A 909,514-nucleotide genomic window follows, 5' to 3' on the forward strand; every position below is an offset into this window, starting at 1 on the left:
GAAGTGGCTGAAAATAGGTCAAAAATACCCATCTTCAGATGGCTACCTAGTTAACTTCAGCCTTACAGGCAATGATATTTGCGAGCACAGACTACTGTAACTCTCTGCTATTAGGGCTACCTCAAGTTACATTAGACCACTCCAAATATTGAAAAAATTCCGCTGCTAGAATATTGACAGGCAAAAAGGAAAGAGACCACATCACAGGAAACACTTGCCGAACTACACTGGCTTCCAATTGAACAAAGAATACAATACAAAGCACTGGGCTGGATTTTAAAAGGGGTTACGCGCGTAACCTTTTTAAACGCCCCTGCACACGCCGAGCCTGTTTTGCTAGGCTCGGCAGCGCGCGCAAGTCCCAGGGATGCGCATAAGTCCTGGGCTTCGTGGGGGGGGGGGGGGTGGGGGGGGGGGGGGTGTTTGGTCTGTCAGGTGGGCGGCATCAACATTCGGGGCGTCTTGGGGGGCGTTGCGTGGGGTATGGTGTGACAGGACGGGGGGGGCGTTCCGGTGCGAGAGCGGCCGAGGCCTTCGGAACCAGCCACCCGGGATGTCGGGAAGGAGGATGGCGCGGCCCAGCAGCCTGGAGGCAGGCGTAACTTTCACAACTAAGGGTAAAGGGGGGATTTATATAAGGGCCGGGGAGTGGGTTACGGTAGGGGAAGGTGCGGGGGGTGGAAGGAACGGTTCCCTCCGAGGCTGCTCCGATTTCGGGAATGGCCAGCGCGCCACAGGGCTTGGCGGCACGCAAGTTGCACACATGTGCCACCCTTTTGAGCGCGTTCGACCCCGGATATTATATGATCCGTGCATTAATCTTATAAAATATCGGCGTTTACTTTTGCTTTGCGCTGTCCCTGGTGCACGCTTGTTTTTTAAAAATGTACCCCACTGTGTATAATTCATAAACTAATCCATGATGAAAAGGCCGACTGGCTTAACACAGCACTAAGCGCACACGTTCCACACAAAAACCTACTGCTAATAAAGCTCCACTAACTGTTCCTTCTGTTACATCAGCACATCTCACTCAGGTAAGGGAGAGAGCACTGGGTGTACATGTACCACACAGAAACCTGAGGTCTGCTAATAAAGCTCTACTAACTGTCCCCTCTGTTACATCAGCACATCTCACTCAGGTAAGGGAGAGAGCACTGCGCGTACACATACCACATCTCACTCAGGTAAGGGAGAGAGCACTGCGTGTACACGTACCACACAGAAACCTGAGATCTGCTAATAAGCTTCTACTAACTGTTCCTTCTGTCACATCAGCACATCTCACTCAGGTAAGGGAGAGAGCACTGCGCGTACATGTACCACACAGAAACCTGAGATCTGCTAATAAAGCTCTACTAACTATTCCTTCTGTTACATCAGCACATCTCACTCAGGTAAGGGAGAGAGCACTGCGCGTGCATGTACCACACAGAAACCTGAGATCTGCTAATAAAGCTCTACTAACTGTTCCTTCTGTTACATCAGCACATCTCACTCAGGTAAGGGAGAGAGCACTGCGCGTACACGTACCACACAGAAACCTGAGGTCTGCTAATAAAGCTCTACTAACTGTTCCTTCTGTTACATCAGCACATCTCACTCAGGTAAGGGAGAGAGCACTGCGTGTACATGTACCACACAAAAACCTGAGATCTGCTAACTATTCCTTCTGTTACATCAGCACATCTCACTCAGGTAAGGGAGAGAGCACTGCGTGTACGTGTACCACACAGAAACCTGAGATCTGATAATAAAGCTCTACTAACTGTTCCTTCTGTTACATCAGCACATCTCACTCAGGTAAGGGAGAGAGCACTGCATGTACATGTACCACACAGAAACCTGAGATCCGCTAACTATTCTTTCTGTTACATCAGCACATCTCACTCAGGTAAGGGAGAGAGCACTGCGCGTACATGTACCACACAGAAACCTGAGATCTGCTAATAAAGCTCTACTAACTGTTCCTTCTGTTACATCAGCACATCTCACTCAGGTAAGGGAGAGAGCACTGCGCGTACATGTACCACACAGAAACCTGAGGTCTGTAATAAAGCTCTACTAACTGTTCCTTCTGTTACATCAGCGCGCCTCACTCAGGTAAGTGAGAGAGCAGTGCGTGTACAAGTACCACACAGAAACCTGAGATCTGCTAATAAAGCTCTACTAACTGTTCCTTCTGTTACATCAGCGCGCCTCACTCAGGTAAGGGAGAGAGCACTGCACGTACATGTACCACACAGAAACCTGAGATCTGCTAATAAAGCTCTACTAACTGTTCCTTCTGTTACATCAGCATATCTCACTCAGGTAAGGGAGAGAGCACTGTGCGTACACGTACCACACAGAAACCTGAGATCTGCTAACTATTCCTTCTGTTACATCAGCACATCTCACTCAGGTAAGGGAGAGAGCACTGCGCGTACACGTACCACACAGAAACCTGAGATCTGCTAATAAAGCTCTACTAACTGTTCCTTCTGTTACATCAGCACATCTCACTCAGGTAAGGGAGAGAGCACTGCGCGTACATGTACCACACAGAAACCTGAGATCTGCTAACTATTCCTTCTGTTACATCAGTACACCTCACTCAGGTAAGGGAGAGAGCACTGCGCGTACATGTACCACACAGAAACCTGAGATCTGCTAATAAAGCTCTACTAACTGTTCCTTGTTACATCAGCACACCTCACTCAGGTAAGTGAGAGAGCACTGCGTGTACAAGTACCACACAGAAACCTGAGATCTGCTAATAAAGCTCTACTAACTGTTCCTTCTGTTACATCAGCACATCTCACTCAGGTAAGGGAGAGAGCACTGCATGTACACGTACCACACAGAAACCTGAGATCTGCTAATAAAGCTCTACTAACTGTTCCTTCTGTTACATCAGCGCGCCTCACTCAGGTAAGGGAGAGAGCACTGCACGTACATGTACCACACAGAAACCTGAGATCTGCTAATAAAGCTCTACTAACTGTTCCTTCTGTTACATCAGCATATCTCACACTCAGGTAAGGGAGAGAGCACTGCGCGTACACGTACCACACAGAAACCTGAGATCTGCTAATAAAGCTCGACTAACTGTTCCTCTGTCACATCAGCACATCTCACTCAGGTAAGGGATGTAACAGAAGGAACAGTTAGTAGAGCTTTATTACAGATCTCAGGTTTCTGTGTGGTACATGTACACGCAGTGCTCTCTCCCTTACCTGAGTGAGGCGCGCTGATGTGACAGAAGGAACAGTTAGTCGAGCTTTATTAGCAAACCTCAGGTTTCTGTGTGGGACATGTACGTGCAGTGCTCTCTCCCTTACCTGAGTGAGATGTGCTGATGTAACAGAAGGAACAGTTAGTAGAGCTTTATTAGCAGATCTAAGGTTTCTGTGTGGTACATGTACACGCAGTGCTCTCTCCCTTACCTGAGTGAGGCGCGCTGATGTAACAGAAGGAATAGTTAGTAGTGCTTTATTAGCAGATCTCAGGTTTCTGTGTGGTACATGTACTCGCAGTGCTCTCTCCCTTACCTGAGTGAGATGTGCTGATGTAACAGAAGGAACAGTTAGTAGAGCTTTATTAGCAGATCTGAGGTTTCTGTGTGGTACATGTACACGCAGTGCTCTCTCCCTTACCTGAGTGAGATGTGCTGATGTAACAGAAGGAACAGTTAGTAGAGCTTTATTACAGATCTCAGGTTTCTGTGTGGTACATGTACACGCAGTGCTCTCTCCCTTACCTGAGTGAGATGTGCTGATGTAACAGAAGGAACAGTTAGTAGAGCTTTATTACAGATCTCAGGTTTCTGTGTGGTACATGTACACGCAGTGCTCTCTCCCTTACCTGAGTGAGGCGTGCTGATGTGACAGAAGGGACAGTTAGTAGAGCTTTATTAGCAGACCTCAGGTTTCTGTGTGGGACATGTATACGCAGTGCTCTCTCCCTTACCTGAGTGAGATGTGCTGATGTAACAGGAGGAACAGTTAGTAGAGCTTTATTACAGATCTCAGGTTTCTGTGTGGTACATGTACACGCAGTGCTCTCTCCCTTACCTGAGTGAGGCGTGCTGATGTGACAGAAGGGACAGTTAGTAGAGCTTTATTAGCAGACCTCAGGTTTCTGTGTGGGACATGTACGCGCAGTGCTCTCTCCCTTACCTGAGTGAGATGTGCTGATGTAACAGAAGGAATAGTTAGCAGATCTCAGGTTTCTGTGTGGTACGTGTACGCGCAGTGCTCTCTCCCTTACCTGAGTGAGATGTGCTGATGTAACAGAAGGAACAGTTAGTAGAGCTTTATTAGCAGATCTCAGGTTTCTGTGTGGTACATATACATGCTAATAAAGCTCTACTAACTGTTCCTTCTGTTACATCAGCACATCTCACTCAGGTAAGGGAGAGAGCACTGCCTGTACATGTACCACATAGAAACCTGAGATCTGCTAATAAAGCTCTACTAACTGTTCCCTCTGTTACATCAGCACATCTCACTCAGGTAAGGGAGAGAGCACTGCGTGTACATGTACCACACAGAAACCTGAGATCTGCTAATAAAGCTCTACTAACTATTCCTTCTGTTACATCAGCACATCTCACTCAGGTAAGGGAGAGAGCACTGCGTGTACATGTACCACACAGAAACCTGAGATCTGCTAATAAAGCTCTACTAACTATTCCTTCTGTTACATCAGCACATCTCACTCAGGTAAGGGAGAGAGCACTGTCGCTGGCTGGACCTGTTCTAGGGAACTCAATGCCACTCGAAATAAGGCTGCAGACAAACTTGAAACTATTTAAAACTAAGTTGAAAACCTGGCTTTTTAAACAAGCTTTGTATAAAGACAAAGAGAAGGAGGAAAACAGTTGAAAGAGAAGGACGCACCAAGTAATCCGGTTTTTTTTCCTTTAATATCTCCAATTACATATTAACGCTAGATTTGAACCACTTGACAGCTTCTCAACCGGCATATAAGCATTAATTAAAAACATAAGAGCAGATTTTAAAAAAACTATGCCCGCGCATACTTTTGTTCACGCGACCGGCGTAAACAAAAGTACGCCGGATTTTAATAGATATGCGCGTAGCCGCAGGTATCTTTTAAAATCCGGGGTCGGCACGCACAAGGCTGCACAAAATCGGCAACCTGCGCACGCTAAGCCGCGCATTCTGCTTCCGTTCCCTCTGAGGCCGCTCCGATTTTGGAGCAGTCTCGGAGAGAACTTTCCTTCCGCCTCCCCCCACCTTCCCTTCCCCTCCCTAACCCACCCCTGGCCCTAACTAATTCCCTCCCCTTCCTTTATTCCACAAGTTACACCTGCCTGAGGCAGGTGTACGTTGCACGTGCCGGGCCGGCGCGTCATGTTCCGGTCCGGGGACTGGTCCGGAGGCCGCGGCCACACCCCGGGTCGGAACCACGCCTGCGGCCCTGCCCCGGAACGCCCCCGATGATGCGCTGGCGCAACACACCCCCAACACGCCATCCCGGGGCTTTGCGTGCGCCGGCAGCCTATGCAACATAGGCTCGGCGCGTGCAGGGGGAGTTTGGGGCAGGTTTTCAGGGGATACACGCGTACCCCTGTGAAAATCTGCCCCATAGTTTCTCTTATTAAAATATGTTACCATTTTATGTTGGCACATGTATAATTTGTAATCTATACCAATTATAGTTTTTCCTTATTGTGCCTTTCTGTAAACCGTTGTGATGGTGAATTAACTTAACGACGGTATAGAAGAGTTTTTAAATAAAATAAATAAGATCCAAGATGGCTGCACTTCGCGAGTAGGAGCCGAGAGAGGTCCTTCCCTATGACTCTGAAAAGGGGAAAATCAGGGTATATCCGTCAACATCCCCTCCATCTTCTGTGATGCAGCAGGAAATCATTCGGTTCCTTACCTCATAAGCTTCAGGAGAGCCAGCTGTCGAGGAACCCTTGGAACATGGAACTGAGGGAAAAGCTCCGGCTCCGGAGGAGACAGCGCCGAGTCCGGAACTCAGAACAGCCCCGATACGACGTTCAGGGCTCATGTTTCAACACGGGGCACAGAATGAGGAAATCCCTTCCAATTTGCTAGCAGCAAAGTCATTGGACACCGCGGCTCCTCAGGTTGTTGTGGTGAGTGCGGTGGCATCGGGAGTGCAGAACGGCACGGAGACATTGATAGCCGGACAGGCAGCGGGGGCAGCAGGAGTAAGTCTTATAGGTAATAGCCTGCAATTACCGAAGGAGACTACCCCAGAATTTAAGCCCCTAAGGATTCCTGAACGCCCGAGGTTGTAACAATTGTGGCTCTATGGGACTTGATGGTGGGGGTAGCTACTACTTTGAACAATTTAAACACCAAAGTTGAGTATTTGGCTTCTCAAAATACTCTACTGAAGTTCAACAGAAAGTGGATTTGTTATCTAAGCAAGTTTCAGATTTACAGGAAAAAGAACGAGAAAACTTGGCAGCCGTGGTTAAAGATAAACAATTTCTCACTAGAAAAGTGGAAGCACTTGAAAACTCTAATAGACATTTAAATATAAGGATCTTAAATTTTCCTCGAATTTTGGGAGAAATCCCATGTTTCTTTAAAAAGGTTTTTTTCAAGAGGTCCTTAGATTTGAGGAAGGGAATTTACCTGTAATAAACAAATGTCATTTCTTACCAAAAACATCTGTAAATTCTAATAGGTTAAATTTGCAAGAGACTTTAACTGAAATTTTGGAGAGTTCAACCTTGTACAGTTGGATAGAGCTACCCTTTTAGTCTCCTTGTTAACGTCAGCAGATGTGCAGAATATTACGAGAATATATTTTAGGAAGTTCCCAATTACCTTTATGAATGGAAATGTAAAAAATTTTCCCGATCTGTCCGCGATAACACAAGAGCAGCGTAGGAAATTTTTAGCCCTACGCCCTGGGAATTTCCTTAGGTTATAATTTCATGCTGAAATTTCCATGCAAATGTGTTAAAGAGGGGGCAGAATTGAATGTTTTCTTCACAGTTGAACAAGTGAAAGATTTTCTTCAAGCTAGAACCCCCACTACTTCATCTCCCATAAATTAAAGAAATGTGGACGCTAAGAGGTGCAGTAATTTCCTGCTATGTTTAGTTTGTTTATACTCCCTGAATTACTGGATCTTGGTATTAATACTATATTGATTTATGGATTAATGGAGGCTACATTTTAATTTTATTTTTCCTTTCACGTTGACTGATTGATGTAGTGTTTAGTGGAATTAATGTCTAGACCTCCATTGGTTTTCATATTTGCAAACTGAATTTTGTAAAATGTTAAAACTGCTAAAGATTTAAATAAATAAATAAATAAAGCCAGTTAAACGAAGCTGCTTAGTAAAAAAAAAAAAGAATCTGGGCCTAGCAGCCCAATCACTGCCTCTCCCCATCACCAAATATTTATATATATACTGACATTTGATCTGAGATATCACATCAGTTTACATTCAGGTACTGTAGGTAATTCCCTATCCCCAGAGGGCTTACAATCTAACAGATCGATACTCTAAGGCCGCGGTAGAAACAGTGCGGCAGTGTCAGGCGCACCCTCGTTCCCCGCACGCACAGTTCTCTTCACTTACCGCTCGATACTCTCTTCTAATTGCATGCAAATGCAAGCCGCGGCTGCGAAGCCCTAGGCAAGCGTTAGGCCTGCGCAACCCATTTTACTGTATAGAGCGCCTATACAGTATCCTGGGTGCGCGGGCCTAACGCTTCACGGCCGCGCTGGTACCTGTCATTTCAAATGTCATTTCAAATGACAGGTACCAGGAAGTGGACAGTTATGTTCCCCGATGCTCGGCAAACTTTCCCCCAGCCCCCGCGCACCTGCCCTGGCCCCGTCCGGTCTCCGGTGCAGCCCCAGTCCTGTCCCCTCCTCCCGAAGCAAAAAAAAAAAAACAAAACCGAAAAAGTAGCAAGGCTCAGGCCTGCTACGGTAGTCCCTTCTCCCTTCTCCTCTCCTCCCGATTTCGGCGCTCAAGGCGGCCGGGTGGGCGTGCATTCATCCAGGCAGAGGGAGCCGGCGGCGAAAGCGGCCTCCGGCTCCCTCTGCCTGGATGAATGCACGGCCCCCGCCGGCAGTGAATGAATGCCCGTGCGATTTTGGCGCTCAAGGCGTGACGTCACGACGCTTGACGTCACAGCATGTGACTGCCTTGAGCGCATTCATCCAGGCAGAGGGAGCCGGAGGCCGCTTTCGCCGCCGGCTCCCTCTGCCTGGATCGAACACGCGCCCACCCGCCCGCCGGCTCCCACCGCCGCCTGGATCCAACGCGCGCCCACCCGCTCGCCGGCTCCCGCCGCCGCCTCCGCCTGGATGAACGGGCGCCCATCTGCCCAGCTCCCACCGCCGCCTCGATGACCGCATGCCTGGGGGATTCGGAAAGTGACAGGTATTTATACATATATATAAACAACTTACGCTGCAATGTTTTTTACACTTTACTCCCTTTGGTTTTACCCCCATTTTTTACACTTTATTCTCGTTTTAATTTTCGAACACCACACTAACACCACACTAACACCAAGTAGAGGGTAGGCGGTAAACTAACAGGTTAAGGACGCGGCAAAATAGCGGGTTACAAAGGAGATAATCTGAGCGCGCGCGTCACAGTATCGGAGGGGAATAGCTAATTCCTTCATTATACAGCTAATTCGTTCATTTACATATCATATACATGCTGCGTGCGGAAAGGGTTATGCGTCTGTTTTAAGAAGCGCTAAGGACGCGTAAAACTGGAGACTGTATCGCTGGATCGCCTTACGCGTCCGAATTGTGCACTCCCAGCACGCTACAGACGGGAAATCTTCAACCGCACGTTACAGTATCGAGCTGTAAGTTTGTACCTGAGGCAATGGAGGGTAAAGTGACTTGCCCAAGGTCACAAGGAGCGACAGCAGGACTCGAACCCTGGTCTCCTGGTTCATAGCCCACTATATATCATTCTCACTAAAATTGACTACTGCAATTCACTGCTACTCGGCCTCCCCGCTAACTCCAGAAAACCTTTACAGATGTTGCAAAACGCTACAGCAAGGATTCTAACCAAAACAAACAAAAGAGACCATATAACACCCATCCTAAAGAACCTACATTGGCTACCTATCAAATTTAGAATTCTTTTCAAAGCCCTCTCATCAATCCACAAAGCAATACATAACATCACCCCACTCGAGCTCACGATCCCACTTCAACCTCGCACCTCCTCCAGACTGGTGAGACAAGCATACAGAGATAATCTACAGGCCCCACAGATCAAGACAGCATTAAGTAATAGAGCCTTCTCCACTGCCGGTCCTAAACTTTGGAACTCTCTTCCATCAGACCTCAGACTAGTACAATGCCCAACCACATTTATTTTATTTATTTATTTATTTCGGGTTTTTATATACCGGCATTCGAGAACGCAGTCCCATCATGCTGGTTCACATAAAACAAGGGTGTATCGTAAACATAAACTAAAACAATGGTGCAGAAAAAGGCAGTTACATATAACAGGGTGATTAGAACTTGGCAGAGGAAGAAGAGAAAGGACAGGTCATTAATTCAAACATATAAACGATAGCGGAGATGGTTAATCATGGTGTAGGTGAAGGTAGGGATTGGTATGGATGAAATAGATCAGTTTGAGTCCGGGAATGCTTGTGTGAATATCCATGTCTTTAGTCTTTTTTTTTTTTTTTTGTAATTTGTATTTTTATTAAGACAAAATGTTATACAGAAGTTGAAACATCACTTCGTCATACAGAAGATAAGTGTGCATGCTAACATATAACAGATACTGCGCATTGAAAAGAATATAATATTTGCAGCCGATGACTTTCATAGAAACCTGCAAAGACGTAGTGTTTACAAAGAACCCATCAGGAAATACCTCGTCAAAAATGGGTTGGCCTCGGCGATTACCAGCCAACTGTTACACCGTGTGTCAAAGAATGAACATGCATCAACAGTATCGTACTATTAGCACTTGATGTTATAAAAAGGAGTGATAAACAAAGAGATAAATAAAAACTTTGGAACTCTAATGTAAGCTTCAGATTTATTTCCCCTCAGAACTGCAACCCCACCCTGGCCCCCCCCCCCCTCCCGACCAGCTCTGCCTGTGATCTTTCCTGATCCTAATCACAAGGAGTAATATGGCCCAGTATGAAGCCCATGAGTGCGTACCGAAATCATCATAGGAGGAAAAGAAAAGAAAAGAAAAGAAAAGAAAAGGGAGGGCTCCTCTGGGATGTGGTCAATCGGAGCTAGAACTACCAATCTACAAAGGTAGAGCCTCCGAGCAGACGCTCCTTGAATTTCCCTTTAAATATGGTCCCCACAATTTCTGGAATTTAGGGAGCTGATCATGCCTAATCGCTGTGAGGTGGCACATAATATACACTTTATCCAATCTGGTCAGAACATCACGTAATGTTGGGGTCTCAACTTTCTTCCACCAGAGCGCTATTTCACATCTGGTAGCTAAAACCACCTGCGTCACCAAAGCTCTCTCCCAAGTGCTACCCTCTTCTGAATCCGCCTGCAATAAACAAAGCTGGGGAGTCAGAGTAATCTGAAATTTTAAGGTATTCTGAATATAGTCCTGAACGTATGCCCATGTCCGTGCTACGCTAGGGCAATCCCACCACATATGAAAAAAGGTACCAGTCATTCCACACAGCCTCCAGCAATTAGCATTAGGGCGCAGGGACATTCTATGCAATCTGTCCGGTGTTAGGTACCATCTATATAGAAGTTTATAGCCATTCTCTTTCAGAGTGGCTGAAACAGAACACCTAGATATGCGCTGGTAACATGTTTCCCAGGTCTTCCCAGTCAGAACGCCACCCAAATCCGAGTTCCAGTGCACTAGATGAGTGTCTGTACCCCTGGTTCCCGTATTCAAAAGGGCATAAATCCTAGATACATGTCTCTTAACCCGATCAGCGTTCCCACATAGCGTCAGGAAAAGCGGCTGCTCCTGCGAGAACAGTTGGGACAATCGATATGTGGAAAAGAGATGTGAAAGCTGCAGATAGGTAAAGTGCTCGGACTGGTCTAATTGGAATTGAACCTGTAAGTCAGGGAAAGATATAAGTTTACCATCTTTCCACAATTGCCCCATAGTAGTGAGACCCTTGTGCTGCCATCGCCTAATGAACGCTGCATCCATCCCCGGAGGGAACAGGGGATTATGCAGGAACGATGTGTATTGATACATGACAAGGTCACCCACGAGCTGCCGTTTCCAATACTTCCAAGTGTTCAACACCACCTGGGAGAAAGTTGTTAAGCCGTCCCCTTTTGATGAATGCGGTGCCCAGACCCTAGTAGTCAAAGGAGGGGCCCGAGCTATCGCCATTTCTATTACTATCCAAGGCTTGGTCTGACTATGACAATGCCAGTGAACTATCACAGCTAATAGGTGAGCCACATAGTACCATAATAGGTTAGGGAAACTGAGACCCCCATGTAACTTATCCTTATATAGTACGGACCTAGCCACCCGTGGAGGCCTCCTTTTCCAGACAAATCGGAATAGCTTCCGTTGCCAAAGGGTCAAGGCCTTGATAGGGACCTTAGCAGGCAACGTCTGAAACAGATAGCAAAATTTGGGAAGAATCGTCATTTTGACTGCCGCAATGCGCCCCAGCCAAGATAAATTCATTCTATCCCATCTATCCAGGCTATATTGGATGGAATTAAGAAGAGGAGTGTAGTTTAAGTCAAATAGTTGACTCAGGTCCGGGCTAATCTTGACCCCCAAGTATTTTATCCACTTTTTTGCCTTCTTAAAGGGTGAGTGGGCTGCCAATTGCAAGTAAGATGGCTCGGGCATAGAAATATTAAGCAACTCCGATTTGTCCTCATTCATCTTAAACCCGGACACCCTCCCGAACGATCGAATTTCCCGTGCCAAAGCAAATAAGGAGGTGTCCGGGTTAGTAACAGTAAAAAGGAGATCATCCGCAAAAAGAGATACTTTGTATTCTGACCCTCCTACTGCAATGCCTGTAATATTCTGGGAGCGGCGAATAGTCTCGGCCAGAGGTTCCAACGTCAGGGCAAACAGAAGGGGAGACAAGGGGCAACCCTGCCTAGTACCCCGCCGGACTTCAAAGGGAGGGGAGTATGCTCCATTAATCTTAATGCGAGCCTGGGGATTGTCATATAGTTTAGAAACCCATGACTGGAAGTTCGATCCCAACCCCATGTTGTGCATTACTTGAAAAAGGTACGGCCAATGTACTCTATCGAAAGCCTTCTCGGCATCTATGGATAAGAGGGTGGCAGGGACAGCATGATGTTGTACATGTTCCATCAATTCTACAACCCGGCGCACATTATCAGAAGCCAACCTCCCGGGAATAAAACCTGACTGATCTGGAGCTACCAACAGGTGGGCCACACTTCCCAACTGTCTGGCGAGGATTTTTGCCAGAATCTTAAGGTCAATATTGATAAGTGATATCGGCCTATAGGAGCCACAAAGAGTGTGGTCCCTCCCAGGTTTAGCCAGGATAGTAATGCCCGCGGTGTTAGCTTGTTGAGATATTCTGCCTGTATCTTTTAAATCATTAAACATATTAAGAAGGGGTGACACAAGCAAGGGCCCGAATACCTTATAAAACTTCCCCGAGTACCCATCCAAGCCGGGGGATTTACCCAGTTTGAGTTCTTTAATAACCTGTAGAACTTCTATTTGCGTCACCTCCCTGTCTAGCCGCTGTCGTTCCGTATCATCCAAAACTGGTAGGGGAACACCCTCCAGGTATTTGGTTATCTCTGAAGCCATTATGGAGGGGTCAGAGTTATAAAGTTCTCGATAAAATGCATTAAATCTCTTTCCAATTTCCCCTTGAGAGTGGATGTATTGCCCATCCGTATTTCGGATTTTTGTGATTTGTGTGGCTGCCTCCTTTTCTTTTAATTTTCGTGCCAGTTGCTAACTCGCCTTATTGCCATATTCAAAATGCTGTTGCTTAAGGAGTTCTAATTGGTGAGCTACCCTTCCCATCTCTAACTCATGAAGAGCTCTACGTGCCTCCCTCAACTGCTGTGCAATATGTGTCTCCATAGTCCGTTTATGACGGAGCTCTAAATGGGCAATAGATTCTAAAAGACATAAGCGCTTCTTAGCACTATCCTTTTTGACAAATACCGCCCTTGAGATAAATAATCCGCGTAGGAATACCTTCAAGCTCTCCCAGAGGGTACCTGAGGCCACCTCCCCATCATCATTTGTAATTAGAAAGTCTCTTATGGCCTCATTGATAGTTTCGACAAATGCCTTATCTTCCAATAAACGTTCGTTTAGCCGCCAAAACCTAGTCCCTTGGTCCCCCCCAGCCCGGCGCAGCGAAACCCACACCGGTGCATGGTCAGACCATGTGATATTGCCCACCTCTGCGTCTAGGACCTGGCCTACCAGTGCTTTATCAAGGAGAAAATAGTCAATCCTTGAGTATGATTGATGTGGATTTGAGAAAAAGGTGTAATTCTTGGCTGTGGGATTCAGTAATCGCCAAATATCGGTAAGGCCCCTATCAGCAATCAAATGCTTAAGGGCTTGTCTCCCCGGGCGTCTCCCACCCTGGCTGGAACCTGTATTGTCAAGATAAGGATTTCTGGTGATATTGAAGTCTCCACCTACGATTAAATGGCCCTCTGCCCAGTCACCCATTATCTTGGAGATTTTCCCAAAAAAATCTGCCTGGTCACCTGAGGGCGCATAAACATTAACCAGCGTGTATTGAGTGTTGTATAGCTTCACCTTCAGCATTATATAGCGTCCCTCCACGTCCCTTAAGATGGTACCCACCTCTGGTGTGACATGCCGGGAGAACAGGATGCCCGTCCCACAATATTTATCCCCTTTAGGGGCCGCAGCATGATAAAAGAGAGGGAAATCCCTAGCAGCCAGCAGCTTTTCATACCGTTTGATCAGGTGGGTTTCCTGACAGAAGACAATATCAGCATGTAACCGTTTCATATCCTGGATAAAGGTTTTTCTTTTCATAGGCGAATTCAATCCTTTAGTATTTACAGATAGTAATTTTAGACCATCCATCTATGTAAGACATATGGTAAAAATAGCTCTTCCGCCCCCCATATGGAGATACTGTAGCCCATCCCCCGACCGTAACCAACTCAGGCTCCTTAAATAACCCCCCTCCCCCATGCGCAGTGTTGGCCTGCCAAGATCTAAGGCTCGAGCTGTTCCCACTCCACCCACCCCTCCCACCCCACCCCAACCCCCAGTGCACCCACTCTCTGCGTGGGCTTTGATCTTGGAGAGCGATGCCATCCCCGAACAAGCTCTGTCTCACCTTCCGCTCGCTCACATGAATAGAACATACAAAACAACGGTCATCTTATCAACCTATAACTAATACAGCAACTGAACCTGGCTGAGGCCTCTACCAATTATTTCGCCCCTTGACTGTCAAAGGCTCCTCTCGAGAACCCGAGTCCACAAGGAGGTACCACCACCTCTGAGTCCCTTCGCCTCAGCCTGGGCCTTTAGATGCATTAGAGTCCTCAGAATTCCTTCGAAGGCGTTTACCACCTTTGGGCACCCTTTGCCACTTTGGAAGTTCTCTCAGGTGAGGTGTCTCCAGTGCTCCTGTCTTCGCCGGCCGCCTGGCATCTATCATGAAGCCTGCTGCTCGCAGAATATCCTCGGCCTCCGCAACCCGTTGGACTTTGGAGGTGATGCCATTAATAGAAAAGCTCAGTCCAAAGGGAAACAGCCAGCGATATCGAAATTTCTGATCCCGCAGGACTTGCACCACCGCCCGGAACTCTCTCCTCTTTTGAATTGTGGTAAAGGACAAATCCTGAAAAATTTCAATCTGTTGCCCATGCCATTGCAGAGAGCCCTGAGCCCTGGCAGCATTCATCACCTGCTCTTTCACTGTAAAATTATGAAAGCATGCAATAATATCCCTGACCTGGTTGGTTCTTGGGGTCCCCAGGGATCGGTGAGCTCTGTCCAAAACAATAGGTGTCTCCTCAGGTGATGCCGTCTCAGGGTGAAGCAAGGTCATACAAATGTCTTGGACTACCTTTATGCAGTCAGTGTTATCAGGGGTCTCAGGAATGCCCCTAAATCTTAAATTGGATCGTCTTAGCCTATTTTCCAGATCTTCCACTTGCCGGGCTAACATGTCCTGAGTATCTTTAAATTTCTGTTGTTCCTCACCAAGTGAGTGGCTGTATGTCTGTTGCTCCTCTAGGCCCTCCTCCATGGTCTCCACGCGGTGTGCAATCTCAGATACCTCGTTTTTGAGGCCCGACATTATAGCCTCCATATCCTTTCTGTATTGGGCCATATCAGCGCGCAGCGCCCCGAACCACGCGGAGAACTCGGCTCGGGAGGGTGCATCAGTGTCGCCGTGCTCGGAGGCTACCGGGGTTGCCTCCTCCTCCGGCTCGAGGGACATGTCCGGCCCGTCCACCATTTTGATCCCGCTGCCCGTTTCTAGGTCCGCCGCTGCCGCGGCGAAGGAGAAACGCTTTAAGTCTATTTTTTTCTTGTTAGCTGCCATAGCAGCACTTACAAGAGCGAATCCTCGTTTTGGGGCGAAAACCGAGGCCTCAGAACGCCGATGAAGGCTGATGTTAGGAGCGGGAGGTGAGCAGCTTGAATTCAGCCGTCCGTCCTGCGCGGTGACGTCATCCGCTCTCCGTCTTTAGTCTTTTTTTGAAGGTTGAGATGCATGTTTCCAGACTCAAGACCTGGTTGTTCAACCAAGCTTTCTCATAACTTCAGTATCTTATTAGAACTCTAACCAATGAACCCTTTCATTGGTAACCCCTCCAAGAGAACGTGCTATCTACTTATCTCTATGCAGTCAAATCTTATAAACCTTGTCCTACTCTTAACATCTGGTCTTTCCAGCCTACATTAGGCTCCAGAACTATTTTATTTTATGTTGTTACTCCCAGTTATTTTTATCCAAGTTCGATCATCCTATTTTTGTAAGACAACTTCTTGTCATGGTTATTGTTTAGAATATAAACCGACTTGATTAGAAATTCTGTTACTGGAAAATCGGTATATAAAAGTGCTAAATAAATAAATAAATAAATATATATATATATATATAAACACACGCTTTCTTTTTTATTTTTTCTCATACTTAAGTATTAATTTAAAGAAAAGTTCAGTATATCCCATGTATGGCTATTCTATTATTCATATAAATGGAATTTACAATCCATAGCGCATATATTTTTTTTTTAATCATGTAGCCGAGAATTTATTGGCACCTACTAGATAATTTATAAACCAAACTTACTTACGTGCCTATCTGTAAACCGTTGTGATGGTACAGAAAAGTTTTTAAATAAATAAATAAAATAAATAAAAACTGTAAATCATGGGCCCAGTCAGGCCGAGCCGCTCCCACCCCCCATGCCCCTCTGACAGAACGTAAAATCCACAAGCCTAAGGGGGTCTGAGAGCAATACAGACGTCTAATGCTAGAGCCATACAAGGCCGGATAACTTTAAACCTATCCGACAATAATCCAGCTAGGTTTAAAGTTATCTGGCTAAAGGTAGCTGGATACCTTTAATCGGGGACATTTATCCTTTTGAATATCCAGGGTAACTTATCAGCCTAAATTTAGCTGGACAAGTCATCTGTTCTACTTTTTGAAATATTGTCCTTAAATCTAACACATCGGTGAGTCACATTCATGAGTTACAGCCCCTTCATCTCTGTAATGAAAAGCAGACGTCATTCCCTGGTCTTTAAGATGAATAACCCAATTTGACAATGCACGAATGGACAGAACAAAAAGGCCCACCTCCTTTGGAGAAAGGGGTTTCAGGGGATTTCAAACTGAAATACCTTTTATTGGAGATTAGTTTAGTTTAGCTGTCACAATTAATCACTGCTCTTACAGCACATTTGCGACTGGTTATAGAAACAATGCCTCCATCAGATTAGTGCAGGTCAGGCCTGGACAGTCCAATAAAAATAGTCTCATCTACAACTTGCTTGGAGACGCTTCTTATCCAAAATGGACCACATTATTGTATGCATGAAGTAAAAACACCAGCACTGTAACCACAAAACCCATGGTCACAGAATACCAAATTAGTATTGCAGTCCTCTGCAACTCAAAGGTAAATAATATCGGCAGCCACGACCTCCTCTCAGGGCCTGTGAAGCCTCTTACACTGCTTGCTCGTCCCCGCTCCCACGCGTCCCACTGTCTGGCAGTCCTGGCATTCCAGCGGGGGGAGGCAGTCACTGGGGCACCGAGCCATGTTATGACTCAGCTTTGAGCACTGGGGCCCGGGCTTGCTAAATACTTTTCTTCACAAAAAGTCTGCCTCATAGTTGGCTATATGGAAAAATAATTCATTATCATTTTTTCCCCTTTCCCTGACTGATCAGAGGAAAATCCCTTTTTTAGGAGATAGCAATCAAGAGACAGTCTACGCATTGTCAGACAGATCTGGCAAGTACCAATCACCCTACGCCCTAGATGCAGTGCTTGACCCAAAGGCTTTCTCCCATTTTAAGAGCAGATGGCAAAAATCCTTAATGTAAACTACTTTGGTTTTGACTAAACAGTAATGTGAGTCATGTCCAAGCTAAGCATGCAAAACCTAAAACAGAAGTAGCAGAGGATGCACTACTAAATTTGGTATTCCCTCAGTGAGCATGGTGGCTCCTCCTAAGCAGGAACCTTTAGTAGGTTGGCAGGAACATGCAACGACGACGTGCTATAAAACTTTGGTGGTCGTGTGTCCCTGCAAGTAAGTGACTGAACGTGCCGAGAGGTTTCTAAACCCTACTGCAGGCACGCACCGTGTTATACCACTGCTAAGGGATAAGTCATGGTATCCCTTAAGCAGCAGTGCAGAAACCCAAACCATTGATAACTTACCGGAGACTTCTAGGAGCCTCTTAGCCCATGACATATTTTTCTGCTCTCGGGGACCTCCCAGAGAATAAGGAGTCCATGGACTGATTGCTTTATGGGAGGTAGCACAATGGGTTGTGAATTGCATGCACTGGAAGGCTTTAATGTTTATTTTCCCTTTTGGGAGCTGTGGGTTTCTCCTTTCTATGAGGGAAGCTGGCTCATCCCTCCTCGCTTTGTTCCCGGGGGGGGGGGGGGGGAGAAGGCTCATGACCGTGTTTTCCCTGTCAAGTGCGCTCTCTAAACGCCTTCTAGGAACGCGCAGCATTTTTTTTTGCAAATTCTCTTTTGCTGTGAAGAAGTAGTTTTGGCTTCAGCTAATTCAGCTGGTGCCAGTCTGGTGCCGGAGTCCACAGGGGAGGAAGGAGAAAGCTCCACCTGGTACTGCCAGCAAAAATGGGAAGGAAAGGAGAAGCAACAAGATTGAGGAAAGTCTGCATATTGGAAAGTGAGGTAGAAGAGGGGGTCCGGAGAGGCACAGGAATCCTTGGAGATTTCCTGCGAGTAAAAGCATGCGGGAGGCTTCTGACTTTACTGATGCACAGACTCGGCTCCTAAAAACCTGTGTCAGGTTATCCCCATTGAACAAGCTCTGCTTCAGCAAACATTTGGCTTTTTGGAGCAGCAGCTTTGCAGTTGAGTGTGGGTTTTTTGGGGGGTTTTCCCAGCTCCTGAGTCCTGATCCCTGGAGGTCCTGAAGCTTTCCTTTCCCTCCTGCTGAGAATGAACCTGGGGCTGGGAGAAGATGGTCAGGTCTCGGGCCCCCATTAATTCCCCTATCTGCAGCGAGGCCGCGCGCAGATTATAAAATCCAGGGTCGGCGCACGCAGGGGGTGCACAATTGTGCAACTTGCGCGCACCGAGCCGAGCAGCCTGTCTCCGTTCCCTCCGAAATCTCAGCGGCCTCAGAGGGAACTTTTCTTCCGACCCCCCCCCAACTAACCCGCCCCCCCAGTCCCTTATTGAAGAAGTCACGCCTGCCTCCGCGCAGGCGTAACCTGCGCGTACCGCTTCTCCATCCCCGGCGGCTGTTCCAGGTGCCTCGGTCCCGCCCCCGAGCCGGTGTCCCGCCCACGGCCCCACCCCCAGAATGCCCCCGGGCCGGTGTCCCGCCCACGGCCCCAATCCCGGAACGCCCCCGGGCCGGTGTCCCGCCCACGGCCCCACCCCCGGAACGCCCCCGGGCCGGTGTCCCGCCCATGGCCCCACCCCCGGAACGCCCCCGGGCCGGTGTCCCGCCCACGGCCCCACCCCCGGAACGCCCAAGGGCCGGTGTCCCGCCCACGGCCCCACCCCCGGAAAGCCCATTTTTTCAAGCCCCGGGACTTACACGTGTCCCAGAGCTTGCGCGCGCCGCCGAGTCTATGCAAGATAGGCTCGGCGCGCGCAGGGGGAGGTTTTCGGGGGTTGTGCGCTTATCTTATGCTCGCAATGTCAGCTTGAGCAACCTACCTTTTTACTTAAACGTACATTTCATGGCCTTGTCTGAAATCAGTGATCATGAGAGTCGCCCTATTCAGTTATGTGTACATATAAAAAAATGATATGTATATCTTGGGGATCTTCTCTCTCTCTCTCTCTCTGCATTGCAATTTAAAATATTATCCCACACCTGACACGCATTAAAATTGGGGAGGTAGAGAAGGTTTTGTAATTAACTTTAATTGAACTGTAAGGTCTTTGTGAAGCTTAAGTCACTTGCCATCTTCCCTACACTAAACCTAAAAGTGACCTGAAATCTGAATTTTGCAACCGGCTTAATCCATCTATTTATATGATTAAATACTGTTTTGTGTGTTATTTTATAGATTCCTATTTTATGTAACTGTTCTAATTGTGTTTTGATTTTTTATCTTGTTTTATAAATGATGTGATTGCTGTCATGAATGCCGGTATATAAAAAACTTAAATAAATAAATATTGCTTGCATTTTTCCAATTATTGTTTTTTTTATATTGTATTACTTGTTTTATGGCTGTTATTCCACCTTGAGCATATCTTTTTGGAAAGGTAGTGAAGAACTCTAAATAAATAAACAAACAAACAAACTAGTGCGCAGAGCATGCAGTCTCCAAAGGATTAATTCAGACTGGAAAAATAACCAAGTAATTATAGTGCAGTATTTTGAGGTCCAACCAGACTTAACAGAAGTTCAGAGAGAGGGTTCGCATGTAAACAGACATCTTTTCAGCCTCTTATTCAGATAGACAGTTGTTGATTTGACATTTATTCTTTCACCAAAGTGCCAGGTCCTGGTGTTTTATTTGTAGCAGTTTTCTCTGAAATGAGTGGAGGTTCATGTCAGGTATTAAAATTGGCCAATTGTGGCTCTTTTGTTTGCTGGGCAGTAAACTCTTGAGCCTGCCATTCCCCTTGGCCCATCAGGCTCGCTTTCAACGCGACAATGCTTCTATAGGCCTGGCTCTCCACAGAACCCAGAGACTGCAAAGTCCATTTCCATCTGAAAAGGCTGCCATCAGAATGCCCCTTCCTGCTCAACACCACGCTGTGCTGCTTCAAAAGAGAAGGCACTCTCTCCTCGCCCCTTACTTTTCCCATCTTTTCTTGGTAAAGACAAAGACATCAGCGGCTTGACAATTTGCTTTCTCTGCTTCTTGTCCCTTTTCCACAGTCATAACAAAGCAACTCCAAATGCGCCATTTCCTAGCGAGAGCACCTGATGGGACCCTGCTCTGCTGAGATTCAGATGTAGACCAAAGAAGCAAACCTATAATTCTCTTTCAGTAATGGTAGGGTCCCATAAATCGAAAATAGCCACATGCATACACTGTGGGCAAAGAAGAATCCCCAAATCAATGGGCTTTGAGATTTTTTTTGTCTACACCCAAGCTCGTTCTTGCTTCTCTATACACATCGCTGTTTGTGCATTTACCAGTGGGTAACATTTCTCCGCACCAGTCTCTTATACTGACTTGCATTTTACAATCCCATTCATAATCACAAGAGCAAAACTACTGACCTAGGGGTTAGTCAGTGACTTCAGGTAGCAGAGTCCTATCATTGTACTCTCTCCTTTTTCATTCGAGTACATTGCTCTCTTCTCCAGGGCTGTATTAAAAGAGCTGGTAGTAAAAGTTGTTAGCACTGGACTTACCTGTGAGCAGAAATATCAGGACGTGACCTTTTCTTCTGCCACCAGCTCTCCATAAGATGTTGGGCAGGAGCAACCAAGACACTTCACTCACTCTGCTCCCCCTTTTGTAGCTTTTTTGTTTGTTTGTAGTTTTAACACACAAGAACCAAGGTGCCACCCTGGAGAACTGGCACTGACATCAGTCACTGGGGCTACGTCCCCCTCCTTCCACTAGCCCAGTTTTGAACATGCCCCTAATAAATATGCACGATACATTTGCACACAGCAATCTGGTTCTTGCACTCCGTTTATGTAAATATATCTCATGCAAATTCTTTAAGGAGCTTATGAAAATATGGGGTGCATGAGGACCAGTCCTACTGATGGTTATATTCAGGTTTCCAACATTAGTACAACCTACTGAGAACTGAGGGAATGGCAGAATACATTTTACATAGTACGGAGCTGCGCTGGCTTTTTATCGCAGTCAGCGGGGTGAAGAACCAGCTCAGCTCCGGAGCATACCAGAGACACAGAGGTCATCAGGAAGGGCCTGTTCTAGATATGGTCCGTTCACCACCCCGGTTCCTGTTCTCTGGGACCCGGGTCCCAGTCCTGGCCTGCCGGTCAGCAGAATGAAGAGCTGGGCCAGCTCCAGGTGGGGAGGAGGGGGAGCAGGGCAAGTCTCTGTTGAAGGAGCAGGCCCTTGAGTGAGATCTGCTGTGCAACCCATGAGGTCTGCTAATAACGTTTGTACATAGAAGCACCGCCGGAGACGGAGAAGATCCCTGGGTTCTGCGCCATCGTTTTTTGGGACGCGTGCTTTCTGCTGCCTCCGATGCGTTTGTCTCTCCTCTCACCCAGTGCGGGAGGACTCATGTTGTGGATGGGGAGAGGGGCTGAGTAAATTCCCGGCCCCTGTGTGGGAGAGGGCGAGTTAGGATAAGCTGGGGGTACATTGCATTGATTAACTACGTATGATTTGCGATTAATCAAGTATTAAATTAACTTTGCGATTTTGTAATCTTGGGGCTTCTGTGTTGTCCTGCATGTTATCTAAGACTGTGCTCTTGTGTACTTTATGATTTTATATGATTAAACTATTAAGTAATTTATTATTTTATTGATGCTTGAGTTGCTTTCAGAAAAATGGGATAGAAACTGAAACAAATAGAACAGTAGTTACTAATTGCTTCAGCATCCTTTAGAAGAAAGACATGCAAAGTGGAAATATTCTGACTGCTGTATTTTGTTGTTAATAGGACAGCAAAAAGAAGAAGAAACTTGTCTGTATGGGTTGCTGAAACCTGCAGTTGGGTGGGCCCAGTAGCTCAGCAGCGGTGCCGAAGAGCCAGGATTCAAACCAGAGCCAGCCGGGAGCTGGATCGGCAGGTTCAAAGGCCTGTCCAGATAACCAGGTGACCCCCACCTCTGAGGTAAGGTAAAGGTCTGTCCAGATAACCAGGTGACGTGACCCCCACCTCTGAGGTAAGGTAAAGGCCTGTCCAGATAACCAGGTGACCCCCACCTCTGAGGGAAGGTAAAGGTCTGTCCAGATAACCAGGTGACCCCCACCTCTGAGGGAAGGTAAAGGCCTGTCCAGATAACCAGGTGACCCCCACCTCTGAGGGAAGGTAAAGGCCTGTCCAGATAACCAGGTGACCCCCACCTCTGAGGGAAGGTAAAGGCCTGTCCAGATAACCAGGTGACACCCTCCCCCCACCTCTGAGGTGAGGTAAAGGCCTTTCCAGCTAACCAGGTGACCCCCACCACTGAGGTGAGGTAAAGGCCTGTCCAGCTAACCAGGTGACCCCCACCTCTGAGGTGAGGTAAAGGTCTGTCCAGATAACCAGGTGACCCCCACCTCTGAGGTAAGGTAAAGGTCTGTCCAGATAACCAGGTGACCCCCACCTCTGAGGGAAGGTAAAGGCCTGTCCAGATAACCAGGTGACGTGACCCCCACCTCTGAGGTAAGGTAAAGGCATGTCCAGATAACCAGGTGACCCCCACCTCTGAGGGAAGGTAAAGGCCTGTCCAGATAACCAGGTGACCCCCACCTCTGAGGGAAGGTAAAGGCCTGTCCAGATAACCAGGTGACACCCCCCCCCCCCCACCTCTGAGGTGAGGTAAAGGCCTTTCCAGCTAACCAGGTGACCCCCCACCTCTGAGGTGAGGTAAAGGCCTGTCCAGCTAACCAGGTGACCCCCACCTCTGAGGGAAGGTAAAGGCCTGTCCAGATAACCAGGTGACACCCCCCCCCCCCACCTCTGAGGTGAGGTAAAGGCCTTTCCAGCTAACCAGGTGACCCCCACCTCTGAGGGAAGGTAAAGGCCTGTCCAGATAACCAGGTGACACCCTCCCCCCACCTCTGAGGTGAGGTAAAGGCCTGTCCAGCTAACCAGGTGACCCCCACCTCTGAGGTAAGGTAAAGGTCTGTCCAGATAACCAGGTGACCCCCACCTCTGAGGTAAGGTAAAGGTCTGTCCAGATAACCAGGTGACCCCCACCTCTGAGGTAAGGTAAAGGTCTGTCCAGATAACCAGGTGACCCCCACCTCTGAGGTAAGGTAAAGGTCTGTCCAGATAACCAGGTGACCCCCACCTCTGAGGTAAGGTAAAGGGAGCCAGTGGGAAACAGGACGAGCTCTTCACAACTAGAAGGCAACCTAAGCCTCTGAGCGCACAACCCCCAGGAGCTTCCGTGCTCTTTACCTTTCTCTCTGTGTAGTAATCTGTTCCAGTCCAGTGGTATTTTATTCATTTATAAAAATGTATTAATCGCTTTCCAATTCTGTGGTAAAAATTTCCAAAGCGATGCAGATATTTAGTTATCACATAAAAGTCTTACAAACAAACAACAACACAGTATACATCCATTAAAACAATAAAATAGCACATCCCTCTGTAACAACCATAAAAATACCCTACCAATTCAGACCTCTAGACCTCTTAAAGCTTAAAGAGCATCCCCAGTGGTGTTCCAGTACTACTCCCTGCATTCTCCCAGCCCTGCTCAGTGTTTCAACTTGCACCGGCTTTGGGACTTATTCCGGTACTTGCCAGCCTTCTCACAGCACGGCACCTCACACTGGGTCAGCCGGGGCTAGGGAGGCAGCATTCACACCAGTGGGGGGGAAATGGGAGTCCTGGCCACTGCTCCATGGGCGCCCATCACAGTCTCTGGTTCCTGGCCTGGCAACATCACTACAAAGGTCTGGTCTAAAGGACACTTATAATAAATAGGAGAAGACCAACGACACCACTTCAGATGGACTGAATCAAATCATGGTGAACCTAGAAGATGTGGTAGGCCTGATTGACAAACCTGGACCGGATGGTATACCTGGACTGGATGGTATACACCCCAGAGTTCTGAAGGAACTAAAAAATGAAATTTCAGACCTATTAGTAAAAATTTGTAATTTATCATTAAAATCATCCATTGTACCTGAAGACTGGAGGGTGGCAAATGTAACCCCAATATTTAAAAAGGGCTCCAGGGGCGATCCGGGAAACTACAGACCGGTTAGCCTGACTTCAGTGCCAGGAAAAATAGTGGAAAGTGTTCTAAACATCAAAATCACAGAACATATAGAAAGACATGGTTTAATGGAACAAAGTCAGCATGGCTTTACCCAGGGCAAGTCTTGCCTCACAAATCTGCTTCACTTTTTTGAAGGAGTTAATAAACATGTGGATAAAGGTGAACCGGTAGATATAGTATACTTGGATTTTCAGAAGGCTGTTTGACAAAGTTCCTCATGAGAGGCTTCTAGGAAAAGTAAAAAGTCATGGGATAGGTGGCGATGTCCTTTCGTGGATTACAAACTGGTTAAAAGACAGGAAACAGAGAGTAGGATTAAATGGGCAATTTTCTCAGTGGAAGGGAGTGGGCAGTGGAGTGCCTCAGGGATCTGTATTGGGACCCTTACTTTTCAATATATTTATAAATGATCTGGAAAGAAATACGACGAGTGAGAATCAAATTTTCAGAGTAGTTAAATCACAAGCAGATTGTGATAAATTGCAGGAAGACCTTGTGAGACTGGAAAATTGGGCATCCAAATGGCAGATGAAATTTAATGTGGATAAGTGCAAGGTGATGCATATAGGGAAAAATAACCCATGCTATAATTACACAATGTTGGGTTCCATATTAGGTGCTACAACCCAAGAAAGAGATCTAGGTGTCATAGTGGATAACACATTGAAATCGTCGGCTCAGTGTGCTGCGGCAGTCAAAAAAGCAAACAGAATGTTGGGAATTATTAGAAAAGGAATGGTTAATAAAACGGAAAATGTCATAATGCCTCTGTATCGCTCCATGGTGAGACCGCACCTTGAATACTGTGTACAATTCTGGTCGCCGCATCTCAAAAAAGATATAATTGCGATGGAGAAGGTACAGAGAAGGGCTACCAAAATGATAAGGGGAATGGAACAGCTCCCCTATGAGGAAAGACTAAAGAGGTTAGGACTTTTCAGTTTTGAGAAGAGACGGCTGAAGGGGGATATGATAGAGGTGTTTAAAATCATGAGAGGTCTAGAACGGGTAGATGTGAATCGGTTATTTACTCTTTCGGATAGTAGAAAGACTAGGGGGCACTCCATGAAGTTAGCATGGGGCACATTTAAAACTAATCAGAGAAAGTTCTTTTTTACTCAACGCACAATTAAACTCTGGAATTTGTTGCCAGAGGATGTGGTTAGTGCAGTTAGTATAGCTGTGTTTAAAAAAGGATTGGATAAGTTCTTGGAGGAGAAGTCCATTACCTGCTATTAAGTTCACTTAGGCACCGCCATTAGCATTGGTAACATGGAATAGACTTAGTTTTTGGGTACTTGCCAGGTTCTTATGGCCTGGATTGGCCACTGTTGGAAACAGGATGCTGGGCTTGATGGATCCTTGGTCTGACCCAGTATGGCATGTTCTTATGTTCTTACCCAGAACAGTCCAGTTCCGACTGAGCTGGAATGATATTAGGGTCGACGAGCAGCCCCCATCTGAATTTCCTGCTTTTCATGTCACTGTATCCTGCTATCCGTTTATTGCACACTCCACATGTGGTGTTGAGATCATATTCAGATACTCTCAAAACTGATAATCCATTACAGATTTGCCCTCACGCTGACCCCTCCAGCCGAAGGCTTCCGAAATCCTAGCACGATACGACTGCCAACAAACCGCAGGGCTACAATAAAACCGCAGGGATTCCTAACTGCCCTTTTTAGAAATAGGTAATAAAATCAGCTTCTTCCTGGCTCAGATCCAAGTGCAGCCCCTTCTCGGCCTTCTCATGGAGACCGAGAACCTGTGCAGCACTGGCGGGATGGAGGCGAGAGGAGAGAGCAACCCTGCCCTGCCACCCAACCCCGCTGGGAGCCATCGCCAAAGGAGAAGTCAACCTCCAGCTAGTCAGAAAGGGTAAAATCAGACAGAAAACAACAAAAAAATAAAAAAGGGCGGCAGAAAATACAAGAATCCGCCCATCCCCCGCAGCTCGCGCACACTTTTGGCAAACTTCTCCTCAATCAGGCTTGGAGCTCAGGGCCTGATTGCAACGTGGGGCAAGGCAGGAGTCCATAGTCCAGGCCAGCAGCGTTACCGAAACTCATTCTTACTCAACAAGGAAAAACTATGGACAATAATTAGAAAATAGAACTGTGCTCCGGGTCTGAAAGGAAAGGGTAAAAGCCAGCGTTCATTCTGCGCACCATGCTTAAAGCATTCACCCATCTCCAGTTCCCACTGGTTTTTAGCCAGAATGCACGATTAATTCATTCACTGCATGGCATCACTAAGACTGTGCTTTCCAGTCTGTGAGTATTTACCGTGAGCCTGCGCCAGCTTCCCAAGAGGCTCTGTTCAATGGTTGGGATCTCAGCGCACTTCAGACTGCTTAAGCTCTGGTTGGACAAGTGGCTGAAATCCCAGGCTGCACAAAGACCTGAAATGAGGAGGCGTCCCTCGGTGAGCCCTGGAACTCATGACCGTGCAGGTGACCTAATTACACCCTGGGCCCGGGATTACGTGCGGCTCTTTGTGCAGAAGCATCGGAAGGCAGATTTTACCTGTCAGGGGGTGGGTGTGTGTGCGCTCACTGGGCCTTGACGAGAGACAGAAGGCTGCAGCTCTGCGGATCACAAACACTGGCAAGATGGACACGATATCCTGCCCCGTACCAAGGCATAAGGCGGCTCTTTAAATGACATTTTACAAGGACTCCTCCCAAGCACAGCAGCTCCTTAGACTGTGAGCCCTCTAGGGACAGGGAGATATCTGCAGTACCTGAATGTAATCTGCTTTGAAGGGCCAGAAAGCAGAATATAAATAAATAAGGATGGGCAGTCTTGCAGGATCTTCTGCATTGGCCACTGTTGGGCTTGATGGAGTCTCGGTCTGACCCAGTATGGCAACTTCTTATCTTCTGATGTCCTTCCAAACGTGAGCAGAAAGGAAACGTTTAAACGCAGCTGTCAGAGTCGAGAACCTCGCTGTCCTCTTTGTTTCTCAGTAAAACTTGCAGTGCTACCTGCTTTGCGCTCTTGAACGATTACAAAGCGTACCTCAAGCAGCCGAAGCAACAACAACAAAAAAACCCCCAAATTCAAGTATGAAATATGTTTTACTTTCCTTTTATCAAGCTTTTTTTTTCTTTCAAGCCACTTTAAGGATTTCTCATTAAAGAAATGATTGGAAAGGTTTCATCATTTACCCCTTGACAGGAGTGGGGGGGGGGGGGATGTACCCATGCGGGCACTTCCGGGACTGCAGGAACACCTTGGTGGGTTCCCCACACTCACCACGTAAGGCTTTCCAGCTTTGCAACAACCTGGGCCCTGTTACTGACAAGAGGCAAAAGCTGGGTCTTCTGCGGAAGAACGGAGAATGGCCGACATCTCCCGATAGGATGCAAGGAGGTTACCCCCGGCACAAGCAAGTCGGAAATGCACGGGTAATAAGGCTTCATAAATTCCTTCAGAAGTGATCCCCCATTCCCCCTCAGAAAACTGGCTGCCATGACAGCAATCCATACCTGAAATATTAACCAATTCTTTGAAAAAAGGATGACTAAGCCTTAGGGAAAAGCATTGGATATACAGTCTAAGATCAGTGCATCCACTCATGGTTTAAATATGGAGGTGGAATGCAATGATACGCACTTCTCTAAGAGACACTGGATGTGATTTGTCATCAGTGGCTGAGTAAACATCACCACTAATGAACATTTTTGAACCAATTGGAGAAGGACTTTTTGGTAGTGGCTGATTGGAGATGTGCACGGACAGGTAGCTATTTAGAAAGAGGTCTGATTGCCTCATTTCTGTTTGCACAAAGCTGGGGCCGTGCAGAGCTGCATATACAGTCTCAGACTGTTGCGTCCATCGGTGCTAGACGGCCTCGCCCCATTTGCTTCACCTTATTCACGGCTCCTCCCGCTTACCTTGGAAAGATGGCTACCGCAGCATCGTCAAGTCGACCTCTCCAGCGTCCCCGGAACGGCTATGGTGCAGCCTCTCGCCATTGCTCCTCCCAGGTACCTACTAGGGTGCGCGTGCAACCCACATCTTTGTAGCACCCTTGGCGCGAACCTCGAGGGCATTCCCTCATGCTGACGTCACATCATCCGGGTATATTACCTTCACTAGTTTGCTAGCTCATTGAGTTAGCAAGGACTCGAATCCCTCTTTATGCTACTCTGCCGCTTCCGTGCTGCCACTGGAAGCTCTCACTCTGCCCTTCGGGGTAACTGCTAATCTGGGTACCCGCTCCTCGGGGGCCCTCTGCTTTAATTTCAGGTGCCTTTCAGGGAACAGGTACTCGCTCCTCGATGGCCTGCTCTCCCTGCCTCGGTGCCTGTACCTTCTACAACATACCTGGTGGAATCGCATACCAACAGCAACACCTAGTGAGCACTCTAACTCTCAGTCTATCTCATCCACAGTATCTCCTCGCTGGGAGACCTGCTGCGGAACCTCCTGACGTCATCAAGGAAAGAAGGGCTCCCTCTGCCGAGGTCCCTGAGACTGCAACCTCATACTGCCTCACTACTGCCACCTCTGGTGGCTCTCTTCAAGCTATTTAATAAAAGAACTAACTGTGTTTTGTGCATTATGAGTCTAGCCCAGTGCTGTGGCTCCTCATGGGGCTCCTCCCCATGGGCATGGTCATCTCCCATAGCACCCAAGGATCCACCAAAACACACTTAACCATAACACAGATATATAGTGGATTATGTTTTTTTTTTTAACAGTTACATTGCTGATCTGTGGTATGCAATGCCATTTACTATAACATTAACAAGGGATTCTTCTTTAAATATGCTTATGTGCTCCTTTAGACTCATCATGAGTCCTGGATGATATAAAGATATCATATATTCCACCTCCTTAAGTAGAAATGCGCTCTGGTATCTCCCTACCTAACCTCCTTTGCAGCAGGAGTAAGTTCTGCGTGCCGGCTGACTGCTGGTGCACACTTCTTCGAGACAGCATCTAATGGCTCTGTCCTGGCTGGCCTCACCCCCACCCGCCCCTTTTCTAAACTCTGGCTCTTCCACGCGTACCAGCAGATTATGAGCTTGGCCGGGCCATTTAGAAAATGCGCTCAAGGGTCAGTTCCAGGTATCAGCCCGAGTGTGGTCAGTGGCGAGCAGAGGTCAGATCCAGGTATCAGCCCGAGCATGGTCAGAGGCGAGCAGAGGTCAGTTCCAGGTATCAGCCCAAGCGTGGTCAGAGGCGAGCAGAGGTCAGTTCCAGGTATCAGCCCGAGTGTGGTCAGTGGCGAGCAGAGGTCAGTTCCAGGTATCAGCCCGAGCGTGGTCAGTGGCGAGCAGAGGTCAGTTCCAGGTATCAGCCCGTGCGTGGTCAGAGGCGAGCAGAGGTCAGTTCCAGGTATCAGCCCGTGCGTGGTCAGTGGCGAGCAGAGGTCAGGTTCCAGGTATCAGCCCGAGCGTGGTCAGAGGCGAGCAGAGGTCAGTTCCAGGTATCAGCCCGAGCGTGGTCAGTGGCGAGCAGAAGTCAGTTCCAGGTTTCAGTCCGAGCGTGGTCGGTGGTGAGCAGAGGTCAGTTCCAGGCAGTGGTCCAAACGTGGTCAGAGGCAAGCAGAGGTCAGTACCGTGAATCAGTCCGAGAAGGTACAACCTGGGAAAGGGAGCAGGAATCAGGCACAGATGCTGGCACACAGGGAGGTCCTCGGGAACAGACGCAGGAACACTGGAACAAGGACAGGAGTATGGACAGGAATGCAGGAACACTGGAACTAGGACAGGATCAAGGAAGCAGGATCACAGGATGGCAACTAGTTTCTTACGAATGAGACAACCCATTTGCCAAGGCAAGGAACTGGAGACTGAGCCTTGCTTTATGCAGGGCTCAGGTGACGTAATCAGCGTGCGCCGTGGAGGAGTTTCCCCGCGCTTGGCCCTTTTAAAGGGGCGGGTGATCCGCGTGCATGCGCCTAGGGGCGGACCCGACACAGACGAGGACTCCGAGCCCCGCCATGAGAAGCAGTGCGAGGTTGAAGGCCCCGAGAAGCCTGGAGACGTCATGGGATGCCGTGGGCGCCGGGGCCTGGCTGCGGCTGCGAGGGAGGACGGGGACCAGGCCTCGCGGAGGGGAGCCCAAGGTGAGCAAGGCCGGCCGTGGCACCAGTGCAGCCGGGACGCGCAGCAGTACTGCTACTCGCCAATTGGAGAAGTGGAAGTAGATGCAATTGGAGCTTTATCCGACAAGAAACTGGATAACTGTTCGGGTGTATAAAACACATAGGTATTATTTTGAAATCTGATTATGCATTTACATGGAAATTTTAACAGATGAAAAGCTCCTATATTAAGCACCTTAGATCTTTTTTTATTTTTAATTTATATTTTTCACAAAGATAAACCTTGCTTAAGTAACATGATACAATTTCAGGAAAACAAACACATTCCACGTTTGTAAATAAAGATACATGATGAACTTTCATCGTAGTATCCGTTAGACCCCAAGCCCTGGGGGTGGAGAAATAAAAGAAAAACACATGGAATATAGGAAACCACCCAGCAGGTACAGCTACATTCACTGAATAAGTCAGTCTACGATTCCAGTTGTTCCCATTTTCCTTGAGTCTATAAAATTTCTCAACTGTTCAGGTGCTGTAAACACAAAACTATCTCCTCTTAATTTCACTAAACATTTTGCAGGATATCTTAAATAAAAAGAAGCCCCAAGATTCAAAGTGTCTTGTGTTAGGGCTAAAAAGCCTTTTCTTCTTGCTTGTGTAATCTTAGATAAATCAGGAAATATCCTAATTGGTTGCCCCATAAATGGGTTATTTGCTTTTCTGAAATACTTCTTCATGACTGCACTCAGGTCTGATTCAGTCAAAAAAGTAACCAATAATGTGGCTCTTTCTAGAATTTCATAGTGGGATGATTCAAGGTAATCTGTGAGATTCTCAAGATCCATAGGTTGAATTTGGATTTGAGGCTTTGCGCCCGATGGTAGAAAATAAACTTTGTCCATGGGTGGGGTTTGGTCAGAGGTATAATCTAATACTTCCAGGAGATATCTCCTCAGTGTAATACGAGGTAATTCCCCCACCACTTTGGGAAAGTTTAAAAAGAGCAAATTCAAGTGCCTTAGTCTGTTCTCCACATATTCGACCCTCCTACTCAGGATGTCGCCATCCTGGATGAGGGAACTCTGCACACCTTTAATTACCTTTAAATCTTCTTCCATTTTTTGGAATTTTTCCTGATTTTCTTTAATTTGTTCTTTATTGTTTTTAGAAATCATGTCCATTTGTTGAGATAAAGTTGTTATCTTTCTTGAACAGTCATTCACAACATTACCCATATCTTTTAATAGGTCCCAAATAGACTCAAGGTTTATTGTTGCTGGTTTTGAAATCATAGTAAAGGCTGGCTGAAGAATATTCAGTGGCTCACCTTCGCCTCCAGTAGCAGTTGTTTCTTCAGCCGGGACTCTGTCAGTCTCTCCGGTTGAAGACTCCAGCGTCTCTGGAGCGGGTGCGCTCCCTGCAGTCGCCCCCTCGGACATCAAACCAGTAGCAACAGTTCCATAGCTCTAGCTGGTCGGCTTCTGCTGGTGCTCTCGCTCCTGCGGTGGAAGTCTGACGTCCGGGCTCAGAGAGACTTCTTCCGAGGTCGAAGGTAGCTCTCCTCCGCTTCCTTCGGCAGCCGGAGCTCCTGGCCCCTTCATTGTAGCAGTCTCAAAGCACTGCTGGATAGTTTGCTGCCTGGTAGGAGTCGGGGGTACCGAGGAATAGATCTTAAGTCTTCCCCTTCCTTTTCGCCGGCATGTTAAATCGAAAAGTGGAAAAATTTAAGGAAACGCAGACCTCGGGCGAAGCAGTGCTAAGGTCCTGCCACCATCTTGACTCCACCAAGCACTTTAGATCTTAATGTAAGAAAATGCCTTCTTTTTAACTGTGTTGACTTGGATAAATCCGGATAAACACTAATCTTAGACCCCAAGAAAGTCTCTTGTCGATGGCAAAAAAAAATAGCTTCACAATCCAATCCTTGTCCGACTTCATAAGGAAAGTAATAATCAACGTAGAAGGTATCACAAGGTCCTCCTGGGTAGATTCCAGAACATTGGTTATATCCAAAATTGGAAAAACCAGGGAAATAATGTGTAAGCCATTTTGCTTTCAAGGTACCTTCTTAAAGGGAGGAATATAATAGGCCCTTGAAATGATAGGTAAAGCTTGCTCAGACATTTTCAAGACCTGAATCATATATCTTCTCCACATATCCTTATATGACCTTATTATATATAGGACCTTATTGCTTGTTTTAAAGTAACTCTACACATTCTCTGTTCAATACTATGTTTACTGTTTAATGTTTAATGTAACGACCTTATTGATTGTTAAATGTAACGCTACACGTTCTCCGTTCAATACTATGTTTATTGTTTAATGTAACGCCCCCCGGCGACAGTTGTGTTAAATGGAAACCGACTTGATTTGATATATATATATATCAAGAAAGTCGGTATATAAAAACCCTAAATAAAATAAATAAATATCCTTAGCAGGAACCAATGGATCTTTGGGGACATTTAAAATACGGAGATTTCTCCCACGTATCCATTTTAAAGGATAATAAATGATTCTCTTTGATAATATTCTGCTGGAGCCGAGTGATTTTTAATTTCCTTCTTAATAGGGTAACAGGAAACTATTCTCTTCCATCATGTCTACACTCCAGTGCACTTTGCTTCCCTCTCTCTGCTTAAGCCCCCATTTATATTACTTGTCGCTATCATACATTGTTACCCACTATTAACTCCATGTCGCAATTTTATTCTCTGTTAAACTTAAACTGTCATTAGTCTAAGCTTGCATTACTGCCTTATATCAACGCTCACTTTGTAATTAGTTCTCCATATAGCCTATTATAGCTCTCTATATAGCCTATTGTTTTACTTGCTCAGGTTTATCATGGTTACCTTTATTAACTTTCACCTTGTAACTCGTTCTATGTAAAGCCTGTTGCTATGTTTAGTTATCTGTGAACCGAGCTGATGTTCCCAACGTATCCTGGTATACAAAAACCCTTAAATAAAGAAATAAAGAAATAAAAAAATAAATACACGCTTTTCCAATTTATTATATGCGTTAACTAGTAACAGATTCTCATTTAAGGTCTGTATTGCATCCCATATTGAGTCTAAAGTAATAGAATCTGGTCTTACTAGAAGTTTCCAAGGATCTATTATGTTTAATCCACCCTCCAGTTAGCTGGTCCCTCCACTGCCTGCAGTGTCCCCGTGTCCAGCGAGGTTCTCCGTACGGTTCACAAGTCCTCCACTACTAAGGAGCGCTGAGTTCAGGGCCGCTTCCTCCAGATCCTTGCCCTGCTCCATGGCACGTAGCTGATCGACGAGCCTTGGGTCCGCAGGATTCTGCGGAGTCCAGGATCAGCCAGGGACAGAGATATCTGTAGTTTCTGAGGGGCAGCAAGTTCAGATTACTCTTGCTCACCCTTCTGCGAACATTCTCCCAGCTTTCGATCTTCCTGGAACAGGTGAGCGACCATCGGCACAATAATTTGAGTTGGAGAAGTTCAGATGTCAAATCTCGCTCTTTGGCGCATTTCCTCGCTGTTTGCGGCATAATTAAGATTTAGAGGAAAATTCCGACGGAGCTACAACCACTTCAAACCATCAGGTATGTCATCTTGGCAGATCTTTTTTTCTAATGAAAATTGACAATCTTATCTATCAAAATTGCAACACCTCTCTGTCTGCTAGAATAGGTAACATGGTGACATTGCCTCCCCCCCCAGTCTCTATCTGCTAGAATAGGTAACATGGTGACATTGCCCCCCCCCCCCAGTCTCTATCTGCTAGAATAGGTAACATGGTGACATTGCCCCCCCCCCCAGTCTCTATCTGCTAGAATAGGTAACATGGTGACATTGCCCCCCCCCAGTCTCTATCTGCTAGAATAGGTAACATGGTGACATTGCCTCCCCCCAGTCTCTATCTGCTAGAATAGGTAACATGGTGACATTGCCTCCCCCCAGTCTCTATCTGCTAGAATAGGTAACATGGTGACATTGCCTCCCCCCCAGTCTCTATCTGCTAGAATAGCTAACATGGTGACATTGCCTCCCCCCAGTCTCTATCTGCTAGAATAGGTAACATGGTGACATTGCCTCCCCCCAGTCTCTATCTGCTAGAATAGGTAACATGGTGACATTGCCTCCCCCCAGTCTCTATCTGCTAGAATAGGTAACATGGTGACATTGCCTCCCCCAGTCTCTATCTGCTAGAATAGGTAACATGGTGACATTGCCTCCCCCCAGTCTCTATCTGCTAGAATAGGTAACATGGTGACATTGCCTCCCCCCCCAGTCTCTATCTGCTAGAATAGGTAACATGGTGACATTGCCTCCCCCCCCCCAGTCTCTATCTGCTAGAATAGGTAACATGGTGACATTGCCTCCCCCCAGTCTCTATCTGCTAGAATAGGTAACATGGTGACATTGCCTCCCCCCAGTCTCTATCTGCTAGAATAGGTAACATGGTGACATTGCCTCCCCCAGTCTCTATCTGCTAGAATAGGTAACATGGTGACATTGCCTCCCCCCAGTCTCTATCTGCTAGAATAGGTAACATGGTGACATTGCCTCCCCCCCCAGTCTCTATCTGCTAGAATAGGTAACATGGTGACATTGCCTCCCCCCCCCCCAGTCTCTATCTGCTAGAATAGGTAACATGGTGACATTGCCTCCTCCCCCCCCCCCCCCCCCCAGTCTCTATCTGCTAGAATAGGTAACATGGTGACATTGCCTCCCCCCCCCCCCCAGTCTCTATCTGCTAGAATAGGTAACATGGTGACATTGCCTCCCCCCAGTCTCTATCTGCTAGAATAGGTAACATGGTGACATTGCCCCCCCCCCCCAGTCTCTATCTGCTAGAATAGGTAACATGGTGACATTGCCTCCCCCAGTCTCTATCTGCTAGAATAGGTAACATGGTGACATTGCCTCCCCCCCCAGTCTCTATCTGCTAGAATAGGTAACATGGTGACATTGCCTCCCCCCCCAGTCTCTATCTGCTAGAATAGGTAACATGGTGACATTGCCTCCCCCCCCAGTCTCTATCTGCTAGAATAGGTAACATGGTGACATTGCCCCCCCCCCCCAGTCTCTATCTGCTAGAATAGGTAACATGGTGACATTGCCTCCCCCCCAGTCTCTATCTGCTAGAATAGGTAACATGGTGACATTGGCCCCCCAGTCTTGTTTTTTAATTTTCCATGTTCTTTGTCAGATGTGTTTCTTGTAGAAACGCCATTTGCATCTTGGCTTTCTTAAATAGGTTTAAAACATTCCTCCTTTTAATCGGAGAATTACACCATTTACATCCAAAGAAAGTATCCTAAAATCATCCATAATCTCCAAAAAAAACCCCAAAACAAAAAACCAAGATCAAACTGTGATAACATTACACTCTGAAGAAAACCCAGCACACCACCCAGCCTCAGTGCCCTAGTCCCATAAAATGGTATAACCACAAGGTCTCTCCTGCTATAGAAACGAAAACAATATTTTTTCCTAGGCAGCAAGAACTGTCGCCCTTCCAAATTCACATCCATACAAACAATCCAATCATTAAGCACCAATCCAATCATTAAACACACACACACACACACACACAAACCATAACAGAAACACACCAACAGCAAATGTACTCCAAAGGACGGCATCTTCATCTGTCCACTTATCCTTCCGTATGCAGACACACCCATCAAGCTAAGGGACAATTTTATGAAGCATAAAGCAAATGATATAAAAACAATGTTCAGGAAACTTGTAGGCTAAGAATCCGCTGACGCAAAGAAAAATCTCTTAGGTGAAACTGTGAGCACTTCAATAATTATGCTATATAGTGACAGGTTATATTGTGCAGCTACCAAACGATATGAGCACAGATCTGAGCTTTCCACTAAAAAACAAAACAATAATCCCCAAGATATAAAATAAAGTCAACAAGATTTCGAAGGCAGAAGCATAAAAAATCCCTGGTCGCTGAAAAAGAGCACTGCTTGAATTTGAGAAGGCCAAAGAATAATATGGAACCAACAAACATTATGGAGCACTCAAGGTCAGGCATTCCAGAAGAAGACTAGAACTGTAGATGTGCTGATTGTTGTAATGTAAAAGGCATCTCAGCTCTTCACTCTACTGGCACAAAATGGAGTCCTGAAGCCTGCACCTCTTACGTGGGTAACAAATCTTACTGATCTGTGTAGCGAGTCACCACGGTCCAAATGGTTATAAAAAACAAAAACCGTTTATTGCCTTGCAAGGTTCATGAAAAATCAATCTAGCAAGGGTCCTCCTCTCTACTTGCCTTCTGTCATTCTTCTCCTTTTCTCTGCACCTCGACAATTGCCAAGGCTCAGACATAAAATACATCACTCAGTTAACAAGGCATTACTGCACGCCGATGAAAAAGAAAAACAAACAAGTTTAGGCAACACCATCTTCAAAATCCATGTGAGAGAAATACTGCAATATAATCTTCATTATGGCGCAGCTTAGCGTAGATGAAAACCAAAACGCAATCTTCTCCTGCAGTAATAGGGCATCGGGAAGACATATAGAGCCTTACCCTTTCGTGTACCATCCTGAGAACCCACCGCTTTTTTAATCGAGTTCAAAAACTGTGCCTGATCTTTAGAAAGGAAAATGGTCATTTTACCTTCATGAAAGACTTTACGTTTTGCCGGATACTAGAGTGCAAACAGCTCTGAGCACACTGCAGAAAAAGCACGGCCTGTTTCAGACACCTTAGCTGAATACTCAATGAAGAGTAAAATATGGGAGTCTTCACTTTTCAGCGGATTCGACATTCCCCTTCTTTTGTACGTGGTGAATATTTTATTTGCAAAATTCAAAATTTCTGCAATAACAGGCCTCAGCTTAGAGGCATTCTGATTATTTTATCCAAGACGGTGGGCCCTTTCCACTATCACAGGCTCTGTGGTCAAAGAAAGTCCAAGCGACTCAGGCACCATACCTGCAAGAGTTGAATGAGGTCTGGATCCTTCACCGATTCAGGAACGCCAACCACCCACAAATTGTTCCTGCTCCCTCAGTTTTTCTGGTCTTTAATGCGGTCTTTTAAAATGGCATTTTCTTTCTTCACTGCCGGCAATTCTGCTTCCATGTGGTCTGTGGTTGTTTCATGTGTCACGATATGATATTCTAGGCCATCAACCCTATTCTTTTAGGGGCGGATTTTCAAAGGGTTACGTGTGTATATCATGCGTGTAACCCCAAAAACCCGCTCCTGCGCGCGTCGAGCCTATTTTGCATAGGCCCGGTGATGCGCGCAAGCCACTGTGTCACATGTATGTCCCGGGCTTGAAAAAGGGGGCATGGGCGGGGGCAGCCATTTGCCGCTATGCCCGGGATCGCGGGCTGGCCATCAGCCGGTGCACGCAACCTACGCCTGCCCAGAGGCAGGCGCAACTTATAAGTTAAAGGTAAGGGGGGATTTTAGGTAGGGCTGAGGGACGGGTTAGGTAGGGGAAGGGAGGGGAAGGTGGAAGGAAAGTTTCCTCCGAGGCCTCGGAGCAGCCTTGGAGGGAACGGAGGAAGGCTGCGCGGCTCGGCGCATGCAAGTTGCACAATTGTGCACCCCCCCCTGCGCGCGCCGACCCTGGATTTTATAACATGCGTACGGATGCGTGGGCATCATATAAAATCGGGCTTACATTTGTGCAAGAAATGTACGCCTGCACGTACCTCTTAAAATCTGGCCCTTAGGTTTCAAGAGACTCTTATCTTATCAACTGAGGATTGTAGCTTATTCAATTTATCCTGCAGTGCTGCCGAGCCATTCTTCGAGATTTCTTTTATTAGATCAGCTTTCACTTCTTGCATCGTCCTCGCAAGTTCCGTCGCTATTAGAATTCACCGGTCTTCGCTATCTCTCTTGTAACTTTTTGCGATTTCGTGGTCATTCCTCTCTAAACCCCGCATAAAGCAATCAGGAAACTTCGACCATTTACTTGACTGATGTTAGGAAAGTTTTGCTGGTGTAATTTTGAGTTTTTGAAATCGGTAAAATAAATCTGAGCAGAGCTCATCTGAAACATGACCACAGCTTCATGTCGTCCTGTTTGGGATTTTCAATTTATCCGCACTGAATATGTACGAGATACGTTTGCGTGTTCACTGCATGCAAATGCATCTCATGCGCATTCATGATGGATATCCTGAAAACCCGACCTGCATGCGGCATTTCAGGACTGGAGTTGCCTACCCCTGGCCTTCTGTTTAGGATTAAGCATTGTAGGGTAGAGGAAAGTACCATCTTGCCACAGCGACCCCCCACTAGCGGCTGCTGCAATGGTATCTTCCTGCCTGCATATTAGTAGGTGACCCTTAGGTTTGGCGAGGCATTTTTTGTTTGGAGTTTGAAGGAAGATGTCCAATTTTGTAGTTCCCTTATCCTTTTTCCGTATTGGCCAAAACCCTTACTATGAGAAGTGTGGGAAGCAATTGGATCAATTTGCTGGCCCACACACAGTGGCTACTGATTGTGGTCTTATTGAAATGCAAGTGCTTTGAAAGTATTGTGATTTTTTATGTTAAGAGGAACTTTTATTGTCCACCCTTCCTGCCTAAAAGAGAGAGAGAAGGAGAGGAGATGAGGAAGAAGGATATTGTAGTTTGTTTTGTTTGGTTTTTTTTTTTATCATTCACACCAAAAGATTCCATGACATCTATGAGGAGTTTATTTATTTATGCTTTTTATATATCGTCGTTCCAGAGGTAGTTCACAACGATTTACATATATAGCATTGGATTACACTGTAAAACTAAGGTAATAGTAGTTTCTAACAGCATTAGTATAAATGTGTAAGTAACAATTATAGGAAAATAGTAATTACACTAACAATGGATTAGAAATTCCAGGAACTGATTCAAATAGGAGTTGTAATAAATTTAGAATAAAAGGGTATGATCTGTCTCTTGAATATATAAATCTGAAGATATTTTATCAAAGATTCATTTCAAGTTACTTCATAGGCTTTTTTGAAGAGCCAGGTTTTAAGATCTTGTTTGAATTTCTTTTCGGGCAGAGTGTAAGGATACCAACTGGAAGAGAGGAGAAACCTGAAGCTCCAAACAGGATGTAATCAGAGACTAAAAAAATGTGGCAAATAATACAGAAATACTCCCAGTTGCGTGCCACTGGCCTGATTAAACCTCCAGATACATCTAGACGTGTTGCCTACACATATACAGTAGCACCCTATGAACTCGAGAAGATTATCTTTGGCACAATGCATGTATTTAAAAGGGCATTAGTGAATTTGAGAAGCTGAGATCAGAATCAGTATACCCTGGCTTACACGTGAGATCCATTGCAGTCAAGGTATGCACAAAATCAACTTTACCCTAAGAGTTTCTACCAAGGATAAACAGGAAAGGTTTTGTAGAAGAAAGGAGCTCCAAGCAAAGCACAGGTATTTGGAAGAGGAGATCCGTAAGAGATAAAACCCATTCCATTGCACTCTGGACATCCTTATATTCCACTCACAGGATGAAACGGAACTCTCAGGGAGAGATTAAGGGACCACAGACAGATCAATTTGTATTTAATTCATTGCTGTGATTTTGGAGGTAACAAGAATAAAATGTATCTGATGCCGATTACTTATCCTTGAACAAGCTGAACAATAAACTTATTATACCCTTCTTGTGTGTCCACTCTGTTTGTTGGCCCTCACCAGTACAGAGACTAAAAGCTTCAACTTTCACCCGCAGAAAGAGACCTTAACTCTACACCTTGGGTCTTGGAGGCCTGTCCTCCACCCCACCTTTTGAAGAATGCACACCAGGGTTTAATGAGAATTTATCAGGACTAAGCCCTGATATTGAGTTGCCCCTGCCTTCCTAGAGTCAGGGCCACACTGGCCAGAGTTCAGGGTAATCTCCAGGACAGGAGCATCGCTGGCTCAGGGATCTTCACCTGTACCTGTATACCTGGGAACCCTCCGGATTTGGCTTGGAGACTCCAGAATTCTAAAGGAATTGCCAGGTTCCTGGGCCAGCACCAGATGCTGCAGCAGGACCCCAGGAAGAAGAGTCGGGCAAGCATGACTGAAGAAGATTTGAGCCGCGCAGGAGGAGCGACAGCCTGTGCAGCTCTAAAAGGGGCATCAAGCTGTGGGCTGCAAGAGGAGCAGCGTCGGGCCTGCATGTCTGTAGGAAGAGCATTGAGCACGGGTTAGGAGAAAGCGACGAGCATCAGGCCCACACGACCAGCCTAAAGGAAGAGGCTGCTGCTCTGAAGGCCCAAGAAGAAGGCTGCTTGTCTGCAGGGGGATCTGGGAGAGGGGAAGAGCATGCATGAGCATATCTGTGAGAATGTGTGTTTTTGTAGGAGGAAGAGACATGAGAGTGTGAGTGAGTGAGCATGTGTGTGTGGAAGAGCAAAAGAAGTGAGTGAGCATGTGTGAGAGTGGGAGAATGAGAGGGGTAAAGGTGTGAGCATTTGAGAATGTGTGAGAGAATAAGGCGTGAGTGAGTGTGTGAGAATGAGCATGTGTGTGTGTGTGTAAAAGTGAGCATGAGCATGTGTATTAGTGTGTGTGTAAGTGCGTGCATCCGGTCTCACCTGCACTGCTCCCCTTCAGCCTCCCCCCACCCTGGAACTAATCCATGGTAATCTCAGGGTGACTGGAAATCAAAAGCTCCCAGGTGTGTGTACGAGCCAGCTCGGGTTGATCCTTTGGGTTCTGGTGGCTGGCATGACTTGGATGGTGCAAGGCCAGAAACTAAAGAGCACCCACAAGAGCACGGCTAACTGCTGGAACAGAACGAGACTGAACAAGGTGCCCACAAGAGACAAACAGACAGACAAACAAAACCAAGAAGACACAGGACAAACACCCACAGAGGCCACAAACAAACCGGAAAAAAACGAGCAACAAGCAACAGAGCACGAAGGGTACTTGAGAGAGAAGGCCAAACACAAGAATGGAACAATGGGGGCCAGAACAAGAAGTGGAGAGACTCCAAGCTGAGGCACTGGTACTGTGAATGAGAGGGGTATTTATGGGTGTGGCAGTGTTGCTTCAGAGAGCTTTCAAGACATAAGCCTGTGCAGCTCAGACTGCAGCCCACTGAGGGCCGCTGCAGGCAGGATCCTCACATCTACCTACAACTAGACAAGAGGGCTATGTTTTTACCTACCTATAAAAGAAAGGTATGACAGGGTGCCATGGCACATTGGTGTAACTTCAGACCTGAATAGGGGAGCCACGCAGAAGTCAGCACTGCCTAACGCTGAGACGCAAGCCAGCTCTTGGGCTCTGCTATTAGGACCCTGCAGCAACAACGGACACCAGCGGTGGCTCTTAAACTCCTTTCCAAGAACATGTGCCCATCTGGGATACTTTTGATTATGCTTCTACCACCGAAATCAGCAATTTCATAGCCAATTCTAATGATACTTTCTGTCCTCAAAGTATTTGCTCTATAGCACTCTCTCTAAGGTTGCCAAGGAAACTTGATCCTCCATCTTTGCTTGCCTAATTCATTTATTTCTGGCTGAAGGAGTTGTTCCCAACAGTTCAAAGAAAGCCGCAGTTAGCCCACGTCTACATAAATGCACTGGATCCTTCATATCAGAGTAATTACAGACCCATTTCTGCCCTCCCTTTTTTCTCAGTTCTATATCAATTTATGGATTTCTCTCTCAGCCACAGTTAGCCTACTTGTCCCAATTTTTTACTTAAATCATTAATTTAATTGTGCTAGAAAAAATAAACCAATTCCTTCTCCCCTTTGCTGATTCAGTATGCAAGTTTCTCAGTATTAGGCCCCTTTCCCATTATTTGGGGGCAAAAAAAAAAAAAGAGCCACCTTGGTACCCTTTGTTTCGTTCTGGCTCGTCATTGTCATCTACTAAAAGTACTCATCCAGACTGAAGCAAGGTTACAAAGCATAGTAAGATACTAACATACAGATCTTTGGGGCTACCCAGTCTGCCTACATTACTATAGCGCTGGTCTTCACCATTCCTTGCCCTTACCACTTAACCCTGAGCGCTAAGCACCACCCGCAGGCCATCACTCCATAACTGGGGACAGGAACCCAAGTCATCCAACTGTCCACTGCAGGAGACACTATTAAATGTTCCGGGCTAGGCAATTGGCCAAAGGTCATCCAGTGGGCAACTGATTTGGCCACCCAATAAGAAACTACTACAGGGGGCTTGATGCAACAATTCCTGAGTGCACATTTCTAAGAAACCCCAGACAAATGGCATCAAAGAAGGTATCCATAAAATCCATTACAGTGAGATAAGAAATTAAAGTTCGCTTTCATTGCAAGTCTAGTTTACAAAAAGTCCCTTAGCTTTGATCGACTCAGACTACAACGAAATGACAGAGGACAAGCAATATGACAATTAACTAAGATTTCATTTTTCTGATTGGGCACTGTAAATTGAATAAGTAATTCAGAAAAGCTGACCCCAAATATTGAACAACAACTTTTAATAATTATGGAGGTAATGTTCAAAGGAGTTACTTATGTAAAAGTAGCATAAAGATGCACATAAAACCTTCTGACAATTCAGCCCAGCATAAAAATAGCAATTTTCAAAAGTCCATTTACACGCTTAAAACCCACATAAATCCTTTGGAAAATGTCCTCTTATGTATGTAACATTTAATTTTGTATTTATTTATTTTTTCAGAAATTCTTTCCTTGGTGGCTGCTGGAACTAGACGGGTCTCAATAAAGTCTCAAACGCTAACTGGGGATACAGAGGCTGAAACAGACCGTGACACTTCATGAGCAGCATTATTTATAGTGACTTACATATTCAAAAGGGCTTCCTACTAGTCTGAACTAGACCATATAGCCCAGCCTAAAACAAACAACTGTTTTCTAAAGAGGCAGTATTTAGCACCACCGTCTTCAACAGCGGTCCATATTTGCTCTATATTGGTACTAGACTAGAGCATTTCAACATGGTTGAGCACATAGACCAGGGGTCGGGAACCCATGGCTCGCGAGCCAGATATGGCTCTTTTGAGGGCTGCATCTGGCTCGCAGACACGTGTCGCCATACTTCGCGGTTCCCCGCTGACCCAGCTGCTCCCCGGTCCTCCGCCGCCCGGGCTTAAAATGCTGTCAGCCCGGGCGGAACGCGGCAGGACAGCTGGAGTCCGCGGCACCGGCGTGCTCTCTTCTCCTCCCCCCCCCCCCCCCCCCGCGGCCCGGAAGAGGAAGTGGAGAGCATCGGGTGCCTGCGCGGGAAGAAGAGACCACACTAGCGTGGTCTCTTCTTCCGCGCAGGCACCCGATGCTCACCACTTCCTCTTCCGGGCCGCGGGGGGGAGGAGAAGAGAGCACGCCGACTGGAGTCATCCGGGTGCCTGCGCGGGAGTCATCGGGTGTCAGCCGGGTGCCAGCGCTGGAGTCATCGGGTGCCTGCGCGGGTCTTCCCGCGCAGGCACCCGATGCTCTCCACTTCCTCTTCCGGGCCGCGGGAAGAAGAGAGCACGCCGGTGCTCTCTTCTTCCCGCGGCCCGGAAGAGGAAGTGGAGAGCATCGGGTGCCTGCGCGGGAAGAAGACTGCAGCGCGGCTCGGAGGAAAATGAAAATCTTCAACCGCGGCCGATGGGACTCCGCCTTCGCCTCCGCGAGGGCTGAAAATGAAGGAGGTTAGCGTTGGGAGGTGGCTGCTGCTGCCGCGAGTTCCCCGGGGGGGGGGGGGGAGAGAGAGAGGGAATGAGCGAGCAAGCATGTGTGTTTGAGATCCTGTGTGTGTGAGTGAGAGATTGCATGTATGTGAATGATTGAGAGCCTGTATATGTGAAAGAGAGTATGTCTGTGATTGAGAGCCTGCCTGTGAGAGAGAGAGCATGAATGTAAGTTTACCATTGGGAACCTGTATGTGTAAGTTTGTGATTGAAAACCTGTTTGTGTGAAAGAGTATGTGTGTATGATTGAGATCCTTTGTGTGTGAGAGAGATCATGTGTATGTATGATTAAGAGCCTGTGTGTATAAGTAAGAGAGAGATCATGTGTGTCTGTGTGTGATTGAGAGCTGGTTTAGGTGATGGAGCATGTGAGTATGTGATTGAGAGCCTGTGTTTAAATGAGAGAGAGAGACCATGTGTGTCTGTGTGATTGAGAGCTGATTTAGGTGAGGGAGCATGTGAGTATGTGATTGAGAGCCTGTGTTTAAATGAGAGAGAGAGACCATGTGTGTCTGTGTGTGATTGAGAGCTGATTTAGGTGAGGGAGCATGTGAGTATGTGATTGAGAGCCTGTGTGTAAATGAGAGAAAGAGAGGACATGTTTGTAAGCATGTGAATGAGAGTCTGTGTGTGAGAGAAAAAGACAGCATGTATTTATGTGATTGAAAGCCTGTGTGTGTGTAAGCGTGAAAAGATAGACAGCATGTGTGTAAATGTGTAATTAAGAGCCTATATAAGTGAGAGAGAAAAAACATTTGTATATGTGAGTGACTGAGAGCATGTGTGTATAGGTGTGTCATTGAGAGCCAGTGTGAGAGAGAGCGCTGGTATGTGACTGAGAGAGGAGAAAGTTCCAAGCAAACCACCCCACCTCCTGCTAATTCAGAACAATCTCAGGACACCTGGATATCAAACGTTCCCAGGTATGCAGAGCAAAAAAATTTTTGTATCCTTATTATTTTTCATTACTGGATCTTTGTGTCTGCTATTTTGAAATATTTTGTTGGTATCTGGAAATGTTTTATATGAGTTTTTAATTATTGGATATTCCACTCATCAGCTGTTTCGAAATATGTTCTTTTTGTTAGTACAGTTTTACTGCTGATGATTTTATATTTCTTGATTTGTTTTATAAGGATGTGTGATGTTTCTTTTTTCCTTTGTTACACTGCATACAGAGACTCTGGCTTGTTGCAGTTTCCAATTCAGTTTTTGTCTGCATGCTTCTTGTTATGCGTTTTGGTCTCTTTATTCTATGTTAGGTGAGGGACAGCACGTGATTCAGGTGAGGTTTTCTGCTGGCGTGTAGTTTCTGTGTAGGACTCTATAGCAGCCTGACTTGGTCCGTTTTCCTAATAGGAGATGTATTGGTGTCTTAAGGCCTGGTGTAATATTTTCAGAGACTTATTGTACTTTAAAAGTGTGATCTTACATAAAATGCACACATTTACTTGTATTTAGTTTTAAACATATTGTATGGCTCTCATGGAATTACATTTTAAAATATGTGGCGTTTATGGCTCTCTCAGCCAAAAAGGTTCCTGACCCCTGACATAGACTAACTTGGATGAGCAGGTGCTGAGTGAAACGTATGGGACTTGGCCAGCTTTCTATTCTCATTTCATATGCTGAAGCTATTATAGTCTGGTGTTTTGTCCTAATTCTGCAACATGAACACAGCAGTTAGTCCTCTTAAGATACAGCAGAAGTAAACAAGCTTTATTAGGCTTTCAATACACTGTCACTCGCTTCTGAGAGTGAAACACCCGTCCTCAGGTCAGAAGGACATAAGAACTTGCCATGCTGGGTCAGACCAAGGGTCCATCAAGCCCAGTATCCTGTTTCCAACAGAAGCCAATGCAGGTCACAAGTACCTGGCAGGATCCCAAAACGAGCCCATTTGGCACAGGCAGGATTCCATAACTCCAAGGAAAAGGACAGCAACGTAGCAGACGAGATTTAACATGGACAAGTTTAGGGTAAAGCCCTCGAGGCACTTATGGCGATGCAGCTCCGACAGGGATGGCACTTGCTAACAATAACCCGGAAAAAGACCTAAGCATATCTGTGAATAATAAGCTGGGAATGAGTGTGCCAAGACAAGCAACAGCAGAATGACAGCTGCACGCAGACAGGGATAGACGCAATGGCCAAGAGACAACAGGACCAAAAAAAAATAAAAAGGGCATTCTCCCGCAGAATAAAGCTTTACCCAGATCATATTTGGGATACAGAGCATCTATCCTGAAAACTGGCTATTCAAATGTTGAAAAGTTCATGAAAGGCGATAAGCTAATTAAAAAAAACAGACTTCATTTGCATAAAGATCTTCCATTCCGGGCCCTCTTCCCTTAGAAAAGAGGCAACTGAAGCAGGATTGAATGGCACGCAACAAATATAACCAATGAACCCTACGAGGGTGCCGAAACGACCTTTTCTTTACCCCGAACAAAATAAATGACCTTCCTCCCAGGCAAAGAGGAAATGCATTTCACCACTTTCGAGGCGATAATGATTTTGCTGAAAGAGTGATAACTTTTTTATTGCAACAGCGTAATGAACGGAATAGTGAGTGACGAATATCCTAAGGCATCGTCTGCCGTTCATTTCTTGCACATCTAAGTGGCCCGACACAGCCTCCATGCCACTTTCATAGAACCCATGGGACATTATGTCAGCAATAAGTTAACTGAAAACTAAAGAAAAGTTTGGGAAAACAGATGGGTGGCTATGCTGATATAATTAGGCTGTCGGGAAAAGTACTGATGTAGGGACGTAAGCTCTGAGACAGCAAACTGGCTCTGCTTTCTGCTTTCCTCTGGATTACTGTGCAAGGGCTGCTGCTTGGAAAAATAAAAGAACTGAACTCCTTGCTTTCATGGTTTTCTTTCAATCTGACCGCAGACGGCTGCGACCGCTCTTACTCACTTCATGTGCGCCGCTCTCTCTGCCTTGGGTGAACTCGAGGCTGTGGCTAGCTGCTTCTGACGCACGTTGCCATGTCTCAGGACCCCACCGACCGCCATGCCTCCTCCGGGACTCCCTAGGCGAGCATGCACGCCACACAGCCCTTCTTTAAGGACGCTAGGGCGGGAACCTCAGGGGCGTCTCCTCCTGATGACATCACTAGCCCTGGACTCTTAAGCACCACCTGGGCCTGGCTCTAATCGACTTGGCATCGAGTTCCCTCATTGCTGATTCCTGCTGATTCCTCCTCGGACCCGTGGTTCCAGTATCCTGCACTTCCTTCTCTGAAGAGAGAGCGGTTTTAAGTGGTGTACCGCAAGGATCGGTGTTGGGACCGGTCCTGTTCAATATCTTTGTGAGCGACATTGCAGACGGGATAGAAGGTAAGGTTTGTCTTTTTGCGCTGACACTAAGATCTGCAACAGAGTGGACACGCCGGAAGGAGTGGAGAGAATGAGACGGGATCTAAGGAAACTGGAAGAGTGGTCGAAGATATGGCAGCTGAGATTCAATGCCAAGAAGTGCAAAGTCATGCATATGGGGAGCGGAAATCCGAATGAACTGTATTCGATGGGGGGGGGGGGAAAGGCTGACGTGCACAGAGCAGGAGAGGGACCTTGGGGTGATAGTGTCTAATGATATGAAGTCTGCGAAACAATGCGACAAGGCGATAGCAAAAGCCAGAAGAATGCTGGGCTGCATAGAGAGAGGAATATCGAGTAAGAAAAGGGAAGTGATTATTCCCTTGTACAGGTCCTTGGTGAGGCCTCACCTGGAGTACTGTGTTCAGTTCTGGAGACCGTATCTACAAAAAGACAAAGACAAGATGGAAGCGGTACAGAGAAGGGCGACCAGGAAGGTGGAGGATCTTCATCGCATGACGTACGAGGAGAGATTGAAGAATCTAAATATGTACACCCTGGAGGAAAGGAGGAGCAGAGGTGATATGATACAGACTTTCAGATACTTGAAAGGTTTTAATGATCCAAAGGCAACGACAAACCTTTACCATAAGAAAAAAATCAGCAGAACCAGGGGTCACGATTTGAAGCTCCAGGGAGGAAGATTCAGAACCAATGTCAGGAAGTATTTCTTCACGGAGAGGGTGGTGGATGCCTGGAATGCCCTTCCGGAGGAAGTGGTGAAGACCAGAACTGTGAAGGACTTCAAAGGGGCGTGGGATAAACACTGTGGATCTATAAAGTCAAGAGGCCGCCAATGAAGAGTAGGTGACTCGCCAGAATGATGGCTACTGCCTGGAGACAATACCTTTATTCAATAAACATACACATGGTTACTGTGACTCCAACATCACTCTAAGCTTCAACAGCAAGAGGAAATGTGGAAATAAGGATTTGCACTCACAAAGACGGGAGTAGCTGGCTTGTTACGGCGGTTACTACCCCAAACCAAATATCCAAATTACTACCTCCACCTTCCTCTATTCCTGATGCCTTTCAACTAGCTTGATCACTCCATTCTTATACTTCACTTTCAATGCATATCCAGCATAGTTCTCTGCTTCAACAGCAGGGGAGAAGAAAAACTGTTACTTCACACATCCAGCAGAGCTCTCTGCTTCAACGGCAGGGGAGAAGAAAAACTGATACTTCACGCATATCCAGCATAACTTCAACGGCAGGGGAGAAGAAAAAAGGATTCACACTCACAAAGCGGGGAGTAGCTGGCTTGTTATGGCGGTTACTACCCCAAACCAAATGTGCCTGATACTTCACTTTCGATGCATATCCAGCATAGCTCTCTGCTTCAACGGCAGGGGAGAAGAAAAAAACTGATACCTCACGCATATCCAGCATAGCTCCCTGCTTCAACGGCAGGGGAGAAGATAAACAACCAATAAGGGCTGTATAACATAATCTGGGTAAAAACAAATAAGCATGGGTGTAGCTTGCTTATTGCGGCGGTTACTACCCCTACTACCTCTAACTAATCAAGCTAGATATATCACTTGGATACAGCTCCATCACCGCTCTCTACATTAATGGCGGGGGTGGAAGGGAATTAGAACCAAGAGCTAAGAGAAACAGATAAGTATGAGAGAAAAAATGAGGGAAGCTTGCTGGGCAGACTGGATGGGCCATTTGGTCTTCTTCTGCCGTCATTTCTATGTTTCTATGTTCCCTGGCGTGAGACACTCCGAGTACCCGTTCCTCGGGGGCTCATTCCTGTCTCTGGCTATCCACTCCTCGGATGCTTGCCTGCAGCTTCCCCGCTTCTCGGGGTCTCTTCTGGAACTTCTTTGCTTCGTGGAGACTCAGCCTAGGTGTACCCCAGTCTGCGGGCCATTGCCTCATATGTCAGTGACTGTGCCGCGCTTCTCCGCTCCTCGGAGCCGCGCTTGTGTACTTCAGTGACTGTGCCTCGCTTCTCCGCTCCTCAGAGCCGCGCTTGTATACTTCAATGACTGCACCATGTTCCCTGCTCCTCAGGGCGGCGTTCTGCTTCAACGTCAGAGACTGCTCGCACATCCCCCGCTCCTCAGCGTAGTGCTCCATGCATTGTCAGAGACCCCTGGGGCTTCACTGCTTCTCGGGTAACCCTACGTCATTCCTCCCGTGCTGACGCACCCGTGGCTCCGCCCCTTGGGGTTGTTCCCTCAGCAGTCTTCACTTCCCTTGTCTCACATTCCCCGCTCCTCGGGGCCTGCCAGCACTCCACCACTGGGAGTTCCTACTCTGGCATCTGTACTCACACCCCAGTCTCCTGCTCTCCCTATACTCCCTGGGCTGTGTTTCTGCTGCTACAGACCTCGCCTCCCGATGGTGAGGCCCAGTGGAGGCTCCTCCCCGTGGGCGGTACCCACTCTCACCTTGGGCCCACTAACTCACAAATCCTAACACTCATTATGCAACTGCGGAAATCATGAACCAAAATTCACACTGATGGCCAGTCAAGGTCGTGTTGTAACAACGCAACTTAGAGCACTATACGGCTACTTTAAAATTTGTGTGCCAGAATGAATGTTTCCCAGAACCAATGAGAACATAAGGGTCGCAGCCTGTTCAGGAAATTCTAGTAAGACCTGGCTGTTCACAGATGAACATGACTCTTGGAATTTGTTATTAAACTGATTTTTTAATATGGGTTTATGAGAAACGGTGAGAAAATCACTTCATAATACTGAGAAACTTTACCGATTATGGACTTTGCATTATTGAAATATAACAAAATAATTATTTTGAAAAGTTTTTACATTTTTGTGGTCTTTGGTTATTTTTTTTTATAGTAGGTTTATCCTATAGGATTTCACATAGGATGAGTGGAAATTTTGTGAGTTCTCTGGACCACATCAGATGAACCTTTTTATGGGGTAAAAAAAAAAAAAAAAAAAAGTGTCTCTCTCTCTGATATTTTAGGGAATATATCATGCTTTTGTGATTAACAGCGATTTGAACAGTGCATTTACAAGTATTTTCCTTCCATTTTTGGATTTGGAGGTTAAGATTAAACATTTCAGTAACTGTATAAATATTTAATGGAAAATATACATTTAGCCCTACAGAAAGCAGAGCCAATGGTATTCGCTTCCAGCTGAAATTGATTCATCACATGCCGCATTGTTAGTGCAACCTCTTCTTGGCTCTAAACATCTGCCAACATGCTATAACGCTAATCCAAACGAAGACGAAGACATGACATTTGTAATCAATTGGCCACCCAGAGCCCTAACCCAAGCAGATTACAAGGGCAGGTTCTCATATAGTGGGGAATAAAACAGAAGACAGATTTTGCCAACACATTTCATGACAAATTACCTTGTATTTAATCTTTAACGACAAAAATAATTTGTTATGTTTCACAAAAGCAACAGGAATATAAAGGCCTTCGATCCATCAATCCTGGTCAATCACAGATTAGACAGCATAAAGAATGAACTGCTCTCAGTCAACCCAGGACTTTAAAAAAATGATTAAAAAAAAAAAAATACAGGCCCCTATGTGAATAAGAATGTGCACATTTCCTTTTGTGGCCCCCTTGGTCTGAACTACGAATTGCCCCTTGGCATGGGGTGGGGAGTACCATATGAGAAATAATATGTATTAATATTTATAACTTTTTTATACCGATATTCATGGGGACATCATATCGGTTTACAGTGTAAGAGCAGATGGAAAATACAATGAACAGGTAGAGGGGAAGGGACAACATAGGAACAGAAACAAATAGCACAGAAAAAGTAACAATAAACCAGAAACCAATTGCTTACATGATATATGTGAATATCATTATATAAAAAACAACAGGACAATGGTACAAGGGTTTGAGTAGGAACAGTCAGGAATGGTAGGAAGAGGAGGCGGGGGATGAGGTTATTGAGAGTAGGCTTGTTTAAAGAGCCATGTTTTTAAGTTGGCTCTGAATTTGGACGGACATCTTTTCGAGCCGTAGGTTAGTCGGTAGCGAGTTCCAGTGTGTTGGTCCGGCTATAGAAAAGGCAGGCTCCCTTGTGGAGGTGAGGTGTGCATTTTTTAGCGAAGGCACCTGAAGGGTCCCATTGTTGGATGCTCTGGCGAGGCGCTTCGAACATTTGGGTTATAGAGGCTCTTCAAGCCAATTGGAGTTATGGGTTGTATAGCTTTATGAATTATGATAAGGGTTTTATATGTGATGCGTGCATGGATCGGGAGCCAATGTAGGTCTTTGAGGATAGGAGTAATGTGGTCATATTTCCGGGCACTGGAAATATGCTATTGCATTCTGGAGCAATTGTAGGGGTTTTAGGGTGGAGGAGGGGAGGCCTAGGAAGAGTGAGTTGCAGTAGTCAAGTTTTGTGGAGAGTGTGGCTTGTATGACCGTACGGAAGTCTCTGGTGTGGAGTAGTGGTTTTAATTTTTTGAACACATTAAGTTTGTAATAACCTTCTTTGAGGATTTTGTTGATATATTTTTTTAAGTTCAGTTGTTCTTCATCTCTAGCCCCGTTCCACCCCAGACCTCCCCGCCCCTCCCCCTAAGAGCACAACATGAGTTAAGAGAATAAAGCAATAGAAGTTGTACTCCTAACTCATATTTTGTGCACCTCTGAGGAGCACAACATTTATGCTAACTCGTGTTCTGTATGCACAATTCTATGCACACAAATCATGTTCTGCACACAAACCATGTTGTATACGCAGAAAACATGATTTGCACACAATCAATCACCCACCCTACACCATGAACTCCAGGTTCAGACCCACAGACTAACACTAGACCCAAAGTCTTTACTCTTTCTCATCAGGGGTTAAATTGCAACATTAAGAAAAACCACAAGTTAAGCTTATGCACCTCTCTCCACGGGATTAATGTTTGATTTGGATAGAGAATTAAGCTGTGTGTAAATTTGTACTCATGGTCGAGCACTAAACTCCTGTTTACATTGGGAGTTAGAATGCATCCGTGCATGAAAATGTGCACATAACTGAGTGCTCATGTACACACAGCCAAGCACACCTTATTGTTTTGTGGCCTCAGCATCTTGGAGTAAAGAGAACAGAAAAGCTGAAGCAGGATGTGTGCAGAGAAGGGCACAGAAATCTGCCTTCCAAGGAGAATGAGCTGTTAGGTGTCTCCATCAGACTCTACCATTCTCTAAAATGAGAGAGAGATGTACATTCACATTTTAGGAGAGATGGGCCAATTTCCTATTCTTGTACTTTGCTATCCATGAGGATGGAGGTGAAATCGGGTATCATCTACCTTCCAGATTTGAGGTCCTGTTCTTTATTATTTTTACCCCAAAACACGTTTAAAACCCCCTTAAATTCCCCAACCTGACTGATGCCTCAAGAACTGTTATTGCTTGCTACGCTTCGGAAAAGCTTGCATTAGACTTTTGACCGTTATAAGCATCATCATTACACATCATCACTTACTTTGGCTATGCAATTTAGAAACAAAAATGTTAAATATTGGGAATTAGGCAAGATAAGTATGCATAAGAATGGTCTTCCCAGCCTTAAAATGTGTGCAATTACTTTTTATGTTTTCATGGGAGCTCGGAGAGCTCCCATGAAAACATAAAAAGCAGTGGAACAGCCTGTTGCATCCAATTTTAAGGCCGGGTGGGCTTCCCTCTCGCTCTCTCTAGTAATGCTTTTAGCCAACATAAGCTTCTCTAAGACTAGTAAGGTTTTTTGTGACCTTGTGGTTTAAGTTCAGGACGGAGAGAGCAATAATTCTGTCAGAACCTTATTCCATACAGGGTTTTGATAGCCTGAAAAACTAAACACAGGAAAACCGCACAAGCCACAGCACTCATTACCCAATCAAGCAGTGATGGAAAGCAGCTCCGTGCAAGCATTATTTCAAATAGAAATTCTCTTGGGGGGAAAACTGTACTTAGAAATCCCAGTGAACTGACAGACTCTTCTGCCTACTCAGTTTACTTTCAAGCAACTCTGTGCCAGCGTTTTCCGTAATAAAAATATATTGCAAACGGGTATTAGCAGGCTGCAGCTAAAGAAAGCTTCTTTACCTGTAGCCTGCTAATACCCATTTCCAATATCCCCCCCCCCCCGAGGGAATTTCTGTTTGAAATAATGCTGGCACGGGGCTGCTTTGTCTATTAATTCCCTGCTGTTAATATTCTGCAGGGATTTCTCTACAGGATTAATTACGGGAATCTTGCGTTGCGTGGCATAACTCATCTTGTAAATGTTTTAGCCGAGGCCAGTCTGGCAATCAGTGAAGGGTTTGGGGCAGACTCTGTCCCCAGTGCCACGCTGCTGCCCCTCCTCCCCCTGCCGTGCTCACTCCCCCCCACCCTGGGAGGACCTCTGAACTGCACGGCGCTCCCGCTGCCCCAGACCTCCGATCCAGCAGCCTCGGTGAGCACGAGGCCTAGGCCCTGCCTTCGCAGCTCTCACTCCCTGCATGGGAGCTTGGAGCGCGGGCTTCGTCCCCGGGCTCACTCCATCAGAGGGTCACGTCGCTGGAACAGACTGGGGAGGCTTTTGGATGGCTGGGACAGGACTGGCAGTCCTGCAGGGCAGTGGAAGCAGGAAACGTGCCGCCCTAAGGGTAGGCCTGTGTGCAATTCCAGGCTGGCTAGGAATGGAGGTCAGAGATCACCCTCAGACCCTTCAACACCCTCATCTGAAAGGCTGAACACTCACTGTAAAGCAAGTTGTTGTGCGCCTTCCCCGCATCTGCCTGCAGAAGCTTCAAAACACCCCCAAATAAAATGCCTCCCATTACTGAATCAGCAGGCGGCGACAGGGGAGTGGGCTGGGAACAATGAAACCAGGGCCCAAATCCCGCTTGTGGCTCTGAGCAAGTCACTTCCCCTTCCATTGCCCCAGGTGATTGTAAATCCTAAGGGAAGAGAAGCAATTGCTAAGAACAGCAGGGGAAACGTGATAAAGGGACTTCTGCAAAGAGATCGGCAATAAAACAAACAAAAAAAAGTTTAAAAACTCCCCCTCCACCGATTTCGGAGGTCCATACTTGGTCACTGCCCGGAGAGCAAACTTTGCCAGCCAACAGGGAGATTAATTAAGCCGTGACAGTTTATCCCGGGAGGGAGCACATATCATGGGAGAGGGCATCACTGCGATATTTAGCCCCTTCCTGACAAACTGTCACGGCTACACTGCAGCCTGATTTCTTTCTTTTTTTAATCACAGACAAACGCTCCTGGGGGGTGAATGGCAACCCCCAACCTCCGCCTTCCGAAGCAACTCTGGCCCCATAAAAAGAAATAATGCCGACCAGGCAGTGATGGCCCACTCCCTACTCCCCAACCTTCCCCTTATTAAAGAAAAGTTGCCTGTTTGGCTATGCCCCACCCCCATGTATACTATGGCATGCATTTATAATTGTACTGACCTGTATGTTTATGCCCCACCCCCATGTATACTATGGCATGCATTTATAATTGTACTGACCTGTATGTTTATGCCCCACCCCCATGTATACTATGGCATGCATTTATAATTGTACTGACCTGTATGTTTATACCCCACCCCCATGTATACTATGGCATGCATTTATAATTGTACTGACCTGTATGTTTATGCCCCACCCCCATGTATACTATGGCATGCATTTATAATTGTACTGACCTGTATGTTTATGCCCCACCCCCATGTATACTATGGCATGCATTTATAATTGTACTGACCTGTATGTTTATGCCCCACCCCCATGTATACTATGGCATGCATTTATCATTGTACTGACCTGTATGTTTATGCCCCACCCCCAGATATACTATGGCATGTATTTATAATTGTACTGACCTGTATGTTTATGCCCCACCCCCAGATATACTATGGCATATATTTATAATTGTACTGACCTGTATGTTTATGCCCCACCCCCATGTATACTATGGCATATATTTATAATTGTACTGACCTGTATGTTTATGCCCCACCCCCATGTATACTATGGCATGTATTTATAATTGTACTGACCTGTATGTTTATGCCCCACCCCCATGTATACTATGGCATTTATTTATAATTGTACTGACCTGTATGTTTATGCCCCACCCCCATGTATACTATGGCATTTATTTATAATTGTACTGACCTGTATGTTTATGCCCCACATCCATGTATACTATGGCATGCATTTATAATTGTACTGGCCTGTATGTTTATGCCCCACATCCATGTATACTATGGCATGCATTTATAATTGTACTGACCTGTATGTTTATGCCCCACATCCATGTATACTATGGCATGCATTTATAATTGTACTGACCTGTATGTTTATGCCCCACATCCATGTATACTATGGCATGCATTTATAATTGTACTGGCCTGTATGTTTATGCCCCACATCCATGTATACTATGGCATGCATTTATAATTGTACTGACCTGTATGTTTATGCCCCACCCCCAGATATACTATGGCAGGTATTTATAATTGTACTGACCTGTATGTTTATGCCCCACCCCCATGTATACTATGGCATGTATTTATAATTGTACTGACCTGTATGTTTATGCCCCACCCCCATGTATACTATGGCATGTATTTATAATTGTACTGACCTGTATGTTTATGCCCCACCCCCATGTATACTATGGCCTGCATTTATAATTGTACTGACCTGTATGTTTATGCCTCACCCCCATGTATACTATGGCATGCATTTATAATTGCACTGACCTGTATGTTTATGCCCCACCCCCATGTATACTATGGCATGCATTTATAATTGCACTGACCTGTATGTTTATGCCCCACCCCCATGTATACTATGGCATGCATTTCTAATTGCACTGACCTGTATGTTTATGCCCCACCCCCATGTATACTATGGCACGCATTTATAATTGTACTGACCTGTATGTTTATGCCCCACCCCCATGTATACTATGGCATGCATTTATCATTGTACTGACCTGTATGTTTATGCTCCACCCCCATGTATACTATGGCATGCATTTATAATTGTACTGACCTGTATGTTTATGCTCCACCCCCATGTATACTATGGCATGCATTTATAATTGTACTGGCCTGTATGTTTATGCCCCACCCCCATGTATACTATGGCATGTATTTATAATTGTACTGACCTGTATGTTTATGCCCCACCCCCATGTATACTATGGCATGTATTTATAATTGTACTGACCTGTATGTTTATGCCCCACCCCCATGTATACTATGGCAGGTATTTATAATTGTACTGACCTGTATGTTTATGCCCCACCCCCATGTATACTATGGCATGTATTTATAATTGTACTGACCTGTATTTTATTTTTATTTATTTAAGGTTTTTATATACCGGCAATCATGAGAACATATCTTGCTGGTTTACATGAAACGGGAGTGCATTAAATACATCAAACTAGAACTCAGGTGACCGAAAGTACAGTTACAATTAACAAGGGTGGCAGAACTTGGTGAAGAGGAAGAAAAAGGAAAGAATAAATGGTTAAACGATATACAAGTCACATTACAAGTTATGTACAAATGGCATGATTAATGGCTGAATGTTTTGAGGAGTCCTTGGGTTGTGTCCTTGGATTGTGTCATTAAATTGTGTCTTGGAAAGCTTGCTTGAATAACCAAGTCTTAAGTCTTTTCCTAAAAGTGGGAGGCAAGGTTCCAGTCTGAGATCTGTGGGCAATGAATTCCACAGAAGGGGGCCCCACCCCCATGTATACTATGGCATGTATTTATAATTGTACTGACCTGTATGTTTATGCCCCACCCCCATGTATACTATGGCATGTATTTATAATTGTACTGACCTGTATGTTTATGCCCCACCCCCATGTATACTATGGCATGTATTTATAATTGTACTGACCTGTATGTTTATGCCCCACCCCCATGTATACTATGGCATGCATTTATAATTGTACTGACCTGTATGTTTATGCTCCACCCCCATGTATACTATGGCATGCATTTATAATTGTACTGACCTGTATGTTTATGCCCCACCCCCATGTATACTATGGCATGCATTTATAATTGTACTGACCTGTATGTTTATGCCCCACCCCCATGTATACTATGGCATGCATTTATCATTGTACTGACCTGTATGTTTATGCCCCACCCCCATGTATACTATGGCATGCATTTATAATTGTACTGACCTGTAATTTTATGCCCCACCCCCATGTATACTATGGCATTTATTTATAATTGTACTGACCTGTATGTTTATGCTCCACCCCCATGTATACTATGGCATGCATTTATAATTGTACTGACCTGTATGTTTATGCCCCACCCCCATGTATACTATGGCATTTATTTATAATTGTACTGACCTGTATGTTTATGCTCCACCCCCATGTATACTATGGCATGCATTTATCATTGTACTGACCTGTATGTTTATGCCCCACCCCCATGTATACTATGGCATGCATTTATAATTGTACTGACCTGTATGTTTATGCCCCACCCCCATGTATACTATGGCATGCATTTATAATTGTACTGACCTGTATGTTTATGCTCCACCCCCATGTATACTATGGCATGCATTTATAATTGTACTGACCTGTATGTTTATGCCCCACCCCCATGTATACTATGGCATTTATTTATAATTGTACTGACCTGTATGTTGCTCTAATCTGCCTACCATGTTTTGTATGCTATGGGTGGTTTTAAATCAATCAATCCCTGCTGTCTAGGGCAGCCCTCCAAGAACCCAAGAAATTGACCCTAGTGGTCTGTGAGGGCAGTGGGCCTCTACCCCTAATCCCCCCAGTTCCTCAAAAGTTGATCTTCGATGCTCAGCAGCTCATTAGCCTCGGGCCTGGTCAATGCCATTTTTCAGAATGGCACTGACCAGGCCTTGCCCTTATCATATGGTGGGGCAAGGTCCAGGGATGGGACCAAGGACATCTGATTGGTGCCAACCAGGCCTTGCCCCTTTCTGAAAAATGGCATAGACTGAGCTAGGGGCCCCCCCGGACCCTCCCCTGAGCATCAAAGATAAACATTTCAGGTTCTGGGGAGGGGAGTTAGGGGTGGGTGTCCATCTGCTCCCCAGATCACCAGGTCAATTTCTTGAGTGGGATTTGGGGGGGTACCCTAGACACCAGGGATTTAAATATATTTGGATAGGGGGTGGGGAAGGCATGGGGATTTTGGGGTGTGTTGTGTGTAGCCAAACAAGCAACTTTATTTAATAAGTGGAGGTGGTGGGAGAAGGAAGCGTGGCTGGCATTACCCTTTTATTTTTCTTGATTTTATGGGGCCAGGGCCACCTCGGAAGGTGGTGGGCGGGGTCACCATTGACTGGGGTTATTTTTTCTTATTGGGGGTGTTGGGCACCTTTAATTTGCCCACGGGAGCATCAAGGACCCGTGTCAGCACCCAGATGTTCCCACAGCAAAATACCTACAGTTCCCTCAAATGCAATAAACTAACGAGGCTGACATTTTTCCCTGTGTCAGCTGCGTTATTTTATTTACCTAGGTTTGCATAGGCATAAGCTACTGTGCATGCATTAGGAAATTTTATGCATGCAAATGCAAGCAAAGCAGCTTATTTCCAGGTTTCTGCCCTAATCAGTAATGGAAGATCATTCCATAACGTAGGCCTAGTCATGGAAAATGAATTATTTTGCAACTTCACATGCCGAAAAGCTCTCGGAGATGGAATTTGGAGCTGGTGACAATATTGGGAATGCATATTCCTGCTTGATGGTTTCCAGCAAAGCCTTGATAACATATGAAGGAGGCCGACCCCATGCAAGATCTTAAACGTGAGAACAAGTAATTTAAACTTGCATAGTAATCTCACTGGAAGCCAATGCAATTTTGCTAGTAGAGGAGCCACTGATTCAAGTCTAGAGTGACCCATTACAATTCTAACTGCCATGTTCTGTACTACCTGGAGTTTTCTAATCAAGCTGCCAGGGAAGCCCCAGAAAATAGCATTGCAATAATCCAATACAACAATTACTAAGGCGTACACCACAGATTTTAACGCCATGAAAGTCAAGAATGATTTTAATTGTCTCACTAACCATAGGCACGATAAGATGTTTGAAGGATTGAATTAATGTGATTTTCCATTGACCAACAAGAGTCTAATCTAAAGACTTCACTTCATCAGTGGGCCTCAAAGTATTACCTTAGATAGAAATCAAGATGTTCTCCATTGTGTTTCCTATCTGCAATATCTCACGTTTCATGGAGTTCAAAACCAAGAGATGTTCTCTTAACCAATTATTAACAGTGAGCATACAATTTTCAAATTGGGAAATAGAGGTAGCTACATCCTTATCTAAGGGAACAACAATCTGCTTATTCATCGGCATAGTTGAAAGTTGAAAATCCAAACGAACAAATAATAACAGAAAGGGAAGAATCCTGGGGAACCTCTCAAGGTGACAAACCTATTTCTGAAAAATGCCCTTGAAAGGTCACTCTATGTGTCCTATTCCATAAAACGATTGTATATAGTAGCACTGTATCTTCTACTACCTACTTCTGACTCTGCATCTTCCACCTTACTACTCCATAAGCTTGGAACAGACTTCCTGAGTTGGTGCATCATACTCTCTCTCTTTGGTCGTATTCAAATGCAATCTAAAAATTCACCTTTTAGCGATTCCTTTTAAATCCTAATCGCTTCTCGATAATAAATACATTTCCTGTAGACTCTTGTTTGTCATATATGTTTGTCGTGTCTAGATTGTAAGCTTCATGAATCAGGGACTGTCTCATGTGTGTCTGTACAGTGCTGCATATGTCTAGTAGTGCTCTAGATATAAGTAGTAGTAATAGCAGCACTGTATCTTTGAGATATGTATGAGGAAGGGTACCCAATGCTCTTGAGGCTAAAAAAACCCAAAAACTGGCAAGCAGGGAAAGTAAGGACCTTTCACGGTAATGAATCATGCAAGGGGCATGATGAAAGCTGTTTTGGGGGATTCCCTCTATTGGTATCAGAACTCTCAAATTTTCTAGCCACAATTTTAAATGGAAAGGTTTGCAGGAGAGATAGACCTTCAGATACCTGAAAGGTACAAACTTTTGAGCTTTTTCTATCAGAAAGGATACAGTGGACCTAGGGGTCATGAAATGACCAGAGGAGAAGGCTCAGAACAGTCTGGAAATATTTTTTCATGGAGAGAGTGGTGGGTGCTTAGAATGCCTTTCCAGAGGTGCTGGTGAAGAAGAAAACAGTCAACGAATTCAAAGGGGCAAAGGATAAACACTGTGGTTCCCTAAAGTCTAGGAAAAGAAATGAAGAAGGTAGTAACTTGCATGACGCAGCAACTGCTACCCTTAACAGAATGTTGTGCCAGAGGTGGACCCTTGGGTCGAGGTGGGGTTGATGCAACCCGTAGGAAGGATCCTATGGGTCCTCACCATCGACAGACTGAGTGGGCTGATGGACGGAGGCTGGCTGGCGCTTCACCAATACCATCCCTTGTTCTCTGCAGGTTGAGCCTTTGGGTACTGGGGCCGGCAGGACTTAGGTGGGCCTCTGTATGTTGTCGTGGGTGGAAGGATCGAGCTCAGCCCAGAGACAGCAACAGAGGAAAGATACAGTCTGTACTGGACAAGGTAGAGTTCCCAGAGACCCGGGTGCCAAAGGAACAAAGTCTGACAGAGGGTGCCCAAGCAAGAGCAGGCCAAAGCCTGAATAGGCCAAGTCCAGGACAAGGACAGAAGAGGTGTGAAGAGGCAAGCTTGAGTCAGGGCTGGCGGCAATCTGGAAGCAGTGGTAAGCAAGGCTGAGATCTGAGCGAGGAGATAGGCAAACGTAGTCAGGCAATGCAAAGGTCTGGGTCTTGGAGAGAATCAACGGTGTGGTCAGGCAAAGCAGACTCAAAGTCCGTGAAGGAAATCCGAGGAAGGGTTGAAGAACAGGAACGCAGGAACAAGGAAACCAGGAACTGGAGTCAGCAAGGATCAGGAATGAGGAGAATCCCTCAGGAGGCAACGAGTACTCGACCAGCGAGGAGACCTGTTGCAAAGGCAAAGCTAGGGAGTGGAGCCCAGGATTATATACAGGTGTTCCACTGATGTCATCATCCGGGGCCGCGGCTCGGTTCCTGCCGCGGGCCCTACTTATGTTACAGTGATGCGCGCGCGCACCTAGTGAGGGGCACGGCGCCAAGTAGCAGCTTCTCTCCGCGGGCCATGTGGAGAGGCCCGACGTGGAGCAGCAGGATTGGTAGCTGGACTGTAGATACCAGGGTCTGTAGCTGAGCCAGAGGCACCAGAGGGTGGGCTGAGGACGGAGCCGGCGGCCTACTGCCGCCAGAGACGAGGGACCAGCACTGGAATCACGAGAGAGGTGAGGGGGCCAAGCCACGGGTCTGCCACGAACAGCACGCGTAACACAGAAGGCCTGGGAATTACTACCCTCAAATCAAAAGCCTTGATGTTTTTGACACAACTGCAACATTGTTCCCTGCTTCAATGGCAGGGGGTTGGGGGGAAAGAGGAATTGGATTCAGACAACAACCAACACGGACCATGCCTTTTACAGTCTGGAGTACTGACATGCAGACCTAAGGGAAAAAGCATAGGATGGCCTCTAAGCCAAGTCCCAAAGCAAAGAACGCCAAGCAGCATTGTCTGAATGATTAAGAAGGCTCCTCACCCAGTACGAATGTTGCTCGCAGTACTTTTTATGGATTTGACATTTGCTTGGTTTTGATTGTAAATATCACTACCCTTATCATAAGGTAACTGCATGGAGCGGCAGCTGCTACCCAAAACATGGGGGTATTTTGCATGGAGCAGCAATTACTACCATAAGAAACTTGCTGGACAGACTGGATGGCCCATCTGGTCCTTTTCTGCCATCATTACTATGTTACTACTTTAACAAGCAGCATTGCTAAGCACCATCACTTATTCCTTTCCTCCTGAAACAGTGGGCGGGGGTGGAGGGGGGAACTGATTTCTGAAGGCAGACTAAATGGAACTTTGCTTCCCCCCCCTCCCATTAAGGGAGATTATACTGAAAACGCCCTCAGACTACCTTAAGGGACTGGCCACAGAGATCTAGGCCCAGGTAGGATCCCTTCAGCCTAACAAATTGGCAGGTCCTAGAAGGGTTACAGAGGCCCCAGGAACCAGGAATATGCTGAGATCTGCTATATGTGATACGGAGGATTTGTGAGGTACCTGAACTTGAAGGTGAACTGACTAATTTGTCTGTTTTATTTTGTACTGCACATTAGAACATAAGAACTTGCCATACTGGGTCAGACCAAGGGTCCATCAAGCGCAGTATCCTGTTTCCAACAGTGGTCAATCCAAGTCACAAGAACCTGGCAAGTACCCAAACACTAAGAAGATCCCAAGTTACTATTGCTTATTATTTACCGAAATAGCAGTTTATGGATTTTTCCTCCAGGAACTTATCCAAACGTTTTTTTAAACCCAGTTACACAAACTGCTGTAACCACATCCTCTGGCAATGAATTCCAGAGCTTAACTATGCACTGAGTGAAAAAGAATTCTCTTTGATTTGTTTTAAATGAGCTACTTGCTAACTTCATGGAGTGCCCCCTGGTCCTTTTTTTGTCTGAGAGAGTAAATAACCGATTTACACTATTATATACCCCCTCAGTCATCTCTTCTCCAAACTGAACAGCCCTAACTTCTAGGGCAGCCATTTCATGCCCTTATCATTTGGGTCGCTCTTCTCTGCACTTTCTCCAGTGCAGCAATATTCTTTTTGAGATGTGGTGACCAGAATTGTACACAGTATTCAAAGTACAATCTCACCTTGGAGTGATACAGAGGCATTATGACATCCTCCATTTTATATGCCATTCCTTTCCTAATAATTCCTGTTTGCTTTTTTGATCACCACAGCACACTGAGCCGACGATTTCTATGTATTATCCACTATGATGCCTGGGTGGTAGTTCTTAATGTGGAACCTAACATCGTGTAACTACAGCAACGGTTATTCTTCCCTATATGCAACACCTTGCACTTGTCCACGTTAAATTTCATCTGCCATTTGGATGCCCAATCTTCCAGTCTCTCAAGGTCTTCCTGCAATTTATCACAAATGGCTTGAGATTTAACTACTCTGCATAATTTAGTGTCATCTGCAAATTTGATCACCTCACTCATCACACCCAGATCATTTATAAATATATTAAAAAGCACCGGTCCAAGTACAGATCCCTGAGGCACTCCACTGTTTACCTTTTTCCACTGTAAAAACTGATCATTTAATCCTAATCTCTGTTTCCTGTCTTTTACCCAATTTGCAATCCACAAAGAGACATCGCTTCCTAATCCCATGACTTTTTAGTGTACTTAGAAGCCTCTCATGTGGGTCTTGGTCGAACACCTTCGGGAAATCCAAAATCTGCCCCTATATTTGTTTGTTTGTTTTTCTCTGCCGATGTTCATCGGTCATATCACACTGGTTTACAGTGGAAACAGGGAGAGTAGACTTCTTGTTTTACAATGGAATATTGTGTCGTTTAAGATTAAACATTTTTAACATTTTACATTGCACTTTATAGCACTACTTCGAGAATCAGCACATCTGTAATCCTTGTATTAATAGCATGACTATAGTTTTTGATGTTTTGGCGGTGGGGGAGGGGGAGGGGGAAATTAACCATTTCCATATTAAGATTGTAAAAGGTAATTTTGAAACAGCCTGCGTGTATTTTGTTCTCACAGATTTTATCTCATATTTTTCAAGTGGACGTCTATCCATAACTATGTGTTGAAAATTTGCAGGTTATCCGGGCACGCACGTGCACATTCATTTGAAATGAAATAGGAAATATCAACCACATTTTCCAGTTCGTTTCATGATGTTTTCTAAACGGAATGGAAGAAAAAAACCAACAAAATTTCATTGGTTTACTTCAGTTTTGTTTTGGGAAAAAAAAAAAAAGAAATCCGGGGAAGAATGGAGATATCCCCGAGGCCTCCCAGGGCAGACTCACCCTCCCTGGAGCTGACCTGGGGTCCACCAATCAGGCCCTCCTATCCCACCCCGCCCAAAAGGTACCGGGGGCAAGGAGCCACCCTGGCCCCCACTTATCCTATCCATGGAATTCCCACTTACCTCCTGCCTCATCTGCATGAAAAACGCTCTGAGCTGGTCAGCCCTAAGACTGGTGCCATTGTGTGAGGTCAAAATGGCGCCTCCTCGGGGTTGGCCAGCGCCATTTCCTTGTACATCTGCCCCCTTTGTAGTGCAGGTAAAAGCACTCATGAAATGGGTTTTCATGTGAACTGTTACAAGCACGGCTCCCAAATGATTTTCAAAATGTCACATGCACCAAACAGGGTTTTTTTATGCGTGTACGTCGCTTTGAAAATCAAGCCCCAACCAATACTGAATTCCACAGCAAAGCAGGTTTGTCGAAGCACTGGAGATGTGTCCATTTTCAAATTAATTCCTGTAGGTGAAACAGTTCTTTAGCAGTGGAAATGGGCTTCCCGAAAATACCTGCTTGCTTTTGCCTCCAGTGAGCAGAGATCTTCAGGGGCAGGGTTGGGGACGGCTTCGCGCTAAGGTGCATCAGAAAAACGCCTGCACAGGTCAGCAGGTACAAGTGAGTGCAATTTTCCAGGGATATTTATATACACAGTAAACCTATAATTACATCTGAGAAAGACGGTTGAGTGGACTGGAAAATGTCAAATTATATTTGTGCTGGTGGGTAGTGCACCAGTGTGTTAGGCAGTAAGGAAATTTGCAGTTGTTTGCAATGTCAATATCTATGTTCCCTTGTTATTATTATATACAATGAGGCTGGATGATATGTATTGCATGGGCAACGGACAGAGGTCTTGTTGGATTTTCATGGAAGCCCAAGCTGAAGAAGGTTTTTCTTGATGGAAGGAAACAGATTGCAATATTTAACTAGCAGAGAAGCCATGACCTGTGGCTTTTTTTTCCTTAACCACATGGAGATTAGAAGAAAGCAAATGACTGCAGAATGATTACTGAGACCTCAAATTTTCAGAGTGAATGTGAAAAGAAAATTAAATGCTGTAACAAATAGCTAGAGGTGGAAGGGGAATACCCACTAATAAGGAACGTGTTTAATTGAGAAAAAAGCCAGGTAGCTGGACAAAAAAAAAAGGACGTACAGTACCTATCAAATTCCATCCATAGGCATCAGTCGAAAATGGCATAAACAGACCTGCTGTGAGATGCAGAAACTGGAGCCCTACCTCCGTCACCCATCAAGCAAATCCAGTTTTACACAGAAAATAAACTAGGGCTTCAGTGATATAGGGAGCAGGTTCCCATGACAAAGTCATACAATAAAAATATGAGGGGGGAGGGACCTGGGTATCTGAGTTTAGGGTGATTTTCATGCCTGTAGATGATGTTCAGAGGGAAAGTTCCTGGACTACAGCTTCTTTTTTAAATAATTAGGCTTTACCCTTTATTTAGTCACTCGTCACATTGTAAAACCACACTTACAACGCAGTAGGCTCAAAGTGACGTCTTACAACCTACCAAGACTTTACTGTTCCCCAGAGCAAGAGGGCTAATTGAACTCTATGAGATCCATGTTCAAGAGCATTTAAGCCAGATAACTCGAAGGTTATCCAACTAAATGAAGACTTGGGCACTTCTCGGGCTAAATTCTAGTCTAGCGATACGTTAGGGGCTTCCAGGACTGTAGCTGGGAAAAGTTGAGTTGGTAACTGGGTGACAGTGCTCTAACGCATATTAAACAGTGTATTGTGGCAACATCGTGCGATATACACGATAATGTGCATGGCCCTGCCCTAACAGGGGTCCCGAGGCTCCCTCATTACATTTAAAGGGTCATGAAAAGCGGAAAATAATTGCTGCAGCTAATAAAAAGGTTGAGCAGGAGTCAGAGCTGACTCAAGACGGCCCTGATCCTCAAATAAAAAAGAAATGTTGCATTCATGCACTACAACAGCACCCACTCCCCCCACAAAGTTTACAATAAAAGAAATCTGGTTTCGGGGTTCAGGGTCTTCCCGTCCCCCTACTCATTGGTGTATAGTGCTCTCCCCGGTCACCCCCCCCCCCCCAAAGATATAATTGAAAATAATCGGCATTTAGTGGAGTTACCCCTTGAACCTTAAAATGAGCTGAAGGTGCTGCGATGGGGCCAGGGCGTCCCCTAGCATCCAGCCCCGTCGACACCATTTCTCAAAATGGTGCCCTGTCATGTGATGGGGCAAGGTCAGGTCAGTCCCGTCTTAAATTTAGACTGGAATACTTTAATGTTGTTTGATGAGAATAAGTTGAAGGAAGTGATACTGGAGATTAGGAAAACTGCTAATTTCCAAGAAACTCCCACATTTTCCGCAGCAGTCGATTGAAAAGTTTGAATCTGTGTTTGCTGCAAGGGGTAGTGCCTAATAGTCTTAAAGAAGCTTCCGTAATGTATATTCAAAAGAACGCAGGAATGCATCTAAGCCCCAGTGTATGTGAAAAATGATGGAGAAGTGGGTGCTAAACCAACTGAATGACTTTCTACTACCTGCCAGAATCTACGATAAAGATCAATATGGGATTAAGAAAACTGGAACTGAAACTGTTACTGTCATTGATGGATGATCCTTATTAAACCTGTTGGATATAGCATCAGCATTTGACAGTTTGTCCTAATAAGTTGCTTGGGAGATTAGGGGAATATGAGGTGTCGGGGATGGTGTTGCAGTGGTTCAAGTCTTTTTTTAAGTAATAGCAGACAACGAGTTTGCCAAAAGAAAGTCTCAGATTGTTATCCTTTCGAAGTGGGAGTTCCACAAGGATCTAATTCATCCCCGACTTTCCAAATCTGTTGGGAAAGGTGTTGTCTAGTAATAATATGGTGCGCTGTGTAAGTGTTATGCAGGTGATGTGCAGATCTTTATCCCTAGGGCCACGCCAGAAGAGATATCTTTAGAAACCCTTCAGTGTTGCTTGGATAAAGTTATTAAATAGACTTTAAATAATGATTTATTATTAAATTGTGAGAAGATGGCCATCTTGTGGGTATCTCCTTCACTGATTCACGGGCCGATTCAGTAAAGTCCGTGGGAGAATGGAAGAACGCCCGCTCTCCCGGCGCACGCACAGGCCACTCACCTGTGCGGGCGATACAGTATTTAAATTAGGTGCTGCGGTAGAAACGGGCAAAAGGAGGCACTAGGGACAGTAGCGCGTCCCTAGCGCCTCCTTTTGACCCGGAGCAGCGGCTGTCAGCGGGTTTGACAGCCGATGCTCAATTTTGCCGGCGTCTGTTCTCGAGCCCACTGACAGCCACGGGCTCGGAAACCGGACGCCGGCAAAGTTGAGCATCCGGTTTTTGGCCCGACAGCCGCCGGCCCATTTAAAACATTTTTTTTCTTTTTTTCAACTTTTTTTACTCTTCAGGACCTCAGACTTAATATCGCTATGATATTAAGTCGTAGAGTGCACAGAAAATCAGTTTTTACTGCAGTTTTTACTGCTTTTTTACTGCAGCTTTTACTGCTTTTCTGTGCACTTTCCCGGTGCCAGCAGAAACTAGCGCCGACCTTTGGGTAGGCGCTAATTTCTTAAAGTAAAATGTGCGGCTTGGCTGCACATTTTACTTACTGTATCGCGCGGGAATACCAAATAGGGCCATCAACGTGCATTTTCATGTTGAGGGCGCTATTAGGTGGACGCGCGTTTTCCGCCTCTTACTGAATAAGGTACTGTATCGGCCTGTGAGTTAGCCTTCACTACAGAAATACACAATCTGGGAGTTACTCGATTCCTCACTAACCCTAAGCCACAAGTGACTAAAGTTGCAAAGATGGCCTTTTATAGATTAAAGCTTCTTAGGCCTCTAACAAATTTTAGAATAGTTATACAATTGTTAGTTTTAAATTACATAGACTACTGTAATTCCCTTTATCGTGGGCTGCCAGTAAAGATGATTAAGGTTCTTCAGCATTTAAAATTTGGCGGTTGGATCATTTTAAATTGGGGCATCACTTACCCCATTTTTTAAGAAACTACACTGGTTCCCTATCAGTTATAGGATACAGTTTAAGGTGTTAGCCATAACTTATGAGGCTTTATATAATGGGGTTCATATTCAGCCACTGAGCGGCAATGATAGTTACTGGTTAGTCACCCGGCTATCTTAAAAGTTAGCTGCTTATGTATAACCGGTTAACTTTAGGACAAGCCTATGGCCCGACCAGAGTTAGCCACAGAAGGTAACCAGCTAACTCCACTCCTCCCCAGAACGCCCCCATCTTATCCAGTTAAATTCTAGCCTCATAAGTAGTTATCTGGCTAGAATTTAGCTGGATGAGAGTTGAATATAGCCCGGTAAGCCATTTAGATGGATAATTATTATGTGGACCTCAATGAGTCACATGGTTTAAGGGAGAAGCTGGAGGGATATGTAGATAAATTCTACATTTATCTAGCCAAGAATTACTGGCAGTCCACTCTCGAATTGTATAATTTAACATTTAGAAAACTATCAAAGGCAGAATTATTTTGTAGAGTATTTGGGTTAAGGGGAGCTTAGGGCACATTAGGGCTTAAATAAATAAGTAAATGAAATGAAAATTTTTGTTTGAATTCATTTTCAGACCCATTCAAGTGTACGGGACATGAAAAACAGCACTTTTCTCATTGTAAGGCAAGCCAGAAAGATCAGAGACAGGTGGGAAGCAAAAAGAAAGGAGGCGGGCCAATCAAGATGAGGTTCTCTTTCAACCAGCCTATCCCAACACGAGTTCCTCATTTTTATTTTAACCTGAAACTGAAAGCAAAATAGAACTTTCAGCAGTCACCATTTTGTTCCCTCATTTCTCTGTTGAGTTTCGGAGAAAGAAATAGTGATTCTAAAGTTCTCTCTCAGAGCCAAAGAAAAAATTTTAAAAAGATTTGAAAAGGAAGGAGAGACTAAGCAAGATAGGCTGGGCTGTTGTCTACTGTCACAGTGTCATTGTAATTTAATCAGCCGGGTCACTGTTACAGAGTTACTGTATCATAGAACAGAAAGGGGTAGACCCCGTAACCCCCGAAAACCTACCCCCTGCCTCCCCCTGCACGCGCCGAGCCTATCTTGAATAGGTTCAGTGGCACGCGCAAGCCCCAGAACATGCGTAAGTCCCGGGGCTTGAAAAAATGGGTGTTCCGGGGCGGGACCGTGGGCGGGGCACCCGAGGCGGTCTGGGGGGGCGGGACCAAGGCCTCCGGAACAGCCACCGGGCCGGGGGATGGAGAGCCTGCAGGCGTAACTTCTTTGACAAAGGTTGGGGTGGGGGTTTAGTTAGGGCTGGGGAGCGGGTTAGATAGGGGGAAATGAGGGGAAGGTGCGGGGGGGGGGGGGCGGAAAGAACGGAGGCAGGCTGCTCGGCTCGGTGCTCGCAAGTTGCACGATTGTGCACCCCCTTGCACACGCCAACCCTGGATTTTATAACATGCGCGCATGTTATAAAATCTGGCCCAATGCGTCTGTCTGCAGCACAGACTAGAAAGAGAGAAATTTGTGCCGAACAGTAGCAGTATACATAGAGCTGCAGTGACTCTGACCAGGTTAAACAGCAGGAGCTTTTTTGTTGTTGTGTTTTCTGACTCTGTGTGGAAAAATAATTCATTATATACTGACTGTACATGTATGAAATTTTCCACAAACTATATCATTTACTATTATAAGTCTACATAGTCCCAGTCAGCAAGCAGACAGTGTGTGCATGTGGCATGCTTTGTAACACAGGTAACTGTTGTCCACGCAGTACAGTATACTACATTGTAAAACTAAACCACCCCTGCAATATAAGTGACTGAGAATTGCAAATTCCATCGTGCCACTATCAGGAAAGGGTAAGGAGTGACACTGGCAACAGTGGAAGAGGAATAGACACCGCTGAAGATAGAACTAGTGAGAAGAACAGGAATCCCACGTCCAAGATAAAGAGCTTTTATTTAGCAAGGAGATGTGCTGGCGGTTCCGCTGTGTGACCTGTTCAATAGATCCCTAGAAACGGGAGTGGTGCCAAGTGATTGGAGGAGAGTGGTGGTGGTCCCGCTTCACAAGAGTGGGTACAGAGAAGAGGCTGGTAACTACAGACCGGTTAGTCTCACTTCGGTGGTGGGAAAAGTAATGGAGTCACTGTTGAAAGAGAGAATAGTGAACTATCTACAGTCGGGAGAATTGCTGGACCAGAGGCAGCATGGATTCACCATTGGAAGATCCTGTCAGACAAATCTGATTGACTTTTTTGACTGGGTAACCAAGGAATTGGATCAAGGAAGAGCGTTCAATGTCATCTATATGGATTTCAGCAAAGCTTTTGACACTGTCCCGCACAGGAGACTGGTGAATAAAATGAGAAGCTTAGGAGTGAGTGCCAAGGTGGTGACCTGGATTGCAAACTGGTTGACGGACAGAAGACAATGTGTGATGGTAAATGGAACTCTCTCTGAAGAGAGAGCGGTTTTAAGTGGTGTACCGCAGGGATCGGTCCTTTTCAATATCTTTGTGAGCGACATTGCGGAAGGGATAGAAGGTAAGGTATGTCTTTTTGCGGATGACACTAAGATCTGCAACAGAGTGGACACGCCGGAAGGAGTGGAGAGAATGAGACGGGATTTAAGGAAGCTGGAAGAGTGGTCGAAGATATGGCAGCTGAGATTCAATGCCAAGAAGTGCAGAGTCATGTATATGGGGAGTGGAAATCCGAATGAACTGTATTCGATGGGGGGAGAAAGGCTGATGTGCACGGAGCAGGAGAGAGACCTTGGGGTGATGGTGTCTAATGATCTGAAGTCAGCGAAACAATGTGACAAGGCGATAGCTAAAGCCAGAAGAATGCTGGGCTGCATAGAGAGAGGAATATCGATTAAGAAAAGGGAAGTGATTATCCCCTTGTACAGGTCCTTGGTGAGACCTCACCTGGAGTATTGTGTTTTCTGGAGACCGTATTCTCCGAAGAGACAGAGACAAGATGGAGGCGGTCCAGAGAAGGGCGACCAAAAAGGTGGAAGGTCTTCATCAAATGACTTATGAGGAGAGATTGAAGAATCTAAATATGTACACCCTGGAGAAAAGGAGGAGTAGAGGTGATATGATACAGACTTTCAGATACTTGAAAGGTTTTAATGATCCAAAGACAACGACAAACCTTTTCCGTAGGAAAAAAATCAGCAGAACCAGGGGGTCACGATTTGAAGCTTCAGGAAGGAAGATTCAGAACCAATGTCAGGAAGTATTTCTTCACGGAGAGGGTAGTAAATGCCTGGAATGCCCTTCCGGAGGAAGTGGTGAAGACCAGAACTGTGAAGGACTTCAAAGGGGTGTGGGATAAACACTGTGGATCCATAAAGTCAAGAGGCCGTCAATGAAGAGTGGGTGGCTCAATGGAATGACAGCTACTGCCTGGAGATAATACCCTTATTCAATAAACATACACAGGGTTACTGTGACTCCAACATCGCTCTAAGCTTCAACAGCAAGAGGAAATGTGGAAAAAAGGATTTGCACTCACAAAGCGGGGAGTAGCTGGCTTGTTACGGTGATTACTACCCCAAACCAAATAAGCCTGATACTTCACTTTCAATGCATATCCAGCATAGCTCTCTGCTTCAATGGCAGGGGAGAAGAAAAACTGATACTTCACGCATATACAGCATACCTCTCTGCTTCAATGGCAGGAGAGAAGAAAAACTGATACTTCACGCATATCCAGCATAGCTCTCTGCTTCAACGGCAGGGGAGAAGAAAAACAACCAATAAGGGCTGAATAACATAGTCTGGGTAAAACAAATAAGCATGGGTGTAGCTTGCTTATTGCGGCAGTTACTACCCCTACTACCTCTAACTAATCAAGCTTGATATTTCACTCGGATGCAGCTCCATCACTGCTCTCTACATTAATGGCGGGGGTGAAAGGGAAATAGAACCAAAGAGCTAAGAGAAACAGATAAGTATGAGAAAAAAGTGTGTGAAGCTTGCTGGGCAGACTGGATGGGCCGTTTGGTCTTCTTCTGCCGTCATTTCTATGTTTCTATAGAGAAACCAGATGTAGGGTCAGGCAAGACGAAGGTCGGCCTGAAAGATCATCTTCCACCTGCTCCCATCGCCGTTCCTCTGGTGCAGGGGCAGAAGATGGTAGAGTCAGTGGAGAGTGGTATTAGCAGTAGAGGAGACAGAAGCACCCAAAAGCAGTGCAGCACTGCCTATCATTCCTCCCAAGCAGGTGTCTGTAATAGGTATTTAGAGAAAGCACTGATTCAGATGGATCAAGGTGTGGCAAGCAATCCACTGGTGGGCAGCCGCAGGAGGCAGGAAATGATATCGCCAGGGCAAAGGTGTCCTCCAGAAAAAGCAGGAAGTGGACAGCATGAGAGATAGCATGAGAGATAGCACTGGACTTTTCCCTCCTGGTCTCTTCTCAACTCCAGCCTCAGCAGCAGCTAAGGATGTGCATTTATTTAAAATGAATGTGCAAAACATGACAAATAAATGAATGCATCAGGCCTAGGATGCAGCCTAAGTCTAAATGTGACGCTGGCCTCAGCTTAGGGCTAGGCTGAGGCCCATAGTAAGGGCTGCTGCCTGGATTTGGGCCGACGCCAGGGCCTCGGCAGAGCCCCCACCCCGAATAAACTTACCCAATCTGTTGGGTATCCGCGGAAGTGGCCAGGCCGGGTCCTGAAGCCTGGGCCTAAGCCTAGACAGGAGGCCGGACCCAGGCCCAATGCCATGGCCTGGCTCAGAGGCTGGGTCCCGATGCCTGGGGCGAGGCCCAAGGCCAGGCCTTGGAGCAGCTTTGATGCATCCACATCCTCTTCTTGTTCAGCTGATGCCATCCCCAGCAGATGGAGTCATTTTGATGTACGGCCTAGGCTGAGGCAGCTTTGAGTACGCCGAGGTGAAGGTTGTGATGACCTTCTGCGTCCTAGGCCTACACAAGGTCGAGGCTGTGGCCTGGGCCTAGGCCTCACTGGCAGATCCCCACTGGATCGGGTAAGTGGGGACCTGGGAGGATCCTGACCCTGGCATTTTTCTGGGTGGGTGGGAGGCCCCATTATTATTTTTGGGGGGGGGGTGCAGGGTTAAAAGTTTGATTTGTTTTTTTTTCTCACGAATAAAATGAATCAACAGTTCCACAAAGCGAAATTTGTGGGGAAAAAAACCTCCCGAAAATGAACCAAAGAACGAAAATTTGTTTTTTTTTCCTTTACATCCCTGGCAGCAGGAGCCAAGGATCCAGAGAGAGAGAGAGAGAGAGAGACAAGAGATCCCATAAGACATTTATTTATTTTATTTTATTTAGAGTTTTTATATACCGGCAATCATGAGAACATATCTTGCTGGTTTACATAGAACAGGAGTGCATTATATACAAAAACTAGAACTGTGGTGTCCGAAGGTACAGTTACATTTAACAAGGGTAGCCGAACTAGGAGAAGGAAGAAGAGAGGAGAGAAAAGAGATGGTTAAACAATATACAATTTAAATATAGTATACAAAATAAATGTTATATACAAGAGGAATGGTGTTTTAGGAGTCATTGGATTGTGTCATTGGGTTGTGTCCGGAAAAGCTTGCTTGAATAACCAAGTCTTAAGTTTTTTCCTAAAAGTTAGGAGGCAGGGCCTCCTAACTTTTAGGAAAAACATCATTAGTTTTTCCTAAACTTTTAGGAAACTTTTAGGAACTTTAAGGAAAACTTTTAGGAAACTTTAGGATAACTTTTAGGAAAAACATCCTAACATCATTAGTGTGAAGAGGACCTGTGTTTTGCAGAATGCTTTCACTGTTGTAAGGTCACGGAGCCATCTTACAATGGGATGCAGCATCATTTGGAAAAAAACAAAAAACACTTGTTAGAATTGGTTTAAGGGAAGGCCCCCGGGGGTGCTAATCTGCCAAGGGTCAGGTCTCCATCTTCAGGGCCGGTGCTGGCTTTTTTGCTGCCCTGTGTATGGTTTATGCAGACGTTTTGGGTGGCGATTGCCCTCTCTCTCTTTGGTCTCACGCTCTGAGAGCTAAACAGGTGTGTGAATATGTTTACAATCACATTCTCTCTGCTTCTTCCTGACATTTACTGCCATACTTTCTACAGTGAACGTATATTAGCACGCAAACACAACAGGAAGTTTATTCCATCTATAAATTGCCGTGTAGGCCATTACAAATTCGCAGCTGTGCAAAACAATTTGCTATAAATTAGGCAGAAGTGTTTATTTCACAGGTAAACAGGAAATCTCAGTTTCATGCACATATAGGGCCTGACTCACCAATGTGGCTTCCCATAGTCACGGAATAGGAGAAAAGCCTTAGTGAATCAGGCAGAGAGTTTGCACGGAGATGAGGTTCTCTCATATCTTTATTATCAGAGCTGGTGGGCATATTCTGCTGGTACCGGGACACTCTTTACTCCTAGATCACGTCATGCTGATGATTTTAAAGAGTTGCACATCTCATTTCGCTTTCTCATTACAGTGAAAATGAAAGTCTATGAATGGGTTTGTACACTGCAGCGCTGCCCTTAAAGCAAGGCATTGAGAGATCTGGATGATCAGCTTCCAAAACCTGCCTATGCCATTCAATATATGACTACAGTCACTTCACATCACCTCTCCATGCTTAAACTTCCACCATAATGTTTGCTGGAGAAGGAACCTTGTTACTGTGTATGCCACCAGCATATATTCTCTCTCTCTCTCTCTATATATATATGTTTCCAAAACAAGCATGTAAAAACAATTGTATGCAGCGTACATGTATTAGGTTACTGCTGCATACAGAGGATTCCTTGAAAGAAATAGCAAGCTTTTTAATTTTTTTTTTTTTTTAACTTCTACCTGGCCAAATAAGAACATAAGACAATAAGCAGTTGCCATTCTGGATCAGACCATCAAGCCCCAGCATCCTGATTCCAACAGTGGCCAATCCAGGCTACAAATTCCTGGCAAGGACCCAAACACTAAGAAGATCCCATGCTACTGATGCAATTAATAGCAGTGGTTATTGCCTAAGTAAACTTAATTAATAGCAGGTAATGGACTTCTCCTCCAAGAACTTATCCAAACTTTCTCAAACCCAGCTACACTAACTGCACTAACCACATCCTCGGGCAACAAATTCCAGAGCTAAACAAATTCCACTCATCAACGAACATATTAGTTGTAGCATATTCACCTTAAGGGCTTCATTCCACATCATCTCCCAGACTTTTATACACTCCAAAAAGAAGGGATATTGGGAAACGAATGGGAACGTTCAGACCACACAAGCAGGGAAGCGCAGCTGTGCATCCCCGGATCTGGGGAGGATTCTGAGGCGGCCACAGATGGCTTTTCTTGCTGATACATGGATTGATTTAACTTTACTTTTGCCAGATGGCGCCGATCATCCTCTAAGATCAGCCGTCTGCACTGCTGAGGTGATTTGTTTGAAGATGTGACTGAGTTTTGGGGGGGGGGGGGGGGGGTTTGGCATGGAAAGGTGTTTTGGGACTGTGGCACACCCTATCACGAGATGTATTTCCTTTGCAAACCTGGAAGTGATGTTTTCTTTGTGTACTTAGGGTCACCGAATGCCACCAGAGCACTGTGCAATAAATGAAAACCACTTCTGCATGCTTGGATATCTATCCATTTTCATCAACTCGGCCACGCCTCCCTTTTTTTTATATATATGAGAAGTATAGAAAAAAGAAATGTCTCCATTTCGCATTTAATTAAATTTCCTGTGGTTCTCAGCCATTTCTGTGTGTAAAACAGTGCTTTACCTTTGAAAGTTGGGGCAAGGTTCGCAGGTAGAGAGTTATACAATTATCCCCATATAGGTTTACTACAAAAACCCTGCATCTATAGTCGTGACAATGACGTAAACTCTTTGCCTTGGCCAGAGATATTGCTTCTGTTTTCTTTCCAAGAAAGGAACATGCATTTTGTAAGGGGAATTATTTAACTTAGGTCAAAGATCGCTGCCTGGGGCCCTGCATGACCTCAGAAACTCATTGCTCAGAGCCAGCCACTTGCAGTAAAACACAACTTTGTTGCATGCATCAGTGTTCACTTCACAATGTCCTCAGACCCCAGGACCACCTCAGTCAGGTACATTGGTAATCATCTGAAGGCCAGGCCAGTTCCCCAGGACCATACAGACCCTACTTCCTAACTGTACCTTTGCAGACTCAAAAATCCCTAACTAAAGGCTGTGAGTACCTCTGCCTCTGAGTTCATTTTATTTATTTATTTTATTTGAGATTTTTGTATTCTGCTTTTCGGCACTTCAAAGCTGATTACATTCAGGTACTGCAGGTATTTCCCTGACCCCACAGGTCTTACAATCATAAAGGTGAATTTTGAAAGCCCCAGCACATGCATTAATCGGGGGATGCGCGTGCCAACCGTATTTTAAAAAGTGCCCAGATACACTTGTAAATGCCATGGCGTGCAATGCATATCTAAAAATGTACAAAAGGGGCAGGGGCATGGGCATAGACCGGACAGGGGCATGGGCATAGACCAGACAGGGGCATGGGCATTAGGGATGTGAATCGTGTGCCTGATCGTTCCTCGCTTTCGGGATTGTCTGGCCGCGGGAAAAAATTGTTTTCTCACGTTTCCCCATTTTTTTTTTTTTTTAGTGAAAAATCGTTTTTGTTAGTGCGCACTAACAAAAATAGCAAAAAACAACAAAAAGTGTCAAAAATTTTACGAAAAATAGGGGGTAAAATTGATCGTTTCTTTCTTTTAACCGATCGTTTCTTTCTTTTAACCGATTTCTAACGAATTTAGAAATATCGTACGATATTTCAATTCATTAGAAAAACGATTCACATCACTAATGGGCATAGACTGGATGGGGCATGGGCATAGACCGGACAGGAAATGGGCATAGACCGGACAGGGGACATGGACATAGACCGGACAGGAAATGTTAGACTGGACAGGAGCATGGGCATAGATGTGAGCATAAATTCTTACGTATTCCAGCGCGCGTCGAGGTCCCCTGCCGCGTAATTTTACTTCTGCTATGGATGCCGTGTAAGTCATAAAATAGAAGGATCAAGCCATTTCTTAGGGACTTTAGGCTATCAAAACCAGGGAGGATTGGAGAACTCAGCTGTTAACTGGACGGACTGGGAATGGCATGGGCACGCAGCCCTTTTAAAATGCCCGAACTTGCGCGGTAGAAGCTTAGAACTCCCTTTAAAGTTCCCGCTGGCTTCTGGGCAATCTGTCTTGTCTCTTCAGGCCGCGTCTGCCTCGGTGAAACTGCTGTTTCACCACACTTAGAAATATCACATTCCAGAAAGGATACCTGCCTACTATTATAAGAAAAGCTGTGGGCACTACTTCCGTTTGGTTCCAAAGACACCCGCACATGATGTTTTGGTAAAATAATTTATTTTTAGTAATTTTTTTTGTTTTTTCATCTGCTGCACCTGACAAAGGATCATCAGCCACAACTTCCTGCTGTTGCCAGAAGGGTGGCGAGGACGAGAGATTTGGATTAAGCACATAAGAACATAACATAAGAAGTGTCATGCTGGTTCTGACCAACGGGCTGTCAAACTCAACATCCTGACTCTGAAAGTGGCCAGCCCACATCACTTGGAAGTACCTAGCAGATCCCAATGGGGAAATCCAATCCGAGCTGCTCCCTCCCAGGCGGGGATCCTCAGATCTATCTGGCACTCAGGTGTGAGAGGGTGAGAAAGACATTTGTCCCAGCCAGTGGATCACAAACAAGTCTTCCAAAAAGAGTCACATGTGGAATGAAGTAGAAAACAAAATTTAACATTTGTTTTCAATTGCGTCCTCCCTCCTCCCCCGTGGGGGCCCAGCGTCGTGCTTTGAACCTCGTGGCTCCAAGCGCCAATCAGGCCCTGGCAGGGGAGGAGAGAGGACGCATCTAGTCAGCCGCAACGCCCCTCGTCGTCCTGCTTGCAGTGAGCGAGTTACGTCAGGTCCCAGGTTCAGCTGTGATCATGGGTGTTAGCTCCACCTCCTCTCCTTGCACACGGCTCTTCACCGTGACCCGGGAAGCAACGGGCTGGGTCGGCACTTTCTCTGCACCCACAGGGCCCTCATGGCTGCCTCGAACAGCTAATCACACTCCTCCTGCTCCTCTGTGATGACCACGGCAGGTAGATCAACCTCTCCCGTCATTCCCACAGCTGCAGCCCAGGCCCGCATGCCCCCAAACTCCTATCGTCGTCCTGCTAGCAGCTCGTGAGTTAAGGTATTGGGAGGGAAGGAGTGAACGAGCAAGGATAGCCATGGGGAGGAGGAAAGGACTGGGGATAGTCGGAATAATTATAGGGGGGAGAGGAGACCCGTGGATAAGGCGACCCTGCTTTTTAAGGTCAATTTTAAGACCTAAAGGTCTCGATTTATAAACAAGTATATATGGTACCACGAGTATATACGGTATAGCGCTGTGTTGTCAAGGCAAGCTGTCTAATTCATCTTGAAATGTCTAAGGACATTTAAAGTCGCCCTTGGACAGGTGAGGAAACATGAGGTTTAAGGAACTCTACATACCTGGCTGTGACCCCGTGTGCTTTTCCTATAGCATGTGCATTAATATTCAAAACTAACCTTAAAAAAACAACTGGACTAATTAATGTACACTGGCATGAATATTAATGCTGGTCAGCTAGCATCTTGAGACCCAATACACACAATTTGGAATAAATGACCTTCTATGAAGGTATATTATGCGGAGCTAACCCTTTGTCAACTGCTCTAAAATGAACCCCTGCTTATGTCAGAAGGACGATTTCAGTGAGAACATAAGAACATAAGAAATTGCCATGCTGGGTCAGACCAAGGGTCCATCAAGCCCAGCATCCTGTTTCCAACAGAGGCCAAAAACCAGGCCACAAGAACCTGGCAATTACCCAAACACTAAGAAGAACCCATGCTACTGATGCAATTAATAGCAGTGGCTATTCCCTAAGTATAATTGATTAATAGCCATTAATGGACTTCTCCTCCCAGAACTTATCCAAACCTTTTTTGAACCCAGCTACACTAACTGCACTAACTACCTTCTCTGGCAACAAATTCCAGAGCTTTATTGTGCATTGAGTGAAAAAGAATTATCTCCGATTAGTCTTAAATGTGTTACTTGCTAACTTCATGGAATGCCCCCTAGTCCTTCTATTATTCGAAAGTGTAAATAACCGAGTCACATCTACTCGTTCAAGACCTCTCATGATCTTAAAGACCTCTATCATATCCCCCCTCAGCCGTCTCTTCTCCAAGCTGAACAGCCCTAACCTCTTCAGCCTCTCTCTTATAACTCAGGTGCAAACTCCATGATCCTTCATTACAGACTGCTCCTTGCTGGAGCACTGCACAGTCACCAAAAATTCTGAATATGGATTTTTTTTTTTTTTTTTAAATAGTCTGATATTCAAAGCACATTTATCCGGCCGGCTATCTAGTGGCTGCTGAATATCCGGTTCTATTCAGTAGCTGCTAGAGAGCTGGATAAGTGACTTATCCAGCTATCTTTTACTTGAAGAAAATGTGGGCGGGCAAAGGGCGGTTCGGGTCGGTTCTAATTAGCCCGATAAGTAGTGATCTTCAGTCTTAGACAGATAACTTATCCACTAAGTTAGACCTGCTCAATAGCAGACAGATAAGATTTATCCGTCTAAGTTGCGATCTATACGAGGCACAGCTGTGCCGCTGAATATCCCATCTACGTTTCAATACCTACCCCAGTAATTTTAGAGTTCTTACTTGGTCCACTAGCAAAATCACTTTTGACCCTGGTGAAAAGATTATGGTTCGCAAACAGGGGCAAGCCAAGTGTGATGTCAGGATGGCATCATTCCACCATCTGCTTGTGCCTCTTTTGTTGGGTCAACCAACTAGCTAGTCTGTTTGTCTTACCATGTGGCTTTTGAATTCCCGCAAAGGAAACAAATGAACAAACATTTTGGAGGAGAAAGCTTCAGTCGGAGTTTTTGAACACTCAGTTTCCCAGTAGGACACTACAAAGAGTTGACGCTGAGATTTTCTTCCATCCTATATCTGTGACTGTATTGTTGGCACCTCTTAAGGCAGCTGCTGCTCTGTTGCACAGTGTGGAGTTGCCAAGTTTGGTTGAACCCATTCCTGACAGTTTCATCCACGATACACTGGCTTAGAGAAACTTGTTTATTAAAAAGATTGTGCCTTACTAGCAGCTTATTCCCAGTGGAAAATAAATTGTCCATGTACAGACAAAACTTCAAGTACATTCCATGGACAAAACAATATTGAAAAATCACTAGTAATAATGTGGCTCTTAATTATTAAAGAGTAAAAGGGGTTTACTTGACCTTTTAACCCATTATGTCCCAAATTTTTTAAGAAGCTGTGATCTAAATAGGACACTGGGACATAATACTACCTCGAAGATCACGAAACCTAATACTACCTCAAAGATCAGGAAATACTACACCCCACACATTACGGGTTTCGCAAGGCTTTAAGCACTGAAACCCTACTCCTATCGCTAACAGACCACCTCATCATGGGCTTGGACAAAGGACAATCTTTCCTACTAATTCTACTGGACCTGTCGGCAGCTTTCGATACTGTCAACCATGCCACCCTCCTCAACTGCCTCTCGGACATCGGAATAACAGGCTCTGCTCACACATGGTTCAAAACATTCCTTAGTAAGAGAGGTTACAAAGTTAAAATCAATAATAAAGAATCCCCTCGCTACAATTCCTCACAAGGAGTCCCTCAAGGCTCCTCACTATCCCTAACTCTATTCAACATATACCTTCTTCCTCTATGCCAACTGTTAACTAACCTGCAACTAAAACATTTCTTATACGCTGACGACGTTCAAATTCTGATACCCATCAAATAATCTATCACAAAAACTCTTAAATACTGGGAAAACTGCCTCCAAGAGATCAAGGGACTCCTCGCAAACCTAAATCTGATTCTAAACTCGGCCAAAACGGAACTCCGCCTCATCACACCCGAAAACAGCAACTCCCCACAAACTGCTCCAATGAACACCATTGTTACACAAGCAAGAGACCTAGGTGTAGTAATAGACAAACACTTGAATCTAAAAACATTTATTAACAATACAACCAAGAACTGCTTCTACAAGCTGCAGGTAATCAAAAGAATGAAACCACTCCTACACTTTCATGACTTCAGAACAGTCCTACAATCCGTAATATTCTCCAAGATAGATTATTGCAACTCTATCTTACTAGGCCACCCGTCCTCTTCCATCAAACCACTTCAAACGCTCCAGAATGCGGCAGCCAGAATCCTGACAAATTCCAGAAGAAGAGACCAGATCTCTCCCATTCTAATAAATCTTCACTGGCTGCCAATACACTACAGAATCCTACACAAGTCCTTCACCATCATCCATAAATCCATCCACTCCCTAGCCCCTCTCAACCTCCAAATCCCCCTCAGACTACACACATTATCCAGACCCATCAGAGAAGCCTACAAAGGATCACTGACTGTTCCCCCCAATTAAATCTACTCACCATATTACACTCAGAGACCGGGCCTTCTCTACAGCGGGCCCCGCTCTTTGGAATACCTTTCCACCCGATCTCAGACTTGAACCTTGCCTATTAACATTCAGAAAAAGGCTTAAGACTTGGCTATTTAAACAAGCCTTTCCCGAGACTAATATCCAAGGAGAGATCCTACAGCAATCAAGCCCTCCAGAGTCTAATATCCATTGAGAGACCTTACTGCACAATGTAAATAATCTACCTCTGTAAAGATTTATATTTATTCTTGACTTCTTCCCCCCAGTTTCAACAACCCTGTTATATTGTAACTTTTTGCTTCCTCTGCACTGGTTAAAAGAACAAAGTTATTGCACCCCCCCTGTTATTTGTAAACCGGCATGATATGATTGTATCATGAATGCCGGTACAGAAAAGCTTTAAATAAATAAATAAAATAAATAATGGGTTAATTCATGTGTTTTGGGGGGGGGGGGGGGAGGGGTGAGATAATCTGTACTTTAACAAATAGAAAATGAAAAAAAATAAAGCTTACCATCAGCTATTTCATGATCTATCCAAAATGCTGTCACTACATTAAATGTTATCACAGACATTGCTTTTCTGTAACGGTCTTTGCTCATTATTATTTAGTTAGCTGGATGTTTTTTAAGTTTATGTGACTATATTCAAAGAATACAGCTGCATAATCTCCAAGAGAATTACCTCTAACTTTAAACCTAACCGGAAATCTTCAAAGATGCCAGCTGACTTTATTTGGGGATATTCACTGGGATAAGTTATCCGTTTGACCCATTTTTGAAAATTAGCCTCATTGCGCCTGATATTTAGGCGGAGATACAAGTATGATAGCAGAGCTGCCAGGGGAGAGCAATTTTTCCTGCAGCCCATTCCCCCCTACATTTTCTTTTATAAAATTTAACAAATATTTTGAATCATAATCGCACCTACAGCAACCCCAGCCTATTTGTCAACACAGTGTGAGACAGATCCAAGCAAAGTCTCTCACTCTGTACACAGACACCAAGGCGCACACATCCTCTTCCCACAAATAATTTTTTGTTAATTCAGGCATAAAACATCCTTCTCCCCCTAAGTGCAAGAAGATACCCTGGTCGGATCATTCTCTTATCACTACCAAATTCACCATAAATCAAATCATTAGGGATCACGAACCTCAACCCTCCTTCCAATATAGGAAAACATGCACCACCGAAGACCTCAGCACGCAACTAATCCCTCAATTGACCAACATAGATCTCACCAATCCTAATACAGCTCTTCGATCATGGAATAAAATTACGGAAACCATAGCTAACAAGCTCTGCCCCATCACAACAAAAAAATCTAACTCAAACCCGCAAAAAAAAACCAACCTTGGTTCACGGAAGAGCTAAGAAAACTGAAACTTACCTTAAGAAAGAAAGTAATTGGCGTAAAACCCCCTCCACGAGCACCCATGGCGCCTATAAACAGGCCCTCCACCAGTACAAATCCGCCACTTCTAAGTCCAAAAAGGACTACTACGCAAACAAGATCCATGATCTAGTCTTTGACGCCAAAGCACTTTTCTCCTTTGTCTCAAACCTCACAAAACACACCACTCCAACCATTCCTTTCACTCAAGCACAATCAAAAGCCGAGGAACTGGCCCAGTACTTCCAGGACAAAATCAGCAAGCTCGTATCGCAGCTACCCATCACCACCTCGCCTGATTCGACCTCCGCACCAAACAACACCAATACAGCCTCGCAGATGGACCAATTCGAACTCACATCAGCCAAAGAGGTCCAATCTATCCTGAACAAAATGAGACCTTCCTCTCACCCTGCTGACCACATTCCCTCCAAATCCCTCCTGTCCATCCCAGAAATCATATCACAAAAACTAGCAGACATCATCAATTGCTCCTTATCACAAGGCCTCTTCCCAGATGACCTCAAGATGGCAGCAATTAAACCGCTCCTAAAGAAGCCAAGCGCAGATCCCAATGACCTGAACAGCTTCAGACCAATCGCCAATCTAGACCAATCTAGTGAACTCGCAAATTTCAGACTACCTCGAAGACAACAAACTCCTCTTCCCCTCACAATACGGATTTCGCAAAGCTGCCAGCACAGAATCCCTCTTGGTATCTCTAACAGACCACCTGATTCTGGGTCTTGACAAAGGCCATTCATTCCTTCTGATCCTGTTGGACCTTTCAGCCGCATTCGACATGGTCAACCACACCAGCCTCATAAAACAACTATCATCCATTGGAATCGCAGGGTCCGCCCTAGCCTGGTTCAAAAGTTTCCTTAACAACAGAGGTTACAAAGTGAAAATACACAATAAGGAATCCTCCCGTTTTCATGCCCCCATAGGAGTACCACAGGGATCCTCTTTATCACCTACCTTATTCAACATTTACTTACGCCCACTGTGCCTACTTCTAATGGATCTAAATCTCAAACACCTTATCTACGCAGACGATGTGCAGATAGTAATTCCCATTAAAGAATCACTAGTCAAAACACTGGAATACTAGAATTCGTGCCAATCAAAAATCAATGACCTTCTCTCCAGCCTGAACCTCATACTAAACACCTCCAAAACAGAACTTATTCTCATTACTCCTGAAAACATCAATCAACATACCTTCACACCAAACATCCCCCTATCTTCTCAAGTCAGGGACCTAGGAGCCATTATTGACAACAATTTGAACCTAAAAGCTTATATAAACCGCACCACCAAGGACTGCTTCTATAAACTACAAGTACTAAAACTCTCTTCCACTTCCAAGATTTCAGAACCATACTTCAAGCAATAATCTTTGCTAAATTAGATTATTGCAACGCCATACTTCTGGGCCTTCCATCTTCATACACCAAACCACTACAGATGGTTCAGAACACAGCAGCTAGAATCCTCACAAACTCCAAAAGAAGAGACCACATCACACCCATCTTAAAAATTCTTCATTGGCTCCCCATCCAGGCCAGAATCCTCTACAAATCTATTACAATCATATACAAGTCAATCCACCACCTTACATCCCTGGACCTTCAATACCCGTGCAGCCTTCATACCTCTCAAAGACCAATCAGAGAAGTACACTGAGGATCCCTCCAGGTTCCGAACACAAAATCAACTCGTCACACAACGGCAAGAGACCGGGCATTCTCGACAGCTGGACCCGCACTTTGGAACTCAATCCCTACAAATCTCCGCCTAGAACCTTGCCTTCCAACCTTTCGCAAGAGACTAAAGACCTGGCTTTTTAAACAAGCCTTCCCGGACAGCTCATAACCCCCTCCAGTTCATATAACAATGTCGCTATATAGTACTGTAAATAATTATTAAATTTATTTATATCTCCCTTACAGTTCCTGTTACACCCCACTCTCCCCCTTTCTGCTCATTCCATGTTATTTACCCCTGTTTTTTGTAACTGCTTCCCCCTTGCACAAGTTTAGTTCTACTGTTCATTGCACCTCTTGTTCTATGTAAACCGGCATGATGTGACTTGTTCATGAATGCTGGTATATAAAAAAGCTAAATAAAATAAATAAAATAAAAAATACACATACAGCTGGCTGCTCTCCCACACACACAGGGTCTGCTCTCCCGTTTTCTGTCTCCCTTCGTTTTCCAAACCTCCCCTCCACAGACAGATCAGGGGAGACAGGAGCGGGGGAAGCAAGAGTGACAGTACACGCATCACCTCCTATCCAAAATAACAGGACACAGAGCAAATCAGGGTGGTGTCCTTCCCAAGTTAGGAGCCAGGCACTGCAACAAATTCATACAGGGGGGAGGGCAATTCTGAAACGTGTGGGGGTCTGCAATCCAAGCACACTTTGTGTGTTTATTTATCTTGGCATACAACGCAAGGCGATTTACAATACATAATAAAAATCCATACAATAAATAAATAAATAAGAAGATAGAAGCCCCCCAAATCCACTGCTTACCATCAACTTCTCCAACATCAACCAAATTTACAGCATAAAATTCCCCCCCCATAAACTACAATGTGGTCTTAGCTCTCTTAAGCAACAAGAGCCTTCCCCTATCCTCCTCTCTCCACCATATGGCCGCACACAATATGTCGGCACTGTAATTTAAGAAAAGGGAACCCAGTTCAACTGGAATACAAATTCAGGAACAGAATTGCTAAATAACCAAGTTTTGAGGCCCTTCCTAATTCTTCTGTCAACATTAATCATCAGGAAGACCATTACAAAGATTGGGGGCAATTACAGAGAAGGCACCTTCTGCTGTTTGAGACAAATGTACTTCTGGTTTAGATGGAATAACCTAAAATTCCCTCCGAGAGGATCGGAGCTGGCAAACTGGTCTGTAGTGTTAAGAGGTTTTCCATGCCGGACCCTAAAAGTCAGAGTAATCTCTTTAAACATGACCCTAGCTTGGATGGGCGGCCAGTGTAAGCTTTTCGGCAGCCAACAAACCACTGAAGCGGACACACAAGCACCCGCAGAGGATGAAATTACAATTTGCACCCTGTACTTTAGCTTCCCTGATCTCCTTCCACCCCCTTTTTCTTAGCGCTGTGTCGAGGGAGGATGGGGAAGCCATCACTGAGTCTCGATATTCACAAGATTTCAGAGGAGTCATCGTGCCACTGCCAGCTCAGATGTTGATCACTTTTTTGGTGGAAGACTGTTTGCCGGCTACCTACATCAGACTTGAACCTCCCGTTTGCTACAGATAAATTTATGGACTTAAGCTTTTTTTGTCTGGACAGTTCTCTTTGTACGTTGATTACAAAATTCTTACACGCAAGACGGTGACTTGGCTCCACTCTTTATTTTCGTTGTTCCTCTGTGTTTACCCCATGCATTTTTTTAAATTCCGCTTTCCAGGCATCCACCACCCTTTCTGTAAAAGCATATTTCCTGATGTTGTTCCTGAGTATTCCCTCTCGCAGCTTCACATTATGACCCCTAAGGTCTACAACTGCCCTTGTGTACAGCTGGAAGCCAGAAGTTATATGGGGCCCGAAAAAAAAATCAACAAGCCATAAAAAATTTAAGAGAACCTTTAATGAATAAGACCAAGACAGTGTTTTGCTGCAGGCGCATATAAAAAGTTTATTACTGCATAAATATCAGACGATCTGCTTCACTTCTGGCACCAGGTGATAAGGAGTTTCAGTTTCAACTTTGCTCAATGTCTCTCTGCAGAATTTCCAATGTCTTTTAGCATTTCTGCTTCACAGGTGACTTTTCTCTCAACTTGACCATTTACAGCAACAGCAAAAATTGCTCAAGGCCTTTAGTTCCTACATATAGCTAAGTGTCTCCTTTTATCCAACTGACCGCACATCTTTTAAAAATTGTTTAGGAGTTAAAACTCACATAATAAATACCTCCGGATGCTACTCAAGTGAAGTCACTAATATTTTAAGCAATCCTCTGGGCTGGCTCGCAAAAGGACTAAATTAGAGCTATGCAGCTACCTGTGAGTTCAACAGCTTGTTCTCTAAGTCTGATCAAGTAATAAGAGCTTGCAGACAATACTCTTAATCTAGAAGCGAGAACACACAGGTAGCTTTGGGCTCAATATTTCACATAGCTTCCGAGTACTATAAGCTTATGCAAATTTACTAAAGTTAACGGAGAGGGTCTGTATTACATGGCAACTTTCTCTTTTCTTGTATTCTAGAGCTTAGTCAATTTTCCTGCTTTCCTTATGTCAAAAGGGCTATCTCCAAACTCCACCCCCAACCTCCACACTCCGCTTTCTCCTCCTCAATACCAGATCCATCCACAACAAAGTGGCCATTCAGCTCAACAATCGCTGACCACATGACTGACAACCTATGCCTAATGGAAACCTGGACCCGCAATATTGTCTTGCCACAACTCTCCAACAAATCTGGCTTCTTTTTTGCCCACTGCCATCGTCAAGGTCAATATGGAGGAGAATACTATTTAAAGATTCCCTGGATCTTGTCACCACTCTTCACAGTAACCTACATGAAATTGAATCTATATTCCTGCAAATTCAGCTCCCACCCCAAATGGGACCTCTTCCTTGTATCCTACCCACCACCAATAAGGCCACTCTCTACCTCCTATCATTCCTGGCTGACCTTGGAGCACCCAATTACCAACTTTCTCTGTGATTTCAACATGTATATGGATAACCCACATCAGACACCAGCAAAAGAATTCTTAGCCACCCTGGAGACTTTTGGCCTGACCCAAATAATCAGCACCCCTACCCATGCATTTGGCCATACACTTGACTTCATAATCATACCCCAGATGGCACTACCAGAACTACATATCAATATCCAAACTCTACCTCTCCCCTGGGCTGATCACCTCTTAATCCACTTACAAATGCTCCTCTCTCTCATCACCAAGAAACCCAATGTCACCACCACAATTCTGACTAGACCTTCATCCAATGCAAGCACCAACATTTTCCTTCATCCTCTCCATGCCCTGGAGTTCAACCAACACCCCCACCCCCAGCTCATCCCAAAGAAGACTGTTCAGGTCAGAAACCCAAACCAAACCCCTGATTCTCATCTGAACTGAAAAAGCTAAAGCAAATCGGAAGAAGACTAGAGTGCAAATGGAGGAAATAAATAGCTCTATAGGAACAAGAAAATTGCAAAATTCATTAGACAATTTACCATAAGGCCATAACAGCAGCTAAAAGATCATACGTCTCCAAAACCATCATCCAAATGATAAACTCGCCTAGGGAGCTCTTCTACACTGTCAACAAACTCCTAGGAATGGCTGTACCACCACCACCAACAATCATTGATAACTACTGTAATAAAACTAGCTATCTTCTTTACCAACAGGCTCACCTACATCAGAGATGACCTGGATGCCTCCAGCAAGATCAGTCCTTTCCTAGAAGTTCACCCTACCTGCTATTAAATTCACTTAGAGAACAGCCACTGCCATTAGCAATGGTAACATGGAATAGACTTAGTTTTTGGGTACTTGCCAGGTTCTTATGGCTTGGATTGGCCACTGTTGGAAACAGGATGCTGGGCTTGATGGACCCTTGGTCTGACCCAGTATGGCATTTTGTTATGTTCTTATACCTCTTCTCATTCCCTCACAACTTTCTGCCCCCTGCCTCTCTTGGATCATCAAGAAAGCCACAACTGGGTTACTTTACCTTCTCCAACCTGTCATTAATACCTCACTCTAAGAAGGCCCAAAGCACCCAAAAAGAGTAGTAGTTAAGCCTATTCTAAAGAAACCTGGCCTGGATACAAACCTTCAGTTTCTCAGCAAGCTTACTGAAAAGGCAGTCTTGCTATAGCTCACAAACTTCCTCCAGTCCACTAACTTCTTAGATGCCTAACAATCAGGATTCTTGGTCCACCACAGCACAGAAATAGCCCTGGTGAGCTTTGTTGATGACCTCAGACTCTACCTGGATTTTGGCCAACCTGATCTCCTAATGCTCCTTGATCTCCTAGCAGCTTTTGACGCCAACCATTCAATCCAAGTCATCTGTCTTTCAGATCTAGGTATTTCAGGCTCGGCACTAAATAGGTTCAAATCCTTCTTCCAAGAACTGATCCAAATTATCTCATTTGGCCAAGCCTCCTCCCACCCCCATTCCTTCCTCTGTGGAGTCTCCTAAGGCTCTATCCTCTCCTAACCTATTCAATATATATAGATAGATAGATGGACCCGCTCTGTACACTGCTCAAGGAATTAAACTTCCACTACCACACGCAGACATCCAATTACTATGCCCTCTAGGCCCAGATCTAGCCATATTCAGATTCAATGCCAGCCCAAAACAGTCTCAAGCTGGCTACTCCTCAATAAGCTGAAACTAAACCCTAAGAAAACAGATGTCCTCTAGATGGGCAAACAGGACCATACTCACCTCCACATAAGAGTAACTCACGAAGACTCCACCATCCCTTTTGCTCACCAAGTCGTGGACTCCAAACTTTTCACTGAGGCACAGATTCTTTTAGTAACTAAATCAGCCTTCTTCCATCTGCACCAACTATGGCCCTTCTTCCCCTTCTTTGTCCCACATTTGCAACAGTCATCCAAGTTTGTGTCATTTCCCACCTGGACTATTGCAACACTCTTTATATCGGTCTATCCAAGAAACTCGATCACTGCCTACAGCTCATACAAATTGGAGCTGCTCGAAGCTCCAAAATTCAATCATTTCACCCTTCTCCTCATACACCTACACTTATGGGCCATATTCAAAACCCTTGCCCTGATGATCAAGGCCTTCAAAGACTTAACCCATTTCTACCTGACCTTCACTGCATATACCCTCTGCGCTCACTTCCCCAGGCTTGTCTCGCTGTCCCAGAGAAATAAAGTCATCCACCACCAGGAAAAGAGCTTTCACAGGTTCAGCCCCATCTGGCAAGAAACAGGCCCCAGACAGGACCACTTTCAGAAAGCTGCTGAAAACCTGGTTGTTCATATCAGCCTAAAGCCTCCAGCTCCCCCCCCCCACCCCCCGAGTCCCCTGGAGAAACTGATGTGACTTCCAATCCTTTTTGGGAACCTCCTTCCCCAACCCCTTCAGAATTTCCCCCTTGCCACTGCTGAACCACCTATGTTTTTATTCAACCTCTTTTTACTATACCTGTATCACAAGCCCTACCCTTGTTAATTAGCTCCCCCAAAACCTGTCAAAGAGATATTGACACCTCTGATTACCCCATCTCCTATTCTTGGAATTGTTAATGCAAATCCTCTCGGATGTTATTTCTCATTTTATTGTATCTCACTGTTTAAATGTTCCTTTTGTTTAATAATTGCCTGTTACGAACTTTGAACTCTTGTGGTAGAAAAGCATGACCAAAGGTAAATGAGGAGAACTGGTATGGAAGAATCCAACTTTAGGGAACATATTCAAAAGGCATTAGTTTTTGTTTTAAAAGGATCAAGGGAGGAAGGGAAACAGATCTGACTGCCTTCAGGGTACATAAATTTTAACTTCTAACACTTTGATTTTCAGGCTTTAGGTTCATTGGTGAATGGAAACGTAGGAGTCAACAAATGTGTGCCTATGTAATGCTGTCTGTTCCCAAGGACTTTACTCAACCAGTGAAGTAGATTTGACAGATTCACATTACAACTACCACCTCTCATATAAGTTTGCAAGATAATTCCACAAAAAGAAAAATATCTTCACTGCATATACCACCTGGGAATAATGAGATACTCATCCATCACTGCTCACCATGAACAATACATTTGGGTCCTATTTACCTGCTCCTTGGGGCAAGAGGGCAGACTGTCCACTCTGAGAAAGTTCCAGAAAGCACAGCATACAGATAAAGCACAATAGCTTGCATCACATCTCTCCAAGACCTCTCCTTTCTCTGTAAACTGTTGTCAGTGGAAGCTTATCCATTCCCTTACTTCAATCCAATCATCACCCTCAGCCCATCAGTGGAAGGTTCTAGGTGTCTCCACTCTCTGAAATCACTATAATTCGAGGGAGACTGGGATTTCAGGTGCTAGATGTATCTTACCAAGACAGCCTGGGGCAGAACGGTTCAACACTGATAACTTCTGTATCCACATGGCATCTTCAGAGAATTTTAATACTGTATCCAAAAAGGTAGCTTTCCCATTATATTCTTAGATATGTAACCACACACTGTCTCCCAACTCAATCAGTTGTAACTGGCCCTCACAATGGGTCTTCCAATGGTTACAACAGCAAGTACTCATCTTTTTGGCTACTTCTACAACCACTATAGTGCCTCTCTTGCTTTGTCTCCCCTCTTTGGAAGTCACAGCCTCTTCCCAGCTACTCCCCCCACAGCCCACACAACTTAAAAAACTCCAGATGCACTGGGGTGACAGGGCAGGGACATTCTCAGTTAACCAGAAGGGTGGATCGAACATATCACTCCTTTAGGATTAGGAATCAAATTCAACCACTCAGTTTCAACTCAGGGCCACATATTTAAGCATAGATTTCCTAGCGCTTTTCAGCTTCTATTCATGAAGAATTTTTCAAATAATAACCAAAGTATGCATTAACATAAGACAGTTTATAGGAAAACCACAAAAATAAGAATCAAATCAGATTCTGTTTATCTTCATGCAAATTAATGCAAAACAGGGAAAGAAAAGGAAAACATGAGGAAGATCATTTTCAAAGGCATTTCTGTGGGTGAACTATCTACAATCCAGTGGGATTGCAGCTTTCACCAGAGGAAGGTCATGTCAAATGAATATGACTTTTTTGATTGGGTGACTAGAGAACTGGTTCACTGATGAGCACTTGATGTGATATACCTGGATTTCAGCAAAGCTTTTGATATGATCCTGCATAGAAAGTTCATGAAATGAGACAAGATGGCCGCCACTGAGAAGCACGCGAAAGCCCTGCTCTTATTGCCTCTGAACATTTTTCTTTCTTTCATTTGATCTATTGCTGCGACGATACTATGCCCCATACTTTATTGAAAGGCAAAGTTGAAGGGAGTGATTCCTCATATTTCCTTACCGGGTTCGACGCAGCATAGCATAGCAGAATGCTTCGGCTTGCCCCCAGAGTTAGCGCCCGTTGAGATGGCCGCAGAGGAGAGGGACCTTGAGCAGGGCCTCTCTCTTCAGGTCGATGAGATCTCCCTGAATCCGGGAGCACCAGCGACAGTCTCCTCAGGGTTCTGGCATGTTAAAGCCAGGAATAAGACTGGAAGACACACCCCCCCCCCCCCCCCACCGAGAGAGCGCACCAGAGCGGAAAGAGCAGCGAAAGACAGAGAGGGAATATGAAATATTGCCAGCAATAACGCCTAGAATACAGGCAATGAACGGGATGCCCATTCACGGGGCCCTCTGAATGATTTCCTCTACCCCTGTAGACACAAGTACACCACTTCCTTCTGGCCCTGGGATGGTCATCATTCAAGATGCGGGAGAAAGTTCCAAGGCCCAGGTTGGTAAAATTAAGGTTGTTAAACCAGCCATCATTACTTTGGACGCGCTGTGGAATGCCATAGTGAGACTAGAGACATCAATATCTACACTAACTGAAGTTGGGTTGAAACTAATAATGCTCTTAAAATGAATACTCATGTATTAACAAATCAAGAGGGGGAAAATACTAAGCTTAGACTCTCGAGTAAAAGCAGTGGAGAAAATTCAGCAGCATTTGATACAGACCGAGTTGGTAGTTTCAAGGAAAATTGAGAACATTGAAAATTCAATTCGTGTGCTGAATTTGAGAGTACTTAACTTCCCCTATAATCAAACAACTGGCTCCAGTTGAACTCTTTAAGAACTATGGGGCGGATTTTAAAAGGGTTACTACGCGCATAACCCTTTAAAACCTGTTCCTGCGCGTGCCGCGCCTATTTTGCATAGGCCCAGCAACGTGCGCTAGGCCCGGGACGCGCATATGTCCTGGGGCTTTGAAAAAAAAAAAGGGGGGCAACAGACCGAGGGCGGGACCGAGGCCTCCAGCACAGTGGCCCGGCCGGTGCGCGCAAGTTACGCCTGCCACAGGCAGGCGTAAAGAACAAAATAAAGGCAGGGATTTAGGTAGGGCTGGGGGCGGGTTAGATAGGGGAAGGGAGGGGAAGCGGAAGGAAAGTTCTTCTGTTTTCCATCAGGTATTGTTCCTTTCTCCTCTTCCTATTTTTCCCTCTCTTCCCTCGCCTCTTATCTGCTCCCTCTCCCCCCACACTGGTTTTTTGTAATTTCCTCCTTCAGTTATATTGTAGACAGAAAATCTACCCACAAATGTCGATATATAAAAGCTAATAAATAAATAGATTAATTAATTAAATCCTGGTTTTGCTTACTGCTCTGTTCGAGCAGAAGCAACATGCACGAGCCGGCCAACTGCCTGCGCGCACTTCCCTGACACAGCAGAAAATGGCCGCTGTACCGGCCACCTCCAGCCCCGCCCCCAGACCGCCCCCTTTTCAGGCCCCGGCACTTAATCACGTATTGGGGTTTACGCGCGTGGCCGGGCCTGTTTGAAAATTCGCCCGGTGCACGTAAGGCCCGGCCACGCGTGTAAACCCTGGGATTTAAGCGCACCGGGGTTTAAAAATGTACCTGTTTATGTGGAAGAGGCCAACCCGGAAATTGCCACAGAAAGGATTTAAATGATTGGAGCCATAAAAAGAAATCTCTCACATCCAGTTATTTAATAAGATACATGCGGGAAAACCTAAGAAGAGACTGAGCAGCAAGGGCCGAAATCTTTTGGCATTGTAACAGAAACGGTCAATGCTTATCCTAAATCGTCCTAGAAAGATCAGGGAATATCCACATTTTGTGATTTAGTAAAAGCTCTTCTTTATGACGAAAACACAATGTTAATGTTCGGCCTTGATCGGATCTCAAGAAACCTGAGGCCACCAAGATGGCCTGAATAACGTCAACTTCTAAAACCGTTTCCAACAGGTGAACCGGGTCCAATCCCGGGCAGGACATTCTTTGTCTTACATTTCTTCTGGGGCAGGTAAATAAACCTTAAAGGTGGTGAGAGCACCTTGTCTGGCATTTTCTATTTATCTAACTGATTTTTCTTAAACATTCCCCCAGGGGAGATTACTGAAGTCAAGATTCCTATTAAAATTTTTACAGGTTCTCAACTTTAGCCTTCAGGATCAGATTAACTTTAATTACAGACAAATTTACAGCCTGCCGTTCAGACAACTGGGATTTCAGAACTGCTAGCCTTGTAGTATTGTCCAGCTGCTTAAATATTGACTGCTCCAGCGACATAAAGACAATGCATAGATAATAAAATTAGAGTCTGGCCTTATCCAGATACCGCTCTACTCAAACTGGGCCTCTGACCCAATGCCCTCCATATTTTTTTTTTTTAATTTAAAAAAATGTCTTTACCACACGCTTCACCAATCCCAGCGACATACAGTTTGCCATACATAATCTTATGAAGAAACTTACACACAACTCTGAAGAACATAAGAACATAAGAAATGGCCATGCTGGGTCAGACCAAGGGTCCATCAAGCCCAGCATCCTGTTTCCAACAGAGGCCAAAAACCAGGCCACAAGAACCTGGCAATTACCCAAACACTAAGAAGAACCCATGCTACTGATGCAATTAATAGCAGTGGCTATTCCCTAAGTAAAATTGATTAATAGCAATTAATGGACTTCTCCTCCAAGAACTTATCCAAACCTTTTTTGAACCCAGCTACACTAACTGCACTAACCACATCCTCTGACAACAAATTCCAGAGCTTTATTGTGCGTTGAGTGAAAAAGAATTTTCTCCGATTAGTCTTAAATGTGCTACTTGCTAACTTCATAGAATGCCCCCTAGTCCTTCTATTATTCGAAAGTGTAAATAACCGAGTCACATCTACTCGTTCAAGACCTCTATCATATCCCCCCTCAGCCGTCTCTTCTCCAAGCTGAACAGCCCTAACCCTCTTCAGCTGTTCCATTCCCCTTATCATTTTGGTTGCCCTTCTCTGTACCTTCTCCATCGCAACTATATCTTTTTTGAGATGCGGCGACCAGAATTGTACACAGTATTCAAGGTGCGGTCTCACCATGGAGCGATACAGAAGCATTATGACATTTTCCGTTCTATTAACCATTCCCTTCCTAATAATTCCTAACATTCTATTTGCTTTTTTGACTGCTGCAGCACACTGAGCAGACGATTTTAAAGTATTATCTACTATGATGCCTAGATCTTTTTCCTGGGTGGTAGCTCCTAACATGGAACCTAACATCGTGTAACTACAGCAAGGATTATTTTTCCCTATATGCATCACCTTGCACTTGTCCACATTAAATTTCATCTGCCATTTGGATGCCCAATCTTCCAGTCTTGCAAGGTCCTCCTGTAATGTATCACAGTCTGCTTGTGATTTAACTACTCTGAATAATTTTGTATCATCCGCAAATTTGATAACCTCACTTGTCGTATTCCTTTCCAGATCATTTATATATATATTGAAAAGCACCGGTCCAAGTACAGATCCCTGAGGCACTCCACTGTTTACCCTTTTCCACTGAGAATATTCACTGAAAAACTATCACCCCCTTTCATTGCCTCATCTGCCATTGCATATAGGGTTAACTGCCTTGCAGAACCACGTTTCTGGCATCTGACATAATGTCCCTCCCCAGGACTCTGGGGCCAAAAAGAAAACCCACAATTCTCCATGAATATTCTTCCTTGATCCTGTGCTGAAAATATCTGGCCCTCCCCTGGGGGTCTTGATGTATAATCACAATTCAGCTTGGCCCCTACTTCATCCTTATTGGACCAAAACCATTTTAAATGGGGTAGGGGACTTAGACCCAATCAGTAAAATCTTCACACACACCCCCCCCCCCCCCCAGGCAGACGGACAGATTGAATCACCGCTATGGCGAGTTGAAATGCACTAAACAGGTGTTTTATGTTTAAATCGTTTTTCAAAAGATAACACAATCCACAACTCATTACATGGAACAGATCAAGTGCCCTGATAGATTCTGTTCAGTGCACCCTTTGTGGCAAGAGCTCAGTAACCCACCTCTTGCAAGGCTTCTTCATCTTTATCTCAAACAAGTGCTTGCAGAACAACACATAGCCTTGGTGTTTCCCATTCGTCATAATATTACCTCTTAAGACTGAGAAAAGGAAGAGTCAAAAGTTCTTAAACTATTGCATTAAATAAATGAAAACTGCTGATCTCCATGTCACAACAGCTGCTAATGCCCTCCCAACATGCAATCTCTTTTTCTTACAGCATGACCTGTAGCAAGACCTGATCCAGGCCATCTTGGACTGGATACTGACGTGGGGCTGCTCTGCATTTGGCCTAGCATGTAAACGTTAGCTCTAGTCCCTACGTGGCAGCTCACCGTACTCTGGCTGGGAGCTCACCGACTGAGATTTACATCTGTGCCGCTGGGGGAAACTCTTATCTCTATGCTTTCTCTGGATTCTGTGGGGTGGATTGTAAAACATGCGCACATCCACGTGCGCGCAGTTCCCGGTGCACACACATGGACCTGGCTATTTTATAACATGCGCACGTCGGCACACGTCTATTATAAAATAAGATTCCCGTGCGCACATGCGTGCCGGATTTTAATATCCGTGCATGTGCAGGCAGGTAGCCTCCTCCTTGCGCGGGGGGGGTGTGGATTCATTTTTAAATTGTGCGCGAGTAGGGCTTCACCAATTCCCTACCCCTAAACCTTCCTCCCCGACCCCTAAATTAACCCTATCTATCCCTAATTTTTTTTATTTTGATACTTACTGCTCCTCCGGAGCAGAAGTAAACTCCGCGCACCGGCAGCCAGCCAGTGCTTGCTTCTCAGGGACAGCATCTAATGGTGCTGTCCTGGCGCCCACCCCTTTCAATCACCCAGCGCAAGCACATGGCCCGGCCCTTTCAATCACCCAGCGCAAGCACATGGCCAGGCCCTTTCAATCACCCAGCGCAAGCACATGGCCAGGCCCTTTCAATCACCCAGCGCAAGCACATGGCCCGGCCCTTTCAATCACCCAGCACAAGCACATGGCCAGGCCCTTTCAATCACCCAGCGCAAGCACATGGCCCGCCCCTTTCAATCACCCAGCGCAAGCACATGGCCCGCCCCTTTCAATCACCCAGCGCAAGCACATGGCCAGGCCCTTTCAATCACCCAGCGCAAGCACATGGCCAGGCCCTTTCAATCACCCAGCGCAAGCACATGGCCAGGCCCTTTCAATCACCCAGCACAAGCACATGGCCCGGCCCTTTCAATCACCCAGCGCAAACACATGGCCAGGCCCTTTCAATCACCCAGCACAAGCACATGGCCAGGCCCTTTCAATCACCCAGCGCAAGCACATGGCCAGGCCCTTTCAATCACCCAGCGCAAGCACATGGCCAGGCCCTTTCAATCACCCAGCGCAAGCACATGGCCCGGCCCTTTCAATCACCCAGCGCAAGCACATGGCCCGCCGCTTTCAATCACCCAGCGCAAGCACATGGCCCGGCCCTTTCAATCACCCAGCGCAAGCACATGGCCCGGCCCTTTCAATCACCCAGCGCAAGCACATGGCCCGGCCCTTTCAATCACCCAGCGCAAGCACATGGCCAGGCCCTTTCAATCACCCAGCGCAAGCACATGGCCAGGCCCTTTCAATCACCCAGCGCAAGCACATGGCCAGGCCCTTTCAATCACCCAGCGCAAGCACATGGCCAGGCCCTTTCAATCACCCAGCGCAAGCACATGGCCAGGCCCTTTCAATCACCCAGCGCAAGCACATGGCCAGGCCCTTTCAATCACCCAGCGCAAGCACATGGCCAGGCCCTTTCAATCACCCAGCGCAAGTGAAGGGGTTCAATTTCGTGACCCCCCTGAAGTACGAACGAGCAGCTGAACATCCTACTAATCATGCCAGCAGTGAAACGCACAGCCATCTTGAACATACTAATATTTGCAACGCAAATGATACGTAATGCGTAGTGACGCAGTGACGCACTAATTTTTAGCGTAACGTAACGTAACTCCATTTTGGAATAATACTTTGTATTGTATTAATACGAATGACAATGTAAAATGTCTAACACGTCAATTAAATGACGAAACAATAGTCTGATCTTAAGCTACACCTACTAGAGACCACGCTAGCTATTGCTTGTTCAGCAGTTTGTAAATTGTTTGTTCAGCAGAAACCAGAACGCATGTGTGAAAGATAAGAACTGTAAAGTGCATAAAGGTTTGCTCCTAAGGGGGCGTGGCATGCAGTTGTACTGAGCCTTTGTCTTAGCTGCATCTTGCTGGCAATAAAAGTCTATCTTTACGGATCAGTTGTCTGGACCTCCTTACTGACTAAAAAGAGACGGTAACATTTGGCGAGCCAGCCAGGAGGTACCGGGGACGCTATTTTAGCCCCCCAGTGGGTCCGGTAGTTTGGTGGCGGAGCGATCCCCCAGACGCACCTGGTGAGTGGCCACCGCTGAGTTCAGCGATCAGGTTTCTGAGGGGACCGTTCCACAGAAATTCTTCTGAGACCTCTGGGCTGGTGATCTGGGAAGAAGGCTTTCGTGACGATCGGAAGAACCCTGCAGGCGAGTATTATGGGAATGATGGGAAAAGTGAAGAATAGCTAAAAGAGTAGCAAATAACCGGTCCATCCGTGAGGGGACCGAGGGGGCTTTGATCACACCCCAAGCGGTGGTTTGGTAGGAATTGCATTCCGAAAGCCACGCGCATAAAAAGAGGAAAAAAAAAAAAGAAGAAGTAACGCGTACGATAGTGGGAATAGGTTTCTTGTTGTGTGAAAGAGAGTGAATGGCCTCGCAGTTCTAGACCGGGCGACCGCGTTCTAGTCGGGGCAATTGTGACCCTTTTGTGTCTGACGGATACGGACCCCTTACCTATCCGTCTTCCCTTCCCTCCTTTGTCTGTGAATTCTATCCTAATGGGAGGGGGCTATTCAACTCTACTAAAAGTTATGACGGAACACTATAGTGAAGTGTTCGATAAACGTAAATGTACGAAGCCCGGAATGGTTCAGCGATGCACCCATAGGTGGCCCAGTTTGTGTGTAAATTGGCCTCCGGAAGGAACTTTCAATTTCCAAACGGCCACAAGGGTCCTGAAAATAGTTGAGAAAGAAGAGAATCCGGGTTGCCCTGAGGATAAGCCATACATAACTGCTTGGATTGCAGTTATCGAGAATCCTCCGAAGTGGGCAAAGAAATTAGTGGAGGGAGCCGCCCTCATAATGGTGGCGCAAGTAAACAAAATGGGAGACCGGAAGTCCTCAAACCGGAAAAGAAAGGGAAGGGCGGCCATCTTAGGAATAAAGGACCATGCGTCATCTGCGGCGGCCATGTTTGTAGTGCAAGGGAACTCACGGACTCAAGAAAAAAAAATTAAACCCCTGCCGCCTGCAGTACTGCCTGACGCAGAAGATCTTCTGCCGCCACCCTATGCCCCTAGCTGCCCTCAATCGTATAATGCGCCACCAGATCCCCCAGCTCCCGCCGCTGCCCAAGTTGATCATGAAATAATGCCGATTCCCGAAGTACGGCTTGAAGCGGAAGCGGCGGCGGCAAAAGTTGAAGACGGCGGCGAGTCGTCCGTGTCCGGCGGCACTCGCAGTAAAACCCAAGCCGCAAGTTTGCAACTACCAATTAGAGAAACAACCACCGTAGTTCCCGTGGTCCCTACTGAAGAAAACGAGTATAATACTACGCAAACTATAAAGTTGTTTACTTACATACCTTTCACTTCCAGCGATCTTTTTAACTGGAAACAGCTCGGTCCCTCTTACGCTGATAATCCAGATCAGATGCTAGATTTTTTACGAGGAATTTTTGCAGCCCATAACCCCAACTGGGCTGACATTCGGCATCTCGCCTCCATCCTTTTTACCACCGAAGAACGCCGACAAATACAATTAAACATGGAAGAAGCAGCTCGGCTGGGAGCCGGGTCAGACGGTAATCCAGATGAAGTAGTGAGAGAGCATGCCCCTGTCGCCGATCCCAACTGGGATTTCCAGACAGCTGCAGGGCGAGCCCGCATTGCTGCATACCAAGTCGCCTTTCTCGGAGCTTTAAAGAAAGGAAAGCAGAAAGTCATGAATATGGGGAAGATCCACGACGTGGTGCAAGGAAAAGACGAGACTCCTGGAATCTTTTTGGAGAGATTGATGGATGCATATCGGCAATACAGTCCGTTCGACCCAGAGGACCCCAAGAGTCAGTCCGTCATAGTGATGAGCTTTGTCGGACAATCCTGTCCCGATATCCGCCGGAAGCTACAGAAATCAGAGGGATTTGAGGGAATGACTATTAGCCAGTTTAAAAGCCATGGCTGACAGAGTTTATGTAAACCGAGAGCCGGACGGAGACAAGAAAGAAAAGAAAGAAAGTAGAAAGTTAAGAGAAAGTGTTAGTTTGTTAGCCGCAGCGCTGGAAGAAACGAATTTCGGAAACTCGGCCAGGCACTATCAGGGATATCCTGGGCCGAGAGGAAGGGGCAGGTCACCCTCGAGGGGACCACCCAGAGGACGAGCTAGTAGAGGAGGATCGTTTAGGGGTGGAAGGATGCCGTTGGGAGCCAATCAATGTGCATTCTGTAGACAAGAAGGACACTGGAAGTCTGAATGCCCTGAGTCCCTGCAAATGAAGCAGGAAGGATATACTCCGTCCAAACCAAAGGAAGCTGAATGGCAGATGACTGTAGGAGAAATCTCTAGTGAAGACAGTAGTGAGGCATGACTAGAGAAGGGAATTCTTCCATTCGATCCCTTAGTAGAAATCAAAGTAGGAACTGAGACATTTAAGGGATTGTTAGATACCGGGGCACAAAGATCAGTCATGACTACTGCTATTACCACGCCCACTTCGAAAAACATTTCTATTGTAGGGGCCTCTGGAAAGCCCTTTCTTCAGAAACGACAAGTTCGAGTGGGAGGACAATTAGTATCTCATCAGTTTCTCTACGTCCCGGGATGCCCAGTTCCCCTTATAGGGAGAGACCTTCTTTGTAAGTTAAGGGCTAACTTACAATTCGAATCGACAGGAGAAATAAGAGCATCCTTCGCTGATAACCCAGTCTCTCTCATCTGTCCACTCCAAGAAGAATGGAGATTACATCTCCCCATAGTCGAACATACTACTACGCACCGATATGGAGGAAACACCGTCCTCAACGAAAAGCGCAGACAGCTAATGGACAGTATACCTAAAGTATGGGCTGAACAAAACCCAGGAGGGATAGCCATCAACGCTACCCCCATTTGGATCGAGATGAAACAGAATGCACAGGTGATAAATCAATCTCAATACCCCATTCCGTATATGGCCAGACAAGGAATTCAGATACACCTGCAAAGATTGTATGATTTGGGCATTCTCCGGCGAATCCGATCTGCTTGGAACACCCCTCTGTTGCCAGTAAAGAAGCCTGGATCAAATGACTATCGACCAGTACAAGACTTAAGAAAAGTGAATAGTCAAGTAGCAGATCTAGTAGCCCTCGTCCCAAATCCGTACTCAATCCTGGCTCAAGTCTCTCCTGCATCAAAGTGGTACAGTGTCATTGATCTCAAAGATGCCTTCTTCTCCGTCCCGGTGGCGGAGGAATGTCAAAAGATTTTTGCTTTCACATGGGAAGATGCAGATACTGGAGTAAAGCAGCAGTACACATGGACTAGGTTGCCTCAAGGGTTTAGGCACTCACCTACGCTGTTCGGTGAGCAACTGGCAAAGATTTAAAGATGTATCAAGTAAAGTATGGGCCAGTCATACAATACGTGGATGACCTTCTGTTGTTTCGAGAGACGTACCTCGAATGTGCGGTATCCACTCTTCAGCTGCTCAAGACGTTGTACTCAAAAGGGTATCGTGCAAGTAAAAAGAAAGCGCAAATCTGTGAATTGGAAGTAGAGTATTTAGGCTTCCAAATACGTGGAGGAACCCGATGTCTGGGGATTTCTCGCACCAGTTCTATAAGAGATCAACCTGTACCCACTTGCAAGAAAGAGCTCCGGGCGTTCCTTGGAGCTGCAGGATACTGTAGGCTGTGGATTGCTAACTATGCAGTTATTGCCCAACCCCTGTACGACAAACTGCGGGGTAAAGAGGCAGAATCTCAACCCTTCCAATGGGAAGGAAACGAACTGGCAAGCTTACGTCAACTAAAAGAAGCCTTAATTGAACCACCTGCCTTAGGATTGCCAGATGTGATGAAACCATTCCATCTATTCGTCGACGAGAAAAAAGGCATGGCCATAGGGGTATTGACTCAAACCTTAGGCTCATGGGAACGACCTGTTGCATATCTGTCAAAAGGAATGGACAATGTGTCAAAAGGATGGCCGGGATGCCTCCGAAGCATTGCTGCTGCATGTCTACTGATACCCGAAGCTGTTAAGCTAACATTTGGACAAACTTTACAAGTAACAACTCCTCATACAATCCAAGGACTGCTGGAGACCCATGGACCAAAATGGATGACAAATTCACGTCTTGTAAAGTACCAAGCGTTATTATGTGAAACTCCAGAAATTCAAATACAGGACAGTAAAAACCTGAATCCTGCAACTCTACTCCCAACCCCCACTTCAGTTTCTCATAAATGTGGGGAAATTATGGCAACAGTACATTCCAGCCGACCCGACTTACGCGACCAACCCTGGCAAGGAGCATGGACTTTATTCACTGATGGAAGCAGCCAGGTCATAAATGGAATCAGGGTCGCTGGGTATGCTGTAGTCTCCGAAGACGACATTGTTGAAGCCGAGCCCCTACCCCCAGGGACATCAGCGCAAAAAGCTGAATTAATTGCGCTCACAAGGGCTCTGCAGTTGGCAGAAGGAAAAACTGTCAATATTTATACTGATTCAAAGTACGCTTTCCTTACGATCCAAGTACATGGAGCCTTATACAAGGAACGAGGATTCCTAACTGCAGAAGGGAAACAAATAGCTAATGCATCGGAGATACATCAATTGCTAGACTCTGTATGGGCACCAAAGAAGGTAGCTGTCATGCATTGTAAGCCCATACAGGGAGAACTGATCCCATCGCCAAAGGAAACCAATGGGCAGATAAGACTGCGAAAGAAGCAGCACGTGTGCAATCACCACATACTTCAACTCCCACTTGCCCACTTCTGCAGTTCACGAATGAAACCCCCATTTATTCAGCGGAAGAAAATGATTGGGCACAAACCGAACAATTTCATCAGCAGGATGGGTGGTGGATTGTGCAAGAAGATAGGGTATGGATACCCGACGCCCTGGCATGGACTGTTGTCAGGGAAGCCCATAATAAAACCCATCTAGGTCGAGATGCATTAGCAACCCTGTTGGCAAAAACTTACTACATTAATAGACTCTTTCAGCTAACTAAATACGCTGTTAATCAATGTGTTACCTGTGCAAGGAACAATCCCAGAAATGGACCTGGTCCAGCTCCTGGACATATATTGCGAGGAACAACTCCGTTTCAAGTTTGCCAAATCGACTTCACCCACATGACTGCTTCAAAAAGATACAAAGCAATGCTGGTAGCTGTCTGTACTTATACCGGATGGATCGAAGCCATACCAACTCGAACTGAGACTGCCAAGGAAGTAGTAACATTGCTTCTCCACAAAATTTTACCACGATATGGATTACCACGGCAGATAAATTCAGATAATGGACCAGCTTTCACCAGTGAAGTCACGCGATGCCTGAGTCAAATTCTAGGCATCCAATGGCACCTGCACTGCGCATGGAGACCTCAAAGTAGTGGAGCAGTTGAACGAGCTAACAGGACACTAAAAAATCAGCTCGCTAAATTGTGTCAGGAAACAAAGACTAAATGGCCAGACATCCTGCCATTAGCTCTACTACATGTCCGATGCACCCCACGAAAGTCGGGTTTAACACCTTATGAAATGATGTACGCAAGGCCTCCACCTCTTCCATCTTTTCCTGAATCGCTGCAAATACAAGGGGAAATGTCTCTCAGTAACCAACTCAAAGGACTATATAACACAGTTATTGCGATTCAAAAATACACCTGCGACACTGAACCATTAGTCCTGCTAAACCCAATTCATCCATACCAGATTGGGAATTCGGTGTGGATAAAAGACTGGGATGAGTCTGATTCCCTCCAGCCCCGATGGAAAGGGCCGTACACTGTATTGCTAACTACTCCAACAGCTGTCAAAGTTTTTGGATGTTCTTCATGGATTCATTGGACACGCCTCAAACCAGCTTCAGCCAACTGGCAGGTCTCCAGGATTGGAGACCACAAATTAAGATTCACCCAAGGCAGGCCCAATGCTAGTCCTGAGTAAAACGATATCAGTAACTGCAACTGAATATTAATGTGTCCATTTCTTTCCTTCCTTTCAGAATCCATTACTTATGAATGCAGCCATCTACGTCATAAAGCAATGTCACAGATTCCAACTTCCAAGATCTATGTTGCACCCATCTTCTACATTCACTTACTACTCTTCTGTACACCGACTACATCTGTTTTCCTGTCCTTGAGCAAGAATTGCACCGAATGTATCAAGCTAATTCGTACTACCACTCAAACTGGATTTCAAGTTGTCTCAACAATCATCCACCAATCTCAACCACCAACTTCCTGTGCTACACTACCTGCTTGCGCCCTGAATACTACTCAAGGCTATCAGTCCTTCCATCGATGTTTAGAAACTGGCAAAGTCATATGTCATACCCCAACCACTCCTAAGTACTACAACATCACCCTCACTGCAGGTCTACCAAAGAGCTACACATCAAGTATTGTCCCAGAAGGAAAAGGCATCTTGTACTACATCAACTCCACTAAGGTTCTTATGGGAAGTGAAACGATTTTCACAATAACGTTCGATGCCTGTGAAGCCATTGACAAACACCCAAATGCACTTCACTGTGGGTCTCAAGCCTGGAGAAATTCCTATGTCTACAATCACAAATACCTCTGCCCATACAACCGGGCAGCTAATCCATCCAGTTGGCTGCCATGCGGAGGGGACCTGACACTGTCAGGATGGGCTTTGGTTTGTGATTACACCGGTGGAGGTTACCATGGCTGCCACGGAATAGGATGGTTAACTGCAGTAAATGGTAATACAGTATCGATACAATGGCCTCTAAGAAGTGAAGGAATCCCTTGGCAAGATACTTGGGGATTTGGTATCGACGGAACTGGAAAAGACCCCATGACCTACATTACCATCACCCAGCGAAAAAGACCAAACCTCGTCCAATTATTCACCAGACTACTGTGGTGGGGTATCAATCCTTCTTCGATGAAATATCTCATGCCTCTGAGGAATTAAAGAAACATACAATTTCTCAACAAGTGAAAAACCTGTTTGTCAATTTGGCAGAAAACATAGCTCTCTCTCTCGAAGTCAAGAACTGTTTTGTATGTGGAGGGACAGATACAGGAGAGCAATGGCCATGGGAAGCCAAGGAAACCTTCCAATCTGATCTTAACACCTTGAATACCACTGTAACCTATAACCGTAAATCTCATCCATATGAGTGGGCACTCCAGACTGATGTTATTGGCAGACTATGTATCTCTCGACAACATTCACGCATCTATACCGTGCCTGTTGGAAATTCTCCATGCACAGGAGTTCTTACTGCCAACCTCACCACCCAGACATGGTGGCAGACTGAAAATTTTACCATGCCAACTCCCATCTGGACTGACTCGACTTTGAACAAGACATGGACAGCTGCAGGCGTTGCCACTACCGTTTTCAATGCTCCAGATGGTTATTATTATGTATGTGGACGAAGAGCCTATGAACAATTACCAACAAACTGGTATGGAACTTGCTTCTTGGCTACAATTCGGCCAAGTTTCTTCCTACTTCCCATCACTGCTGGAGAAACCTTAGGAGTTCCAGTATACAGTCCCATGAGACCCAACAAACGTCGCAGCACTCCCAAAGTATCCATAGGAGATTGGAAAGATCAAGAGTGGCCTCCTGAACGAATTGTACAATACTATGGTCCGGCCACCTGGGCTGAGGATGGTTCTTATGGATATAGAACACCTATCTATATGCTCAATCGAATTATAAGACTCCAAGCAGTACTGGAACTCCTGACAAATGATTCTGCCTTGGCTCTCAACATCTTAGCCAAGCAAAACACTAAAATTTTAACAGCTGTTTACCAAAACCGATTGGCTTTAGACTACCTCCTAGCCCAGGAAGGTGGTGTATGTGGCAAATTTAATCTTTCTAACTGTTGTTTACAGGTAGATGACAAGAGTAAAGTCATTGAAGAGATCACTGATCGCATGATTCGCCTGGCCCATGTACCCGTGCAGACGTGGACTGGAATTCTTGACTGGACAGGTTCTTTACCCAACTGGCTCACTTCCATTCCTGGCCTTAAAGAACTCCTCTTTCCTCTGATACTTCTTGTTTTGACATGCATTCTTTTTCCTATTTGTCTCCCTCTTATTTTTAGATATCTCCGATCCATGATTGAACATATTGCTGATCGGCGAGCAGCTGCTCACGTCATGATGATTAATAAGTATGTGTCTGTCTCCACATTTCCTTCATCTGATTCTTCTGACTACGACACTAACAATGATTCGGATACTGATTCTGATAAAGAGTACTTAACTACTAACTTATAAGTCTGATAAACTCTAACCTCTAAGCATTACCATAATGGAGCCAACGTGTTGTTGGGGTAAGTCGGGCTACAAAGGGGGGTGACACCAATAGGGTCCACCCGTCTCAAACCCGTGAAGCAACCAACGACCTAACAACATATTAGGGCTCACATTCAATGTCACTGGTATTAACTCTTATTGTCGTTTCAGTTACTCTTCAGATATAAAGTGATACTTCTGCCTTCTCTTCAAAGTTGAAGTATCAAAGGGGGGGAATGAAGGGGTTCAATTTCGTGACCCCCCTGAAGTACGAACGAGCAGCTGAACATCCGACTAATCATGCCAGCAGTGAAACGCACAGCCATCTTGAACATACTAATATTTGCAACGCAAATGATACGTAATGCGTAGTGACGCAGTGACGCACTAATTTTTAGCGTAACGTAACGTAACTCCATTTTGGAATAATACTTTGTATTGTATTAATACGAATGACAATGTAAAATGTCTAACACGTCAATTAAATGACGAAACAATAGTCTGATCTTAAGCTACACCTACTAGAGACCACGCTAGCTATTGCTTGTTCAGCAGTTTGTAAATTGTTTGTTCAGCAGAAACCAGAACGCATGTGTGAAAGATAAGAACTGTAAAGTGCATAAAGGTTTGCTCCTAAGGGGGCGTGGCATGCAGTTGTACTGAGCCTTTGTCTTAGCTGCATCTTGCTGGCAATAAAAGTCTATCTTTACGGATCAGTTGTCTGGACCTCCTTACTGACTAAAAAGAGACGGTTACACAAGCACATGGCCAGGTCCTTTCAATCACCCAGCGCAAGCACATGGCCAGGCCCTTTCAATCACCCAGCGCAAGCACATGGCCCACCCCCTTTCAATCACCCAGCGCAAGCACATGGCCAGGCCCTTTCAATCACCCAGCGCAAGCACATGGCCAGGCCCTTTCAATCACCCAGCGCAAGCACATGGCCAGGTCCTTTCAATCACCCAGCACAAGCACATGGCCCGGCCCTTTCAATCACCCAGCGCAAGCACATGGCCAGGCCCTTTCAATCACCCAGCGCAAGCACATGGCCCACCCCTTTCAATCACCCAGCGCAAGCACATGGCCAGGCCCTTTCAATCACCCAGCGCAAGCACATGGCCAGGCCCTTTCAATCACCCAGCGCAAGCACATGGCCAGGCCCTTTCAATCACCCAGCGCAAGCACATGGCCAGGCCCTTTCAATCACCCAGCGCAAGCACATGGCCAGGTCCTTTCAATCACCCAGCGCAAGCACATGGCCCGCCCCTTTCAATCACCCAGCGCAAGCACATGGCCCGCCCCTTTCAAAAATGCGCTCAGTGCGTGCAGGGCCCACTCACACGCAACCCCCAGTTTTACCGTGTGCAGGGCTTTGAAAATTTGGCCATTAGTGCAGGTCATGCTTGGATCCCATGTCTGTTCGGAATTATAAGGCAAAACAGAAAACAAAATAAATCGCCCCCTTCCCAGGCTTATTTGAAAATGCTTCATTAAAAGTCATCACTGCCAGATTCCATGACACCTGAAAGCAAGATAAGGCTTGGGACTATCCTGCAGAGCTTAGTTGGCCGTGGATTTCACGTGTGTCTACAGGTCCTGCTGCATGCATGTGACTGGATGTGCATGGCAAGGCATCGGCTTCATTCACGAGGGACAGCGCATTTCTCTTGGTTTTCAGGACAGGAAAGCAGTAATTGCGCACAGACTAATTTGGCAGCATTCTGTATTTTTAGAAATACACAACACAAAAAAAAAAAAAGTGAAAAGCTAATTAACTCAAATGCCAAGAGAATGAAAATTAGCCTCAAGTCAAAGCTCAACTTCTGGATATATCTATTTTCACTCAGAAAGTCCATGAATGTGGGGTTAAAACCTAAGTAATGAGGTACAGATGATAACAAGAGTAACAACTACTTAAATGTGAAAGCTTTGGGGACTTCTATTAGCTCTTTCCTCAGGCAAAACAGCTTCACATGTGGGCAGAAAGTAAAGAGGAAGCAGCTTGCTAGTGCGGCAGGAAAGGACCTTCCCGATCCTGTAAGCTTCAATCCTTAGCCACTCCTTCTCCCTACTCATCCTTTTAAACTCCTTTCTTAATCCTCACGCTAAGGGTACTCCTAATCCGGGATATTCTGCCATTATTCACAACCACCTCTGTGCCGTTTCCTCACGCGAAACGACAGCAAAATTTGCTTCGTTTCTGTGGTTTAGCGGGGAGAAAGCACAGAGACAAAACAGAACAAAAACAGTAAGAAAAATGCAAACCAAAGTGGAAGCTTTGCCCCCACACGCATCCCCCGCTGCTTGTGTACTTTCTGAATAGATGATTTATTTTATCGAGAGCCATAACATTAGCTAATGATTAATAACAAACTTAAAAAAAAACAAATCTTCAGACGTATTTGGGAGCATTAAGAAGCGTGTACGAGGCCCGTGTCCTCCAGCACGACAGTTCCTTCCGTCCCCACTAAAAGTTAAATTGTACCAGATCTTTCCTAGAACCGTGGCAATTAGTGAGAAACATGGAACAATCTTGATATGAAAATTAAAGTCAAATGCCTAAGTAAAAGTGGTCCTGCTTGCTTTATTTAAAACACAGTTTCCTCTGTGCATGCGAGATTCCATTTACTGGTTTTGCTGGAAGAGATGTAGAGATAGCCTGGGCACAATATCCAGACTTTTCTTCCACGTCACTTTTTCTCCTGCTCAGTGGGAGGCACTTATTTACCTTCTTTGTCACAGCCGATGCCTCAAGCAACTTCTGGAACGTTTAGAATGGCAAAGCAAAGTGAAGACAACTGGCGTTTCCTAATACTTCGGAGGCAGCCGGCAGGATCCCAAGGGGTAGAGAGATTCCAAGCTGCTGATCCCAAAACTACGCAGTGGATTACGGCAACTCCACCTTAATAATGGTTAATGGACTTTTCCTCCAGGAACTTGTCCAAACTGTTTTTAAACGCAGCTACACTAATAGCTTTCACCACATCCTCTGACAACGAATTCCAGAGCTTAATTATACGTTAAAAAATATTTTCTATTATTAGTTTTAAAATGTATTACTTAGTAACTTCATTGTCTCTCCCCTGTCTTTGTACTTTTTGAAAGAGTAAACAACTGATTAACATTTACTCGTTCCACTCCACTCATTTTATAAACCTCTATCATATCCCCCTCAGCCGTCTCTTCTCCAAGCTGAACAGCCCTAACCTCTTTAGTCTTTCCTCATAGGGGAGCTGTTCCATTCCCCTTTATCATCTTGTCGCCTTTCTCTGTATCTTTTCTAATTCTGCTCTATCTTTCCTGAGATGTGGTCACCAGAACTGCTCTCAATACTCAAGAAGAGGTTGCACCATGGAGAGATATAGAGACATTATGATATTCTCTGTTTTACTCTTCAGTCCATTCCTAATAATCCTTAGCATTCTGCTTTCTTGGCTGCTGCTGAACACTGAGCAGAAGATTTCATCCTATTTTCAATGATGACACCTAGATCCTTTTCCTGGGTGGTGAATTCTAACGTGGAACCTTGAATTGTGCATCACTTTGTATTTGTCCACATTCAATTTCATTTGTATGCCCAGTCTCCCAGTTTTGCAATGTCGTCTTGCAATTTCTCACAATCCTCTTGTGATTTAACAACTTTGAATAATTTTGTGTCATTGGCAAATAAGATCACCTCACTTGTTCTCATTTCCAGGGCATTTATAAATATATTAAAAAGCAGTGGTTCCAGAACAGATCCCTGGGGCCTCCACTATTCACCTTTCTCCATTGGGAAAGGTCAAAGTCAGTTCAATGCAAAGTTATCCCTACAGCTTGTTTGTTGACCGTTATTTATTTATTGATTTGTATTTACCGTCGTTCGGCATAGCCATCACAATGGTTAACAAAGCAACACATAGACCACATAGCCACAGAGAGTGGAGGAGTAGGCTAGTGGTTAGAGCAGTGGGCTACAAACCAGGAGACCAGCGCCCGCGTCCCGCCGTCACTCCCCGTGACCATGGGCAGGCCACCCCACAATCCATTGCCTCAGGCACAAACCTAAGACCGTAAGCCCTCTGGGGATAGAGAAACACCCACAGTACCCGAATGTAATCCGCTTTAAATAAAAAATAATATTCATGCATATAAATTAAGCAATTGGTAAAAATAGTAACATAACAATTGTGCTCATTGAAAAGGCACAATTGTTATTCATAATGGGGTAGATTTTCAAAGGGTTACACACGTAACCCCCGAAATCCTACCCCAACCCCCCCCCCCCCCCCCCCGCGCGCCGAACCTATTTTGCATAGACTCGGCGGCGCAAACAAGCCCCAGAACTCGCGTAAGTCCCAGAGCTTTCCGGGGGGGGGGGGGGGGGAAGAGGGGTGTCGGGGGCGTGTCGCAGCAGTGTGTCATCCGGGGGCGTTCCGGGGGGCATGGCCGTGGCCTCCGGACCAGCCCTCAGACCTGAACCTGGCGTGCCGGCAGCCGGCCCGAGCAGGCGTAACTTTGGGAATAAAGGTAGGGGGGGTGTAGATAAGGCTGGGGGGTGGGTTAGGTAGGGGAAGGGAGTGGAAGGTGGGGGGGGGAGGCGGAAGAAACGGGCAGCGCGCGCAGGGCTCGGTGCGTGCATGTTGCACAAATGTGCACCTCCTTGCGCGCGCCGACCCCGGATTTTATAAGATACGCGCGTATCTTGTAAAAACCGGCGTACTTTTATTTGCACCTGATGCGCGAACAAAAGTACGCGCTCGTGCTTTTTTAATAAAATGTACCCCAATAAGTGCAGATTAAATTTAAATGTTAAAAGAATAGAAATTAAAAGGCAAGATTAAAAAGGTGGAAACATTTAGAGAGTATGTAGAGGAGGGTGAGTGGTTTATTAGGCATCAGAAGAGTCAGGTCCTTTTTGAAAGTTTTGAGATTTGTTTGTAGTTTTAGTTCAGAGGGGAGTGCGTTCCATAGTTTAGGGCTTGCGAGTGATATTGCGCATTCACGCACTTGCGAAAGTTGTGCCAATCGAACTGAGGGGATTGTTAGTAGACCTTTGTTAGCTGAATGGAGATTTCGTTGTGGAATGTGAAGTTTAATTGCTGCGTTCAACCAGTCTGTCTGTTCTTCATATATGATTTTATGTACTACGGTAAGTATCTTATATTCTATTCAGGATTTTATTGGTAGCCAATGTAGTGATATCAGAATTGGTGTGATGTGTTCTTATTTTTTGGTGCCATTTAGAATCCTTGCTGCCGAGTTTTGGAGGATTTGCAGTGGATGGATGGGAGAAAGAGGTAGGCCTAGTAGGAGAGAGTTACAATAGTCAATGTTGGCGCATATGAGCAATTGAAGTACGGTCCTGAAATCAGCCGAGTTTAAGAAGGGCTTAAGTCGAAGTATTAACAGTTTGTGAAATCAGACTTATTTTTGCTGTGATGTGTGTTTTGAAGTTTAATTCACTATCAATGATGATACCAAGGTCACGTGCATGTGTCACAGGAGAAATTTTGGATACTTGGTCTTCAAGTTTTAATGGGGCTGGGATAATTGAGCTAGTTTTTCTCTCTAATAGTATTTCTGTTTTGTCAATGTTAAATATAAGTCTCATATGAGTTAGTAGTTGTTTATGGACAGATACATGGAGGTTCTCTTGTAAGCTGAGTCTAGGGTATTTTGGATCGGAATTAATATCTGTATGTCATCGGCGTAGAGAAAGTGAGTCAAGCCAAGACCAGCAAGTAAATGGCAGAGGGGGAGCAAGTAGATGTTAAATAATGTGGCGGATAGCGATGAACCCTGAGGGACACCGGTTTTGAGATGAATTTTGTTGGACAGGTTGTTAATTTTTACTTGGTAGTTCCTTTAATTCTACATGTCAAAAACACAACTGTGCTAATGTGACAGACATAAAAATTAAGATTCCCATTGAAACCCCCCCCCCCCTTTTTTTTTTAAAGTAATTTCAGGGCACACAACTAAAGTATATCTTTGGGGCTGCTCCGGCTAACAACTTCTATCCCATGCTTGACTCAACCCCTGGGGGATTCTTTTTATGGGGTTAAGCTCTCGCTTGTGGCCCAGACAATGTTAAGATGCTCCCAGTGTGTGTGTATACTGTAGGGGTTCTCATGAGGTGAGAGCCTGTAAGAAAGTAGACAGGACTAGGCTTTGGTTGTTAAATAAAAGTTTACTGATTGGTAATCATAAATTAAAGTCCATTATCCAGAAGTGTGAATTGATATCTGACTGATGGTACATTCGTGATTTTCCTTTGTGGGTAGGTATCCTTTATTCAGACCTCTAGGTACAGCCCAGCGGCTATCTGGGAATCCTAGTGGAGGGGGTCCCCAACTTTACTGCAAAAATGCTACCTTAGTTCATCTTCTTCCTCAGCACCTGGCCCGTCCTGATCCCTTGGTGTAGAGATCCAGTTGGGGTCTCCTGATCTTGTTCTTCCATCTTTAGTTTATTGATATTTCTGGGGGGGACTTCTCTTAGAGAAAGGTCAGCACAGCAATCCCATTGGGGAAGGGGGATCCAAAAACATCCCCACTCTGTTCAAGTCTAAAAAAAATACTTCTTAAAGTTAAACTGGATACATCTCTATCTCTTGCAGCAGGATCCATCACTGGTGCTTGCCCATCTAGGCTCACAGATATTTAATCCCCTGTAAAAAGCCCTTTCGCCCCAGGGATATCCAGCTTACAAATCTCTCTCTCTCTGTACATTAGCAGGAGACGGACCTTCTGGCAGGGAGTGTGCGATGAGGTGTCACTTCTAACAAACTCCATTTGGGTAAAGCTGGGACGTCTCACCAGAGTGTAAAAATCAAATATCCTGGTCCTTCAGTCCTCTCGCCTTCACCCACAAACAGTAAGCACAAGTACATGGAGGCTTTTAGCATTCATATCATGAATAAATCAAGATATATCCTGACTCTAGTTTACCTGAGCATCAGGAAAGTTAAGTCTTTAGGGATGTGTAAATCAATGCAGGCCTCACAGTTCCTCATATGTGTTTCCATTCCTTAGTGCCCTTACTAATGTTTTCCAGCATGCAACTGAGTACAAGTGGGCAACCATGGACTGGGATGGGATTCCACCACAGAGCACTTCCAAATAAAGGGCCAAAAAAGCAGAATATAAAAATGTAAATACATAAAATACATAAATAAGGGACAGAAATGGACCTAATGTACTGTCTCCTGACATTAGGGAGATCACTTTCTTTCCAGTGCACACAGACCCTGCTCCAGCTAAGGCTGTAGCCTTCATTTGCACCTAGCAGGGATCTTGCCCTATTTCTATTCTCTCCTGCCTCCGGTCTGGATGAGGGGCACAGGCTGCTACCTCCCCAGGAACCTGGCACAAACATGCTTGTGAGTGATGACCTGAGAGGGTCGGCGGGGCTAGGAAGGAGCTGTAAATACTGTTCTAGTACCAGGCCATAGTCCCTGCCCGATTGAGGAGCAGGCCAGAACTCATTCTCTCTCTTTCTTGGATCCTGGCTTACTTCCAAGTTATTTTAGCGTTGATAGGGTGAATACATCCAAACGAAGCATAAGTTGGTTTGGGGGGGTGGGAAGGGAAAGAAGCAGCGAGAGTGTGTGTGAACGAGTAAAACTGTACCCAGTGTACAGTGCTCACGTCGTGACCTCTGGAGGCTGCTGTCAGAGTGAATGTAAACCTGCAGACAGCTGTTGATACAACCGGTCTCTGGCTGTCCCCTTGAAGAATAATTTATCACACCAGTAGTGAGACAGTCCAGGTGGATTCTGTACAAACACTGCAGCCCATGGCCTTCTCAATGGGGATTAACACTTTTTTAAAAATACTGCTTTCACAAAGATGATTAGCAAATACAAATCTGTTTTCCCAAGCATTTTTAAGTGCTTGCATCAAATCAACGTGTTTAAGGGCAAAATTACCGTAAATGTTGTCACCCGTAAAACAAATAAAGGTGTCAAGGTGACACAAAACCTCTTCCTGGCAAGAGTGGTACAGAAAATGGAAAGATCTAAATCCACATCGAATATTTAGTCTGTGGTTCAGCTCATTTGGCTCTTCAAGAATTTTTTAAATTGAAAAGATTGAGGCTAAAACGTATTTTAAGATAAATGACACAACCATTGAAAAAAGGCTTGGAGGTTTTGGCCTTCACTAAAGTTTATTCATTTTAGACATTTTATATACTGTCGTTCCATGTATATACTGCGTATTCCATTTTATATACTGTCGTTCCATGTATATACTGTCATTCCATGTATATACTGTCATTCCATGTATATACTGTCGTTCCATTTTATATACTGCGTATTCCATTTTATATACTGCGTATTCCATTTTATATACTGTCGTTCCATGTTATACTGTGTATTCCATTTTATATACTGTCGTTCCATGTATATACTGTCATTCCATGTATATACTGTCGTACCATTTTATATACTGTGTATTCCATTTTATATACTGTGTATTCCATTTTATATACTGTCGTTCCATGTATAGATGACAACGCTTTACAAAGTGACATTCCTAGCTATAGATTCTGCAAATACACGACAAAGAATGGTATTGGTGGGTAGTTATTAATATCCATCCAGTAAGAATTTCTAGCACATATGGAATTAATCGTACATAAGACAGTGAATTCTGATATTTATAAAGAAAATGCTTGTTTTCACATCTTAGTCTGCAGGTTGTTTTGATTACTCTCGTTTGCTTTATTCTTCATGATACAATGATTATTTTTCTGGTTCTGTCTAATCTGATGTTTTTAGGTTAAATTATATGCGTTTTTGAAAAGCCATGTTTCGAATTCCTTTGATTCCTTGCTTGGCACAGGTGGCGCAGTAATCTAGCAAGGATGAGGATTCTTTACAATTTACATTTTCTACTGGGATGTAAGAGTCACAGTACAGAAATGACCCACAGATATAGCAGCATTTGTTCTCCTAATATTGTGCCAAAATGAGCTAATTACTGAGTGTTTTCAAACACTAAGTTCCCAATCCCGTTTCAATATAAATAATTTGGGATAGAAAAGACTGACAATGTACAGTCAGCGTTGTAAAGCAGCAGCAGATACAGTGCTCTGTGCACAGTTTTTCTTCTTCAGTAAATATGGCACAACTTGGGGGTGACTGTGCCTTGGAAGCTCACTGTGGATTATGTTTTGAGTTTTAACAAAACCTCACTGCCCAAGAGCACTAGCGGATGCCAGAGAGAAAGTATCAGTAAAAAAAATAAAACAAGCAGCTCGTACGGGAGAAAAAAAAGTTAAACCATGTAAGAGATCTCGCACTGCCTTGCCTAATTGTATGAAATCTTTTGTGGCGTTATGGGGGTCATTTTCAAAAACCCGCTCAAGGTCCAAGATGCAGAGGCATTTGGTAATTCCCGTTTGCCATGTGGTTACAACGTCCCCTGCATAGACTTGTGCCCGCTATTTCAAAGGCTTACAGCTCTCGAACTTCCCAACTGGCACAGCATAAGATGGAGAAAGTTGCTGACTGCAGTTTGGGGCTTTGAAAGGGCGCCATGGTAAGAACAGATGGATACAATCTCAGGAGACCTTTCCCTCATGCAGACAGTGCTTCTGGTGCGGGCCAAGGAGCAGGACCTCTCATAGTGGGGTTATCCTAAGGTGTGCTCCATTTAACCTACAGCTATATGGTCCTAGGGGTGGACATAAACCCCTAGGACCAGAAGACGTTTCAAGTACAAAAAAAAAAAAAGTTGCCTACATGTTGCTACCAAATCAAAAGCCAAGAAAAGAAATCTATTTTTTTTGTTAATTATCCAGTCTTTGCATAGCGGCATTTGCTTCTGTGACTCCAGACAGATGGAAGCACATACAAGCCCCATGTATCTTAAACCCAACCTTCCTGAAGACCCTGATATGTGGAATAAGATACTCACTCTCAACCCCCGTCCTGTCCTTTGACATTGGTCAATTATCATAAGTATGAGAAGGCAAACAACGGGGTAAGTCACAATGATAGTTGCCGCCCGCCTGTAGGGCTAGGCAGCGAAATGTAAGGGATCGTGAAAAACGAAGCGGAAACTCACATTAACTCATTTGCAGATTAAAATTCGGTCACATTGTCGCTGGCTTGCCAGTCATCAACTGCTCTTAGCTTGAATATCATTGACGTGTCTCTAAAATTATTTCATTGCCGATGGGATTTCCGCAGTCTGGACCACTTTAACCCGCCACATATCTTGTAGGTGAACACGTAATGCAATTATTGCGCCACCTGCAAGGCTGCCAACTCTCTTTTAGGGGGTAGAGAAAAAGTCCCATGTTAGCCCACCAAATGAATACTAAGGTACTTTCAGAAGGTGACCAAAGGTTTACAGATGCAGGCCCGCAGGACTGTTCTAGGGCTATGCTTTGGCAATGTGTCTTCAGGAGGTACAGTTACCATTTCTCCCTCCTCGCTATAAATCTTCATTGGGAACTTGATACACCCCCCCTTATTTTTCACCTCTCCCGTCGCCCTCCCTCCAAAGTCTCCTTTCTCAGGGCTTCAATCACTTGGTCAACATTCTGCACTCAAACCAACCCTACAGATGTGGATCCCCAGCCCCACTCCCTTGCTATTTGAAACTATCGGGCAACGAGTGTTTCAATACCACAAAATAAGAGATCTCATGCGTCTAATGGAGTTTGGGCTATTCAACTGGATTTGTTGGGGAAAGTCTTACACACGAAAGGGGAGGCAGAACACTAGACAGCAGGAAGATTTTCCAGCCTGCGACAGACAGAGAAGCAAGGATGGGGGCCTCTCGTGTCAAGATTTCAAGGTTACTTAACTCAGAGCTTTTTTTTGTTGTTGTTGTTGTTTTTCCTTACAAGTCTTTGATTAAACAAAATACACTACAGACTGTAAACTTATGTTTAATAAATCAACCATTACACAGGTTACACTCAACAGATTAACACTCCATTTATCCAGCTTATCGGGAATGTTGCTGAAAACACTGTCATGTTGCCAAAACAAATGAATTAGGGGGCTAGAAATTTTAAATTTTTTTTTTTGTATGCAATTTTATTTAAATCAAGTCCTTGTTTTAGTTCTCTGGCCCTGTTTTATTCATACTCAATTCATGCTCTATCTCTTGAGTAAATCTAGAGCTATCAATCTCGTGACATGAATTAGCTATGCTATTAAATTCAAATTACACTAACTTTTGGTAAAACAACAAAAAAAACGTTTGTCGCATGCATCTTACAATACTGCCTGCTTTTTCCATCTGCGTCAAATCTTTCTTGCCAACAGAATGATAGGGATTTTTTAGATTATGAGCAGGAACTTGGCAGGTGATTCAAACTTAGCTGCAATATTTTACCACAGGAGGGGTGGAATATCACAAGGGGGGGGATTATTCCTGCGATATTTCACCCTTTCCCAGGAAAATATTGCAGCTGTATCGCCACAGTATTTGTTTATTGAGGAAAAACTCTGCGAGAAAAATAGTACGGCAGGGCCCATAAATTCGTGCGGTGGTGGCCCACTTTGCATGGCGCCACCATCATTTTAAAGGGTCCCAAAACCCAAAAATACCCCCTCCATGTATAAAACTCCCCCATAAAGTCTAGCAAGATCCTCCCTCCCACCCACCCCGCCTATCAAGGCAGCATCGACCCAAAAATATTAAAAAAAAAAAAAGAAAAAGCATGACAATGCACCACCCCCTTCCCATATCCCTCCCCTTTGTAGCAAACTCCTTCCCACCCCTACCAAACCCACCTATCAAACACCTCCCCCCAAGCATCAGAGCCCCACAGTCTCCCCCTTCTCAAAATACAAGATTATCTTTGAGGTCTAGTGGAGCTCTCCACCCCACCCACCTCCACCCTTTACAATGATGGTCTGGGGGGGGGGGGAATCATTGGTGATGCAGGGCCACCCACAGCACCTCCCCAGCTCTGAGCCTGGTTGACACCATTTTTCAAAATGGCGCCAACTGTCCATTTCACCATCACATGATTTGGGGGGGGGGGGGGTGTCAATGAGTGATCGGCACCATTTTGGCTAATGGCATAGACTGGGCCTGGAACTAGGAGGTCTTTTGATGCAGATTTAGGTAGGGGTGCCCCAGACCTCCCCACCCCTTAGTTGGGGGCCAGGGAGGATCTGATGCTTGGGGTGTTTGATAGGAGGGGAGTTGGTAGGAGCTGGAGGAAATTTGCAACAAAGGGGAGAGGTATGAGAAGGAGCATCACCATCAACATTTATTTAGTTACTTTTACACTTTTTGGGTTAGCACTGTCTCAATAGGAAGTGGGAGGGGAGCGGAGGTCTTGCATGACCCAAGTTGGGGATTTTATCATGGTGGGAGGGGTAGTTATTTTGGGGCCTCCTGGCACTTTAAAAAGCTTCCTGGGGACATCAGGATGCTCAGTAGCTGATTCTTGTTCTAAGTCATAAGGCTTGCCCTACTGGATCAGACCAAGTGTCCATCAAGTCCAGTATCCTGTTTCCAACAGTCGCCAATCCAAGTCACAAGTACCTGGCAGGATCCCAAGAGGTAGAACATTTCTAAACTGCTTATAGCAAGAATAAGTAGTGGATTTCTGCAAATCTGCCTAAATAATTGTTAATGGACTTTTCCTCCAGGAACCTGTCCAAACCTTTTTTAAATGCAGCTATATTAATAGCTTTCACCACATCCTCTGGCAATGAATTCCAGAGCTTAATTATAAATTGAATAAAAAAAATATTTGTTCTTATTATTTTTTTAAATGGATTACTTATAACTTCATTGTGTGTCCCTGGTCTTTGTATTTTTCAAAAGAGTAAACAACTGATTGTTTACTCGTTCCATTCCACTCATTTTATAGACCTCTATCATATCTCCCCTCAGCCATCTCTTGTCCAAGCTCAAAAGTCCTAACCTCTTTAGCCTTTCCTCATAGGGGAGCTGTTCCATCCCCTTTATCATCTTGGTTGCCCTTCTCTGTACCTTTTCTAATTCTGCTCTATCTTTCTTGAGATGTGGTGACCAGAACTGCACACAGTACTCAAGATGAGGTCGCACCATAGAGCGATACAGAGGCATTATGATATTTTCTGTTTAATCTCCTTCCTTTCCCAATAATCCCTAGCATTCTATTTACTTTCTTGGCACTGCTGCTGCTCACTGAGCAGAAGATTTCAACGTATTTTCAACGATGACACCTAGATCCTTTTCCTGAGTGGTGACTCCTAATGTGGAACCTTGCATTTTGTAGCTATAGTTTGGGTTTCTCTTCCCTAAGTGCATGACTTTGCACTTGTCTATATTAAATTTCATTTGCATGCCCAGTCTCCCAGTTTTGCAAGGTCCTCGTGCAATTTCTCACAATCCTCTTGTGATCTGACAACTTTGAATAATTTTGTGTCATCAGCAAATTTGATCACCTCACTTGTTGTTCCTATTTCCAGGTCATTTATAAATATATTGACAAGCACTGGTTCCCTGGGTCGCTCCCATAATTCACCTTTCTCCAATGGGAAATTTTACCATTTAGCCCTGCTCTCTGTTTTGTATCTTTTCATCAGTTGGTAATCCACAATAGGAGAAAGCCAGCTGCGTTATTTTATTTGTATGAGATTAGCTAAGTATTAGCTGATTTGCAGCTCATAACAGTAGGGGTCAGAAATTTGTTAAAAACCACGCAATATTGCGAATATTGTGCAAAATGCCTGTATCATGTGATAAACACTGTTTTATGCACATTATAGCCTTATTGCAGCTTAGCAAATCCCCCCCTTAGAACGGTTTCAGAAACAGCCCAGCACAGAATAGAAAGTGCTAGGGATGTGAATCGTTTTAGGACGATTAAAATTATCGTCCGATAATTTTAATATCGTCTTAAACCGTTATGGAACACAATACAATACAGATTCTAACGATTTATCGTTATAAATTGTTAGAATCGTGAGCCGGCACACTAAAACCCCCTAAAACCCACCCCCGACCCTTTAAATTAAATCCCCCACCCTCCCGAACCCCCCCCAAATAACTTAAATAACCTGCGGGTCCAGCGGCGGTCCGGAACGGCAGCGGTCCGGAACGGGCTCCTGCTCCTGCATCTTGTCGTCTTCGGCCGGCGCCATTTTCCAAAATGGCGCCGAAAAATGGCGGCGGCCATAGACGAAAAAGATTGGACGGCAGGAGATCCTTCCGGACCCCCGCTGGACTTTTGGCAAGTCTCGTGGGGGTCAGGAGGCCCCCCACAAGCTGGCCAAAAGTTCCTGGAGGTCCAGCGGGGGTCAGGGAGCGATTTCCCGCCGCGAATCGTTTTCGTACGGAAAATGGCGCCGGCAGGAGATCGACTGCAGGAGGTCGTTCAGCGAGGCGCCGGAACCCTCGCTGAACGACCTCCTGCAGTCGATCTCCTGCCGGCGCCATTTTCCGTACGAAAACGATTCGCGGCGGGAAATCGCTCCCTGACCCCCGCTGGACCTCCAGGAACTTTTGGCCAGCTTGTGGGGGGCCTCCTGACCCCCACGAGACTTGCCAAAAGTACAGCGGGGGTCCGGAAGGACCTCCTGCCGTCCAATCTTTTTCGTCTATGGCCGCCGCCATTTTTCGGCGCCATTTTGGAAAATGGCGCCGGCCGAAGACGACAAGATGCAGGAGCAGGAGCCCGTTCCGGACCGCTGCCGTTCCGGACCGCCGCTGGACCCGCAGGTTATTTAAGTTATTTGGGGGTGGGGGATTTAATTTAAAGGGTCGGGGGTGGGTTTTAGGGGGTTTTAATGTGCCGGTTTTTCGATTTTTTAACGATTTTCACGATTTTTCACGATATTTTACCCCCCCAAACGGCAACAATACGATTCCCTCCCACTCCCAGCCGAAATCGATCGTTAAGACGATCGAGGACACGATTCACATCCCTAGAAAGTGCAACTTATCCAGTGTAAAACAGAAAGCCCTACATGTGTGAACCAAGCAGGATTTGCGTGCGGAGGGGGGGTTACACGTGCCGGGCCTATTTTCAAAAGGCTCGGCGGCGCGTGTAATTCCTGGGGCTTGAAAAAATGGGCGGTCTGGGGACGGGGCATGGCCAGAGGCCTCTCCACAGCCGCTGGGCCGGGGATCGCGTGCCAGCAGTTGGCGGGCGTAACTTGTGAAATAAAGGTACGGGGGGGGGTTCGGGCTTGGGGGCGGGACAGGTGGGGGGGGGAATGGGGAAAGCCAGCTGGTCTCCCCAAGGGCGCGCGCCCCCTGATTTTATCACGTGCGTGCATGTTATAAAATCGGACGTACATTTGTGCGTGCCGGATAGCGCACACAAATGTAGGCCGCGTGCGTACCTTTTAAAATCTGCCCCAAAGGTTTTAAGCACATGGAATATGTACCAGACCTCGGTGCTGCTGTTACTATATATTGGCCCCTTTTAATGACTGACGACTTGAATACCTAGGAAAGTAGAGCATCTGTAAGATCTAAGCCCTGTCAGAGGGCAGAGAATGGTGCAATATTGGCTTTTACCGCGAATCATAATTCATCTAAGCCAGGGCTTCCCAAACTGGTCCCAGAGGAGCCCCCACACAGTCAGGCCTTGAGGCCATCCACAATGAAGATGCAGACAGTCTGGTTCCAAGGTCTGCAAATTTATGCTATAGGTATTCATTGTGGATATCTTACAAAAAAGCTGAATTTTGGGAAGCCCTGATCTAAGCTGTATGGGAGTCACACACAGGCTATCGCCCCTGGTCCCGGCCGCCCAGCTCTGCCTCCTGGAGCTGGAGCTCAGTATTCACCATAAAGGGCAGAGAACAGCGGTGCTGCACATGCCCCGAGACTCCAGAATCTTCCAAATCTCACTTCCGCTTCCCTTTGGATGTTTTATTCTGTCGTCTCCTTTCTTTTTTTTCTCCAAATACACTGATAATGTTGTCGCACATTTCTGGGATAAAGAAGCTGTGAACCTTCCCACTGCAGTCCTATCCCAGGCTTCTCAAAATCTCCTTCCACACTTCCTCCTCCCCCTGTGTGCCCTTTACAGAGCTCTCTCCCTCTGTATATGCCCTGTGCATATCAGGGAGACACCCGCATGGGGCTCTGCTGAGGTCCGAGTCACCTCATTGCTATCTAAATAATGAAAACTAACCGTCTTCATCTGATTTTGGGATAAAAGAAGCTGAAAACGTCTTCTGCAAGCCTGAAAAATCAGATGGCCCGGTGCAAAAGATATTCTCTTCTTCCTCTGCAAGATAAGGAAACCTTCCAGATGTCCTCCCAATCGCCTCAGTGCTCGTCCCAGATATTTAAAGTCGCACTGCCCCCTCCACACCTCTCTTTTTTTCACTTGGGACACCGAAGTATTCTCATTGTTCCTTCCCCAGGGGTAACCTCGACCGGCAAAGCCCAGGTTATGTCCTGGGGAAGGGCGGAGAGAGAGATGTGGGCTGTGGTATGGGTGGCAGCCTTGAAATAGAAAGCAATTCATTCCAGGGCTTTTTCCAGTCCAAGGACTTTAAAAGTTTTCCCTTAGGGGACCCGTGGGGTTTTTCATTTTTTTGTACTGTACCAGGGGTAGGTGGTTCATAGTTGCATTCAAAATGTCTAACAAGCACGCACAACATTTAATCTCTGAAAATATAATCCCTTTTTTGGTAGGGAATAAAGGTGCATGATTAAGGGGGAAGATTTTGAGAAATGTGTGTGGTCCTTTTTTTTTTGTAGAGCAAACGCCTTCAAGCTTTGCGATATCAAGATTTCAGTCTGGAAGACTGCCGCTGATTAATTTAAGAATATTACTATAAAACGAGCAATGCTACTGTCACATGAGGCTGTGATTTTGGAAAACAGATCTTAAAAAAAAAAAAAAAGTCCTTTCATAGCCTGGCTTCCTACCTTATAAAACCATCATGCCTGTGTCTGCCTTTCTCCCCTGCCTGGCTCCAGATTTTCAGGGCAGGATGATCCAGTCTGGCTTTTACTCCCCTGCATGCAGGTACTTATAGACTTCTTTTCTTAGGGGATGCAATAGGGAAATCAGAATAATTCCCAGTATGCAATGGGGTGAAACCAGGACAGGATCAACCTGTCCTGAAAATCTGGAGCCGGATGGCAACCCTAGCCAGTCTCATCCGATGTCATTCAAATTCCTGCCACAGAGACAGAAGAGCAGCCAGTGATGCCCCCACTCCGCTCCCCCCATCCTCCGATCACACTTCCCGGGATGCTTACAATCCCGATTCTCTTTTTATTTCATAGCGTGAAAACAGGCTGGTTTGGTTGTAATCACAGGGAGAGCAGGGGATACTGTGATGTCACCGAGCGAGTTAAAAACCGCCGTGCTGATGCTCAGTAGTCATAACCGTATGCAAATTTCTGAATCAAAGGAGGAGAAATCAGGCATCATGAAACAGACACAGCTCCTTGCTTTATATTTTTAACGTAATGCTGAAATAAAGGGAATTTATCATTAAAATGCATGAAAGTCCTGCTGTTCTGGCAGGGATGATCCTGCAGGGACGACACCACCATCACCACAAAATCCCAGCCCTCTCCAGTAAGTGATTTCAGGCTGCATTTTCAGTTGTGTCTTTTAAAAATAATAAATGCATGTCCCTTTAATAATAAACATTTTTTTCTGTCATTGGAATCAACACTGATTATTTCTGTACAAGCCGTTAGGCCCGTTCAAACGGGTGAGATTCTCTCTGTCAGAAAGGCTCTCTTCCCCACAACGTCTTACCCTTCCCACTTGTTCACTCATATCCTCTCCCCTTTTCCTTCCATCCCCTCATCTTCCCTTTCCTTCCAATCTCACCTCATCCACAACCCCTTCCCTCTCCCTCAGCCCTCCTGCACTCTCTCTTTTTCTCTTCTACAGGGCCGGCTGTTGTCCCTTTGCGTGACGGTTAAAATGGGCGAGATTTAGCTCTGCTCCGGCTGTCCCTACTCCCTCCCCCCCGGCGGCGGCGGCAGAGGGACAGGCTCAGGCCGTTTCTTGGAATTCCCAAGTCGCGCGCCATCCCATACTCAGTTATTGTGAGTTATTTCTTCAGACTGTTTTCAGGAACCAGTACTCGCCTGCGGCTCCTGTTCCTGAATATACTGAAGACTCTCTGTTGCAGAGAAGCCATTACAGATCTCTACCATTGTGAGTGTATCATCCACTACTGGTTATTATCCAGCATACCCTGTCTACTCACTACCTATAGTCTCTCTCTACAGCTCAGCAACTCAGAGATTGCTATTCCAGTATCTGAGGGACTTCAGCCCTGCCGGGCACATCAGCTCACTACTGCCACCTCTGGTGGTTCTACTTCCTGTCTGATATCAGAACCATCTGTGTTTGTCTCCATACTCCAGCCTAGCCAGTGGTCCCTCAGGATCTCCACTTGAGGGCGCTGTCATCTGCCATCGGCCCAGGGATTCACCATTTCTACTAAGTGTTACTCCTTACACTAATAGAGCGGTATTATATCATCTGCCACTCTGTGGGAGCCAACCCACATTAGTTCACTAATTCTGCCTATGGAGTATCATCACTGTTACTCCTTCTTCAAGGGAACAGATCCATAACAGATTGCTACTTCAATACAGAGATTATATTAAGTGCTAACTCCCTAGCGGACCTGTCTCAGATTACTGAACTCCAAAGCAGAATTATAACAGAGTGCTAGCTCTTTCATTCTACAGGAACCAGCGCATACCAGGTTGCCAACTCTGCCCTCCTGGCGGGGTTAGCCATATGCCTGCCAACGCCTCCCCTCGGAGGAGCTGGTCGATACAGACTGCTAACTCCACCCTCCTGGCAGATTGAGCCACAACAGTTTGCTAACTCCTCCTCCCAGAGGAGCTGGAACCTAACAGATTGCCAACTCTGCCCTCCTGGCGGGGTTAGCCATATGACTGCCAACGCCTCCCCTCGGAGGAGCTGGTCGATACAGACTGCTAACTCCACCCTCCTGGCAGATTGAGCCACAACAGTTTGCTAACTCCTCCTCCCAGAGGAGCTGGAACCTAACAGATTGCCAACTCTGCCCTCCTGGCGGGGTTAGCCATATGACTGCCAATGCCTCCCCTCGGAGGAGCTGGTCGATACAGACTGCTAACTCCACCCTCCTGGCAGATTGAGCCACAACAGTTTGCTAACTCCTCCTCCCAGAGGAGCTGGAACCTAACAGATTGCCAACTCTGCCCTCCTGGCGGGGTGAGCAATAACAGAAACTAAACCAGGGAATGCTCTAAATCCTACATTACAGATGAAAATAAATGTATATCCATTTTGCTGGAGTTGTTCGGCTACATCCAAATGAATCCAGCAGAAACAGAAGAGGTGCAAATTCACGATAAGAGACTTTGGAAAAACAGGAGGTCTGGTTTATGCCAGAAACAGATCAAGTGCACCAAGGGCCAGATTTAAGACATTGGTGCCCCATTTGAAGCCGCGCCAGCACATGGCCCTAAAGCAAGCAGAAACCTCTTTGGGTTGCCTTCAAAGTTTGGCACCCAAGGCAGCTGCACACCTTCAAATTGTTTAAAATAGCAAAAACATAAGAAATAAAATATCTGCCCCCACCCCCCTCCAAAAAATGAGAGACTGAGGAACGCTTCCAACTAGGAGAGCATCAAAGCCAAAATCCCGACACAGATTTGTCTTGGTTGCTAAAGGGGAACAAAACATTTCCTCTTGTGAAATGTTCTATTTGTATCAAAGCAATAACAATTAGACGGCTTCTCGTGAGACCTCAATAAACATCATCTTCAGTCACGAACGCTAGATCTTCGGCATATTTTCAATAGTAATCTGCACGGATCGGCGCCAAGCCACTTGACCATTTTTAAACAAACATACAGCTGCAGCATTCAATGTCCGTGTCCTGGGATAGTTTCCACTTTAATGAAAGGGTACATTACAGGTTCGGGTACTTTAAGCCTAGGATTTTCTGGTTATTGCTCCCATTATAACTGAGCAAAGCATCTGATTAATTTTTTTCTCAGTCATGCACGAAGAAGAAAACACCATTAAAGTTTGGACTGCAATAGCAATTCCCTACTTAAGCAATTACAAAGTAAACCCGAGTAAATATTTTCCAAATGAAGAAACATGCAAAGGATCCTTGCCATTTCTATCAGTCTCTTTCACCTTCACCTAAAGTGCTGTATCTTATTTACCAAACCAAAGTAACAAACGAGATTTTTGGTGAATTCCAATTGACCAGGAATTTGTTCCCGACTCAGGCTGACTGAGGTTAGAAGACAGCACTCACACAGCCCCCGAGGAAAGGGTTCGAGCTGAGGGACTGAGCTTACATGAGAACTAGTCTTCAGGACAGGCGTGGAGAAGTGAGCAAGGCAAGGGTTGAACCAGTACACGGGGTGGAAAAAAATGAGGAGGTGGCTGAGTCAGATTGTGCGGAGGGGAAACAATCCTGGCGCCTACATTTTGGAGGGGTCTGTTAGATCTAGAGCAGATTTGTCCAGGCCTGAAAGAGTACGCATTGAGGCCATGAGCTAAGTGGAACGAAGACCAAAAGTTCATCATTTTCAGCAGAATCCTAGTGGGGAGCAAGAGAAAAGCGAATTAAACCAAATGTCACAGCTGGTTGTCCCTCCTAGTGGAAGAAGTACATTCATGGACCCTGAGTAGTAGCTTCCTGAATCGGCAGCTCATGTTCCAGCAGATAATATAAGATAAAAATCTGATGATGAATTCCAATCCATCTGCAGATTCCAGAACCTCTGCACAAACCACGCAAAACACTTAGCTGTGAGCGCCAAAGGTTAAATCTGAAGCCAGTTCAGTTAGACATCCTTTTCAGTGTGCTCTGCAGAAATTTTCAGAAGAGAAACATGCTCCATTAGCTCTCCATAAACACAGGATTACGGTGGCAGAAGAGCCTGGCATCTACTACTAAGTTACAGCATTCAACCATTCCAACTAAAACTTTAGCTAGCATACAAAACAAGCAGAAGGACCAAAGAAGTTCCCAGCTTGGTAATCAAAACAGTCCAAAATCTTTGTGACATTCTAACAAAAGGCATGCCTGAGGTTTGAACTGTAAGGTCAACAAATGCTGTGGCCAGTTCAAACAATCGTGCAGACCCCTAAGGGCATGACGAGACTGGGGATGAGGATCTGGACACCGTCTATGAAATGCCAACACTCAAGAAACAAGTCAATTTCACGCCTGATGCTGGGGTTCAGTGATCGGATTTCAAACAAAATGTGACTGCAATATATTTAGTCGCATTTTATAACAAGCGAAAAAGCCCATTGGATTCAGCTGGTTTTCTGTTTGTCAGGCTGTGGTCACCTTTCTGCCATGCCTTGTTTCAACTAATTTGTACCGGCTTTGGTAAGATGAGTTAGAAAGTCAGTGGGAAACCAAAATAAGACCCTTCATGTTAAGAAAATGTATCTAATATATCTGTATCAGCCTCTCTCTAAACACAGCTCCTCTTATATAGTATACATTGCCAAATAAAACTATGCATACTATATCATTAAACACATCAAAAGTAATAAATGTCATGCAGCATTATTTAAGTCATATCAGACACCAGTTGCAGACAACTTCACTCTTAAATGTCATTAAATAGTTGAAAACCAGCTGCATTCAAAGGCAGTTCTTAGAGGTACATGTCACCAAAGTGTTATAACAAACAGCATATAGCGTGCAAGAGAACTGCTCAGCTGTTCAACAGAATGTTTCCCTATGGACTAGGTGCTACAGAACATTCCAGATAGCCCTAGTAGTATCTATAGCAAATTACTTTAAGTTATGTGCATGGGTTGAGAGGACCTTAGTGTATAAACTGCACAGAGTTCTAAGCAGCTCCAGGAAGCCCAGGTCAGAGTGACCGTCCTTTCTTACGCTCCTGACTCAGCATGAGAAAGTTCATTTAGACTCCAGTCTCCTACTCTGGGTCTGCTTCCAGTTCCCTTGGAGGATTGTGCAGAAACCCTGCAGAGTTCTTCACCTTTCCAGAAGCAATTTCTGGGGTTAATATCTAAGATCTGTGAGTGCTGTTCCCGAAGAAGGGTCAAGATCCTCAAGCTTACCCGAGTGCTTAAGGCAGTCTCCGATAAAAAGGAATAAAAGCAGGTCAGCCCACTGAGGTAGGGAGTCCCAGCCAGTACTGCGGCATTCATCCCTCACCACCTGAGAATCTGCATTCCGTCTTGGGCCTGGTACATCTGAATGCATGCATTAGGGGACGTACTGACTGATGTTCCTGCTACTTTTCAATTATGGAAGATGCCAGTCTTCACTGTGACAATATCATCTATTTCTGTAAATAAATACTGCATTGTTTTAAACCACAACTGTGGCTGTATGCCAGGCTTTTTAAAAGGTCCCAGTCTGGAGAGTGAGAACATCTACCAGTTGCTCTGTGCCAATTCTCCAAGCAGAAGAGCACAGGAAAACTCATTTCGTAAGAGAATTCACCCCCCAGATCCACTACGTCATCTGGTTGGCTTTCATCTCTGATACAAGGGTTACATGAAGAATATTTGAAGGGATACATAGAAACATAGAAACATAGAAATGACGGCAGAAGAAGACCAACCGGTCCATCCAGTCTGCCCAGCAAGCTTCACACATTTGTTCTCATACTTAACTGTTTCTCTTGGCTCTTAGTAACCTTATGTTCTAATTCCCTTTTCACCCCCACCATTAATGTAGAGAGCAGTGCTGGAGCTGCTTCCAAGTGAAATATTAAGTTTGATTAGTTGGGTAAGCGGCAGCATAGCTCTCTGCCATGAAGCAGAGGGCAATGCTGGAAATGTGTGAAGTATCAGTTTTTCTTTTCCCCTGTCATTGAAGCAAGGAGTCATGCCGGACATGCACCGAAAGTGAAGAATGCCTTGAAAGTCACATTAACTATCATCAAATATTGAAAAGCCTAATAATTGGTAATACCTATAAGCCCATGAACCCATCCCTGTTTTTTTTTCTTTTTTTTCTTTTCTTTTTTTAATTGGGAGATGGATGCCCTTCATCCTTCTACTCTGTGAAGGTGGACACCTACCACCGGCCACTGGCATCCCGCTCCGTTAATGCCTCTGTGGCTACTGCCGCTCCATGCAGTGTTTTACTACCTGCTCTTTATATGCGTCCTCTAGAACTGATGGATCCCATCCCTGGGTTTTTTTATTATTTATTTAATTGGGAGATGACAGCCCTCCTTCCTTCCGCTCCGTGAAGGTGGACACCTACCACTGGCCACTGGCATCCCGCTCCGTGAATGCCTCTGTGGCTACTGCCGCTCTGTGCAGTATTTTACTACCTGCTCTTTATATGGACACCTACCACTGGCCACTGGCATCCCGCTCCGTGAATGCCTCTGTGGCTACTGCCGCTCCGTGCAGTATTTTACTACCTGCTCTTTATATGTGTCCTCTAGACCTGATGGATCCCATCCCTGTTTTGTTTTTTGTTTTTGTTTTTTATTTAATTGGGAGATGACAGCCCTACATCCTTCCGCTCCATGAAGGTGGACACCTACCACTGGCCACTGGCATCCCGCTCCGTGAATGCCTCTGTGGCTACTGCCGCTCCGTGCAGTATTTTACTACCTGCTCTTTATATGCGTCCTCTGGACCTGATGGATCCACAATATTTATCCCATGCCCCTTTGAAGTGCTTCACAGTTTTGGACTTCACCACTTCCTCCGGAAGGGCATTCCAGGCATCCACCACTCTCTCCGTGAAGAAATTCTTCCTGACATTGGTTCTTAGTCTTCCTCCTTGGAGCCTCAGCTCGTGACCTCTGGTTCTGCTGATTTTTTTCTGTTGGAAAAGATTTGTCATTGTCTTTGGATCGTTAAAGTTTTTCAAGTATCTGAAAGTTTGAATCATATCACCCCTGCTCCTCCTTTCCTCCAGGGTGTACATATTTAGATTCTTCAATCTCTCCTCGTATGTCAACCGATGAAGACCCTCCACCTTCCTGGTCGCCCTTCTCTGTACCGCCTCCAACTTGTCCTTGTCTCTTTGTAGATACGGTCTCCAGAACTGAACACAGTACTCCAGGTGAGGCCTCACCAAGGACCTGTACAAGGGGATTATCACTTCCCTTTTCTTACTCGATATTCCTCTCTCTATGCATCCCAGCATTCTTCTGGCTTTTGCAATCGCCTTGTCGCATTGTTTCGCCGACTTCATATCATTAGACACTATCACCCCAAGGTCTCTCTCCTGCTCCGTGCACATCAGCCTTTCCCCCCCCATCGAATACAGTTCATTCGGATTTCCACTCCCCAAATGCATGACTTTGCACTTCTTGGCATTGAATTTCAGCTGCCATATCTTCGACCACTCTTCCAGCTTCCTTAAATCCCGTCTCATTCTCTCCACTCCTTCCGGCGTGTCCACTCTGTTGCAGATCTTAGTGTCGTCCGCAAAAAGACAAACCTTACCTTCTATCCCGTCCGCAATGTCGCTCACAAAGATATTGAACAGGACCGGTCCCAACACCGATCCTTGCGGTACACCACTTAAAACCGCTCTTTCTTCAGAGAAAGTTCCATTTACCATCACGCATTGTCTTCTGTTCGTCAACCAGTTTGCAATCCAGGTCACCACTTCGGTACTCACTCCCAAGCTTTTTGTTTTATTCACAAGTCTCCTGTGCGGAACCGTATCAAAAGCTTTGCTGAAATCCAAGTAGATGACATCTAGCGCTCTTCCTTGATCCAATTCCTTGGTTACCCAGTCGAAAAAGTCAATCAGATTTGTCTGACAGGATCTTCCCCTGGTGAATCCATGCTGCCTCTGGTCCATCAATTCTCCGGACTGTAGATATTTCACTATTCTCTCTTTCAACAGTGACTCCATTACTTTTCCCACCACCGAAGTGAGGCTAACCGGTCTGTAGTTACCAGCCTCTTCTCTGTTCCCACTCTTGTGAAGCGGGACCACCACCGCTCTTCTCCAATCACTCGGCACCACTCCCGTTTCTAGGGATCTATTGAACAGGTCACACAGCGGACCCGCCAGCACATCTCTGAGCTCCCTCAGAATCCTTGGATGAATCCCATCAGGCCCCATGGCTTTGTCCACTTTCAGATTCTTTAGCTCTTCCCATACATTTTCTACTGTAAAATGATTTTCATCTATTCCACTACCCTCCAGCTTCTTGTGTAGAAATGGTCCTTCTCCAGGGTCTTCTTTAGTGAATACAGAGCTGAAGTATTCATTTAATATTTCTGCCATTTCTTCGTCTCTCTCCACACATTGATCATTTCCACCTTTCAATTTCACTATACCACTATGGACTTTTCTCTTTTCGCTGATGTATCTGAAAAATGTTTTGTCACCATTTTTTATCTCCTTGGCAATCCTCTCTTCCGCTTGACTTTTTGCCAACTTGATTAATTTCTTCGTCTCCCTCAGTTGAATCAAATATTCTTCTTTGTGCTCCTCCCTTTGGGATCTTTTATATTTTTTGAATGCTGTTCTTTTAGCTTTAATTTTGTCAGCCACCTCGTTTGAGAACCAGATAGGTTTCATTTTCCTTTTGCTTTTCTTTACATTTCTAACATAAAGAGTAGTTGCCTTGGTGATTGCTCCTTTTAGATTGATCCACTGCTGATCCACATCTCTCTCATTCTCCCATCCATTTAGTTCTTCCTCTAGGTACTTCCCCATTTCCTCAAAGTCTGTGTTTTTGAATTGTAAAACTCGGGTCTTTGTGGTTCTTTTCCCTATTCTTTTAGTGATATTAAACCATATTGTTTGATGATCACTGGTGCTGAGGTGGGTGCCCACCTCGACATCAGAGACATTATCTGCATTAGTGAGCACTAAGTCGAGTATATTTCCTTCTCTCGTGGGTTCTAATACCATTTGTTTGAACAAAGCTACTTGCATGGCATCCACTATTGCTCTACTATTTTTAGATTCTGCAGATGGGATTTTCCAGTCTACATCTGGCATATTAAAGTCACCCACGATCACCACTTCTCCCTTCTTACCTATCTTATGGATGTCTTCAACCAGGTCTCTGTCCAGCTCTTCCTTTTGGTTCGGGGGCCTGTAAACCACTCCAATATAAATTGATGCTCCATCATCTGTTTTTAGGTCTACCCATAGTGCTTCTTCCTTGCCCCAACTTCCTTGTAGCTCAGATGCTTGGATATTGTTTCTGACATAAAGAGCCACACCTCCCCCTTTTCTATCCACTCTGTCCTTCCTTAACAAGTTATAGCCTGGTATTGCCGTATCCCAATCATGAGATTCTGTGAACCATGTCTCTGTGATAGCAACAATGTCCACTTCTGCCTCTATCATTAGGGCCTGCAGATCTGGATATGGGGGGAGCGAGCAACAGTTTCTCTTGATCCTTTGTTCTTCCAACTCACTTGGAATGAGGACAGATTCCACCCCTTCTGCCTTCATTCACTACTACTGGAGGATTTATCTTCTATTTTTATATTCTCCCTCTCCCCAAATCACTTAGCCCAGTTATTCTTGCAGAAGCCATGCATAGGGCCCCTCCTAGAACTCTGCAAGCATGGGCCCTGAATCCAGCCATTAGGTGATGCCTGAGACTCCCTCCTCCCAGGGGCTGTAAACGCTGCCTCTTCAGACTTGGAGCTTGCCCGAGCTGTGCACAGCTCTCTTCTTTGAAAACGGAGCTGACTGAGGTTAAAGGTCAATTAGCTTCAATTACAAGAATTACACCCACATTGCATTACTCAGAAAATAATTCCCCAACACCAAAGAATAACCAGGCGTCAAGAAAAAGAAATACAGTAGGCTCAGGTAGGATAACACATGTGTCCCACAGTCACCCATTCTTGACAGATGGGAAGCCAACAAGTATACCCCCCCACTCAATCAGTTCATCAAGTAAATCATTAAACAGGATCACAGTGGGCTCTGGTAGAATTAGACCTGTAACAAGGAGACACACACAGTATCAAATGCACAAGAACATAAAGCCCTCCCTATATTAATAACTGAAGAAGTTCTAGAGAAAAACATTGACGTGTTACCAGAAAAGAGAAAAAATCAATGCATGCAGAATTTCAAGATCCATAACCAAAAGAAAAAGCTAATTGAGATGGATAACTCTGTCATCAATGGCACAACTGCAAAAGGAAAGAGTGAAGTGAATAACAAATCTCAACTAAAGTCTCATAAGGAGTACAGGAAAAGCAATAACCTTAAAGAGAGTACCTGGAAAGCTATGACCACAAATGCTCATAGTTTGGGAAATAAAATCCCAGATCTGCAGGCCCTAATGACAGAGGTAGAACTGGACATCGTTGCTATCACAGAGACATGGTTCACAGAATCTCATGATTGGGATACAGCAATACCAGGCTATAACTTGTTAAGGAAGGACAGAGTGGATAGAAAAGGGGGAGGTGTGGCTCTTTATGTCAGAAACAATATCCAAGCATCTGAGCTGCAAGGAAGTTGGGGCAAGGAAGAAGCACTATGGGTCAACCTAAAAAAAGATGATGGAGCATCCATTTATATTGGAGTGGTTTACAGGCCTCCAAACCAAAAGGAAGAGCTGGACAGAGATCTGGTTGAAGACATCCATAAGATAGGTAAGAAGGGGGAAGTGGTGATCGTTGGTGATTTTAATATGCCAGATGTAGACTGGAAAATCCCATCTGCAGAATCTAAAAACAGTAGAGCAATAGTGGATGCCATGCAAGTATCTTTGTTCAAACAAATGGTATTGGAACCCACGAGAGAAGGAACTATACTCGACTTAGTGCTCAATAATGGAGATAACGTCTCTGATGTCAAGGTGGGCGCCCACCTCAGCACCAGTGATCATCAAACGGTATGGTTTAATATCACTAAAAGAATATGGAAAAGAAGCACAAAGACCAGAGTTTTACAGTTCAAAAACACTGACTTTGAGGAAATGGGGAAGTACCTAGAGGAAGAACTAAATGGATGGGAAAATGAAAGATGTGGATCAGCAGTTGACCAATCTAAAAGGAGCAATTGCCAAGGCAACTGCTCTATATGTTAGAAATGTAAAGAAAAGCAAAAGAAAAATGAAACCTATCTGGTTCTCAAAGGAGGTGGCTGACAAAATTAAAGCTAAAAGAACAGCATACAAGAAATATAAAAGATCCCAAAGGGAGGAGCACAAAGAAGAATATTTGATTCAACTGAGGGAGATGAAGAAATTAATCAAGTTGGCAAAAAGTCAAGCAGAAGAGAGGATTGCCAAGGAGATAAAATATGGTGACAAAACATTTTTCAGATACATCAGCGAAAAGAGAAAAGTCCAAAGTGGTATAGTGAAATTGAAAAGTGGAAATGATCAATGTGTGGAGAGAGACGAAGAAATGGCAGAAATATTAAACGAATACTTCAGCTCTGTGTTCACTAAAGAAGACCCTGGAGAAGGACCATCTCTACACAACAAGAAACTGGAGGGAAGTGGAACAGATGAAAATCCTTTCACAGTAGATAATGTATGGGAAGAGCTAAAGAATCTGAAAGTGGACAAAGCCATGGGGCCTAATGGGATTCATCCAAGGATACTGAGGGAGCTCAGAGATGTGCTGGCGGGACCGCTGTGCGACCTGTTCAATAGATCCCTAGAAACGGGAGTGGTGCCGAGTGATTGGAGAAGAGCGGTGGTGGTCCCGCTTCACAAGAGTGGGAACAGGGAAGAGGCAGGCAACTACAGACCGGTTAGCCTCACTTCGGTGGTGGGAAAAGTAATGGAGTCACTGTTGAAAGAGAGAATAGTGAACTATCTACAGTCGGGAGAATTGATGGACCAGAGGCAGCATGGATTCACCAGAGGAAGATCCTGTCAGACAAATCTGATTGACTTTTTTGACTGGGTAACCAAGGAATTGGATCAAGGAAGAGCGCTCAATGTCATCTACTTGGATTTCAGCAAAGCTTTTGATACGGTTCCACACAGGAGACTGGTGAATAAAACGAGAAGCTTAGGAGTGAGTGCCGAGGTGGTGACCTGGATTGAAAACTGGTTGATGGACAGAAAACAATGCGTGATGGTAAATGGAACTTTCTCTGAAGAGAGAGAGGTTTTAAGTGGTGTACCGCAAGGATCGGTGTTGGGACCGGTCCTGTTCAATATCTTTGTGAGCGACATTGCGGATGGGATAGAAGGTAAGGTTTGTCTTTTTGCGGATGACACTAAGATCTGCAACAGAGTGGACATGCCAGAAGGAGTGGAGAGAATGAGACGGGATTTAAGGAAACTGGAAGAGTGGTCGAAGATATGGCAGCTGAGATTCAATGCCAAGAAGTGCAAAGTCATGCATATGGGGAGTGGAAATCCGAATGAACTGTATTCGATGGGGGGGGGGGGGGGGGAAGGCTGATGTGCAAGGAGCAGGAGAGAGACCTTGGGGTGATAGTGTCTAATGATATGAAGTCTGCGAAACAATGCGACAAGGCGATAGCAAAAGCCAGAAGAATGCTGGGATGCATAGAGAGAGGAATATAGAGTAAGAAAAGGGAAGTGATTATCCCCTTGTACAGATCCTTGGTGAGGCCACACCTGGAGTACTGTGTTCAGTTCTGGAGACCGTATCTACAAAGAGACAAGGACAAGATGGAAGCGGTACAGAGAAGGGCGACCAGGAAGGTGGAGGGTCTTCATAGGATGGCATACGAGAAGAGATTGAAGAATCTAAATAAGTACTCCCTGGAGGAAAGGAGGAGCAGGGGTGATATGATTCAGACTTTCAGATACTTGAAAAACTTTAATGATCCAAAGACAACGACAAACCTTTTCAGTCAGAAAAAAATCAGCAGAACCAGAGGTCACGAGCTGAGGCTCCAGGGAGGAAGACTAGGAACCAATGTCAGGAAGTATTTCTTCACGGAAAGGGTGGTGGATGCCTGGAATGCCCTTCCGGAGGAAGTGGTGAAGTCTAAAACTGTGAACGACTTCAAAGGGGCGTGGGATAAACACTGTGGATCCATCAAGTCTAGAGGGCGTGAATAAAGTGGAGGCATTCAAACACTGCACGGAGCGGCAGTAGCCACAGCGGCATTCAAACACTGCACGGAGCAGATACAGAGCTGCTCTCTAAATTGGGTGGAGGGAAATTAGGGCTGGAGGGTACTGGAAGCCAATAGTAACAGGTGGGAGAGAGAAAAAGGGAAAAAAAATGGATAAAGTGCGTAGCTTGCTGGGCAGACTTGATGGGCCGTTTGGTCTTCTTCTGCCGTCATTTCTATGTTTCAGCTCCGGTCGACCCAGGGAGCGGAAGACTTGACTCAAGATCCTCTACACGGCACGGTCACTCAGCCACCAGGCCGGCCCCTGAATAATAATTTTTTTTTTCAAAATTACTGTCTCAAGAAACCCAAAGGTTGACCTTGGAGAGCACTATCTGCCAATAGATATGTCAGGGAGAGTTTAATTATAATACATTATTCTAAACAGTAGATGACAAGTTTTTAAATAGTAGTTCCTATTAAATTTTAAAAATAGACATCCTTTCTAGACTCACTGTTATAATTTGTAAGAGTGTGAACCCTGGGCAGAGGTGATACCTCCAATGTGAAGATCCAGTAGTGACCCGCAGAGCGGGGTATGCTGGAGAGATGTCTCAGTAGTGGTAATGAGATGTTAGTCCGAGGTGCAGGAACCCCGCTGAGGATCCTATAGTGGTGGTGCAGTAATGACCTGCAGCACAGGGTATACCGGAGTGGTTCCTACTGGGACGAAGCGGTAGTGGCCCGAGGCACGGGGCCCACTGAAGAGGATCCCACAATGAGGCTTGATAAAGTTGAAGTCAGTAGTAGTAAGATACAGGAGGTAGCTCCAGGAGAGGTCCTGGGGAGCGGGACAAATAGAAGTTCAAGGCAAGAAGGTCCTCCGAGGAGCGGATAGCCAGAGACGAGGAAGGGCCCCCGAGGAGCGGGTACACAGAGCATCTCATGCCAAGTGCAGAGTCTGGCACCGGAAGTCCAAGGATGGAGTGGAATTCAGCAACGAGGGAACTCCTTGCTAACTCATCAAACCGTAGGGCCAGCCAGCAAGTACAACTGATGTATGATGTCATCCGGAGGGGATGCCCCCGAGGTTCCCGCCATGACGTGTACAAAGGTGGCCCGTGCACGCGACTTGGTAATTCCTGAAACAAGATGGCGGTCGGCAGCGCCCACGCCGTCCCGGGAACACCAGGCTGGTCGGCGGTGGTTGGCAGAGGCCGCCATTCTTCCAAGAGGTGACAAGGCAGCAAAGAATGAGGTGAGCATTAGTGGTCGCAGTCATCTGCGACCATGACTGCGACCAACGGGCGTAACACTCACATTTGGATTTCAGCTTCCTTCCCTAAAGATATTTGACTTCCTGTATGATTTATTGCAAGACAAGGTTCAGGGGTTCATCAGTGGGATGCTCTCAGTCCAGACCAACAACAGAACAGAATTAGCTCCCCATGGGAATCCTGAATTTAACGTATAAATCTTGAAATGTTTACATTGCTTATTTATAAAATAAAATACAATACATGGGAGAGAGTGATGTCATCACCTAGCTTGGCTGCTGTGCATTCTGCATATCAGATGTGCGCAGCACTGTACAGATACACATAATGGTCAGGTCCTTACTCCATGGAGCTTTTAATCTAGTGCAGACAGACAGGCCATACAATGCCAATAATTTTTCTTTGGCAACTTGTGAACCGTTTTGGTCAATATCCATTGTGAAAGACGGTATAGAAATGTTTTTAAATAAAAAATAAAATAAATGCAAAACAAATTGAAGACCTTGGGTAACACAGCAAGACCATAACTGAGAAACATTTAAGGAGTTGGGAGTAAACTGAAGAAGGGCAACTTTTAAGAGAGTATCAGATATGACATTCGGGACTGAAAATGTTTCAAGGAGAGCTTCTGGTTATGTAAGATGTTGTTAATTAGCCTTTCCTTGTACAGTGTGACATAGGACTGGAATATCTAACAATGCTGGTGCTATCTAAGAAACTGACAGCATGATGTAAGTAAGGAGTATCAGCTGACTTCTTCAGCTCTGTCCAAGACACAGAGATGCATTCTCCGGTGCAGAACCCAGACTGAGAACTCTGCCACATGAGCAGGATGGACTGGGATTCAAGAAGTTAAAGTAGCCTCAAAAAGGTGAATTTTCAGGCTGGATTTGAATCTGGCACATACATCCAGGAAGGCCACTCCAGGCATTTGATGCAGTCAGGTGGATGGTGCAGCTACAAGACTTGGCGACAGTGGGTGGAGGGTGGGGAAGAAGGGTGCAGATAGCAGCTTACCTGATGAATGAAGAGTGGGAAGAGGAATGTATGGAGAAATGAGAGAGAAGAAGGCATGAGCAGCAAAAGAAGCTTTAATTAAAAAAAGCATAAGAAGCTTTAATTTTATGCAAAAGCAGATGGGAAGCCATTGTGGCAATTTGGGAAAAGGGATTACATAATCGTAATGGCGTTGGCAGTAGATTAGTTGTGCCACTGAATTTTGTACAGACTGTAATGAAGAGAGAGTGCGTTCAGTGGTAGACCCTTGAGACGCAGGTTGCAGTCTAGGCTGGAGGTTATTAAAGGAAAGGATAAGGATGGCTTTCAGTGATGATGTAAAAAAAGGAACAATGCTTCAAATAATTGGTACACTTGGTATTCTTTAAATCATTACAATATAGCTACTATATGTTTGTAGGACCTTTCCTCACAGAGTCAAGGTATTTTTACCAGACTCTCTCTCATGGTAATTGGTCCGTTTTACTTTGTATTTTTTCAAGCATTTTTTTGAAATTATTTTTTTAAACTCTTTTCTCATTTTTTCATTTTTTTCATTTTTTCACACACAATTTTTTTCACACGCAATTTTCCTACAAACTCAGTCCCATGTTTGAAAATCAGTCACTTTTCAAAAATTAATACGTTCATGAATAGTACTTATCTTGCACATCCCAACACGATCGCGTTTCGGACCCGTCTTCTTAGGGTCCTGCTTCAGGGGAAAAAATCTTTTAGTATTATTCAGTGACGCCAAAACAACCCATAAGAAGAGTTTAGTAGCTGTTATTCCATCCTCATGATTTTCTATCCGCGATCCCCAATGGAGTCGCGGATAGAAAATCCATTGGGGATCGCGGATAGAAAATCATGAGGATGGAATAACAGCTACTGAATAACAGCTACTGAATAATACTAAAAGATTTTTTCCCCTGAAGCAGGACCCTAAGAAGACGGGTCCGAAACGCGATCGCGTTGGGATGTGCAAGATAAGTACTGTTCATGAACGTATTAATTTTTGAAAAGTGACTGATTTTCAAACATGGGACTGAGTTTGTAGGAAAATTGCGTGTGAAAAAAATTGTGTGTGAAAAAATGAAAAAAATGAAAAAATGAGAAAAGAGTTTTAAAAAAATAATTTCAAAAAAATGCTTGAAAAAATACAAAGTAAAATGGACCAATTACCATGAGAGAGAGTCTGGTAAAAATACCTTGACTCTGTGAGGAAAGGTCCTACAAACATATAGTAGCTATATTGTAATGATTTAAAGAATACCAAGTGTACCAATTATTTGAAGCATTGTTCACAACCGGGGTACTTGGAATATATAAAGTTTCAGAGCCGATATTGTTGTGATTGATATCGTAAAAAAAGGAACGACACTTCTTAGCTGTGTTGTGGATGAGATCAAGAATGAAAGAGAGGAGTCAAAGATAACCCCCAAGTTAAGGGCCAAGGAGGATAGTGTTTGCAGATCTGAAGGCAACAAGGCAATGTTCCAAGGCAGTAGCTAAAGCCAGAGGAATAACCAGCATTAAAAAGAGGTGCGACCTTTGGTGAGGCCTCACCTGGAGTACTGAGTTCAGTTTTGGAGACCGTATCTCAAAAAGGATAGAGACAGGATGGAGGCCGTTCACAGAAGGATGGCCAAAATAGTGTGAAGTCTGTCTTGGAAGATTTATGAGGTGAAGCTGAAGGATCTGAATATGCATACCCTGGAAGACAGGAGGTGCAGTGGAGATATGATACAGACCTTCAGATACCTGAAATGTTTTAATGATGACAAACATGAAATCTTTTTAGTTGGAAAGGAAACTCTGGATCATGATATGAAACTCCAGGCAGAAAGATTAAGAACCAACATCAGAAAATATTTCTTCACAGACAGAGTGGTGAATGATGCCTGGAACACCCTCCCGAAAGAGGTGTTGAAGACGAGATTGGTAATGAAATTCAAAAGGGCATGGGATAAACACTGTGTATCCCTAAAGGCTAGAGGATGGAGTTGAAGAAATAGGATAACCTAAATTAACTTTATGTGTAACATTTCTACATGGAGGTAACCTGCACAGGGTGGCAGTTGCCCTTAATGGATGGCACGGAGCTGCAATTACTAACATAATCAACTTGCTGGGCAGACTGGATGGACCATGTGGCATTCATCTGCTGTTATTTACCATGTTATTACATTACTATGTGATGTTATGTTCAATGATTGAGAAAGGGAAAGGTGGTTTTAGAGGAAAGAATAAGCTCTGATTTGGCCATGTTGAACTGGAGGTAAAAGTGGGACATCCAAGCAGCATTATCGGACAAGCAGGCTGCAGTTCAAGACCGGAGAGTTCTGGTCCAGAGAGGTAGATCTGGGAGTGGTTCGCATGTAAGTGGCATTGCTGTCCACAGGAGATCAAGCCAACTGCATCATCTACTGTTCTTGCAGTTGCAATTAAAAGTGGATTAGTCAGGAAGAGACTCCTTAAGAACATAAGAAGATAAGAAAATGCCATACTGGGTCAGACCAAGGGTCCATCAAGCCCAGCATCCTGTTTCCAACAGTGGCCAATCCAGGCCATAAGAACCTGGCAAGTACCCAAAAACCAAGTCTATTCCATGTAACCATTGCTAATGGCAGTGGCTATTCTCTAAGTGAACTTAATAGTAGGTAATGGACTTCTCCCTCCAAGAACTTATCCAATCCTTTTTTAAACACAGCTATACTAACTGCACGAACCACATTCTCTGGCAACAAATTCCAGAGTTTAATTGTGCGTTGAGTAAAAAAGAACTTTCTCCGATTAGTTTTAAATGTGCCCCATGCTAACTTCATGGAGTGCCCCCTAGTCTTTCTACTATCCGAAAGAGTAAATAACCGATTCACATCTACCTGTTCTAGACCTCTCATGATTTTAAACACCTCTATCATATCCCCCCTCAGACGTCTCTTCTCCAAGCTGAAAAGTCCTAACCTCTTTAGTCTTTCCTCATAGGGGAGTTGTTCCATTCCCCTTATCATTTTGGTAGCCCTTCTCTGTACCTTCTCCATCGCAATTATATCTTTTTTGAGATGCGGCGACCAGAATTGTACACAGTATTCAAGGTGCGGTCTCACCATGGAGCGATACAGAGGCATTATGACATTTTCCGTTTTATTCATCATTCCTTTTCTAATAATTCCCAACATTCTGTTTGCTTTTTTGACTGCCGCAGCACACTGCACCGACAATTTCAATGTGTTATCCACTATGACACCTAGATCTTTTTCTTGGGTTGTAGCACCTAATATGGAACCCAACATTGTGTAATTATAGCATGGGTTATTTTTCCCTATATGCATCACCTTGCACTTATCCACATTAAATTTCATCTGCCATTTGGATGCCCAATTTTCCAGTCTCACAAGGTCTTCCTGCCAATTTATCACAATCTGCTTGTGATTTAACTACTCTGAACAATTTTGTGTCATCTGCAAATTTGATTATCTCACTCGTCGTATTTCTTTCCAGATCATTTATAAATATATTGAACAGTAAGGGTCCCAATACAGATCCCTGAGGCACTCCACTGTCCACTCCCTTCCACTGAGAAAATTGCCCATTCAATCCTACTCTCTGTTTCCTGTCTTTTAGCCAGTTTGCAATCCACGAAAGGACATCGCCACCTATCCCATGACTTTTTACTTTTCCTAGAAGCCTCTCATGAGGAACTTTGTCAAACGCCTTCTGAAAATCCAAGTATACTATATCTACCGGTTCACCTTTATCCACATGTTTATTAACTCCTTAAAAAAAGTGAAGCAGATTTGTGAGGCAAGACTTGCCCTGGGTAAAGCCATGCTGACTTTGTTCCATTAAACCATGTCTTTCTATATGTTCTGTGATTTTGATGTTTAGAACACTTTCCACTATTTTTCCTGGCACTGAAGTCAGGCTAACCGGTCTGTAGTTTCCCGGATCGCTCCTGGAGCCCTTTTTAAATATTGGGGTTACATTTGCTATCCTCCAGTCTTCAGGTACAATGGATGATTTTAATGATGTTACAAATTTTTTACTAATAGGTCTGAAATTTCATTTTTTTAGTTCCTTCAGAACTCTGGGGTGTATACCATCCGGTCCAGGTGATTTACTACTCTTCAGTTTGTCAATCAGGCCTACCACATCTTCTAGGTTCACCGTGATTTGATTCAGTCCATCTGAATCATTACCCATGAAAACCTTCTCCATTACGGGTACCTCCTTAACTGGTAATATGTCCAGATTTTAAAGCCATTTAACCATCAGCAAAGAGATGACATCAGGCCACTCAGGGCTGCTCTGTCTCCTACAGGCAGTGTCTTGGCTGATGTTGATGATGCAGGCCTGGACAGTAAAGAGGAAAATTAAACTCAGGACACAGCATTCAACAAGTCTGAATTGAAAATTTGACTATAGGAGTTCAAATTTGACTTGCAGAAATGGGAAAGTGAGATCACAGAGACTGGACACCGAATCAAAGAAGCCAAAATGAAGCTGGAAGACCAATCTGAGTTGGTAACCAACTTGCAGGTCAAGTTAGATAAATCATGATCTAAGAATTCACAGCTATGCCTAAAGTTGGATGAATTGGAGAAAGAATATCAGAATCAGAAGATTGCCTGAAGCCCTAGAATTTGTAGACGTAATTCAAATCGTAAAGAAAATCCTGCCAATGATGCTATCAACAAAAGATGTGCTGGTGCCTGAAATTAAAACAGAAAGAGCACATAGTGTAATTTGTAAAACTGCAAGTGCAAAACCAAGGCGCCTGGTAGTTCATTTTATGAATATGCACTTAAGAAAGATATGCTAATTGCTAGAAATCTGCAATTGCTTAAGTTTTTAATGGCATTTCTTCTGTTACATTAGATAATAGAAAACTTCGATAGGTCCTGAATAGGGAATGGTACCAGAATTGTATACACGCAGACACAACTAAGTAACGATCATTGGGTTTTACGGTATTTGTTTTACGATATTCAAAAATTATTTTATTACCCTTTTTATGCTCTTATGTTTACTTTGTACTAACTGGTTTTTAAGTATTTTATATTTTATGTGTTTACTAATTCTTAATTATGTATTATTTTATAATATGTAACTATTTTTAACTGAATTATTGTATCTCCCTGCTTCCACTGGCTTATAAACCATTGAGAAGGTCCCTACTGAGGCAAAAAATCAATAAAAATAAACAGAAGGTATTAAGTATCCTTGGCCTTTCCATTAAAAATTCTGTTCCTCTGTGAACAGTGCTGCAATGCAGGGTAAGCTACAAAACTAAACGGGGGTCTTCACCGGGGCAGGACTAATATCAACATCTGATTATCTCAAGCAGGCCCTGGATTTAAAGAGTCGATCGGAAGGGTAGGCATCGGAGGCTAAACCCTGCCTTGTAATTACTGGAGCCAAGTGGGCTTTGCTTCTGCTTTTTCTGGAGGACGGCTGTGCTTGATCCCTGAGACTTATGGAGTTGTTTCTTCTAAAGTGACTTACAGTCTTACCTTAGTTAGATTTTATTTTTAGTAGCTGAGAGAACTTTGGGCCTCTGACTTGGGTGAAGCTGCACAATACCCTGGTACAAGTTCTTCTTCCTTCTGCTAATCTTTCTTTCCTTCTTTTGCTTTTTTCTTCTTTTTTTTTTCTTTAGCTGACCCGATGACGTCTCAGGGAGGTAGGTAAGTGCATCAGGCGAGAAAGAGGAGCGACCCTGGCACAGAATCGGCGTGCATGGATTCAACAATCGCTCTCTTGAACTTTGGGGGGTTTTCTGTTTGATATTTGTTTTCTTTTATTGAGGGTCTGAGTTACTATGGGGATAAAAGGCTTTTCCATTCTGTTATATGTTAATTTTAAAGAGAACCTGATGCAAGCTTTGATGAAATGTCACCTGGATAATTTTACATTGTGAGGAAAGTGCATTTTTATTTGGAGCCTAGAGAGACGTTTACGCTTCTCGTTTCGAGTGGCAGTCGCTTTCTCTTTTTCTCTTTGAGGTGAAGCCTATGTATGTGATCATTATTCTGTTATTGCTTATTAACAGTGATTCATCCTAATCTTATATAATGAGCACGTATGGATGCTCTATGAGACTGCATGATCTGCTCTTTTGCTTCCTGGATTCTTGGAGCTGCCTCTAGCCTCACTACTTCCTGCGCTTTCATCAGGTGTGGACTGAATATGGGTATTTTCCCGAGTTTGCTTTGTCTTAGGATAAAGGGGCTCTCAGGCATTGGACTTTTTTTTATGTGGTTACTTAACATTTGATATTTATCCACAATTTTCCTTATTTTTAAGTTCTTTTTATTTCTTTGCTGAATCTTCTTTGGCACAAGATCTTTCTAGTGTCTGTGGGCGACTGACCTCTTGGTGAATGGCGGTGATAATGTTTTATTTCTGAATAAGTATGGTGGGAATATCAGTCTTAAATGTTAAAGCCTTAAATTCACTTGAGAAGAAAGTGCTACTCTTTGATGAGATTCAAACTTTAACACTAAATATCATTTTCGTGGCTTCATGGAAGTTGTGAGGTGCCCATGGCAAGCTTCAACATCTTTAAATGGTTGATGTTACAAATAGAGTTCAAGAAAAGTGAATAAAGCTGATAAGAATTTAGCCTATAAATTACACACATCAACAGCCAGGATTACTTTAGAGATAATCAGAATAATATTTTATCTAGTAACAAGGACATTCAGAGAGTGTTCAGTATTTTAAAACCTTATGTGCTATTGACTCATCCATTCCAGATATTCAAGCATATTTGGGGAGAAAGACATGCTGGACAAAAAAAGCACCTGGGGAATATCAGAAGCCATTAAGGGACATAAAATGAATAAAATCCCAAGTCTTGATGGCTTGACTATGGAATTTTAGAGAGCCATTCCATTGGTTAACACAAAACCGTATAAGCAAACCACAGCTTTACACTCATCACAACAACGGGCTTTGTTGGAAATCCCGTTTGCACGACAGGCATGATTATTTGAAATTCACCCACATGCTTTCTCGGTAGCTGCCTCGGTTCTTTGGAACAATTTGCCATACGAGAAAAGATCTTTACAATGTACTAAAACACGTAAAGGCCAATTATAAAAGCCCTACGTGCACCAAACCCAGGAGATATGCAAGTATCTTGAGCCGGCGCACACCGCATATCTCCCGGTGGAGTGCTGCGGGATCCGTCTGTGGCATGGGCGGTCCAGGTAGTAACATGAAATGTGCGTGTAAGTATTTATGCACCAGGGTCCCCTACTGCCTAACTTTACCACTGCTATGGATGGCGTGCAAGTAATGGAACAAGGTTAGCAAGGGTTTAAGGGTTGGGGATAAAAGGATAAAAGGAAGGCATGTTTACTAGGGGGCTTAGGAAGTCTACCTGGGTGAAGTGGGAATGGACTGGGGAATAAAATCCCCCCATTTATACTGTAGAGCCGGCATTTGTGCACACATTCCCGCGTCCAGATAAAATTCCACGTATAGCCGATTTTATATCATCCACGCATATATGTGCATATGTTCTAAAATGGCTGTGTCTTTGGGCACGAGCTGCACACGCGCGTACATCTACACCCACGTGGCTGTTTAAAAGTTACCATCCCCGGAAACAGTTAAAGGCATTTCGCTTTGAACACGCTTACTGTATTTTTTTCTCTTTTCAGAAATATTTAATGCTGTCACACAATTTTAAATAGTTTTTAGTTTGATCTTATTTTACTATGTATGTTGGTTGTAGGCTGCCTAAGGTGTATGCATAAGTGGAATATAAATAAAGTAATTACTATAAGCTCCATTAGCCAAACATTTTACTAGCATATTAGCTGGTAGTGACTTTTTTTTTTTTTTTTTTTTTTTTTTTACCATCCATGCTTGAAGCTTGGATTACAGAAATCCTAAACGAAGGAAAATCCACATTGTGGAATGTCGGTAGGCCTAGCTCCATCTTGAACAGCAATTCAAAATTTTGGCTAAAATCTTGGCTTCCAGGCTGTCAGAAGTCTTGCCACACTTGATCCATAGCAATTGAGTTGGATTTATTCCAGGTTGTCATTAGCAAATTTAGTCAATGCCCCTAAAGTTAGCCATGGTCCAACAATGTTGCTAGTAATAGATGCAGAAAAGGCTTTTGATAGCCTTGACTAGCTCTAGTTTAAAGGTTTTTGAGTACGTTCATTATAGGTTCAAATTTAACCTGTATAATAAGCCTAATGCAAGTATAAAATACATTGGGGATGCTCCTTTTTTTTTTTTTTTTTTTTTTTTTTTTAATTGCCAGGTGTGCACACCAGGTTGGTCTTCTCGCTCCACTGCTGTCTGCCTTGGCAAAGGAACTGTTTGCACAATGAAATGGAATAACAGGTCGATACAGTAAGGCCGCGGTAGAAACAGTGCGGCAGTGTCAGGCGCACCCTTCCTCCCCGCACGCACAGTTCTCTTCACTAACTCCCCGATACTCTCTTCTAATCGCATGCAAATGCATGCCGCGGCTGTGAAGCGTTAGGGAAGGGTTATGCCCGCGCAACCCATTTTACTGTATAGGCGCTTAATACAGCGCCTATACAGTAACCTGGGTGCGCTGGTACCTGTCATTTCAAATGACATTTGAAATGACAGGTACCAGGAAGTGTAAAAAAAACCAAAAAACCAAAAATATGTAAAAACCTGAGTGTTAAAAAAAAATGTTTAAATACCTGTCACTTTCGTGCGGTCATCCAGGCAGCGGCTGGAGCCGGAGGGCCGCGTGGGTCCAGGCGGGCGGCGGCGGGAGCCGGGTGTTCCATCGGGCGGGTAGGCGGCAGTGGGATCCGGGGGGCGGGTAGGCGCGTGTTCGATCGGGCGGGTAGGCGGCGGGATCCGGCTGGGCGTGTGTTCAAACGAGGCCGCGGGCCGGGTCACACAGGCGCGCATTCATCCAGGCGGAGGAGCCGGTGGCGAAAGCAGCCTCCGGCAGCCCCCACCTGCAGTGAATGAATGCGCGCCTGTGCGACCCGTGCAATTCGGCGCTCAAGGCGTGACGTCACGACGCACCAAATCGCACGGGTCGCACAGGCGCGCATTCATTCACTGCAGGTGGGGGCTGCCGGAGGCTGCTTTCGCCACCGGCTCCTCCGCCTGGATGAATGGCCATGACTGCTTTCAGCGCTGAAATCGCACGGCCATTCCTTCACTGCCGGTGGCCGTGCATTCATCCAGGCAGAGGGAACCGTGGGCCGTTTTCGCCACCGGTTCCCTCTGCCTGGATGAATGGCCGTGCGATTTTGGCGCTCATGGCATGAGCGCCAAAATCGCACGGGCATTCATTCCGGCGGGGGCCGTACATTCATCCAGGCAGAGGGAACCAGAGGCCGTTTCGCCACCCGCTCCCTCTGCCTGGATGAATGGCCGTGCGAAATCGGGAGGAAGGGAGAAGGGACTGCCGTAGCAGGCCCGAGCCTTGCTACTTTTTCGTTTTGTTTTTTTTTTTTGCTTCGGGAGGAGGGGACCGGACTGGGGCTACACCGGAGACCGGACGGGACCAGGGCGGGTAAGCAATGTTTTTTACACTACACTAACTCCTACTAGGGGGAGGCGGTAAACTAGCACGTTAAGGCCGCGGCAAAACAGGGGTTACTGAGGAGATAATATCAGCGCCCGTTACAGTATCGGAGGGGAATAGCTAATTCCTTCATTATACAGCTTTTTCATTCATTTATATGCCGGGTGCGGAAAGGGTTATGCGTCTGTTTTAGGAAGCGCTAGGGATGCGGGAAACTGGAGACTGTATCGCTGGATGGCCTTACTCGTCTGTATTGTGCGCTCCCAGCACGTTACAGACGGGCAATCTTTAACCGCACATTACTGTATCGACCTGTAAGACGGCAGTAGGACCCCCACATATAAAGCATCACTATTTGAAGAGGATTTCTCATCCTCATGATTGAAAACACATGCATCCCTTCCAAATTTAATGGCTGGGCTTAGGGCACATGGTCGTGGTCTTTAAGATAAAGTTTGAGAAATGTGAGATCTTAAATATCAGCGCTTTACCACTATACTCCAGAACTTGTCCATACTAATTTCTCTTCATGTTGGGCAAAAACCTTGCTTAAAATACTTAGGGATTCATGTAACTAAGAATCTCAGATCAAACTATGCAGACCTTACTTGAAAACAGACTTTGATAATGGGTGTCAATTTGATCTATCATGGTTTGGAAGGATTGCGGCCATTAAAACAAGGTTTTGTTTTGTTACCTTGTATTCTCTGTCAGTTATTGCCTATAGTTTTATTCTAGTTAAAAAGGCTGACATTTAAGTTTACCTGAAAGGATAAACCAGTTAGAATAACCAAATCTGATGTAAAGAACAGCGTGAGCGTGAGCCCTGCTTGCTGCGGCACAGCTGGTGCTGCCTCACTGCTGGACCCATGAAGCCGGTGTAAGCTGGAGGATGCTCTTTGGTAATGGGCCAAGCTAAGGCTTTAAGGAACTAGGCAGAGGCAGTCCAGGAGTCTGAGCAGGCTCAGATAAGGAGCAACCAAAGTTTAAGACTAGAGTCGGTCCAGGCGGCAGGCAAGGGGTATGTCAAAGTCCAAGGCTGAGGTCAAGACCGGAGGCTGAGGTCAAGACCGGACAGGACAGGACAGACAAGATACAGGGGATCAAATAGGACAAGACAAATGCCCATTCAGAACCTTCTGGGTTTCAAGAGTTTCTCAGGATGAGAGGAGGCAGGGCTGAGAACCCTGGATCAGTTTCTCAAATCTAGAAAAATTTGTTAATTCTCAGAATTATGACAGCAATTTAATCTTCCTAATTTGGATTATTATTCATATTTACAGGTTAAACATTTAATACTAAAAAGGTTTCATAAGGATTTGCTGATGGAATTGCCACCAACCATAGAATAAAATTAAAAATCAAAGGTTTGATCTCTAAAATGTATTAGGTTCAGTCTTCTCAGACCTGATCTCCAATCAATAATAGAAAGAGCTGGGGAAAGGAATTGTGCTACATCTATACAGATAGTCAATAGGAGGTGGCAGAAGATTTACACAGAGATCTTTTAATCTCATTTAATGTGTCTGGGAAAAGGATTGCAAGCCAGTGTTATCTAACTTTGGTGCAACAGAAAAAAATATTTCACTTTTACATGAAACAATGTTGGAAAGAATGTGATTTTGATGGCACCATGATGCATACCTGGTGGTTTTATCCCGAAAAGTTAGTTTTACCACAAATATCTTGGATCTATATATTCCATGGGATCCAGGGATTTCTATTTAAAGACTGCCACTGAAGCTGGGAACTTTAAGAGGCGGCTGTTATAATATTTTATTTATTTATTTTATTTATTTAACATTTTTCTATACCGAACTTCATGACAAGCTTCATATCAGGCTGGTTTACATCAAACTTAGGGATTAACTGAAACATAACCATATAACAGGAAAGCCGAAGCGCAGTTACAAATAACAGGGAGAATGAACTTGGGGGCTAGTGTAGCCAGGAAATAAAGGACAGAAAAAACTGGAGAATGAGAACATATGAATATACAGTGGTTGGGTCGGACATTTAGTCTATTGGGCTAAATGAAAGAACTGTTGCAATGTTAGGCTTAAGGGAAGGCTTGGATGAAAAGCCAAGTCTTGAGTTTTTTTCGGAAGGTAATCAGGCAGGGTTCCAGTCTTAGATCAGTCGGCAGGTTGTTCCAGATGATGGGGCCAGCTGTGGAGAGTGCCCGTTCTTTCGTGGAGGTTAGACGAGAGGATTTAGTTGGGAGGACTTGAAGGGTTCCTTTGAGTGCCGCTCTGATGGGTCTTGCAGATGTGTATAAGTTTGAGTGGGATCTGAAGGTCTAGAGGTAGTTGGTTGTGTATGGATTTGTGGATAATGGTGAGTGCTTTGTGCAGAATTCTGTATTTAATAGGTAGCCAGTGTAGGTTTCTAAGTATAGGAGTGATATGAGTTCTCCGGTTGGTGTTGGTTAATATCCTGGCTGCTGAGTTCTGGAGCATCTGTAGTGGTCTAGTGGCAGAGATCGGGAGTCCTAAGAGGAGAGTGTTACAGTAATCAGTTTTGGAGAATATTGTTGACTGAAGGACAGTTCTGAAGTCCTGGAGATGGAGGAGGGGTTTGAGTCATTTCATAACTTGGAGCTTGAAGAAACAATCCTTCGTAATATTGTTGATTGATTTTTTTTAGGTTCAAATGGTTATCAATGGTGACTCCTAAATCTCTAACTTGAGTGGTCTGAGGAATAGAGGTTGTCTGATTTTGGCTAGTAGAATGGTCGGTGGAGATGTGAAGGATTTCTGTTTTGGCTGCATTGAGGACTAGGTTCAGGCTGGTGAGTAAGTGGTTGATGGACTTAAGGCAGTTCTCCCAGAAGGAGAGCATTTTTGGAAGGGATTCTTTTATAGGGATCAATATCTGAATGTCATCGGCATATAAGTAGTGAATTAGGTTAAGGTTTGTAAGCAGCTGGCAAAGAGGCAGTAGGTAGATATTGAAAAGGGTGGGGGATAGAGAGGAGCCTTGGGGAACACCTAGAGTAGATTTGAAGTTAGGAGATTCTTTATTATTGATAGTGCTCTTGGAGCTTCTATTATTGAGGAATGAGCTGAACCATTGGAAGGCGTATCCAGATAATCCAATGTCTGAGAGACGATTGAGGAGGATGCTATGGTTCACGGTGTCAAACACCGCGGAGATGTCCAAGAGAACTAGCAGGAATGAAGTCCCTTTATCTAGGCCCATGAGGATGTGGTCTGTTAGTGAGATGAGGAGGGTTTCGGTACTGGAAGACTTGCGGAAGCCATACTGGGAGGGGTATAGGATTTTGTGTTCCTCCAGGTAATCCGAAAGCTGTGTGTTCACCACCTTCTCGGTGAGTTTTGCTAGCAGCCGGAGATTGGATATGGGTCGGAAGTTGGAGAGCTCATTAGTGTCCAGGTTGGGTTTCTTCAAGAGAGGTTTAATAGATGCTGTTAAGGTCATCCGGGTATACTCCTAGGGCTAGGGAGCAGTTAATGATGTCGGCCAGAGATCTGGAGATGGTGCCTGGGATAAGGAGCAGACGTTTCGTTGGGATGTGGTCCATCGGGTGGCTGGATGGTTTCAGCTTCTTGAGTGTTGATTCTATCTCCAGAGGAGTGATGGGTTCAAAGGAATCTAGGGTGGCTCTGGGGGAGCATGTGGTGGTGAAATTTAGAGCTGGTGGTGTTGGGTTAGTAGGGAGAAGTGCTAGCGTGTTTGCACTATCCTAGCTGACAATATCCTAGCTAACAGTGGCAAAAGGTTGCTAGATTGCTTCTTGGAAAGGAATTAACCTACCATCCTTTCTAAACTGGATTAATAGAGTCTACTGTTGTGATTCTGCCTGTTATGTAGCCTCCCAACCACCAGAGGCCCTCAGGGAACTGCTTGTACCCTCTCTTCAGTCATAGCCACCATGATCCCATGACTCAGCAGAGTCTAGACTATTTAACCCTCCCCCTGGTTATGCTCAGGGTCTTCTCCTCGGCTCCCTGCTTGGCGCATATCTCTGAATGCTTTGTGGCTTTTCCAAGTCTTCTGTTCTAGTTTATACTCTGTGACTTTCCTAAGCCTTCTGCTCTAGTTCTGTCCTGTGGCCTTGCTGTCTTTCAGCCTAGCTCTGTGGCCTTCTCAGGCCTTTTGCCTAAGTGTCTTTCGGGTCTTCTGTGTATGGCCTCTGGGCCTTCACTGTTATCTGTCTGGTCTAGTCTCTGTCTTGTCCTGTCTGGTCCTGTCCTGTTCCTAGCCACTGTCTTAACCTTAGTCTTGTTGCAACCGCCAATCCTGCCTGACCTCAGCCTCCAGTCCTGCTGCCTGCATCTCCAGTTCTGCCTGACCTCAGCCTCCAGTCCTGCTGCCTGCATCTCCAGTTCTGCCTGACCTCAGCCTCCAGTCCTGCTGCCTGCATCTCCAGTTCTGCCTGACCTCAGCCTCCAGTCCTGCAGCCTGTATCTCCAGTTCTGCCTGACCTCAGCCTCCAGTCCTGCTGCCTGCACCTCCAGTTCTGCCTGGCCTCAGCCTCCAGTCCTGCTGCCTGCATCTCCAGTTCTGCCTGGCCTCAGCCTCCAGTCCTGCTGCCTGCATCTCCAGTTCTGCCTGACCTCAGCCTCCAGTCCTGCTGCCTGCACCTCCAGTTCTGCCTGGCCTCAGCCTCCAGTCCTGCTGCCTGCATCTCCAGTTCTGCCTGACCTCAGCCTCCAGTCCTGCAGCCTGCACCTCCAGTTCTGCCTGACCTCAGCCTCCAGTCCTGCTGCCTGCATCTCCAGTTCTGCCTGACCTCAGCCTCCAGTCCTGCTGCCTGCACCTCCAGTTCTGCCTGACCTCAGCCTCCAGTCCTGCTGCCTGCACCTCCAGTTCTGCCTGGCCTCAGCCTCCAGTCCTGCTGCCTGCATCTCCAGTTCTGCCTGGCCTCAGCCTCCAGTCCTGCAGCCTGCACCTCCAGGCCTAGGCTGTGGGCGGTTGCTGCGATCTCAGCCTAAGCAAGGCTCAGGCTTCAAGGCCTGGTCCTGATGCTAGGGCCTGGGCCAGAAACTGGATCCTGATGACTGAACCTTGGCCCGAACCCAGTCCTGAATCTTGGCAATGCTGGGGCCTGACCCGCAGGTTAAGTCCCAACACCTGGGCCGTGGCCTAGGCCAGCTCGGGTCCCAACATCAGGACCCAGTGTTAGGCCTGGGCCACGATGCTGGATCCCTGACAGAGATGATAAGTTTGGACAATCTTTGGGGCCTTGGCCGAAGCCCTGATGTTGCACTCAGGCCCAGGCTGCCAGTTCTGTGTCGGGCTGCAGCCCTCACCCAGACGAGTCCCCGGCCTAGGTCCTGCTCCCTGCATTGTGCTCAGGCGTAGGCCACGCCCCTGCTTTCGGCCTAGGCCCAATAGATCACTTTTTTGTTTTCAAAACAAAACATGAAAACAAAATTTCGTTGGATTTTCAATTGTTTCGCTTTGAGAACAAAATGAAGCAAATAGAAAATTTTGTCTCATTTCCTATTTTGTTTCTCATGAGTAACCATCCCTATTAAATGATATTAAATGATATTAAATGATATTAAATGATATTAAATGATATTAAATGATATTGCTGCACTGGCTACCTGTCGAGGCTTAGATGTAAATCTGATATTGTCAAGCTGATATATAAAGCTTTAAATGCTACAGGACCAGAATATATTTAAGTGAAATATGAACCAGAAGGGCTTTACAATTAGCATCAAAAATCTTAATTACCTATGCTTTACGAAGCCTACAAAAGCCTGGCTGCCTGGACAGGCCTCGTCATAACTGTCCTATCATCGATGGCAGCCAGGGTTGCCTATTTCATGGGCAATTTAGTTTTGGGGCGGGGAAAGCAATGACGGAAGGATGAATTGGGGAGGAACTGCACTATAAGCGTTTGAGAGCAGTTGAATAATTTTAAATTATTTATTATTATGCAAATGCATATATTGCAGTGCTGTATTTTAAACTTTAATTGTTTAAGATGATTTTACGCTGCTTTGGGTTGGCTGAAGAGAAAGCAATGCACACAAAATGACTAAAAAATAAATTGTTTTTATGTTCCCTGCACGTGTGTAAAGTTCTCTGTGCTACAGGTGGACTGCTCCAGCCTTCAGAATTCATGACCTGGTAGCCGAGTGATTTGGGGTTTAACTTCAGTTTGGCCCTCTATTCATCACTTAAAGGGCTGCCATTCACAATGTGAAAACTGACATTTTGGTCATTAATGATGCTTAAAGAACTCCTCCTTTCTACTCATTTATATAATGTCAAGTGCTTTATACGTATATTTACTTGTTTGATTTAAATTTTTATTGTATTTTTATGATTTGTTTTTATTACAAAAACATTGTAAACCGGTGTGAAGGTAAATACCAACATTGGTATAGAAAATTAAGTAAATAAATAAATAAAATAAACAAACATTAAAAACACAATCATGCTTGTTGAACTAATATAAACACACACATATGGGAGAATAAGTAAAAAGAAACGGGAATTACACCAACACGTTTAGAAATGGTCAGTACCGGATAGTTTGAAGATGATGACATAGGTGTCTCTTCAACATTAGGGTTGTCCGCCACCAGTTTAATGCCTCCACACAGCAGGACTGATTTATCAAATGTTTTCTTCAGTTGTGTGTTTCTAGAGAAAGCTTTGGCAAAAGAAGACAGCCGACTGACTGCAGATGGCAGTCAGTATAATCACAGCAAGCTGTGCCATTACAATTCTAGACAGACCAGGAGAAGATGGGCCTAGCAAGGAATGGGGAAGATCCCATGTTTTCATCGGCAGGCGTGCCACGAGCGCAACGAGCACCACGTCATGCGTGTCTGGCAGAGCGCCCGAAAATACCCACAAGCCTTTCCCATACGCCACGGCTGCTAGCCCTCATTTTACTAATTACTCCTATAAGTTTGTAATGTGACTGTCAGCATCTGCTTCTCCACATCAAAGAGAGACAAGGGGTGGAAGGTGTGATGGAGCAATCCCACCTACAATCCTCCCAGTCATGGCTTTACTATTTTATCTCAAAGCCTCTTATTTGTTTTCTTGTCTTTGTGCTTTCTGTAAAGCGCTGCGTATGCCTGGTAGCACTATATAAATGATCATAATAATAATAATAATGCAGAATAGTGTCGCGAACTCTAATATACTTCATTTTTTTTCTCTTGTATCCTTATGGTTTACAGCATTGCTAGGCAAGCATTCGTCTGGAGGAAGGAAGAGCAGCAAAAGTGATAACTCCCAGGATCACTTCATGGAAATGCTTCCTAAGAAGACTGGTGTTAGTCTGCCAAGCCAGCAGGTGGCACTATGCCCTACATGATCCAAACTGGCAAGAGACTAAAGGAAAAAGAATTGGCAGGTTAAGAGAAATTTTCTTATATAACTACAGGCTGCACAGAGAAATGCGTTTGATATATATCTGTAAATACACTATTCTAGTTAATAGGATCATCAAAAGGACAATTATTTAATCTATCCACAGCGTGCAGAGTACTGTTTAATAATGCAGCAGAGAGCACACTCGGACCCCACAAGTTGTCTGTTAATGCACTGCACAGCTGATATCTAAATTATATCAGCATCAAGTCACTAAGGGATACTCTCTCTTTATGAGAAAATAATGAAACCCAGACCCATATTTCTCCAAACGTCCGGACAAAGAATAGAATTCTCTCTAATTTCATTCTTCTAAAAGGTGGAAATAAAAATTCTGTATCATTCTGGCTGGTAGATGTTCAAATTCTGGGGCCCAATTTGAATTAAATATTTGGTGCACATATCAACCACAGAGAACGATGTACTGGACAAGAAATGGAAGAGGTCATCGAACTCTACCCATTTCTGGCACAATGCCACAAATATCTCTGGCTTTATCTTCTAGTTCTCATGAAGATGCATCAGGAGAGGTGTAACCAGCAGAAAACATGGAGATAATGCCTCTGTACGGGTCACCTGTGAAACCTCCGCTTGAGGATTATGTCCTAGTCTGGAGATTGTATCTCCAAAAGGAAGACCACGTAGGGCCAGTCAAGACTAGGGCTACCAAAATGATGCAGAATCTGCATCACAAGTCCAATGAAATTAGACTTAAGGCCCTAAATATCTATAATCATAGAAGAAAGGTGGGAAAGAGGGCAATATGATAAAGCCAGTCAAATGCGCAAAAAGAAAACTTTTTTCCAGTGGAAAAGAAGTTATAGAACAAGTGGTTATGATATGATAGGAGGCAAAAAGGGATTTGATGGAGTAACAAACAAAAATGTTCCCAGAAGGCCGGCAGATGCATGGAACAGCCTCCCATTGGAGGTGGAGGAGGCCAAAAGAGTAATAGAATGCAAGAGAGCTTGGGATCCTTCAAGGGCAAAGCCTGATGGCAGATAGGACGAGCGGTAATGCATCACCAATGGGCAGACCAGATGGGTCTTGTTATCCAGGTCTAAGTCACCACCCTAGTGGTGTCTCTGGCCATGGAAGACATCACGTGCAGTTAATGTAAAAAGAAAACAAATCCCTTCTGGAACCCTATGAGTGTGAAATGTGTCCTGCGCCAGTTAGATCTTACTGCGAACAAGTTACCACTGGATGTTTGGCATCGAGAACTGCTCAACTTGCTCATTTTATTTCCTGATCCTCTTGAGAGAAGTGCACATGGTATATCCCTCTTTCACTGTAAGAGGCACTCATTGCAAGTAATAGCAAAATGTTATAAAGAATCACGTACATCATCACATGAAGGAACTAATAAAAAGATTCCAATATTCAAACAAACATGCACCACAAAAGGAATCAAATATTAATAACATGCAACAATTGTTTTTTATAAATCTTTAATTTACAATAAAAATGCCTGTTCATTATAAATACCAGAAATAAAATGTGATACAAGGTGCAATGCTGTTTTACAAAAATGAATTTCAGAAATGGAAACAGAAACCAGAATATATACTATGTAATCAAGAATTTTCATATACATAAAAAATTCTTGATATCACTAGAAATATATATTTGTTTACTCTCAGCCCAGGTATACATTCACCTCTGTCAGAGGTTCAGAGACTGCAAAACATCAGGCAAGTAATTGGTGCAACTTATGGTTTTAAAGTATCTTTTCATGTCTAGCAGCTATTGTAATATTTGGTAAAAATGTTTTTATATTTTTGTAGATTATGTAATTAAAGACATTGATGACAGCCATGATATTAATGAGATTGATGGTTAAATTTTCTGGTAGCTTCAAGTGAATATCCTATGCTTAAATATACAATATTGGCACATCGCTTTCATTATTTGTCAGTTCACAAAGAAAAGAGGTAAAAATTGGCTATTTTTGGTTTTATTCATCAAGTATTTTTGAGCGAGTATATTAATTGATTTTTTAAAACATTTTTTATTTTATTTTGTTTAATTTTAATTGTTTGGGTGTTCGACTTTGTTTTATTATATTATTGCTTTTATTTTATCTTGAATTCTATTATTATATTAGAGTATGTTAATCTGCTGATGTAATTATTTATTTTACTTTGTTTTCTTTTATGAATTATTTTGGTTAATCATGTTTTATCTCTTTGTAAACAGTTATGAATGTATTTCAGACTAACAGTATATAAAAGCAGCAAATAAATAAATGACTGTGTATTTTACAATTATATCAGAAGCTGCTGACAAGAAAACAGCATTAATGAAATTGTAGCATCTCAACATGCAGAACATCGCATATATTTTGATGTAGAAGTCACTTTATATATCCCCTGAAGAAGCCCAGATCAGGCGAAACAGAGAGGATCCTACTTTGTAGGGACGTGGTCAACTTATAGACTGAGACAGACTTTTGCCATCGATGTAGAGCACATTGTATCACTGTTCGTGGTAAGTGATACATTTTCAGATTGAGACTGCTTTTTAATTAATATAGGATACATTGTATCAGTTAGTTGTATTGGTTGGTTGTATGGAAATTGATTGAACTTGGAAGTGGGAAAAGTAGAGATAGGCTTAAGAAATACGAGTAGATGTACAGTGTGTGTGTGTAATACATGGGATGAAAGTAAACAAATATATTTCTAGTGATAGCAAAAATAGTTTGTATGTATATGAAAGAATTCTTGATTACACATTAGTATAGATTGTGGTTTCTGTTTCCACTTCTGATATTCATTTTTTTGTAAAACAGCATTGCATCACATTATATTTCTGGTATTTATAATGAACAGCCATTTTTCATCTTATTGTAAATGAATTAAAGATTTATAAAAAAAATTGTTGTATGTTATTAATATTTGGTTCCTTCAAGTGATGTATATAAATAATCAGGTGATGTGTAATTAGATCACTGGATTGGCCAACACTTCCATAACATGATAGTATAGTGTCACAATGCACATGGTACATTAACCTACACAGACCTAAGATATGATACTAACTTATTTATTTAGAAACATTTATTACTTATCTGGAAGAGGTGTCATTTCAGCTTCTGACTCCCTCACTTTTGTCTTCAAAAGCAGAGTGCTTTGGGAAAGTGCTCATCAGGAGTATGGTTTTAAAATAGAATATATTCTCATTTTGTAATTCCTCTTCCCTCCCCCTCCCTGCTCCTTTACACAATCAGCCACAGGGAATAGGTCTGGACAAGTTCCTGGAGGAGGTCCAAAAACTGCTATTAATCAAAATGTCTTAGGGAATAGCCACAGTTTATTGCTGGCATTAGCAGCATGGGATCTTCTTAGTGTTTGGGTACTTGCCAGGTTCTTATGGCTTGGATTGGCCACTGTTGGAAACAGGATGCTGGGCTTGATGGACCCTTGGTCTGACCCAGTATGGCATTTCTTATGTTCTTCTATGATGTCTGCAAAGAACCAAGTCCCACAGCAACCGGGGGAGATTTTAATGCCTCTACCTCAACTTTACCCTGTACTATGTACCTAGCACCAGAGTATATACAAAAACATTAGTAAGAGTAAAAAATGTGTGTGTGTAAATATATATTTTTTTTTTATTGTAACCTATTATTACACCCCCTTGTTCATTGTAAACCGGCATGATGTGATACTTATCACGAATGCCGGTATAGAAAAAACTCAAATTAAAAAAAAAAAAAAAATATATATATATATATATATAGATAAATAGAAAGAGAGAGAGAATTACATATAAAGATATATATTCATGCATACATATACAGAAATCCCTTGATATATAAAAGCAATATATATAATATAAATAATTGAATTGAATATAATAATTGAACTGTTCTTGGTTCAGTTCCCCAATTCGATGTAAACCGATCTGATATGGTCTCTACCATGAAGGTCGGTATAGAAAAGTGTTAAATAAATAAATAAATAATGGTTCTTTTCAGTTCCCCTCACAACATAAACTTATTTTTCCTATTATTCTGTGCATCTTATGTACTTTGGTTTTTTTTCTTCTCCTTTTACTTTGTAACCCCTGTACATTTTCTTTCCCCTCCTTTTTCGCTTTCCTCTTGCTCCCCATTTCCCCTCCTTGTTTTTTGTATTTCCATTACTTCCTTGTAAACCGATATGATGTACACACGGATACCGGTATATAAAAGCTGTTAAATAAATATGTTCCTGGAATTTTTCCATATAGTGAAGTTCTGTATAATTAAACCTATTTTTCCACTGGCTTTCATTAAAAACCTAGAAATATGTACTATACATATATACAGACGGAAAGATACAAAACCCAGCAAAAACCAATATTTTTTATTTTCATTTAAGTTTGTTTGTTTCGGTTTTTTTAGATGAAGGGTCAGTCTTCTTTTGTCTCATCCTCTGGATCATAATCACTGTTTTGTTAATAATCTGCCTCATCATCCTCTTGTGGTTCTGGATGAGGAGAAGCATTTTTTTTTTAGCCTTCGTTCTTCTGCCAAAAAAACATATCTAAAAGATAGATATTGTGAACAAGTCTTCTCCTTGCACAGCGCCCTGCGTAGACGAGCCTGTCTTGCGCCCTGGAAGCTTTAAGGCTACGTTCATGATTGGGAACACTATCCATGGGGATCTGCATAACTGCCTCAAAGTGTGCAATGGCTCTGGACAGCCTTCCATTTCTCCTCTTCCGTGCTACTTACCCTTGTTTCAACTGCATCAGACTGTGACATAAGAACCGCCATACTGGGTCAGACCAAGGGTCCATCAAGCCCAGCATCCTGTTTCCAACAGTGGCCATTCCAGGCCATAAGAACCTGGCAATTACCCAAAAACTAAGTCTATTCCATGTTACCATTGCTAATGGCAGTGGCTATTCTCTAAGAGAACTTAATAGCAGGTAATGGACTTCTCCAAGAACTTATCCAATCCTTTTTTAAACACAGCTACACTAACTGCACTAACCACATTCTCTGGCAACAATTCCAGAGTTTGTGTATTGAGTGAAAAAGAACTTTCTCCGATTAGTTTTAAATGTGCCACATGCTAACTTCATGGTGTGCCCCCTAGTCTTTCTACTATCCGAAAGAGTAAAAAACCGATTCACATCTACCCGTTCTAGACCTCTCATGATTTTAAACACCTCTATCATATCCCCCCTCAGCCGACTCTTCTCCAAGCTGAAAAGTCCTGTCATATTTCTTTCCAAATCATTTATAAATATATTGAAAAGTAAGAGTCCCAATACAGATCCCTGAGGTACTCCACAGCCCACTCTCTTCCACTGAGAAAATTGTCCATTTAATCCTACTCTCTGTTTCCTGTCTTTTAGCCAGTTTGCAATCCACGAAAGGACATCGCCACCTATCCCATGACTTTTTACTTTTCCTAGAAGCCTCTCATGAGGAACTTTGTCAAACGCCTTCTGAAAATCCAAGTATACTATATCTACCGGTTCACCTTTATCCACATGTTTATTAACTCCTTCAAAAAAGTGAAGCAGATTTGTGAGGCAAGACTTGCCCTGGGTAAAGCCATGCTGACTTTGTTCCATTAAACCATGTCTTTCTATATGTTCTGTGATTTTGATGTTTAGAACACTTTCCACTATTTTTCCTGGCACTGAAGTCAGGCTAACTGCACAGGTCTCCTCCATGTGACTGCAGCAACTCAACCACCTCTGATTTTGATCTCTTCAAATCAGACATCGCTATTTTAATTATGCATGTGTGGCTTTTCCTCGCCTAGGAATTATTGATAGGTGGGTAAAAAATATTATCAATAAAATAACTAAGTAATGAATTTACCAGGATCACAGTTGTGGAACTGTTTCTATTGACGATAAACCCTGGACAGTGTGAATACACTGTGGCCACATCTTCTTCGACACTCAGTTCAGAGTTGATGCTTTTAGTTCCTCGCAGGACTTGGCAACATTTCCTCCCCACCAGTTCCTTTTATGAGTTGGCAAAAACTTTGCTGTCAGTAGCTACCTCTTTGCTCTATTGGTTACAGCCACATGGTCATATTTTTGGGGAGGTGCTTGGCCCTCACGCTGTCAGACAGAGCCATTGGGTTGGGTTGACCGAGTGGAATGGGACATTGTCTGTGAGCAGGATAACCTTGTTGGCAAGATTCTTCATGGCACATTAGGGTTCAATTCAGCGCTCCAGATGTAAAAGGTTTGCAAAGGGAACTCAAGCAATCTACTCACAGATGCATGCTCTCCCAATTGGCTGACAGTCTCAGTTTCTCGCTAACTTAAAAAAAAAATTAATAACTATATTCATCTGTGAACATTACAAATATCTGTACTGAAGGGTAATCAGGGAGATGGAATAGGAGTTAGTATGGGAGGATGGTTTACCATTGGCAAACATTGGGCAGATTTTCAAAGGGGTACGCGCGGACCCCCCCAAAAACCTGCCCCGAGCTCCCCCTACGCGTGCCGAGCTGCACAGCCTGCCTCCGTTCCCTATTCAACACTAAACACTTAACAACTGGATATGAAACTATGGTATTAATATAACAATCTTCTTTATAATAAACCACGCTTGTTTTAAAATGCCAATGGAGCGTATATTTATTGCAACAACCACCCTCATACGGGAGCCAAAACTTAACACATGAAACGTGTAGGTTTTTATATTCACTTTAAAATATATGGGATTTTTAACCCATTACACAGTGAATAGCTCACCACAGATATTATCTAATCATCGGGTTTGTTGCTAAAACTTATTATTCATAATCAACTGTAAACCTTAGCAGTTTTTTCTTATTTTCTCTTTTTTCCTTTTTTTTTTTTTTTTTTTAAAGTTTCTTAATGCAAAATATATCCACAGATAAGAAAAAGTGAAAAAACACTTATCCTGATGTTGAATCACATAAGCATAGACAAAGAAATTGGGATCAGCTAGTCTCTAATGTATCAAAAGGAAAAATTAACCAGCTGTATATGGATAAGTGGTACGGACAGATTTTATTAAAAGCCAATCTTTACCAGCCACAGACAGTTTCAATCTGCCCTGAAGAAACTACATGTGAAACGTTGACGTTGGCGATTCTAGGCACACACTTGTTTCAAGCGGTGAAAGACATCGCAACAAGTTTGAAAGATAAGTGCAACACTGTGGCGGGGATTATAAGCACAGACTTGTTTTGAAACATTTATATTGCAACAAGTTTACCAAATTAGTGCTACATTATAGAAGGCAAGCAACAAGTCTTCAAACTATGTCATTTTGTCTTAAGGCATAAAGTCACAATAACTATTTTGCCTGCTCTAACTCGGGCTGCATTCTCAAGTTGATACGGACATTGTTCTCAAAGGACATTCTGTAATGCGAAAAGGCACAAGAACTTTCTCAGTAAAAATTTGAATCAAATATACATTGAGGTTAATTCGTGGCAAACTAGCCGAATCAGCTTAAAATTTACAAGCCAGAAAATAACGGCTGTGCTACTAACGGTAACACAAAATTGCAAGGGAAGTTCATTCCAATATAACATGCCAAGTCGTACCAAATACCCAGAACATCATGTTTAATAATATACATATAAGTTAAAAAATCTTTTTAAAGGAAAAATATAAAAAGAGACAACAGGAAACCTATGATCGAACTCACTGGTTCTTCAAAAACCTTTGTAAAAAATAACAAGGTTTACCAGTTCTGAGGTTTCTGTCTCTACATAAAAAACATTTTTTAAATCTTGACCATAGTAGAATAAAGATTGGCTTTTAATAAAATCTGTCCTTACCACTTATCCATATACAGCTGGTTAATTTTTCCTTTTGAATCACATAAGCATTACAGCTTCATGTGCCCTTTCAAAAAAGGCCAGAATTTGTGCCGCAGTCTCAACATCGAACTGCTTTCTCCACAGAGCCTGACACAGCGTGTAATGGGTTAAAAATCCCATATATTTTAAAGTGAATATAAAAATATACACGTTTCATGTGTTCCGTTCCCTATTCAACATAGGCTCGGCAGGGCGTGTGTAAGTCCCGGGGCTTTCCTGGGGGGCGTGTCGGGGGGCATGTCGCGGTGCCGCGTCATCCAGGGCGGGGCCGCAGGCGTGGTTTCAGCCCGGGGGCATGGCCGAGGCCTCCATAACTGCTCCCGGGCCGGGGAATCACATGCCGGCCGGCCGACATGCGCAAATTACGCCTGCCTCAGGCAGGCGCGACTTTTCAAACAAAGGTAGGGGAGGGAATGGGGGCAGGCAGTGCGGCTCGGCACCCGCAGCCTGCCGATTTTGCACAGCCTTGTGCACGCTGACCCCAGATTTTTGTTTGCGCCGGTCGCACGAACAAAAGTACGCGTGGGCATAGTTTTTTTAAAATCTACCCCATTATTTTCCACCCTTCCTGAAAAGAACCCCAATATTCTGAAAATGGCATTTGGTACATTTATTACACATATAGACAATTAAAAATGCTATAGGAAATATATCTAACATCATATAATACTGCAGAGTGTCACACTTTCCTGTGGCCACGCTGAAAATAGAATACAGTTTCTACCATTGCTGTCAATGGATTTTAATTCTAAGGAGGTCAATTTTCAGAATGGTAAAATGGGAAGACAGGAAATTGCCCTCCTCAGACGTAACTAAAAGGATGCGTGGCTTCTACAGAGCACAGGTTCCCCAGCGTGAAGGAGAAGAGAGGCCTTCTTGTGGTTGTTTATAAGGTTGGGAGGGAAAGCAGTACACAGGCATTCGACTTTCAAAATGAATGCACACTATTTTGATCCATCACCCCCACCCCCCACAAGAACAGCAGGTACAATGCACTTGGACCATTTAGCAATTGTATATTTTTAGACAGAAAAAAGGTCAACCATTTCTCTTTTGAAATTTCCAAAGTTCATGAGTTAAAAGCACCTGCATGTGGACCATCTGAGAACTGCCTCCAAGGTTTGCAATATTTCCTCCAGTATTGTGCAATCTTTCCCTGGTTTGCTTGAAGAAGGGGCTGGAAGGCTCATCTGCATACTGTTCCCAGCATCCCCCGGGAGAGGACTCCAGAGAACACAGCGAGTGGTCCAGGCTTCGAAATCCATAGCCCCAGCTTCCAGAAGCCCCACACCCCTTGCAGTAGAAGAGGACTGGAAGGCTCATCTGCATACTGTTCCCAGCATCCCCTGGGAGAGGACTCCAGAGAACACAGCGAGCGGTCCAGGCTTCGAACTCCAGAGTTCCAGCTTCCAGAAGCCCCACACCCCTTGCAGTAGAAGAGGACTGGAAGGCTCATCTGCATACTGTTCCCAGCATCCCCCGGGAGAGGACTCCAGAGAACACAGCGAGCAGTCCAGGCTTCGAACTCCAGAGCCCCAGCTTCCAGAAGCCCCACACCCCTTGCAGTAGAAGAGGACTGGAAGGCTCATCTGCATACTGTTCCCAGCATCCCCCGGGAGAGGACTCCAGAGAACACAGCGAGCGGTCCAGGCTTCGAACTCCAGAGCCCCAGCTTCCAGAAGCCCCACACCCCTTGCAGTAGAAGAGGACTGGAAGATCATCTGCATACTGTTCCCAGCATCCCCCGGGAGAGGACTCCAGAGATCACAGCGAGCAATCCAGGCTTCGAACTCCAGAGCCCAACTTCCTCTCTCACTGTGGATAATTCTCCCAGGGCTACTACCTAGGAGGGAAGGGTTAGGTCGGCCATCATAGTTGGTGATTCAATTATTAGAAATGTAGATAACTAGGTGGCTGGTGGATGTGAGGACCGCCTGGTAACTTGCCTGCCTGGTTGCGAAGGTGGCGGACCTCACACGTCACCTAGATAGGATTATAGATAGTGCTTGGGAAGAGCCGGCTATCATGGTACATGTCGTCACCAACGACATAGGAAAATGTGGGAGGGAGGTTCTGGAAGCCAAATTTAGGATTTCAGGTAGAAAGCTGAACTCCAGAATCTCCAGGGTGGCATTCTCTGAAATGCTCCCTGTTCCATGTCCAGATCCCCAGAGGCAGGCAGAGCGCCGGAGTCTCAATGCGTGGATGAGACGATGGTGCAAGGAAGAGGGTTTAAATTTTGTAAGAAACTAGACAACCTTTTGGGGAGGGGGAGACTGTTCCGAAAGGACAGGATCCACCTTAACCAGAATGGAACCAGGCTACTGGCACTAACTTTTAAAAAGGAGATAGAGCAGCTTTTAAATTAGAACAAGGGGGAAAGCAGACAGTCACTCAGCAATTATGGTTCAGAAGAATGTATCTTTGAAGGATACTATTGAAACAGGAGAGTTAGGGCATCCCAACAGAGAGGTTCCAATAAAAGCAAAAGTAGTCCATGTGTCTATAAAGAATCACCTAAGCTAAAGAATTCCAAATTATCCCAAACAACTGAAAAGAGGTTGTTAATACAAACAAAACACACACTTTGAAATGTCTGTATGCCAATGCCAGAAGTCTAAGAAGTAAGATGGGAGAGTTAGTGTATAGCAGCAAATGATGAGATTAACATAATTGGCATCACAGAGACTTGGTGGAAGGAGGATAACCAATGGGACAGTGCTATATCGGGGTACAAATTATATCGCAATGATAGGGAGCATCAACTTGGAGGGGGTGTGGCACTTTATGTCTGGGAAGGTATAGAGTCTACAGGATAAAGATCATACAAGAGACTAAATGCCCAGTAGAATCTATATGGGTAGAAATCCCATGTGTGTTGGGTAAGAGTATAGTGATAGGAGTATACTACCATCCACCTGGACAAAATGATCAGACAGATGATGAAATGCTAAGAGAAATCAGGGAAGCTAATCAATTTGGCAGTGCAATAAGAATGGGAGATTTCAATTACCCCAATATTGACTGAGTAAATATAACATCAGGACATGCTAGAAACATACATTTCCTGGATGGAATAAACGACTGCTTCATGGAGCAATTGATTCAGGAATCAATGAGAGGGGGAGCAATTTTAGATTTAATTCTTAGTAGAACACAGGATTTGGTGAGAGAGGTAATGGTGGTGGGGCCACTTGGCAATAGGAATCATAACATGATCAAATTTAAACTAATAACTGGAAGGGGGACAATAAGTAAATCTACAGCTCTAACACTAAACTTTCAAAAGGGAAACTTTGATAAAATGAGGAAAATAGAAAAAAAAACTGAATGGTGCAGCTGCAAAGGTTAAAAGTGTACAACAGGCGTGGACAATGTTCAAAAATATAATATGAGAAGTGCAGTCCAGATGTTTTCCACACATTAAGAAAGGTGATAGGAAGGCAAAAAGATTACTGGCATGGTTAAAAGGTGAGGTGAAAGACTATTTTAGCCAAAAAAAACATCCTTCAAAAACTGGAAGAAGGATCCATCTTAAAAAAATAGGAAAAAGCATAAGCATTGTCAAGTTAAGTGTAAAACATTGATAATGCAGGCTAAGAGAGAATTTGACATGAAGTTGGCCGTAGAGGCAAAAACTCATAATAAAAACTTTTAAAAATATATCCAAGGTAAGAAACCTGTTAGGGAGCCAGTTGGACCATTAGATGACAGAGGGGTTAAAGGAACTCTTAGGGAATTCTTTGCTTCCGTGTTTACTAATGAGGATGTTGGGGCGATACGGTTCCGGAGATAGTTTTAAAGAGTGAGGAGTCAGATGAACTGAACCAAATCACTGAATCTGAAAGATGTAGTAGGCCAGATTGACAAACTAAAGAGTAGTAAATCACCTGGATCCACCCCGGGGTTCTGAAGGAACTAAAAAATGAAATTTCAATCTTAGTTAAAATTTGTAACCTATCATTAAAATCTTCCATTGTACCTGAAGACTGGAGGGTGGCCAGTGTAACCCCAATATTTAAAAAAGGGCTTCAGGGATGATCCAGGAAACTACAGACCGGTTAGCCTGACTTCAGTGCCAGGAAAAACAGTGGAAACTATTCTAAAGACCAAAATCACAGAACATATAAGAAAGACATGGTTTAATGGAACAAAGTCAGCATGGCTTTACCCAAGGGAAGTCTTGCCTCATCTCATAAATCTGCTTCATTTTTTTGAAGGGTTAATAAACATGTGGATCAAGGTGAACCGGTAGATGTAGTGTATTTCAATTTTCAGAAGGCGTTTGACAAAGTCCCTCATGAGAGGCTTCTACGAAAACTAAAAAGTCATGGGATAGGAGGTGATGTCCTTTCGTGGATTACAAACTGGTTAAAAGACAGGAAACAGAGTAGGATTGAAAACTAAAAAGTCATGGGATAGGAGGTGATGTCCTTTCGTGGATTACAAACTGGTTAAAAGACAGGAAACAGAGTAGGATTAAATGGACAATTTTCTCAGTGGAAAAGGCAAACAGATCCTCAGGGATCTATTTATAAATGATCTGGAAAGGAATACGATGCGTAAGGTAATCAAATTGCAGATGATACAAAACTATTCAGAGTAGTTAAATCACAAGCAGATTGTGATAAATTGCAGGAGGACTTTGCAAGATTGGAAAACTGGGGATCCAAATAGCAGATTAAATTTAATGTGGACAAGTGCAAGGTGAGTGTTAGGTTCCATATTAGGAGCTACCACCTAGGAAAAAGATCTAGGCATCATAGTGGATAATACATTGAAATCGTCGGCTCAGTGTGTTGTGGCAGTCAAAAAAAAATATAGGTTTTAGGAATTATTAGGAAGGGAATAGTGAACAAAACAGAAAATGTCATAATGCCTCTGTATCTCTCCATGGTGAGACCACACCTTGAGTACTGTGTACAATTCTGGTCGCCGCATCTCAAAAAAGATATAATTGCACTGGGAAAGGTTCAGAGAAGGACGATCAAAATGATAAAGGGGTTGGAACAGCTCCCCTATGAGGAAAGGCTGAAGAGGTTAGGGCTGTTCAGCTTGGAGAAGAGACGGCTGAGGGGGGATATAATAGAGGTCTTTAAGATCATGACAGGGATCTCCCTTTTCAATTGCCTGAGGTCCACTAGATTGAGTCCTTTCCTATTTCTCTTTGTCAGAATCTCCTGGAGTGCGCCTGAAGCTTCTCCTCTCTCCTTCGGAGGGTAGCCCTTCCAACCTATCAACCTTCTAGAAGTCTCTGAGATCTTTTGGTCTGAATGACCCAAAAATTTTGCAACAGGAGAAAAAAAAACCCCATCCTTTTTCTTCTCCAATCTCCTGGGCAGGAGGAGGTGGACAGAAAATCTCCTCTCAAATAAAACATTCCCAAACTGAGATCCACTTCCTAACTGCTGGGTGTGGGACAGATGAAGACGCGGCTCTCTCATTTCCTTAACCTTCTGAGCACAGGGGTGTAAGCCAATGTGAGGCAAGGATGGGGGGGATTAAAACGAATCAGATCCATCTCGTCCACACGAAACGAAGGGGTCAGCTGCTCCTGTGCAGCCAGGAAACTGCCATTGCAGCAAGATCCAGTTGGGGGTGCTGTGGCAATATGGTATGTGCCTCTAACGTGCATGGCTTGCTCTTCACACTAGGCCAGAATTGTTCACATGTAAAAGGAGAGAGTGTCACACAGAAGAAACAAAGGCGACTACTCTACATACTGACTGGATATCTGCGCCCTGTCAGCAGAATGGTATCCACACTGGCACCATGTTTTCAGCCTGCTGGTGCTATACTATGAGCCTACAGGCCGGCGTCAGGCAGGCCCTGCCAGGATCACACCTTAGATGATGATATCCCTCATGACATGGGAGAAGCCCTCACACCAAGCACAGAGGAGAATAAATTTAAACGTATCACATTCTTCTGGCTAAATTGACACAGAGGCCAGTGATACCTTATAACCTAATAGATTTATTTGGGCGTACACTTTTGAGGACATGTAAGCGGACTTGTCTTCGAAAGCTTAAGCCCCCAATAAATCTGTTTCTCTATAAGATGCCACCAGTCTCTGTGCTGATTTTGCTATTACATAACCCCCCCACCACCTTTGTGCCACCCCCCTCTGCTCCGGTTCAGCACTGGAAGTTTTATTTCTGTTCCGGGGAGAGGGGTAGAAAGTTCAGATACTTGGTTTGACCAAACTTTAAACTGAAGTATACCTGACTGCAATTTTTATTTTTTTAAAGCAAAAGTTACCATTTTTTGAGGGGGGGGAGGGGGGCATGGAGAGATGGGGAGAGCAGGAGCTAAAAGTATTATAGATAAGGAAACGGGGGTGGAGTGGACCTGTTCCATGTGGGACACCGGGCTGCATTCTGTGCAACATTAGCTTGGCTACGAGTCCCTTTGGATTACACATGGCTGCATTTATAAATAATGCTTTTTGGACTTCTGTCTTCCAATCTGCACTCACACATTGGCTTGGTGTCAGCTGTCAGGAGCATTATCTATTCCTGAGCGCAGGAGTCTCTCTTAGCTTCACACTGAGTTTGGAATTGAAGCCAATTTGGTTTATCAAACCGCTAAGAAGTATCAGGACCACTCTGAGGCCACACGTGTATGTGTGGGGGAGCCTACGAAGGCGTTCTCCACCGAACAAGGAATTTCATTTTTAGATGCCAAAACAAAAAAAAAAAAATGTAGCTTTCCAATGGATCCACTAAACCTCCTGGATGTGCAATAATAAAACAAACAAACCAACCCTTTATGTCTTCATGTGACATTCAAGTCTGGGTGCGTCTCTATAGAGGTGAGCGGCAGCTGCTCCCCACCATTCCTCCGGGGTCATGAAGTCATTAGAGGCAGCAGATTTACTTTGTTAAAGATAAAAGACCGTGTGTGACTGTTTCTTTTCATGCACCAAGAGCAACCTTACCTGACTGCCTTTCTCCGGGAAGCACTGGCAGCCCCCACTGCAATCTCTGCCCGCACATGGCCCTTGATAGGATCTCTTTCCTCCCTGCAAAGAGAAGAGGAGAAACGTGAGCTCCCCCAGTGTTGCAACACATCCCCAGATTACAGCACCATTCATCCAGAGCTCCCCCAGTGCTGCAAGCCATCCCCAGATTACAGCACCATTCATCCAGAGCTCCCCCCCATCCCCAGATTACAGCACCATTCATCCAGAGCTCCCCCCCATCCCCAGATTACAGCACCATTCATCCAGAGCTCCCCCCCATCCCCAGATTACAGCACCATTCATCCAGAGCTCCCCCCCATCCCCAGATTACAGCACCATTCATCCAGAGCTCCCCCCCATCCCCAGATTACAGCACCATTCATCCAGAGCTGTGTTTCTTTTCATCTTGACAGCTCTGCTTTACATTCGTCATGGGGCCTGATTTTAGTCTCCTTGGTGAATTTTAATCTTTATTTGCTCCTTTCGAAAAACACGATTCATTGTCTTAAACACTTGCCTTGGTTTATTAAGCTTAGAAGGACGGTGTGAGAAGCGAGACTGGCAAATTACACTTTCCATCATGTTTGATGTCAAAAACGTATCCAATCCCGTCCATCACTGGCTAACAGCAGCACCACAAGGAAACACTAGCAGTGGAACTGCTGCGCTCTTTGGGAGATGTTTAGTAGAGATCCATCTGTTTAATAGAGACCGACTTATCTTGGGACACCGTGCCATTACTTTGGGTCACCCCTAATCCAGGGTAAAATACAAAGCACCATTCTGTTTGTGCTGGCAGCCACCCCCTTTCCTTCTGAGGAGACGGCTTCAATAAAACAGAGAAACATTACTGAGGCACTGCCTGACCAGCCTAGTGGTTAGAACAATGGACTGTGGAACCAGGAGACCCGAGTTCAAATCCTGCTTCTGTGACTGATGCTGTTTATAAACTTGGGGTAAGTCTCTTGTGCTCTCTCTCTCTCTCTTTCCATTGCCTCAGGCGCCCACTTAGACTGTAAGCTCTCTGGGATGGGGACTCATTGGAACAGGAGCAAACTCAGAAACTTTGACCCTATAACTCTCTCTTTGACCCTATATCTCTCTCTTTCCATTGCCTCAGGCGCCCACTTAGACTGTAAGCTCTCTGGGATGGGGACTCATTGGAACAGGAGCAAACTCAGAAACTTTGACCCTATAACTAATGCTGAAATTGAAACTATTCTAAAGAAAATGAAACCTGCAGCCCACTTCCTAGACACTATTCCCTCAAAAACTCTCCTCACTATCCCATCCACCATTGCAAAACTCATTGCTGAACTCATCAACTGCTCCATCACACATGGTAGCATCCCAGACCCACTCAAACTTGCTGTAGTAAGACCCCTCCTTAAAAAAACCAAACCTTGATCCGTCAGACCTAGCTAACTACAGACCCATTTCCAACCTGCCTTTCGTTTCAAAAATTTTGGAAAGAGTCATTAACAAACTCCTCTCCGAGTTCCTAGAAGACTACAACATCCTCCACCCCTCACAATTTGGATTCCGGAAAGCACACAATACAGAAACCCTACTACTATCAATGACAGATACCATCCTCAAAGGTATGGACCATGGAACCTCATGCTTGCTCGCCCTCCTAGATATCTTGGCAGCGTTCAACACTGTCAATCATCAAATCCTAATGACTCGCCTGGCTGAAATAAGTATTGCTGACACCGCACTTTCATGGTTCTCCTCCTATCTTAACCATAGAGAATACGTAGTAAAAATTGACAGACACCAATCCTCACACATCCTTATCATACAAGGTGTCCCCCAAGGTTCATCTTTATCATCAACCCTTTTCAATATATACCTCCTACCCCTCTGCCAATTACTATCTGACTTAGGCCTCAAATGTTTCCTTTACGCAGAGGATGTGCAGATTATTATCCCAATCCAAAAATCCATTGAGGAATCCATGCACTTCTGGGAATCTTGCCTCTCTTCAATAACGTCAATGCTATCCAACCTACACCTAGCTCTAAACGCTGCAAAAACAGAACTACTCATCATTTCCACCCATCTTGACTGCTCTCCCCACGACTCACCTCAGAACACAACTGCTCCACAACACAAATTACAGGCTGTAAGAGACTTGGGCGTCCTTATCGACCATCAACTAAACTTTAAACCTTACATTAAATCCATCATAAAGGGAGGCTTCTACAAATTAAATATCCTCAGGAAACTCAAACCTCTGCTCCACACCAACGATTTCTGAACTGTAATCCAGACTACTACTCAGCCTCCCTGCTACCACTATCAAGCCACTCCAGATCCTCCAAAATTCCATGGCCAGAATCATAACAAACACCCACAAAACACAACACATCACTCCAATTTTCAAAGACCTGTACTGGCTGCCTATCTCCTTCCGTTCACAATACAAAACACTCACCATTCTTCACTGCTCATTATACCAACTCAATCACACCTGGCTGGAAGAAATGCCTCGCTTCCGCACTTCCAACCGCCCCACAAGAAGTGTTCATGCAGGTACCCTACACATTCCTTCCCTGAAGGCTGCGCATCTGACCCTCACCAGAGAAAGGGCTTTCTCCATAGCTAGCACCTACCTCTGGAACTCTCTCCCCCCTTCCCTCTGAATAGAACATCACTCAACAAATTCAAAAAAGGAGTCAAAACATGGCTCTTCAAGCAGGCATACCCCGACTCGACCAATACGTAGACTTCTCCTAAATGGACCTTTCTAAGAATCTCCACTACCTGCCCTCCCCCCCCTGCTCTTCTCCTTTTCCTCTGTGCCCCTACCTTCTCCCCCTGGAACTTTGCTGCACTTCATAACCCCTAAACCACTTTCTCATTGTTAAAGATAAAGTTTTCTCAGTTTGTACAAAGTTTCTCTTTCTACCTTTTTCCTCCATAGCTATTTAGTTCTTTTGCTATTATATATAATCTCAGAATGTTTTTACGATGCTTATATCTTACACCATTTGCGTTTAACTATGACATGTTATTCTGTTCATTGTATTTTCCTCCTTTCAGTTCAATGTAAGCCGGTATGATGTGCTTCACGAATGTCGGCAAAGAAACTGTTTGTTTATTTATTTAGAGACTTAAGTAATTTGTTCTAAGGTGACCTTAGATAGGGTGCCATATAAATACCAAAATCATCATTCCAGCAAGTTCCACTAACTATACAAAACAGAGGCACCACAAACAGGAGAAGAAGTGAAAACAATGCTTATGCAGAATTTTTCTAGCACTTTTCAACTTTGATCCTATTCAAAATAACCTCACCCTTATGGAAACAGGTCATTTTCAATGAGAAAAGTGCCAGGATCATCATTCTCCTCGACTTCCCACCCAAGTCTGGAACCAATCTGTGAATTTCCACAGAAGTTACCCTGCCTCAAACTGTGGGAGTGCAGTAGCGCTTTTGGCCCTGGTTGAAAAGTCACTTTAATAACCTTAACACTGTGGCTGTCACCAAATAATAAGATATGCTAGCTAGCAATGTCAGTTACTGCAGGACCCTTCCCTCCATCTTGGTCAATCAGGGTCTCAAACAGCCCTGCGATAGGAGACAAGATTTCTCAGAAAAATACCAGTACCACATTATTATTCTTTAGGCACCGGTGGCTCTGTTAAAAGTGGTAAAACTTTACAGATAAAATCACAGGTCAAATGTTTTGCACTCTGCTGAGAATCGCACTGCCTTACGTCTTCAGCGGTGACAGCAGCGCAAGGACCTGCTAAGTCTTGTTAAATCTTGTAGGCTTCTCCACCTATAGGCATTAGGTATACAAGGAGATTGTGGGATGATTTATCTATGGCCAGCTTTCTCCACTGCATTTCAGACATGTCAGGGGAAGGCAGGGGCTTCTGCTTTCAACATCTCTTCTGATCGGGCTTCCAAGGTCCCAGATGTTAGGCCACTGAATAGGTACGAATCATGGCTCAGCTTGTGCTTTTTGGGGGAAAAAGAATAATAATTCTGGGACGCGGACTATTATTTAAAAGCTAAGACAAAACACTATTTCTCCTTACAGTAAAAAATTGCAAACAGCAAAGTTATTTTAGGGCTGCTACACTTTCCCTCGCAGCACTGAACGGGTTGAAATTCTAAACGAATCTGGTGCGGCCCAGTTTAACCTGGCAGGACAAACGTGATAGAAGATTTATAAAGGGGGAGGGGAGGAATGACTGTAATAAACAGTGAGGCTTTAAAGGTGAAGGAAAGCCCAGAAAAGGTTGAGAAGCCTGCGTTACTGTGCCTTCATTTTCTAAATAAAGTTAAAAGGTGGGGTATGGGATTCAGCTCCTGAAGATCAGAACTGAGGTCTCAGACTAGCGTAAACCCAATCAGGACACAGGATACGAAGGATGTTCCTTCTTTTCAGCTTAACAATGCTTTGAGGCAAGAAGGCCCGAGCACTGCAGGCAGGTGCAGACTGATATTCACAGTTAAGGGCAATTTCTTTTTTTATTTCCAGCAACAGCTCTGGTGTTAAATGCAATGCAATACAAAAAGGGTTAACAGGCGAGTGCCTCGCACAGGAAAGACGTCTAGAAGAGTCATTTATGTGGGAGAAAGCAATGCTGAAAAAAGTAAATATAGAATACAATAATATCCACTAAGGCTAAAGATGTCAGAAAACGAGAAACCGAACGCGACAGCGGATGAGGACTGTAAGGTGCATCCAGTCTGCCCAGTTTGTTCATGCCAGTGTCAAATAGCAGCATGCCTATGAAATCAATACTGTACACCAGGGCCCTGGGGACCCCCACAACCAGACGAGTTATCAGGATATTCACAACGAGCATGCATGAGATACCACGGAGACTCAGCATATGCAAATTTATCTCAAGTACATTCATTGTGGATATCCTGAAAATCCAACTGGCCGAGGGGTCCCCAGGACTTGTTTGGGAAGCCCTGCTGTACGCAGCAAAGTATGACGACAATTCAGTGGCCCTGACCACAGGAGTTTACAAGGTCAGACATGGACTAGTGGAAGTGAACTGTGCTCTTCAGGTTAACAATTCCATGCTGCCACCAATACGCGACATTACACTGAGACACACAGAAGGCAGTTCTGTAACATCGCGTAAAAGTGAGCTGGCAAATATGCGCACACGTTACGCGCTCAAGTCCGCTTTGAAAATTATCCCGCCGAACCTACCCACTCAAGTTACACCTGCTACAATGTCTGCACAAATCTTCCATGAAAATCTGCGTGCGCATTTCTTAAAAATCCAAAAGTATCACATAGCAAGCAATCCCCTCCCCAGGAACTCCTCTGTTCAGAACAACTAAACTTACGCACAAACCTAAAACATTATGTGCATACGTTTACCCACAGACTGAGTGGGCACTTTTGCAAAAGGCAATTTCTGCACACACAACACTGTTTCATCCTCAGAAATGCCTTTGAAAACTACCTTCATAATACAGAAAAAGTCTAGATCCAAATAAAATGCTCTTTCAATAATACAGCAGAATGCATAGTATATATACACACACAAGGGGTTAAAGCTACAATTCTGCAGCTGTGTAACACTGAACTCCCTGTTTGGGCCCGGTGCTTTTTACTTTTACAGGTTTTTGAATTGTTAGTTATTATATGATTTATGGTATTTGCATGTTGTTTGTTTCATGACTGTTTTTACTATACATTGTACTGAGCTTGTCTTGCACTTGAGGTTTATTAATCTAATAAATAATAATTACAAAGATAATTTTCTCCATAATTATAGTGCTTGCTGCACATTAGGAACTCTGTGCTCCCTTCCTTGTGGTACTAACTCACCCCTGGGTCTGACCAGCAGCGTCAATGCCCTATGCATATCTTTGGCAGGAATCATTAACTGGCCAGCCGGTCATGTGGAACCCAGAACGAACTCTGAAACTTTACAGCAAGGAACTAAAATGAACATTATTTGCTGTATTGAGAAGTGCACAGAGCTACAAGAAACAGTTGCTTTGTTCTCTTCCCAGAGACCAAAAATAACCGCCTATGATCTTCATGTTCCCATTTCAATTGGAGGGCAATTGTCAAAAGCATTTCCACAGGTAAAATGGTCTTTAAAAAAAAGACACCTGCCCAAAACGTGGGTACATTTACACGCGCATATCCTGTTCACGCTTAAGTTTGTCTGGACCGAGAAGTGTTCCTAGGGGCAGAGATTGACTTAGGCGCATGTGTTTACAGAAATCCAAACACATGCATGCAAGGTTTACCAATAAGTTTCTGCACGCCATACAGCAGGTATAAGTGGGTGTGGGGAGACTTGGCAGGATAATTCTCAAAGAAGATTTAAGGACGTTAAGCCCACTTTGAAAACTGGTGGAACTTACGCGCAATGTGCTAAAATTATCCTGCTCCAGCGATGTTTCTGGAGCGGAGGTAACAATGCAAGCTGCACATATCATCATCTCCTGGGTTCAAACTAATCTGGACTTCAGCACAGCTGAATTCTTGCAAGGAGAACAAAAGGGGATTACTGTCAAAAGAAGAAGTTTTTCTGGGTCATATGACAGACTGCCCTGAAAGGTATGGTCGTCAGTACAAAGTCTACTTACCCGCGAAAATTGAGAGCAAGGAATATTACTGATGAGTGACCTGCTATGGCAACTATTAAAATCCAAGAGTTTATTAATGTCTGTGGGTCTGCGATAAATCTCAGTTTTAAACATCTTTCAGTGTTAAGATATCTAGGAATGAGACAGTACTCTTGTCTGCGATCAAATTAAATCTCAGATTGCCATCTAGACTATTCAGCCATGTGTGGAATACTTCATTGTTACCCTTCCAAATCATAAAAACATTAGGGATGTGCAGAGCAAAAGTTTATGTCCATATGTCCATATGTCCAAAGGGGGTCCCATTTGCGGTCAATATGGACATAAAAAAAATTAAATGAGTTGGGTATATGTCCATATGTCGCCCATTAAAGTCAATGGGGGAAGGATTTCCAGCCTATTTTTGGCTGCAGAATTGTGGTTTTCTTATCAATTGGCCCAGGAGAGAGTTCCCTTTCCTTTGTGCAGGGAAGTACTCCCTGGAAAGGGTCCACCCCTAGAGTTGGGTGTACCCGGTGTTTACATTGGCGTCCAGTGAATATCGTTGGCGTCTAGTGAATTCCGTTGGCGTCTAGTGAATTCAGACGTTACTTACGCACTTCAGCTGATGACAAAGGAATTGGAGGATCTCTCAGAAATAAGAATACGTGTGGGAACACAAGGTCTGGATGAACAGGCAGGCACAGCAATGGAGATAAAACAGCAGTAGGAACACAAGGCCTGGATGAACAGGCACTTCATTCGAGGACAGAGGTCAATCCCAGCTAGGGACACAAGGCCTGCATGAACAGGCACAGGAACTAGGTTAAAACAGTGGTAGCTCGCCAGCATCTTTCTGATGCATGCTAGAATATTGGCAGCGGTATGGGCATGGTCCGTCAGGTGGGTGTGCAGTAAAGCCCACCTCCACCCTCATGCTTGTTCAGGGAAGGACTCCCTGGAACAGGTCCACCCCTAGAGTTGTGTGTACCCGGTGTTTACATTGGCGTCCAGTGAATATCGTTGGCGTCTAGTGAATTCCGACTGTACTTACGCACTTCAGCTGATGACAAAGGAATTGGAGCCTAGGATCTCTCACAAATAAGAATACGTGTGGGAACACAAGGCCTGGATGAACAGGTACATCATTCGAGGACAGAGGTCAATCCCAGCTAGGGACACAAGGCCTGCATGAACAGGCACAGCAACCAGGTTAAAACACTTGTGGGAACACAAGGCCTGGATGAAGAGGCGCAGCAGTCGAGCACAGAGCTCAATCCCAGCTAGGGACACAAGGCCTGGATGAACAGGAACAGCAACCAGGTTAAAACACTTGTGGGAACACAAGGCCTGGATGAACAGGCACAGCCACTGAGTTAAAACACCTGTGGGAACACAAGGCCCGGAAGAATGGGCACAGCAACTGAGTTAAAACACCTGTGGGAACACAAGGCCTGGATGAACACGGATACTCGGATAGTAAATTTTTATTTTAATGGATTTATATTCTTTTTTTAAAAACTTTCTAGCACTTCATACTTGATTACACTCAGGTGCTGTAGGTATTTCCCGATCCCCAGAGGAACACAAGGCCTGGATGAACACGGATACGCGGATAGTAAATTTTTATTTTAATGGATTTATATTCTTTTTTTAAAAACTTTCTAGCACTTCATACTTGATTACACTCAGGTACGGTAGGTATTTCCCTATCCCCAGAGGAACACAAGGCCTGGAAGAACTATCAAACATAGGAATCAAAGGCACAGCTCTCAGCTGGTTCAAGTCGTTCCTATCAAACAGGTTTTACAAGGTCAGAATTAACAACAAGGAATCTGACCCCATCCTATCAGACCAAGGCGTACCACAAGGTTCATCCCTCTCTCCCACCCTGTTCAACATTTACCTCCTCCCCCTCTGCCATCTGCTATCACAACTCAAGCTTACTCATTACCTCTATGCAGACGACATCCAGATCCTCATCCCCATCACAGAATCAATTCAAAAAACCTTCGCCTTCTGGGAGAATTGTCGTCAACCAATTAAACAACTACTTTCCAACCTGAACCTGATTCTAAACTCCAGCAAAACAGAGATGCTACTTATTTCACACAACCCAAACACCTACTCACCTAGCCTTGCACAATCCACATCTTTAAACATGGATCTCTCTGCAGACGTCAGGAATCTAGGAGCATGGCTTGACAACCAACTTAACTTAAAAAAATTTATAAACACCACCACCAAGGACTGCTTCTATAAACTACAAGTCCTAAAAAAGCTAAAACCACTCCTGCACTTCAATGACTTTCGCCTTGTTCTACAATCCATTATTTTTTCTAAACTCGATTACTGCAACCAATCCTACTTGGCCTCCCCTCCACCAGGATCAAACCTCTACAGATGGTACAAAATACCGCAGCCAGAATCCTAACTAACACTAATAAAAGAGACCATATCACCCCCATCTTCAGCAACCTCCACTGGCTACCCATCAAACAGAGAATCCTATTTAAAACCTTAACCATTATTCATAAAGCAATTCACAACGTCACACCTATATCACTACAAACTCAACTTCGTCCACACTTATCCTCCAGACCCATCAGAAGCGCCTACAAAGGCACCTTAGTCGCAACTCCAGCTAAATCAACACTAAGAAAAAGAACACTCTCAACTGCGGGACCACACCAATGGAATGCTCTCCCACCAGACCTACGCCTGGAACCCAGTCTACCAGAGTTCAAAAAAAAGTTAAAAACCTGGCTCTTCAGGCAAGCTTTCCAATTCCCAGAATGTAACAGAGTTAAAACACCTGTGGGAACACAAGGCCTGGAAGAACGGGCACAGCAACTGAGTTAAAACACCTGTGGGAACACAAGGCCTGGATGAACACGGATACTCGGATAGTAATGTTTTTTTTTTTATGTATTTATATTCTTATTCGAAAACGTTTCTAGCACTTCATACTTGATTACACTCAGGTACTGTAGGTATTTCCCTATCCCCAGAGGAACACAAGGCCTGGATGAACAGGCACCGCCACAGAGTTAAAACACCTGTGGGAACACAAGGCCTGGAAGAACGGGCACAGCAACTGAGTTAAATCACCTGTGGGAACACAAGGCCTGGAAGAACGGGCACAGCAACTGAGTTAAAACACCTGTGGGAACACAAGGCCTGGATGAACACGGATACTCGGATAGTAATGTTTTTTTTTTTTTTAATGGATTAACATTTTTTTTTTTAAAAGTTTATAGCACTTCATACTTGATTACACTCAGGTACTGTAGGTATTTCCTTATCCCCAGAGGAACACAAGGCCTGGATGAACAGGCAGGCACAGCAATGGAGTTAAAACACCAGTAGGAACATGGATGAACACTGATACTCGGATAGTAAATTTTTGTTTTTATGGATTTATATTCTTTTTTAAAAAAGTTTATAGCACTTCATTTATTTATTTTTCATTTTTATATACTGACATTCTTGTATTCAATGCAAATCATTTATTATTGTTATTGTTCTATGTTCTATGTAAAAAACCCCAGTCTAACCTCCCAGACCAGGGCAACCTTTTCGTTACTTGTAAACCGGATTGATTTGTATTGCATACAGGAATTCCGGTATATAAAAAATTAAAATAAAATAAATAAATAAATCATACTTGATTACACTCAGGTACTGTATGTATTTCCCTATCCCCAGAGGAACACAAGGCCTGGAGGAACGGGCACAGCAACGGAGTTAAAACACTTGTGGGAACACAAGGCCTGGATGAAGAGGCGCAGCAGTCGAGCACAGAGGTCAATCCCAGCTAGGGACACAAGGCCTGGAGGAACAGGCACATGAACTAGGTTAAAACACTTGTGGGAACACAAGGCCTGGATGAAGAGGCACATCATTCGAGGACAGAGGTCAATCCCACATAGGGACACAAGCCGTGGAGGAAAAGAAACTAACCAGGATTCCCTCAGTAACGGCGAGTGAAGAGGGAAGAGCCCAGCGCCGAATCTCCGCCGCTCCGGGATTGGGGATCTGAACCCGACTCCCTTTCGATTGGCCGAGGGCGACGGAGGCCATCGCCCGTCCCTTCCGAACGGCTCTCGCCTATCTCTTAGGACCGACTGACCCATGTTGAACTGCTGTTCCCATGGAACCCTTCTCCACTTCGGCCCTCACAGTTCTCATTTGAATATTTGCTACTACCACCAAGATCTGCACCCGTGGCGGCTCCACCCGGGCCCTCGCCCCGGGCTTCCGTGCCCACTGCGGCGGCCCTCCTACTCGTCGCGGCTTAGCAACGTCGACCCATAAATATTCTGGGTTGGGTATGTTGATACATAAAGATTTCCATTTAGAACTGAAACAGTCTTAATAAAAATGGTTAATATAAAAAAAAAACCCACTTGTGGGAACACAAGGTCTGGATGAACAGGCACATCGTTCGAGTACAGAGGTCAATCCCCGCTAGGGACACAAGGCCTGGATGAACAGGCACATCATTCGAGGACAGAGGTCAATCCCACCTAGGGACACAAGGCCAGGCCTGGATGAACAGGCACAGCAGCAACTGAGTTAAAACACTTGTGGGAACACAAGGTCTGGATGAACAGGCAGGCACAGCAATGAACTTAAAACACCAGTAGGAACACTAGGCCTGGATGAAGAGGCACATCATTCGAGGACAGAGGTCAATCCCACCTAGGGACACAAGGCCAGGCCTGGATGAACAGGCACAGCAGCAACTGAGTTAAAACACTTGTGGGAACACAAGGTCTGGATGAACAGGCAGGCACAGCAATGGACTTAAAACACCAGTAGGAACACTAGGCCTGGATGAAGAGGCACATCATTCGAGGACAGAGGTCAATCCCAGCTAGGGACACAAGGCCTGGAGGAACAGGCACATGAACTAGGTTAAAACACTTGTGGGAACACAAGGCCTGGATGAACAGGCACATCATTCGACGACAGAGGTCAATCCCACCTAGGGACACAAGCCGCGGAGGAAAAGAAACTAACCAGGATTCCCTCAGTAAAGGCGAGTGAAGAGGGAAGAGCCCAGCGCCGAATCCCTGCCCGTCCGGCGGGCGCGGGAAATGTGGCGCACGGAAGACCGCCTCCCCGGCGCCGCTCGGGGGCCCAAGTCCTTCAGATCGAGGCTCAGCCCGCGGACGGTGTTAGGCCGGTAGCGGGCCCCGGCACGCCGGGACCGGGTCTTCTCGGAGTAGGTTTGTTTGGGAATGCAGGCCAAAGCGGGTGTTAAGCTCCATGTAAGGCTAAATACCGGCACGAGACCGATCAAACAGCTAGTAGCAATAGGAATCTCTGGATTGGCGCTCGCCTGGTTCAAATCGTTTCTAACCAACAGAGGTTATATAAGGTAAAAATCCAGAACAAAGAATCACCACGCCACGACTCGGCCATCGGAGTCCCACAAGGTTCCTCTTTATCCCCTACACTCTTTAATATTTACCTCCTACCACTCTGCCGACTCCTTACCAACCTCAATTTAATACACTTTCTCTATGCAGACGACATCCAGATCCTGATTCCCATCAAAGAATCATACTCGAAAACCCTCGAATACTGGGATTCCTGTCACCTAGAAATCAAAAGCCTCCTCAACAGGCTAAATCTGGTACTAAACTCCTCTAAAACTGAAGTATTACTCATAACTCCTGACAACAATCTCACAGCTAGTCTCCCAACCAACCTACAAACTACTCATGTGAGGGATCTAGGTGTGCTAATCGACAATTAACTGAACTTCAAAGCCCACATCAATAAAACCACCAAAGACTGCTTCTATAAACTGCAAGTTTTAAAAAGGTTAAGACCACTCTTCCACGCCAAAGACTTCAGAACCATCCTCCAAGCCCTCATTTTCTACTACTGCAACTCTACATTACTTGGACTCCCTTCCTCATACACAAAACCACTCCAAATGGTTCAAAACGCAGCAGCCCGTCTACTAACAAACACTAGGAAAAGAGACCACATTTCCCCAGTCCTAAAAGACCTCCACTGGTTACCAATTCAGTTCAGAGTCATTTACAAATCCATCACCTTGATATAAAAAATCATTCACCAACACACCATAATCGACCTACAAATTCCTCTCCGTTTATACAAATGCACAAGACCGACCAGGGAAGCCTACAGAGGATGCCTCCTTGTTCTACCCACCAAAACCACTAATCACAGCACCTTAAGAGATCGAGCCCTTTCCACAGCAGGCCCACCGTTATGGAACTCCATCCCCCTAGATCTCAGAAATGAACCTTGCCTCCTAACCTTTCGGAAAAGACTCAAGACGTGGCTTTTCAGGCAAGCCTTCCCGAACTCCACCTAACACGCACCATCAATAAATTCTCTGCTGAGAAGCTTTATATATTGGACTCCATATTTATATTGTACTCTTGTATATTTATATTGTACACATGTATATAATTTTTAACCTCCTCTATCTCTCTTTATTTCGTACACTCCCAGTTCATTAGCCCCTGTTAATTGTAACTGCATCTCTTCACCACGTGTACTGTATTTATGTTTTAGGTTGTTTTCTTTGCACCCCTGTTTTCTGTAAACCGACATCATGTGAACGATTTCATGAATGCCGGTATAAAAAAAACATTAAATAAATAAAATAAATAAGTAAGTACCGCAAGGGAAAGTTGAAAACAACTTTGAAGAGTGAGTTCAAGAGGGCGTGAAATTGTAAAGAGGTAAATGGGTGGGGTCCGTGCAGTCCGCCCGCAGGATTCAACCCGGCGGGTTCGGTCGGACCGTGGTTTCGGCGGATCCCCCACCCCTTTCGTGGGGGTTGGGGTGGGGAACGCCTCCCGGAGGGCCCCGGCCCCCGCAGGGCGCATTTCCTCCGCGGTGGTGCGCCGCAACCGGCTCCGTGTCGGCTGGGAAGGCCCAGGGGGGGCAGGTGGCCCGCCGCTCCGGCGGCACATGTTATAGCCCCCCCTGGCAGCAGCTTCGCCGTTTCCCCCGCCGTTTCCTCCTTCCCCTTTGCCAACTGTTAAGTTGTCTTAACCTCATTGACTACATCTATGCAGACGATGTTCAGATTCTTATTCCCATAACAGAATCTATTAACAAAGCCATCGCACTTTGGAACAACAGCTTACAAGCCATCACTAATCTCCTCAACAGTCTAAGCATGAGATCTTATTAAGAAACTCACATTATCCTCTACAAATTCTTACTCCTAGCAAAACCTCTACCAAGTACACAGGGGTCTGTATTTTGATATCCCAGTGCTTGCTGTTTGAATACCGCTCTTGCCGTACCGACCCGCAGGGACCACCTAGGGACACAAGCTGTGGAGGAAAAGAAACTAACCAGGATTCCCTCAGTAACGGCGAGTGAAGAGGGAAGAGCCCAGCTCCGAATCCCCGCCTGTCCGGCGGGCGCGGGAAATGTGGCATACGGAAGACCGCCTCCCCGGCGCCGCTCGGGGGCCCAAGTCCTTCTGATGGAGGATCAGCCCGCGGACGGTGTTAGGCCGGTAGTGGCCCCCGGCGCGCCGGGACCGGGTCTTCTCGGAGTCGGGTTCTTTGGGAAATCAGCCCAAAGCGGGTGGTAAACTCCGTGTAAGGCTAAATACTGGCACGAGACCGATCAAACAGCTAGTAGCAATAGGAATCTCTGGATTGGCGCTCGCCTGGTTCAAATCGTTTCTAACCAACAGAGGTTATAAGGTAAAAATCCAGAACAAAGAATCACCACGCCACGACTCGGCCATCGGAGTCCCACAAGGTTCCTCTTTATCCCCTACACTCTTTAATATTTACCTCCTACCACTCTGCCGACTCCTTACCAACCTCAATTTAATACACTTTCTCTATGCAGACGACATCCAGATCCTGATCCCCATCAAAGAATCATACTCGAAAACCCTCGAATACTGGGATTCCTGTCACCTAGAAATCAAAAGCCTCCTCAACAGCCTAAATCTTGTACTAAACTCCTCTAAAACTGAAGTATTACTCATAACTCCTGACAACAATCTCACAGCTTGTCTCCCAACCAACCTACAAACTACTCATGTGAGGGATCTAGGTGTGCTAATCGACAATAAACTGAACTTCAAAGCCCACATCAATAAAACCACCAAAAGACTGCTTCTCTAAACTGCAAGTTTTAAAAAGGATAAGACCACTCTTCCACGCCAAAGACTTCAGAACCATCCTCCAAGCCCTCATTTTCTACTACTGCAACTCTACATTACTTGGACTCCCTTCCTCATACACAAAACCACTCCAAATGGTTCAAAACGCAGCAGCCCGTCTACTAACAAACACTAGGAAAAGAGACCACATTTCCCCAGTCCTAAAAGACCTCCACTGGTTACCAATTCAGTTCAGAGTCATTTACAAATCCATCACCTTGATATAAAAAATCATTCACCAACACACCATAATCAACCTACAAATTCCTCTCCGTTTATTCAAATGCACAAGACCGACCAGGGAAGCCTACAGAGGATGCAATGCCGGTATAAATAAATAAAATCAATAAATAAAATCAATAAGTACGTAAGGGAAAGTTGAAAATAACTTTCAAGAGCGAGTTCAAAAGGGCGGGAAACCGTTAAGAGGTAAACGGGTGGGGTGGGGTGCGTGCAGTCCGCCTGGAGGATTCAACCCGGCGTGTTCGGTCGGACCGTGGTTTCGGCGGATCCCCCACCCCTTTCGCGGGGGGGCGGGGAACGCCTCCCGGACGGCCCCGGCCCCCGCAGGGCGCATTTCCTCCGCGGCGGTGCGCCACAACCGGCTCCGTGTCGGCTGGGAAGGCCCAGGGGGGGCAGGTGGCCCACCGCTCCAGCGGCGCGTGTTATAGCCCCCCCTGGCAGCAGCTTCGCCGTTTCCCCCGCCGTTTCCTCCTTCCCCTTTGCCAACTGTTAACTAGTCTTAACCTCATTCACTACATCTATGCAGACGATGTTCAGATTCTTATTCCCATAACAGAATCTATTAACAAATCCATCGCACTTTGGAACAACAGCTTACAAGCCACCACTAATCTCCTCAACAGTCTAAACCTGGTCCTCAATGCCTCTAAGACTGAACTCCTCTTCATTTCCTCCAACCAAGAAAACCTCCCATCTCAGATCCATCACAAACACCTTCTCACCCACACTCATGTGAGAGACCTTGGAGTAATTATAGACAACCGTCTTCACCTAAAGAATATGATCCAAACCACAACTATAAGATATAAGATTATATCTTAATGGGCCTCGACAAAGGAAACTCTTTCCTATTGATCTTGTTAGACCTTTCCGCAGCGTTCGACACGGTCAACCACGCCATCCTCCTAAACCAGCTTTTGTCCATTGGAATCAGCGGCACCATCCTATCCTGGTTCAAAACGTTTCTCAATAACAGAGGTTACAAAGTTAAACTCCAAAACAAGGAATCCTCAAGATTTGACTCTGTCATAGGAGTCCCTCAAGGTTCTTCATTATCTCCGACCCTATTTATCTATCTTCTTCCTCTCTGCCAACTTCTTACCGACCTCAATCTAAAGTACTTCCTTTACGCAGATGATATTCAAATCATCATCCCTATCAAAGACACATACTCTAAAACTCTTGACTACTGGGAAACATGCCACCAGAAAATCAAACTAGTACTAAACAACCTACACCTCATCTTAAACTCATCCAAGACAGAAATCTTACTCATCTCTCCTGAAAACAATATCTCCAACACTACTCTTCCCACCAACCTACCTACCACACAAGTTAGAGACTTAGGAGTGATAATAGACAACCGGCTACACTTCAAGGCACATATCAACAAAACAACCAAAGACTGCTTCTATAAACTCCAGGTTCGGAAGAGGATAAGACCTCTTTTCCATGCTCAAGACTTCAGAACGATCATCCAAGCAGTCATTTTTGCAAAATTAGACTACTGCAATTCCCTATTGCTAGGTCTGCCCTCATCCTATTCCAAACCACTACAGATGGTTCAAAATTCAGCAGCCCGATTACTAACAGGCGCAAGAAAGAGAGACCACATATCTCCCATTCTGAAAGAGTTACATTGGCTACCCGTCCACTTCCGTATCATGTATAAAGCCATATGTGTCATCTTCAAAACTATTCATCAACGCATCTTATGCACTTCAGCTGATGACAAAGGAATTGGAAAATCTCTCAGAAATAAGAATATGTGTGGGAACACAAGGTCTGGATGAACAGGCACATCATTCGAGGACAGAGGTCAATCCCACCTAGGGACACAAGCCGCGGAGTAAAAGGAAATAACTAACCAGGATTCCCTCAGTAACGGCGAGTGAAGAGGAAAGAGCCCAGCGCCGAATCTCCGCCACTCCGGGTTCGGGGATCTGAACCCGACTCCCTTTCGATCAGCCGAGGACGACGGAGGCCATCGCCCGTCCCTTCCGAACGGCGCTCGCCTATCTCTTAGGACCGACTGACCCATGTTGAACTGCTGTTCACATGGAACCCTTCTCCACTTCGGCCTTTAAGAAGAATGCTTAGTCTGTTTAAAAAAAAGAAAATGAATGAACCCACTGTGAAGGACAATGCTCACTCTGTTTAAAATAAGAAAATGAACGGACCCACTGTGAAGGACAATGCTCAGTCTGTTTAAAATAAGAAAATTGAACAGACCCACTCAAGGACAATGCTCAGTCTGTTTAAATTGCCGCCAAATTGAAAGATGGTTATTGGTTATTTTAAACTATTCACTTTAAGAAAGTTAAAGCCATTCTTCAATTTTAAAGATTTTAGATCTGTTTTACAGACCTTGATTTTTGCGAATTTAGATTAGCGACGGAGGCCATCGCCCGTCCCTTCCGAACGGCGCTCGCCTATCTTAGGACCGACTGACCCATGTTGAACTGCTGTTCACATGGAACCCTTCTCCACTTCGGCCTTCAAAGTTCTCGTTTGAATATTTGCTACTACCACCAAGATCCGCACCCGCGGCAGCTCCACCCGGGCCCTTGGCCCGGGCTTCCGTGCCCACCGCGGCAGCCCTCCTACTCGTCGCAGCTTAGTTATTATTATTAGTTATATTCTGGGGTGGGTATCTTGATACATAAAGATTTCCATTTTGAACTTAAACAGTGTGTGCCAGACCCGGAGGGGCGTTATCTTATGCTGCTCATCTCGGTGGGAGGGGAATTGCTCACCCTTGTATCAGTTTATGAACCCAAGTCGCATAAAGAGGAGTTTTATTCCTCGTTAAACACACGTTTAACTAATGTGCAGGAAGGCTTATGCATTACAGGGGGAGATTCCAATATTACTCTTCAGCCCAACCTGGACAACTCAGCTGGGTGAAGAACTGATTCTAAACAGGCCAGGAAATCCCTGAGGGCCCTTATGAATAGCCTGGGCCTCATGGATGCATGGCGCTCTAGATATCCATCTTGAAGAAACTATACGTTCTACTCTCACCCGCACGACTGCTACTCACGCATTGACATGTTTATGTATATATTTGGTCTTAATAAAAAGGGTTAATATAAAAAAAAACAGCACTTGTGGGAACACAAGGCCTGGAGGAACAGGTACATCATTTGAGGACAGAGGTCAATCCCAGCTAGGGACACAAGGCCTGGATCAACAGGCTGGCACAGCAATGGAGTTAAAACACAAGTAGGAACACAAGGCCTGGATGAACAGGCAGGCACAGCAATGGAGTTAAAACACTTTTGGGAACACAAGGCCTGGATGAACAGGCACATGAACTAGGTTAAAACACCTGTGGGAACACAAGGCCTGGATGAACGGGCACAGCAATGGAGGTATAACACTTGTAGGAACACAAGGGCTGGATGAACAGGCACATGTGTGGTGAAGAGTTTCTCAGATGACATCAGGGTGACATTTGGCTTAGGACCAATATGCTAAATCAACTTTCCTTAAAGGAAAATTAAGTAAAACTGAAAACATCTCCTTGGCTGGAGATTGCAATACAAAGGAACTGGAGCAGGAAGGTGAATTTAAATTTCTAGGAGCAGAGGTTGGTGGAAACATTCAGCATAATACTATAGGAGAGTAAAGTTGATATTGAAGAGTACCTTAACAGTGCGAGCTTGCAATCCCCGCATTATCATACAGTTTTGGATTAGTAGACTAACCTAATATATATCTTGAAGAATTGGATGTAAAAGCGAGAAAGCTCCTCCATGCCCATCAGGAAACTTATAAGAACCAGTGTATGCTGAGATTGTTCATATCTAGGGCTGAAGGTGTTATGGGTCTTATTGAAATTGATTACACCTATAGAGCTACATAATATCATCCATGGACCCAAATACTAAAATAGTTCAGAAGTACAAAAACTAGCAACCATCCTCAGTCTCAGTCTTTAAGCTAGGACAATCATTCTGGGGTATAGAGAGAATGACTAAAGATCCACAGTACACAAAGGTAAAGAAGCTACAGAATTGGCAAGACAAGAAACTCTTTTTAAAGAATTGGACCAGCAAACAAGAAAGGATAGTTGGCAGAAGCATAAGTACAGTGGGAAGTACAGAGACCTACTTCAGTAATCCCATGTGAATCAAGATTTGACACAGCAATGGTCGAGAAGAGGTGAATTGAAACCTATGGATGAGAGACTGGTAACTATAGCACAGGATAGTAGACTGCAGATGAGATGGTTTAGCCAGCATCGAAAAGAATGATAAAATGGACAAATGCAGATTCTGCAGAGCAGACTACACATCTCGTTGCCGGATGTGATGTCAGAAGGCCTGTATACAGAGAGGCACAACAAAGTAGCATGGCTTATTCATTGGAAGCTGTGTAAACTTAAGACTTGGCTTTTCCTTCAAGCCTCCCCCTAATTTTTCTAAACCGTCAATATACCTCCGAATCAGACTACGCTTACCTGACTAGATGCCCCGCCTAGTCTCAGCGTTACGTTTTTCACACTTAGTTATGCTGTCCTTTGTTTTCCGGCTTCCCTAGCCCCCCAAGTTCTTTCTCCTTGTTATATGTAATTTTTGCTTCTTGTTAAATGGTTTACCCCATGTTCCATGTAAACCGATTTGATATGAATCTATTCATGAATGTCGGTATAGAAAAGTGTTAAATAAATAAATAAATAAGGGCTGCACAGTAGACGCCGGTCAGGCACAGCGATTCATGTCAAGAACATGTGCTGCAGTGCTTACATTATCTTGAGCATAGGAGGCAATTGGAGCTGCTGCAAGGCTTTCAATAGCTTTTATTCATCTTGCCATTCACAAGGAAAATCTGGAAAGCCAAGCAATGGCAGGTTTACTTTCAAGAACACTAGCATTTCCATCAAGTCTGGTGACAGCCTTGAGCAGTGAGGGCTCATGATATCCCCTGTCATTGAAAAGACACGTTCACTGGGCACGCTGGTTGGTGGACATGACAGATATCCTTCAGCCACTTTGGCTAGGTGTGGCCAGAGAGTGGACTTGTGTGCCCAATATGCCAGCGGATCTGTCTGCGTGTTCTCTATCGGCTCTGAGAGGTACCGTGTCACTGACAGCTGTGCTGCTGTCTCCTCCTGTGCTTGGGAGGGCTGAGAGTCACTCGATCCAGTTACTTTCTCTCTCGCCTGTTGCACAACTGATGAATCTTTATGGCCGACATGCCTTGGGCGTTCTGACGTGGAGGAGGAGGTACTAATAATAGTATCTGTCGCTGACACAGTGCTTCTCCTGCCAGGGCTAGCAGCAGCACAACTCTGTGACGTGCCTGCTGTTTCCACCTCTGCTTGAAGCCTAATCTGTCTCCGCCTATAGCGCTCCTCATCACGGACCTTTGCTAACAACAGCTCCTTCACAAATGACAGACAATTGGTCTGTAGGGCGAGTTTACCTTTCACACGGGGATCACAGACAGAGGCGAGCATGTATGTGCTGTCCTCTGTTAAAGGCCTTAATCTGTCTTTCACCTGCTGCTGCAAAACGTCCACACACTGCAGCACCTCAGCAGTCATTCCCTCTTTGCGTTTAAAGCCCTCCAAATGGTCATCCAGGAATTTCACTATAGGGATGATGTCAGCCAAGGTGGAACTTCTGGAACTCAGCTCCTCCGTGACGTCCTTGAAGGGCTGCAGGATTTTTACCAGCTGACTCATGACTAACCAATCGTGATGCCCTAGGGGATTCTGCACACCTATGTCTATTGTACCAGAAAGTTCATGAAGGGGTGTCTGCAGCTCCAGTAACCTCTCCAGCATCATAAAGGTGGAATTCCACCGGGTGGCAACGTCTTGAATGAGACGCTTCTCAGGCATATCCAAATCAGTCTGCTTTTCTCGGAGAACCTGCCCCGCCCTGACACTTCTGTGGAAGTGTGCTGCTATGTTCCTGCACTTCTGTATTAACCGACGCAGGTATTCAGTCTCCTTGTCCTTGGACTCCAAGCCCAAACCTGACTTCACTACCAGATGCAGAGTGTGTGCAAAACATCGGATGTTCTTAAACCGCCCATCGCTTATTGCCTTAACCATGTTTGCACCGTTGTCTGTGACAAAAAAGCCTGCCCGCGTTTTACTGTCTCGCTGGTGTACTTGCCAGCTCGCCAGCATCTTTCTGATGCATGCTAGAATATTGGCAGCGGTATGGGAATGGTCCGTCAGGTGGGTGTTCAGTAAAGCCCACCTCCACCCTGATGCTTGTTCAGTAATAGAGCTGCTGGCTGCCCCTGCCTCTGCCATGTCCCACCAGTGTGCTGTCAGAGAGAGGTAAGAGTGTGCAGCATTCATGGCTGTCCAGATATCACAGGTGAAATGCACTCTTCTGTCTGCCTTACCTAGCAGTGCTTGCAAGCGACTGCGACACTGCTTGTACAGGCTGGGGATGACCTTTCTACTAAATGTGGTTCTGGAGGGGACTTTGTAATTTGGAAGTACGACCTTCAAAAAACGTTTGAAACCCACATTCTCCACTAACTGCAGGGGCTGGTCATCAAGGGCAATCATTTCCCCAATGCTCCTGGTTACAACTTTTGAGGCTGCCTGCCTCCTACCCCGGGATAGCATTAGCGCACTCCACCCCATTTCCTCCATGGTGCATTGTCGCTTCTGCCACGTGTCAGTGGGTTGCTGGCCTGCCGCCTGACTGCTAGAAGGGTATGAGGGCGTCGGCTGACTCTGGTGCTTTCCTACCACTGCACCCTGGTTGGAAGGGGAAGGGGTCCCCCGACGGAAAATGGCACCATCCCCAGATGGCAGTAATCTTGTTGGGTGTTGCCTCTTTATATGATGCTCCATGCCAAAATTTGACAGATGTCCCAGTTGCTTGCCTCTGCTAATATCCCTGGCACAGTAATTACACCGAGCATAACGCGGGCCTTCCGTCACTTTAAAATGTGCCCAGATCGCAGATTTCTTTTGTGATCCTCCTCTCTTTCCCGCCCTGGGGGTGGATGGTGGCACTGGAGTTGAGGTACTACTGGGTGTGGGTGGTGCACCCACTGCACCCGGCGAAGCAATGCCAGCGGGGGCAACAGTCACCCTCTGTCTCCCTTCTGACAGCTCTTCCTCCTCCTCGATATCTGTGGAATGTCTCCCCTGCCGCAGACTTCTGGAGGTGGAGGCTAAAACAGGACTAACTGACAATTCTACCGAAGATTGCTCAGGTATTACATCTTCCGTTTCTGATGAGAATCCCATCCAAGAAGATTCTTCTTCTGAATCAGAAGCTAACAGTGCCAGCGCTACCTTGTCACCGCGAAGTTTTGCAGGACACTTCTGTCCCCTGGCTGCTCTTGGGTGTGTAACTTTTGTCTGGCTAGACTCTGCCTCCTCTTCACTCTCCTCCAAAACTACAGTGCCAGAAACACGTGGTGGCAATTGCAAAGTTTCATGGTCTGATTTCTTTTTTTTTGCCATGGAACTGCCATCCCCTACAAAGACGTTTGATTGCGACAGTTGCCTTTTTAGCTGTACTGGTGGTGTTGCGCTGGTGTCTTTTGCGGTGCCTCCGCTGCCATTCCCACTAAGTCGCTTGCATCTCCCTTTCCCTGACATTATGGATTTAATGTCAATGAGTACTAGTGGTAACACTGCCCACTGTCCCACAATAATAATGTTCGGTCTATTTAAAATAACAAAATTAACAGACCCACTCAAGAAGAATGCTCAGTCTGTTTAAAATAACAAAATGAACGGACCCACTCAAGGACAATGCTTTTAAGTCTCTTTAAAAATAGGAAATTGAACAGACTCGCTGAAGGCCAATCTTCACTCTGTTTATGCCCACTGCCTGCCTGGCAATGCACGGAATTTGTCTGTGTGTGTCACTGTGCGGTGAGTCCACACAGGACGACTAGCTTCCTTTTAAGTAGATATGAGGCAGAGTACTGCCAGTGCCCACCCAGCACTGAACCACAATGCTTTTAAGTCTGTTTAAAAATAGCAGATTGAACAGACTCGCTGAAGGCAAATCTTCACTCTGTTTTTGCCCACTGCCTCACTGCCTGCCTGGCAATGCACGGAATGTGTCTGTGTGTGCACTGCAGTGCACATAGAACTAAAGTAGATATGAGGCAGAGTACTGCCAGTGCCAGTGCCACCCCTGGCACTGCCCAGGATAAAATGAACAGAATCACTCAATAACAATGTTCTTTTTTTTTTTTTTTCCCTAACAAAGAATCTGTTCTGTGTTGTCTATCAAATGTGGTTCTGTTCTGTGTTGTGTCTATCAAATCTGGTTCTGCTTTCTTGTCTGCCTCAGCCTGCACCCAGCCCGATCCTGAGCCCACCTCCCCACTCAATCGCTGAAAATGTCCGTGATTCCTCGTGCTGCTGCTGCTTTTATAGTGCTGGCTCGTCAGGAAATCCTCAGAGAAGCACTGAATGACAGCGCGATTCGCTGCATTCAGTGCTTCTCTGAAAAAGTGAACGCTGATTCGCTGCGTTCCGGTATCCATGCCGACCTGTGCCACCCTTTCCTGTGAGTCACTGCGACTCACAGGACAGGGTCAGACAGGTTGGCATGGTTACCGCAGGGGCGCCGCCATTTTGAGGTAATCCGGGGCTCTGAGCTCGCAGCTAATGGCGGCGAGAAAGCGCGTGCATCGCGGTTCGCCGTATCCAACATAGCTATGTTGGATATGTGGGAAAACCGCTCGTATACGCCCCATCACTTTTTTAAGTTAAAAAAAAAATATGCGTAGCGTTTTACATATGCGGTCAATACGAATGCACACCCCTAAAAAACATCATCTATATATCTTTTCCATAATAAGATGTTACCTACATAAGCATGAAGAAAATTTATTAAAAAGAAATACTCACACAAGAATCCCTACATTATGGACCTTGCTAACATTGCACTCACTAAAAACTATTTTGCTTTCAACAAAAAGATATTCATGCAGGTCAAAGGTGTGGTCATGGGTACGACCATGGGCCCCTCTATTGCCAAGCTGTACATGGCAAAATTTGAAGAAACATTGCTTAGCACTCATGCACATAAGAATAAGAAGAACATGCCATACTGGGTCAGACCAAGGGTCCATCAAGCCCAGCATCCTGTTTCCAACAGAGGCCAATCCAGGCCATAAGAACCTGGCAAGTACCCAAACACTAAGAAGATCCCATGCTACTGATGCAATTAATAGCAGTGGCTATTCCCTAACAGGCCGATACAGTAAGGACGTGTAAGAAAGTGCAGCTGGGCCTGGCGCACCCTCGTTTGCCGCGCACACAATTTGGTTCTCATACTTCTCAATACAGTATTCAAATGAGACGCAAATGCAAGCGGCGTCCATGAAGCGGTAGGCGTGCGCAATCCATCTTACTGTATACAGCGCCTATACAGTATCCAGGGTGCGCTGGTACCTGTCATTTCAAATGTCATTCCACCAGGTAAGTTCTTTTCTACAGACCCCGCTGCCTTGAGCACCCGACTGGACGTCCAAGTGTAAGTTTGAGTACACCTATTTTATTGTAACTTTCGCTTCTTCTTGGTTATGTTAATGTTATTTCTCAGTGTTCCATGTAGACCGATATGATCTGTATCATGAATGTCGGTATATAAAAGCACTAAATAAATAAATAAGTGTGAGTGTGTGTAAGTGTGTGTGTGTAAGTGTGTGTGTAAGTGTGTGTGTCTCTACACATACGAGCTCAGGCTCTGCCTTCAGTCTTTCGCAGGTCGGGAGCCATCTCCAGGTGGGGAGGACGGGAGAAGGAGATCCCAGATCCAAGGTTAGCGTTACCAGAGTTGCCTCCCAGGCAGTGATTCCCTCCCCATCGGACGACCTCCCTTTGGAAGCCACAAGACCTCCGTGGCCCACGCCCACCCCCGCCGCCACACATGGCCACAGAAATGCCACCCTGCCGGCTCCTCGGACGCCGCGACCTCCCGCTGCCTTGAGGGGAATTTAATTTAATATATTTAAAATGTAATCTTTCTAGATACAGAACAATTTCTATGAATGAGCAACGATGGAAATCTGAATCCCAGGAAAGGAGTCCATGTTTTGTCAGATTGTAGGAGCAAGCAGTCATTTTGAACGAATTGAAAAATGTGATGAAAAGCCAGTGCTTCATTTCAAAATGAAATGATAAAAAAAAAAAAAAGCCCCGCGCTGCAGAAATCTATTTTGTTGTTGAAATTCATCGTTTGTTTCAGAAAGTGAGTGAAATAAATTCTGTATGAGCCACTATACAGATTTCATTTAAATTTGAACCCGGATCCATGCCTGCGGTGCCGGGCCCAGATCGGGCCTTCCCAGCTGCCCGGCACTAGAGTGAAAGGAACATGTTTTAACGCCAGGGTCAGGGTAGGAAAAGATATATAGATGATGTTTTTATGATTTGGAAGGGTAACAATGAAGTATTCCACACATGGCTGAATAGTCGATGGCAATCTGAGATTTCGTTTGATCTCAGACAAGAGTACTGCCTCATTCCTAGATATCTTAACACTGAAATATGTTTAAAACTGAGATTTATCGCAGACCCACAGACATTAATAAACTCTTGGATTTTAATAGTTGCCACAGCAGGTCACTCATCAGCAATATTCCTTGCTCTCAATTTTCGTGGATACGTAGACTTTGTACTGACGGCCCTTCCTTTCAGGGCAGTCTGTCATATGATCTATAAAAGCTTCTTTTGACACTGATCCCCTTCTTATTTGTTGGCATTTCTGCTGCATTGGATCGGCTTCCGTGCTGATTTTTAGGAGAATATGGGGAACGTAAAATGACTTCTCATGCGACCACTCTCTGACAGATTTTCAGCTCCATCTAGCAAACTCTCCACTCAAATTCGGCTGAATTTCTACAAACAACAGAGTCTACTTACTACCCCCTCCCCCATGGGATAACAAATATTCCGGGCCAGGGTTACATACCAGAGCCCTGCTCAGAAATTACGGAATGAGCCTGAACAATGCCAAGTACTCCGTGCCTCAGTGGCATCACTCAACCTCGAAAGCTGCCCTGCCTCCTCCCCCAACACCAGCCTTGAACGCATGCTACGGTGTTTCAGATGCCGGTGGCGACACTCACACTGTAAGGCTCTCCAGGAAAGCAAACTAAGAGATTCATTACAGGATGACCCAGCTATGCACGGTACGTCGCAGACGAGCCTCAGCAGGTTTCAGACTTTTTACTGAGGCATTTGTCTTTAAACTTTCCAAGTAAAGCATCTGTTGACTGAAAAAAAAAAAAATGCCAAGAGAAGGGGAAATTGCTATTACCTTTTCATTGCACCCCTGAGGCTCACATATTTCTACTAATTTTGATAATATGCAATGGTGAAAATGCTCACAGGAGTCAGAATAAAATGCTTAGGACAGGACCGTTTGATAAGACACGGAAACAGCACGACTTTAAGATACAAGCACCAAAAGTGCATGTTTATTATGTCATAAAAATATGAAATATCTTGCGAATACTAAAGATCTGCAACCCCTTTCTTAAAATTTGATAGATTCAGACCAAAGTCATCGTTTCGGAGTAGCATTCCCCCCAAGACTGCTTTCAGTTCTGGAAGAGCAGACTACATGAAGCTATCGGCACTTATTTTGGAAATGAGGTTACTGGTTATAGCACGCCAAACAAGAATGGTGGATGATGCTTCAAGATACATCGGGGCTGTAGGTTTGCTTTCCCTTTCCCGGGTGGCTTGGATTTGCATCGACGGCGGCTATCGCCACACTGGGCCACCACGGGAACATGAATGCTGATCAATACCCAAATCCAGAAGAGCAGTGTTGAGAGCAACAGGGTGCAAATGCCGATGCCCCATGGACAGGCACATTAATGAATCATCCAGCCAAGGCATGGCGGAAAACAAAATCTATATTGCTAGCGGCTAGGGAGCATTTAGCCCAGATTTTGGCTTAAAGACTGCTCAAAGTGGCTTGAAAATGGTACACAAAGCTCCTGCCATTATCGACTTCATGCGCCCGACACTGGCAGCGTTTCGACAATAATGTCTGCTTCAGGGGCCTGAGAGAGCTTTAAAAAGATGAAGAAGTCAGCAGGTTCAATTCCAGACAAACATATAACAATGCTAATCACTTAATTACTATGTTGAAGAGGTCTTAGCACTTCCAACCCTGCACCGGTGTTACAGCTCGATAGAGTTTAGTGTCACAGCCCGGAAGGAGCAGGGTGATTGTCCCTTTAAATCGGAAGGAATGAGGAAACGCCACAGAGGCTGTAGCACCGGTGCAGGGTTGGAAGTGCTAAGACCTCTTCAACATAGTAATTAAGTGATTAGCATTGTCATATTTTTGTCTGGAATTGAACCTGCTGACTTCATCTTTTTAAAGCTCTCTCAGGCCCCCGAAGCAGACATTATTGTCGAAACGCTGCCAGTGTCGGGCACATGAAGTCGATAATGGCAGGGGATTTGTGTACCATTTTCAAGCTGCTTTGAGCTGCTTTTAAGCCAACATCTGGGCTAAATGCTCGCTAGCCATAAAGATTTTGGAGAGGATTTCAAGAACTCTTTTGCATTTAGTTTGGACTTTCATTGCATTACAAATTGGATGAAGGCTTAAAAACGTATTTGTATTTCTTAAAAACTGTCTTTTAAATTGCATCAAAGAAAAAAACTCTACAAAAAATTAAAAACAGCATATAGCTTGAGTTAAGACATAGCCTAATAGGTGGCATATGTCTTTCTAGTCAGATACCAGACACATGTTATAACTAGAAAGACATTTGCACCCTTCTTGGTGGTTGTAGTATTATTAGGGGATCTTCAGATTAGAGGCATTTGGTGTTTTTGCATAGTTTACTTTCCTGTTGGCCTGCATTGTACGTTCTTGCCCTGTCCTCATGGTTCTGTCTAGTCCTAGTTGTGTCCTTGCCTTGTTCAGTCTTTATCTTACCCTGCCCAGTCCTCCCTTTGGCCCTTAATCCTTGTGGGCCCTCCTGTTCGAGCCCTGCCTTCCATACCCACCTGTGCCTCCAATTCCAGCTTTCTCTCTGGTTTCTGTCTCATCGCCCGTGCCTGCCTTGTCTCGTTCCAACCAAAGCTTTGTCAGACATCAGAACCTGTGGGTTCAACCCAAGAGGGACATGGCTGGTCGGGCAGAAGACCCTGTCCAGCTTTGCCCTAGAGTCTGGCCCTGCTCCTTCTGGGGAAATCCCCCGTTCTGTGACATCTCACAGTTCTCCCAAGTTTTCTTTCCCTGGCAGGAAGAGTCAAACTACTCTCTTGTGAATGAAAGGACTCTAGAAGAAGGGCAGGAAGCAAACTCCAGACCACTGGCTCCATACAGTGTTATCAAAGAGAGAGAAAGAGCGAGCGAGGGAGAGGGAGAGAGCAAGCGAGGGAGAGGGAGAGAGAGACAGACAGACAGACAGACACTCTCTAAATATGTACCACCGTAGAGGGCACTTTGAATTAGGGTGGGTGTCACAGGAACACTCTGACATATTCATATTCATAATGGATGAAAAGTATAAGTGAAGGGCCCGGAGTTCATGAACAAATGATAAAGCTGAATGGCACTGAATGGACAGACATCTCAAGTATATTTTTCACTCTAGGTCACTGCACCCTGGATCTGTGCCCCGCTCCCCACCATCAGCCCATACACACAACGACTAAAAGCTGACTTGCTGCATATCCCAAAATCACTTCTATTCCGCCGCACCAGAAGCAATCGTTCTCCCCGTATTACAAACATAAGTTATGTACAATTCATTTTACAGCACGAAGGAAGTCTTGCAAGGGAAAAAAAAGTTTCAAAGGACCACTACATACAATAAGTTTCCAGAGTGCACAAGGTTTAAAATAAGGTTTCGCAGATGTGTCCTTAACTAAGCTGAAACGTTTTAACGTAAATCCAATTACTTTTCTAAACCCACTTTTCTGTATTTGCTTACCATTAGCACTACAGGGGGGGATGTGGCTGTAAATATATAATTTGGAAACTGTATAGATTCCCCTCCATGGCTACATTTTAATGAAATTTAGACCCACGAGGTTCACCTTTCACCCTGGCCTATGTGGCATTTCATCTCCCAATACAGGAGGAGAGTACAAGGAAATCAATGCAATGGGAAGACTTTGCCAGGGCCAGCTAGGGGATTATATTAGGTTAGAGCACAACGATTTTATTTATGGAAACTCTAGATAAAAGGCGACTTTGGTTCAATGATATACTATCAATTCCTTATCAAGGATTTCTTGTCATTACCAATTCCTTGAAACACTATCACCCCCTCCCCCCCCCCAAAAAAAAAAATACCCCAAACACATAACCCCAAAACATGATGAACCAAAAAAGGAGGTGAGACAATGAAATATACTGAGGCACTAGCCTGGTCAGACTGTCAACTGAGTCCCTGAAACAGGCGTCATCTGCCGAAATATTGTCAGTGTGAGACGTTTCGGCAGTAGACAGCGGACGTTTTTGATAAAGGCCACTAGCGTCTTTGAAAGGCACAGTGACACCTTATCTAACACTTCTTAAATGAAGGACATTACCCAACCTTTTGACAAGGTCTTGTAGAAAACATGAATAAGGATGGTTTTATTTGCAAAAATATTTAATAAAAACCCCCCAGTTAGAAGTCATGCTGGTGTATGACGACTCCTGCACCTGGTTACTCGCTTGCTGAACGGCTGCATGCCTGGTTGAGTGTCAATGACACCAGTAGAGTTATAGTTCATTGTCTCACCTACCTTGTTAGGTTCATCATTACCAAGCTCTTATCAAAGAAGTCTCACCAGCTCTGCTTTCCTGCTTAAAATAAATATTACAAAGGGCTCCCAGGAGCACCCAGTAAGTCGCCCCCTCCAACCAGCACATCCCTGCCTGGATTATTAAACTGAAACCAAGTTTAAGAGATTCTCCTCCCGCACTCTTCAGATCAGCCGTCCAAGTCAGACAACTATTCCCGCCCCTTTCATACTGCAAAGGAACATCTACCTACAATTTGGCTAATTCATGTGCTTCATACATTATGGTGGCTTGAGAGATAAAGGGCCTCATTTTCCAAGCAGTTTACCGCATGCGATAAATTCGCAAATCGCGTTAACAGCTGTTAACGCGATTTGCGAATGCAAATTAGTAATTTGGTATTCAGGGGGCGGAGCTTATGTAAAGCGGGAACCAGTTTATCGTGGGCGGCGAAACAGCCGCAGTGTTAGCGCGGCTGCTATCGCGGCTAATAACTACAACCCTCAAATTTGCGTTACGGACTGCGCTACCGGCAAGTAAAGGGTTATCGCGGTCCATGATAGTTCAGGGGAGAGAGAGAGAGAGAGAGAGAGAGAGAGAGAGATAGAGACTTACTATAGTGCCTATGCCCTAGACAGGTATTTGTATCCCTATGGGAGGGCCACCTACTAACTCGGGGTGGGGATTAGGTATGAGCGTCGGGGGTTGGGGGCCACTTTCGCATTCCACATGAGACCTACGGAAAGAACAGTGGTCTCTAGTGAAGATTTGCTGGCCGGAGTGAGGAAACTCACTCCAAGAAGAGATTTGGGCAATGTTCTCTCCACCTAGCTTACATTGCCCAAATCTCTTCTTGGAGTGAGTTTCCTCACTCCGACGGCCAGCAAATCTTCACTAGAGACCACTGTTCTGTCCGTAGGTCTCATGTGGAATGCGAAAGTGGCCCCCAACCCCCGACGCTCATACCTAATCCCCACCCTGAGTTAGTAGGTGGCCCTCCCATAGGGGTTAAAATACCTGTCTAGGGCATAGGCACTATAGTAAGTCTCTATCTCTCTCTCTCTCTCTCTCTCTCTCGAAACAGGCTGTCCAGAACTATCGTGGCCCGCGATGAAAAACCGGCAAATATCGTGCACTGCAATGAAACACCCAAAGAATCAGCGCACACTGGGAAAACATCGTGAATTGCGCTAATGTTTTCGCAAATGGCGAAAACATCGCGTGCGGCGATGTTTCCCCACTGCACGAAAGAAGCCTCATTTGCATTGGTAACGCCCCCTACTGTGTTACCAATGCGATATTGGAAAATGAGGCCCAAAGGAGGCTGTTTCCTGATATACCATTTACTTACAGAGATAAAGCAAAACAGAAACTGCTCACCTTGCAGTACAGGTACCAAACCCAATCAAACATACGTGGCTTTCCTTCCTGCTTCCCGGGGCCTCCTCTCAACCCTTCCAGGTTAGAGTCTGCTGTTGTTAGTGTGTTTTGAAGGGGGGGGGGGGGAGAATGAATGAGCGTGTCTGTGAGAGTGAGTGAGCAGGAAGAAGAGATCTGAGAGTGTATGTAGGTGAATAGGAGAGTAGGAGAGAGCTGAGTGCAAGTGAGCATGGGTTTGAGTGGGCATGCGTGTGTATTAGAGGGAGAGACGTGAGTGAGTGTGTGTGTTGGTGGGAGAACGGCAGAAGTAAAGGTGTAAACGGACATGTGAGAATGTGAGTGAGCAGTGAAAGTGAGTGTGAACATGTAAGAGTGTTTATGAGAGCAAATCTGTGAGCATCCGGTCCCACTGTGCAGCTGCCCTCCCCCCCCCCCCCCCCCCCCCCGCTAATCCATGGTAATCTCAGGGTGACTGGAAGTCAAAAGTTCCCAGGTATATTTATTCATTTATGTATTTACATTTTAAGCATTTCTTTGACTAATTACCACCCAAAATCTACAGTAAAACATTGGCACATGAAAGCTTTCACTGTTAGGTACTGAACTGTGCTGCCAAGCAAAACAGAAAACCGCAGACCTGTTCAAGGCATTCCAATCTAGAAACTCCTATCTGCCATCAATCCATGTTTTGACTACTGATATTTGGAGCATTTTGTGCTGCCCCACATGTGCCTTGTAGTCTGGTTGTGAATGTCTAAAATTTTGCTCTGACAAATAATTTGACAATCTTTCAAAAATGTGACAAAGAATTCCACAACTTATACCTGAAAAGATGTTTTAATTTTTCAATATTTATTTTATAAGTACATTTTTATTTCTGAAATCTCCAGTCATACTTAGCCACAAAAACGTGCACAAACACTATGTATTGGATCAATAACTGATACCGCTGTATAGGGATGAGCATTTGTTTAAAACATATGTGCAAAATTTGACAAACAAGGGCAATTCTTTTCATTCTGGAGGGCCCCAAAATAAATTAAGGGCTCCCCAGATGAAACAAACCTTATTCATTGCATTTGTTTAAAAAGAATGCATCGGGCCTAGGCCAAGACTCGAGCTCCCTGAAAAATGTCACTTACCTAATCCGCTGCGTATCCAAAGAAGCCGCCAAGCCAGGTTAAGTCAAAGGTGCCTCAATCTGGACAGAGGTCGAAGGTTGCAGCACAGCCAGAGGCTGGGTCCCGACAACGGGGTGTCACCGAGACCTGGCCTGGAGGCTGGGTCCCAAAGCCTGGTCCTCTGCCTAGGGTTAGGCCCAATCCCAGAGCCCAGGCCTCATAGTAGCAATGACAGCGTCCTTTCATTGTAAGCTGATGCCGTCTTCTGGGGTTGCACCACAGTTAATTAACTCTGGCGCATATTCAACCCAGCAGATGGCCCCATTTTGATCTACAACACTACTGGATTCTGAAACTGGGGTGTCGGGACCCGAACTCTGGTTTTGGGCCTGGCTCAGGGCTCCGATCGAGGACAAGATCACATCGCCCTACCATGTCCTTAGCCTATGCAAGGCCGAGGCTCTGGCCTGAGATTAGGCCTCGCAGATATAGATCCCCATTTGACTGGGTAACTGGGGACCAGGGGTATCCTGGCTCCAGAGTTTTCTGGGTGGGAGGGATGGGTGGTGGGGACTGAGGGCCTTGGAAGACCCCATTTTCTTTTTTAGTTCATTTTTGGGGTTATTTTTTTTTTTTAAATGTTTGATTTGTTTTTTCACACGAATAAAATGATTCAAACATTCCACAAACTGAAATTCATGTGAAAAAACATTAAAAAAAACGAAAAATGAAATTTTTTTTTTTATCCCTGCACACCCCTACTTCTATATGTATATTTATTTATTAACTTTTATTTACCGACATTCGTGGAGCACATCATGCCGGTTTACAATGAACTCAGTTGGGAGATACAGTATAACAATGTAACAATATGACATTGAAACAATATGATGTTACTAACGAAAAACAACAAACAAACCAAAAACAAAATACAACAAAATAAACAATAATAATGAAACCAAGGAGTAGAGAATTGAGGGAGGGTAGGGGAGGGAGAGGGGGGGGAGGGTAGGCTGGGGGGCAGGGCGAGGGGAGGGAGGGAGGGTAAGAGGTAGGAGGGGGGTGGGAATGGGGGATAAGGAGGGGAAGGGGAGAAAGGCATAGTTAAAAGAAGTAAGGGGAGAGAAAAGCAGAAAAGAGGGATACTATGTTCAGATGACTAATGAACAGGTATCACTTAACTAAGTAGAAATATGGATGAGATGAAACAATGTATGAAAAATAATTCATACATTGTAGCTATTTCATCATGTCCATAAATCAGTGCTACATGGATAGACAGAGAAGTATATTTATATTATGTGTTTACAAGCACATTTAAAAAAATTCTTTAGCAGGCAAATTTCTTCCCATAATACTGTATTAAAAAAGTGGTACTCTCTCAACCTTAATTGCACGTTGAGTGAAAAGTAATTTTCTCCAATTTGTTTTAAATGTGCTACTTGCTAACTTCATGGAGTACTCCCTAATCCTATTATCTGAAAGGGTAAATAAACATTTTATAGACCTCTATAATATCCCTCTCTCAGCCATCTCTTCTCCAAGATGAAGCAGTGCAATTATGGTCGCCGCATCTCAAAAAAGATATAGTGCACTGGAGAAGGTACAGAGAAGGGCGACCAAAATTATAAAGTGGATGGAACGGCTCCCCTATGAGGAAAGACTAAAGAGGTTAGGGCTGTTCAGCATTGAGAATTAACGGCTGAGGGGAGACATGATAGAAGTCTATAAAATCATGAGAGGAACAGAATGGAGAAATGTGAATCAGTTATTTACTCTTTCAGATATTAGAAGGACTAGGAGGCACTCCATGAAGTTAATAAGTGGCACAATTAAAACAAATCACAGAAAATTCTTTTATACTTAATGCACAATTAAGCTCTAGAATTTGTTGTTTGAGGATGCGGTTAGTGCAGTTAGTGTAGCTGGTTTTAAAAAAAGGTTTGGATAAGTTCTTGGAGGACAAGTTCATAAACTGCTATTACTCAAGTTGATTTAGGGAAAGCCACTGCTATTACTGGCATCAGTATCATGGGATCTACTTAGTGATTGGGTACTTGCCAGATAGTTGTAGCCTGGATTGGCCACTGTTGGAAACAGGATGCTGGACTTGATGGACCTTTGGTCTGACCCAGTATGGCAATTTCTTATGTGCTTAAGAATACAAGAGAATAAGGGATTCATTCACTAATCTTTCTCCCTACCAGCAATATCAAAGTAGTATGTTTAATTGTAGCGTTAATCTGATACTTGCTAATAATGGCCCTATCTATTACCTCATCAAAGCTCATACAAGCAGGCGGTCCTATGTTTAGTGAATTACAAACATGACTAGGTGGTTCTTCAGAACATTCCAGATATTGATTCTAGGTCAGTTGCAAGTGCTGCTGTTATGAACATAAGAACATGCCATGCTGGGTCAGACCAAGGGTCCATCAAGCCCAGCATCCTGTTTCCAACAGAGGCCAAACCAGGCCACAAGATCCTGGCAATTACCCAAACACCAAGAAGATCCCATGCTACTGATGCAATTAATAGCAGTGGCTATTCTCTAAATAAACTTGATTAATAGCTGTTAATGGACTTCTCCTCCAAGAACTTATCCAAACCTTTTTGAACCCAGCTTCACTAACCACATTCTCTGGCAACAAATTCCAGAGCTTAATTGTGCATTGAGTGAAAAATAATTTTCTCTGATTCGTCTTAAATGTGCTACTTGCTAACTTCATGGAATGCCCCCTAGTCCTTCTATTATCCGAAATAGAAACATTGAAATGATGGCAGAAGAAGACCAAACGGCCCATCCAGTCTGCCCAGCAAGCTTTTGCCCTTTTTTTTTTCTCTCAGTAACCTTTTTTATTCTATTTCCCTTCCATCCCCACCATTAATATAGAGAGCGGTGTTGGAACTGCATCTAAGTGAAATAACTTATTTAGTTATTAACCTCCGCAATAAGCAAGCTACACCCATGCTTATTTGTTTATCCAGACTGTGTAATTCAGTCCTTGCCTGAATATAGAACCACATTTCTTCATCCCCCCTGCCGTTCAGAGAGCCATGCTGGCTATGCATTGAAAGTGAAGTATAGTCTTGCTCCCCTGCCGTTGAAGCAGAGGGCTATGCTGGATATACGTGAAGTGTCAGACTTTCTCCCCTGCCGTTGAAGCAGAGAGCTATGCTGGATATACGTGAAGTGTCAGACTTTCTCCCCTGCCGTTGAAGCAGAGAGCTATGCTTTATATGCATTGAAAGTGAAGTATCAGGCTTATTTGGTTTGGGGTAGTAGCCGCCGTAACAAGCAAGCTACACCCCGCTTTTTTTTTTTTTTTTTTTTAATGCAAATCCTTTTTTCCACATTTCCTCATTGCCACTGAAGCTTAGAGCAATGTTGGAGTCGCATTAAGCATGTATATGTTTATTGAATAAGGGTATTATCACCAGGTAGTAGCCGTCGTTCCCGTGAGCCACCCACTCTTCATTCACATCCTCTAGACTTTATGGATCCACAGTGTTTATCCCACGCCTCTTTGAAATACTTTACAGTTTTGGTCTTCACCACTTCCTCCGGAAGGGCATTCCAGGCATCCACCACCCTCTCCGTGAAGAAATACTTCCTGACACTGGCTCTGAGTCTTCCTCCCTGGAGTTTTAAATCGTGACCCCTGGTTCTGCTGATTTTTTTCCCAACGGAAAAGGTTTGTCGTTATCTTTGGATCATTAAAACCTTTCAAGTATCTGAAAGTCTGTATCATATCACCTCTGCTCCTCCTTTCCTCCAGGGGGTACATATTTAGATTCTTCAATCTCTCCTCGTATGACATCCTATGAAGACCCTCCACCTTTCTGGTCGCCCTTCTCTGTACCGCCTCCATCTTGTCTCTGTCTCTTTGTAGATACGGTCTCCAGAACTGAGCGCAGTACTCCAGGTGAGGCCTCACCAAGGACCTGTACAAGGGGATAATCACTTCCCTTTTCTTACTCGATATTCCTCTCTCTATGAAGCCCAGCATTCTTCTGGCTTTATCGCCTTGTCACATTGTTTCACCGACTTCAGATCATTAGATACCATCACCCCAAGGTCTCTCTCCTGCTCCGTGCACATCAGCCTTCCCCCCCCATCGAATACACTTCTTCCGGATTTCCACTCCCCATATGCATGACTGCATTTCTTGGCATTAAATCTCAGCTGCCATATCTTCAACCACTCTTCCATCCTCCTTAAATCCCGTCTCATTCTCTCCACTCTGTTGCAGATCTTACCTTCTATCCCTTCCGCTATGTCGCTCACATAGATATTGAACAGGACCGTTCCAAACACCGATCCCTGTGGCACTCCGCTTAACACCGCTCTCTCTACAGAGAAAGTTCCATTTATCATCACACACTGACTTCTATCCGTCAACCAGTTTGCAATCCAGGCCACCACCTTGGCACTCACTCCTAAGCTTCTCATTTTATTCACCAGCCTCCTGTGTGGGACCGTATCAAAAATGTTGCTGGTTGATGTCGATCTGTTTCTGCAGAGTCTCAAATGAAACCAAATGAGTTTATTTATGGCCTGCACATGTCTGCAAGAGAATTGACAACAATCATCCTACCTACTTAATCTTCTAGTGAACAACAAGAGGCGGCTGTTAGACATCATGCTGAACAGGCCATGGGTATGAGCCTCAGAATTATTTAAATCAAACCCATTAAATGTGTGTTTTTCACAAGCATAGGTTCCCTCCCGAAAATCTGATAGGTCTGTGGGTTCAGTTATCACCTTTTCATTCCAGTCAAATAAATGAATCCCACATTGTCAGCAAAGTAGACACGTGGTTGTGTTGCATAAGCAAAACTAGACACAATGACAAAATTTCAGGTGGCGATTTAAAGACATATCCTCCCTTCCTTAACCTGTAAAATGTCCTGATGCACAAGAACCCACTTTTCTGCTGAAGAAGCACAAAACTTTAGATTTTATAAGCAAGCATACCACTTTTATATGGCAAGTCAAAACAAATCACTTCAGTAGCACGCTTGTTTGAAAATATGAAGCACTGTGCAAGTGCTGACACATGAGAGTGTGTGATTAATGTTCAATTAAATACAGAGCTAATCAGTCAAATTACCAAGGAGGATCTACCCACCAGCTTTAACCTTCTTGGTTGCAAAAGATGTTGTACAGGGATCAGAACTACTGCAAAGACAGCAGAGTTGCTTACCTGTAACAGGTGTTCTCCTAGGACAGCAGGATATTAAGTCCTCACACATGGGTGACATCGTCGGATGGAGTCCGGCATGGAACTTTGATCTCAAAGATTCTAGAACTCTCAAACATGCCCTACTGAGCATGTGCAGCGGTAGTCATCACCCTGCCACCTAGGCAGAGCCCCTCAGTCCACAACTTTATAACTTTACATGGAGAAACCAACTTCCCAGGGGAGGCGGGAGTGTTTCGTGAGGATTAACATCCTGCTGTTCTAGGAGAACACCTGATACAGGTAAGCAACTCTGCTTTCTCCTAGGACAAGCAGGATGGTAGTCCTCACATGTGGGTGAATCCCTAGCTATAGCCTGTCTGAGCAAGACAAAGCGGGAAACCGCGCAGTGTGGAAGCCTGTGAGGCAGCCGATCCACCAGGAGTGCAGGCTGGAGAAGAGTTGGGCTCTATTTATTTATTTTATTTATCGAGTTTTATATATCGTTGTTCCGTTTCGCCATCACAACGGTTTACAAAGTATTGATGTTTAACAGAGTCTTCAGAAATTCACGTGCTTGTTAACATTGTTATCATAGTCGTTATAATCATAGGTAGTTGTTAAACTGTACAGGTTAAATTACGTGCATTGGATTGCTACTGCATGTTTATATGGGCCGGTAGGGATGGAAGTTGTGGCATAGGGTGTTTTGGTAGGCTTTGGTGAACATCCAAGTTTTTAGTTCTTTTTTGAAGGTTTTTAAGTTTTGCTGTGTTCTCAGTTCAGTTGGGAGGGTGTTCCAGAGTTCGGGGCTTCCTAGGGAAATGGCTCTCTTCCGAGTTGAGGTGAGTTGTTTGTGGCGAGCAGGTGGAATTTTTAATAGACCTCTGTTAGCTGAACGGAGATTTCAGTTTGGAGAGTGGAGTTTTATGGATGCACTTAGCCAGTTTGTTTTTCATATATTATTTTGTGTATTATGGATAGTATTTTATAGTCTATCCTGTATTTTATTGGAAGTCAGTGTAGGGAAATGAGAGTTGGGGGTAATGTGATCACATTTTTTTGTTCCTGTGAGTATTCTAGCGGCTGTATTTTGAAGGATTTGGAGAGGTCGGATGGTGGTGAGAGGTAAGTTCTACAAACCATAGAAAAGACAGACACAAACCCTCATGCGAAGCAGGGGTGCCTAAGGCAGAGGACTGATGCGAGTGCAAGCAGAAGCAAACTCCATATCACCAGAAACAGTACAAGCAGGATTCCTGATAAGAAAACCTTGACAACAGTAGGTCTAGAACCTCCTGGATAGAGGAAGAATCCAGAGATGTAGACAAGAGAAGACTCTTTGGATGAAGACCACACAGTTTCCATCGGTGTTAAAAGACAATCGAAAAACAAACTGGGGCCCGAGAGCCCCCCAGGGAGAAACTGCGGTCCACTGACTTCTGAAGGACCAATTGTCTCTGCAGAAGAGTGCCCAGGTTTGCCTGGTAGGCATAATGGGCAGAAGAAACCCAAGCAACTCTTGGAACAAGCAGCAAGCCACAGCAGGACCTGGGACAGATACTGCATGCCGAAGCGTCAGACCTAACTGACCATGCAGGACAGCATCAAGGGTTTCGAGGATTAAGAGAAATTCCCAAAATAGACTTATAGGCCAAGCAGGAAGATGAGATAGGCCTGAAGCTCACCCAAGAACACCTGCCAAGAACAGGTTCATCTATCCTTTCCACAGGATAGCACAGGGAAGCAGGAAGGCCCTTTGGGCAACCTAGAGAAACGAGAAAAGCTAAAGGCGTATTGGCCAGAGCATGACGAAAATATATGGAAAAACGTGGTGTATCCTTCCCTGCTAGTATATAAAAGATATACCATGAGTTTCTTAGCTAGTCCTCCCTTTCCCCCCGACAATCCAACAAAGTCAGAAGGAGCGAAGAACACAAGGAGGCAGACCGGTGGACTGCCGGGGCAAGCACAAGTTGCTAGGTTGTCTATCAACCCCATGCGAACAACTCACAGCAGAAACTGAGTGTGAATGTCCCGGGGAGAAATCCAGACTCCACTGGGAGTCAGGAAGCCATGGAGTCAAATGAGCAGCCCCCGGTAGAACAGGATTTCATTACCGGTCCGGAAACCTGAAGGGTACCAGGGCAGGCCCAGGGCGATCTTGGAACAGCTTGCCAAGCACCCGGTTGAGGTATCACTACCCCAGCCATGCATGCATATATTCCCTGCCCCCCCCCCCCAAGGAAGCAAGCAGTCCAGCAATGGACAATCACTGCAAGACCCAGGACTCTCCTGTCCGCAGACAGGTTGATCCTGAAAAAGGGGAAGAATAGCTTGCACACTACCGCGAGCAAAGAGCAGCACCTCTGTTGCGGGGGTGACTCAGCCCCCCCCCCCCCCCCCCCCACAACTCCTTCAGCCATTTGATAGACTAGCACTATCTTCACAGAGGAGGGTCCCGCAGACAAGAATGACTGGCGATAGTGGTCCCTAAGAAAGACACCCACAGAGGCCAGCAGGTATCAAAGTAACTCCTGAACAGGGGAACCCTAGAAGGTCATCAGGGAGGAACACTGGACAGGCTCTCTCGTGAATAGACCTGCTGCTTCTTAGAACAACCGAGGCAGAGCGCCTCCACTCGAACAGTTCTCGGGGCTGGCGAGATCGAATGCCAGCCAGAGCAGCGACGTCCCTTCTGCAGGAATGGAGAAATGAGGGACACTCCTCGAAGGGATCCACAGGTGGGCATCCAGAGGGGAACCCATAAGGGTTGTCCTGGAACCCAGTCAAACCTTTCCTCCCAGAGGGGAGAGGGAAGCAATAGGATCGGGGCCTCCCAATCCTGAAAGACCTTTCAACTCCCCAGGAGAGAAGTTGAGGCTCAGGCGCCGAAGGAACCAACCAATCACAGGCAGCCAGCCTCAGATGGGGGAGGTCACCAGTGCAATCCACGGACGGGCCCCTGCAAAATGGTCTAACAACTGCCGCTGCCATCCCCCGGCCTCCAAGGAGACAGACAGACACACAGATTAAAAGAATCGAGGCCTCAGCTAAGAGAAAAACCTGCCAGGGATGGAGTCTCAAGGGCTTCCCCACAAAAAAGGGGTTTTGGACACAGGAGGTTAACACATTCCTCTGCTGAGGGAGGTGAGGACTCCCAAACCACTCTCCCAATGTCTACTCCCCTCAGGGTCTGACCAGGAACGCAGTCCTAGTTCAGTCTTGTAGCTGCAGAACAAAACCTGTTGTGTCGGCCGGAGGGAAAAACACACACATAGAGAGGCCCAGACGGCAGAGGACCACCGGAGGAACGAGCCCTTTCCTGTAAAAGCACACTGAGCAGTACTCATGCAGTGGTATCCCACCCTACAGATGGGGGCGCACCTATGATCCCATGCGCTGTGCCTGTGGGTAGAATCACACGCCACAGCACCACGTGCCACACACACTGCCCCACGACAAAGCACAGAGTGTGTGATGATGCTTCCCCCACCAGTGCTCCTTAGCTCTGTGTGGTGCAGAACTGACAAGGAGGCTGAGACCATGACAGGACGATGGCAGAACCCTGGCACGGCTGAGGGCTGCACAGACAGGGAGAATGCTATCAGCCATTGCCCGAGGCACTCAGTAACTCCCGGTGGAGTGAAGAACAGTGTGACGATGGCATCCCTGGAACCGCTAGTGCCCTGGGTAAGGCAAGGTGTCTCCCCCACCAGTACCAGACAATGCTTCGAAAGGCAGGGCCTAGAAACTCCATCGGGAATGGCTCACCTTCAAGTCCCTCAGGGGATGACAGCAGCGAGGTCCCTGGCGACCGAAGGTGCCCATGGGGTTCTGCAGTCATGTCATGCAATCTCTGACCTCAGCCACTAGTGCCCAGAGCAGTGACAGTGCTCTTAGGGCCCATGGCGCTTTCGCACTCACCAACACAAAGCCACAACAAGAGTGAGCAACTACTCTGCACCCAGGGCTTTGATGGCGCTTAACCAATCACCTTGATGGCACACACTGCTTGTGTGTGTGTGTCAGAGGGAGGGTGAGAGCCTGTGTGTGGGTGTGTGTATGTGTAACTGCTTGGGTGTGGATGGATGAATGAAGGGTGCCTTCCTGGGGTCTGTGTGAGAATCTGTGCCTGCCTGGGTGTGTGTGTGTGTGTGTATATGAGAGAATCCGGGTGTGCGTGTGAGAGCGCGTGCGTGTGTATATGAGAGAATCCGAGTGTGAGTGTGTGCATGTGAGAGCGCGCGCGTGTGTATATGAGAGAATCCGGGTATGCGTGTGAGAGCGCGCGCGTGTGTATGAGAGAATCCAAGAGTGTGAGTGCGCGCGCGTGTGTATGAGAGAATCCGAGAGTGTGAGTATGTGTGAGAGTGAGAGTGTGTGTGTACGTGTGTGTGTACATGTGTGTGTAGGAGAGAGCCTGAGAGTATGTGCATGTGTATGTGACAGTGTATGGGCAAGAGGAGTGGGGCAGGGGGCAGACCGAGGAGGCATCCTCTCATCCCTCGCCTCAGGCAGCAGATTGCCTTAAGCCACCCCTGGGGACTCTGCTTAGGGGGCAGGGTGATGGCTACAGCTGCACATGCTCAGTAGGGCATGCTTGAGAGTTCTAGAATCTTTGAGATCAAAGTTCCGTGCTGGGCTCCACCAGATGATGTCTCCCATGTGTGAGGACGGGCATCCTGCTTGTCCCAGGAGAACATTAGGAAACAAGATGAAAATAAAAATAAAAAGCAGAGCGAGATACTAACAACGCCTCAAAATGCACCATAAAGATAATCTGTTTTTTTCTTGCTGGCTGTCTCCACATACTTTACCTGTGGCCTATACTTAATGGGATATGTGCAATAAAAAAATTAATATATCTTAGAGCAGAAAGACCAATCATATACATTAAAATTACAGTACGAGGGTCCATTTTCAGAAATATTTCACATTAGTCAACTCAAAGGTCAGATGAGTTAAAATGCACCACCACCATGGGCAGAGCAGGCTAAAAAGGTATCTGCTCATAACGAGAAAATTAAAGCTAACCCATTAATTGCGGATTAGTACATATCATGATGAGCTCCTGCTCCCTCCCCAGCAGTGACGCGAGTGTCTCTTAAGAGCTCTGAGCTTCGACTGCACCTCTCTGATAGGCTCTGCAAGGATAAAGAAAGCAGCCTGGTGCTGTCTGCATAAAAGATTGCCCCCGATTATGAGAGGAACATAACCAAAAGGTTTCATTTCAAAACTATACAGCTGCAAGAGAGCATTTCAGTTTCAGATGAGCTGAGTTGGTCATTTTTTTTTTTTTTTTCATTTCATTTAAAAAATTTATTAATCGCTTAACACAAAAGGCCTAAGCGATATACAAAATGAACATACATAATAAAAACAAGAAAATTAACAAAAACCAAAACAAACATTATAAATTATATAAAATAATAAAAATGCAATAACACATCTGAATAAAAAATAAACATTTTTACTTCAATACAATAATCATAAACACAGAAGCAAAATGAGAATCAATACAATGCATTACAACCTGAACGCACGGGCAAGGAGAAATTCTTTATAGGATGATTTAAATTTCTTAACATCATCCATAGATCTCAATTCTATAGGGATTGAATTCCATTGAGAGGGTGCCGCAATTGAAAAAGAGATCTCTCGGGTACTAAACAGACGAGCTTGACGAATAGAAGGGACTTCAAGATTATTCAATTGTGAAGATCTCAGGCATCTCACTGGCTTATATATTCTCAATAAAGCATTAAACCAATGTGACGAGTTGGAGTTACATAGTTTAAAGACAATTAAACCAATTTTAAAGGAAATCCGGTCGCAAACAGGTAACCAATTAAGGTGACAGAGCACTGGTGAAATTCTCTCAAAACGTTTTAGATTGGAAACCAACCGAGCAGCTGAATTTAACAACAACTGAATAGAATGAATTTGACATTTTGGTAACCCAATGTAATGTAAAGTCCATTACAATAATCGATATGCGGAAATATGAGCGCACGAACAGTCAGGTTGAAATGGCTCCATCACGTGCCTAAGCAGAAATCACCAGGACTACTAGAAATAAGATTGGCCAGTAGATGATACAAATCACCATTTGCTATAACTATCAATTTAAATTATCTGAGTTTCTGTCTCTTCTTACTACTCGGTCTTATGTCCCCCTCCAATCCTTAAGTACTATTTTTTTACTCTTATAAAGTAGGAGTTGTTCCTTATAAAGTAGGAGTTGTTCCTTCCGAGGGCCGCATTACATCATATAATAGCGCACTGCATGAGCCTCATAATGGCAGGACCTTCACAAACCTAAAGACAGGCCTAGTAGGAGCAGCAGTGGCCCTGGCTCATGCATGGGCCACTGGGAGGAAAGAGATGGGGCAAAGCCAGCTCTGGCTGCTGATTGGCTCGTTCTGCTTACCAGAGCCAATCAGCTACGGGAAGCAAGAATAAAGGGACAGGAGAAGGTCTGGTGACAGCAAGATGGTGAGAGCTCAACTGAGAGAAAAGGGGGAAACAAGTGAACGGGCAAGAGAGTATGAGCGAGAAGAGAGAGTCAGATGTGGTACAGCAGTGAAATGCTGGGAATCCACATTTCATGAACATTATAGAGCCGGCTCCAGCACCATGCACCCATGGGGTACCATTTATACACAAAGAATTTACTCTCTGAAGGGTGGCTTTAAGAAGAACAGCAACTGAGCAACGTTTCGACAGTCAAAGAAAGATGAAGAAAGTTCACCCGCCCTCTTATATCAGTGCAAGAACATTTTAAGTTTTATATATAACTCATTTTCAAAATATATGTCCTCTCTAGTTTATGACTTTTCCATGGAGTCAACATTTCTTCAAATTCATTTATTTATTTATTTTTATTTTTTACTCTCAAAAATTTACCAAAATCTCCTATGATCATAAATGCTAAACTAAGTCCCTCTGTTCATTCCATTTGCCCCTCCAAGGCTTTCATCATCAGTCAACACTGAACATAATGCTATCCCCCCTAACATAGTCCTATCAGGGGGTTTTTTTCTCCCCAATGTGTCCTAGCATTTATCACACTGAAAAAGTACAAATATGAGACAACCCCTTCCTTCCACCACCACTGTAGTCAACTTCACATTCATATCTAATACGGACACGTTAAGGAACTTATCTTATTCTTGTCCAAGTGATGCCATTTTCCGCATAAGTAGCAAATATCCTCAAAGGAATTCCAACAGGTTAGTGAGGCATGACCTCCGCTGGCTGAAACAAGATGGTTATGCCGCCCTAAATCAAGCTGCTACTTCCAACAGGTTGCTTCACTTGAAATCCTTCAAGTAGGTCAATCCAAACACTTTCCTCATGTCTCTGAGAAGTCTGCTGACCCCAATGTCCTAAAGATCTGACTCGGCACACAATTTGTTCGTCTTAATATTTATTCAACTGTTCCTTTAATTAGTTTCATCCCTATCTGGGCAGCATGGTACTAGTAGATTATATTCCTCATTTTAATTTAGGAAAATATGTCCAGGTATAGCCATAAGAAGTATATAACTGGATGTTTTAACTTCCCAAACAGAATTCATTCTCTACTAAATTCCTTCCAATGCACAGGAGACAACACATTCACTTGGGGCCACTGACCAAGGTGAATGAGAAAGGGAAAATGCAATATATTTTTACCATTATGCTTAGGATTTGTCCAGATATTTCCCTGTAATGTAGGAATACCTACTCAATACCATAAAAGCTTATGGGGTAATTTTGTAACTGCACACATTGGTGTAAAGGCCACAGATAATTTCCAGACGTAAATTCCCTTTGAGAATTATCTCAGGAAAAACTACTCGCACACAATTATACCTACTAATCTCTGTGGGTATTTTTTCCGTGCATACTTCTGAAAATCCCAAAGCATGCATGCGTGTAAATGTAAACCCCACTGCCAAGAATGTCTGGGTAAACTTACGCATCTACAGGTCATACGCGCACTGGTTTACCTGCATACCAGGCAGGCAATTTTACAGGTAAAACAGTTACTTGCAGAAATGCCTTTGAAAAATTACCCTCCCTTTGTCTAGAGCTATTCTATAAACTAAATATCTAATGTCACAGTGTCTTCTTGTATTCGCTATAAATAAATAAATAAAATTGAGAGAAAATGTGATTACCAAAATACTGGAGGATAATCACCTATGAGCAAATGCCCCTTGTAAAATGATCTAGCCAATTTGATTTATTTCGAGTGTTTGTGAACACAGCTGACAGACCAGAACATGTTTCCCGTTTCTACCAAACCAGCAATATTAGTACAGCAATTCAAAGGCCTACCCTACCCTAAGTAGCTCATGCATGAGAAAAGCCAATTTGTAAATCTGAGACTTTCTACTGTTCGTTCGCGTGTGTATCATCTGCTCAGTTTAACAGTCCAATCATTTTTCTCAGACTCACTTGATGCACAGATAAGATGGTTTATGTACCTTGGGATGTGTTCTTTCCTGAGCTGACATGACCTGCTGACAGCAGACAATTACCAAATTTGCAAAATATTAAATGCTGAAATCGCAAAGCAAGCAGCTATCTCAACCCCCCACAGCACAGCATGTTTCTGGAGTTTATCTTCATTAACTCAGCAAGGCAGATGAAATTCAGAACAGACACGGAGAAAAAACCCCCATCTGGTCCTAAACACCATTCCACAATGACCTTAGAAAATAAAAACTCTACCCTTTCACAGGCACCGCAAACTCAAGGATGTGGTCATGGAAGCGTCACTTCCATCAAACCGTGGAGTTTAAAATTGCACAATGGTCAATCCAAAAGCAAAGTAATCAAATCAGCCTCATAAGTCAACTTCAGTAAAGGCTCAAGCTAGACATCATCACAAAACAAAATGTTAACATTGCTGCTATGGGTCCCATCCTTCTTAGCTGATAATTTCCTTTCCTCTAGGAATGGGTTGAGAAAGCAACAAGGAAGGCTATCTAAAAAACCCGTGGAGGCAACAAAATGAGGATTAGAAGCCAAGATGTCAAATTTTAATCCTTTATTGGAGACTTGGTTTATTGAGTCGGGTGCTTTTGAAAATTCCAAGTCTCCAATAAAGGATTAAAATTTGACATCTTGGCTTCTAATCCTCATTTTGTTGCCTTTCCTCTAGGAAGGCAGGCCAGTCCATACAAGTGAATTATGCACTCCGGCCAGCAGATGGCGATGGAGATAAACTGACTCACTTATGTCTCTCTCATATAGCACTGTACAGACATCAGCCTATCCTGGAAAAGCCAACTGTGGAAGACTGAACAAACTGATGTCAAACAATAACCACAAAGATTTCTTGAACCCACCAGAAATTGTTTGTTTTTTTATTTCCAGAAGACCAAAAGCACTGGCTCAAAAATAAAAGTAATAACAGTAACAATAACAACAGTAATATTGGGAAAAGAAAGTCTTCACTTATCCATATCCTCACCAATCTATGAACTCTACCTCACAATAAACGTAATTGTAAACACTATAAATATGATTTTTACCCGTGAACAATACCTTACTGGTACATTTGGTCATGATCTACTTCACTAAACAAGTGATTGTCTTTAACGATTTATTGTAACTGAACCTTTTGTGACACCTGTTAGAATGTACTATAGACGCATCCGCCTACATTCATTTATGTGCCTACATGTAAACCATTGCTATGGTATATAACTTAGCAACGGTATAGAAAAAACATTAAATAAATAAATACATCTCTTATGGGTCTCCGCTGTTAACAATGATCCTAAGAACATAAGAACATAAGAAAATGCCATACTGGGTCAGACCAAGGGTCCATCAAGCCCAGCATCCTGTTTCCAACAGTGGCCAATCCAGGCCATAAGAACCTGGCAAGTACCCAAAAACTAAGTCTATTCCATGTAACCATTGCTAATGGCAGTGGCTATTCTCTAAGTCAACTTAATAGCAGGTAATGGACTTCTCCTCCAAGAACTTATCCAATCCTTTTTTAAACACAGCTATACTAACTGCACGAACCACATTCTCTGGCAACAAATTCCAGAGTTTAATTGTGCGTTGAGTAAAAAAGAACTTTCTCCGATTAGTTTTAAATGTGCCCCATGCTAACTTCATGGAGTGTCCCCTAGTCTTTCTACTATCCGAAAGAGTAAATAACCGATTCACATCTACCCATTCTAGACCTCTCATGATTTTAAACACCTCTATCATATCCCCCCTCAGTCGTCTCTTCTCCAAGCTGAAAAGTCCTAACCTCTTTAGTCTTTCCTCATAGGGGAGTTGTTCCATTCCCCTTATCATTTTGGTAGCCCTTCTCTGTACCTTCTCCATCGCAATTATATCTTTTTTGAGATGCGGCGACCAGAATTGTACACAGTATTCAAGGTGCGGTCTCACCATGGAGCGATACAGAGGAATTATGACATTTTCCGTTTTATTCATCATTCCTTTTCTAATAATTCCCAACATTCTGTTTGCTTTTTTGACTGCCGCAGCACACTGAACCGACGATTTCAATGTGTTATCCACTATGACACCTAGATCTCTTTCTTGGGTTGTAGCACCTAATATGGAACCCAACATCGTGTAATTATAGCATGGGTTATTTTTCCCTATATGCATCACCTTGCACTTATCCACATTAAATTTCATCTGCCATTTGGATGCCCAATTTTCCAGTCTCACAAGGTCTTCCTGCAATTTATCACAATCTGCTTGTGATTTAACTACTCTGAACAATTTTGTGTCATCTGCAAATTTGATTATCTCACTCGTAGTATTTCTTTCCAGATTATTTATAAATATATTGAACAGTAAGGGTCCCAATACAGATCCCTGAGGCACTCCACTGTCCACTCCCTTCCACTGAGAAAATTGCCCATTTAATCCTACTCTCTGTTTCCTGTCTTTTAGCCAGTTTGCAATCCACGAAAGGACATCGCCATCGCCACCTATAAAACATCAGAATTTTAGGCAGCCCAGGGCGAAAGCGTGGACTGTCCTGCCTGTCCTAGAGGAAAGGAAATTATCAGGTAAGAAGTAATTTTTCTTTGTCCAGGCAGGTCAGTCCACACAAGTGGGATGTGCCAAAGCTATTCCCTAGAAGGGTGGGAAGCTGCCTGAGCTTTCATCAAGACCGCCCTTGCAAAAGAAGCCTCTTCCTGTGCTCAAACATCCAAACAATAATGCTTGGAAAAGGTATGCAAGGAAGACCACTTTGCTGCTCTACAGATCACCACTGGAGATAACAGCTGTACCTCTTTCTAGTACACTGCCTGGGTTCTAGTAGAGTTTTGCCTGGGCAAAGGCTTTTCCGCTGCCACATAGGCCTTCATTATTATCCCCTTAATCCAGCGTGCTATTGTGGCCTCTGAAGCTGCTTCCCCTCTCTTCACTCCCCCATAAAGAACAAAGATGATCCATTGTCTGGAGAGGGTTAATCACTTTAATATACCGTAACGGATGCCGCCAGACATCCAAGGGGCACAATACTCATCTCGAGACCTGTCCAGGGATGGTAAGGAAATGGATCGATTCAAATGAAAATCCGAAAACACCTTCGGCAAAAAGGAAGGCACAATCTGAATCTTCACCATGTTTGGGGTGATGAACAAGAAAGATTCTCAAAACGAAAGAGCCTGCAATTCCGAAATCCTCTCCTAGCCAAAGCACCCCATTACCATTATTATAAATTATTTTCTGTTTAGTTCTGAGTTACCTCTGCCACTGGCTCCTCATCCTCCCAGTTTGAGTACCCCTGATTTATTGTAGCTTTTCGTTATTCTTGTGTTTATGTTATCGTTATTTTACCCCTTGTTCTTTGTAAACCGATACGATATGATCTGTATCATGAATGTCGGTATAAAAGTGCACTAAATAAATAAAATAAATATAGTGACCAGGAACACTGTCTTCATAATCAGCAAATGCAATGAAAGCTTTTGAAAGCTTGCAACAGCGTGCTCAAAACTGCATGGGAGTAACCACAACTCACCAACTGAGCCCTCTCAAGGGTCAAACCGTAAGCCAGAACTGATCCGGATTTTTGTGCAGACTTGGCCTCTGCTGCAGGAAGTCCGATCCCACAACAATCGCAATGACTTGTCAACTATCAGATACTGAAGATCTGCATACCACATTTGTCACAGCCAGTCTGGGACCACCAAAAGCATCAAGGCGTCTTGCAATCCTCTGCAGTAGTCTGATCATTGGCTGTGGAGGAAGTACATAAAGCAACTCCTCCTTCGACCACATCTGGATGAGGGCATTGATCCTGATCATCAGAGACTCCCTCCTGTGACTGAAATACTGCTGCACCTTCACACTGTCATGGCTCACCATCAGATCTAATGAGGTGCGACCCCATCGAGAGTGGGGTCGAGTGTGCCAGTTCCCATTCTCCTGGATCTAAAGCCTGACAGCAGAGATAATCTGCCCGAACACTGCCCACCCTTGCAATGTGAGCGGCTGACAGTGCCTGAAGATGCTGCTCTGCCCAGGGCAGTAGTTCATCCTTTTCCAGAGAAATCTGTTGATGTTTGGTTGCACTATCCCCCAAAGCTTCTGACCATGCTATTCCAGAAGGTACACCTTGCCTCAGGCCATATCGACCTGGACTCCCAGCATCTATGTTGGATGTAAGTTGCTCTTAGCTAGATTCACTACTCACCTTAACCCCTTAGCAGCTGTACCAACCTGCAAGGCAATATCTGGCTTTCCTCCACTGACTTGGCCCTGATCAACCAATCATCCAGATACAGATGGATGATACAGGGTGATGCTATCACCATCATCAGTATGGAAAATGTTCTGGTTGTCTTAGCCAAATGGAATGATAAAGCCTGAAACTATTTATTTAATTTATTTTTATACCATTTATCAAAAATCTAAACTGTTTACATTTCTTACACACAATTATTTTACCCAGGAATCAAAAACAATACAAATAATAAAAACATTATTAAAATTACAATTTAAAAATATACATCCAATAATATTTTATTTGGTACTGCCAACCTAGTAATGCGAACTGCAGGAATCACTGATGCTTCCTCCCATAAGGGAATATGAAGCTAGGCTTCTGTCAGATAGAGAGACATAAGAACATATGTCATTCTGGATCAGACCAAGGGTCCATCAAGCCCAGTATTTTGTCTCCAACAGTGGCCAATCCAAGTCAGAAGTATCTGGCAAATACCCAAATATTAAATCAATCCCATGCTACTAATGCTGGCAACAATCAGTGGCTATTCCCTATTGATTATTTATTATTTATTTATTTACGGGTTTTTTATATACCGGGGCACGTAAGTAACATCACCTCGGTTTACATTCAAACATTAATTCAGCATAGAGCTTTACAATATAACATTATAACTGAAAGAATACAAATCCATATAAAAACTTTGTATAATGAATATAAATATCAGAATATGATTGTCTGTGGGACTAACTAGAACGCAAAGCAAAGGACTCAGTTCAAGAATAGTAGGCTTTTTTGTATAACCAGGTTTTTAAGTTTTGTTTAAATTTTTTGTAGCAAAATTCTTGGCATAATTCTGATGGCATAGTGTTCCATATTCTGGATCCAGCAATGATGAATGAACGTTCTTTTGTAGTGGAAAGATTAGTCAGGTTGGGTGCAGGGATCTTCAGTTTAGCTAAATGCTGATTAATAGCAGTTTATGGACTTCTTCTCCTGGAACTTATCCAACCCTTTTTTAAACACAACTACATTAGCTGCCTTAACCACATCCTCTGGCAACGAATTTCAGAGCTTAATTGTGCATTGAGTGAAAAAGAATTTTCTCAGATTTGTTTTGAATGTGCTACTTGCTAACTTCATAGAGTTCTCACTAGTCCTTGTATTATCCGAAAGGGTAAATAACCATTTCGCATTTACCCAAATCCTTACATGATTATGTAGACCTCTATCATATCCCCCCTCGGCTGTCTCTTTTCCAAGCTGAAAAGTCCTAACCTCTTTAGTCTTTCCTCATAGGGGAGCTGTTCCATCCCCTTTATCATTTTGGTCGCCTTCTCTGTACTTGCTCCAGTGCAACTAACCTTTTTGAGATGCGGCGACCAGAATTTCACACAGTATTCAAGGTGCTGTCTTACCACGGAGTGATACAGAGGCATTATGACATCCTCCGTTTTATTTGCCATTCCCTTCCTAATAATTTCTAACATTCTGTTTGCTTTTTTGACCACACACTGAGCTGACGATTTCAATGGAATATCAACTACAAAGCCCTGATCTTTTTCCTGGGTGTTGACTCCTAATATGGAACCCAACATTGTGTAACTATAGCATGGGTTATTTTTCCCTATATGCATCACCTTGCACTTATCCACATTAAATTTCATGTGCTATATGGACACCCAATCTTCCAGCCTTGCAAGGTCCTCCTGCAATTGTATTTATTGTTTTATGTTCTGCTTCAAAGTGGATTACATTCAGGAACTGCAGGTATTTCCCTATCCCCTCAGGGCTTACAATCTAATTTTGTACCCGAGGCAACAAAGGGTAAAGTGACTTCTCCAAAGTCACAAGGAGCGACAGCGAATTTGAACCCTGGTTTCCCTGGGTCGTAGCCCACAGCTCTAACCACTAGGCTACACCTCCACAATCCACTTGTGATTTAACAATTCTGAATAATTTTGTGTCATCTGCAAATTTGTTAACCTCACTTTTTGTACCTCTTTCCAGATCATTTATAAATATATTAAAAAGAACTGGTCCAAGTACAGATCCCTGAGGCACTCCACTGTTTATCTTTTTCCACTGTGAAAACAGACCATTTAATCCTTCTCTCTGTTTCCTGTTTTTTAACCATTGCCTATCCCATGACTTTTTACTTTTCCTAGAAGCCTCTCATGAGGGACTTTGTCAAACGCCTTCTGAAAATCCAAATATATCACATCTACCGGTTTACCTTTATCCACATGCTTATTCACCTCTTGAAAAAAATGTAGCAGATTTATGAGGCAAGACTTCCCTCGGGTAAATCCATGCTGGCTGTGTCCCATTAAATCATGTCTACCTATATGTTCTGTGATTTTATTCTTTAGAATAGTTTCCACAATTTTTCCCAGCACTGAAATCAGGCTCCCAAGTCTATAGTTTCCTGAATCACCTCTGGATCCCTTTTTATATATTGGGGTTACATTGGCCACCCTCCAGTCTTCAGGTACAATGGATGATTTTAATGATAGGTTACAAATTACTTGTAATAGGTCTGAAATTTCAGAACCCGAGGATGCATACCATCTAGACCAGGTGATTTGCTAATCTTCAGTTTGTCAATCTGGCCTACTACATCTTCCAGGTTCACCATGATCTGGGTCAGTTCATCTGAATCGTCACCTTTGAAAACCATCTCTAGAACGGGAATCTCCCCAACATCCTCCTTGCTAGACAACGAAGCAAAGAATTCATTTAGTCTCTCCGTGATGGCCTTATCTTCCCTAAGAACCCTTTACCCCCTCTATCATATAACGGTCAGACTGTTATATGATAGAGGGTTAACTGCTTCGGATATATTTAAAACAGATTTTATTGTGAGTTTTTGCCTCTACGGCCAACTTCTTTTCAAATTCTCTCTTCGCCTGTCTTATCAATGTCTTACATTTAACTTGCAGTGTTTATGCTTTATCCTATTTTCTTCAGATTAATCCTTCTTCCAATTTCTGAAGGAAGATCTTTTGGCTAAATTAGCCTCTTTCACCTCTCCTTTTAACCATGCCGGTAATAGCTTTGCCTGCCTTCCACCTTTCTTAATGCGTGGAATACATCTGGACTGCGCTTCTCAGATGGTATTTTATTTTTTTTTTTAACAATATCCACACCTGTTGTACACTCAATCTTTGCAGCTGCTCCTTTCTTTCTTTTTTTTTTTTTTTTTTATAAGTATGTTGCTCATTTTATCAAAGTTTCCCTTTTGAAAGTTTAGTGCTAAAGTCATGAATTTACTTGTTGACCATTTTCCAATCACTAATTCTAATTTGATCATGTAATGATCACTATTGCCAAGCGACACCCTCCCCCCCACCCTACCGTCACCTCTCTCACAAACTCCTGCACTCCACTAAGAATTAAATCTAAAATAGGAACCTTCCTCCTCCAAGGCAGCACCAGGGCTGCCAGACTGAAGTTGGGACTTGACTACTATGTCCCTGAAGGTCTCATCTGTATACCTTTCTGTCTGCCTCAGCTCCTCCAGGTCTGCCACTCTAGCCTCCAGAGATCGGACTCGTTCTCTGAGAGCCAGGAGCTCTTTGCATCGCATGCACATGTACAACTTCTCACCGGTGGGTAAAAAAATCATACATGTGACACTCAATGCAGAAGACGAAGGCCCCCCCCCTGCTGCTGGATTGCTGACTTCATCTTAATTTTGTTGAATTTTTAGTTAAGTTTAGGTTGCTAAGGGATTATGAATTTGTAAATAAGAGTCCTTTAAATTTATTGGTATATTCACTATTAATCTGTTAATGACCTGCAACAGGATAATTAAATTCTTGATAAGGCCAGGAGCAATCCTGTGTTTTAGATAAAAGACTGATTGATTTTTAATGTGAAAGTGTCTCCTGCCTATAAATCAAAGTATGAGCTAGCGGTGGGTGGGAGGGAAGGACAAACACACACAAACTAAACTTTTTCCTACCTTTTGGTTAACTTATTATAACAAACATACACAAAGTAAGCCTTTGGCTTGCTTTTTTTTTTTTTTTTTTAACAAACAAAAAAACACACTAAAAGTGTCACCCAATAGTTTACCTTTCCTCAAAACTTTTTAAGTTAAATTTCCCAAAGCAATACTTACCTATCCTCCTCAGCCACCAACAAGATGATCATCTCCTCTCAGTGCTCCTACTGGAACCTCCCCTCACTGCATTGCCATAATTACAGAGCATAAGGTTTCCATTTTGAAGTGACTCATGCACAAAAAACACGCTGATCCCCACCCCCCTTTATATCCAAAATGGAGCGAAAAGTACCCTCCTTTTTGGACACCACAAAATAAATGGAATATCGGCCCATACTTTCCTGCTCCTTCAGGACCGCAATCACAGCCTTTAGTTTGATCGACCTCTGTAAGATGGCTTGCATGGCAGCTCTCTTTTCTACGCAATTGCAGGGAGAAACCATAAAAGCATTGGTAAGAGACTGGTGAAACTAGGGTATAGCTGTATCTCACTACATCCAGGACCCCAACTGAAGTGATATGGGTCCACCTTCGATAAAACAGAGACAGACAGCCGCCTATCTCCGGAATCGGAAGACAGACCCCCAAGTCTTCATTGTGATTAACAGGAAACCCTGAAACTGGATTTTCCATCCTTATCCATCTTCTTAGCTTGAAAGTACTGAGATCGCCAAAAGATATGAGATTTCTGTGCTCTCAAACATCTGGAAGGTGAAAACGCCCCAAATCCTGAAACTGACCTCTAGAGAAGGACTTATCCTCCGGCAAATATGGAATCCTGGAGTCCCCTCATTGATTTGCCATTTTCTCCAACTCTTCCCTGAACAAAAGGTGGCCCTTAAATGACAATTTGGTCAAGTTTGACTTAGAAATAGTATCAGCCAACCAATTGCACAACCATAGAAGGATTCTTGCGGCCATCACAAACGCCACTCCTCTTACTGCAGTATGTTCCAAATCATAGTCTGCATCCACCAAAAAAGCAGCACCTGGTTCTAAATAAGGTCCATTCCCTCCTAGGGCGTCAGGCACTTTTTGGTTCAAGCCAAACTAGCCTGCTCTATGAATCAGCAGCATGCAGAAAACTGCAAGTTCATGGCCATCGCCTCATAGGATTGTCACAGGATAGTCCCAATCCTCCTATCCTGAGCATCTTTTAAGGCTGCTCTGCCTTCCACCAGAATCATGGTCCTCTTAGGAACAGCACACATTTGGGCATCCACTTTCGGGAAACAAAGCTGAGCCCTCGACTTAGGGTCCAGGGATAGATTCCTGCCAGGCGTCGACCCCCCCCTTAAAATTTGCCTCTGGCGTACTCCAAATCAATCAATTCTTGGACTGCCTCAGGAAGAGGGAAAAAACACACACCTTATGCAAACCAACCATAGCAGGAGTTTTACTCTGCATCTTAGCCAAGTCTGTCTCGACTGTCTCCATTCCCAACATCTGCGATAACAGGCCTGGCTGTTTTTCCTGATTGAATAACCGCAGCATAGTCCTGTGTGGATCCACATCTGGTGGAAGTTCACCTTCCTCCAAGGTCGTCTCTCAAGCCATCCGGAGAAGAGTCAGACTCCCCTAAGGAGCCATCTGAGACAGCATGGTCCTCATCTTCTTTCTCCCAATCCCCTCAAGCTTTTCCTGCTTCTTGGGGAGGGTGACTGGTGCTGGGGTTTCCTTTTAGACCTTGCACACAGTCCTTCCTGCCCTCTACAAAACGTCTGCAGACCTTTGAAAAAAGCAACCCATGAAAAAGGAAGTCAGCCATGAGATTGGCAAGAGACCTCCAACCCACTGCTCATAGCTCCTATGGCTATAGGCAAGAAGAGTGGAGAGGAAGCTCCTCTTCCTCCAGGGGAGAGTCAATGAATTCCCTCTCTTTATGGGTGCTCCCCTCTGCTGAAGCAGCTCCTGCGATAGTAAAATCTGCCCGTGGTAGTTCCCTGGTGCTTCAAAGCACCTTTGGCACAAGCTCAGGGAGAGGAAGAACTACACTGATCTGGAATCTCTTCCCATGCTTGCTGCTTGGTGCCATTACTCCCATACGTGGCACTGCTGCAGCTTAAAATGGCGGTTGCGCAGTCTGTCGCGCGGTGACTGCATGCCTGACTGTGCTAGCTGCCAACATTTATCCTGCTGAGAAGCGCCCCGTGTTGCTGGCTCGGGAGGCTGCAGCTTGCACTCAGATGTGCCACACGTTTTTTTTTAAGCTTCTCCAGGCTCTGCTCACCGCTGCCGTCCACCCCACCCTAACCAGAAAAGGAGACAACACTGCGGGCAGAGAAAGAAGACAGAAGCAGTTCTCCAAAGCTTCCTACATCAGCTGGAAGCAACTCTGTTGCCTGTGGAGGGAGGGGGCACCTAACCTTCACCATCGAGCTCCTCAGAATATTTGATCCACTGACTACATACTCAACTGAGGGAGGGAGTCAAGCTATCACCTCAGCAGCCCACCAGCCAACCTCTCTCATTCTTGACAGGCCTACATCCATAAGTAGGTACGTATGTTCACCATCTGCTGGAGACGGAGAATACTGGCAGGCTTACGTCAATATAGTGCTATAGGAGAGTGCCATCAGCGAGTCAGTTTATCTCCATCTGCTGGCTGGAGTGCATAACCCATTTATGTAGACTGACCTACCTGGGGCAAAGAGGAACTAGCAAGTATTCATACCTTAAGCATGTGCAAAATCTTGTGCAAAAGACCACGCAATTCAGTAGCAGCTGGTGGTTACTACAGTAGATGGTGCACTCTTGGGTCCCCATATCCTATTCTCCATCTTATCCTTGCACTGGTTGGGCTCTAGAATGTCTACAGTGATGCAGCCTTGCTCATATCTCTACCTATTTTTCACTCTCCAACTCCATATTCGGCAGCTCCTCTCTCTATCTTTCCCCCAACCACATCCACTATCCTTCTATTTTAGGCCTCAGTACAGTTTCTTGTGCAGGACTGGGACTGGCCATAGCAGCTCTTTGCTCACCTGGCAACTGTTGCTTGAGGGAAAGACTAGTGAATCGTACCTTAATGACCTCACCAGTCATGCCAAGGATCGGTCCATGTGATCCATCTCCACTGGACCCCCGTGTCGTAAAAGAAGCGTGTTGCTTATGATCACACTTTGTGAGACCATTAAATGGGAATGAAAAGTGATGCAGGTCTACTCATTATCTACATTCGAAGGGGAGGAGGATGGGAGGGACTAGGCTCGGAGAACCGCACCAGCCCAGGTGCAATAGTCCAACCCTGAAAGGATACAAATATCGTTTCATTAAAAAAACAACACTCTTCTATCTCTGTTTATATAGGCCCTCATTTGCAGGTGTGGCTCTTTTAGTTTCAGCTAGACATTTCTCAATTGCTGCTGGATCTGACTATATCATTATACATTTCTTAGTGAATACCAGTGCTTTCCTTTCTGGGAAAAAGAAAACAAAACGGTGCCGGTATTCACATGCAGGATGCATGGTTTTTTTGTTTTTTTTTAAAACAACCACAGGGCAAAGCAAGCAGATGGAGGACAAAGCTGCCAGTACTCAGTACCAGCAAGCACCCCCTGGAAAGAGAAAAAAGCCCTGGTGAATACTTGTGCAAAATTAAGAACATTTCCAGAGGCATTGCCTTAAGCGGGTTGCTTGCTGTGGCAGAAGACAGATGTTCACAGATACTGGTAGGCATGGAAATTCTGAATTATGGAATAAGACAATCACACCAGTCTACGTGAATCCCACCCATCGAATACTTAGACCTGCAAAGCTTTCAGGTGAATGCTTATGATTGATTTGGCTGGCTCGCTGATTTCTGGTAAGGGAAAATACCTTAAACTGTTTTGCATAAGCAAACTTCCCGAGGCTCAAAAGTCATCATACCATTCCAACGGGCTACGAGTTAACAAGCCGTCTATAAAAACTTCACACACAAAAAAAGGAAAAAGGCAGGAAATTTTGTATGGAATTTCTCTCTCATTTTCCCTATTTCCTTTAATGTTTTCAGATGTGCAATTTACGTAAATCCTCTTCATTCATCGGATCTTTTGTGTCTGAGATTCTTTAATGATCTTGGCACTTCTGCTGTCTCGACTTTGGTATGCTAAAAGTGGCAGTGCTGGCAAAAACATTTTTCTGTAATTCAGTTGTCTAACTAAAAACTGAAAAAATTAAGGTACTTCCGTCATTTTAAACTGCAAAGATTTCTGACTTCCACAGACCTTTTCATGTGTCCTGCAAATGAGATACCAGCATGCACAATGCACACATCGCAGGGTTACAGCGTCAAATACCTGTGGTCACTCCCACAAGAGCAGAGGCAAAAAGGAGAGCCGATAATGAGATAACGCAAGATAGATAAAGGAAATAGGACTTAGTGACACCACAGGATAGCTCCCCATAAACCAACTGGGTCAATGCCAGCACATTTGTGGTGGCCAGGAGCCATCCAGATGTTTAGAAAGCAGCCTCTAGATTATTATGAAAGAAATGTGGAGAATGGGAAGGACTGTATTATATCACGCATCCTCATCTACTTAGGATGATACAGAACCAATTAGGGGGGAGTCAAAAAACTGAGGAATAAGGAGCAAAATCCTACAAACACTTAAGTTTCTATGGCTGGCAGCCAGCATGTGTCTTTAGACCATAATAAATGAGAAGACTGGATGAACCAACTGGCCTGTATTTGCCGTCATCTACTATGCTATTAACTGGGTACAGTACGTGCGTTTCATGGAGACGCTCCATCAATGATTACGTTCTCTGCCCCGGTGGATTCATTCTGCATCTTGCATCCCCACAAGAGGCAAAAGGGGGGGGGGGGGGAGCGGGGGGAACAAACATTTTGGGATTGGGAAAAACGGTAATTTTGATACATACAGTATGTTTTTCCACACTTTGTACTTAACTATCAAATTACTCTTGAAAATCAGTAGTTTGGCTTCAGAAGAACATTACGGCAGTTCTGAATATTTTTGAAAGATTTGTATGCTTTGGCAGGGATAAGAAAACAAGGTCAGGTTGCTCCTTTACCTGGAGATAGGCAGAGGTTCCTAATCCTCCTCGGAATGTCTTAAACGTTGAAAGTGCACGGGTTTCATTGGCAACCTTCACAGTTAAACAGAAATAATACATTCATGCTGAAACTTTCCGCACCCACGATGGAATAGTTGTATCATGATGAACGAAAGTTTGCTGAACGGAAAAGAATCTCGGCATGCCGGAAAAGTTAAAGGCTGACAAACACATAGGCCAATTGTGCTCGACAGCATATTCTGGACAAAGCTGCAGAAACTCACAGTCATCGTAAAACCAATAGCAACCATCTCAATTCCCATCAAGTCTGATGCAGCTTGGCTACCTGATGTTCCAGATGTTTTCCAAATGAAAAATCAACAAAGTAAAGCAACATTATCTTCAGCTTATCTGAATAAAAATGAAAAGAAAAAAGATTTTGGCAGCAATACAAAAATATGCAGCTACTCTACATGTCACCCTACCAAGGGTCACTAAAATTCTTCACTTGCTTCTGGAAGGTTTCTGGAGGGTTTGTGCTCTTCAGGTTAAAGAGAGTTCACCCAAGGCTCAGAGAGTTCTGCTACTGCAGAGCCTCTTGCAAGCTGCAAGCCTCCTCTCTATTAGGGAGGGGTAATAAGGGATAAGGTAATGCTTGCTGCCGAGAGAGAGCGAGGCTCGGGAAGGAGATAAGGGAGTAGTGTAGGGTAAGTAATTTCCCCGCCAAGGGGAATGGAAAGGGGGGTGAGAGGTTGTATAAGTTGCTCCCTGGCATCTGTTAAGGGAGAGTCTTGGGAGGCTGAGTACGTGAGAGGACTCCTGAAGCATACGAAGTTGCTCAAGTCAAAGGACTGGAAAAATATTCCTACAAGCCAATCAGAAGGAGGAAACCCTGAGATCAAGGGGGTAAATCTCTGCCAGGAAAGCTCCAGGGAAAGATTTGCTTTGAAACATGCTGCTCCAAAGGCTTTGGGGCTGAACGTTGAATACTGGATTTATTACCTCCAAAGAAGCTGATTTGGAAGTGAAGATTTCTGAGTGCGTTGTCCTCGTAGAGTTGTTTTGGCCTGCAGAATTCTGTTTGTTTTGGATTTACAATAAGTTTCTAAATTGGAACCAACCTCAGGTGTGGACCTTTGGGCCTCCCAGAGACAACTGGTCCCCAACTGGCGATCACTGGTGGACCTTTGCTGGTTTCCAGGGCTGCAGTGGTAGCCCTCACATCCCTCTGTGGCTTTGAAGGTGATCCCCGAGGAAATGGGGGGTTAATTACATGTTAGTCAGGTTCCACCAGCAGTCACCTTCCCAGCCTTGGGGAGCAGTGGGACCATCAATATATGTCCTCCAACATTAAAATACTTTACTGTATAGGCTTCAGAATAAAACATCGTAACATCGCATCAAAACAGTTCCTGGTCAAGTCTTCGCGCCTTCTTTTCCTTTCCATTCCCAGTTGAAGTTACTCACAATGTCCTGTAGCAAGTTCTTGCTGGTACAATTTGCTTCCTGATCCACACAAGTTCCCAACCCAAAGTACTTTTCTCTATTCCAAGCAGCTTCATAAAAACAAAAAAAAATCTTACTGTTCTTCAAGTTTCCTGAGAATCTCTGCCCAGGGTCCTGCCTTCCCATCCCTGTAACCTGGTTCCTCCTTCATCTGCCCCTGCACTTTGGAGCAGCCCCAGAACAAGGATAGTCAGAGATTTTATGTGAGCCCATAGGGGCTGAACCCCCACCGTCTGACCAAAAGATGACCTCTATTCACATGCAATATTCAGGCCTCTGCTGTCCCCCTGAGGAGGGAAATCTCCACCTTAAACACAGCACATCCTGTAAATATTACATCTTATAGACCCTGTGGCATAGGGGGTGCCACTTCCTGCTGAACGAACAGAAAGTGAATCAGAAGATGCAATGGAGGACACTGCCCACGTTGCAATGGCCAGGGAAAGCTTTGGGGAATGTTGCACACTACAAAGCTCATAAGGGCATATGGTCCAGGGAATCTATGCAGCAAGGTTCCTATCACGTTCCTCCTCAGAAGGGCCCAGCAGCCTGGAAAGGACATGGTCAGCCTATGGACTAACAGACTAGGTCAAGACACCGTCTCTGCAGTTACAGGGAGGTCAATAATCAAAACTAAACATTTAAACTGGTAACAGAGTTAGATGCCTAATTTGGAATTAGATGGATAACCTGGAGTTAGATGGGTAACTTGTGCTTTATCCATCTAAATGGCTTTGAACATTGACCTGTTAATATCACTTATGCCAGATTATTAGCAGGTATAAAAATATGCGTGTAAACTGGCAACTGTGCATGCATAAGTGTGTTTTAAAATAAAGTATTCACACAAGTGATGGCCGCACCCAGAAACGCCTGTAGACCATGTATATGTGTGTGCAAAAGTGAAAATCTGTGCGTATTTTTGGCTTTTATAAAATATGGAATACATAAGATGCTGCTTAGACTTGTATATTCTCATTTTTATGTATCCAACATTTTGAAACTTCATCCCACTGTAAATAGATGAAAGCTCTGCTCTTTTCTTCCTGGTGCCATTTTGAAATTAACAAAAAATTGAATTTTTTTTTTTTTTTAGTCTGGCAGGTTCCTCCTGCTCTTTTGGACATCCAGCTCCATTGAAACTATCATGAGCCTTCATTCACATCTACATGGGGGATTCTTTCCCCCTCTCCCCCAAATGAGCCAGCGTGGCAACTGCAGCGACAGCCCTGGGCTTGGGGGCTCTGAATCCAGCCACTAGGGGTCACCCTTCAGCTACGGCCACAACTCTCTCCACTTCTGCTCCCCCCCCCCCCGGGGGGCTGTAAACTGGCACCCAGGGGGAAAGAGATCCAACTTGACGATCAAACTGGGGACTTTCTACATGACAGCGCACAGCCCTGCCATCGAGCCCCCGGGGCCGGCCCAGAAATGAACTTTTTTTGAATAAAATTCACGATGCAGATTATAATGTGTGATTTGTTTACGCCACAAAAATGGCTTCAACCTGTCTCACACATTAATCTCCATGTGCTTAAAATTTAGGAGACTATATTTTACATAAATCTGGGCATTTCTGAAAATACTGCTGTTGATATAATTGTATGCATGGGATTACATCAGAATTGTTCAAGCAAAAAGATTAAATCAAGATTTGCATATGCAGCCAGCCCAACGCAAGTATAACAGTGTTAGACTCGTGTTTCCATTCACACCGAAGGCCATCAGGATTCACAAGGGTATTCTCTTTTTAAAAAAGGGGTTTCAGCGGATAATTCACTCAGTGTATTGATGGTTCTCTGAGTAAAGTCAATGTCAACACCGATTAATTTGTTTTCAGCTTGCTGACGTTATTTGGCCATATGCAAGATGTTGGAACACTGACTGACAATATTACTGATATTTCTTCACATTCAAAACAGTTGTTAGTCAGCTGGACCATGATGATACAAGATTTTACTTGCCCAGTTTTGATCTTGTTCTTTGCAACCAAAAAGGATCACTGACGTTCAATCAACTGCACGTGGCCCCATATGTGGGCGCATGGAGATCTCATATAGTATTTTTTAACCTGCGCGTATCACATCCGTACAAATTATAAAATATGCATATGTCAACCCCCCCCCAAAATACGCATAATTAAGTGCAAATTTATTCATGTATTTAAAAATATTTCTATTCTGCCCATATCATAACAACTATACTGGGCAGAGTACAATAAGAATATAAGAAGCACATAAGAACATGCCATGCTGGGTCAGACCAAGGGTCCATCCTGTTTCCAACAGAAGGCAATCCAAATCACAAGTACCTGGCAAGTACCCAAACATTAAATAGATCTCAAGCTACTATTGCTTATTGATTAATAACAGTTTATGAATTTTTCCTCTAGGAACTTATTCAAAACATTTCTAAACCCATTTACACTAACTGCCATAACCATAACCTCTGGCAATGAATTCCAAAGCTTAACTATGCGCTGAGTGAAAAAGAATTTTCTTCAATTTGTTTTAAATGAGCTACTTGCTAACATAATGGAGTGCCTCTTGGTCCTCCTATTATCTGAGAGAGTAAATAACTGATTTATATTAACTTGTTCTTGTCTTTTCATGATTTTGTAGACTTCTATCATATCCCCCCTCAGCCGCCTCTTCTCCAAGCTGAAAAGTCCTAACCTCTTTAGTCTTTCCTCATAGGGGAGCTGTTCCATTCCCCTTTATCATTTTGGTTGCCCTTCTCTGTACCTTCTCCATCGCAACTATATCTTTTTTGAGATGCGGTGACCAGAACTGTACACAGTATTCATGGTGCGGTCTCACCATGGAACAATACAGAGGCATTATGATATTTTCCATTTTATTAACCATTCCCTTCCTAATAATTCCTAACATTGTTTGCTTTTTTGACTGCCGCAGCACACTGAGCCGACGATTTCAATGTGTAATCCACTATGATGCCTAGATCTCTTTCCTCAGAGGTAACTCCTAATATGGAATCTAACATTGTGTATCTATAGCATGGGTTATTTTTCCCTATATGCATCACCTTGCACTTGTCCACATTAAATTTTATATGTATTTGGAAGCCCAATCTTCCAGTCTCACAAGGTCCTCCTGTAATGTATCACAATCTGCTTGTGATTTAACTACTCTGCATAATTTTGTGTCATCCACAAATCTGATCACCTCAATTGTCATATTCCTTTCCAGATCATGTATAAATATATTAAAAAGCGCTGGTCCATGTACAGATCTCTGAGGCACTCCACTATTTAAAGGGGTGTGCATTCATTTCCTAGGTATCAGTAATCCGCAATGTATAGGGCCATATTCGTTGTATTCGTGGGGAAGCGAAACGTATCGCGATTCCCCACGAATACAACGAATCTTTGCCGAATTATTCGGCCATCTAAAGTAGAGAATTTAAACAACCCCGCCACCCTCCTGACCCCCCCAAGACTTACCAAAACTCCTTGGTGGTCCAGGAGCCAAGTCCTGCACTCACACCCTCGGCTGCCGGTATTCAAAATAGTGCCGATAGCCTTTGACCTTACTATGTCACAGGGGCTACCGGTGCCATTGGTCAGCCCCTGTCACACGGTAGGAGCAACGGATGGCTGGCGCCATCTTGTGCTCCTATCATGTGACAGGGGCTGACCAATGGCACCAGTAGCCCCTGTGATATAGTAAGGTCAAAGGCTATCTGCGCCATTTTGAATACCGGCAGCCGAGGGCGTGAGTGCAGGAGATGGCTCCCGGACCCCCCGCTGGCCCACCAGGGAGTTTTGGTAAGTCTTGGGGGGGGGTCAGAAGGGTGGGGGGTTGTAGTAAATTCAATTTTAGCCGGGAAACAAATAAGAATTGACGCATGAACATATCGGAGGCCCCCTTGCCGAATGCAACGTATCTGCCCCCGACGAATATGAATCCCGAATGCAACGTATGGCGTCCCTCTGCACATCCCTAACTATTTACCTTTTTCCACAGTGAAAACAGACCATTTTATTCTTCTCTCGGTTACCTGACTTTTAACCAGTTTACAAATCAACAAAAGGACATCGCCTCCTATCCCATGACATTTTAGTTTTCTTAGAAGCCTCTCATGAGAGACTTTGTCGAACCCCTTCTGAAAATCTAAATACAGCCCATATACCGGTTCACCTTTGTCCACGTTTATTCACCCCTTCAGAAAAATGTAGGAGATTTGTGAGGCAAAAAGCTTGACTAGTACCCTCGTTCTACCTCCCTATTTCTCCAAGCCAGCAACAAATCCATGGCCCTTGGCACTCAGAGTGCAAATTCATTACTGCCCAAGCCACAGTCTCACACACAATAAGACATTCATAAAATCATATTATTTTATTATGAATGTAAAATCTATTACTATGAATGTAAAATCTATTTATAAACCTATCAACCATTGCCTAGGAATGGTTGATAGGTGATTCAGAAATCTTTTAAATGAATAAATAAAAATACAAATAAAAAACTCAAAATACACCACAAATAAAACAAACACACATTTAAAGTTATGACCAGTTTTAATTATGTATAATTTTTTAAAATCTAATTTTAGATTTTGGTCAGGACCATTTTTAGTTTACATTACATCTTTCTTATTTTCAGATTAGGATTTTGTGTTAGCAAAATCTTAATTTTAGTTCTGCGTACTTTGAATTATGAGGTGCAAGCGATTCATCAAGTGTAATAAACCATGTAAAATATTATAACTTTACAACCACTTTGCAAAGAGCTCCTTAAAACCCTGAAATTAAAAAGAGCTTCCTGGAAAAGGTGGGCCTGCAGCTGTTTACGAAATGTTGTTGGATCTGAGATTGGTCAAAGCTTTCCAAAACAACGGCATGGCATTGCGCCAAGTTTCATGTACATGCCTTAATGAGACGCAGCCCTCAATGAGACTACACAACTAACGAATTAGCCAAGTAAGAAGGGGTCAACCCACTGATCAATTCATAAACTGAAACCGAAATCTTTAACTTAATTTTATATTCACTTTTAATAATGGAGTGACATGTTCCAAGGAAGACTCCACCACCCCCCTGAACGAGCCCAGCCACTGAATTTTGAAACATCTGAAGCGCCTTTATGAACTTCAGGAAGACCCATATCAATAAGCTAAAGATATTAACAAAAGAGCTTGCACAAGCATGCGGCTATCTTTCCAAGACGGGATATATTTGTCTCAAAATCCTCAATTTAAAAAACCCTGAATACTTTATAAACCTGAGACTTAAAAGACAAATCCCCCAATCCCAAAAGAAGCACAAATTCCTCACCGAATCCATAAAAGAAACAGGGTCCCCAATTAATGATAACCCAAAGGCACTAGGCCATGGGGATTTAGAAAACCAAACTGCTTCAGTTTTTGGTAATGGTAATATTTATTTTTACTCTACCGAGTTTCAAAACTGTGCGCAATATAAAAAAAAAAAAGAAACAATACAGTTTCAGTAACACTCAGTTTTTGCTGGATGGAGAATTAGAACACATCCATTTATTTATGCACCACAGAGATGGGAACAACTGAATGTCATCCACATACATTTTAAACATAAGATCATAAGTTCCTAAAATCAGACAGAGAGGATATAAATACATTTTAAACTAGGTCGGTGATAAAACCAAACCCTGTTGAACTCCCGGGTTTAATAAGTACCAGGAAGAATAATTATCTTTACCTTTACCTATGTTCCATACTCAAAAGAAAGTACTTTGCCACCTAAACAAAAGCTCATCATCCTTTTAAGTAAAAGCTAGATCCTTAACTATTTCTCTTAATAAAGTATCCATAAACAAGGCCAGTTCTGTACCTTTCTCAAAAACCGCGTTGATTAGAATGTAAGATATCTTTCAGAAACTCATTCAATTGAGCTGCCACTGCTTCCTCAAACTTTCCCCCAACGCTGACACTTTGGAAGATGGTCTATAACTTGACAGCTAATTTACTGACAGATTTTCTTTTTTAACACAGTCCAAACAATAGTTTCTTTTCATTTCTTTCGGAACTACATTTTCCGACAGAGATAAATTAACTAACTGCAGAGAAAGATCCAGAAACATACCCTTACCTGCATAGAAAACTGAAAATGAACATCATTCTAGTGACCACAATGAATTTTTCCCCTCTAGAAACAAACGTAAACTTCTCCCACTTCCCCTCGCCAGGGAGATTTTCTAACACATACTCTAACGAATGGTCCCCTTGAAACGAACCTTGTAACGGCTGCACAACCACTTGGCTCAACTTGGCTGCTTTCTGTATTAAAAAATCTGCAAAAATCTTGTGGAACAGGGATTGACCCCAACAATCCCTTGTTTGGCACTTTTAATATGCGATTTATAATCACAAAAAGATCATGCAGATGATTTAGTGAAAGCTGGAGGCGAGTTTTAAAATGTGCCTTCCCGAATCTCTCAAAGGCGGTCTAATAATCCAAACAAGCAGCTACAGAACCATTCCTTGTCCAGGAAAGATTGTGTCCTACGCCCATTTTCTTTTGCTTCTCCACATACCACACTTCTTCCATAGTCGGTCCAAATTAAACCAAGGAACTATCGGCAATGCATTGAAAGCACCTACTTTTTTTTTTTCTTTTACCTATTTTACAAGCATATGTGTATAACTTTTATGTGCGAGAACAAATTAGAACATGTTTATGGAAAAACCCTGAATTATGCTTGGAAGAAGGAGTTCATTTTAAAAGGAGGTACACGTGTAAATGTAACATTATCATAGCAATTTTCAAAAGCCATTAACACGTAAAGTGCACTTAGATGTGAATATCCTATGGACAATTCAATGGCATATAGTGTAGCAATTTTCAAAAGCCCACTTACTTGAGTAAAGGACTTTTACAGCTGTAAAACCCAGTTTTATCCATGTAAATCCTTTTTTAAATTATCCTCAGGCATGTAATTGGTATCACCAGTTTGTCGATACCTCTATCAGTCACCCAGTACATGCAGATCAATGAGACCCTCCTAGTACTTCACCCTGAACTCCCCCTGCTCCATCCAGACCTCCCACCCACACAATAGCAGACAACAGCCGAGACCGATACGAATTGCACTAGATAATTAGCAGGTGTAAAATTACACACATAAGCTGCCTAATGTTTTCACGTAGACCTCGTATAAAACACCCACAGACTACCTTTTCTTGCACAGGTAAATGTGCACATGAAACCTACTTTTCATGATTAAAAATAGTTTGTATGTGAGTACAAGCTACTAATGTATGTATATGATCGTTTTACACGTGCAACTCCTTTGAAAATTAACTCAAATCTGCGCAGCATTCCAGGCAGATACATCCAAATGTCCAAGAGTCTCCTCAAAGCATTCACTCTCTTGCTCCTCCTTTCTCTGTACTCTGCAGCCAAGATCCCGCCTCCTGGAAGTACACGTAGTCCTGTGCACGAGCCTCTCTGTAAACAGTCGGAGCTGCCATTTCACAGACCAGCTGCAGCCTCCTAATCACAGTCTCTTCAGGCGCACGCCCAGTTCTCTCACACTGGACTACATTTGTCTTTCACTCAGGGGTGACTGGATTACACCAAAGGGGAGAGCGACAGTGGGTTACACTCACTTCATTCACTAGAGGGTCGATTTTCAAAGCACATGGATGTGATAATTTTATAACGTGTGTGCGTTGGCGCACGCATTTTATAAAATACGATATCTGCGTGCACATGCACGGTGTATTTTAACATCCGCGCGCGCATGTGCAAGTGGCCCACAACTCACTCGTGCAATTTTCGAAAGTACGCACGGCAACGCAGTCGCCTTTGCCCAGTTTCCTCCAATTAAGGAGCGGACTGGGAGGGAACTTTCCTTTATCCCTACCTACCCTTCCTCCGTTTTCCTATCTCCTCCCTGACCCCTAAACTAATTCTACCTATCCCCTTTTTTTTTTTTTATTTTCATACTTACTGCTCCTTGGGAACAGACAAACTCTGCATGCTGGCCGGCGGCCGGCACGCGCTTCCCCAGGACAGTGGCTAATGGTGCTGTCCTGGCCCGCCTCTTCCCACCCAGACCACGCAGGACCTGGCACTTCTGTGTGTAACAAGGGTTACGCGCGTGACCAGGCCCAACCTAAAATGCAGCGTACTCAAGGCCCAGCCATGCACTTAACCCCCGGTATTTACGTGCACAGCCCTTTTAAAATCGGGCCTTAAGATCCTAACTTTCAAACGTAACCATAATACGGAGATTAATGCTCGTATTCTATAAACTGTGAGTCGGGACCTGCACGGTTTATAAAATACTGCATAGTTCTCCTCCAAAAGTATGGTGCGCTTCGGTTTGTACAATTATTGCCAATGCAAGGAAACGCATGCTTTCTCTACCTATTTTATATTCTAGGTGCATAAAAACATAACATGTATCCGCAATAACCTTGACTAATACTTGGAGACAGTTCTTTTATAAAGTATATGCACGTATACCATTTTGAAAATACTTGCGCATTTGCTTGAAATCACCAGTATGCCAATACCTCCACCAGTTCACCTTGACCCTCTAGCACTTCACCCTGACCCCCCAACAGTTCACCCAGACTTCCCATCCCAAAACTTCAGCCAGACAATTGGCAGGTATAAAAGTGTACGAGCACGTTTAGTTATTATATGGAGGGCAGGAATGTTTCTTGAAAGGTTGAAGTACCAATGACAGAAGTAGCTGAAGATAAAATGCATAGAATAGTGTAGATTTGTGGTAGGAATTCATTTTATGGTATGTTTTATTTTACTTAAATGTATGTATAGTTTTAAGCTTAGCTTTTATTCTATTTTAACGTATGTATAGTTTTATGCTTGTGTACTATGACTGAACTGGGATGTACTTGCTGCACTGTTAACCGACTTGATATCTTTTGGGGAAGGTCAATATATAAAAGTGTATAAATAAATAAATAATATACATGCATATAACTCTTACAAAGTAGCTATTATATGGGGTACGTCTGAACCCCGTCCCAAACACCATTAGCCCAACTCTGGGTCAATGCCCCTCCCTCCTGATCACTCTTGGGGAGAGGCAATAACCTACGTCACATTTTATAGTCTCTTCAAGCCTTCCCACCAGACAGGGCAGGAGTTCAAGAACACAAACCCCCCCTCCCATATTGTAAACTAGAAATGCCAAAGGACTCAGTGACAAAGCCGGGTCTCACCTGCTTACTTATCTGCAAAGCCCCTTGGATAATTTACTCCTATACAATTACATTCATTAGTCCCAAACGTCCCCCCTATTTCTTACCAGGGTCTTTTCCCTCTCAATTAAAATATTCCAGGCAATCCCCATCCTCTGCACTCCCCACACGCAAACGAATGAACAGAGACGAGGCGCTGCAGGCCCAGTTCAGAACTTGCGAGCTCTGGGCATGGCGGTCCAACTTTCTCTTCCTAACGTACACGGCAATCCCTTTATTACCAGCCACTTGCACGCCCTAGGACTACTCTTTCTGTCTGGCAGATTTTTATAGCCAGGTCGGCTGCAGTGCTCCTTAATTGATGCAGTTTGGGTGTTACCACTTCGGGGGGGGGGGGGGGGTCACAGCTTTCTTTTAACGTACGCCAGAAGAACTGAAACCTGGTGAGAAACCTGCTCCCTTTCTGAACAAAATAGTCTTAGCATAAAATGGCTGTTTGCCCAATACTCAAAATATAATAATAATGATCCACCAGAACCGTCTAGGTCATTGAACTTTCACCCTTAGGGCAGAGAACAAACTGTTGACTAATAACATTCACCTATCACTGGCAGATTATACCTGAGCTTATCTATTCTAATGGTAGTTTCCTCCTAGGGGCTTCCAGCTCATTTGGAACCAGGGCTGGGATTTGGAACCATGAACTTTCATTTGCAACTACCAACCTGGGTATTTCCTTTCCTGCCCATATTTTGTTATGACCCCTCCATCCCAGCCATAGGACTGGGGATCGGTTGGCATGCATCACCTGGTGTTGCTGTTGCGCAGTGAATGCCTCTGCAGCATCCCTAGCTCTGGTTAACCCGGGCAGTGGAAGGCGGACCTAGGAATAGACCCCAGGATCCTCTGCATGGCAGGATGCAACCCTGCCACTGTGTCATACCAGGTCAGCCTTCATGTAACACTAAGGCAGCAATAAAGTTGGATTGTTCAAAATATCTCAATTGTTTCTTGGCTCATTAGATCCTATTCATTGTTCGTTCTCCTCCTTTGTTTTTCCAATATGTTATGTATTATATATTTATACTTACAGCAACTAAAAAAAAAAAAAAAGATGTACACTTTTCATTATAACCATGACCCTGGTCTTTAAAATTCTCCGCTTTAGTGTTTGTTTTTTCAGCTGTTTGTGTGGTACACATACTTCAAAGTGTACCAGCATGATGGCCGGAGGGGATCTCAGGAGAGCGCGGAGTTCTGATTTACACCGATTCAGAGCGGGAGGAAACAGCTAAGTAGCAGAAGCCATCAAAAAGCATTAAACACGCTGACATTTCCTCAGAAATGGAATACGAATGGGAACAGGAAAAGACCATCCAAACTGATGGTATTCAAACTGCTGACTACGGATGAAATCTCCTTTCCAGTACTGTTGCTTTAAGACTGGAGATATGCACGGCAAGTAAAAAGCACCATCCAATGAGCAAAATTACCCAGGCAGATGAAAGTCAGAATAATTATAGCTCCTTATCTAAATAAAAACATGCCGTCATTTCTTGGAATGGTTGCATGAGAATAAATTTAGGCGACATGGTACGTTGAAGCCTATGGCAATAGGATGGATTCACAGCTTACAGCACGATCTCAATAAAAAAAAAAAAAAAGGAGAAGAAATTTATTGTAGCAACGCATTAGCTGCTTTAATCAATTTAACCAGTTATGAGACCAATATCATCTTACAAGGGCTTGCTGTCGTCTTCAGAGTAATCCAACATGGATAAGAACAGCCAACACCAGAAGAGGGTGACAATCCTGCCTTATTTTATCTTGCACAGACCTGGCAGCCTACATGTTTTTTCTACAAACACCCTTCCCCTTTTTTACTTTTTTTTTACATTCTAAATTAAATTCAAACGCTTATAGGTGAATTTTAAAAGATATACGCGCACCAAAGCCGGGAGATCCACACACGAGTAGGGCCGGAACGTGCTGCGCAGATTTTACAAGGTGCCCATGCATGCGCATATCTCCTCCTATGCACACAGTTCAAAAGTTTAGAAAAAGGGGCAGGGCATGGACGTGCTGGGGGAAGGCCAAGAGATGTACGCGTATTACTTATGCACATAGGCACGTACCAGGGTCCCCCGCCGCATAACTTTACTACTTCAAAGGGGCGTGGGATAAACACTGTGAAGTCCAGAGGATGTGAATGAAGAGAGGGTGGCTTGTGGGAATGACGGCTACTGCCTGGAGATAATACCCTTATTCAATAAACATACACACAGTTAATGCGACTCCAACATTGCTCTAAGCTTCAACAGCAAGAGGAAATGTGGAAAAAAGGATTTGCATTCACAAAAAAGCGGGGAGTAGCTTGCTTGCTACGGCGGTTACTACCCCAAACCAAACAAGCCTGATACTTCACTTTCAATGCATATCCAGCATAGCTCTCTGCTTCAACGGCAGGGGAATGAAGAAAAGTGGATTTATATTCAGACAACAACAAGGACTGAATTACATAGTCTGGGTAAACAAATAAGCATGGGTATAGCTTGCTGTTACAGCAGTTACTACCCCGAATCAATTAAGCTAGATACTTCACTTGAAATACATATGCAGCGCAGTTCACTGCTTCAACAGCAGGGGGGGATGAAGAAAAGTGTTTATATTCAGACAACCAACAAGGACTGAACTGCAGAGGCTGGGTAAACAAATAAGCATGGGAGTAGCTTGCTTATTGCGGCAGTTACTACCCCTAACCAATTAAGTTAGATATTTCACTTAGATGCAGCTCCAGCATTACACTCTACATTAATGGCGGGGGTGGAAGGGAAATAGAACCAAAAGGTTACTAAGGGCCAAGAGTAACAGATGAGAAAAAAACAAGAGCGAAAGCTTGCTGGACAGACTGGATGGGTCGTTTGGTCGTCGTTTGGTCTTCTTCTGCCGTCATTTCTATGTTTCTGCTATGGGTGGCGTGTAAGTACAAAAACAAAAACATCTAGGCTAGTCAGCGGGGTTTTAAGGGTTGGGACTAACAGGGAGTGTTGCGTCTGTGGGTCGCAGACGGCTGCGACCGCTCTGCCTTATCTCTTTCTCCCTTTTCACTCTCTTTGGGCAAGATGGCTGCCTTCAGTGCAGAGGGCCTCGGCGTTTCCTGACCAGCATGGTGTCCCCATCCGCCATGCTCACTCCTGTTGCCTCCTAGGGCGCCAGCACGCACACATCTCCTACGCTCAAATACACGTCATGGCGGGAACCTTGGGGGCGGCCCTACCACATCACGTCAGTACCTCTGGGTATATCTAGCCTCCACTACCACTTTGAGTTAGCAAAGACTTCACTTCGCTACTCTGACTGATATATTTATTTATTTAAATTTATATACCAGTATTTGGTTAGGTACCATCATATCTGTTTACATAATTATATAAACATGTAAACTAAAATCAGAATCAAACAATCACTCAGCATAAAAGAGTTTTCATCGGTAATACTTCATACAATTATCATCTTAATAGCCTAACAAAAAGACTCTTCCAAGACAAAACATTTAACAATTTGACCAACTCAACAGTTTACTACTGCTTTTAGCTCTTTCTAATTTATAAATATAAATATTCACCATTTATTGCTACCCTCCTGAAACGCTTGCTGAAATAACCATGTTTTAACTTTTTTTCTAAATGTTGTTCTGTTTAACTCTAACCGTCAACTGGCAATTTGTTCCATATTTTCGGCGCAGCAAGGGACAATGCTCTTTCTCTTACTGAAGTTAATTTTGCTGCGATCATTGAGGGAATGGATAATAAGCCTTTGTTCGCGGATCTTAAATCTCTTTGAGGTGTATGTACTCTTACTGCGGCGTTCAGCCATTCCACGTTTTCTCCGTGCACTGCTTTATGAAGAATACATAAAGTTTTAAATTCTATTCGCTGTTGGATTGGGAGCCAGTGAAGTTCATACAGAATTGGGGTTGCCTCAAACACAAGGGGAAAGGGAGGCTAGTAAATTAGGGGGATTTGGAAGTGCTATCCCTAAATTTTGTGAACTGGAAATGAACAGGGAGAACTAGGTAAGGTGCATCCCTTATAAAACTCCCCCACTTACGCAGTAGATGCAGCATTTGCGCACACAGGCACGCGTTCATATAAAATTGTACGCGCGTTCAGCCTATTTTATGCCATGCATGCATATATGCGCATATTTTTATTTATTTTATTTAACACTTTGTCATATGTCATGTCATATGTCATAAAATGGCTGCGTCCTTTGGCGTGAGCTGGCATATGTGCATGCATGTGTGCCCATGCACTGGTATCTAAGTTACCGCCCCTGGGTGCAAATATTGATTATAGAATACTGATCAGTATAGGGGGGGGGGGGTTTATTATTTTGTTTTTGGCCTGTTTCTTTCTGCTCCTTTGGGCTTCCAGCTCAATCAGAACCAGCCTCTACTGGGAAATGGCACCGTGAGCCTTCATTTACAATTATCCAGAGCATTTCCCCTATGTTTATACTATTTTCTAGATCAGATATTGCAGGGGTGGCTCTCGGCTGGAGCCACATACTGCAGCTTGCTCCAGAGCCTGGAATATATGCAACCCCAAGTCCGGCCACTAGGTGTCACTGTCAAGCAAGGGCTGTGAACGCTGCCTCTGCGGCATCTTTAGCTTTGGCATTCCAGGCAGTAAACGCTGGGCACAACACAGAATGGATTTATAAACTGCCTTCCTTGGCCAAAAGCACAACCCAAAGCAGTTTACATCAGAGTAATATGTCATAATAAAACTATAGATCAATAAAATATATAACATAGTGAATGATGGGATCACTTAGAAAGTCAAATTTATTTATTAAGGTAAGGTTCGGTTAAAAAGTAGACTCACCATTTTATTACCACAGAGTCCTACAAATAAAACATCTAAATTATCCAGAACAGCAGATTCTACTCCCACAAGTTCAACAGGTTCATGCATAACCATTTTAACCACCTTACAGTCTATAGAGCTGATTTTAGCATTCGTATCTGTATCCTAAATAAATACTTTTTCCAGATGAGTAAACCCCTGCAACAGCTGATCATCTCCTGCTACTGAATACATTTAACACACATTCCGCTAATCTTAAAATCATTATCCTCAGCGGATTACAAACCAAGGTTCACATAACAATATTCAACAATCAGCAATACACAAAACAATATCACACAAAATTAGCATTACTATAACAATAAAATAAAAAATACACATTTGCAGAACTAAGGAAAAAAATAATTACAATTAATAGCATCCTAAAAGACTAAGTAAAATAAAAAGCTTTCTTTTTATGAAATGTCACATAACTCGCTTCCAAACGAAGAAAGATATTTCAAAAGAATGAGTCTGCAACTGCAACAGCACGTGCTCGACTTTCATTTAAGCAGATCACCTTAAATGAAGACAAACTAGACTACATTGACCAGAACATTGCAAAGAATGGTTAGGAGAACCAACCACAAGCAACCGAGCTGCGGCCAGCATTCAAACAGTAAATGTAGAAACCCAACACGAATGCTGGAATGAAGTAATACAGTCCCTGATATTTCAAATGAGTATATAATTGCAAAGTTTATTTTATTCAAAAATCGGCAACTCCATTGTTAAATGAACAGTCTTATATGCACGCAGGGTCCCCCGACACGGACCCGTGTTTCGCCAGCGGCTGCGTCGGGAGGGATGCCCACAGTGTTAAACAGGAAAATCTAAAAACAAATTATAAGGGACTGTGTGAACAATGGTAGCGGTACAGAATGAATACAGATAAATGCACGTATAAGTTATTACCTTTAGACGGTGTTCATAAGTTCATGGCATGGAGTGCAATGGAGGAAAGATCACAATCAACTTAAAAGCTGTCAAAACTCGCGCCAACCAGATTCTACAGACCAATCAGAGTAGAGGAACAACCGACCAATCACAGGTGGGAGGGAGACAGCTGTAGCCTATCAAAATCATGTGAAATGAAACCATTCGATTTCTTTGTTGAGGCCCTTAGGTAACACAGTATCTAAACGATGTATCCATCGTTGTTCACAACGTAGCAGAAAAGTGTCAAAATCACCCCCTCGCAAGGAGGGGGAAACAATTTCTAGAACAAAGAAAAATAAATCAGATACTGTGTGGGATTGTGATAACCAATGATCAACAAGAGGGGCCAGGATACGGGAGTGTTTTATGTTAGATCTGTGTTCAATCATCCGGGTGCGAATCTGTCTCTTGGTTTTCCCCACATATAGCTTGTCACAAGGACAGCGTATAATGTAAACTACGCCAGCTGAGGCGCAGTCCGAATCTTGACGCAGGATATAGCTCTTTGCGGTAAGGGGTTCAATAAACTGAGACAGTGTGGTAGTGTGTTTACATACCGAACAGCTTCCACAGGGTCTGTGAGTTCCCATCTGAGTGCCACTGGGGCGATTTTGTAAAAAATCTGAACTAGTCAGGATGTCCCGGAGATTTCTCCCCCTACGGTACGTGAATCTCAAAGAGCTTTGAAACATGCTAGAAAGGGCTAAAGCAGACCAGTGTTTTCTAAGGATAATTGATATCGGTGACTAGATGGTGAAAAAGGCAAGATACAATTCAACGAAGAGTTATCTTCTCTTCGTGCAGGGAGGAATAACCAATCCCGGTTTACATATAGGGCTCTCTTATAGGCAGATCTTAAAACTTTATAAGGGTACCCTCTCAACCTAAACCGGGCAAACATCTCCTTAGCTTTTTCTGCTACGTTGTGAACAACGATGGATACATCGTTTAGATACTGTGTTACCTAAGGGCCTCAACAAAGAAATCGAATGGTTTCATTTCACATGATTTTGATAGGCTACAGCTGTCTCCCTCCCACCTGTGATTGGTCGGTTGTTCCTCTACTCTGATTGGTCTGTAGAATCTGGTTGGCGCGAGTTTTGACAGCTTTTAAGTTGATTGTGATCTTTCCTCCATTGCACTCCATGCCATGAACTTATGAACACCGTCTAAAGGTAATAACTTATACGTGCATTTATCTGTATTCATTCTGTACCGCTACCATTGTTCACACAGTCCCTTATAATTTGTTTTTAGATTTTCCTGTTTAACACTGTGGGCATCCCTCCCGACGCAGCCGCTGGCGAAACACGGGTCCGTGTCGGGGGACCCTGCGTGCATATAAGACTGTTCATTTAACAATGGAGTTGCCGATTTTTGAATAAAATAAACTTTGCAATTATATACTCATTTGAAATATCAGGGACTGTATTACTTCATTCCAGCATTCATGTTGGGTTTCTACAAAGAATGGTTAGGTACATACGGTACCAATGAGCAAAGATTAACACAAGAGCCATCACCTTTCAGCAACTTAAAAGTCCCAATCAAAGTCTTCAATGTAATGCACCCCAAAAAAAAGGGAGCCAATGGAAATGTTTTACTATGGGTGAAATATGATCATGATTTTGGCAACATAAGGAGAAGTGTGACCTGTTCTGAACAAACTATAGTACACTTAACAAATATGCAGGAAGACCAAGAGATAGAATTGTAATAATCTACAGATTGAAAAACAACTCAAACGCTTAGGAGAAAGCAATGGTTTCAGTCTTCATAATAACTGCATCTTAAAAAAAAAAAAAAGATGATCTTCAGAATAGCTTTAAAATAACTCCTAAATTCTGAACCTCTTCACGGATGGAGAATGTAACATCACCAAACTTTAACCACAAAGGCAAAGGTAGATTTCTATTGATCCATAAAACCTCAGGTTCTTCAAATTTAGGGCCATCCAATGTGACGCTATCCGGGTGTAAAACTGCTTCTACACAAGCCACACTGTAGCTTGAGCAGCATCAGAATAAGAGGAAAACCAGCTTGATATCATCAGCATAAAGATATGGTATTCCACAGGAAGACACGAGTTTACATCTGGGTGACAGATAAATATTGAACAAAGCAGCAGACCAAGTGAAACCTTGTGGGCACCTGAATCTTCTTCCAAGCTGAACGAGAAGTGCATAAAATGATTTGAAAGGAATGAATGAAACCTCTTGAAAATTGATAATCAAATACACAATTCTTGGAGATTCTTAATGAAAAGACTAAAGTGATGTTGAAAAGAGATCAAAAAAAAATCGTATGAAATTACCCCTGTCTAACACTTGATAGAGAGCATCTGAAGAAGACAATAAAAGAATTTCCAAACTATGGGCTACATGAGGAATTTACTGGGCAGTAAATAAGAACATAAGAACATGCCATACTGGGTCAGACCAAGGGTCCATCAAGCCCAGCATCCTGTTTCCAACAGTGGCCAATCCAGGCCATAAGAACCTGGCAAGTTCCCAAAAACTAAGTCTATTCCATGTTACCATTGCTAATGGCAGTGGCTATTTTATTTATTTATTTATTTTTATTTTTTCTATACCGGCATTCGCGATAAATATCGCATCATGTCGGTTTACAATTAACAAGTGGATAGGGAACAAAAGGTAAAAAATAGCATTGATCTAAGTAATAAAAATAATAATAATAGTAGTAAAAACATTAAACAAGAGAAGGCTAAGGAATGCAGTTACAATAAAACAAGGGAGTAATATAACTTGGATCAGAGAAAAGAAGCAGGGGTTTAAATAGAGAGAACATATATGCCAGTCAATGTGCTTATAGCGTTGATGAATTGCCCTTATGAGGTAGGGATATTAATTACCATGATTAAGGCAGAGTCTGAGCGAATAGGTTCAGTTTGGACTAGGTTCAGTCTGGACAAAGTATTTTCTAAGTCAACTTGATTAATAGCAGGTAATGGACTTCTCCTCCAAGAACTTATCCAATCCTTTTTTAAACACCGCTATACTAACTGCACTAACCACATCCTCTGGCAACAAATTCCAGAGTTTAATTGTGCGTTGAGTAAAAAAGAACTTTCTCCGATTAGTTTTAAATGTGCCCCATGCTAACTTCATGGAGTGCCCCCTAGTCTTTCTACTATCTGAAAGAGTAAATAACCGATTCACATCTACCCGTTCTAGACCTCTCATGATTTTAAACACCTCTATCATATCCCCCCTCAGTCGTCTCTTCTCCAAGTTGAAAAGTCCTAACCTCTTTAGTCTTTCCTCATAGGGGAGTTGTTCCATTCCCCTTATTTTGGTAGCCCTTCTCTGTACCTTCTCCATCGCAATTATATCTTTTTTGAGATGCGGCGACCAGAATTGTACACAGTATTCAAGGTGCGGTCTCACCATGGAGCGATACAGAGGCATTATGACATTTTCCGTTTTATTCACCATTCCTTTTCTAATAATTCCCAACATTCTGTTTGCTTTTTTGACTGCCGCAGCACACTGAACCGACAATTTCAATGTGTTATCCACTATGACACCTAGATCTCTTTCTTGGGTTGTAGCACCTAATATGGAACCTAACATTGTGTAACTATAGCATGGGTTATTTTTCCCTATATGCATCACCTTACACTTATCCACATTAAATTTCATCTGCCATTTTGATGCCCAATTTTCCAGTCTCACAAGGTCTTCTTGCAATTTATCACAATCTGCTTGTGATTTAACTACTCTGAACAATTTTGTATCATCTGCAAATTTGATTATCTCACTCGTCGTATTTCTTTCCAGATTATTTATAAATATATTGAACAGTAAGGGTCCCAATACAGATCCCTGAGGCACTCCACTGCCCACTCCCTTCCACTGAGAAAATTGCCCATTTAATCCTACTCTCTGTTTCCTGTCTTTTAGCCAGTTTGCAATCCACGAAAGGACATCGCCACCTATCCCATGACTTTTTACTTTTCCTAGAAGCCTCTCATGAGGAACTTTGTCAAATGCCTTCTGAAAATCCAAGTACTCTACATCTACCGGTTCACCTTTATCCACATGTTTATTAACTCCTTCAAAAAAGTGAAACAGATTAGTGAGGCAAGACTTGCCCTGGGTAAAGCCATGCAGCAATAACATCCGGGATTTTGTCACTTATCTGTCACAGAGTGTGAGCCCTTTGGCTATGGCATAGCTGAGGCAGCCTAGCAGGCGAGCCCACCAGGCCCGTGCTGACAGCAGGTGGACAGGCTCTTACTAGGCCTAGGTCTAGGGCTTCACACCTAAACCAGCCCCGTTCCCAGCAGGTTGAGCTCTTGGGTTCCAGGGGGCCACTAGGGCTTAGGCGAGGGACCTGTAAGGAGCGGTCAGATAAAGCCGGGTAGAAGGCCAAGGACAGGGCAGATGGTGAACAAGCAGTGAGGAGGTCCAGGCAGAGATCAGGGCAGGCGCAGACCCAGAAGCGTAGTCAAACCAGAAGTCAGGCAGAGACAGACAGACGAGACAACGGCAGAGGCACAAAGGGACCAAGTCACGGTTGGAACAACCAAGGCAAGGTGAGGCAACGGCAGTAACAAGGCAAGGCAAGGCAAGGCAATGGAGACAGCAAGAATAGCAGCCTGCACTGCAAGGCTGCAGGAGGTTTTGTTGCTGAGGCATCAGCTTTTAAATACCCAGTCACGTAATGTCATCATTGAGCGCCAGCAAAAGGGATTTCCTGCTACGGGCCTTCAAGTGGAGGAGCGCGCACGTGTCTAGGAGAGCCCAGAGGAGGAGCAGTGTGGTAGCGTCCTGGCTGTGGAGATGTGTCCAGGCGGCGTGAGTGCAACCTGTTGCAAATTAAAAATACCACATTTTGTTTTACTCCTAAACTCCAAAATCATAATGATCTTCTTTACAAGCAAATGCTCTGCAAATGTATGTAAAGTAGCTCATTATTAGGCAATTATTTTGGTAATAAAATAACATGGCTTGCTAGAAAAAACGCAAGCAGAGTTATTCCATGAACGTGAGGTACGATGCAGTTCTAGCTAACTTTCCCCTGGAGCACTGGGACGCTAACACGAGCAACAACGCTCATGGGCTGCTAAAGGGCCAGAGCGGCCAAAAAGACCTCACCAGGGTTTTGTGAGACCCCCGTCCCACTTCCCGCCACCTCTAGAGGTGACCCCAAGGCAGTAAAATAAAACAGAAACTTGCACAACAAAGGCCCCTCCTCTTTCCAGCCTCCGGAAACACCACCAGCAACCTCTGAACCCCCCACACACCCTAGCCGGCCCTCCACTCCTCCAAGCAGTCCCTGGTGGCCAGTGGGGCCAGGAGCATCCCCTGAGCTCCAGGCAGTGTTTCATCTAGAAAACGAATGGCACTTACACAGCCGTCATGTTATAGGCCAGCTGGTGCCATGGTTTCCCACCGCTCGGAGCCCACTAGCCGCCAGGGATTGCTAGGTGTGCATGGAGAGGGGATCGGGGGAGGGTTTAGAGGTCACTGGGTGTTTATGGATGCCTGGGGGGGGGGGGGGGGAGAAGGGAGAAGCTTTTGTGTGCAAGGGCTATTATTTTTTTAGTTTTTATTTTACTGCCTTACGAACGCCTCTAGAGGCAGCTGGCAGGGTGGGGCAGTGGTCTCACAATATCACCTGAGGCCCTTTAACATGCTGGAGGCCCCCGGGTGAAAGGGCCACCATCACGCATTATGTTTGAAGGCAGCAAAGCGGCAGTAATTTTCACCTGGAAAATACCATGGGGTTTACCGAACTGTGGTACCGAATACTGCAGTTTAGTAAACTCCCATGGGGGAAATACTGCAGCTTAGTAAATGACCTCCCATGATTCTTACAAATACTGAAAATGAAGGTGTAGGGAGCAAGGGGGCCGGCAATAAAACAGGGATAAATATGCTTTCAAATCCTCTGCAATGTCTCAGGTGGGTTTTTGAGGGAGACTAATTTTAAATTGGGTTTATAGTATATTTTGGTGTTTATGGTTTAAGTGATAAATTTCTAATCCTAACCCGTTGGGAAGTCCGAGGCATTTAGCAGGAAATCAAATGTTAAAAGGTCAACATGAAAAACGATCAAGTACTATCTGCTCATCTAGAAATTTCTGCAACTCCATCAGCATCACTTTCTCTATCAATTTCCCTATAAAGGGAAGATCTGCGATCAGCCGGTAATTGCCAAAATCCCTAGGGTCCAAATTATGGTTTCTCTGTTTTTAACACCAGGCACACAATTGCCTTTTTAAGGGGCAGAAGGCAAACAACTTTCAGTAAGAGACACATGAACAATCGAAGTCAGGGCGTCCTCGAGAGAATCTTCCACCAGCCTCCATTAACCAAGGCGAAGGAGGGGTCAAACATTAAATTCCAGCACTTCTGAATACAAGTTTCCTCATTATACTCTTTCTGAATCCACAGGAATTTATTTACTTACAGATTGATCGATTTTCAAAGGCTTGCGCGCGGAAAACCCGGGAGATACACGCGCGCGACTCAGCCGCGTGGATTTTAAAAGGGCCACGGCACACACGTAAAAAAAGTTTCGCGAAAAAGAGGCTGGGCGTAGGCGACCCCGGATAGCACCGTGAAGTCAGTTACACGCACAAGCGGGCGCAGGGATCCCTGACCACATAACGTTACTACTCCTATGGACGGCGGGTAAGTCTTGTGACATTAAAAATAAAGCTAATCAGTGGGGTTATAAGACTGAGCTAACTGGGAGGGAACTGGGAAAAAGGTCTAATGTGTCACCAGGCACTCTCACTAAAATTCCCCCCACTTATGCACGCGAGACAATTCGTATGCAAGCGTCAATATAAAATCGTGCATGCATATACGCGCGTTTGTTATAAAATCGGCACATCCATGCGCACGCCTTCAAGTTTACTATTTATCTAATCTTACTCCGCATGTCCAGTGCTGATTACATAAAATACAATCAAAGTACAACACTGAAACAACTTAAAACAGTAAATAAAATGCACTTAAATCATTTTAAGCCACAGTGCCTTCACCTTCCTTCTGTATTTCTCAGCTCTCAGTTCTCTTGGTAGAGCATTCCACAACTGGGGCAGGTATGCTCTGCAATCTATGCTTACTAGCAACTGGTATTTTCAACAAGCTTGTTCCCGAGGATCTGGATCGTACCAACATAAAGTATGAGCTGCGGTACAATCAGGAGCAGAATACAAGAGTTTATCCTTCCACACTGACTTCTCCATCTCACTGGTAACCAGTCTAACAAACGTAAAACTGGTGTAATGTGGTCATGAAGTTTGGCTCCACTAATTAACCTACTTGTAAAGGATGTAATAACTTCACTGCTGAATAATCGACATGCCCTAACACTTGAACTTGTAGCACAGTCCTAAGCAACTCAGAATTTGCTTGATTGGTTTTAATAACTAACTTGTAAAATGATTGATACCTTCATCAGATATTGAATGTGGAGGTCTAAATGTCAGCTTAAAATCCAGGTACAAACCTAAATTTCGAACCTCAGTTAATAGAGGGATTAAAACATTGTCATATAATATATATATCATCATGTCATTTTTGGGCAAATATTTACCCACAACACACATTGTATTCACATTCAACAAGAGCCCGTTATTATTCAGCCAATCCTTAATCTTATGCAGGGTTTCCTGAACTAATAGTGAAAGCAATGTACCATCATCAGCAAAGGGATAGTACAACTATATAACATCTGCATATATGTAATATATAATCATTAACAAGTTAATGAATGCACCTAGTGATGACAATTATACATAAAACCCTACACAAAGGTAAGATATACTGGCTAGACAATACTCTCCACCTCCAAACCTCCAACTGCCCCACTAAAGCACCATACAAAGGAACACTACACACACCCTCTCCCAAGACCACCCACCTTAGCTCCACGAAAGTTAGAGCCCTATCGATCGCAGGACCCACCCTTTGGAACATCATGCCTCCCGACCTCTGTCTAGAGCCTTACACCCAGAAATAAAAAAAAACAAAAACTAAAGACCTGGCTCTTCAAACAGGCATTCCCTGAATAGTACCCCACCCTCCTCTTCACCCCCCTAATGTCGCCCCACAACCCACATAGCAGATTCTACATTAGCATTAGATTATTGCATTAATGAAATCACATATTACTGTTTGTATTATCGTAATATTGTATGTATTTCTTCTAATATTATCAAGTTGTATATGTATATTTATTTCCCTATTGCATATATATATATATATATATATATATATATATATATATATATATATATATATATATATATATATATATATATATATCCTCTACCCATATCAAGTATGAATATCCAGTTTTCTTATCAAGTTTCGCCGTCCATCCCTCTCCAAGTTACATGTACTGCGTTTAAGTTCCATGTAAACCGATATGATGTTCCTACGAATACCGGTCTATAAAAGCTTTAAATAAATAAATAATAAATTAAATAAATATAAGCATTAACTATTTGGTTGTCAACCTGTAAACTGATCTTGTTCTTTTTCTTCACTCTGCTAGCTTGTCACACAGTGGATATTCACACAAGTTCAGTTTCGGCTGAGCACAAAGTTCCATCGGGTGATTTATTGATGTCTCTATTTTACGGGCATAACTTGAATGATTCTGTTTAAATTTAAATCAAGAATGTAAATTTGAAACTTCAGCAATAAAAAATTTAGTAACTTCTTCATAATTGGTTGTCGAAGAATGGATTATCACTGCTGGAATGTAACAACATATTTTTCACTGTCTAAAAAAGCATTTGGGGTTGTTTAACTGTTGATTGAATTTTACAAGAAATATAATGCATGAAGACATTTTCCGCCACGTATGCTCAACTATTCGCAACTTCCTCACAAAATCTGAGGCGCATGTGGTAAACTGCCCCCAGTGTCTCATTGCCAAAATGGCACCGTGATGTAGCCTTTCTGGAGCGCCTCATTTTTCTACATTCATTTTTAGTTTACGATGGCCCCAAAGAGGAAAGGGAAACCCAGACAGTATCTGTCCTTACCTGAGGTTCTCCTTGGCCAGCAAATGTTTAATACCATCCTGAGCAGAGTTTTGGAGGAAAACGGGAGTGTTAGGTCCGTAGAGGAGTCCTGGACATCAGTTTAAGCTCCCTGGAGCGTTTCCTTCTACCTCAGCCGGGCACCCATTGTCGCAGCGTCAGAGCCGTTCATGAGAGAATGACTCGGCCGGTCCTCAGGCGGTGGGGAGCTGCAGCCAGAGTAGCTTGGCCTGGCTTGGAAGATCATCCTGTTGAAGGGAATCGCCACTTGTGGATGTTACGCCTGTCGGTCGCAGACTGCTGCGACCTCTCATGCTCACCTCTTTTCTTCCTGCACCGTCAAGTCTGGGAAGAATGGCGGTCTCTGCTAATCCCCGCCAACCTCTCCGGCATTCCTGGGACAGCGTGGGTGCTGCCGGATGCCATCTTGGATCCGGAATTACTTAGGCAGGCGCGCGCAAGTGCCTCCTTTGAACATGTCATGGCAGGAACCTCAGGAGCATCCCCTCCCGATGATGTCAACCCGCTATTGTATTTAACCTGACCGGCCCTTGCCTTCTTTGAGTTAGCAAGGAGTTCCGTCTTGCTGAATCCACCTCATTCAAGGACTTCCTGTTCCTGACTGGTCTTGGCATTCAACGCTCCTCAGGGGCTCCCCTGTGTTCCCGGCTATCTACACCTGCTTCTCAGGTCTCTGTCTCTCTCCAGAAACCATCTCTTGTGAATACCTCTACTGACTTCTACTATACGAACTGAACTGAGGACTTCCGCGGTGAACCCCAAGCCTCGGGCCACTACCGCCTTTCCTCCATAGAAGTTATTCAGCATTTCCTGCACTGCAGAGTATTGACACACCAACTTCGGGAGCCACTTCTGGGTTCCAGCATCTCTAACAGTTCTAAAACATCTACTGTACAGACATCATCAGCAAACCCCGCTCCGCGGACCACTACCAAATCTGTAATCCTGAGGTGCCTACACTCGTCTGAGGGGATCCCCAGCCTACCCCGTACAGTCTCAGAACTTTGGGAAGTCAACTTGCAGAGGTACCAAGGAATAGAGTACAGGGGGGTGGATGTGGAAAAACGAGCTCAAGAAATTCAAAAGCTGAATACAGCTTTAATACAGGATAAGAATTCTATTCATCAGAAGATAGAACAGCTGGAAAACTTTTCAAGGAGTTTAAATCTGCGGTTTTTAAGTTTTCCTAAGCTTCTTGGGACTCCCATTAGAGACACGTTGAATAAATACTTTATTGAAGCTCTTGCTTTGTCTGTTAACGTGTCCACCGATCAGTAGAGCTTTTATCCTGCCTGTACATAGAAGAGAATCGCTATCCTGTTTCATCAGAACCACCGTTAGATGTGTCTGCAATATTAGAGAGCTCTGCAGAAGAGGCTGTGGGTTGACAGACGCTTTTGGTGTCTTTTCTATTTGAGCAAGACTTGAACATGATTCTGAAATTATATTTCAATAAAGCTCAAACTCTCTTTTATGGGAACTGTATCTGGATTTAATCAGATGGGGTTAAAACTACTCAAGAGAGAAGGAAACCTTTTCTTGTATTGCATCAGGGAGTTGCTCCTCTTCTCCGATATCCATGCAAGCGTGCGGTTTCATAGGCCGGCATAGAGATTACTTCTTCCTTCCTGACCAGCTTTGTTTCTTTCTAGACCAGAAGAAACCCCTTTTCTCAGCATCTCTTGGCTCCATTTAGTTAAAGTGAATACACTCTGCTCTACAGCAAGTTAATGCCTATTTTCCTTTAAAGTTTTACTTCTAGCTCTCCCTTGCCTTTAAAACTCACCCCTTCTTTGTACTGTGGTCCATGGCATGATTTTCCTGTTACTGGATTATTGACGGTTGTACATTTATTCTCCTGCCTTTTGCTGTCATGTTTATGGCAATGTAATTAAAAAATACTTTACATTAAAAAAACAATGATATTCATGAGTGTGAAATGCTTCTGCAGTATAGTGCAGCAGTTCTCAAAACAAATATTTTGGTGGTTGCACTGACAACTTTTCTTAAAATAGCTAAGTTTTCATCTATAATTGTCAATATCCATGCAGTACTGCATGTGTTCCTCCCCAACAGGAGTACTCCACTAAAAGGATATCACTGGATCTCAATAGAGCTGCAACCAGGTCTCCAGTTCTTCCAAAGTTTCTCTCTGGGACTTTGGGTCATATTTAGGCCATACATTAGACTTCAGTAACTGAGGTGGAAATTATTCAGACGCACAGCTACTATTTAAGTGTGCACACTGATGGCATATGTGTGTGAGAGTATGGGTATATATATATATTAAATATATATATATAGCATCACTAGCTGATGCTATCTTGGGGATGGGGAGAAGTCAGCAAAAGTAAAGGAAAACACATAACTGCTTTCCCCTCCCACTGAAGCTAATTATTTGCATGGGAAGAAACTCTTCCAGACCGGTCAGTAAGTGGTTTCAGGAGGAAAATGTGCTGAACGAGGAGCGATTGAAGCATTAACGCACCCCAGTAAGAGCGAGAGGTCACAGAGCAGGAAGAAATAAGCCAGCCATACTGCGGGGCCAACGTAATAAGCTGCGGCAGACCTGCCACGGGTTTGTGCGTGCGTTTTCCTGCGCTAATCTTACGCATATATGTAATAAGGTCAGCGAGGAAAAAAATGCACGCACAAACCCGCTCAAAAAGCCGCGGCTGGTTTAGCGCAAGTCCATGCTAATGCCATGCAGAGGAGGCAATGCAGAGAGCCGCGCTGGCGTTAGTGCGGGATGTTTTAAGCAGGTTTCTTTAGCACCTGGGTCAGGGCAGGAGTTAAGTGTGAGCGCCTGTCTGGAGGTCAGAAGAGACTTCAAAGAGGGAAAAGGCACATGTCAGGAATGCTGAATGCTTTTGTAGCCCCTTCCAAATCTCTGCTGCATTCCCCCCGCTCACTGGCATCCGCCATTATAGCTCCTACATCGTCTGATGGATCATGGAAGGGTTAGACAAGGCCTTCCCAACCCTGTCCTGGGGACCCCACAGCCAGTCGGGTTTTCAGGATATCCGCAATGAATATACATGAGATAAATTTGCATATGCACCGAGTCTCCATGATATGCAAATGTATCTTATGCATACTCATTACGGATATCCTGAAAACCCGACTGGCTGTGGGGTCCCCAGGACAGGGTTGGGAAGCCCTGGGTTAGACATTTACAGACCACTAACCGAGAATCAATCATGAGTCACCACATTAATGTGGGTTTTAGTGCGAGTATCTGCGCAGATATTTGTTTTGTATGGATTTTCTGTGCATATCGCATTTGCATGCCATCCCCTTATCACATCTCGCAGAGGTGCCTGCTTTTGCCAGGCAAACTAAAAAAATACACGTAGAGAGCTAGCACTGATCTTATTACGTCGGCCCCCTATAGGGGCTAAGGAACCTATTTGACTGAATACTGAACTTATCTTATCTTAAGTATGATCAGAAGACTTCTTCACATTAGCTAAAACCTGACTTGTACAAGGAATATTAAAAGTGCTTCATACATCGGGATTCTCTGCCAGACATTACCCTGGTCTTTAAGCACAGGACCTGAACTTAAATCAACGTGCACTGACACTTTTAGTGTGCACGGAATCACTTTTCAGTATCTGTGGACAGCTGCCTGCCAGAAAAAAATGCCGAATCCTGCCAGAGAATGATCTATCTCACCTGGCTGGAACTGGCAGGGGTGGAATTCTTTCAGTTTAGTTTAGATAAAACAAAACAGATGAAAGAACATCCTGCAAAATGTTTCATTTAGAAATAAAAGTGAACCGTAATGATCAATCTGGTCCACTTTGCCTTGCTAAGGAAATCAAGGCAGGATAAAGGATGCTAACTGGTTTGTATCCACTGGGGCAAACAGAGCCCGATGTTCGGCGCTATTTGGATTTAGCTGTTTAAAGGTCGGATCACATTCAGCGCCTGGCACTTATCCAGCCAACTTTTTCTCCGGCTAGAAAATTAGCCAAATAAGTCGGGAATGGGGCAGTGCTATCCTGGTAACTTAACCAAGTAAATATCAATATTCAGCATTATGGTGCAAAGTTAGCCAAATATCAAGTCTGAAATAGCTGCGGATATTCAGCAGCGGCACCACCACCACACCACTGAAGATCCAAGCAAAGTTAGCTGGATACCTTTGCAAGCCGGCCTGCGGCTGAATATCGTGCTCATTGTGTCTTCAGGGGTTTATCTAGGTTAGCCATACTCTACATTAACACTAGAGCCCTGCATCCGCTGCATCAGGTGCTCACGAGCCATTTTAAGAGCCCTGGTTTAGCTGTTTCATAGTACAACATTTTTTTAATTGACACATCCAACAGTAAGGCTTGTAATTGACCAACATATCCATTTCTGAATTTTTTTATGTGCACAAAAATATAGCAGATTCCATTCTGAAAACATGTTGAAAAACATAAGCCTTACGAGGTCTCCTACAGAACTGAAATATTTGGGCTCAGGTGGCATCTGTACGCAATTCCCGGCTCGGGCCTTCCATCACCGCAGAACAACTGGATTTAGGGGTTCTGGAAGGAGTCCTGGAGCCCGGCCCCCAGCTGAGGACCATCACTGGGCTCAGTGACTTGGATAGGGAGTATAAAACAGGGGGAATCTCTGGGTCGCTCCAATCCAACCCTAGTTTTGATTGAGCTGGAATCCCAAAGGAGTAGGAGGAAACTGATGGTTGTGGTAAATGTTTACACCTGTGGACTAAAACCTCTCTCTTTCATTAATCATATTGCATTTTCTTCAGTCTTTATAATTTAAAAATATGCATTCATCTTTCATGGCCACAAATCATATGTTGCAGGGAAGCATAAAACATTTTAACCAGAAGAGCAAATCTGGTTTCATTAAAGCTGCCAATTACCTTACAAACGTTGGGATTAAAGGGGCTGAAAGCCACAAGGAAAACATTCTTATCTGGTAGAATGCTTATTTCATTCCTCCAAGCAGTTCCAGTGCTGGAAAGCATTAAAACCTTGGCATTTAACACATAAATAGTCATCACTTACCAACCATGCAACAAGGAAGCAATGCGTGAATCGAGATTTTCAGAAAGTTGCAACGAGGCCTCCTTGTGCATAATCTCAGTTTATTATTATTATTATTGATGTCATTTGTAAGAGCGCTACAGGCATACACAGCACTTCACAGAGAAAGATAAGAGACGGTTCCTGCTCCTTGACAATCTAGTCAAGACAGAAGGACAAGAGGTAGACATAAAAGATCTGGCGTTAAAACAGTGAGTCCATGCCTGGGATAGAGGTGGCATTAACTGAGTGATGGTGCAAAGGAATGAGGCTTCTTAGGGTAGGTGGGAGTCTAAGTCCTCCCCAAAATTATGAGCAATACTATACTCGGACACACCGAGGCATCAGCTTTTCGGGCTAGTTTAATATAGTCCTCTGCAATTTTAAAGAGAATGATTAGCTGGGGATCACTTGACCACAGGGACTACTTAATCTAATTGGGTAAAGCAGCGGCACTCTGCCCCACTATCAAAGAAAGCAGGGGTAAGGTGGGAGAGCTCCCCTGCTAAGGCAAAGCATTTCCTCCTACCTTAGAGCCCAGGCATTATAAAGAGACAGAATTTCACCCAAAAAGGAGACAAGAATGAAAGCACAGCAGCAATGCAGCAATTCTAGCTTTCTGGGACGAGTCAGAAGGAGCCACCGTTTCCTTGATCATAGGTTGGAAGATTTAAAGATGAAATTTCAAACCAGTCATCCAGACTGCAGAAGCAAATAAATATATCATTTGCATTTCCCTTACCATTTTGATACCTTCCTGAAACATCAGTTTTAGTGAAGGAAGATGGTGGGCCAAAAGTTATGCAAGAAAGAAACAATACAGGAATTGCTTGTCAACACAGTCTTCAGATTCATGAGCAGGTCCTGAACTGGAAAAGGGAGGGAAACTTCTACCCTTGATGGAGAACTAACAGCTAACTCCAAGGCATTCGTGATACTGAGATAAGTCTGGGTTTGTTTGTTTTTTTTACTTCACATCCCTAAGTGTTTTGAGACCTTTAACCTTTATCTGTACAAGGCAAGACACCAGAGACACTACAAGCCCCGCAATGCCTACAGACTTTAAAAAATGAGAACTGTGAGAAGAGGTTAAGAGTGTTGGAAATAGCTGGAAAATCACAAAGGGATTCTTTTGTTACGGCACAAGTTATTGCCAGGCACCAACTATCAATGAAGTGCATTAAAGTGGGCGTCCAGGGCTAAAAGCCTCATTGTGAAAAAGGAAAGTCTTGGGAGGCTTACACAAGGTTCCTCAATGGAAGTCAGGGCACTAGGACAATGCTTTGCATGTGCTGGCAATATAAGTCACTGTTTTCCTAGTCTTCTACAATGTCAGCACCTAAAGGCTTCTGCCTGAGCTCTGCACACCATTGCATGACCTTTGCAATTGGTAGGTCACTGAACAGAAGGTATCTGGACTTACATGCTCTCTAGGGTCAAATGATTTAAATTGACAATGTGGACCTGTTAGAGGTAGCTGTTTTATTTTAACTCATTTTTGTTATACCACCCAGTATATCTTCATAATCAAACTGTTCCCTTCATGGATCACAAAAATTCACAAATCACCTGGCCATGCTGCTGAAACAGTCTTTATGTGAGATTAATAGCAAACAAAATTCAGAAACAAAACCATGTTATTTCCCTATGGCAAGTGGGAAGCTTATGAGGCGCAATGAAACTAGTGCACATTGACCTCTTTCAGGAGACCCATGGAGACTGAGACCGGCAGGAGTCTACTTGTTCATTAACCCATGTACCTGTGCAGTGACATTTCTAACAAGCTACTCAACTCCGTATTAATACCGCAGATAACAAAAAAGCAAATGTGTTCATCTATCAATTAAACCTGCATCTCATCCATCAGATACCATCCCCACCAAATACCTCTTAACCATCCCTAACATAATAGCCAAACCCCTAGCTGATATCATTAACTGCTCCCTCACTCTTGGAATAGCCAATTACCTATAACTAAGTCACCTACATTTTATGTTATTGATCATGTTTTAAATTGTATTTTTATTCAAACTTTTGTTTATTTTATCATTTTTTTATTTACTCAAAAAGTATATTTTAAGTTCGTTTTGATTTATAATTATGTTGCTGTAAACCGCTTTGGTCAATTTTATATTGGTAAAACGGTATATAAATATGTTGAATAAATAAAATAAATAAATAACCTCGCCCTCAATACCTCCAAAACTGAACTCCTTATCATAGCACACAACCACAATACCATGACCACCACTGACATCAACTCCATTCCCCCTTCAATTCCTATCTCTCAACATGTACGAGAGATAGGAATTACCTCAGGTACAAAAACTTAGATTGTAAGCCCTCTGTGGATAGAGAAATACCTACAGTACCTGAATGTAAACTGGTGTGATATCTCGATTGAGATCGAATGTCGGTATATAAAAAAATAAATAAATAAAACAAACAACTGAACCTAAAAAAAATTCATAAACTCTATGAAAGAATGTTACTACAAATTTCATGTTCTAAAAAAACTAAAACCCCTCCTTCACTTTAATGACTTCCATACTGTCCTTCAAGCCTTAATACTCTCCAAAATTGACTACTGCAATTCCCTTCTGCTAGGCCTCCCCTCATCTACCATCAAAACCCTCCAAATGCTACAGAATGCTGCTGCTAGAGTACTCACTAATACTCGCAGAAAAGATCATATCACTCCTATCCTCAGAGACCTCCACTGGCTCCCAATCTCCTTCAGAATTCTCTATAAAAAAGAGTCTCTCCATCATATACAAGACACTACATAACCAAGACGTACACTGGCCAAACGACTCCCTACACTTCCATACCTCCAATAGACCCACCACATCTGCCTACATTGGTATCTTATACATACCCTCACCTAAACTTACCCATCATACCTCCACGAAAGAAAGAACACTTTCTATAGCAGGACCCTCAATCTGGAACGCAATGCCCCCTGACCTTACTCTGGAACCCTGCTCCCACAAATTAAAAAAAACCTAAAAACCTGGCTCTTTGAACAGGCCTTTGCAAAATCCACCTCCCTGTTCCTTCATCCTTTCCCCCTGCATTCCCTTCAGTTCTCCTGTACAAAGCCCCTCTGCTCTCCCTTGCCACACCATACTTAACTTATTAACCTTACGCACTTTGTTTAAATATTAACTCTTATTATTGTAACCCACACTTTTCTCTTGAGATGATCCTTTTCTCATGCTTAATCAAGTTCTTTTCCTTTTACTCCCTGTTCCTTGTTAAATGTTCAAAAAATTTATATTGATAAATTGTATTTTTCTACTTGTTTCATGTAAACGGATGTGATGTTCTTCGAACGTCGGTATATAAAAGCCTTCAAATAAATAAACAGGGTTTCCCTAGACAGCAGAATGAATTAGCCATTACGTGTGAATGACATCATGCAACACTACTGATACACACTCAGTTCTCAGGGCTCAGTAATGATGTTGAGCATCTGTGGAATTCCCTGCACACATTCACTATCTAATGAGCTCCTTAGTCTCTTCCAGAGCTTAAGCAAGCTGATCGACTATCCAGGGAGATTAGTTACGAACATAAGAAATTGCCATGCTGGGTCAGACCAAGGGTCCATCAAGCCCAGCATCCTGTTTCCAACAGAGGCCAAAACCAGGCCACAAGAACCTGGCAATTACCCAAACACTAAGAAGATCCCATGCTACTGATGCAATAAATTGTACATCAACCAACCTCTTCCCTTCAATAATAATTCTCCAACCTACACCAATGCAAGGGACACTTGTGCTATGGTGTTGCTCATGTACGGTGGCTCTATTGAAGGAAAACCAATTGTTGGGTGTCCTTTTCTTTCGCCCCGTCTATTATTCTTTATTATCCAAGTTTTAATGAAGCCTTTTTTCTTTTGTTTTTTCTTTTGGTTTTTCTGTTTCTTAAATTATTTTCTTAAAAAACCCCTTATCTCCCCGTTTTCTAAGGCGACCCGCGGTATGTTTGTGAATACTTATCAAGGCGTCTGTCTCAGCTTTCTCTCACGGGATCGCTTCTGCTTGCCCGACATGGGCCATGTTTCGGCACAGTCGTGCCTGCTTCAGGGGCTACGGGAGGGGTAGTGCTGTGTCCTAACCAGGTACACAGTAGCTGTAATGTCTCCAACTAAGAAGATAACACAGTTAATTCTTATTTCTATTTCATTGCAGCAAACATCATGTTCTACATACCATTTGCACGTTTTTAGAAAAACTTAGTTGTGATGACCGTGTTTCTATCGTGGACGACGCCTACCTTCTGTGTCTGAGGCGCGTTTGCCTACTCGCTCTTTATACTTACCGCGGGTCCCCACCTAATCGTTTCACCAGACCGAGACTGACTGCGGTGTTCTCAATCAGGGTAATCATTAACCCTTTTGGAAACGCCTCTAAGGACCTATTGGGAGACTGAACACTCCCACATCCGTATTGTGTGCTTGACCAGGGGGTGTGTCTGTTTTTTGATTGAGCGGTGTGATCCCGCCTCAATCAGTTAATGACCCTTAGGGAACGCCTCTAGAAACCTGCAGGAGACTGAACCAACCCACGCCCGCTCTTTGTGAGGGGGCGTGTCCATTTTTTGCTGGGCGGGTGATCCCGCCTCGGTTAATGCTACTGTACCTTACTTGCCTCTGTGAACTGTTTATACCTTTTCTGTGTAAGTGATTTATTGATCGCTTCTCTCTATTGATCACTGTAAGACTGCACTCCTATCTTCTTTTTGACAATCGTTTGTGCCAGTCTCTTAAAAAAATACTGTCCAGTCTATCTCTCGGTTGAGACCATTAGGAGTGGTAGTGTTCCAGGTGTAAATAAACTTCTGTTCCATTTGTAAAAGTTTTAGATTCAGATCTCTACCCCTTGGGTGTGTCTGTAGCTGAAAAATGACAGCTACTTGAAAATCTTCTGGTGAATGGCCCAATGCTAGCCAATGGTCAGTAAGGGGCGCCCCTTCTACTTGATGTTTGAGGCGACTCAAATGTTCTTGAATTCTATTTTTAAGTTTTCTCATAGTTTTCCCTATGTAGATTTTAGGGCATGCACACCAGAGTGCATAGATGACTTTGGTTGACTCGCAGTCGTATGTGTGTAAAAATCGAAAGGATTTTCTCCCTGGTATGTTAAGGGATGTGCCTTCATAGACAAAATTGCATGCACTGCATTTTCCACATTTTTTGTGGCGGCCTTGGTGGTCGATGCGCTCTACTTTTGGGGATAGCAAATTAGAATGAACTACGAGATCCTTTAGATTTTTGGCCTTGGTCAGGGCAAACATTGGTTTCTCCTGAAATTTAGGGTGGATCTGTAAAATGGCCCAATGTCGAAGGATGCTCTTTTTCAACAATTGTGTTTGTGGTGTGTAGGGTAAAACACATACGATCTTTTCATTCCTTTGTTGAGTTTTAGGTGCCAGTAGTAGCTCTCTGTTGGCCCATCTAGCCCTTTTATATGCTCTCCTCACTATTGCCTGTGGATACCCTCTTTGCAAAAACCTGTTGGTCATATCTTTTGACTGTGTCTTATATTCTGTTGTTGTGGAGCATAACCTTCTTAGACGTAAAAATTGTCCGACTGGTAGATTGTCTCTAAGATGATTGGGGTGAAATGAAGAGTAATGAAGTAATGTGTTGCGATCCGTGGGTTTTCTAAAAATGGTGAAATGGAATCCTGTTTCTGTCAGTGAGATCTGAATATCTAGAAAAGCAATGGTTTGATGATGATGTTGACTGGTGAACCGCAGATGTGGATTGCAGCTGTTTAACCATGTGATGAATTCTGTCAGTTGTTCTTCACTTCCTCGCCAGATGAAGAAGATGTCATCAATGAATCTCTTCCATTGTGCCACATGTATATAATGTGGGCTGGTGTACACCCATTTTTGTTCAAATGTCACCATGTACAGATTTGCCAGGTCAGGGGCCATAGTGGCCCCCATGGCTGTACCCTTTATTTGTTTGTAGAAAGTCCCTAGGAACATAAAATAATTTTCCTGCAACGCTATACTGGCCAATTCTCCTATGAAAGCATTCGGAATTCTTTGAGGGGTTTGGGCTGTGGTGAGAGTGTTCATAATGACCTCTATAGCTTCAGTCTGTGGGATCGAGGTATATAACGCTGTGACATCCACAGTGACCAGTATGGTTGATGCGGGATCTGGATGAATATCCTGTAACAATGTCATAAGATGCGCAGAATCTCGGATATATGATGTTATTTGAGGAATTAATTTTCGTAATGACCGGTCAACAAACTGTGAAAGTGGTTCTAAGAGGGAACCCTTTGATGACACGATGGGTCGACCCGGTGGCTGTTGTAGAGATTTATGGATCTTCGGTACTGTATAGAAGACAGGACAAACTGGATGTTTCACCGTGAGAAACCTTGCTTCTTTTTCTGTGATCCAGTTTGCCTTTTGGGCTTCATCTATTCTGGCATCTATAATTCTTTTGATGTCTGCCGTAGGGTCGGCGTTCAACCTTTGATAGTATTCGTGGTCGTTTAATTGACGCTCCGCCTCATCGATGTATGCAGATTTGTCTTGAACTACTACTGAACCACCCTTGTCCGCCGGTTTTATGATGATTTCTGTGTTGTCCTTAATTTCTTTAAGTGCTTGTGTTTCAGCTTTTGTTAAATTATATTGTCGCCGTGGGTAATTAACTACTTTATTGAAACTGTCTTGTCTTACCACCTCTGCAAATGTGTAAATCACTGGATCTATGGGTCCCGGTGGTACCCATGTTGATCGAGGGGCCAGTTCCTCCCCTTGTTGAATGTGACTTTCAGTATGTGCAAAAAACAGTTTCAGTCGAAGTTGTCTGATGAATCTGTGCAGAAATTTTTCCCCTTCAAAAGCTGTGTATTGATTTACTGGGGCAAAAGACAAGCCTTTATTTAATACTGACTCCTGCGCTGCTGTCAACGGTGTGGAGGATATGTTGATAACCCCTCCTACCGGGGCTCCTGTTGTTTGTTCCTGGTTTGTCTGGTGCGGCCATATGGCCGTCTTACATTGCTCTGATTGTCTTTTATTCGTTTGTCGTCCTTGCGACCTGTGGCTTGCCCTAAAAAATGAGTATCTGTCTCTGTGCCTTGATCTTCTCCGGGTCTATCAGTTGTACGTTTCCTTGTTCTCTGATCTTCCTCTGATGAATCATCGGAGGAACCTGCAAAGGTCACTTTGGGTTTCCGATATCTCTGACTTGACATCCAGAGATATACGTTCCCCTTCTTATAGTCACCTTCATCCCGTGTAAACTTGGTGAGTTTAAATTGTTTCAATTCCTCTCTAAATTTGTCCATCTGTTCCTGCAGGTCCTGTAGTGATTGCTGATACTTCTCCTCGGGTTCCTCACTTTTGAGCTCTTCCAAAGTTTTGTCAATTTCTTCCTGTGTTTGTACCGCCGTGGTTTGTGCTTTTTCAATGATAAGAATCATCAGATCTAATGAGCACTTGTTGAGCACTTGTTGAGGTTGGAGAATTATTATTGAAGGGAAGAGGTTGGTTGATGTACAGTGAATACTAGACAAAAAATAACCTCCACAATGGCTTCCAGTATTACATCGTGGGACAACACCCTCTCCTTCACAGAGGCCAGACTGCAAGCACTCCTAGCAGTGCCATCCATTTTTTCAACACAAGAAGGACAAAAGAAAGACCAGTGGGATTCCCTATCAGCTACCCATAAAAAACTAATTCGTACAGAACTACATGCAGGAACACTGATTGAGTACTGCCGTATACAGAGGATCCCAAGAGGATTACGTATACAAAAAGAACCAAGGCTATATGCAGAAGACTCAGAATTTGTACAAAATTGGAATAAAATACTCAACAAGTGCTCATTAGATCTATTGATTCTTATCATTGAAAAAGCACAAACCACGGCGGTACAAACACAGGAAGAAATTGACAAAACTTTGGAAGAGCTCAAAAGTGAGGAACCCGAGGAGAAGTATCAGCAATCACTACAGGACCTGCAGGAACAGATGGACAAATTTAGAGAGGAATTGAAACAATTTAAACTCACCAAGTTTACACGGGATGAAGGTGACTATAAGAAGGGGAACGTATATCTCTGGATGTCAAGTCAGAGATATCGGAAACCCAAAGTGACCTTTGCAGGTTCCTCCGATGATTCATCAGAGGAAGATCAGAGAACAAGGAAACGTACAACTGATAGACCCGGAGAAGATCAAGGCACAGAGACAGATACTCATTTTTTTAGGGCAAGCCACAGGTCGCAAGGACGACAAACGAATAAAAGACAATCAGAGCAATGTAAGACGGCCATATGGCCGCACCAGACAAACCAGGAACAAACAACAGGAGCCCCGGTAGGAGGGGTTATCAACATATCCTCCACACCGTTGACAGCAGCGCAGGAGTCAGTATTAAATAAAGGCTTGTCTTTTGCCCCAGTAAATCAATACACAGCTTTTGAAGGGGAAAAATTTCTGCACAGATTCATCAGACAACTTCGACTGAAACTGTTTTTTGCACATACTGAAAGTCACATTCAACAAGGGGAGGAACTGGCCCCGCGATCAACATGGGTACCACCGGGACCCATAGATCCAGTGATTTACACATTTGCAGAGGTGGTAAGACAAGACAGTTTCAATAAAGTAGTTAATTACCCACGGCGACAATATAATTTAACAAAAGCTGAAACACAAGCACTTAAAAAAATTAAGGACAACACAGAAATCATCATAAAACCGGCGGACAAGGGTGGTTCAGTAGTAGTTTAAGACAAATCTGCATACATCGATGAGGCGGAGTGTCAATTAAACGACCATGAATACTATCAAAGGTTGAACGCCGACCCTACGGCAGACATCAAAAGAATTATAGATGCCAGAATAGATGAAGCCCAAAAGGCAAACTGGATCACAGAAAAAGAAGCAAGGTTTCTCACGGTGAAACATCCAGTTTGTCCTGTCTTCTATACAGTACCGAAGATCCATAAATCTCTACAACAGCCACCGGGTCGACCCATCGTGTCATCAAAGGGTTCCCTCTTAGAACCACTTTCACAGTTTGTTGACCGGTCATTATGAAAATTAATTCCTCAAATAACATCATATATCCGAGATTCTGCGCATCTTATGACATTGTTACAGGATATTCATCCAGATCCCGCATCAACCATACTGGTCACTGTAGATGTCACAGCGTTATATACCTCGATCCCACAGACTGAAGCTATAGAGGTCATTATGAACACTCTCACCACAGCCCAAACCCCTCAAAGAATTCCGAATGCTTTCATAGGAGAATTGGCCAGTATAGCGTTGCAGGAAAATTATTTTATGTTCCTAGGGACTTTCTACAAACAAATAAAGGGTACAGCCATGGGGGCCACTATGGCCCCTGACCTGGCAAATCTGTACATGGTGACATTTGAACAAAAATGGGTGTACACCAGCCCACATTATATACATGTGGCACAATGGAAGAGATTCATTGATGACATCTTCTTCATCTGGCGAGGAAGTGAAGAACAACTGACAGAATTCATCACATGGTTAAACAGCTGCAATCCACATCTGCGGTTCACCAGTCAACATCATCATCAAACCATTGCTTTTCTAGATATTCAGATCTCACTGACAGAAACAGGATTCCATTTCACCATTTTTAGAAAACCCACGGATCGCAACACATTACTTCATTACTCTTCATTTCACCCCAATCATCTTAGAGACAATCTACCAGTCGGACAATTTTTACGTCTAAGAAGGTTATGCTCCACAACAACAGAATATAAGACACAGTCAAAAGATATGACCAACAGGTTTTTGCAAAGAGGGTATCCACAGGCAATAGTGAGGAGAGCATATAAAAGGGCTAGATGGGCCAACAGAGAGCTACTACTGGCACCTAAAACTCAACAAAGGAATGAAAAGATCGTATGTGTTTTACCCTACACACCACAAACACAATTGTTGAAAAAGAGCATCCTTCGACATTGGGCCATTTTACAGATCCACCCTAAATTTCAGGAGAAACCAATGTTTGCCCTGACCAAGGCCAAAAATCTAAAGGATCTCGTAGTTCATTCTAATTTGCTATCCCCAAAAGTAGAGCGCATCGACCACCAAGGCCGCCACAAAAAATGTGGAAAATGCAGTGCATGCAATTTTGTCTATGAAGGCACATCCCTTAACATACCAGGGAGAAAATCCTTTCGATTTTTACACACATACGACTGCGAGTCAACCAAAGTCATCTATGCACTCTGGTGTGCATGCCCTAAAATCTACATAGGGAAAACTATGAGAAAACTTAAAAATAGAATTCAAGAACATTTGAGTCGCCTCAAACATCAAGTAGAAGGGGCGCCCCTTACTGACCATTGGCTAGCATTGGGCCATTCACCAGAAGATTTTCAAGTAGCTGTCATTTTTCAGCTACAGACACACCCAAGGGGTAGAGATCTGAATCTAAAACTTTTACAAATGGAACAGAAGTTTATTTACACCTGGAACACTACCACTCCTAATGGTCTCAACCGAGAGATAGACTGGACAGTATTTTTTTTAAGAGACTGGCACAAACGATTGTCAAAAAGAAGATAGGAGTGCAGTCTTACAGTGATCAATAGAGAGAAGCGATCAATAAATCACTTACACAGAAAAGGTATAAACAGTTCACAGAGGCAAGTAAGGTACAGTAGCATTAACCGAGGCGGGATCACCCGCCCAGCAAAAAATGGACACGCCCCCTCACAAAGAGCGGGCGTGGGTTGGTTCAGTCTCCTGCAGGTTTCTAGAGGCGTTCCCTAAGGGTCATTAACTGATTGAGGCGGGATCACACCGCTCAATCAAAAAACAGACACACCCCCTGGTCAAGCACACCATACGGATGTGGGAGTGTTCAGTCTCCCAATAGGTCCTTAGAGGCGTTTCCAAAAGGGTTAATGATTACCCTGATTGAGAACACCGCAGTCAGTCTCGGTCTGGTGAAACGATTGGGTGGGGACCCGCGGTAAGTATAAAGAGCGAGTAGGCAAACGCGCCTCAGACACAGAAGGTAGGCGTCGTCCACGATAGAAACACGGTCATCACAACTAAGTTTTTCTAAAAACGTGCAAATGGTATGTAGAACATGATGTTTGCTGCAATGAAATAGAAATAAGAATTAACTGTGTTATCTTCTTAGTTGGAGACATTACAGCTACTGTGTACCTGGTTAGGACACAGCACTACCCCTCCCGTAGCCCCTGAAGCAGGCACGACTGTGCCGAAACATGGCCCATGTCGGGCAAGCAGAAGCGATCCCGTGAGAGAAAGCTGAGACAGACGCCTTGATAAGTATTCACAAACATACCGCGGGTCGCCTTAGAAAACGGGGAGATAAGGGGTTTTTTTAAGAAAATAATTTAAGAAACAGAAAAACCAAAGAAAAAACAAAAGAAAAAAGGCTTCATTAAAACTTGGATAATAAAGAATAATAGACGGGGCGAAAGAAAAGGACACCCAACAATTGGTTGTCCTTCAATAGAGCCACCGTACATGAGCAACACCATAGCACAAGTGTCCCTTGCATTGGTGTTGACTGATGCAATTAATAGCAGTGGCTATTCCCTAAGTAAAATTGATTAATAGCCATTAATGGACTTCTCCTCCAAGAACTTATCCAAACCTTTTTTGAACCCAGCTACACTAACTGCACTAACCACATCCTCTGGCAACAAATTCCAGAGCTTTATTGTGCGTTGAGTGAAAAAGAATTTTCTCCGATTAGTCTTAAATGTGCTACTTGCTAACTTCATGGAATGCCCCCTAGTCCTTCTATTATTCGAAAGTGAAAATAACCGAGTCACATCTACTCGTTCAATACCTCTATCATATCCCCCCTCAGCCATCTCTTCTCCAAGCTGAACAGCCCTAATCTCTTCAGCCTTTCCTCATAGGGAAGCTGTTCCATCCCATTTATTATTTTGGTTGCCCTTCTCTGTACCTTCTCCATCGCAACTATATCTTTTTTGAGATGCGGCGACCAGAATTGTACACAGTATTCAAGGTGCGGTCTCACCATGGAGCGATACAGAGGCATTATGACATTTTCCGTTTTATTCACCATTCCCTTTCTAATAATTCCCAACATTCTATTTGCTTTTTTGACTGCCGCAGCACACTGAGCTGACGATTTTAAAGTATTATCCACTATGATGCCTAGATCTTTTTCCTGGGTGGTAGCTCCTAATATGGAACCTAACATCGTGTAACTACAGCAACGGTTATTTTTCCCTATATGCAACACCTTGCACTTGTCCACATTAAATTTCATCTGCCATTTGGATGCCCAATCTTCAAGTCTTGCAAGGTCCTCCTGCAATGTATCACAGTTTGCTTGTGATTTAACTACTCTGAATAATTTTGTATCATCTGCAAATTTGATAACCTCACTTGTCATATTCCTTTCCAGATCATTTATATATATATTGAAAAGCACCGGTCCAAGTACAGATCCCTGAGGCACTCCACTGTTTACCCTTTTCCACTGAGAAAATTGACCATTTAATCCTACTCTCTGTTTCCTGTCTTTTAACCAGCTTGTAATCCACGAAAGGACATCGCCTCCTATCCTATGACTTTTTAGTTTTCGTAGAAGCCTCTCATGAGGAACTTTGTCAAACGCCTTCTGAAAATCCAAATACACTACATCTACCGATTCACCTTTATCCACAGGTTTATTAACCCCTTCAAAAAAATGAAGCAGATTTGTTAGGCAAGACTTCCCTTGGGTAAATCCATGTTGACTGTGTCCCATTAAACCATGTCTTTCTATATGCTTTACAATTTTGTTCTTGAGAATAGTTTCCACTAATTTTCCCGGCACGAAGTCAGGCTCACTGGTCTATAGTTTCCTGGATCACCCCTGGAGCCTTTTTTAAATATTGGGGTTACATTGGCCACCCTCCAGCCTTCAGTTACTTCATTTTGCTGCCTATGGAGAACCCTGTGTACAGATTAGCAAATTTTCTTCGTCAACAAGCAGGCATGAATTAGACATTATGTGTGGGGGAGTCCCAAGCTGAGGGTTGCACTGGGGAAGCACTTAAAGACAACCTAATCCCAGCAACTACAACATGGACTACTGGATGAACAGACTGCACTGAACTGTTTGTTATAAGAACATAGGATATACAATACTGGGTCAGACCAAGGGAACCTCAAGCCCATTACCCACTGTCCAAAGTTACTGTCTCCTTGGAATATGCTGTCCAAACAGTATTGGGTCATAAAGGTATACAGAAAACCAAGCAGCAGCTTTGCATGTGTCTTCCATGGAAGACGTCCTGAAATAAAGCACAGACATTGCCATGGCGCCACCTGCTCAGCTTTGACAAAGTCTGTAATCTGTAAGCCAGTTAGTACATAACAGTGCACAATACAGTCTGCTAGCCAATTGGATAGAATTTGTTTGGCAATTGCCCTGCTCAATCTATTGAGATCAAAGTACACAAAGAGTTGAGAATTAATCCTCTAAGTAATATACCAGGTCTCTCTTGCAGTCAAAGGAGTAAAGAGTCCCCATCTCCTCTGTGCACATGAGGTCTTAGAAAGAATGTAGGGAGAACAATAGCTTGATTAATATAGAACACAGATACCACTTTGGAAGAAATTTGGGATGGATCTGTAGAACCACCCTATTCTGAAAAAATTGTAGGTATGGTGAATATGAAACCAGAGCCTGTAGTGCTGAAGTGACAACCACAAAAAATATTTTACAGGAGAGAAACTTCAAGTTTCAAAAGGAGGTTTCATGAGTTGATCTAGAACTACATTGAGGTCCCAAGGCATTGGAGATTTACTGACTGGAAGTCTGGAATACTAAACTTGTATACCAAAGGATGGTGAGAGACATCAGAACTCCTTCCACTTGCTGGTGATACATCCTAATCGCGCTGAGATGAACTTTGACAGAAGAATTGCCAAGGCCTGAGGACAAGAGGAAAAACAGATAAGGCAAGTCCTTCACGCCACAGAAGGGATCCAGATGGCCGGTTCCACACCAAGTCAAAAACTTCTTCCACTTGAAATTATAGGATCTTGTGGTTGAAGGCTTCCTAGCCAAAATCATACATCCTCCATTTCCTTCAGAAGGTGTAAGGAAGAGACCACTGCACATTCAACATCCATGCCACGAAGGCCAGCAATGGCAGGCTAGAATGGCAAAATCTGCCATCCTCCTGAGTGATGAGCATCAGATATATCCCCAAAGGAAACGGAGACTGATTGGACAGATAGACAAAATATGGATACCACATTTGTCGAGACCAGGTTGGTGTTATAAGGAATATTCTTCTGCATAGTATTGTGAATGACAGGAATTGATGGGTATGCATAGAAGAGATCAGCTTTCCAGTTTAGTAGAAAATTGTTGAGAGCTAAACTGTAGCTGCTTCGATGTATGGAGCAGAACTACTCAACTTTTGTGTTTACTTCTGAGGTGAACAAGTCGATCACCGGCTTTCCCCAATGACTAAATAAGTCATCCTTGACTCCTTGATCCAAGGACCATTCGTGCAGTGGTAGCATTTTTCTGAGGCGATTCTCCAACATAATCTGAATTCCAAGAGAGTAGGCCATCTGAAGATGGACACTGCGATGTCCTGCCCATGACCAGATTTGGATGGCCTCCGGGGAGAGGGCATAAGATACCATACCTCCCTGCTGGTTTATATGGAACATGGTCACTTGGTTGTACCTATAGATTCTTGTTGCAAGGGCAGCGGGCGCTAGAGAGCATGAGCCCCTGTGCCGCAACACTTCCTGCACACCCCCAGAGCTGGCTGTGGTCCACGCTGCTGACGGGCGAACACATCTGGGCATGGGCTGGCTGAAACAAGAATACTCTTGACTTGGAAACAGGACCACGCTTGTCATAGGAACACTTGGATGTCCAACACACCAGGAACTGAGACCCATCAACGCAATGCTGGTCTCTGGAATAACCCTCCGGCAACTCAAAAGCTCTTTCGGACTGCTGCTTGGAAGTGGTTTGAGCGTGAGGACAGACGAAGGCTGAGGACTCAAGACTAGATGTGATGAAGGCTTGGACAAGACAAAGGCTCAGGATTTGGAAAAAGACAAAGGTTCTTAGAGAGTCTGGCACTGCTGCGTGCCCTACACAACCCCATGGCTGGTTGCAGACCATGTCAATAGTGGCTCAGGCACTGAACTCAAAGACTTGGAACAAGGAGGAAGCTGGAACAAGAACTCCAAAGACCATGGACAGGACTCAGGAACTCAGACTCAGGAACTTGATCTAGGAACTCAAACTTCAGACTCATGAACTTGGCTCAGACTTCAGACAAAGGAACTCTGACTCAGAACTCAGACTCAGGAATTAGGAAGGACTTCTGAAGACTTGAACCAGCAATGAAGACTCTAAAGACTGTAGACAGGATGAAGGCTTGAAACCAGAAACAAGACAAGGACTTTGATTTAGGAACAAGGCGAAGAGACCACAGGAACCAGGAGACCAGGAACATCATAGAAATGTAGACATGGAGGAATCCAACGATAAAGACAGGAAACAAAAGACCTTGAAGGACTGGTAACCACAGGAAATCCAGAGACCTTGCAAAGGCCAAGAGCAAAAACTGAAGAACCCTTTTATAGGGCTGGCAGGAGAGGACATCATCTGTTTTGTGGCAGGGACCCATACCTGGCAATTTTGAGATGCCTCCCAATACGATGCAGTTATTTTCCCCTCGGCATCATGGTGGTGCCCCACATCGTGGCATGCGAATCAGCTGGGCAATGCTCCTCCCCTTACATTGACGTCTTTCCGAGGGGCCCTGCACCAGCACACGAAAATTATAGTATTTAGCCCGGCGTTTCAGCACCAGCAATGCCTCGGCTACAGGTTTGCTTGTGCTGGTGCTTTTTGTTGGTGATTCTGCATTTCCTCGAGGCTTGGACTGCTTTTTTGCATTTCCCTGCCTGTCTCTGACCTGGACTGCAAATTGGATTTGTTTGTCTGCTGCCTGCGTCTGACCTGGACTGCCCATTGGATTTGTTTGTCTGCTGCCTGCGTCTGACCTGGACTGCCCATTGGATTCTGTTTGCCTGCCGCCTACCTCCGACCTGGATTGAGTATTGGATTTGTTTTCCTGCTGCTTGCCTCCGACCTGGATTGAGTATTGGATTTGTTTTCCTGCTGCCTGCCTCTGACCTGGACTGCCCATTGGATTCTGTGTCTTGGCCACCTCGGCCAAATCTTGGTGCTGGCCTAACTCAGGTAAGGCTTTATACTATCATTTGGGTCCATGAAACATAATCGGGATGCGCCACAGCATTTCCCACCACAGGCCCTTCAAATCTGGGTGCGTGCCTAGAGAGAGACCGCTGGCAGGGGCAATGGTGTGGCTGCAGTCACTGGCAACATCTCCCCTCCCATGGGGAGCAGCTGCCATGCTCAGAGTCGAGCCAGCGGCGTTTCTCTACTACATGGCACAGTGGTGGCAGAGAAGGTCGGTGGCGCTCAAGGCCGCGCAGCATAAATTGGTGGCACAGCTGAGGCGGGTGAAGCTGCGCTCCAGCCACACAGAGGCGCAAGGTGGCGACAGCAGCACCACTACCGTGGAGAGTGACAGCACAAAGCCACACCGAGAGGCGAATGAGATGCTTGCGGGGCCCTCCCACGAGCGGAATCACAATTCTCTTTTGCCGGAGATGAGAGAAAACTGTCAGAGCACAGTGAATGGCTTACAGCCCCAGGTTATTGATTTGCAGGTGACTCGCCACTGGGGATTACAATCCTTGGGTCCATGTCACACTGGAGTGCACCACTCATCCCTTGGAGAAGGCATTGGTAGAGTACACTTGCGGGAATTCTGCGCTTCACAGAATTTGGGAAGAATTCTCCTCCTGCGCAGAATTCTCAAATTTTGCACAAAATTTGGACAGGCCTGGTGGGATGCTAGCATAGCCCAACCCACTTGCACCAAAGATGGCAAAGAAGAGAGGCCGGATAGCCTCAGGCAGAGTCCATCTCACTTGCACCTGAAGACAGAGAGGACCAGACTGAGAGCATGTGAGCCTATATGATTGAGAAAGGAAAGATGTGTGGGTGTGATTGGGAGCCTGGTCTGTGAGAGAGGGATACTGTGTGTGTATATACATGGGAGTGAGAGTTCATGACTGAGTATGAGAGAACCTATGTGAAGGGGTATATATGTGTGAGAGGAAGAGTTGGAGGGAGTCTGTGTGCAGGGGTGTGAGTATATATCAGAGAGGGATCCTGTGAGAGGGTAAGTATGTGTGCAAGACAAAGAGAAAGGGAGCCTATGTGGTGGGTTGTGTGTGTATGAGAGACAGAGAAAGGGAGCCTATGTGATGGGTTGTTTATGTATGAGAGACAGGGAGAGTGTGTGTGTGTGTGTGTGTGTGTGCATGTGTGTGTGTGTGTGTGAGCGAGAGGGACAGAGAGAGCCTGTATGAGAGAGGAGCCATACTCTAAAAATGGAGGGCAGTGGGTGGAGATAGAGCGCAAGGTGTTGAGATTTGAGGGGGAAAGAGTGGAGAGAGCAAAGGAGTTGGCCTGAGAGGCAGAGTGAAAGGGGTCTGGCCAGGGGAGTATTGGGTTGGTTTGGGACTATGGGGTTTCGTCTCTCTCTGCTGGAGCTTGGATTGGGTTGGTTTGGTTTGGGACTGTGAAATTTTGCCTCTCTCTGCCACTGCCATTAGCAATGGTAACATGGAAGAGACTTAGTTTTTGGGTACTTGCCAGGTTCTTATGGCCTGGATTGGCCACTGTTGGAAACAGGATGCTGGGCTTTATGGACCCTTGGTCTGACCCAGTATGGCATTTTCTTATGTTCTTATGATGCAGAAAGATCGAAGAGCTCACAACGCAGCATACATACATAGATACTCCCGCACATGCTCAGTAAAGTCTTTATTGACTTCTGAGAGCTGGGTCTGTGGTTGGAGCCAATGGAAGACATTACCCACACATATTGGCTAATTCATGTGTGTTTGTCAACAAAGAAACACTGTAAAAGACATGGAAATAATTATCTTTTAACCTGTTTTTCCCCGTGGATCAGACTCCATGAACAATGAATTATGTACCTATATATTTTTAATATGGGGGAGTTGGGACGGAGGAGAAGGGCTAGAGCTGCAAACAGGTTGTTTGTTGTTCACAGTAAATATTCAAGAAATATTTGCATATATTTGGTCTAAGAAAGATTAATTGGCACATCATGGTTGCCCTGAAAACTAGACTGGTTGTTAGCCCTCAAGGACTGAAGTTTGTTTTAACAGGGTGATCTGATCTGGAGGAATACAGGTGGGACATGAATGAGATTTCTCAAAATGAAGCTAGACATGGTCATTTTATTCCGTTGCTAAATCATTGAAGTTTCACCAGTCAGCGTCTGGTTCATTCCTTAATGGTTACACCCTTCAAACTAGAAACAAAGAAGCTGGGCAGCCAAATGAGAGCACAGACGTGAGGGCACTGCAATATGCTGACTTTATGGTTGATGTCCTGCATTGTCCATTGGCCAACCTGAGCTTAATGCCTGGCTGCAGTTCCTGCTCCTTTGGTGACAGTAACTGAGCATCACTCAAAGCCTCTGGGGAGGGGAAAGACAGACTCCCAGGGGCCAGACAAATCACCACCGGTATAGACTACTACAGAAATTCATTCGAGTACTTGGTTCCTGGATAGGAATCAAGAAATAGTTACTGGATGCCAGGCACTCTGGCCCTCTACTAGCGGGAATATGAAAAGATAAGCAATTATTAATCACAATTTGCAGTAATGCATTTCATCCAAACCGGATAGCAATCCAGTCATTATAGCACATAGGCAGCACACCGGCCTCTGGGGTGGAAAGTTTCCTAATCACTTTTATGGTTTCTAAAAGGATGAAAAGAAAGATAAAAATGGAACCAGGAACATCGCTATTAGTCCAACCAAACAGCAGCTCAGAAAACTGAGGCATGAGGGAAAAAAAGTAGCTCACTATAGTCCCCCAGAGATTCAGTTGGAAGAGTGAATTTTGAGCTCATGAGTCTTACTTGCTCATCTGACTAGTAGTTCACATCTGAGAAAGGCCCTGCGAGGCAATTAAAACAGAGTTATGTTGTAGCTTGGAGGAGTATCTATAAATCACATCTTTCAGACTGCAAGTATTCAAAACCAAGTTTCACTTTTCAGAGATATTCCTAAACTGTAGTCCATGCCAACATCTGTCATGCACAGGGATAACAAAGTAGTTTACGTCCCTGATTCTGCAGGAGAGTGCTCCTAATTTAGTCATAATTTAGACTCTGCATGCTTAGAAACTATCATTAAATACCACTTTTTGGTCATTACTGTGCCCAGCTCTTTAGCTGCACATCGTAATTCTGGTACTACAAGTTTGCTGGGTTATTCTTTTCAAGGAACTGTAAGTTCAGATCATAAGGCTTTGGCATGTGTGTGAGGTGCAAGTTGCTGCTGGAAGGTCTAGGCCTACGAGGAGTCATTAACGTGCAGGCGGAACTGTAAAACCAGCTGTCTCGTGCACAGCTGGAATTATCCACCTTCTTTCATGCCTGGTTAATGATCGAGCCTCTTTCTCTGGGCTGTATGATCCCCATCCTTAATGCAAGGCCTGCCTACATCAGGAGACAGGGTATTTGTAGAAGCTAGACAGCAGTTTTCTCCTCCAGTTCAGTGGCTGTAGGGTAGGAGGCTATCCTACAGAGCTTAGATTCATTTTCCTTCAGAGGTTTTCTGGATTAACTCAGAGAATTATTTCACTTTGCCAGTCATAAAATTCAGACATGAATAAGACAAAAGGTCTTGCCTCATTTACAATCTTTATGTTTGAAATTGAGATGAATGGGAAATAAGAAATAGAGTGTCCAGGATTCCTTAACGAGGGGATGATTACTCTTCTAGGCCCTGTGCATTGTTTAGGTCTTACGCATATCATACAAAGCAATTGTAAACAGCACTAATAATCACATTCGGGCCGATACAGTAAAAAACACGGGAGAACACCTGCTCTCCCAGGACACTCTCCTGTGCGCGCGATAAATTTATTTACTGTATTTAAATTAGGCTCGGCGGTTAAAAAGAGGCACTAGGGACACTAGCGCGTCCCTAGCACCTGTTTTTGGACAGGAGCGGCGGCTGTCAGCGGGTTTGACAGCTGACGCTCAATTTTGCCGGCGTCTGTTCTCGAGCCCACTGACAGCCACTGGTTCGGAAACCGGACGCCGGCAAAATTGAGCGTCCGGTTTTCAAGCCGCAAGCCTATTTCAAATTTTCTTTTTTTTTTTTTTTTTACTTTTTTAAACTTTCGGGACCTCCGACTTAATATCGCTATGATACGGGAATAACTAATAGCGCCCACAACATGCATTTGCATGTTGTGGGCGCTATTAGGTTTGGGTGGGGTTGGACGCGCGTTTTGGACGTGCTATTACCCCTTACTGAATAAGGGGTAAAGCTAGCGCGTCGGAAACGCGCGTCCAAATGCCGGCTAACAGTGCGCTCCGGAGCGCACTGTACTGTATCGGCCTGACTGGAAGTTAATGTGGTTTCCAACTTAAGCTTTTATTGATTAAAATGGAAGAGACGAATGGTAGCGTATTTACAGCTTCTGGTATTTACAGAGTCCTTTTCACACTTTAGATCTTAAACAAAATGAGTGACCTTTAAGTGCCATTAAATTTACTCTAACGTTACAATCAATTTCACTTAATGATACTTATTCCTTCTCCACTCCGGGACTGAGGTAGTTTTTTAAGCGTCCTCCCAATAACTGGTGGATAGGAATTTAATCCCATTTATTTGTGATAGTTTCCTGTCCCGATGACCCTACCTTTACTGTGGTTACTCCTTGATCACCTCCTCCCTTTATTTCATATCTTTAAGCTCCTCTCTTCCCTTCCTGATCTCATTGAGATGATCGTGGATACACCTGACTGATGCCACTGGTCTTCTTCAGTCACTTACTCCTCCTCCCTGAGGAGGACACTGATGATCCTGGGGTTCTCTCTCTCTCTGAGAGGCACCACTTACTCTAGATGTTACTAAAAAAGCTGAGCCCCTGAACCCTAAACAGCTTTAAGAAAAAAAAAGAAAACCAAAACAAGAGGCAGGAAGGGTGGAAAAGCTTCCTCTTCACAAAAGAAAGGGTTCCAACAATCATGACAAAAATAGGGCAAGACACCCTGCCTTCTTCACTTAACCCAGGCCTCAAACCTGGAGACCCTGGGGACCTTCCCGGGGAAAAATAAACCAAAATGGAGCAGCAAAGGGAGGTCAACTCTAAAATCCACAAACTAAGATGGTAGCAGGAGTTTATATAGGCTGGGAGCTCACCATCTTCATCTTCCACATGGGGAAGATGCACTCACAACACTACTATACCATCTCTTCCCCCCTTGCAAGATAGGAGAATCCTAGTACTGGGAATCCACTGGATTCTCTCTCTTACACATTTACAAATGCTGTCATCTTCCAGTTGTCCTCTGCTAAAATGGAGATCAATGATGTCAACAAATCTAACAAGCACAAGATAGGATTCTACCATCCTTGACTGGATTACATTCACAATCCAGCAAGGACCCATTTATTTATTGGATAATATGATAGAAACATTCAAATACCTGCAGACTTCTACAAGCCAAAAAAGTCAGGATAACCAAATGTAATATTGAAAACCACATTACCCATCATGTCTTATATGGAGGGAAAATGACTTCTAGCTGAAGACTATAGCAATATATGAATAAAGCTCTGACTTTTTATAAATTGGAATATCAGTGCTCAGTCTCATCTCCCATATTGCACTTCCCCACTAATTCTCCCAGACCTCCTACCCAAACACTGCAGACAAGTTCAATTGCACTTACACGAGTCAATAAGCAGCGGTAAAAGTGTACAAGTGTTGCGTTCGGCCGTCTCGCAGACTGCCACTCTTACCTCCCGCCCTGGACACAACCTGGTTCCTGCAGATGCTGGGGGAGAGCACCCTGCTCTCTGGCTACAGTCTGCCACAAGCTGCCAGCCTTCCCTACTGCAGGGACCTCCGAAGTTGCTCCTCCTCATCTGTGCGACAGACCGCTGCGCTCAGCCAGCCTCCAACGCCTCCTCTATCCCAGGCCCTCCTAGATGTGTGCACACGCCAATAATGTTCTCTTTAAAGGGCCAGTGGCGGGAAGCCACAGCTGGCACTGCCTGATGATGTCACATGGACTCCACTATTTAAAGCCAGCCAGGAAACCTCCTCAATGCCTCTGCAATAGGTCGACTCTGTTGGGAGTAGTGCTTACCCTGCATTCCTGGTTCCTGTCTCCGCTGTGTGTTTTCCTGGGTTCCTGTGTCCTGGTCCTGGTCCCTGGCAGTCTGGTTTGTGTTCTTGTCTTTGGGGGTCAGTCTCCTCTTTGCCTGTCTTCAGTGTCTCATCCTGCTCCTGTGGTTCCTCGTCCCCCCTTGTCTCATTTGGATTGGACTCCTTGCTTTGAATTTAGTTTGGACCTTGACGCTGCCTGACCTCCGCCTGCTTCTGCCTCTGATTGAACTCTTCTTTCCCTGACCATTGCCTAGACAATACTGCTAGAACGCTGCTAACTTCTGACCACAGCCTGAAGCTGACTGTTGCACTGGTGGTGGACCCTTAGCCCGAGGTGGCGTTGACGCTACCTGTAGGGCAAGCCCCACGGGTCCCCACCGTCAGGAGGTGGAGCAGACAATGAGATGGAGGCCAACTGGAGCTTCGCCAATGCCAGCCCTCGTTCCCCACATGTTGAGACCTTGGGTGCTGGGGCCGGCTGGTTTTAGGCGGGCCTCCGTCAGACGACTCCTGGTGGATGTTGTAGCAGGTAGCCAGGAGCCAGCAAAAGTATAGGGGAGACAGAGGTAGGTCCGGACAAGGCAGGGATCTAGAGGCCCAGGTGGGAAGGACAGGCCAGGAACAAGTGTAGGTGATGCCCAGGCACAGAAGGCCAAAACCTGAGAAGACCAAGTCCAACAGGAATCAGAGGCACGGTCCGAAACAGGCTGGAGTCTAGGCAGGCGGCAGAGCTAGGCGAGATAAGCGGAGCAAGAGTCAATGCTAGTAATCAGACCAAAGCAAAGTTCAGTGAAGCAAGAGTCAAAGCCAGTAATCCGTCCTGAGCGTAGTTCCAACGAAGCAAGGGTCAAAGCCAGTATTCAGTCCTGAGCGTGGTCAAACATAGCGGGGGTCAAAGCCAGTAATCAGTCCAAGGCAAGGCTAGGTAGGAACCAGGAACGAGGATGAGCAACGAAACACATGACTAGCATGGAGATCTGTTGCCAAAGCAAGGAACGAGTGGCGGACCCTGCTTTAAGTAGCAGGGCCTGATGACATCATCATCCGGGGCTATGGGCTAGTTTCCCACTGTGGTCCCTTTAAAGGCTAGCAAGGCGCATGCGCGCCTAGAGAGAGGCAGGACGCTGGATGGCGGCATCTCCCCGTGGCACACATGGTGAGATCCGCCGGGAGCTGAGGAAGTCTGCAGAGGAGTCAGGAACGCCAGAGGAAGCAACGGGGGTGCGGGAGCGTAGACGGCTGCCCACAGCCGCAAGTGAGGACAGGCCAGGTCCGGGAGCCAGGCGCCGGAGTGAGTAGGCCCAGTCGCGGGCCTCCCGCAGGCGGGACATGCAACACTGACCCTGGCGATTGCTGCCTGCCCCTGCTGCTGCTCGTCAGATTTGGCTTCCTTCTTTGTGTTGGCCCGCAAGAACTTATTTTCGATGGCTCCTCATCTCCACAGAGGCCTGCATCTAAGGCCAGCCGGCCCCAGCACCCGAGGGCTGAACCTAAGGGGAAAGTGGGCTGGCATTGGTGAAGCTCCAGTTGGGCCTTTGCTTCAGGCACTCCATCTGCTGATGGTTGGGACCTGCAGGGCTTCTCCCTACGGGTTGTGCCAACTCCTCCTTGGCCTAAGGGTCCATATCCACAACAAGTTTGGTATTGTACATGTTATATCTCTTACAAAACAGCACCTACTGCGTGCACTTCTGATCCCTGCCACGGAATGCTCCTTTTCTGTCTGGTAAAATACATGCAAAATTGAAAATTCACATATATTTTCGATATTATAAAATAGCACACACACACACACATGCAATTTTTACATCCATTACCCCTTTGAACATTCGCTCCACAGAGAATGAATCTCAAGTGGCCAGACTGGATGGGCCATTTTTATCTGCTGTCATCTACTATATTACTATGTTAAGATTTTTTCATTTTGTAAAGAAATACATACAGTACTTCCCAACTTCAAACATTACAAGTCAGACGTGGCTCTGAATACATCTGCAACAGGGGTTGAAGCATACTTCTAACATCTTCGTGTTGATTCTTTCTTGTTCATTCACAAAGGCTTCTACAAAGTACAGGTTGGCGGCATTCGCAATAGAAAAAGAAGATAAGGAATAAAGGGTCATGATACAAAATCAGGAGGGAGCTCAAGGAAATACTTCTTTACTGAGAAGAAAAGCCTGCCAAGTGTGTTGACAATATCCAAAACGGTGTCAGAGTTGCAATGTGTGCTGGGTGGTAGGGTAAAGTCAATAGAGGAAAACGTCTGGAGGAGGAGGAAGGTTTGCAGTAGCGCAGTAGGCAACGGTAACCAGGTGCACCATGAGTCTTTCAGTGGTCACTAGGTTAGAGTCCAGATCATGTTTACTCTACATGCTCGGAACATGAAGGCATTAGTAATATTATCTCAATTTTTTGCTTACAGTAAAAGAATACTAAAGAAGACTGAAAGTTGCCTGAGACATGCAGATGTTCTTCAAGGAAGGCTTTTCCTATGGGGTACCATTCGGACATTGTCTCGGGGTACGTCTGGTCAGGAAGAGGGCTAGCTTGGGAGGCATCGAGGCATGCAGCTGAAACAGTGAAGCAGGATTAGGAATCCAAGAGAGGGGCACAGGGCAGGAACACTGGAACAGCATCACAGAGTTGGATCCAGAGTTGGAATAGGTTACATTTAGTAAGGCCGCGACCGCAGGACCATCCTTTCGATGCCTCCCTCATCAGACCTGCACCGCTTCCGCTCCGCAAGTTCGGCATGGACCCATCGTGTCAGGAGCACGCTGCCGGCCCACCACTAACTGTGATCACCCCTGGAGCAACTCCAGGCAAGGCCGCACCTCTCTCCATGAGAGGGCTGCCCCCCCCCCCCCCCCGGTGATGTCACTCCGGAAACTTACCAGCTTTTAAAAGTAAGGCCGCGACCGCACGCATCGCACGCCTAAGGAGCGCAACCAAAGGGGCATGCCCCTTAGTGCTGAATCTTTGAGCTTTACGCAGCATACACATCCACACCAACAATCAACAGTTAGCAGCCTGGGTTCTACAACATGTTGCTCACTAACCAGCTAAAGACGACTCCCTCAACTATCAAGCCCCGATTAGAGAGACGTTGAACTTTGCAAAATATGATCTTCCGAGTTTTCCTACTCAATCAACGCCCCAATCATTAACAAAAACATTTATGCTAATTTCAGACATTCTACAGGATCAAAAAACGGACTTTATTGCAGTTACTGAAACCTGGTTGAAAAAACTGACCATGTAATAACAAATCAGATATCCAATAATTTATATGATCTCTTTTCCATACCCAGGAGGAATAATGTTAATAATCAAAAAAAGATTTGCAATGAAATTAATCCCATATACACTCCCACACCAATATGAAGTAGCCTTGTTCGACTCATCCGAGCTACAGATCTGCCTAGTTTACCGTCCTCCCGGATTACTCGAAAACAATCTCTCACCTCTAATTGAATTCTTTATATCAAATCTCAACCATAAAAACCCACAATTATTCTCGGAGACTTCAATCTTCATACTGATGAGATCCCCTTATCCCACACATGCCAAACCCTCAAATGTTTTATCTGCTCTCAGCTTCTCACTACTCGTAAATGATCCAACTCATAAAGTAAGCCACACTCTAGACTTAGTCTTTACTCATGATAAATTTTTTAGTAACTTTTATATCTTGTTCCCCAATTCCATGGTCCGATCACTATTACACTGTCAGATGAACAAAAAATAAGTCAAAAGATACTAATATTACCAGCTTCAAAAATAGGTCACCTTTTCCATTAGATTTGTTACAAGAACTCAAAAAACAATTAATGAACATTGACCTTTCAAATATCACCAATGCCTCTCAATCCTGGCTTCAAATAACAGCTGAAGTCGCTAACACTATAAACCCAGAAAAAACTAAACGGATTGATAACACAAGAAAAAACTCTAAGCCATGGTACAATAAACAACTGAGAGATACTAAGATAATCTTAAGAAGAAAAGAAAAAGCCTGGCACAAAAAGAAATGCCCCTTAACATTAGCAAACTACCGCAACTATTTAGCATAATATAAAAACATGATAAACAAAACCAAACGAGAATACTATAGCAAAAAAATTCAAAACTTCTCTAACAATCCAAAAACACTATTTAACATAGTGAATAAATTAATTTCAGATAGTAACCCCGTGACCACCTACACAAATAAAAATCTGAGCCAAGAACTGGCAAAATTCTTCAAAAATAAAATCAATAAAATAACCGAGAACTTAAACAAAATCCCTCTATAAAACATAAAACTAATTAGTAAAGACGTAACTCCATGGTCCACCTTTGAACCTGTCTCGACCATTGAAATTGAAAGCTTAATTAAGTCCTTAAACCTTGCTAACCATGAACTCGATAAAATCCCAATACGCACTTTAAAAGAAATATCACAAACCATTACTCCAGTTATTACAACGATCATAAATAAATCATTGGATTAAGGGGCAATACCAGACAGTAAAAATGACCATAATCAAATCCATTATGAAAAAAAAAATCTAGATCCTGCAGAGCTTAATTTCCGACCCATCTCAAATTTATCCTCTCTCGCTAAATTAACCAAAAATGTAGTCCTTAAACTATCAGTAAAAAGTAGTAAAAAGTAAAAACTATCAGTAAAAATTAACCAAAAAAGTAGTCCTTAAACAATCAGATCTGCCTACAAAGCATCTCTAATCGCCCCCTCCGCCAAGGCTATGATCCACCCTTCATTAAGAAAATGCGCCTTCTCCACCGCTGGACCTTCGCAATGGAATCCTTTACCCCCAGAGTTTCGCCAGGAACAATGCCAGCTCACATTTAGAAAGAAATTGAAGACTAGGTTATTCTTACAAGCCTTTCCTTAATATCCTGCATCACAAATACAGACTCATGTTACAGTTAACGTGCAATTCTTGCTGTAACTTCATTTAACTTGCCCCTCCCTGACCATCTGGGACCTCTCCCCCACCTCCCCGTATACCACCCCCCCCCCTCCCATACCCCCCTCCCTCTTCGAGATCCGAACTAAGTGCCGAATTAATTTGGAATTTATGTTTCCTCTCATGAGGTTTTATTACATTGTTTTGTTGATCAGCCCTATTACACGTTATGTTCATCCTCCTTGCTATTCATTAGCGTATTCTTTCATCTATAATTTATATTTAACTCTCTCCTTAATTTGATACTTGTTATTTGTAACTTTTTCACAATTTTTTGGTTCGATGTAAACCGGTGTGATAAGAATCTTCGTTTTAACGTTGATATAGTAAAAAGATGTAAATAAAAATAAACAACTGAATGAGCATTTAGAACAGAATAATTTATTTATTTTATTTATTTAAGGTTTTTATATACCGGCAATCATGAGCACATATCTTGCTGGTTTACATGGAACGGGAGTGCATTAAATACAACTAGAACTGTGGTGATCGAAGGAGCAGTTACAAATAACAAGGGTAGCAGAACTTGGATAAGAAGGAAGAGATAGGAAAGAATAAACGGTTAAACGGTATACAAATAAATTAAATGCTATGTAAAAATGGCATGATTAATGGCTGAATATTTGAAGTCCTTGGTTTTAATATCCTATACCCAATGCAACATGGATTCCGGACACACTTCAGCACAGAAACCTTGCTTCTCACCCTGACACAATCATGAGAGGGTTCGATAATGGCCAACGTTACCTTCTCATTTTGCTGGATCTATCCGTGGCCTTTGACACGGTCGACCATAAGAGTATAATATTCACGTTAACTGAAATAGGTCTAACCGGTACACCATTAAATTGGTTCACCTCATTTCTCCTCAATAGATCATTTCAGGTAAGCATTAATAATTCCAAATCAGAGTCAATATCACTGGAAACCGGAGTCCCACAAGACTCAGATATTAAACATTGTGGCAGATAAGGCTATCTCCTCCCACTATGTCAGCTACTTTCTAGTCTCGGCATTACCTACTTTATGTATGCCAATTACATCCAACTAATCATTCCGGTGACTGACACATTAGAGAAAGCATTTAAACTCTCAGCCACATATCTCAATGACATAAAAAAAGCTCCTAAATCAAATGAGACTCTGCCTTAACATGGATAAGACAGAGTGCATACTGCTTGAAAGAAAAATCTCAATAAACAATCCTAACACCACTATGCAAATTGACAATACTAGCATTAAACTGGGTGATAAAGTAAAAGATCTTGGTATATGGATTGATCCAGAATTAAACTTCAAAAAACACATATCCATGAAGATCAAAGAAGGTTTCAAACTATTAATCCTCAAAGGCCTAAAACCACTCCTAAATCAACCTGACTTTAGAACCATACTACAATCCCTGATCTTCACGAGCTTTGATTACTGCAATTCGCTGCTGTTAAGGCCTACCCAAATCAACTACTCGACCACTTCAAATATTACAGAATGCGGCCACTAGAATTCTAACCGGTCATAAAAAAATGGAACATATCACCCCTGTCCTAAAAGCACTTCACTGGTTACCCATTAACACACGTATCGAATTCAAAGTACTTTCCATCATACACAAAACGATATATGGAAATGAAGTCAAATGGCTAAATGCTTTAATCCGAAATCATACTCCACAGCGTAACATGAGATCAGCAAATAAGGCCATGTTATCAATCCCCTCAGTCGCATTTGCCAGACTTTCTACGGTATGGGCGAGAGCGATTTCACGGGCAGGACCGGGTCTGTGGAATACATTACCAGAAAATCTAAGGTTGCAGAGCAATGTTAAGCTTTTTAGAAAACTCCTCAAAGCATGGCTGTTCCAACAAGCATATAGAGACGGCATAGGATAAACTACACTAACACACTCTCCACCTCAGTCTTTTTAACTATTCAGGTCTATTATGTATATAGCAGTTAATATTAAGGTTCTTAGTGCTCTCGTGATTTATGAGGATTGGATCCACTGTACTCCTCCCGCCATGCTGTCCAGTTGCCTTAGGACGCACACGCCGCGCGGCCCTGCTTCAAGTACCTTCAGTGGCGCGAACCTCAGGGGCGTCCCCCTGTGATGACGTCATGCATCCCGGATACAAAAAGCCTATGCGATTGCTAGCCTACGAGTTAGCAAAGGTTTCCTAACGGATAGGATTTGCTCTCTGTACCTAGCTACTCTGCCTCCAATACCGGACTACTCTATTGGGGTACCCACTCCTCTGGGGCCTCTCTCTTCTCTTTCAGGTCGCTGTCTGGAACCGGAACTCACTCCTCGAGGGCCCATGTTCCTGGACTCATTGCCTGGACTTCACTTCTGCCTGGAAGACACCGCTGCCTATACCATCAGTGAGTTACCATCTCTGTCTCTCAGAGCTGTTCCCTGGAACCAGGTACTCGCTCCTCGAGGGCCTGCCTTTACTCCAGCTCCTGTGCTCCACACAGAGACCACTGTGTGAGTACATTACCAACGAGGCTCTAATCCTGAACTCTGCATATACTGCTACTACTCACAATATCAGTTTCTCTCCACTACAGCACAGCCATTGTGGGATCGCTGTTCCAGTGCCTGAGGGACTACAAGCCCAGCCGGGCTATCTTCCAGCTCACTACTGCCACCTCTGGTGGTTCACCAATACTGTCTATAATAAAAGATCAACTGTCCACGCTGAGCTGGATCTGTGGCCCCTCACGGGACTTCCCCCCGTGGGCGTGGTCATCTGCCACAGGTCCACCCAAAACCCTTACAAATAACACCATAGTCCAGTTGCCTGTGCTTCCCTTCCACCTCGCCTCCTGAAGGTGAGGCCCTGTGGGTTCAACCTCTCAGGGAAAGTCAACTCCCACCTGGGGCCCACGAAACCTACAAAACCTAACAAGCTGCAGTTCTAGGCAGATTACAGCATCATCAACAATCATTTAACAAATTAAACATCCGTGTACTGTGCAGAACTGAAAACCTGCAAGCAAACAAAAACTGATTCTACTCTTCAAAATGTTGTGTCAAAATATTTTTTAAATATACAAAATATGAATACCTGTTTCCTTAGCAGGGTTTTGTACGACATAACTATATGCAAAAGCAGATTATTACACTGCATGTTACAACAGGCAGATCACTTGCTGATAAACTTCCCTGCCTCAAGAAAATGGATTATATTTAATGCTGCCCAGACAGTCTAAGCATTTTTTCTGCTGCTAATAAACTGTAATCATAATTGTTTTATGAATTTTCTGCACACTATAATCAAAAGTGATATAGTACCAGCTTTTCTAATGATTTTACATACCTAAACACAATACAAGGGATAAATTATATTCCAAGTATCTGATCTTTTTATCATCAAAGACAACAATAAAAAGCTATGGCACTTTATTAACCCCTTAGCTGATTTTCCTTTTTAGAGGAAGGAATGCTCTAGAACAAGAGGTCACAGTGGGAGAACCAGAAAGTGTAGACTCAGGAGCAAGGTCAGGAAATATTTCTGCGTACAAAGGATGATGAATGCACAGGACAGCCTCTGGAGATTAGGTGGTGGAGACAGAAACAGTGACAGAATTCAAGAAAGCCAGGAATAAGCACAGAGGATTCCTACTTATGAAGAAAGGAGGGGAAAGTCAGCCATCGGCTGAGGCCTACAGCAGGAATGGAGTCGGGGAGACTACAGGAACCTAACTATTCTCATTTCCAATCATAGTCTCTGTTCCCCTGTCCCCTGCATCAGGTAATGCTGCTTAAATATCAGTTAATGAACACTAAATCTATGTTTGTTTCAACACAGCTGAAAATGACTGCCTACATAAAGCCTCTAAAAATATCTTCTATTAATCACAGTAGACTCAACGGTATTCTGGTCTCCTTTTAATAAACATCTTTTAAATCTCAGCTGCTCTCTCTCTCAGGGTAATTCAAGCCAAGAATTATTCGGATCTCTGCTTCTCCCAACACTGTAGGTTTACAGCATCCCTTCTTGAGGTCAAAGACTTAAAACAGCAGAAGCAGCCAACTGCAAATCTTCTGATGCCTCGAGCTGTTCTCTCTTTGCCAGGTATGCAAAATCTTTCAGGTGCATGCAGACTCGGGCTAGTAAATTTGTGCAGCTGGGCAAGTGGTACTAGTGAACACTTGCCTGCTGCCATAGCAAGCGTTAGCCAGGATTAATTATTGGCAAAGGCAAGCATGTTACTCAGAGGGAGATCAGGGCCTGGGCGTGCTGTTTGCGACGCTCACAAGGCTCATTACTGATTGAGAGGCAGACACTGAGTTTTATGGGTGTCTAGGTTCATGCCACCACAGATCTACACAGTCAGTAGACAGCTCCATATCAGAAAGGGACAGGCTGAATCAGTCGTAGTTTTGCTGCTGCTGCATTATCTTTGATCTCTCTCCCAAGTGGCGAGTATGTTAGATTTTCCGAGCAGAGAATGAGTCAATGAATCGTTTTTTTTTTACTCCTTTTCTAATCCGTACGATGATTGCTACTACACATGCATCTTTTTCTTCTCTTCAGGGTGCACAATCTCAGCCTTGTGCAGAAACGACCGTCTCCTGTAGTCTTATTTGGATATTCAAGAAACTGGGTTGATGTAAGTGTGATGCCAAGCGGTCAGGACTGGCCAGAGAACAGACTCCAGGCTGGACTCTGGCAACAATCTTTATACATGTCTTTATTGTTAAGCATTAGCAAACAAAACAAGTTAGCTGACTTGTGCCATTCAACAAAAAAAGTTGTAATTTACAGTTTGTATTCTTGAGGCTTCAGTCTCTCTCCCTGGGCCTCCCTCATCCCTCTGGCCCTGGTCTCTTATCCCCACTTGGAATGATCTACCCTATCCCAGAATCCCTTGCTGTGTTGTGAATTAAGGAGGACTGGTACAAATACCTGTACCCGATCCTTTAAGGTGCTCTAACGGAGTTCATTACATGCTCCCTCACAGTAAGGTTTCACTGCAGATGAAAGTGTTTAAAGCTCTACTGAAAATCCATTGCAATGCAATGAATTATTGTTTGAATGTAAACCGAGGTGATGTTACTTACGTACCCCGGTATAGAAAAATCTGTAAATAAATAAAGTCTAGCTACCAAGTTTGATGACTAACCTGCTTAAAGACTACAGAAGAAAGAGCAATACTGTATAAGGGCTACATAACAGAAAGAATCCCATTCAATAATTCCCATTAACCTTTTAGGTGCCAATGTTCCACAAGTGGAACATTTTTTTAAATAATTTTAATTACTCCAAACCTAAAGAAAAGCAATTTTTCAACCATTTAGCTTGAGAGTATTGAACTTGAAAAGTCTAAATCAAAAAATTCAATGTTCCTAGCTGAATATATATTCATATCTGAATATATATTTATATCTTTAAATGAATATGCAAAGTAGGTCAAAAACTGAATTGACATAGTTTGACCTTTTGGTATGATACTGAGCGTAAATAAAGAATTGCTGTGATATATTCAAATTCCCAAGGGTTTTCTGATCATTTTGGTATAAATCTTTCTTTTGTAGGTAAGATACAACTTGATCAGCACCAATTTATTTTTGCATGTTCCACATGTTGGTATCTCTGTGGTCCAAAATATTCACATTTTTGAAAAATCAATAAAAATGCAAAAAAAGGTTCACAAATATCAAAAAAAGGTAAAATACATATAATTCCATGCTCTCTCTCATGCATACACACACACACACACACACACAGGCTTCTCACTCCCATGCTCTCTCTCTCAAACATACATACACACAGGCTTCTCACTCCCATACACTCTATCAGGGATCTTTCTTTCTGCTGGGCCTCAGTCTCAGGCTGTGAGGACTGAGCACAACAGGCTTGCGTCTGTCATCCTCTTCTCGGGCCACGCAAGATTAGGTCCGTGACTGCCCTGCTCAGGCGTCCTCTTATTGGGCCACGCAAGATTAGGTCCGTGACGGCCCTGCTCATTTCCTAATTTGGAATACAATGAAAACTCAGTACTTGACTGTTGGCTGATTCTGAAGCTACAAAAGCTGATATTGTGATTCTACCACCATCAGATAATTTAGAAGACAGATGTCGAAGATATCAATGACGAAGATCTAGCACCAGAAGTACAAGCAGATGTGTGTGGTGAAGTGGAAGTTGCAGTTGAGTCATGCGATGAGGAAGTGGTTGAGGATGACGAATTGCTATCAACCTATTGTCAAGAATCACGAGATACCAAACGGAAATGAAAATCAGAGAAGCCAAAGCCAAGATGGATCAAGACGGATGATTTCAAGACCACAATGGAAGAGCATGCCCCAACAAAGTTGGCTGATATTCATCCAGATCTTCTTCAAAAGACACCATTTGAACTTTTCATAGAAATTATGGGTGAAGATTATTTAGAAGAATTAGCATACATGACAAATATATATGCCAGGCAGAAATTGGCAAGCGTTAACACAAATGCTGACGAAATCACTCGTTTCTTCAGAATCCTCTTGCTCAGTGGCTATCACAAAGTTCCAAAGGAAAAGCATTACTGATCAACAGCAGAAGATTTGAGCAACCACATTATGCCGAAAACCATGTCAAGAAAACTCTTTGAGGACCTGAAAACCTATTTTCATATTGTTGACAATTTGCAACTACCACCTGGAAAAGCTGCAAAAGTTGAGCCATTTTATACCCATTTATCTCAGCTTTTGAAGATTGGAGGTGTTTTTAGTGAAAGCCTGAGCATTGACGAATCGATGGTACCATATTATGGCCATCATAGCTGCAAAATGTTCATTTGAGGCAAACCAATTCTATTTGGATACAAAATATGGATGAAGGCATTTAACAAAGTTCCTCATGAGAGGCTTCTAAGAAAACTAAAAATTCATGGGATAGGAGGCGATGTCCTTTCGTGGATTACAAACTGGTTAAAAGACAGGAAACAGAGAGAAGGATTAAATGGACAATTTTCTCAGTGGAAAAGGGTAAACAGTGGAGTGCCTCAGGGATCTGTACTTGGACCGGTGCTTTTCAATATATTTATAAATGATCTGTAAAGGAATACAATGAGTGAGGTTATCAAATTTGCGGATGATTTTTTATTTAAAAGTTATTTTCTATACCGACATTCGTTGGCACATCATTTCAGTTTACATGGAACAAGTAAAACAACGTATGAGATTTACAATGAACTGTTTTCATAACAACAATAACTTAGTACTGGTTGATTAAATAATAAAAATTGAACTGTGTATATAATATAAAGTTATATAAAGTATTTACATAGTGGGAGGAGAAAAGATGAAAGATGACCATAAAGACAGATTGAGTTATAGAAAGTTTTGTATTATAAATAAATAGGAAAAGGTAGATGAATTGGTGCAAGGCAGTTAAGGGGAGCAACATAGTGTGGAATGTAGTAGTGTTGTAGTATTAATGAGGGGAATGAGTGTACGGGAAGGTGGGATCACGTAAATGCCTATTTGAATAGCCAGGTTTTTTTTTATTTCTGTGAACAGTGCTCTTGGCATAGGTCCGTGGGCATAGAATTCCAGATTGAGGGCCCTGCAATGGATTGTGCACGCTCTTTCGTGGTGGTAAGATGAGTAAGATTAGGAGAGGGTGTGTGAAAGGTTGCCATATAGTGAGATCTCGTGGGTCTATTAGAGGTGTGGAAATTTAAGAAGCCATTAAGCCAGTGCATATTTTGGTTGTGTAAAGTTTGTGTATGGTTGAGAGAGTCTTGTAGCGAATTCAAAATGAGATTGGGAACCAGTGTAATTCTTTAAGAATAGGGGTGATATGTTCATGTTTGCGAGTGTTAGTAAGAATACGGGCAGCGGCATTCTGCAGCATTTGGAGAGTGATAGTATTTTTGGGAAGACCTAGAAGGAGGGCATTGCAATAGTTTATTTTCGAGAAAATAGTGGACTGGAGTACTGTGCGGAAGTCATTGAAGTGCAGGAGAGGTTTTAGTTTCTTTAGAATGTGAAGTTTGTAATAGCGTTCTTTCATTGCATTTTTCATTGCGAAATTCTTTAATTGCATTCTCTCACTGCAAAATTCAGATCCCTATTAAAGACGTGGCTTTTTAAACAAGCCTTCCCCCACATCACTTAACAGCCCCTGTACTTTTGCTCCTGTTGGAATATTGCTCTGTTATAATCTCTCCGCATCAAATATTGTCGATAGGCTATGTACAAATAATACAGCTTTCTTGTAATGACAATCTTATAACTGCTCTTGTTGCCCGTTGCGATTTTGCTCTTGTGCTCCTCACTTGCTTTGTTTTGTATCCCTTTCCCCTTTCCCTGTTCATTGTAATCTCCTTCTTATGAGTTCGCTGTAAACCGATATGATGTCCCCACTAATATCGGTATAAAAGACTTTCCAAATAGATAGATAGATAGATAGTGGAGTTAATACATTTTTTTTAGATTTAGTTGGTTGTCTATGATGATGCCTAGGTCTCATACGTGTTGCGAATTGGCAATTGTATGGGGGAGGGGGTTAAGTTCAGAGAGGGTATTGTGGTTGGGTGATATGATAAGGAGTTCAGTTTTTGATGTATTGAGTGCGAGGTTAAAGTTAGTGAGGAGATTGTTGATTGCAGAGAGAGGTTTCCCAGGTTTTGCGGGATTTGGATAAGGAGTCGGTAATAAGGATAAGGATTTGTACATCGTCCGCATATATGAATTGCGTAACACCAAGCTTAGAGAGGAGATGGCAGAGTGGCAGTAGGTAGATGTTGAAAAGTGTAGAGGATAATGAACAGGCTTGTGGAACACCTTGTGATAGGTTGATTGCTTTGGATTCACTGTTACCTATTCTGACTTTGTAGTGTCTATTATTTAGGTAAGATTCAAACCAGCGAAGTGAGGTTCCTGAAATGCCTATTTCAGTGAGCCAGTCGAGTAGGATGTTGTGGCTTATGGTGTCAAAGACGGAGGATATATCTAGCAATGCAAGTATGTAAGAGTGGCCTTTGTCCAATCCTTTCAGATCAGGAGGGTTTCTGTACTGAAGAGCTTACGGAAGCCAAATTGTGAAGGGGTAAAGAATATGTTTTTCTAGATAGTTATTTGGAGATTTACTACTTTTTCCTAAATGTTTGCTAGGAAGGGTAAGTTAGAGACTGGACAATAGTTAGCCAGTTCTGTGGGGTCAAGCTTCAGTTTCTTTAGGATGGGTTTGACTATAGCTTGTTTTAGTGAGGTCGGAACATTTCCAAGAGTGAGTGAACGGTTGATGATGTTGGCTAGGGGTTGGGATATTATGTTAGGGATGGACAGGAGGGATTTAGTAGGAATCGTATCAGATGGGTGTGATGAGGGTTTCATTTTCTTTAAGAGTGATTCTATTTCAGTGGAGGCAGTGGTCTCAGAGGAGTTTAGGGCAACTTGTGGATTTTTTGGAAGGGCTTTGGCGAGTACGGTGGTAGGCGGAATACCATGAGTTTAGAAATTTTGTCGTGGAAAAAATTGTGCGAGGTCTTCACATTTTGTTTTGGCGTCTTCGTCAGGTATGGGTGTCGGGAAAGTTTTAGTAAGATCTGAGACATATGCGAATAGGGCTTTGGCGTTGAATTGCAAGTTGTAGATTCTCAGAGTGTAGAAGTCTCACTTGGTTTTAAGTTTCTTGGTAGATGTGTAGGGAGATGTGTATTTTGCAAGTTGTGTAGGTGAGGGATCTTTGCGCCATTTCTTTTCCTTGCTTCTTAAGTCGCATTTCATCTTTTTCAAGCGAATTGTGATACATTACAGGACGACCTTGCAAGACTGGAAGATTGGGTATCCAAATGGCAGATGAAATTTAATGTGGACAAGTGCAAGGTGTTGCATATAGGGAAAAATAACCCTTGCTGTAGTTACACGATGTTAGGTTCCATATTAGGAGCTACCACCCAGGAAAAAGACCTAGGCATCATAGTGGATAATACTTTAAAATCGTCGGCTCAGTGTGCTACAGCAGTCAAAAAAAGCAAACAATGTTAGAAGGTTAATAAAACGGAAAATGTCATAATGTCTCTATCGCTCCATGGTGAGACCGCACCTTGAATACTGTGTACAATTCTGGTCGCCGCATCTCAAAAAAGATATAGTTGCAATGGAGAAGATACAGAGAAGGGCAACCAAAATGATAAAGGGGATGGAACAGCTTCCTTATGAGGAAAGATTGAAGAGGTTAGGGCTGTTCAGCTTGGAGAAGAGACAGCTGAGGTGGGATATGATAGAGGTCTTTAACATCATGAGAGGTCTTGAACGAGTAAATGTGAATCGGTTATTTACACTTTTGAATAATAGAAGGACTAGGGCACATTTAAGACTAATTGGAGAAAATTCTTTTTCACTCAACGCACAATAAAGCTCTGGAATTTGTTGCCAGAGGATGTGGTTAGTGCAGTTAGTGTATCTGGGTTCAAAAAAGGTTTGGATAAGTTCTTGGAGGAGAAGTCCATTAATGGCTATTAATCAATTATACTTAGGGAATACCTACTGCTATTAATTGCATCAGTAGCATGGGATCTTTTTAGTGTTTGGGTTATTGCCAGGTTCTTGTGGCCTGGTTTTGGCCTCTGTTGGAAACAGGATGCTGGGCTTGATGGACCCTTGGTCTGACCCAGCATGGCAATTTCTTATGTTCTTATGTTTATAAACCCCTGCCACCATCTCAGTACGTGGATTCTTAGTTCAGTTTTTCCTGTTACCCTGGCTGTGTAGTCCCCTTGATTGTTTTACTGGGAAAAGGACTCAGTCTGACAGAGGCCCCTATAAAGAATTGGAGACCATTACTCCTATTTTTTGGTTCAGAGTTTTGTAGACCTTTCTGTAATTAGAGGAGGAAGGTTTTCTTCTACCTCTCTCTCATTTGCTTCCCCCCTTTTGAGTAGAATTTGTTTTTGTCGATGTGTTGTTTTCTGAGAACCCCAGGGCCTCAGGATTTATTTATCCAGAGGATGAGGTGTCTTTCGCCTAGAAAGGACCGGAGGAGAAGCTTAGTCATCGAGAAGGAGAAGACCAACTTCCATTACCAGTGAAGAGGAGCTGGGAAGGATCTTCTAAGAGTTTTGGTTACTGGTGTAGGGGAGGATCATCTAGTGAAAGAGAAATACAGTGTCTAACTGGTACTAATAGACAAATGGAGAATATAGAAGACTTCGCAAAAGATATGAACACAGACGTTTCATTCTGATAATCAATTGGGATATATTTCCTAACCATCACCTATGGGAAGAAGTTAAAAATAAATTACAGAGCTGAGGAGACATAAGGCACTGAAGTATTCAAGGAACTGACATACATTCACAAGACTTTTACCGGGAGTAAGGTCATAAATTTATTAAATTTCACTTTGTAAGAATAAATTGAGCTGACATCATCAAGGGCTGTAAAGAATCAGTAACTCAACTTGACAACCTATCAGTAAAATTGAGTGGAAGCCACACATTTACTGCTATTTATTGTGAGAGAGCAGCAGTGTTGTTTACAAAAGAAAGGAAGGATGACTTGGGGGTAAAGAATGAAAAAGGGTCTTGCAGTTAAGCTTCCTGCCACAGAGAGCCCTGGTCACTTAAAGCTGAACGGACACCGTGGACAGAACTAAGCAAGTAGGGTCAAAACTGAGAAGTAAGCTTTGGAGTGCATTATCCAGGTTTTCCCTCCCAGGGGGTTTCGACAGCATCAAAGCCTGCTTGAATATATTCACATCAGTGGAAAAAATAATAACACAAGGATGTTGTGTCAGGTATGCAAAGGTGGTTCTAGTATAAAAGAAAACATGCCTAACATGTACTATTGGAATGTGCGCGTGGCCCGCATCCAGACCAAGGTCTGTTACAGTTATTTTAATGTAGTTAATTGCTCTTAAACATAATGTTAAATTGTCTCTACCATCTGTAGAGGTTTGGCAACTGTTTCTAGGCAGAGAACAAAAGTACCACCAAATGGGGCCAGGTAGACTGGTTAGAAACCACCATACCCATTCTGCAGCTCTTTTTAAAGGTTGGATAAAGCAATGCAAGAGCAGAGGCGCTTCAGAGAACGACCTTCCTATAAATCAGAGCCATTTCCAACAGCAGTACCTGAGCAGCTCTAATAAAGGCGCATGCTTTCTTTTGTGTACAGTTTCTGTCCCGTCAGGACGGATCTCTTAACAGCTCAAAACAACGCAGCAAACATCCGACCTCCCTATTAGTGCGGGGTCAGCAGACTGAATAGAAAATGAAGCAAGACAGTGACATCGTAAATCCAATGCAGACTGTGCCCTACAGAAACATGTTACTGCAAAGAAAGAGAAAGTGAATCAAGAGGAGGGTGATAGGATCCATTCAGATTTGGCACCAGAGGTGAAAAAAAAACCCCTTCACATTGCAACTTGCCTATTATTGATGTTTCTGGGATTTAAAAAAAAAAAAAAAAAAAAAAAAGGAAATATTCTACAAAGTTGTTCATGTGACTCGTTAGCTCTACTAACCAACTCACACTCCGCAAGGTTAAAAAGTTATAAGAAATTCAAGACTACATTTTGACATTGCCTGGATGGAACAGAGGACCTGTTAACTTTTCTCCACTGGCAGAAAGACTTGGTGCCATGCTATTGTTTAAGTGCAGCTGCTTGTGACAACACTAAATTAAGCATTTTGGAGGTGAGAAATTTGAGACCAAAGAGTCTATGCAAGTTAATGCCAATTGTCTGGCTGGAATGGGAGAATTCAACATGCTATTTCTTTAAAAAACCAACATTCTGCAACTTCCATGTTTGCGGAATATGTTGGTTTTTCCCCTTGCTCAAAAGAGATCCCAGACTGAATGTTGCAATCCTTTGTGGGTACTTTCCTTCTGTACACATTCTGAAGATGCCATAAGAAACAATTTAAACATGAGGTTCCAATAACAAGCCAATTAAAAGCAGAGCCATCTCAATATGAATCTGACCCAGATACGTGTCGGACCTTAAGCCATATGTGTAAAGCATCTCACTGTCTCACATGGGCTGCAGATCTCGGTCTGGACCCAGAGGTGAATGCTAGGGATTCGCATTCGAGTGTTCATTCGTTTGGGCGCCTATCGCGTATCTAATGACTGAACAAATGCACGCACAAGAAATGGTGTTCGCCTAATGGATGTACTTCTGACGGACGTGCATACCAATTGTTTTGTGCGTCCATTCGTATATAACGAAATGAATGAATATCCAAAACCTAACAAATGCACATCCCTATGAAGGCTATGTCCAGCTACATTTTAAGCTGTGGGAAATAAATTTAATATTACTAAATGCTAAAAGAAAAATTCAACCTTTCACAGAGAAAAATACTGATTTTCTGACATCAAAAGGTCTAAATAATTTACAAGAGATGGATTATTCAGTAGGAAGTTCGTTCTAGAGCAAGGAGTTGTAAAACAAGACTGGAGGGGGATGGGTTCAGGTACAATGCACGCATTTCATCAGGAAAAGGGTGGTAAATGCATGGAAGAGGCTCTCTCTCTACAGCCAGCAGCTGGAAATAATTCAGGAACGTACAGAGAAAGCACAAAAGAGAGTAACGAGGATCAAGTCCGAGATCATGCAGGGTCTATGGACAGGCAAGATGAGCCGCCCAATTATCTATCAAATTCTGTGATTCAGAAATTGCAATCTTGTAATGGAATATGAAGTATCAGCTACAGGATCTAGAAAAATAACAGCTTTTAAAGAAGAAAAGAGTTTTATTGTTATCCTTTAAGCCGCACAAGAGAAACATAATACCATTCAACTCTCTATTAGTAACTGACAAGTACAACATTTTCTTTGGGTTACCACTTAAAATAAGAAAACAAAACAGAAGCCATCTCCTGGTTCTTAATTAAATGTTCAAAGACATTCTTGCCAACAGAAGAAAATCAAGTACCGGATCCACCACCAGAAAATAGCTTCCATCTGAAGACACCACAGGATGCCCCAAGCCAAAAGAGCGTCTCATAAAGAATGCTCAGTTTGAAGAGCAGGTTCTCTATTATAGAACAGTAGTGATGAGTGGATAATTCATGTTTCAGCTGAGCCGCATGTCAGTATGGGGTGTTATGAACGAATGCAAAATCATTTTGCTCTTTTTAAATGATTTTTAGTTTCTTTTACATTTAATTAATAAATAAATAAATAAATTACTATTATGTCATTTGTACTTTTGTTTAATTCTTATTGTAATCTGCTATGATCAATTCATTTTGTAACGGCAGAATATAAAAGCTAGAAATTAAATTTAACTTAATATGTACTTGGGAACCTGTTCAAAAGCTATTTTCTGAACATAAGGAGCACCTCACAGAGTGATGCAGAGCTAATGACAGTCCCGGAATTTGAAATTGGAGGCATATCACTGGACTAAAAAAAAACAACAGTGTTGTGATTGTCTATTGCCATAGGTAAATACTAGGGATGTGAATCGTTTTTTGACGATTTAAAATATCGTCCGATATATTTTAAATCGTCAAAAATCGTTAGAGGCGATATTTAATAGGAATTCCCCCGATTTATCGTCAAAAATCGTAAATCGGGGGAAGGGGGAGGGCGGGAAAACTGGCACACTAAAACAACCCTAAAACCCACCCCGACCCTTTAAAATAAATCCTCCACCCTCCCGAACCCCCCCCCAAAATGCCTTAAATTACCTGGGGTCCAGTGGGGGGGGGGTCCTGGTGTGATCTTTTACTCTCGGTCCTCCGGTGCGTTGTAGAAATGGCACCGGCGCTACCTTTGCCCTGTCATATGACAGGACAAAGGTAGCGCCGGCGCCATTTTGTTTTTTGTCCCCCAACGTCAGGAGCGTAGGAGATCGCTCCCGGACCCCCGCTGGACCTCCAGGGACTTTTGGCCAGCTTGGGGGGGCCTCCTGACCCCCACAAGACTTTCCAAAAGTCCAGCGGGGGTCCGGGAGCAATCTCCTTCGCTCCTGACGTCGTTTTGCCGTACAAAATGGCGCCGGCCATACACTGTATGGCCGGCGCCATTTTGTACGGCAAAACGATTTGAGTGCAGGAGGTCGCTCCTGGACCCCCGCTGGACTTTTGGCAAGTCTTGTGGGGGTCAGGAGGCCCCCACCCCCAAGCTGGCCAAAAGTCCCTAGGGGTCCAGGAGCGATCTCCTACGCTCCTGACGTCGTTTTGCTGTACAAAATGGCGCCGGCCATACGCCGTATGGCCGGCCCCCCAGCCGAAATCGATCGTTAAGACGATCGATCACACGATTCACATCTCTAGTAAATACAAAGTGATAATCACAACTCATGGAGACATAAGAGCACCACTGATTTAAAAAAAAAAAAAAATATTCATACAAGGGGTATCAGCAAGCCATTGTCACATGTGGTTTCACTTTACCACTGCTGAACTACTCAATGATTTATCCCCAAAAAAGGCTACAATTTTTATACATTTTGTAGCAGTTAAAACAGTATTACAGGTAACAGCAAATCATTGATAAAGTCATCACAATATTTTGACTGTATCAATGATTTGCTGTTACCTGTAATACTGTTTTAACTGCTACAAAATGTATAAAAATTATAGTAGAAAGAATTTGCTCCCATATGTCCACTCGCCGCATGGACCACATCACCCCGATTCTAAAAATACTTCACTGGCTACCCATCCGATACAGAATTCTCTTCAAGACACTATTATCCACAAAACCTTATTTCAGGAATCCTCGCTCCAACTCACCATACCCCTCAAACCACACTCCTCTACAAGACCTACCAGATCTGCATACAGAGATTCCCTCCAGGTTCCCCCCAAAAAATCCGTTCTTCACAACGCCATTGAAAAACGAGCACTATCAATTGCCGGTCCGCATCACTGGAACTCTCTCCCACCTGATCTCCGCCAGGAACATTGCCATATTACTTTCAGAAAAAAATTTAAAAAACTTGGCTGTTCGCCCAAGCATACCCTTAAAGAAGCCTCAGGGCCAATCACACAGTCCCATACCCCACGGTTGCGTCCTCATTCCGCAACTTAAAGGAACTGTTTTTCGGCTAATCTGCACTCTCTTATAACTTACCTAATCGTATATACTGTGTAAATTTGTAAATTTGTATATAATACTTACCATGTAAGCTCCTACTTTCTGCTTATATGCTCTGCTCTCCAGTTAGAAAAAAGGATAGGTTAACAATTTCTAACAGCCTAGTTCCACATTCCCTGTTATAATGAAACTTTTTTGGCTTTCATTGTTAACTGGTTCACCCCCTAGTTTATTGTAAACCGGTACGATAAGACCTGGTCTTGAGCGTCGGTATATTAAAAGAATTTAAATAAATAAATATGTTCCATGCTAGTGAAGAAACAAATGAAGTTCAAATTATGTGTGTAGCACGAGAATTAGTCGCATATGTTTGAAACCTCGGTGGAAGCCTCGCAATTCATGGTGATGTTGGCGGCTGAATGACTATACGAACGATCTTTGCCAAGGCAACAAAGTTGATTAAGTTCCTTGGTACAGTTATGGTCTCAGAATATTTACCATTGCCAGTCAACAAATTTGGTTCATCTTGAACTGCGAGTAAAGAAAAGACATCACACTATAAATTTCTGACAACGGAGATTGCTGGGTGTTCCAGTTTTGAAGTTTGCGTTTTTTATGACTATCAGGCAAGGAAAGTTACAACTGTTGGGCTATTCTATATTTTGCATAGATAAAGATAGCTATGTTTAAGCTGATCTTTTTGGTGGTGAAAGACCCGAACACATGGTAATGACCCAAGCTCTTCTAGCGAAGGGCAATATGCTAAGCCTACAGGTTGGGAATGAGACCAGGGGGTTTGGGAGAACAGTCATTCCAGGGAGGTATCACAGTATATAAGTTGTTGACCAACTGGAGATTCAAGATGTCACGACTCAATACACATTAATGTTCAAAGCAGCAGGTTTTATTTTGGGTGGGGTGGAAGGTGCATCCCTGATAGACTCTGCTGTTGGCTATACACAGTTAATTTGAATGACTATGGCTGACCCAGTGGGGCGGACCACTTGGAACATAAACGGTATGGGTTCCTTAATAAAGCGACAAAAGTTTTTTGCTCATCTACGACGTTTAAAAAGTGATGTTACTTTTCTACAAGAAATCCATATGTCAGATATAGAACATAAATTATGTAGGGGGGGATTCTCTCAAGTATTTTTCTCATCAGGCACTACAAAGAATAAAGAGGTGGCAGTTTTGATAAAAGTCACAAGTACCTTTTAGAATGTTACAACATAAGAACATAAGAAAATGCCATACTGAGTCAGACCAAGGGTCCATCAAGCCCAGCATCCTGTTTCCAACAGAGGCCAAAACCAGGCCACAAGAACCTGGCAATTACCCAAACACTAAGAAGATCCCATGCTACTGATGCAATTAATAGCAGTGGCTATTCCCTAAGTAAACTTGACTAATAGCCATTAATGGACTTCTCCTCCAAGAACTTATCCAAACCTTTTTTGAACCCAGCTACACTAACTGCACTAACCACATCCTCTGGCAACAAATTCCAGAGCTTTATTGTGCGTTGAGTGAAAAATAATTTTCTCCAATTAGTCTTAAATGTGCTACTTGCTAACTTCATGGAATGTCCCCTAGTCCTTCTATTATTCGAAAGTGGAAATAACCGATTCACATCTACTCATTCAAGATGGATCGAGATTAGCTTTTTGGAGGATGGGTTTAACAATGGCTTGTTTTAAAAACGGTGGGGACATTACCAATAGAGAGGGAGCAATTGATGATCTCGGCTAGGGGTTTGGCTATTATGTTGGGAATAGTTAATAGGGATTTGGTAGGGATGGCGTCAGCTGGGTGTGAGGTGGGTTTAATTTTCTTTAAAAGTGATTCAATTTCAGATGTTGAAGTGGTCTCGAAGTGGTCTAAGGCAGGCACTGGTGTATTTAGGGAGGGAATTAGGGTGGGATGTGTGAGAGGGAAAATTTGCGATAAATTTGGATATTTTGTTATTGAAAAAGTGGGCAAGGTCGTCACATCTGTTTTTGGAGTCAAAGTCAGGGGTGGGGGGGAGGTTTTGGTAAGGTCAGATACGTATGAGAAGAGAGCTTTGGCACTGAATTGAAGGTCATGAATTTTCTGTGCATATAAGCCACGCTTGGTTTTGAGGATTGCGGTTCTATAGGCATGTAGGGTGGATTTGTATGAGGAAAGTGGAGAGGGGTCTTTTCGCCATTTCTTTTCTTTATTTCTTGTCGTGTTTGAGTTTCTTCAGTTCTGGTGAGTACCAAGCTTTTTTGTTGAAGTGAGAGGGGTTTATTACTTTAGTTGTAAGAGGGCATATTTTGTCTGCAATGTCTTTAGTGATGTTATCCCATGTGGAGAGGGCTGATTCGGTATCAGATAGGTCAATTTTGTCAAGGGCTTCAGTGAGGGAAAAATTAGGTCATCTCTAGTACAGGGTTTTCTGATTTGGATAGTGAGGTTGCGAGGGGGGGGGGGAAAGAGGTGGATGTTTTCTTTATAGAGAGACTGGTTTTGATAAGTGAGTGGTCAGACCAAGGAACAGCGGAACAAGAGGGCGTTTCAGATGTGAGAATGCTTGCGTTAGTAAAGATAAGGTTTAGTGTGTGACCTGCTTTGTGGGAGTTTATAATTTGCTTAAAACCCATAGCGTCAAGGGAGGAAAGCATTGCTTCGCAGGAGGGCGAGTGCGGAAGGGAGCCTACATGTAGGTTGAAATCGCCAAGATGATGGTTGGGATATCAAGGTCAATGTTGTCTGTGATAAATTCAATGAGTGGGGAGGGGTCACTTTCGAGGAGACCTGGGGGGGTGTATACGAAGCATATTTGGAGTTGAGATGTTATAAAATCAGGCATATATGTGTGTGCGCACCGGGTAGCGTGCACACATGTACGTCCACACGCACCCTTTTAAAATCTACCCCATAATTTTTATTGAACTTGCAAATCCACAGTACAAGTATGGAAATATTTATTTATTTAACACTTTTCTATACCGACCTTCATAGTTAAAGACCATATCAGATCAGTTTACATCGAATTGGGGAACAATAAAAAAAAACAGTAGATTTAACCGGAAGAACAAAGTTACATACAACAAGGATAGAAAACTTGGAAGCATAGACTGCTGGAGAAATAAAGGTCTAGGAACGCCGTAAACAAAAAGAATAAACTATTGGTGAGATGGTAGAGGATCTTATTAAGGACTATGGAGATCCATTGTTCAAGGTGTTCGGTTATCTAATGAGTATCCAGGTGATCTGAGAAGGCTTGGTGGAAAAGCCAGGTTTTAAGTTTTTTCCTAAATGTTAGGAGGCTGGGTTCCAGTCTAAGGTCTGAAGGGATGCTATTCCAGATAGCTGGGCCTGCTATCGAGAAGGCTCGATCTTTGGTCGAAGTAAGGAGTGTGGCTTTTGTAGGTGGGTCCTGTAGAGTTCCTTTGTAAATTTTTCTAGTCGGTCTGTTAGAAGTATGTAGATTGAGAGGGAATTCCAGGTCCAGATGCAAGTGGTTGTAGATAGATTTGTGAATTAAGGTGAGTGATTTGTGAAGGATTCTGTAGTTCACTGGGAGCCAGTGTAAATTACGGAGGATGGGTGATATGTGTTCTCCACGGTTGGTGTTGGTCAGGATTCTAGCTGCAGTGTTCTGAATCAATTGTAGGGGCTTAGTCGTAGTGCTGGGCTTAGTCGTAGCGCTGGGGAGGCCTAGGAGGAGAGCACTGCAGTAGTCTATTTTTGAAAATATCAAGGCTTGCAGAACTGTCCTGAAGTCGTGAAAGAATAGTAGAGGTTTGAGTCTTTTTAATACCTGAAGTCTATAGAAGCAGTCTTTGGTTGTGGTGTTGATCATTTTCTTTAGGTTCAGGCGATTGTCAAGTATAACCCCTAGATCCCTTACTTGGGTCTGTGTGATCTGGGTGTTGAAGATGGTCTGTGGGAGAGGGTTGTCTTGGTTCGGGGAGATGAGGAAGTGTTCAGTCTTAGATGCATTAAGAACCAAATTAAGGCTGTTGAGGAGGCTGGAGATTGATTTTAGGCAGTTGTTCCAGTGCGAGAATGATTTTTCGAAGGATTCTGTTATTGGGATCAGAATCTGCACGTCGTCTGCATATAAGTAGTGTGTTAGGTTAAGGTTTGTTAGAAGTTGGCAGAGGGGGAGGAGGTAGATGTTGAAGAGAGTGGGTGATAAAGAGGATCCTTGAGGAACGCCAATTGAGGACTTTGTCAAAGGTGATTCCTTGTTGTTGATTTTAACTTTGAAGCTTCTATTACTGAGGAAAGACGTGAACCAACCGAGGGCTGATCCGGAAATACCTATGTCTGCTAGACGGTTCAGGAGGATGGCGTGGTTGACGGTATCGAATGCCGCCGAGAAGTCTAGGAGTATTAGAAGAAAGGAGTAGCCCTTGTCTAATCCCATAATAATATGGTCTGTTAATGAAATGAGAAGCGTTTCTGTACTGCGAGATTTGCAAAATCCATATTGGGAAGGGTAGAGGATATTGTGTTCTTCTAGATATTCTGCAAGCTGAGTATTAACCAATTTCTCTGTTATTTTGGCTAAGAAAGGGAGATTCGAGATGGGGTGGAAATTAGCAGGTTCATTGGGGTCTAAGTTGTGCTTCTTGAGGAGGGGTTTAAGCGGTTTTTAAGCTGCCAGGGTACCTCCCTTGGGTTAGCGAGCAGTTTATAATGTTAGCGAGTGGTCCAGAGATCCTGTTTGGAATCAGTAGCAGCAGTTTGGATGGGATGTTGTCAGCTGGGTGGCTCGATGGTTTCTGTCTCTTGAGGATGGATTCGATCTCACCGGGGGATGTTAATTCGAAGTTGTTGAGCTTGACTCCGGCGTCGGTGTGAATGTTGATGACTGTAGAACAGGGGGTAGTATTGGTTGGTAGGAGTGCTAGAGTATTTTCAATCTTCTGCTGAAAGAATGATGCAAGCTCATTGGCCTTAGATTGTGCTTGTTCGTCGGGAATCGTCTGTGGGTATGATTTTGTGATTTGTGACACATAGGAGAAAAGCGCTTTGGCGTCGTATTGGAGATCGTGGATTTTGTTTGCATAATATTCTCTTTTTGACTTTAGAATTGAGGTCCTGTAATGATGTAGGGTTCCTTTATATGTCGAAAGCGTAGAAGAGTTGGGGGTTTTACGCCATCTGTTTTCTTTGTGACGTAGGACTTGTTTCATCCGTTTGAGCTCCGTGGAGAACCAAGGTTGATTTCCTTTTTTTCCATCAAGTAGTAACCACACAGAAGCTCAGTATAACAGATGAACAAGTAATATACAATGAACCCATCCCACTCCCCCCACCACCCTGCAGACTCCTAGTACACATTTCTAATATTCCTATTTAACTATATTAGGGCACATATAGTGAATATACCTGGTCCCTTATTGCCTGTGGAGCAAGGAACATATAATATTGATACCCCCAGCATGCGATTTTGCACACTCCGCAGTAAATCTATTAAGGTAAGATATCTTTATCCAACTCCTTTTTCCTGCAAGCTACATAACTAATTATATGCCCTCGTAGGACAGCTTTCGCTGTCTCCCAAAATAGGATGGGGTCCTCTTTATGGGCACTATTATTATTTTCTAATTCCTCCCATCTCTCCACTAAGTATGAGTCAAAACTCGTATCTTGTGATAACCATCTAGGCATTCGCCACTCTGGTCTTTCCTCTGATTTGGTGAAGATCGATAACTCACATGTCACAAACTCATGGTCCGACTCTTACCTCTTATCGCATATCTCTTATCTTTCTCTCTTAGTTTTCTCTTCTTTTATCTAATGTTTGGATCTCAAGATATCAAATAGCACCAGCTATTATTATTATTATTGTTGTTTTTTCTGAGGTAGGGGGTGGAGAGTAGAAAGGTTTTAAGAGTTATGACGACAACGATATTGGGTAATAATCACAATAATAAGGACCTATGTTGATGCTTTTATCTTTTTATAAAGGGACATTGACCTTTTGGCATAATAAGCTGCCAAAGGTCATGCTGCATAAGGTATTTATTAGATTTTGATCACTGGCTCTTGTATCTTAGCATATTGTTCATTGAGGAACAATTTTTATATATTTGTTATTGTTAAACAGTTGCATTCATACGTTTTCACACCCCTGGCAGAATTTGTAAGATGTGTAGCATTTTAAGAAAACATATCAGAGAAAATACATTACTGTTATTTTTAATGTGTTTCAAATTAAACTATTTTATGCATTTCCCAATTACTTTTACGGGGTCTCGTTTTTTTTTCCTTTGTTTCTTCTCTCTCCACCTGTCTTCTTCCCTTCCTCCCTCAAACACACACTCAAGCTCCCATTCTCACACATTCTCACACTCACATACTCTCACACACAGGCAGCTGTCACACACACAGGCTCTCTCTCAAAGGCTGTCTCACATACAGGCTCTTGAATGATCTCTCTCACATGCTCTCTCATACTCACATTGGCTTCACTCACATACATGACTGTCACATGCTACCTTTCTCTCAAATACATATCAGCTCTCTCTCACATCAATCTCACACACATATATACACAGGCTCTCACTTTCACATGCTGTCACACACACACACACACACGTGGCTCACATACTGTCTCTTATACATATACACCAGTTCTCTCACAGGCTGTCCCATACACAGGATCTCTATCACACACACAGGTACTTGCATTCTCCCTCACTCACATACACACACACACAGGCTGTCACTCTTACATGCTGTGTCTCACACATACAAACTCTCACACATACACACATAGTCTCCCTCACCCCGGGCTGCCATGGATGGGATCTGCAGTGGTCCTGCTATAGATGCTTCTCCTTTTCTACACATGAGACAATGCTACATCTCCTTTCTGCTCACGCGGCTCCGGGAACCTTTTTCTTCTGGGGCCGCATGGGCAGGAAGAACGAGGAGCACCTGGAGTTTTGGGGCCTCTTCTTCAGGCCGTGGTGGGATGGGGTGGGGGGGAAGCTGTGCATGGCCACACACGTATGCAGCTTAGAGGGAACAGGGACGAGAAGGCAGATGTTCAGCAGGCCAGTGAGCAGAAAAGTTACCCAAATAACTTAACCCAGATCTTCAGTGACACATACCCAGATAAGTATAGTGGTTCAAGTTACTCTGGCAGAGATATCTAGATAACTTTAGGATAGGTATCTTTCTGACCAGCCTTTCCTAGCTGAGAAACACTGCATATCAGTGCCCACCAGTTAAAATGTAACTGCCCCACCAGAATACCTCCATCATTGCCTCTTTACCCGACTAGATTTTGGAGCCGACGCAATACACTGTTTAACCTGCAGCTGAACGCGTGTTGTGTAGGCGCGTCCTCAGCCCCTTATGCTAAAAGGGGATTAGCGCTTCCACAATGTGCGTGCAATGTGCCACAAAACTAATAGCGCTCATCACATACAAATGCACGTTGATGAGGCTGTTAGTCATCCCAAATGCAAAAAGAAATGTGTCCAATATGCACATTTTTTGCACTCAGAAATTAACGTCTGCCCAGAGCAGGTGTTAATTTCTGAGTGCCCCCAAAATTTGTACAGAAAAGCAGAAAATACTGCTTTTCTGTTTATCCTCATTAAGTCACAGGAAGAAAAGATTAAAAAAAAAATGTTTTAAAAAAATGCCAGAGGGCAGATTTGGGAAACAGACACTCAGGTAACCAGCGTCCGTTTTCCTAACCCGTGGCTAAGCGCAGATTAGGAAAACAGATGCCGATAAATTCAGCGTACATTTTCTTAACTGGTAGACAGCCACGGACAGCTGACCACTCCTGGACACCTGCTGTCAAGGAGGCATTAGGTGTGCACAATCGACCTTAGTGCCTCCTTGACAGTGTGACCCCTAATTTTAATATTGCATAGCGCCCCCAGGAGAGGTGCCTGGGGGCGCGTTAGGAAAGTGGGCACTTTCAGCGCATGTTTTTTTTTTGCATCGGCCCCTTTGTGTGGACAAAATTTATCTGGACAGCGGTGTGTGTGGTGGGGGGGTAGATGTTGAGATCTACGGTTTTGTCCGGGCATCTCAAAAAGCTACCCTGACATTCTTTGAATATTGACCTCCTAATGGAACAGGTTTTTTTTGTTTACAATTGTTACCAAATGCAAAAGATGTTAAAAAGCATCATCTACTCTACTCTCTCGTAATTATTTTCTCTGGAAGTTACTACAATCCATGTGAATTGTGAACTGAAATGCTTGCAGCAACCAAACAGCAGTTTATCTTTCCATCAACATCTGTTCTCAAAACTCAGAATGGTTACCCCATGGTTCATCTAACCAGGACAACATTATGTGTTCCCTACCCACAACAAAACATATCATTGAAGTTACCTTTATGGTTTGCTGGAGCAATGCACTGATCTGCACTGTAACAAAAAATATGACCAAAACTGAAAACAAAATCTATTTATTCTACAGATAAAATTACTGGTAACCCCACAAAATGCAGAAGAGGTCAGTTTGCCGTGGCTGACCCATGTGGAGTTAAATATAAATTCTGTGGGAACATCTATTTGTGGAACATTATTGCAAAACTCTGGAACACAATGTTTATACAAGCCACGTTCATTTTAATACATAACATATGGGCACAAAAAAAAAAAATCTTTAATGAAAACAAAGTGCAGCACGACATAAAGAAATACACTTATTTGGAGTCTGTCTTTCATGGCACTAATATTCAAGCGAACGCCTTGTTAAAGGGGAACTCCTTTCCTTACCAGACATAAAAAGTTAAAAAGAAAAACAGAACAAGACAGCAGCAAACTAACATGTTAGATGACGACAGAAAAAGCCCAGTCTGCCCAGTTATTCCTGTCCACACTGCCACGGACGTTCCCCCGCTGTCGGCCATAGCCTGCAAGATCGTTCTCCGTCTCCAGGATAGCCTTTTCTTTTTATCTTTCTCCTAAATGATTCCCTCTTAGTTCCCTCCCACACCCCACCTTTCTCATGTCTGTCAAAATTAAATCAGTAGCAGTACTAACGTGGCTGTTGCCCAAACAGCTGGCTGCCTAGGTCTCCCGTGTAGCCTGCCACAGAGCCAGCTGCCCGTTTCTGCTTAGACCTTTAGCGTTGGTCATTACCATACTTGCGGCCTGCCAGACAGACCCAGCTGCTGGTTTAATTCTGTCTTCACAGTCCGGTCTAAACAGCTATAGCGTAACTGGTGAGTCTCCCAGTTCCCTTGCGCAGCCTGCCAGACAGACACATCTACACGATCACCTGCACTTCCACTAGCATTTCTACTTGCTTAGCTTGCCAGGCAAATCCAGTCACAGAGTCGCCTGGGTTTTTTCACTATTAAGATTTCATATTACATACTTTGCCATTCATTGCTGAATCAGGCACGTAAGGCACTATAAACTTTCAAACATGTGCCACGACAATGTTTTTTCCTACGGCTTCAGTTTTAGAAACCAAGGCTCCTCTGTGCATATCCCAGGCCTTCTTAACCTCTTTTAAGCCTTCACCACTCACCCCAGGAGAGTGCAGCACACGACTACCATTCTCTCTGTGATAAAGTAGTCCCTGATATCGCTCCTCATGTCTCTGTTCTAGAACTTTCCTTCCCATGACACAGGTAGCCTTCTTGTGCATTATTATCATCTGTCTCCATCATATCTTCCCTGTCTCTCCATGCAGGTCTCGCTTCCCCTCCCTCTCCTGACCAATTTGGTCGCCCTTCTTTGAACTATTTCCATTCTTATCTAACATTTTTCCTATAAAGCCGATAAAAATGTTTCTCCTCAGCTGCTGAGGACATTGATAAGATTTGCCATACTGAGTCAGACCAAAACAGCATCCTCTCTCAGACAATGGCCAATTCAGAACACAAGTACCCGGCAGATCCCAATGAACAGATCTAATCCTTCTTGACTTTCCCAAGTCTACGTAGCTAATAATGATTTATGGATTTTTCCTCCAGGAAATTGTCTAATCCCTTTTTAAACCCAGCTACACTAATTGCTTTCACCACATCCTCTGATAAATTGCACCGTTTAATTGTGAATGGAGTAAAAAAAATAAATATACTTTCCCCTGATTTCTTTTGTTTTAATTGTGCTACCTGTTAGCTTCATAGAGCGTCCCCTAATCCTAGCACTATTTATTTATTTAGAAAATTTGTAGCCTGTGTTCAGACATTCAAAGTGGACAACAAATTACCAAACAATTTAAAAAAATACATACAAAAATATAAAACAGCATTGAAATCATGCAGTCAAACAAACTAGCAATACATAGCCTGCCAAAAATAAAAAACTTCAGCATCGAAGAATATTGCAAGGTGAAAGCACTACAGAATACTTTTAACTCAAGAATAACTGAAGGTCTGGAGACCGTTTTCTGCCTGAAGCAGCGGCCATTACCCATGAGTTGAGCCTTTGGGTGCAGGCGGCTACTAGGACTTCCCAGGTGGAAGCCAAAACCAGGAAAGAGAAACCAGGACCAAAGCAGGAGGCAGAAGTGTAGCCGAGGACCAGGAATCAGGAAACAGCAGAACACGGCCAGGGAACAGGATATCATGGACAGCTGGGGCCAAGGTGAGTCAGGCTACAGCCTCATCTCAGCCCTTTAATGCAGGTCCAACAGGAAGTCTCCCTACCTTTGCTTCACTTAGTGTTTTCCGCAGGGTTTTTGGTGAATCAGAGTCCATGCGCTTCCACTACAGGATCCCCTAGTCTTGAACTCCCGGGTCAGCAGGATAGAGGCCCCACTGCCCCTTTCATATGTCCTCTTAGTTATCTCTTCAGCCTTTCCTCATACGGGAGCATTTCCATCGACCTTTTCTGTACCTTTTCTAGTTTTGCTATTTCTTTTCTGAGATGTGGTGACGGAAACTGCATGCAACACTCAGAGTGTGATTGCACCATGGACCAATACAGAGGCAATACGATACCCTCTGTTTTATTAGCCAGTGTTTCCTTCACAATACCTAACGTTCTGTTTGCTTTTCTAACTGGAACAAGGACTTTTACATTTTTGTCCAGGAGGATTCCAAGATTGTTTTCCTGGCTGGCGATGCCTAACAGGGGCGGATTCCGGGTAAAGATCGGGGATTTTCCGCCCAGGAGATACCCCGTGGTCGTGACCAGAGCGACCGGCCCACCGGGGGATGCCCGATCCCCCAAAAGGCCAATCCAGAAGTGTATCCCTACAGCTTGTATTATTCTTACCTCTATGCCTCTGTGGGACTGAGCGATGATCCCCCTGACACAAACCTGGACTGACTCCAGTCTTTCTTAAAACACATTATTTTAAATTTCCAGCGTTAACATATACACATTAGTAGTCTACCTTTACCCTCAGAAAAGTGCACTCCAGGTACTCACAGTTCCGTTCCGCTTCCCTCAGTACTCTTACAGCTTTCTTACAGCTCAGTGTTTGGACAGCAAAATTCTATAGGAGCTGCCTTCCTAATGGAGACTTGGGCCTGGTCTGACTATCCCCACCTGGATCCCAGCTCTTATTCTTCCCCTGCTGGGCCCTGCCCACAGAACTCTCCCTCACAAGGGGAATTAAGGTGAACCAGGCACCTAGCCTGGTCCTGCACTGGTTTAAGAGGGCACATAGTGGCACTGCCTCTCATACTGCCCCCCTCAGCTTGGACCTGTTAATCTGAGCATTTTCGCTCCCCCTGGATTCCATCCAGGGGGGTGCCTCACCTCCCCAGCCTCTCTTATCTAGCCTCCCACCAGTTAAGCTTGGGGTCAGGGCTCTAGGGTTGTGCTCACTCCCACCTCTCCCAGGGTTTCAGACCACCCTATAACCACCACCCGATGTACCCTCCTACACCCCCAGTCCTTTAACTAAGTCTCTTGCTGGTTCCAGGTTCAAATTCCATCCCAGCAGAACTTCTTGGACTGGTTGTGGTGCTTCCATTGGTGATTCCTTTGGTGTCCCCTCAGCCTTCCTTGGCCACTCGCTCGTGCCAGTCACTGACTCCTCTGCAGGCTCACTCACTGGATTTCTGCAGCGCCACCTTCTGAGCTCTCCATGGTTCCTTCCTCTGGGTTCTCCTCCATAGTCTCACTTGCTTGGTTCTCCACAGCACCACCCTCTGGGCTCTCTGTGGTTTCTTCCTTTGGGTTATCCTCCACAGTTTCACTCACTGGGATCTTCACGGCATTTCTCACTTGGCACGTCATCTCCTCTCTCGCTGGCCTTTTCGTGCCTTCTCACGGAAGTTGTCTACGGGCTCCCAGTAGCATTTGGGCACCCTATAGGTCTTTCTCGGGACCTCCTGCAGCGACAACTTCAAACTTTACAATACTGCCTCCCTCCTGGGCAATCTATGTCGCCCTCCCCAGGGCTCTCCATGACCTCTCTCAGGGTTTTTCACAGCCCCCTTTCTCTGGGCTTCTCATGGGAGCAGTTTCTGGACTTCCAGTAGTATTTTGGCATCCTACAGGGTCTTCATCAGGACCTCCTTTAGCGCCAACCTCAGGTACTTGCTACACATCTGTCACCTCACAGAACATCTCTGCCAGCAACTCATCCAGTTCCTCCATGAGCTGTTGGTACTCCTTGTCCAGTCTTGGGACTGGGTTCCCTTGCTTCATTACCCTGGCTGGCCTTTCCAGCTGCCAAACCTCAAGCCTCCGGTCCTCCCTCTGATCTGGCTCTTGGGACTGGGGAACTCCCACTATGCAGAAATACATGGCTATTCTTTTCTTCCAACCCTCTGGTTGCTTTTGCTTTACCTGTTGCTATAGTACCCCAACTGCTCCACTCCAGGTTTTCTCATGGCTGTACACCTCCAACTGCAGAGTAGCTTGCTTGCTGGAAGAGGGTCCCACCCTGTTCCCATTCACTGCACTTACAGCCCACTCTGGCAGTTTTTCCAGGGCTACACCCTGCTCAGCAGAGCCTTGCTGCACCAGTCGTTCACTCTCTTTTTCAAAGGAAAAAAAGGTAAACAAAAAAATCCCCTGCATGACCAGCATTAACTTGATTAACTCCCTACCTCCAGCAGAGCTGGTCTCTTTATCCAGTTCAAACCTACCACTTTCTGGCAGTCCCTGCAACCAGGCCCACTCACAGTTTCCTCTCTACCTGAAACCTTTTTTCTTCAGTGCAGCTTCTGAGCCACACCCTTTCAAAAGCCACCATGCTCTGTGCACCCCTGTACTCTGTACTTTGTTTTAGAATTACAGGTCCTCTTCACAACACTCTGTACTCCAAACAGACCCTTTTGCTCTCTCTTCTGCAAACTGTTTGGCCTCCAAATTGCTTCTGGCAGGCCACACATACACCAAACTTTTCTTTGGAGGCTGGGTTTTCCTCTGTACTAGGTTTAGAGGAAAAAGTCCCATGCATGACACCATATGTGAGACCGAACGGTGATCCCCTGACATGAACCTGAACTGACTCCAGCCTTTCTTAAAACACTTTATCTTTATTTCCAGCTTTACATATACACATCAATAGAGTGCCTTTACCTTCAGAACAGTGTATTCCAATTACTCATTAGTTCAGTACCGCTTCCCTCAGTATTCATACACCTTTGTTACAGCTCAGTGTTTGAACAGCAATATTCTACAGGAGCTGCTTTCCTCCTGGAGACCTGGGCCTGGCCTGCCTAATCCCACCTGGGTCCCAGCTGTTATTCCTCCCCACAAAGCTCTCTCTCACAAGAGGACCTAGCCTGGTCCTGCAACAGTTTAAGGGGAAACAAGGGGGCACTGCCTCACAGCATCACTTTGCACATTTCCACATTACATTTTATCTTTCATTTCGATTTTTAATCCTCCAGACTCGCAAGCTCCACTTGCAATTCCTCACAGTCTGCGATCTAATACCTTTGAATAAAGTCACCTGTGAATTTGATCCCATAACTCATCGCTCCCTTTTCCAGATAATTTATAAATAAATGAAAAAGTTCCAATACAGATCAGTATTGGTCAATTGGTTGGGGGTCCCTCCAAGATGGGTAACTTAGACAGATGTATATGGATATGTAACAGAAGCTACCTTTACCAGTATTTTTCACTTGTTCCAGTTAAAGGGAGATAGTTTGCATTTTTAGATTTTCCTCAGGTTTTGGCCATTCCCCTGTTTTGGGATTGGTCAGTGCTCCCATATACACACAGGGCTGAGAAGGAAGGTGCGGTTGGATGTAGCTTTTGTTTGGAGGTGGAAGGCGTTGTTCTCTGGTGGCTCCCTGTAGGCCCCACTACCTGCATCAGTGGGGACTTTGCAAGCACAGAAGCCCTACCAGAGGATTCACAGACCTGAAGGGCTCTGTCTTGTGGAAGGAGAGAAGAACAGGAGGAGTTTTGGACTGGCATTTTTTCTGACCAGCATCCAGCTCAGAAGGCAAACCCCCTGTCTGAGCAGACTGGATTTTGGTTTCAGGATTCTGTGCCCAGTTAAAGCAGTCGGTGCCAGGGTACTGCATTGCCCTCCACCCAGTAAAAGTGAGTTATGTGGTTTCCCATAGTCAGAAAGAGCTGTGTATGAAGAGGCGTTTTTTCATTTTGCTTGGAGGAAGATATTTTTTCCAGCACCATCTCCCTGCTGGAAATGAGACATCACTGGGAAGGGACTTGGACACTGATTCAGAGGCTGAACCTGAATAGAGAGACTGTAGTACTTGGAGGTATCATCCTGTTTTTCCTTTTGATGATCTTTGCCATGCTTATCTGGATTCTATTTTTTTTTTTTTTTTAGTTACAGTAAACTATTTTTGTTTTAACACCACTCAAATCTCTGTCTAGATTTTTCCACCCTAAGAACCAGCCTACTAAACTGTAGAGATCTACCAGTGTGAGTACTTCTGGGTGAGAGACTGTCCATGGTACCTACCCCCAGGAGCTTATGGCCCCAGAGGCTTGTCCTCCTTCCCAGATGCTAACCACTGCTGAGAAGTCACGTGAAGAGTGAAAGGTCCGGGACAGTCAGTGTGGCACCTGTATGTGGGACCCAAAACCAAGAAGGAGTTAAAGATGGCACCCAAACAGGGACCTGAATGTATTGCCTGGGTTGTGGAAGAAGGTTCCGAAGTTGTAAAAATTTGTTTTTTGAACTTTTGTGGACTTTGAAAAGGTTGGGGGACTTTTGCAAAAAAGTGTCCCATTGGATTGAAGGGAGCCAAGATGGCCACTGACTCTTTGTAGAGGAAGGGATACACATGAAAATCCCCATGCCACTTGCCTGGAGGTGATGCTCAGGATGCTAGGAAGAGAGGAACTGAACTCTGCCTCAGAGGATCCTGCTGCTGTCTATTTCAACAAGAGGAGGTACCTGCCGGAGTCCCCAGAGCTGGCGTGGCTTAGGTTTGAGCAGGATGGCTGCACAGCCCAGGGTCGGACCCCTTCACCAGCCTGGGTGGAGGGGGTGATGTTGCGACCAGTAGTGGAGGAGGATAAACATGCTGTCAATCTCCTGAGCTGAGGTGTTACTCCATCAGAGGACTGTGCCAGCATGGAAAGGCGCTACCCGCCACCGGGACCCAGGCGCAGCCTGTGCCATTGTTGTTTTCTACCAGAGGGGCCTGAAGGCCAGGCAAGAGAGAAGGGAAGCCGGCCACTGCAGGGAAAGCGTCGGTGGTGCTTGCTCGGGCCAGGGCTGAAGATAGAGAGTGAGGAGCGGCAGGATCATGTACCACCTCAGTATATACACACACGCTGGGAGGGAGAGGGGATGCCGGCCACTGCAGGGAAAGCGTCGGTGGTGCTTGCTCGGGCCAGGGCTGAAGATAGAGAGTGAGGAGCGGCAGGATCATGTACCACCTCAGTATATACACACACGCTGGGAGGGAGAGGGGATGCCGGCCACTGCAGGGAAAGCGTCGCTGGTGCTTGCTCGGGCCAGGGCTGAAGATAGAGAGTGAGGAGCGGCAGGATCATGTACCACCTCAGTATAGACACACACGCTGGGAGGGAGAGGGGATGCCGGCCACTGCAGGGAAAGCGTCGCTGGTGCTTGCTCGGGCCAGGGCTGAAGATAGAGAGTGAGGAGCGGCAGGATCATGTACCACCTCAGTATATACACACACGCTGGGAGGGAGAAGGCCGGTGTGATGTGGCACAGGGCCACGCTGGCAATCAAAGAAGCAGTTGGGCCCAATTTGGTGACCAGAGAGTGGGGCCTAGCTGTCAGTGCTACCTCAGGACAGAGGAAGCCCAAAACTGAAGCAAGGGCCCAGTGAGGGAAAGCAGCAGTGGGCCACTAACACGTGGCCGAAGAGCAACCGTGGGGGAGTGGGCCCGCTGCAAGAGAGGTGTGACTGTGGCGCCAGAGCAGAGCGGGGCCAGGAAAAATGAGCGCTGCGGTGGCAGGACCCTGTGCTGGGAGAGAGAGAGGGTCTGTGCAGCGTGGGATGGCGCTAAAAATGCAGGAGGCAGCAGAAGAAACGTATCCCCCCGCCCCAGAGAAAGGAGAAAAGCTGCTGGACTGCAGGAGTGGGTCTGGGGTCCCAGATTGTGGAGGAGCGCGCTCTAGGACAGCCGTCTGGTCGACGAAGGCAACGGGAGCAGCAGAAAGCCGAGAAGGAAAGTATAACTGTGGGGGACAGGGAAAGCCTTAAAAGTGACAGCTCCTTGGGGCTCCTCCCTGCTGCGTCGTGGCGTCCTGGTTGGGGGAGGTGTTCCGGCTCCAGCGAACCCCACTCCTTCAGCGGTCTCTTACCGCTAGTCCGCGGGTTTTGTATCGCGTTGGGGCTCCTCCCTGCTGCGTCGTGGCGTCCTGGTTGGGGGAGGTGTTCCGGCTCCAGCGGCTTCAGCGAACCCCACTCCTTCAGCCCGCGGACTAGCGGCGCACCACCGCCGCCGGCGCGCGGCTTTGCCCGGCTTAGTACGGAGAAGGACGGAGGAGGCTCGCTGCTCGGAACCCGGTCCTTCAGTCACGAGGGGGGAAATCAACACGTCTAGAGAGGTAACTCTTCGCACTGTTTTTCCTAATAATTAAGTTAAAAAAGTTTTCTTCTTAACAATGCCTCATAAGAGGAAAGGGAAGGTCCGAGTATTTCCACCTGACTCGGACCCTCCAACAGGACAGCGATTAATATCTGATTTTGCCTCTTCTCTACCCTCAACGAGTGTCTCAACCCCCATTGGAGAGCTGGCGAGAGGAGCGCTTTACTCACCAGGGGAAATTTCGTTGAGCCCTCAAACTCCAAAGACACCGCTGAGAGCTTTGCCGCAGGACTTAGTTGGAGGAACCACGGCCATATTAGCGAACACTAATAATGCCGGGTTAGGTGGCCCAGAAAACGTAGTCCTGCCTGGAAATGAACCAATAACCCAGGAATTTGCTACACTGCAAGGTGGAACAAATGCAGTAGGAGAGACCACCCATATAACAACTGGGGGAGGTAGTCGGCCTGCTGGAAGTGGGGTAAGGTTAACACTTCCACAGCAATGTGTCAAGCCAGCGGTAGTAACCCTAGATACAATCTGGGACTTCATGGTGAGGATGTCTGGCCAACTAGATATTCAGGCCCAAAAATTGGACGAGATTGTTGCTAAATCTGGAACACAAGAACAGGAGAATCAAAAAAGATTTCAGCAGTATGATCAGTCATTTCAGAAAATTAATGCTGAAATAAATAGCCTCCAAAGTATTAATACCAATTTACTAACAGAAAGGACAACTATGTCAAGGAGATTGGAATCAATAGAGAACTATATGAGACACAACAACATTAGGTTATTGAATTTCCCAATTGTTATGGGAGAAATCCCTATATTGACCTTTAAGAAATACGTAATGGAGACATTAAAGATTCCTCAAGATGAGATACCAGCGATTAAAAAACTGTTTTTTCTACCAAAAGAAACAACCCTGTCTCAAATACCAAATCCTCAAAGGTTGGATATGCAAAATCTAACAGATTACTTGGAAAACTCTTCTCCTGAAATTGTAGACAGAGCTGTACTTTTTGTTTCATTCTATGATGAAGTTAGTGTCTCAAAGATAATGAAAAGTTACTTTAGAAATTTATCCGAATTATATTGTGGAGCCCCTGTACAGGTCTATCCTGATTTAGCTAAAGCTACGCAGCAGCGTAGAAAGGCCTTTTTATTAATGAGATCTGAGACCCAAGCACTTGGAGCCAGTTTTTTACTGCGCTACCCTTGCAAGTGCATAGTAAAACTGTCCAGAAATACATATATTTTCTTTTTTCCTGACCAACTTAGGACCTTTCTAGATGGGAGGAGACAACCTAGTGCAACATGAATAGGAGTAGACAGTAATTATTGGGGTATGATATATGACGTTAATGAATGGGTTAATTTTTATTTCCTTTATGACTCCTTATAAGTAAAAAAAAAACCCCCTCATTGTTTCCTATGTAACAAGAGAATAATTATTGTTTACATTGTTACTTTGTAATTTCTGTGGAGAAATTTCACTATTTTTCTTTTTATTGCTCTGTATTTCAATGCAAAAGTTAACTTTTTGTATATTATTGAAAAGTTCAATAAATAAAAAAAAAAAAAAAAAAAAAAAAAAAAAAGTGACAGCTCCCGAGCTGAACGATCTGTTTTATATGAGCAGCTCCTGAACTGAAGAGTGCTCATTTTAAAGGGGGGGGTGCCCTGCTGCCCCCGTCCCAGTATAGTGCAGAATGGGCTGGCAGGCTCTGCTGCTGCGGACTGGAGAGCAAAACAAAACCAACAGTATACTGCAGATTAATCCACAGGGGGGGAATAAAAACCCAGTGGCAGCACCCCAGTGGCAGGAGCGTCGTCACTGCCGTCGTAAGCCACTGAGCTGCTTTCAAACTGAGTTTAGTACTCTTAATTTTCTTTGCACTGTTTGCTATGAAGGGTTGAAATCCCACCGCTGCTCCTCGTCACTTTAACCCTGCTCAGGTACAAACTTGGGGCTTCTCTCCCACGCTGTGTCTATGGAAAAATGCTTAGTAAATGAGGTCCTTAAATTATGAGCCTCCTGGGTCAGGGAAATGCCCTACAGTGCCTGCTTGGACGTGCTGAAAAGCAGAATGCCAGTCAAATACATAATAAACGTTTGCACTGTCCATATGTTGACTTTTGCGGGAGGATCTTCTGTCTTGCAGAAGCTTCCTCAATCAGGGCTTCAAGCAACAGGCGCCTGGCACAGAAGAGGCCCATCGAAGACAAGAGTGAAGACGCTGCCACCTCATCAGTAAACGTTATTAATTTCTAATCCCATGTGAGGGTGGGAATGTTTGTTAATGGTGGATACAGATGGCACAGCTGCTGTGGCCTATACGTAGGACAATCTATTACACATTTCCAGGTATTTATTCAAAAAAGAAAAAAAAATCCATAAAAATTGGAAAATATTTGACTGAAAAACATTCCGGCATTCAGTACATTTACAGAGCCACATTATGCTACGAAGTGAATCCAAAACTGATATATTACACTTTCTCAGGAATATCCCAGGGGTTTGGAAGGGTTACAATCTCTTTCCACTGCAGTCCTTAATGGATTCGTGGTCACGTTTCTTAACCCAGGAAGCCTCAAGGGCCATGTTTAACAAAAGTGTGCGGCATATTCCCCCACGGTGATGCACAAGTGGTTTGGCAACATTTCTGAGGCCGGCACGGAGGTGTATCTGCCGGTGAGACAGTTCCCTGCTATCTGAGGCTGGCACGGGGGGGTGTATCTGCCGGTGAGGCAGTTCCCTGCTATCTGAGGCTGGCACGGGGGGTGTATCTGCCGGCGAGACAGTTCCCTGCTATCTGAGGCTGGCACGGGGGGTGTATCTGCCGGCGAGACAGTTCCCTGCTATCTGAGGCTGGCACGGGGGGTGTATCTGCCGGCGAGACAGTTCCCTGCTATCTGAGGTAAGCACGGGGGGTGTATCTGCCGGCGAGACAGTTCCCTGCTATCTGAGGCTGGCACGGGGGGGTGTATCTGCCGGCGAGACAGTTCCCTGCTATCTGAGGTAGGCACGGGGGGTGTATCTGCCGGTGAGACAGTTCCCTGCTATCTGAGGCTGGCACGGGGGGTGTATCTGCCGATGAGGCAGTTCCCTGCTATCTGAGGCAGGCACGGGGGGTGTATCTGCCGGTGAGGCAGTTCCCTGCTATCTGAGGCTGGCACGGGGGGTGTATCTGCTGATGAGACAGTTCCCTGCTATCTGAGGCTGGCACGGGGGGTGTATCTGCCGGTGAGGCAGTTCCCTGCTATCTGAGGCTGGCACGGGGGGTGTATCTGCCGGTGAGGCAGTTCCCTGCTATCTGAGGCCGGCACGGGGGGTGTATCTGCCGGCGAGGCAGTTCCCTGCTATCTGAGGCCGGCACGGGGGGTGTATCTGCCGGCGAGACAGTTCCCTGCTATCTGAGGCCGGCACGGGGGGTGTATCTGCCGGCGAGACAGTTCCCTGCTATCTGAGGTAAGCACGGGGGGTGTATCTGCCGGTGAGGCAGTTCCCTGCTATCTGAGGTAAGCACGGGGGGTGTATCTGCCGGCGAGACAGTTCCCTGCTATCTGAGGTAGGCACGGGGGGTGTATCTGCCGGCGAGACAGTTCCCTGCTATCTGAGGTAGGCACGGGGGGTGTATCTGCTGATGAGACAGTTCCCTGCTATCCGAGGCCGGCACGGGGGGTGTATCTGCCGGTGAGGCAGTTCCCTGCTATCTGAGGCCGGCACGGGGGGTGTATCTGCCGGCGAGACAGTTCCCTGCTATCTGAGGTAGGCACGGGGGGTGTATCTGCTGATGAGACAGTTCCCTGCTATCCGAGGCCGGCACGGGGGGTGTATCTGCCGGTGAGGCAGTTCCCTGCTATCTGAGGCTGGCACGAGGGGTGTATCTGCTGATGAGACAGTTCCCTGCTATCTGAGGCCGGCACGGGGGGTGTATCTGCTGATGAGACAGTTCCCTGCTATCTGAGGTAGGCACGGGGGGTGTATCTGCTGATGAGACAGTTCCCTGCTATCTGAGGTAGGCACGGGGGGTGTATCTGCTGATGAGACAGTTCCCTGCTGAGGTAGGCACGGGGGGTGTATCTGCCGGCGAGACAGTTCCCTGCTATCTGAGGTAGGCACGGGGGGTGTATCTGCTGATGAGACAGTTCCCTGCTATCTGAGGTAGGCACGGGGGGTGTATCTGCCGGTGAGGCAGTTCCCTCCTATCCGAGGCCGGCACGGGGGGTGTATCTGCCAGCGAGACAGTTCCCTGCTATCTGAGGTAAGCACGGGGGGTGTATCTGCTGATGAGACAGTTCCCTGCTATCTGAGGTAGGCACGGGGGGTGTATCTGCCGGTGAGACAGTTCCCTGCTATCTGAGGTAGGCACGGGGGGTGTATCTGCCGGTGAGGCAGTTCCCTCCTATCCGAGGCCGGCACGGGGGGTGTATCTGCCAGCGAGACAGTTCCCTCCTTGTGAGGGTCCTCTGGAAGGGGCGCAGGTGTGCCCAGACCAGGGCTGTCTTTCACAAAGGTGGAGGGGGGTGTTTATTAACAAGCCCTTGGGGTTTGGGGTTCTCCAAGCTACACAACTGGCTGTGATGAAAGGTTTTTGAGGAGATGAAGTAGGTGTTTTCTTGTTCTTCAACCAGAAGAGTTAGCATGTGATAATGTTGGTGTCATAGTCTAGTAGGTATTGTAATTATCCATATATATATATATAATATATATATATTAACTTGTCAATGTTTCTGTTTAGAATGTAAACCGAATTGATCAGTAACTCTGTTATTGGAAAGTCGGTATATAAAAGTGCTAAATAAATAAATAAATATATGTGTGAGCACAATGCTATGCTGGTCATGGTTTCCCTCTGGGTTCCGCACTCCCCCAAGAGTCAACTTCTGAAATTATATCTGCCTTTTCCCTAATATGAAATGTCAAATCTATTGTGTTTATTAGTGCGTATTTATTTATTTTATTTAAAGCTTTTATATACCGACATTCGTTTGCACATCATGTCTGTTTACATGAAACGAATCAGATTACCTTATGGATGAGAGGACAGAAAATTATCTGAATCAGTCTCCTGGCTCTTTTTTTTTTCTGGCTGGTGGAGGATATAATGGTAGCTACATTCTCTTACCTGTATTTTTTTCTTGTTCCAGTTAAAAGGGAGCGATTTTGCATTTTCGGATTTTTCCCCAGGATTTGGCTGATTCCCCTGTTTTGGGATTGGTCAGTGCTCCCATATATAGACTGGGCTGAGAAGAAGGAAGGTGCGGTTGGATGTACCTTTTGTTTGAAGGTTTTGTTCTCTGGTGGATCAGTGGGGATTTTGCAAGCACAGAAGTCCTGCCAGAGAATTCACAGACCTGAAGGGTTCTGGCTTGTGGAAGGAGAGTAGAGAACTGACCAGCTCCCATCTCAGAAGGGCTAACCCCCTGACTGGATTTTGGTTTCAGGATTCTGTGCCCAGTTGAAGCAGTGCCAGGGTACTGCATTGCCCTCCGCCCAGTAAAACTGGGTTATGTGGCTTCCCACAGCCAGAACCGATTTTGGAAGAGCTGTGTGTGAAGAGATTCTTTTCCTGTTTGCTTGGAGGGAGAGATTTTTTCCAACACCATCTCCCTGTTTAATTTTGGAGAAGAGAATTTTTTCTTTCCCATCACTGGGAAGGGACTTGGACACTGATTCAGAGGCTGAACTTGAATAGAGAGACTGTAGTACTTGGAGGTATCATCCTGTTTTTCCTTTTGATCTTTGCCTTGCTTGTCTGGATTCTATTTTCTTTTTCTCTTGAGTTACAGTAAACCATTTAACACCACTCCAAATCTCTGCCTAGTTGTTTCCACCCTAAGAACCTGCCTGCTGAACTGTGGAGATCTACCAGTGTGAGTACTACTGGGCGAGAGACTGTCCAAGGTACCTACCCCCAGGAGCTTATGGCCCCAGAGGCTTGACCTCCTTCCCAGGTGCAAACCACTGCTGAGAAGCCATGTGAAGAATGAAAGGTCCGGGACAGTAAGTGTGGCCCCTAGCACCTCCTTTTTACCACGGCACCCGATTGAAATATTAAATATTAAATCGAGAGAGGTGGATCAGTGCGTGTAAGGGAGCAGGTGCTCAATCATGAGCGCCCCTTTAATGCGTGCCGGCATTGCATTGGCCTATAAGTGTGTTCTAAGGACACGAATAGTGGCATCTAGTGGCCAGACCCAGAGGGTCCGCAACATATGGCTGGAACATAAGGTTTCTTGGTTTTGTTTGAATGTGCAAATGAGGTTATAGAGGGAGAATTTGGTGGGAAAATCAAAGTTTCTTATGTTGGTAGATTGCATCCTTTAAGAGAGTTATTCATGCTATAGTTACCCCTCTCATCTGGAGCTCCCTGAGAGGCTCACGCATAGACTGCAGGTGGTCCAGAACGTGGCAGTGAGGGTGGTATCTGGCTGTATGAGGAGAGTCTCTCGTTGGTACTCTGGAAATTACACTGGCTACCGAGGAGGGCACAAACTGAGTTTAAGATTTTAATGTTAACCTTTCATGCTGTAAAGGAGTTGGGGGCTTAAATATTTAGAAGGATACGTTGAGTTGGTATTTGCTGGGAAGCCAACTGAGATCAAGTCTGGGTCAGTCGCTGGTGGCTCCACCATTGCAGACTATGGGCAAAATTAGGCTGAGATCAAGAGCATTTTGTCCCACTGTCCCCACACTCTGAAATCTATTGCCATTGGAAATTAAGGCTGAGAAGAATTATTTAGCCTTTCATAAGAAAGTTAAAATGCGCTTGTTGACTAGACTTAGATGAGAATGATGATGTGAGTAATGAAGTTGGTGGGAAAGATGATGCAGTTTTTAGTTTTTGTTTGCTTTTATGTGATGTGAAATTTTAAGGATTATATGATGTTTATTTATGATTTTATTGTGTATGTTGATATTGTAAATCTCATTGGGCAACCCAATAAGCCTGAGGACACAAATAAGAATTTTTTAAAATAAATAAACAAACAAACAGCATCTACGCTACATGCAGCCTTTTTACCTTTCTCCTAATTTCCTCATTTTATCTTGGTCTCCCTTTTTTAAAGCTGAATGCTGCTGAGGTAGTTTCCCTTTGTGCTCCCCAACAGTGCTTATGTTATGCTCACTATTGCCAAACTGCCCCACCTAGGTTACCTCCTGCACCAGTTCCTGTGACACCGTGAGGATTAGATCTAGAGTAGTTCCAGGATCAGCTGCTCCATGAAGCAATCACTTATCACATCTACCCAGTCCTGGAGGCGTACCTAGCCAGTCGGGTTTTCAGGATATCCACAATGAATATGCATGAGAGAGATTTGCATGCACTGCCTCCGTGGTGCCCCCGAGGACTGGGTTGACAAGCACGGATCTAGAACCTTTACTTCCCACGCATGTTGTGATGTGACATTTACCCAATCAGTTTCTGGGGTAACTGAAATCTCTCGTTATTGTGATGTTGCCTAATTTGTTAACATCTACTAGGGGCAGCAATATTTGTCCACCCCATTCTGTATATTCATACGACAAACACCAAAACCATATTTCCCAATGAACAGAGAGAAGCCCCGTTTGGGATTAGGTCATTAAATGCAAAGAGATGGCATTCTGTAACAGTGTGGTTTTTCCATTTGTGCTGGGGCACTGCATCCACAGGTACAGGTGGTAAACTGGCCCGGAAACAACTGCACCCCATTTGGAGGCCATTAAGATGGATGCGGGGGGAACCTGTCAAGGCTGGAGCTGCTGGTCTTGCGTTAAGATTTGTAATAAAGCCCCGGTGCATGTATTCCATAGAGTCCCTTCTCCGCCCAGGCATTCAGGGAGAAACCCTAAACACAGCAGAGCGCCAACATCGTGGGCAGTGAGAGGGCCCCGGGAGCGAGCAAGCCAACGCTGCAGATTCTGCCTGCTGCATAGCAAAAGAGAAATGCCACTAATTCACTGGCTTGAGAGGAATCTGGAATTTATTTTCTTTTTCATGGGTAACATCCCCATCAGGAAATACAAAGTTATCAGACTGTACACTAGGCCTGTCTTTCCTAAAAACCAAACCCTGACCCCTGCCCTTCATGAGAATGAGAGATTAGTTCACTGGATTATATGCAGGTGTAAACATTAATTCAGATCTTTCTCTAAAACAACACATATCCTCACTTACAAAAAAATCGTTTTTCAAACTACGTCTGTTAAAAAATCTTCGTCCTCTACTATTTTACCGAGATTACAGAACCATTCTTCAATCCTTAATCTTCTCTGGCTTAGACTATTGTAATGCTCTTTTCCTAGGATTGTCAGACTCTTCACTATACCCCCTTCAACTGATCCAAAACTCTGCAGCCCGGATACTAACCAGAACATCTTTACGTCATCATATCACCCCTATTCTACAATCATTACACTGGTTACCCATAAAGTTCAGAATAAAATACAAAATTCTCTCTATTATCCATAGTTTAATTCATAACCATAATCATACTTCTACCTGGCTTTGTTCAATACTGCGCATATACAAACCGACGCGACACTTAAGATCACTTAACCAAAATTTACTAGATATCCCTTCTCCTAAACAAGCCAGATTAGACCTCACTAGAAAAAGAGCCTTTTCAATAGCCGGTCCAACACTTTGGAACACTTTACCAAACCATCTTCGCTCGATATCCAACCCTGCACATTTCAAAAAAATCTCTCAAAACATATCTTTTTCAACTTGCATTCAACACGTCTTCTAATTAAACTTAATCATCAATACCGAAATTACCCTCTTAAACATAGTTACACCCATTACAATCCCATTTATACTACACATAACTACAACATACCTGCTCATTCACACGTTTCCAACTATCATACCCTTCTCCCTTCTTCCCTTTATCTCATATAATTTTTACGCTCTATTTCTCCCACTTCCCCTTCCTCCTCCCGTTCCCCTTCCCCCCCTTTTTCCCCTTTTCCCCCAAAACAATAAGCCCATGGTTCCAAACTTTTTATATTTTTAATAACCTTATATACTAGCATTCTGTCTAGTTATTACCAATTTTTATGTAAAGTTTAAAAATTCCATTTTATTTTGATTATTTTATTTTTGGTTTTAAATCTGTGAACCGTTTTTGATAAAATTTCTTTTTTAAAAAACGGTATATAAATACTTTTTAAATAAATAAAATAAATACAGAGTTTATAGCAGGAAACAAGAAATCAGCTAAAGACACCAGACACCATCCCCTTAAGACCATATAGCTCCCTTCTTCAGACAAGAAAACCTTGATAGCTCATAAGCACGATCATCTTGGGCTAACTTTAACTGAAGCAGCACAAGAATTATTGCAACCTGCAGAGCCTTCAGTTTTCTATTTACAGGACCAATATGGCTGCTACACATTCATTTAGAGCTGCACAAGATTATCTTTTGATATAGGATTGAGAACAAGAATTGCACGGCATTGAGCCTTGCTTATAGGGGGTAATGGGTGCTACCTGACCATCTTTTCTTTTCTTCTTTGTTGTATAGGACAGTTATTTCATTACATTTAACTGGGATTTGGTTTTTTTTGCCAAGAAAATACAGGATAGAAAGCATTTATCCACCACATGCAGCATTTGGTTGCATGTACTGAATGCTCATTTACATTCTGCACCATAAACATCCCGTCCTTACCAGCTCAGAGTATATACTGCCACTGCTTGAAAACTATTCTGGAAGATGCATTTATTGCTACATCCAGTCTCTCTATTAAAACTACAAAAGAACTTAATCCACATTACAGACAGACTGTCTAAAAAAGAGCTGTACTAAAAAACCAGGCTACCTTTGATCTACACTCATTTTTACACACACACACACACGCACACGCAATCCTAATTTAAACTAAGCAATATTAAAAAAAGCTTTTTGGTGTTGCAATGAAACAGTGGGGGTGGAAGGCTGGAATCAAAAATGGTATAAAAACTTGCATTACATGAGCACTGCAGAAAGTCACAGCCCACAATAGAAACACTGATAGGCTCTTCAGGAAGCCCTCCTACCCAGTTTAATTTAAACAACTTGCTTTTCTTTGGTGCTCTCCTGGGTTGACGGCTCTCCCATATCTTGGCCCTAAAATTCTGCTCTCATACTCTCTCCCTCCCGATTTCAGATGGTCACGCCCAATCGTTTACACATCTCCTCAAGTAAAGGCCGCCTATGAACTGCCTCTATTCATACTGTACGTCATCAGTATTGCATCTTTATAAAGGCCAGATGAAGGTAAGATCAGCAGTTGTCAAAATCCATAAAGGTGATAGTAGCCAACACCAGCAAATACGTCTCGCACATGGAATAAAATACATTTTTAAAAAATGAAGAATCCCAATACTTTTGCCTGTTCTAACTACAGACTGGATTATTTATGACACTGGTGGTCATGCTCCTTTAAGAACAAAACATAGGAAGTGCCATATTGGGTCCATCAAGCCCAGTATTCTGTTTCCAGCAATGGCCAATCCAGGTCACAAGTACCTGGCAGGATCCCAAACAGTAGATAGATCCCATGCTGCTAACACCTACCTGATCAATAACAGTTTATAGACTTCTCTAGGATCTTATCCAAACCATTTTTAAACCCAGCTATGCTAACTGCCTTTTCCACATCCTCCAGCAACGAATTCCAGTACTAAATTTTGGGTTAGGTGAAAAATAATTTTCTGCAATTTATTTTAAATGTGCTACTTACTAACTTCATGGCGCGTCCCCTCATCTTTGCATTTTTTGAAAGAGTAAATAACTGATTCACATTTACCCATTCTATTCCCTCCCTGGAGCCCTTTCTAAAGATTGGCGCTCTATTGGCCACCCTCCAACCTCCAGGTATGAAAGACAATTTTAATGATGGGTTACAAATTACTAGTAATAGATCTGCAATTGCATTTTTGAGTCAAACTGTCCCTACTTTGCAAATAAAAGTCACGCTTCAAGTAGACTTTTAATAAGAGAGACTATGGGTACAAGTATCCTACCATTTCCACACGTCGCTTAATTAGTGGAAAATATAGTTTATGAACTGCCGAAGAAAAATGTTACACAGACATTCATCTCACATTTTTTAGGGGGGACGGGGGTGGGGAATGGAAGATGTCAAGTCTGAATATTACACATTTCCACTTCCTGACAAACCATCTCATAGCAAAATAGCGTTGCTAGGATATTTAGGGGTAGATTTTAAAAGGTGCGTGCGAGTGTTCTAAAAATCCGTGGGGCCGTGTGCACATGCGATTTTATAATCTGCGCGCACATGTGCAAGACTACGCGTGGCGATGCAATCGGGCCTCCCCCAGTTCCCTCCAAGACTGCACCAATTAAGGAGTGGACTGGGAGAGAACTTCCCTACCCCCACCTAACCTCCTTCCCTTTCCCCTCTCTACCCCGACCCTTAACGCCTACCTTGCTACCCTGAATTTTTTTGTGTTTTTTTACTTACTGCTCCTCGGGAGAAAAAGCAAAAACTTACGTTCCCCGGCCGGCTGTCGGCGCACACTTCACCGGGACAGTGTACAATGGCGCCCGCCCCCCCTGCCGAGCCCCTCCCCGCCCAGCCCCTTTGAAGAGGCCTGGCACTTGTGCGCATACCAGGGTTTATGCACGTGGCCGGGCCTGCTTGAAAAAACGCGCAGCGCACACAAGGCCTGGCCACGCGCATAAACCCTGGGAATTACACGCGCGGGCCTTTGAAAATTTGGCATTTGGTGAATTGCAGTGCTTGGAGAAACAGCCTTTACGCGCCATAAAATGACCAATATTTAGAGGTACCAGGCTGATGGGTGCTGGGAGTCTTCAATACCGGAAAATAGTAACTTCACTTTGAGTCCACCATCCAACCTACTCATCACCCAAGCAAGAGACTTAGGAGTATTACTCGACAATCGTCTGAATTTAAAATCATTCATCAACCTAATAACTAAGGACTGCTTTCATAAACTTCAAGTACTGAAAAGAATAAAACCTCTCCTTCACTTTCAAGATTTCAGAACGGTTCTTCAAGCAATAATCTCCAAGATATATTGCAATTCCATCTTACTAGGTCTCCCTTCATCTTCCAACAAACCAATTCAGATGATCCAAAACGCGGCGGCCAGAATACTGACAAACATGAGGAGAAGAGACCACATCACTCCCATCCTCAAAATCCTTCACTGGCTGCCAATACACCAGAATTATTCATAAGTCCATCACCATTATCTATAAAGCCATCCATCACCATGCTATTCAACCTACAAATCCCGCTCAGACGGCATTCCTCCAGACCCATTAGAGAAGCCTACAGAGGATCACTTCATGTACCACATACCAAAACTACACAGCATCTAACATTCAGAGACCGGGCCTTCTCCACAGCAGGACCATAGATATGGAATTCCATTCCACCGGATCTTCGACAGGAGCCCTGCCTCCTAACATTCAGAAAAAGGCTTAAGACTTGGCTGTTTAAACAAGCCTTTCCAGCCCCTAACTGAATCACAATTCAACATTAACTTCAGTCACCTACCTCTAAATATTGTAAATAATTTCTCCTTGTTCTGTTAAGTTTCTCTAGCTTCTTCTTCTCCCAGTTTGAACAGCCTTGTTTTATTGTAACTTAATGGTTTCTTTTCACTCGTTCCATGTTCATGTTCATCTACACCCCTTGTTAATTGTAAACCAGCATGATGTGATTTTATCATGAATGCCGGTATAGAAAACCTCTAAATAAATAATAAATAAATACGGCAGGAATGGTGCTGGAGTTGTAGCTGTTGAATGGTAACAGCTGATCTTGCTGCCTTGGATGAAAGCAAACTACAGCCCTGTGCAGAACATCCTCCTGGAGCTCCAACAATCCTAACACACTCTTGATGTCAAAGTCACATCACCGACTTGGACCAGGAGCTCCACCAGTCCTGCTGTCATAGTCATTACAGCATCCTAGAACAAAAGCAACACCGTGGTGCATTGTTTTCAAATTATGTGGCAGAACTCGAGAGCTCTTAGAAATGGCCTTTGCTGCTCAAATTCATTACCTAAGTCTTCATTGTTAAAAAGTCCAAAAACGGCAGATCTAACCATGCTCCAAATATCCCTAAAATGTTAAGAATCCCTACTTTGTCCCTCTGGTCTTGAGATATAGTTCTGCCATGCCAACGGTTTCCAATGCTCCTGCTTTTCACAGTGGTTGTGAATTATCAGCGGTCTGGGACCCTGGTGCAAGGTGTGTGTGACCTATCAGTAACCTGGCAGTGGCACAGGAAGGATGAAAGTCTGACATTTTCATAACAACTACGTTTGGGCCTAGCTAAGCCAATCGGCATCCTGCACGAGCCCGACCATTAGCCTTGCAAAGAGCTAACAGGGCTCGTTCCGCTTTCGTGAGCTTCTCCTGCCGGGGGCACCACTAGACAGATTTTGTCTGATCGCAGGCAGGGTTTTGTGAGAATGAAAAGTCAGCGAAGTGGATTAAACAAATGCTGTACGTCTGAAATGTTTACTTTATATTTTTAAACAAGGGCTGATCTCCACCAGCTTAGAGCGGTGCCACCTCGCCTGACAAATAAAAAATAACTCTGAGGCTTCCAAGCTTGTCCCAGGCCCCGGTGCACTCGAGCGCCCTTCCACCTCCCCCGGGATTCCAGACCCTCTCGCTTGCTCACCACTTGAATGCTTTGTTATGTTCTTTCTGCAAATCCTGGAGTCCAGAGACCCCTTTTTTTGGCAGAAACATGCTGCCAAACCTGATTAAGCAAGGTACTTGGCACAAGCAGCTTGCAAAAGGGCATTTTCAGTTTTAGCACAGAAATCCTGCTGCACTTCTCAGAAACTTAAAAACTAAATAAATAAATCGGCTACGGTGTCGAGCATGGACCTGAAAAAACGAACACTGCTAAGAGCATCTGCTTTCCTCCCAGCTGATTTAGCATTTAATTCTGGTTACAAGCAGTTTGCCATCAGTCGGGGGCCTTGCATGGCTTTTCTCGCTCACTGCTCCTCGTCCACTCCCAGGACATGGCTTCCCTCACAACGGTTTTGTACCTTCACCCTTGCAGACTACAGCAGTAGTTCATGTTGGCCGATTTCCAGCTCTTATCACCCCCTCCACCTCTAAAATATGAGTTGTGTTACTAACAGTGTCACCGCATTGCTGGGCAGATAAATCCATGCAAGGCATGAAAAACGTGTTTGTATATACAAAAGGGATTGCTATGGTTTCTAAAAAGTGATTCTCTAATAGAAGGACGCTGTTTCGACTCTAATCTAAATCAGAAATATGAGGAAAAACAGACGGCCTGAGATGCACGCACAAGCCAGGCACTGGAGGGAATAATGATCGTGCTTAGCCATCACCCTCATTACTGACTCACCGCGAGGTCAAAGAAAGGTATTGCTGCTCTAACAATCAATTTCTCCGCTACCAAAGAGTTTTGCATGAGTGAAAAAACTAGAAGGGGAAAAAAAAAAAAAAAACAATTCCAGACAGAGTTCATTAAAACAAGAAATTCACTACCGTGGTGTTCGGCGCAAAGGGGGTGAGCCACAGTAATTCTGTGATAACATTTTCAGTTCAGTCATAATGTGGCTCCAAGCTCAGAGCACTACGTAGCGCTACTATACAGCTCAAGGGGCGCAGCTGACATCAGCTGAACACACACTGGTTGGCAGATTTCTGCTTAAGCTGAAATCATTTTGCCTGCAGGAATATTAAAATGGTTCCCTCTGCCACTACAAAATATGCCCCTTCCAGTTTTACAGAGAATATTGTAAACAAGCTTTAAATATGGTTGCAAAATAATGACCAGCATAGCAAATGCCTGGGAATTTCTGAGCTGTGGGAGGGGAGAGGAGAATGAGTATCAACCTTCTCTCTTTCACCCCCTCCTCCCCATCCCCCCCACCTCTAATCGGGCACTCTTCTCCCTCTCCAGCAATGACCCCAGCACTCTCCCCCTTCCTGGAGGCCCAAACTAAACAGAGTCACCCATTCTCACTCCCCAGAGGTGTAGTGAGGGGTCTGAGGTGCCCGGGGGTCCATGCATTTGTGTTGTCTCCCCTGCGCCCCACCCCCCTTCCTCCACTCTCCCCTCCCCATCACTTACCAGCGCATCACCACATGGCACTACCGTCTCTTTTCACTGGGGTGGGTGGGAACCCGACATGAGAGTCACCACAGGGCGCCACGAATTACAAAACATATTCTAGGTGATGCACAATCTTTTACATATTCATCAGTAAAGAGAAGACAACAAATTAAATCATCAAACTAATAATTATAGTTCTGGCATTCCCTGGGGCCTCCTCCACCCTTCTGGGCCCTGCCTTCTTATGCCAGGCTGCAGGGATCCTCCTGGAGTGGGCCAGAAAGCTGGGGCCGGTCCTTTGTGTTCTGATGGAGTTTCCTCTATATATGGCTATTCTGACAAAGGGCAGCCTCACTCCTTAACCAGAGTTGAGATTCGGATGTGACTTAAGGGGATCTGAGAGTTAGACTTAACCCTTATTTGTGCTCCACGATTCTGGCTACGGAAGCCCATGAATTTCTGATATATTCAGACTAAGGAGTCTCGTTACTAAGCCGTAATATTTTAACCGCAGGAGGGGTAATATTTTGTGTGGTATCTCTTTGATATTATTCCAGAAGGAAAATATCGTGGGGACAGGTGGAACTCATACAATGACAACGCACTTTGCCCATGACCGCCATCATGTTAAAGGTTCACGCAGCCTGAAATTAACCGCCCTCCCCAATGTTCCTGGGGTTGAGGCGGCCTAGAAGTCAAAAGCTGATTGCAGTGTTGCAGGGCGATGTCCCCCTCCCCATCCCAAGCCCCTCTCATTGCCAAAAATAATCACGTTTAACCCTCCTTTCCAACCACCCCTCCCAAGGCATCCAATTCCCCGCCACCAACACCACCCCCAGCCCCCTTCCATAGCTTAAATCCCAGGTGAATAGTGGGGGCCCCCGGACCCCCTGAAATCCCCTGTCGGATCCACCAAGACTTCTTGGTGGTCCAGTGGTGGCCTGGAGTGACCCCTAGCTCTGGGCCCGATGTCATCTTTCACATAATAGGGGCAAAGGCTAGTCATCACCATTTTAAAAGATGGTGTTGGCCGGCCCGGACCTAGGGTGCCAGAGGGAGCTTCAGAGGGTTTGGGGGGGGGGGTCTCCACTAGATGCCAGGGATTTTATCTATGGAAAGAGGGCCAGGGAGATGGAGGGTTGGATATCTTGGGAAGGGGGGTTAGGATGGGGGGGGATTAACCAAGGGGTTATATTTTGGCAAATATAAGGGGTTTGGGATGGGAAGGGGCATTGCCACATGACAATGAACATTTTTTTTTTTTTTAAACTTCTAGGCCACTTCAGCAAGCAGCGGTAGGCTGGGTGAGGGTCTTCCATGACCCCCAAGGAGGAACTTTTCACTTTGAAGGGTGCACTATTTTGGGCTGCGTGGCCATTTCATTAGCAGCTCTGGAGCACTAGGATGTGCATGGACATCCCGTTGCTCCGGGAAACAGTTAGTTGGATTTTTTTGAGTGGTAGCTGTTTGGAAGATAAACTTCCAAACAGCTACCACTCACAGCTTCGGACAACTCTGTTATTTTATTTGCATAGAATTATCTATGCAGTAGCTGCTTTGCATTAATGTGCAAAATTTATGTATGTAAATCGCATGCAAAGACGTTCATTGTAATAGGGGTATATTTTGGCCCAAAATAATGCACAATATCACGATATGACTATATTGTGACGTTGTGAACTACTCCCGTGGAAAGAATACATTTAGGATTTAAGAATTTGTGTTAAGCACTTTAAGTGAAATATGTATGGTGCATCTATTAAAAGGGAATAGATGGGGTTTTAATGGGTGGGGAGTGTATGTGGATGAGTGATTGTAGTGGGTATATGTGTTTTTTAAATGTTAATACACTGCTGCTAAATAAATGTGTATATTTATGTATATTGGGTTGCACATGTTTTTGAATTATTGTAAACATCAGTGGATGTAATTAATAAAATGATAAAAAATGGATGTGTATGTATTATGTTAAGCACTGCTGATAAATGGTAATATTGATGACAAAATTGTTATGAGATTATAGTAAATTGTGAATGTCAATGCTATAAAAATGAACTCATAGGGTTCCCTATGTATGTTGTGATATATTGCATGATAAACATTGTAAACACCCATATCGCAGATTAGTAAATGGCTCCCCTAAAAATCATAACTTCCTTTACATCCATGGAAATAGTTGCTGGCTGGTTCATTCATAACACAGTTAATGGTGTGGGAGTTGAGCTTATTTAGCCAGTACTGGGGTTAGGGGTGGGCTCAGAGTTCGTGGAGGGGAGTCAGTCAGTCAAAGAAGAGAACAGAGTTATTCACTACTCTTGCTGTTACTATTAAGGTTCACCTCACTATCTGCATGGCCAAACGTCAGAAGCCCCCCAAAAAATTTGGAAAGGAGGATCCTTATGCAGTAGGGGACCCGCTAATCATCATTTTATGTACCCTCCAGGGGGGTTACAATTATTTTGGCATCATATTTAAAACTGTCATGCCAATAAAGTTATTTGAATCTTGAAATCAATTAGGGATTTAGATAAAACAAGCGAGTAACCCTGCCCCTGCTTGTCCTTGACAATTAACATAAAATACATCAAACAAATTTAAGGGACTTTACATTAGATTAAGAATTCCTACTCCCTTAGCAACTTTAAATAAGTGACAACTCAATAACAATAAGATACACTCAGCAGTGAGAATGGTGCTATGCAGTGTTATATACCAAATGTAACATACAGTATTTGAGATTATCTAGAGGTTGTATGTGTATATCAGTGCAAGGAACTCCTAGCTCTTACAGCAGTGCTTCTCAACCTTTTTTCCCTCATGACACACCTGACATATGATGCTCACGTGCGTGACACATTGCACACTACATTTAACAGCTATACTAAAAAAAAAAATCCTAGATATTGGTATTTATTGTTGAAAATGATGCAGAAGATAGATAACATGTTTATAAAATACCATTTTTAAATGTTATTGCTTTCACAAAAATGTTAACCTTTGCTTACTGCAACAGTGAGAAATCTGGGACTGATCTGCATATGCAGCACAGTTTTTCGATACAAACTCTCATGCATTTCACTGTCAACCTCAGAAAGTTCTGACCTCTTCTGGAGTTTATGCAGAGCAGAGTTAGGAAATTTCCCCTTTCAACTCACCATACAAAAAATATATTCAAATTCTGGTATCCCCTCAGTAATAGAACTTCAAAATCCCTTCCCTGCCAGCCACTTTGTGAAATAACATGAAAACCTGCTAAAGACATTTAGAAATTATATAGCGCGTACCACCCATACCATAAGAGCACTGAACAGCACCGGCCTTACCTATGAAAAAGCAAGACTGCACATACAGAACAGAGTGCACTTATTGCTGGAGAAACAAGGCAAGCCAGACTGCTCCAGATTCCTACCCAGAATCCCTCGCCTCTGTCAAACATGCCCAGTGCACACTGACCCTTATCTAATGCAGAATAAAAGGCCCCAAATTATAAACAAGCGAACAGAGAAAAACTGAAACTCCAAGAAGCAGGGGGAGGGCACAGCACGCCTGCAACATTTCTGACTCGGACTGGCGGTGGCAGGGATTGCAAGCAGTGATGAGGAATAAGATCAGCTCCTTGCTCTGCACTCTCCTCAAGCAGCAAGCACCTGTGGCTGTTAGAGAGAGCAGAGGCTTGCTGCTAGGTCAAAGTTTTGGTGACGCACCTTCCACCCCCTGGTGACACAGCGGTGAGTCCTGACACACTGGTTGAAAACCACTGCCTTACAGAAAGAGTCCAATCTCTGGAGGCGCAGAGACAGAGAGCTATGCAGAGGAGACCTTCAGGGACATAGCAGAGCAGTCCCCTGTGCTGCGTTGGAGCAGGAAGATTCCTGGAAGGAGGAGCATCACCGAGGTGTGGCAGGAAATGATCCTGAAGCTAGGATCTGCCCTCCAGGTGATGCATATCCTCTTGCAATGAGGATGTGTCTCCAGGAGCAGGTGACCAGGAGGAAAGGGTTAGGATGGCAGTCGAAGTTGGAGATTCAATAATTAGGAACGCAGATAGCTGGGCATGAGGATCGCTTGGTAACTTGCCTGCCTCATGCATCCCTCATGCATCCCCTAGATATGATTTTAACCAGTGCTGGGGAGGAGTCGGCTGTTGTGGTACATGTGGGCATCAATGGATACCCAATAAATGGGCACCACGTAATGCTGTTAAAATCTTTATTATTATTTTTTTCTTATGGCATAAACTAGTAGTATCCAAGGACCATGGCTTTCATTTCATTTCTGAGCATTTCAACAGTTTTTACATTTGCTAATTTCCTAGAAAATAAGGAACTGATGATAATTGTTTCTCTCTTTCCCAAGTAATGAGGTACCAAGTTTAGTGAATAGTTTTTGATTCTCCATACGGGACAATGGTTTTCCTTCCTGAACACGCTCATCTTGGTCTGATTCATTGTGAACTGCTGTTTTAAGTCGCATGAAGAACAATCTTTTGAAGATCTCATACAATTATTGTAGCGATGACTTGAGGTCTGTATTTGAATGTATCGAGATGAGTTTAATTCTTTCCACAAGCTGCCCAAAATTTTGTTCATTTTCCTCCGAGTTATTGGTGGAAAGAACACAGTTCCATCTTATTTGGGGCCCGTAATGTGAGAGGAAAATTAACCTCATTTAGGCAATAACTGAAGGTCTTTAAGGATGAACATCTTCAGTTAAAAACTCATGCTTGGATGTGCTTTTGTTCTTACTATTCTCGTAAATTTGGTGCCAATGTGTGCATGAGCACAGTTCCGTCTGAGGCCTGTCTGTAGGATAAACTCGGCTTGGATCTAATTCCTCCTGTATATCTAATGTAAGGTGTTATTTTTCTATGTTTAGGCAGGTGGTCAGTGCTGAATCCAATGTGTTTTGTTGAGTTACTGCCAGCAGAAAACAATATATTTCAGAGGATTTGGTTCTTAAGCATGCCTTATTAATAAATATAATCCTTTGAAATATTTTAAGGGATCTACATCTGTACTTGCCGATGGACTTAGCTGGATCCAAGGGAGTGCTGTTTAAAGTAGCACCTGAGCATAACCAACAAAATGTCACGTAATTACTAAATGTAGATTAATCTATGCTATGGAGAAATGTGATTTCTGAGTATGGCATGCCATAGATGAGCAGTAACACTGAAGAGCTGATCTGAAGATCACAAAGAAAAAAATATTACATTTTCTTATGGGGCTTGCCACTTTACAGGTCCTCGGTACCAAAGGCACTACGCTTCCCTCTCTTCTTTCAGAACGTTCACTACGCTTCCCTCTCTTCTTTCAGAACGTTTACTATGCTTCCCTCTTTTCTTTCAGAACGTTCACTACGCTTCCCTCTCTTCTTTCAGAACGTTCACTATGCTTCCCTCTTTTCTTTCAGAGTGTTCACTATGCTTCCCTCTCTTCTTTCAGAATGTTCCTTAAGGTTTTAAAATTGGTGAGAAATTATCTTTCCCCTGAACATTAGTGTATGGTCTGTGTTATCTCCTATTCATTTTAACATTTCATGCTTTTGTATGGTGCGACCACAAGTTGACTACGTTGTGCAGTTCTTGTTGCCTCATCTCAAAAAAAAAAAAAAAAAAGGCATAGAAGACATACAAAAGGTACAGAGAAGGGTGACAAGAATGATAAAAGGAGTGGAACAGATTAGGGCTATTTAGCAATAATGGAGTTGCATCAATAGTCTGAAGGCTTATTGGTTAAGGGTAGTAACCGCTGCACCAGCAAGTTACCCCCATGCACTCTTTTGCTCATTCCCATCCTCGAGCCTTTAGGGTTCCTCAGTGTTTATCCCATGCCCTTTGAAACCTTTTACGTTTTTGTCTTCACCACCTCCTCCAGAAGGGCCTTCCAGGCATCCACCACCCTCCCCATGAAGAAATATTTCCTGATATTGGTTCTGAATTGTCATTCCTGGAGTTTTATTTCATGACCTCTAGTTCTACTGATTTTCCAGCAGCATCATTAAAACCTTTCAGGTATCTGAAGGTCTGTATATCATATCTCCCCTGCACCTCCAGGATATACATATTTAGGTCCTTTAACCTCTCCTCATAAGTCATTTGATGGAGGCCACCCACCATTTTGGTCGCCTTTCTCTAGGCTGCCTCCATCCTGTCTCTGTCCCTTTTGAGATATGGACTCCAGAACTGAACACAGTACTCCAGGGGAAGCCTCACCAGGGACCTGAACAAGGGGATTATCACCTCTTTTTCCTTACTGGTTATTCCTCCCTCTATGCAGCCCAGCATTCTTCTGGCTTTAGCTATCGCCATGTAACATTGCTTCGCCATCTTCAGATTGCTAAACACTATCATCCCAAGGGTCTCTCTTGCTCCGTGCACAACAGCCCTTCACCCCCATCACATTACAGCTCTTTTGTATTACTGCACCCCCATATGCATCTCAGCACTTCTGGGCATTGAATCCCAGCTGCCATATCTTCAACCACTGTTCAAGCTTCCTTAAATCATTCTCTCTACTCCTTCCAGCATATCCACTCTGTTGCAGATCTTCGGTATCATCCGCAAATAGACAAACTTTACCTTCTATCTCTTCCGCAATGTCGCTCACAAAGATATTAAACAGAACTGGTCCCAATACCAATCCCCGTGGCACTCCACTCAACACCGTTCTCTCTTCAGAGTAGGTTCCATTTACCATTATACACTGTTTTCTATCCATCAACCAGTTTATAATCCATGCCACCCACCTTGGCACTAACTCCCAAGCTTCTCATTTTATTCATGAGTCTTCTCTGTGGGACCGTATCAAAAGCTTTACTAAAATCCAAGTAAATCACATGGAGCACTCTTCCCTGATCCAATTCTCTAGTCACCCAGTCACCAGTATTCATAACTCTGAAAGGACCTTCCCTGGTAAATCCATGCTGCCTTGGATTGAGCAACCCACTGGAATGCAGATAGTTCACTATCCTTTCCTTCAGCAGAGTCTCCATTAATTTTCCCACCACCAAGGTGAGGCTAAACTGGCCTGTAGTTTCCAGCCTCCTCTCTGCTCCCACCATCACCTCTCTTCTCCAATCACTCGGCACTACTCATGTTTCCAGGGATCTATTGAACAGGTCTTGCAGTGGACCCACCAGTACATCTCTGAGCTCCCTCAGTATCCTGGGATGAACCTCATCAGTCCCCATGACTTTGTCCACTTTCAGTATTCATAACTCTTCCCATACATTCTCTTCTGTAAACGGAGTTACATCTACCCCCAACCACAGTGTTGTTGACTAGCAATGGTCCTTCTCCAGGGTCTTCTTTAGTGAACACCAAACTGAAGTATTTGTTTAATATTTCGGCCATTTCTTCGTCTCTCTCCACACATTGATCCTTGTCACCTTTCAATTTCACTATACCACTTTGGAGCTTTCTCTGATGTATCTGAAAAATGTTTTGTCCCCTCGCTTCACCTCTTTGGCAATTCTTTCTTCTGCTTGACTTTTTGCTTTCTTGATTACTTTCTTCATCTCCCTCAGTTCCACTAGATATTATTTCTTTTTGGGATCCTTTATATTTCTTGAATGCTGCTTTTTTTGCTTTTATTATGTCAGCTACCTCCTTTGAGAACCAGATTGGTTTCTTATTAGTCTTACTTTTGTTTACTTTTCTGACATACAGATTTATTGCTTTTGTAATTGCTCCTTTTAGTTTGGTCCACTGTTGTTCCATTTTCTCCCAGGCTTCTAGTTCTACCACCAGGTATGTCCTCATTTCGACAAGTCCGTATTTTGAAATGTAAACTCAGGTCTTCATGTGGCTTCTCCATATCCTATTTGCAATGTAAACCATTACCGTCTGATGATCACTGGTGCTGAGGCAGGCACCCCCCCCAGAAAATAGAGAATTTATCCCCGTTAGTGAGCCACTAGGTCGAGTATAACTCCCTCCCCCTCATGGGTTCCATTAACATTTATTTGAAGAGAACCTCTTGCAGGGCATCCACTATCTTTCTACTTCTGGTAGATTCCACAGAAGGGATTCTCCAGTCTACATTGGGCAGATTAAAATCTCCAACAATCACCACTTCTCCCTTCTTTCCCACTTTTTGGATGTCTTCAACCAGATCGCTGTCAAGCTCTTCCGTTTGAGTCAGAGGCCAGTTAAACCACACCAGTTAAAAATGGATGCACCATCATCTTTTTTTTTTAGGACAGCTCATAATGCTTTTTCTCTACCCCACATTCCTTGCAGTTCACTTGTTTGGATATTATTTTCTGGCCTGTCTTTCCTTAACAAGTTATAGCCCGGTATGGCCATATCCCAATCACGAGAATCCATGAATCATATCTCCATAACAGCAACAATGCCCAAGCCTGCCTCCACCATTAAGGCCTACAGGTCTGGGATTTTATTGCCCAAACAATGAGCATTTGTAGTCATAGCTTTCCAATTTTTCTCCCAATTTGTTGCACTTCCTAGGCACTTTTTCTGGTTTTTTGAGCTGTTTGATGTTATTTGCTCCGCCCACATCCTGTATTACTAAAATATTCAATGGGGTAGATCAGGTATATAGGGAATGGTTATTTACCCTTTCAAACACTAGGACTGAGGGACACTCCATGAAACCAGCAACTGACATAAGTTCTCTGTAAACCGACGAGATGTTCCCAACGTTCGTCGGTATATAAAAGATATTCAAATAAAATTAAAAAAATAAAATGAAGAAAAGTATTTTTTTTTCACTCAGTGCACAATCAAGCTATAGAATCCGTTGCCAAAGGACATGGTTAAGGCAACTAACATAGTGGGTTAAAAAGAGGGCTAGACAAGTTCCTGAAGGAAAAATCCATAAATAGTTATTAGCCAGGTAGACTTGGGAAAGCCAGCGCTTATCCCTGGGAGTGAGGTACAAGAAATGATCACCTATTGAAGATCTGATGGGTACTTGTGACCCGGAATGCTGGGCTCAGTGGAGCTTGGTCTGGCCCAGCATGGTATGGGAATATTGATTAGAGCTACCGGTGTAAACTGTTTCTCATATGCAGATGATGTCCAGCTGTATTGCGAGCATAGCTATGGCCATGTTTAGCCATTAAAAACGTACATTCTTGCTTGACTATGACCATTAACTGGTTTAGAATGAATAAGTTGTGAGTAAATCTATCGAAGAGAGAGGTTTTGTGGGTTACCTGTTTTGATTCCTGAGGACCTCTCGCTATTAGTGAATACAGTGGTCTGGACATTGGGAGATTACCACTGATTTTGCACTTTCATTTCAAGCCCATATTAAAACTGTGGCTCAATCTTGCTTTTACCAGTTGCACCCTTTTCACAATTTACGTCCTTGTATTTCAAAAGAGCATCAAGCTACAGTAGTCCATGCAGTAATTATTTCCCGCCTGGATCACTGTATATACTGGATTTAAAGCTTCTTCACTCCAGAAATTGCAAATTATCCTGAACACAACAGCCAGAATTTTGTATGGCTTGAAAAGCTATCATTTCTCCAGCTCTGCACTCTCTTCATTGACTTCCAATTTCTTTCAGAGTGCAATTTAAAGATTTATCACTGGTATTTATGATCCGACAGAAGCAGGGCTCTAAATATCTAAGTGATCTGATTTGTCAATATTGTTCATATCGCGAGCTTTGATTCTCTAAGAGGGATTATTCGTAGCTCCTTTCATTAAAGATGTCTGTCTCACAGATTCTAGACATAAGACCTTTTCTTACATGGGTCCATATTTCTGGAATTCTCTACTTAGGGAACTGTGATTCACAGACGATTATCTAATCTTTCATAAATGTTGTAAAGCTTGGCTGGTCACATCTGTGTTTGGTCCAAGCTAGAGTTCCTTCTGTGGAAATTAGTAGCTTTACATTTTTTTGGATTTAAGTTTGTGTTTAAGTTTTTTTGTTTTTATGTTTGTACATTCTCTGTTTTTTATATTTTATGTCATGTGTAATGTTACCACCCAGAGCCTTCTGTTGGAGGGGAATGATTATAATGTGATAAATAAATAAATATTCCCAGTCCCAATTCTCCTCAGCAACAGGGGCTCATCTGGGCAACATTAATGCTAGCAAGCTAAATGTAAAGCATTAATAAGGCAGGACATAAGAGAATTTCAAAAGAAGCCCACCAGAGAACAAAAAACACACAAAAAACTTTTCAAGTACATTCAAACAAGAAGACTGAGGAATTGAATAGACCAGTAAATGATGGAGGAATAAAAAGGTGAGCTCAGGGAAGACAAGGCCACAGCAGCAAAACTAAAGGTATTTTTTGCTTTGGTCTTTGCAGAGGTGAATATTAGGGAGAAACCTACACCATCAAAATTCTTTGAGGGTAATGATACAGAGAAACTGAATCAAATCATAGTGAACTTGGAAGATGTAATAGAGCAAATCAACAAACTAAAGAGTAATAAATCCCCAAGACCAGATGGTATGTACCCCAGAATTCTGAAAGAACTATGTAGTATGTTCCTTGCTTAGGATGGCTTTTCATTGTAATAAGCAATTCTAACTTAATAAATAACAATGAAATTACAGACTTGTAATCTCTAACTGCTCATTCAAAAAACAAAAATACTGACCACATAGACATGGTTTAATGGGAAAGAGTCAACATGGTTTTTGTGAAGGGAAATATAGTGGGGGTTAAAAATAGGACTGGACAAGTTCCTGAAGGAAAAGCCCATAAACACTTATTAGCCAGGTAAACTTGGGAGAGCCTGTGCTTATTCCTGGGAGTGAGATACAGTACAAGAAATAAATCAACTACTGGGGATCTGCTGGCTACGTATGACTGGCCACTGTTGGAGACAGGATACCGGGTTTGATGGATCTTGGTCTGACATAACATGGCACTTCTTGAATCAGCTATAGTACCTGAGAACACCTGTAATATAATACCCCCATTTTTAAAAGGCTCCATGGGTGATCGGGAAACATACTTGCCAGTGAGCTTAATGTCGGTGTCAGGGAAAATGGAATAAGCTATTCTGAACATCAAAATTATTGGCCATCTGGACAGACAGAGAGCCCTCATGGATTTAGGGAAGTGAAGTCTTCTTTTACAAATCTGTTCTATTTTTTTGAAGGGGTTCACAGAAGTGTGGATGGGGTGAGTCGCTGAAATAGTGTATTGGATTTTAGAAGGTATTTGACAAAGTTCTTGATGAGACAATCATCAGGAAATTAAGAAGTCATAGGATAGGAGCAGGGCCGGTGCTAGAAGAAGTAGTGTGCTGCCCCCCTCTTCCAATAAAATCTGACACTCCTCCCTACCTGGATCCACTCCCTCTCCTCTGGAACTCATGGCCAATTCAAGAGTATTAGATGCCTTAGCACCCCCTCCCCCACTCCGGCCCTCTACACACAACTACAAATTATGCATCTATAATAGCAGCTTTTACATTTAAAATAACATCCAGTCTTCTGAGGTTAAAGTATCCTTACAACAACCTGTATATTATATTTACATGCACTACTGTGGTACCAGCCAGAAAACCCTGCAAAAATACCCATATGTTATTAGGCCTATTGCAATGCATGTTGAATGTGGGGCATGACCCTCAGAAAGCCACGAGTAAACAGTTACAATATAGCAAACTTCCCATGCCAAAACAGCACTAACTGCCAGCACTCAAACAATAACAATCTTGCCTATGAAAAAGTAACAATGCAAACATAACACCAGCTGCTAAAATACCAATACACCTATTAGGAAAGCAGAACAAGCCAGGCTGCCATACCACCCTCCACAGAAGCTACACACTAGGAGAATACTTCACCTCAGTCACATGACAGACCCTCACCAAATACAGAATAAAGAGACCATAAAGTAGAAAAATAGAAACGTGCAGACAAAAAACTGAGCTGGACATTGCAAAAAGCCAGACTCTGTTTACAGTTGCAACAACGCAAAAAGAGAAACCACCATTCCTCATAAAATATCAAATAATAAAATCAAGAAATATAAAAGGATAGTAAAACCATATTAATAACAAAAAAATATTTCAAGACAGCTGAAGAATAAAATCCAATATTTAAAACTCATTTAAATTGTTTTTTTAATTTCCCAAATACCAGTAAAATATTTCAAACACCCAATAAATAAACTAATAATGATTTTTTAAAATTCCCACTCTCCATACCTGGGGATTAGTGTTGGAGGGAGGACACCCAAACTTTTCTCCTTTCTCTCTTCCATATATGCGCAAACACTTTCTCTCTCACACCCACACACACATGCTGTCACACACACACGCACGCACACGCATGCTGTCACACACACACGCATGCTGTTCTCACACACACACGGGCTTCATCTTTTCTTCCAATTATCTCCTGGGAGCTCTGGGCCCGTCTCTTCATCGGACCGCCAGCAGCCAAAGCCTCTTCTCTTCTTAGGCAATTGGCGAGCAGTTGGGGTTCATCGAGCGGACTGTGGCCTATCTCGACTCTTTCCTTTATTTCTCAACCCCTTACCTCACCACCTCTGCTCTTCCTCCCCTTCCCTCACTATCTTTCTTCATTCATTCCCCCACTTTTCACCCCTTCTCTCCCTCCCCACACTACCAATGAAGATTTGAGATTTAACAATGCTAGTTTTTGCCGTTTCGGGAATGTTCCAGCAACCGTAAAGGATAATCAAGAATCGAACCCCTGAAGCAGGACCCTGGGTGGTCCGAAACGTGATCACGTCGGGACTTCATCGTTGTTTCTCGGCTTGAAGATAAGTACCTGCAATTTTTTGCTAATTGTTTTTTTGAGACGAAAGCTTGGTGTGACTTTGTTCGCATCTATGAGCACATTTTTTCCCGTGGCAATAGAATTTTGAAGAGTTTTTGAAAAAAATTTTGATATTAATAATAAAGTAAAGTGACCTCTCCTATGTCGGGTCTGATTGCTATACAGATCCCTTTGGTAGCGGTCCTACAAACTAAAATATTGACCTTAAGAATGTGTCTTTGATTTTTGGAGTGTAAAAATTGAAAAAAATAGATCCAAAAACCACTCATTGTTGTGTATGCAGAATCTTCAGCTGCCATATCTATGCTGACTTTCCACCTTGCAACCTCATGTACCCCTTCTCCAGGCTTCTCTTTCGTGGACTGTACAAATTATAGATGCTGTTAAGGGGTTTTTCCTGGAGGAAAAGTCCATGAACCATTATTAGCCATGCAGTCACCTCTTATCCCTGGATGTGAGCGAGGACGACGATCTATTTGGGATTCCTGCTGGATTGGAGACAGGATGCTGGGCTTGAGGGACCTTTGGTCTGATCCAATATGGCAATGCTTATGCGGACACCCGTATAGTGGCTAATATTTTAGCTTTCCAGTTTCTGGGTTGTAAGAGTATTATAAATAAATATTGCTGTTTCCTGTGAAGTGTTCTCCCATTCTGGGCTGACTGGTCAAACTTTATAAAGTCATGCAGAAGAATTACTGCGTCCACATACACAAAAGAGCAGGAAAGCTCCTCTCTGCCATGCAGAGTGACTGAGGTCAGATGCACTTCTTGATGAAGTGTGCCTGAAGTATTGTTTTATTCTTCTCAATTACCTCGTCCATCAGGGACACTCTGGAGCCAATCTTGGGTTGTTGGGTTTTTATTTAAACTTTTGCCCTTCAGCATTTTGGGGATTTTCCTTCTATTTTGCAGGGCGATAGATCCCAGAACTCTAGGACTGGACTGCTCTGCTCATCGCGTCTCCTGTGGATTACAGCTGCTGAGGGGTATGGATCTGCTCCCTAGCGATACGCAAGGAGTGCCGTAGTTATTGTTGCCAGTGACCTGGGATACTAAACAGGGAGTCCAATCAGGAATTTGGGTTCAAAAGCTGCATAGGAAACTGAGCCTGTGTGCTTCCCCCAGGGGGGGAGGGTCAGAGACCCACTGCCCGAAGGTGCAGGAGTGGCTTCGGGTCTTGCACTGCATGCTGCTCTACCCTTCAGACACGCAGCTTCTGAAACGCTGAACACAGAACTGATTAACCTCATACTCACTTCATATTTGTGAGGATGTTTTCTTAGTGCAGCATGTAAATTGAGGAGCCGGCTGATAGCAAGCTGCGGTCACTTCAACTGTGACATTTACATTCCCCAAAATAAAATTTAGCTCCCATTGGTGTTTGTAAAAATAATCGTTTCACTGTTAGCTCCCAGAGGAGTTCATTTGAAGCGTTCTCTGTCTCGGAAGGGAAAATAGAACATGCTGCTTGTTCTAATTTCATTTCAACTATGTAGGAAGACTGACTTCAGACTAATTATAGACAGGTAGTGGCGGTCACTTCCTGCGTATTTTGGACAGATGGACCGAGACCGTGACGGAGCATGGCAGAACTGCTTGAGATTACAAACAGATGTGCTGGACCCACTGTGCTGTGTTCTCCTCTCTAGGGGGATAGCGGGCCCAGAGGTGTCGCTTGCTCAGAATAGGAAACAGTGGTCAGTGGTAGATGGGACAGAGGAGGGGGGAGGAAGTCACCAGCTGTCACAAGAGAAACCTCAAATGGTATTCTTGGATCAGGCTCCTCCAGCACACTGCCAACTGGAGGAGCTCAAAGGCAAGGCAATATCTGGGCAAATAAGTATTAAAGAGAAGGACAGACAGATACATGCATGGAAAAAAGTAAGGGATAGCCCTCCAAAACTCTAAACGGCTTGAGGTCCATAATCCCTGCAAAACGGCAAGGAGCAATATCAAGGAAACTCCCCTCGGAAGCACGCCCTGGAGCGAGCCTGTACCCCGCATCCAAGCACATTCCTCAGGACTGGAATTCCCCTTCCTCAGAAACCTGAGCTCACGGCCAGGGAATGAAGGAAGGAGGGAAGGAAGGAGAGCTGCATGTGATCGGACCTCTGCAAGATTTCAGACAGAAATCTCTGGGGTCCACATTCAGCGCACTCCTCAGGCTAAGTCTAGCACTTAGCCGGGCAAATGATGGGACTTACAAAATACTGCCGGTTCTGACTGCCCGTGACACAGCTGGATAACTTGTGTGGCTATTTATTTATTTGAGGTTCTTTATATACCGCCATTCGTTTAGTAACATCATGACGGTTCACATACAACAAAGTTTCAGCAACAGTGCTTTACAATTAACGTTCAACTAAAGAAGGACCATTAGAAAAAATATAACAATGCTACTAGAGCAACTGAAAGAAGGTATATGGCATAGTAAAACAAGGAATGGGTAGGCTAGGGGAAACAGCAGTAGTAGTAAAATAATTACAATATGTTGATGCATTCATTACAAAAGGTTGATGCATGAAATATATACATATAGTACAAATAATGCAAAATTTATTTAAGGGTAATAGGGTAATGGGGTAATAGGGTGAGGGTATAGGGTAATAGTGAAATAGGGTAGTAGGGTAGCAGGAGGGGAATTTAGGTAGCATAGAGAGATAATACATATTTATTTATGTATTATCTATGTCAGGAGCTATGTCAGGAGCAGTCCATGGGCGTTCCAGGACAGACAGCCATTATCCAGTGGAATGACGAGCCGCAGCCAGAAAAGGGGCGGAGGCCATAGTGTGCAGCCGGCCACATCACGGCGGTGCATTTCTGCCTGCCACACACAATCGGCCCCATAGCGCCACTGGAAAAGGCGGTGTTATTTCTGGTGCTACTGCCGGCGATAAATGTCTAAAATGTTATCGCCCGCTGCGCTACCGGAGTCAACATTTTTCTAACCCTGCCCTAACCCCTCCCCTTTCCCTAATTTGCATGGACCTCATTAAAAATCAACCTCTTTTTCAACTTATTTTACACAATTCCCGATGTAGAGAGATCTGACATTACCGATATGTAATGCAGTTCCAGCAGCCACCTTGGTCCTGGAGAAAACTCAAGGCTTAATCAGTTGTGATACCCTTCAATTACAAAAACACAATGGATGTTGCACTAGATGAGCTTCTGAGGCCCCCCCAGACCCCTTCAGATGTCATCACATGGTTTTGAAATTGCGCTGCTTTTACCCAAGGATTTAAAATTTACTGAAACTTCAAGAAAATATTCAGAGAAAAAAAATCACACAAGCATCTATTTCTGCAAAGATCCCTGTGGCACATTTGACTGATTTTTCCATTTTCCACTTAGCCATCCTGGCTTTTCACGACATCAACAGTGAACATGCATGAAATATTACATGTATTATACTTGCAAGCACTCCCTCCGTTACATACCATGCATGTTCACCGTGGACTGGAAGGCTGTGCGCCTCTCCGTTACATACCATGCATGTTCACCGTGGACTGGAAGGGCGTGCCTCTCCGCTACATACCATGCATGTTCACCGTGGACTGGAAGGGCGTGCCTCTCCGCTACATACCATGCATGTTCACCGTGGACTGGAAGGGCGTGCCTCTCCGTTACATACCATGCATGTTCACCGTGGACTGGAAGGCTGTGCGCCTCTCCGTTACATTACCATGCATGTTCACCGTGGACTGGAAGGCTGTGCGCCTCTCCGTTACATACCATGCATGTTCACCGTGGACTGGAAGGCTGTGCGCCTCTCCGTTACATACCATGCATGTTCACCGTGGACTGGAAGGCTGTGCGCCTCTCCGTTACATACCATGCATGTTCACCGTGGACTGGAAGGGCGTGCCTCTCCGTTACATACCATGCAAGTTCACCGTGGACTGGAAGGGCGTGCCTCTCCGTTACATACCATGCAAGTTCACCGTGGACTGGAAGGGCGTGCCTCTCCGTTACATACCATGCAAGTTCACCGTGGACTGGAAGGGCGTGCCTCTCCGTTACATACCATGCATGTTCACCGTGGACTGGAAGGCTGTGCGCCTCTCCGTTACATACCATGCATGTTCACCGTGGACTGGAAGGGTGTGCCTCAGAACAGGGCAGCCATCTTTTCAAGACGACTGCGGGAGAGCTGGCACTCCGAGGCGAGCACCCAGGCACCTCTCCTGGGCACGTGATTCTTTATTTAAATTAGCGCTGGCACTAATAAGGAGGTGCTAGGGACACTAGCGCGTCCCTAGCACTTCCTTATTAGTGGAAGCAGCAGCTCCGACAACTGACGCTTAATTTTACCACCGTCGGTTGTCGAACCTGCTGACAGCCACGGGTTCGGAAAACGGATGCCGGCAAAATTGAGCATCCGTCCTCCAACCCGTGGGCAGATTTTTTTTTTTTTTAAGGAAGTTTTGCTTTCTTTAATTTTTGGGGCCTCCGACTTAATATCGCTATATTAAGTCGGAGGTTGGAGGGTGTACAGAAAAGCGGTTTTCTGCTTTTCTGAACACTTTCCCGGTGCCGGCCGAAATAAACGCCTGCCTTGGGGGGGGGGGGGGCTGGTCACGCATTTTCCATGCGCTATTGCCCCTTACAGTAAGAATAGCGTGACAAAAACGCGCGGCTAAACGGGGGCTAAGCGGAGCGCTCGGTATGGGCCTGTTTAAAATCTATTTTCTGAGGGACGTGGATGACTTAAGGGCATCATCGCAGTACTGCAGAGCCACTCCCCGCTGGGTCATTGGTGCAACTCCAGATCAGGTGGGTAGGGACTTAAAAGGCGGCCTCTGTGGAACGAGCTGGCTGTCTTGGTCCAGATCTATGGTGTCACAGCTGTTCACAACATGACCCCTATCAGATACCTACCAAAATCTCTGAATTGTGCTGCACACCTCATCACTGATTTGTGACAAGGACGCAAGGAGGAGAACTGGGACCGCAGTACAGCACAGAACTATGACCCTGAAGATAGAGACAGAACAAGCACGCGCACATTAACAAGGAGGAGAACTGGGACCGCGGTACAGCACAGAACTATGACCCTGAAGATAGAGACAGAACAAGCGCGCGCACATTAACAGCACGGTGGCAAGGAGGAGAACTGGGACCGCAGTACAGCATAGAACTATGACCCTGAAGATAGAGACAGAACAAGCGTGCGCACATTAACAGCACAGTGGCAAGGAGGGGAACTGGGACCGCGGTACAGCACAGAACTATGACCCTGAAGATAGAGACAGAACAAGCGCACGCACATTAACAGCACGGTGGCAAGGAGGAGAACTGGGACCGCAGTACAGCACAGAACTATGACCCTGAAGATACAGAACAAGCGCGCGCACATTAACAGCACGGTGGCAAGGAGGAGAACTGGGACCGCAGTACAGCACAGAACTATGACCCTGAAGATACAGAACAAGCGCGCGCACATTAACAGCACGGTGGCAAGGAGGAGAACTGGGACCGCAGTACAGCACAGAACTATGACCCTGAAGATACAGAACAAGCGCGCGCACATTAACAGCACGGGGCAAGGAGGAGAACTGGGACCGCAGTACAGCACAGAACTATGACCCCTGAAGATAGAGACAGAACAAGCGCGCGCACATTAACAGCACGGTGGCAAGGAGGAGAACTGGGACCGCAGTACAGCACAGAACTATGACCCTGAAGATACAGAACAAGCGCGCGCACATTAACAGCACGGTGGCAAGGAGGAGAACTGGGACCGCAGTACAGCACAGAACTATGACCCTGAAGATAGAGACAGAACAAGCGCGCGCACATTAACAGCACGGTGGCAAGGAGGAGAACTGGGACCGCAGTACAGCACAGAACTATGACCCTGAAGATACAGAACAAGCGCGCGCACATTAACAGCACGGTGGCAAGGAGGAGAACTGGGACCGCGGTACAGCACAGAACTATGACCCTGAAGATAGAGACAGAACAAGCGCGCGCACATTAACAGCACGGTGGCAAGGAGGAGAACTGGGACCGCAGTACAGCACAGAACTATGACCCTGAAGATACAGAACAAGCGCGCGCACATTAACAGCACGGTGGCAAGGAGGAGAACTGGGACCGCGGTACAGCACAGAACTATGACCCTGAAGATAGAGACAGAACAAGCGCGCGCACATTAACAGCACGGTGGCAAGGAGGAGAACTGGGACCGCGGTACAGCACAGAACTATGACCCTGAAGATAGAGACAGAACAAGCGCGCGCACATTAACAGCATGGTGGCAAGGAGGAGAACTGGGACCGCGGTACAGCACAGAACTATGACCCTGAAGATAGAGACAGAACAAGCGCGCGCACATTAACAGCACTGTGGCAAGGAGGAGAACTGGGACCGCGGTACAGCACAGAACTATGACCCTGAAGATAGAGACAGAACAAGCGCGCGCACATTAACAGCACGGTGGCAAGGAGGAGAACTGGGACCGCGGTACAGCACAGAACTATGACCCTGAAGATAGAGACAGAACAAGCGCGCACACATTAACAGCACTGTGGCAAGGAGGGGAACTGGGACCGCGGTACAGCACAGAACTATTTATTTATTTATTTATTAACTTTTATTTACCGACATTCGTGAAGCACATCATGCCGGTTTACAAAGAGCTCAGGTGGGAGATACAGTGAAACAATATAACAAAATAATATAACAATGTAACATTATAACTGTAATCTGTAAAGCCTGTTGCTGTCAAATATTTTACTGGTTTTTTTTTTAAACTGTTACATGTAAAGCCTGTTGCTAATTTATTGTTTCACTGTAAACCGAGGTGATGTATGTCTATACGTACCGCGGTATAAAAGAATCTATAAATAAATAAATAAAATAAATAAAGTGAACAAATAAAACAGTACAAAAAATGAAACCATGGGAGCCGAATTGAGAGGGGGAAAGGGGGGGGGGGAGAGGAGGGGAAGGGTAGGCTAGGGGTAGGAGGGGAAGGGGAAAGCATAGTTAGAAGGAGGTAAGGGGAGAATACAAAAGAGTAGGGGGAGACTATGTACAGGAGAACTGTACAGGTGTCATTTAACTACGTAGAATTACGGAGGCGTCGAAAGTTGAAGAAGGCGGTAGAAAAACTGGGAAATAGTTACTTCAGAGGGTATAAAAAGGGGGGGTGGAGGGGTGGCGGCCGGGTGACGCGGAAACGAAAGGGTGACAGGGGGCAGGGAGGAGAGAGGGATAAGACAGGCGAGAGGAGGGTGAAGGATGGCCGGGCCGAGCGGAAATTGAAGGGGGGGGGGGGTGCAGGGGGGAGCTGGGGGAGATATTACGTTTGGTTTGCGTCAGGGTTTGCGTCGGGGTAGGCCTGTCGGAAAAGCCATGTCTTGACTCCTTTCTTGAAGTTGTGAAGGGATGTCTCTTGGCGTAGGGGGGTGGGGAGGGAGTTCCAGAGGGTGGGGCCAGCGACTGAGAAGGCTCTCCCTCTGGTGTGAGCTGAATGAGCTGTTTTGAGGGATGGGGTGTGGAGGGTGCCTGTATGGGTAGTTCTTGTGGGGCGATCGGAGGAGCGGTAATGAGGCATTTCATCGAGCCAGGTGTGATTGTGTTTATGTAGGGAGTTGTGAAGGATGGTGAGGGTTTTGCATTGTGAGCGGAAGGAGATGGGCAACCAATGAAGGTCCTTTAGTATGGGTGTGATGTGGTCCCTTTTACGTGTACCGGTTATGATTCTCGCCATGGAATTTTGTAGAATCTGAAGGGGTTTGATGGTGGAGGCAGGGAGTCCTAGTAACAGGGAGTTACAATAGTCTAGTTTCGTGAGCATGGTGGTCTGAACGACTGTGCGGAAATCGTGGGTGTGGAGGAGGGGGGGGGGGGAGGACCCTGAAGATAGAGACAGGACCCTGAAGATAGAGAAAGAACAAGCGCGCGCACATTAACAGCACGGTTTCTGGATCCCTGCAGCGCTAGCTCAATGCTGTTCTAGTAACCTTGGGGCACGTTGCTCGATCTCCCTGTGCCTCAATTTACAGTCACCACCCACCATTAGCCTTCATCCTTCTGGATGCTTTTGTGGAGTCCTTAAACCCCTGGAGGTGTCTACCTATGTGTTTCTCTTGCGTAAATGTAGGACACTGGGGTGGATGCAAAGCATTACACTATCCAATAATTATTACGGGAAAGGACAAATAAAGGGGAAAGGAAAAAAACACTCTAAATCGGAGGTTCCCAAACCTGTCCTGGGGACCCCCAGGCAGTCGGGTTTTCCAGATATCTGCAATGAATATGCATGAGATTCATTTTCATAGATTGCCAACCACTGATCTAAATTTACCAAGCAATTCAAATATCACAGAAGAAGTGGGAGGACAGCACTATACTTTGATGTACACTGTTGATGGTGTTACTGGAGACCCTGGCTGAAGTTAAACTGCTTTCCAGAACCACCTGCTGTAGTTCATTTTCTAGAGCATGAATAACGGGCAATCCTTGGCTGGCCCGGCCCTGCTGCACATTAGGAACTCAGAACCAGAGACAGGGAAACAAACCACCATCAGAATTTGCAAAGAAAACTATCAAAATGTTCCTGGGACAGCCTATGTGCTACCACCCTCTCTGTGGCTTTACCAGGATGACAGAAAGGCAGACCAAGCGGCACCTGTGAGTCGCGTGCAAAGACTGCCGAACGTAGGGTTATTCCTAGCCCCTCTGGAACGTCCTACCTTCTAAATAAAAGGGGTGCATTTTTTTTATTGTGGAGGGATCACATCATGGGAAACCTCTCCCCGCCCCATGGGGGTCTTCCTGCTTTGTCTGTGCCACAAGTGGCGCCCGTGAAGTTCTTGGAGGAGCCAACAAACCATCGACAGGGGAAGCGAGTCCAGGAGGAGCAGCTTTCAAAAACTTCAAAATTAAACCGCAGAGACTCAGCAATGACAGAAAAACAGACAATGAAAAAAAAAAATCTTGAGAGATTGTCCAATAGTTCTTAAAAGAGCAAAAGCACATCATAGCAAGATATGAAAGGGACCGGGCGACCGTCACAGCTAATTATGCTGCCTGCAAAGCGGGGTTAGTTTAGAACAGAGTCCAAGCAGTTTTTATTTTAGCTCCCCACCTCTCCCTTTGCAAACGCCTGCTGAAGTTTGCTGGGAAGTGTGAAGCTGGCGGATAAAAGGCAGTCTGCCTCCATTCACAGAGCCCCGCTATCCCCAGAGGAAGACGAAAGCGACGGAGCCAGGAATCCTCCGCAGGGGACACAATTCTCTCTCTCTTACGTTTTGAGCAAACATTAAAACTGATCTTCATTTCTCATTAGAATTTAAAGCCCTGGAACTGGGCTTTTTCCAGGGCTGCCGCCACGGCACCTTTAGATTCCAACACAGCACTGTACAAGGTAAAGAAAGCTCCATCGATCAGAGGATGCAAGGACTGGTCCTCAGCTCAGACAGGCTCAATAGGTAACGGAGCATCCTTACCTCCCAGGGACGAGGGCGTCCACCAAACCTCAACCAGGGCCTCTAACAAAACTGGCTCAGGAGGAAAGCTGCCGCGTTCACATCTGGGCCACTGGCTGCGATCCCAGCTCAGGCGGCCTGTGTGAAACGAAACGCCGCTCTCGTTTGGGTTCCCGTCAGATTCTTCTGAATTCTCTTGCACACCTTTTCCCTCCGTTCCCCCCCCAAACAAACACGATGCTAATCCAGATGCACAGGTAAGCTTTTTAATTCTAGGATAACAACGATTCTATCCGGGGACCAGAGGTTGGGATGCCCCGTTCATCAGGGTGCGACGGTGGAGATGGAGCACTCTGGTCCTGGCGAGAGAGAGAGAGAGAGAGAGAGAGAGGCTGCAGCCATGGCAGCACCCGACAAGGACCACAGAGGGTGGGGGTCCCCTGTCCTTAGGTAAGCAAACACCCTCCTTCCCCTGCCGATTAGGAAAGGGGTGCAGCAGAGCCCATCTGCAAAATAATAATACAACCATACAAAATGCTCTCAAAAAGGCAAATTAAAGGAGATATAAAGGGAATCCGATAAAAGAATGCAAGGTATTACTCTAGTCTAATGATAAAAAGAAATCACTCCAGAACAAGATGTAAAAGAACAGAGGAAATTTAAACCAGATTTCCCAGGTTTCCTCAGGATTTAAGACTCAAATCATATCCTTTCAAAAGTTAAAAAAAAAAGACCACATTTAGAGCTCACATTTCCACTTGGACTTACAGACTAAGCTGATCTTGGCAAAGATGCCCAAAACGGCTACAATTTAAGGTGGATGAGGTACGGCCTGCAGCTGCAAGACCTTAATCCACCGGCCCACTGCAGAGGGTCTCGGCAGCACTGGAGAGAGAGAGAGAGAGAGAGAGAGAGGGGGGGGGGGGGGAGAGAGGAAGGGAAAAAGACAGGTGGAGAGAGAGAGAGAGAGGGAGGGGGAGAGAGAGAGGGAGAGGGAAGGAGAGGGGGAGAGAGGAAGGGAAAGAGACAGGTGGAGAGGGAAGAAACAAAGAAAAAAAAAAAAAAGACACCCTGTAAAAGGAATTGGGAAAATACTGGGAAAGGGAATGTGGAAAAATAAAGTCTGGGACCAACCAATTAGAAAAATAAGATCAGAGAACAAAGGTAAATACAATTATTTTGAATTTTTAGTGATTGGCATGTGTTATCTTTAGGAATGTGCACTGCATATTTGTATTTTGTTCTTTCTTCAGTATTTCACTGTTCAGAGTTTGGTTTCTCGGGTTATTATATTTTTGTCTGCATGTTTTGGTTTCTGACTTGTAGTCCCTTATTCTGTATTAGGTAAGGGTTTATCTGTGCTCTGCATGTGTAACTGAGGTGCAGGTTTTCTGCTGGCATGTAAGTTTCCTTTTGTTATAGTTAGTGAGGTTTGGGTGGACCCTTGGACACTGTGGCAGATGACCACGCCCGGGGGGGGGGGGGGGGGAAGTCCCGTGACGGGCCACAGGTCAGGCTCAGCTCTGGACACACAAACACAGTGTGTTTGTGTGTCCAGAGCTGAGCAGAGCTGAGCAGAGCAGAGTTATTTAGACACTTTGAGAAGCCACCAGAGGTGGCAGTAGCGAGTAGAAGATGTAGCCTGGCTGGGCTAGGATTCCCCAGGGCGCTGGAACAGCGGTTCCTCCGGTAGCAGTGCTGAAGTGGAGAGAACTGAGAAAGTGAGTACAATAGAACATTCACAGAGTCCCAAATATGGAGAAGTCCCGAGACAGGGAGAGCTGGCCCTCGAGGAGCGAGTACCTGATCCCTGGAAGCAGACTCGTTTGCAAGTACACAGCGGTTCCACGTAGGAGATGGCACTGGAACGGAGGCAGGCCCTCGAGGAGCGAGTACCTGATCCCTGGAAGCAGACTCGTTTGCAAGTACACAGCGGTTCCACGTAGGAGATGGCACTGGAACGGGGGCAGGCCCTCGAGGAGCGAGTACCTGATCCCTGGAAGCAGACTCGTTTGCAAGTACACAGCGGTTCCACGTAGGAGATGGCACTGGAACGGGGGGCAGGCCCTCGAGGAGCGAGTACCTGATCCCTGGAAGCAGACTCGTTTGCAAGTACACAGCGGTTCCACGTAGAGATGGCACTGGAACGGGGGCAGGCCCTCGAGGAGCGAGTACCTGATCCCTGGAAGCAGACTCGTTTGCAAGTACACAGCGGTTCCACGTAGGAGATGGCACTGGAACGGGGGCAGGCCCTCGAGGAGCGAGTACCTGATCCCTGGAAGCAGACTCGTTTGCAAGTACACAGCGGTTCCACGTAGGAGATGGCACTGGAACGGGGGCAGGCCCTCAAGGAGCGAGTACCTGATCCCTGGAAGCAGACTCGTTTGCAAGTACACAGCGGTTCCACGTAGGAGATGGCACTGGAACGGGGGCAGGCCCTCGAGGAGCGAGTACCTGATCCCTGGAAGCAGACTCGTTTGCAAGTACACAGCGGTTCCACGTAGCAGATGGCACTGGAACGGGGGCAGGCCCTCGAGGAGCGAGTACCTGATCCCTGGAAGCAGACTCGTTTGCAAGTACACAGCGGTTCCACGTAGCAGATGGCACTGGAACGGGGGCAGGCCCTCGAGGAGAGAGTACCTGATCCCTGGAAGCAGACTCGTTTGCAAGTACACAGCGGTTCCACGTAGGAGATGGCACTGGAACGGGGGCAGGCCCTCAAGGAGCGAGTACCTGGTTCCAGGGAGACAGCTCTGAGGAGTGGATGACAGTAGTACTTACTGATGGTGTCTGTAGCGAATGCTTCCAAGTAGGAGAGGAGATAGATGCAGGCAGCGAGTCAGGGAACATGGGCCCTCGAGGAGCGAGTACCGGTTACCTGATAGCGACCTGAAAGAAGCAAAGAGGCCCCCGAGGAGCGGGTACCCCGTTAGCAGAAAGAGTCCAATGGAAGTTGGAAGGCAGAGTAGCTGGGTATGGAGAGCAAATCCCATCTTTAAGAATTCCCCTTGCTAACTCAATGGCTAGCAATAAACTGTAGGCTTAAATATCCGGGCAGCATGACGTCATCACAGGGGGACGCCCCTAAGGAACGCGCCAGTGAGGAAATAAGAATGAGGTCCGCGCGGCGCATGTGCCCCAAGGTACCTGAAGAACATGGCGGGAGGCAGCGTCCAAGCCAGTCTGGGGACACCGGATGATGATATCACTGGGTCCCGATATATAAGACCGGGCCCAGTCAGTGGTTCCTTGCCTTGGCAACAGGTCTCCCCGTTCTTCATGTTCTCGTTGCTTGTACCTGATCCTGTCCATGTTCCTGGTTCCCGCTCCTGTACCTGATCCTTGCCTGACCATATTCGGATTGACTTCTGGCTTGACCCCTGCTTTGCCTGACCATGTCTGGATTGACTTCTGGCTTGACCCCTGCTATGCCTGACCATGTCTGGATTGACTTCTGGCTTGACCCCTGCTATGCCTGACCACTCTCTGACTGACTTCTGGTTGGATCCTTGCTCATTTGACTGCCTGTCCCCGACACCTCTACTGATACTACCCTGAACTTGGCCTCTCAGGGCTTTGGCCTTCTAATATTCAGGTGCCACCTGTTCTACCTCTCGTACTCCATTGGCACCCTGGTCTCTGGATCTCTGCCTCATCTGGACATCTTCGTCTTCCTGCTACCACTGCTGGTCCCTGGCTGAATCAGTCATCATACCCTGGGAGTCCTCGGACGGAGGCCTACCCAATACCAGCCGGCTCTGGTACCCTAGGAGGCTCAACCTGCGGGGAACGAGGGCTGTTATTGGCAAAGCTCCTGCCGGGCTCCGTCGTTCAGCCAGCTCCACCTTCCGGCAGTGGGGACCCGTAGGGCTTGCCCTGCAGGTAGTGTCAACCCCACTTCGGGCCAAGGGTCCACCTCTGGTGCAACAGGTTGCCAAAGCCATGGGCTCGATGGAGCCGTTTGCCCTTCAGGCCATCCCGGGCCTGGCTTCTAAGGTCCAGAAACAGCAGCAGTTCCTCGAGATACTGGCCTCCTCCTTCGAGCGCCTTCACACCCAGCTTGATATCTATGCAGCTCCCTCAACACAAACTCCAACTCCATCCAGCCATCAGCCATTGCCCTCTAGGGCTCTGCCGGCCCTATCTGCTCCACCCCATTTCAATGGGGATTCCAAGTCCTGCAGAGGGTTTATCAACCAATGCTACATGCAGCTTGCTCTGCAGCTGTCCATCTTCCAGGATGAACTCACGAAAGTTACCTTTATTCTTTCTCGACTAGAGGGTAAGGCGTTGGCTTGGGCTTCCCCCCTGTGGGAGTGTTCCGATTCTCTCCTGAAGGAACTGTCTCGTTTTGTGGCTGTCTTCCATCAGACTTTCGATGATCCAGGGCGGCAGGCCGTGGCAAGTACCAGTCTCCTACATATGCAGCAAGGTCAACGAGCCCTTAATGATTATACCATTGAGTTTCGAACTCTTGTTACAGAATTATCATAGCAAGAAGATTGCCTCCAAGCCATCTACCTGGACAGTCTGTCCCCTCAGCCCAAGGATGAGCTCGCGGCCCGTGAGGATCTTATCGACCTGGCAGGCCGTATTGATCATCGCCTCCAAGAGTGTCATTGAGAGGTTCGGACACCCAGACGACCCACCATGCAGCATTCCCACTCACTACCAGCAGCGGGGTCCGTGGCTAGTGGAACACCATCCTCCACAAAAGTGGAAGAGCCTATGCAGTTGGGTCGAGGGCGCCTGTCTCGAGAGGAACGCCTCCGGCGGAGGCATTCAAGCTTGTGTCTCTATTGCGGGGCTCCCGGCCACCGCCTCCAGTCTTGTCCAATCCATCCGGGAAACTTCTGGGCTTAAGTTCGGTTGGGGTCCGGAGCAGGAGGGAAATTCATTCTTAAGGACTTGGAGCATCTCCTGGGTATCTCCACTCGTCCTCTCGAAACATCCTTGTGCATTGCTTCAATTTACGGTGAGCCATTGCCCGGCAGGATTTCCCTTGTGACGGCACCTGTCCATCTCCTCACTGGTGCTCTTTATGAAGAAGAGGTGGAACTCCTCGTTCTGGAAAAATCTATCCATCCAGTGGTCGTGGGATTACCCTGGCTCCAGCGTCACTCCCCCCAGTTTGACTGGGGAACTCTTCAACTCACTGAGTGGAGCCCAGCTTGTCATCAGACCTGCCTGAAGAAGGTGGCACCTCCTCCTGTGATCTCCTTGGCAGTAACTGCCTCTGGCGTTCTGTCTCCATATATAAATTATGAAGATGTGTTTTCCAAGAAAAAGGCTGACATCCTTTCACCTCTACGCAAGTTTGACTGTCCCATTGAGCTTTTGCCAGGTACAAATCCTCCTAGAGGTAGGACTGGCGCAACACATACATGCTGTCTCACACCTACACAAGCACATGATCTCAAACACATATGCTTGCTCACTCACTCTCTACCAAACTAGAGGCAGCAACAGCCTCCTCCTCTTCCAGCCCTCGTGGCCTCAAAAAAGGAGTCCCATCGGCCGCGGGAGCTCACGTTGCTCCTCGTTTTGCTCCAGGCCAACACTGCTCTTCTTCGGGCTGATGCTGCACGCACTTGTACCTAGCATGGTCTTTTCTTCCCACATGCGCAGCCGCTTCACTCCACTTCCTCGACACGGGGACAGGAAGTAGAGACCTTGCTAGTGCCACTGACTCCAGCTCTCCTGTCACGTTCTGCCCAGGCTATCAGCATTTCAAGCCTGGGCAGAGGAAGCAGCTGGACCAGCAGGGGACCGGGAAGTGTGGCGACACACAGGTAGAGACCCAGTGCTATAAGGACTGGTTTGCTGTGAGCATAGAATTGATAGGCTTTTTGCGTCAAAGAAAGTAGGGCTCACAGGGTAATGAAATAAAAAAAATGTATGCACACAGCACCCCAATCTTTAGATGGAACATTTTCCCATAGGATTGCCACTTGGCTCCATAATCATAAGGAGCAGGCTAATCAAGGGGCGGACTGCCCTATTGGGGGATCAGGCTTCCCCTGGTGGGCCAGTCACTCCCTTCGTGCTTTTTTTTTTTGTGCTTTTTTTTTTAACTTCCCAGCCAAAGAAAAGAAGAGGGGCTGCTGCGGCCCGAAGAGAAACCTGCGGAGCCAGGGCAGAGCCATCCAGCCACTGCCAGGAGAAAGGCCTGCTAGGCCGCGGCAGAGCCCATCCTTCCGTAGCTGGACAATAGGCCTGCAAGGCCATGCGACCCTACCCACCAATTTTGCAGGAGCCATGGAATAGCAGTGGCTTCCTTCAACCTCTCTGCCAGCAGTGAGGAGCAGCACTGGCATCCAACAGCGGCAAAGATAAGGCCCAGAAGAAAGGGGGAGGCCTGAAAGCTGTAGATGTGTATGCTTGTGAGTGTGAGAGTGAGAACGCCTGCGTGTATGTATGAGACAGCCTGCATGTGCGAGAGCTTGCATGTGTGCACGAGAGAGTGAGCGAGCTTGCATGTATGTGTCACAGCCTCATGTATGAGATCAGAGCTTGCATGTGTTTGTGAGATCCTGCGTGTGTATAAGAGAAGCGAGCTTGCGTATATGAGAGACCTTGTATATATGAGAGAGAGCCTGCGTGTGTCTGTGAGAGTGAGCGTATGTGAGAATGAGAGAGACTGCATGGGTGTTGTGAGAGCAAGAGAGCCTGTGTATGTGACAGCTTATATGTAAGTGAGAGACAACCTGTGTGTGTCACTGTATGTGCATGTGTGTGAGGGGGGGGGGGGGGGGAGACAGGATAAAGATTATGAGGCCCTCCCTCCCCAATCCACAACAATCTGTGGGTGACTGGAAATCAAAAGATCCCAAGTATGGAAAACTGGAACTTTTTAATCCTACTTTAAATTTTTGGGTGTTATTTCATGTGTCTGCTTTTGAAATATTTGTTTTTTGGGAAAAACATGAGTCATTTTAATTACTGGACTTTTATTGGTTGTTGTCTACTTGACAAATGTATTCTTTTTATTTAGTATGGTTTTAATGTTCTGAACAATGTTTTATATTTCTTGACTTCGTTGCTTAATGCTGTATGAGGAATGATGATGTTTCTGTTTTTCTATTGTTGTACTGCGTAATACAGTCAGGCTTGCTGTGGTTTCCAGAGCATGTGGGTGTGAGCGAGAGTGAGTGGGCCAATGAGCATGTGTGTGTGTGTGAGAGAGAATGAGTGAGTCTGTGTGCGAGCAAGAAGATTATTTAAACTAGTAAGCATTAGAGATGTGAATCGGAACCAGAATCGGTTCGGATTTCAGTTCCGATTCACATCTCTAGTAAGCATGTGTGTGAGCAAGAGCGAGTCAACGAACATGTGTGTGAGCCAGAGTTTGTAAGCCAGTCAGCAGGCGTGTGAGAAAATATAAGGGAGTTTGTGTAAGAATGAACATGTATGTTAGAGTGTGTATATACGAGAATGAGGAGAAAGTCTGTGCACACCTCCTATCCCTGTCTAATCCATGACAATCTCAGGGTGACTGGAGTTTAAAGTTCCCAGGTATGGAGAGCAGGAGATTTTTTTTTTGCCTTAGTTTTAATTATTGGGTGTTATTTGATATGTCTGCTGTTTTGAAATATTTTATTGCTGTTTGGAAAAGTTTAGAAAACAATGTTATATGTTTTTAATCATTGGATGTTCTGTTCATCAGCTGCTTTGAAATATTTATTCTGAATATGGTTTTACTATTATGATTGATGGTTTATATAGCTGATTTTATTGTTTGTTTAATGAGAAATTGTGATGTTTCTGTTTTTCCACTAATGCACTGATACAGAGTCTGTCTTGTTACAGTTTCCAATGTAGTCTTTTTGTTTGCATGTTTCTAGTTATACTTTCTTGTCTCTTTATTCTGTATTTGGTGAGGGTCTGTCTGTGTTCTGCATGTGTGCCTGAGGTGAGGTATTCTGCTAGCATGTAGTTTCTGTTTCAGGCTCTTAAGCTTGGCTTGTTCTGTTTTCCTAATATTAGGTGTATTGGTGTTTTATGGCCTGGTATAATATTTGCAGTGCTGTTTTTTCAAAGGTAGGATTGCTATTGTTTGAGTGTTGACAGTTAGTGCTGCTGTTTTTGCATGGGAAGTTTACTATATTATAATTCAGTTTACCTAAGGTTTTCTGACGGCCGACATGCTTTACAATAGTCACAACAACAAATGGCTACAGCTGTTTTTTTTGTTTTGTTTTTTTTTTTTACACACAGTTTTCTGGTTGGTATCACAGCGGTGCATGTAAATAATATATATTTAAGTAAGCCTGTTGCTTACTTATTGTTTACTTACTGAATAACCTGTTATATGTAAAGCCTGTTGCTAAGTTATTGTTATCTGTAAACCAAGGTGATGTATATCTATACGTACCGCGGTATATAAAAATCTCCAAATAAATAAATAAAATAAATATATATATTATGTGACTTTTTTTTTACCTTAGAACACTGAACATTCTTTTTCATGTAAAATGTTACTATAAATGCATTTTTTTAAATTGTTTGTGGGAAGGGTGGGGCTAGGAGTGTGTGCAAGGCTGTGAGGTTCACCTATGATACCTAATACCCTCGCACCACCCCTGGCTGCCCTGACTCCACAAGAGAAAGCAGGAGTCCATCTGGAGCTGGGCTGCTCTGGGTTAGTGGCTCTCCCCAGTCTCGGCCAGGGCTTAGTTTTCTCTTTTTATAAGCCTGGGGAACAGTGTGGATCACTTCTGGTCCCCCCCCCTTCCTCTGGAGTTGGTAGGCAGAGCACAGCCTGGGGAACCCATAAAAGCAGCAAACTGTGAGTCCTGCATTCACTGGGATTGCACTAGAACAGTGCTTCTCCACCCTTTTTCTGTAGGGACCCACCTGGCAGATAATGCTTACAGGCGCGACACACTGAACACTTGACCATCGCGGGGCTAAATGTAAACACATACTCTGCCTGCACGGGAACCCGCACCCCCAGTCCCCAAACTATGGATGCAGGGCAGAACTAGGATATTTCAAATACAACTCGCTATATAAAAAAGATATTCTGACTGTGTTTCTCTTATACCAGGCGCATTGTAAAATAGAAAACCTGAAAAAAAAAAAACCCCACTGAGCACGTGTGTAGCAAACCTTCCATGCATTGCAACACTAACCCTTCCTATGAAAAGGCAGCAGTGCAGCACCAATGCATGTCCTATTCACATCAGCAATATCCCTTCACTGTTTCACAGCTGCAGTCCCTGCGCTCTGCTTTCACCTGCACAGGCCCTAGTCATAAGCCACACATTCTCTGGCTTTGTCCACGCAGCCGTCAACATTATTCTCTACCAGTGCAGGGAGCACTGATTACATCAGCAGACAATTTTATTCATATACAGAAAATAGGGATTCAGCTGAAAGAAGATGAAGTAACTATCCCATAGGCAATAGCAGCTAGAACCAAAAACATGATCAGCAGGCAAACAGGCAGGAGTCTTTATGACTCAGGGCTATTACTGCTCTGTGGTCTGCGCCTAAGTCTTTGTATTCAATCCTTGGTTAGTTGGTAGAGCCACATTCACCACAAGTGGTTTCATGTGCATCCTACCGGCTTTCACTTCCTAATCAGAACCTTCCCACTGGTTTCCTGAGCACATCAGAGCCCTGGGAGGTCTGTTACAGTGCCCTTGCAATCTGCTCTTCTACACAAGAGGGTTATTTTGCACACTTTAAATATTTCAAAGGAATAGACAAGGAGATCCAAGATGGCTGCCAACTGGCTGCAGCAGGTCGTTTGAGCTACAACTTCTGGAGAAAGGCTGAGGTTCTTAATTTCCTGCTTTACTTTTCTGTCATGGGTCAATGCATTTGGGGACCCTTTTTGAACTTCCCTCTTTTTCCCCATTGCTACTGGAGTAGAAGATAAAGGCTTCCGCTGGCCCCAACCTGGTAACTTATTTTTTAAAGCAAATTATTCCTGGATAAATAAAAGGGTACAGTAAGAGTTTGACCCTCAGTTTATGCAGACAGCTCTGCTCTTACCCATGGAAGTGCGAAATCAGCAGCCAACCCTAGCGACTGAAAAACTCAACCAGGCCCTTCCTTGCAGAAACCCTATTGCCCTCTGTTCTTATTCTTCTGATTAAGGACAAAGTTATATAACCTGGATTCCCTATGCTTTGCCAACTGTAAATTTGACCACCACTGTAAATTATCTCAATTGCATTTATCTGTTTTAATCTGGATTGTAATTTGCCTTGGGACCATTTGTGTTAAAAGGCGAAATATTAACGACCACATTTTCAAATTCCCTCACTCGTGGCCAGGCCTTGCACATACCGCGCATGTTTTAGAAGGGGGCTCAGTCGCGCGCATAACCCCCTGTTATGCACACAAGAGGGGCGGTCTGAGGGGGCAGAGCTGGAGGTGGCCGGTACAGCAGCCATTTGCCACTGTGCTGGGGGATCCATCGCCGGCAGCTCTGGAGTTGGTTTAAGTTCTGAAATAAAGGGGAAAAAAAAGGTAGGCTATGTTAAGGGGCCAGGGAGGTAGGAAATTTCCCTCCTTAATTGGAGCGGACTGGGAGCGAACTGGGGGAGGCCCAATCTCATCGCCACACAAACTGGCCAAATCCACCCTCCTGTGCACGCCGGCCTGGATTTTATACCCGCCCGCCATCGCACACGTGTTATAAAATCGCACGTCCATGTGCACGCGTATGTTTTTAAAATCTACCCCTAAATGTCTACAAATAAACTACACTGCAACTTGGCCGGCTTCAGGAATAGAGTCTGCTGCAGAAGTCAGACTCACCGTTGTTCCAGACATGAAGGCAGAATCTCCGCTCCTGCCTGTGAGGACTGCTGTGCCACCTAGAGGTCCTGATCTTTTGGTAACCACAGTAAATGGGGTGGAGGGTTTTCCAGATACATGGGCAGATTAGGCCTTGGGAGGATTACGCAGCGAGTTACACGCAGGCCAAGCCCTAACTGCTACTAGCAATGAGACAATTATGCATGGTGGACTGCCTCAGCCAACACCCAGGCTTTGAGTTTAGAATATTTATGGACCCTCATAGCTGCTATGGAGCAATCCTTGTCTGATAGAAAGGACGGTGTATTGGGGGATTTGCACTGCATTGAAAGCTCAGGTCCGAATCAGAAACAGACTTTGGAAGAGCATGGAGACAAGATGGGGAATCTAGAACAAACGGTTGCTGGAATGCAATCTTGTAATGCTGCTCCAATACAGAACAATTGGCTGCTCGTCATGTATGAAGTGTTGGAGGACTAGAGCAGACATCGATAACTGGATTCATTTTCCCTTAATATCCTCAAATCCCCATTTGTGTCCCCTGGAGAAATGCTCAAAAGACATTATCAGGGGGTTTGGAAAGTACTAGCTGAAGCCGTTCCATTGTGGTGTACAGTAGAAGAGAAACTGAGAAAATCCATGTCTCAGTCAGTTTTTATTCACACAGAGATCTTGGAAAGTTCCTGGAGCCTAAAGTAACTAAAGCCACTCTTCTGGTTCCTTTTGTACTAGATCCAGGCAGTAATTGGACATTCAAGCTTTATTTTTGATTTGTGGTTTGTTTTTTTCTTGATTGTAAAGTGTAGATTTTTCCTCATTTTTGTAAAGTTACTCAAAGACAATGGCTTTTTTTTTGGGGGGGGGGGGCTAAACAGGAATTTCTCTCTTGGGGGAAACTTCCTACTGTGATTACCCTGAAAACATATTGTAAGATCTGAAATTTTGTCAGAACCAAGTTCATTACAAGCTTTCCTAGACTCTAGAGCTAATCCTGAAGCATTGATGGTAAATTGATGGCCCCAATTAAGTCCATCTGGGTTTAGGATGGATTGACTCTGTGAGAGGTTGTGGTTGGCTGTTAACTCCCCATGCACCTCCTTATCACTTTACCCCTTTTGATCTTTTTATTGTAACGAATACTTTACTCCATTCTTTGTTTCTTCCTTTGTTTAGTGTGAGTGATGCTTGTTTCAAATCATTTTTTTTTCCATTTTAGCCTTGGTTCCAGGTGGACTTATCAGATGGCAGAGCAGGGGGTCTATTAATAATCAGTAAAAAGGAACAAACTAAAACCTTACAAAATAGATATTAACCCTCCCTATGAGGTTGCAATACTAAAATCAACACAACTAAACATAGGGTTGGTCTACTGCCCCCCACTGGAATAATTCAAAATGACTGCTCACCACTAATCGAAGTATTTACAAAAGCGTTTCCATTTCCTGATTCTACTCTAATAAGAGGAGATTTTAACCTACCTGAAGATAGAACACCAAAACTACAGCATGTGAAACCTTCCTAGAAACAATAGAAGCAACGGGATGGTCATAATTTGTTACTAATCCCACCCATAAAGCAGGTCATACTCGATCTAATATTTGCCCAAAACAGCAATTGTCTCATCAATACCACCCACACTATACTGCCCTGGTCTGATCACCAACTAATTAAAGCACATATAACCTTCCTCAACCAAACGCAAACATTTTTTAATAAAAATCAAACTTTCAGCTTCAGAATAAAGATAGAAACAGACATTCTAGCAGAAGCATTTAAAAACACACTATCCGATTTTAAACAGGCAAATGACTTCTCAGCATTTGACTCCTGGGATAAAATTGTCAATGATATAGCTGACAACCTAAGCCCAGTCCAGACAAAAATGCTACAAAAAGAACGAAACTCCAATAAACAGAAGAAGCCATGGTACAACAAAGAGCTAAGACGCACTAAACAGACACTGAGAAAATTTGAGAAACAATGGCGGAAATGCCCATCTACAAATTCCCTAGGAAAATACCTATCCCTCCTAACAAAATACCATACACTAATAAAGCAAAATGAGAATACTATGCTAAACAGATTCATGGAGTATTATTTAACTCCAAACTACTCTTCAAAGTTGTAAAACACTTAACCAAAGACCCATCTTCCTCCATCTCAAGCAACCACAACTTCTCAAAGATCACCTGCAATGCAATCTCACTGTTAGATAAAGCCAATAGATTAAAAAATACAAATCACCACCAGCTCGCAAACAAAAGAACCCGATAAAAAATACAAATCACCACCAGCTCGCAAACAAAAGAACCCGATGAAAATCATGAACAAGCTATTTGGACCACATTTGACAGAGAAACTAAACTTGAAATCAGTCAAATCATTTCTAAAATTAAGCCTGCAACACCTTCACGTGTCCCAATCCCAGCAAATTCCTTGAAACTAGTACACAGCATAATCACCCCGATAATTGCAACAATAATCAATCTTTTATGGGGCAAAACAGCCAGTGATAAAACCAATCCTAAAAAATAAATAAACTTGGTAATTTATGCGAGTCTGCATTTAGACCGCGGGAAAAAGTTACACATGAATAGCCATTTGGTTACGCTGATGGAACAGTGTTTGGATTTACACAGATAAACAGTGTTTGAAGAAGTCACTCCCCTGAAGCAGGACCTGGGTGTCCGAAACATGGCCGTGTCGGGACTGTGACGCGTTCTTCTGCGATAAGTAGTTTCATACCCTTTTGGGATTGTTACCGGTTACTGTGTTGGTTTGCAGTTTTACTGCGGGAAAGACATGCAGCTTTACTGTGGATAAGACTGAATATCAGTTGTGAAGACTTTGAGTTGTCAGTTCATCAGCTATTTTGAGAAACTGTTTTACAAAATATATAAAAATGAACAAAAGTATAAGTGATATTAAATAAAAGTAAAGTGACCCTATATCTCAAAAGAGTCTGTTAACACTGCCTCCAGGATCAAGGGTCCAACAGAGTTTTATGGCAGCTGGGAGTGCTTTAAATTTATACCAGTTTAACCATCATTTTTTATTTTGACGACAAATAAAGTTACTGGAATACACTATTGTGTGTTGGTGGCTGCGTGTGTGATTGCACCTCACTTTAACATGCAAATTATTTTTTTTTAGAAAGAAATAAGGTTCAACCTTGCACATACTATTGTGGTGCCAGTAACAGTGAAATGGGGAAGAATGTTATTGAGAGGGTAGTAGATGGCTGAAATAGCCTAACAGCAGAAGTAATAGCAATCAAAACTGGCAGAATTTAAACATACGTGGGCCACAGAACACAGTGGGAGAGTGACGGGCAGAAGAACTGAGGAATGGGGCTTGATCATTGGCTCAGTCATATAAAACGGGCCAGGAAGAAGAGTACAAGCCAATGGGTAGAACATGTTGGTAGGGCTGCATTGGGTTTCCAGAGCAGCCATGGGCAGCCAGATGTTTGAAAGAACAGCCTTGCTAGTTTTGATCTTTACAAATCCCAGTGGTAAGGCGTGGGAGGAGAGCTGGGTGCTGGATTAAGAATGGGGCTTGTAAGAATATCATGAATGACGCAACAGCAAAGATAGTGAAGGCTGGCACCGTGATGGAATTAAAAACGGGCCTGGGACAGACGGGAACAGGGTTGAGATGTTGGGTTAAAGGCATAAAGGAGCAGGGTTTTAGGATGGGAATTTATACGGTCACCTACCCAAAGTGGCAGAGGACCAGAATGGAAGACAAACTGGGCAGACTGGAATTAAGCAATGAGTCCTTCTCGGCCATCATTCGTCTAACGCCTGCTTCATGGTAGAAAACCATCGTCTCATCATTTATCACTCACAAAGACCTCTCTGAACTACACGCAGAGGGCACTTATATATTAGACCCAATCAAATAAACAAATGTGCCCTCACCTTAATCCTTGTTTAAAGACACAGACGGCGCCTTCATTTAAAAATGATCCGATGTCTGAAAGTCATGGTTTAAAAAAATGTTTAGTCAGGTAAAAGCTATTTGGGACAGGCTGCTCACATTAAACTTTGATTCAAGCTGCCCCGGCGGTTGCCCACCATGGAGGAAGTGGTTTTTAGATTTTTATTGCAAAACAAGCAGAAGGAGTATGCACAGAGGGACAGACACCCTGCTTGAGTCCTGAAAGACCACAAAGAGAGCTCCTAGTGCCCAGACCAACCAAAAATCAAGCAAATGAGCCACTGGCATCTTGTCCACAAATACTGCTCACGAGTACTCATCGTATGGGCTCAGGACAAAGCAAACCTGCTTGCATCCCTGGAGTCGCCTGTGGACGGTATAAGGCGGCCTTTGATGAGAACTTGTTTTACAGGACATTACAGAAACAAGTTTGGAAATTAACTGTAAAAGAAATAATTTCTCTTTCTATATACACTGTGTGTATACACACACACACACACACACACACACACACACACTTTTCTGCAAAAGTTCTGGAGAAATCTAAGAACCATTTTTTCTGAATATCCTTTGAATATTTCCTAGTTTTCAATTTGAATTTAGATTGCTGTGGATCAAGTGCAAAACCTACATTTTTCCCCATCGTTGCAAGCCTGTTTTGTTTTTGCAGCTTTTTGTTTAAGAGACAAGAGCAGGAAGCGTGCCCTGGAACATATCCAAAAGCATCAATGAACAGGAAGGATAGGTGTTCCCTGGAGTAATCACTAGCGCCATCTCTTTTGCTCACATCTACTATTCACAGCCACTGCACAAATCCATCTTTCACGGGTCCAAGACCTCTTCGATTCTGCCGACCGTCTGTTCTTGGTTAGGGTCCTGATTATATATAAATAATAATCTGGAGGAAGCCCAATGACCTTTGCATATGGGTTAGCCTGGAGCCATAAATGGGATAATGGACTTTGGGGACGCAGGGCTGTATTGATGTTTGTTGTGGGGATAGTGATTAAAAAGATTAAAAAAACCAACAGTTATTTCACATCTGATTGCCTGTACAGCATTAAAGAAAGCTAAGAGATTTTATGTCCTTTACCTCTGAGTTAAAGAAGAAACATCAGCATTTGGCTACAAAACTGCTGGACTATTTGACCTGTGTAATTTATGGCCACTGTTACGAAAATGCATCTATTCTGGACTATAAAAGATGGTTTGTATACCAAGCTATATGATTCTGCACATTTCCCTACCTCGTGACATTGGTTTTTATTGACTACAGGGACACTGGTTGCCAGTCAAATAGCTCAATACAGGGTCAGACTGGACGATTTTAGTGTTTTCCATTCTGTACCTACAGTATAAACAGAACCATGATGCCTCTCCCTTCCTGTATCAAACGTCATACTGGGCACTGGAAAATTTAATTCAGAGCAGAGCACAGAATGGGGTTATTGAATGGAATAATCCATGTGCATGCAAGACAGCATTCATGGGAAAACGCCTTTTCAACCTCAAATGTTAGAGCAGGTACAATAAGCACAGCAGGTTCCCTCTTTACAGTAAGGGCCTTGTCCAATGCGTCTTACACTGAGATTTATCTTCCACTACTCATGGACAAGAAAGCCACCAATACTCTACGTGCTCCCCCTGCAGGTTTAGGAATTACATAGCAAGGACACACCCAAGAAATGCGGTCCTTCGTGACCAATTAGAAAAACCTCTTACACGAGTGACCCACCACCACCTGGTGGTGGTGGGTCACTCAAAAGTAGGAATTCGGTTAAGGAGTGAATTCAATTTGAAGGACAAAAAGATTTAGAATTTATTCTAAGTAGCTCCACATTTATGCATGTAGGCAATGCTGAAAAGCGCCAGATTTTGAAGACGCTGAATACAGGGTGAAAACGCCTCAAAATAGTTTGGCCAACCCTCCAGCCCAACTCCCAAACTAAAGCTGCACCAACACTGGAAAGAGGAAGACGCCTTTGGAGTAGCAAAGGGCCCTATGTGTGAGCGGTGCTGGTGCTGACAGGGCCCATCCTGATGGGTGTCAGATATAGAGGAAGGGGAGCAGTTAGGTGGAGCTCATCAGACGTACCCACCAAGCCAGCTGCAGAAGAGTGTTTCTAAAATGTGCGGGCAGGCTGCTCATGCAGAGGGGAAAGTGAGCTGCCGGCATCAGAACTGGGGGACGCACACAGAACGGAGGCGGACGGTGGAGCCCATCCCACCAGCTCCTAAGGACCAGAAAGAGGCAGGGGCACCGGGAGCTGCTGGCTGAGATGGCCAGAACAGAGAGTCAGCCTCGTGCACCCCCTACAGCAGCAAATAATCTCCAGGTTTCCCCATACACTTTCCAAGACAAGGAACGAGACAGCAACAGTGCAACGATCAACCACTCGGTATGTGCAGGTAAAGGTGGGCAATTCATTATCAGCCCAGTACTCAGCTCGTGATTAAGGGCACCTTAAATAGGAGCCCTAAATTACTGAATATGGGGGCCAAAATAAGACCTTAAATGGCTGAATAAAGGCTCCTAAATAGGACTTAAGAAACCTGAACTGAAAAGCAATTACAAATGAGAAAACACACTGACTCCATATTAAGCTTCAGAACTGGGCCAAGTCATTTTGTCTCCTTACCCCACCCCATTCCTTGTAAGGCAGATGAATTTAGGAGCAGAGCCCAGGAAAATGTTTAATTTCACAAGTCCATGGTCTGGCTCTTACAGTTGGATGCCCAGGACTCTTGAATATGGGGCTTTATGTGCCTTAGGAACGAGTGGTGCTTACAGGTGCCAAAACTTTAAATCCGGCCCTGGCTCTCAGGAAAGAATGCGGTGACATAAATACAGATTTATGGAGGTATGCGACTAAGTGATGGAAACCCACAGCTTTCAGGGCTAAGAAATTCCTTCATCTCTAGTGAAGCTATTTATAACCACCCTATAAAGCAAGGAAAATGTTTGTATAATCCTTTACCTGACAGAACAAGCACACATGAAGTCATACCACAAGCCTTGAGCAAACAGAAAGACGGCAAGCAGCGCCGTGCCAGGAGCATCCACGGAAAGAGCTCAAGATCTCAGAGAAATCAACCTGGAGATGAGGTAGTGCAAACCCCAGTCTCGCAGCGGCAACGCCCCTCTTTCACAGAGACCCGTGCATCTCTGCTGAGCACGAGACAGGATCGCAGGTGGGGGCCAAACCTTGCTTGTGCTGCTACAGAAAATGTCTTGGTTTGGGGAAAATCTCATTCTTTTGTTTTATGACCAGCTTAAAGCAAAAACGAGAGGAAACGTACAAAATTCCTCTTCTATTCGTTCAATCCAAATCGCTACCATGACTAGTGGGCAAGGACTCAGAATCAAACCTCATACTATTCTTCTGTCAGGCCACAACGCCCCATATGATTCATAAACCACACAGGCCAGCAGCAAAGTACACTGACGATATGGGTTTTTATTTTTTAATTGAGAGAGAGATATATACAATCTTGAATGACTGCACAACTTTCCAAAGGGCAGAAGAGGTCCAACAAAACAGCGGTAGGGCATTTGCCACAGTACAAAAGGGCAGAAACTGATCCTGTAGCTATTTAACCCCCCTCTCCACTGTCAGCCCATCTCTTCGCCCCTTCCAAGTCCCACCAAGTCCTTCCAATAGGAATGCGGCAACCCGAGTCACAAATTCTCCTGCTAATATGACACACAAAATCCACCTTTTCAGAATGCTTTAAGTTTTACACCGGACTCTAATGGATAATCAACTGAGCCTAACTCCGTATAACCCACCTGTCTTTGTTCCTGCCAATCATGCAACCGATTCATCATCTGGGCTCTAGACTGACAGCTCATTTCTCAGTTTCTTACATAGAACTGGGGTAGATATTCTATGCCTACTTTCACTAAATAAGAAGACTAGTAAATACCAAAGTTCTTCTTTAAATATTTACAGACTCCAACAGATTTCACATTACTAAATTAAAATTGTCCATTTAATTGCACCTATAACCATCCAGGTTAATTTTTCTCAGCCATGCCCTTGCTATCTTAACTCACAGCCTCTTACTGCTCTTTGTTGTGTCTTGTCTGTGTATCTTGACTAGATTATAAGCTCCAAGGAGTAAGAATGGTCCAGTATATGTTTCTATACAGTGCAGCATGCACCTGGCATGTGTTATTCACAAATGATTAATATGCAAAAACAAGAGTAGATGCTCAGACTTGATTAATGAAAGAAAAGAAATGGTCCCGTACTCTAGGGAAATGACTTTGTCTTTTGTACATGCAATAGACTCCTGATGAGTGCCACAGATCGTCCAATCAGATTTATTCAGATGATGTTCTGAGTCAATATCTATAGTCCAGTTCCTAGGATTTACTTTAATGCAAATGCATCGTTATCAGCTCTCAAGACTTTACCATTTTCCTTTCAAGATCAATACTTAAAGACCCTTCCAGTTTCCTAGAAAACCTTCTGTGCAATTCCCCTTTTCAAGAAATTAAACCCTTGCCAAAGTGGATAAAACCATGCCATACTGACCATCCTCTCCGATAGTCACAACAGGTTGAGTTATGAATTCTATTCACTCATGTTGGACACCATTACATCTGATGGCAGAGCTGATATGCATAATATTCAATAAACTCAATCGTTATTTGAAAACCAACGAACTCAGTAATGGTACTATCTAAAAATGTTAGATTATTAGATTTTTTCAAGAAACTTTGAACAGTACTGATTCATAAATCATTCAATATATACATGAGTGAGTGACTTTCATACCATCCCGCATGCTTTTCTGGCAAATCTGCTCTCAAGCCGCATTAGGGTTCACCTTTAATCATCAGTCACTATTTTACCCATGTGTTTGCGTTTTACTTATTTTACTTTTTTTTCTTTTTTAAATAAAAAATTTTTGCAGAGATACTTCCCTTTCAAAGATATCCATGGAGGGTACTACCCTTCCAAGTAGTTTTAGAGCTGATATGCAGCCATACCGGCATAAAAATCTCCTGAATGCATCTTCCAGCCTGCTAATCCTCTCTCCAGTCTGTATTTACAAAAAACTCACCAGATATCCCTATCTTAAACCAGCTCCAAGTGATCCACATCTCCTTTCCTGCCTGGGAGGATTATAACTCACCAATGAAGAGGGTCTCACTTTTATGCCATAGCCCTTCCCCTCTCAACTGTAACTATCTCCAGAAATTTATTCTAGAAAGGCCAAACTCTTCCTGGATTTTCAATAGACTTAAATATGCCATTTAACAAGAGATGGGAAAGATACCTAATAGCCATCTTCAATCCAGAGATATCCCTTGAATCATGAGTCCCATTTATTGGCGATATCTTGGATTTCCTCCAGTTTACTTGGTGTAGTCCCATGGCACATTTTTGGGACAGACATACTGTAGTCTGCCATAAAGTGTCTCTAAGTCCCTGTAAACAGCTTGGTAGACCTCCTTATGTCTACCAAGATATTCTATAGGGACTTTTCTTTATTATTGTCATTGGTTTTAATCTGCCGTCCTACCATATGGTCCATGTTTATTTATGTCTTATATGGTTTCACTTTACATGTTTTTCTATTGGGATCCGATGAGACCAAGATTTTATTTTTAGGATTATCAGAATGAAGGTATTGGCACGTCTCGATCAGTCAGACCCTTGAGGGCTGATGCACTAACCCATGGTATTTAATGCGGGTTAGCATTTGCATCCATAGCAAAAACTGTGTGGAGGGATCCTGTTAGTCCCCTCCTAATACTAGATAAGGGTTATACCATTTAGGTATGGGGGAAAGACAGACTGGAAGTTTGGTTGGGTTTGTAGCTCCCCCATGTGGTTGCTGGAAATGGTAGTGCTCACTGTGTTCTGCTCTCAGGGATCCTTTTCTTTTTGTTTTCGAGGAGGCAGCATGTTCTGTGCTGTGCTCTCATTTTTCTAAGTCTTAACTTTAAGCTTCACGGAGACTTTTGGTTTGGATGAGAGTTTCTTCCCACCCTCTCATGCCACCTTTAACTTGTTTTTGGAGTGCCAAATCCCTTTCAGACTCAACTCAGCTGCCTTGAGATGTCTCTTCTAACCAATGGAAGAGGTCGCCGTCCTGCAAGTGGAAGCTGTGACGCCCAGAATAACTTCCAGCCATCCTGAGAGAAGGAAGGAGGAGAAAAGGAGAAGAGATGGACCCATGAATATCCACTGAAGACTGGAAGAAAGGGAAAGAGGAGTGAAAGGTATCACCTGTGATCCTACAAGAGGAGGTAGGAGATAAAAGACTAAACACTTTAGAAGTACAATTTTGATACTTCATCTCCTAACTATTTCAACGGGAGGGAAGAGATCCAAGTACATTAAAGAACTAATTACATTGGAATAAGATCTGACTTTAAGAAAGATTTATTAAAAGACACTGTATCACATGCAAAGTAAAGTACACAACTGTAAAGAATGTAACTAATCATTGCACCTTATCAGTAAAAGAGAAATGTTGGAAACCAAACAATCTCCTGTGTCTTACTGAGTCGTGACTTTCTTATTCACTACGCTGAGATTATCAGTGCTGTGTGCAAAGAGACAACTATGGGAAAGTTAAAGAGCAAAGTGACGGTCCTGACGGTTATCTTTCCCCTCGTGCAGGAAACATAAATCTAATGAAACAGCTACAGAGTAAGACATGGCCCCTGGAACTGTGATCCACGTTAGAGCATCACAGGGCTTACGTGTGCAAGAAATCTTCTGCGTGTTCCCGGTGGCAATGCACAAAAGATTTCTTTGGCTGGTGGCCCCAGGCAGGGCTACCATTTTGTAACATCACCATATGGCTCACATGAGGGCTCCCCTCCAAAATCAGAAAGCATCCCTGGTGGGCCAGTGGAACACTCCCCCCCCCCCAGCCCCTCAGGGGGAGGGTAAAAACATGCAGGAGCAGTGGGGCTGTTAGAAGCCCCACTACTTCTGGCCCTTTAAAATAAGCGACCAGGACCAAATCTGGGCCCCACCCCCATGAGACCCTCTGGCCTCCCTCCCCATTAGCTGGGGAGGATCTTCCTGAGGCAGGGTTGATGCCCCTCCAGTGGCCACTTTCAAAACGGCACTGACTGACCCTATTCACTCCTTTGGCACGTGGCCACTGTTTAAGGTGCATTTATAAATTTCTTAAATGGGCCCACACAGCATTTTTTTTTTTTTGCATGAGCCATTTCTTCACAATGGTATATTAAGGAACTGCTTTGCATGCTTTTGCATCACAGCAGATCATTAATGTGCCATTTGAATAAACGTTTCCACATAGTGAACTATGTGTGAACGCTTACTATGGCAAAGTCCACTTTTAAAAAAATTTCTCATGAAAATTTTGCACAAAATACCCACGTTTACATTTTGCAAAGTTTTTCAGAAAAAATTTGCAGCTTAGTACATCAGCCTCTTAATGTGAGATTCTATGCAAATGGCTGCCATCCGCCAATGAACCCTACTTTGGAGGAATAACAGATTTGATCAGTCTCCGCAGCCTTTCCACTATTAATTTAGTTAAAAGGCTTGAAGTCTACATTTCGGGAAGTGGGTCTGTGATTTTGATGAGCTAACAGAATTGACTGCTTGGGATACAGGTTCTGGCACACTTCCTGCATCCAGACACTCTTAGAAAGTTTCACCAATCTATATGCCAACAACTCATCTTCTACAGTGGCCTCAGAGTTAGGCAAGGCATTCATTATTATTATTTACCTCCTCAACTGGAATGTGAGATGTCAATTTTACATTATCTTCCGAAGAGATTTGTGAAAAACGAAATCCTTCACAGAATGGGACAACCCATTTGGTAGTCTTCAGTAATATTTCCTCTGAAATACCCTATTAGTTTTTCTCTTATTTAACCGCCAATGTTGCATTATGTAGGCGGCAAGGGTTTAAGTGTTATCTCCTAGACCACTGAGTCGTTTCCACAGTTAAAAACTGTATAAGAACTGGAATATGGTCAGAAATATCAGCCGCTTCAATGCTTACCTCTGGTCCAGCTGTTTCCTCCTGCTCCTTGGGTTTCCAGTTTAGACGGAACCAGCCTCTTTTGGGCTTCAGCACCCTGACCCTTCATTTGCCACTGGCCAAGATTTGGCCACTCTTATTATTTACGACACCCTCCCGTCTCAATTACCCCAGGCACTGTAGTGATATGCCTGGAACCCCTGAAACTGTGCATTCTAAGTCCGGCCACTAGGTGTCGCTATTACACAATGACTGGGACTCCCTCCCCACAGGGGCTTCGCAGATTTCCCGGCCCTGGCCAGCTGAAGCGCAGCCCAGGATCCAAAGCCACTCTGCTGGCCCCCTTATTAGCACTTTTAAGCAAGTTATCAAAAACAAATATAGAATATATCCCAAAGAAAGTCTTAAGTCTTTCTGAACAGGAAGTATTATCCCCATTTACAAGGTGGAATTGTCTCCAAATCTTTCATTCCAGCACCTTTAATAAACTGCCTATTCCCTAGATATCCAGATCCTATTTTACCCAAGCTATTTATAAAAGTTTTCTTCATTGTATTCAGATCATCTCCTATAATTGCTCTGGATCCTACTCGGAGTCTACCCTGCTAATATTTGGTTAGCTGTATGAAGTCATCAAAACCTGCTTCCCCTCTTCCATCTTGGGTTGAAATGTCAAATTCTTCCTCACCAAAATGGCCACACCTCATTTTCAAATGAAAAAAAAACACTGAAGACCTGTGTTAAACAATTACACCATTGCAGACAGTATGAATGCAAAGTGCTCCATAAAATACTTCTGTGGAGGGTCTGTGGGATGTAAGTGTGAGGTAATATCAGCGGTAGGGCTGATAAGCAAACAGAGACAGGGAGTCTGGCTTGGCTGAAGCTTGCGCTAAATGAATTAATACAGAAAGTCCATATGCAAACCATGCGCAAAATTAAGTTAACCAATTTGCCAATCAGTTTTTTGTCTCTGTTTAGATTTATTCTCCATCTCTGCTTGTTCCCTCTGTTCTTGATCTTCTGAATTCTATACCGGGGTGGGCCATTCCAGTCCTCGAGGGCCACAAACTGGTCGGGTTTTCAGGATATCCCTAATGAATATGCAAGGAAGAGATTTGCATGCAATGATGCAGCTTCAGTGAGGAGGAGCAGCACCGACTTGAGGCTAGGACCAGAGACTCCTGCTGCTCCTTGTGCTTCCAGAGAGGGGAGATGAGAGTGAGAGGTCTATGTGCTTGTGTGACTGAGCATGGCACAGAGTATTTGTGTGAGCGATCGAATATGGCAGAGAGATAGATATGTGGCAAGGGCAGTTCTACGAGTCAGGGTGAGGCAGCTGCCTCAGGTGGCAAGATTTGACCTTCCTGCCATGATCGCCTCACTCTGTATTCAGGCCAACACTAGCGCCAGCAGGATAACCTGTGGTGCTGGCGGCGCAGAGCAGTGACATGTTGGTGGAGTTCCCACTCCCCACCAGTAAAAGGGAGGACCCAGAGTGGAAGTGGCCCTGCTGTGCAGCTGGAAAAGAAGTCCAAAATGTGTGTGTGAGAGAGCGAGAGACTGACCCTGTAAGAGTGAGTACTTATGTGCAAGAGAGACTGTGAGAGCGTGTTTGTGTATATGAGTGAGAAGGTGCTAGTGTGTGTGAGTGTGTATGAGTGTGTGTATGAAAGGGTGTGTGAGAGAATATATAGAGGGTGAACATGTATAACAGGGTGTGTGTGAGTGTGCATGTATATGAGAGGGTGTTTGTGTATATGAAAGGGTGAGTGTGTATGAGAGGGTGCCTGTGTTTGTATATGTATTAGAGTGTGTGTGTGTGTGTGTATGTATATGAGAAGGTATGAGTGTTTGTGTTTATGAGAGGGTGCATGTGTTGGTGACTGTGAGAGAGAGTGCCTCTGCCTGTGTGGATGTCAGAGAGAGAGACTGTCTGTGCTGCCTGTGTGTGAGAGTGCCTGTAGATGTGTGCGCGAGAGGGGCTAAAATTTGTGCACCCTCCTCCAATCCATGACGATCTCAGGATGATTGGAAATCTAAAATTCCCAGGTATGGAGAGCAGGAGTTTTTCATCCTTGTTGGATTTAATTATTGGATGTGATGTATCTGCTGTTTGAAATATTTTATTAGTGTTTGGTAATTTTAAAAACATGTTCATGTGTTTCTAATTATTGGATGTATTCATCAGCAGATTTGACTTTCTTTTTATTGATTTGTTTAATGTTTTATATTTCTTGATTGTGTCTGCATTGCTTACAGAGTTTGGCTTCTTGTGATTTCCAGTTCAGTTTTGTCTGCACGTTTCAGTTTATATTTTATGGTCTCTTTATTCTGTATTTGGTGAGAGTCTGCCTGTGTTCTGCTTGTGTGACTGAGGCTTTAGGTATCTGCCAGCATGTAGTTTCTGTGTAGGGATTTACAACAACCTGGCGTTAATCTGTTTTCCTAATAGGAGGGGTAATGGTGTTTAGGGCCTGGTGTAATATTTGCAGTAGGGTTTTTTCATAGGTTGAGTGCTGGCAGTTATGATATGGAAGGCTTACGATATTGGAATTGTAGTTCAGTTTATTTCTGGCTTTCTGTGGGCCAAGTCCACATCCAGTGCACTTTACCATGGGCCTAATACTAGGGATGTGCAGAGGGACGCCATACGTTGCATTCGGGATTCGTATTCGTTGGGGGGGGGGGGCGCAGATATGTTTACATTCGGCAAGGGGGCCTCCCCCCTGATACGTACATGCGTTAATTCTTATTCGTTTCCCAGCTAAAATTGAATTAAGTACAACCCCCCACCCTCCTAACCCCCCCCCCCCCCCCCAAGACTTAACAAAACTCCCTGGTGGTCCAGCGGGGGGTCCGGGAGCCATCCCCTGAACTCACACCCTCGGCTGCCGGTATTCAAAATGGCGTGGAACTCGCTCCTGCTCCGAGGAGTGGGTAAGTTCTTCAACACCATTACAAAATCATCAAAAGGGCCAGACTCCAAGGGGGCCCCTCTCCCAACCTCTTGGTGATTTCACCAGTGCCTCACCACAGGGGAGAGGACACCATTTCATCCCTCACCTCAGGCAGCAGATTGCCTTGAGCTGCCCCTGGGTGTGTGTATGTGATTAAGTAGAGCAGAGAGAGCGTGTGTGCAAGTGAGCATGACAGAGAGCAAATGTGTGCGTCTGTGATTGAGTATGTGTGAGACTGAGCACGGCAGAGAGCAAGTGCCTGTGGGTGCATGAGATTAAGTGAGGCAGAGATTGACTGCGTGTGCACATGAATGCATGATTGAGTGTAGCAGAAAGCAAATGTGTGTGTGTGTATGAGATTAAGTGTGGCAGAGAGCAAGTATGTGTGGGTATGTGTGAGATTGAGCATGTTAATCCATGATAATATCAGGGCATCTGGAAGTCAAATTGCCAGGTATTGAGAGGATATTTTTTTAATTCTTACATTTTTTAATTATTGGGTGTTATTTGATGTGGCTGCTGTTTTTAAATATTTTATTGACGTTTGGAGGGAAATATTTTATGAGTTTTTAATTATTGGATATTCTATTCATTAACTATTTTGAAATATTTATTTTTTATGATTAATGTTTTAATTTTGTTTTATGATGACTGGTGATGTTTCTGTTTTTCCATTGTTGCACTTCATACAGAGTCTGGCTTGTTGTGGGTTCCAGTCTGCATGTTTCTATTTGTATTTTATGGTCTCTTTATTTTTTATTTGAGACTGTGTTCTGCATGTATGACCAAGATGAGGGATTCTTCTAGCTTGTAGTTTCTGTGTAGGGATCTGTAGTAGCTTGGCTTGTTCTGTTTTCCTAATAAAAGGTGCACTGGTGTTCCAGGACCTGGTGTAATATTTTGCATTGTTGTGTTTTCACAAGTAGAGTTGTTACTGTTTGAGTGCTGGCAGTTAGTGCTGTTTTGATATAGTAGGTTTACTGTATTGTAATTCAGTTTACTCAGTGTTCTTGGGGACAAGCCCATACCCAACACGCGTTATGACAGGCTTAATACCACATGAGTTCCAAGAGTCATTTTTGCAGGGTTGCACCACTATAACAGAGTGTGTAAATACAGAGGTCCATATTCACTAGGCCAGTTAGTGGGAGAGTTGTCTGGTTAAAATTAGCCAGATAACTTGTCCCATATATTCAGTAGGAGAAATGTCCCGCTGAATGTACCAACCTAAGGTTATCCAGCTACCTATAGCCGGGTAACTTAAAAACCTACCGGGCTACGTTTGAATTTAGCCGGATAGGTTTTTAGTTATCCGGCCTTATGTGACCAGATATTGGTGTTACTTATCCGAATATCTTTTACAGCTATCTGGTTACATAGTGCTGTCCTCACTTATAAAGAACAAACAGTACCAGTGGGGCAATCCCCTCCCTCCCACAGTAAGGTCAACACGCCCCTCAAACCTTGGTAACAACTTAGGAAGGGGCCGGTGTGGGTCCTGGTGCTGACACAAAAGTTATTGGGCTGCCTCCCCCTCCCCCGACAAACTAGTGGCGACTGCCCCCTCCATCCCCCCCTGAACCTCCTCTTCCCGCCAGAAATCTTTTTTTTTTTTTTTATTAAACTTGAATACAACAACATATGCGACAGGCGGTCACTCTGACGCGTGCCCAATATAACAGACAATACAATGCATTTTTGTTTTTGAATATATTCATCAGTGAACACAGCCCTCTGAACCCCTGCGTGCGCAGAGGGATAAAAATTCAGCCTTAAATGTATGTAATTTTGCATTTCACCTAGAATTGTACACAGAGCGGGCTATACATTTTTATAAATAAAGCTTATGGTGCCAGGATCCCCATCCTGGGTCCAATTGAACTGGAAACCCTAAGGAGGAGGAGGAAACTGCTGGGTCAAAATTAAAATGAAGCTGCCTACATTTCAGAGTCTCCCAGCTCGTGGTGGTGCGTGTGTTGTTCATGGTGAGGGCGCACTTTTTCACTTGCCCATAGGTGCCAAACGGCTTGGCCACGGCTCTGCACATAGTTACCTCCCTCACCCCCAATGCATGACAACGCACCCTGGGAGCTGCTCCCATTCCTACCTCTCTGCCCATCCATTTTGTGATTGCCTTTCCTTGAGGTACGCCCAACGCTCTGCCACCCGATCTCATCGATGCTCTTTCCCTGGCCCAACGTATAAAGGAGGGATCTACAATCAGCACCATTTTTTTGGCTGATGGTCGCAAGTTGTTCTTTGCCTTGCTATTAAGATAAAACGTGTTCGTTGCCAGTACTGCTCACCCCTCCCATAGCTTTTGAATGTGTCCCACTTCCACCATCCATTTGGATGACTCTTCTTATCCTCCATACCCAATTTCTTGGCCAGAGAAGCAACTACACCTGGACTGTCGCAGGCGCACCTCCATCTGCTCTACAGCCAAACGCACATCCCCTTCTGAAAGCACCAAATCACGGGTTGCTGGCACCCCCTCGCTAACCCTAAGTGACCTAAGGAACATGGACTAGGAATGCTGCTCCAAACTGCCCAGCCTCCGAGCTATCCCCCGCTGCCTAAGCATCCTCCTCCTCCTCCCCGAGTGCTTGCTGTCACAGGTCTCCTCCCCGAGGGCTTCTTCCATTACGTTCTTTATTGTGAATGCCCCACTGGCTGCCTTAATGGGGCGTTCGTAAGTTTTGGGGTTTTTTTGCCTCATGCCCTGAACACCGCCACGTTGCCCTCCCTGCTCTCTTATGCATCTTTTGAAAAGCTATTAAAACTAGCCTTTGCCTAGTTTACCTGATGAATTCAATATATTGACATCCAACTTCTATGAGTTAAAAAAAGAAACAAAAAAAAATTATGTTGGAGTCATCTTTCTGGGCTTGCAATTTTTAAATATTTGCCTTCTGTATGGATTTTATCATTGAACGTAATTACCCTGGACATATCAGAAAGGTGCTTTGTGGGGCTATGAGGGTCCCGAATGTTTTTAATACCTATTTTTAAAGACATATATGCAGGAGCAGGGAGGGGTGTGTTGGATAATGGTCAGATTAGGGAAATAGGAAGGTGGTGTTACAGGTGATTAAAACCAGCTGTCCATAACTCTCACATATATTCCTTTTTGAAACAGAAGCGACAGGGTCACTGGAAGAGACATAGGTGACCATGACACAGCATCAGTAGAACCACTGATCTTATCTTATCTGAAAGAAGATGATTTAAAGACTGATGTCCATTCCTTGGTCACGACAATCCCTAGATTCCTGCAATTCTCCCTATGTAGGCCTTCCTCAAACTGGCCTTAAATGTATCCAGAACTTAAGCTGCCAAAATAGTATCCGTGACCCTAAACCTTCAACATATGACTCCAGCTTTTTTAAGTTTCATTGGTTACCTGTAAGAGAGCAGATCAAATTTAAAATTTCGATGTCGGTTTGTAAAGGCCAAACCTCAAAACAGCACCCAAATCTTCTGGGGTATTTAACAAAATGACAATCTAGTTTATGAACAAACCCCCAGTGAATTTCAATTTATTACCAAATGTCCAAAATGATTCTTTGCTCACAATCAAGTCTTCATTTACATATTTTTTTGAAAGGTGAACTGCAAAGTGTCATGAAACACTTGCACGTTACCCAAAAATTCAACAACAAAATTTTTGAAAAGGTAGAGGAAGGGTTTCATATATAGGTTTCTCAGCCCAGCATAAGGTCTGTTAGATTTTCAAGTATAATCATCAACCAATCCTCCTCCACCTATGGGTTTTTTCAAATTCTGTGCAAACCCTAGTGAAAACTGCAACACAATTTTTTTTATATCCCTTAAAACCAGTTTTTTAAACTATTATTTATAAAATTCGAATGCCTCCTTCAATGTAATTTCAAAGTCCCGACTTATCTGAAGATGTTAATCCACCCGACGTAGCTACGTTTCTGGTTCACACCGGAACCTTTCTTCAGGGGATGTGTTCTTTTTAGAGCAGTCGGTATACCGCATTAGCTGAAAATCATCTATCAAGGCAAAAGTTTTCCAGACGCCATGCAGCGCTCTTACTCTCTGCAAACCTCTCACCAACGATCCAATGATTTTATGAATGTAAAATCTGGAAATCACTTAGAAATATTGATATGCGGTAAATAAATATTTAATAAAATTAATAGATAGAAAGAACAAAGTTTTAACAAACATTTTCAAAAGTTATGATGGAGTGGCCTGGAGAGGGCCCTGAGATGGGGGAAATATTATATAAAATACATTTACCCAGAAAGTGGTAGTTTTGGGGGGGCATTTAAGATTGGTGAGTTAATGCTAGAAACCAGGACCACAACTCACAGCTCAGTGCCAGAGAAAGGGATGTGCTGGTAGTGAACAGTCACATCGAAATACGATTAAGACACTTCAGGTTAGTTTGATGCCTTATTATACCACCTTTCAAAATAAAATCAAAGTAATTTACAATAAAATACATAATTAACATGCAATAAGATTCATAACCTACATAAGGTCAAGTTATTCAAACTTCTCTCAGCTTTTCTGGGAGTGGCAACGTAGCCCAGTGGCTAAAACATTGATCAGAATGGACTGATGCCCCTCTTGGGTGGTTATGATGCTCTACATGTAGCCAAATAATTGAATTTTCTCTTAGACCTCCCACTAACATTCTGCTTTTTGACTCAGTGTCCCAGACCCCATCACCAAGCTGCGATCCTTACGGCTCAGATGTCAGATTACCCGCAGGAAGGTACTGTAACTGGAAACATGTCGGCACATAGCATTTTGCTGTAAAGAGTGCAGTTATTCTAAAGCATGTCAATCCCATTTCTCACAGCAGCTGTAACCTCCTGCTGGAATGTGGGGAAGGGAATTTAAGCACCTCTGTTTATCTCACATGTAGGATGTAGATTGCTATTGTGTACCCAGCTAAAAGGCCCTCAGCTTGAACTCCCCATCCCCCACTGTAGCTAACTTGCAGCCCCCAACTCTGAAAAAGACCAATTAAACCCTTGTAGGTTGATTATCGTACCTAAGTAGGAATATGTGCATTATACACATACTGTATGTATGCATATACATCTCCTTCTCTGTACCTATAATAGTATGATTATTTATGAAATATACTGTACATAATGTTCTCTCCTCCACTAGCAGCAGGTCTTCCGTTAGTCGTGCAAGGCTTCCTCACCCAGGGAAGAAAGGTCCCCACATATTAAACGCTCACCAAGCAGGGGATGCCCCCTCCTCACTGCAAATCTAATTGCATTCAGAATGTGTCCAAATTCTTTTCCTAAATAATAACTAGCCATCGGCACAACTTGATTGCCTGCCTACACTGAGTTAAAAGAATGGTGCCCTCAAAGTAGCTAATTGCTCTTCCCCAAGGGCTTCAAACATCAAATGCTGCTTTACATTAAATTTCCAGGCCAGCTGGTTTTCCTTATTGCATGAGAAATACTTCCCAAAGGGTGTGCAAGGTTAAAAAATGTATTTTGGGTTGTTCATTCATTTTATAGCTCAGAGTCATTCATTAGGTTTGTCTGAAATGAAAAAAAGATATTTGTTCCTTCATTCCATTCAGTTTTTTTTGTTTTTCATGAATGTCAATGGGAGATGGTCAGATACCAAGGCTCTGCTGATGCCGTCCAATCGCCTAGGCCCAAGCCGAGGTCCAAATTTGACACTGGGGCACAACCCGAGGCCAGGTCCCATCACCATGGCCCAGGCCTAAGCCTGGGCCCAGAGCATAGATCTAGACTTGATGCCTGGTATTGGCCCAAGGCAAAGTCTCGTTGCTAAAGCCTAGGCTTGAACTCAACACTGGGGTCTGTTCAAAGCAGGGTCCCATTGCCGAAACTAGGCTCAAGGCCAGGTACCATCAAGGCCTGGGCCTGGACCAGATGCGAGGCTAGGTCCTATTACCGAGGCCCAGAACTTCTTCAGGTCTTCTTTCTTCTTCCTCTGTCAACAAAAAATGATGCCGTCTGGTGGAAGAACGTGCCTCAGTGACATTGTTGGGACACCTTCCCCCAACCGGATGGAGTCATATTGGTGTACAGCCATACATTTCAACAGCCATACACCAATATGGTAGAGGCACGTCCTTCCACTGGACGGCATCATTTTTCATCAACAGAAGAATGAAGACCTGCAGAAGGTCTGGTCCTGGGCCTCTGTGCCTAAACCTTGGTGACAGATCTGGTCTTAAATGGGCCTAGGCCTTGGGCCTGTGCCCCAGTGAAAGGACCCAGCCTCAGCAGTGCCCCAGAGATGGCACCTGGCCGTGACCAGTCCTGGCCGTAGTCCTAGGCTTCAGTGTCGTAACCTGGTCTCAGGACAGGCCCTGGGTCTAGGCCTCAGGCCTTGGCAACAGATCCAACAACAGGTTAGGCTCTGGGACTGGACCTGGGTCTAGGACTCAAGGCTTGGCCTTGGCAAGGACCTGGCGTCCAGCTAGGCACTGGCATTGGGCCTAGGCCTCAGCAACAGGACCCAGCTTTGGGTCAGGTCCCAGTCCAGGACCTGGGGACAGAACTAGGCCAAAGCCTGGTCCCATTAGAGGCCCAATTTTTTCGTTTCTTTTTAACGCACAAATACAAAAATCCCTGAAAATGTTTGGACATTTTCGACTGAAGTCAATTTTTGGTTTGTTCCATTCATATGAACTTAAAATTGCCTCACTTGTAGCATTTTACTCATTTGTTTAAAATAAATGTATATCCCTAGTTCCCAACCTTTTATCATTCGATCCTGATCTCCTCCGGTGTCCCCGGCAGACTTTAGCATACTGTCAATGAATTGTTTGCTGGAATGTGGGCCTCTTGACTCTGGATTTTCTTTTACAAGTAGTTGTTAATTACTTTTTCTTTGAACCCTCTGGTTCATCAGTGGTCTGCAGACCTCACTGTCTGCCCCCCCCCCCCAACTCATTTAGTTGATAAATTCCATGGCTTCCTTTTAACTTCATCTATACCTTTTTACACTGCAGTTGGTTTCTGACTCTTGCATCCCTCCAGCATGTCCAAATCAATGTTCACGCCAGGTTAGCATTACTCTAGTTTTACTATTGTATGAGAGTCATTTCCACTCTCATGTGTTAGCTCCTATTGCATATTGTGAGCCTCCCCCACCTTAACATTCCTGCATCTCTCAGAGAACTGCGTAATCTCAACCTTTTGTTTTTCCAGGAGCTGACTTCCTGCCCGACCAATGTGACTGAAAGGAGGCAGTAACTCTCTCTCTCAGGCCGATCTATAAAGCCGCACGGAAAACGGGCACTCAGTGTTGAGTGCCCTATTTCCTAACTCACGCCCAGTCACGCTGCCAAGGAGGTGCTAGGGCCAAAGGTGTGCCCCTAGCACCTCCTTGGCAGCGGGCATCCAGGAGAGGCGGCTGTCAGCGAGTTAGGAAAATGGACGCTCGTTAATTCAGCATCCATTTCCCTAACCTGACTGCTGGCACACTTTTTTTTTTTAATACTTCTTGGTTCCTCTGACTTAATATCACCACAATATTAAGTCAGAGGATAAGGACCCTAGGCTTTACTCCCTGCTGCACTGCAGTCTATCCCCTTCAGCCCGAGAGCCCTCATTGACGCTGCCCTGGCTGAAATGTAAACACGTACCTGGGCCTATATTGCCACAACATTAAGTCAGAGGATAGGGACACTAGGCTTTACTCCCTGCTGCACTGCGGTCTATCCCCATCAGCCCGAGAGCCCTCAGTGACGCTGCCGTGGCTGAAATGTAAACGCGTACCTGGGCCTATATTGCCACAATATTAAGTCAGAGGATGCACAGAAAAGCAGTATTTTCTGCTTTTCTGTACACTTTTTCTGGCTGCTCAGAAATTAACGCCAGCTCTGGGCAAGTGTTAATTTCTGGGTGTAAAAATATGCGAGTCGGGTGCACATTTTCTTTTTGGATCTGCATTTGCACGTGATGAGCGATATTAGTTTTGCAGGGGGTTGGACGCGCTAATCCCCTTATGGAATAAGGGGTTGTGGACGTGCGTCCAACCACGGGTTAAACAGTGTACTCGGGTGAGCGCACTGTATTGTATCGGCCCAATAGTTAATGAAATGCCCGACTCCCAATCTATTTAATCCTTAAGAGGCGCAAACGTTTTCTGTCCCGAAACCATCCTTAAACTAACTCACTGAAAGACTATTGGCATTCTAAATTAAATCAGTCTCCTCCAGAAACTTTAAAAATACATTCCCCTTTAAGTCACAATTTAACTGAACTATTATTTTCTGGTTATTCTCTTGCTATTTCAATTAAGTCTTTGAAGGACACGACTTGTAGGCAAGCTTAGTAAAATGTTGATAAGGCATATATCTCATCCTAACTATAAATTCTGTATGCGGCACATGATGTTAGATATTATTTATCTGTCTATATACACAGACAACTTCTCTCCCTAACTACAAACCCCAGGGTGCTGGGTGTTATCAGATACTTCATGCAAACCCTAACTGCTAAATTTACTAGTCAGATTTTTTTTTTTTTAGAAAAAGGTGCAGTTTGTTATTGCTGGGGAGCCCATTCATTAGCATGCAGCCGTATCTCTTCTGATATAATGCACTCTCTCTACGAGCAAATTCAGATTATCTGCTTTACTGCTCCTGTTTGCCAACGTCCATTCCACCTGCTGCCACAATTCACTACTAATACCTGCACATCTTTGCTCAAATATTAAACAAATTAGTACAAACTATGTTTGTAAAACTTACCTATTTACATGGATCTCCAGCATTTTCTTTCAAAAGAGGACAATCTTACACGTATCCCGCCCCTCCCCCCTCCAGCTTTTGTGCGTGTTTGCGCACATGCACACGCCACACTCGTGTTCACCGTTCCTGCGGTCCACCTGATCTCTGGGTCAGCAAGGTTCCCTCGGCACCGCTGCCTAGCAGGATTTGGTCAGCATGTAGCATCCCTGCTGCATCTCTCTCTCTGGCCTGTGTCCGTCTGCCTCTCTGGTCCCTTGCTGCTCGGCATCTGACTGAATCGCTGTACGGACCCTGGTCTGCACCTCTATCAGGTCCCAGGTCGTCCTGTGCCTCCTCCCCTTCTGAGCACCCTCTGCCCTGAGACTCCGACTTTATCTGCTTCCTCTTTATTTCATCACAGACTTTACCACTCCACTGATTTTACTTGCAAGCACTGAGACTGTAACTTCAGGTGATAACGGAAAACCCCCACACTCTGTCCAGTCTTACACTGTGCTGCTCCAGTTCCACACATCTGTGCGCCACATTCAATAATCCCATTCTTACAGATCCTGTTTCTGAATGAGGAGGATTACTTTATGCCTGATATCCAGCTGCTGTGCACCAAGCTACAGTTCTGTTTCCCTTATTCTGGACCAGGTTAGCTCATTGGTGCCTCGGATCTCCTCGCTGGTACTAGACTGGGAGCCCCACACTCCTCACAAGCAATGCTCGAGTGGACCTTATACTAAAGGGAACAGCCAGGATTCCCAATCCTCTGTCTGCCTACCCCCTGACCCGGACCTTTTATTACCTCTTCTCTCTCTCCCACCTGGACCTGGTATGCTAATTACCCTGGACTGTGTCCCACCTCCCACTGTCCCTCACCACAGGACTCCCAATGGCTAAAAGATGGGACCCCTGTTTCAAATAAAACTAGAGAGGCCAAGAGCAGCAGCTGTGCTATATGTCCTTGGCTATCTAGAGCCAGCAGTGGCTACCTAAGCATTACAGGGTGTACGTGTGTCACAAGCATGCAGAGAGCCTGAACTTCCTCTCATTGCTGGCAATTAGTGTTCAGTGACTTCAGCAGCTGCACAGATTGCTGCTTTCATTTCAGCCTAAGCCAGCACCGGGCAGTAAGAAGCAAAGTGGCCTCCGTAATAGGATTCAGACCTTTACAGGCAACTTACAAACAGAATAAAGTAACAACTATTGTGAATTGCTGACTGACCCGTCATCTGGTTACTTCGATACAGAGCACGCGTGTGAATCTTGGCCACCAGAAAGCTCGACTCCTAGCACAAATCAGACTATGCAGAAAAATAGCAAACGATTGCAGTTTGTGTTGTTTAAACTCATAAGGAGACAAATGCCAGGTTATTAGCACGTTTTTCTACTGTTAAGCTGCAGAGAAACAAGAAGAAAGTTTGGGGGTGGGGGAAACGCCGCCTTTCCTTGTGGTGTTGGCACGGGATTTGGAAACAGAACATCTCTGGGCAGGTAGGCAGGGGCTTGTCACATTATCCATGCAACAGGCAAGCAGAGTAAAGAACTCCGAAAGATAGTCCTAGAGGCAGAAAACTCTGCAGCTGCTTCCCTGTCTGTCTGTCTGTCCTCATGCTAATGCAGCATCAGCTGCACAGCCGAACCGTGCCCTGCAGATAAGCAGCATCGATCACAAGGCGCACAAACTCACCGCCTGCGCCGGGCTCAGGGTCAGGCAGACCGTCAGCAGAAGCAGCCAGGTCCTGCAACAGCCGGAGAAAAGGAAAGGTTAGCCCGAGCTCTGCTCAGCACGGAGCATGCAAAGCGCCTCCGGCCCCCCAGAAAAGGCAAAGGACTCACCCCCTCGCCATTCTCCGTGCCCTCCAGCCGCTCCCAGGGGTCTCCGCTCATTGAACGCCGGAGCGACCAATGCAAGATGTGAGTGGAGGGGAGGGAAAGGTACGGGCAGCCCCAAGCAAGGGGGGGAGAGAGCAGGAAAGTACCTGGGGAGGGGAGCCCCGCTCCGAGAGACGTCCTGGAGCTGCTCCAAGTCCTGCCCAGCGCGCGGCTGCGGAAAGGGCGGGGCCCGCGCGGCTGTCAATCACCGCCCCCTCCGCCGAAAGAGGGCCCGCGCGGGCAGAGCAGGGACTTGCACTCACTTTAAAGGGGACCTGCCCTTATTCTAAGGCTCGCCATTCACTCCTCTCGGAAATGCAGGCAAAGACAAGTCCCAGCCTCGGGCCCCGCAGGTTATTTTAAGCTGCCCGCAGTGCAATTCCGCTGAGGGGCAACTGCAGTGTGCATCCCTGAAAGCTGTAGTTTTTCTAACCCTAAATAAGTGGGACCCTTTCCTTTATCAGTAATTTAGGGGTTAAAAGAGGCTCGGGGGCAGAGCAAGGATGAACGCCGCAGCTTTTCGTGGTCATTTTGCCTAACAGTAAAAGTTGGGCTTCAGGTGAAAGCAAAACGTAAAGACTGGCAAAGTGCACAGGTTCTTCTATTATTATTATTATTAATAATTTCCCGTGTCTAGCAGGAAGGAGACATAGTTTAAGTTGCTTTGGCAGCATGAAGTTAGGGCCGGGCAGAGCTAGCGAGGGAACGCGCTTGTGTATTCAGCCCAAGGCGCCTAATTGCTTCTGAAAGGAACAAATATTGGTCTCCAGTGTCCGGAGAGAAGGGGGGACGACAGTGATCCGTCTCAAGGAGCAGGGAAAGTTTGCAGAGAAGCCACATTTAGCGCCCCCCCCCCCCTGAGGGGGGGGGGGGGGGGGGGAGAGGCTGGGCGTCCCTCCCCTCCCCTCCCCTCCGCCGGCCCCCTCCCAGCACTACAGGTTGCTTTGGCACGCGCGCGCGGAAGGATACCGCCAAAGTAGTCCGCGGGATAAGTTCGCAGGTCCCTGCAGCGGGGGGAAAGTTCTGGGGCGCGCGCAGCTTGCAGGATCGCGGGCTCCCAGGGGCTGCTCTGCAAGGGGCGTTTGCCCGAGACGATGCCAGGATCTGCCCCCCGCCTGGGCTGCTGCTGCTGCTGAATGGGACCGGAGCCCGCCCGGAGGATGAAGCCTCTCGCCTGCCGCTGCCTGCCCGGCGTCGCCGCCGCCTGCTCCCTGGGCGCGCTCCTGCTCCTGCTGCGGCTGCAGGGCGCGCAGGCTGCCGTGAGTACCGGGAGCTCGGGATGGGGGGATTTTAGCTGGGAACGGCTCCGTTCTGCTCTCGGAAACTCTTGACTTGCTTGTTAGTTCCTACTTTGTATTTATAAACCTTGTAACTCAAAACCCGAGTGCTTCCAGCATTAGGGAACTTGAACGTGTTTAAAAATAGGGCGTTAGAGCTGCAACGTGTGCGGTATAGTTTTAGGAGGAAGGACTATTTATGGTGCATTTGTTAATGAGACAGTGCCTTATAAAAGACTTCTTGTTGCATTGTTTTTTGGAGTTATTTTTTAATTTAAGTGCTTCATGTGAGACTTAGACGTATTCATGTCCTCCCCCTACATTGAAAATGCATTTAACACATCCTGCGTATCTATTTGATCATTGGGGGGGGGGGGCTGGTGAGGACTGCACGAAAACTTTGCTGAGACGGACATGTTCAGCCTCCTGGAATCTTTATCTTTATTTATTTATGGTCATTTCATCCTTTTCCAGTGGTGGAACCGACCTGGAGAGGCTTTGGGGATGGGTGTCTGTCTGTCTGTGTGTCTGCTCCATCCAGGGATGCTGCGGCACAGAGGCAGGAGCAGTCTCTTAAATCAGTTTGGGTGGATAATCTGACTGCCTCTCTGCCCCCGAATCCTTGGCCATTTTTAAAGGGGGACCTTTGTCAGGGATGGGTCCTGGGATGGACGTGAAACGCTTTCACCATCATGATTTGTATAGTGCATATCAGATGTAGGCAGCGCTATAAAGGGACAGTCCCTGCTCCTCGGAGCTTACAATATTCAAGGCAGATGGACAAGACTGGGAAGGAAACACAAACAGGATGCTCTGAGCTAGGGCAGCAAGGTCGTGATGAAGAAGAATTAAACTGTTTCAGGTTGGTTTTTTTTAGGATTTCCTGTAATTTCTTTCTGTTGTGCCTTAAAAACAGCAAATCCTAGTTGCTGGTGCTAAAACCCTGAGCTGTCACAGAGGGTTTGCTGATTCGGAGGTGCTGTGTGTTGGAAAGGTGATAGGCAGCAGCCTGGCAGGGTTGGTTTAGAGAGATGGCAGCTTAAGGTGCTCCTGGTAAGAGGGGAGGCCAGACCTCACCCACAGATGTGCAAAGTGCTCCAGGGGAACCACTGCCACGGTGGTAAGGGGGCTTCACTGTTCCCAGTGAGATTAGTTTGCAAGACCAGCAAAAGGGGCATTTTAATTCGGGCCACGTTTTGATTGGCTGAGACAGATGGAAAAGTTTTACAAGATACAAAAACTACAGAAAGAAGGGGCAGGTGTAATAATAATAAATGTTTTATTTTAGAATCTGATTCCCTTCCTTTGAGGAGGAGGAGACGGGGACAGGGGTTTTTATCCTGCTTCCTGAAGGGAGGACTTATGACATCGCCGTGCCTGTGTCCCGCCTACACTCACACACGCATCCCACGCCAGGAACCTTTGCTTTTGGTGTCTCACCTACCCCACGTTTTCAGGGCACATCCGGGGGTGGGGGGGTCTCTCACAGGGATACTGCTTTTTGGAGGGGGATCCGCTTGTGCTCACAGCTGTGTGTGGACCTGCGTGGGTCCGAGAAAGTTGGCTCCATTATATTTGTGCTTTGAGCTCCTTTGGGTTCTCTCACTATTACTTAATTTGGGGTTTTCTATAGCGCAGATCACAACTCCTTACACTTTCAGAATGCAGTCTGTCTGTCTGTCTGTCTTCTATGTGCAGGGCTGCCATGGGGGGGGTGCGGTGCCATCTTTTTTTGAATCGGTCTGCGAGCCCAAATGGGAAGGGGAAGGACCTCGAAGGATTCATTGTCCAGTGACCTGTCGGAGGGGCCCAGACGCAGCTTAGCATTAGGCCTTCTGTCTTTATTTTTATTTTTTTTACACTTTTTGGTGTACATTAAATGACACTAATAGATGTGTTTTCCCTCTAAAATTATATAAAAATAAAACAGATTGAGGACTCTTAGGCATTCCCCTCCCATCCATCTGAAGTGTGAGAAGGGACGTCCTAGTGCTTGGAACACGCGACTGATCCAGAAGCACTGGATTACGGGTACAAAACCCGTCTCTGCCACTGACCGGGGGTGAGCTTGGGCAAGTCTTCCTGGGCCTCTGAGACGCAGCTGAATGAGCACAAAGCATTTTATCTAAAGGCTCTGAAAGAAAGATGGTGGAGTGCAGAGTGAATGGCCCACAATTTATATTTATAACTAGTGTCGGTTTATTAATTATCTACATGTTACACGTGATCAGACTAAAGACATGAAAAAGTAAATCGTGCAGTACACACAGACATAACACATTAAGCTTAAAGTACATCTCCATTAAAAAAAAAACAAAACAAAACCCAAATCTAGAGGAAAATTGGTTTAATAACATTTTCTCCAATGAACAGCAACAGTGGCTCAGTCACCTGTAAAACAATGCATTTGATTTGTTGACTGCAAAAGTCAGCTTAAGATTTATGTATTTATTTGTTTAAAAACTTTTCTATACCGTCAAGTTTTATACCATCACAAGGGTTTACAGCAAGGCACATAAATTAATGTTGGTAAATGTACAGGGTCATACATTCTAAACAAGTACCAGTGATGGTATGTAACTTAACGAGGGTATAGAAAAGTTTTTAAACAAACAAATAAATCTTAAGCTGACTTTTGCAGTCAACAAATCAAATGCATTGTTTTACAGGTGACTGAGCCTCTGATGCTGTTCATTGGAGAAAATGTTATTAAACCAATTTTCCTCTAGATTTGGGTTTTGTTTTGTTTTTTTTAACTGAGATGTACTTTAAGCTTAATGTGTTATGTCTGTGTGTACTGCACGATTTACTTTTTCATGTCTTTATAGTCTGATCACGTGTAACATGTAGATAATTAATAAACCGACACTAGTTATAAATGCATTGTGGGCCATTCACTCTGCACTCCACCATCTTTCTTTCAGAGCCTTTAGATTCCCAAAAGTGTAAATAGAGGAAATGGGATAAACCAGGGGTTAAGGCATATATATATATATATATATATATATATATATATATATATATATATATATATATATATATATATATATATATATAATTTTTTGCACCAATTTCAGCAGGCATTAGGAGAAGTCCGTAAAAATATATTCAGGGAAACCCTCATAGCACTGTCTGCATTTGTCCCACTCTCTGACCATAAGAAGCACCATACTGGCTCAGACCAGCATCCTGTCTTTCACGATGGCTATTCTGGGTCATTTGCAAGGACTCATGGGATCCTAATGGGGGAATCCACTCTCTATTTGCAGTAAAAAGTTGTTTTTCCTCAAGCCCATCTGGCTAACAGTTGTTAATACTAATTTGAATGGGTTCATATGGTCCATTCTTGATTTCTGTTAGCGCTCTTATCGCTTTTTTTTGTTTTTTTAACATGCGTTTATCACTGCAAAGCACCTATTGTCGGCCACAGGAGCCAACTTTTTAAAAAGGACACTGAGCAGTAAATTCAACACAAATGACCTTTCCCTGGACGCAGTGAAAGAGTTTGCTTAATATTAGGAGTGCCCAAGTACCTGCTGCATCCACAGAGCTGGTCTGTCCGTCTGTCTGTCTGTCCGTTCATGTGCATGTGGGCAGCAGTGCAACCATTGTGCTGATCTGATTGAAGACAGGTATGGTGTTTGTCTACTGAATGTTGGGGGCTGCAGGGCATCCCAACTTTGGTTTAGAAGGGTTCAATTTTGGGACTGTCTGAACCTTAGAAATGCCCCTAGATTCTGCAGTTTTCAACTTCTTTATTTCCATGGAGGTAAATGAATTGACTTGCACAGGAGAACCATTGCAGTATTTATATGTTTATACTCTACCAATCATTCTCCCTCCATGGCCAACTCAAATGTTCGACCAACTGCTTAATAATCATAGACCACTCGTTACATGATTGATCCCAATCACTAATATGTTAAATTTCATTTTATAATGATGTTTTTCTTAATGTCATAGGTTATTTAATCTAAGTTAATACTTTATCCCAGTTCCTCGCTCCTCCTTGTTCTCTGTAAGACAAACATGTTAAGTCTGTTCTATGTTATATGTAAACCAAAGTGATTAGTAACATTGTTACCAGAACCTCAGTATATAAAAACGTTAAATATCTACAAGACTTCACATTGCATCAGATTGTTACTTTTATTCAGACTCTGGGTTCTGCATAATTAATCTTCAGTCCACCAAAAAGAAATTCCTTTTAATTCAAATTAAATATTCAGAACTGTTCCCTGGCAGTATAATGCAAATATACTAAAATTACCATAACAATTGATCTCAATCCTTTGATTATTGAATAAGAAGATTATATTGTTTCCTCCTCTATACCTATTTCGAGTGCCCACATTAGTTACGCATATGATCCACAGTGTGGACGATTTGTGGCACAAGCGTACAAAACGCAGCATAGTGCACCTGTTAATGCAATACAAACTTGTATAAAAATGCACACAGATCTGCATGACTAGATTGGCATTTTTTGTTATTAGTTTTGCACATTTGTAAACTAGATCCAGCAGAGATTGTATGAAAATTATCCAAGCTTGGAGAAGTATTTAAAACAATAACGGATGTGTTGAATGCTTTTATAGGCTGCCGGGATGTGAGGCCACTGGAATAACTTGGGCTGCCCTGTGACCTCCGTAGTAGTCTACCTGGAAAACCCCACCATCTGGGTGGGACATTTCCTTTTGGAATTTTGTAGTGTTGGCCATGGAAAAGCTCCTGGGTTTGGGCAGGAGAATGGGGGATGCTAATGCAAACCTCATGTTTGTTAGCCAATAGCGGGACACCTTAAAACCCATGCTGGCTGCTGCTGGTATAAGACAGCTAGAGGCCTATGCCTTAGGCCACGAGCATGAGACACTTGCGATGTGCTGTGATACATTTTAGAGACTTGTCAAAAGAGTTTTTTACACTGAAGGCCAAAATATAAACTGGCGTAGATGTGTGTATTTTATAAAACCCCCACTCCTCCATAGTTATACATTTTACTCCTGTCAACAGAATTTTTAAAAGCATTTTAATATTTATTTAGAATTATTTACAGTTCACCTATTTCAAAGTTTTATTCTCTTTGATGTTACTACAAATAAGTTGTGATGCGCTTTAAATTGTAAATAAGAGCAAAGTGCCTAATTTTAAACTGGTTTTGAAAAGGTAAAGGAATGATCTGTCTTAAATGACTAAATGGTTCTTATTGTTCCTATTAAAAACATCTATTACTCTTTATTTTAGAATTATGAAGTTGGGTCAAAACAGGCTTCTCTCCATTGCTTATAGCTGTAAGTGAAGCTATTTTTGGATTTAATAATGAATTTGATTCCATTAGATACTGAGGTACGCAGTACTGCCGCTGTGCGAGGAGCGTGAACATGCAAACACGGGTATCTTCTTTGTGCCCTGACAGGTAACTAGGGCAGAGGAGGGAAACCTGAAACACAAAACCTAATGAATCCTGGGGGAAAGGCATGCGCTGCATCAAAGAACGTCGCCTTGCCCTTTCCTGAGAAAAAGCAGCAGCAGAGGGACAGAGCTGCTACTTCAGAGCAACGACTCTGCTGAATCTGGGACTGAGTGTCCAAGGAGCTTGGCATCCTCACAGATGGTTGCAGCGGTGGGATGCTTGGAGCCCAGCGACAGAGAGACTCAGTCTGCTGCTTTTATGCATGTCTTTCTGTGAGAGTACTAAGCGTAGGGCGAGACAGTCGGGGTGAAGCCAGGGGAGGATTATTTTTTTACTTTCCTGCTCTTTTTCTTCTGTTTTTCAGTACAAGACCAGGGAGAATTCCTGGCGTAAGTGAGTTGAAAACTCTGCAGTAGGCCCCTGTTCTTTTCTCTTGTGCAAGAAAAAAGAAACTTTAAAGGAACCAGGACCAGCTTTACAGCATGGAGAGACTTTCACAAGTGTTTAGTGGAGGAGCAGCAATAGCTCCAAAAAGTGGTGCAAGGCCAGTAGTCATTTAAAAATTGAAATCTCTTGGCGCAACCCAGGGACCCACTCAAACGGATCCACAGCTGTCTTGTGGGTTCCACTTTTTCTCAGCCAGATGTGGGGCTCCCCATGAGCCTATAGAGCTCATTGGGATGTCAGGGAAGGGGGGGGGGGGGGGGAGAGCGTATGGCGTGTCGGGAGGGGGGAGCGTGTGAGCCAGTGGTCCCAGCAGACGTTGATGTTAGAGAGATTGGGCTTGCAGCAGGATGTCCTCACCCAAATGACTCGGGCAGTGAAAGCTGCCAGCAACTTTGGTAAAACCAGAGACCAGGGAGGGCGAACACATTTCTAACAGACTTTAAGCGGCTGCCCTGAGGCGTCTTGGCCCACTTATGTGGCAAACTTTGTTAACTGGGGAGAGGCAAATGACTTACCGGATAGCTCACGGGGATAAAAATCTATCCTTGTGTAAGAGGGAGCCCGGAAATGATTAAATAAATACCCGGGGGAAAGCCTGAGGTCCAGAGCCGTGGAGGAGAGGGAGCCGCGAGTGAGCGGTGCAAAGCTGCAGAGGAGGAGGCCGGGTCTGCGGGGGAGAGAGAGAAGGGAGCGACTCAGTGCTGCTGAGCCCAGGCCCTCCTGTTGCCTACTAACTCCCTCCTTGACCCGTCCTGCCTCGGAGTCACGTCGGGGGCCTTGGGGAAGCCTCGGACACGCTGACCGGCCCTCGCCGTGGCCGCTGCCTGATCCCTCTGCCGGTCGGGACCGTGATCGGGGCTGTGCCCGATCCTTATCGCCATGGTCTGTTTTTTTTAAAATGTGGGCAAACGGTGTTGGGGCCTTGGGGAAGGCTGTGCCCGCGAAATATTAAACCAAATTTAAAAGAAATAAAGGTGATGGCCAGGTTAGGAGATTCTGGCCACCTGACCAACCCCCCCATCTTTTGTAAAATCGGTGTCAGCCTGGGAGGGAACCTTTATCTGTTGCGGGGCTAAAGACCCCTTAAAACAATCAAAAAGTGGGGAGTTTTGATGAGGAGACCCTGAGGAGCACTTCCCAGAGCTTGCTGAGGAGCTGAAAATGAGGAATTTTTAAAGAATAATTACAGGTGTCCTCCTTGGGCTAAGGGATGAATTTTGGAACCAGTAGTGACCTGTTTTGTGTTTAGCAGAATATTCTGTCTGCCTTTCTGAATTAAAAAGACTGAAAAAAAAAATAACAAATGGTAGCGTCCATCTCACCCCCCCAAATTTGTGGACCAGCCAGGGCTCCCATGACCACCTTGGAGATTCCGAAGCTCTGTGCGGGGGAGACGTGGAAATGGCTTCGCTAGCGGCTCAGCACAGCAACATTAGAATGGGTTGAAGCCCGGGTACAATTTAAGACGTCAGGCATTGCTGTAATAAAAACACAACACTAGAAAAAGGTCAGAACTTCTATACAGGTGACCCAAGCACTTAGGCTAAGCAATGCTGGTTTAGGGAACGCCTTGCCAACACTAGAAAAAAAAAAAGAAGCCGATAGGATCAGTGCACAGTGATCTGGTGATGCCGGAAGGCAAAAAAACAACTTAGAGAGCAGAGGCTGAACTGGACAGTCTCAGAGCTCCACTCATAGGCCTCAAAAAATGACAAAATACTTTTGACAAGGGAGAAATAACAGTGAAATACGGTAGTAGGAGTGAGAGAGTGATAAGAGTGAATGATTTTAGAGAACTGTTTCCTGAAGAGGTAAGGTTAAGGGTAGATGAGTTAATGATCATTCTGAAGCAGCTTAATTAAGTCAGAGGAGGACTGAAAAGTTGTATGTTTGAAAGTGGAAATAACTTGGTCAGATAACAAGCTTAGGGGTGGATTTATCAAAATGCGGTAAGTACTGCATGCGATAGCAAAAGGGGCGTGTTTTATGCTAATATAGCATGTATCGCAATTTGCACTAATTACCTGTGCGAAGAGCTAAGTTAGTGCAAATTGCGTAACTCTGGCACGCCGTAGCTCACGGACGACCGCCCCTCCCACCCTTGACCACGCGACAACAGAGTAGGTAAACCAGGATAACTTTTATTAAGTGGAAGAAACGGCCACAGCCAAAATTAACATTATAACATTATTACTTTATATTGCAGCAGCTTAAACGCAATTGGCATTAGCTAAATGCCACGCCCTCACCGGTACCTTCCTTGTTCTTCCCACCCCAATGCTTTTTTGGAGACGGCAGCCCTCCATCCTTCCGCTCCGTGAAGGTGGTACACCATTGGCACCCCGCTCCGTGAATGCCAATCCCGCCTTCCGCTCCGTGAAGGGGAACACCCGCCACTGGCATCCCGCTCCGTGAACGCCTCCGTGGCTACTGCCGCTCCGTGCAGTATTCTGCCGCCTCCTCCCACCCCTGGCCTTGCGGGCCGCGGTTATTGCTTATGCCAGGCCTTCATTGGGCCACCCCCAGACCGGCCATTATCTCGGTCTCCGCCATGCTGGCCTTGCGGGCCGCGGTTATTGCTTATGCCAGGCCTTCATTGGGCCACCCCCAGACCGGCCATTATCTCGGTCTCCGCCATGCTGGCCTTGCGGGCCGCGGTTATTGCTTATGCCAGGCCTTCATTGGGCCACCCCCAGACCGGCCATTATCTCGGTCTCCGCCATGCTGGCCTTGCGGGCCGCGGTTATTGCTTATGCCGGGCCTTCATTGGGCCACCCCCAGACCGGCCATTATCTCGGTCTCCGCCATGCTGGCCTTGCGGGCCGCGGTTATTGCTTATGCCAGGCCTTCATTGGGCCACCCCCAGACTGGCCATTATCTCGGTCTCCGCCATGCTGGCCTTGCGGGCCGCGGTTATTGCTTATGCCAGGCCTTCATTGGGCCACCCCCAGACCGGCCATTATCTCGGTCTCCGCCATGCTTAGTTATATCCATGCCCCCGCTTTCCCCCTATGCAAAGTCCTTGGTGCTGTGCTCCTCCCCTTCCCCCTCCCCCAACACCAAAAACTTCCCCTCTATGCAGCTATACATCCTCTTATGTTCCGGTGAGGGCACCCGCCAAAGTAGGAAACAGTAAAACCTTATTTGTTTCCTACCCCCACTAATTAACTAAAGCTGCTGTGGCCGTTTGCAGAGCGAGGATGAAGATATCTACCCCAACGTCTGATAAGTGAACCCCATCTGGCCTATACATGCCTGAACATGAGAGCGAAATATCATCATGCTTGATGACATATCCCCCTATAGCTCTCAACCACGTCCCCACTTCTTTATTTAATTTGCGCCTGCTTTTTTCGATGGCTTTATGTGACCTTGCGTCCCTCCATACCAATCGGGGGATAATGTGGGACCACACCCATACCACAGCTGGCCATAAAGCCTTAATTGCAGTCAAGTCCTTCTTGATGGTGATTATTAAGTCAATTGTTTTTGACTGCGACCAAATCGTTACCACCCAAATGACAGATGATAATATCCGGCTGAGGTAGTTGCCTGGCGTATTGGAGGATGCAAGGCATTAGTTGGACCCACCTCATCCCTCGGTTGCCGAGCCAGAATATGCTGGCCTTGCTACGAGGTATGCCCATCTGCTCGCTGGAGGTCTTTTTCTTGGTTCTAATGTGCGCCCAATAAATGTACGAGTGCCCCCTGATCCATATCACTTTCGCGCTCCCGGCTGCCGAGTCTATGATAGACAAATTAAAACGGTTATGTGTAACAGGACGGTAAATATATGCTTATTATGTTTCCCAGTGAAACTGTTCATTGGGCTGTCTGGTTATTGGGCCGTATGTATGTTTTGAATTTCCCGGATTTCCACCGCCCTAGCGCCTTAATTTGATCTTCGCTTAAACGGCTGCTGCTTGCGAAGGATGCTGCGCCTATTCGGAATGAATGTGTGTGATACTCTCCCGCGTCTTCCCCTATCTTTCCCAAGCCTTTGCGTAGTATACTGATAAACTGGTAACGCGATAGCGCGTTGCCCTCTTTGTGTTTTAGAAAGGGCCCCCCCCCCCCAGTGGGCGTACCTTGAGGTATTCTGTTGTAGCCCTTACGGGGCATATCTCCACCGTATGAGCAGGGTATAATGTAATCCAGCGACCTACTGCCCGTTGATCAGTTTTTGCTCGCCTGAGAAAGATCTGTACTGTCTCCTGAACCAGCCTTATGTTTTCTATCAGGAGACCCCCATCCGATGCCCTGGTGGTCACCTTTGCCCTCGGGATAAGCACGCTGTTTCTAAATGCACCAAAGAACATTAGTGAAAAAGCCACGGTCCATAGCTTTACCTCATAATTGTCCCAAACTAGGCTGGGGAGCTCCTTTACCAGTGCTTGTAGCAGCATCGGTGTGATAGGCTTTCTGGCGTCCCTTCTAACTGGTTCTTGTCTCCGCCAACCCTCTAATATCTTTTTTATGAGAAAGGAGTTGCTAATGGTGCCTATACCCCATAGTTTTTAGACGAAAACAATAGCCGCTACGTGTTGCCCTGCCTGTGCTCTTGATACCCCAGAGTTCTTGAGGTAGAGCAAGAACTCTGTTACATTTCTCTCTGTCATTGTCCCCTGAACTTGCATGTTTGTTGTTTTGGCAAAATTTTTGGAACAAGCTCCAGCCGCGTGCATATGCTCTCCCCGTACTCTCTGCCAGAGCCGATCTCAATATGGAGGTGATTCTGGGCACCCTAATTCCCAAATCCGCGGAGGGATGCGATAAGGTTGCTGTTCTGCTTCCGGGGCCAGGAATCTGAAACGAGACCACTGACAACGAGACAATGCCTCAGCGATGCAGTTAACTTCCCCCGGAACGTACTTAGCCTTAAAGACCAGGTTAATGCGCAGGCAGAGCAGTACTAAATGTCGCAATAGCCTAATGGCCCTGGGGGAGTGAGCAGTGAGAGAATTTATCGCCTGTACAACCGCCATGTTGTCTGACCAAAAAACCACTCTTCTATTGTGGAAACATGCTTTCCACATGTGTATTGCTGCCACAATGGGGAACAATTCGAGAAAAGTGATGTCTCTGAGTAAGCCCATGGTTTCCCACTGTACTGGCCATCGTTCCGCGCACCATTTCCCAGCCAGATAAGCCCCAAATCCAGCGCTCCCCACTGCGTCGGTGTAGAGCTGCAGCTCCCTATTGGTCGTGATTGGGTCCCTCCAAACTGTCCGCCCATTATATTCCCCCAGGAATGTCTTCCATACTATGAGGTCCTCCCTGAGCTCCTTGGTGATTCTAATGAAGTGATGGCTCTTGCGAATACCTGCTGTGGCTTGGGACAATCTTCTAATGAAGGGGCAACCCATGGGCATGATCTTGCAAGCGAAATTGAGGTGACCAATGAGTGACTGCATTTGTTTTAGCGTGATTTTGCGTGATTGTTCGGTAGTAGATATGTTGGCACGTAACGCTTCTAGTTTTGCGGGCGGTAGGCGTGTGACCATTTGCATAGTATCAATTTCGATACCGAGAAATGACAGTTTTTGTGACGGTCCTTCTGATTTGTGCTTAGCTAGCGGAATACCCAATTTGTCAGCTTTCCGGGTGAATGCTTCGAGGGCTTGCGCACAGGCCTGTGTGTCCCTCTGGCCGGTAAACAGAAAATCATCCAAATAGTGTATGATTTTTCCTTTCCCGATGTCCTGCTCTACAGCCCATTGCACAAATGTGCTAAACTTCTCAAAGTAGGCGCAAGATATAGAGCAGCCCATCGGGAGGCATTTATCGAAGTAATATTTACCTCGGAATTGAAACCCCAACAGATGTAAACAGCTTGGATGTATTGGAAGCAAGCGGAAGGCTGATTCGATGTCGGCTTTTGCCAACCATGCCCCTTGCCCCCAATGCCTCACCATGTCTAATGCCTGGTCGAATGAGGCGTAGGCGACCGAGCACGCTTCGGGGTCCAAGTAGTCATTCACTGAACCCCCTCTGGGGAAGGATAAATGGTGAATCATTCGGAATTCCCCTGGCTCTTTTTTGGGAACCACCCCAAGAGGGGAAATCCTAAATTGAGGTAGAGGTTTGTCCTTGAATGGGCCTTCCACCCTACCCATGTCGCTTTCTCTTTTTAATCTTTAGTGCAATGACTTCTTCATTATTCCTCGCGGATAACAAATTCTTAGCCTCTGTGGCGGTTTCTGGCCCCATGAAAGGTATGTGAAAACCTTGGGAAAACCCTTCATATAGCCATCTGGCTTCCTTGGGCTGATACCCTTTAAACAGACCTGCAAGCTCTGTATATTAATAGGGGTTGGTGCTCTAATGAATTTATTGGTGCTCTGTGTGGGGGATGGTTCCTCCCCTTGTGCATTTTGTTTGAGGGTGGCCTGCACCGCATCCCATGCAGGCGTGTCTGAATTAGCAGGCAGCAGCGAATCTGCCAAAACCAGAGTTGAACAGCCTACAGATGGGAGTCCCCCCGCCCCTAAATCTAGTGGCTTGACCCCACCTTTGCCCTTGACGAAAGGGCTGACCTTGCCGAAATGGAAATCTTCCCAGAAAAGGGTGTTGGCGAGGAGTTAACCATGTACTCGGCTGGTATGCATTACCAGCGAAGCCAGGGACCACCTCCTGCACCGGTCGGTAAGGTGTGATTTTTGAGAGCCAGAGGTCAATATCCTTGCGATCCCAGTCTAATCCTGGGTTCACAGCCATATTCCTTCTGAATTGCTCATCATACTCCAACCAAGCCGTACCGCCATACGTGCGATAAGCACCACAAATGACGTCCTGGTAAGCGATTAAGGAGCAACACTTTTCAGGAAATTTTTGACCTATGATGGATTACAGAATTCTGAATCCTGCTGACCAATTAGCTAGCGTCTTAGCGATGAAGGGTTTCTCCCTAGCTGAGAGTTTGCACGCTTTGTGGCATTTGGGATCGGAACCCTCCCCTTCTTTCCTGAGCAGCTCGAATATATCTACATATTCGCTGCGCCATATTTTCGCTTTTAACGCCTCTGACACATGCGCGGTTAGTGAGCCCACTGTACATGTGTATTGTGCAGCGTTATTGCTATTCATGGCTGAGCTACCAGTGGTATTGTGCCCAGGGGTCCCTAGCTGCCCCACCGTTGTTCCAACAGCTGTAGCTGGGGTTGGTGTCACAGGTAAAGTATCCCCCATGTGTCATCCTGACCGCCCTGTTTCCTGTGCTGGGCTAGTGTTAGCATTACCCTGCCCATGCCAGTTATCGAAAATAGCTTTCATAGCAGCGAAAATGTCAGTAGGAGCGCCTTGTGGCCCCAGCCACACTTCGCTGCCATTCCTTGGTGGTGGGTAGCTGGGCTGTGTTGGGGGTACCTGCGCATTAGCCTGGCCCCGGTTTAAATCAGGGTACTCACAGTTCTGTCCTTCTTGCGGTTGCCCGTGTTGTCCATTAGCTGTCTGTTGACGTGCTGGTGGCTGGGTGTTGCCAGCTGAACTGTTGGAGCTGCCCGCTGCACCTTGCTGTGGACCGATGGGCACTGAGCCAGGGGATGGGCTATTGGTATGCGTTAAGGCATCCAGCATTGCCTTCACCCTGTCCGTGGGGGGGGGGGCGGGGGACAGGAGCATGGTGTGGGGGGGGGGGCTGTGTTACCGGGGGGGGGGGGGGGGGGCGTTAGGGCCCGCCCTCGCGACAGGCTCAATGAACACCCGCTGAGGCTGGGAAGGGGGGGGGGGGGGGCAGGAGTGCAGGAGCCTTTTTGGAGAAAGCATGTGGAGGGAATCTGTTTTCATAAGGCAATCAGATAAATTAAACAGTGCAATTCCCTTAGCGTCACCCCCCTACCCTTTTTTTTTTAAACATATAACACACACACAAAGCCCACTCCTCTCAACACAATAAAATACATATGCATGTCCAGGAGGGGGGAAGGGGGGGCCAAAAGGGGGGCCGGGCCGCAGGCGAGCCGGGGGGGGGGGGCATTGTGCACGTCGGGGCAGCCAGGGGTTTGTAGGGGCAGCCGGAGATCCCTGCTGGGCACCAGCGGGGCTGCGCTGCCAGGGGGGGGGGGGGCGGGTAGTGTGGCGGGGTGCCGCGGCACGGGGCCGCCCCTTGCTGGGCTGCTTGCCACGTGGGCGGTGCAGCAGGGGGACAGCAGCGCTGCCGAGGGGCGGGGCTGGGCAGCCAACGGGGCCGGGCCGGGCTCAAGGGGCCGGGCTGGGCTCTCGGCAACCGGTGCGGGCGGCCTCGTGGTTGTAGGCCGGCGGGCGGGGCCGATCCTTACTGGGGGGGGGGGCGGGTCACGTGGGCGATGCCGGCGAGGGGCGGGGCAGAGCTCGGCTGGGGGGGCGGGGCACGGGCGATGTCGCGGTGAATGGGGCCGCCCCTGGTATGCTCTCGGGCGTGTCGGGGGCAGGGGGGGGCCACGTGGATGGGGAGCAGGGGCGAATGAGGAGGCGAGGCTTAGGGGGATAATCTGGCAGGGCGAACCCGAGGAAGATGCGCTGCTGGGCGGCGGCGGGGGGGGGGCGGACGCATGGCTTGGGGGCCGCGTGGGCCGGCGGGCGCCTGGGGGGGGCATCGGCTCCCGGGCGGGGGAGGCTGAGAGGCGGGGCCTGGGGGTGCCTCATGGCTCGGGGCCATGCCGCGCTGGATTTTGCGGGGGGGCGGGTGTTCTTGGGTGCCGGGTCGGCGGCAGCATGACCAGGGCCGCCACCGAGGTGCCGGGATGTGCGCGTTTTGCCTTTTGGGGTGGGGGGGCTGGGGCGGTGGGCCATGCCGGGGAGGGGGGGGGGTGTGCCTGGGGGGGGGGGGGAGAGGCCAAATGGATGTGAGGCCGGGTAGGCTTCTGGGGGGGGGGATAAGCTTAAGGGTGGGAGGCAGGGCAGGGCCGGGTGCCATGAGGCTCGGGGCGCTTTCCAGGTGGGGGGGCCGGAGCTTACTGAGGAAAGGGAGCAGGAGGGAGTTTGCATGCCTCGGGGGCCCGGGCCTGGGGGGGGGGCAGGTGGAAAATTACGGCTGTAGAGCAGGTACGAGGAAAATGGGGGGGGCAAACAAAAAGGGGGGGGGGGCAGGTCAAATTGACTGCGAAAGCATGCAGGACTTACCTGGTCGATCTGCTAGCAAAATTGTCATCAAAGGTAAGCTGCCTGGAAGCTGCCATCGGAGGGCCTTCCGTCTCCCGTCTCTGCTTCACCTGCGCTGGATTCGCTGTAGGAAGAAATGCTGCAGCTTCTCCCGCACTGGAGTAGGATTTGAATCGGAGAAGCTTTCTCCTGGTTGCCTTCCTGTACAGTGATCGCCACGTGGAGCTCTGATTCCTCTTGGCTGGGACTGGAGGTTAGTTGCTCTTCGTTGCTCTCGCTTCCAGGCTGCAAATGTGCTCCCCCCCACCCCACCCCGCCTCTAAGTACCTGAGCTCAGAGACGCCGCCTTCCTTGTCTCATTGGCTCATGCTCAGGTTTGAACTGGCCCCTAGTCCCATTGTCCGCCCCTCTCCGCACCTAGGCTGTGCCCCCCCTCCCCCCTGCCTACATCTGCCCAGTTATACGGCCCTTGCCTCGAGAGGCAGGGCCTCCTTTACCATTTTTCAGATTCTGCGATAAGTGCCAGACCTGTTGTATTTAGAGAGAGAGCGAGCCTGGCCATAATGTCATGGCCCAGAGGCAGGTATTTGTATCCCTATGGGAGGCCCACCTAGTAACTCGAGGTGGGGATTAGGTAAGAGTGTAGGGGGTTAGGGGCCACTTTCACATTCTGTGTGACACCTACGAACAGAACAGTGGTCTCTTGTGAAGATTTGATGGCCTTCGGAGTGAGGAAACTCACTCCAAGATGGGATTTGGGCAAGGTTCTCTCAACCTAGCTTGATGGACTCTCTACCTGGGAGCTTGGTGTTCGGTATAAGATATATGTCCCCTCCTACAAGGAGTAAACGTTAAGGTTGCTGGGGCACAGAAAAGTGACAACCCTGACCAAGCATAGCACTAGGCTATGGGAGTGAGTGATAACCAGTCTTTAAGAGGGAGTGGAAAAGCTAATAAAGTTCTTTCTCCCCCAGTAGGCCAAATAAATGTATTCTTTTCTCTTAATATAGATAGTATTTACTGTTTATCTAAGTCATCAAGACTTGCGCACACTGAGGGAACACGCATTTTATAGTGCGTGGAAGATTGGATGGTGCAGGGAGGGAGACTCTCTTGGTGATTTTGTTAAAGGGATAAGGAGTAAGAAGACGAGATAAAAGCTAATAGGTACCTCAAATACATACAAATAAAGATTAAAAAAAGAAGAAATTGATACAAATAATAGTAAACAGAGAATAAAAGCATTTTTACTTACCTGGATTACCCGGAAGACAACAGAAAGGAAGTTTCAAGTCACATTTCTGTCACCTGAAAGACACTACACATAGACTCAATTCTTAAAATAATGCACTTTGATAGTTACAGAATATACATTCTTAATGGCTTTAAAATAAGTATATATACATCTAAAGAGAATTCTTGAAAGTAGTAAAGCCTGCTCTGTAATCTTGGTATATCGTGAAAAGAATTTATGTTCCTAGTACATTTTTTATGAAATTTGATTTATTGTTAATAAATTTTAATTTAGAAAAGTAAAAAAAAAAAAAAGTGATTTCATCTGATTTTTCATTTGACAACTTTGGTTTTCCCCTCTGTCTCCGAGGGACTGTTCTGGTGGGTGTTATTCCCTTTAGTCCTAGTAAGGAAGGAGGGTATTTCTCTTAGCCACCCCACTTGTGAATATCTAGTGACTCCCAATTGGAACCATCGTTGTAACAGTTCATTCTTAGCCACTGAAAGTGGGTGGGTAGTCATGCCCCGAGGGGGGGGGGGGGGGGGGGTTTAAATGAGAGTATGGGATATAGGGAAGAGACCTATAGGTTAAGATTTAGGAGCAAGCACCTTTGGCCTTTTGAAAATCAGTGTTTACTGCCGGTTAAAAGGAAGCTGCTGGAAATGACGAGCAGTCAGATAGTTAAGACTGAACTGTTATAAAAGGTCTGCCACCTTCTATGCAAGCTTGGGTGCAGCAACACACCCAACTTACCCTGAAGAATATTACTGAGTTAGCAGAAGCATACAATAGGGTCAGGTCCACAATTCAGCACATTCAAGGTTGCAGCCTAGTCCAAAGGTTTGGAAATTAATGGAATTAAACAATCTTCCACTGGGGAGATAAAAATGGGGACTCTGAGATGAATTGAAGAGCAGACCCACTGGGTCCCCTGTCAAGACGAATGCATTGTTATCTTTGTGGCAACAAGGGTCACGTTGCCCACCAGTGTTCTTGTGGATGGCATGCATGGAATAATTTTTAACTAATACAATTTTTTTTTTAGGACCTTTGGCATCTTTGTTTACATCCCACCCGGCTTTGTTAGACCGACTTCCTCGTTTTTTGGGCATGAACCTATGAACACCAGAATGATGACAGGGTACCCCTGCTCCATAGCTGGACTGGAAAGTCCTGGAGAAGGTCTCTTATGTAGTATAGTTTAAGCCAGGATCCAAGCTATTAAAGCATTGGTAGACAATGGGAGTTAGAGAGCTTGCTTTGAGACAAATTAATGGAGAAGTCCCAGTTAATTTTGAGAATCTTGTAATATTTGCATGTGGAGACCTATAACAGTGCCCTGCCATTCTGTAGAGATTTGGTCCCCATGGTTGTGGAAGTATGCCTATGATATTAAAGGGAAGAATTTTCCTAATTTTAGAGAAATGCTGGGGTCTATTGTTTGGGCTCTCTGGACTGTCTGACAGAAATTTGCTCAAGGAAAACATACTGGAAGATCTTCTATTTAGAGAGCTTGAACCTCTTTGTTTAAAACGAGAAGCCACCACCAGCCGTGTCAAGACAAGAAAAATGGACCTTGGACTTTTCAAGAGACAAACCCAAGGCTTACAGAGAGAGTCAGTTCCAGGCCTAATCTAACCTCCCAGGAGGAGCAGAAGGGGGCAGACTTTGGAGCACTTTGAGAATGCTTCTGGTAAATTTAAGAGGGCCACTACGAAAATGAAATGTTGAAGTTTGCTTTTGCACGAGTGCAACTGAGGGCAAACTTGAAGAGCCTAGAAGATCCCGGACCCAATCTCTCACACTTTTTTTATATATATATATATATATATATCATCATGTCCTATAATAAGTCATACAGGAAATGCTTCCAAAAGAGATTTGGGAGCAATTAGTCATTCCTTAGAGTTTTAGAAGACTGGCCACAATTAGCCTTTAGGGAACATCTCGGCAATGAAAAGCAGAAGAGAATCCTCAACCTTTTTTTTAATGGCTCAGGGTATACAAGGCAGTTGAAGAGTTTTATAAATTGTGTCCTACATCCTGCTTGCTGCCCTTAAAATCTAGCTAGCTTGTTCCACTTCTTATTATACTTTTCCTATTTGAAAGAATAGCTATGCATCCGAATGATCTACCCGAGGTTACCATTATCATAGTCATTTTAAGTTACACCCCTCAATAACTAAAAGGCGTACCTCTGAAGAACACAGTCTTTGCCTGAACGGGGCTGCCGGATGAAGTCTTGACAGATGACAGGTCTTTGTTAGTCTCTCAGGTTATTAAACAAGTCTACTCTCTGTTCAGGACAGCACTTTAAGAACCATCAGTACACCATTCCCAGACTGATGGTCTGGTAGAACTTCTTAATAGGCAATTAAAATGGATGTTTATGGAAAATTGTTAGTGAAGATGGGAAAGACTTGGGTATCCTCCTATCTTACCTGCTCTTTGATGTTTAAGTAGTTGTTCAGAGCACCACAAGATTTTTACCTTTTGAGCTCCTCTATGGCTGAGATTCTGGAAAATTTTTGGATATTTCTAGAGAGGCCTGAAATTAACAAGCAACTTATGTAGAATTTGGAAGAAGTCTACAAGTGCAGAATCGCCTCCAATAGGCTTATAAGACAGAGCACAGAAGAGAGGAAGTACAATCAGATGGTAGTCAACCATTCATTAGAAGTGGAGACATAATCGGCTGGATTTTTATTTATTTATTTTATTTATTTAAATCTTTTTCTATACCGTCGTTAAGGTGGGTACCATCACAACGGTTTACAGTAAGGCACAAAAGTAATGCTATTAAAATCTATCAGTTTACACAGGTGCCATTAGTTTTTTAATCAATGTTAATTGTTAAATGAGAGTGATTACTATCATGTCCAGTCGATTCTATAGCAGTTTTGAGTCTAGGACTCATTCTATAAATGTAACTTATCCTTAGTGATGAATTTAATTAATTAAATTAAAAACATACACCCTTAGTGATTCCTGTTTGTGTGGGTGTTTGGTATCTTGAACTTCCCTGAATTGAACCTTGCATTTCCCTGGATTCTATTCTCCCTTCTCTTTCTGAAAGGCTTGTTTAAACAGCCAGGTTTTTAGATTTTTTCTAAATGTTTTGTTTTCTCTTTGTAGTCTTAATTCCAAGGGCATGGAGTTCCATAGTATGGGTCCCGCTAGGGATAACGCCCTTTCTCTTACCTGGGTTAGTCTTACTGTTTTGACTGATGGAATAGTCAGAAGTGCTGCTTTGGCTGATCTTAGATTTCTGTTGGGTATGTGTACGCGGAGGGCTGTGTTAAGCCAGTCTTTGAGCTTGTTGGATAGGCAATAAATCAAATTGAAATAAATGAAAAAAATAAAGTCTCCCAACCGAGCATACAGAAAATTTTCTTATAAAGCTGCTGAAGAAGTGGTTTCTAGCAGACTGTAATCTGAAAACTCTAGAGCCCCAAGAGGATGACCTAGGCCCATAAATGCCAGATATTTTGAAGGCCCCTGCCCCAGTCCAAACTGCAGAACAGATCTTGCGAGAACCGAGAGAAGAGATGCTATCATTAGTTAAGATGTGTTCTCTGAATCACCTGCATGCGCAGAGGCTGCCCAGCATTATTTGTCCAGCAAAATTCTTATAAAATCTTGAAATCTAAATATTAAGCAGTGAAAGAGGAAGTCCAAAAATACTGCTTGGGTTTATTGAACACTCTGAGAGCAAACGGTAACTCTCCCATCGTGCTCGTGCCAAAACGAGATGAAGGAAGACTGAGCTGTTAACTGCAGAGGGTAAATGCAAAAAGTGACGTTCTCCCTGGTCAAACATTTGGTATACTCTGATGAAGAAAATGAGTAATGGGGGAACACGCGCGCGAGGTGCAACCGTTGGTTCCAGTTTCCTGGCAGCCCCAAGCCCTGAACATCACAGCTCACCTGACTGGTGCAGACATCATTATAGGGTTACATCTCCCGGCCTACACGAGCTACTGAAGGGGCTCATCTCTTAGGAATTTTTTTTCTTATGGAAGGAGAAGATAATTAGTGCCCCTGTATCCCAGTCAGAGGCCTTCTAGACACTCATAAAGTGTGGGTAAATGGCGGCGTTATCTGCTATCGAAACTTCTCCGAGCCCTGGAGGTAGTTATCCCACCGTCAACTTTCATCTGCTGTGGAAAGGGTGAGTCAATCTACTCCAGATATAGGAGTAGCCGGAGACCTACGGACGGAATCAGGTGGCTCTCTGGTGCAGTGTCGAGATCCTGGGACTCTTACCCTTAAACCTGTTGACTCAAGATCTGCCTGTGACATTTAATGTACCAGTTAAAGGTTCCAATTCTACTAGAATGGTGATACCAGTTGTGGTTAATCCACCTTCAGATCTCGAGGAGGTGCTATAGGAGATCTTGTTTCCGATCCTGCAGATGTGACTCAAAGATATTGGGACTGTGGTTAAGTGCACTGAAATTTCTCTTGCTGGTACTGTATCACTAAGAACATGCCATGCTGGGTCAGACCAAGGGTCCATCAAGCCCAGCATCCTGTTTCCAACAGAGGCCAAACCAGGCCATAAGAACATGGCAAGTATCCAAACACTAAGTCTATTCCATGCTACTGATGCCAGTAATAGCAGTGTCTATTTTCTAAGTCAACTCAATTAATAGCAGGTAATGGACTTCTCCTCCTCCAAGAACTTATCTACTCCTTTTTTAAACCCACCTACGCTAACTGCACTAACCACTAGAGATGTGAATCGGGAGTGAAATCGGAACCGATTCTGGTTCCGATTCACATCTCTACTAACCACATCCTCTGGCAACAAATTCCAGAGTTTAATTGTGCGTTGAGTGAAAAAGAACTTTCTCAGATTAGTTTTAAATGTGCCACATGCTAACTTCATGGAGTGCCCCCTAGTCTTTCTATTATCTGAAAGAGTAAATAACCTATTCACATCTACCCGTTCTAGACCTCTCATGATTTTAAACACCTCTATCATATCCCCCCTCAGTCGTCTCTTCTCCAAGCTGAAAAGTCCTAACCTCTTTAGTCTTTCCTCATAGGGGAGCTGTTCCATTCTCCTTATCATTTTGGTTGCCCTTCTCTGTACCTTCTCCATTGCAATTATATCTTTTTTGAGATGCGGCAACCAGAATTGTACACAGTATTCAAGGTGCGGTCTCACCATAGAGTGCTACAGAGGCATTTTGACATTTTCCGTTTTATTCACCATTCCCTTTCTAATAATTCCCAACATTCTGTTTGCTTTTTTGACTGCCGCAGCACACTGAACCGACGATTTCAATGTGTTATCCACTATGACGCCTAGATCTTTCTTGGGTGGTAGCACCTAATATGGAACCTAACATTGTGTAACTATAGCATGGGGTTTTTTTTTCCCTATATGCATCACCTTGCACTTATCCACATTAAATTTCCTCTGCCATTTTGATGCCCAATTTTCCAGTCTCACAAGGTCTTCCTGCAATTTATCACAATCTGCTTGTGATTTAACTACTCTGAACAATTTTGTATCATCTGCAAATTTGATTACCTCACTCGTCGTATTTCTTTCCACTACTTTGTACTTTTTCTGCCTGAGCTGCCACTAAGATGTCTGATTTTTAGAATAGAACTGAAGCCGATCCAATATGGCAAAGTAGCGACTAGAATTAGAAGATCGGTAAAAGTCAAAGATTCTTTATTAACACAGATTGCAGTAACCAGTAAAGCCCAACTGTGGCCGAGTTTTGCTCTTGTGACTTAATAGTGAATTGGGGATAGCACTATAAACCTTTTACAATTTTGTAGTATTTGGGCAATTTTATAACTCACCAGGAACTAAAAATAATGTAAGGACACTATAAACACATTTTAAATGATTAAGTAAGTATTTATACTTTAACATTGTAGGCACTGTTGACACCATGCTTCCATTTATACTTATTGCAATTTTCTAAGAATTAAAATTGGAACACTGTATCGCTTAGAGAACCCAGTATAATCAAAGGGATATCCCTGAGCAAGCGTGTTTGATCATCCCAGGTATACATCTGTGTAATGTTCAGCTGTCCTTTATCCAGAGCCACTGTCATAGATAACTCGTATGCTTATGCACCTTTATATATGTGAATTTCTGTTAATTTTAATTGTTTTGGTTCTGTATTTAATTTATATTTGTTTTTGTGATATGTAAGTAATTTTTATGTTTTGTTGTTATGTTTTTTATAATTATAATAGCCCCTGAAGCAGCTCTGTTACAAGAGCAGAACTCGGCCAGAGTCGGGCTTTACTGGTTACCACAATCTGTGATAATAAAGAATGTCTTTTACTGATCTTCTACTTCTCATTTTGAGAATAGGCTGATGGGGTTTGAGAATCAATCTGCGGTTATGTCTGCTTCTGTGGCTACATTACCATCCAGAGTGACCAGCGATATCAAGGATAGATTAATGATATACCGCAAAAGTGAATCTATGGAAATATAATTCAGGGCTAGAAATGTACGCTTTTAAAATTTTACCCAAACTAGGTGGTTATCACCTGTAGAAGTACTTAAATACTTTCTGGAAAAATTATAATTTTCCCCATAGAGAGTTATTACCTTCCTGACAAAGATATTCACTCATGTGAATGTGCCCCACTGAGTCCTAATCTTTTCCGCCTTTTTGCAAGGTTCTTCTGATCCGATTGAAACCAGAAGAACTCTATTGGTTACTTTCTCTTCTGAAACAGACAAGGAGCCGGTATTTAGGCAATATTTTAAGTATAAAAGTTAAGGGGGTGATTTTAAAAGGGACGCGCCGATTTTATAACGTGTATGCGCCGGCGTGCACATGTTGCTATAAAATCCAATGGTCACGCACACATGCGTGGCAGATCTTAAAATCCTTGCCCGCATGAGCCGGCGGCAGAGACTCACGCACGCAGGGGCTGGGAATTTTATAACCCTCATGCGGCAAAGCCATTGGCTGGACCCCAGTTCCCTCCCAGTCCGCTCCAAAACCCCTAAATCTATCCTAGTTATTCCCCCCTTTTTTTTTCTTTTGCAGCTTCCTTCATGCCCCGAGTTGAAGTAAGTTGCGGACGCCGGCCGTCTGCCAGTGTGTGAGTCATTGGGATAGCGCAAAATGGCTCTGGCACTTTGCTGCATAACCGGGGTTACGTGCAAGGCCCGGCCACATGAGTAACCCCAGTTTTTTCCGCATGTGGCCTTTTTAAAATCGGGTCGTATGTTTTGTGGGCAGAATATCCAGGTGTTCCCTGATGTTGTTAAAGAGACTGAAATGAGAAGGAAGCTATTTTTGCATTCAAAGTTAAGTGTAATTGATCTGGTGGTTTGTTTTTTTTTTAAGTTCCTTGTAAGTATATTATTGACTAACGGCGGAATAAGTTCCTCTTTGTTGACCCTGCCCACTTGGAAACGTTTCTTCCCGATAAAGCTGGATAAATGTCTAGGCGTGGGCGGGATGCATATATTGACAGTGATATGGTAACTGCACTTCGCCTCTCACTTACTGTTATTCTTGAATACTGTGTTTTTTTTCTTTCTCCCCGATGTTGGGGTCTGGTGATGATTCACAAAATGGAAATTTCTTTATATGATTTTTCTATTTTTGGTTTATTATGTTCTGTGTTTCAATTTTCTTAATTTCAATCCTTGTTTTTGGACTAAAATGGCAAAGATATAATTGAAAAAAAAAAGAGTACTAAAACTGGCAGCTGTTTGGAATAATTGTAATGTATTTCTTGGTATGATGTTTAGCAGTTGTGTGTGTGTGTGTGTACGGAGGGAATTTTTGTTACTTGACAAATCTCACTTGGCCTGTCAAGATTTTAGCCAGCGTGGGATGGTCTTAAGCAGCGGTGCTGATGACTCAAACGTTGACTGCATTCCTTGGGCTCTCATCAAAGACTTTCTCTCGCATCTGTTGTCCAGGGCCTTCCTACCAAACTTTATCCATTTGAAAACAGCTCTTGCTGAAGATGAGAAAAAGCGCAGTTCTGGACTGATGTAGTTTGCCTCCTGTTTATAGGTAATTAGCGTACACCAAGGCTTTCCAGCGCTGGACTGGTGACCCCCATGGCCAACTGGGGCTTCAAAATATCTGTAATGAATATGCATGAGATACACTGGTGACCCAATATATTGTATGTAAGTTATGTCAATTTTGTGGATATCCTGAAAACCCAACAGGTTAGGGAAACTCTGGCATTCATTGAGAAGAGGGTTAAACTGACGCGTGCAGGAGCTGCCTCCTGATTCAGGTCGTGTTCCCGGAGCCCCTGCTCATCGAAGGAGGGACTGAAGGAACCACCACTGGTGGGACTCGGGACCAGGAAGTATTACCCAGCTGGGGAGGCAGGAAGGAGAAAGATGAGGGGGGAGAGTCCCTGTCCCAAAGAGCTTACAGTCAAGAGGGTAAAGGGAGAGACTTAATAACTGTAATTTATTATAGTGCTACATCTTGCCTCCTTTTCCCCAGTATTTCTGGTTGCTGGTACATGACGCACACTATGCCTGTGAGGCTCTTCTGTATTTCTGAAAGTGGTTTTTCCTTTTGATGCCCTGGAAGCAGTCCTAGCTTTAAGGAATCCAAATCAGTTGATGCTGAAAGCCATCTGACATTCCCTAGTAACAAATAGGCAAAATAATCCACAGGCAAGTAAAAAAATATATGTAACAAAATAATGTGTAGAGTAGTAAATTAAACTTTTATGACTGAGAAATACCCCAGTGATAACTGCATGGCTCTTTTGTATACAAGCAGCTGGACTGCACGGTCTCTGTAGGTATCATCTCTGGCCCAGTTACTTAAATAAAAATAAATTATGCTTATAGTACGGTTTAGTGCCCCAAAGGTGCACTCAAATACCAACATTTTAGTAAATTCTCAGCCCTCAATAGAAGACTCCAGTGGGCAGGAAATGGAAGGACTTCAAGCAGACTGCACAGTGAGAAGCTCAGGTAGATGACGAAAATACCTGATGAACACCGTTTGGGCACATTAGGTGACGGCTCTATTGTGGCGCTGCCTTCTCGATGCTGTGGCGCCAAATACTTTGAAAGGACGCAGCCTCATTTACAGGCCGACGCAATGAGGTGCGCACAGGTTTCCTTCCAGATGGGCTGAGAGTTTCAGACGCGCAATAAGAAAACCCAATGCAGCAAGGAGATTAGCGTGCTACGACGCGCTCCATAACCAAAGCGTATCCACATGCAAACGAAGACCACCCAAAGGTTGGGCGCCCAATCCACGTTTATTTTACGCCGTAAATTAACTCCAGCCCTGGAGGCGGAGTAAAGTTTCTTGCAGTCAAGGGCTGGTGAGAAACACAAAAAAACCGTGGGCCTCTGTCTTGCGATAAATGTGCCCCTTGTAAGGTAGGATTGTTTAGAGACATTAGTATTAGTTATTTTGGTTAGAACAAACAATAAAAAAAAAATGAATACAGGTACTGGTGGCGTGGAACATGATGATTAGCTAGAGGACACCTTAAAAAAACCTAACGGTGGTCATTCCTTTACTTTTGGTAAACAGGCATTGCAGATTTCTGTAACTTCATGTAAGCAACGCACTTTTGCTAGAAAAGCACAATTTAGATGTCCGCATGCCTGATGCATTATACTTTTGAGCACCAGAAACGCGTATTTCTCCCTTTTTTATATGCTGCTTCAGTTTCTTTCTTATTGCATCATGTGCATAGGGGATGTGGATGCGCACAGGTTAGAAAACGGGTGCTGAATATGAGCGTCCGTTGTTGGCACGCATCTTCTTGCATCTTCTTGTGTTGGCCTGTGGGTTTGCATATGTGGGAGTGGTATTCTAGTACCAGTCAACTGCATGGCTCTCTCTCTCTCTGTCTCTCTCTCTACCAGCTGCTGCCTATCCCAGTAGGAAATGCAGCCAACCTCCAGTCAGAGGGAATTCAGACTGGGACAGGAAAGGGCCTTCTCCTGTTCAGCCATTGAAACAGGGTCACAGACAGACGGACATGACCTACCCAGTAGAGTTTTTATTTGTTTGTTTTTTTACTGTGTAACTTATTGTATTGCAATAAAGAAAATAAGTTTTACGAGAGATCGGTTGCTCAACAAACTATAACATGTTTGGGTCACACTTTTTAGACATTTTTATTTTTTATTGCCTAGTAGCAAACCAACTTTGGTTTCCAGTTGTTTTTTTTCTCAAATAGAATATAATCTGTGACTGCAGTATGATGTATCTGGCGATCCTGACATACGCATTCTGTGTTATCTCTGCGTGAACATCTTCTGATATCTTCTATAGAAAAAAGGACCAAAGCCTTGCTGTAAACAGGAGAGCTTGAAATTCTACCCTGAATAAGATAAGTGACAGGAACTCTGCTATTGTATTCTACATTTTACAGAATAAATTGCATCAGCCTTCAAACTTTGCAACAAATGCATTTCAAGTTCCGTTTAGTTCCAGAGAACACCGCATTGTTGTGGGTATTTCAGGGCAGGGGGTGCCTGACTAGTTCATCAAGGCGTATTTCTTTAGCAACAAGGAACAGCTTGGGTCAGTGTCGTAAAAAGGGACTCGGCCATTAAAATAGACTCTGAGCTGGAATAATTCCAAGCTCTCTCTCCTTGCAAGACAGCTGATACGTGGAGAACGTGCATTTAGATTTTAACTTTGCTCATATTAAAAAAAAGATAATGGTCACTCGCTTTTCTTTGAGCATCTTGTCTTGCTGAAAAATGTTGGGTTTTCTATGTACATGGGCAGCTTGCATCGAAAAGCTGCCTTGGGAATGAAACTCATTCTTCTGTGGTGACTTCCGTTTTAGAGCGATTCACGAAAAATTGTTCCTGTCCCGGCAGTTTCCTCCTGCTCCTTTGGGCTTCCAGCGCTGGGATCTGGGAGCAGGAGCCTTCGTTTGCTCCTACCCAAAGTTCCCCTGCCTTGTTTTGTGTCGCCTTTCCAGCTTACTTTAATCCAGTCAATGCAGTGGCCGCCCATGCCTGGGGACCATGCAGTTATGGGCCCTGAATGGCGCCGGTGCACAATACCTGGGACTCCCTGCTCTGAACGCTGTCTCTACACAACCCTGGCCAACCCAAGCCCCTCCACATCACAACGCCCAGCACTGCCGCTGAGCCACTAGACCACTCTCTCTAAAACCTTTTAAAACTGCAATTAAATGGACAGTCCAAGACCATGCAGCAGATTTTATCTGACCAGTCTCAAATAATCCTATGGTATTTGGGATTCTGTAGTTCTCTCAGTGGCCAGTGGTTGGTGTTCCACCTTCACGGAGCGGAAGGATGGAGGGCTGCCATCTCCCAATTAAAAAAAGAAAGCAAACAAAAACAAAAAACAGGGATGGGTTCATGGGCTATAGGTATTACCAATTATTAGGCTTTTCAATATTTGATAGTTAATGTGACTTTCAAGGCATACTTCACTTTCAATGCATATCCAGCATAGCTCCCTGCTTCCAACGGCAGGGGAGAAGAAAAACTAATATTTCACACATATCCAGCATTGCCCTCTGCTTCATGGCAGAGAGCTATGCTGCCGCTTACCCAACTGATCAAACTTAATATTTCACTTGGAAGCAGCTCCATCACTGCTCTCTACATTAATAGTGGGGGTGAAAGGGAAATAGAACCTAAGGTTACTAAGAGTTAAGAGAAACAGTTAAGTATGAGAAAAAAGAAGTGTGAAGCTTGCTGGGCAGACTGGATGGACCGATTGGTCTTCTTCTGCCGTCATTTCTATGTTTCTATATTTTGTATATTCATGAAAAACCCAAGTTTTAAAATGTACCTGTTATGAAATAATAGACATTGTTACAGAAGGCTCGAATTCCATCACTTCTGTCAATTGAATCCTTTCCTTAGATTATTTCACTTTTCTTTACAGAATGGGCTGTGGAGATCGGTTGGAATAAAAAGGGCCTCTGGAAATAAAGCCTTCACTGTAAACTTAGTCTCTCACTTTTGCCTGCTTTCTAGGGCTGGATAAGTCTTGGCAGCTACCTTTGGCCCATTTTAATGAGGTGATGGGAATGTGGAATAAAGAGAGGATTGAGAAACCCAGATGGTGACGGTAGAAAAAGACCATTTGTGCCTACGTTGGATTGCCACAGGTCTTAACCTTTCATCTTCTGCCACTAAAGTCTATCTGGATTCATCCCACGCCGCCTTAAATTCTGTCCCTCTCTTTTGGTTCTGTAACTTCTACTGCTTTTCTGTTAGTCGTCCACCACTTACTGTCTCAATGGAAAGGTATTTTCTAACATTCATTCTAGACTTCCCTCCCTCACGTATTCATACGATGACCCCCTTGTCTTTGAGCTTTTCAGTTTATGGAAAATGCTCCCTTCTGGTCCTTTTTATTGAAGCCTGCTAGATATTTGAATGTTTGTATCTAGTCTTCCCTGTCTCTCTTCCTTCTTCTAGACAGTGTTGAGATGCTACTCGTGGGCCGCGTCACGAGCTTCCTCTTACCTCCTCTGCTAGCCACCCCGACGCTATCTCCTGTGTTCCGTGGTGGTCAGAGCCGCCGCTGACATCATCTTCCTGCTGTACGGCGGCGGGGAGCCGCCGCCATATCCTCACACAGCTCGGAGGCTGCTGTCGTTTCTCCTGTGGCGGGCAGGGCCGCTGCTGCCACCGTCTTCTCCTGCGCAGCATGGCCGCCGCACACCCTGTCACCCTAGCGGCATGGAGCCGCTGACGCTGGGACCTGGCTTCACGGCCTAGTGCCGCTCCTGCTTGCTCTTCAGGAAATGGACTCCGCTGCTGCTGTCCGTGGTCCTGACTTCTTAAAGGGCCTGTGGCCCCACTTGATGAATTTATCCGGGTGTCTTCTCTTCAGCCCTATAAAAGGGCCCTTCAGTTCTTCAGCGCCTTCGCAAGGAGCCAGTCCGTTCCTGGACTTCTTCAAGGCACTCTGCTCTTCATGGGAATTCCCTTGTCATTTTCTTCTGTGGTTCCTGGACCTTCGTCCTGTCTTTGTCCATGGTTCCTGGTCTCTCGTTTGGATCCCATGTTTTCGTTTTCAGATGTCCTCATCTTCAGATGTCACATCTCCAGTCGTCCTATTTCTTCCGGCTCCTCACTTTGGAAGCCTTGTCCTCAGATGTTCCTGGTTCTGGTTTCGACTCCTAGCTCTCCTGCTGATTTCTGCTTCTAGTGGACCTGCCAGGGCGTCGTTCACGCCGGATCCTGCTTAGAGTATCGCTCTGATTCCACCTCATCCTGAGTTTTAACCTTGATGTCAGCTTTCCACTCATCTAGTCTTTGTCTCATCCATGTCTTCAAGTATTTCCATCTTGTCCACCTAGTTTCCTTAGTTTGTCCTTTGTTCGGATGTTCTGGGGGCCAGCCTTAGCCTCCTCCAGCGGATTCTGCTTCCAGATGACCTGCCAGGGCGTTGGTCACGCCGGGTCACTGAAGCCTCTTCCGGCTGGACCCTGCTTTGTGAGCCGCCTGAATCCTCTCTTCAGCCTTAGCCTTGTCCATTCGCCTAGTGTCTCCAGGTACCCTCATCTCAACCATGTCTCCAAGTGTCTTCGTCTTGTTCCTGTTCCAGTACCATCGCCTGTCTTCGACATCTGTCCGTCCTGCCGTTTCCAGGCGGCAGGTCTGGAAGGGCTATCGAGTGGGCGGAGGGCTACCTCAGAGACCAGCATTGCATTGTTGGGTCTCTTCCGGTGCATTCAGGTTCAGCAGGGATCAGGGCTCCTGGTCGCCAGCCTGTCTGCTCGTGTTTGGACACGTCTTTGCGCTTCCGAAAGGCCTGCGAGCAGCCAGGTCCCAGCGTCAGTGGCTCCATGCCGCTAGGGTGACAGGGTGTGCGGTGGCCATGCTGCTCAGGAGAGGACGGTGGCAGTGGCGGCCCTGCCTGCTGCAGGAGAAACGACAGCAGCCTCCGAGCTGTGTGAGGATATGGCGGCGGCTCCCCGCCGCCGTACAGCAGGAAGATGATGTCTGCGGCGGCTCTGACCACCGCGGAACACAGGCGGTGGCCCCAGGAGATAGCGTCAGGGTGGCTAGCAGAGGAGGTAAGAGGAAGCTCGTGGTGCAGCCCGCGAGCAGCATCGCAACACTGTCTAGAACAGTGGTTCTCAACCCTGTCCTGGGGACCCCCCCAGCCAGTCGGGTTTTCAGGATATCCACAATGAATATGCATGAGAGAAAATTTGCATGTTATGGAGGCAGTGCATGCAAATTTTCTCTCATGCATATTCATTGTGGATATCCTGGAAACCCGACTGGCTGGGGTGTCCCCTGTACTGGGTTGGGAACCACTGGTCTAAGACAAAGTGGATTGCAAAGCACAAGTATACAAACGTTTTACAGGCTATTCAGCTTAAGTACACAAACATCTGATACCATGTAAATATAATTTAGATAGACAAGACATCCCTAATGCTTATATAAACCATTGAAAAGCACTAGGATAAATAAGGAGAATAGAGGATTAACTATCCTAAGTTCCCTGTAATACTAACATATGGCCAATAAAGCCCTGCCTATTTTAAAAACTGGTTTCAGATTGAAGAGGAGTGGATCTAGCACTGATCCTTACTGGCGTGGACCCCATTGAGTCCCACTCTCTTGCTTAACCCGTTTATACTTTTGTTCAGTCTCCCAGAGCGGCTGGTGTGCTCACTCTTCTCTGTGAAACAGTATCAAAGTCTTTACTGGAATCCGGAAAGGCCACACTATACCACCCCCTATCCCTCTGATCTGCTACTCCAGCCACTTCAGCAAAGAAATCCCTTCAGTGGGTTTGACGTGTTTTCCTCTCGTGAAACCCGCTTGATCTGTAAGCCCTGCACTATTCTGCCCTTCACTGCCCAACCCTGATGTTAAACTTAACAGACCTGCAGTTATCCTGCTTCCTCCTGGTTTCCAATCTCTTCAGCTGTTAAATGAGGTGCTGACTGAACCCCAAACTCCTCCTTCAGTCGTGCCGGTAGACTGAATATTACCACCTTGGCAAACAGTAATGTCTCTGCTCCCCAATCCCTTAAGTCTTTGTGTTTTGCCCCATTGCCTCTCCTTCCAGCGTGAATACCTAGGACGAACATTAGTTTAGGATTAGCAGCGATATCCAATCTTCAGCCAGGTTAGAGGAAGAAGAATCCCAAAATTAATAAATAACATGAGCTTACAATTGGTCTTCTGTACCAGTTTCTTATACCTAAGAGTGTAACATTTTGTTTTAAAGCCTCCATGAGAAACGAAAGGGGCCATGGAAGGTTCTGGCGCACTCACCGCCTCAAGGAGACCCTTTAGGTTCAGAGCTGCCGAAGTACAAGTGCTTTGCATGGGTTGAGATTAGGACATGCGAACCGTAGGATGCTTGCACACTCGAGAGGATCATAAACTTTGTATTCCTTTAAAAAAAAATATATATATAGATATATATATAGATATAGACAAAACACTGCAATTACAATTAATTATAGAAACATAGAAATGACGGCAGAAGAAGACCAAACGGCCCAACCAGTCTGCCCAGCAAGCCATGTATTTTTTTTTTTTCCTTTCCTCTCTCTCATACTTGTTACGCTTGGCTTCCAGTACTCTCTAGTTCTATTTCCCCTCTCTAGTTTTATTTCCCCTCCACCCCACCATCAATGTAGAGAGCAGCGCTGGAACTGCATCAAGTGAATATCCAGCTCAATTAGGGGTAGTAACCGCCGCAATAAGCAGGCCACACCCCTGCCCCTGTCCACCCAGACTATGCAATCCACATACAGATCCTCACTCCCCCTGCCTTGGAAGCAGAGAGCCACGCGTTGAAAGAGAAGTATTAGACTTCTCCCCTGCCGTGGAAGCAGAGAGCGACGCTGGACATGCATTGAAAGTAAAGTATCAGCCCAGCTACACCTCGCTTCCCTGTGAATACAATTTTTTTTTCTTCCACATTACCTCTTGCCGTTGAAGCCCAGAGCAATGATGGAGTCACAACCGTGTGTATGTGCACTGAACAAGGATATTATCTCTAGGTAGTAGCCTCCATTACCGCGAGCCACATTAACAAACAAATATTGAACAAGCCTAGTAATTGGCAATACCTAGAGCCTATGACCTCACTGGTAATTTTACTTACTCTTACCCACCCCTGTGTTTGGTTTTTTTTATTATTTGGGAGATGGTAGCCCTCCATCCTCCCTCTCCGTGAATGCCTCTGTGGCTACTGCCGCTCCGTGCAGTGTTCTGCCGCCTCCTTCCACCCTTGGCCTTGCGGGCCCCGGTTGTTTATCCCTGTGGCTGTGACAACTCCCCCCCCCCCCCCCAACAAGACTTTTTAAATTAGGGCTTCAAGGGCTGCTGTTTCTCCCTTTTACTGCAACAGGTCTGAGGGGATCTCTAGCTCGGCCTTTCTGTGCACTTCGGCGAGGGCTGTGGCAGCAGTGGCTTCCTGTTCTTCTATTCTGAGGGCTGCTGCTTGTTCAGCATTCTGTATTCTCTTCATTCACGTCCTCTAGACTTTATGGATCCTCAGTGTTTATCCCACGCCCCTTTGAAGTCCCTCACAGTTCTGGTCTTCACCACTTCCTCCGGAAGGGCATTCCAGGCATCCACCACCCTCTCCGTGAATACTTCCTGACATTGGTTCTCCACTCCCCTCCAGTTCCCTGTTAAGTAGCAACGGTCCTTCACCAGGGTCCTCTTTAGTGAACACAGAACTGAAGTATTCGTTTAATATTTCTGCCATTTCTTCGTCTCTCTCCACCTTTCAATTTCACTATACCACTTTGGACTTTTCTTCTTTCACTGATGTATCTGAAAAATGTTTTGTCACCTCTCTTTACGTCCTTGGCAATCCTTTCTTCCGCTTGACTTTTTGCCATCTTGATTAATTTCTTCATCTCCCTCAGTCATACCAGATATTCTTCTTTGTGCTCCTCCCTTTGGGATCCTTTATATTTCTTGAATGCTATTCTTTTAGCCTTTATTTTGTCAGCCACCTCCTTTGAGAACCAGATAGGTTTCATTTTTCTTTTGCTTTTCTTTACTTTTCTAACATATAGATTAGTTGCCTTGGTGATTGCTCCTTTTAGATTGGTCCACTGTTGATCCACATCTCTCTCGTTCTCCCAGCCTTTTAGTTCTTCCTCCAGGTACTTCCCCATTTCATCAAAGTCCGTGTTTTTGAACTGCAAAACTCGGGTCTTTGTGGTTCTTTTCCCTATTCTTTTAGTGATATTAAACCATACCGTTTGATGATCACTGGTGCTGAGGTGGGCACCCACCTGGACATCAGAGACATAATCTCCATAAGTGAGCACTAAGTCGAGTATAGCTTTTTCTCTCATGGGTTCCATTACCATTTGTTTGAAGAAAGCTACTTGCAGGGCATTCACTATCTCTCTACTATTATTAGATTCTGCAGATGGGATTCTCCAGTCTACATCTGGCAGATTAAAATCTCCAACAATCACCACTTTTCCCTTCTTTCCTATCTTATGGATGTCTTCAACCAGATCCCTGCCCAGCTCTTCCTTTTGGTTTGGAGGCCTGTAAACCACTCCAATAAAAATGGATGCCCCATCTTTTTTTAGGTTGGCAAAGAGAATGAAGAGAGCAAGTAAGAGCAAAACCCGGCACCGATTACGTAGTTTGTTTTTTTAATTTCCTTTTCTTTCCCACCTTTAAATACACTTAAGATTATTCTCTTTATAGATGAACTGCAATAGTAACCTCAGCCTAATAAAATCAATAACAGTTTTATATTTGAAAGAATCCTGTTACCGCATATGTTTGGCACGTCTGTAATGTTTTAGCTATCCTAATTAATTTATATTACTATAGGTGCCTTTATGTGAACCATTGTGATGGTTAATTTACTGAACGATGGTATAGAAAAGTTTTTAAATAAATATCTTCATTTCCATCCTTCAGCCACCAGGGATCCTCTGTGGTCATCCCAAGCCCTCTTGAATTGCATCACCATTCTTGACTTCACTGCCTCTTCCGGGGGGGGGGGGGGGGGGGGGGGGAATTCCCTGCATCCACCACATCCACCACCCTTTTCATGAAGATATATTTCCTGACATTGTTTCTGCCTTGGAGCTTCGTATCAGGAACCCTAGTTCTACAGCTGTCTTTCTATGAGTAAAGGTGTGACTCTTGTGCGTCAATAATACCTTCAGATATTTAAGTTTGTGAGCTTTGTCCCTTATTGTAATGAAGCGTTTGTGACGATGCAATCTGTATCACTGTGTCACGGGCTGGCCAAGAACATGACAAGGCGTCTGCAATTAGTGCAGAATACTGCAGCAGGATTATCACTCAGAAGGGAAGTGATCATGTAACTCCCTTCTTGGTCCAATTATGTAGGTTACCTAAATAAAAGAGGATGATTTTAAGCATGTTGTCTTTAAAATGGTACACTGGAAGATTCCCATGTATTTGACCGTTTTTTGTTGGTGTCAACCTTTTCAATCTCTTTGCATTTCTCTACTTGTGACTCGGGGGCTGACAGAGGTACGGGATGGTTTTTGTGGAATCTGAGAACAGTGGAGCTTCAGTTTTGAACTGAGAAATCCAAAGTTTAAATTCAGAAACATGACTGAGCGAAACACAAAACCCTCCGTCCAAAAACATGGATAAAAAGCAATAAAACGTCATGCAACAATGCAATAATCATCGTTGCCGGCATCACTTGTTGCATTTCATCCTTAAATTACATGGGAGGTTTGAATATTAATTTAGTGCAGACTTCTTGAAGCCAGAGTAATCCTGGAGAAAACCTGCTTTTGGCAAAGGAAAACGCTCCCTTACCACAACCATTTAAAACCAAACCATTTAGGCTCTGCTTTAGATTAGGACAGGAATGATGTTGGCTCTTGCTCCAGTTTCACTAATTTTATTTTATTTATTTTTTTGGAAAAGTGAAATCTTTTTTGAGTGCTCACAGTGGGAAGGATCCATTTATAACCTCCACTGCTTACCAGTATTTATCATCTGCAGAACAAAATACTGGGAAGTATAAACACAAGTTATTTCTGGAAAGGCGCTGACTGGTCTGTTTCAGCCAAGCCAAAAACACCTAATTAGAAATGTTGGTGGCACTCGTTTTGTGCTGCTTCATCATCCAGCCAATGCATGGATGCAGTTGTAAGCTAATCATGTAACAGTTTCTTAATGTAAAATACGAAATGTATTGCAATAGATTCCACTGTTAAGCTGTAAACCGGTGTGATAAAACTAGTTGAACATTGGTATAGAAAAACAAATATATGGATCATGCGACTTCAGGCTGAGACTTAACGCTGCTATCTGGGCTCCTGTCTCTTTGCCTTTGTGTTTGGACGTCACCACTCAACCTCTGCAGGGTTATTCAGGCAGCTAAACTCTGGTTCAGTTCGCATGCAACATTTTGTTTAAAAGTAACAAGAGAATGAAACTTACTGGTGACGCATACTGGAACAGTCTTATTTTTTTTTTTTTTGTTTAAGCAATGTTACAGTGAGCTTAGCCTTTTGTGAATGTTACAATGATTCTAGGAGTGAGAAGGAAACGCTTTCTGAGATATCTGAGGCAGATCGCTGGAGATTCAGGCCTAGCTGGGAGCTGCTGTAGAGCAGAAGGTTTGGTACAGTGAGGTAAGAAAACCCAATATACACTATTTCCTGCCTCGACCTAACCAATCAGGACCTAGGATACACATTTCTAACAGGCCGATACAGTACAGTGCTCCGGTGGAGCGCACTGTTGGCCGGCATTTGGACGCGCGTTTTCGATGCTCTAGCTTCACCCCTTATTCAGTAAGGGGTAATAGCGCGTCCAAAACGCGCGTCCAACTCCCCCCCCCCCCCCCCCCCCAACCTAATAGCGCCCACAGCATGCAAATGCATGTTGATGGCCCTATTAGTCATTCCCGTGCGATACAGAAAGTAAAATGTGCAGCCAAGCCGCACATTTTACTTTCAGAAATTAGCGCCTACCCAAAGGTCGGTGCTAATTTCTTCTGGCACTGGGAAATTTGTACAGAAAAACAGTAAAAACTGCTTTTCTATGCACCCTCTGACTTAATATCATGGCGATATTAAGTCAGAGGTCCCGAAACTTTAAAAAAGTAAAAAAAAAAATTTAAATTTTGAAATCGGCTCACGGGTTGAGAACCGACACCAGCAAAATTGAGCGTCGGCTGTCAAACTTGCTGACGGTCGCCGCTCCTGTCTGAAGAGAGGCGCTAGGGATGCGTTAGTGTCCCTAGCGCCTCTTTTTACCGCCGGGCCTAATTTTAAATTAATTTAGTGAATCGCACGCACAGGAGAGCTCGCCCGCTCGCCTGCATTGTTTTACTGTATCGGCCCATAAGTTAGCCACATACACGACGGTCCTAAGCCAGTTTTTTATTTACTACCACAAAATGGCAGCACAACAGAACAGCAGAATAAGATTGAGAGAGTGTAAAGGGAGAAGCTGTGGCCACAGAAGAGCTGCTGTGTAGCGCACACCTCAGTCCTGTCAGCAACGGGCGGAGGGGGCTTTATTTAGCTTGCATTTTGCTTTGATCTTCAGCAGAGACTTCCCTCAGCCCGGATCACGTTTCACAAGTTCTAATTTTTTCTGCAGTAAAATATACTGGGAGGGTCGGGTGGCTGTTATTAAAAACCTAATTCCAAGCCAGAAAAGTGGCTGTATTATAATACCTCACACCTCATGCAGAATATGGGAATGCTTTATCTGTTTATTAAGTTATTACAGAAGAATTTTGACTACTTTGACCAAATATTCCATTTTACTATTTTTTTTGTTGTTGTCGATACAGGAATTTGACTTAAACACAGGAATTCTCCTTCTTGAAGATGTTTAAATCCTGGCTGAAAAATATCAGCTTTCTTGCTGACCTGGTTTGATGTCCCGACGTTTAGATTAAGCTGAGTTTTGTTTAATGCATTGTAGTTGCTCTGATAACGCTGCGGCCGTTAGATGAACCGTGGTTGATGTTGGTCAAGAGGAGCCGGGTTTGGTTCATGCAACGCTTGCAGGCCTGTAATGTCATCTTGTAGTCTCGCTGTTCAGTCTGCCGCTTGTTGCTTTGTGTGTTGCTGCCTCTCGGTAACAGGCGTTTGAGGTTTGGGGGTTCGGCCGTGTGAGTTTTTGGTGCATCAGGCCAATCAGAAGGTCTTGTGGGCCTCAGATGTTGGGGAAATAAAGAGATCTAGCAACTTCCTCGTGATGAGCTCTCTACCAAAGCTACCATACATCTTTTGCAAGCAGGCAAGTCGCACTGCTGAGGTGCTCCCCACGTGGCTGGGTATTTTTGTTTTTCCATAGAAAGTTTATCTTGTGATCATGCCACTTCTTAGCTGGCACCTCAAAGCATAGACCATGCTCACGGGTTTCCCATCGGTAGGAGTCCCAGATAGTTACAGATTGGTTAGTGTCTGACTTCAGAGTCTGGAGTCCTGCACAGGAAAATTTGCAATCCAAGTCCTGGCTGTGGCAGATGGCTAGCTGAATCCTTTCTTTCCCCAGCACAGAGAGACAACAGGGAACTCATTAGCAAAGTGTCTGTCACGCAGGCTGTTCATTTTTCTGGGGCAATATTTGGGCTCCTGCCCTCTTTGAACCTGGGACATTCCAGGGAGGAGAGTTCTGGGCATGCCGAGTGCTTGGCTCACTTCCCTGGTTTCTGTCTGTCGCTGGGGATGTTTTTCTGAGGATCCTGGTCCTTACCTGCTGTGCAAGTGCAGAGCCTTGGTGCTCGAGGACCCTTGACACATTCCACTGCTTCTTCAGCTCCTCAGTTTGCACTGCATACTCCCTCCCCCCGCTGCTGGGTATTGCCAAGCCCCGTTTGATGGACCCTTTCCATATCGAGTTCTGCACAGTGCGGACTTGTCCAGCCCCCTTTCTGAGGAAATCTCTAGCTCTCACTGCCCAAATTATGTGCAGGGGCCCAGCTACATGAGGTGCCTCTGTGGGGGGTGTTCTGGGGTACACCATTACTGACCCGCGGGGTTGCATATCTATTAACTGCAGTCCTAGGTATAGCTTGCCACTGCTGAGGTTGTCTGCTGTGCCCTTCTACCTTGATCTCTGAGGGTAGTAAAAGTCCTAATATAACACCAGGGAACGTGTTGTGTGCCACGTACCGTGGCCTGCACACGTGTTAATAAGTGGACCTCTGCCAGCTGAATAGGAATGCAGTAAACCTTAAATTTCTAATCACCACATAGCCCATTACATTGAGCTGACGCATCTTCAAATTTCTCAAGAGCTTCTTATCCATTTGTCTTTTTTTGATAAAAATAATTTCTCAGAGGTTTCCCTGCTACGCACAGTGGGCTGGTCCTAAATATCATTTTACTGTATCTGGTACCCAAAAGGGAAGTACGGGTGTCGGCCATCACAGTAATTGATTGGTCGGATGCCCCATGGTGCTGCAAGCTCCTCTCTGATGCTGCTGGCTTGCGTCGCCACTGGGTTTCCCAGTTGATGTATTTTTTTTCCCGATGTTTTGGGATCATTAAAATGACGTCTGGACTGCCACAAAGCACAGGCTTTTGCCTACTGTGCATTGCCAAAGCACGGTCTCTGCGATGGCGCCATTTTTGCTGGGTTAGAGTATATTTGAAAATCCTTTACCCCAGAAAATTTAAGAGTGGATTTGAAACTCCTCCAAAAGGATTTAAAACTGGGTGCACCCCTGGGTGCGCGAGCATGGTTGGGTAGAGCCCGGGGTTGGCTGTGATGTTCTTTGTAGACATCGAGCGTGTTGAGTAAGTTGCCTGCAGGTGGTGATAACTGTTCCAAACCAAATGAGCTATTTTACTCACTAAGAATACATCGTGTTTTCATTTCGGGTGTGGCAGGAGGTCTGTGTGTGTGGCGAGGGAAAGGGTTTTGTGTTTAACATTTTTGTACCAGGTTTTGGGCTGTCCAGCTATACACAGTGGTGGGTTTTTTGTTTGTTTTTGGCTTTTTTTTTTTTTTTTAAAGTAGAGTTGTATGTGTTTGTGGTTTGTTTGTTTGTTTTTTGGGTTTTTTTTGGGTGAAGGAATTTAATTCAGGTAGCAACCATAGAAATGATTGCCGTCAGGCGCTTTCTGAGTGTCAGAATCGCGTGTTACCTGTACCTTGTGAGTTTGGTTTAGTAAAAGAAGCAGGTTGTGAAAGGCACGTGACAGCCAGATGTGATCTACATCTGCTTACTTGCCAGAGCACAGGAAGTGTTACTGTAGCCAGCTGGTTATTTAGAGCAAAGATAGCACTGAATGTGGCAGAGCTGCTTCCCTAACAATTCACAGTTGCTTCTTTTCCGTGGCCTGGCATGGTTTGCTTCCCACTGACCTTTCATCTGACCGGTGTAGCCCCTTTTTCCCGGACTCGCACCTGAGAACGGGATACAGCCTTGGTTGCTGCTGAGGCCAGACAGTAAAGTCGGTACTGCCCCGGGCTTTGTCAGCGGGGGGGAGGAGAGGCAGCTGCTTCCAGGCCTTGTGCATGAGTATGGTGGTCAACGAAAGAGAGCTCGCCACCTACCAAGCTGTTCTTCCAATCCAATGAAACGTTTACTCAGCAAAAGGCCAAAATAATGAAAATAGCAGAAAGCTTGTCTTCCGAAATTACAGTTCTGCAATGATGGTTCCTCCGGTCTCCCAGCCCCATGAGCAAAAGTAGGATCCCTTTTCTTGTTCCTGCAGGTACTCTCTGCAGCTCCTCTGAATGGGATGATACCCCCCGAAAGGCTGAACTTGCAGATTACTCAGGAAATGAGGATATTGGATGCATCTTCTGGGGCCCTGGACTAGGGGGGACCCGTTCTCCTCCTCCTCCTGCCTCTCTTTTCCAGACAGCAGGCCAGCCACGCGATGCTTTTCTCCTACAGCAATGTCTCCCCCTAGAGGTCTCGTGTAATACTGAAAACCGCCTCGCACTTGGGCTGGGACACGAAAAAAGATTGGAAGGGACCATGCATGCCCCCTACGTCGGTGATGGGAATGATCAAAAGCTTGCATGCTGTACGGGGATCAGAGCTAGAGAGGAATTCAGCGCCGTTGTTATGACTTTCCGCTTATTGGTGCAGTCCGACCCTTTCTGGATTTAATCTGAATCTTTGCAGCTCGATCATTTTTGCTGACGATATTTACGTTTTTATGTAAGTAAATTAATTTCTCGGGCTGTGCGAATTGGTTTTTTTTTCTGGTTCCAGCAGTTTTCTCCTTCAATCAGAACCAGCCTCTGTTGGGCTTCGGAGCCGTGAGCCTTCATTCACACCCACCCGGGGGCTTTTCCCTAGATTTCACTCCCCCACTCCCAGAACATTTTCAGTGCTAAAAACTAAAAGCCTCTCTTCTCAGTGATCTCCAAAATGTGCTGTAATTTTTATACACATAAATGTATTAAACTTGGTGGAGAGGAAGTGACGTCATCGGGACGGATGGCTGCCTGAGCGCGGAGCTCCTCTCGGCATCGGGCGATCAACCCCGGTATACGCTTTAAACAGCCCAAGTTAAAGCAGCACCACTCGTGCGACACGATTCGGAATCAGCCTGGATGACGTCGAGAAGGAAAACGCACGACCTTAATCAGTTTTCCTACCGCAAAACTGCAGGAGCCCGTGGGGATCTACAAAACAAAATGGCGGACGCTACTGAAGCGGAGGACGGCACCACGGAGCTCGAGTTCGTGCAGGACGCTATAGATTCCGCTGATTCCATCCCCACGAGAGCAGAGTTTCGGTCCTGGTTCAGTGATCTACGCCAGGACTTTAAAAATCATAAAAAAGAAATCATGACGGCGATTCAAGATATGAAGGAGGACATTGCTGACATAGGGCGCCGGATGGATGAGACTGAAACCAGGCTGGACGCGCAAGCAGAAGAATTTAAATCTCTGGATCAGGATGTTAAGGGAATTCAAACCAATTGCAATGACTTGGCTCTAAAATTAGAGGACCTCGAAAATCGGGCAAGGAGACATAATTTGCGGTTTCGAGGGGTCCCGGAGACTGATGACCCTCAGGACTGTTCGGTCATTATTCGGGAGATCTGTGCCCCCCTGTTGGTTGGTGAGGGGGCTGCAGCAACAGAAGTTGGAGTTTCTATTAAAATTGACCGAGCACATAGAGCTTTGGGCCCGAAGCGCCCCAATCAAGCCAGAGACATAGTAGTCTGCTTTCATGACTATATGGAGAAGGAGACAATTTATCAAAAGGCCCGACAACAAGCCTCTCTTCAGTGGAAGGGTCATCCAATTACTATATTTGCTGACTTGGCGGCTGCCACCCTTCGGAAACGTCAGGAAATGAAAGCGGTCACGGCCTTGTTACGTCGGGAAGGTATTCGATATCGTTGGCTTTACCCCTTTGGCCTGCAGTTTATGAAGCAAGGTGTCACCTACAGGATTCATAATATGGCGGACGTGGCGGCTACGCTGACTGAAGCAGGCTACTCATCTCAGGATGTGAAAAATTCGACGCCTCCCCCAGCATCGATGTCTAGGAGGCCCGAGACGCCACGGTGGCAGCGGGTTGATAGAGGACGACGGCGGCTACAGAGGCAACCTGCCAGCCCTCTCTCTACATCTACTTCCAAGGACAATACCTGACCAGGACTGGCGTAGGATGGGTATAGGTTAAGTGTCTGGAGGCGGTTGCCTTTCCACAGTGACTGGCGTATCTAATCGGATGTGTACTGCACATCTGACCTGGTTCTAACAGTTTATTATCGATGTGCTAAGATGTTTTTAGTTAACTGTTTAGGTTGGGCTGTTTATGGTTAATGAGTATATGGTATGTTTCTACCGGGGGGGTTGTCTGATGTGCGGATGTGTCAGAGTTCCTAATGACGTTCCTCCATGGTCATTTTTCAATTCTCCCTACGGGGAAGATTGATATTGGGTACAGGGGGGGGTGGGGGGGGAGGGGGTGGGGAACTGGGACTTACTAGCTCGGATGAGACTTTAGTTAAATTGGTTGATCAGAGTAATATTGGTATCTATGACAACAAGGGCTCAAGCAGACGGGTAAAAGAATATCGCTCCTCTGCTATATCTGGAAGGGATGCTGTTCTTGGTGTCTCAGGGGTTGTCTCTTTTGCACTTTTCTTCTTTTGTTTATGGTTTAGCAATGGCGGAATATAAGATAATGTCCCTGAATGTTAGGGGACTGAACTCTGCTCGCAAACGCAAGTTGCTCCTCAACGATTTGCAACGCCAGAAGGTTGCGATAGCGATGATCCAGGAATCGCATCTCACAGCCCGGTACTTGGGCTTGATGAGGTCCCCTCAGTATCCCATTCAATTCTGGGCTCCAGCGAGCAAAGGTTCTAAGTATACTGGGGTTGGGATTTTGTTTAGGAAAGATTGTGTATTTGATGAGCTCAAGTGTATCCGGGATAAAGACGGTCGATACTTGCTCCTGGTCATTGCTATTGATGGACATAAATTCACCTTAGTCACGGCGTATGCACCTAACCACCAACAGGGGGTATTTTTTCAAACCCTGGGGGAGGTTGTACAGCAATATGGGGAGGGTCGTGTTCTTATAGGGGGGGATATGAATATGACTTTGAATCCCCGTTTGGATAACTCACGGGGCTCGGCCACTACCACTCGTAAAGACAGAAAAGCATTAAAAACCATGATGGCGGATTTAGACGTGGTGGATGTTTGGCGCAATAGATTCCCTAAATCTAGGAACTACAGTTTCTATTCTCATTCCCAGGAAACCTACTCTAGAATTGACATGTTACTGGTTGATAAAGGTCTGATTACTAATATTTCTAGGGCAGATATGGATCCCATTACCTGGTCCGATCATGGCCCGGTGTGGGTAGACCTTTCCTTACAATTTATAGACAGAGGACAGTTATTCTGGAAACTGAATGACTCTCTTTTGGGGGATGACGCATTTGTTGCCCATATGAGAGGCATTATAACGGAATATTTGCACTTTAATGATACTGGGGAGGTGAGCCCCTCCATGTTATGGGATAGTTTGAAAGCAGTTACACGAGGCCATATTATTGCACGAGCATCATTCATTAAAAAGCAGAAGGATAAGGACAGGAATTGCTTACTATCTCTGTTGCGCAGGGTGGAACGGGAACACAAAGCATTACCATCACGGGCGAAGTGGCAGGAACTTACCGCTGTTAGAGAAAAATTGGCTAATTTGGACTCTGCGGAGATAGCGTTTCATTTAGATATTCTTCGACAGAAGTTTTTTGAAGGTGGGAATCGAGCGGGGAAACTTCTTGCCCGGAAATTAAAGAAGTTTCAAACACAGAATAATATTATAAAAATTAAGGATGCCCAAGGAGAGATTTTGACTGGGGCCAAAGATATAAGACAGCGCTTTCTCCAATTTTATGCTGATTTATATAGTGCAGAAGGTAACATCACAGAGGAGGATATTGGTACCTATTTAAATGGAGTGCCCATCCCTTCTCTGCCCGACTCCAGACGTTTGGGTCTAGATGTGGAAATTTCACCCTTCGAAGTCGGGGAAGCTATTAAAAACCTCAAGGTTAGCGCCTATGGCGATTCCCAACATTTTTAAAAGCTGAGACCCATTTTCAGACCTTTCTAAAGGAAAAGTGGAAACACTTCGCCCAAGACAATCACCAGCATGCCGATACCCCCCTTCTTTTTTGGGACCCGGCTAAAGTTGTCCTTCGAGGGGAAATAATCTCCTACGTTCATGCTAGAAGTAAACGAATAAATCAGTCTATTTTAGATCTAGAGATAAAATTGAAGCGAGCGAAACGAGCTTTTGCGGCATGCAACACCAGTAAGACCCGGGTGGAGTTTTATGGTATTCTGGGCCGCCTGAATACACTCCTAGACACCAGGGCTCAGCTTTATTTGTGGGGGGGACAAAAATCGTTCTTCAAATTTGGAAATAAACCAGGCCGCCTGCTAGCCAGACTAGTGAGAAACCAAAAGCCCAGATCGTTCATAACGCGTCTGCGGACGCAGTCAGGGCGGGAGACGGTAGAGGAAAAAGAAATATGTGCTTCTTTCCAGAAATATTATCAAAATTTGTATAGCTTGGAGGCTGGGGAGGAGAGTGAGAAAGTAGAGGATTTTTTCCAGAACCTGCGTTTACCCACCTTGTCAGCGGCCCAGCGGGAATTTTTAAATAGGCCGCTTCTGACCTATGAAGTTTCCCAAGTAATCTCAGCAGCCCACACAGGAAAATCTCCAGGGCCTGACGGGTTCTCCTACGAATTTTACAAAATCTTGACCCCGTATATTAGTGAGCCTTTAACAAATTACTTTAAAACGGGACTTAAACAGGGGGGGTTTCCTGCCTCCTTTAACGAAGCCCATATAACTCTTATACCAAAACCGGGTAAGGACCTGACTTTGCCATCCTCCTATCGGCCAATTACCTTGTTAAATTGTGACTTTAAAATTTTAGCAAAAACTTTAGCGGAGAGATTGAAGATTTTTCTCCCCTTTTTGATTTCCTCACATCAAACGGGGTTTGTGAAGGGACGGAAACCGACTGCGACTATCACCAAGCTGCTCACGGCGATGACCATTTGCCGAATGCAGGCTACTCCAGCGCTTTTGGTGGGGCTGGACTCTGAGAAAGCCTTTGACCGCGTTTCTTGGACGTACCTTTTCATGGTTTTGCAGAAGTTTGGGATTGGAGGAGATTTTCTCTCTTATGTGGCACTACTTTACGATGCTCCCTCCTCCAAGGTTTTAGCCAACCATTGCAAATCAGGGGACATATCAATACAGAGGGGTGTACGTCAGGGGTGCCCCTTATCCCCACTATTGTACATTATAGCTTTGGACCCTTTGTTGCGGAAGATTGCGGAGAGTGGTGGGGTGCGGGGATTTGGAGGGCCCGCCCATGTTTTTAAAATAGCTGCTTTTGCTGACGATATGTTAGTTTACATGACTCAACCGCAGCACTCTCTTCCATATGTCCTGGATATCTTAGATCACTATAGTTGGTTTTCTGGATTAAAGATAAACTATGACAAAACTGAGGCCCTTGATGTTACGGGTACACTAAAAGATACTTGGCGGGGAGACTTTCCTTTTCAGTGGGCGACGGACTCATTAAAATTCTTGGGTATTCATATCCCCTGTAATTTGGACAATTTTTATACTGCGAATATTCGGCCCCTACTCGCAAAAACTCTAGACACGTTAAAACGGTGGACATCGCTCCCGTTGACTCTTATGGGACGTATTCATTTATTCAAAATGATACTTGTCCCTAAATGGTTATATCTTATTCAGTTAGCCCCCCTTTGGATACTGAGGGTAGATTTTTTTCGACTACATCAGGGTCTGCGCTCTTTCCTCTGGAGGGAAAAGAAAGCCCGAATATCCTTAGAAGTGCTCATGAGACCGAGAGAACAAGGAGGTCTAGGATGCCCCAATTTGGAACTTTATAATTTGGCTTGTGGGGTGCGACACATCCGGGATTGGTTGTCCGGGCTCTCTACTTTGACTCCCTATGCCCATCTATTAGAATGGTACGGAGTCCGGACTTTAAATCCTTTAATACAATTGCCCATTCAGATGGTTCCTCACTATTTGAAATCACAAATCCTACTTCGACTTTGTCGGAGGGCATGGCACTTTTTATGTAAGCTTGGGGGTTTGGCAAGCTTACAACTTCGGTTTTTAACCATTGCGGACCATGAGCTCTTTCCGCCGGGGACTGGGGGAGGCGTCTTCCACCGTTGGAGACACTTGGGACTTACTTATATATCTGAGCTGTATGATGATAGGTCGGGCTCCCTTCTTTCCTTTGAAGAGCTTCAGAGGCGTTTTTTGGTGCCCACTAGGGATTACTTTGCTTACCTTCAAATCACTCATTTCCTCCGCACAACAGAGCACAGCTTGGCAGACACGGAGGCGGTACACAAACTGGGAGACCTTGTGCGGATAGGAAGGACCAACAAAAATAAGGTCTCTCTACTATATAAAGAATTGCTGGCATTTTCCACTACTGATACACTTATGCTGCCCTATAAAAAATGGACAGAGTGGGCTTTGTTTTCGTTGACATATGCTGAGTTTGAAACTTGTTTTCATGATATACCTCTGCTGTCTGAAAATGTATATTTGCAAGAATTGCAGTACAGATTTCTTTGGCTTAGCTATATCACCCCTAATAGGGCCTATCAAATGAGAATAGCAACCTCTGCCCAATGTGGTAGATGTGGAGCTCCCGATAGTACTTTTTTTCACTGTTTTTGGGATTGCCCGAAAATCTCCTTTTTTTGGAAACAGGTGGGTAAAGCGTGTTCCTTTTTTATGAGACGGAAACTCCCACCAGATCCAAACTTGTGGTTCTTTGGGTTGGGATCCTGTTTATCAGCAACCATGTCTGATCCTGAGCGCCTTTTGATTTGTAGAGCTGGCCTCTTGGGGAAACAAGTAATATTAACTACTTGGCTTGAGGCCGTTGCCCCAAGTTATGACAGTTGGTTCCAAAAAATGGTTCGCCTATGCTCTATGGAGCATGCCCTACTTACAGTAGCGATGCCAAAGAGGTCTGTACATATCAAACAGGTTTGGACAGGCTTTACCAGATTTTTGACTCCACGACCTGGACAACCCTGGGATCCGTGGGCTGAAGATTCGACGACTTGAATTGAAGGTGTTACCGAGTGGGGGGGACTCTAAGGAGGACAGAACGCTGAAGACGCCGAAGTCAGGCTCACCACGCATGGACATGAGCGCCTAACCAGCCTCTTTATCTTAGACTTTTTCCTACTTATACTATCCACCACCTCTTGCATTCAGGGAGGGGGGGAGAGGGGGGAAGGGGGGTGGGGGAGGGACGGAACGAACAAAGGACAGTTATACCTTCATTACTGGCTCCTAAGGGGCCTTTATTTTGTTGTTTACAGCTGTTGTTTGTTTGTCTGTATAACAATGAAAATCTGAATAAAGATAGTTTCAAAAAAAAAAAAAAAAAACCTCAAGGTTGGCAAATCTCCAGGGTTAGACGGGTATACCGCGAAATTTTACAAGACGTTTGTGAATGAACTTACGCCACCCTTAACTAAGATGTTTAATTCTTTGAGGGACGGTGGGGTTATATCTAAGTCGGCTAATACAGCGGGCATTACCATATTGGCCAAGGCAGGACGTGATCCGTCCTTGTGCGGGTCGTACCGCCCAATCTCCCTTATTAATTTGGATTTAAAACTATTGGCCAAAATCTTAGCGGAGAGACTGAAGGGAGTAGTGTCTGATCTTATAAGCCCGGATCAGGCCGGGTTCATCCCGGGCCGGATGGCTTCGGATAATGTGCGGAAAGCAATAGATTTCATCTGGTGGGCTCGCATGGAGAAGGTGCCTGCTTTATTATTAACAATCGATGCTGAAAAAGCATTCGACTTAGTGCACTGGCCTTATCTCTTCCATCTCTTAAAGTCGATGCATTTTGGTCCTAATTTTATTCAATGGATTTCCAAATTATACGACTCCCCACTGGCATGTCTCAAGGTGAATGGTGGATACTCGGCTCCATTTCAAGTACAAAGGGGTACTCGTCAAGGGTGTCCTCTATCACCACTCCTCTTTGCACTCTTTTTAGAGCCATTTGCCATTAGTATACGAAATAATCCACGGATACAAGGCATGCACATAGATAATCTTACATCTAAAATGGCCCTTTTCGCAGACGATATTCTATTTTCTGTAACTAACCCTGATAAATCCTTGCCGGAGATAGTATTGGAAATCTCTAAATTTAGCTCTGTGTCCGGCTTTAAAATAAATTGGGATAAGTCGGAGATACTAAATTTATCAGTTTTACCAGTCCAAGTGGAGGTTTTAAAGTCGACTTATGCGTTCAAATGGGCCTCTAAAAAGATAAAGTACTTGGGAATATACCTTGGCAGTCTTGAGGATCTTTTTCATCTTAATTATACCCCATTATTGACAAAAATCTTTCAAGAATTAGAAGAATGGGATAGATATCACATATCGTGGCTCGGCAGAATAGCCGTTCTGAAAATGAATATCCTCCCACGCTTGCTATATCTGTTTCAGACTCTCCCCATACAGGTTCCTAACCGAGACTTGTTAAGATGGCAGCGTAGATTTCTGAAATATATATGGAAAGGTAAAAAACCCAGGGTCTCTAGGAAAATTTTATACCTATCTAAAGGTCAAGGGGGCCTAGGTGTACCGAACTTACTGTGGTATCATGCTGCTGCTCATCTTCGCGCCATTGTTGACTGGCATAAAAAGCCTGTGGATAAAGCTTGGGTAAAAATGGAACAAGCTATGTTGGGACGAATGCCTCTTTCAGCTCTCATCTGGCAGCCCAAAGTTTCCTGGCTGGCACTATCCAGGACTCCTTTGCCCACGCAGACTACACTTGGGATCTGGGATAGGTGGAGACGGAGATTCCTGGGTTCCAGGATTTATACTACCCAGACTTATTTATTTCACAATAAGTTTTTTTCACCTGGGATCCCAAACCAGGCTTTTTCCCATTGGAAGGTCAGGCAAATAGTTACTATTTCCCAGGTGTGGGGCTCTCAAGGGATGACTACTTTCGAGGATTTACGGGCTAAATATGACCTTCCACCCCAAGAATTGTACCATTATCTACAACTAAAGCACTTTCTGCTGTCCTACCCAATGCGTGATAGCTTGTTGCAAGGGATCACCTTTTTTGAGGGGTTGTGCATGGGGGCTAATAAGATATCAAAAATTCTATCCAAGTTATACAGGTTTCTGAATGCGGATATGTCTGATCCACCTCACTTTATTAAATCTTGGGAACAGGACCTTGGTCTAAAGGGTGATGTGGAAAGTTGGCAAGAAGTATTTAAGACTGTTGGCAAAGGCTTGATAGCAGCTTCACTGATTGAAAACTGTTATAAAATGGTTTACCGATGGCATTATAGTCCCCTACAATTAAATAGCTTTTATCCTGGCTTGTCTAGGAAATGTTGGAAACAATGTACTCAAGAGGGTTCGTATATGCATATGTGGTGGACCTGTCCCTATATCCAACAGCTATGGCAGCAGATATTTGCATGGCTTTCGGAGATGGGCTTTTCTAATGTCTCTTTCTCTGCTAGTCAAGTTCTGCTCAATGTATCCGAATCCTTAATGGTTTTTCCCAGGACAAGTATTGAATATTATATTTTTGTGGCCACCCGTTGCATCATAGCTAAATATTGGGGATCCCCCACTGTCCCTACGTTGTCTGAGGTGCAAGCCAAAGTTTCCTTAATCTATAGACTGAGCAAAATTACTGCATGTAAAAATAAGAAGGTTCGTGCTTTTTATACAGTCTGGGAACCATATGACATCTGGAAGACACGGGGGGGACTGGGAGTATCCGCGTCGGGTTAGTTCCTTGTCATTTTCTGGCAAGTATTTACACAGACTGTGCAGAGAGTACGGATTGCATATGAAGCCTTGTTGTCCCTGCATTTTTAAACCATTTTTATACTGTGATCTTTGCTTATATGAGCTAGGGAAGGGGGTTGGGGAGGTCATGGGGTTCTATTACTGAAAAGTGATGCTTTTCCATACAGGTACTAGATGATTATAGTGTATTCCGTCATGATTGGTTTTCCTAGAATTCTAGGCTTGTCTTAAACATTAGTGGTCCTTAGTTTCGCTGTTCAATCTATGTACTTCTTATTTTATACTGATGGAACCACTCAATTGTTGTTTTCTTTGTACTGTTTTATTGCATCACAATAAACACATTTAATTGGAAAAAAAAAAAAAATGTATTAAACTTCTTTGCACCTTTAACCAGAGAGATGTGCTAATTCCACCACTGTAGTTGGAGTCTATGTAAGCAGGATTTCACCCTTCACTTCCTCCTCTCACTAAAAACTTTTATTTAAAAAAAAAAAAACCTTGCCACTTTGCTCTGCTGTCTGCCCTAATTTTTACATCATTTGGTCTCTTGCTGTTCTGACTTCCTTCTGTGTTCCCCTTAGCCATTCTGGATATTTTTCCTTATCTTCCTTTTTCTGAGATCCATTCTACCTTTATATATTTTTTTTTTTTTACTGTTTTTTGTTTCTCTAACTTTTTTTTTATAATTGAAAACCAAACTGGTTGTCAGTTCTTTTGTTTACCTTCTAACTAACATGACTTGCCTATATGTCTGCTTCTTTTTTGGCTTGGCCGCTGTTGACTGAGCTCTTTCCATCCTGTCGGTGCCTTCCTAAGGTGCATCCTCATTTTACCATAGATGAAGTGCTTTGGACCCTAGGGAACATTTCGAGGCTGTAACTCATTTTTGGCTTCTGTTACTTTAGCTGCGTGCTAAGTAGTTCATTAAGGACTGTCTGAACATTCAGTCCTGTTATCTTGCTGGCCCTGAAACTTTTCATTTTGGGGATTTCCACCTTGACTGGTTCTGTCCAGTTCTTAGGGCTGAGTCTGCACACTCGCTCGGCAGGGGCTGGAAAAAAGCCCTGGGGGGCACTTAAAACTTTCCACCTGCTGCTGGGCAGGGAAGCTTGAGGGTGAGGCCAGGAAGAGGAGCAGCAAGGAGCCAGGCTGAAGAAGAAGTCAGGGAGATGGGCTGGGCAGACAGTCTCTGGGTCAGCCAGGGCTGGGGATGCTGTGGTAGTCACGGTCATTGCTTAAGGGCGACACCTAGTGGCCAGGTTCAGGGCCCATGATTGCAGGGTTCTGGAAGGCCCCCAGCTGAGGATCTGTTGCTGCAGTGTCAGACTAGGTATTGGGGGGTGGGGAGGGAAGATAGGAAAAAGGTCCATGGGTAGTTGTGAATGAAGGCTCGTGATGCCAGGTGACAGCTCTGGTTCTCATTGAGCTGCAAGTACAAAAAAACAGAAGAAACACAACAAGCTATAAAGAATTTCCCCCTGGGTCCCAGACATGTTGACAGGTGCCACCCCTGCCACTTGGTGAAAGAGAAAACGGTGGTTACACCCTGCTGTGTCCTCGCACTGCCAACGGTAGGGCCAGCCCTTAAGAATCTTACTGCAGTTGGCATGTGTGATCAGGCTTACAAGATGTATCCTAGCGCACGCGCGATCAGGCTTACAAGATGTACCCTAGCGCACGTGTGATCAGGCTTACAAGATGTACCCTAGCGCACGCGCGATCAGGCTTACAAGATGTACCCTAGCGCATGTGTGATCAGGCTTACAAGATGTATCCTAGCGCACGTGCGATCAGGCTTACAAGATGTACCACCTAGCGCACGTGCAATCAGGCTTACAAGACGTACCACCTAGCGCACGTGCAATCAGGCTTACAAGACGTACCACCTAGCGCACGTGCAATCAGGCTTACAAGACGTACCACCTAGCGCACGTGCAATCAGGCTTACAAGACGTACCACCTAGCGCACGTGCAATCAGGCTTACAAGACGTACCACCTAGCGCACGTGCAATCAGGCTTACAAGACGTACCACCTAGCGCACGTGCAATCAGGCTTACAAGACGTACCACCTAGCGCACGCAAAATAAACAAACAAAAAAAAATTAAACCAGCATTTCTGTCTTTTAAAGGATATTTTTGTTTCATCTTTGTGGGGTGAGAGGGAGATACCAGAATCATTCTATACAGCGAAAGAAATCGCACAAGTTGGGAGAATGTTATTGATCCCTGCCACACTCCTGGAGGGGAGGATAACCTCACATTGCTCGTTAAGAGGTGAATTTTAAAAGAGATGCGTGCGCCAAACTCGGGAGGGAGGCGTGCACCTAGCACGTGCCCGTGTCCACCCGGTTTTATAAAGCAGAGGGATGTGTGTCTGTGCCGATGCTTGCATGGGGGGGAGGGGAAGAAAAGGGACGTAGGCAAGAGACGTGCGCACAAGTAGCTACGCATCTGGGCACGCGCCCAGGTCTAGTGCCGCGTAAGAAAAAGTTTAAAAAAAAAAAATACAGGCGTCCCTGAGGAGCTTAAGGGGTCTGGGATAACTGGGGGCGGAGTTCAGGGTAAAGAACGGGGGGGGGGGGGGGGGGTTGGGGGATTGAAGAGCTGGTCATGGCGAGGACGTGCACCTGTTATAAAATTCCCCTGCTTGCGCGGCTCACACCCGACTTTACGTGGCTGGGCGCGCATACATGCATGCGCCCGGGCTGCTTTATAACACGAGCACGTATGTGCACACGCGTTATAACAATGGCCACGTCTCCAGGTGCGTGCCGCCACGTGTACTCCCGTGCACCCGCTTCATAGTTACCGTCCCTGTGTCTGCTAATTTGAATGCTCTATTTCATGGTCAGAAAGTACGTCTGTTTCCAGATCTAGCCAGGCCTACTCAGAACAGGCGTAAAGAGTTTCTGTTACTAAAACCTGATGTAATAGCGATAGGGGCGAAGTTTTTACTTCGTTACCCATGTCGCTGTATTATAAAGACGTCTAACACCTTTGTCTTTTTCATCCCTGATCACTTGAAACAATTCCTAGTTAGTAGAAGACAGAGCAGTGCCATGGATGGATAGAAATGGGGTATAAAAGATAAATTAATATATTGCTTCGCCCCTGATATTCCTCATAACAGATTGTGCTAATTTCCTCAAATATAGAAATTACTCCCTCCCCCCAAATTTCTTTATTAAGGTTCAATTGTAATGAAAAAGGGTTATACCAATGTTTCTCCTGAAGTTTGTTTTTCTTACTTAAAAATATTTCTTATTACTCTTGTAACCGTATTTCAAACAAAGTTTGTTCTTTGTTCATTTATTGTAAAATATTCAGAAATAAAATTTTTTTTAAAAAGTCTGCTTAGATCTGGGTGTAGCTGAGCTGAAACGAAATGATGGCTGGTACTGCTTTATTTGCCGTTGTAATGCTGAGAAATCAAGCAAATCGTTTTAAAAACACATTCCATCCTTAACTGTTTTTTGGGGGGAGACAACATGACCGGTAATAGTGTACTAAATGCACACGTAACATCCCTAAGTTCTTTACATGCAGATGCAGAACAATAATGAATTGCAAACGGCTGGAGTAGGCCAGGATGGTGGAAACCAACCCTATAGCATGGTACTGAGACAAGGTTATGCTCCGTCAGAGGTATTTTCAGTAACACTTCTAAATTAATATTTTGAATGGATGGGTTTTGTTTTATTTTTTAACGTGGGAGAGTCGGCTCGATCCCTAGTTCACATAATTCTGCTCATTGAACCTAATCAGTAGGGTGGAAAATCCAGGTCAACTCAGATTTGACCCAACTGTGACATCTGAGTGAGGGAGGTCAACTCAAATTATGACCTTCTCCCTTTTAAAAGTCTTCAAAGTTAACAAAACTTCTTCAGAGGCTTTGAACTTTGTATTTCTGGTATGAGAGGTCAACTTTTTTTTTTTGTTGTTGTTTTTAACTTCTAGCTGTAAAAGTCAGTCAGGTTTTGCGTAATAGTTGTTGGGGGGTGTGTGTGTGTGTATTTGCTGTTTTGATGAACGCAAAAAAATTCTAACCCTTCAGCACAAAAGATGAATGTATTTGATCCAAACCAGCTCCTCTGGGTCTAGCTTATTACCATTATGGTACTACATACACCCTGTTTGTTGCTACTCTGTGCTGGCTATTTCAGCAGTGTCGAAACTATCAACTTTTCTTCAAATGTTGGACTTGAGCTGCCTGTGTGCAGTTCAAACTAGAAAATTCAGACTCTCCTGAAGGCTTCTTTCTAGCTTATTGGTTTCTCCGCCCCTCATCTTTTCCTCTACTTGTCTCACCTGTTATTGCCACTCACTCCTTGGAGCTGCAAGATAATGAGTTGGGTAATCAGTGTGGGGTTGGCAGCTTCTGACTGATGTTTTTTCTGTCATCCTTATCTAAAAACAATTTTAAGGAGTTCTCTGAAATGTTTATAGGAATTTTCATCGCTGACTTCTCTATTTACACATACCTTAGCTTTTGCCAAAATTAGCCTCATAATACTGAGGGAGTAGAGGATCCTCATATCTGTAGCATGTGGTAGTTTAATTCCAACTTTTGGTTCTCTCCATCCAATGTTTTGTGCTTTTAGAATTCTTTGCATTTCTTTGGTGAAAGGGAAAAGCAAAACCATAGCTAGCTCTTAACTAAACTCCGGTATTTGGGCTTAAGAACATAAGAAAATGCCATACTGGGTCAGACCAAGGATCCATCAAGCCCAGCATCCTGTTTCCAACAGTGGCCAATCCAGGCCATAAGAACCTGGCAAGTACCCAAAAACTAAGTCCATTCCATGTAACCATTGCTAATGGCAGTGGCTATTCTCTAAGTGAACTTAATAGCAGGTAATGGACTTCTCCTCCAAGAACTTATCCAATCCTTTTTTAAACACAGCTATACTAACTGCACTAACCACATCCTCTGGCAACAAATTCCAGAGCTTTATTGTGCGTTGAGTAAAAAAGAACTTTCTCCGATTAGTTTTAAATGTGCCCCATGCTAACTTCATGGAGTGCCCCCTAGTCTTTCTACTATCCGAAAGAGTAAATAACCGATTCACATCTACCCGTTCTAGACCTCTCATGATTTTAAACACCTCTATCATATCCCCCCTCAGTCGTCTCTTCTCCAAGCTGAAAAGTCCTAACCTCTTTAGCCTTTCCTCATAGGGGAGCTGTTCCATTCCCCTTATCATTTTGGTCGCCCTTCTCTATACCTTCTCCATCGCAATTATATCTTTTTTGAGATGCGGCGACCAGAATTGTACACAGTATTGCTTGTGTCCTAACATTTTTTTCCTGCTGCAAGATGTAAGCTAAGTATGATGTTCTGACGGGTTTTAATGCCACAGAAATGCCTCGTTTTATTTGGCCATTCATAACACATAATTAAACTCTCTGAAATTGGTTGTCAGAGGATGTGGTGAAAGCTATTAGTATAGCTGAGTTTAAAAAAGGTTTGGACAAGTTCCTGGACTTGGAGAAATCCATTGCTTATCCCTGGCATAAGCAGCTTGGAATCTAGCGACCTTTTTGGGGTCCTGCCAGGTACTTGTAATCTGGCTTGGAAACAGGAGACTGGGCTTGATGGACCTTTGATCTGACCCAGTATGGCAGGTCTTTGTTCTTATGTAAGGCATTTTGCAACAGTTTAAAAAGACTGATACCCCTCTAAATCTTTTAAAAATGTATATATCCATGGTCTTCATCTAGAAAGGGCATTTCCTGATGGTTAATGCTCTCTAGGGGATTAAAGTGACTCGTTTACCTTCCTTTTCTCCGTTAGAGCACTGCCTGCTAGTAATTTCCACTGGGAATTAACTGCTTAATTGAATTCTATAGTTGCTGGGGCAGGAGATTACATTTGAAACGTCATACAGCTCGTTTTCTCTGGGGACTGGGGGCTTGTGGGAAGGGGATTGCCCTTTTTAAAGATAGATAAGAACATAAGAATTGCCGTGCTGGGTCGGAGCAAGGCCCATGGAGCCTGGCATCCTGTCGCCAATCCAGGTGGCAAATGCCTGGCAGGTCCTATAAGGTAAATCGAATCCCAGGTATAGCAGTGGCTTTCCCTAGTCTACCTGGCTAATGATGCGTTTTCTTCCAGGAACTTCTCCAAACCTCTGTCAGACCCCGCTCTGCTGGTCACGTCCTCTGGCTACAGATGCCACAGCGCGACTCTGCACTGTTTTCTACGATTTGTTTTGCATCTGCTGGTTGTTAGTTACATGGAGTGTTTTACTATTATTTGAAAGGATAAATAACCCTCCTTATTTACCTGTTCCACCCCACTCCTGATTTTGTAAACTTCGATCCTGTCCCCTCTCAGCCGTGTCTCTTCCTCACCTGCGCAGTCTCTCATCATACGAGAGATGTTCCATCCCCTTTATCATTTTTCTTGCCTTCCTCTGCATAGTTTCAAGTTTCGCTGTGTCTTTCTTGAGATGGGGGAGAGCACAACTGCACACCATTCGCAGCATGGCTCATTACAGTCATGGTGTGAACGGTCTTATTCTCCATTCATTTTTGGATCATTCCTGACATGCTATTTGCTTTTTTCAGTGCTCTTGCACTCTGAGCTAATGATTTCAATCCACTGTCCACAAGGATTTCAAGATCTTTTTCCTGGTTGATGACTCCCAATACAGATCCCAGTATTGTGTACCTGTAGTTGGGATTATTTTTTCCCTGTGTGCATTAGAAGCTACCACCCAGGAAAAAGGTCTGGGTATCCTAGTGAAATCGTCAGCTCAGTGTGCTGCGGCAGTGAAAAAAGCAAACAGAATGTTAGGAATTATTAGAAAGGGAATGGTGAATAAAACAGAAAATGTCATAATGCCTCTGTATCGCTCCATGGTGAGACTGCACCTTGAATACTGTGTACAATTCTGGTCGCTGGTCGCCGCATCTCAGAAAAGATATAATTGCGATGGAGAAGGTACAGAGAAGGGCAACCAAAATGATAAAGGGGATGGAACAGCTCCCCTATGAGGAAAGGCTGAAGAGGTTAGGGCTGTTCAGCTTGGAGAAGAGACGGCTGAGGGGGAATATGATAGAGGTGTTTAAAATCATGAGAGGTCTTGAACGAGTAGATGTGATTCGGTTATTTACACTTTCGAATAATAGAAGGACTAGGGGGCACTCCATGAAGTTAGCAAGTAGCACATTTAAGACTAATCGGAGAAAATTCTTTTTCACTCAACTCACAATAAAGCTCTGGAATTTGTTGCCAGAGGATGTGGTTAGTGCAGTTAGTGTAGCTGGGTTCAAAAAAGGTTTGGATAAGTTCTTGGAGGAGAAGTCCATTAACTGCTATTAATCAAGTTTACTTAGAGAATACCCACTGCCATTAGCAATGGTAACATGGAATAGACTTAGTTTTTGGGTACTTGCCAGGTTCTTATGGCCTGGATTGGCCACTGTTGGAAACAGGATGCTGGGCTTGATGGACCCTTGGTCTGACCCAGTATGGCATGTTCTTATGTTCTTAAGTGGCAGAGGGGTGGGACTTCAGAGAGAGAGAGAGAGGGCACATCAGGGGTCTCACCAGGCTTCCTATAAATGAAAAGTCTCTTAGCGCCCCAGAATAACCCCGGGTGCTGATCTCAGCCACTAGGCAGTGCATAAGCAGGGGCGGATCCCCGACTCGCTGGCAGCAGCACAGGAAATGGCTCCTAAAGGCGAGGGCACTGCCCCCAGCTGCCTATAAAGCCTGACACAGAATGGTAACCTCCCCTCACCCGCTGTCTGACCCAGGAATTACCCCAGGCTAACTGGTAATGAGACCGCAGGGTCGTAGTCCACTAATGACCTTTCTCCACCTGGCAGGTGCACCGATCAGCAGAGCTTAATCTGCAGACACAAAGGAAGTGGAGGTGGAGCAGCGCCAGGCTGAATGCCCTCTTTGTCCCAAACACACTCGCTCACACGCTCTCACACACACTCTCACTCTTGCTCTCGCTCTCTCTCTCACGCACACTCTTGCTCTCTCTCTCTCGCACACACACACACACACACACACACACACTCTTGCTCGCTTTCGCTCTCACACACACACACGCACACACACTCTTGCTCGCTCTCTCACACACACACACACTTGCTCTTTCTCTCTCTCACACACACACACACTCTTGCTCTCTCACACACACACACACACACTCGCTTGCTCTCTCTCGCGCACACACACACACACTCTTGCTCGCTCTCTCTCTCTCACACACACACACTCTTGCTCGCTCTCTCTCTCACTCATACACATGTCTATGCAAACACCTCCTTCATCCCCAGCCATCCCCATCCAGTGAACAAAGGACAAAGGGGTGGGGGGTTTAAGCATTGATAGGGCTTGGGATGGAGGATCACCGGGGTAGAAAGATGGGGGCCCTTACTCTCTATTCTCCAGTGAATCCACCAGTGGTCCTAGGGGACCCCCAAGCCTTGCTCCTCATCTCTGGCAGTCCTCGAGCTCTACCCTTTCCAGCAACTCTCCTCCTCTCCCTCCTTAGCCAGTAAAGCTCAGATCTCCTCTGGGGGTAAGGTCGGATGGATGGGTGCTGCCTGCTCTCCTCAAGCACCCTTCTATTGCTGCACTCAGTCATTCTGTCCCCAAACCTTCTGATTGCATCACTCACTACCCCCACCCCCACCCAGAACAGGAGGGAAAGCAGAAATAAGTGTGTGTGTGGGGGGGGGGCGGGGGGAGATAGGGGAAAGGGAGGGCTGGATTAGGGAACAGAGAGCATCTTTGCTTTCTCCTTCCAGGTTCACCTTCTCCTCTCCTGTTCCCTGCTTGCTTTCTGGAACAGAACGCACTATTGCTCTGCCTCCTGAAATATAGTGCTGCAACTCTCTTCCAGGCCGTTCCTGCCATTTATTATTCCTACCCTCTTTTTTTTTTCCTCTCTTGTATCCCGTTATCAAAACATAATAGGACACTGCCTCCTACCCCAGGACTTTTTTCAGCTTTTTTTGGGTGGGGGAGGTTAGAATATAGAAAGCATGAAGCCAGTCTTCAAACTAGAAATGATTATCTACTTTAGCTGGTACAAAGATAAACGCTTTCTTGGGTCATGGCTGACTGATAATCATGCTTTGGTTAATACTGATAGTGCTCGGGGGCTGCGTTGCTGATATTCCTTTTCCAGCCGCAGCGCTGCATTCTGTGGTATTTTTTGGTTAATACCGATAGTGCTCGGGGGCTGCGTTGCTGATATTCCTTTTCCAGTCGCAGCGCTGCATTCTGTGGTATTTTTTGGTTAATACCGATAGTGCTCGGGGGCTGCGTTGCTGATATTCCTTTTCCAGCCGCAGCGCTGCATTCTGTGGTATTTTTTGGTTAATACCGATAGTGCTCGGGGGCTGCGTTGCTGATATTCCTTTTCCAGCCGCAGCGCTGCATTCTGTGGTATTTTTTGGTTAATACCGATAGTGCTCGGGGGCTGCGTTGCTGATATTCCTTTTCCAGCCGCAGCGCTGCATTCTGTGGTATTTTTTGGTTAATACCGATAGTGCTCGGGGGCTGCGTTGCTGATATTCCTTTTCCAGCCGCAGCGCTGCATTCTGTGGTATATTTTGGTTAATACCGATAGTGCTCGGGGGCTGCGTTGCTGATATTCCTTTTCCAGCCGCAGCGCTGCATTCTGTGGTATATTTTGGTTAATACCGATAGTGCTCGGGGGCTGCGTTGCTGATATTCCTTTTCCAGCCGCAGCGCTGCATTCTGTGGTATATTTTGGTTAATACCGATAGTGCTCGGGGGCTGCGTTGCTGATATTCCTTTTCCAGCCACAGCGCTGCATTCTGTGGTATATTTTGGTTAATACAGATAGTGCTCGGGGGCTGCATTCTGTGGTATTTTTCTGCTGTTTCATTCAACCTTTGGCCTCCTGTTTGGGCTATAAATGCACATGACTGCACTTCGGTGTGCGCCTACTCCTGACCTACCAGCAGGGGTGGTCATTTATCAAAGTCTGACCCTTACAAGTATAAAGCTGTTGTGACCGCCAGCAAGCAACAGCACATAATTATTTTTCTGATTTCCTTCATGGACAGGCTCCGTGATTAAGAAAACAAACCTGGCATTAACAGATGTTTTACTCTTCCAGTTTAGATACAATGGCGGTCACTGTCTCTTAATAGCATGTGTAATTTAAAAGGCGCATGTTCAGCATTGCTTCCTGGTTTTAATTACAGGACTTTTCTCTCTTCCTTTGCCCCTCACCCCCCATTAACCGAAAACAAAACAAAACAAAAAGCAAATTTCTTCATGTTGGAAGCTGGCAGAGTTCCCTTTTTCTCTTTTTCGGCCGAGATGACCTGGTGCTTTTACAGCGGGGGCGTCTGGGTTCTGTCTTAGCTGGGGGGGGGGTAAGAACAGCTGGATGAACTGCGTAGAACGCAAAACCCCATTCCCATCTCCAGAGAATGTTCAGAATGAATTTATTGGTCTTGGGCTGTGGCTTTCTAACCATTTTGATTTTGTATTTAATAAGTAGGCAGAAGCTTGTGTGGTGGTATTCTTTGCTACAGCAAACACTGCATGGTTGGGGGCTCTGCCTCCTATCTCATCTCTTATATTATATTTTGTTATACTTTTATACCGTCGTCTTTAAATCAGTTTAACCCAAAACAATTTACCCAGCAATCACATGTATAAGAATACTGTTTTACAAAGCGGAATCTTCTTCTTTTACTGTGCATGGCGGCAGACGTGGCTGGGTTTGTGTACGTTTTTTTCGCTCGCCTCCTGCAGTGCACGTGTCTGAACCTGAGCAGCTACTCCTGGTCCCGGGTAGTGATGGGGGAAAAAAATACTCACAAGCTATGGATGCATCATCACCGTACATGGATGGGCATCAAAGTAAAATTCTGGTGTGTTGACTGCACACCACTTATGCTCCTCTCTGTGGCTTTTTTTTATTTTATATATTCTGTTTCCTTGTCTATTTAAAGGAGATTCTTTATCCTTTTATTTCTATTTTAAACTTTGTAATGTATACCTCCTGAATACTGCAGCTTGTCACAGCTTGTGAAATGCCGTGGGCCAATTTGGTGGAAAGTCATCCAATCTACACCAAACGAGGAAGCGTGCGTCCGGGGTGCGCTAGAGAGGACTGGTGCTGAAGTGAAAGCTGGGGCCGGGAAGAGGGGTAGGGTCCGTATTTAAGAAAGGCATTGGCAAATGAAATGGATGCCACGAAATAAGGGTGGAGAAGGGGACAGGATGTCGCCCCGGGATGAAGGATGGGGGCGTGGAGAATGCGTTGTCCAGCTGCCATTAAGGAACTGAAGGCTGCAGATTGAAATGTCTTTAAGAAGGGAAGGGTCTGATTTAGAGCAGATTCAAGAACGTTCCCAATTAAGACAGGAATCCTAGGCCTGGCCAATAATCTATCCTTTGCCTGTGTTTTTTTTTTTTTAAAGTTTTGGAATTGGAGCGGGTGACTTCCAAGCTGCTGAGTTAAGTTGTTCTGACATTTTGTGTTTCTCTGAGGATGTAATGACCTGTTTCAGGTCTTGAAGAATTTTAGTGCTTGGAGTTTTGTTTTCCTGATTGTAGGTCTGGAGTAGTATTCTCATTGCACTTTGCCTGCTTTCTGGGGCTTCATCGTTCCTCCACCACTGCATACAAATCCCGTTGGCTTCTTTGAAATTCTTATTGGATGCTTTCCCGCACTCCCGAGCTCCGCCATCCATTACATTCCTGAAGCGGTGCTACAGAGTTCTAGGGGTCCTGTTTTCATCTAAAGGAAACTGGAATCTCTGCATGTTATATATTTGGGGGGGGGTTACCAGCCCAGCCCAGCAGCAAACAAAAAATTAAAAGTTAATGAAGAAGATGTCCTGCTGAATGCAGTGACCTGTGGTGGACTAGCCCGTCCTCGCCTAGATACGCACTTCCTATCCCCTTCTCTTATCTCTCATGGGATATTGTGACCCTGCTGCTCCTTTTGATCTGCTCTAGAGAACTTCCAAGAAATGCTATTGATCCATGTAGGGGTCCTATCCTTTTATTTCAGTTGGTGCAATCCAGCATGGTTTTGTGGTATGGAGGTTTCCTTGTCCATGGTTTGGTCCTCTCTTTGCATTGAGTGTTATTTTATTATTATTATTATTTTACCTTATATTAAAGAAATTGGTGTCTTCAAAATGCACCTTTCCATTTTCCACTGATCAGGAAGTCTACACCTTCCATGGATGCCGCCTTCCTCACTCTCAGGGTTTTTCTGTTGTTACTACCAAAAGTCAGTCTCGCTGCTTCATGAACAGGTAGCTTCAGAGCTAGGGTGGCGGGGGTGTCTGTCTGTTTAAAAACATGTTACAAAAAATATTGTTTGAATTGCCAAAATAAGCCTGCTGGGGCTGGAATTCCCCTGTTTAAACGTATGACTTTGTGATGGCTTGAAAATTCACCCTGACCTCGACAATGTGTCGTCCTTGTTGTTTGCCCTGTTTGTATGACCTGCAATAGGCTGCTACAAAGTCTGAGATATATTTTGTGTAAAAACGTCTTTTGCTTTCTCTGTATCAGTTTGACAGCTTTAAGCCGCTGATCTGATCTGACATAATGGGGACAAAACTGGAAACAATCCTTATCTGCTGCCGCTTAATGCTCTAGGAAATGTCATGCTAACGGACCAATATGTCTTACAAGGTATGACAAATGCCAGATGCTTTCTGCTTGAGCCAGGAAGAAATTGAACAGACTTTATGGTGGAATGAGGGGAAAGTTCAGCAAACTGGAACATCCTGAAAGCCAAAAAAAAAAATAAAATCTGCCATTTTGGTGTCCTGCTAACTCCATTACCAGAATATTCCAGAACTTTACAAAAGTAAAGATGAGAGATGTTTGAACTTCTTCTAATAAAGTCCTTCCAACCAATTTAAATCTTTTTAACCCTTCCCAGGTTTCATGACCTTTTTGTGTCACGATTTCGCCTGCTACGAGCCCTGTTCCCAACTGCGCAAGTCACCACTTCACTGGCCACCTGATGCCTCAGCCCTAGTCCTACTTACCCCAGCCTGTCCAGTCCCTCCATGCCTCTTCATGGAGTCACCCCCGCTCTTTGACCTGGCCATCCTTGTCTTGCTATGCCTTGCGGCCTACCCAGGCCTCCTGCCTTGCCTTGCGGCCTGCCCTCTCTGCCATGCTCGTTGCCCTCCTGGGCTTATCTGCTTACCGTTCATCTTGCCAGCCTTGTGCCCTGTTTGGGTTTGCTTGCTTCTGGTGCCTGTCTAGTCCTGCCCTTGTTCAATCCCATTCCTTGTCCAGCCCTTGCCCTTGTCCTTGGTTCCAGCCAGTACCGGGACCCAGCTCTTGATAATCGGGACTGGGAATTCACTGTACTGGGATATCCTTCTTTTAAAAAAAGGACAAGATTGGTTTAAAAAAACAGTTGGGGCAGGGAGAGTAGTTTTTGTTAAGGACAAAACAAAAGCCATTGAGGTATAAAGTGAGCGAGGAGAAGCTGACTTGCTATGGATTGCCTTGGGGTCTAAAATCTATGCAAGTGTAATCTATAGGTTACTATGACCAGGGGAAAAGGTCAATATGGGCATGATAGAAACCATCCAAAAGAGTAGTCCTGCTAAAGGGGCACTCAAGTCTATCAGATGTACATTGGAGAGTGGCATCTGCAGGATGGTGACAGGAAGTAGTTGAGGAGCCTACCCATGGCAGAGTAACACTGGACATGGTACTGAAGAACAGAGACAGCATCGCCAAGTTTATGGAGGAGGTGCAGTAATCACTGGACCATGTGGTTTCATGTAAATACTGAATCAGAACCAAACTATAGTAGAACGAGGATCCCAGACTTGGGAGGATCCTTTATAAAGTTGCTGTGCTAGTTCACAACTGCCTGACACTCGACGCATGGGGGTTAAGATCCTTCTGTGGGTTCATACTCCCACGCGTGCCCTGTGATCACAAGAACAAGCCTTGCTTGATATCCCACCAGTAGGTTCCGCTTGATTAGTTGTGACTCAGGAACGCACCTTTTCTATAGCAGCCCCCATCTTTCTGGAACTGCACCTTGTGTCTTGTTCATAGATGTTTAAGAACATGTTAAACTGATTTATTTGAGTCCTGCTTTTAAATATCTGTATTGTATCGTCATCTTTCTGCAATATGCAGTTTTGTATTTTAATGATTTTGAAGAGTTGTTAGTATGTACTTGACCTTTAACCTTATTTTATCTGTCCATTTTAGTTATTTGTTTATTTTAGCTTTTATTACTTATTGTTGTTTTATGATTATGGATATCATGATGTAAACTGCTCTGGGTTATGGCATAGAGTGATATGTAAACACCAATAAAGATAAAGAAGGAGCTGACATTAACAAAGCAAATTATGTTAAGGAAACCTTGTCAGGAGTAGGGGATATTATGGATAGCATTAAAAGTAGTATTGAAATGGCAAGAAATTATTTTTTGAACAAACCACCAGAGGTGCCCAATATTAAAAAGTTAAATTCAACTTTAATAGTACATTTATTGAAAAAAGTAAAAAAAAAAAGATGGAAGAAAACGGTATCAGTGTATGATGCTAATCTCAATCTATAGCCTTGTTACCTGCAATGAGTTTAGAATGAATCATACAAACTGCATCAAAATGTAATCCTATGTGGCTGACCCTCCTGTTTGGCCACCAGATATCACTGTCCCTGACTTGGAACACACTTTGTAAAGAACCAGCCATACACCTAAGTCTCCCCCCACTTACAGGCCGATATACAGTACAGGGGGCTCCGCCGGAGCGCACTGTTAACCCGCATTTGGACGCCTGTTTTCGACGCGCTAGCTTTACCCCTTATTCAGTAAGGGGTAATAGCGCGTCGAAAACAGGCGTCCAACCCCCCCGAGACTAATAGCACCCGCAACATGCAAATGCACGTTGATGGCCCTATTAGTCATTCCCGCGTGATACAGTAAGTAAAATGTGCAGCCAAGCCGCACATTTTACTTTCAGAAATTAGCACCTACCCACAGGTAGATGCTAATTTCTGCTGGCACCGGGAAAGTGCACAGAAAAGCAGTAAAAACTGCTTTTCTCTGCACCCTCCGACTTAATATCATAGCGAAATTAAGTCTGAGGTCCCAAAAGTTAAAAATAGTAAAAAAAATAAAATAAAATAAATTTAAAAATTTAAAATGGACCCGCGGCTCGCAGGTTGAAAACCGGATGCTCAATTTTGCCGGCGTCCGGTTTCCTAACCCCGTGGCTGTCAGCGGTTTTGAGAACCGATGCCGGCAAAATTGAGCACCGGCTGTCAAACCCGCTGACTACCGCAGCTCCTGTCCAAAAAGAGGCACTAGGTACGCGCTAGTGTCCCTAGCGCCTCTTTTTACCGCGGGTCCTAATTTGTATAGGCCACCCTCCTGAATCGCGTGCCCAGGAGAGTGGCCTGTGCGCATACCGGGAGAGTGGGCGCTCGCCCGCTCTCCCGCGACTTTTTCTGTATCGGCCTGATAGTCTGGATTGGATGCCTGAACACTATTTACCCAGCCATATTAAGACCCCGTGGGGTCAGTGTGAGGAAGCAGTCTGAGGGTAAAGATGTATTTTTCCTCCCACCTTCACCCAAAGGAGTTTTATTTTAGAAGTGACGCCTCCCAGTGCACTCCCTGCCTGATGGAACTTCTTATAATTTACAGAGAGATAGATCTGTAAGCCTGATACCCTTTAGGGGCAAAAGGACTCTCACCAGGGACCAAACACCCATAAGCCCACTCTACCAGTGATGGATCCTGCTGCCAGAGGCAGTGAAGGCAGAAGAGAGATCCAGTTTAAGCTATTTTTTGGACTTAAGAAGCGTGGGGAGGTTTTGGATCCTCCTTACCCACTAGGATTTCAGAGCTGAGAACTAGCCTGATCCCATAGATTTTTTTTTCCCAAGAGAAGTCCCCCAGAAAGATCAGAGGATAAGGATGAAAGAAGGAAGGAAGAATAAGAGCAGGAGACCCATTCAGATCTCTACAACCAAAGGCCCAGAACAGGCTGGTTGTTTGAGAAGAAGATGCTGAAAGGTAGGATTGTTTTTCAGGAAAGTTGGAGACAACTCCATTAGGATTTCCGAAGAGCCGCTGGGAGAGTTTGTACAATTAAAATCAACATGGGTTCTATTCAGAGCTCTGGTAGAAGGACGCCTACCTACCTACCCAGAATTCACATCAGGCAGATGTGAATTCACACTTCTAGATAATGGACTTTAATTTATGATTATTAATCAGTAAACTTTATTTTAACACCCAGACCTGCTCCTGTCTGAATCAAAGCCTCTCACCTCATGGGAAGCACCAATACAGTATCCACACACATTGGTGACCTTTTAACATCATCTGGGCCATAAGTGAGAGCTTCCCCCTGGAACTGAGAGTGTGGGTTGGAAGGGTTAGCCAGAGCAGCCCCAGAAAATATAAATTAGTTATGTGCTCTAGGAGATACTATCCTCCAAAAAAGGGGTTACACATATTGAATCTACCTCTCTCAGTACAGCCTTGCAAGCCCAAAACCAGAATATGGTAAATCAAGCCAACTCTTATCCCAAAGACTCTCACCCATATTACTTGTGGGAAGTGCTCACAAATTCAACGTGTTTTAGCACTAAGTGCCCGCCTCAGGTGATCTTAAGGCACAATCTGAAAAATACGGAGAGGGACGCGCATAAGAATATTTCCTCCTCAAACATCAATTTTAACAAAACCAGCCTTTTAATGGGACCTGTCTCGCCAAATCTGAAAGATGGAGTCTAAGCTTTCCCAGTTAAAGCTCCTAAAGATGATATTCCTTATCCTCTTGCTATTAGTTTGGGAATTTCCCTTCTGCACAGCCATTGGTCAGAGGACATCGCTCCCTTTTTTTTTTTTTTAATCTCGTGACGTAATGACCATCTATAAGGGAAGTGAGTTCTAGGCAGTCTTCAGCAGTCTCTGTCTCTAGCAGGTGGACACCCCACAAGGGGGCATAAAAAGCAGTCAGTTTATGGAAAACGTATACCCCCTTATCACCAGAGGTTAAGAACTCCTTGCTTGTCTCTGCAGCCACCCGTAAAATTACCATTCCAGTCGAAGTGGGGACAGCACTGAGAGATTCACAAGACAGGAAAATCAATGCCATTTTGAAGCAAAACTTTACCACTAACACAGTGCAAGCATCTATTTGTGGGAGCTACATAGTACTACATAGCGCAGGCGATGGTGTGTTGGGTACAGCAATTGCCAGACACCGAAAATTCAGGAAGGATAGAATTGGGAGTGGCCTTCTTGCAGATACCCTGTATAACCTCATCAGAATAACCTCCTGGGCTACAGCCCCAGGAATGGCGGCAAGGCGGCTGCTTGACTCAGGAACTGGGTAGCAGACGTGGTCTCCAAAGCAGGCTTGTGTAAACTCCTCTTCAGGAGAGGCCTCTTGTTCAGCGAAGAACTAGAATAGCTCTTTAAGGATTTAAGGGAGGCTCAGCTTCAGAGGTTACCGGAGGATAGACCACAACCAAGCAGTGCTTCTCTTCCATCTTCATTTTTAATTTAAAAAAAAATATAGACCGGATTTTAAAAAGGTTACGCGCATAAATCCTCCAGATTTATGCGCGTAACCTGTCTTGCGTGGGCCGGGACACGCGTAAGTCCCGGGGCTTTGCTAAAGGGGTGGGGCCAGAGGCCTCTGACACAGCGGCCATTGCGTGCCGGCAGACTGTCCGGAGGCAGGCGTAAAAGGTAAGACAAAGGACGGGGGGTGGGGGGGAGTTAGAGTAGGACTAGCAGGGGAAAGGTTATGGGAAGGTCAGGTTAGGGAGAAAGGAACGGGGGAAGGCAGCGCGCCGACCCCTGACTTTATAACTTGCACGTGCCGGGTACATGCGCGCACATGTACACCTGCGCGCACCTTTTTAAAATCCACCCCTATATTATTACATTTGTTTGTCTTTTCAGAATTGGGCACCTGTGGTGGTTGGTTGGATTGATTCTATAGAGGTGATGAACCCTATAGAGATGTGAATCGGAACTGAAATCGGATCCGATTCTGGTTCCGATTCACATCTCTACCCTATATTGCTTGCAGTTAAATACATTTTTTTCCGGCATGCAAGCAAGGGGAACAGAATGAAGAAACCATAGGTTATTACCAAAAAAGGAAAGCTTTATGAAATAAAGACAGACAAGCAAACTTACCGAGAGAAACGAGAGAGGAAGGGCGGTTATTCTGCCAAAGGCTCAATCAGAGGAAGGTCTTGTCCAATCAGCAAAGGAAGGGAATAAAAGACTGAAAAAGGAGAAAGTACAATGAATTAATGTGAGCAGGTTTAGCGAAGCGAAGAATCAAAAAATCTTTTGGTGAGGGATTTTCATTAGAAGGAGAAGATGAAGGACACAAGGACTATGGGCTGAGCACATTACCATTTGCTGAGAAGAAAGTATTCAAGGTACTAACACAACCCACAGTAGATAAGGCTGTGGGGCCTGACGGGATACATCACTGCAGGCGTGAAAGCTGGTACTGAGTGTACCCTTCATGGTTAGGAGAGGTTCCAAGAGACACGAGCGCCGTTCCACAAGAGTGGGAAAAAAGAACGTGGAAAACCACCAACCTGTTAGTCATCGGTGATTGTCAAAGAAATAACTCTGCCAAAGGGAGGTAAGCAGCTCGGGCTCCCGGGTTTACAATAATAAACCCCCCTTTTGAATTCTTTTTCTGGAATTCAGCTTACTCAATTGTTTTTCTTAATCTTCTGCCTCACATGGACAATTTTCTTCTTTGGAAGACACAGGAAATGTCGAGTAGTCAAAAAGCCTGTATGGAAAAAAAAGCTGCAGTGACCCACAAAAATACAATGGTGTTAGAAAATGTGACACCCCCCTCCCCCCGGAAAGCATTTCAGAATCTGCATTATGGGACCTAACCCATGCGGTTTCTGCAGCAGTCAATGATCAGCTTTAAAAAAAAAAAATGCAGTCCTCACTGGATGAGCTGCATGTGGAGCTTGCTCAGCATTCGAGCAGCATTACGGCTCTAGACCAAGCTGTGACACAGCACATGGAACGGCTTGACAATATCGATTCCTCTCTTCAGCAGAAGAAAAACCAGCTACTTGAGGAAAAGACTGATGATTTAGAAAACAGAAGCTGGAGAAACAATGTGTGAATTTTGGGTTTGCTAGAATCCCTGCAAGGAGAATCATTGATATGGTCGGGTCTGGATCAATCTCTGCGTCCTAGCCACGTGGAGAGAGTTCATCAAATGGGCCCATATATTGACGCGGCTAGTCCTAGGCGTATGTTTATCCAATATTTGAATTTTGTATATAAAATGAGTGCTGACAGCATTCTATAACGGGGGTACGAGATTTTATCTGATCAAAGAGGAAGTGAAAGTATTCATTGAGCAGCTGATTACCTCTTTAACATCTGGGCATATAACAGATTGCCTGGTTTCAGAGCTTGGCTGCATAGTTCTTATTGTCCCTGTAGTCTCTTGACTTTACTATGAATGGTTTATTTCTAGGCTTGAACTTTCTCTGCTGGGTTTCTGTGCTATGGAGTTGTTCCTGGAGTGCCCCCTTGAATTTAGTGCGCCTTACGACCATCTGGGACCGAAGGAGTCTATTCCCTTGTTGGATTTGGTTTCCATGCTGTTTTAGGGGATTTGGGACACAGTTTCATTTTGGGGCTCTATGGGGGGGGGGGGGGGGGGTGTATGAATTCAGTTTGTATGTATGGTCATTTTTGAGTGATCCTATTGGTGTGGTGTTAGTTTGTATTAAAATACCAGCTTCTTATTATTCTGTGGAGGAGGCTTTTGGCTGGGGACCCTCAGAGATTTTCGATGGCTTTCTTTTCATTGGGATTTTAGTTGGTTGGTTTGCATATGGCTAATGTTAACCTGTGTTCTCTCAGTATTGATGGTCTTCATTCAATTAAGATTTTGAATGCGTTGCATAAAACTAATGTCAATATTTTGTTTTTTTGACAGGAAATGTTCACTGTCATTGAGATGCTTCTTAAATTGCACAGAGAATGGGTGGCTCAATTCTTTTTCACCTCCTTCTCTGATAGAAAATGGGTGTAGCGATTCTGGTTAATAAAAGTATTCCTTTTGTTATAGGATCGCTTTTTGATAAGGTCCTTTTTGCACCAAATCAATATTTGCAGAGTTTTTTTTCCAATATTGTTTCCAAAATAGCACAATGCGAGGGCTACGCTATTTATTTTGGGGGTAACCTCACTATAACAGATAATCCAGTAATAGATTGGCGCCCTTCTAAAAATCCAAAGAAGCATCAAACAAATATGGGTGAGGGTTTTTATGGTATGAATTGTGCTCGGTAGATGCATGAGGTAACAAACACATGGAAGATTATCAATTTACTTTCTTTTCTCATGTTCATAATATGTATTCCTGCCTAGAGTTTATGGCATCCTGGGAAGCCATGCTCAATAATGTTCGCTAGATCTCATGATTTTGATTATTAAGACATCTAAGAAAAGAGAAGAGAAATTGAAACAAACATTGGATGAACAATTGGAGTATTTGCAACAAAATGATTTGTTTTGAGATTATTTATAAAGATTGCAAGAAAAATCTTGATAGTTTCACCAATGATTTAAAGAATTTGAAATATGAAAAATTTAATTTATATGTAGGTTTTAACTTTGTGTGATACACATGTAATTTGAGTGCTCCATTTTTTTGGGGGATTAAAAAAAATGTTTTGTTTTTTTATTTTATTTCCATACGAGCTTCCCGGTGCACCTTCTATAGCGGCACAAGTCGCGGGTTTAGCTGCCACGGTTTAGAAATAATATACAACGGTGCCGCGACATGCATGTGAAGTTAATGGCAATCGTATTTATTTAATTTTAATTGTATGATGTTAGCTCTAGCCCGTGGGATAATGTTGGTTGTTTAGAGTCCTTACATTTTTTTGAATAATATAGAGGCGCTACTGCGCACATCCGTATTTATGGACCAATGGCCATATATTTTAATGTTTATTTTGCTCATTAATAGTGATTTGTAATTTGGGACCAGCTATCTGTTATTTGTAAGCACGTAACAGTAGTAGTTCAGAATATATTGACATTTTTTGCTAATCATGCCTCTCTTTCTTGAATGACGGCATTTTTTAAACAAGACACCGGCACATTGAAAACCCTTGTATTTATGATCGAATGAGAGACAGAGGTGCCGCTGCCCATACATGATTTCCCAAGCCTGTTTAATAGTGAGTATTTATTTTATTGTATGAGGAAGATACGAGTTTCTTAGCGGCACACCAAGTAGTCGAAGTTGTTTTAACTATATGTGAGTTCTAATAATTTTATGGACTATTTGTTGTGTAATACATGAAGTTTAATAGTGCTTTACTTTTTATATATATCTTTTGTTTTTTGATTCTAAAATTTATATTGTTCTTTTTGTTTTCAATAGCGTTATAAGTTGTAGCTGTAACAGTATGGACATTAGATTAAACTGTGGCAGATAGTGCTGCCGTGATATATATGCTAAATCCATGGTATTCTTATTTATTCATTTTTTTATAATTGATTTTTCCAGTTTTGGGTGACAATTTCATTATTACCACTTACAGTGTGTCTTAGTTTTTCGCAATATTGGGACATTTGTTTATTGCTTTAGGTAGCGTTGTTGAGTTATATATTATTCCATAGTGCTCTTTTTTACATTTTTTTGACATGCCAGCCAGTTATAAGACATTTTGCAACATTAGTTTTATCATTGCATTTTAATAAATGAATTAATTTTTTTTGAAATTACAGACTAGTTTTTGCACAGTCTTATTTAAGACCTGGATATTCACTAACCAAAACACGACATAAGTTGAGGTAAAGGCAATATATTTTGTGATTTGGTCTAATGATGTGCCACATGTATTTTTTAATGTAAGCTGATCACATTCTGTATTTTATGTTACACCACACATTTATGCTACCATTTTATCTGTATGTTTTAGTCATGTTTTTATTATTTGAGTATGTGTTATTTATTGTATGTTGTAGCCCCTGATGTAGCCCCATTGTAAGAGGGCGAAACTCGGCCTGAGTCGGGCTTGTTTACATATTCGTGTTACTGCTCAATAAAGAAATCCAGATTGGACACCTGGCTGCTAATCCTGGATTGCTGCCCTCACTACTTTTCAGTATATCAATCAGGCCTACCACATCTTCTAGGTTCACCGTGATTTGATTCAGTCCATCTGAATCATTACCCATGAAAACCTTCTCCGGAACGGGTATCTCCCCAACATCCTCTTCAGTAAACACCGAAGCAAAGAAATCATTTAATCTTTCCGCGATGGCCTTATCTTCTCTAAGTGCCCCTTTAACCCCTTGATCATCTAACGATCCAACTGACTCCCTCACAGGCTTTCTGCTTTGGATATATTTAACAATGTTTTTGTAAGTTTTTACCTCTACAGCCAACTTCTTTTCAAATTCTCTCTTAGCCTGTCTTATCAATGTCTATTTTTGAATGAAGATCTTTTGGCTAAAATAGCTTCTTTCACCTCCCCTTTTAACCATGCTGGTAATCATTTTTCCGCCTTTCCTTTTTTAATGTGTGAAATACATCTGAATGTGCTTCTAGGATGGTATTTTTTTAACCATGACCACGCCTGTTGCACACTTTTTACCTTTGTAGCTGCTCCTTTCAGTTTTTTTCTCATTTTATCAAAGTTTCCCTTTTGAAAGTTTAGTGCTAGAGCAGTGGATTTGCTTACTGTCCTCCTTCCAGTCATTAATTCAAATTTGATCATATTATGATCACTATTGCCAAGCAGCCCCACCACCGTTATCTGTGAAGGGGAACTAATTTTGCTGAAAACTGTCATCTGCAATATGTTAGTTTCGTAGTTATCTGTAGATCTGACTTCTTGTCATGAATCTTGGTTTTTTGTTGTACACTTTCAGTGCTGTCTTAAGATACTAAAAAAAATCTCTGAAGGATATAACCATGCAGGTTATAGGATCCTAGGCAAAAGGGGAAGATCTTGTCTAGCAAACTCAATTGGTTTCTTTGAGGTAACCATAGCAGTAGTGAGAAGCTTAGGAGTGAGTGCCGAGATGGTGGCCTGGATTTCAAACTGGTTGATGGACAGAAGTCAATGTGTGATGATAAATGGAACTTACTCTGAAGAGAGAGCGGTTTTAAGCGGAGTGCCGCAAGGATCGGTGTTGGGACCGGTCCTGTTCAATATCTATGTGAGTGACATAGCGGATGAGATAGAAGGTAAGGTTTGTCTTTTTGCGGATGACATTAAGATCTGCAACAGAGTGGACACGCCGGAAGGAGTGGAGAGAATGAGACTGGATTTAAGGAAGCTGGAGGAGTGGTCGAAGATATGGCAGCTGAGATTTAATGCCAAGAAGTGCAGAGTCATGCATATGGGGTGTGGTAATCGATTGGGGGTGGGCTGATTTGCATGGAGCAGGAGAGAGACCTTTGGGTGATAGTGTCTAACGATCTGAAGTCGGCGAAACAATGTGACAAGGCGATAGCTAAAGCCAGAAGAATACTGGGCTGCATAGAGAGAGGAATATAGAGTAAGAAAAGGGAAGTGATTATTCCCTTGTACAGGTCCTTGGTGAGGCCTCACCTGGAGTACTGTGCTCAGTTCTGGAGACCGTATCTCCGAGGGGACAGAGACAGGATGGAGGCGGTCCAGAGAAGGGCGACCAAAAAGGTGGATGGTCTTCATCGAATGACTTTTGAGGAGAGATTAAGATTCTAAATATGTACACCCTGGAGGAGAGGAGGAGCAGAGGTGATATAATACAGACTTTTAGATACTTGAAGGGTTTTAATGATCCAAAGACAATGACAAACCTTTTCCGTTGGAAAAAAAATCAGCAGAACCAGGGGTCACGATTTGAAGCTCCAAGGAGGAAGACTCAGAACCAGTGTCAGGAAGTATTTCTTCATGGAGAGGGTAGTGGATGCCTGGAATGCCCTTCCGGAGGAAGTGGTGAAGACCAAAACTGTGAAGGACTTCAAAGGGGCGTGGTATAAACACTGTGAATCCATAAAGTCCAGAGGATGTGAATGAAGAGAGGGTGGCTTGTGGGAGATAATACCCTTATTCAATAAACATACACATGGTTAATGCGATTCCAACATTGCTTCAACAGCAAGAGGAAATGTGCAAAAAAGGATTTGCATTCACAAAAAAGCGGGGAGTAGCTTGCTTGTTGCGGCAGTTACTACCCAAACCAAATAAGCCTGATACTTCACTTTCAATGCATATCCAGCATAGCTCTCTGCTTCAATGGCAGGGGGAATGAAGAAAAGTGGATTTATATTCAGACAACAACAAACAAGGACTGAATTGCACAGGCTGGGTAAACAAATAAGCGTGGGAGTAGCTTGCTTATTGAGGCGCTTACTACCCCTAACCAATTAAGCTAGATACGTCACTTACAGTTACAGCACTGCTCTCTACATTAATGGCGGGGGTGGAAGGGAAAGGTTACTAAGGACCAAGAGTAACAGATAAGTATGAGAAAAAAAAACAAGTGTGTAAGCTTGCTGGGCAGACTGGTTGGGCCGTTTGGTCTTCTTCTGCCATCATTTCTATGTTTCTATGTCTATGTTCTCCCTCCACAGTGTATGTATATGTTTCTTTACTACACTGCCACCCTGTGACATCATTTTGATATTGCTTGGTTTAGATTTCTGCAGTTAAAGCTCTTTTTTTCTTGATTGGTGGTTAGTTGCTGTTTGAATATTTTAAGATCCCTAATTGGACCTGTTCCTGCTTTCTCTCTCTCTCTCTCTCCTTCTTGCCCCCTTCATCAATGGTCCCTTCACCCAAAGCAGCTTGAGATTGTTGACTTCCTGAAGGTATTTTCAGTTGAAGGAAAGGCTCCTGTAAGCTAACAATTCATTTTGCGACCTCCTACAAACTCCTGAGAAGGCATCGGTTTTTCAACTCTATTTTCCCTTTCCTCTTCTCTCTGCTTCTGTCACAGCTGCAATTTGTATCCATATTAACTGGGCTTCCAGAGAGACTATCGCATCTGTATCAGGTTCTGCAGTCTTTGTGGCTGTCCTTGATGCCTTGTTCTCAATGAGTGTTGAAGTGGTCATCATTCTAACACATGTTTGATATTCAAGAACAGTTTCTCTGGTATCTGAAGCTGGGAAAAAAGGTTTAACTGGCTGTTCAGCAACACAAGCTAGAAATCATGTTGGTGAGACAAGTAGATAGGCCACATTTACTGCACCCCATCTGGATTTCTGCATGAGGCTGGTGAGCAGTGTAGCCATTCTTGAGAGGTGGAAGGACAATTTTTAAAGCTAGGTGAGAAATGCGAGCAATGGAGCCCGAAAGGGACCAGTCAGGCGCCAGAGGACTTGGTGCTTGGCCCAGTTCTTTTCAAGATCTTTATAGGCTTAAGTGTAACTTGTGTTCATGTGATGTGAAAATCTGCAACAGCAAACATTGCAGTGAGGCACACAAATGTAATAAAAAAAAAAAAAGAAACTTTAAAAATTGGAAAAGTGATCATAGGTTTAGCAACTATCCTTTCAAAAAAAATAACGCAAAATTGTGCATTTGGGATGCAGGAATCCAAGGGCCAAATACCTTTTGATGAGTCACTAAACAGAAAAGAGGACCTGGGAGTCATCTCTGATAACTTCAAGGTAGCCAGTCATTGGGGCCGATGTAATAAGATGCTGAAGGTGGGTAGAACAATATCTAACCCCTTCATGTTCAGACTCCGACCACCGGTGAAGGTGTGACATGCAGATTGGCAAGTCTGCCTCATTGAGAATCTGCCTTCTCTCTACCTGTTCCATCAGCCACTTGCAAAAGCATCAGAAAACTGCTTTCCACAGTCGCTTATCTCCTGGCCTGACCCAGGCACTAAAAACCCACATTAAAAAACCTGCACTAACCCGATCTCCCTGAGAGCGCGGCTTCCTGCATTGCCTGTAAATCGATAATTGCCTCCTTTTCATGCCATGACCATGCACTCGCGCAGAAAAACCAGGGATCTCTAAGCCCGCTTGTACACGCTTCTTTCCCACACATAAAATCCTTATTACATACCCGTATATAGGGCTTTGCACGGGAAAACACGCTTACAAACCCGTGGCAGCTTCAGCGCACCTTATTACATCGGCCCCACTGTGACAAAGCTGCGGGGAAAGCGAACGGCATACCTGATGCATAAAAAGTGCTATTTCCTCTCTGGAGCTGCTCCACCCAGCTTGAATCTCTGCACAGCTGTGGAGATCGAATCTGAGAAAAGGACCATAGTGTAAGTCCTGCACTACGAACCTTGCAGAGGGAAAACTAAAGAGCTGAAGATGGACTCGCAAGAGGAAAGAACGAAAGAGGAAAATCCATCACATGCCTAAAAATTTGGCACCTGCTGTCAGCCTGTTCAGAGCAGCTGGGGAGCGCTGCGTTTTTTGTTTTTTTGGGAGGCGGTGCAGCAGCTGGAAGGAAGTGAAGCTGTTGGAAGGGGAGAGCAGAGGGTCAAAAGCAGGGGAAAAATACAAAAAACCCAAACCCCCAAAATAGACAAGACAAAAAAAAACTGAGTAAAATAAGCACAGGTGTATCAACATCTTTACCTGGCTCTTAAAAATGCTGGGCTAGTGCCCAGCATTTTCTAAATATTTTTTCCACCCCTGGGGGAAATATGATACTTTATTGAAGTCGGCAAGATATTTGAATGTTTGTATCGGGAGGCAGCTTTTATTTATTTATTTTTTTACAGACTGCAGAAGGACGAGAGATTTATCGTCTGAAGGTGAAGGGGGAAAGACACTGTCTAGGAACGTGAGAAGGGCGGTGAACACCTGGGATAGGCTTCCTGCAGAGGTGGTAGGTGCCAGAACCGAGCCGTGTATTGGGCAGACAGAAAGGGACCTCTGTGGAGCAGGCAGAAGAAGCCAGATGTGGTATGAACTGTGGAAAATCGAGCAGGTGTGACTACGTGTGTTTTTATATCCACCGACGTCTTCTGTGGTTTCTGTGCCTGTGCTTTCCACATTCCACACGAGCACGGCGTCGTGCACGGTCAGAGAGATCACGTGTCCGACACAGACAATGAAAGATGAAGCGGACGTATAAGGTTACGGGATCCTATTCAAGCTGCTTGCCATTCAGCCTTCAAACAAGAGCCTTTACTGTATGGAAACCAGATACGGGAAATATTCTCTCCTTTTGGGCCTGTGAACACATGAGCCCAGGATTCCTCCTACTTTGTGGGATTCCCAGTTAAGTGCAGGTTAAGATTTCTGGCTTTCACGCAACAGAGAAAATGTTTGAACGTTAGAGCTTGTGACTGTGTAATTGACTGCTGAGAGGGAAAACTCGTGGTCGTACACTGTGCGTTAACTTTGTGTTTTTTCTATTACTGTGCATGGCTTTGGGTGGTCTTTTAAAGATTGGGAAGGTGGTCTAAAAGAACGGTAAATTAAATAAAATCTTAGTTACTGTCCACTAACCAAAAAATGACTGTAGTTTTGATGGCATCCTTGGGAGACCTCGATTCCCGCCGGCTTGGCTGTAGTCGATTAGTGCATTATTTCAGTAGAACATCCATATTAGCAATCTGAGAAAAGACCATTCTGTGATAACTTTGCACAGTTAGAGCTGCAAGGACCCGAGAGGGAGAAAATGTCTGAATCTTTCCCCTGCTTATTCTCCTCGTTTTATACCCCCTTCCCCTTACCTATTAAGGTCCAGTCTGGAACAGTTTCTAGTCTGGGAAGGCTACCTGAATGTAGCTTCAGTTCTGCCTGAACAGAGGTCTGACGGATCGTACTGGTGTCTGCGTGTCTCTTGCCGATTGTGAAGGTGCATGTCAGAAAGAGCTAGAGGTGGTGAACAAACCTTTAGGGGCAGGTAAGAGGTTGCAGAAGGGGAGCTTTGTGACAGCCACCTTTCCTATTTGTAGCTGAAATTGGAAGCTGCTTAGAATATCCTACTTTCTGCTGTGACGTGCTGCTTTCAGGGAGCTTTTATAAACCATTGTTGAACCCACCTCTTGCTGCATCTTACATAAGTGGGCACCATATATACCATCCAACAGCCAGGAGGGCTGGAGGGAAGTCCTCTCCTTGAATAAAGTGCAAGTCCTGCTACAAAGAAAGCAAGAGGGATATTGTGACTTTACTTAGATCGTTTCTCACTCAGTCCTGTAAGTACTTGCTCCTAGATGCTAACCACTAAAACAAATGTACAGTGTGGCGAGGAGGTCCATTTTCTGGCCATGTCACCGTGCGGTAAGGAGACCACTCCCTATGGGGAAGGGTAAAGGAGTAGTATAAAAACTCCTCCCCACGAGCAGGGTGGCTGGGGGGTTAGGAGAAGAGTTGACATTTGAGCAGTAATGCGGATTGCAAGCTCTGGAGTCCTGGGAGACTCCTCTCCCACTGAGGGGCTCCATAGGACCTGTCACCCAGCAGAAATGCCAGAGGGGGGAGAAGTTTGTGGCAGAGTTTGGTGGAGCCGGTGTACTGGGAGGTGCCAGGAAAAAGGGCAGCCTGCCTGAGAAGGTCACAAGAGTCAAAGACTGACCCAAGGATTTCCGAGGGAAGGGGTGCAGCTACCAAACAGGTTCTGGGAGGGCCCAGGGAGGAAGAGGCTACCCGACGAGCTGACCTGTTTGAGGAAGAGTTGGGGAGAGACTGTGGTTTGTTGGTTTTGGGTTTTTTGTGCTGTGGACTCTTTGTTACAGAATCAGTGCACTATCCTATGTGGACTAATTTTTTTTGTTTTTTTAACTTTGTGTTTTGCCATCCGTTTTCATCTGTAAAGTTTTTCCTGATGGACAACAGTGTTGGACTGAGTATTGTAGAAGAGGCTCCTGTCCCCTGAGTGAATAAAACCCTAGGGTTTCCTCTCCGCCCCCCCCCCCCCCCAGGATGGCCAGGGGGCTTTGCGTGGTCAGTGACCCTCTCCGTGTGCATCAAACAGGAGACCAGTGAATGTGTATTAACATAATCCTAAATCACAGCATACAGCAGTCTTGAAATCCCCGCCCCCAAAAAAACTCAATGTTTTATTTATTCAGTTTCCACAAAATATCAAGAAACATCCTGAATTTAGAAAAGAGAAAGAAGAAAGGAAAAATATATATCTTACTTACACCAGAAAAAATAAGGAAATACAAAAGATAAATTCTTCAATCCCACCGGTCCACAATAAAGGATCCAAAGATTTCAAAAAAGAATAAACCACTCTTTACATTAAGGAAATGCACTGCAAATTATGAAGCAGAGCTGTCAACGGGCATTACATCACTATAAGCTGGATGCTAAGACCCATATTGATGACATCACTTTTGAGCGACACAAAAAAGAGTCATCTATAAAAATCTAACCTGGTCAAGCGTCACGCGCCGAAGGAGCGCGACAAAGGGGCCTGCCCCTTTGAGCGCCCCTTCGGGCAGCCCCTTCGGACTGCCCTGAAGGACCCTGGAAGACCCTAAAGTACTACACGGACCTCCTTCTCACCCAGCAGTCCCTTTTGACCCTGAAGTATCGCCGCTCACTTGCCAGCCTCTCAGCCAAGACCCATCCAGCTCCAGGACCTCCGAGTGAGTGGGCACCTCCTCAAAGTGCCTATCCCACCTCTCACAGGTGCTCATGAGCCTGCCTCCCAGCCATTGGACTACTCCCCCTAACACCTTAAATTGCTCTATTCTGTTATTTGTGCATGTTATCTAAGCTGTATAACCTGCATTGTCTGACCTGCATTGTATAACCTGCATGGTACACTATTTACACCTCTTACCCTACCTAATCAGCTTTGTGCCCTTTCCTCAGTGCCCTTCTCTCAGTTTAACTCCTTGATACCTTAATCCCCGCCTTGTACTACCCTATATCCTCTCAGTTTCCTTTTTACCTACCCCCTCTCCCTCCCTCCTCCTTTGCCTACCCACCCACTATGACCACACAACACATCAACCGCATCCACCTCCCCCACAACAGACTCCCCCATTCCCATCCCCCCCGTCCCACCCCCCCCTACAAATCCCTCCTCCCTATCCTCACTACCCCCCTCAACCAATTCCTTGGACTCACTACCCTCTCCATCATTCTGTTCAACGCCCAATCACTCTCCAAAAAAACCCCCATCCTAAATGACCTCCTCACTGACACCAAGCCAGACATCTGTGCCATCACGGAAACCTGGCTCAAAGAAACAGACATTGTCCTCCTGAACCAGCTACCTACACAATCCTACGAATTCCTATCCATTCCAAGACCCAAGAAAAGAGGAGGTGGCATCCTCCTAGCCTTCAAGAAACACCTTAATCTCAAACTCTCCCACACCACATCACCCTCCAAGCTAGAAATTGGCCTCTTCAAAGCCCCCTCACTGCAAATCTGTCTCATTTATGCCCCTCCTGGATCCATCGAACGGGACCCCTCCCCCTTAATTGAATTCTTATCTGCCAACATAAACATTGAAATCCCTTCCATCATACTAGGAGACTTCAACCTCCATGTCGATGCCACCCCCCTTACCCCTTCTTGTGAGGCATTCCTTACTGCACTCCAAGCTCTAGGCCTTAGACAAATTGTTGCCTCCCCCACGCACCAAGCTGGTCACTCCCTTGACCTTATATTCATCAACCACTGCTTCCTACCATCCCACCCCCCCACCTGCTCCCCTGTACCTTGGTCAGACCACTTCCTCATAAAAGCCCTCCTCCCCCTTAACTTCCCTACTACCCCCCACTCCCTCAAACAACACCACCTTCACCTTCAGGAAACCCTGCTCTGGAGATGAACTGGCTCTTGCCATTTCCAACACATCCACTAGCCTTGACTGCTCCAGTCCAGAGACTGCCATCAAATCCTGGCTCAGCATGACTCTTGAAATTGCTGACAAACTATGCCCCATCTCCAGACGTAACATTACCCAACCCACAAAAAATCATCAACCCTGGTACACGACTGAACTAAGATCCCTAAAGAATACCCTCAGGCAGCATGAGAGAAACTGGCGTAAAGCCCCCTCACCCCAACTCGCCTCAAGTTTCAAAACTACCCTTCACCAATATAGAATAACCACCCTCAAAACAAAAAGAGACTACTTTTCAGCTAAGATCCACCAATACATGTACAACCCGAAAGCCCTTTTCAATTATGTTGCCAACCTCACCAAATCCTCTCAGCCCACTATCCCTGAGAATGATGCCTCCACTAAGAGCGAAGAAATCGCCCAGTATTTCCTCACAAAAATCACCAACATCCTCCGCAGATTTCAACACCCTTCTCCATCCACCTCCCCTTCCCCCTCCCTCCAACCTTCCCCCACTTCACCCACCCTCCAAACCCTTGACCTGACTTCCGCTAAAGAAGTGGAATCTATTCTCAGAAAACTTAAACCAGCTTCCCACCCTTCAGACACCATTCCCACAAAATCCCTCCTCTCCATCCCGAACACTATATCCAAACCCATCGCAGACATCATAAACTCCTCCCTCTCTTCAGGCTCTGTCCCAGATGCTCTTAAACAAGCTATTGTCAAGCCCCTCCTAAAAAAAACCAACACTAGACCCTAAAGACCCCGCTAACTTCCGCCCTATCTCTAACCTGCCCTTCCTATCCAAAATTATGGAAAAGATTGTAAGCATCCAACTTACAGAATATCTAGAAAGCAACAACATTCTGCATCCAGCCCAATACGGCTTCCGTAAATACCTCAATACAGAAACCCTCCTGCTCTCCCTCACGGACCACTTACTCATAGGCATGGACCGAGGCAACTGTTACCTCCTCGCCCTACTCGACATCTCAGCTGCCTTTGATACCATCAACCATAACCTCCTCATCAACCGGCTATCCGAAATAGGCATCTCAGGCCTAGCCCTACTATGGTTTAAATCCTACTTATCTAACAGAAAGTTCTCCGTCAAGATAGGAAACGCCAACTCCACACTCTATCCCTTGTCTCAAGGTGTCCCACAAGGCTCCACCCTTTTCAACATTTATCTCACACCTCTATGTCAGCTCCTCACAGACCTCGGCCTCAAATTCTACCTCTATGCAGATGACGTTCAAATCGTCATTCCCATTCACAACTCTCTCTCAGATGCCCTTGCCTTCTGGAACACATGTCTTGCCAACATCAATGACTTCCTCACCAACATCCACCTCGCTCTAAACTCCTCCAAAACAGAGCTGCTCCTTATCTCTCCTCACCTCCCTCCCAAACCACCGATCTCCAACGATCCAGCTTTCAACGTCATAACACCCCAACCCACAGTAAGAGACCTTGGGGTTATCATAGATCAACAACTCAATCTCAAAAAACAGATCAACTCCATCCTCAAAGAAGGTTTCTTCAAGCTTCACATCCTGAAGAAACTCAGACCCCTCCTCCACTATCATGACTTCCGCACCGTCGTCCAAGCCACCCTTTCCTCAAAGCTGGACTACTGTAATGCCCTCTTCCTTGGCCTACCCTCCTCCACCACCAAGCCCTTACAAATGCTCCAGAATGCCATCGCCAGGGTCATCACCAACTCAAGGAAAGCTGATCACATTACCCCAATACTCAAAGAACTCCACTGGCTCCCCATCGCATCCCGAATTCTCTTCAAAATTCTAACCATAGTGCACAAGTCCATCCACTCGCACAATTCCAATTGGTTGGATGAACCCTTTCGTCCTATACGCACTGAACGACCCACTTGCACTGTCAACAAAGGCACCCTCTCCATTCCCCCTTTGAAAAAAGCCCACCTCTCCTCTACTAGGGACCGTGCACTATCCATTGCAGGCCCTAAACAATGGAACACCCTCCCTACCACTCTCAGGCTAGAGCCATGTTACGCCAAGTTCAGAAAAAAACTTAAAACATGGCTCTTCCGACAAGCCTACCCTGATTAAGTACACCGACTTCTGCAAGTATCTTGCCTACGCCTTGTATATTCCTGTAAATAGTCCGTTGCAGTTTTTATTTATTGCTTTAATTCCTCCACCTCCTGCTCTTTGTATACTCCTCCTTGTTCGCCCTCCCTGTTCATTGTAATTTCTACCTTTAAAGTTACATTGTAAACCGGTATGATGTATGCATACTAATACCGGTATATAAAAGTTTTTAAATAAAATAAATAAAAAATATAAGGCACTCGGCTATCCGGGGGAGGAAGAGACTGGGCTGCCCTACTACTCTCAGACCGGATTAACGCTTTATCACAGAGAAATGGAAGAAAAATACATAAGAGCAGCCTTTATATTTAACACAGCATTTACACGGAAATGTTAGTACAATCTGCAGGACCCTATGTTTCAATAAGAAAAATAGTTGTCCTTTTTCTTATATAACTCTCGAGACATCTGGAGAAACTCTAACATTTAGACAATACAAGAATTCAGTACGATATTTGAAATATAATCTATAAGAAACCAGCCTCAGTCCATATCGAATGCAAAGGAAATGTAGCAGGTTGTGCCAAGTCACTATCCAATGATTCTAGTATTTGAGATGCATTTCTTGGAGATATAGAGGCCATTCCTGAGATTGCACTAAATGTTCATTTCTCCTATGAGGAGGCATATAATACACTTTAGCAACAGGTGGTATCGCCATCTCTGGTAATTTCAATATTTCCATGAGATATTTCTTTTGCAGAGATTTGTAAGATTTTAGGAAAATTTGTGAAATGTAAATTCTTCCCACGAAGAGTATTCTCCAAACTTTTAATTTTATTATGTAATAACTGATTTTCCTTATTTATTATTTGAGTTTTTTCTATACCGGCATTCGCGAAGGGGATCGCATCATGCCGGTTTACAATTAACAGGGTGTGACAACAGAGAATAATAATAACATTAACAGGTGCAAAAAAGAAAAACATAGCAGTTACAATAAAACAGGGACGAGATATAACTTGGAATAGTGAAGCGGTGATAGTGGTTAACAGAGAATAAAGAAGCCTGCCAACATGGCAAAGTTATTGGTTACCTTGTTAGGTAATCAGCGTTGCTTAAGGAGAATTAGGGATTCGGATTGGTGTCTGGAAAGGCTTTCATAAATAACCAGGTTTTAAGTCTTTTTCTAAATGTTGGAAGACTGGGTTCCTGTCTCAGGTCAGGTGGGATGGAGTTCCACAAAGAAGGTCCGGCTGCGGAGAAAGCCCTGTCTCTGAGGGTTTTGTGTTTAAAGGTCTTGGAAGGAGGAACCTGTAGTGAATCTTTGTAGGACTCCCTGATCGGTCTGGCTGAGATATGTTTTTTGAATGGGATTTGAAGGTTAAGCGGAGAGAGTTGATGGATAGCTTTGTGGATGATGGTAATAGACTTATATAGGATTCTATAGTGGACTGGCAGCCAGTGCAGATCTTTGAGAATAGGAGATATGTGGTCTCTTCTTCTTGTGTTGGTCAATATTCTGGCTGCCGTGTACTGAACCATCTGGAGGGGTTTAGTGTGAGAAGACGGGAGGCTTAATAGAATGGAATTACAATAATCTAACTTAGAGAAGATTATTGATTGCAGGATTGTTCTGTAGTCGTGTGAGTGGAAAAGTGGTTTGATTCTTTTTAAGACGTGGAGTTTATGAAAACAGTCCTTGGTGGTTTGATTAATAAAAGATTTTAGGTTTAATCGATTATCAATGACAGCTCCTAGGTCTCTTACTTGTGATGTTTGAAAGCCGGTTGGAGGATTTGAGGCGAAGTTACTGTTTTCGGTGGAAATAAGAAGAAGTTCGGTTTTTGATGAATTTAGGATTAGATTTAGGCTGGATAGGAGGTTATCAATTTTTAGAAGGCAGTTATCCCAGAATTTGATAGTTTTTGAGAGAGATTCTTTGATGGTGGATTTTTGAGAGAGATTCTTTGATGCAGGATTTAGTAAATCCTGCATCAACTTCTAAGCAGACATTTCTTGTTTAACTGTTTCAATATCATTAGAAGGGGTTAATAAACATGTGGATAAGGGTGAACCGATAGATATAGTATACTTGGATTTTCAGAAGGCGTTTGACAAAGTCCCTCATGAGAGGCTTCTAGGAAAAGTAAAAAGTCATGGGATAGGTGACGATGTCTTTTCCATGGATAACAAACTGGTTAAAAGACAGGAAACAGAGTAGGATTAAATGGACAATTTTCTCAGTGGAAAAGGGTAAACAGTGGAGTGCCTCAGGGATTTGTAGGACCAGTGCTTTTCAATATATTTATAAATGATCTGGAAAGGAATACAATGAGTGAGGTTATCAAATTTGCGGATGATAAAAATTTATTCAGAGTAGTTAAATCACAAGCGGATTGTGATACATTACAGGAGGACCTTGCAAGACTGGAAGATTGGGCATACAAATGGCAGATGAAATTTAATGTGGTCAAGTGCAAGATGTTGCATATAGGGAAAAATAACCCTTGCTGTAGTTACACGATGTTGGGTTCCATATTAGGAGCTATCACCCAGGAAAAAGATCTAGGTGTCATAGTGGATAATACTTTAAAATCATCTGCTCAGTGAGCTGCAGCAGTCAAAAAAGCAAACAGAATGTTAGGAATTATTAGGAAGGGAATGGTTAATAAAACGGAAAATGTCATAATGCCTCTATATCGCTCCATGGTGAGACCGCTCCTTGAATACTGTGTACAATTCTGGTCGCCGCATCTCAAAAAAGATATAGTTGTGATGGAGAAGGTACAGAGAAGGGCAACCAAAATGATAAAGGGGATGGAACAGCTCCCCTATGAGGAGAGGCTGAAGAGATTAGGGCTGTTCAGCTTGGAGACGAGACGGCTGAGAGGGGATATGATAGAGGTCTTTAAGATCATGAGAGGTCTTGAACGAGTAGATGTGACTCTGTTATTTACACTTTCGAATAATAGAAGGACTAGGGGGTATTCCATGAAGTTAGCAAGTAGCACATTTAAGACTAATCGGAGAAAGTTCTTTTTCACTCGACGCACAATTAAGCTCTGGAATTTGTTGCCAGAGGATGTGGTTAGTGCAGTTAGTGTAGCTGGGTTCAAAAAAGGTTTGAATAAGTTCTTGGAGGAGAAGTCCATTAATGGCTATTAATCAAGTTTACTTAGGGAATAGCCACTGCTATTAATTGCATCAGTAACATGGGATCTTCTTAGTGTTTGTTCTTGTGGCCTGGATTGGCCTCTGTTGGAAACAGGATGCTGGGCTTGATGGACCCTTGGTCTAACCCAGCATGGCAATTTCTTATGTACTTTAGATTCCTCTAACACTAAGGGGGTCATTCTCTAACGCTATCACACGCGAAAAGGGACTTTTAGCGTGCGATAGCTAGCTCGGGGTGGAGTTGGCCCCGGAAGAGGAGGTCGGGGCGCACCGAGGGCCGACGCTGCGGACAAATCGCTGGCAGCGAAAGGTAAGATCCCTTATTACCGCCAGTTTCGCGTTGAATACACCTATTATGGTGTAGTTATTCGGCGCGAAAGCCGGCAGCGATCGCACCGCGGAGTCGCTGCCAGCTATCGCAGGACCGTCCCCCGCTTCGCCCCCCGGTTACCACCGGATTCTCTAAGGTCTGCACAATAGTTGCAATATGTTATGTCCCAGACAGAAGGATATTGAATGTGGTTTTATTTATTTTTGTAGCCCATGACTACTAATTGGAATTTGCTCGCGCACCTCTATGTGGGGGTTGCTAACCATTGTGCTGTTTCTGTTCTGAGCATCTTCCCTTTTTATTTTTGTGTGGGGACTTGCTCTTTGGGAGCTAGGAATGGGGAGAGTTGTGCTGTCCGACATGCAGCCCCCTGTTATCTCCGTGGAGGGAAAATGTCATTGAACTATTTCTTTTTGAGTATTGTGGAGCTAAGTATGTTCACTGAATATTAGATTATTTGGATAATAAAATGCACTATAGGTTCAGGATTTGATTGATTTCTGACATCTCCTTCTTCCTTGCTGGGGCTTTATTGCAAGTCATGTTACATGCGTGTCAGAAATAAATTGGACTTGACTGGAGTGTTTCCGTGTTCCACTCAGATCACATAAGAGCACGGAGTGCAGATGAACCAGTTACCCCTGGAGAGAGACTGCGAGCTGTATAGCAGATAGGGGTGGTAGGGGTTATACTTTCTTTAAACAAATTTGGACAAATGAGGGAGCCTGTATTGCAAATATGGCCTGCTTGAAAAGCTGGGAGAATATGAAACGTGCACTCCTGGAGCCCCATCGTGATGAATGTATCCCTCGGTTAACCCTGCGTTACTTGGCATGTTCGAGCCCAGACAAGTGAAATATTCAGTTTGAGGATGAATGATGCAGCATCTGTTCCTGACATGCAGTGAACCCTTTCCTGTCTAACCGTGCAGGTGTGCAACCTGAACCGTGACGAGAGCAGAATTGTGACCCCAGAGTCTGCTGCACCAAACCGCGGTCCTGGTTCATTCTGACTGGGAACCTAAGCTCAGGTCAGGGAGGAGCTGTATGTGATCCGGGCTTTCTTCTATTGACCTTCTGCTGACATTTTTGGGGGTTAATGCAGAAATGCGACAGCAGAAAAAGGCCCTTCTACCTTATCTTGTCTGCCATCCACACCAGTGAGCCCTACCTCTCCCTCAGAGATTCCCTGCGCTCGTCCCATTCTTGAATTCAGATACTGAGGGTTGAGGGTCCAAATGTCCTTTAGCACTGCTAATTAAGGCTTCTATGATCAACCACTCATGCTTTTTTACATATAATTTTCAGGAATATGGACTAACCAGGAACCAACATTGATTTAACCCAATTCTTACAGACTCTTTCCCTGCTCGTCCAGCCTTGGTTCAAACTGTTGCTCTCAGAAATTATCTGATGTCCTACTCTGTTGGTGGGATAGCATTTTCCTTGTCTGCTTAGTACAGAAAACTAGAAACGTCAGTACCTTAAATTGATTTTTGGATTTCGTTATAAAATAAAGTGTTCGTTATGGAATATTGAAATAATGAAATAGTGGTTCTCACCCATTGATGAAAACAGACAGGCAGCCTGACGTCAGTATACTCACCTGTACCCCCAGCCAGATCCGCTCAGGCTCCAGCCAGTTATTGATCGCTCATCGGTCACAGGATGTGCAACGTAAAGAAAATGCCATCCGCTCTCAGCTTTGTCACCTTGTGGTTTTGCGTGTTTTTCTGAAGCAGAGGTAACTTTGTAAGAAAGCAGACTTTGGGTTGCAAGGAGAAGTGGGGGGCGGGCATGGGAGAAAAACACAGAGCATCCCTGCTGCAGGGGGCAGGGGAATGAAGAAATGGGAGAACCTTTTTTTTTTTTCTACACCTGAAGTCTTCTTACAAGGCTTAGGGGCAGTGCTCCCTCCGGGGAGAGTCTGCCCTTACTTTTCGCGTGAGCGGCAATTTTTGAGCACCAGTATTAGCGTTGCATTTCTGTATATAGCACAAAGAATAATTTATGTGAGTGACCATGTAAAACCTGTGAGCGATGCTTTGAAATGTATGTTTGATTGCTCACGCGCTCAGCTTACAGGGAACTATGCTTGGGGGTAGCCAGCACGGAGCGGCAGTGCACAGCTCAACCCGCTCTTGGGTGCGCGTCCATAACCCCGATGCAAAACGGGGCTTAGCGCGTCCAAAGCACTATATATATATATATATATATATATATATATATTCAACATTGGGTTGTGTAATTATGTGATATATTTTTTTTGGTTCAGCCTTCTAGTCTTATACTACATTTTGGACTCTGTTAAATAACTATGTATGTTGGTTGTAACATAATTTAAGCAATTGTTGAGGATGTGTGTGCATTACATATAGGATTATTTTTAGTATAGCATCTATTAAAGTTTTTTAATTGTATGTATTTAACCACGTGTAATTAATATTTTTGATATTGATACTATGTGCATTTCTTCCTATGTAATTTTTGTATAAGTTCTAAATAAAAGCTTAGGGGCAGATTTTAAAACATGCAACCTGGCACGCACAAATGTACGCCTGATTTTATAACATGCGTGCGCAGCCACGCGCATGTTATAAAATCAGGGCTCGGCGCGCGCAAGGTGCACACTAGTGCACCTTGCGCGCGCCGAGCCCTTGGGGACACCAGCTGGCTTTCCCCATTCCCGCCATCCCAGCCTGAAAAAAAAACACACACCGTACCTTTGTTTTAGAAGTTATACCTGCGCCGGCTGAGTGCTGTACCGGCGCGTGATCCCTCTGCCACGCTCCCAGACCGCTATGCCATGTCCCTGCACTGCCCTGCCCCGCCCCCTGTCCGCCCATTCAGAAAAGCCCCAGGACATGCGCGCGTATATATATTCTGCATAATATCTTACTTATTACTGGTGCTCAAGTCAACCCATATGTATTTTCATGAACACAACAACAAAAAATCAAATGCTCAGAAGTTCAAAAGAGAGAAATGTAATCCAGGCTCTCACTAGAGCTCCACGTTCCTCTTTCTCTGCACAGGGCTGGATTTAAGATTTTAGTGCACATAGGCAGCGAGCGCCCTTTGAAGCTCTGCCAGCACACGACCCTAAAGCAGGCAGGAGCAGGCTCCTCTCTGGCCTGGATATTTGGTGCTACCTTGCCTATCCCTAAATCCGGACCTGCCTCTGCATCACCAGCATCAGATGCACCTCGGGAGGTGATTAGTAAAATGTGTGGTGATGATGATACATTTTTGGTCAAGCTTTTTGAGAGCGCAGTGGCTGCACAACAGGGTGTGGAGCGGGGCGAGATGGTGGTGAGCCATCAGGTTTCCTAAAAACTGAGCTTCAAAAAATCCAAACTTTTCCCAGAAACGTGTACGTTCTCCTCTCCCCAGTGGTTGAGATAACATTGCTACCACTATTCCTTAATTCCATAAATAAGTCGAGAATAACAGGAGAGAGAAATTAAAAAAAACAAAAAACCCCAAAACAATTATGGTGACAAGATTCTCACACGTGGGCCTATTTACTAAGCCGCGCTGACACGTTGGCTTGCAATAAATGCTGTTGGTGCAAAACAAAAATGGAATTTGCAAGTTCTGTGGGTTATTTCCTGAGCCCTGTGGGTATGCAAATGAGCTGCGTTGTATGCAAAGCAGCTCATTTACTGCACCCAGGAGCGTCACCCGGTTAACTACACCTGTTGAGGTGAGGTTTTACACACCTGGCGATGCGCCCTACGTTGATATTTCAAAGGGGCTGCTGCAAGTTCCATGATTTAGTGTCCTCCCCCCTTTGAAAATCCCTAGGGGATCTGGTGGCCCCACCCACCGTGACTCAATATCTACTGCTCCTTTTTCTAAAGTAGCCCCTCCCAGATCTTCTTACCGGGAAAATCCCTGCTTATCTGGGGTTGAGGGGCTCCCGTGCTACCCCCACTTTTCAAAAGCCTAGGATGGTTTGGTGCTGGAGGTGGGTGATGTGAAGCCAGGGGGCACTTTTAGTAAAATGGGGGTGTGGCTGGAGCCACAGGGGCTAGGTCTGAACCGAGGGGGATGGGGGGGTCGGCCACTGGACCTGCAAGACTTTCCAAACAGGAGGGATTTAGCAGGCTCTCTGTGACCCCTTAAAAAGAAAGCAGCCCTGGGATGGGGGCCATTATCAGGCAAGGTTTTCAGTCACATCAACGTGAGGAAAAACCCACAGGATTTATTGACCTGCCCGTACGTGCAGGTTTAGTTAATCCCACGTTTTGCCTGTTTTACCGCAGTTTTAGTAAACCAACTCCTAGCGAGCAAGAACTGTTAACCTGCCAGGACTTTCATATGACGTAGGTAGGATTGGTTATTTATTTATTTATTTGAAATCCTTTCTATACAGTCGTCTGGTCCTGCACCATCACAAAGGTTTACAGAGAGGCACACATATTTAATATTCAGTTTGATTAATACTTACAAAGTGCCAAAAAAGTTTGGGTTACATGTTTCAATAATACAATCTATATGAAAGGTGACCTGGATCTTGTCCATATATATGATTAATAGGCTAACCATACAAGTATATTTCTTTATACTGTCTCTACCTAACATTAGTAATTTAGTATGAGAGAAGAAAATAATAAAATATACAAATACGCATCTAGGTGACTTTGTGCTGTGTGGTGATGTTCAGATGCCTGCAATTTCACATTCCTTGTTCTCTGTTTTCACTGTAAAATGCTTTTTTGAAAAGCCAAGTTTTTAAACTTTTTTTGAATAGTTTTAAATCTCTCTGTAATCCAGTTTCCAGAGGCATTGTGTTCCACAATATCAGTCCAGCTAAAGATAGTGCTCGCTCTCTAACTTGGGTCAGTCTGGCTGTCCTGACTGAAGGGATGGTTAGAAGGGCTTTATTGGCTGATCTAAGATTTCTCTGGGGGATATGTAAGCGTAGTGCTGTATTTAACCAATCAGCTTTTTCTTCATTAATTAGTTTGTGAATTGTGCAGAGTGCTTTATATTGTACCCTTTGTTCTATTGCCAGCCAATGTAGTTCCGCAAGTGTTTGAGTAATGTGATCTCTCTTAGTTTTACCAGTAAGTATTCTGGCAGCAGAGTTTTGTAAGATTTGGAGTGGTCTTAAAGTTGAATACAGTAATCCCAGAAATAGTGTGTTGCAGTAATCTGTGCTAGCAAATATAAGTGCCTGTAAGACTGTACGAAACTGTGTTTGGGTTAATAAGGGTTTCAGTCTCCTAAGTTTGGCGTAGCCTTCTTTAACTTTCAGTGATATGTGTTGCTTAAGGCTGAGTTCCATGTCAATTACTCCTAGGTTCCGAGCTTTCTCACCTAGTTCCACTGTCTGATTATTTTTAAGTCTGATGGGGGTCTGAATCAACTCAATGTTTTTTCGTTCCAGGTGTATAAATTCCATTTTTTCGATGTTAATTACTAGCTTCATTTGATTTAGTAGTTGTTTATATCTAGGTACATCATTGCTAGGTTTAATGTTTTTTCAATTGATTCATCTACGGGTAAAATTAGTTGAATGTCGTCAGCATATATAAGAACTTAAGAAATTGCCATGCTGGGTCAGACCAAGGGTCCATCAAGCCCAGTATCCTATTTCCAACAGAGGCCAAACCAGGCCACAAGAACGTGGCAATTAACCAAACACTAAGAAAATCCCATGCCACTGATGCAATTAATAACAGTGGCTATTCCCTAAGTAAATTTAATTAATAGCCGTTAATGGACTTCTCCTCCAAGAACTTATCCAAACCTTTTTTTGAACCCAGCTACACTAACTGCACTAACCACATCCTCTGGCAACAAATTCCAGAGCTTTATTGTGCGTTGAGTGAAAAAGAATTTTCTACGATTAGTCTTAAATGTGCTACTTGCTAACTTCATGGAATGCCCCCTAGTCCTTCCATTATTCAAAAGTGTAAATAACCGAGTCACATCTACTTGTTCAAGACCTCTCATGATCTCAAAGACCTCTATCATATCCCCCCTCAGCTATCTCTTCTCCAAGCTGAACAGCCCTAACCTCTTCAGCCTTTCCTCATAGAGGAGCTGTTCCATCCCCTTTATCATTTGGTTGCCCTTCTCTGTACCTTCTCCATCGCAACTATATCTTTTTTGAGATGTGGCGACCAGAATTGTACACAGTATTCCAGGTGGGTCTCACCATGGAGCGATATAGAGGCATTATGACATTTTCTGTTTTATTAACCATTCCCTTCCTAATAATTCCTAACATTTTGTTTGCTTTTTTGACTGCTGCAGCACACTGAGCCGACGATTTTAAAGTATTATCCACAATGATGCCTAGATCTTTTTCCTGGGTGGTAGTTCCTAATATGGAACCTAACATCGTGTAACTACAGCAAGGGTTATTTTTCCCTACATCCCTACAAGTGCAACACCTTGCTCTGGTCCACATTACATTTCATCTGCCATTTGGATGCCCGGTCTTGCAAGGTCCTCCTGTAATGTATCACAATCCGCTTGTGATTTAACTACTCTGAATAATTTTATATCATCCGCAAATTTGATAACCTCACTCGTCGTATTCTTTTCCAGATCATTTATATATATATATATATATATATATATATATATATATATATATATTGAAAAGCACCGGTCCAAGTACAGATCCCTGAGGCACTCCGCTGTTTACCCTTTTCCACTGAGAAAATTGACTATTTAATCCTACTCTCTGTTTCCTGTCTTTTAACCAGTTTGTAATCCACGAAAGGACATCGCCTCCTATCCCATGACTTTTTAGTTTTCTTAGAAGCCTCTCATGAGGGATTTTGTCAAACGAATTCTGCATCTACCGGTTCACCTTTATCCACATGTTTATTAACCCCTTCAAAAAAATGAAGCAGATTTGTTAGGCAAGATTTCCCTTGGGTAAATCCATGTTGACTGTGTTCCATTAAACTATGTCTTTCTATATGCTCTACGATTTTGATCTTGAGAATAGTTTCCACTATTTTTCCCGATACTGAAGTCAGGCTCACTGGTCTATAGTTACCCAGATTGCCCCTGGAGCCTTTTTTAAATATTGGGGTTACATTGGCCACCCTCCAATCTTCAGGTACAATGGATGATTTTAATGATAGGTTACAAATTTTAACTATAGATCATAAATTTCATTTTTGAGTTCCTTCAGTACCCTAGGATGCATACCATCCGGTCCAGGTGATTTGCTACTCTTTAGTTTGTCAATCTGGCCTACTACATCTTCCAGGTTCACAGTGATTTCGTTCAGTTCGTCTGACTGATCACCCCTGAAAACCATCTCCGGAACTGGTATCTCCCCAATATCCTCATTAGTAAACAAGCAAAGAATTCATTTAGTCTTTCTGCAATGGCCTTATCTTCCCTAAGAGCCCCTTTAACCCCTCTGTAATCTAATGGTAATGTATGATCCCTAGTCCTGCCAGGAGGTGACATAGGGGGAGCAGGTAAATGTTAAATAGTGTCGCTGACGGTGGTGAACCCTGGGGGACACCTGTTTTTAGCTCTATTTTGTCCGATATTGTGTGTTTTATCTGTACTTGAAAGAATCTATTGTTTAGGTAGGATCTGAACCAGTTGATTGTTTTGTAGTCCTATTTCTTCAAGCCTTTTTAGTAGTATGATATGGTTTACTGTGTCAAATGCTGCTGACAAGTCTAATAGTACCATAATGTAGTGTTTTCCACTATCAAATCCTCGCAGTACATTGTCTGTTACAGAGATTAATAATGTTTTGGTGCTATGTTTTCTAAAGCCGTGTTGCGAGGGATAAAGTGTGTTATTGTTATCTCTGTGTTCAGCTATTTGTTTTTGCACCGTTTTTTCAGTTAATTTAGCAAGTAGGGGTAGATTTGAGACTGGTCTGTAATTACTCAAGGTATTTGGGTCGCAGTTTTTTGTTTTTTTTCTTTAATATCTGATTATAGCCCCTTTAAGTACATCTGGTATTGATCCTTCATTAAGGGTTGAGTTTATTATTTTAGCTAGTGTATGGGAGACTGTTTGCTAGTTTTTTTATGTCCATGGTAGGTATGGGGTCAATTTTATGTGGGGCAGGATTTAGTTTTTTTAGCATTGATTCTACTTCAATATTTGAGACCTCATCAAACGTGCACCATTGTGTTACATCTCTTTTGTGCATCTTAATATCCTGTTTTGTTGAGTTTGGGATCGTAGTTTTTAGGTTTGTGATTTTGTCTTGGGGGGGGGGGGGGGGGCAGATTTCCTTTGAAAGCCAGAAGTGTGGGATAACACGTGATTACTTTTTCTAGAGAGGTAGTATTGTTACAAATAAGAGCAAAACGTTTGGGGATAATTGAGCTGGAATTTCAATTCATTGCAGTTTTTTTTTCATTTTTTTTAGTCTTACAGAACAATTTAATTAGTGCTCACGTTTCCACCCTTTCGGTGTTGGACCACTAAAAGTGTAAATATATCGGAGTTGCTTTTCTTCCAAAGCATTTCCGAACCCCAGGTGTGCACTTCGGGGAAGTTTTGAAAAGCCAGGGTGTGATTCTAATACAAGGCGCAGGCCTTTAGTTGTCTGTCCCAAAAAGGTTACATTTTCCTGTCGGATGCCCTGCGGGTCTGGCTCCTAGGCATTTCTAACTTTAGGGGAAATGTATGTATTGGCTAGAGTTTTGAAAGCAGGGGGTTTGTTTGATTTTTGGGGTTTTTTTTCTTCGTTTTGACCACTTTGGTGAATTGTGTAAGTTCTCTTCCACGCTGTCCCCTTTTCTGCCCTGGTGGGACAGTGGCATTTACAGGGGACGAAAACTAAATCGGATTTAATAGACGTCTGCTCTGACATGTTCTGTCACTTGAGAGAGAAACTTAATACACTTCTCTGTTCCTACAGACTGAGCATTATAGTTGTAGCCTAAAGAGAAATGCGAAGAGGCAATTAGAGGTTAATCTGCAGACTTATTAATAAAACTAAAGAATCCAGTTAATTCTCTCTGCTTATTATGAAAAAGATTTCTTGGAAGTCAATAGATAAAATAACATACTGTATGTATATGTGGCATGTTTTAAACTATACTCTGTGCAGATTTCCTTACGTCTGATACAGGTCGAAATGTATTTCCGAGCTAGGACCTTCAGTTCATTGCTTCTGGAAATTCAGAAGTTATCTCTGTTCTCCATGCAGACCTTCCTGAGTGGCCTTGGCATTTTTAAAGGTTGCTGGTCATGACCTCGTGAACGTGAAGTGCAATTTCTGTCCTACAGCTGCAGTCGTGGCCAAGAAATGATTTTTACCGAGATGAGCTGAACCCTCAGCTCCTGATCCTCACTTTCGTGGGACTTGGAAATCGATGGCCAGAACTTCATCCTCCATTAGAGATGGAGCAGACCAGAGCCGCATCTTACAATAAACTGGGGTGGGGGAGGAACTTCATTGGAAAGGAGAATATCATCGTATTAAGAGCGTTTAAATATTTTCTTTGGGTTTTAAGAAGCCTGAGTGAGGCTTAGAAAAGGGAAATTTGCTGTAGCTAAAGTAATTTGTATCATCATGTCTTTGGTATAATGAAGATACGATAAAGCAGGAAAACATGAATCTCATACATCTAGGACAAGGTGTAAATCAAAGATTAAAATGCCCAACTAAATAAAGTTTTTACTTTTCTGAGAAACCCTAAATAATCTTCAGGCCGATGCCGTTAAACAGGCGCTCATGATTGAGCGCCTTCTCTCTTAACTTGAGCTGATCCACCTCTCCCAGGCGCCTGATTTTATATTAAAATTAGGTGTGGCGGTAAAACCAGCACAATATACACTGCCTGGACTGTATATATATTGTGGGTGTATATTGGGCACCCAGAAATTTCTCTTTTCCTGTGGGTTGTTTTTTTTTTTTTTAATTCCGCTTTCAGTGGTCCCTCCTACTTAGAATTGTGACGACACTAGTAGGGAGGGATCACAGCAGGAATTTGGGATTTATTGCAATATGCCCTTGAGCATGGCAGACCATTATACCAGCCCTGGGCTGGCGTAAAATTTGCTGCGTTGCAAGAGTGCATTGACCGTGCGGGAAATTGTTTGCATCGCGGGGATTAGCTAATAGCCTCATCTACGTGTAATGACATGTAATGAGCATTGTTAGCTACACGCTCAATCGGATGTGCTTTTTGGATGCGCTAAACCCCGTTTTGCATTGGGGGGTTATGGTCGTGCCTCGAGCCGTGTGCTGGCCACAGCGCACAGTATTGTATCAGCCTGCTTGTGTTTCTCTGATCTCTGGCAGTTATTCTGCGGGGATGGGCCAGTGCATGGAAAGGCGTTGCTCATGGGTGCACTTTTAAATCGGATTCACAGAAAGTAGGAGTTGATTTAAAAAAAAAAAAAAAGATGATGCATAAAGCTCTTCCCCGGACAACAGGCATGGAGGCGAGCATGAAGATAACCTGCTGCCTCTTGATAAATAGGCTTAAAAACTAAACATAGTATTTTATAATTAATGCCTAACGACTAGGAAACTAGTGCACTTGTTTCACTATAGGAGCTATATGGTCTCTATATGTTGCACCAGAGACCACCTGCACTGCTGCATGTGGAATGAATTGCAAACTGTATAGATCTGTTAGAAATCTCCATCAGAAGTCTCTATATGTATGTATGAGGTCCTGAAGAATAGTAATAAGCTCTGACCTAGCTTGCTTAATCAAATATGAACACACAGATGTGTTTGACCTGAGGGACCAGAGGTGGTCTGCTGGCTAGGATTACTGCAAGGTCCCTGACTTGATCTCTGACTGCCATTCTAATATTTTCTCCCACTGTTAAGCAGGTCATATCGAGCCATTTACTGAGGCTAATTAACAGAGCTTCACATTTGGAAACATCCAGTGGCAATTTGTTCCCTGACGGCCATTGATGAAGAGTTAAAATACAGTCTCCTGTCTCTGCTAATGCAGGATTTTGATCGGGATCCAGAGGCAATTGCAGTTGAAGATCCTCTGCATAAAGCAGAGTATTGCTAAAGTTTGGCTAATGATGGGGTACCGAACAGGGTTTAGAAGAGCATTCATCCATGATTGCAATTCCTTTTCCACGGGGGACAGAAGTCATCCGTTCCATAGTTAAAATGTTGAAAACTGGAACACAGTCTTGAAGCTTGAAAAGAAGCATTTAAAAAAAAAAAAAAAAGACAAAATAGATACCAAGGTTTAAAATAATGACAGAAGGCAGCAAACGAGCTGAAGTGGCAGGCTTGTCTTTTGAACTCCCTTTGCCCAGGGACACGCTCACTGCAGACATCTGAAGGGTGGTGGTGGTGAGGGCTGATCCACTCTCTGTGCCACAGAAAGCACCTGGGGCTGAGGGACTTCCTTTTCTAAACCTGCCTAAATATCCCTAGAATTCTCCTAGCAGTCATTGCCACTTCATTATGACTTGCTGAAAATGGCAGATGTTGCATTAAGCTCTTGGGCTACTTGCTTTAATCGTCCCTTTTTTGTGTATCTGTGGGTGAAGCCAAGCACTGCACTTGCCTGTTGGAAATGAGGCACTATCATACATTCAGAGGGGTGCAGGCGGGTTTATTGGGGGGGGCTAGACATGGCACAAGTTCCCGTAACCTTGTTTGCAAAAGCCTGGAAGATAATCTGCTATTTTCCAAAAAGTAAAGGATACGTTTTGCTTTTGAAAGATGAAATGCTAGCTTGGAGAGGAGCATTCTTGTGGCTGCTGCTTGGAATGAATGACAGGTATTCGTACCCTTAGGGAACGAGTTGTGAGTGTTAACACAGCGTCTGGAAGGAGATGGAAATCTCAAGATTTCTGCAAGCTATGATTTTTTGTTCTCTCTTCATTGAAGGCTTATTCTATACAGATTCAGGCAGCACTTAATGCCCGTGGGCTCTTGCTTGTCCCTCACATCCGTTCTCCTTTAATCCCTGGGAACCTCCCCTGCTTAAAGGAGAAGCTGAGCTGAGCTGTGAAGGGGGGGGGGGGGGGTGCGGGCAGCTTCTTGACTATCCTGGGATGTGCATCGTCTGCTCCAATGGCCTTATCCACTCTCAACTGTGTAAGTTATTTTATTTTGAGAACCTCCTTGAAATAACTTACACAAAACATGAGTGGATAAGACTGTGGGACGTACACTCTAGGATACTAAAGAATGTGCATTGTCAATAGGTTTATAATCCGTTCCACATCTATTACTTACATTTTCCACCTTACGTCTGTTGTCCTTGGTACCTTCTTGTGTAAAGGCTTTTGCTATTTCCTCCTCCTCGTTGCTAACCTGATGTTCTCCTTTTATCCCTCACCCTGTTCCCCATTTTGGTTTGTCATTTGCCATTATTGGGTCACAGAAATGTCCCATCTAGATCAGCCTCCTGTTTCCAACTGACCACTTGGAAGAAATACACATCAGGTGCTAAGGGGGGAGCTCCAGTCCATGTTTTCTGCCTAATTCCCGGCACTAAGAGGATGCCTGCCTGGCTAACCCAGTGCTTCACCTAGGTTCCCAGATTTAGGTGCCTAATGTGGAAAATCACTCCATCCCATAACTATCAAAGGGGCTGATTTAGATGCCTAACTGCCAAAGTACCTTTGGAAATTGGCCATTCCATCTCTCCCTCATGTGTCTAAAGAGGATTTCATCTCCTGCAAGCTGTGGGGTAGGAAGTTGTTGGAACTTGCAGACTACAACCTCCCAGAAGGCGATCAGCGTTGATGATGGCAGGTTAGAGGTCACAGGACCTAGGTGGCTAGAGGTTTAGGCAACAGCCTCACCGGTTTTCTAGATTGATGGGGTTGGATTAAGTGTAGGAGTTTATATGCTCTTCTTGTTAAGACAGCAGAGAACCAATGAGGAAGAAAACAAACAAGAAAGATAAGGAGTGCAATCCGACTGGCAGTCACACTGTGTCTTTAGCAAGGTAAAGCAGAATAAATCAATTGCTCTTGGTTGTCTCTTATGTTATGGAACTTGGTAATGCACCTAAAGAGTGGTGGGTGAAGGTTTTCAATGAGAATGGAAGGGAACAGAATTGCACTGGGGAACCTCTCACCACCTGACCCTAAGTTGAGAGAGAGCCTTCCCTGGCACGGGGCTTGGGCAAGATTTGCTTTATCACCGTCATTTTCTAACTGAAACCTCAGGAGCATTTTATTTATTTATTTTTTTAGCAAACATCCTTTTGTAGATGGCTTTTGAAATTTTGAATGAAAGAGCTTCCTTTATTGCAAGGATGTACAAGTACAGTTCTCAGGGGCTCTGAGCAGTTCAGCTGCCGGGCTGTATTTTTGGAAGTTTATCAGTCATTATTCAGCACATTATTACATAACAAGAGCAGTCAGCACACATGCTTAAACGTGTGTGACCTTTGGTTATCAAAACTGCAGTCAAGCCTATTCACATCTAGCAAACAAAACCAAGTAGTTCCAGGTTTTAGCCAGCAAGGGTCCCATATCTTTTCATAAAAGTCCAGTTCTCAGTGAGTAAGCGAGCCTTTCAGTGGACAGTAACTCTGTTTCCACACCATAAACTTAAGAATTATTTTCCAGAATTGGGCAATTGAAAACCTTGCCACTTTATTAAGTACGTTATTATTATTATTAATTCCCTGGAACCACTTGAACCCGCACCTTGCCCTGTATAAATTGCTATCGAGAATGCGGTCGCCAGGTCTTGGAATGATTTGATATTGTTGGTATTTCAGGTCTGCTAAATCTCTCTTAAACCTGCCTGACATCGTATTTCCAGCAATGCGGTATGTGTGCTGGCCAAGGTGGCTACATCATGGCAATAGGAGAGAGGCAAAATCTCCAAGGGTTTCTTCATTGACTTTGAACCATATCCCATATTTATGAAGGATGGGCCAGCGTGGGATTGTTTCTACAAAAGTGACACATTTTGTGAGAGGCAGGGTCCTAGGAGTGCTCAGGTTTATCCCTGGGCGATTCTCCCAAGAGATGCAGAGATGAGGGGAGGAATGGAAGAAGCCAAGCCCTTAGATGCTGTCGCTCAGCTTTGCAGCCCCGTAAGATAACCTTCAATTAGATAAAGCCATTCCACCACAGTATTTAGGGAGACACAATGTTTTTAGTTTTGATCTGGGGACGTTTATTATTCCAGATTAAACTTGAATTGTGACTTTGAAGATGTGGAAACAGTTTGGCTGGTATATGATGAGGCACGTAAGAATATCGCAGGCAAGAAAGAAGAATCATTTTTAGCAGATAACTTTTATCCACAGAGAATATATACGTGTATTTAATCAGTCAAATCACATTTTGATTATTTTTTTTTTTTAAATAACAGGATCATAATTAACTTTGAATAAATACTTGGAGACTATCCAAATTCCAAGATGATAAATGCTGGTTGGGAAGCCTCTCAATCATGTAAATAGGCGAGCCTTGACTCCCAACTGAAAGATTAATTTTTTTTTAATTTCCTATTCCACTGATACCACAACACTCAGCGGATTACAGGTAAAACGATCATAGATTTATAGTAGTGTTATTTTTAAACCCAAAATGAGCAATGATCCTCTAAAATCTCAATAGGCATCAGGACAGAGACCTTGGGATTGGGCAGGAAACAAAAGTATATTGTCAGCATACTAATGAGATCTTGTGCAGTATTTAATTCCTGAAAGATCACCTTTCTAATCCCTTCTGCTAGGGATTCACTGGCAAGGTCAAATGGAGAATTTCTTTCAAAATAATTGTTAGTTTTCAAAGGTTTAAAAGCAATTACTCTGCCTAGTGTGAATGCAGCCTTGAAGCTTTATTGTCCTGCACGTTGTTGCTTAAGATCTTCGAGTCGGGCTTTACTTACCGTACCTTTAGATGAATCATGTGAAAGATTATTTTACGTTCAGGGCCATTTCCTCTGGAATGCCCTTCCGCTTATATTAAAGGAAGAGATTTCTGTGTTAAAATTCAGGAAATTGTTGAAAACCTACTTGTTTACTCAGGCATTTGATGGTGTGATGATATTGAGTGAGGGTATGTCTCTCTCTATAAGCAGATTTTTTTATAATTTTTATTTTGTTATTATTTCGTTAATGTTTATTCTGATTTATGTCTGCGTTAAACCAAATTTTATGTATGTTTCTTGTAAACCGCTTAGAAATTTTTGATTTGCGGTATATAAATAAATAGTAATGGAGACAGTGGACAGTCTTGGTGGGTCTCTCTGAGAACTGGAACGATAGGAGATGGTAGACAATTGGTTAAAATGTAGGCTTTGGGACTGGAACAGAGAGATCTTTCTCCAGTTTATAAAACTGGTCAGAAAGCCAAATGTATTCCGTATTTCAAACACCACCACTCGAGCATGTCAAATGTTTTATCAGTGTCAAGAGAGATGATCAACCCAAGAAGTCTAGCTTTTTATTGATGATGCGGTTCCCCTCCTTCCCTTCCACCTTTCTCATTTTATAAACTAACTCTGATCTTGAGTAATTAAAGGAGATGGGTTAATATGAACCGTGCTCTAAATTCTTTCCCTCCCCCTTTTTTTGTTAGTTTCCAATACTCTTCCCTGAGCTGTTCCCCGAATGTTAAAGTAATTAAACAGTTTGCCAAGAAAGCGGACAAAATATGAATCAAACTCTGTATGATTCTGAAGGCAAACTGCCTGGGTTGCTGGATTCTCCATTAGAAAGACTCCAGGTGACAGTCACAATTTTTCTCTGGGGCCCATTTTCAACCACTATCAGACTAGCAAAGTTATCTGGATAAACTTATTTGCAAGGATATTTAGAGACGTGGGCCTGCTGCTGACTATCCCCAGCTGTCTGAGAGTTGACGGAACAAGTTTATCTGACTAACATCAGGAAATTTCATCGGTTGTCCTAACGTTTTCTGGCTATGTTATCCAGTTAAAGATCGGTGTTTGTCTGGCTGGCTTCGCCCTTATAGCTGGCTCTTTGCCAGATACGCTGTCGCCCTGCCTATGTTAACCAGATGAAAAGTTTATCCAGTTAAATCAACCCAGCGGGATTTGAAGTTCCCACCATTTGTTCAGCTAAGTCTGACCTTAGCCGGGCAAATGGCACTGAATATCAACCTCTGTTCCTGCTGGAACTACAATCAGCTCGCGATGCTCTGGTGAATGCTTGCAGACGCCTAGGACATAGGGAAATGCCTTTAGTCTTTCTACCTATTGGTAGTTTTTGAACGAACAGAAGGAAAATGGTCACAGTTAATTTTTGAAAAGGATTTATGTGCATAAAACCTATTTATTTATTTAAAATGGTCTTATAGCCCATGGCCTCCAAAGTTTGGGGCAGGTTACAAATTAAAACATACATAATAAAACACACGAGTAGTCTAAAACATAAACCAAACAAAATGAATGGTCATTATAGTGATAAAGCCTGTGCAAAAACTAGGTGGAAAAGAGGCTTGACTGAAGTGAGAAAAGCTGGACCAGGGCTGGAGAGAGAAATTACAACCTACTGGGTTTATAATATGCTTGATTAAATGCTTTTTCAGTCCTTCACAAAAGGCTATGGATCTTATGTGTTGTCGCATATTCCATAGAATGGGAGCAGGGATGAAAAAGGCGGGCTCGTGAGTTACTGCCAGTCTAGTACTTCAAGCAAACGTTGATAATTCAATAGCCCTTATCACAGCAATTTTCAAAAGCCCACTAACCTGCATAAAACTCAGTTTTAAGTGTGTAAATCCTTTTGAAATTTGCCACTATTTCTTACACCCAAACCATCTTTAATATGACTGATAGATACCTTCGTTTTCAGTTTTTATTTTAATTTACCCAGGAATTTATTTCAGCGGGAACAAAAACAGGAGAAATCAGTGACAAAAAACTTGTCATTTGTCCAGGTAAATATCATTTTTGTTCTTGTTATAATAAATGCTGATAAATTCCTGGGAAAATAAAAACTGAAACCTAAGATCCCTGCTGAGAGTGGAGTTAGAATGGGTTTCTACCTGGCCTGGTTAAGAAAGGTCCTGCCTTATTACTGTCGTCACAATATTTTTGTTTTATGAGCCATAGGGACTTTAGTTAGGAAGATTGTAAAGATTTCATTTTTTTCTCTGGCCAGAGTTAAGACTTGGTAAATCTTTTTAATATTTAACACAGTTATATGCTGCTTATCTTAGATTTTTACAGCCATTTGTTTTCTGCAATGCTTATCCTAAGTGAAAAATATACGTTCATATACTGGGGGATGTGCGCGTGGCTGAGAGCGCAAAGCGCGTTTTAGGAAGAGTCCGGCCACGCACGTATCTCCCATTACACACAGATGTGCCAGGCCGGTGAAAAGGGCTAGGCCGGGAGGGCAGAGGCTGACTGGGACAATGGCCATTAGGCCCTGTCCCAGGGAAGCATGCGCAGTACTTCCTTCGACGAAGAAGAAGTAAGTACTGAAACAAAAAAAAAAAAGTTGGATAGATAGGGTTAGTATAGGGCTCAGGAAGGAGAGGGGGAAAGGGAGGAAGGGTAGGTAGGGTATAGGAAAGTTCCCTCCCAGTCCGCTTCTTAATTGGGGTGGACTGGGAGGGAACTGGGCAAAGGCTCGATCATGTCACCACGTGTACTTTACAAAATTCCACCCCTGCGCACGCAAGTCATGACTCGCCTACCCATGCGCGCGCCAATTGTAAAATCGGACACGCGTGTGCACGCGGATATCGTATTTTATGACGTGCTCATGTTATAAATTTGGTGCATCCATGTGCGCGCACGGGTTTTAAAATCGACCCCGTATTGCTTTGCCAGTCTGACCTTTTGGAGATGACTGGTAGATGCCATGATGTTTCCTCTCATTGCAGCTTTAATCTTAGTGTGGGATCAGACTGACCCAGAGATTGAGTAAATTAGTCGGCGGAATTCGTTTCATAAGACTGATGTATTAAACATCCAACTCTTGGTGAGGCCCAGTCATCTCAGAAAGGGCCAACAAGGTAATAGCCACTGCTATTAATTACATCAGTAGCATGGGATCTTCTTAGTGTTTGGGTACTTACCAGGTTCTTATGGCCTGGATTGGCCACTGTTGGAAACAGGATGCTGGGCTTGATGGACCCTTGGTCTGACCCAGCATGGCAAGTTCTTATGTTCTTAAGGTATAGTCTGTGAAAGTATTTCAGAGCAACTCAGAAAAAAGTCTATCTTGTTGTATATGTTATGTCTGGGAGAGTTCTCGTGTCAATCTCCGCCTAGATGAGACCAAAAATATTTAATCTTATGTCCAAAAAATGTAATAATCTCACCTTATTTTTTTCATTTTTGTAAATTAACAGCGTTTTTGAGAATAAATAAAAATAATTAAATGAGGGATGAGGTAAGTTTCATATACTTAGACGCATGCCTCCACGGCCTTGCCTCTTGATTTATAATATAATCATTAACTCACCTCCCTCCCACTCACTTTGTTACAATTTTTTTAGAATCTTTTGTTCAATACTTTATTAATTTTGTTTTATTATTAAATGTGATATGCTCTTCACCATATCCCTGAGCTCACCAGATTTTTGTGTCCTTCAATATCTCTGAAGTGTTTTATTTCAGAAATCAACCACCTTCCTTGTTCATTGGAACTTTCTACCTTTAAAGACTCATAAATGTTTACTTAAAATAGAAGCTTAAGTCTTGTGGCTTAGCGGATAGGGAATAATATCACTTTAAATCCAACAGAAAATATTTGTGAAAGCACCAAGATATTGCAAGTCAACAAGGCTAGTTTCTTGTTATATTCACAAATGCCATCTCATTATTATAAATCACAAAAACTTATCTCCCAACACAGCCGTGTTTCGAAAAGGTATCCTTTTCTTCATCAGGGGAGTGTATGTCCGTTCTTTAATTCGCGCTCACAGGTACTAAGACTCTGGTCAATGGCGTGCTTCTGTCAGTTCGCTTCTTTCTCGCCTTGGTCAATGGCGTTCTTCCTCCTTCCTTTCTCACAAGCTGGCTAGCTCTGGATGACAGCGTTCTTTCACCGGCTCTTTAGAAGCTTGCTTTTTAAATTGGTCAGCAGATCGTACATCCGCCAATAGATAGAGGAACGTCTTGCGTGTTACGTCATACATGAATTTCTCTTTCGCTATTGGGTTAGAGTTTGTCTCTAATCCCAGAGCATTTCTATTCACAGAATGTTTAAATGGGAACGCTATTCACCGAGAAGTTAGTCGCCCACTCTATCTCCTCATTTAATCCACCTTGAACTACAGTGTTCAATTTGAAAATCCAATGTTGTTCACTGTAGTTTAAACTTCTTCTTTGGTCTCCTCCTCGTAAGTTGGTATCCACTGTGTCTATAATAGTCCATCTTAATTGATCGAACCGATGTTCATGTTTAACACAATGATCAACTATTGGAGCTTCCAAAGTTTTAGTGTTCAATTAGCCTCGTCCTGATGGTTCTTGAAGTCCTACCAACATAATTTTTTGGGCAAGAACATTGGATTAGATAAACCACATTTTTGGAAGTGTAGTCTGAATCCCTCCTCCTCTTTATACAATATCCTGTTATCGGATCTTCCCATTCCTTGCCCTCAATAGTGAATATAACAAGAAACTAGCCTTGTTGACTTGCAATATCTTGGTGCTTTCACAAATATTTTCTGTTGGATTTAAAGTGATATTCCCTATCCGCTAAGCCACAAGACTTAAGCTTCTATGTTAAGTAAACATTTATAAGTCTTTAAAGGTAGAAAGTTCCAATGAACAAGGAAGGTGGTTTATTTCTGAAATAAAACACCAGAGATATTGAAGGACACAAAAATCTGGTGAGCTCAGGGATATGGTGAAGAGCATATCACATTTAATAATAAAACAAAATTAATAAAGTATTGAACAAAAGATTCTAAAAAAATTGTAACAAACAAAGTGAGTGGGAGGGAGGTGAGTTAATGATTATATTATAAATCAAGAGGCAAGGCCGTGGAGGCATGCGTCTACGTATATGAAACTTACCTCATCCCGCATTTAATTATTTTTATTTATTCTCAAAAATGCTGTTAATTTACAAAAACGAAAAAATGTGAGATTATTACATTTTTTGGACATGTTTGGGAGAGTAGCATATATAGCCCCTAGAAGTAGGGTAGTTAATCTTCCATATACCTTGAAGACTGAAAAGTTTGAATTTGCTGAGTCCAGAGTCCACAGGCTCTATCCAGTAGGATTGAAACATGACTTCTGTTCCCTTCCCTCTAACCCCCATGACAAAGAGGAAGGCTAGAAATCAACTGAGCATTATTATTATTTATTAAACTTGATATACTGCTTGTTATATAAATGCCACTTACATCTGATGTATAATAGACCATCGCTCAACAACCAACAGTAAACTACATTTACAAGAAGCATGGAAAAGACAGTTTGGCCTTCAGTCTGGGCCTGTTCATGAGCCACCTTAAATCTGATGCTAATTCAGGCTTTCCTCGAGCACAAGAAAATGACCCACAGGGTCAGAAAATGTACAGTGAGCATTGATGGGTGAGTTATGTAAAAGGACATATTCCACCTCTTAGTTACAGGATGAAGAAAAAGACCAATCGATTTTTCCTACCTAGTTCCTCTTTGGGTTTCATGCAAGCACGCAATACGAGTATTTTGGGCCTTAAGGAACTGAAGAATTGTCCTGCATTTGGGAAAGGATATCCTCCTGGCATTCAGAGAGTGAATATTTGGGGGGTGGGGGGAGCTCATGTCAGAAACAGTATCAAGGGTCTTACCTTACTGAGGAAATATTTTTATTTCCTTATAAATATATGGGCCTGAACACATCTAAGGTAGTGTCTGTTTGGAGCCCCTCATAATCTGGCGGCATGTGAAGGGAAATCAAAACCCTAACATGAACCTATCGGGTGTGAGCAGCTCGGGTTTCCAGGGCAACCAGAATATGCAAATTAACAAGGAGTTGAAGCCAAATTTTTGCCAATGCATCATGAATATTCACAATGTACATCTGAAAACCAGGCAAGTTAGTGGCCCTCCGAGACCATGGGTGTGCATCCCTGCTTTAACATGTGTGTGTGCCATTTAATGCAACCTGCTTGGAACATCTGGACTAGTAAGCTTGTTAATGTACGGGGAATAAGTGCCCTTCATTTATTTCCAAGGCCTGGTTTAGGAGTTGTAGCTTTCTTTTTCTTTTAATGAAGGGGGAGTAGGGAAAGGAATATTTGTGATGATTGTCCTAGGTGGCTCATGATCAATGTTAATTGATTTTGCCGTAGGCATGATGGAGGATGTCAAGAGGTCACCTGCCGTTGGGATTACTGGATATCTGTCTTAAGCTAAGTTGATTGTTGCCTCTGTCTTTTCCCCCTTTACATCATTCTACAAACAGCATCAAGTTGAGCATTTTGTTCTAGGTATGGAAAGCCCTTGAATTCCGATTTGAATTTTATTTTGCCATGCAAGAAGCCAAATTATAATATTTGACACTAACCAGAGTATGTTGTCTGCATCAGGGAGTCTCTGTGCTTCGTTCATTACCAAGTTGCACTCGCAGTCTCGCAGCACTAGGGTGACTGGATTGCAAATTTTGGGGATGAATTTTCAAAACGTTATGTAAATTAGCATATACAAGTATAAGCACCCTTTACTTGCGTATTCTGCATTTTATAAGTCCAAAATGCATATGGATTTTTTGTGCATTAAAAAAGGGGCCATCTAGGGATGTTCTGAGGCAGGGTCAACATTTACGTTGCTATTTAAAAGACAACTTGTAGATTTGCCCAGTTACATGCGTAATTTTACACCTGCTAATTATCTGGCAGAAATGGTGTTAAATGTGAGTATTGTCCAGAATGTATTTAGCTTTATTTAGAGGCAGTGGAGGGTAAAATGACTTGCCGAAGGTCACAAGGAGGGAGAGTGGGATTTGAACCCTGGGCTTCCCTGGTTGATAGCCCACTGCGCTAACCTCTAGGCCACTCCTTCACTGCTGGGTAGGAAGTCTGAGTGAATTGGGCAGAGTTCAGGCTGAATAACCAGGAGGGTCTCAATGTCCTGGAGAAAGACTGGGCAAACTGGTGGACTAATTGGTAAAACTGATAATTATCTTGCTCTGTGCATGTTTTAAAATACAGCAGTTTATGTGACTAGGTCTTACTCTGTTTTTGCACATAAAATATACATGCACATGTTTTTAAAATAGTAAAAGTACAAATGTATCGATATATGAGGTTTAATGCATTGCGTGTATTTGGCATAAGTCTGTATACACACATGTATTGTGGGGTAGTGATATGTGTATTTAAAAAAAAAAACCAAACATGCATGTATTGTACGCTCAGGTTGGACAATACTACCTATATCTGCTTGTGGCCATATATACGTATATGCCAATGCAAGTTACCCTGCCAGAAATTAAGCTAGGAACTTACAGTGGCGTCTAACTTGGCTTTTAGCATTCTTGCAAGACGGTAGAAAAAGTTGCTGATTTTGAATTTTTGAAGCTATAAAACAAAAAACAGGGAACTACCAAACCCTCATTTTCCAGCTGATTTTACTGGGCTACATGTTGTTTGACTGGCATCGATTTTATAACATAAGCATGTATATGAGCGCATGTTATAAAATAGTCTGGGCACGCATACATGTGCACGCAAAGGCCACTTCTACTGCGGAAGTGGGGGAAGTTTTATAAGGGACGTGCGCCAATGCCATTACCAGTTTTTGCAGTTCGTTCCCAGTTCGCCCAGGTAAGGGATAGGACTTCCTAACTCCCCTAGTTAAATAGCCCCGACCTTTAAAACCCTGCTGATCTGGGTTTTTGTTTTATTTTATGACTTGCACGCCATCCATAGCGGTAGTAAAGCATTTACGCGCGCACCTCTTGGCCTTCCTCGGACACGCCCATCCATAGCGGTAGTAAAGCATTTACGCGCGCACCTCTTGGCCTTCCTCGGACACGCCCATCCATAGCGGTAGTAAAGCATTTACGCGCGCACCTCTTGGCCTTCCTCGGACACGCCCATCCATAGCGGTAGTAAAGCATTTACGCGCGCACCTCTTGGCCTTCCTCGGACACGCCCATCCATAGCGGTAGTAAAGCATTTACGCGCGCACCTCTTGGCCTTCCTCGGACACGCCCATCCATAGCGGTAGTAAAGCATTTACGCGCGCACCTCTTGGCCTTCCTCGGACACGCCCATCCATAGCGGTAGTAAAGCATTTACGCGCGCACCTCTTGGCCTTCCTCGGACACGCCCATGCCCCGCCCCTTTTTGCGACCGTTTTCCTTGTGCTTTCAGCAGGAGATGTGTGCGGCCTCGGGCGGCTTTTAAAATCCGCTTGGCATGCGCCGGCCCAACTTGTGTTGCATATCACTCTGTTTTGGCGCTCGGCAGGGCTTTTAAAATTTGCCTTTCAGCTCATCAGATTTGGAAAGCATTAGAACAACAGGGGTAGATATAACGTGGGCTACCACAGAGAGAAGAAATCTAATCTCTTCCTGGTGTTGAATAGGCAGCAATCATTATGATTAAATTTGCCTGGATAGACTGAAGATCTAGGAGGAAGAGGGAGACAGAGGAAATTATGCCAGGAATGTTTGAACTGCCAGATAAATGCCTGTGTATGCTCATTTAAGAGAAATACAAGATATTGCACAGGACATACAGGAGTGAGAGGTTTTAAGGTGAAGTGATGGGAGGAGGATTTATGTAACAGGTGGAAAACTAAAACTGACACATCATGACAGATGTTTATAGAAAGTCATAAACCGAGGGATGTCTGGGAAACTTTCGGAAGGGTCAGCAATATTACTGGGAAACAGAGGTCATCGGAGTGGATTTACAAAAGACAGGAAAAGAGTTTTCTCTGTATCAACAATTGTAGCAAAAATATCTGTGTTTTCTGAGTGGATAGAGGGGTAAACCCCATTAGATAAACTTTAGGGAGACTGGCAATGAAGTAATCTGCAAATGCACTATATATTGGTTAGAAAAACATAAAAAGATTAAAAATGTATAGAACTGTGGAATACATTTGATTACATAATATAACTCAGCTATATTTTCATGTAATGTCAAAAGCTAATGTACTACTGTGATTAGTGGAAGGATGGATGTAATTGTGTAGTGACTGAGAAATGTGGACAATTAAAAGTATGAAAAAATAATCTGAGCCACCAATTGTTGAAATTGTTGCAATTTAGTAAGATGTAAAAGTCTGTGCGAGGACATTTTGTATTGTGACTGATTCTGACTCGGAGTCAGTGTCTGGAGGTAGGGGGCGGCCATCTTCTCATGCTGTTTATGTCCTGGTTCTCAGCCTTAATAGATTTGTTCTTCCTATTGTCTTGGTGGCATGTAGATGGGAGACTCTTCGGGTAGTTTGTCATCTCTGCACCGGGTAATATTTTTCTTGTTTCATCCGTGAAGAGGAAACATAGACTTGAGGAGAATGTATGTAGCGTGAGGGCTGGTCAGTTCAAGGCCTCTGAAATCTCTTCATTTTGATGCATTTCACCTAAGAGGAAAGTAGGCCAGGGAAGGACAAGAGTGGACTTGCTTCTAAACTGGGGTCTGGGGTGTCCAGAGAGGTGCCTACAGCAGGGTGAAATTCCTCTACCTTCCCTTTTCCCATTGTGGCATCTCAGGAAATAAGCAACAGTAGTAAAGGCTATTGAGATGAGATAAATATATGAGGTGACTTTAGGGTCAGCACATGTGATTCAGGTGAAGTTTTCTGCTGGCGTGTAGTTTCTGTGTAGGGCTCTATAGCAGCCTGGCTTGGTCTGTTTTCCTAATAGGAGGAATATCAGAGTTTTAAGGCCTGGTATTTTCAGTGTTGCCTTTTCTTAGGTAAGGTGGTTACTGTTTGAGTGCTGGATATTGGTATTGTTCCGGTTTACTATTTATGTAATTTCTGTTCAGAAAGAGTTCATATCTTCCCTTGTGTCATTCTTAACAATAAACGGCCCAGTGTTACTTTTATTTTTGCCATGAATATAATGAGCAGTGTCAGACATGCTAGTGTCACGATGGAAAAAAGGTTGAGAACCACTGCTGTAAACTAGTTTAGATTATTATAGGCCGCAGCATAAGAGCAAGAAATCATATCGCAAACATTATCCACAATTTTCACAGATTAGCAACTGTGATTTGGGGGATGACCAGTCCAATTAGGGGCCAATTTTAAAAGCCCGGTGCATACAAATCATGGGAGATACGCATGTGGCCGGGCCGTGTTCATGCCAAGTGCGTTTTCCAAGCAGTATGGGGTAGATTTTATAAATCTACGCGTGCGCACTTTTGTCGCGCTCCAGGCGCGAACAAAAGTGCGCCGGATTTTATAAGATACGTGCGTATCTTATAAAATCCAGGGTTGGCGTGCGCAAGGGGGTGCACATTTGTGCAACTAGCGCGCGCCGAGCCCTGCGCGCCCTGCCCGTTCCCTCCGAGGCCGCTCCGAAATCAGAGCTGCCTCGGAGGGAACTTTCCTTCTACCCCCCCCCCCCCCCCCCCCGCACCTTTCCCCCTACCTTCGTTGTCAAAGTTACGCCTGCCAGAGGGCTGCTGGCGCGCCATCACCCCACCTGGGGGCTGGTCCGGAGGCCTCGACCATGCCCCTGAGACGCCCTCAGAGTGCCCCGAAATTCGTGCCGCCCACCCGACACACACCCGACACGCCCCCTTTGCAAAGCCCTGGGGCTTACGCACGTCCCAGGGCTTAGGCTCGGCGCGCGCAGGTAGGGGTTTTAAGGGTTACGCGCATAACTTCTGCGCGTAACCCTTTTAAAATCCGGCCCTATGTGTGGAAGTGCCCGGCTTTTAAAAAGGTGAGGGCCGGGGCAGCCAGGACAGCGCTGTTAGGCGGAAGCTACTACTGCTCCGGAGAGCAAGTAGCCAACAAATAAAAATAAATAAATAAAAGGCAGTGGGGGGGGGGGGGGGGGGAGTGGGTTAGAGGTCGGGGAGGAGAGAGGAAGAGTGAGGAAAGGATAGGCAGGGGGGGTAAGGAAGTTCCCTCCCAGTCCACTCCTTTATTGGAGGGAACTGGGGAACGCCCGATCTCATCGCTGTATGTGTGTTTAAAAAAAAAAAATTCCCTCCCCCTGCACGTGCGAGTAGGCACCTGCGCATACATGTGCCTGCTGATACAGAATCGTGCACGCGGGTCTCAGATTTTATAACATGCGGGTGGTGATGGGTGCGTGCTATAAAATTCTCTGCACGTGCGAGTAGGCACCTGCGCATACATGTGCCTGCTGATACAGAATCCTGCACGCGGGTCTCAGATTTTATAACATGCGGGTGGTGATGGGTGCGTGCTATAAAATTCTCTGCACGTGCGAGTAGGCACCTGCGCATACATGTGCCTGCTGATACAGAATCCTGCACGCGGGTCTCAGATTTTATAACATGCGGGTGGTGATGGGTGCGTGCTATAAAATTCTCTGCACGTGCGAGTAGGCACCTGCGCATACATGTGCCTGCTGATACAGAATCGTGCACGCGGGTCTCAGATTTTATAACATGCGGGTGGTGATGGGTGCGTGCTATAAAATTCTCTGCACGTGCGAGTAGGCACCTGCGCATACATGTGCCTGCTGATACAGAATCCTGCACGCGGGTCTCAGATTTTATAACATGCGGGTGGTGATGGGTGCGTGCTATAAAATTCTCTGCACGTGCGAGTAGGCACCTGCGCATACATGTGCCTGCTGATACAGAATCGTGCACGCGGGTCTCAGATTTTATAACATGCGGGTGGTGATGGGTGCGTGCTATAAAATTCTCTGCACGTGCGAGTAGGCACCTGCGCATACATGTGCCTGCTGATACAGAATCCTGCACGCGGGTCTCAGATTTTATTACATGCGGGTGGTGATGGGTGCGTGCTATAAAATTCTCTGCACGTGCGAGTAGGCACCTGCGCATACATGTGCCTGCTGATACAGAATCGTGCACGCGGGTCTCAGATTTTATAACATGCGGGTGGTGATGGGTGCGTGCTATAAAATTCTCTGCACGTGCGAGTAGGCACCTGCGCATACATGTGCCTGCTGATACAGAATCCTGCACGCGGGTCTCAGATTTTATTACATGCAGGTGGTGATGGGTGCGTGCTATAAAATTCTCTGCACGTGCGAGTAGGCACCTGCGCATTCATGTGCCTGCTGATACAGAATCGTGCACGCGGGTCTCAGATTTTATAACATGCGGGTGGTGATGGGTGCGTGCTATAAAATTCTCTGCACGTGCGAGTAGGCACCTGCGCATACATGTGCCTGCTGATACAGAATCGTGCACGCGGGTCTCAGATTTTATAACATGCGGGTGGTGATGGGTGCGTGCTATAAAATTCTCTGCACGTGCGAGTAGGCACCTGCGCATACATGTGCCTGCTGATACAGAATCGTGCACGCGGGTCTCAGATTTTATAACATGCGGAGGGTGATGGGTGCGTGCTATAAAATTCTCTGCACGTGCGAGTAGGCACCTGCGCATACATGTGCCTGCTGATACAGAATCGTGCACACGGGTCTCAGATTTTATAACATACGGGTGGTGATGGGTGCGTGCTATAAAATTCTCTGCTCGTGCGAGTAGGCACCCGCGCATACATGTGCCTGCTGATACAGAATCGTGCACGCGGGTCTCAGATTTTATAACATGCGGGTGGTGATGGGTGCGTGCTATAAAATCTGCACTGGAAACCGCGGGCACATGGACACCCGCCCGCTACTGAGCAATATCCCAACAGTAAAACTGAACTATCTCCGGGCTTGGCTGTAAAAGCAGACCGGGGGCAAAGCCTAATTACCTCTTGGTCCTGTTCTCTCCTTTACCTCTAGTTCAAAGTTCCTACAAAGTTAGCCTTGTTGTTTATACCCACTTGTTTTGATTTATTTGTATTTATTGTATTTGTTTGATGTAATTTTCCAACACTGGTTCTGTGTAAACCGAAGTGGTATGTACTAGTACATGAACTCCGGTATATAAAAGCCTTTAAATAAATAAATAAAATAAATAATTAAGCATACGGCTATAATTGCCAGTGGCCCAAGTATCCCAATCTGTAAAAGACAGTCTGCCAGTGGGCTCCTCTGTCAGCACTAGTGGCGCCTGCCGAATCGAAGCTGTGTCAGAGCTGCAGTGTCGGTCAATGCAGAATGTGAAATCCAAGGCAGCCAAAGCCTGCGACTGGCTTAACGCTAGATCTGTAAATGTGCGGACTAGCCGTCCCTTCCTGTCCCGCAGCCACAAAGGTCACTACCTCTCCCTCATTGCCCACCGCTGGGTGGGAGGGTGCGAGAGGGGCGAGTGAAAGAGCAGGCGGTGGGCAAGCCTAATAATGGCCCTAGGCAGCGAGCAGAGCCCTCCTGACTCCACCACCCTCTCCTCCCACCCCGTGCTGCATCCATGTGACTCCCAGCCCTGTTACCACGCGGGTCTGAATGTGCTGAGAGGCTTTTTCATGGTCGGGAAGAGCTAACAAACTAAAAACCATTACCCCTCAGGGTTTGGTTTTCCAAGTGAGATGTGGGTGGTTTGCTGTGCGCTCGCTCCAGGAGAGAGGGGGAGCCAGCATGGCCATTTGGCTGGGGCTTAGAGTTCAAGGGGCCAACTTTTGCTGGGCAAAATTAAAAAAAAAAAAAAAAAGCTAAACATATCTATTTCTAACCAGTATAAATAAAACTTTCAATTGTAATGGAAGAATCTGCTAACAGAAAAGCTCGTAAAGCCTTCTTAAATAAAAATGATTGGGGAAATTTAGAAAACGATTTCTCTTATTATCACATCAGGACCTGCTTTTCTTAGCTGGCACGGACCTAACTCCTGCTCTCTCCAGCCCTGTGTGCACGCGCTTAATTGTTTGCATTGCACTTGGCTTTTCTATTGCAGCTCTGGCTCTGTGGCTTAAGGTTCCCAGATGGACTGGAAGCAGCTTGGGGAAAATATCCCAAGTGGTCTTGGCATTTATAAGTGCTTTCGTTTATGTTGCAGAGCAAATAGTTCACCAGCAGTGTCTGCATAACTTCACAGCCCCCCTTCAGTTGCAGCATCCTTGGCTAGGTCAGCACCTGCTGCAGGAGCTGCCTTCTCTTTACAAATAAACAGGTAGAACCGCTATGGTACAGGCGCCGCCTCCTCCTGGAAGCCCACAAATAAACAGGTAGAACCGCTATGGTACAGGTGCTGCTTCCTCCTGGAATCCCACAAATAAACAGGTAGAACCGCTATGGTACAGGCGCTGCCTCCTCCTGCAATCCCACAAATAAACAGGTAGAACCGCTATGGTACAGGCGCCGCTTCCTCCTGGAATCCCACACACAAAAAGGTAGAACCGCTATGGTACAGGCGCCGCCGCCTCCTGGAATCCCACACACAAAAAGGTAGAACCGCTATGGTACAGGCGCCGCCGCCTCCTGGAATCCCACAAATAAACAGGTAGAACCGCTATGGTACAGGCGCCGCGCCTCCTGGAATCCCACACACAAAAAGGTAGAACCACTATGGTACAGGCGCCGCCTCCTCCTGGAATCCCACACACAAAAAGGTAGAACCGCTATGGTACAGGCGCCGCCTCCTCCTGGAATCCCACACACAAACAGGTAGAACCGCTATGGTACAGGTGCCGCCGCCTCCTGGAATCCCACACACAAAAAGGTAGAACCGCTATGGTACAGGCGCCGCCTCCTCCTGGAATCCCACACATAAAAAGGTAGAACCGCTATGGTACAGGCGCCGCCGCCTCCTGGAATCCCACACACAAAAAGGTAGAACCGCTATGGTACAGGCGCCGCCGCCTCCTGGAATCCCACACACAAAAAGGTAGAACCGCTATGGTACAGGCGCCGCCTCCTCCTGGAATCCCACACACAAACAGGTAGAACCGCTATGGTACAGGTGCCGCCGCCTCCTGGAATCCCACACACAAAAAGGTAGAACCGCTATGGTACAGGCGCCGCCTCCTCCTGGAATCCCACAAATAAACAGGTAGAACCGCTATGGTACAGGCGCCGCCGCCTCCTGGAATCCCACAAATAAACAGGTAGAACCGCTATGGTACAGGCGCCGCCTCCTCCCGGAATCCCACAAATAAACAGGTAGAACCGCTATGGTACAGGCGCCGCCGCCTCCTGGAATCCCACACATAAAAAGGTAGAACCGCTATGGTACAGGCGCCGCCTCCTCCCGGAATCCCACACATAAAAAGGTAGAACCGCTATGGTACAGGCGCCGCCTCCTCCTGGAATCCCACACATAAAAAGGTAGAACCGCTATGGTACAGGCGCCGCCGCCTCCTGGAATCCCACACATAAAAAGGTAGAACCGCTATGGTACAGGCGCCGCCTCCTCCTGGAATCCCACACATAAAAAGGTAGAACCGCTATGGTACAGGCGCCGCCTCCTCCTGGAATCCCACACATAAAAAGGTAGAACCGCTATGGTACAGGCGCCTCCTCCTCCTGGAATCCCACACATAAAAAGGTAGAACCGCTATGGTACAGGCGCCGCCGCCTCCTGGAATCCCACACATAAAAAGGTAGAACCGCTATGGTACAGGCGCTGCCGCCTCCTGGAATCCCACACATAAAAAGGTAGAACCGCTATGGTACAGGCGCCGCCGCCTCCTGGAATCCCACACATAAAAAGGTAGAACCGCTATGGTACAGGCGCCGCCGCCTCCTGGAATCCCACATATAAAAAGGTAGAACCGCTATGGTACAGGCGCCGCCGCCTCCTGGAATCCCACACATAAAAAGGTAGAACCGCTATGGTACAGGCGCCGCCGCCTCCTGGAATCCCACACATAAAAAGGTAGAACCTCTATGGTACAGGCGCCGCCTCCTCCTGGAATCCCACACATAAAAAGGTAGAACCGCTATGGTACAGGCGCCGCCGCCTCCTGGAATCCCACACACAAAAAGGTAGAACCGCTATGGTACAGGCGCCGCCTCCTCCTGGAATCCCACACATAAAAAGGTAGAACCGCTATGGTACAGGCGCCGCCGCCTCCTGGAATCCCACACATAAAAAGGTAGAACCGCTATGGTACAGGCGCTGCCGCCTCCTGGAATCCCACACATAAAAGGTAGAACCGCTATGGTACAGGCGCCGCCGCCTCCTGGAATCCCACATATAAAAAGGTAGAACCGCTATGGTACAGGCGCCGCCTCCTCCTGGAATCCCACATATAAAAAGGTAGAACCGCTATGGTACAGGCGCCGCCGCCTCCTGGAATCCCACACATAAAAAGGTAGAACCGCTATGGTACAGGCGCCGCCTCCTCCTGGAATCCCACAAATAAACAGGTAGAACCGCTATGGTACAGGCGCCGCCGCCTCCTGGAATCCCACACATAAAAAGGTAGAACCGCTATGGTACAGGCGCCGCCTCCTCCTGGAATCCCACACATAAAAAGGTAGAACCGCTATGGTACAGGCGCCGCCTCCTCCTGGAATCCCACACATAAAAAGGTAGAACCGCTATGGTACAGGCGCCGCCGCCTCCTGGAATCCCACACATAAAAAGGTAGAACCGCTATGGTACAGGCGCTGCCGCCTCCTGGAATCCCACACATAAAAAGGTAGAACCGCTATGGTACAGGCGCCGCCGCCTCCTGGAATCCCACACATAAAAAGGTAGAACCGCTATGGTACAGGCGCCGCCTCCTCCTGGAATCCCACATATAAAAAGGTAGAACCGCTATGGTACAGGCGCCGCCGCCTCCTGGAATCCCACACATAAAAAGGTAGAACCGCTATGGTACAGGCGCCGCCGCCTCCTGGAATCCCACACATAAAAAGGTAGAACCTCTATGGTACAGGCGCCGCCTCCTCCTGGAATCCCACACATAAAAAGGTAGAACCGCTATGGTACAGGCGCCGCCGCCTCCTGGAATCCCACACACAAAAAGGTAGAACCGCTATGGTACAGGCGCCGCCTCCTCCTGGAATCCCACACATAAAAAGGTAGAACCGCTATGGTACAGGCGCCGCCGCCTCCTGGAATCCCACACATAAAAAGGTAGAACCGCTATGGTACAGGCGCCGCCGCCTCCTGGAATCCCACACATAAAAAGGTAGAACCGCTATGGTACAGGCGCCGCCGCCTCCTGGAATCCCACACATAAAAAGGTAGAACCGCTATGGTACAGGCGCCGCCTCCTCCTGGAATCCCACATATAAAAAGGTAGAACCGCTATGGTACAGGCGCCGCCGCCTCCTGGAATCCCACACATAAAAAGGTAGAACCGCTATGGTACAGGCGCCGCCTCCTCCTGGAATCCCACAAATAAACAGGTAGAACCGCTATGGTACAGGCGCCGCCTCCTCCTGGAATCCCACAAATAAACAGGTAGAACCGCTATGGTACAGGCGCCGCCTCCTCCTGGAATCCCACACATAAAAAGGTAGAACCGCTATGGTACAGGCGCCGCCTCCTCCTGGAATCCCACACATAAAAAGGTAGAACCGCTATGGTACAGGCGCCGCCGCCTCCTGGAATCCCACACATAAAAAGGTAGAACCGCTATGGTACAGGCGCCGCCGCCTCCTGGAATCCCACACATAAAAAGGTAGAACCTCTATGGTACAGGCGCCGCCGCCTCCTGGAATCCCACACACAAAAAGGTAGAACCGCTATGGTACAGGCGCTGCCTCCTCCTGGAATCCCACACATAAAAAGGTAGAACCGCTATGGTACTGGCGCCGCCTCCTCCTGGAATCCCACACATAAAAAGGTAGAACCGCTATGGTACAGGCGCCGCCGCCTCCTGGAATCCCACACACAAAAAGGTAGAACCGCTATGGTACAGGCGCCCGCCTCCTCCTGGAATCCCACATATAAAAAGGTAGAACCGCTATGGTACAGGCGCCGCCGCCTCCTGGAATCCCACACATAAAAAGGTAGAACCGCTATGGTACAGGCGCCGCCGCCTCCTGGAATCCCGGGGGCCCATCTATTCCTGCCTGGTTGCAAACTCTTATCCTTTCTCTCGGGGGGGGGGGGTGCAAGCTGTCCTGATTGCGGGCTGACTTTCTGAGCTCTCTTAAGGAGGGTCCAGCCTTCGTACTGTGGTTCTTATTCAGATGGGTGACAGCAGCCCCCAAACTCCCCCTGAGGATCACTCTCTGCTGGATTACAGATTGTCAGTCAAGTAATTCAGAGACTCCTCCTGGCCTCACATTTCTCAGAATGAACTGAATAAAGTCCCGCGGTTGCTATGTTAGTCCACTTGGATTCCTAGAAATACAAGTCAGCCAATACATTCTGGGATCCTTTTTTTCATTAGGCTAATTTAATACATTTGTAACCAGCTTTCTTTATGCCTTTCAGCAGATTGATACATATTGTGCCTTTCTTTTTCTGGTTTGTACTGTGTTTTGTTTTTCATTCTTCAGCCACACATTTTATAATCCAAGTTTCCATTAACAGCACAGTAGTAGGAAGGATGTTAGACCTTCAGGAATATTATAGCTGCGTTGTACAGAGATAGAGAAAGCATGGCAACTCCAGGCAGCTCAGGGGAGAGAAAAATGCTCCAAACCAGAGAGGCAGAAAATCTTTTCTTGGAGATCAAGAGAAGTTTTAGTAATTTTTTTTTTTTTTTGATAGATCTGTAAGAAGCAGCATTTGTTTTTTTTAAATTGGCTTCACTTCCTTTTCCTCGCTGGGGATTTTGTGCAGTTCACTGAGCTTGGGCAGCTGTCGGATGCACACAAGTCACAGAAAGAAGGGAGATTGGTGGTAGACTGGAGCTGAAGAGTTGCAGCTCTCATGAATTGTTAGTTACATTATCTGAGATTGCAGGTAGAGAGAGAATAATGTGGGAACACAGACATTTTACTTGGAAAGAATTAAGAATTGCTCGGTGTGCAGCTTTCCTAGATTGGTGAGCTTGATTTAAAAACTATAAGGACAGTGGAAGACCAGCAATCACAGCTCCTGAAGCAATAAAATAGTTAAACGTCTTCTCCTTCCCATCTGGCAGTGGGAATCCCCCATTTCGCTTACCTTGCTGTTCTGTATAAATGGGTCACTTATTCTGCAGACTCGCTTTCCTTTAGAGCGGATGACGTGAAGTCTCGCCAGCATGTTAACTGCTAGATTACGGACTCCTCCTTACAAGTAGATTGTAAAAGCCCTACCTGCGGCCAAGCCGGGAGATATGCGCGTGATTCGAAAAGGGCACAGGCCGTGCGGATTTTAAAAGGCCCGCAGCCACACACGTATTTCCCGGTACGCGCATTATGGGCTGGTCATTTGAACTAAAGGGGCGGGGCTTGGGTAGGATGTGGGCGGGGCACAGGCGGGCCAGGACAGCGCCATGAAGCCAGTGTTGTGCACAAGCGCGGGCCGGGATCCCACGACTGCGTAACTTGCTTCTGCTATGGACTGCGTGTAAATTCTGAAACACAAAAAAAAAAATACACTGGTCAGCGGGGTTTTAGGGGTCAGGGCTAAGAGGATAAAAGGGGAGGCAAATTAGGTAGAGGGTTTAAGAAGTCCACTCCTTACTGGGATGAACTGGAGCAGGGAAATAGGCCTAATGGGTCCCCGCACATACCGGCTAAAAATCCCCCCGCTTATCCGCACGTCGATTATAAAATCGTGTGCGCCTGTACACACGGGTAGCTGATTTCATAACATGAAGGCATAAATGCACGTATTCTATAAAACTGGCACACATGTGTGCACGAGTCTTAAAATTCACCTCTTAGTGCAACCAGACCATGCATCACGAGATTCGCCATTCTGGGTCAGACCAAAGGTCCACAGTCTCAAATGCACCTCAATGTCCCTAGACACAACAATAAAACAAAGTGTATATATGACCATCATATAAAAGGCATTGTAATCGGCTTGTGTTTGGAATCAGTGTTCATGTCGTAGTTTATAACATTGGTCGTATGATATATTATTTTTTCAGACTTTTTTTTTAAATGCAAATAAAACTTAACTTGATATGACAGTCATGATAGTCCAAAATTTCTCTCTTAAAGCGCTGCCCAACACCGTCAGCACTGTTTCAGTGTTTAACTGCGGGTATTCTGTTTAAATGTTTAAACCTGGCTCTTTAGCCAAGCTTTTCCAGGACCATGATCATCATTTTTTCCCCTCCAACCAGCAAGAACATATCTTCTTCACAAACCCCCATTTTCCATACCACTACCTACTTCGGTATCTAATCTCTTGCTGCAGGACACTTGAGACTTTCTCACTTATACGTTATAATTTTTATGCTCAATAAGACCTGTCAACTTAATTGTTTAAGTCTTTTTTTTTTTTCTCCTTTATCTTTTGGTCATCAATGTTACAACGTTATTGTTAAATTTTGAACTTATGTACACTGTTCCAAGTTTCATAACCTTGTTCTATGTAATGCCTTTTGGCAATTTTCATGTTCTGTTTCAATGTAAATCGATGTGATCTTTATTTCATATAGGAACACGGTATATAAAAATCTATAAATAAATAAATAAATAAATGTGAATGATCTTGCCTGCCCAGAATGACAGTGTTCGTGTAATTGTTGTCTCTACCGATAAAACAAGAGGGTAGGCTATCTAAGAAAGCCGTTTGGGCAACAATGTGGATTAGACGCCAAAGTAGTCCAAGTGTAACTTTTATTTCAATGGAGACATCAATTCATGAAAGTCCCCGACTCAGGCCGAGTTTCGCCCAGCTTGGGGCTGCTTCAGGGGCTGTATAGAGTTGCTCACTCTGTGTATATTAGAACATGCTCTTGGGGTTAATACGCCAAGTATCTAATAGTCTGGTGGTTCCAATGATGTTGTAGTTAGATATAGTCTCCGCTCAAATACAACATTGTATTTGATATATAGTATCTAACTACAACATCATTGGAACCACCAGACTATTAGATACTTGGCGTATTAACCCCAAGAGCATGTTCTAATATACACAGAGTGAGCAACTCTATACAGCCCCTGAAGCAGCCCCAAGCTGGGCAAAACTCAGCCTGAGTCGGGGACTTTCATGAATTGATGTCTCCATTGAAATAAAAGTTACACTTGGACTACTTTGGCGTCTAATCCACATTGTTGTCTCTACGACATTTAGGTGAATTTGAGATCAGGTATACTATTGTTTGATCATTCATCTTACGGGTTCTTTCATATCTAGGTCAGACCAAAAGTATCCTGTTTCCAACAGAGGCCAATCCAGGTCACAAGAACCTGGCAGGATCCCCAGGAGCAGAGAGAATCCAAGCTGCTGATCCCAGGAATAAGCAGTGGATTTATGCAACTCCACCTTAATAATGGTTATGGACTTTTCCTCCAGGAGCTTGTCCTAACCTTTTGATAAGGATAATTAACGGAAAACTGAAAGCAATCTAGGAATATAAGACTTTTGCAGTTACAATGATCAGACGGGCTTGGTGAGGACCAAGGCCCTTCCCCTGCACACTATCATTAGAATACCTTTTAGTGATTCATTTGTATTCTCTGCTAATGCCATCTTTTGCTGCTCCTATTCCGACCCGAGGAAGGGATCATTAGCTATTGAAAGCTACTCAGGAAATGTATTGTTTGTCCAACAAAAAGGTATTGCCATTCTATTTAACCTATGTTTCCTCCTTAGTGGGTAGGGAAGCTGCTGCAGCGTAATATCACATGGCGTTCTCCTGACAGTGAGCACTGGAACTGCAGTCTGTTCGACTTCACTAGACGACACTTTGGGTTTTTTTTTTGGTTTTTTTTTAAATCTTTTTTTTGCACTTCACATAGGAAGGTGTAGGAGGGCAGTTCTAGAGGACAGAGTGAGCTGCTGGGTAGGAGATGAAAATCCAGACCCCCCAGGGTAGCGTTCTCCCCACTCCTGCCAGTTCCACCCATAGGATCCCAGAGACAGCTCCAGCTCCACAGCCTCTGCACAGGAAGAGCACTTTCAATTTGTACTTCCCAGCCTCCTCTGTCTCCAGTCCTTTAGAACCACTCCTGATTCCAAGGAAGTGCCGTATCTATTTTTGAAAGCTCCTTGCAAACTCAATCTTCTCAAAATTGTTTGACGTTTTCCTCGTTTCCATTTCTATTTGTTGCAGTTTTCTATAGACTTAGTCCAAGCGCTTCCTCGTCAGCCTCTATACATCGCACTTTGTCCCCTTGCTTTACTGTATTTGCTGGTTTTTTTCTTCCATTTGTGCCTTTGCTATCCTGGTTACCTTCCCAGCTTCTCTTAGCTTTTCTGGGTATTGTTGCCTGTCGTCGTCTTTCTGCAGTCCCTTGCTAACCTTTTATTCCTTACTTTTGCAGCCACAAGAAACACAAAGTGGCCTCATTTTCCTCTTATCTTTATTTTCCTAACAAAGAGGTTTATTGCCCTTACAGTATCTCGTTTTAGTTTTGCCCACTGCTCTTCTGTTTACCTTAACTGTAATGTCATTGGTTTCTTAAATGCTTATCCAGCACTGGCTGATGCTCATTGTGGTCTAGGGATGCTTTTCTTTTGGAGCAGCTGGTGGCATCTTTGGGAGATTATTATAAGAGTTTGTTTTAGTGTACTCTGACCCCCGTATGGCGTTGCTTGGTTTGTTATGTGGTGAGGTCTTGGGTGCCTTTCTGTGCATGTGAATGCTTTATTATTGGACAGCCTTGGCAGTGGCCTCAGATTTGAATAGTTCTGTCCCAATCACCCAAGCATGGGCTCTGCCTGCCTTCAAAGGCACTGAGGGCATTGCTTTCTATTTGCAGGTGTCATTTTTCATGAACGGTCAATAGCTTTATACGGTTTGCTAAACGTATATTCATTGCTGCTGCCTGTATTTCCTTATAGACATTTCACCTGCGTACCATACTATAATGCAGGTTATCGCATGTTTTAACACCAGAAATAACTACACCTTTTTTCCTGGTATGAGAGAGGCTCTGGGATGGCGTACATATTTGTCATCTATTTATACCACTGTAAGAGGGTCAACGAGTAACGTGAGGTTTTGGTGGTCTTTTAAAAAATTTTCCATGGTCTTCAATACTTGATTGGAAGGAATAGTGTGAAATGGGTTGAGTGGAGACCTATAAGGCAGTGGTTCTCAACCGGTGTGTCACCACACTTCCTGTTCCCCCACGGACCCAGCTGCTCCCCCTCCCGAGCAAAATAGGTCCTCCGCCCGGGCTTAAAATGCTGATAGCCCGGGTGGAACGCGGCAGGAGAGCTGGAGTCAGCGGTACCGGCATGCTCTCTTCTTCCCGCCCCACCCCCCATGGCCCGGAAGAGGAAGTGGTGAGCAGCGGGTGCGTGCGCGAGAAGAAGAGACCATGCTAGTGCAGGCAGCGTCGACCGAAGAACAGAAGAGGCGCAGCCTGAGGAATGAGCTGCGCGGCTCAGAGAAAAACAAAGAAGGTCGTCAACCCCCGTGGCCGATGGGACTGCGAGGGCTGAAAATGAAGTAGCTTGCCGCTGCCTTTAGCGTTAGACGTGGAGGAGGCTGCTACTGCCGCTAGTTTGAGGGGGTGGGGAGAGTGAGTGAATGAGCAAGCATGTGTGTGTGTGTGAGTAAGAGAGCATGTATGTGAATGATTGAGATCCTGTACATGTGTGTGTGACTGAGAGCTGGTTTAGGTGAGGGAGTATGTGATTGAGAGCCTGTGTGTAAATGAGAGAAAGAGAGAGAGCATGTGTGTCTGTGTGAGATTGAGAGCTGGTTTAGGTGAGGTTTCCAATTGCGGTTTCCAGTTCAGGTTTTTTCTGCATGCTTCTAGTTATGCATTATGGTCTCTTTATTCTTTGTTAGGTGAGGGTCTGTACATGTGACTGAGGTGAGGTTTTCTGCTGGAGTGTAGTTTCTGTGTAGGGCTCTATAGCAGCCCTACACACCAATACATCTCCTATTTCCTAATAGGAGATGTATTGGTGTCTTAAGGCCTGATGTAATATGTTCAGTGTTGCATTTTCTTAGGTAAGGTGGTTTCTGTTAAGTGCTGGAAATTGGTGCTGTTTTGGTGTGGGCTGTTTACTATTTTTGCAATTTCTGTTCAGACAGAATACATATCTTCTCCTTGTGTAATTCTTAACAATAAAAATAATACCAGGCTTTTTATTTTTTATTTCCGCCGTGAATTGTAATGAGCAGTGTGTCACACATGTGAGCGTGGTCTGTCAGGTGTGTCATGATGGGAAAAAGGCTGAGAACCACTGCTATAAGGAATAGGTAATGGCAGTTGGGTTTAGTTCATCAAGGTCCTTTAGTTCTGTGTTATGTTACTTGAGAATGATTTGATTGTGTGAGTTTATTTTAGTGGGATAATTAATAGGCGCGCGCGCATGGCCTAGCTCCATATTTAAAGGGGCCACGGCAGGAAATCTCGGCCCGGCCCCCAACGATGACATCACGGCTTGGGGCTATTTAAGCCCACTTCCTGCTTCCCTTCCTTGCCTTGGCAACAGGTCAGCTCGTGAGAGTAGTTAGTTGCTTGTCTTGAATTCCTGCTTCCACTTTGTTCCAGTTCCTGCCTCTGTTCCTGGTTCCTGATTGCTCCTGCCTCTGTTCCTTTGTTACTGCTCCTGTGGTTCCGCTCCTCTTCCAGTTCCTGACTTTGGTTGTCTCCTCAGCTCTGGCCTCAGGTTGGTATCTGGATTCTCCTGTCCGTCCTGACCTCTAGCGTGTTCTCTGGTTCCTGCTTGTCTTCAGCCTGCCCCGACTTCTAGCCTGGTTACGTGTTGCACCGCTGCCTTCCGTCTCGACTCCTGGACCATCTCCGTTTCTCCAAACCTCCGCCAGCCTTGACCCGGATCGCCTAAGTCCTGCCAGCCCCGGCAACCAAGGACTCAACCTGCGGGGAACGAGGGCTGGTATAGGTGACGCTCCAGTCTGGTCTCCTGGTCTTGCACCGCCTCCCAGCTAAGAGTACCATTAGAGGGTTTCCCCTCTGTGGATCCATCTGCTCTCAGCCGGCTCAAGGGTCCACAAGCATAACAAGATGAGATGATAACATTTGGAGTCAAGCCGAGTAAGGTATTTTGGATTAGACAATAGTTGGATATCTTCATAATAAGTGACTCAAATATATTCGGGGATAGATTTGTGAGTTCTGGTGATATAGATTAACTGAGACCAAATGTAAGGTATAGTTTAATAGGCTATGATCTTTATATTTCTGTTTTATTTAAGGTACATAAAGCAGCAACAGAAAAATTTGTCGAACAGAATTGAATAATATGCAGTATAAAGAATTTTCTCTGGGGTAGTGAACATTGGGTAATGTTTGGCTAATTGGGACTGTGTTTTGCTAGTTAAGAGTGGGAATCTGAAAGCCATATAAAAAGAGGTTTTTAATCTTTGTGGTGAAATTGGACAAAATAAAATTGGGGTAGAAATAAAAATTGGTAGGTTAATGGCTAGTAGTACAGTAATTGGTTAAAGGACAGCATAAATACGGTGGTTATACTGCATAATTGCAGCGTTATGGTATAAGTATTACTATCCATTTTTAAAACGTTTTTATATACTGTATTTTTGCGGTCCATAAGACACACCTAGGATTTAGAGGAGGAAAATAAGAAAAAGCGAATGTAGCATCTCTCACGCTGCCCTCCTCCTCCTCCTCCTCCCAGCTCAGCCCAATCAGTATGGTGGCGTAGGTCAAATGCATGAAACATCTAATATATCTAAACAAATGAGAAGGAAATGGCCTATACTAACTTTGATGCTATGTTTTGTCTTCTGCCGGCAGAGCTTCAGTTCCCTGCCAGTCTACTGTTCCCAGGGTGCATCTTACTGCAAAGGTCGGCGGCACCCCGGGAACAGCAGACTGACAGGGAACTGAACTGGAGAGGCTTCCGTAGTGCACGCGGTTCAAACAGCAGATGTTTGACCTGCGCCATACTGATTGGGCTGAGTTGGGAGGAGGGGGACGGCGCGCAAGAGGGAGAGACGCTACATTCGCTCCATAAGACGCACAGACATTTCCCCCCCACACACACACACTTTTGGGGGGGGGGAAAAGTGTCTCTTATGGAGCGAAAAATACGGTATATAAAAATAAAGAAGAAATGTTTAAGGGATATTTAGGGCTGTTCACCACTTGTGCATTTGTGTACTTGCAGTGGTGTAATTTGGTGCCCTTGATTTATTTGACATTTAACTATTTAAAAGTATCATTTTGGAAGACCAGATAAAATACATTCCACACATTTTTAAAAAAAGGTTGAAAGAAGAGCAAGCATCCACCACAATAGTTAAATGGTGCTGTGAAAGATGGTTTTAAAATCCAAAAAAGCATCCTTTAAAAAAATGAAAAGCAGGACCTAATGAAGAAAAATAGAAAGGCACATAAGCAGAGGCAATTTAGATGTAAAACTATAATACAGCAGGTTAAGAGACAATTTTAGAGATTTATCATGGAGATAAACTCTAATAATAAAATTTGTTTTCAAGTACATTAAAAACAGGGAACCTGTGAGGGAATCAATTGGATCAAAACAATGTGGGGAAACTCTCATCACCAAATAGATTACTATTTACACAAGACAAGATTATTGAAAATCTATAAGTGACCATATCACACCTGTATTAAAAGAACTGCACTGGCTCCCAATTGCATCCCACATCCAATATAAGGCTCTCTCTCTCGTCCACACGGCCTTATACAATCCTGAAATGAACTGGTTTAACGAATCCTTCCGCCTCCACCAATCCAACAAGCCCACCAGACACCAACATCTCGCCACCATGCCTACCCCCTCTCCCAAACTCTACAAACTAACTTCCACGAGAGCCCGTGCACTCTCGATCGCCGGGCCAACTCTCTGGAACACAATGCCAGTCGAACTACGGCAAGAAGAATGCCCAAAAACCTTCAAACGGAAGCTTAAGACCTGGCTTTTCACTAAAGCATACACCTAATTTCTCCTTTCCCTCTCCACTGCGCTACCCTCCCCTCCTTTCCCCTCCTTTCCCTCCCCCCACCTCTCTCCTTTTACCCCCCCATCTCATTTCAATTTCTGCCCAATTTTTATATTTTATGTTATCTCCTCATAATGTACATAATGTATATATTTGCAAATCTTGTTTATAACATTTAGTGCTATACTCCCCCTTATATCTCCCCCCCCTCAATTACTCTTTTGTTAACATGTTATAATTGTTCGATGTAAAGCGCTACCCCAGGCGTCTGTTTGCGTTACACTGTGAACCGATGTGATATCATTGATGAATGTCTGTATATAAAAATTTTAAATAAATAAATAAATCAGCAAGCCAGTGTCACTTGATCACAATTAACTTTGGTTTGGACCAATTCAGCAGGACTAAAAACATAAAAACAAAGTTGATTTTTTTTGTAGAAGCATATATTTTAAATTGCAACAAAAAAACTTTAAAATTTGCCGGGTTTATCCGCACATGATTGTGCATTGCAGGGCACGCTGTCTGGCTTGCTGATGTGGCACTTCTTAGTTTTTACGCAAGACAAGATTATTTATTATCTATTTGGTGTTTTGATTTGATTACATGGAGATTCTAATCTCCTGGTTATTGTAGGGAATCAGTTGGGCCATTAAATGACCAGCGAGTAAAATCTGCAATGTGGTTGGACAAAGCCATAGCGGGAAAAAATAAATAGCAGCAAATCAGCAGGACCTAATGGTTTATTACCACAGGGATCTAAAGGAACTCAAATATAAAACTGCAGAATCTCTCGTTCTAATCTGCCTCTGTACATGAGGATTGGAGGGTAGCCAATGCAATGCCAATTTTAAAAAAGGGTTCCAAGGGTGAACCTGACATAAGTGGCTGGCTAAAATGGTACAAGATACTGTAAAAACTAAATATCTAAAGATGGATAAACATGGCTTTAATGGGGAAGATCAGACATGGATTTAGCAAAGGGAGCTCATGCCTTACTAATCTATTAGAATTCTTTGAATGTATGGGAAGCCAGATGAAATATTTGCATTTTCAGAAGGTATTTTATAAAGTTTCTCATGAAAGACTCCATAGGACACTAAAAAATCATGAGCTAGGAGGTGATGTCTTACTGTGGATTGGTTGAAATTTAGTAAATAGAGAGTAGGACTGATGCTCAGTTTCGTGCCTTAGGCACCTATACTGGGACTGATGGTAGATTTACCCAAGGGAAGTCTTGCCTAACAAATCTGCTTCATTTTTTTGAAGGGGTTAATAAACATGTGGATAAAGGTGAACCAGTAGATGTAGTGTATTTGGATTTTCAGAAGGCGTTTGACAAAGTCCCTCATGAGAGGCTTCTATGAAAAGTAAAAAGTCATGGGATAGGAGGCGATGTCCTTTCGTGGATTACAAGCTGGTTAAAAGATAGGAAACAGAGAGTAGGATTAAATGGTCAATTTTCTCAGTGGAAAAGGGTAAAGAGTGGAGTGCCTCAGGGATCTGTACTTGGACCGGTGCTTTTCAATATATATATAAATGATCGGGAAAGGAATACAACGAGTGAGGTTATCAAATTTTTAGATGATACAAAATTATTCAGAGTAGTTAAATCACAAGCAGACTGTGATACATTGCAGGAGGACCTTGCAAGACTTGAAGATTGGGCATACAAATGGCAGATGAAATTTAATGTGGACAAGTGCAAGGTGTTGCATATAGGGAAAAATAACCGTTGCTGTAGTTACACGATGTTAGGTTCCATATTAGGAGCTACCACCCAGGAAAAAGATCTAGGCATCATAGTGGATAATACTTTAAAATCGTCAGCTCAGTGTGCTGCAGCAGTCAAAAAAGCATATAGAATGTTAGGAATTATTAGGAAGGGAATGGTTAATAGAACGGAAAATGTCATAATGCCTCTATATCGCTCCATGGTGAGACCACACCTTGAATACTGTGTACAATTCTGGTCGCCGCATCTCAAAAAAGATATAGTTGCGATGGAGAAGGTACAGAGAAGGGCAACCAAAATGATAAAGGGGATGGAACAGCTTCCCTATGAGGAAAGGCTGAAGAGGTTAGGGCTATTCAGCTTGGAGAAGAGACGGCTGAGGGGGGATATGATAGAGGTCTTTAAGATCATGAGAGGTCTTGAACGAGTAGATGTGACTCGGTTATTTTCACTTTCGAATAATAGAAGGACTAGGGGGCATTCCATGAAGTTAGCAAGTAGCACATTTAAGACTGATCGGAGAAAATTCTTTTTCACTCAACGCACAATAAAGCTCTGGAATTTGTTGCCAGAGGATGTGGTTAGTGCAGTTAGTGTAGCTGGGTTCAAAAAAGGTTTGGATAAGTTCTTGGAGGAGAAGTCCATTAATGGCTATTAATCAAGTTTACTTAGGGAATAGCCACTGCTATTAATTGCATCAGTCACTAACCAACCTCTTTCCCTTTTCAAAAATACACCAACTGTAACATACAAGGGAATACTTGTTCGGTGGTAATCTTGTCCGGAGGTTATTCAATGAGGGTAACCGATTTTCAGTTATCCTCTCCTTCGCCTCCGTCTATTATTCTTTTATTAAGTTGAACAGTGTCTCTGAAGTTACTCTTTTTTATAATATTTCAATTTTTCTTAAAATCCCTTCTCCCCTGCTGCTTTTCCGTCCCACTACTATTTCATTTAATACTTATCAGGGTCGTCGCCTCTAGTGGTGTCTCATGGGTACGGAGCTGCACGTCCGACACGGGCCATGTTTCGGCACAAGGTGCCTGCTTCAGGGACTATGGGAGAATATGCTGTGTCCTATACAGGATTTCACAGCATGGCAGTGAACTTATTCAAAGCTTCTTCTGTTTGACGTGCGACGCCTTCTGTGCAATGCACAGAGGCGCACGTCAAACAGAAGAAGCTTTGAATAAGTTCACTGCCATGCTGTGAAATCCTGTATAGGACACAGCATATTCTCCCATAGTCCCTGAAGCAGGCACCTTGTGCCGAAACATGGCCCGTGTCGGACGTGCAGCTCCGTACCCATGAGACACCACTAGAGGCGACGACCCTGATAAGTATTAAATGAAATAGTAGTGGGACGGAAAAGCAGCAGGGGAGAAGGGATTTTAAGAAAAATTGAAATATTATAAAAAAGAGTAACTTCAGAGACACTGTTCAACTTAATAAAAGAATAATAGACGGAGGCGAAGGAGAGGATAACTGAAAATCGGTTACCCTCATTGAATAACCTCCGGACAAGATTACCACCGAACAAGTATTCCCTTGTATGTTACAGTTGGTGTATTAATTGCATCAGTAGCATGGGATCTTCTTAGTGTTTGGGTAATTGCCAGGTTCTTATGGCCTGGATTGGCCACTGTTGGAAACAGGATGCTGGGCTTGATGGACCCTTGGTCTGACCCAGCATGGCAATTTATTATGTTCTTGTGTTCTTAACTTATATATTAATGATCCAGAAAACACGAGTAAGGTGATCAAATTTGCAAATGACCTCAAATATTCAAGGTAGTTAAGAACACAAGCAGACTGTGAGGAACTGCAGAAGGACCTTGCTAGATTAGGGAGCTGGGCATCTGAGTGGCAGATAAAATGTAATGGGACCAAGTGCAAAATTGGGAGTATCATAATGCCTCTGTATACATCTACATCTGTGGTGTGAGCACTCGTTGAATATTGTCTGCAGTTGTTGTTGTTCCCATCTCAAAAAAGACATAGTGGACATAGAAAAGGTACAGATGATAAAGGGAATGGAATGGTTCCCTTATGAAGAGAGGACAAACGGGTTAGGGCTCTTCAGCTTGGCAAAGAGACGGCTGAGAGGTGATACGATACAGGTTTATAAAATCAAGAGGGGGTTGGAACAGATAAATAGGAAATAGTTATTTACTCTTTCAAATTCCATGAAAACTAAGTGGTAGCAATTTAAAACAAATTGAAGAAAGTGATTTTTTTTTTTCGCTCACTGCACAATCAAGCTGTGGAATTTGTTGCCAGAGGATGTGGTCAAGGCATCCAGCAAGCATAGCCACATTTTTAAAAGGGGTTTGAGCAAGTTCCTGAAAGAAAAGTCCATGACCAATTATTATTAGCCAGGTAGACTTAGAGAGAAAGCCGCCGTTTTATCTCTGGTAGTGGGCAACACAAGAAATGGATCCACTTTTTGGAAGCTTCCTAGAGATCTGGCTTGGCCATGGTCTAAAACAAGATGCAGGGCTCCATGGACCTAGCATCTTACCGGGCCTAGCACTACTTCTTGTGCTCTTATGTCCCCTTTTCTACAAAATCCAGTCAACGTGGTCTGATTTACTGGTCATCCTGTTCTTATATTTGCAAAAAACAAAAAATCAACGACAAAATAGTCTTTCGTCTTCGAGGCTTCATGTTGGTTGGAACAATATGCACAGAGGTCTTTGGCAAAGGTTCAGAGTACAGGATCTGCATCTGTCCATCCGTAACCTAAGGAACCGTGGGATAAGTGCCCCCTCTAGAGCGGGTCGGGTGCGTTGCAGGCAACTCGGCCACAAGAAAGTAACGCGTAGGCTATGCATCTTTTCCAGCTCTACATCTGCCAGGAAACGGCCCTCATTCATTTTTCTGCATCTGCTTTCAGCGAGCACGTGCACCACATGGCAATTAAGGATCTATCGGATGTCGCACAGGCTTGGACTGTCAGCCCCTCTAGGGATGGAGGTCCCTGGACCCACTTTCAACACACGACCTTGGTGCTTGAAGCAATTATGTTTAAAGGGGACGATGTTTTCTGGCAAACTGCGGCAAATCCCTGGATGGATCTGCTGTTGTATACATCAACCTTTAGCAAAAGCAGTTTACTATGTCTAATTTTTTAAAGATTTATAGAATAAAAAATATCAATGAAAACTCTAAGCAAAATGCAATTAGAAAAAAAGAGAATATATTTTTTATATATCACACTCTCCGAACCGAGAATAAGGAAATCTTAGAAAAGTAATCTAATCTGTGTAATAGTTAGCAAATTGACTCATTAAAAACGCACACACACATACACTTTGCGGCTGCTTCCTATTTGGGCTTCCAATATAGGGGCGGATTTTAAAAGGCCTGCACGTGTAAATCCCGGGGTTTATGCACGTGGCCGGGCCTTGTGCCTGCCGTGCAAATTTTCAAAGGCCACGCACGTAAACCCCAGAACGCGCACAAGTGCCGGGCCTCTTCAAAAGGGCTGGCCAGGCCGGAACAGGGCCAATGTACGCTGCCCCAGTGACTCACCGGCCGGCGCACGCGACTTACTTCAGCTCCGGCCCTGAAGAAAGTTGCGAAACAAAAAAAATAGATCGGGAGGAGCGGGGAAAGAGATTTAGGTACGGGGGTAGGGACGTTCCCTCCCAGTCCCCTTGTTAATTTGGAGTGGACTTGGAGCTGCGGAAAGCCCGATTGCGTCGCCATGTGGAAATTGCAAAAGTTGACACCCCCGCGCGTACTGCACAGGCGCACGTGGATTGTAAAAATCTGGCGCACGTGCGCGCAGCCACCTGATTTTATAAGATGTGCACACGCCAGGAACTGCGCGCACGGCGTTCTCCCTTTAATTTTTTTCTCTGATTGCTGATCCTACCCAACCCAAGCTATTTATGGCATCCTTGTCAGGCGGACCATCAGCCTTCTCGTGTAGCAGGCTAGAGCAGAGACTCCCAGGAAACATGATGGGCAGGTAGAGCAGATTTTCTGCAGCACCACCGTCTCTTGTGGGGTCGCTGGTGAGTTTGGTAGTGAGTCAAGAGCTCTCTGAATGGCGCCTAGATCCCTTCTCCTGCCACCTCTGACCGTGGGCACATTTACATTACTACCCTAGAACACTCATTCTGGCAATAGGTGGGATATAACCTACCCTGAGGTAGTTTTGTGTTTACTTAGCTGTAACTGGATAATAGCAGTAACCAATACTTCCAGGACAGTGGTTTTCAAACTTTTTTTCCCTTGGAACTCAGTGAGAGTAAAAATCCCTCCCTTCCCCAGTCCCCCTTGGCTCACTTTCCCTACCACCCCAGCTCCCGTTGCTCACTCTCCCTCCCTTCTGCCTCCTCCCAATAACTCTCTGCCGCTCCCGCTAGCTCTTGGCTTACTCCATGCGACTCTCAGCCACTTTAGGCCGTGCGCTGCTTCCATACCTCTCCTATTATCATGAGGTCAGCTCTGGGGTTCAGGTACCGCACGGCTCAGACTCCCTGAGAGCTGCACAGAGGCCGCCGTTGGCAGTGAAAGGCTGCCACAAGTTGCTGCTGCTCTTTTTCTCCTCAAAAACAGCTGGAACGAATGCAGGACTAGGGCAGTGGCCCGGCCACCGGCACCTTTCCAGGACACGCCTTTCATGACCCTTCATCAAGCAACCCTGTGCGGATTTTATAAAAGAAAATGATTTGACTTTTATACATGATCGGAAAGTGATTTTACAAAAACATAGGTGGGGGAAGGGTGTTCTCAAATCTGAGTGATTTTTCTCGCCCACCCAAAAATATAATGCTTTACAATCAGAAGACTGTGAGTGAAGGACAATGAATGCCTCATTTATCACCGCCAGTTTAAAGATTAGCCTGAAACTCCTGAAGTGCACTGGAGAGACCTGCGTCCTGGTGTAAGGTAAAGAGCCGATAAGGTCAGAGTCAGATGAAATGTTTGGCAGATACATTTCTTCAGAGGACATGCATATAGCGATCAATAAGTCATCATCCCCAGACTTCTATAGCTTTTAGCCCTGTCCACCTGCCCATTGTAATGTGAGTAATGCTTTACTTTTCTGGAAAAAAAACCAGGTACCGGCACTCACACGCAGGGCCCTCCTTGGGTGTGGGATGGTACAAGGCAACCACTCAGCGCCTTACCCCCTGCAACATGCCACAAAGCCTGTGGAATGCAACCCTAGAACACCAACACACCACCTACTGGGAAAACAGAGCAAGGCGGACAGGTTAGTGCCTCACCTTGGTCCTACAAACAGAAGGTGGGTAGTACCGTCAGCAAATATAGAATCAGTGACCACAAATCACAGTTAGAAATGTTCAGACAAAAGCTGAACTGGGAACTGCGAGAAGGCAGACTCTGTATGCAGTGCAGCACTGGAGAAATAGAAACAGAAATGTGTTTCCTCCTGTCCTGTGCATTCCCAGAGTTGACAAACCACTAAACCAAGAGGGACAGGCTTCTTTTTTCTAACTTTGTTGTCTGGACATTTTATGACCTTAACATAACCACACACCCCCCCCCCCCCCCCCCACAACAATGATGGGGGGGCTCAGCAGCTCTAATGAAAACCCCCCTCCCAACACCACCCACCCACACACAGGACAAAGACAGGGGCTCAGTGGCCCCCCACGGAAGACCTCCCTCCCCCACACACATCCGAAAGAACAGTGATAGGGGCTCAGCATCCCTAGCCTCGCACTACCTTGCCCTATCGCCTGCAGGCAGGCCGATTCCCCTCTCTCTTTCCCCAGGGGCTCAGCATCCGTCCTCTTCCCCTGCCCAGGCAGCGGTCTCCGGTTCTGAAGTCGCTTCTCCATGCAGAAGAGATGACACAGGGAGGATCGATGGGGGCAGCACCTAATCCATGCCTTTTTTTTTTTTTTATAGGGGGGGTCACAGATTAATTCAAGCAGGTAGAGGAAAAGGTGCTGTTACTCAGTACTGTGTTTGAGAATCTGCCAGTACGTGCTGCCAGCTCACACATCTGCAAAGCTGCTTTGAGGAAAAGTGATGGTCCTGAAGCTTCAACAACCTTGCCAGTATGAACTGTTTCTTGACATTCTGACATCCTTTTATTTTTATAGAAGTCAAAATAGTTTACAGTGGAACTAACCGGAGAACCGCCATCTAATGACAGCTCCATAAATTACATAAAAACCCTAACAAAAGCAATTTAACCTTAAAACCTTGTCAAGTCACATCTGGTTAATGCAGAGGAAAACCAAACTGCTGAGACAGATGTTTGTTGTAAACAAGGGACTGCTCTGTCATGAGGCAGGGTGAAGCAGCCACATCTGGTGGCAAAATTTTGGGAGCGGCAAAAAGGTGTCTTACAAAACACTCCGGCGGTAGCTGCCTCAGCTTGCTGAACAGTGGGGCCATGGCAGAGCCCATCCCACTGCGGCCTGAAGATAGAAGGTCCTGTGTGGGGACGACGGAGCCTATCCTGCCGCTGTCAAAGAGTAGAGGGGTGGTCCTGAGAGAATGTGTGTGCATGTAAAAGAGAGTGAGAGCCTGAATGCATGTGTGTGTTTGTGTGTGTGTGTGAGATTGAGCCTGTATGCATGTGTAACTGTGTGTGTGTGTGTAGCTGCGTGCATGTGTGACTAGGGGTGTGTGTGAGATTGAGCCTGTATGCATGAATAACTGTGTGTGTGTGTGTGTGAGAGAGAGAGAGGCTGCGTGCATGTGTGGGTGTGTGTGTGAGATTGAGCCTGAATGCATGAGTAACTGTGTGTGTGTGTGAGAGAGAGGCTGCGTGCATGTGTGTGTTTGAGAATGTGTGCATATATTATATGTGAGAGTCTGTGTGTATGTGATGAGAGATTATAAGATAGGCCATACTGGGTCAGACTGCAGGTCCATCAAGTCCAGTATCCAGTTTCCAACAGTGGTCAATCCAGGTTACAAGTACCTGGCAGGATCCCAAATAGTAAATAGCCACTACTTACCACTGCATGTTGCTATCATGCAGTGGTAAGTAGTGGCTATTTATCCAACCTCTTCAAGCACTACCCGCTCCCTCACAATACCACCAGGCCTCCCAATCCCAATTCTACGCCACAGTCTCATCACCACCAGTAAAGAACCATCGCTATTGCAACCGCGTACCAGCAAAACTCTATTTTCACTTACATTATTCAATGCACAATCTCTTACCAAGAAATCTCTGATCCTGAACGACTACCTACTAGATTCCAAACCAGACATTTGCGCCATAACAGAAACTTGGCTCAAACCAACAGACATAGCCCTAATAAATCAACTCCCCACCCAGTTTTACGACTTCTTTTCCCTTCCCAGACTAAAGGAAAGAGGCGGGGGAATTCTTCTAGCAGCCAAAAAAGAGCTGAGACTCTCCCAACTCCCTATAACCTCAGACTCAAAACTAGAAATCGGCCTTTTCAAAACAGACCAACTCCAAATCCTCCTTGTCTACGCACCACCAGGTTTTCTTGAATCTGATGCCTCTTCCATCGTAGAAATTATTGCAAAATACTTGAATCTGGACTCTCCTGCGATGATTCTAGGTGACTTCAACCTACATGTTGACAGCACCACTCGCTCAACCAACTGTGAGGCTATTCTCACTACCCTCTCTGCTATGGGCTTCAAACAGATCATCAACAAGCCCACCCACAAAGCAGGCCACACGCTGGACCTTATTTTCATTAACGCTGGCATCTCGCACTCATCCTCCCCTGAATGTACACAGGTCCCTTGGTCGGACCACTCATTAATCTCCGCCACTTTCTCCTTGACACAAACCCATGCCACCTACCCCATTCAATCATCGTTCCTCTACAGAAGAAACTTCTCCTCAGAAGTCCTCAGCAACCACTTGGCTAATGAACTTCCGCATATTGACCTTTCAGACCCCAACTCAGCCTTTCTATCTTGGAGCAACATTACAGAATCAGTAGCAAACAAATTATGTCCTCTAGCAACAAAAAAACTCAACCACAACTCCCCAAAAAAACAACAGTGGTTCACCAACAAACTCCGTAAACTCAGACAAAACATCTGACGGAAAGAAAGCAATTAGCGCAAAACCTCATGTTCCAGCACACTAGCCGCATACAGGCTCGCTCTGCACCACTACAAGAACTCCACCCTAAGGGCAAAAAGAGATTTCTATGCCCACAAGATTTACGACCTTATTTTCAACACCAAAACATATTCTCCTACGTAGCAGATCTAACTCAAGCTAACGCCCCTATGATCCCTAATGACCAAGCTCAATCCAAAGCCAACAAACTAGCGCTGTACTTCCAAAACAAAATCTCCAATCTCGTATCCCAGTTACCCCCAAACCCCTCCTCTACTACTAGCTCCTACCATCTCCCTAACAAGAACATCTCCCTAGAATCGTTTGAACCCACCACAGCCTCAGAGATCCAATCTCTAGTAAAGAAAATGAAACCCTCATCCCATCCACTCTACCACATCCCTACAAAATTGCTGCTGCTAATACCCGACACCATCTCCAAAACCTTGGCCGATATCATAAACTGTTCCTTATCTCAGGGAATCTTCCCAGAGGCTTTAAAATTGGCATCTCTGAAACCTCTCCTAAAGAAACCGAACCTTGATCCAAAAGATCCCAACAATTTCCGCCCCATTTCCAATCTCCCTTTTGTGGCCAAGATAATGGAAAAATTGGTCAACTCTCAACTTTCTGATTACCTAGAAGACCATAAAATATTGCACTCCACCCAATTCGGGTTCCGCAAGGCATTAAACACTGAAACCCTTCTCATTTCACTTACTGACTACCTCATCATGGGCCTGGACAAAGCCCAATCCTTTATACTAATTTTCCTTGACCTGTCTGTGGCCTTTGATACCGTCAACCATTCCATCCTCCTCAACCAATTGGCGGACATCGGAATCTCAGGAATGGCTTTCTCATGGTTCAAATCTTTCCTTAGTAACAGAGGTTACAAGGTAAAAATCAATAGCAAAGAATCCCTCCGCTATGACTCATCACTGGGAGTTCCGCAAGGTTCCTCCCTCTCCCCCACCCTTTTCAAATTTACCTTCTTCCTCTCTGCCAGCTGCTAACTAACCTCAAACTAAAACACTTCCTTTATGCCGACGATGTGCAAATACTGATCCCCATCAAAGAATCTATTACCAAAACACTCGAACACTGGGAAACCTGCCAAAGAGAGATTAACCTTCTTCTCTCTAGTCTAAACCTGATACTAAACGCAGCGAAGACAGAACTCCTCCTCATCTCCCCGGAAAACAGTAATATCATACTAAGCACACCATCTAACATCTTCGTCACCCAAGCAAGAGACCTAGGAGTTCTAATCGACAACAGGTTGAATTTAAAATCATTCATCAACCGCACCACCAAGGACGGCTTCTACAAACTACAAGTACTAAAAAGAGTCAAACCACTCCTCCACTTCCAGGACTTCAGAACGGTTCTCCAAGCCGTGATTTTCTCTAAGATAGATTACTGCAACTCTATCTTGCTAGGTCTCCCTTCCTCCTCCATTAAACCTCTTCAGATGCTCCAAAACGCGGTAGCTAGAATCCTGACAAACACCAGAAGAAGAGATCACATCTCTCCCATTCTCAAAAATCTGCACTGGTTACCAATACATTTCAGAATCCTCCATAAGTCCATGACCATCATCCACAAAACCATCCATTCCCAAGCCCCTCTTAGCCTTCAAATCCCACTCAAACTACACTCCTCTTTCAGACCCATCAGAGAAGCCTACAGAGGATCGTTACATGCTCCCCAATCCAAAGTGACACATCACCTCGCCTTCAGGGAACGAGCCTTCTCCACGGCGGGACCTTCCATCTGGAACGCTATGCCCCCACACCTCAGACAGGAACCATGCTTATTAACATTTAGAAAAAGAGTTAAGACTTGGTTATTCAGACAAGCCTTTCCTGAATCTCACTGACTCCTCTAATGGGCCTTATGAACTGTCTGCTATAACCATGTTACATCCCAGCACTATGTAAATAGTTGTTCCTGTTTTTACTTCTAAAACTACTCGGGCTTCTTTTCTTATCCCAGTTCCTGCTTCCCCTGTTTTATTGTAACTTTCTTGCTTCTCTCCACCTGTTAAATGTTAGGTTTTTCACTCCCCTTGCTACTTGTAAACCGGCATGATGTGATTCTATCATGAATGCCGGTATAAAAAAAGCTTTAAATAAAAAATAAATAACTGCTTTAACCACATCCTCCAGTAACAAATTCCAGAACTGAATTGTGCATTGAGTGAAAAAGAATTTCTCTGATTTGTTTTGAATGTGTTTGTATTTTTTGAAAAAGTAAATGACCAATTTACATTTACCTGTTCTAGTCTACTCATGATTTCAAAGACCTCTATCTTATTCCCTCTCAGATGTCTTTTCTCCAAGCCGAACAGATTCAACTTCTTTAGCCTTTTCTTGTAGAGGAGCTGAATCCAGCCCTTTAATCATTTTGGTTACCGTTCTCTGAACCTGTACTAATGCAACTATATATTTTTTTAGATGCAGCAACCAGAACTATACACAAAATCCTAAGTTTGGTCTCACCATGGAGTGTTACAGGGGCATTATGATATTCACGGTTTTATTCTCCTTTCCTTTCCTAATAAATCCTAACTTTTTTTATACTAAGGATTTCAAAGTATTGCCCACTATGAGTATGAGTGTGTGTGTGTGTGTGTGATATCCTCTGTGTGTGTCTGTCAGAAGGTGTTTGAGAGCCTGTGTACATGTGTGAGTAGTGTGTGACTGTGTGAGAGAGGGAGAGGATGTGTATAAAGTTCATTGTAAAATGTGAACACGAATAATGTTATAATAATATTATATGTTTGTTAAATACTATTGTTACTTTCACTGTTCCTTGTAATAATGTTCAATAGTTGATTGTTATTGTTCTATGTTCTATGTAAAAAACCCCAGTCTAATCTACCAGACCAGGGCAACCTTTTCGTTTCTTGTAAACCGGACTGATTTGTATTGCATACAGGAATTCCGGTATATAAAAATTAAAAATAAATAAATAATAAATAAATATAAGTGACAGAGACTGTGTGTGTGTGTGTGTGTGTGTGAGAGAGCATGGCTGTATGTATGAGAAACAGTGTGTATAAGTGTGCGTGTGTGAGAGAGGTTAAGGTTTCTGTGACCCCCCTCCCCCAATTCAGGGCAATCTCAGGCTGACTGGAAATCAAATCAATTCCCTGCTCTCAAAGAATGGAGAGCAGGGAATTTTTTCATTCTTATTTGTTCTAATTGTTGGGTGTTGTCTGTGTTTATTGTTTTAAAATATTTTATTGGTTTTTGAGAACTTCTTAAAAACTTTTTGAGTTTAATTATTGAATGATCTGTTAGCTTTGTTGAAAAACATTCTTTTAGTATAGTTTTGCTGTTATCAATCACTTTATATATTTTTTAATGTTGTTGTTTTATGAGGCATGATGAAGTTTTTGTTTTTCCATTGTTGCACTGTATACAGAGTCTGGCTTCTTGTGGTTTGCAGTTCTGTTTTTCTCTGCACGTTTCTCTTTATACTTTATGGTCACTTTATTCTGTATCTAGTGAGAGTACATCAGTTTTCTGCATGTGTGACCGGGGAGAGGTATGTTGTTGGCATGTAGTTTCTATGTAGGGATCTGTAGCAGCCTTACTTATTCTATTTTCCTAATAGGAGGTATATTGATGTTTTAGGGCCTGGTGTAATATTTGCAGAGTTGCCTATTCATAGGTAGGGTTGTTACTATTTTGGTGCTGGCATTTAGTGCTATTTTGGTATGGAAGGTTTACTATATTGTTGTTGCAATTCAGTTTACTCCTGGCTTTCTGAGGGCCATGAGTAAACTGAATTTTACATTTTACAATAAGCCTAATGCTATATTGGTTCCAACCAGAGTTTTCTGATTGGTACCACAGGGGTGCATGCAGAAGTAATAGACATGGTGTGATATTTTTACCTTGGAAGACTATGAATGTCCTTTTTCATGTAAAATCCATTATTACAAATGTGCAATTTTTAATTGTGGTGAGAGCTGGGAGGGAGGAGACCCAGGGCTGTAGGGCGCCTAATACCTTTTGCACTGACCTGAAGGGAGCCTGCTACACAGAGACCCCCAGCATTCCCCCATCTCCCACTTCTCTAGGTAAACGCGGGAGGCAGGTCTCTAGGTAAACGCTGAAACCTGGCAGGCTTCCTAGAAACGTTATCACTGACACACTTATCTGCCGCTCCTCGGGGAACTCTGACCCCTGCGTTCCCACCTCTGCAGCATCTCAGAAGCAAGGGGCCCGCCCCACAACCACCACCTTTGGCTGTCGATGATTTGACCTGTGCATGGTCTTGGGAGGTCGGGAAGATGCGCTAGCTCAACCCTCACCTCAGGCAGCAGATTGCCTCGAGCCACTCCTGTTGTAAGCACACCATAAGGACCAAAGCTGAAGTGGCTGTGCTGGGTGAGGAGATTGTGGCGTGCCTTGCCCTAATCTCTCGGGGCCTTCAGACCCCCCCCCCCCTGCCAGTGACGGATGTTCGTGGATGTTCTCCCAGTTAAGTGACCACACCTCTTGTTCAGCAGTATAGAATGAGAGCCCTGATTGGTGTGTATCGTGGATGTTCTCCCAGCTGTGGCCACACCTCTTGTTCAGCAGTATAGAATGAGAGCTCTGATTGGCTGAAGGATGAGAGGTCTGGGGATACTGAAGACGCACTGGGTAGAAATCAGAAGTATGACAGCCCCTAGAGCTTTGCAGAACCAACCAGGAAAAAACAAATTCTCTAAAACTAGTAAGAAGAAAAGTTTACAAACACCCACTTGGGGTGAAGAGCCATGTTTAGAAATAGTTCTTTTGTCAGCACTGCACTTTAAATCATGCATAAAGCTCAGAAGGCACTGTAAATCATAATTTATTTCTGTATAATACTTCAAATAAATAAATAAACTAATTGCATTGCGGTGATGCCATGATGATGCTTTCTGTTGTGCGGGATATACCCTTGAGGGCCATGGCCAGATCTGGGACTCCATGCGGCCATTTCCTGAGGAAATCACGGCTGTCCCAAAAGACCCTTCTGTTTGCCTCAGGAGCCCAGTGCTTGCTAGTCCCCTACTGTATCCTTGGTTAGCCGTGCTGTGACGGGAGGTAACTTTATAGACACCTGGCAGTGGCTGCATCAGAAAAGAAGAGATGAAACGTTGTAGGATGCTTGCAGTTTGTTGAGGAAACCCCCGGGATCCAGCTTCTCCAGGGGTTTTCTCCTATTCTGTGCCTAATGGAGAAATGCAGTGTTAAGCGTGGTCGTTGTCTGCATCTTAGGACTCCATCTAGTGGCTCAGGACGTAACTGCAGTTTTGTCCCCCTACTACAAACGCAATGGCTTTTCATTGATGTCATAAAAGGTTCTTAGCATACATATACTGTATTTGGTTCCGTTATAATGCCCACAATGAAAGCACATGGTGTCATCGGGAAGGGGGTTATTTTTCGAGCACTGCACTCTGACAAGACTCGTGGGTTCTAAACCCTGCTCTGCTTTGAGGCTTTGTGTGTGTGTGTGTGTGAGCAATAGTGTCTGTCATATCCCTCTTCACTCTCTGCAGGGATGCGTCTCAGGAGGACTCATTTTCTGAGCAATGATGTGATTTTATTGATTTTTATCTTTTTCTTTTTTCTAACAGGCTTGCCACGGGTGTTCACCGGGAACAAAATGCGACTGTAGTGGAGTGAAAGGGACAAAGGTAATTCACTGTGCGTTTTCTCTTAAATGATCGGTGAGAGCCATTTACCCTTGAAATACACAGAGGATTAATTCTTCTACCACCACCAAGAATGCATGGTCACGCCTGTATCTCTATCATGTTTGCATCATGGTCTGACTTTCTCTTCAAATGATACTAAGCTGAATGCCAATATAACAACTTTCAGGCAAATTTATGTAGAAATACAAGGAGTACAGTGAATATTGTGGTGGTGGGGGCTGAGCTTTTCTAAGCCTTAGAAACAGAGAATATGACAGTAGGTAGGTACTGTGAGGGCCCATCTAATCTGTCAGAAAGCATCCAGTGACCACCAGTTCTCATCAGTAGGTGGCCACATGACCATCAGGTTTGGCAAGGATTCCTGGCACTCTTGGGTAATGAAGTTAAATTTGTCTCAGAAGGAGGCAAGGGGATGGACTTTGAATTTGGTTGCTTGGAGGAAAAGGGGAGATGCTGTGGCTAGAGTTGCCAACCGGCTCCAGATTTTCAGGACAGGTTGATCCAGTCCTAGTTTTACCCCATTGCATGCTGGGACTTATTCTGCTTTCCCTCTTGCATTCCCTAAGAAAAGCAAGACTATAAGTACCGCATACAGAGGGGGATGGGGTTTAAAACCAGGAGTGGATCAACCTGCCCTGACAATCTGGAGCCAGCTGTCCACCCTAGCAGTGGCAGGTTTGAAAGTTGGAAACAAAACGTCTCTCAGGCATGAGGAGGAGACTGGATGGTGGTGAAGTCATATAGCAGAATCTGAAGATTACAATAAGTGTTGACCTACATCCAGAAAGATTTCCAGAAGGGTGGCCTTGACAGAAGCTGGTGGCTCCTTCTGCACTGATCAATTTATTCAGGCATGGTCTTTTGAGGACATGTCCATCCCCTTCAGCAGATGCATGAGAGATGAGACGTCTACTTGCTGTAGTTCACATAAGGAGACCCCAAGACGTGAATGATATAGAGGGTAGAGCTGCTGACATGATGAGCAGTTTAGCAAATGTAAGATCAGACTGGGGAAAAGTTCAGCATTAAGCAGTTCCAGGTCCTCCCGTACATGAGGGGGATCTCTTACACATCAGCCCAGCTGCTTCAACCCTTCCAACAGAGGGAAAGCAAACCTCCAGGGTCCTCGGGGCGATTGTGACTCTCCAGATAATCTCGTTCCACACAGTGGTGGGGACTTCCATCAAAGCAGAAAAACATCTTGGAAAGTGACAGTTTGGCAAATCAGTACAAAAGTCCTGAAAAAAACAAATCGCAGCTCTTAGCAGGTACAGTAAGGAAAGGTTTAGCAAAACCCCATCAAAAATCACAGCCCACTTTTCCAGCAGTTAAACTCCTCCCTGCTGATCCTCTCTCACCATAGGCCTAGCTTAGGCCCAGGCCCAAAAGCCCTCGGTCTTGAAGTTTACTACTCACAAAATGGCCGCAAGAGAACTTAACTTCTCCGCTCTTCCGCTCCAAGGCTGTACTTGTGGATTTTGGGGCCTGTTTAAAACGTAGGCCGGCTGGGGAGAGGCACAGTCTTAATGTGCAAGCCTAATTTAAATAACCCGTGCAAGGGGTTGCAGCAGGGGCCGGTACAATGAGAAGCTGCTGGGGGTATCCGTGACCCGGGTTCCCTTGCTCTTCCCCCAGCACCTGTACCTTGACTTGGGTGCATCCATTGACCCAGCAGCTTCCTCCTGCTCTTTGTGGGTTCCAGTTCAGTCAGACCCAGCCCCTGATGGGCTAAGGGGGGACATAAACCCTCTGGGGTTTCTCCCCCTGTATTACGTAGCCACGGCTATTGCAGCGACCGGTCTGGGGGCCACGGAGCATGACTTCCTGCAAAACTCGGTGAAATGGCCCTGGAATTTGGCCACTAGGGTGTTGCCATTGAGTAATGACTGCTGCCTCCACGGCACCCCCAGCCTCGGCCAGACCAGGTGGTAGCGTCCTGCTCCGGGAATCAGACCCAGAGCCCTCGGACCACCGGCCCCGCCTCCACTGAGGACTTTCTTGTTACTGCCCACAGTACTTCCTAACCTGCTCTTTAATTTGTTTTTTTTTTTTTTAGTACCTTTTAACTATCATGAACCGCTTTATAGGCCTTTGGGTTTTGGTTGGGTTTGTGTATCTCCGTTACCTTATTTTTTTTCCTTGCTATAGCCTTGAAGAAGAACCTAATTTGCTGGCCTGGCACTCCTCTCCTGAGCTCAGACCCTGCTGCGAATTCAGCATCCACGGACTTTAGGTGGTTACACAGCTTCTTGATTCTCCGTTCCTTCGTGCGCCTGTTTTTCTCTCCTTCCTGGGAATCCTGTCCCCCACCCTATGACTTTCCTTTCTGAGGCAGGGCCCCCCCGGCGGTGGAATGGGGCTTTCTTTGTAGCTTATTTCCAAAATGGCCGTTGCAAGCCCCTCCTAGGAAGAGGCGGCGAGGAATTCTCCCGGAGCCCAGGCGCAGTTTTTGTGCAGGACTGGCCGGCAGCGCTCGCCTCCTGGAAGACATCGGCAATGCCGGTCAGCACGACCCTCTTCACAAGCATCAGACCCTCCCCCCACGCTTTCTGACCCAGATAAAACGGCAGTGTTTTCATTCCCAGGCGAGAAATGTCTGCCAGCGCTTGCTGCATCTTCTCTCCGTTTCTTTTGCCAAGAGCTCCCTTGGCATCTGTGCTTAAATAGATAAATAAATAAATAGAAAAGGGACTTCTCTGGCCATAGCTGGCGTTCTTTTTTTCCTTGTGAAACCACAAAATCCTTCTGTTGATTTTCTCCTGATTAGTGAAATGTTTAATTGTTGTAATTCTTGTCTCCCAGCCTGTTCCTCTCAGATGTTCATTAATGTCGCCAGCAAAGTCATCAGAGCAGAATTAGCTTCTCAGTCTGTTCAGGTTTCCTCCTCCTCCTCCTCTGGGGTCTCTGCGGAGCTGTAGCTCGCCCTCCCATTCCACCTGTTTGACAAACCCCCGCCTAACCTCTGGGATCCCCATGTGCACGCACCTCCATAGTCTGGCCAGTGATAGCTGAGACGCTCTCCACCCCTCCTCCACCAGAGATGGGCCTGGGGGGTAGGACCTGGGTCTCTTGCACAGAAGCACACAGCCCTGTCCCTCAGCCGTCAGGCCAGTCTGACCCCTATAGCCTAAGGCAGAAATTCAGGGAATAAAAGAATCCTAAGTGAGGCTGCTTATGCACCAGTGTTACAGTTCCCAGCTCTGATGGTTGTCGGGGTAATTCTATCACATTCTGCTTCTTTTTTTGTTTGTTTGTTTTAGAGCTAGTGACGAATCCAGTCTAACCAGTAACAAGCTTTCAATATGGGACTCTGTAATAACTGGAGAGCTGTGAAGTTTCCGACCTGGAAAGATATATTTTTTAAAATAAGAATGTAACCCCTGCCCCCCCCCAGTTCATCGGGGGCCACACTTCAGAAGCTGCTGAGCACTTCCAACTCGATGCAGCGTTTGGGGTCACTTGGATTCATGCTGGCAGGTGGGATAGGCTTAACCTGTAGATAACACCAGAGTGAGGTTTACTGAATAAAATAAAGCAGTGCAGGTCAGAAACCGTGCTTCCTTGTGCGGCAGACGCAAAAACAGAGGCGAGACACAGTCCTTCATAGACAAAAAAATAAGTCCTCAAGCCACTCGTGCCACAATCCGTGGCTGCTTCTCACCAGTTCCCTTCAAGGTCATCTGCAGCAAGCCCCCACCCCACACTGACCTACCCAGTAGCACAGGGGTGGCAACCCTGGTCCTCAGGAACCACTAATGGGCCTAGTTTTCAGGATATTGATAATGAATATGTATGAGAGAGAGATTTGCATTCACTGCCTCCATTATATGCAAATATAATCACATATTCATTGAGATGTGGGTTTCCATTGAGGTTGTGGTCGAGTTGAACTCTCAGACTGATAAGGAAGGCAGGGACAGTAAGGGGGTGCACTTGACTTAGGCAGAGGCATTCTGGTTTGGAGGAATTGAGCTGGAGTTTTGGTGGTTGACCTATTGGACTATTGCTGTAAGAGAGAGAGATTAAGTTTGGCAAGGAAGAGGCATGGTCCGATCTATCTTGATGCAGAGTTGGATGCTATCAGCAAAAAGGTGGCATTCACCGCTGAAGCATTGGTTGAGGTCACAGATGTGACAAATGTAAATGTGAAAAGTGTTGTGCAAAGCACTGAACCCTGAGGTACTACACAGATGACGTCTGGGGTAAGGATGATTTGTGTGCTCATAGTATGGACTGAGTCCTGTTTAGGGAAGATTCAGATCCTTTGAGAACTGTGTATTCAACGCCAATGCCACTTAAGCATTGTAATAGTGACTGACTGTGTCAAAGGGACAGAGATCTAATAGAACTAGGAAACAGCATCCACGTTGGTTGGCATTTATGTGGATACTGTTGGTCCATTGCCTTTCCTGAATACAGATTGGTAAGACTTTAGGATATTGCCCTCTTCTAGGAAGCCTAGGAGTTGGAAGCAGACCACTTTTTCCACTCTTTTTTAGGTAGAAAACTCAGGCTGGAAACTGTAAGAAAGTTTGGCTATTTTTTGGTCAGAGCCAGTTTTTCTCAAGATAGGTTTGATAACGGCCCTTTTTAGTAGGAGCGTTACAGAGCCTTGGGCCTTAGCCAAGGGGCTAAGTTTTTTGTCTTAAGTTGTAGATGTAAGAACATAAGAAATTGCCATACTGGGTCAGACCAAGGGTCCATCAAGCCCAGCATCCTGTTTCCAACAGTGGCCAATCCAGGCCATAAGAACCTGGCAATTACCCAAACATTAAGAAGATCCCATGCTACTGATGCAATTAATAGCAGTGGCTATTCCCTAAGTAAACTTGATTAATAGCCATTAATGGACTTCTCCTCCAAGAACTTATCCAAACCTTTTTTGAACCCAGCTACACTAACTGCACTAACCACATCCTCTGGCAATAAATTCCAGCGCTTAATTGTACATTGAGTGAAAAATAATTTTCTCAGATTGTTTTAAATGTGCCCCATGCTAACTTCATGGAATGCCCCCTAGTCCTTCTATTATCCGAAAGAGTAAATAACCGATTCACATCTACCCGTTCTAGACCTCTCATGATTTTAAACACCTCTATCATATCCCCCCCTCAGTCGTCTCTTCTCCAAGCTAAACAGCCCCAACCTCTTCAGCCTTTCCTCATAGGGGAGCTGTTCCATTCCCCTTATCATTTTGGTAGCCTTTATCTGTACCTTCTCCATCGCAATTATATCTTTTTTGAGATGTGGCGACCAGAATTGTACACAGTATTACAGGTGCAGTCTCACCATGGAGCAATATAGAGGCATTATGTCATTTTCCGTTTTATTCACCATTTCCTTCCTAATAATTCCCAACATTCTGTTTGCTTTTTTGACTGCTGCAGCACACTGAACCGACGGTTTCAATGTGTTATCCACTATGACGCCTAGATCTTTTTCCTGGGTGGTAGCTCCTAATATGGAACCTAACATTGTGTAACTACAGCAAGGGTTATTTTTCCCTATATGCATCACCTTGCACTTGTCCACATTAAATTTCATCTGCCATTTGGATGCCCAATCTTCCAGTCTTGCAAGATCCTCCTGCAATTTATCACAATCCGCTTGTGATTTAACTACTCTGAATAATTTTGTATCATCTGCAAATATGATTACCTCAATCGTTGTATTCTTTTCCAGATCATTTATAAATATATTGAAAAGCACCGGTCCAAGTACGGATCCCTGAGGCACTCCACTGTTTACCCTTTTCCACTGGGAAAATTGTCCATTTAATCCTACTCTCTGTTTCCTGTCTTTTAACCAGTTTGTAATCCATGAAAGGACATCGCCTCCTATCCCATGACCTTTTAGTTTTCTTAGAAGCCTCTCATGAGGGACTTTGTCAAACACCTTCTGAAAATCAAAATACACTACCATTTCACCTAACTCCACATGTTTATTAACCCCTTCAAAAAAATAAAGCAGATTTGTGAGGCAAGACTTGCCTTAGGTAAATCCACGCTGACTGTGTTCCATTAAACCATGTCTTTCTATATGCTCTGATTTTGATCTTCAGAATAGTTTCCACTATTCTTCCTGGCACTGGTCAGGCTCACTGGTCTAATAGTTTCCTGGATCACCCCTGGAGCCCTTTTTAAATATTGGGGTTAAATTGACCACCCTCCAGTCTTCAGGTACAATGGATGATTTTAATGATAGGTTACAAATTTTAACTAATAGATTTGAAATTTCATTTTTTAGTTCCTTCAGAATCCTAGGATGCATACCATCTGGTATAGGTGATTTGCTACTCTTTAGTTTGTCAATCAGGCCTACTACATAAGAACACAAGAACTTGCCATGCTGGGTCAGACCAAGGGTCCATCAAGCCCAGCATCCTGTTTCCAACAGAGGCCAAACCAGGCCACAAGAACCTGGCAATTACCCAAACACCAAGAAGATCCCATACTATTGATGCAATTAATAGCAGTGGCCATTCCCTAAGTAAACTTGATTAATAGCAGTTAATGGACTTCTCCTCCAAAAACTTATCCAAACCTTTTTTGAACCCAGCTACACTAACTGCACTAACCACATCCTCTGGCAACAAATTCCAGAACTTAATTATGCATTGAGTGAAAAATAATTTTCTCCGATTAGTCTTAAATGTGCTACTTGCTAACTTGATGGTATGCCCCCTAGTCCTTCTATTATCTGAAAGTGTAAATAACCCGATTCACATCTACTCGTTCAAGACCTCTCATGATCTTAAAGACCTCTATTATATCCCCCCCTCAGCCGTCTCTTCTCCAAGCTGAACAGCCCTAACCTCTTCAGCTTTTCCTCATAGGGGAGCTGTTCCATCCCCTTTATCATTTTGGTTGCCCTTCTCTGTACCTTCTCCATCGCAACTATGTCTTTTTTGAGATGCAGCGACCAGAATTGTATACAGTATTCAAGGTGCGGTCTCACTATGGAGCAATACAGAGGCATTGACATTTTCTGTTTTATTAACCATTCCCTTTGTAATAATTCCTGTTTGCTTTTTTTTTTTTTTTCACTGCTGCAGCACATTGAGCCGACGGTTTTAAAGTATTATCCACTATGACACCTAGATCTTTTTCCTGGGTGGTAGCTCCTAATATGGAACCTAACATCGTGTAACTACAGCAAGGGTTATTTTTCCCTATATGCAACACCTTGCACTTGTCCACATTAAATTTCATCATCCAGGTTCACAGTGATTTGGTTTAGTTCATCTGACTCATCACCCTTGAAAACCATCACCGGAACTGGTATCTCCCCAACATCCTCATTAGTAAACATGGAGGCAAAGAATTCATTTAGTCTTTCTGCAATGGCCTTATCTTCCCTAAGAGCCCCTTTAACCCCTCGGTCATCTAATGGTCCAACAGACTCCCTCACAGGTTTCTTGCTTCGGATATATTTTAAAAAGTTTTTATTATGAGTTTTTGCCTCTATGGCCAACTTCATTTCAAATTCTCTCTTCGCCTGTCTTAATGTTTTACACTTAACTTGACAATGCTTATGTTTTACCCTATTTTCTTCAGATGGATCCTTCTTCCAATTTTTGAAGGATGTTTTTTTTGGCTAAAATAGCCTCTTTTACCTCGCCTTTTAACCATGCCGGTAATCGTTTTGCCTTACTTCCACCTATAATGTGTGGAATACATATGGACTGCGCCTCTAGGATTGTATTTTTAAACAATGTCCATGCCTGTTGAACACTTTTAACCTTTGCAGCTGCATCTTTCAGTTTTTTTCTATTTTCCTCATTTTATCAAAGTTTCCCTTTTGAAAGTTTAGTGTTAGAGCTGCAGATTTTACTTATTGTCCCTCTCCAGTTATTAGTTTAAATTTGATCATGTTATGATCACTATTGCCATGTGGCCCCACCACCGTTACCTCTCTCACCAAATCCTGCGTTCCACTAAGTATTAAATCTAAAATAGCTCCCTCTCTTGTTGCTTCCTGAACCAATTGCTCCATGAAGCAGTCATTTATTACATCCAGGAACTTTGTCTGTAGCAAGTCCTGATGTTATATTTACCCAGTCAATATTGGGGTAATTGAAATCTCCCATTATTATTGCACTGCCAAATTGGTTTGCTTCCCTGATTTCTCTTAGCATTTCATCATCTGTTTGACCATTTTGGCCAGGTGGACGGTAGTATACTCCTATCACTATACTCTTACCCAACACACATGGGATTTTTACCCGTATAGATTCTGCCGAGCATTTGAGAGGTATTAGGCCTAACGGGCAGGCAGCATGGCTAATTCTGTGGGGGAGACTGTTTTGTATTCGAAAAGTGGGATACTGTCAGGAGGGATTGAATCGATCTGGCTGGGGTTAAGGGAGGAAAGAGTACAGGGAGGCAGAAGCGGTGAAGGAGGAGCTACAGTTTGAAATTTTTCCATGAAGAATTCAGCAGTGTCTTCCATTGAAGGCTTGTCAGAAGTGTTGTTAGGTGTTTGGGGGTTCAGGTGAAAAAGTTTCCCTGGGTGATTCTTCATTAGTTCTAGCTGTTTGGAGATGTAGTGCTTGTTGAATGGCTGCCATATATTTCTTTGAGTGTTCCTTGCAGTTGTCGAAGGGTGGTCTCAGTTTATTTCTCCATTTCTGTTCCAGTCGATGGGATTGTTTGAGTAGAAAAAGACCACCTTGGAACCAGGAGGGTCTTGTAGGGTTGGGTTTGAGTGGGGGCTAGGGCCTTGATGGCGGAAGTGACGTTATTGTTCCATTGTTGTACTGGGTGTTCTGTTGATTGTGAAGCAATGGGGGTTTCCACTATGTTGATTAGATTGTCTGTTGTGACAGAGGAGAAGTAATTGAGACAAAGGAATTTCCAACTTGGTGGTTATTTTTACATAATAATTTATTTGGATTGATGACATTTTTATTCCTAAGCATCATTATTCTAGTGCTTAACAGTGTTACTCAAATTTCCTTAAAATTCCAAATGAGCAGTGCCGTTTTGAGTTTGCAGCAGGATTGCTTTTTTGTTCCCTGATAGAGCCCCGTGGCAGTAACTGCTGGGAATTAGAATACCAGGATGAGGTACGTGGGGTGGAAAAAAAAATGAATAGCAACAAAGATTTCACTGTATGTGTCTGAAAAAATGTTAATCTAGGGATAAAAGTGCACTGTGCCGCCAAGGTATAGTCCTGGTTTGATTTCAGCAGCATCTGTTTTACCAAATGTGTTGTCAGGGTGGCAGGGATAAGCCTATGAATGCCAGGCACAGGCAGGGATGGAGCACTGTGAATTATCTGCTCCAGTACCAGCAGATCTGGCTGCCTAGAGCGAGGCTTCCCAAACTGCGAGTCCTCACCCCAAATGGGTCAGCTGGGGGTCCTAAGTGCCACAGGTGGCAGTGCTTTTCAGGAACCGGCGGCAGCATTAGTGTGGGGCCTGGGAGCCAGCAGGCACTTGCAGGCCCTGCGGCAGCACTGCCCTCACGCGACTTCCTGTGGTAACAGGAAGCCCTGTGCAACGAGGGATTGGGGCTGTTTCAGGGCCTGTGAGATCAGAGGGCTCAGAGGCTCCGTGCTGACAATGTTGTTAATGCTGCTGCCGCTTGCGGATCACTGCTGGGCTCAGAGCCAGCCAGGAGGGGAGGCTGCCACTGCTTTTCTCTCCTCACCCACCACTGATTCTGCCTAAGAGAAAAATGTTGCCCTTTCATCAGCCTTCCCTCGCTTCCCAGCAGTTGTCATCCACTGTTGGCGTGAGACCCAAGAGGAATGTTGCTCGTGCATCACTTTTTCATTTTCGTTTCAAACTAATGCACATGCCTGGTAGATAAGTTGATAGATAATTTTTATAGCTGTATTCATTGCTGGAGTATAAGATACCTGGAGCTCCTAGATAATATAAATTATATTTACAGCTCTTTAGAGATCTGTATACAAACTCCTCTGGAATGGATGGCTTAACAGCTCATATTTGCAACCTGGGCTGAACAGGCCCAACATAGCACTCCTAATTTTAACCTTGCCTCTCCCTCCTGATCTCCAGTCCTTTCCCTTCCCCACTAGCAGTACAATTCTCTCCTCTTTCCATGCTGGCTCGGCTCTGAATGCGTGGGGCTCCTTAGTTTTGCAGCACTGACTGGATTCGCATATTCAGATCACCAGAGAGGAGCTTGCAGGTGGAGAAGGAAGCACTGCGTTCCCCTGGCTGGGCTACGAGGAGAGAGGATCACACAGAGAGGGAGTTGTCAGAAGAAAGGATTGGGGTGGGGGAGCGAGTGTTACCACACAGAACCTTTTTGACCTTCGGCAAATTTGTTTTTCAAGATTGCAAATTGTAATGGTGAAAAGCAAGCCTGATGCCCTTCAGAGCTCCTCGGACATGGCCCAAATCTGCAGGTGCCGCACTCTTCTAAGGTAGCGCGAGAGTTTTCAAAACTCGGGCATGGAACTTCCTGGCTGCTGCTCTCGTGCATCACGGGATCGGCAGCTAAGAAGTGCTGGCCTGTCAGTTTTACAAAAGCATATGATGCTGGCACAGAGTGGATGGAGGAGCTGGGACTTGGGGGGGAGGGGATGCCATTGGCAGATCCCATCCCATCAGCTGCCAAAGAAAGAGGAACGAGTAGGCCTACATGCCATGGTAGCTGCTATGGTGTGTGAGTGGGGAAGGTGAAACGGCACATGATTCGGGAGTAGGGGGGCAGACATGCAATATTGGAAATGATTCTGCTGCTTGTAGGTCAGCTCATGATCCTTTTTTTTTATTATTATTTTTTACATTTCAATTAATATACAAACATTACTTGTGAAAAAAAGGAAGGAAAAAACAGTGAGCATACTATATGGATGGTGAGGTAAAAAGAAAAGAAAAATATGCATATCCTTAGACCACCATCTAAGAGCGGGTGGAAATGCAAAATTTATGTAGGGAGAAAAATGAAGCAAGAAACCATATAAAGAAAAGGCAAAAGTGTGTATTAAAGTTGCATAACAATTATGAACACCATATAGTAAGCAGCCAAAGCACTGGAAACCTTTTCTTTGGTCAAGGAAAAAACGTAGTTGGGTCAGGAGAAAAAAATGACCTCCTAACTTCAGCGTAATGTAACCGTGCATTTGCAGGGATATCGAAGCAAAAACATAGCCCCAAAGCCAAAACGTCCTGACGCATTACAAGAAGCAACTTTCTTCTCTCCTGCGAGGAATTTTACAACATCCTCCTCCCTTAGAACAGAGACTGGGCTTTAAGAAAATAAAGCTTCAAGATCATGGTTAAGTCCTGTTCACAAAAGTAACCAGAAGGATCTCTCTCTCTCTCCCACGCACGCACGTAATGGAGCTTTCTAGCATGGCGGCGACATCCAAGGGATTGTCCGGGGCCAAACTTCTGGTTCTTCTCCGAGATGGTACAAAATAAACTTCACCAATAGGCGGACCCAAGATTCTAGTAACACATTTCTTTAAGATGCCCCTCACAGAGATTACAGGGATTTTTGGGAAAGACAAAAACTGCAGATTCAGGTGCCTGGCTTAGTTCTCAAGCTGTTCAATGTTTCCATGAACCAAGGTGGCATTAACATTCTGAATATCTTACACTTGGCTTTCCACTAAATCCGCCTTATTGTCCAGTTCTTGGAATTTATTTTTTAAACTATTTATTTATAAGATTTTCATAGTATACAACAATGTATAAACAAAACCCTGCTTCCACAAAACTTACATTTTAACATAGTCACCTATGTACAGACTTCCCCACAAAACAAAGGTCTAACCTATCTTGTAATAGGTATGATACAGGCCCTAGATATTTTGATATGTAAAACTTTCATTCTCAAACGCTTGATATCTGCAATTTCTCGAACTTGATCATGCCAATGATGCATCTTCGGATTGGATTTTCAAAAGGTGGCTATTGAAAATCTGTCAACAGCCTGTTATAGGGGGTTATACCAATAGGAAAACCCAGGATATCAGCAATTTCCTGCGTAACATGTCTCCAAAAATGACTAACACTTTGATAGTACCACCACATATGATTATTATATTCCCAACTCGCCACATCTGCAGTCCCATGAATTGTACGATAGAATGTGGGTGTGTGATAAGTTCTGTGTAATAATCTAATTATTAGTTCAACCTGCTTAGTACAAACAGAACTGTGGTGAGCAGCAAGCCAGATATGCTTCCATACTTTGATTATAGATGGTGCCCAAATCTAAATTCCATTGCTCAGTCAATTTCAGAGTTGTTTCCTCTTCAAAAAGACTAATTAATGTACCCCAGTATATGGCCATTATTCCCTTAATACAGGCGTCCGGATCACCCAAGTATCTCTCCATCCCATGTGGCAACAACATCAAAATGATTTGCCAGTGCCTCTCACAACCACAGGTAATGCACCTGATTGCATGAAGGCAAGACAAACTCACTTAAACACTCCAATGATTGGAGATCATCTTCATCCTAAAACTGCGTAATAGCAAATAAACCTAAATCTCTCCAAGTTTTGAACTCTTCTGAGAGAGTGTATCCTGAAATGCATGAGTTCCCATAAATTGGGGCTATAGGTGACAATGCCCCACTTTCTACCCCCAAGAAATGTACGCACCTGAGACCACATCTTAAGAGTATGCAATATGATTGGGTTCCCCCTGCTCACCCTGCATTTCACTGGAGAGTCTTCTGGAAGAAATGGCAACCTAGCCAGGGAGCTTCCCTTTAACTGCATATGTTCCAGTGCTACCCAAGGGGTATCCATATGTCCAGCCCATGCTTTGAGGCACACCAATCGGGCCGCCCAATAGTACACTTTTAACTTTGGCAGTGCCACCTTGTTTTTTAGGGTACACAATTGTGCATAACTAATAGGTGCCTGCCTATGATTCCAAATAAATTTAGCCATACAACTGTGGAACTCATCAAACACTTTCAAAGGAATATTACAATGCCCGTGTTGAAACAAATATAAGAGCCTGGGTAGTACTTTCATTTTTAATAAATTTACCTGCCCAGCCCATGAAGTAGGAAAATGCATCGTTCTGCAAACTTTGCTTGATCTTACCGATGGGACCAGTAAAGTTATGGGTACACAGCCCATACAGATCTTTAGGGATATAAATTCCTAAATATTTAAATCTCTCTATCATCAATCAGAAGTTACTCATACAGTCCAAAATGAATACCTTCCCGCCCTAAGGAAAAATCTCAGATTTAGCCCAGTTAATCCTGTATCTGGCAGTATCCCCATATTGACATAAAAGTTCAATCAATGCAGGATCAAACGTTCTCAGCGAGGTGAGAGATATTAGTACGTTGTCTGCATACAAAGAGATTTTATGCTCAGTTCTTCCTAACCGTGCCCCTAGAATGCCAGGATGTAGTTGTATAGTTAAAGCCAAGGAGTTCCACAGCTAAATCAAAAAGTAGGGGTGACGAGGGACAACCCACTCTTTTACCTCGTGCGATTGGAAAGAAGGGGGAAAGCGAACTATTCATCAGGAGCCGAGCACTAGGTTTAGCATACATAGTTTTAACCCACATGATGCAAAACTGCAAATACAAATGGCCAGGATAGCCTATCAAAGCTTTTTCTGGATCTAGAGACAAAACTACCCCAGGGATACTCGATGCTTAGCCAGATGAATAATATTAAACAATCATCTGGTGTTAAAAGTAGACACCTGCCCTTTCACGAAGCCTGTTTGATCCCTATAAACCAATGAAGGGAGAACAGACTGCAAAACCTTGGCCAAAATTTTCAGGTCTGAATTAAGGAGTGAAATAGGCCTGTAGGACCCACAGTCCATTGGATCCCATCCAGGTTTATAAATTAGGGAAACAGTGGCATCTGCCAAATCGCCCAGGCCAGTTACCTGTTCCCAAGCTAAGTTTTATATAATGGCACCAAAAAGGGAGACCCTTCCAGAAGATATTCCTTAAAGTCTATAGAATACCATCAGGCCCCAGGCATTTCCCTCCCATTAACACTTTGGTCACCATCTGTATCACAAATAGGGCTGTTTACCTCAAAACCATGCTTTAAAAGTTTCCCATCTGAGAACCAGCAAATAATCCTCAAATGGGTTATGCAAATTAAATTCGGAGATTGCTTCCTTCAGCAATGTCAGAAATTGACTGTGTCCTAATAATACTGTATTCATTTGCCAATGAGAGGCTCGGGGTTTCTTAGGCCCAAGACTCAGAAAAATTTCCACAGGTGAGTGATCAGCAGTGAGCTGACCAAAATATTACTACTTTTGATTCTGGAGACAAAATGAGGTGTGCACATGAAATAATCTAACCTACTATACATGTTTTGTCTCAGACAATAGAAGGTATAATACCTTTTTGGGTAGTGCTAATATTATCTGTCTATTTTTCTAGTTATATAATATTACTGCTTTAAAGTGCTGAGTGTTTGTCTAATCAAAAAAAGAAAACTATACAAAAAAGGGGTGTGGTTAACAGCTATCGGCAACAGACTTAGTGCATAGCAGGAGGAAATTAACTCCTCTTCAGTCTGTTTGGACATTGAAGGAGACAGTCCATCTTCTTAGGGAAAACCAGAGAAAAAGCTTAAACTAGCTAGCCTACAGTGCCAAGTGAACAGCCCTGGCCAAGGGTTCACTTGGTAGGAGCAATGGTAGGCAGTCCCTGTCACATGGTAGGAGCACAAGATGGCCGGCGCCATCTTCTGCTCCTACCATGTGACAGGGGCTGACCAATGGCAACGGTAGCCCCTGTGACATAGTAAGGGACTGTGTCACAGGGGCTGGACCACCAGGGACTTTTGGCAAGTCTTGGGGGACCCGCCTGACCCCCACAAGACTTGCCAAAATTCGGAGATTGCTTCCTTCAGCAATGTCAGAAATTGACTGTGTCCTAATAATACTGTATACATGGCTATCTGTGCCATGAGGGCAAAGGCTATCTGTGCCATTTTGAATACTGGCAACCGATGGCCCGAGTGCAGGAGGTCGCTCCCGGACCCCCGCTGGACTTTTGGCAAGTCTTGTGGGGGTCAGGAGGGTCCCCCAAGACTTGCCAAAAGTCCCTGGGGGTCCGGGAGCGATCTCCTGCACTCAAGCCGTCGGCTGCCAGTAATCAAAATGGCACCGATAGCCTTTGCCCTTACTATGTCACAGGGACTACCGGTGCCATTGGTCAGCCCCTGTCACATGGTAGGAGCACAAGATGGCGCCGGCCATCCATTACTCCTACCATGCGACAGGGGCAGACCAATGGCACCAGTAGCCCCTGTGACATAGTAGGTCAAAGGCTATCTGCGCCATTTTGAAACTGGCCGCCGAGGGTGTGAGTGCAGGAGTTGGCTCCCGGACCCCCCGCTAGACCACCAGGGAGTTTTGGGGAGGGTGGGGGGTTTGTTTAAATTGGCTCCTTTAGATGGCTGAATAATTCGGCAAAGATTCGTTGTATTCGTGGGGAATTGCGATACGTTTCGCTTCCCCACAATACAATGAATATGGCCCTAGACGTTGCAGATTACCAATTCATAGGGAACAAATGCACACCCCTAGTGCATTGACTACCGCGGCCTAAATGCCATCACTCGCAGGGATAAATATCCCTTACCACTAATCTCTCTGAACTTTTCGATAGTTTTCAAGGTGCAACCATTTTCACTAAGCTGGACTTACGCGGGGCGTATAACCTGGTGCGAATCCGTCCCGAGGACATCTGGAAGTCTGCCTTCAGTACTAGGGACGGTCACCATGAATACTTAGTGATGCCCTTCGGCCTTTCCAACATGCCTGCTGTATTCCAGCGAATGATGAATAAAATATTTAGAGATCTACTGTATGCTAAAGTCGTGGTTTACCTGGACGATATCCTAATTTTTTCAAAGGACCTTGATTCACATCGGGCTGATGTATGTATGGTATTACAACGTCTTCGTGAAAACTAGTTGTTTGCAAAAGTAGACAAGTATTTGTTCGAGAAGTCCAGCCTACCGTTCCTTGGTTACATAATTTCCCCACAGGGTTTCTCCATGGACGCGGACAAATTGAAGGCGATCCGGGACTGGCCACAGCCTGTGGGACTTAAAGCGCTACAATGTTTCCTGGGGTTCCTTAACTATTACCGCCATTTTATCCCTCACTATTTTACTCTGGCCGCCCCCATGATGGCCCTGACTAGGAAGGGCCAGAATACACGAAACTGGCCACCTGAAGCTATAGCAGCATTCCATCAATTAAAAGAAGCCTTTCAAAAGGGACCCTGTCTACATCACCCAGATCCGACTCGTCCAGCCAGGGCTGTCCTAAGCCAGTGGACCGCCTATAGTACCGTAGTCCCATGCTTCTTTTACTCGTGGAAGTTTTCCCCAGCAGAACAACACTATAACATTAGGGACCGTGAATTACTTACCATAAAGTTGGCTTTAGAAGAATAGCGTCCCTGGCTCGAGGGTGCACAACATAAATTCACGGTGTTCACGGACCATAAAAATCTAGAGCATTTAAGTCAAGCACAGCATCTTAATGCCTGCCAGGCTCGGTGGGCCCTTTTTTTTCCCGGTTCGATTTTGAGCTCCGTTATCGCCCCGCAGAAAAAAACCTTCAAGCAGATGCCTTATCTCAATCATTCGAACCAGAGGATATTCCCGATGAGCCAACATATCATATCATCAGTCCTGCTTGTGTCTCCCTGTCAGCTACTCATAAGTCCTTATGGGGAAAACTGTGGTGCCGTAACGACTCCGAGAAAGGGTGCTCCGCTGGGCCCATGATTTCAAGATTGCCGGTCATCCAGAACAAGTGCGAACCATGGCACTGCTCCAGCATTTTTCTGGTGGCCTACCCTGGTCTCTGATGCAAAGGCGTACGTCGAATCCTGCTTTGTTTGTGCACAACAGAAACCTCCAGTTGGGTGACCGTGGGGACTTCTTCAACCGCTTCCAGCACCCAAAGAACCGTGGATACATCTGTCAATGGATTTCATCGTGGATCTGTCTGCTTCTAGGGGCAATACTGTAATATGGGTTACCATAGACCGTTTCTCGAAAATGGCTCATTTCGTGCTGCTTCCAGGCCTACCATCTGCACCTGAGCTAGCGCGACTTCATGGCTTACCAGTGGATATGGTTTCCGATCGAGGTCCACAATTCATCGCCAGATACTGGCGCTCTCTTTGCCGGAAAATTCATTATCAACATCAGCCTCACAACCGCCTATCATCCCCAGGCCAACGGGCAAGCTGAGCGGATGACCCGCTCTTTGAAAGCATTTTTATGGGCTTACATCAATGACCAACAGGACAACTAGTCAGACCTCTTATCCTGGGCAGAGTTCTCTCATAACTCTCACATTGCCACAGCTACAGGAACATCTCTTTTCGCCATTGTCTATGGGAAACAACTTCGACCTCCTTTGCCCATGTCACTCACCGTGCCTTCCCCCGCGGCACAGGCTACTGCGGATGCCCTTAAGATGATATGGGAACAGACGAATCTCCGCCTACATCAGACCGCCTCCTGGGCCAAGAAGATGGCTGACAGCCGCCGCCGCGCAGCTCCTGAATTTCATCCTGGCCAGAAAGTCTGGTTGAGCACTAAATATATCAGGCTTCGAATACCTTCCCAGAGATTTGTTCCTCGGTTCATCGGACCATTCACAATTACTCGACACATAGGACCTGTGACCTATCAACTCCGACTGCCTCCTTCCTTGGGTATACATAATACCTTCCATGTTTCCTTACTCAAGCCTGTGGTGTTGTCCTGGCCTATCCGAAAGGTTTCCGAGCCATCCGCGTTGGTGGCAGAAACTGACACTACGTATCAAGTCCACAACGTCCTAGATGTCCATCGCAGAGGCTGCTAATGGGAGTACCTCCTCTCTTGGGAGGGTTATGGTCCTGAGGAAAACTCTTGGGAGCTTGCCCAGAGCATCCTAGACAAGACCCTCCTCAGAAACTTCCATTGTGCCCATCCGGGCAAACCCCGACTTCCAGGAGGGGGGGTAAAGGGGGAGTACTGTTACGCTTACCGCCCACGGGAGGCCTGCAGCATGGCCCTCTCACCTTCCCAGATGGACCTCAGCGCTCTCTTCTCTGTCGTTGGCGGCAGTCGGCCGCTGGCTACAACCTCTGGCTCCTGCCAGTGTCCCTGGTCCTGCCATGCTGCCCAGGACCTCCAACCAGGATTACTCCTCCGGACAGGCCTTTCAGCCTGCTCTGCGGAGAGACGCTGCCGATCGCACCGCGTCCCCTCCTAGGCACGCACGCATCCTTGTTCCTTTTAAAGGGCCTGCGGCAGGAACCTGGCCGTGGACCCGGATGCTGACATCACCACTCTCAGCATACTTAAACTCAGGCAGTGCTCCTAAGCATTGCCCTTGCAACAGGTCTCCTCGGTTCCCTGTTGATCGAGTGCTCGTTGCCTTTAGAGATTCGTCTCAGCCTTGTGTTCCTGATTCCTCGTTGCTCCTGGTTCCTGTCTCTTCGTTCCTACCCTGCTCCTTACCTCAGATTGATTTCACAGACTTTGTCCTTGCTTTGCCTGCCTCTGCCTTGTGACTATCTCCAAGCCTGACCTCCGGTACATCTGCCTTCCCCAAGCCTGACCACTGCTACGCCTATCCACATTTGCCTTCTCCGTGCCTTGACCATTGCTACGCTTGACCACGCCTGCCTTCTCTGCTCCCTGACCATTGCTACAGACTCTTTCTTGTCCAGAGTTCCACGTTGCTTGCTACAGTCTCCTCTGGCCACCAGCTTCCATCCGAGTCAGACAGTGACTCCTCTGCCTCTATCCTCTGGACGTGGACTTACAAGGCTTCGGCCTTCCTTTGCTCAAGCACCCTCAGTCTCTCCTTGTTCCTTGGTGCTTGGGTTCCAGTTCCATAACCCATCTTGGATAGAATTACGCCACCTGCTGGCTGCTGTCTCTGGGATGAACCATCTACCTTCAATTACCTATCTCGAGGCCCGCCTAAGTCCTGCCGGCCCCAGCACCCAAAGGCTCAACCCGAGGGGAACGTGGGCTGGTATAGGTGAAGCTTCAGTGGCCTCTAGCTTCAGCCCACTCTACCTGCTGATGGTGGGGACCCGTAGGTCCTTGCCTACGGGTTGCGTCAACCCCACCTCAGCCCAAGAATCCACCTCCAGCGCAACAGTAATAAGCCGCACTCCAATCTGAAATAAACAAAAAAATATATATAAAAATAACGAAAATAGAGTCCAAAGTGCAAAATGTAGGCCCCAGTTCTCCCTATCCAGGATGAAGGAAAGCAATACCAGCTTCTGTTGTATCACCATCAGCGCCGGCTTCAAGTCTCAACCGCTGCAAATATAGATGAGGAAAACAGTGAACAAAAGCCAACTGGCGTACCAGCTCTGAGATTGGGGAAACAGGGTCCTCAAGAAAGATCTTCAGATGTGTAGTTGTATTAACAATATGAAAAACAAAAATCCATAAATTAATCCACAGGAAACAAACGAGTAAAAAATGCAAAAAACTAAGAATACTTGGAATCAAAAAATACTCCATCTCTGGAAATTAACAAGTAAATTTTAAAAAGCCAGCATGCATAAAATTTCGGGGTTATATGAGTGGCTGGGCCCTGTGCGTGCCGTGCGCATTTTTGAAAGGCCCCAGCCATGTGTGTAACCCCCGATATGTGCCAAAGGGATGGGCTGGGGGTAGGGTGGGGTGGGGGATGGCTGGGACAGTGGCCATTAAGCCCTGTCCTGAGGAGCATGCGCCGGCTGGCTGCCGGCACAAGGAAGTAGCTTCCAGAGGAGCAGTAAGTATGAAAACAAAAAAACAGGGGATAGGTTTAGTTTAGGGGTCGGGAAGGAGAGGGGAAAAAGGAGGAAGGGTAGGTATGGTTATAGGAAAGGTCCCTCCCAATCCGCTCCTTAATTGAAGGGGACTGGGAGGGAACTGAGGAAAGGCCCGATTGCGTCGCCGTACGTACTTTAGAAAATTCCCTGCGCGCGAGTCGTGGGCTGTCTGCACATGCGCACTCAGATAATAAAATTCCGGCACGCATGTGCACGCAGATATCGTATTTTATAACATGTGCGCCAATGCATGCCTTTTATAAATGGATCTCGTCCATGTGCGTGTGCTGGGAATAGCGCACACGTGGATGCACGCAATTTGGTTTGATTATCTATCTTTATACCAATACTGGAACTTCCATACATGACCACCTATAAAGCCATCGACATTAGCTCCCATGTATTTGTGTCGCTGCCAAATAACATATAGGTATCAGACCTGCACTGTCTAACAATCAGAAGTACAATTGTTATCCTTCAACCATTGCTCAGCTTCCTTCACCATGTTCAAACCGAGGTCTTGCCATGTGCAAAGATCTTCAGTTTCGCTGGATACAGCAATGCATATCGCAAATTCAATTTTTGCAGTACTTTTTTTTTATTCCCGCGAAAGCCTGCCATTTCCGCTGTAAGACCACAGAAAAATCCGGAAAAAACATGGTCTTTGTTGCCTTGAAACATTAACTCCTTCATCTCTCTGGCTGCAGTAAGAATTGTATTTTTATCTGTGTAGTTGTGTAACTTAAGAATAACCACCCTTGGTCGATTGCCAGCCGTAGGTATGGGAGCAAGAGCACGATGTGCAGCTCTGCCAGTCTTGAGAATCAAAATGGTTGGCAGCCATTTCGGAAAGAACTCCACCACATCGGCTCCTTCCACTAGTTCAGGGATACCCAGAATAAGAATGTTACACCGGGTCATCCAGCTTCTCAATAAGTGCCTTATAATTTCGGTCTTCCTTATCAACTTTTGCACTTACTGTCGACATTACCATTTCCAAATCTGCCATATTAGATTCCTGTTCCTCAAGTCTCACCGCATTCTCCTGGCCTAGTTTCACCAAATCTGCAACTTTTTTGACAATAATTCCCAAGCGGGAGTCCAATTTTTGAGAGTTCTCAGCGAATTGCTCCATCAGATCTTAAATGAAGGCCTCTTGCTCCAGCAGCACCTCCGCCATATTTTCTGGGTCATTGTCTGACGCTGACTCTTCCTCATTAGCAGGCGATTGTTGTTTCGATTTTGGGGCTGTTTAAAGCCACATCTCAGTTATCGATTGATTACCCATTTCTTTACAAATCGAGATTCCAGCAAGAAGGGAATATATGCAGCGGCAAACAAGTTATTTTTTTCAGTGAGAGCGTGAGCTAAGTCGACACACACCTCCCCTCCTCAGCGAGTAACCGGAAGTTCCAAGTCTTGGAATTTTTTAGATTAGGCCTCACATAAGTCCGAGACTGTTTTACCTAAGAGCCGTATATCAGCAATATGGTTAGATGTAGCACTGTCTACCTGCACCAACACTGACCATAATGAGTCCAGAGAGGCTTCTGCAAGTCTAATCAGGAGTCGCAAAGTATTTTCTCCAGACTGGCAGGTTTGTGATTCCTCCGAGCCATGACTTAACTCTTCTCCAGCAGCGGCCCCTCCCGCAGGAAAGACAGTCAAGCCAGTGACCTGCGACTGTGCCAGCATCACGCTGACTGGGAATCCCGGCTGCCTCAATACATCCAGTGTGTCTGGTGCTCCCTTCACCAAACACACAACGGACCCCTTACAATAGTGACCGGCTCATGATGTGCATTGACCGGGTAAGACCAGGGGTTCAGAGAGGAATTGCCTCGGTCTTCCTTTCCTCTTAGCCAGCACAACTGCATTAGAAAATCAAGAAATCAGAAGAGCAGAAAACCAGGGCAGTGCATGAAGAGCTCAGCACGCTGCCATCTTGACTCCTCCCCCAGTTAAAAACCAGAAACTATTCTGTCTTCTCATCTTTAAGGGATCAGCACAGATAGAAGGTCTGATTGAGGGAGGAAGGAAAATATTGGCATAGTCCAAAGGTTTTCAGGATATCCCTAATGAATATGCAGGAGAGAGATTTGCATGCACTCTACCTCATTTATACGCAAATCTATTTCCTGCATATTCATTAGGGATATCCTGAAACCCCGATTGGTTTGTGGCCCTCAAGGACGGGCATAGATGCTCTTCCCCTCCCCCGACACAATTTATTTTATTTTTTTTTTGCCACTGGGGAGCCGAATGGTGCCCTTTAGTGAGGGGGACAAAAAAATGCAATATCCAATCACCCCGACTTGGCGATTTTCACAAAAATGTTGGGCATTAGGGGGGGGGGGGTGATCCAGGCTGTATTCACAGCTCACGCCGCCGCTCTTCTGACAGAAGGAAAACCCTTCTGCTACAACACACAAAGAATCCAGACTTTAATCTCACTCATCCTTCACATACCTGGCATCTGTCAAAATACAGTGATTAGAGGAGGAAATAAGCGAGTGCCTGCGCTGTAATTAGTCTGAAAGAATTCCCTGAGGGGAGAGTCTGTGGTAGAGTCCTGGAGCGCTGCCCAGCCCGGTGTCTGCCGCCCTCACCGGCCTGCGGATGGAGGAAGGGGCGACCTTGCCAGCCGCTGCGTGCTGGAGTCCCCCCTTGAGGTTAGCTCTGCGCCTGCTGCATTGCTTTAAGGTGGACTCCAAACAAGATGAGCTGCTAATCCAGGCAGGAGCATTCACTGGAAGCCTCTGAGTTCATACGTTTTGTCTTTCACTGCCTCCATCAGAGAGGCACTGGCAGCAAATCTGTGTTTCCTTTTGTCCTGGCCCAACTAAGGCCTGCGTTTCCTGGAAGGTCTGAGAATCTGTTCCCGTGCAGCATTGCTAAGCTATCTTCTCATTCTCTGTCCCCGGCCCTTCTCCCAGCAAACGACAGGGTAAGAGGCCACAGAGCCTTACTGAAGGCAACATTTTGTGACACGTGAAACAAATATCCCAGGTTCCTGCCACAGATCTCCCGCCGGACACCCAGGGCAGGTCTCCGTCTCCACGCTGTCGTTTTCCCTGCCTCCCGCCGGTGCCGGTTCGCTCGTAAACTGAACCAAGTCTTTTCTTTTCATGGCACGAGCAATCTCCCGAGCACTTTCCTGGGGTAAAATAAAAAGCAGTTACCTGGGCAAATCGGGCAACTGAAAATTGCTCACCTTAAAGATTTGCATGACTTTTAGCCACCTTGCGAGGAGGTGCTCCCAGGGGCAGGAAAACTGTGCGTGCAAATTGAATTTGCCCTGCAGTGCTCAGCGTTTCTGTTTCAATGCGCACCTCATAGGTCTGTACTCAGTAACCATCCGTGGGAACGTTTCGTTTCCTGTCACCCTGAGATTATTGCAGATCAGCAAGGGAGAGGTGGCCAGCGGCAGGAGCAGCAGGTGCACAAACTCTCACATACTCACACTCACATGTCGACTCTCATACTCTTTCTCAGATGCGCGCACACACTCTCTCACTCCTCCTATTCTCCCACTCTCACACACACACAAGAGCTTGTTCCCTCACTCTTCTCCTCCTCTTCCACATGTGTGCACGCTCACTTCTCCCCCGCTTTCATGCATGCTCTTACACGTGCTCGTTCCCTCCCTCACTTCCCCTCCTCTTCACATATGTGAATGCTTACACACATGCCCATGCATACTCTTCTCTCTCACACATGCACACTCACACACATGCACATTCATTCACTCACTCACTCTTCTCCTTCTCCCACAACCACACTCATTCTCTCTCATTCACACAGGTGCTCACTCATTCTCTCTCCTCACCCTGAACCCTCAATGGGTGGGTTCAGACCCAGAGTTCCCTGATGTTGGCCAGGATACCCAGCAATTCCTTTAGAATTCGAGTCTCCGGGCCAAATCTGAAGAGCCCCCAGCTATGTCAGTGGCTGTAACATTAGATCCATCTGATGCTATACTCGCAGGTCAAGTGAGTTGGGTACTTGCCAGCTCTAGCTGGAATGTGCATTATATATTCTATGGAAATTTGTCCTTTTTCAGACAGGCGTTACCTCAAGAACCACCCAGGCTTAATTTGCAATGCGTTACAAAATACTTGCTCAGTCCTTCCATAGCGTAAAATTCTGTTACAAACTTCAAGTGACACAGGATCCCTCCCTGTGTTCCTCTTCTGCACAAGCACTACAGTTCAGATCCTTTTACTAATGCAGCTCGAGGCACTCCTTACCATTACAAACGAAGAAAAAAAAAAGGAATCACTGGTTAGGCAGGACAAGTTGATGGTTATTGTGTGTTTTGTCTGCTGCTGTTTTCTGTATGCTAAAGTTTCTTTTGCTCGTTTTATTTACTTTTATAATTTTGTGGTGGTTTTAATTTTATTGTACATCACGCAGAGCTTTTTGAGACTGGGCAATTCTTAAACATGTATTTTTCTTTCTTGTATTGTCCATTGTGCTTTTCTTCAAAAGAATTATTGTGAATTGCCCAGAAATGTGCATTTCCTGCCTGAACTGTTTTCTTTTTCTCATTTTGCTGTAGGGCGAAAGGGGATGGCCGGGTTTAGAAGGTCAGCCAGGCCTACCTGGGTTTCCAGGACTTGAGGGACCTCCTGGACCAAGAGGGGCAAAGGTGAGTGCATCAGAAAGCAGCGCTATTCCAAAGAGAGAAGGATTCACCACCCCCTCTGGGGGCTCTGCACTGGGGTCTTTGCTGAACTGCACAGGGCCAGCTTTTGGGCAAGGCGAGCAGGGTGGTTGCCCAGGGCACCGTGCAGCAAAGGGATGCCGATGGCCTGCGGTTGCCACCACCTGTGGTGCGTGCATGCATGCATTGCCGAGCAGGGTTTCCCGCAGGTAAGCTGCGCGTGCTGGGCTACTCAGCGCTGGCGGGAGAGCGGGAAGAGCCGGAGTTGGGCCAGTGCCACCGCCGTCACTGCTCCTTCCTGTGGGTGCCAGCCCTGGGGGGGGGCAGATTCGGAACTCGGGGGCTGAATCTCGTGTGTCGTGACGGCATGCGGGGAGTGCCAGGCCGTGAGTTCTGAGCGTGCTCGCAGTGCCGGCACAGACCGGGTGGAATGGTTGCAGAAACTCTGCCGCTAAACCGGAGAAGAGGCAGAAGGAGCAGGCAGATGTGGTGCTGGCGGCAGAGCAAGATGGGGGGGGAGGCAAGGGGGAGGTGCTGGGGATAGGGAAGGGGGGTTAATAGGGCAGAAAATACACGAAATGGGTTTCAGGAAACAGGGGAGTGGATGCTCGGGATGAAGGGGTAAGAGTCAAGGGCAGGTGCTAGGGGAGAGGTTGTTGGGGGAGGAGGGTGCTCGCTTGTAGAGAGAGCTTACGTGCACCTCCGCTCCCGCGTATCCATGCAGCCACAGGGCCGCGAGGGTCGGGTTGGGAGGGGTCATCCGTGATATTTGCCCGGGGCACCGTTTGCCTGGAGCCAGCCATGGACCCACAGGCCTCACTAGCAAAGGACAACTGTGAGGTGGAAATCATAATTCAGAAGGTTTGATCTGACCGAGCCTCTCAAGCCTGCATCCTTACCCTGCATCTCTTCAGGCTGCTACTGAGAAACTTTGGGGGTTTTTTATTGCCATCAACGAGAGGAGTTGCACATTGCCCTTTCAGCCGTTAGATGGCAGTGCAGCTTTGCCAGGAGCAGCTCAGTAACCGTGCACAGCACCTCACATAATAAACCCATCTTTTATTTGTTTATCAGCAGCTGCCACGTGCCCTGGCGCTACCGTGGCTGCCGATGGACACAGGTTTTTAACACATTTTCTATTGACTGAAGATTTGTTGGGGTTTTTTTTGTTTTTTTTTAACATACCCTGAACTTAATTTGGCATCAAATTGCAAATGTTCCTTGTATAATTGAATCAGATGTATTTCTCTTAACATCTGATACAGTTTTTCATCTATAAACACCAATTTGATTTCTTTTGCAATTATTCAAATTAGTATTTTATAGTAAAAAATGAGCAACTTCAGTTTTTTTGGTTTTTTTTTTTTTGTTTTTTAAACCAGTGCTGGAAATGTGCTTTTGATAAATAGGTGTCAATCTAGGGAAAATGCAATATTTCCTTTATGTATTTATGTATTTGTTTGTTTTTATGTACCGTTGTTCGATCTGGCATATCACAGCGGTTTACAGTGTAATGCAGATCCAGTAAGATTTATATTACTTACTTTACATTGTAACTTCGTATTATATCATGGTCGAGTCGTAACCTCCAACCCCCTGTAACCCCCACGGGAGTACATAACAGGGGGTAACTTTTCAGACCTGGCTCGGGGAGGGTTGTGTTTGAAGCCGGCAGATATGGGCGAGCGTGCGGAAGGTCAGGAGTGCGTGCGCAGGGTGAGGTTTGTCTGGGCGCAGGCGTTGGATGCGTTTTATAAACGGAGTGGGCCTGTCTGTCATCAAACAGGCACGCGTGCTTTGAGCGCCGCTATTCAGGTCGGGGAAACGAAATCGGACGTTTCTCTGCAGTTCTGGAGAAAACGGGAGAGGGAGCAGGTAAACGGCGGAAGGGTCCACCAGTGATGGCCTCGGCAAACTGGGGCTTGGGAGCATGTGCTGAAGCGTTTCCCTAAGCGGGATGCACACGTACATCAGGCAACTTCATAACCTCCCTGCCGCCTCCTCGCAGAACCCGAGGGTTATTAGGTGCCCCTGTTAGATTGGGTTATTTAGCTAATGCGAGTGGGAGTGAGCGTTAGTTGGGTGCTGGGATTTTTAATATGTGAATTTATTGTATTGTATTGTTTAGGAATTGCTTTTTGGACTGTGTATGTAATTATGAGTGGTATTTATGGGGTTTTTTCTATTCCTATTTTTGGAAATGTATTTTTGCATTTTACAAGCCATCCTGGGAGGTCCTCTGAGTGCGGGGGTAGCATATAAATCTCACGATTAGGTTAGGGTACAATATAAACGTGCGCTTTTATAAAATAGCCGGATATAAACCATGCGGATCTGAGCTCTCGCTGCACAGTTTGTAAGAAATTTGATGGCAGAAAAAGACCATAGGCCCACAAAAACTGCCACTCCCTCCGAGACGCCCTGTGCCTGTCCCGTGCTTTCTTGGGTTCAGACGCAGTCCTTGTCTGCACCTCCTGCACTGGGAGGCTCTTCCCTGCATCTCCCAAGCTTTCTGAGGAAAACTATTTCATTGGGTTACTCCTCTCTCACTTCCAGCGCCTCCTTGCCTTTGAAAGAGACCCCGTGCATTGATACCTTGGAGTTATTTAAATCTCTCTCACATCTCCCCTATCCCGTCTTTTCCTCCAGGGGTGGCCATGTTTAGATCTTTAAGTCTGCCCCTGGCCATTTTGGTAGTCTTTCTCTGGACCCACTCTGCCTGGTTTCTATCCTTTTAAAGCTGCAGTCCCCAGAAAATACAGGCATCGTTTTTGGTGCGCCTACGTACGTGCGTATGTGCTGAGTTATGCACGCACGCTATTAAATATTGCCCTCAAAATGTAACCTGTGGCTGGGACTACAAACCTTTCACTGCTCACAAAAACAGGTGGAGCAGACGATGCAGTGGACAAGGGTCAGAGAATGATTTTTACTGGACTGTGGATGAACAGATTCCCTTTCCCGTCCTCCCCTTCCCCCAGTAAATTGGTGGCCTGGGACCCACACTTCACAGGCCCGTCCACCTCATGGAAACTCGAACCTGAAGCGAGCAGCTTGATCCACATCATCAGTTGCTGGTTCTAATAATACCAGGTTTATTAATCCCAAAAACTGGGTCTCCATCACACTCCACGTCCACAGCAGTCCGGAGCAAAACCCAAAATATCCTTAGCTCTTCATTGAATTCATTTAAAACGAAATCCTGCACAATTCAGCTTCAGAACGATCAATCCCATCTTCCACTGAGATAACTAATGAGACTTCCAAGGGCAGCCTGGCGTCCCCATGATTTCCTATCTGGGCTCTTCCCAAAAAAACAAACAAACAATAAAGATAGGTGTTAGGCCTTGGAGCTGAGTTTATTTAGATTTACTCCCTCCATGGAAAAAATGTAGCTCCACTCGTCTGGTTTCTGCACCAGCGAGGAGGCAAACAACTGGAAGAGAAGGCCCTTATAGCCCTAGATGGTGCTTATAGGAACGCTCCCAGTACACACACCCTGCTGTGGAAAAAGATACAGCCCGTTGTATTCTGTAGGTAGAGGTTAAGCAGGGACTGTGCCGGGATGTATTAGATTTTGTGTGTGTGTAAGCCACCCTGAGCAGTTCTGAAAGGGCAGGTTAATGCACCAGTGAGGAGGCAAACAGCTGGAAGAGAAGGCCCTTATAGCCCTAGATGGTGCTTATAGGAACGCTCCCAGTACACACACCCTGCTGTGGAAAAAGATACAGCCCGTTGTATTCTGTAGGTAGAGGTTAAGCAGGGACCGTGCCGGGATGTATTAGATTTTGTGAGTGTGTAAGCCACCCTGAGCAGTTCTGAAAGGGCAGGTTAAATAGCCCCCCCATCCCTTCAATAATAAATTAGGGACCAGCATGACATGTTTGGAAAGACAGATGAGTTATTTTATTAATTTCCCGTTTTTCGTTCATCTGCAGGGTGATAACGGACTTCCAGGACCAACCGGACCCAAAGGAATCAGAGTTAGTACGAGCAGAGTTTGGACGGGTTGTGGGGGAGGCCGGGGGAGGGTTAGGTGCTGTGCGGAGGTGAACCAGTCCATCTTTAGTGCATGCAGAGAGAGATGATGGCAGAAGGGATTAGTCTTGGCTACTCCTGGACTCCACTGGATTATTAACCCCCAGATACGGAGAGCAGGGGGATTCTGTAATTCTTCAGCCTGCTGTGATGAGCGAGGGCTGCGACAGCTGAGGAAGTGTCCCTCCCGGACTCGGATGCTTCAGCCTGCCTGTCCTGCTGCACGTCTGTTACCCATGTGCAGAATATGCATCTCCTCTCTCTCCAGTGTTATTGCAAGGCCGGGACTACCTCGTTAATTATGTTATTGCGCACACAGCAGTTATATCACGAGCAGGGTCTTTTGTGCGTGACTCACATATTCTGTACACAAGAGAAAATTAGTTGGATATAGGATTAAAAAAATGACGCAATCTTTAGAAGCTTGATTTTTAAAAAATATTATCTACTGCTTATAAAGTGAGGGGATGTTTGCTATCTGATTTATTCATTTTTCTTTCTGCACGGATGCCGTTTGTTAGTTTGGAATTATTTAATCTTTTTTCCTTTGCTCGATGCCTTACTCTTTGCAGGGCCCCCCTGGACTTCCTGGGTTCCCAGGCACCCCAGGCCTTCCTGTAAGTAGCATTCAACATGACTTATCGCAAAGATGAAGCAGATATTTAGTACGAATTTGATTGCAGTTTTGTCCTGTTGAATGATCTCATTCTCCCTCTGCTTGTGCAGGGTTTACCTGGCCAGGACGGGGCACCAGGACCTGCAGGTATCCCAGGATGCAATGGCACAAAGGTAGGACGAAGCATTTATATGATCCGAATCCAGTCAGATCCTGCTAGAAATGGTCTTTTGCATGCCTTCCTTATCACTTTAATCTTCACCTGGGGCCCACATCAGGGCATCGAGACAGGTACAGGTAATGGGGGGAAAAAACCACACGGACTCTGCTGATTCTGCTTACTGCGGTTCCCTGTGGGAGAAAGCTGGGTCCTGACGGTTTTCTGCACCCTTAGTGGAAGGACTTTTGAAAGCCTTTGTCCTTTTTCTGTGACTGCATGGGGATGGTATCGATACAGTCGCATGGCACAGGAATAAGGAATCGAAGAGCCGGGCTGCAGTTCCCTTTGTAAGTTTGGCAGTAGTCAGAACTCCCAGGCACCGGTTATGGTTCATGATCCTGGTGGCGCAGATCTCGTTAGCATCTCGTCTAGACGCTGTACCTCGCTAGGGATGCGATTAGCTTTGGTGTTCCTGATCCTTATTCTAAGTGCTGTCACTTGTTCCTAACGTGGAGGACGGTGCCTGTGCTTACAAATCCCGGGGGCGTAAAACAAAATTTGCCGCCGGTAGCTTTGTTCTGTAGCACAAGCTTTGATGTTGCAGAACTGCTGTGATATTTTCCGTGATGCTTCTCTCTCTGCCACATACCAGGCAGTACTGAGAGTTATATCTTTTTTTTTTTTTTTCTTTTTTAAAGGGAGAACATGGTTTTCCTGGAAGTTCAGGTTTACCAGGGTTACTGGGACCCCCTGTAAGTAAAAACAAAAAAAAACCTTCAAATTTCATTGTTTATTCCTTGAAAATATTTTCAGCTGTCATAAATGTACTTGTAGCTGTGAATAGGGAGGTGCATTCATATGAAGCAAATATCAATCACATTTCCTATTTTGTTTCATTTCATTTTCAAAACAGAACGAAAGAAAAGCCAATGAAATTTCATTGTTCATTTTGAAAACAATGTCACAATTAAAACAAAAAAAAAAAAACCACGCCATTGTCAGTCCATGCATGCAACCGTACAGCAAAATGGTGCCAGCGGGCATCGAGGTGACGCCACTATGGTACTGATCTCAGGGCCCCCAGCCGTAGTCGTTATCAAGCAACGTTCCAGGGCAGGAAGCGAGGGGGCATCACGCCCACCCCTTTCACTAACCAGGACCCCTACGGAAGGGGTAAATGGGGGGGCTGGGCCCCGGCAACTTTTCTGAGAGGGGCAGGAGGGGATTGCAATGGGCCCAGGGAAGCCCTATTATTGTTTGCTTTAGGGTGTGGTACTGAGGGTGGTTGTAGGGTGGCCAGAGGACAGATTCAGGCTGGACGCTGGCAGAAATCTTGCATAAACTTCTTTATTAGCGACAAAAGCAGCTCTGCTATTCTTCCAGCTCTTTCTGTGGCTTCCTTCTCGCCCCTGAGCTTGGCTAGTTGTGCACCGTCCCCGGGACCTCCACCCCGGCCAGGATTCTCTGTTTTTAGGCTTAAGGTGGACCAGGCCAGATCTCTGGCTGCGGTGTTTTGGGAGGTTCTCCTGTATCCCCTTTCACATAAGGTGTTGTTTTTGTTTTTTTTAATGTTTCTTTTTGGTTTCGCAAATAACCCAATTCAAAATAAACATTAAATGAACTGAAAGCAGATTCCCACCCCCTCCCAAAAAGATAATGAAAATGAAACAAAATGTTGGAGGTGCTCACCTCTCGCTGTGAAACCTTCCTTGAAATGTTACCAGGAAGGCCACAGAAATAAGGTAAATTAAAAAAAAAAAGACTTGATGTGATAATCTCATTGAAATAAATACATTCCTTGAGTAGCTTTCGGAAGTTGCAGGTTTGCGTCTGGTGGGGTTCTACCACCCTAAAGTATGGAGTCACCTACGACTCGCCCTCAGAAGGTCCCTCGACATCTTCTGAGGTGGTTGGCGAGTGCTTAACGAGAGCTTGAGGAGGCGTTAAGCAGAAACCCAATCTCTGGTCCCCAACTGGAGTTACCATGCGGCGTCTGTATAGAGTAGCCCGAGGTCGGCTGCAAACACCCTGCCTTGACATTGCAGACATAATGGGATAGAGAGATATATATAATTATATATATATATAGGGCAATATTTAAAGGATGTGAAACCTGTACATTGCATCTGAGCTTCAGAGGCCTAAGGTCAGCACACGGTTTTTCTGTTCCTACAAGGACCTTTTGATTGCCCAGAATCCCACATGCTTTTTTCTTTGTTCTCAGTAATTACCCATTTCTCACTTTTTTTGGGGGGGGGGGGGGGTCGGGGAGAGAAGGGGTTTTGCTCCTGTTCCTTTGGGCTTCAATGTGAACCAGAGCCCCAGCCTCTGTAGGGCTACAGTGTCATAAACCCTCAGTGATAACTACTCTGGGGAGGCGGGGGGGTTTATCTGTTTTGAATCTTACTTCCCAACTCAGTTCAGCCATCGCAGTGGCGGCCTCTGCCAGAAGGGGAGGGAGAGGGGATTACAAAATTCAGCCTCCTCTAGCTGATGTAGGCCCTTGGTCTGGCCACTAGGTGTCGCCAGTGAGCAACTGCCCGCGATTCCATCCTCTCAGGAACTGTGAGCACTGCCTCCACAGCCGTCCCCAGGCCTGAGAACTGAACCCAGGTCCTTTGCATGGCAGCGCGCACCACCTCCTACCCCCTCCTAACCTCTGAGCCACTGAACTCGCTTTTTTTTTTTTTTGGATGGTGGGATTTAATAGTAATCAGCAACCTATTAAACGTAACTTTGGATTTGTGAGCTTTTAGCTTAATGTTTTGTAAAGGTGATATAACTGGCTTCATTGAAACTAATAAATATTTTATTGCTAAATCTTTTAACACAGGGGCCTCCAGGTCTGCCAGGTCTGAAGGTAAGTGCTTCCTTGAATAACTCTGCTTGAAGACTGAAGGTAGGGATTGTATATGTGCAGCTCTCTATTTCTTTCTGACCACTGCTGAATCCTAGCAGATAGTGACCCCCTGTCATAGCCATTCTCCGTGAGAGGGCCCAGCCATGGCAGGAGCAGGAAGATACCAGTGCTCATTTTTCTAAATAAAGATACCGGATCAGTTCAGTGGCAGCAGACACTTTTTCTCCATGGGGAATATGAACCAAGTTTAAAAAGTTCCAGGTTGGTGACTTGGCATAACCTGGAAGAAAATAACCACTGAAAGGTACTGGGATTTACTAACTCTGAAAATACCTACCTAGATAACTTTTCTTACAAAAAAAACCCCCAAACACAGATTATTTCTGCCACCTGCAGGCCTATTGTGCTCTGTAATAGCACTAGACACTCATGCAAGTCATTTAAGTCAGAATGCCTCTCCTGGGGCTAGAGTGCAAGATAAAAGCGCTATTCACTTTTTTTTTCTTTTGTAGCTCTTTATTTTTTAAGACATACATATACACGCACACGCACATACATACAAACACGCACATACTACATACACACATGCACATACATGTATACACATATATACAAGAAAAACTCCACAGCATAAAAGAAGCAGGAATGCTATAGCAATTGAAATGTGAAAGAAGCTTGGGGGAATAACAAACAAATAGTTGTTTTCCTGAGAGAATAAGGCCTGAGTTTCCTCCGTGCACCGTACCAGCTCTTCTTTCAGGGACCTGGCCGTTTTTCTAAACTGGTGCTCAGCGGAGCCCAGAGAAAATGCTTGTGGCTTCCCCTAGGGCTGTGAAAGTGTTGGTTCCATCCTACCCCCTTCTCTCTGCAGATCCCAGGGAGAGAGGTCTCGCTGTGGGGGGAAGGAGATCCTTCTTAGCCCAGGTGATGGAGGGTTTCTCCGTAAGTGTGTGTACTCCTCCGGCATTGTATTCTCCTCAGGGACAGACAGGCTGGACAAATAAAATGTACTGATTATATGCAAAACATCGATCACTCTCCACAAATGAAATTGTACGCTTGAGCTATTTACATTCAGGCCAAGACTGTAAAGCTCGCTCAGCTGAGCACCCGGCTTAATCCGGGCTGGACGCGCGTCCACTGCCTCTTATACAGTAAGGGGTTCAGCGCGTCCACACCCCCAAAACTAATAGCGCTCATCGCATGCAAATGTTGATGAGGCTGTTAGTTATTTGCCTGGGATACTGAAAAACAAAATGTGCGCCCGATCTGCACATTTTGGGCCGGATTTTAAAAACCCTACTCGCGCCGGGCGTATTTTAAAAAGGCCAGGCCACGAGAGAGGGGTGGGACAGTCCGGGGGCGGGGCTAGAGGCCCTCAGCATAGCGGCCATTTGCCAGCGCACGCAACCTGTGCCTGCCCCAAAGGCAGGCACAACAGGTAAAACAATTTGGGAGGGGTCTAGATTAGGGCTGGGGAGGGTAGATTTAGGGGAAGGGGTAAGAAGGATAGATTTAGGGGGTATGGAAGTTCCCTCCCAGGCCGCTCCTAAATTGGAGCGGCCTGGGAGGGAATGAGGGAAGGCTGCGGGCGTCGGTGCGCACAAGTTGCACTAATGTGCGCCCCCTTGCACGCGCCGACCCTCAATTTTATAACCACGCGCACTGACGTTATAAAGTCTGGCATACATATGCACGCACGCCACCTTTTAAAATCTACCCCTTTACGCTCAGAAATTACAGAAAAGCATAAAATACAACTTTTCTGAACATCCTCCGAGTTAGCATCGTGGTGTGTGCACAGGTAAAGCTGAACGTCTGGTTTCCAAACCTGCTGACAGCCACCTCTCCTGGGCTTCCACTGCTAAGGAAGCACTAGGGGTCCGCTGTTGCCCCTAGCACCTCCTTTTCAGCACAACCCCTCATTTAAATACGATAGGGAAACCTAGCTTTATTTTATTTTAAAATTCCGACTTTACTCTGTTTTTGTAAAACGTAACATAGTTAATTTAATTTAAGAACATATTAGTTAGAATTAGGGCTTAAAGTATACATTGTATTTTTTTCCTTAACTTTACTTTCTTTCATTTACTTTTTGTGTTTTTATTTTATTTTATTAGATGTTTTTATTTATTTTTATTTTATCTGATGTTATTCTAATATTTGTAAACCGTTTTGGTCAAATTATTATTTGTGAAAGACGGTATAGAAATCTTCTAAAATAAATAAATCCAGGAGAGGTGGCTGGGCACCCGTTTTCCCCGCATGCTTTACAGTATCGGCCTGATAGTCTTTCTGAGGATTAGCTCCTATCCTTCTCTCCAAATCCTGAGGGGGAACATGCCATGTTTTACTCATCCATGAACAAGCCCCAAACTGTTAGGGGGAGTCCTATTGGGAAACCCCAAAGTATGAGAGAGTCCAAAGATCTATCTCTTGCCCACAGCCTGTGTCCTGGTCCCTATGGTGTGGAGATCCGGCTGGGAGTCTCTACATCTTGATGTTTCAATCCCGTACTCTTTCCACATTGTGTGACTTCTCAGGAGGGAGGAGTCTGATGTTTCCAGTGTTGAATAAAATTCTCCATTTCCTAACTCCAATTTTGTGAGGAGGGGTGGGAAAAAGCACCTCCACAGTAACAAAAAAAAAGGGGGGGAAACCCCAAATTAATAAAAATCCAAAAATCCCACACTGGGTAGTGCTGTCACTGCTTTGCTTCCTCTAGGGAGTAGAGGGGTAGCTCATAGGTTTTCAGGCCCTGCTTTCTGGATTGGGGCATTCCCCTCTCCAAAGGGTACAGGGTGTTCCCCAGAATGAGAAACAATTAATGGAAACCTGATCAACATCTCCAGATATCTCTGTCTCCTTAAAATGAGGCAGACCCTCTCACACAGGGCGTGCACTGATGAGCAATCTCCTCTGAACGCAGGAAAAACTCAGCAGGTGAAAGTAAAAGTAGCTCCTAACTCTTCAAGAGCCAACCCAAAATGACCACGCTCTCTATACCGTTAGCTCCACCTTATGCCCTTGGGATAGCCAATCACAGTCAGCTCTGTGGAGAGACTGAAAAGGAATGGAAAATCCCACTAAGCTGTTACTCCTGATAGTAAGGGATCTAGAGCCATCTAGTGGCTGACAGAAGGGTCGGCCCCATGTACTTTCTGTTTTTACTGTGACAAGGCATATATTAACCCTATATTAAGTTAAATATCATTGTACTATGTTCGCACGTGTTTCATGTTAGAGCAGAAATGCGGAAATAGATCTAGTTTAATTTAGGGCTGACTCAGGACGTGGATTTCATACAATTACTGAAATCTCTGTGTATTGAAGGAAGCTTGAGAAATCGTGTGTCTTTTTTGGGAGGGGTTAGTATTTTGAATGAAAAAAAATATTGTTGTTTTAAGGGAGCAATTGAGTTGAAATGACTTTAGTATTTTGAAATAAAAAATTGGTTCTTCCACCAATGAACTGGCCACAGACCCTGCTGGGCAGTACCTCCTCCTCCTCCTTGCCAGGGTCTCCTCAGTCACTCATCAGAGGCTGAGCCCAACATTGAGGGTTGCTTTACATCTCCTGGTTTGCCTTGCGGTCTCCTGTCTCTCATCCGAAGGCTGAGCTCTTCATCGGTGGCTGCTCTCCCATGTTTGTCTCTGTGTTTCCTGCCTCCCCCTCGCATCCCTCATCAGCGCCTCGACTTGTCAGAGGCTGGGCCCCCCATGTTGGTGGCTGCTTTATACCCCAGCCGGAGGGTGGTATTTACAGAATGATTGTCTAAAATTGATTCTTTTTCCTCTCTTCCATAGGGGGAGCCAGGTGAATTTATCGGTTCCATACAGCCAGGACAGAAAGGAGAATCTGGATTGCCCGGCCTGCCAGGATTACCTGTAAGTTGTCACAGATTTGTAGGTCTTCACACATTTCCTGTTGCACATGATTATTCCTAATGCAGCCGCAAGTTTATTTAAAAAAAAAACAAAAAAAACCCCTGCCTTATAAAGTGAACTGTATGAAACTGGACTGGTTGTGATGGCGCGAACCTGGAAGTGACCTTCTCTTAAACGGAAGGGGAGAAGCTGCCTGCAGCCAGTGCCTTCTGTTAGGATACAGATGGATAAGGAGCAATATCTTCCAAGCAGGCAACTGGGATCTCGCTGTAGTACTGTGCAACAAAGAACCTTTATCTGTCCTCATCTACTATGAGACATTTCATGTAAACCAGAATCCTATGGACAAAGCTTTTACCCTCCCAGCCGTGTTCTAAGGGGTGCATTAAGGAAGTTTTACCTGCTTACATGCAGTCGTGCTGCCCCAAAGATGAACCAAGACCAGAGATGCAAAAACGTAACTGAGCGAGAAGCTGGAGGATTCTAGGATGGTAGGGAGCAACAGATGGGGAAGGGGGTGGGAGGGAGATGAGAGGGTGCAAGGGCAATGGATCTCATTCTACCACCAGCCACCATTGCCCCCAGGCCTGTATGTCAGGTAATTTACCTAAACGCTGCTGGTCATTTCTGGTTCTCTGCTCATCCTGACGTTCACAGACATTGTCACAGGGTGCTAAGGCAGAATCGTAATCTTTTTGGTATTACCTTCTTGAAAAAAGGATTTCAGATTTAATTTGTCCCTGTTCCAGGGCTGCTGCTCTGACAGCGGAAGGCAGGTGGTTTTCAGACAAGGCCAATACTCTTAAGCTGCATCACATCAACATGCAAAAACATGTCTCATGCATGCAATTGTTAGCACATGCAAAATTTCACAATTTTCCATTTTTTATGCAAAATTTCACCTTTGCAAAGCACAATCAAAATCTGTGCAAAATAGGTAATGAGCTGCATAATTATACAAAGCAGCTCATTACCTATGTTTGCATAGCTAATTTTTACAAAACTTTTTTTGTTTTGTTTTGTAAAACTTAACTACTCATCTGAGAGGTAGAGTTATGTTTTTGTGATAAAGTCCTAGGTTTCATGTGGACTCTAAAACATCTGCGAAGAGGTTTCAGTAATATTCAAATGAGCCAGTACCATAAGAGAAAAGTCATGCAGTGCTTGTTGATGTCCATGAACCCACTCATGAGTTAGTACATTGGCCTCTATTAATGCAATTGTTGTAGCTTTTTCCCCAGAGATGGCAGCTCTTGACATTAAGGTGGAGACCAACATTTTGTGAGGTTCATGCAAGCGCAGTAAGATGGTGGAATCCTAATTTTACACTGAAGGGCTGGGGAGACAGACAGGTGCCTCTCCAAACCCTATTTGCATGGTGGCCCCGAGGGTGCATTGTTTTCAGTGGTGTTAAGCAGGCAGGCAAATGCTGTAACCTCCTGCTAGAACACGGGTTCGTTGGCAGAGCTCAGGCAGAGCAAGCTGGGAAGTTATCATAACTGTCTCTGGGTGTCCAAAAGGGGGATCTTTGCTTCTGTTTGTCTGACCATAGTTTGTAGAGGCCATTGTTCTGATATGTCTTCCTGTTCTGCAATTGAACTATCCAGTACCAGAACATATTAAGTAGGGATGGAAGTAACTGGAGGCAGAGGATGGCGCTTGACTAGTGCATTGTTCAGAAATGCAGTTCCTAGCAGCCTTCACAAGAGTGCCGGAGAAGGAACTGAGGATCCTCCTGCTTATGTAACAGGACTTTTATTTATTTTAGGGCCAGATTACTACTACGATAACTTCTACTACCGTTTATCACTTCTAAAGCTGTATAGGCATGCACAGTACTGTACAGAGGCAGACAAGAGATGAGACAAACAAGAGTCTGTGGGAAGGGTATTAAGATGTAAAAGCAGCCTCGAAGAGGACTTGAAGAATGGCCAGAGAGGGAGCGTGGGGCACTGGCTCGGGAAGTCTGAGGAGGGCAGAAGATGGAGGTGGAGGAGAAGGGCACAGTGCCTGAGGAAGGGGAGTAGGGGGCAGAGATGAGATGATAGGTACTGAGGAGAGAGGCCTGGACTTTGTGCAGAATCAGACGGGTGGGGCCATTGTAGCAATGAACTAAACTTTCTTCCCCCATAGACACAAAACAGGAAGAGCACTTTCGTACGTCTGGCCCTAGAAAAGGTGAAGGTGCTAGAGTGTATGCTGAGGTAGTATAGTTAGGGAACCTTTGTTTTCAGTTTTTGCTTTATTTTCCCTAGGAGTTTGAATGTTATGACTTGAAATTCCCATGAAAACGTAGAAGCTGAACACGAAGGTCCCTACATATAGTGTAGTAGCAAGATCCCGGCTTGGCTCCTCAGCAGCACCGGCTTTGGGACCCCCTGGAATGCGAGCCCATCAGAGGAAAGGCGTCCTGACTGCGTGACTTGTCTCACGTGTGCCCAGTTAATGCTGCTGGTGCTGTATAAATGCTGCATCTTCTCATCTTGTGCCTTGTATGGGTTACAGAATGACAGCCTGTCTGTCTGTCTTTCTCTCTTCACAGGGCCCTCCAGGTCCCATGGGAATTCCGGGTTCAGCTGGTCCCTTTGGGCCACCAGGGCTGATGGTACGAGTGATTTCATACAGTTCCACCTCCAGGCTGGGAGCGAGAATCTATCTGCCTTTTTTCTCCTCCTTACTAGTCACTTGCTTGGTATCTTTTTTTTTTTTTTCAGCTAGACCTTGCTTGACCTTCACCAATCCAATACTACAGTCTGCACCAAACTGTTAATTTTTAAAAGGAGAAAATGAACCTTAAATAGTGTCCTAATCTTTTGCACAAAGCTTCTGTCATGATCCATATTAGATAAATAATCGCCTTCTCATTCTTAATAGGGGCCTTCTGGTCCTCCAGGTCTTCCAGGACCAAAGGTATGAAGCGTCTCCCATTTGTGCGTGCATAGATTGAGTTTGTTTTATTTTGTAGTAGAATCTTATTCTGATATTTATGATTTTCATCTGTCGGCAGGGCAATATGGGTTTGAATTTCCAAGGACCGAAGGGTGAAAAGGTAAGTAGAAAGAAGCCTTGAGAATGCTTGGGCTTCTGTCACTAAATACCCTTTACCTTTTGTTTGAAAAGTTGATAAAGCAATATTCCTTTGCTCTGTCTTTGGGCTTTAGGGTGAGACGGGTCTTCAGGGGCCCCCAGGGCCACCTGGACAAATCGTGGAGCAGAAGAAACCAGGTGAATTAGAGGTTCAAAAAGGAGATAAGGTGAGTGTGGGCTGTATGTTTCCTGATCACGTTCTGCTGCTGTTCATCTGGCTTATGACTTTACTATTCCACAAAGGCATAATTGGAGTGGGGGTGGGCCTGGGGGGAGGCAAGGAGTAGAGAAGTCATAATGGGCACTTATTCCCAGGTCTCCACCAGCAACAACACAACCTATACAAAGGCAATTCCGCTGATATTACACCAGGCCCTAGAACACCAATACACCTACTACTGGGAAAACAAAACGAGCTGGACTGCTATGAATCCCACAACAGGGTCTACATGCCAGCAGAATCCCTTAGCTCAGTCCCATAGGCAGAACGCAGATACCATGATTTAGAAATGGAAATAGGAAGCCCCAAGAAGACAGACTGCAGGCAGTGCAACACGGGAGAAATAGAAATAAAAATGCATTTCCTCCTGTACTGAAAAATAAAGGTAGAGGAGATACCCATTCCCAAAGCTGACACACATTCCAGTCACTAAACTGAAAATAAAATGCTTTTTTTTTCTATTTCTGTTGTCTGAATGTTTTGAGCCCTAACATAAACATGCACTTCCCACAAGAATGACAGGAACTCAGTCATCTGAACACATCACCATAGACACACACACACACACCACAACAGCAATGATCGGCAGCCCCAAACACACACGCATGCACACTTAAAAGAATGAGGAGAGGCTTGGCTGCTCCAGCATGACGTGGCACTTTGGCTCAAAATTCTTGATTCACACCTCTTGCTCCTTGGCCATCATATACTGCAACATTTATTTATTTATTTATTTAAGTTTTTTATATACCAACATTCAAGACAAAAGTCCCATCATGCTGGTTCACATGAAACAGGAGTGCAAAATAAACTTAAACTTGAACAATAGTGCGGAAAAGCAGTTACATGTAACAAGGAAAAATAGAACTTGGAGTGAGAAGGAAAAAGGAAAGGAAAACCAGCTAATTACATATAACATGTGATGGCCGAGGAGGAGGAAGGCTAGATCAAGACTTCTGAGCCAAAAGCCATGATCCAGCATCTCCCCCCACCGTAGGCTGTGTTCCCCTCACACAAACCTTGATTCAGTGCCCTCTCCCGCATGGCTGCCCAGCCCAACCATTATCTCTCCAGTCTTCCCCTCCCTTTCCCCAGCTCCATCAATTTCTCCTCACCTTATTGCTGCCACTTATGCACCATCTACCACTGCTTCCAGGCCGCTCTGTCTTCTGCCAGCCTGTGCTGCTGTCCTCACCGATCCTTTCGGTTTGTGCTGCCCAGCACAAACCAATGAACGAGATCAACCTGTAGGTTGATCTCGTTCATTGCAACATCGGTCTCAGTTTGCGCCAGCTGGCACGTCCTGTAAAGCTGGAGCAGGGACAGCAGCATGGGCTGCCGTTACTCCTCTCTAGGTCTTAAGTCGTGCGGTACCCGAGGTGTGGTGGGTGCAAGCACACACGCCTGCTCCTGGTCCGTTACATATGCCCTCCCCCTCTTCCCAAACTATGGCCATGGCGTTCTGGACTGTAGAAGGCTGGCAGGTCAATCAGCAAGACAAGGACTTTGTAGCAAGGCACGTTGGCTCCCTCTGTTTTATTTCTCAAGGACTTCTAGGAAAATGTTTCACGGTGGCGAAAAGACCTGTAATGAAAGGATGAGATTGGAGCTATTGCGAGAACCTAAGTCAGTGAGAAGGACTGAGTTCTTAGTGTGGCCCTGAAGACTGGAAGAAAGCTGAACAAGGGGAAAAGATTTTGTCCCTTGTCTTTTATGACCAAAACTATGATTTCCTGCCACTTCTGGAATGGAAAAAAATTCACGGAAGAATTTGTGCTAAGAGAACTGGGGAAATTTATCCCAGTTTATCACTTTTGGCCAAAAGGGCTCCCAGCATTGTTTAGCAGCAGGATTTAGCTTGCACCATTTATTTTTCTGTGAATTTTTTTTCCTTTTCGGAGACTGCATTAAATTTAAATTCTGAGGTAAAGGATGCACTCTTTCAAAAATGTGTTGCTGCAAACTGACGTGCAAACTTTCAGGACTTTTGTATGCAAAATTAACTTGCCCACAATCTTAAGACGATGAGAACTTCTTCTATTATTATAGTTTGATATCTCAGAAATTTTAAAAGATGCCAACATTTATGTGAATGGTTTTCTTACTATGGAACCATTTTTACTCCAATGGGAAAAGTCAATATGACAGGAAGAGCTGCACTTACAGTCCAGGATGGACTTAATTGGCCATCTGACTTCTTTGAAGAGCTAGTAGGTTACTTCCATGGGGCATCTTGTGACTATCATTTTTTTAGATCTTTTTAAACTCCCATCATGGGCTAGTCCAGAAATTGTAGTGCTTTGTTTACCTTTGAGTACAGCTCTCAAATTTCCAGCTGCTATGAAATGGGGTTTAAAAAGTAAACAAGTCTGGTCCTAAGCCACACAGGAGAGACATGAGTGAGTTGGCAGGTACCATACACTCTTCCATCCTCTCGGATGCCTGTAGAATATGGTGGACGTTGAAGCAAGGTACTGTAGACATAAGATGGACCATGCTTCAGAAGAGGCATGCAAATGACTTCGGGCACATATTACTAACGCCATTCTGCGTAGTCTTCTCAGGTACCCCCATAGCATATCTACTTTCCAATATTATCAAAGCCCACCACTCAGCAGCACCAACCACATGTGCACCTTGTAGGCAACAGCATGGTCCGACCTTTATTTCTTGTGTAATATGAGGAGCAAAAAGGTAAACATTAAGGGGAAGATTTTAAAAGCCCTACGCGCGCCGAGCCTATTTTGCATAGGCCCGGCGACACACACAAGCCCTGGGATGCGCGTATGTACTGGGGCTTGAAAAAAGGGGCCGGGTGTGGGGGCGTGACCAGAGGCCTCCATAGGGCCTCTAGGTCGGGGGATCGTGGGCCGGCCCTGCCCATAGGCAGGCGCAGCTTGCAAAACAAAGGGGGGGTGGAGGGAACAGGGAAAGCCATTGGGGCTCCCTTAGGGCTCGGCGCGAGCAAGGTGCACAAGTGTGCACCCCCCCGGCGCACGCTGACCCCGGATTTTATAACATACGCACGGTTGCACGTGATGTTATAAAATCGGGCGTAGATTTGTGCGCCTGCACGTACGTCTTAAAATCCTGCCCTAAGTATATTCTTCATTCAGTCTCCTGGAGATACCATGTCACCTTAAGAATATTGTTAATTGATCTTAGTTTTGGAGTAATCCTGTTTCTTTGTAGCAGCAATAGCTTAGCTTTGCTGGTTTACGTGATCTTTTTGTCATATTTGACAGGGGGATCCTGGTGAGCGTGGCCCTTTGGGACCTCCGGGATCCAAAGGTTTTCCTGTAAGTAAGAATTAAGGCTTCATTTCAGAACATTAGGGGAATCAATGGACTGAGGCTTAAGTTTGCATTTGTTGGCAGGGTCCACCAGGTGGTATGAAAGGAGAGAAAGGAGAACCAGGAGAAGCAGGCAAGAGAGTAAGTAACCAGTTCAAAATTTCCTTAAACAAAACCGATTGTGAATGACGCAATGCTGATAACGTGGCACCGTGTCCTTATGGGTTACTTTTAGTATAAATATTTTGTTTTGGAAATGGGTGAAAGCATTCAAGAGCAATATCGACTGCTGTATTCCTCCAAAGAAAATTATTCTGTCTAGTATTTATAGGGAGACTTTCGGCTCTTTGCCAATATCCACCTCCCCTGATCATGCTGATTACAAACAGAAGATCCTTAAGCACCACAGTGCCTTAGGATGGAAACTTTTAACAATCAGGACTGGCCAACCACCCCATCCCCATCTCCTCCCTGCAACCATTTTTCACCTTTCCTGCATCATGGGCTGGCCTGGAGGTGCTGGTCCTAGCACACCTTAACTTTTTGTGATAAGCTGATCAGATTACGTGTTCACTGAACTTTTCAGCAAATCTCATCTAAACGGGACGTGGCATGCAAGCATTTCTCAGATGCTGGACGTCACGCCTGGGAACACAGGCCTGCTTTACTAAGGAATGGGTCTGGGTAGAGTCACTCAAGAAACTGCCCCTAAGGCCCAAGGCGATGAACAGACACATTTAAACAAATCAAAAATGTGTACATATTCATGACAATATTGCTTCTCCTTTCCTCACGGTGCCCTGTTAGCCCGAAACTTTTGGCCTCATGCTCTCTGTTTCTATATCCCCAATTCATTGTTGTATGTAAAAGCATTTTTGCTGCATTCTGTTATCATGTAAACCGATGGGATGTTCCCAAATAAATAAATACATAGATAGATAAATAACCCCAACTAGTTGTCCTATCCCAGTCGGACAAAATCGCAAGAGCAGTAGTTCTCAACAGCATCACTTTGCCTTCAGACTTTATTTTGTGCATTTACTTTTTAAAGGGAAAACTTGGCAAGGATGGTGAGCCGGGCCAGCCAGGCTTGGAGGTGAGTTGTCTCTTGTTTCCATCGCTAGGGTCGTTTTTCAGTAGCTTCGTTGAAGGGATTGTGAAATAACCTGAATCTTCGCCCTCTTCTTCCTTCAAGGGCTTTCGTGGTGACCCTGGTATATCCGGTTCTCCGGGGAGACCTGGGGAAAAGGTGAGCATGGGTTTTTTTTCTTTTTTATCTGCTAAGCATGCATTTAATATTGCTGGTTAATTTTCAACATCCTGCACCATTTCCAATGTCATTAAGAGCTGAAGTATGTGGTGCTCGGCGACCCAGTGCCTAGTCTGGTTTTCGCCTGCAGCAATGAGCACAAAGGAAGTCAGGGCAAGTTAAATGGAGGTCAGCAGCCTCATTCCTCTCTGCTGTTCCTTGCCTAAAGGGTTAAAATGAAAGCTTTCACCTACCTTTTACACTATATATGCACTGGGGTGGTGAGCCAGGATGAGAAGAAATTTTAAAGCCTCCTCACCAGCAAGGATCAGTCGCTTTTTAATGTATTCCCTATGCCATGGAGGGTTTGCTGGGGGGACAGCAGAAGATTTGCAGCTAACTGTCCAGAAAAGCTTGTGTGGAGTAGCATGCCGGGACTTTCTTGTGGAAATGTAGGCGCTGCTCACGTTGTCTTTGCTTTGCTCATTGGTCCGAAGCGTTGCAATAGTGCCTTAATGTCCGGAGAGCGGGGAATGATTTCTATTCATATCTCTCCTTCTTGCCTATACAACCACATCGAGCTCGAGGATTATCCCACTTGAAAGGTACAGAGACAGTTTGTGCATGAGACTTAACAGAGACGAGAGCACTTGGGGCACCAGGTGGAATATGGTTTGAGCAGAGCAACAGAGGTAATGGTGAACATCGAGCATTAAGAAGAACTGGGTATATTAGTTGGTAAACTGGAAGTGAGCGCACAGAGCCAAGCGACAGCAGCATTCATCGGCATGCCTATGTGAAAGAGAGAACATGTGTGTATGTGTGTGTGATTGATTGAGAGCCTGTGAGAGAGAGAGAGAGCATGGGTGTATGTGTGTGTGATTGAGAGCCTATGTGAGAGAGAGCGAGCATGTGTGTGTGATTGAGAGCCTATGTGAGAGAGAGAGAGTATGTGTGTGTGATTGAGAGCCTATGTGAGAGAGAGAGAGCATGTGTGTATGTATGTGTGTGTGTGTGTGAGATTGAGAGCCTATGTGAGAGAACATGCTCACACGCATAGTCATAGTCTCTCTTTCCTCATATATATATACCGGTATATATATACACACACATGCTCTCTCTCTCACATTCAGACCCTCACCAAATACAGAATAAAGTCACCATAAAGTACTAATACAAAGATGCAGACAAAAACTGAACTGTAAACCATAACAAGCCAGAGTATGAATGCAGTGCAACAATGGAGAAACAGAAACCTGACAATTTCTCATAAAAATCAAACAAAATCAAGAAATATAAATCAATAGAAGTAAAACCATACTAATAAAAAGAATATTTCAAAACAGCTGACAAATAGAATAATATCCAATAATATAAAACTCCTACAAGACCGATAAAATATTTAAAAAAGCAGACACATATCTCCCAATACTTAAAACAAACAAAACCTGTTGTCCATACCTGGGATCTTTCGATTTCCAGATACCCTGAGATAGTTGTGGATTGGCAGGGGAGAGGAGGAGGATTGTTCATAGTCTCTCTCTCCTCATATATATAGATAGATGGATATATGGATATATATATGGAATGTGTTCTGCATGTGTGGTTGAGGTTAAGTATTCTGCTGATGTGTCATTTCTATGTAGGGATCTATAGAAGCTTGGTTTGTTCTGTTTTCCTAATAGGAGGTATATTGATGTTTTAGGGCCTGGTGTAATGTTTTGTAGGGTCTCCTTTTTTTTTATGGGTTTGTTACTGTTTGAATGCTGGCAATTAGTGCTGTTTTGGAATGGGAGGTTTATTATATTGTAATTGTAATTTAGCTTGTTCATGGCTTTCAGAGGACCAAGCCCACACCCAACATGTTACAATTCACCTAATACCATATTGTGTTACTTTCAGGCAGGGTTTTCTGGTTGATACCACAGCTGGGCATGTAAATATATAGCATACATGCTGTTGTGATATTTTTACTTCAGAAGACCGCACTTTGTGTTTTTTTCATGTAAAATCTTTTATTATAAGTGCATAATTTGAAATTGTGTAGGGAGAGGGCTGTGGTAGGGGAAGGCTGGGCACAGAGCTGTAAGATTCACTTAGGGTGCCTAATACCCTTGCCCTGACCCTGATTAGAAAAAGAATACAAATTAAAATGTAAAAACAAAAACAGAATGAGGAGGGGCCAGCCCAGTAATCGTTTGCTGAAGGCTGCAAAAAGGTTAGCACTGGCGATGCGCTGGTGGGGTTCCCGTCCCTCCCCCGGGGAAGAGACCCCCGAGCAGTGGTGCCGTGTGGTGATGCGCTGGTGGGGTTCCCGTCCCTCCCCCGGGGAAGAGACCCCCGAGCAGTGGTGCCGTGTGGTGATGCGCTGGTGGGGTTCCCGTCCCTCCCCCGGGGAAGAGACCCCCGAGCGGTGGTGCCGTGTGGCGATGCGCTGGTGGGGTTCCCGTCCCTCCCGCGGGGAAGAGACCCCCGCGCGGTGGTGCCATGTGGTGATGCGCTGGTGGGGTTCCCGTCCCCCCGGGGAAGAGACCCCCGAGCGGCGGCGCCGTGTGGCGATGCGCTGGTGGGGTTCCCGTCCTTCCCCCGGGGAAGAGACCCCCGCGCGCCTCCCCCGGGGAAGAGACCCCCGCGCGGCGGCGCCGTGTGGCGATGCGCTGGTGGGGTTTCCCGTCCCTCTCCCCGGGAAGAGACCCCCGCGCGGCGGTGCCGTGTGGTGATGCACTGGAGGATGATGGGGGGAGCCGCTGAACACTTTGTGCAAGGGGATTGAAGCATATGAGATTTTAATAAATATATAAATACATAAATAAAAATTGCCCCTCGCTATGCCTCTGTGACTCTATGGATGTATTGCTGGGACCCCACAGGGATCTGGCGAGGATTTTATTTTTACATATTTATTAGGGTAAAGCATGTATACGACGGGAGACAACGCATTCCTTCACATCCAGCTTCCAGAGCAGCAATATTAATTTACAGCAGAAATAAATAAAGCATAGCAGTCTCTCAGCTTTTCATGAGTAATTTCTCATCTCCCGAGCTTACTACTAATCTTTTTGTTTCATTTTTGAAAACAATAAACTATAGAAAATCCTAGAAGGAATGAGGGAGGAATGGCGAGAGAATTAAGGGAAGGCAAAGGTGAAGACAGGAGATCTACAGAGGTCCCTTGCTTTGCATCGTCCCAGGATAGGTCTCTTTCCGGCGCGTTGCTGGGGCAGATCACAGCACTGCTGCTGAGAGATGAATGGGGAGTGTGTACAAGCCCAGCACGGATTCCTCCCCGAGTCCCATGGGAGGTCACTGCACACGTCTGAAAAGCTTTCTGCGCCATCAGAAGAAGAAATTGGAAGGGATCTAAATCAGGGGCGGGGTTATAATGTGTGCAAGCTTTAAGGGGAAATGCTGAAGTTTTTCCATTGCCGCAGAACTGACTACAGACTCCCCTAGATTTCCAGGTAGCAAAGGTTGCTGGGTAATCAGGAGCTGCTTGGCCTTTGCAGACCTTTGATCTTGCTCTTTCACCCTAGCATTAAGCTGCTCCTTTTATTTTGGTCTGATGAAGGAAATCTAGCTCCTGGAAGTTGCTCAGAAACATGTTAAGTTAATTTAATAAAAAAAAATGATTGCCTACAACTTTATTTCAGCCTAACTCAAGTATGTTATCTGTAAACCGATGTGATATCATTGATCTAGTGTGGGTATATAAAAATGTATAAATAAATATGTGAAAACTAGGCTGTAGCTTTCTGAAAGTGTCTGGTAGCTATTTTAATTCTAAATTACTGTTTTGAGGTCACGTTTCATAGAACCTTATTTTGTATTTATTTTTAGGGTGTGAAAGGTGATCCTGGCTTCCCAGGCCCTCCTGGACGTGTGAGCTATGTTTTTTTTCCATTTTCCTTTTACCCCAGCTTTCCTCTTGGCCTCAATGTGCTACGTCTTCGGAGATCACTGGCCATTTTATATGCATTACTTTATACAACCCATTGCTTTTGAATACCTCCAGAGAGGACTGCATGCTTTCTGTTCATCTGGCTGTGCTTAGTGATTATGCACGTGCCAAATAAATAACTGCTGGTTGGTAAAGTTTATTGCTGTTGTGTGCAAGCTCCTGCTCTAGTTATGACTTCATGCCATGAGCCTAGGTAATAACTAGGAGCGCTTACTTCAATAGGTCATTACAAGACCAGGGCCAGATGGAGCAGGACCGAAAGGTAACCCTGGGTTGCCAGGACTTCCTGGACAGAAAGGAGATCGTGGACTACCTGGTTTACAGGGTCCTCCTGGCATACCAGGGCCCCCAGGTAAGAGCACACTGACTGACACAGGAGACGGAGCTCTTGTTTAAAAAGAAAGCAAGAACGCTGTTACTTGCTAATGTGATCCTGCCATTTCACTGAAGCCATTGTTTTTAGACCAATGTTCCTGTTTTTACCTTTATTTTTCATTTATTGGGGATGTGCATTCGTTGCTCCATTCGTTTCATTCATTGCGGCAGTACACACGTACCTTGTGCATTTATAGTGCATGCGTAACTCGTTAATAAACATAGGCGTGCACTACTGTTTTCCACGCGTACTATAAACGCACGAGGTAGGTGGTGTACCACCGCAACATATGAAGCAGCAAATGCACCTCTTTAGCATTTATTATGTTATTCTGTTACATTGTATTTGTTGTTTGACATGTTTTGGGGTTTGTTTTTTTTTATTCCATCTTGTACAAAACTTAAGGACAGGGAAATAGAACTTTATAAATAAATAAATATTTATTAGCAATGGCTCCTTCTAACTCCCGCATGAATAAAGCTGTTTATGAAAATTCAACTCTGGTACTCCACTGAAGGCATAATCACATTTGCGTCAGCAACTGTCGCAGTTCCAACCCATACCATGGGCAGGAAGTGTAATGATGGGCTTTGGCCATCGTCAAGGACTCTTGTTAATTGTGTGATGTCAGAGATTGGTATCGGGTGACATGGAAAGAAACATCCCAAGAATGTTGAATGAAAGAAGAGCCAGCAATAATCCCATTTGTTTTGATCCTCTTTTGTAAATATCATGTCTTTGCCCCAGATTTTTAAATGGGACTTCTTGGCTGTTTATATTTTATCGAGACTTTGGTTTTAATTACTGTGCTGACCATTTTGGATACCGTTGTAAAATGTTTTAAGTGGGCCCATCAAGTCTCCTCAGTGCTGTCTACTTCTATTTAATGTTGTAGTTGAGTTGCTATTTCACAGTGCATTATTATTATTTGTTTTGCCTTTTCCTAATGGTAGGCCCAAGACAAATTACATAAAGTAACAAGGCACTGAATACATAATTGATACCTACAAATATAGTAAAATAAATATAAGGTAGATTTCTGATAAATATATAGATGTGAGTAAGAATAAGGAAGTGTTAGGATTAAATTGCATATATATATATATTTAAGAAGTAAGTTAAACACTATCAATGTGAGAGAGATTGCGAACCAGTTGGATAGAGGCAGCCCAGATATGGGCAAACATTGTGGGTTGCATGATCAGAAAGACATCTGGTGGACTAGGATGAGTCTCTGTTGTAGAGTCTAGGAGAAGGCTTGTTTAAACAGCCAAGCTTTGATTTACTTCTGGAAGACAGGGTAGGGGAGCAAGTTTCCCGATACAGTGGTAAAGGTAACTTGCCCCATATTTTAGGGGCAGAATAGCTGTACGTAAGAACAAGAAATTGCCATACTGGGTCAGACCAAGGGTCCAAGCCCAGCATCCTGTTTCCAACAGAGGCCAATCCAGGCCATAAGTACCTGGCAAGTACCCAAAAACTAAGTCTTTTCCATGTTACCATTGCTAATGGCAGTGGCTATTTTCTAAGTCAATTAATAGCAGGTAATGGACTTCTCCTCCAAGAACTTATCCAAACCTGTTCATCTGAAGTCAATGGAGGGGGAGGGTAGAAGGGCTTGTTGGGAGGACTGAAGTTCCCTTTTGGGGGTGTAGAAGAACACAAGTTGGGAAAGATATTGGGGGGCCAGTTGATTCACGCATTTGAAGTCAAAGAAAAGTGTTTTAAATTGTATCCTTCTCTCAAGCGGGAGCCAGTGTAACGGACCCAAAATTGGCATAACCTAGTTGGTGGATTTGGCCCCTTCCAAAAGTCTAGCTGCTGTGCTCTGTAAAAGTCGGTGGTATTTGAGATTCTATTGTGCAATGCCATGGATCAGAGAATTGCAGTAATCGATGTTGTAGGTGATCAGTGAACGTATGACAGTAGCTAGATCGTGTTTCTCAAAGTAATTACACAGTTTACAAATCTGGCGTAGGTACGTAAAGGAGGTCGTCCCCCACTGCTGAAACGTGAGTTTGCATTGTGAGATGCTGGTCAGGTTGGATCCCCAGATTACATATACAGAGTCTTTAGATTGTAAGGAAGTTCCTTATGCTCAATCTGTTTACTCTGAATGGCATTTTGTGTATTATTGCTGTATGCTAGATGTGTTATTAACTTGTGCCTTATAAGATTTTTCCCTCTGTAAAATGTACTCTGCTTTGTACGAGCCGGGGTTGGAAAAAGCAGAAAGGTGTAGGTGGGGAAACATGGGGAGCACGAGCACATATACTGTATGTGCTACGGACATCTACCTCCTATAATAGGGCAACCTAGGCAACTCTTCCTAACGTCCAGGTGCTGTCCCCTTTCTCAGATGTTTCCCTTCTAATTCAGGTGTTCACTTCTTATACTCGTCCAGTACTTGTTTGTTCTGACACTGCTTATACAAAATTGACCACCCTGCTGCAGTAGCCAACATGAACCAGTGTAAAAGTGCGCTATTTTCCACATGAACCGAGGAATGTAAGCGTGAGGGTATACGAGGCTGTCATGCCCAAAGGGGGAGGGTCAATGAATTGTTCTACACAACATAATTAGAATGGAAAACTACTTCCCCATTTCAGGTTTTTCCAATACTGGTCCACCTGGACTGAGTGGCCTTCCAGGAGAAAGAGGACATAAGGGTAACGCTGGTGCACCAGGAATTTCCATACCAGGCCCTCCTGGAGAAAACGGACAGCGTGGGTCGCCTGGGCCTCAGGGTCCCCCTGGACTTCCTGGAGCGCCTGCTCCTTCAGGTATGGATTAGTTCAGGGGTTTCCACAAAAACATTATTTGGTGGCCACGTTGACAGTTTTCCTGAAATACTCCATTAATGTTAGCGGATTCCTTCATCCATTGTTGCAAAATAAATTAAAAGAAAATCTATTGAAGGTCGCAACGTGAGAGAGACTGGACTAGTGACTTCAAGAATATGTAAACATCTGGAGTCCATCTGAGATCCCGCAATTCTGAAATTGCAAGATCTGTGAGTTAAGTAATTTCACATAAGCCTCAGGTGGATTGCTTGCCCTACGTGTGCAGGAGCAGCATACAATCCAAATGCAGGGAAGGTACTGCCTGGGAGCACAGAAAAGGGATTATCGAGGATGGGAAAGGCCCTCCGACTGCACTCCCTATTGAATCAGCTCGCCATCGTGAAAGGCTGAGCCACGAGGAGGCTACGCTACAGGATTTGATGGTGGTTGTGTGGGTCTGGGAACCCAGTGGTTCTGAACTTTTAAAGGCCACTTGAGCTCTCATAAAATTAACTGTCGCAATAACTCTCAAGCTACCACAACGTATGCAGCTAACGTTTTATTCAGAATTCACAGGATTGCAGAGAGTCACCCAGGCAGACTCTTCCCCACTTCCTCTTCACTCATTTCCAGGCAAAAGTGTCAAACCCCCCCCTACGAGGAGAGTCCACAAACTCCCCTAGCATAAAACGTTAAGCTTGCCTGGGAACTGACACCTACCCACTCTAGCTGCATCTAGGAGCAGATAGGTTTCCATATGGCGATGTAATTGCTATCTAGAAGAAAATGGGCCTCCTGAATTTGATGCTGATAACGCCACATTTTGTGTACGGGGAGGAGAATTACCAGCAAGTTTTACATATAACGCTTTCAAGATGTGAGGTGTTCAGCTGAGGGCCTGCATTGATATCCTTGCAGTAGATCATGCTTTCTTTTCTTTTTTTTGTAGTTGGGGAAATATGCCAGCCCGGATCGCCCGGCCTTCCAGGACTTCAAGGAGAGCAAGGCTATACGGGGGAGAGAGGACATAAAGGTAACGCTCTGTTTTCCCCTAGCAAGGCAGGATTATGGGAGGGACCAACCAGGCAATTGGGCGCTGGAACCATCAGACTCCTCCCCCCTGCACGCTGCCACTACACTAATGATCTTCCGCCGAGTGCAGGGAGTGGGAGCCAGATGGAGGCAACCAACGCAAAAGAGAAAATCTGGTGAGGTTAGGGAGTGCCAAATTACTAGCCTGCCCTGGGTGCCAACATGACTTAGTCCGTCTCTGTCCCTTAGTGTGTTCCGAAACATAGGACGTCATCAAATAAAGCAATCTGTCTGCGGGATCTCTAGGTGGAAGCATTCTGATGTTTTGTACCAAGTATCCCAAATGAATTGGTTGATCCTCCTTTCCCAAGCACTGTTGGTTTTTGTCCTGTTGAATGAGGGTGGAAGGGGAAGGTGAATAGTCCCATGGAGTTAATCAAATTGCTTGACTTTTGAGAAGTGAGGTGAAGTGACGTAATATCAGTCCCTGGAAGTCCATCACTTTTGGCTATCACCTTCGCTGAATGTATCGGTCAGAAAATGCATTACCTTCCAAACTGAGGTGTGTTGTCCAGCTTCCATTGTGGTGGCATACAGAACCTACAGTGAACTTAGAATAATGGTGAAGGTCCATAGGACTCTAGCATTAAGAAGTTAGCTAATTAAAACCTTCAGAAAGGATTTTATTTTTAGCATTACTGTTTCCGGGTTAGTTCCATCAAAAGGGCTGGAAGGCAAATACAGTTTTGCAGATGACATGAAAGTGTACTGCAGAAAACGAGCAACCAAGTGACTAGCAGAATAATAATAAGTGCACCTTAAGTATCCATCTTGAATATTTATGGGGAAATCCTGATGCTTGTTGCCATAGGTTAATTCTCTGAGTAGACTGGTGTAAGACCCCCCCCCCCCCCCACACAACTGGAAATGTAGCAAGTCATTTTGAAATATATTTCCCCCAATCCATAGTATATATCTATATGTTCTCATTACTTTACACCACTTCCCGTTAGTGTCTGATAGTGCTAATTCTCTTTGCTTCCGTATGTAGATTGATGATAGATCTAAAACTGAGAAGCATGACAGCCTTTCAGGTATCTTGATGGGCTCTTCAGACAGTTTTTGAATGTTGGCTTGTGTAGCACTCTGGACAGTTCATAATTCAGTTACCCCATCTCTGCATCTAATGTAATTTTATTTCATTTTTATTCTTTGTAGGCGAGAAGGGAGATGTCTGCTTGAATTGTATAGGAACCGGGTTTCAAGGCCCTCCAGGAGAACCTGGACTCCCGGGAGCAGCTGGCAATCCAGGTAAAATGGAAATCCTGCCCTGTGGAGGCAGAATGGCCGTTGATGGGTAATATTACTTTCTGGGAGGATTGTGTGGACTTGGATAGTCTGTTAGTGGTTTAAATGTTAAGTCATTAACCTTGGGTTCATCCTTCCTCCTTTTTTATGGCAGACACAAAAAGGGGGGTTTGAATTAGCACAGGTTTGAAACTTGTGAGCAGTAGTGCCAAGCATCAAGGCCTCAGTTCTTCCTGTCGACCACTGGCACATCCCACTTTTCTTGTTTTATGACTACGTTTTCAAAAGGTTGTAGGCTGAGGGGTCTAAAATAAGAATGCAGACGTGCAAAGGGACCAGCTGGGGACTCTATCAATTTTCAGTCCACAAGTTAGACACCGAAAGTTCAACCTCAAAAAAAAAAAAAAAATGTGAGAGAGGTTTGGCCTTGAGCTCATTTTCCGCAGGTTAGGGATCTGATTGTGTGCATAATCCTAAGCAAAGACTTATCCACCATTCTGACAAATATTCAGATAGTTATAGATGATTATCATGTCTGTATCCAGATATAGATTAGTAAATGTTATGGGTTTTTTTGCAAAACATTCCAATTGCCCAAATCTGAAATCCAAAATAAGACCCCAAATTTTAAAGGAAAAAGAATGATTTTCTGAACAAAACCTTTTTTCTTTCTTTACATATTTCCGGAAATAAATAAAATCCTATTGCAGGATAATTGAAGGCCTTTATAAATATAATGCAGATAGATATCATACACACACATTATTTCTTTTCAGGGTCTCCTGGTTTTTCTGGACCGAAAGGTGATCCGGGACTTCCTGGCTTGACTGGTTCTCCTGGACCCCCAGTAAGTACATTGTGATTTGGGGAATTTGTCATACAAAGCGGGACTCTCTTATTCTTGGGAGGGCTGCAGCACTGGTATCCTGCAGGTTTACCCAGAACTCTGGACGGGTGGTTTTTCTCCATCTAATGTGCTTTCTTCAGGGAATAACTCCGGTTGTACCCACCCTGTTGAAATTTAGCCTTGGCACCTGTTTACAATGGTGGCATTTTAGCTCCTCGCAAAGAAAGCACCATAAGACATGCATTTCTGCAGCGTACAAGACCCCGGCTTATCGTAGCATCTTTCGCCCTCAGTTGCAGCGTTTCCTTGCATCAGTAGGGGATGCCTGAATTCCTTCTATGTGCCTTGTAAACCTGGCTTGATGATTTTTCTGGGATTTCTATTTTCCCTCTTCTAGGGCTATTCCGGAGGTCCAGGGACTCCTGGCCGCCCAGGTCCTAAAGGTGACCCAGGGGACGTCATCGCTGTTTCAGGACTGAAAGGTGACAAAGGGGACCTCGGTTTCCCAGGCCCTCCAGGTCTTCCAGGCCTAGAGGGAGCTCCCGGACGAGATGGAGCACCAGGTTTTCCGGGATCTAAGGGTGAAGCTGTGAGTAATACATTTAGTTTTGACTAGCACGGTACAGAAATGGAATTAGAATAGACAGAGCTCCTGCGCCATTAGAGTAAGTATGTGGAGAGAGATGGACTATGGCTTGTGGAACTGGTTGCTTCCTTAAATTAGATATAAAATAGGACCTGGCTACGTCAGCTAAGTTAAACCCGGAAAGTGATGCATGTATATTTATTTATTTCTTGGGTTTTATATACCGTCATTTGGTGCAGTCATCATATTTGGGTTTTAGCAGCTGTGAAGCTAGTACTGTGCATTTTTTTTCATTTCTTCTGTAAGGGTGGCTTTGCCTTGAAAGGAGAAAGGGGTCTTCCGGGCGATGCTGGTGTTCCTGGACTTCCTGGTGACAGGGGACCCGTGGGGGTTCCTGGGTTTGGGCCGCAGGGTCCCCCAGGGGACAAAGGTGCTCAAGGAATCTCCGGTCGTGCAGGTGCACCGGGAGCTCCAGGTTAGTGATGCCAGCTCTTTCTGGTAATGGTGGATTTTGCCTTGTTCTGGTTTCCAAGCTTGCCGTTGGTGTAGTGCGTGTCCTGAGATGCATGTCCCTTTGTCTGGAAGGGCACTTTACATGAAGTTCATGTCCTATTTCCTGATGGGCTCCAGAGCATTTATCCGGAAGCTCAATTGAAAAGTTAAGAGGGGTGACCTATAGTATTTAGGTAGCTCCAGCGACAGCGTCAAATATGGGCCAATATTGACGGTTCCAACTGAAAAAAAATTGTATCTCCCCCTCCCAAAGAGACACTAGGGCCAACAGTTTTATTTTTTTTTTTTTTAAAGCTGCCTCAGAAAATCGCAATCCCTCCCCACGGAGGTTTGCATATATTTCTTTCTGCTGTAACATCAGTACCAAGCTGACTCGTGATACCATCCTAAACAGAGATACAAGTCTATTTTGTCACAAACCATCGCCTCTTCAAAAGCCAGCAGTTCTTATGGCTTAAGCTGGAGGGAGTAGGTCTAGGTTGTATGTCCTTGTATGCTTGTGCGTTTGAGGAAGTTTGAAACCTCACGGGTTAGGTAGGTGGAACTAATTTGCCTTTTGTCCCTTGATGCTAAGAAAGATGGCTGTGGTTTAGGAAGACTGTGTGTAGCCCAAGAATGACGAGCGATCCGATCTTTGCGAGGGGGTGTATAAGCAGTACAAGTAGTTTCTTTCATTTTGGGTGTAAAGCGATTTTCACCCTAATTTTAGGATGATTTAAAGAGTGGCTCCAGAGCTGTGGATGCAGTGGGGGGTTTTTTCAATGTCTCCGCCAGGGGCAGATTGCAGGAAAATATCAGCCCGGGGATTTTTTTCAAAACCAGCCCATGGGGTATCTGACTCACTCATATGCTTACCTCACCTCGGTCTAATACAGGCCATCATTAAATACAGAATAAAGACACCATAAAGTATAAACATAAATGTGCAGACAAAAATTGAACTGGAAACTGCAACAAACCAGATTATGTATGCAGTGCAACAATGGATAAATAGTAATCATTCCACATAAAATGTCAAAATAAATCAAGAAATATAAAATATATTAGTAAACCATACTAAACAAATGAACAAATATTTCAAAACAGCTGTTAACTAGAACATCCAATAAATAAAAACTCATTGGGAAATATTTTAAACATTTCCCAAACATCAATAAAATATTTCAAAATAACAGCACATCAAACAAGTAATAAAAATTTTTTAAAGTACCTCTCTCCATACCTAAGAATTTTTTATTCTAGTCACCAAAAAATAAATGTGTGGACAAAAACTGAGCTGGAAACTGCAACAGGCCAGACCCTGTATATGAATAACAAAAACATTTACCATTCCTCATAAAACATCAACCATGTTCCAGTTCGATGTAACAATTTGTTCTACTGTAAACTGGGGTGAAGGCTAACTGCTAAACCTCGGTATATAAAAGTTCTAAATAAATAAATAAATAAAATCAGTCGGAGGAAGTTATGTCATCCCTTGAGAATGGACGCCTGAGCTTCCTTCTCCGCTCCCCTTTACTGGTAAATCAAACATTTTTCCCCATAATCGAGGACTTTTCAGACGAAAAGAACCAGATATATCAACATTGCGCTCGACAAAAATGACCAGCAAGAAAAACCAAGTCTATTTGACTCACTTTATGTTCGATGTGGGCGGATCAAGATATGAGGCCTTGAGCAGCATGGTGGCCTTGGAGGAGGCTGAAGGTGTTGCCCTGGCGTAAGAGCTATTGACACAGATAAAGATGAGTCTGTAGATACGCTAGCAAAGCAAGATTTTGACAGCTGGTTCCAAGACCTTAAACAAGATATCCAAACGTTGAGGGAGGACTTCTGTTTGCCATAGCTGACCTTCGCACGGACCTGATGGATCTTGGAAAGAGAGTAGAGGACGCGGAGGCAATGTGGAAAAGCAAAGGACTAAGTTTACAAACATGGCAGTAGCCATAAATGAATGCCATTAGGAGCAAGAGAACATGTCTTTAAAAATAGAGAACAGGTCACGTAGGTCTAACATAAGAATATGGGGATTGCTGGAAAATCCAGAATATGTAAACACTATGGAAGTTGTCCACAGGATCTGCTCCGCCTTGCTTACCGCATCAGAAGACTCAGGAACGGATTCCATGCATGCAGGGGTGGTGATCGAGAGAGCACATAGAGCACTAGGCCGAGCCCTGCAAAATGTCCCCAGAGACATAATAGTGTGCATGCACAGCTTTTTGGTTAAGGAGAAGCTTATGCACTGTGCCTGGAAATTGGCACCTTTTATGTGGGAAGGACATGAACTCTCCATATTTAATGATATTTCATCCGCAACATTAAAACCATTAACAGTGCTTTTGCAAAAAGAACATATCTGGTACCGGTGGACCTAGCCTTGGGGGCTGGCGTTTACAATTCATGGGATCACCTCCAACATCGACCATTGAAGAGGCCTTCACAATTCTGTCTGCAGCAGGAATATCAACACCATATTTAGAAACTCAAACTGAACGAGATGTTGCGCCAGTGGCACCTAAATGGAAGAGAGCCGGGCTAGGTGGGTGACGTCTCACTCGTCATTCTGGTGGTCAGACAGACCAAGCCCGAGGAATGCCACCCTGATACAATGGACTCTCCTCCCTTGAGCTGAGCAGGGGAGCTTTGGCTCTGGCATCGTCATCAGGTGTCTGAGTCTCCATCTCCAGTTGCTGCCCTTTGCCCTCTCTCCCCTGCTGCTTTTAACAGCCCAGATATGCATATGTAAACAGCTCATGCATAATCAAGCAGCAGGATGGACAGGGTTGTTTCTTCATTTCAGAGTGCTGGTCCCCCTTCTCCATCAGGCGGGGGGGGGGGGGGGGGCACTGCTCCTGCTGCGTGCCATGTCAGCAATTTTCTTCATTTCAGATCACTGACCCCTCTCTCCCATCAGGGGTCAGTGCTCCTGTCCGATGAACTGTCCTTACTCTGTTTTTCTGCTTTGGGTGGATTAAGTTTACAGTCAAAAGTTCCTACTCTTGTTTATGGAAAAAGACAGACCTTAGAGGGACCTTGGTACACAGCTTGCTGGCAGAACAAATAACTCAGCCATGAATTGCTTCTCCAGGTCAAAGTTCATCTTCATCGCCTCTGTATTATTTAGCTGGAATATAGGTCTGTGTCCATATTGTGGTCAGAATTCATATTTTGTTGCATACAGAGGTAAAACTTCTCATATCTCCTACAGTCACCTACAGTATCTTCCTCTTTTTGTTATCTTATAGTTTATGAATGTTAACCTTTTCCTCCTTAACTTTTCAACTACTTCTTTAGAAAACCAGAAGAATGCTGAGCTGCATAGAGTGAGGAATAACCAGTAAGAAAAAAGAGGTGATAATGCCCTTGTACAAGTCCTTGGTGAGGCCTCACCTGGCGTACTGTGTTCAGTTCTGGAGTCCGTATCTCAAAAAGGATAGAAACAGGATGAAGGCAGGTCCAGAGAAGGGCGACCAAAATGGTGTGGGGTCCGAATCAGAAGACTTATGAGGACAGGCAGGGGAGATATGATACAGACCTTCAGATATTTAAAAGGTTTCAATGATGTATGATCCTCGAACCTTTTCCATTGGAAAGCAAACAGCAGAACTAGAGGTCAAGAAATGAAACTCCAGGGTGCACAACTCAGAACCAACATCAGGAAATATTTCTTCAAAGAGAGGGTGGTGGATGCCTGGAATGCCCCTCCAGAAGAGGTGGTGAGGACAAAACAGTAAACAAATTCAAAAGGACATGGGATCCCTAAAGGCGAGAAGTGGAAATGAAGGAAAAGGTGCATGGGGGTAACCTGCATGGAGCGGCAGCTACTTCCTCCTAACAGAAGGCATGGGGATTACTACCCTTAACCAATTAGCTTTTATTTTTTTTGTATTTAAAGATTTTTATTAAGGAAAAGTCATCCACAATACAGTGGCGTATAAACTGAGACAATACATGAATACCAAAGTGCGAACGAAGGCTCATAACAGAACAATTGGATAACCCTCCTAGTACATAATAAGAAACCTCCAATCCCCCCACCCCCCCTGGCAACGAGTATCACAAAATAACATAAGAAGAACAGTACAAATAGGAAAAGAAGAGAATTAGCTGAAGCATCCTATTATGTTGGTGCGAAAATCAGTTATCACAACGGTGAGGGAGAGAGCAGACAACAGCTAATAGCCCCATCGCTCCAGTGGTCCTGCTCAAGGAGTCAGAAATGACAAAAGAATGCACAACACACAATGATGTCAGTGGAAGGTCTCAAGCCACTGAATGTAAGGGCCCCATATGTTGTAGAAAACACCCAGCCGGTTATGATGTACAGCCGTGAGTCTACCCAATTGATAATAATTATGTACTCTAGATTGGACTTGAGCTAAACTGGGGAGATATCGTCTGTTCCAATGCTTGGCAAGCTCTGTCCTAGCTGCAATAAAAACCTGTTGGGCAAATCTTTGTTGGTCTTTGTGTAATTCCGTTAGGGGGAGGTTCAGTACAGCATTCCAGGGGTGTACTTGTAACTGAACCTGCAACATGCTAGAGAGCCAGTTTGTAATCACTGGCCAATATTGAGTGAGTTGAGGACACTGCCACCAGACATGAAAGTATGTTCCAGTCTGCCCCACATCCTCTCCAGCAATGGTCAGAAAGAGAAGGAGCAAAACAGTGCAAGCGCACCGGAGAATAATGCCATCTATACAACATTTTGTAACAGTTCTCCTGGAGCCCCGAGGAGATGGAACATTTGTAAGCATTGATAAATACACTGTCCCACTCCTCCTCCTCAAGAGGACGGGCAAAGTCCACAGCCCATGCCTCCTGCTGTCGGAATAGACCCTGGGTTCTACCATTCAATAAGGAATAAATCTTAGTAATAACACCTTTCATGGAATGAGCATTTATACAAAGATGTTCAAATAAGAGCCGGTAAGCCGAGCAGTGCCCCTTCTGGTAGAACTATGTAAAAAGTGATAAATCTTTGCATAAAGTAGAAAGTCCACATTTACCAGCTGGTAGTGAGACTGTAAGTCAGTCGTAGACATCATCACCCCCTGGGACTGGACATGCTCCAGTCGATAAATGCCTGCTTTATACCAGAGTTGAGAGGCCGTAGAGGAAACAGCTGTTGGAAGGATAGCATTGGTGAACAGGTGAGTGAGTATAGTGTATGTGCCAACCCCCACTAAGCATTGTTTCCAGAGCTGCCAGATTTTCAGGGTGACCTGTAAAGTCGCAGGAAAATAAGGAAAGAGCCCCCAGGTAGAGCGAGGCTGCCAGGGCAGTGCGGATATTGGCATAGAGCCAATGAGGGCTTGTTCTAAAGAGACCCATCGTGGAACAGCCTGAGTCTGATGCATGACCACCAGTGCACGTAACTGTGCTGCACAAAAGTACCAACTCAAGTTAGGCACTCCAAGTCCTCCCCGATTCTTTGGTAAATATAAAGTGGACCGAGCAACCCTGGGAGGCCTCTTACGCCAATGAACCCAAAATCAACTGTTGCCACTGCTTTAAAATGCTAGTGGATAGGTAGATGGGTATAGTGGTGAAAAAATAAAGCAAGCGGGGCAGAAAGTTCATTTTAACTATGGCAATGCGGCCGAGCCATGTGTGCGACCAATTGTCCAAATTTCCCTTTATATTTTTAATGAGAGGGACGTAATTTAGCTGAAATAGTTGTTGCGATTGAGCTCCTATACGGATCCCTAAATATTTCAGAGCCACAGCTGCCCATTTAAAAGGAAAGACCGGAGTAAGAGATCCAACCTCAACCGGAGTGAGGGTGAGATTTAGTATCTCCGATTTATCATAGTTGACCTTTAAACCAGAGACAGCAGTAAAACATTTAAGTTCACGCATAACTCCCTGTAAAGAGGAATAGGGGTCGGATAAAGTAAACATAATATCGGCGAACAAAGAAATTTTAAAATGGTGCCCACCCCGCTGTATACCGAGTATATCATCCGTTTTCCTTATTCGGGTCGTGAAGGGCTCTAAGAAGAGGGTGAAAAGCAGGGGCAACAGCGGGCACCCCTGCCTCGTACCCCTTTCAATAGCAAATGGTGACCCATAGCTTCCATTGGTCTTTACCCGGGCTTGTGGCTGGTGATATAACTTAATAATCCAGTTTATGAATTGGGAGCCAAAAGACATGTGAGACAGGACTTGAAATAAAAAAGGCCAATGAACTAAGTCAAACGCTTTTTCAGCGTCAAGCGATAGTAATACCGCTGGGACATGGGTATGCTGAACATAATCAACAATATCTATAATACGCCTAACATTGTCCGCGGCTAGTCTTCCCGGCACAAAACCCACCTGATCTGCGTGCACCAGCAAGGGAAGGAACCCATTTAATCGAGCGGCCAGTACGCGGGCTAGTATTTTTAAATCAATATTGATTAAGGAAATGGGTCTATAAGACCCGCACTGGGTGGGATCTCGGCCTGGTTTAGCTATCACTGAGATACCAGCCGTGTTTGCATGTAGTGCTATCTGGTCATCTCCCCTCAGAGAGTTAAACATGTCCGTGAGTGGGCTGGCTAATGTCATAGAGAAGCTACTATAATAGGCTCCTGTAAGACCATCCAGGCCTGGTGCCTTCCCTGGCTTTAGAGTCTTAATAGCTGCCAACACTTCAGAAATCTCTATGGGGCTGTCTAAATAAGCCTGCTGGTCCGGCGTCAGAGTGGGGAGGTCCACCGAGGCTAGATAAGTAGTTATGTCAGAAGCTGTGATGTCAGGGTCCCCTCTATACAATTTCACATAGAAATCTGAGAACACTTGCCGAATCTCTTTCGAGTCAGTAACTAGAGAACCTGTAGCGTCGTGGATTTTAGGCACAAGGGTCTGAGCGCGAGCCGTCCTCAGTTTCTGAGCTAAATAGCGTCCCGCCTTGTTACCCCCTTCAAAATATTTCTGCTTTAGTAAAGTGAGATGGTGACTAATTGCCGAGTCATCCAGAGATCGCAGCGAATCTCTGGCCTTCAGTAGTTTGTGATAGATAAGAGGGGAGCTGGTGGCCACATGCTGCTTGGACAAATCAGTAATTTCTGCCAACAAAATCATTCGGGTTCTATCCCGCTCCTTATTACAGTAGGCAGATCTAGCTATAAATAAACCCCGAACCACGGCCTTAGAGCACTCTCAGATATTAGAAGGTAGAGTGCCAGCGACCTGGTTATGGCGAAAGTATTCCTGCAATTGCTGCGTGATACTGTCCAAGAAGGCCTTATCTTTCAGTAAAGCATCATTCAGTCGCCACGGTCGAAATCCCTTATCCAAATCCCCAAAGCGTACTTCTAGCCAAATAGGAGCATGGTCAGACCAAGTTATAGGTTCTATACCAACTCGAGAAACATTAATTTGAAGGGGGGAGGAGACAAATAAGTAGTCAATACGGGAGTGTGTACCGTGGGGCGCCGAGTAGAAGGTGTAAGAGCGTGAGTGGGGGCAGCGTTGCCGCCAGACGTCCACCAAGCTCCATCTGTCCAGTAAGGACTGCCACTCCCGTCCCACCCCAGTAATGCGGAGAGTTCTGGATGAGCTATCTAATGTAGGTTCCCTAGTAAGGTTAAAGTCCCCACCCAATATTATTTCACCCTCACTATGGAGTAACAACATCCTGTCAATATCGCATAAAAATTGAGTTTGGGAGGTATTAGGTAGATATACGTTAAAGAGAGTGAAAATGCCAGAACCAACTCTAACTTTAAGCAATATATAGCGACCAAGAGGGTCCAGATGGTGAAACAGTACATCATGTACCAGAGAATTGGAAATAAGAATACCCACACCCGTATACCTACATGTCTTAGTACTGGCAGTCCAAAAAGCAGTGAAGGCGGGAAATACTAAAAGGCGCTCATGATGCTTGCGGATGTGGGTTTCTTGAATAAAGGCTATTGTAGCACGTTGGAATTGTAATTCTTTTTGCAGCATTTGGCGCTTGCGGGGGGTATTAAGTCCCTTAACATTAAGGGATAGAAGACGGGTAGCCATCATAAGACATGCAAGGTACAGGATCCCCCATGAAGAAACAACCAGTAAACAGGCCACAGAGCAGAGAAGCCATATATCTGAATGCCCCCTCCACCGACAGTACAGACAGTTAACATAATAGTGCTAGCGATTACTGTGCAGCAAGAAAAACAACAAAACCCGTTGCCACCCTTGTCAGTCCCATTATATCCCGGCTGGAACCTGCGGGATATTGAAATCTTCGGGAGCTTGCACATCCGGGCTGGGACAGGCAGCACAAGTGCAAATAACATCTCCCGCCCCCTTGTAACAGTTAACTGATGCGATGAAGAAAACCCAACTGTTTATTTGTTGAAAACATACTAGAACCGTTGCGCCGTGACATAGGAACAAGTTAAACATCGGTATTTAACCAAATACCAACACAGAAGGTCACCGCTGCGTACAATAACGTTAGCAAATCTCCACGCCCCAGATCAGGCAGGCTGAGGTCCTATCAGCCCTGTTCAGCTGCATGGGATTGAGGAGTAGAGGGCTGGCGGCAAAGACGCTTGCCTCCTTTTTCTGCACGCTGCCACCGCGGAGCGGTGTCAAGTTTAGCCGAGGTCGACGCCATCTTAGGTGCCTGGAAGTTGATAGGCAGTTGGGCTTGCTTGAAGGCTTCAGCGGCATCAGCGAGCGTTTTCATGCGATACGTGGCCCCCTGATGTTGAAAATTGAAGTGCGAAGGAAAAAGCCATCGATATTGAATGGAAACAAGAGCGGAGGTGGCCAGTCACCTCTCGCAGCTCATAGCGCTTCTGTAAGTCACAGGCGCTAAATCCTGAAAGATGGCCAAAGTGTGATTATTCCAGTGTATATCTTTAAGTTGGCGCGCAGCTTCATATACCTTTGTTTTCAATTGAAAGCTGTGAAAGCATATTACCAGGTCTCTGGGGCGTTGGTCCCTTCTGGGCCCCAGTGCTCTATGCGCCCTCTCTAAGCGAATCTCATCCGGGGATGTCGGCGAGTCACCCGAACCCCCAGGGACATTAGTCAGGAGAAAAGAGCAGATTTGCTGTGCTGTAGCCATCGCGTCGGCGAATTCCGGCGTGTCCGGCACCCCATGTATGCGGAGGTTGCAGCGGCGTCCGCGGTTTTCAAGATCCTCAATTTTCTCATTTAACGTTGATACTTCTGTCATTAGCGCTATGTGCTGGGTATGGAGCTGATTGAGAGACTCCCCATGTCCCTCCACTCGAATATCCAATTCATCTACCCTCCTGCCCACTGACGCAAGGTCTTCCCTCAGTTCGGCAACGGAGGCCATTATATCAGCCCGGAATTGCTTCATATCGGACCTGATCTCGAGGAACCAGTTGCGGGCATCTGACTTGGTGAGGAGCTCAGGGTCAGGGCCAGAGCGGGGCGCCGTCGCTGCGGAGCCAGCGTGTAAGTCATCGGGCGAGCTTTCGGGTTCCAAATTGAGCTCCGCCTGTTCCGCGCCAGCTAGGCCCGAGTCCGGTGGCAATTTTTCGTAAGAAAATTGTGTCAGGTCCATTGTTTTGCGCTTCGCGGCCATCATTAGATAAATAATGCGGCGAATTCTCTCTGCTCCTGCAATTTAAGCGGAAAATCCGGCAAAAGCGGTGTGGATTAGAGGGTTGAAGAGCTAAGGAGGCGGGAGCTCTGCGCTCATGCGACTGCTTCCATGCGCCGTGCAACAGCGCCCCCCCAACCAATTAGCTTTTATGATTTTGATGCAACTGTTTCAACTGTGCCGGAGAAAAAGGGGAACAGGATTCAGATGGCAGTCAACGCTGGGCCCTGACTTTTACGGTCTGGGGTACTGATGTGCAGGACTGCTTCTATGGCCAAGTCCAAAAGCAAAGCACGTTCACATTCAAGCAGAATTGTCTAAACTAGCAAGAAGGTTGCTCACCCTTTAAAAAAAAATGTTGTTAGCAGTAATTTTGTTTTGGGTTTGACAGTGCTTGGTTTTGATTGTAAATATTACTACTCTTAACTCAAGGCTTGGGGGATAACCTAAATAGAGCAGCAGTTACTACCCTTAATAGAAAGATGGGGGTGACCTGCACGGAGCAGCAGTTACTACCCTTAATAGAAAGATGGGGGTGACCTGCACGGAGCGGCAGTTACTACCCTTAATAGAAAGATGAGGGGTATCCTGCATGGAGTAGCAGTTACTATCATAAGAAACTTGCTGGGCAGACTGGATGGACCATTTGGCCTTTTTCTGCTGCTGTCGTTACTATGTTATATTTGTAGTAACATGGATAAAGGAGCATTGGATAGTCAGCAATATCTCCATGATGTCTCTAATCTTGGCATCTGGCAGACCGCACACACCTTCTGGGACATGTCTGGCCAGCAGATGAATGCCGCCTCGCCCCTCAGAAGAGTTACCAGTCACCACTAGATGCATTGAGTGAAAAACCAGTTCATTTCATGGGGTATCCTCTAGAAAGAGTAAATAATGGTTCCCTGTTTTCTTGTTCCACCTACTCATAATTTTATAAACCTCTATCATATCCCATCTGTTGTCTCTTCCAAGCTGAAGATTTCTAATCTGTGTAGCCTTTCCTCATAAGGGGGCCATTCCAGCCGCTTTATCATTTATGTTGCCATTATCTGTACCTTTTCTAGTTCTGCTTTCTTTTTTGACACCGGAGACAACCAGAAGTATATACACTACTCAAGGTGTGTTGCCTTGTGTATCAATACAGAGGCGCATTATGATATTCTCAGTTTTGTCTTCCATTCATTTCTGAATTGTTCCTAACATTCTGTTTGCTTTTTTGACTACCGCGTGCACTGAGCTGAGGATTTCAATGTATCGTCCACAAGGATTCCAAGGAGATACCACTTTTTCTAGGTAATATCACCTAATAAGGAACCCAACATTCTGTACCTATAGTGATTTCCCCCCCCCCCCCCCCCATGTGCATTATTTTTCACTTGTCCACATTAAATTTCATCAGCCATTTGGGCACCCATTATCAGAGTACCACAATTTGCTTGTGTTTTAACAATTTTGAATAATTTTGTGATATCTGCAAATTTGATCGCCTTCTCCAGATCATTTATGAATATGTTAAAAAGCACCGGTCGTAATACAGATCCATGAAGCATGTCACTATTTATCTTTCTCCATTGGGAAACTAATCATTTAGTCTTATTCTCTATTTCCTAGCCACGATAGGACATTGCATCCTATCCCATGACTTTTCCATTTCCTGAGGAGCCTCTCATATGAGGTACATTGTGAAATTGCTTATGAAAATCCAGATATGCTATACTGACTGGCTCACCCTTATTCACATTTATTAACACCTTAAAAAAAATCTAGTAGATTGATAAGCAAGACTTCCCTTTGCTAAATCCATATTAACTCTTCCATATTAGGTCATGTCTACCATATAGCCAGTAATTTTGTTAAGAATAGTTTCTACCATTTCATGTGGCACTGGCTCATCAGTTTCCCAAATCACCTCTGGAGACTTTTTTAAAAATTGTGTGACTACCCTCCAGTCTTCAGGGACTTATGACTAATTTTAATGCTAGATTACCGATTACTAGTAATAGGTCTGCAGCTTTCATATTTGAGGTTTTTCATAACCATGGTGTGAATACCATCTAGTCCTGGTGATTTGTTACTCTTTAGTGTGTCAGTTTGCTTTATTACATGTTTCATTTTTACAGTTCCTCTGAATCACCATCAAAAAATGTTTTAGTGCATGTATCTCCCCAACATCGAAACAAAGAATTCATTTAGTTTCTCTGCATGGCTTTGCTTCTCTCAGTGCTCTTTTTACTCCTTGGCCTTCTAATGATCCAGTTGATTCCCTCACAGGCTTTTTGCTTCACATGGTATTTGAAAAAGGATTTATAATTAGTTTGTGCCTCTGTGGCAAGCTTCTTTTCAAATTCCATCTTGGTCTGCCATATTGGCAGTCATTTGGTCTTTCTTCCATTTTTTTTTTTTTAATAATTTTTTATTTTAAGCATTTTCAGATATAACAAGAAAAATTTGTACAAATACAGATAAACAGCAAAAAGTCGAGTCACATACAAGTAATAAGCATTTACAGTATTTATCTGATAATTAAGTAAATGTGGGGAGGCATATGTATAACAGAGCGATATAAAAAGAAAAAAAGTTAGAGAATCCACCAGAGAAACATAATCCCCCGAACCCGATATAGGAGATCCTTGGGTCTGAGTGTCCAGAAAAGAATGGAGTTGCGATGGCTTGTAAAAGATGTACTTGAAATTAGAATCATTCACTATACACTTGCATGGATATTTCAGAAAAAAACTTGCCCCCTCTGGATAATACCTCTGGACGCATATTCAGAAATGTCTTCCTTCTTTCTTGAGATGCTCTGGATATATCTGGGCACATCCAAATTTTATCACCATGAAATAATAATAAATGATTATGCATAAAAAGTCGTAATACCATATTTCTATCTGTTGGCAGAGCAAAAAATACTAGAAGAGTTGCCCTTTTTGTTATAGTAGTCTCTATAGACAACTCCAAAATTTCCGTCAGATTTAATGAGACATCCACTGGTTGCTCCCCAGTGCCAATATCCTCCTTAAAAGGATGGTAATATATCTTAGATCTCAGGTAACACTTCAGTGGTTATTTTCAGATTGTGTATAAGATTTTGAACATCTCATAAGGTGATATCAGTTTCACATAGGGAAAATTAAGAACCTGTAGATTCAAAGATTTCAGGGAATTTTCAATATTTTCCAATTTTTTAACATACACAACATCCGATTTGAACAAATTTATGCTGAAGGGACTTCACAGTAGCCCCTTGAGATTCCAGTTGTTCCAACTTTGAAGTATGTGAAGTAATTGTACTTTCAATAGTTAGAAAACGATGATTTGAATCCAAAGTAATCTTAGTCAAATTGGATATTGCAGTTTCCAGAGACATCAAAGCAGACCATAAAGAGTTCATAGATATCACAGCAGGCTTTATCAGGGGGGAAGGAACAACTGGGCCTATCCTGGTCTCCACATCACCCACTCCTCTCTTCCCAAGACCAATAGCTCCAGTTAAGGTAGAAGAGTCCCCAGATATTATAGGAGAAATAGGCCTCACCTGCAGTGGAGACTTAACATTCCCTGCTACGCCTATCCTGCTTCCTTTACCGGGGTTTTTGGTCTGCAGCTCCTCAATCCTCTCCTCTCGGAGTCCGGGGTGGGCTGCAGAGATGGTCGAAAAATAGCTTGAGGAGGAGAGCGAGTTCTCAGGGTACCGGGACTCAAAAATATCCCTTCAGCCAGCAGCGCTGACACCCGCTCCATATCGGCGTCTGCAGCGGCCCTCTCTACCGGCGCAGGCTCTGGTGGTGCCATGAAGAAGGACTCAGTCCTTGGTTGATGCGATTCCAGTAAGGGAGAAGAGGTGGAAATCTCCCTCACCCTAGCCTTACGCTTAGTGTGAGGCATTTTTATTGTATCAAGGCAAAGAATTAGGAATTGCGATCGGAGAGAGCCTCTTCAGCGTGAGTCTCTAATGGCGGCCATCTTCCCCCATTTTTCTCTTCCATTTTTTTTAATACATGGAATATAGTTGTTTCAGCTCCAATTTTCAACTTTGTTAAAACTGTACTTTCCATGCTCACAGAGCAAGGTTTGGTAGTTACAAAATGCATCAGTCTGAGGTGTTCTAGAGCTCTGTTTTCCAATAGTTGGGTGAAAGCATGAGTTGGATATTGTAGAAGTCCTGGTAGATATTGTAGTAGTCCTGGTGGTCCAAAGTAGCGCTGAATTTCTGCTTGCAAAGAGAAGTCCTAGTGCATGGAGAAAATTAGAGTCTTTGTAGGATGTAATTATCTTTCTTAGGGGGCAGTTTTTTAAACCATGAAATAAATATTCAAAATGCTTTGTCCAGCTAACTTTGAAGTTAACCAGACAGACTCCAAGTTTTGAATTTCTCGCCCCTTTCAGCAGTTAAATTTTAACCAGGAACGTCATTACCTGGTTAAAATGTGACCAGATGGAAAGGAGACAGCGCAGGGGTGATTTGGGGGCGGCACTTAAACTGCTCCTTGCTTGAATATTTCGTTCGTTTTCAGAATTGACATTGGGGGGGGCCCGACAGGCTCTGCAGAATCCCCTCCTTCCTGCTTAATAAGAAAAATTGCAGCTGTGGGGACCCCCCCCTTCCCTTCTACCCATTTCTCAGTTACAAAAAATGCTTCTACCCCAATCTACTTCCTAATCCTGCCCTCTTCCATGGCTCGAGGTCCCCTCCCACCCCCTGTCTCATGACCCCCCCCCCCCCCCCCACGAGCCGGGAGTGCAGTAAAACTCTGTCATCTCCTGGCCTTGGGAGGGGCTTCCAGGTGAGCCAGAAGGTGAGGGTAGGGGGCAGAAGCAGGCATGGAGTCATGGTGCTTTATTAAACGTCTGCGGGGAGGCAGGATTAGGAGTGGGGGATGGGGGCGGACCTCCTCCTGCCCATCAGAGGGGTCTGAGCACGACACATGTTATTTATGTTTTGGCTGGAAAGGGAACCACACAGCAGGCTGACGGGAGGCCCCGCGTTACTTATGTTAGCCTGAGCAAGCCGGTGACTGAGCGTCGGTGACCCGAATAACTTTAGCTGAAGATAAGTTCCACTGAAAATCTGGTTACATTTAATCAGGGACCTATCTTTGCATAACTTTCCCGCTCTTCGGCTTACTCAGTATGGACCTCTGTGTGTTCTGGTACAAAAGTCCCGTGAGTACTTCCTGCAAGTTTTGCCGCACTTCTCAAAGAGAAAAATACATATGCACGTTCTCATTGAAAACTGTCATGGGGAAAAAAAACATAACTGGCAGAGATTTCCACCACCTTTCTCTGCAAATACTTTTCCCCCTCAAAAACATGAAAATGCAAAAAAAAAAAAAAAAAAAAAAAGATGCCTTAGTTTCATTCCCTGCCCTAATCCCAGGCCCAAGAAAGCTTCCACTCAGTGGGGTAGATTTTAAAATCCCTGCGCGCCGGCGCACCTATTTTGCATAGGCCGCCAGCGCACGCAAAGCCCCGGAACGCGCGTAAGTCCCAGGGCTTTCTAAAAGGGGCGGGGGGGGCGGGTCCGGGGCATGGCGACGGTTCGGGGGCGGGCTGGGAGGGCGGTCCCGAGTCCCCTGGCACTGTGGCCTATGCCGGGGCGGCGTGCGCAAGTTACGCCTGCTTCAAGCAGGCGTAACTTGCCCAACAAAGGTAGGGGGGGGGGGATTTAGGTAGGGCTGGGGGGTGGGGTACATAGGGGAAGGGAGGGGAAGGTGGGGGGGGAGGCGGAAGGAAAGTTCCCTCCGAGGCTGCTCCAATTTCGGAGCGGCCTCTGAGGGAACGGAGGCAGGCTGCGCGGCTCGGTGCGCGCAGGCTGCCGATTTTGCGCAGCCTTGCGTGCGCCGACCCCGGATTTTATAAGATACGAGCGTATCTTATAAAATCTGGTGTACTTTTGTTCACGCACACACATTTTTTGAAGATCTACCTCAATGAGCGTAAAAGTTCGCCTGTTAGGGCACAACGTGTGTACTTTCACCCACGTACGGGGCGGGCAGTTTTTGAAAATCACCTATAACTCGGCTAAGGGCTTTTGAAAATTGCTCTCTTATTGGACAAGATAGAGTGCAGGTCCCTTCAATGTGACTTCAAAGCCCAAAGGAAATATTTTCGACTGAAGACCATTGCGGGGCTTGGATTCCCATAGTTGAGGTCTTCAGGAGGTTACAGGAGGACAATGAATTAGCATCAGTTAGCAGTCGCTGAAAATGCTAGAAATATTGAGGCTTATATTAAAAAAAAAAAAAAGAAATCTGAGGTGCCTAATGTTAGGCTCCTACGTTAGACACCTATTTTCAGGTGAACTTGGGACCTTAAATTTTCAGCTGAAAATTCACATAAATTTAGGAGCCTACATTTAGGCCTGCAGTTCATTTGCCTAGACTTAGGCTTCTAAGTTACGTGCCTAGTTCCAAAAATAGGTGCTAAATACCTAACTTTGCATTTCCTCCCCCTGTAGGAGTCTAAATTTAGGGGCCTAGTGAAACCAGGAGCCTCAGTTCAGGCACTCAACCCTAGGAAAATTTCGGAAGCTATCTCCCAAACCCTTTGAATGCCTGGCTCCCCAGTGAAGCAGAACTACAAATTTTAGAGAGACACCGATTTAAATCAATTTTTTATTTACTTGAAAAACCCACATATATCCCTACATAGACATTTAAAACTAAGCTAGCACATTCACACATTCATACCCCACAATAAAAATACCACATGAAGTTTGAGATGTTAAATGGAAATTATCAAATGTTCTTTGAGTCATAAATACACGTATTAACCTGATTATTCAATAATACAAAAATGTACAACTTATAAATTATCACATGTAAAATTATTAATGCATATATTTTTCTCAATCCCATGTGTAATGATCATCAGTCATCACATGGTCTATAAATATATCCGCATTCATTTATTCAGGATCATATGTTCACTGAGTCCGACAAAAGATATCTTCGTTTCGCCTCTATTATTAGAGGCTTCCTCAGGGACTTATATTTGCAAATGTTTGATTGTATTCATGCACTACAAAACAATAAATGCACCATTATGAATATTGACAAAACAATAAATGAGCCATTATAAATATTGACCACACTATAAGCTAAATCACTAATTATTCTCAACTCATACCTTGAATACTGCACTGAGCTAAATCGGCTCATACACAAATAATCCATAATGTTCTGACTTCAACATCATCATTTTATCATAATTTCTCACAAAAATCTTCAGAATCAATCTAAACTCAAACATTAAAGAAATTAATGAATCAAGCCAGACGAATCATGCAAGCATCATAAAGCATGCATATTTTTAACGCTATCAGAAAAAAGCGCTCCACTCAATAGGTCCATTCAACCCAGTTGGGGCCATCGTGTGCCAGCTAAAAATAAATCGCTGTTCTATTTTCCTTAAAAGTAATGACAGGTCCCCTCCATGTTTGAGCGTGACCTGTTTAATAACAAAAAACCGGATGTCATCAGCAACATGATTTTTTTCAACCCAATGGTTCACTAAAGGGGCATGTTCACGTAACGATTTAATGCGGCTTCGATGTTCGATAATACGAAAATGTATAGAACGTACTGTCTGACCCACATAAATTAAATTGCATGGGCAGACAATAGCGTAAACTACGCCACTAGTATTGCAATCAAATACCTGGGGAATACGGTACGGGTATTTTAAATGGGGATGATCGAAAAACTGGCATTGTAATGTAAGTGAACACTTACATTTAGATTGATTTGCAATTAGTGAGGGGGTAGTCGCGCTAATTTGTTAATTTGTGAAGAAGGAATTGTTTCCTCTATATAAAGTTGTTGTAATCTCTTTGAAATTCACACTTTTGCGGGTGACGCCGTCTGACGTCACTTCCGAGGAAACGTGAGTACGGGATAACGTTGATGGGACTTCTCTAAGTAAGTGTTCATGGCAAAAGTTGGTTTAGTTATGCTTTAATGATGGTTTTTCTGCTTATATCGTTGCAGAATCGTGGTAGTTTGAGCATGCAGGCAGGCGGTTGCGGTTAAAATGATAGCGAATGAAAGCTAAGCGCATAATAAGCTTTGAGGCGTATGCCGCAGAACAGGAACCCTGAATTGTGAGCTCAGTAAATGATATGCTTTAAGGAAATGCTGTATAACTTGGGCTCTGGACTGCGATTTCAGTGAGTTTAAAACAGTAATTTTAGTTGCTAGGTTTTCGGTTCTGTTTGGGTTTTGTATGAGCAGGTTGTTGTGAGTGCAGAGTGGTTTGGAGAGCAGTTGAGCTTTGTAGTGCTAGTTCAGTGGATAGGTTGGTTTATAAAGTTTATTTATAATGACATTCTGAAGATTTTTGTGAGAAATTATGATAAAATGATGATGTTGAAGTCAGAACATTATGGATTATTTGTGTATGAGCTGATTTAGCTCAGTGCAGTATTCAAGGTATGAGTTGAGAATAATTAGTGATTTAGCTTATAGTGTGGTCAATATTTATAATGGCTCATTTATTGTTTTGTCAATATTCATAATGGTGCATTTATTGTTTTGTAGTGCATGAATACAATCAAAAATTTGCAAATATAAGTCCCTGAGGAAGCCTCTAATAATAGAGGCGAAACGAAGATATCTTTTGTCGGACTCAGTGAACATATGATCCTGAATAAATGAATGCGGATATATTATAGACCATGTGATGACTGATGATCATTACACATGGGATTGAGAAAAATATATGCATTAATAATTTTACATGTGATAATTTATAAGTTGTACATTTTTGTATTATTGAATAATCAGGTTAATACGTGTATTTATGACTCAAAGAACATTTGATAATTTCCATTTAACATCTCAAACTTCATGTGCTATTTTTATTGTGGGGTGTGAATGTGCTAGCTTAGTTTTAAACGTCTATGTAGGGATATATGTGGGTTTTTCAAGTAAATAAAAAATTGATTTAAATCAGTGTCTCTCTAAAATTTGTGGTTGTGTTTATGACAGTGAGATAGGGAGTGGTACCTTAAAGATTACCCTTTGTGTTGTAATCCCCAGTGAAGCAGGGCAGGAGGCTGAGTGTCACTCGAACACTCCCCGCCGTAAGGAAATACGGCACAGTTCTGACAGGCTAGAAACCTGGTTATGTCCATCAGCATAAAAACTTAACTGGGTGTATGTGTTTATAAGAAGTGCATTAAATATTCTGTTCTATATAATGGGAAGATGCTCCTAGCTTCTATGATTGATGCATCTAATTTTCAGCGTTGATTTCCTACAATGTTTTTGTCTCCTCAGGTCCCCCAGGAGAACCCGGGAGAACTGTGTCAGAACCAGGCCCAGCTGGTCTCCCAGGTGCCCCTGGTGAAGTTGGCTCTCCAGGCAAGTTCCTTATTCTCTATAGCAGTCTTCATACTTTTGGTTTCAATTTAAGGTCATTTTTCTAATTTAAGCCATTTTTATCTACTAGGTGAGCCTGGTCAGCCGGGTCATTCTGGCCTGCCAGGTCTTCCAGGTGCAAAAGGCGATCCAGGTGTGCCTGGCATTGGACTTCCTGGCCCACCGGGTCCAAAAGGTACATCTCCTAATGATGGATTATTAAATGTGGCAGTAGTAGCGATGATAAAAGCTAATAAAAGGTTTTAATAAGGGCAATTAACTACATTGTTCCTTCATCTCCTGTCAGATTATTTTATGCATCAGAAGATAGAGAAAGTATATTATTTCTTTAATTATTTGTTTCTCCAGGGCACATTGAAGTCTTGCTTGTTTTACCCACTGACACATTTTGGGTTGGAAAGCGCACGGGGGACAGTTGATGGAAACGTTTCATGTCGCCGTCCTAGACTGTATTGAGTTAGCTAGTACTGAACTGTTTTGACGCTGCTAGGGCTTCTGGCCTGCTGTACGTGTACTTTCTTGCTTCCGGTTTCTGTGTGAGTTGAGTTGCCGGCCGCTTATAGTTCTGTTTTACCTTGTGAATAAAAGCAGTGCTCTTACTGTTCTTCCAAAAAAAAAAAAAAAAAATCCCCCCCTGGCTTGCTTTTCCTGTTATCTAAGCTAAATCCACTGTGCTACTAACAAAAAGATGGGTTAGAGGGCCCAGACAATGCAAACTAAGATAGAGAGATCCCATAGCCAGAGCAGAGCGAGGGAAGCTCCGAAACAAACTGTAAGGAAAAATCCAGGTAAGCAAGTTGCAGAGAGAATCTCATACAAAGGATTTTTTTTTTTTTTTTTTGTGAATTATGGAGATAATTTGTTAAACGGCAACCTGCATGGAAAAGATTTTCTGTGAACAAAGTGAAGGTAACTAAGAAATATTTGAAAATGCTACAAATCATATTAAAATGCTGAATTCCAGGAATTATCCAGCTTGGAGATTTAAGATGATTCTTCTAAAAACTAAGGTACTTTGGATAGTCACAGAATCTGATCCACCTAATATAACAGCTGCACAAGAAGGAAAAAATGCCTGATGCCCTGAATATAATTGTCCAGATATTAAGCAATTCATGAATAAGTTATTATTGACCGGACTATGGCAAGACATCCTGACAATGTTTGGAACACGTTGGATATATCTTTGGGAAAAAAACTTGAACTTCAAGCAAGAGATAAATATTGTCAAGTGGAAGAAAGAAGAGTCTGCTACTTTATACATGCAGCATGTAGAATAATTGGCTGAACAACGCCAGACCCTGGGAGATCCAACTGAGGAGGCAGAAGCTCAAGGACTCCCTTGAGCACACTATGGAATGACCCAGACATTTTGATGTGTGCAATGTGCCTGAGCTGTCTTCAGAAAAAGACACTCATGCACTTCTATAAGAAGAGCAGTGCCTTACAAATTATTTTCCACATTCTAAATCAATATATAGCATACTTGAAATTTGGAAACATTTCAGAGGAAATAAAAAATGAAATGCATCACTGCAAGAATTTTGCAAGACATTGCTATTTTTCACCCAAGGGAGAAAAAAAATCCTCAAAATGCAAAAGGGACTACATTTTTTTCAAGTAAGGAAAGGAATCAAAGAAAAAATAATCAGAGAGCAAAATAGCCAGTGTCATCCAATGACAAGAACACCACTGGATCTATCAAGAAGCAACAAACATGCCAAGTGAAAACAAACCATATAACTCGAGACAATAGATGGTGAAGAGCCATTTTCAATAGATTATGTGTCTCGAGTCATTTAACAAAAGCGTAAATCACTCCGCAGTACAGGATAGATCTGTAACAATGGCAGAGGGCACGTCCAAGGAAACAGTGCGGACAGGAATTATTCAAGCCAAGCCAAGCCATATGGAGTCAGTGAACATGAAAGTCTGATAGCTGAAGATGTACTATGTGCTTCTGAATCAGCTGACCCTCTCAGACCAAATCAACAGATGCTGGATTGAAAATGTTTGACAAAAGCATTTGCAAAGCTAAAAGTGGCAAATGCCTTTTGTTTGCTGCATCAAAAGACTATGGCATTTATCAGATGAATGCCAAGGCTATACTAGTAAGTGATCATTCAAATATTACCCAAGCAATTAATGCCAAGTTGTGGCATGAATTCCTTGCATATTTTAACCTTGACACTCTAAAATCTATAATGAATAGTGAGAAAAGCAATGGTATTTACTGGAAGACGGGTGTTCTAGATATATGTTCTAGATATATGCTCCAAAGATAAACATTTAATAAATCCATTTAAGGTAATTTGCATGGAACCAAGCAAAAACCTATTGAGATAATACACAAGGATTTATATGGACCCATGCCAGTGGATTCTGTTGGCAGTAGTATATATTTGTCAACATAGAAGATTGAAGCTGGAAGTTGAATGAGGTTTTCCTTAAGCACAAATCCTAAAGATTTTCATTGAATTTGTACAATACTTAGAATGCCGAACAGCCAGGAAGCTGAAGAGTTTATAAGCCAATGGGAGTTTATCACAGATAAGACCCAGAATTTCATGAAGGAATATGGAGTTCATCATGAGAAAACGGTTCCAAAATGGAATTCTAGAACGTATTAATCAAGTGGTAGTTGAAGCAGCACGAACAATGCTGATAAGATCAGGGCTGATGCAGTAAGTATTGCTGCAAATTAAGACATTAACCTTTAAACAGCCGCGCGGGCACACATGTATGCACGTTTGATACTCGCCCAGGGACGCGGCCATTTTATAACATACACGTGTATATGCGCACATGGTATAAAATAGGTTGAACGTACGCACATTATATTTTATTTATTTATTTATTTAACGTGTTTTGCATACCGTCATTCAGTTTCACCATTAGAACGATTTACAGAGTCATGTGCATGCAAATACCGCTTCTACCGCGTAAGTGGGAGGATTTTAATAGATGTGCACCGATGCAATTACCGGTTTTCCCAGTTTGTTGCCAGTTCGCCCAGGCAATGGATAGGACTTCCATATCCCACTAGTTTAATAGTCCCCTTTTACTCTGTTAACCTCGACCTATAAAATCCGCTCACCTTTTTACTTTTTTTGTTCTCTGACTTACACGCCATCCATAGCAGAAGTAAAGTTACACAGCAGGGAACCCCGGCACGCGCTTGTAGGCGTAAAGATGTACACATTGCGAAATCCAGGAACGCCCATGTCCCACCCCATCTGTGCGCATAGCAGCAAGTATGCACGTACGTGGGCATCTTTTAAAATATTGTCGGCACGTGCCTGCCCAACTTGTGCGCGTATCTCCTGGGTTTGGCAGACGCGGGGCCCTAAAAATTCACCTGTAAGGGTCTGCACAGCAAAAATTGTCATTTAGTTTACAATCTCATTTCCTATGAATGCTTTTTCATATTGGGGCGGATTTTCAAAGGGTTACGCGCGTAACCCTTTGAAAATCCCTCCTGCGCGAGCCGAGCCTATTTTGCATAGGCTCGGCAAGGAGCGCAAGCCCCGGGACGCGTGTATGTCCTGGTGCTTTGAAAAAGGGGCGGGGTGCCAGTCCAGGGGCGGGACCGAGGCCTCCGGCACGGCGGCCATGCCAGGGGAATCGCGCACCAGCAGCCGGCTGGCGTGCGCAAGTTACGCCTGCCAGAGGCAGGCGTAACTAGGACAAAGGTAGGGGGGGGATTTAGGTAGGGCTGGGGGGCGAGTTAGATAGGGGGGGGGGGGGGAGTGGAAGGAAAGTTCCCTCCGAGGCCGCTCCTATTTCGGAGTGGCCTCAGAGGGAATGGGGAAAGCCATTGGGGCTCCCCTAGGGCTCGGCGCACGCAAGGTACACAAGTGTTCACCCCCTTGCGCGCGCCGACCCCGGATTTTATAACATACGCGCGGCAGCGTGCGCATGCTATAAAATTGGGTGTAGATTTGTGCGTGCCGGGTTACGCGCACAAATCTATGCGCTCGCGTAATTCTGAATATCCGGTCCATTTTGTTTTGTTTTTTTAGTTTGGGGTTTTTGTTGTTTTAGAAAACAGAGCCCACTATCTGAAAATGCTTCACACTCTTTGCAAATAGCATGCACTATTCTCCGAAACCAAAAAGAAAAGTCTCTGACTGACCAGACAGACAGACACACACCAGACACACTGACCCTGGAGGCAGCCATTTCCCCAGAAAAAGTAATTTATTTTTTTTTTAAATAAAACCCTGGAAACAGGACCCAGCCCCTCCCCTTTGTTAAAAAAAAACATACCCCCCTTGGAATCGCCCCACCAGCCCTCACTATCCTGTTCATCCCCTCCCCCTCTCACCAAATTCCTGGATCCAGGAACAGCACTCTCTACTCTGGACTCGGTGGCTGCCATTTTTCAAAATAGCACCAGCCCTGTGCTCCTCCAATGGCAGCAGCAGCTGCAGTCACCTGATAGGAGCAAAGGGAATGATGACAGTCAGATCCAGGAGCAGAGGGATCGCTACTGGGCCCCCACTAGACCACCAGGCACAATTTGGTGAGTATACGGAAGGGTCAGGAAGGAGGGGCTAAGGAGTAAGGGGTGGGGCTTGAGATCCAGGGTTTTATTTTTAAAAACAACTTTTTTGGGTGGGAAAGGTGGTGGCAGGTGATGGGTCTCCAGTGACTCCTGGATTGCACAGTTTGTCAGGGGTACCTGTGCACACACAAACCCCCCCCCCAAAAAACAATAGAAAAAATCGCCAAAATTTGTGGGGGGGTGTTTCTATCGATTAGTTTAAAAAATGACGTGAAATGATAGAGACAATGTCAATGACATCGACTGTGTCGTTTCAAGTGACCGTACATCCCTACTGCTTATAAGAAACCGTAGTAATAACAAGTTACTGAAAGAAAAATCACCAGAACAAGCAGGAAGCAATCCATCCAATACTTCAGAGTGGTTTGATGCCTCTCATATCCCTGGACTCCCAAGCCATGCTAGGAGCAAAAACCCTCAGTCGTCGTTGGATATCTCTTGTAGGATCCCAAAATGGAGAAGATCCCTGCCAAGTGGAGATTCTTCAGTCAAGAAAAGGAGCTGAAATTCTAGAAAACGGAGGTGACACTTTGAGGAAATACAAGCATCACATCTCCCAAATGCAGAATATCTGAATGTAATTTGCTTTGAAGTGCCTGAAAGGCAGAATATAAATCTAAATAAATAAAAGAACATTGGACATTATCATATTGCTGAAATAGCAAGAGGCAATGATGACAGGTCAGTCGATAATGAAAGCCTTCACATGAACTTCCATCTATGACCGAAACTCATGGTGAAATCTCATTAGAACAAGACTAGAAACAAGCAGGAGCTACATCGATCAGTGAGTCATGACCCTCCCTACTCAGACAGACAAACTCTTCTTGCAGCAGTGCGCACCACTGAAGGGGTGATGTAGACCGCCCAGCGGGATAAGGGCGCGGAGGCTTCTACTTAAGAACTTTTATCCCACAACGGGATGAAAATGTGACAACTAGGGCCAAGAAAGGACCTGAAAATGATTAAATCAGAATGAGTGCTTCGTATCATTTATTACGCTGCTTAGTTGCCTTTCTAGCTTGTAAATCCAGGCAATGTATAACATTTGCAAAATACAAAATGTAATCTAATACACACAAATAAAGTCCTAAAGATGACATGGAGTGCTATAAAGTACAACTACAGACTCCACTGTGTCTAGGGAGAGGTACATTTAGCCGTCCCAGTCATTTTGAAATGATGGAGGCAATTAGGGATGTGAATCGTTTTTCAACGATTAAAATTATCGTCCGATAATGTTAATATCGTCTTAAATCGTTATAGAACACGATACAATAGAAATTCTAACGATTTATCGTTAAAAATCGTTAAATCGTGTTAGTGCGCACTAACGGGAGTTAGTGCGCACTAACTCGATTTAGTGCGCACTAACTGAAAATGATACAAATAAACACTTTCCAGGTCACTGAAGGTCAGTTAGGAATGAATATGTGTTCCTATTGGCTGGCTGCCCTCTTATCTATTGATGTTACCAAGGCTAACACTGAGGTAATGGTTGGGGGGATGTGAAATGGAAACAGTTGGAAGCTTGACAAAAAAAGTAATGTAATGATCAGCACTCACGTGACTAGAACTTGTTTGTTTATTATTTTTGTTAGCAGGCACCTGAAATGCTAGTGCATGTTGAATTTGCCAATCACTGTGCATTTTAGAAAGGTGGTCCTGGCTGGAACTGTACACAGTTCAAATATATGTAATTGATTGTTGGTAAGTGTATTTTTTAAGTAGCCACACTGGCACCAGTATGTTTACTTTTCCTCCTACTTAACTCACTAGCTCAGCTTTGTAAGAAGGGCTTCTCTGCTTGTGTGTTGTTTTTGTTTGGTGTGAGGAGAGCAGAAACATCAGATCTTTATTCAATCTACTACAGTCATCTCTTACAGTGCCCTATCCCTATTAATACCAGGAGTATTGTGATCTTCCTGCACACAGTGCCCTAACCCTGATACCAGTCTGAGACAGCTCCCTCCCTGCATTACTAGTGAGAGGCTGGCTTCACAGACAGGGGGGAGCTGCCTGACCCTCACTCCTGACTTACCCCATGTCCCAGCTAGTGAATGGTGTGTGGGTGAGGGGGGGGGGGGGAGGATGGTGAAGTCTGAGACAGCTCCCTCCCTGCATTACTAGTGAGAGGCTGGCTTCACAGACAGGGGGGAGCTGCCTGACCCTCACTCCTGACTTCCCCCATGTCCCAGCTAGTGAATGGTGTGTGGGTGAGGAGGGGGGGGAGGATGGTGAAGTCTGAGACAGCTCCCTCCCTGCATTACTAGTGAGAGGCTGGCTTCACAGACAGGGGGGAGCTGCCTGACCCTCACTCCTGACTTCCCCCATGTCCCAGCTAGTGAATGGTGTGTGGGTGAGGGGGGGGGGGGGAGGATGGTGAAGTCTGAGACAGCTCCCTCCCTGCATTACTAGTGAGAGGCTGGCTTCACAGACAGGGGGGAGCTGCCTGACCCTCACTCCTGACTTCCCCCATTACTGCATTACTGCCTGCATGGAGCGGCAGTAGCCACAGAGGCATTAACGGAGCGGGATGCCAGTGGCCGGTGGTAGGTGTCCACCTTCACAGAGTAGAAGGATGAAGGGCATCCATCTCCCAATTAAAAAAAGAAAAGAAAAAAAGAAAAAAAAACAGGGATGGGTTCATGGGCTTATAGGTATTACCAATTATTAGGCTTTTCAATATTTGATGATAGTTAATGTGACTTTCAAGGCATTCTTCACTTTCGGTGCATGTCCGGCATGACTCCTTGCTTCAATGACAGGGGAAAAGAAAAACTGATACTTCACACATTTCCAGCATTGCCCTCTGCTTCATGGCAGAGAGCTATGCTGCCGCTTACCCAACTAATCAAACTTAATATTTCACTTGGAAGCAGCTCCAGCACTGCTCTCTACATTAATGGTGGGGGTGAAAAGGGAATTAGAACATAAGGTTACTAAGAGCCAAGAGAAACAGTTAAGTATGAGAACAAATGTGTGAAGCTTGCTGGGCAGACTGGATGGACCGGTTGGTCTTCTTCTGCCGTCATTTCTATGTTTCTATGTTTCTATTACTAGTGAGAGGCTGGCTTCACAGACAGGGGGGAGCTGCCTGACCCTCACTCCTGACTTCCCCCATGTCCCAGCTAGTGAATGGTGTGTGGGTGAGGGGGGGGGGAGGATGGTGAAGGGTGAGACAGCTCCCTCCCTGCATTACTAGTGAGAGGCTGGCTTCACAGAGAGGGGGGAGCTGCCTGACCCTCACTCCTGACTTCCCCCATGTCCCAGCTAGTGAATGGTGTGTGGGTGAGGGGGGGGGGGAGGAGGATGGTGAAGTCTGAGACAGCTCCCTCCCTGCATTACTAGTGAGAGGCTGGCTTCACAGACAGGGGGGAGCTGCCTGACCCTCACTCCTGACTTCCCCCATGTCCCAGCTAGTGAATGGTGTGTGGGTGAGGGGGGGGGGGAGGATGGTGAAGTCTGAGACAGCTCCCTCCCTGCATTACTAGTGAGAGGCTGGCTTCACAGACAGGGGGGAGCTGCCTGACCCTCACTCCTGACTTCCCCCATGTCCCAGCTAGTGAATGGTGTGTGGGTGAGGGGGGGGGGGGGGAGGATGGTGAAGTCTGAGACAGCTCCCTCCCTGCATTACTAGTGAGAGGCTGGCTTCACAGACAGGGGGGAGCTGCCTGACCCTCACTCCTGACTTCCCCCATGTCCCAGCTAGTGAATGGTGTGTGGGTGAGGGGGGGGGGGGAGGATGGTGAAGTCTGAGACAGCTCCCTCCCTGCATTACTAGTGAGAGGCTGGCTTCACAGACAGGGGGGAGCTGCCTGACCCTCACTCCTGACTTCCCCCATGTCCCAGCTAGTGAATGGTGTGTGGGTGAGGGGGGGGGGGGGGAGGATGGTGAAGTCTGAGACAGCTCCCTCCCTGCATTACTAGTGAGAGGCTGGCTTCACAGACAGGGGGGAGCTGCCTGACCCTCACTCCTGACTTCCCCCATGTCCCAGCTAGTGAATGGTGTGTGGGTGAGGGGGGGGGGGGGGGAGGAGGATGGTGAAGTCTGAGACAGCTCCCTCCCTGCATTACTAGTGAGAGGCTGGCTTCACAGACAGGGGGGAGCTGCCTGACCCTCACTCAAGCAGAGAAGCCCTTCTTACAAAGCTGAGCTAGTGAGTTAAGTAGGAGGAAAAGTAAACATACTGGTGCCAGTGTGGCTACTTAAAAAATACACTTACCAACAATCAATTACATATATTTGAACTGTGTACAGTTCCAGCCAGGACCACCTTTCTAAAATGCACAGTGATTGGCAAATTCAACATGCACTAGCATTTCAGGTGCCTGCTAACAAAAATAATAAACAAACAAGTTCTAGTCACGTGAGTGCTGATCATTACATTACTTTTTTTGTCAAGCTTCCAACTGTTTCCATTTCACATCCCCCCAACCATTACCTCAGTGGTAACCTTGATAACATCAATAGATAAGAGCACAGCCAGCCAATAGGAATACATACATACATATTCATTCCTAAGTGACCTTTACTGACCTGGGAAGTGTGAACACTTTGTTTCATTTTCTGTTGGTGTTCATGAGTTTCCAGTTCCATTTCCCATCCCCCCAACCATCACCTCAGTGGTAACCTTGGTAACATCAATAGATAAGAGGGCAGCCAGCCAATAGGAACACATATTCATTCCTAACTGACCTTCAGTGACCTGGAAAGTGTCTATTTGTATCATTTTGAGTTAGTGCGCACTAACTCCCCGTTAGTGCGCACTAATCGGAAAAAACGATTTTTAACGATTTTTCAACGAAATAATCGTGCCAAACACGATTTTCTTCTCCTGCCACACGATTTCTATCGTTAAGACGATATGGAAAACGATTCACATCTCTAGAGGCAATGCATTCAAATATACCTCATAAATATTCATTGTGGATATCCTGGACTGGCGTTGCTGACCCCTGGGATAAATTATCAAAAACATATTCACCAGAAAATTGAATTATTCGAAAGTATGATGTGAAAGCAGCAGATCTTCACAGGGAACTGCAAGAAACGTACCTGGAGCAAATTCAAAGGATGGATGAAGAGAAAAAGACAAAATATATGGATTAAAATGATCAAGTCATGCAGAGTACATGGCATTTGGTTTATCAGATCAATGTGTCTGTATACTGCGGCAAGGAGAAGAATCTGCCACATGTGGATGACCTGCTAGTAGTAACAACAGGTGACGAGTTTCTACAAGAAGGAAAGACTTTTCTTTTTTTTTTTCTAGAGACCAAGAATGAACTAAAAGAATTTGGAGAGCTCAGATGTTTGTTTGGCATTGATGTAGAGAGAAATGCAGAAAAAAAAATTGTCACAGTCAAAAGAACTATACTGAACAAAACACATTTTGGAATATGACTCGAAGCTAGTATTAATGCCTGTCGACCAAACCCCTTCAGAAGAATAAGAATCAATTCTGTGTGCAAAGATTTGGACTCATTAAACAAGAGAACTATAGCAAATCACATTCGTGCGAGTGAGAGGGTGCTGGAAACACACTTCACGTCACTGGATAGGGGCATGGGGTGGTGCTGCTGCCATGTGACTAACCCTCTAATCTGCCGCCCCATCCTGACCTCATCAGCAAAGGCCAGGCTTGAAAGGTGTCCTGTAATATATGCTAACGTGCGCAATACTGAGCCGACCTTTGATGATCTCGGGCTGTGGGAGTCGTTCAGAGTGCTGGCAGCCCAGAGCAGGAACAGAGCTGGTGCCAGCAATTAGGGACAGCTGAAGGCAATCTGCTTCCTGGGGCAAGGGATGGGATGAAATCCCTGCTAAGAAACCCAAAAGGGCAGGCCCTCAGCATCTCACCATTCCAAAAAATAATAATTCTGGTATCACCTCAGTAACAGCTACACAAACACCTTCTACTGCAAGAAATTTTGTGAAAACAGCACAAAACCCTTCAAAAAAAGGACATTCTGAACTTAACTAGCAAACCTGCCATAGCAGCATAGCAAACTAAGTCCTAGAACTCAAATAGCAGCAGGTGTACTGGTGTTCTAGGGCCTATAGTAATAGGTGAAAGGCTGCCTCTTCCCAGGTACAAATTGCTAGGGAAGCCCGCATGGTTTGGTTCAAGCATCTGCAGTTAGAGCTGCACGGGGCTGCAGATGTTCGAACCCTGCAGGAATGATTGGGGCAGCAGGCTAGGAGCCCGCTGCCGCTTCTTGTCAGCTTGGGTAAGTCGCCTTGCCCTGCACGGCCTGGGGTACAAACTTTACTAAAGGTTTTCTCCCATGCTGTATCTATGAGACCCTTAGCTTGTGAGTCCTCTGGAAATGGGGAAATAACCACGGCACCTGCAGGTAATCACTTTGAAGTGCCAAAAAGTGGAATATAAACTGGTAATAAAGAGCCCTCCACAGATACAGAGGGAATGTTTTCACTGCGGGGCTGCAGGAGGGGGGAGATGCCCGTATTTAAGCAGGAACGCGATGACTTAGAAGTGCCAGTCGGAGCAGGGGATGAATGGGACTTGGAAGACCGAGGAAAACAGGATGCAGGGATTGGTGACCGCATCCAAAGTCTATAGTGCATGGCACACCCCTTTTTAAAGCTGCTGGTGCCTTCGTGCGCACCGTTGTGCCCTATGGATGCTATGCCTCTGGTGCTGGATTGTACTGAGTGGCTACTACTTAACTGTTTTGAGCAACTGGGGCTTCCATACTGCTGCGTAAGTGCGCTTGCTTGCTTGCTTCCTGTTTCTGTACGAGTTGAGGTGCTGACTACTTACAGCTCCTTTTTGCCTTGTTAATAAAAGCAGTGCTGGCTTTTCTGTTCTTGCAAAGAAGAAACCACCTTGGCTTATTTGTTTTCCCTTTAGAAGGCTTTTTCTTTTCAGTACTAACTCTGTAATGCCACAAAGCTTAAACAATTTAACAGAAATAAGCACAGATAAGCTATTCCTCGTACCTTGAAAGAAAGTAATCTAGTATAGAAATTCAGCTAAATTATAGATGCCAGCCCCTGTCTTTTTTATAGTAGTCGTCTCATTAACTAAACTCTGTCGGTAGTGCTAGTTTTGAAAGAACTTGGCGTTATCTGTTGTTACCGTAGAAGACTCAGTTTGATTTCATTTTGTATTACAAACCTCCTACCATTTTTTTAGGTTTGCCAGGAACGTCTGGACCCCCTGGTGCTCCAGGGCCACAAGGAAGGGCTGGTCTAGATGGCAAGCCAGGGTTGCCTGGTCTTTCAGGCCAAAAGGTTAGAAAATTGTTGGGGGATATTTATTTATTTTTCCATCATGTACTTAGAGTGCCTGAATGTAGCCATCTCTTGCTTTTAAAGGTGCGATTCTGCTGCTGGCCTCCAAACAATGCTCGCTCCTTTTATTCTTTTGTGGGGATGTTTAGTTCTCGCAGTCCTACGTTTCTTTTACTCCCGTTAACCATTCGGCGTGAATGATGCATATCATGTTAAGTCCCTTCCTTCGTGCTTGGCGAGGATGGGTGATCGTTGCGTGACTCTGCTGCTTTAATTTAAAACAGCATTTTCCAAAAACAAGTCCAGTAGATTGCCTCGCACGCTCTCCTCCTCCCCCCCCCCCCCCCACGGTGCTGCGGGGGGTGGGCGAGCTTTGGGGCTCATGGTCCCGTACTGCCTGCCGAGCCAGTGCTGTGGTGGAGAAAGCCATCGGGGTGGGGAGGCGAAACGGGGAAGGGGGGGAGGAGAGGAAATGGGTGATGAGGTTAGATGGGAAAGGGGTGATGGAGGGTGAGAAGGAAAGGCATGGGGGAGACGGAGAAACGATGAGAGACAGAACGAGGAAAAGAAATCTGAAAACAGGCCAGATGGAAACCAAAAACAGTATGGTGGGGAAGAAAGGGTCATTTGCAACCTAAATACCATCTTAAATGGCTAATTATTTTCCAATTTTGTGATATTTTACTTGTTAAATGGGCAGTGTAGCCACTCACGTTTCACTGACGTGCTCTTGCTAGCTCCATCTCCTGCAAAACCTTTGGTACATTTTTGGGGGTAGGAGGGTGTTGGGGGCTCTGTGTCCAGTCTCCTCAGACCTTGCCTCTCTATGAAAGTGACTTGTGCTTGTGTTTTTGTTTTCTCTCCCAGCTTCATTAACCCACCCTCAGAAATGGTGGAATGACTTTCCTTTTTCAGTTTGAGGCTGTGGCGGTTTTCTTATTAATCTGCATCCTTATTTTGTTTTCATAGGGTGAGCCTGGATTTGGTCTCCCGGGACCTGTAGGGCCTCCAGGTCCTCCAGGTTTGAAAGGATCTCCAGGGTCAAAAGGTCAGCCTGGCTTCCCAGGAAACCCTGGCCTTCCAGGGCGTCTGGGGGTTGATGGGCTGCCAGGACCAAAAGGTAAAGAACTGACGCGACAGCGCTGTAATATAATCCCCATTCAGAAAGGGCGACTAGTCTTTATTTTTAGTTATTTAAGTGTTTTTATATTCCGATAACCATATGCACATCGTATCGGTTTACACAGAACGTGTAACAATGATAGAAAGAAATGCATTGAACAATTTGGTTATATGGTAAACAGAGAAAAAAGCATAACATTATAAGAGGAGCGAACATAACTGTTGATTTAAGCATATATATATATATTGGATACTATATACACTGTTTGAATATTTGGTAACAAGGTGTGTTTGTAGTGTGTTGTATCTCATTAAAACTAGAGGGTAGATGGCTGTTGACATAATATATATGTAAAGTAGTAAGGCACGTGTAGAGAGCGGTTAATAACATTAATGGTAGGGGGTGGATTTCTATGGGTGTTGGTGGGTATTAGGGGTAGGCTAGCTTGAACAGCCAAGTTTTCAGTTTTTTTTTAAATTTGTGTATGCAGGGTTCGATGCGTAGGTCGGGAGGCATAGAGTTCCAGTTGATGGGCCCTGCTGTTGAGGGTGCTCTGTCCCTAGTGGAGGATCGTTGGGTAGTTTTAGGAGAGGGGATGTGAAGGGTTTCTTCGTAGGCAGATCTGGTTGGCTTGTTGGAGGTATTGAGGTGTAAGGAGTTATTTAGCCAGTTGATGTGCTGGTTGTGTAAGGTTTTGTAAGGAATTCTAGATGAGATCGGGAGCCAGTGTAGGTCTCTTTGGATGGGTGTGATGTGGTCTTTTCTCTGGGTATTGGTGAGTATTCTGGCAGTGGCGTTCTGTAATAGCTGGAGGGGTTTGATGGAGGTGGGGAGGCCTGATAGGAGAGCGTTACAGTAGTCTATCTTAGTCACAGCCACCAGCTTCCTGCAGCAGCTTTTTCAAAGTTCTGCAGCGATTACTTGGCACATTTGCATAATTTTGCATAAAGTTGCTCATCTCTTGTTAGGCAAAAAAAAAAACCTTTTACTTTGTTTTTCAGCGAAGGAACCACTCGCCATTCAGAACTGAGTTTTGAACGGGGATTGGTCTGTTCACCTCAGTGTGAAGTGAATAAATGAATATTAAGTTCTGGGAGCCATTTAATATTCAGCCCAGCAAAAGGGGCCGTTCTCCTCCTGCCGGGCTTTAGGGACCTTTGCGGGGGAGGGGGGTGTGGCGTGGGAGATTTGGGCCCCCCACTTTTTTTTTTTTTTTTAGTTAGGGGGATGGGGACAGAATCAGAGCGCTCCTGGTCTGCTACTCTCCTTATCAAGGAGGGGTATCCAAATGGCACTGACCCACGTTTTTGTTAATCTGTATCATCCAGATAACTTTAGGGCAGCTTATTGGCTACCAGAGTTATTCGGATAACGTTTGTCTGGCTAACGGTGAATATCAGTAATAACCACACAAAATGAAAACACCCTCCAAGACTGCGCCCAGTGCCGCACGTTTCTGTCAGGTAAATTCTGTGAGGCTTAGCCATTTGCCCAGACAAACTTTAGCTGGGAGGTGGGTGGAAAACTTCAAACACCAGGTTTTGTCCCAGTAGCTCTAAACGTTAGCTTCCTCTATACCACATTACAGGGTGGGGGAGCTTCACTATGGGGTAGAATTTTTTATAAATACGCAGGCGCTACCCGGTGCAGACACACGGATGCGCAATTTTATAACATGCGCGCACCAGTCCAATTGAGCGGACTGGGAGGGAACTTCCCTACCCCCTACCCTACCCGCCCTTCCCATTCCCCTCTTGAACCCCTAAATTTATTTTACTTTTTTTTTTTTTGGCACAAGTGGGCCATCAGGAGGCAAATGACACTAAATGTTGGTAGAGGTGGGATTTCCTGCGATAGGAGTGGCAGTAATTGTTAGATGGGCTTTTCATTTTAAGAGAATATTATTGTGATTTGAATATGCAACCTTAAAACCACTGCAGTTACTTCAGAATGCCGCTGCCAGAATCCTGACTGGGAAAAGAAAATCTGCCACATAACCCCCATACTCAACAATTTACATTGGCTACTGGTAGAAAAAAGAATAGAGTTCAAAGTTCTTACAATTCTACACAAGACAATTCATAAAGTAGACAACACAGCCCTGGACAATATCATACATATACATAGGTCACTATGTACGACAAGGTCAACAAGTAAACTTCATCTAGATGTTCCATCACTACCACAAGCCAAATTGTCCTCCACAAGAAACAGAGCCATCTCCATCATTGGCCCGAAATTATGGAACTCGTTACCTCATCACCTGAGCTCTCAAGAAAACATTAAATCTTTTAAAAAAGATCTTAAAACTTGGCTACTCAGCCAAACACTCAAAGACAGCATAGGATAAGTCTACAGACCACACCCATTGCGTGTCCCACCTTGGCCATGCAATCTCCCTCCAACGACTACCTCTCTGACTCACAGAAACCTTCTCGATGTTTTTCTCTGTATCAGCTGTCCCCTTACATGATTTGAGCACAGGTATATACCTAACTATATTGTATATATTGATTGGTATTAAGTTATTGTTCAGAACCAGTTTCTGGTTTTCTGTTAAATGCTTTAAATGTAACAGGTTGTTGTAAATGTAAACTGGAGTGAAGGCAATTTCTGCTATACCTCGGTATATAAAAAAAAATGCTAAATAAATAAATATGCGCAATGCTGTACAGAAAAGAGTACAAACAAGAGAGAGTCCCTACTGCTTGGAGTTTACAATCTTGTCAAGACAGACGAGACACAAAGACAAGAAACAAATAAGAAGCTTTAAGTCAAATCGGTGAGACCGTGACTGAGAAGGACTAAAGAAGAGAGATCATTGCCTGATGCTAACCGCTATCTTCAAACAAGTTTAGGGATATAAAATGTGCCACTCCCAAGAAACATGAAGGAAGAAGACAGTCTTCCAAGGGGCCATGTGTGTTCATGGTTAATGAGAAAGTAATTCCTCATGGCCTAATATCAGCCTTGTTGCATTTCATGTAACTATAGCAAAAAAGACATACCATTGTACATGCATCAGAGATGGGATAAGATTCAGGACTACAAAACTGAAGCAATGCTGTAGGTCAGATTGGACAACTGGTCAAGCTGTAGAGCTCCTGTCTGCTTCCTGAAGCCGAGTGTCCCAGAACAGTAATGCTCTCCTCTGACAAAGACGGAATAGAATTGATATCCAAGGCAGGTAACCGTGGTCCTTGAGTGCCTCAAACAGAGCTGATTTTCAGGATGTCCACAGCAGTTTCCCGTGCTGGCCCAGCTTTCTGGAACTTGCTTCTTAAGGAGTTGAGAGTCCGGAAGAATTACTTGACGTTCAGCAAGTTTGTTAAAGTTTGGCTATTCACCCCGGCCTTCTAACTGTAGTTGGGGAAGGAGGGAGAGGGTAAATAATGATGCTAATTAGGCTATTATTATAGATGAGGTTTGGTTTGGGTCATGATGGACTTGTGTAAAATATTTTCTGTGGGTGTTTGATTTTGTATTTATCTGGATGATTAGGTTTATGTATTATATTTAATTTTGTATTTTTATTCTGGGCTTTGGTATTTATTTTATGTTATGTGCTCTTGCCTTGGGCTTTTGGGGAGAGGCAAGTTGTAAATGTGAAAATAAATGCATTTGTATAAACCGCTTGGAGAAGCCATTTGGAAAGCAGCTGAATATTTTCCTTGCAGCTGAGCGTCCGTACATTTGCAGTAGGGGCCGGGTGCAATTGGTATGTGACTTAATCTTTCTTGCAGAAGGAGGCAGCTTCATTTTGTTTTCTGTATTCTTTCTATGTGAATGTGAATATTTATATGTAACCCTTTTTCAGGGAATAGCGATGATTCCAAACGACCATAAAATAATTTCTTTACGTGGGCTAGCTCCTCAGTGCTTTCCCCAACTCTTGTGTTTCCCTGGGCCAGGGGTGGGGGGGAGGATAACCTTCTGTGTGTGTTACCCTTGCTCTTCAAGACAGGTAGCTGACAAAATAGGCAGGATTCACTGGGTGGCTGTTCAAGATAATTTTTACTGATACTGATGGGAGGGAAATCAATAAAGTGAATAACTAAAATGTCCAAATACGTCCATATTCCTTGTCTTTAGTGTAGTACAAGTTTATTTGATGTATTCCTCTGTGGAAGTGTCCCCAGTTACAGAAACTTGGAACTTGTAATCCATCCATGATGTGGCATGAACGTCTGTCCCAAGGGGTTGGGATATCCTAGCCTGGGCAGAAGTCCCTTTTCCCAACAGAACCCGATTCCAGAAGGGCTCTCCCGATCTTCACCCGCCCGTGTCCTGGTTCTCAGGCTGGAAACTCCGGTCGGGGGTCTCCCGATGGTCTTCTTCTCCAACTGCTCTTCAAAAGAAAAGGTCACTGACTCTCCTGAGGGAAGGGCCAATTCTGGAACCGATATTACAGTCCAGATCTGGGCAGGGAAGGGGGCAGCAAAAATACTTCCTTCCCCAAAAAAAGGAAAGTTCAATCTGGCAAAAACACTCGATCTAAATCCCAGGTCTGTACGGCCTCCTCTTACAGAAATGAAGGAGAGTACGGATCCCCTCCCGCGCCTCTGGAGAGGGGGTTACGGGAATGAAGGAGAGTACGGATTCCCTCCCGCGCCTCTGGAGAGGGGGTTACGGGAATGAAGGAGAGTATGGATTCCCTCCCGCGCCTCTGGAGAGGGGGTTACGGGAATGAAGGAGAGTACGGATCCCCTCCCGCGCCTCTGGAGAGGGGGATACGGGAATGAAGGAGAGTACGGATCCCCACCCGCCCCTCTGGAGAGGGGGTTACGGGAATGAAGGAGAGTACGGACCCCTCTCGCCCCTCTGGAGAGGGGGTTACGGGAATGAAGGAGAGTACGGATCCCCTCCCGCCCCTCTGGAGAGGGGGTTACGGGAATGAAGGAGAGTACGGATCCCCTCCCGCCCCTCTGGAGAGGGGGTTACGGGAATGAAGGAGAGTACGGATCCCCTCCCGCCCCTCTGGAGAGGGGGTTACGGGAATGAAGGAGAGTGCGGACCCCTCCCGCGCCTCTGGAGAGAGGGTTACGGGAATGAAGGAGAGTACGGACCCCTCCCGCCCCTCTGGAGAGGGGGTTACGGGAATGAAAGAAAGTACGGACCCCTCCCACGCCTCTGGAGAGGGGGTTACGGGAATGAAGGAGAGTACGGACCCCTCCCGCGCCTCTGGAGAGGGGGTTACAGGCTACCAGAAGGTGCAGGTCAGAACCAGCAAAAATCCTAAATCTCTGATATAAAAATAGAACCCCCCCCCCTCTCTAAATTCCTTTTCCCTGCTGTCCGTCTCCTCTCTATGCTTTGCTAGAGAGCAGAGGTCGTTCCTTCCTGCCTCTTTATCACATGGCATGGTCTAACCCCCCCATGCCTGCCTCTTCCTGCAGACGTCTGGGGCAGGTGCAGTACTGAATGGCACCGCCTGTAATACTGAGGACTGGAATAAGGGCTGGGGAGTGGGCCCCAAGGTCTCTTCATGTATTTTAATGTTTGTAATTTCAGTTTACATTCCTATGTAGGATGAAGGGTGTTTCTAATTGTATGGCAGGGCCTTGGCCTTAAGGGTCCACTTTTACTGCTCTTTCTTCAGTGCATCACCTAACTTTGCTCACCGTATGGAGTTTGAATGAATCTGTAAAACTTTTTTATAAAAATATCTTGAGGCGCATGTGATGGGACATCAAAAGTTTTCATTGTATAAAAATAATGCACAATGTGTTTTTAGGTGATCCTGGACTAAATGGACACACGGGTTTGCCAGGACCACCAGGGACTCCTGGAATTGGTGGCATTGGCCCTCCAGGACCGATTGGCCCTCCGGGACCTGCCGGCACCCCAGGTAACACTCAGCCTCTGATCCTTTTATGTGTCTCAGTGAACCAGGACGGGGAGCTGCTTCCAGAGGGCGAAAAACAGTCAAAAGTAACTTCAGTGCAAGGAAATTTGGGGGAAGGGTTCGTTTCTGAATTGTGTTTACTTGACTATTAACGGCGTACGGCTCACTTTACGCCTCTTTCATATTTTTATTTTCTTTTATGGAAACAGCTGCATTTACAAAAATACAGATTCTGTTCTGCCGCCTCTCCTAGCGCTGATCTACTAAGGCTTTCCTCTCATTTTGGGTCTCTTAGTAAATCGGGATCGAGCTGAGAGCCTGGACCCTATTTACTAAGCGTTTTTACCCCAGATCCAGAATGGGAGGCTGCCTTTGGTAAGCCCGCCCCTAGATAAGGGAAAACGCCAGTATAAAATAGGATCGGCACGGGCCCCTGAAAGCTTTCTTTCCTGCTTTATTCATTCGGATGAAACTAATTATTAAACGTTCAGTAGCTTCGAGCTGGTGATCCAGTCGTTTGGGCACAGGGATGGAAATGGGGGCCAAAGCTTGCAGTTTGTGCTGGGCCCTGTAACAGAAGTGCAGGCCGTAGAGCCCGGGCATGAGATAAATGTTAGTGCCCAGCGGTGCTGACGCTGCAAAACCTTCTTCAGTGAGCTCTGCCCCAAGACCCTGCAGGAAAATGCATAATATGTTCAGCCTCCGGCCATTCACGTTTGCTTCCTCCTTTGTGGGAGATTCTTGAAAGCAACTGTTAAAATATTTGGGGATTTTTATTAATTTGCTCGGATAAGAGGAAGGAACTGATGGGAATGGGTTTTTTTTTTCCTGCTGAATGTTAATCGTAAGAACAGCTTTGTTTCAGGCAAAGAGTGAAGGAAAGTACACGTCTGCTTCCTTTCCGTGGTGTATTTTTTATTCTCCCCATAAAAATCGTGACGGCAGTAAACGTGTGTGAAAAGTGCTGCAGGACGTTTGTTGGGAAGAGACTTAAACTTTGGGCCACGGGGAGGAGCTGCAGACTTGAATAACAAAAGATGCCCTCAGAAAGCTGCCAGCAAACCCTAACTTTTTTATTTTCTTGGCCCGCCTTTGCCCCAAACTGACTCCCAACCGTTGGTGGTCTTCAAGAAATAATGATGCCTGGCCTCCCCTGATCTTCCGGTTTCCCCTGTCCATTGTGATTAAACATCACGAAGCTCAGTGTGTAGCTGTGCATTGTCCCCTGAGTTTTTAAAGCAAACTTCTGCCCGTGAGTTCACCGTGAAGGTTCACGGGTCAGCAGCCTGTCTTGTGCACTGAGTTATGCTTACTCTTTGGGAGGGGTAACTTATGCGTATAACTTATTAAAATCAGACACATGCAGAAAAGTTCCATCTTCTTCTCCCTCCCAGAACGCCTTTCGTCTATAAGTATGCGTGCAGCTGAGATTTAGGTGCCCTGAGACCTGGGCTGCTTTATAACAATCCGTTGCGGTATAAAATGCAGTTTTATGCATGTGAATAGCTTTGAAACTTGTGCTCTGAAGCAGACTAAAGGCTAATTTAGCTGGTTATAATTAAAAACTAGCTAAGTGAACTGGATATCTTAACTCCTTCCCAGAATGCCTCTTTTTTTTTTTTTTTTTCAAATTTAGTTAGATTTTAGCTGGATTGGGGTCTGAATATGCAAAACCTTGCCATTTTAGATGGCAAACTTGTAAGTTATTCGTCTGTAAATGCAATGAATATTGACCTCAGAGTCTCGGAGAGGCACATCAGAGTGATGCAACGAATGGTACTTCAGGAAGATATCTGAAGCGCTCTTTTTATACCATATGCCAGGGATGGGTCATGCAAATAAACAAAATAAACTTTTAGATGTCTACTATGAATTAATACGTTAAAGAAAAGCAACCTTCTGTCTCAACCTGGTGTTAATTTGTTCTTACATCCTAAAAAATGTCAGGTTCTTAGAAAATATATGTTGCTTAAGTTCTAATTTTATTATGGGCTAGATCATCGTGCTACCAGAAATGCGTTTGCTAAAATGTGCGTAGCATTGTGTTCATGAAATGAGATGGTTGTGAGCAAGCTTCTGTGCACCAGCATTGACTTTCTCCCACACCTTCTGCAGAGGCACTGGTTGATTACCACATTGATTACATTAATTAGGATGAAGCATTTGATGAGTTTTTCTAATTAGAGCACTTTCATGCACCCATGATTTACAGCACAGATTGTCAAATTTATAATACCAAAATCATTTCACGTCATCCCACCCGACTGTTACTATTGCATGAACCTTTTGCAGCTTCCACTCAAAATCTAGGAGACGGCCTATGCCACAGTTGCCCTGTTCTCAAATGATCGTTGCTGTTAGCTGTTCCACTGAAGGACTAGTGTTTGAGAGAGCTGGTTACTAACAGCATGCCACGCTTGATCTGTTGTGCATGGCCGAGATGTTGACTAATGCTCACTGATCTGGCCGTTCTGCCTTCTGTCACTTTGATTCGGCATCCGGTGGTCCGGAATCAGCATGGATTAATCTCTCTTGCAGCGCCTTTGAAAACTCTCATTTGTTCAATGCAAATGGAATATTGCAAAGTATTCCTGGAGACCCTTGCTTCACTAATAAGACTTCATCATTTTAGATTCCAAATTCTCCCTGTCAGATGAATTTATTCCAAATTCGGAAGCAGTGTTGCAAAGGTCTTTAGCATTTTGACATTGCTGGTTATAGAAGGGGGCGTGGGTTCTATGGGAGAGGGGTGAGAGGTAATTTCTCTCTGCCGCGATCGTGGCTTCGTTTCCTAGGAAGCTGTCCGTCTCATACAAGTCAGAGGGTCTTGGTTTGTTTTTTTTTGCTATGATTGTCTGAGCAGTCATCGTGTGCTCAGATCTCATCCCTTCTGTATAGGGAGCGCTTCATGTCATAGTGTTACCCTCTTAATCTTGTATGAGGCTCACAGCATTCCTGGCCTTTGAAACAGCAGTACCGCTTCATTGACGCACTGACCAGTTTCGTGCAGCGGTTCCTCAGTCTTCAGGGGTTTCTGCTTTTCACTGGTCCCAGGAGGCACTGGTATTGGGTTGCAGCTCAAGCTGCATTTCCACGGTCACTGCGCCTTAGGTTATTCGGACTGCGCATACTGTAGGATAAGGACTGAAAATTGGACACTTCAGCTGCAGTGGTTTGTTTTTTTTTAAATCTCGCCAGCGAAAAGTAACCCCCAATAAAGGGGGTGGGGGTGGATTTAATTGCTGTTGCTTGAAGAAGGGTCTCAGATATTGGGTAAGAAGTGGCATAGTGGCCCCCTAATTGGATCGGTTGTGGGAGTAACCATGAGATGGGAAAGACCCATCAAGCACAGAAAATTCCTTCGAGTACTGCTGCTTCAAAGTAGCTGGAAGGGTTTCCTTTCCGGTCTCCGTAGGACTGTGTTTCTCGGTGGGAACCGTTTCTTTGAGTGCATTCTTGTTCTAACCCTCGTGTGCTTACTTTTTTCTAACACAATCTCGCCCTGATGCCCTTACTTGCAACTCATAATGGCGTCAACTTGCCGATGGGCCTTAAACCTGCTGATCTTTCACCCTCAGGTCGACCAGGTACTGTGGTTTTTCTGCCAGAGCAATTTTTTTCTTTGTGCAAAAATCTATTGAATGTATTGAGGAAAAAGAGGGAATTTGCAGTAAGTGCCTGAGCAGCTGGAGCTGCGCTCAAGTCAAGATCACACAAAAGAGCATCAAGTAACCCAGGATTATTTCCATTCAGATTTCCCAAGCCTGCTTGTCAGATTTGTGTTGTCTTTCAATATAGTCCTCTCCCTGCCCCCACCTATCCCATTCACAATAAGGTATATATACTTCAACAATCTGAATAGTATGCAGCCTGACACGTCGAGATAAGAGGGGGTCCCAGGACTCCAGTAACAGCGCTGAGCCTAAGGCGGGGGGTGGCAGACGGGTTCTGCTCTGGCGGTAGTGGCGCTGAGCGCGGGAGCGATTGATCATACATCGTGGAGCGTCGCTCACAGGTTGACCGCTCACATAACATTTTTCTTTGTGCTATACCCAGAAATTCAATGCTGCTACTGGCGCTGAAAAATTGTTGGTTTAAAAAGATTGTTGCTGACATGAAAAAAAAAACCCTAATCGCTTCTTGGCGAGAGCATGGGTGCTGAGAATAAGGCGCTTGGGAGGGACAAGGCCCTAGTGGGTGGGGAGGAGGTGGAAAATCAGAGATGAAGGGAAGGGAAACACCCCCCCCCCCCCCCCAAAAAAAGTATCAGGCTTAGCTGTAAGAACGTCACCTCATGCATTCTTGCCATGCGCGAGTGCTGCGCAGTTGAGATCCTGAGAATGCGCAGGACGATAGAATCCCAACGCGGGTTCCATTTCACGTTCTCTTGAATTTTACCATCGCTTGGTAACCTCTAAATTCCTGTTCCAATCTGGTGAAGTTTTGTGCTTAAAAACAAATCCCGTATTTGCTCTTTTCCACAGGCATCCGATTATTTGCCTGTGCTTTCTGTCATGGCCATGCCGCTCAGTACTTGCGTGGTTAATGAACTGCGCAGGGTTACTCGGGGACAGGTTCCAGCTTTTACCATCCATTCCCTGACGTGGTTGTGATTTAGTGTGATTGTTTGAACGTGAGTGGGAGTGAGGTTGAAATTTTGGGTTTCAGAACTGGGCATTTCCGTGTGTGGGGCACAGTTACCAGCGCGTGTAATTCGATCTTTGTCCATTTCCACTGTTCCTGACCCTGGGGTTTAGAGTTTAGAGGTCAGTGTAGGCCGGAGGGGCTTGTGTCATGCCTTCAGTGACTTTTTGGAGGAAGGAAGGAGGCTGATCTGTATCTCTTGAGCAATAGACCACAATATCTACCTTCTCAAGTCATAAAATGCATATTTGTGCATTCTTTCATCTATCAATTAAAGCATTTATGGGAATAAAATGATACAAAGACTTTTTTTTTTTTTTTTTGCTTAACTGGATGAAATGAATTCTCCCCTTCCCAGGAGCATTAAGGATTTAGTTTCAGGCCTAGCAGGTCATTACTGGTCAGTCCATGAGCTGCAGCAGATCATTACTGTAAAAACATAATTAAAAATGAGCCAAAGATAGTAATGGTTTCATTGGTCATTTCCAGACGGTTCAGTCCAACATCAGGATGTGGCCCATTACTACTTTACTTTTCCTAGTTCATAATCTCATGACCAAGTTACGCTCTGCTTCTTGGTTTTGTTTTTTCCCTCTATTGAATACGCTTAGCACCTCTGCACCGGCTTTCCTTTTAGATCTACCAGTATGTGTAAAACAGAGATACTCCGGGTATGTTTGAAACTATCAGATGATTAAAATTGCAAGAGAGAATGCAGCTGTGGTAGCAGTGGTCCTACCTGGAAGGCTGAGAAGGGAGAGCCAGGGCCTCGGGAAACGCAGCCTCTCTCGCCCCTAGCTCCACTCACCGAACAATAAATGCGATGCATACTGACACAGCTTTCTTACACCTCTGCTCTCTCAGGTCCCAGGTATGAGGCAGCTGGAGTGCAGATTGAGGGCAGTGCTCATATGTGCCCCTTTTCTGGGGGGGGGGGGACGGGGGGACTGCTAGATCACTTGGGATCTAACCCCTAGTAGGAGCTCAGGCACCATGGAGCCATTTGCAACTTTCCCATTCTCTCCCAGCTCATCTAGCCCGGCCATTGCAGTCACAGTTCCCAGCCAGGGGCCACAGACCTCCATTAATGCAGTAATGCGGGCCCCGAGTCTGGCTGCTAAGTATCACTGTTGAGCCACATGGTCTATGAACATTGCGCCTTCAGCATTCCTGGCTGGCCCAAGAAGCAGAGTGTAGGTCCTCCTAATTATAGCACGCAACGCTTCCACTGAGCCACGGGGCTGGCTCTGTCCATGTGGTGCTGGAAAGTCACACACCCAAAAGAACATCAGGCACTAGCAACATTGCACTCAACCAGCAGCTTTCTTTTCTGTAGGGGTTAACAGAAGCTCCTCATTTTGCTTGAGTCTGATGAGAACCTTCCTTTCCCACGGGGGCAGTGCCTAAATAATGTTCCATTACAATCTAGGATTCCAGGGACTTTCGGGTGAAAAAGGTGACCCTGGTCCTCCTGGATTTGCGGTCCCCGGTCTTCCAGGTGACAGAGGGAGTCCAGGATCGCCTGGAGAGCGGGGATTCCCAGGCCCTCTGGGTCCTCCAGGACCGTCGGGTCGAGATGGATCACCAGGACTTCCAGGTGCGTTTGTACAAGTTGAAAGCAAGACACGGTTATGATCTTGCTACTTACGAGGTCATTACTAACACAGAACGGTAAAACCATACAGTGTACTTGCATAACGATTTCCTATGTATTTGAAGTTTTAATTGATAGCTTTATATATTTTTAAATTCTGAATAAAAGATCAGGATAAGAAGGACCTCAGACGTTGCCAATGTGAAGGATCTGGATCAGGCATTGTATTTTGTGACAGGTTTCAGGATGCAGATTAGGCTGTTTTATACATTAGCATAAAGACTGGGGAAAATCAGCAATTCATCTTTAACTTAAAAGTGATTATACTTTTTCAATTAGGTGCTAAAGGTGAAATGGGTGTGATGGGACCTCCGGGTCTGGTGGGCCCACCTGGAATTCCGGGCAATTCTGGCTTTCCGGGTTCTAAAGGTAAAATTTTGTTTCACTACGTCAACCTATCTGTTTAGGAAATAGCAGTGACTTAATGCGGGAATATCAAAGTAGGTTCTCCCGACTTACCCACTCGCTCGTACTATATCTGTTCAACCGTTGTGGCCTTTTGCCTGTCTAGGTTTTTTTTTTACTGAAAATACTGAGAGCTAATATTCCATGTTTTGTCATGGGAATATTCCAGGTATCGATGGTGTGCCAGGACAGCCTGGCCTGCCTGGTGCTAGTGGCCCGAAAGGTGCTAAAGGTGAACCTGGCATACAGGGTCTTCCAGGAATCGTTGATCCAGGGACGCTGGGATCGAAAGGAGAAAAAGGAGAGCCAGGTGCACCAGGTGAGATGACATGTACTGCTCTGCACAAAGGATTAAAAGAAATAGAATTTAAGATAAACATCAAACTCAAGTGGCAGCTGAACTGCCTTAACTCCAGACACATATTCATGAACAATGTTCAGAAGAAGCAAGTAAAGTGCATGTTAATGCCGAGGGTAAAATGCACACACAAAAGTACATGCGATAATGTGGATAGTAATACAAAAACTTTACTACATCTCCCAGAGGTGTAGTTAGATTGTTTTGCATTTAATAAATTTATGTAACATTTTGCAGGTGTTAACATGTATTTTTTTTTTGCTGTGCTAATAGTTGTTTAGTGTAATGTTGCATCTTATTACCAAAATATATAAATGAGTAACACCCCAGTGAATTTTAAATTTTGCAAATTATTAAATTATTAATGACAATTCTCTGCTCACAACCAAGTCTTTGTTTAAATGACCACTGAAAAATTTTTTTTGGAAGGTCAACTGCAATGTGTGGTGAAACACTTGCAAGCTGCCTAATTATGTAAAACCGCAAAATTTTTAGACAAGTAGAGGAAGAGTTTCATATATAAATGTTTCAGCCCAACACAAGGTCTGATGGATTTCCATGTATAATCATCAACCAATCCTCCTCCACCTGTTATATTATTTTTAGCTCCGTGCAACCCTAGTGAAAACTGCAACACATTTTTTGTCCCATTATTCCTTAAAAACGATTTTTTTTATATATGTAGAATTCAAATATCATTTAATTGAGCATAGCTTTCAGAGTCCCGACTTATCTGATGATGTTAAATCCACCCGACGTAGCTACGTTTCTGGTCCGCGGCGGAACCTTTCTTCAGGGGATATGTTCTTCTGAAGCAGTCGGTGTAACAATAGCTGAAAATGAAGCGTCAAAAGAGATTTTTACCAGGCGCCATAGAGGCGCCATAGAGGCGCCTGGTAAAAATCTCTTTTGACGCTTCATTTTCAGCTATTGTTACACCGACTGCTTCAGAAGAACATATCCCCTGAAGAAAGGTTCCGCCGCGGACCAGAAACGTAGCTACATCGGGTGGATTTAACATCATCAGATAAGTCGGGACTTTGAAAGCTATGCTCAATTAAATGATATTTGAATTCTACATATATAAAAAAATCGTTTTTAAGGAATAATGGGACAAAAAATGTGTTGCAGTTTTCACTAGGGTTGCACGGAGCTAAAAATAATATAACAGGTGGAGGAGGATTGGTTGATGATTATACATGGAAATCCATCAGACCTTGTGTTGGGCTGAAACATTTATATATGAAACCCTTCCTCTACTTGTCTAAAAATTTTGCGGTTTTACATAATTAGGCAGCTTGCAAGTGTTTCACCACACATTGCAGTTGACCTTCCAAAAAAAATTTTTCAGTGGTCATTTAAACAAAGACTTGGTTGTGAGCAGAGAATTGTCATTAATAATTTAATAATTTGCAAAATTTAAAATTCACTGGGGTGTTACTCATTTATATATTTTGATTATCATATTACCAATTCCCCAGAACATTTTGGTGCTGTTTCGAAATCTTTGGCATCTTATTACCATACATTATGCATTACTGCTTGCATTACATAACACAGGCATTTTAATGCAGGTCAATGCTTGCTTTACTGTTAATGCAGTTTAGTACTTCACCCGCGGTCGGTTGCTGCTTGTCATGGTTAATTGTGGGTTAGATAAAAGGGAACGCAGCCAATATTACTACTACTGTTTATCATGTCTACAGCGCTACTAAACATCATGATTTCATAATTTCATTTGCATATGGAGTCATAGCTGCAAAGGAAAACAAATAGTATTTGTGCACAGATCTTAGAGTTCTTGAGTCTGGAGCTAACGAGCCCTGGAATTTTGAAACTAATGAAGTGATGCCTCCTCCCTGGAGGGCAGCCCAAGGGCTACTTTTTAGGAAAGCAGCAGCTGAAGTGGGATCAGATTTGGTGGTGGGAGGTGGGGCTCAGCAGATAACACTGGTCCTCTATGGGAGGAAACGCATGCTAAACTATCATGCACGTAGAATTATCCATAAAGATGCCAATGACAAGATGCCGGCATTTAGAGTATTATAAAGATTACATCCGTGGAAAAGCTCTCGCTGTGAGGAGCCGTGATCCTCCGCCCCCTTTCTCTACCTAGAATTTCGGTCACTGAGGCTATGATTTTCAGAAGGATGTACCTGCAGAAACCCCCGTCTGAAAATCCAATTTGGGCTCTTATGTGCCTTAAAGTGATCAAAACATGATTTTGTACATACGTCTGGGGTCGGAGGAGAGGATTTATTTATCATATCACAAGTGGGTACATAGTGCAGATAGTTGGACAAGGGGTAGGGCATATACCATGGGGGCGTTTTAATAAAAGCAGATTGTCAGGAGGTATATACACAGGGTCTGCATGGTGCCGGTAGATGTAAGGATTGTATGAGCCTGTGTATAGGTAGCAGCTTGTTTCAAAGCCTAATTTAGACATTCAGCTTTAGTAAAATTTCAAAAGAGCCAATTTACGAGATTAACTCCCAAAGGTAGGCACCCTAGACCCTGTGAAAATCAGGTTTTACCTCCACGGGTCTGAAAACTGGGGCACGTTCAAGATCCCTTTGTTTTTTTTTTTCCATGTTTTCTTGCTTCCTTACTGGGTTTGCATTTGCTTGGATAGTATCCTGTGAACGTCCCGATGGGATTAGTCTTTAAAATTGCCACTGTAGTAGCAGGAATATCTCGCGCTGTCGTATTCCACCAAATCCGGTCTCCAGTAAGGTTACGTTCCGTAATACATTTTGTTGAATTTCTTGGCAGGTAATCCTGGATTAAATGGACAGAGAGGCTATGATGGACCCCCGGGAAATCCTGGCACACAAGGTCAAAATGGACTACCTGGGCCACCGGGATTGCCAGGTAAGGTGGCACTAAATTAGTGAATCTGTGAAAAAGGCGTCTGCTGGCCTGTATGCGCTCCTGAGGATCTTCCTGTCATCTCTTTCACAGTAGCAAGATGATAACTCTGCATGGAGAGCCTTCCTCTGGGGATGACTGGGGTCTTTGTGTTGTAGGTGTCCACACGATTTACAGCAGAGCTCAGCTGATAGATGTCAGCTCTGTTTTTCTTTGGCTTTTATTGTTAACCAGATTTTTTGTGGCGTCTACCCTCTTGCTTTTCCTAACGTGGTAGGAAAACGGTGCCAGCCTCATTCTTGTCCTATGGAGGTGCAGTGCAGCTGGCTCTCATTCATCCTTTCGCATGGATTTGATTTTTTTCCAGAAGATTTCCTCCTGCTTCTTGGGGCGGGGGCCTACAGTTCTGACAGAACTAGAGCTGGGATCTAGCGCCTTCGTTCCCAATGACCCGAAGACTTTCTTATCCCCTATTTTATAACCCCCACTTCTCAACTCGCTTAGCCCCAGCCATCACAGTGACCATCCTCAGCCAGACGCTGTGTGCGCCAGTTTTTCTGGAACCCAACCCTCACCGGCTCTAAATGTGACCACTAAGTGTCAGTGTTGCACAGGGACTGACCTGACCCCTTCCCTCCTTCCAGGGACTGTGAATGTTTCTTCCACAGTATCCCAAGCCCCGACCAGCCCGGGAAGCAGCAGAGCTGACCCGAGAATCGGACCTGGTCCTCCGCATAGCTGCGCACAGCATTGCCCCCAGGCCAGCCCAGAACAGGGGCCTGACCAGCCTTATTTGGCTGCAATGTCTGTGAAAGTAAAAGTTTCTTGAAAAACTTCCATAAAAAGCAAGAACAGTGCAGTGAGGAAAGAGATTTCTTGTAATAAGAACTGATGTGACTCTTTTTTTTTTTTTTTTTTTTTTTTTTTTTTTGCTAATCTCTGTGTGCTGCAGTTGTATCTGATGTCCTGTAAAATGGATTTGGAACTGCAGACTCTGTTTCCCTTATGATCCCCAGCGGCCGATGCTGGGAGGGTTTCTTAGGGAGCAGTGAGGTGCAGTTGTATCTGATGTCCTGTAAAATGGATTTGGAACTGCAGACGCTGTTTCCCTTATGATCCCCAGCGGCCTATGCTGGGAGGGTTTCTTAGGGAGCAGTGAGGTGCAGTTGTATCTGATGTCCTGTAAAATGGATTTGGAGCTGCAGACGCTGTTTCCCTTATGATCCCCAGCGGCCTATGCTGGGAGGGTTTCTTAGGGAGCAGTGAGGTGCAGTTGTATCTGATGTCCTGTAAAATGGATTTGGAGCTGCAAGCGCTGTTTCCCTTATCATCCCCAGCGGCCTATGCTGGGAGGGTTTCTTAGGGAGCAGTGAGGTGCAGTTGTATCTGATGTCCTGTAAAATGGATTTGGAACTGCAGACGCTGTTTCCCTTATGATCCCCAGCGGCCTATGCTGGGAGGGTTTCTTAGGGAGCAGTGAGGTGCAGTTGTATCTGATGTCCTGTAAAATGGATTTGGAGCTGCAGACGCTGTTTCCCTTATCATCCCCAGCGGCCTATGCTGGGAGGGTTTCTTAGGGAGCAGTGAGGTGCAGTTGTATCTGATGTCCTGTAAAATGGATTTGGAACTGCAGACGCTGTTTCCCTTATGATCCCCAGCGGCCTATGCTGGGAGGGTTTCTTAGGGAGCAGTGAGGTGCAGTTGTATCTGATGTCCTGTAAAATGGATTTGGAGCTGCAGACGCTGTTTCCCTTATCATCCCCAGCGGCCTATGCTGGGAGGGTTTCTTAGGGAGCAGTGAGGTGCAGTTGTATCTGATGTCCTGTAAAATGGATTTGGAGCTGCAGACGCTGTTTCCCTTATCATCCCCAGCGGCCTATGCTGGGAGGGTTTCTTAGGGAGCAGTGAGGTGCAGTTGTATCTGATGTCCTGTAAAATGGATTTGGAGCTGCAGACGCTGTTTCCCTTATGATCCCCAGCGGCCTTTGCTGGGAGGGTTTCTTAGGGAGCAGTGAAGTGCAGTTGTATCTGATGTCCTGTAAAATGGATTTGGAGCTGCAGACGCTGTTTCCCTTATCATCCCCAGCGGCCTATGCTGGGAGGGTTTCTTAGGGAGCCGTGAGGTGCAGTTGTATCTGATGTCCTGTAAAATGGATTTGGAACTGCAGACGCTGTTTCCCTTATCATCCCCAGCGGCCTATGCTGGGAGGGTTTCTTAGGGAGCAGTGAGTTGCAGTTGTATCTGATGTCCTGTAAAATGGATTTGGAACTGCAGACGCTGTTTCCCTTATCATCCCCAGCGGCCTATGCTGGGAGGGTTTCTTAGGGAGCAGTGAGGTGCAGTTGTATCTGATGTCCTGTAAAATGGATTTGGAGCTGCAGACGCTGTTTCCCTTATGATCCCCAGCGGCCTATGCTGGGAGGGTTTCTTAGGGAGCAGTGAGGTGCAGTTGTATCTGATGTCCTGTAAAATGGATTTGGAGCTGCAGACGCTGTTTCCCTTATGATCCCCAGCGGCCTATGCTGGGAGGGTTTCTTAGGGAGCAGTGAGGTGCAGTTGTATCTGATGTCCTGTAAAATGGATTTGGAGCTGCAGACGCTGTTTCCCTTATGATCCCCAGCGGCCTATGCTGGGAGGGTTTCTTAGGGAGCAGTGAGGTGCAGTTGTATCTGATGTCCTGTAAAATGGATTTGGAACTGCAGACGCTGTTTCCCTTATGATCCCCAGCGGCCTATGCTGGGAGGGTTTCTTAGGGAGCAGTGAGGTGCAGTTGTATCTGATGTCCTGTAAAATGGATTTGGAGCTGCAGACGCTGTTTCCCTTATCATCCCCAGCGGCCTATGCTGGGAGGGTTTCTTAGGGAGCAGTGAGGTGCAGTTGTATCTGATGTCCTGTAAAATGGATTTGGAACTGCAGACGCTGTTTCCCTTATCATCCCCAGCGGCCTATGCTGGGAGGGTTTCTTAGGGAGCAGTGAGGTGCAGTTGTATCTGATGTCCTGTAAAATGGATTTGGAACTGCAGACGCTGTTTCCCTTATGATCCCCAGCGGCCTATGCTGGGAGGGTTTCTTAGGGAGCAGTGAGGTGCAGTTGTATCTGATGTCCTGTAAAATGGATTTGGAGCTGCAGACGCTGTTTCCCTTATGATCCCCAGCGGCCTATGCTGGGAGGGTTTCTTAGGGAGCAGTGAGGTGCAGTTGTATCTGATGTCCTGTAAAATGGATTTGGAGCTGCAAGCGCTGTTTCCCTTATCATCCCCAGCGGCCTATGCTGGGAGGGTTTCTTAGGGAGCAGTGAGGTGCAGTTGTATCTGATGTCCTGTAAAATGGATTTGGAACTGCAAGCGCTGTTTTCCTTATCATCCCCAGCGGCCTATGCTGGGAGGGTTTCTTAGGGAGTGGTTTGTTTTTGTTATTTCTGAATTTCACCCAGACTTTCAGTTCATGTGCAAGTCCTCGTTCCCTGTGACCCGTGCTTAAAGGGTATCATCATAGGTGTTACAAGAGGGCAGGATGGGTGGGCGTGGCTCCTGTGTGATTGCTTTTCATGCGGTGCTGATGTGACTGTGCTCTTTCTGCAGGCCTCAAAGGAGAAGCTGGCTTCCTGGGACATCCAGGACCAACCGGACCCCCGGGGCTGAAAGGAAGCATGGGCGAGATGGGATTCCCCGGTGAGTTTCTCTTTCCTGTGAAAACCCAAGGGCGCACAATCTGATTTACATCTTCTGGGGCTGCTCCCATGCTGACTCTTAACCCCTGGGGGGACTCTTGTTATGGTGGAAGCTCTCTCTTATGGCCCAGATGATGAAAGGTGGTGTGTGTGCTGTACCTTGTGCTTCCCGTCAGGTGAGAGGCTTTAATGACTGAGACAGGACCAGATCTACAATAAAGTTTACTGATTATTAACGTTAAATAAAGTCCATTTGTCCAAACTGACACGTGTACATCTGACTGTAGTTACAGGGTTTCTTTCTGTGTAGGTAGGTGTGCTTATTACAAACCTCCGGGACAAGCCCATGGTGAATTTAAATGCGTTAACTCTCCCAGCGGCTGTGCTGTGGAATCCCAGTGAGAGAGTTCCCTTTTAACTGCAAAAATCCTAACTTTACATGTCTACTTTCCCATGGACACCCAGCCTGTCCTGATTCCTTGGGAGGAAATCGAGATGGGATCTCCTTCTCGTGTTCTTTCTTCCCTTGGTGCATCTGTTCCTTTATCCTTAGCTGTTGCATCTTCCTTCTCTCAGACCCCCAGCCTGTCCTGGTTCCTTGTTCTGCAGAGATCCGGATGGGGTCTCCTTCTCGTGTTCTTTCTTCCCTTGGTGCATCTGTTCCTTTATCCTTAGCTGTTACATCTTCCTTCTCTCAGACCCCCAGCCTGTCCTGGTTCCTTGTTCTGCAGATATCCGGATGGGGTCTCCTTCTCGTGTTCTTTCTTCCCTTGGTGCATCTGTTCCTTTATCCTTAGCTGTTACATCTTCCTTCTCTCAGACCCCCAGCCTGTCCTGGTTCCTTGTTCTGCAGATATCCGGATGGGATCTCCTTCTCGTGTTCTTTCTTCCCTTGGTGCATCTGTTCCTTTATCCTTAGCTGTTACATCTTCCTTCTCTCAGACCCCCAGCCTGTCCTGGTTCCGTGTTCTGCAGAGATCCGGATGGGATCTCCTTCTCGTGTTCTTTCTTCCTTTGGTGCATCTGTTCCTTTATCCTTAGCTGTTGCATCTTCCTTCTCTCAGACCCCCAGCCTGTCCTGGTTCCTTGTTCTGCAGAGATCCGGATGGGATCTCCTTCTCGTGTTCTTTCTTCCCTTGGTGCATCTGTTCCTTTATCCTTAGCTGTTACATCTTCCTTCTCTCAGACCCCCAGCCTGTCCTGGTTCCGTGTTCTGCAGAGATCGGGATGGGATCTCCTTCTCGTGTTCTTTCTTCCTTTGGTGCATCTGTTCCTTTATCCTTAGCTGTTGCATCTTCCTTCTCTCAGACCCCCAGCCTGTCCTGGTTCCTTGTTCTGCAGAGATCCGGATGGGATCTCCTTCTCGTGTTCTTTCTTCCTTTGGTGCTTCTGTTCCTTTATCCTTAGCTGTTACATCTTCCTTCTCTCAGACCCCCAGCCTGTCCTGGTTCCTTGTTCTGCAGAGATCCGGATGAGATCTCCTTCCTGTGTTCTTTCTTCCTTTGTTGCATCTGTTCCTTTATCCTTAGCTGTTACATCTTCCTTCTCTCAGACCCCCAGCCTGTCCTGGTTCCTTGTTCTGCAGAGATCCGGATGGGATCTCCTTCTCGTGTTCTTTCTTCCTTTGGTGCATCTGTTCCTTTATCCTTAGCTGTTACTTCAGGGATTTCTCTTGTGGAAAACTCTGTGGGCTGAGGCTAGTTCCCAGCACTGCAATCCTAGGGGGGATGGGGGATCCAAAAACCTCCCCACTTAACTCAGCATCCAAACACAAAGCTTAACTGGATCCTTCCTGCTAACCTGGGGTTTCTGCTGACACAGGCTCAGGGTGGGAATGGGCTCCCTGGTCTGCAGCCCCTGTCTCGAGTACGGCCAGCGAGGATGACTTTACCCATAGAAGCAGGGGGGACTCAGTCACCTCCTTACAGAGCTCCTCCAGCCTTCGCTGCCTCTCGCAGCAGCATCCTTCACTGGTGCGTGCCTGCCTAGGGTGTAGAGAAGGCTCGCAGGTGCCCTGGTGAGAGCTCTTTTGCCCCTAAAGAATATCAGGCTCAACGGTTTATCTCTCCGTGACTTAAAATGAGGAGGACCCTCTGGCAGGGAGTGCACGGTGAGGTGAAAGAAAACATCTTAGGGCAAGGCCGGGAGGCCCTACCAGAGTGATGAAAAATACATCTTCACTCCGCAGCTGCTCTCTCTATCTGAACCCCTGAGCGATGAAATGGCCGGGCTAAATAACCCTGAGTCACCCAATCCAAGGCCTCCTGCTGGTGGGAGGACCTGAGGGGATGGATCATAAGCACGGGGGATAGTGACATCTAGTGGCCAGACCTGGTAAGGGTGCCACACCTGTTTCAGTCTTTATAAGGCTTTTGTATTTTATTTGTATTTTATATTTGAGGAATATCATCGTAATTTGACTGTACATTTCTATTTACTGATCACTCCTTACCGGTGTCCTTAGGCCCTCCATTTCATGCTGGGTATCTGCACCAATATCAATGCAATTCTTCGTGATGTTTTTCATTATAACAGCAAGTGCTGCAATATTCACTGTGACTAAGGGTCCAGGTGCAGATCCAAAATAACGTTATTTCTGTGATTTCAAGACAATTTCACCATTATATCATAAAACTTTACCAACTTACAGTAAACAACTGACTTGCTAAACTTTGCAAAATATGGGGCAGATTTTCAAAAGCCTACGCACGTAAATCCATTGGATTTACACGCGCCAGGCCTATTTTAAAAAGGCCAGGGACGCGTGTATGCCCCGGGGCTTCGAAAAAGGAGAGGGGCGGGGCAAGAGGCCTCCGGCACAGTGGCCATTTGCTGCTGTGCTGGAGGATCGCATGCCGGCAGGCTGCCATCAGGCTCAAGAGGTAAAATAAAGGTTGTTGGGGATTTGGATAGGGATAGGGGGCAGGAGGGTTAAGGGAAGGGGAAGGGAGGTTATGTTAGGAGGTTAGGAAGTTCCCTCCCAGGCCGCTTCGAAATCGGAGTGGCCTGGGAGGGAATGGGTGTGAAGGCTGTGTCCATGTGCGCAGGGTGTACAATTGTGCACCCCCCTGCGAGCGCCAACCCCCGATTTTATAAATGTGTGCACCTGCGTGCGCATGTTATAGAATCGGGCGTCCACGTGTGCACACCGGGTAGCGCGCGCACATGGACGCCCTCGCGCAAATTCTTAAAATATACCCCTAAATGCATAGCTGACCTGGAAACAGAGACCTCAAGACCCAGAAAATAAGGGTCCTTCTACTCTAATTCCACAGACCGTGTGCACTATTGGACACTGAGTGGAGAGCAGTTTACCGCCCTGAGGAATAATCACCCAACCAACTGCTTAGTTAAGTGAGCAAATTCCTTTCCAGATGCTCCTCCAAGTGGGGGGGGGGGGGGCAGTTTTCCCAGAGGATTTACCCGCGTAAATGGGTGTTTGCCCGTGAGACGCACGTAACGTGGTTCACAGCGCCCACGGGGAAAAGGGGCTGTGGTGGGTTTAGGGCAGGCTCAGCGATGTGCGCACAAGGATTTTGTTTTGAAATTCGTGCGCGTACTTTGCACCTTTGATCCACCCTGGAAGCCCTTTTTTTTTTGTGTGGTTGAGGCAGGATTCCCTAAGTGAGCAGACGCCGTTTACACAGAAGGAAAGCCTCGATTTCCGGCCATTTCTAATGATCGGACACCCATTTCTGCTTCATTGGGATCCCCCAAGTTATGGCTGAATAATGTATTTATTTACGATTTTTATATACCAACGTTCATTTCAAAAAGAGATATCACATCGGTTTACAATAAGGTACAATAGGTAATTCACTATCCCCTAAAAGGGCTTACAATCTAAAATTTTTGTACCTGAGGCTAAGAGATTACAAAAATAAAACCATCAAAATCAAAGTTCTTAACAATTAAGCAAAAGGTATAACAAGGAGCATATTAAAGAAATAACACAAAGGGTTGTACGAAGGGGTGCACAAAGAGGAGTGCCCCTTTGTCGCGCCCCCTTCGGCGCGCGACGCCTGCTGGCTTAGCACCTTTCAAACGGCCCGGCTCCGTTTGCGATGATGTCAGGGGAGGGGGCGGGTCTCAGAATCATGGCTTTCCCCACAGAAATCGCTTCTCAGTAATGACTGGTCTGAGCTTCCACAAGTTGCAGATTTCGGAAACTACACAAAATGACCATCTTTTCCCTCCCTAAGTTCTCTTATCTATAATCCCCTTTAGACTGGAGCAAATATCTGGAAACAATGCCACTCATCAGTAGCAATTAGGGTTGCCAACTTTCCTGATATTTTTTTCCCGGAACTGTACAGATTTTTGTGATACTGCACAGAACAAAGAGGGAGGCTAAAATATTCAGAAGTGTCCTGATTTTCGCTCTCCAGCTACAGCCTAGCAGCTGATCCTCCTCTCTGAACATATAATACAGCCTGTGCTTAGGGACTCTGCATTCAGCTTGTTTTGGATACAATTAATTTTCTGTTACATAAGACTTCAGTCCACGATTTTGAACGGATGCCTAAACGCTTCTTCAGAACAGTACTTTGGCTCCTGGGATGGCAAAGGTTTATCCTTTTGTTGACGTAAACAAGTTCATGATATGAGGCAGACTCTGGAATAACATCAGAAAAGGTGGCGACTGATAGAGGTGTGAACAGTAACCATTCAGAAAAGTGTGGGTCAGGGACAGAGGATCATTAATTAGGGAGAAGTGGAGGGAAAACCAGAGATCAATTAAGGTCTGTGGCGCTGAAGCAGGACATAAACTGGATGGAATGAATGGATCCGGGGCTGGATTTAGGATTTGGGCACCCATAGGTCTGACTGGAGAGTGGGGCTGGATTTAGGATTTGGGCACCCATAGGTCTGACTGGAGAGTGGGAGTGGTTTGGGGAGACCCTGCAGATTGGATAGTGGATGACGTCCTTGTACCCATCTCCCCGCCTTCAAAGTCCCAGGGCGCCATAGCAGCACCCTTTGCCGTGGACGACTGGAACCGGCTCCTCCATGGCACAGTTGCACTCCTCCTTGGTCTGTGTATTGGACACCTTGGGCAATGATCTATGGCTGAGTTCTTATGTTCCATGCTTCTGTGTATTTCTGGTGGTGAAGAGCAGCAATAAAAATCGCAAGTGTGAAAACACCATCAGCGAAGATATTAAATATTATCTCCAAATCATGCCTAAAGTGATATATCTTCTGAAACGAAACTCTTCCTATCCCTGCCCTTTCTCTCTCTTCAAGATTTCTTCTGCCTCCCTGTCCCCGCCCTCGATGCGTTCCTCCTGCAGAGGAGCAGGCTTGTTGGGACCAGTCCCTCCCTCCCTCCTTCGTGCTCCTCAGCTCGGAGTGTACATTAGCATATAGTTTTGCCTCTTAAATCTTCGCAGGATTGAGGCTCCACCAATATGTAAGTGAAGCCCTTTAGCTGCAGCATGGGGGTAGAAGCCAGAAGGGAGGCATGACCGGGTTCAGCCAATGTGCTGCTTGGTTTTCTGTGTATATGCTAGCAGCCTGCTTCTGAAGAAGGTCGTCTCCAGGGCCAGGGTGTCTACGTGCAGCTTGACAAAACTAATACTGCTAGCCAACTGTGAGCAATGTTGTATTCGGTGCTTCTACTTTTCAGTTTGTTGGACTTCTGCTAGTTTTGTAAGGTGAGTTAAAATTGGTGGGTTTTCAGGGTTTCCACATTTAATTTTAAGGTAAAATGAGCAAAGCCCATAGTGAGCAGTGCAGCAAGCTGGGATATTCAGCGGGCTTTACCCGGTGCAGTCTGCTGCTGAATGTATCTGGGTACATTTAGCACAGAAACCTCCCCGACCAGAGTGACCAGCTGAATCTCTCTGGATAGAGCTGAATATGGGCGCTGCATGGATGCATTTAGGCCAAGCTCCTCCCCCCACACATCATTTTATCCAGGTAAAATTTTGCCGGTGGGGGGGTAGGAAATTGATATGTCAGGGCTTGTTCGTGTTGCTGTCCGAGAGCCACTGTGTGGAGAATACCTTTGTCTGTCCACAGGATAAAACCTGTTTATGTCTGTTGGACAGGTTCCCCTGGAAGCAAAGGGTCACCCGGTGTAGCGGGACGTCCCGGGCAGCCAGGATCTCCTGGACCTTCTGGACTTAAAGGAGAAAAGGGTGAACATGGTTTTCCAAGCTATAGTGAACCAGGTCTACCAGGGCCTAAGGTAATGTATGGCTCTTTCACTATATTTTTTTTTATATGTATTTTACATTTCCAAGACCAAAAACAAAACAAAGCTTGAATTTAATATTAAGCTGAAAAAATGAAGTATCCAATTTTTTTTAGCAAAAATAGTCTACATAAATATTATGGCGATCTATGAAAGCCATGAGGGTAAACAAAAAGAAATAGATGGCAGATGTCCTATACAAGCGTTTATTGTGGTGGAGACGTGTTAAAAATTGCCCGACTCTGGCCGAGTTTCACCACTCTTTCAGTGGCTGCCTCTGGGGAATTTTTCAGTTGTTTTGAAACATTTTTTGACGATTGTTGGTAAATTATTTTATAGGAGTTTAATATGAAAAGAGTTACAAGTAGCAAGAAAAGAAATTTATTTGTGGAATGGATGCTTTTGGGTACAAATCTGATAAACAAGTATTTGGCTCCTGAACAAAGCAGTACATGCAAAACATCAGCCGTGGTCGAGCCATCAGTACAAGGGACAGATTGCTTGTGTAATAATATCAAAAAACAAAAAAAGAAAAATTATAGAAATTGACAATTGAAAAACAGGGTATTTATAAGATTTGAATTGCAACCGCTTTTTAGGCTTGCTGATGCGGTTACTAATTTCATAAATTATACGAAAAATGATTGAAAAGCAACAACTGGGAGTGACAAAGTGAGATATTTTCATGGTTTCGTGGATTCTTTTCTTGCGCGTATCTAGCAGTCTGCCATCTTGGGCCTGGAAAGCATCTTTTAAATTATTTTCAAATAAAGTACTAAGCGAAATCACTTGCACCAGAACAGTAAAAGAGAGAAGTTTGGAAAGCAAATGTCAAAAGTGTCTGTGACTCTCAAGATGAGCGAAAATACAATTTGAATACTTCATTCTTATCCATGGACTAGTAATGGCCAGTTTGTGTGGTCAGCTTATTTCTACTGCAGATCATCTCCAGACCTTCAGCTCTTAACATATTCTTTATTTTTTTTCCAAAGGTGAACATGGAGGGTCATTTTTCAAAAGCGTTGATTTTCAAAGCCATTTCTGTGCATAAAACAGCACCTTACCTACAGAAATGGGCATTTTAGATAATCCCTTTCCCTGCGTACAGGTAAACATAAACATAGTGCCGTGTCCCATGTAATCTTACCTGCATTGTGATGAGGCGATTCAGGGGATTTGTTTATTTAAAATATTCATTTTATTGTGTATGTGTGTGTTACTTGTTAGTTCTGAGCAAGCAACACATAAAACATACAATAAAAGAAACCAGAAGAAATAATAAAAAATCATAATCATAAAACAAAGAAATCTTCATTCAAGCACATAAAACTCACATATCTGTCCTATATATCAGCCTTATAAGGTAGGGCATATCAGCATGTAATTTCACACACTAGTCATACCAAACCAAATAATCCGAGCAAATCTTCAAACACCTGTTGGAAGAGGTGATTTTTCAGTAGAAGAGGACCAGAAGGCTCATCTGCATACTGTTCCCAGCATCCCCTGGGAAAGGACTCCAGAGGCCACAGTGAGCAATCCAGACTTTGAACTCCACAGCCCCAGCTTCCAGAGGCCCCGCACATTTGCAGTAGAAGAGGACCCGAAGACTCATCTGCCTGGTGTTACCAGCATCCCCCAGGCGAGGACTCTACAGAGGTCACAGTGAGTGATCCAGGCTTCACAGGCCCAGCTTCCAGAGGCCCCTCATCCTTTGCAGTAGGACAGAAAGTGTGTGCCTAATGGCGTGCGAATCTCAAACCACTCAGTCTTTTCAAGATCAAAAATGGTGGTTGAAGAGAATTGGTAAGTATAGCTTTGGAATATGTTAGGACTTAAAAAAGTTTAGAGAGATGTGAAATAGTGGGATATATTCTTTAGAGTTTGTGTGTGTGTCTTTGATAATAAGCAATCCAGAGGGAGTTCCGCTAGCTCAACCCTTGATTTGTAGGCAAAAGACACTTTCTCATTAAACATCAATCAGGCTCTTATCTAAATCTTACTATTTCACCTGCCCTTATTGAGAGTTTAATCATCCCTTTGTAGATCACTAGCAGATTAATTAGTGAATATGCCTATAAATTTAAAGTACTCTAATTCCATCTCCCTTAGCAACCTAAAATTAACTAGGAGCTCAACAAAATGAAGATGAAGGCAGCAGTCCAGCAGCAAGAGGGGGGCTTTCCAGTCCTTTGCATCGAATGTCACATGTATGATTTTTTACCCACCGGTGAGTGTATGTATATACCTGGCACAGAGAGCTCCTATCAGAGAATGAGTCTAATCTCTGGAAGCTAGAGTGGCAGACCTGGGGGAGCTGAGGCAGACAGGAACATTGATGAGACATTCAGGGACATAGTAGCCAAGTCCCAAATCCAGTATGGCAGCTTCGATCAGAAAGGTCTCCCGGTTGGAGAGCATCACCCTAGTGTAGCAAGAAGTGATTCTGTAGCAAGGTCCTGCTCTCAAGGTGATGCATTGTCCTCTCGCACGGAGGACAAGTCTGCCAGGGCTACTGCCCAGGAGGAAAGGGTTAGGTCGGCCATCATAGCTGGTGATTCGATTATTAGAAATGTAGAAAGTTGGATGGCTGGTGGATGTGAGGACCGCCTGGTAACTTGCCTGCCTAGTGCGAAGGTGGCAGACCCCATGCGTCACCTAGATAGGATTATAGACAGTGATGGGGAGGAACCAGCTGTCATGGTACATGTGGACACCAACGACATAGGAAAATGTGGGAGGGAGGTTCTGGAAGCCAAATTTAGGCTCTTAGGTAGAAAGATTAAATCCAGAACCTCCAGGGTAGCATTCTCTGAAATGCTCCCTGTTCCACGCGCAGGTCCCCAGAGGCAGGCAGAGCTCTGGAGTCTCAATGCATGGATAAGACGATGGTGCAGGGAAGAGGGATTCAGTTTTGTAAGGAAATGGACAACCTTTTGGAGGAAGGGGGAGACTTTTCCGAAAGAATGGGCTCCACCTTAACCAGAGTAGAACCAAGCTGCTGGCACTAACTTTCAAAAAGAAGATAGAGCAGCTTTTAAACTAGAACAAGGGGGAAAGCCAACAGTCACTCAGCAGTGCATGGTTCGGAGAAATGTATCCTTGAAGGATACTAATGAAACAGGAGAGTTAGGGCATCCCAACAGAGAGGTTCCAATAAATGAAAACGTAGGCCATGTGCTTATAAGAAAAGAATCAATTGAGCAAAAGAATTCCAAATTATCTCTATCAACTGAAAAGCAGGTTGTTAATGCAAACAAAAAATACACTTTGAAATGTCTGTATGCCAATGCCAGAAGTCTAAGAAGTAAGATGGGAGTGTATAGCAGTGAATGATGAGAGAGACATACTTGGCATCTTAGAGACCTGGAAGGAGAAGGATAACCAATGGGACAGAGCTATAACAGGGGAACAATTGATAGGGAGGATCAACTTGGTGGGGGTATGGCACTTTGTCTGGGAGCGTACAAAGTCCAACAGGATAAAGATCATACAAGAGGCTAAAAACTCAGTAGAATCTATATGGGTAGAAATCCTATGTGTGTTGGGTAAGAGTATAGTGATAGAAGTGATGAAATGCTTAAAGAAATCAGGGAAACTAACCCATTTGAAAGTGCAGTAATAATGGGAGATTTCAATTACCCCATATTGACTGGGTAAATTTAACATCAGGACTTGCTAGAGACAAAGTTCCTGGATGTAATAAATGATTGCTTCATGGAGCAATTGGTTCAGGAACCAACAAGAGAGGGGGCTATTTTAGATTTAATTCTTAGTGGAATGCAGGATTTGGTGAGAGAGGTAACTGTGTTGGGGCCACTTGGCAACAGTGATCATAACATGATCAAATTTAAACTAATAACTGGAAGGGGGACAATAAATAAATCTGCAGCTCTAAGACTAAACTTTCAAAAGGGAAACTTTGATAAAATGATGAAAATGTTTGTTTATTTATTTAGAAACTTTTATATACTGGTATTAGTGGGGACATTATACCGGTTCACATATTAACAGAAGGCTTGGAAAATACATTTCAACAGGGAAGGCGAACTGGGCAGGGGGTTAACCTAAGGCAGTATAGAAAATAGATTAAACAACACGAAATCAACAAGAGGTCGTAACAAGAAAATAACAATATACAATGTAATTAAATCCTTAATATAAGGAAAAGGGCGGTCACCTAGGGGGTGGGAGCTATGGTGGGGAAGGGAGGAGCTATTCTGGGTAGACTTGGTTGAACAGGAATGTTTTTAGTTTCTTTTTGAATTTGATCGCACATGGTTCAAGGCGCATGTGGACAGGTAGTGAGTTCCAGAGGGCAGGACCGGCAATGGAGAGGGCACGGTCGCGGGTGGAGGAAAGATGAGCTGCTTTCAAGGACGGTACATGTAGAGTACCTTTGTTGGCAGATCTGGTGGCTCGAGAGGACAGGGGGGCCGTGAAGGGGAGGTCGAGCTAGTTGGAGTTGTGGGTGTGGATAGATTTGTGTACTATGGTCAGAGTCTTGTAGTGTATACGGGATAGGATGGGGAGCCAATGTAAATCCTTGAGGGCAGGGGTAATGTGTTCGTGTTTGCGTGTGTTAGTGATGAGCCTTGCAGTGGCATTTTGCAATAATTGAAGAGGTTTTATTGAGGACAAGGGGAGCCCTAGGAGGAGGGCATTACAGTAGTCCAGTTTGGAGGTAAGGGTGGCTTGGATCACTGTGCGGAGATCTTGGGTGTATAACAGGGGTCAGAGTTTCTTAAGAACGTTGAGTTTGAAGAAGCCTGCTTTGAGGATAGAGTTGATTTGTGGTTTCATGCTAAGATTGGGATCAAGGAGAACTCCGAGGTCCCTAACGGAGGGTTGAACTGTGAGGAGGTTAAGTTTGGGGTCATTAGGTAGGAGGTCAGGGGGTTGCGAGGAGATGTGGAGGAGTTCCGTTTTGTTCGTGTTGAGGGCAAGCTGAAGGTTGGTGAGGAGGGAGTTGATGGCTGCAAGGCAATTTTCCCAGTGCTCCAGGGCGTCAGATATAGAGTTGTGAATGGGGATGATGATCTGAACATCATCAGCATAGAGAGAGAATTTGAGTTTAAGGTCGGTGAGGAGTTGGCAGAGGGGGGTGAGATAAATATTGAAGAGGGTTGAGGAAAGAGATGAGCCTTGCGGGACTCCTTGTTGTAAAGGGTGTGAGGCAGATAGGTTGTTTCCAATTTTAACAGAGAACTTTCTGTTTGAGAGATAGGATTTGAACCAGGCGAGAGCTATTCCTGAGATGCCGATGCTTTCTAGCCGTGTCAGGAGGTGGTGGTGGCTGATGGTATCAAAAGCCGCTGAAATGTCAAGGAGGTAGCTGTGGCCTTGGCCCAAACCTCTGAGGAGATAGTCGGATAGGGAGAGGAGTAAGGATTCGGTATTGAAATGTCTCCTGAAGCCAAATTGGGAAACATGGAGGATAGCATGATTTTCAAGGTAATCCATGAGTTGTGAATTAACAACTTTTTCCATTAGCTTGGAAATAAGAGGGAGGTTGGAGATGGGGCGGAAATTGGAGGGGTCTTTAGGGTCTAGGGAGGGTTTTTTAAGAAGGGGTTTGACGACAGCGTGCTTGAGTGAGTCTGGGACCATCCCATGGGTGAGGGAACAGTTGATAATGTCTGCTCTGGCTATGCTGTTAGGGATGGCTATTAGCGCTTTGGTAGGGATGGTGTCATTGGGGTGAGAAGCTGGCTTAAGTTTATGAAGGAGGCTTATGATTTCCTTAGAGGAAGTAAAGTCAAGTGTGGCCATTGTGGGTTGGGATGAAGAGGGGACAGAGGGTAGGTTGGTGGGGGCACAGAGATTGGAGAGGGGAAATCTGGAGAGGAGGTTGGCGATTTTACTTTGGAAGTAGTTGGCCAGTTCCTCACATTTGGCAGCTGCCTCAGAGTCTGGTATGGTAGGTGGGATGGGGGTGGTAAGGCTGGCGACATAGGAGAAAAGCACTTTGGGGTTGAATTTATAGTCATGGATTTTTTTTGAATAGAAGTCACGCTTGTGTTTGAGGGTAGATAGTCTGTATTCGTGTAAGGCTGTTTTGTAGCTGGAGGAATGTTGCGGGGTAGGGTCCTTGCGCCATTTTCTCTCTTTCTGTCTGAGATTGCTTTTTAGGATTTTAAGCTCTTGGGTGTACCAGGGCTTGGAGGGTTTCGCAGAGGTATTTATGACTCGTTCGGAGAGAGGACATAGTTTATTAGCAATGTCTTCTGTAAGGCTATTCCAGGACGCTAAGGCTGTGTCAGGGTCTGAGCAGATTGGTTTTGGTAGGGACGAGGCTAATGCGTCTGTAAGTTCGTCGCTGGGGCAAGTTTTTCTAGATATTATGGTAGTGTGAGAAGTATGGTTACTTAGCAGGGGTCTCTTGGCAGAGAGTCGGCTTTCAATGAGGCAGTGGTCGGACCAAGGCACTGGGGTGTAGGTGGGTGTGTTGGTGGTCTGGAAGCTAGAGTCGATAAACATCAGGTCCAACGTATGGCCAGCTTTGTGAGTTGGAGATGCTATGATTTGTCGGAAGCCTATGGCAAGGAGGGATTGAATGAAGGTGTCGCAGGATGCAGTGGGGGGGAGAGAATCAACAATAGTTAGAAAAAAACCTGAAAGGTGCAGCTGCAAAGGTTAATCGTGTACAACAGGCATGGACATTGTTTAAAAATATAATCATAGAAGCACAGTCCAGATGTATTCCACACATTAAGAAAGGTGGAAAGAAGGCAAAACGATTACTGACATGGTTAAAAAGTGAGGTGAAAGAGACTATTTTAGCCAAAAAAAAATCCTTCAAAAAATGGAAGAAGGATCCATCTGAAGAAAATAGGATAAAGCATAAGCATTGTCAAGTTAAGTGTAAAACATTGATAAGGCAGGCTAAGAGAGAATTTGAAATGAAGCTGGCCGTAGAGGCAAAAACTCATAATAAATACATTTTTAGATATATCCGAAGCAAGAAACCTGTGAGGGAGTCAATTGGACAGTTAGATGATCGAGGGGTTAACAGGGCTCTTAGGGAAGATAAGGCCATTGCAGAAAGATTAATTCTTTGCTTACTAATAAGGATGTTGGGAGATACTGATTCCGGAGATGGTTTTCAAGGATGAAGATTCAGATGAACTGTACCAAATCTCTGTGATCCTCAGTGTGCAGCGGCAGTCAAAAAAGCAAACAGAATGTTAGGAATTATTAGGAAGGGAATGGTGGATAAACATAAAATGTCATAATGCCTCTGTATCGCTCCATGGTGAGACCGCACCTTGAATACTGTGTACAATTCTGATTGCCACATCTCAAAAAAGATATAGTTGCACTGGAGAAGGTACAGAGAAGGGCGACCAAAATGATAAAGGGGATGGAACAACTCCCTTATGAGGAAAGGCTGAAGAGGGTTAGGGCTGTTCAGCTTGGAGTAGAGACGGCTAAGAAGGGATATGATAGATGTCAACAAAATCATGAGAGGTCTAGAACGGGTAAATGTGAATCTGTTATTTACTCTATTGGATAATGGAAGGAGTAGGGGGCATTCCATGAAGTTAGCAAGTAGCTCATTTAAAACAAATCAGAGAAAATTATTTTTCACTCAACACTCAATTAAGCTCTGGAATTTGTTGCCAGAGGATGTGGTTAGTGCAGTTAGTGTAGCTGGGTTTAAAAAAGGTTTGGATAAGTTCTTGGAGGAGAAGTTCATTAACTGCTATTAATCAGGTTGACTTAGGGAATAGCCACTGCTATTACTGGCATCAGTAGCATGGGATCTTCTTAGTGTTTGGGTGCTTGCCAGGTTCTTATGGCCTGGGTTGGCCACTGTTGGAAACCAGATGCTGGGCTTGATGGACCCTTGGTCTGACCCAGTATGGCAATTTCTTATGTTCAATAATTTACGGAATTGAATTCTAGAGCCTTCAGTCCTTAATTCAGTGGCAACTTATTCCATATTCAGGATCTGCTACACAAAACAAGCTTTCTCTTGACTCAGCTAATTGAACATGGTGGACGCATAGAACAGTCAGCAAATGTTTTTGAGGACGACCTCAACTGAATTGGCTAGTAAAACATCAATAGAGCATGCATACAAGAAGGCTTAAGGCCATGGACAGTTATATAGATTAGCAATAAATTTAATATGTCAGCTGATAGGGAGCCAATGTAGTTTGAATTGCACTTTAGTAATACTGTCAGAGATCTTTCTGCCAGATATAATACGAGTCGCAGGGTTTTGAGCCAATTGAAAGGCCTTTAAGGTTTGAGGGAGCCTATCATAAAACACATTGCCCTAGTCCATTGTAAGTTTAACCAAAGAATGCACAACCAACTTTAAATGAATCTCAGAAAGCGTTTGCACTGATACATAGAACTTTTCTTGGGAAAAGTATCCACACAGATTAGCAGGTGTAAATGTGTGCAGGTGTTTTTTCCATTTGCACTTTCACTTTGAAAGCTGGGAGACTTTGCCTCAGTGCAAGTAGTTAGAAAATGGCCTGCTAAACCTAGAACAATTTTTAGAAAGAGTCAGTCTGGGTTACTGATCAAAGAACAAATATGATACATCAACAGTAACCAAGCAAAACGTCATTAGACAAAAGCAGCTCATCTTCTGAAGGTTCTACCTAGGCATTTTGAGGCCAATTTAAGAAAAGAAAATAGGCTGAGGGGTCAGTTTTCAAAGAGTTTAGGCTCCTAAACTGGCCCTTTTGAATATTTACAAGGGCTGACTTCCCTAAATGTGGGCATCTAATTTCCATTAGGTGCCTAAATTTAGGAGCCTAAAAAGTGGGTGGTTACAGAGGTGGAGTTGGGGCCAGGAAGCAGTTTAGCACTGACTTTGATAATTAAGCACCTAATTTAGAAGCCTAAGTCTATGCAAATAAACAATTGTCCCCTTCATGTCTGTCCTATCCTCAAGAAATTCTAGTCAACTATCAAACTTAAAGAAGAAAAGAAAACTGAAAGTTAAATAATGCAGTATTGCATCCAAAATAATTGCTTTGCAATCAGCCTAGGAGATAGGGTAATGTTCCCTTTGATAACCATAGAGAGGGCAATAATCAAAGCTTTTTGTGCAGGTAAACTATTTTCCTTCACCTAAAAACATTTTGATTGTCCACCCTCCCCCTCACCCCCTCCAGTGTATGTGAACAGCATATGTATCTTTATCCACACACACAGAAGAGGGGCAGGTTGGGACAGGGTGAACATATATGTGGAGATTTTATTTTCAAATTTCCACATATACTTTCCAATGCATACTTTTTCACCTAGTCCCATGCAGGTGTCAGCGTTGTGGATGCTTGTGCACCCCTAATATTGAGCAAACTCCACCGTGTCCTTTCTATCCAAAGTAGTGGAAAAAGTGGTCTACTTCCACTTCTGAACTTCCTAATCATCCTCCACTCTTAGCAATCTGGATTCAGGAAAGGCCACGGAACAGAATTCATCCAATTAGCCGTAACCAACAGTATCAATCACTCATCAACTCCTACTACTAGTATTAAGTGATGTCACCAGTGAAGGCACGGATGGTTTCAATCTTTCTTGAACTGTACATTGTATCATGGGTAAACAAATTATCCTTTCCCAAAGACCTCACCTGTGGAGCACCTCAGGGCTTGGTGCTTTCCCCTAACCTTTTCAACATTTACATTTGTCCAATCTGTGACATTGTCTTGTCTTTCAACATTGAATGTCACCTTATTGCAGATGACATCCAACTCTGCATCAAGATAGAATCAGACTAAATCTTTCCATCGCCTGTCTTCATTACTGTAAGCACTGTCTTACAGCAGCATCCCATTAGCTCAATAAACTCAAGCTCAACCCTACCAAATCAGAACTCATCAGGCTAAGCTGACACGAGCGCATCTTACTATTCCTGTCTTCCCTATCAGGAACTCCCTTATAACTTAAGTATTCAGTGTGAATTTTAGGAGTTCAACTCGACCACAACTTTACAGCGGAAACCCACATCTCATAAGTGGTAAGGATCTCCTTTCTGCATCTGCACCAGATTCGCCTGCCGCATAGACTATTCTATTCCACAGCATTTCACAATATAATATCAAATGCCTCAAACTCTTACAAAGTAAAGCAACTATAATATCAATTCCACTGGTTCCTGGTCTAATACAGGATACAATTCAAAGCTCTTTTCTTTGTCTTCAGCTGTATTAACAAACCACATGGTCCCAGAGTATCTTTCCCAGCTTCTGTTCTCCTATGCTCCCACAAACTTTTCCCACAGAGCCCTCCTTTCTTCTGCCACTCTGGCTTCCGCCATTTTAACTTGATGCAGATTCCACACATTCAGCTACTATGCCTCAAAACTATGGATCCAAGATATCATTATCCCTACACTTTGAGGCTTCTTACCTTCAGAAAAAGAATTAAAGCAAGGAAATTCAGCCAAGCCTTTCCCTATTTTCACGTCAAAAACTGTGACAAAGACAATGACAGACTCCCCTCTACTGAAAACTTGATCATAAAACCGCATCATCAACCCCATCTGACTTCCTCTTTCTGACTCTACTTCCTTGGGACCTGGTGCCTGCCTCTTTCCAACACTATAGGATCTTTCATTACCTTGGCTCTCTAAGGCAGTGGTTCTCAAACTTTTTTCTGTCAGGACACACCTGACAGATGGTTCTCGCATGACACACTGAAAACATGATAGTCACGGGGCTAAATGTAAACATATACTCTGTATCTACAAGATCCACCATGACCCCCCAACAATGGTTCAGAACAGAACTAGGACATTCCTCGTTCAATTTACCATACAAAAGAGATATTTCTGGTGTCATCTCAGTAACAGCAATATAAACATCCTCTCTCCTACCAGGTGCAATAGCCCTCCTTATGAAAAAACAGTAATTTACCACCAATGCATGTTCTATTGAGGAAACACAACAAATAATATTGATACAAATGCCTACATGCTGGTAAAATACTTCACCTCGGTCACACACATAGAATCTACCTTCACCAAGTACAGAGACCACAAATTACAAATATGGAAAGAGAAACTGGATTGGAAAGCTAAAAAAGCCACTCTGAATTCTGTGCAAAACAGAAATATAGCACGGAACATACTTCCAGGATTTGCAATAATGTACACAAACTAATGTGCACACAGTTACACCTGCATTATGGAACTCAAACAGTACCAACCCTACGTATGAAAAGGCAGCACTGCAAAAATTACACCAGGCCCTAAACACCAATACACCTCCTATTAGGAAAATAGAACAAGCCAAGCTGCTATAGATCCCTACCAAGAAACTACAAGCTCGCAGAACACAGACAGACCCTCACCAAATACAGAATAAAGTGACCATAAAGCTAATGTTTTTGTTTTTGCGTTGTTGCACAGAGTTTGGCTTCTTGCTGTTTCCAGTTCAGTTTTTGTCTCCACATTTCTATTTAAATATTCCTCGAGAAATATAAAATAATTCTAAAACTAGAATATAAATGTTTCAAAACAACTGATAAATGGAATAACATCCAATCATTAAAAATTTTCAAAATTATTAAAAATTCTCCAAACACCAATAAACTATTTCTAACAGCAGACACATCACATAATACCAATAATTAAAATGGCAGTCAATCAAGAAAGATAAACTTTAAAAAGCCACCTTTACTTACCCTCTCCAGTAACTCTCCTACTCCTTTCCCATGTAGGCCAATAGCACATACCAGAAGCAGGAAGGGCTGCTGAAGCTCTGTTCCTTAGGGCCCATGACTAGTGTATTTCACACACACACACACACACACTTTCTCTCACACACACCAATCACCTCCCTGGCCAATCTCTCTTTCTCTCACACACACACACACCAGTCATCTCCCTGACCAATGTCTCTTTCTCTCTCACACCAGTCATGTCCCTGACCAATCTCTTTATCTCACACACACACACACCAGTCAGCTCCCTGACCAATCTTTCTTTCTCTCTCACACACACACAGAAGTCACCTCCCTGACCAATCTCTCTCTCTCTCTCTCACACACACACACACACACACACACACACACAGAAGTCACCTCCCTGACCAATCTCTCTCTCTCTCTCTCTCACACACACACACACACCAGTCACCTCCCTGACCAATCTTTCTTTCTCTCACACACACACACCAGTCAGCTCCCTGAGCAATCTTTTATCTCACTCACACACACACACACCAATCACCTCCCTGGCCAATCTCTCTTTCTCACACACACACACACCAGTCACATCCCTGACCAATGTCTCTTTCTCTCTCTCTCACATATCCCAGTCAGCTCCCTGACCAATCTTTCTCTCTCTCTCTCACACACACACACATACACACACACACACACACACACGTCACCTCCCTGACCAATCTCTTTATCTCACACACACACACACACCTCCCTGACCAATCTCTTTATCTCACACACACCAGTCACCTCCCTGACCAATCTCTTTATCTCACACACACACACACCAGTCAGCTCCCAGACCAATCTTTCTGTCTCTCACACACACACACACACCAGTCAGCTCCCTGACCAGTCTCTTTATCTCACACACACACCAGTCAGCTCCCAGACCAATCTTTCTTTGTCTCTCTCTCACACACACACACACACACACACCCCAGTCACCTCCTTGAACAATCTCTTTCTCTCACACACACCAGTGTCTTTCCTGAGCAGTATCTTGCTCTCAAACTTTTTCTCTCTTACATACACACACATTCTCTCATACATTTACACACATGCTGGCTCACTGTCTCACTCACTCACTCCCACCCTCACCACACATGACAGCTACAGCACAAGGTAGCCGGTATGCTGCTATTAAAAGCAGAGTCCTGACAGGCTAGAAACTGCAGCAGGAATGACCTCCCCGCCCCACAGTGGTAAGAAGGCAGCACTCAGCTGATTGCTTACGCTGCTATCACGGCACAGAGCAGTCAGCCTAGAATGTAATTCTATGCTTTTTCTTCTCCCCATCCCAGCTTTTATTTTTTTTTGCAGTTTGATTATTATTTTTTTAATGTTTTCTTGCTGATGTCGCGCTGGCGATAGAAGGGGAGGTCAGAGCCAGGGTGGGGGGCAGCAGCACCGTACTCCTGCAGCCCCTAGCAAAGTGGCCAGCCAGCACCGATATTCAGCTCCGGGCAGCTGATGGACGACTTTCCCCAACAGCCGCGCAGCAGGAAATCCCGGGGGCCACATTCTCAGCTGACTGCTCTGTGCCGTGAAGATCGCAGCACAGGCAAACTGCTGAGTGTAGCAGGGCCGGGAAGAGCCTTGGGATGTGATTGCCGCTGCATGGCCTTTTCTTCTTCCCACGTGCCCGGTAAACATCACTTCCTCTTCCGGGCCACAGGGGCGGAAAGAAGAAAAGGTCACGTTCCTGTCGCCGGCTTCCACAAAACACTGCTGCTGTTCCCCCTCGGGGCTTGAATGTGCTGATAGCCCAAGCAGGAATGGCAGCAGTGTTCATCTCGCTGAGGTTGAAAGCGGGGGAAGAGCAGCGAGTGCGCGACACACCGGTTGAGAAACCACTGCTTTAAGGCATTCAGTAGCCCTGTATTGCTACCATACCTGTTGCCACTCCTTAGATGGCCACTACAATCATTTTACCTTTAATCTTATCTTATGCTCCCTTCGTGTTTTCCTATGCTTATTGTAAACTAAGACACACAGATAACAGGAATTTAATTATAAATTTGATTGTAATCTGCATTAAGACCAGCTTGGTAAAAGCGGTATATCAAGTGCAAATAGAAAGTTTATTTAGCATCCTCAATCATTCTGAAAAGTCAGCTTCTATGCGAGTACAAAGTACGCGGGTCACTTCAGTAACCATGGCGTTAAAAATAACCTTGTGATCCAGGACTGCGAGCTCCCTGTGGAGCTTCAAAATTGCCCTGCCTATTCCCCTACCTTCAGTAATATAAAATACAAATATTTTATTTATGGGTCTTATAAAAAAAAAAAAAAAATGACAAAAATGAAAACAAACCTGAAGCATGCAGAGAAAAATGATTGTCAAAAGAAAATGCTAATCCTAGCTGCATAAGATTTTCAAAAGGCCCTGGCTGTCCTCTTCCTCGAACTGCTCAACATGCGGATCGGAAGATGTTTTAACCAAATATTTTATTTGTTTAGCTATTTACTGTTTTTAATTTCATAACCTTCACACTTTATTTTCATGATTAATATCCACAACGTGATTACGGTGTGTGCACTCTTGAACTTTGAGTTATATCCTGGAAGCCATCAGGCTGAAAGTCCCAGGCACTCTGCCACTTAAAAAGTGTGATTGTAAAATTACAGTACCGAGAGCCCACAATGGGTTTATTCCACGAGCATATATGTAATCTACAGTGACAGAATGCAAGCACTTAAGAGGAAAGTGCAACGGTCTTGAGATTTATCTTATTGTATCTTCCAGGGTGACCCAGGCCAGAGCGGCTTCCCGGGCATTCCTGGTAGTAAAGGGGCAGCAGGAGGCCCAGGTGTGCCCGGATTGCCAGGGAGTCCTGGTCAAAAGGGAGAACCCGGCCTTCCTGGATTCCCAGGTAAGTTTTGCTTTTCAAGCACAAGGGATTTCTTTCTTTGTTCTTCATAGAAGGCCTTGGGTCTCTCAAGTTATGTGTAAGACAGAGGGCTTTAAAATCATGAGTGGAGTGGAACCAGGTAAATGCAAATCAGTTGTTTACTCTTTCAAAAAATAGAAAGACTAGGGGGATGCTCCATGAACTTACTAAATAGCACATTTTAAAAAAAAATCTGTGAAAATATTTTTCCCGTCGATAGCAGGGCTGAATTAGTCATGCTGTCATGAGAACAGTCAGTCAGGCCCGGGAGGCGGAGCTTCCTAATTGTTGTCAAAGCTTTGCTCTGAGGCGCGTGGTTTCCCGCTCTGATAACGACTCTCCTCCGTCTGTTTTTCTGCGCACGCAGAGCCTCAGACCTCCTCAGACAAGTCTTAATTTTAGGAAGAAAAAACTCAAAAAATGAAGGACCATGGCAAGAATGACGCTCCCCGACCATCAGGGTTCAAACCCTGCCTCTGCGGGAAGGTCATGTCCATCAGATGAACATAACCGCTGCTACCGATGTCTGGGCCCAGACCACCTACTCGAGTCGTGCCCTCATTGTGGTCGGATGTCACAGAGGGCATGCCGACAGAGAAGGGAGAAGATGGAGCGCCTTCAAACATCAAGGACCGGATCCTACGCCCCACCGTCAGAAGCCCACTATTCCCTGGGGCCTACTATGACTGCGCCACCCCCACAGCATCGAGCGGCCTCCATGGAACCTCCGACTGCGAAGGATCGCATGAGAGGTAAAGATCTAGCCTCCGGGAGTCGAGATCCCTCCCGTGACAAGAGCCGACACCGACCGGAGTCGCATGCGCCGGGGCGGGTAGTAGAACATACCCGGGAAGCGACCCATGCGTCGAAATCATTGGCGCGCAACCCATCGACGCAGCGCCGTGTGGACGTGATGCAATCCACTAAGACTACGGCACCGGAAGGTCAGACGCAACAATCAAGACCTTCAGAGTCTCCTCTGGTGCCGACTGCGACGCCGGTGCGTCAGCCGACGCACGGAAAGGCGCTGGTGCAGCACGAAGGAACGGTGCCGACGCACTGAAGCGAGCTGACTAACACCACAGCGCCATCGGAGCCTGGGACAACGCCAACGGCACTGACACCCGAAAACAGAAAACAGCCAAAACGACCACATCCCCCTGAACCTACTGGGATAAGGAAGAAATCCCGTTTGATACCACTAGCTACGGTTTCAAAGGCTTCCAGGGATACACCATTGACCCTAACGCCCTCTTCACCAGCCTCCTCTTCCAGATCAGACAGGGATGAGGGTCAAATTCGACTTTCTTCATCTTCAGTTTCTTCTGCCTCTTCGGACATATCTTTAGCTTCTAAACGCCACTCCAGGGGTGACGTCCTACAGGAACCCCTGGCGAAGAAACGCAAAGGGCGGGAAACACTACGCACACACGCGCCCAAGACTCAGCTGCCAGACACAGATATTCTATTGGCAGCAATTCCAGCAGGCAGACCACAGGTACCAGCTCGAACACCAATGCCACCAAAGATGAAAGATGATTTTGTCAATTTCTCTCTGGCATTATCTGGTTTCTTTGGGGTCATGAAATCCTCTTATCAAATGGGGAATTCCTCGCCCAGTACCAACCCGGAGTCTCCACAACCATCAGGACACTCGTCCCCACAGAACACACAGCCTCCGTCTCCACAAGATATAAGGCCCCCATCCCCACGAGCGCACTCTCCAGCCCTGACACCATCACAGCAACCTCAACGGCCACTTACCCCAGTGTCGCTGGACCTTCAACCCACATCACTGGATAGTTCCACAGGGTATCCCTCGGAACCAGGGGAAGAACTGGCGGAACCATACTCTCCTCTGGAAGACCTCACCTATCCAAAGTTCTTAGAAAAGAATGGGTTCTGTCCTTCACTTTAACATTCAGAAGGTGCTGGATCCGAGATCAGCAAATTTAGATCTATTAAAGATCTTTGATCTTCTGGCAGAGCCTACCTCTCTACCTCTCCATGCTGTACTAGACTCAGTTCTGGAACGCTCCTGGGATAACCCCTTCCAACTTCCAGCGGTTTCCAGGAAAACCAATCTTAAATATAAAATGCAAACATCTCCCTACTACTCGACGCCACAACTACCTCATGCATCCCTGGGAGTTGAATCAGCAATGGTGAGGGCTAGGAAATCCAGGTTACACTCAGCTACCCCCCCCCTCCCCCCGCGGGCAGAGATCTTCATTCACTAGATGAATTTGTGAAGCGCACATTCCAGGCATCTATGCTTGCCGCCCGCATTAACCATCACCAATTCTACATTATTCAATACCTCTACGAGTGTGTGCAACGGATGAAAGAAAGCTCGGACCTCACCCACCCAATTGGGGACACTAACCACGTACAAGACCTGGAGGAGGGCATATGCCATCTGTTACGCATGGTCTACGAAGGATTTGAGACCTCCTCTCGTGCGTCAGCAGCTGCCATTGCGGCACGACGTATGGCGTGGCTGAGAGCCAGCTCCATTAGAGAAGACGTTCACGAAAAATTGGCCAATTTACCGTGTAAAGGGGACAATTTGTTTGGAACATGTTTCCAGGAAACCGTGTCCCAACTAAAGGAGCAGTCAATAGCCGTACAATCTCTAGCTACCCCTCAAACTTACGCTGCTGCATGCCGGTATTCCATGCTACCTTGCAGACAAATCTTCCAACGCCGACCTTATCGGCCATATGCTTCGTACCGTCCCCCAGCTTATCAGCAGACTTCCCGTCCGCAGAATTAACAGAATCAAAACCATCGGGGACAACCCCGGGGCCAGCGCCCACAAACACAACAACCCGCTGCCCCGGCCAAGACTAACCCATCTTTTTGAACATCGCCCTGCCACCACCGCACAGGTGCTAGCGGGAGGAATCAAGGCACACATCCGGGAATGGGAAAAGATCACCAACGACAAATGGGTACTAGACATCGTTCAACAAGGGTACAGAATTCACTTCCAATCTCCCCCCGCACCCCCGCTCCCTCATTCAGCACCAGGAAGATCCAGACCCCACCAACAAAACCACTTGGAACAGGAGGTGAAGGCGTTATTACAACAGCAAGCGATTCGCCGCATCCCTCCGACAGAACATCTCGTGGTATTCCACTCCCCCTACTTCCTAATTCCAAAGAAATCCGGGGACTTTCGTCCAATCTTGGACCTCAGAAAACTGAACAAGTTCATTGTCAAGGAAAAATTCAAAATGATCTCTCTCAAATCTCTGCTACCCTTGATCCAGCCCTTTGCCTGGATGTGCTCCATAGACCTCAAGGATGCATACTCTCACATCGCTATGCATCCTTCCTCCTGGCGATACCTGTCTTTCCAAGTGCATGGCCAACACTTCCAGTACAAAGTCCTTCCCTTCGACCTGTCAACAGCGCCCAGGGTGTTCACCAAGTGTATGGCAGTGGTGGTGGCATTCCTCCGTCAACAGGGGATAATGATTTTTCCTTATCTCGACGACTGGCTGCTGGTAGCCGCCAGTTCGGACACTCTTCAGCAACATGTTCGACATACAATTCAGTGCCTGGACAAGTTGGGCCATCAACTATCAGAAGTCCAACTTAATCAAATACCGATTTTTTTCTGCCAACTGATAGAAAACAAAACATGCGACTCCTTTTTCGCCGCCTAAAGTCAACCGTATCGCCGACGGCGCATCAAGTCTTACAAGTATTGGGACATATGGCGGCCTCGATCCACGCAGTCTCCAACACGAGACTCCGCATGCGACAACTCCGATGGGGTCTCAAACGACAGTGGAAACAACATTCTCAACCACTACATTGGAAAGTGTCCTTGACAAAAACCATGATCGCAGACTTAGACTGGTGGTTACGAAAACCGACACTCACCAAGGGGAGCTCCTTTCACTCTCCTACCGCACAAAGCAGTCCTTACCACGGATGCCTCCCACAAGGGTTGGGGGGCCCAGCTCAACAACCTCCATATGCAAGGCCTCTGGTCGTAACGGGAGCAGTCTCTTCACATCAATCTCCTGGAATTGAGAGCCATCTGATTCGCCCTGCGCACCTTTGTCTCTCACCTCCAAGGCCACAGGGTCATGGTTTACAAGGACAATCAAGTAGCCATGTTTTATATCAACAAACAGGGCAGCTCGGGCTCCTGGAGCCAGTGCCGCGAAGCCCTCATCCTATTGATGTGGTCAATTCACCACTCCATTCAATTGCAGGCCACTTACTTGCTGGGAATCGCGAATACTCAAGTAGACAGGCTGAGTCAGATATTCCATCCACACGAATGGTCCCTCGACAACGACGTAGCCGAGACCATCTTCGAAAGATGGGGATACCCATCCATAGATCTTTTCGCCACAGAGTCCAACCGGAAAGTGACTCACTTCTGCGCTGTATGGCCGACTCCACACAGAGTTGATCAGGATAAGAACGTAAGAAAATGCCATACTGGGTCAGACCAAGGGTCCATCAAGCCCAGCATCCTGTTTCCATCAGTGGCCAATCCAGGCCATAAGAACCTGACAAGTACCCAAAAACTAAGTCTATTCCATGTTACCATTGCTAATGACAGTGGCTATTCTCTAAGTGAACTTAATAGCAGGTAATGGACTTCTCCTCCAAGAACTTATCCAATCCTTTTTTAAACACAGCTATACTAACTGCACTAACCACGTTCTCTGGCAACAAATTCCAGAGTTTAATTGTGCGTTGAGTAAAAAAGAACTTTCTCCGATTTAGTTTTAAATGTGCCCCATGCTAACTTCATGGAGTGCTCCCTAGTCTTTCTACTATCCGATAGAGTAAATAACCGATTCACATCTACCCGTTCTAGACCTCTCATGATTTTAAACACTATCATATCCCCCTCAGTCGTCTCTTCTCCAAGCTGAAAAGTCCTAACCTCTTTAGTCTTTCCTCATAGGGGAGTTGTTCCATTCCCCTTATCATTTTGGTAGCCCTTCTCTGTACCTTCTCCATCGCAATTATATCTTTTTTGAGATGCAGCGACCAGAATTGTACACAGTATTCAAGGTGCGGTCTCACCATGGAGCGATACAGAGGCATTATGACATTTTCCGTTTTATTCACCATTCCCTTTCTAATAATTCCCAACATTCTGTTTGCTTTTTTGACTGCCGCAGCACACTGAACGGACGATTTCAATGTGGTATCCACTATGACGCCTAGATCTTTCTTGGGTTGTAGCACCTAATATGGAACCCAACATTGTGTAATTATAGCATGGGTTATTTTTCCCTATATGCATCACCTTGCGCTTATCCACATTAAATTTCATCTGCCATTTGGATGCCCAGTTTTCCAGTCTCACAAGGTCTTCCTGCAATTTATCACAATCTGCTTGTGATTTAAATACTCTGAACAATTTTGTGTCATCTGCAAATTTGATTATCTCACTCGTCGTATTCTTTCCAGATCATTTATAAATATATTGAAAAGTAAGGGTCCCAATACAGATCCCTGAGGCACTCCACTGTCCACTCCCTTGCACTGAGAAAATTGCCCATTTAATCCTACTCTCTGTTTCCTGTCTTTTAGCCAGTTTGCAATCCACGAAAGGACATCGCCACCTATCCCATGACTTTTTACTTTTCCTAGAAGCCTCTCATGAGGAACTTTGTCAAACGCCTTCTGAAAATCCAAGTATACTATATCTACCGGTTCACCTTTATCCACATGTTTATTAACTCCTTCAAAAAAGTGAAGCAGATTTGTGAGGCAAGACTTGCCCTGAGTAAAGCCATGCTGACTTTGTTCCATTAAACCATGTCTTTCTATATGTTCTGTGATTTTGATGTTTAGAACACTTTCCGCTATTTTTCCTGGCACTGAAGTCAGGCTAACCGGTCTGTAGTTTTCCGGATCACCCCTGGAGCCCTTTTTAAATATTGGGGTTACATTTGCTATCCTCCAGTCTTCAGGTACAATGGATGATTTTAATGATAAGTTACAAATTTTTACTAATAGGTCTGAAATTTCATTTTTTAGTTCCTTCAGAACTCTGGGGTGTATACCAATCCGGTCCAGGTGATTTACTACTCTTCAGTTTGGCAATCAGGCCTACCACATCTTCTAGGTTCACCGTGATTTGATTCAGTCCATCTGAATCATTACCCATGAAAACCTTCTCCATTACGGGTACCTCCCCAACATCCAAAGAAATCATTTAATCTTTCCGCGATGGCCTTATCTTCTCTAAGTGCCCCTTTAACCCCTCGATCATCTAACGGTCCAACTGACTCCCTCATAGGCTTTCTGCTTCGGATATATTTAAAATTTTATTGTGTTTTTGCCTCTACAGCCAACTTCTTTTCAAATTCTCTCTTAGCCTGTCTTATCAATGTCTTACATTTAACTTGCCAATGTTTATGCTTTATCCTATTTTCTTCTGTTGGATCCTTCTTCCAATTTTTGAATGAAGATCTTTTGGCTAAAACAGCTTCTTTCACCTCCCCTTTTAACCATGCCAGTAATCGTTTTGCCTTCTTTCCACCTTTCTTAATGTGTGGAATACATCTGGACTGTGCTGCTAGAATGGTATTTTTTTAACAATGACCATGCCTCTTGGACATTTTTTACTTTTGTAGCTGCTCCTTTCAGTTTTTTCCTAACAATTTTTCTCATTTTATCAAAGTTTCCCTTTTGAAAGTTTAGCACGAGAGCCTTGGATTTGCACACTGTTCCTCTTCCAGTCATTAAATCAAATTTGATCATATTATGATCACTATTGCCAAGCGGCCCCACCACCATTACCTCTCTCACCAAGTCCTGTGCTCCACTGAGAATTAGATCTAAAATTGCTCCCTCTCTCGCCGGTTCCTGAACCAATTGCTCCATAAAGCTATCATTTATTCCATCCAGGAACGTTATCTCTCTAGCGTGACCCGATGATACATTTACCCAGTCAATATTGGGGTAATTGAAGTCTCCCATTATTACTGCACTACCAATTTGGTTAGCTTCCCTAATTTCTCTTAGCATTTCACTGTCCGTCTCACCATCTTGACCAGGTGGACGGTAGTATACCTCTATCACTGGACATAAAGCGCCACACCTCCTCCCGAGTGCTCCTCTCTGTCATTGCGATATAATTTGTACCCCGGTATAGCACTGTCCCATTGGTTATCCTCTTTCCACCATGTCTCTGAGATGCCAATTAAGTCTATGTCATCATTCACTGCTATACATTCTAATTCTCCCATCTTACTTCTTAGACTTCTGGCATTAGCATACAAACATTTCAAAGTTTGTTTTTTGTTTGTATTTTCATTCTGCTTTTTATTTGATAGGGATAAGTTAGAATTTTTTAGCTCCGGTGAGTTTTTAGTTACAGGCACTTGGACTACTTTTCTAATTATTGGAACCTCACTGTCGGGATGCCCTAATTCTAATGCATCATTAGTATCCTTTAAAGATACCTCTCTCCGAACCATGCGCTGCTGAGCGACTGTCGGCTTTCCCCTTTGTTCTAGTTTAAAAGCTGCTCTATCTCCTTTTTAAAGGTTAGTGCCAGCAGTCTGGTTCCACCCTGGTTAAGGTGGAGCCCATCCCTTCGGAAGAGACTCCCCCTTCCCCAAAAGGTTCCCCAGTTCCTAACAAAACTGAATCCCTCTTCCTTGCACCATCGTCTCATCCCCACATTGAGACTCCGGAGCTCTGCCTGTCTCTGGTGACCTGCGCGTAGAACAGGGAGCATTTCAGAGAATGCTACCCTGGAGGTTCTGGATTTAAGCTTTCTACCTAAGAGCCTAAATTTGGCTTCCAGAACCTCCCTCCCACATTTTCCCATGTCGTTGGTGCCCACATGTACCACGACAGCCAGCTCCTCCCCAGCACTGTCTAAAATCCTATCTAGGTGACGCGTGAGGTCCGCCACCTTCGCACCAGGTAGGCATGTTACCAGGCGATCCTCACGCCCACCAGCCACCCAGCTATATATGCTTTTCTTATTCCATGGACGGAGCCCCTGATGTACGCGTTCCCTCCAATCCCCCTCATCACAAAGACGCTACAAAAGTGCATGAGGGACGAGGCACAATTGATCCTCATGGCACCGGCGAGGCCACGCCAACCATGGCACACCTCCTACACCTGTCATCTGACGCACCGTTTCGACTACCCAATCAAGAAAACCTGCTGTCACAGGAAGAAGGGATCCTCCTCTACCAGTTGCACTCCTCTCTGCATCTCATGGCTTGGAGGTTGAATGGTGCCTTCTTTCGGAACAAGGTTTTTCCATCACAGTTCAAGACGTAATCTTGGCAGCCCGCAAGCCTTCCACGAGGAAAAACTATAACTTCAAATGGAAGTACTACACCACGTGGTGCGAATCCATGAAAGTTGACCCATTTACCTGTACACCAGAAGCCTTGCTGGACTACCTACACACGTATGTGGCTGGCCTCGCTACAGCTTCAGTCAGAGTCCACCTCAGTGCAATAGCAGTCTTTCACCGATCGCACAACAGCCAGCCTATATCCATCCAATGGTCTCTCGATTCGTAAAGGGGCTCTCACACCTTCGCCCCCCAGTCTCAAAACCACCAGATCTGTGGAATCTAAACCTAGTTCTCGAGCAACTGATGATCTCACCCTTCGAGCCAATGGAATCCTCTCATCCAAAACACCTCACCTGGAAGGTCGTCTTCCTTACTGCAGTGACATCGGCACGACGAGTTAGCAAATTACAGGCCTTGGTACATTATAGCCCATACCTTCAATTCTACCACCATAAGGTGCTCTTACGTACACACCCCGCGTTCCTGCCGAAGGTAGTCTCCCAATTTCATCTCAACCAATTAATTGAGTTACCGACTTTTTATCCAAAACCTCACAAGAATGACAGAGAGAGGTTACTACATATCCTGGACTGCATAAGAGCACTAGCCTACTATAAACAAAGGACCCACTCGCCCCACAGGGCATCGCAGCTGTTTGTTTCTTTCAACCCGATACCCCAGGCCTCCCGGTAACCATCTCTAGCTTGATTACCCAGTGTATACAATTCTCTCATAACAAATGTCACTCTGCGTTACCGTCTCGGCCCTCGGCTCATCAAACACGAGCGGTGGCAGCCTCCATGGCCCATCTGAGACATATTCCACCAGTGGACATTTGCAAAGCAGCCACGTGGGCTTCTCTTCACATGTTCACTTCCCATTACTGTCTTGACCAACAGACGGTGGACGATGCAAAGTTTGGTAAAACACTTCTACAGTCATTGCCCACGGACTCCACGAGGTCGACTGTCACTTAACATTCACCACGCTGTATAAGATACTACCTACTACTTTTCGTCAGCTTGCTGGGAGCTTAGGACTCCCATGACAGCATGGCTAATTCAGCCCTGCTATTGACGGGAAAAAGCAAGTTTGCTTACCGTAAACGGTGTTTCCGTAAATAGGATGAATTAGCCATGCTGACCCACCCACCTCCCTGATCAGTCAACATCAACTCTATGACCACGCTTGCTTTATCACAGACTGAGGAGAGTCGTTTCAGTGCGGGAAACAACGTGCAGCCTCAGAGCAAAGCTCTGACATCACTTAGGAAGCTTTGCCTCCTGGGCCTGACTGACAGTTCCCATGACAGCATGGCTAATTCATCCTGCTATCTACGTAAACACCATTTACGGTAAGCAAACTTGCTTTTTTCACTTAATGCAGTTAAACTCTGGAATTCATTGCTGGAGGATGTGGTAAAGGCAGTTAGCATAGCTGACTTTGAAAAAGGTTTGGATAAATTCCTGGAGTAAAAGTTCATAAACATTTATTAACAAGGTAGACTTGGGGAAAGCCACTGCTTATCCCTGGGCATAAGCAACATGCAATCTGTCTACTATTAGATAACCTGCCAGGTACTTGTAACCTGGATTGGCCACGGTTGGAAATAGGGTGGGCTTGTTGGATGCTTGATCTGACCCAGTATGTCGGTTCTTAGAATGTAAGAACATAAGACATGCCCTGCTGGGTCAGACCAAGGGTCCATCAAGCCCAGCATCCTCTTTCTAACAGTGGCCAATCTGAGTCACAAGTACCTGGCAAGTCCCAAACATTGAATAGATCCCAAGCTACTATTCCTTATTGATTAATAGCAGTTGATGGACTTCTCTAGGAACTTATCCAAACCTTTTTTAAACCCAGTTACACTAACCGCTGTAATCACATCCTCTGGCAGTGAATTCCATAGCTTAATTATGTGTTGAGTGAAAAAGAATTTCCTCAGATTTGTTTTAAATGAGCTACTTGCTAATTTCATGGAGAGTCCCCTAGTTCTTTTATTGTTAGAGGGTAAATAACTAATTTACATTTACCTGTTCAAGTTATCATGATTTTCTAGACCTCTATCATATCCCCCCCTCAACCGTCTCTTCTACAAACTCTTCAGCCTTTCCTCATAGGGGATATGTTCCTTCCCTTTATCATTTTGGTCACACTTCTTTGTACTTTCTCCAGTGCAGCTATATCTTTTTTGAGATGGGGCAACCAGAATTTCATTATATTCTTACGTTTGTGGTCCATAGACCCGCAAAACATGTTTTGACCTTCTTATGTGGGGGGTGTAGACGGGAAGGAGCAGGGGTGTAAAACAATCTATAAAGCATTATAAAGCAGGTAGACTAAAGAAAGCTACTGCTATCTCTGGAAGTGAGTAACAGCACATGGATCTATTTTATGGGATCTGCTAGGTACTTGCGATCCGGACTGGCCACTGTTGGAGACAGGATGCTGAACTCTTACTGACTTGGTCTGACCCAGCATGGCATAGCTTATGATACGTTCTTATGGCATTCTCAGTATTACTGACTTGCATTGCTATCTCCAAGCCGTCTGTTAATGATTTGTTGTTTTATGGTGATTTAAATAAAACAAAAAAAAAACCTGTATTATGATGACTTCTATTCTGTGAAATTTGGAGGTGTGAAAATATGCTGCCTGAGGAAATCTCCATGGACAGGGCTAAAAATCTTTCAAATCGTTCCAGATATTTGTGAGAGAATAATTGCTGGGATTTAAGGATCTCCATGTATTTTGCTACTTCCCTAACTAAAAATTTTTGAAGAGATAGGCTGAATGATTTTTCCCAGCTATAATAAAGCCGTTCTCCTGTTAGAAAAGAACAAATAAAATCAAACACTTCTCCCTCAAGGGACTTGAATTTGTCAGGAATCTGTTGGAAGTGATCATGTCTAGCACGATGAGATAACGATCTATTAATCTAAATTCAGGATCGACATGGTCAGTGTAAACCTTGCCTTAATGTTTCTTCCTTTTTTAAAGTCTTTTGTTTTTTTTTTAATTTTTACAAGCTTGGTGCATCGTTAAAGTGATATCTTACAGTGATTTGTTTATTCTTTGCTTGGTGTCCTGTGTTTTTTTATAGGAACATCGGGTATTCCAGGACTAAAAGGAACTGATGGGCTCCCAGGTCTTCCTGGTTCCCCCGGCGTGCCAGGTATCAGAGGTGAGCATCTATAAAGAAGCTCGTCTACCACTCTTTGCCAGATGAACCGCATTTGTAATTGCAATCCTAAGGTTTAAAATGAATTATATCTTCTGGTTCCAGGTACATGAAGCTTGTGAGGCAATGATACATTTTGAGTTTGGGCAACAAGTAGATAATTTGTCCAAATTATGTTGAAAATTTGGACATATTTTAATTTTCCAGTGATCCTGTTGACTTATGTAGCTTAACATTAGAAGGAACTCAGCTAAAAAATGAAATGAAATGTTTTTTTCTTCTAGGTGATACAGGTCATTCTGGTGGACCAGGTTCCCCCGGTGCAAAAGGAGAACAGGGGCAAGATGGCATCCCTGGACCAGCTGGACAAAAGGGTGAACCAGGTGAGGGATGTTTTGGGTTAGATTTTATTTTAGGCAGTGTGTTTCCTTCCCATACTTGACTAATGAACATGTAATCTCTCATACTAAGATGACTGATTGGGGGAATTTTGCTTGGTTTTCAAGGACTACCAGGGTTTGGTTCTCCGGGTCTCCCAGGCCTTCCAGGAACGCCAGGTAAAGTTATTTTATCTTTTGGTCGGGGTGGTTATCCCCATATGAGATGGCAAGAACCTTTCATTGCTGCTCCTCTGCTTTGCCCATTCTCACTATTTTGTTTTTATTGCTTGGTTTGTCAGGACCAAAGGGCGATCCAGGATTGTCTGGATCTCCAGGAAGCCCTGGACTTCCAGGCTCCAAAGGTGAACCAGGTTCTCAAGGGTTCCCTGGTCTTCAAGGATCCCCAGGTGCCCCCGGTCCCCCAGGTCCACGCATGGAAGGTCCTAAAGGGAGCCCTGGGCCATTAGGCCCACCTGGAAGACCAGGTAAGAGCACCATGAATGGGACAATTTCACAGACCCCCTTTTATTTATTTATTTTTATTTTGCTGCTTGGTTACCAGACTGAATTACTCATGTTCTACTGCAGTGCCATATTTATTGCTATTGGATGAAAACAAGTATGACAGTTTAAAATAAATGAATGAAGTCACAATTTAAGATTCTGCTGGATACCTAGCAGCAAAATGCAAGCGCACTGTATGAACCGTGTTGAAAATCTCAGCATGATGTCACCAAAATCATTTAGTGAGCACAAAATCAACATCACAGCACAGATATCACAAGTCTCTCATGTATGATCATGTGATTAGCAAGCCTACGCACGCAAAGAAAACGCCATCATCACCAGAGCCATGAAATCATGTTGACAAGCATGAACAGATTTGGATCGTGGCATATTCATCTCAGCCTCGTTTCTGCACACTTTCTTTCCCCTTTAACTCACCGTTGAGCAATCCTGACGCAGCATCCATTTTTCTTGTTTCCGTTCCATGTTGATGAATTGTCCGTCCCATCTACTAACCTTGGCAGTGATGCACTCCACATGGGGGTTAACATTACTGAGCAGATCGCTGGTGTTCACATCACCTTTTGTGTTACATTTAGTATAGTCAGAAAAATATGTAGGAAAATAATAAAGCTGTCTATAAGAGGTCGACATTGGTCTCCTGCGAAGGAAGTTTATTTTTACCAGAAGGGTATTGATGCTGCTAAAGCTCAGGCTCGCAGATCAGTTCCCAACATGAACAGCTCAGTCTCTCATCCTCCTGGCACAGATAAAGTGATTGAAAGAGCATAATCTAAGAAGCCCTGAGATCGTCAGCCGTCAGACAGTATGGCTCGTATTTCTTGAGAATTCCCTAAATCCGGGTTCTCTAGCTTGGAAATCCACTGACTTTCCCAACTCTAGTGGAAAGCATGGTTTGTCAACATATCTGGAAGCTATTTTCTTCCATCGTCTTCCTGTTCCTGGGTGGTTTGGTAGGTGCGGTTGCTTCTGCTTGATCAACCTGAATAGAGTAGAAGGGATTTATTGGGGTGTCTACAGAGGAATTAAAAACTGGTGGTTCCCGTGCACCATCTGAGGTTTGTCAAGGAGCAAAAGTAAAGAAGTTTCCATCACACTTCTGCTCTGGAAATTGCTGGCCATGTTTCAGAAAAGGTAAAAGTAAGTTTAATTTTGTCATTGGTCTTCTCAGGCCTTAAATAATTTGGACATTTTGAGTACAAACATTGAACTCCATGATAGACCCAAGGAAGTTGGACCCCAGAGAGTGTGTGTTAAGACCCACATTTTTGTTAAACATTTGGAAGAGAAAATAATTTATATAACAGCTTATTTTAGCACTAAGATAAGATTTTTTTCAATCCAGTGGACTTCTGAGTTAAGTACTTCTTTAGAAAGTCTAAAATTCCTATTATATATTTTGTGGGGGTGGGAGGCTGATAGTGTTCATCGTCATGGGCTTCCAGGTCAGTCAGAGGGTTTCCCTTCCCCCTTTTTTCTAAAATTCCCCTACCCCCACCAGATCTACCCCCAAGCACTGATAATCCTTAACCCAGGGACCATTCGTTCTTGGCTTCCTTGTTGAACACATACATGTGCACCCTGTGTCTAACCGTTTAGATGCTACTGTTGCCCTCTGGTTGGGACTTCCTTCCCTGGGATTATCCTGCCTCCATGACATCCCCTTAACCGGCCCAAGGAGCAGACAACTAGACTCGGGAGTCCAACTGGTCGTTTGCATGGCAGTGCATAACGCTGCCTAAAATATGTTTTAAGAAGCGTGTGGAACTGCAGGGTTATGCACATTGTAATGAAACTCGTTTGGGGTGCATTGTCAGCTAATTTACCAGGATATTTGGTGACGCAGCAGCACCTGCAGAATATACTGGGTTATTTCTTTATTTTAAAAGGTTTGTATACCACACTCGTGCACGGTTTGTGGCAGATTAAATAATAAAAACCTACATAATAAAAACCAAACAGACAACAACATAAAAATAAAAAAAAAATAATAATAAATAAAGTGTATCCAGCTAGCTTTAGGACTGCTCTCTGGCAGTTATCTGGTTAGCCGGATAATTGTGCTCCACCCCAGACGGAGCCAGATAAGTTTTTAATAGCTGACCAGTGGGATTTTTAAATCCTGGCATATGTCTGGCAAATGCCCTGAAAACTGGCCCCTTTTAATTTGCATTAGAACACAAACGTAATATCGCAGAATTCCTTCTGTCAGCTGATCGGGTTTATCAGAGAATTCCAGCAAGGATCTGCTCAGCCATGTTTTCTCACTAATCCCAATTTTTGTTGCATGTAATGCAGAAAGTGAAAAGTTGTCTTGCTTAATTGTGCATGCATCAATGTGGATGAAGCAAACTACTATCCATCTTCTATGACCAATCCTGCACCTTGGCCCTTTGTGGTAAACGGTAACGGGATCTTTTTATAGAAATGCTGCCTGTGTTGCATTTCAACAATTTAGAAGTAAAGTTACACTTCTGCTCTGGGAAAATAACCACATTACTCTTTGAAAAAGAAAAATTGCATCTACTTAGCTTCATTAATCTATTCTTGATAAGTTCACTTTGTAAAAACATCTTAATACATACTTTGTTTTACTCCAGATCATTCCCAGTCCTGCAAGATGCACTATGCCTATAATGTAAATTGTTCTCGCACCCATAGTTCCTTTATGATGGATAATAGTTTGGTCAAGACCTACCGCAGATAAAGATTTAGTTTAATTCTGTAGTTTGACTTTTTCTAACTGTTAATGTTTTTCCCCCTTCATCTAATGATGACACTGGATCTTGGTGAACTATGACCCCTCCCCAGGTCCCGCAGGTTAGCCCCCTTCCCTCCAAAGTAGTAACTGCATGGTTTGAGATCTCTCTCTATGTACCTTTTGACCTTTTTTTTTTAATAAAATTATAGCATTGAAATTGTGTAATACTAGCAACATGTTGGGTGTGCCAAGTGATTTTCCTGTTTAGTTAGTCCATTGTACGTAACGTGGTTTTGCATGCAAGGTAAAATGCAGTGTATCAAAGAAGCAAAAGGTAGTGCCATGGAAATGTACCTGGGTATGAGGGCATTTTATAATTATGGTGCTTAACGGCGGCAGATAAATGATGTGCGCTACAGAGCAAAGCAGCCCCTCAGCTGGCAGCCCTGGTTCTGACCATGCAGATGGGAAGCCCAAAGCTGATTCCATTGTAAAAATAGGAGCACCCCACTTTCTCCATGGGAATGAGACCACCGGCACGTTGCATTATAAAGTAAGAGTGGAATCCACTTTAATGACATTGCAGCCAACAGGAGAAAAAGTGTACTTTAAAACTGGAAACCCTCTTAAAATTGGTTGCTTCACACACGCACTGCATTTCCTGTTGATTTTTCTCGAATACGCATTTCCAGCCCAAAGCTCTACGATCATGCATTTTGTTTTTGATTACAAATCTACTGAAAAACATTCAATGTGGTAGTTGAGATTTCCGGGATGTAAGCTGCTAATGAATACAAGAGAGCTTTATGAGGTCCATATTCTTTAAGCAGGTAAATGGTAAAGTTTTATACCCGGATAAATTTATTGCTCCTATATTGCCACTCGCCGGCTCACTCCCAGGGTGCTCTGACGTTCATGCCGATAGCGCCAGTCGGAACAACACTAGACCCTGGGAACGCGTCTGGCACGGCTCCGATATCACTGGGATGTTCAGCAGGGAGAGGGCTGAGCTCGGGATTTCACGAGTTTTCAGGCAGGACAGCTTGGCAGCGCTTAAATGAATCCTGCCCCTGGAATGCTGCTGCTGGGCCACCTCTGGGTTTTTTATTTATTTATTTATTTATATTTTATTAAGTTTTTATACTTCATATAGCATGATATTTAAAGGAAAGGAAGCAAATTGGAATACAGGTAAATGGATACTCATTTCACAGCATTTCAATATTCCAGTCCACATCAAACAGTGGGAAGCACTAAGGCAAAACACAGCAAAAGAAAATACAGTGTAATACAGTACAACAGTAAACTAAGAGAGAAAAATCAAGATGTGTACCAGTATCAAACCTCTCCTATAAAAGAAAATTATTCCTTACCTGCTAAATTTCGTTCCTGTAGTACCATGGATCAGTCCAGACAGTGGGTTATATCCCCCGACCAGCAGATGGAGTCAGAACAGAGTTTGAGAGCGTCAGCATATAGAGTAGTGCACCCTCTGCTGGAGCTCAGTATTACGCATAGCAAAGCCCAAAAGCAAAAAACACAACATTTTGGATCCAGAACCGTTCCCAAAGAGGAACAGAGAAAGATATAAGTAAACAAACGGTCAACCTGACCAGCAACAGTCAACTTGTGAGGAGCTGTGAACAGTAACAATAATCAGAGACAAACAGAATGAAAGATACCTGGAAGAATCCGAGCAGGACCTAATGAAACCCCTAGTGGCGGGCGTCTGGACTGATCCATGGTACTACAGGAACGAAAATTAGCAGGTAAGGAATAATTTTCTTTTCCCTGTACGTACCTGGATCAGTCCAGACAGTGGGATGTACCCAAGCTTCCCTACACCGGGTGGGGTCCTGAGAGACCTGCTCAGAGAACCTGATCGCCAAAAGAACCCGTGCACTGAGGCGCCAGGTGTAGTCTGTAATGTCTGGAAAAAGTATGCAACGACTTCCATGTCTCCGCACGGCAGATTTCCTGGGAGGAAACAGAGCGAGATTCCGCCCAGGATGCCGCTTGGGATCGCGTGGAATGAGCCGAGACGCTGCGAGGCGGCACCCGCCCCGCCGCAATGTAAGCGGATGAGATGGCTTCCTTTATCCAGCGAGCAATAGTCGTCTTAGATGCCTGAGAACCTCTCCTCGGTCCTGACCAGAGGACAAACAAATGATCGGATACCCGGAAGTCATTGGTAACCTCCAGGTAGCGGAGCAGTACACGCTTGACGTCCAGGAGCCGGAGAGACCGGGGTTCCTCCGGAGCAAACGCTGGAAGCTCCACCGTTTGATTGACGTGGAAGGCCGAGACCACCTTTGGTAGGAAGGATGGCACCGTACGAAGGGAAACCTCGGAGTCGGAAAAACGCAGATAAGGGTCTCGGCAGGACAAGGCTTGAAGTTCTGAAATCCGGCGAGCAGAAGAGATGGCTACCAGGAAAACCATCTTGAGGGTCAGGTCCTTGAGGGAGGACCCCCTCAGGGGTTCAAAAGGAGGGCCCGACAGCGTTCGCAGCACCAAGTTGAGGCTCCAAGAAGGGAAAGGATCCCTGACCGGTGGCCGCAGTGTTTGGCACCCTTCAGAAAACGTGCGATATCCGGCTGAAGGGGTAGAGAGCAGTCCTTCTGTACCAAGACATTCAAGGCCGCCACCTGAACCCGGAGCGAATTATAGGCGAGACCCTTATCCAGACCGTCCTGTAGGAAATGAAGGATCAGCGGGACAGTCGCCTCCATGGTTTGGACTCCGCGGTCGGAGCACCATGCTTCGGAGACCTTCCAAACTCGAACGTAAGCAACGGAGGTCTAAGGCTTGCGGGAACGAAGCATCGTTGAGATCACTGTCTCCGGGTAGCCTCTGTGGCGGAGACGGCGCCGTTCAAAAGCCAGGCCGCAAGACAGAAGAGTTCTGCCTGCACGAAAAATACCGGACCCTGGTGCAGAAGATGAGGAAGATGGGACAGGCGAAGTGGGCCGTCCACCGTCATCTGAAGTAGATCTGCGAACCATGGCCGACGGGGCCATTCCGGGGCGACGAGAATTACAGTCCCTCGATGTTCTAACCTGCGGAGAACCTTGCCGACCAGAGGCCAAGGAGGAAACACATAGAGCAGTTGATCCGACAGCCACGGAAGGGCGAGGGCATCCAGCCCCTCCGCGCCGCGCTCTCTTCTGCGGCTGAAGAAGCATGGAGCCTTGGCGTTGAGAGAGGTCGCCATTAGATCGAGGCGTGGAGTCCCCCAACGACGGATGATGAGATGCATTGCCTCGTCTGAGAGAGCCCACTCGCCGGGGTCTAGCTGTTGACGACTCAGGAAGTCTGCCTGAACGTTGTCCACCCCGGCGATGTGAGAGGCCGCTATCCGGACGAGATTGCTCTTCGCCCACTCCATCAGGGGAGTAGACTCGAGGGAGACATGCTTGCTTCTTGTCCCCCCTTGACGATTGATGTAGGCCACAGTGGTGGCGTTGTCCGAGAGGATCCTCACCTCTGTGTCGCACCAGGGGAAGAAAACACTGGAGAGCGAAACGCACGGCTCTCGCTTCTAGGCGATTGATCGGCCACTTTGCCTCCTCTGGCGTCCAAGTCCCTTGAGTGGCGCTTCTTTCGCAGATGGCGCCCCATCCCGCGAGGCTGGCATCGGTGGTCACCACCACCCAATTGGGAACCTTGAGCAAGACTCCCCGAGCCAGATGCGAGGGGACAAGCCACCAATCCAGGCTTTTCCTGGCTAATGGTGGAAGCGGCAGGATCACCTGATACTCCTGGGAGACTGGTTTCCAGCGGGATAGTAGGGACGCCTGCAGTGGTCGCAGGTGTGCAAACGCCCAGAGTACCATGTCGATGGTGGAGGCCATTACTCCCAGGAGCTGCAGATAATTCCAGGCGGTTGGTTCTTCCAGAGCCGAAAACCGAGACACGTGCTCTCTCAGGGCTTGCGCCTTGTCCTGGCGCAGGAACACCATCCCCCGCCGGGTATCGAAGCTCGCCCCTAAGAAATCCAGGTGTTGCGAGGGCACAAGGGAACTCTTTGGAAGGTTCACCACCCAGCCCAGAGAGCGTAGGAATTGTACTACTCTGGCCACTGAGGTCTGACCATGTGAGAAGGACTTCGCTCGAATCAGCCAGTCGTCTAGGTACGGATGTACTAGGATACCCTCCTTGCGGAGGGCCGCCGCCACCACTACCATGATCTTTGTGAAGGTCCGAGGTGCGGTCGCCAAACCGAAGGGAAGCGCCTTGAACTGAAAGTGTTGACCGATAATCTTGAAGCGAAGATACCGCCCGTGAGCCGGCAGGATGGGAATGTGCAAGTACGCTTCCGAGAGGTCCAGTGAAGCGAGGAATTCTCCCTTGTGCACTGCGGCAATCACTGATCGGAGAGTCTCCATGCGGAACCGGGTGATCCTGAGGGCCTTGTTTACTTCCTTCAAGTCCAGGATGGGGCGAAAGGAACCGTCTTTTTGGGAACGATGAAGTAAATGGAATAGTGGCCCAAGCCCACCTCGTCGAAGGGGACGGGAACGATGGCCCCTATTTCCTGCAGTCGGTCTAGTGTTTGTTGAACCGCTATCCTCTTGAGATCCGAACCGTAGGGGGAGAAGATGAACCGGTCCCTCGGGGGGGCGGACAAATTCCAAGGTGTCCAGCACCCACTGGTCCGTGGAGATAACTGCCCACTCCTCGTAGAAGTCCATGAGGCGGCCTCCGATCCGGGGAGGTGAGAAGTGGGCTCCTTTGGCATCATTGGGATGACTTTGTGGGCGGAATTCCCTGCCCTGGACCCTCTCTCACGGGCCTCCGTCCACGAAAGGAACGAGACCAAGGCTGGGGTCTTGTCTGCTGTGTCCGGGAAGCGGACTGTCGGTAAGACCTATAACGTCGCTGTGCCCTGGCCCTGGTTCTACCGGAAGAAAATGATCTGAAGGAACGCTGCCTATCCTCCGGCAGCCGATGCACCGAATTTTCCCCAGTGACTTGATGATCTGATCCAGGTCCTCTCCAAATAAGAACTTCCCCCGAAAGGGGAGGGAGCCAAGGCTCGACTTGGAGGAAGCATCCGCTGCCCAGTTGCGAAGCCACAAGAGCTGTCGGGCTGCTACAACCGAAACCATGGACCTCGCCATTACGCGAAAGAGATCATACAGGGCGTCCGCCCCGTATGCTATGGCAGATTCCAGCCGGTCTGCCTGGGCGGCCTCTTCGAGGGGCAATTCCTGAGAGGTGAGAAGCTGCTGTACCCAGAGTAAGCTGGTCCTTTGCGCGAGCGAACTGCACATCACGGCCCGCATACCCAGGGCGGAGACTTCGAAGACCCTCTTGAGGAAGGTCTCTAGTTTACGGTCCTGCGTATCCCGCAGGGCCGTTCCCCCCCCCCCCCCCCCTTGACCGGGATGGTTGTCCTCTTGGTCACTGCCGACACCGCTGAGTCCACCTTGGACACCTTGATAAGATCCAAAAAATCCTCAGGGAGCGGGTATAGCTTTTCCATGGCACATGTGACTTTCAAGGACGCCTCGGGAGTGTCCCACTCCCTGGTGAGAAGCTGTAGGAAGGACTCATGAATAGGGAAAGCCCTTGCTCTAGGACGGAGGGCGGCAAGTACTGGATCTCCTTTGCGAGACGAGGTGGCGACGGCAGGAGCCACAGGGATCGGCGGATCTGGAGGTGGGTCGAGGTCCAGCTCCTGAATAATGTGGTGGATGAGTTCATCCAACTCTTCTTTTTGAAAAATCCGTAGGGCTCGAGGGTCGTCCCCCTCCGTATGTCCATCTGGATGCGCCTCCGGGGGTTCCGGGGAGACGTCTCTCACCGGCGAAGCCGCCCCCGTGGTACGCCGGGGTGGCACGGGAGAGGGACCCGGCAGGGATCCAGGCGTAACAGACGAGGCGGTGAGACCAACAGCAAGTTTAGGAACCTTGGGGGGAGGGGCCCCCAGGGGATTAGGCGCCTGCGCTCCCATACCCTGCAAATAAGCCATGTGCATTGCCAGAATAAAGTCAGGTGAGAAAAACAGAGAGCTGATTGGAATCCCTGGGGGGGAACCGTTCTGGGAGCCCCGGTCGGGCAAACCTCCCGCTGGGGGCAAAGCCTGTTGAGAGCCAGTGCAACCAATCCTGTCTGCATCTGGGAGCGAGTCCGTCTCACGCTGACCCCCTAAAATGGCCGCCGTTCCCGCCAAAGGCGGCGTCGTGGCCGGCCCGCGCCACCCGGGCTGAGGAGGAGGCAGGTCCGAAATCGCACCGGAGGACTGCAGGGGAAGCACCGTTCACAAAGCCCCTCCCTCAGAAATTGATTTCCCGGCTCGCCGCAGGCCTCACACCTCGAGGACCGCGGCATGTCAGCACCGGGAAAAAGAAAAGCCTCGGGGGGGGGGGGGGCCAAAGACGAGCTAGTGCCGCGGGGGGGGGGGGGGCCTGGAAATGGCCCTAACAACCCACCGAAGGGGTCCAGTAACTGCGGGGGAAAACCCCCGTTTTAGTTGAGCACACACCCACGGACAGAGCTTCCAAACCGCGGGACCCCCAACGACGCATGGAGCGGCCGGAACCACCGGCATCCACGGGGCACCACCAAAAAGAAGCAAACCTGTGGAGAAAGAAACTCAAAAAACTTCCACTTACCCCAACGGAAGAGGAAAGGAGTACAGAATAGAGAAGGCAGAGCCACAGACACACGCCTCCTCAAAAATTGAAAACTTTTTTTTTTTTAAACTTTAAGGATCCAAAATGAAGAGAAACATAAGACAGGGAAATACTGTGGAGAAAAAGAAAGAAATAACTAAAAATGAAGAAACCCTGTCAATCTGGGGGAGCTAGTGGATCCCCCCACTCGCATCTGCTGGAGTCAGAAGAATACTGAGCTCCAGCAGAGGGTGCACTACTCTATATGCTGACGCTCTCAAACTCTGTTCTGACTCCATCTGCTGGTCGGGGGATATAACCCACTGTCTGGACTGATCCAGGTACGTACAGGGAACAGCTGTTACCATCTCCCCAATCAACCTCCCTTATCTACCAAACGGGTTTCCAAATGAGCAGGATCAAAGAAAATTATTTTGAAATGTTATCAGGCATTTACAAGGGAATTTAAGGAAAAAAATGGCTCTTAAGGCCCCAGGAACTATTCCTAGAGACGTCCGGGAACTCTTTGGTCACAAAAAGAAAAATCTTTATTTTTGGAGCACAAGAAATGTATCTTGCTCCAAACTAAAAGTAACAATCAGAGTTGGTATATCATCTATAGATTCCTCTAAAAAGGATGTTAAATTTGGGCTTTCAGCCTGTAAGACATCCATCACTTCATCAGATCCTTGATTTTTTTTCGTAGAATGAGGAACATAATAAATTTTAGAAATTACTATAACTTTATCACTAGGAATACTCAAAATTTCCCACAAATATTTTTTTAAATAACTCATTTGCTGAAAGCAGCCTAGATATTGGAAAATTCAAAAAAATGAAATTTTTAACTTTCAAAGCATTTTCCAACCCCTCCAATTGTTTGTGTATAATCAAAGTGTCCTTAAAAAGATGTTCCAGGGGGAAACCAAGATGGCCGCTGCACGGTAGATGTGCTTCAGTGCTGCTCCTGGGAATTCCCCTCAATTTTTTCCTCTTCTGCAAATATGTTTCTTCTGCAATGGGGAAATGGAAAGGAGCTATCAGGCAGGGTAAGACGACTGTGTTGCTGGTTCCTCTTCGCCAAACACTGACTGAAGCACCATTTACTCGTAGTCCGATGATCGATGCCAGCCCATTGGCAAATGTTTCTCTTAGCCACGACCACCAATCCACCCCGCGCCCTCCTGCTGGATCTTTTGCTTCAGTAGAAGCTTCACTGGGAGCATCTGAGGCTTGGATAGTTCTCTATCTCCACCTGGCCTTGTTTCCTCCATTTTGCCAGTGCAACCTCAGCGTCTGATCTCGTTGGAAGAGACTCGAGAGGTGCATGGATTGCCGCAGAGAGTTTGGCCCCGTTGCCTCCTTCATTTAATGAATCGACAGAAGGTTTGGCAGATATTGTTCATCTATTGGGACCCTCTATTGTTTTTCCAAACTTAACTTTGTTTGCTAAACCCGATGCCATTACACTGGACAGTCTTTGGACTGCGTTAATGTCAGTTAATCAATCTCTTCTTTGGTCTCTTTAACTGCTGATTTACACAATAAATCTCAAATTTATGAAACTCTGCTAACCTCCCTGGAACAGAAGGTGTCTGAGGTGAAAACGTCTACAGTAAAGATTAAGATGTGCAAGTTAATATTATTAAAGCCTTCTACCTCCCGTAGAATTGAGAATATTGAAAATTCACTTAGATCTTTCAATTTGAGGTTACTCAATTTTCCTCTTAGTGCACCCTCTGATCTTTTTTCTGCTTATTTAAAAGAAGTTTTAAAGATTCCAGAGGAAGCACTTCCTCCTATGGAGAAGATTTTTTTCCTTCCAGTTTCTAGAAGAAGGTTGGATAATAATGCTGTGGATGTTCCTACTAATTTAATTGATTTTCTTGAAAATTCTGAAGAAGGAAATATCTGAATGAGCTACATTATTGGTGTCATTAGTGTCATTAGTCTATATGCAAGGTCGCAGTAACATTCTGCGTTTATTTAGAGGCCAAAAGATTTTGATTTTTCCAGACAACGAAGGCAACGCAAGAACGAAGAAAGAAGTTTCTAGCTTTGAAGGATTCTGTCCTTTCCTTGGGAGCTACGTGTATCATTTGTTATCCCTGTAAATGCGTGATAACTTTTGAGTCTGATAAATTTGTTTTTTTCAATCCCACCCAGATACAATCTTTTTTTGGATGCCCATCGAGGAGCTGTGGCTCCCTCTTCTACGGCTGTTGTGGATATTGTATAAATAGGGTATCTTTCTACTTTGCAGCTTCCTCCTTATTATGGTTACATTGTATTTTGTTCTAGCCATTCCCCATGGCTATTTTTCCTGTTTCCCCCCTAATATATTGGGGTCTAATGTGGCAAGTTAAATTTCCCTTTAGTTTTGCTTATTGTGCATCTTTATTATTTATATTGCCAATTTTTCTTTGTCAAATATTTTATATATATTTGACTTGAAATCATAAATAGTTAAAAAAATGTTCCACATAATTGAACAGTTGAAACTTGAGAGCTTAAAGATAAAGCAGAAGATTATAATTGTGTTATATGACTTCCCTGGTCTTCAAGTGTTTTCCTAGTCTCAGTGGAAAAATTACCAAATTGGGATATTGATTGGGACAATGATTTTGCCATCTTGGCACCAACTCTCCACACATCAGCTAGGGTGACGTTTTCAGCCTCTGTGATTTCGGTGCCTATTTCTGTCTGCAGAGAAATACCAGATGACCGTGAGCTAAGATCAACAACAGAAGGGTTAATCACAGCCTGAACAAGCTGCCTACTTCCCATATCCGTATTAGCCGGTGTAGTTATCCCCCCAGATGTACCAGATGTATTTGCTGGCAGATCACCTCCAGTAAAATCCAGTAGGGGGTGGGAGAGGATTGGATCTGGTCTGGGCTAGCTGAAGCCCCGGAAGAGAGAGAGTCTCTCATAGTTTGACTCACCCTTCGGGTCAAATGGAAATCCATAAGGCCCTTCGTCACGCTCGCTGCTGGAGTAGAGGTGATCCGTTTCCCTTCCCATCTAACGAGATGGGCATAGAAAAGCCTTCCAAATCCTTACCAAGGGGCCTGCCCCGCACGCCTCTGCCTCAGTGTTGAAGTAGGAGCAGCGGGTGGTTTTGATGACATCACAGGGAGCAATGTAGAGGCAAAGTATTCCCTTGGCTGCAGCACTCGGTCCTTGGCCAAGCAATCCACAGGTAGGTGCAGCTCTCTCGCCCAGAAGGCTTCCCGTGCCACCTCGGTTTTATCTACACAAGTAATCACCCAGCTAAAACATTTAAAACCTGAGATTTGTCAGGGTATGTCTCGGATTCAGCCAAGCAAGCCTTCTGAATATGGACCTCGTTGCTTTTGGGGACTGTAAAATTATTAACTGTAGTTTGTCACATTAAGAAAGATTGATTGCATGCTTTGTATCGGATCATTTTAAAACAGACTGCAAATGAGGAAAAGTAGAGCTTTGGGCTTTGAACCGTGAAAGGACACAGTTCAACAAGTTGCACCTTGTCAAGGAGGGAAAAATATATATTTGAAATGCATGCCGTCTTTCCTTAATTCAGACTTGTTTATGATTTAATGACAGTAAATTGATGTCTCTACTGGAATGTAAATTCACAAGTTTATCAATGTGGAAAATACATATTAGCTGAGCTGCAGAGATGGGCTGTTTGGTTTTTCCTAATCAAGGAAGCTATGTGTTGCAGGCTGAATACCCTTCCCATAACTCAGGCTGTTCTGAGGTAGAGAAATCACTTGGCATACCTGCGTATTAAACTTAAAGGAGCAGATTTAAACTCAATTTAAACTTGTGTGATAAACTTAAAGCAGCAAGTATTAATTTTTTCTGTACCTTTTTCATGGTGTCAGTTTACAAAACCTAAAAACTGTTTATCTGTTAAGCACAAGATATTGTGTCTTTGCTCTTATTTTTTGAAATTTTTTTTACCAAACCATACCCAGAGTTTGCACTTAAACCCTGTGACCATAATTGCAAAAGAATGTAAGAGGGGGGAGAGAAAGTGACATCACCTTGAAAAGACCATGGCAATTAGGCTTGGTATACATCCCAATCTTAGGAAACACATACCAGAAGCATACCTAGAGTATTTGACACACACACACACACACACCCCCACCCCAATATATAATTTTTCTAAACACACACATGCTCGGTGAGAGACACTTTCTCTATACCTCTCACACACACACTTCTTCTGTGTGTCTCTCAGAGAAATGCTTCTTCCATCTCTTTCTTATATACACAAACACTTCCTCTGTGTCTCTCTCACATGCTAACACACACACACTTCCTCTGTGTCTGTCTCTCACACACACAGACACACTTCCTCTCTCTCTTTCTCTCACACACACACACACGCAGACAAACACTGAACTGGAAACCACAAGCCAGGTTCTGTATGCAGTGCAACAATGGAAAAGCAGAAAATCACTATTCCTCCAAATAATACAATCAAGAAATATAAATCCATACTAAAAATTATACATTTCAAAACACTGATGAATAGAATAATAATCAATATTTAGAAGCTCCTGTACAAATTTTTTAAAAATTTCCTAAACATCAATAAAACATTTTGAAACAGCTGACATCAAATAATACCCAGTAATTAAAATTAATAAGGATTTTAAAAATCCCCCACTCACCATACCAGTCACCCTGAGATTGTCATGAACTGAGGGTACACACACACACACACACACACACACATGCTCCCTCTATCTCTCACACACATACACACTTGGTGAGAGACAGAGGGAGCTTGAGTGTGTGTCTGTGTGTGTGAAAGACACACGCATGTTTCCTCCATCTTTCTCTCTCTCTCACACACACACATTTACACTCTTCCTCTTTATCTCTCACACACGATTCCTGTCTCTCACCCCCTCCTCCCCCCCCCACACCCTCTCACACAGACACACATTCACTCTTCAGTACACTCATTGCCTCACACACCTTCATACAAACACACACACACACCCCTCATATATTCGCACCCATGCGCGCGCACACACACCCCTATCCACTGGCACTGTCACAGGGCCAGTCTCTCCCTTGTTCGGTTGGCGGCAGCATTGCAGGCTCCAGGAAATGCTGGCAGCGCCACTAGCCTCTGCCACCACAGCACCCTGCTTCTGCTGGCGGGGTTTCCACCAGCACGTCACTGTTTCTCACCGCCGCGCCAGCTCCAGGAAATGCCAGCAGCACCACTAGCCTCTGCTACCACAGCACCTTGCTTCTGCTGGCGGGGTTTCCCCCAGCACGTCACTGTTTCTCGCCGCCGCGCCAGCTCCAGGAAATGCCAGCAGCACTGCTGGCCTCTGCCACTGCAGCACCTTTCTTTTGCTGGCGGGAATTCCCCTGCCACATCATCGTTCCAGGCCGCTGCAGGACCTAATGGCACCCCTCGTCCGTCCCGTCCCGCCCCCCCCCCCCCCCCAGCACGCCTGAAATTGAGTTAAAAAGAAGTTATCTTATCCTGCTGCTGCTGCTTAAAGTTTGAGCACATTTTGGAGTTCCCTGTCAGGGAAACGATTGCTTAGGACATGTTGTAAATTGCATGCTGATCATTCATCCCCTTTTATTTGGAACCTATTAGTCATTTTAAAGTACAGAGCTTAACAGAGTTACTTTGTGCTTCCAAATGTAAATTGTAGTAGAATAGACAAGTGAATTTTATGTTAACTTTTGTTTATTTTGTACGGTTTGAAAGAGTCCTATTCAGCCACATGTCGTGCTGCTTAAATCCCAAGTTGGCCAATCCAATTAACCACCTTTTATTCTGGATGAGCAGCTAGACATTTATTGCTGAATAGGGCTCATGATTTGGTACCAATAAAACTTGAACTGAAGAGCTATTTGAATTTGAAATGAGGGGAACGTATTGAGGTGGAATTTGTGCCAGTAGAGAGCCGCTCACTGACCCAGAATCTCTGCATTATTGGATACGATTCGTTTCAGTGACAATGAATCTCTGAAGGTTTGTTGTAAGTACATATCCAGTTAAGACCAACATGTAGGACTAAAAACTTTCCTGACAGACAATATAGTGTGATTTCTCAGATTCTGGGCCTGGGCCCACTGGTGCCTCCTGAAAAACATACAAGTGGGTCACTAAAGTTCCCCTGTGATGTCGCTCAACCAAAACAATAGAAACCTTGAATCAGAAAACTGATACAAGGCCCATCTAATCTCCCCTTTATCCTTTCCTGTTTTTTTTTTTTTTTTTTTTTTTTTTGAAATTGTTTATTTATGCTCATCAAACATACAGCAAAGGTAACGCGCATATTGAAAACAAACATGTACAGGTACATTCCGTGTAGTGCTCTAGGTACAAGATCAAAAACAAAATAAAATAATATAAATCAGGTCTCAGATCCAATCAATACGATCCTAGTTATTTCCCTAGGCACAAATAAACTATATGATTAACACATAATGTCCTGTCATCCGTGAAACTTAACAAACAGCGTAAGAATGAGCCCTTTTTTTTTTCTCCCGCAGTTCACCCATCCCCTCCCAACCCCCCCCCCCCCTCCCCCCGTCCCTAAACATACGAGCTCAACTAAATGCAGTAAAGGTTTGTCATTGTGCTTTCTTCCACACTCGGTAAGGTTCCCATATTGCAGAAAATTTATTGACCCGGTCATGTTGCACAGCAGTAAGATATTCCATCTGAAAAACTCTGTCTAAACGTGCCAAGACATGAGCAAAAGTTGGCGCCCTGTCAGCCTTCCACCGAAATGCAATTTCGCATCGGGTGGCCACAAATATTTGCAAGGCCAACCTCCTCTGCTTCTCACTCCCAACTCCCCCGACCAAGCCTAATAGGCAACCCTTAGGATCAAGTGGTATGTCCACCCCCAAAATCTGAGTTGAGAACTGAAGCACTGCAGCCCATAAAACTTGAACCTCCTTGCAGACCCACCACATGTGGTAGAATGTGCCCTGCTCCCCACACTGACGCCAGCAGCCATCGCTCGTTAGGAAGCGTATGCGGTGTAACCGTACAGGAGCCATGTACCATCTATACATTAACTTGTAGCCATTCTCCTTAATGGTTGCAGAGATAGAGCTCCGTCCCATAGTCATATAACATTGGTCCCAGTCCGAGTCGGATAGGGTTTGCCCTAGATCCTCCTCCCAGCTTAACTGATAGCTCGCCTTAGATCTAGGACCACTATTAAGAAGCATATACAGACGAGAGATAGGCTTAGGTAATGGCCCGCTCCGTGAACAAAATGATTCAAACATAGTCTTGCCCATAAGCAATGCCGCTGGAGCACCTTCGGAGCGTAAAAAATGGATAATTTGCCGGTAGGCATACAAATCTTTGGGAGTCAGTACATGGGCATTCTGCAAATCTACAGCCGGGATCAACTGAGAGCCCTGAAAGAATTGCTCTACAGTAGTGATCCCCAGGAGCCTCCACCGCCGGATAAATGCTGCGTCCTGGCCTGGAGTGAAACGGGGGTGCATCAAAAAGGTAGTCATATGATAAATACTCTTGTCCCCCACCAGACGCTCCTTCCATTTTGCCCAATGCCGCAGAACTGCTTGGGTGAATGGGGTGAGTGAGTGAGATACGCCCTTCCCCATAGCACGGCACCATACCCTAGAGGCCAACGGAATAGGCTCTGAGCCCGCCTGCTCAATGACCACCCATGACTTAGCACTGCCCTTAAGGTGCCAACTGATGATCACTCCCAGCATGATGGCTGAGTAATACCAGTAAAGGTTGGGGATATTAAGACCCCCTCGTGGCTTATCTTTATATAAAATATGACGTGACACCCTTGGAGGTTTCCTTTTCCATATAAACTGGAAAAGCTTCCGTTGCCAGATTCTCATGGCCCCTTCCGGAATCGCTACAGGCAAGGTTTGGAACATATAGCACAATCTCGGCAAGACATTCATCTTCACTGCCGCCACCCTGCCAAACCACGTAAGGTCTGACCTATCCCACCGGGCTAAATCCTGCTGAATATTTAGAATCAAAGGATCATAATTTAAACTGTAAAGATCAGCCAGATGAGGTCCAATTTTGACTCCCAAATATTTAATTGAGTGCTTCGCAAGGCGGAAAGGCACTGTACTGCCCACCAGGGCATACTGATCTGCAGGAAGCGAGACATTTAACAGTTCAGATTTGTCTGCGTTGATTTTGAAACCAGACAACCTGCCAAATTGTCGCATTTCCTCCAGCAACAAAGGCAAGGACGCCTCCGGCTGAGACACAGTAAATAATAAATCATCGGCAAAGAGCGTAATCTTATAGGACACATCATTAATTTTGATTCCATGAATAGCTGGATGACAGCGAATTCTCTCTGCAAGGGGCTCCAAGGAGAGGGCAAACAACAAGGGTGACAAAGGGCATCCTTGACGTGTGCCCCTCCTGACCCCAAAGGGTTCCGAGTATGCACCATTAATTTTGATTCTGGCTTGGGGATTGTCGTACAGTTTGTGAATCCAGGTGACAAAAGAGTCCCCCAGTCCCATAGCTTCTAGAACCTGAAACAAGTAAGGCCAGTGTACTCGATCGAACGCCTTTTCCGCGTCGATAGTTAACAATACAGCTGGTACACCTTTAGATTGGGCCCACCACATCAATTCAATGACTCGACGCACATTGTCCGATGCTAAGCGCCCTGGAATAAACCCAGACTGGTCGCCATGCACCAGCCCAGGAGCCACCCTCCCAAGCCGGATAGCTAATGCTCTCGCTAAAATTTTCAGATCAACATTAATTAGCGAGATTGGGCGATAGGAGCCACAAAGCGTATGATCTCTGCCTGGCTTAGCCAGGATCGTGATCCCCGCCGTATTGGATACAGGGGATAGACACCCATCCGTGCGCAGAGCATTGTACATGGACACCAGTGGGGGCAAAATTTCTGAGCTAAAGGTTTTGTAAAATTTCCCGGTGAAACCGTCCAGCCCGGGAGCCTTCCCCAATTTGAGATCTTTGATGATCAACGACACCTCCCCCTCCCTAATCTCCTCATTGAGTGGTCGCCGTTGATCTTCCGAAAGGATAGGAAGTGACAGACTCTGAAGGAAGTGAGCAATCTCCTCAGGAGAGCTCAACCGCTCCACATCATACAATGTGCGATAAAACTGGTTAAAACAGCTTCCAATCTCCTTTGGGGAATAAACATATTGGCCCTGGGGATCTTTAATCTTAATGATCTGTGATTGTGAAGCTTGCTCCTTTAACTTCCTAGCCAATTGCCTCCCCGCCTTGTTTCCCCACTCAAAATAGCGTTGCCGCAGCCTCTGCAATTGAAACGCTATCACGTCTGCGTCCATAGCCTGAAGCGCACACCTGGCCTCCGCAAGTTTCCCTAGAATGCCGGGATCAAGAGTGCGCTTATGCCGCAACTCTAGCCTAGATAACGTATCCATTAACAGAAGACGTTCCTGTGCTCTCTCCTTTTTTACGTATGATGCCCTGGCAATGAAGAGACCTCTCACATAAGCTTTCAAACTGTCCCAAAGCACCACCGGAGTAACCTCCCCATTATCATTATCCTCTAGAAATTGAATTATCTTAACCTTCACGGATTCCACAAAGGGCTTATCATCCAGTAATCTATCGTTCAACCTCCAAAATTTAACGCCCGATTGGGGATTGCCCATCGAGAGCCGTAGCCAAATAGGTGCATGGTCCGACCACGAGATAGTTCCTATGTCCGCGTCCCTGATGAGCCCCACAAGAGCCTTATCCACAAGGAAATAGTCTATCCGGGAGTAGGACTTATGTGGGGCGGAAAAAAATGTGTAATTACGGGTCGTAGGGTTGTGTAGCCGCCACACATCCACAAGACCCCTATCAGCCATGAGGTGTTTTAAGGCTTGCCTAGTAACCCTACTTCCCGCACCCCCTCCCCCAGTGTTGTCTAAATAGGGGTAGCGTGTGATATTAAAATCTCCGCCCACAATTAAGTACCCTTCAGCCCACTCACTGAGAACCGTGGACAGTTTGTGAAAAAATAAGGTTTGATCCGTATTTGGGGCATATACATTCAGTAGAGTACACAGCGTTTCATTTATTTTAGCTTTCAGAAGAATATATCGGCCCTCCGTGTCTCTGATCACCGAAATAATATCAGCAACCAGGGAATTAGCAAAGTATATTCCCACCCCAGTGTACTTACGTTGAACTGTGGCAGCCGCATGAAAAACCTGCGGATACCCCTTAGTGGGAAGTAGCCTTTCGTGTCGTTTCCGAATATGTGTTTCCTGACTAAAGATAATATCCGCCTTTGCGGAGGACATATCCTGTATGAAAATCTGACGCTTATGATAAGTGTTGAGGCCCTTGACATTCAGTGAAACAATTTTTAACATCCCCGAAGCCATGGGAACAAAGACTGCAATATCCCGCTAACAGCGAACCCCCCTCCATCCAAGGGTAGCCGAAGCAACCGAAGCATGATCAATAAACCCCGAGTGCAGAAATAATAATGGTTAGACCAACCCAACCGCTCCTTTTCAGTTTCCCCTCCCCCTCCCACCCACCCCTCCACCCAGCCCATCATACAACCACTCTCCACTTCGTGGTTCACTCCCATGAGAGAGCTGACGTCGCCCGCCTCCCCCAGATCCCATACTTTCCCCCTCCTATTATAAAATATTTAGTCTAAAATCTCCCCCACTTGATCTATGGATTCAAACAGATCCCATAACCAGCTGAACTTAGAACAACCAACACAACAGTGATATATGTGCCGCCTAGGCGGCAGCAGGTGCCAGTACAGCCACAGAACAGACTGCCCAGTCACCAACCCCTGTGCCAGGATATGAAAGAGAATCCTGGTCCATGTAAGAGCAAGTCCAAAGCGAGCCTCCAGAGGCTCAACCATTGTCCGCAAGCGAGTTGTTGCCCCCTGATCTGCGGCTCAGTCGTCCTCGGCCCGTATCGACTCGCTGCCATCTGGGTCTCTGGCCCCCACGCTTGTTGTCATCCCTGGTCAGTCCTCCAGATTCCTCAGGCGGCAGATCCGGTAATCCCGCAGCACGAAGTATATCCTCAGCTTCCATAACCTGATGTACTCTGGAGACCACCCCGCTGATGGTAAATTGTAATCCAAACGGGAACAGCCAACGATACTTTATATTATGAGACCGGAGAATAGAGATAACGTCCCGGAAGGCTCTGCGCTTCTTAATTGTAGAGAGAGCTAAGTCCTGGAAAATCTCTATCTTGTGGCCCTTCCACATAATAGTGCCCAATGTTCTGGCTGCCTGGGCCACTTGCTCCTTGACCAAAAAACTGTGGAAACAAACCACAATGTCCTTTGGGAGATTATTACGTGGATTGCCAAAGGCCCTATGGGCCCGCTCGAGTATCACCTCCCGAGGCCGCTCTGCTGTGCCCTCCGGGTCCAGAATTTGAGAACAAATATTTTGCACCACTTGTGTGCAGTCTCTGAATTCTTCTCCCTCCGGTATACCTCGGAATCGGAGGTTTACCCTCCGTGCTCTATTCTCCAAATCTTCAATATGCCTCTGCAACTCCTCCTGCGCTTCCCTGAGTTTCACTTGTTCGTCCTGGACCCGCTCCATTTCTGTCTGCGTTTCCTGCAGGCCCGATTCAGTTTCATCCACCCGCCTTCCCAGCTCCTGGACGTCCCTCTGTACTCCGGTGAGCATGGACCCCAGTTCCTCCCGAAAGCGGGCCATGTCCCCCCTAAGCTCCTGAAACCAGGTCTTAAATTCTAACCTGGTGGGAACCTCCAGGTCTCCGGTCTCTCCTGGTGGCTCCGGGGCTTCAGTGGATTCGGGGGCCGGCGCCATTTTGTCCTCTTCCGCTAAAGCAAGGGCCGCAGCTGTGGATGCTGACGCAAATGAAAAGCGATTAAGGTCCGGTTTTTTCCGTGCGGCTGACATCTCCTGACTCTGGCGATCTAGAATCGCTAATTTTTGTGAAGATTGTGCCGGGAATCGCCGCGATGGGAGGAGATTGCCGTCGATGGAGGGGAGAGCACAGATCTCAGGCGTCCATCGCAGCGGGTGACGTCACCGCTCGCTCCTTTCCTGTTTTAATATCTGTCTGCTAATCTCCGAATTTACCTTCATTTCCCCTTTACTACATGTCTTCTGTGACTATCCCAAGCTTTCTTGCATTGTTCCGGTCTTTGCTGCCATTGCTGGGCACCTATTCCATGCGTCCATGTGAAGAAATATTTCCTTCTGTTGTTCTTGAAACTACCTCCTTTTGGAGCATCCTGTTATGACCTAGAACCTCCTTTCAGATGAAAAATGCTTGCTTTTTTTTTTTTTTTTTTATTGCATTTCTTATGATTATTACAAATACTATTAGATACAGAGGGAAACATAATTCTTAAGGAAATTCAACTCCAATACATAATTCTCCCCATACAGTATCTACATCAAGGATAATAAAAGAAAAATATTAGAGAACATTGACCCCAAGTAAACATATGGAGCAAACATAAGTATAAGTCAAATACTTTAATCTTCCTTGTACTCCCTCATTACTTCTAATAATCCCTTAATTACAACCCTTAGGGGTGTGTATCAAGAAATGTTCGTAATTGGTCAGGGAAATTAAAGATATATGAATTTTGTTGATATTTTATATAACATTTGCAGGGGTAACGTAAAGAGAATTGTGCACCTCTATCTTGCACTTCCTTCCGGAGTGCTATAAAGTTTTTCCGCCTTATCTGTGTTGTTCGTATAACATCTGGAAATATTCTTACAGGAGCACCGTAAAAATCTAGTTTTTGTTGTCTGAAATGAAGTTTTAACACTTCATCTCGCTCTGAGTGGTATAAAAACTGTACTAATAAAGTTGCTCTATTTTCAATTTTCGATTCATATGATTTTTCCAGAAATTCTGTCGGGTTAAAACTTTCTACAGCTTTTAAGTTATTATCCTCCTTACCTTGTTGTAGATAATAAACCTTAGATAATTTAGGAATTGAGTTTTCTGAATATTTTAAGATATTTTTCAGATAGCTATTGAATAAGTCCACTGGAGTAACCAGATGGACTTTAGGAAAGTTTAATATTCTTAAATTCAATTTCCTACTCTGGTTCTCCATCATCTCTATTTTCCCTTCATGTTCTTGTATTGATTTTATTAAGTTCACCTGGATTTTCTGTATTCCTCCCACTTTCTCATCTAAAGTATTAATATTTTTCTCTAAATTTTCAATTTTCCCTTGCATGCATACATTCTTATTCAAGACTTCTTGCACATTTAAAGTTAAATTATTTATCGATTTCTGCATTTTCATAATCATTAATCCCAGTTCCTCTAGTGTAAGTTTCTTTGGAGTGATCTCCAGTATATCTTGCACATTCCTTCTAGATACATCTCCTGGTTGTTGCGGAGTTCCAATTCCTCCTCCTATATCCGAGCCTTCCCTGATCTCCCAGGACTTTTGATCTTCACTGTCCTCGGAGATTCTTGTTGGTTTTTCAACATCTCTTTGGGGGTCGGGTGAGCCTCCTGATGATATTATGGCTTTCTCAGATTCCATAGATGGAGGAGCCGGTTTCTCCGGGGCACCGGGGGTTAGGGATGTTTCACTGGCCAGAGCGGCAAACTCCTGCTCCTGGGTCGTACCTCTAGCGGCCCCAACGGTGTTCTCACTGAGGGAGGGAGTTTGAAAACATTCAGAAATAGTTGACTGATACAATTTTACTGGACTTGAGGTAAGGGAAAGTTCTCTTAACTTTGCCTTCCTCTTTGTATGAGGCATGGCAAAGTTATTTTAGGAATTTACCACCTCGTTTCCAGGTAATGCAGAAAAGTCGAGAGTGTTTTCAAGTCAAACAAGAAAGACATTTTACTTAGCTTGTTGCTGTTCTCTAAGGCCGCACCTTTATCCTCCAGCAATTTTCGTCCAATACCGTCCTATTCCGGACGAAGCCAGACAAAGCCGCGCGCGCCCCTTGACCGCGCGCGGCTTAACCGTCGCGCCGGAGTAGACAGGATTTTGTAGTCTACCCGGCTCCTCCTTCTCCTCCGTCACCAGCAAGAGTCCGGAAGCAGGCAAGCAAGAATGAAGTTCGGGCCTCTCACCAGGCTAGACCCCAAGAAAAGGTGCGGCAACGTCTGCCGGAGTAGACAGGATTTTGTAGTCTACCCGGCTCCTCCTTCTCCGACTTCACCAGCAAGAGTCCAGAAGCAGGCAAGCAAGAATGAAGTTCGGGCCTCTCACCAGGCTAGACCCCAAGAAAAGGTGCGGCCAAATGCTTGCTTTTTGTGCAATGTATATAGCTTTGAGGCATCTGAATGTCTCTGCTATATTTCTACATCTACATCTACTGCCCTTAACATCTCTATAGTGCTACTAGGCATATGTAGTACTGTACAGTTACATACAAGCGAGAGCCCCTGCTCAATGGAACTTAGTCTAGCAGAGACACACAAGACAAATAATTTTCTAGTAGTCATTTAACTATTATAGTAAAATATGTATAACGCGTGAGGATATTGCCTCTCTTCCAGTGTGCACATAGTCAAGCCCTATGAAATGAAACGTAAGGACCTATGGTATTGACTATGCACCATTTTGGTAATCTTTGTCTGGATCTTCTTTACTCTTCCTGTAAACTTTTGTACATAGCCTTCAAAATTGGACATAGTACTGCAGCTGAGGTCTTGCCAATGATTTGTACGGTGGCATTAATATATATTTATCTAAAATCCATTTATCGCCTAACAGAAAATATCTTCCTAAAAATTTTTATTTGTTGTTTTTATATACTGTCATTCAGTAGAACTATCACAACGGTTTACATAATAAAAAGAGTCAGGCTAAACAACCTGTTATAGGAAATAACATAATTCAAAACGTAATATATATGTATATAGGATCAAAATACATAATAACATTTTCAATACTTCTGGGCAAATGTTTTAATTCTTCTCTACCAGGTCCTTCTATTTACTAAACAATTTCATTCATCCAGCAGGTTTTAAAAACTTTCCTGAATTTCAAAAGATCTACCTGATCTACCTGATCTATATATCTATATATATATATATATAGATCAGGTATCTTTTGAAATTCAGGAAAGTTTTTAAAACCTGCTGGATGAATGAAATTGTTTAGTAAATAGAAGGACCTGGTAGAGAGGAATTAAAACATTTGCCCAGAAGTATTGAAAATGTTGAAATTTCAAAAGATACCTGATCTTTTAAAACCTGCTGGATGAATGAAATTGCCTCATGTGGGGCACTTGAATATATATATATATATATATTGTATTTTGCTTGTCATCTTCCACACCTTCTTTCCTTTCCTCTCTGTCCTGCAATCTCATCTCTGCCCTTCCTCCTTTCACTAACATCACTAAAAGTGAACCTCGTTACCGTGTTTTACCTCCTGAGCAATTTTTCCCTCTGGTTTTGCCTCTGCTGTCCTGACCATTTCCCTGCCTCCATTCCTCTTTCAAAATATTTTCCATGACCACCTCCTTTGTTGACAGCTAATAGTTTTGCCTTTACCCTTTAAGCCACCTCTTTTGAAAGCCCTACTGATCTCTCTTCCTTGTTTATATTTACTTCCTTACTGATGTGTACAGTGCCGAAACCTTTCATGAGCATCCCGGTTTGTGGACAGATATTTTTAGATCCTTTTCTTGTAGCTTTGAAAGCTGGGGAACCACTGTGTTCAAAAGGCAGATAGGACTGCTTCCACGTGGGGTATGGTGTACTCTCTCTGTGCCACCTCATGTGGGGCACTTGAATTGTATTGCCATACTGCAAAAGGAACTGTCCCCCTGCTAATACATCTCATTGCAGTCCATTGCCTGTGAAAGAAGTCCCAGTATCTTCATTAAAGCCTGGAGTTCTGCTCCATGCCGTTTGTTAACCAGTGACCTTTGTATGTGTGTGTTTTTGGGTAGGGGAGGCTGCTCCTGCTGTCTTACTATTCAAAGTTTTTAGCCAATAAATTATCTTTGGAAATCAGGGGGGAGGGGGGAGAAGACTTGAGTTGTTTTTCGCACCCGCCAGCTGCACAGGCTGAATTCTGTCAGTGAGAGGGTTGCATAACACTGGTCTTTTTTTACAGAAAAGTAAAGCACAACCAAATTGGCAGTGAGCCTTGATGAGCATAAGAAGAAAAACACGCTCTTCAGCCAAGTTTTCAGATCTAGCGTTCATGCAATGTGCGCTCCTAGCTGTTTGGAAAACTGCAGTGTTTGTTAGAAAGTGTACAGCATGCTTTTTTTTTTTAATGCACGTGAATTTTGTATAAATCTTGACCAAGCAAGAAATGCCAGCTCTGCGGCATTTTGCATTGGTCGTGTGTGTCATGTAATTTCTAACTAGCAATCTTGTTTTGTACTGTGTGGTGGGACCCATCTAACAACGATCACTGGGCATTGGTGAACTCTGACCCTCCCAGGTCCTCAAGGTTAGACTCTTCACTCGGTCAAATTGATTTACTGCATTGCATGTGTTTAGTAACTGTCCTAGGACCGGATGCACTATCTGGGGTTTTTCATTTTGTATCTCTAGGAAAACTGAATTACTCTAGTGTGCAACATTAGGCGAGAAGCACTCTTTTTAAAATGTAAAGTGTTACCTTTTCTCAAGAAATTCTTTGTGTATTATTTTTCTCTTCCAATAACCAATTTTTTTAACCCGTGGCTGATACTTGGGGCACTGTAGCTGCTTTTGTGGAGTGGGTTTAAATCTATGTAACGCATTACACAAATGTGAGGTTTTAAAAACCATTCACTTTCACAGCTGCTCCAGAGGTTTTCTTTCTGCTAAACTGGGGGAAAAGACTGATTTAACATTAACCTAACTGAAAAGTGTATACATACCAGAAAATGGGTTTCATAGGTTGCTTGTTTTATTAGCAAGAGCAGTGAGAAATGAAATGCGGGTTAAGATGAATTTCACTTCCTATCAACCCCACAGAAAGAAATTTCTGATATCTGCATTAGCATCACTTTTTTTTTTTTAGACAGCACAAAATAGAGCAATAAAAAAGTCAAAATGACAAAGGTGCATAGAACAGAAGCTTATAAGTGAGTACATTAATAAACAGGTGAGGAACGAGCGAGTACAGAATTGCCCACAGGTAATAAAAAGGTCCATCCAGTTAACTAAAACATCCTGGGTAAAGATGATATGGATCAATCAGGGATATGGACAGGTAACCCAATCAGTAGCTCCAGATATAGCGTTTAACATGGGAAAAGCCTAGCAGGCAAGTCTGATGGGAGGAGTCTTCCCCGCAAAATTTAGAAAAGTCCCCACATTCGTATACATTGTGATATTTATACTGGAGATAAAAAGTGCAAATCTCCATTGAAAAAAACCCTTCCAAGCAGTTTATATCCATAATGTGTAGGTTGGAATATCTGCAGACGACCATTTTCGAGCAATGTTTCATTTTGCATCCACCAGCAGATGAATCACTAATGGGTACCCCCAGAGCAAGAAGAGGTGATCATATGGAACAGGAAACCCTAGTAAAATTATGGTCAAATGGAAGGGAGACTCTAGTGATGTCATGTATCCATGATACGACCTCTTTCCAGTAAATCTTTATCAGAGGACAAGTCCACCACACCTGACTCGAGGGTCCTCACTCGCCACAGCCCCTCCTGCACCTGTGCGTGTCATTTTCTGTAAGCGAAGGGGGTTGTGACCCCCAGGGCTGATGCAAGGGGATTAGGCGCTCTAGGCACCTTCTGATTTGTGCCCGCGCCGCCACCCCTAATAATGGGACACAAGCCATGCGGGGGCCACGAGTGGACATTGCCGGATCTCCACTCCTCTTGGGCCACACCGCCCCGGGACCCTTCACTCCCCTCATTCACTTCATGCAGTGAGACGATTATCAGAAAACCTGCTCTTATGTGATCAATGTTTGGATTCAGGCAGGACCCTGAGGGAGCACCACATAGGTGCTGACCCCACCCCCTGACTCTCTTCAAATTAAGATAGTCTTTTAACATTAAGAGAAATAGGTTAGAAACTTCATAGTCCTTCTTTTTTATTACTGTGTCTGAGTGTTAATTTGGTCCCTCACTACCCACATCTCCCAGGACCAACTTTTGAACTTAACCCTGTGTATGATAAAACACTTAAAGGTCCATTTTGGAATAAAGGTGCCATATTAAGTCAAATTACGTGACTGCTCTAAAAGTGTGTTTCTAAAACTTACTTAGGATCGTTATACTAACGTCTGTTTTACTGATCTCAAGGTCTCCCAGGTCCGGAAGGTCCCCGTGGACTTCCTGGCATTGGAGGCGTGAAAGGAGAAAAAGGAAACCCAGGTCTGCCTGGTCAGTCAGGTTTCCCAGGAGCAAAAGGCGAGCGAGGAGACTCCGGGCTGCCGGTATGTGATGAGAAACCCTACGGGGCTGGTGTATTTGCAGCTGAGTTGTTCTTATCTGTGTAGAAGATTGCCTTGGAGAGCTACATGTTGAATTGGGTCAGACCCCGGCAGACTGATGGGCTATTGTTACCTGTACCTAAAATGCTTCATTCATAGGTTAGCTGTACCTAAAATGCTTCATTCATAGGTTCCAGGGAGGCCTGGAAGCTGGCAGCTGAGATTTAGTGCTTAGAAGGTGCAGAGGTGCGCATCAGAGTTACAAAAACTAGAGCAAACAGTACAGTTTAGGGGTGAAGTTCTGCACACAGAACAAGAGCAGGAGCTGGGGATGATGGTATTGGATGATCATAAAGTGGCCAAACAGACAAGGTGACATCAGAAGCAAAAAGAGACTTGGGTGCAAGGGAAGAGGAGCAGCAGCCAGCAGGAAGACGGTGGTGGTGGTGGTGGCGCCTCTGTATGTCTCCGGTGAGACCTCGTTTGCATCTCCGGACACCGCATCTTCAAAAGGATAGAAACCAAACAGAGTTGGTGCAAAGGGTGGCCACTAAAATGGTCCATGGTCTTCATAATAAAGCATAGGGGGACAGACTTACAGGCCAATACAGTAAAGGTCGCGGGAGAGCGGGCGAGCGCCCACTCTCCTGTGCGCGCGATTCAGGGGGGACAAACATGCAAATCAGGGCCCGCAGTAAAAAGAGGCGCTAGGGACACTAGCGCGTCCCTAGCGCCTCTTTTTGCACAGGAGCAGCTGTCAGCGGGTTTGACAGCCGACGCTCAATTTTGCCAGCGTCGGTTCTCGAGCCCGCTGACATCCACGGGTTCGGAAACCGGACGCCAGCAAAATTGAGCATCTGGTTTTCAAGCCACGGGCCGATTTAAAAATTTTTTTTTTTTTTAATTATTTTAAACTTTTAGGACCTCCGACTTAATATCGCCATGATATTAAGTCGGAGGGTGCACAGAAAAGCAGTTTTTACTGCTTTTCTGTGCACTTTCCCGGTGCCGAGAGAAATTAGCGCCTACCTTTGGGTAGGCGCTAATTTCTGAAAGTAAAATGTGCAGCTTGGCTGCACATTTTACTTTCTGTATCGCACGGGAATAACTAATAGGGCCATCAACCTGCATTTGCATGTTGCAGGCGCTATTAGGTTCGGGGGGGTTGGACGTGCGTTTTCGACACTGAATAAGGGGTAGAGCTAACGCATCGAAAACGCGCGTCCAAATGCGGGGTATCGGCCTGTTAAAGATCTAAACATGTATATTCTAGAGGGAAAGGGCAGATAGGAGAGAGACATTTAAATACCTCCAAGGAGGAGCGAGAGGTCATGGGATGAGAGTGAAAGAGGGTAGACTCGCAAGTAACCTAAGGAAATATTAAAGATTAAGGCTGTTCAGCTTGGAAAAGAGAAAGTTGAGATGAAAGAAATTTATGAGATCATGAGTGGGGTAGATTGGGTAAATAAAGGATGTTTGCCCTTTCAAATAATAATCTGCTTCCTAAAACTAACCCGCCAGCAAATTTAAAATAAATCGAAGAAAGTACTTTTTTCACTCAAGCTGTGAAATCTGTTGCCAGAGGATGTGGTCAGGGTGATGAGCATAGCAGGGTTTTAAAGAGTTTTGGACAAGTTCTGGAGGTAAAGTCCATAACACGTTACTAGCCAGGTAGACTAAATGAATAAAGAGATGAGTTTTCTGAGATCTGCTGGGAACTTGTGTCCCGGCCTGGCTGCTGTCAGAGACAGATGCTGGGGCTCGGTTGCACCTTGCTCTGACTTCATTCCCCTTCTGGAACCAGTTATTCATTTCATGCAGTGAGATGGTCAGAGTCCCTACTCTTGTGTGATCGGTGTTTGAATTCAGCCAGGATCCTGAGGGAGCACTAACTACAGGGAACCTGGGATGGCAATTTTTAATAAGAAATGACTCAAAAGATGAACAGGAGAAGCATGCAGGCAGGCCGGACCTGCCGTTATGCTCTGTCATCAGAGGCGTTTCACCTCAGCAGGTTCAAAAGCCAGGTTTCGATGCCCCCTCCCACCTTGTGTATAGGATTTTGGCAGATACAAAATGCTGTACGCGCACAAACAGAAAATGCATGTTAATAAAAAGCTTTGGCTCGCAGCTCTGTGCTAGCCCTGCAGTAATTTTGCATTTCTCTCAGCCTGTTAGTACTCTGATATGTTGGGTAGGGAATAACTAGATGTAACATAGCCCGAAAGCCCCATAATAAAAAAGAAAAACATGAAGAAACTGTAATTTAAAAAAAAAAACGCCTCATTTCCCTATGTCCTGTGGAAAAAAGTCAAAGCTTGGCTGTTTAGCCAGGCCTTCCCTTGACTCACAGCACAGTCCACCAGAAGTCATCCTGAATGTGAATTCCACAAGGTGCGCCCACCTCCATTCTACTTCTTAACATCTCTCATGCCACTCTACTATTTAACATCTCTCGCGCCACTCTACTGTTTAACATCTCTCGCGCCACTCTACTGTTTAACATCTCTCGCGCCACTCTACTGTTTAACATCTCTCGCGCCACTCTACTATTTAACATCTCTCATGCCACTCTACTGTTTAACATCTCTCGCGCCACTCTACTTCTTAATATCTCTCGCGCCACTCTACTATTTAACATCTCTCGCGCCACTCTACTATTTAACATCTCTCGCGCCACTCTACTATTTAACTTGCTTCTTTACTATAGACACGCAATCTATACCCATTGCACCCACTTGCTTATTCCTACCGAATGTGCCATTATCTATTTACTTGCAATTCACTTCATATCTGTACATCATACTATATCTGTTTGTATCCATTACTTATGTACTCGGTGCCTTGTTACTTTATGTAATCTGCCTTGGGCTTACCTTTAGGAAAAGGAAGAATATCAAGTGCTTATAAATAAATAAATAAATGTATTTGTCAGATTCTGTGCAAAAAAGAGTAATGATGCACTTGGGGTATAGAAATCCAAGGAAACAGTACATGAAGGATGTGGGGGTGATGAGATACTGATGTGCACCAAACAGGAGAGAAATCTTGGGGATTCACATCTGATGATCTCAAGGTTGCAAAACAGAGTGAGCAGGCAGTGGCCAGATCCAGAGGAATGCTAGGTTGCATAGGAAGAGGTAAAACAAAGCAGATGATCACGCCTTTGTACAAGTCATTAGTGAGACAACTTCTGGAATATTGGATCCGTTTCTGGATGCGTAAACTCTAAAAGGATATAGACTGAGTAGAGGCAATCCAGGCAAGGGGATACCAAAATGGTGTAGTGTCTGCACTAAAAGCCCTATGAAGGCCTTTCAGCCTAAAGAAAAGATGAGTGAGAGGAGATATGATAGAGGTTTATAAGTTGAGTGGAGTGGAATAGTTATTTATTCTTACAAATAGAGCTAGGGCTAAGAGACATGCCATGAAACTGGCAGTAGATTTAAAATAAAATTAAGCAACAATTAAGCTGTGGAATTTCTTGCTGGAGGATAAGGTGAAGGTCAATTTTCTCAGTGGAAAAGAGTAAACAGTGGAGTGCCTCAGGGATCTGTACTTGGACCGGTGCTTTTCAATATATATATCAATGATCTGGAAAGGAATACGATGAGTGACGTTATCAAATTTGCAGATGATACAAAATTATTCAGAGTAGTTAAATCACAAGCAGACTGTGATACATTACAGGAGGACCTTGCAAGACTGGAAGATTGGGCATCCAAATGGCAGATGAAATTTAATGTGGACAAGTGCAAGGTGTTGCATATAGGGAAAAATAACCCTAGCTGTAGTTACACGATGTTAGGTTCCATATTAGGAGCTACCACCCAAGAAAGAGATCTAGGCGTCATAGTAGATAATACATTGAAATCGTCAGCTCAGTGTGCTGCAGCAGTCAAAAAAGCAAATAAAATGTTAGGAATTATTAGGAAGGGAATGGTTAATAAAACGGAAAATGTCATAATGCCTCTATATCGCTCCATGGTGAGACCACACCTTGAATACTGTGTACAATTCTGGTCGCCGTATCTCAAAAAAGATATAGTTGCAATGGAGAAGGTACAGAGAAGGGCAACCAAAATGATAAAGGGGATGGAACAGCTCCTCTATGAGGAAAGGCTGAAGAGGTTAGGGCTGTTCAGCTTGGAGAAGAGACGGCTGAGGGGGGATATCATAGAGGTCTTTAAGATCATGAGAGGTCTTGAACGAGTAGATGTGACTCGGTTATTTACACTTTCGAATAATAGAAGGACTAGGGGGCATTCCATGAAGTTAGCAAGTAGCACATTTAAGACTAATCGGAGAAAATTCTTTTTCACTCAACGCACAATAAATCTCTGGAATTTGTTGCCAGAGGATGTGGTTAGTGCAGTTAGTGTAGCTGGGTTCAAAAAAGGTTTGGATAAGTTCTTGGAAGAGAAGTCCATTAACTGCTATTAATCAAGCTTACTTAGGGAATAGTCACTGCTATTAATTGCATCAGTAGCATGGGATCTTCTAGGTGTTTGGGTAATTGCCAGGTTCTTGTGGCCTGGTTTGGCCTCTGTTGGAAACAGGATGCTGGGCTTGATGGACCCTTGGTCTGACCCAGCATGGCAATTTCTTATGTTCTTATGTTCTTATGTTAAAGAGCAGATTTTTAAAAAGTACGCACAACCGGCACAACAAAAGTACGCCGGATTTGAAAAGATAAACGCGTAGCTGCGACACGCCCCCCCCCCCCCGGGAAAGCCCCGGGGCTTGCGTGCACAGGGGGTGGAAGGGGCAGCTTTTTGGGGGTTACGCGCGTATCTTACACATGTTCCCCTTTGAAAATCTGCCCCTAATAGTATAGGTGGCAGGCATGAGAATCGCCACCTTACTACAGCTGGGAATGAGCAACACGAGAGTTGATCATCCAAATGGCCCGGATTGGCCATTGTCAGAGATAGGATGCTAGGCTTGATGAATCGTTGGCCAAACCCATCATGGCATTTCTTATGTTCCTAAATACGTATGTACTAGAGGAGAGAGAGGGCATATAACAGACGTTCAAATGCTTCACAGACATAAATAATGCGCAAGTAGGCATCTTTCAGTGAAAAAAGTTGTAGAATAAGAGGTCAGAGGGAATATTTGTTTTCACAGAAAGGGTAGTGCATACAAAGAACAACTTTCCAGGGGAATTCATGGAAGCAAAAAGAAGAACAGAATTCAAAACAGCTTAGGATAAGCAGAGAGGAACCTTGGTTGTAGTTGGGGGTCTCTAGTATTGCAATGGTGAGGACGTTGGGCCTTAAGAGTCCTTAGCTGCCATCATAGTCTGTGTTTTTCTGAGGTGATGCATAAAAGGTGACTCTTTTTGTCATTAGGGTGAAGCTGGTCGCCCTGGCCTAAATGGAATGAAAGGTGATGCGGGTGTTCCTGGACTTCCAGGATTCCCAGGTATTTGAAATAATGAAGTACAGGAAGGCAGTAGAAGGGAGTGCATTATATGCTAGTGTTATATCTTAATTTATTTCTCTCAGGTATGAAAGGACCCACTGGATCTCCTGGTCTGGCCGGTTCTCGTGGTGATTCAGGTACCCCAGGACCACCAGGTAATGGGTCTGTTTGTCTTTTTTGCGTAATCCACAAGCACACATAGGAACCAAGTCACTAAAATGTATGATAAAAGTTTGTAGCATTGAAGAGCTACATGTTTAGTATGCATGCTAAAATCTTGTTTGGCCTCCAATTCACTAAGAATGGTATGTGGAGCATGTGATAGCTTTGAAAAAATAAAGTGCCCAAAATTTTTAGTGTACACACTTACTACTTGATTTTAAAAGCCTTATGTGTGCCAAAGCTGGGAGATATGCGATTGACTCTATCTGGCGTGTGCCATGTGGATTTTAACACCCGCATGGGTTTAAAAATGATTCTCACCAAAAGAGTGGCGGGGCTTGGTCTGGGTGAAGCATGGGCGGGCTGGGACTGCACAATGAAGTCAGCACATAAGTAGTTATGCACGTACGTGCACGCCAGGGTCCCCTACTGCCGTGGACAGCGTGTGAGTCGTGTAACAAAGAAAATGAGGCTTGTCAGTAGGGTTTTAAGGCTCAGAGCTAAGAAGGTAAAAGGGATGCATATGATCAAAATCGTAGAGCATATAGAAAGACATGGTTTAATAGAACACAATCAACATGGATTTACCCAAGGCAAGTCTTGCCTCACAAATCTGCTTCACTTTTTTGAAGGGGTTAATAAACATGTGGATAAAGGTGAACCGGTAGATGTAGTGTACTTGGATTTTCAGAAGGCGTTTGACAAAGTCGCTCAGGAGAGGCTTCTATGAAAAGTAAAAAGTCATGGGATAGGAGGCGATGTCCTTTCGTGGATTACAAACTGGTTAAAAGACAGGAAACAGAGAGTAGGATTAAATGGTCAATTTTCTCAGTGGAAAAGGGTAAACAGTGGAGTGCCTCAGGGATCTGTACTTGGACCGGTGCTTTTCAATATATATATAAATGATCTGGAAAGGAATATGACGAGTGAGGTTATCAAATTTGCGGATGATACAAAATTATTCAGAGTAGTTAAATCACAAGCGGATTGTGTTACATCACAGGAGGACCTTGCAAGACTGGAAGATTGGGCATCCAAATGGCAGATGAAATTTAATGTGGACAAGTGCAAGGTGTTGCATATAGAGAAAAATAACCCTTGCTGTAGTTACACGATGTTAGGTTCCATATTGGGAGCTACCACCCAGGAGAAAGATCTAGGCATCATAGTGGATAATACTTTAAAATCGTCGGCTCAGTGTGCTGCAGCAGTCAAAAAAGCAAATAGAATGTTAGGAATTATTAGGAAGGGAATGGTTAATAGAACGGAAAATGTCATAATGCCTCTGTATCGCTCCATGGCGAGACCGCACCTTGAATACTGTGTACAATTCTGGTCGCCGCATCTCAAAAAAGATATAGTTGCGATGGAGAAGGTACAGAGAAGGGCAACCAAAATGATAAAGGGGATGGAACGGCTCCCCTATGAGGAAAGGCTGAAGAGGTTAGGGCTGTTCAGCTTGGAGAAGAGACGGCTGAGGGGGGGATATGATAGAGGTCTTTAAGATCATGAGAGGTCTTGAACGAGTAGATGTGACTCGGTTATTTACACTTTCGAATAACAGAAGGACTAGGGGGCATTCCATGAAGTTATCAAGTAACACATTTAAGACTAATCGGAGAAAATTCTTTTTCACTCAACGCACAATAAAGCTCTGGAATTTGTTGCCAGAGGAGGTGGTTAGTGCAGTTAGTGTAGCTGGGTTCAAAAAAGGTTTGGATAAGTTCTTGGAGGAGAAGTCCATTAATGGCTATTAATCAATTATACTTAGGGACTAGCCACTGCTATTAATTGCATCAGTAGCATGGGTTCTTCTTAGTGTTTGGGTAATTGCCAGGTTCTTGTGGCCTGGTTTTTGGCCTCTGTTGGAAACAGGATGTTGGGCTTGATGGACCCTTGGTCTGACCCAGCATGGCAATTTCTTATGTTCTTAATTACAGCATTTTGCTTAAGAAAGATTCAACATAGAAGTCTTTAGCTGTAAAGTGTCCTATTAGGAAAATTTATAGCAGCAGAAGTCGTCAACTTAGGAACAGGGCCCAGGATCATGAAGCAAATTAAACACAGATACAAGGACTGCAAGTGCATGATCAGGAAGGTGGTAACCAGGGTATGGCGACATCAGAGGAAGTTAGGAGGGGAGTGGCGCTTGTCCTTATCAGCTGAGCAGACTGGAGGAATGGTTCTGTCGTCATGGGGCTGAAAGTCACAGCAAGTGATTGAAATGAGGTCGTTTGCCTTTGGTCATTGTGCTTGCTGTAAGGTAGTAATGGACACATTTCCCTAAAAATGGGGGGGGGGGGGGGGGGTTGATGCTGGTGGGGATGAACTCGGTACCAGTAAGTGGACAACCTTACAACCTTGAAAGGAGATGGCAAGCGTTAGTGGAACAAGCGGGATGATGCTTCATCAACTATGTTTATCTTTTGCTTTTTGCTTTAACAGATTCTATGCTGCCCCGAGCACATAAACAGCTTGTCTTAGCCAGGGCCACGCAAGAGAAGGGAGACCAAATACAGTAGCCTTGGGAAATAGGAAGAAATTGTTGAGTTCTCTGATCCTGAAATGTCACAAACCTCTTTAATCAGCATGCCGGCGCTAGAGTTCGCAGATAGCTTTTGCATAGCAGGATCTTTGCTGCCAACTCCATCAGACGCACCCCTTAGCAGCCACATACAGCTAACTCCATTAACTCATAGATTCATCCTGTTTTGACCATAAAAGGCCACACCATCATACCCTTCCCACCTGCTGACCACCTCGAAGTGTTTGGACAACAGAACCTGGACAACACATTCCACAAAGGCTTCAAGTCTCTGGACTTTGCAGACCCAAAAAAGGCATATGTTGTATAAGTCCATGGACAACATGACAAAGGCACATCTCATCAGGAGCAATGATTCATGGTCAGACTGACCACAGCCATCTCTGACCTTAGCCCCATCCTCCAGCAGGGCTTTGAGAGCCTCCCACCAAATCCACACAAACCAGACTCCAGAGGACCCCACATATGAAACATTCATTCTATAGGAGAAGGCGGCCATCTACTGCAGCCCATATCCCTGAAGATCAAGGGAAGTCTGAGGGTGCCCCATGATGCATCTTCTCATTGTACATGACTGGCTTATCCCAACAATCAATCAAAATAAAATAATAGTGTGAACTAGGCATGCTTTTTGTGCAAAATTTTCTGTTAAATAATAGTAATGTTCTTAGTCATCTATCCTAACCTATTTTACTGTTGGTAGTTGTGTTGTCCATGTCTATAACAGTTGCAACAGTTTAGCTATGTGGTTTGTCAATACAAACATTTAGTTTTGGAACAAATCTTGTATGTGATTGATTGTGTCTGGGTGTTGGGTAAGGGACCGTTGTTCTATTAATCCCCTTTCTTCAAAACTGGTTGAGGATGGATAAGCAAAGAGCAAACCATGAAACTTGGAGAGGTGCAAGGAAGAGGAGGTTCTCTTTCCTGTCTTACTTCTTGCCATCTCTCTTCCTGTTCTCCTCAACTGTTCAGAATCCTACCATATGCTGTATGCAAGGCTCCATATCCCACCCCATTCCCTCCATCCTCCCATCCCCGTACTAGCATCCTATCCTCCCATCCAGTGGCATAGCCACAGGTGGACCTGGGTGGGCCATGGCCCATCCCTGGAAGAGGCCTGTTGGAGCAATGCCATTGTGGGATCCCATCCCCACAATGATAGAGGAGGGCCGGAGCTGTAATGCCACCACAGGATCCCATCCGCACAATGGCAAAGAGGAGGGCCAGAACTGTAATAGTGCTGCGGGATACCATCCCCACGACAGCAAACTGGGCAAAAAGGAAGGCTGGAGCTGGAAAGCTGCGGGGTCCCATCCCTGCGACGGCGAAGAGGGCTGGAGCGCCAAGGCTATCACGGGATCCCTTCCCATCCCTGCGGCGGTGGAAGTAGGACTTTGACTGTGCCTAATGAAAAGGCTTTGCGTGTATGGGGGTGAAAATGGGAGCTTGAATGTGTGTTTGTGGGTGAGAATGGGAGCTTGAATGTTTGTGGGTGAGAATGGGAGCTTGAATGTGTGTTTGTGGGTGAGAATGGGAGCTTGAATGTTTGTGGGTGAGAATGGGAGCTTGAATGTTTGTGGGTGAGAATGGGAGCTTGAATGTGTGTTTGTGGGTGAGAATGGGAGCTTGTGTGTGCATCTGGGTGCGACTGTGTGTGTACATAAGAATGGGAGCATGGGAGGGGGGTTGAGAGTGAGAGCTTGTGTGTGTGTGTGTGTGAGCTTGTGTGTGGGGGGGGGCATATAAGAGTGAGAGCTTGTGTGTGTGAGGGAGTCTGAAGATAAAGCGTGTGTGTGTGGGAAGAAGACAGTAGGAGAAAAACACTGAAAAGGAATGAGAAAATGAGTGACAAGGGAAACATGGGAAAAAAGAAACTGACCAACTGATTAGAAAAATACAAAGATCAGATAACAAAGGTAAAAAAAAAAAAATTTTGATTTTAACGGTTGGAATATGCCACCTTTGGAAATGTGCATTTCTTATATTTTATTTTTTATCTTTCTTCAATATTTCTCAGACTTTCTATTTCGGTTTTGACTACATGTTTCTGTTTCTGATTTGTAGTCTTTTATTTCTATATTAGGTAAAGGTTGGTCTCTGTTTTGCCTGCGTGTGTGTGACTGAAGTGCAGTATTTCTGCTCGCATGTAGTTTCTCTGTAGCAGTCCAGCTTGTTCTGTTACTCCAGTAGGTGATGTATTAATGTTCTAGGGCCTGGTGTAGTATTTGCATTACTGCTTTTTCATAAGGTTGCTGTTATTTGAATCCTGAGGGTCAGTGCTGTGACTGTATGGTAGGGCAAGGTTCTAGACGTCGTGTTTTTTTTGCAGGAGTTTGTTACTTCACAAAATGTTTAGCAGTGGAGGGATATTTTTTTGTTGAGGTGACACCAGAATTTGAATTTTTTTTTTTTTGTTCATGTTGGTTGTAATGTGAATTGTCCTAGCTCTGTTCTGATGATTAATGATATTTATTGGCTTTCTGCAAAGAGGATTCACGAAAGAATACATTAATTTTTGTTTTATTACATGATTGCATCTGATTGTTTTCTTTGCTGTTTACATGATATATCTGTGTATTTATAAACTGCAATAAATATAAAATAAATTAGTGCAGATTAATAATTTTTTACGCTGGTAAGTGCTTGAAATAATTGAGGTGAAATGTTTTAAAGTGTCATGCATGATGCATAATGGCTGTTGCAAACTACTTAGAAAGCCATTGTAGGGTGCAGTATATGGCATTGTTTATCACTGAGAATACAACTAGCAGGACTCAGACCTGCAGGCCTACAGCCCACCCATGTTAACCTTGTGCCCACCCAAAAAATCAGTTCTGGCTTCGCCACTGTTTCTTCCCACAATAACTTGATGAGTTACAGAGGGCCAGCGAAGTCTGATGTTAATAAAGAAGACAGAGGACATTGCCCTTATCAGATAAAGTGGTTTTTTTGAATAAGCCCCAGTATTTATTGAGCATGGTGATTAGAGCCATTCACTTGTGCTCATGTCAAGGCAGATAATATTTGTCAACCATCTCCTCGTTCAGCTATGCTATTTTATTTTCTACTCCTCCTTACCTGATTTGGACATATCCTCTTTTACTACCATACCCCCATTATCTACAGCTCTTATGGAACGGACGTGCCCTCTTCAAATATTCATAACACTGTTCTGTAACATATTGGCATTGGGGACAATGGGAAAGGCAAAAAGAGAGGACATTTGACTAAATATTTTACTTTGACTCAGAATTTCTAACCTCCTTTTGACTAAGGTTGGTTTTCTTCCAGGCCTGACCGGTCCACCTGGTCCCAAAGGGTCAATCATTGAAGTGAAAGGAAGTCCAGGTCTCCCAGGCTCCCCGGGTCGGCCAGGCTTGAATGGCCCACCTGGGTCATCGGGTCCTCCGGGCCTATCAGGTAACGTTACTCACCCTTCAAGTTTTCTCTCTGTGTTAAACAAAGACCCTCGTAGTATGAGCGGGCTGGGTTTTCTCTTGCCTTTTCAAGTGCTTGTTTGAATTCATACGGTGTCAAAAAGAAGTCTTTGGAAGCAAAATTCTCCATCCTTCATTTTAGGGAATTTAATAAGAGCAATAGTTTCCTTTCTGGGTGAAAACAGATCAGGAAAATCCTAGAACAACCAGTAATGAGAATGCTTTCAAACAAGGGGTTCTGCTTTTGAGTTAGAACATGCATATTTCTTGGATGACCACGGTGAAATCTCGTAAACCAATCATGGCGTAATTAAGTAACCAGTGTGTTTTTTTTGAGGGGATATCCTTTCCATGGAGACGTTTTATCTCTTTTTGACATGTTTATTAGGCTGTTATGCTCCTGTTTGTTTTCCAGGCCCCGTTGGACTGCCTGGAGATCCTGGTCGAGATGGTCTTCCTGGATTTGAGGGTCAACACGGGCGCAAAGGAGAGAGAGGTTTACCAGGTCAACCAGGTGAGTTTAACAGCTGTGGTGGATCTTAACCTCCAGGTGGGACAGGTGGTTTCAGCCTAATTCTTCCTGCAGCGGGAAATATTTGGGCGTAATATGCTGTGAATAGACTTTTTCCTTTTTATTTATTTATTTATTTAGTTTTGCAGTATTTAAAAAAAGTTGAACAAAGATTTTTCTCGTGGATATCTTAACACTGCTGCAAAGGTGGTCAGACATCACGAGGGCAATTGTTCAAGCCATTTCTGCAAGTAAAACGGTGCTTCACCCACGGAACTAGCTTGTTCTAAAACTGCCCTCCTGCAGAAGGGGGCAAACTTACATGCATTTGTCCTGTAAAGTTACCCAGACTGAGGGGGAGGGGATTACACTTGTGCACGTACATTTACACTTTCAAAAGTATGCTTATGAATTTTCCAAAAGATTTTTGTACATTTTCGTAGGCGTGACTGGGTGAGAGTAGTTTAGGTGGTGATAACATACGCACATAAACTGGTGTGACTTGTGTGCATTTTTGCTGATTTTCTTAATGTGGGCTGTTACAAAATTATCCCCTAATTTTAAACAGGCGCGCGGGTGCATTTGTCGGCCTGCACCAGGAAACATGGGCATTTTATAACATATGAACGCATGTTATAAAATAGCCTGACTGCACAATTTTAAGTGGACATGTGCCAGTGTACGCAAATGCCACTTCTACCACGTAAGTGGTGGGATTTTAATAGACACGTGCGCTGACGCCATTACCAGATTTCCCAGTTCCCCGACCTTTAAAATCCTGCTAATCTAACTAGATTTTTTTTGTTTTGTAAGTTATACGTCATCCATAGCTGAAGTAAAATTATGTGAAAAGTGCGCATAAGTGTTTACGGACAAATTTCTATTTTAAATTCAGGAATTGCCCACGCCCCGCCTCCTTTTTGGGAACTTTTCAGTTGTGTGCCTAACGTCAAGAACGCGCGCGCTCGGCGGCTTTTAAAATACGCTCAGTGCACGCCGGCCCAATATATTTGCCCATCCCCAAATTTATGCATGCACCGGGCTTTTAAAATTCACCTTTATATGTAATAGCCTGAGGCAAAGCTGTTCCAAAGGTTATAGAAAGCACAACTGTTTGAAATGTTCCATAATACAATTGAACTAAACTTTCAAATTTCACTTTACAAGAATAGTTAAATGTGGTTCCATGAGGCCGCTAAGTGATAATGGAACTTTCTGAATAGCAGCAGTTAAGTAATAGAAGTGCACACAGGCATTTGTTTTATTTGTTGTGTCTTTTTGTTCCTTTAAAAGAAACAAAAAAAAAAAAACCCCATAAAAAAATAAAAAACACCAAAAAATTAAGTAAATAAATAAATAAAAGATCTTGAGTCTGCAGTTGAAAAATAAACCCAGGCCTCCCCCATTCCTTCCCCTCCTGCCTGGACCTTTGTACCCTGTACTTCAATGTGTCTTCACGGGATAGGAGCAGTCCCTGCCCCTATTGGAAATGGAGTCGGGAGACTAAGACCATCGCCATTTCTAATAGCAGCCAGGGACCCCTCCTCCTCCATGAAGAAATGTTCATCTACACGGGGAGAGGGTCTAGAGGTGGAAGGGCCGGAGAGTACCGATTGGTGGGATGGGGTGCTGGTTGGGTTGTTTTGCCAGTGGTGATGAAATTTTGTTTGTTTTTTTTCTTTCATTTCATTTAAAAAATGAATTCAAATGAAATTTTGTGCAAACTTCTCATTTCATTTCAAATGCACATCTCCATTGAGTACATCTATGCTAAGTCAAAAGGGTAAGTTTGGAGAAAATGTGACAGGGCGTGGCTAAGGCGAGAGAGGCATAACCAGAAGGAAAAAGGAGATAATGCTCTCGTAAAGCTCCTTGGGGAGGCCTCACCTGGAGTGCTGTGTTCAGCTCTGGAAACCGTGTCTCAAGAGAGATAGGATAAATCCGCCCCTGTCTGTCTCTATCGGGGGATCGGGCATCCCCCGGTGGGCCGGTCGCTCTAGTCACATGGTCTGCCAAGCGCGGCTGTGACAGAGCTGCGCTCGGCAGACCACGTGATATCTCCTGGGCCAGCCTGGGCAGCGAATCCCCGGGCCGGTCGTCATTGGGAATCCGCCCCTGGAGACAGGATGGAAATAATCCAGAGAAAGGCAGCTAAATGGTGAAAGGTCTGCATCAAAAGGCAGATGAGATGAGACTGAAGGACCCAAGTATGTATGCCCTGGAGGAGAGGAGAGACAGAGATAGTAATATGGTGAATGATAGCATATAAAGAACAAATGGTCCATCTAGTCTGCCCAGCAAGTTTTCTACTCTCAGGCTACCCCAAGCCTTTAATTAAGGATAGTAGCAATCACCATTCCATTCAGGCCACCCCAAGAAGAAATGTACACTTTAGGTTTAATAGAAAAGTTATCCCATTTCATCATTTCCATTCTCTAGCGTTCTTGTCTTCACCTCTTGCCGGAGGGCATGCTGTGCATCCGCCATCCTTTCCATGAAGAAATACTTCCTGACACGGTTCCTAAGTCTTCCCCCTTGGAATTTCATATCATGACACCTAGCTTTACCGCTTCCTTTCCATCGGAAAAGATGTGATTTTTGAGCATCATTAATTCCTTTCAGGTATTTGAAAGCCTGTATCCTATCTCCTTTGTCTCTTCTCTCTGCCAGGGTGTACATATTAAGGTCTTTCAGTCTCATCTCCTCGGGCTTTCTGTACAGAACCCACACCATTTCATTGCCTTTCTCTGGACAGATTCCATTCTGTCCTTGTTCTTTTTGAGATGAGGTCTCCAGAACTTGAACACAGTATTCCAAGTGAGGCCTCACCAAGGATCTGTACAGTGGCATTATTACCTCCTTTTTCTTGCTGGTTTTGCCTATTTTGATGCAGCTCAGCATCCCTCTGGCCTTAGCCTCTGCCTTGTTACAATACTTTGCTGCCTTCTCATCATCAGACACTATCCACCCCAAGGTCTTTCACTCTCTAATACATACATTCCTTTAGATTGCTGTACCCCAAATGTATAATAACTCTGAACTTCTTGGCATTGAATCCCACCTGCCAAACCTTTGATCACTTCTTGAGCTTTCTTAGGTCACTTCTCATTTTTTCCACTCCTTCAGGCATGTCCACTCTGTTGCAGATCTTTGTGTCATCCACAAAGAGACAAATTTTACCTTCTAATCCCTCCACAATATCACTCTCAAACATATGAAATGGAACCGGTCTCAGAACCGATCTCCAAGGAACTCCATTTATCACTATTTCTTTAGAATAGATTCCACTTACCAGTACTTGCTGACATCTATCAATTAACTAATTTATATTCCATTCCACCATCTTGGGATCCTCTCCCACATTTCACATTTTAGTTATGAGCCTCCTATGTGGGACTGTATCAAAAGCCTGGCTGAAATGCAAGTAAACCACATTGAGCACTCTTTCTTGATCCAATTCTCTAGTCACCCAATCAACAAACTCAATCAGATTCATTTGTCAGGAGCTTCCTCTGGTAAACCAATGTTATCTCAGATCCTATAACGCATTGGATTGCAGATAGCTCATTATCCTTTCCTTCAGCAGAGTCTCCAGTAATTTTCCCACCACCGAGGTAAGGCTAACTGGCCTGTAATTTCCAGCCTCCTCCCTGCTACCACTCTTGTGAATTGGGACCACAACCACCCTTCACTACTCCAAGGATCTATTGGACTCCACCCCAGCATTTCTCAGAGCTCCTTAAGTATCCTGGGATGTATCTCGTCCAGCCGCATGGCCTTGTCCACGTTCAGTTTTCCTAGTTCCACCCAAACTCTCCCTCCTATAAATGGGGATGAATCTACCCCTCTCTCGTTTGTACTCTGCTAGCCAGCAGCAGTCCTTCTCCAATGTCTTCCTTAGTGAACGCTGTTTAGCATTTCTGTTATTTCTTCATCTTTCTCCACACTTTGCTCCATGTCTCCTTTCCATCTTACTGTGCCTCCTTTGGTCTTCCTCCTTTTTCTGATAGATCTGAAAAAAGTTTTGTCGCTACACTTTACCTCTTTGGCGATGTTTTCTTCCACTCCAGCTTTCACAGTCATTTCCTTCAGCTTCACCAGATGTTCTTCCTTGTGTACCTCTTTTTGAGGTACTTTGTATTTTTGAATGCTGCTCTTTTTACTTTTAATTTTCTCAGCCTTCACCTACTTTTATTTTTTTTCATAAAGGTTTTTTCGCCTTTGTAATAGCTCCTTTTCATGTGGCCCAGTGTTGTTTCACTTCACAAATCTCCTCCCAGCCTTCTAACTTCTCCTCGAGGTATGTTGCCATTTTACCAAAGTCTGTGTTTTAGGGCCTTGAACTTCGTGTGACTTTCCTTCCTCTTGGCTGTTAGATCACACCATACCATCTGATGATCACTGGTGCCCGGAGATTAGAGATACTGTCTCCATTTGTGAGCACGGGATCCACCTGCTTGGATAATTTTTTTTATTTAATATAGACTCTCCCTACTTCCTTCCCCCTCTTCAATATACTTTGTTTATTATGCATTTTATTTTGAGATGATTTTTATTTTACTTTGTTACAACTTATTTTAATTTCATATGTTTTATGTTATATTCACTCTATGGATGTTTTATTGTAAACCGCCCTGAAACTTGGAGGGTGCAATATATAAGTGTTTTGAAATAAATAAATAAATCTTTTCTGATGAAAAGAAAGTTGTAAAACTAGTGGCCATGATATGAAGCTCTGGTGGGGAAGACTCAGGAACAACATCAGGAAATATTTCTTCACAGAAAGGGTGGTGGCTGCCTGGAATATTTTTCCTGACGAGGTAGGAAAGACAAGAATGGTAATGGAATTCAGTAGGACATGGGATAAACATACAGGATCCCTAATAGCTAAAGGACAGACACAGCATCGCTACCCTTAACACAAGGCATGGGGGTGACCTGCAGGGAGCGGCAGTCGCTACCCTTAACACAAGGCATGGGGGTGACCTGCAGGGAGCGGCAGTCGCTACCCTTAACACAAGGCATGAGGGTGACCTGCAGGGAGCGGCAGTCGCTACCCTTAACACAAGGCATGGGAGTGACCTGCAGGGAGCGGCAGTCGCTACCCTTAACACAAGGCATGGGGGTGACCTGCAGGGAGCGGCAGTCGCTACCCTTAACACAAGGCATGGGGGTGACCTGCAGGGAGCGGCAGTCGCTACCCTAAAAGAATAAAAAACGTGCTGGACAGACTGGATGAGCCCCTTGGATCTATTTCTGCAGTCGTTTATTGTGTTACTATGAGGTTTGTCAAGATGAAATAGAAAAAGTCAGTCATATGAAATACTTATATGTGAATCACAATAGGAAGCACCATTAGGCAAATTAAGCCTTTCTTCAGAAACAAAAACTTGCAGTCTGGATATCCTTCCTTTTCGAATTAAAATTGACAGTTCTAATAGTTAAATCTTCTGCAACTATTCTGGCCTTTCATTTGGCATCATTTTTCTACAGTTTAAAACTGGGTGAAGGAAAATTGTAAATTTTGATTTGAGGGGTGTGTTGGTTCCCATAATTCTGTAATAGCTTTAACATAATTCATGAACAGGAAAAATATCTAAAGCCACGATTTTACATAAATTAGCCACTCAAGGTGGACAGTGTTGTAAAAATGACTGCTATAATTGTCAGATATCAGCTGTCTCTCTTCCTCCTTCATCTTGGGTTTTTGGGTTTTTTTTACCTAGACACATTTTCCTTTCACAGGGTATCCTTGCCAGTAGGAAGTATTTTTCTTCATACGATCTGATTAAAGTTTCAGTGAAGCAAATATTTTTGAATCATTAGTACACATAGAAATATTTGTGCTGTGTAATCTCTCCATTAACAACAGGTACAAGAGGAAACCAAGGCCCACCGGGTCCAGATGGTTTACAAGGTCCTCCAGGTTTTCCAGGATCAGGGTCAGTGGCTCATGGATTCCTCATAACACGGCACAGCCAGACAACAGACACGCCAGCATGCCCCCAAGGAACGACCAGAATCTATGATGGTTATTCTCTACTGTACGTTCAGGGAAATGAGCGAGCGCATGGCCAGGATTTGGGTGAGAAATCTTATGCTTGCAATCCTGTTAAGTAAATACAGCACTTTTCTTCTATCATGGAATTACTTTACTTGGTAGAATTAATAAGTCTCTTATTTTGCCATAAAAAACAAAACAAAACAACTGAGGTCCATATTTTGGCATATTCAGCCATTTATCTGGCTAATTTCTAACTGGATAAGTAGTTATCCTGCTAGAATTTATCCTGATAAGTTAGGGATGTTTTGGAGGCATAACTGAGGGGAGTTGTTAGCCAGATAAAATTTAAGATAGCTGAATATATGAGCTAAGTTAGCCAGATAAGTTGATCAGGTTAACTAACCGAATTGCACATCGGGTCAGTATGGATCTCTAAATATTTTTAAAGGGTGTAATAGAAAAATGGTAGTCTCATCTATTGCACTTCAGTTGTGGGATAAGACATGCTCCTCTTCGTAGCTGCATGCTTAAATGTTCAGTGTTCTTGAAACTGGCAACTGATGTGTTCATGCTAAGATTATACTTATAAACTTTTCTTCATTCAGCACTCTAAAGTGTCATTAAAATCAGAGACCAGCATCACCTAGAGTGTTTTCATGGCAGTAACAAGAATGGTGATCTATTTTCATGAAACGCAAGCTAGAAATATGCTGCCTTGTATTGCGGTTGGGAGTGGGTGAGGGGCTGGGTGACGCGATTGTGTTTTATATGTTTAAGTGCTCTTCTTTAGGGACCGCTGGTAGCTGCCTCCGTCGCTTCAGTACCATGCCCTTCATGTTCTGCAACATCAACAACGTCTGCAATTTTGCTTCGAGAAATGATTACTCCTACTGGCTTTCTACACCAGAGCCCATGCCAATGACTATGGAACCATTAACTGGGAGCAGTATTCAGCCATTCATTAGCCGGTAAGAAACGTCAGAGTCTTGAATGAGATCCAATAAGCCTGTATGTGGTTGAGAGGCGAGGGTTCTCCCAGCAGCAGCCCACATTCCCCATTCCACTTTGACCGTGACGTTCAAGACTGCAAGTCAATATGGTTAATGCAAATAAAGCGATAGACATAGACAATCAGTGTTTCTGTAGAAGATAATGTATATTTTAGGTTTAACTTTTTATAAGCTTTAAGTTTTTTTTTTCATTGGCTTAGATTTGACTTTAAAATTATAGCATTTTCTTAGTCTACAGGTGTCTTTCGTTCTTTATGATCAACACAAATTTATAAAATAACACTCAAAAATGGAGCTCATTTGGTCATGTGGCCATATAATACAATGATCATCCAGGGATCTCTGATGCTTTAGTATATTTTTTTCATTGAATGTTCTTAGTTTTAAATGGGCAACAAGGCGGTCAGATGAGTTTTGATATGTTTTCCAGGATATGTGAGGCGTGAAGTGAAATTTTTCTGCATAAAATCTCCCATGCAATAAGATTGTTTTTATTGTACTCTGAGCTATACTTAATTCCTACTTTACTTATTAATCCATGTTTCTAAATTCCTCATCTCTACATAGTGACTATAGAAAGTTTACACCCCCCTGAACATTTTTTTCCACATTTTGCTGTGTCAGCGCGTCAGACTTGCTGACATTTAAAGGAGGATTTTTTTTTCCCCACTCAGTATATTCTCCACACCTTTCAGGACTAAAAATATTTTATTAGGGGACAAAACAAAACTGTTGTTAGGGCATAAAATAAAACTGAAATCCAATTTGGATAAGTCTCCATGCCCCCGAGTCAATATTTGGTGGAAGCCCCTTTGTCAGTAATTTCAGCTGTGAATCTGTTGGGATAGGTCTCTATTAACTTTTCACATCTAGATATGTCAGTATTACACCATTCTAATTTACACCTGTCCAAAAATTTCTTGGGAACATGAATAAACAGCAATCTTTGCATACAGGACAATAGGTTCTGTTTTAATTTCGTTAAACCACAAACTTTTTACCTCATGGATACAGTTATCCCCTGAGTGTTCCTTTGCATACTTCAAAAGAGAATCAAGGTAACAATGGCTTGCTTCCTTATAGAAACATAGAAATGACGGCAGAAGAAAGCCAAACGGCCCATCCAGTCTGCCCAGCAAGCTTCACACATTTTTTTCTCATACTTATCTGTTTCTCTTAACTCTTAGTAACCTTAGGTTCTATTTCCCTTTCACCCCCACTATTAATGTAGAGAGCAGTGATGGAGCTGCATCCAAGTGAAATATCAAGCTTGATTAGTTGGGTAAGCGGCAGCATAGCTCTCTGCCGTTGAAGCAGAGAGTAAGATATGCGTGGATATGCGTGGATATGCTGGATATGCGTGAAGTATTAGTTTTTCTTCTCCCCTGCCGTTGAAGCAGAGAGCTATGCTGGATATGCGTGAAGTATTAGTTTTTCTTCTCCCCTGCCGTTGAAGCAGAGAGCTATGCTGGATATGCATTGAAAGTGAAGTATGCCTTGAAGGTCACATTAACTATCAACAAATATTGAATAAGCCTAATAATTGGTAATACCTATAGCCCATGAACCCACCCCTGTTTTTTTGTTTTGTTTTTTTTTTTAATTTGGAGATGGCAGCCCTCCATCCTTTCGCTCCGTGAAGGTGGAACACCAACCATTGGCCACTGGCATCCCGCTCCGTGAATGCCTCTGTGGCTACTGCCGCTCCGTGCAGTGTTTTGCTGCCGCCTCTTTATACGCGTCCTTTAGACCAGATGGATCCACAGTGTTTGTCCCACGCCCCTTTGAAGTCCTTCACAGTTTTGGACTTCACCACTTCCTCTGGAAGGGCATTCCAGGCATCCACCACTCTCTCCGTGATGAAATACTTCCTGACTTTGGTTCTTAGTCTTCTTCCTTGCAGCTTCATTCTATCATTCTAAGATATAGGCTAGATTTGTGGCATTCTTGGGATACTGTTGGCATATGTGCACTTTGACTAGTCCTGACCATGGAAGCTTGTAGCTCTTTAGAAGTTGTCATTGGCCTCTTGGTTGACTCCCTGATCATTCTCCATCTTGCTTAATCATCCAGTTTGGAGAGACTGCCTGATCTAGGCAGAGTATTTGGTGATGCCATACACCTTCCACTTCTTAATCATCTTAATTGTACTCGGAAATATTAAAGGACTTTGCAATTCTTTTAGACCCATCCCCAGATCTATGCCTTTCCACACTCCTTTGTGCTTATGAATAGATTTTTGCTTTGAAATCCACTATCCAGAAGAGAGAACCAACAGGAACTGCTGAATTTAACCTGTTGTCATGTGAATCAGTACAGTTTAATATTAATTTGCTTAATGTGTGCTTTTGAAAGCAGTTGGTTACACTGGAGCTTTAAATGAGGGCATCTCGCTTCCTGCCAATCCAAAATGTTCACCAGTCCCATAGTTGGATCACAGATCATCTCCGCAGTCCTAGAGATTAAGAAACACCCTCCCCAGGCAGCCCCTATAACCTCGGTAACATTCAGGAAACCTTGTTCCAGAGAACTCCTCAGCACGCAGCTCTCCAATGAATTAGTTCAACTCAACCTGTTGGACGCCAACACTGCGACCTCGTCTTGGATTAACATCACTAACAAAGTAGCTGAACAAACTTGCCCAATGACCACTAAAACACTTCATCCAGAGAGGGACAACAGGAAACCTTGGTTTACTCATGAACTGAAGTCCCTCAAACAGGACCTCAGAAGTAAAGAACACAGGTGGCATAAAAACCCCTCCACAACAACACTAGCTGCCTTCAAATCCTGCCTAAACGCCTACAGGAATGTCATCAACAGAACAAAGAAATAATTCTTCTCAAAAAAGATCCATCACTTCATCTTCGATGCCAGAGCTCTGTTCTCTTATGTATCAGCCCTCACTAAACCGTCCACACCTCTCATTCCAGACTACCAAGCCTCCAGTAAAGCCAATGAATTGGCCGACTACTTTAAGAGAAAAATCTCCACTCTTATCACGCCCCTCACGGCACTCACTCCTCCGCCCTACCCCACACTCTCCACTTGTCATCAACGAAACACATCTCTAGTCTCCTTCGAATCAACGTCTTCTCTAGAAATAGAAAACATCCTTAAGAAACCTAAACCCTCTTCACACCCATCAGACCACATACCATCCGACTTGCTCTGCACCATTCCGAATATCATTGCTAAGCCATTAGCAGACGTCATAAACTGCTTCCTAGCTCAAGGTCATGTTCCAGATCAACTCAAGCTTGCAATGCTTAAACCTCTTTTTTAAAAAAAAACCCAACCTTTCACCATCAGACCCAGCCAACTTCTGTCCCTTAGCGAATTTGTTGTTGATTGCCAAACTCATCGAAAAAGTCGTAAACAAACAACTATCCAAATACCTGGAAGAAAATTATATTCTCGCCCCAACACAATTTGGCTTCCGCAAGGCACTAAACACGGAATCATTACTATCTTCTCTCTCTGACACCATCCTCCTAAACTTGGAAAAAGGACAACCATACCTACTCGCTCTTCTGGATCTATCCGCAGCTTTCGACACCGTGAACCATACGACCTTATTACAGCGACTTGCAGACATTGCCATCACAGGATCTGCATTCAACTGGTTCAAATCCTTCCTTGAAAACAGGTTTTACAAGGTAAGGATCAACAATAAAGAATCATACCCAGTAAGATCCAACATGGGAGTCCCCCAAGGATCATCTCTTTCACCCACTGTATTCAATATCTACCTCCTTCCACTCTGCCATTTACTCACTAACCTAAAGTTAACCCACTTCCTATATGCAGACGACATCCAGATCCTCATCCCTATCACTGAGTCTCTTTACAAAACCCCTGGGCCCATTGGAATAACTGCCTTCTAGCAATCAACCGACTTCTCACTAGCCTCAACCCCTCGTCCTTAATACTAACAAGACAGAGATCCTTCTAATAGCTCAGGACAACAGTCTTCTCAGCTCCTCAAGCTCTTCCCAACTAGCCAAAACATCAATTAATCATTCATTACATGTGAAAGACCTGGGGGTTCTGCTCGACAACCAACTTAACCTGAAAATATTCATAAATAATACCACCAAAGAATGCTTTTTCAAATTGCAGGTACTAAGAAAACTAAAACCACTCCTACACCTCCGAGATTTCCGCTTGGTGCTTCAATCTATCATCTTATCCAAAGTGGATTACTGCAACTCCCTCCTTCTTGGTCTACCCACCAACACAATTAAACCACTACAGATGGTCCAGAACGCTTCTGCAAGGATTCCCACAAATGCCAACAAAAGGGATCACATCACCCCCATCCTTCAGAACCTTCACTAGTTACCAATCAAATTCAGGATTCTCTTTAAAGCCCTCATGATGATCCACAAGGCTCTGCATAATATCTCCCCCCTCAATCTAACATTCCAACTACGGCCGCACATCTCAAACAGACCCATCATAAAAGCATACCCCACCGGCTAAAACCTCTTTAAGGAAGCGCGCCCTTTCCACAGCTGATTCTCCCCTTTGGAACTCACTCCCACCGGACCTCCGCCAAGAACCTTGCCCACTGGTTTTCAAAAAGAAACTGAAAACATGGTTCTTCAGCCAGGCCTTTGCGGAGAGATAATTCCTCGCACTAAGGCTCCCCTGGTTTATGTCCAACTATAGACCAGATTTACAATTCTAACTCCTCTTATCTATACCGGCACTCCATATAGCCCCCAGATCTTTGACTTCTCCGGGAGACAAACACCACATTAATTTCTCAACCTAGCCGCGGACCTTCACACAGCTACAACTCACTTGTCCCATGAATCTTTTCAAGTTTAACGTCTTAATACACTCTGTGGATTTCTTCCCGCTCAACCTGCCTGATTACCAAGTTAGTTTTTTCCTGTTATCCATCAATTATGCCACCTTTCCCGCTACGTTGACTTTCTCCTAAAGATTATTTGGAAATTTCATCAGGTATAGCCCTATGTTTCTATTTTATTTTTATTTTATATTATATTATTATTACTGTATTTTATTATCATTTTATTACTATTATATTATTATATCATAGTGTTTTGCTAATGTTCCACATGTTCATTGTATCACTTGTTTCATTGTATCCGCCCCTCGGCGATAATTCAGTTTCATGTAAACCGGTGCGATATGTATCCTATACAGGAACATCTGTATATAAAAGCTAAAAATAAATAAATATTTAGGATGGTGACAGTCGTACAAGATGAGGTGGACATACCTACAACCAAGTTATTTCAGGTTTTTGTTTCTGTCATTTTCTAAGGAATTCTAGAATCTATTTTTCCCTTGGCAGTTGTGGGATAGGATATGGGGATACAAGGAACAAACACTGGTTTAATGCATCTTAGAAGCGCAGTCCAGATGTATTCCACGTATTAAGAAAGGTGGAAGGAAGGCAAAACGATTAACAGCATGGTTAAAAGGTTAAGTGAAAGAGGCTGTTTTATCAAAAAAAAATCCTTCATCTGAAAAAAATAGGAAAAAGCATAAGTATTGTCAAGTTAAGTGTAAAACATTGATAGGGCAGGCTAAGAGAATTTGAAATTAAGCTGGCCATAGAGAAAAACTCATAATAAAAACTTTTTAAAATTTATCCGAAGCAAGAAACCTGTGAGGGAAGTCGGTTGGACTGTTAGATGACCGAGGGGTTAAAGGGGTTCTTAGAGAAGATAAGGCCATTGCAGAAAGACTAAATTAATTTGTTGCTTCTGTGTTTAGTAATGAGAATGTTGGTGAGATACTGGTTCCAGAGATGAACTGAACCAAATCATGAGAGGCTTCTAAGAAAAGTAAAAAGTCTTGGGATAGGAGGTGTTGTCCTTTCATGGATTACAAATTGGTTAAAAGACAGGAAACAGAGAGTAGGATTAAATGGTCAATATTCTCAGTGGAAAAGGGTAAATAGTGGAGTGCCTCAAGATCTGTACTTATACCAGTGCTTTTCTATATATATATATATATATATATATATATATATATATATATATATATATATATATATATATATATATATAAATGATCTGGAAAGGAATACAATGTGTGGTAATCAAATTTGCAGATGATACAAAATTATTTAGAGTAGTTAAATCACAAGCAGATTGTGATACATTGCAGGAGGACCTTGCAAGACTGGATTGGGCATCCAAATTGCATATGAAATTTAATGGGGACAAGTGCAAGATGCTGCATATAGGGAAAAATAACCTATGATGTAGTTTGTAAGTAGCACATTTAAGACTAATCGGAGAAAATTCTTTTTCACTCAATGCACAATAAAACTCTGGAATTTGTTGCTAGAGGATGTGGTTAGTGCAGTTAGTGTAGCTGGGTTCAAAAAAGGTTTGGATAAGTTCTTGGAGGAGAAGTCCATTAATGGCTATTAATCAAGTTTACTTAGGGAATAGCCACTGCTATTAATTGCATCAGTAGCATGGGATCTTCCTGGTGTTTGGGTAATTGCCAGGTTCTTGTGGCCTGGTTTGGCCTCTGTTGGAAACAGGATGCTGGGCTTGATGGACCCTTGGTCTGACCCAGCATAGCAATTTCTTATGTTCTTATGTAGTTACACGCTGTTAGGTTCCATATTAGGCGTTACCACCCAGGAAAGAGATCTAGGCGTCTTAGTGGATAGAACATTGAAATTGTTGTCTCTGTGTGCTGCAGCAGTCAAAAAAGCAAACAGAATGTTAGGAATTATTAGGAAGGGAATGGTTAATAAAATGGAAAATGTCATAATACCTCTATATCGCTCCATGGTGAGACCACACCTTGAATACTGTGTACAATTCTGGTTGCTGCATCTCAAAAAAGATATAATTGTGATGGAGAAGGTACAGTGAAAGAGCGACCAAAATGATAAAGGGGATGGAACAGCTCCCCTATGAGGAAAGACTAAAGAGGTTAGGACTTTTCAGCTTGGAGAAGACAGCTGAGGGGGGATATGATAGAGGTATTTAAAATCATGAGTGGTCTAGAATAGGTAAATATGAATTGATTATTTACACTTTCGAATAATAGAAGGACTAGGGGGCATTCCATGAAGTTAGCAAGTAGCACATTTAAGACTAATCGGAGAAAATTCTTTTTCACTCAACTCACAATTAAGCTCTGGAATTTGTTGCCCGAGGATGTGGTTAGTGCAGTTAGTGTAGCTGAGTTTAAAAAAGGTTTGGATAAGTTCTTGGAGGAGAAGTCCATTAACTGCTATTAATCAAGTTTACTTAGGGAATAGCCACTGCTATTAATTGCATCAGTAGCATGGGATCTTCTTAGTGTTTGGGTAATTGCAAGGTTCTTGAGGCCTGAATTGGCCACTGTTGGAAACAGGATGCTGGGCTTGATGGACCCTTGGTCTGAGCCAGCATGGCAATTTCTTATGTTCTTAAGGCAACAGAAGGTTAACATTTTGGAAGGTAGTGTAGTCTTTCTATAGCCATCGTGCCAATGTGGATTTTGAAAATATCATAGCACAGAAACTTTATTATTATCAATTTCAAATGTTTTATTTCAAGTATTTGACCAAGGGCAAGGCTGTTCTTGCCATCTCTTTGGACATATCTTCTGTCTTTGAGTCTGTTTGTCCCAGTATTCGTATAGATTGCATGATAGACTTAGGAATCCAAGGGCAGGTGTATGCATGGTTTGCCTCATATTTACAGGCCCATCAGCAGCAAGTTTGTGTTGATGATTTCTCTTCTGACTGCAGGCGTTCCGCAGGGCTCAGTATTATCAGTGGCCCTTTAATGTTTGTTTGACCTTCATGTGCTCTTTTAGGTGACCATGGTACTACGTTTAGGATGTATGTTGACATCAAGATATTTTTTCTAGTAACAGTCTTTCTGTCCTCTGTTATGTCTAAACTTAGTAATATATTAGAATCTATTAATATTGGATGTGTAAAAATCATTTAGTTTAGAAACTTACCAAAACAGAGGCTATGTGTTTTTCTAGTAGAGCTGATTTCTTAACCAAGCAAAACATTTTTTCTCTCTCAGTAGATGACAATACCATTCAAGAAAACAGTAAAGAATTTTGGCATCTTGTTTTATTTTAAGCTGTCTTTAAACCTCAACTGCAATCAGGCTTTTATAAGTTGTGGCTGCTTAAGCACCCGAAATATATATATTAGATCAAAGTGATTTTAGAACACTTGAACAGGCTTACGCACTCACTACTGGAGACCGCTGTGATCCCTTGTATTTACCTTCAAGTATTGCAGGTGTTGCAAAATTCCACCGCTACTTCCCCAAAATAGAAGGAACTTCACTTGTTCCTTACAAACCAAAGCATCAAATTTAAAATTTTAACTTTGCTTTTTAAATTTTTTAAAACTCGAGGTAGGTCTCCACTGTTTTGATTTTGTTGGATTGTTACGTGCCAACATGTGAGTTGAGGACCTTTAGTAATCTATCGATAGCAACTCCTTCTGTGAAAACGGCCCGCTTTTTAAGAACTAGGCAATTGTGCCCTCTTTTCAGTTGGCCCAGTGCTCTGTAATGCTCTTCCAGACTCACTGCGAGATCTTGACAACTTAGTCCTTTTTCAAAAACAGCTCAAGGTGATGTTATTCCATCAGGCTTATGGCTGACCTAGATATTTAAGTCCAACTTTCTAGCAGTCAGGATACACGTTTTGTATTATATATTTTGTTTTACTGAATGTTATTTGATTTTAATGTTCATTGTCATCTTCTCAGCACAATTGTGGTGTTACAAGCAGAAAATAAATGTTTTAATAAATGAAAAGATAAAAAAAATAACACTGGTAAACACATTTCTGGGAACATTTTGTTTCCTCCACAGCCTTCGGTGAAACAAGTAGATTTTAACAAGCTGAACACAAATATGCATTTATTATGTCTGTATCACGTACTGTTTGCCAGAAAAGTGCAATATACACTAAGAATTGTTACGTGTCTGTAGCAGCATAAGCTATAATGGCAATGTTGGCACCAGAAAACAAAACTAAAAATGTTTTGCCACAGATTTTCGTTTGTAAACACTGTCTGACTTCGCGGATGAGAGTCCAGCAATAGTCACCCAGCATGGAGGGGTTCCACTTGCCTTGATACAGTTTCTCCATTTTGACAATGTCTTGATGAAACCTTTCACCATGTTCGTCACGCACAGCGCCAAAGTTGTCTGGGAAGAAGTGGGAATGAAGAAAATGTATCTTCAATGACATGTTGCACTTCATCAATATGTATGCCTGAAGCAGATTTTTAACCTGTTCGACATGTCTGCTGCCTTATAGTTGTATAGAAAGTTACAAACGACATTCTTGAAGGCTGTCCACGCAACACGTTCTGTACCTTGCAGAAGACCATCAAAGTGGTTGTCCATCACAGCTCAGATTTGTGGGCCAACGAAAACACCTTCTTTTATCTTAGTGTCACTTATGCGTGGAAACATTTGCCGCAAATAATCAAAGGATTTACTTTGCTTGTTCATTGCCTTAATGAAGTTTTTCATCAGCCCGTTTGATGTGCAAAGGTGGAAGAAATATCTTACTTGGATCCACCAATGGGTCGTGCACAACATTCTTCTGCCCTGGAACCAACTTCTTGCAGAGAGGCCAGACTTTTCTGACATAATGCGAATCTCTTGCTCGACTGTTCCACTCACAAAGGAAGCAACAATACTTGGTGTAACCATGCTGCAGAATTGCAACTACCTTGAGATCACCCCTCAAATTCCAGTTGTACCTCAAGTACTCAATGTGGTTCAGCAGTAGCTGCATGTTCTCATACATTTCTTTCATATGAACAGCATGTCCAACAGGTATTGATGGGTAGATATTGCCGTTGTGCAGCAAAACAGCCTTCAAACTTAAGATTGATGAATCAATAAACAGTCGCCATTCTGTTGGGTCGTGGTCACATCCAAAAGCACAAAACAATCCATTGATGTTACAGCAAAAAGTCAGACTGTACTTGGTTGAAATATTTTGTCAAATCTTCATGTCTGCTGCGAAATACTGAAATTTTCATATCAGATGACAAAAGATTCCATCCTTGCAGCTTTGACCCAAGTAGCTCTGCCTGACTTCAATAAAGCCAAATCTCTGACCAGATTGTTCAGCCCTGACTGAGATATTAAATGAGGATCGCTGGATGTTGATGGCACAAAGTCAGGATCAGCCACAGCTTCCCTCTGCAACGGCTCGCCATCATCGCCTACCTCATCATCATCAAGTGTCCACACCTCTTGCAGTTTTGGAACAGGAAAACTGTCGTCATGTGGCACTGGTCTCATTGTCGATGCAAGGTTAGCGTACTCAAACTTCCTTTTCTTTGAGCATCCTGACATATGTCATGCAGAAGTAACAGTTAGTTATATGATCTTTCTGTTACCTCCATATCATTGGGATGGCAAACTGCATGGATGGTCGCATGCCTTTCAGCCAAGCTTGCAGACTACTGGCGCAAGATGTACAACATATATGAGGAGCCCATGCTCTTTCCTGGTCAACAATTTTGCACCCGAAGTATAACTCGTATGCCTTCTTAATGAGTGCAGTCATACTCCTTTTCTGTGCTTTCAGAGTAAACTCTCACCACCGATGTAACAAAACATGTTACGGCTATTACGACATTGGCGCGACATTTCATAAAGTATATGAAATTAAATCCACAAGCTTTCAACTCGACAGTTTTAGCGATACAATTCACTCATTCGCACAGATGTTGCATAGGAGACTACTCATTGCTGCTGCTTAGATAAGGCTGCATCATCATGGAACAAGTTGGAATCTTGTAGCCGAGCTGGGGCTTGCCCGAACAAGTTCTGGCATGATCAGGCAGAGTTTCTTGGTGTATTTTTTAAAAAGTTAGTCTCTTACATGTTACGTTGCTTATGGCTGTCAAAAATACAACATGAATTTTAAAAATCATAAAAACTACTGGCCAGCAAGAAAATATATGTATGCGAGATTGTTTTAAAATTTCACAATTATTGTAACACAAAATTGTCAGTTTCTCAAAAACCTTACGTGATGTACAAATTTCAAAGTAATATCTGTGATCAGCAACAAAAAAATCTATTTGGAATACCAAAAAGCCTGAAGGAAAGAAAAACTTTACTAGTGTAACCTTACCAATATGTGCTCTATAATGCTCTTGTTATGTTATATTTTAGTGCTGCGCCAACTACAGATTGGTATGTTAGTTTATAATTATTACTTTTTTTTCCAATGGGATAGTTCTATGTTTAGTAGCCAAAGGATATAACGACACATGCACGTCTAGTTCTCTTATGCTGCGTGATGAGTGGATTTTGAATGTGATTCAATCTACGTAGCTTGCAAACCCTTTGCTTTGGTTCATTGGTTTAGGTGCTCAGTATGCGAAGCTCCAGCCATGGTGATTGCAGTCCACAGCCAGACCATCCAAATCCCGTCATGCCCACAAGGCTGGTACTCCCTCTGGATTGGCTATTCGTTCATGATGGTAGGAAACAACAAATGTGCATGAGCATGTTTTAGATCTTTCAATGCATGAACACATATCGTGCTCTTATAAGCAGGCAGTTGTATGTTATACTGTCTCTTAATTCTATAAATTTCAGGGAGAAATGCACCTTAATAGGTTTCTTGACTAGCATTTGGAAGTTAGCACCACCTTCTTCAGATCCAAACAGAATGAGCAGGCCACAGCCAGAAGACAACATTGCTAGAAAATACAAGTTAACTATTAAATATATTACAATGGCAGAGTGAAGTGGGAGGGGAATTGTGTTGGACAGATAAGAAGGTGACAGGGAGGCAACAAAATTCCCTCTGGTTGCGAGTTTAAAAAAAAAAAAAAAAAATTCTCCCCTAAATGACAAGTCTTTTGAAGTCAGTTCTGAAGCATTTGATCATTTTAACTTCAAATGTCTTGTGTTCCTGGACTGCTCTGAATTTACTTTTTAGGATCCTGATCCTCTATAGAGGTGTTTGCTTGCTTTTCTCTGTGATGTGTAACTTTGGGTGTCTGTAAATTTATTCTTGTCTTTAATTGATGGCCTATTTTTCTAATGTAGCATTTCTCTTTATATTGTCTGCACAGTATATATATAGAAGTTATTCGCTGCAGACAATATAAAGAAGGCTACTACATAATGAAACAGGACAGACGTGCAGGGATACTGGATTTAAGTATCATGGAAGTAGACTAATCAAAGATGGCAATATACTAGTTGGCATGAATGGAACGCCTAGATGTGGACATTCAGAACCTTTCTGCGCGTAACTCAAAATTATGTGCACAAAAACTAAGCTTTTAATATTTTCTTCCACTGAACGCCTATATTTTGTTGGCACATGTATGCAAAATACACCCGCAGAAGAAAAGGGGCATCAGTGGAGGTGCTCTGTGGGCAGGGCTTAATTTCACCCAGTGAGCTATCATATTCAGCGCTGTCCGAGAAAGCTACACACACAGGTCTGGTGGGAGAAATTCCAGTCTTAGATATATCCAGGTGAAGTCGCACGGGAGACATAATGCGTGCAAGTCCCACGCTTCACTTTCCCCAGCTAAATCTGCCACTCACCGCCCTCACTGAATATTGACCTCCTGACGTTTAGTTTTCAACCATCAGATAAGTTGGAGCAAACCCTAATTGTGCCAGAAAGCCCAGGTGACTAGGAATATTTTGTTGCTTTTTAATCTGGAATGCCATGTCTTTCAGCACACCAGTGCCGGGGCGGACGGTTCTGGACAGGCTTTGGCGTCCCCAGGTTCCTGTTTAGAAGAATTCCGATCTGCTCCATTTATTGAATGTCATGGCCGTGGTACTTGTAATTACTACGCCAACTCGTACAGTTTCTGGCTGGCAACTGTAGAAATGTCAGAAATGTTTAGGTAAGGCCAGACGAAACTCCAGTGCATTCTCTGGAATAAAGCACACTTGTGATTATACATTTTTGTATGTTTTATTGGACCTTATTGGCTTTCCTCCTCCTCCTTTGGGTTTCCAGGGCTGAGATGCTGACACTATGGGCCTTCACAATTACCCCGAGATTTTTTACCCTATTTTATAGACCCAACTAACTTTAGTCCAATCATCACAATGCTGATCCTCAGTCAAAGACTATGCACCAGGCCGCCTCCTGGCAATCATGTGCATTAAATATGGCCACTTGGTGTCACTGTTGTGCAATGAAAGAGTCCCCCTCCCTTTCCAAGGGGGTGTGAGGACTTGTTGGTCCTTTAAGGATTACAATTTATCCTTGCCTTTATCTTGTAAATAAGCAATTTTGAAATGGACACACTGCACAGTTTTGGAGAACTGCCAGTAGCATCTGGAGATGCACATGTGTTCTGTTTTCCGTTCATTATTTTTGGCAAAACTGCCAGCTATTTTGCAAAACAGTATTCCCTAACCTTTCCCAGTTTGGTCTTGTTGGACGAGTTTGCCATGCATCGCTCTGGTTCACACAAGATCAGCACTATTCTTTGTTAGGGATTACTGTCTCAAAATACCAAACTGTGTCCAATGCAAGTTCCCACTGCAACAGAAGATCCCTAGAAATCTTGCAGTTTGATAAACATAGACACTTTAAAGCCTTGCTAAAGGCTTTAAAGTGTCTATGTTTATGTTTACAAAGTATCTGCTGTGGCCCCCATTGTGTCCATGCTGGACACAATGGGGGCCACAGCAGATACTTTGTGCATTCAAAAAGACCAAGGTGATGGGTCATCATCTAAAGACATCAGGATGGCGCTTATTTCCATCGCTACACAACTGGAGTGTTAAGTGTTTTGGTGCCATGTATTTCTAATCTGCCATCAGTTCGTATAGTGCCATGCACAGAGGCTTAACTTGTACAGTACAAACAGCATCCTTTTATTTTTACTATTTCAGCAAACCTCAGTCGGAAACCTTGAAAGCGGGTGACCTAAGAACACGTGTCAGTCGGTGTCAAGTTTGTATGAAGCGGACGTAACGTCTTAGAGATCATTTCTAACAGATTGGAAAAAGAAATCTTAAGGCGTCTTTGTCCTCCAGCTGCAACACATGGTGCTACTGTGGGAAAAAAGGAAAGGAAGAGAAAATGCAAGCTACTTCTAACCATACAGATGCAGATGTACCTCACTGAAGTGCCATAAGCGAGAATTACCTGGTGCATTTTGACAAAAGAAAGACAGTAAAAGAGTAATCTCCTAGTAATGGAAACCCAGGTTTTGCAGAGGATCAGAAGATGAAGTTGTATTTCACCAGAACCAAAATGGCACTTTGTTATTTTTATTTTTTTTATCAACCAACAGAAGAAAAGCACTGAGTATGTTTAAAATTTCAAGACTGCATTTCTAAAAATATATATTTTTTTCATGGTGCTACTAACCTTTCTGTATCCCAGGTTTTAATATAAAATGCCCCACTTTTATTGTAAGTAATAAAATGTGTATATTGTGTAAACACCGTTTTAGTTCAAATTTGCAATCATTTAGATAAGAGCTAGCTTAAAAAATCACTTTCACAAAAGATTTATGCAAAATGTTTAATATACATATTAAAACATAACAGCAGTATTTTTTTTTTAAACAACCTTCTCTCCTTTTGCTCCCTCACCCCATCCGCCAGCTGGCTCACGGGACTCTCTTGCCAGCCTGAGTCCTGGAGGGACGCCTCCTCCAGGGTACCCCCTCCATACCACTCACTGGCCAGCAGGGGCCGCCGCCGGCTTGAGCACATGACGTCCATGGTGGGACAGCAGTATTTTTATATGGATTGTGGCAACAGAGGTTTTTACTACTGATTTCTATAGTTCTAGATTTCCTCATACTGCCATTGGACTTCATGTATTTTTAAAATTTATTAAAAAGGTTTGTATTTGTGGTCAGTTTGACTGGGCTATTAATGTTTATACTGCCACCATGCTATCAATAATTGTATTGGCACTTGAGAATACTGAAACACTTTTTAGCTCTTTTTATTTTTTTTAATATATTGTGGAAATCTTAAATGATTAGCCATACTATACCTTTCAAATCGGAATCAAGTGCAAAGGCTTTGATATTAATATTTTTAACTTTGGAAATTTCTCCTTAAAATTTTGAATTGCCAAAGCAGTAGCAATTCCACTTGCAAAGCTTACTCGGAAGTGTTGTCAAGCTGGATGTACACTTTAAAAAAAAAAATCTTTATTAATGAAATAAAGAGACTTGACTATACAACTGAACTGTAGTTTTGTACTTGCATTCGCCAGCTAGCATGGTACACCGTGTGTGTAACTCCATTTATAGAGGGAGGCAGTCGGGGGAGAGGGGTTGTTTTAATACATCGATACAAATCACATGGCGGCTTGCCTGCAAGATCTAGTACTCCTCCTTCAGTGCACAAATCTCCTGCAAGGAATTTCTGTTGTATTGCAATGATTGCGCCCCAGGCTTTTCCCACTATACAATATATAAATGGCAGAGGGAAGAGATGAAATGTATTTTTTTTTTTTAATGCATAGTAGCTTCTTACATTTTCTAATGTTTGGTGTCCAGCTTTTGATTTATGGCAAGTTCATCGAGCCTTGCGGTAGAGATCCTCAGATGCTATAGGCAATGTATTTGCAACGGGAGAGAAGAGCCCTGTAACTTAGCGTCACCGTTCTCCCATGCAAACAGCATGAGCCCTAAGGGATGTCTCTCGCAGGCGCTATGAACTTACAGAGCAGAAGTATTTTGCATCTGGACTAGCAAACAGTTGTTACTTTTTGTACAAGTGAATGCACTAATTCCACTGCCTCGAGGTTAAAGGTGCTGAACACTCGCTAAGTGTGAATTCTTTGAAGTAGTTTGGTATGTGCGTACCTTTCCTGTTTCATGTACAGTGTGTATAAATAGATTGCACCTTCGTCTCTCAAGTTTAGCTGTGTGCATACCATGCATGAGAAGTTGGCTGGTTTCTAAGTTTAGCGGGTAAAAACACGCTTTTAAAGAAGTAATAAACCATCCCATAAGTCAGTATCCATCTCCTTACTTGTATATAGATACGAGATTATGGCCCCATATAGTATGTGTTTAAGCTAGTTTCAAACTCTGGTCTGCTAGCAAGTAAGCAGGCCATATGTTCATTAATATATATCTCCCTTTGCAATTACTGCCACATTTTTATTGCCAGATTGTAAGACTTATTTTGAAGCGATGCACATAGCCCATGGGTTGGCCAGCAAGGAAGATGAAATGAACCTTTTTCTTTTGTGCACAGAGATTAAGCTTTCCCTGCTCACAAGTTCAAAACTCCATTGGTCCAGGCCCAGAAAACAATTTTTAGGTATGCTTCAGCAGTGCAAAGCACCTAGTGCTGTCCCCTGTATCTGTCCATATGCACGCATGTATCCAGGTCCTGGCCCATGGCCAGACCTGGCTGAAGCTTGGCAGGCGTGTGTCTCGTATGTAGTAGGAAGCAGAATTTCAGTTTAATCCAGGCAGCAGGTGAGAGCCCACGCGATATATGGGGATGGTAGAGCAGGGGAATGAGAACCTTCCTTGTGGTCGGGTGGGAGCATGCACTTCTCCAGCTTGTTCAATTCTGCCAGGTCAGGCTACGCTTACCCAGCACCCTTTACCAGTATTTCTAAACGAATCTGAATTCAGACTGACTGTTGAACTGACATTGGTTTCTTTGTCTGACCTCACTGCTATGTTATATCAATATTTAATAAATCTTAAATCGTACATCTGTGCTTGCCTCTTCTTTCATGTCTGTACTGAATGAAAGTGCCTCCGAAAAATGGCATTTTGAAAGCCCTGAAATCCATCAACCCTGTGGCAAATCGGCCCCTGCTCCCAGATTAAGATTCCATGCAAGGTTCCATGGAATGAGGAAAGGCAATAAAATGAGAGGCAGTAACATTTGCAGGTAATCGAAAACAATCTCACAAAAGTGAATGAGTGATCAATAAAACAGAAGATGCAATATTAAGTATAAAGTAATGCTCTCGAAGGGGAAAAAAAATCCAAACTTCTGTCACCCAGTAATAGGCTCTGGTATAGCCACTAACAGCCAGGAAGAGATCATAGAGGCACCGTGGCTCGTTCTGAGATTAGCCCAGCGTGCTGAAGAGCCAAGTAAGGGCTAATAATTCTTAATTTTTTAATTTTTTTTTTAAGATTTAGCTCATGCATCTTTCATTAGTAGTTCAAGATGAGCGAGCTGGGTAGAGATGTCGCTGTCATCACAGTGCTTAAAAGCAAAGAGCCTCGTTCACGAAATGCCTTAGTCCATCAGGCCCTAAGTTTGTACCTGAAGGGACTTGCCCAAGTTCACAAGCAGCAGCAGCTATGGGATTTGAACCCTGGCTTCCTCATTTCTCAGCCTGCTGCTCCGCTCATCAAAACATAACATTGTCCTGAATACAAAAAGCCAGGAGGCACCTGAAGATAGGTCTAAAAACAAAGAATATTTTACAGAATGCAGGGGTTCTCAACTCAGGCCTCCAGCCATGCTTGCCAGGGAGGTTTTGAGGATATTCACAATGAATATGCACGAGAGATTTGCATGCAAATCTCATGTATATTCTTTGTGAATATCCCGAAAAACCTGACTGGCTAAGTGGGTCCTGAGGAATAGGCACAATGGAGAAATTACTACTTACCAGGTAATTTCCTTTCGTGATGGGTAGGTCAGTCCCAACAAGTGGGTTATGCACCTCTGCCAGCAGATGGAGACTGAACAAAAGCTGACGTCATGGCTATATAGTCCCTCCCCGACATCAGCCCGCCAGTATTCTCTGGAAAAGCCAAACTGTGGACAAACCTGATTAAACTTGAACATTATTAGCAACAGGCAACAATTTGTGTTTCTCAACCAACAGGACCACTGAGCTCAGCCAAAAGAAGAAACATACCTAGCAAACTAAGAGCTAGAGAAGCCACTTACCAGTTATCAACAAAGAGCAGGAAACATATTCTGCATCGCTCGCCCTAAGTAGGATAACCACAAAATCCAAATTTGACAGCTGAGGATGGGTCTGGGATTGACCTACCCATCACTAAAAGAAAGGAAATTGTGAGGGAAGTAGAAATTTCTGCTTCCTTAGCATTTGGATAGGTCAAGTGCAAGGAGTGGGATGTACAAAAGGTAATCCCAAGAAGCCTGGGAGGCTGCCAGCGGCCCAGTCAAAACAACCGGTGCAGAAGCAGCATCCTTCCTAGCCCTAACATCCAAGCAGGTGTGCAAAGATGACCATGTCGCCGCTCGGCAAGTTTCAGCAGGCTGTGCCCATGATAGCGCCTGAGTCCTCATGGAACACAGTTTAATCTTCTTCGGTAAGGCAACCTCAGCAGCCACATAGGCTGTCGTAATGACCTCCTTAACCCAGCGGGTAATCATTGCCTGCATCGCTGATGCTCCCTGCTTACCTCCACCATGGAGTACAAACAGGTGATCAGATTAGTCACCTCCAAATAGCGCAGTAAATGAGGCGGCACTCAGCTTCATCTCTAAACCTGGCCAAGGCAGGCAAGGAAATGGACTGATTCAAATGAAAGTCTGAAACCATTTTGGGCAAAAAGGAAGGCACAGTCCGAATCTGAACTGCAGCAGGAGTCAGGGGTAGTTCGGTAATGAAGCAGCATGAGGTGGCCGCTTCAAGCGGCAGAGTTTTGAGGCGGCAAAAATATGCCCCTCTCAGAACACCGCTGTAGTATCTGCCTCACATTGCTTGCCCCTATCGTGGCTGCCAACCCAGGCTAGCGGCGGCTGAAGAGAGGCGAGGTGGGGCAGGACAAGTAGGGTGGCATCTCATCCCTCGCCCCAGGCAGCAGATTGCCTTGAGCCGCCCCTGTCCGGAGACACAGGGAGAAAAAACTTTTGGCAGGAAAGAGCTTGAAGCTCAGAGACCCAACGAGCCAAACAGATTGCTACAAGAAAAACTGTCTTCAAAATAAGCAGCCATAAGGAAAAAGTATGCGGCGATCGAAAAGTCAGACTTGCCAAGAACTCTAGGACTCACAAGTTAAGATCCCACAAAGGCACCGGAAGCCACAACAGGGGACGAAGATTTCTAACTCCCTGCAAGAAATGGGACACTTCCAAATGGGAAGACAAAAACCCTCCATTGACTCTTCCCCTGTAACAAGCCAGTGCCACAACTTGAACCTTCACCATATTAAGGGCCAAAACCCTTGAGCAAGCTGACCTGTAAAAATTGCAAAATCAAAGGAACATCCACCTTGAGTGGTTGAGTACCTCGCTCAGAACACCAGGCCTCAAAGAAGAGTGGAAATTACAGTGAATAACCACATTTCAGCAGCTGAGCCCTTTCAATGGCCAAACCATAAGACAAAAACCCAGATCCTCATGTAGAATGGGCTCCTGACGTAACCGATGCATCAGACAGTAGTCAAAGGGGACTACCCACCAGCCTAATCCGGAGCCACTAAAAGGACTTTGTTGATTTGACTTGCAATCTTCTGTACTAGGTTAAGGCAGGAACGCATACAGCAGGATGCCATGTGGCCTCTCCTGAATGAAAGTGTCTATGCCTATCACTTTTGAATCCTGCCTGCGACTCAAGAAGTGTGGAACTTTCATATTGCTGAAGTTCGCCAACAGGACTAGATCCTGTAGGTCCCAAAGGTCCACCAGGAGCTGAAAGGCCTTGTCTGCCAGTTCCCATTCTCCTGGGTCCAAGCTTCTTCTGCTGAGGAAATCTGCTCTGATATTGTCCTTTCTGGCAAAATGAGAGGCGGATATGCTTAGGACATGCAGCTCCGCCTATTCAATGAGCGCATCTATCTCCTGACATCTGCCAACTCTTGGTTTCACACTGATGATTGATGTAAGCCACCATTGTCACATTGTCAGACATTATCCAGACCATCCAAGCCTCTAGCTGCTTGGTGAACCGGAGGCACACCAACCGAACCGCTTGTGCCTCCACTCTGTTGACGTTCCACTGCATTCTAGTGCCCTTGCACCACTGACTCCTGACAGTGACCCCCCCCCCCCAGCCCTGGAGGCTCACATCTGTCATACCAACAATCCGGCGTCATTAGGAAAATTCTCTCCCTGAGATGGTCCGTGACTAGCCACCAGTCTAAAAGGGATTTTACCTATAATGGAAAGAGCAGCCTCACCGCATAGTTCTGCGACTGTGGACTACATCGGGAGAGAAAGGCAGGCTGAAGAAGGTGCATATGCACCCTCGCCCAGGGAACCCCTTCTAATGTGGCAGCCATCAACGCCAGGACCTGTAGATAAGACTACATGGTTGGACGAACACAGTGCCGCAAGAATCAGACTTGCAGCATCAATGAGTGGATCCGAAACTCCAGCAGAAACAATCTGCCCTGCCTTGTATCAAATCAAACCCCAAGACACTCCAGTCTGAGATGGCTGCAAATTGCTCTTGGTCAGATTCACCACCCAGCCTAGTTCCTGTAGCAAGGAAACCACCCTGGGGGCACACAAAGACTCTCTTCCAATGTCATGGCACGAATCAACCAGTCGTCCAGATACTTATGAACTAGAATGGCCTCCTAGCAAAGGGCCACCACTACCACTACATGACCTTAGAAAAAATTCTGGGCGCTGTAGTTAGTCCAAAAGGCAAGGCCTGAAACTGGTAATAACCCAGAATGGCAAATTGAAGGAACTGCTGATATTCCTGCCCGATGTGAATTTGCAGATATGCCTCCAGCAAATCCAGAGCTGTGAGGTATTCCCCTACTTGAACCGCCATTATGACAGAGTGCACCATTTCAATCCTGAAATGCATGACTCGTAGATGCTGGTTGATGCCCTTGAGATCCAGTATGGGCCGGAATGACCTTTCCCTTCTTGGGCAAGACAAAATAAATGGAATATCAGTCCATATTTTGCTTGATTTGGGAAAAGCAAAATTCCAATTCATTAAATATTTGAGCATGCTACACCAATACCTCTTAATCCAAATTCCAAATCATTAAATATTTGATCAATTCCAAATCATTAAATCCAAATCATTAAATATTTGAGCATGCTACACCAATACCTCTTAATCCAGATGTAACCTCAGTTTTTGAAGTTTTCACTCCTATAGAAATAACCGCCAGTTCTTAATTACTTAACCCTATTCTGTAGACATAAACTTTTCATGAAGACTGTAATCTGTAAGCACCTGTATTTATTATAAGAATTTGTATTTACTATTTATATTTATTATTTAGCTATTAACATTGTTCTGTTACCACTTGGTACTATTTCTCTCCTTTACCTCAAACTCTAAGTTCCTACTAAGTTAGCCATGTTATTTATACCCAATCGTTGGATGTAATTGTATATTTGTTTAATTGTTCAATCTGTTTGATGTAATTTTCTGTTCCTTGTTCTGTGTAAACCGAAGTGGTATGCACTAGTGCATGAACTCCGGTATATAAAAGCCTTTAAATAAAATAAATAAATAAAAGAGCTCACCGCTTTCAGAATAAACAGCTGTTGTAATGTCACTTCACCTTCTACCCTCTTCTGAGGGGAACTGCATGGACAGACCATGAAGGCATCCGGAGGAATGCAAAGAAGTTCTAGAACATAGCAGTTCTAAATCACTAAGGACCCATTGATCTGAAGAAATCTGTGCCCACCTATGATAAAACTGGGATAATGACCAACTATCTCCTGCACCACCAAGTGAGCCTGCACTGGGAAGACAGAGGGAGCTCTGGCTCCAGAGCCCATATACTTTTGAGGACCTTGAGGGCGAAAGGACAGATCTGCAGAAGGATCGGAATTTCTGGGAAGAACCCCCCCCTATAAGGCCAAAGATGTTAGTAGTTTCTGGCTTCTTATCTGCCGGCAAATGCTGTACCTGTGTCTTTCCCCATTTATTTGCCACTTTTTCTAATTCACTGCCAAACAAAAGGGAGCCTTTGAAAGGCAGCTTAGTCAGATTAGACTTTGAAACAGTATCTATTGACCACTTGCACAGCCACAGCTGTTGCCTGGCCCCAATAACTGAAGCAGCTCCTCTGGTGGCTGTGAGTACCAAGTCACAGCCCACATCAGCCAAGAAGGTGGCCCCTGGTTCTACCATAGGCCCTAAATTGGACCCAACACCACCAGACTCTTGACAAAGCTGCAAGGTAGCCCAAGCTTTCAAGGCGCAACAAGAAGCAATTTGCAAGTTCATTGTCACTGCTTCAAAGGCTTTCTTCAGGATAGCTTCAATCCTCCTTATCCTGAGCATCCTTCAGAACCGCACCTTCCTCTATTGGGATGGAGGTACATTTCGTGATAGAACACATCAAGGCATCCAACTAATTGAAACGTATCTGCTCTCTGACCTGCAGATCCAAGGGGTATAAACACGCTAAGACACAGCCTCCTTTAAAGGACGCTTGTGGCGCATTCCATTCCAGATCAATTAACTTCTGGATAGCATCTGAGAAAGAAGCTCTCAGATGCTATCCAGAAGTTAATTGGACTTTGATTTGGAATGGGGCCAGGCAACAGCTGTGGCTGTGCAAGTGGTCCGTAGATACTGTTTCAAAATCCAATCTGACTAAGCTGCCTTTCAAAGGCTCCCTTTTGTTTGGCAGTGAATTAGAAAAAGTGGCAAATAAATGGGGAAAGATACAGGTACAGCATTTGCCAGCAGAGTGACCAAAATAGGATTCTCCTTCGGCATCCGCATCGCGCAGGGTGACCAAAATAGGATCCTCCTTCGGCATCCGCAATGAATCAGGCCCAGTCGCTCAGAGTCTTCAAGGTCTGAGATTTCAGACCCGGCAACTCATCTCTCTGAAAGAAACATAGAAAGGTTCTATATGGCTCCAAAATCTCTTTGGGGTCATATTCCCTTCCTCAGCAGGAGAGCTCTCAGTCATCATCAGTATCATCCTGATCCACCTGCATTCGACCTCTGCTATGGCGCTTGATCGTGGAGACAGGCAAAGCACCTGGACCTAAGTAGGAACTGTTGCTTGAGCAGACTAGCCTTGTAAAAATGTCTGCAATCCCTGGAAGAATTGGTCCATTCCAAGCCCATAAGCCCAAACCTGATGTCCTGCAAGCCAGGGTCCCCTGAGGACTCGACCCATGGACCAATCTGAGGAAGAGACATCCGAGGAGATGGACTCTCGTCTGCAAAATCGGAAGAAGGAAAATCTCTTTGAGCATCCAGGCAACACTGACAGGCTTAAAGAAAGCTCTGGCTGAATGGCTCTGATGTGGCAGGCAGCACGCATGGATAGGCGCTTAGGTTTCTTCACCATGGGTGCCATGCTATAAGTGCACAGCTCAATGAAGACTCAAGCCTAGCTTTCCCATGTGTACATGCACGTCCAATATGGATGCAAAAAAAAAAAAATTGTCCAAGCCCATGCGCCTAGACCGTTAATCTAATGGAAGGTTTAGACCAGATGCCTAAACTGGGTGCACAAGATGTGCGTCCAGAAGGAAGAGTGCCCAATCACACGCACAAACTAGAATGGCCGCACACCCAGACACGCAAACATGCACGGACTGCAGCAAAAAAAGCATGCGAAAGTACCCCGTAGCCTATCACGTGCCAACATGCGAGAAGCCTGGAAATGGGGCCTAGCCAAATGGCTGCTTAACCTGCCCTGCCTGCATTCTCTCCTCACCTCACAGAACTCCCAAGAGATCTAAGCAGGAGGCCGAATGCCGAGGAAACAGACCCTTTTCCTTCTTTCTTCCTGTTGCTGACTTTTTTTTTTTTTTTTGTTAAAAACTTTTACCTGAGCTTAGCTCTTTCTGGCTGAGAGCAGGAATGGGTCCTGCCTGCGGGGGGAGGGCTAAAGCCTTCACTGCCAAGCCTCTCTGCGTCCTGCAACCGCTAATTGGAATTTAGATCCACCCCACTCAAGGTTACTGGACTGAGGGAGTCCGCACGGTATCACCTCAGGAGGCAAGTAGTGCTACATCGACATCTCCTTTCCAACTTCATGCATTTCCTGAAGGGGAAGAGACACAATACTGGCAAGCTGATGTCGGGATAGGACTATATAGCTGTGACATCAGCTTTTGCTTGCTCTCTCTGCTGGCAGAGATGCATAACCCACTCATTGGGAATGACCTACCCGAATGCTAAGGAATCATAATTAACCTGTGGAAATCATTAGCAAAGGATGCTGTACTGTAGTGGTATTCACTTTCTACCTGCAAAATCTGTAGCCAGGTCAGGTTTTCATGATAGCTCTAATATACACGAGAGATTTGCAAACAACTGAAGCACATTCACAACAAATCAGAGAAAATTCTCTTGCTCAATGCACAATCTCTGGTATTCATTACCAGAGGAGATGATTAAGGCAATTAGCATTGCTGTTTAAAAAAAAAAAAAAAGTTTGGACAAGTTCCTGGAGAGGTCCATAAATGTATTAACGAAGTAGGCCACTCTTTATCATTCTGCAATAGCAGCATGGGATCTTGCCTGGTAATTATGACCTGGATTGGCCACTGGTGGAAACAGGATACTGGGCTTGATGAAACCTCGCTCTGACCCAGTATGGCAAGTTCTTATGTTCAGTGTGCATGCCAAGTGAGTTATGCATATTCATTAGGGCTATCCTGAAATCACCTGATCTGTTTGCAGCCCTCTAAAGCTGGAAGTGAATACCATTTCTATAGAAGGTAGTAGCATAATTGTATTTACAAAAAGGAGAAAAGTTTAAGGCTGTCAAATAGGCATGAAGACAGAATGCTGTATGCTAGGACTCAAAATATAAGCGCAAAAAGACACATTATATTCAACCTATGTCAACATACATACTTCCTCCAAGTCAATGGTTTTCAACCCAGCCCTCTGAACACACAATGAATATGAATGAGAGAGATTTGCATACAATGTGGATATCCTGAAAACCTGCCTGGCTAGGGGTGTCCTAACTGGGCTGTGAACTCCTGCTCCAAGTACCTGTTGCTTGCTGTTTGTCAAAGAGCAGATGCCAGGCTTGATGGGACTTTATTCAGGTTCATTTGGCAATATGTATGTATGTTTGTTCTGATGAGCATACCACTCATACTTTATGTAACAAAGGGCTGCTGCTATGGAACGAAAGCCAAACATGATGGGCCAGGCCATGGACACAACTGCTACATCTCTGCTATCATTCTCCAGCCCATTATCATTGAAGAGCCTTTGCTAAAACTTCAAACGAGGATTAATATACTGTAGAGGCAATTGTTTAATAATGAGATGTTTAATAGAAACTGGATATTGTCCACTTTGAAGAGGACCACCCTAACCTGTAATGTGGCCCAATTAAGCTCAATGGGAACAGCTAGGTACTGATAAGTCCTACTACACCACTATCTACTTTAGGCACCAAGCTCTAGGCTTCCTTTGACAGCCTGATCAGTTCTTATCTGTGCCCTCATCTCATTGTAAGAGCATGCAATTCTTTCATCATGCAAATAGCAGCCGGTCTAGTACAGTATATAATTCACAAGCTCCTTAAAGACTTATTTAAAAGCATCCTTCTGGAGGAAGTGACATCACCGAAAGGGATGGCTGCCTGAGACCCGGGCTCCACTCTCCCCCGCGGCGAAATCGGCGATCATCCGCACAAAACATCCAGCATTTGCGGCGAAAAATTAAATAAACGTCTCAGCTGTGCACGGGAGAGCACGGATGGCTCTCAGAAAAAAACTCCCAGATCTGCAGCAATTTGCGTTTTCGGTGGCGGCTGGAGAACCGCCAGACAAAATGGCCGACCACGTGGCTGCGGTAGCGAGCCCGGCGAACAAATCACCCCCGGAGGAGGCAGAATCAGCAGGGGCAGAGGGTGAGCATGCCGTGACCCGGGGAGACTTCCAGCGGTGGTTTGGTGAGATGAAAGAAGGGCTGGGGCACTTAAAAAGCGAGATTCAGCAAATTGCTGCTGATCTCCGAAGAGACTTTGCAGGCTTAGGGGAGCGCATTGATACCCTGGAAAACCAGCATGAAGAACAATTTACAGCAGTAACGTCTCTGGAAAAAGAAATGGGGACCCTGAAACAAGGACTGAGGGATCAGTCGTGCTGGTTGGAGGACCTGGAGAATCGCTCCAGGAGAGGTAACCTGCGTTTTCGGGGGGTACCGGAGGAAGAAAAATATCAAGATTGTTCCAAAGTTATACAGGACATTTGCACTCACATTTGGCAAGCCTCACAGACAGAGGAGATTCTTCCTGAGATACTGCTCGATAGAGCACATAGAGCCCTCACCAAACCCAGGGGTAATTTCCCCAGAGACATAGTGGTTTGCTTCCATAGTTTTTCATTTAAGGAGAAGATTTTGCAGAAGGCAAGGAAACTGGACGATTTTCAATGGCACGGGGTGAAAATAGAGACCTTTCAGGACCTGTCACCTATTACTATTAAAAAAAGAAGGGACTTTCGAGAGGTGCTCCAAGTCTTGCGAGCAGGAAATCATAGATACAAATGGCTGTTCCCTTTGGCTTACAGTTTACCATCCAGGGAGTCTCATCCAGAGTGTCCACTAGGGAGGAGGCGGCGAAAATCCTGCAGGCAGCTGGTCTTATGACATCCAGTCAGGCTGCTAAGCCCTTGGAGGAGAAAAGGCCTTCAGCGACACCGTCACAGCGCTGGCAGAGGGTTCCGTACGGAGGAAAAAGACTACGCAGGAATCTCAGCGATCACCGGGAGGCTCCAGACGCAGAGACTTGAATCCACCAGATCAGCGTAAAGGAACCTCTCTACTGGGCTTCGCGGCCCACAACGCAGGTGGATAGATGACACAGATCTTGGATCCACTTCGTCGGAGAGAAACCAACGACGAGACAGTTTGCTTAATATGGTTTATCAGTTTACTTGAGCACTGTTGGTATACACTGGTTATGTTTGGATGGTTATATGGTTATGCATAGCTTGGCAGCGGGGGAGAGGGGTGGGGGGCTCATGGGATGTAAGCTAGTCTCTGAATGGCGTCAGTCCTTCACACCCAGGGGAGGAGGATTGAGGATTTGGGGAGGGGAAGGGGGGGAGGGTGGGAGGGAAAGGGTGGGAAGGGTGAGGCGAGCTGAGTGGGTAGATCAGTCTGTAGGGGCAACCCAGCCAATATTGGCACCAGTGCGGCGGAGGGGACGTTTATCCGCGATTGAGGGTCTTGGGAACCCCAGGAATAGTTCAGAATATACTGATCATGGGTGAAGTAAAGGTTATGTCCTGGAATGTAAAAGGCCTTAATACTTGCCACAAAAGGAAGCAATTACTACAGGATGCGGTTAGGGATAGGGTACACATACTTCTGTGTCAGGAGACGCACTTGCGTAAGAAATATGAGAAACTTATGGTTTCACACTATTACCCAGTACAGTTTTATGCAGCAGCTAGTGTGGGTCACAAGTATGGGGATCTTATTTTCTAAAGATCTGACAGTTGACGCAGGATCTGTGGTAAGAGATGTCGAAGGTCGGTATATTATAGTGAAATTTAAGCTGGGGAATAATATGTATACCGTGGTTAACTTATATGCGCCCAATACAGGGCAGGGACCCTTCTTTGAAAAGTTATCAGACACCTTAAAGCAGTGGGTGGAGGGCTCACTCATAATTGGGGGGGGATTTTAACCTGACAAGATATCCCTTTCTTGATTCTAATGGAGGGGGTGGTAGTCACTCACGGAGACATAGGAAGGGATTAAAACGCTTAATGAGCGACTGGCAGCTCCTGGATATTTGGAGACTCCACCATCCCACAGAAAGGAATTATTCCTATTATTCCTCAGTACACAAAACCTATACCCGAATAGATTACTTTCTGGTGGACAGGGATTTAGCAAACAAAGTTTGTGACTCAGACATATGCCCCATCACATGGTCGGATCATGCGGCTATCACACTCACATTACACAAACTAGGCATCCACTCTGGCGATCGTTTCTGGCGCCTTAATGAGAGTTTGCTAGCGGATGCTGAATATGCCACACAACTCCAGGCAGAAATGGAGACATTCCTAGTGGAAAATACAGAGGAGGGGATGTCTGCCAATCTGCTGTGGGACTGTTTTAAGGCTGTAGCAAGGGGTAAGTTAATAGCTAGAGCTTCGCATTTATTAAAACAGATAGAGCACAATTATAAAATGTTATATAGATGGTACTTGACCCCGATGAAATTACATAAATTCTACCCCGCAGTTTCAGACCAATGTTGGAGAGAGTGTGGGAGCCAGGGTACCTTTATTCATATTTGGTGGGAGTGTGGCCTTATCCAGGGTTATTGGACCATGATCAGTGCGCTAATTTTTGAGATATTACATGTGTCCATTCCTGTTCAACCTAAATTATTTTTGCTGAACATCTTTCCGCTGGAGTATGCTGATGGGGACACTTATTTAATACAGCAGATTACTCAGGCTGGTAGGGCGGAACTGGCTTTGCTATGGCGTCAGAAGGAGATACCGTCGCGGGCACGAGTACTCCAGCGTCTGACCAAAGTGTGGTATTTAAACCACCTGACTGCTATCAAACATAAAACTTTGAAAAAACACAAGTCCCAGTGGAACTGTTTTGAACTGTGGAAGCGGCAACAGGCGGGTGGGACGGGGGCAGAGGGCTTACATTGCACATGAATATATATCCATGTTATGACTCGCATCTGGATGGCTCATCCCACTGTAAGCGCCAAGTACACATGTTGAGCTTGGGGATTCTGGTAATTTTCACCTTTTTGTATGGTATTCCTGAAATCTGAAGTCGTACGGTGTTCGGTCCTTTCTGACTGGTACTGCACCATATGTGTTTGCTGTGTGTTGCCTCATGACAACGGTAATCGGAAGGGGGGGGGGGAGGAAGGGTAGGGAGGGGGAGAAATTCACAAAACCAAAGCATTTCACACGAGTCGGTATTCAAAATTGCATGTTGCTTTATTAGTATTAGTATTCTACATTTCATGTATCTTATTTCTATGTTACGTTGACTATACATGTATGCTTCGAAATGTATGCACTCGTTATCTGTCTACATGTATAAATTACAAATAAAAAAAAAAAAAAAAAAGCATCCTTCTTACATTCAGAGCAGAGTACATTAAGAACATACATAATGTCAACTAGCTAATGAAAGAAACTGTTAAGTGAATCATCAAAATGGGTAAAGTCAATCATCATATAGCATGGCTACACATGGAAGTTACACGCCTATAGTAACAGCTAGACAAAGTCGTTATTAACGAGTAGTTATGAATAATATCGAACATTGGATAATATGAGCATTAGGGATCGCAGGGAAGATTTACAGGTAATTCAGGGGGGTTCAAGGATCTTCAGAAGGGAGTAGCGATGGAGAGTAGTTTGTCGCTTCATGTTGGGAAAGCACTTTTGAAGAGGTGGGTCTTTAATGCTTTTTCAAAGAAAGTTCTTTCACGGAGGCATCTCACTTCCTTTGGCAGACTATTCCACAGGAGCCAAGGAGAAGGCCTGTTCTCTGGTTTCATCAAGATGGGGCAGCTTCGGAGATGGAACATTGGAGTAGCATTAAGTTTGCTGACCTGAGGGACCGTGAAGGGGTGTGGATTTTCAATATTGAAGAAATCCAGGGGGGGAGGGAGTGTATTTTGTATATAGTTGAGTGAATAATCATAGCAAGTTTGTATTGTATGCGGTGTGAGATTGGGAGCCAGTGTAATCTTTAAAGGACTGGAGTAATATGATCATATATGAGCGTGCCAGTTAGTCTTGCTGCCAAGTTTGGTATAATCTGTAGGGGACGAGTAGCATAGCCTGGGAGACCTATTAAGAGAGAGTTGCAGTAATATATGCCAGAGAAAATTAGAGACTGTAGTACAGATCAGAATTCAGAGTGCTCCAGAATAGGTTTCAGGTGATGGAGTAGGCGCAGTTTGTAAAACGATGAATTGGTAAGTCTTTGGGGCAGATTTTCAAAGGGATACGCGCATACCCCCCAAAAACCTGCCCCAAGCTTCCCCCCTGCGTGCGCCGAGCCTATGTTGAATAGGCTTGGCAGCGCGCGCAAGCCCCAGGACTTTCGGGGCGGGGGGGTCAGGGGCGTGTCGCGGCTGGTGCGTCGTCAGGGGGCATTCCAGGGGCAGGGCCACGGGCGTGGTTCCGACCCAGGGGCGTGGCCGAGGCCTCCGAAACTGTTCCCAGGCCGGGGAATTGTGTGCCAGCAGGCGTAACTTTTATAATGAAGGTAGGGGGGGTTAGATAGGGCAGGTTAGGGAGGGGAAGGTGGGGGGGTGGCGGAAAGAAAGTTCCCTCCGAGGCTGCTCCGAATTCTGAGCGGCCTCAGAGGGAATGGAGGCAGGCTGAGTGGCTCGGGGCGCGCAGGCTGCCGATTTTGCGCAGCCTTGCACACGCTGACCCCGCATTTTAAAAGATACGCGCGTATCTATTAAAATCCGGCGTACTTTCTTAAAATCTGCCCCTTTATGTGGACACACAAAGAAAGAGAGTAACTCCAAGATTATAAGCAGCCTGAGAGATTGTAATGCAGTGAGAATCAAATGAGAAGTAGTCGGGAGTGCTTTGGACTTGATCTCGTGATAAAATCATGCTTTCTGTCTTAGAGATATTCAGTACCAATTTATGCAATGGAGCCATTTTTGAATGGCTTTCAGGCAGTGGGAGAGAAATGATTCAGTTAGGGCCCTTGTTTTCTTCAGAGTAAAGAGGAATTGGATACCATCAGCACAAGGCCAGAAAGAGTATGACATAAGGGTGTTAGGTAGACATTATAAAGCCACAGAGAGAGCAGATCCTTGGGGAACCCCCAGGTGTAACGGTTGTGGAGGAGGAAGTAGAAGATTCAATGTGGAATTTGAGTTCTATAAGAACATAAGAAATTGCCATGCTGGGTCAGACCAAGGGTCCATCAAGCCCAGGATCCTGCTTTCAACAGTGGCCAATCCAGGTAGCAAGGATTTGTCAAATCCCATAAAGTAGTTCTATTTCCTGTACTCATACCCAGGGATAGCAATAGTTTTCCTGAGTCTGTCTAGCTAATACTATTTTATGGACTTTTCCTCCTTGAACATGTCCTCTGGGAACAGATTCCACAGCTTAATTGTGTGCTGAGTGGTAAAAGTATGTTTTAACCCTGTTGGTTGCTAATTTCATAGCGTATCCCCTTATTCCAGTATTTTTTGAAAGGATAAATAGCTCTGCTTTACTGGATTCCATCCCACTCATGCTTTCATAAACTTCTTTCATGTTCCTTCTCAGCTGTCTCTTTTCCAAGCTGAAGTGTCCTAGCCTGTGCAGACTCTCCTCACAGGAGAGCTGTTCCATCCCCTTTATCAGTTTTGTTACCCTTCTCTGCATCTTTTCTAGTTCCATTATGTCTTATTTGAAATAGGGCAGGCAGAACTGCATACAATTCTCAAGGTGCCATTGCACCATGGTGTGACACACAGGCCCTATGATATTTTCCATTTTATTCTCCATTCCTTTTTGGATCATTCCTAACATTCTATTTGCATTTTTGACCACTGCTCTTCACAGAGCCAAGGATTTCAATGCATTGTCAGCACTGACTCCAAAGTTCTTTTCCTGGGTGGGGTCTGTACTTGTAGTTGGGATTTATTTTTCCCTATGTGTATCACTTTGCACTTTTCTACACTCATTTGCCCAGTCTTCTAGTCTCACAAGGTCCCTCTACAGTGCCTCACAATCTGCTGCTGCTGTTGTTTTAACAACTTTGAATAATTGTGTCTCATCTCCAGATCTGATCATCTCACTCATCGTTCTCTTTTCCAGATCATTTACGAGAATGTTAAACAGCACAGATCCCAGTACTAATCCCTGTAGTACTCACAAATGACCTGTCTCCATTTGGAAACTGCGTTTTAACAAGCTACCAGTCCACAATAGGACACTATCTCCTATTCCAAGACTTTTTAATTTCCTGAGAAGTCACTTATGGGGACTTTGTTAAATGCCTTCTGAAAACTATATCCATTATCTTACCTTTATCTACATGATTATTTACATCTTCAAAATAATAGAAAGGTTTGGTACAACAAAACTTCCCTTTGCTAAAACCATGTTGACTCTTCCTCAATAAATCATGTTTGTCTATGTGACCAGTGATTTTGTTTTTAAGAACGGTTTCAACCATCGTGCCTGGCACCAGTATCAGACTCACTAATATTTCATTTTCTGGATCACCCTGGAGCCCTTTTTAAAAATTAGCATTACATTGGCCACCTTCCACTCTTCAGGCACTATGGCCTTTTTTTAAATGATAGATTACAGATTACTACTAACAGGTCAGCAATTTCAAGTTTCAGTTCTGGGGTGGATGCCATCCAGGCCCGGTGATTTTACTCTTCAGTTTTTCAATCTGATCTATTACATTCTCCATTATCACAGAGATTTATTTTGGTTGCTCAGACTCTGCACCATTAAAGAATGATTACCTAGAGAGATCTCAGGGAGATCATATCTGACTAGTTCTAGATTAGAATATAAGATCATCAAAAATGGAATACTGAGTTAGAGCCACAATCCATCAAACCCTACATTTTCTCTCTAACAGCACCCAATCTGAGTTGCTTGGAAGAAAAAAAATACACAACAGATCTAACACAACAGATCCAACATTTAGGAAAAGACTAAAAACTTGGCTTTTTAAAAAAGCATTCCCAGGACTTGATTAAAATCTCCACCCATCAGCACAAACACAAAAGTTAGTGGATTGAAATAAAAATCCACTAACTTCCCACTCATCCACAGCAACATATTATTATCCTTCACAACTGTATCATATATATCCATTTTTGCTATTCATCTATATATATATACAATTTTATAATACATATTTATTAATTGATACAGTTGGCTGAAATGTAAATATTCTTTGTTCAGTTTCCTCCCCCTTCCAGATCCTAGTTAATTTTCCTTGTTTTTTGTAACTTTCTCACATCCATAATATTGTTATAGTATTTGAAGTTGAATTGGGAATGTTGATTACTAAGTTACTCTGCCTTTACACACTTTGTTAATTGTAAACCGGGTTGATGTGATTCCAGTCATGAAATTCGGTATAATAAAAATAATAAATAAATAAATAATAGGGAGATCCACTTCCTATTACTCATTCCCAGCAGAAAGAGATTGTATTCTCAACGTTGTCTAACAGATGTTAATGGACATATCCTCCAGAAACTTGATCAAACCTTAAAAAAATAAAAGCTATAGTATTGGCTTGACCATATCTCCAGCAATAAAAATACTTTCTTAAATTTGTTTTAGATTTGATACTAGTTAGTTTCATGGTATGTCCTAATACTACTTGAAAGAGTAAATAACCATTTATTTACTTCTTCCACTCCACTCATGATTTTTAAACTTTTTTCATATCCCTTCTCAGTCATTTCTGTCAAGACTTTCTTCATAAGGGAGCAATCCCATACCCTTTATCTATTTTTGTTGTCTTTCTCTGTAGATTTTCTAGTTCTGCTATATCTCTTTTGAGATGGGGTGACAAGTACTGCATACAATATTCAAAATGTATTTATACCATGGATTTTTTTTTACAGAGGCAGTATGATATTCTCAGTGAGGTAGGAGGCAAACCAGTATAGGATGGAACCACTTAGACCAAAGGAGCGTAACCTGGTGAGGAGAACAGAGTGGTCCACTGTGTCAAATGCTGAGATGTCAAGAAGACAAAGAAAGAAAGATGAGCCTCGATCAAAACCCTGTCTCACTGTGTCGAAGCTAGAAAGTAGTAATTCAGTACTATGATTTTCCTAAACCTAAGGATATTATTGGAGTTGAGGAATTTGTAGAATTGACAGAGGACTGCTCTCTATAATTTTTTGCAACGAATGATAACTAGATTGGCTGATAGAAATATTAGTGGGATCGGCAGTGGGTTTTTTTGATTATAGGCTGAGGCCTGTTTTAGGGAATCAGGCAGAATGCCTTGTTGTAGGGAAGAACTGATGAGATTAGTAAGAAAAGGGGAGATAATCTGTTTTGATCAGTTTAAGCAAAGTAGTGTGACAGGGGTTAATGGGATAAACAAGGGTTTCATATTAATGATGATAATAGTAGTATCAGATATTGGCACATAGTTGAAATGTTACCAGATTTTCTCAATAGTGGATGGGTCATCCTCATCAGCTGTGGAGGAGATATTAAAGGTATTGTTCATGGTTGTCATTTTATTATTAAAGCATGAGGCAAATGTTGCAGCAGTATTCATTCCAGGGAGAGCAGCTGGTAATGTGGGAGAAGTTGAGGTGTTGATTTTCTTTACAGACTAGTATAGTTCTCTTGGATTATTGAGTGCAGATGCTAGTTTTATATAGATATAGGATTTTTTTTCTTAGTACTAATTGAGACTTGGAATGATGTAAAGTAATTTATCTATCTGGGCAGGATCTTTTCGCCACTTCCTCTCAACTCACATTTCTTAGCCTGGAGGGTGTTGTTAAATCAGGGAGCTGATTTAACTCTTAGTTGAGTAAGGTTTCAGTGGGGCAGGTTTATCCAGAACGGATGTTAATGAGTTGTTCCAGAGTTCTACAAATTTATCAGGGGAATTACAAGAGTTGTCGTCTAGTAGTAGCATTAAGTTTTTGATTCAAGAGTCTCAGGATCAAAGTGTTCCCACGTCATGGAAGTTGCATTCACCCAAAGGGAGATTTGTTCGGTGAGTTTAGATGTGAGAGAGGAGACGAGGAAGTGGTCACTCCATGGAATTTCAATTGCTAAGATGTTAGCCTCATTTATATGAAAGCCTAAAGGAAGGACTGACAACTGGGTAGTGAGTTGACAAGCACTATGGCATTTAATGGCTGCCATACAAAATGTATAAAAATATATATAATGCAAGCAAAATAAGTAAGCAGAGTATAGCTCCAGTAAGATGAATTTGATGAAAACTGGAAGTTAAATTGAAGCCACTCTGAAAAGTTAAAGTCTGAAACTGAGATTGACGTTATCGCACCTGTATTTTTTGTTCAGTTTAAGAAATAACACTTTGCATAACATACACTAATTAAAAGTTGAATTTTGTTTCCGTAAGAAGAAATATAAATATTCAGCCGGATGTCCGTCAGAAGAGGGCACCATTGACTAGCAAGAAAAACTACTGAGGGACAAAATTTAAGATGCAATTGCATCGTGCAGCAAAATTCAAGTTATTCATCACAGTACTGCATTCAGCATGGTTTTCATCTTTAGAAACATGACAAAAAAAAGACCAAATGGCCCATCTCGTTAACTAATTCAGTTTTACAATTCCCATCACTCTCCAGAGCTCCCCTGTATTTATCCCATGCTTTCTTGAATTCAGATACCATTATTCTCTCCACCACCTCCAGTGGGAGGTTGTTCCTGCATCCACTACCCTCTCTGTAAAGAAATATTTCCTAAGATTACTCCTGAGTCTGCCTCCTTGCACCCTCTTCCCATGATACCTCCTCCTAGTGCCTCCTTTCCATTGAAAGCGATAGTTACCACAACCAGGCCCCTATTTTTTCCTCAGCCTTAAATTTCATATGAATTCTGCACATAACGAGCTGGATGTTTACACGGCTCTTTTTTTCCATTAAGGTATCCTTTATCATATTTACATATGCAGCCGCAATAGGTGTTATCCTGTTTTAATAGATGATGTAAACATTATGAGACTTTAGTAAATGAACCAATACCTGGTAGAGAAGCACAACCAGAAAAACATGGCAAGCTTTTGAACCTATTAACTGGACTGTTTTAATATAAAAGGCCTACAAATACAGTTAAAAAACCCTTCCATAAGTTTGCTAAATGGTAGTGGCGTCTGCTTGAGTAGTCACTCTCTTCTAGGTCCTGCACAATTGGGTTTTATCAATTTGGATATGGTTCTTTGGATTCCCCTCTCCACCGCCATGTACACCAAATTTACAAAAATGTAAGCCTAGATTCAATAATAAACCACAGGCCATACAGGTATACATCATACATAAGTCATACTGGCTGATGAATTCAATTGCATATACAAGCCTCTGTCTGGCACTCAAATAGCATTTACAAGAAATTTTGTTATGCCAACAAATTACCCTATTGTGTTACCAATTGAAATATGCAATAAATGCCACTGTATTTGCTATATTCATGTACAGCATTACTACAGGCAAACACACCTCAAACTTTTAAAAATGTTACAGTAATGGATACCAGAATCCGGGAAGCAACATGGTGGCCTGACATTATATCCTAATACAGAACATTATTAGACTTGGCACCTGTACATTGGTTCTCAGAATGCTTGTTTGGTACAACAAACTAAACCATGTACTGCTGTTTACAGTGTGTTTAAATTTGTAAGACTGCATCAATGGAGAAATTACTTACCTGAATTTCGTTTTCCTTAGTGTAGACAGATGGACTCAGGACCAATGGGTCCTGAGTCCATCTGTCTACACTAAGGAAAACGAGAGCAGTTGGAGACGGATCAGATTTCAATCTGACGTCAGCCCTAGTACATAGACCCGTGCAACTCTTCAGTATTCTCCTCGAAAAGCATTGTGGATATACGTATGACTGACTAAATTGGAATACTTGAATAACTTCACAACTTGAATAATTTGATTAACTTATAACCTGGTTAACTTGATTAATTTGAACTGGTTGAAATGGCTATAGCCAGAGACCGCCAGTGCCCTCAACCGGGAAACATCGACACCCGGTAGGATGGGTGTCCTAGAGGAAGGAAAGCATGGCTTACCCTTGAATCACTCGCTCCAGGGGATGTCCCCCGGGAATTCCATGAGTAACGGCAGCCGTGGGTGGGATGCTGAGTCCATTTGTCTACTCTAAGGAAAACGAAATTATCAGGTAAGTAATTTCTCCATTTCCTAGCGTGTAGCAGATGGACTCAGGACCAATGGGATGTATAAAAGCTACTCCCGGTAGCAAAAGCTACTCCCGGTAGCCAGGTGGGAGGCTGCCCGTGACCCACTTAGTACTGCCCTTATGAATGCTGTGTCCTCCCGAGCCTGAACATCCAGGCAGTAAAACCTGGAGAAGGTGAGGATGGAGGACCATGTCACTGCCCTGCAGATCGCGGCGGGTGACAGCATCTTGGTTTCCGCCCAGGACACTGCCTGGGCTCTGGTAGAATGGGCTTTGACTTGTAGAGGCGACGGCTTGCCTGCTTCTACGTAGGCTGCCTTGATTACTTCTTTGATCCAGCGGGCTACGGTTGCTTGCGAGGCCACTTCCCCTTGCCTCTTCCCGCTGTGAAGGACGAATAGGTGGTCCGTTTTTCGTATGGGATCCGACATTTCCAGGTATCTGGATAGGAGTCTGCCCGATGTTGAGGTGGTGTAGACTTCGAGCCTCTTCCGAATTCCTATGCTCCTCTGGAGATGGTAGCGAGATGGTTGGGTTGAGATGGAAGTGAGACACCACTTTGGGGAGGAACAATGGAACTGTGCCTAACTGGATGGTTCCCGGGGTGAGTCTGAGGAACAGCTCCCGGCAGGACAGTGCTTGTAGCTGGATACACGACAGGCTGTCTTCAATGTTGTTAATAGTCAGAGAGACAGGCCGCAGAGTGGTCTGAAGGAGGCTCCTGCTAAGAAATCTAGGACCAGGTTGAGGTTCCAAAGAGGTACCGGCCACTTTAGGGGTGGTCGGATGTGCTTGATGACTCCTTTCAGGAAGCGGGAAACATCCGGGTGAGAGGCTATGCTGTCGCTCTCGGTTCCGTAGCATGACAATGCGGCCACCTGTACCTTGATGGAGTCTCCAAATCCTTATGTATGTTAGAGATGTGGAGAACTTGCGTGCTCGGAGTAGGGTGTCAATTACAGCCCCCGAGTATCGCTCTTCCTCAGGCAAGCCCTCTCAATGGCCAGAACGTAAGAGAGAATAGAGGATCGGCCCTTGTTGGAGGAGGTATCTCTGTAGAGGCAGTGGCAGGGGGGGGGAGGGTCCCCATCAGTAGTCTTCGCATGTCTGCGTACCACGGTCTTCTTGGCCAGTCCGGGGCCACCAGATGTACTGGTCCCCTGTGTTGTTCTATCTTGTGAATGATTGCTCCTAATAGGGGCCACGGCGGGAAGGCGTATAGCAGAGTCTCCTGTGGCCAGGTCTGTACCAGGATATTGATTCCCTGGGACTGAGGTTCCTGCCTGTGGCTGAAGAAACTGGGCACTTGGGCATTGGACCGGTTTGCCAGAAGGTCCATGGTTGGTGTTCCCCAATGGTTCACTATCAGTTGGAATGCTGCGGTTGACAGCTTCCATTCCCCTGGGTCTTAGACTTTCTCTGCTGAGGTAATCCACCGTGATGTTTTTTCCGGCGATATGGACGGCCGAGATCTCCTGGAGATTCACTTCCGCCCACGACATTAGGGGGGTCTATTTCCAGCAACACCTGTTGTCTTCTGGTTCCTCCCTGACGGCTGATGTAGGCCACTGTTGTGGCGTTGTCTGACATTACTCTGACCGCTTTGTCTCGGAGTCTGTGACTGAACGTAGGCAGGCTAGTCTGACTGCCCGGGTTTCTAGGCGATTGATGTTCCATCCCGACTCCTCTGTGTTCCACTGCCCTTGGGCGGTTAGCTCTTCGCAGTGTGCTACCCATCCTCGTAGGCTGGCATCCGTGGTGAGCAGGATCCAGGTCAGTGATGATAGTCTTGTTCCCTGGTTCAGGTGGCCGTCTTGTAGCCACCATCATAGTTGGGTCCGAACTCTGCATGGGAGCTGTAGACGTACGGTGTAGTTCTGGGACAGTGGATTCCATCGCGATAGAAGTGAGCACTGTAGTGGTCTCATGTGAGTTTGTGCCCAAGGCACTACTTCCACTGTGGATGCCATGAGACAGAGGACTTGTAGGTCCTTGTAGCTGTAGGACCTTGTAGGACTTGTAGCTGAGCAAACCTCTCCCCACATGCTGTGGGGAGAGGTTTGCTCAGCAGGGTTTGCAACTGGTTCATCAGTTTTGATCTCCTTGTTGGTGTCAGGATGACCTTGTTGTGTTTGGTGTCAAATCGGACTCCAGACTGTGAGGGCTGCAGACAGCTTTTGTTTGTGTTGACCACCCATCCGAGGCTCTCCAGTAGAGTTTTGACTCTGTTTGTTGCCTGGTGACTTTCCTCTGGGGATTTCGCCCTGATCAGCCAATTGTCTAGGTAAGGGTGCACAAGGATTCCTTCCTTCCTTCCTCAGTGTTGCTGCCACCACTATGATCTTGGTGAACGTCCGGGGTGCTGTGGCTAACCCGAACTGGTAGTGACAGTCCAGGATTTTGAAGTGTAGGAAGCGCTGATGTTCTTGATGGATCGGAATGTGTAGGTAGGCTTCCGACAGATCTAGGGATGTGAGGAACTCTCCCGGTTGTATCGCCCTTATTACAGAGTTTAGGGTTTCCATGCGGAAGCGGGGGATCTTCAGGTGACGGTTGACAGACTTGAGGTCCAGGATGGGTCTGAACGTTCCCTCTTTCTTGGGGATGATAAAATAAATGGAATAATGCCCAGTATTTATTTGTAGTGGAGGCACTGGGGTTATGGCCTCTAGGGCTAGTAATCTGGTTAGTGTAGCTGCCACCCTCTTGGAGGGGTCGTGGCAGGGGGATTCCACGAACTTGTCCGGAGGGGTTTGGAGGAAATCCAGGTCGTACCCCTCTCGAATGATGGTTAGGACCCACTTATCCGAAGTTTCTCTCGACCCATCTTTGGTAGAATAGGGCAAGTCTGCCCCCTATGGCTTCTTCCTTTGGACGGGTCGGCTGATTCTCATTGTGGGATGCGCCTGGAGCCTGGTCCCGAGCTGTTCCCCTTTTGTTGTGCTTGTTCCGAAAGGACAGGTTCCTGCCTGTAGGACGAGGTGCTTGATAAGTGTTTCTGTATGGGTTGAAGAGCTGTGAACCTCTGCCCCTGGAAGATCGGGGGAAAGGTCGCTGGTTTCTCTTATTCCTGTTCTCTGGTAGCCATGGCGGCAGGGACTCGCCCCATTTGTTAACCAGTTTCTCTAATTCGCTTCTGAACAGGAGGGATCCCTTGAAGGGCATTCTTGTGAGTCTCGTTTTGGAAGACATGTTGGCCAACCAGCTTTGGAGCCAGAGTTGCCTCCTGGCTCCCACGGTTGATTACACTCTAGCTGCGGTGCACACCAGGTCAGAAGCAGCATCCGCGAGGAATGATACTGCTGGTTCCATGGCTTCCCCAGGAGTGTTGCTCCTTGTCTGTGATAGGCAGGCACGGGTCACCACTGCGCAGCAGGCCACTATCTGTAGGGACATAGCGGCAATGTCAAAGGACTGTTTGAGGATGGATTCCAAACATCTGTCTTGAGCATCTTTGAGCGCTGCACCTCCCTCCACTGGGATAGTAGTGCGCTTTGAGACTACACAGACCATGGCATCCATTTTTGGGCATGTCAGAAGGTCTTTGGCCGCTGGGTTCATGGCTGCCAGAGCCCATCCCCCTTTGAATGTAGACTCTGGAGCAACCCATTCCAGGTCAATTAGCTGTTGGACGGCTTGTAACAGAGGGAAATGGCGGGAGGTCTGACAAAGTCCCTCTAGCAAGGGATTAGTCTTAGGTTCCCCCGAGCTACTAATGCCCGGGATAGCAAGCTCCTTCAGGCTGTGGGTGACCAGGTCTGGAAGCTCGTCCTTGGTGAAGAAGCGCCTCATGGTCCAGTGAGGCTCTGTCCCCCGGAGGGAGTTCCCCCTCCTCCAGGGGCTCAGATTCCTCCTCAGAGTTGTCCGTGTCCCCATAGATGGGGCTTCTGGGCGGTGGATTCACTTCTCTGGGCCTAAAGGGGCCCGGGGCATAAGGGTCCTCTGGTGGAGGATGTGGCCATGTTATCGGAGGCTCCGGCTGCATGTGAACAAAGGTGTGCAGGCCTTTGAAAAATTACACCCAGGAGCTAGGAGGTACTGTGTCCCTGGGGGGTCCCGCTGGAGTTTGCTAGGCCCGGGGTAAGAACATAAGAAAATGCCATACTGGGTCAGACCAAGGGTCCATCAAGCCCAGCATCCTGTTTCCAACAGTGGCCAATCCAGGCCATAAGAACCTGGCAAGTACCCAAAAACTAAGTCTATTCCATGTAACCATTGCTAATGGCAGTGGCTATTCTCTAAGTGAACTTAATAGCAGGTAATGGACTTCTCCTCCAAGAACTTATCCAATCCTTTTTTAAACACTGGGTACTTATTGAGGAGCTAGAACCCGGTCCCAGCTGGGGCTGGATCCTCCAGGGCCTCCTCGCACTGGATACACAGGGCGTTGGCCTCTTTGTTGTGTGCGGCTCTGATGTGGCATGCTGGGCAGAGGCCCTGAGCCTTGAGCTCCTTTTCCGGTGGTGCCATGGATATAGGCGCGTAAAATCTGTTATGCGCTCCAGTGCGAAGATATGCGCGTAGATTGGGTGTGTGCTCAGGATGTGCACACTGGTGCGCGCACAAATCGCAGTTATGCGCCTGGCACAGTGAGCGCGTGTTATGCACCTATCTTGTGCACATGGTACTTTAGGGATTTGTGCGCATGGCTCACCTCTGCGCACGGGTCGAAGCGGCGAACCGGGCGGTGAGCAGATCAAAATGGTGTCGGTGACCATGCGGACAATATGGCAACCACCACAGGGGTCTCCACGTGGGAGGACCCTTGGATCTAACTGGGGGGGTCTAGCCCTGCTAGGGTGGATCAACCCAGTGGCACTGGTCCCGGCCGGCGACCTGTGCGACTCCTCCAGCTTCAGAGAACAGAGTCTTTAAAGAGGATTTCTACCTTACCTTGTCTCAGCGCTTCCCAGTTTCCTTCCTGGCGGTCTCCGGCTGCCGGGGGAGAGGGCAATACCTTCACTGCCGCGTTAGAGGTTGCACCCGCTGCCTCTCAGCCACACCCAAAATCAGGGGCTCGGTCCCCGCCAAGCGTTGGCCGCCAGACCGAGGGATCACGGAAATCACCTTGGGAATTCTCAACTGGGGAGGGACCAGAGGGTGTCACCGCAGGAGAGCGGGGCTCGTCTTTTGGGTTTTCTCCGGTGAATTTACTCTAACGCTGTGAGAGCATGCAGGTAGTCCCTAACTGCTACGGCATCGGAAACTATTGAAGAGCTGCACTTCCTGCAGGGGTATATGTGCTAGGGCTGATGTCAGATTGAAATCTGATCCGTCTCCAACTGCTATCAGGAGTACACTATAGGCATTGGTCCTGAGTCCATCTGCTACACGCTAGGAAATATTCAATTAGAATGAACAGAAGAATTGCCATCCAGAATCAGACCAAGCTTCACTGAGCCAGGTTCATTCTGCCAGGCACTTGCGAACTGTATTTTATGAATATGTTAATCAGCACAGGTCCTTCTACTGCTAAACAGATTAGGGCTCTTTAGCTCGGAAAAGAGATGACAGAGGGGATATGATTGAAAGTTATAAAATCGTGTGTTGGGTGGAATGGGAAAATAGGGAACAGTTATTTACCCTTTCAAACAATACCAGGACTAGGGGAACTTCCATAAAACTAAACCACCAGCAGATTTAAAATAGTGTAGGAATTTTTTTTTTCACTCACCAATCAAGCTATGAAATCTAGTGGCTGAGGACATGGTCAAGGCAACTAACACAGTGAGGTTCGAAAGAGGGCTGGACAAGTTCCTGAAGGAAAAGTGCATAAAAATGTATTAGCCTGGTAGACTCGGGAAAGCCAGCACTTATCCCTCAGAGGGAGATGCAAGCTACTCCATAAGATTCTTGTAACTCAGACTGGCCCATGGTCTCACCCAGCATTCTAGTTCATACGTTCCTATGGCCCTATGCTACACTAACTACCTTTCTACATTTTTAAAGCTGACCGTATATCCTACCCTATTTTTCCGCTCTTTTAACCAGATTCCAATCCGTATAGAACACTGCTGCCTATCCCATGAATTTATCAAATCCCTTCTGAAAGTTCACTATATCAAGTGGCCCACCTTTATCTACATGTTTATTTACATTCAAAAAAATTCTAAAAGATAGTTAAGACTACAATGATGTTGAATTTTCCAGATTTAGCCATGTCTTATCTATATGCTAGTGATTTTGATTTTAAGAATGGCTTCTACCCTTTTGCTGGCAGACATCAGGTTCACCCATCTATAGTTTCTTTGATGACTCCTGTAATGCTTTTTAAAAAACAAAACAGGGTCACATTTTAAATGAAAGGTTACTAATGATAAGTTAGCAATTTCATGTTTCTGAGGTGGATGCCATCTGGTCCCAGTGGTTTGTTACTCTTTAGTTAGTCAATCTGATCTAGTACATCCTCCACTGGCACAGATATTTGTTTGAGTTGCTCAGTCTCCACCATTAAAGAATTTTTCAGGTGTGGGTATAGTCCCTGGATCATCCTCTGTAAAGACCAAGGCAAAAAATTAATTCAGTTTTCTCTGCTTCTACTCCTTGAGCACCCCTTGGTCCAACTGACTCCCTCACAGTTGTTTTGCTTTGAATGTACTTCAAAAAAAATTATCAATTTTTGCATCACTAGCAAGCTTTTTCTCAGCCTTTCTTGGTCTACTGTTTTACATCTACCCTGCCAGTGCTTGCTTATTTTCATCATTTGGGTCTGCTTTCCCTTTGTGAATGATGCCCTTTTAACTTTAACTGCTTCCTTTATCTCAGCATTAACCCACACTAGCAGTCATTCAGTCTGCCTTCAACCTTTTCTAATGCACAGAATACATTTTACCCAGTCTGCCAGCATGGTATTTTTTAAACCGTCTACACACCTCATGCAAACTTTGAACTTTTGTAACTGCTCCTTTTAGTTTGTTTGTTTTTTTTTCTAGCAAGGTCCTCTTTTTTTCATAGTTTCCCCTTTTTAAAGTTTATATGCTTGTAGTGCTTTTACTTAATGTCTTCCCTTCAGCAATTATGTCAAGTTTAATTGCATTATGATCACTATTACATAATGGCCTCTTCATAGTTCTATGAAGCAGTCATTTATGGCATCAAGATACTTAATCTTTCTAGCCTGACATTGGTAACAATAATGGCGTACTCAAATTTTTTTTTATTTTTAATTTCAGCTAGCATTTCTTCATTTTAGCTAGGTGGCCAGTAGTATACACCCACTGCCATACTCTACCATAAAGGCCTGATTAGTGCAAGAGTGGCCAGATGGAAGCCACGCCTCAGTAAAAGGCACATAACAGCACTCAGAGTTTGGTAAAAGGCATTAAAAGGACTCTCATAGCATGAGAAACAAGATTCTCTGGGGTGATTAAACCAAGACTGAACTCTTTGGCCTGAATACCAAGCGTCAGGTCTGGAGGAAACCAGGCACTGCGCATCACCTAGCAAATACCATCCCTACATTGAAGCATGGTGCTGGCAGCATCAAGCTGTGGGGATGTTTTTCTACTGCAGGAACAGAGACTAGTCAGGATCGAGGGAAAGATGAACAGAACAAAGTACAGAGAGAGCCTTGATGAAAACCTGCTCCAGAGCACTCTGGACCTCAGACTGGGACAATGAATCACCTTTCAACAGGACAACGACCCTAAGCCCACAGCCAAGTCATGCAGGAGTGGCTTTGTCACAAGTTTGTAATTGTCCTTGAGTGGCCCAGCCAGAGCCCAGACTTGAACCCAAGTGAACAATAGCTGTGCAAAGCTCCCCCCCATCCAACCTGACAAAGCTTGAGAGGATTGCAGAGAAGAATGGGAGAAAAATCCCCAAATCCAGGTGCACCAGGATTGTAGGGTCATACCCAAAAAGACTTGAGGCTGAAATCACTGCAAAAAGTACTGAGGAAAGGAGCTGAATACTTATATAAATGTGGTATTTCAGTTTTGTTTTTTTTAATTCATTTCCACAAGCCTGATTTCACTTTGTCATTATGGGGAGTGGGAAAAAATGCATTTTATTTTTTAGAATAAGGTTGTAATATTACAAAATGTGGAGAAAGTGAAAAGGTCTAAATATTTTCTGAATGCACTGTATAATGTTTACTAAAATAATGGACCTAAAAGTATATATTTAAGACTTACAGTAATAATTATCAAATATTCCATGACTTTTATTTTTACTTTAGTCCACCATAAAATTGCCATGGCCCTACCATAAAGACGTAGAACCAATGTCTCAAACCTGAGTTGATTGTTTAGACTTATGAGTATTTAGACTTGCCAAACCTTTTGGTTAAAAATCTGATTTAGTAATCTAACTATTCCTATCATAATGTAAGTGCAACCCAGAACTCCAGAATAGCTAGTGAACTGAACAGGTAGAAAATGTCAAAGCACTAATACCTGTTGCCCCAACAAACCAGCCTCCTGTTTATCACTAACTCAAGACTGGAATGCACTAGTCTAGCTAGAACAGAGTGAAATAGGAGCACATGGCCTTCTTTCACAGTATCAGATAGGTCAAGCCTAGTTTACACTACAATTGACATGGTTCACAATACATTTCTTGTTAGCTTCCTAAACATCCAAATTAGTTTATCATCTCCTAGGGAGTGAAACCTAGAATAGCAAATTCGGCACCTCTTGAAATTCCATGCCTTTACATTAAAGACACCATTAAAAAATAAATGGCACTATGGATGGTGCTTAACTTTAACACATAACTAATATTTCCAATAGGCCTCAATTTGTTATAAGCTATTTAAAAAATGAATTTTAAAATATTTTTATAATGAAATAATTACAGATTGATTAGAATTTTTTTTTTTTAAAGAGAGGTAAAATTTAATTTTAAAAAATTCCCTCATTATTTATTCTTATTTACTGCAAAAATCTGTGGTGCTTAAAACACATGAGAGAAAAGTTTACCACCACTAAAACCTCACCCAGGAATGGTAACTTGCCCAGGGCCGCAGCTATTTCATAACACACACACACACGTGCCAGCGAACATTATAAGATGGCCTGGGCGCGTGTATGTGTGCGTTCTATTTTGCAACTGGGCACCCGGGTATAAGTCATGCAAGTGAGGGACTTTTTATACAGGCACATGTCCACGCCCTGACCTGTTTCAGCAGTTCATCCGTCAGTCTGCCTGCCCAATGCAGAGTTTAGGTCCTCCAAACCCCACTGGTTTAATAACCTGTACTCCCCCCACTTAAAACCTCTCAGGGATGGCTGGAGTTTTTGCCCGCACATCTCTTGGCCCCATCTCAGAAACCCCCATCCAAGCCACGCTCCTTTGAATCCGAGTGAGATATTCGCACTTTGGGAGATGCCCGTGCATGTCTTTCATGCCCAACCATCTCCCGATTTTGTCACATGCCAGGCTTTTAAAATTTACTGCACAAACGTTGGTGGGATACATGCTCTTGGGCATAGTACAAATTATGCATGGTTTTCTCTTCTCTTCCCTCACATCCTGGGTCACCACGTCCCCTGGCCATTACCTGCCATGTGTTTGTGCCACAGTAGCCTCCTCCCCCTGGCATGTAGTCCTTTACCTCCGGACTCCAGCATCTCCACTTGTCCATCTACCTGAATGTGCACCTGACACATGCACACAAACCAACACACAAGCACACAGATAATAAGCACCCCTACCTAAAATAAGACACACAAATGAGTTACGTGAACACGTTTACTCCAAGCAGCTCTAGAGAAAGTCAAGTCTGATAAATATAAACACTATATAGAGCTTCAAGCCAGTCTCCCAAACCCGCAAACGCGGCTTGTTTACAAAGAAAAACAATGCAACAGTATTTACAATGGAAGACAAAGCCAAATAAATCAGCTCATTAAAACATATCTGTGAAGCAGAAATAGCAAATATATCGAACAGTATCAACCATGTTTTAATTTGTACAGACAAAATAACTGTCCATATATCAAATTAAATTTACAGGACACAAAACAATTTTCCATCATTGGTATTTCCATTCTAAACAGCAGTGTAAACCAGTAGCTGGAAGAGAATATATATATATACATCTATATATCTATAGATATACAGATATATATTTAGTGATATGTTACATATTCTGAAAATATTTTTCCAGCACAATACTGAATAAATTAATCTTGTTTGTAAACTAAAATAGATTGGAAAAGATTGCATATTATGCTGTACCTGTTATTCTTATTTCCACTACTCTGAGGTTACCCATTGATTTCTGCATTTCATTTTTATTTATTAATCAGTGCTATATATATATATATATTGTACAATGGCAGCCTCAAGATGAAAATGTGAATACATCAAATCAAATGTCTGAATTTATGGTGTCATAACACTAACTTCAGCAATTCTAGAAGTAAAGCTTTAATAAAACTATTGGAGCAACCAATAACCATATGGCATGGTATTACGAAGCAGTGATATCCTGAAATAAACTGCTCCAGTGTTCTGCAGTAACATTTCTGAACTCCCATCTATTTTGTTTTTTTTTTTTTTACACTGCATATTCTCTTCTCTACAACCTTCAAAAGGCATAACTTAGAATTTCGGGTCATGTCTACTTTAACTGAAGAGCATTCTAAATAAAAAAGGTACACATTAAACATTTAGTTTGAAAGAGTGTGCAATTTTTGTGAAACATACCATAGCAATACTGAGAGGTTGTACGACAAAGATGAGGCAGCCAATAAGAATTTGTACAATACACAATGTAGAGAACTAGCAGCAGCATAGTACCGTCTCACATTTGATTTATGTACCAGTTTCCTTACCAATGTGCTCAGTGCCTCTTCGTTACCACTGTATGTACCTACTGGTATCGTGCTCTTAGACCACAACAGTGTTCTGATTATTGTAAGTTTAAATTCATTTAATTCAAATTGTACCACTGCAAGAGAGTTTAGCCACCGCACCTTCTCTGCAAATTTGTATACAGATTTTACTAACTTAGGGGCCAGCCTGGTGGCTTGGTGGCAGTGCCGTGCACTGCCATACAGGAGGTCCTCAGTTCAATCCCTGTGCCAGGTAGAGATGTTCTGGGGAGCCAGAATCCCCCAAGGGTCACGGTCATTGTTTAAGGGCAACACTTAGTGGCCAGACTCAGCACCCATGATTACTCCGAAAGGAGTCCTAGTGCAAGGTCCTTGACCCAGGACCAGAGATAAGATAGGGTAAAAATAAACAGGTAATTGCAAACGAAGGCACAGGGTGCCAGATTCCAGCCCAACTGATCAGGAATTTCAAAGCAGCAGGAGGAAACTGCTAGGTCACAAAAGTGGGTTTCCAAAATGTTTTCATTATGCAAATAGAGAACAGATAAGAGTGTTGATGCTCCAAGCTTAACATTGATCCCAAGTCGAAAGGGAACTGTTAATTAAAATAAAATCAAAACATTTCTCCTGGTTACGTTAACTAATCTTTATAATGTAAGCCAGGAACTGAAAGATACTACATTCATTCTATTATGTATGCAAAGGAAAACTAAGCAATGTTCCAAAGTAAAAATAATTTTAAAATACCTATGGGAAAAGAAAAAGAAAAAATATTTTATGGTCATACTTAATCTTACCTTATACATACTGAGATTTATGAATGAACAACTGTTCAAACATGTAGACTTCAGAAATATATAAGCTCTATGATCCAAAAAATTATTATAAAGGAAAATATCTAATATCCCGAGAATTCTCTGGGAATCAGACTCTTGGGTTAAAATACACAGGTTCTGACACCACCCCCCCCCCCCCCAAAAAAAATAACTTTGGATGTCAAAATATTGGTTTTCTGTTTTGCATGTAAATTTATTTTCGTACCACATAAGCCAGCCCAGCTTTTAACCAGCAATGTCACTAGCCTCTCTCTTCAGATCTTTTTCATCACAAGCAGGAGGAAAAGGTTGCAAAAATCTTATCTGCAAGTATTTGATTTGTTTTCTCCCAAAAAATGTGTCTTCGGTATTTCCATCGAGAAGCAGCTACACAGGTCCTTGAATTCATTTTATTTTGTCCACAGAGAACTGCCCAGTTGATCCCTATAATAGAAAGTCCTTTGTCCGTTGGAAATACGTTTCCAGCTTCCGTGAGCCATCCACTGCAGCCCATGTTCCTGGGAGAGAAGAGCCAGGCAACACTTTTCTTCTCCTCTAACAATGGTTTCCACAGCAATGCAGTCAGTCTGGTGAAACAAAAATAATAGTAAATCATGGAAAAATGGCTCGCAAGATTTCATACCTCTAGAACTGTTAAAGCATCCTCAACTGCACAGCTGGGGAGAGGAAGTCGATAGCGTTTAAAGCGAATATCTTTAAAGATGGCCTCTCCCTACCCGATTACCTGCTGTGATGGAACTAGTAAACAGGAATGCATAACTTTCTTGCATGAAGCTTTTTTATGCTTCCCAACAAACAATTTTTGAAAGAATTACCGGTATGTAAAAGGGGACTGATGTCCATCTGTAGACACAATAATGTTCCAAAATGGAAGAAAATATGAAAAAGTATTTGACAATATTTAGATGAGTAGCCAAGCCTTCGGAAAAACAGCCCCACTACTTGCAATGGGAAAACTTTACCATAACCAGCACTTCTCCACCGAGGGAAAAGCAACTGCCGCCAAAGGACATTTCCACACGTATCTACTCCCAGAGACACGTCAAATAAATGATTCATCTTTTTAACTCACCCCACATACAGCCCTCCCATGTATGCAGACAAACTCCCCCTTTCATATACAATCCAACATAAGAAGATGCCATACTGGGACAGACCAAGGGTCCATCAAGCCCAGCATCCTGTTTCCAACAGAGGCCAATCCAGTCCATAAGAACCTGGCAAGTACCCAAAAACTAAATCTATTCCATGTTTCTGTTGCTAGTGGCAGTAGCTATTCTCAAGTCTAAGTGAACTTAATAGCAGGAAATGGACTTCTCCTCCAAAAACTTATCCAATCCTTTTTTAAACTCAGCTACACTAACTGCACTAACAACATCCTCTGGCAACAAATTCCAGAGTTTAATTGTGCGTTGAGTAAAAAAGAACTTTGTCCGATTAGTTTTAAATGTGCCCCATGCTAACTTCATGGAGTGCCCCCTAGTTTTTCTATTATCCGAAAGAGTAAATAACCAATTCACATCTACCCGTTCTAGACCTCTCATGATTTTAAACACCTCTATCATATCCCCCCTCAGCCGTCTCTTCTCCAGGCTGAAAAGTCCTAACCTCTTTAGTCTTTCCTCATTGGGGAGCTGTTCCATTCCCCTTATCATTTTGGTAACCCTTCTCTGTACCTTCTCCATCGCAATTATATCTTTTTTGAGATGCGGCGACCAGAATTGTACACAGTATTCAAGGTGTGGTCTCACCATGGAGCGATACAGAGGCATTATGACATTTTCCGTTTTATTCACCATTCCCTTTCTAATAATTCCCAACATTCTGTTTGCTTTTTTGACTGCCGCAGCACACTGAGCTGACGATTTCAATGTGTTATCCACTATGACGCCTAGATCTCTTTCTTGGGATGTAGCACCTAATATGGAACCCAACATTGTGTAATTATAGCATGGGTTATTTTTCCCTATATGCATCACCTTGCACTTATCCACATTAAATTTCATCTGCCATTTGGATGCCCAATTTTCCAGTCTCACAAGGTCTTCCTGCAATTTATCACAATCTGCTTGTGATTTAACTACTCTGAACAATTTTGTGTCATCTGCAAATTTGATCTCACTCGTCGTATCTTTCCAGATCATTAATAAATATATTGAAAAGTAAAGGTCCCAATACAGATCCCCGAGGCACTCCACTGTCCACTCCCTTCCACTGAGAAAATTGTCCATTTAATCCTACTCTGTTTCCTGTCTTTTAGCCAGTTTGCAATCCACGAAAGGACATCGCCGCCTATCCCATGACTTTTTACTTTTCCTAGAAGCCTCTCATGAGGAACTTTGTCAAACGCCTTCTGAAAATCCAAGTATACTACATCTACCGGTTCACCTTTATCCACATGTTTATTAACTCCTTCAAAAAAGTGAAGCAGATTTGTGAAGCAAGACTTGCCCTGGGTAAAGCCATGCTGACTTTGTTCCATTAAACCATGTCTTTCTATATGTTCTGTGATTTTGATGTTTAGAACACTTTCCACTATTTTTCCTAGCACTGAAGTCAGGCTAACCGGTCTGTAGTTTCCCGGATCGCCCCTGGAGCCCTTTTTGAATATTGGGGTAACATTAGCTATCCTCCAGTCTTCAGGTACAATGGATGATTTTAATAATAGGCTACAAAGTTTTTACTAATAGGTCTGAAATTTCATTTTTTAGTTCCTTCAGAACTCTGGGGTGTATACCATCCGGTCCAGGTGATTTACTACTCTTCAGTTTGTCAATCTGGCCTACCACATCTTCTAGGTTCACCGTGATTTGATTCAGTCATTCTGAATCATTACCCATGAAAACCTTCTCCATTACGGGTACCTCCCCAACATCCTCTTCAGTAAACACCGAAGCAAAGAAATCATTTAATCTTTCCGCAATGGCCTTATCTTCTCTAAGTGCCCCTTTAAACCCCTCGATCATCTAATGGTCCAACTGACTCCCTCACAGGCTTTCTGCTTCGGATATATTTTAAAAAGTTTTTACTGTGAGTCTTTGCCTCTACAGCCACCTTCTTTTCAAATTCTCTCTTAGCCTGTCTTATCAATATCTTACATTTAACTTGCCAACGTTTATGCTTTATCCTATTTTCTTCTGTTGGATCCTTCTTCCAATTTTTGAATGAAGATCTTTTGGCTAAAATAGCTTCTTTCACCTCCCCTTTTAACCATGCTGGTAATCGTTTTGCCTTCTTTCCACATCTCTTAATGTGTGGAATACATCTGGACTGTGCTTCTAGAATGGTATTTTTTTTAACAATGACCACGCCTCTTGGACATTTTTTTACTTTTGTAGCTGCTCCTTTCAGTTTCTTTCTAACAATTTTTCTCATTTTATCAAAGTTTCCCTTTTGAAAGTTTAGCATGAGAGCCTTGGATTTGCACACTGTTCCTCTTCCAATCACTAAATCAAATTTGATCATATTTTGATCACTATTGCCAAGCAGCCTCACCACCATTACCTCTCTCAGCAAGTCCTGTGCTCCACTGAGAATTAGATTTAAAATTGCTCCCTCTCTCGTCGGTTCCTGAACCAATTGCTCCATAAAGCTCTCATTTATTCCATCCAGGAACATTATCTCTCTAGCGTGTCCCGATGATACATTTACCCAGTCAATATTGGGGTAATTGAAGTCTCTCATTATTACTGCACTACCAATTTGGTTAGCTTCCCTAATTTCTCTTAGCATTTCACTGTCCATCTCGCCATCTTGACCAGGTGGACGGTAGTATACCCCTATCACTATAGTCTTCCCAGACACACAAGGGATTTCTACCCATAAATATTCAATTTTGTATTTAGTCTCATGCAGGATGTTTATCCTGTTGGACTCTATGCCATCCTGGACATAAAGTGCCACACCTCCTCCCGGGTGCTCCTCTCTGTCATTGCGATATAATTTGTACCCCGGTATAGCACTGTTCCATTGGTTGTCTTCTTTCCACCATGTCTCTGAGATACCAATTAAGTCTATGTCATCATTCACTGCTATACATTCTAATTCTCCCATCTTGCTTCTTAGACTTCTGGCATTAGCATACAAACATTTCAAAGTTTGTTTTTTGTTTGTATTTTCATTCTGCTTTTTAATTGATAGGGATAAGTTAGAATTTTTTAGCTCAGGTGAGTTTTTAGTTACAGAGACTTGGACTATTTTTCTAATTATTGGAACCTCACTGTCAGGATGCCCTAATTCTAATGCATCATTAGTATCCTTTGAAGATACCTCTCTCCGAACCATGCGCTGCTGAGCGACTGTCAGCTTTCCCCTTTGTTCTAATTTAAAAGCTGCTCTATCTCCTTTTTAAAAGGTTAGCAACAGCAGTCTGGTTCCACCCTGGTTAAGGTGGAGCCCATCCCTTCGGAAGAGACTCCCCCTTCCCCAAAAGGTTCCCCAATTCCTAACAAAGCTGAATCCCTCTTCCTTGCACCATTGTCTCATCCACGCATTGAGACTCTGGAGCTCTGCCTGCCTCTGGTGACCTGCGCGTGGAACAGGGAGCATTTCAGAGAATGCTACCCTGGAGGCTCTGGATTTAAGCTTTCTACCTAAGAGCCTAAATTTGGCTTCCAGAACCTCCCTCCCACATTTTCCATCCATCCACACCCATCCATCCAATACCCAATCCAGTCTACCCAAAAACACCCCCCCCCCCTTCACGATCCCACTCCAATCATACCCCTCTCTCTGCATCCATGCCTTCTATTTCCCCCCTGCCCGCCATATCTGTCCCAAAGCCATCCCTCGGCTTGGTTCCCCCTACTTGTCTGACCCACAATTTAATACATAATACAATGGAAAAGTATTACATTAGTTCATGAAGAGCTACAGATGCATTCAAGTAGCAAGATTGTTCAGACAAAAGAGTAGCTCTAAGAATATTTTAATATACAATTTGAACAAAAACTATGACCCTCTTTTACAACAGTTTAACTACACATTTTAGTAACAGCAATCAACATACACCAAACCTTTCACAGTTTCTGAGAACAAACTATAAATTTACCCTAGAACAACCAACCCTGAGAAGTACATTCAGGAGTCCTATAAGAGGAGTCTTCCCATGAAAGACTGATAGTAATCGGTGGAAAAAGAGTGCTTGCAGTATACGGTGTTAGATCAATCTTTAAGAAACCAATGGCACCCAATTCTCTTCCTCGTCTCATCATTCCATTTATTACAATTTCTGCATGTTCCTTCCCTGCCCTATAAAGCATCCTTTCATTTAATCCCATTCACTCATTTTAACTAGCATCCTATACTTCCTTCACTACAGCCCTGAATCAATTCCCCATACTATTCTCAAAAACACAAGCATCCCAAAGTCAAGATATACTCACAAAACAAACACCAGTCAAAACTGTTTAAGAGCCAGGGAACATTATTTTCCATACTTTTTCATTGCTACTTTGTTTTGACTTTCTTGCATTGTGTTTTGTAATTTAGGGGTTTTTTTATTTTTCATTTTGCTTTCTTAGATGACCTCCCGGCATCTTTCCAATCTCAAAAGCAACTATTACAACGGGAACAATTAAATGAATTTTTTGCTTCAACATTTACCGAGGAGGATGTTGGGGAATTACCCATATCGGAAACAGTATTTAATGGTGATGACTTGGAGAAACTGACAAACCATGGTAGATGTAATTGAGCAAACTGACAAAGAAAACCACCTCTCCCATCTATTTTACATACCAGCATTCCAAAAGATCTCAAAATTGAAATTATGCACTTACTACTAGCGATTTGCAGCTTATTAAAATAGTCTGTTGTAGCTGAAGATTGAAAAGTGGACGTCCATGCCGCGAAAAGTCATAGAAGTTATTGTAAGGAATAAAGTTACAGAACATAAACGTGGCTTGATAGGACACAGCCAACATGAAAGGATTAATGGACCCTTGGATAATTTATTTATTTTATTTAAAAACTTTTCTATACCGTCGCTAAGTTATATACCATCGCAACGGTTTACAAATAGGCACATAGACTAAGGTAAGTAAATGTAGGATATCGTACATTCTAACATGTGCCAATAAAGTTCGGTTACAATTTCATAAATAAAAGCATTATTTGAGTAATGTTGGTCATGTCCAGGTGTATTATTGAGTTACTATCGCTTTGAAATATTACTTCTTAAATGTAGGATTGAGTAAATTCATTCTCATCTGCATTACCCTGTACTTTCATTCTCTACCCTCCACACTCTTTAGTGAAGGCTTTTTTAAAGAGCCATGTTTTTAGATTTTTCTTAAAAGTTTTGAGATTATTCTGTAATCTGAGTTTGGGGGGCATCATGTTCCATAGTATGGGCCCAGCAAATGATAAAGCCCTTTCTCTCACTTGGGTTAATTTTGCTGACTTTACTGAAGGGATTATTAGTAGTGCTTTGTTTGCTGAGCGGAGGTTTCTTTGTGGAACGTGTACTCGTAAGGCTGTTTAGCCAGTCTGCTTCTTTATCATATATTAGTTTGTGTATGGTGCATAAGGCTTTGTATTTTATCCTGTATTCGATGGGTAACCAATGTAAGTCTGCTAGAGTTTCAGTTATATGGTCCCTCCTCTTTTTTCCCGTTAGTATTCTGGCTGCAGTATTTTGAAGTATCTGGAGTGGTCTTATCTATGTGCTTGGGAGTCCTAGTAAGAGTGCGTTGCAGTAGTCAGTGCTAGAAAAGATAAGTATTTGCAATACTGTTCTGAAGTGGGCAGGTGTGAGTAATGGTTTCAATCTTCTGAGGACCATAAGTTTTGCGTAGCCTTCTCTTACTTTTATAGATATGTGTTGCTTCAGGTTGATTTCTGGGTCCATTATTACTCCCAGATTCCTTACTTTTTCGGCTAGCTCAATTTTTTGGTTATTTCTTAGGGTTATCGGTGTTTGAATGATTTTAGTATGTTCTCTCTCAAGGTGAAGGAATTCAGTTTTGTCAATGTTGATAACCAGTTCCATCTGGTTTAGTAGTTTAATTATGTCTAGGTCCATGTTAGCTAGATTTAATGTTTTTTCAATTGTGTCATCTATTGGTAGAATTAATTGAATGTCGTCTGCATAAATGTAATGTATTATCCCTAGGCCTGCCAGCAGATGACATAAGGGTAGCATATATATGTTAAAGAGGGTAGCAGACAGCGCTGAACCCTGAGCTACTCCTGTTTCAAGTTTAAATTTTTCTGATAATGTGTTTATCTGGACTTGAAAGAACCTGTTGTTTAGGTAGGATCTGAACCAGTTTATTGTTTTGTCACATAATCCAATTTCTTCAAGTCTTTTTAGTAGTATTTTGTGGTTTACTGTATCAAAGGCTGCAGATAAGTCGAGCATTATAAGGATGTAATGTTTACTGTTATCAAAACCTCTTAGTATGTTGTCTGTTAGTGAGAGAAGTAATGTCTCAGTGCTGTAGTGTTTTCGGAAGCCATGTTGTGAAGGGTACAGTATGTTATTGTCTAGGTGTTCAGTTAGCTGTTTCTGTACTGTTTTCTCTATTAATTTAGCTAATAATTGGAGGTTTGAGACTGGGCGGTAGTTAATGAGGATTAATGGGTCACTGTTTTTCTTTTTGATGATTGGTAAGTCAGTAGATGTAGAGTATCTGGGTTTCCAGAAGGCTCTTCAAAAAGTGAAAAAAAGTCATTGGATAGGAGGCAATGTCCTACAGTGGAGTGCAAATTGGCTAAAACTTCAGAAACAGAATAGGAGTCAATAGTCAGGGACCTTCATTTTCAGTTTTGGGTTTTTTTTAATTTTCCCAGCAATTTATCAGGGTTTATTATGACAAGAACAAAAACAGGAGAAAATGACTAATTTTTCTGGGTAAATAGTTTATTTTTGTGGATGAAAAGCAGAACAATAAAACATTAAGAAGATCTTCCCAATCATTTCATTTATTAAAATGTATTTATCACCTAACACTAATGAATTAGGCCATGTACAAAATAAAACAAATTCAATATAAAGAAAACCAAAATATACAAAAATGTAAACAAGTTGCCTTAAAAATATCAACTTCGACAAATCACTCCAGACTTCTATAAATGTTCTGAGCTCTCTGATATCAAAAGGTGAAGGCCTCATAAAAAAAAAACAAAAAAAACCCCCAAATACTCCTATCTAATAATCCCACTCAGCAGCATCCCTGGCTCCACTCCCAATGCCTAGCAAGTCCATTTTTCTTCCCCCACCTGCCCACTGCAACAGCTCCTCCTCCTCACTAGGGGTGGCTCCAGGATGCTCCTCTCTCTCTCCTTCCATGCTCACAGCACTGCACTTCTGCTTTTGGGCAGGGCCTGAGAGCCTATAGGGAAGTGCGTCTGGTGGGCATGGATGGTACCAAGCAGCAGGCACTTTGGCTGGCTGGGTAGGGGGGAGGGAGGTGGGACTGAAACAGCACACGAGTGGCACTGGAGGGCCAGCACTTATACTGGTGGCGTGCAGGACCTGAAACGCTTGCTGAAGGCCTTGAGACACTGCATCTGTATCTCTGGAGCTGCTCTTTAATCAGTTTAAAATTAGGATGAATATTGGTTTAAACCAATATTTCAGAAAAATCCAGGAATTTAGGGGTGAAAATCAGTTTAAACTGAAAACGAAGGAACCTATCTATGTAGAAAGCTAAAGAATGTAGTGCCCTAGGGATCTGTACTAGGACCAGTAATTTTACACATTTATAAATAATCTGGAAAAGGGAACGATGAGTGAGGTGATCAAATTTGCAGACAAAATTATTCCAAGTTGTTAAATCACCAGCAGATTGTGAGAAATTGCAAGAGGAACTTAGAAGCGTGGGAGACTGGGTATCTAAATGACAGACAAGTGCAAAGTGATGCACAGAGGGAAACATAATCCAAACTATGGTTACATGATGTTAGGAGTCACCAACCACTAAAGGGATCTACGCATCATTGTAGACAATACTATGAAATCCTTGGTCAGCATATGACAGGGATAAAAAAAAAAATGGAGAACGTCATAATGCCTCTTTCACACCATGGTGTGACCACACCCAGAACATTGTGTGCAATTCTGATCACTGCACTGCAAAAAAGATATAAAGCAGGCAAGCAAATGATAAACAGGATGGAACAACTTCCCTATAAGGAAAAGCTAGAGACGTTTATGTATTTATTTGATTTATATTCTGCTTTTTAGGCACTTTCAAAACGGATAACTTTCAGGTACTGAAGGTATTTCCCCTATCTTCAAAGGGCTTGCAATCTAACTTTAAAGATCTTCAGCTCAAAGAGGAAGATGAGAGGAAATATAATAGAGGTCGATAAAATCATTAGTGGAGTGGTAAATGAAAATCAGTTGTTTACACTTAAAAAATAAAAAGACTAGGGGACACTCCACAAAGCTAGTAAGTAGCACATTTAAAACAAATCCATGAAAATGTTCTTTTCACTTAACACAATTAAGTTGTAGAATTCACTGCCAAAAAATGTGGTAAAGGCAGTTAGCATAGCTGGATTTAAAAAACATTTTGGACAAGTTCCTGAAGAAAAAGACCATAAAGCATTATTAACCAGGTAAAACATAGAAACATAGCTTCAGGTATCTGCCACACCGTACACGTCACCCCCATATTTAACTGTAAAAGTCAGGGCATTTGTTGGTTGCTGCCAGAGTCCAACGCCCCGTTACCTCTTGCCATTGAAGCAGATATGGGGAAAGCCACTGCTTATCCCTGGGCATAAGCAACATGCAATCAGCTTACTATTTGGGATCGGGATTGGCCACTGTTGGAAACAGGATACTGGGCTTGATGGATGCTTGGTCTGACCCAGTATGTTAGTTCTTATATTCTTATGGTAGTGGTGCACCGACTCACAAAGCACGTTACTGATCATCTTATGTTGAGGTACGACAGGGAATAAAGCAGTCCACATGCTTCTTTCAAGACCAACTGAATGAAAGGTACTGTTGCTTTTAAGGATGGCAGTTTTAGGTAGGTTGCTTATTAATTGTGTAGGAGCTTGGCTTCCCTAATGAAGATAGGGCGAGATGGCTATAGACACTATTCAGTTTGATATATTTTAATGATGTATTTCATAACATGGTATTTATGTACTTATTTCTGTGCTGCAAACCTCACTGGGCAGGACTTTGAGGAAAGTGGTCTATAAATGTAATATAACATTCCCTCTTGAAATACAGTTACAGAAAAATCAGATCAAGTAGGGCCTATGACACTGTACCAGGAATGAAACTGTGCAGACAAGATGGGCCTATCTGCAGTCATTCTGTGTGTACTTGTAGGAAAGGGCAAACACGCTATCCTTCACTTCTTCAGGACAAAAAGAACAGATCAAGTACAAACTGGTGATGCTATATACACCAGGCTGGTACCAGCAGGCTGCACCTCCCCAGAAACCCACCAGATTGATGCAGCTGGTTAGTGGTGGCCAGGCACTAACCAGCAAGAACATGGGGACCTAAAAGGACAGATGTTCTGGGAACAAGTTCACTAGGTTTGGTAATAATACAGATTACAAAACTTGGCGGTAAGACATAGGGATGGAGGCTGAATGTTGGATTAAGTCTTGCAGCATATATGCTCATCTATGACCTCTTGTTAATTGGTTGTTAACGAATGTTATCCCCCAGGTTCCATGTAAACCGATTTGATATGACCCATGTCATGAAGGTCGGTATATAAAAGAATTAAATAAATAAATCTACCCAGGATAGTACAGAGCCAATGGATAATATGTGTAGCTTCTCCTCTGCTCCCAATGCATGTTATGCCAAAAGTATTAAGTCTGCCAGACCCCACCCACACACCGAAAGCACACTGAAATGGACTAATAAGTCCATCGACTTGGACATATTAGACTTAGCTCCACACCACGTTTCATTGAGTTAGAGCAGGGGTGGCCACCTCCGGTCCTTGAGAACCACAAAACAGGCCAGGTTTTTCAGGATATCCACAATGAATACGCCTGAAGTAGATTTGCATGCACTGCCTCTCGTGCATATTCATTGTGGATATCCTGAAAAGCCTGGCCTGTTTGTGGTTCTCAAGGACCGGAGTTGGCCACCCTTGAGGTAGATCTGGCCCTTTAAAAGTAATAAGGAGAGTGGATGTGGGGGAGGAGGAAGATGAACTGATAAGCCTTTCTTCACATTGAACTGAGGCTAACAAAAATCTGACTGGGACAAGGTATGATGTCCTACAAGCAGCTGGGATTATCTCTGCATGGATACACACAAAATAATAATAATATGAATAAGTTCTTGTGGGGAGACAGGAAGACAAACATTCCTTTAGTTATATTCATGGCAGACACCATGACAATAGCTAATGGATTTTATGTAAAACCTTATCCTTTGTTGAGCACTCCAGAATGATTATTACAAGTAATTTTAAAAGAATGCTACAGCAATGTTACCATTTACAAGTAAACTTGGAAGCTGGCATTCATACTGAACTTCAATGGAGAAAAAGAAACTGAAGTCAATTTTCACTTCTTTTTTTTTAAAGTTATAACCCGAGGTACCTGGCAGGCTGATTTGCTGGGAGTTAGAGGGCTCCAGTTTAGAGCATGGGAATGTGATTCAGAGGAGTTCAAGATTTTTTCCTGCCACTGGACTTTAAAAGACCTTGGACAGGGTCAATTGTCTTATTAATTTTTTTATTCTGACGACACCAAAGCTTTAGTCTTACTATAACTTTGTAGACTGCAAAATATAGACTATTTAAATATCTCCGGTTATTTGCCCTGACAGCATTCTAGAAACATTCAACTATTGATACACACACTACATTTTATATTTTACAATTTCAGAATGTATTCTGCCATACTGGGTTTTCCAATATTACATTTCTTAGCATCTCTCAGCAGAACTTTTTCTAAGGACTGTTTTGGCTAATTTTAAATAGCAGTCAATGTCCATCAAATCCATACCTGGAATTTAAGGAAATACATGGTTATCAGAATCAGAAGAAACATTCTGCAATAGTAATGAAAAAAGAAATGTGTTTAAGTTCACTGAAAGAAGTCGGAGCAGAAATGCAGATGCTCACATAGCCAGAGTCTGTCTGGCAGCCTATGCCGCCGGACCATACAGATCAAGTGTTTGGGAAATTACTATCGGGCCGATAAAGTAAAGTGTGCTCCTGCGGAGCTCACTGTTAGCCCGCGTTTGAAGCGCTATTTTTACCCCATATACAGTAAGGGGTAATAGCGCGTCAAAAACGCATGGCCAACCCCCCAAAACTAATAGCGCCCGCAACATGCAAATGCATATTTATGGCCCTATTAGTCATTCCCGCAAGATCCAAAAATCAAAAATGTGCAGCCAAGCCGCACATTTAAGTAAAAAAAAAAAAAAAAAAAAAAATTAAATAAAAAAAAATATTTTAAATCTGCCCACGGGTTGGAAGACGGACGCTCAATTTAGCCGGCGTCCGTTTTCCGAACCCATGGCTGGCAGCGGGTTCGAGAACAGACGCCGGTAAAATTGAGCATCGGCTGTCAAACCCTCTGACGGCTGCTGCTTCTGTCAAAAAGGAGGCGCTAGGGATGCGCTAGTGTCCCTAGTGCCTCCTTTTTCCCGCGGGCCCTCATTTTCATATTTTTCCTTACTGAATCGCGCACCCAGGACAGCAGGCGCTTGCCGGCTCTCCCGCAGGTTTTTCTGTATCGGCCCGTATGCTAGCACAGATAGCAATTTAGATCATTACAAAGTTTGTGGTTAGACATGAGACGTGAGGGGAGCTGGGTGTGAACTAAGTGGGAAATGTATATGCTCTCCTCTGCCTAAAAGGAAGTACAAACGAGATGAGAAGTGTCCTGCATGTGGCTGACAGCTGGGATATATCCTTGCAAGGTGAACAGGAATAATTGAGCAGACAGGATGGGCCAGCTGACCTTTATCTGTAGTCATTTACTACCTTACTATCTAATGTGCAATAAAAAATGTGTTAATGTTTCATGTAGTACTTTTAAATGCATTATACTACGTTATCACTACATTTACAAGGAGTTAGCCGGTAACAAAAGGGTTCAGTACAGGAAGATAAGAAATCAGATGGCTACAGTACAATGAAGATTAGTGATTAGTTATAAAGAGATTGTTTACATTGAAAGAATGGAACACACAGTTCCTGGAATAGAGCCACAGAACATGTAAAATCCCAAACTATTTTACATCTATCAACCTCATCCCATTTGTCTGAGCTTGAAGTACATTTAAATACGTGTAGCGTTCTTGCACAAAACAGTGCTTACAGTTGTACAACACCGAGGCCGAACTTAATGACAGAAAAAACACAGTTAATCAGGAACCAAAGCTACATAAACAACTCTTGAAAGAAGCTGGTTTCTTGCCTCAGGCAATTCATTTTCCAGTTCTGTATACCTGTAATGCGTATTCTCAGGTGACAGCACTTAAAGGCAGGTACACACAGGGGAGAAATAATGTTTTATGCAAAGTTAGGGGGGGCACCAGCCAAAATTCTTTTAGGAGCCAGGGTGCAAAATACGTTCCCCAGGTAAAGCAAAGTTGATTACTCTGGGGCCGATGCTATAAAAACTGCTTTCTTAACGTGTGCATGGCGCCCGCAAGAGGGGTGCCGTGCTATAAGCTAATTAGAGGGTCGCGCCAGCAAGGAGGTTATGAACAGCTCACACTAACGTATGTAAAAGAAACCTATAGTGACATCAAAACCCTTATCCTGGGAAAACAAAGCTACTTATCTGTTACTGATAATCCCTGTGTGCAGTGGGAATACCCTCCCAGCTCTAATTCCAAAAATGTTTTCTTTGTAGGGCTGGTAGGACTGAGCCTCATGCAAGGTGTAGATACGAGCGCACTCTCCTGCTACTTACACCACAAAGACATTTCTGTGCTAATGGCTGCAAAGTTTCTTAGCACTTCCCAAGTTTACCAGCATCTAAGCAGCTCACTAAACCCCATAGTGCAGGCAAGGTGAGATACAGGAGCTGCTGCTGCTCTCTCTCAAAGGCTGTGTAAGAAGTCTGCTTTAGGGCAGTTTTTGCCAACCATCGTGCCACAGCGCACTAACGCGCCTTCAGATCTGATCCGGTGTGCCATGGAAAAGTCACCACTGCCTGCTGCTCGGCTCCAGGCCATCTCCTGGGCTCTGCTCTCAGCACCTTGCAGGGGTGGCTCTTACACGTGTAGGAGAAGAGCCTGTGTAACTGGGCATGCCTTTTCTTTGCTAATTAACGGGCAGTGTGCAGAGCATGAATAGACTGATGTATCCTGAAAGGTTTAGGATTGACCCATTACATATATGCAGACATTGTATATCCCATTGACTGTATGATACAGATTAAAAACTGACTAGCATGCAATGGTTTTCATTATATTCAAGAAAACCTAAGTTACTCTGAGTATGTAGAGACCCACCTCCTCCTCCCCCGTATTAATTTTACTTGTTTTGACAGTGCCTCTATATAGTTAATATCATCTGGCCTGAGAAGCTTGAGAGTTCATACACTTACAGCTGACTACACCCACACGTTCAACAACTGGCAAAATAAGCATTTTATAAATTAAAAATGTAAAAAAAAAAAAAGTTTTTATTGCCAGCCGAAACTTTCAATCTTTGGTCCTGGAGTATCTTACATTTCACCACCTCATCTTCCCCATCCTGTGCTTCCTCCTTTCAGTCTCTATCCTACCCCCAGGCGAAGTGAAATGGGAAGTGTGTGCACCGAGAATGAGATGCAACTGTGCTGGCTGTTCTCTCTTTAGATCCTACTTTGTAAGTCTTTACTAAAGGCTATTTTTAGTGTTTGACATTTATAATGAAATCAAGAACATTCATACATTGGCTAAAATGTTTTTTTTTTAATTGTGTAGCAAACATCTAGAGTTGGTTCCACCTAAAGTGGCCTTCCAGGGAAAAAAACTGCACTGGAACACAAAACTACACATTGCTTCAGGCAATTATCATTTCTGAAATTCCCATTAGAGCTAACATTTATATTGTGCCGTAGTGGACCATGAAGACAACCTAATTTTCAACTACTAAACCGAACAGATATCGGGCACAGGTCATACGTTCCACAATTTTATAAAATGACATTTTGCTAAAGACCTGCTTTAAAGGACTTCTAGAAGAAAGCCTTGATAACAAACTTTTTTTTCACAATACCAGATGGTCACTGCTGTGTACATTTCTTTTAAAAATTAAATCAAGGGCTGTGCACTGCCATGCAGATGTTTCTGGATTTCATTGCCATACAATTGGGACGCCCTGTGGCTAGATTTAGGGACCATGGGGCCTGGGGTATGGCCTCCAGCTATGGACGGTTACTGCAATGACTGAGCTAAGAGCTGGGAGGGGGATTATAATCAGGAGTAAATATTCTCCAAGAGGTCGTGAATGAATGAATGAATGAATACCCATAGTACCAAATCTCAATTAGGAGGGGAAGCACACACATCACAGTTAGGGAATATCATCACTGAACACAGGTTTGGTCAGATGATGCTTCTCCAACTCAAGTAGAAATACCTTTATTTTATTCTATGGAAACACATGCTAGTGCTGCTCCTCCTCTTAATGCGACAGTACTATTGGCTCTTTCCCTCATCTCAAAACAAGTGCAGTCAAGATTACGTCTCAACATGCATAAAGGACACAAACTGATCATTAAGTTTTTCCTTAATTATCTTAGCAAAGAAGGTGCAGCTCTTGCTTGCTACAGAACATCTAAGAGGGATCATAGCAAAGCAGTGCAATATTTATGTGAGAAGGGAAGAAACAGACTGCACTTACAAATCAGTACCTAGCAAGGACCAGTTCCCACCACCATTTTTCTGAGATTCTCGTGGGAGTCGAGTAGATTTTTCATAACATTTGCTTATGGGTTTGTTTGTTTTTTTTAATGTGTACCGAAACTCACAGTTATGATACCTGAACAATGTTTTTAGTGTTCCAAAAAGACCACCAAGAAATACAAAAGAAAATGTGCCTACAGGGAAACAGGATACAGGGCTGGAAAAATATTTTGAAAAACCTAGATTTCAGCCAAAACATTTAGGAGCCTTGCAGCTGCAGGATGGAAATCACATATACTTTTTTTTTTTTATACTTTTGCTCATATTTGCTTTCCTTTTCCCTCCCCACAGCAACTTCTTCTAGATGCAGCTTGCAGGGAGAAAAATCCTCCTCTATGCTGCCTGGCAGTAGCTGGCTGACCAGGGCCACAGTTACTCCTCCAGGCAGCAGTGTTTGCCCTGCCAGAGCAAGGCACCAACATTTCAGACATCCACAGGTAACCTGGCACTTGATTCTTCCAGCACAGGCAGGCCTAGGAAAACGTAGGCAGGAAAAATAAAATGGGTAAAACGAGGCAACCTTTGAAGAAAACGAAGACACAAGAATGAAGAAACTGTGTGAACATCAAATTAAGTCTATCCCACGAAAAATACTAACATGAATGAGAAGGAAAATGAGAACAATGCAAACTTATCGTGAGCAGACAGTAAAAGGGCATTAAAGACATGTAAAATAAAATAAGGGACTGCAACACAGAAGAAAGTCAGCAAGAGAGCAGCGACTGTAAGAGGACGGTCACATCAAATCATCAGTGCAGACAAAATGCAAATGGAGCTTCAGGTGATGTCCTGAACGGATAAACTGGAGACAGCCCAGTGTGAGGAAGGAGAAATCTAGAGCCAGATGTTCGAAAAGGTTTTTCTCCATGTTGTGTCTATGGGAAACTGTTTAGCACAGCTGGGCTAGAAAAAGGAAAAGTGGTTTGAAACTACATTAAACTGGGCATCACCTACACAGCAGCAATACAACAATGATGAATGAAAAAAAAACAAAACCCAACCCTGGCAGGCCAAAAAGAGAAGAGGGAGCCTAAGAACTGCTCCTGGAGCCCACAAACAAAAGGTAGAGAAGAGAGGCGGATCCTTCTAACAGGCCAGAGAAAAGGGAGCACCTCCTGCCATTCCTACGGATGGAGCCGGCCCTTTTCCCCAAAATCATACCAGCATCATTACTAAGCCTGTGAAGCAACATAGGAATGTGCAGAGACTGCATAAAATCAATAATGTGTGTATTTTACACACACACAAGTGCATAAACACACAAATACATTTTATGCATGTAAGAAATTAAAAATGTAACAAAGCAGGCACAATCCTACTCCAGGTTGGACTTCAATAAATAAGAAGCTAGAGGTTGGGGGGAAAGCATATACTGGGAAACACGACTAGGTCTAGGGATGCGGAAAATACTGTTTTTCCTAGAAACAATTTTATGTTGACTTAGCGAGCTCCAGCCTGAGGATTTCATGGATCGCTCTCTCCCTTCTAGGGAAAAACACACCACACACACACACACGTGATGCCAGAGTGATCACTCACTGAAACTTCTTGGGTCAGGCCTGGAGACGGTTTTCTACCCATTAAAAATGATTGCATGCCCCTCCCCAGCTCTCATGTGAATGAAGAGATGCTTTTCATTCAGAGAGAACTGCGCTCCTTGGCTGATGCTATTCAGAACAAGATGGTATCATAGTGGCACTCAAACTAAGACGTTCCAGTGAATGCACTGGGGTAATCATTTCTATGGATTAATATAATTCTTCTACCACCACCCTGAGAACCAGTTTAAAATGCTAAAAAGAAAAGCAAGCATAATGGGACATGGGCACTTAAGGCCTTCAGCACTGCTGAGCAAAACAAAATGAATAACTTATTCACGCAATTCTATCAGGAAAACATATTTCAAACTTCTTTTCATCAAGATATCAAACTGATGCACAAGAATCCTTTAACTCGGTGGACAAATACTTTTTGAAAACCTGTCATTGCATTAAAATCACAGAAAATGATTAGCTAAATATTAAAGGGTAGATTTTAAGACGTGTGTGCGCGCATGCCGACGCACGATTTTATAACGTGCACGCGTGTTATAAAATCAGGGGTCGGGGTGCGCACTTGTGCATCCCTGCACGTGCCGCTGCCCGCGGCCTTGCACAGTTCCCTCTCCCTACACTAAACTCCCTTCCCCTATCCTAGACCCCACCCCCCAACAATTTGTGTTTTACCTGTTACGCATGCTAGCACGCGATCCCCCAGCACAGCAGCAAATGTCTGCTGTGCCGGGGACCTCTAGCACCACCCCTCTCTCAAAGCCCCGGGACTTACACGCATAGGCCTTTGAAAATCCAGCCCTAAGTTTCTATGAAGTCTATTTTTATTAGGTGTCACTTAACTTGTTACCTACCCCGGTTGTACTAACACTATACAGGTGTAAATTCATAAAAAGAGTTCTAATACATAGCAGGAGGTCAAAATTAGAGCTAAATTATGTGATCATTAAAGACTGGAAGTGCAAAAAGACAAAAAAAAAAAACCACACTAACCTGTACATAAAACAATTTATGCACAGACATTGTTTGTTCACAAATACCTAGTACAGGTCCCAGCATCAGAACTCAAGCTTCTGCAAACTTTACTCCACTTCTAATTAGGAGTTAGGTTCAGAGCACTACAAACATAAGTTAAGCCAGTACACTTTTCTGCATTGGATTTGTATGGAAGGGTGTTGACGTGTACAAAACTCCTTGCTGCATTGGAAGTAATGTCTGAACACAAAAAAATGTGCACACGACTGCAGGTAAAAAACTGTGCGCTCTGCTGAGCCTACCTAATTACACTGGATATTAGGGGACTTCCTATGTTTAACAGTAAATGAAATACGAAAGACTACCAATGGAATTCCAGCTCAAACAGCTGCATTGTTCTTACCATATTTTCAGAAAGGGGTATTTTAGTCAAATGCACCTTTCTGCCTGCACCTGAACCCGCATTTTCTGAGAGTTTTGCAGAGAAAATGTGCATGCCTAGATGAGAGCGCTGCTTAGTATCCTCACATAGAAGTCCCATGCAAATGAGAATATTAAACGGTATTCCCTGATGCAAAAAGACTGCATCTGGCCCATGTGCCATTTTTAACGCTGGAAACCTAACTCCTGGGGGTCAATGCTGGAATTAAGTTTTCAGTGCTATGAAAAAAAATTGTAAAAAAAATAAAAAGCTAGGTAAGTCTCAGCAACTGTCACTTAACTGGATAATTCCTGCCTTCTCCAGGTAAGTGGTGACAGCCGCCACCACTCAGCAGGATAAATACTGATTTATCTATCTTATCTGGCAGCAAGAAGCAGCCACCAGATGGCCACATAAGTTAGTATTTATCCAGCTAAGTAGCGATGACTGGACAAGTTGCTTCCCGCTGCCAGATAGGCGGTTAAATCAGTACTCATCTGAGCAAACAGCAGCGCAGGGATGCACATGCACAGTTTTTAGCTCAGAGTGTATTAGCATAGTATTAGTTTACTGCATCAAGAGTTAACATAAAAAAAATAAAAATAATGATCTGGGTATTTAAAGGCTGCGTTACATTGAAAACCAGCGCACATTTTCTTAGGCCACTGCAGTAATGTGGGCGCTGTTTTGTCTTTACCATTTCCCCTCTTAACAAAACATTTAAAGTTTGTATTATTACTTATGTTTACATCTTACACAACAGGTGAGCCTGCGGGCTGAGGTAATCACAAGTCAAGATGCACATTTATAGGCTAGGGAGTTTTAGAAAGGGACTACATAACCACAGGTAATGAAAGACAACAGGAGATGTCAATAACAATACTTCGTAAATTCATAAAGGAAACCATGTTTTAGCTACCATATACTTCTGATGATTTATCCTTTCGGATTTTAAAACACAAATTTTGAACACTAAAATTTCACCACCAGACCAGCTCTTAAAATTGGGGGAAAAAAAAGTCTCACTGATAAAAAAGATAGACCAGATCCTTCCAGGAGTCTGTCTCTCTAAACTGTGTAGGCACACCCTAGCTTCCATGCCTTACTTGTGCTAGAAACCTGGATATGCGTGTAACTGCCCCCATTATACCCCACTTACTGTACGGGACATTAACTGCTGCAGAGTTGTACTGGAACCGGCTTTGCTTATTCCCAGTAATTGAATGGTATATACAGCAGCCTTGTTTTTAATTTCCTTAAGTTTACCTTTGCTTATCCTACATCGTGACCTGCTAGTCCTAATCCCAGTTTTGGGATCCTATTCTAACCTGCTACTGCATTGTACTCTGTGATCAGCTCCTTTTAATTCTGACTGCCACACACTTTGAACTTATGGTGAAAAAAGCATGCTCATAAAAAAATGATTTACAGTTTATCAGAGATGACAAATACAGTTTCAGTGTCCTCAGCTATAATGTAATTTGCTCCACTATGATAATGTAAGACTTCAGCTTCAAATGAAATAAGACACGGTTCCATTAACCAACATTCAATTTCGTTTAAAGATCAAAGTGTAGGAGTGATGCATACTGTGTGCTCCACATCTACATGAGTTTGTCGATCTGCACATCTACCTCTCACCACTACACTACTTGATCCAAGTTTACTTATCCTGTGATCTTGCCGATCACACAGAACTTGAGATAATACAAATGCGCACTGTTGTTTTTGGAGCCACTCGTTTTAGATAAACAGATACTCTGAATTACTAACCTTTTCTTGAAGATGTGCATTTCAGCCCATCAGTGCAGGGGAAATCTATGCTCACGTAGGCTCCATTGTCCAAACTTCTAGTACCATTTTGGAGAGAATGGCAATTTGATGTCGTACAAGGTCTTACAGCATCATGAGCATTCAATGCTATGTAATTTAAACTATTCTGGAGTCCAGATGAAGAATTTCTGGCTATTCTTCCTGTCTCCTGGTTGTCACAGGTATTTTCATCACGTTTTGGCCAAACATTGTCGAAGGATGCTGAACTGTGTCTTTTGCTACTCTCGGTAAAAACAGAAGAGGAAGTGGTTACTGTCCCAGAAGAAGAAAAGGTTTCTGAACTGTGCCTCCTTCTGCCTTGCGGGTCTGCTCGAATTACTTTAGGTCCAACAGGAGGCTCTGAAGTTGAATTTGAAGCAGAGCAGCTACTAAGATATCTGTCACCAATGCACAATCTATTCACAATGGAAGGAGGACTATCCACTGTCGGGCCATGACCGGATTCTGGATTGAAAGGTCTCGGCGGCGTCACTGCCATGGTGAAAGTCATCTGCGTGTAATCATCATTCCTACTGCTTACAGTGCTAACACAAGCAGTACCACAAGGGAGCCTGGCATAGTCGGCATTTGGCTGGCTTCTGGAGCCTGCATACATGGTAACATCGGTTAATGAGCCAGGTAATTCTGTTGCTGTTTTTGGAGACTGCAAATCAAGGTCAACACTCATGTAATCAGAAAGTGGAGAATGTCTATGGTCACAGCTTGATCCTAAAGATGACGGGGATCCTTCTGCTGATAATGAATATGGGGTATTACTTGCTTTTTCACTGAAGTCAATATTTATGTACTCACCAGGGCTAATAGGCTCTATGGGAATTGTACGTTCAAACATTCTTGGTATGGTATTACTTCCTTTAGTATCCAAATGAAGTCTTGTAGGTCTTGTAACCTTAATGTTCTGCTCTAATTTGTTATCAGAAGATTTAAGTATGCCATTAGCCAGACCATTGGTGTAACTTTTCACATTTTCAACTCCCATGTGCAAAAGCTTACCAGGTGAAGACATTGGTATATATTCATTATGGTCACTACTTTGCTTTGACAGACTCTTAAAACTTCGGGGCAAAGAAAAATAAGAACTGAAGCTTTTGGAAATGGAATTTGTGTGCATGTAATTAGAATCACCGGTTTGCTTTGGAGCTGCATTACCACCGTGGGACATATCCATGTACTCGCCATTCATCTTATGACTGCCTTTAGAAGCAAATCCTGCTAATGGATTTCGTACAGGAGATGAGCCTGCATTAGGAAACATCATCATATATCCTTTGGTGTCCACCTGAGAGGGGGACCAAGAATTAAGAACTGGTTTTGGAGCACAAGTGTTTTTAGGGGTCATTGGCAAATAGTCACTGTTGTTTGTAAGTGAAGATGCTACCCCAGGCATCATTGGCATGTATCCATCATCCCTGGCTGAATGCCCACTTTGGTTACATATAGAGTCAAGCACACTATCACTATAATCATGACTACTTTTTAATTTTGGTGATTCAGAACAAGGTATCTGTCCATGGCCCTCTGTAGAATCCTCATCAAAAGACACTGTAGTTTGTGTTTTCTGATGCACTGTTACAACAGTTGGCTTAGTAAGGGAATATGTTCTTTTCCTGTAAGATTTTTCAGCTTCCATGTAATCATCCCTCCCAGCTTGGTCATTTTGTGATTTGCTCATGGACATGTATTCACTTAAGCAATTTTCCTCTCTAATTGGAGGCGTGTTTCCCAGCGAATCTGGAGTACTGCTCCTAACCCGAAAATACCTGAAATCCCCTGGGCTGGAACCATACTCGTCAGAAGAGGAGATGAAGCCCCCGTCGCTTGGGGAGCCACAAACGGAGGAACTGGAAGGCCTGGTAACGGCGTCGGAGGCAGAGCCATGATCGCTGCTGGAGCAGACGCTTACTGGGCTGGTGGCCGCTGGAAAGTGAGACACCGGCAGCGAGGCGGATCTAGTGTGGTAGCAGGAATTAAAGGGCGCCCTCACGTATCTTCCGGTTCCCTCCTGCCGCCCGAGGTTCATCCTCGCCGTGTTCAAGTGCAGCAGGCTGCCGGTGACCGATCGGAAGGGCCTGGTCATGGTCCCCTCGCCTTCGCTGGAGGTCCTGAAGCGATAGGCGCTGCTCTTGGCGGCGGGCGGGGTCCCGGCCACGCTCTCGGTCCTCGAGCGCCTCTGCAAGCCGGTCTGGCTGGGCGGCAAGTTGCCCAGGTGCCTGCGGGCCGTGATCAGGGAGATGGGGTTGGCGCCCGAGGACTGGCTCTTGCTCCTGGGCCGGAACTCGGCGAAGGCCTTCAGGGCCTTCATGGTGTCCAGGAAGGTCTCGTGCATGCTCTGCGCCACCACCGAGTCGTCCACCTGCATCCACAGCTCGCCGGGCCCGATGGCCGACGAGCGCCCCACCTCCACGAAGAAGAAGTTCTCCGAGTGGCCGCAGCGCCGGATGTTCATGAGCAGCAGCTGCAGGCAGGGCACGTCCGAGTTGGGCTTGAGCAGGTGCACGCTCTTGCTGGAGAGGCAGAGGCGGTAGACGCCGGCCAGGTTCTTGCTCTGGCCCAGGCCCTTGGGCTTGACGTGCACCTGCCAGACCTCCCGGAAGACGGCGCCGGGCCGCAGGGCGCCCGAGCCCTCGTCCAGCGCGTCCTCCTCGTCGTCGCCGGCGTCCGGGCGGCCCCGCCGGCCGTCGCCCAGCAGCTCGCTCAGCGCCCGGTACCAGGCGTCCTGCTCCGGCTCGCTCTCGGCCACCATGGCGAAGTACTCGTCCTTGGTGTAGAGCGCGATGAGGTGCTTGCTCTTGGCGTCCGCCCGCCGGCTCACCGTGAAGCACTGCGAGAGCGGGATGAGCCTCTTGGGCGGGCAGGCCTGGGCCGCCGCCCCCCTCCCCGCGCCGCTGCCGCCGCCGCGGAACTTCTTCTCGCTGTCGTAGTACTCGAGGCGGGCGGGCCCCAGGCGGCTCTGCTCCCGCAGCACGAAGAAGCGCTTGTGGCCGTGCTTCTGCTTGCGCAGGTAGCCGCACTTCCGCACGTCGTCGTCCCCCGCCGCCGCCGCCTCCTCCTGCACCGGCGCCGAGCCGGACGCCGTCCTCGTCAGGCTGGGGCCGTTCTCCGGCGAGGAGGAGGCGGCGGGAGCCGCCGCCGCCGCCGCTCCCTGGGGGCCCGGGAAGCCGCCCCCTACCACAGCCGCCGGGCTGCAGCTCGTTGTTGTTGTTGTTCCTTTCGCGGCGACGGCGGTCGTCGTCCGCTGCCGCTGCGCCTCGCTCGTCGCCTGGTAATTCATCAAACTCGCCATTTTTTTCCTTTAAAAAAGCTGAATGAGAGGGAGGGGGAGCTCGGCCCGTCTTTCGCCCCCGCTCCCAGACGAAAATAACAGCCGGAGACGGGGAACTCGGCGCACCTCAGAGGTCTTGTTTGTTCTTCTCCCCCTCCTCCGAGCCTCTCTTCCCCGCCGGATTACGGGGCCCGCAGCCTCATAGCCGCTGCTTTCCACTGGAGAAGGGGGGGGGAGGAGCAGGCGCTAAAAATAACAACAACGAAAGAGACCGCGCATCCCGAAAGAGCGGATTCGCACGGCAAGACCTCCGCCGCCCCTTACACACACACAACGCACTGCGAGTGAGCAGCGGCGGCGGCGGCAGCAGCGGCGCTGGCACGGCGAAAACAACACGTGACCGCCCCACTCCGCCTGCGTCACGCGGCCATCTGAGGCCGGAGCTCCAGCTTACTACAGGGGCGGGAAGGGAGGCAGGGCGGCTTGGCGCGCGTTCAGAATCGGAACGCGGTCACTGGCTGGCCGAGGCAACCAATCAGAAACCCCCCAGACGGAGCCCTCCCTCCGCGTCTTTCCAGCTACTTTTATTCCGTCCAATCCATGGCGCTGTTTGTCGACCACGTCGATGTTTTCCAGGAAAACGTCACGTTTAAGAAAAAAAAAAAAACAAATTATAATTAAGGGGCGGGACCTTTTGCCCGTCCGCCCGCCTTCCCTTGGCGGAGCTATTTGCGGATTGGTGGAGCCGGGGGAGTCGGATAGAAATGCCTCCGTAGAGGGCTGCGATTGGCAGTCAGAAACGTTCCTTGCCTGTAAGAAAGGGGACCGGTTGGCTTGCTTTGCCGTCCCCTTGCCCGCCTCTGCCTGAGAGGGTTCCCGAGGAGGCGCGCGGGGTTGTAGCAGGAGAAAGTAAACAACGCTGGGGCCGGGGGGCGGGGACTCGAGTGCGTCACTGCCCTCCCGAGTGGCAAAGTACCCGCAAGCTTGCTGAGTGCTGTGGCAGCGGCTCGCGCACCTTCGGCTTCCTGCTGGCATCGCTGCACGGAGCCTCCAGCAGCTGTCGGGACTTCACGGTGCTGACTGCATGGAGAAGATGTGCTTTATTATTGTTATAAACCGCCTTCTCAAGGAGCCATCCTCCTCCTTGGCTCTATTCCTGGTTCTCTTACACATCCAATTAAGCATAAGCCTTCCACGCGGTGAACCACCTACAAGATGTTACCATACAATGGTTTAAATCCTACTTAGAGAATAGCTCATATAAAGTTAAACTAAACAATGTAGAATCCGATCAAATCAACTTGCTCCACCGGGTACCTCAAGGATCCTCACCCTCTGCCACTCTTTTCAATATTTATTTGTTTCCTTTATGTACATTTTTATCTGGTCTTAATCTTACAGATTTTAATACCAATTGAAAATTCTGTAAGACTCCACTCTTAAACTTTGGGACATTTATTTAACTGCTATTAACAAAGTACTAACACAAATGAGGCTCTCTCTCAATGCAAACCCCCCCCCCCCCCCCCCATTTTATATATCTGCCCAAAACTAAACAAAAAGAATCAGAAATCTTGGAAGCAGCAAAGAAGTATCCCATCTCGTCCGATATCAGAGATTTAGGGATCATTTTAGACTGTGGAATGAGTTTTAAAAGATGGGTAAATAGCATAATCAGAGATGGATATTTTAAATTAAATGTCTTAAAGAGATTAAAGCCTCTATTATATTTGAATGATTTTAGAACTGTCCTACAAGCCCTTGTTTTTGCCAAGTTAGACTACTGAAATGCACTCCTATTGGGCTTACCCGCCAACTCTACAAGACCGCTTCAACTCCTTCAAAATTCTGCCGCCAGACTTTTAACCAATACAAAAAAATCAGAATATATTACGCCCATATTGAAAGAACTTCATTGGTTGCCCATTGGTTACAGAATTCAACACAAAGCTCTATCTTTAATTCACAGTTCGCTTTATAACGACAAGGTCGAGTGGTTCAATGCAGCCTTACATTTTCATACTCCACTACGAACGACAAGATCGACCAATACTGGACTTCTTCCAATTCCCTCACTCAAATCTGCTCACCTGAATACTGTTCGTGAAAGAGCACTATCGATTGCCTGGCCTAAATTATGAAACTCCCTGCCACCAAATCTGAGGATGGAATCCGATATAAAAGCCTTTAAGAAAGGAGTAAAAACGTGGCTATTCCATCAAGCATTCCAATAGCCTACCTAGATTTAGTATCATTAGCATTATTATTTTAGTTGTTTTATTATTTTAATTTTACGTTAGATTTTAGTTGTTTATTTAAGAGATTTTAATAATTTTTTGAACTATGTATTTTATAATTTTAATTGTAAACTTTGAATTGCAAATGTTTTTAAATTGACATTTGTCCATTAGTGTAAACCGACATGATATGTATACATGAATGCCGGTATACAAAAAAACAATTAAAAAAACATAAATAAATATAGTCATGACTGCTTTTTTTTTTTTAATTTTGCTGATTCAGAGCAAAGTAGTTGTTTATGGCTTTCTGTAGAATCTTCTAAAGAAACTGTCCTGTGTGCTTTCTGATGTGCCGATTTGGGAATTTTCAATCTGCAGTTGCCCTGAGATTGTGGCTTAGCCGAGGCGGACAGGGCAGGGGGTATACACACAAACTTTGTTATATACAACATACACTCTCATTCTCACACACATGCCCACTCTAATTTTTCAACATCTAACCCCACCCTGGGTGCAAACTGCGCATGGATGAGGCCATACGTTTGTTACTATGGTTTCCGGGATGGAGCCTCAGGCTAGCTCCAACCCCGACTCTTAACTTCCAGGCCTGGATTCTCTGTTGGGGGGAGGGTGGGGAGATTCCCTTTCAAAGCCTGGAATGCTTAGGGATGACCCTTTCTTTTTTTTCCCTTGGGGAAAGGTTGTTTTTTCTTCCCTGGGTGTGATGTAAGTGCCGAATAACACGCTGGAACCACTGGTTCAGTGTCCAGAATTAAAGCCTTTACTAGCAGAAAATTCAGCTGAAATATGGCACAATTTAACTTAACCCCCAGCACTTCAGGGCATCTATTTTGTAACATAATATTGACAGCAGAAAAAGACCACATGGTCCATCCAGTCTGCCCAGCAAGTTTCATATGGAAGCAACTGCTGCTCTGTGCAGGTTACCTTCATGGTTACCCCCACGCACCAAGCTGGTCACTCCCTTGACCTTATATTCATCAACCACTGCTTCCTACCATCCCACCCCCCCACCTGCTCCCCTGTACCTTGGTCAGACCACTTCCTCATAAAAGCCCTCCTCCCCCTTAACTTCCCTACTACCCCCACTCCCTCAAACAACACCACCTTCACCTTCAGGAAACCCTGCTCTGGAGATGAACTGGCTCTTGCCATTTCCAACACATCCACTAGCCTTGACTGCTCCAGTCCAGAGACTGCCATCAAATCCTGGCTCAGCATGACTCTTGAAATTGCTGACAAACTATGCCCCCATCTCCAGACGTAACATTACCCAACCCACAAAAAATCATCAACCCTGGTACACGACTGAACTAAGATCCCTAAAGAATACCCTCAGGCAGCGTGAGAGAAACTGGCGTAAAGCCCCCTCACCCCAACTCGCCTCAAGTTTCAAAACTACCCTTCACCAATATAGAATAACCACCCTCAAAACAAAAAGAGACTACTTTTCAGCTAAGATCCACCAATACATGTACAACCCGAAAGCCCTTTTCAATTATGTTGCCAACCTCACCAAATCCTCTCAGCCCACTATCCCTGAGAATGATGCCTCCACTAAGAGCGAAGAAATCGCCCAGTATTTCCTCACAAAAATCACCAACATCCTCCGCAGATTTCAACACCCTTCTCCATCCACCTCCCCTTCCCCCTCCCTCCAACCTTCCCCCACTTCACCCACCCTCCAAACCCTTGACCTGACTTCCGCTAAAGAAGTGGAATCTATTCTCAGAAAACTTAAACCAGCTTCCCACCCTTCAGACACCATTCCCACAAAATCCCTCCTCTCCATCCCGAACACTATATCCAAACCCATCGCAGACATCATAAACTCCTCCCTCTCTTCAGGCTCTGTCCCAGATGCTCTTAAACAAGCTATTGTCAAGCCCCTCCTAAAAAAACCAACACTAGACCCTAAAGACCCCGCTAACTTCCGCCCTATCTCTAACCTGCCCTTCCTATCCAAAATTATGGAAAAGATTGTAAACATCCAACTTACAGAATATCTAGAAAGCAACAACATTCTGCATCCAGCCCAATACGGCTTCCGTAAATACCTCAATACAGAAACCCTCCTGCTCTCCCTCACGGACCACTTACTCATAGGCATGGACCGAGGCAACTGTTACCTCCTCGCCCTACTCGACATCTCAGCTGCCTTTGATACCATCAACCATAACCTCCTCATCAACCGGCTATCCGAAATAGGCATCTCAGGCCTAGCCCTACTATGGTTTAAATCCTACTTATCTAACAGAAAGTTCTCCGTCAAGATAGGAAACGCCAACTCCACACTCTATCCCTTGTCTCAAGGTGTCCCACAAGGCTCCTCCCTCTCCTCCACCCTTTTCAACATTTATCTCACACCTCTATGTCAGCTCCTCACAGACCTCGGCCTCAAATTCTACCTCTATGCAGATGACGTTCAAATCGTCATTCCCATTCACAACTCTCTCTCAGATGCCCTTGCCTTCTGGAACACATGTCTTGCCAACATCAATGACTTCCTCACCAACATCCACCTCGCTCTAAACTCCTCCAAAACAGAGCTGCTCCTTATCTCTCCTCACCTCCCTCCCAAACCACCGATCTCCAACGATCCAGCTTTCAACGTCATAACACCCCAACCCACAGTAAGAGACCTTGGGGTTATCATAGATCAACAACTCAATCTCAAAAAACAGATCAACTCCATCCTCAAAGAAGGTTTCTTCAAGCTTCACATCCTGAAGAAACTCAGACCCCTCCTCCACTATCATGACTTCCGCACCGTCGTCCAAGCCACCCTTTCCTCAAAGCTGGACTACTGTAATGCCCTCTTCCTTGGCCTACCCTCCTCCACCACCAAGCCCTTACAAATGCTCCAGAATGCCATCGCCAGGGTCATCACCAACTCAAGGAAAGCTGATCACATTACCCCAATACTCAAAGAACTCCACTGGCTCCCCATCGCATCCCGAATTCTCTTCAAAATTCTAACCATAGTGCACAAGTCCATCCACTCGCACAATTCCAATTGGTTGGATGAACCCTTTCGTCCTATACGCACTGAACGACCCACTCGCACTGTCAACAAAGGCACCCTCTCCATTCCCCCTTTGAAAAAAGCCCACCTCTCCTCTACTAGGGACCGTGCACTATCCATTGCAGGCCCTAAACAATGGAACACCCTCCCTACCACTCTCAGGCTAGAGCCATGTTACGCCAAGTTCAGAAAAAAACTTAAAACATGGCTCTTCCGACAAGCCTACCCTGATTAAGTACACCGACTTCTGCAAGTATCTTGCCTACGCCTTGTATATTCCTGTAAATAGTCCGTTGCAGTTTTTATTTATTGCTTTAATTCCTCCACCTCCTGCTCTTTGTATACTCCTCCTTGTTCGCCCTCCCTGTTCATTGTAATTTCTACCTTTAAAGTTACATTGTAAACCGGTATGATGTATGCATACTAATACCGGTATATAAAAGTTTTTAAATAAATAATAAAAATGTTTTTGTTAAGGATTGTAACTGCCACTCCAAGCAGCTTAGTAATATTAACAATAAAAACCAAATACTAAGAAACCCATATCAACATTTTTACAGGGGGAGCAGCCTTCTTGATGATTCAGACAATGCTGCATGAACGTGCTTTGCTTTGGGACTTGGCTATTGAAGCAGTCCTGCACTTTTTCCCTAATGTCTGCACGTCAGTACAGGCCTTTCCCCTCTATTTGTGCATGAATCTCTATATCAGGGCAAGAGAAACATCCACCCTCCATGGCTTGGATAAGCAGAGTTCCCAAGTGGGCAGGAAAGATCCCTTCCAAAACTGGTAAAAATGGTGAAGCCGTCTCTGCGCCGAGTTAAATTCCTGTCTCTTCCTGGGGTGACGACTCCTGATGGGGGTCCTCAGTTCTCTCAAATGGGTCTTTCTTCACGTCTTCATCCTGCTCCTTTTCTCTCTCTGTGGATTCCAAATGGAAGGGATCCACTTGGACCAGGCAACTACTCACTGTTCTAAACAGGAAAGACGGGGCAACCAAAACTCTTCCTGCTATCCCAAGCCAAGTCTTTTCCCCTTTAACAGAATTGAACAGCTGAGTTGCTCCTTGAAGTGGGTCACCACCCTGCCTCCTTCCTCACTGAAGGTATGGAGGGGCAGGTCTTCCCTATCAAAGGCACCCCTAGACACAGGGGTCACCGGGCCCAGGTGACATCCAAGGGTCTCACAAGGCTCCTACCACAAAAAAAGTATAAACCCCCGAAAAATAAACCCAGAGGGAAATCCCAACCAGCAGAGTGTGAACTGGAAGGAATCCTCTCCCTCTCTTGCTCAGGATCCCCAGGCAGGATGTGCCTGGTTGTCCTCAAGTGAGCTTGAAAATGCAATGCAAAAAAACCACTTCTACTACTTCTTAAATCTTCACAAACCTAAAATGGACTGCCAAGTGTCTCTCTGTAGATAGCTGCTTAAAAACCTTTCCCAGGCGGACAGCCATTCCAGCACCCTCCCCATCCACTAACCCATGCTGCTGTAGCTAAACTAAGGATTCACCCAAGGCATAATGGTAATGTGCCCGGGGGGGCCATTATATACACACACACACACACACACCCCTCTCTTCCACACACACACACACACACACACACTCACTTCCACTTCCTCACACACACACACACACACACACCTCTCTTCCACACACACACTCACTTCCACTTCCTCACACGCACACACACACACACACTCACTCCCACTTGCACACACACACACACGCACACTCACTTCCACTTCCTCACACACACACACCTCTCTTCCACACACACTTCCACTTCCTCACACACACCCCTCTCTTACACACACACACTCACTTCCACTTCCTCACACACACACATACACACACACACACACACCTCTCTTCCACATACACTTCCACTTCCTCACACACACACACCCCTCTCTTCCACACACACACTCACTTCCACTTCCTCACACACACACACACACACACACCCCTCTCTTCCATACACACACTCACTTCCACTTCCTCACACACGCACACACACACACTCCCACTTCCTCACACACACACACACACACACACCTCTCTTCCACACACACACTCACTTTCACTTCCTCACACGCACATGCCCATTTAGTCAGTCCCTCATACAAATATGTCCACTCACACACACATGCTGGCTTTCACACACTGCTTACTCTCCCTCTCCCTCCAACTTGAAGCCACCAGCAGCAACAGCCCTTTAGGCCCACAAGACCGACGGGACACTCCTCTTCCTTCCTGCCATGTGGGCCAACATTGCCCCACTCGTTGCTGTGACACTGCCCCCACCCTGCTCCTTATTCCAACGCATGCCTGACACGCCGCCTTCTTCCCAGCCGCACGGGCCATAGTGACTTCCTGTTCTGGACTCACCAGGGGTGCTGGAGCAGCAGCAGCACCCAGAGATTTGTGCCTCATTCCAACGCATGCCTGACACGCCGCCTTCTTCCCAGCCGCACGGGCCATAGTGACTTCCTGTTCTGGACTCACCAGGGGTGCTGGAGCAGCAGCAGCAGCACCCAGAGATTTGTGCCTCATTCCAACGCATGCCTGACACGCCGCCTTCTTCCCAGCCGCACGGGCCATAGTGACTTCCTGTTCTGGACTCACCAGGGGTGCTGGAGCAGCAGCAGCACCCAGAGATTTGTGCCTCATTCCAACGCATGCCTGACACGCCGCCTTCTTCCCAGCCGCACGGGCCATAGTGACTTCCTGTTCTGGACTCACCAGGGGTGCTGGAGCAGCAGCAGCAGCACCCAGAGATTTGTGCCTCATTCCAACGCATGCCTGACACGCCGCCTTCTTCCCAGCCGCACGGGCCATAGTGACTTCCTGTTCTGGACTCACCAGGGGTGCTGGAGCAGCAGCAGCACCCAGAGATTTGTGCCTCATTCCAACGCATGCCTGACACGCCGCCTTCTTCCCAGCCACACGGGCCATAGTGACTTCCTGTTCTGGACTCACCAGGGGTGCTGGAGCAGCAGCAGCACCCAGAGATTTGTGCCTCATTCCAACGCATGCCTGACACGCCGCCTTCTTCCCAGCCGCACGGGCCATAGTGACTTCCTGTTCTGGACTCACCAGGGGTGCTGGAGCAGCAGCAGCACCCAGAGATTTGTGCCGCTGACTCAAGAGACCTGGCAATTCCTTTAGGATTCCAGAGACTCTGGGTCAAATCCAGAGAGTTCCCAGATATGCTGATGCACTGTTATAGTGGTTCTCAATCAACAAGTAGGACTGAATTAGCCATGACACACATGCGGTGACATTATCCAACAGCGCCGAACAGACCCATCCATGTAGCTCAGTAAAGTTTTACTACTGAGCATGATTGGGAGTTCCCAAGCACACACTGCCTTATGAGCCCTTCTGTCTTTTTTTGTCTGAGCTTCTGTTCGAAGGTGTACCCTCGCTCTCTACTTCATTTTTTTTAATCCTCTGCTTTTGCACTTTCTTCAGTTCTACTCATTTTTTAGTTGTCTCACTGCCTTGGCAGCCCCTTAGAAGCACTGTTCAGTACTACCTAATACAAATAATAAATCGAAAATGTGAGATGTCTGTCTCCAAAGAATAGCAGAGATGTGCTGGCGGGTGCACTGAAAGACCTGTTTGATAGATCGGTGCAAATGGGAATGGTGCCACATAATTGGAGAAGAGCTGTGGTGGTCCCGCTTCAAAAGAGTGGGATCAACGAGGAAGCTGGAAACTACAGGCTGCTTAGCCTCACCTCAGTGGTGCAGGCTCTGCTGAAAGAACGGGTAGTGAACTATGTACAATCAGGAGGGTTGCTGGACCTGAGGCAGCATGGATTCACCAGGGGAAGGGCCTGCAGACAAATCTGATTGATTTTGTTGATTGGATGACTAGAGAATTGGTTCGAGGAAGAGTGCTCGATGTGATCTACTTGGATATCAGCAAAGTGTTTGATACAGTCTTGAATAGGAGGCTTATGAATAAAACTAGAAGCTTGGGAGTGAACACCAAGGTGGTGGCATGGATTTCAAACTGGATGACAGATAGGAGACAGCGTGTAATGGTAAGAGCCATGTTAAATGGAGCGCCACAGGGATCAGTGTTGGGAGCGGTTGTGTTCAATATCTTTGTGAGCGACACCTCGGAAGGGATAGAAGGTAAAGTTTGTCTGCTGACGATACGAAGATCTGCAACAGAGTGGACTCGCTTGAAGGAGAGAATGAAGAGTGATTTAAGAAAACTTGAAGAGTGGTTGAAGACTTGGCAGCTGGGATTCAATGCCAAGAAGTACAGAGTCATGATTCTGGGCTGTGGTAATCCAAAAGGGCTGAATGTGATGGGGGGTGAAAGACTGATGTGCATGGACCAAGAGAGAGAGATCTTAGGGTTTTAGTGTCTGGGGATCTGAAGATGGCAAAGCAATGTGAAAAGGCGATAGCTAAAGCCAGAAGATTGCTGGGCTGCATAGAGAGAAATAACCAGTAAGAAAAAGGAGATGGTGATGCCCTTGTACAGGTCCTTGGTGAGGCCTCACCTGCAGTACTGTGTTCAGTTCTGGAGCCCGTATCTAAAAAAGGATAGAGAAAGGGTGGTGGATGACTGGAATGCTCTTCCGGAGGAAGTGGTGAAAACGTAATCAGTCAATTCAAAGGGGCATGGGAAAAACACTGTGGATCCCTCAAGGTTATAGGACAGAATTGAAGAAAAAGGAGCATGGGAATAACTTGCTGGTGCGGCAGTGTTTGGGTAATTGCCAGGTTCTTGTGGCCTGAATTGGCCGCTGTTGGAAACAGGATGCTGGGCTTGATGGACCCTTGGTCTGACCCAGCATGGCAATTTCTTATGTTCTTAATAAGTATTGATGCTTTTGATGCAACTGCAGCATTGCTCTCTGCTTCGACAGTGGGGGGAAGGAGAATTGGATTGAGACGACAACCAACATGGGCCCTGATGTTTACAGTCTGGGGTACTGATATGCAGATATAAGGGCGGAAAAAAAAAGTACAGAACTTCTACTGGAAGTCCATACCCAAAGCATGTCAAGCAGCACTGTCTGAATTTTCACAAAGGTTCATCACCCATTACAAATGTTGCTAGCAGAAACGTTTGGGGATAACTGCACGGAAGGGCAGTTACTATACTATCCTTAAGAGAAACATGGGGGCAACCTGCACGGCAGATACCTCTACCATAAGAAGCTTGCTGGGCAGACTGGATGGACCTTTTGGTCCTTTACTGTGTTACAGTGGCTCATTTTTTAACAGAGTCATAAAATTGTTATAGTTTGCTTAGTTTCATGTCAGTAAATTGTCACTATAGGAAAGCTATAGCATTTCTCTGCCGTCCAAACATGTTTTTCAAACCTTCCCTTTAAAATTGTTTTAGCAATAAATATGTTTCTGGGGACTTGGCATAATGATATAGAAGCCTCCATTAATTTCCTATTGCTTTTCTAATAAGTCTTTGTCTCGGAATTTAAAACTAGGTTGGGAAACAACATTCTTCCCTCGGGTGAATAAGAGTCCATAGCTGAATTGTATCTAAAGCATTTGTAGGGCTCTTATTGAGGTTCCCTGTTTGTTTCGTTGCATGTACAAAGTGCAGTGACTGTGATTAACCTTGTGCTAGGGATTGCACAACTACAAAAAGAGTGTGATGCAACAGTGCTGCAAACTCCATAATGCACAAGAGCAGAGTCTATCAAGAAGCCTGGAAAAGGCAAACTGGAAGTGAGAAGAGAGCTTGTGCTATTTTATCCACAAGAGCACCCCACTGTAGTCATAATTTTCAGGTTTTCTTTTTTTCCTCAATAATTTGATAACTAACTTAGGGCCAGATTTTCAAAGGGTTACGTGTGCCGAGCCTATTTTGCATCGGAGGGAACGGGGAAAGCCATCGGGGCGCTCCCTAGGGCTCGGCACGTGCAAGGTGCACTAGTGTGCACCCCCTTGCATGCTCCGACCCCGGATTTTATAACATGCACGCGGCTGCACGCGCACATGTTATAAAATCGGGCGTAGGCTTTAACATCCGGCCCTTAATTTTTAACAATTCTCCTTTTAAGCCTTCTAATGTACAGTGTATATCGGATCAGACTGACCCAGATGGACTGAACAGACAATTAGGGAAAGGAAGACTCCCATATATGAGGGGACAGACAGAGTGATTCTAGTTTTGAAGCAAAGAGATTGGAAAAGGACCTGGTTTCAGCGTGGATTTCTTTTAATCATTTGCCTTTCCAAACTCGTGCTCAAGGAGAGTTACAGTAAACAGCTCTGTGTCCCAAAGAGGGCTCATGATCTACTTTGATCCCTGGGGCAGTGGAGGGGAACGTGACCTGTCCAAGCTCGCAGGGAGCGTCAGTGGAAGCTGAACCCTGGCTTCCCTGGTTCTCAGCTCACTGTGCCAACCACTCGGACACAAGCATGGGTCTGGCGACTCAGCAGCAGGGCTTTCTCTGTGATCCCGCGCCGCCGCTCCGGATGACTGTGGCTGGGTCAGCCCTTGAAAAGAAGGGAGTTCCAGCTAACGTGCAACAGTACCGCCTCAAAGCTGGCGGAGAGCACATTTTGCAGCAGCATGAGCCATGCTTTTCATTTCTAGAGAGAATAATGGGCAAAATACCCCAGGTAACTGGAATGAAAGCTTAGGGCACCGTGATCCAGTTGGGGCAGGTTCAAAATGAGCTGGAAGTCCAAAGGAGCAGGAAGGAGGTGCTTGGCAAAACAAAATATGCAATATTCATCTAAATAAACAAGTTTCGGCACAATTTGTACCACCTTGCTGTGCAGTTTTATAGTGAACCTGCTGACTGGTGGTGCAATAAAGCCAGCCACATACGTTTTCTAGCCAGCAGTGACTGGATCTGTTGCAAAATCACAATTTGCTTCAGTTACTTCCTTTAAGAAACACAAATGTTTTCTTTGATATAACTTCCACTCCCCTTACATTACACATCTTTGTGATAACTGGGAACAGCGCACACTAATTAAATAGGAAGTCCCAGCAAAGTGTACTTTGTGGTCTCATTAGACCTACCTAGGACTGGAGAGAGTCAGAAGCAAAATGAACCTTAGGGGATGAAGAATGTGCGGCTATGACTCGTATATTTTTATAAAAATGTTATCCTCCTAGTTTTATATCTTCTTTGCTGTCAAAGCTGATTTAAAAGCGGCATTGCTTTGTGGAAGCATTTCCAAAACATGAGGAAAACGTTGGTAATCTTCCTGCAGTGGACCTTTCCTGCATCTGTTGGATTATTTTTCCCCCTTGTTTGTGTCTCAAAGCTTTTTCTTCCCAGGTACTCTCACGCGGGCCCAGGACCTGAATATTTTCAGCATCCCGACTCCCAGGAAACAGCTGGCCCTCAATGAAGCTTGCTTTCCACAATGCAGAAGTCGGAGCATGGCCACAGCCTGTAACATTAAGAGCTGACCTGTGCCTACATTATTTGGAAAAGAATTTCCAAACAAAGTTTTCAAAACATTTCTTCTATTAATTCCTTCTGCCCCAGAAAATGAATGAAGTGACTGGACGATTGAACTGGAGCGTCAGATAACTGGTAAAAGCAATGTGAGGATTGCATCCTTCTGTCCTATCTGTGCAAAAGGTATGCTAGGTAGTGCTTTTTTCATGGAGGAAATTCAGGCATTTTATGTCCTGTAAGTATGATGTTGCGCCATCAGTAATTGACCAGGAGCCTGTGTTCGAGCATGTGTTAACTTTTGTACAGTTGGAAGAAAACGGCACAGCACTGTGCAGTCATCCCAGGGCTGGACATTTGGGTGTGTGTAGTTTAATAACAAACCGTCCCACGTTCATCAAAATACAACAATAAAAGCAGAGGTGAGGGGATGTAGTAAAGCATGCCAGGGTATCACCTGAAGGTGTGTGCAGAGGAGGTGCTCTTCTTCAGAAACGGCTCGCTATTTTTGGATGGAGCTTCTATGCTTCACGTGCTGGACTGCTAGACATTATTCTGTGTTTACTTCTCAGACTGGGTGTCAGGTCTGTGTTTCCAGCTGTACCTTCAACTGCTACTTTAGTCAACACAGAGGTCTGTTCACTGCAACTTGCTAATGCCTTACGAACAATGATCGTTTTACCAGGAAAGCTGGTACTTTTATAAATATTGCATTTTCAAGATGAAATTATCCATCCAAGACTTTCCATCAGCCAGTTCCCCATTTCTGACTTTAGAACATAAGAAATGTTCCTCAAGCCCAGCATTCTGTCTCTGATCTATTTCTTGTATCTCACTCCCAGGCTTTCCCACTTTTACCTGGCTAATAACTGATTATGGACTTTTCCTGCAGGAACTTGTCCAGTCCTCTTTTGAATCCGCTATGTTAGTTGCTTTGAGCACATCCTCTGGCAACAGATTGCATAGCTTGATTGTGCATTGAGTGAAAAAAAAATACTTCCCAAGATTTGTTTTAAATCTGCCCTTTGCAAGTTTCATGGAATCTCCCCTAGTTCTAGTGCCATATGAAAAGGGCAAATAACCATTCCCTATTTGCTTGTTTCACCCCACTCACAATTTTATAAATTTCAATCTCTTCCAAACTAATAAATCCTAATCTGTTCAGTCTTTCTCCAGAGTAATCTTTTCCGTCTCTTTTATCATTTTTGTCACCTTTCTTTCTACCTTTCCTATGTCCGCTGTGTCTTTTTTGAGCTGGGGCGACCAGAACTGCACACAATACTTGAGGTGCAGTCACACCATGGAACTATACAAAGGCAATATGATATTCTCAGATTTATTCTCTTTTCTTTTCCAAATAACTCCTAGCATTCTATTTGCCCTTTTGATTGCCGCCATACACTGAGCTAAAGATGCCAAGGTATTGACCACAAGGACTCCGAGGTCCTTTTCCTGTGTGGTGACTCCTAACATAGAAGCTGGTATCGTATACTTATACTTAGGATTATTTTTCCTTATGTGTATTACTTTGCACTTGTCCATAATAAATTGCATCCGCCATTTAGAAAATCAGTCTCTTTAGTCTCACTCGATCCTTCTGCAGTTCTTCATAATCTGCTGCCGTTTTAACGACTCCAAGACCTGCTGATTCCTATTCAGAGATTATCACAAATTTCTGCATTCAGTAAGTTAAGACTAAAAATTGATTTATTATTGCAAAGAAGAGGTCACTAAATGTGGTGGCAGAGTGAAGACATCCAGTTTCACAGCTCCAGGGCCCCACTCCTCTATCTTAACAGATCTGGACCTTTTTGCTTTACAGTTTGGCTCCAAACAATGTGATATAGCTCCAATTAAAATACACAGAGTTTAGTATGGTTTGGGAAGACGCAATTTGGAACATTTATAGCAGGGGTCGGGAACACATGGCTCGCGAGCCAGATATGGCTCTTTTGAGGGCTGCATCTGGCTCGCAGACAAGTGTCGCCATACTTCGCGGTTCCCCGCTGACCCAGCTGCTCCCCGGTCCTCCGCCGCCCGGGCTTAAAATGCTGTCAGCCCGGGCGGAACGCGGCAGGACAGCTGGAGTCAGCGGCACCGGCGTGCTCTCTTCTCCCCCCCCGCGGCCCGGAAGAGGAAGTGGAGAGCATCGGGTGCCTGCGCGGGAAGAAGAGACCACACTAGCGTGGTCTCTTCTTCCGCGCAGGCACCCGATGCTCACCACTTCCTCTTCCGGGCCGCGGGGGGGGAGGAGAAGAGAACACGCCGACTGGAGTCATCCGGGTGCCTGCGCGGGAGTCATCGGGTGTCAGCCGGGTGCCAGCGCTGGAGTCATCGGGTGCCTGCGCGGGTCTTCCCGCGCAGGCACCCGATGCTCTCCACTTCCTCTTCCGGGCCGCGGGAAGAAGAGAGCACCGGCGTGCTCTCTTCTTCCCGCGGCCCGGAAGAGGAAGTGGAGAGCATCGGGTGCCTGCGCGGGAAGACCCGCGCAGGCACGCTAGTGTCCAACGGGAAGAAGACTGGAGCGCGGCTCGGAGGAAAATGAAAATCTTCAACCGCGGCCGATGGGACTCCGCCTTCGCCTCCGCGAGGGCTGAAAATGAAGGAGGTTAGCGTTGGGAGGTGGCTGCTGCTGCCGCGAGTTCCCGGGGGGGGGGGGGGGGGAGAGAGAGAGTGAATGAGCGAGCAAGCATGTGTGTTTGAGATCCTGTGTGTGTGAGTGAGAGATTGCATGTATGTGAATGATTGAGAGCCTGTATATGTGAAAGAGAGTATGTCTGTGATTGAGAGCCTGCCTGTGAGAGAGAGAGCATGAATGTAAGTTTACCATTGGGAACCTGTATGTGTAAGTTTGTAATTGAAAACCTGTTTGTTTGAAAGAGTATGTGTGTATGATTGAGATCCTTTATGTGTGAGAGAGATCATGTGTATGTATGATTAAGAGCCTGTGTGTATAAGTAAGAGAGAGATCATGTGTGTCTGTGTCTGATTGACAGCTGGTTTAGGTGATGGAGCATGTGAGTATGTGATTGAGAGCCTGTGTTTAAATGAGAGAGAGAGACCATGTGTGTCTGTGTGATTGAGAGCTGATTTAGGTGAGGGAGCATGTGAGTATGTGATTGAGAGCCTGTGTTTAAATGAGAGAGAGAGACCATGTGTGTCTGTGTGTGATTGAGAGCTGATTTAGGTGAGGGAGCATGTGAGTATGTGATTGAGAGCCTGTGTGTAAATGAGAGAAAGAGAGGACATGTTTGTAAGCATGTGAATGAGAGTCTGTGTGTGAGAGAAAAAGACAGCATGTATTTATGTGATTGAAAGCCTGTGTGTGTGTAATCGTGAAAAGATAGACAGCATGTGTGTAAATGTGTAATTAAGAGCCTATATAAGTGAGAGAGAAAAAACATTTGTATATGTGAGTGACTGAGAGCATGTGTGTATAGGTGTGTCATTGAGAGCCAGTGTGAGAGAGAGCGCTGGTATGTGACTGAGAGAGGAGAAAGTTCCAAGCAAACCACCCCACCTCCTGCTAATTCAGAACAATCTCAGGACACCTGGATATCAAACGTTCCCAGGTATGCAGAGCAAAAAAATTTTTGTATCCTTATTATTTTTCATTACTGGATCTTTGTGTCTGCTATTTTGAAATATTTTGTTGGTATCTGGAAATGTTTTATATGAGTTTTTAATTATTGGATATTCCACTCATCAGCTGTTTCGAAATATGTTCTTTTTGTTAGTACAGTTTTACTGCTGATGATTTTATATTTCTTGATTTGTTTTATAAGGATGTGTGATGTTTCTTTTTTCCTTTGTTACACTGCATACAGAGACTCTGGCTTGTTGCAGTTTCCAATTCAGTTTTTGTCTGCATGCTTCTTGTTATGCGTTTTGGTCTCTTTATTCTATGTTAGGTGAGGGACAGCACGTGATTCAGGTGAGGTTTTCTGCTGGCGTGTAGTTTCTGTGTAGGACTCTATAGCAGCCTGACTTGGTCCGTTTTCCTAATAGGAGATGTATTGGTGTCTTAAGGCCTGGTGTAATATTTTCAGAGACTTATTGTACTTTAAAAGTGTGATCTTACATAAAATGCACACATTTACTTGTATTTAGTTTTAAACATATTGTATGGCTCTCATGGAATTACATTTTAAAATATGTGGCGTTTATGGCTCTCTCAGCCAAAAAGGTTCCTGACCCGTGATTTATAGCGACTAAGCTGGCTAAGAGAAAGGAAATCCTGGTTCTCCAAATAACTTTATACAGACACTAATTTTCATGAATTCCTGGGGGAAAAAATGGGAGGAATATGTATCCCATAACAGAAAACATCAAGATTCACCTATTCTCTTCTAGCAAACAGCCAAGAATGTACTGAAGGGGGATATTATTGCTTATGTAGTGGCTCTCAGAAAGAAATTGAATTCAAAGATTTTGGCCTTTGCTTCCATGTTTACTAATGAGGATGCTGGGGAGATACCAGTTCCGGAGATGGTTTTTCAAGGGTGATGAGTCAGACGAACTGAACGAAATCATTGTGAACCTGGAAGATGAAGTAGGCCAGATTGACAAACTAAAGAGTAGCAAATCACCTGGACTGGATGGTATGCATCCTAGGGTACTGAAAGAACTAAAAAAATAACATTTCTGATCTATTAGTTAAAATGTGTAACCTATCATTAAAATCATCGATTGTTCCTGGAGGGTGGCCAATGTTATCCCAATATTTAAAAAGGGCTCCAGGGGCGATCCAAGAAACTATAGACCAGTGAGCCTGACTTCAGTGCCAGGAAGAATAGTCCCAGTACTTCCTTGCCTATTCTAAAGATCAAAATCGTAGAGCATATAGAAAGACATAGTTTAATGGAACACAGGCAACATGGATTTACCCAAGGGAAGTCTTGCCTAACAAATCTGCTTCATTTTTTTGAAGAGGTTAATAAACATGTGGATAAAGGTGAACCTGTAGATGTAGTGTATTTGGATTTTCAGAAGGCATTTGACAAAATCCCTCATGAAAGGCTTCTAAGAAAACTAAAATGTCATGGGATAGGAGGCGATGTTCTTTTGTGGATTACAAGCTGGTTAAAAGACAGGAAACAGAGAGTAGGATTAAATGGGCAATTTTCTCAGTGGAAGGGAGTGCCTCATGGATCTGTACTTGGACCGGTGTTTTTAAATATATTTATGAATGATCTGGAAAGGAATATGATGAGTGAGGTTATCAGATTTGCAGATGATACAAAATTATTCAGAGTAGTTAAATCACAAGCAGACTCTGTTACATTACAGGAGGACCTTGCAAGACTGGAAGACTGGGCATCCAAATGGCAGATGAAATTTAATGTGGATAAGTGCAAGGTGTTGCATATAGGGAAAAATAGCCCATGCTGTAGTTACACAATGTTAGGTTCCATATTAGGAGCTACCACCCAGGAAAAAGATCTAGGCATCATAGTGGATAATACTTTGAAATTGTCGGCTCAGTGTGCTGCAGCAGTCAAAAAAGCAAACAGAATGTTAGGAATTATTAGGAAGGGAATGGTGAATAAAACGGAAAATGTCATAATGCCTCTGTATCGCTCCATGGTGAGACCGCACCTTGAATACTGTGTACAATTCTGGTCGTCACATCTCAAAAAAGATATAGTTGCGATGGAGAAGGTACAGAGAAGGGCTACCAAAATGATATTGGCAATGTGTCATCAATCAGGTAAAACAGTCACTTCAAGAAAAGAGATTTCAGAAGTCTAGAGACTATTACCAAAAATTTCATAGAAGGACACAGAGTATTACCTAAGATGTGAGAAAATACTTTAAGTCTATTAACCTTACCAAGTTAATGTCAGTTCGAGTGGAGACTTTAAATTTGCCAATTCAACGCTCTGAAATTCTAAAGGAGGTTAAATTGATGAAAGATCCAGGCCCTGATGGATTTCCAGCGGAGTTTTATAAACCATTAGCTCTAAAATTATACCTTCCTTTAGGGAAAATGTATGAGAACTAATCAGTTTGGGCCAATTCCCCTTTGCATCAAATAAAGCCAAGATTATAGTTTTTCCAAAAGCAGGTAAGGATCCACAACCTCCAGAATCCTATAGACCAATCTCCTTGTTACCTTTTGACAGTAAACTCTTGTCCAAATTTATGGCAGACAGACTGACTTCAGTCTTGCCCACACTAGTGGGTAGAAATCAGATAGATAGGATTCGTAAAGGGTCGTTATATAACAAATAACATTCGTCAAATGGAAAGTAGTTTGGAGAAACAGCTCCTGTTCATGCTGGTTAGTGTACATAAGTCAAGATGCTGAAAATGTCTTTGGTAGGCTAGAGTGGGATTTCATATCTGAAACACTTTTGGAATGGAGGGACTTTTTCTTCAGGTGCTACGCACGCTGTATAATAATACAACAGCATTGGTGGCAGTGAATGGATTCGTATACTGGGCAAGGTTGCCCTTTCTCTCCACTATTACATGTTTTGTCTTTAGAATCTCTCCTGGGTTTAAAGGAATACCAGTGGGAAGCTCAGGTTCACATATCTTTAAGCTGGCAGTATTTGTAGATGATATTCTCTTGCATATTACTGACCTGAGACTTTCCTTGGAGGTATTGTTGTTTTCCATGTATGGTCAATTGTCAGGTCACAAAATCAATTGGGGTAAATCTAAGGCTATGCCTTTGCATGATCAGCTGTGCCAGTTGTGGAATGGGAAATTTCCACTGACTTGGGCAACGTCATCTTTTACCTATTTAGGCATCATGCTGCATAATGATCCCACTTAGCTGTAAACTGCAAATGTCCAGGAGTTTTATAATACTAAAATAAGTTGTTGCAGGCATGGGTAGATTTTCCCTTTTCATTTGGCAGGCAGGGTGGGACTCTATCAAGTGATAATATTGCCAAAGTGGCTTTACCTGTTTCAAACAATACCTTGCTATATGTCACGGAAATATATGCAAAATTGTAAGGTACCCTTTGGTGGTATTTATAGAAAGGAATTACACATTACTTGTAATAGGTCTGAAACATATTAAAATCATCCTTTGTACCTGAAGACTGGAAGGTGGCCAATGTAACTCCGATAGACTGATGATCCTGACTTCAGTGCCAAGAGAAATCTTGGAAACTATTATAAAGATTAAAATCATAGAACATATAGATAGAAATAGTTTAATGGGACACAGCCAGCAATGATTTACCCAAGGGAAGTCTTGCCTCACAAATTTGCTACATTTTTTTTGAAGGGGTGAATAAAGGTGAACCGGTAGATGTAGTGTATTTGGATTTTCAGAAGGTGTTTGACAAAGTCCCTTATGAGAGGCTTCTAAGAAAACTAAAAAGTCATGGGATAGGAGGTAATGTCCTTTTTTGGATTACAAACTGGTTAAAAGACAGGAAACAGAGAGTAGGATTAAATGGTCAATTTTCTCAGTGGAAAAAGGTAAACAGTGGAGTGCCTCAGGGATCTGTACTTGCACCGATGCTTTTTAATATATTTATAAATCATCTGGAAAGGAATACGACGAGCGAGGTGATAAAATTTGCAGATAACACAGTTATTCAGAGTAGTTAAATCACAAGCAGATTGTGATAAATTGCAGGAGGACATTGCGAGACTGAAAGATTGGGTGTCCAAATGGCAGATGAAATTTAATGTGGATGTGCAAGGTGATGCATATAGGGAAAAATAACCCATGCTATAATTACACAATGTTGGGTTCCATATTAGGAGCTACCACCCAGGAAAAAGATCTAGGCACCATAGTGGATAACATTGAAATTGGCTCAGTGTGCTGCAGCAGTCAAAAAAGCAAACAGAATGTTAGGAATTATTAGGAAGGGAATGGTTAATAGAACGGAAAATGTCATAATGCCTCTGTATCGCTCCATGGTGAGACCACACCTTGAATACTGTGTACAATTCTGGTCGCCGCATCTCAAAAAAGATATAGTTGCACTGGAGAAGGTACAGAGAAGAGTGACCAAAATGATAAAGGGGATGGAACTGCTCCCCTGTGAGGAAAGGCTAAAGAAGTTAGGGCTGTTCAACTTGGAGAAGAGATGACTGATGGGGGATATGGTGGAGGTCTACAAAATCATGAAAGGACTTGAACAAGTTAATGTAAATAGGTTATTTATTATTTTGAATAATACAAGGACTAAGGGGCACTCCATGAAGTTAGAAAATAGCACATTTAAAACAAATCTGAGAAAATTCTTTTCCACTCAATGCACAATTAAGCTCTGAAATTCGCTGCCAGAGGATGTGGTTAAGGCAGTTAGTGTAACTGGGTTTAAAAAACATTTGGATAAGTTCCTAGAGGAGAAGTCCATAAACTGCTATTAATCAATAGGGCATAGCCCCTGCTTGTTGCCAGCATTAGTAGCATGGAATCTGTTTAATATTTGGATATTTGCCAGCTACTTGTGATTTGGATTGGCCACTGTTGGAACAAGATTTCTGGGGATTATGGGTGCTGGAAGGGAAAAAGAGGCTGGGGAGCAAGACTTCTGGGGAGTGGGATTTCTGGGATGGGAGTGGCATCTAGAAAGCAAGACTGCTGGGGATTGTGGGATCTAGGAGAGCAAGAGTGCTGGGGAGAGGAGGCTGGAGAATGGCTGCTGGGGATGGGTGTATGAGAGCCTGTGCCTGTGTGTAAGGAAGAGATTGTGTGTGTGTGTGTGTGTGTGTGATGCAGGACCTGTCTGTATGTTTGAGAGAGGGGGGTTTGAATGAGAGTCTGTGTGTGTGAGAAAGGGGCTGTGGTATTGCCACTTACTAAGGCCCCTACACACCATGCTGTCGATTTCGGCAGGGCTGTGTTACTTGGAGGAGGAGGAGGAGATGCGCATCCTGACTTATCCTGCCGGAAGGAGCCCAAAGTCAGAGCTGGGTTAGCTCCCATGGCTGGAAGTTGTTCCCTTCGCGGAGGGAGCTGAAGAAGGAAATAGCTGCGGTCTGCTGCTTCAATGGGGGAGGGGAGAGCCTGTGTGTGGGTGTGGGGAAAACTGACTCCACTTCCTCTCTGCCTGCTAATCCATGGCAATTTTAGGGCATCTGGAAATCAAAAGTTCCCAGGTATGGATAATGGGGAATTTTTAAAACCCTTATTAGTTTTATAATTATTGGGTATTATTTCATGTGTTATTTGAAATATTTTATTGGTGTTTGGAAAACTTTTATGTGAGTCTTTAATTATTGAATATTATTCTATTCATTAGTTTTGAATTATTCTTTTTATTGGTATGGTTTTGCTTCTTTTCTTGTTTTATGAGGCATGGTAATGCTTCTGTTTTTTCCATTGTTGCAGTGCATACCAAATTTGGCTTGTGGCGTTTTCCAGTTCAGTTTTTGTCTGTACATTTCTATTTATACTTTATGGTCTCTCTAGTCTGTATTTGAGGCTCTAGTTGTGTTTTGCATGTGTGACTGAGGTGAGATATAGGGATCTATAGCAGCTTGGCTTGTTTTGTTTTCCTAATAGGGGGGTATATTGGTGTTTTAGGTCTGGTCTAATGTTTGAGTGCTGGCAGTTAATGTTTTGATATAGAAAGTTTATTGCATTGTAATTCTGATTTTTTTGTGGCTGTCTGAGGGTCATGCATTACAGCAGGCCTAATACCATATGAGTTCCAAGTGTCTCTTGCTTTTTTGGAGGGTTTTCTGGTTGGCACCACAGCAGTGCATGTAAATATAATATCCATATTATATTTACCCCTGAAGACTGTGCTTTGAATATCTTTTTTTTATGTAAAATCTGTTGTTAGAAATGCCTCATTTTTAATTGTGTGTGAGGAGGATGTGATGAGATAAGACTGCAGGGTTTCCTAGGGCCCCTAATCCTCTTGCACCGGCCATGGGCATTGCTGTGCAAACATTGAACAGAGTCACGTGCTGTCACGTGTTGTGCAATGGGTGAGGTGCAGTTTTTCACTTGGCCGTAGGCGCCACATTGCCTGGCCTCGCCTCTGCGCTCCAGTGCTTGGATATGCAAGGTTCCTAGTTTGGATGGAAAGATCCCGATGGCAAAAAGAATTACAAGCAGGCAGGATGGCCACAAACATCTTCCTGGGAAGTCAGAAAAATCTTCACCGATATGTAGAAACTCTGGAATTCTCCTGCAGTGGGGTCATCTCTGATCCCGACCCCTCGATGCGGGCTGGAAAGCATTGGAATCTTCCCTACCCCCTGATCTAACTGGTGGAGAGCCCAAAAACCTCAAAACATCCAAACATCTCCAACCAAAATATGGAACTAGCACCAAGGTTGGCACTGGTCCAGGCCTTGAAAACCAATACCCAAGCAAGGGAAAACTAAAGGAAGCCCCTCCTCCTCCTCTCTGTGACTCTTAACCAAAATGCCACACCCAGAGTTACTGCCGCCCCTACCTAAACTCTTTATCCCAGCTCAAAGGCCAGACTTGAAATGAATCCCAAAGTGCCATTACTGAAGTGCAGCTATTCGTCTGGCTCGGTCCCATAGGTCAATTTCACATGCAAGCTTTCTCATTGGCATCTGTAACCCTCCCGACTGAGGTCACGTCTAGGAATCCAAGGAACACGCACACAATATCCAAGTCTAACTGGCTTAATCACTTTAATAAAACACTTCCACCCAGCTCCTACAGGATCCTCCATTTTGGGGGGGGGGGGGGGGGGCGAGATTAAGTTGCTGCTTCTTTTAAGTGCCAATAACCCAATATCCAAACTGGATGTGAAGCTTTACTGATGATTTCAAGTAAACATAAAATATGACACTCTGTACAAAACCTTTCTGGAGTATAACTACAAAAGAAGTCAAATGGGTAAATAAGTGAATCTGATGTGTTAAACCAATGCTCAGGGTCCCCTCCTATTCTGGATTAGAAATTCGAAGCTTCTATGGTTTGCTATAAGTGGTAGGGTTATCGACACAATTTAAACTTCCCAAGTCAACTTGGATCCATTTGGAAAACACCAAATTCTCCACATCTCTTCTCCTTGGACTGGAGAGGCACAGGTGATGGGTAACGTCGGACGGGTGCCCCAGGCTCTCCTCTCTCTTGCCTCCACCACGGGACAAGTATTCCATCTTCTCCAGTAATTCTGGTTCTGAAACTTTAGTGCTGAGAGAACCAGATGGTGGAAAACAAAACAAGCCAAGTACCCAACCAAATAAGAGAGAGAATACAGAAACATAGAAATGACGGCAGAAGAAGACCAAACGGCCCATCCAGTCTGCCCAGCAAGCTTCATACTTATTTATCTGTTACTCTTGCCCCTTATAAGTAACTTTTTGGTTCTATTTCCCTTCCACCCCCACCATCAATGCAAAAAACTTCTCTAACTTCAAAAGATAAAATTAAAGTTTTTCACATCTCCAGCATTCCTTGACCCACTTACATGGGCTTAGGATTTTCCAGAGAAAGGGAATTGAAAAGAACTCCTTCTGAACTCTCGCTGCAGCACCTTCACATGACGGTGTGTTCCTTTTCTTCTATCAGCTCACACCTTCATTGGGATCCTCATGGAGGCCTACGTAGCCTTAGAAAAACTGCACCCAGAGAGGCCAATAACCTGCAGGTTAGTGCATTGGCCTCAGAGCTCATCGAGGGACCAAATCATGTAATAGTCCTGAAAGTTAACAAAAATCAAAAAGTAATCCAAAAGAGCTTTCTCTCTTTTCCTTCATTTATTAAATATCCAGCTAAAAATATACAAAGCAAAAAGCTTTGAATCAGAAACCAGTGTGAGATACAAAATATTCAAAAAAAGTTATGGAAAATTGAAATAGGTAATTATCTCCCTACATCTCTGAAGAAATGTACAGAAATATTAGGGAGATCCACTAGAAATTAAAATCACAAGAAAACTGGAACCAAGCACTACATCAAAGCTGTTATGCGCCCTGCCCGCGGCCGTCCTGTGCACGGGACTGCTCACCTACATAGGTCCTCAGCAGGTCCCGGGACGACCTTCCTCGCGGTAGTTGCTAGTCCAGCTAGGCGGCGGCTGGGCCTTCCAATGCACACCAGGCCTCACACCAAGCTTCGGCGTCCTTCTCCATGCTAGCCACGCCCAAATGCGCGTGACCTGCCCAAGACTTGTAGGGCCGAGGGCGGGTCTAGGTTCCGTGGCGCGCCCTGATTGAGCTGACTTCACTTCTGCGCCTTGGCAATCGGGCTAGTACTCTGCTAGATTGTCTCTGCGTTTATTCCTGCTTGTTCCTAGTCTCGTTCCAGGAAACTTCTGTTCCAGTTCCATTCCTGACTTGTTCCTGCGTCCTTGTTCTTGAGTCCTGTCTGTTCCTGTGTTCGTCTATCTGCCTTCCCAGGTAGTACCCTCAGACTGACCTCTGGTACTGACCTCGGCTTGTTCCTGATCTGCTTGCCTGCCTGCTGCCTGTCTACGATCTCTGCTAGTTCCTGCCTCGTCTGCCTGCCGCCCTGCCTTAAAGACCTCAGCCTGTTCCTGACTCGACTGCCTGCCTGCCGCCCTGCCTCAAGACCTCAGCCTGTTCCTGACTCGACTGCCTGCCTGCCGCCCGCCTCAAGACCTCAGCCTGTTCCTGACTCGACTGCCTGCCTGCCGCCTGCCTCAAGACCTCAGCCTGTTCCTGACCTGTTTGTCTGTCTGCCGCCTGCCTCTAGACCTCTGCTTGCCTCTGACTACATCTGACCTCCGGTATCTGACCCTTGCTTCGGTGACCATCTCTCGGACTGATCCTTGGACACTGACCTCTCGCTTGTCTGACCATGCCTCCAGTTTCTGGCTCTGTTCCTCGCCTTGTCGTCACCAACCCTGTTCTGGTTCTCCCTGCTCCAGCTTGAACCTGACTGCGCTCCTTCTATGTCTGTGGGCCCGCTGGACTATCATTCTCCTAGGAGACCCTGCAAGGCCCACCTAAGTCCGGGTCCCTATGGGCTCCTCTCAGGGGGACCTCGGGCTTCCAGTGGTGAAGCTCTACCTAGCCTCTGTCTCCATCAGTGCTCCACCCCCAGGGGCCAGCTACCTCCTGTTCCCTTTCAGGAACCAATCCGATACTCTACCAGGTTAGTGTGAACTATCGGGAGTTAGTGCGCACTAACCCGAAAATCGGGGCCCCAGAAAAAAAACAACCCTGAACCGTGGGAAAAATGAAATTCCCGCGGGGGGGGGGGGGGGCCCGAAACGAAGCCTGACACGACATTTTTACCCGAAGCACATCTCTAGTAACCATTAGGTGTATCTTTCAGTGGCTTGACGTGGTACACATAACGACGAAACTGAAATGCACATGGAAAGCACAGAAAGCAATACAAATGTTAGTGGAACACTTAATCCTTTTGTATTGTAAACAAGCGCTCTCTTTGAAATATAAGCACCAAACGTTGTATTTTACATCTTCAAAAGTGTTGTTTAAGTTGGGAATCCTTTTTAGAAGTCAGTGGTTATCATCAAACTGACGAAATTACAAGTAAGCAGAGGGCTAATTTGCCTGTTGTAAGTCTGCTCTGCCTCTTAAGATAAAATAGTTCTTTGTAGATTTTAATGCCAATGAAGTGAGTATCACAAAATCATTGTGCATTTAAAAAAAAAAAAGCCTTGGAGAATTTTATTTATTCGTGTTTTACCCAAAATAATTCTGATTACATTCTTGAGTTGTCTTGCGTTATGCTTCCAAGATGCTGTAGAGACTTCTTATTATAATAATCGACGTTTGAGCTGTTCCATTGTAATTCTAGCTCGCCCCCGCTCTCCATTGGGCTCGATGGTGCCATGAGCTTTCAACCACAACTGTCCAGGGGGTTTTGCCCCAGCTTTATAACCTTTAGCCATGGTTTCCTTGGAGGGTGGTGGGTGTCAGTTATTAAAAACAGAAATTGCTGCAGGAAGCTGGGCTTTTTTTTTTTTTTCTTCGGGACAGAGACCGAATGAATCGGGATGGGGGGAGGGGGACAGCGCAGTAATTGTTCGTACAGGACCGCAGAGAAGCCAGCACCGGCCCTGGGCTTATGGCTCTGTGCTCCAGGTCGTTTAGGTACCCTGGCAGCGCCTCTCGTTCAAGGTCACGTTTAACAGCCCGAGCGCCCTCGCGGGCGGGGAGAGGCGCACGCAGCCCGCCAGGCACCTCGATGCCCAGCAGCCGCCGAGGACAGAGTGGGTCCCCTTTAGTGGCGCATACCAACTGAAGATTCAAGAAGCAGAAACATCACGAAATGTACGATAAATCACACAGAAAAGGCACATAGGAACGAATGTTTGAAAGATCAGGGGAAAGTGCCTGTTGTCGGTTTTTTTTTTAACCAAGAACTGTAGGTCAACGCGTCTTCCATGAAACGCCCTGCTGTGGGAGTTTGAGCTCTCTCAGCCTTTTAACAAGGGTGCATGGTACGGACAGCTGGGTTTTTGTTTTTCTTGGTGGGGTGGGGGGAGCGGTGAAAGGGAACTGAATGGTGTACAGTGCCCAATACAGAACCTTAAACATCACATTATCTTTGCAGAGTTAAATTGTTTTTCTGTTAAGCGCTGCCTCTGCGTGTTAACCGAGATTGATTTATGGCCCTTGATTTCAAAGACAATCATTTGTTGTGCCTTAGCATGAACGATCTATGAAACATAGTAATGTTCACTGCTTGTAGATCTGCAGCATTTGGAACAAAGAGACATTGTGGCACGGTTTTCCAGGGCCATGATGATATGAAACCCTGAAAGGAACTCTGGCTAATCAAGTTGTTTACTTATCAAGTTCCTCTGAGATTTCAGGAACAATTTTCAATAGCCCCCAGAGTTGAAAAAGTTCTTTGTAGTTTATTTTCAGAGGGCTGGAAAGTACCAGGTCGTTTGCCTTTCAGAAGTATGGACATTTTAAAAGCACCCCTGTGCGTGTGGATTGTGTGCCTGCTCTTTCCATCCCTCTATCTAAACTCGCCCCGGGAATGCTTCCTCGCAACCGCGCTCCTGAATCCCGTCCTGCTTTTAACTAGATAGAGGCAGGCAATTTTCATAAAGGACAGTTTAATCGGGGGGAAATCCCTTCAGAAGTTATTCTCAAAGCCATTGTTTATTTATTTAGACCAGTTATATTCCGTCGTTCCATATCACAAGGGTTTACAAAGTGACATTCATAGCTAAGACTCAACAAACAATGATTGGTTACAGAGGTAGTATTCCTATACATGTATTACTATCTGCCTTGGGAATTTTCTATTACATATTAATAACATCTCTCGCTGGATTTATTTTCATGTTTCGATTTTTACCTTTTGTCTTTCTTGTCTTTCTGGTTCTCTGTTTTCAGGTGCACTAGGTTAATTCATTCGCGTTTCTGAATAGCCATGTTTTTAGTTTCCATTGTTGTGCGGATGTGTCTGTTATAAAATAGCATAACCCACTGTCGCACATACTTTTTACACGCACTAGGAAGGGGCATTCTGCGGGCGGAGTTCAGACTTTAGTTTAAAATGTATGCCCATAAGTTAACTCGCGCAAGTTATCTCATGTTTGCTTTGAAAAAATGGGGTAAAGTCAATGTGTAAAAGTTAATTGAAGACTTTAGCTCCACCCACACAGGTATAAAATTACCCTCCCATTGTTCAGACCATCTCAAACAAAATAATAATACATCTTTTATTGATGAAGGTGAGACTCATTAAGTGAGACCAGCCCGGTGGATCCCAGCTCAGGTCGTCCACTCCTCAGCTTGGCAGGGGCTTGGAGATGCTGTGTAGGCAGCGTTCATAGCCCCTGGAGGGGAAGGGAGTCGCTTACTGCACAACAGTGACGTGTAGTGGCTGGATTTGGTGCCCGTGATTGCAGGATTCCAGAAGGAGCCTGGGTGCCTGTCCGGCCGACGGATGTCCCTGCAAATAACCAGACTAAAGTGAGTAGGGAAGGCATATAAAATAGAGGAACGCGGCAATCAAGATGAATATTCTTCCATGCATAACTTTTCTCTTTAATATGAGCCTGCTGATCCAGGTCCCACTGAGTGTTTATTAGCATCCTAAACAGAACTATGCTTCTATTTATCTGGAACCGAAACGCCCCTCACCCCCACATCTTTCACCAAATTCATACACAATAAAAACAAGAGGAAGGCCTTTAAACTGTATCACTGATGAATTCTGCCAAAAAGTGTTTTATATTGCTATGGAGAGGCTAAGGAGGAACACTGAATACCGATGGAACCTGCCTGAACTATAAAGGTACCAACACTTGAATTCTCTCTTTCCGAGAAATGGAAGCAAATGACACCGGGCAGTAGTGTGCAGCTGACACATCTGTTTGTTTCTCCAGCTGGGAGAAGGGGCTGAAAACGTTGCAAGCACTGACGTACACTCGAGAGCATGAGCCCCTGTGCCGCGGCGCAATCTGCACAACCCAGGGGCTGGCTGTGATCCATGCTGCTGGTGGGTGAATGCATCCAGGTACAGGCTGATTGGAACTGTAACACACTTGACTTGGAAACAGAAACTCTTGGATGTCCAAACACACCAGGAAGTGAGACCCAGCAATGCAATTCTGGTCTCTGGGGTAGCCCTCTGCCACTCGGAAAGCCTTTTTGGACTTGCGGCTTGGAAACAGCTTGAGCATCAGGACAGACGGAGGCGAGGACTGACGATGGCTTGAACCAAGGATGTGCGAATATGAAGGAGAATAGCTGAAGAGAACCAGAAGACTTGGATGAGTTGAAGAATTTGAGCAAGAATTTGGATGCAGGCGCCTCCTGCAGGTCGTAAAGAAAACACTCAAGAACAGATGCAGGTGAATCCTGCAGGTTGTAGAAAAAATTCAGAAGCAAAAAACCTCAGCAAAATACAACGGTTGAAGCATGGAAGGCCCATCGCGGGGCACAGTCATCAAGCTATTGGCTTTCGCAATCTGTTGTGAGCACGGACTTTCGCTTGAGAGTGAGAGCCCCCATGCTGCGGCATGACCTGCACAACCTCGGGGCTGGCCGCAGTCCACGCCGCTGGTGGGCGAATGCATCCAGGCATGGGCTGACTGGAACTGGAACACTCTTATCTTGAAACTAGGAACACACTGGGCTTGGAACAGGAACACTTGGACTTGAAACCAGGAACTCTTGGATGTCCAAACGCACCAGGAAGTGAGACCCAACAATGCAATGCTGGTCTCTGGGGATGGTCTCTGGGATAGCCCTCCAGCCACTCCAACAGCCCTTTTGGACTTGCTGCTTGGGAATGGCTTGAGCATCAGGACAGACAGAGGCGAGGACTGGAGACGAGGACATAACGAAGGCACTGAAGACTTGGAAGGAGACAAAGGCACTGAAGATTAGAAGATGATGAAGCTCTGGGACAGCCCTGCACTGCTGCGCACCCTACACAACCCATTGGCTGGTAACAGACCACGATAATAGCAGTGCAGGCACTGAGGAGGTCTGGCACCGCTGCACGCCCTACACAACTCGTGGGCTGGTCATGGACCACGACAATAGTGGTGCAGGCACTGGACTCAGGAACAAGGCAGAAGCTGGAACAAGAACTCCGAGGAGTCAGGAACTCCGAGGAGTCAGGAACTCTGATTCAGACCCAGGAACTCAGGACCAGGGATGACACATCGGAATTCAGCAACTCAGAATAGGACTTTCAAACCAAGGAATTCCCATAGACTTGGATACCAGGAACAAGACGAAGACTTGGATTCAGGAACGAAGACGCTGAAGACAGGAACCAGGAACCAACAAGAGACCAGGAACAAGGAACGAAGAACATGGAACATGATACTAAGATCTACAACAGAGTGGACACGCCAGAAGGAGTACAGAGAATGAGACGGGATTTAAGGAAGCTGGAAGAATGGTCGAACCTTTGGCAGCTGGGATTCAATGCCAAGAAATGCAGAGTCATGCATCTGGGGCGTGGTAATCCAGAAGAACTATATGCGTTGGGGGGTGAAGGGCTGATGTGCACAGAGCAGGAGAGAAACCTTGGGGTGATAGTGTCTAACGACCTGAAGTCGACGAAGCAGTGTGACACCACTCTAGCCAAAGCCAGAAGAATGCTGGGCTGCATAGAAAGAGGAATATCTAGTAAGAAAAGGGAAGTGATAATCCCCTTGTACAGGTCCTTGGTGAGGCTTCACCTGGAGTACTGTGTTCAGTTCTGGAGACCGTATCTCAAAGACAGGATGGAGGAGGTTCAGAGAAGGGCGACTAAAATGGTGGATGGTCTCCTTTGAATGACTTATGAGGAGAGGTTGAAGAACCTGAATATGTACACCCTGGAGGAGAGGAGAAGCAGGGGAGAAATGATACACACCTTCAGATACTTGAAAGGTTTTAATGATCCATGGTCGTCAACAAACCTTTTCCATTGGAAACAATTTAGTAGAGCTAGGGGTCATGATTTGAAACTCCAGGCAGGAAGACTTAGAACCAATGTCAGGAAATATTTCTTCACTGAGAGGATGGTGGATGCCTGGAATGCCCTTCCGGAGGAAGTGGTGGACTAAAAATGTGAAGGGGCATGGGATAAACACTGTGGATTCCTAAAAGGCTACAGGATGGGAATAAATAAAAAAGCTAAATCTAAGAGAAACATGGGAGTAACCTGCACAGAGCAGCAGTTACTACCCTTAAGAGAAACATGGGGGTAACCTGCACAAAGCGGCAGTTACTACCCTTAAGAGAAACATGGGGGTAACCTGCACGGAGCGGCAGTTACTACCCTTAAGAGAAACATGGGGGTAACCTGCACGGAACGGCATTTACTACCTTGGGAAGCTTGCTGGGCAGACTAGATAGACCATTTTGGTCTTTTTCTGCCCTCATTACTATGTTTCTATGGAATAGGAAGACTTTGAAGGTGCTAGCAAATCATTGGGAAGGCCCGGAGTAAAGACTGAAAAATCCTTTTATAGGGCTGCAGGAAAGACATCATCAGAAGGGGCCACAGGGCCCCTCCCACTGCGAGCCCCCCAAATTACAAGGAGAGGCGCGCGCACGCCTAGGGAGGCACCGCGCCGGAAGGAAGATATTGGAGCAGCGAGGAAGACGGTGGCTCACAGGCCATGAAGATCGTGGCAGCGTTGGCAGTGTTTCTGAGCCACCAAGATGGACAGCAATGGCTGCAACATCCACAAGGCAGACTGGAGGATCCTCTCCAGCGGCATCAACGCAGTGGCCAGGTGGGGTCCAGGGACAGCGGTGCCCGGGGAGGTGAGCATAACCGCTCATGGGCCTGTCCCGCGAGCGCGCGCAACAGAAGATTGCTACTGCATGTGATGACTTCCTTCCCCTGTCCTCTATTGCCGGTCTATCCTGCCTCCAGCCTCCCAGGGGGAAGGGGCAAACGTCTCTCTCTCTTTTAAGGAGGATGGTCAGCTAATGTTTATCCCATAATGCCTCTTTCGTCTCACCGGAAGAATGTAAAATGTGCTTTAACATGCCTGACATTTCTGTATTTCACTACCTCCGGTTTAAGGATCTCTTTGCTAAAGAAGCTTACAAATCTGAAGATAGCAGGCTTAGCTTCTGCAGCTTCCAAAAACCAAGGTTCGTGTTTAAACCTAAAGTAAATCAACACGATGCAAATCAAACCTGGCACACATTTGTTTCTTATGTAGCCCAGGCACAACCTGCATAAACAAGCAATGTCTACATTTTTACCCCAGTTCCCACCCCCCTGCATCACCCAAATTAAAAAACAAACAAACGTGTAATATATAAAATATACCAAACTTTACTGGCTCCAAAATCTGCTCTTTGGAAACTGAGAATCCAATTTAGGGACAAGTTACTGAAGATGATGGAACCTGAAGCTTAATATATTTGTTTGTATACTTGTTTGCCTTTTGCAAAATGCACTTTCTTTATATTTTTTTATTTGCGTTGCAGTATGATGTATTATGGTATGGGTTCAATGTCCTTTGCTTTTATATTCAATAAAACTTGGAAATTAAAAAAATATATATAGGGACAGTAGTTGCAAATGAAAACTCATATTGCCAGATGCCCAGCCCTGGTTCTCATTGAACTGGAAGGCCAAAAGGGCAGGAGGAAATTGTTGGGCTGAAAAGAAATGTTTTAAAGGAAAAGTTATGTTCTCCTTGCTGTAGACAGAGCTTTCTTCCTGTAATGGGCACCTGGATGCCCTCTACCCTATGCACAGCTCCCTGGTAAGACAGCAGACGTCTTGACTGCTTCCAGTAGGTAAGGAAAGAGATCTGGTGCCTGTTACTAAACGTTTTGTCCATTTTCTGTCTATGGGAAAGATGCTTAGTAAATAGGGCCCTTAAGTGTTGGGCTTGAAAGAAGCGATGGGGAAGGAGCATAATCCACGAGATTTGATAGCAGTTGGTGTGGGATGGTTTGTGTATTACCCTGGAAAGGATTAATCCATGGGTGGCGTTTGTTTCTGGGAAGATCTTTCTGGGAAAATGCGAGTGCATTGGGGGAAGGTACTAAAAGAATAGAAAGTTGTACTTTGCTCTAATCCAAAGCAGCTTTACAGCTCCTGGCTTCCCTCCTCATCTCAGACGGAGCAATTGTGTATTTGCTTCAGGAATGCATGGAAGGAGGAAAAGCTTACCAAAATGATTGCTAAAGGCCTCTCCCTCACATTTATTTGTGCCATGTGTCCTCACCAGATCTTGCTGGAAAGAAGGTATAGCTCACACTTGAAATTAGAAAGGATGCTGGGCAGAAAATGAAATATTAAAAGATAACAAAGTTATTATGCATCTCGTAACGGCGAATCTCTCAATGATCTGCCTATTGAATCACAAGCAAATGTTGTAAAGCAATAATACTAACAAATATTTTAGATTGGTAACAAAACAAATGTAATAATTTAAATCTTCCATTTTCTTTCTGATTTATTTGTATTTCCTGAAAAGATATTGGGTTTTGAAAGCTCCTAATTAGCAACTCTGAATTTTTATTTGTGTGTAAACTCATCAGAATCTCCCGCACAGATGCAAACTCATCCATGATGGATGCAGCACAAGCAGTCACCCTTGGTTTGACCCTGCTACTGAAGAGAGGAGAGTGAGAGGAGGAGAGCTTTACTGCACCTCTTTATATTTAACACAAAATCGGTACATCCTAAGTGCTATGTCACGACGTGTGTCACTTCACCAGGCCACAAATCAACGCAGACCCATGTGATCCATGAACCCCCTCCAATCCCACCCTTCCTCATGCTTCACAGGCAGAACAACCACCATGCTTCAAACAGTGAGAAATGAAAGGCACTGGACAAGAACGGAGACCTATTAAGCAGATCCAAAGAGGAAGCTACACAAAACAGGAATATTTTGACAACTCCATCTAGGGTTTCAAGGCTCATTACGAGTCTGTGTTTTGTTCACTGTATTCTCTTGGCAAGAAACCTTACTGAATACAGAGCCATGGTATCCTTTGCTGGTATCATATCTTATGCTGGGGCTGTCTTTCCATTTAGAAATCTTCATGATCAGAGAGGTATGATCTTATCCAGTGCAATTAATGATTAAACCCAATGGTATGTGGCAGTTAGACTTCAACTTGGAAAATAAAATGTAAGTGACTTGTTTTTCATGCTTCGGAATAGAAACTTTGTACTGTACCAGTTTACAGTGAAGGAGGTTAGGTGGGCGTTAACTGCGACCAATTTACTAAAATCAGGACTTCTAGATGGAATTTAGATTTGGGGGCCTCTCCGTTCCTAAAGATGCTCTGAAATAACAGAGGATTAAAGTTCACCGTAAAATAACGAGAAGATTATATAGAACTAGCCTCAATATGTGGCATGTCAGAAGTCTTTCTGTGAAGCACAATACTTTTGCATGTGTCCACTTTCCCAATCTAATCTAATTAACAAGTGTGAAGATAGTCTCCTAAGTTTTGGTTACGCTGTTCTTCCTAATGTGAGGGTATCAGTATAATATCTATGTGGTCTCAATACCGCAAAGATCAAGGATGCTTTATTCTTTATATTCAAGGTTTATAAGAACATAAGAAGTGCCAGTGGGCCTTCGAGCCTACCATCCTGTCTTCAAGACTGGCCAAGCTGGGTTACTTGCATGTTCCCAGCAGGTACTGATGGGAAAATTCATTCCCAGTTGCTGACTCCCAGAAGAAATGGATAACGGTTTCCAAGTATACCTAGGTAATAATTGTTAATGGAGCTACCCTCGAGAAACTTGTCCAAAGTCTTTCTAATTCCAACTATGCTATTAGTCTTCGTCTCATCCACCACAGTGCCAGTGCAAGGGTGTCCAACTGCCCTAGGCGGTGATGACGTCACGAGACTTGATGTCATCTCTCTCTCTTTCTGCAACGTAAGTTGCTCACCACTAACGGCCCCAGCTCCTCAAAGAAATACATACCCCAAACATGTCCCCAGCTCCATGCCTCACACGCACCGTGTCTTGTCCCTCCCGCACTCCTTTCGAAACTGCCGCCCTAACGCCTACCCTGCCGTTCCGCCCTCTTCCGGTGCTCTAGGCTACTGCCTACTCTGCCTAATGCTTCCGCCGGCCCTGATCCACCAACAATAAATTCCGCAGCTTAATTGTGCATTAACTGAAAAAATACGCTCCTTAAATTTGTTTTCAATCTGCTACCATTTTCCTGGAGTGTCCCCAGTCCTACTACTATTTGAAAGTAACTGTTGACTTGTTTCACACAATTCATAATTGCATAAACCTCTCAGTTATCTAAACTGAAGAGCTCTAACCTGTTAAGCCTTGCTTCATAATGGAGCCATTCCATCCCCTTTAACATTTTGGTTGCCCTTTTCTCTACTTTTTCTGTTATATATTTTTGGAAATAACCAACTAGGGCTGTCACAAGGGATGGGCAAACTGGTCCCCCACCCTGGGTCCCAGGCCGGGAGCGGGGGAAGAACGCTGCTTTTATAAGTCAGTTTGTGAGTCTGCAAGCCGAAAAGTGACGAGGGAGCTGCAATTGCCATGGGGACGACACAGTAATCAGCATGCGATGGCACCCTGGAGCTATACAGAGCATTATGATATAATTTCATTTTCCATTCCTTTCTAAATAATTCTACATTCTGTTTGATTGTTTGACCTCTGTGGTATACTGAGCTGAGGGCTTCAAAGTATTGGGCACAATCAGGCCGATGCAATATTGGCTTACATAAAACTCATGGTTAAGTGCCCGCTCTCCTAATGCACGCCAAGCCACCATTCCTGGGCACGCGATGCATTATTTAAACGAGGGGTCATGCTAAAAAGGATGCGTTAGGGATAAATTGTGCATCTCTAGTGCATCCATGGCATCGGGCACGCAGAAGTGGCTCACAGCCACAGTTTAGGAAAACAGAGGTTCAATTAATTGGCGTCCGTTTCCCTAACCTTACCGGCAAAATCTTTTTCATGCTGCTTCCTGTGGTTCTTCCTACTTACTTTCAGAATGATACTAAGTAGGAGGAACCACAGAAAAGTAATATTTTGGGCTTTTTTGTGGCTTTGTTGGGGGGAGGGTTAGAAAGCTCAGAGTGCATAAAGACAATGCTGGCATTAAGTTTTCCACGTTAAAACATGTGCATCAGGCGCACATGATTTTTTCCATTGGGGTAATAGCTAATATTGCTCATTAGATGTAAATACATGTAGATGAGGCTAATAGCTATGCACTGGTTTGAATGCATATTTTGGATGCTCTAATCCCCTTCTTGCACTGGATGTTAGCCTAGCGTTTCCAAAACCCGTGTCCAAGAGTTCGTTAGCCTGTGCGCTAGGCTCAGCACACGATATAGCATCGGCCTGAATGACTTCAGTGTCCTTTTCATGAGTGACAGCTCCTAACGTGGAACCCAGCATTGTGTAGATATAGTTAGGATTATCTTTGGGGGTGAATTTTCAAACGTTGCACGTGTAACAATTAGCCCTTGCAAGTATAAATTAGCACATACACGAATGCATGCTATTTGCAAAACTGCAACTTCCACGCGTAATTTGAAGTCCACGCGTCCCTTTTTCATGTATAAGAAAGGCAGGGCTGGGAATGGGACCAGGGTAGGCCTGGAAAAGCAGATGCCTGCTTTTCAGTGATTTAACCCTTATACTTTTCACCTGCAAACTATGAAGATTAATGCTCCCTACACTATGGACCTGCAGGGAGTTTCTTCTTTTCATTTAAATCCACACTCAGCTTCTTCCACATCCTCTCTGTCAGAATCCTCTTAGTTCCCTCTTTTACCAATATCCTGTGATGTTGCTTTCCTCTGAAGCATTCTCTGAGCTTTCTCCCATGATCTGTAGTGTAAACACTGATCTTTTAACCATTTATTTATCAATTTCAATAATTAGTCATAAAAAATCTTGCACAGAAGCTGAATATAAACCATCGAACACACCCTGGACAAATGGAACCAACTCAGTACGAAAATAACACATCTGCTATCACAATTATCACTCTGCATCAACCAAAATAAGACTGAAATACTCCATATCTCCAATGGCCCCCCACCCCCCAGCCCCCTCAACAGCAACTGAGGGGCACAACTCACAACATCAAGAAAAACCTGGGCGTGACCATCGACGATGAACTAAACCTCAAACACCACATATCCAACATGATCAAAGATGGATTCTTCAAACTCCAAACACTAAAAAAGCTCAAACCCCTTCTTCATGCCCAAGACTTTCGAACAGTTATGCCAACTATAATCTTCTCAAAAATCGACTACTGCAACTCCATTCTCCTTGGCCTCCCCGAAAGTACCATCAGACCTCTCCAGCTACTACAAAACGCCACCGCCAGGTCTATCACAAACATAAAAAAATGCAACCACATCACACCCACACTAAAAGAACTTCACTGGCTTCCCATCAGCCAAAGAATTCAATACAAAACCCTCTCCCTCATCCACAAAAAAATAAAAACAACGAGATGAACTGGTTAAACTCTGCCATACTCCCACACAGCACTCAGAGAAATCTTACACTCTTGCCTTCTCACAATTCCCAACCCTAAAACCGCACACCTCGCCTCCACCCGCAAAACGAGCCATATCCGTAGCAGGCCCCTTACTTTGGAACTCCCTCCCACCCCTACTCAGAAACGAACCCTCGACACAAGTATTCAAAAAACAACCCGAAACCTGGCTATTCAGAAAAGCCTTCCCGCCAGACACCTAACCCCAGCCCCCCGGCCTCATCACTGACCCAGACTCATCCCTCATCGAAATGAATTCCCTAACCAAGTTCCCACCATCTTATCCCTCCCAAATCCCTCTCTAGCTACAATGTTATTTGTTCTAAATGCCTAACATAAGAGACACCCTATACAAGTTACCATGTTACAATGTTTATTTTTAAACAATTTTATTTTATACAAGTTACAGTGTTTATTTTATACAAGTTACCATGTTTCCACGTTACCCTGTTACAATGTAAAATAAGCAGTTCTGGTCTTATTTGTTTAGTTAGATGTAAACCAATGTGATATCTCGATCGAATGTCTGTATATAAAAGCAATTAAATAAATAAATAAATAAATAAATAAATAAATAAATAAAATTAAATTGGAAATGCATCTCTCCCCCCCCCAAAAAAAATGGAAATAGAAATAAAGGAAAATACACAGAAATAAAAGAAGAGTACATAACACTACAAAATATGCAAATCATAATACTTATTCAATGGAGGAAATGCATCCGCACTGAAGTCACCTTGAATTCACAAAGCCTCTGAGACTGCAAGGTTTTAATATCTTCAGCCTGACTCTCCAACTCAGTCTCTATGGAATTAACCTGTTTCAGCATCGCATTCAAAGAAGAATCCAAAGAGGAAATCTTAGAACTCACTCAGTAACATTATGACCTGCCAAATATCTTCCAAGTCAATCTGGAAAGGGCATTCCACTGGCAGAGGTCAGGGAGACAGGTGGGGTCAAGAAAACATATCGCCCGTCTCACCTCCTCCCAGCTTCCCAGCACCAAGATCTCCAGGATCCAGTGTAAACTCCTATCCCCTCCGGAAGACGCTAAAAGGTGGTACTGCCATGTTCAGACACTTCCAATGGTGCAACCATGGCACTTCCATAGGAGTTCCCGTGAGAAAAGCTCGGCGTTTCCCACATTCCTTCTTTCATTCAGTCTCACGTGGACTAAGAGCCGATGAAGACATGTGAACATCAAGTGCTGAGGGATTCCTCTACCTCAAGCTGGGTTGACCGTCCCTCATCCAATCCAGCACCAAGGGACTGACCTGAAAATTCTCCCATGGATCTTCCATGGATCATGTATTGCACCATAGATGCCTCATCTTGCCTTTCCTCTTCACCATTAGGTAAGAATCAGCAACAACAAACAGGGAAGATTATACAGAAATATACAGAGCTATCTGGGAGCATCTTACTCCATCAGCGCCATCTGGAATCCCACCCCCACCCACTTTGATCTGTCTTCTTATTAATTGTTATCGCCAGCACCTGAGTTCCACGCCGGTTACATTGAAGCCCATTTCATCAGAAGAGGCTCCTTATATTGCATTTTTTGGAGCTTTATTACTGGAATTTTTAATTTTTACAAAAACAGCAAGGGGGGTTTTACCTGCTACCAAATATTAACACCTGTTCTGTGCAAGCAAGCCCAGAATTACAGTCTATTCAGTTTTCTTCTGCACATGCCATGCTTTTAACTTTCTGTTTAGGTGCCATATTTTTTCATTTAGGAATATGGTGTTTGTTAGGCTAGGGGCACATTTTTATTTCACAAGGGCATCTTGTAAAACCAGCAATACTTTATGCTGAGCATCTATTCATGCAATCTATTTATGCAACATCTATTCAGAAGTAGGCAGTGGGTGTTTGTGGATCAAAGTATCCTCAATGCAGGATGCAGAGAGTGCCACAGTAAGTGGATTTGTGTAGATCTGATTTACAGAACAAAAACAGGAATGACTCATCAGTTTGTAAGTTTATTTTAGAGTTTACAAACACGATCTTTATTATAGGCAGCTCGGAAGAATTTCCAAGAAAGAACATTGAACGAGGGACTAGAAAAAAGGCTGCTGTAAAAGCTTTCTGCTGTGCAGAAGATGTGGGTGGACAACTCTCTTGCGAGCAGAATACATCTCATCTGATTTCTGTTTTATCTCTGCACATCATTTTGAAACGAAATCTGCAGATATTCTGGTTTTATGGCTTTGAAGTCGGAAGGCCTTCAGGCTTTTGCCCCTCAATAAGTGGGAAGCTGTGCCCGCCCTTTTTTAAGTAACAGATTTGGGGTGACCTGCCATCTATTTGCAGACAATATCAACCGGTATCTACTGTGGGTGATGGATGACGGTTCAGCTGCGACTCCCCTTCATTCCTGCGTGCATGCAGTGGCGACCTGGCTGGAAGTACCATAAACTTAATCCAGAGAAGACTGAGCTGCTATGGCTCAGCAGACCAAGAGGGTTTGTCCTGCCATCTTTGGATTTAACCTTAAGCCCATGGAGTGGGTTAGTTAGCTTGGGCATCCATTTAGATACCCAACCAACAGTGGAACATCAGATAATAAGGTGATTGAGCCCACAGTTACATCCATTTCTTGAAAAAGCAGATCTGTTAACTGTTGTCCACACCCTCTTCCAGATCTTTGTAATAATTCCTTGTCCAAAACATCCAACTTCCCATGCTTCTTGGTTGGGGTTTAAAGCAGGTTTTGTTTCACTGCAGGTTACTCCAGCCGTCTTGGAAACCCGATGCAACTGCACCTCGATGTTATTGTTATAAGCCTGTTGGGTGCAGGCTACACCAGTGCCCTCTCCAAAACCTGATGCAGGCACAGCACTGTTTTTTTAGGGTTGTAACTGCCACCATACAGGTTTACACCACTGCTTCTTTGCCATTCTGGCTAGATAAGCACACAAGATCCCCTAGGTAATCCAACACCCCCCCATATCTTACCACCAATCCTGGTAATAATCTAAACATTAGCAAAATTAAGTCCCTCTTACGTCCCTGTTGTCTTAATGGGCAGACCTAGCTAACATCCGACCTACTAGCACTGACCCAGCGGGTTTCTAAAGGAATTGTGTTCTGCCGGTGTTGACCCAAACTGCTCCTGGCTTGCAGTATCATTCCCTGCTCATTACCTCGAGGGGATGAAGGGCGGGGTGCTTGCTGCAGTAGTACTGCCCCTTTCAATCCTGGTTCCTACCACTCTCACAGCATAGGGCAGCAGATAAGCACCTTAAGGGCCACTTCGTCTTGCCCACTGCCTTCCCTCTCATCCCCACAGGCCATCTCTGGCCCTCCCCTCCCCTCCTCTGTGTGTTACTAGGGATCCTCTGTGCTTATCTCATACTTTTTTTTTTAATTCCTTTAGCAGTTTCTTGCATCCACCATTCTTTCATTTCAATGTGTCCATCTTTATTTTAACTCAATGCAGTAAAACTCCGAGGACTGTACAGTGGTCTGATACGGAGATGTGAAAGTGCAGCGCTATCTCTTTGGAGCTGCTAATGCTCACGTTTAAATGTGGTCAACAGAAAGTAACTGTTCCTTTTAGGTCTAAGCTCAGTAAAATAAGAATTGTTAAAAAAAAAAAGTCCAACTGATTTCTGATGGAAATGGGAGATTCCTACTTTCTCCATCTTTTTTTTTTTCAAAACATGGTTATTGCCTGCCCCTATTGTCTCTCTAGCGCTCCTTCTTAAGCTTCTCTGGCTACAAGCTGAAGCCATTGATTCCCTTTGGTACCTAACAGCAGAAAAGGAATCTGCTGCTAGGGCAGTTCTGTGCTTGGTACAAAGGGGGATTATCCCTACAGTTACAAGGATTCTTGCCTTTTCTCCCCGAGCGCTTCACTTCTCAAACACACAGAACCTTTCATCCCCCAGAACTTGGGTTTCCTGTGCCCCAGCACCGCACGGTTCTAGCAAATCACAGGCTTGACCCCTCCTCGGGTGGGCTTCAGCCTTGGCACCCACTCTGAGGGGCTTCTGCGGCACCGCTCTCTTACATATCAGAATCTCTCCATGGCATAAAAACCTGCTCAGCCCCTAACATCAATCACAAAGAGAACAAATCAAGAACTGGATGCTGTCTTTAAGGCACATGCACATTGGAAAAGAAAAATGCAGCATTAAAGATGTATAACAATCAGAACTTTTGTCCTATGAGACAACAGTTATTGTTCTACCCTGTTTTGTTTTGTTTTTTTTGTCAATGTAAGGCTTCATAAATCACTGCAACTTTCCAAGGTCACATCTCCATTTCTTGAAACAACATCCCCATTGTTCAGTCTTTTTCATTCACAAATCCTTGCTGACTTCCAAGCAAAGGCTGCACTCACTCATCGCCGGCGCTGCCAGGGCTCGTGATGTTCAGGCAGAGCATTGCGTTCCCGTGGCTCCGGATGTTTCACATTTTTCAAATCGTTTGCTGCTGATAGCGAAAGCAAGAGCCCCGTCCAGGCAGCCAGCCGCGGCACGTGCTGCTGAGAAGCAGGAAGGGGGCCCCGGTGGGGGAGGGGGGGTACAATGTTCTGCCGCCTGGGGGTTCAGTGGGAAATTAGCAGGGAGCGCGCGTCAGTCCGTGTGACCTTGGGATGCTGCCTAGCACGCCGAGCCTCGAAGAAAGCAGGCGTTAACTTATTGTTTGTCAGACGTTCTCGGGGAAACTCATTCTTTCAGAAATACGACGAAATGAACTGCTGCCCATTTGCAGAAAGTGTTTTTGAAGACCCATTATGTGCAAGATCGGAGGGGGGGGAGTGCTTTTTCCCTATGTCACACAGTCAGAGTAAGGGCTGCATGACCACATATTCTGCATGCGCTGGCTGTGGCCATTAGTGGCGATTACGGAAATGATCAATGCTATATTATTCGGTGTTGCTGTACTTCCGTTTGACGGTACATGAACGCATGAGTCTACGAAGGCTGTGCTACCCTTTTTATAGGCAGCCTTAGCCTCTTGGACACCTTCTGTGGGAGATAGGGCTGACCTTTGCAACAGGTCTCCGAGTACTCGTTGCTGATAGAGAATCCTCTCTACTTTGTGTTCCCGATTCCTGTCTTCCTCATTCCTGCCCGTCTATGTGTTGGATTGACTCTTTGGATTTCGACTCTGCTTTGACTAACTCTTCAGCCTATCTCCAGTCCCGGACCTCAGTCACGCTTGACTACGCCTGCCTTCTCCATGCCCTGACCACTGCCTCGCTTGACTACGCCTGCCTTCACGTGCCCTGACCACTGCCTTGCTTGATTACGCCTGCCTTCTCCGTGCCCTGACCATTGCCTTGATTGACTACGCTACAGACCTCTCCATGTCCAGAGTTCTACATTGCTTGCCACGACCTCCGCTTGCCACCGGCTCTGATCCTAGCCTGTCAGTGACGCCTCCTCTCACCTATCCCCTGTACGTGGACTTACAAGGCTCCGGCCTTTCTTTGCTTGAGCGCCTCCAGTTACCTTCCGTTCCTTTGGCGCTTGAGTTCCTGTACCGAACCCAGTCCAGGGTAGAACTACGCCACCTATCGGCTGCTGTCTGGGCTGAACCACTTCTCTTTACTATCCTCGAGGCCCACCTAAGTCCTGCCGGCCCCGATACCCAAAGGCTCAACCCAAGGGGAACAAGGGCTGGTATAGGTGAAGCTGCAGTGGCCTCTAAACTTCAGCCCACTCCACCTGCTGATGGTGGGGACCCGTAGGTCCCTACCTATGGGTTGCATCAAGCCCACCTCGGTCCAAGGGTCCACCTCTGACACAACAAATAATTGATGACCCAGGGCATGTATTCGTCTATCATATAGGCCAACTTTTGAGAAAGTAATAGCACATTAGAAACTTATACTGTATCTCCTGCACCCCCGTATTGCAAGAAAGAATTGGGCACATTGAGTTTCAGGTAAATCCAGTCGACCTCGGCACTCCAATCCCTCAGAAGCTTTCCAAATTCTGTACTTAGTTTCCTTCTCAGTAAGGCTCGGTAGAAAGAATGGATTGTGTGGCAGTTCGGGTCTTCCACATCAAACCATTCCCTGTTCTCATGGGACCAGTCACCCACTTTGAGTGATTGATTATAACGTCCAAGCTACAAATAGGCAAAGTAATATTTCTGGTCCAACTCAAATTCTCTTGACAGCTCATCAAAAGATTTTATAGTTCCCTCCTCAGTTAAGAGCTGTGCAATCACTTTTAAACCGTGTGCTGCCCATATTACAAAGGATTGGTTTTGAGTTCCTGGAACAAATTGTTTATTACCCATTATAGGCAGCATTTGTGCTATGGAGCTTTTCAAGTGCAATAAGAACACAGATACCTCCAAGATTAAATGAGAAGTATGAGCACGGGGCTTCTTTTAAGATTACCAGACAGCGATGTTGCTGGAGAGTATGATATGTACCCTAAATTAAATGGGGGGAAAAAGAGCTTTTTCCAGCTCCAGAGGCATGCTAAATTGAGCATCTTGCAACCAGTCTGCTACATGTCTCAAAAGACACGCTACATTATAAAACTAAGTCAGCTACTCCCATGCCATAATTTTTTCCCTTTCCATGTCAGCTTAGCCAGTGCTATTCTTGCTTTTGCCCCTTTCCACAAACACCCTCGTACTGGTTTCTTAAATTGACCCAAATCCCTTCTTGATAAATATCAGAGGATCATTTGAAGCATGTAGAGCCATTTAGGTATTATTATCATTTACAAGAGGTTCATCCTCCCAGCCAAGGACAATGGAAAGTCCTTCCAATTTCACAAAATTGTTTTCATTAGTCCAAGCAATCTCTGATGGGATAGAGTCGTGCTGGGTCTCTATGAAGAGTTATCCCCAAATAGGTAAAAAGAATCTTTCACCCAGCACATTGCAAAACTTCCCCTCCAGTTTTGTCTTACTTGATCTAGCGTAGGCAGCGCCTCACATTTATCCATATTTAATTTGAGGCCTGCCATTTTACCATTTACCATATACATCCAATTCCCATAGTAAAGCTCTCAACGAGGCCTTCAGGTCTACAATATGAAAAGGGATGTCATCTTCAGCTACCACTAATTTGAAACATTTCTCAGCTCAGTAACACCCTTAATCCTAATGTTAACCCAAATTTTTACAGCTCCAGAGCTAAAATGAATAGTAGTGGGAATAATGGGCGTCCTTGCCTTGTACTCCTACCCAACTGGATCCCCTGCAAATTATATCCATTGACTGAGATGTATGCCTGGGGACTACTCTATAGCATTCTTACTACCTGCACAAAAGTATCCTGAAATTCCAAATGCCTTAACGTCGTGACCGCAGATGCACTACGCGCACCGCCGCTCTCCTGTACCTTCTGTATCTTACTACAATTTATTCAAACATATGAGTCTCGGTCTCCTTGTGGTGTAAAAAGGCCGCAGCTTTATTATTTAATTAACAATAACATAGCGATGCACGAGTCGCCCTTTTTATCTGTCTATAATCTCCAGTCCAAGGTGCCACCCGCCGTGTCTCCTAGCAAGGCGGTCCCTTCCGCCGGCCCCCCCCCCCTGCCGTTCTCCTCCTAGCAAGGGAGCCCCCATCCGGGCCTGCCAACTCCGGACCCGACTCGTGCACCAGCCTAAAGCTGCGACATGTGTATCAACATTTGAATATTGCGATGCTTAACAAATAGAATAAATGATGAACAAACTAACCCTATAACAGAATGTCATTAACAATACATTATTCTTGGAACCCCATAATTAACGTCCACCCTCTAGTCGTAAATGTCCTTGTTGCTATGCTTACAGATAAATCTCGGCAGCTTAGCTGGGGTGAGTGGGCTTTTTGTCGCCGTTGCTGCAAAAGAGAGCGATGGCGGCGGCGACCCGTCCTTTTATTCCGGCCGCGATGCGCATTTATCGCGCGCCGCGGGCTGATGACGTTAGGAGTTGGCACGTCGGTCAGGGCCGCGCTCTCGCGAGAGGCCCCGGCCGACGTGCCCCCGGAAACCCTTTCGCTGCCGGAGAGGAGCGGTGCGTGCTCCCAGTGCCCGGCGGCGCTGCCGTTAGCGACGGGCTCGTACACGGGGCACGAACCCTTGTATTCATTGTTTAAAACATAAACTCCCAATCTAACCTATCAAAGGCCTTTTCTCTGTCTAGGCTCCAGCATGGATGGTGTCTGCTTCTCTTTACTAGTTTCTAAAGAAGCCAGAATTCTATGAATGTTCGTTATTGCTGAGCAACCTTGAACAAAGCCTACCTGATCCTCCCCACCTATGGTGGGTAGTACCCAAGCCAAACGATTTAACATAATCTTCGCTAACAGTTTACTATCAAAATTCAAAAGAGAAATTGGGCGATGTGAAGCCAGAAGGACTGGATCTTTTCCAGTTTGGGGTAAGACCATAATAATTGCTCGGTTTGGCGCTAATGGGAAATGTTCTAACTCAATTAAACAGTTGTACATTCCCCCCAGGGGGGGCAATTACCTGTACACTAAATGTAAGACTCAGAAGAGAAACCATCTGGTTCAGGGGTCTTCAAGAGTTTGGCTTCTTTGATACCCTGTATTATCTTCTGCAACTGCAAAGGTTCATTTAATGTCTTTAGTTGGTCGGCTGTAAATTACGGTACATTAAATAATCTGAAAACTGCCTGTGGATTACTTTGGGTTGTTGTGTAAAGATTTTCTTAGAATACTATGCTTAACTCGTTACTCAGATTGACTAACTAGGCGTTCCATCTCGCAAAAACTGTCACATATTTAGCCTGTGTCCAATTCTTTCTAACTAGTTGTATATTACCTCCTAATTTACTTAGCCCAGTCATTGCAGTGATTGTCCTTGGCCAAGGGTCACAAACTGCAGTAATGGGGACTCTGACAACTAAGGGTCACTATTTAGTGATGGCTGGGGTTCCCTCCCCATTCAGGGAGACGTGAGCACAGCCTGCTCATTATTCCTAGCCACAGCTGGCCTGAGGAGGTCAGAAGAAGGGTCTGAGAACGGAACCTGTGCATTGCATCTCAAAGCCCTTGCCACTGAGTCACCAGGCTGGACTACATAATGTCTTTTTTAATTCACACAACCCATCCCCCCAGCTCCATCCCGAATAAGTCATTCCAGTACAGACCTATTGTAACCTCGACTGGAACAGACATGAAGGTGGGAACGAAAGGCTGGTGCTGTGTGTGTTGCGTGTGCAGCCATGAGGGCAGTTACAGGTAAATAATTACGCTGTTCCTGCCAGCGCTCAGACTCCATTCCTTCCAGCTCGAGCAAACACTCTGAGTCCACAAGTAATTACAGGCACAACAGCAGGCTCTTCTCCCTGCGTCTTTTAGTAATTTATTTATTTATTAGCTTTTATATATTGACATTCATGGGTACATCATGCCGGTTTACAATGTAACTGAAGGAGGAAATTACAAAAAATCAGGATGGGGGGGGGAAGAGAGAGCAGATAGGAAGAGAGAAGGGGCGAGATAAGAGAGGGAAAAACAGGAAGAGAACGGAACAGTACCTGATAGAAAATAACAGAGGAAACATAATAAGTAGCATTGCAAATTATACACTCAATAAGGGACTGTGTATAACCTTATCCACTGTGGATAACCTTATATAAATGATACACTCCAAAAAGTATTATATACAGTAATAACAAAAAGTATTATATACAATAATATACATTATCTTTAACTAGTACATACAGGAGACACTATATATGACATTACACATTATGCGTTCAGAAAGGCAACTGTGTATAGACCAGCAGGGTTGCTATAGGGAAAAGGAAGGGTTTGAGGACAGGGGAAGGGGTATAGGGGAAACAAAGGGGGTATATAAGGAGGTGCAGCGAAATGGGAGACAAAACAGAGGATAATTAAAAGGAATAAAGGAGAAGGCTATGCGTGCGTTAATGACAGGGGCACTCGCTATCCTCTCTTCACACAGCCACACAACACTTGGCTGGCCGCCTGCCCGGAAGCCAGTGAGCTCAGTGGCCCATCAGCGTGTTGCATCCCTTGCAGCTCACCTGGGGGTTGAACAACATTTTGTAAATAATTTAATGTTGTCCTCGGCTAAGATGAGGATCTGTAATTTCATTTGTATTCTGTCTGATTTGTATGTGCGCAGCAGAGCTGCAAACTAGCCCTGTCACAAGCTGTGGTACTGGGTTTTTTTAACTGCAGAGGAAAGGCCTTAAGCTAAGAAATTACTTCAGATTACTGACCGTTTCTGAAACACAGAAGAGAAGTATTATGCAGCCGACTGGAAAAGCAGGAAGCGTTTTGTGCTGTACCAGCTCTAAAGAGGTTGTGCCTGGCCAGGGCTGACAGCCTGTAGTGAGGATTATTCAGGCATGAAATAGAAAACAAGAAAACTAAAAAAAAAATAATCAAAGCAACAGAAAGAAAAAAATGAAGATAAAAGCATAGTGAAACAAGCAAAGAAGAGAAAAATTGGAAAGGAAGAGTAGCGAAATGGATGTTCAGATTAGGGTTAAAATAATAGCAGGCATAGAACAGAAGCAGGAAGATAAGACACATCGAATGCGCAGTCCCTTGCAGTATTCATACCCTGTGAACATAGCACAGGGTATGAATACTGTAATATGTAACAGCATAACAAGTGTCTTGCTGGGTCAGACCGATGGTCTATCAAGCCTAACAGCCAGTCCAGGTCAATACTAAATACCCACCAGATGCTAACAGGGGAAATCCACTGCTTGCTCTTCATTCCCCAAGCCTGCCTGAGTAATAATCGTTAATGGCTCTGACCGGAAATTTGTCCAAACCCTTTTTTAAATCCCAGCTGTACTATTAACTGTGGCCACATCTTCTGGCAACAAATCCCACAGCTTAATTATGTGGTGACTGAAGAAAATGAATAAAGTTGTTCTAAATCTGCTGCCAGTTAGTTACATGGAGCGTCCCCTAGTCCTACAACCTTTTGAAAAAGATAAACAGGGAGGTGAAATCAATTGTTCAAGGTCATACCATGAGCGAGAGAACAGAAAGCATCCACCAAGAAGTAGGCTGAGGCCAGAAAACTCATTTCACTGGGCCCCGCCTGCGGAAACAATCTCCGGAGATAAAACAGCTGCTCACTAGCCCATGGTCTGCGGGCGTTTCGGAGGCTGCCAAGCACCCCAGCATGTCTGTGCCCGAGGATTGGTTCCTCTGCACTCCAGGCACAGCCGAGACGGTGACCTCCTGAGTCTTGGAACGAGTCAGCTCCCCATCATCTAAAACCTCCACCCTGCTTCATGCTGGAAGCTGAAAGGGAGCCAGGACTCGGTCACCTGTCCCGAATAACCTGTAACCGCAGGGTCACTTCCTTCTGGCCATTAGATGAGTGCCCTCATTTCCTAGAAAAAGGGACAACACAACAGAAAAAACCTTGCAAGCAAACGAAAAGAGAAGAAAACCCTTGAGGATTATTCACTTTTTAATGCCTGCCACCACCAACCCCCATTTCTCCAGCACGCGAAAATGAAAATATAGAATTCCCCCCCTCCAGACGGGGGTGGGGTGGGATAGGAGCGATCCTCTGTCACTCCTGTTCTGCTGGACCCTGCTTTCAAAATGGCGCTCGCTGGCCCAGAGGCCTAAGGCTAACATGGGTGGTGTTCACGGCAGTAGCTACAAAACCTTTTACATTTCTGGTAACACTCGATCTCCTGTCTCCTCACTGTCTCCCTGTCCTGCCACTGCTGGTTCTCATTCTTCATTTGCAGATAAGAATTCCTCAGGCTGCTGAAGAGCAATTCACCCCATCCAGGCATTCCTGAACTGTGAAGGGGCTGAGAGTTGGGGGGGAGGGAATAAAAATTTACCTGCCGAAAGTGAGCAGCGACTTTGATGGCCTCAAGCATTTCCAGGCCAAGAGCAGTGGTGTTTCCCTGTTCAAGTTAGCCTTAAAATCTTAAGTGGCTGACTCAGATAGGCCATAACCCTGCTGCTAGAGGCGGGTGCCTGAGCCAAACATGGCCCCTGAGGGCCACCCATGGCTGTGCTGCTGCTACGGCCACAAACTCCAGCAGTACAAGAAAATGGCATTGGTCTCGGGGCCAGCAAGTCAGGATCCAGTGGAGCAGGAGCAACTGTGCTCGTTAATTAATTTATTTCATAAATTGCCATGGATAGGGTAAGCTGGGTCAGGGGGTTCTGAGAGGGGGAATCTGATTTTTTAAATTTCTGTGCATTGGAAGGGGGGTGTTTGGCGGCAGGGGCTGCAGTTAATTCCTGCACTGTGGAGGAGGGGGTAACCCGACCTATTCTTCTTCTTCTTCTTGTGTTTTAGTTTCCAGGTTTTCTGTTCCTTTGATGTTTACTTCATTAGAAACAAAATTAATTTGTTTTTTGTTTGTTTTTTTTACCTGCTCATCTCTAGTGGCCACGCAGTCCTTTGTCAACTTACAAGCACCAGGAAACGTGTGACTGAATTTAGCACGGGACTTCCCAAACCTGTCCTCGGGACCCCACCGTCCGTTGAGTCTCCCGTCTAACCACGAGATAAGGGTGCATCTACTGAATAGGCAAATTTACTGCATGCATATTCATTATGGATGTCCTGACAGCTCCCCCCAGGACAGGCTCGGCATGAATGTTAACAGATGAAGCCTGGGGCTATCGCCTTTCCAAACCCAAGGTCAGGGCACGTCACGATCAGGTACAGGAGGTACTTCCCCTGCCCCAGAGGACTTACAGTCAGGGACGGTAACAGGCGCGCGTGTGCCCAGGGACGCGGCCATTTCATAGCAATCGCACGTATGTCTCCTCCCCCCCCCCCAATCAAAACGTTGTTTGGCTGCCCCTTGTAACAGAAGACGAGCAGTCCTTGCCTTGCTGGAGGACAGAGCAAAGTTCTGCAGCAAACTTTTATTATTTGCAATAAATCAGACAAACAAGAAAGAGCCTGCTTACCTTCAGCAACGTGGGAAAGGAAAATGCAGTAGTCCCCCAGTAAGTAGTTTTAGCAAACTTCTGCTTCCTTCTCCTCTACTCTGAGGCCTCTAGTTCCCTCTGGGCGCTGGGACCATGCCCTGCACCCAGGATCCCTCTCTAGGCTGTCTTAAGGTGGAGCAAGCTAAATCCTTGGTCCTGGGCTTTTAAAGCAGCCTTAACGTTCCCTCCTTTACAGCCCTGTATAGCAGGAGATTTATTCACTAGTGGGCTTTCTGACGTTTATCATCACATTCCATTATTTATATAAATGTACTGAACATACTTTTGTAGGTGTTTCGGTATTATTTTTTTTTTAGGATATCAAAGAGAGCCATGTACATCTTTCACTTACATGTTTCAAGTTTTCCTGTACTCAGACTGTGGCTGCAGAATCTGTCAGCATGAACAAGCCACGGGTACCTGCTTTGAGTGAATCAGGCTCTCTTATCCAGCTGCAGTTTTTATTAGGGGTGTGCATTCGTTTTCGACGTATTGGCAATCCGCAACATATATGTCCCTATTCGTTGTATTCGTGGGGTCACCAAATGTATGGCGAACCCCCACGAAATCAACGTATCTAACGAATAAACCCCCCACCCTCCTGACCCCCTCAAGACTTACCAAAAGTCCCTGGTGGTCCAGCGGGGGTCTTGGAACGATCTCCTGCACTCGGGCTGTCGGCTGCCGGTATTCAAAATGGCGCCGATAGCCTTTGCCCTCACTATGTCACAGGGGCTACCGGTGCCATTGGTCGGCCCCTGTCACATGGTAGGAGCAATGGACGACCGGCGCCATCTTGTGCTCCTACCATGTGACAGGGGCCAACCAATGGCACCGGTAGCCCCTGTGACATAGTGAGGGCAAAGGCTATCGGCGCCATTTTGAATACCGGCAGCTGACAGCCTGAGTGCAATAGATCACGCCAGGACCCCCGCTGGACCACCAGGGACTTTTGGTAAGTCTTGGGGGGGTCAGGAGGGTGGGGGGGTTGTAGTTAATTAAATTTAAAGGGTTGGGATGTGGGTTTTTTTGGGAAACGAATACATATGTAACTAATGAACGGATCGGGGTCCCCCGAGAACGGATGCAACGGATTTGGCTCCTCATAAATACGAATACCGAATGGGACGAATCCATCCCTGCTGCACAACCCTAGTTTTTATGCCTTCATGAAAAGGATTATTACTTAGTGACTGGGGGAAGCAGTTCGCTCTGTTTGCACCAACAGAATGCACATTGAACTGTAGTTCAGAAGAGAACGCACATTGAACTGTAGCTCAGAAGACAATGCACATTGAACTGTAGCTCAGAAGAGAACGCACATTAAACTGTAGCTCAGAGGTGAACGCACATTGAACTGTAGCTCAGAACCGAACGCACATTGAACTGTAGCTCAGAAGAGAACACACATTGAACTGTAGCTCAGAAGAGAACGAACATTGAACTGTAGCTCAGAAGACAATGCACATTGAACTGTAGCTCAGAACAGAACGCATATTGAACTGTAGCTCAGAACAGAACGCACATTGAACTGTAGCTCAGAAGACAATGCATATTGAACTGTAGCTCAGAACAGAACGCACATTGAACTGTAGCTCAGAAGAGAACACACATTGAACTGTAGCTCAGAACAGAACCCACATTGAACTGTAGCTCAGAAGAGAACACACATTGAACTGTAGCTCAGAACAGAACGCATATTGAACTGTAGCTCAGAAGACAATGCACATTGAACTGTAGCTCAGAAGAGAACACACATTGAACTGTAGCTCAGAACAGAACGCATATTGAACTGTAGCTCAGAAGACAATGCACATTGAACTGTAGCTCAGAACAGAACGCATATTGAACTGTAGCTCAGAAGAGAACACATATTGAACTGTAGCTCAGAGGTGAACGCACATTGAACTGTAGATCAGAAGAGAACGCATATTGAACTGTAGCTCAGAAGAGAACACACATTGAACTGTAGCTCAGAAGACAATGCACATTGAACTGTAGCTCAGAACAGAACGCACATTGAACTGTAGCTCAGAAGAGAACGCACATTGAACTGTAGCTCAGAAGGGAACACACATTGAACTGTAGCTCAGAAGACAATGCACATTGAACTGTAGCTCAGAACAGAACGCATATTGAACTGTAGCTCAGAAGAGAACACATATTGAACTGTAGCTCAGAGGTGAACGCACATTGAACTGTAGCTCAGAAGAGAACGCATATTGAACTGTAGCTCAGAAGGGAACACACATTGAACTGTAGCTCAGAAGACAATGCACATTGAACTGTAGCTCAGAACAGAACGCATATTGAACTGTAGCTCAGAAGAGAACACATATTGAACTGTAGCTCAGAGGTGAACGCACATTGAACTGTAGCTCAGAAGAGAACGCATATTGAACTGTAGCTCAGAAGAGAACACACATTGAACTGTAGCTCAGAAGACAATGCACATTGAACTGTAGCTCAGAACAGAACGCATATTGAACTGTAGCTCAGAAGAGAACGCACATTGAACTGTAGCTCAGAAGGGAACACACATTGAACTGTAGCTCAGAAGGCAATGCACATTGAACTGTAGCTCAGAACAGAACGCATATTGAACTGTAGCTCAGAACAGAATGCACATTGAACTGTAGCTCAGAAGAGAACGCACATTGAACTGTAGCTCAGAACAGAACGCACATTGAACTGTAGCTCAGATGAGAACACACATTGAACTGTAGCTCAGAAGACAATGCACATTGAACTGTAGCTTGGAATTTTATTTGGAAACAAAAAGCTGTCCCATCCTGTGCTTATGAGGACATCAGGTTACTCAGTCAGTGGCTATGCGCCTTTTAGACCAAAAAAAAAAAAGTCCAGTTTGCTCTTGATTTGATTTACGCCAACTGCATTTGTTGCTAAATTTATCCATTTGTCCCAGATACGAGCCGTGCTTTGTATAAAAAATGTTTGTAGATTGTTTCCAGGGTAATCCCCTCTCAGTGACATCTTATTTTGCGGTTAAACTGACTTCAGTAGTATTTTTGGCACCAGCCTCTTCTTTTCCATTACAGAATTCCGTGTCCTTTCCCCCCGCTGTCTCCTGATTTAGGGAGTCCCAGCCAAGTCTGCATAATTTGGGCTCATAATTTATACAGAAGTCTTGCAGCATTACAAATGCAGCTACTTTATTTTGCTCCTCCTTTGGCGTGTGTGCACAAGCAGGAGGAAAGTGAATGCAATGCGAGCCCTCTCCCCGTCTGCATTCTCTTCTCACTAAGAGCAATTACCACGCAATAGAAAATTGCGAAAACAAGGATGCAAAGACGCCATAACACCAGCTCGGAAATGCTGAAAGATCACAAGTTTTGCCTAAGGCATACATTTGGCACAGGATAAACATTTGCATAGTTCTTTAATGTGAGACTGTTTCAAACCCTCTTTCCAAATGAGTGTACACCTGGCAAGGAACTGCCAAGACGTCAAATAAGAGTTCATTTCTGTTCATTGCGTAGCGGTGATCCAACCTCTCCCCCTGTAATAATCAGCCTGACGCACATTGAAACCCCGTTTCACAGCTTCCAGTTCCTCAAGAGGGACAACCTTTAGAGCCCTCGTTTGAACTTTTCGCTCTTTATAATTCTCTCCCACTGCAATATGTTGCTCGCAGTGTCTCACTTGCTAGAGCAGTGCTTCCCAACCAGTGCGCCACGCAAAATGTCGCCCCTCTGATGCTCGTAGCCAGGTCAGATCCCGGGCTCTGCTAGCAGGACCTGGGAGCAGCAAGAGATGCCAGCTCTTAAACTTGTAGAAACTCCTCTCCGAGGACATGTGCAGTCATGCATGCTGCTTCTTCCCAGCTACGGCAAGGACGCTGGCGTGTGGTAATTAGCAGGTAGCAAGCAGGGCATGGGTTGCCAGGCCCTTCTCCTCATCTTCCCCATCCATGAGTCCTTCTGGCCTCTGTCCTATCATAGGCTGAGTGAGATGCGCTGAGCACTGGATGCGACTCGTTTTGAGTGTTGGGGCAGCAGCAGTGAAGGAGCTCTGGCAGCCATGCTAAGGGCCTCATTTTCCAATATTGCATGCGATACCAAAAAGGGGTGTACCTTATGCTAATAAGCATGTGTATCAGCTATGTGCAAGTTGCACTATTAGCCCAATTTGAGAGAGAGAGAGAGAGACAGACAGACAGACTTGCTATAGTGTGTCCTCCCTAGACAGGTATTTGTATCCCTATGGGAGGCCCACCTAGTAACTCGAGGTGGGGATTAGGTAAGAGTGTAGGGGGTTGGGGGCCACTTTCACATTCAACATGAGACGTACGAACAGAACAGTGGTCTCTTGTGAAGATTTGATGGCCTTCGGAGTGAGGAAACTCACTCCAAGATGAGATTTATGCAATGTTCTCTCCACCTAGCTTGATGGACTCTCTACCTGGGCAACAACAAGCTAGGTGGAGAGAACATTGCACAAATCTCCGGAAACATCGTGAATCGCGTTACCAGCTGTTAGCACGATTTGCGGAATTAACACCCGCGGTAACTCCTTGGAAAATGACCCCCTAAGTGAGCCGGCTGCCTGCGTCACACTGACATCTCCCTTCTCATGCCCGTGTATTTTATTTATTTATTTATTTATAGATTTTTCTATACCGGCATTCGAGATTAGGAACCCCATCATGCCGGTTTACAAATAACGAGAGGGTGTGCACAAAAAACAGAACATAAACAAGTGCAAAGAAATAAAGTTACATTACAACAGGGTCATAAAACTGGGGAGAGAATTAGAGTAAGATAGTTGAGTAGTAAAGATGAATTATTTACATTAATAATTTACATAATATTGTGTAGTGTCTTATAAGATGTTACTGTCTTTCAATATGGATCTGGGAAGGCTTGTTTAAATAGCCATGTCTTAAGCCTTTTTCTGAAAGTAGGAAGGCATGGTTCTTGTCTTAGATCGGGAGGAATAGAGTTCCATAGTGAAGGTCCGGCTGTGGAAAAGGCTCGGTCTCTGTAGGTTAGGTGTTGAGTGGTTTTGGTTTGTGGAACAAGGAGTGATCCTTTGTAGGCTTCTCTGATGGGTCTGGTGGATGTGTGCTTTCTGAGTGGAATTTGAAGATTGAGGGATGCTTGGTGATGGATAGTCTTGTAGATGATAGTGAGGGATTTGTGGATAATTCTAAAGTGTATTGGCAGCCAGTGCAAGTTCTTGAGAATAGGAGAGATGTGGTCTCTTCTCCTGGTGTTAGTCAGAATTCTCGCAGCTGAATTCTGAAGCATCTGAAGGGGTTTAATGGAAGCAGAAGGGAGACCTAATAAGATGGAATTGCAGTAGTCTATCTTAGAAAAGATTACTGCTTGAAGGACCGTTCTGAAGTCTCGCATGTGAAGGAGCGGTTTTGATTCTTTTAAGTACTTGAAGTTTATAGAATCCGTCTTTAGTAGTTTGTTTGATGAAGGATTTTAGATTAAGATGGTTGTCGATAATTGCACCTAAATCCCTTGTTTGGGTGGTAAGATGGTGGGTTAGAGGACATGGAGGTGGGTTGCTATTTTCTGGTGAGATGATGAGCAGTTCCGTCTTGGCTGTATTTAATATCAGGTTTAGACTCGAGAGGAGGCGATTGATTTCTTTAAGGCAAATTTCCCAAAATTCAAGAGTTTTGGAGATGGTTTCTTTGATGGGGATCAAGATCTGCACATCGTCTGCATATAGGAAGTGAGTTAGTTTCAAGTGGGTTAGCAGTTGACATAGCGGTAGAAGGTAAATATTAAAGAGTGTAGGGGATAGGGAGGAGCCTTGAGGAACTCCAAAAGCTGAAGAGAAGCGGGAGGATTCCTTATTATGTATCTTGACCTTATAGCCTCTGTTGTTGAGGAAAGTATTGAACCATGATAGGGCAGTTCCTGAGATTCCTATGTTCGCAAGTTGATTGATGAGGATGGAGTGTTTGACGGTATCAAATGCGGCCGAAAGGTCCAAAAGGATAAGTAGAAAGGATTGGCCTTTGTCTAGCCCCATGATGATGTGGTCTGTCAGGGATATGAGTAGCGTCTCTGTGCTTAAAGCTTTACGGAAACCATGTTGTGAGGGGTAAAGTATTTTGTGATCTTCAATGTAGTTGGAGAGTTGAGTGTTGACCAGCTTTTCCATTATCTTGGCAATAAATGGAAGATTGGAGATCGGACGAAAGTTGTTGGGGTCCTTGGGGTCTAGATTAGGTTTCTTTAAGAGTGGTTTTAGCGAAGCTAGTTTTAGGTCTTCTGGAAATAGACCCTGGGATAATGAGCAGTTTATGATATCTGCCAGAGTTTTGGATATCGTTTCCGGTATTAGAAGGAGGAGCTTTGTGGGTATTTGGTCGAAGGGGTGGGATGAAGGTTTCATTTTTTTTAAGTAACAGAATAATCTCATAGGCTGTGATGGGTTGGAATGATTCAAAGGAGGTTCCTTTGTTTTGTATCTGTGGCGCATTAGGACGAGAATTGTTGCTGGGGGTCAGTCGCTTTAGCAGGTTAGATATTTTGTCTTGGAAGAAAATAGCCAATTCCTCGGCTTTAGATTGAGCTAGGTCTATGGGAATATCTGGTATGTTGATGTGTGTCAGGTTAGATATGTAAGCAAAAAGAGCTTTGGCGTCAAATACAAGGTCATGAATCTTGCTAGCATAGTAATCCCTTTTTGATTTTTGGGTAGAGTTCTTGTAGTGATGTAGAGCTAGTTTGTAGGCGGCTAAGGTGCTGGGGCAGGGTGCCTTACGCCATTTGCTTTCTTTGTGTCTTAGGCTTTGTTTAAGTTTATGGAGGTTGTTTGAGAACCATGGTTGTCTTTTTGCTGGGTTTGGGATAGATAGTGTAGATAGAAGGAGCAAGTCCACGGTCCTGGGTTCACCTCTGTCCCTGCCCCCTCTTGTCCTTTGTTTTAAAATTTGGATAGAGAGACTGGTGGGGTTTTCAGTGCCTTCCTAGCTTTCCTTATGGCCAAATAATTCTCCTCCATGTCCGCACTGCCTGCTCTGTGGATGCAGGTGAACCACACATCTACGTTAAAGAAGGTGGGCCTTGGCCGTGAAATGGTTGGGAAACGCCGTGCTACAGCCTAGAGACTTACAGCATGTAGTATCTTGTTTTGTATTTTACATTAGTGAGAGCAGCTTGGATGCTGAGCTGGGATCACCTGAGTCATTCCGGGGCTAATGAATGTGCACTGAGTCAGAGCAGTTTGCTGCAAGATCAAAGCAAGTGGTCTGGAGAGGCACTGTTGCAATATCACATCGCCAATGAATCAGAGATCAGAGCCCCAGCAGCAAAACAGGGAACTTGGCAGCACAAGGCCCTTGGTTTGGATAACGGTTGCACACCAGTTCTTCAGCTAGGTGGGCCACTTGACATCTCAAAAGGCAACAACAAAGTCTAGAAGCGCGTGGGCAGACTCCTGAACTCTGAAAACTTGCCAGCATGACTGATGACACAGGCCTGTGAGCCCTGCGTGAGAAGCGACTCCACGGGTGACACGGACAGTATGTGCAGCTCACATACCTCTCCTGGTCCTGACATTTAGAGCCTGGGAGTTTGCTCCGGGTCTGTCCTGATGACTCAGAACAGATGTGCAACATCCCTGAGCTCCACACTGCTTGTCCGCTCTAGCTGCTAACTAACCAGACAGAAAAAGATAGCACCTGCTTTAGACTTCAGCAAGGATAAGCAGCCTGGTGAACTGTCAGCAGGACAGCAAGAGCCTAGTGTTAGTGCCAGTAAGTAACGTAACCGGTGACGTGCAGCTGAACCTGGAGAGCAAGGCCTGTGCTTGTTTGTTTGTGCCTGTTGCAGGTTACACTTGCTGCCTGACATTTGATAAAGAGGTAACCTCAGCCAGTGCTGGCTGGTGGAGGGCAGGTCCTGGGTGGTTAAATGTTAGCACCTGGTGAATTCTGTCTGTAAGCAAGGTTCCTGCCTTTAGAAGAAGGTCAGACTCCCTCAGGGGTGGGCAGAAGGCCACAGGAGTGACTCTCGCCTGCAAAAGGGGCCAGGGGTGCAGGGGGATTCCCCCTTGGACCTGGGAGGGTCCCCCCCCCCCTCTCCTCTGCCGAGCCCACCCCTTTATTTTTCACCTCACAGCCCCTTCTTTCCTCTCCATATTTACTCCTCTTCCACTTTTTATTCTGTGTTTCCTGCGCCTCAGCCCATGACAGTTTTCCTGCCTTCCTGTGCCAGCCCCAGGCAGCTGTTTGCTGCCCTTCAAGGGTTTCTTGCCTGTCGATCCTATGAATTTTGCAACAGTGCCGAGCCCTGCATCAGATCCTCAGGAGAAGCAGAAGATAGGTAAAAGAGCAGGGGAGACAGGTGCTGGCGGCAGCAGCTTTTTTTCTCTTTTATTGCTCTCTGGGGAGTTTTTTTTAATCTTTCAAGCAGCAGCAGTCAGGCAGCCTCGGATGGTGCCCATTGCTACAAGACACTTAATATTAATTTATTCGCTCTTTCACTGCCTGTCCATCGGTTGCTCCCTCCACTGTCGGGGTCAGTGAAAAGGGCAATCAGGAAGCTGTCCTTTCTGAATTCTGAAAGGGGATTGGTCCTTTTCACGACCAATCGGATGCCAGTGAGAGAGCAGCCCCGCCAGAGGGGTCTTCTCCAGTAGGGGGTTCCTGGGTGGGGGGGCGAGGGGATTTAGGAAGGCCCCAGAGCTGTAAGGCTTGATAATATTTTGGAGAATGATTGGGCTGGGAGGAGGATGGACTGGACCTGGGCTGACTTCATGAAGGAAGGAGGAATGGAGGATGGATCGGACTCACATTGCCTGGCCAGCCAGGCTAGATTTGGGAGTAGTTCGGCATGCTGGGGAAGGTGGGAAGCTCTTAAAAAAGCCAGTGAACTTGCCGACTTTTTCGACAACAAAATCACCGCACTCATAGCCCCCCTCAAAGGGCCTACGCCGCACACAAGCCACGCAAGCAACCACAGCCCGCAATCAGTTACAGCAACCGCTTGTCAAACCAACACATACACAGCAGCACTCGAAACTCTTGAACCCACGTCCACCCTAGGAATAGCGAATATCCTTAGGAAGATAAAACCGTCCTCTCACCCCTTAGACCATTTACCATCAAACCTGCTGAGTTCAATCCTTGACATCATTGCCAAGCCAGTGGCTGATATCATTAACTGCTCCCTCGCCCAAGGCCAAGTTCCGGACCAACTCAAGTTAGCATTGCTCACTCAAACCTCTACTCAAAAAACCCAACCTTCCCACCACAGACCCGGCTAACTACAGACCTATAGCTAACCTCCCTATGCTAGCTAAAATTATGGAGAAAATTGTCAACAGACAACTTTCTGAATTCCTTGATAACAACAATATCCTCACCACTAACCAATATGGATTCCGGAAGAAAAAGAGCACCGAATCTTTATTATCCACACTAACGGACACCATTATCTTCAATCTCGAAAAAGGCCAACCTTGCCTCCTCGCGCTTCTGGATCTTTCCTTAGCGTTCGACACCGTGAACCACTCTAGCCTACTACAACGACTAACAGACATTGGCATCACAGGAACAGCTTTCAACTGGTTTAAGTCCTTCCTAGAGAACAGAACATACAAGGTTAAGATAAACAACAAGGAATCTCACCCCATCCAAGCCAAGATGGGGGTACCACAAGGATCATCACTCTCCCCCACCCTCTTCAACATTTACCTTCTCCCACTCTGTCATCTACTTACTAACCTCAAGCTCACCCATTTCTTATACGCGGATGACATACAAATTCTCATCCCTATCACGGAGACCATACACAAAACCATGGACTACTGGAAAAAATGCCTCTCATCCATCAACGATCTTCTAACCAGCCTCAACCTGGTTCTAAACACCAACAAAACGGAAATACTCATAATAGCACCGGATCAATCTGCCCCGCCAACATCCAGCAACTCTCCAGACACCTCAGGATATGCCACCGCACCTCAAGTCAGAGATCTGGGAGTAGACAACAGACTCAGCCTCAATAAATTCATAAATAACACTACAAAAGAATGCTTCTTTAAATTACAAGTGCTAAAGAAACTAAAGCCCCTTCTACTCTATAGGGATTTCCGCACAGTACTCCAAGCCATCATTCTCCCTAAACTAGATTACTGCAATTCACTTCTGCAGGGCCTTCCCGCATACACCACCAAACCACTCCAGATGGTACTGAATGCTACTGCAAGGATACTTACAAACGCCAAAAAAAGGGACCAAATCACCCCGATCCTCCAGCATCTCCATTGGCTGTCCATCAAATACAGGATTCAGTTCAAAACCTGCATGATGATTCATAAGGCCCTACATAACATCTCTCCACTCAACTTAACCTTCCAGCTTCAACTACACTCCTCTAAAAAACCAACCAGTAGGGCATACCAGAACAGAATGATCACCCAACCTGCAAAATCTACCCTGAGGAAACGTGCTCTATCTACAGCGGGCCCGTCTCTCTGGAACTCCCTACCACCGGACCTCCGCCTTGAGCCGTGCCATACTACTTTTAAAGTGAAACTCAAGACTTGGCTCTTCCGTCAAGCTTTCCCAGAGAGCTAAAAGCAAGAAGAACAACAACAACCATCCTTGCCTTACAGCAATAATCTAATGTTTATATTACTGCAGTTATATGTTTCCAAGTTGTGTTCTAAGTTGATCTTAGTTGTTCTAAATTGATCTTAGTTGTTTTTCCCAATAGATTGTACTTTATTATATATTATCCGTTCATTATTTCGATATGTTCCATGTAAACCGCCTCCCCGGCGATAGTTATCTCTGTTAAATGTGAACCAGAGTGATATGTATTGTATACAGGAACTTCCGGTATATAAAAACCAAAAATAAATAAATAAATAAACTTAACGCCTGCATCTAAGTAACATTTCCTGTGGTAAAAGGAGGCGTTCTAGGCAGCCTTGCCACTAGTGACCCTCCTGGCATTGCAGGGGAATAGATACTAAGGCTAATACCCTGCAATTTGCATCAGACGCACTAAGCTTGCCCCGGGTTTTTTTATGCTAACGCCTTTATTATATACCTGAACAAGGTTAGTGAGGAAAAATCCATGCTATAACATGAGTAAAAACCCACAATAAGCTCAGCATGGCTTATTACATCAGCCCCACTGTGAAATACAAAATTCTGGGTTAAAAAAAAAACGACACTCGAGATCCAAGATGGCCGCCGCAGGGTGAACACGGAAACGAGCTCGCTCCGCGTTCTTTTCTCCTACCTTGCTAATTTTTCCCCGAGAATAATTTTCTTGTTCCAATGCCTCATACCAAGCGCAAGGCAAGGATAAGAGAGGCTTTGTCCTCGACGCCTGAATCATTTCTTCGTCAAACGCGGATTGAGGAAGCTTTCCCTGGTTTGCAGCTAGAACCAGTGAGGGGAGCCACTGGAGTTGATGGCGTAGAGCGGACACCATACTCCCTGGCTGATGAGATTTCTCTGAGTCCCGGTGTGCCTACAACTCCCTCTCTCTCCTGCAAACCCCCGTCACAGGGGGAGTTGGGACATCTGCAGGGAACTCCACCTGAACCAGCCCATAGGAACAACGGAAGACCCCCAGAGAAGCGGCATAGAATCTACGCCGACTTCGGAGAGCCTGGGAAGTACAGGCTCCAGGGGAAAAGAGCTTGGTTTGGGGCGAGTCAGGCGAGACGAGGAAGGCCCTCTAATCCAAGGAGGAGAAGAAGAAGGGATATGCATAATTCTGAAACACCCATTGAATGTTCCTGATAAGGTAACCTCTGAAGAAATATGGAAAGCTATTACAATGATGAATAAAGCTATAGTTGACTTAACAAATGCAGTAAAATTGAATATAGAGAAGTCTAATGGATTGGACACGAGAGTTCAAAAAATGGAAACTAAAGTTGTGAATCTGGAAAAGGATATAAGTAATATAAAAGAAGTTCAGGTTAATTTTATCAAGTCTGAATCATATATTAATGGTAAACTGGATTACCTAGAAAACCAGATGCGGAGAAATAATCTGCGAATTCTCAATTTTCCAAAAACAAAATGGATGCCTTTAATTGACTTAGTTAAAAGTTACTTTAAAAATATTTTGTCATATTCAGAGGAGAAAATGCCTTTAGTAACGAGGGCTTATTATACCCCGGCAAAAAAATCTGCAAATAGAGTGCCTCAACAACAAGAATCAATGGATAAAGATATCTCCCCTGACAATTTGACAGAGTTTCTTGAGAAGTCATTCGAAGCAAAAATTGAAGAGCGTGCAACAGTTTTTCTATCTTTTCAACAGATTTCTGATAGAGACGAAGTATTAAGAAGATCTTTCAAAAATCAGTCTGTATTATCTTATGGTTTTCAAGTAAGAGTATTTCCTGATATTACACAAAGAACTCAAGAGAAAAGAAAAGCTTTCTTAAATCTGAGAAATGAAGTTGTATCTAGAGGTGCTAAGTTTAACTTGAAATATCCATGTCGGTGTATTTTGGTTCATAATAATAATAAGTATATATTTACAGAGTTAGATCAATTGCGCACATACCTGGACTCTCACTCCGGATAGGAATAGAAGGGTAGGCAATAATACAAAAATGTATCTGCAAATTACCCTGTGTTGTTACCTTATTTGATGTTTTCTTTTTCTTGTTAAACCGCTTTATAATTTCTTGGATCTCTCCATTTGCTTATAATATATGGAAAACAATTTTATGTCTAGTAATAATCTAGAATGGAAATGTGGAAATTTGCCTAACATTCTTTTTTTTCTTTTTTCTTCTTTTGCAAATGTTTCAATTGTAATTGAAATGAAAATTCAGAAATAAAAAATTTAAAAAAAAAACGACACTCAGCATGTGTAGCAAATCCACCATACCATAGCAGCATTAAATCACTGGAATTCAAATGCATCAACTCTATTTATGAAAAGGCAGCACTGAAAATATTACACCAGGTCCTAGAACACCAATACACCTCCTGTTGGCAAAACACAATAAACAAAACTGCTACAGATCCCAACAGCTAGCAGAATACCTCAGCTCGGTTACACTTGCAGAACATCAAATACAGAATAGTTGACAGAAATTAAAAATCCCAAGAAGCCCAGACTCTGTATGCAATGCAAAACTGACTTCCACTCTTTCTCCTGTGTACAGCAGCTTCTCCCTTTGCCCCAAACCCTAGTGTTTCTCTTTCTCCTCACATCCTTACCAGAGGACTGGGGATGGAGAGAGAACCAGAAGGGATGAGGTCTAGGGAGAATATGGAATGAGGAAGTGGTGTTCTAGGTGGTATACAAACTAAAAGTACTCATAAATAATAGTATAAAAACATAAAACAAACAACATAAACATCATTATGAAATCATAAAAGTAACAATATAATAGAATATAAGACAAACAAATAACACAGGATACCATCATCAAATCATAAAAAACAAAGCAGAACCACTCTACTGTTGAACTAACAGAGTTAACTATAAGCCTGTTTAAGTTTTTAGGTGTTTCTTAAATGTGCTAAAACAAATCTCTTTTCTTAATTGTGGAAAGGCATTCCATATCGAAGGACCAGTGATGGAAAAAGAGCGCTCTCTAGTCTCATCCAAATGAGCCGATCTCATTGATGGAACATCTAAAACATTCTGACCTTAACTCGAAACAAGTTGCCTCGGCGCGTTCCTGGTCTTCACTCCTGTCTTCCTGGTCTTTGTCTCTTCATCTTCGTCCTGTGGTCAGCCTCCAGTTCTTCAGTGTCTTCTGTGTCATTGCCTGCCCACCCATGCTGTTCCTTGCCTTTCCATTCTCATCTTAACTTGCACATAGGTCTTTACATTTTTCAAGAGGGAACTAAAAGTATCATGGGCATCTGAGTTCAGTGCTTTATGAATTAGAGTTAAAATCTTGAAACTAATACGGAGACGAATGGGAAGCCAGTGTACTGGTCTGATACCAGTAAATAGGAGGGTCCCCAGCCATGCCTGGAGGGCATCAGTAACTGGGCGCCGCGTGTCGCAATTTGACGCGGCCTGGAGCTTTAGGGTGTTGAGTAATATCACATAGAGGCACCGCACTGCCTCGCTTCCACCTTCCCCCCTCTCCCCGATCGCGCTACCCATGGTGCTTCTGGGCTGGACGGTGCGGCGATGATGTGGGACGGGGAGGGAGGGGGCAGGAGAATGAGCTGGGGGCACAGGGTGATGAGGTTAAGGTGCCATCATAAGGATCGAGCACCCTTTTTGAACGAGCTGGCGCTTGCCCAGCCTCCCCCCCTGGTAAGCATTTCATGCTCTCGGGATAGCATCTCGGTATGTGCTTTGGGGCACCTGAGTGTTGCAAGTCATATGGTGTTAGATAGGTTGGCATGCTAGCTAGTTGCCACTGCTATGTTGTACATGTAATACTCTTCGTATTGCATACATAGAGCGCAGACAGCAACAAACGTTATACGGTTAGTGAATAAATAAATGTATGCAAGGGCTCTAATGTCACAGCCTGGGGGGAGGGGATGGGTACCCGAGCCGGTTTCAGAGGTGGTGCATCACAGTATGGACAGCTAATAGTGAGGCATTGGTGTGCTTCGGGGGTGTGGCCCCCTTGCTTGGGGATAAGGCATGGAGCCCGATAAATTGCTGCCTTGCTCAGTACGTGGCGGGTAGCAGGGGTGTAGCCCAGTTGGCTATTTATGGGATGACTCAGGTATGGACTGTTTTGAAGTTATCTACTGTTCAATAAAGCTGCGGCCCTTACATTCCACTTAATTGTGTGTTTGCAGATGTCTGTGCTATTTTATGTTCATGCTACATTATGAGGGAGATCTTCAAAGCATACACGAGCGCGTACTTTTGTTCGCTCATATCTTATAAAATCCGGGGTCGGCGCTCACAAGGCTGCGCAAAATCCTTCGCCCTCCCCCCACCTTCCCCTCCCTTCCCCTACCTAACCCACCACCCAGCCTTATCTAAACTCCCCCCTTACCTTTGTCGGCAAAGTTACGCCTGCTTTCAGCAGGCGTAATTTTGCGCACATCGGCCGGCAGCCCAGCTCCATCCTCCGGTCCCGGGGGCTGGTCCGGAGGCCTCGACCACGCCCCCGGGCCGGCGCCACGCCCCCGGGCCCACCCCCGAAACGCCGCAACACGCCCCCGAAACGCCGCGTCGTTTCGGGAATGCCCCCGGACACGCCCCCTCCCGCCCCTTTTCGAAAGCCCTGGGACTTACGCGCGTCCCGGGGCTTTACGCGCGCCATGGCCTATGCAAAATAGGCGCGCAGGCCTTTTAAAATCTGCCCCTATATGTATGGGTGGGGGGATGCAGTCGGGGTGGTGACTTTGTCGCAGCTGCTAGAGGTAGAAGTCTACCTTGCCGCTGCATTCTGCTCATGGTGAAGAGCTTTAATGCTACACATGGGGAGCCTTAAATAGACAGAGTCGGAATAGTCGAGATAATTCAGAGCAAGTGCTTGCGCAACATTTCTGAAATTCTCCACATGCAGCAAAGATTTTAATTTACTCAAATAATTTTTTTTACTACATTTTGAAGCTGAGGATGAACTAACAAACTCGGGTCAAACAAAATACCCAAGTCCCAAACCTGCTGAGAAATTGGGATTTTCTATCCCTCAAAAGTACAAACTTCAGGGGCCTGCTTTCCAGGCGAAGCAGCTCAATATAATAATCTCAGTTTTCTTAACGTTTAAAGCCAATCTGTTAGCAGCCAACCGTCTATTAACTCCTGAGAGAAATATTCTGTCAAGGGCAGGTTAAAAAAGACCCAAAAAATGGAATAGGGACAAAAAATTGGATATCATCCACATACAGACGATAGCCAATATCCAGATTGGCTAAAACTTTACAAAGAGGTGACAAGGAACAGCTGATAAAGGAGCCTGAGGAACCCCTGAATTTAAAGGCAATGGAGTAGAAAGCAAAGACTGGAGCCTAAGCTGCTGTGATGTAAGCCATCGTAAATCAGTCTTGGAGATCCCTGAGCTCTCCAGTCTGGCTAATGAAATCTGATGGTCTACCGTGTCAAAGGCAGCGGAGAACAAAACGCGTGCCAGCATCAAAGCCCCGATGAAAAACGTCTAGACTGGAGAGGGAAAGGGTCTTGGTATTGTGGTCTGAATGCAAGCCAAGCTGAAAATGATCCAAAATATGAGGAGTGTCCAGAAAATCTTGCAGTTGTTTTAAAACACATTTCTCTAAAACCTTGGAAACAAAAGGCAGAGAAGATATTGGACTATAATTAGACAAAGCAGATTAATCTAATGTTGTTTTTTTTGAGAAGCAGACAAACAGAGGCTCTTTTACATATAAAGGGAACTTTACCGGTATATAACGAGGCATTAATTAATTCATAAGAAATGCAATTTCTATAAACAAGCATTTCATAACAGGACATATGTAGTATTATTTAGCGAACGGATTTAGTGACTTATTTCCTTAGAAGACACACTGTCAAAAGTTGACTATTTGCCATAAAAACGTTAACCAGACCCACTGGGTCAATAAAATGGGACAAATACTACTGGTAGCAGTTTTATCAGTGAAGTAATTAGCAAACTGATCACAAGAAAAGGGGAGGCGTGTGTTACGATCGACAGTCCACAGGCTAGCCCCACGGACTACCGCTCTCACCTTTACCCCAGTCTAGTTAGGAGTACTGCGTCCCAACGTGAAGAGGCCTCCCCGATGTGCCATGCCACCTCCCACGGCAAGACGCCACCAGCAGCCCTCTCGTGGCAGGTCGCCGCCACTGATCCCTGCACGATGTAGCCTCCTTAGGTGCACGCATGTGCCTCCTTGCTAAATTTAAAGGGATCAGTGCGGGAAAGGCCCCGCGGCCTCTCTTGATGACCTCACAGCCTAGGCCTTTAAAAGTCCCTCTTCCCCTGCAGTCAACACCTCAGCAATAGGTCCACTACCGTAGTGAGTAAGTTGCCTCAGCGCGTTCCTGGTCTTCGCTCCTGTGTTCCTGGCCTTTAGTCTTTGGTCTTAATCTTCACCCTGTGGTCAGCCTCCAGTTCTTCAGTGTCTTCTGTGTCATTGCCTGCCCACCCATGCTGTTCCTTGCCTCCCTGCCTGCCTGCCTTTCCATCCCGTCTTCCCTCAGATGGATCTCTGGTTCTGACTTCAGCCTGCTTGACACTTGACCCCACTTAAAGTCTGCCTGCCACTGACCACTGCCTGACTCCCAACGATGCCCGAACTCTGCCTGCCACTGACCATGGCCTGACTCACTACCATGTCTGAATGCTGCCCGCCTCGACCACCACCTGCCTCTGACTACACGTGAGCCCAGCCTGCCCCAGACCCTGCCTGTGACCCAACCGTCTCCACGGACATCCAGCTCATCAGCAGAGGCCTTGGCACCTGAGGGCTCAACCTAAGGGGAACGAGGGCTGGTATTGGTGAAGCTCCAGTCTGGGCTCTGCCACAGCCCAGCTGCACCGGTCATCGGTGGGGATCACAGGGCTTCTCCCTACAGGTTGTGCCAACTCCACCTCGGTGCAAGGGTTCACGCCTGCAACAATGTGGACCCACCTACTAAAGAATCACCAGCCCCAAACTGCTCCTACTCTGCTCCTGCTCCCTTTCACATCCCCACCTCTCTCCCTAGCCGCTTTTTCTCTCTCACCCCAATGCTGCATGCTCTCTCTCTCTCTCTCATACACACACACAGCTTGCACGCCTGCCCCATCAGTCAATCCTCTCAACCAATCAGCCTTCCCCTGCCTTGACCCTCCCAGTCAGCCTGTCCCACTACCATTCCTTCCCTGTCAGCCATCTTCAAGTCCTGCTTGCCAGCTCCCTCCAGCTAGCCATCCCGCTTACAGTCCTGAGCCCCTCCTAGTCAGCCAACCTCAACCACCCTGAGCCACCATCCAGCCTTTAGCCCCTCCTACACCAGCCAGCCTCCCCCTCCCCCTCCCCAGCCAATTACGGGTCTCAGTCCCCCTCCCCAGCAAGTCCATAGCTTCCCTCCCTTCCCCAGCCAGTCTCCAGCCTCACACCTTCCATTCCTCCCTCTCCATCCCCCAGCCAGATCCTTCCTTCCCTCCCCTCTCAAGCCTTGGACCTTTTCTTACTTCCCTCCCTCTCTCCCTCCCTTGGACCCTTCCTTTCTTCATCCCTCCCTCCCTTCCCAGTCTGACCTTTCCTTCCCTCCCTCTCTCCCTCCCTTCCAGCCTCATACTGTTCCTTCCTTCCTTCCTTCCTTCCCTCTCTCCCTCCCAGCCTCATACTGTTCCTTCTTTCCTTCCCTCGCTCCCTCCCTTCCAGCCTCATACTGTTCCTTCCTTCCCTCTCTCCCTCCCTTCCAGCCTCATACTGTTCCTTCCTTCCTTCCATCTCTCCCTCCCTTGGACCCTTCCTTCCTTCATCCCTCCCTCCCTTCCCAGTCTCAGACCTTTCCTTCCCTCCCTCTCTCCCTCCCTTCCAGCCTCATACTGTTCCTTCCTTCCTTCCCTCTCTAGCCTCGGACCCTTCCTTCCCTCTCCAGGCAGTCAAAAGCCTCAGAACCACACATTGGGTTACCAACGGGCTCCAGATTTTCAGGACAGTTTGATCCAGTCCTGGTTTTACGCCCATTGCATGCTGGGACTTATTCTACTTTCCCTATTGCATTCCCTCAGAAAAATCAAGACGACATGTACGTGCATACAGGGGACTAAAACCAGGACTGAGAGAAGTTAAGGAAAGAATTAAAAAACGTGGTTGTTTTGTCAGGCGTACGAGAGTGATACCAAAGAAGGAGTATGAGATCCATATATTTTAGTACAATATGTTAGTTTTTGTATTTGCATTTTTAGAAGTAATTTTAAGATTTATAATTGTTTGTAGTTTGTTAATTTTAATATTTTGAATTAAGTTTTTTTTTCAATTTTTTGTATTTATCTCTATTCTATGTGAACCGTGGCGATGGAACTTCACTGTGCAATGGTATACAAGAATTGTACAAATAAATAAAGAAATAAATGCCTGTCCTGCAAATCTGGAGCTGGTTGGCAACCCCGAGCACACCCCCAGGCAGCTTACGCCCCACCGTGCAGCATCACTTTTTGTCCCTGAAGTGCACCCTTCCTGCCTAACGTTGCGCGGCTCTCTGCATGCTCGCACTGCTCTTGCAAGACATGAAGATTAGCAGCAAAGCTGCTCTGCATGCGTTGTGAGACCAGCATGGGCCCACAGAGAGCCGCACAGTGTCAGGCAGCCTTGTCCCTGAGGAAAGGTTGGGCCACCCTGTTCCAATGCTCAGGGCCTCGTCAGTGTAGGTCCCTTCATCTTCCATGGTGCAGAGGATTCCCGTGGCGCTGAATCATTTAATTCTAGCTGGACCCATGGCCGACCAGGGTGCCGACGGTATCCTTGCCACACACCCAGGCCGCCATCAGTGGTGCACAAAGCCCAAGAGTCTCACCGCAGAGAGCAGGACGCGGCATGAGGCTTAGCTGGTGCTGTCCATGGGGGCAGGGTCCTATCTGACATCATCAGGGCATCGGAGCTTGGTACTAGTGCGGCACAGCTCCTGCACAGCGGCACGGATTGCCCTGATTGAGGATGAACTGATCTGGGTTTCTGAAGCAGACGTCTATCCCTCCTCCCACCCCCACCCGGCTTCCTTTTCTGAGAGCTGGGTCCATGTTGGTGCAGTCAGATAATATCACCCATGCATAATGGCTAATTCATCCTGCTGCCTATGGAGAACCCTGCTTACAAGTAAGCAAATACGCTTTCTCTGCTCATCTATCCAAAATAGTTATTTGCAAATTGTATATGGCGCCGATCCAGCGTTCTGGGCGGCTTAACAATAAAACATACACAGTGCAGTCACAAACATAAAACCAGAGAGGGAGATAACTGGGCGGGCCTTTTGGACCACGTGTCATCATCTACTGTGTTACTATGTTAAAGTAAACATGAGCTTTTCCATTTACTTTACCGTTTATTTATTTTTTAGATTTATATTCTGCTTTTCTGTGCTTCAAAGTGGATTACATTCAGGTACTGTGGGTATTTCCCTATCCCCAGAGGGCTCACAATCTAAGTTTGTACCTGAGGCAATGGAGGGTAAAGTGACTTGCCCAAGGTCACAAGGAGCGACAGCAGGACTCAAACCCTGGTCTCCTGGCTCATAGCCCCCTGTGCTAACCACTGGGCTACTCCTCCACTCCACTGCCCACTGAGAGGCTCCTGATAGAGACATAGACCTCAGTATTCAGCTGGTTTGTGAGCCGGAACATTCTCCTGGATATTTTGTGGCACATACGTGGATGAGTGTCCTGCTGAATATATCCTGGGAAAGTTACCCCATTAAAGTTATCTGGGTGACTTTAGGACAGGTATTATTTCCTGAATATCAGAGCTCAAATGTGAACTCCACCATCACTGCTTCTTTCAATCCAGATAAATTTTGCGTAAGGAGTTAACAAACAACATTTAGCCAGACAGAGGGGGGAAATATTAAAATCTCAGAGTTTTGTTTGGGTAATTCAAATTACCCTTTGAATATCCACCTCATGAGCCTTATTGTTCGTATTCATAGTCAATAGAGACTGATGCAAAAGACCCCAGCATTGTTCTTATTTTAAAACAATCAGGGAATAAGTAAGGTGAGGGTCAGTGTATGAAAGGTGAGATTTTTTTTTCCTTTCCAGACATTACTTGCATGCCTGTTAGATTCCAGCTTGCAGGTATGGATTGGGAGCCTGCTTTAGGGACAGCAACATTCAGAATAGTAATGGTAACTTTCATTTCCGTGGCAGCTTTTGCCCAAGCAGGAAGTCAGCGTGACCTGCAGGAATATTTGGGCAGTCCTGACCCGGGGGCCTGGCACCACATCTCTGGCACGGAGCCTGCATGACAGGCCGTGAAGGGGAGAGGAGAGAAAGACGGAAGCTATTGTTATCCTAAGTTATTTTCAGGAGCAGAGAGGCACATGCCCTACAGGCTCTGTTTTATCTCTAGTAAAGTTTGGGACAGAAACATGAAATTGGTGAGCACTTGTCTGTCAAAAGTGGGACCAGCTATCACTTCAGGGCTAAACTTGTCAGCCCCTGTTGAAGTTTGTATTTTTGCTTCCTACCAACAATGAAAACATGAATTGCCAATCACTGTCAGGGTAAATAGTTTATGACAGGACCTCCTGGGACATTTTGCCCTCCTCCCAGTCTGTTGGTCTGCACAGCACTTTGCAGATAGGAATGCTATGGTTAATGGCCCAGGCCACTTTCACTACCAATTGACTGTTGTTTTATGAGCCAGTGGTGGACTCCTGAGCAGAGAGGCCACAGGGAGCTGTAACGCCTGTGCTACAAATTGCGGGCAGGTTAGGACAGGTTGTTTATCTGTCTGGGTACAGATTCCAGTGCAATTAAAATAGTCATTTCACATTATTATGTTCCATCAATCTAAAGGCTTTAGTGAGCAAAGGGGGAAAAAAAGGAGCAATAGATCCGTGGTGATAAACAGTCCTGGCTGCGAATGTTATGTCTGCTCTGTTCTTGCAAGCAAGAAGGAATGGATGTTTGGGACATTCAATAAATCTTTGCACTGGCAAAGAAGATCCCGGTGGTCAAACGTTTGTGCAGTTTTTTCCATCCTATGCAAAGGGAGAGTGGGAGAAATGTGCAGGAAATGGAATGAAAGCTGGGTAATATCCCATTAACTGTTTGTTAGCTCATGATATGCTAATGTATCTGGGCCTCCCACTACGTGACAAGTGAATAGGGAGACTCTAAGACATCTCCTGTCGGCTAAAGACGTTTGCATGAAAGATGCCACTTTTCAATAGAGCAATAAGGTTGTTAAAGGGACTCCTGGATTGCTTTACATGTGCTGTCAGCTGGGTGTGTATATATATATATATATATATATATATATATATTTGGAACATGCACATAAATGAAAACATTTTATGAAGCAATTATTCATTTGAAGATTATTCGTTTTTTGTTACTAGCATCTTCTGGGTAGGTATTTGTAAGACGCATAATATACATAGTAATGATGGCAGATAGTCCAAGCAATCTGTCCAGCAGGGATGCGTATGGTTGCAGTTGGCGCTCTACACAGGTTAACCCCAGCCGTCTGTTAGGGGTAGTAATTGCCTCTCCGTGCTGGTTTCCCTCATGCACTCTTGTCTTCATTTCTACCTCTAGCCTTTAGGGATCCACAGCACTTATTCCACGCCTTTTTTAAATTCGTTTACTGTTTTCATCCTCGTCTCCTCTTTCAGAAGCGCATTCCAGGCATTCACTGAAGAAATATTTCCTGATGTTGGTTCTGAGTCATTCCCTTGGAGTTTTATTTTGTGACCCCTAATTCTACTGTTTGCTTCCTTCAAGGATCGTGCATCATTAAAACCTTTCAGGTATCTGAGGGTCTGTATCATTTCTCCCCTGCACCTCCTCTCTTCCAGGGTGTACATATTGAGATCTGTTGGATTCCTAACCCTCATAAGCCTTCCGATACAGACCTCACACCATTTTGGTCGCCCTTCTCTGGACCGCCTCCAACCTGTTTCTACCCCTTTTGAGATACGAACTCCAGAACTGAACACAGTACTCCAGGTGAGGCCTCACCAAGCACCAGTACAAGGGGATTATCATCTCCTTTTTCTTACTCGATATTCCTCTCTCTATGCAGCCCAGCATTCTTCTGGCTTTAGCTCTCACCTTGTCACATTGTTTCCCCACCTTCAGATCCCCAGATACCATCACCTCAAGGTCCCTCTCCCAGTCCGTGCACATCAGTCTTTCACCCCCATCATATACAGCTCTTTTGGATTACCGCACCCCAGCTGCAGGACTCTGCACCACTTGGCATTGAATCCCAGTGGCCAAATCCTCAAATCACTTTTCAAATTTTCTTAAATCAATTTTCATGCTCTCTACTCCTTCAGGCGTTTCCACTCTGTTGCAGATCTTCGTATCAGCTAAAGAGTAATTTTTAAAGACCTCTGCATGCAAAACAACTTTTACACGTACATGGTCTTTTACAAAATTGCCTGCCTGATAAACGTACACATATATGTCATGTTTGCACATATGTATGCCCAGATTGAGCGGAGGCAATCCTGGAGGTAGGGTTCGGGAGGGGTTGGCACTTCTGAGCATATGGTATTGCATTTTCTGAAGTATGCATGTAACATTTCCCAAACATTTTCTGTGCACAAGTTAGCAGAATGTAGATGTGCGCTTTCCCTTTGAAAATTGGTGTAACTTATGCTCATATTTTCTAATTTATTCAGGCTCCTTCAGAATTACCCTCCTAATGTTTGTCATGTAAACCATCGCTCTTAACCTGTTAAATTGTTTTTCTTCCTACTGTTAGACACAAAGAAAGGCAGTGAATTACTATGCAGGGAGGTCAGGCCAATCTCTCTGAACTACTCCTGTTTAGAAGGAGACTATGGAGCCCAATGTAATAAGCTTTGCATTAATACTCAAGCTAAAACAAATTTATCTCCCGCTGCAGTAAGCAAATGGTCTGTTAACGCTGGGAATTTAAAACGTGCGCACACACCTGAGTTAAAATGTACCTCTCAGACATCATTGTATGTGCACAAAAAAAAAATCGTGTTCTGTGCTGGTTCGCGTGCACAAAATACGATTTCAGTGCGGAAAACATTTTTATTGTGTGTGCATAAATCATATTTTATGTGCAAAGCACATTCTACACATAAATCCCTAGTACAGGTGCCGGCCTCGGACCTCTAGCGTCTGCCCTTAGACCGGCACTAGCCCTGGAAACATTACTCTGCCTCTGACTAGGATTTCCAGCGCTAAGAAGACCTGGGCTACGCTGGCACGCCTCACCCCTCTGCATTGGGGGAGGGAGGAGATTAGTTAATAACTTTATTAGCATGGACTTTCCATGCAAGGTCGCTAAGCAGCAAGCACAGCCTTACGTGCACATTTCTTGTGCACCCAACTCCAGGCTGCTTTGGGACGTAAATTTATGCACAAGATAATGTGCGCACAGCTCTGGGGAAAACCACACACTCTGCTAATGGCTCCTTAATACATCTGGCACTATGGAAAAAAGGGAGAGGCCACGCCGGTGATTTAATGACAGCGCTGTGCGCGACCGTGCAGAGAACCTGGGTTTGATGCCTGGGTGGGGTCTCTGCTCCCTGGCCGGGCTGGGAGGCTCCTGAGGCAACGTTCAGAGTGTGTGTGGGGGAGAGGATTTAGGACTTACTCTGTGGCCCTTGGCTAGGAATTAACACTGAAATCACTGGGCTATGTTAAGTTGGGAGGGACACACAAAATGGGTGGGAGTGGAGGACTCCAAAGCAGTTGTTTCTCTTTTTTGATTCTGTTTTATTGTGGAGGTTTTTTTTATTTCATTTGATGTTTGTTTCTGTTCGTTTCATTAATTTGAAATAAAAGAAACATCAAAAGGAACAGGAAAAACATGTAAAGAAAAACAAAAGGAAATTAAGGGGCCAAATACCCCTCTCCCCACTAAAACAAAATTTATTTTTTTTTAAATGTGAACCCCTCTGGTCCCTGGGTGTTTCCCTGTACCTCTCCACCTCCCTGCATGCTTCTTACCCCTTCCATCGGGGCAGGAGCAAACCCCAATCTCTCCTGCCATGCTGGGTCCTGATTTTAAAATGGTTTCAGGCTGGCAAGGGAGCACCTGAGGTCAGCTGGCACCAGTGAAGCAGAGCCACAGGGACCATTCCTGCCCCAGGAGACCATCAGTGAGTTCCCAGTAAGCATGCAGGGGTTTGGGGGGGGGGGGGGGGGGGGGAGGGGAAGTGATGGGAAGGGGTGGGTTTTTAGTAAAACAGGGGCAGGGTCTGAGCCACAGTGGGGGTGGGAGATTAACTTCAGGCGTTTTCTTTTAAATTTAGGGCCCGAGTGGGGGAATAAGGAGTGGACACCAGACCCCCAGGGACTTGGAAGGGGGGGGGGCTTTTCATGGGCCTTGTGGTCCCTTTGAAAGATGTCAGCCCCATGACCAGGAACACCAGGAAGAAAAATGTGGGGCTTTTATTAAACTGCAGTACTTGAGTTTAATAAATCACAGAAAACCTTTCTTTATGATGAAACTGTCTTCCAAGGCTTAGTGTACTGACCCCTTACAACACTGAAAAAGATTCACAGATTCTCTGGGTTGCTGGCAGCACGAGACCTGGAGACGGACATTAAAAGTTAGGCCCTGCAAATGATAGCTTTAGAGTAGGACGGTCTGCTCAGAAGATGCCCCCCTTCATCTCCTGCACTACAGAGGCTCCTCGGGTGCAGCTTTCACCACTGGCCAGCGCTCATTCGTGCACCCGTAGAGGAATCACCTAAGTGTTCACTGCTTCTTAAAATCTGGATTGTAAACTGTAGATAGCAGAGACCTTATTTCTGTATTTCAAATTTATATCCCTGCAGATGACGCTGTACATCTGGATAATGCTTCCTAAATAATTTAATATAACAATGATAAAAAAAAAATAATGAGAGAGAAATCTTCCCCTCTGTTCTCCATTTTATTTTAATATTATGGTTTTATCTGTAAAACATTTATGTAAGGGTATAACATTTAAACTGCAGTTTTGTAATGATGCAAACCCAGACATGACCATCTGGTCCCTTTATTCAACCGAAGATGAAAAAGTCCCAAAGCCCCATTTGGAAAAGAGATTTGCTCAGGCACAGAGTGGGGGGAAAATAGTATTCAAGCAAGTTCTCTGTCTGTGTATGAGATGCTGCTTCCACCCTGGCCTGCCACATCAGAAGAGAGGATGAATCATTCTTTCCAAACGGGCTTCTTGAGGAGCACGATTAGTATCAATATTTCTGTACGGGGGACCGCGCTGCGTTTCTTCTCTTTGTTATCAGATCCGGCGTGAGTCACCGTGGCAAGATGTGATTCAGGCTTCAAGTCACGAATGCTCTCCTGGAGGCTTTCCACGGGGTGAAGCCCGACTCTGCCTCTCAGCAGCACGCGTTAATTCAAGGAGAAGGCATCGCAAAACATGCAGAGAAAAGGAGCAGCATCTGGGGGAAAAATAGGGATTTGTTGTTCTTCCAAATCTGTTACTGAACTTGTGCTGAGCGTAGGGAAGGAGCAGGGATATTGCCGGGCTGCGCATCGGATTATACTAAACGTTTTCCTGCCCGCAGACAGAGAGTAAATTAGGCATTATGGGGCCACTGCAATATCGGGTGCTCTGGTCAGCTCACAGCTGAACGTGCTGTTGGAAGAGCATTTTGGGTGTGCTAGACGGACGCCCGATGAAATACAGGGATTAGCGCATCCATAATGCGCGTGCAAACCCAGCGCGTGCAAATCGCACCGATGGTACGTAAAATCCCATTTAAATGATACGATTATCTATTACCACCCAAATCAGTAATGCACACCCAAAACCTGTGCGTCTATAACAAGTTTTTTTTACATTTGAAGGTTTGCGCCTGCCTTACCCTGGCGCTATTGTACTGGAGCTGGCGGTAGCTGGCGGTTCGTGAAGGCTTCCCTGCTTTTCAGTCATGGAAACTCTAAACGTCTTTATTCTGCTGATATTTCTCTTGCGTGTGCAAGCAAGAATATGGGCAGCCAGACGAGGAGGAGTGATTGATAATGCAAACAATCCTGCCAACGACGGAAGACCAGAGGACCATGCGGCGGCACAAGCACAGGTTAGCGAGTAGCTCATTTAAAATAAATCCTGTACATTTCTTGTCGCTGAACACGTAATTATGTTCTGGAATTTATTGCAAGAGGATGTGGTTAGGGCGGTTGGTCTAACTGGGTTTAAAAAATGTCTGCTAGTTCCCAGAGGTGAAGTCCATGAAACACTATTGACCAATAAGGAATAGTAGCTTGTTTGTGTACTTGCCAGGTACTTGTGGCTTGGATTGACCGCTGTTGGACTTGATGGGCCCTTGGTCTGACCCAGTATGACATGTCTTATGTTGTTATGTTTTCAGCTGCAGCCCAGAGCCACCTGTAGATCCTGCAGGCAGCGTATTATTCGGTCACGGACAACCCTCCTTGGATTGCCTGAGGCAAATGTGGTGCGAAGATACCGTCTCAGCTCTTGGACAATTTTGACCCTTTAGGAGGACCTGCGCAATGATATTGATCCAGTCGCCTCTCGCAACCATGCCATCCCTGGGTTGCTGAAACTTCTCTGCACCTTGCATTTTTTTTCACCACAGGAAGTTTCCAGAATACAGTAGGACTGGTTTGCTGGATGAATCAGTCCTCGGTCTCACGGCACTTTGGACAAGTTTTGAGGGCTATAATGAAAGGCATGAGGCAGTATATCTATTTCCCAGTGGACCCAGGGCAACTCCAGGAGATCAGGTGTGGATTCTTTGAAATAGCCGGGATGCCCAATTTGTTGGGCGCAATAGACTGCACCCATATATTTATTCTCGCTATAATCATGCCGAGCATTCACCTACGTCCTGTTGACGAGTTACTATTATTATTATTATTATTATCTATGTAATATTTAATTTAATCTATTATTAATATCCATATGTTATAGGTTATATGCTAAATGCAATATGTTATACGTTATATGTTAAGAAACGCTGTTCCATGTAACGCCTTTTGTGCGAAAGTTTTGTTATATGTAAACCGACCTGATTCGATACTTGTATTGAGAATGTCGGTATATAAAAATCCGAAATAAATAAATAAATATCTGACCCCGGACTCAGAAAAGGAGAGTGCATTCTGCAACCGCAAGTCATTCCATCCAATGAACATGCAGGTTGTATGTGATGCACACCAGCGAATCCTGAATGTAGTATCAAGGTTTCCTGGGAGTTGCCATGATTCCTACATCCTTGCCCATTCATCACTTGGAACTGATTTCCCTGAGGAAAAATACGGCGATGGCTGGCTGCTCAGTAAGTAACAGTTGCTATAGGAAGGGCTTATAGACAACCAAGTGGGACGGAGGCATGCGGGACCCAGTACAAGTTCATTGTTATATCCAGAAAGTATTTTGTACTACTATGTTGCGGGGGGGGGGGGGGGGGTATAAAATGAGCCGGGTATCTATATGCCATATGGAGTAGTTTATGTGTTTGGTGGTGTCACACCAATGCTTTTTGATGCAATATTGCTTACCCCTTTTATAGGTGATGGCAGCTATGGCTGAAAGCCGTGGTTGCTGACTCCACACCTGGCCCTGCATACTGCAGCCGAAAGACAGTACAACGAGGCACATAGCACAAGGTCAGTCATCAAACAGACATTTGGTGTGCTGAAAGGCTGATTCAGATGCTTGACCGATATGGTGGTGCCCTGCAGTACAGCGTCAAAAAAGTTGCATGCATTGTTATGGCCTGCTGCATGCTACATAACATTGCGTTGTGCTTCAGGCTGGAAATGGAGGTCCCTGAAAACTTGCCACCAGATCAACCTCTACAACCAGCAGCAGAAGCAGACAACACAGTGCGAGGCTCGAGAGTTCACTGAAGGGTCAATGCAAAGTATGTAAATTCTTATCAGTGATACAAATAACCCCTCTTTCCAAGATATTGATCCTGTTGGGAATAAGCTACTTAATTGTGCACAAATCTAAATCCATTGTTTTGTATTTTCTATTTCAGTAGTTGAAATCGGAGGCTGAGGATTCCAAAATGTATTTGTTTTGTTTTCTTTATTTTTTTTTCTTACTTTTTGTCAATAAATTAATTGCATTTGTTTACGGGAGTGTTTATGTGGATTAATGTATGTCCTTTACATCCTTAATGGTGCGGGCATCCCTCACCCTCTCACCAAGTCCCATCGCTGGCGTGAATCCCCTCACCCTCTCACCAATTCCCATCGCTGATGTGCGTCCCCTCATCTTCACAAGCCCCCTGCATTGGCATCCTTCTCTTCAGCCTATCACAGCCTACCAAGCTTCAGAATATCTGTGGGGTGGGATCTAAAAGCACATAATGGATACCAAAGTCCTGGAGGTTTATGAATAGGCCCAGGACTTGGGCCTCCATCAACGGCCCTTGTGACGTACATAATGGAGGTCCAAGTTCTGGACCTTACAAAGACACCCCGGACTTGGGCATTCATTATGTACGTCATAAGGGCCCTTATGTGCATGATCTTGCATGTCCCTCTCCTGCGGCTATGCCCAAACATCCATTTTGTGCGGGACCATTGGCAACATGCCAAGAATGGCTGCCTAATTTCACAGAGGGTGACGTTTGCCTTCTTGCCGAGCTGATGGTGGAGGATGAGCACCACCTCTTTTTCGCCCTGCCACTAGCAGGACCAAGACCGGGCAGATACAGCCTGGCTGGTGCTCAGAGCAAAATTTAATGCCCAGGCCTCCTCTCCTCGGAAGGTAAGTTTGGAGGAGGATTACACTAGGGTATAAAAGCAGGGATTTTAGCATAGACTATTGTTAGCACATTTCTGCATTATTTGTTGCAGTTGTTTTCAATCTAGATACAAATAGCTAAAAGTAGCTAAAAATCTGCAATTGTCTTGGGATTTGCAAACGCACAGGGACTGAGTAATTTCTATGGACTGGGTGGGAGCTGCAGGCTGCGCATCATTTGTTTGCATACTAATGTTTGTATTTTTATTCATTCCAACCAGGTGGAGACATTGAAAAAGAGGGCCCGGTGGCTAAGGCGGGAGGAGAGGGTCACTCCAGGCCCTTCATGCCTGGCGTGGGCAGCGGGATGGTGAGTGTATTTAGATTCACAGCTGAGTATGGAACCCCAGATACTGAGAAAATTTCAATTGTTGGTCACGATAATTAAATTGTTGCATGCAACTACTCCTTGCATTGTTTGAAAGAAACTATAGTCCAGTAAGTGCTCTGTGCTCCAAAAATATCTACTTATTTGGTTTTGCCTTTGAGTGGAGATCATAATGCACAAAAAATGGAATGCCTTGCTATTACATCTGAGACAGGAAGCTGATTTTAAAGTGTTTACAAGGGGGTGAAAGCCTCACTTTTTCAAAAGGCCTACGAGTAACATCTCTTCTTCAACTTATGCTTTATATATATGTGATGTATTTATTTCCTGTTTTATTGTACTCTAATATAAGTTTTTAAGGAAACCACAGTAAATACTAAAATGATGGAATCTTGTGATATATACGGTAAGTTCGATAATTTCTACATAATAATAACTAATCACTCGCAGCATTGATCGGTATAATCGAAATTCGGTTTGTTTCTCTCTGTTTTGTACAGTTGATAAATCTTGACAACTACCTCCCTCCAGCCCTCCGTTTCCTTTCTGGTTAATGTTAGTAACAGCACATCCACCAGCGCAGAGAAGGAGGATGGCCAAGCAACATCGCCATCTCCACCAGCTGGGGAACTGCAGTTCCCACCACCACCATCATGACGGCCAGCAACACCAGTGGACAAACCAATGCCACTACTGCCTATGCATCCTGTGCTCCTCCCCAATTCCCCCCCCCCACGTGTCCCTGGAGGATGAGGAGGTCGTCGTCATTGACGATGAAGAGCCCTCCATAGACGCATCGTCAGTGGCCAACCGTCTACGGGAGCAAGATGCATCATCTGAGGAAGGGCCTCGGGAGGAAGGATGGCCTTCTTTCCTCAAAGCCGGCCTGGATGCTGCGCTTGCTCTGCTGGTTTTGTTCAACCGCAAAATGGACGCTATGGAAGGGCTTCAGGTGTATGTAGGTGCCAACTTGGCAGAGCTTGTACAAGGGGAACCACAACACAAATTTCAAACTGCAATAGCCTTAGCTATATAAAAGGTGTCAGCAAGCCTGTCAGTGTATCTGGTAAAAACATATAACAACAGTCTTAGTTATATGTTAATAGTTTTATTTGCATATAAAACATTTTTTTGAAAAAATGTTCTTTGACTTATTAAGTTGAATGATTGAGATGTCCGGGTGATCTGTTTTTACCAGATACACCGACAGGCTTGCTGACACCTTTTATATAGTTAAAGCTATTGCGGTTTGAAATTTGTGTTGTGGTTCCCTTTTTGAGTGTTTTGTTTGTGAATAGTGAGGGGTAACTATTGGCTCTCGTTTTTTTTTTTTTTTGGTAGAGCTTGTACAAGGCCAGGGGCATATGACTGAGCTGTAATCAGCTGTGGCGGAGTTTGGTCGTTCATGGCCTTGTCCCGGCCCCAACCAAGCCGGTCAACGTTCCCCCGGCAGTGACGCTCCTCCTTGTCCCACAGGGACCCAAACGCCATCTCTCTCCTCCATCCCAACCCTCCTTTTCTTTTTTATCTTAAGAAAGCTTTTTATTTTTGTAAATAATACATATTTTTATTTACATTTCAATACTTCTTGCTTGTCCTGTTGAATCCTCAACTCTGATGATCAACACCACCCTTCAGTGCCATCCTATTGCTCGAGGGCAATAATATGAGGGAGAGGGAAGAGGTAGCGGGAGAGGGAGAGGGAAGGTGATGACGATGATGATAATGATGATGCCAGGATTAGGAGGGGTCTAGGGAGGAAGATGATGATGATGCCAGGGGAGAGGATGATTATGATGCTGGAGGAAGAGGGAAGGGAAATGGTAATGATGGCTAGGGGTGGGAGGAAAGGGAAGGGAAGAGAAGAGAAAGAGATGATGGGAAAGTGGATGTTGTGCCACATTGAAGTGGCCCCTGTTCCAGGTGTGCCACGAAACAAAAATGGTTGGTGAACCACCTTCCCATTGAATGTTTGTTCACTGGCTGCCAACGCTTGAGGAAACTTAAAATCATTGCTGATTAAAACATAACAATATCAAGGTAAAAAATATCCAGTTATAAAATATAAGTATAATGAAGGACATTTCAGCATCATTAAAAAGCCCATGCAAGGCTGACGTCTTGCTCTAGGTCTAAACTGTAGCCTGTAAATAAGACACATAACTCAATAGTCACGGACAACAAAACTCTTTTTTATTAAACAAAGAAAAAGCAGCTCTGTCACTGTTGGTTCACTGACCTAAAGGTTGTTGCTGGATCTTGCACAGCCCTGATCAGTTGACCCATCACAGCCGCAGAACACAGCCGCAGCGTTATCGTGCTGCATTGTTGGAGCACCAAACAGACTGAACTCCACCCCTCGACGACAGACGCGTTGTAATCCTCCTATCATGAAATCAAGCCTGTCCCCATGTTGTTGGGCAGCCCATTGAGGCAAATGAATGGCATCTGAGCCCCCCGCCTCCTGCTGCTCTTTTGAGCCCCCCTGTAGTCTCCGCTGTGTTTCCAGGATGACGTCCTGCAAGGTTACTATCCAAGGGGGTTCAGGCTGGCTCTCCTCAAGCAGTTGGCTTTCTGTGTGTGTGTGTGTGGTGGGGGGGGGGGGGGAGGGTACTCTTCAGATATGGTTGGAAATGTGAATTCCACTGTGGGAGGAGATTCTGGATCTCCATCCACACAGCATTTCATATTCTGGGTGCCATGTTGTTGACTGCTGGAGCTATTAGGGAATATTATTTAGTGTGTTTGTGTATTTGTGCTTTTAATAGTCAGTGAATAAGCAAGTTAGACTGTTTGTATTTTTAAATAGTCAGTCAATAAGGCAGCTAGTAAGCAGTAGGTAGTGTGTTTATTTTTAAAAGTCTGCAGACTTTTAAAGAACTGAGTGTTTGTATTTAATACAAACTGAGTGTTTGTATTAAAAAAAAAACAAAAACAAAAAGTAGCCAGAAGCTAGAAATAAGCTAGGAGCAGTGTATACCTAAGTGAAAAGGTTGAATAGTTCAGCTCAGTTACCTTGGAAAGGTGTTGAGGTAGTGTGATTGGGTTTGAATAGGGACCAACATTTGTTAATCAAGAGAGCAGTGAGTCACTCTGGCTGACTAACTGAAGTTAGACTGTTTGTATTTCCCAACCCTCCCACCCCTCGCCCACCCACCCCTAACTCATCCCTTAAATTATAGGCAGGTGCCACTTTCACAAAAAAAACCCAAAAAACATCAACAAGAACTTTATTGAAAATTCGATCAGACCCCGGTAGGCCACTACCAGACACATAGTGAATTCACTAATACATTTAAAGGACGTTAGACACATTCCTACTCCCATAGCAACCTAAAACTTAACTAGGAACTGATCAAAATTGAGATGAAGGCAGCAGTCCAGCAGCAAGAGGGGGGCTTCCCAGTCTTTTGCATCGAGTGTCACATGTATGATTTTTTACCCACCGATGAGAAGTTGTACATGTGCATGCGATGCAAAGAGCTCCTGGCTCTCAGAGAACGAGTCCGATCTCTGGAGGCTAGAGTGGCAGACCTGGAGGAGCTGAGGGAGACAGAGAGGTATATAGATGAGACCTTCAGGGACATAGTAGTCAAGTCCCAACTTCAGACTGGCAGCCCTGGTGCTGCCTTGGGGGAAGAAGGTCTCATTATGGGAGAGCACCAACCAGGTGCAGCAGGAAAGGATCCTGTAGCAAGGACCTGCTCTCCAGGTGATGCATTATCGTTTCGCACTGAGGATATCTCCCCAAGGCCTACTGCCCAGGAGGGAAGGGTTAGGTCGGCCGTCATAGTTGGTGATTCGATTATTAGGAATGTAGATAGCTGGGTGGCTGGTGGGCGTGAGGATCGCCTGGTAACATAGAAACATAGAAACATAGAAATGACGGCAGAAGAAGACCAAATGGCCCATCCAGTCTGCCCAGCAAGCTTCCCTCATTTCTTCTCTCATACTTATCTGTTTCTCTTAGCTCTTGGTTCTAATTCCCTTCCACCCCCGCCATTAATGTAGAGAGCGGTGATGGAGCTGCATCCAAGTGAAATATCTAGCTTGATTAGTTAGAGGTAGTAGGGGTAGTAACCGCCGCAATAAGCAAGCTACACCCATGCTTATTTGTTTTTACCCAGATTATGTTATACAGCCTTTATTGGTTGTTTATCTTCTCCCCTGCCGTTGAAGCAGAGAGCTATGCTGGATATGCATCGAAAGTGAAGTATCAGGCACATTTGGTTTGGGGTAGTAACCTGCCGTAACAAGCCAGCTACTCCCCGCTTTGTGAGTGTGAATCCTTTTTTCTTCTCCCCTGCCGTTGAAGTTATGCTGGATATGCGTGAAGTATCAGTTTTTCTTTTCCCCTGCCGTTGAAGCAGAGAGCTATGCTGGAAATTCGTGATGTATCAGTCTTTCTCCCATGCCGTTGAAGCAGAGAGCCATGCTGGATATGCTTCGAGAGTGAAGTATCAGGTACATTTGGTTTGGGATAGTAACCGCTGTAACAAGCGGTGAATCCTTTTTTCTTCTCCCCTGCCGTTGAAGTTATGCTGGATATGCGTGAAGTATCAGTTTTTCTTTTCCCCTGCCGTTGAAGCAGAGAGCTATGCTGGAAATTCATGCCTACCTGGTGCGAAGGTGGCGACCTCATGCGTCACCTAGATAGGATTTTAGACAGTGCTGGGGAGGAGCCGGCTGTCGTGCTACATGTGGGCACCAACGACATAGGAAAATGTGGGAGGGAGGTTCTGGAAGCCAAATTTAGGCTCTTAGGTAGAAAGCTTAAATCCATCCACGCGCAGGTCACCAGAGGCAGGCAGAGCTCCGGAGTCTCAATGCGTGGATGAGACGATGGTGCAAGGAAGAGGGATTCAGTTTTGTTAGGAACTGGGGAACCTTTTGGGGAAGGGGGGAGTCTCTTCCGAAGGGATGGGCTCCACCTTAACCAGGGTGGAACCAGACTGCTGGTGCTAACCTTTAAAAAGGAGATAGAGCAGCTTTTAAACTAGAACAAAGGGGAAAGCCGACAGTCGCTCAGCAGCGCATGGTTCGGAGAGAGGTATCTTCAAAGGATACTAATGATGCATTAGAAGTAGGGCATCCCGACAGTGAGGTTCCAATAATTAGAAAAATAGTCCAAGTGCCTGTAACTAAAAACTGACCTGAGCTAAAAAATTCGAACTTATCCCTATCAATTAAAAAGCAGAATGAAAATACAAACAAAAAACAAACTTTGAAATGTTTGTATGCTAATGCCAGGAGTCTAAGAAGTAAGATGGGAGAATTAGAATGTATAGCAGTGAATGATGACATAGACTTAATTGGCATCTCAGAGACATGGTGGAAAGAGGATAACCAATGGGACAGTGCTATACCAGGGTACAAATTATATCGCAATGACAGAGAGGAGCACCCGGGAGGAGGTGTGGCGCTTTATGTCCGGGATGGCATAGAGTCCAACAGGATAAACATCCTGCATGAGACTAAATACAAAATTGAATCTTTATGGGTAGAAATCCCTTGTGTGTCGGGGAAGACTATAGTGATAGGAGTATACTACTGTCCACCTGGTCAAGATGGTGAGACGGAAATTAGGGAAGCTAACCAAATTGGTAGTGCGGTAATAATGGGAGACTTCAATTACCCAAAGTACAAATAATGCAGATAAATGTTCAATCCTAACAGAATACTCCAAACAGCGTATTACGGTTAAGAAGTTTTAATATTTCCATTTGGCAACTCCACAGTTTTAAACGAACACCAGCTTAATGGCGTCCCCCGACACGGTCCCGTGTTTCGCCGCGGGCTGCATCGGGGGGGATCGCCATACAGGAATTCACAAAAGAACTGGCAACAGCATTCAAATAGTAACAGGGAGCGCCTGTTTGAATGCTGTTGCCAGTTCTTTTGTGAATTCCTGTATGGCGATCCCCCCCGATGCAGCCCGCGGCGAAACACGGGACCGTGTCGGGGGACGCCATTAAGCTGGTGTTCGTTTAAAACTGTGGAGTTGCCAAATGGAAATATTAAAACTTCTTAACCGTAATACGCTGTTTGGAGTATTCTGTTAGGATTGAACATTTATCTGCATTATTTGTACTTTGCGAAATTGCCTGAAGTGCAGATCTCGCCCATTCGTGGTTTCTTGAGACTTCAATTACCCCAATATAGACTGGGTAAATGTATCATCGGGTCACGCTAGAGAGATAATGTTCCTGGATGGAATAAATGATAGCTTTATGGAGCAATTGGTTCAGGAACCAACGAGAGAGGGAGCAATTTTAGATCTAATTCTCAGTGGAGCACAGGACTTGGTGAGAGAGGTAACGGTGGTGGGGCCGCTTGGCAATAGTGATCATAATATGATCAAATTTGATTTAATGACTGGAAAAGGAACAGTGTGCAAATCCAAGGCTCTTGTGCTAAACTTTCAAAAGGGAAACTTTGATAAAATGAGAAAAATTGTTAGAAAAAAACTGAAAGGAGCAGCTACAAAAGTAAAAAATGTCCAAGAGGCGTGGTCATTGTTAAAAAATACCATTCTAGAAGCACAGTCCAGATGTATTCCACACATTAAGAAAGGTGGAAAGAAGGCAAAATGATTACCGGCATGGTTAAAAGGGGAGGTGAAAGAAGCTATTTTAGCCAAAAGATCTTCATTCAAAAATTGGAAGAAGGATCCAACAGAAGAAAATAGGATAAAGCATAAACGTTGGCAAGTTAAATGTAAGACATTGATAAGACAGGCGAAGAGAGAATTTGAAAAGAAGTTGGCTGTAGAGGCAAAAACTCAACAGTAAAAACCTTTTAAAATATATCCGAAGCAGAAAGCCTGTGAGGGAGTCAGTTGGACCGTTAGATGATCGAGGGGTTAAAGGGGCACTTAGAGAAGATAAGGCCATCGCGGAAAGATTAAACGATTTCTTTGCTTCGGTGTTTACTGAAGAGGATGTTGGGGAGTGTTTTATGGACTTCACCTCTAGGAACTACCAGACATTTTTTCACTCAACACACAATTAAGCTCTGGAATTCATTGCTGCTGGTGCAATGGTTGGACCCTGTGCTGTGGGAAAGAGGAAGCTTGTAGCTGTGATGGTGTCCATAGTCGGATAGAAGTGGTTAGGTTAGGTTATTGGTAGGGCCCTTCAGTAAAGAGGGAAGGAGAAAGGGCTCACAGGAGGAAACAGGCCCAGTTTAAGACAGTTTTGGGTTCAGTGCAACACCAGATTTGGAGTTCCTTCCCCACATACACATGCAATTTGTGGCACAGAAATTTATAATTATATTTCACACCTGGCTACAAAAAAATCCCCCCCCCCCCTTCCTTTTTGCCACTAAAATATTGTTACTGGGGAAAATTGACTACTGGTCCTTTTCCTCCTTTTGATGAGTGGGATGCACTTCAACTGGGCTTATAATGTGGTATTTTAAAATTATGCCCACTTTGAAGCCTTCTGTCAGATGCCTTTCATTTCTTTCCAAGCAGGTCTTCCTTCTTGAAGTTCAGGCAAAGCACTGCGGATGTGTCCTGCTCTTTTATTGCAGTGTGCATACGAATCTGATCACGTTACGGTCACCATTGCCCAGTGGATCTAGCACTTTTACCTCCTGCATTCCACTCAGGATCAGGTCGAGGGTAGCAGGTTGTCTCATGGGATCTCGGACACTTATTTATAGCATCCAGAAATCTCACCTCCCCTGCATAACTGAAGAGGTAATTAAAGTCGCCCATTATTATTATAGCCCCCCCCCTCCACTTTGCTAACCTGCTTGATCTCAGCATAGGGTTCCTTATCTATTTCCGCCATCTCCTCTGGAGGGTAGCAGGACTCTTATTCTCCTGGAATTGTTGTCCGTAGGGATTCTAGACATTGGCCTGTCTTCTTTTGAAGTTTAACCTTACTTGACTGTGTACCTCTCCTGACTACCCCACCTCTGGGTCAGTCTCCTCTGTACATCTTGTACCCTGCTGTTCTTCTATTCCCCTTGGTTTTCCGTGATGCCTATTATGTCTGTGTTCTCACTCATCACGCCTCCAGCACGCCAATTAACTCTTCTGCTCTGGCGCTGAAAAGTAATATCAGTGCGCCTTCTTGGCTGCTGATCCTTTTTTATTAGGCCATACTCTGCCCTGGTGCTCCGAAGGCCCTGCCGTTCCGGTATTTGTTTTCCTTTTTTTTTGTAAACATAACATCACATTATATCCTCCAGTTTCTAGACCTCAGTTCTTCACTGTTTTTCAGAAATAGGTTACGAGGGACAATGCATGCTAAATAAATACTGATTGATTGATTGATTGATTGAAATGTTGTGCATTAATTCCCTAAAAAGGCCTTGCTTTATTAGTTTAGTTGTTCAGAATGTTTGTCTTCTGATATTATAAAAAATATGTAGTAAGCCGAATAAAACTGTGTGACAATTTAGCATGTGTTTTATGACCCCAAGGTGTGGGAAGAGAGGTGTGTATGGGATATGTGTATGGGGGGGTATTTGTGTTTGCCCATATTTATTTTATTTTATTTGTCAGGTTCATATCCCCATATGTGGGGGATATGGGCTGAGATTTGTAGGGTAGGATGGGTGGGCATGTGGTGTCTCTCTTTGTCCCACTCCCCCTCTCTCTGGCCTCTCTGTTGCAGCTCCTCTGAGCCACTTCTGCATTAGTCTTCTGCAGCCCAGTGGGATGTGTGTGTGTGGGGGGGGGGAGTGGGGGACAGCAACAACAGTCTTGGCCAGCAGTACCCGGGTCTCTGTACCATGGTCTCTCACTGTGACATCAGAGTTGCAGATTCAAAGAACAACTACCAAACACATAAGCATTTTTTTTTTAATTTCATAAAATGTGCTAAAAAAAATAATTAAAAAAAATAAATATTAGGGCTGTTTAGCTTGGAGAAGAGATGGCTGAGGGGAGATATGATAAAGGTCTATGAAATCATGAGAGGACTAGAAAGGATAAATGTGAATCAGTTATTTGCTCTTTCAGATAACAGAAGGACTAAGGGGCTCTCCATGAACTTAGCAAGTAGCACATTTAAAACAAATTGGAAAAAACATGCACAGTTAAGCTCTGGCATTCACTGACAGAGGATGTGGTTAAGGCAGTTAGCTTAGCTGGGTTTAAAAAAGGTTTTGATAAGTTCCTGGAGGAGAAGTCCATAAACTGCCATGTTCTTATCTTGTAATAATAATCCTTCTGGCCAGGCTTTTACTGGGAGTTAATGTTCCTGTTAAAGACCTTCAGCTTTTCTTCAGGCATCTACTACCGTCAGTCGGGGGTAAACCGCCAGTAAATGCTCTGGGTGATCTAAGAGCTTTTGATTATTTCAATGTGTTTCTCTGATGATACTTCCTGTAACCTATAGCTCGCCTCAGCCTGTGGAAGGTATCTTCAGGCACAACTGTGAACCACACAAGCTGCTGGAGCTGCACCTCTGAGGATGAACCTCAGTGTCGCTATTATTATCATCCAGTTAGTTTGGTTGCAAGAAGCCATCCCTGTCAAGTTCAAGCCTCTTCAAATTACTCTTCTTCTACTAACTACACCGAGTGCAACGACCCGTTGCACCAATTTGCTAAAAGGTCGGTTATCAGTAATGTTTTGCCTCGGAGTTTCAACATGGTATAGAGATCAGTTCTACTCCATGTCCTTGGCCACTGGCTCAAGTTAAATAAACAGCTGCCGGGTACACACACAGCCCATGGAATGGATTCAAGGTGATGTAAGAGAGGCGGTAAAATGTCAGCTTAGATGCGTTTTGAAACAGGTGAAAATTGGCTTGCAGATTCCCCCGGGAAAAAGCTGCTCATGCTTCGTTGTATTATTGTTTTCTTTACTCTTTTCCCTCTCCCTCCTCTAAGAATTCAGTGCTTTAGGGTGGAGCTGCTTTCCGTCAATTAAAAAAAAAAAAGCTGTCTCACAGGTCAGGCCGGGCCCTGGCTGGGTGGTTCGACTGACTCTTTTGTCAAGCAGGAGACTCAGGCTCCACGCACGGGCCTGAGCCCAGCCCTTCTCCTCTGGGCTGCTGATGCTGGGGAGGCTTCAGAGCTCAGCTTCGCTGCTGGACCAAACGTTTTCTTCCCCCACCCCAAAAAAAACCCCCCAAAACAAAATATCAGCTCTGTCTGGCAGCTGCTCAAGTTCCTTCAAGTGCAAATAGTTCAGCGAGTTTTGGACAAGTTCCTCCTGTACAGGAATGTGGGTTGTAAGCCCATCCAAAGAGTGCGCAGTGGCAGCCATGGACTGGAGAGCTGTAGCTCCCATCCAGTGGAAATCGCCCAGAGGTGATGGAGGGCATGGATTTACTTAATTTATTACAAATCTCGAATTCCGCAATTTGGTCCAGCATGGATCATATGAAGCATTCATAAATATTCATTATAAACACAAAAAATGACAACAAACAAACGACCACAATACAACACAAAATAAACACTACTCATCCATAAGCCTCTTAAACAATGGTGCTTTCAACTGGAAGGAAGCTAAGAGGCCTTGGATTAAGGCAAATCGAGGGAAACGTTTCAGCTTGGAAGAAGACTCCTAGGATCCCACTTCTTGTGCTTGCCATCCCTCCATCAACCTGACACCTATGCCCAATTTAATAGAAGAATAATTGCATCCAAGTTTGTTTTGCAAGAGTTCATGGCTCCAAATCTCCCTTTAACCCATTCAGAGAGCGATTCCAGCAGAGCCCTCTCTGGTCCCGGGAGTGCAGGGCAACGGCTTGTGGAGTCCCGCAGGAGAAGGAAGGCTGCCAAGTACAGCTTGTTCTGAAAGCGGATCGGCTCGGGAGGCCACGAAACACCCAGCAGAACATGTCAGACTGCCAAAGAAAAGCCTTGCGCTTACTGAGAAGGCTGGGCCAGTAGGTATGGAAATTAAATTAATTGCCTTTTAGAGAGAAAATTACGCATTTCCATGCAAGCCCTTCTTGCTGATCTAATTAATTAGATCATCTTTGGGTTAAAAACAACAAATTACCAGGTGCTTGCTTGCTGTTCCTTTTCATGTTCCAAGGAATGGATTGTTAGGCGACTTGAAATGTAAGCTGCCGAATTGTGAACAGCCGGATAGATTAAAAGACACTTGGTTGTTCAGCAAATGTGTGGAGAGGTTCAAAGTGACACAGATTTGGTCATCTCGGACCTGCTTTTATTCTCGTGTGCCGCTGACAAAGAATAAAAAAAAAAAGCATCAGCATTCTTATCTGCAGTTAATCAGGACTGGAAGTTACGAACATGATTCAAAATGCAAAGCAGGCCTCCAAACCTCAGCGAATAACAAAGGGAGGTTATGAAACTTTAGCTCGATTAAATCGACATGTTAGTTTTGGGGAACAAAAATCTCTTTTTCCTATTGTAACTAGATGCCCAGTCATGAGGAGGACGCGTAATGAAAGTCAGCTCGCTGGCCTATGTCAGAGCTGGCTAATGATATGGGTTGATTGAAGGCTTCCTGGCTAATAAATCTTAGCTGTCAGGTGAATTGGTTTCCAGAGGGAGACATTAGGGCAGTTCTCAGTACATTTCCTTCTTTATTTGATTTATATTCTACATCCTGGCACTTCAGAGCAGATTACACTCATGTGCTGTGGGCCTGTACCTGCCCCTCCTGGGCTCACAATCTCGGTTTCCACCTGACAATGAAATGTCTTGCCCAAGGTCACAAGAAGCAGCAGTGGGATTTGGTTTCCAACAGCCCACTAGGCTACTCCTCCACATTTTGTTACCTGCAGTGCTAATTTCAGATGGAAGGAAGGTTAAAACCACCACAATCAGGGCAGTCCAGAGGGTAGGACGGAGCAGGGCAACCGGCACCAGGCCCGCGTGCTTTGGGTGAGCCCCATGCCTTCTGCTCCCTCTTGGCACAATCCTGGAGCCTTCCCCACTCCCCACCCCCCACACTGCTGGTGCAATCCTCCTCCCCTTCCTTCCACCAGCAGGAGGGCAGCGCCATTTACCTGTGTCTGAAGTCTAAATGTACAGTGAGTGCCCGGTCACCTGCAGGGCCCACTGTCCCCACACCTTCACATCAAAATGAAGCCAACAGAGGGTGGCAGGTGGAAGAGAGTCAAGTTAGAGTAAGAAAGGGGTAGAAGAGGGCTTTTAAAAATTATATTCATTTATTTTAATGATATAAAAATGTTATAGTGGCTCCACCCAGGCTGATTTGCCCCCAGTCCTCACACCCTGATAGGATGGGCCCTGAATGCAATGCATGGGATGTAAGATAAAAGTCAACAAGGAACATTTAATCCTCATGAGCTGATTAGGGTCCTGTTGCGTTTGGCTGGTTGCAGGTGCATCCTGCGACTGGCCACTCTTACCTCCAGCCCCGGGTCGAAGGGGGCCCACTAACTCCACGGCTGGGTCCTGGGCAAAGCTGAGCGGGGCGTCCCTAGGCGCCTCCGCAGCTCAGGCACTTTTAAAGGGCCTATGGCGGGAAATCCACCACGGCGCCTCTGGATGACATCACAGGCCTTCCCCTATATATGGCTGTTCTGCCCTGCCACAATCGCCTCAGCAATTGGGAGAACTCCTCAGAGTAGCTGATTGCCTCTTCGTTCCTGCTCCTGCTCCAGTGCTTTGTCTTCGTGTTCCTGGTTCCTTCCTGTGTCTTTGGAGTTCCTGCATTACTGTCTTGTGGCTCCTCATCTGTCTTCAGTGTCTTGCTGCTGTTCTGCCCTGCCACAATCGCCTCAGCAATTGGTAGAACTCCTCAGAGTAGCTGATTGCCTCTTAGTTCCTGCTCCTGCTCCAGTGCTTTGTCTTCGTGTTCCTGGTTCCTTCCTGTGTCTTTGGAGTTCCTGCATTACTGTCTTGTGGCTCCTCATCTGTCTTCAGTGTCTTGCTGCTGTTCTGCCTTGCCTTATTTTCCCCCTGGATTGTCTTCTCGGCTTGACCTTGGTTCGGATCCCTGGCTTGACTTTGGACTGTTCCTCGACAATGTTTAACTGCTGCCTGCCTTGTGACCACTGCCTGCTCCTGACCTCTGCCTGCACTCGTCTCTGCTGTCTGCTGCCTGCCCCGACCACTGCTTGGACTGACCTCATTCTATTCCCATTGGCCAACAATATCTTCTGCGACTGATTCATCTCTTCACAGAGACCTGCGCCTGTCCAGCTGGCCCCGGCACCCGAGGGCTCAACCTAAGGGAAACGAGAGCTGGTATTGGTGAAGTTTCTGTTGCGCCTATGCTCCTGCAGGGCCCCTCCCTGTGGGTAGTGCCAACCTCACCTCGGTCCAAGGGTCCATTTCTATAACAGATTGCCAAGGCCATGGACCTGGTGGATCTCTCAGGCCTCCAGGCCATTCCCGGCTTGACAATCCAGCAGCAGCAACAGTTTCTCGAGCGTTTGGCGGGCTCCATGGAGCAGTTCAGCACCCGCCTCGATGCAACTACAGCCTCTGCAGGCTCCACTTCCTGCAGTACCGTCGGTTACAGCAGCTGCACCCATGGTACGTCTCCCGGTTCCTCCTTGGTATGCGGGAGACCCGAAACAGTGCCGCGGATTCTTGAATCAGTGCTTTATGCATTTTTCACTTCAGCTGGCACAATTTCCCAGTGACACTGTCAAGAGCACCTTCATAACTCTCCCTTCTGGATGGGAAGGCCCTTAGCCTGGGCCTCTCCCTTGTGGGAGCATGGGATGCATTGCTACAGGACTTTCCACAATTCATTAAAGCCTTCAAGCTTGTGTTTGATGAACCCATCCAGCTGGCCACTCTGGGTTCAGATCTTCTACATCTCCAGCAGGGCAATCGTCCCTTTATGGACTACGCCATCGAATTCCGGACCAGGGCCACTGAGCTGAACTGGAGGGAGAACAGCCTTAGGAGTATCTTTCTGGAAGGGCTGTCGGTTCGGGTGAAGGATGAGCTAGTGGCTTGGGATCTTCCCAAGACTCTGGACACTCTCATCAATTTGGTCGAGAGAATTGACCACCGCCACAAGTAATGGGCCCGGGAACTGCGTCCTTCTTGTAAGCAAGTGGTGCTGGCCCCATCCTTTTCGCGCACCTTCTCTGCAGTATCGACAACAGCTCCCATCGCAGCACAGGCCAAAGAACCTATGCAGCTAGATAGGGATTCCTCTCTTTGGAGGAGAGGCTCTGCTGCCACAACCTGGGGCACTGTTTCTACTGTGCCGGGTCCGGGTATTAGCTGGCATACTGCCCTATAAGCTGGGAAACTAGCAAGTCTTGGATCTAGTGGGGAGGTGATCCTAGGTTTTATCATGCCCGCTCCTCAACTCACTATCTCAGTGTCTATTTCTGTGGACAGTCATGAGTTCCCCACCTTAGTGCTGGTTGACCTGGGCACCGGAGAGGAACTTTATAATGAAGGCCATAGTAGAACCTCTACGGCTTCCTGTGGTCCCCTGAAATTTGCCACTAGTTATCTCCTCCATACATGGAGAGCCACTTCCTGGTCGGATTACCACAGCCACAGCCCCCCTGCTCCTCCGCATGGGCATCTTGCACATAGAGATTATCATTTTTCACATGATTGACATAGCAGTACATAACATCGTGTTGGGGCTGCCCTGGCTGCAGCTTCTCTCTCCTCACTTTGACTGGGTCTCGCTTCAGCTGGTGAGTTCAGGTGCCCATTGCCATGATTCCTGCCTACAATGAATTGAGCCTCCACCGATTCTGCCCCTGACAACAACCTTGTTGGGACTCCCTCCTCAGTACACTGCATTCGCTGACGTGTTCTCCAAGGGAAAAGCGGAGATGCTGCCTTCTCACTGTACGTTTGACTGTGCCATCAATCTGCTACCTGGCAATGATCCACCATGAGGTGGATCATTGCCGGGTCCCAGAAACCACAGCTATTTATTTATTTATTTATTTAGATTATTTTACTATACCGATGCTCAAGACAAAGTCTTATCATACCGGTTTACAGTATAACCAGGGGAAACCAATAACCAGAAGAGAGAAAGTTACAATGAACAGGGATTACAAAACAGGACAATTGAAAGAGGAAGAATTAGTTTAAACAGAGCTATGTCTGAGTTCATCAAGGAGAACCTTGACCAAGGTTTCATTAGGCTCTCCACATCCTCCTTTAGGATGGGGTTTTTCTTTGGGTCCAAAAAGGACGGATCTTTACACCCTTGCATAGATTACTGGGGGCTGAACACTATAACAAAGAAAGACCGTTATCTGCTGCTGCTCATTTCCGAGCTCTTTGACCACCTCCAGGAGTCTAGAGTGTTTACGAAGCTGAACCTCCGTGGGGCCTATTATCTAATTCGAATTAAACAAGGCGATGAGTGAAAGATAGTGTTCAATACGCGGGACAGCCACTATGAATATCTGGTGATGCCCTTTGGCCTGTGCAACGCCCCCACGGTATTCCAAAAAATGATGAACAAAATCTTTAGAGACCTCCTGTACATCTGTGTTGTCGTGTAGCTGGACGATATCCTCATCTTCTCAAAGGACCTCACGTCCCACCATCAGGACATTCACCTCCAAGGCTACAGGCAAACAAATTATATACGAAGCTGGAGAAATGCCTCTTTGAGAGGGAGAGCCTACCCCTTCCTAGCTTATATCGTTTCTAGCAGGGGCTTCCATATGGATCCGGATAAGGTCAAATGTATCCAGGACTGGTTGCAATCTTCAGGTCTCCGTGCTCTGTAAGGTTTTTGGACTTTGTAAACTACTAATGGTATTTTATCCCCAGTTACTTCCGGATTGTGGCTCCACTCATGGCGCTCACCCGGAAAGGAGCCAATACCAAGGTTTGGCCTTCTGAAGCAGTCACTGATTTTCTAGAGTTGAAAAAGGCTTTCCTCCAGGTACCATGCCTCCATCATCCAGTCCCCACATCCCTTTATCTTGGAAGTTGACATCTTCTTCATAGGCGTAGGGGGCCGTGCTGAGCCAGCACTCCAGTAAGGGGGGTTCTTCACCCTTGCTCATTCTTCTTGCAAAAGTTCTACTCCGCAGAGCGGAATTATGTAATCAAAGACAGGGAGTTGCTGGCCATCAAACTGGCACTTGAGGAGTGACGGCAATGGTTGGAGGGTATACAACATCATATTATAATATACACCGACCACAAGAACTTGGAACATCTTCATCTGGCACAATGAGTGAATACATGCCAAGCCCGATGGTCCCTGTTCTTCAAACGTTTTGACTTTGAAGTGAGGGTACCGGCCTGCATCTAGAATGCACAGGCGGATGCCCTCTCCTGTTCTTTTGAGGCAGAGGACACACCTGATCCCCCCAGGCACATTATCAATACAGCCCAGATCCTCTTGGCCTCCTCTGTGACCATCCCTCCAGGAAAGATGGACATACCATGCTGACTCTGAGAGAAAGTTTTTGAAATGGTTTCATGATTCTCCTGTCACAGGCCACCCTGGATGGGCTCAGACTCTCGCGCTGCTCCAGCAGTATTACTGGTGGCCCTGTTATGATGCTGCTTGCGGAGACCATCCTGCGAGCAGCCTCTCACTTGTCCCGTCCTGTCACCACAGGTCACATTCTCGCAGCCTAGGCCGCTCTGGACCGTTGCTGCTGCGCCTCTTCTTCGCGGCAGGAGCAAGTGCTGGGACTCCTCTTTGCGGCATGGAGCTGCCACCACGGACACCGCTGCCTCTTCACTTCTTGCGGCATGGAAGCCGCCGCCAACTGCACCTTCGCGGCAGGAGCCTCCACCATCCTCATCATCTTCGCGGCATGGAGCTGCTGCTGGGACGCCCCATCTTCGCTGCATGGAAGCCGCTGCCGGGATATATCTTCATGCGGCTAGGAAGCCAACGCCGATGCTCCTCTTCATGGTCCTGGTGCCACCACCGACTTCCTCCACCTCCTGGGCTCCTTTAGGCACGGGTGCGCGCCTCTCCCACTTTATTTAAAGGGCCAGCGGCGGGGAAAAGCCTGCGGCACCAACGGATGACCTTATCAGCCTGTGCCATGTCCAGCCCTATAAAAGGGCTCAGCTTTCACTCCTCAGGGCCTTCGAACCGGACTTCACAGTGATCTGTGGTCTCCTTCCGGTCAAGGTCCTCCGTGGTCTCCTCTTGTCTAGAGGGTCTTCGTTAGATGTTCCTAGTCTTCTTCGTCTGATGTTCCTGGTCTTGTTCCTCATCAGAGCTCCTTCGTCGCCTGTTCCATGTCCTGATGTCCTGATGTTCCATGTTCCAGTCCTGGTCCTGATGTCCTCGTCTCCGGTTCTTCATCCTGCTTCCACGTTTCCTCTTGTCCGCCTTTCCTGGCGTGCCACCGTCATGGTCCGTGACCAGTCCATGGGGGGATGTGTAGGGCACTTCGTGGCACAAGGCCTATCTTCATGTCTGCAGCGCAAGTCTCCGGAAGGCCCTTGTTTTTAATGCCAGGGTCTGTTCCTGAATCCGAGTTCTGAAGTTTTGTTACCTGTGTCTTGAATCCTGTTCCTGGTATTCGGAAGTACCTTGTTCCTGCTTCCGTCCATGCCCTAGGACTCAAGCTAGAACCTGCTCCGCTTCAGCATGGTCCGTGACCAGCCACGGATGTGGCTGGTCACGGACCATGTGCTTCTGTGCAGGCCTCTCCTCAATCTTCAACATGTTTCCAGTTCCAAGTCTTCACTTTCTCGCCTGGAGTCTGCTTTCCTTTCAGCAGCTGTGTAGGGCTTCGCTGTGGTGCAGTACTCACCTTGTACTAGTGCCTGAATCCTGAATCCTTGCCTGAGTCTTCCAAGTATCCTGAAATCTCATCTGAGTCTCAAGTTCCTCAAATCCTTGTCTCAGTCTCTCAAGTTCCTGAGTTTCATGTCTCATCTTGTTCTGCCCTCAGCCTCCGTCTGGCCTCACACACTTGTTTCCAAGTGGCGGGTCCGGAAGAGCTACAGAGTGGTCGGAGGGCTAATCTTGAGACCAGCATTGCGTTGCAGGTCCAGTGGAGGTCTGAGCCTGCATAGTTTCCAGTCCTTGATGTTCCTCGTCTTGACCCTGGTCCAGTTCTTGTTCCTGCTCCAGCCTGTGCCTGAATGCTCTCACCTCTCACAGTTTGTGCCTTGGGGCTCAACCCCGAGCCACACCATGGCCCAAGGACTCATATCCGTCTTGAGCAAGCAACCGCACCCCCGTGCTCGGATCAGCCCCAGTTGCAGAGAGACGTCAGGACTACATGGACTCTTGTCCCACCTTGCCCAGCAAAAAACATTGGTGAGATGAACCTGGGAACCCCAGGAAACCCTAGACCCATGTGTCTACTGATTTTGTGGTGGACCTTCCCTTCTCTAATTGCTGCAACACTATTGGGTCATTGTCGACCGATTCTTAAAGATGTCTCAATTTGTTCCCCTTCCTGGCATTCCCTCAGCAACCTGAGCTGGCCCGGCTGTTTACCCATCACATTTTTCAACTGCACGGCTTGCCCACGCATATTGTCTTGGATTGGGGCACCCCAGTTTTACAGCCAAATACTGGTGCTCCCTTTGCCGGACGTTAATATCACATTGGACTACACCACTGCTACCATCCACAAGCCAACGGCCAGTCAGAACGGATTAACTGAACTGTGAAATGCTTCCTGTGGCCTAAGCAAATGATCGCCAGGGCAATTTGGCCGCCCTCCTCTCATGGGCGTAATTCTCCCATAACTCCCTTATTAGCTCTGCACGGGATCATCGCCATTCCCAAATTGTGTACGGGAGACAGTCTTCTCCTATGTTACCAGTCCCATTGACCATTTTTTCCCCAGCAGCTGAACTAACTGCTCAGGAGCTCCAGGAACTTTGAATTCGTATGTAAGAAATGCTCCGGAAATGGCTCAAAGATCCAAGAAGGCAATGGACGCTCACCGGCAGCCAGCACCGCAATTTAAATCTGGGACAAGGTTTGGCTGAGTACCTGCCATATCCAGCTCAGGATGTCCTCCATGAGGCTCGCTCCCGGCTACATCAGGCCCTTCCCTGTTTCCTGTCAGGTGGGGCCTGTTACCTATCAATTACGCCTACCCGCCTCCTTGGGAGATCATGTTTTTCATGTCTCCCTCCTCTAGCCCTTAGTCTTGTGTGGACATCCAGGAAGGTGCCAAGACCCCAGGAGGGTGTCCATCAAAGAGACCCATGTCTAACAAGTGAAGAGAGATCTTGGATGTTTGATATTGGAACAAGAGTTGGGAGGGGTACGGCCTGGAGGAGAATGCATGGGAACCTTCCTCGAACATCCGGACAAGAGTCTCTTAAGGGCATTCCACGCTTTGCACCTCTAGAAACCGAAGCCCCTTGGGGGGATGTTTAGAGGAAGAGGTACTGTTGCGTTTGGTCAGTCATGGGTCCATCCTGCAACCATCTGCTCTTACCTCCAGCCCCAAGTCAGAGGGGGCCCATTGACGCTGCAGCTGGGCCCCGGGCGAAGACGCGGATAGCCACTGCGCAGGCCTGATGCACCACGCTAGGAACACATTCAGCTGAGTGGGTTGTCCCTAGGTGAGATCCGCATAGCTCAAGCACTTTTAAAGGGTCTGCGGTGGGAAATGCACCATGGCACCTTCCCCTATATGGCCTACTCTGCCCTGCCTCAATCACCTCGGCAATGGGGTCAAACTCCTCAGAGTAGCTGATTGCCTCTTCATTCCTGGTTCTGGTTCCCTGCTCTTTTCCAGTGCCTTGTCTTTGTATTCCTGGTTCCTTCCTGTGTCTCTGAGTTCCTACATCCCTGTCTTGTGGATCCTTATCTGTCTTCAGTGTCTTACTGCTGTTCTGCCTTGCCATCATTTTCCCCTATAGATTGTCTTCTTGGCTGACCTTGGTCGGATCCCTGTCTTGTCTTTGTTTGGATTCCTGGCTTGAGACTTCGGACTGCTTCTTGACTACATTTAACTTCTGCCTGCCTTGTGACCTCTGTCTATACTCCTCCTCGTCTGTTGATCTCTGCCTGCCCCTGACCTCAGCTTGCTCTTGCCTCTGGTTGTCAGCCATCTGCCCCAACCACTGCTTGAACTGACTTTGCTCTATTCTCATTGGCCAACAATATCTTCTGCGACAGATTCATCTCTTCACAGAGGTCCAAGCCTAAGTCCAGCTGGCCCGGGTACCAAAGGGCTCAACCTAAGGGGAACGAGGGCTGGTATTGGAGAAGTTCCTGTAGGGCCTCTGCTCCAGGCAGCTCTGCCTGCTGACTGTGAGGACCTGCAGGGCCCCTCCCTGTGGGTAGCGCCAACCTTACCTCGGTCTAAGGGTCCACTTCTACAACAGATGCAAATAGTTTCATATCTCCATTGAGGTTGTGTGGGAGATTGTTAACTACCCTCTCCCCATCCCACTGTGTACAGATTCAACCAAAATGCCAAAGAGGGACGATCCTGAACTCATGAGTCACATCTTATGATGTTTGAGGCCGAGAGGTGATCTGGAAGTGTGTCAGAAATAGGGCATGGATGGAGTCCCCTGTCAGACACTCCAGTTTCTAGCACTCATGGACAGGGGATCTAGTCCCCTGTCAGACACTTCCAGTTTCTAGCACTCATGGACTAGGGATGCATGGTACCCAAGGAGATATCCTTGCACTGTTATGTTAAAGCACCTGTGACTGATTTATATTTCATAAATTTATCTTGTCCCTTTTTGACTCCTCCCTCCCTTCCCCAGTTAAGCTATTTGCCTTCATGATATCCTGTGGCAGTGAGCTCCGCAAGCTGACTGTGCCCTGTCCTCTGAAAGCTTCATCTAGCACTTCTAGTCCTTGTATTCTGAGACATGGTGAATAATCATCTGTGTTTACTTTCTCCACACCTTTCATGCTCTTATGTAACTCTGCTTGTCTATCTATACCACTATTCTGGAAGTGGTATGTCTCCTTTGTACATACGGAGACTGTAAAAGACTCTCATAAATATCTATCTCAGTGTACAAACACATGCTTTGAATTTAAAAATAATTAAAAAGCTATAAAAACTTGATGACTCAAACAACAAACAAGAAGCATCAGGAAAACAGAGCAGGTTCAAAGAGAGACGAATATAATTACCCAGCTCATAAAAGAATAACACAGCATTGTAAAAGGTAGGCTGAGTGGTTATATTATGCCATATCACACACATACAAAGCTTGTAAAAGCAAAACTCAGTTTACTAAATATAATCACCATAAGCGCTACATAGATTAATCAAGACAATTAGTTATTGCAATAACACAGATAAAATTAAAAGAAAAGAGTCTATACAGGAATTACCGTACTTTCCTTATAGGCCTTCTGGTCTATGAGATAGCAACTTCATGAAAAATGGAAGGTTTACAACATCGGGAACGCCACAAAACCAGTTTTGGCCGCTCTATGTCCATGGCTCATTCAAAGAAAACACTGCCACTGTAGTTCCTTATCATTTTCCTAGCTTTATTCCAGGGTCTGCAAGTTAGATGTTTCGATTTGTACCCATAGCTCTGACATTAGCCATCTGGAGCTGTTAAACTATGGCAGTGCCTGACTCCCAAAAGGTTCAAATACAGACCTTCATCAGGCCTCTCAGAACAACATATGTAGAAAGAACAGAGGATCCTGGCTCTTATCTTTTAGTTCATTAGTGCCAGCCAGAAACAGTGTGCAACAGTGTCTCAGGCCTTCCTTATGCTAAGCTATGTGCAATGTACATATATTGATCCACATTTATCAATTATTGGGATTGTTTTGATCCATAACTAACCCCACTTCCCGCGTACAGGGAATCTAAAAATAACTCCCTAAAATAATCAACACAAGCATGTAATGCAGCAGCGTCAGTTTTGCAATCGATATAAGCTGCTGGGTACAGTGCAGCACATTTCAGCAGTGATTTGCCCTGAATTCCTGCATAGCACAGGCTGGGTGGTTAGGGGCTTAGCAGACCCATGTCAATTAAAAGGCAGAGGTATTAGGCCAGTTTGGTGGCTTAGTGGTAGCATCACCCACTGCCATATGGAGGGACCCAGGTTCAGTTCCCAGAGCAGGTTTTCCATGTCCCTGGGTCAGGTAGGGGGGGATGCTGCAGAGGCAGCATTCACATCCTGTGGGAAGGAGAGAGCCCTAGTCATAGTACAACAGCAATGCCTAGTGGCTGGATTTAGGGCTTATAGTGGCAGGATTCTGGAAGGATGGAATGGCCTTTGCCCAAGGACCTTTGCTGCAATGATGGGGCTGAACTGGAAGGAGATGTAAAATAGCAGAATTGCTTACCTGTAAAAGGTGTTCTCCAAGGACAGCAGGATGCCAGCCCTCACACATCAGATATGCCCTACTGAGCATGTGCAGCTGTAATCACCCTGCCCCTTAGGCAGAGTCCCTCAGTCCCTGATATAGCTCATACATGGAGAAACCAATTCCCAGGGGGGCGGGCGCTTTTCGTGAGGACTAACATCCTGCTGTCCTCGGAGAACACTTGTTACAAGTAAGCAACTCTGCTTTCTCCAAGAACAAACAGGATGTATCAGTCCTCGTACATGGGTGAATCCATAGCTAGAGGCTGCTGAAAACAGGAGAAAGCAGGAAACCCCACAGTGCTGAAGGCACCATCTTTCTCCCACTTGCCTTTGAGACAGCCGACCCAAAAGTGGGTCTAGGCGAGAAGAGAGTTGGGTTCTACAAAAGAAAACCACAGAACAAACAGACACAAAACCCCAATGCATAGCAGAGGCGCTTAAGGCAGGGTCGTGATGCAAAATCCAGCGATAAGCAAACTTTGCCTCATGGAAATATTACAGTCAGGATTTCAAATTAGCGAACACTGACAAGCAAAGTAAGTCTAAATCCTCCTGTATACAGGAAAAGGCCTAGAAAATAAACCAAGAGAACTCTTAGACGAAGACTACACAGTTTCCTTTGGTATCACAAGATCATCAAAAAATCCAACTGGGGGCCAGAGAGCCCTCCAGAACGAATTGGCGGGCCCCTGGCATCTGAAGGACAGAAAGCATCTGCAGACGTGTGCCCGATGATTGGCTGATAGGCACGGGGCAGAAACACCCAAGCAACGCTTGGAAGAAAAAGTGACAACAGCTGCAAGGTGTGTGGCAGCCCTTACCTTCCAAAGTACCAGGCAGGAAAGAAGTCAAGAATGTCAGGGGATGACAGGCAATGCCTGAACAGAATGGCTAGCCCAAAAACCCCTGAGTATGGGGTTAAGCTAGGCCTGAAGCTCACCCTCGCTCCACCATGTCAAGAGCGGCTTATTCCATCCTGTCCATGGGACAGCTCAGGTGAGAAGGGAGGCTCTTTGCTCAACCCGGTGAAGTTTGAAAAGCTAAAGGCAGAACTTGGTGAAAAAAACAGGGAAAAGGTGGTGCACCGATCCTTGCAGAAGTGCACTAAGATATACCACGAAAGTGTCCCCTCCCCCCAAGGAGACAGACTAAGATATACCACGAAAGTCCCCGTCCCCGTCCCCCCCCAACATTCAGACTGGAAGTTGGGAGCGAAGAACACAAGGAGACAGACTCCGGGGCTGCAGGGGTAAGAAAATGCCGCTAGGCTGTATTTATCTACCCCGCTGATTCCAGTAGAGAGTTACCCCCAAGAGGAAGATCTCTCAGCACGATAGGAACAGCTAAAACTGAGAGTGAAATTCCTGGGGAAGAATTTCAGAAAGCAGGGCTGCCTCAAGTGCAGGATTTCTTTACAGATCTGGCAACCCGAAGGGTAGCAGGGCAGGCTCAGTCTGATCTCAGAACAACCCGCCCGAGGCCATGATTACCTATACTCGAGAACCAGGAACTCCCTGCCCACAGATAAAACTGGGGAAGGAGAGCTCACAAAGCACCGCCACAAAAGTGTAGCACCTCTGTTGCGGGTCCTTCACGCCTAACTCCCGCAGCCCATGGATATGGCGAGAGGTTGAAAGGCAAACCTGCCAACCTGGATGCATATGAACCAGAACCCTCCTCCCTGCAGCAGGGCCCCGCATGGTGGCAATGGTGTTCGACATTGTTGAGAGCAGTCATGAATGACATCACTGGCAAATAGGCCCGATAGCCTCCATGGCACTCGATGGCCTTTCTCTCATTAGTTCTGTCAGCACCAGACAAAGGCAAAAAAGCCCAGACAGAGCAAGGAGAGGACACAGAAACTAAACTGCAGGTGCAGTATTTATTTATTAAAGAATAAAATTACTCTGCCAGGCTTCAAGCAACTAAGAAGAAAAAATAAAATAAAAATTTTTTAAAAATGCCGAAAGGAAAAGATAAAGAAAAACAGCTGCAGCTCCAGGAAAAACTGTGAAGAGAGAGCAAAGCTCCACGGAAAAAGAGAGGGACTCTGCCTAGGGCTCAGGGTGATGACTACAGCTGCACATGCTCAGTGGGGCATGCATGAAAGTTCTAGAATCTTTGAGATCAAAGTTCCGTGCCGGGGCTCCATCCCATGATGTCATCCATGTGTGAGGACCTCCATCCTGCCTGTCCCAGGAGAAAAGGGTAAATCTCTGGGCAGTTGCATAGCCCAGCAGAGGCTGGTGCCAGTCAAGCCGGAGGCCCAAGAGGTGGGCAGTAAGCACAAAACTTTAGAATAGCGTTCTGGCACCATTAGATAAGGGTGAGGGGGATTCTCCTCATTGCCTCTCCTTCCGTTTCAGATTCTCCCTTCTGAAGTACAACATACACTTACCTATTGAAGCATGTAAGCAGTCTTTCTCTCTCCCAGTCACACCCCCAGGCGTATACTTTTACTGTTGTAAGTCGCCTTGGGCATACACATGGGAAGATGTCAAATAAGTAAAGATATGATGATGATGATGATGATGTAGCACACCAGATGCAGCCCACTAATTACTTCCCTGTTGCAATTTTGGACTTGTGAACTCTGGGCAGAGTTGACCAAGCTCTGCACCATTACAAGGGCAGAGCAGGACAGGATGGCCCTTGCTGCAGTGGGCCCACAAGTCTGGTGAAGTGAAAAGGTGCTGCTGCATCGCTGTGCGCAGAGTCCACGCGCTTGTGAATAAAGCGCTTACACTCCTGCCATGCGGGGGAAACAAGTTACAACCAATAAATATCTTTGGGAGGGAATAGGTTCCGGATGTTTGGGGGATAGTAATGGCAGCTGGAAGCGATACCTTTCGTTGCACCTTGATGCATTGCAGAACGTGCGTCACTGAATGTAATCTGCTTTGACGTGCCAAAAAGAAAAAGTGGAATATAAAAATCAGATAAATAAATACAAATAAATAAATAAACAAACAAACAAACATGTGTAGCCGGCTTCTCGCAATGTATCACTGAGAAGTGGAGCAGAATAGATCTGCTGCATATGGCAGGATGTAGATATCTATCTGACCTTGCAGTCCATCCCTTTTTGTATTTGCAAATAGCTGGGATTCTTCAAGTGCCAATGTTTCTGGCTGCAGTGCTTCATCTCTGCGTCATTTCCAAAGCTCTCATTTTCTTTTTGTCCTAAATGTTTATCTCTTATGGTTTTGCATTTTCTGGGGAGTAAAAGCCATGCAAGCTGCTGTTATTTTGCCATTCCTCAAGTTGTTCTCTGTGCCTTGCGTCCTTCTGCTGGATTCGTGCTTTACCTGCACCGGTGTGATGCCTGCATGTCATCCTGAGGAAGACCAAACTTTACACTTGGGAATAAGATGAATGGTTAAGCCGGCTGTTGTTTTTCTAATGATTATTTTCAGACACATTCAAAGTTTATATTCAGGTAGAAATAGAAAAGAAGAATGCAAAAGTGTCATCATCTGGCAGCGAGTGCAAAGACCAGAGACTGAGCAGAGTCTGCCGCAACACAGTAAGAGAGGCAACTGGGCAAAGTGGATGAAGGAAGCTTGCCATCAAAGCAAAAACTCATAATAAAAACCTTTTCAGATACATTCAAAGTTAAAAGCCAGAGAGGGAGTCAGTTGGACCATTAGATGATCAGGGCGTAAACGAGGCACTAAGGGATGACAAAGCCATAGCAGAGAGACTAAATGAATTCTTTGTTTTGATCTTCACTTAGGAAGATGTAAGAAAGATACCCATGTCAGAAGTGATATTTAAAATGATGACTCAGAGGAAATGAAATAGATCTCCATAAATCTGGAAGACATATTGGAAAATTGACAAACTAAAGAGTAGCAAATCACCTGGACCAGATGGTATACATCCTATGTGAAGGGTAGTGGGTGTGTGAGTCCTTAGTGCTGTAGCATCGTTGATGCAGCTTCGAGGGAGAACCCACGAGGCATATGCTGGCAGCTGGTGAACGCGCCCTGTTGCAGGACAGTCTGCAGCTTCACTTTTACTAGCTGCCTCCCCTCACATGTTGCGCCCTTGGGTTCTGGTAGCTGGCAGGACTTTGGTGGGTCCCTCTGACAGTGAATATAATGAAAATCCAAAGGCACATCAGGGTCGGGGAAGGCAGCAGACTAATGAAGTCTGGAACAGGCCAAGGTCGGGGCAGGCAGCTAACAAGATTGGTCAGGTCCAGGCAAAGGATCAGGCCCATGTGGCAGGCAATCACGGTCAGGTCCAAACAAGATACAGAATCCGGAAACCAGGTGAAGGGTGGACGAAGACACACAGACGTCACTGGATGAGGCGAGGCAAGGCACAGGAGCACAGGAATCAGGGATGCTGGCATCACACACACTGCAATGCAGGAGACCCATTGCTGAGGCATCTAAGGGACATCTGGTGCAATTAATCTGTCGCTGATGTCATCAGGGGCATCAGGTCAGGATTCCCATCATGGGTGCACATTCCTAGAGAGAGGGCCAGAAGATGCAGAACGATAGTGGGGCCTGGATGCTGCATTGGTGTGCGAGCCACGTGGCAAAGCCCAGGTCAAGGAGCTGGGCCTTCCTGCTGCATTTATTTATTTATTTGTAGAGTTTTATATACCGTTATTCGGTAGAGCCATCATAACGGTTTACAAAATATGCAATTAGCATACAAAATATGCAATTAGCATACAATCAAATGGAGTTAACATGGTAGTTGGGAACAGTAAACATTTTTTCTTAGTCGTTGAATAACAGAATAGTGAGGAGAACATTTTCAATGAACTTAATGAATCAAGTGAGAGAGCAGGGAGGGGTGAAAAAGGAGGGTACATCAGGAGAGCAGGAAGAGGAGGATTATGCTTGCGAGTTCTTTGAGGGCTGGGATGATCAGGCGTTGCGAGTTAGAATAGAGTTTGCGGAATAAAAATGTTTTTAGGTCTTTTTTAAATGTTTTCAGGATGTGCTGGGTCCTCAGTTCTTTGGGTAGGGTGTTCCAAATTTTGGGGGAGGCAATGGAAAATACTCTTTCTCGTGTAGTTGAAAGATGAGCGTCTCTTAAGGTGGGGATGTTTAAGAATCCTGCGTTGTTAGAGCATAGGTTTTTTGTGGGTTTTGGGGGGTTATGTTTAAGCCTTTTAGTCCATGAAGATCATCATTTAGGATTTTATGAATGATGGTCATTGATTTGTAGGTAATTCGTGCAGAAATAGGTAGCCAGTGAAGAGAGGATAAAATGGGTGTTATGTGTTCGTTTCTTTTTTTTCTGTAAGGATTCTGGCAGCTGAATTCTGCAGTATTTGGAGTGGTTTGAGGGATGATGAAGGGATTCCAATAAGTAATGAGTTGCAGTAATCGAAGGTGGAGAAATAAGCAGCTGCAGGACGGTTCTGAAGTCAGAAGGGTTGAGAAATGGCTTTATATGTCTTAGGGTTAGTAGCTTGTGGTATCCTTCTTTCGTTTTATTTACTATGTGGGATTTGAAAGAGAGATCAGCATCGATGGTAACTCCAAGGTTCCTGGTATGGGTGGTAGGGATTATGTTATCATTTGTTTATCTAGTATTGTCAGGGGTGGCGGAGTTGGATTGGGTTTTTTATCCATGAGTATGATTTCAGTTTTGTCAAAGTTGATTATGAGTTTCAGGGAGTTTAGTAGATGCTTGATTGAGATAAGTATATCTGAGGTTTTTTTGTATGCGTCTTCAATTGAGTTTTGTATGGGAATTAGAAGCTGAATGTCATCAGCGTAGAGGAAATGTGAGATTCCATGATCTTTTAGTAGTTGGCAGATGGGTAGGAGGTATTGTTGAAGAGGGTAGCAGATAAGGCTGAACCTTGGGAACTCCAGTTTTGAGGTCAATCATTTTTGATGGGGTGTTGTTGATCACTACTTGGTATGTACGTTCAGAGAGGTAGGACGAGAACCATTGTAATGTAGTACCAGAAAGGCCAATATTTGACAGTCGTTCTAACAGTATATTGTGGTTTACTGTGTCGAAAGCGGCTGAGAGGTCAAGGAGTATGAGTAGGTATTTTTCACCTTTGTCAAAGCCTCTGATGATAATGTCATTTAGGGAGATGAGGAGAGATTCTGTATTTAGGTTTTTTCTAAATCCAATTGGGATGGATGTAGGATGTTGTTTCTCCAGATAATCATCTAGTTGGGTGTGTACAACTTTTCAATGGTTTTGGCTAGGAATGAAAGGTTTGATATGGGGCGGTGGTAGTTGGTGAGGATTTCTGGATCCAGGTTGTTCTTTTTGAGGATTGGTTTGATGACAGCAGATTTGAGGCATTTGGGGTAGTAGCCTTCGGTCAATGATAAATTGACGATTTTGGTGATGGTTTTAGCAATGGTTGGTTCGATTGTTTTGAGGGAGGTTATTGGGATGGTGTCCAATGGATGGTTGGCTGGGTTCATTTTGTTTATAATAGTTTTAATTTCAAGAGCGGAGGAGATGTCAAAGTTTGACCAGGATGAAGTTATCATGCTGTTGAGTTTGTTGTTCTGGTTGTTGTTGGTTATGTTGGATTGGATGAGATGAGCTATTTTGTTGTTGAAGAAGTCCGCAAAGTCGTCACTTTCCATGCATGAGGCTTCCCATGGCGTCAGGGGTCAGTAAGGTGGCTGGCGGGGTTCTTGCATGAGCCATGCATCATAACACCTGCCAGAGTGCTGACAGACTGAAAAAAAACAAAATAGGTTAAGCCAAGGCAAACCTTGCCTCACCAGTCTGCTACAGTTGTTTGAGGGCGTAAATAAACATGTGGATAAAGGTGAGCCAGTTGATATAGTGTATCTGGATTTCCAGAAAGCGTGTGACAAAGTCCCTCTTGAGAGACTTCTAAGGAAATTAAAAAGTCATGGGATAGGGGCAGTGTCCTATCATGGATTGCCAACTGGTTAAAAGATAGAAAACAGAGAGTAGGGCTAAATGGTAAATTTTCCCAATGGAAAAAGATGAATAGTGGAGATCCCCAGGGATCTGTTCTGGGACCGATGCTTTTTAACATTTATAAATGACCTGCAAATGGGAACAATGAGTGAGGTGCTCAAGTTTGCCGATTACAAAATTATTAAGTCACAAGAGGATTGTGAGAAATTGCAAAAGGACATTGGGAAACTGGGAAACTGGGCACACAAATGGCAAATGAAACTGGAGCAGTGTTAACACCAAGATTAACGCATCCCCTCAAGCTCATCAAGCATTACAAGCTGTAACTGTTTCCTACCCATTATTGCATTTGTTTTAGGGAGGGTGGATCTGAAAGTGGCATCTGCAGTCATCTTGTCGTGTGTTGGTGCCAAGCCCCAGACAATGGGTAATAATTGCTAAGGCTGATATTCTCCCTCGTCTGCTTCTATCTTTCCTTTCCTCGTGTTCCCATGAAAGCAGAAGATTGGGGAAACGTTTTAGCACTTTTTTCTTTGCTTTGTCCTTCTGTGTATCCATTAGCTTCTGAACCATTCAACCTACATTAACCAAAGGTTCGAGATAGCTTTATCTCCAAGGAAGCAAGAGATGAAAGTCACATTTTCCCAGAAAACATAAGGATCTAGCATGGGGTGGGAGTTAGAGAGAGGGGGCTCCGCACAGCCACTCTGAATTGCTGACCCTTGTGCCAGAAGGACTAATTTTTATTCCAGAGACACAAAATCAGGAAAAAACCTCTCGTACATCTGGCCCCAAGTACTTTTTCCTTTTTAACCCATGGCTACAAACAAGGAAGAAAAAGTTTACTTAGCAAGTTACTTTACAAAATCTATATCCCAATGTTTCCCTAAAGCAAGGATTCAGGCTAAATTTACAATATCACAGTGGGCTAAATTCTTTAATTCCTATTTTTCATCATGGTCAAAATTAGTCAGACTTTGGACTATAAAGTGGTTGTCAAACATTCTGGCAGTAGGAGAAATATGGAAATTAAGAAAACGAAGTCTATTCCCTGCAGCTCCGTGTAGAATGACTTGACCTTCCGTGCCCTTGGCGGCACCGTGCTATCACCTCACCACAGAAATCCACTTAACCTACTCGCTAGAAATGCAATTCCCTGCCGTGCAAGTGCAGTTATAACTGAGAAATATAATTTCTTTCCTACAATCAGAAGGTGGATTAACAATGCCCTTCTGTGCATGTGTTTGCTCGCTTATTGAGATCCTGAAACCCTCCTGCTAGAAAGAGTCCAGGACGGAAAGTCATGTGGTGCTGAGCTGCAGCGTTCAACCTTCATGCCCACATGACAAACAAACACAGTAACACATTGTACTTCTTTTCAGGGTTTGTTTGTTTTTGTATTTAATTTCCGATGGAAATGTATCCTCCCCACAGACGGGCATGTGCAGTGGGAGAACCGTCCCAGTGCTTGGCGCACCCCATATGTACACAATAATAGCTGACAAGATGCCCTCCCAGTCTGGGAGCTGGGAGGTTCACCTGAATGCCTTTAGTTCCCGTGACGTCATCTCGCAATGAAGTTACCAGACACCCTGTAGGGCATTATTATTACTTTTACAAATAAGTGGCTGAACTCCCACCTCCCTCCCCACTCCATAAAAATAAAACATATGACAAAATGTACATCTGATCTCCTAAAAAAAAAAAAAAAAATTGCAGGACTAAATTTCCATGCATACCATGGGGTAAATTTGGATTTTCAGAAGGTGTTTGATAAAGACCACCATGTGAGTCCCCGCAAAAATAAAAAGGAATAAGAGGCAATGTCTTTTTGTGTACTGCAGCTGGTTTAAAGACAGGAAACAGGTAGGATTAAATGGTCAGTTTTCACATGGAAGGAGAGAGCTAAACAGTGGAGTGCCTCAGGGATCTGTATTGGGACCCTTACTTTTCAATATATTTATAAATGATCTGGAAAGGAATACGACGAGTGAGGTTATCAAATTTGCACACAAAATTATTTAGAATTGTTAAATCACAAGCGGATTGTGATAAATTGCAGGAAGACCTTGTGAGACTGGAAAATTGGGCATCAAAATGGCAGATGAAATTTAATGTGGACAAGTGCAAGGTGATGCATATAGGGAAAAATAACCCATGCCATACTTACACAATGTTAGGTTCCATATTAGGTGCTACAACCCAAGAAAGAGATCTAAGTATCATAGTGGATAACACATTGAAATCGTCAGCTCAGTGTGCTGCAGCAGTCAAAAAAGCAAACAGTTGTTAGGAATTATTAG

At 44.7% G+C, this 909,514-nt stretch overlaps 2 protein-coding genes and 1 long non-coding RNA gene across 7 annotated transcripts; 1 reads left to right on the top strand and 2 right to left on the bottom strand.

Annotated features, from left to right (window-relative positions):
* Positions 1–170,996: 170,996 nt before the first annotated feature.
* Positions 170,997–395,516, bottom strand: LOC115094499. Its single transcript, XR_003857570.1, has 3 exons — positions 394,658–395,516; positions 394,509–394,560; positions 170,997–171,244 (listed from the first exon to the last, which is right to left on the bottom strand). It is a non-coding gene; the product is annotated as an uncharacterized LOC115094499 (long non-coding RNA).
* A 53-nt stretch (positions 395,517–395,569) lies between these two features.
* COL4A5 (collagen type IV alpha 5 chain) lies at positions 395,570–742,409 on the top strand. Of its 5 annotated transcripts, XM_029607611.1 has the most exons (54): positions 395,572–395,952; positions 539,047–539,106; positions 563,480–563,569; positions 567,523–567,567; positions 568,195–568,239; positions 568,349–568,411; positions 569,097–569,150; positions 571,232–571,258; positions 575,065–575,145; positions 577,688–577,750; positions 578,020–578,055; positions 578,153–578,194; positions 578,307–578,399; positions 581,698–581,751; positions 581,830–581,886; positions 582,797–582,841; positions 582,941–582,994; positions 586,832–586,873; positions 587,175–587,304; positions 589,938–590,111; positions 591,061–591,144; positions 592,362–592,454; positions 593,228–593,298; positions 593,696–593,887; positions 594,191–594,359; positions 613,247–613,330; positions 613,419–613,523; positions 625,079–625,176; positions 626,146–626,296; positions 632,034–632,147; positions 635,723–635,731; positions 638,218–638,385; positions 638,722–638,811; positions 639,017–639,166; positions 641,981–642,079; positions 645,659–645,748; positions 651,801–651,940; positions 666,387–666,513; positions 677,949–678,029; positions 678,311–678,409; positions 678,533–678,583; positions 678,706–678,891; positions 681,746–681,754; positions 704,677–704,685; positions 706,493–706,626; positions 711,978–712,050; positions 712,134–712,205; positions 718,052–718,180; positions 718,613–718,711; positions 724,581–724,793; positions 725,503–725,680; positions 737,090–737,204; positions 738,427–738,599; positions 739,603–742,409. In XM_029607611.1, the coding sequence occupies exons 1-54, from the start codon at positions 395,830–395,832 to the stop codon at positions 739,682–739,684; spliced, it is 5,115 nt and encodes a 1,704-aa protein (XP_029463471.1). In that variant the 5' UTR covers positions 395,572–395,829; the 3' UTR covers positions 739,685–742,409. The 5 variants fall into 5 exon arrangements, with proteins under 5 accessions (XP_029463473.1, XP_029463471.1, XP_029463475.1 ...); XM_029607613.1 differs by lacking the exon at positions 635,723–635,731 and having other exon boundaries at positions 395,570–395,952; XM_029607612.1 differs by lacking the exon at positions 681,746–681,754 and having other exon boundaries at positions 395,573–395,952.
* A 29,749-nt stretch (positions 742,410–772,158) lies between these two features.
* On the bottom strand, positions 772,159–798,539 carry IRS4 (insulin receptor substrate 4). The gene is made up of 2 exons (XM_029607616.1): positions 794,676–798,539; positions 772,159–774,666 (listed from the first exon to the last, which is right to left on the bottom strand). Exons 1-2 carry the CDS (start codon positions 798,016–798,018, stop codon positions 774,662–774,664), a joined length of 3,348 nt encoding a protein of 1,115 aa, XP_029463476.1. The 5' UTR covers positions 798,019–798,539; the 3' UTR covers positions 772,159–774,661.
* Positions 798,540–909,514: the final 110,975 nt, after the last annotated feature.

This window comes from Rhinatrema bivittatum, chromosome 6 (genome assembly GCF_901001135.1).
Source record: "Rhinatrema bivittatum chromosome 6, aRhiBiv1.1, whole genome shotgun sequence".
Classification (NCBI taxonomy): domain Eukaryota; kingdom Metazoa; phylum Chordata; class Amphibia; order Gymnophiona; family Rhinatrematidae; genus Rhinatrema; species Rhinatrema bivittatum.

What these genes read in the sequence shown, in the direction of transcription:
- COL4A5 (XM_029607611.1), top strand. Translation starts at nt 395,830, where the DNA reads ATGGGACCGGAGCCCGCCCGGAGGATGAAGCCTCTCGCCTGCCGCTGC. An exon ending in GTGGAGTGAAAGGGACAAAG is followed by an intron (nt 539,107 to 563,479) that starts GTAATTCACTGT and finishes ATTTTGCTGTAG; the next exon opens with GGCGAAAGGGGATGGCCGGG. An exon ending in ATTCAGCCATTCATTAGCCG is followed by an intron (nt 725,681 to 737,089) that starts GTAAGAAACGTC and finishes TCATTGGTTTAG; the next exon opens with GTGCTCAGTATGCGAAGCTC.
- IRS4 (XM_029607616.1), bottom strand. Translation starts at nt 798,018, where the DNA reads ATGGCGAGTTTGATGAATTACCAGGCGACGAGCGAGGCGCAGCGGCAG.